The sequence below is a fragment of the Ranitomeya variabilis genome, chromosome 3 (assembly GCF_051348905.1).
Source record: "Ranitomeya variabilis isolate aRanVar5 chromosome 3, aRanVar5.hap1, whole genome shotgun sequence".
Classification (NCBI taxonomy): domain Eukaryota; kingdom Metazoa; phylum Chordata; class Amphibia; order Anura; family Dendrobatidae; genus Ranitomeya; species Ranitomeya variabilis.
The window spans coordinates 199,506,623-200,660,055 of NC_135234.1; the positions used below are offsets into that span (position 1 = coordinate 199,506,623).

Below are 1,153,433 nucleotides of genomic sequence, written 5' to 3' on the forward strand. Positions count from 1 at the left end.
AATAGTAATATTTTCTTACAAGTAGATTGAACTTTTTTTCATTGATGTAAATTATAAGCAATTGTAGTATAGCTTTCATCATGTAATCCGCCATTAAGAATTTAAAGGATTTTTTGGGTACTATGTGCAAGAAAGCTATGTTTCACCAACTTTGTTACTTGACGCTTGGTAAATAATATATTTTTATTCAATCAAACTGCAGAGATTCATGACGTATTAAAAATTTATGAAATCTATGAATAGCTGTTGCACTAAAATGTTTTGTATGGTAAATATCAGTTTACTGTCTTATGCTAGTTAGTAATAAACTTACATCTCAAAACCGATACAGAAATTTACGTGCATAGTTTTTCATAGTACTCTGAATACTAGCTAATTAAAGGGTTTGTTCCCTTTCAGAAAATCTTTTTCCCCTTGCACAGTTTGTTATAATAAAACATATCAGAGTTTACTACCTGTCCTTGGGTTCAGCGCTGATTCTCTGGCGCTATTCCAGAGTACGGTATTGGCATATCCACAGCGCGGTAACCAGTCAGTGAGCTTTTGACTATTTACACAGAACACCCCCTAGGAGCCGTTGCCACTGATTGGATGATGTGACCTCAGTGCTCCAGCCAATAAAATACACCAGGAGGAGCACCAGAGACTCAACACTGGTGAGTAAAGCCAGTTTGTTTTTTTCAAATCAAACCACCCGGAGAGCAAGATTTTCTCAAAAGGTACAAACCCCTTAAAGAGCACCTATAGTTTAAATACGTCTATATCTTATTCCCGCGTGCTACAGATTGGTTGGAGCATGGATTCTGAGAATCCCACTGATAGCTCAAAAGACAGCTGCGATGAGTTTCTAGAGTCTATGGAACCATACATGCTCTGTATCTATCTACTAAGGAGCTGAGCTGTGTGCTTCTGAGCATTTTTTTGAGAAATTGATGCGGGTCTAAGCATTGGCAGGAAATTTAAGGAGGCATAAAACATCTTTTACAGGATAGTAACACTTTAATGTGTACACCTCTTTAAAGTAGATATTTTGTAAAGACTCGTCCCGTTAATTAATTTTTTTATAATGATCATTAAGTCCTGTGTTCAGCAAAACTCCACGGAAGCCCATTATATTAGTCCTGTTTCTGGTAAAGTACTCCAAATCCAAGCAGCTAGTTCCTGTCATGGAATGAGTTTTAGAGTCTTGTGATCAAAGCAAAGGAAATAGAGGTTGGAACCTTGAGTCATGTCAACTTTAGAAGAAAATTGTATAAGCAAAATGTTTAACTTCCCTTGTACAAAGGTTTGTGTACTTCCCGCTCTGTATGGAAGGACATCTGAATGCTGCAGCCCATCACTGCAGCAGCCATGTTTGTCCTGAAAGCAGATAGAACATGAGCCTCGCGGTATAAGTAAGGCAAGTATCACTAACTTTGTAACACTTTGCCAAAATGTGGAAAAAAAATCCTTTTACGTATTACCGTAAGGGACATGCATAAACACTCATCAAGGTAGGTTCTATTGTAACACATTCATACATATACTGTATTATACAAAATAATGGTTCGGAAATCAACTTTCATGAGCAATAAATGCAATTTGGGATTATATATGTGCTAATATGCTTGGGAATGTAATGTTGACAGAACTTTCATTCAGCAACACTCACAGGGGTAGTGCGGTTTTGGCAAACAAAGATTATCCTTCTGAAAATAAAAGGTATACTGCTTTTGAAGTGGCATGTAAAAGTTTGGGTAAAATTACTGTTATTATGAACAGTTAAGCAAGTTAAAGATGAAATGATCTCTAAAAGGGCTAAAGTTAAAGATTACACATTTCCTTTGTATTTTAGTCAAAAATATACACTGCTCAAAAAAAATTAAGGGAACACTAAAATCCCACATCCTAAATATCACTGAATTAAATATTCCAGTTGTAAATCTTTATTCATTATATAGTGGAATGTGTTGAGAACAATAAAACCTAAAAATGATCAACGTAAATCACAACTAATATCCCACAGAGATCTGGAGTTGGAATGATGCTCAAAATCAAAGTGGAAAATTAAGTTATAGGCTGATCCAACTTCAGTGGAAATGCCTCAAGACAAGGAAATGATGCTCAGTAGTGTGTGTGGCCTCCCCATGCCTGTATGACCTCCCTACAATGCCTGGGCATGCTTCTGATGAGGCGGCGGATGGTCTCCTGAGGGATCTCCTCCCAGACCTGGACTAAAGCATCCGCCAACTCCTGGACAGTCTGTGATGCAACGTGATGTTGGTGGATGGTTCGAGACATGATGTCCCAGATCTGTTCAACCAGATTCAGGTCTGGGGAACGGGCCGGCCAGTCCATAGCTTCAATGCCTTCATCTTGCAGGAACTGCTGACACACTCCAGCCACATGAGGTCTGGCATTGTCCTGCATTAGGAGGAACCCAGGGCCAACCGCACCAGCATATGGTCTCACAAGGGGTCTGAGGATCTCATCTCGGTACCTAATGGCAGTCAGGCTACCTCTGGCTAGCCCATGGAGGGCTGTGCGGCCCTCCAAAGAAATGCCACCCCACACCATTACTGACCCACTGCCAAACCGGTCACGCTGAAGGATGTTGCAGGCAGATCACTCTACACGGCGTCACCAGACTCTGTCACATGTGCTCAGTGTGAACCTGCTTTCATCTGTGGACATCGGGCACTCAGACCATCCTCCAATGTTGCAGACACATGCACATTGGAGGTCATTTTGCAGGGCTCTGGCAGTGCTCCTCCTGCTCCTCCTTGCACAAAGGCTGAGATAGCAGTCCTGCTGCTGGGTTGTTGCCCTCCTAAGGCCACCTTAACGTCTCATGGTGTACTAGCCTGTCTCCTGTTAGTGCCTCCAGCCTCTGGACACTACTCTGACAGACACAGCAAACATTCTTTCCACAGCTCACATTGATGTGCCATCCTGGATGAGCTGCACTACCTGAGCCACTTCTGTGGGTTGTAGAGTCCGTCTTATGCTACCACAAGTGTGAAAGCACAACCAACATTCAAAAGTGACCAAAACATCAGCCAGAAAGCATTGGTACTGAGATGTGGTCTGTGTCTTGATAATTGCCAATTATTTCCATCTGTTGTCTATTCCATTTGCACAACAGCATGTTGTGAAATTGATTGTCAAACAGTGTTGCTTCCTAAGTGAACAGCTTGATTTCACAGAAGTTTGATTTACTTGGAGTTATATTCTGTTGCTTAAGCATTCCCTTTATTTTTTTGAGCAGTGAATATATATATATATATATATATATATATATATATATATATATATATATATATTCATCCTTTATATTTTAAAAATTACAAAAAGGAATATCGGCCGATGCAAAAGTTTGTGCACCTTGCAAGGTTAGCACTTAGCAGCACCCCCTTTTGAAAGTATCACAGCTTGTAAATGTTCTTTGCAGCCAGCCAAGAATCTCTCAATTCTTGTTTGAGGGATTTTCATCCATTCTTCCAGTTCCATGAAATTCCTGGGTCGTCTTGCATGCACTGCTATTTTGAGGTCTAGCCACAGATTTTCAATGACGTTCAGATCAGTGGACTATGAGGGCCATTGCAAAACTGTCAGCTTGTGCCTTTTGAGACAGTCTATTGTGGATTTTGAAGTTTTAGGATCGTTATCCATTTGTAGAAGCCTTCCTCTTTTCAACTTCAGCTTTTTTACATGGTGTTATGTTTGCATCAAGAATTTGTTGAAATTTCATTGAATCCATTCTTTACTCTTCATGTAAAATGTTCCCCGTTCTATTGGCTACAACACAACCCCAAAGCATGATTGATCCACCCCCATGCTTAATAGTTGGCGAGATGTTCTTTTCCTGAAATTCTGTGCCCTTTTTTCTCCACATATACCTTTGATCATTGCAACCAGAGAGTTCTATTTTAACCAACCTAATCACTTGTTTACAAAATGTATTAGGCTTGTTTAGATGTTCTTTTGCATACTTCTGATGCTAAAGTGTATTGTGCAGAAATGCAGGAGAGGGTTTTTTTGCTGATGACTCTTCCATGTAGGCCATATTTGTGCTGGTGTCTCTGAAAAATAGAACAATGTACCACATGTGACTCCAGAGACTACTAAATCTTTCTTGAGGTCTTTTGCAGTCAAGTGGGGGTTCTATTTTGACTCTCTAACAATCCTACGAGCAGCTCTCACTAAAATTTTACTTGGTCTTCCAGATCATATCTTGACTTCCCCTGTTACTGCCATTTCTTAATTACATTTTTAACTGAGGGAAGGGCAACTTCAAAATGCTTTGCTATCTTCTTATTGCCTTCTCCTGCTTTGTGGACCTCCACTATTTTCATTTTCAGTGTGCTAGGCAACCATGGCTATTGTTTTCTGGCACAAGGTTAGAGGATGCTGGGTTTTTATAAAGCTGGAAAATTTGCATCACTTGGCCTTTCCTAATGATGATAGTGAACAAGCCATAGCCCTAACAGGCTAATTAAGGTCTGAAACCTTGGACAAAGTTATCTGTGCACACAAATCTCTAAGTGTGCCCAAACTTTTGCATCTGCCCATTTTCCTTTTTGTAATTTTTAAAATGTAAAAATTTATAATATACATATTTTTTGCCTAAAATACAAAGAAAATCTGTCATCTTTAAGCTTTTTAGAGATCATTTCAAGTTGATCTCTTCAACTTTCTTAACTGTTGACAATAACAGTAATTTTGACCAGGGGTGCCCAAACCTTTACATGCCACTGTATACTCTAAAGACTTTATCATGGTTTCAATATCTCTTCTTGCAATTATTCCATAAGCACTTTCTTGTCAGTGATGTAAAATCTATATTGTTCTGTGATGAAAAAACAGGACCGGGTAGTTAGGTTTGGGGATGCCCTGTACTCTAACAAACTCACCTCACCGGTGAGCTCTTCAGCTGCCATCTGGTCCTCTTCTTTCTGCTGTCGTGTACCACACCTTCAGCTTCATTATAGACCATGCTCCGGGGCTGCGTCCAGGTCAGAGCTCACTGCGCTTCATAAGGTCACATCATCTTCGTAACCTTACGACATGCAGTAAGCTCAGGCATGGACATGGCTGGTCATCTTGGCTTAGAGCAGTGTTTCCCAACTCCAGTCCTCCCGGACCTCAGCAGGTCATGTTTTCAGGATTTCCTTAGTATTGCACAGATGATGGAAGTATCGGGAGTTCTCTCACTTGTGCAGCACTATGGAAATCCTGAAAACATGACCTGTTGGGGTCCGTGAGAACTGGAATTTGGGAAATACTGGCTTAGAGTGAAGAGACTGGGGATGTGGCACCCCTGACAAAGGAATGGAGAGGACAGGAGAGCAAAGTGAGTAGTGGCTAAAAAAATGTTAATACTCACCTATCTGGCCTTTTTCTTTCTGATCTTGTGCGTATCCCCAAGGCTTTTGACTGTGTCCAAGCCCTGGAGGTGACCATGAATCAAAAGGTCACAACGTTGACATCACAACATTATGATGCACAGTAATCTATGAGGTCTGGATGATATTTGGCCTATAGTGAAGAGGCCAGGAGATGCCAAGTGCTTGACTATGAACAGAAGGACTGCATGGTGGGCAAAGTGGTCAGTGGTATTAGTTTTTGTTTTTCCCAGCCAGGTTACAAAAAAAGTTACAAAACATTATCTAGTTTGTAACTTGGGGTCTGCCTGTTGAATTATGAGCCCTGTGTGAATTGTGAATCTGTGTGCATCACATCAACATAAATAGATTTTGTTCCACTAGAAGTAAGCAATCAGGGTTTCAACTAAAGAAAGCCATGCCGCGATCATTAACCCCTTTATGACCAGAGGTATTTTAGTTTTTGCATTTTCGTTTTTGCTCCCCTTATTCCCAGAGCCATAACTTTTATATATTTTCGGTCAATATGGCCATGTGAGGACTTGTTTTTTGTGGGACATGTTGTACTTTTGAAAGACATCATTGGTTTTAACATATCATGTACTGGAAAACGGGAAAAAAATTCAAAGTGTGGTGAAGTTGCAAAAAAAGTGCAATTTCACAGTTGTTTTTTTTTAATCATGTTAACTAAATGCTAAGACTGCAGTCACACTAGCAGTATTTGGTCAGTATTTTACATCAGTATTTGTAAGCCAAAACTAGGAGTGGAACAAATAGATGAAAAGTATAATAGAAACATATGCACCACTTCTGCATTTATCACCCACTCCTGGTTTTGGCTTACAAATACTGATGTAAAATACTGACCAAATACTGCTAGTGCGATGGCAGCCTAAAACTGACCTGCCACTTTGATTTTCCAGGTCATTCCGAGTTCATACAAAAGATCTAACCCCGGCACACTCCAAAAACGTGAAGACAGAACTGTTGCTTTCAAAGTTTTTTTAATTTATCTTGTGCAAAAGAGAATGGTTTCCTCTTTTGCACAAGATAAATGAAAAAACTTTGAAAGCAACAGTTCTGTCTTCACGTTTTTGGAGTGTGCCGGGGTTAGATCTTTTGTATTGTCTTACTGTTTTACCCCTGAGCACCTAACAGTGGTTGAGCCTGATTCTTTCTGCTTTTAATTCCGAGGTCATAGATCCAAACAAGTCTAGATTCTATTTTATTTAAGTGGTGAAAAAAAATCCAAAGTTTGGTAAAAAAACACAAATGGTGTTATTTTCTGAGACTTGTAGCGCCTCCATTTTTCGTGATCCGGGGCTGGGTGAGGACTTATTTTTTGCATGCCGAACTGCTGTTTTTATTGATATGATTTTAGCGCAGATACGTTCTTTTGATCACCCGTTATTACATTTTATTGTAATCGCCGTGTAGCGATCAGATTAATTATATTTTTATATTGATAGATTGGGCAATTCTTAATGTGGTGATACCAAATATGTGTATATTTGATTTTTTTTATTGTTTTATTTTGAATGAGACAAAAGGGGGGTGATTTAAACTTTTATTTTTTTTGTTTTTTTAATATTTTTTAAAACTTTTTTTTTTTACTTTTTGCATGCTCCAATAGTCTCCTTGGGAGATTAGAAGTTGCACTACTTTAATCTCCTCTGCTACACACAGTCGATGATCAGATCCCCTGTGTGTAGCAGAATTGCTCACTTGCTATGAGCGCTGACCACGGGGCGGCGCTCATAGCAATCTGGCAATAACAACCATAGAGGTCTGTTGGAGACCTCTGACTGTCATGTCGACTCATCGGTGACCCGTGATCATGTGACGGGGTCACTGAAGGGCGGGATTTACTACGAACATCCGGTAAGTGCGAGTTAAATGTCACTGTCAGAAATTGACAAAGGCATTTAACTAGTTATCAGCCGTGGGTGGATCACGATTTCACCCACGGCTGTTGCGGGCACATGTAAACTGTATATATCAGCTGACATGTGCCTGAAAAGGTGCGGGCTCAGCGCCAGAGGCCACATCAAACATGGGGAGTCAGACATTGGGCATAATAGTATACAGATATCGGAAAGTTCTTAAAACCATATATTAAAAAAAGTGTAAATTCTATTTTTATCAGTACTTTTTATTATACAATGAGTAACTTTTGTTTGCTGAAGAGGTAATGCCACTTTAATGATTGAGGAATAGGCTACTGACTTATGCCAGGTTGTCCTTGGTACATCACTGTTTTTTTCTGAGGAAATAATGTTGGAATTATTGCACATGAAGCAATGTATACACATCACTCACATATTTATAAAACTATATGTGAACATGTACTTTGTATAGTACTTCATAAAGGTAAATAACCCCTTTATGAAATCTGTGTTGAATCTAAAAAATGCCAAAATGTCTCTGGACATTAAAGTTTGATGTCAATGGCCATGCTTTTGGTCCAGATATGTGTAGCCATATGTGTGCAAAAACGCAGGCAGTAAACAAAAAAAATTATGTCTAGCTGGGAGGCCAGAAAAGTGTGTGGCCAGTCATTTTATTGTTCTATATATTTTTTTTCTTCCATTTTTCCTCTGAACACATTCTTGGCCAGTGTAAATGATACTTTCAAACCCTTAGAAAATAAACTCCTCAAGTAAGTGAATTTATTAAAAAAAAAAAAAAAAAAACATGATCCATTTGGCCAATAGCGACCAACTGTGTGGAAAATTTTAGTGGCTCTGTACACATATTGGAAGATGTTTCTTGATTACCCACAAGAACTGTATATTTTTGTTTGTTGAGTTTATTGTATAACTCTGAAATATTGAATTTTATAAAAATGGATTTTATGAGTCATGTTTTTATATTTTTTGCTATTTTCATAAGGTAGCAGTTGTTTGGAAGTATGTGATTTTAGAAGGATTTGTATTGTATTTCATTTAGTTTATTTTGTATTTTGCAAAATGGAAATATAGCTGAAAGTTTAAAAACGAAGAATGTTCCTTTTGTAATACTTTTCATTGATAAGTTTGAAGGAAATATGTTCTGTAAACTACACAAAAAACACTTATTTGGCTACTAATTTTGTTTGAGATATCAATACTTTATCGTTATTCTCTGTGATAGGTTATAATGTGAAGCTACAGTAGGTTGGTGGCATGTTTACCGTAAACCTGCAGGATACAATATGTACAATTAAATTCTTCTGGTTGATATAATTAATGTGCCTGTAGATGTTTATTAGCCAGATGTATGCTATAGTATCATAAGAACCTCTGGTGTCTTCCATTCTGCTTCCAAACAAGCAACAATCACACCTAAAAAAACAAACAACAACCTATATAGAAAGAAACACCAGAGATAATAATTTTTATAAACTGAGGAAAAACACTATAGAAATGAACCCTTAAAAAATTCCATCAGACCAGATTATATTAAATAAAATATATATATATATATATATATATATATATATATATATATATATATATATATATATATATATATATATTTATTTTCTTTTATTAAAAATAAATTGCAATCACAAAAAACATCACCAAAACGTATGGAAATTTTTATTATTACTAAAATAGTATAATCTACAACAGATGTTTATTTATTAAGAATATAAAACATACAACTATAGCTAATATGTATCTCCTCCAATCGAGGTTTACTTAGGGATAGATAAAAAAATATATATATAAAAATCCCGTATGTGCAAGACAGGGCAAGTCCAAACTGATCAGTATAATAAACATAAAAATATATATAATGCAGCAAATAATAATTTAATAATATAATATGTGATAAAAATCAGTCAAATAAATTTGTGAATAATATGTGTGTATATCCATATATACACACACACACCTATTGTGTGCAGCAAAATAAATCAATTCATAATAAAGTGCAATAGTGCAATAAAAAATATAAATTGCATACAAAACAACCAGTGTGTCCACAAAAGTTGTGAGCCAAAAACAAAAAACAAATAATTATATATTACCCAGTAAAAGCGCTGCCAAATGTGCCAAAATATATTATGAATACTGACCAGTTAGGAGTACCACTGCCCTGCACACACCACTCCAACGCCGTTTCGCTCACTGCTTCATCAGGGAGTGATGTGAGTGGGGTAGGAGGGCTATTTATATAGCTGTGTAGCAGCTGCAGCTAGATTAATTAGGGGATGTCATGATTACATGGCGCCGAAGTAACGCACGCTGCCGCCGCCGCCACTATGTCCGGAGCCCGGAAGTGCGTTCCCAAGAGCGTCATATGACGCCGTTGACAACACACATCCCTAGGAACCAACCACAGAGCAGGAGCGGCGCACGCGCACATCGGCGCACAACAACCCCGCAGCCATCATAAACCAGGGCACCAAACAAAGCCGATTTCAGCAGAAATCAATCATTAATTGCACAATATTAAACCATAAGTCATAATAATAAATGTAAAATCTATAAAATATATATTTTTTTATCTATCCCTAAGTAAACCTCGATTGGAGGAGATACATATTATCTATAGTTGTATGTTTTATATTCTTAATAAATAAACATCTGTTGTAGATTATACTATTTTAGTAATAATAAAAATTTCCATACGTTTTGGTGATGTTTTTTGTGATAACAATCACACCTAAACTGAAAAAAACATTCCTTGACCCAACCTATACAACCAGCTATCACCCATATCGCTACTCTTGTTTGCCTACAAGCACATCTGTCTCCATCACTTCACTGAAACTGCCATAACCAAAATTACTGGAGCCCAATCTTCTCCATCTATACCTTTGGCCTAGGACAACTCAAAGTCGTATGGTTTCCACAATCCCCTATAAGCTGATGATGCTCAAATCTATCTCATTGGCTTAACTCATATGAACGCTCGAGTTCATATGAGTTCATCCAGCAGATGGCGCATCACCGCGACTCGAGGTAACTACAGTACATTCCCCTGCATTCCATTCATTCACCAAGTTTTACAGCCATGAGCACAGATGCATTAGCAGAGCTCCTGGGTGTAAAATGATTTAACCCCTTCAGATGCATTTACAGCGTGGGACAAGACTGTAACGACGGAAGGTATGGAATATTGTTGTTTTTTTTACTTTATTTCAGGTGACAAGGGTCTTCAGGTGGATTAAGAGTATAATAAAATATTAAAACACCATGTGTCTTTATTTCATTAAAACACTTTTTAATAATGTGTGTGTGTCTTATTAACCATTTCATACTACTGGATTAATAATGGATAGGTGTCATAATTGACGCCTCTCCATTATTAACCTGGCTTAATGTCAACTTACAATAGCAAGGTGACATTAACCCTTCATTACCCCATATCCCACCGCTACAGGGGAGTGGGAAGAGAGAAGCTAAGTGCCAGAATAGGCGCATCTTCCAGATATGCCTTTTCTGGGGTGGCTGGGGGCAGATGTTTTTAGCCAGGGGGGCCAATAACCATGGTCCTTCTCTAGGCTATTAATATCTGCCCTCAGTCACTGGCTTTCCCACTCTGGCGGAGAAAATTGCGCGGGAGCCCACGCCAATTTTTTCCGGGATTTAACCCTTTAATTTAATAGATAGAGCCCCCAAATTTTACACAAAGACACTTCTTACATTAGTAAAGAGGAATATGTAATAAAAGAAGGGATATGAGATAGTTTACTCTATGTAAACCATGTCTCATATCCTGTTGGGTTTGTGAAGGAGATAGGAAAAGCTAGCGCTGAATTAAACATATATATATATATATATATATATATATATATATATATATATATATGTGTGTGTGTGTCTCACTGACATATATATATATATATATATATATATATATATATATATATATATATATATATATATATATATACACACATACACATTCTATGTGTACACATTTATTCTACCTTTTCTATAGGACACCGGTGCGTATTTCTCGCAAGTCAAGGGACCATGGAATATCAGATGCACCACAATAATGAGAATATCCAAGATATATATATCAATCACTCAGGGTGCTACAAAATTGCATAGAAATAGCATGACAACAAAAAGAAAGGGGGAAAGCCTATGCTTACATATTTATGCATAGGCTTTCCCCCTTTCTTTTTGTTTCTCGCAAGTCACACGCATGGTCCGTGTGTAATCCGTAATTTTCTCGCCCCCATAGACTTTCATTGGCGTATTTTTTGCGCAATACGCTGACAAACGCAGCATGCTGTGATTTTCTACGCCCGTAACAAACAGTATATTACGGATGCGTAATATACGGCAGATAGGAGCTGCCACATAGAGAATCATTGGGCCGTGTGCAATGCATATTTTCTGGACGTATTTTCTGCGCTCATACGTCCGTAAAACTCGCTAGTGTGACGCCGACCTAAGACGAAACATGCTCCTACAATTATACACAAACATTACACATTTTGGCACTTTGTTCATAACCATGAATCTCGCTCAAAAGGAGTTGCTATAACGATTCACAAATCGTTAGAGCATCAGGTCATCAACTGTGTAGTAGATAAGGAAGCGAGGTATATTATCTTATTGTTGGTTATAAATGGTCAGTTATTTACAATCATAAATGTATATACAGTGGGGAAAAAAAGTATTTAGTCAGCCACCAATTGTGCAAAAAAAATGACAGAGGCTTGTAATTGACATCACAGGTAGACCACAACTATGAGATTCAAAATAAGAAAACAAATCCAGAAAATCACCTTGTCTGATTTGGCAAGATTTATTTTCCAAAATATGGTGGAAAATAAGTGTATGGTCACCTAAAAACATGCAAGATTTCTGGCTCTCACAGACCTGTAACTTCTTCTTTAAGAGGCTCCACTGTCCTCCACTCATTACCTGTAGTAATGGCACCTGTTTGAACTTGTTATCAGTATAAAAGAAACTCCACTATGCTGAAGACCAAACAGCTCTCGAAGGACACCAGAAACATAATTGTAGCCCTGCACCAGGCTGGGAAGACTGAATCTGCAATAGGCAAGCAACTTGGTGCGATGAAATCAACTGTGGGAGCAACAATAAGAAAATGAAAGACATACAAGATTACTGATAATCTCCATCGATCTGGGGCTCCAAGCAAGATTTCACCCCGTGAGGTCAAAATGATCACAAGAAAGGTGAGCAGAAATCCCAGAACCACACGGGGTGACCTAGTGAATGACCTGCATAGAGCTGGGACCATAGTAACAAAGGCTACCATCAGTAACATAGCATGCCGCTACAGACTCAGATTCTGCAGTGCCAGATGTGTACCCCTGCTTAAGCCAGTACATGTACGGGCCCATCTAAACTTTGCTAGAGAGCATTTGGATTATCCAGAAGAGTATTGGGAGAATTTCATATGGTCTGATGAAACCAAAGTAGAACTGTTTGGTAGAAACAAAACTCATCGTGTTTGGAGGAGACTGGATACAACTCAGCATTCTAAGAACACCATACCTACTGTAAAGCATGGGGGTGGCAACATCATGCTATTGGGCTGTGTTGTGAACTTTATTTCTGGGCTCCCTCTAGTGGTCACAAGCGGTACTGTGTAGTGTTGTCTTTCTGCAGGTTGGCTTCATCAGCTGGTTCGTTATCCTTGGTTGGTTTTCTATTTAGCCCACCTGGATACTCAGTTCCTTGCCTGCTATCAATGTATTCAGTGCTCTTCAGATTCCGTGTGTCTACCTTGCTCCCAGTCTCTCCAAGACAAGCTAAGCTTTTGTTTGATCATTTTTTGATTATCAGTGTTCATTATGTTTTTAGTCCAGCTCGCTAAAATTTGATTTCTTCGCTTGCTGGTTGCTCTAGGGGACTGAGTTTCTCCCCCCGCACCGTTAGTTGGTGTGGGGGTTCTTGAAATCTCAGAGTGGATATTTTGTAAGGGTTTTTTACTGACCGCATAGATTCCCTTTTCTATTTTCTGCTATCTAGTATTAGTGGGCCTCATTTGCTGAATCTGCTTTCACCCCTGTGTATGTGCCTTCCTCTTACCTCACCGTTATTATTTGTTGGGGGCTTCTATATCTTTGGGGATTATTTCTCTGGAGGCAAGAGAGGTCTTTCTTTCTCTCTAGGGGTAGTTAGTTCCTTAGGCTGGCTCGAGACGTCTAGGAATTCAGGCACGTTCACCGGCTACTTCTAGTGTGTTTGGTTAGGTTCAGATTTGCGGTCAGTCCAGCTTGCCACCTCCCTAGAGCTTGTCCTATGTTTGTTACTTAGCTGGAGTAATTTGTGATCCTCAACCACTAAGGATCATAACAGTATAGCAGGACAAAAAGTGTTTAATGCATCGCAGAAGTGGGATAAAAAGAAGACCTGAGTACATTTTTTTTTTTCCTTCCTCCCGCTTTTCCTTTGCTGCAGTCTGTTTAGCTTCTTTCATCCCCTTGAACTCTGGGTGGTTTTGAGCTCAGCTGCAGACATGGATGTTCAGACTCTGACTTCTAGTGTGGATCATCTTGCTGCATGGGTGCAAAGTATTCAGGATTTTGTTATTCATAGCCCTATGTCAGAACCAAAGATACCCATTCCTGAGTTGTTTTCTGGAGATAGATCTAGGTTTCAGAATTTTAAGAATAATTGTAAGTTATTTCTATCTCTGAGACCTCGTTCCTCTGGTGATTCCGCTCGGCAAGTAAAGATTGTTATCTCCTTGTTACGTGGCGACCTTCAGGATTGGGCCTTCTCTCTGGCGCCAGGAGATCCTGCATTGCTTAATGTGGATGCGTTTTTTCTGGCTCTTGGACTGCTTTATGAGGAGCCTAATCTTGAGAATCAGGCAGAAAAAGCGTTGCTGGCCCTTTCTCAAGGGCAGGATGAAGCAGAGGTGTATTGTCAAAAATTTCGGAAATGGTCAGAGCTTACTCAATGGAATGAGTGTGCCCTGGCTGCAAATTTCAGAGAAGGGCTTTCTGAAGCCGTTAAGGATGTTATGGTGGGGTTCCCCACCCCTACAAGTCTGAGTGATTCTATGGCTTTAGCCATTCAGGTTGATCGGCGTTTGCGGGAGCGCAGATCTGCTCATCCTTTGGCGGTATTTTCTGAGCAGAGACCTGAGTCTATGCAATGTGATCGAACTCTGACCAGAATTGAGCAACAAAGTCATAGACGTCAAAATGGGTTGTGCTTTTACTGTGGTGATTCTGCTCATGTTATCTCAGCATGCTCTAAACGCTTAAAAAAGGTCGCTAAACCTGTCACCATTGGTACTATACAGCCTAAGTTTATTTTGTCTGTTACTTTGATTTGTTCTTTGTCGTCCTACTCGGTTATGGCCTTTGTGGATTCGGGTGCTGCCCTGAATCTGATGGATTTGTAATTTGCCAGGCGCTGTGGTTTTGTCCTGGAGCCTTTGGAATTTCCTATTCCTCTGAGGGGAATTGATGCTACGCCATTGGCTGAGAATAAACCTCAGTATTGGACGCAAATGACCATGTGCATGACTCCCGTTCATCAGGAGGTGATTCGCTTTCTTGTTCTGCATAATTTACATGATGTTGTCGTTTTGGGTCTGCCATGGTTGCAGGCTCAAAATCCAGTTTTAGATTGGAAAGCTATGTCTGTGTCTAGTTGGGGTTGTCAGGGAATTCATGGCGATACTTCATTGGTGTCTATTGCTTCTTCCACTCCTTCTGAGGTCCCTGAGTTTTTGTCTGACTACCAGGATGTATTTGATGAGCCAAGGTCCGGTGCCCTGCCCCCTCATAGGGATTGTGACTGTGCTATAAATTTAATTCCTGGTAGTAAATTCCCTAAGGGACGACTTTTTAATTTGTCTATACCAGAGCATGCCGCGATGCTGAGTTATATAAAGGAGTCTTTGGAGAAGGGACATATTCGCCCATCCTCTTCCCCTCTAGGTGCAGGATTCTTTTTTGTGGCCAAGAAGGACGGTTCTTTGAGACCGTGTATAGATTATAGCCTTCTGAATAAAATTACAGTCAAATTTCAGTATCCTTTGCCACTATTATCTGATTTGTTTGCTCGGATTAAGGGTGCCAGTTGGTTCACCAAGATAGATCTCCGTGGTGCGTATAATCTTGTGCGCATTAAGCAGGGAGATGAATGGAAAACAGCATTTAATACGCCCGAAGGCCATTTTGAGTACTTGGTGATGCCTTCTGGACTCTCTAATGCTCCTTCTGTGTTTCAGTCTTTCATGCATGACATTTTCCGTGAATATCTGGATAAATTTATGATTGTTTATCTGGATGACATTTTGGTCTTTTCTGATGATTGGGAGTCCCATGTGAAGCAGGTCAGGATGGTGTTTCAGGTCCTGCGTGCCAATGTTTTATTTGTGAAGGGCTCAAAATGCCTCTTCGGAGTACAGAAGGTCTCCTTTTGGGGTTTTATTTTTTCTCCTTCTGCTGTGGCGATGGACCCAGTCAAGGTCCAGGCTATTCACGACTGGACTCAGCCCACGTCTGTTAAGAGTCTTCAGAAGTTCTTGGGTTTTGCTAATTTTTACCGTCGTTACATCGCTAATTTTTCTAGCGTGGTTAAACCTTTGACGGATTTGACCAGGAAGGGCTCTGATGTGACTAATTGGTCTCCTGCGGCCGTGGAGGCCTTTCGGGAGCTTAAGCACCGGTTTTCTTCAGCTCCAGTCTTATGTCAGCCAGATGTCTCTCTCCCCTTTCAGGTCGAGGTTGATGCTTCCGAGATTGGAGCAGGGGCTGTTTTGTCACAGAGAAGTTCTGAGGGCTCTGTGATGAAGCCGTGTGCTTTCTTTTCAAGAAAGTTTTCGCCTGCCGAGCGAAATTATGATGTTGGTAATCGGGAGTTGTTGGCTGTGAAGTGGGCATTTGAGGAGTGGCGTCATTGGCTCGAGGGAGCTAGACATCGTGTGGTGGTCCTGACTGATCACAAAAATCTGATTTACCTCGAGTCGGCCAAGCGCCTTAATCCTAGACAGGCTCGTTGGTCGTTGTTTTTCTCCCGTTTCAATTTCGTGGTCTCATACCTGCCTGGTTCGAACAACGTGAAAGCTGATGCACTTTCTAGGAGCTTTGTGCCTGACTCTCCGGGAGTTTCTGAGCCGGCTGGTATTCTTAGAGAGGGAGTGATTTTGTCTGCCATTTCTCCAGATTTGCGACGAGTGCTGCAGAAATTTCAGGCGGATAGACCTGACCGTTGTCCACCAGAGAGACTGTTTGTCCCGGATAGATGGACCAGCAGAGTTATTTCCGAGGTTCATTCTTCGGTGTTGGAGGGTCATCCTGGGATTTTTGGTACCAAAGATTTGGTGGCTAGGTCCTTCTGGTGGCCTTCCTTGTCGCGGGATGTGCGTTCCTTTGTGCAGTCTTGTGGGATTTGTGGTCGGGCTAAGCCTTGCTGTTCTCGTGCCAGCAGGTTGCTTTTGCCTTTGCCTGTCCCGAAAAGGCCTTGGACGCACATCTCCATGGATTTTATTTCGGATCTGCCAGTATCTCAGAGAATGTCTGTCATCTGGGTGGTGTGTGATCGTTTTTCCAAGATGGTCCATTTGGTGCCCTTGCCTAAGCTGCCTTCCTCCTCCGATTTGGTTCCTCTATTTTTTCAGAATGTGGTTCGCTTGCACGGCATTCCTGAAAATATTGTGTCTGATAGAGGATCCCAGTTTGTGTCCAGGTTTTGGCGAACTTTTTGTGCTAAGATGGGCATTGATTTGTCTTTTTCGTCGGCCTTCCATCCTCAGACTAATGGCCAAACCGAGCGAACTAATCAGACGTTGGAGACTTATTTGAGATGTTTTGTTTCTGCTGATCAGGATGATTGGGTGACTTTTTTGCCATTGGCCGAGTTTGCCCTTAATAATAACTCGGGCTAGTTCTGCTACCTTGGTTTCGCCTTTTTTCTGCAATTCTGGTTTCCATCCTCGTTTTTCCTCGGGTCAGGTTGAGTCTTCTGACTGTCCTGGGGTGGATTCTGTGGTGGATAGGTTGCAGCAGATTTGGAGCCATGTGGTGGACAATCTGAAATTGTCACAGGAGAGGGCTCAGCGCTTTGCGAACCGCCGCCGACTTCGTGTTGGGGATTTGGTGTGGCTGTCTTCTCGGTATGTTCCTATGAAGGTCTCGTCTCCTAAGTTTAAGCCTCGCTTCATCGGTCCTTATAAGATCTTGGAAATCCTTAACCCGGTGTCTTTTCGTTTGGATCTCCCGGCATCGTTTGCCATCCATAATGTGTTCCATAGGTCTTTGTTGCGGAGGTATGTGGTACCTGTGGTTCCTTCTGTTGAGCCTCCTGCTCCGGTGCTGGTTGAGGGCGAATTGGAGTACGTGGTGGAGAAGATTTTGGATTCTCGTATCTCTAGACGGAGACTTCAGTATCTGGTTAAGTGGAAGGGCTACGGTCAGGAGGATAATTCCTGGGTTGTCGCCTCTGATGTTCATGCGGCCGATTTGGTTCGCGCCTTCCACGCAGCTCATCCTGATCGCCCTGGGGGTCTTGATGAGGGTTCGGTGACCCCTCCTCAAGGGGGGGGTACTGTTGTGAACTCTATTTCTGGGCTCCCTCTAGTGGTCACAAGCGGTACTGTGTAGTGTTGTCTTTCTGCAGGTTGGCTTCATCAGCTGGTTCGTTATCCTTGGTTGGTGTTCTATTTAGCCCACCTGGATACTCAGTTTCTTGCCTGCTATCAATGTATTCAGTGCTCTTCAGATTCCGTGTGTCTACCTTGCTCCCAGTCTCTCCAAGACAAGCTAAGTTTTTGTTTGATCATTTTTTGATTATCAGTGTTCATTATGTTTTTAGTCCAGCTCGCTAAAATTTGATTTCTTCGCTTGCTGGTTGCTCTAGGGGACTGAGTTTCTCCCCCCACACCGTTAGTTGGTGTGGGGGTTCTTGAAATCTCAGAGTGGATATTTTGTAAGGGTTTTTTACTGACCGCATAGATTCCCTTTTCTATTTTCTGCTATCTAGTATTAGTGGGCCTCATTTGCTGAATCTGCTTTCACCCCTGTGTATGTGCCTTCCTCTTACCTCACCGTTATTATTTGTTGGGGGCTTCTATATCTTTGGGGATTATTTCTCTGGAGGCAAGAGAGGTCTTTCTTTCTCTCTAGGGGTAGTTAGTTCCTTAGGCTGGCTCGAGACGTCTAGGAATTCAGGCACGTTCACCGGCTACTTCTAGTGTGTTTGGTTAGGTTCAGATTTGCGGTCAGTCCAGCTTGCCACCTCCCTAGAGCTTGTCCTATGTTTGTTACTTAGCTGGAGTAATTTGTGATCCTCAACCACTAAGGATCATAACAGGGCTGTTTCTCTGCAAAGGGACCAGGACAACTTTGTACCTATCCATGTATATGAAAGAATGAATGGGGCCATGTATCGTGAGATTTTGAGTGCAAAAAGCCTTCAATCAGCAAAGGCATTAAAGATGAAATGTGGATGGGTCTTTCAGTATGATAATGATCCCAAGCACACCACCAGGGCAATGAAGGAGTGGCTTCGTAAGAACCAAATGAAGGTTATGGAGTGGCCTAACCAGTCTCCAGATCTCAACCCCATAGAAAACCTTTAGAGGGAGTTGAAAGTCTGTGTTACCCAGCAACAACCCCAAAACATCACTGATCTAGAGGAGATCTGCATGGAGGAATGGGCCAACATACCACCAAGAGTGTGTGCCAACCATGTGAAGATTTACAGAAAACGTTTGACCACTGTCATTGCCAACAAAGGATATATAGCAAAATATTGAGATTAACTTTTGTTAATGACCAAATACTTATTTTCCACCAAAATCTGCAAAATAAATCTTGACAAATCAGACAAGGTGACTTTCTGGATTTTGTTTCTCATTTTGACTATGATATCAATTACAGGCCTCTCTCATCTTTTTAAGTGGGGAACTAGCACAATTGGTCGCTGACTACATGCTTTTTTTCCCCACTGTATGTTGCCAGGCAGGATTGGACTGGGGTGTCTGGTGCCCACAAGGGGAATTGATCCAAGGGCCCATCCTACAGTTATATGTAATATATATATCATAGTTTGTAAGCTTGCGAGCAGGGCCCTCATTCCTCCTGGTATCTGTTTTGAACTGTGATTTCTGTTATGCTGTAATGTCTATTGTCTGTACAAGTCCCCTCTATAAGTTGTAAAGCGCTGCGGAATATGTTGGCGTTGTATAAATAAAAATTATTATTATTATTATTATTATTATATATATATATATATATATATATATATATATATATATATATATATATATATATACTGCTCAAAAAAATAAAGGGAACTCTAAAATCCCACATCCTAGATATCACTGAATTAAATGTTCCAGTTGCAAATCTTTATTCATTACATAGTGGAATGCGCTGAGAACAATACAACATAAAAATGATTAATGTAAATCAAAATGAATATCCCATGAAGGTCTGAATTTGGAATGATACTCAAAATTAAAGTGGAAAATCAAATTACAGGCTGATCCAACTTCAGTGGAAATGCCTCAAGACAAGGAAATGATGCTGAGTAGTGTGTGTGGCCACCAAGTGCCTGTATAACCTCCCTACAACTCCTGGGCATTCTCCTGATGAGGCGGCAGATGGTCTCCTGAGGGATTTTCTCCAGATTTGGACTAAAGCATCCGCCAACTCCTGGACAGTTGTGGTGCAACGTGACGTTGGTGGATGGTGCGAGACATGATGTCCCAGATGTGTTCAATCGGATTCAGGTCTGGGGAACGGGCGGGCCAGTCCATAGCTTCAATGCCTTACTGCTGAGACACTCCAGCCACATGATGTCTGGCATTGTCCTGCATTAGAAGGGACCCAGGGCTAACCGCACCAGCATATGGTATCACAAGGGGTCTGAGGATTTCATTTCGGTACCTAATGGCAGTCAGGCTATCTCTGGCGAGCACATGAAGGACTGTGCGGCCCTCCAAAGAAATGCGACCCCACGCCATTACTGACCCACTGCCTAACCGGTCAAGCTCAAGGATGTTGCAGGCAGCAGATTGCTTTCCACGACGTCTCCAGACTCTGTCACGTCTGTCACATGTGCTCAGTGTGAATCTGCTTTCATCTGTGAAGAGCACAGGGCGCCAATGTCGAATTTGCCAATCCTGGTGTTCTGTGGCAAATGCCAAGCGTCCTGCACGGCATTGGGCTGTGAGCACAACCCCCATCTGAGGACATTGGGCACTTAGACCATCCTCATGGAGTTGGTTTCTATCCGTTTGTGCAGACACATGCACATTTGTGGCCTGCTGGAGGTCATTTTGCAGGGATCTGGCAGTGCTCCTCCTGTTCCGCCTTGCACAAATGCTGAGGTAGCGGTCCTGCAGCTGGGTTGTTGCCCTCCTTCAGCCCCCTCCACATCTGCTGGTGTACTAGTCTGTCTCCTGGTAGCGCCTCCAGCCTCTGGACACTACGCTGACAGACACAGCAAACCTTCTTGCCACAGCTCGCATTGATGTGCCATCCTGGATGAGCAGCACTACCTGAGCCACTTGTGTGTGTTGCAGAGCCCAACTCATGCTACCACGAGTGTGAAATCACAACCAACATTCAAATGTGACCAAATTATCAGCCAGAAAGCATTGGTACTGAGATGTGGTCTGTGGTCCCAACCTGCAGAACCACTCCTTTATTGAGTGTGTCTTGATAATTTCCAATAATGTCCATCTGTTGTCTATTCCATTTGCACAACAGCATGTGAAATTGATTGTCAAACAGTGTTGTTTACAAAGTAGAGAGTTTGATTTAACAGAAGTTTGATCTACTTGGAGTTATATTCTGTTGTTTAAGTGTTCCCTTTATTTATTTGAGCAATTTATATTCTTCATTATTTTATGATTTTTTTAATATTCTTACAATTTTTTTCTCACTTTTTTTCCTTTGTCCCACTATGGGACTTTCACTTTTTGCAGTCTGATTGCTTGTAAAGTATAGCAAAGCTGTAGCATTCTTATGTTGCACTAACAGACAAACTTGCTAGCTACATCATGCTGAGCATGATCTAGCAAGTTTGCTAACTCTGGTGACCTGGATATCATCATGACAACATCAGGTCACCATGGCAATGATCGGCCCCCCGCGATGATGTCATGTGGGCACTGATCAAAGAGCAAAGGGGGCTCCATCCCTCTGCTTGCCTGCTAAATAATGCAATCATTTGCAGTATTTAGGGGGTTAAAGTGCTGGTAGTGGTGCAGGCACCGCTCCTGCACCGAATGCCGGGTGTCAGCTGTCACCCGCGGCAATCGAGCACACATAGCCTCTGTGCGTGCAAAATTGCCATGACATATCCATACGTCATAGGTCAGTAAGTACCAGCCGACCATGATGTATGGATACATCCAATATCGGGAAGGGGTTAATGTACATTCAAGGGGTTATCCGGCCTTAAAGGGACTCTGTCACCTGAATTTGGAGGGAACAATTTTCAGTCATATGGGTGGGGTTTTCGGATGTTTGATTCACCCTTTCCTTACCCGCTGGCTGCATGCTGGCTGCAATATTGGATTGAAGTTCATTCTCTGTCCTCCATAGTACACGCCTGCGTAAGGCAAGATTTGTAAGTGCTCAGAGATTTAGTTTTGTTCCCTCAGCTACATAATTTGTGGCTTCTAGACAGCTGGAATACATGAAGGGATTCCCTAGCCACCAGGCAACCCCCACATGTACTCAGGCTGGCTAGCAGCTGTAAATCATGCAGCTGTATCAACAAAAACTAAGTGTATGTGCACACGTTGCGGAATGGTGTGCAGATTTTTTCACACTGCTTTTGGTAAATCCGCGTATTTACCACGGTTTTTCCGCGCTTTTTGTGCGGATTTCACCTGCGGATTTACACCTGCGGATTCCTATTGAAGAGCAGGTGTAAACCGCTGCGGAATCCGCACAAAGAATTGACATGCTGTGGAATAAACAACGCAGCGTTTACGCGTGTTTTTTTTCCGCAGTATGTGCACTTCGGATATTGTTTTCCATAGGTTGACATGGTACTGTAAACTCATGGAAAACTGCTGCGAATCTGCAGCGGCCAATCCGCTGCGGATCCGCAGCAAAATCCGCAGTGTGTGCACATACCCTAAATCTCCGAGCACTCTCAAATACTCGGAGACCACCCGTGCGTGCTCGGGAAAACCCTAGCAACGAGTACACTCGCTCATCACTAGTGGGTGGCTTTGCTCAATGTAAGTGTATTGAGCAAGGCTGGACACGTCTAGTTGGAATATGGCAAGAAGTAATCCCCACTCCCGAAACTGGAAAATCCAAACAGTGTGCTATGCACATGATATGGACACAATATCAGGATTTAAAAATCTGCAGTACTCTAACGGTTTGCAGTATATGGAAAAGACTCAATACCATAAATTCAATATTCACGTCTAGCATACATATCATGCACCCAGGAGTAAAATATGAAGTCCATATCATTCAAATAAAGGGATTTTTGTGGATGGATTCTGAGCTGCTAGATGAACTTGAGACATATAATCCAGTGAAATAAGTGAAAGGTTGTGGTCAATACTGAGGAAGAAAAAATTTTGTGTCAAATAAACCACTACCTTTCACTTTTTTTACTGGATTATATGTCTCAAGTTCATCTAGCAGCTTGGAAACTATGGACAAATATCTCTTTATTTGATATCTAATGCTCACTAACTGACCCATGGATCTGCTGCAGTTGATGCTCACATTCCATGCTTTTTCTATGGATACATAGGTTAGTCTAATCTAAAGTAATACCTTATTGTATATATCGGATTAGACTCTATTTGCGTTGATTTCTCCTACAGTCACTTGATTAAAGGGAGCCTGTCACCCCTCCCCCAGGCGTTTGTAACTACAAGAGCGAAGATATTCACTGAATCCCAGCCCTGCAGTGTGAATAAATTAGAAGACACCGCGGGGCAGGATCTCGGGCAGCGCGGCCGCACAGGCGCAGTCAGCCTGATATCAAATGATGTCAGAAGACAGGCAGCGCTAACTGTGCATGCCCAAGGGATAACATAACAGCGCAGGCTTCGGGACAGATTCAAACAACGCTGAGGAGGCGGCGCCCGGCGCCAAGGGGTATGAATGACGGCTGTGCTGCGTCTCATTAGGAAGGAAAGTCCCGCTTCCTGGACGGTTTCACGGTATGAGGGGGCACATTTTATAAGTGTTTATTTCAGCGTGTGCAAGGAGCATAACTAAAAGAGCCACCTTATCCAAATGCAGCATTAGTGCTGCACAAGGTGGCTCTTTTAGTTACAAACGCCCTGGGGGGGGTGAAAGGTTCCCTTTAAGTCCATATCAATAGAATGACATAAATGCCAGGTGTCCATTAAATAAATAAAGAGACAAAAAAAGGGGGAATAGTATGTACAGTGGCATGTAAAGGTTTAGGCAGCCATGGTCAAAATTACTGTTATTGTGAACAGTTAGGCAAGTTGTGTCACGGGAAGCCTAGGTAGGCAAGAGCTAATAACCCAGGCCCCTGCGATCTCCTCAACTCTGGGAAACCCTGACTGACCCTCTCCCCGAGTTTACACTGATGGTGTGATTGTCTGGGCCTCCACCCTCACCCTGTCTCCTGTTTGAACCCTAGGCTGAAACCTCCACCCACCACCCAGTGACGAGACCACACACCAATACCCACAGTTAGCACAGACAAGGATAACAGAAAATATGCACCACGCCGCAGTCACACAGGAATACACTATAAGTGCACAGGGCAAAACAAATACAAATAAAGGAAGGAGAAAATATGACAAAGGGAGATACACCACCAGATACGATTCTCCAACTCCTAGACCACCACTCCAGACTGAGAAAACCAAGCACAAAGCAGAAGCTATAATCGGCGACGCCCAATGTTCAGAAGAACTATTTAAAGGCAGTGGGCGTGACCCAGCTTCCAATCCGAACACCAGCTAAATTAACCCCGGACCAGCTAGATAAAAACTAGCCGACGCCACTGAGCGCATAGTGGACAAAAGCGGAATTACCGCTGTCTGTCGAACGCCCTAGTATGAACAGCATCCGACATGACAAGTTGAAGATGAAATGATCTCTAAAAGTCCTAAAGTTAAAGATGACACATTGCCTTTGTATTTTATGTAAAAAATAAAATATATTGTCATTTTTTATATTTTAACCCCTTAACCCTAGGGCCATTTTCCAATTTTTTTGCGCTTTAGTTTTTTGCTACCCTACTTCCGAAAACCTTACCTTTTTTTTGTCAAAATGGCCATGTGAGGGCTTGTTTTTGCGGGACAAATTGTACTTTTGAACGACTTCATTGGCTTTAACGTATCGTGTACTGGAAAACAGGCAAAAAATTCCAAGTGCGGTGAAATTGCAAAAAATGTGCAATCCCACAGTTGTATAGGTTCTTTTATATTTAAGTGGTGAAAACAAATTGCAAGGTTTGTTAAAAAAAAAAATTGCGCCTTTTCAGATACCCGTGGCATTTCTATTGTGATCTCAGGTTGGGTGAGGGCTTATTTTTTGTATGCTGAGCCGACGTTTTTAATGATATGATTTTGGCGCAGATACGATCTTTTGATCGCCCGTTATTGCATTTTAATGCATTGTTGCGGCGACCCAAAAAATTCTGGCATTTTGACTAGATTTCTCATTACACCGTTTAGCGATCAGGTTAGTTCTTTTTTTATATTGATACATCAGGTGATTCTGAATGCGGCGTTACCAAATATGTGTATATTTGATTTCTTTATTGTTTTATCTTGAAAGGGGAGAAAGGGGGGTGATTTCAACTTTTATATATTTTTTAAATATTTTTAAAAACATTTTTAAACTTTTGACATGCTTCAATAGTCTCTATAGGAGAATAGAAGCTGCCATAATCCAATCGGCTCTGCTACATTCAGGCGATGATCGCCTATATGTAGCAGAAATGCTCACTTGCTAAGAGCGCCGACCACGGTACAGTGCTCATAGCAATCCAGCAGTGACAACCAAAGAGATCTGGTGGAGACATCTGGTTGTCATTGCAGCGCCCCAGAGTCCTGGTCGTTGCAGTAATGTCGCTCTTCCACAAGGGGGAGTGATGTTACGTCTGATGGTACTAAAGGAGTTCACCTTGCCAGGTATCACAGTCACACACTACACTTTACACTCCAGTCCACCAGGGGGAGCAAAGCTTCTATCTACTAGGGCACTCCTCACACACGGGTAAAACTGGTGGGTTGGATAGGAAGTGAGTCAGAAAAGAAGCAGACTGGGCTTCGACCAGACAACATCGAGGGAGAAGCAGCCTGGGTTTGACCCAGAGTGGTCCTGTCAGGGGTGGGATCCTGACAGAGGTCTAGCAAGAGATAGAACGTTACGGAGCTGCGCCTGCACATCATTGCGGCAGCATCCTAAGAAAGGACACAAAGCAAAGTATATTGTGGAGAGTGAGAACCGAAGTCACAGTGTAGCGCCCCCACTGCCGCAGGGCCGAGGGGTACCCGGTACCGGGCCTCTGAGTCTCTGCTCCGGGGTTGTCACGGTGGCTAGGCCTCGGTCCGTGACCCTGCCGAGGGGCGTACAGTATCTGATAGGTGTGGATGGTGGTGGTGGTGCAGTTGTGGGGTGCAGGTCGCGGTAAATAACGAGGACACCAGGTTGCAGTCTCTTTACCTCTTTACTGAAGATCTCTGGGTCCTCAGTCCGGAATCCGGATAACCAGGCTGCGCAAGTCCGGCCGGTCCAATGGCACCTCCAGAGTTCCCTTCACAGGTGGAAATCTGTGCCTTCCTTCTAGCGCTATGTGTTGTGGTCCTTCCCTGCTGTGCTTACAGAAAGTCCCCACAACTGTTGTGTCTGTTTCTTAAGTTCCCTCACAACTCGATTAGATGATGTTCTGCTAATCCTCCGTCCCTCCCTGGTGTTCTGGTTGGGACGGCACCCGTTTGACGGGTAGGCTCGGAGCTCTTCCGGGACCCTAGAGTCGCCCCTCTCCACATGTTGCCCCCCAAGACTGCATAGGTGATTTAAGTTAGACAGCCCGCCTTAGACTGACTGTCCTGCCGCTGTTTAGAGTATTGCTTGAAGCTGGATGTTGAAATACTCTCTCGGCGTTCCGGCCACCGGTAGTGCGCCTCAGTAGGGTGTTGCTTCGGTCTTACAGCACGACCCCTACTGGTATTCTCCTATTGCTTGATCTCGTTTCTCACTCAGCACAATCTATCTCGCTTCTCGTCCTTCCTTGGGCACCGCCGCTATCCTGAGCAGGCACGGTCCCGTTACGTTCGTTCAAGTTGCCAAGCCTCTGTCAGGATCCCACCCCTGACAGAGACCCTACTGTATCTTCCCCCACAACACCCTCTGCCACAAGGTGTTGCCTGGTTCCAACCCAGTCAGCTTTCTGATCTAACTTCCTGCCTGACCCCCAGTTTACCCACTATGGTGGGGAGTGGCCTAGTGAATAGAACCCTTAGCTCCCCCCGGAGGCCCGGCTGTGAAATGTATTGGTGTCTGTGATACCTGATCAGATGAACTCTTTCAGTGCCATGAGACACACCATAGCTCCCCTTAGTGGCGGAGCCACAGTACTGCAACGACCAGGACTCTGGGGCGCTGCAACAGCACAAGGAGATAACACCGGGAGGAGTCCTGCCCTGTTGTGAATTTGGTTTCTGGGCTCCCCCGGTGGTCACTGGTGGTACTGAACTTGTGTGCTTCATCGCCTCTGTTCACCTGTTTCCATCAGGATGTGGGAGTTGTCTATTTAGCCTTGCTCCTCAGTCATTTCTATGCCGGCCAACAATGTTACCAGAAGCCTTTCTGTTGCATGTTCCTGCTCCTAGACTACTATCAGCTAAGTTGGACTTGTAGTCCTAAGTTTGTTTTGCATTTTTGTTCCAGTTCTCTGTGTTTGAATATTTCTGAGGCTGGAAGCTCTTGTGAGCTGAAATTGCCACTCTGGTGTCATGAGTTGATATTAGAGTCTTAAAGTAATTTCAGGATGGTGTTTTGAAAGGGTTTTCAGCTGACTGTGTAGTTCCCTTTTCTGTCTTCCTACTATCTAGTAAGCGGACCTCAATTTGCTAAACCTATCTTCATACTTTGTATGTCAATTTCCTCTAAAATCACCGACATTATATGTGGGGGCTACTGTCTGCCTTTTGGGGAAAATTTCTCTAGAGGTAAGCCAGGTCTGTATTTTCCTCTGCTAGGGTCAGTCAGTTCTCCGGCTGGCGCTGGGCATCTAGGGATAAAACGTAGGCACGCTACCCGGCCACTGTTAGTTGTGTGGTAGGTTTAGCTCACAGTCAGCTCGAGTTCCCATCTTCCAAGAGCTAGTCCTTTTGTATGCTTTACTACGGTCTCTTGCCATTGAGAACCATGACAGTTTGGCCGGCCAAGGGTTAAAATAATTGGCAGAAGAAAGGAGAGAAAAGAAGTCTGCAGAGAATTTTTTTTTTTCCTGAGTTTGCTCATTAGTTGATTCACTAGCATCTCTGCTTACTGCAGCCTTCGTCTCTCTCTCCTTCTAATCCTTGAATGGTTCTGATTTCACCTGATGAAAATGGATCCTCAGAGTTTAGCTACAGGTTTGAATAATCTCGCTATGAAGGTTCAAAGTTTACAGGATTTTGTAATTCATGCTCCTATATCTGAACCTAGAGTACCTTTGCCTGAATTTTTCTCCGGGGATAGATCTCGCTTCCAGAATTTCAAACATAATTGTAAATTATTTTTGTCTCTGAGATCTCGCTCCGCTGGAGATCCTGCACAGCAGGTCAGGATTGTAATTTCCTTGCTCCGGGGCGACCCTCAGGATTGGGCATTTGCTTTGGCACCAGGGGATCCTGCGTTGCTCAATGTGGATGCGTTTTTCCTGGCTTTGGGGTTGCTTTATGAGGAACCTCATTTAGAGATTCAGGCTGAAAAAGCCTTGATGGCCCTGTCTCAAGGGCAAGATGAGGCTGAAATATACTGCCAAAAATTTCGTAAGTGGTCTGTGCTTACTCAGTGGAATGAGTGCACCCTGGCGGCGAATTTCAGAGAGGGTCTCTCTGATGCCATTAAAGATGTTATGGTGGGGTTCCCTGTGCCTGCAGGTCTGAATGAGTCCATGACAATGGCTATTCAGATTGATCGGCGTTTGCGGGAGCGCAAACCTGTGCACCATTTGGCGGTGTCTACTGAGAAGGCGCCAGAGTTTATGCAATGTGATAGAATTCTGTCCAGAAGCGAACGACAGAATTTTAGGCGAAAAAATGGGTTATGCTTCTATTGTGGCGATTCAACTCATGTTATATCAGCATGCTCTAAACGTACTAAGAAGGTTGATAAGTCTGTTTCAATTGGTACTTTACAGTCCAAGTTTATTCTATCTGTGACCCTGATTTGCTCTTTATCGTCTATTACCGCGGACGCCTATGTCGACTCTGGCGCCGCTTTGAGTCTTATGGATTGGTCCTTTGCCAAACGCTGTGGGTTTAATTTAGAGCCTCTGGAAGTTCCTATACCTCTGAAGGGTATTGACTCCACGCCATTGGCTAGTAATAAACCTCAATACTGGACACAAGTAACTATGCGTATTAATCCGGATCACCAGGAGATTATTCGCTTCCTTGTGTTGTATAATCTACATGATGTGTTGGTGCTTGGATTGCCATGGCTGCAATCTCATAACCCAGTCCTCGACTGGAAAGCAATGTCTGTGTTAAGCTGGGGATGTCAGGGGACTCATGGGGACGTACCTTTGGTTTCCATTTCGTCATCTATTCCCTCTGAGATTCCGGAATTTTTATCTGATTATCGTGACGTTTTTGAGGAGCCTAAACTTGGTTCACTACCTCCGCACAGAGATTGCGATTGTACAATAGATCTGATTCCGGGCAGTAAGTTTCCAAAGGGTCGTTTATTTAATCTATCTGTGCCTGAACATGCTGCTATGCGGGAATATATTAAGGAGTCCTTGGAAAAGGGACATATTCGTCCTTCGTCATCTCCCTTAGGAGCCGGTTTTTTCTTTGTATCTAAAAAAGATGGCTCTTTGAGGCCGTGTATTGATTATCGGCTTTTGAATAAAATCACGGTTAAATATCAGTATCCTTTGCCACTGCTTACTGATTTGTTTGCTCGAATAAAGGGGGCCAAGTGGTTCTCTAAGATTGATCTTCGTGGGGAGTATAATTTAGTGCGAATTAGGCAGGGGGATGAGTGGAAAACCGCATTTAATACGCCTGAGGGCCATTTTGAGTATTTAGTAATGCCTTTTGGTCTTTCAAATGCCCCTTCAGTCTTACAGTCTTTTATGCATGACATTTTCCGTGAATATTTGGATAAATTTATGATTGTGTATCTGGATGATATTTTGATTTTTTCGGACGACTGGGACTCTCATGTCCAACAGGTCAGGAGGGTTTTTCAGGTTTTGCGCTCTAATTCCTTGTGTGTAAAGGGTTCTAAGTGCGTTTTTGGGGTTCAAAAGATTTCGTTTTTGGGGTACATTTTTTCCCCCTCTTCCATTGAGATGGACCCTGTCAAGGTTCAGGCTATTTGTGATTGGACGCAACCCTCTTCTCTTAAGAGCCTTCAGAAGTTTTTGGGCTTTGCTAATTTTTATCGTCGATTTATAACTGGTTTTTCTGATGTTGCTAAACCGTTGACTGATTTGACTAAGAAGGGTGCTGATGTTGCTGATTGGTCCCCTGCTGCTGTGGAGGCCTTTCGGGAGCTTAAGCGCCGCTTTTCTTCCGCCCCTGTATTGCGTCAGCCTGATGTTACTCTTCCTTTTCAGGTTGAGGTCGACGCTTCAGAAATCGGAGCTGGGGCGGTTTTGTCGCAGAAAAGTTCCGACTGCTCCGTGATGAGACCTTGCACGTTCTTTTCTCGTAAATTTTCGCCCGCTGAGCGAAATTATGATATTGGTAATCGGGAGCTCTTGGCTATGAAGTGGGCTTTTGAGGAGTGGCGTCATTGGCTTGAGGGGGCTAGACATCAGGTGGTGGTATTGACCGACCACAAGAATTTGATTTATCTTGAGTCTGCCAGGCGCCTGAATCCTAGACAGGCGCGCTGGTCGTTATTTTTCTCTCGGTTTAATTTTGTGGTTTCTTACCTACCGGGTTCTAAAAATGTGAAGGCGGATGCCCTTTCTAGGAGTTTTGAGCCTGATTCCCCTGGTAATTCTGAACCTACAGGTATCCTTAAGGATGGAGTGATATTATCTGCTGTTTCCCCAGACTTGCGACGGGTCTTGGAGGAGTTTCAGGCGGATAGACCTGATCGTTGCCCGCCTGGTAGAATGTTTGTTCCTGATGATTGGACCAGTAGAGTCATCTCGGAGGTCCATTCTTCTGCGTTAGCTGGTCATCCTGGAATCTTTGGTACCAGGGATTTGGTGGCTAGGTCCTTCTGGTGGCCTTCCCTGTCGCGAGATGTGCGAGGTTTTGTGCAGTCTTGTGATGTTTGTGCTCGGGCCAAGCCTTGTTGTTCTCGGGCTAGTGGATTGTTGTTATCTTTGCCTATTCCGAAGAGGCCTTGGACTCACATCTCCATGGATTTTATTTCTGATCTCCCTGTTTCTCAGAAGATGTCTGTCATCTGGGTGGTGTGTGACCGTTTCTCTAAGATGGTCCATTTGGTCCCCTTGCCTAAATTGCCTTCCTCATCCGAGCTGGTTCCTCTGTTTTTTCAAAATGTGGTTCGCTTGCATGGTATTCCGGAGAATATCGTGTCTGACAGGGGAACCCAATTCGTGTCTAGATTTTGGCGAGCGTTCTGTGCTAGGATGGGCATTGATTTGTCTTTTTCGTCTGCTTTCCATCCTCAGACTAATGGCCAGACCGAGCGAACTAATCAGACCTTGGAGACTTATTTGAGGTGTTTTGTGTCTGCGGATCAGGATGATTGGGTTGCCTTTTTGCCCTTGGCGGAGTTTGCCCTCAATAATCGGGCTAGTTCTGCCACCTTGGTTTCTCCTTTCTTCTGTAATTCGGGGTTTCATCCTCGTTTCTCTTCCGGTCAGGTGGAGTCTTCGGATTGTCCTGGAGTGGATGCTGTGGTGGAGAGGTTGCATCAGATTTGGGGGCATGTGGTGGACAATTTGAAGTTGTCCCAGGAGAAGACTCAGCATTTTGCCAACCGCCATCGTCGTGTTGGTCCTCGTCTTTGTGTTGGGGACTTGGTGTGGTTGTCTTCTCGTTTTGTCCCTATGAAGGTTTCTTCTCCTAAGTTTAAGCCTCGGTTCATCGGCCCGTACAAGATATTGGAGATTCTTAACCCTGTGTCCTTTCGTTTGGACCTCCCTGCATCTTTTTCTATTCATAATGTCTTCCATCGGTCATTGTTGCGCAGGTATGAGGTACCGGTTGTGCCTTCCGTTGAGCCTCCTGCTCCGGTGTTGGTTGAGGGTGAGTTGGAGTACGTTGTCGAGAAGATCTTGGACTCCCGTGTTTCCAGACGGAGACTTCAGTATCTGGTCAAGTGGAAGGGCTACGGTCAGGAGGATAATTCTTGGGTGACAGCCTCTGATGTTCATGCCTCCGATTTGGTCCGTGCCTTTCATAGGGCTCATCCTGATCGCCCTGGTGGTTCTGGTGAGGGTTCGGTGCCCCCTCCTTGAGGGGGGGGTACTGTTGTGAATTTGGTTTCTGGGCTCCCCCGGTGGTCACTGGTGGTACTGAACTTGTGCGCCTCTGTTCACCTGTTTCCATCAGGATGTGGGAGTTGTCTATTTAGCCTTGCTCCTCAGTCATTTCTATGCCGGCCAACAATGTTACCAGAAGCCTTTCTGTTGCATGTTCCTGCTCCTAGACTACTATCAGCTAAGTTGGACTTGTAGTCCTAAGTTTGTTTTGCATTTTTGTTCCAGTTCTCTGTGTTTGAATATTTCTGAGGCTGGAAGCTCTTGTGAGCTGAAATTGCCACTCTGGTGTCATGAGTTGATATTAGAGTCTTAAAGTAATTTCAGGATGGTGTTTTGAAAGGGTTTTCAGCTGACTGTGTAGTTCCCTTTTCTGTCTTCCTACTATCTAGTAAGCGGACCTCAATTTGCTAAACCTATCTTCATACTTTGTATGTCAATTTCCTCTAAAATCACCGACATTATATGTGGGGGCTACTGTCTGCCTTTTGGGGAAAATTTCTCTAGAGGTAAGCCAGGTCTGTATTTTCCTCTGCTAGGGTCAGTCAGTTCTCCGGCTGGCGCTGGGCGTCTAGGGATAAAACGTAGGCACGCTACCCGGCCACTGTTAGTTGTGTGGTAGGTTTAGCTCACAGTCAGCTCGAGTTCCCATCTTCCAAGAGCTAGTCCTTTTGTATGCTTTACTACGGTCTCTTGCCATTGAGAACCATGACACTGCCCTGAGGTAGGCAGCCTCCTTCCGAGGCGCGTAGCCGGTGGCCAGAACACCGAGGGAGTACTGACTCTACGCATTACTCCAAACAACTGCATGACAGTTAATTCCAAGTTGGCTGCCCAACCTAAATACCTAAGAAGACACGGAGGCAATTGTGGAAGAGGGGCGTCTCTAGGGTCCCTATAAATTAACTCCAGGCCTACCCTGTCATACGGGTTGTCCTATCCATATCATCTGGGGGACAGAGAGAGAGAACATCAGAAACATCTATGAAGATTGTGAGGACTTTCCCGTGGTGCTCAGCAGGGAGGTACTACAACACACAGGCGCTAGTAGGAAGGCTACTGATTTCCTCCTGGCTAAGGGAACTCTGGATGTGCCTTCGGACCGGCCAGACTCAGCCAGCCCTGTGAGTGGTACTCTGGATTGTGGACTCTGATGTCTTCAGTAAAAGGTAAAGAGACTGCAACCTTTGTGTCCTCGTTATTCATCGCACCTTACAAAGACCACTATCATCATCCACACACTTCGGGAAGCCCTGGGGACATACTTCACCTGTGGGAAGGTATACCATCTAGCTGCCATTCCATCACCCCAGTGGACCCCCAGCAGCATCGGTCACCCTGACCGAATACCACAGGTGGCGTCATGAACACCGTACAAACTTACACCTTTAATTGGGCGCCCCTCAGCAGGGCCACGGACCGGGTCGGGCCACTGTGACATCCCCCAGAACCGAGACTGTCATGATCTCTGCAGGCAGAGATCATAGCAAGCCTATAGAGGGACAAGCTCTCGGAAGATGGAACTATACTGACCATGAACTAAGCCTGCCGCGCAACTAGAAATAGCCAGGTAGCATTTCCTATTTATCGCTAGATGCCCAGCTCTGGCCTAAGACCTAAATAGCTAGCAGAGGGAAATATAAGACCTGGCTCACCTCTAGAGAAATATTCCAAAGAAGACAGTAGCCCCCCACATATAATGACGGTGAGTTCAGATGAAACAACAAACGCAGCAGGAAAATAGTCTTAGCAAATTTGAGGTCCGCTTACTAGATAGCAGAAGACAGATAGTATACTTTCATGGTCAGCAGAAAAATACTAACAAAACACCATCCAGAGATTACCTTAAACTCTGGCATTAACTCATAACGCCAGAGTAGCAATCCCTGATCGACGAGAGCTTTCCAGACACAGTAACAAAACTTCAGCTGCGAACTGGAACAAATAGGCAAAACAAAACATGGACAAAAGTCCAACTTATCAGTAGTTGTCTAGAAGCAGGAACAAGCACTGAGAGGCATCAGATAACATTGTTGACCGGCAAGAAACCACCAGAGAAATGAGCTTAAATAGCGACACCCACTACTGATGGAATCAGGTGAAACAGGAAAGAGGATGACAAGTCCAATTCCACAAGCGGCCACCGGGGGAGCCCAGAATCCAAATTCACAACAGTACCCCCCCCTCAAGGAGGGGGCACCGAACCCTCACCAGATCCACCAGGGCGACCAGGATGAGCCCTATGGAAGGCACGAACAAGATCAGAAGCATGAACATCAGATGCATTGACCCAAGAATTATCCTCCTGGCCGTAACCCTTCCAGTTGACCAGATACTGGAGTTTCCGTCTGGAAACACGAGAGTCCAAAATTTTCTCCACAACGTACTCCAACTCACCCTCAACCAACACCGGAGCAGGAGGCTCAACAGAAGGTACAACAGGTACCTCATACCTGCGCAATAACGACCGATGAAAAACGTTATGAATGGAAAAGGACGCAGGGAGGTCCAAACGGAAAGAAACAGGATTAAGAATCTCCAATATTCTATAAGGGCCGATGAACCGAGGTTTAAACTTAGGAGAAGAGACCCTCATAGGGACAAAACGAGAAGACAACCACACTAAATCTCCAACACAAAGCCGAGAACCAACACGACGATGACGGTTGGCAAAACGCTGAGTCTTCTCCTGGGACAACTTCAAATTGTCCATAACCTGCCCCCAGATGTGATGCAATCTCTCCACCACCGCATCCACTCCAGGACAATCCGAGGATTCCACCTGACCGGAGGAAAATCGAGGGTGAAACCCCGAATTACAGAAAAACGGGGACACCAAGGTGGAAGAACTGGCCCGATTATTGAGGGCGAACTCTGCCAATGGCAAAAAAGCAACCCAATCATCCTGGTCAGCAGAGACAAAACACCTCAGATATGTCTCAAGGGTCTGATTAGTCCGCTCGGTCTGGCCATTAGTCTGAGGGTGAAAAGCAGATGAAAAAGACAAATCTATGCCCATCCTAGCACAGAATGCCCGCCAAAATCTAGACACAAATTGGGTACCTCTGTCAGAAACAATATTCTCAGGAATACCGTGCAATCGGACAACATTCTGAAAAAACAGAGGAACCAACTCAGAAGAAGAAGGCAACTTGGGCAGAGGAACCAAATGGACCATTTTAGAGAAACGGTCACAGACCACCCAGATGACAGACATCTTCTGGGAAACAGGCAGATCTGAAATAAAATCCATCGAGATGTGTGTCCAAGGCCTCTTAGGAATAGGCAAGGGCAACAGCAGTCCGCTAGCCCGAGAACTACAAGACTTGGCCCGAGCACAAACGTCACATGACTGCACAAAGACTCGCACATCTCGTGACAGAGAAGGCCACCAGAAGGATCTTGCCACCAAATCCCTGGTACCAAAAATTCCGGGATGACCTGCCAATGCAGAAGAATGTACCTCAGAGATGACTCTGCTGGTCCAATCATCCGGAACAAACAGTCTATCAGGCGGACAACGATCCGGTCTATCCGCCTGAAACTCTTGCAAGGACCGCCGCAGATCAGGAGAAACGGCCGACAAAATTACTCCCTCCCTAAGGATACCTGTGGGTTCAGAATTACCAGGAGAGTCCGGGTCAAAACTCCTAGAAAGGGCATCTGCCTTAACATTCTTAGAACCCGGTAGGTATGACACCACAAAATTAAAGCGAGAAAAAAATAAAGACCAGCGCGCCTGTCTAGGATTCAGGCGTCTGGCAGTCTCAAGATAAATCAAATTTTTGTGGTCAGTCAATACCACCACCTGATGCCTAGCCCCCTCGAGCCAATGGCGCCACTCCTCAAACGCCCACTTCATGGCCAAAAGCTCCCGATTCCCAACATCATAATTCCGCTCTGCGGGCGAAAATTTGCGAGAAAAGAAGGCACAAGGCCTAATGACGGAGCAGTCGGAACCTTTCTGCGACAACACTGCCCCAGCTCCGATCTCCGAAGCGTCAACCTCAACCTGAAAAGGCAGATTCACATCAGGCTGACGCAACACAGGGGCAGAGGCAAAACGGCGCTTAAGCTCCTGAAAGGCCTCCACAGCATGAGGGGACCAATTAGCAACATCAGCGCCTTGTCTGGTCAAATCAGTCAGTGGTTTAACGACATCCGAAAAACCAGCAATAAATCGGCGGTAAAAGTTGGCAAAGCCCAAAAATCTCTGAAGACCCTTAAGAGAGGAGGGCTGAGTCCAGTCACAAATAGCTTGCACCTTGACGGGATCCATCTCAATGGAAGAGGGAGAAAAAATATACCCCAAAAAGGAAACCTTCTGGACCCCAAAAACGCACTTAGACCCCTTCACACATAAAGAATTAGACCGCAGAACCTGAAAAACTCTCCTGACCTGCTGGACATGAGAGTCCCAGTCATCAGAAAAAATCAGAATATCATCCAGATATATTATCATAAATTTATCCAGAAAATCGCGGAAAACATCATGCATAAAAGACTGGAAAACTGAAGGGGCATTAGAAAGACCAAAAGGCATGACCAAATACTCAAAGTGGCCCTCGGGCGTATTAAATGCGGTCTTCCACTCATCCCCCTGCCTGATCCGCACCAAATTATACGCCCCACGAAGATCAATTTTAGAGAACCACTTAGCACCCTCTATACGAGCAAACAAATCAGTAAGCAATGGCAATGGGTATTGATACTTAACAGTGATCTTATTCAGAAGCCGATAATCAATACATGGTCTCAAAGAGCCGTCTTTTTTTGAGACAAAGAAAAACCCAGCTCCCAAGGGAGAAGAAGATGGACGAATAAGTCCCTTTTCCAAAGACTCCTTTATATATTCCCGCATAGCAGCATGTTCCGGCACAGACAAATTAAACAAACGACCCTTTGGATATTTACAACCCGGTATCAAATCTATGGCACAATCGCACTCACGGTGCGGAGGTAACGACCCAAGCTTGGGTTCGTCAAAGACGTCTTGATAATCAGAGAGGAACTCAGGGACTTCAGAGGGAATGGACGACGAAATAGAAACCAAAGGTACGTCCCCATGAATACCCTTACATCCCCAGCTCAACACAGACATAGCTCTCCAGTCCAAGACTGGGTTGTGAGACTGCAACCATGGCAATCCCAGTACCAAATCGTCATGTAAATTATACAGCACCAGGAAACGAATAATCTCCTGGTGATCCGGATTGATACGCATGGTTACTTGTGTCCAGTATTGTGGTTTATTATTAGCCAATGGGGTGGAGTCAATCCCCTTCAGAGGAATAAGAGTCTCCAAAGGCTCTAAATCAAAACCACAACGATTGGCAAAGGACCAATCCATAAGACTCAGAGCGGCGCCAGAGTCAACATAGGCGTCCGTGGCAATGGATGACAAAGAGCAAATCAGGGTTACAGACAAAATAAACTTAGACTGAATGGTGCCAATGGAAACAGACTTATCAAGCTTCTTTGTACGCCTAGAGCATGCCGATATAACATGAGTAGAATCCCCACAATAGAAACACAATCCATTCTTCCGTCTAAAATTCTGTCGCTCGCTCCTGGACAGAATTCTATCACACTGCATACTTTCTGGCGTCTTTTCCATAGACACCGCCAGATGGTGCATCGGTTTGCGCTCCCGCAGACGCCTATCAATCTGAATAGCCATTGTCATGGACTCATTCAGACCTGCAGGCAAAGGGAACCCCACCATAACATCCTTAACGGCATCAGAGAGACCTTCTCTGAAAGTTGCCGCCAAGGCGCACTCATTCCACTGAGTAAGCACAGACCATTTACGGAATTTTTGGCAGAAAACTTCAGCTTCGTCTTGCCCCTGAGATAGTGCCATCAAAGTTTTTTCTGCCTGAAGTTCCAACTGAGGTTCCTCATAAAGCAAGCCCAAGGCCAGAAAAAACGCATCCACATCGCGTAACGCAGGATCCCCTGCTGGCAATGAGAAGGCCCAATCTTGAGGGTCACCCCTGAGCAAGGAAATCACAATCCTAACCTGCTGAGCAGGGTCTCCAGCTGAACGAGACTTCAGGGACAAATAAAGCTTACAATTATTTCGGAAATTCTGGAAGCTAGCTCTATTCCCTGTGAAGAACTCCGGCAAAGGAATTCTCGGCTCAGATACCGGAGCATGTACCACAAAATCTTGTAAATTTTGTACTTTCGTGATGAGATTATTCAAACCCGCAGTTACACTCTGGAGATCCATTATTGTCAGGTGCACACAGAGCATACAGAGATTAGGAGGAGAGAGAGAAAAAAGACTGCAGCAAGGCAGACTGGAGGAAAAAAAAAAAAAAAAAATTCCAGCAGACTTCTTATAACTCTCCTTTCTCAACCTGGGTCTTTAACACTTTATTGGCCGGTCAAACTGTCATGATCTCTGCAGGCAGAGATCATAGCAAGCCTATAGAGGGACAAGCTCTCGGAAGATGGAACTATACTGACCATGAACTAAGCCTGCCGCGCAACTAGAAATAGCCAGGTAGCATTTCCTATTTATCGCTAGATGCCCAGCTCTGGCCTAAGACCTAAATAGCTAGCAGAGGGAAATATAAGACCTGGCTCACCTCTAGAGAAATATTCCAAAGAAGACAGTAGCCCCCCACATATAATGACGGTGAGTTCAGATGAAACAACAAACGCAGCAGGAAAATAGTCTTAGCAAATTTGAGGTCCGCTTACTAGATAGCAGAAGACAGATAGTATACTTTCATGGTCAGCAGAAAAATACTAACAAAACACCATCCAGAGATTACCTTAAACTCTGGCATTAACTCATAACGCCAGAGTAGCAATCCCTGATCGACGAGAGCTTTCCAGACACAGTAACAAAACTTCAGCTGCGAACTGGAACAAATAGGCAAAACAAAACATGGACAAAAGTCCAACTTATCAGTAGTTGTCTAGAAGCAGGAACAAGCACTGAGAGGCATCAGATAACATTGTTGACCGGCAAGAAACCACCAGAGAAATGAGCTTAAATAGCGACACCCACTACTGATGGAATCAGGTGAAACAGGAAAGAGGATGACAAGTCCAATTCCACAAGCGGCCACCGGGGGAGCCCAGAATCCAAATTCACAACACGAGACCGAGGGATCTGGTGCCGAGTACCCCATTGCCCTGCGCCTGGGGGCGATCCATCATGCCAACCCATCGGTGACCCGCGATCACGTGATGAGGTCACCGATGGGCGGAATTTCCAGAACGCTTGCCGGAAGTGCGAGTTAAATGCTGCTGTCAGAGATTGACAGTGGAATTTAACTAGTTAACATCAGCGGGTGGATCGTATTTCCACCCGTGGCTGTTGCGGGCACGTCAGCTGCATATATCAGCTGACATGTTGCCGGAAAGGTGCGGGATCAGCTCTGGAGCCGGCACCAAACAGAGAGGGTCCGACATCGGCGTACTGTTATGCCCGATGTCGGAAAGGGGTTAAAAATGACAAAAAGTAAAATGGGTCGATGCAAAAGTTTCGACACCCTTGGAGATTTGTGTGCTCAGATAACTTTGCCCAAGGTTTCAGACTTTAATTAGCCGGTTAGGGTTATGGCTTGTTCACTATCATTGTTAGGAAGGGCCAGGCAATGTAAATTTCCCAGCTTTCTAAAACCCAGCTTCCACTAACCTTGTGCCAAAAACCAGCAGCCACTGGTTCTTTAAAGCAGCTGCCTAGTAGTCTGAAAGTGAAAATTGTGGAGGCCCACAAAGCAGGGGAAGACTATAAAAAGATAGCAAAGTGTTTTCAAGTTGCCCTTTCCTTAGTTCGAAATGTAATTAAGAAATGTCAGTTAACAGGAACAGAGGATGTCAAGATAAGGACTGGAGCACCAAGCAAAATTTCAGTGAGAGCTGCTCATAGGATTGTTAGAGAGGCAAATCAAAACTCCCGCTTGACTGCAAAATATCTTCATAAAGAGTTAGCAGACTCTGGAGTTGAGGTACATTGCTCACTGATCAGAGACACCTGCATAAATATGTCCTTCATGGAAGAGTCATGAGAAGAAAACCTCTTCTGCAGCCTTACCATAAAATTCAGAGTCAGAAGTATGCAAAAGAACATCTAAACAAGCTTGATGCATTTTAGAAACAAGTCCTGGGAACCAATGAGGTTAAAACAGAACTGTTTGGCCACAGTGATCAAAGGTATGTGTGGAGAAAAAAGGGCACAGAATTTCAGGTGGTCTGGAGACGGCCTGGAGGAGGGGGTCTTTATGTGGTGCTCTACTTAGGTATTCATAATGTAGAATGCTGACAGGTCACTGATTCCTCAGCATGGCCAGTTTTAGACAAAGTGGGCCCAAGGGCAGAAGTTTAAAGTGGGGTCCCAAATGCTCACATATTGCACCATCACACAGAAATATTTCTGTTGTATTAACATGCGATGAGTTCAGGCTGTTAAACAAACGTGATCAACACTATTGAAGTCATTCGACAATTGTTCCCGAGTTTCTTTACAGTGGCTGAGGAAGAATGATGGGAACAGGTAGTCCTCGATACAATATAATGCAGTCCCATATAGTACATATACATAGTTACATAGTTATTAAGGTTGAAGGAAGACTGTAAGTCCATCTAGTTCAACCCATAGCCTAACCTAACATGCCCTAACATGTTGATCCAGAGGAAGGCAAAAAAAAACCATGTGGCAAAGAGTAACTCCACCATGGGGAAAAAAATTCCTTCCCGACTCCACATACGGCAATCAGACTAGTTCCCTGGATCAACGCCTTATCAAGGAATCTAGTGTATATACCCTGTAACATTATACTTTTCCAGAAAGGTATCCAGTCCCCTCTTAAATTTAATTAATGAATCACTCATTACAACATCATACGGCAGAGAGTTCCATAGTCTCACTGCTCTTACAGTAAAGAATCCGCGTCTGTTATTATGCTTAAACCTTCTTTCCTCCAGACGTAGAGGATGCCCCCTTGTCCCTGTCTCAGGTCTATGATTAAAAAGATCATCAGAAAGGTCTTTGTACTGTCCCCTCATATATTTATACATTAAAATAAGATCACCCCTTAGTCTTCGTTTTTCCAAACTAAATAGCCCCAAGTGTAATAACCTATCTTGGTATTGCAGACCCCCCAGTCCTCTAATAACCTTGGTCGCTCTTCTCTGCACCCGCTCCAGTTCAGCTATGTCTTTCTTATACACCGGAGACCAGAACTGTGCACAGTATTCTAAGTGTGGTCGAACTAGTGACTTGTATAGAGGTAAAATTATGTTCTCCTCATGAGCATCTATGCCTCTTTTAATACATCCCATTATTTTATTTGCCTTTGTAGCAGCTGCCTGACACTGGCCACTGAATATGAGTTTGTCATCCACCCATACACCCAGGTCTTTTTCATTGACGGTTTTGCCCAGAGTTTTAGAATTAAGCACATAGTTATACATCCTATTACTTCTACCCAAGTGCATGACCTTACATTTATCCCCATTAAAGCTCATTTGCCATTTATCAGCCCAAGCTTCTAGTTTACATAAATCATCCTGTAATATAAAATTGTCCTCCCCTGTATTGATTACCCTGCAGAGTTTAGTGTCATCTGCAAATATTGAAATTCTACTCTGAATGCCCCCTACAAGGTCATTAATAAATATGTTAAAAAGAAGAGGGCCCAATACTGACCCCTGTGGTACCCCACTGCTAACCGCGACCCAGTCCGAGTGTGCTCCATTAATAACCACCCTTTGTTTCCTATCCCTGAGCCAGCTCTCAACCCACTTACACATATTTTCCCCTATCCCCATTACTCTCATTTTATGTAACAACCTTTTGTGTGGCACCGTGTCAAAAGCTTTGGAAAAGTCCATATATACTACGTCCACTGGGTTCCCTTGGTCCAGTCCGGAACTTACCTCTTCATAGAAGCTGATCAAATTAGTCTGACATGAACGGTCCCTAGTAAACCCGTGCTGATACTGGGTCATCAGGTTATTCCTCTTCAGATACTCCACCATAGCATCCTGTTGTGGATTCTGTTTTTGGGCTCCCTCTGGTGGTTACAACTGGTACTGGGTGACTTTGGTGGGTTGCGGTCTCTGGTTTCCACCTGTCCATCAGAGGCTGGGTGTTTCCTATTTAACCTGGCTTTCCTGTCATTCCCTTGCCGGCTATCAATGTATCAGTGTGTCTCTGTTACCTTTGCTACCTGCTCCTAGGCCTTCAAGACAAGCTAAGTCTGGATTTCCCTGTTTCATGTTTGCTTTCATGTTTTTAGTCCAGCTTGCAGATATGTAATTCTCTGCTGCTGGTGGCTCTAGTGGGCTGAAATTACCACTCATGTACCATGAGTTGGCACATGAGTTCAAGTAATTTCAGGATGGTATTTTGAAGGGTTTTAAGCTGACCGCGCAGTTCACCTTTTGTATCCTCTGCTATCTAGCTTAAGCGGGCCTCATTTTGCTGAATCTGTTTTCATAACTACGTTTGTGCCTTCCTCTCATTTCACCGTCATTATATGTGGGGGGCTGCTATTTCTGTGGGAATATTTCTCTGGAGGCAAGATAGGTCTGTGATTCTTCTGATAGGGGTAGCTAGATCTCCGGCTGGCGCGAGACGTCTAGAGTCCCCCCAGGAACGTTCCCCGGCTGCTGTTAGTTGAGTGTTGAGGTTCAGGATCGCGGTCAGCTCAGGTTCCATCACCCTAGAGCTCGTCCTGTTTTTGCCCGTGTTATGTTGCTAAATTCCCTGCCATTGGGAACATGACAGCATCCCTTAGAATGCCCTCCAGGATTTTACCCACAGTAGAGGTTAAGCTTACTGGCCTATAATTACCGAGTTCAGTTTTTGCCCCTTTTTTGAATATTGGCACCACATTTGCTATACGCCAGTCCTGTGGTACAGACCCTGTTATTATGGAGTCTTTAAAGATTAAAAATAGTGGTCTATCAATGACTGTACTTAGTTCCTGCAGTACTCGGGGGTGTATCCCATCCGGGCCCGGAGATTTGTCAATTTTAGTTATTTTTAGACGCCGCTGTACTTCCTGCTGGGTTAAGCAGGTGACATTTAATGGGGAATTTTTATCACTAGTCATTTTGTCTGCCATGGGATTTTCTTTTGTAAATACTGATGAAAAAAAGTCATTTAGCATATTGGCTTTTTCCTCATCCTCATCCACCATTTCACCCAGACTATTTTTAAGGGGGCCAACACTGTCATTTTTTAGTTTCTTACTATTTATATAGTTAAAGAACATTTTGGGGTTATTTTTGCTCTCTCTAGCAATGAGTCTCTCTGTCTCAATCTTTGCTGCCTTGATTTGCTTTTTACAGAATTTATTAAATTTTTTGTATTTATTTAATGCCTCCTCACTACCTACTTCCTTTAATTCTCTAAATGCTTTCTTTTTGTCCCTTATTGCGCCCCTTACAGCTGTATTTAGCCATATTGGTTTCCTCCTATTTCTAGTATGTTTATTCCCATACGGTATATACTGTGCACAGGTCCTATCCAGGATGCTAATAAATGTCTCCCATTTTCTTTGTGTATTTTTGTGTCTCAGGATATCGTCCCAGTTAATTGCACCAAGATCCTCTCTCATCCGTTGGAAATTTGCCCTCCTGAAGTTTAGTGTCCTTGTCACCCCCCTACTACCCATCTTATTAAAGGTTACATGAAAACTTATTATTTTGTGATCACTATTCCCCAAGTGACCCCCAACCCTTATATTTGATATGCGGTCTGGCCTGTTGGTTAATATTAGGTCTAGCAGTGCCCCCCTCCTTGTTGGGTCCTGAACAGTAGCGTAGCTACCAGGGGGGCAGAGGGTGCGGTCGCCCCGGGCCCTGAGCTCAGAGGGGGCCCACCTGGAGCTACGCACCCTTAACTGTATTAGCCTACTTGCACGCCAATATAGTTGAGCTCTGCAGTAGAGCAGGGACAGAATCTCCCTGCTCTGCAGCGGTCTGTTCTGTAGAGGAGCATGTACCCGGGGACGCTGGGTGCCGGGCACTGTACCTGCTGCCTCCAGCAGAGCATACTGCAGACGCACACATTGCCGGCTGTGTGGTGTCTGCTGAAGAGACTTCAGGACGCTGCTTCTTCCCTCCCTGAGCCCTGCATACAGGAGCAGGACAGGAGATAGGACGACGTAGGAGCTCAGGCTGCAGGGGGCTGGAGGTGACTGCACTGTGCAGTGAGGAAGAGGCAGGACACTGGTCCCCTCCTGACATGTCCCTGAGGTTTCTTGCATCCGTTTTGCTCTGTCAGTCTCTCTGTCTCCCTCGCTCTCTGTGTCTCTGTCAGTCTCTCTCTGTCTCGCTCTCTCAATCTCGCTCTCTGTCTCGCTTGCTCTCTGTCTCGCTTGCTCTCTGTCTCGCTCTCTCTGTCTCGCACTCTGTCTTGCTCTCTCTGTCTGTCTCGCTCACGCTCTGTCAGAGCATGAGCGCTCTGTCTCGCGCTCTGTCTCGCTCTCTGTCTGTCTCGCGCTCTCTGTCTGTCTCGCTCTCTCTGTCTGTCTCGCTCTGTCTGTCTGTCTCGCTCTCTCTGTCTGTCTCGCTCTCTCTGTCTGTCTCGCTCTCTCTGTCTGTCTCGCTCTCAGCATCTTTCTCTATCTCTTGTAATGTGGTCCTGTAGCTGGGGTCAGGGTCCTATCAGTCCAGTGTGTCATCTCATATCAGTAAATACAAGGTAACAAACATGAAAATGCTATTTATATAAACAATAAAAAATCCCCATAAAGTTGAGTATAAATATATATGATGAAAAGCCAAATAGAATAAAAATGGGAACAGCCAGTAGGTGAGTATAGATAATCACAATCACCTTTAGCTGCATATGTATACTCAGTCTGAATAACATGGCCCGCAAATGGGGAGAAGGGAAAAAAAGAAGAGATGACATACGGGGGGCGCACTTTATTCTTTCATTGTGTGATTTTTTTACCTCCCCCTTTCTTCTGCTTTCCTCTTTCTTTCCATTCCCCTTTTTAGGGTATTGTCCAGACAAGAGTATTCCTTTTAGGGTTACCTGGATTCATTCAGGGACCTATTCCCATATGATGGACTCTATACGCATTTACTGGTTGTTTTTATTTTCTGCAATTTGCAGCCCACAGAAAGGGACAGAGACCAGAATCCAAGGGAGATACAACGTGGGGGCCAATGCGGGGGCCATTATACATTTTCGATTACAGCAGGATCATCTGCCGAGGTTCCCCCTATACCCATGATTAAAGTGTGCCACCATAGTTGTAATCAAGGGTTAGGGGCCCACTCAGATGGTTCGCCCCCCCCTGAGCTGAACCCTTAGCTACGCCTCTGGTCCTGAACCAGTTGTGAAAGGTAATTGTCTCTCATAGTTGTCAAAAACCGATTACCTTTGCTGGAACTGCAGGTTTCTGTTCCCCAATCTATTTCAGGGTAGTTGAAGTCCCCCATAATAATGACTTCTCCTTGAGTCGCAGCTTCATCTATTTGCTTTACGAGGATATTCTCCATTGCTTCCATTAGTTTTGGAGATTTATAACAAACCCCTATCAGTAATTTATTATTTTTTCCCCCTCCCCTTATCTCCACCCACAGGGATTCTACATTTTCATTAAATTCACCTATATTATCACGCAGGATGGGTTTTAAGGAAGATTTTACATATAGACACACCCCACCCCCTCGCTTATCTGTACGGTCATTTCTGAACAGGCTATAGCCCTGCAAGTTAACAGCCCAGTCATGGCTCTCATCCAGCCACGTCTCAGATATCCCCACCATGTCATAATTATGCTCCAACAACATTAGTTCTAATTCATCCATTTTGTTGGCGAGGCTTCTGGCATTAGTATACATGCACTTGATGTTACTCTCTGTACCTCTATTCTTTCTTAAATTACTAACTGTTCTAACCCCACCCCCCATGCCACCGCCACCCCCAACTTCCTTTTTTGTGCCCAGGTCTCTATCTGTACTATCTTCCCCTCCTATAAAATGAATACCCTCCCCCCCAATCCCTAGTTTAAACACTCCTCCAACCTTCTAACCATTTTCTCCCCCAGCACAGCTGCACCTTCCCCATTGAGGTGCAGCCCGTCCCTAGCGTAGAGCCTGTAGCCAACTGAGAAGTCGGCCCAGTTCTGCAGGAACCCAAACCCCTCCTTCCTACACCAATTCTTGAGCCACTTATTAACCTCCCTAATCTCCCGTTGCCTCTCTGGCGTGGCACGTGGTACAGGCAGTATTTCGGAAAATACCACGTTGGAGGTCCTTGCTTTCAGCTTGCAGCCTAATTCCCTGAAATCATCTTTAAGGACCTTCCACCTACCTCTAACTGTCATTTGTGCCAATGTGCACCATGACCACTGGGTCCTCACCAGCCCCTCCCAGTAATCTGTCCACCCGATCAGTGATGTGTCGGACTCGAGCGCCAGGTAGGCAGCACACCGTTCGACTATCCCTGTCTTTGTGACAGATTGCCCTATCTGTTCCCCTAATAATTGAGTCCCCCACTACCAGCACCTGTCTGGCCTGCCCTGCTCTCCTATTTCCCTCCTTACTGGAGCAGTCACTCCTCCGGCTTTCAGAGGACATGCCTGGCTGCAGCAGTGCTACCCCTGTACTGGCACCCCCCTCATCTGCCAACTTAGCAAACTTATTGGGGTGTGCCAGATCAGGACTAGCCTCCCTGGCACACTTCCCCCTACCCCGCCTTCTATCTGTCACCCAGCTAACTGCCACACTGTCCTGCAGCTCCATCCTACCATCCCCCTCCTCATCTATCCCATTGAGCGTCTGCTCTGTGAGCAGAAGACTCCTCTCCATATTGTCTATGGATCTCAGTGTTGCCAGCTGCACATTTAGATCCAGTATCTGGGTTTCCAAATGCACAATGTGCTCACATCTCGCACAGCAGTATGCACCCTCGACCAGCTGGTCAAGGACTGCATACATGTGGCAAGATGTTCACTGGATGGCATTAACAATTGTGGAGCACATTTCCTAATGGGGAATGCACCACACAGAAACGTTAATTAAAAATAAATACAATGTATTAATTAAATTTAAAAAAAACAAAAAAAAAAACAGAAGCAATTCCTCCCTTGGAAACTCCCTGATTCCAAAGTCACTGAATCACAAGTCACACACTTACCGCCGTTCACACTTACGCTCAGGTCACACTCAGCTCGCTCACACTCGCTGTGCTGAAGATTTATAGATTTATTTTTTTTCTCTCTATCTCCCCTCAACAGCAATCCACCTTGCTGTTCAGATGCACTTCCAAAAAGGAATAGTATAGTATAATGCACTGACCATGGTCCTTGATAGAGTAAACTGCAGCCGCCCTCATAGAGTACACTGCAGACCCCCTCATAAGAGTATACTGCAGCCCCCTTCATAGAGTATACTGCAGCCCCCCTCAGAGTATACTTCAGCCTCTCTGAGTATACTGCAGCCCCCCTCAGAGTATACTACAGCCCACTTCAGAGTATACTGCAGCCCCCTCAGAGTATACTGCAACCCCTCTCAGAGTATACTGCTGGCCCCTTCAGAGTATACTGCAGCCCACTTCAGAGTATACTGCAGCCCCCTCAGAGTATATTGCAACCCCTCTCAGAGTATACTGCTGCCCCCTTCAGAGTATACTGCAGCCCCCTCAGTGTATACTGCAGCCTCCCTAAGAGTATACTGCAGCCCCCTGCACCGGCCAATCAGCTGTTCGGCTCCGCGATCCAGGAACCCGGGTTCACTCTGCAGCTTATTCGGTAAGCACTATAGCTTGCCGAATAAGCAGGGACCCAAGCAAATTCGCTCAGCTCTACTATAGACACCAATAGCTGCTACTGCGCTGGCACGGCAGGCGCTATTTTCAAATTAATTTTTTTTCTAGCTGAATAGCATGAAGAAAATATATTATTGGCACATGAAACATGCGATTATGCTGCAGAGCAGTTGCCATAGCTGGCACCTGCCCGCAGAAGGTTCTTTTTTTAACCCCTTTCTGACCTCGGACTGGATAGTACGTCCGAGGTCAGATACCCCGCTTTGATGCAGGGCTCCGGCAGTGAGCCTGCATCAAAGGCGGGACATGTCAGCTGTTTTGAACAGCTGACATGTGCCCGCAATAGCGGCGGGTGAAATCGCGATTCACCCGCCGCTATTAACTAGATAAATGCCGCTGTCAAACGCAGACAGCGGCATTTAACCGGCGCTTCCGGCCGGGCGGCCTGAAATGAGCGCATCGCCGACCCCCGTCACATGATTGGGGGTCAGCGATGCTTCTGCATTGTAACCATAGAGGTCCTTGAGACCTCTATGTTTACTGATCCCCGGTAGCTGTGAGCGCCACCCTGTGGTTGGCACTCATAGCACACCTGCATTTCTGCTGCATAGCAGCGATCTGATGATCGCTGCTATGTAGCAGAGGCGATCGAGTTGTGCCAGCTTCTAGCCTCCCATGGAGGCTATTGAAGCATGGCAAAAGTAAAAAAAAAAAGGAAAAAAAATGTGAAAAAAAAAAAAAAAAATATAAAAGTTTAAATCACCCCCCTTTCGCCCCATTCAAAATAAATCAATTAAAAAAAATCAAACTTACACATATTTGGTATTGCCGCGCTCAGAATCGCCCGATCTATCAATAAAAAAAAAGCATTAACCTGATCGCTAAATAGCGTAGCGAGAAAAAAAATTTAAACGCCAGAATTAATTTTTTTGGTCACAGCGATATTGCATTAAAATGCAATAACGGGCGGGGGGCGTGGCCAGCAGCTGAAGGAGCAAGACGTGCTTCTCTTGAGCTCCTCTGCTGGCTGCAACTATCCAATTAAATCAACGTTTTTGATAACCCATCCGCAAGTTTGAAGGATATCAAACTATAATCCCTTCACCCAGAAGGTGTTTTTTCATCATTTAAAATACAAATTTGTGCTCAAAAGTATAATAAGACTTTGAGGCCTACAGGCTGATCCGGTGCCTGTCGGGGGACCGCTTTTCCCGCCGGCTGGGTGCTGGTCCTAGTGGAGAGACTGCATTGAAACAATCCACAGAAGCGAACGCCCCATACATCATCGGGACTCCGGGATCTACCTGGATCGAACTGCGGTGCTCAGAAGAACTATCTCTTCCCCGTGCCTTGGTCGGTGAGGGGGGAGGGCGGTGAGAAAAAGCGCCATCTTGAGACCTGCCGAGCTGCAGGAGGAGCCCCTACACGGAGGTACTGTCTCACTCCCTCCGTCCTCGCTTCAGACGCGTCAGTGTCTGAGCCCGCTGCACAAGATCTGGGACCCGGACCTCACAGATACGCCTACTGCCGACTCCCGGGCCTCCCCCGCCACTCACCTCGGTTTTCCGGCGCTGGTGAGTCCCCCGGTGTCCGATACCTGCAGGTGCGTTTGCTGCTAGCCCTCGCGGTCTCCCCCGTCGCCCGTCTCGGTATCCCTGTGCCGGCGGCTCCGGCGGTCTTTGTGGCCCCCGGACGGCTGGGGCACGGGACGGCAGCATACCTGTTGCGGCGCGCGCCGCCTCTTCGGACCAGGTGCTGGGTGTCCCGGCTAGAAGTGGCTTGCAGAGACTTGGGGATTCCTTCTTCTTCTTGGCCTCCTCTTTTCCCGCCACTCGCCGCCATCTTGGGATCCTTGTTGCAGGACCGCGGCCTTTTGTGATCTACAGGACAAGAGAGTCTGTTTTGCTTAGACTGGGTGCCTGCCTCCTGCTGCCCCATACCCGAGATAACAACAAAGCATATTCTCTGTTGTCTGCTTTGTACCCCTCGCTGCCCCATACCCAGCAAAACGGTCACTCCACTTTCTTCTCTTTTTGTGTGATATGAGACTGTCTAGTATGCCTACTCAATACCGCCACAAACTCTACATCCCCAATTTACTGCTAGAGAAATATAATTTCCTTTTGCTGCAATAATCTGTCTCATATAAGATTAATGATAAAAATCTCTTTGTTGATGGAAACTAAAACAAAAGAAATTATTACATGGTACTCCACTGCCACCTAGTGGTAGCATAACAGAAGCACTTTTACAAAAATTCCCCTGTGGATTGGCTCTAAAATAGAAGAAACCATTATATGGTACCACTGCCACCTAGTGGACACATAATAGAAGTTCTCATCCAATTCTCAATCGTATTCAGTTTATTTTTATTTCTTTTTTTTTCTTTTTCTTTGCATAATTCTATTTAGTTTTTATAGACTTCCAAACAGCTCAACATTGGGGTGACATCTCTTGACAAGCTCAAGAGAATCACCTCACACAAATAAATGAATAACTGATCTTTCTCTGAATGTTCAAGTGGTGATCATCGCACATCACGCTTTCAGAAGCTTCAACGTGGGTAAATCAAATAAAGAGCGTGAAAAAAGTTCAATTAAAGCTTTAACGGAAAGCCAGAAATGCAACACACATGGTGACCTTGATAAATATCTCAAAAAGAGACCTGATGCAACCCAGACTCCTTCAAAAAAAGCACCTAAAAGGGCTATCTCCCTTGACAACTTGGACGACACAGATTCTAGCGGGGATGGCTCTGAGTGAGAATCTACTGTGGAAGACTCTGTACCAATTTCCAGAGCCTTTATGAAAAAGCTGATGGCTCAAAGCATGCAACCACTCTTGGAGGAAATAGCTGGCTTGCGAGCCGACATACAACAAATGCGCCAGAGAGTGGAGACCTTGGAAGCGGCTAATGTGGAAGCGACAGAAGCAATATTTGCCTACAAGACCAACTCCTTCAACAACAACACCAGCTAAACACAGCCCTATTGGCAGCGGAGGACCAGGAAAACCGCAGCAGGAGAAAGAATATCAGAATGAGAGGTATTCCTGAGTCCTTTGCTCGCGAATCCCTAGACAAGGTTTCCAGAGAAATTTTTTCTAACCTTCTTGGCAAAGAGAGGGCCGACACAATTGTCATCGAAAGAGTTCACCGTGCTCTTAAGCCCAGACCTAAACCGATCCTCCAAGAGATGTCATATGCGGCCTCCTGAGTTTTGTAGACACCGCAGCCATTCTAGCTAATGCAAAGGAGAAAGACAATCTCTTATATGAAGGCTCTCAGCTTCAAATTTTTCAAGATCTGGCCCCATCCACCCTCGCAAAGAGGCGAATTCTCAAACCCCTTCTGACGGAACTGAGAGCTAAAGGCCTGTTATATAAGTGGCTTTTCCTGTTCGGTCTTGACATTACATTAGGGAATCGCCAGATTACAATACGCTCCCCTGCTGACCTGGAGGACGCCTGGAAAGCTCTCGATATTGCTCCAATAGACATTCCTTCCTGGATGCCAGATGACACAGGTTGGAGCCTCCCCCAGCTGTCAAAACCACAGGAGTGGATTGTCAGGAAGAAGCATGCCTCCCCAAAATCAAAAAAGACCATCTCAAAAAATCATCCCACCTGAACTCTTTAAAGCGAATATCCTGGATTATATTTGATAGACTGCCTTGAATAGGCGCAATTCATTGCCGTTAATACTATTTTTCACTAGGTAATTTTTCACCTGCAGTGGAGACCGACTTATATAGAGTCGAGAGGTCTCCTCCTGTTGTTTATCTTGGTTTTATATTCTTCTTTATTTTTGATTCACAGGTTTTTCGGGAACAATTCCCCATTTTCTGTTTTTTCTAAAGATCACCACTTGAACAAATCTCGCTCATGTTTGGGTCTTTATACCCCCCCCCCCCCTGCGATGGGCGAGTACTATACTGTACAAAGTTGGTTATTTACCTTGTTATATTGTTTTTTCAGGCTCTACGGTGTGACGGAGGACCTTGAGGACAGGACTGATGGCTGAAGGTGGGTCTGATGTGGGCTCGGTCACGGTGGCATCCTTTAACGTGAAAGGCCTTAACTCCACCGCGAAACGCAATCAAACCCTTTCATTGCTGAAGAAACAATCTGCACAAATAGTGTTTCTACAAAAAACACACTTTAAAATAGGTAGAGCTCCGAATATGTCATTCTCTTCTTTCCCCACTTGGCATAATAGTTGCTCCTCCTCTGCTTCTAAAGGTGTGAGCATAATGCTTAAAAAGGGACTTCCCTTTACATTCGGGGACAGTTTGGTAGATTCGGAGGGCAGATATATTTTTGTAAAAGGTCTATTGGCCAACACGAAAATTACCCTAGCCAATCAATACGCTCCCAACACCAACCAAACTCAATGGCTCATTAGAACTCTAGATACCCTCCATCTTTTCCAGGAAGGGTTACTGATCATGGGGGGAGACCTAAACTTAACACTACAACCAAGTATAGATGCTTCCAGTGGTTCCTCCCCCATACCTCAGAAATCGAGACAAAAATTCCTAAATAAACTAAGATCTCTTCAATTAGTTGATCCTTGGCGTAACTTTTTCCCCACCACAAAAGATTACACCTTTTTTTCGCCTCCCTCCACATAATTCATACCACCGTATAGATTATTTACTTGTGCAATCTCGTACTCTACACTTAATCAAATCTTCCCGTATTGGAGAAATTACAATTTCGGACCACGCACCTATTTTCCTGGAGATACTAATCTCCACCTTACCTAGAGCTACCATGACCTGGCGACTAAACGAATCACTGCTCGACAATCCAAAACATGTGAGCAGCTTAAAAACCTCCATTTCTCGATTCTTTGATGAAAATATTAACATTGGGCATATCTCTCCCATCATCTGGGAAACACATAAGTCCGTCCTCAGAGGGGAACTTATCTCTTTAAGTTTGTACATGAAAAAACAGAGAGATAAAGAGATTCAGTCTCTTTTACATCAAATTAACTTATCAGAACGCACCCATAAAACTACTAGATCGAGTGAGTCTCTTCAAGAACTTATTTCCCTCCGCAACAAACTCAAAGATTTGTTAAACGTGAAATCAGCAAAACTGTTCATGTACTGCAGACATCGCTTCTACATGCATGGAAACAGGAGTAGCAAACTCACTACAAAGCTGCTTAAACAGCAAAAAGAAAAGAAATTCATTAAACATATTCTCACTAAGACTAACAAGAGAGTTGTGGACTCTAAGGAAATTGCTGAGACTTTCCGCCAATATTATGAATCTCTTTACAATCTGCCCCCCTCTGACGACATGAAAGACTGCTCAAAGGCCATAACCAAAATTCAAAATTTCTTGGCCCCTCTCTCTCTCCCCCGACAATCTCCCCTAGGGACTGCGATACACTTCTTGCTGAAGTCACACTAAAAGAGGTAGAGGACACTTTAAAAGACACCCCCAACGGTAAATCCCCTGGCCCTGACGGGTTCCCGGTAGGATACTATAAAAAAATTCTCTGACATCCTCCTACCCCATCTAGTAAATCTTTTTAACTCCTTTTTTGGAGGGATGACCCCACCCCGCCAAGCACTGGAAGCTTACATTGCCATCATACCAAAAGAAGGGAAGGATGACAGCCTCTGCAGTAATTACCGTCCCATATCGTTGCTAAATACGGACCTCAAACTGTGGGCTAAGATATTGGCCTCAAGAATCAATAAAATATTAAGCGGGATTATTCACCCTGACCAAGTGGGGTTTGTGAGAGGCCGTGAAGGCAAAGACAATTCTGTAAAAGTTCTACATGCTATTTCTTACGCCAGGACGACCAGGACGCCGCTGGCCATCCTGTCAACTGGAAAAGCGTTTGACAGGATCAGTTGGCAATATATGGTTTGTGCATTACAAAAATTTGCCTTCCCGCCTCCTTTCATAGCCGCCATTATGTCCCTTTATGTGGATCCATCTGCTAGAGTCGGGGTGAACGGGATCTTCTCGGAACCTTTTAAAATACGTAATGGCACCAGACAGGGCTGTCCTCTTTTCCCTTCCCTTTTTATAGTGGTAATGGAAGCCCTGATGGAAAGGATAAGGCAAGACAATGATATTAAAGGCCTTAAGGTGGGCGAGACAGAGGTTAAGGTGGCTGCTTTTGCTGATGATCTCCTACTTCTAACCACTAACCCAAGTTCATCTTTCCCCAGACTTATGTCACTATTTGCAGAATTTGGTGAGATTTCTAACTTTAAAATAAATATGAATAAGTCAATAGCTTTAAATATCTCGGCAAGCACCACAGATGACTCAATATTAAAAAAGGACACCCCCTTTAACTGGCCTGTAGACAAATTAAAATACCTTGGAATCTACTTAACGGCTGACCCTTCCTCCCTTTATAAGTATAACTACATTCCCCTCTTAGCCAACCTACAACTAGACTTAAAAAAGTATGACCTTCCATATCTATCTTGGATAGGTAGGATAAATGTTATAAAATCCTACATCTTTCCTAAAATTTTCTACATCATGAATATGGTCCCTATAACTCTTCCTAACTCTTTCTTCCTTTCAATTATCCAATTGTTCTCTCAATTTGTGTGGAAATATAAAAAAGCTAGACTTCCTCTAAAAATCCTCTCTTTACCCAAAGGCGAGGGTGGTCTCGGCTTGCCTGATGTTCGCACCTATCACAAAGCAATCCACCTTGCTAGATGGATAAACTTACGGTAGTTAAACCTAACCCGGATAACCTAAACACGCAACTCGAATTGGCCCTTTTCGGTAAAGGGGCTGATCGGTATATCTGGACATCTACCATCCCCCCGCAACAAAAATTCGACTACATACTTTTTAACACCTTATCTATTAGACGTACCCTTATCCCAAACCGTCCTCCATTGTGCCATTTTCTCGATAATATTCCGCTCAAAGTTACTCCCTGGCTAACAGACCCTAAATACGTAGATGCCTTCGGACTTTGGGATTCCCTGCCTAATGTCACAATCTCTCAATTTCTGTCCAAACAGATTCATTGCACCGACAATTGGCCATCTAACGCGACTAAACAACCCTCCAACCTTCTTCAGAAAAACCATATTCGACATATCATGTCGAAACTCAAATCAATCGAGAAACAACCCCCGGACTGGTTATGGCTAGAATTTCTGATTAGGCTCAAATCGCCAATTACCAGGTTAGTTTCTAAGTTATACGCTAATCTCTTAAAATCCCCAAACCAATTTAAGCCACTTTATCTCTCTTCCTGGGAGACAGAATTAAAAATTACACTATCCCCCCGAGAAACTAAACAGGTACTTACCAACTCCCACGGGTTTTCTAGATGTATTTTATTACAAGAGAACGCGTTTAAAATTCTTTCTAGGTGGTACAGAACCCCAGAGCGACTTTTCCACTTTGGACTAACGGACTCCCCATTATGCTGGAGATGCTCCCAATCTGCAGGGACTCTTCTGCATATCTTTTGGTCCTACCCAGAACTAGCACAATTCTGGACTGACATCAATAAATCTCTACAAAACATGGGTCTAATGTCGCGAGATCTGACTCCCCAGGATGTATTGCTTTCCCTCCCTTCCACAACTTTTAATCCAGGGAAACATGAGCTGCTCCCCATACTAGTTGCAGCTGCCAAACATTTGATTTCTACACATTGGAGGCAATCAGCTTCCCCAACGCTGAAAGAATGGACCTCAAAGGTCCAAGACTTATTTCGCTTGGAAGAACTTTCTAGCTGGGAAACTCATTCACACAAGAAGTTTCATACCTCTTGGCTTCCCTGGATTGAATTTTCATCCCATTCGGGCGGACTTGGCCGCCCCTCCCCATGACCCCCCCCCCACGAACCCATTTTCACCTGTATAGACATTTATTGCTATAAATGACTTCTCCCCCCTCCCTCTCTTCTCCCCGGGGTTCTATGATGCAACGCCATGGCCGTGCCCACCACCTTGGCTGTCCTTCCTCACTTCCAGAAATGAATAAAATGCTTGCGAAAACTTCCTACCGTCACACCCTATGGCCTTTACTTACTCTATATGTTTAATAATCCAATTTTAGGCTATCTTTTCCAGGCCTGAACCAGTTTGATTTATGTTTTTTATGCTCATTTGTCTACTTCAAGCTATATTTGCACTGTTGCACTCCTGTTGCTTTCAGTGTTCCATGTCTCTCTCTTGTATCTATATATAATAGAGATTTACTTGTGAGCATAAATGTTTTGATATTTTGTTTATGTTACTTGAAAACTTAAATAAAGAATTAAAAAAAATAAAAATAAAAATGCAATAACGGGCGATCAAAAGAACGTATCTGCACCGAAATGGTATAATTAAAAACGCCAGCTCTGCACGCAAAAAATAAGCCCTCACCCGACCCCAAATCATGAAAAATGGAGACGCTACGGGTATTGGAAAATAGCGCAATTTTTTATTATTTTTTTTAGCAAAGTTTGGAATTTTTTTTCACCACTTAGATAAAAAGTAACCTAGACATGTTAGGTATCTATGGACTCGTACTGACCTGGAGAATCATAATGGCAGGTCAGTTTTAGCATTTAGTGAACCTAGCAAAAAAGCCAAACAAAAAACAAGTGTGGGACTGCACTTTTTTTGCAATTTCACCGCACTTGGAAATTTTTCCCCGTTTTCTAGTACACGACATGCTAAAACCAATGATGTCGTTCAAAAGTACAACTTGTTTCGCAAAAAATAAGCCCCCACATGGCCATATAGATGGAAAAATAAAAAAAAGTTATGGCTCTGGGAAGGAGGGGAGTGAAAAACGAACACGGAAAAATGGAAAATCCCAACGTCATGAAGGGGTTAAGTATGTACAGATATTCATTATGTTTAAACTAGGGGGCAGTTCAGTGAGGGATCAGTGACCTGTCAGCAGTCTGCATTATGAATACCTAATCAGAGCCCCACATGAAACCCTCCCCACAGGCCGCCCCGGGGCACGAGCATATCAGTAACTCAAAACTGAAAATAAAGATTAAAAAACAACCACAAGATGGATTTTATCAACCAAGGTATCATTGTAATCAGTATAACGGCGCCGACCTGACAGTGTGTGTAGTTAGCACAGTCCTGCTGACTGGTTTCCTTTAACTGGTTTGGAAAGAATATTTGACAAATAATCATGGAATTTAAATTTCATTTTTTCTATTCCAAATTGTCCCTTAACAAATTTTCTTAAAAAATAATGACAATTATGGCATATATTAGGATACACTTCTAGAAAAATATTACAATTTTATCTATGTTGTAGTGAAATATGTATAGGTATGAATGTGTGACTAGCAGTAATTTAACATCTGTCCTCAGACTGCAGGTCTCGCAGGGGTCACAGCATATGTTACCCTGAGAAGGCAGTATCCTGTCTCCAATCTCACCAGGGGGCCTTGCTAAGAACCAGAAAGCGGAAACGATTCACACCTTCTGGCTTATTTGAAGAGAGATGTCAATTACAGCCTGACACTAAGAGTTTCAGAGAAAATAATATATTAATTAGTGGAGTGGCCATGGGTCCAGTCACAAACCAGCAATTATAATATTAACCTGAGAGGCTGGTATAGAAATTTGACGTCCAGTTTGACTCTATGAATTAGGCCTAGACACAAAGAAAGCTGTTCGCATGTGGGGGCAGCCTGGAAAGCTGATGTGATCCATTCCATATTTCTCCCTCCCCCAAGAGGAAGGAGGTGGTAGAATGGGTAATAATGGGGGTGGTGGGGAAAATACAATGATGTGGTGGTGGAAAGGGCAATGATGGGGATGGTGGGGGAGGAGGAAATGATGGAGGTGGTGGAATGGGTAATGATGGGGTGGTGGGGGAGAAGGCAATGATGGTGGCAGTGGAAAGGACAATGATGGGGGTGGAGGGGAGGAGACAATGATGGAAGTGGTGGAATGGGCAATAATGGGGTGGTGGGGAGAAAACAATGATGGAGGTGGTGAAGAAGGCAATCATGGGGGTGGTGAGAGGTCAATAATGGGATGCAGGGGGAGGAGGAAAATGAGAGGTATGGGGGATTGGGATGGGAGGAAGGGGGATTTATAATGGATTTAGGAACAGAGGGAGGTGGAGGAAGTTGTTATTATCGATTATTATGTCTAACACAATCCCTTAGTATAAAGTAAAGTGTACTCACTTATTATGTATAGCACAGTCCCTTAGTATAGTGTATTCACTTATGTATTATTATTTATTTATATAGCACCATTAATTCCATGGTGCTGTACATGAGAAGGGGTTACATCAAAATACAAATATCACTTACAGTAAACAAAACTAACAATGACTGACTGGTACAGAGGGGCGAGGACCCTGCCCTTGCGGGCTTACATTCTACAGGATTATGGGGAAGGACACAGTAGGTCGAGGGTTGCAGTAGCTCCAATGGTGTTGAGGTGGCTGTGTGGTCTTTACAGGCTGTAAGCTTCTTTGAAGAGATGGGTTTTCAGGTTTCTTTTGTAGGATCCAAAAGTAGTGGATAACCGGATGTGTTGGGGCACTGAATTCCAGAGGATGGGTGATATTCGGGAGAAGTCTTGGAGGCGATTGGATGAAGAGCGAATAAGTGTGGAGGAGAGAAGGAGGTCTTGGGAGGACCGGAGATTACGTGAGGGAAGATATTGAGAGATTAGTGTGGAAATATACGGAGGAGAAAGATTATGGATGGCTTTGTAGGTCAGTGTTAGTAGTTTAAACTGGATACGCTGAGAAATTGGGAGCCAGTGAAGGGATTTGCAAAGAGGGGAAGCAGGAGTGTAGCGAGGAGAGAGATTAATTAGTCGGGCAGCAGAGTTAAGGATGGACTGGAGGGGTGCGAGAGTGTTAGAAGGTAGGCCACAGAGGAGTATGTTGCAGTAGTCGAGGCGGGAGATGATTAGGGCATGCACGAGCATTTTGGTAGAGTGTGGGTTGAGGAAAGGACGGATTCTGGAAATATTTTTGAGCTGGAGGCGACAGGAGGTGGCGAGAGCTTGGATGTGCGGTTTGAAGGACAGGGCAGAGTCAAGGGTTACTCCGAGGCAGCGGATTTTGGGCACAGGGGAAAGTATAGCACAGTCCCTTAGTGTATAGTGTACTCACTTATTATTTATAACACCATCCTTAGTTACATAGTTACCTCTTTTGTTATGTATAACACCGTCCCTTATTACGTACCATCCTCTCTAGTTATTTATGATGCCCTCCCATATTATATAGCTTCCTCTGCTGTTATGTACAGTGCTGTCTATTACATAGTATATTCTTGTTATTTTTGTTATTCACATCGCCCTCTTTTATTACGTAGTCCCCTCTTGTTAGATATAAAATGACTACTGATGGAGGAGCCGGTGACCAGACTACCAGTTCATCAGCTCCGCCTTTAGAAAAGAAGCTTTCCCATGCTCCATCAGCCATCATTGCATTATACAGCTAACAAGACAGGGCTAACAAAACAATAAAAATCAGGGCTCTATAAAATCCAATATGTAAGGAACGGTGCTATACATAACAAGAGAGGGCACTGTATAAGGGATGTCAATGTACATAATAAAGGAGACTATGTAATATATACATGTATGTGTATGTGTCTCTCTCTCTCTATATATATATATATATATATATATATATATAATGCTCAAAAAAATAAAGGGAACACTAAAATCCCACATCCTAGATATCACTGAATGAAATATTCCAGTTGTAAATCTTTATTCATTACATGGTGGAATGTGTTGAGAACAATAAAACCTAAAAATGATCAACATAAATCACAACTAATATCCCACGGAGGTCTGGAGTTGGAATGTTGCTCAAAATCAAAGTGGAAAATGAAGTTACAGGCTGATCCAACTTCAGTGGAAATGCCTCAAGACAAGGAAATGATGCTCAGTAGTGTGTGTGGCCTCCATGTGCTTGTATGATCTCCCTACAATGCCTGGGAATGCTCCTGCTGAGGCGGCGGATGGTCTCCTGAGGGATCTCCTTCCAGACCTGGACTAAAGCATCCACTAACTCCTGGACAGTCTGTGGTGCAACGTGACGTTGGTGGATGGTGCGAGACATGATGTCCCAGATGTGTTTATTCGGATTCAGGTCTGGGGAATGGGCGGGCCAGTCCATAGCTTCAATGCCTTCATTTTGCAGGAACCTCTGACACACTCCAGCCACATGAGGTCCTTGCATTAGGAGGAACCCAGGGCCAACCGCATCAGCATATGGACTCACAAGGGGTCTGAGAATCTCATTTCGGTACCTAATGGCAGTCAGGCTACCTCTGGCGAGCACATGGTGGGCTGTGCGGCCCTCCAAGAAATGCCACCCCACACCATTACTGACCCACTGCTAAACCGGTCATGCTGAAGGATGTTGCAGGCAGCAGATCCCTCTCCACGGTGTCTCGAGACTCTGTCACGTCTGTCACATGTGCTCAGTGTGAACCTGCTTTCATCTGTGAGGAGCACAGGGCACCAGTGGCGAATTTGCCAATCCTGGTGTTCTGTGGCAAATGCCAAGCGTCCTGCACAGTGTTGGGTTGTGAGCACAACCCCCATCAGTAGACGTCGGGCACTCAGACCATCCTCATGGAGTTGGTTTCTAACTGTTTGTGCACACACATGCATATTTGTGGCCTGCTGAAGGTCATTTTGCAGGGTTCTGGCAGTGCTCCTCCTGTCCCTCCTTGCACAAAGGCTGAGGTAGCGGTCCTGCTGCTGGGTTGTTGCCCTCCTACGGCCTCCTCCACGCCTCCTGGTGTACTGACCTGTCTCCTGGTAGCGCCTCCAGCCTCTGGACACTACGCTGACAGACACAGCAAACCTTCTTGCCATAGCTCGCATTGATGTGCCATTCTGGATGAGCTGCACTACCTGAGCCACTTCTGTGGGTTGTAGAGTCCGTCTCATGCTACCATGAGTGTGAAAGCACAACCAACATTCAAAAGTGACCAAAACATCAGCCAGAAAGCATTGGTACTGAGATGTGGTCTGTTGTCCCCACTTGCAGAACCACTCCTTTATTGAGTGTGTCTTGATAATCTAATATATAAAGCTGAATGTGTGTGTGTATGTGTGTATGTCCGGGATTGGCATCTGCACCAGTGAATTGCAGTGAACATGAGGATTTTACCACACATTCCCGTGAGCTCACTATGCGTTTCCAGGAAAGGGGCTATCCCAAATGGGTTATCTCCCGGGCCTTTTCTAACAGCAACAGGGAGGACCTTTTACAAAATAGAGTCAGGACCACTGATAAACCGCTAGGAATAATTACCACTTTTAACAACCAGTGGCAAAACTTACGGGGCATTCTATCTAAATATTGGGGCATTTTACAGAGCGAGTCGAAGCTTCTCCCCCATATTGCCCCTCAACCTAACCTAGTTGCTAGAAGGGCTAGAAGTTTCAGGGATTGTTTGAGCCACAGTCACTTCCAGCGACCGGTTACAAAACTTCGCAGAGGGGGTAGACTGATAGGCAATTTCCCTTGTGGGAATTGTAGCATTTGCCCGTTTACTAGTGGTGATGAAAAAATCATAGTGCCTTCTTTGTTTTCACAGACACCCATCAAGGCCTATTTCAATTGCAGGTCCCGGAATTTGGTCTATGCATTGGTTTGCCTATGTCCTAAAGTGTATGTGGGTCAAACCACACAGGAGCTAAGAAGACGCATACAGCAACACTGTTCCAACATCACAACGGCCAAAAGGGACAAGTCTAAGGGGAAAACCCTCACATCCGTGGCTGCACACTTCCTGGCCGAACACAACTTGCAATGGGCTGGCACGAAGATTCTAGGACTTGAAACGGTTCATACAAACATTAGGGGTGGTAACGTCACCCTTGAACTTTTAAAGTGGGAATCGAAGTGGATCTTTGACTTGAATTGTGTCATTCCAATTGGCATCAATGAAGATTTATTGTTAACTGGTTTTTACAAACAATAAGGGGTTTAAACAATAGTTTTTGGCCAGTGTACCCAGTTTTGTTCCTATAACCATCCATGAGTACCGCCAACTGGCAATCTGTACTGCTACATCTTTAATCGGATAAAGTTCAGACCCATTTTCACTAGTTGCTTCACTATCATGCCAGGTATTTTTCTCTGGTTACCATTTGGTATTTAGTTAACACAGGGTTTTCATTACTATTATTTTTTGCAATATTCTTTAGTTTATATAATTTTTTTGTTTTTTTGTTTGACATCCTGTTTCCTGTTCATTCGGAATATTTGGTGGACTTCGTAAATTACCCTCTTTTTGAGGTTGTTTATTTTTCTTCACTATATGTTTTTATTTACAGTATACTGTCTGTATAGCGTTTAGTTATCCATACATCTGTGGGAATTCCGGTAGGGGCGTTATACATGGGCTTATTATTCTAATTAGATATCTTGGATTTAGCACATGTAGTTCAGCTCATAGCACCATTGGTGAGTCTCTGGTAGGTCATTATTTATAGTGCCCTTTTGTTCTTAGTGTGCACATACCCATTCATTCATGGGCTTTACTATTTTGTATGAGTGCGCATTGAGTTAAGTTTCCTGCTTCTCTAAGCAAGTCAGTACCCCCTTGTGTTCATTTCTCCTTTCTTCATCTTTGCGCAAGCGCATTTTCCTCAGTGCACGTGCTGCCATGGCGACCACGAGCGGATTACACACTTCCGCTCCGGGACGCCGGCGCATGCGCATTTGATACACGCCGGACCCGGCGGGTGCAATCGCCATTGCACAAACTCCATGCGGCGTATCTGGCTGCATCACAGCTGTTGTCGGTAAGTCTACCAATTATTTCATATTTAAGCAAGAGGCTGGCCATGCAGGCACTACCCCTGACGAAGCCACCAGTGCGTGGCGACACGCGTTGGGTGTCTGCAGCCCGCACTCTCCATTCACAGGGCACACATGCTCTCTTGGTCCTGCCCATGACCAGTGTCCACAGAATCTGGCTACTTATGCACTTTATTCCTTGACTTTTTTGGGGCGCTTGGTCTTACTTTTGGTGGGTATTGGACAGCTTATTGATCTGTATTCACACTCTTAGCCCTGCCTTTGTCATCTTGACGGCCAGCAGCATGTTCTTTATATAACCACTTGATTTGTGCACACCACGGCACGTTCATTTCATCACATTGTGCGGTCAGGTGATGTATGTTCTCAGGTTATCATAGTGTCTACATACTGTATGTGAGTTACTAAATGGGCATGAGTGGGCTGGGTACAGCCATTCTATTTTGATTTATTTTGTCATCACGCTGTCATCTCAGGCCATTCCTACTGGTGGGCATGTGTATTTCACTCTGTCTGGTACTGTGCAGGTTCATGGCCTTATTTTGGGCCTCTGTGTTTATGGGGTTATTTTATATCCCCTTGTTTTAAATGTTTTTAGTGTGCTTTGCCTCTTTTGTAATGTATACATATTCAATAAAGCTGTGTTTTGTTATTGATTTTGTTATTGACTTTGTGGTGATTCCCATTCATAAGGCCTATCTTTCTTCTCTCAATACATTGGCATCTGCACCGTCCCAGCTACAGCCACAAAATTTTGCACAGTCACACATCTGGACCCCGAGAGCATCATAGGCTATGTTGTGAGGCGAAATTTTAACCCCGCGCGTTCCAATTCACCAAACAATTTTGCCCCTATCTACATAATGGGGAAAAAGTGAAAGGAAAAGTGTTGGAGGCAAATTGACAGCTGCCAGATGTGAACAAGGGGGACGTTAAGAGTGAGAGCGATGGCGCCAAAGAGTATATACCGTACAGTTGCTAAGGTGGGGCCCCGACATGGGATACTCACCACACACGGGGATATGAACACACACACAAAATGCGCCACACACTACCATGTGCTTGAACATATTTATATGTCCACTCTCAGAGATATTTATCTGATACTAGCTGAAGAGCCCTGCGTTGCCAGGGCATAGTAAATATCTGTGGTTAGTTATAGCGCCTCACTTCTCTTATTTTCCCATCACGCCTCTCATTTTTCCCCTCACATCTCTCATTTTCTCCCTTAGGCCGGCGTCACACTCAGCGTAAGACAATACGGTCCGTTTTTTGTTATTTTGCGCATGGCATCCTCCGTATGTAATCCGTATGGCATCCGTACTGCGATATTTTCTCGCAGGCTTGCAAAACCGACATCTAATGGATTTATGTGCTCAAATGTTCGGGAAAACATATATACAGTATATATATATATATATATATATATATATATATATATATATGTCATTGAGACACATACAGGTCCTTCTCAAAAAATTAGCATATAGTGTTAAATTTCATTATTTACCATAATGTAATGATTACAATTAAACTTTCATATATTATAGATTCATTATCCACCAACTGAAATTTGTCAGATCTTTTATTGTTTTAATACTGATGATTTTGGCATACAACTCCTGATAACCCAAAAAACCTGTCTCAATAAATTAGCATATCAAGAAAAGGTTCTCTAAATGACCTATTACCCTAATCTTCTGAATCAACTAATTAACTCTAAACACATGCAAAAGATACCTGAGGCTTTTAAAAACTCCCTGCCTGGTTCATTACTCAAAACCCCCATCATGGGTAAGACAGCGACCTGACAGATGTCAAGAAGGCCATCATTGACACCCTCAAGCAAGAGGGTAAGACCCAGAAAGAAATTTCTCAACAAATAGGCTGTTCCCAGAGTGCTGTATCAAGGCACCTCAATGGTAAGTCTGTTGGAAGGAAACAATGTGGCAGAAAACGCTGTACAACGAGAAGAGGTGACCGGAACCTGAGGAAGCAGTGGACTGAGTCTGGTGTGGAAACATTCAGAGCCACCGTGCACAGGCGTGTGCAGGAAATGGGCTACAGGTGCCGCATTCCCCAGGTAAAGCCACTTTTGAACCATAAACAGCGGCAGAAGCGCCTGACCTGGGCTACAGAGAAGCAGCACTGGACTGTTGCTAAGTGGTCCCAAGTACTTTTTTCTGATGAAAGCAAATTTTGCATGTCATTCGGAAATCAAGGTGCCAGAGTCTGGAGGAAGACTGGGGAGAAGGAAATGCCAAAATGCCTGTAGTCCAGTGTCAAGTACCCACAGTCAGTGATGGTGTGGGGTGCCATGTCAGCTGCTGGTGTTGGTCCACTGTGTTTCATCAAGGGCAGGGTCAATGCAGCTAGCTATCAGGAGATTTTGGAGCACTTCATGCTTCCATCGGCTGAAATGCTTTATGGAGATGAAGATTTCATTTTTCAGCACGACCTGGCACCTGCTCACAGTGCCAAAACCACTGGTAAATGGTTTACTGACCATGGTATTACTGTGCTCAATTGGCCTGCCAACTCTCCTGACCTGAACCCCATAGAGAATCTGTGGGATATTGTGAAGAGAAAGTTGAGAGACGCAAGACCCAACACTCTGGATGAGCTTAAGGCCGCTATTGAAGCATCCTGGGCCTCCATAACATCTCAGCAGTGTCACAGGCTGATTGCCTCCATGCCACGCCGCATTGAAGCAGTCATTTCTGCCAAAGGATTCCCGACCAAGTATTGAGTGCATAACTGAACATTATTATTTGATGGTTTTTTTGTTTGGTATTAAAAAACACTTTTATTTGATTGGTCGGGTGAAATATGCTAATTTATTGAGACAGGTTTTTTGGGTTATCAGGAGTTGTATGCCAAAATCATCAGTATTAAAACAATAAAAGACCTGACAAATTTCAGTTGGTGGATAATGAATCTATAGTATATGAAAGTTTAATTGTAATCATTACATTATGGTAAATAATGAAATTTAACACTATATGCTAATTTTTTGAGAAGGACCTGTATATATATATATATTCTATATTTATATTTAATTCAGCGCGATATCTGTGAAAAGCCGGTAATTCAATTGCCGGCTTTTCATTTCTCCTTCACAAACCCGACATGATATGAGACATTTATTATTTTGCCAAGCGAGGGTCTTGAGATGGATTGAGAGAGCAATAAAATACTAAAACAACCTGTTTGTTTATTTCATTAAAATACTTTTTAATAACGTGTGTGTGTGTTTTTTAACCCTTTCAGACAATTGGATTAATAATGGATAGGTGTCATAATTGACGCCTCTCCATTATTAATCTGGCTTAATGTCACGTTACAATAGCAAGGTGGCATTAACCCTTCATTACCCCATATCCCACCGCTACACGGGAGTGGGAAGAGAGTGGCCAAGTGCCAGAATAGGCGCATCTTCCAGATGTGCCTTTTCTGGGGTGGCTGGGGGCAGATGTTTGTAGCCAGGGGGGCCAATAACCATGGACCCTCTCTAGGCTATTAATATCTGCCGTCAGTCACTGGCTTTACCACTCTGGCGGAGAAAATTGCGCGGGAGCCCACGCCAATTTTTTCCGCCATTTAACCCTTTATTTTAGCAGCTACAGCGCCCAAATTTTGCACATACACACTACTAACATTAGTAGTGTGGAATATGCAAAAAAAAAGGGGATATGAGATGGTTTACTGTATGTAAACCATGTCTCATATCCTGTCGGGTTGGGGAAGGAGAAATGAAAAGCCGGCAATTGAATTACCGGCTTGTCACTAACACCGCTGCGTATTTCTCGCAAGTCACACTGCTGGTCCGTGTGTAATCCGTATTTTTCTCGCCACCATAGACTTTCATTGGCGTATTATTTGCGCAATACGCTGACAAACGCAGCATGCTGCGATTTACTACGGCCGTAGAAAGCCGTATAATACTGAACCGTAATATACGGCTGATAGGAGCAGCCCCATTGAGAATAATTGTGCCGTTTGTTTGGCGAGTTTTACGGACATATTTTCTGCGCTCTTACGTCCGTAAAACTCGCTAGTGTGACGCCGGCATTTTCCCCTTCACTCCTCTTATTTTCCCCCTCACTCCTCTCATTCCCCCCTTACTCCTCTCATTCCCCACTAACACTTGTCATTTCGACCTCACATCTGTCATTTTCCGATCACTCCACTATTTTCCCTCACTCCTCTCATTTTGAACTCACACCTTTTCCTTTTCACCTCACACCCCTCATTTTCACCTCACACCTCTCATTTCCCCCTCAGTATATGCGTTTGTCATCTCTCTTATATATAGTATACACCTGTATGTCATCTCCTGTATATAGTATATACCTGTATGTCATCTCCCCTGTAAATAGTATATACCTGCTGTATGTCATCTCCTCCTGTATATCGTATATATCTATGTGTCATCTCCTCCTGTATATAGTATATACCTGTATGTCAGCTCTTCTGTATATACTATATACCTGTATGTCATCTCCTCCTATATATAGTATATACCTGTATGTCATCTCCTGTATATAGTATATACCTGTATGTCATCTCGCCTGTATATAGTATATACCTGCTGTATGTCATCTCCTCCTCTATATACCTATGTGTCATCTCCTCTTTTATATAGTATATACCTGTATGTCATCTCCTCCTGTATATAGTATATACCTGTGTCATCTCTCCTGTATATAGTATATATCTGTGTGTCATCTCCCCTGTATATAGTATATATCTGTATGTCATCTCCTCCTGTATTAGACCGCGTTCACACGTTATTTGGTCAGTATTTTTACCTCAGTATTTGTAAGCTAAATTGGCAGCCTGATAAATCCCCAGCCAACAGGAATCCCCCCCCCCGGCAGTATATATTAGCTCACACATACACATAATAGACAGGTCATGTGACTGACAGCTGCCGTATTTCCTATATGGCACATTTGTTGCTCTTGTAGTTTGTCTGCTTATTAATCAGATTTTATTTTTGAAGGATAATACCAGACTTGTGTGTGTTTTAGGGCGAGTTTCATGTGTCACGTTGTGTGTGTTGAGTTGCGTGTGGCGACATGCATGTAGAGACTTTTGTGAGATGAGTTTTGTGTGGCGACATGCGTGTTGCAACTTTTTGTGTGTCGAGTTGCATGTGACAGGTTAGTGTAGCAAGTTGTATGTAGCAAGTTGTGTGCAGCAAGTTTTGCATGTGGCGAGTTTAATGTGTGGTGCGTTTTGAGTATGTGCAAGTTTTGTGTGAGGCAACTTTTGCATGTGTTGCAACTTTTGTGCATGTGGCAATTTTTCCGCGTGAGCAAGTTTTGCGTGTGGCGAATTTTCCAAGATGTGAGTTTTGCACGTGTGGCGAGTTTTGCGTGAGCCTAGTTTTGCATGTGGCGAGTTTTGTGCGTGGCGAGTTTTGAGCGGCGACTTTTGTGTTTCGACTTTTATGTGGCGAGGTTGGTGTATGTGTGGTGAAATGTGTGCTGAGGGTTATATATGTGGTCAAGCACGTGGTAGTGTGTGGTGCATTTTGTGTGTGTGTTCATATCCTCGTGTGTGGGGAGTATCCTATGTCGGTGCCCCACCTTAGCAACTGTACAGTATATACTCTTTGGCGCCATCGCTCTCACTCTTAAAGTCCCCCTTGTTCACATCTGGCAGCTGTCAATTTGCCTCCAACACTTTTCCTTTCACTTTTTCCCCATTATGTAGATAGGGGCAAAATTGTTTGGTGAATTGGAACGCGCGGGGTTAAAATTTCGCCTCACAACATAGCCTATGACGATCTCGGGGTCCAGACGTGTGACTGTGCAAAATTTTGTGGCTGTAGCTGCGACGGTGCAGATGCCAATCACACACACACACACACACACACACACACACACACACACACACACACACACACACACACACACACACACACACACACACACACACACACACACACACACACACACACACACACACCTTTATATATTAGATATTTCCAATCTTTCTCATATAGCTACTCCTATTTATTCAATATACATAGTGTGAATATACAGTATATACATATATATGCACTATATATAGCCCCATTCCCATATTTCTGTCTCAAGTATTTATCTGATTATATATATATATATATATATATATATATATATATATATATATATACACGTATATACACACACAGTGTGCGTATAAATATATATCCATTCTTTCTCATATTTCTAGTCTACTACTCTCTGAGATGTATCCGATTCATAATCTCCATTCTTTATCATATTTCCACTGTCTCGTATTTAAGTCTACTCTCTGAGGTATTTCTCTGACCTAGCGCCATTCCACCTCTCAGGTCTCATACTTCACACTACTCTCTGACTCTGAGCTGACTTTTAGTTAGTTACACCGAGTCATAGACAGACGACTACACTGCGCAGTGTATTGCCGCTGCCTAGGAAAACTGCCCAGTAACTATTTACATTATAGAAAAAACAAGGAAGTTGATTGGGTAATGCGTCCAGAGATCCAGCTGCTCGGTAACCGATTGGTTGATAACATAAGCGCTCTCCACCCCCACACCTCGATGTTTTCCCGCCTTCAGCAGGAGCTCCTGGTGACGAGTCCAGTCCACTCGCTCTGCGGTGCTTGCGGTGTCGGCTGAGTTTCTGCTATTGTGGCGTATTCTAGATTGTAAGGAGCTGATGAAACGTTTCTGCTCTCTGCTGCTCATATTACGTGGTTAATGTAAAGTCTAAATTAATATGTAGTGATGTAATAATGACTGTGACGTCATAGTAAAGGTTTATCTTCTTAATAAGTGACTTATACTCAGTTATTTTCTGTCAGCTTGTGAGAGGGGAGGACTAACTAAGGGTATTTCACAGTGATAATGGAGAATATAATGTGCCTTTCTGTGTAGACATTGTATCAAGCTTATTATCCCTTGTTATTCTCGTCTGTGACTTCAAGGGTATCTACACTATAAGGGCATGACATGATATATTTCTTAAAGGGGTTATTCCCTTTCAAATATACGGTAATTCTTCCCTCGCTGCATTATTTTTAATCATGCTGTCCTCGCTCTCCCCAGGTCCACTGACAACTCTCTCCACTGCTTCCAGCATGTGTCCAATAATTGCTGCAACACTGATGTCACCTTGACAGCGCTGCAGCCAATCAGTGAGCTCAGTGTCTCGAGCTGCGCGTCCTGTCTTCTTCACTGTAATGAAGTCTCACAGCCACTGAGCTCACTGATTGGCTGCTGCGATGTCAACATGAGGTCAGCGCTGCAGCCAATGCCAGTCACCAGGAGCAGCGTCTGAGACTTGACAATCGGTGGAAGGTGAGTACAGCGTTGTTTGCATGTTTAAAACCAAAATGCAGCAAGGGACGAATTATATTTCAAAGAGAACAAACCCTCTACCCAGTTCAAGACCAGGCCAATTACCCCATTCATGACCAGGCACTTTTTTTCAGATTTTCTTTTACATGTGGTTTAAAGAGCTATTAAAAAATCTTTTAGATGGATATTCAGGTAATTTTTGCATCTTTTTTTCATGACCCATGGGGCTTTATTTTTTTTTTTCACTGTGATAGTATCTTTTCTATTTGCTGATAATTGGATGATAATGGCGGAATAACAAGGGAAATTTCATTTTTTTTTCTATGTCCACACAAGAGCACTGAAATACATTAAAAAGTGTGATCCCCATTCTGTAACAAGTCTAAAAAAATTTTTTTGATCTGACCATTTTTTTCTTTTTTAACTGGGGTGGTGCTCGTGACAATTTGGAATGACAGTGGCATATTTTTTAATTAGCTGTTACCTGTTATTTTTTAATTAATTTATTTTTCTTGTATCTTTCCATGCCCCTGGCCACACCCATTTACCACCTCTTTCTCCCCCCCCCTGGCAGGAGGAGATGTCACAGAGGTGGTGGAAGTGAGGAAAATTCAGCAGACACCCGAGACTGCAGGGTGTAGACACAAATCCCGGACTGTCCGCTATATCTGGGACAGAGTTGGGACTAGAAATAAGTTGATCAATTCACAGGTTCAGCATCCAGGTCAGTGGTACCTGGCGGCTAGATGGGAGACAGCTAATTTCTTACCTTTCGTCATTCCCATTTGCTTTTGATTAGCCAGAGCTGGCACGACATCATAAAAGCCTCCGCAGAAATAAACCACCAAACAGCACAGTTCAGCAGTGTATTTATACACGCTGGGGACGCAGTTTTCATGAAATCACATTCACTTTGCTTAGGCAGTTAAACACAGCAGAATTTCTGTACAAAAGACAGCAGAAAAAAACACAGCATTTAGGCTACATGTAAACATGGTCTAAATGTCTAAGCAAAGTGGCTGTGATTTCTTGAAATCTCTGCTCTCGGTGCATCTAAAGACGTTGCTGGACTCTGCAGCAGTTGTCATGCTGTGATGGTGTTTGGTAAGGAAGGGGGGCCTCAAACTGTCCCTGGAACTGGGACTCTAACTATCCCTGTCCCGGGGGTACTCTTAAATGTAGAGGCCTAAGTCTCCCACCTTACTATGCTCCTGTTAAACCCTGATCGGTCCCCTCCCCAACCCCATAGGACCGAAATATAAGATAAACAAGACACAAAGGCAAAAACAGGGATAACAAAAAACGTCTATTATACAAAAGCACTAACCAACAATAGGGAGGAGGATAGAGACAGGGAGGAATAAACTAAATGGGAACGGGGCCAGGAGATAAACACACATGTACTACAGCAAACCACAGAACCCTTCTACAACAACTCTACTCCAACCACTTAGCTTTAGCACACAGCACAGGAAGACAAATCTTTTACCGGCAGTTTGAAGAAGGTCTGACCAATTTTTATAGGAAGAGGTAATGACTAGATCAGAAGCAGCTGAAATGGAGCTGCAGGTTTCTGACCAGCATAGAAAGGGTCGATGACCTCTTCAGAGGAAACTAAATCCATTTAATACAGGACACAAATCACACCATTTCTAAAGAAGATCTGCGATTTATTACCCAACGTGACCATCTAGCTCCAGGTCTTCCAGGGGGACTTGACACCTTCATGATAGCGGTAATGTCACATTGACAGTGCACAACTCCAACATCACTGAGCTCAGTGGCTCGTGCCATCTACCTCAGCACAGCCGCTAAGCCGAGATGCAGGCAGACGCAGAACAGGTGCTAAATCCGAGGAGATGTGAGTACCTGATTTGTTACTTTAGGTATACTAGAAATTGGAAAACCCCTTTACAACTAATGACAGACATAGCACGTCATGAGTGGGTGTCAGTTTGATTGTAAACACGCAGTGACAATTCAGTGCTGACAGCTGTCACTGACAACTGAGTGTCACGGGAAGAGGTGCAGTGACCCATGTGATCGGTCCCCGAACTCAGGGCACTGTGAATTTGCCTCAATGTGACTGACCGATCACAGCATGATGGTGCAGAAATATCAGCACCTCCTGCCAGATCACAGCAGTAGTTCGGCGCTGCAAGTGGCTACATTAACAGCCAGGGACGATGCTAGCACCGCCTCTGATTTTTTAGCCTGCTAAATGCTGCAATCGCAACAATTAGCAAGCAGCCAAAGGGAGGGAGTACCCTCTGCCTCCAGGTCGGTGCAGGTTAATAGCGTTCTGATTCCATTTGGCGCCAGCCCTGGGAGGAAATGAATGCTATTCCTCCTGGCAGCCTTGCTCTTTCACTCATAGGTGTGTCACCGAAACAGTTTCAGTCATTGCTCTCTGCATAGAGCGCGGTAGCTGTAACCGCATCCTTGGCACGGACTGACAGCCAGTTCCAATGCTGAGCCAGCTGTCAGTCAGTTCCATGGGCGCAGTTATGCACAGAGCGGTGACTGAAACGGTTATGGCGCCATCTCTATGACTGAAAGAGCTAGTCTAGTTAAAAGGGTATTCCTATCTCCAAGATCTGGCTATCTACAATCCTGGTGGTTTAATCCCTTATATGCTTTGGTCAGTAGAGATGAGCGAACCTGAACTTAAAAGTTCGGGGTTCGTACCGGGCAGTTAGTGTCCAATTGTAAATATCGAACACTGACTTCTCCCGGAAGTCCGTTGCAATGTTCGGAGTTCCGGGAGAAGTCTGAGAGAGAATATTCCAGCTCAAATGTTCGGATCCAAAGTATTCTCAATGGGCTTCGGTGTTCTGGTTCAAGTTCGCGTACAGTTCTGGTAATGTATAAAACAGGAGAAAGAAGGAGCAATCAGGTATATATAAAAAATAAAAAAATTTATTTAACAGAAATATACAAAAATATATTACTCAGTGAAAAAAAGTCACAAGATTGAATGCAGGAGGGCATACCATAATGAAAAAGACTCAAGTATTTCTACCTGCCCATATTTGTGCAAATGCTATATTCAATAAGGTGCAAGTGCAGTCACTGATCGCACATGGATGGCAAGCCGCATGGCCCTGCAGTAGTTTTTAGAGCACATTATAATATCAATTAGGGACTACATGGTGCTTACCACGGGTAAAAAGGTAGAAGAGTCTGAGACCAGGTGTGGAAACCCCAACAGTCCCCGACGCACGTTTCGCGGGTAAATGGACCCGCTTTCTCAAGGGGAATATCGGCAATACATCAACAGGACCTTTTATGACCCACTAACCCAGCACATGATCAGTGGCCAACCAATCACAGCAGAAACGCTGGCGCGTGCGCACCGACAGCCCGGAGTCCCGGCAATGGAGCAGAGCGTCAGCGTCGTCACGTGCGCACGGGGAGGAGGAGCAATCCCCACACGCACGGACAAGGCAAAAGACGCGCCGCTGCATGTCAGGAAATCCAGACCGCGGCACGCATGTGCACCACCGCTGTATCACCAATGAATCATGTATACATTAGAAAAGGTGCCACATAATTAACCTCACAAAGGTGGCCATAAATGAGCATATCAAAAGCAGGCAACGTAGTGCTGATAAATAGGTGTAACATATATATAGGGGAGGAAAAATAAGATACAATGTCGCACATAAGTCCAAATTTATGCATATTCGTCCAGGTCCTTCTATCAGATGTTATATCTTGCACATCATGCATGCTTCTGTGATATGCTAACAGTTTGAACGTTGAGAGATCAATAGTGGGTATGGGTGGATCACATACATTGTCCTGTTTGAAGAATAAACAGATGTCAAAAAATCATGAAAAGAATTATATATCACAATAAAGATAAAAATAAAAGACAAACATATAATAAAACTTTTTTTAAAAAAGATAAACAAACACACCAAAAAACTAAGTAAAAAAGGGGTGAAACGAGGGATAAGAACAAATTCCAAAAAAGAGGGCATATATAGTACTATAGACATCAGAGAAGAATTAGCAAATCAGAGAAAGGCGGCAAAGAATAGGGACTCATTTAATCCTTTCGGGGCCATGGTATCTAGGACCACGATCCACTTGGCCTCTACCTGCGCCAGAATATTTTTGTAGTCACCTCCTCTAATGCCTAAATGGACAACGTCTATACCCCGCACCATAAATGACGAGGGATCGCTCCCATGGAATTGTTTGAAATGCCGCGGGATGGTCTTGAGGAGGGAGAGATCGGTCACTGTCCTGGCCGCACAAATGTCCAGCACATGCTCACGCACACGCTTTCTAAGTTCTCTAGATGTGAGACAAATATAAATTTTTGAGCAATCACAAGTGGCATAGTAGATGACATTCCTAGTACTCAGGGCCGGTTTTAGAAAAAGTGGGGCCCTAGGCAAAAATTTAAAGTGGGGGCCCCAAATGATAACATTGCACTGTGGCCCCCATATTTAGGGGCCTTATATCGGCCAACGGGTCTGCCAGTATTAGCTGTACGCAGGGTCGTTGCTAGGGTCAACAAAGATCAGGGGCCCAAGACAAAGAGTTGCCCCCAATCCCCTCTTAATTTTTTTTTAACTCTTCAGATAAAACAGTGCTAACTCTCTTGAGAACAGATAATGTAGTAGATGTCACCTGCAGTCCTATGTAACACCACAGATAGACATAGCGTTTCAGGCTAAGACTATGTTCACATGCAGCATTTTTTCAGTAGCCAAAACCTTTTCTATTAGCAGTAAAAATGTTGCGTTCAAAACACCTGTTTTTCAGCTTGTTTTTTGGTGTTCTTCACACTTTTTTCAGCTTTTTTTTGGAGTGAGGATGTTTGGTCAGTATTTCAAATCAGCATATGTAAGCCAAAACCAGGAGGGTGAGAAACGTGTGAACACGTTGCGGATTTTGCTGTGGATCTGCAGCAGTTTTCCATGCGTTGTACAGCACCATGTAAACCTATGGAAAACAAAATCCGCAGTACACATGCTGCGGCAAATACCGAGCGGAAACGCTGCATTGTATTTTCTGCAGCATGTCAATTCTTTGTGCGGATTCTGCAGCGTTTTACACCTGTTCCTCAATAGGAATCCGCAGGTGTAAAAACGCTGTTGAAAACCGCACAAAAACCGCGGTAATTCCATGATAAATCTGCGGTAAATCTGCAGGTAAAACTGAGGGGATTTAAAAAGTGCTGCAGTTCTGAAATCCAGTCAGAAAACAAACAAGCGCCTGCAGGAGATTTCGGAAATCTCCTATGTTTTGCCGGCACTTTGAAAAGCAGCTTTTCGCCATGTTCATATGCAGAATTTTTGCAGCTTTTTCTTGTGCAAATAAGTTTATAGCATTTTACAGCACAAGCAAAAACTGAGATTTTCAGAAATCTCCTGCGCACCCTTTTATTTTCTCCTGAATTTCACAACTGCAGCCTTTTTTAAATCTAAGCGTGTCACTTCTTTCTTCTTTCTTCTTTGTCACCTTGACAAGCCAGAGATGGTATGTCACTATCCATAAGGAGAAACGATACCCCTTAGACCCCAGTCCAGAGCCTCTCACCTAGCCAAATCAGTTCTCATGCTTCGCACTGACGAGGGCCAACAGCCCGAAACACCGTGTCTGCGAATTGAGATACTGATTTGGCTTTTATCCTAAGTCATATTACACGACTCGTTAAAGGGTTGATTGTGACTTGTAGGATCGCTACTTCCAACAGGTGGCGCTATAGAGTTTAAGTCCTCTTTTTCTCAGAAGAGGCAATTTGCATATCACTTCTTTCAGGAATTTTTTTCACCCGTAGAAAGCAATGAAAGCATTTAAAAAATGCTGCAAATGTTGCAAAGTTTTTCGCTGCGTTTTTTGTGAATAACACTAACTTTATTAAACATTACTGTAGACAAAATGCAGACTGTAAAAAACAAACAGCAAAAGCTCTAAGGGTATGTGTCCACAATGAGTAAACGCTGTGGGTCGGCTGCTGTGTACTTGTGCAGCGTCCAACCCGCAGCGGCCAGATGTTACCGTGTAGTGTAGTGGATGAGATTTCAAGAAATTCCATCTCTACTATGCGTGCACTGACACCGGCACCTCACCTGCGGAGACGGACATGCGGCACGTCTGTCTAGGCTGCAACATGTCAATTTATATGGCGTAGACGCGAGTCTCCACAAGAGAAATCTCACCCCTGCAATGTATAGGACGCAGGGATTCCACACGGTTCAATGAACACATGTGGAATCACCTGTGTTCAAAAGATGGCCGCACTTTGGACGCAGCACATGTCCACTGCATCCAAAGGGCTGCCATTTCCGGATCCTCTGCACATACTCTAAAAAATGGGTGCTTTGAAAGCAGTGTTTTTACTGCAAGGTGAGCAGGCTTTGGCTGCAAAAAAAAAAAATGCACCAAAAACGCTGATTCCTGCACACCTGTACTATATATGTGTATAGTTTACCCTTATTGTTTCACGTGGGAATTCATTTATTTCTATATAATAAATGCCCTGATTCAGCAGACAATATCCCTGTCTTGTGTCATCCAGACAGTAGTGACAGGAGGTCGCACTGTCAGACTACAAGCAGTGACTGTGGTCAGAGCCTATGCTGATCCCTGCTGTATGTGACTGTGAAACCTGATCCTACAGCAAACAGCACAGAGCTCCGGGACCACATGAGTAAATCACAGCACTGAGGGGGTCTCAAGGGGGGTTTGGGAGAGACGCCACTGCTGTACACCCTCTGGGCACTTCATACAGGGGCTGCAGAGGTAGGGGGCCCCCTTTCTAGGTGGGGGTCCCAGCCAGGCGTCTGCCTGTGCCAAACACCGCCCCTGCTAATACTACATGATATACGATGTCTGATATCAAATTGCTTTTTACCATTTGATGAGCTAAATGTAGTACAGCGCAGGACATTTGTGCAGGCAAGACAGTGACCGCAGGAAATGGACCCAAGATTAGGGCCTTTTGAGCCAAACGGGTTAGAGAGGGTTGGAGTGTAATGGCTATCAACCAATAAATCCTTGAAATTCTTTGCCCTTTTGGCGGTCATAGTGGGGCCAGGACCAAGTGATGTATTTAGACACGGTTCAGCACCTAAGATGGGCCAGTGTCTTTTGAGTATCGTTCTCATCTCCTCCCATTCATGATTGAACGTGGAAATAAATCTTATAGGCCCATTGTTGGTGATCCGTTCTCTGGTCCTAGAGGACTTCAAAAGGTCACCGCGTGGAGTAGCTCTGGCTCGCTGATAACCATGCCTGACACATATATTAGAATAGCCGCGTGCTGAAAACCTTGATTTAAGGTCAAGGGCCTGATTTTCAAATTTGGCATCAGAGGAACAAATCCGCCTCATCCTTAAGAACTGCCCAACCGGGACAGCCCTAATTGTAGATGGAGTGTGAGCTGAGGACGCATGAATTAGTGCATTGACGGATGTAGGTTTTCGGTATACATCAGTCTGAATGCAACCGACACTATCAACCTCAAAAGTGACATCCAGAAAATTCACTTTTTTAACATCATATGTATACGTAAGATGGATATTTATTTAATTTGAATTCAGCGTCCCCATAAACTCCTCGAGCTGCCGCACCGTCCCGTCCCTGGTAATGGTAACCAAACTTTGGAATAAAGTTCAGGTCGGGTACCAGAAGCTGAAGTTCCATGGGTCCGCTTATCCCTAGTCATTAGCAATCATGGCAGCTAAGTAGATAGACAGGGAAGACGTTTTCTTGTTCAGCTTATCTGCCCATCATGAATGGATCCAATCATAAAAGTACATTTTGGAATATGATCAGATTCAGGTTTTTTTTTTACCTCATTGTTATGTACCTCAAAAGATTAAGATTTTTTTTATAGAATGAGATCTTGAATCATTACGTAGAATTGGTAGTAACATATCCATAGGGGTACAAACAATATCTCTAGAATTAATATACCGTATTTTTCGGATTATAAGACGCACCCCAAATTTTGAGGAGAAAAATAAGAAAAAAATTTTTTTTAATAAAATGGTGGTGCTTCTTATAATCCATGCGTCTTATTGCTTACCGGGGTGGTGGGTGCGGTGAAGTGGGGTCCCAGGGTCGCTGCTGGAGGAGTCAGGAGCAGGGTGATGCTGCAGGCCTGCAGGCTTAAGGGGTGCTCCGATGTGAGGCACGCTGGTGCGGGGGTCTTGTGCATGTCCGGTGCTGCCGCCTGGTGTCTCCGGGTGCCCGACGGTTGATTTCAGCGCTGAGCTCTCATCTCTCGAGATCTCGTTCCCGAGATCACATCTGTACATGCGCTGCCCCCGGCGGCGGCCATATTCCCGGAGTCCACCGCACATGCACAGGGAACCGTGGAATTGCCGAGGCTCTGGCCTGTCGCAAAATGTCGGCAGAGCCCCGGGCAGCACCAGACACCCACACAGCACCGCTTGGCACCGGAGACACCCGCAGCATCGGCAAGCAACCGCTGGGCACCCAGAGACACCCGGACACCACCTCATCCCAGCCTGCGGCCTACACCCACGGTATTGGTAAGGCATGTCCGCTTTGTAAGACGCACCCCCCCATTTTCCCTCCAACTTTGGGAGAAAAAAGTGCGTCTTACAAAGCGAAAAATACGGTACATAGACTTGTCTATGTCAAGACATAAAGCAGCGCCAAAAATATGTAACTTGTGCAATTTATGCATCCATCTGTTATTTTGTTATAGGTAGTCACAGACAAACATGGAACAAGAAATTCCGTTTAGAATATTTCCTCTGCCAAGGATAAGCAGCAGCCATATCTCTGCAGTTAAACCTCAAGCGGTGGTGGAAAACACTTCAAGTTATCAGGTAATTAATCTATGAAGAAGTTTTATGTTATCATTTTCTCACATATTACGTGGGCTTCATCTGGGTTCTTCGGTTTCCTCCCACATTTCAAAGACATACTGATAGGGAATTTAGATTGTGAGCCCCAATGGAGAGGTATGAGGTATTGCCGCAGGGTCTCTTAGGGCCGGAGGCCGGGACATGACTCCTCCGTCGGAAATGGCGCATGCATATAGCGCACTTCAGGTGCCATTTTGTAAGTTACGCATCCGGGCCAGTAAATGGGACGCAGGATAGGCACAGCACAGGACAGAATGGGGGCGCAGGATGGGAGCAGCACATGACAGAATGGGGGCACAGAATGGGGGCGCAGGATGGGAGCAGCACATTACAGAAGGGGGGCACAGGATGGGAGCAGCACATGACAGAATGGGGGCACAGGATGGGAGCAGCACATTACAGAATGCGGTGCAGGATGGGAGCAGCACATGACAGAATGGGGGAGCAGGATGGGAGCAGCACATGACAGAATGGGGGCGCAGGATGGAAGCAGCGCATGACAGCATGGGGGTGCATGATGGGAGCAGCACATGACAGCATGGGGGTGCAGGATGGGAGCAGCACATGACATAATGGGAGTGCAGGATGGGAGCACCACATGACAGGATGGGAGCGCAGGATGGGAGCACCACATGACAGGATTGGGGCGCAGGATGGGAGCACATGACAGGATTGGGGCGTAGGATGGGAGCACATGACAGGATGAGAGCACAGGAAGAGAGTATCACATGACAAGATGGAGGCGCACAAAACAGGATGAGGGCGCAGGATGGGGGCTGCACATGACAGGAAGGGGCGCAGGATGGGAGCAGCATATAACAGGATGGGGGCGCAAGATGGTAGCAGCACATGACAAGATTAGGGCGCAGGACGGAAGCAGCACATACCAGGATGGAGACCATATACCAATATAAATGCTCGCTACCCAGACGTAGAACGGGTTCAATAGCTAGTATACATACACTCACTGGCCACTTTATTAGGTACACCTGTCCAACTTCTTGTTAACACTTAATTTCTAATCAGCCAATCACATGGCGGCAACTCAGTGCATTTAGGCATGTAGACATGGTCAAGACAATCTCCTGCAGTTCAAACCGAGCATCAGTATGGGGAAGAAAGGTGATTTGAGTGCCTTTGAACGTGGCATGGTTGTTGGTGCCAGAAGGGCTGGTCTGAGTATTTCAGAAACTGCTGATCTACTGGGATTTTCACGCACAACCATCTCTAGGGTTTACAGAGAATGGTCCGAAAAAGAAAAAAAATTCAGTGAGCGGCAGTTCTGTGGGCGGAAATGCCTTGTTGATGCCAGAGGTCAGAGGAGAATGGGCAGACTGGTTCGAGCTGATAGAAAGGCAACAGTGACTCAAATCGCCACCCGTTACAACCAAGGTAGGCCTAAGAGCATCTCTGAACGCACAGTGCGTCGAACTTTGAGGCAGATGGGCTACAGCAGCAGAAGACCACACCGGGTACCACTCCTTTCAGCTAAGAACAGGAAACTGAGGCTACAATTTGTACAAGCTCATCGAAATTGGACAGTAGAAGATTGGAAAAACGTTGCTTGGTCTGATGAGTCTCGATTTCTGCTGCGACATTCGGATGGTAGGGTCAGAATTTGGCGTAAACAACATGAAAGCATGGATCCATCCTGCCTTGTATGGAGCATCTTTGGGATGTGCAGCCGACAAATCTGCGGCAACTGTGTGATGCCATCATGTCAATATGGACCAAAATCTCTGAGGAATGCTTCCAGCACCTTGTTGAATCTATGCCACGAAGAATTGAGGCAGTTCTGAAGGCAAAAGGGGGTCCAACCCGTTACTAGCATGGTGTACCTAATAAAGTGGCCGGTGAGTGTATATATATAGTCATGGCCAAAAGTATTCACACCCCTGCAATTCTGTCAGATAATACTCAGCTTCTTCCTGAAAATGATTGCAAACACAAATTCTTTGGTATTATTATCTTCATTTAATTTGTCTTATATGAAAAAAAAAAATTGTCCTAAAGCCAAATTAGATATAATTCCACACCAAACATAAATAAGGGGGTGGACAAAAGTATTGGCACCTTTTGAAAAATCATGTGATGCTTCTCTAATTTGTGTAATTAACAGCACCTGTAACTTAACTGTGGCACCTAACAGGTGTTGGCAATAACTGAATCACACTTGCAGCCAGTTGACATGGATTAAAGTTGACTCAACCTCTGTCCTGTGTCCTTGTGTACCACATTGAGCATGGAGAAAAGAAAGAAGACCAAAGAACTGTCTGAGGACTTGAGAAACCAAATTGTGAGGAAGCATGAGCAATCTCAAGGCTACAAGTCCATCTCCAAAGACCTGAATGTTCCTGTGTCTACCGTGCGCAGTGTCATCAAGAAGTTTAAAGCCCATGGCACTGTGGCTAACCTCCCTAGATGTGGACGGAAAAGAAAAATTGACAAGAGATTTCAACACAAGATTGTGCGGATGTTGGATAAAGAACCTCAACTAACATCCAAACAAGTTCAAGCTGCCCTGCAGTCCGAGGGTACAACAGTGTCAACCCGTACTATCCGTCGGCGTCTGAATGAAAAGGGACTGTATGGTAGGAGACCCAGGAAGACCCCACTTCTTACCCCGAGACATAAAAAAGCCAGGCTGGAGTTTGCCAAAACTTACCTGAAAAAGCCTAAAACGTTTTGGAAGAATGTTCTCTGGTCAGATGAGACAAAAGTAGAGCTTTTTGGGCAAAGGCATCAACATAGAGTTTACAGGAGAAAAAAAGAGGCATTCAAAGAAAAGAACATGGTTCCTACAGTCAAACATGGCGGAGGTTCCCTGATGTTTTGGGGTTGCTTTGCTGCCTCTGGCACTGGACTGCTTGACCGTGTGCATGGCATTATGAAATCTGAAGACTACCAACAAATTTTGCAGCATAATGTAGGGCCCAGTGTGAGAAAGCTGGGTCTCCCTCAGAGGTCATGGGTCTTCCAGCAGGACAATGACCCAAAACACACTTCAAAAAGCACTACAAAATGGTTTGAGAGAAAGCACTGGAGACTTCTAAGGTGGCCAGCAATGAGTCCAGACCTGAATCCCATAGAACACCTGTGGAGAGATCTAAAAATGGCAGTTTGGAGAAGGCACCCTTCAAATATCAGGGACCTGGAGCAGTTTGCCAAAAAAGAATGGTCTAAAATTCCAGCAGAGCATTGTAAGAAACTCATTGATGGTTACCGGAAGCGGTTGGTCGCAGTTATTTTGGCTAAAGGTTGTGCAACCAAGTATTAGGCTGAGGGTGCCAATACTTTTGTCTGGCCCATTTCTGGAGTTTTGTGTGAAATGATCAATGTTTTGCTTTTTGCTTCATTCTCTTTTGTGTTTTTTCATTTAAGACAAATTAAATGAAGATAATAATAACAAAGAATTTGTGATTGCAATCATTTTCAGGAAGAAACTGAGTATTATCTGACAGAATTGCAGGGGTGTCAATACTTTGGCCATGACTGTATATACTGTATATATATATATATATATACACACACACAATACAAAGGTGACATTAACCCCCAAACTATTACTCCACTTGCCACCACTACAGGGCAAGAGGGAAGAGCGAGGCTAAGTGCCGGAGTTGGCACATTTTACAGATGCGCTGAGCTGAGTGCTGATGTTTTAGCCAGGGGGGCCAATATCCATGGTCCCTTCCTAGGCTTTTAATATCAGCCCACAGCTGTCTGCATAGCCTTTGCTGGTTATTAATTACTAGATGGTGGCCCGATTCTAACGCATCGGGTATTCTACAATATGTATGTAGTTTATTTATGAAGTTTTCAGAATAATGCAATTTATACACAGGATTCGGCCGGCCGCGACCAATTAGCGAAGTGTGGTTCAAATTGCATGCCAATTCGCGGCCGGACTGCACCTGTCGCTGATTGTTCGTGTCCGGATGGGCGTGACCAATCAGTGAAGCCAGGGCATGCTTCAGGTTTTTGAGGGCCCCTGGCGAAAGAGTCTCAGTGGGCCCCCCTCTTTAACACATACCTTCTCATGTACAGCATCATGGAATTAATGATGCTATATAAATAAATAATAATAATAACATACCACAATTCATGATGCACAGACACAGCAGAGAAATATAGCACAGCCAAGTAGCATATAACAGTCCACGTAGCATATAACACAGCCCACGTAGCATATAGCACAGGCCACGTAGTATATAACACAGCCCACGTAGCATATAGCACAGCCCGCGTAGCACATAGCACAGCCACATAGCATATAACACAGCCACGTAGTATATAACAGCCCACGTAGCATATAACACAGCCCACGTAGTATATAGCACAGTCACGTAGTATATAGCACAGCCCACGTAGTATATAGCACAGCCCACATAGTATATAGCACAGCCCACGCAGTATATAACACAGCCCACACAGTGTATAACACAGCCCTCGTAGTATATAGCACAGCCCACGTAGTATGTAACACAGCCCACGTAGTATGTAACACAGCCCACGTAGTATGTAACACAGCCCACGTAGTATATAACACAGCCACGTAGTATATAGCACAGCCACGTAGTATATTGCCCAGCCATGTATATTGCACAGCTATGTAGTATATAGCACCGCCCACGTAGTATATAGCACCGCCCACGTAGTATATAACACAGCCCACGTACTATATAGCACAGCTCACGCAGTATATAACAGTCACGTAGTATATTGCACAGCCACGTAGTATATAGCACAGCCCACGTAGTATATAACACAGCCCACGTAGTATATAGCACAGCCCACGTAGTATATAGCACAGCTCACGCAGTATATAACGCAGCCACATAATATATTGCACAGCCACGTAGTATATAACACAGCCCACGTAGTATATATCACATAGACATAGTATATAACACAGCCCACGCAGTATATAACACAGCCCATGTAGTATATAACACAGCCCATGCAGTGTATAACACAGCCCACGTAATATATAGCAATGTGGGCACCATATCCCTGTTAAAAAAAGAATTAAAATAAAAAAATAGTTATATACTCACCTTCCGGCAGCCCCCAGATCCAGGCCAGGCGTTTAGCGATGCTCCTCACAACGCTCCGGTCCCAAGAATGCATTGCGGTCTCGCGAGATGATGACGTAGCACTCTCGCGAGACCGCTATGTGATCATCTCGCAAGACTGCAATGCATGGACCGGAACGTCGCGAGGAGCGGGAAAGGCACCGGAAGGTGAGAATATAATGATCTTTTATTTTTTTTATTATTTTTAACATTAGATCTTTTTACTATTGATCTTGCATAGGCAGCATCAATAGTAAAAAGTTGGTGACACAGGGTTAATAGCAGCGTTAACGGACTGCATTACACCGCGGCATAACGCGTTGTAACGCAGCCATTAACCCTGTGTGAGCGCTGACTGGAGGGGAGTATGGAGGGGGCACTGACGGAGAGTAGGAAGAGGCAAATTCACGGCCGGACTGTGCACGTCGCTGATTGGTCTCGACCTGCCTGCCGTGACCAACCAGCGACGCGGGATTTCCGTTACAGACAGACAGACAAACAGATGGAAGTGACCCTTAGACGATTATATAGACAGATAGGGGGACCTCACGTCACTTTTTTGGGGGGTCGCCTATTTTAATAGTCAGTAAAGGCTAAGTATGCAGCTGTGAGCTTATATGAACAGTCTGGGAAGCTCCATGGGTATTACCCTCATCTCAGGCTATAAACATCTGCCCCCAGTCACTGGCTTTCCCTCTGCTGGTTTTGAAAATTGTGCTGGAGCCCACGCCCTTTTTTTTCTCAAAATAATATTTTATTAACCCCTTTACCCCCAAGGGTGGTTTGCATGTTAATGACCGGGCCAATTTTTACAATTCTGACCGCTGTCCCTTTATGAGGTTATAACTCTGGAACGCTTGCATGGATCCCGGTGATTCTGACATTGTTTTCTTGTGACATATTGTACGTCATGTTAGTGGTAAAATTTCTTTGACATTACTTGTGTTTATTTGTGAAAAAAATGAAAATTCGGCAAAGAGTTTGAAAATTTTGCAATTTTCCAACTTTGAATTTTCGTGCCCTTAAATCACAGAAATATGTCACATAAAATACTTAATAAGTAACATTTCCCACATGTCTACTTTACAACAGCACAATTTTGGAACCAAATTTTTTTTTAATTAGGGAGTTGACCAGCAATTTCTCATTTTTGCACCACCATTTTTTAGGGACCACATCACATTATTTTTTCAATTCTTTATGATTTTTAACAAAAAGTTACATGTGACTCACATCATAACATAACTTATAAGGAGACATTGCATGTGAATACAAGTGAGTTTAAATATATCTAAAAAGACAATATGATAAACCAACCAAAACAAAAACAGAAGAACCGGTGTCACTATAATCCAACAATGGCGTAAGACCAACATGTATGTACCAAATTACTGCCAGATTTTAATTTGTAAGACAAATTTTGTCATCAGGATGAAGTTAATAAATTTTGTTTACTGACAACGAAACAGGAAAGGGAGACCTCGTCACTTTAGTACTGAAGGGGAACGACCCCAAAATGGGCCCAGACACCATAATAAATTATAAAAAGTGAAATAGTAAAATAGTAAAAGTTGCGGCCAGATGATCTAATCCTTTCCAGTCCAGTTTGTCCAAGGGGACCATGTCTTTAGGAAATGGTCATGTGAGAGAGTCTTCCAACTTGTCAATTCTTCTAGGCGAAAAATATCCCTAAGCTTCTCTATCCAGTACCCCAGGAATGGTGGGGTTGTTTGCTTCCATTTCAAAGCAATCAAATGTTTTGCAGCTCCCAGCAGGAGAGGCGGGAGATCATGTTTGTTAGGTTTAAAATTTGGTGTGGGAAGGGACAAGAGTACTTCTGGAGCATTTAGGTCCGTTTTCAGAACTCCCATGGCCCTCATAGATTTGTTGATTTGATGCCAGAAATACTGGAGTTTCCGACAAGACCAAAAAAATGTAAGTTAGTGTACCCCTAGATGACTTACATCTCCAGCAAAGTGGAGAATCAGCTAGGCCTAAATGAAAGAGTCTCTCCTGGGTAAAATACCATCGTGAAAGTATTTTATATGCAGATTGTTGGTGTAAAATGCATCTAGAAAAGCCATGGGAGTTCGAACAAATCCTCTGTATGTCTTGAGATGATAAGGAAATTCCAAGTTCAATGTCCCAAGAGTGAAGAAATATTGGTTTCGTATTAATTTTAGAGCTTAGGAGATTAACATAGACTTTTGATAATAGCCTCGAGATAGGTGGTTTGATTTTGATCAATAAGTCCAACCAAAGCCACTCAGGAGGTGGAGTGGGTAATGTTTTGATTCGTGTCATAAAATGTGACACGTGTATCTGTTGAATAAAATTACGTGGATGCTTTGAAGCATCTAAGGGCCATGAATTATTACAGGGGATCTTATTATTTAGTAGATGAGAGATTGGTTTATTCGGGAGAGATGACTAAATACAGTAGGGGTCTGTGAAATCCGAGTCAAAAATGTAAGGGATCAGGCCAATTGGGATTTTATCTAGGAAGAGGACAGAAGGTGGGTGGTTTGGTATCAATGAGCATTTAATTTGAATAGTCGTGGAGAGAATTTCATTAAAGCTAACTTTTGAAATAGGGTGATTGGTCCATTTGAATTTTCCCAAATCCTGGCCAAATAATTGTATTTCAATATGTGCTTGCGCATTTTGGTGAGTTAATTTTATCCATCTGGCTATATGTATAGCATGATAATAAGATATAAGATCCGGAAGGCCCAGACCCCCAAGTTGCTTCGGTAAGATAAGTGTCTTAAAAGGTAATATAGCTTTTTTAGATTTCCAGATAAATTTTGAGATAATTTTGTTTAGTATGTTAAAGAAATATTTCGGGAGTGAAATAGGAACCATGTTCATTACATAAAGCATTTTGGGTAGGATATACGACTTGAATATATTAACTCTACCTATCCAAGATAGAAAGGGTAAATCAAAAGAAGTGAGCAATTTTATAATGTTTTCCAGGAGAGGGGTAAAATTATGTAGGAAAAGAGAACTTGGATCCCCAAATATTTAATTTTATCATTATGACATTTAAATGGCATAGAGTTTTTAAGTAAGTGGATGTCTGACCTTTTTGCTGATATATTGAGGGCTTCAGACTTATCAAGATTGATCTTAAAGTTGGATAGTTCCCCGAAAAATGGGAAGGTCTGCAACAGCTTTGGAAAAGCGGTCTTCGGGTTGGAAATCAACAATAAGGGGTCGTCTGCAAAGACTGTCGCTTTTACTTGTAATTGGTTGATTCTAACTCCCCTAATATCACTATCCTGCCTAATATATTGTATAAGTGTCTCCATGACCAAAATAAATAGGGAAGGGGAGAGAGGACAACCCTGCCTGGTACCATTGCATATCTTAAAGGACTCTGATAAAATTCCATTAACTCTAACTTTAGCCTTAGGTTGAGCATATAAGGACATTATAGCTTCAATTAAGGTAGCAGAGAAGGCGAATTTCTGCAGGACACAAACCAAGAAGTGCCAGCTTATACGGTCAAAAGCCTTCTCGTCGTCAGTAGAAAGAATTGCGAGTGGCTGATGAGTATGTTTCGCATAGGAGATGGCCTGCAGAATCCTAGTGGAATTATCTTTGCCCTCTTTGTTATGTACAAACCCAGCTTGGTCGGGATGGACCAAATCTGCCAGGACTAGATTAATCCTAGTTGCCAAGAGCTTAGCCCACAATTTAACGTCTGTATTAAGCAATGATGTACGGCGGTAACTACTACACAGGGTGTCGTCTTTCCCCTTCTTAGGAATAATTGTGATATAGGCTTCTAAAGTCTGGGGAGGAGGGGTTGTACCTTGAAGAAAGGAGTTGAAGAGTTCAACCATGCGCGGGATTAAAACATCTGCACATTTTTTGTAGTAAATGATGGGAAAACCATCTGGACCCGGGGATTTCCCGTTCGGGATTGCCACTAAAATATCTGTCACCTCCTCGGTCGTAACTTCCTTCAAGAGCATAGCTTGACCCAAAGGGGAAATCCCAGGTAGAGAAAGTGAGGTAAGAAAATTGTGAATGCTCTGTGAAGCCTTATGGGGGTCTGCCATGGAAACAGGAGTAACTAGATTATACAGTGAGTGGTAATAGTTCTGAAAAGCTTTAGCTTCGCTAATTCTAACATTTCCGTTTAAGCGAATCTGCTTTATAAAATATTTTTCCTTTTGTTTTTTTAAGCATTCTGGAAGTAAGTTTACTACCTTTGTTGCCGTGCATATAGATTTTTTGTTTACATCGTGCAAACATTTATAAGGGTATGTGCACACGTTCAGGTTTTTTTGCGTTTTTTCACGATAAAAACGCTATAAAAACTCATTAAAAACGCATGCATTATGCATTCTATCATTTAGAATGCATTCTGCATGTTTTGTGCACATGGTGCGTTTTTTTCCGCGGAAAAAAACGCATCGCGGTAAAAAAAGCAGCATGTTCATTAATTTTGCGGATTTTCTGTGTTTTTCCCGCAATTCTATGCATTTGGAAAAAACGCATGAAAAAACGCACAAAACACGAAACAAAACGCATGTGGATTTCTGGCAGAAATGTCCGGTTTTTGTCAGGAAAATTTCTGCTAGAAATCCTGAAGTGTGCACATAAACTTAATGTTTAGTAAATCCTAAAGTTTACCACTCAGGGAGCACAGGTCAGCTAAGGTACGTTCAGACCTGTCTTTCTTGTGAAACCCTTCCATCACTCTAATTTGATGTAAGAGAGAGGAAATTTCTTTATCTCTCTCTCGTTTAATGTGGGCGCTTAATGCTATTAGTTCACCTCTGAGGACTGCCTTATGGGTTTCCCAAATAATAGGAGTAGTGGCCTTTTCCAATATATTTTCTGTAAAGAATCTAACAATAGAAACTTTTAATTGGGATATATGGTTCGTATTATCTAAAATTGATTCACTTAGTCGCCACATCAGGACAGCTCGGGGGAGGGAGGTGATATGTAATTTCAGAAAGATTGGTGCGTGATCTGAGATTATGATAGAGCCTGTTGAAGTGTCTTCAATTAGTGTGATAGATGGAGATTGCATCAATATATAATCTAATCTTTGGTAAGAGTCATGTGGCGTTGAATAAAAGTTATAGTCTTTTGCAGTAGGGTGCAAGATTCTCCATGGATCTATCAGGTTTAGTGAGTTAAGGTTGTGTTGGATGTTTTTCCTCTCATTTAATGGTATTGCAGACTTTTTATTTGATGTATCAAGGTGCGGATTTAATGTTAAAGGGAGGGTGCCGTGATTTTAGTTTTTGTATTAATAATTATTGATTATACAATCAATTATTTTTAATACAAAAGTAAATGTACCTCTTTCATACTTTTTTATTTATTCACTTTTACATTCACCACTGGAGGCCGCCATTTTCATTAGTGTGGGTGTAAGTGTCTGGGCACGACACTTGCACACCTCACTTACGGCAGCCATGTACATAGGAGACTGCAGTCGGGCCCCGACCGCATCTCTTTCATTGAGGCCGCTCCTCCTGCCTCTCAGCTGTGACTTGGCCACGCCCACTGAGCTGCCACGTCACAGCTGTGAGAGGAGATCGCGGCCATTTTGTTTATTTCCCTCTGCCATCGCACACACAGCTCAGTGCGTGCGATGGCAGAAGCTGCTGCTGGGAGAAGCTGCTGCCGAGGATCCAGGGTAAGTATCTGCAGCGAGGAGCTGTGATTGCAGCCTGTACTTAGTATTACATTACAGGCTGCAATCACTGCCGACCTGTTTAGAGCACAGCAGGGAGATCGTCACACTGCTCTGCCCTGAACATGACTCGGCACTTCCTGGTAGAGGAAAGAAGGTAAGTACAGCGTTTTTATTTTCTTATGCATCTACCACTGCTACCAGCCCCTATATAGCACCTAGCACTGCTGCCTGCCTCTGTATACCACTGCCTGCCTGCCTCTGTATACCACTGCCTGCCTCTGTATACCACTGCCTGCCTGCCTCTGTATACCACTGCTTGCCTCTGTATACCACTGCCTGCCTCTGTATACCACTGTCTGCCTGCCTCTGTATACCACTGTCTGCCTGCCTCTGTATACCACTGTCTGCCTGCCTCTGTATACCACTGTCTGCCTGCCTCTGTATACCACTGTCTGCCTGCCTCTGTATACCACTGCCTGCCTGCCTCTGTATACCACTGCCTGCCTCTGTATACCACTGTCTGCCTGCCTCTGTATACCACTGTCTGCCTGCCTCTGTATACCACTGTCTGCCTGCCTCTGTATACCACTGTCTGCCTGCCTCTGTATACCACTGTCTGCCTGCCTCTGTATACCACTGTCTGCCTCTATATACACCTACCACTGCTACCTCTGTCCTGGGTAGCTAATCCTGTCCCGTGTACTGTGTCCTCAGCAGTCAGTATCACACAGGACAGGATTAGATACACGGCTCAGCAGTCGGTATCACACAGGACAGGATTAGATACACGGCTCAGCCGTCGGTATCACACAGGACAGGATTAGATACACGGCTCAGCAGTCAGTATCTAATCCTCTCCTATGCACTCCTCTCCCCCCCGCGTGTCTTTCCTCAATGTGGTTTATTATTTTTGTTGTGGGAGATGAGGGAGTTGAGGATTATGCGTTCGGTATGGTTTAAAAAAGATTAATAAAGGACTTTATTCTGGCCGAGTCTTTATTTACAATACAACTATAGGATTAGTAATGAATGGGTGCCTTATAGACGCCTCTCCATTACTAAGCCGTGGGCTTGATGTCACCGGACAATATGAAGGTGACATTAACCCCACAAATATGAACCCCACTTGCTACCGCTACAGGGCAAGTGGAAATTGCCAGGCAAAGCGCCAGAAAAGGCGCATGTAAAAGGCGGCTGAGAGCTGATGTTTTTAGCCTGGGGGGGGACAGTATCCATGGCCCCTTCCTAGGCTATTAATGTCAGCCCGCAGCTGTCTGCATAATATTTGATGGTTATTAATTATAGGGGGCCCCACGTCTTTTTTTGGGGGGTGTCCCCCATTTTAATAGCCAGTAAAGGCTGCAAGTACAGTTGGGAGCGTGTGAGTGTGAGCACACCCTCCCACCCACAGACCAGTACACTGCTCTCCTGAAATACTGTGCTCCTGTCACCCTGCTCCTTCCACCATACGTCACTCACCTCCCTAGAGCAGCACAATACCATATGGATCACGTATAATGCCGCTATATATATATATATATATATATATATATATATATATATATATATATATATTCACATAATACTCCCATAAAGACCACACATTATGCCAGGATATTATAATATATATATATAATATCACACATTATGCCGCCAAGTATTGTGTGATCTATGTGACGGTATTATATGAGATCTATATGGCAATATTATGTTTGATCAGTGTTGTGGAATGATGTAAAAACTATATGACGGTGGTATATGAGAACAATATTGTGGGATTATGTGTGATCTATGTGGCGGTACTAGGTGAGAATTATATGGCGGTATAATGTGTGATCTATATGGTGGTATTATGTGAGAACTGTATGACAGTATTGTGTGATCTATTTGATAGTATTGTGTGTGATGTATATGGCGGTATTATGTGTGATCTATATGGCGGTATTATGTGAGAACACTATGGCAGTATTATCTTCAGAAAGTGGACCCATTCTATGGTGGTTCTGGCTGAGCACCTGCACGTGGGTCTGGGGTAATAGAGGGGGCAGCATGACCTCCAGTTAGGTGCAGTCAGGGCTGGTGAGGCAGCTGAAGAGTGGGGTCTCATTTTTATCGTTACTATAAGGCTACATTTCCTTCCCAGCATCACCCCGGACTGCGCCTGACGTCTCGCTTTCACACATCGCCAGGACAGGATGGAGAAGACAGGATCTGAGGAGGGGAATGGGATCTGCATGCAAAGTCTGGATCAGAACAGGCCATCAATCTGCAGAAATGTTTCCTGGATTTCTGTGGAGCAGACGGTCCATCCATGTGTATAAAAGACAGCGCTCTATGTGCATACAATCCCTGGCTGCTCCGCGCACTGAACATGGTGCCCCTCCATAGACCAACACACTGCTCTCCTGAAATACTCTGTGCTGCTGTCACCCTGCTCCCTCCACCACATATCTCCCAGAATCCTTGCTGCCTGCCATCCTCGGTGACTGTCTACTTGTCAGTATAAGGCTGCCGTCACACATTCATTATTTGGTCAGTATTTTACCTCAGTATTTGTAAGCCAAAACCAGGAGCGGGAGATAAATGCAGACGTGGTGCATATGTTTCTGTTATACTTTTCCTCTAATTGTTCCACTCCTGGTTTTGGCTTACAAATACTGAGGTAAAATACTGACCAAATACTGCTAGTGTGACGGCAGCCTTATTCTGCAGTCACCAACAAAATGGCTGCTCACTGGGTTCCTGAATATCATCCTCTCATCCCTTAGCAGACACCCAGAAGGGAAGGAGAGGAGACATCACACACGTCAGCAGACTCCACCCATAATTACTGCAGTGCAGTAATGTGAGCTAGTTGTACACTAGGTTTTTCTGAAATTTCAGCAGCTGCTCCCCCTAGTGTTTAAAAGTGGAAATTCCAAAACTTTTCAAATTATTTTTCATATTTTACTAAATTATAAACAAATGAAAATATTTTTTAAGAAAATTTAAACATTAATTCTTTACATTTTTACAATTGCTGTAAAAAATTTTTTTTTTATGGCACCTTCCCTTTAAGTAAAAAAACCCTCTTTAAACAGAGCTAATGTGTCTAAAGCCGAAGATAACCAACGCGCTTGTCCCTTGTTAGGGGCGTATAGATTCCCAAATGTGATCATGGTGTTGGCTAAAAATCCTTTCACGAAGATATATCTTCCTTCTACATCTGCTAGAGAGTCCTTTAGAGTGAAGGGCAATCCTTTTTTAAAAGCGATGCTAGCACCCTTCGTTGCTGAGGAAGAGCAACTATTGAACCAAATAGGGTAACGAGAGAATAAAGTGTTAGGGGCTCTGCCTAACTTAAAGTGTGTTTCTTGGAGGAAAAGAATCTGTGCACCATTTTTTCGTAGTAATGTAAGTATTTGACTACTCTTTGAAGGAATATTAATATCTTTTACATTAAATGAGGCCACAGTGATCGAGTCTCCCTGGTTCTTGATAGGTCTTGACGCCAGAAGTGTGCACCTGAGGTAGAATAACAAATTAGAAAGCATAGAACTATATATAAAAACATTCTCATCTTCGGCAGGGGGGGGAGAATAAGAAACCCCAACATTGAAGACGAGACATAGTTGACCCAAACAGCAATCTAAGAAGGTTAAACGGAACATGCAACTCGAGAAATCTCTCACGTGAATTTAAACTCAGCTAACTGACCTCCACCCCTCTTCCACCCTCTAAGATAAAAACATTAATAAACAATAAACAATGCAGTTACTAATGGGGTGAAAGTAGAGGCGAGAGGTCTCCGGATCTTTGTCTAAATCCAATGAACCTCGATAGGTTCCCACTCTAGCAAATAAAACTCTAACTCTAAGGCGAGTTCAAATCTGACAGAAAAGAAAGAAAAACCACAGAGTCTACTCATGTAAGATGCCGTTTGAAAGAATTTTTCTTGGCCCTTGGAGAAGTGGATTTCTTCTTTGTGGACCACTCTGTTTGCTTGTCAAGTTTCAGAATGTCTAGACCAAGATCCATAGGCATCCAAGAAGTGACTTGGACAGAGTGGAGGGAGAGAGGTCTTGAAAAATTTGAAAGTTTGAATCCCCATACGTCAATGGGGATTTCTCTCTGGCCCCTGCTAAAATTGCTGCAGTATCAAGGTAATTGAGAAGACCACAGAAATTTTTGGGCTTTGCTAATTTTTATCGCCGTTTCATTGCTAAGGCTAGGTTCACATTGCGTTAGGGCAATCCGTTTAGCGCTAGCGGATTGCGCTAACGCAATGTTTTTGTAGGGGCCGCATTTAGGGGTCACGCTAACATCCCCGCTCTCGCAGATCCCCGATCTGCGAGAGCGGGGAACGGACCTCGGGCGCGCCGCGGACGCTGCAAGCAGCGTCCGAGGCGCGCTACAAAAGAACGGCACATCGCTAGCGCGAGCCGAAAAAGGCACGCGCCAGCGATGCTCTACAGGCGAAATTTACATTGCTGTCAATGGGTGCACTAACGGACCCATTGCACGGCGTTAATTGCGACATTTTCACCGTGCAACGCTGTCTGTTAGCGATCACCCACTAACACAATGTGAACCTAGCCTAACTTCTCCAGTGTGGTTAAACTCCTGACCGATTTGACGAAAAAGGGCGCTGATGTGACGAATTGGTCCTCTGCGGCTGTTTCTGCCTTTCAGGAGCTTAAACGCCGATTTACTTCCGCTCCGGTGTTGCGTCAGCCAGATGTTTCTCTTCCATTTCAGGTTGAGGTTGACACTTCTGAGATTGGGGCAGGGGCCGTTTTGTCTCAGAGGAATTCTGATGGTTCCTTGATGAAACCATGTGCCTTCTTTTCCCGAAAGTTTTCGCCTGCTGAACGTAATTATGATGTCGGCAATCGGGAATTGTTGGCTATGAAGTGGGCGTTCGAGGAATGGCGACATTGGCTTGAGGGAGCCAAGCATCGCATTGTGGTTTTGACCGATCATAAAAATCTGATTTACCTCGAGTCTGCCAAGCGGCTGAATCCTAGACAAGCTCGATAGTCTTTGTTTTTCTCCCGTTTTGATTTTGTGGTCTCGTATCTTCCGGGTTGTAAGAATATTAAAGCTGATGCCCTCTCTAGGAGCTTTTTGCCTGATTCTCCGGAGGTCCTTGAAGCGGTCGGCATTCTAAAGGAAGGGGTGGTTCTTTCTGCCATCTCCCCTGATCTACGACGGGTCCTTCAGGAATTTCAGGCTGACAAACCTGACCGCTGTCCAGTGGGGAAACTGTTCGTTCCTGATAAATGGACTAGTAGGGTGATTTCGGAGGTTCATTGTTCTGTGTTGGCTGGTCATCCTGGTATTTTTGGTACCAGAGATTTGGTTGGTAGGTCTTTTTGGTGGCCTTTGTCGCGGGATGTGCGTTCTTTTGTGCAGTCCTGTGGGACTTGTGCGCGGGCTAAGCCTTGTTGTTCCCGCGCTAGTGGGTTGCTTTTGCCTTTGCCGGTCCCTGAGAGGCCTTGGACGCATATTTCTATGGATTTTATTTCAGACCTTCCGGTTTCCCAGAGGATGTCAGTTAACTGGGTGGTTTGTGACCGGTTTTCTAAGATGGTTCATTTGGTGCCTTTGCCTAAGTTGCCTTCCTCTTCTGATTTGGTTCCATTGTTTTTTCAGCATGTGGTTCGTTTGCATGGTATTCCGGAGAATATTGTGTCCGACAGAGGTTCCCAGTTTGTTTCTAGGTTTTGGCGAGCCTTTTGTGCTAGGCTGGGCATTGATTTGTCTTTTTCTTCCGCATTTCATCCTCAGACAAATGGCCAAACCGAGCGAACCAACCAGACTTTGGAAACTTATTTGAGATGCTTCGTGTCTGCTGATCAGGATGATTGGGTGGCTTTCTTGCCATTGGCCGAGTTTGCCCTTAATAATTGGGCTAGTTCGGCTACCTTGGTTTCGCCTTTTTTTTGTAATTTTGGTTTTCATCCTCGTTTTTCTTCAGGGCAGGTTGAGCCTTCTGATTGTCCTGGTGTGGATTCTGTGGTGGACAGGTTGCAGCAAATTTGGGCTCACGTGGTGGACAATTTGGTGTTGTCTCAGGAGGAGGCGCAACGTTTTACTAATCGTCGTCGGTGTGTTGGTTCCCGGCTTTGGGTTGGGGATTTGGTCTGGTTGTCTTCTCGTCATGTTCATATGAAGGTTTCTTCCCCTAAATTTAAGCCTTGGTTTATTGGTCCTTATAGGATTTCTGAGATTATCAATCCGGTGTCTTTTCGTTTGTCTTTTGCTATCCATAATGTTTTCCATAGATCTTTATTGCGGAAATATGTGGTGCCCGTTCTTCCCTCTGTTGATCCTCCGGCTCCTGTGTTGGTTGATGGGGAGTTGGAGTATGTGGTTGAGAAGATTTTGGATTCTCGTTTTTTGAGACGGAAGCTTCAGTACCTGGTCAAATGGAAAGGTTACGGCCAGGAGGATAATTCTTGGGTTTTTGCCTCTGATGTCCATGCTGCTGATTTGGTTTGGGCCTTTCATCTGGCTCGTCCTGATCGGCCTGGGGGCTCTGGTGAGGGTTCGGTGACCCCTCTTCAAGGGGGGGTACTGTTGTGAATTCTGCTCTTGGGCTTCCTCCGGTGGTTGTTAGTGGTAGTGCAGTGGTCTCTGGATTATAGGCCAGGGCAGGTGTTTCTGCTTATTGCAGCTCTATTAGGTATTTAGGTTTGTAGGATCCATCAATTCCTGCCAGTTGTCCATTGTATCTTGGAGGGATTGCATCTCTGTCTGGCTCCACTGCCCTGCTGTCATTTCAGCTAAGATAAGTGCCTTGTTTTGGTTCTCTGTAGCACGCATGCAGTGTGCTTTTATGTGCAGTGCAATCTATTGTGTTTTTGTCCAGCTTGACTTGTTTGGATTTTTCTGTCATGCTGGTTTCTCTGGAGATGCAGATATACATCCTATGTCTTTAGTTAGATGTAGTATATAGTATTTTCTGCTGTGGAATTTTCTAGTGTTTTAATACTGACCGCTTAGAATTCTGTCCTATCCTTTCTATCTAGCTAGAAGGACCTCTTTTGTTAAACTCTGTTTTTTCTGCCTGTGTACGTATTTCCTCTTAAACTCACAGTCAATATTTGTGGGGGGCTGCCTATCCTTTGGGGCTCTGCTCTGAGGCAAGATAGGATTTCCCATTTCCATCTTTAGGGGTATTTAGTCCTCCGGCTGTGTCGAGGTGTCTAGGCCTGGTTAGGTACATCCCACGGCTACTTCTAGTTGCGGTGTCAGTATTAGGATTGCGGTCAGTACAGGTACCACCTACTCCAGAGATAGTCTCATGCGGCTCCAGGGTCACCGGATCATCACAGGGAAGGCAAGATGCGCCGCTGTAGTGTCCCCAGTTAATTCACCACCCGTGAGCTCTCTCCTCGCCTCCAAACACTCGAGCACGCCGGAACCCACACACCGGATCTCCAGGTATGTAGAGAGCAGCTCCGCTGCAGGTCTGCAGCATTCAATCTCCGATCCAACGATGGGAGAGATGTGGAAGGCGGCGCAGACAGATGGCAAGTGTGGAGTGCCTCCGATAGGTCTCAGGCCCCTTGTAAGCCTCAATTCTGTCTTGCATCTGGGTTCACTAAATATATCCTAAAAGGCTTGATAATGCCCCCGTGGCTTTGGGGCAAGTTGAAATTGCGTCCTTATGATGTGGATGGGCCTCCAAAAGTCAATAAAAGTTGATAATTAAGCTGCTGGCCACGCCCCCCGGTTACAGAAGGCTAACCGGACCACATCACATTTGAAGTCACTTTGAGGGGTCTATATGAAAGAAAATACCCAAGTGTGACACTATTCTAAAAACTGCACCCCTCAAGGTGCTCAAAATCACATTCAAGAAGTTTATTAACCCTTCAGGTGTTTCACAGGAATTTTTGGAATGTTTAAAAAAAATGAACATTTTATTTTTTTTCACAAATAATTTACTACAGATTTGTTTTATTTTACCAAGGGTAACAGGAGAAATTGGACCCCAAAAGTTGTGCAATTTGTCCTGAGTACGCTGATACCCAATATGTGGGGGTAAACCACTGTTTGGGCGCATGTCAGAGCTCGGAAGGGAAGGAGCGCCGTTTGACTTTTCAATGCAAAATTGACTGAAATTGAGAAAGGAGCCATGTCGCGTTTGGAGAGCCCCTAATGTGCCTAAACAGTGAAACCCCCCACAGGTGACACCATTTTGGAAAGTAGACTCCCTAAGGAACTTATCTAGATGTGTGGTGAGCACTTTGAACCCCCAAGTGCTTCACAGAAGTTTATAATATAGAGCCGTAAAAATAAAAAATCATATTTTTTCACAAAAATTATTTTTCGCCCCCAATTTTTTATTTTCCCAAGGGTAACAGTAAAAATTGGACACCAAAAGTTGTTGTGCAATTTGTTCTGAGTACGCTGATACCCCATATGTGGGGTAAACCACCCACAAGAGACACCATTTTGGAAAGTAAACCCCCTAAGGAACTTATCTAGATGTGTTTTGAGAACTTTGAAACCCCAAGTGTTTCAATACAGTTTATAACGCAGAGCCGTGAAAATAAAAAATCTTTTTTTTTTCTACAAAAATTATTTTTTAGCCCCCCGTTTTGTATTTTCCCAAGGGTAACAGGAGAAATTGGACCCCAAAAGTTGTTGTCCAATTTGTCCTGAGTACGCTGATACCCCATATGTGGGGGGAACCACCGTTTGGGCGCATGGCAGAGCTCGGAAGGGAAGGAGCGCCGTTTGAAATGCAGACTTAGATGGAATGGTCTGGCACGTTGTGTTTGCAGAGCCCCTGATGTACCTAAACAGTAGGAACCCCCACCACAAGTGACCCCATATTGGAAACTAGACCCCTCAGGGAACTTATCTATATGTGTTGTGAGAACTTTGAACCCCCAAGTGTTTCACTACAGTTTATAACGCAGAGCCGTGAAAATAAAACTTATTTTTTTCCCACAAAAATGATTTTTTAGCCCCCAAGTTTTTATTTTCCCAAGGGTATCAAGAGAAATTAGACCCCAAAAGTTGTTGTCCAATTTGTCCTGAGTACGCTGATACCCCATATGTTGGGGTAAACCTCTGTTTGGGCTTACGGGAGAGCTCGGAAGGGAAGGAGCACTGTTTTACTTTTTCAACGCAGAATTGGCTGGAATTGATATCAGACGCCATGTCGCATTTGGAGAGCCCCTGATGTGCTTAAACAGTCGGAACCCCCCAATTCTAACTCCAACCCTAACCTCAACACACCCCTAATCCCAACCCCAACCATAACCCTAACCACACCCCTAACCCAAAACACCCCCCTAACCCTAATCCCAACCCTAACCCCACCCCTAACTCCAACACAGCCCTATCCCTAATGTTAGGTGTCGAGTTCCCACCGCTGCACAGGGGAATCTCGAACCATGTCCGCTGCAGTCTCCCATTCTCCTCCAGCCGCAGTGGAAATGTCGGTCCCAGCATCTGCTCAAGCTGATACTGTGCGAATGGTTACTGCTGCCTTTCCAGGCTCTGCCTTTGTAGCCAGCACTGATCAGCAGGGAGCAGGCCTTTCTGGGACTAAGTCCTGCTTTTCCCATACTGAGCATGCCCACGGGACGACCTCCCATTTGAGGTCGGGGGTCATATGCTCAGATCCTGTTGTGGTTTCTATTGGACCATCAGGAAGGTCTCGGAGTGCTACTGCTATAAAAGGTTTGCATGGCCTCTCGGCCATACGCTAGTGTAAACTTATTAACTTGTGTGTGCGTGTGGATGAATGCCTGTCGATGGATGAAAGCTCTGAATCATTCCCATCCCTAGTGTTGTTGCCTGCTCGTGAATGGTGGAAGCTACCTAGCGCCAGACAGTGCTACTCTGCACATCCAGCACACAATTCAGCGTCTCTCAGCAGCGACTGCCAGTGTGGCGCCATGCGTCTAGTGCTCTTTCCTGGCCCTGGTTAGGGTGGTTAGTGGCATCCGCCAGAACGGCGTTGTATGCACTCTTGTGCGATAAATTATTAGTTCAGTTCTATCCCTGACACCACAGTAGCGGTGTCGAGTGTAAGAGGTTTAGAGGAACTCTTTCCCCGTGTTTTGGGACAGAGTTCTGTGACTCTTTACTTGCTCTCTCTGTGCGGTATCGCGGCCCTGTGACGCAACAGGGTTCGCTTCCTTCATACCGGGTGAAGCCAACCGTGTGTGTATTCACATTATACCGCCATCTAGTCCGCCATTACCTAGCAGCAGGTGTCCTTTCTGCACTTTGGACCCCAGACTGCGAATGCACCTCATATCCTCTCTAATTATTGTTTGGTGCATTCCGCCAGTCCTAACATTACACTAGCGCCAGGGTCTGGCTAGTAATGGCGGACGAACAACGACTGCAGTGGTACATCCAGCAGCTGGAGGACAGGTTCGCGGCTCTCGAGCGCACAACCTCAGCTGTGGATGTTACCGCAGTAGCTGTTCAAGCTGCTAGCGTGGCTGCAGCCTCTTTGTCCATTACCACCCCTGTTCCGACCTTATCCCGCCTCCCGCTGCCATATAAATTCTCCGGTGATAGCAAGTCTTGTAGGGGATTTGTGAACCAGTGTGCGATTCACCTTGAGCTCCTGGCTGCACTTTTCCCCTCAGAGCAGGCTAAAGTGGGATTCAATATATCTCTCTTGTTGGACAGGGCATTGGAGTGGGCTACGCCGCTGTGGGAGTGCGACGATCATGTGGTGCAAAGTGCTCTGCGGTTTCTGAGCACTCTGAAACAGGCCTTTTCGGGAGTCTCCAAGTCTCCCATGACATGGCGCTCCAACTGCTGGCATTGACACAGGGTTCATCCATGGTCAGTCATTTTTCTGTCCACTTCCAGACTTTAGCATCTGAGCTGGAGTGGCCAGATAAAGCCCTCATCCCTGTATTTTGGAGGGGCTAGCTGACCATGTGAATGATGCCTTGGCCACTAGGGAGATTCCTGCCACACTGGAGGAGCTAATAACTATATCTACCCGCATCGACCTTCATTTTAACGAGCAAAGGTTGGAGCGAGCCCAGTGTAGGCAGAGGTTTCGGCTGGCTCCCACATTCGCCAAACCTCTGGGCTCTCCGGTCCAGGCGTCTGAGCCATATGAGGCCATGGAGGCATCATGAGGGTGGTCTAAGTCCCGGACCGTTCGTGCACTCAAGGTCTGTCCGGTCTGCCAGTAGTCGGGACATTATGGCAGGAAATGTCCCCAGCGGTCGGGAAAACGTCAGCATCTAGTGGTAGGAGGAGGAGGTACAGTAGACACGGTGACGTTTTCCTCCAAATTGTCCTTCAAGGGGACAATTACCATAGGCCCATCCACTCTTACGGTAGAGCTTTGCATGGATTCCGGGGCAGAGGGCAACTTCATGTCTTCTGCTTTCGCCCAACGGCACGCAATACCTCTGGTGATGCTCACCAAACCAGTGACCGTACGAGTGGTGAATGGGTCGACACTGCCCTCACAGATAACACACCAGACCATCCCATTTACTCTTTCTATGTTACCATCCCATCAGGAGATTATCTCTTTACTCGTCATTCCTGAGGGAATTGATGAGGTCTTGTTGATGATACCTTAGCTACGATACCACTCCCCTTATACAGAACGGTCCACAGGCAGAATTTTGGGATGGAGTGAATCTTGTGAGGGTAGATGTCACAGGGAGTGCGTTCAGGTTGCTACTACTGAGGTGCCCGCAGATCTTTCCTCTCTCCCCAAGCACTATTGACCCTATGCGGACGTATTCTCCAAGAGAGCTGTGGAGACCCTTCTGCCTCACCACCCCTATGACTGTCCTATTGACCTCTTGCCTGGTGCTGAGCCTCCCCGGGGTCGAGTCTATTGGTTATCTATTCCGGAGTCGGAGGCAATGTCTCAGTACATCCAGGAGAATCTGGCAAGAGGATTCATTAGGAAGTCAGTGTCATCCGCAGGGGCTGGGTTCTTCTTTATGCAGAAGAAGAACCGAGAACTACGTCCATGCATAGACTACAGGGGTCTTAACGCCATCACCGTTAAGAATAAGTAATCACTGCCACTGATATCTGATAGTATTTACTAAACTAGGCCTGCAGGGTGTTTACAACCTGATTCGCATCCGTGAGAGGGACGAATGGAAGACGGCTTTTAACACCAGGGATGGGCACTATGAATACCTGGTGATGCCCGTCGGGCTCTGTAGTGCCCCAGCCGTTTTCCAAGACTTTTTGAACAATATCTTCCGGGATATGCTCTCCACCTCGGTTGTAGTCTATCTGGATGATAATCTCATCTATTCTCCAGATATAGACTCTGTAAGAATCATGTCGGTCTGGTAGTCGGGGGCAGGTATATCTCGCCCAGGTATTTGTCCTATGTGAATTAGGCCGCTCAGTATCTTCAGGATACCGAGGGGTTAATAAGTGCAGGAATAAAGGCTGACCAGCTGGAGGTTTCAGGTGTCAGCCTGGGGCACACAGATTGCCTGTCTGTGTGAGACAAACGTGAGTGAGAGCGGTGCTCAAGGACTGTGTGTTGTTAGCTGGGTGGGAGAAGCCCCCCCAGTTGTTAGATAGCAGCTTATTTGTTTAGTTAGTGCCGGACAGGCTAGGATTTATTTTTATGTTTTGTTTTTTCCTATGTTGCTTTCACGTTAATAAATCTGACCTGAGGTCAGTCATCTTGGAAACCTGCTGTCGCCCCAGAGTTCAATGCACAAACCACGTGACCTTTGACCCCAGCAAAGGCGATCCCGGAGTGTTTTGTTACATTGTGGTGGAGAACGCGGGCATCACGTGGCACAGGCGACAGTATGGAAGACGTGGTGAAAGCCCTAGTACAGTCCACTGCCGTACAGCAGCAGGCCACTGCCGCACAGCATGAAGCTAATCGCTTGATGGCCGCACAGCTGAAGGAGTTATTGGACATGACGGTTGCAGACCGCTAGCTTCTCCAACAAGTGGCGCAGCGCCTGGTGAGCATGCCTGAGGTAGACCCGGAAGCAGAGTCCAGAAGGATCCATGTGAGTCGGTACTGGCAAAAGTTGACTGCAGAAGATGATGTCGAAGCATACCTGACAACATTCGAGCGGACGGCGTTGAGGGAGAAGTGGCCGAAGGCACGATGGGCCGATTTGATTGCTCCGTTTCTCTCCGGCGAGGCCCAAAAAGCTTACCATGACTTAGACCCGGAAGTCGCTCAGGACTTTGAGAAGCTGAAAGTTGAGATCCTGGCCCGGCTAGGTGTGACGACGGCTGTCCGTGCGCAGAGGGTACACCAGTGGACCTACCAGCCAGATAAACCGCCGCGGTCTCAGATGTTCGACCTTATCTACTTGACAAAGAAATGGCTGCAACCCGAGGTACTGACAACCCCAGAAATAATTCAGCGGGTTGTCCTGGACAAGTATCTGAGAGTGCTACCTCCAGCACTGAAAAGGTGGGTAAGCCACGGAAATGCCACGACAGCGGATCAACTTGTGGAGTTGGTCGAGCGTTATTCCATGGCAGAAGGACTTCCCGACGAAACCACTGGCACCCGGTCTGTGCCTTCTCCTCGTGGAACCGGTAAGACTGTTCCAGCGACTACGGGTGAAGGAAAATCGCCAAAAACTATGGGGGAGGAACACGGGGCTGCTCGCACTCCGAGTCCGAGAGTGATGGACGGTGGGCTCAATAGGGGGCCTGTTAGGTGTTTCCGCTGCCATGAGAAGGGCCATATTTCTGCGAACTGTCCTGTTACCACTGAACCCATGCAGTGCGATGTTACAGACTCTAAGAAACGCATGTGTTTGGTTACACGGCTAGTGAATGTGAATGCGGGTCAAAATGATATAGCGAAACACCTGTGTGAATTATCTGTTGATGGGAAAAGTGTTGTGACGTTACTAGACTCTGGAAGTGTGGTGACTCTGGTGAAAGCTAGTCTGGTGGAACTTCCATCGGGTTCGTCTGACAAATTTTCTGTAACGTGTGTGCATGGTGACACCTGTTCGTACCTGACGGCGGTCATATCGATTTCCACTCCCTATGGGTCTGTGCAACACAAAGTGGGACTCGTTCCCGCATTGTTACAGGATGTAATCCTGGGCAGGGATTTTCCCCATTTCTGGCAGTTGCTCCTTCACCGTAGCTGTGAATCTTTTCCCATGCCATCTGGAGGTCCCGAACTCCTAGAGGAGGTCCCACAGGCAGACGTTGCTGGGGAGGTTATTGAATCTAACCTTCAGTTCCCCTTCTCAGTTATGGCGGGGGAAACTGAGGAAACTGAGGAAACTCAGCGAGAGGCGGAGGCAGGCAGCCATCCAGCACCCTGCCTACCAGATTTGGGAGTCCAGTTGGATGACTTCCACAGCGAGCAAATGAGAGATCCTACCCTGACTCCGGCTAGGAAAAATGTAAAAATGATAGATGGGGTACCCGTAGAACCTGACACTAGGCTAGCGTACCCGTACATGGTTCTTGAAAATGATTTGCTCTACCAGGTAGAGAAAAAAGGGGAAGATAGTGTGCAACAGTTAGTGGTACCCAAACCTTATCGGCGGAAGGTACTGGACCTGGCCCACGGACATATAATGGGGGGACACCTGGGGGTACAGAAAACCACAGAAAGGGTATCGCATTGTTTTGTGTGGCCCGGAATACATAATGATGTGCGTAACTATTGTGAGTCCTGTCCAGAGTGCCAAATCTCTGCGCCTAAAACTCGGTTCTGTAGCCCTTTGGTACCCCTCCCTATCATTGGGGTCCCTTTTGAGAGAATTGGGATGGATCTGGTTGGGCCCCTTCCCCGGTCCGCACGTGGGCATCAACATATCCTCGTCATCATGGACTATGCCACTTGTTACCCAGAAGCCATCCCTTTGCGTAACACTGCTACCAAAACGATCGCCAAAGAGTTGGTACAAGTGTTTAGTCGGGTGAGAATTCCAAAACAGATACTCACCGACCAGGGGACTCCCTTTATGTCAAGGGTGATGAAGGAGCTCTGCAGGCTCTTACAAATAGACCAGTTGCGTACGTCTGTCTATCACCCTCAAACAGATGGCCTGGTTGAGCGGTTCAACAAAACCTTAAAACAGATGCTCCGGAAGGCGATAGACAAAGATGGGAAGAACTGGGATTACTTGCTACCCTATTTACTGTTTGCCATTAGGGAGGTTCCCCAGTCTTCCACGGGGTTTTCGCCTTTCGAACTGTTATACGCCCGACGTCCCCGGGGACTGTTGGACGTCGCAAAAGAAACCTGGGAAGGTCAAGTCACTCCCTTTAAAACGGTGATCGACCATGTAACACAAATGCAGGACCGTATTGCCGCTGTCATGCCCATGGTTAGGGACCATATGTTACCGGCCCAGGGAGCCCAGAGGCAAAGTTATGATAGAGGCGCTAAGGTCCGTACATTTGCATCCGGGGATAAGGTGTTGGTCCTAATCCCTACAGTGGATAGTAAATTTCTGGCGAAATGGCAGGGCCCCTTTGAGGTCATGGAAAGAGTTGGTGAAGTGAACTATAAAGTGTACCAGCCTGGTAAGAGAAAACCAGAACAGATTTATCATGTGAATCTGATAAAACCCTGGAAAGACCGCTCTGCCCTAACGGCGGATCTGCCCCGTCCGGTTTGCGCACCTACCGTACCGGAGGTACAGATTGCCGAGACTCTCTCGGAACAACAAAAATCTGAGGTTAAGCAGTTTTTGTTACAGAACCGACAGTTTTTTTCGGAAAAACCTGGCCGGACTAAGCTGGTCAAACATGAGATTGTTACAGAGCCTGGTGTCACAGTTCATGTAAAGCCATACCGGATTCCGGAAGCACGCCGTGAAGCCGTCTCCCGGGAGGTGGTGGCAATGTTGGACTTAGGAGTCATTGAGGAGTCACACAGCGCCTGGTCCAGTCCAATCGTATTGATACCTAAGCCGGATGGCTCCATATGGTTCTGTAATGACTTTAGGAAACTGAATGCGGTTTCTAAATTTGATGCGTACCCTATGCCTCGGGTCGATGAGTTAATCGACCGACTTGGCAAAGCCTGATATATTACGACCCTGGATCTAACAAAGGGGTACTGGCAGATCCCTCTGGCCGAGGCGGCCAGAGAGAAGACGGCATTTGCTACCCCGGAAGGGCTGTTTCAGTATGTCTACATGCCGTTTGGACTTCATGGAGCTCCAGCAACGTTCCAGAGATTGATGGATCGAGTCTTGAGGCCCCACAGACAGTACGCTTCGGCCTACCTGGATGACATCGTAATCTACAGCATGGACTGGGAAACTCACCTCCGGAAGGTACAGGTGGTGATTGACGACCTGCGAGACGCAGGCTTAACGGCGAACCCCAAGAAATGTCACATCGGGCTTGAAGAAGCCCGATACTTGGGCTACGTGATTGGCAGAGGGTGGTTAAACCACAGATCGACAAAATACAGGCAATTCAGGGCTGGCCGCAACCAGTGAACAAGAAACAAGTACAAGCTTTCCTGGGGATCGCCGGCTATTATCGCCGGTTCATACCCAATTTTGCAGCCATGGCCACCCCCTTGACGGATCTTACCAAAGGGAAGGATTCCGTCATGGTAAAATGGTCCTCAGGGGCTGAAGAGGCCTTCCACAGCCTGAAACGAGCTTTGTGCTCTCAGCCCGTACTAATGACTCCTGATTTCAGCCGCGAGTTTGTGGTCCAAACTGATGCTTCTGATACTGGGGTCGGAGCTGTACTTTCCCAGGTGAGGGACAGAGTCGAACACCCGGTCCTCTACCTCAGCCGGAAACTGAATGTACATGAGCAGGGGTATGCCGTGGTTGAAAAAGAGTGCCTAGCCATTAAATGGGCTCTCGATTCCCTCAAGTATTACCTGGCAGGTAGGAAGTTTAGGCTGGTCACGGACCACGCCCCTCTCAAGTGGATGCACCTCCGCAAAGACCATAATAGTCGGGTAACCCGGTGGTTCCTTGCCCTGCAGGCTTACTCTTTCACGGTGGAGCACCGCCCCGGGGTGCAAATGGGGAACGCTGATGCTCTGTCCCGGGTACACTGTTTCGAGTGTGTTCTTGCTCGACCTGAGTGGTCTGAGCAGGGGGGGAGGATATGTAAGAATCATGTCGGTCTGGTAGTCGGGGGCAGGTATATCTCGCCCAGGTATTTGTCCTATGTGAATTAGGCCGCTTAGTATCTTCAGGATACCGAGGGGTTAATAAGTGCAGGAATAAAGGCTGACCAGCTGGAGGTTTCAGGTGTCAGCCTGGGGCACACAGATTGCCTGTCTGTGTGAGACAAACGTGAGTGAGAGCGGTGCTCAAGGACTGTGTGTTGTTAGCTGGGTGGGAGAAGCCCCCCAGTTGTTAGATAGCAGCTTATTTGTTTAGTTAGTGCCTGACAGGCTAGGATTTATTTTTATGTTTTGTTTTTTCCTATGTTGCTTTCACGTTAATAAATCTGACCTGAGGTCAGTCATCTTGGAAACCTGCTGTCGCCTCAGAGTTCAATGCACAAACCACGTGACCTTTGACCCCAGCAAAGGCGATCCCGGAGTGTTTTGTTACAACTCCCACCGGAGAGATTTTGGTAAAGTCTTCGACTTCCTACGGGCAAACTCCCTCTATGCCAAGTTGGAGAAGTGTGTGTTTGAGCAGGAGTCCTTGCCTTTCCTGGGCTATATCATCTCGGCCCAAGGATTGGCTATGGATCCCACCAAGCTACAGGCTGTGATGAACTGGCAGGAACCCCATTCTTTCAAAGCGGTGCAGCGCTTTATGGGGTTCATCAACTATTATCGCCAGTTCATTCCCCACTTCTCAACTTTGGTAGCTCCCCTGGTTGCCCTCACCAAGAAGGGAGCTGATCCCAAATTGTGGTCAGAGGAAGTCTCCAAGGTCTTCCTCTCTATCAAGTCACACTTCACTGGCGTTCCCATTTTACATTGCCCTGATGTTGATAAACCATTTATCATGGAGGTGGATGCCTCTTCTGTTGGTGCTGGAGCAGTCCTCTTCCAGAAGGATGCTGAAGGTCGGAAGCATCCTTGCTTCTTCTTCTCCAAGACCTTCACACCGGCGGACAGGAATTATTCTATCGGGGATAGGGAGTTGCTAGCCATGAAGTTTGCCTTTTCGGAGTGGAGACTCCCTTCCAAGTTTTCACCGACCACAAAAATTTGGTGTATTTGCAAACCGCCCAGCGGTTTTGATGTCTTCAGTGTGAATGTACAATTTTCATGGTCATGAAAATACAGAAAAATATTTAAATGAGAAGGTGTGTCCAAACTTTTGGTCTGTACTAATTTATATATATGTGTGTGTGTGTGTGTGTGTGTGTGTGTGTGTGTGTGTGTGTGTGTGTGTGTGTGTGAGTGTGTGTGTGTGTGTGTGTGTGTGTGTGTGTGTGTGTCCCACTGACATATATGCAGCTCTGGCAAAAATTCAGAGACCACTGCAAAATTTTCAGTTTGTTATATAGGTATATTTTTGAGTAAAATGTAAATTGCTCTTTTATTCTATAAACTTCTGACAACATGTCTCCGAAGTTTCAAGCAATAAATGTATTTATTTTCTGAAAATGAGAAATAGACCAAAATAACAAAAAAATGCATTGCATGCAGACCTCAAATAATGCAAAAAAAAACCAAACCAATTCATAATCATTTAGAAACAACAATACTAATGATTTAACTCGGGAAGAGTTCAGAAATTAATATTTTAAGGAACAACCATGATTTTTAATCACAGCTTTCATGCGTCTTGGCATTCTTTCCACCAGTCTTTCGCACTGCTTTTGGGTGACCTTATGCCACTTCTGGTACAAAAATTTAATCATGATTAAGGGAGCTTAGTCTCCAGAAACGCGTTGAGATTCTTACCCATATGGTTCGTGATGAAGTCTGTATCCTCTATGTTTAAAGTTTGTGAATAAAGAAAACTCTTTTTTACGGATTTCTTTGAAGGTGGACATTCTCTTCTTTTTTGGACTTTATACGCCTGGACACAGGGGGTCCGTGCTCCAGAGGTTTGGTTTATGCATCACGGGTGAGCTGGCTTATATTTCTTCTTACAAAAATTTAAGCAGTTCTTCTTTGTTTGATGGCTTATGACTATCCATCTTTTTTTGATTACATTCCAGAGGTTTTCAATGGGATTCAGGTCTGGAGATTGGGCTGGCCATGACCGGGATTTGATGTGGTGGTCCTACATCCACACCTTGATTGACCTAGCTGTGTGGCATGGCGCATTGTCCTGCTGGAAAAACCAATCCTCAGAGTTGGGAAACATTGCCTGAGCAGAAAGAATCAACTGTTTTTCCAAGATAACCTTGTATTCGGCTTGATTTATACGTCCTTCGCTAAGAACAACTTGCCCAATTCCAGCCTTGCTGAAGCATCCCCAGATCATTACTAATCCTCCACCAAATTTCACAGTGGGTGCAAGGCACTGTGGCTTGTATGCCTCTCCAGGTCTCCGTCTAACTATTAGACGACCAGGTGTTGATCTCCGCCAGAGAGGGAAAGGTGCAATTTTCTCCGCCAGAAAGGGAAAGCCAGTGAGTGAGGGCAGATATTAATAGCCTAGAGCCCCGGGCTAAAAACATCTGCCCCCAGCCACCCCAGAAAAGCCAATTCCGGCACTTATCCTCTCTCTTCCCATTGCCCTGTATTGGTGGCATATGGGGTAATAAGGGTTTAATGTCACCTTGCTATTGTAAGGTGACATTAAGCCTGGATAATAATGGGTGGTGTCAATAAGACACCTATCCATTAGTAAGCCACTGGTCTGAAAGGGATAAAAAACCACACACATTAAGAATAAAGTTTTTTAATGAAATAATTAAACGCACAGGATTTCCATCTTTATTGCACTCTCAATCCAAGCAAAGCCCTCGTTCTTCTGTAAAAAAAACCAAAAAAAAAAACAATATCCCATACCTGTCCACCATACAGTCAAGTCCCATGCTGCAATCCATCTCAAGGGGGTAAATAGTTTACAATAGGGAGCGGTGCTAATGCTACCGTCTCGACTAAACCACTGCAGAATGAACAAAAAGCTGCCTGCGCAGCCTCCCTGCCTGACCGGACATGAACTCATTAGCGTGGGAAAGTTTCTGAACATTTTCCCACACTGTCAGTTCACCGTGGGTCAGGCGGGGAGTCAGCGCAGCCTCAGTGACTACCGCTGACGTCACTTAGGCTGCGCTGACTCCCCGCCTGACCCACGGTGAACTTGACAGCGTGGGAAAATGATTAGAAACTTTCCCACACTACAGAGTTCATGTCCGGTCAAGCGGGGAGGCTGCGCAGGCAGCTTTTCCTTCATTCCTTTGTGGATTACAGCCCGTACGGTAGCATTAGCATTGCACCCGGTTGTAAAATATTTAACCTATTGACATGGTTTGCAGCCTGGGACTTGACTGTACAGTGTACAGGTATGGGATAGTGTTGTGTTTTTTTTTTCGTTTTTTTTTAAAGAAGAATGAGGGCTTTGCCTGGATTGAGAGTGCAATAAAGATGGAAAACCTGTGTGTTTATTTCATTAAAAGACTTTATTCTTAATGTGTGTTTTTTTTAAACCTTTGAGACTAGTGGCTTAATAATGGAGAGGTTTCTTATCGACTTTTTAACCAGGCTTAATGTCACCTTACAGTAGCAAGGTGACATTAAACCCTTATTACCCTATATGCCACTGCTACAGGGCAATGGGAAGAGAAAGGCTAAGTGCCGGAATAGGCGCATCTTACAGATGCGCCTTTTCTGGGGGGGCTGGGAGCAGATGTTTTTAGCCGGGGGAGGGGCCAAAGCCATGGTCCCTCTATAGACTATTAATATCTGCCCTCAGTCACTGGCTTTCTCTCTCTGGCGGAGAAAATTGCACGGGAGCCCACGCCAGTTTTTTCCGTGAATTAATCCTTTATTAACACCTACAGCTCCAAAATTTTACACACATACTACTAACATTATTAGTGAGGAACATATAAAAATCTAACGGATATGCAATAGTTTACTGTTTGTAAACCATGTCTCATATCCTGTCCGGTTCTGTAATGATTTTACAGAACCCGACAATGGAATCATCGGCTGTTCTGCTATCTAGCACTGTATGACATGTAAAGATATATATATATATATATACACTGTATATGTGTGTGTGTGTGTCACTGACATACATATATATACCTATACTATGTGTAGACATTTATTTTATGTATTCTATTTTAACCTGCCAATGTGATTTTACATTACACCGCACTGAATTCCCGGCTTTTCTAAAGGACCCCAGTGCGTATTTCTCTCAAGTCACACTGATGGTCCGTGTGGTGTGCGAGTTTTTCTCGCACCCATAGACTTCCATTGGCGAGTCCCGGTCGATATACGGTGAAAATCGCAGCATGGTGTGATTTCACTCTCACGTATAATATGGCGGAGAAAAAAAACGATGGGAACTGCCCCATAGATTAACATTGGTCCCAGTGCTATGCGATTTTTTTCTCACACAGCACTCGTCCATATTCCTCTCTAGTGTGACTCCGGCCTTTTATAAAAGTCCGAACGACAGCAGGAGGGAGCTTTTGGGACTGTTACACCCAACATCCCACACCTGCTGTCCCTAATAACAGTGACAGTAGGTGCAGATGATCGGAGTAATCTACAGCCGCCGGCTGCGATCGTTCGGAAATAAATGAATCAAAAACCCGACTTGGGTACCCCCTATTTTATTAACCAACCAGACAAAACTCACAGCTGGGGGCTGCAACCCCCAGCTGTCAGCTTCCGCAAGGTTGGTTATCTAGAAGGGTCCCCACACTGGTTTTTTAATTATTTAAATAAATAATTTAAATAAAAAACGGATTGACAACCAGCCTTGCTAAAGCTCACAGCTGGGGGCTGCTATTCTCAGACTGGTAATGGGCCATTGATATAGGCCCCCCAGCCTAAAAACAGCAGAGAGTGCAGCATCATTCACCAGCGGTGACATCATCACTGGCTTTTTCCCACGGTCCAGAGGTCACCTCAGTTCAGGCCGGCCGTGATAGTGTCACCGCTGGTGAATGATGCTGCGCTCTCTGCAGCTCATTCACCAGATGATAATAGATGCGCCTTTTCTCGGCAGCTGCAGGCTGCTGTTTTTAGGCTGAGGGGGCCTATATCAATGGCCCCTTACCTGTCTGAGAATAGCAGCCCCCAGCTGTGAGCTTTAGCAAGGCTGATTGTCAAAAATGGGGGGGGGGACCCCCATGCCGTTTTTTAAAATATTTATTTAAATCATTAAAAAAACAGCATGGGGACCCCTCTATTCTTGATAACCAGCCTTCCTAAAGCTCACAGCTGGGGTCTGCTATTCTCAGACTGGTAAGGGGCCATTGATATAGCCCCCCCCCAGCCTAAAAAGAGCAACCAACCTTGCAGAAGCTGACAGCTGGGGGTTGCAGCCCCCAGCTGTGAGTTTTGTCTGGTTGGTTAATAAAATAGGGGGGAACCAACGTCGGGTTTTTCATTCATTTTTTTCCAAACGATAGCAGCCGGCAGCTGTGGAGTACCCCGATTATCTGCACCTACTGTCACTGTAATTAGCGACAGCAGGTGTGGGATGATGGGGGTAACAGTCCCAAAAGCCCGACCTGCTGTCGTTCGGACTCAAATATAACGCTCATCATTCTCCTCTGCTCGCTGGCATAGCAGGGGAGAATGATGAAAGCCTGCTTCAGCACCAGCCGCCGGGGAACAGCGATTAGTGTAGCGCTTCCTCCTCGGTGGCCGTCTGTGTGATACTGATGCATCACACGGACGGCATCCGTGTGATGTACATGTTTACATGGACCCATTGACTTGAATGGGTTCGTGCGATCCATGCAGCTGCACAAAAACGGACGTGTGGTCCGTGAAAAAACACAGATATGTGCATTTGAATGGGTCTTCATTTGAATGGGTCTACGTGTGTCAGTGTCTCTGGTACGTGTGAAAACTGTCACCACACGTACTGGACACACTGATGTGTGAAACCGGCCTAAGGGAAAAATAGTTCATGGAAGGGCTTCTTTAAACCTTTTCTTGGTAAGAAAAGTTTGGCAATACAAAACGGTATTATTAGGATGAAAATGTTTTAAATTAATTTTTACCTGTTTTGGTTTGTTTAGAACCTAAAATCTTCTCGTGGATCTGAAAACAAAAGCTACATATCCAGCATTTCAGGTATATAATTCTTTTATTATGGGTTTGGCCACCTTATTTTAATATACCATAAGTGCGTGAGAGCCCCACTAGTGACCCATCGTTTCTCTAAGAACTTGTGCAGAAAACTGTAAAAATTGGATGAGTACTATCCTTCAGGTGTGGTCCGATTTTCACAGACTGACAGAATGGAGAATTTGGAGATTTTTTTTTCTTTGTTCTCCACATCTGAGAAAATCGCTTCACACTCTGATCAAACTCTGATCACAGTTTGACCAGAGTGTGATTATCATAATCGGATCGATTTTCTCGGATGACAGAAAAACGGTTATGAGACCCTATCGTAATGGGTATTTAACACCTTTAAAGACTAGTCAATTTTTATGTTTTTGCACTTTTGTTTTTACATAAATGTATAAGTGCTTGTTTTTTGTGGGACAAAATGTTGGTTTGAATGATTCTTTAGTTAACTGGAAAATGGGCAAAAAATTTCACGTGGGAATAAATGGTGAAAAAATTGCAATTCTGACTTTTTTTTTATTTTTTTATCGGAGGTAATCCTGTGGTTCAAATGACCCTGAAATATGATTCTTCAGTTCAGTACAATTAATGTGATACCAAACTTGCTTAGATTTTTAAATGGAAAAAAAAAAATCAAGTTTGGAAAAAAAGTGTTGGTGTTTCTCTTTGCCTTTTTTGAGACTTGAAATGTTTTTATTTTTCCGTTACTGAAGCTGTGTGAGGGCTAGTTTTTCACGTTGCAAGTTGATGGCTTTATTGATACCAATTCGATGAATATGAGTCATTTTTTTCACTTTATATTGCATTTTTTTCAAAACTAATATAAGCAATATAAGACATACGGTAATAGAGACTCAGAACAGCAATATAAATTAATTTACCAGGAGACAGGGGTGTAGCAATAGCAATCGCAGAGGTGTCAACTGCAACTGGGCCCATGTGGGTGGGGCGCCCACAAACGCCAGTGCAAACTTTAACTGGATATGCGTCCTTGGACACACATTCAGCGGAATGTATTGCGGTACAGAGACTCACCGGGTCTGTCCACTCCAATACATGTTGCCGGACAATCAGAGACCAGCAGCTGACGTCAGAGTGCACATGATTGAGGGTGCATGGCAGTGAAGTCAGCTGCTGGCTTCAGAAAACGATGCTACGCGGGAGAGGAATGTGAGTATAATCATTTAATTTTTCTCTATGCATGTAACAACACAATAGGGTACAGATATCAGAATGGGGGATATATATGCCAGGATAAGTGACATATATACTAGGGTGAGCAGAGACGTATTTGACACTAGGCACGTGAGGGCACGTGCCTAAGGCGCCAGGATGCGGGGGGCGGCACCTGAGCAAGTTTTTTTTTTTTAAGGCTAGGGTCAAAATCCCACCTACCCCCCTCCACCCTGCCCACTCACCACCTCCCCACCTCCTTGAAAAGGACATACTCGCCCTCCTCCAGTGGTGCCTGGTCTCAGCACCGGCAGCAAGTCCTGTGCTCACAGCGGTCATGTGGTACCGCTCATTAAGGTGATGAATATGGACGCATATTCATGACCTTAGTAAGCGGTACCATGTGACCGCTCACACAGGAAGCAGCTTCGGCACCGTGAGCCAGGACAGATGTGCAGGGCAGGGAGTTCGTTCTGTGCACTGTGAGGAGGGTGAGTATGACGGCTGGGGGAGGATGAAGGAGGACGGCGGGGGAGGAGAAGGAGGACGGGGAGGATGAAGGAGAACGAGGGAGGACAAAGGAGGACGGGAAAGCCACGCATACAAGATGGGAGGGGGGAAGCGGAGCCATGCATACAAAGATGGGAGGAGGGGGAGCAGAGCCATGCATACAAGGATGGGAGGAGGAGGGAGCAGAGCCACGCATACAAGGATGGGAGGAGGAGGGAGCAGAGCCACGCATACAAAGATGGGGGGAGCAGAGCCACGCATACAAGGATGGAAGGATGGGGAGCAGAGCCACGCATACAAAGATGGGAGGAGGGGGGAGCAGAGCGACGCATACAAGGATGGGAGGAAGGGGAGCAGAGCCACATATACAAGGATGGGAGGAGGGGGAGCAGAGCCATGCATACAAGGAAAGGAGGAGGGGGGAGCAGAGCCACGCATACAAGGATGGGAGGAGAGGGGAGCAGAGCCATGCATACAAAGATGGGAGGAGGGAGGAGCAGAGCCATGCATACAAAGATGGGAGGAGGGGGGAGCAGAGCCATGCATACAAGGATGGGAGGAGGGGGAGCCATGTATACAAGGATGGGAGGAGGGGGAGCAGAGCCATGCATACAAGGCTGGGAGTAGGGGGAGCCATGCATACAAGGATGGGAGGAGGGGGAGCAGAGCCATGCATACGGGGATGGGAGGAGGGAGAGCAGAGCCATGCATACGAGGATAGGAGAAGGGGGAGCAGAGCCATGCATACGAGGATGGGAGGAGGGGGAGCAGAGCCATGCATACGAAGATGGGAGGAGGGGGAGCAGAGCCATGCATACGAGGATGGGAGGAGGGGGAGCAGAGCCATGCATACGAGGATGGGAGAAGGGGGAGCAGAGCCATGCAAACAGGAGGGGGGGAGCCATGCATACAAGATGAGACAGGGGAGCCATGCATACAAAAGGGGAGCCACACAGAGTAGGACGGGGGGAACCACACATACCGGGATAGGAATGAGGGGATAATACATACCCGGCTTTTACTCGAGTCAATAAGCTTACCCAGTTTCCGTGGCAAAATTAGGTGCCTCGGCTTATACTTGGGTCGGCTTATACTCGAGTATATATGGTATGTAATATATACACATGCATGTGTGTGGCTGTGTGTATATATATATATATATCTATCTATATATATAATTGTCTAAGGGTTTTTCCGTCTGTCTGTCTGTCTGTCTGTCTGTCTGTCTGTCTGTCTGTCTTTCTGTCTGTCTTTCTGTCTGTCTGTCTGTCTGTCTGTCTGTCTGTCCTGGAAATCACTCCATATAAGGTATGGTCTACAAACAGGATACCTTATATGGAGTGGTCGGCGGTTTGTAGACCATACCTTATATGGAGTGGTCGGCGGTTTGTAGACCATACCTTATATGGAGTGGTCGGCGGTTTGTAGACCATACCTTATATGGAGTGGTTGGCGGTTTGTAGACCATACCTTATATGGAGTGGTCGACGGTTTGTCGGGCGGCCTCGACCAATCAGAGATGGGCACAGCATGGCGACGATGATGTCATAATGGTTGCCATGGCGACGATGATGTCATAAAGGTTGCCTCGACCAATCAGCGACGGGCACAGTCTGCCGCGAATCACATACTACGGGGACATGCATATTCTAGAATACCCGATGCATTAGAATCGGGCCACAGTCTAGTATATATATAATTGTCTAAGGGTTTTTCCGTCTGTCTGTCTGTCTGTCTGTCCTGGAAATCCCGCGTCTCTGATTGGTCGAGGCCGCCAGGGATCGACCAATCAGCGACGGACACAGCATGGCGATGATGATGTCATAAAGGTTGCCTCGACCAATCAGCGACGGGCACAGTCTGCCGCGAATTCGCCTCGACCAATCAGCGACGGGCACAGTATCGATGTAGATGTCATAATGGTTGCCATGGCGACGATGATATCATAAAGGTTGCCTCGACCAATCAGCGACGGGCACAATCTGCCGCGAATTCTGGAATCATCATTGTCCATATACTACGGGGACATGCATATTCTAGAATACCCGATGCGTTCGAATCGGGCCACAGTCTAGTATATATATATATATATATATATATATATATATATATACACATACACACAATATATATATATATATATATATATATATATATATATATATATATATGTAGCTGTTGCCATAAAAGGAGGGGGCCCAGGCACAGTTCTTGCACAGGGGCCCCAAGCTGTCAGTGTCCGCCCCTGCTCAGGGATCAATTGTACTCGCATCTTACAGAAGTGAGTACAATTGAGGCTCTGACTGCCGGTCAGAGCAACGTGAGCAGCGTAATCAGATCATGTGATCATGCTGCTGACGTCGTTCACTCACGCTGCAGAGGTGAACACTGGTGGTAAGTGCTCCAGTGGAGCAGAAGACACTGAAGATTAAGTGCACGGGGGGGATTTATTATGGGTGGAGAATTTGAGTGGGGATGGGGGTTTTTAATGTCGGGGGCGAGATGTGGAGTGGAGATGGGGTTATTTATTGTGTGTGGGGATATTTGTAGTGGGGATGGGGGGATTTAATGTGTGTGAGGAGATTTGAGGACACAAAATGAAGAGCAAAGGTGGAGATGGGGAAACAGTACAGGGGAATGGGGACATGTATGAGGAAACAGTACTGGGGGAATGGGGGCATGTATGCGGAAATAGTACTGGGGAATGAGGGGCATGTATGAAGAAAACAGTATGGGGGATGGGTGCAGACAGTGTGGGGAGCTACGTGGGAATGTATGTGGACACAGTATGAGTAGCAATGTGAAAAATGTATGTGTACAGAGTACGGTGAGTGAGGGTGATAGGATGTGTACAGTCACTGTATGGGGAGTCAGGTGAGCAGGCAGTATAGAAAGTGAGGGGGTAAATATATGAGGAGACAGTATGGTGAACAGGGGGGATGTGAGAGGAAACAGTATGAGGAGGGAGGGGAATAGTGTGAGGAGACAGTATGGGGGGGACAAAAGTGAGTGGGGACAGAATAGAATAGTGAGGGGCATTTTTTATTCAGGAGCATTATAATGACACTTGTATCTTTAAGGGCATCATGTGGAGATTTTCTGCAAAAGAGTGGAGAAGATGGAAGTCTGCAGAGACAGCTGTGGATGAGAAAACTCATCATGGGGTCTGGACAAGATGAAGAAAAGAAGGAGATTGGCTCCAGAGATGACGTCATCTATCAAGTACCTGGATGTAAATGTTATTTGTGATATTGACTAATTCTCATGTTTTTATTTATGTTTGGAGCATTAAAGGGGATGTCCAGGTTTGTAACGAGTCTACAGTCATGTGAGTCATTCTATGTGATTGCAGACTTCTGAGTTCTCACAGTGCGTTCTGCACGCTGTCAGGATTCTCTTATGCTGGCGATTTACATACATGTAGTCACGTGCTGACTAGCAATGTATGTCCTCACTCAATGAAAATGAACTGAGCGAGGCCGGGCACGTCTAGTCGGTATGTGGTCAGAAGTATACAAATCGCATGCTTGTGCTGACATGACTGTCCACCGGCAAGGGAGAATCCTAAAAGTGTGCAGTGCATTAGTTGTGAGAATTCAGAAGCCTGCGATGTCAGGATTCAGCTCAGCTCTGTAGGTTCCAGTAGTCGTCACTTGGACACTTCACTCATATGTGATTTTCATACTTATGGTCCTGTGACAACGAGCTTCTCTTCCTGCTTCTCTCAGTTTTTCAATGAACATTGAGAGCATTAGGGAGAGCAGCTCGTGGGTACAAGACTAATTGTGAAAATCGCATTTGTCCTTGGCAGAAGGAGGGGGGGGGGATGTAGGCCAAAATGATTTCTTGCCCTGGGTGCCAGAAAACCTAGATACACCTCTGCAGGTATGCTACTGCGAGCTGTGATTACCGGGTCCAGTGGAGGGATGTCTGTGCACAGTGCAGCACAGACAGTGAGGCAGGGACTGAGGGTGTGCACAGAGAGGATGGAGACCCGGAGACTGCCCGTCCCAGTCTACGCCATAGCTTGGAGCCCTCATTATCATAGGAATATGTCAGTTAATAAATTGTTTTTCTAAAGCTTTATAGTGTAGTTTTAGGTCAGAGGGATGGTTAGGGATGAGCTAGCAAGGTGCAGGGACAGGTAGTGATGGCTACTTGCGGACATGTGCAGCACTTGCGGTTTTGCACTTGCGGTGAGACAAAAAAACACTGCTAGCAGCGTTTTTTTCCATTGCTGTAAGTACCACATTTGCCGGATCGCTGCAAAACCACAAGTGCCGCACATGTCCGCAAGTCCCATAGGGAATGAATGAGGCCCGAACGCAGTGTTGCCGTAAGTGATCCGTTACGCGGCAGATGCGGGAAAACTTGCTGGATCTACTGCAAAAGGCGACTTTCACATCAGCGATTTATGGCATAGTCACTACCGATAGTGTCATACTCACCAATGGGGGAGGCAGCACTAAAAGTGCCTAGGGCAGCAGAAACTCTAAATACGGCCCTGAGGGTGAGGGATATATATATGGCTGTACCCAGGATGGGGAACACATACCCAGATGGGGATTATATATACCAGGTTGGGGCCCAAAATAAGGGACATATATACTAGGATGAGGGATATATATAACAGGATGGAGCCCAAGATAAGGGATATATACCAGGATGGGGGATATATACCAGGGTGGGTATCATAAAACAGGATCAGTAACATACTGTATATACGAGAATGGGGAAGATATATAACAGGGTAGGGGGCATATATACCAGGAAAGAGCCCAAGATGGGGGACATTACTACATAATGAGAGAGGGGGTGCATCTTGTATGTCCTTATTAGATTTAGAACACTACAAGGGCCCATACATTTGACCAACATAAGGGGCCTCCATGTCCAGATTTTGCATCTGGTCCATCAGACTCTAGTTATTCCACTGCCAGAAGAACAATTTACATTGTGAGTAAATATCAGCATTTTACAAATTGTGATGCCTAAAATAGATGGTGGCAATCAATGAACTCAAGCAATTAAGATCGGCATTCACGGATATTAAAGGGACTCTGTCAGCACATAATGACTGTTCAAACCAACCGGTGCTTCATGATGCAGACAATCATTTAAATACATCTTCACACCTGCTTGGTTTCAATGTATCTCCACCCTTCTTTGGCCTGGAGACTGAGGTAAAACAAGCAGGTGGAAAGGTATATATAAATTATTGGCTCTGCCATGAAGCACTGAGTGGTGGGATATACTGTAGTTTGAACAGTCACTCTGTGCTGAAGAGTCACTTTAAAGCCTTTCAAAGGAGAATCATTCTAATAGAAGGATATAAGGAAAGGGTAAAAGAAGTTTAAGAGAGGGGAGGGGAAATAATAGAAGTCTGCAGTGGCTGTAAACAACAAGAAAATTATGGGTATCACTCCATAACAGAGATGCAAAAATCAAACAGGTGATTGTAGAGCTAATTGCAATGATCTTCTACATTCAGATCCAGGATGACTGTCTGTCACACCTGACACACCCGTGACAATAGGATTTTATCCTGGTTAAAATCAATTAAATGAATAAAGGTTATACTAACCTGTTTAAGTTGTGATAACAAAACATTAGAAAAGCCTGTAATCCTAGCTGCAGCAGGTCCACGGGTTCAGAGACCAAGTTAGGCCTCCTTCACATTTCCTGGTGATTCATGTACAGTTTAAATGCAATACTGGTGAGATCCGTGGTCCGTGTCCCATCCATATGTACGTATGTGACATCTGTGTGTCCATGTGCTGTCTGTGGTCCATATGTCTGTATTTCACATCCTTGTGCCGTTTGCGTGACGTCCATATGTCTGTCTGATACGTATCGGCGCCTGGAAAAATCAATACAGTTCGCGCTCATCCAAAGTGCCGGCTGGTGAAGGCAGCTCTCATCATTGTCTCCCTGTAGCAATTATGAAGGTACTATGGAATCTGATTGCGTGGGATAAAACGAATGTGAGAACAAAATTGAGACAAATAAACTGTATGTAACAAAGCAAGGAGTATAACATAAATTAACAGAGACAGTCCTGAAATTACAGCAAAGTGCACAGCACAAAACGGAAAAGTCCAGCAACTATGATAGCGGGGCGCGACCGCTAATACATGCAAGTCCAGCAGTTATATGAAGCAAGAATGCAACCGGCACTCCTACATGGTGGTCCAGAAATAGGTAGAAAGTGGAGCCGATACCTTTCAAGGAAGTCCAGAAATATGCAGGTGGAACACAACAAGGAGAAGGTTTTTCAATTTACCTCTTTTTGGGTTTAAAAGTCCCGCTCAAGTCCAGCACAGCAGCCCGCACAGAAGAGTCCAAGAATTAGTACTCAGATAATAGAAATGTCAGAAATTCTTACGGACCACAGCAGAACCAGAAATGTATAGCTCCTCTATTTAAAAGTTTGGACAAAAGATGACCACCACCAGGATCAGGAAGCAGCACAGAGGACTGAAGGCAGCTGGAAGTGATGAGGCAGAGCAGAGAGTGAATGAGCAGCAGCAGGAACTCCAGAAGAGTAGGAGGACGAGGGCAAAACAGGCTCCATAGAACATCCGGAAACCTTACTCTCCTGCTTGCCCTGAGATCAGCGCAACCAGGAGACACTGATGGGAGATGTATTCAGCAGCAGCTGTGTCCTGTGTTAAATAAAGAATTAATAAAAAAAAAAAAGACTGATGTTAATAATCTGGGACTAGCGTCAATTTCCCATAAGGTTCCCAGGCTATTAATAACAGCTCACAGGTGTTTGCTTAGCTTTTCCTATTGTATTTATGGGGGACCCCAGAAAAAGAATGACGTAGGGTCCTTCTATAAATTCAAACCAGCAAAGGCTAAACAGACAGCTGTGGGTTGATATTAATAGCCCATGAAGGGATCAGAAATATGCTCTCCCCACCTCAGGCTAGTAACATCAGCCACCATCCGCCCTAGAAATGGTACATCCATAAGATGCACCAAATCTGGCACTTAGTACTGTGGCGGTGGCCAGTGGGGTGATAGGGCAAAGTTTGATGTCACCTTTATATTGTCAGGTGACATGAAGCCCAGCGATTAGTAATGGAGAGATGTTTATAAGATCCCACCATTACTAACCCAATAGTCATATTGTTATAAAGACACAGCCAGAATAAAGTCCATTATTTGAAATACTAAACACCCTGGTATGCACATTTATTAAAAAATAAAAAACAGTTATACTCATCTGGTATGCACTTATTCCATTGAAACCCTTGTCCCCTGTAAAAACAGGAAATAATAAGCAAAAAAATACTCACTTTATGCCTAATTCACTGATGTCCCCTGTAAAAAAAAACTAAAATAATAAACAACCATATCCCTCACCTGTCCGAAATGTCATACTGTCCCACACCGTAATCCATCTCTGCGTTATGCACTTTACAACCTGTACGGTGCCATGATTTGACCATCCAGGTTGTTATTGATGGGAGAATGAAGTTGTGTGAGCGCAGCTACAGTGACGAACGGTGACATCATAGAGATCACCGCCCGTTATTGAAGCTGTGTTTCCATACTTCACTATGTGCTTCCGGCGCCAGCATATTAAATGCTACTGTCAGAGATTGACAGCAGCATTTAACATGTTAACAGTCACGGGTGGATCGCGATTCCACCCGCGGCTGTTAGGAGCACATGTCAACTAATGAAATCAGCTGACATGGAAAAGTTGAGGGATCATCCCCGGAGCCCGCAGCAAACAGGAAGAGGCAACCTTAGATGTACCTATATGTCTAAGGTTGGAAAAGGGTTAACAGTATTCAGTTTAGTTTATCATATGCAATGATGTTTCTCTTTAATACTTTATTACCATTATTCCTTCTCAACAATTTGCACTGATAAAATGTCCATACGATCTTTGTCCCATCATGTATTTCCACCTTGGTGCAATATTTTTTTAAAACTCCATCAGTATAAATGTAGTATCTTATTGTTAACTGGATTATGTTTTTTTCCTGAGGGAGAAGTATGGCACTTCGAAAAGCATAGACAAATTACAAAACGCAGAATATTTTAATGTGAATCTGAATTGCCTTCATTCACCAGCAGCACTGATTCTCCATATTTTTTCCTTTTACACTACTTAAGAAAAAAGACATTTCAGGTGGGAATGCATTGTGATTGAAACGCGTAAGGGACCCCAACTAAATGCAGGAGTCGTGTCATCATGTTATGATAGATTGGGGAGTTCAGAAAGGTTTCCCAGTTGAGCCAGTTAGTTATATGTATACCGTGTTAATTCTATATATTCACAGACCAAACTTTTACGGATGAGGTGAAATCAAATTTTATTTAATTTTTTTTATTTTATAAATGTCGTTATTTTTAATGAGAGCGAAGGGAGTGATTAAAATGTTTATACTTGCTTTTATATTGAAAAATGTAAATAAATATATATATATATATATATATATATATATATATATATATTTCCGTATATACTCGAGTATAAGCCGACCCGAGTATAAGCAGACCCCCTTAATTTTGCCACAAAAAACTGGGAAAACTTAATGACTCGAGTATAAGCCTAGGGTGGGAAATGCAGCAGCTACCGGTAAATGTCAACAGTAAAAATAGATACCAATAAAAGTAAAATTGATTGAGACATCAGTAGGTTAAGTGTTTTTGAATATCCATATTGAATCAGGAGCCCCATATAATGCTCCATAAAGTTTATGATGGCCCCATAAGATGCTCCATGTTAAAATATGCCCCATATAATCCTGCATGAAGGTTAATAATGGCCCCATAAGATGCTCCATAGACACATTTGCCCAATATAATTCTGCACAAATGTTGATTATGGCCCCATAAGATGCTCCATAAAGATATTTACCGTTACCGCTCATTACAGTAATGAATATGCGGCTCCACCTCTATGGGAGGTGGAGCCGCATATTCATTATTGTAATGAGCGGTACCATGTGACCGCTCAGCACAGGAAGAAGCTGGGGCGCCGGGGAGCCAGGGACCTGCAGGGACCGTGCCAGGAGCAGGTGAGTATAGTTAGACAGCCCCCGCTCCCCCTCCCCTGCCGACCCCTGGGTATGACTCAAGCATATGCCGAGAGGGGGACTTTCAGCCCTAAAAAATGGGCTAAAAATCTCCGCTTATACTCGAGTATATATGGTGTGTGTGTATATATATATATATATATATATATATATATATATATATATATTCACAAAAAAGGAACAGCACAAACTTTAAACTTATCTCCGGGTGCAATTTCCTCCAGGTAACCTGTTCACCGGTTAACTCAAATGCATAAAGTCCAAAAAAGAAGGCAGCACTCCATTTTCCATATGACTGTGCAGAGTTTAATCAGACCACATGTCTGTGCAGCGACGTTTCGGCTCTGAATGAGCCTTTCTCAAGCATTGAGAAAGGCTCATTCAGAGCCGAAACGTCGCTGCACAGACATGTGGTCTGATTAAACTCTGCACAGTCATATGGAAAATGGAGTGCTGCCTTCTTTTTTGGACTTACTATATATATATATATATATATATATATATATATATATATATATATATATATATATATATATATATATATACATACACTCACTGGCCACTTTATTAGGTACACCTGTCCAACTTCTTGTTAACACTTAATTTCTAATCAGCCAATCACATGGCGGCAACTCAGTGCATTTAGGCATGTAGACATGGTCAAGACAATCTCCTGCAGTTCAAACCAAGCATCAGTATGGGGAAGAAAGGTGATTTGAGTGCCTTTGAACGTGGCATGGTTGTTGGTGCCAGAAGGGCTGGTCTGAGTATTTCAGAAACTGCTGATCTACTGGGATTTTCACGCACAACCATCTCTAGGGTTTACAGAGAATGGTCCGAAAAAGAAAAAAAATCCAGTGAGCGGCAGTTCTGTGGGCGGAAATGCCTTGTTGATGCCAGAGGTCAGAGGAGAATGGGCAGACTGGTTCGAGCTGATAGAAAGGCAACAGTGACTCAAATCGCCACCCGTTACAACCAAGGTAGGCCTAAGAGCATCTCTGAACGCACAGTGCGTCGAACTTTGAGGCAGATGGGCTACAGCAGCAGAAGACCACACCGGGTACCACTCCTTTCAGCTAAGAACAGGAAACTGAGGCTACAATTTGTACAAGCTCATCGAAATTGGACAGTAGAAGATTGGAAAAACGTTGCTTGGTCTGATGAGTCTCGATTTCTGCTGCGACATTCGGATGGTAGGGTCAGAATTTGGCGTAAACAACATGAAAGCATGGATCCATCCTGCCTTGTATGGAGCATCTTTGGGATGTGCAGCCGACAAATCTGCGGCAACTGTGTGATGCCATCATGTCAATATGGACCAAAATCTCTGAGGAATGCTTCCAGCACCTTGTTGAATCTATGCCACGAAGAATTGAGGCAGTTCTGAAGGCAAAAGGGGGTCCAACCCGTTACTAGCATGGTATACCTAATAAAGTGGCCGGTGAGTGTATATATATATATATATATATATATATATATATATATATAGCCAAAAAAACAAAAAATCAGGCGGCACTGTCCTATTGTATTCTGGCTCCTCAGTGGAAATCAAGAACATATGTCCTACTATGCCGTACTTTAGAAGACTTCAGGTGCTCCTTCAAGGAAAACAGTCACTTAATCCAAAATATCTTGTAAGAACGAATAATGAGGGCACTCACCCGTCTTCATTAAAATTATTCCTTTATTTGCAAAAATACATCCAGAGAACCGATATGGCCGGGGGAGAGAGAGGGGGCCTCAGCTCACACGGGCTGAGGCCCCCTCTCTCTCCCCCGGCCATATCGGTTCTCTGGATGTATTTTTGCAAATAAAGGAATAATTTTAATGAAGACGGGTGAGTGCCCTCATTATTCGTTCTTACAAGATATATATATATATATATATATATATATATATATATATATATATATATATATATGTGTTTTACTTTAGTAAGTACTTTGTTCAGTAACCCTAAGGGAGTTGAACCTGCAAACATCACATCACGGACTGCACTGACAATGTCATGCAGACTGACAACTGGCTCCTTGTTGCCCAACCTCATATTATTATCAGTGCACAGACATCTAGAAACACTGCACTATATTTGCTTGTAACAACACAGGTCAGCCTAGTCAAACTTTTACAAGCTTGAAAAATGTCCACCCAACAAGTTTAGGTGCTTCAGGGGAATTGAACATGAATATGGATGGCATTGGAACACTAGACACACCTATTTACAAATTTCATCTGCGTCATCATTCAAGCGTTCATTTTTGCAATTTATCTCAATGTATTTAGACCTACTTGTGTAAATAAAATGTAATTCTTTAAATATCTTTTAGAGAAAGGCACTATTAGTGTCCTCGGGCCCTTTTGGTATATATTTTTTGTAGTTAAATCAATTAAATGTAAAGGTCTTTTGTACAGTATCTTATTCTACTAAATTTTTAGCCTTTAAAGTAAGTATGACAGGTTCTCCTCCTTTTTGACCCCCCATGTGTGACTTCTTTATAGACTGCACAGCTCTTATATTCTCACATTGGCAGTTGATGGAGCAGCATGTGAACAGACCCAGCTATCAACAACTTGCTCTATGTGCAGTGTTATTCAATTGTTAACATGATGAAGTGGACAACCTCTTTAATGTAAACTTGTCGGCTTTAAGAGTATGTATATTCTAATTACCTGTTCTATACTTTTATCTTTTTTAGATTGTGTGCCGCTAAAAGTTTCACCAATAGCAGTTAGTGAAGAGGAGGTATGTTTATACTTTTCCTTAACCTTTGCTAGGTTTTTGTAACCTGAAAGTTTCAGTTTTTGGGTAATTTCCTGAGTGCTATTTTCCATAGTTTTCTGAATGTTTTTTGATATCTAAAACAATGAAGAAAACGATAACATTTTTGTGTCGGAAGTGGTGAAAAAACATTGGGTCTTTTCTTGGCTGTCCCATTGACTTGTTTAGCAAATGATTGAGCATCTTCCTAGTGGAAACACTTGAGGAATGCTCATGTAACTTCTTTTTAACCCCTTTCCATAATGGCAATTTTCCGTTATTGGACTTTCTTTTTTTTCTCACCTTCCAAGAGCCACACCTTTTTTTATTTTTCCATTGATATAGCAATCTGTGAGCTTGTTTTTTTGTGGAACGAGTTATACTTTTGAATGACACTATCCATTTTATCATTTCCATGCTCAACAAAATTGCAAAAAATAGGGATATTTGTGTACTCACCATAAAATCCTTTTCTCCAAGCCAATCATTGAGGGACACAGACCATGGGTGTTATGCTGCTGCCACTTGGAGGCTGACACTAAGTTGAAAGAAAAAGAGTTTGCTCCTCCTCTGCAGTATACACCCTCCTGCTGGCTCCCAGTGAACCAGTTCAGTGCAAAAGAAGTAGGATATCATTAACATCATATTAGAGTACAACACATCAAATTAAAGAAAAACAAGCGCAAGCCAAAATATTAACAGGGTGGGTGCTGTGTCCCGCAATAATTGGCTAGGAGAAACGGATTTTACGGTGAGTACACAAAAATCCCTATTTCTCCTTCACCTCATTGGGGGACACAGACCATGGGATGTCCCAAAGGAGTCCCTTGGAATGGAACCACATCACAGATCGAACCCCATGTACCAACTGACTAAAGTTGCGCTACCGCCACTTGCAGAATACATCTGCGAGGTGCCGCATGTGCAGAAGTCTGAGAGCGTAGGCTGTATCAAGTTGCAGTCTTGCAGACCTGTTCTGCCGACGCCTGATCCCGAATGGCACAAAAAGAACGTCCACCAACCGAGTAGAGTGTGCCTTAATCTCCACTGGGATAAGCTTGTCTCTGATGCAGTAAAACTTCTGAAAAGCCAAATGAATCAATTTAGTATTGTGGCCCTGAAGCGGCCAAACCCTGCCTGAGACCCTCAGGAAGCACAAATAGGGTGTCTGACCTACTGAAGGGCGCCGTCTTCAAGACGCGCCTTCTGAGAGCCCTTACTATGTCAAGGGTGCGAAAAGTTCATTTCACCCGATGCACCGGTACTGGACGAAAAGAGATGACCACCTTGTCCTGGGGGGAAAATCAGGAAAGGAATTCGACCGGACAGAGTGGCTAGCTCTGAGACTTGTCTAATAGACAGCACTACAAAAAGAAAAAATGACTTTTAGAGACATCCTGCAACAGTTTGAAAGGCGTCTGCTAAAGAGCACCCGGGACCAATATAAGGTCCCAGGCCTCTAACGGCATACTATAGGGGAATACCACATGGGAGACTCCCTGAAACAAAATGCTCACTTACAGAATGAAAGTAATCCAGCCATGGAATAAAACAGATAAGGCCAAGATCTGGCCTTTGAGAGAGAGAGAGAGAAAGAGCTGAGCGCTAAACCTGATTCCAGACCAGTCTAGAGAAATTCCCAAAATGGAGGGAACAGAGAAGAAACAAGGATGTCCATGGTGCCTGCACCGTGAAAAAGGTTTTCAGGTGTGCTGATAAATGCTAGCTGATGCAGGCTTCCCAATGCTAATCAGGGTGGGAAACCCCTGATGAGAGAACCCAGCTTATGATTGCTCGTAGGCTTCAATGGCCAAGCCGTTAAACACAGGGCCCCTGAGTTCTCATGACAAAACGGTCATTGGCAGAGCAGATCTGGATAATCCGGCAGTCACCACGGGACATCTGCGACTATCTGCACTAAATCTGCATATCACGCCCAGAGTGGCCAAACCTGGATTACTGGAGTCCCCTCCGCTTAGATATTCCTGATGACCCTCGGAAGTAAAGAAAGCGGGGAAAAAACACATACGGAAGACTAAACTGAAGCCACAGAGAGACCTTTGCATGCACCTTGATGGTCTAGGGATCCTGAGACCAAGCTCTGAAGTGGAGTACCTTGGCGTTCAATCTTGAAACCATCAGATCCATGTCCGGAGTCCTTAAACGAATACATATCTGTCGAAAGACCTCCCACTGTCCCAAAGCGAGACTTTGATGGCTAGGAAAAACTGCCGCCCAGTTTTTTACGCCTGGGATATGGATTGCTGAAAATACTGAGTCTTTCATCTCTGCCCATCTGAGAATATGGGCTACCTCGTGCATGGCTACCCTGCTGTGGGTACCCCCTTTAATGATTGATACATGTGACAGTCATGGCTTTGTCCGAATGAATTCGGATGAGGTGACCCGCCAGGAGATAATGGAACTACTGCAGGGCTATCCTGAATGCTCAGATTTCCCAGACAATAATCAGAAGGCTCGACTCCCGAGTAGACCAGCGTCTCTGAGTCGTGAGGTGACGAAGAATACTCCCCAGCCAAGGAGACTGGCATCGGTAGTCACCACTAGCCATTAAACCAGGAGAAAGGATTTCCCCTGGAAGAGAGAAGACCTCAATGTCCACCACCTGAGAGGTTTCCTGACCCGTCGGGACAAGCGGCACTGGTGATCGAGGGAAAACAGGTTCATGCTGCAGGGGACGGAGATGCAGCTGAATTAAAAGAGACATTTTCTATTGCTGCCACCATTTTTCCCCAGTGCCTTCATGGCAAACCAGATAGATTGATAGGATGAGTGGCTAAGTGCACGGGCTCCTTGTTGAAGGGCTCGGACCTTGTCTTGAGGGAGAATCACTAACCCTCGGAGGTATCCAGGGTCATTCCGAAAAAGGATATCCACTGGGCTTGAACAAGGGAAGACCTGTATACATTTATCAGCGAGCTCAGGTGAGGAAAAGTATCGCCAGTGATGCGAAGGCAGTTTGTGCATTCCTGGAAGGACGGACCCCTGATTAGAAGGTCGTCTGAGTAGGGCAGTATGATCACACCCCGAGAGTGCAAGATGACATGATGGCCATCATGACCTTCGAGAGCACTGTGTGAACTGAAAATGCTGTTTGGGAATGGCAAAGCACAGGAATGTCTAGAGAGGGGAAAATTAGAATATGGAGGAAAGCATCCCTTTGTCGTTGGATGCTAGAAACGCCCCTCTTTTATCGATGAGTTTGCATAATACTTGGTGGGATCTAATCCCAAGATTCCAGCGCTTCTAGGCTGTAGTGCTAACCACTGAACCAACGTGCTGCATTAGAGAGATAGAGGAATCATCCGAGTCAGGCTGGCGAAGACCCTGACTGATAGAGGAAGAATCATGAAGGGGCTGTATCGCTGTGACCAGTGACACCATGGGTTGCAACACCATGGTAGTATAGTGCAGTCTGGATCCCAGCCCCAGCAAAGTGAGGCTGTACCACAGAATACCCCCTGACACGTTAATCCAATGCATCCTTTGCAGGGAAAACCAATGGGGCCTCAGGGGCAGAGCACTTACCCTTGACTGTTGCCCAAGGGTGCTGCAGGTCCAAAAAACTATGGTGGGATTTTGATCCCAGGACCCCATGCAGCCAAATTAATGACCGAATTTCAAACAGGTTCGAGCAGAACCCCTTGAGCCCTTCGTGAATCAATGGTGTACGAAAAAGAATTTGTTGTTGACGCCAGAAAGGACATCTCAGCCTTGCTGCAGAGGAAATTTTCTCTTTCCTCCGGTTTCATCAGAGACAAGCTGAACCAGCTTCACTCTAAATAAACGGCCAGTCTGGTAAGGAAGAAATGTCAGAGACTTTTTTGCACCCAGAGTCCGTTTTCTATTTACTGAGCCATAATGTCCCTCTGAAGGTGATGGCATTTACCGCTGATAATGCAGCGCCTCTAGCCGCATCCAAAGCGGCGTCCAGAAGAAAATGGCTTTAGCTACCCCCGCCGCTGCAAACAATGGATAGTGCTGAATCTGAGTCCTCAAAGACGGAGCGAGTAAGGTTCTCTGAAGGTCTGTGGGTAATGATCCATCTGGCCAGGATAGAAGGATTCTGAATACCGGACAAAATACTGGCGGGTTCACAGCAGGAGATTCAGCTCAAGCTTTCCTCAGATCAGCTGAAACAGGGGGTACCTCGCCTCAAGAGGCTTCTGACCTGTGAGGTGTTTATCAGGTCGCTCTCAGCACCGGTTAAGTATAACCCGGACCTCCGGGTGAATGGTAAATTCTGTATGAGGGTGATTAGTCCTCTTGAAGGACACTGTGTGTTCCGGGACAGAACCGGAATCCTCGTCAACCTTTAGAGTCTGATTGACGGCCTCAATAAGCGAGTCCCCCATTTTCTTGAACTCTGGGAAGTGCACATCTGGGGAAATGTTCAATTCAAACTCAGAGTCTTGTTCTCTGGTGAAGGAGAGCGAGAAACAGAGCTCACGGACACCAAGGGCCCGAGATTGCTCGGGTAATCGTACCACGGATCCTATTTCTAGACCCCTGTATGTTTCTAGAATACTTGCGGCCCCTGTTAGCCGATGACTCCCGTGTAGGAGAGGATCCATTTATATCAGACCTGCTAACGCTCCGATCCACAGAGGAATCACGGAGGGATTCAATCTCTTAGGCCAGAGAAGCCGTGGATTTCTACAGTAACGAAGCCCACTCAGGGGAACTAGGTACACTGGGATTGGGGCGGCGGAGGGCTCCTGAACGGGTTGCGGGCTTTGCAAATTAAATAGGACTAATAGTCTTATTAGACCCTTTGGGAGCTTGGACCATAACAAGGTGTCATGGCGCCTTTAAGACTGGGAAATACTACAGGGGGAAACGGCAGGGGTAGATAGCAGTGTTTCCTTACCCGGGTACTGATGTTCCTGGAGTCCGCATTGGATTAGCACTATGTTTTTGCACTAAGAGTCGCCCGCCAGGTGCTGTGCAGTAGTAGTGCCCCTTTAATGCAAAGCCATCACCTCTGTGTGAGCCGGCCGGGTAGACCAAGATGGCCACTGGGAGTTGCAGAGGCGGTAAAGTCTCGCAGAGAGTGAGAGGTGCCAAGTCAGGGGGGCAGAGCCACGGTCGCGATGTCATTTAGTGAGCGGAGCCTTGTGACTTCCATGAATCGACTCGGGGCCTAAATGTCTGCAGCCGGCGGGAGCGTTACCAGGGGTAGACGTGAGGGGGCATTGGGGGAGGCTGAGAAAAGCGAGCGCTCCCGTCCCAGGCAAGAAGTGCCAGATAAGTGGGTGGAGCTGCCTTAGCGCGCCATAGTGCGGGCACGGCTTCCGGGATGCGGCCTACACATCGGCCGAAGCCCGGGGCTACATTTTTCAGCACCGGCCGGCGCTGATAGAAAAAGGGGATCCAGACGTGCACCCTCGCTGCCAGAATGAGCCCCCTTGCCAGTGTCACCCCAGATTGCCTGTTCAGAGCCCTCCAACCCCGGCACTTTCCCAGAGAAGCTGCCGGGTGGCAGGTAACTCAGCTGTTGGATGGTGCAGGGATGAAGGGATCACCCTCAATCCACCATCCTTTTAATAGGGAGGTGGAGAGGGACCATTCGCCTCTTTGTACCATCCGCTTTAACAGTGGTGGTACAGTAGGGGCTGCTCGGACGCCAAAGAGAGGGTGCCTCTGTACATCCACGGAGTTCAAGCCCCCTTGTGGACAGGCCAGTTGTCTGACATTAGGCCTGGCTGCAGAAGAGGATACATGGAGGCGATACTCCATGTGCTCGTCTGTTGATGGTGCGGGGAGATCGGTGCCCTTTAAGGGACCCGTTGGCCCCAAAAACCAGCTCAGTATTTGTAAGCCAAAACCAGGAGTGGAACAATTAGAGGAAAAGTATAATAGAAACATATGCACCACTTCTGCATTTATCACCCACTCCTGGTTTTGGCTTACAAATAGTGATGTAAAATACTGACCAAATACTGCAAGTGTGACGGCAGCCTAACATCCACGGTCTGTGTTCCCCAATGAGGCGAAGGAGAAAAAGTGTTATTCCGCAATTGTTATCTAGGTTTCATTTTTACAGCTTTATACAATAAAAATGACCTGGCAGTATGAGTTTCTTTGTCAGTACATTTACAGCAATACCAAACATGCATATGCTTTCTTTATGTAAAAAAATATGTGTAAATTAAGAAAATAAATAAATTAACATGCTTCGCTATTTCCTAAGACCCATAACATTTTCATTTTTCGGTTGATGAGGTTGAGTGAAGATGTTTTTATTGATACCATTTTGGGGTAGATATGATGTTATGATCACCTTTTATTTCCTTTTTTTTCAATGTTGGAGAAGCCAAAATGAATCGCAGTTCAAGGGTTTTGATTTTTTTTCCAGATACGCTGTTTACCAGCTGAGTTAACTATTTTCACATCTTGAGATATTGGACTTTTACAGACATAGAGATACCACATATGTGTATTTTTTTATACTTTTATTTTTACTTGGGATGATTTGAACTTTTGTATATATTTTTAAAAACTTTTTGTTTTATCGTTTCACTATACTATATTGTCTGATTGCTTATGACACTATGTCTACAACAATTCAATAGTATTGCTGTATATAGGGAAAAAATGGTTTCCTATAAAGACCAGCCAAGGGCTGGCTTTCACAGGACTACTGTCATAAAAAACACTGTAATGACAACCTGTCGGCACCCCACGAGAGTTGGCTTTCTAACGGTGCGCCCTCCAAGCCGCATGCACAGATTGATAGTGGTGTTTTATAACAGCCATTCCAGTCGTCTCTTTTACTGGCCGAAGGTGGCTAAATAAAACAGCTATCATCTGCTGGCAAAGAGGTTGCAGGCACGTTAAACACATGGCTTCCATTAAAAGCCAGGAGTGTTTAAAGAAACTCAAAATCCTGAACATAAGAACAGTAAGTTATTTTTACATAGGAAGGAATATGTCCATTCTTTTGAGTGCTTTTTAGCGTTTTTTGTGTGCAGCCAACACTACCAACAAAGATGCAGTGTGGTTATACACACTATTTTAATGCTGAAGCCATAGTAAGTTTTTGACATAAAGGATAGTAAGTGGCAAAGATCACTCTGTGCCACTGCTACATTGTAACACTGCAGGTGAATGGAGTCAGTTTGCGACTCACAGGGTACAGCAAGAAACAAGTTGCAAAAAGTCAAAACGAGTTTGAATTTTTGCAACTTGCTTGTTGTGGGTCACAAGGCAACTTCATTCACCTTGTGCTGTGTTGTAGCAGTGGCACAGAGTCTAGAATCTGGAAGATGCGCCTATTCTGGCACTTGGCCACTCTCTTCCCACTCCCGTGTAGCGGTGGGATATGGGGTAATGAAGGGTTAATGTCACCTTGCTATTGTAAGGTGACATTAAGCCAGATTAATAATGGAGAGGCGTCAATTATGACACCTATCCATTATGAATCCAATAGTACGAAATGGTTAATAAAACATACACACATTATTTCAAAGTATTTTAATGAAATAAAGACATTAACCCCTTCAGACCATCTGAAGGGGTTAAATCATTTTACAGCCAGGAGCTCTGCTAAAGCGGTGCTCGTGCGTGTAAGAACCCCGGGGAATGAATGGAAAGCAGGGTGACCTGTAGTTACCTTGAGTTGCGGTGATGCGCCCTCTGCTGGATGTCCTCATATGAACTCTAGCATGGGAACCCTTTATTTTACAAGCTACAGCGCCCAAATTTTGCACATACACACTACTAACAGTAGTGTGGAATATGCAATAAAAAAGGGGATATGAGGTAGTTTACTGTATGTAAACCATGTCTCATATCATGTCGGGTTTGTGAAGGAGAAATGAAAAGCCGGCAATTGAATTACCGGCTTTTCTATAGAACACTGCTGCGTATTTCTCGCAAGTCACACTGCTGGTCCATGTGTAATCCGTATTTTTCTCGCCCCCATAGACTTTCATTGGCAATTTTTTTGCGCAATATGGTGAAAAACGCAGCATGCTGCGATTTTCTACGGCCTTAGAAGACTGTATAATACGGATCCGTAAAATACGGCTGATAGGAGCTGAGTCATAGAGAATCATTGGGCCGTGTGTTATGCGTATTTTCCGGATGTATTTTCTGCGCTCATATGTCCGTAAAACTCGCTAGTGTGACGCCGGCCTAATTGTTAAAGGCATAGCTCCCAACCATCCCTCATACTGCGGGACTGTCCCGATTTTGAGGCTGTGCCCGCAGTCCAACACGGGGCCCTGCTTCTCCCACACAGCCAGCAGGAGAAGCAGCTGACACGCCCCCTTGTATTAGGCCACGCCCCCCCTCCGTATCTTCTTCCGGGTGCAGTGGTTCAGAGAGGGAGAGAGGACATTCTGAGGTACGTGTGTGTAAGTGTGTACTGCACACATACATGCAGCTGGCCCTGCTGTGCTTATAGTACAAGGCATGATAACCAGGAGTAATGGCAGCAGTTAGAGCAATCCAGTGCAGCCGGTTAGTAATAGGCACAGTATATACATATATATATATGTATTCTTTATATACTACAGCAGTTATGGAGTGGTGCCAGTAGATAGTGATGTCTGAGTGCATGCAGAGTTCGCAGAGCTGGGCTACATTGCAATGAGCAGGATCTGTGAGGCAGCAGTGTGGGCAGCGAAAGGTGCTGAAATCTTTGCCTGCATTGTAAGCAGGAGCTGCTGGGACACATCTACAGCCCCAGCTGTACACTGGCATAGTCATGTGGGGCCATTATACTATACACAGCATCATGTAGGGCCATTATACAGTACGCAGCATTATGTGCGGCCATTATACTGTACGTAGCATCATGTGGGGCCATTATACTGTATGCAGCATCATGTGGGGCCATTATATTGTATGCAGCATCATGTGTGGCCATTATACAGTATGGAGCATCATGTGTGGCCATTATACAGTATGGAGCATCATGTGTGGCCATTATACAGTATGGAGTATCATGTATGGCCATTATACAGTATGGAGCATCATGTGTGGCCATTATACAGTATTGAGCATCAAGTGTGGCCATTCTACAATATGGAGCGTCATGTGTGGCCATTATACAGTATGGAGCACTGTGTAGACATTATTCAGTATGGAGCACTGTGTGGACATTATACAGTATTGAGCATCGTGTGTGGTCATTATACAGTATGGAGCATCATGTGAGGCCATTATACATTATGGAGCACTGTGTGGACATTATGCAGTATGGAGCATCATGTGTGGCCATTATACTGTATGCATCATCATGTGTGGCCATTATACAGTATGGAGCCCTGTGTGGCCATTATACAGTATTGAGCATCATGTGTGGCCATTATACAGGATGGAGTACTGTGTGGACATTATACAGTATTGAGCATCATGTGTGGCCAATATACTGTATGGAGCATTGCGTGGGGCCATTATACAGTATTGAGCACTGTGTGGCCATTATACTGTATAGAGCATCATGTGAGGGCATTATACAGTATGGAGCATTATTTGGGGCCATTATACAGTATGGAGAACTGAGTGGCCATTATTCAGTATGGAGAATCATGTGGGGCCATTATACAGTATGGAGCATCATGTGAGGCCATTATACAGTAAGGAGCACTGTGTGGACATTATATAGTATGGAGCATCATGTGAGGCCATTATACAGTATGGAGCATCATGTGAGGCCATTATACAGTATGGAGCATAATGTCTGGCCATTATACTGTATGCATCATCATGTTTGGCCATTATACTGTAAGCATCATGTGTGGCCATTATACAGTATGGAGCACTGTGTGGAAATTATACAGTATGGAGCATCATGTGGGGCCATTATATAGTATGGAGCATCATGTGTGGCCATTATACAGTATTGAGCATCGTGATGCGATTATACAGTATCGAGCATCATGTGAGGCTATTATACAGTATGGAGCACTGTGTCGACATTATACAGTATTGAGCATCATGTGAGGCCATTATACAATATGGAGCACTACGTGGACATTATTCAATATGGAGCATCATGTGGGGCCATTATACAGTATTGAGCATCATATGTGGCCATTATACAGTATGGAGCACTATGTGGACATTATACAGTATAAAGCATCATGTGGGGCCATTATATAGTATGGAGCATCATGTGAGGCCATTATACAGTATGGAGCACTGTGTGGACATTATACAGTATTGAGCATCATGTGTGGTCATTAAACAGTATGGAGCACTGTGTGGACATCATACAGTGTTGAGCATCATGTGTGGACATTATACAGTATTGAACATCATGTGTGGCCATTATACAGTACAGAGCACTGTGTGGACATTATGCAGTATATAGCATCATGTGAGGCCATTATACAGTATGGAGCACTATGTGGACATTATACAGTATGGAGCATCATGTGGGGCCTTTATACAGTAAGAAGCACTGTGTGGACATTGTACAGTATGGAGCATCATGTGGGGCCATTATACAGTATGGAGCATCATGCGTGGCCATTATACAGTATGGAGCATCATGTGTGGCCATTATACAGTATTGAGCATCATGTGTGGCCATTCTACAATATGGAGCATCATGTGTGGCCATTATACAGTATGGCGCATTGTGTGGGGCTATTATACAGTATTGAGCATTATGTGGAACCATTATACAGTATGGAGCACTGTGTGGCCATTATGCAGTATGGAGCATCATGTGGGGCCATTGTACAGTATGGAGCATCATGTGAGGCCATTATTCAGTATGGAGCACTGTGTAGACATTATACAGTATGGAGCACTGTGTGGACATTATACAGTATTGAGCATCATGTGTCATTATACAGTATGGAGCATCATGTGAGGCCATTATACAGTATGGAGCACTGTGTGGACATTATGCAGTATGGAGCATCATGTGTGGCCATTATACTGTATGCATCATCATGTGTGGCCATTATACAGTATGGAGCCCTGTGTGGCCATTATACAGTATTGAGCATCATGTGTGGCCATTATACAGTATGGAGCCCTGTGTGGCCATTATACAGTATTGAGCATCATGTGAGGGCATTATACAGTATGGAGCATCATATGGGGCCATTATACAGTATGGAGCATTATTTGGGGCCATTATACAGTATGAAGCACTGAGTGGCCATTATTCAGTATGGAGAATTATGTGGGGCCATTATACAGTATGGAGCATCATACAGTAAGGAGCACTGTGTGGACATTATATAGTATGGAGCTATGTGTGGACATTATACAGTATTGAGCATAGTGTGTGGTTATTATACTGTTTGGAGCATCATGTGAGGCCATTATACAGTATGGAGCACTGTGTGGACATTTTACACTATGGAGCATCATGTGAGGCCATTATACAGTATGGAGCATCATGTGAGGCCATTATACAGTATGGAGCATAATGTGTGGCCATTATACTGTATGCATCATCATGTGTGGCCATTATACAGTATGGAGCACTGTGTGGAAATTATACAGTATGAGGCATCATGTGGGTCCATTATACAGTATGTAGCACTGTGTGGACATTATACAGTATGGAGCATCATGTGGGGCCATTTTACAGTATGAAGCAGCACTGTGTCGACATTATACAGTATTGAGCATCATGTGAGGCAATTATACAATATGGAGCACTATGTGGACATTATACAGTATAAAGCATCATGTGGGGCCATTATATAGTATGGAGCATCATGTGAGGCCATTATACAGTATGGAGCACTGTGTGGACATTATACAGTATTGAGCATCATGTGTGGTCATTAAACAGTATGGAGCACTGTGTGGACATTATACAGTGTTGAGCATCATGTGTGGCCATTATACAGTATGGAGCACTGTGTGGACATTATACAGTATGGAACATCATGTGTGGCCTTTATACAGTATGAAGCACTGTGTGGACATTGTACAGTATGGAGCATCATGTGGGGCCATTATACAGTATGGAGCACTGTGTGGACATTGTACAGTATGGAACATCATGTGGGCCAATTATGCAGTATGGAGCATCATGTATGGCCATTATACAGTATTGAGCATCATGTTGGGCCATTATACAGTATGGAGCACTGTGTGGACATTATACAGTATGGAGCATCATGTGGGGCCTTTATATAGTATGGAGCATCATGTGAGGCCATTATACAGTATGAAGCACTGTGTGGAAATTATACAGTATTGAGCATCATGTGTGGCCATTATACAGTATGGAGCACTGTGTGGACATTATACAGTATTGAGCATCATGTGTGGCCATTATACAGTATGGAGCACTGTGTGGACATTATACAGTATATAGTATTACTAGCTGAAGAGCCCGGCGCTGCCTGGGCATAGTAAATATCTGTGGTTAGTTATAGCACCTCCCTTCTCTTATTTTTCCATCACGCTTCTCATTTTCCCCATCACATCTTTCATTTTCCCCCTCACATCTCTCATTTTCTCCCTCACACCTCTCATTTTCCCCCTCACTCCTCTTATTTTCCCCCTCACTCCTCTCATTCCCCCCTAACACTTGTCATTTCGACCTCACATCTGTCATTTTCCGATCACTCCACTATTTTCCCTCACTGCTCTCATTTTGCACTCACACCTTTTCATTTTCACCTCACATCTCTCATTTTCACCTCAGTATATACATGTTTGTCATCTCCCTTATATATAGTATACACCTGTATGTCATCTCCTGTATATAGTATGTACCTGTATGTCATCTCCCCTGTATATAGTATATACCTGCTGTGTGTCATCTCCTCTGTATATAGTATATACCTGCATGTCATCTCCTCCTATATATAGTGTATACCTGTATGTCATCTCCTCCTGTATATAGTATATACCTGTGTGTCATCTCACCTATATATAGTATATATCTGTGTGTCATCTCCTCCTGTATATAGTATATACCTGTATGTCATCTCCTCCTATACATAGCATATACATGTATGTCATCTCCTCCTGTATATACTATATACCTGTAGGTAATCTGCTCCTGTATATAGTATATACCTGTGTGTCATCTCCTCCTGTATATAGTATATACCTGTATGTCATCTCCTCCTGTATGTAGTATGTACCTGTATGTCATCTCCTCCTCTATATAGTATATACCTGTGTGTCATCTCTCCTGTATATAGTATATATCTGTGTGTCATCTCCTCCTGTATATAGTATATACCTGTGTGTCATCTCCCCTGTAAATAGTATATATCTGTATGTCATCTCCTCCTGTATTAGACCTCGTTCACACGTTATTTGGTCAGTATTTTTACCTCAGTATTTGTAAGCTAAATTGGCAGCCTGATAAATCCCCAGCCAACAGTAAGCCCACGCCCTGGCAGTATATATTAGCTCACACATACACATAATAGACAGGTCATGTGACTGACAGCTGCCGGATTCCTTTATGGTACATTTGTTGCTCTTGTAGTTTGTCTGCTTATTAATCAGATTTTTATTTTTGAAGGATAATACCAGACTTGTGTGTGTTTTAGGGCGAGTTTCGTGTGTCAAGTTGTGTGTGTTGAGTTGCGTGTGGCGACATGCATGTAGCGACTTTTGTGAGATGAGTTTTGTGTGGCGACATGCGTGTAGCAACTTTTTGTGTGTCGAGTTGCATGTGACAGGTTAGTGTAGCAAGTTGTGTGCAGCAAGTTTTGCGCATGGCGAGTTTTGCGCGTGGCGAGTTTTATGTGTGGTGCCTTTTGAGTATGTGCAAGTTTTGTGTGAGGCAACTTTTGCATGTGTTGCAACTTTTGTGCATGTGGCAATTTTTCCACGTGTGCAAGTTTTGCGTGTGGCGAGTTTTCCATGAGTTGAGTTTTGCACGTGTGGCGAGTTTTGCATGTGGAGAGTTTTGCGCGTGGCGAGTTTTGAGCGGCGACTTTTGTGTTTCGACTTTTATGTGGCGAGGTTGGTGTATGCGTGGTGAAATGTGTGCTGAGGGTGGTATATGTGTTCGAGCACGTGGTAGTGTGTGGCGCATTTTGTGTGTGTGTTCATATCCCCGTGGTGGTGTGGTGATTATCCCATGTCGGGGCCCCACCTTAGCAACTGTACAGTATATACTCTTTGGCGCCATCGCTCTCATTCTTTAAGTCCCCCTTGTTCACATCTGGCAGCTGTTAATTTGCCTCCAACACTTTTCCTTTCATTTTTTCCCCATTATGTAGATAGGGGCAAAATTGTTTGGTGAATTGGAAAGCGCGGGGTTAAAATTTCACCTCACAAGATCACTTTGACGCTCTCGGGGTCCAGACGTGTGACTGTGCAAAATTTTGTGCCTGTAGCTGCGACGCCTCCAACACTTTTCCTTTCACTTTTTCCCCATTATGTAGATAGGGGCAAAATTGTTTGGTGAATTGGAAAGCGCGGGGTTAAAATTTTGCCTCACAACATAGCCTATGACGCTCTCGGGGTCCAGACGTGTGACTGTGCAAAATTTTGTGGCTGTAGCTGCGACGGTTCAGATGCCAATCCTGGACATACACACATACACACATACACACATTCAGCTTTATATATTAGATGTGATGCCATTATACAGTATGGAGCACTGTGTGGACATTATACAGTATGGAGCACTGTGTGGACATTATACAGTATGGAACATCATGTGGGGCCATTATGCAGTATGGAGCATCATGTATGGCCATTATACAGTATTGAGCATCATGTTGGGCCATTATACAGTATGGAGCACTGTGGACATTATACAGTATGGAGCTTCATGTGGGGCCATTATATAGTATGGAGCATCATGTGAGGCCATTATACAGTATGGAGCACTGTGTGGACATTATACAGTATTGAGCATCATGTGTGGCCATTATACAGTATGGAGCACTGTGTGGCCATATTTTTTTCTGTTTATAATTATTGTTTATGAAACTGTGATCAGCGGTGCTAAATGAGTGTGGTTGGGGCGTGGATATGGGTGTGACTAGTTGTGGAATGAGTGTGGTCACGCTGTGCGTGCCGCTTCCTTTGTCCCTCTTTACCTTCTTCAAAAGTTGGGAGGTATGGTTAAAGGTGTTACGTGTGACTTTCCCATATATTTTTTGTGATGTGGCTAAGAGTTTAAAGGCAGGTAGTTGATAACTATATGTTTGGTCTGCCCTTCAACATCTCTCCCGCAGCAGGCCTCGGAGATTCTCTGGCTTCATTTGGCCTCACCTTTAGGCCTCCTGCAGAATTTTCCATGACAAAACCCGGACATTTCTGTTTTTTGCGCGTTTTTTCAGCGTTTTTTCCCAATGCATTATATAGCGGGAAAAACGCGAAAAATCCGCAAAATTAATGAACATGCTGCTTTTTTTTACCGCGATGCGTTTTTTCGCGGAAAAAAACGCATCATGTGCACAAAAATTGCAGAATGCATTCTAAATGGTAGAATGCATATGTGTGCGTTTTTATGTATTTTTATCATGAAAAAACGCAAAAAAAAATGCGAAAATTCCTGAACGTGTTTACATACCCTTAATGTCCAATGTACTCACAAACGGAAAACAAACGGTATCCTCCGGATCGCAGCTGGGAATCAAGACAGTTAATATCCGAGACTTGTTACCGTGGGCAACTGCACCGCCATGCTATGCTGGAGGTGCCAGGCCTTTTGGCTTCGCTTGGCTCAGTGTTAGGCCAGTCTCACACGTTCAGATATTTCCGGTACCAGAGAACATGGTACCGGAGTTATCCGTGTGCTCACGTGGTACATCCATGTGATGTCCGTGTATCCGTGTTTAGCATCCACGTGCTGTCCGTGTCCTTGTATTGAAATAATTTGTTTCAATTTTAACCCTATGACTTTAAAAAAGCACACGGACAGCACACAGCAGCATTTAATGGGTCCGTGTGATCAGTGCGCTCCCACGAACACTGACATGTCTCCATGTTTTGCACATGGCCACATGGTCTGTGAAAACTCGCTGACATCTGCAGAGACACATTTTAATTGTCTATGGGAGGTGGAGCCGCATATTCATCACTGTAATAAGCGGCACCACGTGACCGCTCATACAGGAAGAAGCTGCGGCGCTGAGAGGAAGCATCGAGGGAGCCGAGTGAGTATTTTATTTCCAGCGGGCGGGCGCACATGGGGTGGGAGGGGGGTGGTGACCAGGATCTTTATTTTAAACACAAAAAAATAAAAAAACAATGATTTTTCATTCCTTCTCTCCAGCGAACGCTGCTGGAGAGAAGAAATGAATGGCGGCTTCAGCACCACGCTGGGGGGGACAGCGCTTACTGTAGCGCTGTCTCCTGCACGGCACACGGACAGCATCCATGTGCGGTACGTGTTTTACACGGACCCATTGACTTTAATTGGTCCGTGTGATCAGTGCGCTCCCACGAACACTGACATGTCTCTGTGTTTTTCAAACGGACACACGGTCCGTGAAAACACGCTGGCATGTGCAGAGACACATTGATTTTAATGTGTCTACGTGAGTCAGTGTCTCCAGTACGGGAGAAAACTGTCACCACACGTACCGGAGCCACTGACGTGTGAAACCGGCCTTAGACTCCTGCCGGAGTTTCATGAGTCTGTATTGAGTGCTCATCCTGGGATTTCGGCCACCCGGGAGGCAGTTGCTAGGATTTTCTGGTTGCCCTCTTTTGTTGCAGATATTAAAAGGTTTGTGTCTGCATGTGGGGTTTTTGCCCGTTCTAAAAATTCTTATTTCCAGCCGGCCGGCTAATTGGTGCCTTTGCCAGTTCCAGATAGACCATGGACAAATTTGTCCATGGATTTTATCACTAATCTCCCTCCATCCAGGGGTAACTCCGTTGTATGGGTGGTGGAGGATAGATTTTCCAAACAGGCTCATTTTGTACCTCTGTCCACTTTACAGTTTGCTGAAACCTTGGCCAGGTTGTTTGTGCAGCATGTGGTTCGTCTGCATGCTGAGCCTATGAATGTGGTGTCTGACAGAGGTGTGCAGTTTGTGGCAAAGTTTTGGAGGACTTTTTGCAAGAAGTTTGGAATCACTCTGTCTTTTTTTTCTGGCTATCATCCAGAGTCTAATGGGCAAACAGAATGCACTAATCAGTCCCTGGAGCAAATTCTGAGTGTTACGGATCTGCAACACAGGGCTAAGGTAGAAGGGGGATAACTGACCCTGCACTGTGACTAGGCTGAAATCCTACGATGGAGTGGGCAACCCATTCCTTGCGAATAGACCCACCGATGATCCTAGGTTAATCTCAAGCGAAGACCTATAGGTAAGGGGAAGGGGTTCCCTAAAAGAACTAAGGACTGGGTACAAAACGGGTCACCTCCTAATAGAAAACACAGAGAAGGCTGCAGAAACCAATAGAAAACAGAAACTAAGGCTAGCAGAACCAGAGGTACCAGCACTGCACAAATAGCACACACAGAAAACAAAGCAAAGCACCAAGCTAGAGATCAAGCAGATTAACACTGTTGTCCAGCAAGGACTGGGAGGCAGGTGCTAGATAATAAAGAGTGATACAAACACCTGATCAAAGAAAATCCAGCACCAGAGGAAAAAGACCAGCAGCCAGAACTCCATAAGAAAATGGTGGATAGCCACAAACTAAACAGATTCTAACAGTACCTCCCCATTAACGAGGATCCCCCGGATCCTCTTGGCCGGGATTTATTCGGAAATCTCCTGTGAAAAGCCTTAATTAACTTTGTCTGAGACGTCTACAGCTTTCACCCAGGAATTGTCCTCCGGACCAAAACCCTTCCAGGACACAAGATACTGTAACCCTCCTCTATGCCACCTGGAATCAAGAATCCGTGAAATCTCAAACTCGCAGTCCTCATCAATTGGAGGAGCAGACGGCATAGCCACCTTATCTGGCGTGTCAACTTTCTTCAGCAAAGATACATGAAAAACGAATTAATTTTTCCAGGACGAAGGAATGTCTAATTTCACCGCTGCTGATTTGACAATGTGAACCACTTTGAAAGGTACTACAAACTTCGGCCCCAACTTTTTAGAAGGGATCTTCAAATGCAGATTCCTAGAGGACAACCAAACCATGTCCCCAACAACAAACCTTGCCTCCCTTCTTCTCGTCAAAATATTTCTTAGACCTCCTGTTAGCCTGTTTAAGCACACTGGTACAAACCCTTTCCAATTTTGCAGAAAAGCTCTCCTCCTCAGGCACCGCCGCCCCTATCCTAGAAAAAGGACCAAAAGATGGATTATTCCCAGTATAACAAAAGAAAGGAGAACACCCAGCCGAAGAAGGCGTATGATTATTGAGAGCAAACTCAGCTAATGGTAGATATTCCGACCACCTCTCCTGATTGTCCGCTATCAAAAACTGCTCAACGTCCTGGTTCTTCCTCTCGGTCTGTCCATTGGACTGCGAATGATAGCCCGACGAAAATGATAAATGAACCTTAAGTCTGTCACAAAAGGCACACCAAAAGCGAGCCACAAACTGAGGTCCCCAATCGGAGACAATGTCCCTGGAAACACTATGGAGTCTGGCAATCTCTTTCACAAATGCCCTGGCAAGTGTCTTAGCGCAGGGTAATTTATTGAACGGGACCAGATGACACATCTTACTAAACCAGTCCACAACAACCCAGATAACAGAAAAACCCTCAGAGACCGGCAGGTCGGTGATAAAATCCATTGCAAGATGTTTCCAAGGAGAACTAGGAACCTCTAACTGGCAAAGCAACCCTGCCACCGGAGCATGAGAAGCCTTAGACTTAGCGCACACGGTACACTGATGCACCCACCTGACAATTTCTCTTAGCCACCCCGGCCACCAGAAACTCCACCCGATCGACTTTCTTGCAATCCCTGGATGACCCACCAAACAAGACTCATGACATTCCGTAAACAAAGCTCTCCTCAGGGCCTTAGGCACAGATAATTTCCCATATGGAGTGTTAGTTGGTGCCGCATCCTGGGCTTTAAGAATGCTATTTTCCAACTCAGAACCTAATGCTTCCACCACCCGTCTCTGCAGAATAGATTCTTCCTTTTCAGTATTAACCGCTGAGGAGAAACTTCGAGACAAAGCATCAGCTTTAACATTTTTTGTCCCAGGGATATATGTCACAGAGAAATGGAACCGGGCAAAAAACAATGCCCACCTAGCTTGACGGGCATTCAAATGTTTAGCAGCATCCAGATAGATCAGGTTCTTATGATCAGTAAAGACTTGTATAGGATGTCTAGCGCCCTGCATAAAATGTTGCCAATGCTCAAACGCAAGCTTAATAGCCAGCAATTCTCGGTTCCCAACATCGTAGTTGAACTCCGCCTCTGAAAATTTCTTAGAAAAGAAAGCACAGGGATGCACCCCATCCTCTCCCTCCTGGGACAGAACAGCTCCAGTCCTACTGATGAGGCATCCACCTCTACCAGAAAGGGCTTAGTCTCATCTGTCTGGATCAAAACAGGAGCAGAGCTAAACCTCTCCTTGAGATGCTCAAAAGCCTTAAGAGCCTCAGGGGACCATTGGACAGTATTGGAACCCTTCTTAGTAAGATCAGTCAGGGGTTTGGCAATAACAGAAAAATTCTTTATGAATTTTCTATAATAATTAGCAAACCCCCAAAATCTCTGAATCGACTTCAAGCATTCAGGTCTAGGCCACTCCAATACCACCTGAACTTTCAACGGGTCCATCTCAAAACCATCACTGGAAACAAAGTGCCCCAAAAAACTAATTTTCTGTACCGCAAACTTGCATTTCTCCAGTTTAGCAAAGAGTGAGTTTTCGCTCAGAATCTGCAGAACCTCACGGACTCTCTGCCAATGCGACTCCAGATCGGGTGAATAGATCAAAATATCTTCCAAATAAACAATCACACTCCTACCAATCAACGGCCTCAGGATGTAGTTAATTAAATTTTTAAAGAATGCCGGAGCATTTGTAAGGTCGAAAGGCATAACTAGACACTCAAAATGACCTTCCGGGGTATTAAAGGCTGTCTTCCATTCATCGCCTTCTTTAAAGGGAATCTGTCACCCCCAAAATCGCGGGTGAGGTAAGCCCACCGGCATCAGGGGCTTATCTACAGCATTCTGGAATGCTGTAGATAAGCCCCCCGATGTATCCTAAAAGATGAGAAAAAGACGTTAGATTATACTCACCCAGGGGCGTTCCCGCTGCTGGTCCGGGTCCGGCGCCTCCCATCTTCATCAGATGACGTCCTCTTCTTGTCTTCACACTGCGGCTCCTGCGCAGCCATACTTTGTCTGCCCTGTTGAGGGCAGAGCAAAGTACTGCAGAGCGCAGGTGCTGGGCCTCTCTGACCTTTCCCGGCGCCTGCCTTTACCTTGTTTATGCGTCCTTCACATTGCATTCTCTGCCTTTCCTGGGAACAAGAGGACATCACCCCAAGTTGCATCGGCTCCCCACAGTCAACGGGGCTCTCCAGCAAAATTGAAACCTTCCCCTCATTCTGTCTACCTCTCAATCTTCAAGCCACCTGGATAGCTAATTGCATAGCAGCCTCAAGTGTAGCAGGTGCAGGATATGCAATGAGCAAATCTTTAACCCTGTCATTCAAACCTGCGAAAAACTGACTCTTGAGTGCTGGGTCATTCCAGCTGACCTTTGCAGACCATCGTCTGAACTGGGTACAATATCTCTCAGCCGCCTGAGTTTTGCCTCGGCTGTAGTGACCCGATCAGGATCATCATATAATACCCTCATAGCAGAAAAAAAACGCTTCTACTGACACTAAACAAGGGGCATCCGGACGCAATGAAAATGCCTAAACTTGCAGCTCACCTCGCAATAACGCCATAATAATCCCCACATGCTGTAATTCAGCCCCTGAAGACCTGGGTCTAAGCTGAAAATAAAGTAAACATGCAGTTTTAAACTAAAAAAATTCCTGCCGTTTACCAGAAAACATTCAGGCAAACCTGAACCTTAGGTTCTTCAGAGCGGATGCCAGGGCAATTACTCATGTGCTGTTGTAAGCTGGCAACTTCCAACATTAACCCTTGCAGACGCTGAGCAAGATCTTGAATGCTGTTCATATTGCAGAAATCCGGGAGGGTTTTTTTTTTTTTTAATACTTCTTTCTGGCTGGACAAAGTGTTACGAATCTGTAACACAGGACTAAGGTAGAAGGGGGAAAACTGACCCTGCACTATGACTAGGCTGAAACCCTACGATGGCGTGGGTGACCCATTCCTTGCGAATAGACCCACTGACGATGCTAGGTTAATCTCAAGCTAAGACCTATAGATAAGGGGAAGGGGTTCCCTAAAAGAACTAAGGACTGGGTACAAAACGGGTCATCTCCTAATAGAAAACACAGAGAAGGCTGCAGATACCAATAAAAAACAGAAACTAAGGCTAGCAGAACCAGAGGTACCAGCACTGCACAAATAACACACACAGAAAGCACCAAGCTAGAGCTCAAGCTGATTAACACCATTGTCCAGCAAGGACTGGGAGGCAGGTGCTGGTTAATAAAGAGTGATAAAAAACACCCAAGACAAATCCGGCACCAGAGGAAAAAGACCAGTAGCCAGAACTCCACAAGAAAATGGCGGATAGTCACAAACTAAACAGATTCTAACATTGAGATGTATCTTCCAGACAGGAGGACTGGTGTGATGCCTTACCTGTGGCAGAGTTTGCTTTCAATGTTTACGTGAGTCAGTCTACGGGAATGTCTCCCTTCCTGGTCAATTATAGGTTTAACTTGCATTTTGGGGAGTTTTCTTGCATAGAATCAGGCTGTCCAGAGGCGGAGGGTACGGTACAATGCTTAAAGACCCTGTGGGTGGAAGTTCAGCAAAACATCACCAAGGCCTAGGGAAGGTTTACATTTTTGGCGGACAAGAGAAGGTGATTGGGTCCCGCGTTCCTTGTGGGTGAGAAGGTGTGGTTATCCACCCGCAATATTAAGCTCAAGGTCCCCTCTGCCAAACTGGGTCCTAAATTCATTGGCCCATATAAAATTTTGGAGGTCGTCAACCCAGTAGCCTACAGGTTACAACTTCCAACCTCCTTCAAAATATCTAATCTTTTTCACAGGTCCCTTCTGAAACCATTTGGAGCGGCCAAGGTGGACTCCTCACTGTCAGTCCTCCTGTATTGGTGGAGGGCCATCTGGAATATGAGGTTGGATGCATAAATGATTCTCGGTGGGTGCGCCGGAATCTGCAGTATTTGGTGCACTGGAAGGGATATGGTCCGGAGGATCGGTCTTGGGTCTCATCCGGTTCAGTGCATGCCGACCGGTTGGTATGAGCTTTTCATGCCAGGCATCCTGAGAAATCTGAGGGTCCAGTGGCCCCCCGTTAAGAGGGGGGTACTGTCATGGTTGTGGACAGGGTTCCTTCCCTGTCCTCTCAGGGTTAATTTTGTATGGCCTCCTTTTGGTTTGGGAGGGCTATATTTACCCGCCTTTGTCTGGGGATCCTGGTCAGTGATACATCTGTTCTGGCTGTGTGTCCGATCCCCTGGTGTGCTTGGGTACTGTGTAGTCCGTTTGCCTTCTCGTGTATGATCCAGTCTGTGTTCTCGTTCTGTGCATTGCTTTGTGATTCTGTGCTTACTGTCTGTTTCTGGCTCTGACCTACGGCTTGGTACTCTTACTAATCTTCTGTCTGCCCCATTTGTACTGCACTGCTATCTTCGGCTACCTGACCTTTTGCTACGTCCTGACCACTCTCAGTGTATCACTCTTTGGTACTTCATCGACCTCCTGGCTTGACTTCGGCACGTTAAGACTATTCTCCGGTTTCACAGGTCACCGCCACTACTCAATTTCTGGTTCCGCCTCCGGCCCCTCCCCTGGTGGTCACGTGTTTCAGTCCTGCGCTCCGGCAGGTAAGCTCACCGCAGTGCTCCCCTCTCACCCCTTGTCCTTCTGTATCTCATGCACAGACTCCTGCTGTAAATCTGCAGCAGAGTTCTTGATAGAAACACGAAAAGCAATGGAATGAAACTGAAAGGGAGAAGATACAGATTAGATATTAGAAAAAACTTTTTGACAGTGAGGGTGATCAATGAGTGGAAAAGGCTGCCACAAGAGGTGGTGAGTTCTCCTTCAATGGAAGTATTCAAACAGAGGCTGGACAGACATCTAGATGGTTTAGTGAATTCTGCGTTGCATTGAGCAGGGAGTTGGACGCAATGACCCTTCCAATTGTAACATTCTATTAATCTATGGTCATAGTGCTAAAACATCACATTGCACCCTGCGAGCCCTAAAAAAGTTACTCTTTAACACCCTTTACCAATGCAACTCAGTGGCTCTGTATCATTGCAAGCTCTGTTGCCACATAAAGGTGAAGAATAATAGTTGGTTGTCCCATAGCAGTGCTAGAACATTTGCAGCAGCAGACCCAATTAATTTTTATTAGTGGATCCTGTGTAAAGTAAATTTTCTTATGAAGTTACAGAAGATGATAAAGAAGCTTATTTCACATTTTACCACTCTGATGAGCCATAGATGTAACATTTGGTTTTAGTAACATAGTTATTAGTAACATAGTTATTAAGGTTGAAGGAAGACTTTAAGTCCATCTAGTTCAACCCATAGCCTAACCTAACATGCCCTAACATGTTGATCCAGAGGAAGGCAAAAAAAAACCATGTGGCAAAGAGTGAGCTCCACATTGGGGAAAAAATTCCTTCCCGACTCCACATACGGCAATCAGACTAGTTCCCTGGATCAACACCCTATCAAGGAATCTAATATATATAACCTGTAGCATTATACTTTTCAAGAAAGGCATCCAGTCCCCTCTTAAATTTAAGTAATGAATCACTCATTACAACATCATATGGCAGAGGGTTCCATGGTCTCACTGCTCTTACAGTAAAGAACCTGCGTCTGTTGTTATGCTTAAACCTTCTTTCCTCCCGACGTGGAGGATGCCTCCTTGTCCCTGTCTCAGGTCTATGATTAAAAAGATAATCAGAAAGGTCTTTGTACTGTCCCCTCATATATTTATACATTAAAATAAGATCACCCCTTAGTCTTCGTTTTTCCAAACTAAATAGCCCCAAGTGTAATATCCTATCTTGGTATTGCAGACCCCCCAGTCCTCTAATAACCTTGGTCGCTCTTCTCTGTACCCGCTCTAGTTCAGCTATGTCTTTCTTATACACCGGAGACCAGAACTGTACACAGTATTCTAAGTGTGGTCAAACTAGTGACTTGTATAGAGGTAAAATTATGTTCTCCTCATGAGCATCAATGCCTCTTTTAATGCATCCCATTATTTTATTTGCCTTTGTAGCAGCTGCCTGACACTGGCCACTTAATGTGAGTTTGTCATCCACCCATACACCCAGGTCTTTTTCATTGACGGTTTTGCCCAGAGTTTTAGAATTAAGCACATATTTATACATCTTATTGCTTCTACCCAAGTGCATGACCTTACATTTATCCCCATTAAAGCTCATTTGCCATTTGTCAGCCCAAGCTTCTAGTTTACATAAATCATTCTGTAATATAAAATTGTCCTCCTCTGTATTGATTACCCTGCAGAGTTTAGTGTCATCTGCACATATTGAAATTCTGCTCTGTATGCCCCCTACAAGGTCATTAATAAATATGTTAAAAAGAAGAGGGCCCAATACTGACCCCTGTGGTACCCCACTGCTAACCGCGACCCAGTCCGAGTGTGCTCCATTAATAACCACCCTTTGTTTCCTATCCCTGAGCCAGCTCTTAACCCACTTACACATATTTTTCCCTATCCCCATTATTCTCATTTTATGTATCAACCTTTTGTGTGGCACCGTATCAAAAGCTTTTGAAAAGTCCATATACATTATGTCCACTGCGTTCCCTTGGTCCTGTCTGAAACTTACCTCTTCATAGAAATTGATCAGATTTGTCTGACAGGAATGGTCCCTAGTAAACCCATGTTGATATTGGGTCATGAGGTTATTCCTCCTCAGATACTCCAGTATAGCATCCCTTAGAATGCTCTCCAGGATTTTACCCACAGTAGAGGTTAAGCTTACTGGCCTATAATTTCCGAGTTCAGTTTTTGTCCCCTTTTTGAATATTGGCACCACATTTGCTATACGCCAGTCCTGTGGTACAGACCCTGTTATTATGGCGTCTTTAAAGATTAAAAATAATGGTCTATCAATGACTGTACTTAATTCCTGCAGTACTCGGGGGTGTATCCTATCCGGGCCCGGAGAGTTGTCAATTTTAGTGATTTTTAGACGCCGCCGTACTTCCGGCTGTGTTAAGCAGGTCACATTTAATGGGGAATTTTTGTTATCACTGATCATATTGTCTGCCATGGGATTTTCTTGTGTAAATACTGATAAAAAAATGTCATTTAGCATATTGGCTTTTTCCTCATCCTCATCCACCATTTCACCCAGACTATTTTTAAGGGGGCCAACACTATCATTTTTTAATTTCTTACTATTTACGTAGTTAAAGAATATTTTGGGATTATTTTTACTCTCTCTGGCAATGCGTCTCTCTGTCTCAATTTTTGCTGCCTTGATTTGCTTTTTACAGAATTTATAAAATTTTCTTTATTTAATGCCTCATCACTACCTACTTCCTTTAAAGGGCCACTGTCACCCCCCAGCCGTTATAAACTAAAAGAGCCACCTTGTGCAGCAGTAATGCTGCAGTCTAACAAGGTGGCTCTTTTAGTTTTTGATTCATTTATTAGCTCAATAAAGCGTTTTATAAATTGGCCACACATACCAGATATTATACCTGGAGGCGGTCCGAAACGTCCTGTATGAATCCCCCAACTGCCGTCACTCTTCTCTTCAGGGCCGATGGTACCCGCCCCCTTCGCGTTGTTGCTTCTTAAATCTGGCGCCTGCGCTGTGCGTGCCTGCCTGGGGCCTGCGCAGTCTTCATTATCAGTAGCAGCTCAGATGCAGGGTGCCTGACTGCGCAGGTGCGGGCAGTGCGGCCGCCCTGTTACTGAATGCCCGCCCCGCACTGTGTTATTCATTATGCACAGTGCGGGGCTGGCATTCCTGGGCATGCGCACTGCGCTTGTCAGACGCTCCCCCGGTCCCCCGCCTTCCAGCGTTGTTCTTTGTGGCTGTTCCAAACGTCGGCAATGAAACCTGTATATTCGGGCAATGCTGGAAGGCGGGGGACCGGGGGACCGTCTGACAAGCGCAGTGCGCATGCCCAGGAATGCCAGCCCCGCACTGTGCATAATGAATAACACAGTGCGGGGCGGGGATTCAGTAACAGGGCGGCCGCACTGCCCGCACCTGCGCAGTCAGGCACCCTGCATCTGAGCTGCTACTGATAATGAAGACTGCGCAGGCCCCAGGCAGGCACGCACAGCGCAGGCGCCGGATTGAAGAAGCAACAACGCGAAGGGGGCGGGTACCATCGGCCCTGAAGAGAAGAGTGACGGCAGTTGGGGGATTCATACAGGATGCTTCGGACCGCCTCCAGGTATAATATCTGGTATGTGTGGCCAATTTATAAAACGCTTTATTGAGCTAATAAATGAATCAAAAACTAAAAGAGCCACCTTGTTAGACTGCAGCATTACTGCTGCACAAGGTGGCTCTTTTAGTTTATAACGGCTGGGGGGGTGACAGTGGCCCTTTAATTCTCTAAATGCTTTCTTTTTGTGCCTTATTGCGCCCCTTACATCTTTATTTAGACATATTGGTTTCCTTCTATTTCTAGTATGTTTATTCCCATACAGTATATACTGTGCACAGGTCCTATCCAGGATGCTAATAAACGTCTCCCATTTTCTTTGTGTATTTTTATGTCTCAGGATATCGTCCCAGTTAATTGCACCAAGATCATCTCTCATCCGTTGGAAATTTGCCCTCCTGAAGTTTAGTGTCCTTGTAACCCCTCTACTACACATCTTATTGAAGGATACATGAAAACGTATTATTTTGTGATCACTATTCCCCAAGTGACCCCCAACCCTTATATTAGCTATGCAGTCTGGCCTGTTGGTTAATTTTGGTACAATTTGGTCTGTGAGCATGTTGTTTGTCACACATGCAAGCTCCAAATTTTTGACAACTTATGGTTGCTATTTCTGTTGCAAGTGGAGTGTATCCCCACAGTCTCTGACATTGTTCAGTCGGTGATAGCTATGCATTCATGGTCCTTTTTGACAAAAGTAACATAAATTTCTAGTTTGGTTTTAGTTATTTTATGGGGAATGCAGGTCACTATACTATTGCAGGTCAGAACTATTTAGTTCACTATTATCTTGAATATTGCTATATAGAAAATTACAGAGGGAAAAATAAACCTTGTAAATGTGAAATACAGAATTTTTATAATCTTTGTGTTCATCAGTTTTGAATTATGTGTATATTTTTTAGAAATCAGAATCAATTAGTCAGCTGTATTCCAAGTTGCACAGGGAAGTTGAAAAAATTAAGAAATGGAAATCCAATGTAGAGTTTGAAATAAAAGACAAAGAAATAAAAGTACAAGAAAAAAGAAACATTATAGATGCCCAGAAAAAAATCATACAGGATTTGCAGGTAAATAAATGTTGTAACCGTATTGTACACATAAATATTTAACAATATGTCTTGTGAATAATTCTGCCATTAAAGCAAAGTTTGCACCATTCTAACAAATTCACAAAATGAAGAAATGTTCATCAAACTCCTCAGGCTAGTGAGCTTTGGGCGTGATATCCTCGTAACACTCAGCTCTTGTGCCCTGCGGGATCTCAGGCCGCACCTGCACGCAGACGCAGTAAACAAGACATCAAGTGATGTCAGTTGTCGGGCAGCACAAACTGCGCCTGCCCAAGGCAGAATATGACTGCGCAGGCGCCTGGACAACTGAATAACGCCAAGGAGGCGGCGCCCTTCTCGCAGAGTGACGGCTGGGAGGCGTCTGGATGAGGGGGGAAGACCTGCCTCCCTGGCGATTTCACAGGTATGAGGGACCAAATTCAAAAGCGATTATTTCTGCAGTGCAACGAACAATAACTAAAAAAGCCACCTTGTCAGAATGCAGCATTAGTGCTGCACAAGATGGCTCTTTTAGTTACAAACGCCTGGGGGGGTGACAGGTTCCCTTTAATGAGTAAGAGTAATGATCTTGATCCGTACAGACTGATAATGAGATAATGTGGTACAGTCATGTCCTGTTACATAATTTGATTAGTGTCTCTTTTGGGAGACCAGAGTCCAACCCAAAGAAATTTTTGGACATAGTTAAGACTTTTTGATATACCGTATATACTCGAGTATAAGCCGACCCCAGTATAAGCCGAGGCACCTAATTTTGCCACGAAAAACTGCATTGTGCCCTATCCTGGTATGCATGGCTCACCTGTCCTTGTGTTCATGGCTCCCCTGTCCCTGTCCTTGTATGCATGGCTCCCTGACCCCTGTCCTTGTATGCATGGCTCCCCGGTCCCTGTCCTTGTATGCATAGCTCCCCTGTCGATGTTCTTGTATGCATGGCTCCCCCATCATGTCCTTGTATGCATGAATGCATGAATTATTTATTTTTTATTTTAATATAAATTTATAGTGATATTATTCCTGAAAAATTATTTTAAGTGCTGTATTTTTCGGACTATAAGACGCACTGGACTATAAGATGCACCTAGTTTTTAGAGGAGGAAATTAGGAAAAAAAATTGAATAAAAAAATTTGATAAATTCTGGTATATATGGTCCCCTCATCCCCATCCTGATACAGATGGCCCCCTTATCCCTATCCTGGTATTCATGGCCCCTCTCATCCCTACCCTGTTGTGTATGGCCCTCATCCCCATCCTGGTATGCATGCCTCCTCATCCCTAGCTTGGTATGCATGTCCCTCTTATCTGTAGCATGGTAGGCATGGCCCTCTCATCCCTATCGTGGCAGGAATGATCTCCTTCATCCCTATCCTGGTATGCAGGGCTCTCACCTTATACTAGTATGCATTGCCCCATCCCTATCCTGATATGCATTGCCCCATGCCTATCCTGGTATGCATTGCCCCATCCTTAACCTGGTATGATTGGCCCCCATCTTGGTCCTGGTATGCATGGCCCCATCCTTATCCTGGTATGATTGCCCCCAACACTATCCTGGTATGCATGGCCTCCATCAGAAAACATTAAAAAAACTCCAAAACATTACATTTACCTTCTCAGCGCTCCCTCACAGCATCCTGCTCCAGTGTCAGCAGCTGCTTTATGCTTGTAAGCAGCGCATGGCAGGGACTGCAGCTTCTAGCGTTCACGTGTGCAGTTACTTAAGAGAAATTAATATTCACCTTGCTCCACTCCATGGGCATAGGAGATCTGTGATTACAATCATGTGACAGGGGTGCTGATGGGTGCGCTCCAGTTAAATGCCATTGTCGTGATTGACAGCGGCTTTTAACATGTTAACAGCTGCGGGTGGATCGCATTTCCACCCGTCGTCTGTTCGGGGCACATGACAGGTGATAAATCACCTGTCATGTGCTGGGAAAGATGCAGGCTTAGTTCTGGAGCCTGTATTAAAAATGAAGGCACGACATATGATGTATTTATACATCATATGTCGTGAAGGGGTTAAACCCATAAATGCCTCGATCAATATTAACATTTAGGTGACTGGGAGAGGTAGGGAGGCGTCTGATCATTGGCATGGTGACTTGGGGTCATCATGATGACATTGGGTCACAAGCAGGGCCATATTTGCCACTAGGCACTTGAGGGCACGTGCCTAGGGCGGGACGATGCGGGGGGCGGCACCTGAGCAAGGTTTTTTTGTTGTTTTTTTTTTTTTTTTTTTAAGTCCTGGGTCACCTCCCGACCGACCGCCCCTCCCCGCCCTCCGCACCCCCCCTGCTGCCCGCCCGCCTCCCACCCACCCTCCTTGAAGACGATACTCACCCTGCTCCAGCGATGCCTGGTCTCAGCGTCTGCAGCTTGTCCTGAATGAGCAGTCACGTGGTACCACTCATTAAGGTCATGAATATGGGCATATTCATGACATTAATGAGCGGTAACACATGACCGCTCATGCAGGAAGAAGATGCTGCGCCGGGAGTCGGGACAGAGCCAGAGGGATGTCGGCGCTGCCACGCGGTGTGGCAAAGGTGAGTATGAGGGATGGGGGGACAGGGGATGGGGGGGATGAAGGAGGACAGTAAGCCGCGCCATGCAAGATGGGAGCAGGAGCGGGAGCGGGGGGGTAGAGAGATGAGCCATGCATACAGGGGGGGAATATGAGCCATGCATACAGGAGGGGGGGTGGAATACGAGCCATGCATACAAGAGGTGGGGGGGAATTATGAGCCATGCATACAGGGGGGGATTATGAGCCATGCATACAGGGGGGGAATATGAGCCATGCATACAGGAGGGGGGTGGAATATGAGCCATGCATACAAGAGGTGAGGGGGAATTATGAGCCATGCATACAGGGGGGGGGGATTATGAGCCATGCATACAGGAGGGGGGGGAATTATGAGCCATGCATACAGGAGGTGAGGGGGAATTATGAGCCACGCATACAGGAGGTGGGGGGGAATATGAGCCATGCATACAGAGGGGGAATGTGAGCCATGCATACAGGAGGGGGGGAAATATGAGCCATGCATACAGGAGGTGGGGGGGAATTATGAGCCATGCATGCAGGAGGGGGGATTATGAGCCATGCATACAGGGGGGAATATGAGCCATGCATACAGGAGGGGATGTGGAATATGAGCCATGCATACAAGAGGTGGGGGGAATTATGAGCCATGCATACAGGGGGGGGGATTATGAGCCATGCATACAGGAGGGGGGGGGGGAATTATGAGCCATGCATTCAAGAGGTGGGGGGGAGTTATGAGCCATGCATTGAATACAGGAGGTGGGGGGAATTATGAGCCATGCATGCAGGGGGGAATATGAGCCAATGACACAGGGGGGATTAAGAGCCATGCATACAGGAGGTGGGGGGGAATTATGAGCCATGCATACAGGAGGGGCATTATGAGCCATGCATACAGGGGGGGAATATGAGCCATGCATACAGGAGGGGGTGGTGGAATATGAGCCATGCATACAAGAGGTGGGGGGAATTATGAGCCATGCATACAGGGGGGGATTATGAGCCATGCATACAGGAGGGGGGATTATGAGCCATGCATACAGGAGGTGGGGGGGAATTATGAGCCATGCATACAGGGGGGGGGGAATATGAGCCATGCATACAGGGGGGATTATGAGCCATGCATACAGGAGGGGGGAATATGAGCCATGCATACAGGAGGTGGGGGGGAATTATGAGCCATCCATACAGGAGGGGGGAATTATGAGCCATACATACAGGAGGGGGGATATAAGCCATGCATACAGGAGGGGGGTGGTGGAATATGAGCCATGCATACAAGAGGTGGGGGGAATTATGAGCCATGCATACAGGGGGGATTATGAGCCATTCATACAGGAGGGGGGGATATGAACCATGCATACAGGAGTTGGGGGGGAATATGAGCCATGCATACAGGAGGGGGGGAATATGAGCCATGCAAACAGGAGGGGGGGAATATGAGCCATGCATACAGGAGGAGGGGGGAATATGAGCCATGCATATGGGATGGGAGGGAGATGAGCCATGCATACAGGAGGGGGGATATGAGCCATGCATACAGGATGGGGGGAGATAAGCCATGCATACAAGATGGGAGGGGGGCATTATACAGTATTGAGCATCATGCGGGGTCATTATACAGTATGGAGCATCATGTGTGGCCATTATACAGTATGGAGCATCATGTGTGGCCATTATACAGTATGGAGCATACAGTATGGAGCATCATGTGTGGCCATTATACAGTATTGAGCATCATGTGTGGCCATTATACAGTATTAAGCATCATGTGGGGCCATTATACAGTATTGAACATCATGTGGTGTCATAATACAGTATGGAGCATCATGTGTGGCCATTATACAATATGGAGCATAATGTGTGGCCATTATACTTTATGGAGCATCATGTGTGGCCATTATACAGTATGGAGCATCACGTGTGGCCATTATACAGTATGGAGCATCATGTGTGGCCATATTTATTTTTGTTTATAATTGTATATGAAACAGTGTGATCAGCAGTGCTAAATGGGTGTGGTTGGGACGTGGATATGGGTGTGACTAGCTGTGAAATGGGTGTGGTCAGAGGCATGGCCTAAAATTTGCCACGGCGCACTAATAATAATAATAATAATCTTTATTTATATAGCGCCAACATATTCCGCAGCGCTTTACAGTTTAACAGTTTCAAACACAACAGTCATGGGTAACAATGTTAACAATACAGTAATAAAGCAAAATAAGACAAAATAAGACGACCCTGCTCGTGAGAGCTTACAATCTACAATGAGGTGGGGAGATACAAAGTACAGGTGTGTATTTACAATTATGTAAATGATGCACTACGCGCGCCACAAACTTTGTACCTCTTTCCCTTCTTCAAAAGTTGGGAGGTATGGTACCGCATTTGCCTGATCACGGCAAGTGCCACAAATCCCATGGGGAATGAATGAGGCCGAACGCAGTGTTGCCGTAAGTGATCCGTTACACGGCAGATGCAGAAAAACTGCCCCGATCTGCTGCAAAAGGCTACTTTCACATCAGCAATTCTTGCCAAAGTCACTTCCGATGGTGTCATACTCACCAAAGGGGGAGGCAGCACTAAAAGTGCCTAGGCCAGCAGAAACTCTAAATACGGCCCTTGTCACAAGGCTACAGGAAGCCTGTTAGACAATGCTCAGAGAATGGTCTAAGAGGCTTCTTATAAAGGTATAAAGCATTGCAGTACTGATGCATTGCAATGTATTACACCAGTGTTCGAGTGCTAAGTAAGGCCTCTTTCACACTTCAGTCTTTTTGTTTCAGTCAAAATCCGTTGCCCGCTGGATCCGTCTTTTTCTCATAGACTTGTATTAGCGTAGGATTTCAACGGCTGGCATCACGTTTCGTTCACGAATCCAGTGGCAGAGGGCCATGGAGAGGTCAGTCATACCCGAGTTTATTCACTTAAGCTCGGTCTTCCAGGCTGGGATGAAGGCGGTTGTAGAAAGAATGGATAGTGGGTTCACTCACTTGAACGCACTTTTCCAGGACGTCCACAAACACCTTGACCGCTTGGAAGCCGACCTTAAAGGGAAGTTGCCATAAAAAAAATTGTTTTCCAGCAATTGAAAAAATGTAAATAATTAATGTTTACATTTTCTTAAAAAATATTATCATTTGTTTATAATTTAGTAAAACATGAAAAATAATTTTAAAAGGTTTGGTATTTCCACTTTTAAACATTAGGGGGAGCAGCTAATGAAATTTGACAAAAACCTAGTGTACAACTAGCTCACATTACTGAACTGCAGTAATTATGGGCGGAGTCTGCTGACGTGTGTGATGTCACTCATCCCCTTCTGGGTGTTTGCTAAGGGATAAGAGCAGATGATATTCAGGAACCCAATGAGCAGCCATTTTGTTGTTGATTGCAAAGTTATACTCAGTCACAAGTAGACAGTCACCGAGGATGGCATGCAGCAAGGATTCTGGGAGATATATGGTGGAGGGAGCAGGGTGACAGCAGCACAGAGTATTTCAGGCAGCGTGCTGGTCTATGGGGGGCACCCTGTTCGGTGCGCGGAGCAGCCAAGGATTGTACATAGAGCGCTGTCTTTTATACACATGGATGGACAGTCTGCTCCACAGAAGTCCAGGAAACATTTCTGCGGATTTGGTCTGTTCTGATCCAGACTTTGCATGCAAAGACCCCATTCCCCTCCTCAGATCCTGTCTTCTCCATCCTGTCCTGGCAATGTGTGAAAGCGAGGCGACAGGCGCTGTACGGGGTGACGCTGAGGGGAAATGTAGCCATATAGTAACGATAAAAATGAGACCCCTCTCTTCAGCTGCCTCACCAGCCTTCCCCTGACTGCACCTAACTGGAGGTCATGCTGCCCCCTCTATTACCCCAGACCCGTGTACAGCTGCTCAACCAGAACCACCCTAGAATTGGTCCCATTTATGAAGATAATACTGCCATAGTGTTCTCACATAATACCGCCATACAGATCACACATAATACTGTCCTATAGTTCTCACATAATACCGACATATAGATCACACATAATGCCGCCATAGTGTACTCACATATCACCATATACTTCTCAAATAATACCACCATATAGTTCTCACATAATGCCACCATATAGTTCTCACATAACACCGCCATATAGATCACACATAATACCGCCACATATGTCTCACATAATACCGCCATATAGATCACACACAATACCACCATATAATTCTCATATAATACTGCCACATAGATCACACACAATTCCACAATATAGTTCTCCTATAATACCATCATATAGCTTTTACATCATTCCACAATACTGATCAAACATAATACCACCATACAGATCACATATAATAACGTCATATAGATCACACATAATGCCATAATACAGCATGACCCCTGCAGCTCCTGTTATCGCACGCACTGTGCTGTGTGTGCAATGGGGAAAGGCATGCAGGGGGGAGAGGAGTGCATAGGAGAGGATTAGATACACGGCTCAACAGACAGTATCACACAGTATAGGCTTAGATACACAGCTCAGCAGTCAGTATCACACAGGATAGGATTAGATACACGGCTCAGCAGTCAGTATCACACAGGAGAAGATTAGATACACGGGTGAGCAGACAGTATCACACAGGAGAGGATTAGATACACGGGTCAGCAGACAGTATCACACAGGAGAGGATTAGATACATGGCTCAGCAGACAGTATCACACAGGATAGGATTAGATACACGGGTCAGCAGTCAGTATCACACAGGAGAGGATTAGATACACGGCTCAGCAGACTATCATACAGTATAGGATTAGATATACGGGTCAGCAGACAGTATCACACAGTATAGGATTAGATACACGGTTCAGCAGACAGTATCACACAGTATGGGATTAGGCCTCTTTCACACTTCTGTCTTTTTCCTCCCGTCGAAATCCGTCGAGTTTTGGAAAAACAAGATCCTGCAAATTTTTCTGCAGGATCCTGTTTTTTCCCAAAGACTTGTATTAGCGACGGATTGTGACGGATGGCCACACGTTTCATCCGTCGTGCACTGGATCCGTCGGAAAATAGCGGTCTGTCGTGCAGCGAAAACATTCAGAGGAACGTTTTTTCTGCATGTCGGAAAATCGCTCAGCGACGAGTCCTGCGTTGTCCATCGTTGGCTATAATGGAAGCCTATGGACACAGGATCCGTTGCCGACCGTCACACACTGGAATCCAGCGACATCTCCCTTTTTTTTCATTCTGAGCATGCCCGGAACAACTTTCCAAGTCAGGGATGGATATCTTTCTCTCTCTCTCGAACAATGGAAGTGTGAAAGAAGCCTAAGATACATGGGTCAGCAGTCAGTATCACACAGTATAGGATTAGATACACGGTTTTATTTCCTGATGAGGACATAAAACCGTGTATCTAATTCTATACTGTGTGATACTGACTGCTGACCCATGTATCTTAGGCTTCTTTCACACTTCAAGAATAAAAACGTATATACACTGGCGCTTATTCACCTGGAAGGATGAGGTAGGAAGCCACGGAAGCTGCAGGTGGTTAAAACAGGTTCTGTGCAAAACTCTGTTAAAAATTAAACCAGTTGATTAATAATACTATTAACCACCGCGCTAAACCGAAACTGGAATATAAATGTACTTACTTTTGATATGGCTATTACTATGTTGTCTGGGGTCCCTTGTGAGTGAAGGGTTACACCTGGTTACAGTGGTTTGCTGAAAGGTAAAGTGTGCAGCAGAGTGATATATTATTTGATTTGGACCTTACAAAAAAAAAAAAAAAAAAAAAAAAAAAAAAAAAAAAGGTGTTGGTTACAAACACTTACTCTTTTTATGAGGCTGTATAGGTTGCACCTGTGGTGTTTCAATGTGGGGTTAATAGTTTCTCTTTCCACAGTGTAGTGAACCGATACTGGAAGGCAAAGTGTGTAAAACCTCGGTATATTGTTTATATTGTACACACAAAGTATCAAGGGTATTAGCTGGGTGCACTTACTCCTTATATAAGGTTGTACAGTTTACACTTGGGATGTTCTTATGTGAGGTTTTGGTATTTGTCTTTCCACAGTGTGGTAAACTGATGCTGGTGAGTAAACAAAGTAGAGAATAAAGTGATTTGCAAGCAATACACTAGAATAGTAGGAAGTTACTGGCCACAATAGTTGCAGTGGTATAAATAGGAATTAGTTGGCACTCACCACATGTTTGCTTATGAAGGTACCCGCGGTGAGGTAGGCAAGGTAGTCCACTGGATACGGTGCCGATAAAGTAACCCGCTGAGCTGGGAGGGTTAGAGTCCGGTGTGCGTGCCAGAGGCCGCGGTTCCTGGACGAGAACGTACCAGCGAGTGGTGAGGAGGTACCAGCGCCTCGCGTGCCCCGGCCGGAAGCAACGCTGAGGATGTGGTGCCGAGATGGGGCAGAGCTAGTGTGACGTCACAGAAAGCAGGGACGGGTGCGCGAGAGAGACAAGCTGCCAACTAGTTTCGAGAGGTAACTCCCCTCTTCATCAGGGCTAGCCCTGATGAAGAGGGGAGTTACCTCTCGAAACTAGTTGGCAGCTTGTCTCTCTCGCGCACCCGTCCCTGCTTTCTGTGACGTCACACTAGCTCTGCCCCATCTCGGCACCACATCCTCAGCGTTGCTTCCGGCCGGGGCACGCGAGGCGCTGGTACCTCCTCACCACTCGCTGGTACGTTCTCGTCCAGGAACCGCGGCCTCTGGCACGCACACCGGACTCTAACCCTCCCAGCTCAGCGGGTTACTTTATCGGCACCGTATCCAGTGGACTACCTTGCCTACCTCACCGCGGGTACCTTCATAAGCAAACATGTGGTGAGTGCCAACTAATTCCTATTTATACCACTGCAACTATTGTGGCCAGTAACTTCCTACTATTCTAGTGTATTGCTTGCAAATCACTTTATTCTCTACTTTGTTTACTCACCAGCATCAGTTTACCACACTGTGGAAAGACAAATACCAAAACCTCACATAAGAACATCCCAAGTGTAAACTGTACAACCTTATATAAGGAGTAAGTGCACCCAGCTAATACCCTTGATACTTTGTGTGTACAATATAAACAATATACCGAGGTTTTACACACTTTGCCTTCCAGTATCGGTTCACTACACTGTGGAAAGAGAAACTATTAACCCCACATTGAAACACCACAGGTGCAACCTATACAGCCTCATAAAAAGAGTAAGTGTTTGTAACCAACACCTTTTTTTTTTCTTTTTTTCTTTTTTTTTTTTTTGTAAGGTCCAAATCAAATAATATATCACTCTGCTGCACACTTTACCTTTCAGCAAACCACTGTAACCAGGTGTAACCCTTCACTCACAAGGGACCCCAGACAACATAGTAATAGCCATATCAAAAGTAAGTACATTTATATTCCAGTTTCGGTTTAGCGCGGTGGTTAATAGTATTATTAATCAACTGGTTTAATTTCTTTCACACTTCCATTGTGAGAGAGAGAGAGAGAGAGAAAGATATCCATCCCTGACTTGGAAAATGGTTCCGGGCATGCTTCTCCCCCCTCTGTTACCTCTCTGCAGCTCCTGATAAGAGGACATCAGACCACAGCACTCCTTCACCCTCTCTAGCGATTCTAGAGATTACAGCCAGCTCACCCACAGCATAGAAGAGGACAGGGAATGGCCGCTGCTGACAGAGTGAAGGGGGAGACAGATGGAACTGCCCCTCCAACTGCACAGCTCTCAAGTGGAGCTCACAGATACTCCAGAAAGATGGCGCCGATCTCCTGCCTCTACTGTGATGTGGACGGCCCAGGGGGCGTGGCCCGATCACAGCAGGGAGCAGCTCAATGTAAACTATAGGGTCGGCGTCCGACCGCAGTCTCCTATGCCCAGGGAAGCCGTATTTGCAGAGTGTAAGTGTCGTGCTGGGACTCTTACACTACTGCAAAGCAAAATGGCGGCACCCAGTGGCTGAAAAAATAATTAATAATAAAAAAGATATTAAAGTTAAAAAAAATAATTTTGTATTAAAAATAATTGTTTATATAAACAATAATTTTTAATAAAAAAAAAAAATTGCGGCACCTTCCCTTTAATAGACTGACGGAACATTATTTTTCCGCTATAGAACGAGGCGCGACGGAAAACCTTAGTCCTGATCTCCAGCTCTATGTGATGAAGGCCTGTCAGGATGCTTACACTGAGGCCATGTAGCTCTCCCGATATCAGCAGCAGGCACAAAGCTCTAGGTCATCATCAGTGGCACTATCCACCACCACCACAACCACCGCAAATTTGTTTTTTGTCTGCGTCGAAAAGTCAGGAAAATGACGGAATCCAACGATGGATACCGTTTTTTTACACTCAGCATGCTCCAAATCTGTGTTTAGTAGCCAATTGGCCAGACAGCCCCAAATCTATGTAAACCTGCCATGTGGCTTCATTCCTCAATGTGCCAGCAAGAAACATACAAGCAAGAAGCCTGCCAGCAACCTGCCTGATGGATAGATGCATAGAAGGCCACAATATTTGCTAGAAAATTATTGACAAACTGGCTTTGCATAAATCCTATGAACAAAAATTGGTGTTACTGAATGGCTGCTTTCCTTCCTTTTTGAAAAAATGGTCTCGCTGGCTGGAAATATTTCCATAAGAATTTACTGTATTTATTGTTTTGCTATTTTATTTTATTCTATTTTTACTTTTATGCTTCATGAATGTTTCATGTCATTGCATTTATGTTAACCTTGCTCTCTCTATGTCCTGTTTTGGCTGAAAATGTTAATAAAGTTGTTTGGAAAAACAATATTTGCTAGAAGTCCTTCCATTTCTGCCACTTGCTCTACAATGTCTCAAAGATGGGGTGTTAAAACACTCAATATGTAGGTTTCCATTATTTTCCAGTAGCAAATCACGCTTGGGAGCCTCCCATTTGGAGATATGAAAAAACGGATCAGTCGGAAAAACGGAAGAAATGGATGAAAAAAAAAAACAGATGCGACGGATGCAACGGATCAGTTTTTTGACGGATCCGCTATACGGATCCGTTGTTTCCATTTTTCACTATTTTTTGAAGGATTTTGACTGAAACCAGAAGACTGAAGTTTGAAAGAGGCCTTAGAGGGACAAATTAGGAAAGTAAAAAAAATGTAAAACATTTAAAAAAAAATAAATCACAAAATAATAATAATAAAATAATCTGTTTCTCCTTCGCCTCATTGGGGGACACAGACTATGGGTGTTATGCTGTTGCCACCAGGAGGCTGACACTAAGGCTATGTGCACACGTTCCAGAGTTTTAGCGTTTTTGTGGCTGCTAAAACGCTTAAAAAACACTTACATTAAGCATCCCAATTTTTTAATGTACTCCACAATGCACTCCGATTTTTTTCCCCCTCACCAAAAATTTCTGCGCTTCGCCATTTGCGAACAGCATTTTCAGTTCATGGCTTTGCCCTTCGGCTTTGCTACCACTCCCACAGTGTTCACAGGTGTCATGGCGGCTGTCATGTCCATCTTGCACTCTCGGGGTGTGGTTGTCCTGTCCTATCTGGACGACTTTCTAGTCAAGGGACCATACTTCCAGGACTGCGCTGAGTCCGTCTGTATCATTTGCGATACCCTGTCTCGCCTGGGCTGGCTGATAAGTTTAAGCAAGTCTTCCCCCTTTCCAGCCCCGTGGATATCCTTTCTGAGGATGGTCCTGGACACCTGAGGGTTGGTGCTTCTCCCTCGAGACAAGGCCTTGGTCCTCCAACAGGGAGCAGCTCGTGAACTTTGTCCCTAGTCCCCTCTTCCTTCTGAGTTGGTATGAGGGTTCCGGGAAAAATGGGGGCGGCAATGGAAGCAGTCCCCTTCTCTCTGCTTGTCTCTGTGGGTCAGACAGGCTCTCAGATAGTGGACTTTGAGCTCCTCCCTCAATTAGTGGAGGTCTTTTCTCCCAGTTTAATGGTTAATAGTATCTACCAATGCCATCATCACACTGCTCAAGGCCGCCAGTCAACTTGGGAATCCAGGCTCCCAATCAGTGTTCTGGAAAGCCGAGCGTTACGGCTAGCCCTACAGCAGTTCCACTTTTTTTTTTTTTGGGCACATCCCAGGAATAGGAAACTGGGCGGCAGGCTTCCTCAGCCGTCAGGGTCTCGCCTCATGCGAATAGGAACTTCATCCAAAAGTCATCCAACAGATCTGCCTTCGCTAGGGAACTCCGATGTAGATCTGATGGCGTCCAGACTGAATGCCAAAATAAAAAAGCTGTAGCTCTCAGAATATAGTGATGTAAAAATAATTATTTTTTCTATGAAAAGGTTTTTGTGTAAAAGCGTCAAGCATAAAAAAAAAAAGACATAAATGAGGCATCGCTGTATTCGTACTGACCCGAAGAACGAAGCTGCCTTATCAATTTTAAAATTTCACAGTCTAAATTTATACTTTTTAAGCTATCATAAAAAATTACTTTTATTACTCAATTATTAAAAAGTATTATATTATTCAAAGACATAAAAGACTAGCACCACCAATTACAATACAAGGGTAAATACAATAAGGGGGACTGGTACCTCACCCTATTGCCATCGAGGTTGGCACCCTAGGATTAGCATAAATGATGCTTCAGCTCACTGACAGCTGGCCCTGATACACCATGTTAGGCCCTAGCTTACCAAAATCCAAGAGAAAAGTAAATAACCACTAGGGGTAATACCACACGATTATAAAAAGTGCCAAGTGCTTCTGTTATGTGGATATAACAACCAATTCTTGTCACTGATGTAAAACAATTAATTACTACCTTGCATGTAGATTTTGGTCTCTACTAAACTAGTGCTTAACATCTATGTAGTCATAAGGCCTTTAAGGCTATGTGCACACGTCAGGATTTTCTGCAGAATTTTCCTGAACAAAAGCGGACTTTTTCTGCAAGAAATCCGCAAGCGTTTTTTGTGCGTTTTTTTCTGGAGCTTCCCAATGCATTAAATAGCGGCAAAAACAGGAAAAATCCACAAAATTAATGAACATGCTGCATGTTTTTTACCGCGATGTGTTTTTTTCGTGGAAAAAAGTGCATCATGTGCAGAAAAATTTCAGAATGCATTAAAAATGATGGGATGCTTATGTATGCGATTTTTAAGTGTTTTTTCCATGGAAAACGGCCGAAAAAACATGAAAAATCCTGAACGTGTGCACATAGCCTAAAAGATTTATTTAATTGTACAGAGGATCAGTACCAGGCACAATTATCTCATGTCAATGTTATAGACCCTAGATAGGTTCTAAAATGTGTCCAACAAAATTAATGCATATTGAACTAAAGGCTCATTACCCTGATATAATTATATGTCATAACTGCTATCTGTTACACACAAATATCATTATCAATATGTAACTCAATGCATTTCCCCTGTAGCCAGGTTCTTCAGAAATGATGAACTAGGTAATCAGCAAAATTAGAAATATACTTAGCAGACATTAGTTATCATCATGCCACATTTTATTATGCATAAGTTAGATAAGTTAGGACACCATATGATAAGATTCCATAAGACACACTCCTAGTGATGTGTATAGTTACATGTGAAGCCCCTTTAAATAACCCCCATTATTAATAATATAATAATAATAATAATTTTTATTTATATAGCGCCAACATATTCCGCAGCGCTTTACAACTTATAGAGGGGACTTGTACAGACAATAGACATTACAGCATAACAGAAATCACAGTTCAAAATAGATACCAGGAGGAATGAGGGCCCTGCTCGCAAGCTTACAAACTATGAGGAAAAGGGGAGACACGAGAGGTGGATGGCAACAATTGCTTTAGTTATTTGGACCAGCCATAGTGTAAGGCTCGGGTGTTCATGTAAAGCTGCATGAACCAGTTAACAGCCTAAGTATGTAGCAGTACAAACACAGAGGGCTATTAACTGCATAAAGTGTATGAGAACATGATGCAAGGAGCCTGATTATGTGTTTTGGTTTTTTTCTATTTTTAATAGGCCACACAGGGATAGTTAGGTTAATGCGTTGAGGCGGTAGGCCAGTCTGAACAAATGCGTTTTTAGGGCACGCTTAAAACTGTGGGGATTGGGGATTAATCGTATTAACCTAGGTAGTGCATTCCAAAGAATCGGCGCAGCACGTGTAAAGTCTTGGAGACGGGAGTGGGAGGTTCTGATTATTGAGGATGCTAACCTGAGGTCATTAGCGGAGCGGAGGGCACCGGGTAGGGTGGTAGACTGAGACCAGAGAGGAGATGTAGGGTGGTGCTGAGCCATGGAGTGCTTTGTGGATGAGGGTAGTAGTTTTGTACTGGATTCTGGAGTGGATGGGTAGCCAGTGTAATGACTGGCACAAGGTAGAGGCATCGGTGTAACGGTTGGTGAGGAATATGATCCTGGCAGCAGCATTCAGGACAGATTGGAGCGGGGAGAGTTTGGTAAGAGGGAGGCCGATTAGTAGAGAGTTACAATAGTCCAGACGGGAATGAATAAGAGAAACAGTAAGAGTTTTTGCAGAGTCGAAAGTAAGAAAAGGGCGAATTCTAGAAATGTTTTTGAGATGCAGATAAGAAGAGCGAGCCAGTGATCGGATGTGGGGGGTGAATGAAAGCTCGGAATCAAGGATGACCCCAAGGCAGCGGGCATGTTGCTTTGGAGTAATGATTGAACCGCACACGGAGATGGCAATGTCAGGCAAAGGTAGGTTAGTAGAGGGAGAGAACACGAGGAGTTCAGTTTTTGACAGGTTCAGTTTCAGATTCAGATTTAATAAGGCTGTCAGTGTGCACTCCGGTCTTGCGTTTCAAACATATGTTGGATGGTGGTCGGGCCAGAAGTTGACATGACTAACAGAGTGTGGTTGCCAGTATGCGCTCCACTTGGGAGCTGATTAATGCACATATCCAGAAGTGCGTCTCACCAATACTTCTGCCGGTATGGGTGTCATTTGCATGGAACAGCATAACATTCCGCAAAAAGCAAGCCCTAGCATGACTTTTTCAGCAGAAATATAGAAAAATTATAGCTCTCAAATATGGCAATGCAACATCTTTTTTTAAAAAAAAAGAAAACCGTGTTTTAGTGTGTGACAGCAGCCAAAAGTTATAAATCTGATATTGCTGTAATCCACCAACCTGAAGAATAAAGACAACTACCATATATACTCGAGTATAAGCCGAGATTTTCAGCCCATTTTTGGGGGCTGAAAGTTCCCCTCTCGGCTTATACTCGAGTCATACCCAGGGGTCGGCAGGGGAGGGGGAGCGGGGGCTGTCTAATTATACTCACCTGCTCCTGGCGCGGTCCCTGCAGGTCCCTGGCTCCCCGGCGTCCCAGCTTCCTCCTGTGCTGAGCGGTCACATGGTACCGCTCATTACAGTAATGAATATGCAGCTCCACCTCCCATAGAGGTGTAGCCGCATATTCATTACTGTAATGAGCGGTAACAGTGACCGCTCAGCACAGGAAGAAGCAGCAGCACCGGGGAAACAGGGACCTGCACCGCGCCAGGAGCAGGTGAGTATAATGGGGAGGGGAGCGCAGCGCTGCGCGATATTCACCTGCTCCTCGTTCCAGCCGCCGCTCTGTCTTCAGCGTCTTCTGCAGTGACGCTCAGGTCAGAGGGTGCAGTGACGTGGTTAGTGCGTGCCCTCTGCCTGAGTGTCAGTGCAGTAGATGCTGAAGATGGAGCGGCGCCAAAACGAGGAGCAGGTAAATATTGAAAATGCCAGGGTCTGAGCAACAGAGTGGTGAGTATGTGATTTTTTTTTATCGCAGCAAGAGCAAATGGGGCAAGTGTCTGTATGGAGCATCTTATGGGGCCATAACGTTTGTGCAGCACTATATGGGGCAAGTGTCTGTATGGGGCCATAATCAACATTTGTGCAGCATTGTATGGGGCAAGTGTCTGTATGGAGCATCTATGGGGCCATAATCAACGTTTGTGGAGCATTACGGTATATGGGGCAAGTGTCTGTATGGAGCATCTTATGGGGCCATAATCAACATTTGTGCAGAATTATATTATATTATTATCAACCAAACCGCTGCATGACCAGCTCTATCCTCACCTACTGTATTCTCACCCATCCCTTGTAGATTGTGAGCCTTCGCAGGCAGGGTCCTCTCTCCTCCTGTACCAGTTATGACTTGTATTGTTTAAGAATATTGTACTTGTTTTTATTATGCATACCCCTCCTCACATGTAAAGCGCCATGGAATAAATGGCGCTATAACAATAAATAATAATAATAATAATAATTATATTGGGCAAATGTGTCTATGGAGCATCTTATGGGGCCATTATTAACCTTCATGCAGGATTATATGGGGCATATTTTAACATGGAGCATCTTATGGGGCCATCATAAACTTTATGGTGCATTATATGGGGCTCCTGATTCAATATGGATATTTAAAAACACAACCTACTGATGTCTCAATTAATGTTACTTTTATTGGTATCTATTTTTACTTTTGACATTTACCAGTAGCTGCTGCATTTCCCACCCTAGGCTTATACTCGAGTCATTAAGTTTTCCCAGTTTTTTGTGGCAAAATTAGGGGGGTCGGCTTATACTCTGGTCGGCTTATACTCGAGTATATACGGTAATCACTTATACCACATGAAGAATAACGTAAAAGATTTTTAAAAATTCACCTGCTGCTAATTTGTTCATTCTGCCTCCCAAAGATCGCAGTAAGGTTCACATTTATCCTGCACTCACATGAGTACTTATATCGGGATTTTTGTGTAAATCTCTGAAAAACGTGATTTAGAGGGAACCCCTGGTGGAAGATTTACTATAATAAGGCAGATGGAGACACCATGGATTTTGTCTGGCCTATGAGCTGTCGGTGCCCATGTTTTTAAACGTGCATAAAAGTGCAGTCACACAGAGTGTTGTGCACGTCTGTAAAGAAGTACAACACTGAACAGAGGCCAGGCAGAGCCCAGAGTAACTCATTATAGTGATGGGATCCATTGGGAGTTTCATCTGAATCACGTCACTAGGAGATTTAGATGGAAACCCCAATGTAAGTGCTCAGCGTAAAGCACAGAATAAACGTGATTTCAAATATTATGTAAAATGTTCCTGTCACGATCCATTTTTGGATTCTTGACAGCTCTGGCTCTGCATTAGTTTAAACGTTGTTTTTTGCTTTCATGCCAGAAAGGGTTAATGTCAGTTTTCCTTGCTGCAAGCTGCTAAGTTGCTAGGTTAGCTGATGTGGGTCGTGAACACTCTCTTCATCCTTTAAATAGTCACATGATGCATCAGCTGACTGTTGGTGATAGAGATATTCTATGTAGACCAGCCCTAGAGTGTGCAGATCTCTGGTGTAAGCGCTGTATCAGCTACTTCTGGAGTTCGGGGTCCTGTTTCTGTGTCCTCTGTGGTGTGGAACTAGGGCAGTGGTGCCTGGAGCTAAGTTACATATGTCTTTTCCCTTTTGTCTCGTGCTTGTCACTATCCCTTGTGTTTGTATCATCTGCAGTGGTGAGTCTAGTGTCCTTGCCGGCCAGTGCATTAGCCAAGTGAGGTGACAGCTAGGGGCCAGGTTCGTGATGGCGTCGGGGGAAGGACCCGCATAGGGTGTTAGGGGAGCTTAGGAATAGGCACAGGCTGAGTTAGGAGGTACCCCATCCTTTGTTTCCTGCTATTAGGGCCTTCCTCCCCCTTTTCCGATTTTGTTGTTGGTGTTTGTTGTGCTTTAACAATTCTTGTGGTCGTTACAGTTCCCAACAAAAGCTTCAAATCAATCCACTAAAAATCAAGTCTCCAGTCAATGAAAATATAATGGGCTCCCACGTTACTGGTAGAACAAACGCTATGGAAAAATGAAATGGCTCCTCTCCCTCCCCAAAAAAATTCTTCAAATTCTGTGCTCTCAAATCCAAATGCCCACCCTCCTTCTGAGTCACATACTGTGCCTAAACCTCATTTCGCTTCCACATGTCTGGCATTTCTGTATTGATGAGAGCCCACCTAATTTATAGGTGCATTTCTCCAGAAGCATGACCTGGATACCATGTAGTGTATGGTCACTTGAGACAAGGCAAAGTTCATTCAGCTCACCCCCAGTCGGTCCCGATGGAACTCGAATAATTGAAGCAGGGATCGCGTCTTTGCCAGACGCCAAAAAGAACACTTTAAAGTAAAGAGATCCAGTTTCAGTGAATAAAATTCAAACGCTTTATTTCAATCCATTTAAAATCGTAACATTCACATGGTGGAAATAGAGTGAAACTATTGCGAGACAGAGAAGCATTCTGGATCTAATTACTGGATAAACGTGTTCCAGCAGGGTTAAATCTCACAAGGGAACTAATGTTACATTATTAAACATTTTAATCACATAATGATGTCCAACAGTATTAAATCCATACCTTATTTGGGTTAATGTACCTCTACATGCTAAGTTATTCACAAAATTTGTTACCAAAGAGAAATTAATACACTAGTAACACAAGGTACTTTATAATTAAAAAGTAAGTTTTATTGATATAACAATATTAAAAAAGTATTAAAAGAGAGGTGCTAAGTCATTAAAAAGGGGACAAAATGCCATGGGGTGCCACGTAACACAAGCTATTCAAAAATAGCAACCCAATGCTGAGCGATATATAATAATTCCTGAAAAAATGCAGGGCTGGAAATAGCAAGTATATAAATAATCAATATCTATCTATATAATTGTCTAAGGTCCACTTCCGTCTGTTTGTCTGTTTTCCACTTCCGTCTGTATGTCTGTAACGGAAATCCCGCATCGCTGAGTGGTCGCGTGCAGCCAGCCGCGACCAATCAGCGACAGGCACAGTCCAGCCACGAATTGGCCCCTCCCTACTCCCCTCCAGTCAGTGCCCCCTCCATACTCCCCTCCAGTCAGTGCCCCCTCCATACTCCCCTCCAGTCAGCGCCCACATAGCGTTTCAGAAGCCCTTTAAATGGACTGCGTTACACCGCGGCATAACGCAGTCCGTTAACGGTGCCATTAACCCTGTAAGTGTGACCAACGTTTTACTATTGATGCTGTGCTACTATGCAGCATCAATAGTAAAAACATATAATGTTAAAAATACGGTATTTTTCTGACCATAAGACGCACTTTTTTTCCTCCAAATTTGGGAGGAAAGTGTGGGTGCGTCTTATGGTAGGGATGTAGCATGTGGGGAGGGGGGCAGCAGCGAGTGGGATCGCAATGATATCCCACTTCAGGAGGCAGAAAAATGTCCCCACTGCCGGGAATCAGCTGCTGGGGAAACCATGTGGTCCCAATGATTAAGTGCAGTGAATATTCATTAGCTACTCCCCGCCCACCTATCAGCTGAGCGGTGAGCCGGGAGCAGCAAATGAATACTGCACTTAAGCAGCGACACACATGGATTCCTCAGCGCTGATTCCTGCAGCAGCTGGGGAGATCTGTGTGTCCGGGGGAGGAGGAAGCAGCAGTAGCAGGGTCCGGGGGAGAGGAGATCACTGGTACCTTCCTGGGCTGGACACTGAGTGCTGTGCAGTGTGCACAAGGAGGACCTGTGATGATGGCAGAAGTGGGTGGGCTGGAGCATCACATGGCAGCACAGAGCCCTCCCTCTTCTTGACATCATCACAGGTCCTTCAGACTCCAACACTAGAATCTGCTGGCTTCCATTACCTGTGCTGTGGAAAGGCAATAAGAGGGAGGGCTCTGTGTGTGCAGTCATGGGATGCTTTTACCTCACCGCTGGCTGGCTGCCACAATTAAGAGGTTAGTCTTTCCAAAACACAATAAAGCACTCTGCCACTCCTTTAGTGAACTATAACTCCCAGCATGTCATAGGATCTGCAGGACATGCTGGGAGTTATAGTTCTCCCATGGGATTTTAAAGCAGCACTCCAGTGTTATTTTGCAGTGCTGGAGTGGTGCTTTCAATATAAGCCCTGCGCCCCCATTCTTATACTCACCCTCCAGCATCTTCATATAGTACTTCACAGACACCACACTGGTCCCGCAGCTTCCAACATAATAACATACTATTATATATAATAACACCACATATAATAGTATGTTATTAAATATTTTAACACATTTTTTTGCTTCAAATATTTTTTTCCCTATTTTCCACCTCTAAAACCTGGGTGCGCCTTATAGTCCGGTGCGTCTTATAGTCCAAAAAATACGGTAATATTTTTTAAAAAAAATCATTATATTCTCACCTTCCGTCCGTTCCAGCCTTTCCCGCTCCTCTCGACGCTCTGGTCCCAAGAATGCATTGTGGCAACGACTCGTGATGATGTATCGGTCTCGCGAGACCGCTACATCATCACGGGTTATTGCCGCAAGGCATTACTGGGAACGGAGCCTTGCGACGAGCATTGCTAAAGGCCTGGGCTGGATCTGGGGGCCTCCGGAAGGTGAGTATATAACTAATTTTTATTTAAATTCTTTTTTTTTTAACAGGGATATGGTGCTCACATTGCTATATACTACGTGGGCTGTGTTATAAATGGCGTGGGCTGTGTTATATACTACCTCGCTATGCTATATACTACCTCGCTGTGCTATATCCTACGTGGCTGTGCAATATACGACGTGGCTGTGCTATATTCTACGTGGCTGAGTTATATACTACGTGGCTGTGTTATATACTACGTGGCTCTGCAATATACTACGTAGCTGTGCAATATAATACGTGGGCTGTGCTATATACTACGTGGGCTGTGCTATATACTACGTGGCTGTGCTATATACTACGTGGCTGTGCTATATACTACGTGGTCTGTGCTATAATCTACGTGGGCTGTGCTCTATACTACATGGGCTGTAAAATATACTGCGTGGGCTGTAAAATATACTGCGTGGGCTGTGTTATATACTATGTTGGCTGTGCTATATACTATGTTGGCTGTGCTATATACTACGTGGGCTGTGCTATATACTACGTGGCTGTGCTATATACTATGTGGCCGGCCGCGAACAATCAGCGACAGGCGCAGTCCATCCGCAAATTGCTGCGGGATTTGAACCACGGTTCGCTAATTGGTCGCGCCCGGCCAGCCGAATCCTGTGTATTCATTGCATTATTCTGAAATCTTCATAAATAAACTACATACATATTCTAGATACCCGATGCGTTTGAATCGGGCCACCATCTAGTCTACTATATAATCATCTAATTCTGTCTGTTTGTAACGGAAATCCCGCGTTGCTGATTGGTTGCGCCAGCCGACCACGACCAATCAGTGATATTGGCTCGGAATTTAACCCCCACTCACAGCGCGACGTAGTTCACTCACGTTTACTAAACAAGTTCTGTCAGTCACAGTGGCACATAGATCACTCACGTTTACTTCATAAATAAACTACATACATATTCTAGAATACCCGATGTGTTAGAATTGGGCCACCATCTAGTATTCAATATAATGATAACTAGAAGATATGGCTAAATAAAATAGCAAACTGTAGGAGTAGACAGGAAACAAATAGCAGTCACAAAAGGATGAATCTGTGTTACTATGGGCTGTAATCAATACATGCTATGTATATGATATGGAAGATGCAATATCCTAGGTGCTGCAGTTTACTAAGGGGCTGCTAATGGTATAAACATAAGCCACACTACTGGCAAATCAAATATATAAAGTGTGACAACAGTAGGGAATATAATACCTGTGGTGTGCACGTGGATATCCCGGGCGTCCCTCCTCCCCAACACGCGTTTCGCTCTGCTTCTTCTTTTAATACTTTTTCAATATTGTTATATCAATAAAAATTACTTTTTAATTATAAAGTACCTTGTGTTATTAGTGTATTAATTTCTCTTTGCTAACAAACTTTGTGAATAAATTCTTAAACATTTGTGTTCCTTTAGTCCCTAATTATTTATTTTCATTATTTGCATGATTTATTTTTTATTTTGATATACTTTATATCTGCATTATTATTCTTTAATTCATTTTTCCTTCCTTATTTACTTACATATGATGTTAATTGTTTTCTCACATTTGTTTTCTTAATTAACATCACCTGTCTTGTCTGTTTGAAAGCTTGGCTTGCTGCATGTGGAGGTTAAACTGAGTCTAAGAACACATTGCGTGTTGTGTTCGAAACGTGTTCAGGTCCTCACTTGACACTCTTCCTCCGGTAATCCCGGCTGGGTATTAATATGGCAGTTATGTTACCATTTAAAATGGTTTGAAATAAAGCATTTGAATTTTATTCACTGAAGCTGGATCTCTTCACTTGAAAGTGTATGGTCACTACAATGTACAGACACAATAGCAGATTTGCAATTTTCACTCAGCAATATTCACTGCTGATTGTTTCTGGAAAACACCCATATAGTCAAATCATCATTACACCTGTAGATAAATTCCCAAATGGGTATAGTTTCCGAAATGAGGTCACTTGAAGGGGAGTTGCTCTTACAGATGCACCTTTTCTGGGGTGGCTGGGGGTAGATGTTTTTAGCCAGGGGGGGCCAATAACCATGGTCCCTCTCTAGGCTATTAATATCTGCCCTCAGTCACTGGCTTTCCCACTCTGGCGGAGAAAAATGCGCGGGAGCCCACAACAGTTTTTTCCCGTGATTTAACCCTTTATTTTAACACCTAGAGCTCCCATATTTTGCACACACACACTACTAACATTACACTGGTCAACAGCATTTTTGGTGCCAAAGATATTTCATCGAATTTAGGGTATTTTTGGGGTGCTGATTCTGAATATGTCATCAGTTTTGCCAGATTGGCTCAAGTTTTTGAGATATTTGGTATCTTATTTATAGCACTTGTTGGTAAATGCGACGCATCATCTCATTAATTTCTTTGGATTAGTACTTGAACTGAGCAGTTTTCAATATAGTTTTGTGTTAATTAGTGTTCTAAAAGTTTGTTCATAGCTTGATTTTTGCACTAACTTTATGTTGTTGTCTGTTTTCCAGTGAAAAGCATGAACTCATCAAGAAGAAGTTGTCTTAACGATCCAGACTCATTCTGTTACATTTGTGGTGAATACACACTGCCAAAACATAGAAGAAACATAACAGACTTCGTAAAAAAAAGTGTATTTTGCCTATTTTGGGGTTATGCTTGGGGACCAAGACAAGTTTTGGGCACCACACATAGTGTGCAAAGCATGTATCGAATTATTACGAAAATGGAGCAAAGGACAAAGAAAAAGCTTCAAATTTGGTGTTCCAATGGTGTGGAGAGAGCCAAAAAATCATCATGATGACTGTTATTTATGGTAAACACAGGTACAGGCACATCTTCACAATGAGGGACAGGCCTTCTTGCAGATTCCATGTTACTCCCATTTTCGTTTCTTATGCTTATTGAATCCTTGCACTTGCACTGCACAGAAATAACAGTCATCATGATGATTTTTTGGCTCTCTCCACACCATTGGAACACCAAATTTGAAGCTTTTTCTTTGTCCTTTGCTCCATTTTCGTAATAATTCGATACATGCTTTGCACACTATGTGTGGTGCCCAAAACTTGTCTTGGTCCCCAAGCATAACCCCAAAATAGGCAAAATACACTTTTTTTACGAAGTCTGTTATGTTTCTTCTATGTTTTGGCAGTGTGTATTCACCACAAATGTAACAGAATGAGTCTGGATCGTTAAGACAACTTCTTCTTGATGAGTTCATGCTTTTCACTGGAAAACAGACAACAACATAAAGTTAGTGCAAAAATCAAGCTATGAACAAACTTTTAGAACACTAATTAACACAAAACTATATTGAGAACTGCTCAGTTCAAGTACTAATCCAAAGAAATTAATGAGATGATGCGTCGCATTTACCAACAAGTGCTATAAATAAGATACCAAAAATCTCAAAAACTTGAGCCAATCTGGCAAAACTGATAGCATATTCAGAATCAGCACCCCAAAAATACCCTAAATTCATTAAAATATTTTGGACACCAGAAAAAATTTTTTTTTTTGTTGACCTGTGTTATTAGTGAGGGATATGGAAATTTCTAACATCTCTGAAATGGTTTACTACGTATATGTCGGGTTTGGTAAGGACTTAGTAAAAGCCGGTAATTGAATTACAGTCTTTTCTGCTATCTAGCTCTGTATGAAGCATATATATATATATATGTATATGTCTCACTGAGATATAGACTGTATATATGTTTTCACAAACATTTGAGCCCATGGATCCATAATATGTCCATTTTGCAAGCCATACGGATGACACACGGATACTTTTTTGGAGAAAAAAAAAAGCATCCTCGCATTGAATACGGATCACTGTTCAGGAACTTTTCTGCATATCTCGGCCGTAAAAAACGGACCGTATTTTTATATGTTAGATGTGCCCCGGCCTAACAGTAAAATCTGCACTACAGTATGGCGTTCCTGACGAGCAAGCAAATCTATATATATAATTGTCTAAGGGTTTTTCTGTCTGTCTGTCTGTCCTGGAAATCCCACGTCTCTGATTGGTCGAGGCCCAGGCGGCCTCGACCAATCAGCGACGGGCACAGTATCGACGTAGATGTCATAATGGTTGCCATGGCGATGATGATGTCATAAAGGTTGCCTCGACCAATCAGCGACAGGCACAGTCTGCCGCGAATTCTGGAATCATCATTGTCCATATACTACGGGGACATGCATATTCTAGAATACCCGATGCGTTAGAATCGGGCCACAAAAAATGTATAAATGAAACAATCAAATAGTCCCGCAAAATATAAACCTTAATATGGCTCATTCAGCAAAGAAATTAAAAGTTACACTCAGAATACAAAAACATTTTTTTTAATTATATTTTCAGTGTGTAAAAATAACAAACCATCTACTATATAATTGTCTAAGGGTCACTTCCGTCTTTCTGTCTGTCCTTCTGTCTGTCTGTCATGGATATTCATTGGCCTCTGTCTGTCATGGAAATCCAAGTCGCTGATTGGTCGCGGCAAAACGGCCACGACCAATCAGCGACGGGCACAGTCCAGCAGCAAAATGGCCGCTCCTTACTCTCCGCAGTCAGTGCCCGCTCCATACTCCCCTCCAGTCAGCGCTCACACAGGGTTAATGGCAGCGTTAGCGGACCACGTTATGCCGCGGTGTAACATACTCCATTAACGCTGCTATTAACCCTGTGTGACCAACTTATTACTATTGATGCTGCCTAAGCGGCAACAATAGTAAAAAGATCTAATTTTAAAAATAATTAAAAAATAAAAAATAGTTATATACTCACGTCCGTCGGCCCCTCGGATCCACAACAGGCCTTTCCCGCTCCTCGCGACGCAACGGTGACCGCTCCATGCATTGCGGTCTTGTGAGATGATGACGTAGCGGTCTCTTGGGACCGGAGCGTGCAAGGAGCGTCGGTAACCGCTTCGCCTGGATCCGGGGCCAACGGAAGGTGAGTATATAACTATTTTTTTATTTTAACTCTTTTTTTTTTTTTTTTAACAGGGATATGATGCCCACATTGCTATATACACTGTGTTCCAAATTATTATGCAAATAGTATTTCTTCATATTTTCTCTAAATTACCTATCTGAATTGCAGTCATTGTTATTTTCCAGTCATCTACTATTCTAGTATAATTGCAATGTTTTGGAAAAAACTGCCTATGAAAACAGTATCTTTTTTAAAAAAAATAAACACTCAAAATGCATGTTCCAAATTATTATGCACAGCAGAGTTTTCAACCTTTTTTTTTTATTTTGATCAAAAAAATGGCCAATTGTGAAGTTATAAGCATTATCAGCTTATTACAAAATGAAATCAAACAGTTTTCAAGTGAAAACTTTATTCTAGGTGATGTTACATTTGCACATAGGACCCCTTGTTCGAAAGAAGCTTCTGAACTCTCTCGTCCATTGAATTTGTCAGTTTTTGGATGGTTTCTGCTTCAATTGTTTTGCATGTGGACAGAATACCCTCCCAGAGCTGTTGCTTAAATGTGAACTGCCTCCCACCATCATAGACACTCCTTTTGATGATGCTCCAGAGGTTCTCAATGGGGTTGAGGTCAGGGGAAGATGGTGGCCACACCATAAGTTTGTCCTCTTTCATGCCCATAGCAGCCAGAGATGCAGATGTGTTTTTTGCAGCATGAGACGGTGCATTATCATGCATGAAAATGATCTTGCTGCGGAAAGCACGGTTCTTCCTCTTGAACCATGGCAGGAAGTGTTGTTTTAGAAACTCCACATAGATTATGGAGTTCATCTTTACCCCTTCAGGGATCATAAAGGGGCCGACAATCTCTCTCCTCATGATTCCAGCCCAAAACATTACTCCACCTCCTCCTTGTTGGCGCCTTAGACGTGTTTTCATGGGGTGTCCATCAACCAGCCATCCTCCACTCCATCCATCTGGACCATCGAGCGTTGCACGGCACTCATCGGTGAACAAAACAGTTTGGAAGTCAGTCTTCATGTATCGTTTGGCCCACTGGAGCCGTTTCTGCCTGTTGCAGTGGATAGAGGTGGTCGACAGGATGGCTTACGCACAGCTGCAAACCTCTGAAGGACCCTGCATCTTGTTGTTCTGGGGACGTTGGAGGCACCAGCAGCTTCAAAAACTTGTCTGCTGCTATGACAAGGCATTTTTGCAGCTGCTCTTTTAACCTTACGCAATTGCCTGTTGGAAAGAGTCCTCAATTTTTCCTTATCAGCACGCACACGTGTATGCTGGGAATCAGCTACATACTTCTTGATTGTGCAATCATCACGATGAAGTGTCTTGGCAATGTTGATTGTAGTCATGCCTTGACCTAAATACTCCACAATTTGTTGCTTTTCAGCAGCCGACACATCCTTTTTCTTTCCCATTTTGGCAAAAAATGTAGGCTGCTTAATAATGTGGAACAGCCTTCTTAAGTAGTCTTGCCTTTATTTGGACACACCTGCCAAACTAATTTGCACAGGTATCTGCAATTGCTTTCAGTGATATAAAGAGCCCTGACACACATCACCATCAATGAGTTTAAATGACAAACAAAAAAATTCTAACCTTATCACTCCTAAACTCTATGTGCATAATAATTTGGAACACAGTGTACTGCGTGGGCTGTGCAATATACTACGTGGGCAGTGCAATATACTACGTGGGCTGTGCAATGTACTGCTTGGGCTGTGCAATATACTGTGTGGGCTGTGCAATATACTGCGTGGGCTGTGCAATATACTACGTGGGCTGTGCAATATACTATGTGGGCTGTGCAATATACAGTACTATGTGGGCTGTGCAATATACTGCTTGGGCTGCGCGATATACTGCGTGGGCTGTGCGATATATATACTGCATGGGCTGTGCTATATACTGCGTGGGCTGTGCTATATACTGCGTGGGCTGTGCAATGTACTATGTGGGCTGTGCAATGTACTACGTGGTCTGTGCAATATACTACGTGGTCTGTGCAATATACTACGTGGTCTGTGCAATATACTACGTGGTCTGTGCTATATACTACGTGGCTGTGCAATATACTACGTGGCTGTGCAATATACTACGTGGCTGTGCTATATACTACGTGGCCGACCGCGAACAATCAGCGACAGGCGCAGTCCGGCCGCGAATTAGCATGGGATTTGAACCACCCTTTGCTAATTGGTCATGGCCAGCCGAATCCTGTGTATTCAATGTTTTATTCTAAAATCTTCATAAATAAACTACATACATATTCTAGAATACCTGATGCATTAGAATCGGGCTACCATCTAGTATGTAATAAAATAGAATAATATAGATGCAACTGGTGCTCCATGCTGCAAAAAAGTCTGCAACCCAGGGAGCTGTGGACTCCGCTCTGTGTCCATTCGTCCTATAGTCTTTAGTAAGTGGCCAACTCCTCACAGTCATGAAAAAACAATCTCAAAATCACTGGAATTCGTTGAACTGTTCCAGAGTTATTACCATATAAATTGACACTGCTCAGAATTGGAAAATTTGGCCTGATCAGGAAGATGAAAACAGGCTTCAGGGTGAATGAAGGGTTTAATACTTATAAGTAATTGCCACAAAATTATGTCCTCCACTCTTTTTTTAAAATAAAGATAGCGTTACCAACCCATTTAGACTACATACACAAGTTCTATATTTGGTGATATTTTTACCTCAATATTTGTAAGCCAAAACCAGATGAGCAACGATCAGATGAAAAGTAGAATAGAAACACGTCACCACTTCTGCATTTTTCAACCACTCCTGAATACTGAGGTAAAATTCTCACCAAATACTCAATTTATGCATGTGGCCTTGATGTGTTTTTGGCACAATTTGTCCATAATAATCTGCCCCCATAACTTTTGACTATAAGGCCACGTTCACACGTTGAATATTTGGTCAGTGCTTTTCCTCAGTACTTGTAAGCCAAAACCAGGAGTGGGTGGAAAATACAGAAGTGGTGCATTTGTTTCTATTATACTTTTCTTCTGACTGTTCCACTCCTGGTTTTGTTTTGCAGATACTGAGGTAAAAAACTCACCAAATACTAAACATGTGAGGCCACATGCACACGTTGTGGAAAAAGTGGTGTGGAGTTTTACAGACTGATTTGGTAAATCCGCAGGTAAACCGCACTGCGGATTTCCAGTGGAATTACCATGATTTTTTTGCGGATTTTGTGCGGTTTACCTGTGGATTTACCCAAATCAGTCCGGAAAAATCCTCACCACTTTCCGCAATGTGTGCACGTGGCCTAAGGCTAAGCTCCCATGATGAGCTTTTGGTGAGTTTTTGATGTTGCAGATTTTCTGCACCACTTCTGCACACAAATAGGAGACTTGCATTTTTTCAAAAGTATGCAGCGTAAAACACTCACAAAAAACTCATTGTGGCAACATAGCCTAAAGTGCATCTTTTTTTATTTTTAATTCGTTTATTAAATCACATAAATCAGGTATACATACACGTTCACAAATTTCCAAGTCAGTGTAATTACATTTTGATGATAGTTTAATTGACATAAATCTTAATACACCGATCGGATCATATAAACTCAAGGTATTATAGTATGCCTTGTATACTAACAATCCTAAAACTAGAACTATTTTTACTGCCAAAACAAAACCATCTCCACCACATTAACAGAATAGCGTTGAAGCTCCACGTGAATAATGTAGTTTCTCAAACTTTGTAATATTGAATCTAGGCCCTCAACCACGTGACGGCATGGTGAGGTACGATGAGTTCCACAAATCTCAGATTTTATTAAATTTCTCCAAACAGCCTCTATTCTGATATAAAGTACGCTTGTACGGCACAACTAAATTTACCTGCTCTATCCAGGCCCTAAGAGATGGATGTGTGGTGCCCATCAAACGCAAGGCGATTAACTTCCTGGCCAGGAAAAGTGTCTCTCTTAAGAAAATTTGAACATGATGGTCCCACGTCTCTTCTTCCAATACCCCGAACAAACACACTAACGGAGTCAGGGGAACGGGAATATGTACAAGGGAGGTCAGCAGCGAGGTTACCTCTTCCCAATAAGAGTGAATGATTGGACAATCCCATATCATGTGTATGAAATCTGCCTCCCTCACGTGACATCTAAGACACTCCGAAGATCAGGACCACCCAATTTTAAATAGTCGCAGTGGGATTAAATATGATTGATGTAGTATGTATAACTGTATCATTTTATTATTAGCTGAGGGGGACACCTTGGTTGGGGACTCAAGGACCATTTCCCAGTCCTCGCCCTGAAGATCAGGCACCAGGACCTTCCACCTTTCCCTGACCGGCAATAGAGCAGCGTCAGCACCCACGGATAGCATATAAGTATATAATGCAGAGATGAGGCCACGGGGCCCCTGTGATTTTAGAATCCCTATCAATGGAAAGGAAGATATTGCTTGCGTCACTTCCACGCTATGAACATGCGACTGAATCGCCGATCTAAGTTGGAGATAGCGCAAGAATTGAGGCCTTGGTATATCATACCTAAGTTGCAGTTGTTCAAAGGACATCAGGGTACCCTGGTCATAAAGATGATTAAGCGATGAAACACCGAGCGAAATCCAGAATTGAGCAGATGGGTGATTCAATAATCTCGGGAAATATTCATTATCCCATAAGGGCATTTCAGCTACAATACCATCAAAGTGAATTACCTTCTTCACCTGCCGCCAAATTAGCCTCGCTAGCCTAAGTAATGGTAATAGTCTAGGGGCAGAAGGCTTGTTTATTTCCAAGAAACCCAATGGGCAGTCAATCTTGGCAGCATGGGCTAGATGGCTCTCTGAATTCGGCAAACATCCCCCTGGCATCCACCCTCCCAAAGCTCTAAGCTGTCCAGCTAAATAATATAAAAAAAAATCTGGCAACGTCGCCCCTCCCATTTGCCTAGATCTGTGTAAAGTAGACAATTTAAGTTTGGGTCTAGCCTTCCCCCAGATAAAGGACGTAGCTAATGAATTTAAGTTTAAAAAAAAGGATTTAGGAACCGGTATTGCACTATGTTGGAGGGAGTAGTTAAGCTTCGGGAGAAGTATCATTTTAATCAAGTTTATGCGACCTGAAACAGATAAAGGCAGTTTACTCCATATAGCGAATTTATGTTTAATAAAATCTAATAACGGTAGAATATTGAACTGTAGATCAAGTCTGCTGTATTTGGATATAATTATTCCCAGGTATTTAAAGCTAGAAACAACCGGTAATGGGGATAACACATCTAGGTGTGCCACTGAGTCATGAGAAAGAGGCATCAGGGCAGACTTGCCCCAGTTAATATATAGTCCCGAATGTCTGCCAAATCTCTCTATAATGGTAATCACATGTGGTAGAGTCTCCTCATGTCGTCTGCGTATAGACCAATAGTATCCGTGCGATCTGCTATCGTGATACCCCTAATAGATGACGTGAACCTCACACGAATCGCTAGTGCCTCTATCGCAAGGGCAAACAAGGCCGGAGAGAGAGGACATCCCTGACGGGTCCCTCTTTTTAGGGAGAATGATTCAGAAATAGAGTTGTTAATAATTATCCGGGCTTTCGGCTTCAGATATAATGCGGCAACCCATTTTTGAAATTTAGGGCCAAATTGATATCGTTGTAGACATGCAGATAGGAAAGGCCACTCAAGAGAATCAAATGCCTTAGCCGCGTCCAGCGATGCCATGGCCCATTTATTCTCAGGTACCAACGTGCTATATTGAGCTACTGATTGAACCCTCCTGATATTAATAGAGGTACTCTTACCCGGCATAAAGCCCGTCTGGTCTGGGTGTATTATATCCAGTATTACTGTATTTAACCTGGTAGCTAGAATTTTAGTGAAAATCTTATAATCCACATTAACTAATGAAATCGGACGATAAGATCCACATTCTAGGGGGTCCTTCCCTTCTTTTTTTAAGACTATAATATTTGCTTCATAATAGGAATCTGGCAAGGAACCACCCTCCCAAATCCCCTGAAAGACTTTCAATAGGATTGGTGCCAGAATATCTCGATATTTTCTATATATCTCTATGGGGAAACCGTCCGGGCCAGGAGCCTTACCAGAAGCCATATCTGTTATGGCCCTATTTATCTCGTCGAGGGTAAAGTCTGCGTCCAAAAAGGCTTGCTGTGTAGCGGTCAATGTCGGGAATTCTATGTCAGATAAATAGTTTAGGCATTCCAGAATATCAGAATCCCCTTTGGAGCTATATAACTCTTTATAGAAATCATAAAAGCATTGGAGTATATCATCTGTTGAGGTTACTATTGAGTCGTCCGGTTTCCGGATTTTAAGTATAGTATTGGATGTGTTGTGCTGACGCACCATAAATGCTATGAGTTTACTAGACTGGTTTCCCAGCTCAAAGTATGCCTGTTTAGTAAAGAATAGTTTGCGTTTAGATTTAGTGTCAGTATACTGACTATGTAGTCTGTACGAGTGTAGCCACTCCGCTCTGTTTTCACTTGTCTGGTTAGCTATATAGGCCGCTTCCGAGTCCCTCAGTTGTTTTTCCATATCATCATCTTCCCTTGAGGTCAAGCGCTTAATGTACGAGATGGTAGAGGACAAACATCCTCTCAGGTATGCCTTAAGGGCATCCCAGAAAATATTCATGTTTTGCGGCATTGGGTGGGATGCTATGAAGCAGTCCAGTTGGTCAATAGTCCTGTCTTCTGAACCTATTAATTTAAGCCAAAATGGATTTATTTTCCAAGTCATAATATTCTTTTTCTGACCAAGCTTAAGTTTAAGGATTACCGGACTATGATCCGAAACACCCCTCGTACCGCCAAGTTACTGGAGCCGAATATATAGTCTAATCGGGACAAAGTGCGCCTAACGGATGAATGACAGGTAAACTCCTTTACGTCAGGATGATGTGTTCTCCATAAATCTATCCACCCAGTACCTTCCATAAATGTTGACAAAAGAGATGGCGAAGGGCTTACACCCGTGGCCCCGCCATCTAACCGAAGCCTATCCAAACACTCATCCATTATCAAATTAAAATCTCCCATGCACATTATATACGCGTCTGGATAATTTAGGGCGAATGCTACCGCTTTTTTGATTACTGATAAATTAGCCGGGGGAGGGTTATATATACACATTATAACATAATCATCCGAGTTCATAATCGCGTGCACAAACACAAAGCGACCCTCTGGATCTCTCCGGACTTCTCTAATCTCCCATCTAATATCTTTGTGAATTAACAAAGAGACTCCTCTGGAGTAGCTGGTATGAAATGCATGCACAGACCACTGTATCCAGGGCTTCTGCACATAGCGAGCAGAGTCCCTGGTCAGGTGTGTCTCAACCAAAGCCACTATATGGGGATGATAGCGTTGTATCTGAAAAAATACTTTAACTCTCTTGCGAGGTGATGCAAGACCTCTCACATTCCAAGCCATGCACACAATATCAGTCGCCATATCATGTCAACCTAGCATAATATAAAGTGTCACGCCGAGCTTCTATCACGCTGGTAATGGAGAAAAACATGGCAGTAATTTCTATACAAGTAACCACTAGCAAAACTAAAACAATGAAAAACAAAAAATGCTTCAAAAAGAAGCATAGATTCATGTTCCAGTTATCCCAGTCCAAAAAAAGGGATACCATCTCTGAATACAGAGTCCGGTAAAGTTGTTTTCCTGGACGTTGGCAGTAGGAGCTCCCCTCAACGATAAAGGAAATCCGGAGAGGAAGTTCCAAATTCTGAGCAATCATATGACAGAAGATAGCAACCCATCCATTTAGGATTTTTCTCCTTCCCCCACCCGCCCCCACACATGATCGCATCCACTCCTCAGCTTCCGCCGGAGTCGCAAAAAAGGAGGAAGAGCCTCGGTAGACAACTCTGAGCCTGGCAGGATATAGCATCGAGTATAATGATGTTTTTCTCCCTGAGCTGTTTTTTTATCTCCATGAACTGAACCCGTTGTTTTTGCAGCTCCATGGAGAAATCTGGGAATATGGAGACAGTGGCGTTGTTATACTTGATAGGGCTTTTTTGTCTTGCCATGCGAAGGGCGGTGTCCCTGTCTCTGCAATTAAGAAGACGCGCCAAGAAGGGTCTCGGCGGGGCGCCCGCAGGGAGAGGTTTTGTTGGTACCCTGTGGGCTCTTTCCACAGTGAAGGTGGTGGAGAATTCATCCCCCAAAGTGTCTTTGAGCCAGCCCTCCAGGAATTTTTCGGGGTGCTGACCCTCTGAGCGCTCTAGTAAGCCGATGATATGGATATTATTCCGTCATAGTCTGTTCTCAAGATCGTCCGCTTTCTGCTTCCATGCATTTATAGAGCCGGCTACTTTTGTCAGTTTAGCCTCCACCGGTACATAATTGTCCTCCAGGCGAGATACCCGTGATTCAACCTCTGTGATACGACCCCGCATGGATTGCATGTCTTGTCGAAGGCGCCCCACCTCAGAGTGCACCTCCTCTATCTTTCCAGTAACTGACGTCCTAGTCAGAGATATAGCTTGCATCAGTTGTTCAGATGCTTGTTTCAGGGTCAAGTCCTCCTGATCTCCACGCCCCTCATCATCAGAAGCATAGTTTTTTGATTGGTTTTCAGGTATGCTCACAGGTGAGGGACTATTCTTTTTTGAGCGCACACTGTCAGGAGGATCCGTCCGTACATACTTTCTAAGTTTTTCAGCTGCGCCTGAATTTTTGGAGCGGTTCATGTTTAATACTGTAAAGTCAAATTGTCCCTTCAGCAAGATATAGCCACTGCCTGGTTAATGTATCAATATGTCACAGTGCACACACAGCCAGTAAAGTCCTCCCAGCAACACCTGGCCGAGTCAGTGTTATATTGCAGACCCCACGTTATAAATTCAGAGTAGGGGAGAGTCCAAGAGACAGTTAATAAATGTGGGCTCCACTTCCCAGCAGCTTGCAGGGTATACTTAATGTAGCCGGCCGTCAGTGAGCCGTGGCAGACTCTGTGCCCACCGACAGGGCTGCAGGGCAGGGGGAGGGAGTCTCAATGGCGCCAAAGCCAGTCGGCGCTATGCGGTGCTTTTTGGTATTAATGAGGGGGAGCACGGGGTCCGTTTCTCAGGACTCACACCGCGCAATCCCCCTCTCTTACCTTGATTGGCTGTGCCGGTATGCAGCCAGCTCTCTCATGAGCCGCGGGGCTCCAGCGCACGTAGCAGGGAAGATGGCCGCCGCCTCCTGCCGATTCTGTCCTCTGTCTGCGCGCCCCAGGAGCTCACCCGACCAGAGCCGCACCTTGCGCACCCTCAGAAGCCGGGGACCCCCAGGCACCCAGCGGAGCACAGCGGTATCCTCAGGAACCCTCCCGGGCAAGTATATGGCACGATGTGTGTCAGGATTATGGGAGCTCCAGCCAGACACGTCCGCACAGCTCCTCTACATCGCCACGCCCCCTAAAGTGCATCTTTGTTTGAACAATATTTTACATGTATTTGTAAGTGAAATTACAATATTTGTAAGTGAAAATCAGGAGTGGGTCAAAAAGCACAGAAAAAGTGCATGTTTTTCTATTAAAAATCATACCTTTCTTGTTAAAATCTATAAGGTCCTTTTGACTAAATACAGTAGTTCTTAGTCCAATATTCTGATTAGGTGCACAGTGCATGTTCAGCGTAGTCGAGTGTTTGACTGTTTGTTTTGAAATATGAACTTGCCTTACACATTCAAAAATCTTCTAATAAGTCCATTGACATATTTTTCATATTCAGAAACATACTTATGCAGATATGAATTATGATTGCTTGATTGCTTATTCTAATGTAGGATTTCAAAGGGTTGGCAATATAATTTATGATGAATATATAGCCATAATTTATAAAATACTGTATATTCGGAGTGCACACACAAAGTATCTTCGAGGTACTAGTGGAAAGGGAGTGGGATCCCAGTATGCATCCAGAGAATTATTCACTGCACAATACACTGTGTTCCAAATTATTATGCACAAAGAGTTTAGGAGTGATAAGGTTAGAATTTTTTTGTTTGTCATTTAAACTCATTGATGGTGATGTGTGTCAGGGCTCTTTATGTCACTGAAAGCAATTGCAGATACCTGTGCAAATTAGTTTGGCAGATGTGTCCAAATAAAGGCAAGACTACTTAAGAAGGCTGTTCCACATTATTAAGCAGCCTACATTTTTGGCCAAAATGGGAAAGAAAAAGTATGTGTCGGCTGCTGAGAAGCAACAAATTGTGGAGTATTTAGGTCAAGGCATGACTACAATCAACATTGCCAAGACACTTCATCGTGATCATCGCACAATCAAGAAGTATGTAGCTGATTCCCAGCACACACGTGTGCGTGCTGATAAGGAAAAATTGATGACCCTTTCCAACAGGCAATTGCGTAAGGTTAAAAGAGCAGCTGCAAAAATGCCTGGTCATAGCAGCAGACAAGTTTTTGAAGCTGCTGGTGCCTCCAACGTCCCCAGAACAACGAGATGCAGGGTCCTTCAGAGGTGCATAAGCCATCCTGTCGACCACCTCTATCCACTGCACACAAGCAGAAACAGCTCCAGTGGGCCAAACGATGCATGAAGACTGACTTCCAAACTGTTTTGATGACCGATGAGTGCCGTGCAACGCTCGATGGTCCAGATGGATGGAGTGGAGGATGGCTGGTTGATGGACACCCCATGAAAACACGGCTAAGGCGCCAACAAGGAGGAGGTGGAGTAATGTTTTGGGCTGGAATCATGGGGAGAGAGATTGTCGGCCCCTTTATGATCCCTGAAGGGGTAAAGATGAACTCCATAATCTATGTGGAGTTTCTAAAAACACTTCCTGCCATGGTTCAAGAGGAAGAACCGCGCTTTCCGCAGCAAGATCATTTTCATGCATGATAATGCACCGTCTCGTGCTGCAAAAAACACATCTGCATCTCTGGCTGCTATGGGCATAAAAGAGGACAAACTTATGGTGTGGCCACCATCTTCCCCTGGCCTCAACCCCATTGAGAACCTCTGGAGCATCATCAAAAGGACTGCCTATGATGGCGGGAGGCAGTTCACATCTAAGCAACAGCTCTGGGAGGGTATTCTGTCCACATGCAAAACAATTGAACCATCCAAAAACTGACAAATTCAATGGATGAGAGAGTTCAGAAGCTTCTTTCGAACAAGGGGTCCTATGTGCAAATGTAACATCACCTAGAATAAAGTTTTCACTTGAAAACTGTTTGATTTCATTTTGTAATAAGCTGATAATGCTTATAACTTCACAATTGACCTTTTTTTGTTCAAAATAAAATAAAAAAAAGGTTGAAAAATCTGCTGTGCATAATAATTTGGAACATGCATTTTGAGTGTTTATTTTTTTTTTAAATATACTGTTTTCATAGGCAGTTTGTTCCAAAACATTGCAATTATATTAGAATAGTAGATGACTGGAAAATAACAATGACTGCAATTCAGATAGGTAATTTAGAGAAAATATGAGGAAATATTATTTGCATAATAATTTGGAACACAGTGTAATTTGGTTAATTCCGAAGTGATAAGTTTATTTATATACTATATAAATATATATATTTATTGTGTACTCTGCAACATTTTGAAAAAGATTTGAAATGTCAGTCTGTTAGGGTATGTTTCTGCGTTCAGTATTTGCTGCGTACAGCCGCAGCGTCCAATCCACAGTGGCCAGATGTTTCAGCATAGTGAAGGGGATTTTATTAAAGGGAACCTGTCACCCCCAAAATCGAGGGTGAGCTAAGACCACCAGCATCAGGGGCTTATCTACAGCATTCTGGAATGCTGTAGATAAGCACCCGACGTATCCTAAAAGATGAGAAAAAGAGGTTAGATTATACTCACCCAGGGGCGGTCCCGGTCCCGTCCTGGTCCTATGGGTGTCGCCTCCTATCTTCATCAGATGACGTCCTCTTCTGGTCTTCATGCTGCGGCTCCGACGCTGGCATACTTTGTCTGCCCTGTTGAGGGCAGAGCAAAGTACTGCAGTGTGCAGGCGCTAGGCCTGTCTGACCTTTCCTGGCGCCTGCGCACTGCATTACTTTGCTCTGCCCTCAACAGGGCAGACAAAGTACGCCTGCGTCGGAGCCGCAGCATGAAGACCAGAAGAGGACGTCATCCTATGCAGATGGGAGGCCCCGGACCGGACCTTGACGCCCATCGGATTGGACCGCCCGCCAAGGTGAGTATAATATAACCTCTTTTTCTCATCTTTTAGGATACATCGGGGGCTTATCTACAGCATTCCAGAATGCTGTGGACAAGCCCCTGATGCCGGTGGCCTTAGCTCATATACGATTTTTGGGGTGACAGGTTCCCTTTAAATCCCATCTCCACTAAGCATTCAAAGACACAGGTGGCAGACCTGCATATACCCACATGCGGCGCATCTTTATGGACCGCAGCATGTATATTTATTTGGCGGAGATGCTCCGTCTCCGCAAGATAAATATCACAGTCTATGTATAGGATGCGGTGATTCCGCATGGTTCAATGAACACATGCGGAATCACTGCGCGTACAAAAGTCAGCGCACACTGAAAGTGGAAACATACCCCTACTGTCGCATTTAAAAGGCAATTATCTATACATGAAGATACCACCTGAATTTATTCTAATAAACATTAGATCAGCATTAACAACAAATTATGGTAAATGTGCAGTGAATAGCTTTCTAGCCATAATCTACGACCTCGATTCATCAAGATTGATGTTTTTCATGCCAGTTTTTATGAGAGGGCATGGTGAAGTCACAAGGGTCCGATTAGTTAAGAGGCACATATCTGTTAAGGCTACGTTCTCACAAAGAGCTTTTGCCAAGTTTTTGACTGCAGGATTTCTGGACCATTTCTGCACCTATTATTTAAATTAGGTTACTTGTGTTTTTTTCATTGCGTTTTTGTGTGTGTTTTTTTTAACATGCGTTTCAATTGCCATGGAAACGCATTTAAAATGCATGTGTGTATTTTACCTGCTGATTTTCCGCATCTAGTGAAAGTCTATGGATAAAATCCACACAGAAAGCTCAGCGTTACCCGCAAGAGAAGTTGACACGTTACGGATTTGAAACAGTCACCGCATATCAGTTTACGCTGAGTAAAGTAAAAGCACAGTGGCCATGACATTTCTAGAAATCTTTACTAGAACTGTAAGACACTGCATTTTTGACTCTCAAAAAATACACATCATCAAAACTGCACCAAAAGCTCATTGTGGGAATGTATCCTAATAAATCATGCGCGTTTTATATGTGGCATGGGATTCAACACAAAGTCAGGGGCTAGAGTAAGATTTGTGACAAAAGGTACACCACAGCTCACCATACATTAGATGAGTGGTATGAAAATGCCAAACAACAAAATTTTAGCTCAACTCCATTTTGTGCAAAAAATATCTACAAGTTTTAAAGTGTTTTACTTCAGATTTCTGGTCAATCACTCTATATACCGTATTTTTCGGACTATAAGATGCACTTTTTTCCCAAAAACTTTTGGGAAAATTGGGGTGCATCTTATAGTCGGAATATACTTACAAATACTGTGGCTGCAGCCTCCCTTCCCAGGTTGGTGAAGCTCTCTGTTGCGGCGGTGGACTGTTGGGCGGCTGTGGTGGCGCTCTTTGGGACAGAGGCGGCGGTGGTCTGTGGGGCGGCGAGGCTCCGATGGCATTTCGTGAATGCCCGGCTCCCATGCAGATCCATTCCTGTGATGCGGTCGCCTTCAGGAAAATGGCCACCGGGGGCGGTGCATTCTCGTATTCAGATCTCGGCAAGCCATAATCATCAACATTAACAGAAATAAACACTTGAAATAGATCACTCTGTTTGTAATGACTCTATATATGAGTTTCACTTTTTATATTGAAGAACTGAAATAAATTAACTTTTTAATGATATTCTAATTTTGTGAGAAGCACCTGTACATTAAGTTAGCTAATGGGTTATTGGTGGGAATGTTCACTTTTATTTCATGCCTTTGTATTTTGATTTTGTATTTTATTTCTAATATTAATTATATTTTCTTTAAAATCCTGTTCATTTACTTTGGTTTCTAGTTTGAAAATGGAAAATTGAGATTACATTTGGAAGAAAGTATACATGAAAATGAAGATTTAGTAAAACAGTGAGTGATACTAAAAATGATATGCAAGAAGACATAATCACACACTTAAATGTATTATATGTGTAGTTGCGGCATGCCCAATTATTTTTGGGTGATTAATATCAAGTTATGAGACAACTTTTGGCAACTGAAGCATCTCCCACTGATTCTCTTGCCAAGTTTCCACTGTAAGGCCCCCTTCACATGTCTGTGTTTCCGATACGTGTGGTGTCCTTTTCACACGTACCAGAGAGACATGCACATGCACACCCATTGCGATCTATGGGGCTGAACGCATGTCCATGTAACTAAAGGGTGAGTTACCAGTGTGATGTGTAATGGCCACTCTCTGCTCTCCTGATCTCACTGCAGTGCTATGTTGGACTATAACTGACACATCTGCAGGTTTCTCTCCGCTTCAGCTACCATCTCACAGGCAGACTGGGCTGCGCCTTACTACTGAGCATAGATAATGTATGAATTGGTCCTAAACATAATGTAAGATATAAATTGACGTACCATGTGTGGCTGCTATCCTTTGAGGATTTAAATTTCACTCACACATAGCAATACTTCATAGATAGTGTAATATTAACTATCCTAACTAATAAGATGTGTAATGTAAATATTTCCCTGATTATTTTTCTATCAGCAGTGCTCCAAGCCTTATCATTCTGGGATTCTGTCACTACTTTTATTTTTGCCCATTGTCTGTATATGTATTATATGTGACTTTTTCAATAAAAATATGTTTTTTTATTTTTAGGTTGCATGGACTCCTGTTACCCTGTGTTTTTGCTTATATCTGAGTTGTTACAAGTGTTTGGGGCATAACATATGGTTAAAGGGAGCCTGTCACCCCCAAAATCGAAGTTGAGCTAAGCCCACTGGCATCAGGGGCTTATCTACAGCATTCTGGAATGCTGTAGATAAGTCCCCGATGTATCCTAAAAAATGAGAAAAAGAGGTTAGATTATACTCACCTGGACAAGCGGTCCGATCCCGTGGGCGTCGTGGTCCGGTCCGGGGCCTCCCATCTTCATAGGATGACGTCCTCTTCTGGTCTTCACGCTGCGGCTCCGGCGCAGGTGTACTTTGTCTGCCCTGTTGAGGGCAGAGTAAAGTACTGCAGTGCGCAGGCGCCGGGTAAGGTCAGAGAGGCCCAGCACCTGCGCACTGCAGTACTTTACTCTGCCCTCAACAGGGCAGACAAAGTACGCCTGCGCCGGAGCCGCAGCGTGAAGACCAGAAGTGGACGTCATCTGATGAAGATGGGAGGCGCCAGACCAGACCACGAAACCCATCGGACCGGACCGCAGCGGGGACAGTCCCTGGGTGAGTATAATATAACCTCTTTTTCTTATCTTTTAAGGATACATCGGGGGCTTATCTACGGCATTACAGAATGCTGTAGATAAGCCCCTGATGCTGGTGGGCTTAGCTCACCCTCGATTTTGGGGGTGACAGGTTCCCTTTAAATAGATATATTTTAAGATGTTATATTCGGAGTATTTTCAGAATGGGCTGCAAAATTGTTGCAATACAGCAGAGCTGTTAGTGCTGTAGCAAATTTGTTTGTAAAAGACAAAGCTCAGTTCTACTGTTCTGTGTTAATTACATGTCTCAGCCTGGTAACGCCACCTTTTATTTAAAATAATCTCTGGAGACAGATTCTCACGTAGATCTGTGTCCAGCCCATAGTCCTGATCAACTCATTTACATATAAGAAAAAATGTATTTCTCGGAAAGAAGACATCAAATCGCACATATGAGGGTATCATTTTATCTAGCTTCCTTTGACTTAACCTGTTCATATAGATAGGGTAGGTGGGTTGATACTGACAGATTCCCTTTCAGTGTCTACATCTTTTTAAATATTTATTTTTACAAAATTCAACCCTCCTTCCCAAAAATTACATAATACAGAATGCTAGGTAGGCACACATAACCAAAAAACCACCACCTGTAACAGGTCACTGTTTTGGCGCAGCATGTATGGATGTAAAATTTGACTAGTGAAACAGGTGTGCAAATAAGTATTTTTTGTGTCACCTACACTTTGTGAGGCTGACTGTCACAGTTAAATGTCTGAATTTTGAGGAATTTTCTTTAAAAAAACAAACAAAAATAAAACGTATATACTCGAGTATAAGCCGACCCGAGAATAAGCAGAGACCCCTAATTTTGCCACAAAAAACTGGGAAAACTTAATGACTCGAGTATAAACCTAGGGTAGGAAATGCAACAGCTACTGGTAAATTTCAAAAATAAAAATAGATACCAATAAGAGTAAAATTAATTGAGACATCAGTTGGTTAAGTATTTTTGAACGTTCATATTGAATCAGGAGCCCCATATAATGTTCCATACAGGTCATGATGGGCCCCATAAGATGCTCCATGCAAAATACGCCCCATATAATGCTCCATAAAGTTTATGATGGGCCCCATAACATGCTCCATATTAAAATATGCCCCATATAATGCTGCACAAAGGTTAATACTGGCCCCATAAGATGCTCCCTAGAGACATTTTCACCCTACAATGCTGCATAAAGGTTAATAATGGCCCCCATAAGATGCTCTATAGAAACATTTGCCCCATACATTGCTTCATAAAGGTTAATAAGGGCCCCATAAGATGCTCCATAGAGTCATTTGCCCCATACAATGCTGCATAAAGGTTGATTATGGCCCCCATAAGATGCTCTATAGAAACATTTGCCCCATACATTGCTTCATAAAGGTTAATAAGGGCCCCATAAGATGCTCCATAGAAACATTTGGCCTATATAATGCTGCATAAAGGTTGATTATGGCCCCATAAGATGCTCCATAGAAGCATTTTCCCCATATGCTGTTGCTGCGATTAAAAAAAATTGACATACTCTCGTCGCTCAGGCCCCCAGCACTTGCGTTATTCACCTGTCCTCGTTCCCCCGCCGGGCGCAGCTCCATCTTCTGCATCCTCTGCAGTGATTGTTCAGGCAGAGTGCGCGCACTAACCATGTCATCGCGCCCTCTGACCTGAACGTCACAGCCAGAGGACGCGGAAGACGGAGCTGCGCCCGGCGGGAGAACAGGGACAGGTGAATAGCGTGCAATGCTCACCCTCCCCATTATACTCACCTGCTCCCAGCGCGGTCCCTGCTTCTCACTGACAGATGGTCTCTGGGTGCTGACAGCTTCTTCCAGTGTTGAGTGGTCACTGGTACCGCTCGATAATGTAATGAATATGCGGCTCCACCCCTATGGGAGTGGAGTCGCGTCCATATTCATTACTTTAATGAGCGGTACCACGTGACCGCTCAACACAGGAAGAGCTGCCAGTGCCCGGAGACCATCGGAGATGCAGGGACCACGCCAGGAGCAGGTGAGTATGTGACAGCTGCCGCTCCCCCGCCGACCCCCTGGGACAGTGACTCGAGTATAAGCCGAAAGGGGCACTTTCAGCCTAAAAAAATGGGCTGAAAATCTCGGCTTATACTCGAGTATATACGGTATTTTTTTTTTCACAAAAAGGATTGCACAAGAAAAGCAAAAACTTAGTACAATCACTTATGCAAGCAAACTGTCGCTGATTTCAGATTTTTTTTCTGTAAAAAATGTAGTTCTGTTTTCTAGTGCATTAAAGGGAACCTGTCATTACAATGCTGTCCGGACCCTTAACTGACAGCGTGATAACCTGGAGAAAATTAACTTGATTCATCCTGGGAGCTGCCAGCTTTTAGTCATAGAGGTGTGCCTAGAGCAGTATAGTGAGCTGCTGCTGTAAGCATGCCCCAGCACTTTTATTGACAGCTTATTCTGCACTGATGCACTGCAAAGCGAGTTGTCAATCAAAGTACCGGGGTGAGCTTACAGTTGCCACTCGCAATGCTGTTAACGGTGACTGAAGCCCCACCTTGCAAAGCTCTGTGACTGAATGCTGATGGCTCTCAGGAGGTATAAAGTTAATGTTCGCCTGGACACCAGCCTTTCAGTAAGATGGCAGGACAGAAATTTAATGCTATTAACCTGCAGATTAACCCCATATTTGCAGATTAATATCATGTTAGGACATGACAGGTTCCCTTTCAGAATGAAGAAAAAAAAAAGTATAATTGTTGGTAAAATGTAGCAGGACAAATACCAGCTAGGAAGCTACACTATATAACTGAATAATTACATTGAGTCTGGCACTGTTGCTTGCGAGGAGCTATGTCTGTTTCCTACCCTATCAATTTCATCTTTGTATTATCCACAGATAAACTACCCCCCTCTTCACCAGTAGGGTTGAGCGACTTTCATTTTTTTAAGGTCGAGTCGGGTTTTGTGAAACTCGACTTTGTCCAGAGTCGAGTCGAGTGCAGTCAGCCGATTATCGCTAAAAGTCGGGGATCGACCGAAACACGAAACCCAATGCAAGTCAATGGGGAAGCATAGTCGGCAGTGAGTGGAGGCCAGGAAAACACCTACAGTGCCCATTTTAATGCCAAAAACATCCACTCTTGTTTCTGAAGCTTGTCAATCTTAATTTACTTTATAATAATAGTTGGGCATTGGAACTTGGGGGTCATTTTGCAAAAGTTGTGGAGGGTAGGGCTGGTTCAAGCTTTTAGTGGGCCCAGGAAACGTGGACTACGTCACGGCGGTGGAGCAGTGAGAGGTAAGTATGTCAAGTTTGCAAGTGCTGTGATCCTAAGCAAGCAAGGAGGCCCCCTCGTTGGCATTGGCACTGGCACAGGGCCCCTCAAAGTACAGCGGTGTGTTTGCACGGCGGGGGCGCCTCCCACCAGCAGCGACACTTTTGCGTACTCTGAGGGGCCCTGTGCCAGTGACGTCGCCAACGAGTATGCCCCCCCCACCTGATGAAGGAACCTGCACTTTCATCTGCACCTTCCTCTTTGTCCCTGTGTAAGGTGGTATAACATGCGGGAAGGGGAACCTTACTTTCAGCAGGGTCAGATTCTGGCTGTGTAGAGTGCAAGGGGAATGTAGTGGTCTAGGTCAATGTACCAGCAGACTCATCTAGCAGTGGCTGGGGAATGGGCAGGATGAGGAGGAAACAGATATAGGGCCAAAGAATAAAGTAGGCTAAATGCAGTTCAAAATTGGTAACAGGACTAAACAGGCGGCATTGCTTTCTTGAGTGGAGTAGCAAACCCAGGAGCAGCAGACACTGTTTTAAGTGCCCAAACACACTAATAGGCCAGTGCCCGGAGACCATCGGAGATGCAGGGACCACGCCAGGAGCAGGTGAGTATGTGACAGCTGCCGCTCCCCCGCCGACCCCCTGGGACAGTGACTCGAGTATAAGCCGAAAGGGGCACTTTCAGCCTAAAAAAATGGGCTGAAAATCTCGGCTTATACTCGAGTATATACGGTATTTTTTTTTTCACAAAAAGGATTGCACAAGAAAAGCAAAAACTTAGTACAATCACTTATGCAAGCAAACTGTCGCTGATTTCAGATTTTTTTTCTGTAAAAAATGTAGTTCTGTTTTCTAGTGCATTAAAGGGAACCTGTCATTACAATGCTGTCCGGACCCTTAACTGACAGCGTGATAACCTGGAGAAAATTAACTTGATTCATCCTGGGAGCTGCCAGCTTTTAGTCATAGAGGTGTGCCTAGAGCAGTATAGTGAGCTGCTGCTGTAAGCATGCCCCAGCACTTTTATTGACAGCTTATTCTGCACTGATGCACTGCAAAGCGAGTTGTCAATCAAAGTACCGGGGTGAGCTTACAGTTGCCACTCGCAATGCTGTTAACGGTGACTGAAGCCCCACCTTGCAAAGCTCTGTGACTGAATGCTGATGGCTCTCAGGAGGTATAAAGTTAATGTTCGCCTGGACACCAGCCTTTCAGTAAGATGGCAGGACAGAAATTTAATGCTATTAACCTGCAGATTAACCCCATATTTGCAGATTAATATCATGTTAGGACATGACAGGTTCCCTTTCAGAATGAAGAAAAAAAAAAGTATAATTGTTGGTAAAATGTAGCAGGACAAATACCAGCTAGGAAGCTACACTATATAACTGAATAATTACATTGAGTCTGGCACTGTTGCTTGCGAGGAGCTATGTCTGTTTCCTACCCTATCAATTTAATCTTTGTATTATCCACAGATAAACTACCCTCCTCTTCACCAGTAGGGTTGAGCGACTTTCATTTTTTTAAGGTCGAGTCGGGTTTTGTGAAACCCGACTTTGTCCAGAGTCGAGTCGAGTGCAGTCAGCCGATTATCGCTAAAAGTCGGGGATCGACCGAAACACGAAACCCAATGCAAGTCAATGGGGAAGCATAGTCGGCAGTGAGTGGAGGCCAGGAAAACACCTACAGTGCCCATTTTAATGCCAAAAACATCCACTCTTGTTTCTGAAGCTTGTCAATCTTAATTTACTTTATAATAATAGTTGGGCATTGGAACTTGGGGGTCATTTTGCAAAAGTTGTGGAGGGTAGGGCTGGTTCAAGCTTTTAGTGGGCCCAGGAAACGTGGACTACGTCACGGCGGTGGAGCAGTGAGAGGTAAGTATGTCAAGTTTGCAAGTGCTGTGATCCTAAGCAAGCAAGGAGGCCCCCTTGTTGGCATTGGCACTGGCACAGGGCCCCTCAAAGTACAGCGGTGTGTTTGCACGGCGGGGGCGCCTCCCACCAGCAGCGACACTTTTGCGTACTCTGAGGGGCCCTGTGCCAGTGACGTCGCCAACGAGTATGCCCCCCCCACCTGATGAAGGAACCTGCACTTTCATCTGCACCTTCCTCTTTGTCCCTGTGTAAGGTGGTATAACATGCGGGAAGGGGAACCTTACTTTCAGCAGGGTCAGATTCTGGCTGTGTAGAGTGCAAGGGGAATGTAGTGGTCTAGGTCAATGTACCAGCAGACTCATCTAGCAGTGGCTGGGGAATGGGCAGGATGAGGAGGAAACAGATATAGGGCCAAAGAATAAAGTAGGCTAAATGCAGTTCAAAATTGGTAACAGGACTAAACAGGCGGCATTGCTTTCTTGAGTGGAGTAGCAAACCCAGGAGCAGCAGACACTGTTTTAAGTGCCCAAACACACTAATAGGCCAAATGCAGTTTAATATTTGCTACTGTAGGCCAAAAGCCAGAAGGTAGAAGCTCAGCTTTATTCAGTTGAGGACAACACCAGGCAGGGGCAGACACAGTTAGTAGGCCGGAACCACCAATCTTTTAAAAAACAGCACTTAATGAGAGCCAGAAGGTAGAAGCTCAGCTTTATTCAGTTGAGGACAAACACCAGGGAGCAGCAAACAGAGGTATTAGGCCCCATCCAGCAATTAAAAAAAAAAAATTAATCAGAGCCAGAAGGTAGAAGCTCAGCTTTATTCAGTTGAGGACAACACCAGGCAGGGGCAGACACCGTTAGTAGGCCGGAACCACCAATCTTTTAAAAAACAGCACTTAATGAGAGCCAGAAGGTAGAAGCTCAGCTTTATTCAGTTGAGGACAACACCAGGCAGGGGCAGACACCGTTAGTAGGCCGGAACCACCAATCTTTTAAAAAACAGCACTTAATGAGAGCCAGAAGGTAGAAGCTCAGCTTTATTCAGTTGAGGACAACACCAGGCAGGGGCAGACACCGTTAGTAGGCCGGAACCACCAATCTTTTAAAACACAGCACTTAATGAGAGCCAGAAGGTAGAAGCTCAGCTTTATTCAGTTGAGGACAACACCAGGCAGGGGCAGACACCGTTAGTAAGCCCATAACCACCTATTTTTAAAAACACAGCACTTAAAGAGAGCCAGAAGGTGGAAGCTCAGCTTTGTTCAGTTGAGGACAACACCAGGGAGGGGCAGACACCGTTAGTAGGCCGGAACCACCAATTTTTTAAAAAACAGCACTTAATGAGAGCCAGAAGGTAGAAGCTCAGCTTTATTCAGTTGAGGACAAACACCAGGGAGCAGCAAACAGAGGTATTAGGCCCCATCCAGCAATTAAAAAAAAAAAAAATTAATCAGAGCCAGAAGGTAGAAGCTCAGCTTTATTCAGTTGAGGACAACACCAGGCAGGGGCAGACACCGTTAGTAGGCCCATAACCACCTATTTTTAAAAACACAGCACTTAAAGAGAGCCAGAAGGTGGAAGCTCAGCTTTGTTCAGTTGAGGACAACACCAGGCAGGGGCAGACACCGTTAGTAGGCCGGAACCACCAATCTTTTAAAAAACAGCACTTAATGAGAGCCAGAAGGTAGAAGCTCAGCTTTATTCAGTTGAGGACAACACCAGGCAGGGGCAGACACCGTTAGTAGGCCGGAACCAACAATCTTTTAAAAAACAGCACTTAATGAGAGCCAGAAGGTGGAAGCTCAGATTTATTCATTTGAGGACAACTTGAATTAGGGACTGCAGACTTACCAGGCTGTCCCCTGTGTGGACCATGCATCCAATACATTAACCCATTGCGCCACAAAGAACACGTAACCTTCCGTGGCCATGCCTACCGCTCCATGTGTCTGTTGTCAGGTGTACCTTTGGACTCACAGATTGACAGAATGAAAGGACAATGTGGTCTTTAACATGCTGGTGGAGGGGTGGGATGGCTTTTCTCGCAAAAGAATTGTCAACTGGGTAGCTCATAGCGTGGTACAGCGTAGTCCATCATGGCTTTATTAATATTAAATAAAATAAAAAAATAGGCTCTATGCACTGTAAAATAGGTTCCAGGGGTACACGGGCAGCAGTGGTCACAGAGGTCAGTGGAGGCCTAGTGGAAGGAGGGACCGCAGACAGGCTTCGAAGGCCTAACATAATAAAATGGGCTGGCTGTAGGCACTGTAAAATAGGTTCTAGGGGTACACGGGCAGCAGTGGTCTGGTCATTGGAGGCCTAGTGGAAGGAGGGACCGCAGACAGGCTTCGAAGGCCTAACATAATAAAATGGGCTGGCTGTAGGCACTTTATAATTGGTTCCAGGGGTACACGGGCAGCATTGGTCAGGTCAGTGGAGGCCTAGTGGAAGGAGGGACCGCAGACAGGCTTCGAAGGCCTAACATAATAAAATGGGCTGGCTGTAGGCACTTTATAATTGGTTCCAGGGGTACACGGGCAGCAGTGGTCAGGTCAGTGGAGGCCTAGTGGAAGGAGGGACCGCAGACAGGCTTCCAAGGCCTAACATAATAAAATGGGCTGGCTGTAGGCACTTTATAATTGGTTCCAGGGGTACACGGGCAGCAGTGGTCAGGTCAGTGGAGGCCTAGTGGAAGGAGGGACCGCAGACAGGCTTCGAAGGCCTAACATAATAAAATGGGCTGGCTGTAGGCACTTTATAATTGGTTCCAGGGGTACACGGGCAGCAGTGGTCAGGTCAGTGGAGGCCTAGTGGAAGGAGGGACCGCAGACAGGCTTCGAAGGCCTAACATAATAAAATGGGCTGGCTGTAGGCACTGTAAAATAGGTTCCAGGGGTACACGGGCAGCAGTGGTCTGGTCAGTGGAGGCCTAGTGGAAGGAGGGACCGCAGACAGGCTTCGAAGGCCTAACATAATAAAATGGGCTGGCTGTAGGCACTTTATAATTGGTTCCAGGGGTACACGGGCAGCAGTGGTCAGGTCAGTGGAGGCCTAGTGGAAGGAGGGACCGCAGACAGGCTTCGAAGGCCTAACATAATAAAATGGGCTGGCTGTAGGCACTTTATAATTGGTTCCAGGGGTACACGGGCAGCAGTGGTCAGGTCAGTGGAGGCCTAGTGGAAGGAGGGACCGCAGACAGGCTTCCAAGGCCTAACATGATAAAATAGGCTGGCTGTAGGCACTGTAAAATAGGTTCCAGGGGTACACGGGCAGCAGTGGTCTGGTCAACGGAGGCCGATTGTAATGAGTGTCTGCCAGTTAGTAGTCAAAAACAACAAATAAATGTGAATGTCTCGCATTAAAACAAAACAAAAACACTAAAGGGTGCAATCATTAGGTTCAGGGGTGGGATCCTCTGTGTTGTTTCAGACCTACTAATTTAGCGCAAAGTATTTACTGTGGTAAATAGAGGACACTGCCCCTGACTATGTTAAGTACCATCATACATGTCAACACAATGGTATTGTCAGTGGCAGGTATGGAAGGATGTCAGCGCATAGACTAAACATTGGTGGAAGTGTGAGAGATAACTGTGGAAGTGGTAGAGCAATGTTTGACCTGAGGGTGGGTGAACTCTCTTGTGGCCGGCGGTACAGGCCCAGGGCCCCTCATGTTACAACAGTGTGTCTGACGTTGGGTGCGCACCACCACCGCCAGAGACACTTTATTGTACTATGAGGGACCCAGTAGCAATGCCGTCGACCAAAAGCGAGCACACCCACCTCTTCAGACAAACAGCAGTCTCACGGGTGCTTGCGCCAAGTCGCGATACCACGGCCCCGTGTGGGGAGTTTGGCCATTTAGGGAGGTGTAAACATGTCGTATGCTGGACAATCAGCTGCAGCAAATTAGACATTAGAAAAGTAATTCACAGTAGTCCACAGGCAAGAGCTTTTCATAGGAAAGCTAGGTGTCGGCCGGGCAAGGTGGGGCAAAAGATTTCGAAATCCAGTTGTGGTTCATTTTAATGAATGTTAGATCATCAACATTTTGGGTAGCCAGACGAGTCCTTTTTTCGGTTAATATTGAACCTGCAGCACTGAATACTCTTTCTGATAGGACACTTGCTGCCGGGCAAGCAAGCTCCTGCAATGCATATTCTGCCAATTCTGGCCAGGTGTCTAATTTTGATGCCCAGTAATTAAATGGGAATGACGGTTGAGGGAGAACATCGATAAGGGATGAAAAATAGTTAGTAACCATACTGGACAAATGTTGTCTGTCACTTTCAATTGATGCAGCAGTACCTGTCCTGTCTGCGGTCATAGCAAAATCACTCCACAACCTGGTCAGAAAACCCCTCTGTCCAACGCCACTTCTGATGTGTGCACCCCTAACACTCCTAGTCTGCTGCCCCCTGGAGCTCGTGTGAGAACGATCACGTGCGCTGTGTGCTGGGAATGCCTGAAGCAAACGATCAACAAGAGTTGATTGTTTGGTTGCTAATATTAGTTCCAAGTTCTCATGTGGCATAATATTTTGCAATTTGCCTTTATAGCGTGGATCAAGGAGGCAGGCCAACCAGTAATCGTCATCGTTCATCATTTTCGTAATGCGTGTGTCCCTTTTTAGGATACGTAAGGCATAATCCGCCATGTGGGCCAAAGTTCCAGTTGTCAAATCTCCGGTTGTGATTGGTTGAGGGGCAGTTTCAGGCAAATCTACGTCACTTGTGTCCCTCAAAAAACCAGAACCCGGCCTTGCCACGCAACCAATTTCCAGTGCCCCCGGGAAAGCTTCCGCATTCAAAATATACTCATCCCCATCATCCTCCTCGTCCTCCACCTCCTCTTCGCCCGCTACCTCGTCCTGTACACTGCCCTGACCAGACAATGGCTGACTGTCATCAAGGCTTTCCTCTTCCTCTGTTGCAGACGCCTGATCCTTTATGTGCGTCAAACTTTGCATCAGCAGACACATTAGGGGGATGCTCATGCTTATTATGGCGTTGTCTGCACTAACCAGCCGTGTGCATTCCTCAAAACACTGAAGGACTTGACACGTCTTGTATCTTCGACCACTGCACACCTGACAACTCCATGTCTGCCATCCTACTGCCTGCCCGTGTATGTGTATCCTCCCACAAAAACATAACAGCCCGCCTCTGTTGGCACAGTCTCTGAAGCATGTGCAGTGTTGAGTTCCACCTTGTTGCAACGTCTATGATTAGGCGATGCTGGGGAAGGTTCAAAGACCGCTGATAGGTCTGCATACGGCTGGAGTGTACAGGCGAACGTCGGATATGTGAGCAAAGTCCACGCACTTTGAGGAGCAGGTCGGAGGACCCAGGATAAGTTTTCAATAAGCACTGCACCACCAGGTTTAAGGTGTGAGCCAGGCAAGGAATGTGTTTCAGTTGGGAAAGGGAGATGGCAGCCATGAAATTCCTTCCGTTATCACTCACTACCTTGCCTGCCTCAAGATCTACTGTGCCCAGCCACGACTGCGTTTCTTGTTGCAAGAACTCGGACAGAACTTCCACGGTGTGTCTGTTGTCGCCCAAACACTTCATAGCCAATACAGCCTGCTGACGCTTGCCAGTAGCTGGCCCATAATGGGACAACTGGTGTGCAACAGTGTCATCTGCCGATGGAGTGGTTGGCCGACTGCGGTCTGTGGAAGAGCTGTAGCTTCTGCAGGAGGACGAGGAGGAGGAGGAGGGGGTGCGAACGCCTACAGCCAACTGTTTCCTAGACCGTGGGCTAGGCACAACTGTCCCGAAATTGATGTCCCCTGTGGACCCTGCATCCACCACATTCACCCAGTGTGCCGTGATGGACACATAACGTCCCTGGCCATGCCTACTGGTCCATGCATCTGTAGTCAGGTGCACCTTTGTACTCACAGATTGCCTGAGTGCATGGACGATGTGCTGTTTAACATGCTGGTGCAGGGCTGGGATGGCTTTTCTGGATAAAAAGTGTCGACTGGGTAGCTCGTATCGTGGTTCAGTGTACTCCATCAGGGCTTTGAAAGCTTCGCTTTCAACTAACCGGTAGGGCATCATCTCTAACAAGATTAGTCTAGCTATGTGGGCGTTAAAACCCTGTGTACGCGGATGCGAGGATAAGTACTTCCTTTTTCTAACCAGAGTCTCATGTAGTGTGAGCTGGACTGGAGAGCTGGAGATCGTGGAACTTTCGGGTGTGCCGGTGGACATGGCAGACTGAGAGACGGTTGGAGACGGTATTGTTTCTGCCGGTGCCCTATATGCAATATTTCCTCCTACAAAACTGGTGATTCCCTGACCCTGACTGCTTTTGGCTGGCAAAGAAACCTGCACAGATACTGCCGGTGGTGCGGAAAATGGTGGCCTTACAGTGACGGAAGGGATGTTGCGTTGCTGACTAGCTTCATTGGCCGAGGGTGCTACAACCTTAAGGGACGTTTGGTAGTTAGTCCAGGCTTGAAAATGCATGGTGGTTAAGTGTCTATGCATGCAACTAGTATTGAGACTTTTCAGATTCTGACCTCTGCTTAAGCTAGTTGAACATTTTTGACAGATGACTTTGCGCTGATCAATTGGATGTTGTTTAAAAAAATGCCAGACTGCACTCTTCCTAGCATCGGATCCCTTTTCAGGGATTGCAGACTGAGCTTTAACCGGATGGCCACGCTGTCCTCCAACAGGTTTTGGCTTTGACACGCGTTTTGGGCCAGATACGGGCCCGGCAGATGGAACCTGTTGCGATGTTGATGACTGCTGCGGCCCCTGCTCCACCTCCGCTTCTGAACTACTGCCGCCTGCACCCTGTTCCTCCAATGGCTGCCAATCGGGGTCAACAACTGGGTCATCTATTACCTCCTCTTCGAGCTCGTGTGCAACTTCGTCTGTGTCACCGTGTCGGTCGGTGGTATAGCGTTCGTGGCGGGGCAACATAGTCTCATCAGGGTCTGATTGTGGATCAGTACCCTGAGAGGGCAATGTTGTGGTCTGAGTCAAAGGAGCAGCATAGTACTCTGGCTGTGGCTGTGCATCAGTGCACTCCATGTCAGAATCTACTTGTAATGGGCATGGCCTGTTAAGTGTTTCACTTTCTAAGCCAGGGACAGTATGTGTAAAGAGCTCCATGGAGTAACCCGTTGTGTCGCCTGCTGCATCCTTCTCTCTTGTTGTAGTTTTTGCTGAAGAGGACAAGGAAGCGACTTGTCCCTGACCGTGAACATCCACAAGCGACGCGCTGCTTTTACATTTACCAGTTTCAGAAGAGGAGGCAAAAGAGCTAGAGGCTGAGTCTGCAATGTAAGCCAAAACTTGCTGTTGCTGCTCCGGCTTTAAAAGCGGTTTTCCTACTCCCAGAAAAGAGAGCGTTCGAGGCCTTGTGTAGCCAGACGACGAAACTGGCTCCACAGCTCCAGACTTAGGTGGAATATTTTTATCCCCACGACCACCTGATGCTCCACTACCACTACCATCATTACCAGCTGACAATGAACGCCCACGGCCACGACCTCTTGCACAAGACTTCCTCATTGTTTTAAAAACTTAACCAAAGTAACTTTATTTGTTGCTGTCAAACAACTTACACAGTGAGCTATAACTTCAGTATGATTTCAATATCCCTTAACAGGTTGGTGAGACCACAAGGAAAATCAGGCACAATGTTTCACACTCTGTTTTCTGTGGCACCAAATCACAGAGATGCCACACACGCAGGACTGTCACTCAAGCACAAATGTCAATATTAATCTCCCACCTACTTTTTTTTTTTTTTTTTTTTCCCTCACGGAGACTTTAGAAACCGAATAAGATAAAATGATTTTTTCAGGGACAATTTAGAAACCAATTAATAAAAAAAAAAAAGGCTTTCTATGGCCCACTGAGTGAGAGATGGCACACACAGGAGTCAGGAGTGGCACACAAGCCTTGAGGCCAATATTTTTCTCCCACTGATTGATGTAGTGATTTTTTTTCAGGTAGATTTTAGAACCCAAATCAAGCAAAAAAATAAATAGGCTTTCTATGGCCCACTGAGTGAGAGATGGCACACACAGGAGTCAGGAGTGGCACACAAGGGCCAATATTTTTCTCCCACTGATTGATGTAGTGATTTTTTTTCAGGTAGATTTTAGAACCCAAATCAAGCAAAAAAATTAATAGGCTTTCTATGGCCCACTGAGTGAGAGATGGCACACACAGGGATGGCACTCTAGCAGAAATGCCAATCTTAATCTCCCACAAAAAAAAAAAAAAACAGGGACTGTCCTACAATTACTATCTCCCTGCAGTAATCTCAGCCAGGTATGGCAGGCAGCAATCAGGAGTGGACTGATGCACAAATTAAATAAAAAGTGTGGACAAACAAAAAAGATAGCTGCGCAGAAAGGAAGGAACAAGAGGATTTGTGCTTTGAAAAAAGCAGTTGGTTTGCACAGTGGCGTACACACAGCAACGCAGCTATCAGGGAGCCTTCTAGGGCAGCCCAATGAGCTACAGCGCTGAGGAAAAAAAAAAAAATGTAGCTTCCACTGTCCCTGCACACCGAAGGTGGTGTTGGACAGTGGAAAAAGCTACAGCACAAGCGGTTTGGTGGTTAATGGACCCTGCCTAACGCTATCCCTGCTTCTGACGAAGCGGCAGCAACCTCTCCCTAAGCTCAGATCAGCAGCAGTGAGATGGCGGTTGTCGGGAACGCCCCTTTATAGCCCCTGTGACGCCGCAGACAGCAAGCCAATCACTGCAATGCCCTTCTCTAAGATGGTGGGGACCAGGACCTATGTCATCACGCTGCCCACACTCTGCGTTCACCTTCATTGGCTGAGAAATGGCGCTTTTCGCGTCATTGAAACGCGACTTTGGCGCGAAAGTCGCGTACCGCATGGCCGACCCCGCACAGGGGTCGGATCGGGTTTAATGAAACCCGACTTTGCCAAAAGTCGGCGACTTTTGAAAATGAACGACCCGTTTCGCTCAACCCTATTCACCAGTGCTGCAGCTGTTCAATACATTATTCTCTTCAGCATTTGTTCAATATTTTAGAGCTTTCTCATACTATTTCTATTGTTGAGCTGTGAGCTCTGACACCCTCTCACTATCCTAAATAACATACAAAATGTCTGCTGAATTCTCTACTGGCTTTTATTCAGGCTATGATAGTCTCTACTGATTGGCTGCATTATACTATGTGATAGCTGCAAGGCATTATAGAGATGCCTGGGCAGTCATGCCTATGATCATAGGGTCATAGAATCATAGAGTGTTAGGCTGCCGTCACACTAGCGAGTTTTACGGACGTAAGAGCGCATAAAATACGTCCGTAAAACACGCCTAACAAACGGCCCAATTATTCCCAATGGGTCAGGTCCTATCAGCCGTATGTAACGCATCCGTAATATACGCCTTTCTACGGCCGTACAAAATCGCAGCATGCGCCCTCTGGTGGATGTTCTCATGAACTGCAGCCTTGGAAAAGTTCCCACGCTCGAGTTCATATGAGTTCATCCACCAGAGGGCGCCTCACCGTGACTCAATGTAAGTACAGATCACCCAGCTTTCCTTTCAGCACCCGGGGTTTTTACAGCCACGAGCAGTGCTTTAGCGCAGCTCCTGGCTGTAAAATGATTTAACCCCTTCAGATGGATTTACTTCGTGGGACCTGACAGTTCATCCGAAGGTATGTATATTGTTGGTTTATTATTTTGCCAAGCGAGGGTCTTCCGGATGGATTGAGAGAGCAATAAAATACTAAAACAACCTGTTTGTTTATTTCATTAAAATACTTTTTAATAATGTGTGTGTGTGTTTTTTAACCCTTTCGGACAATTGGATTAATAATGGATAGGTGACATAATTGACGCCTCTCCATTATTAATCTGGCTTAATGTCACCTTACAATAGCAAGGTGACATTAACCCTTCATTACCCCATATCCCACCGCTACACGGGAGTGGGAAGAGAGTGGCCAAGTGCCAGAATAGGCGCATCTTGCAGATGTGCCTTTTCTGGGGTGGCTGGGGGCAGATGTTTGTAGCCAGGGGGGGCCAATAACCATGTACCCTCTCTAGGCTATTAATATCTGCCCTCAGTCACTGGCTTTCCCACTCTGGCGGAGAAAATTGCGCGGGAGCCCACGCCAATTTTTTCCGCGATTTAACCCTTTATTTTAGCAGCTACAGCACCCAAATTTTGCACATACACACTACTAACATTAGTAGTGTGGACTATGCAAAAAAAAAAAGGGGATATGAGATGGTTTACTGTATGTAAACCATGTCTCATATCATGTCGGGTTTGTGAAGGAGAAATGAGAAGCCGGCAATTGATTTACCGGCTTTTCACATATATCGCGCTGAATTAAATATAAATACAGAATATATATATATGTGTCTCAATGACATATATATATATATATATATATATATATACTGTATATATGTTTTACCGAACATTTGAGCACATAAATCCATTAGATGTCAGTTTTGCAAGCCTGCGAGAAAATATCGCAGTACGGATGCCATACGGATTACATACGGAGGATTCCATGCGCAAAATACGCTGACACACCCTGCCTACGGATGACATACGGACGACTATTTTGGGAACATTTCTCCGTATTACGGCCGTATTACGGTCGTAAAAAACGGACCGCATTGTCTTACGCTGAGTGTGACGCCGGCCTTAGAGTTGTCCAATCCCCTGCTCAATGCAGGATTCATCTGGGACAAGATGTCTGTCCAGCCTCTGTTTGAAAACTTCCATTTAAGGAGAACTCACCACCTCTTGTAGCAGCCTGTTTCACTCATTGATCTTTGTCGCTGTCAAAAAGTTTTTTCTTGTGAGCCTTCTGTGTCTAATTCATTTTTCTGTTTTTTGTAAAATGGCGGCAGGCAATTTTTAGGGCAATTGTTATGTGACAAATCTGACAAATCACCACTGCTCCATTTATTATGTATGGGGCTGCCAGAAAAAGCCGATAGCACTGCTCGGAAGCCCCACAGGGAATATAGCAGAGGTCAAGCATGTGCACAGACTCTCTGTTCAAATGGGGCAAAAAGTTCCCCATTTTGTTGATCATTGCAGGCCACAGCGGTGAGAGTCCACCATTCAGCAAGTTATCACTTATCATTTGGTTAGATGATAACTTGTTTTAACCGGACAACTGCTTTAAAGGGCCGTAGAAAGAACCACAGTGAACAGAAATTGGTGATCAAACACATCACAGAGATGTAGTAGAAACAGAATAGAGTAGATTGCATTAGCTACTTTATTAGGGGATCATACTTCTGTGCATTTTAATCTATAAAAAATCGGATTGTACTTGTACCAATGTTATTCAGTGGGTTAGTGCTGATCTGCGATTTTTTTTCTCAGCTGGAATCTGGATGAGAACAAAATCACAGCATGCTGCGAGTGGCTGTGTATATCGGACAAGACTCACCAATGCAAGTCAATGGGTGCGAGGGAAAAAAAACGGACGGCACAGGAACAAACAGTATGCTGTCCGTTTTTTACAGATTCATTTTCACTCTGTAGCAGAGTACACTGTAAATGGTCCTGTAAATGATTGTGGAATAATTGTTGAAAAGAAAAAAAACTGATTGCTTACACATGTCATACAGATGCTATGTGAGAAAAATCGCATTGTACTCACATGACACACGTCCTACTTTTCAGGAACAACATCGGCCCGATTTTATTTAAGCTGATTACTGTGAGCCCTAATTGAGACTTTACTAAGGCTGTATTCACACGTAGAGGTCGCAATGTGCTGAAAACCACAACAACTTGGTGCAACTGCTATCTTGTCACTGTTCCCCTGAGCAATCACTTAACCCCTTAATGACTGCCGATGCGCCTTTTAACGGCGGCAGTTAAGGGTACTTATTCCTTAGTGCCACTTTTTAACAGCGCTTAGAAATAAGTGTATAGCTCCCCCAGCATTGGAAATTCTCTGGGGTCTCGGCTACTGGGGGTAGCTGAGACCCCCGAGAACATGATTCGGGTCGGTTTTTCCCTACCCCAGTGTTGTGATCGCCGTTATTCAAGAAAAAAAAGTCTGATTTCCAATTTAATTTCTCTCTCCTCTAGCACATCAGAGGAGAGAGAAATAGGGTCTCCCGAGCCCCCTTGTAGCTCCTTGTCCCTGGACCCTCCTGCCTTCCCACTGTCCTGTCCCCCAGCCACCGGCATCTTCTTCCAGGAAGAAAATGGCCTGCGCATGTGCATTGCGCCCACCGAGTTCTGCCGGCCGGCACCTGGCAACAATAGGAAATTTTTCCTATTGGTTCATTTTGATCACTGTGATAGGGTCTATCACAGTAATCAAAATAAAAAAAAAATAGTAAATCAAACCCCCCTTGATCACCCTCTTAGTTATGTAAAAATAATAAAATTTAAAGAATGGGTTAGGGTTGGGCTAGGGATAGGGTTGGGGCTACGGTTAGGGTTGGGCTATGGTTAGGGTTGGGGCTAGAGGTAGGGTTGGGGCTAGGGTTAGGGTTGGGGTTAGAGTTAAGGTTGGAGCTAGGGTTAAGGTTGGGGCTAGGGTTAAGGTTGGGATTATGGTTAGGGTTGGGATTAGAGTTAGGGGTGTGTTAAAGTTAGGGTTGGAGTTAGAATTTGGGGGTTTCCACTGTTTAGGTACATCAGGGGTCTCCAATTGCGACATGGCGCCCACTATTGATTCCTGCCAATTTTGTGTTCAAAAAGTCAAACAGTGCTCCCTCCCTTCTGAGCCCTGCCATGTGACAAACAGTGGCTTTCCCCCATATGCGAGGTATCAGCGTACTTAGGAGAAATTGCACAACAAATTTTGTGGTTCATTTTCTCTTGATACCCTTGTGAAAATAAAAAAATTGGTTCCAAAGTAAATTGTTTGTGAAAAAAGTAAAATGTTCATTTATTCCTTTCACATTGCTTTAGTTCTCGTGAAGCACCTGAAGGGTTAATAAACTTCTTAAATGTGGTTTTGCGCGCCTTGAGGGGTGTAACTTTTGGGTATTTTCTGTTACATTGACCACCCAAACTCAATTCAAATATGATGTGGTCCCTGAAAAAATGGTTTTATAAATTTTGTTGGAAAAATTAGAAATCGCTGGTCAACTTTTAACCCTTATAATGTCCTAACAAAAAAAAAAAAAAATGTTTCCAAAATTGTGCTGATGTAAGGCTGGTTTCACACTTGCGTTTTTGAACGCATGCGTTTTTTTAAAAAAACGCATGGTGCAAAAACGCATGTAAACGCATGTAAACGCTGCGTTTTTTTGACGCATGCGTTAAACGCGTGTGTCCAAAAAACGCAGCGTTTACACGCGTTTACATGCGTTTTTGCATGCGTTTGCGTTTTTTTAACATTTTTCCAAAAAAAAAAAAAATAAATAAAAAAAAACCCAGACACAACCAATGGGAATAGAGAGGGCGTATATGATTGTCTCTCAATATATTGACCCTAGGGGAACAGAAATTTTCAGAGCTTGCTACTGTTTCCGGTGTCACGATGGATCTTTCTATGGATAACTTTTATTTCAAACTGGAGTTCAGCTTCAAGATTTTCATTGCCTGTGTTTTTGCTTGGGAGCAAGACCGAAACCGCCAAAGATGGAGAAGGAGACAGCGTCGGCGTTTTTGGAGGCACCCCATCATTGAAGTGCGTGAGAGCCGTGGAGCATATCACACGCTCTATGCGGAGCTGAATGCCAACCCGGAGAAATTCCAGGATTATACCAGAATGTCTCAAGATTCTTTCCGGGATTTACTGGCTCGTGTTGAAGGATCCATAAGGCGACAGGACACACGGCTCCGTAGAGCGATTCCACCTGAGGAACGTCTGTTAGTGACATTACGGTACGTTCCTAAACTAAACCAATGACCGTCAACTTTGTTGTTATGACATGTTTTCTATGTTTTTTTTTTTTTATTATTTTTTTTTTTTTAAAACACACCATTAGAACCGATTTTTAATTTTTTTTGTTTTTGTTTCTTTTTCTTCTAGATTTCTTGCCACAGGAGAGAGTTTATCTTCCCTGCACTTCCAATATCGCCTTGGAATCTCAACCCTCTCCGGAATTGTTGTGGACACCTGTCGTGCGTTATGGAATGCACTCCGTGAGGAGTTTATACCCGTACCCACCGTGGACATGTGGCGGGAAATTTCAACTACATTTTTGAACGTGTGTGATTTCCCAAACTGTTTAGGGGCGGTGGATGGAAAGCACATCCGCATTGTCAAACCGGCCAGAACCGGATCTGAGTTTTATAATTATAAAAAATATTTTTCGGTAGTGCTTATGGCAATAGCGGATGCGGAGTGTCGCTTCATCGCCGTGGATATTGGAGCTTTTGGCCGTGGCAATGATTCCCAAACCTTCAAGAGCTCGGATATGGGCCGTCGGTTGTATGGCAACAATTTTAATTTTCCCCCTCCACAGCCTCTCCCCAACACTCAAGGCCCACCGCTGCCATTTGTTATGGTTGGGGATGAGGCCTTCCAAATGTGTGAAAATCTCCTGAAGCCCTATTCTAGTAGGGACTTGGACCACACTAGAAGAATATTCAACTACAGACTGACCAGGGCCAGAAGAACCGTAGAGTGCAGCTTTGGCATTCTTGTTGCTAAATGGCGCATTCTTGCAACAGCCATCAATCTAAAAGTGGAAACAGTGGACGAGGTGGTCAAAGCCTGTGTGGTGCTACACAATTATATAATGGCTAAGGAGCGACCCCACATTGAACTTGATGAACCTGTTGCACACCCATTGCCTGATTTTCAGCATCACCCGATGCGGTCAACTGCAGCCGTTGGTCTTATGCGGGACCAATTTGCGGCCTATTTTGTGTCCGATATTGGACGTGTGTCATGGCAGGACAATGTTGTTTAAATGTCCTGTTGTATGTTTATGTTTACCAATTATTAAACACTGATAAACATTTTTCTAATTAATAAACTTTTTTGTGTTCACCATGTCTAATATCTTTTTCCTGTCTAAACAAAGGTTGACCAAAGATGGGCAGTAGATATGTATATCATATTTTGTAATCCAAAACCAGGAGTGGGTGATAGTTGTTGAGGTAATAAATTTTAAATTTTTCATCGTAATTTACCTATGTTGCACTCCCTATTTTGGTTTTCAAAGAATGATATAAACCACGGGCCCCATACTTATAATAATGGTACAAAATTTTTAATTATTTTTATTTATTAATTCTAATATTGTTGACGTCATTGCGTCAAGACTGTCACGGTCTCTATATCCATCAAGTCAAGTGTAAGCAATAATAAATTCATGATAAACATATACATGATCATGAATTCACAATTTCTTACACCTGGCCTGGTGAGCATAGATATGTAGAGTGTGAGAACACTTGTCCCATCTGTTTGACAACCATTGTCACATAATGAGCTATATAGAATATGGTGAATATACAAGGCAGTAATCAACTTAATCGGTCAGGTATATATTTTGACATATGACCGTTTCAGTTAATTTCTGAACTTGATTTCCACCATTTTCTCTTTGTACAGTGACACTACACTAGGTACAAAAATAAAAGAGTATGGAAATAAATACTATTTTTTTGGCCAACTCATATCTGTATACTAAAGAAACACATATAGATGTTGTCTTGTATTTTATACTACTGGAGATATGTGTAGGCCAAAAGAATAAGTGTGTGATGAAGTTTATTGGTGTGTATTGAGAGAGGTGATAGACACAATAAACCAAACATAATTTTTTCAAATAAACTTTTTTTTTATTGAGGAAAAAGAAAACAAATTTATTTTTTGGTACCGCGCCGGGTTGAACCACGCCGGCTTGGGGTTGAGTAACGTAACTGGGGGGTATTCAGAACTGAAGCCTGGCTCACCATGGAGGAGGCAGAGGTGGCAGGAGAATGGGCAACAAAACTTGAAGGGTCTGGAAGTTCGGGGATGGGGCTTAAAACATGAGGGGCTTGAGACACACTGGAATGTTGAGACACATCGGTAGGTGATGGGGGAGGAATAATCAAAGTTTTTTGTTTTTTATGCGTTTTGCCAGTTTTACGTTGGGTTTTCCGGGTTGGGGGAAGTCTTCTTGGGCTATGTTGTACAGTGTGGGCGGGAGACACGTCAGGACCCGGCTCCACACAGTCAGTCTCCATTGTGGAGCGCTCGGCAATGTCTGAGTCCAATGGGGGGAAAGATAAACTCACGCCTGGGTCCTGGTGCCTCGTTGGGGGTGGGGAAACAAAAACCCTTCCAGGATCCTGGTGCCTCGTTGGGGGGGGGGGGGAAACAAATCCCATAACAGTGTCCTGCTGCATTGCTGGTGGGGGGGAACATAAAGCCATGGATGTGTCCTGCTGCATCAGGGTGGGTCCTGCCTGGAAAGGTATGGCTTGGTCGTGCTGCATCATGGGGGGCCCGGTGCGATACGCCATGGATGGGTCCTGCTGCATCGGGGGGTTTCCTGCCAGGAAAGCAACGCCTCGGTCCTGCTGCATCGGGGTGGGTCCGGTCCGGTATGCAACGCCTCGGTCCTGCTGCATCGGGGTGGGTCCGGTCCGGTATGCAACGCCTCGGTCCTGCTGCATCGGGGTGGGTCCGGTCCGGTATGCCAGGCCTCGGTCCTGCTGCATCTGGGGTGGGCCGGTCCGATATTGCATGGATGGGTCCTGCTGCATCGGGAGGGTGCCGGCCCGATAAGCCATGCCAGGGTCCTGCGTCCTCGTGGTGTCAGCGGAGGAGGTCCAAGCCGGAGCAGCGGTCGTCACGGTGGTGGCGGTGGGATGTCCAACAGCACTCGTCATCGTGTTGGCGCTGTAGTGGAGTACACCTGTAGAGGGAATAGAGGTGGCCGTGCAGTGGTATGCAGCAGAGGTAGGAATAGTGTTTACTTGTGACAGTGACGGCACAGTTGGATAGGCCGCCACATTACGACTCTGACTCTGCTGCATAGCCTGCACAAAAGCAACATTGCAGGCCTGCATCACACTCAGCTGGAGATCAGGGCTAAGGTGTTCCGACATGCCCTCTAGGATTTGATTGAAAAAATGCTGAGCTGGCTTATTGAGGTCGGCTTTCAATTGATCAACGCTTTTGGCGACATCCTGGATGCGGCAATTTAAGAGATTATGGTTCGCATCCATTCTGTCACCTAAAGCCTTGATAGCATCATGTAAAACCGAGCTCAAGTGTAAAAACTCGGGCATGAGGGACCTATCCGAAGCCCTCTGTCGCTGCCGGGATGAGCCCGCCAAAATGGGTGCAGCGAAAGAGGACTGCGAAAGGGGAAGACCTGATGGGCCAGCCCCCTGGTCTCCAGTGAGTGTGGAAGACCCACCTGGTGCTGCGCTGCTGGATGGCTGGGACGGGTCCGTGGCTTCCGGCTGAAGGACCGCTCCAGCACCTGTGGCGACAGTCGTGCAGTGTGTGCTGTGAAAAAACAAAACAGAAAATTAATACCAAACTACAACAAGACGGTACATCCTGTGGAATTAAAAGTGACAGATTATGTCAATGCAATACAACCGGAGGCATGTGAGAAATACTTACGTTCTCATGAGAAGGACCGGTCTCAGGAAGGCCAACACACGGTGGTATTTGTAGAGCCGGTGCCTTGCTCCGGAACCACTAGCTGCACTCTTCTCTGCACGTAGGTCACAGTTGAAGCGGTCCTTCATGGAACGCCAACGTGTCCTTACTTTTTCCACTGTGAAATAACAATAAAATATAATGGTCAGAATAAGAACTTTTGGCCGTGCTCTTGTGACTGTGTGTGATGACAGAAACTACGAAAAGTTTCTTTCATCACACACAGTCAAGAGAGCATGGCCAAGGTCTGTTGCTTCACACTACCGTGCAATACTTACCAAATGCATTACGGACCCGTGGCGTGGAATTCTCCCAGCCATCCCACAACGCTTGGGCCACCTCACTCCACAAACGACGGAGAACACTATTGACGGCGTGCTGTTTATCCCGGCTGTCCCACAACGGGACTCGCTCCTGGACCAGACTGATCAGCAGGTCATTATCAATCCGGTCGTCGTCCCGTTGTGAAACCTAAAATTAAAACAAAATCATTTAAGTTTGCTCAACCACATTTGTAAAAAATAAGACACGAAGATGAGAAAGGGCAGGAATATGAAAGACAACTTTCAGAAAAGGATGATATAAGAAATATGTATAGAAAAACAAGGGTACAGAAAGGAAGTTAAAAGAATATTACAATAAGGACAGTCTGCCTGGTATACATACCCGCTGCCGTCTTCCACCTGGACCTTGACTCCGCTGCTCAGTACCTCTCTGTCCCTCTGTTGAAGTGCTCTATAAAATTAAAAAAAAAAAATTGCCTCATGTGTCGATGTGACAGTCAATACTTACCAAGCTGACGTACAAAAAACATACCTCGCTCACGTGATCCACTTCTGATTGACGTGGCTGGAACTCCTCATCAGACGAGGAAACCGGAGAAGACATTCTGATGCGTGTTGAAAGAAAAAAAATAGAAGAAATTAGGAGATGTAGATCCAAAAAATTGAAAATGAATGCATTGGCTAGGATATACTCACATTGCTCTGTGTCTTGTCCAAGAATGCGTCCGGGCAGGGTGCTGTCTTCTTTGGAGTCTGATGAGAAGTGACCAGAAACTTCCCCCCACCTTCCCTTTATAACCTTGCTGCTATGGGAGAGTCTTATCAGTGTCTAGACATCTTTATCTACAGTTAATTCAGTGGTGCCAAAAAAAACGCATGCGTCAAAAAAACGCATGCAAACGCATGCAAACGCATGTAAAAAAAAACGCATGCGTCTCCATTGACTCCAATGCATTTTTTTGTCCAAAAAAAACGCATGTAAACGCATGCGTTTTTTTAGGAAAAAAAAACGCCCCTCAAAATACTACAAGTTGCATTTTATAAAATGAACGCATGCAGTTAAAAAACGCATGCGTTCACAAACGCGTGCAAACGCGTACACCAAAAAACGCATGCGTTTTCAATGTTAAATATAGGGGAAAAAAACGCATGCGTTTTTTTGGTAAAAAACGCAGCGTTCAAAAACGCAAGTGTGAAAGCAGCCTAATGTTGACATTTGGGAAATGTTATTTTTTAACTATTTTGAATTAAGAGTACAAAAATTAAAAGTTTGAAAATTGACAACATTTTCAAAAGTTTTGCCAAATTTCCATTTTTTTCATAAATAAACGCAAGTTGTATGGAAGAAATTTTAACAATAACATGAAGTACAATATGTTACGAAAAAACATTCTCAGAATCAGTGGGATATGTTGAAGTGTTCCAGAGTTATAACTTCATAAAATGACAGTGGTCAAAATTGTAAAATTTGGCTTGGTCATTAACCCCTTACTGACATCAAGCATAATAATACGCCGATGTTGGTATCCCTCCTTTGATGTGGGCTCTGGCGGTTAGCCCACATCTTTCCTTGGACATGTCAGATGTTTTGAACAGCTGACATGTGCCCGCAATAGCCACGGGTGGAATCGGGATCCAACCAGGACTATTAACTTGTTAAATGCCGCTGTAAAACTGACAGTAGCATTTAAATTGCGCTTCCGGCAATCGTGCCGGAAATACGCACACCAGTGACCTGCGTCACGTGATTCCGGGTCTCCTGGAGACCTCTATGGTTGTCAGTACTGTATTGCTGTGAGCGCCAACCAGTGGTCGGCACTCATAGCAAGTCAGCAATTCTACTACATAGAGACGGTCTGACCATCGCCTCTGTGTAGCAGAGCCATTCGAGTTGTGCCAGCTTCTAGTCTCCTTAGGAGACTATTGAAGCATGTCAAGAGTAAAAAAAATGTTTTTAAAAATATAAAAAAATTAAAAAGTTTAAATCGACCCCCTTTCGCCCCATTCAAAATTAAACAAAAAAATAATATCAAACCTACACATATTTGGTATTGCCGCTTTCAGAATAGCCCGATCTATCAATAAAAAAAAGTATTAACCTGATCGCTATATGGCGTAGCGAGATAAAGTCAAAACGCCAAAATTACATTTTTTTGGTCACTGCGACCAAAAAATGCAATAACTGGCAGTCAAAAGAACGTATCTGCACCAAAATGGCATCATTAAAAACGTCAGCTCGGCATGCAAAAAATAAGCCCTCACCCAACCCGAGATCACGTAAAATGGAGACGATACGGGTATTGGAAAATGGCGCAATTTTTGTTTTAAGCAAAATTTGGATTTTTTTTTCACCACTTAGGTAAAAAAGAACCTAGACATGTTTGGTGTTTATGAACTCGTAATGACCTGGAGAATCAGAATAGCAGGTCAGTTTTAGCATTTAGTGAACCTAGTAAAAAAGCCAAACAAAAAAAAGTGTGGGATTGCACTTTTTTTGCAATTGTGCCGCACTTGGAATTTGTTTCCCGTTTTTTAGTACACAACATGGTAAAACCAATGGTGTCGTTCAAAAGTACAACTCATCCCGCAAAAAAACAAGCCCTCACATGGCCATATTGACGAAAAAATAAAAAACTTATGGCTCTGGGAAGAAGGAGGGGGGCGAAAAACAAAAATGCAAAACCGAAAAAAAGCTCTGGGGGTGAAGGGGTTAAGTACCAAATTGGCTCTGTCTCCTAATTTGCAAGACGACATGGCCAATCGTAATTAATGGAACCACAGTTTTGCAGGTAAAACTGCTGCTTCCCTACAAGATAAAATGATTTTGCAGTGGAACAGTGGAAAGACAGCAGTGGCACAGGGCAGTTTCTGTAGAGTGTAAGAAGATGTGGAAACTGATAAATAAAAATCAAAAATATTGAAGGCGAGTATGCATTATATGTGCAAAATAATTAAGTCGAACAAAGTCCAGCTCACCATGATCGACATCCTTGGAAACTCGGAGCACGGAGCCGCTGTGTCAGGGCGTAGCAAATCAAAGAAAAAAAGAGGAATCCAGCTCAACGAGGTAGTGAAAAAAACTTCTTTCTTTATTCACTTGAAAATATATTCAGTGGAGGATAAAAACATCACCGATTACAAAAGATAAAATGCGATATCAACGCGTTTCTGGTGACCAAGCACCCTTAATCATGACATCTAGTGTGTGGCTTGTCTTGCATTTTTATACTAAGATCCGGTGAGCACACCGGTACACTGATTAATTAACATAGTTACTAAACAAAATGAAAACACAAGAAAATAAATGTACATACAAGTTAAAACAAATACTTTGGCTGGATGAAAAGACAATGTGGGCAATATATTTTTTTTTTTCACAATATTAAATAAGTAACAGCAGAAAATATCCCATATATATGGAATTACATTTAATGTCATAGTTTTATAAAGATGGAAAAAATAAACCATAATTGTTAGCGCATGCAATGTAGTAAGCCATGATTTTTAACGCATATAGTATAAGTGCAAATCCAATGCCATCAGTCAATTTATGAATAAAATTCTATAAAGAAATACTATCAATGATTGGTTGCGTTTTTGCATTATAGGTACTAAAGGGTTAATATAATTAGTGGCAGGTTTGGTGTAGCATGCTGACCTTTGTATCCATTTAAGGGAGAGGAAAAAAGGGAGAAGGTGCCTAGGGTGTAAAAATAACCGCAGAGACTGGAAAACATTTTAAAGAAATATATTTTAAACACATCCAAATTTCATTTTTAGTTTTTGTTCGTTGTATATAATATGGGAGCATTTGGAATTGATACTGCAGGATTTCATATCAAGAAAATTACTCCTGGAGTGTATATGAGCTGACAGTCGGCAACTCCAAGGAAGGAGTAGCAAAGCTCCGTAAATTTGTTGCCGTTATGCATGATTACCCAGTATAACACTGGGTGCTGAAAAAAAAAAAACATTTAAAATTTATGTGTCAGGCATTGGATCCCTTGGCGAGAGACTGGGAGAGTGGTTGGATCTGCTCCTTCAGCCTCTCGTCCAGAGAACACCAGGCTATCTAAAGGACAGCACAGATGTTTTAAATTCCATGAAGGATCTTTCCTGGCAGTCCAATTTTTCCTGGATTACTTCAGATGTTGTCTCTCTTTACACGTCTATCCCGCATGAGATAGTGCTGTATGCACTTAACCCCTTAACGACCGCCGATACGCCTTTTAACGGCGGCCGCTAAGGGTACTTAATCCACAGCGCCGTTAATTAACGTCGCTGTGGAAAAAGTGAATAGCGCCCCCCAGAGTCGGATTTTCTCTGGGGTCTCGGTTGCCGAGGGTAGCCGAGACCCCAGAGAACATGATTCGGGTGGTTTTTACCGACCCCCGAGTTGCGATCGCCGGTAATTAACCGTTTACCGGCGGTCGCAACAAAAAAAAAAAAAACGCGATTTGCCGTTTAATTTCTCTGTCCTCCGATGTGATCGCACATCGGAGGACAGAGAAATGTGGTCCCCGATGGCCCCCAATAGCCCCCCAATACTCACCTACCTCCCCCGGTGCTCCTCGTGTCTCCCCATGGGCGCCGCCATCTTTTTTCCGGGAAAGGCACCCGGAAGATCTTTGGGGTCTCGGCTGCCGGGGGTAGCCGAGACCCCAAAGAACATGATCGGGGTCGGTTTGCACCGACCCCTGCTTTGCGATCGCCGGTAATTAACAGTTTACCGGCGACCGCAAAAAAAAAAAAAAAAAGCGATCAGTTATTTCTCTGTCCTCTGATGTGATCGCACATCAGAGGACAGAGAAATAGGGGGATTCGGGGACCCTATCATACTCACCCGGGGTCCCTGGGTCCTCTTCTGTCTTCTCCTGACAGCCGGCTTTTTCATCATGGCGGGCGCATGCGCAGTGCGCCCGCCATCTGCTGCCATCTGCCGGCCGGCAGGAGAAGACAAGTTGGGGCTAAAATTAGGGTTAGGGTTAGGGTTAGGGTTAGAGTTAGGGTTAGAGTTAGGGTTAGAGTTAGGGTTAGGGTTAGGGTTAGAGTTAGGGTTGGGGTTAGAGTTAGGGTTAGGGTTAGGGTTGGGGCTAAATTTAGGGTTAGGGTTAGGGCTAGGCTACTTTCACACTAGCGTTTTTTGGCTTCCGTCGCAATGCGTCGTTGGAGAAAAAACGCATCCTGCAAAAGTGCTTGCAGGATGCGTTTTTTCTCCATTGGCTTGCATTAGCGACGCATTGCGACGGATTGCCACATGTCGCATCCGTCGTGCGACGGATGCGTCGTGCTTTGGCGGACCGTCGACACAAAAAAAACTACATGTAACTTTTTTGTGCGACGTGTCCGCCATTTCCGACCGCGCATGCGTGGCCGGAACTCCGCCCCCGCCTCCCCGCACCTCACAATGGGGCAGCGGATGCGTTGAAAAAACAGCATCCGCTGCACCCGTTGTGCGGCGCTTACAACGCTAGCGTCGGTACGTCGGCCCGACACACTGCGATGGGCCGAGTACGACGCTAGTGTGAAAGTAGCCTTAGGCTTCTTTCACACTTGCGTCGGTACGGGGCGGTCGCAATGCGTCGGCCCGATGTACCGACGCACGTTGTGAAAATTGTGCACAACGTGGGCAGCGGATGCAGTTTTTCAACGCATCCGCTGCCCAGTCTATGTCCTGGGGAGGAGGGGGCAGAGTTACGGCCACGCATGCGCGGAAATGGCGGACGCGATGTACAAAAAAAAGGTTACATTGAACTTTTTTTGTGACGACGGGGGCTAAAGTTATGGTTAGGGTTGGGGCTAAAGTTAGGGTTAGAGTTGGGATTAGGGTAAGGGTTTGGATTAGGGTTGGGATTAGTGTTACGTTTGGGATTAGGGTTGGGATTAGGGTTGGGATTAGGGTTGGGATTAGGGTTAGGGGTGTGTTGGATTTAGGGTTTTGATTAGGGTTATGGTTAGGGTTGAGATTAGGGCTGTTTTGGGGTTAGGGTTGTGATTATCGTTAGGGTTGTGATTAGGATTATGGATCGGGTTGAGATTAGGGTTAGGGGTGTGTTGGGGTTAGGGTTGGAGTTTGAATTGGGGGTTTCCACTGTTTAGGTACATCAGGGGGTCTCCAAACACGACAGCCAATTTTGCGCTAAAAAAGTCAAATGGTACTCCCTCCCTTCTGAGCTCTGCCGTGCGCCCAAACAGTGGTTTACCCCCACATATGGGGCATCAGCGTACTCGGGATAAATTGGAAAACAACTTTTGGGGTCCAATTTCTCCTGTTACCCTTGTGAAAGTAAAAATTTGGGGGCTAAAAAAATCTTTTTTGTGGGAAAAAAATATTTTTTATTTTCACTACTCTGCATTATAAACTTCTGTGAAGCACTTGGGCATTCAAAGTTCTCACCACATATCTAGATAAGTTCCTTGGGGGGTCTATTTTCCAAAATGGGGTCACTTATTGGGGGTTTCTACTGTTTAGGTACATTAGGGGTCTGCAAACGCAACATATAGCCCGCAGACAATTCTATCAAAGTCTGCATTCCAAAATGGCGCTCCTTCCCTTCCGAGCTCTGCCGTGCGCCCAAACAGTGGTTTACCCCCCGTATGGGGTACCAGCATACTCAGGACAAATTGGACAACAACTTTTGGGGTCCAATTTCTCTTGTTACCCTTGTGAAAATAAAAACTTGGGGGCTAAAAAATCTTTATTGTTAAAAAATATATTTTTTTTATTTTAACGACTCTGCATTATAAACTTCTGTGATGCACTTGGGCATTCAAAGTTCTCACTACACATCTAGATAAGTTCCATGGGGGGTCTAGTTTCCAAAATGGGGTCACTTTTGGGGGGTTTCTACTGTTTAGGCACATCAGGGGCTCTCCAAACGCGACATGGCGTCCGATCTCAATTCCAGTCAATTTTGCGATGAAAAGGCAAATGGCGCTCCTTTGCTTCCGAGCTCAGCCATGCGCCCAAACAGTGGTTTACCCCCACATATGGGGTGTCGGCGTACTCAAGACAAATTGTACAACAGCTTCTGGGGTCCATTTTCTCCTGTTACCCTTAATAAAATAAAAATTTGGAGGCAAAAAGATCATTTTTGTAGAAAAAATGCGATTTTTTTATTTTCACGGCTCTACGTTATAAACTTCTGTGAAGCACCTGGGGGTTTAAAGTGCTCACCACACATCTAGATAAGTTCCTTAAGGGGTCTAGTTTCCAAAATGGTGTCATATGTGGGGGGTCTCTACTGTTTAGGCACATCAGCGGCTCTCCAAACGTGACATGGCGTCCGATCTCAATTCCAGCCAATTCTACATTGAAAAAGTAAAACGACACTCCTTCTCTTCCAAGCTCTGCGGTGCGCCCAAACAGTGGTTTACCCCCATATATGGGGTATCGACGTACTCAGGAGAAATTGCACAACAACTTTTGTGGTCTAATTTCTCCTGTTACCCTTGTGAAAATAAAAATTTGGGGGCAAAAAGATCATTTTTGTAGAAAAAATGAGATTTTTTATTTTCACGGCTCTACGTTATAAACTTCTGTGAAGCACTTGGGGGTTCAAAGTGCTCACCACACATCTAGATAAGTTCCTTAAGGGGTCTAGTTTCCAAAATGGTATCACTTGTGTCGGGTTTCCACTGTTTAGGCACATCAGGGACTCTCCAAACGCGACATGGCATCCGATCTCAATTCCAGCCAATTCTGCATTGAAAAAGTCAAACGGTGCTCCTTCACTTCCAAGCTCTGCGGTGCGCCCAAACAGTGGTTTACCTCCACATATGGGGTATCGACGTACTCAGGAGAAATTGCACAACAACTTTTGTGGTCTAATTTCTCCTGTTACCCTTGTGAAAATAAAAATTTGGGGGCAAAAAGATCATTTTTGTAGAAAAAATGAGATTTTTTATTTTCACGGCTCTACGTTATAAACTTCTGTGAAGCACTTGGGGGTTCAAAGTGCTCACCACACATCTAGATAAGTTCCTTAAGGGGTCTAGTTTCCAAAATGGTATCACTTGTGGGGGGTTTCCACTGTTTAGGCACATTAGGGGCTCTCCAAACGCGACATGGCGTCCGATCTCAATTCCAGCCAATTCTGCATTGAAACAGTCAAACGGTGCTCCTTCACTTCCAAGCTCTGCGGTGCGCCCAAACAGTGGTTTACCTCCACATATGGGGTATCGGCGTACTCAGGAAAAATTGCACAACAAAATTTGTGGTTAAATTTCTGTTTTTACACTTGTGAAAATTAAAAAAAATGGTTCTGAAGTAAAATGTTTGCAAAAAAAAGTTAAATGTTCATTTTTTTCTTCCACATTGTTTTAGTTCCTGTGAAGTACGTAAAGGGTTAATAAACTTCTTGAATGTGGTTTTGAGCAGCTTGAGGGGTGCAGTTTTTAGAATGGTGTCACACTTGGTTATTTTCTATCATATAGACCCCTCAAAATCACTTCAAAGGTGATGTGGTCCCTAAAAAAAACATGGTGTTGTAAAAATGAGAAATTGCTGGTCAACTTTTAACCCTTATAACTCCCTAACAAAAAAAAAAATTGTTTCCAAAATTGTGCTGATGTAAAGTAGACATGTGAGAAATGTTATTTATTAACTATTTTTTGTGACATATCTCTCTGATTTAAGGGCATAAAAATACAAAGTTTGAAAATTGCAAAATTTTAAAAATTTTCTGCATATTTCCATTTTTTTCATAAATAATCGCAAGTAATATCGAAGAAATGTTACCACTAACTTGAAGTACAACATGTCACGAAAAAACAATCTCAGAATCAGCGGGATCCGATAAAGCGTTCCAGAGTTATAACCTCATAAAGTGACACTGGTCAGAATTGTAAAAATTGGCTGGGTCATTAAGTACCAAATTGGCTCTGTCACTAAGGGGTTAAATTTCATATGGAAAGATACAGTAATTTTACCTCAGAGCTACAATCTTTTGTGATAGAAGTAACCTCCTTGCTCATGACCACTAACTTTTTCTGCTTTAATCAGGCTTACTATATGCAAATTAGTGGTGTCTCCATGGGAGCTAAATACTCCCCGTCCCTCGCTAATCTGGTGATGAGTTGGTGGGAGGAATCATATGTTTATAGCATTGAGAACCCATTTAAAGATTGTATACAGTGGTATGGCAGATACATCGACGATATCATAATGATTTGGAATTCTGATGTATCTGCCGTACAAGATTTAGCCTGTTACTTTAACTGCAATCCGTTTAATCTTAGTTTCACGGTTCGCCAGGGATCCACTTGCATAGAGTTTCTTGATTTGAAACTCAGGGGCTTACCTGATAACCCAGTTATTACATCAACTTTTAGAAAAGCTACGGCGGGAAATACAATATTACGTGCGAATAGCCATCACCCTAAGCACACAATTAGAAGTATACCTGTGGGTGAAATGGTAAGGGCCAAACGTAATTGCAGCACACAGGATGACTATACCAAAGAGGTTAATGACATCAAGGAACGGCTTACAAAGAGAGGCTACAGTAAATGGCACTTGGCAAGAGCCGAAAAAATAGTTGAAAAAAGACCAAGTTTCAAACTAAAACAAAATATTAATGTGTGTTCCACAAACTCAGTCACTTTGGTGCTGCAATATAGTAACCAATTTTCCTTAATCAGAAAAATAATTAATAATAACCTATCTATCCTGAGAGAGGATCAAGATATTGCAAAAATTTTAAAAAACGGATGCAGAATTGTGTCCAGAAAAGCACCCTCCTTAGGCTGCAGTCTTTCACCCAGTTCTTTGAATGCCTCTCGGTCTCAGCCATCTAATTGGCTTAGCACGAAGGGTTTCTATAAATGTGGTGCTGTATCCTGTAAAACCTGTAAATACTCACATAAATGTCATAATTTTACGGATGCTAGTAATCAGAACACATATATTATAAAAACTTTCCTTAATTGCAATACAAACAATGTAGTCTATATTATGGAATGTACAGCCTGTCATCTTAAATATGTTGGCAGTACCATACGTCAATTCAAAGCTAGAATTCGAGAACACATCTATGATGTTGAAAATGTCAATATCAATAGAAATACATCACAAATCTCAAAGCATTTTATCGATCAACATCAAGGCAATCTCGAATCCCTTAAAGTCTATGTAATAGAAAAAACGCATAAACCATTTAGAGGAGGGGACACTGAGGTAACATTGAGAAACAGAGAAACCTGGTGGATATTTAAACTGGGCACCAGAATACCGCATGGTCTAAATAAGAGAAGAGACATTATGCTTTTCTATTAATTTTTTCTGTTATCTGTTAAATTTTGGGCTCTTTCATCACTTAGCAATTTTGTTTTATCACAAACATGTAGTTATTAGGTGCTTATTTACAATAGCAATGGATTAACATTTACCGGCAATAGTTAGGCCGGTTTAACACGTCAGTGGCTCCGGTACGTGAGGTGACAGTTTCCTCACGTACCGGAGACACTGACACACGTAGACCCATTAAAATCAATGCATCTGTGCAGATGTCATTGATTTTTTGCGGACCGTGTCTCCGTGTGCCAAACACGGAGACATGTCAGTGTTCGTGGGCGCGCACGTATTACACGGACCCATTAAAGTCAATGGGTCCGTGTAAAACACGGACCACACACGGACCTTCTCCGTGTGCAGTCCGTGTGGCGTGCAGGAGACAGCGCTACAGTAAGCGCTGCCCCCCCACATGGTGCTGAATCCGCGATTCATATGTTCCCTGCAGCAGCGTTTGCTGCATAGAAGATATGAATAATAGTGTTTAAAATAAAGATCTATCTGTCCGCCGCCCTCCCACCCCCTGTGCGCCCCCCCGCTGTTCTGAAAATACTCACCCTCTCCCTCGTTGGCTGTCGCTCCTTCCTGGTCTGGCCCCATCTTCTCCTGTATGCGGTCACGTGGGGTCGCCGATTACAGTCATGAATAGGCGGCTCCACCTCCCATAGGGGTGGAGCCGCCTATTCATGACTGTAAATGAGCGGCCCCACGTGACCGCATACAGGAGCAGATGGGGCCAGACCAGGAAGCAGCGACAGCCAACGAGGGAGCGGGTGAGTATTTTCAGAACAGCGGGGAGGGGGGGGGGGCGCACAGGGGGTGGGAGGGCAGCGGACAGATAGATCTTTATTTTAAACACTATTATTCATATTTTCTCTGCAGCAAACGCTGCTGCAGGGAACATATGAATCGCGGCTTCAGCACCAGATGCTTGTACGTGTGGTACCCAGCACGGTGCGTGTGGTACCCAGTGGGCACACGGGCGGCACAAGTGTGCCGCACATGTGCCACACTGATGTTCACCAGAAACGCAGGGGCACACGGACACGGATAATTCCGGTACCGATTGTTTCCGGTACCGGAATTATCTGGACGTGTGGGACAGGCCTTACGTGCATTTTTCCCGTTCTTCTCTGGAAGGAGTTAATTTATAGCTCCTTCAGACCTTAAAACTCATTATTTTCATGACTAACTTCAGCACATAAATGTTAAATGTTTTTTTTTTTTCAGCACCCATTGTTATACTGGGTAATCATGCATAAGGGCAACAAATTTACGGAGCTTTGCTACTCCTTCCTTGGAGTTGCCGACTGTCAGCTCATATACACTCCAGGAGTAATTTTCTTGATATGAAATCCTGCAGTATCAATTCCAAATGCTCCCATATTATATACAACGAACAAAAACTAAAAATTTAATTTGGATGTGTTTAAAATATATTTCTTTAAAATGTTTTCCAGTCTCTGCGGTTATTTTTACACACTAGGCACCTTCTCCCTTTTTTCCTCTCCCTTAAATGGATACGAAGGTCAGCATGCTACACCAAACCTGCCACTAATTATATTAACCCTTTAGTACCTATAATGCAAAAACGCAACCAATCATTGATAGTATTTCTTTATAGAATTTTATTCATAAATTGACTGATGGCATTGGATTTGCCCTTATACTATATGCGTTAAAAATCATGGCTTACTACATTGCATGCGCTAACAATTATGGTTTATTTTTTCCATCTTTATAAAACTATGACATTAAATGTAATTCCGTATATATGGGATATTTTTTGCTGTTACTTATTTAATATTGTGAAAAAAATATATATTGCCCACATTGTCTTTTCAAAATGGTGAAGAATTTATTGACAAAATTGACTATGTGACATGAAAAGCAACCAGAGGTAATTATTATGACGTTTCGGCTCATCCAGAGCCTTAATCATATAATCGCTTATATGTGCACAGAGGAGAGGATAATAGTAATACCGGCAGCAGGGCGCGGGAGCGCCGCTTATCTACCCTGATTGTAAGACCCCACAGAAGGGCAGCCTCAGCGTGATCTCACGCATTACCACCTGGCACTTAAAGGGAGGGTGCCGTGATTTTAGTTTTTGTATTAATAATTATTGATTATATAATCAATTATTTTTAATACAAAAGTAAATGTACCTCTTTCATACTTTTTTATTTATTCACTTTTACTTCTACCACTGGAGGCCGCCATTTTCATTAGTGTGGGTGTGAGTGTCTGGGCACGACACTTGCACACCTCACTTACGGCAGCCATGTACATAGGAGCCAACGGTCGGGCTCCGACCGCATCTCCTGCCTCTCAGCTGTGACTTGGCCACGCCCACTGAGCTGCCGCGTCACAGCTGTGAGAGGAGATCGCGGCCATTTTGTTTATTTCCCTCTGCCATCGCACACACAGCTCAGTGCGTGCGATGGCAGAAGCTGCCAGGGAGAAGCTGCTGCCGAGGGTCCGAGGTGAGTATCTGCAGCGAGGAGCTGTGATTGCAGCCTGTGCTTAGTATTACATTACAGGCTGCAATCACTGCCGACCTGTTCAGAGCAGAGCAGGGAGATCGTCACACTTCTCTGCCCTGAACATGACTCAGCACATCCTGGGAGAGGACAGAAGGTAAGTACAGAGTTTTTATTTTCTTATGCATCTACCACTGCTGCCTGCCCCTATATACCACCTACCACTGCTGCCTGCCCCTATATACCACCTACCACTTCTACCAGCCCCTATATACCACCTACCACTGCTACCTGCCCCTATATACCACTGCTACCTGCCTCTATATACCACCTACCACTGCTACCAGCCCCTATATACCACCTACCCCTGCTACCTGCCCCTATATACCACTGCTAGCTGCCTCTATATACCACTGCTAGCTGCCTCTATATACCACTGCTACCTGCCTCTATATACCACCTACCACTGCTACCAGCCCCTATATACCACCTACCACTGCTACCTGCCTCTATATACCACTGCTAGCTGCCTCTGTATACCACTGCTAGCTGCCTCTGTATACCACTGCTAGCTGCCTCTGTATACCACTGCTGGCTGCCTCTGTATACCACTGCTGGCTGCCTCTGTATACCACTGCTGGCTGCCTCTGTATACCACTGCTGGCTGCCTCTGTATACCACTGCTGGCTGCCTCTGTATACCACTGCTGGCTGCCTCTGTATAACACTGCTGGCTGCCTCTGTATACCACTGCTGGCTGCCTCTGTATACCACTATCTGCCTCTATATACACCTACCACTGCTACCTCTGTGCTGTGTAGCTAATCTAGTCCTGGGTAGCTAATCCTGTCCCGTGTACTGTGTCCTCAGCAGTCAGTATCACACAGGACAGGATTAGATACACGGCTCAGCAGTTGGTATCACACGACAGGATTAGATACACGGCTCAGCAGTTGGTATCACACAGGACAGGATTAGATACACGGCTCAGCAGTTGGTATCACACGACAGGATTAGATACACGGCTCAGCAGTTGGTATCACACAGGACAGGATTAGATACACGGCTCAGCAGTCGGTATCACACAGGACAGGATTAGATACACGGCTCAGCAGTTGGTAACACACAGGACAGGATTAGATACACGGCTCAGCAGTCGGTATCACACAGGACAGGATTAGATACACGGCTCAGCAGTCGGTAACACACAGGACAGGATTAGATACACGGCTCAGCAGTCGGTATCACACAGGACAGGATTAGATACACGGCTCAGCAGTCGGTATCACACAGGACAGGATTAGATACACGGCTCAGCAGTTGGTAACACACAGGACAGGATTAGATACACGGCTCAGCAGTCGGTATCACACAGGACAGGAATAGATACACGGCTCAGCAGTCGGTATCACACAGGACAGGATTAGATACACGGCTCAGCAGTCGGTAACACACAGGACAGGATTAGATACACGGCTCAGCAGATGGTATCACACAGGACAGGATTAGATACACGGCTCAGCAGTCGGTATCACACAGGACAGGATTAGATACACAACTCAGCAGTCGGTAACACACAGGACAGGATTAGATACACGGCTCAGCAGTCGGTATCACACAGGACAGGATTAGATACACGGATCAGCTGTCAGTATCACACAGGCCAGGATTAGATACACGGCTCAGCAGTCAGTATCTAATCCTCTCCTATGCACTCCTCTCCCCCTGCGTGTCTTTCCCCAATGTGGTTTATTATTTTTGTTGAGGGAGTCGAGGATTATGCGTTCGGTATGGTAAAAGATCAATAAAGGACTTTATTCTGGCCGAGTCTTTATTTACAATACAACTATAGGATTAGTAATGGATGGGTGCCTTATAGACGCCTCTCCATTACTAAGCCGTGGGCTTGATGTCACCGGACAATATGAAGGTGACATTAACCCCAAAAATATGAACCCCACTTGCTACCGCTACAGGGCAAGTGGAAATTGCCAGGCAAAGCGCCAGAAGAGGCGCATGTAAAAGGCGGCTGAGAGCTGATGTTTTTAGCCTGGGGGGGACAATATCCATGGCCCCTTCCTAGGCTATTAGGCCATGTGCACACGTTAAGTATTTTTCGCGTTTTTTTCGCGTTTTTTCGCTATAAAAACGTGATAAAAACGCGAAAAAAACGCTCCCATTATTTTAAGTGTATTCCGCATTTTTTGTGCAAATGTAGCCTTTTTTTCCGCGAAAAAATCGCATCGCGGAAAAAAAAGCAACATGTTCGTTAAAATGCGGAATTGCAGGGGATTCCGCACACCTAGGGGTCCATTGATCTGCTTACTTCCCGCACGGGGCTGTGCCCACCTTGCGGGAAGTAAGCAGATTATGTGCGGTTGGTACCCAGGGTGGAGGAGAGGAGACTCTCCTCCACGCACTGGGCACCATATAAGTGGTCAAAAAATAAGAATTAAAATAAAAAATAGCGATATACTCACCCTCGATGTCTTCCCGCCTCCACTGCATGCTGTCGCTTCGGTTCCTGTAGCTGATGTGCGGCGAAGGACCTTGCCGATGACGTCACTGTCCTGTGATTGGTCGTGAGCGGTCATGTGACCGCTCACGTGACCGTGACGTCACGGAAGGTCCTGTGCGCACAGACCAGCTATAGGAAGACGAACGGACGCCGCTGAGGAGATGTCTGGGTGAGTATAAGCATTTTTTTTATTTTTTTTATTATTTTTAAACATTCTATCTTTTACTATAGATGCTGCATCTATAGTAAAAAGTTGGTCACACTTGTCAAACAGTATGTTTGACAAGTGTGACCAACTTGTCAGTCAGTTTTCCAAGCGATGCTACAGATCGCTTGGAAAACTTTAGCATTCTGCAAGCTAATTACGCTTGCAGAATGCTAAAAAAACGCGAAAAAAATGGAAAAAAAACGCAAAAAAAAAAAATGCGGATTTCTTGCAGAAAATTTCCGTTTTTCTTCAGGAAATTTCTGCAAGAAATCCGCAACGTGTGCACATACCCTTAATGTCAGCCCGCAGCTGTCTGCATAGTATTTGATGGTTATTAATTATAGGGGGCCCCACGTCTTTTTTTGGGGGGTGTCCCCCATTTTAATAGCCAGTAAAGGCTAAGTATACAGTTGCGAGCGTGTGAGTGTGAGCACACCCTCCCACCCATAGACCAGTACACTGCTCTCCTGAAATACTCTGTGCTCCTGTCACCCTGCTCCTTCCACCATACGTCTCTGTGACCTCCCTAGAGCAGCACAATACCATATGGATCACGTATAATGCCGCTATATATATTTATCACATAATACTCCCGTAAAGACCACACATTATGCCGAGATATTATAATATATATAATATCACACATTATGCCGCCAAGTATTGTGTGATCTATGTGACGGTATTATATGTGATCTATATGGCGGTATTATGTTTTATCAGTGTTGTGGAATGATGTAAAAACTATATGACGGTGGTATATGAGAACTATATTGTGGGATTATGTGTGATCTATGTGGCAGTACTAGGTGAGAATTATATGGCGGTATTATGTGTGATCTATATGGTGGTATGTGAGAACTGTATGACAGTATTGTGTGATCTATTTGATAGTATTGTGTGATCTATATGACAGTATTATGTGAGAACTGTATGACAGTATTGTGTGATCTATTTGATAGTATTGTGTGTGTGATCTATATGGCGGTATTATGTGAGAACACTATGGCAGTATTATCTTCAGAAAGCGGACCCATTCTATGGTGGTTCTGGCTGAGCACCTGCACGCAGGTCTGGGGTAATAGAGGGGGCAGCATGACCTCCAGTTAGGTGCAGTCAGGGCTGGTGATGCAGCTGAAGAGAGGGGTCTCATTTTTATCGTTACTATATGGCTACGTTTCCTTCCCAGCGTCACCCCAGACTGCGCCTGTCGTCTCACTTTCACACATCGCTAGGACAGGATCTGAGGAGGGGAATGGGGTCTTTGCATGCAATGTCTGGATCAGAACAGGTCATCAATCCGCAGAAATGTTTCCTGGATTTCTGTGGAGCAGATGGTCCATCCATGTGTATAAAAGACAGCGCTCTATGTACAATTCCTGGCTGCTCCATGCACTGAACATTTTGCCCCCCATAGACCAGCACACTGCTCTCCTGAAATACTCTGTGCTGCTGTCACCCTGCTCCCTCCACCACATATCTCCCAGAATCCTTGCTGTCTGCCATCCTCGGTGACTGTCTACTTGTTAGTATAAGGCTGCCGTCGCACGTTCAGTATTTGGTCAGTATTTTACCTCAGTATTTGTAAGCCAAAACCAGGAGTGGGTGATAAATGCAGAAGTGGTGCATATGTTTCTATTATACTTTTCCTCTAATTGTTCCACTCCTGGTTTTGGCTTACAAATACTGAGGTAAAATACTGACCAAATACTGATAGTGTGACGGCAGCCTTACTCTGCAGTCACCAACAAAATGGCTGCTCACTGGGTTCCTGAATCTCATCCTCTCTTATCCCTTAGCAAACACCCAGAAGGGGAGGAGAGGAGACATCACACACGTCAGCAGACTCCGCCCATAATTACTGCAGTGCAGTAATGTGAGCTAGTTGTACACTAGGTTTTTCTGAAATTTCAGCAGCTGCTCCCCCTAGTGTTTAAAAGTGGAAATTCACAAACTTTTCAAATTATTTTTCATATTTTACTAAATTATAAACAAATGATAATATTTTTTAAGAAAATTTAAACATTAATTCTTTACATTTTTACAATTGCTGTAAAAAAAATTTTTTTGATGGCACCTTCCCTTTAAGTGTTAAACTCCATCTCCTAGGACTATTATCCTCTCCTCTGTGCACATATAAGCGATTATATGATTGTAGCGCCCCCACCGCCGCAGGGCCGAGGGGTACCCGTTACCGGGCCTACGAGTCTCTGCTCTGGGGTTGTCACGGCGGCTAGGCCCCGGTCCGTGACCCTGCCGTGGGGCGCGCAGTGAATAACAGGTGTCGGATGTTGGTAGTGGTGGTGCGGTGCAGTAAATAACGAGGACACCAGGTTGCAGTCTTTTTACCTCTTTACTGAAGATCTCTGAGTCCACAGTCCAGAATACAGTTCACCAGGCTGCGCAAGTCCGGCCGGTCCAATGGCACCTCCAGAGTTCTCCTCACAGGTGGAAATCGGTGCCTTCCTTCTAGCGCTATGTGTTGTGGTCCTTCCCTGCTGTGCTTACGGAAAGTCCCCACAACCGTTGTGTCTGTTTCTTAAGTTCCCTCACAACTCGATTAAATGATGTTCTTCTAATCCTCCGTCCCTCCCTGATGTTCTGGTTGGGACGGCACCCGTTTGACGGGTAGGCTCGGAGCTCTTCCGGGACCCTAGAGTCGCCCCTCTCCACAAGGTGCCCCCCAAGACTTCATAGGTGATTTGTGTGAGACAGCCCGCCTTAGACTGACTGTCCTGCCGCTGTTTAGAGTATTGCTTGAAGCTGAATGTTATAATACTCCCTCGGCGTTCCGGCCGCCGGTTGTGCGCCTCAGTAGGGTGTTGCTCCGGTCTTACAGCACGACTCCTACTGGTATTCTCCTATTGCTTGATCTCGTTTCTCACTCAGCACAATCTATCTCTCTTCTAGTCCTTTCTTGGGCCCCGCCGCTTCCCGGAGCAGGCGCGGACCCGTTACGTTCGTTCTTGTTGCCAAGCCTCTGTCAGGATCCCACCCCTGACAGAGACCCTACTGTATCTTCCCCCACAACACCCTCTGCCACAAGGTGTTGCCTGGTTCCAACCCAGTCAGCTTTCTGATCTAACTTCCTGCCTGACCCCCAGTTTACCCACTATGGTGGGGAGTGGCCTAATGAATAGCACCCTTAGCTCCCCCCGGAGGCCCAGCTGTGAAATGTATTGGTGTCTGTGATACCTGATCAGATGAACTCCTTCAGTGCCATCAGACGCACCGTAGCTCCCCATAGTGGCGGAGCCACAGTACTGCAACGACCAGGACTCTGGGGCGCTGCATGATTAAGGCTTTGGATGAGCCGAAACGTCATAATAATTACCTCTGGTCGCTTTTCATGTCACATAGTCAATTTTGTCAATAAATTCTTCACCATTTTGCAATATATATACAGAGTGTGCAGTGTACTATCTTCTCTATTTACGTGGAGCTATCACAGCCCACTACACCAGCACCTCGCTCCCATATTATCCTGAGTGCGCGCCAATTTTATTTACTCACATTGTCTTTTCATCCAGCCAAAGTATTTGTTTTAACTTGTATGTACATTTATTTTCTTGTGTTTTCATTTTGTTTAGTAACTATGTTAATTAATCAGTGTACCGGTGTGCTCACCGGATCTTAGTATAAAAATGCAAGACAAGCCACACACTAGATGTCATGATTAAGGGTGCTTGGTCACCAGAAACGCGTTGATATCGCATTTTATCTTTTGTAATCGGTGATGTTTTTATCCTCCACTGAATATATTTTCAAGTGAATAAAGAAAGAAGTTTTTTTCACTACCTCGTTGAGCTGGATTCCTCTTTTTTTCGCAAAATAAATTACGGTAAACTGTTTCTTTATTCACTACTATACATGTTTTCCTTCAGTATAACATTAATTTCCTATAATTATGTAATTTCCTATGTTAAAAATGTATTTACTGTCTAAAATAACCACTTTTATATGCGCAGTTAAATATTATGTAATATATTTTAAATTTATTTTTATAGGAGCAATGCAACAAGACATTTATGTAATATCCTCAAAGAAACATGTGAAGGAGCTGCAGAAAAAGCTAATATGTGTATGTATAACAGCTAAAGTGAATAGTATATGAATAATACCCTCTTATGTATTGGAACATGTTTGTTCTTAAATATACCCAGAAGATGTCTGGGTATATGCACACAATGTCTTTTTCTACTGAATTCATGTCCAAAAACTGCTTGAAAAAGCACTAACTAAACACTCAAAAAAATGAGCAAATGCATTTCTATGTAAAAAGATCTTGCTGTTCATATTTTTAGTCTTTTTATTATCTTTCAACCATTAGCTAACCATTATTCAAGAGTTTTCCTATATCACTTATGACAAGGGCCAAAAGAAGATTATGGATTTGTGAAAAACATGTACAGCACACGAATGGCACTAGTGTGCAGCCTGTATGCTATTCATATTTAACATTGCAAAGCAGAGGCGTAGCTAGGGTTTGGTTTTATGGCAAACTTCTCAGTGGGCCCCTAGTCAGGTAACAATGATTACAACTCGGTGATGCACACTAACAGTGGTGGAGAACTTCAGCAGATGACGGCGCTGTTGCTGAAAATAATCTCTATATAAAGACCAACATGGATATTACTGCCATATAGTCAGTGGTAGATACCAGTCCTACAGATATAAGAGATCACAGCACAGTTACAGATAATGACTTTCTGATGGAAGCGTTCACTTTTCCCGTCTTTTTCATCTGGCCGAGACTGACATGACAACTTCTTTAGGCCACGACCAGGCTGCAGAGAATACGACAAAGACACATTTCACTTCTCATATTCCAACCCCATCTCCATCTATTCCCAACCTGCACAAACTCCTCATCCTGCCAGTGTGTGGTTCTCTGTGCCTTCTAAATTCTAAAGCAACCCTCTATAATATAGTAATGCCGGGTGCAAGTGCCGTAGAAAAAAGTGCCCATATTTTGCCCCCTAGAAAGTAATATTGCTCTCTGTGTGCCCCTTTGATAGTCAAAGTAACCTGAGTTTCCCTAAAGCAATAAGTGCCTACTTTATATTTAGTTACTGATTTGGCTTTTATCCTAAGTCATATTGCAAGACTCGTTAAAGCAGGTGGAGAATCTTTTTTCTGCCAAGGGCCATTTGGATATTTATACCATCCTTCTGGGGCCGTATAAACTCCGCTCACAAAGTACATCCTGACTCTGGCATTGGTTTCAGGATGTAATCTTTCATTGCATGCCCTTCAGTGTTCAGTAGTGAACACTGCGTGTGTGTGCTAACAGAGCAAGAAGAAATTAATGAGCTGGTTATAATCAAAATACACCTCCATGTCCAAGAATGTGGTCCCTGGGAATCTGCTCGGGGGCCTGATAAAAGGTAATTGAGGGCCGTAAATGGCCCTGGGGCCTGAGGTTCCCCGCCCCTGCATTAAAGGGTTGATTGTGACTTGTAGGATCGCTACTTCCAACAGGTGGCGCTATAGAGTTCAAGTCATCTTTTTCTCTGAAGAGGCAATTTGCATACTTTACATTTAATAATGTCTCGAGTTCCCCCCGTACAGCTTCCCTATACACAGTATGATGCTCTCTTATACACATTAAAATGCCCCCTCACTCTATAGTACCACCCACACAGTTTACTGACCCCTTACTAACCCCCAAACTGTTTGATGGCTCCAACACTGTATGATAGCCCTCTCACTGTAATCTCCACACTGTATGATGCCCACTAGACAGCCTCCATGTAGTATTATGCACAAGATAGTCCTCAATATACACTGCACGCAGAATTATTAGGCAAGTTGTATTTTGATCACATGATACTTTTTATACATGTTGTCCTACTCCAAGCTGTTCAGGCTTGAGAGCCAACTACCAATTAAGTAAATCAGGTGATGTGCATCTCTGTAATGAGGAGGGGTGTCTAATGACAGCAAAACCCTATATAAGGTGTGCTTAATTATTAGGCAACTTTCTTTCCTTTGGCAAAATGGGTCAGAAGAGAGATTTGACAGGCTCTGAAAAGTCCAAAATAGTGAGATGACTATAAACATAAGGGTGAATAACCTCAGGGAGATCAAAACATCCAACACCGCGGAGACACCATCACGTGTTTCTCAACACAGTCATTCACCCTTATGTTTATAGTCTTTTCACTAGGCACTGCTCCTAATAGCCAGTTTCCTACTCCACACTGATGAGGGGCAAATACCCCGAAACAGCTGTCTGTGGATGGATACCATGTTTTGGCATAAGTGGTTTTCCTTTCTTGGATGCTGCCCTTCCCGTGGTTGTTCCTTCCCGGTGAAAGACCTGGCTATTCATTGCTTGCGTTGAGAAACATGTGATGGTGTCTCCGCGGCTTTTCTACATGCATTTGCATATTTCCCTTTAGGGATGGGGGCAGTGTTCTGGATCACTGTGTTGAGAAACACGTGATGGTGTCTCTGCGGTGTTGGATGTTTTGATCTCCCCGAGGTCATTCACCCTTATGTTTACAGTCTTTTCAATAGGCACTGCTCCTAATAGCCAGTTTCTTACTCCACACTGATGAGGGGCAAATACCCCGAAACAGCTGTCTGTGGATGGATACCATGTTTTGGCATAGGTGGTTTTCCTTTATTGGATGCTGCCCTTCCCATGGTTGTTCCTTCCCGGTGAAAGACCTGGCTATTCATTGCTTGCGTTGAGAAACACGTGATGGTGTCTCCACAGCTTTTCTACATGCATTTGCATATCTCCCTTTAGGGATGGGGGCAGTGTTCTGGATCACTGTGTTGAGAAACACGTGATGGTGTCTCCGCGGTGTTGGATGTTTTGATCTCCCCGAGGTCATTCACCCTTATGTTTATAGTCTTTTCACTAGGCACTGCTCCTAATAGCCAGTTTCCTACTCCACACTGATGAGGGGCAAATACCCCGAAACAGCTGTCTGTGGATGGATACTATGTTTTGGCATAAGTGGTTTTCCTTTATTGGATGCTGCCCTTCCCGTGGTTGTTCCTTCCCGGTGAAAGACCTGGCTATTCATTGCTTGCATTGAGAAACACGTGATGGTGTCTCCGTGGCTTTTCTACATGCATTTGCACATTTCCCTTTAGGGATGGGGGCAGTGTTCTGGATCACTGTGTTGAGAAACACGTGATGGTGTCTCCGCGGTGTTGGATGTTTTGATCTCCCTGAGGTCATTCACCCTTATGTTTATAGTCTTTTCACTAGGTACTGCTCCTAATAGCCAGTTTCCTACTCCACACTGATGAGGGGCAAATACCCCGAAACAGCTGTCTGTGGATTGATACCATGTTTTTGCATAGGTGGTTTTCCTTTATTGGATGCTGCCCTTCCCGTGGTTGTTCCTTCCCGGTGAAAGACCTGGCTATTCATTGCTTGTGTTGAGAAACACGTGATGGTGTCTCCGCGGCTTTTCTACAAAATTGTGAGATGTCTTGCAGAGGGATGCAGCAGTCTTGAAATTGCCAAACTTTTGAAGTGTGATCACCGAACAATCAAGCGTTTCATGGGAAATAGCCAGCAGGGTCGCAAGAAGCGTGTTGGGCAAAAAAGGCGCAAAATAACTGCCCATGAATTGAGGAAAATCAAGTGTGAAGCTGCCAAGATGCCATTTGCCACCAGTTTTGCCATATTTCAGAGCTGCAACATTTGGAGTAACAAAAAGCACAAGGTGTGCGATACTCAGGGATATGGCCAAGGTAAGGAAGGCTGAAAAATGACCACCTTTGAACAAGAAACATAAGATAAAACGTCAAGACTGGGCCAAGAAATATCTTAAGACTGACTTTTCAAAGGTTTTATGGACTGATGAAATGAGAGTGACTCTTGATGGGCCAGATGGATGGGCCAGAGGCTGGATCAGTAAAGGGCAGAGAGCTCAACTCCGACTCAGACGCCAGCAAGGTGGAGGTGGGGTACTGGTATGGGCTGGTATCATCAAAGATGAACTTTTGGGACCTTTTCGGGTTGAGGATGGAGTGAAGCTCAACTCCCAGACCTACTGCCAGTTTCTGGAAGGCAACTTCTGCAAGCAGTGGTACAGGAATAAGTCAGTATCGTTCAAGAAAAACATGATTTTCATGCAGGACAATGCTCCATCACATGCCTCCAACTACTCCACAGCGTGGCTGGCCAGTAAAGGTCTCAAAGAAGAAAAAATAATGACATGGCCCCCTTGTTCACCTGATCTGAACCCCATAGAGAGCCTGTGGTCCCTCATAAAATGTGAGATCTACAGAGAGGGAAAACAGTACACCTCTCGGAACAGTGTCCGGGAGGCTGTTGTGGCTGCTGCACGCAATGTTGTTCGTAAACATATCAAGCAACTGACAGCATCTATGGATGGAAGGCTGTTGAATGTCATCATAAAGAAAGGTGGCTTTATTGGTAACTAATTTTTTGGGGTTTTGTGTTTATTTCCAAATTTTGTGCAGTGATAGTAGTTTACCTGGTGAAAATAAACAAGTGAGATGGGAATATATTTGGTTTTTATTAAGTTGCCTAATAATTCTGCACAGTAATAGTTACCTGCAGAAACAGATATCCTCCTAAGATAAAAAAAACACTCCAACTTCCAAAAATATTAAGCTTTGATATTTATGAGTCTTTTGGGTTGATTGAGAACATACTTGTGGATCAATAATAAAAATAATCCTCTAAAATACAACTTGCCTAATAATTCTGCACACAGTGTAGTATAATGCACTCCCCATAAGCCTCCATATAGTATAATGCACTCCCCATAGACCTGCTCTATATTGTATAATGCACCCCATAGGCAGACTCTATAGCACAAGGCAGCCCCCATAGGCAGACTTTGTAGTATAAGGCAGCCCCCCATAGGCAGACCCTGTAGTATAAGGCAGACACCCCATAGGCAGACCATGTAGTATAAGACTGCACCCCATAGGCAGACCCTGTAGTAAAAGGCAGCCCCCATAGGCATTCTCTGTAGTATAAGGCAGCCCCCAATAGGCAGACCCTGTAGTATAAGACAGTAACCCTTAGGCAGGCTCTGTAGCATAAGACAGCACCCCATAGGCACACCTTGTAGTATAAGGCAGACCCTGTACTATAAGGCAGACTCCCTTAAGCAAACCCTGTAGTATAAGACCACCCCATAGGCAGACTCTGTAGTATAAGACAGCACCCCATAGGCAGACTCTGTAGTATAAGACAGCACCCCATAGGCAGACCCTGTAGTATGAGACAGCACCCCATAGGCAGACCCTGTAGTATGAGACAGCACCCCATAGGCAGACCGTGTAGTGTAAGATAGCACCCCATAGGCAGACCGTGTAGTATAAGACAGCACCCCATAGGTAGATTCTGTAGTATAAGACAGAACCCCCATAGGCAGACCCTGTAGTATAAGACAGCACCCCATAGGCAGACCCTGTAGTATAAGGCAGACTCTCATAGGCAGACCCTGTAGTATAAGGCAGACTCCCATAGGCAGACCCTGTAGTATAAGGCAGCACCCCATAGGCAGACCCTGCAGTATGAGACAGCACCCCATAGGCAGACCCTGTAGTATAAGACAGCACCCCATAGGCAGACCCTGTAGTATAAGGCAGACTCCAATAGGCAATCCCTATAGTATAAGGCAGACTCCCATAGGCAGACCCTGTAGTATAAGGCAGACTCCCATAGGCAGACCCTACAGTATAAGACAGCTCCCATAGGCAGACCCTGTAGTATAAGGCACTCTCCATAAAAAAATTAAATAAATACTCACCTCTCTTTTTCCTGGTTCCTCCGCTGTTCTGAGTGCTTGCTCAACTCCGGACAGCGTGCACCAGGTAGTGACGTCATCTCGCCTGCTGTCAGTGTCTGCGTCGGTGATGTCAGATGCTGACAGGGGGATGATGGGAGAAGGAACGTAGCACTCCTCTCATCAATGTGGTCAGCTGTATCGGCATGTAGCCGATACAGCTGAACCTACGATGACAGGCGGGGGCCCACTGCTGACATCGGGCCCCCCCCGCCTGCTCTGGCACCCCATAGCGGCCGGGGGGCGTTGCAGGGAGATCAATTCTCCCTGTTCTGCCACAGAATGTAACTGTATTGTCGCGATGTGCACGCCGATACAGTCACAGTAGCGTAGCTTCAGATGGGCCCCCTCAGAGTGCGGGGCCCCGGGCGATGGCCCCCTCTGCCCCCCTGGTAGCTACGCTACTGTTGCAAAGGATAGGAGAGGATTTGTAATTTATTTTTTCATATATCCCTTCTGAAAAAAACACTAATGAAATGCTGATGGTAAAAACGGACACACGGATTGTACTGATGACACACTGATCAAAAACACAGATGACACCAGTACTATGTTTTACATATTTAAACACGGATGTGTGAATAAGGCTTTAGACAGTTCCAGAAAGCATGGAGAGTATATGAGTTCTCATTCAGACGTCCAAGTTGAACCTACATGTGATGTCTCTTTTTTTTTTTTCAAAGATAGAACACACACCCAATATTATCTATAGTGTCTGTGGAAAACAAGCACATGTCCATCTTTTTCCAGCAGCAGTGCTGTACGTATTTAACGTTGCAAAGAATGGGAGCAGTTTTGAAATTTATTTACTTTTTTATCCATCTGTGAAAAACACTGACGACACACTGATAGTAAAAACGGACATACAGATGACACTCAGATGCGAAACAATGATGATACCGGTGCTATTTTATAACAGTACATACAACATATAACAGTACATCCAACATGCAACATATAACAGTATAAATACGAAAAGAGTTAATTCAGCTCACCCATTAGAAGTTAAATCGCTGTGGTGGTATCATCAGAACATGAAGAGCAGACTCACCAAAACATTGTCAAATGACAAATGCACTCGCAGGGTGTAGCAGGCCCCCAATAATAAATGCTAAAGCAGCACAGGTACAAGCTACTGATGAGAGCAGCCACCCACTCGCCCAAACATTAGAGGGGTTGGCTGCCTAGTAGCAAAAATGCACACAGGTAAGGCTTGCATAAGACACTATTCATACAGATAAATGTGATGCACAGTGTCTGGACAACCTTTTGATCACGCCCATAGTATTAGCAGGCGGGCTGTCCAGCACTATATATATAGATGCAACACACAAGAAACAGCATAAAGGGGCCCTGCCACACCCTGCAAAAAGATGATAAAAAGCGCAAAAAAGATGAAAAATTAAATAATGTATATAATACATTAGATGAGGTATTAGTTACAATTTTGGCCAAAATGGATAAGCTTGCAACCCAACGTCAAGGGTCCTCATCAACTTGCAAGTCCTACTCTAATATCAAAAACAGCTAACATAGAAAAACTCAAAAAAACACGACATGAAGAGCATGGACCCGTTGAAGCTCAGTCTGCGCAAAACGGCCGTCGTCCTCGGTCATCTTGCACCCTCGCATTTACCTGCAGCTGTTATTATGATGTGCTCAGTCTACGCTGTGGCGCAATAAAGGACTTTTTTATCGCAGCACAAGCTGGTGAGTGCCACATTTTCTTCTTTCTTTGTATATGTTGCTATCTATAGATATATTTATAGATAGTTATATCTATAGATACATAGTTATACTGTATGTATCCATATATCTATCTGGCTACTTTCACACATCCGGTTTTTGCCGTCAGGCACAATCCGGCGAGTTTTAAAAACAACGTATCCGGGTTTTTTCCGCCGGATCCTTTTTTTTTATCATAGAGTTGTATTAGCACCGGATTGCGCCTGATGGCCACACATTTCAGAAAATCTGTTTCCGGCGGATGGAGAAAACGTACAGAAAAACGTTTTTTTTGTCCGGCGAAAAAACGCACAGCGTCGGATCCGGCGAAAAACATATGAAACTGAGATGTGAAATGATGAATCCGGCCTCCAAATCCGGTTTTTCATGCATGTTCCATTCAAATCATGCACATTTTCCCTTCTGTCTGTCTCTATCTATCTATCTATCTATCTATCTATCTACCTATCTATCTATCTATCTATCTATCTATCTATCTATCTATCTATCTCATTCCTTCTATCTATCTATCTATCTATCTATCTATCTATCTATCTATCTATCTATCTCATTCCTTCTATCTATCTATCTATCTATCTATCTATCTATCTATCTATCTATCTATCTGTCTATCTATGTGTGTAATGGAGTGTGGGTTGGACAAATGTAAAAGAGGAGTTTGGACAGGACATGACATCACAAATCCTTTTTTTTTGTTCAATAATACATCTTTATTTAGCTTTCAAAAACGCATTAAAAAAGCATCAAAAATGTGCAAAAACGCATAAAAACGCACCTGCGTTTTCTGCCAAGAGCTGCAGATTTAGTGCAGAAAAATCCGCAGGCAAATCTGCAACGTGTGCACATACCCTAAGTAAACAACAGCACACAGTCTGACATGTTAGGCCTCTTTCACACTAGCGTCGTGCACTGCACGTCGCTATACGTTGTTTGGTGGAAAAAACGCATCCTGCAAAAGTGCTTGCAGGATGCGTTTTTTCACCATTGATTTGCATTAGCGTCGCATTGCGACGCTTTGACTCACGTCGCAACCGTCGTGCGACGGTTGCGCCATGTTGTGGCGGACCGTCGGCTGCAAAAAACGTTACATGTAATGTTTTTTGCTGCCGACGGACTGCCATTTCCGACCGCGCATGCGCGGCCGGAACTCCGCCCCCACCTCCCCGCACCTCACAATGGGGCGGCGGATGCGCTGGAAAAATGCATCTGCTGCCCCCGTTGTGCGGCGCATTCACTGCTAGCGTCGGTACGTCGGCCCGACGCACTGCGACGGGCCGAGTACGACGCTAGTGTGAAAGTAGCCTTATACATCATTGAATTCACTGTTAACCCTTCCCTGCTGTCCTCAGATTGCATATCAAAAAATGGTGTAAGATACCCTTTCAGGTTCATGTTCTTTTGGGACTTTAGATTTTGATTTGAACATTTAGGGTACGTGTCCACGTTCAGGAAACGCTGCGTGGGGCCGCAGCGTCAAACACGCAGCGTCCAGATGTTCCAGCATAGTGGAGGGGATTTTATGAAATCCCGTGTCCACTATGCGTGGAAACACGCATCCGTCGGCCCTGCGACTCCGGACATGCTGCGCGTCTTTTAAGATCGCAGCATGTCCATGTTCCTTGCGGCGACGCTGCGCCGCCGCAAGGAATAACACAGGGCCCTATGCGTGGGGTGCAATGATCCCGGATGTGTGCAATGAACACATCCAGCATCATCGCGTCCCAGAAGGGGGCGGGGCTTAGCGCCGAACGGGTTTGCCGCTCCGACGATACCGCCGGCCATCCTGATCGTGGACACGTACCCTTACTCATAAACAAGGTTATTTGATTGTTCAGAAGAGAGATTTCTCAACATGGCCAAAATAATAAAAAACACTCGATTTCTGATCTCCCTCCAGAGTCCCCTGTTGATCTCCAAGCCTTCTCATTCTGCTGCAGCATTGCATCACTTCTGTATCTGTGACTGCAGCCTCCAACAATGTTTGCAGAACACGGAATTGCTAATTGGTGACTTTTTTGCTCATTGCTAGGACCACTGATTGACTACAGTGGTCACATGTTAGTCCCTCCAGAAGAGAAGGCCTGTAGAGGGGTGGCTGACCTGAGCAGTGGTAGGGAAGGGGATCGTAGGGGAGTACTAACCAGATCAGTAAATTTTTTTAATAAAACCGTAGCATAAAAATGTTTATTTTTTTGTGTTTTTTTTTTTATTCCTCTGAGCACGAGTCTCCAGTCTGGTACGCAGTGAGAAGCAACTGTAAACGTGCTTCTGCACTTTGACTGACAGCTCAGAGCAGGCTGTCAAGCAAAGTGATGAGGCGCGCTTAAAACCGCCACTTACAATGATTACTCTAACCATTCTGTGTATGCCTCTGTGACTGAAAACCGGTGGATCCCGAAAGGAATAAAGCTTATTTTCTCCTTGTAGATGTGCTTTCAGTAAGGCTGGTTTCACACTTGCGTTTTTGTCTGCAGCGTTTTTTGCACAAAAAACGCATGCATTTTTTTTCCCTATATTTAACATTGAAAACGCATGCGTTTTTTGCACATGCGTTTGATCGCGTTTTCAAACGCATGCGTTTTTTGTCTGCATGCGTTCATTTTCAAAAATGCTACCTGCAGTATTTTCTTGCGCGTTTTTTTTGCCGCGAAAAAACGCATGCGTTTTTTCGCGGCAAAAAAATGCATTGCTGTCTATGTAAACGCATGCGTTTTTAAGCACATGCGTTTGTTTGCGCTAAAAACGCATGCGTTTTTATAGAAAAAAAACAGAAAACACACTGAAAAGCCACCCACCACCATCAAGGTGATAAAGGGATCCAAACCCTAACCCTAACTCTACCCCTAACCTCACCCCTAACCGTTTAATGAACATTTTCTGACAGTCATATTGCCACGTATTTAAGTGCCACGTATCACGTATTTCAGTGCCACGTATGCCACGTGCCACGTATTTAAGTGCCACGTGCCACATATTTAAGTGCCACGTGCCACGTATTTAACCCCTTCCCGACATTTGACGTACTATCCCGTCGAGGTGGGGTGGGCCCGTATGACCGCCGACGGGATAGTACGTCATCATCGATCAGCGGCGCTCACGGGGGGAGCGCGGCCGATCGCGGCCGGGTGTCAGCTGCATATCGCAGCTGACATCCGGCACTATGTGCCAGGAGCGGTCACGGACCGCCCCCGGCACATTAACCCCCGGCACACCGCGATCAAACATGATCGCAGTGTACCGGCGGTATAGGGAAGCATCGCGCAGGGAGGGGGCTCCCTGCGGGCTTCCCTGAGACCCCCGGAGCAACGCGATGTGATCGCGTTGCTCTGAGGGTCTCCTACCTCCCTCCTCGCCGCAGGTCCCGGATCCAAGATGGCCGCGGCATCCGGGTCCTGCAGGGAGGGAGGTGGCTTACCGAGTGTCTGCTCAGAGCAGACACTTGGTAAGCCTGCAGCCCTGCACAGCAGATCGTCGATCTGGCAGAGTGCTGTGCACACTGCCAGATCAATGATCTGTGATGTCCCCCCCTGGGACAAAGTAAAAAAGTAAAAAAAAAATTTTTCCACATGTGTAAAAAAAAATAAAAAAAAAATTCCTAAATAAATAATAATAAAAAAAATATATTATTCCCATAAATACATTTCTTTATCTAAATAAAAAAAACAAAACAATAAAAGTACACATATTTAGTATCGCCGCGTCCGTAACGACCCAACCTATAAAACTGCCCCACTAGTTAACCCCTTCAGTAAACACCGTAAGAAAAAAAAAAAAAAAACGAGGCAAAAAACAACGCTTTATTACCATACCGCCGAACAAAAAGTGGAATAACACACGATCAAAAAGACTGATATAAATATCCATGGTACCGCTGAAAACGTCATCTTGTCCCGCAAAAAAAAAGCCGCCATACAGCATCATCAGCAAAAAAATAAAAAAGTTATAGTCCTGAGAATAAAGCGATACCAAAATAATTATTTTTTCTATATTTTAGTTTTTATCGTATAAAGGCGCCAAAACATAAAAAAATGATATAAATGAGATATCGCTGTAATCGTACTGACCCGACGAATAAAACTGCTTTATCAATTTTACCAAACGCGGAACGGTATAAACGCCTCTCCCAAAAGAAATTCATGAATAGCAGGTTTTTGGTCATTCTGCCTCACAAAAATCGGAATAAAAAGCGATCAAAAATGGTCACGTGTCCGAAAATGTTACCAATAAAAACGTCAACTCGTCCCGCAAAAAACAAGACCTCACATGACTCTGTGGAGCAAAATGTGGAAAAATTATAGGTCTCAAAATGTGGAGACGCAAAAACTTTTTTGCTATAAAAAGCGTCGCTGGTTTCACACTTGCGTTTTTGTCTGCAGCGTTTTTTGCACAAAAAAACGCATGCGTTTTTTCCCTATATTTGACATTGAAAACGCATGCGGTTTTTTTGTACGCGTTTGGTCGCGTTTTCAAACGCATGCGGTTTTTTTCTGCATGCGTTCATTTTCAGAAATACAACCTGCAGTATTTTCTTGCGTTTTTAAGCACATGCGTTTGTTTGCGTTAAAAACGCATGCATTTTTATCGAAAAAAAACAGAAAACACACTGAAAAGCCACCCACCACCATCAAGGTGATAAAGGGATCCAAACCCTAACCCTAACTCTACCCCTAACCTCACCCCTAACCGTTTAATGAACATTTTCTGACAGTCATAGTGCCACGTATTTCAGTGCCACGTATTTCAGTGCCACGTATTTCAGTGCCACGTATTTCTGTGCCACGTATTTCTGTGCCACGTATCACGTATTTCAGTGCCACGTGTTTCAGTGCCACGTATTTCAGTGCCACGTATCACGTATTTCAGTGCCACATATTTTAGTACCACGTATTTCAGTGCCACGTATTTCAGTGCCACGTATTTCAGTGCCACGTATTTCAGTGCCACGTATTTCAGTGCCACGTATTTCAGTGCCACGTGTTTCAGTGCCACGTGTTTCAGTGCCACGTATTTAAGTGCCACGTATCACATATTTCAGTGCCACGTATTTCAGTGCCACGTATTTCAGTGCCACGTATTTCAGTGCCACGTATTTCAGTGCCACGTATTTCAGTGCCACGTATCACGTATTTCAGTGCCACGTGTTTCAGTGCCACGTATTTAAGTGCCACGTATCACGTATTTCAGTGCCACGTATTTCAGTGCCACGTATTTCAGTGCCACGTATTTCAGTGCCACGTATTTTAGTGACACGTATTTTAGTGACACGTATTTCAATCACGTTTAGGGTTAGGGTGAGGGGTAGGGTTAGGGTTAGGGCTAGGGTTGGAGGTAAAGTTAGGGTTAGGGTTTGGATTACATTTACGTTTGGATTAGGGTTGGGATTAGAATTATGGGTGTGTCAGGGCTAGGGGTGTGGTTAGGGTTACCGTTGGGATTAGGGTTAGGGGTGTGTTTGGGTTAGGGTTTCAGGTAGAATTGGGGAGTTTCCACTGTCCAGGCACATCAGGGGCTCTCCAAGCGCGACATGGCGTCCAATCTCAATTCCAGCCAATTCTGCGTTGAAAAAGTAAAACAGTGCTCCTTCCCTTCCGAGCTCTCCCGTGCGCCCAAAAAGGGGTTTACCCCAACATATGTGTTATCAGCGTACTCGGGACAAATTGAACAACAACTTCTGGGGTCCAAGTTCTCTTGTTATCCTTAGGAAAAGAAAAATTTGGGGGGCTAAAAATCATTTTTGTGGGAAAAAAAAGATGTTTTATTTTCACGGCTCTGCGTTATAAACTGTAGTGAAACACTTGGGGGTTCAAAGTTCTCACAACACATCTAGATAAGTTCCTTGGGAGGTCTAGTTTCCAATATGGGGTCACTTGTGGGGAGTTTGTACTGTTTGGGTACATCAGGGGCTCTGCAAATGCAACGTGACGCCTGCAGACCAATCCATTTAAGGCTGCATTCCAAATGGCGCTCCTTCCCTTCCGAGCTCTGTCATGCACCCAAACAGTGGTTCCCCCCCACATATGGGGTATCAGCGTACTCAGGACAAATTGGACAACAACTTTTGGGGTCTAATTTATCCTGTTACCCTTGTAAAAATACAAAACTGGGGGCTAAAAAATCATTTTTGTGAAAAAAAAAAAAGAATTTTTATTTTCACGGCTTTGCGCTATAAACTTTAGTGAAACACTTGGGGGTTCAAAGTTCTCAAAACACATCTAGATAAGTTCCTTGGGAGGTCTAGTTTCCAATATGGGGTCACTTGTGGGGGGTTTGTACTGTTTGGGTACATCAGGGGCTCTGCAAATGCAACGTGACGGCTGCTGACCAATCCATTTAAGTCTGCATTCCAAATGGCGCTCCTTCCCTTCCGAGCTCTGTCATGCGCCCAAACAGTGGTTCCCCCCCACATATGGGGTATCAGCGTACTCAGGACAAATTGGAAAACAAATTTTGGGGTCCAATTTATTCTGTTACCCTTGTAAAAATACAAAGCTGGGTGCTAAAAAATCATTTTTGAGAAAAAAAATAAAAATTATTTTCACGGCTCTGCGTTATAATCTGTAGTGAAACACTTGGGGGTTCAAAGCTCTCAAAACACATCTAGATAAGATCCTTAGGGGGTCTACTTTCCAAAATGGTGTCACTTGTAGGGAGTTTCAATGTTTAGGCACATCAGGGGCTCTCCAAACGCAACATGGCGTCCCATCTCAATTCCAGTCAATTTTGCATTGAAAAGTCAAATGGCGCTCCTTCCCTTCCAAGCTCTGCCATGCGCCCAAACAATGGTTTACACCCACATATGGGGTATCATCGTACTCAGGACAAATTGGCCAACATTTTTTGGGGTCCAATTTCTTCTCTTACCCTTGGGAAAATAAAAAATTGGGGGCGAAAAGATCATTTTTGTGAAAAAATATGATTTTTTATTTTTACGGCTCTGCATTATAAACTTCTGTGAAGCACTTGGTGGGTCAAAGTGCTCACCACACATCTAGATAAGTTCCTTAGGGGGTCTACTTTCCAAAATGGTGTCACTTGTAGGGAGTTTCAATGTTTAGGCACATCAGGGGCTCTCCAAACGCAACATGGCGTCCCATCTCAATTCCAGTCAATTTTGCATTGAAAAGTCAAATGGCGCTCCTTCCCTTCCAAGCTCTGCCATGCGCCCAAACAATGGTTTACACCCACATATGGGGTATCATCGTACTCAGGACAAATTGGCCAACATTTTTTGGGGTCCAATTTCTTCTCTTACCCTTGGGAAAATAAAAAATTGGGGGCGAAAAGATCATTTTTGTGAAAAAATATGATTTTTTATTTTTACGGCTCTGCATTATAAACTTCTGTGAAGCACTTGGTGGGTCAAAGTGCTCACCACACATCTAGATAAGTTCCTTAGGGGGTCTACTTTCCAAAATGGTGTCACTTGTAGGGAGTTTCAATGTTTAGGCACATCAGGGGCTCTCCAAACGCAACATGGCGTCCCATCTCAATTCCAGTCAATTTTGCATTGAAAAGTCAAATGGCGCTCCTTCCCTTCCAAGCTCTGCCATGCGCCCAAACAATGGTTTACACCCACATATGGGGTATCATCGTACTCAGGACAAATTGGCCAACATTTTTTGGGGTCCAATTTCTTCTCTTACCCTTGGGAAAATAAAAAATTGGGGGCGAAAAGATCATTTTTGTGAAAAAATATGATTTTTTATTTTTACGGCTCTGCATTATAAACTTCTGTGAAGCACTTGGTGGGTCAAAGTGCTCACCACACATCTAGATAAGTTCCTTAGGGGGTCTACTTTCCAAAATGGTGTCACTTGTAGGGAGTTTCAATGTTTAGGCACATCAGGGGCTCTCCAAACGCAACATGGCGTCCCATCTCAATTCCAGTCAATTTTGCATTGAAAAGTCAAATGGCGCTCCTTCCCTTCCAAGCTCTGCCATGCGCCCAAACAATGGTTTACACCCACATATGGGGTATCATCGTACTCAGGACAAATTGCACAACATTTTTTGGGGTCCAATTTCTTCTCTTACCCTTGGGAAAATAAAAAATTGGGGGCGAAAAGATCATTTTTGTGAAAAAATATGATTTTTTATTTTTACGGCTCTGCATTATAAACTTCTGTGAAGCACTTGGTGGGTCAAAGTGCTCACCACACATCTAGATAAGTTCCTTAGGGGGTCTACTTTCCAAAATGGTGTCACTTGTAGGGAGTTTCAATGTTTAGGCACATCAGGGGCTCTCCAAACGCAACATGGCGTCCCATCTCAATTCCAGTCAATTTTGCATTGAAAAGTCAAATGGCGCTCCTTCCCTTCCAAGCTCTGCCATGCGCCCAAACAATGGTTTACACCCACATATGGGGTATCATCGTACTCAGGACAAATTGCACAACATTTTTTGGGGTCCAATTTCTTCTCTTACCCTTGGGAAAATAAAAAATTGGGGGCGAAAAGATCATTTTTGTGAAACAATATGATTTTTTATTTTTACGGCTCTGCATTATAAACTTCTGTGAAGCACTTGGTGGGTCAAAGTGCTCACCACACATCAAGATAAGTTCCTTAGGGGGTCTACTTTCCAAAATGGTGTCACTTGTAGGGGGTTTCAGTATTTAGGCACATCAGGGGCTCTCCAAACGCAACATGGCGTCCCATCTCAATTCCAGTCAATTTTGCATTGAAAAGTCAAATGGCGCTCCTTTCCTTCCGAGCTCTGCCATACGCCCAAACAGTGGTTTACCCCCACATATGGGGTATCAGCGTACTCAGGACAAATTGTACAACAACTTTGGGGGTCCATTTTCTCCTGTTACCCTTGGTAAAATAAAACAAATTGGAGCTGAAATAAATTTTGTGTGAAAAAAAGTTAAATGTTCATTTTTATTTAAACATTCCAAAAATTCCTGTGAAACACCTGAAGGGTTAATAAACTTCTTGAATGTGGTTTTGAGCACCTTGAGGGGTGCAGTTTTTAGAATGGTGTCACACTTGGGTATTTTCTATCATATAGACCCCTCAAAATGACTTCAAATGAGATGTGGTCCCTAAAAAAAAATGGTGTTGTAAAAATGAGAAATTGCTGGTCAACTTTTAACCCTTATAACTCCGTCACAAAAAAAAATTTTGGTTCCAAAATTGTACTGATGTAAAGTAGACATGTGGGAAATGTAACTTATTAAGTATTTTGCGTGACATATGTCTGTGATTTAAGGGCATAAAAATTCAAAGTTGGAAAATTGCAAAATTTTCAAAATTTTCGCCAAATTTCCATTTTTTTCACAAATAAACGCAAGTTATATCGAATAAATTTTACCACTAACATGAAGTACAATATGTCACGAGAAAACAATGTCAGAATCGCCAAGATCCGTCAAAGCGTTCCAGAGTTATAGCCTCATAAAGGGACAGTGGTCAGAATTGTAAAAATTGGCCCGGTCATTAACGTGCAAACCACCCTTGGGGGTGAAGGGGTTAAGTGCCACGTGCCACGTATTTAAGTGCCACGTATTTAAGTACCACATATTTAAGTGCCACGTGCCACGTATTTAAGTGCCACGTGCCACGTATTTAAGTGCCACATGCCACGTATTTAAGTGCCACGTGCCACGTATTTAAGTGCCACGTATTTAAGTACCACGTATTTCAGTTGCACGTATTTCAGTGCCACGTATTTCAGTCACGTTTAGGGTTAGGGTTAGGGGTAGGGTTAGGGTTAGGGTTTTCTTGTTTTTTCTTGTGTTTTCTTGTGTTTTCTTGTGCTTTTCTATAAAAACGCATGCGTCTAAAAAACGCATGCGTTTTACCGCGTTTACATGCGTTTTTCACACATGCGTTTTTTTAAAAAAACGCATGCAGATAAAAACGCAAGTGTGAAACCAGCCTAAGACAACCGGACAGTATTGTAATGCTATCAATCTGCAGATTACCGTAACTCTGTATCTAGAGGTTAATAGCTTTGGTGACATGACAGGTTCCCTTTAAGTAAAAAGGCAGTGACTCAAAAGCTCCTATCAGGATGCAGGTTTTTTTTTTCATCTTCACATTTATTTATTTTAGCAATGTAACTGTGTAAAGCTTGCTTTTTATTGTAATTTTGTATTCCTTATAACTTATTAATATTTATTTATCTTTTTCTTGTAAGAGTCAAATCATACAGCAATTCTGCCAATGTTTTTAAATTTGTTACATAATGTGTTACCTTTATTCTGTTGACATTACTAAATATAAACCATATTTTTGTTTTTTTCTATTTGTACACAATAATGTACATTTTTAATTGTTTTACTGTTTATATTTTAGATGAAACTGAAATAGATGACACAAGACGGTTTTATAGTGATCTTAACAACAATATTGAGGCAAGATTTAAATTAATATTTATATCTGTTTATTGTAGTAGTGATTATTATTAGAGATGGGAGAACCCAAACAGTAAAGTTCGGCGTCCGCACTGAACACCTACTGTTCGGGCAAGGACACCGAACACGGAGTTAATCAGGAACACTTCCCGAACACCGAGTGTTTGTTACGCTGTCATGTGCATGACAGTGCGGCAAGCACAGCTTCTGATCGGTGGTGAAATCTTTGCTGCCGGTCAGAGGACCGCGGTTCTCATGCTGTCAAAAGGCAGCATGAGCGCTCAGCTGTGATCGGAGGTATAAAGTTTACCTCTGGTCACTGGTGTCAGCGGATGGGACTACTGCTCTCATCATCTGACAAAAGCTGCCGCTAATAACAGCGAGAGCAGTAGCGGCTGATGGGTGTATTCATTAGCTGGCTCCTGCACTGTAAATAAATAATTTTGATAATTTTGGAAAAAAATGGCGTGGGATCCCCTGTATTTTTGTTAAACAGCCAGGAAAAACTCACAGCTGGGGGCTGCAACCCACAGCTGTCAGCTTCAACAAGGCTGGTTATCAAGAATAGAGGTGTCCCCACTCCATATTTTTTAAGTATTTAAATAAATAATTTAAAAAAACAGCATGGCCCCCCATTTTTGATAATCAGCCTTGCTAAATTAGACAGCTGGGGGCTGGTATTCTCAGGCTGGTAAGGGTATGTGCACACATTGCGGATTTTTCTGTGCGGATTCTGAACAATCCTCAGGTAAAACACCCTGTGTTTTTGAAATTGTTTTATTATTAATGGGGCAAAAGGGAGGTGATTTGAACTTCTGTGGGTGTTTTTTTTTCCTTCATTTTTTTTTTTTTTTTTACTTTTTCTTGCATGTAATAGTCCCTTTAGGGGACCTGAAGCTGCGATCATCTGTTCTATACATAGCAGGGCATGAACATTGCTATGTATAACTAAAATCACGATCTCTTATGGCTTTCACAGGAAGAGCTTTATGACAGGCATGGAGGTCATCAACAGACCCTCATCTGCCATGGCAACGCATCGGCACCCTGTGATCACATTACTGTGTGCGCTGATAGATGAGAGCAGTGTTGTACCCCCTGCCGTCACTTGTTAATTGCTGCTGTCAGAGATTACCATTGGGATTTAACAGGTTAACGACCATCACTCACTATGTACTGAGTAGTGACTGAAGCTCTGCCGGCTGCTCATCTATTAGGGTATGTGCACATGTTGCGGATTTGGCTGCGGATCCGCAGTGGATTGGCCGCTGCGGATTCGCAGCAGTTTTCCATCCGGTTTACAGTACCATGTAAACCTATGGAAAGCAAAATCCGCAGTGCACATGCTGCGGAAAATACCGCATGGAAACGCTGCGTTGTATTTTCTACAGCATGTCAATTCTTTGTGCGGATTCTGCAGCGTTTTACACCAGCTCCTCAATAGAAATCTGAAGGTGGTAAAACGCAGGTGAAGTCCGCACAAAAAACGCTGGAAATCCGCAGTAAATCGACGGGTAATCCGCAGGTAAAACGCAGTGCATTTTACCTGCGGATTTTTAAAAAATGATGCCGAAAAATCCACGCACGAATCCGCAACGTGGACACATAGCCTAAAAGACCGAGGCTGTTGGAAAGAATAATGTTTTTCCTCCAGCTGGGGCATCAGTGCGGTGGCCACAAGGCTTTTGAATGCTATTACCCTGCAGATTAACTGCATATCCGCGAGTTAATATTGTAATATTGTTTTTTAAATGACCAATTCCCTTTAGGTCATACTCACACATTGCATTTTGCAGCATTTTTTAATGCAAACGTTAAGCTGCGTTTACACAGGTTTTGCTTAGGCTTCTTTCACACTTCAGTTGTTTGGCGTCAGTCACTTCCGACATAGTGACGGATCGACGGATCCGTCACAATTGTTGAGAAAACGGTTCCAACGGATCCGTTTTTTTGACGGATCCGTTACTTGGGGGTTGTCTGGGAAAAGTATCTACTTTTTGGAGCATGCGCAATTGAAAAAGCGGATTGGGGCGACGGATCCGCCGAAATGACGGTCGCGACGGATCCGTCGCCCATAGGCGGCCATTCTATGGAATGACGGACGCGACGGATCCGCTGCGAACCGTCATTTCGGCGTTGACAAAAAACGTTTCAATGTCCGTCTATGTCTAGACAACGTCCGCCAAATTTCGACGGATCCGTCGCATGACGGATGGAACGGATGACCATCCGTCACAATCCGTCGCCAATGCAAGTCTATGGGAAAATAACGGACCCGCCAAAAAAAAATGACGGATCCGTTATTTGAGGAAACTGGCAGTTTAAGGGTATGTGTCCACGTTCAGGATTGCATCAGGATTTGGTCAGGATTTTATGTCAGTATTTGTAAGCCAAAACCAGGAATGGGTGATAAATGCAGAATTGGTGCATGTGTTTCTGTTATACTTTTCCTCTAATTGTTCCACTCCTGGTTTTGGCTTACAAATACTGATGTAAAATCCTGACCAAATCCTGATGCAATCCTGAACGTGGACACATACCCTTAGACTGACGCCAAACAACTGAAGTGTGAAAGAGGCCTTAGTTATTACTGCTTTTTTTGCATCGTTCTTGCTATTTTTTTTAAACTGTGTTTTTGACAGGGTACATTTGTTTTTTGTGCATGTTCATAAAATTTAGCGCATAACAAAAAAAATCTGATTCAACTTCATCAGGTTTTGGCACCAAAAACGCAGCAAAACCTGATACCTGCGTTCTTTGCAGTGTTTTTGCACTACCCATTGTTTTTAGTGGGTGAAAAGTGCTGAAAGAAATTACATGTTTCATTTTGGAAAAATGAAACATGTCAGGAAAAACAGTCAGGAAAAAAGGTGTGCATGAGATTTCTGAAATCTCATAGACTTTGCTGGTAGTGTGAAATAGCTGGAAATTTGCATAACAAATTTTGCAAAAACGCAACGTGTGAACATTGCCTTAATACAATAAATAATAATAATAATACATAAATCCTTTTAGGGTTTTAATAGCTCCCTGATAACTGTGGCAGATTTATCAATGTATTTCCATCAGTTTTCTGTCTTAAGTACATTAAATACAGGTATATTGTTTTTGTATTCCATACGTACTGCACATATATAAATGAGTTGCTAAAAGTGGGAGTATTATACTATATACTATATTGTTACATGGTTCAGATGCAGGGTTAAAGAGTGAAACTACAGTATCGTTATTCCTTATTATTTGACAAATCCTATATAATAAACATGATTATGCTATAATGAAAGCGGTCTTTTCCAGAGGATGATAATGGCCTTTGAAGAACTTCGTGTTCAAGCTGAAAACTCAAGGCAAGAATTGTACAATCAAAGTATGAATTTATTATTTTTAATTATTTTTTACATTTTTACTGATTATTTATTACCTATTTTGTTAATCCTTTGCAAATGAGTCAGCAGAATCCTGAGAAGTAAGGAGTTAAAACCATTGTTCCACATTCAGGATTTCTTCAGGATTTTTTGTGTTTTTTTTTTTTTTGTGGAATTCCCCGATAAAAACGCTATAATACCACATAAAAAACGCATACATTATGCATCCTATCATTTAGAATAAATTCCGCATTTTTTGTGCAAATGTAGCGTTTTTTTCCGCAAAAAAAACGCAATCCAGAAAAAGAAGCAACATGTTCATTATTTTTTGCGGATTTTTGGCGGATTTCCTATGATTTTGGAGTGTCAGGAGAAAAACGCAAAAATTCCGCAAAAAAATCCGCAAGAAAATGCATGCGGATTTCTGGCAGAAATGTCCGGCTTTGTCAGGAAAATTTCTACAACAAATCCTGACGTGTGCGCATACCCTTAGGCTACTTTCAGACATAGCGCATTTTTGAGCGCTATTTTGCGGGCGCTTTTCAAAAATGCGCAATGTCATTTTCGTCTGCCGGCAAAGTGAATGAGAAATTCACTTTGCCGTTCAGACACACCGCAAAAAAACGCGGCGCTTTTGTCTGCAAACACGCCGGCGTAAAAAGAATTGACATGTCAATTCTTTACGCAGCGGCGTGTCTGCGTATCCCCCTAGGGCCCCATCTTACCGTCCACACACAGCGCCTTTGTCCTGGGTGTCGGCGTCTTTGTACGGAGGGGTTGACACCCAGGACCGGACGTGACGTCGGACAGGAAGAGGGAAGCCCCCGCCCCCCAGTGAAGCAGCAGACAGCAGTCCGTGTGTGTGTGTGTGTGTGTGTATAGTGTGTGTGTGTATAGTGTGTGTGTGTGTAGTGTGTGTGTGTGTGTGTGTGTGTGTCCCTGTTTGATCGCTGGAGAGCTGTCACACAGACCGCTCTCCAGCGACCAACGATGCCGAGGCCCCCGGGTAACCAGGGTAAACATCGGGTTGCTAAGCGCAGGGCCGCGCTTAGTAACCCGATGTTTACCCTGGTTACCAGCGTAAAAAAAACAAACAGTACATACTCACCTGCGCGTCCCCCAGCATCTGCTTCCTGACACTGACTGAGCTCCGGCCTTAACAGCACAGCGGTGACGTCACCGCTCTGCTTTCACTTTCACTTTAGGGCCGGCGCTCAGTCACTTTGATACGTGGCACGTGGCACTGAAATATGTGGCACGTGGCACTTTGATACGTGGCACTGAAATATGTGGCACTTTGATACGTGGCACGTGGCACTGAAATATGTGGCACGTGGCACTTTGATACGTGGCACGTGGCACTTTGATACGTGGCACGTGGCACTTTGATACGTGGCACTTTGATACGTGGCACTGAAATACGTGGCACTGAAATATGTGATACGTGGCACTTAAATACGTGGCACTTAAATACGTGGCACTGAAATACGTGGCACTGAAATACGTGGCACGTGGCACTGAAATACGTGGCACGTGGCACTGAAATACGTGGCACTGAAATACGTGGCACTGAAATACGTGGCACTGAAATACGTGGCACTGAAATACGTGATACGTGGCACTTAAATACGTGGCACTTAAATACGTGGCACTTAAATACGTGGCACTTAAATACGTGGCACTTAAATACGTGGCACTTAAATACGTGGCACTTAGGCTATGTTCACATTTGCGTTGTGCGCCGCATGCGTCCTTTTTTTGATTGATTTTGGACGCAGCAAAAATGCAACTTGCTGCGTCCTCTGCGGCCGGATGCGTGCGCTGCAGTGACGCATGCGGCGCAAAACGCAAGTGCGACGCATGTCCATGCGCCCCCATGTTAAATATAGGGGCGCATGACGCATGCGGCGCCCGACGCTGCGGCGCAGACTGCAAATGTGTACGTAGACTTAAATAGCTGGATAGAGCTGGATCCGCGGGCTGTGATCTGGCCTACGCTCAGCACTCTGCGGAGCGCTGTCATTCAAAACACGTCCACTCATTTTGGTGTTTAGTCCCAAAATGGAGGATGGAAGAAGAAAAGGGTTGGACAAGGAAATGACATCATTTCTTTTTTTTTTCCCCCACTGCAGTTAAAGCTTTATTTGTGTCAAACACAGACAATCTGCAGAGAAAACTGCATAAAAAACCGCACTAAAAACCGCATCAAAAACGCACCAAAAACGCACCTGCGTTTTCTGCCAAGAGCTGCGGTTTTTGTCCTGAAAAAAAAGGATTGAAATCAGGATCGTGTGAACATACCCTTACCGTACAGGGTTACGAGGGGGGGCGTCTGACTGACGCCTGCCCTAGTAACCTGGGGTTAGTGACAGTGGGGTTAGTAAACCCCAGCTGATGTCTGTTCCGCTTGCTGAGGCGTCTTTGGCTCAAGGCCATTGCAGCTGGCAGAATCGACATGATGTTAACTCCAGTGTGTATTATATTCTGAGTCATAAAGACAGGAAATGACCTCAATGACTCTTTTTTTTTCCCCTTTTTTTTTTTTTTCAAACAAACTTTATTTTCAGTACACAATGCTGAAAAAAACGCAGCTGCAAAAAACGCAGCAAAAAACGCTGTGTGTGAAAGCAGCTGCGTTTTTTGCCTGCGTAAAAAAACGCAGGTAAAGCAGCAGCAAAATACGCGCGCGTAAAAATACGCAGCAAATATGCTGTGTGTGAAAGTAGCCTTAGGCTTCCACCTAAATACCTGAAAACTAAGCATGTGGCTGATGGAAATATTGACTAAAATTGAGGCAAACGGGTTCTAAAATATAAAACTTTGAACTCTGATTGACCTCATCTCTAGCAGGGTCAATCTTTTCTGCCAGGCATATGGCTGCATGCCCATGGTCAGGAATAGGAGCATTTTGGACACAACACGTTCTACATTGCAAGCACAGTAAATGGGATTTATAGAAATCCCATATACACTACTGTATGCTTCTATTTAACACTGCATAGACCCAAGGTGCAGGCTTACGAGCCGCATCATGTCAATTTCTGTAGTGGAGACGCAAGCCTCCGGTTCAGATTTTGACCAATAAAATGTCATTACAAATAACTACAGACCCGTCTCAAATCTCCCTTTCATCTATAAACTCTTGGAGCACCTGGTCTACTCCTGCCTTATCCGTTACCTCTGCACTCACTCTCTCCTAGATCCATCTCAGTGCTGCTTCCGCCCCTACATTCTATAGAAACTGCACTCATCAAAGTGACAAATGACTTTTTGACAGCAAAACATAAATGGTGACCACCCTCTTCAAATTGTTCTTGACCTCTCTGCGGCTTTTAACACTGTTGACCACCATCTCCTACTCTCCATGCTCCAATCAATAGGCATAAAGGACACTGCTCTCTCTTGGTTCCTTTCCTATCTTTTTGACCGCTCCATCAGGATATCGTTCACTGGCTCCATTTCATCTCCTCTTCCTGTCACTATTGGGGTTCCTCATCATTCAGTTCTTGGCCCCCTTCTCTTCTCTTTCTACATGACCCCTATTGGACAGACCATCAGCAAATTTGGCTTTCAGTACCACCTTTATGCTGATAACACACAACTATACACTTCTTCCTCTGATCTTACCCCCTCTGTACTACAAAACATCAGTGACTGTCAGCAGTTTTCAACATCATACCGCTCTCTATCTGAAACTCAACCTTTCCAAAGCTGAACTTCTTTTGCTCCTATCGTCTACTGACCTCCCTAAATCTGACATCTTCCTTTCTGTGTGTGACACTACATTAATGCCTAGGTAGCAACTCACTGTTTCGTTGTTATGTTTGACACCAATCTTTCCTTCACCTCCCATATACAATTTCTTGCTCACTCTTGATGCTTGCACCTAATGTACATCTATAGAATCCGCCCCTTTCTCACCTTGGAAACAACAAAAACCGTCACTGTTGGCCTGATCCACTTCAGCCTTGACTACTGTAGTTCTTTATTAATTGGCATCCCCATCACTCGACTTTCCGCTTTCCATTCCATCCTTAATGCAGCAGCCAAGGTCATTTATCTGGCTAATCGGTACTTGGATTACTCCACTCTGTACGAGTCATTGCACTGGCTGCCCATACATTATAGAATCCTATTAGAGGCATAGTTAGGGTTTTGGTTCAGGGGGGCAAAACTTCTGAGTGGGCCCCTAACCAGGTAACCTTGATTATGACTGGGTGACACACCCTACTAGTGGATGTAGGAGGACCTCAGCAGATGACCGCGCTGTTGCTGAAAATAATCTCTATACAAAGACCAACATTGATTTTACCGCGATATGATCAGTGTTAAATGCAAGTCCTACCGAACATATAAGTGATTACAGCACAGTTATAGATGGTGACTTACAGTGGAAGTTATATCTGATGGAGTCATTCACTTTTCACGCCCAGACCCACATAATAACTTCTTCCAGCCAAGACTTGGCTGCAGAGATTTCCATACAGTATAATATACTTCCCATAAGCCTCCATATAGTATAATGCACTCCTCAAAGGCCTCTATAGTATAATGCACTCCTCATAGGCAGACTCTATATAGTATAATACTTTCAACATAGGCTTACTCTATACAGTATAAGGCTTTCCCTATAGGCAGACTCTGCATTGTATAATGCACCCTCATATGCAGACTCTATATTGTATAATGCAACACCATAGGTAGATTCCATATAGTGTAATGCATCCCCATGGGCAGACTCTATATAGTATAATGCACTCCCCATAGGCAGACTTTATGGTATAATGCACCCCCATAGGTAGACCCCATATAGTGTAAAGCATCCCCGTTCGCAGACTCTATATAGTATAATGCAACCCCCATAGGCAGACTTTAGAGTAAAATGCACTCACCCATAGGTAGACTCTATATAATGTAATGCATCCCCCATAGGCAGACCCTATAGTATAATGCACTCCCCATAGGCAGACTCTATAGTATAATGCAGCCCCATAGGCACACTCTATAGTATAATGCACCCTTATAGGCAGACTCCATACAATATAATGCATCCCTTTACGCAGACTCTATAGTATAACACATCCCCCATAGGCAGACTCTATATAATATAAAGCACCCCCATAGGCTGACTCCACATACAGGGTTGGCCATGTATATGGATACACCTAAATAAAATGGTTGGTAATATCAACTTCCTGTTTGTGGCACATTAGTATATGGGAGGGGGAAAATATTTCAAGATGGGTGGTGACCATGGTGGCCATTTTGAAGTCAGCCATTTTGGATCCAACTTTATTTTTTCCAATGGGAAGAGGGTCAGGTGATACATCAAACTTATTGAGAATTTCAGAAGAAAAACAATGGTATGCTTGGTTTTAACATAACTTTATACTTTAACTTTAACTTTAGAAAACTGTCACCATTCCCATTTGATTTAGGTGTATCCATATAAATGGACCACTCCAAAAAAGTTTGCCTCCTCACTGAACATAATGTTCTGTGTAAACGGAGGGTCCTGTTCCAATGTTTGGTTTGCCCATTCTGCAAATTCAGTGCACCAATCTAGCATCATCCCTTTCGCATATATTAGCTACTCATAAATGTCACCCTTACAAAATCCAGCTGCTGCAGCATCTCAACGAGGATTTCCCAGATAGGTGCGCTGAATTTTCAGAATGGGCAAAACAAACATTGGAACAGAACCCTCAGTTTACACAGAACATTATGTTCAGTGATGAGCCAAACATTTTTGGGTGGTCCATTTATATGGATACAGCTAAATCAAATGTGAATGGTGACAGTTTTCTTGCGTAGGGTGTCTTGCATTGAAATCTGATGCAATGACCCGGGTAATGTGTTCACCAGAAATCAACACAATTTCTATCCGCTCCTCACGTATTAACCTCTGCAACATGTCAATGGCTGTGAACAAAAAGAAACTTGTAAATAACTCATGAAAGAATAAAGTTACTTTAAAACCAAACACACCATTGTTTTTCTTGTGAAATTCTCAATAAGTTTGATGTATCACATGACCCTCTTCCCATTGGAAAAAATAAAGTTGGATCCAAAATGGCCAACTTCAAAATGGCCACCATGGTCACCACCCATCTTGAAAATGTTCCCCCTCCCATATACTAATGTGCCACAAACAGGAAGTTGATATCACCAACCATTTCCATTATATTTAGGTTTATCCATATACATGACCCACCCTGTAGTATAATGCATCCCCGTATGCAGATTCTATATAGTATAATACACCCCCATAGGCAGACTTTATAGTATAATGCATCTCCAAAAGGCACACTCTATATAGTATAATGTACCCCGACACGCAGACTATATAGTATAATGTACCCCCTAGGCTGACTTTATAGTATAATGCACTCCACCATAGGCAGACTCTAAAGTATAATGCACCCCCCATAGGGAGACTATATAGTATAATGCACCCCCATAGACAGACTGTATAGTGTAATGCACCCTCATTTAATCCCGGTCCTCCCAAGACCTCCTTCTCTCCTCCACACTTATTTGCTCCTCACCCAACCGCCTCCAAGACTTCTCCCAAATATCCCCCACCCTCTGGAATTCTTTTCCCCAACACGTCCGACTATCAACCACATTCGGATCCTTCAGACAGAACCTGAAAACCCACATCTTCAGGAAAGCCTACAGCCTGCACTGACCCTGCTGCCTCCTCACCACTACCGAAGCTACCGCCTCACCAACACCGTCCTGCAACCCTCAACCTATTGTCTCCATCCCCACTATCCTGTAGAATGTAAGCCCGCAGGGGCAGGGTCCTCACCCATCTGTATCAGTAATTGTTAGTTTGCTTACTGTAAGTGATATCTGTAATTTGTATGTATCCCCTTCTCATGTACAGCACCATGGAATCAATGGTGCTATATATATAAATAAATAAATAATAATAAAAGGTAGACTCCATATAGTGTAATGCATCCCCATGGGCAGTCTCTATATAGTATAATGCATCCCCCATAAGCAGACTCTGAATAATATAAAGCACAACCCATAGGCAGACTCTTTATAATATAATGCATTGCCCATAGGTAGACTCTGTAGTATAGTGCACTGCCCCATAGGCAGACTATAATGTAACGCACCCCCGTAGGCAAACTCTATATAGTGTAATGCATCCCCCATTAGCAAACTCTACAGTATAATGCACTCCCCATAGGCAGACTCTATATTGTATAATGCACTCCCCCATAGGCAGACTCTAATATAATGCACCCTCCATAGCCAGACTTTATATAGTATAATGCACCCTCCAATAGGCAGACTCTTTATTGTATAATGCACTCCCCCATAGGCAGACTATATAATATAAAGCACTGCACCTCCATAAAAAAATACAATACTCACCCGAGTCCAAGTAGGTAGTGATGAGGCATTAAATAAATACAGAAAATAAAAAAAATCTGTAAAAAGCAAATCAAGGCAGCTAACATTGACACAGAGAGACTCATTGCCAGAGAGAGTAAAAATAATCCCAAAATATTCTTTAACTACATAAATAGTAAGAAACCAAAAAAATGATAGTGTTGGCCCCCTTAAAAATAGTCTGGGTGAAATGGTGGATGAGGATGAAGAAAAAGCCAAATATGCTAAATGACTTTTTTTCATCAGTATTTACACAAGAAAATCCCATGGCAGACAATATGATCAGTGATAACAAAAATTCCCCATTAAATGCCACCTGCTTAACCCAGCAGGAAGTTCAGCAGCGCCTAAAAATCACTAAAATTGACAAATCTCCGGGCCCGGATGGGATACACCCCCGAGTACTGCAGGAATTAAGTACAGTCATTAATAGACCATTATTTTTTAATCTTTAAAGACTCCTTAATAACAGGGTCTGTACCACAGAACTGGCATATAGCAAATGTGGTGCCAATATTCAAAAAGGGGACAAAAACTGAACTCGGAAATTATAGGCCAGTAAGCTTAACCTCTACTGTGGGTAAAATCCTGGAAGGCATTCTAAGGGATGCTATGCTGGTGTATCTGAAGAGGAAAAACCTCATGACCCAATATCAGCATGGGTTTACTAGGGACCGTTCCTGTCAGACTAATCTGATCAATTTCTATGAAGATGTAAGTTCCGGACTGGGCCAAGGGAACGCAGTGGATGTAGTGTATATGAATTTTTCAAAAGCTTTTTATACGGTGCCACACAAAAGGTTGGTAAATAAAATGAGAATAATGGGGATAGGGGAAAGTTTGTGTAAGTGGGTTAAGAGCTGGCTCAGGGATAGGAAACAAAGGGTGGTTATTAATGGAGCACACTCGGACTGGGTGGCGGTTAGCAGTGGGGTACCACAGGGGTCAGTATTGGGCCCTCTTCTTTGTAACATATTTATTAATGACCTTGTAGGTGGCATATAGAGCAGAATTTCAATATTTTCAGATGACACTAAACTCTGCAGGGTAATCAATACAGAGGAGGACAATTTTATATTACAAGATGATTTATGTAAACTAGAAGCTTGGGCTGATAAATGGCAAATGAGCTTTAATGGGGATAAATGTAAGGTCATGCACTTTGGCAGAAGTAATAAGATGTATAACTATGTGCTTAATTGTAAAACACTGGGCAAAACCGTAATTGAAAAGACCTGGGTGTATGGGTGGATGACAAACTCACATTTAGTGGCCAGTGTCAGGCAGCTGCTACAAAGGCAAATAAAATAAAGGGATGCATTAAAAGAGGCATTGATGCTCATGAGGAGAACATAATTTTACCTCTATACAAATCACTAGTTCGACCACACTTAGAATACTGTGTACAGTTCTGGTCTCCGGTGTATAAGAAAGACATATCTGAACTAGAGCAGGAGCAGAGAAGAGCGACCAAGGTTATTAGAGGACTGGGGGGTCTGCAATACCAAGATAAGTTATTACCCTTGGGGTATTTAGTTTGGAAAAACGAAGGCTAAGGGGTGTTCTTATTTTAATGTATTAATATATGAGGGGACAGTACAAAGACCTTTCTGGTGATCTTTTTAATCATAGACCTGAGACAGGAACAAGGGGGCATTCTCTACGTCTGGAGGAAAGAAGGTTTAGGCATAATAACAGACGCTAATTCTTTACTGTAAGAGCAGTGAGACTATGGAACTCTGCCGTATGATGTTGTAATGAGTGATTCATTACTAAAATTTAAGAGGGGACTGGATACCTTTCTTGAAAAGTATAATGTTACAGGTTATATATACTAGATTCCTTGATTGGGCGTTGATCCAGGGAACTAGTCTGATTGCTATACGTGGAGTCGGGAAGGAATTTTTTTCCCCAATGTGGAGCTTACTCTTTGCCACATGAATTTTTGCCTTCCTCTGGATCAACATTTTAGGGCATGTTAGGTTAGGCTATGGGTTCAACTAGATGGACTTAAAGTCTTCCTTCAACCTTAATAACTATGTTACTATGAGTCACCTCTCCTTCTCGTTCCTCCGCTGCTTTGACCGCCCGCACATCTCCAGACAGTGGGCGGCGAGTAGTGACTTCATCACGTCCACTGCCAATGTCTGTGTCAGTGATGTCAGATGATGAGAGGGGAATGATTGGAGATTGAGCATAACGTTCCCCTTCTCATCAATGTGGTCTGCTGTACCGGCACCTAGCCGATACAGTTGCATTTGCGTTGACAGGCGGGGGGCCCACTACTGTCACCAGGCCCCTCCTCCTGCTCAAGGGCCCCATAACGGCCAGGTAGCACGGCAGGGAGATTGATTCTCCCTGCTCTGCTGCAGAGTGTAATTGTATTTGTGTACTGTGCACGCCGATACAGTTACAGCAGCGTAGCTCCGTGTTGGTCCCCTCAGAGTACGGGGCCATAGGCGACCACCCCCTCTGCCCCCCTGGTAGCTACTTTATTGGATCCTATTTAAACTGCTTGTTCTCACCCACAAAGCTCTCCACAGTACGGCACCCCCCTACATCTCCTCTCTCATTTCTGTTTATAGCCTACCTGCTCATTATGCTCCGCAAGTGACTTTCAACTAACATCTTCACTAATTCGTACCTCCCACTCCTGGCTTCAAGACTTCTCCCGAGTTTCACCAATCCTCTGAAATGCTCTACCCCAAGAAATTAGGACTAACCACAGTTTTAGGCTCTCCCTAAAGCACATCTGTTTAGGGCACCCTGTCAGGGTCCCTTATCTAACTCCTTTTATGTATAGCCCATTCACTACTTCTCTGAACATAACCCTCCATCAAACTCCAATGCACCAAAAAGCACTACAAATGCTGGCTGGTGACTAGCTCATGCATCCTTTATCTATCCCCCATTTCCTCAAGATGTCTAGACAATCATTGTAAATAGGCATCTGTACTTTATGTCACCCCCACCTTATTGTAGATTGTAAGCTCTTGCAAGCAGAGTAGTAATTATCTTAATAATAAGGATTATTATTATTACTACATGCAGTAAATCCACCTGTACTGACCAAACAAGTGCGGTAATTAGAAAGCAGCATTTTAGACACAGTGAAAATACACTACGTCCAAAATACTATTCCTGATCATTGGCAAGTAGTGTAATAGTGTAGTAGAACCTGGCCAAAACAAAGAAATCCACATTATTGTCTTTAATTATACAACCAGTATACTGCCCTCCATGTTTTAAAAGAAAGTCTGAATTCTATGTGATCCACTCTCTGGAACATACCAATTTTTTTAATCGAAATTGGAAATCCTAAAGCAAAAATGGAAATATTCCTTGCAGAATTATTTAGAAAATGATTTATTACTTATTTCTCCTCTCGGATTAATCATTCACTTTTAATTCTTGAGTACGGTCTTTATTCAATAAATTTAAATTTTAAAATTTTTGAGATAGCTGATGACATTAGTTCCACCTCATATAAGTCTATCAAAAGGTTAGAGTCAGAAAAAGCAGAGAAAAAAATAGAGAAGCTGCTGCAACTTCACCTGAAATTAAAGTTACACTTTACAAAGCATGTGAGAAAACTGCAGTGAAGTCCTGACGAAACGTGCATTGGGGTGACGGGGAGCATACAGACTGACATTTGTAAATACTGGTTGTATTCTAGTCTTTGACTTGTTTTTTATTTATGTAATTTCTTCTCATGCATATGACTGCACCCACTTTGGACAGTCTATCTGTGGCCACAAATTAAAGGTATGGGAACTTATAACTAAAAATTGTCATGTGCATGTTTATTCACCCCTTTTGCTATGAAGTGCTAAAATTTTCTGCTGCAAGCAATTACCTTCATAAGTCACATGCTTAGTGAAAGGAAATTCCCCAGTGTGCAATCTAAGTGACGCATAGTCTGTCAGTATACACATAACTTTTCTGAAAGGCCACAGAGTTTGTAAATCATTATGCAAGTGACACCATGAACTAAACAACACCATGAAGACCAAGGAGATCTCCAAAGAAGTCAGGGACAAAGCTGTTGAGAAGTACAAGTCAGGGTTGAGTTTTTAAAAAATATCCCAATCTCTGATGATTCCTCATCTGATGAGCACCATCAAATCTATTATCATTCAAGAAGTATATTAATACTTAGGTGCTTCACAGGAATTAATGGAATGTGGAAGGAAAAAATTAACATTTAACTTTTTTTTCACAAAAAAATTAATTTAGACCCAAATTTTTATATTTTTGCAAAGGTAACAGGAAAAAATGGACCACAACATTTGTTGTGCAATTTCTCCTGAGCATGCCAATATGCAATATGTGGGGGGAAAACGACTGTTTGAGCACACGGTAGAGCTCAAAAGAGAAGGAACGTTATTTGACTTTTTGAATGTAAAACTAGCTGGAATAATTAGTGCCCTTGATGTGATTAAACAGTGGAAACTGCTCACAAGTGACATCATATTGGAAACTAGACCCCTCGGGGAACTTTCTTAGATGTGCGGTGAGCACCTTGAACCCCCAAGTGCTTCACAGAGGGTTATAACCTTGAGCTGTGAAAATAAAAAATAAAAAAGTCACATTTTTCCCACAAAAATGATTTTTAGCCCCAAATTTTGCATTTTGTCAAGGGAAATAGGAGAAATTGCACCATACAATCTGTTGTGCAATTTCTCCTGAGTATGCCGATATCCCAAATGTAGGGGAAAATTGCTGTTTGGGTACATGGCTTGGCTCAGAAATTATGAAGTGACGTTTTGGGAACACAGAATTTAATGTGTTTTTTTCTGCGGGTGTTATGTCGTGTTTGGAGAGCCCTGATGTGCCTAAACAGTGGAAACTCCCCCACAAGTGACCCCATTTTGGAAAAAACACCCCTCAAAGAATATATCTAGATGTGTGGTGAGCACCTTGAACAACCAGACATTTTATATTGTTGAGCCATGAAAGTAAAAGAATCACATTTTTTCCCCAAAAATGTTTTTTAGCCCCAATTTTTTTAATTTTCATAAGGGTAACAGGAGAAAATGGACCCAAAAAATTGTTGTGCAATTTCTCCTGAGTACACCAATACCCTATAAGTGGTCGAAAACTACTTTTGAGGCACAGTGCAAGGTTCAGAAGTGAAGAAGCGCTATATTGCAGTTCAGATTTTTCTGGACTGGTTTGAGGGTGCCATGTCACATTGGTAGAGCTTCTGAGGTGCCAGAACCGCAGAACTCCCATAAGTGACCCCATTTTACAAACTGCACCACTAAATGAATTCATATAGGGGTGCAGTGAGTGATCATTTTGATACCACAGGTTTGTCACAGAATTTTATACCATTGGGCAGTGAGGAAAAAATAATTACATTTTTACCACCAAAATTTGGTTTGAGCCCCTGATTTCACATTTTGACACTGGGAAGTGGGTAAAAATGGCACCAAATTTTGTCCCATAATTTCTTCTGAGTGTAGAAATACCCCATATGTGGCTGTACAGTAAACTTAGCCACACAGCGAGACGCTAGTGGGATGGAGCTCTATTTTCCTCCAGGAGTGCAGATTTTGCTAGAATAGTTTGCAGACTCCATATGCAGAGCCTATAAGTACTAGAAAAGCAGGATCCCAGGGCCGGCGTCAGCACCCGGAGCACCCGGGCAAGTGCCGGGACCCTGAGCAGGCAGGGGGCCCACTCGCCGGGGACACTGACGCACTATAGTGCCGGCCCCCGCGAGTGGACCCCCGCCTGCTTCGGGCACCGGCACTTGCGATACTTACCTCTCCCAGTTCCAGCGCTGCAGCGTCTTCCATCCTCTGACTGTGACGTTCAGGTCAGAGGGCGCGATGACGTCACCAGTACGCGCCCTCTGCCTGAGCAGTCACAGCACAGAGAGCAGGAAGACGCCGACGGTGAGGAGTCCAGAGCAGAGCAGCGTCAAGCAATGAGAGGTGAGTATTTCATTTTTTTTTTATATTTGGAGCAATATATGGGGACCATAAGAAGGGGCCCATATATGGAGCATTAAATGGGGCTAATTATACAGGGAACATTATATGGGGCCAATTTAATGTGGATCATCTTATGGGGCCAATTCAGTATGGAGCAGTATATGGGGCCAATTACATATGGAGCAGTATATGGGGCCAATAATATATGAAGCATCTTATGGGTCTAATTATATATGGAGCATTTTATATGGCCAATTATATGGAGCATTATATGGGGCCCATTAAACATGGAGCATCTTATGGGGCCAATTATTTTAGTAGCATTATATGGGGCCCATTCTGTAAGGAGAATTATATGGGGCCCATTCTGTATGGAGCATCATATGGGGCCCATTCTGTATGGAGCAATATATGGGACTCAGTATACTGTATGGAGCCGATCATATACTGTATGGAGCATTATATGAGGTCCATTATATATGGAGCAATAGATGGGGCCCATCATATACTGTATGGATAATTATATGTGGCTTACTATACTGTATGGAGCATTATATGGGGTCAATTCCGTATGGAGCAATATATGCGGCTCATTGTGTATGGAGCACTCTGTGATGCCCATTATACTGTATGGAGCATTATATGAGGCTCATTATTCTGTTTGGAGCAATATATGGGGCTCATTATTCTGTATAGAGGACTATGTGGTGCCAATTATACTGTATGGAGCACTATATGGGGCCATTATACTGTATGGGGCAATATATGGGGCTCATTATTCTGTTTGGAGCAATATATGGGGCTCATTATTCTGTATAGAGGACTATACTGTTCGGTTTCTGAGCTAATGTAGAATGCACAATAGATATCACTCATGTAATGTAAGAAGTAAGTGAAATCTTTGGCATTGTACAATACCTATATTTCTCTGCCATATCCGTACATTATGAATTGTGGTATGTGTTAAAGGGGCCCACCGGGACTCTTTCGCCCAGGGCCCATGAAAACCTGGAGCCGGCCCTGCAGGATCCCCCTCTCAAGTGACCCCATTTTGGAAATTATACCCCTTTGGGAATTTATCTACAGGTGTAATGATGATTTGACCAGTGAATGTTGCTGAGTGAAAATTGCAAACTGCTATTGTAGTGCCTAGTACATTGTAGTCACCAGTATGTTATGCCTAGCTTATGCTTCTGAAGACATACATCCATAAATTAAGCGGGCTCTCATCACTGCAGAAATGGCAAACATGTGGATGCTAAAAGAGGTTTAGGCACACTGTTAGCCACAGAAAGGAGGGCACATTTGGAAGCGCAGAATTTGCTGAATTTCTTTTGAGAGGCGAGGAACCTTTTTGCTTTTTACAGAGCCTTTGTACTTCTAGCAACGTGGAAGCCCTCTATATTTACATTGACAGGTGACAGACCTGAGTGAGGACTTGTTTTTTTGTGGCTTGAGTTGAAGCTTTTGTTGTGAATATTTTACATAACATTTGGAATCACATTTATCCAGCGCTCTACGCTGAGCACTTACAATGGGATTTGCATCTAAATATCCTAGTGATGTGATCCATATGAAACCCCCGAAACTCTGTCTGGCCTCTGGGCAGCGGTTTTCTTCTTTTGAGAAGTGGACAAAACTGACGGACCGCACTTTTGTGCACTCCTAAAAGTACGGTCACCGCCAGATCACAGGTTAGATGGTGCCCACGGTGCCTCCATCTGCCTCATTATAAGGAATCTTCCACAGGGGGCTTCGTCTGAATCATATATTTAAGAGATTTACACATAAACACGCTCAGCTCATAGTGCAGGAGAAAGGTGAGCTGAGCCTTACTGCAATGTTTGAGAGGCAAAATGAAAAAAGTCAATATTAAATATACTTTTATTTTGTATATTTATTTATTCAGGACTCTTTACCAGGTGTGATACTCTAAACAAAAAGTCATGATATTTCTTATAAAAAATGTAGTGGTTCATTGTATTGTCCGCCAAAAAGCATCATTGCAGCAAAACATAAAATAGGTGAAATAGTTATAAAGAGATTGTCCATTTGTCAATGTCAAAGTTTGTTCCCCATCTTTCCTGGGATCCTCAATGGTAAATGGTGTCTGTCTCTGTCAAAAGCATGGTAGAAGTCCATCAAGAAGCATGTGGCTAAGGGCTCATACTCACTTGTGTGAAATACGGCCGAGTCTCGCATGTTAACACCCAGCTCTGCCGCCGGCACTTGGGCGCGCAGCATGCAGCTCCATGTATTGCTATACGGCCGCACGCTCCGCTCTGGAGTGCCGGCGGCAGAGCTGGGTTTTAACATGCGAGACTCGGCCGTATTTCACGCAAGTGAGTATGAGCCCAAACTCATAAATCAGCTGTCCATCTGATGTCTGTGTGAAGTGTGAGCGAAGTGTCCGAAGAGAGCCAAGAGAGCCTCCCTTCCTGTGGGTCATGTGTTTTATACGTCCCACAGAGCACATGTTCTCTGTATATGGTGTTAACTGCTACTCTGAGCTAAATATACTGGAATAATACATGTAATGTCAGCAAAAGGCAATATGCTCAATACAGAATTGTGTAATAAAAGTAAATCATTAACCAATAATTAATATTTACCAATCAACAGCAGATGAAGAATTGGTTTTATTTATTTATTTATTTTTACACCATTCCCGTATTGTATAAGTGATTAAACGAATTTAGAGTCATATACAAAAAAACCCTGTTTGGAAGTGAAGAACAGACAAATCGCGGCGCCCTAAGTGCGTAAACACAGTTTTATAAAGGGTGCACAATTTTTTGCACTCACCTGATAGAAGACTACAGTAATAATATGGCTGTAGATTGTGTATCCTCAAAAATCCCTCTGGCATGCTTTTCAATAGATAGGGCTTGTAGCTTGCCTCGGGTGAATCCAAGTGAAAGAGCCACATTCAGGCTCACATATCTCCTCTAGTTTAACTTTTCAAATAAAAAAAATATGAAATATCATCTTTGGATGTGAGTCCTGGGAAGCGCTGCCATTCATGGGCTGAATGTGCTTTTCTTGAATTTAGAGTCATGTGAGGTCTTGTTTTTTGCTGCATGAGTTGACGTTTTTATTGGTACCATTTTCAGACACATGATATTTTTTTGAGTGCTTTCTATTCTGATTTTTGAGAGTCAGAATGACCAAAAACCAGCAAGTCAGGAATTGTTTTTTTTTTTTTTAAATGCCTTTCCGTGTGTGAAGTTGATAAGGCAGCTTTAGTCTTTGATTCAGTACGATTACGGAGATGCCACTTTTATATCATTTTTTATGTTTAGATGCTTTTACGCAATGAAAACAATTTTATACAAAAAAAAATTATTGTTGCATGGCTTTATTCTGAGAACAATAACTTGATGGCTTGTTTGTGCTGGACAAGATGATGTTTTCAGAGATACCATTTTTATTTACATTCGTCTTTTTTATCTCGTTTTTTCCACTTTTTGTTCGGCAGTATGATGATAAAGCATAGTTTTTATTTATTTTTTAACACTATTCACTGAAGGGTTTTACTAATGGAACAGTTTTATAGAGCAGGTCGTTCCGGATGTGGCAACGCCAAATATGTGTACTTTTTTGATTATTTTTAGTTTTACATTAATAAATGTATTTATTGTAATAATATTTTTCTTTTTTTGTTTTTTATTTTGTGACTTTTTTTGAAAATTTTATTAACTTTTTTTTACTTTTTAACATTGTCCAAGGATGGAACATCAACTTTACAGTGACTGATCGCTGATACCTGGGTGACCCCGTGGCCTTATTTAAATCACGTTGTGCTGATGGAAGCACAGATGGAGCTCCCTCCTCAATACCCGGCGATGTCGCTGTCACTACGTTGACAGCGGCATCAGAAGGGTTAAATGCCCGCTAGCACAGATCGAGGGCATCATTGCAGGGTGTCATCTCCCACATATAGCTGACACCCACATTTGATCGCAGTTTTGTTCAAAAGTTTACATACCCCTGCAGAATTTTTGCTTTCTTGGACTTTTTTCAGAGAATATGAATGATAATACCAAAACTTTTTCTTCACTCATAGTTAGTAGTTGGGTGAAGCCATTTATTGTCAAACTACTGTATTTTTCTCTTTTTAAAGCATAATGACAACCCAAAGCATCCAAATGACCCTGATCAAAAGATAACATACCCCATTTCTTAATACCGTGTATTGCCCCCTTTAACATCAATGACAGCTTGAAATCTTTTGTGGTAGTTGTGGATGAGGTTCTTTATTTTCTCAGATGGTAAAGCTCCCCACTCTTCTTGACAAAAAGCCTCCAGTTCCTGTAAATTCCTGGGCTGTCTATCATGAACTGTGCAATTTAGATCTCTCCAGAGAGGCTCAGTGATATTGAGGTCAGGAGACGGAGATGGCCACTCCAGAACCTTCAATTTGTTCTGCTATAGCCAATGGCAGGTCAACTTGGCTTTGTGTTTTGGATCGTTGTCATGCTGAAACATCCAAGTAGTCCCAAGCGCAGCTTTACAGTAGGAATGGCGTTCCTTTCATCATAGGCCTTGTTGACTTCTCTCCAAATGTAACGTTTATGGGTGTGGCTAAAAAGTTAAATTTTGGTCTCATCACTCCAAATTACAGTGTCCCAGAAGTTTTGAGGCTTTGTGGCATTTGCGCAGTAATTTCTATCTTCTGGCGACTCGACCTTACAGTCCATTTTTCTTCAAGTGCCTCCTTATTGGGCATCTTGAAACAGCCACACCACCAGTTTTCAGAGAGTCCAGTATTTCAGCTGATGATGTTTGTAGGTTTTTCTTTGCATCTGGAACAATTTTCCTGGCAGTTGTGGATGAAATTTTTGTTGGTTTACCTGACAGTGGTTTTCTTTTTACAGAGCTTCTGTATCTGTTTTCCATTTGTTAATCACAGTTTGAACCCTGCTGACTGGCATTATCAATTCCTTGGATATATTTTTGTGTCCCTTTCCTGTTTTTGTCAGGACTCTGAACATTTTTAATTACCTTTTTGTACATTACTGCCCTTTTCCCAGATGGCGTCTTTGGTCTCATGTGCACTGTGTCTTCCTGCTATAAAACTCCACCCCAGCCTTCAGTCTGTGCTAGAGTATTCTTCCTTGCATCCAGCTCCTGACCTCTGGTGACTCCCTGGCTATATACCTGCTCCTGTGAACCTGTGGGGTTATCCTGCTACTCTGCTCTGAGTTCCTGCTGCATACACCAGTTCCAGTAATCCTCCTTCATCTGCTGCTCGTGTTTGCTTCCATCTGCATTTGCTGGACATGTAAGCTGTTTCTGCTGTGCAAGAACCTGAGACTATTACCCAGACCTCCCTGGTTGAGCTAAGATATTATTTGAACTGCCTTATACGCATATCTATCTGTGTTGTGGACTAAGCAAGGACTTATTCGTGTCAAGTATCCTCAAGAATAATTGTGCTTCATAGACTTTCTGCGTGATTGCATTTTCCTCTGAAGTTTCCTATAGACTGCTGAGCTGCATTTGATATTTGCACCAAGTGTTGTGGACTTGAGTTTCTCTCTGCACCTGTTTGAATCACCGTGTGATAATATAGACTTCACCACTTATAAAACTGTGTCCTGTAGTTGTCTTGTTCCACGCAAAGAGTCTCCTGAGTTATCCCCTATAATTATTACAGTTTTATACTGTTCAACTACCTTTTCCTGTAGATCCATTGACAATTCTTTTGCTTTCCCCATGACTCACAATCCATAAATGTCAGTGGCTGGTTGAAAGATGCAAGAGTCTGTCTGGATCTCAGAAACTCACTCAGCTTTTATGCACGTACACTGATTACAAGCACACAGGTCACAGGTGAGGATGTTACCTTTAGTAGCCAGTCAAACCCATTTGTGTCAACATGTTATCAGGTCAAAATCACCAGGGTATGTAAACTTTTGATCAGAGTCATTTGGATGTTTTGGGTTGTCATTATGATTTAAAAAGAGAAAACACAGTAGTTTGACAATAAATGATTTCACCCAACCACTATCCGTGAGTGGAGAAAAAGGTTTGGTGTAATCAGTCATATTTTCTGAAAAAAGGCCAAGAAAGCAAAAATTCTGCCGGGGTTTGTAAACTTTTGAGCACAACTGTATATGGCAATTTGCAGAAACACAGCATATATACGGCGCACGTTTGGGAAGGGGTTAAAAACATTTTATGTGCTGCTCTTATCTGGTGGTGTGGAAAAGTAGGGGCTAAACTAGGCGTTGTTCATTTTTGTCAGAGTAAGCCAGTCAGCATTTTCTGTTGACAAGTGAAAGCGCCTGTCTACTACAACCCCCCAGCGGCACTAAAAAAACACGCTCAGACAAGATGCTAGTGGCAGGGCCGCACAACACCTCAAAGGCATAGAGAGACGTACGTTTCGTGTCTATACCAGACACTTCCTCAGGGGGTGTGATGTAAGTGTGAATAGAAGGACCTTATATTGCCATGACAATGGGTCACAGGGTGTATCACATGGTTGTGATCACCCTATGAGAAGCGGCGCTGTCGGCGCGTGTGCAGTGCGTCCCCACAGGTCCTAGCATCCAGACAGAGCGTCAGGCTAAGATGCCCGACTGAATGCCGGAAGCGGGGGACAACAGCGCGCACGCGCACGGCCGCATATAAACAAAGGGGGGGTATCTGAACTTACAAGATGTGCCAGAATATCAAATCATATTGGTACACATAAAATCCATACATATTATCAATATAATAAGGTGGCATACAAATTCTGATATAAAGAGAGGACAGTATACTATATAAATATAATAAAATGATGGCACAATATATTTCTCCGCTTGTTTTTCAGTGATGGGTTGCACGGCAGAATGTTCATAATAGGGTCCAAAACAGAGACGAATAACCACATAAAAATATAACTAAAAATAAAGAGAATACATAGAAAGAGTTAAAACAATAATAATAAAACCACACACAAAAGAACCATCAATGGGTGAATATATGAGCATAAATCAGGAAAAGAGGAGAGACTAATTATTCATAGAAATGAAGCAAAGCTCAAAGACTCATTAAGGCCCTTGGGGGCCACAGTATCCAGCTTGACAATCCACTTTGCCTCTCTTTGGGCCAGGATTTTCTTGTAATTACCCTCTCTAATACCTAGATGAATTATGTCTATCCCCCTAATTTTCAACGTTTTGGCATCACAATTGTGATATGCCCTAAAGGGGTGGGGGATAGTTTTTAATTGGAGGGGGTCGACCACTGTCTTGGCCGCGCAAATGTCCCGCACGTGCTCACGTACGCGGATGCGTAATTCTCTGGAGGTCAAACCTATATATATTTTAGAACATCCGCAAGTAGCGTAGTATATAACATTACTGCTACTGCAGGATATTCGTTGTCTTATCTGAAATTGTTGTGACCCATCTGAAGATTGAAAAGAAGAGCAGCGCAGGACATTTGCAGAGGCAAGACAGTGGCCACAGGGAAAGCAGCCCGGAATAGGGCCCTTAGTACCAAAGGGATTAGCCATTTTAGGTACATAATGGCTATTAACAAGGAGATCATTCAAATTTTTAGATCTCCTTGATGTCATCAGTGGGAAGTCGCCAATGGCGGGACCCAGGGAGGACTCAGCCCCAAGAACGGCCCAATGTTTGGCTAGAATGTCTCTCATGTTATACCATTCGTGGTTAAATGTAGAGATAAAATGAATTTTCTGACAGTCACTGCCGGTTAATGTTTCCTTTTTACGTGGATATAACAAATCACCTCAGGGGGTCTTCCTTGCTCTATCGTATCCTTTCTTTATACACCTGTTACTGTACCCTCTATCTTGAAAGCGAGTTTTCAAGTCGAGGGCTTGTTTCTCAAATCGGTCATTGGTGGAGCAGATCCGCCTCATCCTCAGAAACTGTCCGACCGGGACAGCCCGAATAGTAGCAGGGTTATGTGATGAGTCGGCATGTATAAGAGAGTTTACTGATGTTGGCTTTCTGTAGACATCTGTCTGAACCGATCGATTAGTATCGATCAGTAGAGAGATGTCCAGAAAGTCAATAGTAGCCGAACTATATTTATAACTTCATTTAATATTAAGTGTATTGTTGTTCAAAGATGTCATATATTCCTCGAGCTGATCCACCGTCCCGTCCCACAACAACAGTACATCATCTATAAATCGTAGCCAGCACAGCACATGGGAGGCGGCCGGTGCCAAATAAAGATCTCTCCCAGGCTCCCAGGAAGAGATTAGCATACGAAGGCGCACAGGCCGTGCCCATGGCTGTGCCACGCCTCTGTAGATAGTAGTTGTCCTTAAATACGAAGAAGTTGTGGGTTAGGACAAAGTGCATCAGCTCGATGATCAAGTTGCACATCGAGCCGTCCAGGTCGGAGGTCCCGAGGAAAAGGCGGACCGCATCCAGACCGTGCTTATGATCAATACAGGTGTACAAGGACTCGACGTCCGCAGTGACTAGAAGAACATTATCGTCCACAAGGACGCCGTCAACCCGTGCCAGGACGTCCGTTGTGTCACGGATATATGATGGTAAGGACTCAACTAATGGTTTCAGGTAGAAGTCAATAAACTTACAGATTGGATCACAGAGACCCTCTATTCCGGACACAATGGGACGTCCGGGTGGGTTGATGGCGTCCTTGTGGACTTTCGGCAAAAGATAGAAGGTAGGTATTTTTGGTGATCTGACTGTTAAACCCTCAAGAACTTCCTTTGTAATTACGTCGTTTTCTAAAGCAGAAATTAATATACGTTGGAGTTCACACGAGAAGGAGGTAACAGGGTTATAAGATAATTTTGAATATGTCAGAGAATCTCTCAATTGGCGAAAGGCCTCACGTTCATATAGAGTGGTAGGCCAGACGACAATGTTCCCTCCCTTGTCCGCCCGTTTGAATACCACATCAGATAACGATTGTAATTCGACAATAGCCCGACGCTGTACAGCTGTTAAATTATCAAATCTGCGTCTTGTAGACAATTTCTTGAAATCCTCAGCAACAAGTTTAGTGAAAATTTCAATAGCTGGGCTAATGGACAAGGGAGGGAACCTTGTCGATCTGGGTAGAATAGCACGTGGAAACCTACCTTGACACGAAGAGGCCTGTTCATCAAGGAGGCTCTCTAGATTGTGAAGTACCTCCCTCTCGGTGTCATCCAACGGTTCGGTTGATTGATTTTTGTTGTGAAGTTTTCTTAATAGGAGCTTACGGGAAAATAAATGAAGATCTCTTAAGGCTGAAAAATAATCAAAGGAGTTAGTGGGGGAAAACGTCAGACCCTTTTCCAAAACCTGCAGTTGTATGTCAGAAAGAACGTGTGTTGACAAGTTAAGTACCTGAAGTCCTCCCCGGGTGCCGCCAGCGGCAGACCCCCCGCCAATGCCTTTGTTCTTATTTTTGGTAGATTGCCGTGTGATTATCCTCTTATTTGACAGGTCAGGAGGAAAAGAATTGTTTGGTTGAGAGGTTTGAGGTGGAATTTCCTCGTCATATGAAAAATTTGACTTAGTTGAGGCTGACCTTAATCTGGACCGCGAGTAGTTCCTTTGTTGTTGGCGAGAACGATCGTTCGGATTACGCCACCTATATACTTTACATGATATTTTATCTTGAACATCTCTCTTGAATTTTTTCAATCTACCAAAAATAAGAACAAAGGCATTTTCAGATAAGACAACGAATATCCTGCGGTAGCAGTAATGTTATATACTACGCTACTTGCGGATGTTCTAAAATATATATAGGTTTGACCTCCAGAGAATTACGCATCCGCGTACGTGAGCACGTGTGGGACATTTACGCGGCCAAGACAGTGGTCGACCCCCTCCAATTAAAAACTATCCCCCGCCCCTTTAGGGCATATCACAATTGTGATGCCAAAACGTTGAAAATTAGGGGGATAGACATTATTCATCTAGGTATTAGAGGGGGTAATTACAAGAAAATCCTGGCCCAAAGAGATCACTAATGATGGGTCACCCGCCATCATTTGGGGCTCATTACCACCTGAGTAGTGTTGTGCACTGGGCTTGGTAAGTTTTGCCCTTAATTTATGATACAGTCCCTTTACTCTGCGGATCTCCAGCTGGTCTTGATCTATGTTGATTTACTCTGACTTTTTTTTTTTTTTTTGCCTTACTTTTGGCTTTAAACCTTGCTATAGAGCTCCCGCTGCTTCTGTGGATCCCCGCATTGTTATACAATACTTGAGCTTTATTTATTGTGCCTTATTTTTGGCTCTACTTACCTAGCACATGGACAAGCATTCAAATGTAAATCAGATAGATGTACTACCTCTGAACTCCCATGTGCACCTCACTACTGTATGTACTTCCGTGTCCTTGTCCTGATTGACAATTTTATTATATGTGTTTTTCTTTGATTTTTTTGAAATAAATTTTGTACTTTCTTACTTATTTATTGGTTACTCCAGTTTTTCTCCTATTTATATAATTAGCACCCATGCACGCTGTTGGCTGGGACTTTTTTTCTGTCTATTTTTGTCATTATCCGTTTTTTTTCACTACATTCGTGTGTGCGTCCTACAGCCGTCGAGTGCTGGATGGTGACGAACATCACTGATTGGCCTCTGGTTATTTATTTTTTGTGAAAAAAGAATTGAGTAAAAAAAATGTAATTAGTTGTTAGGATTAGATTAGGGACAGTAAAGGCCCCGTCACACATAGCGAGATCGCTAGCGAGATCGCTGCTGAGTCACAAGTTTTGTGACGCAACAGCGACCTCAGTAGCGATCTCGCTATGTGTGACACGTACCAGCAACCAGGCCCCTGCTGCGAGATCGCTGGTCGTGTCGGAATGGCCTGGGCCGTTTTTTGATCGTTGAGGTCCCGCTGACATCGCTGAATCGGTGTGTGTGACACCGATCCAGCGATGTCTTCACTGGTAACCAGGGTAAACATCGGGTTACTAAGCGCAGGGCCGCGCTTAGTAACCCGATGTTTACCCTGGTTACCAGCGTAAATGTAAAAAAAACCAAACCGTACATACTCACCATCTGATGTCCGTCAGGTCCCCCGGCGTCCGCTTCCCACACTGACTGAGCGCCGCAAAGTGAAAGTGAAAGTACAGCACAGCGGTGACGTCACCGCTGCGCTCTGCTCTCACTGTACGGCCGGATCTCAGTCATAGCAGGAAGCAGACGGCAAGGGACCTGACGGACATCAGATGGTGAGTATGTACTGTTTGTTTTTTTTGGTAACCAGGGTAAACATCGGGTTACTAAGCGCGGCCCTGCGCTTAGTAACCCGATGTTTACCCTGGTTACCCGGGTGCTGCAGGGGGACTTCGGCATCGTTGAAGACAGTTTCAACGATGCCGAAGTCGTTCCCCTGATCGTTGGTCGCTGGAAAGAGCTGTCTGTGTGACAGCTCCCCAGCGACCACACAGCGACTTACCAACGATCACGGCCAGGTCGTATCGCTGGTCGTGATCGTTGGTAAATCGCTATGTGTGACGGGGCCTTAAGACTATACTGTAGTAATCGCCGTCTACTAAAGTATTTTTTATTGTATTGAGTTAGGGTTAATGTCAGATAGTAAAGAGTAAAAAAAAATAATTTAGATTAGGGACAGTAAAAATGTACCATAGTAATCTACTACAGTATTTTTTACTGAATTGAGTTAGGTTTAGTGTAACGCGGAAAAAAGAATAACATCCGTGCATCCTACAGTTGTCAAGCACTGATTGCTGATGCACATCAGTGTTTGGACTCAGGTTGTTTTTTTGTTTTTTTTTAGTGTGAAAAAAAGAATGAACATTTTTTTTTTAGAATAAGTTGATAGGATTAGATTTGGGACTGTAAAAATATACTGCTGAATCATCGTCAACTACAGTATTTTTTTACTGAATTGAGGTAGGGTTACTGCCAGCCCAGAAAAAAAGAATCACATCCATATGTGCGTCCAACATCCGTCGAGCACTGATCGCTGACGCATATCAGTGATCAGCTTCCAGTTGTTGCTTTTTTAATGTGAAAAGAAGAAGAAAAAAAAGTAGAATGGTTGATGGGATTAGATTAGGGATAGTAAAAATATATCGTAGTAATCGTCATCTACTGCAGTATTTTTTACTGAATTGAGTTAGGGTTAGTGTCAGATAGTTGCAGACGTACAGGAATTACTTTTTTATTGACTTCAGTTTACTAAGTGTACTGCAGCGAACCCAGCAAAGTTCAAAGCAAACTGTCTCTTTAATGTTCAAATAAAAAAACACAGCACACAATATCCTCAGGATCGCAGCCGGGAAACATATCCTCTGAATTACAGTCATTACACATGCCAGTCCACCTCTGACTTTTTGCCGTGGGTGACTGCACCGTCGTGTTAATGTTGTACTCACAGCATTACACAGTGTACAATATCCTCAGGATCTCAGCCGGGAACCATGTCCTCCAGTTAACAGTCACTAAACACGCCAGTCTACCTCTTGAGACCAGTTGCCGTGGGCAGGCTTTTTCAGCTGCCCTGGCTGTTTGGCTCTGCTGGCCTGTGTTACCTCACACATGTGGAGCTCTGCAGAGCCTTCTGCTCTGTACTCCTCCAAACACCAGACTGACACTGACTCTTACCCTGACACACCCAAACCCTATACTGCAGGGCTGTTAACTGGAAACTGTGGCCTTCAGCCACATGATAAACCTGGCCAGGAATAAAATGGACTGCACGACTACCATCCTGCAGTCTGTTTCAAAACGCAAAAGCCCAGAGTAGGTATTCCCTAAATCTGCCCTGGACACATAGCATGCCCGAACTAATACTCACTTTTTATTCCACATTGCAACTACAGCTACGACTGTGACTGAAATGCACTCCCATGGCCTCAATATGCCTCCATGCACATCTTGAAGGGAACACACAGCAACCCCTACATGTGACACCGGTCACAGCCTCGCATAACTTTGTATTTTATTTTACCAAATTTTCATTTTTTTTTTCTGTTTTAAATAAAAAAAAGTTTACACCATACTTTCACACACAAATCTGAATATAATTTCATACACACGAACACCGCATACGTGAAAAATGTTGTCCCATTTGTCCCAAACACGGCATTCAACAATGGAGGCATATGCTTCTGGCAGTGAGGGAAAGGATGCCACCTTCCTTGATTTTTCATCCTCCTCCTCAAGTGATGCTGAACTGCCATGCATATGCCCCAGAACAGAAAATGAAAGAGCACTTACCGTTACTGAACCTATGTGAACTTCACTCCCCCGAATATTTTGAGCCACTGATTTCTAATTTTGTGGTGCAATCAGGAATCAAATTTGACACCACCGACCTCACAGAAATAATCTATTTTTCTAAGAATTTTGGAAACCTCGTGTTGGCTCAGATAAATTTTTGTGCCCAGCAATTTTTGGCACAAAACCGCCCTTCATCATTTTTTAACTGGACCCCTGTAGACACAGTAGAAGTGATGATATTTTGGGACCTAGTCCTTCACATGCAGTTAGTGAAGAAGCCAGAGCTTTGTTAATGTTGGAGTATTGACATTTTCCATAACACTCCAGTATTTCTTATGGCTATGACCCTGCAACGATTTGAGGAAGTTCACAAATTTTTGCATTACAATGATAATTTACAATATCTACCCCGAGATGACCCAAACTTTGACTGACTTTTCAAAGTTCAGCCTATCATTGATCTTTTCAGCAACAGGTTTACTGAGGTGTATGTGTCCCCAAGGGACATTTGCATGGATGAGTCCCTAATCCATTTCAAGGGAAGGCTCAAGTTCCTGCAATACCTGCCCAGTAAGAAGACTAGGTACAGAACTAAGCTCTACAAACTGTATGAGAATACCTCAGGGTACACTCTCAAGTTTAGAGTTTATAAAGGGAAGGAAACCTGAATTGAACCCCCTTAATGCCCCACTGTCCTGTCCAGGGAGTGAGTGGAAAAATTGTGTTGAATTAGCAAAAATCTGTGGGAGTTGTTGGATCTACAAAAATAAGAGTCCTCCCTAAGACGCTAATTGGGCAGCTACTCAGAAAGGGTGAGAACAGAGCCCAATGTACCGACAACATGTTGGTGGTCAAGTACAGGGACAAGAGGAGTGTCCTTTTCTTGACCACTATACATTGTCATGGTAGCACCCCCACCACTGTACAAGCTGCCTCTACACATGTCACCAAACCATACTGTGTACTGGGGTACAACAAGAACATGGCGGGAGTTGCTCTCTCTGATCAATGCTTCCAGCTGGGAAATCTGTCAAACCACAAAGAAAGGAAGGTCACAAAAGAGGGGCCGACTGTGTTACAGAAGGGGGATACGCAAGGACAAAACTTATCAATACGACACCTTCCCTAACAAACCTGGCCCGTGTGTAAAAGAGTGCTTCAAACTGTATCACAAATCCATCGACTACTAAATTAATTTCTGACTTAAACAACTCACGTATGTCAACCAGACTTATACTACACAACTCACGTATGCCAACCTGATGTACACTACACAACTCATGTATGTCAACCTTATGCACTCGCTACACAATTTACGTATGCCACCACATTATAAAATTAACATAGCAAGACACACTGGATCATTTCCAATGTAGTCACTTGTGGGGGTGTCCACTGTTTCGGCACATTAGGGGCTTTCCAAACGCAACATGACTCCTGCAGACCATTCCATCAAAGTCTTCATTCCAAAACATCACTCTTTCCCTTCTCAGCTCTGCCATACGCCCAAACAGTAGTTTTCCTCCACATATGGGGTGTCAGCGTACTCAGGAGAAATTAATCTACAGATTTTAATGTCTGTTTTCTTCTGTTACCCTTGTGAAAATAAAAAAGTGGGGCTAACATAACATTTTTGTTAAAAAAAATATATTTTCTCTAGTCACCTTCCACGACGGCATATGGAGGTTGTCTCTTTGCCCTAATGGGGAACAGGAAACACAGAGGTTAAAAGGACCTCCCACCTCCCACTTGCCAGTGTCTTTCCTGTTCCCCATGGGACAGGGAGAGGTTTCCTCATGTGCTGTAGTGGCCGGTGGCTACGGTACCTTGCAGGCGCTGCCTGTTTAGCCGGGCAGCAGATGGTCGCCTCTGGCCTCCTCCTCATGCTGCTCCCGTCGTCCTGCTTGCAGGTCCTCGGGACCCCCTCCCGGCCTTCCCGCGCCCCCACGAGGGCAAAGCAGGCCGGGGTTCCCTGCCGGGCTCCTCCTGGAGCTGCCCGGCGTCCTCCTCCTCCATGTTGTCGGCTCGGCGTTCCGGAAGTGACGTCAGCGGCTCTCGCGCGTCACTTCCGGTTTCTTCATGCATTCAGAAGCCGGTACTTCCGGGTTTCGCCGGCCAGCGTGTCGGACCGCACAGCTCCCTCACCTGGATTCCGGAGGGGGAGGGGGATTAATCGCTGGAGCAGGTGCTTGGACGGCGTCCATAAAAGCCTGCTGAACCACCACTGAGGTAAGGCTATCTCCTTCAGTATGGAAGGTTCTTCATGCCCCGTATCTGCGGAGCCCAGCGCCACCCCTGCCTCTGTAAGTGTTCGCAGGGATGGGATCCGGGAGGAGTGTAGCAGGGGTTAGAAGTCCTCACCCCTCTCTCCCTTTATATATTTCAGGGAGAAAAACCTGCCCCTAAAGGTGCCTATAGAAAGAAGTGCCCTATCTGTTCCTCTAAATGTCCTCCTAACTGGGACAAGAAACTCTGTCAGTCATGTACGGACAAGATAATAAGAGCTGAGCAGCCATCACTATTGGATGAGATTCGCTCATTAGTAAAACAGGAGGTACAATCTTCTCTGGCAGCCTTTACACCTCCACCCCCACCTCCATCTCCGCAGCCACAACCTCATTCCCCGGCTAAAAAGAGGAAAATTCAGGTTGTGGAATCTGACTCTGATTCGGACCTCTCTCATGCCTCATCTGTTGGCTGGGAGGATCCAGTATCTCCTAAAGCTGAGGTCAGGAAATACCTCTTTTCCTCAGACTATATTGAGGATCTAGTCTCTGCTGTCCGTAATACCATGGGACTAGAAGAGGAACCTGTACCGCAGTCCATACAGGATCAGATGTTCGGTGGTCTTTCATCGGAGAAGAGAGTGGGCTTCCCAGTTCATGCCAATATCATCAGTATGATTAATCAGGAATGGGAACTACCTGAGAAACGTCTCAGTACCCCTTCAGAAATGAGGCACAGATTTCTGCTTGAGGATGACCTTAAATTAGATATTCCCAAGGTCGATGTGCAAGTGGCTAGAGTCGCCAAGAGAACTGCACTCCCCTTTGAGGATTCTTCTCAATTGAAGGATCCCATGGATAGGAAGATCGAAAGTCTCCTCAGAAAATCATGGGAAACTTCTGCAGCTGTCCTTAAGGCTAACGTCGCCTCCACCTGTGTGGCAAGAGCTCTCTCCTGCTGGCTTGAAAAATTAGAGAATCACATATCTCAAGGTACCTCAAGAGGCGAGATATTGGATTCCCTACCCATTTTGCATAAAGCTACAGGGTATTTGGCGGACGCTTCTCTGGAATCTGTAAGAGTCGCCGCCAGATCCCTCGTACTTTCCAACTCTGCCAGAAGAGCTCTCTGGCTTAAGCTCTGGAGTGGGGATATCACCTCTAAGTCTAAGCTCTGCACCATACCCTTCAAAGGAGACTACGTCTTTGGTCCTGCCCTAGACGATATTCTCGATAAAGCCACCGACAAAAGGAAGGCGCTCCCTGAGCAAAAACAGCCTAGGAAACGTTTTTTTCGTGGCCCACAACCTCAGTCCTCTCAAGCAAGAGGCAAAGGAAAAACCGGCAGGTGGAGCTACGCAAAGGGTAGGGGAAAGAATATCTTTGTCCCGCAAGAGCAGCAGCAGCAACAATCCCAGCAGGACAAACAATGACTCTGACCCGGTGGGGGGAAGACTCTCGAAATATGTGGTTCAGTGGGAGGATATTACCAGCTCCCACTGGGTTCTCAATGTCATCAGAGACGGCCTGTTAATAGAGTTAATTTCTCCCCCACCTCAGGGTCTAAAAGTCACTTCCCTTCCATCATCAAGGGATCGCAGTCTATTGTCCTTAGGTCTCAAAGACCTTATCAGATCAAATGTAATTTCCCCAGTCCCACAATCAGAGTGGGGAAAGGGACACTACTCCCGACTCTTCCTGGTTCCCAAACCTTCAGGAGACGTCCGGATTATTATAAACTTAAAGGGTCTGAACCAGCACGTGAAATATCGCAAGTTCAAGATGGAGTCCGTAAGATCTGCGATTCCTCTGATAGAACATCACTCTTTTATGGCTACCATCGATCTCAAGGATGCGTATTTCCACATCCCTATTCATCCGAGACACAGAAAATATCTCAGGTTTGCGATACAGGGGAATCATCGGGTGGAGCACTATCAGTTTGGAGTCCTTCCCTTCGGCATTTCATCAGCACCGAGGGTGTTCTCCAAGGTGATGGCCGAAGTAGTGTCATTTATCCGAAAGCAAGGTGTCTGTATAGTGCCCTATCTGGACGATCTTCTGATAGTTGCTTCCACCGAGATAACCCTGATAGCACATGTCTCTACCACCCTAGACATTCTGAGATCCCTAGGTTGGATTCCGAACCTACAAAAATCTCAGCTTCAACCTGCAAAAACCAGGAGATTTCTGGGAGTAATGCTGGACTCAGCAAGACAAATGTCCTTCCTCCCGGACGATCACAGGCTTCCCCTACTAACAAAAATCAGGAAGTTCAAAGAAATGAGATCCCCTACTCTGCGAGAGGGAATGTCGCTGTTGGGTTCCATGACAGCCTGCATACAGTCGGTGGCTTGGGCTCAAGCTCACTCAAAGACTCTGCAAACCCACATTCTACACAATTGGGATGGTCGACCTGGCACTCTTGCCAAGAGGATCCACACTCCGGGCAGAGTGAAAGCCTCTTTAACATGGTGGATGAAGCCCAGGAACCTTCTGAAAGGAGTATGCTGGATTCAGTCTCCTCTAACCACCATCAAAACAGATGCCAGCAAGAGAGGCTGGGGAGCCATAGTGAACCATGTCCCCTATCAGGGCCAGTGGAGCCAATCGATTTCCGAGAAATCATCAAATTTCAGGGAGCTCAAGGCTGTGGAAGAGACTCTACTAGCGGCAAGGCATCAGATTTCGGGTCAACATGTACAGATATACTCGGACAACATGACCAAGGTGGCCCATATCAGGCACCAGGGCAGTACAAGAACCCTCAGTCTAATAAAAATCTCCGCTCGAATCTTTTCTTGGGCCGAAAAGCACTTACTATCTCTGACGGCAATCCACCTCAAGGGAACTACAAATATTCAGGCAGACTACCTAAGCCGCCAGGAAATCATCCTGGCGAATGGAGCCTGGATCCTCAAACATTCAGCATGCTAGTTCACAGATGGGGTCATCCAGACGTCGACCTCTTTGCCTCTCACCAGAACGCAAAGGTCGAAACCTTTTTTTCCCTGAACCCGAGAGGCAATCCCAGGGGGTTGGATGCCTTAACCCAAGATTGGCCGTTTCTTCTAGCTTATGCTCTTCCGCCAATCCCCATCCTTGCCAAGGTTCTACGGAAGATACGCCTAGAAAGGACTCCAACTATCCTGATAGCTCCATTGTGGCCCAAAAGGCGTTGGTTCAACCTAATTACCCAACTACAAGTGGATGGACCAGTAATGTTACCGATAAAACACGATCTTCTTTCTCAGGGTCCCATTCTCCACCCAGACCCTCAGAAGTGGAGCTTGGCGGCGTGGTTGCTGAAACCCAGGTTTTAAGAGCTAAAAGACTATCAATTCCTGTCATAGCTACCCTACAAAAATCGAGAAAACCGGTGACCAACGCCATCTACAACAAGATCTGGAAAAAGTTTTCTTCATTCTGTCTGCCTAACCTTCCAGACCCCCTCAAGCCTAATATACCCATCATATTGGACTTTTTGCAAAAAGGCTTGGAAATAGGTCTCAGGCCCAGTACCCTCAAGGTCCAGGTCTCTGCACTTAGCTCGGTCTTTGATCAAGATTTAGCGAGTCATCGCTGGATTAAAAGGTTCATGACATCGGCTACTAGAATGAATCCTAGAAAACAGGTCATAGTTCCCCCATGGGATCTCAATATAGTTCTGCAGGGTCTGACAGGTCCACCCTTTGAACCACTATCATCTTGTTCTCCACAAAACCTAGCCTATAAAGCCGTGTTCTTGGTTGCCATTACTTCAGCCAGAAGGATTGGTGAATTACAGGCCTTGTCTACACGAGAACCTTATCTCCTGGTAAGAGATGATTCAATTGTGCTTCGTCTTGATCCGTCCTTTCTTCCGAAGGTTATCTCTGACTTCCACCGTTCTCAAGAGATTTTTCTACCAACCTTTTGCCACAATCCAACAAACTCGGAAGAAAGAAGATTCAACACCTTGGATGTTCGACGTATTCTTTTACAATACTTGGACCACACCAGTACATTCCGAATTGATCATAACCTGTTTGTCCATCTCTCAGGACAAAACAAAGGGAAAAAAGTAGCCAAAAGTACCATCGCTACATGGATCAAGAAGGCTATTACGGAAGCCTATCTCGCTCAAAACAAGTTACCTCCAGTAGGTATCAAAGCCCATTCAACAAGATCCACTTCGGTTTCCTGAGCAGAAAGAGCAGGCGCATCTCCGGAGCAGATTTGCAGGGCAGCAACGTGGTCTTCACTCCATACCTTCTCTAAACATTACAGACTAGATGTATTGTCCACAAGGACTTAGCCTTCGGCCGCAAAGTACTCCAGGTCGTTGTCCCTCCCTAGTGCCAAAATTAGTTGGTATTCCTCCATATGCCGTCGTGGAAGGTGACTAGAGAAAATAGAATTATTCTTACCGTTAATTCGGTTTCTAGGAACCTTCCACGACGGCACTAATTTCCCACCCGATATATATTCCTGGATTAGTTCTGGGATTTTAAAGGTAAACCAGTGCAATGGTCTCAGTTGTAAGTCACTGGCAAGTGGGAGGTGGGAGGTCCTTTTAACCTCTGTGTTTCCTGTTCCCCATTAGGGCAAAGAGACCACCTCCATATGCCGTCGTGGAAGGTTCCTAGAAACCGAATTAACGGTAAGAATAATTCTATTTTTTATATTTTCACAATGCAACGTTTTAATTTTCTGTGAAACACCTGCAGGTTCAAGGTACTCACCACACATCTAGATAAATTTCTTGGGGGAGTCTACTTTCCAAAATGACATCATTTGTGGGGAATTTTCACTGTTTAGGCACATTAGGAACTCTCCAAACACACCGTGGTGTCCGCTCTCGATTCCAGCCAATTTTGCGTTCAAAAAGTGAAATGGTGCTTCTTCCCTTCCGAGCACTGCCGTGCAACCAAACAGTAGTTTTCCCTCACATATGGGGTATCGGCGTACTCAGGAGAAATTGCACAACAATTTTTGGCATCCATTTCTCCTCTTACCCTTGTGAACATAAAATATTTGGGCTAAAATTTAATTTTTCAGGAACATTTTTTATTTTCTGCTTTATAAACTTCTGTGAAGCACCTGGGGGTTTCAGATGCTCAATACATATCTAGAGAAGTTCCTTGAGGGGTTTAGTTTTCCAAAATGGGGTCAATTGTCAGGGGTTTACACTCTTTAGGCACATCAGGAGCTTTCCAAACAAGACGTTGTGTCAGCTCTCCATTCCAGCCAATTTTGCATTCATAAAGTGAAACGGTGCTCCTTCCCTTCTGAGCCCTGCTGTGTGACCACATAGTGGTTTTCCTCCACATATGGGGTATCAGCGTACTCAAGAGAAATTGCACCATAGTTTTTGTTGTCCATTTTCTCCTGTTATCCTTGTGAAAATAAAAACAATTGGGTCTGAAGTAATATTTTTGTGAAAAAACTTAAATGTTCATTAATGCTTCCATTTTTCCTGTGAAGCACCTAAATGGTTAATAAACTTTTTGAATGTGGTTTTGAGCACCTTGAGGAGTGCAGTTTTTAGTATGGTGTTACTTTTGTTTATTTTCTGTCATGGGCCCCTCAAATGCATGTAGAAAAGCCGCAGAGACACCATCACGTGTTTCTCAACGCAAGCAATGAATAGCCAGGTCTTTCACCGGGAAGGAACAACCACGGCTTTTCTACATGCATTTGCATATTTCCCATAAGGGATGGGGGCAGTGTTGTGGATAACTGCTTTGAGAAACACGTGATGGTGTCTCCGCGGTGTTGGATGTTTTGATCTCCCCAAGGTCATTCATCCTTATGTTTATAGGCCCCTCTAGGGTTGAGCGACTTTTATTTTTATAGGATCGGGTCGGGTTTCACGAAACCCGACTTTCTCAAAAGTCGGGTCGAGTGAAATCGGCCGATCCTATAAAAAGGTCGGGGTCGGCCGAAACACGAAACCCAATGCAGTGCAATGGGATACTATGGTTCCCAGGGTCTGAAGGAGAGGAAACTCTCCTTCAGGCCCTGGGATCCATATTTAAGTGTAAAATAAAGAATTAAAATAAAAAATATTGATATGCTCACCTCTCCGACGCAACCTGGTAGTAATTGGCATCTTCCGTTCCTAAGAATGGCGCTTGAAAGACCTTTTCGATGACGTCACGGCTTGTGATTGGTCGCGGCGGCCCACGTGACCGCTGAGCGACCAATCACAACAAGCCGTGACGTAATTCTCAGGTCCTAAATTCCTCATTCTAGGAATTTAGGCCAAGAGAATTACGTCACGGCTTGTGATTGGTCGCTGTACGGTCACGTGGGCCGCCGCGACCAATCACAAGCCGTGACGTCATCGAAAGGTCCTTCACGCGCTCATTCTTAAGAAGGAAGGCTGCCGGAAAGAAGCCGAGGGTGAGTATATTCCTATTAGGTATATACTCACCCTCGGACGCACCCTGCTTCTTTCCGGCAGCCTTCCTTCTTAAGAATCAGCGCGTGAAGGACCTTTCGATGACGTCACGGCTTGTGATTGGTCGCGGCGGCCCACGTGACCGCTCAGCGACCAATCACAAGCCGTGACGTAATTCTCATGGCCTAAATTCCTAGAATGAGGAATTTAGGACCTGAGAATTACGTCACGGCTTGTTGTGATTGGTCGCTCAGCGGTCACGTGGGCCGCCGCGACCAATCACAAGCCGTGACGTCATCGAAAGGTCTTTCAAGCTCCATTCTTAGGAACGGAAGATGCCGGTTACCAGCGGCGATGTCCAGGCTGCGTCGGAGAGGTGAGTATATCAATATTTTTTATTTTAATTCTTTATTTTACACTTAAATGTGGATTCCGATACCGAGTTCCGATATCGCAAACATATCGGAACTCAGTATCGGAATTCCGATACCAGATTCAGAAGATCGCCGACCTCATGGCCGACGCCACACAGGGGTCGGGTCGGGTTTCATGAAACCCGACTTTGCCAAAAGTCGGCGACTTCTGAAAATGGCCGACCCGTTTCGCTCAACCCTAGGCCCCTCAAAGTCACTTCAGATGTGATATTGTCCCTAGAAAAAATGGTTTTGTTTGAAAAATGAGAAATCGCTGGTCAACTTTTAACCCTTATAACAAAAAAAAACAATTTCTCAAAAATTGTGCTGGTGATAAATGTTATTTATTAACTATTTTGTGTGACATATCCAGAGTCATTACCTCATAAAGTGACACTGATCAGAATTGTAAAATTTGGCCTGGTCATGAAGGTGAAAACAGGCTTGGGGGCTGTAGGGGTTAAAAACTTTTCCCACCTTGTGAAAAATACCTGGTCATCAGGGCCTGGGCACTGGGAGGGTGTCATGAAATTGGTCCTTGCCTTTGACAGTGTACCCCTACCTCTGCTGTAACTGGTGTGTGTGTTATGATCCAGTGACCGTGGAGCCACATGAGAGACTTTCTCAGGAGTAGGTGGTACCTGTACTGACCGCAAACCCTAAACTAACACCGCAACTAGAAGTAGCCGTGGGATGTACCTAACAAGTCCTAGACACCTCGACACAGCCGGAGGACTAAATACCCCTGTAGATGGAAATGGGAATTCTATCTTGCCTCAGATCAGAACCCCAAAGGATAGGCAGCCCCCCACAAATATTGACTGTGAGTATAAGAGGAAAGACACACGCAGGCAGAAAAACAGGATTTAGCAAAAGAGGCACTTCTAGCTAAATAGAAAAGGACAGGACAGAATTCTAAGCGGTCAGTATTAAAATCCTAAAAATATCCACAGCAGATAATACGAATATTCTACATCTAACTAAAGACATAGAAAGTATCTCTGCATCTCCTGATAATCCAGCATGACTGAAAAATCCAAACAAAGTCTAAGCTGGACAAAAACACAATGAATTGCACTGAATTACAAAGCGGACAGAGACAAAAAAACAGACACTTATCTTAGCTGAATTGGCAGCAGGGCATGAGGAGCCAGAGAGAGATGCAATCCCTCCAAGTACAATGGCCAACTGGCAAAGACTCATGGATCCTGCAAACCTAAATACCTAGTAGAGCTGCAATAAGCAGAAACACCTGCCCTGGATTACAACCCCAAGACAACTGCACTACCACCAACAACCACCGGAGGGAGCCCAAGAGCAGAATTCACAACATGTGTGTCTCCCTCACCTCTCTTCCATGTTTGGACAAGGAAGCTTGCCCCTTGTCGCTAACGTTGTCTGATGGGAATTTTTAAACATATTTTCCACAATGGCCTTCTGGAATAGCACCATATTAGTAGACCTCTCTGCCTCAGAATGGAGAAATGCATGGTTCTCCTTGTAGCGTGGGTCTAGCAGGGTAAACACGTAGTACTCTTTTTTTGGCCAAGATGAATATAACGCCAGGGTCACAGGAAAGGCAGTAGTACATAAAGACGGCCAAATGCGTCAAGTTCCCTACAGCCAACACTTTCCTGTCTGGGAACTGGGAACTTTCCTTTTTCATTCCAAGGCCTGTGATGGAGACAGTTGAAAGTTAGGCCGGTACAAGGATTTGGTAGTGACTGATGATGGTTCATCAGAATGTGCAAGGACATGTGCAGGACAGGAGGCATCTGTGTCAATGTCATGGACAGGGGATTGGCAAGCACCTAGCACAGGGGAAGAGACAATGGTGTCACTTGCTAGCACCAATCATGGACCCAGGCGTTTGGTGAAATTTGGAGAAATTTGTGTGTATTGGTGCTCTGAGAAACAGTTGCCCACCTTCTCCCACTGGTCACTCCACTGCCTCTTCATGCCTGTTTCGGTGCTGCCGATCTCTCCTGCTCGGCACTGCTAGCCTCACACTGTATTCCAGCTTCCCAGGTTGGGTCAGTGACTTTGTCATTTACCACCTCTTCTTTCACTGGTCTTCCTGAATTGGTGACTTAACAACAACCCGACTTATCAGCAACTGTGTCTCATCATCATCTACGTCCTTAGACAGTATTTGCCTTTCCTCACCATCTTCTTGTGACCATGGCTGCTATAAGTTTTGTGCATTACTAAACAGCATATCCTCCTGTCCCTCTTGGACCATGCAGGGTAAGAAGCCACAATCAAGAAATAATGATGTAAAGGGATCCTCAGAGTGTCCTAGTCTGGGATCACTGGTCTGTTATTCCACGTGATGGGAGGAAGGAGGATCAGGGTGAGGATTAAGTGATCCAGACTCATGGGTGAGGAGACTGGAGCCTTTGGAAGACTTGGTGGTGCTGGCAAGCATGCTGGAAACATTATCTGCTATCCAATCAACCAGTTTTTCGCACTGGTGTGGCTTTAGAAGTGGTGTCCTGTGCCTCCCTGCAAAATAGGTCAAGAAGTTATGTGACGTGGATGGGCCTGTTGCTTTTGCTTCAGCAACAGGTGCAGTCGCACCTGCCCCATGTCCACTCCGTCTGCGTGCACCATCATCAACACTTCCGCTTCCCCAATCCTTACATCATGCTTTACGCATTTTATAATTGTTAGGTGTCTGGAAACCAAGTTTCTTTGATTAATTGTAACTGAAATTGTTTCATTAAAAATAATAACCAAATAAATTGTAAAATTTCAAACCACCGTAATTTCACAGAAAGCATGTTATATTGTATGGATAACAATACAGTCAATTTTTTCACCCCCCCCCTAAAGAGAATGTGGTCACCTGCAGAAACTATATATTTAGCAACAGACTGCAACGCCCTAAGCCCTTCCTTTTGTTTTTGTGTTGTTTCAATACACACAAAAGAACTAGATGTGTATAACAAAACGTGTAATTGCAATAATTTTCTGGGAGAAATACTTAATTTTCTAGAACCATTTCAAGGATGCCAACATTTTCTGCCATGACTGTATAAGAAAAGCTATTGTTATGAGTAGTCAAGACATATGAAATCGACAATATATTATGAATAACACATTTTCATTTTGATAAAACATGCTCATTTTTATTTGTTTTTTTAATATATTATTATTATTTATTAAAGTAAAGCAAGATGCTGAAAAAAGACAAGAGATTCAAATGGAACAAAATCTTGAATTGGCTAAATGCAAAAAACAGGTATTGTTATCTTTGCAAATTTTGTAGTAAAAATATAAGTAATTACATTTTCTACAAACTAAAATGCATTCATGAAAAAACACCTGACAAAATGCCTTGTATTGCTGGGGTCCTGCGTTTAAATCCTATCAAGTATATCATCTGCAAGGAGTTTGTATGTTATCCACCTGTTTTTGTTGGTTTCGTCCAGGTACTCTGGTTTATCCCACATTCAAAACACACAATGTGCGCGATGTAAGGATTCACAGGTTTACAGTCACAAAGAGTGACTGGAGAACTGTAGCTAAGGCCTGACAACCCCTTTATGTGTTTGGCCACACCATAGTACACCAAGCGCCTTTATTTGGTTTGATCAGTCATTCTGTGCTGACAGAGTCCCTTTAGGGTATGTGCACATGTAGAATGGACCTCTGCGGATTTTTCCGCAGCGGATTTTAGAAATCCGCAGGTAAAAGGCACTGCGTTTTACCTGCGGATTTACCTCGGTTTTTATGCAGATTTTGTGCGTATTCCACTGCGGTTTTACACCTGCGGATTCCTATTGTGGGGCAGGTGTAAACCGCTGCGGAATCCTCACAAAGAATTGACATGCTGCAGAATGCAAACCGCAGCATGGGCACAGCGTTTTCTGTTTTCCATAGGTTTACATTGTACTGTAAACTCATGGGAATCTGCTGCGGACCCGCAGCTGCAGATCCGCTGCGGATCCGCAGCAAAATCCGCAACGTGTGCACATTTCATTCTTCATTAATCATTTAACCTCATGTTTGTCAGTGCAATAATCAGTGTAATCAGTGGCGTAACTACAAAGTTATGGGCCCCGATGCAAACTTTCAAATGGGGCCCCCCCCACGCCAAAATATTTTCCTCCCAAATTCATATTTTCGCTATTCATTTTGCACACTATAGCTTTATTGCAAAGTTGTATAGTGTGACCTCAGTTGAATAACTATCCGGTGCCCCATCCTGGGATATATTTGTCCCCTGTACTACCATTGTTATGTAATGTATAAAAAAAATAAACCATTATACTCATCAGGGGCTAACATAGAAGTCATGGGGATCCATATAAGAAGTATAATGCACCCCCATAGTCCTCCTTATAGTATAATACACTCCCCATAGTCCTCCTTATAGTATAATACACTCCCCATAGTCCTCCATATAGTATTGTACACTCCTCAGTCCTCCATATAGTATAATACACTCCTCATAGTGCTCCATATAGCATAACACACTCCTCATAGTGCTCCATATAGTATAATACACTGCTCAGTCCTCCATATAGTATAATACACTGCTCAGTCCTCCATATAGTATAATACACTGCTCATAGTGCTCCATATAGTATAATGCACCCCTCATAGTCCTACATACAGTATAATACACTCCTCAGTCCTCCATTTAGTATTATACACTCCACATAGTCCTCCATATATTAAAATACACTGCTCAGTCCTCCATATAGTATAATACACTCCTCATAGTGCTCCAAATAGTATAATGCACCGCCATCGTCATCCATGTCGCACAATTCACTTCCCACAGTATAATGCACCCCATAGTTCTTCAGATAGTATAATATATTCCCCATAGTCCTCGATTCAGTATAATGCAGCCCACACAGTATAATGCAGCCACCCCAGAGTATAATGCAGCCACCCCACAGAGTATAATGCAGCCACCCCACAGAGTATACTGCAGCCCTGCCATACAATTCAATGTAACCCCCATAGAATATTGTGCAGCCCCCTGTTATGACCCCAATGGCAGAGGGTCTCAGAAATAACTACCAAGTCTGCAAACACCAAAAACCAGCTCATAGGGCAGTGGTAACTGGGCTGACCATATATCTAATCCTAGCACCACAGATAGAAGTAGCCGGGGAACGTGCCTACGTTGGTTCTAGACGTCTCGCGCCAGCCGGAGAACTAACTAACCCTAGAAGGGAAAAGAAAGACCTTTCTTGCCTCCAGAGAAAAGACCCCAAAAGTTGGATACAAGCCCCCAACAAATAATAACGGTGAGGTAAGAGGAAAAGACAAACATAAGAATGAGCTAGGTATTTAGCAAAGAGAGGCCCACTAGCTAATAGCAGAATATAGTAAGATGACTTATATGGTCAGCAAAAACCCTATTAAAATATCCACGCTGGATATTCAAGAACCCCCGAACCGTCTAACGGCCGGGGGGAGAACACCAGCCCCCTAGAGCTTCCAGCAAGGTCAGAAATCACATTTAGTACAAGCTGGACAAAAATAGGAGCAAAGCAAATAACCCAAAAAACAAAGAAGCTGAACTTAGCTTAATTATGCAGGAACCAGGACCAGCAGACAGGAGCAAACAGAAGGATCTGATTACAACGATGCCAGGCACTGGACTAAGGATCCAGGAAGTTAATATAGCAACACCCCTGGACTAACGGCCCAGGTGAGTGCCAAACTGAGAAAGACAATCCCAGAGTCATATCACTAGTGACCACAAGAGGGAGCCAAAAAGTCTAATTCACAACAGCCCCCCACATAGTATAATGCAGCCCCGCCATACAGGGGCAGTGAGAAAGACATGAGCAAATGGTGACGAGGAGGCAGGGGAGAGGGCACAAGGGGGCTAGGGGAGACAGGCACAAGGGTAACATAAGGGGGCTAGGGAGCAAGGAAGACAGGCACAAGGGGACACATGGGGGCTAGGAGGCAGGGGAGAAGGTTACAAGGGGACTAGTGGGCAAGGGAGACTGACACAAGGGGCACACGGGGACAAGTGAGCAAGGGAGACTGACACAAGGGGCACACGGGGACTAGTGGACAAGGGAGACTGATACAAGGGGACTAGTGGGCAATGGAGACTGACACAAGGGGACACGTGGGGACAAGGGATACAAGCACAAGGGGACACACAGGGACAAGTGGGAAAGGGAGACTGACACAAGCACAAGGGGACAAAGGAGACTGACACAAGCACAAGGGGACAAAGGAGACAGGCACATGGGGACACACAGGGACTAATGGGCAAGGGAGACTGGCACATGGGGACAAGGGACATAAGCATAAGGGGACAAGGGAGACAGGCTCAAGGGGACACACGGGCCCCTGACCTGCCAGAGCCGGACCGTGGTAGTTACGCCCCTGCCTCTCTCACACACACACACACACACACACACACACACTACAGATATCACACACACACACACACACACTACAAATATCACACACACACATACTACAGATATCACACACACACTACAGATATCACACACACACTACAGATATCACACACAAACACACACATACTACAGATATCACACACACACACACACACACACACATACTACAGATATCACACACACACACTACAGATATGAGACACACACACACCAGATACCAGCTCATATACACATCTCACACTCTCCTCTCTTGTACAGGGGAGGCTGATATAAACCTGCAGCTCCTCAGCTTCTCCTGCTTACAGCAGCTCTGTCCCGCACCTCCCCCTGCTCTCGTCTTCTGTCCCGGGGCTGCAGAGCAGGAGAAGCTGTCTCACCGTGCTGACTGGAGCTGCTTCCTATCTCTCAAATACCCCGGCTGCCCCCTCCCCCTAGATACGCCTCGGACTGTTGCCGTGCAGGAGGAATCGCCTGCACTGCAACATGGTGTTGGGTGCCTCTTACTCAGAGGTGTATCTAGCCTTTCCTGCACCCGGGGCAAAGGATCAGTTTGGCGCCCCCCCCCCCAAACCTCCCCCCCCCACAAAACCTCCACCATTTGAACCTTAACTCTATTGAAACTGTATGTCCAAGCCAAAGTACATTCCTGAATCTCCATAATGTTAAAATAGACACCAATAAAAATAAAATTAATTGAGACATCAGTAGGTTAAGTGTTTTTGAATATCCATATTGAATCAGGAGCCCCATATAATGCTCCATACAGTTCATGATGGGCCCATAAGATGCTCCATATTAAAATATGCCCCATAAAATGTTGCATAAAGGTTAATAATGGCCCCATAAGATGCTCCATAGACACATTTGCCCAATATAATGCTGCAGAAACGTTGATTATGGCCCCATAAGATGCTCCATATGGACACTTGCCCCATATAGTGCTGCACAAATGTTATGGCCCCATAGATGCTCCATACAGACTGTAGGGATTCACTCGCTCAGATGCGTAGGAGGAAACAGGAGGCACATTCTCTTTAAAAGTTCACAGGTTTATTTGCTCCATAAACCAGCAAGGCAGCAACAAAAAAGTCAAAACAGTCTGTACATCAGGCCTGACGGCACACAGGCTGTGCAATGTCCAGCACTCAGGCTCTATCTGAAGCCACAGACACAGAAGGGCTTCTTCCTCTCAATACACAGACTCCTGTCTGTAGTGTTCCGCCTGGACACGTGGAAATCTGTCCACCCTGACAGACTTCCAAACACTTACACCCATGTGCCAAACACACCTCCATTATGTAGCCTGAAACCACACCCAGGTACCTGTCACATGATTAGACATGTGGTTCTGACATCACCACAGGTCCTGAAACAAACAAAGATAGGCATGGTTATGCCCCTTACCCAGGGGTGAGGTATATGGGTAGCCAGACCCTCCCATCTCTCATAGCTACCCGTAACGCGGACCAAAATATACTTAAACACTTCCTTATTGCTTTATGTGCATTACAGAAAACACTCCGGGTTACATCACAGCGACAAGCCTTCTCTGTGATACATACCTCCCGTCGACTATACAACTTTTAGCCACGCTACAAGACACTTGCCCCATTATAGTGCTGCACAAATGTTATGGCCCCCATATAGTGCTGCACAAACGTTATTTCCCCCATATAGTGCTGCACAAATGTTATTTCCCCCATATAGTGCTGCACAAACGTTATGGCCCCCATATAGTGCTGCACAAACATTATGGCCCCCATATAGTGCTGCACAAACATTATGGCCCCCATATAATGCTGCACAAACATTATGGCCCCATACAAACACTTGCCCCATATGCTGTTGCTGCGATTAAAAGAAAAAGATCACATACTCACCTCTCCGTCGCTCCGGCCCCCGGCACTTTCAATATTCACCGCTCCTCGTTCCATTCGCTGCTCCATTTTCCGCCTCCTCTGCACTAACTACGTCATCGCGCCCTCTGACCTCAGCGTCACTGCAGAAGACGGAGTGGCGGCTGGAACGAGGAGCAGGTGAATATCGCGCAGTGCAGCGCTCCCCTCCCCGTTATACTCACCTGCTCCTGGCGCGGTGCAGTCCCTGCTTCCCCGGCGCTGCTGCTTCTTCCTGTACTGAGCCGCATATTCATTACGGTAATGAGCGGTACCATGTGACCGCTCAGTACAGGAAGAAGCCAGGGCGCCGGGCAGCCAGGGACCTGCAGGGACCACGCCTGGAGTAGGTGAGTATAATTAGACAGCCCCCGCTCCCTGGCCCTGCCAACCCCCTCCTTGGACCGCCGCATCATCAGGCGGCCCGCTGGCACCCCCCTGTCGGCTGCGCCCGGGGCACATGCCCCGGCTGCCCCCCCCCGGATATGCCACTGCTCTGACCTGCCGGGCCCCTGACCCGCCGGGCCCGGTCGCAGTGGCGACCGCGGTAGTTACGCCCCTGAGTGTAGTGTCTGCTTGGAGTGAAGTTGCATTTGTGTCGCCTCATTCTCTAAGGCTCCATTGACGCTGTAGCTGTAAACCCACAACAGCCCTGTACAGCTTCAGGTTTTCCATTGTCTCCCTACACAATAACCTAAAGGGAGTCTGTCAGCACAGAGCAACTGTTCAAACCAAGTCCAGGCACTTAGTACTCCATGGCCCGGCCAATCATTTGACTACACCTTCCCACCTACTTGATTTCCATCTCTCTTCATCCTTCTCAGGTCCAAGTATTCAATCTCCCTTCTCTGAAGCCAGAGTAGTCAATCAAAGAAGAGAGGGGGTGGAGATTGAGGGAAAACAAGCAGGTGGGAAAGTGTATTTAAATGATAGGCTTAGTTCTTGGTTCTGAAAGAGTCCCTTTAAATGGAAAACTGTCAAGTTCCCTTTAATCTTGGAGGAAAGCAACTGTTTCACCTGCAAGGCCGTGCTTCTGGTCAAAACACCCTGCTTTGCAGTTTTGCAGGTGAAACAGTTGTTTTCTCGCAAGATAAAGTGATGTTACCTTTATGCGCTTTTAGTGTGTTTCCACAGCGATATCATTCTAAAAATGCATGTAATCCACACATTACTGTATCAATAATGTTTTGTCAAATCCAAATACCAGGTATTATAAAAAAACAAAGCAGCTTAACTTAAAATATGATATTCCAAGCACAACTCTGATCAGTCTGACGGGTGTAAGGCAGGAGAGAAAGCTACAAGGGTCTGCATATCACTAAGGGTATGTGCACACGTTGCGGATTTCCTGCAGTATTTTTTGCCTTGCAGAAACGCTGCAGATCCGCAAGTGATTTACAGTACAATGTAAATCAATAGGAACAAAAAAATGCTGTGCTAATGGTGCAGAAAATTCCGTGCGGAAACGCTGCGGATTAAAAAAAGTAGCATGTCACTACTGCAGCGTTTTTGTACCCATTCCATTATAGAAATCCGCAGGGGTAAAAAATGCAGTAAATCCGCACAAACTCCGCAGCAAATCCGCACAAAAAACGCGTCAAATCCGCTGCCAAGAGATGCAGAATCCGCACAAAATTTCCTGAGGCTAATCCGCAACGTGTGCACATAGCCTAAAGCTGCACAGATGCTGCAGGTCCTGACTAGGTGGCGGAGTTTTAAGCTCATGTGTTCAGTCACATGCTTAGATGGAACGTCAAAATGTGGAAGAGTATATGCACCGTGCACAGCAGAGGTGTGTGTGTTGCAATGGAGCCGTGTTTGTGTTGATGTAGAACTTTTAGTCTGTGTATGTAGTGGAGCTGTGTGTGTAGCAGAGCTGTGTATTTGTGTATGTAGTAGAGCTGTATGTGTATATACAGCAAAGCTGTGCGGAGCAGAACTGCAATTGTATGTAGCAGAGTTGTGGGTATGTACAAATACAACAGAACTGAGTGTGCTTGTACTGTGCATGCAGCAGTGTTGTTTGTGTGCACTGCAGAAGGTGTACACAATGTGCATGCTGTAAAGCTACTTAAGTATAGTACACATGCTGCTGAGAAAAACTAACGAGATCTGTTACATTCCAAAAATGTGCTGTATCGTTTTTATTTAAAAATGAAGAACACACGTCCCCAACCCCTGAAAATACATGTATCTTTGATCACTCAACCAGGGAACAGCATGTATTTGTAATCCACAAGTTTTCCACTGGGAACTCCCATCACAGTTTCTGCTGTTGATTAAACTGTACTTTTCAGACAGCTGTAATGTAGAAGATTACAGTTCCCCTTCCCTAATATATAGTCTCTTAGCCTATTTAGCAGGCTGTAGAAAGGAGGACAATCTCACACCACCCCCCGCAGGTAGAAATTATACTGACTCTAGCTGTCTGTGATTCTGTGCTAATGCATCATGTGATTACTAACAGAGCATAGGCGGTAAGATAGCAGTGAAATTTGAAATTCAAGGCAATGATGAGAAGCAAAAGGGGCTGAACTGAATTGAAGTTCAAACCATAGTAGACGATCAGGTTAAGTACCCGTATGTAGTGATATGTTGCCACTATGTAAATAAAATGCTATGTGCAAAAAGAAAAAAAAGAGCATGAACCGCACATCCCAAAATCATACGTTGATCTAAAGCCGCTAGGCAAAAATTTAAATACTGAACATGAGGTTTTCAGTTTAACATTCTGATCAGACTGTATGAAGCCCACTGCCCCTTCACGGCAAACCTCGTAGTGGGTCCTAACGCCCTAACGGAGCGGAGCCGTGCGGCGACCACCGCCGCAGCGGCCATGCACCAGCAGGGCGGACGGCCTGTTGCCCCACAGCACCCATGCTGCGAGACTGAGTCCCCAAGACTCCAGACCGCGCCGCCCCACCAGCACAAAGCCACAACAACAATGGCCGCCACACAGCACCAGCACCAAAATGAAGGGAGCATTTAAACTCACCTTCCTCCAGCTCTTCAGTGAGAGCCAAAATGGGCTAGACCCCTTACTTTGCAGTCTCCTGCTAATTAAAATCACCTGAGCCAAATGGGAGGAGTGCTGGTCCAAAAAAAGAGACTAGTACATGCTATGTGCAAAAAGAAAAAAAAGAGCATGAACCGCACATCCCAAAATCATACGTTGATCTAAAGCCGCTAGGCAAAAATTTAAATACTGAACATGAGGTTTTCAGTTTAACATTCTGATCAGACTGTATGAAGCCCACTGCCCACTTTGGTGCTGGTGCTGTGTGGCGGCCATTGTTGCTGTGGCTTTGTGCTGGTGGGGCGCCGCGGTCTGGAGTCATGGGGGCTCAGTCTCGCAGCATGGGTGCTGTGGGGCAACAGGCCGCCGTCCGCCCTGCTGGTGCATGGCCGCTGCGGCGGTGGTCGCCGCACGGCTCCGCTCCGTTAGGGCGTTAGGACCCACTACGAGGTTTGCCGTGAAGGGGCAGTGGGCTTCATACAGTCTGATCAGAATGTTAAACTGAAAACCTCATGTTCAGTATTTAAATTTTTGCCTAGCGGCTTTAGATCAACGTATGATTTTGGGATGTGCGGTTCATGCTCTCTCTTTTTTTTCTTTTTGCACAAAGCATGTAAATAAAATGATATTGTTAGTGATGCAAAACATTTTTCGTCAGAGTGCTTCTTTGTTTTTTCAATATATAGCATGTGCCACATGGGGGTAAGTTTCTCTGCAGATGTCACTCAATAAGTATTAACAGACTTGGTAGTAATTTCTAAATATTTTAATAATGCTTTTATTCTACTAGATACTGGAACTGACAAAGGACAGAGAGAACAGTGAAGACAAGATAACAAATTTGAAGTTTCAGTTGAATGAATCCTGTAATAGAATTAAAGCGCTAAATGAAATTTCAGGTAGAACTGTCTATTTACTATTCATAGTTAGTCATAGCAACAATGTCCCACATGTATACAAAAATTAGTCATTCTATATCTGTCTTTACTATTTGTGGCAGGTTTATTTTGAATTTATTTAGTACAAATTGATGTAATATTACCTGACATTTTTAAATTGTTAGCCCTTTTTTAATTAGAGATGGTGTGTTTCTTTTTTAGTTTTATTTTTTTATTCCAACCTGCTAGTATTTAGCAGATGTGATAAATTTCATTAAATATGAGCAATGACTTCATGAACCGCTTCCTACGCATCCCCTACTCAACTTTTGATTATCCAATTCTGTGGAGCAGGTGTGCTCGCCACTGTTCGATACGCTATCGAGCATCGTGATGCTCGGGTACCCTCATTACTCGATTGAGTATAGTGGATGCTTGAGTCCCAGCCCAGCATGTTTCTCAGTTTGCCTGCCATACACAGTAGTGCCGTAGTCATATTGGCTACTGACATTACTGTGATTGGCCATTGCGTCATTGGGCAGTTCAGGGAGAGTTGTTCTAGCAGGGAGAGCTGAGCTTAGATTAGAGCAGGCTTATAGGAAGAGTTTAGTTGCTATTGCAGTACTTGTTTATCCAAACAACTTTATTAACATTTTCAACCAAAACAAGACATAGAGAGAGAAAGGTAAACACAAATGCAATGACATGAAACATTCATGAATCATAAAAGTAAAAATAGAATAAAATAAACAACAAAACAATAAATACAGTAAATTCATATGGAAATATTTCCAGCCAGCGAGACCATTTTTTCAAAAAGGAAGGAAAGCAGCCATTCAGTAACGACAATTTTTGTTCATAGGATTTATGCAAAGCCAGTTTGTCAATAATTTCTTGTGAAGAAGGTACTTTAGAAGATTTCGAAAAAAAAAGCAATAGCATTCTTAGAAACTAAAAGCAGATGTATAACAAGTTTCCCAAAAAGGTGGAGTCAATTGATCTGCATTCAACGAGAGCAGGGCCAACTGAGGAGACAGAGAAAAATCCGAACGTTTTAATATAATAGAAGTAAGAGAAGATATTTCATCCCAAAAAGGTCTAATACATGGACAAAACCAAAACAAATGGGAAAGGCTACCATAATGTCCACAATCCCTCCAGCAGAGAGGGGAATTGGAAGGATTAATAAATGCTAAGCGAGACGGTGAATAATACCACCTAGAGATAAGCTTAAAATAAGACTCATGAAAAGCCATGGACATGGTGGCAGAGTAAGTCAAGGACATGGCCAGTTCCCAATCATCTAGAGCTACACAAAGATTCAAAGTAGATTCCCGTTTGCTCATGTATGGGGATTTTATAATTTTGGGGGTGCTACGCCAAATGACCTGACCTCCACAGTCACCAGACAGACCTGAACCCAATCGAGATGGTTTGGGGTGAGCTGGACCACAGAGTGAAGGCAAAAGGGCCAATATATGCTAAGCATCTCTGGGAACTCCTTCAAGATTGTTGGAAGACCATTCCCTGTGACTACCTCTTGAAGCTCATCAAGAGAATGCCAAGAGTGTGCAAAGCAGTCATCAAAGCAAGAGGTGGCTACTTTGAAGAACCTAGAATATAAGACATAATTTCAGTTGTTTCACACTTTTTTGTTAAGTGTTTAACTCCACATGTGTTAATTCATAGTTTTGATGCCTTCAGTGTGAATGTACAATTTTCATAGTCATGAAAATACAGAAAAATCTTTAAATGAGAAGGTGTGTCCAAACTTTTGGTCTGTACTGTACGTGCCCAATGAGTATTTCAGTGGTTCTTTGCAGAATCTCTCCCCTCCAGGTCTCAGGAATATGATTTGTTACAGCTGGTAAAAGGCTTCAGCCTGAGACCTTAGCCCCTTACCAGATGGTGGAGAGAGTGGTGGTTGACCGGCTAGTGTGAACTATGCCAGCCGCTATTCAGCATTGGGTGGTCCAAGGGGATCCCGGCACCCTAGACCAGGTGGTCAGGCTGATTGAGTGGTATACAGCCACCCAGGATTTTATACGGGACTCTGCTCTACTATGGTTATCAAGAAAGGTCCCCGACCCTCTGCTGGGGCCAACCAGGAACAAGCCCGTACTGAGGGGGTACACCGAAGTGAGCTTGACAAGAGACCCGGTTCCCCTAAACCAGCCCCAAGGTCTAGTCGTGCCGCAGCTATTTAGTGTTGGTGGTGCCAGGGGCCAGCACTTGTAGCTGCCAACGGCTCCCTTAAACTGCTGGTATACTCGCCGTATGTCGATGTAGGCACAGGCTGTTTTCACCTCGGAGCCGTTCGTCCCAGCGGGTGAGCCACATCTGTGAATGTTGTGTGTCAATGAATGCCAGGCCGATGCCCTACTGGACTCAGAGAGCCTAGTGACATTAGTGCATTAATTTCGGGCTTAGAACCCACTGAGAAAAATGTGGGTGTTGTATGCATTCATTGTGATCTCCGCGAGTACCTGACAGTGGAGGTCTCATTTGTTAAGCCCTGTGGGGAAATTAAACATGTGGTGGCGGTAGTGAAGATCCTTCCTAATGGGGCTGTCCTGGGAAGGTATTTGCCCCTTTTCTGGTCTCTATGGAAAAATAAAATTAAACCTCCGAGGGTAAATGTTATTCCGGGCGCGGAACTCGAAGATCCCGATTCAGGGATACCTGCCATAGGGGTCGCAACCTAGGGACAGAGTGTAACCTCTGTAGATTTCCCCTAGAGGTATTGGCAGGAGAGGTCGGGGAGACACAGTTGATGGCCGAACTGGAAGTTTCCCTTGGTACGTTTGGGATGGCTCAGCTCCAGGATCCCACTCTGACCCGGGCATGGAAAAGAATAATTGAGGTAAATGGGGTGGCTCAGCAACCGGGTGCAGAATCGGTGTTCCCACGTATGGCGATCAATCAGAAGTTACTATACAGGGTTGATAAAATCCGGGATGAGGTGGTAGAACAACTGGTAGTACCCCCAATCCTACCGTCAAGTGGTGCTCGAAATGGCTCACACCCATATGCTGGGAGGGCACTTAGGGCCAAAAAGATGCAGGAGTGCATATTGCGGCATCTTTTTTGACCTGGGGTCTATGCTGAGGTGCAGAGGTTCTGCAAAGCATGTCCTGCCAGCTAACCTTGCCCACCACAAACTACCGGAGTCCGTTGGTACCTCTACCTATTATAGAGGTACCTTTCGAATGGATTGCGATGGATCTGGTAGGACCGATAGTAAAAGAGCAGGTGGCTCGGCAAGAATCAGCCTGTGTGAAGTAACATGGAGCCAAGCGAAGCCAAAAGACCTGGCACCCCTCAGTGTGACACAGCGGTTCAGTCGCCCACGGAAACAAGTCTCGGATACGGATTGTCTTGCCGCCCCGGCGGTGATCTAGAGGATACCATATGTCTTCCAGTTGTGAGTTTCTTTGGACATTAAAAGACATTTGCTTTGAACTTTTATGTGGTCCCTGCCTATCTGTTGGACTGCACCAACCCCTCTGCACTACAGGGATCACCTGGAGGAGGAATTTTGTGCTGATCAGACATCTCTGGGCCCCTGCTAATGGCACCCACAATCTATCCAAACAGAATCTGTGTTCTATGTAACGCTCCTTCCCATTCGATCCCTGCAGTGTGCTAAAACAATAGTGTACAATCCAATGCAAAAAAAGGTGGACAGGCACATCCAATAATAAAAAAGATCTTCAAGATTTTTTTCAAATACATATCTTTAAAAATCCATACAAAGATGATGTGGTACAGGAACCACTCTGATGCGTTTCTGGGGTTTATCATCCTCTATGACAAAGGACGCAGTAGGCACCAGAGACACGTCAGAGCAGTTCCTGTACCACATCACCCTTGTATGAATTTTTAAAGATATGTATTTGGAATAAAGCTTGAAGATTTTTGTCATTATTGGATGTGCCTTTCCACCTCTTTTTGCATTGGATATTTCTGGATGGTGAGCAGCATTGGAACGGCAATCTGGAAAATAAAGAAAGGTGTTACAATGGAAGTTTTCTCTTCCATTTTAATAATATATAATCACACACGAGATACTGCCACGTTCAGTAAAAATTGCATAACAAATCATGGAGTCCATTTTCTCCTTTTACCCCTTGTGAAAATGATAAATTTGGTGCGAAAACAGTATTTCAGTGGAAAAAGTGTATTTTTTTTTTTTACATCTAAATATTATAAAGTTTTGTGAATCTCCTGTGGCACCGCTGAGGGGCCATTCGCCACAGAGGCACTGCACCTCATCCAGAGGTATGGTACTCCACTCTCGGGTAAGGAGGGGGCACTACCCAGGATCCGCACACTAGCATCCAACACCACTCCAGGCCAGGGGATCTGGGCGGACCCTATTTAGGGAGGGCCCCATCTCATGCTGGAGGGGGAACTAGGTAGAGGTGTGGGCGGAGTGACAGTTGGGAGTGTACACTCCCTGACACAAGTTATGTCACTTATCCATGTTATGTAAATAAAAGCTTATAACCTGACGTTAAATTCATCCATTGAATTCAACCCTCTGAAATGTGGTTTAGGTTAAGAAAATAAATTGGCATCAATGCAGAAATATTGATCAGTTAATGGACACAGAATGGTCAGATTTTTGCAAGACAAAAGTTTTGTCGCCCACAGAAAGTAATGTGATATTCAAGCAAATAATTAACTTAACCCATTTCTGCCATTGGACGTACTATTCCGTCCATGTGGGGTGGGCCCTACTTCCCAAGGACGGAATAGTACGTCCAGCGCGATCAGCCGCGCTCACGGGGGGAGCGCGGTCGATCGCGGCCGGGTGTCAGCTGACTATCGCAGCTGACATCCGGCACTATGTGCCAGGAGTGGTCACGGACCGCCCCCGGCACATTAACCCCCGGCACACTGCGATCAAACATGATCGCAGTGTTCCGGCGGTATAGAGAAGCATCGCGCAGGGAGGGGGCTCCCTGCGTGCTTCCCTGAAATGATCGGTACAAGGCGATGTGCTCACCTTGTACCGAGCGTCTCCTCCCTGCAAGCCCCGGATCCAAAATGGCCACGGGGCTGCATCCGGGTCCTGCAGGGAGGTGGCTTCACAGCGACTGCTCAGAGCAGGCGCCGGGAAGCCTCCAGTGGTGCACGTCAGATCGCTGATCTGAAACCGTGCACAGCAAAGTGTCAGATCAGCAATCTGTCACTTTACTGTGATGCCCCCCCCCCCCCAGGGCAAAGTAAAAAAGTAAAAAAAAATTTTTTACATGTGTGTAAAAAAAAAACAAAAAAAAAAAACTCCTAAATAATAATAACAATAAAAAAATATTGTTCCAATAAATACATTCCTTTATCTAAATAAAAAAAAGTACGCATATTTAGTATCGCCACGTCCGTAACGACCCGACCTATAAAACTGTCCCACTAGTTAACCCCTTCAGTCAACACCGTGAAAAAAAAAAAAAACGAGGCAAAAAACAACGCTTTATTATCATACCGCCGAACAAAAAGTGGAATAGCACGCGATCAAAAAGACGGAAATAAATAACCATGGTACCTCTGAAAACGTCATCTTGTCCCGCAATAAATTAGCTGCGATACAGCATCATCAGCCAAAAAATAAAAAAGTTATAGTCCTCAGAATAAAGCGATGCAAAAATAATAGTTTTTTCTATAAAATACTTTTTATTGTATAAAAGCGCCAAAACATAAAAAAAGATATAAATGAGGTATCGCTGTAATCGTACTGACCCGAAGAATAAAACTGCTTTATCCATTTTACTAAACGCGGAATGGTATAAACGCCCCCCCAAAAGAAATTCATGAATAGCTGTTCTTTTGTCATTCTGCCTCACAAAAATCGGAATAAAAAGCGATCAAAAAATGTCACGTGCCCGAAAATGTTACCAATAAAAATGTCAACTCGTCCCACAAAAAACAAGACCTCACATGACTCTGTGGACAAAAATATGGAAAAATTATAGCTCTCAAAATGTGGTAACGCAAAAAACATTTTTTGCAATAAAAAGCGTCTTTTAGTGTGTGACAGCTGCCAATCAAAAATCCGCTATAAATAGCAAATCAAACACCCCTTCATCACCCCCTTAGTTAGGGAAAAATTAAAAAAATGTATTTCCATTTTCCCATTAGGGTTAGTGTTATGACCCCAATGGCAGAGGGTCTCAGAAATAACTACCAAGTCTGCAAACACAAAAAAACAGCTCATAGGGCAGTGGTAACTGGGCTGACCATATATCTAATCCTAGCACCACAGATAAAAGTAGCCGGGGAACGTGCCTACGTTGGTTCTAGACGTCTCGCGCCAGCCGGAGAACTAACTAACCCTAGAAGGGAAAAGAAAGACCTTTCTTGCCTCCAGAGAAAAGACCCCAAAAGTTGGATACAAGCCCCCAACAAATAATAACGGTGAGGTAAGAGGAAAAGACAAACATAAGAATGAGCTAGGTATTTAGCAAAGAGAGGCCCACTAGCTAATAGCAGAATATAGTAAGATGACTTATATGGTCAGCAAAAACCCTATTAAAATATCCACGCTGGATATTCAAGAACCCCCGAACCGTCTAACGGCTGGGGGGAGAACACCAGCCCCCTAGAGCTTCCAGCAAGGTCAGAAATCACATTTAGTACAAGCTGGACAAAAATAGGAGCAAAGCAAATAACCCAAAAAACAAAGAAGCAGAACTTAGCTTAATTATGCAGGAACCAGGACCAGCAGACAGGAGCAAACAGAAGGATCTGATTACAACGATGCCAGGCACTGGACTAAGGATCCAGGAAGTTAATATAGCAACACCCCTGGACTAACGGCCCAGGTGAGTGCCAAACTGAGAAAGACAATCCCAGAGTCATATCACTAGTGACCACAAGAGGGAGCCAAAAAGTCTAATTCACAACAGTACCCCCCCCTTAAGGAGGGGTCACCGAACCCTCACCAAGACCACCAGGGCGATCAGGATGAGCAGCGTGAAAGGCACGAACTAAATCGGCCGCATGCACATCAGAGGCAACCACCCAGGAATTATCCTCCTGACCATAGCCCTTCCACTTGACCAGATACTGAAGCCTCTGCCTGGAGAGACGAGAATCCAAGATCTTCTCCACCACATACTCCAACTCGCCCTCAACCAACACCGGAGCAGGAGGCTCAACAGAAGGAACCACAGGTACAACGTACCGCCGCAACAAAGACCTATGGAACACGTTGTGAATGGCAAACGACACCGGAAGATCCAAGCGAAAGGACACAGGATTAAGGATTTCCAATATCTTGTAAGGACCGATGAAGCGAGGCTTAAATTTAGGAGAGGAGACCTTCATAGGAACAAATCGAGAAGACAGCCATACCAAATCCCCAACACGAAGTCGGGGACCCACACCGCGGCGGCGGTTGGCAAAACGCTGAGCCTTCTCCTGTGACAACTTCAAGTTGTCCACCACATGATTCCAGATCTGCTGCAACCTATCCACCACAGAATCTACCCCAGGACAGTCAGAAGACTCCACATGTCCCGAGGAAAAACGAGGATGGAAACCAGAGTTGCAGAAAAATGGCGAAACCAATGTAGCGGAACTAGCCCGATTATTAAGGGCAAATTCAGCCAACGGCAAGAAGGTCACCCAATCATCCTGATCCGCAGAAACAAAACACCTCAAATAAGCCTCCAGAGTCTGATTAGTTCGCTCCGTTTGTCCATTAGTCTGAGGATGAAAGGCAGACGAAAACGACAAATCAATGCCCATCCTAGCACAAAAGGATCGCCAGAACCTGGAAACAAACTGGGATCCTCTGTCAGACACAATATTCTCAGGAATGCCGTGTAAACGAACCACATTCTGAAAGAACACAGGAACCAGATCGGAAGAGGAAGGCAGCTTAGGCAAAGGTACCAAATGGACCATCTTAGAAAAGCGATCACATACCACCCAGATGACAGACATGCCCTGAGACACCGGGAGATCTGAAATGAAATCCATGGAAATGTGTGTCCAAGGCCTCTTCGGGACAGGCAAGGGCAAGAGCAACCCGCTGGCACGAGAACAGCAAGGCTTAGCTCGAGCACAAGTCCCACAGGACTGCACAAACGACCGCACATCCTGTGACAAGGAAGGCCACCAAAAGGACCTAGCCACCAGATCTCTGGTGCCAAAAATTCCCGGATGCCCTGCCAACACCGAGGAATGAACCTCGGAAATGACTCTGCTGGTCCACTTATCAGGAACAAACAGTCTGTCAGGTGGACAAGAGTCAGGTCTACCAGCCTGAAATCTCTGCAACACACGTCGCAAATCAGGAGAAATGGCTGACAAGATAACTCCCTCTTTAAGAATACCAACTGGTTCTGCGACTCCAGGAGAGTCAGGCACAAAGCTCCTTGAAAGAGCATCAGCCTTCACATTCTTTGAACCTGGTAAATACGAGACCACAAAGTCAAAACGGGAGAAAAACAATGACCAGCGGGCCTGTCTAGGATTCAGGCGTTTAGCAGACTCGAGATACATCAAATTTTTGTGATCAGTCAAGACCACCACACGATGCTTAGCACCCTCGAGCCAATGACGCCACTCCTCAAATGCCCACTTCATGGCCAACAACTCCCGATTGCCAACATCATAATTCCGCTCAGCAGGCGAAAATTTTCTAGAGAAAAAGGCACAAGGTCTCATCACAGAGCAACCAGGGCCTCTCTGTGACAAAACGGCCCCTGCCCCAATCTCAGAAGCATCCACTTCAACCTGAAAGGGAAGTGAGACATCAGGCTGGCACAAAACAGGCGCCAAAGTAAACCGGCGCTTCAACTCCTGGAAAGCCTCCATGGCTGCAGGAGCCCAGTTAGCAACATCAGAACCTTTCTTGGTCATATCCGTCAAAGGTTTAACAATGCTAGAAAAATTAGCAATAAAACGACGGTAGAAGTTAGCAAAACCCAAGAACTTCTGAAGACTCTTAACTGACGTGGGCTGAGTCCAATCATGAATAGCTCGGACCTTGACTGGGTCCATCTCCACCGCAGAAGGGGAAAAAATAAACCCCAAAAAGGGAACTTTCTGTACTCCAAAGAGACACTTTGAGCCCTTAACAAACAAAGCATTCTCACGCAAAACCTGAAACACCATCCTGACCTGCTCTACATGCGAGTCCCAGTCATCAGAAAAAAACAGAATACCATCCAGATAAACGATCATAAATTTATCCAGATACTTCCGGAAAATATCATGCATAAAGGACTGAAACACTGAAGGAGCATTAGAGAGCCCAAAAGGCATCACCAAGTACTCAAAATGACCTTCGGGCGTATTAAACGCGGTTTTCCATTCATCTCCTCGCTTAATGCGCACAAGGTTGTACGCACCACGAAGATCTATCTTGGTGAACCACTTGGCACCTTTAATTCGGGCAAACAAGTCAGACAACAGAGGCAAAGGATACTGAAATTTAACAGTGATTTTATTCAAAAGCCGATAGTCAATACAAGGTCTCAAAGATCCGTCCTTCTTGGCCACAAAAAAGAATCCCGCACCAAGAGGGGAAGAAGATGGACGGATATGCCCCTTCTCCAGGGATTCCTTGATATACGAACGCATTGCGGTATGCTCAGGTACAGACAGATTAAATAGTCTTCCCTTAGGAAATTTGCTACCTGGAATCAAATCTATGGCACAGTCACAGTCCCTATGAGGAGGCAGCGCACTGGACCTGGACTCGCTGAACACATCCTGATAATCAGACAAATACTCAGGTACATCCGAAGGAGTAGAGGAAGCAATAGACACCGGCGGGGAATCACCATGAATACCCTGACAGCCCCAACTTGACACAGACATTGCCTTCCAATCCAAGACTGGATTATGAGTCTGCAACCATGGCAACCCCAAAACGACCAAATCATGCATTTTATGCAGAACAAGAAAACGAATCACCTCCCGATGTTCAGGAGTCATGCACATGGTTACCTGTGTCCAAAACTGCGGTTTATTTTCCGCCAATGGCGTAGCGTCAATACCCCTCAGAGGGATCGGATTTACCAACGGCTCAAGAACAAAACCACAGCGCTTGGCGAATGACAGATCCATAAGACTCAGGGCAGCACCTGAATCCACAAACGCCATAACAGGGTAAGAGGACAATGAGCAAATTAAAGTCACAGACAAAATAAATTTAGGTTGCAAATTACCAATGGCAACAGGACTAACAACCCTTGTTAGGCGTTTAGAGCATGCTGATATAACATGTGTAGAATCACCACAGTAAAAACACAACCCATTCTGACGTCTATGATTTTTCCGCTCATTTCTGGTCTGAATTCTATCACATTACATCAAATCAGGTGCTTGTTCAGACAACACCACCAGAGGATTAGCGGTTTTGCGCTCCCGCAAACGCCGGTCAATTTGAATAGCCAGCGCCATGGAATCATTCAGACTTGTAGGAATGGGGAAACCCACCATCACATTCTTAATGGCTTCAGAAAGGCCATTTCTGAAATTTGCGGCCAGAGCACACTCATTTCACTGAGTGAGCACGGACCATTTCCGAAATTTTTGGCAATACACTTCAGCTTCATCCTGGCCCTGAGAAATAGCCAGCAAGGCTTTTTCTGCCTGAACCTCAAGATTGGGTTCCTCGTAAAGCAATCCGAGCGCCAGAAAAAACGCATCAATATTTGCCAATGCCGGATCTCCTGGCGCTAGCGAGAAAGCCCAATCCTGAGGGTCGCCCCGTAAAAAAGAGATAACAATTTTAACTTGCTGAGCTGAGTCTCCAGATGAACGGGGTCTCAGAGATAGAAACAATTTACAATTATTCCTGAAATTCCTAAACTTAAATCGGTCTCCAGAAAACAGTTCAGGAATAGGCATTTTAGGTTCAGACATAGGACTCCTGGTAACAAAATCTTGTATGCCTTGCACACGAGCAGCAAGCTGGTCCACATTTGTAATCAAGGTCTGGACATTCATGTCTGCAGCAAGCACAAGCCACTCAGAGGTAAAGGGGAGGAAGAGAGGAAAAAAAAAAAAAACTCAGAATTTCCTTTCTTATTATCCCACTTCTGCAATGCATTAAACATTCAATGTCGGCCTGGCATACTGTTATGACCCCAATGGCAGAGGGTCTCAGAATTAACTACCAAGTCTGCAAACACAAAAAAACAGCTCATAGGGCAGTGGTAACTGGGCTGACCATATATCTAATCCTAGCACCACAGATAGAAGTAGCCGGGGAACGTGCCTACGTTGGTTCTAGACGTCTCGCGCCAGCCGGAGTACTAACTAACCCTAGAAGGGAAAAGAAAGACCTTTCTTGCCTCCAGAGAAAAGACCCCAAAAGTTGGATACAAGCCCCCAACAAATAATAACGGTGAGGTAAGAGGAAAAGACAAACATAAGAATGAGCTAGGTATTTAGCAAAGAGAGGCCCACTAGCTAATAGCAGAATATAGTAAGATGACTTATATGGTCAGCAAAAACCCTATTAAAATATCCACGCTGGATATTCAAGAACCCCCGAACCGTCTAATGGCCGGGGGGAGAACACCAGCCCCCTAGAGCTTCCAGCAAGGTCAGAAATCACAATTAGTACAAGCTGGACAAAAATAGGAGCAAAGCAAATAACCCAAAAAACAAAGAAGCAGAACTTAGCTTAATTATGCAGGAACCAGGACCAGCAGACAGGAGCAAACAGAAGGATCTGATTACAACGATGCCAGGCACTGGACTAAGGATCCAGGAAGTTAATATAGCAACACCCCTGGACTAACGGCCCAGGTGAGTGCCAAACTGAGAAAGACAATCCCAGAGTCATATCACTAGTGACCACAAGAGGGAGCCAAAAAGTCTAATTCACAACAGGTTAGGGCTAGGGTTAGGGTTAGGGCTAGGGTTAGGGCTAGGGTTAGCGCTATGGTTACGGTTAGGTCCAGGGTTAGGGTTAGGTCTAGGGTTAGGGCAAGGGTTAGGGCTAAGGTTAGGGTTAGGGCTAGGGTTAGGGTTGGGGCTAGGGTTAGGGCTACGGTTAGGGTTGGGGCTAAAGTTAGGGTTGGGGCTAAAGTTAGGGTTAGGGTTTGGATTACATTTATAGTTGGGAATAGGGTTGGGATTAGGGTTAGGGGTTTGGTTAGGGTTACCGTTGAGATTAGGGTTAGGGGTGTGTTTGGATTAGGGTTTCAGTTATAATTGAGGGTTCCAAGTTCTCACAACACATCTAGATAAGTTCCTTAGGGTGTCTAGTTTCCAATATGGGGTCACTTGTGGGGGGTTTCTACGGTTTAGGAACATTAGGGACTCTGCAAACGCAATGTGACGCCTGCAGACCATTCCATCTAAGTCTGCATTCCAAATGGCGCTCCTTCCCTTCCGAGCTCTCCCATGCGCCCAAACGGTGGTTCCCCCCCACATATGGGGTATCAGCGTACTCAGGACAAATTGGACAACAATTTTGGGTCCAATTTCTCCTGTTACCCTTGGGAAAATAAAAAACTAGGGGCTAAAAAATAATTTTTGTGGGAAAAAAAAAGAATTTTTATTTTCACGGCTCTGCGTTATAAACTGTAGTGAAACACTTGGGCATTCAAAGCTCTCACAACACATCTAGATGAGTTCCTTAGGGGGTCTACTTTCCAAAATGGTGTCACTTGTGGGGTGTTTCAATGTTTAGGCACATCAGGGGCTCTCCAAAGGCAACATGGCGTCCCATCTCAATTCCAGTCAATTTTGCATTGAAAAGTCAAATGGCGCTTCTTTGCTTCCGAGCTCTGCCATGCGCCCAAACAGTGGTTTACCCCCACATATGGAGTATCAGCGTACTCAGGACAAATTGTACAACAACTTTTGGGGTCCATTTTCTCCTGTTACTCTTGGTAAAATAAAACAAATTGGACCTGAAGTAAATTTTTTGTGTAAAAAAGTTAAATGTTCATTTTTATTTAAACATTCCAAAAATTCCTGTGAAACACCTGAAGGGTTAATAAACTTCTTAAAAGTGGTTTTGAGCACCTTGAGGGGTGCAGTTTTTAGAATGGTGTCACACTTGGGTATTTTCTATCATATAGACCCCTCAAAATGACTTCAAATGAGGTGTGGTCCCTAAAAGAAAAATGGTGTTGTAAAAATGAGAAATTGCTGGTCAATTTTAACCCTTATAACTCCCTAACAAAAAAAAATTTGGGTTCCAAAATTGTGCTGATGTAAAGTAGACATGTGGGAAATGTTACTTATTAAGTATTTTGTGTGACATATCTCTGTGATTTAATTGTATAAAAATTCAAAGTTGGAAAATTGCGAAATTTTCAAAATTTTTGCCAAATTTCCATTTTTTTCACAAATAAACGCAGGTAATATCAAAGAAATTTTACCACTATCATGAAGTACAATATCTCAGGAGAAAACAAAGTCAGAATCACCAGGATACATTGAAGCGTTCCAGAGTTACAAAGTGACAGTTGTCAGAATTGTAAAAATTGGCCCGGTCATTAACGTGCAAACCACCCTTGGGGGTAAAGGGGTTAAAATAAAAATATATGTTGCATAACATTGGTGAATGAAGTTGTGGTGCTATTAGAGTCATATTTAATATTTTGTGTGACTTCCATGAGCTTGAAGGACTGCATCCATGCGGTTCAACAATGATTCATACAATTTATGAATGAAGTCATCAGGAATAGCAAAGAATACAGTCTTACATGCCTCCCAGAGTTCATCTAGATTCTTTGGTTTTGTCTTCCAAGCTTCCCCTTTCATCCTACCCCAAACATGCTCAATGATGTTTATGTCTGGTGACTGGGCTGGCCAGTCCTTGATCACCTTGATCTTTTTTTGCCTGGAGGAACTTTGTTGTAGAGATGGATGTATGAGATGGAGCACCATCCTGCTGCAGAATTTGACCCCTTTTATAATTTGGAAAATAAGAGGTAGCTAATACTTCTTGATATTTTAGGCTAATGATATTGCCTTCCACCTTGCAAATGTTTCGCACACCCACATACTGAATGTAACCCCAGACCATGATTTTTCCGCCACCAAATGCAACTATTTTCTGGGTGCATTTTGGGTCCATACGGGCTCCAGTAGGTCTCCTGAAGTATTTGCGGCGGCTGTGGTGTAATTCTACTGAAGATTCATCAGATAAATCCACCTTCTGCCACTTTTCTATCGTCCATCTGTTTAGCAGGCTGTGGGACTTTGCAAATGCCACACGGTTTTTTATTTGCCTTTTGTTTAGTGCTGGCTTCTGGGCACTGATTCGACCATGGAGGCCATTTCGAGACAGAATCCTACAAACTGTTCTAGTTGACACAGGGACTTGAGGTGACCAGGCCTGTTGGAGCTCTGCTGCAGTGGAAGAGGGGCTTGCTTTGGATTTTTCTAACGTTGCTCCTGAGCAGTTGTCTTGTGGTTTTTTTTTAATTCTTTGTACTTGACGCTGAGACACATTAAAGGTGCCAGCCACCTCTGCAGTGAATCTGGTCTTCAGCCTCTTGATAATCCAGGCTTTGGTCGTGGGGTGGATTTTTGGCATGTTGTCAGAGCTCAAGTTGCATTTCAAGTGAAGGTCTGGGGTGCTGGGTTTCTTTTTATACACACACTAATTAACCAATCATTTACTGAGCACAGGTGAGGATGTAAACTAGGATTGGGTGCATTATATGACCAGGCGACAAAACTTTTGTCTTGCCAAAATCTGACTATTCTGTGTCCATTAACTGATCAATATTTCATTGATGCCAATTTATTTTCTTAACCTAAACTACATTTCGGAGGGTTTCAGCTTTCAAAAGAATAATTTATACAACCAATGGGTGGATTTAACGTCAAGTTATAAGCTTTTATTTACATAACATGGATAAACGACATAATTTCTGTCAGGGAGTGTAGTGTTGTCATGGAAACGGGAGTAGGAGGCAGTTAGTTAGGAGTTGGTGGGAAGGAGTTGATCGGAGCAGACGTGAAGAAAGGAGCTCCTGAGAGAGATAAGGGGTCCTAGGGGCCAGGGAAGTGAAGAATCCACCCGTGGCGCCCGAATCCACGACAACCATAGTCGGGTGGAGGGACCAGGTCGCAGTGGGGGGGACAGGCCCCAGACTAGTGGAAGAGACTGTAGGACTCAGCTAGCAAACCGGAGGCTGCGGTATCTCTATGCGCCACAGCCAAATCCACACACATTCGCTGAAAAGGCAGCCACATAGGATCAAGGGGACCAGGAGAGCGTCGCCCTATACACTACCCCCTCTTAATTTCCCCTAAGACTTTTATTAACATTTATTTGGACGCCCAAGGCCACGGACCGGGTCACTGCTGCCCCGAAGAACCGTCAGGCCTGGTTTCGAGTACCCCATGGCCTTAGCGGGCGCGTTTATTCAAGACAAATTTACGCTCCAAAAATTAAATATGGCTCTTTCCTTCCTGAGCCCTGCCATGTGCAAAACAGGAGTTTTTAACCACATATAGGATATCATCATGTTCAGAAGAAATTGCTTAACAAATTATGGGATTTGTTTTTCCTATTACCCTTTGTGAAAATTGCAAATTTGAGATTAAAACAGAAAAAATAATTTATTTATTTTTTTAAATAAATTTATCTTTATTTAGTTTCTGAGATAAATACAAATTCAAACACAAGACACTAATTCTGCCAGAAATAGCAGGTTAAACAAGACCACATGAAAATAACAATAAAGAGTACTAGTTGGCCCTTTCGAAATTTTCGCACATTGGTTGTTGGGGGCGCAGGCGATTTCAGGAAAATTAAGCTGGTCATATGTAAATGTATTTAATGAGATGATAAACACAGAGAGGTATGTGTGTCACTGATATATATATATATATATATATATATATACAGTGCCTACAAGTAGTATTCAACCCCCTGCAGATTTAGCAGGTTTACACATTTGGAATTAACTTGCCATTGTGACATTTGGACTGTAGATCAGCCTGGAAGTGTGAAATGCACTGCAGCAAAAAAGAATGTTATTTCTTTGTTTATTTTTTTTTAAATTGGGAAAAGTTTTTTCAGAGGGTCATTTATTATTCAACCCCTCAACCCACCACAATTCTGTTTGGTTCCCCTAAAGTATTAAGAAGTAGTTCAGGCACAAAGAACAATGAGCTTCACATGTTTGGATTAATTATCTCTTTTTCCAGTCTTTTCTGACTATTTAAGACCCTCCCCAAACTTGTGAACAGCACTCAAACATGGTCAACATGGGAAAGACAAAGGAGCATTCCAAGGCCATCAGAGACAAGATCGTGGAGGGTCACAAGGCTGGCAAGGGGTACAAAACCCTTTCCAAGGAGTTGGGCCTACCTGTCTCCACTGTTGGGAGCATCATCCGGAAGTGGAAGGCTTATGGAACTACTGTTAGCCTTCCACGGCCTGGACAGCCTTTGAAAGTTTCCTCCCGTGCCGAGGCCAGGCTTGTCCGAAGAGTCAAGGCTAACCCAAGGACAACAAGGAAGGAGCTCCGGGAAGATCTCATGGCAGTGGGGACATTGGTTTCAGTTAATACCATAAGTAACGTACTCCACTGCAATGGTCTCCGTTCCAGACGAGCCCGTAAGGTACCTTTACTTTCAAAGCGTCATGTCAAGGCTCGTCTACAGTTTGCTCATGATCACTTGGAGGACTCTGAGACTGACTGGTTCAAGGTTCTCTGGTCTGATGAGACCAAGATCGAGATCTTTGGTGCCAACCACACACGTGACGTTTGGAGACTGGATGGCACGCATAAGGCACCCAAGAATACCATCCCTACAGTCAAGCATGGTGGTGGCAGCATCATGCTGTGGGGCTGTTTCTCAGCCAAGGGGCCTGGCCATCTGGTCCGCATCCATGGGAAGATGGATAGCACGGCCTACCTGGAGATTTTGGCCAAGAACCTCCGCTCCTCCATCAAGGATCTTAAGATGGGTCGTCATTTCAACTTCCAACAAGACAACGACCCAAAGCACACAGCCAAGAAAACCAAGGCCTGGTTCAAGAGGCAAAAAATCAAGGTGTTGCAGTGGCCTAGTCAGTCTCCTGACCTTAACCCAATTGAAAACTTGTGGAAGGAGCTCAAGATTAAAGTCCACATGAGACACCCAAAGAACCTAGATAACTTGGAGAAGATCTGCATGGAGGAGTGGGCCAAGATAACTCCAGAGACCTGTGCCGGCCTGATCAGGTCTTATAAAAGACGATTATTAGCTGTAATTGCAAACAAAGGTTATTCCACAAAATATTAAACCTAGGGGTTGAATAATAATTGACCCACACTTTTATGTTTAAAATTTATAAAAATTTAACTGAGCAACAAAACTTTTTGGTTTGTAAGATTTATGCATCTGTTAATAAATCCTGCTCTTGTTTGAAGTTTGAAGGCTCTAACTTATTTGCATCTTATTAAACCTGCTAAATCTGCAGGGGGTTGAATACTACTTGTAGGCACTGTATATATATATATATAGATATATATATAGATATATATAGATATAGATATATATGTATAGATATATATATATATATATATACTTTCACAAATATTTGAGCCCATGGATCCATTATATGTCCATTTTGCGAGCCGGCAAGAAAATCTCGTCATATGGATGTCACATAGATGCTTACATGCGAGAAAATCACATCCTCGCATTGCACACGGATGACATATGGATCACTGGATCCGGGAACATTTCTGCGATTCTCGTCCATGTAGAACGGACCGATTTTTTTATATGTTGTGTGTGACTCCAGCCTAAAGGAGATCCCCCAACATTAAACATAATGGAATTTTACTTACTGATCAGAAGGGGTCTGATTGTTAGGACCTAGCAGAAGAACAGGGGCAGCTGCATTTTTTCCCCTTCACTGCAGCACTGCCATCTATCTGCAGTGTAGGAAAGTGCAACACAGCCCTATGTATGTGAACGGAGCAGCTCCCTGTGCAGCAGTGCCACTTTGACAGTAAAAATGATGGAGAATTGACCCCATAACTGAGCGTATTTACACCATTGTATAATAATTGGGAATATCCCTTTAAGAAAAAAAAGTAATATCTGCAGATTATTTTACCTTTTTTTCCCTACGGTTGGATTTTTTTTTCAATTTTTGCAAGGTTGTTTCCACCAATCTCTCCCATTGGGAAACAATGTACAGTCTGGGTTATGTTAACACTGCATTTTTTAACTTGGAACCAGAGTGACCCCAGGACACCAATAAGCTGCAACCTTAGAAGGAAGATAGACTTTTCAATGACTGTCCAATAATACGGAAAATCTGATGGTTCAGAACCTGTCCGGTCACTTTTAGGCTGCATTCATTTATATGTTCAGTTTTAAAGCTGAAGTCTTAAACAGATAAAGTTTTACTTTTATTCTACTTCCACATATGTAGCAAATATTTTATATGTACCTGCCTGAAATCGGCTGGGCAAGGAGTTCAGCAAGCTGGAAAGCCCCCAAGGCAAGTGTTAGGATTTGTTTCAGCTTTATGGTAGTTTGCTTTGGGGTAGTGTGGTGCCACCTGCAGGTCATTTTTCCTTACTGCAGGTTTATGAAAATTAATATTTAAAGTGTATCTTGTGATCACATTGTGGATGTGTGGTTTGTTTGGCTATTTTCTTGCTGAAGGGGGCAAGTTTACCTTTCAAATGGTGTATCATTTGTATGTGTGGGTGCAGTATGAATGGAGATACAAAGTAATCACCGAAAAAGAGTGTTTTGAAATAATATAGAAGGATTTTCATAACATTTATGTCAAAATAAAATAAAGTAAACACAATCCAAGGTAGAGTCACAGGTTGTGCATTGGTTCCATATGTTAAATAATGTTACCTTCATAGTGACTCAACGCAGGGACAGACAAAGACAAAGGAGATGGGGGAACAACAGAGAGGCTCCTAAAGTGTGGACTTAGCTTTCCCTTATGACAGGGGTGGGCAATTAATTTTGCCATGGGGCCGCATGAGAAATTGGGATGTTTTAGAGGGCCGGACTAATATAATTAACTCATTTTTACCCAATAGCGTAGTATACATATGCTATCTTTTCATAAACAAACAGTATGTTAAACAATGCAAAGATTTACAATACAAAGAAAATATGGAAGACATACTTACATCATTATTTAATGATGAGATGATGAACTGCAACGAGCTTGTTCACTGTAGAAACTAACCCTAACACCACCAGAAATCCACAATATCATCTCATACAGTGCACCTCAACACCATCAGTGTACCCCCATGCCCGACAACACACCCAGTATATCCATACCTCCCAACCATCCCGGATCCCGCGGGACTGTCCTGATTTTGACAGTCAGCCCCGGGATCCCGGGCGGGACATTAGTTGTCCCGCACTACGTGCCTAGGGCGGGGACAATGCAGGGGGCGGCACCTGAGTAAGGTTTGTGGCTGTTTTTTTTTTATTTTTTTTTAATTAAAGCAGGGTCACCTCCCGACTGACCCCGCCCCCTGTACGGCGCTGCCATGCTGAGGGAGAGACGAGCCAGCAGCAATCAAGATGAAAGGTCAGCGACTCAGCATACCGGCCTGTGTGTGCACGGAGCTCCGGCTTCTCCTGCTCTTATCTGGTATCCCGGCAGAGAAGGAGAGACGGGGGAGGTGCCGGGACAGTGCAGAGCTGTGAGCAGGAGAAACTGAAGAGCTGCACATGGGCATCAGCCGCCCCTGCATCACAGAGGAGATTGTGTGTGTGATGTGTGTGATGCTGCATGTGTGTGTGTGTGTGTGTGTGTGTGATGCATGTGTGTCATGTGTGTATGAGGTATCTGGTGTGTGTGTGATGGCTGAGTATGTGTGATGGGTGCGTGTGTGTGTGATGGCTGCGTGTGTGTGTGTGATGGCTGCGTGTGTGTGTGATGGCTGCGTGTGTGTGTGTGATGGCTGCGTGTGTGTGTGATGGCTGCGTGTGTGTGTGATGGCTGCGTGTGATGCATTTGTGTCAAAGCTGCATGTGTTTGTGAGCTGCGTTTGTGATGCTGCGTGTGTGTGTGATGCTGCATGTGTGTGTGTGATGCTGCGTGTGTGTGTGTGAGCTGCATGTGTGTGAGCTGTGTGCGTGTGTGAGCTGTGTGTGAGCTGTGTGTGTGAGCTGTGTGTGAGCTGTGTGCGTGTGTGTGAGCTGTGCGCGTGTGTGTGAGCTGTGTTCGTGTGTGTGTGAGCTGTGTGCGTGTGTGTCATTATGCAGCGGGGCTGTGCGTGTGTGTCATTATGCAGCAAGGCTGTGCGTGTGTGTCATACAGCGGGGCTGTGCGTGTGTGTCATCATACAGCGGGGCTGTGCGTGTGTGTCATAATACAGCGGGGCTGTGCGTGTGTGTCATTATACAACGGGGCTGTGCGTCATTATACAGTGGGGCTGTTACCGCTCCTGTCACTGCGTGCCGCCGCCGCTCCTCCAGGTTCCAGCGCACCAGCTTCTCTTCCGGTGCAATGTCCCATCCTCCTGCCACTGCGCCTCCCCGCCGCTCCTCTTCCAGGTCACAGTGCGCTCGTCCTCAGATCGTCTCTTCACTTCCGGTATCTTGCTCTGTTAGGGGCATCCGGTGTTTGCGCAGGCGCTCTGGAATCATCAAAGGACGCATGCGTTCCTCTGCTATTCCTTCTCCCACCGGAACTCTCCAGTGACAGCCAATCCGGGTAAGACTTCTCCTATAAGAGGCTGACCTTCCTGCTTTGCGATGCCTGATTGTCATATAGCCTCCGCTTGTGCATCTGGCCAGTTCGCTCTACCTGTGCTCTGTCTTTTGTGTACTGCGTAGTCCGAGCCTATTGTCCTTGTCCTGCCTGCTTTGCCCCTGTGTTTGTTGTTTTTTATCAGTTAGCCCGCCGTACTTATTTAGTTCTTCTTTATTTCTTTTTCCCTGCAGCCTTCACCTGTCTCGGCTCCCCAGACTCTCCGGTCTGACGTCCTTCTTCCTGGTCCTGAGGTTCGGTCCTGCCTTCCCGGTTTTCCTTTTTTGTTCTCCACCCTCCTTCGGCATTTTCCCCTCTGTTCTTGTTTCCTCTCTCCCTAGAGCCGCCCCTCTTGGTACGGCTACTGCGGTTTTGGCTCCTCTGGGCTTGCCCCTGACGGTCCCTGTATAGGAGTCGGGTCCATAAGGTCAGCTCGCCCAGGGGTAGGTCTTTTCCGCGGTCCAGAGGGTCCACTCTCTTCCCTACACGTTCGCGCTACAGTAAAGGAAAATCAGGAAGGCAGGACCGAACCTCAGGACCAGGAAGACGGATGTCAGACCGGAGAGGCTGGGGAGCCGAGACAGGTGAAGGCTGCAGGGAAAAAGAAATAAAGAAGAACAAAATAAATACGGCGGGGTAACTGAAAAAAGCAACAAACACTGGGGCGAAGCAGGCAGGACAAGGACAATAGGCTCAGACTACGCAGTACACAAAAGACAGAGAGGTAGAGCGAACTGGCCAGATGCACAAGCGGAGGCTATATGACAATCAGGCATCGCAAAGCAGGAAGGTCAGCCTCTTATAGGAGAAGTCTTACCCGGATTGGCTGTCATTGGAGAGCTCCGGGGGAGAAGGAATAGCAGAGGAACGCATGCGTCCTTTGATGATTCCAGAGCGCCTGCGCAAACACCGGATGCCCCTAACAGAGCAAGATACCGGAAGTGAAGAGACGATCTGAGGACGAGCGCACTGTGACCTGGAAGAGGAGCTGCGGGGACGCGCAGCGGCAGGAGGATGGGACATTGCACCGGAAGAGAAGCTGGTGCGCTGGAACCTGGAGGAGGAGCGGCGGCGGCATGCAGTTACAGGAGCGGTAACAGGGACTGTGCGTGTGTGCCTGTCATTATACAGTGGGGCTGTGCGTGTGTGTGCCTGTCATTATACAGTGGGGCTGTGCGTTTATGCCTGTCATTATACAGTGGGGCTGTGCAGCGTGTGTGTCATTATACAGTGGGGCTGTGCGTTTGTGCCTGTCATTATACAGTGGGGCTGTGCGTGTGTGTGTCATTATACAGTGGGGCTGTGTGTGTGTGCTTGTCATTAAACAGTAGGGCTGTGTGTGTGTGCCTGTCATTATACAGTGGGGCTGTGCGTGTGTGCCTGTCATACAGTGGGGCTGTGCGTGTGTGCCTGTCATTATACAGTGGGGCTGTGCGCGTGTGCCTGTCATTATACAGTGGGGCTGTGCGTGTGTGTAATTATGCAGTGGGGCTGTGCGTGTGTCTGTCATTATACAGTGGGGCTGTGCATGTGTGTGTGTGTGTGTCATTGGTGCATTCACTCTGTGTCATTCTATGTGACTGCAGACTTGTGCATCTCACATTGCTCGCAGAGCTGTGGTTATTTGGCGGGTGTCTGGCTGCAAGTTTGTGATTTCCATACATGCAGTCACATGCCGACTAGACTTGCATGGCGAATGCAACTGTATTGAACAAGGCCCAAAACAGTCTAGTCGAAATGTGGCTGGGAATGTATATATTGCATGCTTGTGGTCACAAGACCACCTGTTGCCGGCACCAGAGAATCTTCACAGCGCACAGTGCGCACGATATGAGGATTCACACATAGTGACTGTAGACATGTAGCATAAGATCCGACAACCCCTTTAAGGATGAGCCGCTACTCATGGGCCACTGCTGTGTGCTTGCCCCCCAGGCCAAAATTTGCCAGTCAGCCCCTGGACAGGGACAGGGTAGGGGGGATGAAGGAGGACAGTAAGCTGCGCCATTCAAGATGGGAGCGTGGGGGGAGCGTGGGGGGGGGTGGAGAGATGAGCCATGCATACAGGAGGGGGAAATATGAGCCATGCATACAGGAGGGGGAAATATGAGCCATGCATACAGGAGGAGGGGGAAATATGAGCCATGCATACGGGGGGGAATATGAGCCATACATACAGGGGGAGGGGAATATGAGCCATGCATAGGGGGGGATATGAGCCATGCATAGGGGGGAATATAAGCCATGCATACAGGAGGGGGAAATATGAGCCATGCATACAGGAGGGGGGGAATATGAGCCATGCATACAGGAGGGGGGGAATATGAGCCATGCATACAGGGGGGAATATGAGCCATGCATACAGGAGGGGGGTCATTATACAGTATTAAGCATCAGGTGGGGTCATTATACAGTATGGAGAATCATGTGCAGCGCCAGCCAGTATACAGTATGGAGTATCATGTGCAGTCATTATACAGTATGGAGCATCATGTGCAGTCATTATACAGTATGGAGCATCATGTGCAGCCAGTATACAGTATGGAGCATAATGTGCAGTCATTATACAGTATGCAGCATCATGTGCAGTCATTATACAGTATGGAGCATCATGTGGGGCCATTATACAGTATGGAGCATCATGTGTGGTCATTATACAGTATGCAGCATCATGTGTGGTCATTATACAGTATGGAGCATCATATGTGGTCATTATACAGTATGGAGCACTGTGCGGCCATTATACAGTATGCAGCATCATGTGCGGTCATTATACAGTATGGAGCGTCATGTGTGGTCATTATACAGTATGGAGCATCATGTGTGGTCATTATACAGTATGGAGCACTGTGTGGCCATTATACAGTATGGAGCATCATGTGCAGTCATTATACAGTATGGAGCATCATGTGCGGCCATTATACAGTATGCAGCATCATGTGCGGTCATTATACAGTATGGAGCATCATGTGTGGTCATCGTACAGTATGGAGCATCATGTGTGGCCATTATACAGTATGGGGCACTGTGTGGCCATGTTTTTTGTTTATAATTATTGTATATGAAACAGTGTGATCAGCAGTGCTAAATGGGGGTGGTTGGGACGTGGATATGGGTGTGACTAATTATGAATGGGTGTGGTCAGAGGCGTGGCCTAAAATTTGCCGCTTCGCGCGCCGCAAACTTTGTCCCTCTTTCCCATCTTCAAAAGTTGGGAGGTATGAGTATATCTATCCAGTGCCTCCAAACACTAGGAATCCACAGTAACCCCCCACCCCTCCACTGCAGCCACCCCCCCCATTTGTAGCTCAACACCCCTTATGTCCCACCAGTACACCCCACAGACACCACTAGCAATACAAACTTACCGCCTCCCACGTTGTATCTTTCCAGTGCACCCTCAGCAATGCAGAGACCCCCTCCCCATGCCCCTCCAGTCACTGTGTCCAATGAATCCCCATACCACCAGCAAAACCGAGTACCACCCTCACCATATGTCCCTCCGTGATACCACCCCCAATGTGCACCCCCACACCACCAATCCAGGGTCTCTCCACCAGAGTAGCCTCTCCATAATGCCGCCACAACTCCAGCTTGGGGGGCACACACACTTCACGAATCCCCTCCAGCCTCCCACAGTCACCTGACTGTGACTCTTCTCTGCCGCAGAAGAAGATTCCCGGATACCGACCTGACTACGAAAACTTATTACTGGCAGCTGCTGCTAAATCTCAGCCCACATGTCACCGGAGATATCCACAGCAGCCAGAGCCACCCCATATCCGCTCCGTCCTATGCGCGGTCACATGGGCGCCGCTCACCGGAAGTTGTGCTGCAGCACGGGCCGCTTTTATAGCTGCACCGGAAACCACTGCAAAAGGCGCCCCTGACAGCGACCGGCGCTGTGTACTGTGTGCATCGTGTCTGTAGCAACGTGACCTGATGGAGGCGGATTTACTGGATACATTATTAGACTCTAATGCCGAGCGGTGCCGGGGGCGGCTGTCAGAAGTGACAGCTAGCTGGCGGGCCGTTTAAAATCATCAGGCGGGCCGGATGCGGCCCGCGGGCCGCATCTTGCCCAGGTCTGCCTTATGAGGTTGAGGTAATCAGCAGATAATTTAAACTCCATCCAATACAACCATATTTTGGAGAATTTTTCATGGGAGTTATTGATTGTGGAGGTGAGCTCCTCCATTAGCATAATCTAATTTATTTTGAAAAACCTGAGTGAGATCGTCAGATTTGTATCACTTTTCCATTACAAAGTAATACACGCTCTATTAGGCTGGGGTCACACTACCGTAGGATACGGACGAGTGCTATAGGAGAAAACATCACATAGCACTCGGACCAGTGTTAATCTATGGGTCAGCTCACATCACCGTATTTTTTTCTCATGCGTATTCGACGTGCATGTAAAATCGCACCATGCTGCGATTGTACGCGTATATCGTCCAAGGCTCGCCAATGCAAGCCTATGAGTGCAAGAAAAACTCGGACACCACATGGACCATCTGTGTAGTTTGCGGCAAATTCGCACACATTTTCCTCATTTCAGCCCATTAAGCCATGAAATTCAATTGGGAAAATCAGCGAGAAATGTAAAGCCATGCGCATGTCATATGGCTGTCATATGGCTGTCATATGGATACATAGGTGCGAGAAAATCGCATTATAAGCGCATTACACATGGATGACAATACGGAGAACATTCGTGCGACTCTCAGCAGGGAGACTCGGACCGATGTATCATACGTATCATACGTTAAGTGTGACCCCGGCCTTAGACATAATCAAGTGTCTTAGTATCAAGTTTTAATATGTTTTTAAATGTATATCAGTGTGATGGAGAAGGTCGAGAGCTGGATCAAGGTCTGAAATAAAATCAGTGAATTTACAAGTCATTATTTATACTTTTCCCCGGAAAGCAGAGGGAAGTTTGCAAGACCAGAAAATATGTAATAAGTCACCTTCTTCTTCCTTGCATCTACAACACATGAGATGGGCATCTGGGAATATAGAGTGTAGATGGGTTGAGATCCGATACCACTGAGAGATTAATTTATAGCCGGCCTCCCGAAATCGAGAGCTAATAGATGATTGATCTGCCAGAATGAAGACACGCCTCCACTGATCTTTCGTCAGGATGCGACCCATATCCCTTTTCCATTGGGTCTGAAAGGGGTGTATAAGAAGGCCGCCAGACAACTCCTTGAGGGGAGATATGTCTCATCGCAGCTGTTAGCTGCGGTGATGTGGGTTCGGAAGTATGATCCAGCACTTATAGTGCTGAGATAGTCATTTGGGCCATTCCAGGGCCAGGTTTTACGAGCAGTCACAAGAGATGGGTGGGAATGGCCGCTCACTTATCCCAACCCAGGGGCGTGGTTTGGCAGATAAAATGGAGGACGAGTGTCTCATTCAGTGTCTGTGGCTGGATGTGAGGAGACCTCTAGTGTGTGTTGTCAAAAACACTGACTTGAGCGGGAGGACCCACAGGCCTATAAGGACTATTTTCCTGCAGTTCTTGTTTACCTTCAGTGTGTGTTGCTAAAGGCACTGACCTGAGTGGGCGGACCCACAATACCACATGGACTAATTGTTTTTAGTTTTGTTTGCGCTTTGTACCCGAAAAGGCTCTGTTTTGTTTTGCCTCCCAGAGCGGTTTATGAAGTGAAATAAACTTGCCTGGACTATTGCATGAAAACCGCCTTCTGTGCCTACCTCAAGAGCAGCTGAGTGAGTACAGATTCCTACAGCGGATTTTAGACTGGTCCAAGGGATTAATAAGAGGGAATTGTGAGAATGACAAAGTATGTCTTAAGGGGCCAGTGTTCAAACATTCCCCTTCAAAAATAGTTATATAATTTTCATAAAATGCTCTAGCTGGGAGTGTGTGAAGAAAATGAGAAAGCTGACCAATTCTCCAGGTTCCTATGGGCGAAGGAGTCTAGAGACCTTGAAGGTTTTCCTTTGAAGGCCATAAGTTTCCCTGTCCAAAATGTGTCACTCTAAACCAGCCATTGTTTAACCAGGAACAAAAAATGTCATCCACTATTCCTGGAGGGAAAAGTAGATTACACAAGATAGGGTACATAGAAGAAGATTGTGGTATAATTGATGAAGGAGCAGTGGGATTATTGCAACATGCAAGAGTTGCCCCAATGAAGGGATGATTATTGAGCGTAGAAACTGTAGATAGGTCTACAGGGAGTGTTAATTACAGGGATGCTTGCAAAACTGTCACGACTCTGTTATCAAGTGTGCCATGACCAGGGGATAAATCCCTGTCCCTACCCCTAGGGGGCGCCCTAGCTCGCCCTGTTCCCTGGGTTACTTCTCAATGTGAAGATGCCAGGGCCACGTACCTTGCCTTAGCTCCTGAATTCGCCCCCACTCTGTACCCTTCCCCCATCCAGGGGAGTAGTAATGCACTGTAGTACACCAACCAGACTAACAAGGTAATACAAAAAGGGTTTAACGAAAAATACCAAACAGACAAATATACACTTGGATCGCCCCCCCAAGGGCAGTGGGGTACTCGGTACCGGGTCCGGTACTTCACAGGGGAATGTCACGGTGGTTGACCTGGTCCGTGGCCCTGGGATGTCTGTATAAAAGGGAAAGGTCTTTAAGGGGAATGTCCGTGACGCCACCTGTGGCATACGCTGTTTTAAGGGGTCCGCTGGGGTCATGTTATGGCAGCTAGATGGTATACCTTCCCACAGGTGAAGTATGTCCCCAGGGCTTCCCGATGTATGGATGGTGGATGGTGCGAGGCGCAGAGAAGAATGAGGACACAAGGTTGCAGTCTCTTTACGTTTACTGAAGACTTCAGCATCCACAGTCCAGGGCACCAGATCACAGGGCAGGCAAAGTACTGCCGGTTTGGAGGCAAGTCCAGAGTTCCCTTATCCAGGTGGAAATCAGTAGCCTTCCTTTGTGCTGCTGTGGTGTAGTCCCTTACTGCCTATGGTTTCACATAAGGGTCTCACAGATGCGATGTTTCGCTCTCTCTGTCCCCCATATGGGATAGGACAAAACCCGTATGACTGGTGACTTGAGCCTGTTTATAGGGTCTCTTAGATAACCCGGCTCTGTAGGTGTCACCGTGCCTCCTGGGTGTAGGTGGGGGCAGGTAACCTGCAATTAGCTTTCCTGCCGGTCTCTGAAATAAGGCGTAGAGGTCCTTACTCCCTCGGTGTTCCGGCTACCAGGATTTTGCGCCTCAGAAGGAGACAGCTTGAGCAGGGCTGGTCCCCTTCTGGTATCCTCTCCTTTGCTTCGACTTCCTTCACGCTCGCTGCAATACAATTCTGCCTTTCAATGTCTCTTTCTGGGAGCTGCAGCTCTGAGGGCATGCACAGCTCCTTTGACCTTCCATCCTCCTCAGACTCTGATCTGGAACTAACAGAACTCCTGTCTGGAGCTCTGCCAGGAACTGACTAACTTTCCCTACAGACTACAAGTTACATATATGTGAGGAGTGACCTAATAAATAGGAGCAGAAGCTTCCCTGGTGGTCTGGATTGTGAAATGTGTTGCATGTTTGTGATACCTGGATGCAGTTATCCTTCTTTGCCTCCAAACGTAGCATCACTCTCCCCGAGAGGAAAGCAATAACATTGCGACGACCAGGACCCTGGGGTGCCGCACACTCACATATAACAGAGGTATGCACCGGGATGTGAAGGATGGGATTAAATCAAAGTAGGAGAAAAAAGGGAATTATCACAGTCACAAGAATCAAGCAACAGTCACAGGTAAATCCACCAACTGACTACTCAAATAATAACCAACACCTATCCTCCTAGCCATGAAGTAAAAGCTAGCTCTGACGATGTGTTTTAGACAGGACTAAGATTATATGGGACGGAGGTTTGTCAGACCATGTAAAGAAGGACAAGGGAATGGCGATCAAAAGAGCTTGAATGGTGTATAGGATGCGAGGGAGAATATTCATCTTAAATATTGCACTTCTGCTAAACCATGTAAAGCCACCCACCATCCATCTTGAGCAGCTGCCCTGTACCTATTTAAGGAAATTATGAAAATTATGAGAGTACATCATTTCATTGTCACTTGGTAATAAAATTCCAAAAAATGTTGTGGCTGACTTAGCCCATTTTTCCAATTTGAGCCAATTCTACTAAGAAAGGGTTCCAATGTGAGAATGAAAATAAGAGGGGATAACAGACATCCTTGTCACCTGCCGTTACATATATTGAAATCCATTGATAAGATCAGTTTACCTGTACCCTAGTGGTTGGCATTGAGAACTTCCAGAAATTCAGTGTAGCGTATTGGATTTCAGACCCAGTCATTCTTAAATATCCAGTTCAACCTATCGAGTGGCTTTTCTGCGTCTGCAGACAAAAGCATAAGTGGCTGAGATTTAAGTCTGGTTCTATATATTAGGTACAAAGCCTTAGTTGTATTGCCCCTTGCTTTTCTACCGCTTAAAAAACCCATCTGATCCAGATGGATAATATCCTGTAGAAGTGGAGATGGTCTGGATGCAATCATTTTAGCAAACAACTTAATGTCTGCATTAAGAAGAGAAATAGGTCTGTACCTTGCGCACTAGGACGGGTCTTTCCCTTCCTTGTGGATAACCAATATGTGAACTCACAGAGAGTCTCCCAGGGGAGAAGATCCTTTGGATAATGCATTGACGCTCAAGCTAAAATAGGGAGAAAAAGATTCCAGGAACAACTTATAGTATGGTAGTGAAAATTCATCTGGGCAAGGGGTCTTTCCTGATTTTGTTTTCTTTACAGCCATTTGTAGTTCCTCTATAGTAAAGGGTAGTTCGAGGGAATCCGTTGCAGCGTCAGGCAAAGAGGGAAAACCAGATTCCACAATATATGTGTGATTTAACTATTTAACGCTGGCACTTTGTGTAGTAGGGTTAGTTGTGTCTCCTGAGTATAATTAGTTTTCATTTTCCCATCCACATTTTAAAAAGTTCTGTGAAGCACCTACTGGATCAACAAGCTCATCACTCTCCTTGATGAATTCCTTTAGGGGTCTGCTTTTTAAAATTGGGTCACTTGTGGAGGTTTCTGCTATTTTGGGACTGCAGGGGCTCTGCAAATGAGACATGGTATCTGCAACCTATTCCAGCCATGTTTACATTCCAAATACCAAATGTTGTTTCTTCCCTTCCGAGTGCTGCCATATTTCCAAACAGGACTTTTTGACTATTTGTGGGGTATCAACACGTTCAAAAGAAAGTGGGTAACAAACAGTGCAGTCCATTTTCATGTTACCTCTTGCAAAAGTTAAAAATTTGGGGCTAAAGCAACATTTTCGTGATAAGAATGAAAATTTTCAATATGACAACCTATTGTTATCAAATTTCGCGTAGTACCTGTGGGTTCAATATGTTCACTATACCCCTGGATAAAATCCTAGAGGGGTGTAGTTTCAAAAATAGGGTCATTTGTTTGAGGTATTTGAGGGGTGCGGTTTATAAAATCGTATCACCTTTTTGTGGGAGATTCCAATATATAAGTGCCTCAATGTACATTTAAATCTAAAAAGGTCCCTAAAGAAAAAAGTTTTGTACATTGCTTGAAAAAATTAGAAATTGGTGCTAAACTTTTAACCCTCTAACTTCCTAACAAAATAAAGACATTTGAAAAAGATGCCGATATAAAGTAGATATATGGGAAATGCTATTTGTTAATTATTTTGTACAGCATAGCTAGCTGATTTTAGGATATTAAGTTTGAAAGTTTAAAAATTGCAATTTTTTCAAAATTTTCTCCAAAATTCCAATATTTTCCCAAATTAATGCAAAACATATCGACCTAAATTTAGCATTAACATAAAGCACAATGCATCATGAAAAATAATCTCAAAATCAATGGGATACATTGATGCATTCCAGGGTTATTAACAAATGAAGTAACACTGGTCAAGTTTAAAAAAAATGGCCTGCTCATTAAGTTCAAAATTGGCTCGGTCACTCAGGGGTTAAATAATGACTTAAAAGATAAAAAAATAATATTGTGTGCTTTTAACAGGATGCGCATTGATAGGAATGATCGACCTATAAAGAGCTCTACAGAAACTGAATACAGTGGGTGTCCCCTTCCCCCTCCATGTAGGGACGCCAGGTTTTACTCACCACACCGACCCCTTTGCGCGGTTTCCGGCATGCCTCCTGGTTGTGTGCGCACTGCAGCTCCAGGTGGCATGTGTGCTCCCTGCTCTAAAAGGGGCATTGCGCATTTTGCTACATGATCTCAGCCTGTTTCTGAGAGGCATTTAGCATAATGTGCACACCTTCAAGATGGCTCCCAGCCAATGAGCTGAAACTCCATGTTACATAGTAACATAGTAATATAGTAACATAGTAACATAGTTAGTAAGGCCGAAAAAAGACATTTGTCCATCCAGTTCAGCCTATATTCCATCATAATAAATCCCCAGATCTACGTCCTTCTACAGAACCTAATAATTGTATGATACAATATTGTTCTGCTCCAGGAAGACATCCAGGCCTCTCTTGAACCCCTCGATTGAGTTCGCCATCACCACCTCCTCAGGCAAGCAATTCCAGATTCTCACTGTCCTAACAGTAAAGAATCCTCTTCTATGTTGGTGGAAAAACCTTCTCTCCTCCAGACGCAAAGAATGCCCCCTTGTGCCCGTCACCTTCCTTGGTATAAACAGATCCTCAGCGAGATATTTGTATTGTCCCCTTATATACTTAAAATACCAGAGGAAAAAAGACTAGGCCAATAACGGTATGCACACCCATAGAATATACAAAAAATCTCAAAAATGTTTATTATACCTCAAAAAAGACAAATACAATAAAACCATTTAAAAAGGCCTGAATACAGAACCATGAACCACCACCCCTAAGCACATGTGCCATGGAATGACAGACACAACAATAAAGTGCAAAAAAAATACACAATGTCTCCTATCTATACAGATAATGGCTCAATATAGCATGCATGAACATATGAAAATGTAAAGAACTGAACAGAGATATATATTGACTTATAATAATACACTGGCGGATAGTCAAGTGATGAAATTACTGCAGTTCAGTGTATTAAGTATGGAAATATAAAGTGTTAAATGAGCATGCTGTTTGCCCAGGATGATAAAGATATCAGTATTGGCATGTTAGTCTGGGCTTCGGTTATAAGCAAAAAACCTCAATCAGGTGTGCACTGGCAACCCCATATTATCTAGAGTGCAAAGTAATGCAAATGCAGCCTAATGAATACATAATAGTAAGTAAGCTGAAACAGAGGAAAAAAGTGTCCAGCAAGGACAATACCAACGCTGAGCAATGAACCCAGATGCCTGAGAAAGACAGGAGACGGGCTAAGGGGTGAGGCAGAAGCCCAAACCCTTATATACTTATACATGGTTATTAGATCGCCCCTCAGTCGTCTTTTTTCTAGACTAAATAATCCTAATTTCGCTAATCTATCTGGGTATTGTAGTTCTCCCATCCCCTTTATTAATTTTGTTGCCCTCCTTTGTACTCTCTCTAGTTCCATTATATCCTTCCTGAGCACCAGTGCCCAAAGCTGGACACAGTACTCCATGTGCGGTCTAACTAGGGATTTGTACAGAGGCAGTATAATGCTCTCATCATGTGTATCCAGACCTCTTTTAATGCACCCCATGATCCTGGGGTGCCCATTGACAACTCCAAAACCTAAAAGAAAACGTCTACAGAAAATGTCTGGCCTCTGTAATTGCAAAGGTTTCTGTACCTAATATTAACTTCTGTTTTTCTATTGTATCAAATACTTATTTCACGCATTTAAGATTCTGTCTCTCACAGTTGACATGTACCTATGATAAAAATTACAGACCTCTCCATTCTTTGTAGGTGGGAACACTTGCAAAATCGGCAGTGTATCAAATACTTATTTTCCCCACTGTAAGGCCTCCTTCACCCGTCCTGGTGATTCCTGTACAGGAAAAACCAGTACTGGTGAGATCCATGGTCCGTGTTCCATCCGTGTACGTATCCATATATGTATGTCAAATTTGTCTATCTGTTTGCTCTCCGTGTTTCACATCCGTGTGCCATCCATTTGCCGTTCGTGTGACATGTACCGGCGCCTGGGAAAAGCAGTAGAGTTTACGCTGTTCCCAGGCACCAGCCCTCAGTCACCCCAAAAATACTGCATCCTTCAGCTGCGCCAAATCTAACACTTAGCCTCACTCTTCCCACTTGCCCTGTGGTGGTGGAAAGTGGAGTAGTAGGATTGGGGGTAAATGTCACCTTTGTATCGTCAGGTGACATCAAGCCCAGGGGTTAGTAACGGAAGTGTCTATAAGACACCCCCATTACTAACCCCATAGTAAGTTTGTAAATAAAACACACTGCAAAAATGAAGTCCTTTATTTGAAATCATACAAAACACCCTGTTTTACACATTTATTTAAAAATAAAAAAACAGTTATAATCCCCTTATGCCTAATCCATTGAATCCATTGTCACCTCTAAAAAATAATAAACAACCATATCCCTCACCTGTTCCCGATGTGAAGATAATCCTCCAATGCCCATGTCCCCGTAAAAAAAAAAAAAAAATAGCAAACAACCAAATCCCTCACCTGTCTGAAGTGAAGATAAGCCATACTGTCCCACGCCGTAATGCATCTCTATAATATCTGTTTTTTAACCTGAACAGTATAATGATGCGACTGTCCTGGCTGAGAATCGTGAGACAGTGAGATGCTGCTAGGTCAGCTTCAGTGACGGACGGTGACATCATAGAGGTTACCGCCGGTCATTGAAGGTGCGTTCCCACACTTAACTGTGAGCTTGAACAACAAACTGAGGTGTCCTCAATGAGCTCACCGCGTGCACCATGATAGTTTTCTGATCTCAGTGCAACCAGGCGTCAATGATGACAACTAGCTTCAGCTGCTGACACCTGGGATCAGCGGGAATTATACTGCTATTCCCAGGCGCCGGTGGCTGAATACGAATCTCATCGTCTTCTGGTCTCACTGATCTCAGCGCGATCAGTAGACAATGTTGAGAGCTGCCTTTAGCAGCCAGCTGGCACCTGGGAACAGCACAAACTGTACCGCTTGCACCAAGGCACCGGTACGTGTCACGCTGATGAAACACACGGATGTCATCCATGTGTCATCAATGTGCACGTGTGCCGTTTGTTTTTTTCCGTGCTGTGCAAAAAAACAGACACTGCAGGTTTTTCACACGGACCGTGTGAAAAACCTGACATATGCACACCACCATAGAATACAGTGGGTGTGTGCGTATGTCCATATTTGTAGCCCTGAAAAAAAATGGACCGTATACGGACATAAAAAAATGAATGTGTGAAGAAAGCCTTAGTAACTGGAAATAGAGTGTGGATATAATGACTGTTACAAAATGTAATTGTTTTGTGATTATTTTGTTAGATAACTGTCAAACGGAGTTGGAAAGACATAAGAATAAAGTGGATGAAATAATCCCCCAGCTAGAAGCCGCTTACTTGGATTTACAGAATACTAAGGTAAAAGTTAACATTTTCCTATCAGCTTTGAAATACTGTGAATTTCAAAATATTAATTCTGTGGCACAAGTGTTGAAAATCTTAAACATAAGATGCCGTTCTGAATTTGAATATCAACGATATACCTTACAGTTTGTGTAGATTATATAATAACATCTTACATTATTTGAATCTTATATTAATATGTATTTTACGTAAGTAATGACGTTTAGTCACCATAATGGTTTGGCCACTTTATTTTAACAGTTGTGTTGGGAATATGATTTTGTCTACTGCATCTTTCCTCACAAGCGGCATAGCTCTTCTGTCAATAAAATGGTTTCTGTTGACGGAGTTTGTGACCGAACCTCTCAGCTTTCTCAAGTGAGAAGTTTTACAATTGGACTAGGTCTGGTCACATGCTCGTTCACCAGCAGCCATTATATGAACTAAATATCTGCTCCATGTGTGAGGAAAGCTGCAGCAACAAGTGCATAAGGAGAATCTGTGGTACCTGTGTAATAGTAAGTGCCATAAAATCATGTCCAACCATGTTAACTGATGCTGCAATCAGCAAAAGGAAATGCAATGCAAAAGCTATAGAAGGCAAACGGTGCACTTTTTTTAACCCCTTCGCGACATGCGCCGTAAATGTACTGCACATGTCGTGTCTCCCCCTTTGATGTGGGCTCTGGCGCTGAGCCCACATCTTTCCTGACACATGTCAGCTGTTTTGAACAGCTGACATGTGACTCTTAACAGTCACAGGTGGAATCGCGATCCGCCTGCAGCTGTAAACTAGTTAAATGCTGCTGTCAATCTCTGACAGCGGCATTTAACTCTCACTTCCTGGAAATCCCACCCATCAGTGAATCTGTCACGTGATCACAGGTCACCGATGGGTTGGCATAACAACCAGAGGTCTATTAGACACCTATCCATTACTAATCCTATAGTTATATAATAAATTAAGACACAGCCAGAATAAAGTCTTTTATTAGAAATAAAACAAAACACAGTTATACCCACCTAACACCTAATTCCACTGAAGCCCTCGTTCTCCTGTAATAAAACAAAAATAAAAAAACAACAATATCCCTCACCTATTCATCTTTCTGTCCCATGCCATAATCCATGTCTGGGGGATAAATAGTTTTCAACCTGGATGGTGCCAAGATGTGACTGTCCAGGCTGAGAACCACTGGTGAATGAGCTGCTGCAAACGCAGCATCATTGACCGGTGATGTCATCTAGGTTACCGCTGGTCAGTGGGGCTGCATTCCCAGCCGGGCTGAACTGCGGTGACCTCAGGACCATGGGAAAATGCCAGTGATGAGGTCACTGTTGAAGCTCAGTGTCTTCACAGCAGATCACTGTGAGAATTTCTGTGATTTTAATAAAATACTTTATTCTGGCTGCTTCTTTATTTACCATATAACTATAGGATTAGTAACGGATAGGTGTCTTATAGACGCCTCTCCATTACTAAGCCATGGGCTTGATGTCACCTGACAATATAAAGGTGACATCAACCCTACAAATATGAATTCCACTTGCCACCATTATACGGCAAGTGGGAAGAGCCAGAAAAAGCGCCAGAATTAGCACGTCTAATAGATGGGCCTTTTCTGGACAGCTGTGGGCTGCTATTTTTAAGCTGGGGGGTGCCTATATCAATGGCCCCTTACCAGCCTGAGAATACCAGCCTCCAGCTGTTAGCTTTAGCAAGTCTGGTTGTCAAAACTGGGGGGATCCCACACCATTTTTTTAAGTTATTTAAATAATTTAAAAAAAAACAGGGTGGGGACCCCTCTATTCTTGAGAACCAGCCTTGCTGAAGCTGACAGCCGAGGGTTGCAGCCCCCAGCTGTGAGTTTTGCCTGGCTGGTTATAGAAGAAACGGGGGAACCCATGATGGGTTTTTCGTTCATTTATTTAGTTATAGCACAGGCGGGTGAGGAATACCCCCTTTGTTATTAGCGGCAGCAGGTGTAGGTTGATAGGAGTAATAGTCCCAAAAGCCCCCACCTGCTGTCACTGTTCTGACTTGAATACAACGTTCATCATTCTTCTCTGCTCACACCGATCGCCGACAGAGCAGGGGAGAATGATGATAGCCGTCTTCAGCACCCAGCGCCGGGGAACAACGCTTACTGTAGCGCTTCTTCCTTGGCGTGTCACACGGATGACATCCATGTGTGTTCTCCGTGTACATGTGTGAGGGACGTTTTGAGGCTCTCACTGACGGTGAAAAATGGACATGTCTACTTGTGGGGCACACGGTTCATGGAAACACTGACATGTGCACAGACCCATTCATTTGAATGTGTCTACGTGTGTCAGTGTCTCTGGTACATGTGAAAATTGTCACCAACATACCGGAGACATGGATGTGTAAAAGAGGCCTAAGGCCAGTTTCACATGTCGGTGGCTCCGGTACGTGTGGTGACAGTTTCCCACGTACCGGAGACACTGACACACGTAGACACATTAAAATAAATGTGTCCTCAGATGTCAGCGTGTTTTCATAGACCGTGTGTCCATGTGCAAAACATGGAGACATGTCAGTGTTCGTGGCAGCGCATGGATCACACAGACCCATTAAAGTCAATGGGTGCATGTAAACATGTACCACACACAGAAGCTGTCTGTGTGCTGTCTGTGTGCTTTTTTTAAAGTCGTAGGGTTAACATTGAAACAAATTGTTTCAATAAACGGACAAACACAGCACACTGACAGCACACTGACAGCACACGGACAGCACACGGACAGCACACTGACAGCACACGGACAGCACACGGACAATAAACACGGACACACGGATGACACACGGATGGCCTAAGTGCACACACGGACACACTGATAGCTCCGGGATTGTTTCTTCCGGTATCGGAAATATCTGTGTGAGACTAGCCTAAGACACAGCCATGACACAGTACACAGGAGGGGCACATTTATAAGATTATCTAAGCACAGGAACATTTCTTCTTGACACTTTCAATTGTAGAACTTATTTTTATTCCACGATCTATTGAATAAAATCTATCTGGTTTTTCATTCGATTGAAGCGCAGGCGGCGGGTGAGGAATAGCCCCATCATCCGTTTCTGCTGTCACTGAAGTTAGCGGCAGCAGGTGTAGGTTGATATAACTCTGATCATTCTCCTCTGCTCGCGCCAATTGCAGGCAGAGCAGGGGAGAATGATGAGAGCCGTCTTCAGCGCCCGGCAGCGGGGAAGAGCGCTTACTGTAGCGCTTCTTCCCTGTCGTCTGTCCATGTGGTACTGAGGCGGCACGCGGTTGCCACACGTGTGCCTCAAGTATTACACACACGGACACATGGACACGGATATCTCCGGTACCAGTTTTTCCGGTACCGGAAATAAACGGACTTGTGAAACCGGCCTTACTGAGCTGGAACATGGACTGCACATACCACAAGTTCTTTACCAGAGAAGGAAGCAAAGCTGAGTATACAGACAGAACAGCATTGGATTGTTGCCAATTCTTTGTGTGAGGTAATTCGTTTCCGACCTCTTTTTGAACTGGTCTGGTGACTTGATCCTCCACTAGCAACCATTACATGAATTAAAGCACTTGTCAGTTTGTGAGGAAAGCTGCATTAACAGGTAAAAGGGGCTATTTTGTAGCTTCATAAGAGGCCCTTAGACAGCAGAATTATATTGTTAATATTGAGTGTTTCTATCTAGGATGCACTGAAAGGTAGTGAAGATGAATTGCAGGCAGCAAGAACATTATTTTCTGAAACAACAAAAGACAAACATTTGATTGAATTAGAACTTGAAAACATAAGATCACGGAATGTTTTGCAAGTGTCAGAACTTCAAACAAAAATTGAAAATTTGAAACAAACTCTCCTTACTGAACAAATAAGGTACGGTAAGTTTTTAACACTAAGGATACAGTATATTCACATACAACAGACTTGTTGAAGAAATGTTTGCAGCAGTCTCATTTATGTGAAATGGGTTTGCAGAACTGTATGAAGATTTTGCTGCAGATTTTACATTTGTCTATTGGAGGAGTGAAATCTGTTAAATATCTGTGGGAAATTGCAACACAATATTAATGTTGTAGATTAGATTTGAAAATACACTTCATTATCTTTTTTCTAAATAACATTTCTTTGTTGCCACTTACACATGGCCATCTGTGGAGATTTTGTGGAACATAAGTTTAAAAGGATCAGAGCTGTTTTGGCAGCACAAGAGGGGCATATGCAATATTAGGCTTCTTTCACACTAGCGTCGGGCTCGGCCCGTCGCTGTGCGTCGGGCCGACGTTCCCGACACTAGCGTTGTCTCCGCCGCACAACTGGGGCAGCGGATGCATTTTTCCAGCGCATCCGCTGCCCCATTGTGAGGTGCGGGGAAGCGCGGGGAGGTGGGGGCGGAGTTCCGGCCGCGCATGCGCGGTCGGAAAAAGCGGACCGTCGTGAGCAAAAAACGTTACATGTAGCGTTTTTTGCTCCCGACGGTCCGCCACTGCACGACGCATCCGTCGCACGACGGGTGCGACGTGTGGCAATCCGTCACAATGCGTCGCTTAATGTTAATCAATGGCGAAAAAACGCATCCTGCAAACACTTTTGCAGGATGCGTTTTTTCGGCAAAACGACGCATTGTGACGGAATGCAGTTAACGCTAGTGTGAAAGTAGCCTTAGGAAGATGGTTTTAATTAATCACTGTATGTATACAGGCACTCAGACGCTTAACTTCTCCCATTGCTTTCTAACTTAAAGAGGACCTTTCATCAAATTTTTCATGTTGAACTGGACACAGGATGAAATTGTGGCAGCATAGCGGAATAAAACATTTTTGCTTTATGTTTTGCCTCTCTGTTGCAGAGACATTGGCAATCAAACTATTTTGCACCTAATGAGTTAATTTTTGTTAAGTCCAAATGGGTGTTATCAGATAGCAGCTTATACAGGGGCAACAAGTACACCCCCCTAGTGAGAACACCCGCTTGGACAAGGGGTTTTCCCACAAACAAAAGTTTATTTTAATCAATAGATTTTATTATAAAAATATGTTCGACAATTGGATGTGTTTAACCCCTTAGTGACAGAGCCAATTTGCTACTTAATGACCAAGCCAATTTTTAAAATTCTGACCACGGTCACTTTGTGTGGTTATAACTCTGGAACGCTTTAATGGATCCCGCTGATTCTGAGACTGTTTTTTCATGACATGTGCTTCATGTTACTGGTAAAATTTCTTCTATATGACTTTGCATTTATTTATGAAAAAAATGGAAATATTGCAAACATTTTGAAAATGTAGCAATTTTCAAAATTTTAATTTTTATGCCCTTAAATCGGAGAGATATGTCACACAAAATACTTAATAAGTAACATTTCCCAAATGTCTACTTTACATCAGCACAATTTTGGAAACAAAATTTTTTTTGTTAGGAAGTTATAAGGGTTAAAAGTTTACCAGCAATTTCTCATTTTTACAACAAAATTTACAAAACCATTTTTTTAGGGACCAACGTACATTTGAAGTGAGTTTGGGGGTCAATATAACAGAAAATATCCAAAAGTGACACCATTATAAAAACTGCACCCCTCAAGGTGCTCAAAACCACATTCAAGAAGTTTGTTAACTAGTGATGAGCAAGTATACTCGTTGCTCCAGTTTTCCCAAGCAGCTCGGGTGGTCTCCGAGTATTTGTGACTGCATGGAGATTTAGTTTTCCTTGCTGCAGCTTCATGATTTGCGGCTACTGGACAGCTTGATTACATGTGGGGATTCCCTAGCAACCAGCCAACCCCCACATGTACTTAGGCTGGCTAGCAGCTGTAAATCATGCAGCTGCGTCAACAAAAACTAAATCTCTGAGCTGTCACAAATACTAGGAGACCACCTGAGCGTGCTCAGGAAAACCCAGAGCAATGAGTATACTCGTTCATCACTATTGTTAACCCTTTGTGTGCTTTACGAGAACTAAAGCAATGTGGAAGGAAAAAATGAATGTTTTAGTTTTTCACAAAAAATGTACTTTAGAACCAATTTTTTTTATTTTCACAAAGGTATCAGGAGAAAATGGACCACAAAATTTGTTCTATTTCTCCTGATACCCCATATGTTGGGAAAAGCCACTGTTTAAGTGCATGGCAGGGCTCAGAAAGGAGGGAGCACCGTTTGACTTTTTGAACGCAAAATTGGCTGGACTCAATGGTGGCGCCATGTTGTGTTTGGAGCCCTCCTGATGTACCTAAACAGGGGAAACCCCCAAATTCTAACTCCAACCCTAACCTCAACACACCCTAAACCTAATCCCAACCTTAACCATAACCCTAACCACAACCCTAACCCCAACACAACCCTAACCCTAATCCCAACCCTAACCATACCCCTAACCACAAACCTAACCCCAACACACCCCTAACCCTAACCACAACCCTAACCCCAACACAACCCTAACCCTAATCTCAAACATAACCCTAACCCCAACACACCCCTAACCCTAATCCCAACCCTAACCACAACTCTAACCCCAACACACCCCTAACCCTAATCCCAACCCTAACCATAACCCTAACCACAGTCCTAACCCTAACATACCCCTAACCCTAATCCCAACCCTAACCCTAACAACAGACCTCACTTTAGCCCAACTGTAACCCTAATGGAAAAATGGAAATAAATATATATTTTTTATTTAATTATTTTTCCGTAAGGAGGTGATAAAGTGGGGTTTTATTAAAAAAAAAATATATATTTTAATCACTGATAGGATCTATCACAGTGATCAAAATTAACCAATAGGAGAAATCTCCTATTGTCGGGTGCCGGCCGGCAGATCTCGTCGGGCGCACTGCGCATGCGCCTTCCATTTTCTTCCCGGAAGAAGACACCAACGGCCATGGGGGGATGCAGGATGGTCCAGGGACACCAGGAGGTACCGGGGGGCATCAGAGGACCCTATTTCTCTCTCCTCTGATGTGCGATCACATCAGAGGAGAGACAGATTAAATGGCAAATCCGACTCTTTTTTAAAACTGACCCGAATCATGTTCTCTGGGGTCTAAGCTATCCCTGGTAGCCGATACTCCTAAGAAATTCTGACTCTGGGGGGCGCTATACACTTTTTCTGTTAAGTAACGGTGCTGTGGTTTAAGTACCCTTAACAACTGTCGTAAAAAAAAGGCGTATCGGTCGTTAAGGTGTTAAATAAAATGCTCCTGTGCTGAGATAATCTTATAAATGTGTCCCTGTTGTGTACTGAGTAAGGGCTGTGTCTGATCATGCATGGACATGGTCTGATCATAGCACAGCTCCTGGGCAGGGGAGGAAGCACAAGAATATACAGACATTACAGCAGGGGATCACAGCTGATTCTTTTTGTGAGATAAAACCTTTCCCTGCCTGTTTTTACACAATGTTTTACTTCAAGGGAAGAATCAACTGTTATGCTCCTCTGAATTATCAGCAGACTTTTTTTCTTTCCCCCTGGCTCGGAGCTGTGGTATGTGCAAACCATGTTTCTGCATGGTCAGACACAGCCATTACACAGTACATAGCGGAGGTATCATTTATAAGATTATCTCAGCACAGGAACATTTAATTTAAATACACCCAATTTTGGAAGTTATTATTATTCCAAGATCTATTGATTAAAATGAACCTTGTTTGTGGGAAAACCCCTTTTAACTGTTAACTCATCAAATGCCAAATACTTTGATTTCTAATATCATATTTCTAATTTCTCCTCAACGTAGAGGCGGAATTAAAAATAAACCAAAATGTTGTATTCCGCTCTGCAGCCTTTCTTACATGCTTTATTCAGATCAACATATGAAATTTGGTGAAAGGTCATATTCAGGGCTGTGCACAGCAAGCCTACAATGTCAGCAAACTATTGGAATAATGAATTTCCCCACCCTCCACTTCCTCTCTGATCCAACTTTACCTTTCATCAGCTGATGGCTCACAATGTTACCAACATACCATCCTTAATTACTTGTAGGAATACAGTCAAAGTATAGAGCGTATTTAGAGCGGAAAACACTAGAAGAATCGTTCGCTTACTGCTGTTAACCAATTGGTGTTTTTGGAAGCCTGAAGACATTTAGCCCCATCACGATCTTGGAATTTTCCGTTTTTGCATTTTAATTTTTTTGCTCTCCTTCTTCCCAGAGTCCTAACTTTTTATTTTCCCATCAGTATGGCTGTACAAGTGCTTCTTTTCTATGGGACAAGTTGTACTTTTGAAAAATACCATTGATTGTTCCATATGGTGTGCTGGAAAATAGGAAAAAAATCCAAGTGCGGTAAAATAGGAAAAAAAGTGCAATTCTACAATTGTTTTTTTTATTTTTTAACCAAGTTTATTACATTTTAAAATGGTTGTGCCATATTCTCCAGGTTATTACAAGTACGCAGATACCAAACATGTATAGGTTCTTTTTTTTATTTAAGTGGAGAAAAATAAAATCCTAAGTTTGCGTAAAAAAAAAACAAAAACGCAATTTTCTGAGACCCGTAGCGTCTCGATTTTTCAGGATCTGGGTCTTGCTGAGGGCTTATTTTTGCACGCCGAGCTGGCATTTTTTATTGATACAGTTTTGATGTAGATACGATGTATTGAACGCCTGTTATTGCATTTTATTGCAAAGTTATGGTGACCCAAAAAACAATTGTGGAGTTTTGATTTTTTTATTTCTCCTCATTACGCCATTTACTGATTGGAATAATTTAGCATATATTTTGATAGATTGGGTGTTTCTGAACACAGCGATACCAAATATGTGTGTTTATTTTTTATTGTTAATTTTCAATGGGGCAAAAGGGGGTGATTTGAACTTTGAAATTTTTTTAGTATTTTTAAAACCTTTTTTTTCTACTTTTTATTTGCTTCAATAGTCCCCTTAGGAGAATTGAAGCTGCGAACATCCAGGCTTTAGCCCTGCTATGTGTAGCAGAGATAATTTCCTATGTCCATCGGCCACTAGTCGACGTTCATAGGAAATCTGCAATGACAAGCACGTGGGTCTTCTGCTGTCATTCTTCCAGCTGTCATGCCAACCCATTGGCACTGAAGGGTGGGGTTTGTTTGACAGCGGCATTTAAAATGTTAACAGCTGCAAGTGGATCGCTATTGAGTCTGCGGCTGTTAGGGGCACATGACAGCTGATCAAATCAGCTGTCATTTGCTGGGAAAGATGCAGGCTCAGCATCGGAGCCCACATCAAAGGGAGGGACCTATACACTATATACATGTACCTATACACTATAGGTCGTGAAGGGGTTAAAAGACTGACCATATGAACAGCAAGTAGTTTTTACATTCAAATTCATATGTTCATTCTTTTTAATCATTTAGTTAGCACTTTTTCAAATGGGTTTTGGAGCTTACTTGCAAAAATTACGTTGTGTGCACAAACCCCGAGTTTGAACTTGTAAAAATCTGGAAAAAAACTCTTATCTTTTTGCAGTTACCGTAATAGATTTATATAGATACTAGATGGTGGCCTGATTCTAACGCATCGGGTATACTAGAATATGTATGTAGTTTATTTATGAAGTAAACATGACTGAACTATGTAGGCACTGTGACTGACAGAACCTGTTCAGTAAACGTGACTGAACTATGTGGCCCTGTGACTGACAGAACTTATTCAGTAAATGTGACTGAACTACATGGCACTGTGACTGACAGAACTTGTCCTGTAAACGTGACTGAACTACATCACACTGTGACTGACAGACCTTGTTCAGTAAATGTAAGTGAACTACGTTGCGCTGTGAGTGGGGGTTAAATTCCGCGCCAATATCACTGATTGGTCGCGGACGGCTGGCGGGACCAATCAGCGACGCGGGATTTCAGTTACAGACAAACAGACAGAATTAGACGATTATATAGTAGATTTCATAAATAATTCACTGGTCAACGCAATTTTTTTGGCAAAAGGTTTTAAAACATATTTTAAGTCAATTTTGGCTGCTGATTACGAATATGAACTCCGTTTTTGGCTATCACATCAGGATTTCGAGATATTTTCAATTTTTGATGAAAATTACTCCTAATGTTTTATGATAAAAACACATGATTTTCGGTACAACATTTTGTATATTTTTAATCAAGGAATAACAAAGATTACAAAGTCTATGTACAGCAAATCAAATATATTTACAGAATTAAACTACAAAATATAAAAACACATATATATGACACACAGATGAATGACAAATGGCAGCTATTTGAACTTTCTTTTCTTGGCTGATCTGTGATGTACAGCTTCTCGGTTGTCTCTCATCAAGCTCCAGCAATAGTCAGCCATCATATGTGAGTCCCACCGGCCTTGATACCGTTCTCCCATTGTTTTAATGTCCTGATGAAAATGCTCCCCTTGTTCCTCGCTCACATCCCCAAGGTTCTCAGGAAAAAAGTCCAAATGGCTGTGTAAATAGTGAATCTTGATACTCATTCTACATCCAAGATTTCGCAGACTTATTAGTATCTCTTCCACAATCTCTTCATAGATGTCTGCTTTCTTATTCCCTAGAAAATTCTGCACCACATTACAAAATGCATTCTAAGCTCTTTCTTCTGTTTCATTCATTGATGTGATAAAATTTGGGTCTCTCATAAGTGTTCTTATTTGAGGTCCATTAAATATTCCAGCCTTTTTCTTCTCTTCACTAGGACCAGGAAAAGTTGAACATATATAGTTAAAGCATTCTCCACTGTGATTGAGAGCTTTGACAAACTGCTTCATCAATCCAAATTTTATGTGTAAGGGAGGAAAGACAATGTCCTTCCTATCCACTAGAGGATCATGGATGACATTCTTATCGCCAGATGCCTAACTGTCACTGAGGTCATTCAGTTTTCACCCAAAGCTCTGCTGTAGCTCTACTGTCCCAGTAGCACAGAAAACAAGGGTGTTATCATAACAAATGGGAATTATGCATGTTCAAAGAAAACAAAGATATTCTCACATTTATTGGGAGTCTAAATGAAAACTAAATTTACCTTAGTGAACCGTATAAACCAGCACTTTTCATATACTACTTATATTTATCATGGAATTCATGAAAATGGGCTATATACCTATAGCGCAAAAACGTGATGTGATAGAGAAATTATAAGATCAGATTTGAATTCAGCACCCTCAAATTAGTCTAAAACTGTTCTTAAAGTCCATGCCAGAAATTTTTTTTTTTTTTTTTTGTAGACCAGTGAATCAGTATGGTGCAAATCAGATTGAATATATTGTGGAGAGATTTCAAAAAATAATTTCAGGTACAATTCTTTGTTTTAGGTTGGCAGAAAGGGAGGCTGAACTGGAGTCACTCAAACTGGAAGGAAGGAGCAAATGTAGTGATCTTGGTAGGCATAACAATTAATAAAATTAATTAAAAGTTATAATTTGCCAACAATCAGAGGATTTTTTGTGTAAAAAAAAAAACCACATCACTTTTGTATAAAACCATGATCGTGCTGGCATAGAGGTCCATTATCCCTTTAATGTACCTTCAGGAGCCTCTGATTTCATAGGCTTTTTTATGAGAAAAAATTGTTCCATTCTCCAGTGGACTGCTTACTTTTCCCTAGCAGCATTGTACATGGAGCCTGACATTTTAAATGAGCCAATTTATATTCTAATAGGTGCAGCCTATTGGGGCTGTATTAGTTTCTAATTTGCAACTGTGCAGATTCATGCAAATATTTTGCTTTTGAACTTCATAATTACCTGTATCAATAATCAATGGCTTGTGAAACTTATGTCTTTAAAAAAGTCATTAATTGTGATTTTATTGTCAGCGGAACTTAGAAATACAAATGAAAATCATAAAAAAGAAATTGAGAAACTTAAATATGAACTGGTAAGTTATGAGATTTAATATTTACTATATTTTATTCTGCGTTCTAATACTTATTTAGCAAAGTATGTTCCTAGAGCATTTTCTAACAAAAAGTAATGAATTTGGCAAAATAAACTGTCTGAATCTGTAAATGCACAATTTGTGAGTTTGTTTTGGAACAATATTGTTATATATCTGAAGATAAAGAAGAATAACATAAAAGCTGAACCAAAACTATAACAAATAGAAGAGGTTAATTGGAGCCCCAGCCTAATTTTATTCAAATCGCTACACATTTGGTGATCTTTGTTCTGCCAGGTTTTTATAGGCATTAAATTATGACCCCACTAATTTATGTAGTCCAAGTTACACATACCAACACTTTTGGCTATGACTGTATATTGGAAACTCCACAAAAATATTACCATTTTAATAACCGCACCCTTCAAATACTTCAAAACTGCTGTCAGGAAATTTAACCCTCCAGGTTCTACACAGATATTAATGCAAAGTTGAATGACAAAAATAAAAAATTTTCTTCAAAAATGTTTCTTTAGCCCCCAATTTTTCACTTTTAAAAGGGATAGCGTGAGAAAATGGACCCCACAATTTTTTCCTAATTAATTCTGAGTGCGTTGATTCACCACATGTAGTCAGAAACCTCTGCTTGGAATGCAAATTTGGCTGAAATAGATTGCAGGCACCATGTCACATTTGCAAGGCCCTCGATGTGCCTAAACAGCAGAAACCCCACAAGTGTCCCCTTTTGGACACTACACCCTTTAAAGATTTTACACGGGTATATTGTGTATTTTGAATCTATAGGAGGTACTGTAATGCCGGTGTCCCTGCATGGTTTCTTTCCTTCCCCCAAGTAGGGACACTGACATGCCCACTGCCACAGCCACTTGGCAGCATCCTCTGCTCTGTCTCCTGCCACGGCTCTTGCAGGTCTCCCGGCAGCACGCTTTCTGCTTCTAAAAGGGGCAGCATACTGGGACGCACAAGGTTTTTAAAGCACCCTCCTCTATAAAGAGGTGCCTGAGCAACGTCAGTGCCTAATTAGTCTTGTACCCACTTGTTCCTTGTCAGGTTCCCAGTCCTGTACCCATTCTTCTACCTTGTACTAGTGTTGTCTTGTACCTAAACCCATCCTGTCTGTATTAGTCATCCTGTATGAACCTGTACCCGCTCTGTCACAACCAGCACCAATATCCATACTGCCAGTGAACCTGTTCCTGCTCTGATTGACACTCCGAGTCCGTACCTGCATCCTGCACCCCTGGGGTCAGCTTCTGCAGTACTGGGTACTGCCTTGGAATGGCACCTGGAGGCCACCTGCAGCTCAAACCTTACCTCACAATCAGAGGCTCTAGTAAAGACTCTAAAGGTACCTTCACACTGAACGATATCGCTAGCGATCCGTGACGTTGCAGCGTCCTGGCTAGCGATAGCGTTGAGTTTGACACGCAGCAGCGATCAGGATCCTGCTGTGCCATCGTTGGTCGGAGCAGAAAGGCCAGAACTTTATTTCGTAGCTGGATCTCCCGTAGACATCGCTGAATCGGCGTGTGTGACGCCGATTCAGCAATGTCTTCACTGGTAACCAGGTAAACATCGGGTTACTAAGCGCAGGGCCGCGCTTAGTAACCCGATGTTTACCCTGGTTACCAGCGTAAATGTAAAAAAACCCAAACACTACATACTTACATTCCGGTGTCGGTCCCCCGGTGCTGTGCTTCTCTGCACTGTGTAAGCGCCGGCCGGAAAGCAGAGCACAGCGGTGACATCACCGCTGTGCTTTCTGGCTGGCGCTTACACAGTGCAGAGAAGCACAGCGCCGGGGGACAGACACCGGAATGTAAGTATGTAGTGTTTTTTTTTTTTACGTTTACGCTGGTAACCAGGGTAAACATCGGGTTACTAAGCGCGGTCCTGTGCTTAGTAACCCGATGTTTACCCTGGTTACCAGGGGACTTCGCATAGTTGGTCGCTGGAGAGCTGTCTGTGTGACAGCTCTCCAGCGACCACACAGCGACGCTGCAGCGATCGGGATCGTTGTCTAGATCGCTGCAGCGTCGCTAAATGTGACGGTGCCTTTAGTTACGCCCCTCCATGGTAAGTCCAACCCGTGGTGCAGTGGGTAAATAAAACAACAGCATGACATTTTACTTAAACAATGGATCCCATTGACCCTATTACCTCTCCGCTCTCAGAGTTGTTTCAGGAGATGACATGATCAACTGCATACAATTTTGTCCTACTTGCAGTCTGTGAACACATGTTTGGACGCCCTTATGTCGGCTGCATCATCCGCTCCAGCCCAAATTGCAACTATTTTGGCAGTTACTATTCAGCCTGCAAATCGGGCAACAAGAGTTGCTTCATGTCTGTCTGCTCCACCACATTCCGACTGAGATCCCAAGCAGTGCCATGGATTTATTAACCAGTGCATGCTGCACTATGAACTGGTGGCCCCCAGCTTCTCGCTGATCAAGCTTAAGTGGGATTTCTGATGTCCCATCTCAAAGGAGAAGCCCTTGCATAGGAGAGATGGGATCCTGTGACATCAGATATGCAAGTCTTACTAATTAAGTTCCTCAAAGTCTTTGATGAACCAGTTTGTGTCACCTCAGCTGCATCCTCCCTCCTCAGACTGTGTGAGGGAGTTCTGATTGTAGGCCAATGTGTGTCACGCACAGTGTGGGAAAGACTAAGTGCAACAAGAAGGAATGAGGGGTAGGGTGCCCAACACTAGGGCAGTGGGGAGTGGGGACCCCTTAGCAGATCTAAAGTCATCCTGTCAGCCCTAAATGTCCCTATAAAGGTTCTGCACCTATTGCCAAATGGGAACTTAATCCTTGCCTGACTCTCGCAATAAGAAGTGCTTAGGGAAGGATGGGGTGTACACTAGTCGATCCCAACTACAACTTAAACAGATTGGATAGACAAACAAGGGGAACACTTATCTTGAGTTGACTCAGAGAAATAATACATATACCTCCAACAGCACCAAAGAGGAAGATGGCCAACTGCTATAGCTCCAAGCCTCAACAGGGCAAAATGGAAATATCATCGGGGATTCCCAGTAGCAGCCAGGAAGTCTGTAAACACCCAGGTCTATGTGTGTCAATTAGAGCCAGGGGGAGGTTACCACTGGGTCCAAGAATCAGATGGAGTAGGAAGGCATCTGCAACATTGTAGAGTTTTCAAGTTCTTGGGATGGTCCCAATCATGGACAGCATGGATCTTCTCCAGATCCATCTGAAAACCTGAAGATGACAAACAGGTACCCTAAAACCTGCACCTCCTGGATGGCAAATGCATATTTTTATAGTTTGGCAAATAATTTATCTCTTAATATTTGCTGCATCTGTTTAACATGCCCCCAATATGTCTCCAAATCAGGAGCATAAACCAAAATATCATCTAGATAGTCCACCACAAACCTACCGACCAAATGATGGAAAATATCATTAAACAAATGCTGAAATACCGCAGGTGCATTGGTCAGACCGAAAGACATGACCAGACTCTCGAAATGACCCTCAGGGGTATTGAACGCTGTTTTCCATTCATCCCCTTCTCTGATTCTAACCAGGTTGTAGGCCCCCCTTAAATCCAACATGGAGAACACCTTAGCTCCCACAACCGTAGGAAGAGGTATGGATCTCGGACAGTAATTTAATTTAATTCCCGAAATTCTAAACAGGGAAGTAGACAGCCAACTTTTCCCTTCACGAAGAAGAACCCTGCTGCCACGGGTGTAGATGAGGGTCTGATGTGTCCCTTCTCCAGACTTTCCACAATGAGATCCTTCAAGACTTGTCTCTCAGGACCGGAAAGATTATACAGTCTTGACTTTGGTAATTTAGCTCTGGTAATTAGATTAATAGGACAGTCATATTCACGATGAGGAGGCAAATTCTGACACCCCCCTATCAAAGAAAACATCCTCAAACTCTAACAAAAATGCAGGTAAGCTTTCTGTAGAGACTGTAGAAAAAAAATATTTAAACAGTTCTCATGACAGTAATCCCCCCACTCAATGATCTCTCTGGCCTGCCTATCCACCAAAGGATTATGTTTCACCAACCAGGGAAGACCCAATACAATTGGGGTGGGAAGACCATCCAGGACATAGCAAGGGATTATTTCAGAATGAACCGACCCCACTCTCAGTCTTACATTCTGTACAATTTGAGTGAGAGCTTTCTGTGTAAGTGGCGCTGAGTCGATGGCGAATATGGGAATGGGCTTAACTAAAGCACAGCAAAACAGCCAGTGAATTCTGGCATACTCAGCATCAGCGATGCTGACTCCAGCTCCACTGTCAACAAACACAGAAATTTCCTCTGTTTTGCTCTCCAGCACCACCTCTGCTGTCAGGACAAACCGGGACATGCAGGTTGACAATAAATGCACTCCCTTACTTATTCTACTCTAGACTACCAAGGGTTAAATGAGTCTCTTTTTGTTTAGGCATCAAAGGACAGGCCCCAATAAAATGTCCTTTTTCCACAAACTCCCCTGTTTTTTGTTAACTTCCCAAGAAATGTATGATGCAGAAGCACCCCCTAACTGCATGGGTTCCTCCACCCTCCCCAGTACGGGTTCACTGCTAGACTGCTCCCCTGGCAAAGGGGCAATACCCCAAAAAAGAGGCTCCAGAGAAGGTGGTCATACCCACCTATCCCCAAGGTGTCTGTCAATACGTATAGCCAATGACTTAGCAGCCTCCAAAGACTCAGGGGTTTCATATGCAGCTAAAGCATCTTTCAACCATTCAGTGAGACCCTTAAGAAATTGGCTTCTGACAGCCAGGTCATTCCATTTAGTATCCGTTGCCCACCTGTGAAATTCGAAGCTATACTTCTCCATTGACCGATTCTCCTACTGAAGGCGATGCAACCTGGATTCAGCCAAGGTGACTCAGTCAGGGTCATCTATATATATAATTGTCTAAGGGTTTTTCTGTCTGTCTGTCTGTCTGTCCTGGAAATCCCACGTCTCTGATTGGTCGAGGCCCAGGCGGCCTCGACCAATCAGCGACGGGCACAGTATCGACGTAGATGTCATAATGGTTGCCATGGCGACGATGATGTCATAAAGGTTGCCTCGACCAATCAGCGACAGGCACAGTCTGCCGCAAATTCTGGAATCATCATTGTCCATATACTACGGGGACATGCATATTCTAGAATACCCGATGCGTTAGAATCGGGCCACAAAAAATGTATAAATGAAACAATCAAATAGTCCCACAAAATATAAACCTTAATATGACTCATTCAGCAAAGAAATTAAAAGTTACACTCAGAATACAAAAACATTTTTTTTAATTATATTTTCAGTGTGTAAAAATAACAAACCATCTACTATATAATTGTCTAAGGGTCACTTCCGTCTTTCTGTCTGTCCTTCTGTCTGTCTGTCACGGATATTCATTGGTCACGGCCTCTGTCTGTCATGGAAATCCAAGTCGCTGATTGGTCGCGGCAAAACGGCCACGACCAATCAGCGCCGGGCACAGTCCAGCAGCAAAATGGCCGCTCCTTACTCTCCGCAGTCAGTGCCCGCTCCATACTCCCCTCCAGTCAGCGCTCACACAGGGTTAATGGCAGCGTTAGCGGACCACGTTATGCCGTGGTATAACGCACTCCATTAATGCTGCTATTAACCCTGTGTGACTAACTTATTACTATTGATGCTGCCTATGCGGCAACAATAGTAAAAAGATCTAATTTTAAAAATAATTTAAAAATAAAAAATAGTTATATACTCACGTCCGTCGGCCCCTCGGATCCACAGCAGGCCTTTCCCGCTCCTCGCGACGCAACGGTAACCGCTCCATGCATTGCGGTCTTGCGAGATGATGACGTAGCGGTCTCTTGGGACCGGAGCGTGCAAGGAGCATCGGTAACCGCTTCGCCTGGATCCGGGGCCAACGGAAGATGAGTATATAACTATTTTTTTATTTTAACTCTTTTTTTTTTTTTTAACAGGGATATGATGCCCACATTGCTATATACTGCGTGGGCTGTGCAATATACTACGTGGGCAGTGCAATATACTACGTGGGCTGTGCAATGTACTGCTTGGGCTGTGCAATATACTGTGTGGGCTGTGCTATATACTGTGTGGGCTGTGCTATATACTACGTGGGCAGTGCAATATACTACGTGGGCTGTGCAATGTACTGCTTGGGCTGTGCAATATACTGTGTGGGCTGTGCAATATACTATGTGGGCTGTGCAATATACAGTACTATGTGGGCTGTGCAATATACTGCTTGGGCTGTGCGATATACTGCGTGGGCTGTGCGATATACTGCATGGGCTGTGCTATATACTGCGTGGGCTGTGCTATATACTGCATGGGCTGTGCAATGTACTATGTGGGCTGTGCAATGTACTATGTGGGCTGTGCAATATACTACGTGGTCTGTGCAATATACTACGTGGGCTGTGCAATGTACTATGTGGGCTGTGCAATGTACTACGTGGGCTGTGCAATGTACTGCGTGGGCTGTTGTGAATTTGGTTTCTGGGCTCCCCCGGTGGTCACTGGTGGTACTGAACTTGTGTGCTTCATCTCCTCTGTTCACCTGTTTCCATCAGGATGTGGGAGTTTTCTATTTAGCCTGGCTCCTCAGTCATTTCTATGCCGGCCATCAATGTTACCAGAAGCCTTTCTGTTGCATGTTCCTGCTGCTAGACTACTATCAGCTAAGTTGGACTTGTAGTCCTAAGTTTGTTTTGCATTTTTGTTCCAGTTCTCTGTGATTGTATATTTCTGAGGCTGGAAGCTCTTGTGAGCTGAAATTGCCACTCTGGTGTCATGAGTTGATATTAGAGTCTTAAAGTAATTTCAGGATGGTATTTTGAAAGGGTTTTCAGCTGGCCGTGAAGTTCCCTTTTCTGTCTTCCTACTATCTAGTAAGCGGACCTCAATTTGCTAAACCTATCTTCATACTTCGTATGTCAATTTCCTCTGAAATCACCGACAATATATGTGGGGGCTACTGTCTGCCTTTTGGGGAAAATTTCGCTAGAGGTAAGCCAGGTCTGTATTTTCCTCTGCTAGGGTCAGTCAGTTCTCCGGCTGGCGCTGGGCGTCTAGGGATAAAAACGTAGGCACGCTACCCGGCCACTGCTAGTTGTGTGGTAGGTTTAGCTCACGGTCAGCTCGAGTTACCATCTTCCAAGGGCTAGTCCTTTTGTATGCTTTACTATGTTCTCTTGCCATTTGAGAACCATGACAGTATGGCCGGCCAAGGGTTAAAATAATTGGCAGAAGAAAGGAGTGAAAAGAAGTCTGCAGAAAATTTTTTATTTTTTTTTTCCTGAGTTTGCTCATTAGTTGATTCACTAGCATCTCTGCTTACTGCAGCCTTCGTCTCTCTCTCCTTCTAATCCTTGAATGGTTCTGATTTCACCTGATTAAAATGGATCCTCAGAGTTTAGCTACAGGTTTGAATAATCTCGCTATGAAGGTTCAAAGTTTACAAGATTTTGTTATTCATGCTCCTATATCTGAACCTAGAATTCCTTTACCTGAATTTTTCTCCGGGGATAGATCTCGCTTCCAGAATTTCAAACATAATTGTAAATTATTTTTGTCTCTGAGATCTCGCTCCGCTGGAGATCCTGCACAGCAGGTCAGGATTGTGATTTCCTTGCTCCGGGGCGACCCTCAGGATTGGGCATTTGCTTTGGCACCAGGGGATCCTGCGTTGCTCAATGTGGATGCGTTTTTCCTGGCTTTGGGGTTGCTTTATGAGGAACCTCATTTAGAGATTCAGGCTGAAAAAGCCTTGATGGCCCTGTCTCAAGGGCAAGATGAGGCTGAAATATACTGCCAAAAATTTCGTAAGTGGTCTGTGCTTACTCAGTGGAATGAGTGCGCCCTGGCGGCGAATTTCAGAGAGGGTCTCTCTGATGCCATTAAAGATGTTATGGTGGGGTTCCCTGTGCCTACAGGTCTGAATGAGTCCATGACAATGGCTATTCAGATTGATCGGCGTTTGCGGGAGCGCAAACCTGTGCACCATTTGGCGGTGTCTACTGAGAAGGCGCCAGAGATTATGCAATGTGATAGAATTCTGTCCAGAAGCGAACGACAGAATTTTAGGCGAAAAAATGGGTTATGCTTCTATTGTGGTGATTCAACTCATGTTATATCAGCATGCTCTAAACGTACTAAGAAGGTTGATAAGTCTGTTTCAATTGGCACTTTACAGTCTAAGTTTATTCTATCTGTGACCCTGATTTGCTCTTTATCGTCTATTACCGCGGACGCCTATGTCGACTCTGGCGCCGCTTTGAGTCTTATGGATTGGTCCTTTGCCAAACGCTGTGGGTATGATTTAGAGCCTCTGGAAGTTCCTATACCTCTGAAGGGTATTGACTCCACGCCATTGGCTAGTAATAAACCGCAATACTGGACACAAGTAACTATGCGTATTAATCCGGATCACCAGGAGATTATTCGCTTCCTTGTGTTGTATAATCTACATGATGTGTTGGTGCTTGGATTGCCATGGCTGCAATCTCATAACCCAGTCCTCGACTGGAAAGCAATGTCTGTGTTAAGCTGGGGATGTCAGGGGATTCATGGGGACGTACCTTTGGTTTCCATTTCGTCATCTATTCCCTCTGAGATTCCGGAATTTTTATCTGATTATCGTGACGTTTTTGAGGAGCCTAAACTTGGTTCACTACCTCCGCACAGAGATTGCGATTGTACTATAGATCTGATTCCGGGCAGTAAGTTTCCAAAGGGTCGTTTATTTAATCTATCTGTGCCTGAACATGCTGCTATGCGGGAATATATTAAGGAGTCCTTGGAAAAGGGACATATTCGTCCTTCGTCATCTCCCTTAGGAGCCGGTTTCTTCTTTGTATCTAAAAAAGATGGCTCTTTGAGGCCGTGTATTGATTATCGGCTTTTGAATAAAATCACGGTTAAATATCAGTATCCTTTGCCACTGCTTACTGATTTGTTTGCTCGAATAAAGGGGACCAAGTGGTTCTCTAAGATTGATCTTCGTGGGGTGTATAATTTAGTGCGAATTAAGCAGGGGGATGAGTGGAAAACCGCATTTAATACGCCTGAGGGCCATTTTGAGTATTTAGTAATGCCTTTTGGTCTTTCAAATGCCCCTTCAGTCTTTCAGTCCTTTATGCATGACATTTTCCATGAATATTTGGATAAATTTTTGATTGTGTATCTGGATGATATTTTGATTTTTTCGGATGACTGGGACTCTCATGTCCAACAGGTCAGGAGGGTTTTTCAGGTTTTGCGCTCTAATTCCTTGTGTGTAAAGGGTTCTAAGTGCGTTTTTGGGGTTCAAAAGATTTCGTTTTTGGGGTACATTTTTTCCCCCTCTTCCATTGAGATGGACCCTGTCAAGGTTCAGGCTATTTGTGATTGGACGCAACCCTCTTCTCTTAAGAGCCTTCAGAAGTTTTTGGGCTTTGCTAATTTTTATCGTCGATTTATAACTGGTTTTTCTGATGTTGCTAAACCATTGACTGATTTGACTAAGAAGGGTGCTGATGTTGCTGATTGGTCCCCTGCTGCTGTGGAGGCCTTTCGGGAGCTTAAGCGCCGCTTTTCTTCCGCCCCTGTATTGCGTCAGCCTGATGTTACTCTTCCTTTTCAGGTTGAGGTCGACGCTTCGGAAATCGGAGCTGGGGCGGTTTTGTCGCAGAAAAGTTCCGACTGCTCCGTGATGAGACCTTGTGCGTTCTTTTCTCGCAAATTTTCGCCCGCTGAGCGAAATTATGATATTGGTAATCGGGAGCTCTTGGCTATGAAGTGGGCTTTTGAGGAGTGGCGTCATTGGCTTGAGGGGGCTAGACATCAGGTGGTGGTATTGACCGACCACAAGAATTTGATTTATCTTGAGTCTGCCAGGCGCCTGAATCCTAGACAGGCGCGCTGGTCGTTATTTTTCTCTCGGTTTAATTTTGTGGTTTCATACCTGCCGGGTTCTAAAAATGTGAAGGCGGATGCCCTTTCTAGGAGTTTTGAGCCTGATGCCCCTGGTAATTCTGAACCTACAGGTATCCTTAAGGATGGAGTGATATTGTCTGCTGTTTCCCCAGACTTGCGACGGGTTTTGCAGGAGTTTCAGGCGGATAGACCTGATCGTTGCCCGCCTGGTAGAATGTTTGTTCCTGATGATTGGACCAGTAGAGTCATCTCGGAGGTCCATTCTTCTGCGTTAGCAGGTCATCCTGGAATCTTTGGTACCAGGGATTTGGTGGCTAGGTCCTTCTGGTGGCCTTCCCTGTCGCGAGATGTGCGAGGTTTTGTGCAGTCTTGTGATGTTTGTGCTCGGGCCAAGCCTTGTTGTTCTCGGGCTAGTGGATTGTTGTTATCCTTGCCTATTCCGAAGAGGCCTTGGACTCACATCTCCATGGATTTTATTTCTGATCTCCCTGTTTCTCAGAAGATGTCTGTCATCTGGGTGGTGTGTGACCGTTTCTCTAAGATGGTCCATTTGGTTCCCTTGCCTAAATTGCCTTCCTCATCCGAGCTGGTTCCTCTGTTTTTTCAAAATGTGGTTCGCTTGCATGGTATTCCGGAGAATATCGTTTCTGACAGGGGAACCCAATTCGTGTCTAGATTTTGGCGAGCGTTCTGTGCTAGGATGGGCATTGATTTGTCTTTTTCGTCTGCTTTCCATCCTCAGACTAATGGCCAGACCGAGCGAACTAATCAGACCTTGGAGACTTATTTGAGGTGTTTTGTGTCTGCGGATCAGGATGATTGGGTTGCCTTTTTGCCCTTGGCGGAGTTTGCCCTCAATAATCGGGCTAGTTCTGCCACCTTGGTTTCTCCTTTTTTCTGTAATTCGGGGTTTCATCCTCGTTTCTCTTCTGGTCAGGTGGAGTCTTCGGATTGTCCTGGAGTGGATGCTGTGGTGGAGAGGTTGCATCAGATTTGGGGGCATGTGGTGGACAATTTGAAGTTGTCCCAGGAGAAGACTCAGCAGTTTGCCAACCGCCGTCGTCGTGTTGGTCCTCGTCTTTGTGTTGGGGACTTGGTGTGGTTGTCTTCTCGTTTTGTCCCTATGAAGGTTTCTTCTCCTAAGTTTAAACCTTGGTTCATCGGCCCGTACAAGATATTGGAGATTCTTAACCCTGTGTCCTTTCGTTTGGACCTCCCTGCATCTTTTTCTATTCATAATGTCTTCCATCGGTCATTGTTGCGCAGGTATGAGGTACCGGTTGTGCCTTCCGTTGAGCCTCCTGCTCCGGTGTTGGTTGAGGGTGAGTTGGAGTACGTTGTCGAGAAGATCTTGGACTCCCGTGTTTCCAGACGGAGACTTCAGTATCTGGTCAAGTGGAAGGGCTACGGTCAGGAGGATAATTCTTGGGTGACAGCCTCTGATGTTCATGCCTCCGATTTGGTCCGTGCCTTTCATAGGGCTCATCCTGATCGCCCTGGTGGTTCTGGTGAGGGTTCGGTGCCCCCTCCTTGAGGGGGGGGTACTGTTGTGAATTTGGTTTCTGGGCTCCCCCGGTGGTCACTGGTGGTACTGAACTTGTGTGCTTCATCTCCTCTGTTCACCTGTTTCCATCAGGATGTGGGAGTTTTCTATTTAGCCTGGCTCCTCAGTCATTTCTATGCCGGCCATCAATGTTACCAGAAGCCTTTCTGTTGCATGTTCCTGCTCCTAGACTACTATCAGCTAAGTTGGACTTGTAGTCCTAAGTTTGTTTTGCATTTTTGTTCCAGTTCTCTGTGATTGTATATTTCTGAGGCTGGAAGCTCTTGTGAGCTGAAATTGCCACTCTGGTGTCATGAGTTGATATTAGAGTCTTAAAGTAATTTCAGGATGGTATTTTGAAAGGGTTTTCAGCTGGCCGTGAAGTTCCCTTTTCTGTCTTCCTACTATCTAGTAAGCGGACCTCAATTTGCTAAACCTATCTTCATACTTCGTATGTCAATTTCCTCTGAAATCACCGACAATATATGTGGGGGCTACTGTCTGCCTTTTGGGGAAAATTTCTCTAGAGGTAAGCCAGGTCTGTATTTTCCTCTGCTAGGGTCAGTCAGTTCCCCGGTTGGCGCTGGGCGTCTAGGGATAAAAACGTAGGCACGCTACCCGGCCACTGCTAGTTGTGTGGTAGGTTTAGCTCACGGTCAGCTCGAGTTACCATCTTCCAAGGGCTAGTCCTTTTGTATGCTTTACTATGTTCTCTTGCCATTTGAGAACCATGACAGTGGGCTGTGCAATATACTATGTGGGCTGTGCAGTATACTATGTGGGCTGTGCAGTATACTATGTGGGCTGTGCAGTATACTACGTGGGCTGTGCAATATACTACGTGGGCTGTGCAATATACTATGTGGGCTGTGCAATGTACTACGTGGGTTGTGCAATATACTGCGTGGGCTGTGCTATATACTACGTGGGCTGTGCAATACACTACGGGGCCTATGTTATACACTACGTGGCCTGTGTTATACATTACATGGGCTGTGTTATACACTATGTGGGTTGTGTTATATACTGCGTGCATGGGCTGTTATATACTACGTGAGCTGTGTTATATGCTATGTGGGCTGTTATACACTCTGTGGGCTGTGCTATATACTACGTGGCTGTGCTATATACTACGTGGCTGTGCTATATACTCTGTGGGCTGTGTTATATACTACGTGGCTGTGCTATATACTCCGTGGGCTGTGCTATATACTACGTGGCTGTACAATATACTATGTGGCTGTGCAATATACTACGTGGCTGTGCTATTTACTACGTGGGCTGTTATATACTACGTGGCTGTGCTATATACTACGTGGCCGACTGCGAACAATCAGCGACAGGCGCAGTCCGGCCACGAATTGGCATGGGATTTGAACCACGCTTTGCTAATTGGTCGTGGCCGGCCGAATCCTGTGTATTCAATGTTTTATTCTAAAATCTTCATAAATAAACTACATACATATTCTAGAATACCCGATGCATTAGAATCGGGCTACCATCTAGTCATAGATAAGGGCTTGAGCCCAAAAAAATCCCTCCACAGCCTGGAGACAAACCGAATCCTACAGCAAAGACTGCGGATCTCTCTGTAGTAGAGAGAGATCACAATACCAACTTGTTGCTCTTCATTTCCAGAGGAATGAAGACAAAGTTTAACATAAAGTATGCAAGCTTCTTTAACCCCTTAGTGACAGAGCCAATTTGGTACTTAATGACCGAGCCAATTTTTACAATTCTGACCAGTGTCACTTTATGAGGTTATAACTCTGGAACGCTTTATCGGATCCCGCTGATTCTGAGATTGTTTTTTCGTGACATGTTGTACTTCAAGTTAGTGGTAACATTTCTTCGATATTACTTGCGATTATTTATGAAAAAAATGGAAATATGGCGAAAATTTTTAAAATTTTGCAATTTTCAAACTTTGTATTTTTATGCCCTTAAATCAGAGAGATATGTCACAAAAAATAGTTAATAAATAACATTTCTCACATGTCTACTTTACATCAGCACAATTTTGGAAACAATTTTTTTTTTTGTTAGGGAGTTATAAGGGTTAAAAGTTGACCAGCAATTTCTCATTTTTACAACACCATGTTTTTTTTAGGGACCACATCACCTTTGAAGTGATTTTGAGGGGTCTATATGATAGAAAATAACCAAGTGTGACACCATTCTAAAAACTGCACCCCTCAAGCTGCTCAAAACCACATTCAAGAAGTTTATTAACCCTTTACGTACTTCACAGGAACTAAAACAATGTGGAAGAAAAAAATTAACATTTTACTTTTTTTTGCAAACATTTTACTTCAGAACCATTTTTTTTAATTTTCACAAGTGTAAAAACAGAAATTTAACCACAAATTTTGTTGTGCAATTTTTCCTGAGTACGCCGATACCCCATATGTGGAGGTAAACCACTGTTTGGGCGCACCGCAGAGCTTGGAAGTGAAGGAGCACCGTTTGACTGTTTCAATGCAGAATTGGCTGGAATTGAGATCGGACGCCATGTCGCGTTTGGAGAGCCCCTAATGTGCCTAAACAGTGGAAACCCCCCACAAGTGACACCATTTTGGAAACTAGACCCCCCAAGGAACTTATCTAGATGTGTGGTGAGCACTTTGAACCCCCAAGTGCTTCACAGAAGTTTATAACGTAGAGCCGTGAAAATAAAAAATCGCATTTGTTTTCACAAAAATGATTTTTTCGCCCACAAATTCTTATTTTCACAAGGGTAACAGGAGAAATTAGACCACAAAAGTTGTTGTGCAATTTCTCCTGAGTACGTCGATACCCCATATGTGGAGGTAAACCACTGTTTGGGCGCACCGCAGAGCTTGGAAGTGAAGGAGCACCGTTTGACTTTTTCAATGCAGAATTGGCTGGAATTGAGATCGGATGCCATGTCGCGTTTGGAGAGTCCCTGATGTGCCTAAACAGTGGAAACCCCCCACAAGTGATACCATTTTGGAAACTAGACCCCCCAAGGAACTTATCTAGATGTGTGGTGAGCACTTTGAACCCCCAAGTGCTTCACAGAAGTTTATAACGTAGAGCCGTGAAAATAAAAAATCTCATTTTTTCTACAAAAATGATCTTTTTGCCCCCAAATTTTTATTTTCACAAGGGTAACGGGAGAAATTAGACCACAAAAGTTGTTGTGCAATTTCTCCTGAGTACGTCGATACCCCATATATGGGGGTAAACCACTGTTTGGGCGCACCGCAGAGCTTGGAAGTGAAGGAGCACCGTTTGACTTTTTCAATGCAGAATTGGCTGGAATTGAGATCGGATGCCATGTCGCGTTTGGAGAGTCCCTGATGTGCCTAAACAGTGGAAACCCCCCACAAGTGATACCATTTTGGAAACTAGACCCCCCAAGGAACTTATCTAGATGTGTGGTGAGCACTTTGAACCCCCAAGTGCTTCACAGAAGTTTATAACGTAGAGCCGTGAAAATAAAAAATCTCATTTTTTCTACAAAAATGATCTTTTTGCCCCCAAATTTTTATTTTCACAAGGGTAACAGGAGAAATTAGACCACAAAAGTTGTTTTGCAATTTCTCCTGAGTACGTCGATACCCCATATATGGGGGTAAACCACTGTTTGGGCGCACCGCAGAGCTTGGAAGAGAAGGAGTGTCGTTTTACTTTTTCAATGTAGAATTGGCTGGAATTGAGATCGGACGCCATGTCACATTTGGAGAGCCGCTGATGTGCCTAAACAGTAGAGACCCCCCACATATGACACCATTTTGGAAACTAGACCCCTTAAGGAACTTATCTAGATGTGTGGTGAGCACTTTAAACCCCCAGGTGCTTCACAGAAGTTTATAACGTAGAGCCGTGAAAATAAAAAAATCGCATTTTTTCTACAAAAATGATCTTTTTGCCTCCAAATTTTTATTTTACCAAGGGTAACAGGAGAAAATGGACCCCAGAAGCTGTTGTACAATTTGTCTTGAGTACGCCGACACCCCATATGTGGGGGTAAACCACTGTTTGGGCGCATGGCTGAGCTCGGAAGCAAAGGAGCGCCATTTGACTTTTCAATGCAAAATTGACTGGAATTGAGATCGGACGCCATGTCGCGTTTGGAGAGCCCCTGATGTGCCTAAACAGCAGAAACCCCCCAAAAGTGACCCCATTTTGGAAACTAGACCCCCCATGGAACTTATCTAGATGTGTAGTGAGAACTTTGAATGCCCAAGTGCATCACAGAAGTTTATAATGCAGAGTCGTGAAAATAAAAAATATATATTTTTTAACAATAAAGATTTTTTAGCCCCCAAGTTTTTATTTTCACAAGGGTAACAAGAGAAATTGGACCCCAAAAGTTGTTGTCCAATTTGTCCTGAGTATGCTGGTACCCCATATGTGGGGGTAAACCACTGTTTGGGCGCATGGCAGAGCTCGGAAGGGAAGGAGTGCCATTTTGGAATGCAGACTTTGATAGAATTGTCTGCGGGCGTTATGCTGCCTTTGCAGACCCCTAATGTACCTAAACAGTAGAAACCCCCAACAAGTGACCCCATTTTGGAAAATAGACCCCCCAAGGAACTTATCTAGATATGTGGTGAGAACTTTGAATGCCCAAGTGCTTCACAGAAGTTTATAATGCAGAGTAGTGAAAATAAAAAATATTTTTTTTCCCACAAAAAAGATTTTTTTAGCCCCCAAATTTTTATTTTCACAAGGGTAACAAGAGAAATTGGACCCCAAAAGTTGTTGTCCAATTTGTCCTGAGTATGCTGGTACCCCATATGTGGGGGTAAACCACTGTTTGGGCGCATGGCAGAGCTCGGAAGGGAAGGAGTGCCATTTTGGAATGCAGACTTTGATAGAATTGTCTGCGGGCGTTATGTTGCCTTTGCAGACCCCTAATGTACCTAAACAGTAGAAACCCCCAACAAGTGACCCCATTTTGGAAAATAGACCCCCCAAGGAACTTATCTAGATATGTGGTGAGAACTTTGAATGCCCAAGTGCTTCACAGAAGTTTATAATGCAGAGTAGTGAAAATAAAAAATATTTTTTTTCCCACAAAAAAGATTTTTTTAGCCCCCAAATTTTTATTTTCACAAGGGTAACAAGAGAAATTGGACCCCAAAAGTTGTTGTCCAATTTGTCCTGAGTATGCTGGTACCCCATATGTGGGGGTAAACCACTGTTTGGGCGCACGGCAGAGCTCGGAAGGGAAGGAGCGCCATTTTGCAATGCAGACTTTGATAGAATTGTCTGCGGGCGTTATGTTGCGTTTGCAGACCCCTAATGTACCTAAACAGTAGAAACCCCCACAAGTGACCAAATTTTGGAAACTAGACCCCCTAAGGAACTTATCTAGATATGTGGTGAGAACTTTGAAAGCTCAAGTGCTTCACAGAAATTTATAATGCAGAGTAGTGAAAATAAAAAAATATATTTTTTTCCAACAAAAAAGATTTTTAGCCCCCAAGTTTTTATTTTCACAAGGGTAACAGGAGAAATTGGACCCCAAAAGTTGTTGTCCAATTTATCCCGAGTACGCTGATCCCCCATATGTGGGGGTAAACCACTGTTTGGGCGCACGGCAGAGCTCAGAAGGGAGGGAGTACCATTTGACTTTTTTAGCGCAAAATTGGCTGTCGTGTTTGGAGACCCCCTGATGTACCTAAACAGTGGAAACCCCCCAATTCTAACTCCAACCCTAACCCCAACACAGCCCTAACCCTAATCTCAACCCGATCCATAATCCTAATCACAACCCTAACGATAATCACAACCCTAACCCCAAAACAGCCCTAATCTCAACCCTAACCATAACCCTAATCAAAACCCTAAATCCAACACACCCCTAACCCTAATCCCAACCGACGCAAGTGTGAAAGAAGCCTTAGGCTACTTTCAGACATAGCGCATTTTTGAGCGCTATTTTGCGGGCGCTTTTCAAAAATGTGCAATGTCATTTTCGTCTGCCGGCAAAGTGAATGAGAAATTCACTTTGCCGTTCAGACACACCGCAAAAAAACGCGGCGCTTTTGTCTGCAAACACGCCGGCGTAAAAAGAATTGACATGTCAATTCTTTACGCAGCGGCGTGTCTGCGTATCCCCCTAGGGCCCCATATTACCTTCCACACACAGCGCCTTTGTCCTGGGTGTCGGCGTCTTTGTACGGAGGGGTTGACACCCAGGACCGGACGTGACGTCGGACAGGAAGAGGGAAGCCCCCGCCCCCCAGTGAAGCAGCATGGAGTCCTTCTGTGTGTGTGTGTGTGCGTGTGTGTGCGTGTGTGTGCGTGTGTGTGCGTGTGTGTGTCCCCATGCGACGCTAGTGCCACCATTGTGCTAAGTCGCCGTATGGGACTACTACTCCCATCTGGTATTAGGATGGGAGAGTTGTCCCTGTGTCCGGCGACTTAGCACAATTGTAAAGTTACACAAAACACCTACACACAATACACATACATGACACACAGTACATACAACATATAACACAGAGTATATACTCACCAACAGCACACTGGTAGGCGAAGCCTTCGATCCTCCAGGAAAAAATCCAAAAATAATAAACCAAATTCATACTCCCTGTCCGCAGAATCCATAAAACGAGTGTCCCACGCCGATCGGCTGCTCTCCGGCGATACACTGCCAGGAGCGAAGCTCCTAGCAGTGTATCGCGTACTGTTCCGGAGTTCAATGACTCCGGCGTCTCGGTTAACAGCAGTACAGCTGCGTTGAACTTTCCCACGCAGCACTGCCGTTAAGCGAGAGTGCCGGGGTCAATGACCGCCGGTAAACTCGCTCGCGCATGCGCAGTGACACACCGACAGGAACTATGGCTCCTGTCAGTGTGTTGCTGCAGCCGTGGAGAGCAGACATATCTCTGGATGTGTCTGTTCTCCATGGAAAATCTTGATACGTGGCACTTAAATATGTGGCAATTAAATACGTGACACGTGGCACTTATACGTGATACGTGTCACTTAAATACGTGGCACTGAAATACGTGATACGTGGCACTTTGATACGTGGCACGTGTCTCTTAAATACGTGGCACGTGAAACTGAAAGATGTGGCACGTGGCACTTTGATACGTGGCACGTGGCACTTTGATACGTGGCACGTGGCACTGAAATATGTGGCACGTGGCACTTTGATACGTGGCACGTGGCACTTTGATACGTGGCACGTGGCACTTTGATACGTGGCACTGAAATGTGTGGCACGTGGCACTTTGATACGTGGCACGTGGCACTTAAATACGTGGCACGTGGCACTGAAATATGTGGCACGTGGCACTTTGATACGTGGCACGTGTCTCTTAAATACGTGGCACGTGGCACTGAAAGATGTGGCACGTGGCACTTTGATACGTGGCACGTGGCACTTTGATACGTGGCACGTGGCACTGAAATATGTGGCACGTGGCACTTTGATACGTGGCACGTGGCACTTTGATACGTGGCACGTGGCACTTTGATACGTGGCACGTGGCACTTTGATACGTGGCACGTGGCACTTTGATACGTGGCACTGAAATATGTGGCACGTGGCACTTTGATACGTGGCACGTGTCACTTAAATACGTGGCACGTGGCACTGAAATATGTGGGACACGTTGCACAAAAAAGTTACATGTAGTTTTTTTTGTGTCGACGGTCCGCCGAAGCACGACGCATCCGTCGCACGACGGATGCGACATGTGGCAATCCGTCGCAATGCGTCGCTAATGCAAGCCAATGGAGAAAAAACGCATCCTGCAAGCACTTTTGCAGGATGCGTTTTTTCTCCAACGACGCATTGCGACGGAAGCCAAAAAACGCTAGTGTGAAAGTAGCCTAACCCTAGCCCTAACCCTAACCCTAAATTTAGCCCCAACCCTAACCCTAACTCTAACCCTAACCCTAACTCTAACTCTAACCCTAACCCTAACCCTAACCCTAATTTTAGCCCCAACTTGTCTTCTCCTGCCGGCCGGCAGATGGCAGCAGATGGCGGGCGCACTGCGCATGCGCCCGCCATGATGAAAAAGCCGGCCGGCAGGAGAAGACAGAAGAGGACCCAGGGACCCCGGGTGAGTATGATAGGGTCCCCGAATCCCCCTATTTCTCTGTCCTCTGATGTGCGATCACATCAGAGGACAGAGAAATAACTGATCGCTTTTTTTTTTTTTTTTTTTTTTGCGGTCGCCGGTAAACTGTTAATTACCGGCGATCGCAAAGCAGGGGTCGGTGCAAATCGACCCCGATCATGTTCTTTGGGGTCTCGGCTACCCCCGGCAGCCGAGACCCCAAAGAACATCCGGGTGCCGGGCGGCGGGCGTACTGCGCGTGCGCCCGCCATTTTTTCCCGGAAAAAAGATGGCGGCGCCCATGGGGAGACACGAGGAGCACCGGGGGAGGTAGGTAAGTATTGGGGGGCTATTGGGGGCCATCGGGGACCACATTTCTCTGTCCTCCGATGTGCGATCACATCGGAGGACAGAGAAATTAAACGGCAAATCGCGTTTTTTTTTTTTTTGTTGCGACCGCCGGTAAACGGTTAATTACCGGCGATCGCAACTCGGGGGTCGGTAAAAACCCCCCGAATCATGTTCTCTGGGGTCTCGGCTACCCTCGGCAACCGAGACCCCAGAGAAAATCCGACTCTGGGGGGCGCTATTCACTTTTTCCACAGCGCCGTTAATTAACGGCGCTGTGGTTTAAGTACCCTTAGCGGCCGCCGTTAAAAGGCGTATCGGCGGTCGTTAAGGGGTTAAACACAAAAAAACTTGTCCCTTCATCCGGAAAAACCTGTCTGGGAGGGCAACCTTGGGTTCAGGCTGGAGCCGCCTACCTGCAGAGACCCCAACATCAGCGACCTGCTGCTGCTCTCGCTGCTGCTCAACCTCATATCAGAGGTCATTCACCTCCAGAGACAGACAGCGTAGCTGCTCTGTCAGCCCTTGAACCGGGTCCATACCAAGGGAGAAAAGGTAAAAAACACTCCCGAAGGGAAAAAAAAGCGTAAAAAACATACACAAATAAAACCACTTGTCAGTTTTTTTCCTTAAATATGCATGGCTGGTGATAATGTCATGCACAGTGTGGGAAAGACTAAGTGCAACACGAAGGGATGAGGACTAGGGAGCCCAACACTAAGGCAGAGGGGAGTGGAGAACCCTAGGCATGTCTAAAGTTACCCTGTCTGCCTAAATGTCCCTATATGGATTCGGCACCTATCGTCGAACTGGAACCTAATCCCTGCCAGACCCTGACAATAAGCCCTGCTTAGGGAAGGATGGGAAGTTCACTAGTCGATCCCCACTACAACTAAAAACAGATGGGATAGACAAATGAGGGGAACACTTATCTTGAGTTGACTCAGAGAGAAAACACAGATGTCTTCCAACAGCATCAAAGAGGAAGATAGCCAACTGCTATGGCTCCAAGCCTCAACAGGAGGAAATTAAAATATCACCGGTGTTTCCCAGAAGCAGCCAGGAAGTCTATAAACACCCAGGTCCAGGTGTGTCAATTAAAGTCGGTGTAGGTTACCACTGGGTCCAAGAGTCAGAAGGACTAGGAAGATGTCTGCAAAGCCAACTGCAGAGACCTTCTGCAGCCAGATGCTGTCTGCAGCCTCTGACACACCCATGACAGTGTGCTAGCTGGTTCTGCACAATGTCTTCGGAACTTGGCTTTCTACAACAAGGCACTGGTAGCCTCTTTCTGCAAGGGTTTGTCCGGAGGGATTGAGGATGAACTGGCAGGTAGAGACATCACGGCGTCTGTTGATGACCTAATCTCCCTAGCTATTTAGATTGATTTCAGGTTCCAGGAACGTTTCAAAAATTCAACGCGTTAGAGGAGACCGAGGCATCTGGCCCTTTTTTTTCCAGTGACTGCTCTTCCCTAGTTGTCTGCAGCAGCTGACTCTTCTGAATCTATGCAGGTTCACTGTGTTAAGCTGGCTAAGCAATGGCAGGAACACAGTTTTGTCAACGGGTTATGTTTCTATTGTCGTAGCACAGAGCAACTTATTCGCTCTTGTACCGAGAACTCCGGAAACTCCTAAGCCCAGTGTCTGTAGAAGAGGCTTCTATGGGCAAGAATTATTCCTCTTTACCGTTGACACTGACATTATCTGTGTCTTGTTGAGTTACCCGGTTCATTGAGGCGGCCTACACAGGTTCTGGTTTGGATGAAAACTTCATGCAGAAATCATGGTAGAACGGTACCAGATTCCCGTCCAATGCCTTCAGAGCCCTCTGATGTCATCTGTCAATGGAAGAACCCCATCCGAAGTTGTTCATTTTGTTACCGAGCAGGTGGAGCTCCAGATAGGAATTATGCATACAGAAGATCACCTTCTATGTGTTGCCTAGTCTCTCATATCCACTTCTACTGGGCCTGACTTGGCTACTTATTCAGCCTGCCCTACATTGGAGATCTGCGAAGGTGCTTTGTTGGCGACAGTCTTGCAACAAAAGGTATCTTGTCCCTATACTTCCTGTTGGGCTGCTGGTAACATCATCTGCTCTGCTGAGTCTACCACCCACTTACTTGACCATACTCTGATGTTTTCAATAAGAAGGAAGCAGAGACTTTACCTCCACAATGCCCATATGATTGTCTTATTGACTTGATCCTGGATCTTCACCTCCTCAAGGCCGTATCCTCTGTCTTAGGCCGGCATCACACTAGCGAGTTTTACGGACGTATGAGAGGTGCAGAAAATACAGATTGCATACGGTACAATAATTCTCTATGGCCCAGCTCCTATCTGCCGTATTTTACTGATCCGTATTATACGGTCTTGTACAGCCGTAGAAAATCGCAGCATGCTGCGTTTGTCACCGTATTGCGCAAAAAAAAATTGCCAATGAAAGTCTATTGGGGAGATAAAAATACGGATTACACACGGACCAGCAGTGTGACTTGCGAGAAATACGCAGCGGTGTTCTATAGAAAAGCCGGTAATTCAATTGCTGGCTTTTTCTTTCTCCTTCACAAACCCGACATGATATGAGACATGGTTTACATACAGTAAACCATCTCATATCCCTTTTTTTGCATATTCCACACTACTAATGTTAGTAGTGTGTATGTGCAAAATATGGGAGCTGTAGCTTGTAAAATAAAGGGTTAAATTGTGGAAAAAATTGGCGTTTGCTCCTGCGCAATTTTTTCCGTCAGAGTGGTAAAGCCAGTGACTGAGGGCAGATATTAATAGCCTACAGAGGGTCCATGGTTATTGCCGCCCCCAGCCACCCCAGAAAAGGCACATCTGGAAGATGCGCCTATTCTGGCACTTGGCCACTCTCTTCCCACTCCTGTGTAGCAGTGGGATAAAAAAAATTTCCGCGATTTAACAATTTATTTTACAAGCTACAGTGCCCAAATTTTGCACATACACACTACTAACATTAGTAGTGTGGAATATGCAAAAAAAAAAAAAGGGATATGAGATGGTTTACTGTATGTAAACCATGTCTCATATCCTGTCGGGTTTGTGAAGGAGAAAGAAAAAGCCGGCAATTGAATTACTGGCTTTTCACATATCTTGCGCTGAATTAAATATAAATACAGTATATATATATATATATATATATATATATATATATATATATATGTGTATATATATATATATATATATATATATATATATATATATATATATGTGTGTGTGTGTGTGTGTCTCAATGACATATATATATATATATATATATATATATATATATATATATATATATATATATATATATATATATCTATATATATAATTGTCTAAGGGTTTTTCTGCCTGTCTGTCTGTCCTGGAAATGGCAGCATGGCGGCGATGATGTCATAAAGGTTGCCTCGACCAATCAGCGACGGGCACAGTCTGCCGCGAATTCGCCTCGACCAATCAGCGACGGGCACAGTATCGACGTAGATGTCATAATGGTTGCCATGGCGACGATGATGTCATTAAGGTTACCTTGACCAATCAGCGACGGGCACAGTTTGCATTAAATAACTGTTCTTTTAAAGTTATTTTTATTATTTACTAACCAGAGTTAGGACAGTGATGGTCAGTCCAAGGAAGGCGGTGAGTCTGATGGCCAGGAGTGCCCTCTGGTACCAGGTGTTGTGTTTGGAATCTCTGGTTTCTGGATGGAGCATCTGGTACTTATATACAACTAGATTGTGGCCCGATTCTAACGCATCGGGTATTCTAGAATATGCATGTCCCCGTAGTATATGGACAATGATGATTCCAGAATTCGCGGCAGACTGTGCCCGTCGCTGATTGGTCGAGGCAACCTTTATGACATCATCGTCGCCATGGCAACCATTATGACATCTACGTCGATACTGTGCCCGTCGCTGATTGGTCGAGGCCTGGCGGCCTCGACCATATATATAATTGTCTAAGGGTTTTTCTGTATCGACGTAGAAATCCCGCGTCTCTGATTGGTTGAGGCCGCCAGGCCTCGACCAATCAGCGACGGGCACAGTATCGACGTAGATGTCATAAAGGTTGCCTCGACCAATCAGCGACGGGCATAGTCTGCCGTGAATTCTGGAATCATAAAGGTTGCCTCGATTATAATTGTCTAAGGGTTTTTCTGTCTGTCCTGGAAATCCCGCGTCTCTGATTGGTCGAGGCCGTCTGGACCTCGACCAATCAGCGACGGGCACAGTATCGACGTTGATGCCAGGCCTCGACCAATTAGCGACGGGCACAGTATCGACGTTGATGCCAGGCCTCGACCAATCAGCGACGGGCACAGCATGGCGACGATGATGTCATAAAGGTTGCCTCGACCAATCAGAGACGCGGGATTTCCAGGACAGACAGACAGACAGAAAAACCCTTAGACAATTATATATATAGATGGTTTGTTATTTTTACACACTACAAATATAATTAAAAAAAAATGTTTTTGTATTCTGAGTGTAACTTAATTTCTTTGCTGAATGAGCCATATTAAGGTTTATATTTTGCTGGACTATTTGATTGTTTCATTTATACATTTTTTTCTTTTTACATATGAATATGATTACTTTTTATTCATTTATTTATTAAATGAATTACAACAGTTTTATAGTTCGAGTTGTTCCAGAAGTGGCACAATTATGTGCTTTTTTTTACTTTTGTTTTAATGCAAAGGTGAAATGGGTTTTTTTGCACATTTTTTGTTTTGTTTTGCTTTTTTAAAAACTTTTTTACTTATTCCCACTGTGGGACATTAATATTTTTCACTTTGATCATTGGTCACATGCAGTGCAATACTAATGTACTGCAGTGCCCTGAGACCTGTCAGTTTTTCTCTGAGGCTACTTTCACATTAGCGTCGTGCGACGCACGTCGCAATGCGACGTTGCGACGTACCGACGCAAACTGTGAGTTAAAAACACAACGGTGGCAGCGGATGCAGTTTTACAACGCATCCGCTGCCCTATTGTGATGTCCGGGGAGGCGGGGGCGGAGTTCCAGCCGCGCATGCGCGGTCAGAAATGGTGGACACGACGCACCAAAAATGTTACATGTAACGTTTTTTTGTGCCGACGGTCCGACGCAACACGATGCAACCGTCGCATGACGGTTGCAACATGTGGCAATCCGTCGCAATGCGTCGCTAATGCAAGTCTATGGAGAAAAAAGCATCCTGCAAGCAATTTTGCAGGATGCGTTTTTTTTCCTAAACGACGCATTGCGACGTGCGTCGTATGACGCTAGTGTGAAAGAGGCCTGACTCAACCTGTTAGGAACAGCTTATAGCTGGGCTTAACAGGCCACTGCACCCTGAGGTCATCAAATTACCTCAGGGTTCCGTGGCAACTATTGGACCTGCAATTATGATGGTGGAGGAGGGGGGCAATAGTGTCAAAGGGGATGTTTTAACCCCCTTTTAACCACTTAGATGCCACTGTCACTATTGAATCTGAACTTCCAAGAACTACAGGTTTGTCTTACATAGTTGTTCAGCCCATGCTAAAGGCTTGCAAGCCCTACAAGGTACCCTACCTATTTCCCCATTAGATCAAGGTGGTCTTGCTCATTATGTCATCCTTTTTTCTAAAGGGAATTTATCATATGGATGTCCTTTCTACTGCAAAAATTTGCATCCTGCGGTCCTTTTGCGACTTTTAGCCACAACACCCCAGTATCGCTGTGGTTTTCTCATTGTTTCCCTGCACAATCACCTTATCTTGAGGTGAAAAAGCTGTAATCTAAAAACATGCAGCAATTACGATCACAACATGACTGCAATGTGTGAGTGCAGGCTTAGGGCCCGATTCATCATTTGCAATTTATTGAAATCACTTTACTTTTTTGTGTTGTGCTATTTCCTGACAGTTTTTGTGTACATTTTTAAAAATCACATGTGGTTCATGAATTTGGTGCAAAATTAAAAGTTATTTTTATTTATGTTATTAAACAATTTTTGCCACATTTTAACACCAAAAGTAGCAAATTCTTCAAAAAGTCTCAAAAAACATAAAAACATTTGAATCTGCCTGAACATAGAGCACAGGAATGTCAAAAATACATTGCTGTGCATAAAATCTTATCACTTCTTTTACATAATGAATATATGTACATACCGCAAAAAAAACCCTCTTCTGCAGGCAGGTGCCAGCCGTGGCACCTGCGCTGCAGCATAATCGCATGTTTACTGTGCTGTTAATAAATGTGCTTGAGGTTATCCTGAGGAGTATAAAAAAATTCAATTTTAAAATGGCGCCACGTCACGCCTGCGCAGTAGCAGTTATCGGTGTATATAGAGGTGATTCGACAGCTGCTATTGCACAGGAGATCGCCGATAGCTGCTACTGCGCAGGCGACGCCATCTAGGAGGACGAATTTCATCAACCAAGGTATCATTTTAATCGGTATCACGGCGCCAACCTGACACTGTCTGTAGGTTACTGTGTACAATCCTGCTAACAGGTTCTCTTTAAAAGCACAAATCTCTCAGCACACAGTACACCCAGCTGCACAGAAATACTCACAGTGAGTTGAGTAATGTCCCCTGTTAGGCCAGTCTCACACGTCCAGATAATTCCGGTACCGGAGAAATCGGTACCAGAGTTATCCGTGTCCGTGTGCTCACGTGGCACATCAGTGTGGCAGCCATGTGCCGCCCGTGTGCCGCCTGAGGACCACATGGACCGTGCAGGAGAGACAGCGCTACAGTAAGCGCTGTCCCCTGCGTGTGGTGCTGAAGGCGGCATTCATCTCTTATCCCCTGCAAGAGAGAAGAGATGAGAAATCAAGTTTTTTTTTTTTTTGTAAAAAATAAAGTTTGGGGGTCACCTCCCGCCTCCCTCCCCCCATGCACCCGCCCGCTTGCAGAGAATTACTCACCCAGCCCCCACAATGTCTCCTCTCAGCGCTGGCAGCTTGTCCTGTGTGAGCGGTCACGAGATACCGCTCATTACAGTGATTAATATGCGCTTATTCTCTCCTGCGGGCGGTACGTGCACACGGAGGAGAGTGCACACTGTTCTCCGTGTGCACGTGTGCGGGATGCTCCATGAAAACACGGAGACATGTGCATAGACCCATTCATTTGAATGGGTCTACGTGTGTCAGTGTCTCCGGTACGTGAGAAAACTGTCAGTACACGTAATGGAGACGTGTGAAAGAGGCCTTACATACAGAGGACCACACCTATCGGAACTCCTTATTAGGCCAGGATCACACATACTTGAGATACGGCCGAGTCTCACAGGTGAAAACTCTGCTCTGACGCCGGCACTCCGGACCGGAGCGTGCAGCTCTATGTATTGCTGTTCGGCTGCACGCTCCGCTCCGGAGTGCCGGCGCCAGAAGAGGGTTTACTCAGGGGGACTCATGTATTCAATATTGTCCCTTATACTCAGTTACAAATCACTCATGTTATTAAGAGGTTCTCATAAACATACATACAAAAATTCACACAGCCTGCCTACTGTACCAAGGAATTAGTACAAAACTTATGATGACTGCGGTGCTCACTGACACTCCTGGAATTCCTGAAGCCAATTCCAGAAACATAAACACAGCCTTAGGCCGGTTTCACACGTCAGTGGCTCCGGTACGTGTGGTGACAGTTTTCTCATGTACCGGAGACACTGACACACGTAGACACATTAAAATCAATGTGTCTCTGCACATGTCAGCGTGTTTTCACGGACCATGTGTCCGTTTGAAAAACACGGAGACATGTCAGTGTTCGTGGGAGCGCACGTATCACACGGACCCATTAAAGTCAATGGGTCCGTGTAAAACACGTACCGCACAAGGATGCTGTCCGTGTGCAGTCCAAGTGCCGTGCAGGAGACAGCGCAACAGTAAGCGCTGTCCCCCCAGCTTGTGGTGCTGAAGCCGCCATTCATTTTTTCTCTCCAGCAGTGTTCGCTGGAGAGAAGATATGAAAAATCTTTTTTTTTTGTGTTTAAAATAAAGATCCCTGTCACTACCCCCCTCCCACCCCCTGTGCGCCCGCCCGCTGGAAATTAAATACTCACCCGGCTCCCTCGCTGCTTCCTCTCAGTGCCGCAGCTTGTCCTGTATGAGCGGTCACGTGGTGCCGCTCATTACAGTGATGAATATGCGGCTCCACTTCCCATAGGGGTGAAGCCGCATATTCCTCACTGTAATGAGCGGTACCACGTGACCGCTCATACAGGAAGAAGCTGCGGCGCTGAGAGGAAGCAGCGAGGGAGCCGGGTGAGTATTTTATTTCCAGTGTGCGGGCACACAGGGGGTGGGAGGGGGGTGGTGACAGGGATCTTTATTTTAAACACAAACAAAAAAAGATTTTTCATATCTTCTCTCCAGCGAACGCTGCTGGAGAGAAGAAATGAATGGCGGCTTCAGCACCAGATGCAGGGGACAGCGCTTATCTCTAGCGCTGTCTCCTGCACGGTCCGTGTGGTACCCAGTCGGCACACGGGCGGCACACGGCTGCTGCACGTGTGCCACACTGATGTGCCACGTGAGCACATGGACACACGGACACGGATAACTCTGGTACCGATTTTTCCAGTACCGGAATTATCTGGACGTGTGAGACTGGCCTTAGACAATGAACTGCTAATCCAAGAGGACCACAGCAATACAATCCCACAGAAACTGTCCCAGCTATGGACTACCCACCCAATTAGTACTCAGACAGATAATACAATAACACTTAATTTCTTATTACTCTTTTATTCAACTCTGATTATGTCAGTTCTTGAACCATGTTTGCATCCTTTACCCAGAGATATGAAGAGATCCAGAGAGATTGCAAGCACAAAAGTGTAAGGCTGCCGTCACACTAGCAGTATTTGGTCAGTATTTTACATCAGTATTTGCAAGCCAAAACCAGGAGTGGGTGATAAATGCAAAAGTGGTGCATATGTTTCTATTATACTTTTCCTCTATTTGTTCCACTCCTGGTTTTGGCTTACAAATACTGATGTAAAATACTGACCAAATACTGCTAGTGTGATGGCAGCCTAAGAATTAGGCCTCATACCTAGGGTTGAGCGAAACGGATCATTCATTTTCATAAGTCGCCGACTTTTGGCAAAGTCGGCGTCTCATGAAACCCGACCCGATCCCTGTGTGGGGTCGGCCATGCGGTACGCGATTTTGGCGCCAAAGTCGCGTTTTGTATGACGCGTTTAGCGCCATTTTTTCAGCCAATGAAGGAGTGTGGGCAGAGTGATGACATAGGGGTTAGGGGCGTGCACGGCTATCATTATTTTATCGCTTGTGCGCAGTAGGGATTTGCAATGTGTAACACGAGATTTTCTGTGCTGGGACGGAGGGGGGGGGGGGAGAGAGAGAGAGAGAAAAAAAAAAAAATCCCCATTGACGTGCATGGGGTTTCGTGTTCCGGCCGATCCTCGACTTTTCGCAGTAATCGGCCAATTTCGCCCGACTCGACTTTTCAAAAAGTCGGGTTTCGCGAGACATGACTCGACCCTAAAAAGGTCAAAGTCGCTCAACCCTACTCATACCCATTTGCGAGAAAAAAGGACGAGTGCTATCCGATAAAAAATCGGATTGCACTCGGACCAATGTTATTCAATGGGTGACATCTCATCTGCAATTTTTTTCTCGGCTGCGCTGACTCCCCGCCTGACCCATGGTGAGCTGACAGCAGGGGAAAATGTTCAGAAACTTTCCCATGCTAATGAGTTCATGTCCGGTCAGGCAGGGAGGCTGCGCAGGCAGCTTTTCATTCATTACACAGTGGTTTACAGTCGGGGCGGTAGCATTAGCACAGCTCCCCGTTGTAAACTGTTTAACCCCTTGAGATGGATTGCAGCGTGAGACTTGACTGTACGGCAGACAGGTATGGGATATTGTTGCTTTTTTATTTTTGGATTTTTTCCAGAATGAGGGCTTCGCTTGGATTGAGAGTAATAAAGATGGAAAACCTGTGTGTTTAATTATTTCATTAAAAGACTTCATTTTTAGTGTGTGTATTTTTTTAACCCTTTCATGCTATTGGATTAATAATAGATAGGTATCTTATTGACACCTCTCCATTATCAACCAGGCTTAATGTCATCTTACAATGGCATGGTGACATTAACCCCTTATTAACCCATATGCCACTGCTACAGGGCAGTGGGAAGAGAGAGGCTACGTGCCGGAATTTGTGCATCTTACTGATGCGCCTTTTCTGGGGTGGCTTGGGGGGGGGGAATAACCATGGTCCCTCTCTAGGCTATTAATATCTGCCCTGAGTCAATGGCTTTCCCTCTCTGGCGCAGAAATTTGTGCTGGAGCCCACACCAGTTTTTTCCTAAAATAATCTTTCATTAATTACATACATGTCCCCTAATTTGCACACACACTGTACTAATTGTATTTGTCATTGACATCTATATATCTACCTATTCTATATTTATTTGCTGTATGCAATCCATCTCTTCTATCCTGTCGGCTCCTGCATCGATTTTACAGAAGCCGGCAGATGAATTGACAGCTTTTATTCTATCTATCTATTATATACATATATATAATGAATAATTATTTGAAGAATATTTCGTTTTAAAACAATGTGTAAATGACAGAGAACTGCTGTATGTAAAAGGTCATGTTAAAATTGCATTGCTTTGCACGGATTGCATATGGATATAATAAGGATGTCATACGGATGTTGCGATTAAAAAAATCGCATTGAACTCGCATTGCACTCACATAACAGTCACATGACAATAGCATAGTTTTTGTCCGTTTTTTTCGGTCCGGAAATTGGACCGTTTTTTTTCTCGCAAATGGGTATGAGGCCTAAGGGCTCATTCTCATGTGCGAAAAAACGGACGAGTTCAATCCGATAAAACATCGGAAACAACTGTTTTTTGTTCATTTTGCCTCTCAAAAATTTTTTGATCGCTTTCTATTCCAATTTTTATCTGCCTGAAAATGGTACCAGTAAAACCATCAACTCGTCCCACAAAAAACAAGCAGTAACATGACTCTGTCGGCAGAAATATTGAGAAAATTGTATCTTTCTTTCAGTGTGTAATAGCAGCCAAACAAAAAGAAATATATAAATCTGGTATCGATGTACTCGCACCTGGAGCGCCCTCCAGGGCCGTGGGGTACTCAGTCACGGTCACGTCTTAAAGGGGTGGTCACAGCAGAGCGTCCATGGAAACATATGTGTAGAATGAGGATTGGGGAGGATTAAGGGGATAATGCGTAGTGGGAAAATAAAGTCTATGGGGGAATATTCGTGATGCCACCTGTGGTACTCGGCCAGGGATGGCCGACACTGCCACAGGTGGAGTGGAGGCCCCAGGGCTACCAGGACAGTCTATGAGGGGTTGTAGATGTTGGGGTGCAATAATTGGAGGACACAGGGTTTGCAGCCTCTTTATCTTTTAATTGCCAGTGCACTCCGGGGCACATGTTACAGGTGATCTTTGGAATCCGGGCAGCCTGGAAGCTGTTCGGAAGCCCCTAGCCAGGTGGAGTTGGAAGCCTTTCTTTCTGCACTGAATTATGGATTCTAGATGCATTAGCTTTCCTCAAGTCCCTCTCTCATTCTGTCTTTTTAGGTGGACACTACCCGCATGGCAGGCAGCTCAAGCCTTTTTACAGGTGTCCCTCTCTCTTGGTGACTGCGGGCTCTAATCTGCTGCTGTGCCTTTGGTTGTCAGCTGTGGCCAGGAGACCTGCAATCTCCTGCCCTCTGGTTTCAGTTGTGGGGCCTACAGCTCCAACACAACCTCGGACTCCGGTATACAGTTTCTCACGCTCAATCCTGGGGGGAGCCCAATCTCAGCTCCACTCCCAGTATCTCTCTCCTTACGTGCTCCCTCTCCCTTCACTGTCTCTCTCAGATTGCACTCTAACTCCTCCTCCAAGCCAGAATTCTAGGGAAGCTACCCGGACTCCTGGGTCGCCACACACCTACCCGAAGAATAGTCATCTAATCACTTATACTGCATGCGGAACGGCACAAACAATAAATAAAAGCAATTCTTCACCTGCAGTTGATTTGTTGATCGCAGTACGGCTCAGCTCACATTTACCCTGTGCTCTATCTACACTGAACATTTGTATCGGGTTTTCCATGTAAATCTCTGAAATATATGTGAGTCAGAACACAATTTTCATCGGAATAATGTATTTTGTAGATTTAGATGGAAACCCCAATGTAAATGCTCAGTGTAGAGCACAGAATAAATGTGAATTGATCCAAAATGTTCTATACCCCAAAATGCCACCAATAAAAGCCTCTATTCAAACTAAAAAAAACAAGTCTCCAATTAGGTTTATCATCTGTTAACAGAAATATAGGGAGTGTCCATAATACTGGTAGCACAAAGGCTCTGGAAAAGTGACGTGTCTCCCACCAAAAGAAATCCAGAGAAATCTGCACTCCCAAATCCCCCTCATCCTGAGCCCCACAGTATACCTAAACTGTAGTTAGCATCCACATGTTTGGCATTACTGTAGCAAGGAGAGCCCAATTAATTTATCGGATGTGCACCTCCAGAAGCATGAGCTGGGCATAATGTACAGTGGTAAAAAAATTTGTGAAACACATGTGGTGTCAATATGCTCACTGCACCCTTAGATTATTTCAGTAAAATGGGGTCACTTATAGGAATACTAATGTCCTAACACCTCAGAGGCTCCGCCAATATGACATGGCACCCGCAAACTATTCTAATCAAATTTGCACTCCAATATGGCATTCCTTCCATTCTGAGCTGTGCACTGTGCCTAGAAAGTAGTTTTTCACTACTTATAGGTCTCTGCTGTACTCAGGAGAAATTGCATGACAAATTTTGTGGTCCATTTTCTCTTATTAGCCCTTTTGAAAATTAAAAACAACATTTTAGTGGAAAACATGTATCTTTTCATTTCAATTCTGTGAGTTTAACCCCTTTCTGACATCAGGCGTACATTTACGCCGATGTCAGACTCCCTCCCTTTGACATGGGCTCCGGAGGTGAGCCCACATCTTCCCCGACACATATCAGCTGTCACGGTGTGTTGGCATGACAACCAGAGGTCTCCTTGAGACCTCTATGGTTGTCAGTGCCGAATTGCTGTGAGTGCCACCCAGTGGTTGGCGCTTATAGCAAGTGAGTAATTCTGCTATATAGATCATCACCTCTATGTAGCAGAGCCAATCGGGTTATGGCAGCCCTAGTCTCCCATGGAGACTATTAAAGCATGCCAAAAGTAAAAAAAAAGTTTTTAAAAATATTTTAAAAAATAAAAAAAATATGAAAGTTCAAATCACCTCCCTTTCGGCCCCATTCAAAATAAAATACTTAAAAAAAACATAAACATATTTGGTATCGCCGCATTCAGAATCGCCCATCTATCAATAAAAAAAGGATTAACCTGATCACTAAACAGCGTAGTGAAAGAAAAAAAGTCAAAACGCCAGAATTACATTTTTTTGGTCACTGCGATATTGCTTTAAAATGCAATAATGGGCAATGAAAAGATGGTATCTGCACCAAAATGATATCAGTAAAAACGTCAGCTCAACATGCAAAAAATAAGCCCTCACCCAGCCCGAGATCACGAAAAATGGAGATGCTACGGGTATCGGAAAATGGTACAATTTTTTTTTTTTCTTTTACCACTTACATAAAAAATAACCTTGACATGTTTGGTGTCCATGAACTCATAATGACCTGGAGAGTCATAATGGCTAGACAGTTTTAGCATTTAGTGAACCTAGTAAAAAAGCCAAGCAAAAAACAAGTGTGGTATTGCACTTTTTTGCACTTTCACCGCACTTGGAATTTTTTTCCCGTTTTCTAGTACACAACATGGTAAAATCAATGGTGTTGTTCAAAAGTTCAACTTGTCTCGCAAAAACAAGCCCTCATATTGATGTACAAATAAAAAAGTTATGGCTCTGGGAAGAAGGGGAGCGAAAAACGAAAAAGCAAAACAGAAAAAAGCTCCAGGGGTTAAAATGATCACCAGACCCCTAGAGGAATTCTTTGAAAGGTGTAGTTTCCAAAATGGGGGTCACTTGAGGAGGTTTCTGCTGTTCTGGAACCTTGGCGACATGGCCTGCCGTGCGCCCAGACAGTAGTTTTAGTGGAATGGACAAAGAGCTAGCACTCGACTGTAGATGGAAGTAGGCGGTGCAAGTGAACGGAGTCCCAAGACCCCAAGAACTTCAAGAGAATCAAATCACTGCACTCATCATAGTTCAAGTCAAATTTTGCTGAAGTGAATATTTTTATTGAAGGTGAAGACGAAGAAATAAGGCAATCAAAAAAAAATTAACGTTTCGGCCACGCGGTGGCCTTGATCACAACTGATGCCTTAACAGGTAATTCGTATACCGTCATGTGATGGTAGAGTTGAAAATTCAAAATTAAAGGTGGCCCAGATTTCTCCCAGAGAGTAGCAGTAGGGACTTTAAACTCAATAGCAATTGTCCAGGACAGAGTATCAATCGTTTTAACACATCTGCCGTACGTTGGATAGTCTTAGTCGTCTTAAACCCATACACTGTAGTCCTGGGGGACCCAGGAGTGGGTGGGGGAAATAGAGTTCTCCACACAAGGTTATGACCCTCAGTGTAAAGTGGATCCGCCTATTCAAGAACGGATTGGTGGCGCAGTGTGCGCGCAGTCCAGGGCCGGAGAAACGCCGACACAGCACGTGCTGTGTCGGCGTTTCTCCGGCCCTGGACTGCGCGCACACTGCGCCACCAATCCGTTCTTGAATAGGCGGATCCACTTTACACTGAGGGTCATAACCTTGTGTGGAGAACTCTATTTCCCCCACCCACTCCTGGGTCCCCCAGGACTACAGTGTATGGGTTTAAGACGACTAAGACTATCCAACGTACGGCAGATGTGTTAAAACGATTGATACTCTGTCCTGGACAATTGCTATTGAGTTTAAAGTCCCTACTGCTACTCTCTGGGAGAAATCTGGGCCACCTTTAATTTTGAATTTTCAACTCTACCATCACATGACGGTATACGAATTACCTGTTAAGGCATCAGTTGTGATCAAGGCCACCGCGTGGCCGAAACGTTAATTTTTTTTGATTGCCTTATTTCTTCGTCTTCACCTTCAATAAAAATATTCACTTCAGCAAAATTTGACTTGAACTATGATGAGTGCAGTGATTTGATTCTCAGACAGTAGTTTTCTCTTACATATGGGGTATCAATGTACTTTGATGGAATTGCTCAACATGTTTTGAGGTCCTTTTTCTCCTGTTACATTTGTGAAAAGAAAAAAAATGGGATTACATCAACATTTTTTTCCTTCCACATTGCTTTAATTCCTGTGAAGCACCTGAAGGGTTACTAAACTTCTTGAATGTGGTTTTGAGCACTTTAACCCCTTAAGCCCCAAGGGTGGTTTGCACGTTAATGACCGGGCCAATTTTTACAATTCTGACCACTGTCCCTTTATGAGGTTATAACTCTGGAACGCTTCAACGGATCCAGGTGATTCTGACACTGTTTTCTCGAGACATATTGTACTTCATGATAGTGGTAAAATGTATTTGATATTACTTGAGTTTACTTGTGAAAAAAAACGGAAATTTGGCAAAAATTTTGAAAATTTCGCAATTTTCCAACTTTGAATCTTTATGCCCTTAAATCACAGAGATATGTCACACAAAATACTTAATAAGTAACATTTCCCACATGTCTACTTTACATCAGCACAATTTTGGAACCAAATTTTTTTTTGTTAGGGAGTTATAAGGGTTAAAAGTTGACCAGCAAGTTCTAATTTTTACAACACCATTTTTTTTTAGGGACCACGTCACATTAGAAGTCATTTGAGGGGTCTATATGATAGAAAATACCCAAGTGTGACACCATTCTAAAAACTACACCCCTCAAGGTGCTCAAAACCACGTTCAAGAAGTTTATTAACCCTTCAGGTGTTTCACAGGAATTTTTTGAATGTTTAAAAAAAAAATGAACATTTAATTTTTTTTCACAAAAAATTTACTTCAGCTCCAATTTGTTTTATTTTACCAAGGGTAACAGGAGAAAATGGACCCCAAAAGTCATTGTACAATTTGTCCTGAGTACCCGGATACCCCATATGTTGGGGTAAACCACTGTTTGGGCGCATGGCAGAGCTCGGAAGGGAAGGAGCGCCATTTGACTTTTCAATGCAAAATTGGCTGGAATTGCGTTTGGAGAGCCACTAATGTGCCTAAACATTGAAACCCCCCACAAGTGACACCATTTTGGAAAGTAGACCCCCTAAGGAACTTATCTAGATATGTGGTGAGCACTTTGACCCACCAAGTGCTTCACAGAAGTTTATAATGTAGAGCCGTAAAAATAAAACATATTTTTTCACAAAAATGAAATTTTCGCCCCCAATTTTTTATTTTCCCAAGGGTAACAGGAGAAATTGGTCCCCAAAAGTTGTTGTGCAATTTGTCCTGAGTACGCTGATACCCCATATGTGGGGGAAACCACCGTTTGGGCGCATGGTAGAGCTCGAAAGGGAAGGAGCGCCTTTTGGAATGGTCTGCAGGCGTCACGTTGCATTTGCAGAGCCCCTGATGTACCTAAACAGTAGAAACCCCCCACAAGTGACCCCATATTGGAACCTAAACCCACCAAGGAACTTATGTAGATGTGTTGTGAGAACTTTGAACCCCCAAGTATTTCACTACAGTTTATAACGCAGAGCCGTGAAAATAAAAAATCATTTTTGTCCCACAAAAATGTTTTTTTAGCCCCCCAAATTTTTATTTTCCCAAGGGTAGCAAGAGAAATTGTACTGGAGAAGTTGTTGTCCAAGTTGTCCTGAGTACGATGATACCCCATATATTGGGGTAAACCCCTGTTTGGGCGCACGGGAGAGCACGGAAGGGAAGGAGCACTGTTTTACTTTTTCAACTCAGAATTGGCTGGAATTGAGATCGGACGCCATGTCATATTTGGAGAGCCCTGATGTGCCTAAACAGTGGAAACCCCCAATTCTAACTGAAACCCTAACCCAAACATACCCCTAATCCAAACCACACACCTAATCCCAACCCTAACCACACCCCTAACTCCAACACACCCCTAATCCTAATGCCAACCATAACCCTAACCACACCCCTAACCCTGACACACCCCTAGCGCTAATCCCAACCATAAATGTAATCCTAACCCTAGCCCCAACCCTAACCCTAGCCCCAACCTTAGCCCTAACCCCAACCCTAACCCTAACCCCAACCCTTGCCCCAACCCTAACCCCAACCCTAGCCCTAACCCTAGCCCTAACCCTAATGGGAAAATGGAAATAAATACACTTGTAAAATGGATAAAGCAGTTTTATTCTTCGGGTCAGTACGATTACAGCGATACCTCATTTAGATTTTTTTTGCGCTTTTATACGATAAAAACTATTTTATAGAAAAAATGAATTATTTTTGCATCGCTTTATTCTGAGGACTATAACTTTTTTATTTTTTCACTGACGCTGTATGGCAGCTTGTTTTTTGCGGGACAAGATGAAGTTTCCAGCGGTACCATGTTTATTTATATCTGTCTTTTTGATCGCGTGCTATTCCACTTTTTGTTTGGCGGTATGATAATAAAGGGTTGTTTTTTGCCTTGTTTTTTAAAATTTTTTTACGATGTTCACTGAAGGGGTTAACTAGTGGGACAGTTTTATAGGTCGTGTCGTTATGGACGCGGCGATACTAAATATGTGTACTTTTATTGTTTTTTTTAATTATTTAGATAAAGGAATGTATTTATGGAAACAATATTTTTTTTTTCTTTATTTAGGAATTTATTTATTATTTTTTTTTACACATGTGAATATTTTTTTTTTTACTTTATAACATTGCCCCAGGAGGGGGCATCATGTTATAGGGTCAGATCGCTGATGTCACTCTGCAGGGCACATGCAGGGCTGCAGGCTTACCAGCGCTTGCTCTGAGCAGGCGCTGGTAAGCCACCTCCCTCCAGGACCCGGATGCAGCCCCGCGGCCATTTTGGATCCGGGGCCTGCAGGGAGGAGACGCTCGGTACAAGGTGAGCACATCGCCTTGTACCGAGGGTCTCAGGGAAGCCCGCAGGGAGCTCCCTCCCTGCGCTATGCTTCCCTATGCCCCCGGAACGCTGCGATCATGTTTGAGCGCAGTGTTCCGGGGGTTAACGTGCCAGGGGCGGTCCATGGCGGTCAGCTGACACCCGGCCCCGATCGGCCGCTCTCCCCCCGTGAGCGCAGCTGATCGCGCTGGACGTACTATCCCGTCACTGGGAATGAAGTCCCAAGTCACCTTGACGGGATCGTACGTCCAATGGGATTAAGGGGTTAAGGGATGCAATTTTTAGAAACATGTCATTTTTCGGTATTTTCTATAAAATATGCCACTCAAAGTCACTTCAACTGTGATGTGGTCCCTAAAGCCACGTTCACACGTTCACTATTTGGTCAGTATTTTACAACAGTATTTATAAGCCAAAATCAGCAATGGAACATTCCAAGGAAATATATAATAAAAGCACGTGCACCACTTTTGCGTTTCTCACCCACTCATGATGTTGGCTTAGGGCTCATACTCACTTGCATGAGACTCGGATGAGTCTCGCACGGCAATATCCGGCTCTGCTGCTGGCACTCAGATCGGAGCATGCGGCCGCATAGGAATGCATGCGGCCGCATAGGAATGCATGCAGCCGCACGCTCCGCTCCTCTGTGCCAGGTGCAGTGCCGGGTAGGGTTGAGCGAAACGGGTCGATCATTTTCAAAAGTCGCCGACTTTTGGCTAAGTCGGCGTCTCATGAAACCCGATCCGACCCCTGTGCTTGTCGGCCATGCGGTACGCGACTTTCGCGCCAAAGTCGCGTTTCAATGACGCGAAAAGCGCCATTTCTCAGCCAATGAAGGTGAACGCAGAGTGTGGGCAGCGTGATGACATAGATCCTGGTCCCCACCATCTTAGAGAAGGGCATTGCAGTGATTGGCTTGCTGTCTGCGGCGTCACAGGGGCTATAAAGGGGCGTTCCCGCCGACCGCCATCTTACTGCTGCTGATCTGAGCTTAGGGACAGGTTGCTGCCGCTTCATCAGAAGCAGGGAGAGCGTTAGGCAGGGTCCACTAACCACCAAACCGCTTGTGCTGCAGCGATTTCCACTGTCCAACACCACCTTCGGTGTGCAGGAACAGTGGAAGCTATTTTTTTTTTTTTTTCCCCTCAGCGCTGTAGCTCATTGGGCTGCCCTAGAAGGCTCCGTGATAGCTGTATTGCTGTGTGTACGCCACTGTGGAAACCAACTGCTTTTTTCAAAGCACATATCCTCTTGTTCCTTCCTTTCTGCACAGCTATCTTTTTTGTTTGTCCACACTTTTTATTTAATTTGTGCATCAGTCCACTCCTATTGCTGCCTGCCATACCTGGCTTACATTACTGCAGGGAGATAGTAATTGTAGGACAGTTTTTTTTTTTTTTTTGTTTTTTTTTTGTGGGAGATTAAGATTGGCATTTCTGCTACAGTGCCATCCCTGTGTGTGCCATCTCTCACTGAGTGGGCCATAGAAAGCCTATTTATTTTTTCCGTGATTTGTGTTCTAAAATCTACCTCAACACAGAAACACTACATCAATCAGTGGGAGAAAAATATTGGCCTCAGTCAGGGCTTGTGTGCCACTGCTGTGTGTGCGCTATCTCTCATTCAGTGGGCTATAGCAAGCCTATATTTTTTTTTTTTTTTTTTTTTTAATATTATTTGGTTTCAAAAGTCTCCCTGAAAAAAAAAAAAAACCTAAAAAAACAGTGGGAGAGTAATATTGCCCTTTCAGCTTGTGTGCCAGTCTTGACTCCTGGGTGTGCCACCTCTCTCCCTCTCATTCAGTGGGCCATAGAAAGCCTATTTATTTTTTTTTTTAAATATTATTGGGTTTCTAAAGTCTCCCTGAAAAAAACAAAAAATACATAAAAAAACAGTGGGAGAGTAATATTGCCCTTTCAGCTTGTGTGCCAGTCTTGACTCCTGGGTGTGCCACCTCTCTCCCTCTCATTCAGTGGGCCATAGAAAGCCTTTTTTTTTTTTGCTTTTTTTAATATTATTTGGTTTCTAAAGTCTCCCTGAAAAAAACAAAAAAAACATAAAAAACAGTGGGAGAGTAATATTGCCCTTTCAGCTTGTGCGCCAGTCTTGACTCCTGGTTGTGCCACCTCTCTCTCTCTAATTGTGGGCCATAGAAAGCCTTTTTTTTTTTTTAAAATATTATTGGGTTTCTAAAGTCTCCCTGAAAAAACAAAAAATACATAAAAAAACAGTGGGAGAGTAATATTGCCCTTTCAGCTTGTGTGCCAGTCTTGACTCCTGGGTGTGCCACCTCTCTCCCTTTCATTCAGTGGGCCATAGAAAGCCTATTTATTTTTTCCGTGATTTGTGTTCTAAATTCTACCTCAACACAAAAACACTACATCAATCAGTGGGAGAAAAATATTGGCCTCAGTCAGGGCTTGTGTGCCACTGCTGTGTGTGCTATCTCTCATTCAGTGGGCTATAGCAAGCCTATTTTTTTTTTTTTTTTTTTTTTTTAATATTATTTGGTTTCTAAAGTCTCCCTGAAAAAAAAAAAAAACCTAAAAAAACAGTGGGAGAGTAATATTGCCCTTTCAGCTTGTGTGCCAGTCTTGACTCCTGGGTGTGCCACCTCTCTCCCTCTCATTCAGTGGGCCATAGAAAGCCTATTTATTTTTTTTTTTAAATATTATTGGGTTTCTAAAGTCTCCCTGAAAAAACAAAAAATACATAAAAAAACAGTGGGAGAGTAATATTGCCCTTTCAGCTTGTGTGCCAGTCTTGACTCCTGGGTGTGCCACCTCTCTCCCTTTCATTCAGTGGGCCATAGAAAGCCTATTTTTTTTTTTTTTAATATTATTTGGTTTCTAATTCTCCCTGAAAAAAAAAAAAAAACCTAAAAAAACAGTGGGAGAGTAATATTGCCCTTTCAGCTTGTGTGCCAGTCTTGACTCCTGGGTGTGCCACCTCTCTCCCTCTCATTCAGTGGGCCATAGAAAGCCTATTTATTTTTTTTTTAAAATATTATTGGGTTTCTAAAGTCTCCCTGAAAAAAACAAAAAATACATAAAAAAACAGTGGGAGAGTAATATTGCCCTTTCAGCTTGTGTGCCAGTCTTGACTCCTGGGTGTGCCACCTCTCTCCCTTTCATTCAGTGGGCCATAGAAAGCCTATTTATTTTTTTTTTTAAATATTATTGGGTTTCTAAAGTCTCCCTGAAAAAACAAAAAAAACCTAAAAAAACAGTGGGAGAGTAATATTGCCCTTTCAGCTTGTGTGCCAGTCTTGACTCCTGGGTGTGCCACCTCTCTCCCTCTCATTCAGTGGGCCATAGAAAGCCTATTTATTTTTTTTTTTAAATATTATTGGGTTTCTAAAGTCTCCCTGAAAAAACAAAAAATACATAAAAAAACAGTGGGAGAGTAATATTGCCCTTTCAGCTTGTGTGCCAGTCTTGACTCCTGGGTGTGCCACCTCTCTCCCTTTCATTCAGTGGGCCATAGAAAGCCTATTTTTTTTTTTTTTAATATTATTTGGTTTCTAATTCTCCCTGAAAAAAAAAAAAAAACCTAAAAAAACAGTGGGAGAGTAATATTGCCCTTTCAGCTTGTGTGCCAGTCTTGACTCCTGGGTGTGCCACCTCTCTCCCTCTCATTCAGTGGGCCATAGAAAGCCTATTTATTTTTTTTTTTAAATATTATTGGGTTTCTAAAGTCTCCCTGAAAAAAACAAAAAATACATAAAAAAACAGTGGGAGAGTAATATTGCCCTTTCAGCTTGTGTGCCAGTCTTGACTCCTGGGTGTGCCACCTCTCTCCCTTTCATTCAGTGGGCCATAGAAAGCCTATTTATTTTTTTTTTTAAATATTATTGGGTTTCTAAAGTCTCCCTGAAAAAACAAAAAAAACCTAAAAAAACAGTGGGAGAGTAATATTGCCCTTTCAGCTTGTGTGCCAGTCTTGACTCCTGGGTGTGCCACCTCTCTCCCTCTCATTCAGTGGGCCATAGAAAGCCTATTTATTTTTTTTTTTAAATATTATTGGGTTTCTAAAGTCTCCCTGAAAAAAACAAAAAATACATAAAAAAACAGTGGGAGAGTAATATTGCCCTTTCAGCTTGTGTGCCAGTCTTGACTCCTGGGTGTGCCACCTCTCTCCCTCTCATTCAGTGGGCCATAGAAAGCCTTTTTTTTTTTTGGTTTTTTTAATATTATTTGGTTTCTAAAGTCTCCCTGAAAAAAACAAAAAAAACATAAAAAACAGTGGGAGAGTAATATTGCCCTTTCAGCTTGTGCGCCAGTCTTGACTCCTGGTTGTGCCACCTCTCTCTCTCTAATTGTGGGCCATAGAAAGCCTTTTTTTTTTTTTTAAATATTATTGGGTTTCTAAAGTCTCCCTGAAAAAACAAAAAATACATAAAAAAACAGTGGGAGAGTAATATTGCCCTTTCAGCTTGTGTGCCAGTCTTGACTCCTGGGTGTGCCACCTCTCTCCCTCTCATTCAGTGGGCCATAGAAAGCCTTTTTTTTTTTTGGTTTTTTTAATATTATTTGGTTTCTAAAGTCTCCCTGAAAAAAACAAAAAAAACATAAAAAACAGTGGGAGAGTAATATTGCCCTTTCAGCTTGTGCGCCAGTCTTGACTCCTGGTTGTGCCACCTCTCTCTCTCTAATTGTGGGCCATAGAAAGCCTTTTTTTTTTTTTTTTTTAATATTATTTGGTTTCTAAAGTCTCCCTGAGAAAAAAAAATAAATAAATTAGGTGGGAGATTAATATTGACATTAGTGCTTGAGTGACAGTCCTGCGTGTGTGTCATCTCTGTGATTTTGTGCCACAGAAAACAGAGTGTGTAACATTGTGCCTGATTTTCCTTGTGGTCTCACCAACCTGTTAAGGGATATTGAAATCATACTGAAGTTATAGCTCACCGTGTAAGTTGTTTGATAGCAACAAATAAAGTTACTTTGGTTAAGATTTTAAAACAATGAGGAAGTCTGGTGCAAGAGGTCGTCGTGGGCGTTCATTGTCAGCTGGTAATGATGGTAGTGGTAGTGGAGCATCAGGTGGTCGTGGGGATAAAAATATTCCACCTAAGTCTGGAGCTGTGGAGCCAGTTTCGTCGTCAGGCTACACAAGGCCTCGAACGCTCTCTTTTCTGGGAGTAGGAAAACCGCTTTTAAAGGCGGAGCAGCAACAGCAAGTTTTGGCTTACATTGCAGACTCAGCCTCTAGCTCTTTTGCCTCCTCTTCCGAAACTGGTAAATGTAAAAGCAGCGCGTCGCTTGTGGATGTTCACGGTCAGGGACAAGTCGCTTCCTTGTCCTCCTCAGCAAAAACTACAACAAGAGAGAAGGATGCAGCAGGCGACACAACGGGTCACTCCATGGAGCTCTTTACACATACCGTCCCTGGCTTAGAAAGTGAAACATTTAACAGGCCATGCCCATTACAAGTATATTCTGACATGGAGTGCACTGATGCACAGCCACAGCCAGAGTACTATGCTGCTCCTTTGACTCAGACCACCACATTGCCCTCTCAGGGTACAGATCCACAATCAGACCCTGATGAGACTATGTTGCCCCGCCACGAACGCTATACCACCGACCGACACAGTGACACAGACGAAGTTGCACACGAGCTCGAAGAGGAGGTAATAGATGACCCAGTTATTGACCCCGATTGGCAGCCATTGGGGGAACAGGGTGCAGGCGGCAGTAGTTCAGAAGCGGAGGTGGAGGAGGGGCCGCAGCAGGCATCAACATCGCAACAGGTTCCATCTGCCGGGCCCGTATCTGGACCAAAACGCGTGTCAAAGCCAAAACCTGTTGGAGCACAGCGTTGCCATCCGGTTAAAGCTCAGTCTGCAATCCCGGAAAAGGGATCAGAGTCTAGGAAGAGTGCAGTCTGGCATTTTTTTAAACAACATCCAACTGATCAGCGCAAAGTCATCTGTCAAAAATGTTCAACTAGCTTAAGCAGAGGTCAGAATCTGAAAAGTCTAAATACTAGTTGCATGCATAGACACTTAACCACCATGCATTCTCAAGCCTGGACTAACTACCAAACGTCCCTCAAGGTTGTAGCACCCTCGGCCAATGAAGCTAGTCAGCAACGCAACATCCCTTCCGTCACTGTAAGGCCACCATTTTCCGCACCACCGGCAGTATCTGTGCAGGTTTCTTTGCCAGCCAAAAGCAGTCAGGGTCAGGGAATCACCAGTTTTGTAGGAGGAAATATTGCATGTAGGGCACCGGCGGAAACAATACCGTCTCCAACCGTCTCTCAGTCTGCCATGTCCACCGGCACACCCGAAAGTTCCACGATCTACAGCTCTCCAGTCCAGCTCACCCTACATGAGACTCTGGTTAGAAAAAGGAAGTACTTATCCTCGCATCCGCGTACACAGGGTTTTAACGCCCACATAGCTAGACTAATCTCGTTAGAGATGATGCCCTACCGGTTAGTTGAAAGCGAAGCTTTCAAAGCCCTGATGGAGTACGCTGAACCACGATACGAGCTACCCAGTCGACACTTTTTTTCCAGAAAAGCCATCCCAGCCCTGCACCAGCATGTTAAACAGCGCATCGTCCATGCACTCAGGCAATCTGTGAGTACAAAGGTGCACCTGACTACAGATGCATGGACCAGTAGGCATGGCCAGGGACGTTATGTGTCCATCACGGCACACTGGGTGAATGTGGTGGATGCAGGGTCCACAGGCGACATCAATTTAGGGACAGTTGTGCCTAGCCCACGGTCTAGGAAACAGTTGGCTGTAGGCGTTCGCACCCCCTCCTCCTCCTCCTCGTCCTCCTGCAGAAGCTACAGCTCTTCCACAGAACGCAGTCGGCCAACCACTCCATCGGCAGATGACACTGTTGCACACCAGTTGTCCCATTATGGGCCAGCTACTGCCAAGCGTCAGCAGGCTGTATTGGCTATGAAGTGTTTGGGCGACAACAGACACACCGCGGAAGTTCTGTCCGAGTTCTTGCAACAAGAAACGCAGTCGTGGCTGGGCACAGTAGATCTTGAGGCAGGCAAGGTAGTGAGTGATAACGGAAGGAATTTCATGGCTGCCATCTCCCTTTCCCAACTGAAACACATTCCTTGCCTGGCTCACACCTTAAACCTGGTGGTGCAGTGCTTATTGAAAACTTATCCTGGGTTCTCCGACCTGCTCCTCAAAGTGCGTGCACTTTGCTCACATATCCGACGTTCGCCTGTACACGCCAGCCGTATGCAGACCTATCAGCGGTCTTTGAACCTTCCCCAGCATCGCCTAATCATAGACGTTGCAACAAGGTGGAACTCAACACTGCACATGCTTCAGAGACTGTGCGAACAGAGGCGTGCTGTTATTTATTTGTGGGAGGATACACGGGCAGGCAGTAGGATGGCAGACATGGAGTTGTCAGGTGTGCAGTGGTCGAAGATACAAGACATGTGTCAAGTCCTTCAGTGTTTTGAGGAATGCACACGGCTGGTTAGTGCAGACAACGCCGTAATAAGCATGAGCATCCCCCTAATGCGTCTGCTGATGCAAAGTTTGACGCACATAAAGGAGCAGGCGTCTGCACCAGAGGAAGAGGGAAGCCTTGATGACAGTCAGCCATTGTCTGGTCAGGGCAGTGTACAGGACGAGGTAGCGGGCGAAGAGGAGGTGGAGGACGAGGAGGATGATGGGGATGAGTATATTTTTAATGCGGAAACTTTCACGGGGGCACAGGAAATTGGTTGCGTGTCACGGCCGGGTTCTGGTTTTTTGAGGGACACAAGTGACGTAGATTTGCCTGCAACTGCCCCTCAACCAATCACAACCGGAGATTTGACAAGTGGAACTTTGGCCCACATGGCGGATTATGCCTTACGTATCCTACAAAGGGACACACGCATTACGAAAATGATGAACGATGACGATTACTGGTTGGCCTGCCTCCTTGATCCACGCTATAAAGGCAAATTGCAAAATATTATGCCACATGAGAACTTGGAACTAATATTAGCAACCAAACAATCAACTCTTGTTGACCGTTTGCTTCAGGCATTCCCAGCACACAGCGCACGTGATCGTTCTCACACGAGCTCCAGGGGGCAGCAGACTAGGAGTGTTAGGGGTGCACACATCAGAAGTGGCGTTGGACAGAGGGGTTTTCTGACCAGGTTGTGGAGTGATTTTGCTATGACCGCAGACAGGACAGGTACTGCTGCATCAATTGAAAGTGACAGGAGACAACATTTGTCCAGTATGGTTACTAACTATTTTTCATCCCTTATCGATGTTCTCCCTCAACCGTCATTCCCATTTGATTACTGGGCCTCCAAATTAGACACCTGGCCAGAATTGGCAGAATATGCATTGCAGGAGCTTGCTTGCCCGGCAGCAAGTGTCCTATCAGAAAGAGTATTCAGTGCTGCAGGGTCAATATTAACCGAAAAAAGGACTCGTCTGGCTACCCAAAATGTTGACGATCTAACATTCATTAAAATGAACCACAACTGGATTTCAAAATCTTTTGCCCCACCTTGCCCGGCCGACACCTAGCTTTCCTATGAAAAGCTCTTGCCTGTGAATTACTTTTCTAATGTCTAATTTGCTGCTGCAGATTGTACAGCATACGACATGTTTACACCTCCCTAAATGGCCAAACTCCCCACACGGGGCCGTGGTATCGCGACTTGGCGCAAGCACCCGTGAGACTGCTGTTTGTCTGAAGAGGTGGGTGTGCTCGCTTTTGGTTGACGGCATTGCTACTGGGTCCCTCATAGTACAATGTAGTGTCTCTGGCGGTGGTGGTGCGCACCCAACGTCAGACACACCGTTGTAACATGAGTGGCCCTGGGGCGGTCCCGCCGGCCTCAAGAGAGTTCCCCCCTACCCCAGCTCAAACTGGGCTCTACTACGTGCAAAATTATGTCGCACAGCTCCACCAATCTTTAGTCTATTCGCTGACATCATTCAATGTCTGGCACTGACAATACAAATTTGTAGACATCTATGATGCAACTTAAAGTAGTCTGTGTCTGTGTCCTATATTGGCACCATTAAATAGTTACTGCCAAATTACTATGTCAGAAACACAGCAGATGAGCCCACCCCTGTACCTAAGTATGCCATCTTTTTTTTTGTTTTGGTTGTTTTGCGAGACATTAACATCTATTTATATTTTGGGAGTACTGGGACAGACACTCCTTGCACTACTCCTCCACTCAGCACCAAGCTGCCTGCCCGTGTATCCATGTAACCGCTGTAAAACTGCCATGAGCCTATTGTTTGTTATTTTAGGCCTTTGATAGCCTGTCTGCGGTCCCTACTCCTCCACTGACCACCAAGCTGCCTGCCCGTGTATCCATGTAACCGCTGTAAAACTGCCATGAGCCTATTGTTTGTTATTTTAGGCCTTTGAAGCCTTTCTGCGCTCCCTCCTTCCACTAGTCCTCCACTGACCAGACCACTGCTGCCCGTGTACCCCTGGAACCAATTTTAAAGTGCCTACAGCCAGCCCATTTTATTGTGTTAGGCCTTCGAAGCCTGTCTGCGGTCCCTCCTTCCACTAGGCCTCCACTGACCAGACCACTGCTGCCCGTGTACCCCTGGAACCAATTTTAAAGTGCCTACAGCCAGCCCATTTTATTGTGTTAGGCCTTCGAAGCCTGTCTGCGGTCCATACTTCCACTAGGCCTCCACTGACCAGACCACTGCTGCCCGTGTACCCCTGGAACCAATTTTAAAGTGCCTACAGCCAGCCCATTTTATTGTGTTAGGCCTTCGAAGCCTGTCTGCGGTCCATACTTCCACTAGGCCTCCACTGACCAGACCACTGCTGCCCGTGTACCCCTGGAACCAATTTTAAAGTGCCTACAGCCAGCCCATTTTATTGTGTTAGGCCTTCGAAGCCTGTCTGCGGTCCCTCCTTCCACTAGGCCTCCACTGACCAGACCACTGCTGCCCGTGTACCCCTGGAACCAATTTTAAAGTGCCTACAGCCAGCCCATTTTATTGTGTTAGGCCTTCGAAGCCTGTCTGCGGTCCATACTTTAAATACTCCTCCACTCAGCACCAAGCTGCCTGCCCGTGTATCCATGTAACCGCTGTAAAACTGCCATGAGCCTATTGTTTGTTATGTTAGGCCTTTGATAGCCTGTCTGCGGTCCCTACTTTAAATACTCCTCCACTCACCACCACCAAGCTGCCTGCCCGTGTATCCATGTAACCGCTGTGAAACTGCCATGAGCCTATTGTTTTTTTATGTTAGGCCTTTGATAGCCTGTCTGCGGTCCCTACTTTAAATACTCCTCCACTCACCACCACCAAGCTGCCTGCCCGTGTATCCATGTAACCGCTGTAAAACTGCCATGAGCCTATTGTTTGTTATGTTAGGCCTTTGAAGCCTTTCTGCGCTCCCTCCTTCCACTAGTCCTCCACTGACCAGACCACTGCTGCCCGTGTACCCCTGGAACCAATTTTAAAGTGCCTACAGCCAGCCCATTTTATTGTGTTAGGCCTTCGAAGCCTGTCTGCGGTCCATACTTCCACTAGTCCTCCACTGACCAGACCACTGCTGCCCGTGTACCCCTGGAACCAATTTTAAAGTGCCTACAGCCAGCCCATTTTATTGTGTTAGGCCTTCGAAGCCTGTCTGCGGTCCATACTTCCACTAGGCCTCCACTGACCAGACCACTGCTGCCCGTGTACCCCTGGAACCAATTTTAAAGTGCCTACAGCCAGCCCATTTTATTGTGTTAGGCCTTCGAAGCCTGTCTGCGGTCCATACTTCCACTAGTCCTCCACTGACCAGACCACTGCTGCCCGTGTACCCCTGGAACCAATTTTAAAGTGCCTACAGCCAGCCCATTTTATTGTGTTAGGCCTTCGAAGCCTGTCTGCGGTCCATACTTCCACTAGGCCTCCACTGACCAGACCACTGCTGCCCGTGTACCCCTGGAACCAATTTTAAAGTGCCTACAGCCAGCCCATTTTATTGTGTTAGGCCTTCGAAGCCTGTCTGCGGTCCATACTTCCACTAGTCCTCCACTGACCAGACCACTGCTGCCCGTGTACCCCTGGAACCAATTTTAAAGTGCCTACAGCCAGCCCATTTTATTGTGTTAGGCCTTCGAAGCCTGTCTGCGGTCCATACTTCCACTAGGCCTCCACTGACCAGACCACTGCTGCCCGTGTACCCCTGGAACCAATTTTAAAGTGCCTACAGCCAGCCCATTTTATTGTGTTAGGCCTTCGAAGCCTGTCTGCGGTCCCTCCTTCCACTAGGCCTCCACTGACCAGACCACTGCTGCCCGTGTACCCCTGGAACCAATTTTAAAGTGCCTACAGCCAGCCCATTTTATTGTGTTAGGCCTTCGAAGCCTGTCTGCGGTCCATACTTTAAATACTCCTCCACTCAGCACCAAGCTGCCTGCCCGTGTATCCATGTAACCGCTGTAAAACTGCCATGAGCCTATTGTTTGTTATGTTAGGCCTTTGATAGCCTGTCTGCGGTCCCTACTTTAAATACTCCTCCACTCACCACCACCAAGCTGCCTGCCCGTGTATCCATGTAACCGCTGTGAAACTGCCATGAGCCTATTGTTTTTTTATGTTAGGCCTTTGATAGCCTGTCTGCGGTCCCTACTTTAAATACTCCTCCACTCACCACCACCAAGCTGCCTGCCCGTGTATCCATGTAACCGCTGTAAAACTGCCATGAGCCTATTGTTTGTTATGTTAGGCCTTTGAAGCCTTTCTGCGCTCCCTCCTTCCACTAGTCCTCCACTGACCAGACCACTGCTGCCCGTGTACCCCTGGAACCAATTTTAAAGTGCCTACAGCCAGCCCATTTTATTGTGTTAGGCCTTCGAAGCCTGTCTGCGGTCCATACTTCCACTAGGCCTCCACTGACCAGACCACTGCTGCCCGTGTACCCCTGGAACCAATTTTAAAGTGCCTACAGCCAGCCCATTTTATTGTGTTAGGCCTTCGAAGCCTGTCTGCGGTCCATACTTTAAATACTCCTCCACTCACCACCAAGCTGCCTGCCCGTGTATCCATGTAACCGCTGTAAAACTGCCATGAGCCTATTGTTTGTTATGTTAGGCCTTTGATAGCCTGTCTGCGGTCCTTACTTTAAATACTCCTCCACTCACCACCTAGCTGCCTGTGTATCCATGTAACCGATGTAAAACTGCCATGACTGCCTACTGTTTGTTATTTTAGGCCTTTGATAGCCTGTCTGCGGCCCCTACTTGCAATACTCCTCCACTGACCACAATGCTGCCTGGAGTGCCTGCCTGTGTATCCATGTAACCGATGTAAAACTGCCATGACTGCCTACTGTTTGTTATTTTAGGCCTTTGATAGCCTGTCTGCGGCCCCTACTTGCAATACTCCTCCACTGAGCACAATGCTGCCTGGAGTGCCTGCCTGTGTATCCATGTAACCGATGTAAAACTGCCATGACTGCCTACTGTTTGTTATTTTAGGCCTTTGATAGCCTGTCTGCAGCCCCTACTTGCAATACTCCTCCACTGACCACACCAATGCTGCCCGTGTACCCCTGGAACCTATTTAAAAGTTCATAGAGCCTAGTTATATATTTTATTTACTATTAATAAGGCCATGATGGACTACGCTGTACCACGCTACAAGCTAACCAGTCGACACTTCTTTTGCGAGAAAAGCCATCCCAACCCTCCACCAGCATGTAGAAGACCGCATTGTCCATGCACTCTGGCAATCTGTGAGTACAAAGGTGCACCTGACAACAGACGCATGGACCTGTAGGCATGGCCACGGAAGATTACGTGTCCATTACGGCGCAATGGGTTAATGTGGTGGATGCATGGTCCACAGGGGACAGCCTACTAAGTCTGTCTGCAGTCCCTAATTCAAATTGTCCTCCACTGTCTAAATCGGAACTTCCACCTTCTGGCTTTCGGCCTATAGTATCAGAAATTAAACTGCATTTGGCCTTCAACTTTGGTTAGGGCCTACTAACGGCTTCTGCCCCTCCCTGGTGTTGCCCTCAACTAAATAAAGCTGAGCTTCAACCTTCCGGCTCTCATTATGTGGTTTTAAAAAAAAAAATGGTGGTTAGGGCCTACTAACGGCTTCTGCCCCTCCCTGGTGTTGTCCTCAACTAAATAAAGCTGAGCTTCAACCTTCCGGCTCTCATTATATGGTTTAAAAAAAAAAAATGGTGGTTAGGGCCTACTAACGGCTTCTGCCCCTCCCTGGTGTTGTCCTCAACTAAATAAAGCTGAGCTTCAACCTTCCGGCTCTCATTAAGTGGTTTTAAAAAAAAAATGGTGGTTAGGGCCTACTAACGGCTTCTGCCCCTCCCTGGTGTTGCCCTCAACTAAATAAAGCTGAGCTTCAACCTTCTGCTCCAAATTACCATTTTAAAAAATGCAATAGGCTTTTCCGGCCTACTAAAGGTGTCTGCCCCTCCCTGGTGTTGTCCTCAACTGAACAAAGCTGAGCTTCCACATTCTGGCTTTCGCCCTATACTATCAGATATTAAACTGCATTTGGCCTACTAGTGTGGTTAGGCCCTTGAAACAGTGTCTGCTGCTCTTGGGTTTGCTACTCCACTGAACAAAGCAATGCCGCCTGTTTAGTCCTGTTACCAATTTTGAACTGCATGTAGCCTACTTTATTCTTTGGCCCTATATCTGTTTCCTCCTCATCCTGCCCATTGCCCAGCCACTGCTAAATGAGTCTGCTGGTACATTGACCTAGACCACTACATTCCCCTTGTACTCTACACAGCCAGAATCTGTCCCTGCTGAAAGTAAGGTTCCCCTTCCCGCATGTTATACCACCTTACACAGGGACAAAGAGGAAGGTGCAGATGAAAGTGCAGGTTCCTTCATCAGGTGGGGGGGCATACTCGTTGGCGACGTCACTGGCACAGGGCCCCTCAGAGTACGCAAAAGTGTCGCTGCTGGTGGGAGGCGCCCCCGCCATGCAAACACACCGCCGTACTTTGAGGGGCCCTGTGCCAGTGGCAATGCGAACGAGTGGGCCCCCCCTGCTTGCTCAGGATCACAGCACTTGCAACTTTTAAATACTTACCTTTCCCTGCAACACCGCCGTGACGTAGTCCGCATTTCCTGGGCCCACGAAAAACTTGAGCCAGCCCTACTCCCCCCACAACTTTCCCCCAATTCCCTATGCCCAACTATTATTATACAGTTAATTAAGATTGGCAAGCTTCAGAAACAAGAATGGATGTTTTTGGCATTAAAATGGGCACTGTAGGTGTTTTCCTGGCCTCCACTCACTGCCGACTATGCTTCCCCATTGACTTGCATTGGGTTTCGTGTTTCGGTCGATCCCCGACTTTTAGCGATAATCGGCCGACTGCACTCGACTCGACTCTGGACAAAATCGGGTTTCCCAAAACCCTACTCGATCTTAAAAAAATGAAAGTCGCTCAACCCTAGTGCCGGGTATTGCCGTGCGAGACTCATCCGAGTCTCGCGCAAGTGAGTATGAGCCCTTACAAATATTGATGAAAAATACTGACCAAATACTGAGTGTGTGAATGTGGCTTAAAAAATGGTTAGAAATTGCTCATAAACATTTAACCATTCCAACTCCCTAACAAAAAAATGTTTAAAAAATGATGCATATGTAGATTACACATATAGTAAATTTATTACGGTAACTATTTTGTGTGGTATTGTGAGGGAGCGTCAAGGCCGTCATCATGGCTGGGAGCATGTGCGTTAGCGTGCCCTGGTCTCTCACATGAATATAATGTCTCTCCTTCAGCATACCTTCTGCCCCAACAGGATCCCATCGGGCTGGTTGCAGTTCGGCTGCCGGCGTTCTTGTATATAAAGACAGAGTCCATTTCAAACTTATAATATAAAACTTTCCTTTCCTTTGTTCGCAGCACATCCTATCCAGTTACAGAGTCAGCACATAGTTGCATACAGTTCACTTTCTCAACTTTCCTTGCGTTCCTTTCTACATCTCTCAGTACGTTCCAGGGTTGTACTGCATCTTGCGGTAATGCAGCGTCCTCCCTGTTCAGACTCACTACTCTTGGGGTTCCCTTGTCCGTTTCGCATGGATCTGAGGGCATCAGCCCATGCAACGATCTGCCACATAATGAGCGACTGTTAGAATCTGTTTTGTTTTTTGACCATCCGCCATCTTGTTGTGGTTTTCTGGCTGCTGGTCTTTTCCCCCTGGTGCTGGGTTGTCTTAGGTCAGGTCACCCTTTATTACCCAGCACCTGCCTCCCATTCCCTGCTGGACAACAGTGTTAATCATCTTGAGTTCTGTCTAGGGGCTTTGATAGCTTTCTGTGTTTGATATTGTGCAGTTCTGGGATCTCTGGTTCTGCTATCTTTAGTTTCTGTTTTCAGTTGGTTACTGCAGCCATCTCTGTGTTTCTATTAGGAGGTGACCTGATTTTATAACCAGTCCTTATATCTTTCAGGGACCTCCTTCCCCCTATCTATAGGTCTTCGCTGAGATTAACCTAGGATCGTCGGTGGGTCTATTAGCAAGGAATGGGTCACCCACTCCATCGTAGGGTATCAGCCTAGTCTCAGTGCAGGGTCAGTTTTCCACCTTCTATCCTAGTTCTGTGTTGCAGTTCTGTAACAGCGACCTGCATCCCCGTACTGTTTAGGACCTTTCCTATCACTTCTGTTCACACTGCTGACACCAGGCTGCTTCAGCTGCACATCTGTCCATCCAGACTCCGGATGGCTGGGTACTCGCTTCAACGTTGCAGATCTGTCTGCCCTACATGGGCACCCGGGCCCTTCTGACTAACATAAGGAAGTCTTCTCCCCTTAACCACGACTAGCTCTTCCTAAATAACACGTACACGATTGTGCCCCATCTAGTGTCCGATTCGGGCTACTATGCTTACCCTATCTTTTTTTACGAATACAATACATAATACTCTACTTTAAGGGGGGATAAAGCGTGGAACAGTTTCTGTACCCCCTTACAGTATAATGATTTGATTAACCCCTTCCGACCTGTGACACAGCGTATGCGTCATGAAAGTCGGTGCCAATCCGACCTGTGATGCATATGCTGTGCCACAGAATGATCGCGCTCCTGCAGATCGGATGAAAGGGTTAACTATAATTTCACCCTACCTGCAGGAACGGGGGACTTCTACTTTAGCCCAGGGATGGTGGCTTTGCCCCCCTTGGCTACGATCGCTCTGGTGACCCTTTTTGTCACCACCCCCTAGATCTGATTGGCGCTAGCATCCATGTGATGCTATCTCTCCATTCAGATGAGGAGGGGCGGAGTGAGCGATGGCCGCCTTGCTGTCCAGCTTCATGGTGCCCATGGAAGCTGAACAGTGAGGTGCCTGCTGGCTGCCCTGCCACATACTCACCTCGATCGCCGTCACCACCACCGCCGCCAGGAACTCCTCTTTGCTGCCCTCTGCTTCCCCTGCCATCCAATTCCACACACCCTGACCTCCACCTGCTGCTGCCAGCTTCATCTCCTCCTGCATATCCACAGCCCCCTCTCCCCCACACCTGACAGCCCCCTCCTGCTCCGGTGATCACCCCCCCCATTCCAGTGATCACCCCCTGCCCCCTGATCACCCCCCCCTGATCTCCCCCCTGCCCCTCTGATCTCCCCCTGCGACGCTGATCTCCCCCCACCCCCTGATCGCCCCCTCATCTCCCTCCTGCCCCGCTGATCTCCCCCTGCATTGCTGATCTCCCCTGTGATGCTGATCTCGCGCTGCAACGCTGATCTCCCCCTGTGACGCTGATCTCCCCCTGTGACACTGATCTCTCCCCTGCCTCCTGATCTCCCCCTGCCCTGGTGATCACCCCCCTGTGCCAGTTTTCCCATTAGGGTTAGTGTTGAGGCTAAAATTAGGGATAGGGTTAGTGATAGGGTTGGGATTAGGGGTAGGGTAAAGTTAGGGTTAGGGTTGGGATTAGGGTTAGTGGTAGGGTTAGGGTTAGGGTTGGGATTAGGGTTAGGGGTAGGGTTGGGATTAGGGGTAGGGTTAGGGGTAGGGTTAGGGTTGGGGTAGGTTAGGGGTAGGGTTAGGGTTGGGGATAGGAGTAGGGTTAGGGTTGAGATTAGGGTTAGGGGTAGGGATAGGGTTGGGATTAGGGGTAGGGTAAGGATTAGGGTTGGGATTAGGGGTAGGATTAGGATTAGGGTTAGGGGTGTGTTGGGGTTAGGGTTCAAGTTATATCTGGGGGATTTCCACTATTTAGGTCCATCAGGGGGTCTCCAATCGCGACATGACGCCCGCAGACCCGTCACTACTTCCCTTCTGAGCTCTGCCGTGCGCCCAAACAGTGGTTTACCCCCACATATGGGGTATCGACGTACTCAGGACAAACTGGACAACAGCTTTTGGGGTCCAATTTCTCCTGTTACCCTTGTGAAAATAAAAAATTGTGGGCTTAAAAAATCATTTTTGAGGAAAAAATGATTTTTTATTTTCACGTCTCTGCGTTATAAACTTCTGTGAAGCACTTGGGGGTTCAAAGTGCTCACTATGCATCTAGATAAGTTTCTTGGGGGTGTAGTTTCCAAAATGGGGTCACTTGTGGAAGAGCTCCAATGTTAGGCACACAGGGGCTCAGAGGTGTATCTAGGGTTTCTGGCACCTGGGGCAAGAATTCATTTTGGCGCCCCTCCAAGGTCATATGGCCCCCGTCAGCCCCATCATTGCCCTCTCCTCCCCCACCATCCCCATCATTGCTCTCTCCCTGTCGGCCCCATCATTGCTCTATCCTCCCCCACCATCCCTGTTATGGTTCTCAATGGCAAGAGAACATAGCCCAGCAAACATAAGTACTAGCTCTTGGAAGGATGGAAACTAAACTGACCATGAACTAAACCTGCCGCACAACTAACAGTAGCCGGGTAGCGTTGCCTACGTTTTTTATCCCTAGACGCCCAGCGCCGGCCGGAGGACTAACTAATCCTGGCAGAGGAAAATATAGTCCTGGCTCACCTCTAGAGAAATTTCCCCGATAGGCAGACAGAGGCCCCCACATATATTGGCGGTGATTTTAGATGAAATGACAAACGTAGTATGAAAATAGGTTTAGCAAAATTGAGGTCCGCTTACTAGATAGCAGGAAGACAGAAAGGGCACTTTCATGGTCAGCTGAAAACCCTATCAAAATACCATCCTGAAATTACTTTAAGACTCTAGTATTAACTCATAACATCAGAGTGGCAATTTCAGATCACAAGAGCTTTCCAGACACAGAAACGAAACTACAGCTGTGAACTGGAACGAAATGCAAAAACAAACGAGGACTAAAGTCCAACTTATCTGGGAGTTGTCTAGCAGCAGGAACATGCACAGAAAGGCTTCTGATTACAATGTTGACCGGCATGGAAGTGACAGAGGAGCAAGGTTAAATAGCGACTCCCACATCCTGATGGAAGCAGGTGAACAGAGGGGATGATGCACACCAGTTCAATTCCACCAGTGGCCACCGGGGGAGCCCAAAATCCAATTTCACAACAGTACCCCCCCTCAAGGAGGGGGCACCGAACCCTCACCAGAACCACCAGGGCGATCAGGATGAGCCCTATGAAAGGCACGGACCAGATCGGAGGCATGAACATCAGAGGCAGTCACCCAAGAATTATCCTCCTGACCGTATCCCTTCCATTTGACCAGATACTGGAGTTTCCGTCTGGAAACACGGGAGTCCAAGATTTTTTCCACCACGTACTCCAACTCGCCCTCAACCAACACCGGAGCAGGAGGCTCAACGGAAGGCACAACCGGTACCTCATACCTGCGCAACAATGACCGATGAAAAACATTATGAATAGAAAAAGATGCAGGGAGGTCCAAACGGAAGGACACAGGGTTAAGAATCTCCAATATCTTGTACGGGCCGATGAACCGAGGCTTAAACTTAGGAGAAGAAACCCTCATAGGGACAAAACGAGAAGACAACCACACCAAGTCCCCAACACAAAGCCGAGGACCAACCCGACGCCGGCGGTTGGCAAAAAGCTGAGTCTTCTCCTGGGACAACTTCAAATTGTCCACTACCTGCCCCCAAATCTGATGCAACCTCTCCACCACAGCATCCACTCCAGGACAATCCGAAGATTCCACCTGACCAGAAGAAAATCGAGGATGAAACCCCGAATTACAGAAAAAAGGAGACACCAAGGTGGCAGAGCTGGCCCGATTATTGAGGGCAAACTCCGCTAAAGGCAAAAAAGCAACCCAATCATCCTGATCTGCAGACACAAAACACCTCAAATATGTCTCCAAGGTCTGATTCGTCCGCTCGGTCTGGCCATTAGTCTGAGGATGGAAAGCAGACGAGAAAGACAAATCTATGCCCATCCTAGCACAGAATGCTCGCCAAAATCTAGACACGAATTGGGTTCCTCTGTCAGAAACGATATTCTCCGGAATACCATGCAAACGGACCACATTTTGAAAAAACAGAGGAACCAACTCAGAAGAAGAAGGCAACTTAGGCAGGGGAACCAAATGGACCATCTTAGAGAAACGGTCACACACCACCCAGATGACAGACATCTTCTGAGAAACAGGAAGATCCGAAATAAAATCCATCGAGATGTGCGTCCAGGGCCTCTTCGGGATAGGCAAGGGCAACAACAATCCACTAGCCCGAGAACAACAAGGCTTGGCCCGAGCACAAACGTCACAAGACTGCACAAAGCCTCGCACATCTCGAGACAGGGAAGGCCACCAGAAGGACCTTGCCACCAAATCCCTGGTACCAAAGATTCCAGGATGACCTGTCAACGCAGAAGAATGAACCTCAGAAATGACTTTACTGGTCCAATCATCAGGAACAAACAGTCTACCAGGTGGGCAACGATCAGGTCTATCCGCCTGAAACTCCTGCAAGGCCCGCCGCAGGTCTGGAGAAACGGCAGACAATATCACTCCATCCTTAAGGATACCTGTAGGTTCAGAGTTACCAGGGGAGTCAGGCTCAAAACTCCTAGAAAGGGCATCCGCCTTAACATTCTTAGAACCCGGCAGGTAGGACACCACAAAATTAAACCGAGAGAAAAACAACGACCAGCGCGCCTGTCTAGGATTCAGGCGTCTGGCGGACTCAAGATAAATTAGATTTTTGTGGTCAGTCAATACCACCACCTGATGTCTAGCCCCCTCAAGCCAATGACGCCACTCCTCAAAAGCCCCCTTCATGGCCAAAAGCTCCCAATTCCCAACATCATAATTCCGCTCGGCGGGCGAAAATTTACGCGAGAAAAAGGCACAAGGTCTCATCACGGAACAATCGGAACTTCTCTGCGACAAAACTGCCCCAGCTCCGATTTCAGAAGCGTCGACCTCAACCTGAAAAGGAAGAGCAACATCAGGCTGACGCAACACAGGGGCGGAAGAAAAGCGGCGCTTAAGCTCCCGAAAGGCCTCCACAGCAGCAGGGGACCAATCAGCAACATCAGCACCCTTCTTAGTCAAATCAGTCAATGGTTTAACAACATCAGAAAAACCAGCAATAAATCGACGATAAAAGTTAGCAAAGCCCAAAAATTTCTGAAGACTCTTAAGAGAAGAGGGTTGCGTCCAATCACAAATAGCCTGAACCTTGACAGGATCCATCTCGATGGAAGAGGAGGAAAAAATATATCCCAAAAAGGAAATCTTTTGAACCCCAAAAATGCACTTAGAACCCTTCACACACAAGGAATTAGACCGCAAAACCTGAAAAACCCTCCTGACCTGCTGGACATGAGAGTCCCAGTCATCCGAAAAAATCAAAATATCATCCAGATACACAATCATAAATTTATCCAAATAATCACGGAAAATGTCATGCATAAAGGACTGAAAGACTGAAGGGGCATTTGAAAGACCAAAAGGCATCACCAAATACTCAAAGTGGCCCTCGGGCGTATTAAATGCGGTCTTCCACTCATCCCCCTGCTTAATTCGCACCAAATTATACGCCCCACGGAGATCTATCTTAGAGAACCACTTGGCCCCCTTTATGCGAGCAAACAAATCAGTCAGCAGTGGCAACGGATATTGATATTTAACCGTGATTTTATTCAAAAGCCGATAATCAATACACGGTCTCAAAGAGCCATCTTTCTTAGCCACAAAGAAAAAACTGGCTCCTAAGGGAGATGACGAAGGACGAATATGTCCCTTTTCCAAGGACTCCTTTATATATTCTCGCATAGCAGCATGTTCAGGTACAGACAGATTAAATAAACGACCCTTAGGGTATTTACTACCCGGAATCAAATCTATGGCACAATCGCACTCCCGGTGCGGAGGTAATGAACCAAGCTTAGGTTCTTCAAAAACGTCACGATATTCAGTCAAGAATTCAGGAATCTCAGAGGGAATAGATGATGAAATGGAAACCACAGGTACGTCCCCATGCGTCCCCTTACATCCCCAGCTTAACACAGACATAGCTTTCCAGTCAAGGACTGGGTTATGAGATTGCAGCCATGGCAATCCAAGCACCAACACATCATGTAGGTTATACAGCACAAGAAAGCGAATAATCTCCTGATGATCCGGATTAATCCGCATAGTTACTTGTGTCCAGTATTGTGGTTTATTACTAGCCAATGGGGTGGAGTCAATCCCCTTCAGGGGTATAGGAGTTTCAAGAGGCTCCAAATCATACCCACAGCGTTTGGCAAAGGACCAATCCATAAGACTCAAAGCGGCGCCAGAGTCGACATAGGCATCCGCGGTAATAGATGATAAAGAACAAATCAGGGTCACAGATAGAATAAACTTAGACTGTAAAGTGCCAATTGAAACAGACTTATCAAGCTTCTTAGTACGCTTAGAGCATGCTGATATAACATGAGTTGAATCACCGCAATAGAAGCACAACCCATTTTTTCGTCTTAAATTCTGCCGTTCACTTCTGGACAGAATTCTATCACATTGCATATTCTCTGGCGTCTTCTCAGTAGACACCGCCAAATGGTGCACAGGTTTGCGCTCCCGCAGACGCCTATCGATCTGGATAGCCATTGTCATGGACTCTTTCAGACCCGCAGGCACAGGGAACCCCACCATAACATCCTTAATGGCATCAGAGAGACCCTCTCTGAAATTCGCCGCCAGGGCGCACTCATTCCACTGAGTAAGCACAGCCCATTTACGGAATTTCTGGCAGTATATTTCAGCTTCGTCTTGCCCCTGAGATAGGGACATCAAGGCCTTTTCCGCCTGAAGCTCTAACTGAGGTTCCTCATAAAGCAACCCCAAGGCCAGAAAAAACGCATCCACATTGAGCAACGCAGGATCCCCTGGAGCCAATGCAAAAGCCCAATCCTGAGGGTCGCCCCGGAGCAAGGAAATCACAATCCTGACCTGCTGAGCAGGATCTCCAGCAGAGCGAGATTTCAGGGACAAAAACAACTTGCAATTATTTTTGAAATTTTGAAAGCAAGATCTATTCCCCGAGAAAAATTCAGGCAAAGGAATTCTAGGTTCAGATATAGGAACATGAACAACAAAATCTTGTAAATTTTGAACTTTCGTGGTGAGATTATTCAAACCTGCAGCTAAACTCTGAATATCCATTTTAAACAGGTGAACACAGAGCCATTCCAGGATTAGAAGGAGAGAGAGAGAGAGAAAGGCTGCAATATAGGCAGACTTGCAAGAGATTCAATTACAAGCACACTCAGAACTGAAGGGAAGGGAAAAAAAAAAAAAAAAATCTTCAGCAGACTTCTCTTTTCTCTCCTTTCTCTGTCAATTAATTTAACCCTTTTTGGGCCGGTCAAACTGTTATGGTTCTCAATGGCAAGAGAACATAGCCCAGCAAACATAAGTACTAGCTCTTGGAAGGATGGAAACTAAACTGACCATGAACTAAACCTGCCGCACAACTAACAGTAGCCGGGTAGCGTTGCCTACGTTTTTTATCCCTAGACGCCCAGCGCCGGCCGGAGGACTAACTAATCCTGGCAGAGGAAAATATAGTCCTGGCTCACCTCTAGAGAAATTTCCCCGATAGGCAGACAGAGGCCCCCACATATATTGGCGGTGATTTTAGATGAAATGACAAACGTAGTATGAAAATAGGTTTAGCAAAATTGAGGTCCGCTTACTAGATAGCAGGAAGACAGAAAGGGCACTTTCATGGTCAGCTGAAAACCCTATCAAAATACCATCCTGAAATTACTTTAAGACTCTAGTATTAACTCATAACATCAGAGTGGCAATTTCAGATCACAAGAGCTTTCCAGACACAGAAACGAAACTACAGCTGTGAACTGGAACGAAATGCAAAAACAAACGAGGACTAAAGTCCAACTTATCTGGGAGTTGTCTAGCAGCAGGAACATGCACAGAAAGGCTTCTGATTACAATGTTGACCGGCATGGAAGTGACAGAGGAGCAAGGTTAAATAGCGACTCCCACATCCTGATGGAAGCAGGTGAACAGAGGGGATGATGCACACCAGTTCAATTCCACCAGTGGCCACCGGGGGAGCCCAAAATCCAATTTCACAACACATCCCCATCATTGCTGTCTCCCCGTCAGCCCCATCACTGCCCTCTCCTCCCCCACCGTTCCCATCATTGCTCTCTCCCCATCAGCCTCATCATTGCCCTCTCCTCCTCCACATCCCCATCATTGCTCTCTCCCCGTCAGCCCCATCATTGCCCTCTCCTCCCCCACCATCCCCATCATTGCTCTATCCCCGTCAGCCCCATCATTGCCCTCTCCTCCTCCACCATCCCATCATTGCTCTCTCCCTGTCAGCCCCATCATTGCCCTCTCCTCCTCCACCATCCCCATCATTGCTCTCTCTCCCTGTCAGCCCCATCATTGCCCTCTCCTCCTCCACCATCCCCATCATTGCTCTCTCCCCATCAGCCCCATCATTGCCCTCTCCTCCTCCACCATCCCCATCATTGCTCTCTCCCTGTCAGCCCCATCATTGCCCTCTCCTCCTCCACCATCCTCATCATTGCTCTCTCTCCATCAGCCCCATCATTGCCCTCTCCTCCCCCACCATCCCCATCATTGCTGTCTTCCCGTCAGCCCCATCACTGCCCTCTCCTCCCCCACCATTCCCATCATTGCTGTCTCCCCATGAGCCCCATCATTGCCCTCTCCTCCTCCACATCCCCATCATTGCTCTCTCCCCGTCAGCCCCATCATTGCCCTCTCCTCCTCCACCATCCCATCATTGCTCTCTCCCTGTCAGCCCCATCATTGCCCTCTCTGTTATGGACCTGGTGGTTAGGAACACCCGAAGTGACCTGATGGTTAAAACAGAAAACCTGAGACAAGCTCTGAGGAGGTGGTAACTCTACTGACCGCAATCCCTAATCCTATCACACACACTAGAAATAGCCGTGGAGCGTACCTAACTCTCCCTAGACGCCTCTTCACAGCCTAAGAGCTAACTACCCCTAGAGATAGAAATAGCAGCCTACCTTGCCTCAGAGAAATTCCCCAAAGCAAAGGTATCCCCCTATAAATATTAACTGTGAGTTAAGAGGGAAGTGACAAACACAGGAATGAAACAGATTTTAGCAAAGGAGGCCGAATCTTCTCTAGATAGACAGAGGATAGGAAAGGGAACTATGCGGTCAGTATTAAAAACTACAAAAACCACGCTGAGTGTGCAAAAAGACCTCCACACCGACTCACGGTGTGGAGGTGCAGCTCTGCACCCCCAGAGCATCCAGCTAGCAAGGAAATATCATAATAGCAAGCTGGACTAGAAACATAGCATGTACTGAAAAATATATTCAAAAACCGATGAACAGCAAATGACTAGCAAGGACTTAGCTTCTGCTGGAGTAGACAGGTCATCTGAGAAATACAAGAGAGATCTGAACCAGTACTGAGACATTGACAGCTGGCATGAACTAACGACCTGGGCAGAGTTAAATAGGGAAGCCAGCAGAAGCAATAAACGAGGGCAGCTGAGAAAGCCAACCTCAAAGATCAGCAGTTCCACTCAAAGCCACCAGAGGGTGTCCAAGGACAGAACTTACCAAAGTACCATTCACGACCACAGGAGGGAGCCCGAGAACGGAATTCACAACAGTACCCCCCCCCCTTGAGGAGGGGTCACCGAACTCTCACCAGAGCCCCCAGGCCGATCAGGACGAGCCAAATGAAAGGCACAAACCAAATCGGCAGCATGGACATCGGAGGCAACAACTCAAGAATTATCCTCCTGACCATAGCCCTTCCATTTAACCAGGTACTGAAGCTTCCGTCTCGAAATACGAGAATCTAAAATCTTCTCCACCACATACTCCAACTCCCCCTCAACCAACACCGGAGCAGGAGGATCAACGGAAAGAACCATAGGCGCCACATATCTCCGCAACAACGACCTATGGAACACATTATGGATGGCACAAGAAGTTGGAAGGGCCAAACTAAACGACACAGGATTGATAATTTTAGAAATCTTATAAGGACCAATGAAACGAGGCTTAAACTTAGGAGAAGAAACCTTCATAGGAACATAACGAGAAGACAACCAAACCAAATCCCCAACACGAAGTCGGGGACCAACACAGCGACGGCGGTTAGCAAAACGTTGCGCCTTCTCCTGAGACAACGTCAAATTGTCCACCACGTGAGTCCAAATTTGTTGCAACCTGTCCACCACAGAATCCACACCAGGACAGTCAGAAGGCTCAACCTGCCCCGAAGAAAAACGAGGATGAAAACCAGAATTACAAAAAAAAGGCGAAACCAAAGTAGCAGAACTAGCCCGATTATTAAGGGCGAACTCGGCCAATGGCAAGAACGTCACCCAATCATCCTGATCAGCAGAAACAAAGCATCTCAGATAGGTCTCCAAGGTCTGATTGGTTCGTTCGGTTTTGGCCATTTGTCTGAGGATGGAACGCTGAAGAAAAAGACAAATCAATGCCCATCTTAGCACAAAAGGACCGCCAAAACCTAGAAACAAATTGGGAACCTCTGTCCGACACAATGTTCTCCGAAATGCCATGCAAACGAACCACATGCTGGAAAAATAATGGAACCAAATCAGAGGAGGAAGGCAATTTAGGCAAGGGTACCAAATGGACCATCTTAGAAAACCGATCACAAACCACCCAGATGACAGACATCCTTTGAGAGACAGGAAGATCAGAAATAAAATCCATGGAAATATGTGTCCAGGGCCTCTTCGGGACAGGCACAGGCAAAAGCAACCCACTGGCATGAGAACAGCAAGGTTTGGCCCGAGCACAAGTCCCACAGGACTGCACAAAAGAACGCACATCCCGTGACAAAGAAGGCCACCAAAAGGACCTGGCAACCAAATCTCTGGTACCAAAAATCCCAGGATGACCAGCCAACACTGAACAATGAACCTCAGAAATAACCCTACTAGTCCATCTATCAGGGACAAACAGTTTCTCCACTGGGCAGCGGTCAGGTCTATCAGCCTGAAACTCCTGCAGCACCCGCCGCAAATCAGGGGAGATGGCAGACAGAATCACCCCCTCTTTAAGAATACCAGCCGGCTCAGGGACTCCCGGAGAATCAGGCAAAAAACTCCTAGAAAGGGCATCTGCCTTCACATTCTTAGATCCCGGAAGGTATGAGACCACAAAATCGAAACGGGAGAAAAACAGTGACCATCGAGCCTGTCTAGGGTTCAACCGCTTGGCAAACTCGAGGTAAGTCAGATTCTTGTGATCAGTCAGGACCACCACGCGATGTTTGGCTCCCTCAAGCCAATGTCGCCACTCCTCAAATGCCCACTTCATAGCCAACAACTCCCGATTGCCGACATCATAATTACGCTCGGCAGGCGAAAACTTTCTAGAAAAGAAAGCAGACGGCTTCATCAAGGAGCCATCAGAACTTCTCTGAGACAAAACAGTCCCTGCCCCAATCTCAGAAGCATCAACCTCGACCTGAAAAGGGAGCAAAACATCTGGCTGACGCAACACAGGGGCCGAAGTAAAACAACGTTTAAGCTCCTGAAAGGCCTCAACGGCCGCAGGGGACCAATTCACCACATCAGCACCTTTCTTCGTCAAATCAGTCAAAGGCTTAACCACACTAGAAAAATTAGCGATGAAGCGACGGTAAAAATTAGCAAAGCCCAGGAACTTCTGAAGACTCTTCACAGATGTAGGTTGAGTCCAATCATAAATGGCCTGAACTTTAAGGCCGGCATCACACATGCGAGTTTTACGGACGTAAGGGCGCAGAAACTACGTCCGTAAAACTCGCATAACATACGGCACAATTATTCTCAATGGGGCTGCTCCTATCAGCCGTATATTACAGATCCGTAATATACGGCTTTCTACGGTCGTACAAAATCGCAGCATGCTGCGTTTGTCAGCGTATTGCGCAAAAAAATCGCCAATGAAAGTCTATGGGGGCGAGAAAAATACGGATTCCACACGGACCAGCAGTGTGACTTGCGAGAAATACGCAGCGGTGTTAGTGAAAAGTCGGTAATTCAATTGCCGGCTTTTCATTTCTCCTGCACAAACCCGACAGGATATTAGACATGGTTTACATACAGTAAACCATCTCATATCCCCTTTTTTTTGCATATTCCACACTACTAATGTTAGTAGTGTGTATGTGCAAAATTTCAGCGCTGTAGCTGCTAAAATAAAGGGTTAAATGGCGGAAAAAATTGGCGTGGGCTCCCACGCAATTTTCTCCGCCAGAGCGGTAAAGCCAGTGACTGACGGCAGATATTAATAGCCAGGAGAGGGTCCACGGTTATTGGCCCCCCCGTGGCTAAAAACATCTGCCCCCACCCACCCCAGAAAAGGCACATCTGGAAGATGCACCTGTTCTGGCACTTGGCCACTCTCTTCCCACTCCCTGTAGCGGTGGGATATGGGGTAATGAAGGGTTAATGTCACCTTGCTATTGTAAGGTGACATTAAGCCAGATTAATAATGGAGGGGCGTCAATTATGACACCTATCCATTATTAATCCAATTGTTTGAAAGGGTTAAAAAACACACACACACATGATTTAAAAGTATTTTAATGAAATAAACACAGCGGTTGTTTTAATAATTTATTGCTCTCTCAATCCATTTGCAGGCCCTCGCTTGGCAAAATAATAAACGCACAAGATACATACCCTCAACTGAACCGTCACGTCCCACGAGGTAATCCATCTGAAGGGGTTAAAATAACTTACAAGCAGGAGCCCTGCTAATGCAGCTGTGTGCTCGTGCTTGTAATTCCCCGGAGAATGAATGAAATGTAGGTCATTGACCTACATTTCCTTCAGTCGCTGTGATGCGCCCCCTGGTGGATGTCCTCATATGACCTGGAGCGTGGGAAAAAGTTCCCAGGCTGCAGTTCATGAGAACATCCAGCAGGGGCACATCACCGCGACTCAATGTAAGTACAGATCACTCTGCTTTCCTTCAGCACCCGGGGGATTACAGGCACGAGCGAGTGGTTTATCGCAGCTCGTGCCTGTAATATTAGTTAACCCCTTCAGATAGATTACCTCGTTGGACGTGATAGGACATCAGAAGGTATGTATCTTGTGCGTTTATTATTTTGCCAAGCGAGGGCCTGCAAATGGATTGAGAGAGCAATAAATTATTAAAACAACCGCTGTGTTTATTTCATTAAAATACTTTTAAATCATGTGTGTGTGTTTTTTAACCCTTTCAAACAATTGGATTAATAATGGATAGGTGTCATAATTGACGCCTCTCCATTATTAATCTGGCTTAATGTCACCTTACAATAGCAAGGTGACATTAACCCTTCATTACCCCATATCCCACCGCTACAGGGAGTGGGAAGAGAGTGGCCAAGTGCCAGAATAGGCGCATCTTCCAGATGTGCCTTTTCTGGGGTGGCTGGGGGCAGATGTTTTTAGTCACCAGTGGGCCAATAACCGTGGACCCTCTCCTGGCTATTAATATCTGCCGTCAGTCACTGGCTTTACCGCTCTGGCGGAGAAAATTGCGTGGGAGCCCACGCCAATTTTTTCCGCCATTTAACCCTTTATTTTAGCAGCTACAGCGCTGAAATTTTGCACATACACACTACTAACATTAGTAGTGTGGAGTATGCAAAAAAAATGGGGATATGAGATGGTTTACTATATGTAAACCATGTCTCATATCCTGTCGGGTTTGTGCAGGAGAAATGAAAAGCCGGCAATTGAATTACCGGCTGTTCACAGATATCGCGCTGAATGAAATCTAAATACAGAATATATATCTGTCTCAATGACATATATATATATATATATATATATATATATACTGTATATATGTTTTCCCGAACATTTGAGCACATAAATCCATTAGATGTCGGTTTTGCAAGCCTGCACGAAAATCTCGCAGTACGGATGCCATACGGATTACATACGGAGGATGCCATGCGCAAAATACGCTGACACACCCTGACTACGGATCAATATTTTGGGAACATTTCTCCGTATTACGGCCGTAGTACGGACGTATAATACGTGGCGTATTGTCTTACGCCAAGTATGACGCCGGCCTAACAGGATCCATCTCGATAGTAGAAGGGGAAAAAATGAAGCCCAAAAAGGAAACCTTCTGAACTCCAAAGAGGCATTTAGAGCCCTTCACAAACAACGCATTAGCACGAAGGACCTGGAACACCATCCTGACCTGCCTTACATGAGACTCCCAATCATCCGAAAAGACCAAAATATCATCCAAATATACGATCATGAACCTATCCAGATACTTCCGGAAGATGTCGTGCATAAAAGACTGAAACACAGATGGAGCATTAGAAAGCCCGAATGGCATCACCATGTACTCAAAATGGCCCTCGGGCGTATTAAATGCTGTTTTCCATTCATCGCCCTGTTTAATACGCACAAGATTATACGCCCCTCGAAGGTCAATCTTGGTAAACCAACTAGCCCCCTTAATCCGAGCAAACAAATCAGACAACAGAGGCAAAGGGTACTGAAATTTGACCGTGATTTTATTGAGAAGGCGGTAATCTATACAGGGTCTCAGAGAGCCATCCTTCTTGGCCACAAAAAAGAACACTGCTCCCAACGGCGACGAAGACGGGCGAATATGTCCTTTCTCCAAGGACTCCTTTACATAACTCCGCATAGCGGCATGTTCTGGCACAGATAAATTGAACAGTCGGCCCTTAGGGAATTTACTACCAGGAATCAAATTAATAGCGCAATCACAGTCCCTATGAGGAGGTAGGGCACTGGACTTGGGCTCATCAAATACATCCTGGTAATCCGACAAAAACTCAGGGACTTCAGAAGGAGTGGAAGAAGAAATTGACATCAAAGGAACATCACCATGTATCCCTTGACAACCCCAACTAGACACAGACATTGATTTCCAATCCAGTACTGGATTATGAACCTGTAACCATGGCAAACCCAACACGACAACATCATGCAAATTATGCAACACCAAAAAGCGAATATTTTCCTGATGTGCGGGAGCCATGTACATGGTCAGCTGAGTCCAGTACTGAGGTTTATTCTTGGCCAATGGCGTAGCATCAATCCCCCTTAAGGGAATAGGACTCTGCAAAGGCTCCAAGAAAAAGCCACAGCGCCTGGCAAACTCCCAAGTTCATCAAGTTCAGGGCAGCGCCCGAATCCACAAATGCCATAATAGAGTAGGACGACAGTGAGCAAATCAGAGTAACAGATAAGAGAAATTTAGGCTGCAAAGTACTAATGGTGACAGACCTAGCGAACCTCTTAGTGCGCTTAGGACAATCAGAGATAGCATGAGAGGAGTCACCACAGTAAAAACACAGCCCATTCTGACGTCTGTGTTCTTGCCGTTCAGCTCTGGTCAAAGTCCTATCACATTGCATAGGCTCAGGCCTCCGCTCAGAGGACACCGCCAAATGGTGCACAACCTTGCGCTCGCGCAAACGCCGATCAATCTGAATGGCCAAAGACATTGACTCATTCAGACCAGCAGGCGTGGGGAACCCCACCATAACATCCTTAAGGGCTTCAGAAAGACCCTTTCTGAAAATTGCTGCCAGGGCACACTCATTCCATTGAGTAAGCACAGACCACTTTCTAAACTTCTGGCAATATACTTCTGCCTCATCCTGACCCTGACATAGAGTCAGCAAGATCTTTTCAGCCTGATCCACAGAATTAGGTTCGTCATAAAGCAATCCAAGCGCTAGAAAAAATGCATCCACATTAAGCAATGCAGGATTTCCTGGCTCAAGGGAGAATGCCCAGTCTTGCGGGTCACCACGCAACAAAGAAATAATAATCTTTACTTGCTGAATGGGATCACCAGAGGAGCGGGGTTTCAGAGCAAGAAACAGTCTGCAATTATTTTTGAAATTCAAAAATTTAGATCTATCCCCAGAAAACAAATCAGGAATTGGAATTCTAGGCTCTAACATCGGATTCTGAACTACATAATCTTGAATATTCTGTACCCTAGCAGTGAGTTGATCCACACAAGAGGACAAACCTTGAATATCCATATCTACACCTGAGTCCTGAACCACCCAGAGGTTAAGGGGAAAAGAAAGACAAAACAAGCTGCAAAGAAAAAAAAATTGACTCAGAACTTCTCTTATCCCTCTTTTGAGATGCATTAACACTTTGTTGGCCAGCTGTACTGTTATGGACCTGGTGGTTAGGAGCACCCGAAGTGACCTGATGGTTAAAACAGAAAACCTGAGACAAGCTCTGAGGAGGTGGTAACTCTACTGACCGCAATCCCTAATCCTATCACACACACTAGAAATAGCCGTGAAGCGTACCTAACTCTCCCTAGACGCGTCTTCACAGCCTAAGAGCTAACTACCCCTAGAGATAGAAATAGCAGCCTACCTTGCCTCAGAGAAATTCCCCAAAGCAAAGGTAGCCCCCTACAAATATTAACTGTGAGTTAAGAGGGAAGTGACAAACACAGGAATGAAACAGATTTTAGCAAAGGAGGCCGAATCTTCTCTAGATAGACAGAGGATAGGAAAGGGAACTATGCGGTCAGTATTAAAAACTACAAAAACCACGCAGAGTGTGCAAAAAGACCTCCACACCAACTCACGGTGTGGAGGTGCAGCTCTGCATCCCCAGAGCATCCAGCTAGCAAGGAAATATAATAGCAAGCTGGACTAGAAACATAGCATGTACTGAAAAATATATTCAAAAACCGATGAACAGCAAATGACTAGCAAGGACTTAGCTTCTGCTGGAGTAGACAGGTCATCTGAGAAATACAAGAGAGATCTGAACCAGTACTGAGACATTGACAGCTGGCATGAACTAACGACCTGGGCAGAGTTAAATAGGGAAGCCAGCAGAAGCAATAAACGAGGGCAGCTGAGAAAGCCAACCTCAAAGATCAGCAGTTCCACTCAAAGCCAACAGAGGGTGTCCAAGGACAGAACTTACCAAAGTACCATTCACGACCACAGGAGGGAGCCCGAGAACGGAATTCACAACACCTCTCCTCCTCCACCATCCCCATCATTGCTCTCTCTCCCTGTCAGCCCCATCATTGCCCTCTCCTCCTCCACCATCCCCATCATTGCTCTCTCCCTGTCAGCCCCATCATTGCCCTCTCCTCCCCCATCATCCTCATCATTGCTCTCTCTCCATCAGCCCCATCATTGCCCTCTCCTCCCCCACCATCCCCATAATTGCTCTCTCTCCGTCAGCCCCATCATTGCCCTCTCCTCCTCCACCATCACCATCATTGCTCTCTCCCCGTCAGCCCCATCATTGCCCTCTCGTCCCCCACCATCCCCATCATTGCTCTCTCCCCATCAGCCCCATCATTGCCATCTCCCCCACCATCCCCATCATTGCTTTCTCCCCATCAGCCCCATCATTGCCCTCTCCTCCCCCACCATCCCCATCATTGCTCTCTCCCCGTCAGCCCCATCATTGCCCTCTCCTCCCCCCACACACACACTCACCATTCACTTCTCTGCACATTCCCCTGTAGCGCACCACACACACACACACACATACCCCTCTCACCTCTCCTCGCGCTCTGCCGCAGCATCTCATCGCCTTCCTCTGACACAGCCTGCCACTGAATGATGACGTCATCCAGCAGTGCGTCTGTGTGAGAGGAAGCAGGAAGACAGATCGCTGGGTAGCGGAGCTGCAGGGATTTCTCCCTGACTGCCGCAGCCACCCTGCAGGGGCCCCCCTCCACCTCTGCACATGTTGGGAGCCGGCGCTCTGCAGCTTCTGTGCCGGCTGTCAGCTTGACAGTCGGCACAGAGAACAGCTGACTCCCAGACCGTGGGCGTCAGAATGCAGCCGCCGGGGGGAGACACTGCGGACCGCCGAATTAGGCAGCCTGACTGTGCCCCCCTGCTGGTGTACAGTGGTGTACCCCCACATATGAGGCATCGCTGTACTCAGGGGAAATTGCCCAACAAATTTTAGGATCCATTTTATCCTGTTGCCCATGTAAAAATGAAAAAATTGAGGCTAAAAGAAAATTTTTGTGAAAAAAAGAAGTACTTTTTCATTTTTATGGATAAATTTGTGAAGCACCTGGGGGTTCAAAGTGCTCACTATGCATCTAGATAAGTTCCTTGGGGGGTCTAGTTTACAAAATGAGGTCACTTTTGGGGGAGTTCCAATGTTTAGGCACACAGGGGCTCTCGAAAAGCGACATGGTGTCTGCTCATGATTGGAGCTAATTTTCCATTCACAAAGTCAAATGGCACTCCTTCCCTTCTGAGCCCTGCCGTGCGCCCTAACAGTGGTTCCCCCCACATTTGGGGTTTCCGCGTACTCAGGACAAATTGGACAGCTACTTTTGCGGTCCACGTTCTCCTTTTACCCTTGGGGAAATAAAATAATTGTTGATAAAAGATCATTTTTGTGACTAAAAAGTTAAATGTTCATTTTTTTCTTCCATGTTGCTTCTGCTGCTTGTGAAACACCTGAAGGGTTAATAAACTTCTTGACTGTGGTTTTGAGCACCGTAATGGTTGCAGTTTTTAGAATGGTGTCACTTTTGGATATTTTCAGCCATATAGACCCCTCAAACTGACTTCAAATGTGAGGTGATCCCTAAAAAAAGGTTTTGTAAATTTTGTTTTAAAAATGAGAAATCGCTGGTCAACTTTTAACCTTTATAGCTTCCTAACAAAAAAGAATCGCTAGGATCCGTTGAAGTGTTCCTGAGTTATTACCTCATAAAGGGACACTGGTCAGAATTGCAAAAAATGGCCAGGTCATTAAGGTCAAAATAGGCTATGTCATGAAGTGGTTAAGGGCATAAAAATTTCAAGGTTGAGAATTGCAAATTATTTTGTAAAATTTTCAATATTTTCATAAATAAACGCAAATCATGTCGACCAAAATTTACCACTAAGATGAAGTACAACATGTCACTAAAAAACATTGTCAGAATCACTGGGATATGTTGAAGCATTCCAGAGTTATTACCACATAATATGACACTGGTCAGATTTGGAAAATGAGGTTCTATCATTAACGTACAAAGTGGCTCTGTCCTTAAGGGGTTAAAAAGGAGCGAAGCTCTTCAGAAAAGTGGAGAAACAAAAATGAATGTAAGATTTTTGGCGTAGCGCACAGAGGCACGCAACAGTCGTCAAATACTCCAGATTCTTGAAGAAGCGTGCACCAACTCTTGATAAATCAGGAGCGTCTGACTCCAGCACGCCCTTTCATCAAGACAACAGCAAGTAAACATCACTGGTCTTGTTGAGTTAATTAAGGTTTTAAATTTGGCAAAAAAAGCTTAGTTTGGTCCAGAAATATTTGGACAGTGACCAAATCTTTGTGAATTGGGCTCTCCATGCCACTATTTTTTGTGTAAAATAAACTTATAGGGGTTGTCCACTACTTGGATAACCCCTTCCCTTACCACATGCTTGGCCCTGATAAAATAAAAAATCCTATATTAACTTCCTGTGCCTGCACCTTTCCCACAGCGTCGGCACTCCCTCTCTCCGGGACTCTTGTGCGGTTGTATGACACGTGACCTTGGCGCCCAATCAGTCCTGGCGTCACTGTCCACGCCTTCGGACAAATTGAAGTCAGAGATCAGCTGTAGCCCGGACTTCCTCTTCCTCTTTAATTTGTCCGAAGGTGGAGACAGTGATGCCAATGCTGATTGGGCACAAGGGTCACATGTCACAGCTACAATAAGGAAACCCCAGGGAGAACAAGTGTCAACACCGCGCGAACAGCGCAGGCATGGGAGGTGAGTATAAGCTTTTTTATTTTATCAGTGCCAAGCGTGGGGTATGACAAGTAGTTGTCCAAGTAGTGGACAGCTTCTAATTAATGGACATCTATAGTTTGATTTCTTTGTCGGTGTGGATTGGATGGGTTGTTACCTACATCTGGTGGATATTTCCTGTCAATAGCACTTTTATAAATATATTTACTTAGAAAAATATTGACATGTTCAATACTTATTTCACCCACTATATAAACAAAGGTTTAGCTTCTTAAGAGCGCAGCAACATTGTTTTTTCTTTTTTTTTTACTAAAAGCCCTACATTGTTTTTCTTTATTGAAGGACCTTAAGAGATGAGATATATTTTTATTGGCACCATTTTCTAGGGTCCATCTAATCTTTAAATAACCTACTTGCTAGAATTTATTTCCATGGAATTCACCATGCCGTAAATGACATGTTGTTTTGTGGCTCGTTAAATTATGATGTTATTTTACATTTTTTGGACTATAATAAAACAATTTTTTAAAATAGTGTAGCTTTTTTTTTTTTATAAATCTTTGTAGCTTTTGCAAGCTGTTCTTTGTGACACAACTTATAGTTTTTGTTTGCACTATTTTGAGCACATACAACTTATTAAAGGGAACCTGTCACCAGGTTTGGCTGATATGAGTTACGGCCACCACCTTTCAGGGCTGATATACAGCATTCTTAGGGTATGTTTCCACGTTCAGGATTGCATCAGGCTTTGGTCAGGATTTTATGCAAGTAAAATCCTGACCAAAACTGCACCTGAGGTCACTGGCAGGTCACCTGCGGTGTACCTGCGTGTTTTGCTCATAGTAGCAACATGCTGCGTTTTGAAAAAACGCACAACGCATGCGTTTTCGCGGCAAAAACGCATGCGTTTTTTAACGCATAGTGGAGTCTGGATTTCATGAAATCCCATCCACTATGCTGTAACATCTGGACGCTGCGTTTTTGACGCAGCAGAAAAACGCAGCGTCAAAAACGCAGCGTTTCCTGAACGTGGACACATACCCTTAGGGTATGTGTCCACGTTCAGGATTGCATCAGGATTTGGTCAGGATTTTCCATCAGTATTTGTAAGCCAAAACCAGGAGTGGGTGATAAATGCAAAAGTGGAGCATATGTTTCTATTATACTTTTCCTCTAATTGTTCCAGTCCTGGTTTTGGCTTACAAATACTGATGGAAAATCCTGACCAAATCCTGATGCAATCCTGAACGTGGACACATACCCTAAGGGTATGTGTCCATGTTCAGGATTGCTTCAGGATTTGGTCAGGATTTTATGCAGGTAAAATCTTGACCAAATCTGCACCTGAGGTCACTGGCAGGTCACCTGCGTTGTCCTTGAGTTTTTTCTGCAATGTAAGGACATGCTGCGTTCTTAAAAGACGCGCCGCATGTGAGTTTTCTCGGGTGTGCCGCATGCGTCTTTTACTGCATAGTGGAGACAGGATTTCATGAAATCCCCTCCACTATGCTGTAAGATCTGGACGCTGCGTTTTTTATGCATGCTGCTCAATGCTGTGTCAAAAACGCAGCGTTTCCTGAACGTGGACACATACCCTAAAATGCTATATATCGGCTCCCCAACCTGGAAGAGAAGAAAAATAACTTTATTATACTCACTTGCGGGGCGGTCCGGTCTGAGAGGAGTCGCTCTTCTTAGTCCGGCACCTCCCATCTTCTTATGATCGCCATCCTCCTTCTTGAAAAACAAAAATGTGAACCAGCTTAAAAAATAATTCCAAAGTTTATTTGTTCACAGATAAAAACAAGATTAGGCAGGACATGGTTCACGTAGCCAAGAGTAGCAGCAACGTGTTTCAAACACACTAAGTGTTCCTTCTCAAATCCTCCTTCTTGGTTCGTGTGGATGATATCACCCTGCATCATCCTCACAATCTGATCTGCATCGCATTCCTGCACAGGCATACTTATCTTTCCTGTTGAGGGCAGAGCAAAGTCCTGCAGTGCGCAGGCGCTGGGCCTCTCTTACCTTTCCCTTCACCTGCGCACTGCAGTACTTTGATCTGCCCTCTACAGGGTAGATAAGCGCGCCTGCGCAGAAGCACAATGCCTAATAGACTGTGGATGATGCAGGGACGTGTCATCCACATGAAGCAAGCAGGAGTACGGCATCGCGAGAAGAAGGGAGGCGCCGAACCAAGAAGAGTGACACCCCTCGGACTAGACATCCCTACAAGTAAGTATAATAAAAGTTATTTTTCAGTTAGTTCTTACAGGTCAGGTTGGGGGCAGATATACAGCATTATAGAATGCTGTATATCAGCCCTGAAAGGTGGTGGCCGTAACTCGTATTAGCCAAACCTGGTGACAGGTTCCTATTAACTTTCATTTTTGTTTTTAGTTTTTTTTGCCAATAAGGTTCATAAACTTGCCATCTGCTGATTAATTGTATAGTATAATGCTTCTATGAGCTGAAGTGTACGGACATCTCAGCTCTGAAAATGCATTGTTGGTAGGTTGGTAACTTGCACCCAGTATAATACAAACATACAACATTTTTAAAAATACATAAAATAAATGTATCTCACTAGCCATATGCAGCACACACTGAACTGTTACGGTATGTGTCCACGGTACGGATGGACGACGTTATTGCCGCAGCGGCTAAGCGCTCGGCGCTAAGCCCCGCCCCCTTAATGGGACGCGATCATGCCGGATGTGTTAACTCTTCACATCCGGGATGATCGCTCGCTCCCATAGGGCCCTGTGATATGCCTTGCGGGGACGCTGCGTCCCCGCAAGGTGTACGGACATGCTGCGATCTGAAAAGACGCGCAGCATGTCCGGAGTCGCAGGGCCGCCGCGTGCGGGTTTCCACGCATAGTGGAGACGGGATTTCCTACAATCCCCTCCACTATGCTGGAACATCTGGACGCTGCTTTTTTGACGCTGCAGCTCTGCGCAGCGTCAAAAAAGCAGCGTTTCCTGACCGTGGACACATACCCTTAAAGTTAGCACTTAACACAAGAAATGGAAAAAAACACGGTGCACATTGGTAATCTCTTGTGCTGCCTATATAGCAGCTCAGTGCATAAATGAGGTGTATTTTGCCGCTAAAAACTTATCGTATTTATTTTATTTCCAAAAGGAGGAATCCATAAAAGTTCAAAAGGAGTTGGAAAAGAAGGTTGCCGAGGAAAATTCTGAAATTACAATTTTAAAGAACAAAGAGCAAGATCTGCTCATTAGTCAAAAAAATATTCAGGTAGTCTAAAATGCAGTACACATTTTTCCATACATCTAGCCATTTTCTCAAAATACAGTATTTTGTTGTTTTTTGGAGATGTCTTACTTCTCAATATAAACTGGTGGGGCTGGTATGCTCACTTTCAAAATAAATGTTGGAATGGCTACATAATCCTGATGCTAAAATGATCATTTTAGTCTGGCTAATGAATGAGAGAGCTCATGAGTCTAAGGCCGGCGTCACATTAGCGAGTTTTATGAATGTAAGAGCGCAGAAAATACGTCCAGAAAATACGCATTGCACACGGCCCAATGATTCTCTATGGGGCAGCTCCTATCTGCCGTATATTACGCATCCGTAATATACGGTATGTTACGGGGTAGAAAATTGCAGCATGCTGCGTTTGTCAGCGTATTGCGTAAAAAATACACCAATGAAAGTCTATGGGGGCGAGAAAATTACTGATTACACACGGACCATGCATGTGACTTGTGAGAAATACGCACCGGTGTTCTATAGAAAAGCCGGTAATTCAGTGCAGTGTACAGTAAAAACACACTGACAGAATAGAATAGAATAGGTGGAATAAATGTACACATAGAATGTGTATATATATTATATATATATAATGTTGTATATTACGCCACTTGTTCGTGCCCCATGATATACGTGGGTCTTACCACAAGAGAACTGAGAATACGGGTGCGTGAGCATGTGCGGGACATTGGCGCGGCCAAGACAGTGTCCGATATTTCGGAGTTGAAAACAATCCCCCGTCACTTTAAGTTATATCACAATAGTGACGCAAGAATTTTGAAGGTGAGGGGGATCGATGCCCTTCACTTGGGCATAAGAGGAGGTGACAATAAAAAACTCCTCTCACAAATTGAGACAAGGTGGATCGTCCAACTAGATACCATGACACCGAAAGGTCTCAATGAATCTTTGAGTTTTGCCCCTTTTTTATAGTGTTCCCAATACATATCTCTTGGCTCTTCAGCCTCCTGTTCCCACATGCCCCCATGTCTATTAACCCCGCGGATGTGTTTTCGTGTTTTTAATTTTATTTTAATATGATTGTCTTTTTGTTTACTCTGCTGATCTATAGCGCTTTCTTATACTTCTTTATCCGGCCCTTCCTTTGGACCAGAAAATGACCCTGGACTTCCATTACATTATATGGGAAAAGCACAGCCACCACAGCGATTGCGGATGAACTGAATATTTGCCATCTGTTAATGTTATCTGTGATGCTATATCATGTGTGGTGGTTCCTCTGTTTGCCATTCTGGCTTTTGCTCACTTGCATGTTTAGATGGTTGTGCGCATTGCGCTGTGACCTGCCGTTTCCTGTCTGCGGGTGGGTGTCTTTGTGGTGTGCGCATCGCTCCGTGGATCTTTCCCCGGCGCGTGCGCACTTTTCATGATGCCTTACCTGCACTCCAGGACCTGGCGGCCGCAGTGCGCATGTGCCGACGAAAGCCATCCTGATTGACCACATTTGGTCATGTGATCAAGTTCACCGGGTTATTTGAAGGTCCTGTAAGGGCCTGAGGTATACTCCCTTGAGAAAGCGGCCCCAAGTAGCCGCGAAACGTGCATCGGGATCCTCCATCCGACCCCCCCTTGTTCCCACTCATCTGCTGGTAAGCATTGCACCTTTTGCTAGTTACTTCCGCACTTTTCAGAATATTTTCCCACTCTCGAATTCATATGAGTTCATCCAGCAGAGGGCGCATCACCGCGACTCGAGGTAACTACAGTACATTTCCCTGCATTCCATTCATTCACCAAGTTTTACAGCCAGGAGCACAGCTGCATTAGCAGAGCTCCTGGGTGTAAAATGATTTAACCCCTTCAGATGGATTTACAGCGTGGGACAAGACTGTAACGACGGAAGGTATGGAATATTGTTGTTTGTTTTTTTAACCTTATTTCAGGTGACAAGGGTCTTCAGGTGGATTAAGAGTATAATAAAATATTAAAACACCATGTGTCTTTATTTCGTTAAAATACTTTTTCATAATGTGTGTGTGTTTTATTAACCATTTCATACTATTGGATTAATAATGGATAGGTGTCATAATTGACGCCTCTCCATTATTAACCTGGCTTAATGTCACCTTACAATAGCAAGGTGACATTAACCCTTCATTACCCCATATCCCACAGCTACAGGGGAGTGGGAAGAGAGAGGCTAAGTGCCAGAATAGGCACATCTTACAGATGTGCCTTTTCTGGGGTGGCTGGGGGCAGATGTTTTTAGCCAGGGGAGGGCCAATAACCATGGTCCTTCTCTAGGCTATTAATATCTGCCCTCAGTCACTGGCTTTCCCACTCTGGCGGAGAAAATTGCGTGGGACCCCACACCAATTTTTTCCGGGATTTAACCCTTTAATTTAATAGCTAGAGCCCCCAAATTTTACACAAAGACACTTCTTACATTATTAGTCAGGAATATGTAATAAAATAAGGGATATGAGATGGTTTACTGTATGTAAACCATGTCTCATATCCTGTCAGGTTTGTGAAGGAGCTAGGAAAAGCCGGCAATTGAATTACCGGCTTTTCTGCTATCTAGCACTGAAATATATATATATATATATATATATATATATATATATATATATATATATATATATATATATATGTATGTGTGTCTCACTGACATATATATATATATATATATATATATATATATATATATATATATATATAGACTGTATATATGTTTTTAAGAATATTTGAGCCGATGGATCCATGATATGTCCATTTTGCAAGCCTGCGAGAAAAAAATTGCTGTACGGAAGCCATACGGATGCCATACGGATGACACACGGATAAATTTGTGCGTAAAAATCGCATCCTCACATTGAATTCGGATGTGTTTTGGGACAATTACTGCGTATTACGGCCGTAAAAAACAAGACCATATTTACTTACGCCTAGTGTGACGCCGGCCTAAGTGTGTTGAGCATGTGCTCACACAGCCTGACTGATAACTGAAGCTTGTGGGATGCAGGTAGAGATGTCAGCAGGGATTCTGAGATGCTGTCAATCAGGTTAGGTGGGCAGAGATTGAGGTACAGTCTTATAAAGGATTTTGCAACCATTCAGACATATTAAAGTGAATATACCAGCTACTTCAGGTGTAAAATATCTATTTAATAATGTGTGCAGTTTGTATTATCTGCTGATTGTTTATAATATAAATGATATATATTCATTGTAATAATACTGTCGCAGTAGTTAGGTCTTGCTACTGATGGGATTTGCGCTATTATTTTGTAGGAAATATATGTTGAAATTCAGTTGTAAAGTAGAGTTTAAAAATTCATATTTATGTTTGTACATTTTATTTCTTTTTAATTCTGAGTTTTCAGATCAGAATGTCACGTGCAAGCACAAACCTTAAAAAATGCACAGGAATGTTCTGCAGCTGCCTGTCTCTTCCAGTGTACTAACCTTCCAACTCATTCACCAATGGTGAAGGCTATTTGCAGACATCTATCACTAACAAATTATGGAATTCAATGGTTAAATTTACCCCATTGTCTCTGAGCATCCTTTTCTCAAGGGCAGAACAGTTCTATGCAAGTTCTATTGCAGCTACTGTGTGTGTCTTTAAGGCCGGGATCACACATACACGAGATACGGCCAAGTCTCGCCACAGGTGAAATCCCTCCTCTGGCGCCAGCACTTGGGGGCGGAGCGTGCAGCTCCATGTGTTGCCGTGCGGCTGCACGCTCCGCTCCGGAGTGCCGGCGCCAGAGGAGGGATTTCACCTGCGAGACTCGGCCGTATCTCGCGTATGTGTGATCCCGGCCGAAGATGAAGCATACAAAGAAATGCGCCTAGCAGCAAATTCATGAGCTTGCGAAAAACAAACTCATATCACCATACAGCAATTTTTCCCAAGATCTGGAATTGTTTTGAAACAGTATGCAATTTAATCTTCAATCAATGTTCCTACATTTAAATTACTATCTAATTCAATACCTGTTTCTATCTAATGATTGTTAAATATTTAATAGGAACAGTTTCACAGTACTGTAAAGGAAAATGCAAATCTCAATAAGTCAATTTGCGATTTAGAAGATGTTCAGTTTCAGCTTCAGGAGAAACTAAAAAGCAAACAGGTAAGAAAGCATGAAATGTATGTTCTGTCATTTAATTCTTTGTGCTTGTGTGAATACTTTTCTGCCCGATAATGACAAAAGTATTCTGGGAGTGATACCTAGCCAAGAAAGGTATCACTCCCAGAATACTTTTGTCGTCATCGGGCAGAAAAGTATTCACATCGCTTTTTCTGGCTAACACGGTACCACAATATAATTTGTTATTGTACATCATTTGTGCTTGTGTGAAACATGTTTTTGGAACATTTTTTTGCACAGAAGTATTGTTCTTTTAGATTTTTAGTCTTCTAGTTTGGAAAAAGAAAAACAGGCAAAACTTCAGTATGCCAGTTATGGTATTCTAGTAACATAAAGTGATTGCAGACTTGTACATTTAGACCAAACAACCCATTTAACTTTGTGTTCTCCATTATTTATTGATAATTTTGATATGCTACATATGTTTTAAGGTAATTGGGTAGCAATTATTTGTTTTATTTTATGGGGAATATTTTCATTTCAATACTCTCATAGGACTGTTGCAAGAAAAATGTTGTGGCTTTAAGACGCATTAATATAAATAAGTGAAAAAAAATGTTTTATTTTTCATAAAGGTCAAAATTGGTTGTGTTACCAAGTGGTTAAAATTATTTCTTCCCCAAATCCCCTGTGTGGCCTGCTCAATTCAAGATACAGCTGACATTTCATATTTTATTTAATAAAATACATAACAGGAATAAACCCTACATTACATACCTGTTATCCAATAACAACCTCAACTTTTAACATTCACATGAAGTCATTGCTGCTCACTGCACACCAGGAAATCAGAAATTTAAAGGGTTTTCCCCACAAACAAAAGTTAATTTAAATTTCCACAATTGGATGTGTTTAAATAAAATGTTCCTGTACTGAGATAATCTTATAAATGAGCCTGGTCTGATCATACCACACCTTTTTGTGATGTAAAACGTTTCCCTGCCTGTTTTTATAACAATGTTTTACTTCAATGAAAGAATCATTTGCAATCCCCTGTTGTAATGTCTGTATAGTGTTTTCTTCCCCACTGCCAAGGAGCTGTGGTATGATCAGACCATGTTCCTTCATGTTGAGACACAGCGCTTACATAGTACACAGCAGGGGAACAGTTCTAAGATTATCTCAGCACAGGAACATTTTATTTAAACACATCCAATTGTGGAAGTTATTATTATTCTTAGATCTATTGATTAAAATGAACTTTTGTTCGTGGGAAAACCCCAGAAAAATTATATAGGTTAACAAATCTCCCCTGAAGTTCGTCCAATGGTGCAAGAAAATAGTAATATGATAGTTGTTTTTTTTCTTAGGATGAAATTGATACACTAAATATAAAAATAAATCAGTCATCTCTGGAAGTAAGCTTAAATTCTAAGCACATTGAAGAGTTGACAACTGAAGTAAGCCAGAAAGAGTATGTATAAATTCCATTTTTTTATATAATGCAGGTGGTCAATGTGCATATAGAACCTGTTGCACATATTCTAGATGAACTTGAGAATTTGTAAGATGCACATCCCCTCTATAAATCCGATCTGAGATTACCTTGACGTTTGGTGGATGGGCTCACAATTTTTGGCCAAATCTTGTGCTAAGCATCTCATGTGTTTTTTCATAGATTTCACAAGCCAGTATGCTATTCAGATTTCATGTATCGCACATTTCCTTGCTTTAGCACAGTAAAATTGAGTGCAGCCATTATCTATTTGCTATTCAAAAGGCAAGATAGGCATAAAAGCTTTTACTGTGGCCATAGAGTTGTGTATGTATATATAATATACAATGCTGAAAAAATTTAGGGTAGACTTACGGTAAGAAGGTTTTACATGTCTGTATATCATGGTCTAAGTACGGATAGTGATTTACAAGCTACTCATTTTGTGATCCAAACTTAATAGCCTAATAAGCATTTATGAAGATGCTAAGTTCAGGTCAAGGCACATGTGGACAATCTGTGCATCACAGTCCATACTTGATCAGTGAAACATGGATGTGTGATACTGGTCTAACCCAAGTCAGTTAAATTTCAGTGATATTACCCTGTCCAGTTTGGAAGCATAAGTGACTATAAATCAATTTTGCCTGCTTTGGTAGAACACCCCCCAAAACAAGAAGAGAATGGTTATACAGGTGGAGGTGACAGATAATTATTTTCTCCTTATGCTTCCTGGCTTATTCTTCTCTAGTTTGGCTATTGTCTTGTGACTACTTGTAGCATGAAGGAATACCTACAGCCCAATCATCTTGCACAGGTAGCGCAACTTCTCTAGTATGGCACTCCCATATGTCTTATCATAAGAAGGTTTGCTGTGTCTCCCAGCACAGTTTCAACAGCATGTATACCTGGATACAAACATGACTAGAGCTGAACAGAGCCACATAAAGGCATCAACTCAGCAGCAGAAACAGTATCTGCTCCTTTGATAGTGCTCCTTCTTTTGCTTCTTGTACAAAGTCCTACTAAATGACCTGCATAAGATTTTTATAAGATGGGGGTCCGTCTTATTGTCCAATTTTAAGGTATCTTACCGGAGAGCCGGCGATGGCAGAGTGGGGTCACAGGAGGCATGGTCCCTTCCTCAGGAAGCCGGCTGTGGTAGAAGTGGGGCAAAGCTGCAGTCCCGGGGTATCCCAGCAGTGCGATGCTATGGGTCCGGTGTCAGCGGACAGGCAGAGCATGGAGCAGGGTCCCTTCCTCAGCGGCAGAAATGTGGTGATGCTGCAGCCCGGGGTCCACGGCGAACAGAGTCGTGTGCATCACCGGTTTCTCAGCAGCTATCTTCCTGAGGCCGCACGTGCACAGATTGAGATCTCGGCGACCTTCAGCTTCAGGAAAGTTGCTGCACAAAATGATTGTCCCATAGTGGGACAAAGTGTAAAACATAAAAATATATATATTTTTTAAATAATTGTAAAAATATTTAAAAAAAATAATAAAAAATCAATATTTATTCCATCAATAAATTATTATTTGACTGAAAATAAAAAATCTAAACAATAAAAAAGTACACATATTTGGTATCCCCGCACCCATAATGACCCACCCCATAAAACTGTTCCACTAGTTAACCCCTTTAGTGAACACCATAAAAAAAGCAAAAAACAATGCTTTATCATCATACCGTCAAACAAGAAGTGGAATAACACATGATCAAAAAGACGGATATAAATAAACACGGCACCACTGAAAACGTCATTTTGTCCCGCAAAAAACAAGCCCCCATACAGATCCATCAGCGGAAAAATAAAAAAAGTTATAGCTCTCAGAATAAAGCAATGCAAAAATAATTATTTTTTTATAAAATAGTTTTTATTGTATAAAAGCACCAAAACAATAAAAAATGATATAAATGAGGTATTGCTGTAATCGTACTAACCCGAAGAATAAAATCGCTTTATCAATTTTACCACACGCGGAACGGTATAAACACCCCCCCCCCCCCCAAAAGAAATTCATGAATTGCTGGATTTTGTTCATTCTGTCCCAAAAAAATCCTAATAAAAAGCGATAAAAAAGTCATGTGCCTGAAAATGGTACCAATAAAAATGTCAAATCGTCCTGCAAAAAACAAGACCTCACATAACTCTGTGGGCCAAAATATGGAAAAATTATAGCTCTCAAAATATGGTGATGCAAAAACTACTTTTTGCAATTAAAAGCGTCTTTTAGTGTGTGACTGCAGCCAAACATAAAAACCCGCTGTAAGGCCTCTTTCACACGTCCTGATATGTTTCTGGTACCGGAGATGTCAGTGTCCGTGTGGCATGCGTGTGCCGCATCACTACCACAACAACGTGTGTCAGGGAAGAAGCGTTACAGTAAGTGCTGTTCCCTGGCGGCTGGTGCTGAACACGGCTCTCATCATTCTCCCCTGCTCTGCCGGCGATCGGCACAAGCAGGGGAGAATGAGTGCTTACTGTAGTGCTTTTTCCCCGGTGCCTGTAACAGTGCTTACTGTAACGCTTCTTCCCCGGCGCCGATGCGTGTCACATGGATGACATCCATGTGTGTTATGTGTATGCACGTGTGCTGGATGTTTTGTGGCCCGTGCTGACATTAAAAAATGGACATGTCAGCGTGTTTTGCCCATGGACACACGGTTTGTGGAAACACACTGACATGCACACAAACCTATTCACTTGAATAGGCAAATAGTGCTCTGATTCTCCCGAGTCTCTCTGCATGGCTGCCCAATGGTATAAAGTTCTGTGACACACCCATGGTGTTATTAAGATCACTGCACCGCTAGATGAATTCGTTGAGATGTGTAGTCCATAAAATGGAGTCACTTATGAGGGGTTCTGCTATTTTGGCACCTCATGGGCTCTCCCAGTGAGTCATGGCACCTAAAAAACCATAATAGTAAGATCTGGCGCTCCTTCCCTTCTGAGCACTGCCATGTGCCCAAACAGTAGTTTACCCCCACATATGGGGTGTCAGTGTACTCAGGACAAATTGCACAATAACTCCTGGGGTTCAATTTCTTCTGTTACCCTTGGGAAAATAAAAAATTGGGGGCACAAAAATCATTTTTGTGGAAAAATTATGATTTTTTATTTTTACGGCTCTACGTTATAAACTTCTGTGAAGCACTTGGGGGTTCAATGTGCTCACCACACATCTAGATAAGTTCTTTGGGGGGTCTAGTTTCCAAAATGGTGTCACTTGTGGGGGTTTCCACTGTGTAGGCAGATCAGGGGCTCTCTGAATGCAACATGGCGTCCAATCTTAATTCCAGCCAATTTTGTGTTGAAAAAGTCAAACAGCGCTCCTTCTCTTCCAAGCTCTGCCGTGCGCCCACACAGTAGTTTACCCCCACATATAGGGTATCATCGTACTCAGGACAAACTGCATAACAGCTTTTGGAGTCCAATTTCTCCTTTTACCTTTGATAAAATAAAAAAATTGGATCTGAAGTAAGTTTTTTGTGAAAAAAGTTAAATGTTCATTTTATTTTAAAACATTCCAAAAATTCCTATGAAGCACCTGAAGGGTTACTAAATTTCTGAATGTGGTTTTGAGCACCTTGAGTGGTGCAGTTTTTAGAATGATGTCACTTGTGGGTATTTTCTATCATATAGACCCTTCAAAGTGACTTCAAATGTGATCTTTCCTCATGTGCAGGCATTGCAGGACCTTATTTATCCATGCTTCCGACTACTAGCAAATAGCTAACTAACTGCCACTATATTGGGTCGTAACCATGGGTACCTAAGGTACTGCAATTTCTGCATATGAGGAAAGAGACATAGCAAATTAGAAAAACTGTACTACATTTCTAATTGGAGATATTTGCTAATATTATTATTATTACATCTACTACATATTGGGATAGGATCTTGACTGTTATGATCCTGGTGGTAGGATCTCAAACTGACCTGACAAATATACCCTGAATATATAGGACAAGTTCTGGGGATGTGGAAGCTATACTGACCGCAATCCTGATCCTATCCAAACACACTAAAGGCAGCTATGGAACGTTACCTGAAAACCTAGACGTCTCGTCACAGCCTGAGAAACTGACTGCCCCTAGAGAGAAAGCAAAGACCTCACTTGCCTCAGAGAAATGTACCCCAAAGTTTTAGATAGCCCCCCACAAATAATAACGGTGAGTCAAGGGGAAAACACAAACGTAGAGATGAAACAGATTTAGCAAATGAGGCCCGCTAATACTAGATAGGCAGAAAATAGATAGGTGTCTGTGCGGTCAGTACAAAAACTGTTGTGAATTGACTTTTTGGCTCCCTCTTGTGGTCACTAGTGGTATGACTCTGGGATTGTCTTTCTTCAGTTTGGAACTCACCTGGGTCGTTAGTCCAGGGGTGTCGCTATATTAACTTCCTGGATCCTTAGTCCAGTGCCTGGCATCGTTGTAATCAGATCCTTCTGTTGCTCCTGTCTGCTGGTCCTGGCTCTTGCAAAATTAAGCTAAGTCTTGCTTCTTTGTTTTTTGAGTTATTTGCTTTGCTCCTATTTTTGTCCAGCTTGTACTAAATGTGATTTCTGAGCTTGCTGGAAGCTCTAGGGGGCTGGTGTTCTCCCCCCGGCCGTTAGTCGGTTCGGGGGTTCTTGAATATCCAGCGTGGATATTTTAATAGGGTTTTTGCTGACCATATAAGTCATCTTACTATATTCTGCTATTAGCTAGTGGGCCTCTCTTTGCTAAATACCTAGCTCATGCTTATGTTTGTCTTTTCCTCTTACCTCACCGTTATTATTTGTTGGGGGCTTGTATCCAACTTTTGGGGTCTTTTCTCTGGAGGCAAGAAAGGTCTTTCTTTTCCCTTCTAGGGTTAGTTAGTTCTCCGGCTGGCGCGAGACGTCTAGAACCAACGTAGGCACGTTCCCCGGCTGCTTCTTATTGTGGTGCTAGGATTAGATATATGGTCAGCCCAGTTACCACTGCCCTATGAGCTGGTTTTTTGTGTTTGCAGACTTGGTATTATTTCCTGAGACCCTCTGCCATTGGGGTCATAACTGTATGCCAGGCCAACATTGAATGTTTAATGCATTGCAGAAGTGGGATAATAAGAAAGGAAATTCTGAGTTGGTTTTTTTTTTTTTTTTTTTTTCCCCTCTCTTCCTCCCCTTTACCTCTGAGTGGCTTGAGCTTGCTGCAGACATGAATATCCAGACCTTGATTACAAGTGTGGACCAGCTTGCTGCTCGTGTGCAAGGCATACAAGATTTTGTTACCAGTAGTCCTATGTCTGAACCTAAAATACCTATTCCTGAACTGTTTTCTGGAGACCGATTTAAGTTTAGGAATTTCAGGGATAATTGTAAATTGTTTCTATCTCTGAGACCCCGTTCATCTGGAGACTCAGCTCAGCAAGTTAAAATTGTTATCTCTTTCTTACGGGGCGACCCTCAGGACTGGGCCTTCTCGCTAGCGCCAGGAGATCCGGCATTGGCAAATATTGATGCGTTTTTTCTGGCGCTCGGACTGCTTTACGAGGAACCCAATCTTGAGGTTCAGGCAGAAAAAGCCTTGCTGGCTATTTCTCAGGGCCAGGATGAAGCTGAAGTGTATTGCCAAAAATTTCGGAAATGGTCCGTGCTTACTCAGTGGAATGAGTGTGCTCTGGCCGCAAACTTCAGAAATGGCCTTTCTGAAGCCATTAAGAATGTGATGGTGGGTTTCTCCATTCCTACAAGTCTGAATGATTCCATGGCGCTGGCTATTCAAATTGACCGGCGTTTGCGGGAGCGCAAAACAGCTAATCCTCTGGTGGTGTTGTCTAAACAAACACCTGATTTGATGCAATGTGATAGAATTCAGACCAGAAATGAGCGGAAAAATTATAGACGTCAGAATGGGTTGTGTTTTTACTGTGGTGATTCTACACATGTTATATCAGCATGCTCTAAACGCCTAACAAGGGTTGTTAGTTCTGTCGCCATTGGTAATTTGCAACCTAAATTTATTTTGTCTGTAACTTTAATTTGCTCATTGTCCTCTTACCCTGTTATGGCATTTGTGGATTCAGGTGCTGCCCTGAGTCTTATGGATCTGTCATTTGCCAAGCGCTGTGGTTTTGTTCTTGAGCCGTTGGTTAATCCTATCCCTCTGAGGGGTATTGATGCTACGCCATTGGCGGAAAATAAACCGCAGCTTTGGACACAGGTAACCATGTGCATGACTCCTGAACATCGGGAGGTGATTCGTTTTCTTGTTCTGCATAAAATGCATGATTTGGTCGTTTTGGGTTTGCCATGGTTACAGATTCATAATCCAGTCTTGGATTGGAAGGCAATGTCTGTGTCAAGTTGGGGCTGTCAGGGTATTCATGGTGATTCCCCGCCGGTGTCTATTGCTTCCTCTACTCCTTCGGAGGTTCCTGAGTATTTGTCTGATTATCAGGATGTGTTCAGCGAGTCCAGGTCCAGTGTTCTGCCTCCTCATAAGGACTGTGACTGTGCCATAGACTTGATCCCAGGTAGCAAATTTCCTAAGGGAAGACTATTTAATCTGTCTGTACCTGAGCATACCGCAATGCGTTCGTATATCAAGGAATCTCTGGAGAAGGGGCATATCCATCCTTCCTCTTCCCCTCTTGGTGCGGGATTCTTTTTTGTGGCCAAGAAGGACGGATATTTGAGACCTTGTATTGACTATCGGCTTTTGAATAAAATCACTGTTAAATTTCAGTATCCTTTGCCTCTGTTGTCAGACTTGTTTGCCCGAATTAAAGGTGCCAAGTGGTTCACCAAGATAGATCTTCGTGGTGCGTACAACCTTGTGCGCATTAAGCGAGGAGATGAATGGAAAACCGCGTTTAATACGCCCGAAGGTCATTTTGAGTACTTGGTGATGCCTTTTGGGCTCTCTAATGCTCCTTCAGTGTTTCAGTCCTTTATGCATGATATTTTCCGGAAGTATCTGGATAAATTTATGATCGTTTATCTGGATGATATTCTGGTTTTTTCTGATGACTGGGACTCGCATGTAGAGCAGGTCAGGATGGTGTTTCAGGTTTTGCGTGAGAATGCTTTATTTGTTAAGGGCTCAAAGTGTCTCTTTGGAGTACAGAAGGTTCCCTTTTTGGGGTTTATTTTTTCCCCTTCTGCGGTGGAGATGGACCCAGTCAAAGTCCGTGCTATTCATGATTGGACTCAACCCACGTCAGTTAAGAGTCTTCAGAAGTTCTTGGGTTTTGCTAACTTCTACCGTCGTTTTATTGCTAATTTTTCTAGCATTGCTAAACCTTTGACGGATATGACCAAGAAAGGTTCTGATGTTGCTAACTGGGCTCCTGCAGCCGTGGAGGCTTTCCAGGAGTTGAAGCGCCGGTTTACTTCGGCGCCTGTTTTGTGCCAGCCTGATGTCTCATTTCCCTTTCAGGTTGAAGTGGATGCTTCTGAGATTGGGGCAGGGGCCGTTTTGTCGCAGAGAGGCCCTGGTTGCTCTGTGATGAGACCTTGTGCCTTTTTCTCGAGGAAGTTTTCGCCTGCTGAGCGGAATTATGATGTTGGCAGTCGGGAGTTGTTGGCCATGAAGTGGGCATTTGAGGAGTGGCGTCATTGGCTCGAGGGTGCTAAGCATCGTGTGGTGGTCTTGACTGATCACAAAAATTTGATGTATCTCGAGTCTGCTAAACGCCTTAATCCTAGACAGGCCCGCTGGTCATTGTTTTTCTCCCGTTTTGACTTTGTGGTCTCGTATTTACCAGGTTCAAAGAATGTGAAGGCTGATGCTCTTTCAAGGAGCTTTGTGCCTGACTCTCCGGGAGTCGCAGAACCAGTTGGTATTCTTAAAGAGGGAGTTATCTTGTCAGCCATTTCTCCAGATTTGCGACGTGTGTTGCAGAGATTTCAGGCTGGTAGACCTGACTCTTGTGCACCTGACAGACTGTTTGTTCCTGATAAGTGGACCAGCAGAGTCATTTCCGAGGTTCATTCCTCGGTGTTGGCAGGGCATCCGGGAATTTTTGGCACCAGAGATCTGGTGGCTAGGTCCTTTTGGTGGCCTTCCTTGTCACGGGATGTGCGGTCGTTTGTGCAGTCCTGTGGGACTTGTGCTCGAGCTAAGCCTTGCTGTTCGCGTGCCAGCAGGTTGCTCTTGCCCTTGCCTGTCCCGAAGAGGCCTTGGACACACATTTCCATGGATTTCATTTCAGATCTCCCGGTGTCTCAGGGCATGTCTGTCATCTGGGTGGTATGTGATCGCTTTTCTAAGATGGTCCATTTGGTACCTTTGCCTAAGCTGCCTTCCTCTTCCGATCTGGTTCCTGTGTTCTTTCAGAATGTGGTTCGTTTACACGGCATTCCTGAGAATATTGTGTCTGACAGAGGATCCCAGTTTGTTTCCAGGTTCTGGCGATCCTTTTGTGCTAGGATGGGCATTGAGTTGTCGTTTTCGTCTGCCTTTCATCCTCCGACTAATGGACAAACGGAGCAAACTAATCAGACTCTGGAGGCTTATTTGAGGTGTTTTGTTTCTGCGGATCAGGATGATTGGGTGACCTTCTTGCCATTGGCTGAGTTTGCCCTTAATAATCGGGCTAGTTCCGCTACATTGGTTTCGCCATTTTTCTGCAACTCTGGTTTCCATCCTCGTTTTTCCTCGGGACATGTGGAGCCTTCTGACTGTCCTGGGGTAGATTCTGTGGTGGATAGGTTGCAGCAGATCTGGAATCATGTGGTGGACAACTTAAAGTTGTCACAAGAGAAGGCTCAGCGTTTTGCCAACCGCCGCCGCGGTGTGGGTCCCCGACTTCGTGTTGGGGATTTGGTATGGCTGTCTTCTTGATTTGCTCCTATGAAGGTCTCCTCTCCTAAATTTAAGCCTCGCTTCATCGGTCCTTACAAGATATTGGAAATCCTTAATCCTGTGTCCTTTCGCTTGGATCTTCCGGTGTCGTTTGCCATTCACAACGTGTTCCATAGGTCTTTGTTGCGGCGGTACGTTGTACCTGTGGTTCCTTCTGTTGAGCCTCCTGCTCCGGTGTTGGTTGAGGGCGAGTTGGAGTACGTGGTGGAGAAGATCTTGGATTCTCGTCTCTCCAGGCGGAGGCTTCAGTATCTGGTCAAGTGGAAGGGCTATGGTCAGGAGGATAATTCCTGGGTGGTTGCCTCTGATGTGCATGCGGCCGATTTAGTTCGTGCCTTTCACGCTGCTCATCCTGATCGCCCTGGTGGTCTTGGTGAGGGTTCGGTGACCCCTCCTTAAGGGGGGGGTACTGTTGTGAATTGACTTTTTGGCTCCCTCTTGTGGTCACTAGTGGTATGACTCTGGGATTGTCTTTCTTCAGTTTGGAACTCACCTGGGTCGTTAGTCCAGGGGTGTCCCTATATTAACTTCCTGGATCCTTAGTCCAGTGCCTGGCATCATTGTAATCAGATCCTTCTGTTGCTCCTGTCTGCTTGTCCTGGCTCTTGCAAAATTAAGCTAAGTCTTGCTTCTTTGTTTTTTGAGTTATTTGCTTTGCTCCTATTTTTGTCCAGCTTGTACTAAATGTGATTTCTGACCTTGCTGGAAGCTCTAGGGGGCTGGTGTTCTCCCCCCGGCCGTTAGTCGGTTCGGGGGTTCTTGAATATCCAGCGTGGATATTTTAATAGGGTTTTTGCTGACCATATAAGTCATCTTACTATATTCTGCTATTAGCTAGTGGGCCTCTCTTTGCTAAATACCTAGCTCATGCTTATGTTTGTCTTTTCCTCTTACCTCACCGTTATTATTTGTTGGGGGCTTGTATCCAACTTTTGGGGTCTTTTCTCTGGAGGCAAGAAAGGTCTTTCTTTTCCCTTCTAGGGTTAGTTAGTTCTCCGGCTGGCGCGAGACGTCTAGAACCAACGTAGGCACGTTCCCCGGCTGCTTCTTATTGTGGTGCTAGGATTAGATATATGGTCAGCCCAGTTACCACTGCCCTATGAGCTGGTTTTTTGTGTTTGCAGACTTGGTATTATTTCCTGAGACCCTCTGCCATTGGGGTCATAACAAAAAACTATCAAAAGTAAACCACGCAGAGAATACAAGAACCCCCACACCGACTCACGATGTGAGGGGCGCACTCTGCACCCCAGAACTGACCAGCAAGCAAAAAATCACATAAAAGCAAGCTGGGCTGAACTCATTATACAATGAGAAACGTTTTCAAGGAAATAATGAGAAACTGAACAAGCAAACTTAGCTTCTCATAGCAGGAGACTGGTCACAAGGAATATTCAGGAGAGCACGGGATCAAGACTGAATACACCGACAGCAGGCGACATCTAAAGGTCCAGGTGAATTAAATAGGCCCAGCCTAGCAGGAGATGAAACAGCTGAGCCCAGCCAAGACCAGCCATATCGCTAAAGGCCACCAGAGGGAGCCCAAGAACAAACTCACACAGTACCACTCATGACCACAGGAGGGAGCCCGAGAACGGAATTCACAACAATACCCCCCCTTGAGGAGGGGTCACCGAACCCTCAACAGAGCTCCCAGGCCGATCAGGACGAGCCAAATGAAAGGCACGAACCAAATCGGCCGCATGGACATCGGAGGCGACAACCCAGGAATTATCCTCCTGACCATAACCCTTCCATTTCACCAAGTACTGAAGCCTCCGTCTCGAAATACGAGAATCCAAGATCTTCTCCACCACATATTCCAACTCCCCCTCGACCAAGACCGGAGCAGGAGGATCAACAGAAGGGACCACAGGCACCACATATCTCCGCAACAATGACCTATGGAACACATTATGAATGGCAAACGATGTTGGGAGGTCCAAACGAAAAGACACAGGGTTGAGGATTTCCAAAATCTTATAAGGACCAATGAAACGAGGCTTGAACTTAGGAGAGGAAACCTTCATCGGGACATAACGAGAAGACAACCATACCAAATCCCCCACACGAAGTCGGGGACCCACACAGCGACGGCGGTTAGCAAAGCGCTGAGCCTTCTCTTGGGACAAAGTCAAATTGTCCACCACATGGTTCCAAATCTGCTGCAACCTATCCACCACAGAATCCACCCCAGGACAGTCAGAAGACTCAACCTGACCCGAGGAGAAACGAGGATGAAAACCAGAATTGCAAAAGAAAGGTGAAACCAAAGTAGCAGAACTAGCCCGATTATTGAGGGCGAACTCAGCCAATGGCAAAAAGGTCACCCAATCATCCTGGTCAGCAGAAACAAAACATCTCAAATAAGTTTCCAAGGTCTGATTAGTTCGTTCGGTTTGACCATTCGTCTGAGGATGGAAGGCTGACGAAAAAGACAATTCAATGCCCATCTTAGCACAAAAGGATCGCCAAAATCTGGACACAAACTGGGATCCTCTGTCGGACACAATGTTCTCCGGAATACCATGTAAACGAACCACATTCTGAAAAAACAATGGCACCAAATCGGAGGAAGAAGGCAACTTAGGCAAGGGTACCAAATGGACCATTTTGGAAAAACGATCACAAACCACCCAGATGACAGACATCTTCTGAGAGACAGGAAGATCCGAAATAAAATCCATGGAAATATGCATCCAAGGCCTCTTCGGGACAGGCAAAGGCAAAAGCAATCCACTGGCACGAGAACACGAAGGCTTGGCCCGAGCACAAATCCCACAGGACTGCACAAAGGAACGCACATCCCGCGACAAGGAAGGCCACCAAAAGGATCTCGCCACCAAATCCCTGGTACCAAAAATCCCAGGATGATCCGCCAACACCGAAGACTGAACCTCGGAAATAACTCTACTGGTCCATCTGTCTGGGACAAACAGTCTCTCCGGTGGACAACGGTCAGGTCTATTGGCCTGAAACTCCTGCAACACCCGTCGCAGATCAGGAGAGATAGCAGACAAAATCACCCCCTCTTTGAGAACACCAGTCGGTTCAGAAACTTCCGGGGACTCAGGTACAAAACTCCTAGAAAGGGCATCAGCCTTCACGTATTTCGAACCCGGAAGATATGAAACCACGAAATTGAAACGAGAGAAAAACAGCGACCATCGAGCCTGTCTCGGATTCAACCGTTTGGCAGACTCGAGATAAGTCAAATTCTTGTGATCCGTCAAGACCACCACACGATGCTTGGCTCCCTCAAGCCAATGTCGCCACTCTTCAAATGCCCACTTCATTGCCAACAACTCTCGATTACCAACATCATAATTCCGCTCGGCAGGCGAAAACTTTCTTGAAAAGAAAGCACATGGTCTCATCACAGAGCCATCAGAGCTTCTCTGCGACAAAACAGCCCCTGCTCCAATCTCTGAAGCATCAACCTCGACCTGAAAGGGAAGAGAGACATCGGGCTGGCGCAAGACAGGAGCCGAAGAAAACCGACGTTTCAACTCCTGAAAGGCCTCCACGGCCGCAGGAGACCAATTCGTCACATCAGAACCCTTCTCGGTCAAATCCGTCAAAGGCTTCACCACACTAGAAAAATTAGTGATGAAGCGACGGTAAAAATTAGCAAAACCCAAGAACTTCTGAAGACTCTTCACAGATGTAGGTTGAGTCCAGTCATGAATAGCCTGAACCTTCACTGGATCCATCTCGATAGTAGAAGGAGAAAAAATAAAGCCCAAAAAGGAAACCTTCTGGACTCCGAAGAGACACTTACAGCCCTTCACAAACAAGGCATTGGCACGCAGGACCTGAAATACCATCCTGACCTGCTTCACATGAGACTCCCAATCATCAGAAAAGACCAAAATATCATCCAGGTACACAATCATAAATCTATCCAGGTACTCTCGGAAGATATCGTGCATGAAGGACTGAAACACAGAGGGGGCATTAGAAAGCCCAAAAGGCATCACCAAATACTCAAAATGGCCTTCGGGCGTATTAAATGCTGTTTTCCATTCATCACCCTGCTTTATGCGCACAAGATTATACGCTCCACGAAGATCTATCTTGGTGAACCAACTGGCCCCCCTAATCCGGGCAAACAGATCGGACAACAGTGGCAAGGGATACTGAAATTTGACCGTGATGTTATTTAGAAGGCGATAATCTATACAGGGTCTCAGAGAACCATCCTTCTTGGCCACAAAAAAGAACCCCGCACCCAAAGGGGACGAGGACGGGCGAATATGTTCCTTCTCCAAGGACTCCTTTATATAACTCCGCATAGCGGTATGTTCTGGTACAGACAAATTAAAAAGTCGTCCCTTAGGGAACTTACTACCAGGAATCAGATTTATGGCACAATCACAATCCCTATGAGGAGGTAGGGCACTGGATTTGGGCTCATCAAATACATCCTGGTAGTCGGACAAAAATTCAGGGACTTCAGAAGGAGTAGAAGAAGCAATTGACACCAAAGGAGCATCGCCATGAATCCCCTGGCACCCCCAACTTGACACAGACATTGCTTTCCAATCCAGGACTGGATTATGAGCCTGCAGCCATGGCAGACCCAACACGACAACATCATGCAAATTATTTAGCACCAGAAAGCGAATTACCTCCTGATGTACAGGAGCCATGCACATGGTCAATTGAGTCCAGTACTGAGGTTTATTCTTGGCCAATGGTGTAGCATCAATTCCCTTTAGCGGAATAGGGAATTGTAAAGGCTCCAAGATAAAACCACAGCACCTGGCAAATGACAAATCCATCAAATTCAGGGCAGCACCTGAATCCACAAAAGCCATAACTGGGTAGGATGACAGAGAGCAAATCAAAGTAACAGACAAAATGAATTTAGGTTGTACAGTACCAATGGTGACAAACTTGGCAACCCTTTTTGTGCGCTTAGAGCATGCTGAGATAACATGAGCAGAATCACCACAGTAAAAGCACAACCCATTCTGACGTCTGTGGTTTTGCCGTTCAACTCTGGTCAGAATCCTGTCACATTGCATAGGCTCAGGTTTCTGCTCAGAAAATACCGCCAGAGGGTGCACAGGTTTGCGCTCCCGCAAACGCCGATCAATCTGAATGGCCAAAGACATTGACTCATTCAGACCCGCCGGCGTGGGGAACCCCACCATAACATCTTTAAGGGCTTCAGAAAGACCCTTTCTGAAAATCGCCGCCAGGGCGCACTCATTCCACTGAGTGAGCACTGACCACTTCCTAAACTTCTGACAATAAACCTCTGCTTCATCTCGACCCTGAGAGAGAGCCAGCAAAACCTTCTCTGCTTGGTCTACCAGATTTGGTTCCTCATAAAGCACTCCAAGCGCCAGAAAAAACGCATCAACATTTAGCAGTGCCGGATCTCCTGGCGCCAAAGAGAATGCCCAATCTTGAGGGTCACCCCGCAACAAAGAAATAACAATTTTGGCTTGCTGAACAGAGTCGCCAGATGAGCGAGGTGTCAGAGAAAGAAATAACTTACAATTATTCTTAAAGTTCAAAAACCTAGATCTATCTCCGGAAAACAGCTCAGGAATAGGTATTTTAGGCTCTGACATAGGACTGCGGACTACATAATCCTGAATGCCCTGTACCCTTGCAGTGAGATGTTCCACACTAGAAGACAGACTCTGAATGTCCATATTAGTAGCTGCATATAGAACCACCCAGAGATTAAGGGGAGGAGAGAGGCAAAACACAGTGCAGAGGGAAAAAAAAAAAATGACCTTAAGATTTCTCTTCTCCCTCTTTAGCTGCATTAACACTTTCGGGCCTGCTGTACTGTTATGATCCTGGTGGTAGGATCTCAAACTGACCTGACAAATATACCCTGAATATATAGGACAAGTTCTGGGGATGTGGAAGCTATACTGACCGCAATCCTGATCCTATCCAAACACACTAAAGGCAGCTGTGGAACGTTACCTGAAAACCTAGACGTCTCGTCACAGCCTGAGAAACTGACTGCCCCTAGAGAGAAAGCAAAGACCTCACTTGCCTCAGAGAAATGTACCCCAAAGTTTTAGATAGCCCCCCACAAATAATAACGGTGAGTCAAGGGGAAAACACAAACGTAGAGATGAAACAGATTTAGCAAATGAGGCCCGCTAATAGTAGATAGGCAGAAAATAGATAGTTTTTGTACTGACCGCACAGACACCTATCAAAAGTAAACCACGCAGAGAATACAAGAACCCCCACACCGACTCACGATGTGAGGGGCGCACTCTGCACCCCAGAACTGACCAGCAAGCAAAAAATCACATAAAAGCAAGCTGGGCTGAACTCATTATACAATGAGAAACGTTTTCAAGGAAATAATGAGAAACTGAACAAGCAAACTTAGCTTCTCATAGCAGGAGACTGGTCACAAGGAATATTCAGGAGAGCACGGGATCAGGACTGAATACACCGACAGCAGGCGACATCTAAAGGTCCAGGTGAATTAAATAGGCCCAGCCTAGCAGGAGATGAAACAGCTGAGCCCAGCCAAGACCAGCCATATCGCTAAAGGCCACCAGAGGGAGCCCAAGAACAAACTCACACAGTACCACTCAGTACCACAGGAGGGAGCCCGAGAACGGAATTCACAACACTTGACGATGGGAATACCCCTGTAAGTCCTGCTGGATTTATTGTATTTAACTGAAAAATACAACAGCTTTCTATCCTTGACATTTAATGTAAATAGTTACCTCCTCTCTAATGTTTTTTCACCCTTTATATGCTTCAGAAAGAGATTAATTTTAAGGCCGGGGTCACTCGTGCGAGTCTCTCACATCAATACCCGGCACTGCCGCCGGCACTCAGGACTGGAGCGTTCAGCTGCATGTATTTCTATGAGCTATTATGTGCCTGATAAACAAAATCATAAATACGTTTGAAAATTTACATTATGTAACAATTTGCGGTAAATTAACCCTCGATTGCCTTCTTCTGGGTAAGATGATTAGCAAACAGACATTACAATACAACAGAGTGAATTTTCATTTAATAGTGGCTGCAACCAGTTTTACTATTTTCTCATAGAGACAAATCTGGGCCACTAGCTTTGCATCACAACTCCCTAGGTGTCCAGGTTTAAAGCTGCATGTACACTAAAACTGTTGCCAGCTCTCATTTCACTATAATCAGTCGGTGTAAACAGTCTGCTGATTACCCAGTGAACAATCAAAGCATGCCACTAGTGATGAGCGAGCATACTTGGTAATCCTCGTTACTCGCCCAAGCATCGTTGTACTCGTGGTACTCGGCGAGCACCAAACATTTCCGGGTTTGCTCTGCGGGAGCTCAGGTCCCCGCCCTGCATGTTTGGCGCTCTTTAGAGAGTCAGTCAACATGCAAGGATTGTCTGCCACACACTGTAATGCTGTAGCCATCTTGGTTGTGGCATTACAGTGATTGGCTGGCCACACAGCGTCATCTGGTCTATATGAGACCTGGCGCCGCCCTGCTCGTCGCATTCAGCTACTGATTCAGACAGTGTAGGGACAGGTGCTGCCAAGATAGGGTCAGATTTGGAGGTTTATCAGTTAGTGTTTGTATAAGGGGTTATAAGGACTATACTACACCCCTAACCCGTTAAGTACATCCTCATTTATAAAGTATTAATGTGTGTTGTTGTATATATACACTCCCTGACAGAAGTTATGTCGCTTATCCATGTTATGTAGATAAAAGCTTATAACCTGATGTTAAATTCATCCATTGGTTGTATAAATTATTCTTTTGAATGCTGAAACCCTCCAAAATGTGGTTTAGGTTAAGAAAATAATTTGGCATCAATGCAGAAATATTAATCGGTTAATGGACACAGAATGGTCAGATTTTTGCAAGACAAATGTTTTGTCGCCCACAGAAAGTAATGTGATATTCAAACAAATAATTAACTTAAAATGCAAATATATATTGCATAACATTGGTGAATGAAGTTGTGCTATTAGAGTCATATTTAACATTTTGTGTGACTTCCATGAGCTTGAAGGACTGCATCCATGCGGTTAAACAATAATTCATACAATTTATTAACGACATAATCAGGAATAGCAAAGAATGCAGTCTCACATGCCTCCCAGAGTTCATCTAGATTATTTGGTTTTGTCTTCCAAGCTTCCTCTTTCATCCTACCCCAAACATGTTCATGTCTGGTGACAGGGCTGGCCAGTCCTTGGGCACCTTGATCTTTTTTGCCTGGAGGAACTTTGTTGTAGAGATGGATGTATGAGATGGAGCACCATCCTGCTGCAGAATTTGACTCCTTTTATGATTTGGAATATCAAGAAACTAATACTTCTTGATATGTTAGGCTATTGATATTGCCTTCCACCCTGCAAATGTTTTGCAAACCCCCATACTGATTGTAACCCCAGACCATGATCTTTCCACCACCAAATTTAACTGTTTTCTGGGTGTATTTTGGATCCATACTGGCTTCAGTAGGTCTCCTGCAGTATTTGCGGCAGCTGTGGTGTAAGAAGATTCATCAGAGAAATCCACCTTATGCCACTTTTCCAGCATCCATCTGTTTAGCAGGCTGTGGGACTTTGCAATTGCCACATGTTTTTTTATTTGCCTTTTGTTTAGTGCTGGCTTCTGGGCACTGATTCAACCATGGAGGCCATTTCGAGACAGAATCCTACAAACTGCTCTAGTTGACACAGGGACTTGAGGTGACCAGGCCTGTTGGAGCTCTGCTGCAGTGGATGAATTAAATGTCAGGTTATAAACTTTTATTTACATAACATGGATAAGCGACATAACTTCTGTCAGGGAGTGTATATGTATATGTTTTATATATCTTCTTGCTGCACATTGTGTATTATAGGGACAGTGCAGTTAGTGTTAAAGCCACTGGATGGGGGTACAGAGTCCTTAGTCTAGTCACCATGTAAATAGTTAACCATAAGAGGGGTTTGCTGGGGAGTAAGAGGATAGGACTTCCTTGCCTGGAGTCAGTCAGGGGCGTGAAACCCGTTGTGCTTGGGTGAGCGATATGGCTAAGCTTGAAGTAGAAGCCCAGCCATCCAGAAACAGTGGGTCACCTAGCGGAGTGACAGATGCAGAGAGAAGAGAATTGAAGGAACAAAGGATTGAGTTTCCCAGGAAGAATACTGCAGGACAGAACGCAGCAGGACAGTCACTCAGGATGTGGAGATTGCTAGCATGGGTGGACTCCCTTGGTGCTAGTGCGAAACGGATGAGGGACCCCCTGCATACAGTGAGCGTGCACAACGAGTACGCCGGGAAAGCGTACAGTGAGGTACGACCTGATCTCGAGCCATGTGACAGGGAGAAAAGAGAAGGGAGAGATGCAGTGTCGTGTAACATGGAAACTATTATTGTTGGCGGAATGTATCTGGATGTGCTGCAAAGATCCGAAAGTAAAGTTTTGCATTTTGAGTTATACTTGGACTGTGTCTCTGTTCATTCAATTGAAGCCAAAGTTGACCCCATGAAAAGGAGGGTAGGCCCCATCGGTGCCTGGAATGAAGAGGCCAGGAAAGTACAAGAGAAATGTGAGTTTACTGTAAGGGGAGGCCAGGGTATATCTTGCCAGAGAAACCCAGTCACGACTACTGCCGTGGCCAACCTTTACATGGGTATACCATCATATTTTACACAAATCCAGCTAAACCAACAGTCCTTCTAAGAACTAATTACGGAGTATATAGATTGCAGTGCTAGGTAGGCAGGGGGGTGTATGTTGCTCTATACATATTAGTGCAAGGCATGCAGGCACTGTATGTGGCTATATAAGTATCATTGCATACATCAAGAGGGTGCATTCCATTACTGTCTGCTGCTGCCTATTACATATATACCTAGCCACAGGTATCAGTGGCTAGGAAGAATTTTTTTTGGCATCTTAATCCTGATTATTTTATTCCAAAGCAATCCAGCTCCCCCTTTTTTTTTTGCTTGTTGACACTGCAGAGTACAGACAGTTCCTTTTCATAGTACAGCATGAAAATCCAGCTATTTTAAACGGGTTTACCCATCGCAGCCATCACATCTGAGTTCACAGAAAATTCTGGCATGTTTTGTGGTACTGTAGAATTTTTTGGAGTCTCTTATCCAATTTTTTGACACCATTTTGCTGCCCAAAAAATATTTAGCTGCCAAACAAATATTTAGCTTAAGTTCAGATATTTAACACTATGTTTTGTCCGCCACATGGATCGCATATCATTGCTCTAAAAATTATACCATTTCAGGCGTCCATAGAAATGTTTTGGTTGTGTCATAGCCTACTTATTGACACAATTTTGGGGGTCAAAAAAAGAAAAAAAAATACAGGCCACATATTGAACATTGTGGTATCTCTGTCAGATGCCTGATCTATCTCTGGGCTACAAATTTGAGCATTTCAGGCTTCCATTCAACTGTGTTTGCTGTCTGTTACCCTAGTTCTATACACTATTTTGGGGTAAAAAATACAAAAATACAGGCCACACATTGAGCATTGTGGTATCTCTGTCCGACGCCTGATCTATCTGTGGGCTACAAATTTGGGCATTTCAGGCTTACATTCACCTTTTTTTGCAGTGTGTTACCCTGGTTCTATGCAGTATTTTTCAGTTAAAAACAAAAAAAATACAGGCCACATATTGAGCATTGTGGTATCTCTGTCAGACACGTGATCTATCTGTGGGCTACAAATTTGGGCATTTCAGGCCTACCTTCTCCTTTTTTTGTGGTGTGTTAGCCTAGTTCTATACAGTATTTTTCTGTTTAAAAAAAATATACAGGCCACATATTGAACAGTGTGGTATCTCTGTCAAATGCCTCCTCTATCTGTGGGCTAAAAATTGTGGCATTTGAGGACTCCTTTGAACTGGTTTTGCTGTGTCTCACCCTAGTTATTAACAACAGGGTTTTTCTTTTAAATTTTACCAACAGTCCAGATAATTTAAACTGTGGTTTTTACACACACTGATCACATATAAGTTTGCTCCAAAGTCAGCCATTTGTAGTGAACATAGAAAATATTGTAGTAGTCCTTTTAAAATGAGCAAGGTGCGTGGCAAGGGACCGGGAAATGGACGTGATGCTGATGGTTCATGCAGAGGCCGTGAGCAAGCTGAAAGTGGGCCACAACAAACACCCACATCTTCTCGCTCGACCTTCCTGTCCCAATTACTAGGAGACTGCAGCACACCACTATTGAACCCAGAGCAGTGTGAAAAGGTTGTTGGTTGGATAGCAGATAATGCTTCCAGTCACTTTGCCACCACCACCACGTCTTCCACACGGTCAAGTCTGAGTAGCCGTGAGTCTGGACTGCATATTACTCACCCTGATCCTCCTTCCTACCACCATGCCATGTGCCCGGAGACAACTGATCTCAAACTTGCACACTTAGAAGAGCTGTTTACTTTTCCGTTTATAGATTCGGGACTTTCAGATGGTCTTCTTGAAGAGGGGCAAGATGAGATCGCATGTAGGGATGCCCAGATATTTGAGCAGCCACGGTCACATAAAGGCAATGGTGGGAAAGTGTCACAAGAGGTGGACGATGATGAGACACAATTGCCAGAAAGTCAGGAGGAGGACCAGGGTGCACATGTGGAAGACGAGGCGGTGAATGATATAGTAACTGACACAACCTGGCAGGAGGACATGCAAAGCGAGGACAGCAGCACACATGGGGAAGGAGGCATAGCACCCCAACAGGCAGGAAGAAGCAGTGTGGTGACTGAAGGCGGGCATCTGTTCCCCGTAACACCAACATGACGGAAGTTCTCAGTCCAACTGTTAGATCTTCCTGAGTCTGGTTGTTTTTTAAAGACTCTGCCGATAACCCCAAACAGGTAATTTGCACCACCTGCCATGCCCGAATCAGCACGTGTAGCAAAACTACCAGCCTGACCACCACCAGCATGATCAGGCACATGGCAGTAAAGCACCCGACTTTTTGGGCCAAACCCCAGGGTCCAGGAACAGTGTCTACGGGTGACACCACTACTTCTTCCACTGTTCTGCATGCAAGCCAGTCCCCTGTCCATGGTGCATGCGAAGAAGCCTCGTACCCTGCACCTGTAGTTGCCCACAGTCAACTAGCACTATCATCAAGCACGTCCTTGTCCCAGCGCAGCCTTCAGTTGTCCATACCCCAGTCTTTGGAATGCAAGCGGAAATACGTAGCCAACTCCCCACAGGCCACAGTACTAATTTCACACATTTCTCATCTGCTTGCACTCAAAATGTTGTCTTTTAGGCTCGTGGAGACGGAAGCTTTCCGCAACCTGATGGCGGCGGCCTTCCAAAGGTACTCGGTCCCTAGCCACCACTACTTCTCCCAGTGTGCCATCCTGACATTACACAAGCACGTGTCTCACAACATTACCCATGCCCTCAACAATGCTGTTACTGGGAAAGTCCACCTAACCACGGACACGTAGACAAGTGCTTATGGACAGGGATGGTACATCTCACTGACGGCACACTGGGTGAACATAGTGGAAGCCGGGACCCAGTCGGACCTTGGGATGGAACACGTCCTCCCAACGCCGAGGATTGTGGGCCCTATGTTAATCAGGGTTGCCCCCACAGTCTACATCTCCTGCACCTCCTCATCAGCCTCCATCTCTGAAATGAGCACATCAGTCACAAGCTGGAAGCACTGCAGCACTGCCTCAGCCAAGTGGCAACAGGATGTGCTGAAGCTAATATGCTTAGGTGACAAACCGCACAATGCTGAAGAGATGTGGACAGCTATGAAAGAGCAGTCAGATTTGTGACTGACACCGCTGAACCTACAGCCAGGCATGGTTGTGTGTGACAATGGCCAGAACCCGGTGGTGGCTCTGAGGCAAGGTGAGCTCACACACGTACCATGCCTGGCCCATGTGCTTAACCTCGTTCAGCGGTTTCTCAAAAGCTACCCAGAGCTGCCGGATCTGCTTGTGAAAGTACGCCTATTTAAAAAGTTAGCTACAGCTTCAGTCGCCCTTGCCATGCTTCAGCAGCGTTTGCAGCTTGTGGTTCACCGACTGGTGTAGGATGTCCCCACTCGTTGGAACTCTACACTGCATATGTTGGAAAGGATTTGTGAGCAGAAGAGGGCAGTTGTTGACTACCAGCATCAACAAGGCCTTCGTTATTCAATTCAGACTCCACACATAAGACCTCAGGAGTAGACATGGATGTCAGACATATGTACCATCCTACAAAGCTTTGAGGACTCCACCAAGATGGTGAGCGACGATGACGCCATAATTAGCATCACCATCCCACTTCTCTGCATTCTGAAAAGCTCTCTGCTCACAATGAAAGAGGATGCATTGCAGGCAGAGCATGAGGACATGGAGCAAGGAACCATACTGAGTGATTACACACAGCCCAGCCTCATGTCGCCCCAACGTGGATTGGTGGACAATGAGGAAGAGGAGGAGGTGGAAGAGCAAGAGCTACTTTCATGTGCTATAGACGGTACTACCAGCACAACTCATAATGTCTGTTCAGCGTGGATGGCCTGAGGGCAGGGAGGAGGACAACATTGTCAGTTGTCCTGTTGGTGAAGACACGGAAGTCTTGCCTGTTAGCAGTCTGGCACGCATGACTGACTTTATGTTGCACTACCTTTCCCGAGACCCTCGCATTATGAACATTTTTGGTGACACTCATTACTGGTTGGTGACACTTCTAGAGAACAAACAGAACATTCACGCTAAAAAGAGAACATTCAATTTATTCTTCCAGAGGCAGATAGGTCTACTAAAATGGTGCAGTACCAGAGGGCCCTTGTTGCGGAATTATAAAAAAACTCCCATCTGAGAATGTTGGCGGCAGATATCATAGTTCGTTGGACAACCAAGGCAAGACACAACTCCAAACCAGCAGAGGCAGGGGAACACTGGCAAAGTTCTAGGAGAGATTTCTCAGACTCTCCCATCGCCCTGATCCAGAGGCGTGGGGTACTGTCACAAGGAGTGCAATGTTTGGGAAGATGCTGAAGGAGTACCTTGCTGACCATACCAAAGTGCTCTGTGATTACTCTGTGCCTTTTAATTATAGGCATCCAATCTGGACATGTGGCATGAACTGGCTCTTTAGGCCTTGGAGGTCCTGGCCTGCTGTGCCGCTAGCGTTTTGTCAGAGCGGGTTTTTAGTGCCGCTGGTGGAATTATAACTGATAAGCTCATCCACCTGTCAACTGAAAATGCTGACAGGCTGACTCATAAAAATGAACAAGGGCTGGATTGGGCCAGACTTTTGTACACCACCAAATGATAACAGCGAAACATAACCTCCAATACAGTGTCTTTTTTGGGGAGGTGTATTCCCATGCACCTCTTCACACCCACACATGGGTATACGCTTCCTGATTTTGGCTATTTGGTGTTATCCTCCTCCTTCTCCTCATCCTCATCAACCACCTCCACTAGAACACTAGGGTGAACGTGTTCCGTGATGCAACATCCACTCTATGTTTTGGCAAGGGTGTTTTATGATGCCTGTAAATATATTACTTTTAAAAAAAAGGTATGTGCACTCCCCAGGGGGAAATGTTTGTATAGGAGACCCGCTCCTTTAAATTGGGAATAGATTCTTAGGAGGACATCCTCTCTTCAGACACCACCACTAGAACACCAGGGTGAACTTATTTTGTTATACAACAGCCACTCTATTTTTGGCAATGGTGTTTATGATGCACGTAAAAAAAAAAAAATGTATACCCCCCAGGGTAAAATGTTTGTCAGCCCATAAACTTAGTGTATGGGCATTCCAAGTGTAGGAGACGCGCTCCTTTAAATTGGAAAAAGATTCATAGGAGGACATCCTCCAAGCCTCTTCAGACACCACCACTAGAACACCAGGTTGAATGTATTCCATGATGCAACAGCCACTCTGTTTTGACAAGGGTGTTTATGATGCCCGTAAATATTTTATTTAAAAAAAAACAACTCATGTGTACCCCCAGGGGGAAACGTTTGGCAGCCCATACACTTAGTGTATGGGAATTCCAAGTATAGGAGACCCGCTCCTTTAAATTGGGAAAAGATTCATAGGAGGACATCCTCCACAACAACAACACTAGAACACCAGGGTGAACGTGTTCCGTGATGCAACAGCCACTCTATTTTTTGGCAAGGATGTTTATGATACCCGTAAAAAATAAATAAAAAAATTGTGTACCCCCAGGGGAAAATGTTTGTCAGCCCCTACACTTAGTGTATGGGCATTTCAAGTATAGGAGACCCGCGCCTTTATAATGGAACATTTTTTATGAGGCCATCCTCCATATCTCTTTCAAGGGGCTTTGGAATGCCTCCTAATTTTTTGCAGGCCTTGCATTCACTGTATTGGCAAACACTATGGGAGACCCACGTCCTAATAATGGGAACATTGTTTTCAGGAGGCTCACCTCTCCCTCTCTTCCAAGGCTCATTGGGGTGCATGTGAATGTGGTGCAGGGCAGGCCTTGCATTCAATGCATAGGCAAACAGTATGGCAGTACCAAATTAACTTGGTTTTCCTGTGGCCATCCAGTATGTGGGCTCAAAGGCTTATTGGGGTGCGTGTAACTTTGGGGCAGGGCAGGCCTTGCATTCAATGCATAGGCAAACATTATGGGAGACCCCCTTTTTTATAATGGGAAAAATTTTCAAGAGGCCCTCCTGTCATCTCGTGAAATGGGTATTGTGGTGCGTCATAATTTTTGGCAGCCCAGCCACTCACTGCATAGGCATAACAGTATAGGAGACCCACTATTTAATAATGGCCCTTTAAGAATATTAATGCTGCCTGATGCCCCTATAAAAATAGGCTTTGTGACAGCTAAGGTCGTTAAATGTTGCAATGACATGTCCCAGTGAATGCATTTGTATTGGCTGAAAGCAATGCTAAAGTTGAAAAAAGCATGTGAACAACATAGCCCAAGTGGTGGAGGTACATTTTTTTTTTTTTTTTTTTTTTTTTGGGGGGGGGGGGTCTTTATTTTGCCTTTCATACAAATTATTACCCTGCAGAGGATGTTCCATAACATATTTCCCAGGAAAATCCATTTTGGTTTAGTTTTTGTATGTTTTAGTGTGCGCCTGTAAAAGTGGCGCCGCACTCTGACAACATTGGTCACAGCTGTGACCTAGGAGTCAGAAATGCTTCTACGGGTCTTCCCCATGATGTTCCCATGTCATTTGAGCACTGTTCCCATCAATTTCTGACGTTTTTAGACCCTAAAAGGACCCCTGGCGACGATCGGGGCAAAAAGGCTCGTTGCTCAGGTACCCGAGAATTCCAGTTTGCACGACCCAACTAACGAGCACCCGAGCATTTTAGTACTTGCCCATCACTACATGCCACACATGACCATCCTTCATGGCGGTGCATCTGCAGCGCCCCAGAGTCCTGGTCGTTGCAGTAATGCCTCTCTTCCACCAGGGGGAGTGATATTACGTCTGATGGTACTAAAGGGGTTCATCTTTCCAGGTATCACAAAACAGACACCACACTTCACACTCCAGTCCACCAGGGGGAGCCTTGTTTCTATCTATTAGGACACTCCTTACATTAGGGTAAAACTGGTGGGTTGGATAGGAAGTTAGAGAGAAGCAGACTGGGCTCGGCCCCGGCAACACCTGTCAGGCAGACAGGGGGAAAGGAGGAACATCTGAGCTGCAGACAGAGGGTCCCTGTCAGGGGTGGGATCCTGGCAGAGGCCTAGCACGAGACCGAAAGACACGGAGCTGCGCCTGCCCCACGTGCGGCAGCATCCTAAGAAAGGACAAGAAAGGAATTGTGTTGCAGGGAGTGAGAAACTAAGTCACAGCACAAGGAGACAACACCAGGAGGAGTTCTGTCCTGTAAGAGGCTGCCTCCTTCTGAGGCGCGTAGCCGGTGGCCGGAACACCGAGGAAGTAATTGACTCCACGCTTTACTTCAAAGACCGGCGGGACAGTCAATTCCAAGTTGGCTGCCCGACCTTAAAACCTAAGAAGACACAGTGGCAAATTGTGGGGGTCTAGGGTCCCTATAAACAAGCCTCAGGCCATCAGTCATACGGGTATGTCCTATCCATACCATCTGGGGGACAGAGAGGAAGAAATAACATCTAGAACATCTACAAAGGTTGTGAGGACTATCCCGTGGTGCTCAGCGGACCGGCCGGACTCTGCCTACCCTGTGATCTGTACTCTGGACTGTGGACGCTTCAGTAAAAGGTAAAGAGACTGCAACCTTTGTGTCCTCGTTATTCATTGCACTTTACTTCGTCCACCATCACCACCTACACTTCTGGGAAGCCCTGGGGGTACACTTCACCTGTGGGAAGGTATACCATCTAGCTGCCATTCCATCACCCCAGCGGACCCCTAAGCAGCGTCGGTCACCCTGACCGAGTACCACAGGTGGCATCACGAACATTATACAGACTTCACCCTTTAATTGGACGCCCCTCAAAGGGCCACGGACCGGGTCAGGCCACCGTGACATCCCCCGAACCGTAGGTCCCGGTGCCGAGTACCCCATTGCCCTACTCTGGGGGCGATGCACATCATTCTGTGTAAACAGGATCTACTACAGACAGATTGTTCAGCTATCTGTGTTAATGTTTACTGATTGGTGGTTGTTTAGTGTCGTTGGTCCATTCTGCCTGATACCTAAAAAAACAAAACACTGTTTGGCCGCATGGCAGAGCTCGGAAGAGAAGGAGCGCCATATTAGAGAGCAGATTTTGCGGGAACTGTTTGTGGGTGACATGTCACATTGTCAGAGCCCCTGAGGTGCCTAAACAGTGGAAACCCCCAACAAGTGACCCTATTTTGGAAACTAGACCCCCAAGGAACCCCCAAGGAACTTATCTAGATGTGTGGTGAGTACTTTGAACCCCACGTGCTTCACAGAAGTTAATAACGTAGAGCAGTGAAAATAAAAATCAGATTTTCTCCACAAAAATGATCTTTTCAACCTCAATTTTTATTTTCCAAAGGGTAACAGGAGAACTTGGACTCCAAAAGTTGTTGTGCAATTTGTCCTGAGTATGCTGACACCCCTTATGTGGGGGTAAACCACTGTTTGGACATGTAGCATTGTCAGAGCCCCTGAGGTGCCAGAACAGCATAAGCCCCTAAAAGTGACTGCATTTTACAAAATACTTCCCTGAATGAATTCTTCTAGTGGTGCAGTGAGCATACTGACACCACAGCTGTTCCATAGAAAATTATACTATTGGCAGTGAAGAAAAAATAATTACATTTTTACCACTAAATTGTTGTTTTAACCCCAGATTTTACATTGGAAAATAGGTAGATAGGTAAATGGTCACTTTACCCATAGATGAATTTGCAGAGGGGTGTGATTTCCAAAATGAGGTCACTTCATGGGGGATTCTGCTGTTATGGCACTTTGGAGAGCTGCTAAGTGCCAGAACAACAGAATCCCCTCTGAAGTGACCCCATTTTGGAAATGAAACCCCTCTGGGTATTCATCTATGGATAGAGTGACCTTTTTCACTACATGAATTATTTCCAGAAACATGTAGTGGAAGTTTTAGAGTAAAAATTGCAAAAATGTCATTGTAGTGCCCAATAAATTGGGCCTATCTTGTGTCTCTGGAGACATCCCCCACCTACGCCCGGAAATTGTTAAGTCAGCTGTACTCAAATGTGTCTGTCACTAAATAAAACAAATGCTTGAATGTCAAAACAGTTTAAAAACGTGGTTCTGTGTGGAAGATTTTAAAGCAGTCATGGAGGCATAATGCTGGCAATGACGGGCATTGTGGGCAATAATAGCAGGTATCATGCCTCATTCCTCTCATGGAACATACACAACATCTTTTCTGGGGGGTTCTTTTTTATTCCTGTTACTGGGATGAGTGCAATATAATGTTGTTCAGTGAGTCTTCTGACATCTTCAGATTCTAAAGGATGGACGGGGACAAAATTTTCAAAAACAAGATTTTCAATGACCTTTTCCTGATAATCAAGGAAAGTATCTGCATTTCCGGCTTTTTTGTATAACACAAAAAAATTATATGTGGCCACCTGAAACAAATAAATTACAAACTTCTTATACAAGGTGTTGAGTTCCCGCCTCTGCACAGGGGGAATCTCGAACCATCTCCGCTGCGGTCTCCCATTCTTCTCCAGCCGCAGTGGAGCCTGCTCAGCAGAGATGTCGGTCCCAGCATCTGACTCAGGCTGATACTGGGCAACTGGTTACTACTGTTCTTCCAGGCTCTGCCTTTGTAGCCAGTGCTGATCAGCAGCGAGCAGATCTTTCTGGGACTAAGTCCTGCTTTTCCCATACTGGGCATGCCACGGGACGATCACCCATTGGAGGTCGGGGGTCACATGCGCAGGTCCTGAAGCGGTTCCTGTTGGACCACTAGGAAGGTCCTTGAGTGCGCTAGTATCAAACCAATGTTAAAGAGCTCAGCGCCAGTGTGGTCATGCTTGTATGTGGTCAGGGTTTGGCTGAAATAAGCCCCTAGAACACCTCCTTTGAGGAGTTTGTATGTTTGGATTCAGGGCCTTGGCTGAAATAAGCCCATAGAATACCGGCACCTCTGGTGAGGAGTTGTTTGTCTGCTATGCTAACTGCATGACCACAGTTTTTCTCTGTTTGGTAGCTGTGTTCCTCTGTGAGGTTAACAGGGCACAGCATCTTGTTACTCTAGCGAATCTGTGAAGTAACAGAGTTCGCTAATACCGCCATATAGTACCGCCTATTACTAGCAGCAGGTTTCTCTCCTGCACGGTGGACCCCAGGTTGCGAACGCACCAACTGTCTCATATATATATATTCGGTGCGTTCCGCCAACCCTAACAGAATACTAGCGCCAGGGTCTGGCTAGTAAATGGCGGACAAACAGCAATCCTTGCTGTACATCCAGCAGCTGGAGAGTAGGTTGGCGGCTCTCGAGCGCACAACCTCAGCTGTGGATGTTACCGCAGTTGCTGTTCAGGCTGCTAGCGTGGCTGCAGCAACCTTGTCTACTGTCAACCCTGTTCTGACTCTATCTCGCCTCCCGCTACCAGAAACACTTTCTGGTGATAGTAAATCTTGTAGGGGTTTCATGAGCCAGTGCTCTATACACCTCGAGCTCCTGGCCGCACGTTTCCCCACAGAGCAGGCAAAGGTGGGATTTATTGTGTCTCTCTTGACGGACAGGGCGTTGGAATGGGCTACGCCGCTGTGGGAGCGTGGCGATCATGTGGTGCAGAGTGCTCTGCTGTTCCTGAGCACTCTGAAACAGGTCTTTTTAGGACCTCGAGTCACCCATGATATGGCGCTCCAACTGCTAGCATTGACTCAGGGCTCGTCCTTGGTCAGCCATTTTGCCGTCCACTTCCGCACCCTAGCATCTGAGCTGGAGTGGTCGGATAAAGCCCTTATCACTATATTTTGGAGGGGTATGGCTGACCACATGAAGGACGCTCTGGCCTCTAGGGAGATTCCCGCCACACTGGAGGAGTTAATAGTTGTGTCTACTCGTATTGACCTCCGTTTTCACAATCGGAGGTTAGAGCGGGTCCGGTGAAGGCAGAGGTTTCAGCTGGCTCCTACCTTTGCCAAACCTTTGGAATCTCCGGTCCTGGTCCCTGAGTCACATGAGGCCATAGAAGTGTCACGAGCAGGATCTAAGTCCCGGACCGCTCATGCACTCAAGGTCTGTCATGTTTAACAGCAGTCAGGACATCTTGCCACCAGATGTTCCCAGCGGTCGAGGAAACATCAACGTGTAGTGGTAGTAGGTGGAGGTACATTAGACACGGCAACGTTTGCCTCCAAATTGTCCTTTAAGGGGACAATTACAATAGGCTCATTCACTCACTTGGTAGAGCTCTGCGTGGATTCTGGGGCAGAGGGCAATTCTTCTGCCTTCACCCAACGTCGCGCAATACCCTTGGTAATGCTCGCTCAACCAGTAACCGTACGAGTGGTGATTGGGTCATCACTGCCCTCTCAGATAACACACCAGACCAACCCTTTCACTCTGTCCATTTCACCATCTCATCAGGAGATTACATCTCTGCTCATCATTCCTGAGGGAATTGATGAGGTCCTGTTAGGGATACCTTGGCTACTGTACCACTCTCCTCATATTGAGTGGTCCACAGGCAGAATTTTGGGATGGTGTGAACCTTGTGGGGGTAGATGTCAGAGGGAAAGCGTTCAGGTTGCCACTAATGAGGTACCCACAGATCTATCCTCTCTTCCCAAGCAATATTGGCCCTATGCGGACATGTTCTCCAAAAGGGCTGTGGAGACCCTTCCGCCTCACCGCCCCTATGACAGTCCTATTGACCTCTTGCCTGGTGCTGAGCCTCCCCAGGGTCGAGTCTATCTGTTATCTCTCCTGGAGACAGAGGCAATGTCACAGTACATCCAGGAAAATCTGGCAAGAGGACTCATTAGAAAGTCAGTGTCACCTGCAGGGGCTGGGTTCTTCTTCGTGCGGAAAAAGACCAGGGAACTACGTCCATGCATAGACTACAGGGGTCTTAACGCCATCACCGTTAAGAATAAGTATACCCTGATATCTGAGCTTTTTGATAGGCTTCGGGGAGCAAGGGTATTTACTAAACTAGATCTGCCGGGTGCTTACAACCTGATTTGCATCCGTGAGGGGGACGAATGGAAGACGGCTTTTAACACCAGGGATGGGCACTATGAATATCTAGTGATGCCCTTTGGGCTCTGTAATGCCCCAGCTGTTTTCCATGACTTTGTAAACGATATCTTCCGGGATATGCTCTCCATCTTGGTCGTAGTCTATCTGGATGATATTCTCATCTACTCTCCAGATATTGACTCCCACCGGAAAGATGTTTGCAGAGTCTTCGACCTCTTACGAACAAGTTCCCTCTACGCCAAGTTGGAGAAATGTGTGTTTGAGCATGAGTCTTTAGCTTTCCTGGGCTATATCATCTCCGCCCAGGGATTGGCTATGGATCCTGCCAAACTACAGGCTGTGATAGACTGGCAAGAACCCCATTCTCTTAAAGCGGTGCAGCGCTTTATTGGGTTCATTAAATTAACTATTATCACCAGTAACATCCCTCATTTCTCAACTTTGGTAGCCCTCACCAAGAATGGAGCAAATCCCAAATTGTGGTCTGAGGAGGTCTCTAAGGCCTTTACTTCTATTAAATCTCATTTTGCTAGCGCTCCCATCCTACATTGCCCCGATGTAGATATGCCATTTATAATGGAGGTGGATGCCTCATCCGTTGGTGCTGGAGCAGTCCTCTTCCAAAAGGATGCTCAAGGTCGGAAGCATTCTTGCTTCTTCTTTTCCAAGACCTTCACACCAGCGGAGAGGAATTATTCCATCGGGGACAGGGAGTTGCTAGCAATGAAGTTGGCCTTCTCAGAGTGGAGACCTCTTTTGGAGGGAGCTCGTTTTCCTTTCCAAGTATTCACAGACCACAAGAATTTGGTCTATTTACAGACAGCCCAGCGGTTAAATTCTCGCCAGGCCAGATGGTCCTTGTTCTTCTCCCGGTTCCATTTCACCCTCCATTTTCTTTCCGGGGAGAAGAACATTCGTGCTGACGCTCTCTCTCGCTCCGTTGTATCATCTGAGGAGGAGGAAGAGGAGCCTCGGCTTATTGTCCCTTCTGAGAGTCTGAGAACTGTGGCCCCGGTTTCGCTAGTCTGTGCCTCTGGGCAAGACTTTTGTACCATCAAGTTTGCGTCCAGAGGTTCTCTCTTGGGCTCATTGGTCCAGGGTGGATGGACATTTTGGGACCAAAAGGACATCTGAGCTACTGGCGAGGACATACTGGTGGCCGCATATGGCCCGTTACGTCGCAGACTATGTTCGGGCATGTGTCTCCTGCACCAAGAACAAGTTTCCTTGTCAATGGCCAGCTGGGTTGCTTCACCCCCTGCCAGTTGCAGACAGGCCCTGGGAGATGGTTGGGATGGATTTTGTGGTGGGCTTACCCAAGTCTCGTAGCTGCACCATTATTTGGGTGATCACCGATCATTTTTCCAAAATGGTGCACTTGATGCCTCTTCCACGGCTACCTTCTGCACGGGCTCTGGCGGCGTTGTTTATTAAACATATCTTTCACCTACACGGTATGCCGAACAAAATTGTCAGTGACCGGGGTCCCCAGTTTGCGTCTCGATTCTGGAGAGAGCTTTGTCGTCTACTCAGCATTGAGTTGCATCTCTCCTCAGCATATCATCCCGAGACAAATGGGTTGGTAGAGAGGGCCAACCAGACCCTGGTCACATATCTACGACATTTTGTTTCTAACCAAAAGAAAAAGGAGTATAGAAGTCCAAACCACCATATTTAAAAACCAATAGCAAACTTTATTAAGTAAACTGCACAATATCAATATATCCAAAACAATTTTATGTAAACATACGGTAAGCAATATATACCAACACAGAGGTATCAAAGAAGAAACATAACGGTATGCCGGGTTATGTGTAAGCCACACAGTACATCCCTAAAATGAGTATCAAGTGCAAGGTAAAAAAGTGGCGGTATATAGGACCCTATAACAAGTCATGGCAAATTATAAACCATCCCTATATGGAATAAAGGATCCAAAAACCCGCCATTAAGCCAATGTAGTTGCGCACTTACCCATATTCAATGCAAAGGGGAGTAGCCTGCACTTCACCCGGCGGCCCCGGACACGCGTTTCGCGGTATAGCTTTATCAACAGGGTTATTCCTCTGTCTCATGTGTCTATATACACAACACACCGGAAGTGTGGCCGGTAATCGGCGCATGCGCACTGGCGCGCCACACCAGTCACCACCGAAGGCCGTCATTGCAGGGAGCACATAGGGCGGAATCCCGCCGTAAGACGTCATTAAATGTGCGCCCCGCATCTATAAATAGCCACCAGAGGGGACCGGTGAGAGCAACGCCCAGCGCACATGCGCACACACCAGCGGCCATTTACAAGGAGCCCAATGAGCGCGGCCATATTTGTAAGGACACAATAAGTGAAAGGTTATATTACCCGGTGTGTTGTGTATATAGACACATGAGACAGAGGAATAACTGAACCCTGTTGATAAAGCTATACCGCGAAACGCGCGTCCGAGGCCGCCGGGTGAAGTGCAGGCTACTCCCCTTTGCATTGAATATGGGTAAGTGTGCAACTACATTGGCTTAATGGTGGGTTTTTGGATCCTTTATTCCATATAGGGATGGTTTATAATTCGCCATGACTTGTTATAGGGTCCTATATACCGCCACTTTTTTACCTTGCACTTGATACTCATTTTAGGGATGTACTGTGTGGCTTACACATAACCCGGCATACCAGGGCCGGACTGGGACTAAAATTCAGCCCTGGCATTTGAAGTTACACAGGCCCACTTGTCGCATGGTGAATATATATTTATGCGCTACCAATCGCAGTATGCTGCAATTGTTCTCTCATGCCGATTCAGCATGAGAAAATAATCGCTGAACTGCTCTGCCCCATAGAATAACACTGGGCCAAGTGCTATACGATAAAATATCACATAGTACTATGCCCCAAACAAACTGCACTTTATTCACACTCCGCAGATCCAGTGTCTACAGTTCTGATGTCACGTCAATAGTGCTGCAGCCAATCAGGGAGCTCAGCAGCTAATCCTCTGTAGCACTACTGTCGTGATGTCAGAGATGCAGACAATAATAGACGCCAGCGCAGCAGAAGTTTGTATTTTTTCACAGTTCAGTGAACACATGCGGATTCACCTGCGCTCAGAAGCCGGCAGCGTTTTGGACACAGCGGACATGCACTGCGTCCAAAGCACTGCCCAATACTGAATGTTTACACATACCCTTAAAGTGAACCTGACCGTTGATATCTGCTGTGTGACCCATGGGCAGCATGTGTCCAGCACTGGCTGTACGATCTAAGTCAGGTATGTTTGTCTCTGAAACGCTGCGGCATCACAGAGAAAAACATGTCTGACTTCTCCCCTCAGGCTGCCAATGACTGGTGTTTCTGTACTCGCACGCAGGAAGAAACTTGTCCCTCAGTGGGAGCGGATGGGGAGAAGCCACCGGGGACCCGCCTATCTGATTAGTCACCCGTGTGGCCTTGGCCTTGGTGGCTTTTACAGTATGTTTTTCCCTGCAACGCATCAGCATTTCAGAGTCAAACATACCTTTCTGGAATCATACAGCCAATGTCTGACACATGCGGCCTGTGGAACCAGCAGCATGCATCAGCCATCAGATTCCCTTTAAGATTCCATAGGTGCTATCGCATTGGGAGTGCGGTGAAATTAACATCTGTGTACGCTTAGTGGTGCTGACAGGAGCAGCGGACATGTCTCACACCGTTTGCGCTTTGCAACATATCTGTTTTATATCATCCCTCTGCATTTTTGTGCAGGCGCAGTTCATGGCCTTGCAGCCATGAGCTGCGCCTGCGCAAGTGCCATACACGTCACCGCTATTCCTGATCATGCGTAGTAACGACACAGTGTGAATAGCGGAGATGTGTATGTCACTTGCACAGGTGGCAGCACAGCACAGAGACAGTCTCTTCAGCACAGCATCCTCTCGTGGGATCTCGCTGGGCCCTTGTCTGCCATATTTTGCCCTGCTAGTATTTTGGTTTTGTGTCCTGCCTGAAAGCAGAGTAGTCATAGACAGAACTGCAGCTAAAGGAGGGACTATTATGTTCCGGGACCTGTGACATCAGAGGCGCTTGGTTCCACTGGCGGAGTGCGGGACATTCTGGACTGATTTTGAGGCCGGGACTTTGCAGTGTGGCTGAGGGGGGGAGGTGGCGGTGAGATTGCCAGGTCGGGGCAGCAGAGGCGATGCTTGTCCCCCTCCCCCCGCTGGACCGGGTTGGCTTCAATAGGAGGCTGACGAGAGGTGTCGCAGGCTCCGCATCCGAGCTGGTGGCGGAGAAGGCTGTGAGGTGAGTGGGACTGCAGTGTAGGGTGTTGGGCCCAGGCCAGAGTGACACTGACACGCTGCCTTATGAGATTTGGGGACAGCGGCCAGAAGTCCTAACTGGCGATTATTATATTAGATGTTTGACTATTATCCTTATCCCTTTGAGGAGAACTATAACTCCCAGCGTGTACAGAAGCTCCTATGGCATGCTGGGAGTTATAGTTCACCACAGGAGTGGGGATTTTTTTTTGTGTTTGGGTACATTTCTACGGTCAGTAAACGCTGTGGATTGGACGCTGTGTACAGCCGCAGTGTCCAATCCGCAGCGTCCAAATGTTACACCATAGTGGAGGGGATTTTATGAAATCTCATCTCCACTATGTGTACAAAGACGCCCCCGGCCTCCCTATGTAAATGGACATGCGGGGCTTCTTTACGGACCGCAGCATGTCTATTTATCTTGGGGAGACGCTCAGTCTCTGCAAGATAAATAGCACAGTCCAATGTATAGGATGCCGTGATTCCGCACGGTTCTATGAACACATGCGGAATCACCGGACATACAGAAGCTGGCAGCGCTTTGGACGGAGCTGCGTCCAAAGCGCTGCTAATACCGACCGTTAGGGTATGTTTCCACGTTCAGGAAACGCTGCGTGTTTGACGCTGCGTAGAGCCGCAGCGTCATGAACTCAGCGTCCAGAAGTTACAGCATAGTGGAGGGGATTTTTTCAAATCCCGTCTCCACTATGCGTGGTAACACGCACCTGGCGGCCCTGCGATTCCAGACATGTTGCGCGTCTTTTTAGATTGCAGCATGTCTGTTTACCTTGCGTCGACGCTGTGCCGCCGCAAGGTACAACACAGGGCCCTATGAGTGGGGTGCGATGATGCCGGATGTGTGCAATGAACACATCCGGCATCATCGCGTCTACAGAAAGGGCCGGAGCTTTGGGTGGAACTGCCGGCCATCCTGAAGGTGGACACGTACCCTCAGGGTATGTGTCCACGTTCAGGATTGCCTCAGGATTTGGTCAGGATTTTATGCAGGTAAAATCCTGACCAAATATGCACCTGAGGTCACTGGCAGGTCACCTGTGTTTTTTCTGCAATGCAAGGACATGCTGCGTTCTTAAAAGACGCGCCGCATGTGAGTTTTCTCGGGTGTGCCGCATGCGTTTTTTACTGCATAGTGGAGACGGGATTTGATAAAATCCCCTCCACTATGCTGTAACATCTGGACGCTGCGTTTTTGACGCTGCGGCTCAACGCTGCATCAAAAACGCAGCGTTTCCTGAACGTGGAAACATACCCTAAGGGGCTCATTTCCACATGCGAGGCACACGTCCGTATCTCGCCGCATGTGGAAACCAAGCTGTGGAGCCGGCAGTCCAGAGCGGAGCGTGCGGCCGCATAGGAACACATGGAGCTGCACGCTCCGCTCCAAAGTGCCGGCGCCAGAGCTTGGTTTCCACATGCGAGATACGGACGTGTGCCTCGCATGTGGAAATGAGCCCTTAGTGGTGTGGGAGCACAATGGATACAGCTTTTTTTTTTTCTTCTTAATTCTATTAATGCTTGCCTTTCAACAGCTTCTTTTCTCCTAGGTAAAACTTCGGAGCTTTCTGTTCTTCTGCTCAGGACACAGGTTTATCAGCAGCTCCTAAATCTTTTCTGTCCCTGCCACCGCGCTGGACAGGAGGAAGTGGGCGGTCTGATGTCCTGATAACAAACAGCAGTAAGTGCAGGTGGCAGTCGGAGCTGCACAGAAGAGCAGAGCGCGCCCCCCTCCCCCTGCCTGACGTGCCTGTGTTACCTCACTGTAGCTGGTGAGCAGGACATCAGAGGGCACTCAGGCAGCCGCAAACTTCATCCAGTGTGGCGGCAGTGATTTTAATAGACCAGGGCAGCTCGATCGCTTCTGACTGCAGGAGCTGACAGCATGAAGGGGAGCAAAAGATCGAGCGGCCCACTACAGGGACCGGCCGTTCTGGCATTTGCCAGAACTGCCCGATGGCCAGTCCGGCCCTGCGGCATACCGTTATGTTTCTTCTTTGATACCTCTGTGTTGGTATATATTGCTTACCGCATGTATACATAAAATAGTTTTGGATATATTGATATTGTGCAGTTTACTTAATAAAGTTTGCTATTGGTTTTTAAATATGGTGGTTTGGACTTCTATACTCCTTTTTCTTTTGGTTGTATACGATTGGAGTTGTCCATTTAACTGGACACACTTGGGGTGTCCAGGGAGGGATATATACCCTCAGTTACAGGATATATTGGTGTCTTTTGATTATACATAGACATTTTGTTTCTGCCAGGCAGGATGACTGGGCATCCTTGTTACCATGGGTGGAGTTTGCGCTTAACAATGCCGTAGCCGACTGCATCGGTCAGACTCCTTTCCTCCTTAATTACGGCCAGCATCCGCGGGTTCCTGTGCCTATGCCCATGTCTTCCGCCGACTTCAGGGTGGCAGACTGGGCTGTGGAGGCACGGGACATTTGGGACCGCACTCAGGATGCCATCCGGGCCTCCAAAGAGAGAATGAGGTCCTCCGCCGATGCACATCGGCGCCCTGCTCCGACCTTTGCTCCTGGCGACTTAGTGTGGCTCTCCGCCTGTAAGATCAGGCTGTGAGTTGAGTCCACTAAGTTTGCACCTCGCTATTTGGGTCCCTTCAAGGTCCTCAAACTGGTTAACCCTGTGGTCTACCGTCTGGCCCTTCCTCCATGCCTAGGTATCACCGACACCTTTCATGTGTCCCTCTTAAAGCCCCTATACATGTCCCGGTTTTCCGAGTCATCTGCTGGGACATCGGGTTCGTCTATGGACAATTACGAGGTGAACGCTATTTTGGGGTGCAAGGTGGTGCGTGGCAAAAAATTTTATTTGGTGGACTGGAAGGTTATGGCCCAGAGGACAGGTCCTGGGAGCCTGCTGAGCACATTCGAGCTCCGCAGCTCATTGCTGTCTTCCAGCGTAGCGAGGTCCAAGGAGGAGGGTAATGTTAGGTGTCGAGTTCCCACCTCTGCACAGGGGGAATCTCAAATCATCTCCGCTGCGGTCTCCCATTCTTCTGCTGCCACAGTGGAGCCTGCTCAGCAAAGACGTCGGTCCCAGCATCTGACTCAGGCTGATACTGGGCAACTGGTTACTACTGTTCTTCCAGGCTCTGCCTTTGTAGCCAGCGCTGATCAGCAGCGAGCAGATCTTTCTGGGACTAAGTCCTGCTTTTCCCATACTGGGCATTCCCACGGGACGATCTCCCATTGGAGGTCCTGAAGCGGTTCCTGTTGGACCACTAGGAAGGTCCTTGAGTGCTAAAACTATAAAAGGTTTGCATGGCCGCATGGCCATGCGCTAGTATCAAACCAATGTTAAAGAGCTCAGCGCCAGTGTGGTCATGCTTGTATGTGGTCAGGATTTGGTTGAAATAAGCCCCTAGAATACCGGGAGCTCCGGTGAGGAGTTTGTATGTTTGGATTCAGGGCCTTGGCTGAAATAAGCCCCTAGAATACCGGCACCTCCAGTGAGGAGTTGTTTGTCTGCTATGCTAACTGCATGACCACAGTTTTGCTCTGTTTGGTAGCTGTGTTCCTCTGTGAGGTTAACAGGGCACAGCATCTTGTTATTCTAGCGAATCTGTGAAGTAACAGAGTTCGCTAATACCGCCATATAGTACCGCCTATTACTAGCAGTAGGTTTCTCTCCTGCACGGTGAACCCTGGGTTGGGAACGCACCAACTGTCTCATATATATATATTCGGTGCGTTCCGCCAACCCTACCACAGGGTATATGATTTTCTTGATACCCGATATGGCTGTAGAACCTGATCTGCAAGGTCCAAACCCCTCATATATTTGTTGTAGTCAATGACAGACACAAGTTTTGGAGTAGTGGATCCTTGTTTTTCAGTGGCCCTTATGGCATCTGTGTGGATTGAGCTCAGGATAAAAATATCTTTTTTTATCCTTATACTTAAGGGCAAGCAGCTCACCATTGCGTAAAGCCCCTGAACTTTTCATTGACCAATGATTGTGGAAACCCCTGATGGTTTTTGCGAATGGTCCCACAAGCCCCTATGTTATGTTCAACCAGAATTTTAAATATGGGTATGCTGGTGTAGTAGTTGTCAACATAAAGATTGTAGCCTTTTTGTAAAAATGGAGTTATCAGCTTCCAACGATTTTTCCAGATGTCCCCAGATAAGTAAGGCATTCTGATGGGTTTAGTTGGCTATCTTTCTTCTCATAAATGTGAAAAGCTGATGTGTATCCGGTTGAACTCTCACACATTTTATAGAGCTATATTCTGAACCTTGCCCTCTTAAAAGAAATAAATTGCTTGAGGTGCATGTCAGAACCGGCTACCTGATGGGCACTCACAGCGCAGGAGACTAGCCTGGACGTCTGGTGCCAGGGACAGCCTGTGGCACCGAGGAGCTGTGAACGAGAGCGGTAGCAGCGGTGCTGCAGAGGCTAGCCATTCTCCAGAGCAGGCAGACAGGACCTGTGTTCATGTGACCGCGTGTCAGAGGGGGTGGGCGGAACTTAGCATCACTGTTTGAGCCTGCAGCGCGGGGCTGCAGTGGTGCAGTGGCTCTGGGAGAAAGTGTAAGAAGGAGAGGAAACCCCCAAGGTTGTTAAAAAGGGATGACAGGAAAAAACATAGTCACACAAGCCAAGGTCATACACAAAGAGGTAGGCGCAGTCAGAAGAACAGTAAGATTGTAGCAAGAGATCAGAAAACCAGAACGGGCAATAGACGGTACAGAAACAGCAGGCAGGAATCGCAACAGGGATGGGACCAGATCAGAAACCAAACAGACAAACAATAGTACATGCACAAAGCAGAGGCACACCAGGGTCAGACACACTCAGCGAAGGGTCAGAGTATAAACGACAAGGATTGATCCTCACAGTGAGGCTATAAAAAGCCTCCCAGGACCCAGAAATAGGCCATCTGAGTTAACCCTGCAACTACCTGACCCGAGAGCACAGTAAACCATGACAGTGCAGTCTTCCTTTGAATTTTACAAGGGACTCATCAGTGGAAATGTTTTCTGTTGGGGTGTAGTGCTTCAAGAACTTTTCTCTCAAGTCTTCGATGATGGGTCTGATTTTGAATAGTCTGTCATGTTCTGGGGAATTTCTCGGCAGGCATTGACTATTGTTGTTAAAATGCCAAAATCTCAGGAGCATTTCATAACGGGTCGTAGGAAGAACGGTGAACGTAAGTCCTAAACATTTTTTTATTTCCAGTACATTAGTTGGTGTCCATAAATTTGACCTAGCATAATAGGATCGTAGATTCTGGCTGATGAATTGGGACGCGTATGAATTTTTCAGTAGGCCAATATGCTCTAGCAAGCTATCTGTCACAAACAAATTAAAAAAATTAATTGGTCCAAAATTTTCCACCTCCACATTTATACCAGGAATGGCATTAAAATAAGGGATGAATAGAGTAGCCGAATCTGAAGCCTCCCATCTGGGAAATTCTACATCAAGAGGCAAAGCCCCTTGGAAATTGATGTGCACCAATTCACGAGCACTAGGGACAGCGCTAGTACTGGGCATTGTTCTCTGAGTTGGAGACATTTCTCCAGAAGCGCTATTTGCTCTTCTTGTTGTACTGGTCTTTGTGTGTGAGGATGGACCAGAATCACTGCTCATTTCTGAGCTATCACTGTCTACGCTACTAAAGCCCTCGAAATCCACATCTCCATCTGACACTGCACTTTCTTTGCTGTCAGAACATAAAAGTGCATAAGCCTCCTCTGCATTATAATATTGATGGGCCATTTTGTTCGTTTTTTATTTTTTCCGGAAATAGAAAACTGTGATGTGACTGAAGTGGCGTGACTAACTGAGTGACGTGACTGACTGATGTGACTCATGTGACCAAATTATTGGTGAAACAATTGAAAAAGGCTAATTCTTTAGCCTAACGCTAACTTTAGAATAGACACTAACCCTAACTTTGGCTTAACCCTATCTTTAGCCTAACCCTATCCTTAACTTTAGCCTAACCCTATCTTTAGCCTAATCCTAACCCTAACTTTAGCCTAACCCTAATCCTAACTTTAGCACTAACCCTAACCTGCCTTATCTGTTTTTTTTTACTTTATAACAAGATTGCTGACTGACACAGCTGTAGCCAGCAGCACTTGTCACATTGTTTCTCCTCTAATCTTTCTCTGACAGGAGATCAGAGGAGAAACAGCATTTTTATGAGGCAGATCGCCCGGGAAAGTTTGTTGCTACAACAAACTTTCCCAGTGATTTGTCTCATTGGCTGGTGTGACACTGACGTCATCAGGACCTGAGCCAATCAGGTCTCAATGAGGTCGGGGGCACAGACAGCGTTGTGCGTCGGAGTCCTCTCTTTATAAGGTACGTGGGGGTCCTGATCAACATAAAACCACCGACTGTAGACAAACGTCAGCGCTGCACAAAGCTCTGCTAGCGCCAACGTATATCTACCGTTAGCGGTAAAGAAGAGGTTAATGTACACTCTGCACCCCGTTTTGACTAAAAAAAACGGAAAGGTAGTACTTTTGACAAATTTATCAAAAAAGAAAAACTGAAATATAACATTGCCATAAGTATTCAGACCCTTTGCTCAGTATTGAGTAGAAGCATGCTTTTGAGCTAGTACAGCCATGAGTCTTCTTTGGAATGATGCAGTAAGTTGTTCACACCTGGATTTGGGGATCCTCTGCCATTCCTCCTTGCCGATCCTCTCCAATTCCATCAGGTTGGATGGTGAACGTTGGTGGACAGCCATTTTCAGGTTTCTCCAGAGATGCTCAATTGGGTTTAGGTCAGGGCTCTGGCTGGGCCAATCAAGAATGGTCACAGAGTTGTTCTGAAGCCACTCCTTTGTTATTTTAGCTGTATGCTTAGGGTTGTTGTCTTGTTGGAAGGTGAAGCTTCGGCCAAGTCTGAGGTCCTAAGAGATTCTGGGAGAGTTTTTCATCCAGGATATCTCTGTACTTGGCCGCATTCAAGTTTCCTTCAATGACAACCAGTCGTCCTGTCCCTGCAGCTTAAAAACACCCCCATAGCATGATGCTGCTGCCACCACCATGTTTCTCTGTTGGGATTGTATTGGGCAGGTGATGAGCAGTGCCTGGTTTTCTCCACACATACCACTTATAATTATCACCAAAAAGGTCTATCTTTGTCTTGTCAATCTTATTTCTCAGCCTGGAAGTCCTTCATGTGTTTTTTAGCAAACTCTATGTAAGCTTTCATATGTCTTGCACTGAAGAGAGGCTTCCGTCGGGCCACTCTGCCATAAAGGCCTGACTGGTGGAGGGCTGCAGTGATAGTTGACTTTGTGAAACTTTCTTCCATCTCCCTAATGCATGTCTGGAGCTCAGCCAGAGTGATCTTGGGGTTTCGTCTTTACCTCTCTTACCTAGGCTCTTCTCCCATGATTGCTCAGTTTGTCTGGATGGCCAGGTCTAGGAAGACTACTGGTGGTACCAGACTTCTCCCATTTAAGGATTATGGAGGCCACTGTGCTCTTAGGAACATTGAGTATAGCAGAAATTCTGTTGTAACCTTGGCCAGATCTGTGCCTTGCCAAAATTCTGACTCGCAGCTCCTTGGCCAGTTCCTTTGACCTCATGATTCTCATTTGGTCTGACATGCACTGTGAGCTGGGAGGTCTTATATAGACAGGAGTAGTAGTAAGAGTACCCCCCTCTCGTCAAAACGCCCACTTCCGGTTTTTGACAGGTACCCGCCCCTTTTTGCCACCTTCTAACACTAACCCGCCCTACTTCCGGTCTTAACCCCTCCCCTCTCCTCCCCATTTGCCGCCCACTCTCCGCCCCTCTGTGTATCACTATCTGTGACGTCAGTTCCGTGCCCGCCCCGGAAGCCACCCTGAGTGTGTCAAAACCTGTTACATCAGTTCCGTCCCTGCCCCGGAAGCCGTCCTGTCCAGCCTCTGTTACGTCCCCCATGACCGCCCATTCGCCGCCCATCTTGTGGGCTTATGTGGCATTCCTTGATAGGCGGAGAGGTAGAGCCCTGTTGTGAATTAGACTTTTTGGCTCCCTCTTGTGGTCACTAGTGATATGACTCTGGGATTGTCTTTCTCAGTTTGGCACTCACCTGGGCCGTTAGTCCAGGGGTGTTGCTATATTAACTTCCTGGATCCTTAGTCCAGTGCCTGGCATCGTTGTAATCAGATCCTTCTGTTTGCTCCTGTCTGCTGGTCCTGGTTCCTGCATAATTAAGCTAAGTTCTGCTTCTTTGTTTTTTGGGTTATTTGCTTTGCTCCTATTTTTGTCCAGCTTGTACTAAATGTGATTTCTGACCTTGCTGGAAGCTCTAGGGGGCTGGTGTTCTCCCCCCGGCCGTTAGACGGTTCGGGGGTTCTTGAATATCCAGCGTAGATATTTTAATAGGGTTTTTGCTGACCATATAAGTCATCTTACTATATTCTGCTATTAGCTAGTGGGCCTCTCTTTGCTAAATACCTAGCTCATTCTTATGTTTGTCTTTTCCTCTTACCTCACCGTTATTATTTGTTGGGGGCTTGTATCCAACTTTTGGGGTCTTTTCTCTGGAGGCAAGAAAGGTCTTTCTTTTCCCTTCTAGGGTTAGTTAGTTCTCCGGCTGGCGCGAGACGTCTAGAACCAACGTAGGCACGTTCCCCGGCTACTTCTATCTGTGGTGCTAGGATTAGATATATGGTCAGCCCAGTTACCACTGCCCTATGAGCTGTTTTTTTGTGTTTGCAGACTTGGTAGTTATTTCTGAGACCCTCTGCCATTGGGGTCATAACAGAGCCCTCTCCACTTCCTGTCTAAACATCTCCAGTGTGTTAGAATGGGCTTATGTGGTAGTTCTTGATAGGCGGAGAGGTAGAGCCCTCCTCACTTCCTGTCTAAACGTCTCCAGTGTGTAAGATTGGGCTTATGTGGTAGTTCTTGATAGGTGAAGAGCCCAGGGCCTCCCCACTTCCTGTCTAAACCTCTCCAGTGTACAAAAAACATGTCTTGACATGTTTTATGTGAGAAGACAGTCCATGGATTAATGACCGCTGTCTGTAGCTTTCATAGCCCTCCAGGGTGTGTAGGAAAACTTGTCAAGACGTGTTTTGTGTGAGAAGGAAGTCTCAGGATTCCAAGGTTCATAATAATGACGTAATAAAACAACGCTTAAAAAATAAAATACATTTATTGTAGCTACACGTAGAGGTATACACATATCATGAAATGAAAAAAGATGTAAATAGATCTAAAAAAAAAAAATACAGCGATATACAAACACGCCTATAGGTTACAATACAGTCATTTCAAAGCTAATATTTAGAGAAATGACAAAAGTTCCAGGGTCGCTCAACTAGTTCTAAATAGCAAGTGCAGCTAATCAGGTTTTCAGCAAACTGTTTATTAGTACTCACAGCCTTATACCTTTGGGTCAGATTTTATTGAAGAGCCCAGGGCCTCCCCATTTCCTGTCTAAACCTCTCCAGTGTACAAAAAACATGTCTTGACATGTTTTATGTGAGAAGACAGTCCATGGGTTAATGACCGCTGTCTGTAGCTTTCATAAAAACATGTCAAGACATGTTTTTTGTACACTGGAGAGGTTTAGACAGGAAGTGGGGAGGCCCTGGGCTCTTCACCTATCAAGAACTACCACATAAGCCCAATCTTACACACTGGAGACGTTTAGACAGGAAGTGAGGAGGGCTCTACCTCTCCGCCTATCAAGAACTACCACATAAGCCCATTCTAACACACTGGAGATGTTTAGACAGGAAGTGGAGAGGGCTCTACCTCTCCGCCTATCAAGGAATGCCACATAAGCCCACAAGATGGGCGGCGAATGGGCGGTCATGGGGGACGTAACAGAGGCTGGACAGAACGGCTTCCGGGGCGGGGACGGAACTGACATAACAGGTTTTGACACACTCAGGGTGGCTTCCAGGGCGGGCACGGAACTGACGTCACAGATAGTGATACACAGAGGGGCGGAGAGTGGGCGGCAAATGGGGAGGGGAGGGGTTAAGACCGGAAGTAGGGCGGGGTTAGTGTTAGAAGGTGGCAAAAAGGGGCGGGCACCTGTCAAAAACCGGAAGTGGGCGTTTTGACGAGAGGGGGGTACTCTTACTACTACTGACAGGTGTGTGCCTTTCCAAATCAAGTCCAATCAGTTTAATTAAACACAGCTGGACTCCAATGAAAGAGTAGAACCATCTCAAGGAGGATCGCAAGGAAGTGGACAGCATGTGACTTAAATATGAGTGTCTGTGCAAAGGGTCTAAATACTTATGACCATGTGATATTTCAGTTTTTCTTTTTTATTAAATTTGCAAAAATTTCAACATTTCTGTTTTTTTCAGTCAAGATGGTGTGCAGAGTGTACATTAATGAGAAAAAATGAACTTTTTTGAATTTACCAAATGGCTGCAATGAAACAAAGAGTGAAAAATTTAAAGGGGTCTGAATACGTTCCGTACCCACTGTAGATAAACTCTTGACTACCATAAGCTTGGCACTGCCCTTACCGAAGTTGCGAGCCATGTGAGTGGATTGACTGTTTCTTGAAGAGTTCTCACAGCTGGCAACTAGTGAGGCTCATCACACAGCCTGAATTCTGAACTGTCCTTACTGTTTTAGTTGCTTTTTCCTCCTTGTTGTAATATGTATTTCATGTCTTTCAGTTATTACACCAATGGTATTGTGTTTATTGCAAATTCCTTTGTTTTCAATTAACAGGAAAAATTATACAAATCTTAAAATAGCATATGAAAATATTGTCACTGAAAAAGAAGAAATGTCCAGGAAGACTGAAGAAGACCTAACAAATATGCAGAAGGATTGCAAGGTTAGTTGAACATGGAAATCCATAATATAATAGTGATTCCTACTAAAACTGTGCTGTCAGTGAAAAAGGGACATATAGGTACAATATAATTGTCACAATCCATGTTTGGATCTGTGGCAGATCTGGCCTCTCAGATTAAAACTTTTTTCCTTTCAGGCTGTCGGGGGTTAATGCAGTTTTTCCCCGGTGGCCGCTGGTGGCCGCTGGTGTAATCGCATTGCTGCAAGTTCTGCTGATGTGGGTGGTGACTACTCCCACCTTCCTTTAAAAAGTCACCTGATGCATCAGCTGACTGTTGGTTATACAGGTCCTTCTGGAGACCAACCTAGCTGGAGAAGGAGTTTGCTGATTGCTGTGGTTCTTCAGCTAAATACTGGTGCCTTACTCTGCTGTGCGGTGCATTGCAGCAGAGAAAGCTAAGTGTGGTGTTATTGTTTATTTGTCACTTTGTTGTCTGTAACTTCCCCTGTGTTGTATTAGTGCAGTGGTGAGACAAGTGCTCTCACCTGCCAGTTCCCTACCTAGGTATAGGAGCAGGGCAAGTGAGGGACAAGGTATCCTGCTTGGTGACTGTTGAAAGAACCCATATAGGCATGCTAGTAAGAACAGGGCACATCCTCAGGTGAGTGCAGGAGGTGCTCATTCCCCATTCCCTACTGACAGGGCCCACCATTGTTAAAGTGTACCCTTGTGTGTTTTGCTGTTTTGTGACGGTCCCCTAATCGGGTCGTGTCATGCCAGGACAGTCACTTCGTGACATTATAACCAACCAACCCATTTTTTTCTGGTGAGCCATGGCTCAAATGCAGGCCTTTGCCCAACTGCTTCAGACCCTCACCGAGGAGTTTAAGTTGCTGCGTGGTGAGATGGTGCTGCAGCAGTTGATGGGGTTTTGGGCTTCAGCCCAGGTGTAGGTTCAACCAGAACCCAAGATATCTCTTCCTGACAGATTCTCTGGAGGGAGAGATAAATTTTTGGTTTTTCAGGAGGCCTGCAAGTTGTACTAAAGGCTCCGCCCTCGTTCATCGGGGAGTGAGGAACAGAGCTTGGGGATTATAATTTCCCTTCTTAAGGGTGATCCCCAATCCTGAGCTTCCTCCCTGCTGGCCAGTTCCCCGTCTTTACGGTCGGTGGACAAGTTTTTTGCGGCATTGGCGCTTGTGTATGGGGATCCTGATGACATCACCCTGGCGGAATCCCAACTGCGTAAAAATCAAGCAGGGGGGTCCACCGGCTGAGGAGTACTGCTCGGAGTTCAGGAGGTGGGCCACTGACACACAGTGGAATGACCCTGCCCTTAGGAGCCATTTTAGGCAGGGTCTGTCTCCAAGGTTGCAGAATACTCTTGTGCTGTACGCCACCCCCAGGTCATTGGAGGCTGCCATGTACCTTGCCATCCGGGTAGATAGACGCTTGTGGGAGAGACATACACCAAATGTGCCCCCGGTCAGGTGGACGAACCCATGCAGGTGGGAGGAGTAGTTTCCAAAACGGGGTTGCCTGCGGTTTACCGTGGTGTGGGGCATGTTTTTAATTTTGGCAGACTGGTCATTTCATCAATGTCTGCCCAGCTCACGCAAAAAAATACCTGTAACACCTAAGAAGCTGCGTACCCCTGGTTGTGTGGAGGGCGGTGAACAGGGAGTGTATATTTCCTCCATTTCTTCTCTTCAGTGTACCTTGTCAGCTGAAGTGGTGGTTGCCGGGGAAGCTGAGTGTGTACCTGTGCTTGTGGACAGTGGAGCAGGTGTCAATCTGGTGGATGCTCATTTCGTCCAGATCCATGGCCTGAGGTGTAGGACACTAAGTAAACCCCTAAGCGTCCAGGCCATTGACTCCGTACCACTCAGCCAGGGGTGTGTGACCCAAGTCGTGGATGATATACACCTGCATATATTGACTCATCATGAGGAAGCCCTGTAGTGCTACGTCTTGGGGGGAATGCCAAGACCCATTGTTTTATGACTTCCTTGGTTGAAAAAACACAACCCGGTCATAGATTGGCGGTCAAGGGAAGTGGTCAGCTGGGATCAGTCGTGTGAGGGCGTCTGCCCAGGGACAACTGTCTCTGCCATCCTTCTACAACCTACCTCTTTTTCTCCAGTGGGGGCAGCAGAGATGCTGCCAGGTAGTGGGGCAGGACTCAACCCTCTCTACAAGCTAACCCCGAGTGTCGGAGTCCCCTTAGGAGGAGGGGTCAGGGGAGGGTGGTGGTTCCCCCTGGGCATTGTGGGGGTGTGAGTGTGGTGACACAGGGGGATGCCTCTGTTGTCAATTTCTCAAAGAATTCACCGTCTTGTGGCAAACATATGCATGGAAATACACGTTCAGGTTCGGACCTGTGTGTGAATGAGTACGTATGGGTGTCCACCAAAAACATCAGGAGGAAGTGTGCAACTGGGACCTGGAGTTCCAGGGTGATTGGGCTATATCAAGTGTCGGCCATTCTCAGCCCAGGGACTTTTCAGTTGGAGTTACCCCCAGTTATGCATGTACACAACTCATTTCCCAGGCCGGCGCTCTGGAGATTTGTGGCGCCTCCAGAGCCTACGTTGTTGGCTTTTCCATCAGGCCGCGTTTGCCATAAACCTGAGGGTCATGTGACTGCTGAGGTGAACTCTGGTGGATCGACGCGTCCTCACCATAGGTTGTTATCTGGTGAAGTCCAGTATTGAGTGTCCAGAGGCCACTTATTGAAAGGGGGGTACTGTCACATTCCATGTTTGGATCTGTGGCAGATCTGGCCTCTCAGATTAAAACCTTTTTCCTTTCAGGTTGTCGAGGGTTAATGCAGCTTTTCCCCGGTGGCTGCTGGTGTAATTGCATTGCTGCTAGTTCTGCTGATGTGAATGGTGACCACTCCGACCTTCCTTTAAAAGGTCTCCTGATGTGTCAGCTGACTGTTGGTTATACAGGTCCTTCTGGAGACCAATCTAGCTGGAGAAGCAGCTTGCTGGGTGCTGTGGTTCTTCAGCTGAATACTGATATCTGGTGCCTTACTCTGCTGTGCGGTGCATTGCAGCAGAGAAAGCTAAGTGTGGTGTTATTGTTTCTTTGTCCCTTTTATTGTCTATAACTTCCCCTTGTGAGTTTCGCCGTTTTGTGACCGTCCCTTCGTCAGGTCGTGTCACGCCAGGACAGTCACTTCGTGACAATAATATTAAAGACATTGTCCAGTGAAAACAAGTTATCCACCATTCACAAGATAGGAGATGGCTTGTTGAGATGGCTTGTTGATCGGTGACTCTCTGACTGCAGGGACCTGCACTGATTTGCAGAACAAGGATTCTTTATCCTTGTTACAATTGAATAGCAGTGTGCTTTCTTGACTGTTGCTCCATTTACTTTCTGTTGGGTTGACATTTGGCTTTTTCCAACAGCTATTTAGAGAATGAATGAAGCGACAGTTGAACGTCCGACCTGGCTCTTCATGTTGTAACATGTATAAAAGTTCCCTGTCGGGGATAAAAATTCCTTGATCTGCTGATTGGCTTAAGTTCCACTGGTGGGAGACCCACCAATCAGCATGTTATTATCTATCCTACAGATAAGGTGATAACTTGTTTTCTTTGGACATATATATAGTCAGAGCCATGACTTCTATTCTGTTTGCACTGGTGTCTGCTCAAAGAATCATAGAATGGTAGAGTGGGAGGGGACCTCCTGTGTCATCTGGTCCAACCCTACACTCAAAGCAGGATTCAATAAATCATCCCAGACAGATATCTGTCCAGCCTCTGTTTGAAAACTTCCATGGAAGGAGAACTCACCACCTCTCGTGGCAGCCTGTTCCACTCATTGATCACCCTCACTGTCAAACAGTTTTTTCTAATATCTAATCTGTGTCTCCTCCCATTCAGTTTCATCCCATTGCTTCTAGTCTTTCCTTGTGCAAACAAGAATAAAGATGATCCTTCTACAATGTGACAGCCCTTGAGATATTTTTAGACAGCTATTAAGTCTCCTCTCAGTCTTCTTTTTTGCAAACTAAACATTCCCAAATCCTATAACCGTTCCTCATAGGACATAGTTTGCAGACCGGTCACCATTCTGGTCGCTCTTCTCTGAACTTGCTCTAGTTTGTTGATGTATTTTTTAAAATGTGGTGCCCAAAACTGGACACAGTATTCCAGATGAGGTCTGACCAAAGAGGAGTAGAGGGCAATAATGACTTCACGTGATCTAGACTGTATGCTTCTGTTAATACATCCCAGAATTGCATTTGCCTTTTTTTTTGCTGCATCACACTGTTGACTCATGTTCAGTTTATGATCTATTAGTATACCCAAGTCTTTTTCACATGTGCTGTTGCTTAGCCCTATTCCTCCTATTCTGTATATGATTTTTTTCATTTTTATTGCCCAGATGTACACTCCCTGACAGAAGTTATGTCGCTTATCCATGTTATGTAAATAAAAGCTTATAACCTGACGTTAAATTCACCCATTGGTTGTATAAATTATTCTTTTAAAAGCTGAAACCCTCCGAAATGTGGTTTAGGTTAAGAAAATAAATTGCCATCAATGCAGAAATATTGATCAGTTAATGGACACAGAATGGTCAGATTTTTGCAAGACAAAAGTTTTGTCGCCTGGTCATATAATGCACCCAATCCTAGTTTACATCCTCACCTGTGCTCAGTAAATGATTGGTTAATTAGTGTGTGTGTATAAAAGAAACTCAGCACCCCAGACCTTCACTTGAACTGCAAGTTGAGCTCTGACAACATGCCAAAAATCCACCCTGCGACCAAAGCCTGGATTATCAAAGTGGCTGAAGACCAGATTCACTGCAGAGGTGGCTGGCACCTTTAATGTTTCTCAGCGTCAAGTACAAAGAATTAAAAAAAAGATTTGAAGAGACTGGAAATTTGTTTGACAAGCCTAGGTCTGGCAGACCCCGCAAGACAGCTGCTCAGGAGCAACGTTAGAAAAATCCAAAGCAAGCCCCACTTCCACTGCAGCAGAGCTCCAACAGGCCTGGTTACCTCACGTCCCTGTGTCAACTAGAACAGTTTGTAGGACTCTGCCTTGAAATGACCTCCATGGTCGAATCAGTGCCCAGAAGCTAGCACTAAACAAAAGGAAAATAAATAACCGTGTGGCATTTGCAAAGTCCCACAGCCTGCTAAACAGATGGACGCTAGAAAAGTGAAAGAAGGTGGATTTATCTGATGAATCTTCAGAAGAATTACACCACAGCCGCCGCAAATACTGCAGGAGACCGACTGGAGCCCGTATGGACCCAAAATACACCCAGAAAACAGTTACATTTGGTGGTGGAAAGATCATGGTCTGTGGTCACATTCAGTATGTGGGTGTGCAAAACATTTGCAAGGTGGAAGGCAATATCATTAGCATAAAATATCATGAAGTATTAGCTACCTCTTATATTCCAAATCATAAAAGGGGTCAAATTCTGCAGCAGGATGGTGCTCTATCTCATACATCCATCTCTACAACAATGTTCCTCCAGGCAAAAAAAGATCAAGGTGCTCAAGGATTGGCCAGCCCAGTCACCAGACATGAACATCATTGAGCATGTGTGGGGTAGGAAGAAAGGGGAAGCTTGGAAGACAAAACCGAAGAATCTAGATGAACTCTGGGAGGCATGTAAGACTGCATTCTTTGATATTCCTGATGACTTAATTCATAAATTGTATGAATCATTGTTGAACTGCATGGATGCAGTCCTTCAAGCTCATGGAAGTCACACAAAATATTAAATATGACTCTAATAGCACCACAACTTCATTCACCAATGTTATGCAACATATACCGTATTTTCTGGTGTATAAGACAATTGGGCGTATAAGACGACCCCCAACTTTTCCATATAAAATATGGAGTTTGGGATATACTCGCCGTATAATCTTATACGCCCAGTCATCTTATACGGCGTGTGCGGTGCGAATTGTTCCCTGGGTCTGGAGGAGAGGAGATTCTCCTTCAGGCCCTGGGATCCATATTCATGTAAAAAAAGAATAAAAATAAAAAATATGGAATATACTTACCCTCTGACGGCCCGTGGCTCTCAGCGGTGCAAGCGGCGGCCTCCGTTCCTAAGTATGCATTGAGCGAAGGAACTTCGATGATGTCTCGCGACTGGTCACGCGACCACGACGATTGTCCATTTGTTCATATCAGCGCTTGTTCCTCATCGTTTCTGAGATGGAGTAGAAGTCATCTTTCTTTCATGGAGTAGAATCATGGCTACCAGCTGTGTTCATTCCTTGTGTGACTTGTCTGACGTCCATGGAGAATGATGGTGAAGGCAGGAGGTGACAGCCCCCACGTGACAGCCCCTCCCTCTTCCTAAGAGCTGTGATTATAAATGTGTCCCACACACCACGTGTTCTCTCTATATGGTGTTAACTTATACTCTGAGATACATATACATAAATAGCTTTTTTGTAATGTCAGCAAGAAGCAATGTGCTCAGTACAGAATTGAGAATAAGAATAATTCAATTAATAATTAATATTTAACACCCCCCAAAGACCGCAGTAAGGCTCGACGCACATTTATCATGCACTTAGTTTACATCGGGGTTTCCATGTAAATCTGAAATACATGATTCAGATGGAACCCCATGTGGAAGATTCCCTATAATTAGGCAGATGGAGGAGCTGTGATTCCACGGTGTCCTTCATTTTAGAATTGCATAAAAGTGCCATTTGCCACAGTTTTGTGCACTTCTGCAAAGACACAGCTGAACAGAGGCTGGATGGATTCCAGAATAACACTGCTGCTTAATTATAGTGAATGGATCCCTCGGGTTTTTCATCTGAATCACGTCACTCAGATTTAGATGGAAACCCTAATGTAAGTGCTCAGCGTAGAGTGCAGGATGAATGTGATCCCAAATGTTATGTAAAATGTTAAAAGCTTCAACTCAATCCACAAAAAAAGCAAGTCCTCACACAGGTCTGTCATCTGTTAACGTAAACATAAGGGGCTTCTACGTTACTGGTAGCACACAGGCTCTGTAACAGCTAAATGGCTCCTCGACCTTAAAAGAAATTCTGCGCTCCCAAATCCAAATGCCGCCGTACCTTCAGAGTCCCCCAGTGTACTTTAACCACATATAGCATCCACATCTTTGACATTTCTGAAGCAATGAGAGCCCACCTAAATTATGGGTGCATGTCTCCAAAAGCATGAGCTGGGCATAACGTACAGGTCACTGTAAGGTACTGGTCACTACGACGGCAGTTTGCAATTCAATTTTCACTCGACAACATTCGTTGCTGCTTGTTTCTGGAAAACACACATGGAGTCAACACCCATGGAGCTCCTAAGTGCTCTTCTAGCACTTAGGAGCTTTGTATATGGAGTCTGCAAACTATTCTAGCAAAATCTGCGCTCCAGGAGGCAAATAGCGCTCAGTCCCTCCCGAGTCTCCCAGTGTGGCTAAGCACTGTACTGTAAGTACTGTACATCCACATATGTATGTATGTGGCATGTTCAGTAGAAATTGTGAGACAAATGATGGTGCCATTTATATCCACATCTTGTATGAAAATGTAAAATCTGAGGCTAAAACTAAATTTTGGTGGTAAAAATGTAATTATTTTTTCCTTCCTTTCTGAGCTTTGCACTGTGCCTGAAAAATATTTTCTAATTACATGTAGGGTATTGGTGCACTCAGTATAAAAAAAAAAATCCTATTAGCCCTTAGAAAAATTAAAAACTTGGGGTGAAATCAATATTTTAGTGGTAAAATGTAATTTATTCTTTTTTCACTGCTCAATGTTATACAATTCTGTGAGGCTCATGTGGTGTCAATGTGATCACTGCACCCCTAGATTAATTCATCGGGGAGTGTAATTTGTAAAATGAGATCACATATATTTCTGTTGTTCTGGCACCTCCGGGGCTCTGCCAATGTGACATGGCACCAGGGTCGGACTGGGGTGTCTGGGGCCCGTCATGGGAATGGACTCTAGGGGCCCACCCTACAGCTGTATGCAAATATCTGTAAGTCGTTATCCCCATTATAGTGGAGCATCTGCTGTAAAACACAGGCGGCTCCTGCACTTCTAATATGTGCCCCCATAACTGGGATGTATAATTACAGTATTTTACATTAATGGGGTTCTTTGGTTAAAACAAGTTATCACTGATCCATGGGCTCCACAGGATAGGTGATCACTTAGGTCCGACCATTAGAAACTGCACCGAACGGAAGAATGGGGAAGTTTTATCATTGATAGGACACTTATCCCCATTTTAAAATGGAGCGGCAGGTGGGATTTCTGATCACAGCTCCATTCATTCTCTATGGGGCTTCCAGAAAAAAACAAGTGCAGCCACTGAGGGAATGAATGGATCAGTGGTCAAGTCAGACATGCCACTCCAGTATAATGGGGATAAAAAGTTCCACATTCTGCCGATTGGATGCAAGTAGTCAGACCTCCACCAATCAATATATTATCGCTTAACCTGGAGAGGTAATTGTTGTGATCCGCTTTTTGGCTCCTCTGGTGGTGGCTGGTGGTACTGGAGACTTGTGTGTGCTTTTCTGCCTCAGCTCACCTGCTTCCATCAGTTTTGGGAGTTCCCTATTTAGCCTTGCTCTCCAGTCACTTCCTTGCCGGTCATCATTGTAACCTGAGTCATTCAGTTGCATGTTCCTGCTACTAGTCTGCTGATCAGCTAAGTGGACTCTTGTCCTTATTGTTTTGTTTTTCTTGTCCAGTTTACAGTTTTGTCATTTCCTGTTACTGGAAGCTCTTGTGGACTGAAATTGCCACTCCTGTGTCATGAGTTGACACAGGAGTCTTAAAGTAATTTCAGGATGGGTTTTTGAAAGGGTTTTTCAGCTGACCGTGAAGTCCTCTTTTGTATCCTTCCTCTATCTAGTAAGTGGACCTCGCTTTGCTAAATCTACCTTCATACTGTGTATGTCTTTTCCTCTGAACTCACCGTTAATATACGTGGGGGCTACTATCATCTTTGGGGAATTTCTCTAGAGGTAAGCCAGGTCTGTTTCTTCCTCTTCCAGGCGTAGTTAGTTCTCCGGCTGGCGCATGGCATCTAGGCAGCCGTAGGAATGCTTCCTGGCTACTGTTAGTTGTGTGGTAGATTTAGGTCACGGTCAGCTTGAGTTTCCATCACCCGAGAGCTAGTCTGTTATTTTTGTGTTTCTGATGTTCCCATGCCATTGGGGAATCATGACAGGTAATTACTTTTTTCACAGGAAACCCCCTGTAAATGCAACTCCACCGCTGTGTACAAAGTATTTAATCTCTAATGGAAATAAAGAATATTCTCCTAATTAATGTCAGAGAGAACAAATGACCGCCATACACAACACAATCCCCTATACTAAGACCAATACTACCACATACAGGGAAGAAATACCACTACACCATGACTAGACCACATAGTGACCGAATAATACCACGTATTAATTAAAAATACTGCCACACCATGACCAGACCACATAGTGACCAAATAATACCACATACAATGGACAAATACTGCCACACCATGACCAGACAACATAGTCACTGATTAATACCACATACAAGGAACAAATACAGCCACAACATGACCAATTCACTCATTAGCACCACATAGTGCCCGAATTATACCACATACAACGAACAAATATGCCACACCATAACCAGACCACGTATTACCACCACACAGTGACCAAATAATACCACATACAAGGAACAAATAGAGCCACACCATGACTAGATCACTCATTAGCACCACATAGTGACTGAATAATATCACATACAAGGAACAAATACGCCACACCATGATCAGACCATATAGTGACCGAATAATATAACATATTGCCAGCATATAGTGACGAAATAATACCACATATAAGGGGAAATACTGCCGTGCTGTGACCAGACCACAAATTACCACCACATAGTGACCGAATACTACAATACTGATCTTGAATACAAACCACAATACTAACTCTGTTATTATCACCAGTGACATTATACACAGGGGCTCAGTATATAGTGTCAGTGTACAGGTAATACAGTGATCACCAGTGACATTATACACAGGAGCTCTATATATAGTGTCAGTGTACAGGCAATATAGTGATCACCAGTGACATTATACGCATGAGCTCTGTATATAGTGTACAGATAATACAGTGATCACCGGTGACATTATACACAGGAGCTCTGCATATTGTGTATAGTGTACAGGTAATACAGTGATAGCCAGTGACATTATACATAGGAGCTCTGTACATAATGTCAGTGTCCAGGTAATACAGTGATCACCAGTGACATTACACACAGGAGCTCTGTATATATTGTATAGTGTACAGGTACTACAGTGATCACCAGTGACATTATACACAGCAGCTCTGTATATAGTGTCAGTGTACAGGTAATGCAGTTATCACCAGTGACATTATACACAGAAGCTCTGTATATAGTGTCAGTGTACAGGTAATACAGTGATCACCAGTAACATTATACACAGGAGCTTTGTATATAGTTGTAATAATTATAGGGGATAACTCAGGAGACTCTTTGCGTGGAACAAGACAACTACAGGACACAGTTTTATAAGTGGTAAAGTCTATATTATCACACGGTGATTCAAACAGGTGCAGAGAGAAACTCAAGTCCACAACACTTGGTGCAAATATCAAATGCAGCTCAGCAGTCTATAGGAAACTTCAGAGGAAAATGCAATCACGCAGAAAGTATATGAAGCACAATTATTCTTGAGGATACTTGACACGAATAAGTCCTTGCTTAGTCCAAAACACAGATAGATATGCTATAAGGCAGTTCAAATAATATCTTAGCTCAACCAGGGAGGTCTGGGTAATAGTCTCAGGTTCTTGAAGAGCAGCAATAGCTTACATGTCCAGCAAATGCAGATGGAAGCAAACAGGAGCAGCAGATGAAGGAGGATTACTGGAACTGGTGTATGCAGCAGGAACTCAGAGCAGAGTAGCAGGATAACCCCACAGGTTCACAGGAGCAGGTGTATAGCCAGGGAGTCACCAGAGGTCAGTAGCTGGAATCAAGGCAGAATACTCTAGCACAGACTGAAGGCTGGGGTGGAGTTTTATAGCAGGAAGACACAGTGCACATGAGACCAAAGACGCCATCTTGGAAAAGAGCAGTAATGCACAAAAAGGTAATAAAAAATGTTCAGAGTCCTGACAATAGTGTACAGGTAATACAGTGATCACCGGTGACATTATAGACAGGAACTCTGTACACAGTATATAGTGTATAGTGGGCGTTTACATGTAATGCACTGACTCACAAGTGACATCTGTAGTTGAAGTCCTTTATCTTTGCTTTTCTTCTTCAACCAGCACAGGCAGCCATCACTTCTTCCAGCCAGGACACGTCTCTGCAAAAAAATAACACAGTCATCAATAGCTTATCGCTTCCAGAGCACATTCCCCACTTTTTCCCTGACTTTTTCACTACGTCAGATGGAGAAAAAAAGCGACGTAGTGCCGCCCTGCACAGTAACAGGATCCCCATTTTGCTCCCTCCATGGAAAACTGTTTTCTAAAAAGTAAATTATATTACAGTAGTAATGTACCTAATTGGACCCTAAAGAAATTATGTTCCCCACTTGTCACCATAAACTAATATAGCATGTTTCTTATTCTGGCCCTCAAACAGTAATTTAGTCCCTCATCCTGGCCCTCTTTATTTAATAATCTTGCCCAGCCTGGCCCCCTTTATTTTATAATATGCCCAAGCTTGGTCCTCTATGTCCCTTGTCCAGCTTTGCCCCTAGATATCCATCCTGCCCCCCACCTATACATACTGGCCCTCATATGTCCCTTATCCTGCCCCCATATATCTTACCTGGACCCCCAAATATTCTTCCTGGTTCCTTGTCCTGGCTCCCCCATATATATCCATCCTCCCCCCCCCCCCCATATATATCCATCCTTGCCCCCCATATTCAGGGTGGTCCAAAAGTAGGTGGACAGTATGTGTAACAGGGTTATGAAGGGGGTATTTCAAGTTTTGGTGTTTTTGGACCATTTTTTTGATGGAACAGTCACAGGAGATAAATATCTCGAAATTCTAATGAATCAAGTTGTTCCCCAGTTACAGCAACAAGCTAATTCAAATGACCTTTATTTCCAACAAGATGGGGCCCCTCCACATTATTCAAGAGTAGCCCGCGAGTATCTTGATGAAACATTTCCTAATTAATGGATTGGTCGAAGAGGCCCACTTGATTGGCTGGCACGTTCACCAGACTTGACCCCAATGGATTTTTTCTCTTGGGGAGTACTCAAGGACAAAGTTTGTAGTCGAAAACCAGAAAGTGTCAGTGATTTGAAAAATTACATAAGAGATGCATTTTAAGAAATTAATACCCAAAGAGAATTGTGCAAAAATGGTTGTCGAAGCATAAGAGGCAGACTTCAAAGCTGTGCAAATTGTGATGGAAAACAGTTTGAGCACCTACGTTGATAAAATTTAAGGGCTTTTGTATTATTGTTCAGAATAAAATGTAATTGTCAATGTTATGCTTGTGTTAGTAAATATAATTTTATATATAAATCAAAATAAATGTTATTATTTTCTGTCCACCTACTTTTGGACCACCCTGTATATCCGTCCAGGCCCCATCCCCATATATATCCATCCTGCCCCCCATATATGTATCCTGGATCCCCCACATATGCATCCTGGCCCGCTATAAATATGCATCCTAGCCCTCCATATTTGTGTCCTGGTTCCTAGTCCTGTCCCCCCCATAAATCTATCCTGGCCCCCCCATATACATGCATCCTGTCTCCCTATATATCCATCCTAGTCCCTTATCCTGCCCCACCATATATCCATCCTGGACCCCCATATATACAGTACAGACCAAAAGTTTGGACACACCTTCTCATTTAAATATTTTTCTGTATTTTCATGACTATGAAAATTGTACATTCACAATAAAGGCATCAAAACTATGAATTAACACATGTGGAATTATATACTTAACAAAAAAGTGTGAAACAACTGAAATAATGTTTTATATTCTAGGTTCTTCAAAGTAGTCACCTTTTGCTTTGATTCTTGGCATTCTCTTGATGAGCTTCGAGAGGTTGTTACTGGGAATGGTTTTCACTTCACAGGTGTGCCCTGTCAGGTTTAAGAAGTGGGATTTCTTGCCTTATAAATGGTGTTGGGACCATCAGCTGTGTTGTGCAGTAGTCTGGTGGATACACAGCTGATAGTCATACTGAATAAACTGTTAGAATTTGTATTATGGCAAGAAAAAACAGCTAAGAAAAGAAAAACGAGTGGCCATCCTTACTTTAAGAAATGAAGGTCAGTCAGTCTGAAAAATTGGGAAAACTTTGAAAGTGTCCTCAAGTGCAGTGGCAAAAACCATCAAGCGCTACAAAGAAACTGGCTCACATGAGGACTGCCCCAGGAAAGGAAGACCAAGAGTCACCTCTGCTTCTGAGGATACGTTTATCCGAGTCACCAGCCTCAGAAATCGCAGGTTAACAGCAGCTCAGATTAGAGACCAGGTCAATGCCACACAGAGTTCTAGCAGCATACACATCTCTACAATAACTGTTAAGAGGAGATTTTGTGCAACAGGCCTTCATGGTAAAATAACTGCTAGGAAACCACTGCTAAGGACAGGAAACAAGCAGAAGAAACTTGTTTGGGCTAAAGAACACAAGGAATGGACATTAGACCAGTGGAAATCTATGCTTTGGTCTGATGAGTCCAAATTTGAGATCTTTGGTTCCAACCACCGTGTCTTTGTGCGACGCAGAAAAGGTGAACGGATGGACTCTACATGCCTGGTTCCCACCGTGAAGCATGGAGGAGGTGTGATGCTATGGGGGTGCTTTGCTGGTGACACTGTTGGGGATTTATTCAAAATTGAAGGCATACTGAACCAGCATGGCTACCACAGCATCTTGCAGTGGCATGCTATTCCATTTAGTTGGACCATCATTTATTTTTCAACAGGACAATGACCCCAAACACACCTCCAGGCTGTGTAAGGGCTATTTGACTAAGAAGGAGAGTGATGGGGTGCTACGCCAGATGACCTGGCCTCCACAGTCACCAGACCTGAACCCAATCGAGATGGTTTGGGGTGAGCTGGACCGCAGAGTGAAGGCAAAAGGGCCAACAAGTGCTAAGCATCTCTGGGACCTCCTTCATGATTGTTGGAAGACCATTCCCGGTGACTACCTCTTGAAGCTCATCAAGAGAATGCCAATAGTGTGCAAAGCAGTCATGAAAGCAAAAGGAGGCTACTTTGAAGAACCTAGAATATAAGACATATTTTCAGTTGTTTCACACTTTTTTGTTAAGTGTATAACTCCACATGTGTTAATTCATAGTTTTGATGCCTTCAGTGTGAATGTACAATTTTCATAGTCATGAAAATACAGAAAAATCTTTAAATGAGAAGGTGTGTCCAAACTTTTGGTCTGTACTGTATATTCATGCTGGCACCCCATATATCCATCCTGGCCCCCCATATATGCATCCTGGTCTGCCATATATATGCATCCTGGTCCCTTGTCCTGCCCCACCCCCATAAATCCATCCTGGCCCCTCATATGTATATGCTTCCTGGCTCTACCATATATATACAACCTGGCTCACCCATATATATGCATCCTGGCTCCCCCATATATCTGCATCTTGGACCCCCATACATCCATCTTGGCCCCATATATTCATCCTGGTCCCTTGTCTTGCCCCCCTATATGTCTCCATCCTGGTCACCTCCTGTCATGTCGGACGCTGTTCAGACCAGGTCATTCGACAGACAGCGGTAATTCCGCTTTTGTCCACTATGCGCTCATTGGCGTCGGCTAGATTTTATCTAGCTGGTCCGGGGTTAATTTACCTGGTGCTCGGATTGGAAGCTGGGCCATGCCCACTGCCTTTAAATAGTTCTCCTGAACATTGGGCGTCGCCGATTATAGCTTCTGTCTTGTGCGTGGTTATCTCGGTCTGGAGTGGTGAGCTAGTAGTTGGAGTATCGTTGCTGGTGGTGTATTTCCCTTTGTCTTATTTTCTCCTTCCCATATTTGTATTTGTTTTGCCCTTTGCACTTATAGTGTATTCCTGAGTGACTGCGGCGTGGTGCTTATTTTTCCGTTATCCTTGTCTGTGTTATCTGTGGGTATTGGAGTGTGGTCTCTTCACTGGGTGGTGGGTGGTGGTTTCAGCCTAGGGTTGAAACAGGAGATAGGGCGAGGGTGGAGGCCCAGACATGCACACCATCAGTGTAAACTCTGGGAGAGGGTCAGTCAGGGTTTCCCTAGTCTGAGGGAAATCGCAGGGGCCCGGGTTATTAGCTCTTTCCTACCTAGGTCTCCCGTGACACCTCCCCCATGTGTCTCCATCCTGGTCTCCCCCCCATGTGTCTCCATTCTGGTCTCCCACATGTGTCTCCATCCTGGTCCACCCCCATGTGTCTCCATCCTGGTCCCCACCATGTATCTCCATCCTGACCCCTTAGAGAGAGAACAAGAAAAAAATATTCCTCCCTCTTACCTTCCTGCTCTCCCAGCGCTGTTCAGCGTCCTCCTACTCTGTAGGTCTGGTGCGCACATAGAAAAATGGCCGCCGACGTAGCAGAGGCCAGCGGTGAATGTGTGCACTCATTGCATGCGGCGCAAGACACTGACGTTATATGCCGGTGATGACAGGCGCACACTGTTCAGCGTTAATCGAGACGTTCGCCGCAGCGGTTTAGGTAATGAACACTGCTTGCGCGCATCCTTGCAGATACTCTGCCTGCTCTTTTAAAAGGCCTGCGCCCCTTAAAACCACAGACTTTTTTTTCTTTCCATTCCTCCTTCTCCTCCTCTCCCTCCCACAGCCAAAGGCCCAACGTGGATTTCCCCAATACCCCGCCAGGCCAGTCCGACCCTGCATGGCACTCTCCATCTATTCCAGCAAAATCTTAACTCCAATATGGTGCTTCTTCCCTTCTGAACTTTTCGCTGTGCCTCAAAAGTTGAATTCACCAACATATGATGTATCTGCGTACTCAGGAGAAATTGCACAACAAATTATATGGTGCGATTTCTCCTGTTACCCTTGTGAAAATAAAAAAAATTGGGGCAAAAAAAACATTTTTGCAGGGAATGTGTGAGTTTATTTATTATCATGGCTCAACGTTATTAACTTTTGTGTAGCAACTGGGGGTTCAAGATGCTCACCACACATCTAAATACATTCCTAGGGGGATCTGGTTTCCAAAATGGTGTCAGTTGGGGGGATTCCATTGTTAAGGCACACCAGGGGCTTTCCAAATGGGACATGGTGTCAGCTAATGACTCCAGCAAAATTTACATTCAGCACTGCTGTGTGCCCAAACAGTGATTTCCCCCCACATATGGGTTATTGGCATGCTCAGGAGAAATTGCACAACACATTTTGGGGTCCATTTTGTCCTGTTACCCTTGTGAAAATAAAAAAATGGGTCTAAAGTAATTTTTTGGTGAAAAAAGTTAAATGTTAATTTTTTTTTCCACGTTCTAAAAATTCCTGCCAACCACCTAAAGGGTCAATAAACTTCTTAAATGTGGTTTTGAGAGGTGCAGTTTTTAAAATGGCTTCATTTTTGGCCATTTTCGTCTATCATATAGACCTCTCAAAGCCACTTTAAATGTGAGGTGGTTCCTAAAAAAAAAAAATGTTTTTGTAAATTTTGTTGGAAAAATGAGAAATCGCTGGGCAACTTTTAACCCTTACAACTTCCCCAAATAATGTTTAAAAAATTGTGCTGATGTAAAGTAGACATGTGGAAAATGTTGTTTATTAACTATTTTGTGTGACATATCTCGTATAAGAATTCAAAGTTTAAAAATTGCAGAATTTTCCAATTTTCACCAAATTTCCTTTTTTCTTTTTCACAAATAAACACAAGTTATATTAATCCCTTAGTGACAGAGCCAATTTGGTACTTAATGACCAAGCCAATTTTTACAATTCTGACCACTGTCACTTTATGAGGTTATAGTTCTGGAACGCTTCAACGGATCCCGCTGATTCTGAGACTGTTTTTTCGTTACATATTGTACTTCTTGTTAGTGGTAACATTTCTTCAATATTACTTGCATTTATTTATGAAAAAAATGGAAATATGACGAAAATTTTCAAACTTTGAATTTTTATGCCCTTAAATCAGAGAGATAATTCACATAAAATAGTTAATAAATAACATTTCCACATGTCTACTTTACATCAGCACAATTTTGGAAACAACTTTTTTGTGTTAGGAAGTTATCAGGGTTAAAATTTGACCAGCGATTTCTCATTTTTACAACAAAATTTACAAAACCATTTTTTTTTTTAGGGACCATGTCACATTTAAAGTCACATTGAGGGGTGTACATGACAGAAAATACTCCAAAGTGACACCATTCTAAAAACTACACCCCTCCAGGTGCTCAAAACCACATTCAAAAAGATTGTTAACCCTTTACGTGCTTCACAGAAAATAAAGCAATATGGAAGGAAAAAATTAACATTTAAATTTTCTTTACAAACATTTTACTTCAGAACCAATTTTTTTTATTTTCACAAGGGTAAAAAGAGAAAATGAACCACAAAATTTGTTGTGCAATTTCTCCTGAATATGCCGATACCCTATATGTGGGGGTAAACCACTGTTTGGGCACACGGCAGAGCTTGGAATAAAAGGAGTGCCGTTTGACTTTTTCAATGCAGAATTGGCTGGAATTGAGATCGGATGCCATGTCGCGTTTGGAGAGCCCCTGATGTGCCTAAACAGGGGAAACCCCCCACAAGTGACACCATTTTGGAAACTAGACCCCTTAATGAACTTATTTAGATGTGTGGTGAGCACTTTGAACCCCCAAGTGCTACATAGAAGTTTATAACGTCGAGCCGTGAAAATAAAAAATCATATTTTTTCCACAAAAATGATCTTTTCGCCCACAAATTTTTATTTTTACAAGGGTAACAGGAGAAATTAGACCACAAAAGTTATTGTGCAATTTGTCCTGAGTACACTGATACCCCATATGTGGGGGGAGACCACTGTTTGGGCACATGTCGGGGTTCGGAAGGGAAGTAGTGATGTTTTGGAATGCAGACTTTGATGGAATGGTCTGCGGGCATCATGTTGCGTTTGCAGAGCCCCTGATGTGTCTAAACAGTAGAAACACCCCACAAGTGACCCCATTTTGGAAACTAGATATGTGGTGAGCACTTTGAACACCCAAGTGCTTCACAGAAGTTTAATGACGTAGAGCTGTGAAAATTAAAAAAAAAAATTCCACAAAAATGATTTTTTTAGCCCCCAATTTTTTATTTTCCCAAGGGTAACAGGAGAAACTGGACCCCAAAAGTTGTTGTCCAATTTGTCCTGAGTATGCTGATGCCCCATATGTTTGGGTGCATGGCAGAGTTCAGAATGGAGGGAGCACCATTTGACTTTTTGAATGCAAAATTGGCTGGAATCAATGGTGGAGCCATGTCGCGTTTGGAGACCCCCTGATGTACATAAACAGTGGAAACCCCCCAATTCTAACTCCAACCCTAACCCCAACACACCCCTAACCCTAATCTCAACCCTAAACATAACCCTTATCCCAAACCTAATCCTAAACCTAACCCTAACTTTAGCCTCAACCCTAACCATAACTTTAGCCCAACTCACTTTAGCCTAACTGTAAGCCTAATTGGAAAATGGAAATAAATACATTTTCTTTATTTTATTATTTTTTCCTAATGAAGGGGGTGATAAAGGGGGGGTTTATTTACTATTTTTTTTGTTTTGATCACTGTTATAGACTCACGGTGACCAAAATGAACCAATAGGAAAAATCTTCGTATTGTTGCTGGGTGCCGGGCGGCAGATGTAGGCGGGCGCGCTGTGCATGCGCCCTCCATTTTCTCCCGGAAGAAGAAGCCGGAGGCATGGGGGATTTCAGGGGGCCATGGAGGGACAACGGAGGTACCTGGGGGGGATTGAGGACTCTATTTTTCTCTCCTCTGATGTGCGAGAGAGAAATCAAATGGCACATCAGACTTTTTTGTTTGTTTGTTTGCGTCCGCAGTTACACGTTTAGTAACGGCAATTGCAAAACAGGGGTTGGTAAAAACTGACCCCAATCATGTTGTTTGGGGTCTCGGCTACCCCCGGCTTGCCCATGCGCCCGCCATTTTCTTCCCGGACGAAGATGGCGGCGCCCATAGGGGGATGCACGAGGGCCGAGGAGCATCGGGAGGTACCGGGAGGGGATCACATTGGAGGACAAAGAAATTAAATGGCAAATCGCTGTTGTTTTTTTTGCGGTCTCCAGTAAACGGTTAATTACCGGCGATCGCAGCCCGGGGGTCGGTAAAAAACGACCCAAATCATGTTCTCTGGGGTCACGGCTACACCCAGCAGCAGAGACCCCAGAGAAAATCCGACTCTAGGGGGCGCTATACACTTTTTCCACAGCAGTTAACTAACGGCGCTGTGGTTTAAGTACCCTTAACCACCGCCGTTATAAGGTGTATCGGCAGTCGTTAAGGGATTAAATAAATTTTACAACTGTCATAAAGTACACTATGTCATGAAAAAACCATATCAGTGTCATTGGGATCCATTGAAGCATTCCAGAGTTATTACTTAATAAAGTGACAGTGGTCAGAATTGTAAAAATTGGCCTGGTCATTAATGTGCAAACTACCTTGGGGGATAAGGGGGTTAAAGCATAAATTAACTGTGGTTCATTACATCTTTGGAAATCTCCGTTCAAATTCACTAGCCCCACCCAAGCCTAATTACTGTCATACCTGTTCTAAATCAAGAAATTACTTAAATAGGACTTGCCTAACAAGTGAAGTAAATCAAAAGTTCCTGAAAAGCTAGACCTCATGCCACGATCCAAAGAAATTCTGGAGCAAATGAGAAACAAAGTAATTGAGATGTATCAGTCTGGTAAAGGTTATATAGCCATTTCTTAAGCTTTGGGACTCCATCAAGCCACAGTGAGAGCCATTATCCACAAATAGTGAAAACATGGAACAGGGGTGAACCTTCCCAGGAGTGGCCAGCCAACCAAAATTACCCAAAGAGCACAGCGACGACTCATCCAAGAGGAACCCACAACATCTAAAGAACTGCAGGCCTCAATTGCCTCAGTTTAGGTCAGTGTTCATGACTACACTATAAGAATGAGACTTGTCATTCCATCGTTTTAGGTATGCACAAAACTGTTGTCAATAACACTTTTTGTGCTAAAAAGATGCCTAAAATGACCAGATGCTGCAGGAACAGAAGCCATACTGAGTCCAAAGGAATTCCTCTACCTCATTATTCTCCTGATCAGTGATTCCATTGAGGATTTCATATGTTTTTGAAGGTGATTTAAACATAAACAGAGATGTAAGGGCTCAGCTTAGAGCTCAATCTTAAGGTACATACACGCAATGTCTTTTTCAGGCGGATTCTGTTGGGAACCTGCCTGAAAAATTGCAGCAAAACTGCTGATAAAATCAAACATGCCATGCACATGTTCCGTTTTTGTCACTTCTATTAACCGCTTCAGGGTTTGGAACTAAGGTCAAATGAAGTAGCATGTACATTTTTTGGAGGGCTCTGCTATGAAGCCGGTCTCTAGTTATAATTTAAATTATAGAAAAAAAAGATGCCAGTGGTGGATTCACTGCAAAACCGCCAGTAAACCAACTCAGTAAAAAAAAACTCTGGCTGCCAACTCCTGTGTGCATATACCCTTAATGTGTACTGCACCGTGTTCTTATTTTTAGGAGAAATAATTATTAAACAGAAGTCTAAGGTTTAAAAAAGAAACACTTCCTTCTCACCCCCCAATGGGGAGTTTGAGGGTTCTGCGCAGGATCTTAGTTGTTCCCATCATTGTGCTTTTCTGTACAGTGTTCAGATATTGCTCCTGGGATCTGTTCTAGCCATTTTCACAACTTAGGGGTCACTGCCCCAAGTGTTCCTGTCACCACTGGAATCACTGTTGCCTTCATCTTCCACATCTTCTCCAGTTCTCCTTTGAGGGCCTGGTATTTCTTCAGCTTCTCATATTCATTCTTTCTGATGTTGCTGTCACTTGGCACTGCCACATCAATTATTGCTGTAATATGGCAATACCAATTATTTGTGCGTCAGGGGTGGACACAGCTTGGGGTCCCTTTGCAAGAAATATGTCTGGGCCCCCCTCTCTGACCATAAGACCCCCAAAGCCTTGGGCTCTGAGCAACAGGCCAGATTGCCTTCATTATCACTGCACTGCAAACATGGGCGTACATAGAGGGCACCAGGGCACCATAGCAAAAGTTCTATTTGGGCCTCCACACCTCTAAAATATATATATTTATATATTTTTTACTGAGATGGAGATATATATCTCCTTTAGGATTCGGTTTTGCTGAGCCCAACCATGTATAATATAATCTGGTATCTATGCCATCTGGCACCTGATAAAGGGCTATTCCCCAAATAAATCTAGTTATCCTCAATCCCGATGATAAGGGATAACTTACTGATTGTTGGGGGACTTATCACTGGGACTGATAACAGGACTCTGCAGCTCAGCCGTGAATGTATTGGAGGGGACGCATGCTTGACTTCTGCTCTATTCATTGTCTATGGAACTGATGAAAATAGCTGAGCGCAGCGCTCAGCAGCTATATACATAATGAAGAGCAGAGACCAATCATGCACAACTCTGCTCCGTTCAGGAAGAGACTGCAGATCCCTGTTCTCAGAATCTCGTGGGGGGAGTGGAGGAGGGTTTTGAGGCAGTGATTGGATCCTATGGGTTGGAGATAACTTGATTATTTGGTGAATAACCCTTCAAGGAGCCTGGTTAATTTTTCTGTTCTTTACCAAATTTTCACATAGGCACACACACGTACACACACACATAGATAGACACATACATATACATACTGTCAGGCAGTGACCGGTGTTATGTGTGATAGTCGCTATGTGTCCCCCAGGATGCACCCAGCAACGTATTGAGGCTGCGGGAGTGCATTGCAGTCACAGGTATAGCTGTGATTGCAATGCAAAATAAAAGTAAGTGTTGGTCTTGGGAAAGCTATTTGTCCAAGGCAGATTTAGAGTAAACAGAACAAATGGACGTAATAGATTAAATAAAAGAAATATCTTTATCCAAATCTCAAATACATATAGCAATGGTCTATACATCCAAACTGAATGGCAGACCACTCGGGAGTAAGAGAACCAAAAACAATGGACATTGATTGCAAAAAAAACCCAATAAAATTAAAAGATGAAAAGAGGGATAATGATATTAATAACATAAAATGCCTTCATTATAAGAGGACTGGCAAGAAATTGGCACTATGTGCAAGAGTGCCCGCACACATAAAATCCAAAACCAATTACTAAAAGAAAGAAAAACATTTGTAAATATCATGCAATTAATATGGAAGAAGCGGGGACCACATACTGATTATAAGATGTAGAGGAACTGTATTCCTATAAACAATAATACATCCAAATCTAATAAAAAATATGGATTAGGTCCCTGATATAGCTAGACAACTCACCACAAAAGTTGATAATAAAAGGTATAATCAAAAATAAATACCTGTGGCAAACATGTAATTGTCAATAGCAATATGCCCAACATAGCCTGAAATAGTGATGATAATGCTCCTCATCAAAATTACCCATGTCCCGTAGGAAACTCACTTAGATATATAAGTCAATATATACTATAATGGAATATCAAAAATCCAATATCAAGAACTGAGCAGCAAAATGTAAGGAAATATATAGTGGTATGCACATAAATATGGAGGGAAAAAAGTGAGGATGGGCGTTACCTGCTGGTGGTCTGCTTGCGATCCCCGGTTCGAAGTGCGGTGCACACCCCGACACGCGCTTACGATGTTTAAACATGGACACGCGAAGGAGGCCTAATACTTGGTCAGCACAAACAGAGACTAGACAGAAAGTATCTAAAACACATAAATATGGTGCAGGCAATTAACCCCTTTACATCCTAAGTCTTACCTTATCATTATAGGTCTCCTCCTTCTCTTTGATGTGGGTGCCGGGACTGAGCCCGCATATTTTCAGGCACGCGACAGCTGATCTCATCAGATGTCATGTACCCCTAATAGCCACACATGGAATCAATCTTGGGCAGTAGCATTAACCCCTTAATCCCATATGACGTACTATCCCGTCAAGGTGACCTGGGACTTAATTCCCAGTGACGGGATAGTACGTCATAGCGATCGGCCGCGCTCACGAGGGAAGCGCGGCCGATCGCGGCCGGGTGTCAGCTGCCTATCGCAGCTGACATCCGGCACTATGTGCCAGGAGCGGTCACGGACCGCCCCCGGCACATTAACCCCCGACACACCGCGATCAAACATGATCGCGGTGTACCGGCGGTACAGGGAAGCATCGCGCAGGGAGGGGGCTCCCTGCGGGCTTCCCTGAGACGATCGGTACAAGGGAATGTACTCAACTTGTACCGAGCGTCTCCTCCCTGCTGGCCCCAGATCCAAAATGGCCGCGGGGCTGCATCTGGGTCCTGCAGGGAGTACTTGCCGAGTACTTGCCGTGCAGGTGCTGGTAAGCCTGCGGCGATGTGAGTGAGATCGCCGATCTGATAGAGTGCTATGCAAACTATCAGATCGGCGATCTGTGATGTCCCCCCCGGGACAAAGTAAAAATAAAAATTTCCACGTGTGTAAAAAAAAAAACCTAAATAAAGAAGAAAAAAAAAATATTATTCCCATAAATATATTTCTTTATCTAAAAAAAAAAAAAAACCACAATAAAAGTACACATATTTAGTATCGCCGCGTCCGTAACGACCCAACCTATAAAACTGTCCCACTAGTTAACCCCTTCAGTGAACACCGTAAGAAAAAAAAAAAAAGCCAAAAACAACGCTTTATTATCATACCGCCGAACAAAAAGTGAAATAACACGCGATCAAAAAGACGGATATAAATAACCATGGTACCGCTGAAAATGACATCTTGTCCCGCAAAAAACGAGCTGCCATATAGCATCATAACCAAAAAAATTAAAAAGTTATAGTCCTCAGAATAAAGCGATGCCAAAATAATTATTTTTTCTATAAAATAGCTTTTATCGTATAAAAGCGCCAAAACATAAAAAAAATGATATAAATGAGATATCGCTGTAATCGTACTGACCCGACGAATAAAACTGCTTTATCAATTTTACCAATCGTGGAACGGTATAAACGCCTCCCCCAAAAGAAATTCATGAATAGCTGGTTTTTGGTCATTCTGCCTCACAGAAATTGGAATAAAAAGTGATCAAAAACTGTCACATGTCCGAAAATGTTACCAGTAAAAACGTCAACTCGTCCCGCAAAAAAGAAGACCTCACATGACTCTGTGGACCAAAATACGGAAAAATTATAGGTCTCAATGTGGAGACGCAAAAACTTTTTTGCTATAAAAAGCGTCTTTTAGTGTGTGACAGCTGCCAATCATAAAAATCCGATATAAAAAATGCTATAAAAGTAAATCAAACCCCCCTTCATCACCCCCTTAGTTAGGGAAAAATAATAAAATTTAAAAAATGTATTTATTTCCATTTTCCCATTAGGGCTAAGGTTAGGGCTAGGGTTAGGGTTAGGGCTAGGGTTAGGGCTAGGGTTAGGGCTAGGGTTGGAGCTAGGGTTGAAGCTAAAGTTAGGGTTGGGGCTAAAGTTAGGGATAGGGTTGGGGCTAAAGTGAGGGTTGGGGATAAAGTTAGGGTTAGGGTTGGGGCTAAAGTTAGGGTTAGGGTTTGGATTACATTTACGGTTGGGATTGGGGTTGGGATTAGAATTAGGGGTGTGTCAGGGTTAGGGGTGTGGTTAGGGTTACAGTTGGGATTAGGGTTAGGGGTGTGTTTGGATTAGTTTCAGGTAGAATTGGGGAGTTTCCACTGTTCAGGCACATCAGGGGCTCTCCAAACGCGACATGGCGTCCGATCTCAATTCCAGACAATTCTGCGTTGAAAAAGTAAAACAGTGCTCCTTCCCTTCCGAGCTCTCCCGTGCGCCCAAACAGGGGTTTACCCCAACATATGGGGCATCAGCGTACTCGGGACAAATTGGACAACAACTTTTGGGGTCCAAGTTCTCTTGTTATCTCTGGGAAAATAAAAATTTGGGGGGCTAAAAATCATTTTTGTGGGAAAAAAAGGATTTTTTATTTTCACGGCACTGCGTTGTAAACTGTAGTGAAACACTTGGGGGTTCAAAGTTCTCACAACACATCTAGATAAGTTCCTTGGGAGGTCTAGTTTCCAATATGGGGTCACTTATGGGGGGTTTATACTGTTTGGGTACATCAGGGGCTCTGCAAATGCAACATGACGCCTGCAGACCAATCCATTTAAGTCTGCATTCCAAATGGCGCTCCTTCCCTTCCGAGCTCTGCCATGCGCCCAAACAGTGGTTCCCCCCCACACATGGGGTATCAGCGTACTCAGGACAAATTGGACAACAACTTTTGGGGTCCAATTTATCCTGTTACCCTTGTGAAAATACAAAACTGGGGGCTAAAAAATCATTTTTCTGAAAAAAAAAAAGACTTTTTAGTTTCACGGCTCTGCGTTATAAACTGTAGTGAAACACTTGGGGGTTCAAAGCTCTCAAAACACATCTAGATACGTTTCTCGGGAGGTCTAGTTTCCAATATGGGGTCATTTGTGGGGGGGTTGTACTGTTTGGGTACATCAGGGGCTCTGCAAATGCAACGTGACGCCTGCAGACCAATCCATCTAAGTCTGCATTCCAAATGGCGCTCCTTCCCTTCCGAGCTCTGCCATGCGCCCAAACAGTGGTTCCCCCCCACATATGGGGTATCAGCGTACTCAGCACAAATTGGACAACAACTTTTGGGGTCCAATTTATCCTGTTACCCTTGTGAAAATACAAAACTGGGGGCTAAAAAATCATTTTTCTGAAAAAAAAAAAATAATTTTTATTTTCACGGCTCTGCGTTATAAACTGAAGTGAAACACTTGGGGGTTCAAAGCTCTCAAAACACATCAAGATAAGTTCCTTAGAGGGTCTACTTTCCAAAACGGTGTCACTTGTGGGGGTTTGAATGTTTAGGCACATCAGGGGCTCTCCAAACGCGACATGGTGTCTCATCTCAATTCTAGTAAATTTTGCATTGAAAAGTCAAATGGCGCTCCTTCCCTTCCGAGCTCTGCTATGCGCCCAAACAGTGGTTTACCCCCACATATGGGGTATCGTTGTACTCAGAACAAATTGCACAACAACTTTTTTTGTCTAATTTCTTCTCTTACCCTTGGGAAAATAAAAAATTGGGGGTGAAAAGATCATTTTTGTGAAAAAATATGATTTTGTATTTTTACGGCTCTGCATTATAAACTTCTGTGAAGCACTTGTTGGGTCAAAGTGCTCACCACACATCTAGATAAGTTCCTTAAGGGGTCTACTTTCCAAAATGGTGTCACTTGTGGGGGTTTCAATGTTTAGGCACATCAGGGGCTCTCCAAACGCAACATGGCGTCCTGTTATGACCCCAATGGCGAGGGTCTCAGAGGAACGTGGAAGTCTGCAGAATACAAAAATCCAGCTCATAGGGCAGTGGTAACTGGGTCGACCATATATCTACTCCTAACGCCAACACTAGAAGTAGCCAGGGATCATTCCTACGTTGATTCTAGATGACACGCGCCAGCCGGAGAATCTAGCTACCCCTAGTAGAGGAAAATAAAGACCTTTCTTGCCTCCAGAGAAGGGGACCCCAAAGCTGGATAGAAGCCCCCCACAAATAATGACGGTGAGGTAAGAGGAAATGACAAACACAGAAATGAACCAGGTTTAGCACAGAGAGGCCCGCTTACTGATAGCAGAATAAAGAAAGGTAACTTATATGGTCAACAAAAACCCTATCAAAATCCACACTGGAAATTCAAGAACCCCCGAACCGTCTAACGGTCCGGGGGGAGAACACCAGCCCCCTAGAGCTTCCAGCAAAGGTCAGGATATAGATTTGGAACAAGCTGGACAAAAATACAAAACCAAAAACAAATAGCAAAAAGCAAAAAGCAGACTTAGCTGATATAACTGGAACCAGGATCAGTAGACAAGAGCACAGCAGACTAGCTCTGATAACTACGTTGCCAGGCATTGAACTGAAGGTCCAGGGAGCTTATATAGCAACACCCCTAACTAACGACCCAGGTGCGGATAAAAGGAATGACAGAAAAACCAGAGTCAAAAAACTAGTAACCACTAGAGGGAGCAAAAAGCAAATTCACAACAGTACCCCCCCCTTAGTGAGGGGTCACCGAACCCTCACCACGACCACCAGGGCGATCAGGATGAGCGGCATGAAAGGCACGAACTAAATCGGCCGCATGAACATCAGAGGCGACCACCCAGGAATTATCCTCCTGACCATAGCCCTTCCACTTGACCAGGTACTGAAGCCTCCGCCTGGAGAGGCGAGAATCCAAGATCTTCTCCACCACGTACTCCAACTCGCCCTCAACCAACACCGGAGCAGGAGGCTCAGCAGAAGGAACTACAGGCACAATGTACCGCCGCAACAAGGACCTATGAAATACATTGTGAATAGCAAACGACACAGGAAGATGCAGACGAAAAGATACAGGATTAAGGATTTCCAATATCTTGTAAGGCCCAATAAAACGAGGTTTAAATTTGGGAGAGGAGACCTTCATAGGAACAAAGCGGGAAGAAAGCCATACCAAATCCCCAACGCGTAGTCGGGGACCCACACCGCGGCGGCGGTTGGCAAAGCGCTGAGCCTTCTCCTGTGACAACTTCAAGTTGTCCACCACATGATTCCAGATCCGCTGCAACCTATCCACCACAGAATCCACCCCAGGACAGTCAGAAGGCTCCACATGACCCGAAGAAAAGCGAGGATGGAAACCAGAGTTGCAGAAAAAAGGCGAAACCAAGGTGGCGGAACTAGCCCGATTATTAAGGGCAAACTCAGCCAACGGCAAGAATGTCACCCAATCGTCCTGATCAGCAGAGACAAAACACCTCAAATAAGCCTCCAAAGTCTGATTGGTTCGCTCCGTCTGTCCATTAGTCTGAGGATGGAAAGCAGACGAAAACGACAAATCAATGCCCATCCTACTACAAAAGGATCGCCAGAACCTGGAAACGAACTGGGATCCTCTGTCTGACACAATATTCTCAGGGATGCCGTGCAAACGAACCACGTTCTGGAAAAACACAGGAACCAGATCGGAAGAGGAAGGCAGCTTAGGCAAAGGAACCAAATGGACCATCTTGGAGAAGCGATCACATATCACCCAGATAACGGACATGCCCTGAGATAGCGGAAGATCAGAAATGAAATCCATGGAGATATGTGTCCAAGGTCTCTTCGGGACAGGCAAGGGCAAGAGCAAACCGCTGGCACGAGAACAGCAAGGCTTAGCTCGAGCACAAGTCCCACAGGACTGCACAAATGACCGCACATCCCTTGACAAGGAAGGCCACCAAAAGGACCTGGCCACCAGATCTCTGGTGCCAAAAATTCCCGGGTGAGCTGCCAACACCGAGGAATGAACCTCGGAAATGACTCTGCTGGTCCACTTATCCGGGACAAACAGTCTGTCAGGTGGACAAGACTCAGGCCTATCAGCCTGAAATCTCTGCAACACACGTCGCAGATCCGGAGAAATAGCTGACAAGATAACTCCATCTTTAAGAATACCAACAGGATCAGCGACTCCAGGAGCATCAGGCACAAAGCTCCTAGAAAGAGCATCGGCCTTCACATTCTTTGAACCTGGTAAATACGAGACAACAAAATCAAAGCGGGAGAAAAACAATGACCAGCGGGCCTGTCTCGGATTAAGGCGTTTAGCAGACTCGAGATACATCAGATTTTTGTGATCAGTCAAGACCACCACACGATGCTTAGCACCCTCGAGCCAATGACGCCACTCCTCAAATGCCCATTTCATGGCCAACAACTCCCGATTGCCCACATCATAATTTCGCTCGGCAGGCGAAAACTTCCTAGAGAAAAAGGCACAAGGTTTCATAACAGAGCAACCAGGGCCTCTCTGCGACAAAACGGCCCCTGCCCCAATCTCCGAAGCATCCACCTCAACCTGAAAGGGAAGTGAGACGTCAGGCTGGCACAAAACAGGCGCCGAAGTAAACCGGCGTTTCAACTCCTGGAAAGCCTCCACGGCAGCAGGAGCCCAGTTAGCTACATCGGAGCCCTTCTTGGTCATATCCGTCAAAGGTTTCACAATGCTAGAAAAATTAGCGATAAAACGACGGTAGAAGTTAGCGAAGCCCAAGAACTTCTGAAGACTCTTAACTGACGAGGGCTGAGTCCAATCAAGAATAGCTCGGACCTTGACTGGGTCCATCTCCACAGCAGAAGGGGAAAAAATGAACCCCAAAAAGGGAACCTTCTGTACACCAAAGAGACACTTTGAGCCCTTGACAAACAAAGAATTTTCACGCAAAATTTTAAAGACCAACCTGACCTGCTCCACATGCGAATCCCAATTATCAGAAAAAACCAAAATATCATCCAGATAAACAATCAAAAATTTATCCAGATACTTCCGGAAAATGTCATGCATAAAGGACTGAAAAACTGAAGGCGCATTGGAGAGCCCAAAAGGCATCACCAAGTACTCAAAATGACCTTCGGGCGTATTGAATGCGGTTTTCCATTCATCACCTTGCTTAATGCGCACAAGGTTGTACGCACCACGAAGGTCTATCTTGGTGAACCACTTGGCACCTTTAATCCGGGCAAACAAGTCAGACAACAGCGGTAAAGGATACTGAAATTTGACAGTGATCTTATTTAAAAGCCGATAATCAATACAAGGTCTCAAAGATCCGTCCTTTTTTGCCACAAAAAAGAATCCCGCACCAAGAGGGGAAGAAGACGGACGAATATGTCCTTTCTCCAGAGACTCCTTGATATATGAACGCATAGCGGTATGTTCAGGTACCGACAGATTAAACAGTCTTCCCTTAGGAAATTTACTACCTGGGATCACATCTATAGCACAGTCACAGTCCCTATGAGGAGGCAGTGCACTGGACTCAGACTCACTGAAGACATCCTGATAATCAGACAAATACTCCGGAACTTCCGAAGGCGTAGAAGAAGCAATAGACACAGGCAGGGAATCCCCATGAATACCACGACAGCCCCAACTTGAGACTGACATAGCCTTCCAGTCCAGGACTGGATTATGGGTCTGTAACCATGGCAGCCCTAAAACAACCAAATCATGCATTTTATGTAAAACCAGGAAACGTATCACCTCGCGGTGTTCAGGAGTCATGCACATGGTAACCTGTGTCCAATACTGCGGTTTATTTGCTGCCAATGGTGTAGCATCAATACCCCTAAGAGGAATAGGATTTTCCAATGGTTCAAGAGTAAAACCACAGCGCTTAGCAAATGAGAGATCCATAAGACTCAGGGCAGCACCTGAATCTACAAACGCCATGACAGGATAAGATGACAGTGAGCAAATCAAAGTTACAGACAGAATAAATTTAGGTTGCAAATTACCAACGGTGACAGGACTAACAACCTTAGCTATACGTTTAGAGCATGCTGAGATAACATGTGTAGAATCACCACAGTAGTAGCACAAGCCATTCCGGCGTCTATGAATTTTCCGCTCATTTCTAGTCAGGATTCTATCACATTGCATTAAATCAGGTGTCTGTTCAGACAACACCATGAGGGAATTTGCGGTTTTTCTATCACATTGCACCGAATTAGGTGTCTGTTCAGACAACACCATGAGGGAATTTGCGGTTTTGCGCTCCCGCAACCGCCGGTCAATTTGAATAGCCAGTGCCATAGTATCATTCAGACCTGTGGGAATGGGAAAACCCACCATAACATTCTTAATGGCTTCAGAAAGGCCATTTCTAAAATTAGCGGCCAGTGCACACTCGTTCCAATGTGTCAGCACGGACCATTTCCGAAATTTTTGGCAATACACTTCAGCCTCGTCCTGCCCCTGAGACATAGCCAGCAAGGTCTTTTCTGCCTGAATCTCAAGATTGGGTTCCTCATAAAGTAAACCGAGCGCCAGAAAAAACGCATCAAGATCAGCCAATGCCGGATCTCCTGGCGCCAGCGAAAAAGCCCAATCCTGAGGGTCGCCCCGTAAGAACGAAATAACAATTTTTACTTGCTGAGCAGAATCTCCAGATGAACAGGGTCTCAGGGACAAAAACAATTTACAATTATTCACGAAATTCCTAAACTTAAACCTGTCTCCGGAAAACAGTTCAGGAATCGGTATTTTAGGTTCTGACCTAGGATTTCTGATAACATAGTCTTGTATGCCCTGCACACGAGTAGCCAGCTGGTCCACACTTGTAATCAAGGTCTGGACATTCATGTCTGCAGCAAGCATAGCCACTCTGAGGTAAAGGGGAAGAAGAAAAAAAAAACTCAGAATCTTCTTTCTTATAATCCCTCTTCTGCAATGCATTAAACATTTAATACAGGGCCTGGCAAACTGTTATGACCCCAATGGCGAGGGTCTCAGAGGAACGTGGAAGTCTGCAGAATACAAAAATCCAGCTCATAGGGCAGTGGTAACTGGGTCGACCATATATCTACTCCTAACGCCAACACTAGAAGTAGCCGGGGATCATTCCTACGTTGATTCTAGATGACACGCGCCAGCCGGAGAATCTAGCTACCCCTAGTAGAGGAAAATAAAGACCTTTCTTGCCTCCAGAGAAGGGGACCCCAAAGCTGGATAGAAGCCCCCCACAAATAATGACGGTGAGGTAAGAGGAAATGACAAACACAGAAATGAACCAGGTTTAGCACAGAGAGGCCCGCTTACTGATAGCAGAATAAAGAAAGGTAACTTATATGGTCAACAAAAACCCTATCAAAATCCACACTGGAAATTCAAGAACCCCCGAACCGTCTAACGGTCCGGGGGGAGAACACCAGCCCCCTAGAGCTTCCAGCAAAGGTCAGGATATAGATTTGGAACAAGCTGGACAAAAATACAAAACCAAAAACAAATAGCAAAAAGCAAAAAGCAGACTTAGCTGATATAACTGGAACCAGGATCAGTAGACAAGAGCACAGCAGACTAGCTCTGATAACTACGTTGCCAGGCATTGAACTGAAGGTCCAGGGAGCTTATATAGCAACACCCCTAACTAACGACCCAGGTGCGGATAAAAGGAATGACAGAAAAACCAGAGTCAAAAAACTAGTAACCACTAGAGGGAGCAAAAAGCAAATTCACAACAGCGGCCCATCTCAATTCCAGTCAATTTTGCATTGAAAAGTCAAATGGCGTTCCTTTGCTTCCGAGCTCTGTCATGTGCCCAAAAAGTGGTTTACCCCCACATATGGGGTATCGGCGTACTCAGGACAAATTGTACAACATCTTTTGGGGTCCATTTTCTCCTGTTAACCTTGGTAAAATAAAACAAATTGCAGCTGAAGTAAATTTTGTGTGAAAAAAAGTAAAATGTTCATTTTTATTTAAACATTTCAAAAATTCCTGTGAAACACCTGAAGGGTTAATAAACTTCTTGAATGTGGTTTTGAGCACCTTGAGGGGTGCAGTTTTTAAAATGGTGTGACACTTGGGTATTTTCTATCATATAGACCCCTCAAAATGACTTCAAATGAGATGTGGTCCCTAAAAAAAAAATGGTGTTGTAAAAATGAAAAATTGCTGGTCAACTTTTAACCCTTATAACTCCCTAACAAAAAAAAATTTTGGTTCCAAAATTGTGCTGATGTAAAGTAGACATGTGGGAAATGTTACTTATTAAGTATTTTGCGTGACGTATCTCTGTGATTTAAGGGCATAAAAATTCAAAGTTGGAAAATTGTGAAATTTTCAAAATTTTTGCCAAATTTCCATTTTTTTCACAAATAAACACAAGTTATATAGAATTAATTTTACCACTAACTTGAAGTACAATATCTCACGAGAAAACAATGTCAGAATCGCCAAGATCCGTTGAAGCGTTCCAGAGTTATAACCTCATAAAGGGACAGTGGTCAGAATTGTAAAAATTGGCCCGTCATGAACGTGCAAACCACCCTCGGGGCTTAAGGGGTTAAACATGAGCATGCCAGAAGCGCGTTACAAACCATGCCCATTGACGCCCCTGTCACATGATCGTGGGTGCCAGTGGATAGGCATGACAACCCGGGGACTGCCGGAGATCACCGTGCTTGTCATTGTAGATCTGCTATGAGTGATGCCTTGTAGCCGGCGTTCATAGCAGATGATGATTTTTACTACACATGGCACCAGAATTCTGGAGCAATTAGCTTTATAAATCTCCTCTAATGTGTCCATTAGATTTGTTTTCATTTATCTATTAATTGTTTATTGCTTGCTTTATTATTTTACCTGTACTGACTAACAACAGCAAAATATTTTATTCACTGAATAAAATATTCCAGTTGTAAATCTGTAACAATAAATAGAACAATAAAACATAAAAATTATCAATGTAAATCAAAATGAATATCTCACAGAGGCCTGGATTTGGAACAATATTCAAAATCAAAGTGGAAAATCAAATTACAGGTTGATCCAACTTAAGTGGAAATGCCTCAAAACAAGGAAATGATGCTCAGTAGTGTGTGTGTGGCCTCCACGTGCCTGTGTGACCTCCATACAATGCCTGGGCATGCTCCTGATGAGGCAGCTCCAGACTCTGTCACGTCTGTCACATGTGCTCAGTGTGAACCTGCTTTCATCTGTGAAGAGCACAGGGCACCAGTAGCGAATTTGCCAATCCTGGTATTCTGTGGCAAATGCCACGCGTCCTGCATAGTGTTGGGCTGTGAGCACAACCCCCATCTGTGGACGTCGGGCACTCAGGCCATCCTCATGGAGTTGGTTTCTAACCGTTTGTGCAGACACATGCACATTTGTAGCCTGCTGGAGGTCATTTTGCAGGGCACTGGCAGTGCTCCTCCTATTCCTCCTTGCACAAAGGCTGAGGTAGTAATCCTGCTGCTGGGTTGTTGCCCTCCTACGGCCCTCTCCACATCTCCTGGTATACTGGCCTGTCTCCTGGTAGTGCCTCCAACCTCTGGACACTACGCTGTCAGACACAGCAAACCTTCTTGCCACAGCTCGCAATGATGTACCATCCTGGATAAGCTACATTACCTGAGCCACTATTGTGGGTTGTAGAGTCCGGCTCATGCTCTACATGGTCGATTCGCCATAAGAAAGCCATTACTGCGCAAATGCCACAAAGTATCTCGCCTCCAATATGCAAAACAGCACAGAGACAAGCCTCAAAACTTCTGGAACAAGATAATTTGGAGTGATGAAACCAAAATTGAAATTTTTTGGCCACAACCACAAATATTACATTTGGAGAGAGATCAAACAAGGCCTATGATGAAAGGAACACCATTCATACTTTAAAGCACTGAGGTGGATCGCTGATGTTTTGGGGATGTCTGAGCTACAAAGGCACAGGAAACTTGGTCAAAGTTGAAGGAAAGATGAATGCAGCATGTTATCAGCAAATACTGGAGGCAAATTTTCAATCATCAGCCCGGAAGCTGCTCATGGGACGAACATGGACGTTCCAACATGACAATGATTTAAAACACAAGGCCAAGTTGACCTGTGTTGACTACAGCAGAACAAAGTGAAGGTTCTGGAGTGGCCATCTCAGTCTCCTGACCTCAATATCATTGAGCCACTCTGGGGAGATCTCAACATGCAGTTCATGTTTATGCAGCCCAGGAACTTACAGGAACTGGAGGCTTTTTGCCAGGAAGAGTGGGCAGCTTTGCCATCTGAGAAAATAAAGAACCTCATTTACAACTACCATAAAGACTTCAAGCTGTCATTGATGTTAGAGGGGGCAATACACAGTATTAAGAAATGGGGTATGTGAACTTTTAATCACGGCCATTTGGATGTTTTGGGTTGTCATAATGATATAAAAATGAAAAAACACAGTAGTTTGACAATAAATGGCTTCACCCAACCATTAACCATGCGTGGAGAAAAAGTTTTTGTGTTATCATTCATACTCTCTGAAAAAAGGCCAAGAAAGCGACAATTCTGCCGGGGTATGTAAACTTTTGAGCACAGCTGGGTGTATATGTATGTGTGTACATACATATATATATATATATATATTGCAGTATATGTTTTTATGAGAATTAAGGGCAATATATAATTATACATGTATATAAATGTTTATGTAATTGCACAACATATAGTTGCATATGTCCAGGCCATATAGCCACTGCATGTGCCAGGAGGTTTTCCTCTCACATGCATAAATAAGCACAATGTGAATAGTCTATGATGTATAAAAGTAAGGTGAGAGATAGTTTAGTTGCCTTGTTTTATTATTTTTTGCTGTTATTTTATTATTTTGTCCCATAGGCAAGTAAACATCAAAGAGATCAGGCAATGAAGAAAATTGAAAATCTCGAAAAAACAAATGATCACCTAAGGCAAGTTAATTTCTAAACATTTATTATTGGAAGTAGTCTATAACTCAGTTAACACTACATTTATCCAGTTATGCATGTTTATTTCTGATAATGAGAGGGGTATAAGCAGGGCCAGGACTAAGTACTTTGGTGCCCTAGACAGATGAAGCCTATGGCACCCCTTCCACCCTATAGCTAAGGAATGACTCAGAGACTAAGGTAACAGGACCCCTAATGCATATCCCTCTTCCCCTCTGATGGGTTAGGTAGCAAACTCTGATGACCACTTCCACTAGAATTGTTACTTTTGTCACAAATGTTATCAAAAGTACAAAAAAAAGTGGTGAACTTTAGGGATGTTACTTAACAGGGAGTGCAATTTTAAAGTTAGATACATAATCATTTTTTGCCGACCATTTACACAATACAGGGGAAAAAATAATGATATTCATCCCTGACATTCTACATTTTAAATGTAGAAACGAAGGATAGTTATGGAAACTAATAAAGCATATTATTTATATATCGTGTATAAAAAAAAAAATATATATATATATATATCTCACTCAATGGTCCTCTGCGGCCACTCACAAAGATAGTCACACACTGGACCTTATCTTCACCCGCCTCTGTTCCCTTACTAATCTCACTAACTCACCCCTCCCCATGTCTGACCACAACCTACTGACATTCCCTTCCCTCTCCTCTCCTAGTGCGCAACACCCACTGCACAAACTCACTCACCCTCGCAGAAATCTCAAACACCTCATTTTACAATCAAAATCTGAGTCCCTTCTCCCTCTTACAGACATAGCTTCCCTTCATGACACAGATGCTGCTGCCACTTTTCATAACACCACATTAACAGCAACACTTGATTCGGCATTATAAACTTCTGTGAGGCACTTGGGGGCTCAAAGTGCTCACCACACATCTAGATAAGTTCTTTATGGGGGTCTAGTTTCCAAAATAGGGTCACTTGTGGGGGGTTTCCACTGTTTAGGCTCATCAGGGGCTCGCCAAACGCGATATGGCGTCCGATGTCAAGTCCAGCCAATTCTGCGTTGAAAAATCAAACGGTGCTCCTTCCCTTCCAAGCCCTGCCGTGCACCCAAACAGTGCCCCCCCACATAAGGGATATCAGCGTACTCAGGAAAAAATGGACAACAACCATTGGAGTTCAATTTGTCTTGTTACCCTTGGGAAAATAAAAAAATGAGGACTAAATGATCATGTTTGTGGAAAAAATCTGATTTTTTATTTTCACGCCCAGGCATTATAAATTTCTGTGAGGCACTTGAGGGTTCAAAGTGCTCACCACACATCTAGATAAGTTCTTTATGGGGTCTAGTTTCCAAAATGGGGTCACTTGTGGGGAGTTTCCACTGTTTAGGCACATCAGGGGCTCGCCAAACGCGACATGGCGTCCAATGTCAAGTCCAGCCAATTTTACGTTGAATAAGTCAAATGGCACTCCTTCCCTTCCAAGCCCTGCTGTGCACCCAAACAGTGGTCCCCCCCCCACATAAAGGGGTATCGGTGTACTCAGGACAAATTGGACAACAACTATCGGGGTCCAATTTATCCTATTACCCTTGGGAAAATAAAAAATTGGGGACTAAACCATCATGTTTGTTGAAAAAATCATATTTTTTCCGCAGTCATTTAGTCAACAATTTTTTGTAGAGTAGGTTTGTAGAGTTTGATTCTGTACCTGGCCCTCTTGCTGGGCAGGTACTGACGGAATCCGATCCTCCCCTTAAAATGGACTAAGGACTCATCCACACAGATGTCCCTTTGGGGCACGTACACTTCAGTAAACTTTTGGTTGAAGTGTTCAATGACCGGCCGAACTTTGAAAAGACAGTCAAATTTGGGGTCATCTCGTGTGGGACACTGTGCATTATCAGAATAATGCAGGAATTTGTGGATGGCTTCAAAATGCTTCCGAACCATGACCATTCGGAACACTGGAGTGTTATATAAAATATGATATTTGGAATTGAGAGTCCTCAGTGGTTGATACCTTTTAATGGCTAACTGAAAAGATGGTAACAAATTGCAAGCCTGAGTAGTCTTGAAAGCTTGCAATTTGTTACCATCTTTTCAGTTAGCCATTAAAAGATATCAACCACTGAGGACTCTCAGTGCCAAATATTATTCTATCTACTGTACTGGCTAACACGGTACAAAGATATATATATATATATATATATATATATATATATATATATATATATATATCTTTCCTGTATATAAAATATCAACACTCCAATATTGCCGAATTTCTGGCTTCTTCACGATCCCCATGCGGAGGAACAGGCCCCAAAACTGAATCATTTTGACTGCATCTACAGGAGGCCAGTTGGGAAATGATGAACCGGGGTTTTGTTCCAAAAATTGACGAGCGTACAAATTAGTTTGCTCCACCATGAGGTTAATAGAATCCTTAGAGAAAAAGACTTTGAAAAAGTCTATTTCTGTGAGGCCGGAGTAGGCACAAAGGGGTGAGAAAAAAAGCGAGTGTTGATCGATGAACTACATCACCAATGATCGCTCGGCGGCTGTTAAATGGGCACGGAGGCAGCGCAAAGGGGGGTACAGGGGGTAAAAAGAGGGGGAATGGGGGTAGAAGAAGAGATCGGGCAGGGATCAACACATACGGTTGCAGTCAGGTGGCGCAAAGGGGGTGGTGAAAATAAAAGGAAAATGGCAGGCACAAACTCTGATAAGTGAACCGTCAATTATAAAAGTTTGGCAGCTGTGGGATGTGTGTACGGAGGTGGAGCAAAGGGGGCTGAGGAAAAAAATGCGAGTGCGAGCGTTGATCGATGAACTGCGTCACCAATTAACGCTTGGCGGCTACTAAATGTGCGCACGGAGGCGTTGCAAAGGGGAGTGGAGGGGGTAAAAAGAGGGGAAAGGGGAGATTGGGATGGATGAAGGGGGATTGGGATGGATGTGGGGATTGGGGTGGATGAAGTGAGATTGGGGAGGGATCAGGGATATTTCTTACGTTTGTAGTGTGTCTTTTTTTGTTTAGAAGGGATTGTGGTGCTACAGGCTGCTGTGGCACCACAATACCCAGCATAGCAGGGAGTTCCAGCAGTATAATCGCTCTGTAGGAATCCTCAGCTAGAGTGAAAACCCCTGCAGAGTGGTCATACACAGGTCAGGCAGGTGACAGACAGGTCACAGAGTGGTCATACCGCTGCTGTGACCTGTCATTGGTGGGATCGACCATAACATCGATCCCACCAATCAGAGCTTTCCTGGTCACTCTGGCAGCTGCCTAGGATCGGAGCTCACAGCTCAGATTCCTAGGCAGGTCACAACCAGGTCATCAGGAGGGCACAGAGCAGTCACAGCGTGACCGCAGCTGTGCCCTGTGACTGGCATGATCGACGATGACGACGATCACGCCAATCAGCTCCTGCTGGGCCTGTCCTAGGTTCTAGCCTAGGATCAGTGCTATTAGAGCACCGATCCAGGCGGGTTATGGCAGGACACAGCACGGTAATACCGTGCTGTGCCCTGCGATTGGCGCGATCGATGCGATCGGTAATCACACCAATCCAGGGTGTTTTTGCCGGTACTTGATCCTAGCCGGTGATCTCATTGTTTCAGCTGCTCCGATTGGCTGAAACAATGAGAATGGCTGTGATTGGCTGTTCCGAATTGAACAGTCAATCACAGCAATCGGGAGGCCGGGTGGGCGGGGACAGTGCCCTGGATGCTGACACTTCCCTAAGGTAAGATGGCGTCGGAATTTTAATGCAATCACCGGTATCGCATTAAAGGGCATGACGTACTATGCCGTTGAGGGTCAGATAGGCCCAGGTCACCTTGACGGGATAAGGTTAGAGAGGGGTTAAAAGGTAGAGGTTTACATTTGGGCCCTCACAACTTGTTTGTAGGGAACCTTTTGGAATTCATATTATGTCACAACTTATTCAATGGCAGGTACTACCACCAGATCAGGGGCACAGCGATGGGAAGCCCATGTGCCCCCACATACGCTAACTTGCTCCTGGGTTGGTGGAGGATACAATAATTTTTAGGGACGAGAATGTCGTCTGATGTTCCCGGATATTGTTCTAGGGTAGATACATAGACAACATCCTTGTCCTATGGGCAGGAGATAAAGAGTTCTTTGAGAAATTCATAAAGCAACTTATCTCTAATGACATTGGTCTGTTCTTTACCTCAGAGGTGGGAGGGAATCAGATCACTTTTTTGGACATCAATATATCAGTTGAACAAGATGGCTCGCTCAGAACCTCCCTGTTTCGTAAGCCAACCTCAACCAACAGCCCTTTTGAGGTGGGAGAGTCACCATCCTCCCCCCTTAATCGGGGCATCCCCAGGGGACAGTTCCTGAGGGTCAGGAGGAACTGTTCCAACTGGGGCGATTTTGAGTCTCAATCAAAGGATCTTAGGAGACGGTTTAAAAATAGGGGGTACTCAAAGGATATAATTGAATCGGCACAAACACATGCAAAGGGAGTAAATTGGCTGTTTCTGCTCACCCCGAGAATAAAAGAGGAATCTAACCCTATGATAAGACTTATTGGCACTTACGATGGCCAGTCTAGGAGGGTCACGGATATCCTGAATAAACACTGGGCAATTTTGAAAATGGACCCAGATATCTGTGATTTTGTCTCCTCTAGACCATCGGGAGGTCTCTTAAAGACCGTGTAGTACAGAGCCATCTGGATCCCCCTAAAAAGAGGGTACCTGGTTGCAAAATAGATCTCTAGGCACCTGTAATAATTATAGGGGATAATTCAGGAGACTCTTTGCGTGGAACAAGACAACAGGACACAGTTTTATCAGTGGTAAAGTTTATATTATCACACCATGATTCAAACAGGTGCAGAGAGAAACTCAAGTCCACAACACTTGGTGCAAATAATAAACGCAGCTTAGCAGTCAATAGGAAACTTCAGAGGTAGATGCAAACAAACAGAAAGTCTATGAAGCACAGTTATTCTTGAGGAAAACTTGACAAGAATAGATCCTTGACTTAGTCCAGACACAGATAGATATGCTATAAGGCAGTTCAAATCATATCTTAGCTCAACCAGGGAGGCCTGGTTAATAGTTTCAGGTTTTGCAGAGCAGCAAACAGCTTACATGTCCAACAAATGCAGATGGAAGTAACACGAGCAGCAGATGAAGGAGGATTACTGAACACTGGTGTATGCAGCAGGAACTCAGAGCAGAGTGGCAGGATCTCTAACACAGGTTCACAGGAGCAGGCGCAAGGCCAGGGAGTAATCAGGAGCTGGATGCAAAGCAGAATAATCTAGCACAGACTGAAGGCTGGGGTGGAGTTTTATAGCAGGAAGACAAGTGCACATGAGACCAAAGACGCCATGTTGGAAAAGGGCAGTAATGCACAAAAGGTAAAAAATGTTCAGAATCCTGACAGCACCTTTAGATGTGGACGCTGTAGCATCTGTCAATTTGTTTGTCCCTCTAAAACATTTTCTAGCTCCCACACGAAAAGCTATAGTATTAAATATCTTGCTAACTGTAAAACTACGGGGGTAGTTCACCTCTGCACATGTACTTGCCATATGGATTATGTGGGGAAGTCGAAGCGGGAGCTACGTGTCAGGATTAGCGAGTATTTGGGTGACATCAGACATTGGAGGGACACCCCACTGGCACGGAATGTGAATCAATAACATGGGGGTGACAATAGTCAGATCTCTTTTCGAGTAACTGAGAAAATTGAACCCGCAGTGAGACAAGGGGACTGAGATTGTAAAATAATTCAGTGAGAAACTCGCTGGATTTTTTGGTTGGAATCTCTAAGCCCTCAAGGGCTTAATGAACATTTGAGCTTCTCTAGCTTTATTTAACAATATGGTCACAGACAGATCCAGACAATGCTTTATAAATATAGGCTCAGTTTGAGCCATAGAGAAATTATTGCAATTATTATTATTGCTAGATATAATTTTGGTTTAAATGGTTGTCTTTATTTTACACGTTTTCTTTAATTGTCCTGGTATCTTAGATACCTTTGTATTAACAATGAGAGTAGGTTTCTGCCCGTATATTATTGGTGGTCCATGGGAGTAATTCAGTACCTATATAATTTACCTGGGTAAAACACCTTTCCCCCTTCCCCCCCGTCGAAGTTTCTGGTATCTATCTAGGTTTTGCGATATCTGCGCCTCATGTCATTCAACGGATTTGATATATGTTCTTGTGTCCGATATGAAGTAGTGACAGGACCTTGAAGGAGCTGGGATTGTAGTCACTTGACCGCAGTGGAGCGCAGTTTGCGTTCCATGCACCTGTCCAGCATGCCTAGCGGCGGATTTGAAGACATTACCCGATTGGGGCGGTGTCAGGAATCACATGACTGCGGTGGAACGCAGTCTGTGGCCCATGTACTTACCCAGCATTCCTGGCGATGGAAGTGAGGTTAATACCTAAGGACGGCGCCGACTATATAAAAACTGGCTCTGGTACCAGGACTCTGCCGCACACAGCATTGACAACGGCAGAGGGAATATTGAAGCCCACAACTCTACGTCCCCTGATGAACCCTTACATCTTAAGGGCGAAACGCGTTGGGCAATAGAGGGAGCTGAACAATGGCTGATAAGTATCATGATTATGTGGAAATTTTCTCTGAAACTATTTGACTGTAAACCCATGTGTTGGTCTGTGCAATCAGGAGTGAAATGAGACCAATGATTTACTTATGAGATCTCTGAATTTTTTGTTCAATTTGTCAGTACCCTGCTGTCATGCATTTAATGTTGATTTACATGGCACATGATTACTTCACCTTGATGGGCATTGTGCAATAGCGATATCCGGCGGTGAGCCCACATCAAAGCCACGACATGTCAGCTGTTTTGAACAGCTGACATGTACACGCAATAGCGGCGAGTGGAATTGCGATCCACCCGCCGCTATTAACTAGTTAAATGCCGCTGTCAAACGCTGACAGCGGCATTTAACTACCGCTTCCGGTCGTGCGGCTGGAAATACACTCATTGCCGACCCCCGTCACATGATCGGGGGTCAGCGATGCATCAAGATAGTAACCATAGAGGTCCTTGAGACCTCTATAGTTAATGATGCTGGTTTACTGTGAGTGCCACCCTGTGGTCGGCGCTCATAGCAAGCCTGTAATTAAGCTACATAGGAGCGATCTGATGATATTCGCTGCGTTCAGAATCGCCCGATCTACAAATAAAAAATGCATTAACCTGATCGCTAAACTGCGTAGTGAGGAAAAAATTTGAAACGCTAGAATTAGGTTTTTTTGGTAGCCGCGACATTGCATTAAATTGCAATAACGGGCGATCAAAAGAACGTATCTGCACAAAAGTGCTGTCATTAAAAACGTTAGCTCAGCATGCAAAATAAGCCCTCACCCGACCCCAGATCACGAAAAATGGAGACTCTACGGGTATCGGAAAATGGCGCTTTTTTTTTAGCAAAGTTTTGAATTTTTTTTCACCACCTAGATAAAAAATAACCTAGACATGTTAGGTGTCTATGAACTCATAATGACCTGGAGAATCATAATGGCAGGTCAGTTTTAGCATTTAGTGAAGCTAGCAAAAAAGTCAATCAAAAAACAAGTGTGAGTTTGCACTTTTTTTGCAATTTCACCACACTTGGAATTTTGTTCCCGTTTTCTGGTACAAGACATGGTAAAACCAATGGTGTCAAAAGTACAACTCGTCCCGCAAAAAATAAGCCCTCACATGACCATATTGACAGAAAAATAAAAAAGTTATGGCTATGGGAAGGAGGGGAGCGAAAAACTAAAACACAAAAAACGAAAAAGGGCTGCAGCGGGAAGGGGTTAATGAAACTGCCAGTTGAGGACCTGTGAGGCGTCGATTTCTCAAACTACAAACTCTAATGTACTTGTCTTGTTGCTCAGTTGTGCAGCGAGGCCTCCCACTTCTCTTTCTACTCTGGTTAGAGCCTGTTTGTGCTCTCCTCTGAAGGGAGTAGTACACAACGTTGTAGGAAATCTTCAGTATCTTGGCAATTTCTCGTATGGAATAGCCTTCATTTCTAAGAACAAGAATAGACTGTCGAGTTTCACATGAAAGTTCTTTTTTTCTGGCCATTTTGAGAGTGGAACCAACAAATCTAATGCTCCAGATTCTCAACTAGCTCAAAGGAAAGTCAGGTTTATAGGTTCTCTAATCGGCCAAACTGTTTTCAGCTGTGCTAACATACTTGCTCATGGGTTTTCAAGGGTATTCTAACCATCCATTAGCTTTCTTACACAGTTAGCAAACACAAAGTATCATAAGAACACTGGAGTGATGGTTGTTGGAAATGGGCCTCTATACACCGTTTGCAGCTAAAATAGTCATTTACCACATTAACAATGTACAGAGTGTATTTAATGTTAGCTTCATTGGAAAAAACTGTGTTTTTCTTTAAAAAATAAGGACATTTCTTGGTGACCCCAAACTTTTGAATGGTAGTGTAGTTTAGATTTTTGTACAAAACAAAAATACTCCATGTGTGAGCCCATATAACTGGGTGCAAAATGGGAATTGCTGTGTGCTTGATGTTTATTCATACAAATATAATGAAAATAATACTTTGAGTTCTAGCATTGTCTTTTCTAGCAACTTTTTGGGCTGTACTATAATAATCTTTTTAATAAACTATTTCAAAAATATATTTAGGAAGGAAAATGAGTTTTTAAATGAGCAACTGAAAGCTAAAGACAAAGAATGTAGCACCCAGCATGAAGATAAGGTATGTAAACTTTCAACTCCCTTTTGTTAACCAATACAAGTGTCCATATACAAAAACATATATAATACAGATCAAATGGAATAAAAATATTTCCTCTTAGTATTGATTTTCAAATCTGAATATTATTATAAATGTATTTTTTTTATTTATGCATTGCTTCTGTACTAGAAAAAACATTTTGAAAATGAATTTTCAAAAAAAGAAAAGCAGCAAAAAACATTGGAAAACAAGGTAAGTTTGTTACCTGAATTCTATTCACAAATTTGAAAATTGTGTAAAAAAAAAAAAAAAAAAAAAAAGAAATCATACACTGATTGTAACTTGTGTCATTTGCCAACGTTAACTTTTAGGCTGAAAGATATGTATTGTGAAAGTTATAAAATACAGTAGGCAGAATAGTTTAGTTTTACCTTGAATGTTATTTTCTATTTATTTTTATGATGACCCCTCAGAACAATTCCAAGGATGGTTTCTGGTATTTCAGTGAGGCAGTCTTCTTTTGCACTCTCTTAGGCTAGGGTCACATTGCGTTCTGTGACCGCGTTTAATGGACTACGTTACACCGCGGCATAACGCGGTGTAACATAGTTCGTTAACGCCGCCATTGCCTGTAATGGTGAACGCATCGCTAGCTCACGCCCACATTGGGCGTGCGCTAGCGATGTGCCGTCATTTGAGTGACGGACCGCGAACGCTGCTTGCAGCGTTCGCGGTCCGTTCCTCGCTAGCGCAGATCGGGGATCTGCGCTAGCGGGATCGGCTAACGCGATCCCTTTTGGGACATTGCGTTAGCGCAGTCCGTAGCACTATGCGCTAAACGGACTGCCCTAACGCAATGTGACCCTAGCCTTAGGGCTCTTTCACACGTCAGTGTTTCCGGTAAGTGTGGTGATAGTTTTCACACTTTCCGGAGGCACTTACACATATCATGTGTCCATGTCCAAAACACGCTAACATGTTCGTTTTTTAACAACACCATAGGCTGCAGACGTCCCACACAGGTGCATGGAAGGCATCTTTCATCAGGTACATTTAGACAGGATGTCACCTCTGACCCTTATAAGAGTCAGTGGTGATGTTACACATGGGATTAAAAACAGAAAGAACAAATTGATAAAAAACATATCTCAAACTTACCTATCATTAAAACTAACTACCTCCAAATAACCGAATGTCCATTATTATAGCTCTCTGTGGTGATTATATAGATATATTAAATACAACCATAAAAAGATTACAAAATATAAACAAAAATAATCTACCTCAAACAATTATCAAGAAAAAGATTTGAATAAATCTTACATTGTATTTTTAATACTTTCATTTAACTGTTCAGGTACTAAAGTGGACACTTTAAAAATCCAAAAAGATTCTCTATTGAGCTCTGGAATTGATCACGACCATTTATTAAAAATGCTTAGATCTGCTATGATTGAATACCCCATTCCGAATATTGTGCTTGTGTTTATTAATTTGATTCTGAGTGGGTGGGATTGTTCTGCTGACATATTGGAGGTTGCAGCTGCTTTCCAATAGCTAAAAATGACAGGAAGAAAAAACCTATTACCAGAATTCAGTCTCCACTTTTATGAATGTTCCTCTATGCTCAGAGGATTGACACCGATCTTATGGGAACACGGGTGCTCATCAGGAAAAGAATCCCTACATTCTTTTAATATTCCAATAGATAAATGACATAACATGTGTTGCAATAACTTGGATAACAATACAATTCTCCTTTGTTGCAACTGATCCAAACTCCATGTAGCCATGTATTATTAACATATGGCAACACTGACATTTGGATCGATTACACTAGAAAATTTCACTCAAATTAGGAAAAAGGGACAGTTTACTCTATTGCCCTGAGACTTCATGGACTTAATCTGGTTTGGTGCAATATAATTCTTCAAATGTATGTTTCATTTGAAAATAATGTTAGGTTTGTCTGGTAAGTTATCTTAAAAAATATGATGACCTTTTTATTATAGGCCAATGCTTATTTAGGATCTTACTAATGCTTCTGTAGGATTCATTAAAAGTAGTGATGAAACTATATTTATATATATTTATCTTTAATTACGGTACTTCTTTTCGCAATAGTTTATTTTCCATTTCTTTTTTTAGGCAGTCTATTTGGTTCATTTCTTTTGTACGTTAAAATGCATAATTCCAGATATTTTTGAGATATCCTTTATCATGAAATCTGCTCTGTAAAATATGTGATTCCTTGATTAAATCACTATCAGACTTATATTTTTTCTGAATTCGCCAGTAATGCCGGTATGGTACATATTTGATCCGTTTGGGGTATAATGCTGATGAGTGTGGCCCCAATGCTCCACAAGTTTACCCTGGAGGGGTATAACAAAGTGACATCCAGGTTTTCACTAGAGCCTGGCTTTGCTGCCGGTAGTCACTGTTATGCTGTAAGAATCAGGCTGCACTCAGATGTCATCCGAGTGCAGTCCTATTGTGAGTGTGACGACGAACTCCTCACGGACGAGCTGACCAGATAGACCGCCCCCTATACAGGGAAAGTTAGGGACAGGCCCGTGAGGGACTATCGCCATGGAAGCTGGAGGACCAGGACGGGAGAAGACCAAGAAGAGGCGGAGATAGTAGGACCACAGGATAGGTGAGTATTGCAGAGACACAGGACTGGTGGGTAAACTGCAGCAGTGCAGGGTCTGGCGGGGGAACTGAGGGAACGCAGAAGCTAGCAGGATACAGGAAAGACAGGATAAACCCAAAGTCAGAGGGAAAACGAACTTCACAGAGACTAAGAGCGGCCAGGAACATCTGAAGGAACAAATGATAACCAGGCACAGAGGGACGGCAGGAAGCAGTTTAAATACCTAAAGGCAGAGTAGCACTTCCGGGTAACAGACCTCCAGGACCATAGAGAGGACAATAAGGAGGACCGACTTCCGGGTACTAGTCCTCCAGGACCATAGAGGAGACGAAGAGGAGCGCCGACAGAAGATCAAAAGTGCACACGCGCAGCACTGAACCTGGTATGCGTGCGCACGAGAAGCAGAGGCCAGGAGAGAGCGAGGAGGCGGCAGCAGCGGTATGATAGTCACCAAGTACCACTACAAGGCAGTCCCTAGGTCTGCAGCAGCTGATTGGATGGTCAGAGACGAAGCAAACTCATTGTCAGACAATCCAGCGTCAGGGCAGGCAGCACAGGTTTAATGTACGTGCCCGAGGTCAGGAGCAGAGAGGTCATGATAAATGGGTAGGCAAGCTGGGTCAGAAAACAGGCGAGACGATACAAGACTTTACACCTTAAAGGAATCTAGTCAGAAATTGAACCCCTCAGGTCAGGCAAGTAGTGTTTGGAGGAGCTGCCTAATAAACCCCCTGCTGCCAGAGAATCTGAACTCTGCAGTACACAATGGGGTTAAATGACTACAGGAAGTAACCGCGTCCTCCTACAACCAGGTGGAGACAAACCAGCAGCAGTGATGGAAATGCTGCAAGAGACAGTTCAGCTAGACATCCTGCCACTGTGGAGAGCAGGGTAATGACTGCAGTGAGTAGGGCGCCAGTTAGTGCGCCTTATAGTCCAGATGTACTTCCATTGCTGTAATGCTGTGCCCTCCAGGAAAATGGCCGCCAGTGGCCGGTGAGTATTGGCATACTCAGGAGAAATTGCACTACAAATTATACAGTGCAATTTCTGCTGTTACCCTTATGAAAATGCAAAATTTTGTGCTAAAACCTTACTTGTGGGGAAAATTAGATTTTTTTTTTATTATTACAGCTCTGCGTTATAAACTTCTGTGAAGCTCCTGAGGGTTCAGTGTGCTCAACACACATCTAGATCAGTTTCTTGTGGGGTCTAATTTCCAAAATGGTGTTACTTGTGGGGGATTTTCACTGTTTAGGTACATCAGGGGCTCTCCAAACGCGACATGGCGTCCGCCAATTGTTCCAGCAAATTTTGCATTCAAAAAATGCATTCGTTCCCTTCCGATCTCTACCGTGCACCCAAACCCAATTGAGCATCTCTGGAGAGACCTGAAAATGGCTGTCCACCAATGTTCACTATCCAACCTGATAGAACTGGAGAAGATCTGCAAGGAAGAATGGCAGAGGATCCCCAAATCCAGGTGTGAAAAACTTGTTGCATCATTCCCAAGAAGACTCATGGCTGTACTAGCTCAAAAGGTTCTTCCTCTCAATACTGAGCAAAGTGTCTAAATACTTATGACCATGTGATATTTCAGATTTTCTTTTTTAATAAATATGCAAAAATTTCTACAAAAGATCAGAAACCAAGAGTGATGTGTTATTTACTCATAGGTAAAATAAGCATTTTTTGATAAACTTTATTACGGTACTTAGTATAGTTTTAATTTTTATACCAAGAGTTAGGAGATTTAGAACAGCAAGAATATTGTCTTTTATATCAATTACGACACCTCCAAACATTTTCCTCTTTGATCTCCTCAATCAGTCTAGCAAACTTAAGGTACCTTCACACTAAACGATATCGCTAGCGATCCGTGACGTTGCAGCGTCCTGGCTAGCGATATCGTTTAGTTTGACACGCAGCAGCGATCAGGATCCTGCTGTGATATCGCTGGTCGTTGAACAAAGTTCAGAACTTTATTTGGTCATCAGACCGGCGTGTATCGTCGTGTTTGACACCAAAAGCAACGATACCAGCGATGTTTTACACTGGTAACCAGGGTAAACATCGGGTTACTAAGCGCAGGGCCGCGCTTAGTAACCCGATGTTTACCCTGGTTACCAGTGTAAAATGTAAAAAAAACAAACTACATACTCACCTTCGCGTCCCCCGGCGTCCGCTTCCCACACTGACTGAGCGCCGTAAAGTGAAAGTGAAAGTACAGCACAGCGGTGACGTCACCGCTCTGCTGTTAGGGCCGGCGCTCAGTCAGTGCAGGAAGCGGACGCCGGGGGACGCGAATGTAAGTATGTACTGTTTGTTTTTTTTACATTTTACGCTGGTAACCAGGGTAAACATCGGGTTACTAAGCGCGGCCCTGCGCTTAGTAACCCGATGTTTACCCTGGTTACCCGGGGACCTCGGCATCGTTGGTCGCTGGAGAGAGGTCTGTGTGACAGCTCTCCAGCAATCAAATAGCGACGCTGCAGCGATCGGCATCGTTGTCGCTATCGCTGCAGCGTCGCTTAATGTGAAGGTACCTTTAGTCTCTCTGATTATATCTGTTTTCCTATCCAGAGTTAAATCTACACTTTTGTTAAAATTTATAACTATAACACATGTAGAAAAAAAGCCTAAAAACAAGGGGGCGCTCCTTTGCACAATACATCTGAACTTGATATAGGGAATCATGGCTAGAATGAGATGTGAACCTTCTGTAGTTGTGCTCAGAATAAGCACAACTGTTCAGTTCAAACACATTCTACCTGGTCGGGTGTGGGCTGGGGCTCCGATGTGCAGCAGCATCCTTTCCTTGTTTCTTCTGGGTCTGAGAATATATCCAAACATTCAAAAGACTTTGTATCGACGGCACTCCGCACTTGTACCGGCGCTGCCCAAAGGAAGATCGTAAGGAAATATGGTAAAAGATCAAATAGTGAAAGAATGGTGTTGTATATCAACTTTTAATATCAGTTGTCAAATGTTTTATTATTTATCTGCATCCTTATATTTTAATTTTGTACAATAAAGTTGATGTATTATATGTACTTGTCTGAGCAAGGTAGTCGAGGGTGAGCTTCTGCTTCTGCACGCTCCGGCACCTTACAGGAAGATAGTGTCCCATGCCCAGTGTGCTGCTGTGTGTGGGGTGCATCAAACTTACTTGTGGCCCATAGACCTCCACCATATCCAGGCTTTCATCTTCCAGAACCTTCGCAGTACACAATCGAGGGGACACTGAATTTGTTTAAACAGTCAACAGGTTGCAGTCCTTCCCACAGGTACTGGACCCAATGTCAGCCTCGGTATGGGTAGAGGAACATTCTTGCTCACTCTTCCAACACTAAGAACTCTTCTCCACCACAAGCAGTGTTCCTGGATTCAATTACTTCCAGCCTCTGAGAGGTACCCCATCTTTCCCTGCAGCTCTGTAGGCTCAGTGTGCTCAAGGGCCCCGACATTCATCTCGGGGTTCTCAGACCAACAGATGGATTTGCAATGAAGGTTTCAATGGCAATCCACTGACCTGAGTAACAAGGTCATGTTGTCTCCTGAACTTGACACTCATTCTCAGTTTATCCTCCCCAATCTGGGCTGGCTGTACAGTTAATCCTGTCTAGCCTAAACTGCAGCCCTGGAGGGGGTTACTTTCAGATAACATACATTACCATAAAATACATTTAACCACTTGAGGTGTCAGAGAGTAGACAATCATCTCCACCACTCCTACATGTGCATACCTGTTCTTTAACCCCTTAGTGACAGAGCCAATTTGGTACTTAATGACCGAGCCAATTTTTACAATTCTGACCACTGTCAATTTATGAGGTTATAACTCTGGAACGCTTCAACAGATCCTGCTGATTCTGAGATTGTTTTCTCGTGACATATTGTACTTCATGTTAGTGGTAACATTTCTTCGATATTACTTGCGTTTATTTATTAAAAAAATGGAAATATGGCGAAAATTTTGAAAATTTTGCAATTTTCAAAATTTGAATTTTTATTCCCTTACATCAGAGAGATATGTCACACAAAATGGTCAATAAATAACATTTCCCATATGTCTACTTTACATCAGCACAATTTTGGAAAAAAAAAAAAAAATATTAGGGAGTTATAAGGGTTAAAATTTGACCAGCAATTTCTTATTTTTACAGCAAAATTTACTAAACCATTTTTTTTAGGGACCACCTCACATTTGAAGTAAGTTTGAGGGGTCTATATGGCTGAAAATACCCAAAAGTGACACCATTCTAAAAACTGCACCCCTCAAGGTGCGCAAAACCACATTCAAGAAGTTTATTAACCCTTCAGGTGCTTCACGAGAGCTAAAGCAATGTGAAAGGAAAAAATGAACATTTTACTTTTTTTCACAAACATTTTACTTCAGAACCAATTTTTTTTATTTTCATAAGTGTAAAAAAAGAAAATGAACCACATAATTTGTTGTGCAATTTGTCCGGAGAATGTCGATATGTCATATGTGGGGAAGGACCACTTTTTGGGTGCACAGTAGAGCTCAGAAGGGAAGGAGCGCCATTTGGCTTTTTCAACATAGAATTCCCTGGAATTGAGATCGGACACCATGTCACGTTTGGAGAGGCGCTGATGTGCCTAAACAGTGGAAACCCCCCACAAGTGACCCCATTTTGGAAACTAGACCCCCTAAGGAACTTATCTAGGCATGTGGTCAACACTTTGAACCCCCAAGTGCTTCACACAAGTTTTTAACATAGAGCCGAAAAAATTAAAAATCATTTTTTTTTCACAAGAATGATCTTTTCACCCCCAAGTTTTTATTTTCCCAAGGGTATCAAGAGAAATTGGTTCCCAAAAGTTGTTGTGCAATTTGTCCTGAGTATGTCGATACCCCGTATGTGGGGGTAAACCTCTGTTTGGGTGCACAGTAGAGCTCAGAAGGGAAGGAGCGCCATTTGGCTTTTTCAACATAGAATTCCCTGGAATTGAGATCGGACACCATGTCGCGTTTGGAGAGGCGCTGATGTGCCTAAACAGTGGAAACCCCCCACAAGTGACCCCATTTTGGAAACTAGACCCCCTAAGGAACTTATCTAGGCATGTGGTCAACACTTTGAACCCCCAAGTGCTTCACACAAGTTTATAACATAGAGCCGAAAAAATTAAAAATCATTTTTTTTTCACAAGAATGATCTTTTCACCCCCAAGTTTTTATTTTCCCAAGGGTATCAAGAGAAATTGGTTCCCAAAAGTTGTTGTGCAATTTGTCCTGAGTATGTCGATACCCTGTATGTGGGGGTAAACCTCTGTTTGGGTGCACAGTAGAGCTCAGAAGGGAAGGAGCGCCATTTGGCTTTTTCAACATAGAATTCCCTGGAATTGAGATCGGACACCATGTCGCGTTTGGAGAGGCGCTGATGTGCCTAAACAGTGGAAACCCCCCACAAGTGACCCCATTTTGGAAACTAGACCCCCTAAGGAACTTATCTAGGCATGTGGTCAACACTTTGAACCCCCAAGTGCTTCACACAAGTTTATAACATAGAGCCGAAAAAATTAAAAATCATTTTTTTTTCACAAGAATGATCTTTTCACCCCCAAGTTTTTATTTTCCCAAGGGTATCAAGAGAAATTGGTTCCCAAAAGTTGTTGTGCAATTTGTCCTGAGTATGTCGATACCCCGTATGTGGGGGTAAACCTCTGTTTGGGTGCACAGTAGAGCTCAGAAGGGAAGGAGCGCCATTTGGCTTTTTCAACATAGAATTCCCTGGAATTGAGATCGGACACCATGTCGCGTTTGGAGAGGCGCTGATGTGCCTAAACAGTGGAAACCCCCCACAAGTGACCCCATTTTGGAAACTAGACCCCCTAAGGAACTTATCTAGGCATGTGGTCAACACTTTGAACCCCCAAGTGCTTCACACAAGTTTATAACATAGAGCCGAAAAAATTAAAAATCATTTTTTTTCCACAAGAATGATCTTTTCACCCCCAATTTTTTATTTTCCCAAGGGTAGCAAGAGAAATTGGTTCCCAAAAGTTGTTGTGCAATTTGTTCTGAGTATGTCGATACCCCGTATGTGGGGGTAAACCTCTGTTTGGGCGCACTGCGGAGCTTGGAAGGGAAGGAGCGCCGTTTGACTTTTTAATCTCTTAATTGTGAGAGCGGACGCCATTTTGGGTTTGTAGATGTGCCTAACAGCAGAAACCCCCCACAACTGACCCTGTTTTGGAAACTACACCCCTCAAAGAATTTAATCAGGGGTATATTGAGCAATTTGAACCCACATGTACGACACAGAGTTTGATAACATTAGGTCGGCATACTGAAAAAATTCATTTTTTTCCACGAGAATCTTGTTTTAGACCTGAATGTCTCACTTTTTCAGAAATAACATCAAAAAGTGGACCCCACAATTCGTTACCCACTTTATTATGAGTGCAGCGATATCCCATATGTAGTCAAAAAGTTCTGTTTGGACAAATGGCAGGGCTTGGACAGAAAGGGGCACAATGTGACAAATTTGGCATTATTTGAAATTGAAGATCCAGGACCCATTCAAAGCTTCTAGAGATATTGAGCAAAAAAGAAAATCCTTCCAGGAATTATTACTCACAAAGTGAGGCATGCTCCTAAAACACTTTGGCTGACTATAAAATTGGTCTTGCTAACAAAACAGTTGTCCCGCATTTGCGTATATTGTAGCAGGAAGAATAAACTGTACTGGAATGAAGGGCAAAATGTGTAGCAAAATGCAGCCAACTATGTGGCAAAGCGGAGTTTGTTCCAAAGATGAAAGAACACCATCAGGGCTAGAATGGCACAGCAGACACTTTCAGAGACTGGTCGTACAACGTCCTTTTAGCTCCATCAATCCCTATATGGGGACAAATGTGCCAATAGACGTGGTACACCATAGCAAGCTCCCACCCGCCAAGGTCAGAACCGCTATATGCACAAAACAACCAGTTCTCTATAGAAAGTATTGTCTGGTACCAGAGGTTCGGCAAGAACCATAAAGTAAAGCCCATAGTGTATAAGTACGGAACTTCCTAATTTTTTTAGAAATCCTACAATAAAATGATCATGCCCGTATCATCAGCATAAATATAAGTAATATAAATGGAAGCCAAAGTTTTGTGTAGCAAGACAGTCATAAAAAATGGTCAAAAATAGATAAATGGTCAAAAATGTTTGTGAGTAATCAAGTCCTAGAATTCATTTTCAGATGATCTCACTTTTCAAGATCATTTCTGGGGTCCACATTCTAACGCTTATTGACATGGGTACGTGGACGAGAATTTGTTGGAATAGTAGTTTGGCATGGGATTGATCAAGTTCTAGAATTGTCAGATGACCTGACTTTGCAAGAACATTTGTGGGGTCCACACTCTAGAGCGTACAGACGTGGGTACGTGGATGAGAATTTGTTGGGATAGTAGTTTGGTATGGGATTGGTCAAGTTCTGGAATTAATTATGAAATGGGGTAAAATGGGATCTACTAATTAAAATAATATTTATCAATTGTTCCAAATTGTACTACTTGGGCCACTAAGCAGAAAATAAAAATTATTGAAAAAAAAAAACCAAACTAATAATTGTAGGTGGTGTGGTAGGTCTCAAAACAGGGGGAGATACAAAGGCCTGGTTGGGATGGGCATGTGGGGCAATAGAATCGGGAATCACTCCGTCTGCCATGCTTTCTGCAGACTCGGCACCTTTTTTGAGGATACCTTTGGGTGGGAGTGACAGGGACAGGGTGAGGAAAATGGCGTTCTGAAAGTCTCCGGGAATCCTCAGAGTCGAAGGCTTCCCCCGGTGCCATGGACTCAAATATGAGGCTCTCTATAATTTTTTCCTGAAAGTGCAGGAACGTAAGTGGGCCTTGTGATTTTTTATATAGGACAAAACTGTTATAAGTGGCAGTTTGGATTAGATAGATTGCCACCTTTTTATACCATGCCCTGGTCTTCCTCTTGACCAGGTATGGTTGCAGAACCTGGTCTGACAAGTCTACGCCACCCATGTGTTTGTTGTAGTCTGTGACGCAGACAGGTTTTTCTTTGTCCCTGGTGGCACCCCTCTCTCTGACCGTCACAGTGGTGTCCGCATGCAGTGTGGAAAGCATGTAGACGTCCTTCCTGTCTTTCCACTTCACTGCAAGAAGTTGGTCGCTTGCAAGTGAAAATGACGCCCCCCTCTCCAAGCGTCTGGACACCAACTGTGACGGAAGCCCCACTCTATTTTTCCTCACTGTCCCACAGGCCCCTGTATTTGCAGCATGGAGGGATTTGTATAGGGGGATGCTCGTATAATAATTGTCCGTGTACACGTGGTACCCTTGATTGAGAAAGGGCGTCATTAGCTCCCAGACAATTTTGCCTGGGATACCAATTGTCTGGGGGCAGTTTGGGGGGTTTATTTGGCGGTCCCTACCTTCATAAATTAAAAAGGTGGACGTGTACCCTGATGAGCTCTCGCATGCTTTATATAATTTTACACCGTATTTGGCTCTCTTGAAGGGAATAAATTGGCGGAATGACAGACGGCCCTTGTAGCTCATCAAGGACTCGTCGACTGCCACATTTTGCTCTGGGGTATAGGAATTTAGAAAGGAAGTTTTTAGGAGGGAAATTAGGGGTCTTAATTTATTTAGCCGATCGTAGTTGGGGTCAGTTCTTGGGAGGGCTTGGGAATTGTCACTAAAGTGGAGGAATCTCATCAGGGCTTCGTAACGGACTCGGGACATGATGGCTGCAAATACAGGGGTGCAGTGGACAGCTTTTGTTGCCCAGTAAGAGCGGAGAGTGGGTTTTTTGACTATACCCATATTCAGGGTGAGGCCTAAGAATTTTTTTATTTCGGGGACATTTGTGGGGATCCAGGAACGGGAATGAAAGGCATTGGGTTTTTGGGAAATATACTGGCGGGCATATAGGTTGGTTTGGTGGACGATTAATTGCAGGACTTCGGGGCTAATGAAAATTTCAAAAAAATCAATGGGGGTAAAATTGGCGACATTTACTTTTATTCCAGGGACTGCAGAAAAAGGGGGAATTTGAGGGGAAAATGAGGTGTCATTATACCACAGCGGTGGGGGGACTGCGGTACTTGGTCCTGCCTCTGAAGCTTCAGCAGTGACGACCGACTCCGCTACCATCGGGCCGGGGGATCCCGTGGAGGAAGAGTCGTCATCACTGTCTGAAAGCTGCTGAGCTTCAGAGGCAGATTCTGTTTCACTGCCGGAGCTGCCGGAGCAAAGCAGGCTGTAAGCTTGCTCCGCGCTGAACGTTCTGCGGGCCATTTTATTTATTTCCAACCCCAACACCAACCCTAACCCTAACCCTAACCCTAACCCTAACCCTAACAAAAAATTTTTAAAAAAATTATATATATATATATATATATATATTTTTTTTTTTTTTTTTTTTTTTTTTTTATAATCCCCTGCTTATGATGCAGGGATTACGGAGAACGGGGGTGGATAAATTCGATGCTGGCGGATATGGAAATGGCTTTTTTTATTACTGACAGGGCAGCGCTTGATATGTAGTCTCTCTCTCTTCTCTCCCAGAACAACTACAAGGAGAGAAGAGAGAGGTACAGCCCAAGTGCTGCCATATTTATAAAACATTTGGGGTTTTGATCACTGTGATAGGACATATCACAGTAATCAAAACCCAGCAGCCTATGAGAAAATTCTCACAGGTTGCTGGGTCTCTGCTGGCAGATCATGGCAGGCGTACTGCGCATGCGCCCGCCATTTTCTTCCAGCAGAGAAGAAGAAGGGGGGCCGGGAGCTGTGGGCTGGGGACCCGGGAGCTGTGGGCTGTGGACCGGGGACCGGAGACACACCGGAGGCATGGTGGGGGGCTCTGGGGACTCTATTTCTCTCCCTTCTGATGTACGATCACATCAGAGGGGAGAGAAATTAAAAGCACACTGTTTTTTTTTTTTTACAAACTATATGCAGCGATCGCAACCCCGGGGGTCTGTAAAGACCCCCGGGATTGCGATCGCTCCAGGGGTCGGTAAAAACCGACCCCAATACAATGCGGGGAGGCTGGGTTCTGGCGGCCGGAGTTAACTTTCGGCGGGCGCATCTGCTCATGCGCCCGCCATTTTGGAGCCGTGAGAGGAAGGAGGAGGGTCGGGGACCGGAGGGGGGACTTTTACGGTACATAAGGTACCGTGGGGGGCTCGGGGGACCCTATTTCTCTCCCCTCTAATGTGCGATCACATTAGAGGGGAGAGAAAGAAAGCGCAAGTCCGGATTTTTTTTTTTTTTTTGCGATCGCCGGTAAACGGTTAATTACCGGCGATCGCAAAAGCGGGGTCGGTAAAAACCGACCCGAATCATGTTCTCTGGGGTCTCGGCTACCCCCGGCAGCCGAGACCCCGGAGAAAATCGGACTGTGGGGGGCGCTATACACTTTTTCCACAGCGCCGTTAATTAACGGCGCTGTGGTTTAAGTACCCTTAGCGGCCGCCGTTAAAAGGCGTATCGGCGGTCGTTAAGGGGTTAAGGTGCATCTTTAGTACTTGGTGTCCATATATGCTCTGATACATTTTGATGCAACCCTATTAGATATTGATAGGTGATGACCACTCACACTCCTATTTTTGAGGGTTCTAACCAGTCCAGCACACTACCTTGGACAGCATGGTGGCTCAGTGGATAGCACTGCAGCCTTGCAGCTCTGGAGTCCTGGGTTGAAACCCCACCAAGGACAACATCTGCAAAGAGTTTGTATGTTCTCTCTGTGTTTGCGTGGGTTTCCTCCAGGCACTCCGGTTTCCTCCCACATTCCAAAGACTTACTGATAGGGAATTTAGATTGTGAGCCCCATTGGGGACAGCAATGATAATGTGCAAACTGTAAAGCTCTGCGGAATATGTTAGCACTATATAAAAATAAAGATTATTATTATTATAATAACAAGGCTGTTCATTAACCCCTTAATGACCGCCGATACGTCTTTTAACTGAACTGGGATATAAGAGAATAGCATCCCCATACAGGAGACAATACAGTCGCTGTCGGCTGGACACTATAGCTAACTATTTGATACATCATCCAGGTTTGAAGTGACTTAGGCTACTTTCACACTAGCGTTGTGCACTGCACGTCGCTATGCGTCCTTTTGTAGAAAAAACGCATCCTGCAAAAGTGCTTGCAGGATGCGTTTTTTCTCCATTGACTTGCATTAGCGACGCAGTGCGACGCATTGCCACACGTCACAACCGTCGTGCGACGGTTGCATCGTGTTGCGTCGGACCGTCGCCACCAAAAAACGTTGCTTGTAAAGTTTTTTGGTGCGTCGTTCCCGTCTTTTCCGACCGTGCATGCGCGGCCGGAACTCCGCCCCCGCCTCCCCGCACCTCACAATGGGGCAGCGGATGCGTTGAAAAACAGCATCCGCTGCCCCCGTTGTGCGGCGCATTCACTGCTAGCGTCGGTACGTCGCAACGACGCAATTCGTCGTGCGTCGTCCGACGCTAGTGTGAAAGTAGCCTTAGGGGGCCATATATATTGGGAAAAAAAAACAAAGTGATACCATTTTAAAAACCACACCCCATGACATACTGAAAACTGCTGGCAGATAGTTCATTTATCCTTCAGGTGATTATCAGGAATTAATGCAAAGTGACATGAAAGGAATGAAAAAGTGTATTTTTACCACCTAAATGTCACTAACTTTTGAACAGGCCGCTAAAGCCGGCAGACTCAAACACACTCTGTTTGGCTGTCAACTGCCATGGCAAGCATCAGGACCACACACTCATGATCACAGGATGAGGATAAAGAGGGAGACCCCACACTCTTAACCATTTATATGATATAGTCATTATTGACAGCAGCATCTAAGGAGTTAAACAGATATGGATGGTGCCAACACTGATCATGGCTGATGCAGGAAGTTGTCAGCTATAGTGTACAGCTGACAGCTGCTGGATTGTCACCTGTATGGAGATGCTATTCTATTACATCTCAGGTCAATAAAAAGACGTATTGACAGTCATTAAGGAGTTAAATAACCACAAATTGACATGAATCGCCTAGGAAAGGTATGTTGTCTAATGCAAAAATGCCTAAAGGGTCAAAGCCCCACTAGAAATGAAGCCTCTCTAGCAGGTCAATAAAACTTAGCTTTTATTGTACTACATTAAAATAATTATTTCATAGGGAAACAAATTAAATTGACAATCCTAATTTGCAATAAATAGATTATGTTAGTCGATCTAATCTAATCTACTTTTGGCAAATTTGGATTTTCATTTTAATTAATTACCCAGTCACCGTTTTATCAGCAGGAGATTATCATTAGAGGACTAGTAACTCTGTTGACAGGTAGTCAAGCATATTCATGAACTCTGTATATTGCTGCCCCCAGCACTGATTGGCAGTGTTCTGTGTAGATCGTATGGAGACAGAAAGCTGTCAATCAGTGGTGTGGACGGGGTTATATTAAGCTCATTCTTCAGATAACTGGTAGATCTGCAGCAGAGAAAACAGGGATTTTATCAAAATTACAGTATATCAAGCAGTCCAGTAAATGACACATAACAGAAATGGGGGTCTCTGCCCTTATATTGTGCTGTATTTAGATGGGGTAGCAAAAACCTGGTGACAGATTCCCTTTAAGCTTTCCTTGTTCCAGACTCAATGTTTAAGCAAAACTTAAAGGAGTATTCCCATCTACAAGATCCTATACCAATATGTAGTAAGTGTAATAATAATAATATTAGTAAATACTTCCAATTAGAAATTAGTTTTTCTGGTTCCCTATATAGTTTTCCACATGTACAGAGCATTGCAGTAGCTTAGGTATCCATGGTTACAACCACTAGCAACTTACTTTCACTATATGAGTGCTCATAACTTTGAGATGACCAGGTTGGTAGTCATGGCGAGGGGCTGCTGTTGTGGCACACCCTGGCACCCCGCAAAGAAATTACAAAATCCCATCTGCTGTGTGATGTGTGTGCTGTGCAGTGCAAGTCACTTACTTTTAGGTTAGAGTCCTCCTCAGATTGTAGCGTCCCAGTTTTAGACATCATCACACAATGATTGTGAGAGTCCAAGTTCATTTTTAACAAAACAAAATTACTCAACACTTCCAGTTTGGTCACAGGAATCTCACAGTACTCCTCATTGATCATATATCCTTTCCTTTGTGCTGTCCCTTGTTCTCCTGAAATTCTTTGTTCTGGTACCATACCCTCCAGTACCAAAGCGTCCCGACTAGCCAGACTAGTTTGTGCCTGGGGTTCCCCACCCGTTTTCCCCTCCGAGGGCGAAATCAAGGAAGGCACTTTCCAACCTTTCCAGATTTCTGACTGAACCTAGCTGCTATTACTCTCTTGCTGCACTTGTCCCCTCGTGCAGGTGTGACTTCTGGCCCCGAGGCCCTGGACTGCTGGGCTCCTCTTCCACTTCTTCCTTCAACAACCTCAATTCTCCTCATCCCACACTCTAAGGCTAGTTTCACACTAGCGTTTACCTGATCTGCGGCGGGCTGCGGACTTCCTCCGTGAAGCCCCGCCGCACCTCCGCCGCTAGCTCCGCCTACTTCTGCATGCGGCCTGTGTACCTATATTTAACATTAGGTACGCAGGTCGTGCCGCAGTATGCGGATGGTGCCGCATGCGTCGTTTTGACGATGCGGGAAAAAAAAAAGCTACATGGCTGCGTCTACGATGGTCACCGCATCGTCAAAACGACGCATGCGGCACCATCCGCATACTGCGGCACGACCTGCGTAACTAATGTTAAATATAGGTACACAGGCCGCATGCAGAAGTAGGCAGAGCTAGCGGCGGAGGTGCGGCGGGGGGCGGGGCTTCACGGAGGAAGTCCGCAGCCCGCCGCAGATCAGGTAAACGCTAGTGGGAAACTAGCCTAACTCAACCCAGGAAGTTTCTCAACTATCATTACTCTGGCTCTTCCTACTTGGAAATCCCTCACTTCTTATCCTACCCTTATCTCCTAATCTACAGTGCCCCCCCCTGTACTAAACCGCATATTACCCATTACTATTACTATACCTTACTCTTATACTATATTTCTCTATCTCTATCCCTAGTCCATAAAGATACATAACTTACATATTACACAAACATCATAACATAATTTAGCATCATATTACATAATAAAACATTACTACGTAATATACCACTTTACACGTAAAATGTACCTGCTTTATTAGGAAGGGATGCGAAAGGATGCAGGGCATGACTTGACCCCCAACACACCCCTTACATGTTTCCCTCCTAAAACATGGTCGTCCCCGACCATACGGTATCGGATGGTTATATCACAAATATGAAATATTACTTTAAAACACATTTAACCAGAAACATTTTTATACTCGACCCAAGAGTCTGTTTATCCTCTCTCGTCCACCTCTGACCCTGTTTCTGGTCACGACTGGTACCTGTCCCACTTGGTTGAGACGGTGGAATGTACAGTTCAAGTCTCTTTATTAACCTGGCCCTTTGGCCAACAATACGCATTAGCCAGCAGATGCATAGGCACAGTCCCTTATAACCTGGCACGACCCTCGGGTAGTTCATTTAGTACTATGGATCCGTTTGACCCTGGTCCTTCCTCCATGGGAACTGTGACACAGCGTGTCTGAGTACTTTTGCCACCACGGGTCCACATGACCCCCCGATCCCTTTCCTTAGGGACCCCGACAAAGTGTCCCAGTTCCTGTTTAAACATGGGTCCGATTGACCCCACCCCTTCTCCTGGGAACCGGACATACAGTGGGGAAAAAAAGTATTTAGTCAGCTAGCAACTGTGCAAGTTCTCCAACTTAAAAAGATCACAGAGGCCTGTAATTGACATAATTGATAGACCACAATTATGAGAGTGAAAATGACAAAACAAATCCAGAAAATCACAGAAAATTGCAAACTATTGAGGAAAATAAGTATTTGGTCATTAGCAAAAGTTTATCTCAATATTTTGTTATATATCCTTTGCCGGCAATGACAGAGGTCAAACATTTTCTGTAAGTCTTCACTAGGTTGGCACACACTGTTGGTAGTATGTTGGCACATTCCTCCATGCAAATCTCCTCTAGAGCAGTGATGTTTTGGTCCTGTCACTACACGGACTTTCAACTCCCTCCAAAGGTTTTCTATGGAGTTGAGATCTGGAGACTGGCTAGGCCATTCCAGAACCTTCATATACTTCTTACAAAGCCACTACTTCATTGCCCTGGCAGTGTGATTGGGATCATTAACATGCTGAAAGACACATCCACGTTTCCTTTTCAATGTCCTTGCTGATGGAAGGAGGTTTGCCATCAAACTCTCAAGATACATGACCCCATTCATTCTTTCATGTACACGGATCAGTGGTCATGGTCCCTTTGCAGAGAAACAGCCCCAAAGCATGATGCTGCCACCCCCATGCTTCACAGTAGGTATGGTGTTCTTTGGATGCAACTCAGCATTCTCTTTCCTCCAAGCACGACAAGTTTTGTTTCTATCAAACAGTTCTACTTTGGTTTCATCAGACCATATGACATTCTCCCAATACTCTTCTGGATAATCCAAATGCTCTCTAGCAAACTTCAGACAGGCCGAACATGTACTAGCTTAAGCAGGGGGACACATCTGGCTTTGCAGTATCTGAGTCCCTGGCGGCATAGTGTTTTACTGATGGTAGGCTTTATTACGGTGGTCCCTGCTCTATAAAGGTCATTCACTAGGTCCCCCGTGTGGTTCTGGGATTTTTGCTCACCGTTCTTTTGATCATTTTGTTCCCATGGGGTGAGATCTTGCATGGAGCCCCAAATCGAGGGAGATTATCAGTTATCTTGTATGTCTTCCATTTTCTTATTATTGCTCCCACAGTTGATTTCATCACACCAAGCTGCTTGCCTATTGCAAATTCAGTCTTCCCAGCCTGGTGCAGGGCTACAATTTTGTTTCTGGTGTCCTTCGACAGCTCTTTGGTTTTCACCATAGTGGAGTTTGGAGCGTGACTGTTTGAGGTTGTGGACAGGTGTCTTTTATACTGACAAGTTCAAACAGGTGCCATTACTACAGGTAATGAGTGGAGGACAGAGGAGACTCTTAAAGAAGAAGTTACAGGTCTGTGAGAGCCAGAAATCTTGTATGTTTTTAGGTGACCAAATACTTATTTTCCACCATATTTTGCAAAATAAATATTGCCAAATCAGACAAGGTGATTTTCTGGATTTGTTTTCTCATTATGACTCTCATAGTTGTGGTCTACCTATGATGTAAATTACAGGCGCCTCTCATCTTTTTATGTGGGAGAACTTGCACAATTGGTGGCTGACTAAATACTTTTTTTCCCCACTGTATATCTAGTTCACTTTAGGACACACCAGGCCCATTGGCAAGTCCTTTTTCCTATTCAGGGTGTCCAAACAAACATAGTGGCTCAGTGGCCAACTCATAACAGCTCCAATAGCCCAGGAGCATTCACAGTTCATGTGATCTTGACCCAGCTCGCTCTTCGGGTCTTGCTGTTCAGGTTTCTCCCTTCCTCCTTTTTACAGAGTACAGCCCTTTAAAAACAAGTGTGCTGCTCTTAAACCCGTGGGGAGAAAATTCAAGTTAAACAAAGACAATTCATGGTTTAAAGAGCATAGTCCATAGAGTAGCTGCACAGTCTGTTTTTATCACAAAAGGGTGTTCGACCTCTTTAGAGTCTCAGTCCAGCAGGGAATACACAAGCGTGTCTAAAAGAACTTGGAGGGGGAAAACACACACAAACTTTTTCAACTGCGGCAGCACCGACCACATTATATGTCTCTCACAACTTCGGCCCACTCTGGCCAGCACCGGCTGTTCTTAATTACTCATGGACTCCTGCCCTCAGGGAGGCAGACCAGTCCCATACATATATTTTTTTCTTAGATGCAACTAGCACAACATTTCTTAAAGGGGTAGCCTTTTTTCACAGCTGTTGCGTCTGGCATATTGCACTGCTTGGTGCCCCTGCACATAGATAAATGTATTTCCAGAAGAGGATCCACTTTAGGCAGACTCTCCACTTTCCCTCTGGATCCGCCCCTCCATCACTGGACTCAGTAGCTGTGTCACACTGGCAAGTTGTGTCCTAGGCCTCTCTTCCGATTTCATGGTCCCCAATACTGCTGATCGTGATCGGTGGGAAGCATAGTCTAGCTTTCCAGCAACTGGCGGTTGTTTCTGAGCCTGCGCCCGCTCACGTTCCTGGCACTCGTGCAGCTCAGGATCATCCTCTGGCAATAGCAGGGTGACCGCTACTGCAAAATAACCCCAGGTTCCTTTCTCTTTAATGAAGGTGACCTGATCACCTTCCCGCAGCAGCTGCTGTTACTTAATGGAACCCGCGTTCACATATACCTTCTCTCCTGTGCCAGACTCCCACATAAATCTGTAGCCTTGGGACGGGATTATTTATATCAGCAGGCTGCATGTTCTTTGGCCAGCCATGGTTCCTCTTACTGGACAGTTCAGCTCTGCCCATATCTCTTTCTCCTGCCTCTTCTTTTCTTCTACCAGCCCCACTATCCATGCCTCCTGCTCAGGGAATGGAAAGGAGCCCTTTCCCTCTCGATACCTGGATGGGGAACTAGAGGCTGGACTGGCTGCAAATTTAGGCCTTGGCTCCGGGATCTGGGACTGAGGTTCACTAACCGCATGAGTTCTGGTATCTCATCCCCGTTGCTTCAGAGTCACCGCCACGATCGCTCCTCAGCCACAGGGTTCAGCTGGAACAGCCGCTGCATCTTCCAGCTCAAATTCTTCCAGCTGCTCGACTGCACGCTCCATGTCATGTGACTTCCATTTCTCGGCTGCTTCCTCCTTACTAGGGTTGAGCGACTTTTACTTTTTCAGGATCGAGTCGGGTTTCGCGAAACCCGACTTTGTCAAAAGTCGGGTCGGGTGAAATCGGCCGATTATTGCGAAAAGTCGGGGATCCGAACGAAACACGAAACACAATGCAAGTCAATGGAGAATCAAAGTCGGCAGTGAGTGGAGGACAGGAAAACACCAACAGAGCCCATTTTAATGCCAAAAACATAAATTCTTGTTACTTAAGCTTGTCAACCTTAATTTACCTTATAATAATAGTTAGCCATTGAAAATTTTGGGGTCATTTGGCAACAGTTGTGGGGGGAGTAGGGCTGGCTCAAGTTTTTCGTGGGCCCAGGAAACGCGGACTACGTCACGGCGGTGAAGCAGGGAGAGGTAAGTATTTCAACTTTGCAAGTGCTGTGATCCTGAGCAAGCAGGGGGGGCACACTCGTTCGCATTGCCACTGGCACAGGGCCCCTCAAAGTACGGCGTTGTGATTGACGGCGTGGGCGCCTCCCACCGGCAGAGACACTTTTGCATACTATGAGGGGCCCTGTGCCAGTGACGTCGCCAATGAGTATGCACCCCCACCTGTTGAAGGAACCTGCACTTTCATCTGTACCTTCCTCTTTGTCCCCATGTAAGGTGGTATAGTATGCGGGTAGGGGAACCTGAGTTTCAGCAGGGTCAGATTCAGGCTGTGTAGAGTGCAAGGGGAATGTAGTGGTCTGTGTCAATGTACCAGCAGACTCATCTAGCAGTGGCTGGGCAATGGGCAGGAATGAGGAGGAAACACAGATATAGGCCCAAAATAAAAAAAAAGTAGGCTAAAAGCTGTTAAAAATTGGTAATAGGAGTAAACAGGCGGCATTGGTTTGTTCAGTGGAGGAGAACAACAATCAGCGGCAGACACCGTTAGTAGGCCAAACAAGTAGGCCAAATGCAGTTTCATATTCTAAATATAGGCCGAAAGCCTGAAGATTGAAGCTCAGCTTTGTGTAGTAGAGGAAAACAAGAGGCAGCAGCAGACAACGTTACTAGGCCCAAACCAAGAACTAGGCCAAATGTAGTTTCATATGGTTGTTACAGGCCGAAAGCCTGAAGCTTCAAGCTCAGCTTTGTTTAGTAGAGGAAAACAAGAGGCGGCAGCAGACAATGTTACTAGGCCCAACCCAACAAGTAGGCCAAATGCAGTTTAATATAAAAAATATTTAAACGAAAGCCTGAAGATTGAAGCGCAAGAAAAGTAAACCAGGAGAACACCAAGGAGCGGCGGACACCGTTAGTAGGCCCCAACCCAACAAGTAGGCCAAATGCAGTTTAATATTTGAAACCGGACAACAGTTGAAGTTCAGCTTTGTTCAGTGAAGGAAAAAAAAGAAGCAGCGGCAGACACCGTTATTACGACCAAATAATAAGGACAGTGGTAGTAGGCGCAAAGTATTAAATGGAGGCCAGGGCCCCTGTATATTTTAAGTATCATCTATCATTTCAAATAATTGATATTGGCAGTGCCATTTAAGGTTTTAACCGCACAGACTACACAGTGGTGGAGCTGGGAGAGGTAGTATTGCAAGTGGTAGAGCACTGTTCAAGCTGGGGGGGAACACTCTCTCGTGGGCGGCGGTACTGGCACAGGGCCCCTCATATTACGACGGTGTAATGAGTTGTGGTTCAGTGTCTCCCCCTAAAAAATGAAGAAGTCTGGTGGAAGAGGCCGTGGGCGGGGGTTGCCAGCTGGTACTGATGGTGCTGGTGGTGCTGCATCTCGTGGTAGTGGCAAAAGCACAGTAGCACCTAAGGCTGGAGGTGTTCAGCCTGCGTCATCGTCTGGCTACACAAGGCCTCGAAGGCTCCCTTACCTGGGAGTAGGAAAACAGCTTTTAAAGCCGGAGAAGCAGGAAAAAGTGTTGTCTTTCCTTGCTGACTCACCCTCTAGCTCTTTCGCCTCCTCTTCCCAAAGTTCTAAATGTAAGAGCAGCCAGTCGTCAGTGGATGCTCCTGGTCAGGAAAAAGACGTTTCCTTGTGTCCTTCTCCCAAACCAAAAGTGAAGGATGCATCAGGCGACACTACAGGTTACTCCATGGAGCTCTTTACACATACCGTGCCTGGGTTAGAAAGGGAAATTGTACACTGCCAATTACAAGAAGAATCGGACATGGAGTGCACTGATGCACAGCCACAGCTAGATTGCGATGCTGTTCCATTGACTCTGATCACTACATTGCCCTCGCAGTTTACTGAGTCAGAATGTGACCCTGATGAGACTATGGTGCCCTGTCCCGAACGCTATAGCATCTTACACGGTGACACTGAGGAAGGTGCACATGACATTGAGGAGGAGGTGATAGATGACCCAGTTGTTGACCCAGATTGGCAGCCATTGGGGGAAGAGGGTGCCGCTGCCACTAGCTCAGAAGCGGAGGAGGATGATCCGCAGCAGCCATCTACATTGCAACAGCTGTCATCTGGCAGGCCCGTATCAGGCCAAAAATGTTTGCGAAAAACAAAAACAGTTTTTAGGAGAGCATGGCCATTCGGTGAAAGTAGCACAGCGCACAATGCCTGAAAAGGTTTTCGATAGTAGGAAGAGTGTAGTGTAGCAATTTTTTAACCAAGATCAGAATGATCAGTCAAAAGTTATCTGTAAGAAATGCTCAAAGACCTTTAGCAGAGAGAAGAATCTTCAAAATTTAAATACAACGTGCATGCTTAGACATTTCACCAGCATGCACTTGCAAGCCTGGACTAACTACCAAACGTCCCGTACCGTTGGTGCACCTGCTCGGAATGAAAGTAGTCAGCAATGCTACATTGCTTCCCTCACTGTAAGCCCACCGGTTAGGACACCACCAGCAGCAAATGTGGAGGTATCGTCGTAAGGCCAAAGCAGTCAGGGAATCACAAGGTTATTGGTAGGAAAGACTGTATGTAGGCCAACAACAAGAATACCATAACAAACTCTCTCTCAATCCGCCATGTCCACCACCACCGCTAGTTCCACCATATGCAGCTCTCCAGTCCAGCTCACCCTACAAGAGACTCTCGTTAGGAAAAGAAAGTACTCATCCTCTCATCCGCGTACAATGGATTTGAAAGCCAACATTGCTATACTAATCTCATTACAGATGATGCCCTACTGTTTGGTTGAAAGCGAAGCTTTCAAAGACCTGATGGCCCACGCAGTACCACGCTATGACCTACCCAGTCGCCACTTCTTTGCGAGAAAAGCCATCCCAGCCCTCCACCAGCATGTCAAAGACCGCATTGTCCATGCCTTGAGGCAATCAGTCAGTGGAAAGGTGCACCTCACAACAGATGCATGGACCAGTAGGCATGGCTGGGGACGTTACGTGTCCATCACGGTGCACTGGGTTAATGTGTAGGATGCAGGGTCCACAATAGTGGGACAGTTCAGCCTATCCCACAGTCTAAGGAAACAGTTGGCATAAGGCGTTCCTCCTCCTCCTCCAGAAGCGAAAGCTCGTTCACAGAGCACAGTCGCCCTACCACTCCATCCGCAGCTGCCAGTGTTGCACACGGGGTGTCCCATTATCGAACAGCTAGTGGTAAGCGTCAGCAGGCTGTGTTTCAAATGAAGTGTTTGGGCGACAACAGACACACCGCGGAAGTACTGGTGGAGTACTTGCAGCAACAAACTCAGTCATGGCTGGGCAGTGTACATCTTGAGGCAGGCAAGGTATTCAGTGATAACGGAAGGAATTTTATGGCTGCCATAGCCCTTTCAGAACTGAAACACATACCTTGCCTGGCTCACACCTTTAATCTGGTGGTGCAGGGCTTCCTCAAAAATTATCCAAAGTTACCAGCCCTGCTCCTGAAGGTGCGAAGACTTTGCTCGCACATCTGCCGGATGCCCATACACTCCAGCCGTATGCTGAACCATCAGCGATCGCTGAATCTTCCCCAGCACCGCCTAATAATCGACGTTGCAACAAGGTGGAACTCCACACTGCACATGATTCAGAGGCTGTGCGAACAGAGGCTTGCTGTAATTAATTTGTGGGAGGATACACGGGCCGGCACTTGGATGGCAGACATGTAGTTGTCTGGTGTGCAGTGGTCGACGCCATCATAAGCATTAACATCCCACTTATGCGTCTGCTGATGCAAAGTTTGACGCACATTAAGGAGCCGGCGTCTGCAGCCGAGGAGGAGGGAAGCCTTGATGACAGTCAGCCATTGTCTGCTCAGGGAACTGTCCAGGACGAATTGGCGGACGAAGAGGATGAGGAGGAGGATGATGGGGCTGAATATGTATGGGAGGAGGGAGCTTCTCAGGGGGTAATAGAAACTGGTGCCGTTGCAAGGTCTGGTACTAGATTGTCCTACTCCCGGGATGCTTCTGAAGGTGAAGATGCCAGGGCCTCCACCCTTGCCTTATCTCCTGAGTTAGCCCTCTGTCTGTTCTCTTCCCCCACCGAGGGAAGAGGGGCGCTACTGTGCACCGTAGTACACAACCTGACAAACAAGGCAACACAAACTAGAGTTAACAGAAAACTCCAGGCATACAAAATATTCACTCACATATAACAGAGGAATGCATCGGGGTGTGGAGGAAGGGGAATAAACCAAAATAGAGAAGGATAGGGAATTACCACACATACAAACCAAACAACAGTCACAATAACTCCTCCAATTCTGATTCTCCTATGTATTCCTATCCCTCCATTTGCAATACAGCAAATGCGTGCTCTGACGAGGATTAGTATCAGAGCCCAGATTATAAAGAGAAAGGGAGTGGCTAACCGAGCTCAGATGTGAGCACAGGGATCTCCAACATGACCGATTAAATGAAGGAGAAGTGCTTCTTCTCAGGGTCAGAGTAGGAACAATCAGAAGCTGTGGTCTTCTGGCTCCACACTGTTGTGGTAAACCCATGACAACTTCATTATAAGTAAACTGCAGCACACAGCCTCATAAGTGACACCGTTAAACTTAAGTGTTTTAACTCCTACCTCATACATAGCAAAAATTTGCTGACTGCTTCCCTTTATAGGGATTAGGGTTGAGCGACTTTTACTTTTTCAGGATCGAGTCGGGTTTCGCGAAACCCGACTTTGTCAAAAGTCGGGTCGGGCGAAATCGTCCGATTATTGCGAAAAGTCGGGGATCCGACCGAAACACGAAACCCAATGCAAGTCAATAGAGAATCAAAGTCGGCAGTGAGTGGAGGACAGGAAAACACCAACAGAGCCCATTTTAATGCCAAAAACATCAAGTCTTGTTACTTAAGCTTGTCAATCTTAATGTACCTTATAATAATAGTTAGCCATTGAAAATTTGGGGGTCAATTGGCAACAGTTGTGGGGGGAATAGGGCTGGCTCAAGTTTTTCGTGGGCCCAGGAAACGCTGACTACGTCACGGTGGTGGAGCAGGGAGAGGTAAGTATTTCAACTTTGCAAGTGCTGTGATCCTGAGCAAGCAGGGGGGGCACACTCGTTCGCATTGCCACTGGCACAGGGCCCCTCAAAGTACGGCGTTGTGATTGACGGCGGGGGCGCCTCCCACCGGCAGAGACACTTTTGCGTACTATGAGGGGCCCTGTGCCAGTGACGTCGCCAACGAGTATGCCCCCCCACCTGTTGAAGGAACCTGCACTTTCATCTGCACCTTCCTCTTTGTCCCCGTGTAAGGTGGTATAGTATGCGGGTAGGGGAACCAGACTTTCTGTGGGGTCAGATACTGGCTATGTAGAGTGCAAGGGGAATGTAGTGGTCTGGGTCAATGTACCGGCAGACTCATCTAGCAGTGGCTGGGCAATGGGCAGCATGAGGAGGAAACACAGATATAGGCCCAAAGAATAAAGTAGGCTAAATGCAGTTCAAAACTGGTAACAGGAGTAAACAGGCAGCACTGCTTTGTTCAGTGGAGGAGAACAGCAAGGAGCGGCAGACACCGTTAGTAGGCCCAACCAAACTAGTAGGCCAAATGCACTTTAACATGTGATATCGGCTGCAAATTGAGGCTCTGCTTTGTGCAGTGAAGGACAGCTGTATTGAGTGACGCAGACAGACACATGTAGTAGGCCTAAATTAAAAAAGTTGGCTCAATGCAGTTTAAAATTGGTTACAGGGGTACACAGGCGGCAGAGCGTTGTTAAGCGGAGGATGATTGTCAGGACTGGAGTGGCCCAGACAGACTTAGTAGGTCTAAAATAAAAAAGTAGGCGCAATGCAGTTAAAAATGGGTAACAGGGGTACACAGGCAGCATTGTTTTGATAGGCGGAGGACGATTGCTAGGAGTGGCGCAGACAGACTTACTAGGCCTAAAATAAAAAAGTAGGCTCAAAGCAGTTCAAAATGGGTAACGGGTACACAGGCAGCATTGTTTTGGTCAGCGGAGGACGATTAGTAGGAGTGGCGCAGACAGACTTACTAGGCCTAAAATAAAAAAGTAGGCTCAAAGCAGTTCAAAATGGGTAACGGGTACACAGGCAGCATTGTTTTGGTCAGCGGAGGACGATTAGTAGGAGTGGCGCAGACAGACTTACTAGGCCTAAAATAAAAAAGTTGGCTCAATGCAGTTTAAAATGGGTAACAGGGATACACAGGCAGCACTGGTTTGGTCAGCGGAGGACGATTGCTAGGAGTGGCGCAGACAGACTTACTAGGCCTAAAATAAAAAAGTAGGCTCAATGCAGTTCAAAATGGGTAACGGGTACACAGGCAGCATTGTTTTGGTCAGCGGAGGACGATTAGTAGGAGTGGTGCAGACAGACTTACTAGGCCTAAAATAAAAAAGTTGGCTCAATGCAGTTCAAAATGGGTAACAGGGGTACACAGGCAGCACTGGTTTGGTCAGCGGAGGACGATTACTTGGAGTGGCGCAGACAGACTTACTAGGCCTAAAATAAAAAAGTAGGCTCAATGCAGTTCAAAATGGGTAACGGGTACACAGGCAGCATTGTTTTGGTCAGCAGAGGACGATTAGTAGGAGTGGCGCAGACAGACTTACTAGGCCTAAAATAAAAAAGTTGGCTCAATGCAGTTCAAAATGGGTAACAGGGGTACACAGGCAGCACTGGTTTGGTCAGCGGAGGACGATTGCTAGGAGTGGCGCAGACAGACTTACTAGGCCTAAAATAAAAAAGTTGTCTCAATGCAGTTCTAAACTGGTCACAGGAGTAAACTGGTGGCACTGCTTTGTTCGGTGGAGGACAACTTGAATAAGTGGCTGACACAGTACGTTGGCCTAAATTGTAAGGCGGGCTAAATGTCGGCAAAAAAAATGTTTGTAAATAAACAGGTGGCAAAGCAACATACAGGGGTGGGTTCCTCTGCTGAGTACCAGATAGTGGTAGTTTGCGCACAGTATTCACAGGTCAAAATGGAGGGCATGGTCCCTGTATATATTTACTATCATCTCTCAATTTGTATTGGCAGTGCCATTGAAAGATTTAACAGCACCGAATAAACAGCGGTGGAGCACTGTTTGAGCTGGGGGGGGACACTCTCTCGTGGGCGGCGGTACTGGCCCAGGGCCCCTCATATTACAACGGTGTGTCTGACGTTGGGTGTGCACCCCCACCGCCAGAGACACTTAATTGTACGATGAGGGATCCTGTGCCAGTGCCGTCGGCCAAAAGTGGGCACACCCACCCGTCCAGGCAAACGGCACTCGCACGGGTGCTTGCGCCAAGTGGTGACCACGGGCCCGTGGGGGGAGTCAGCCCATTTAGGGAGGTGTTAAAAATGGCCTATGGTGGACATTCAGCAGCAGCAAATGGAGGAATTGGAGCAGTCAGTAAGAGGAGTCCAAAAGCAAGACCTTTTTTAAAGGAAAACTAAGTGTCAGCAGGGGAAGGTGGGGCAAAAGAATGTGAAATCCATGATTGGTTCATTTTAATGAAGGTTAGATCATCAACATTTTGGGTAGCCAGACGTGTCCTTTTTTCGGTCAGTATTGAACCAGCAGCACTGAAGACTCTTTCTTATAGCACTCTGGCAGCAGGGCAAGCGAGCTCCTGTAATGCATATTCTGCCAATTCAGGCCAGGTGTCTAGTTTAGATGCCCAGTAATCAAAGGGGAATGACCTGTGAGGGAGAACATCGATAAGGGAGGAAAAGTAGTTTGTAACCATACTGGACAAATGCTGTCTCCTGTCACTTTGAATCGATGCAGCTGTCCCTGTCGTGTCAGCGGTCATTGAAAAATCACTCCACAACCTTGTCATAAAACCCCTCTGTCCAACGCCACTTCGGATTTCTGCACCGCTAGCACCTCTGCCATGTTGCCCCCTACGGCTTGTGTGAGAACTATCACCGCCGCTGTGTGCTGGGAATGCCAGAACCAAACGGTCTACAAGAGTTGCTTGTTTGGTAGCCAATATTTGCTCTAGGTTCTCATGTGGCATGATATTTTGCAATTTCCCTTTGTAGCGTGGATCCAGTAGGCAGGCCAACCAGTAATCGTCATCGGTCATCATTTTGACAATGCGGAGGTCCCATTTTAGGATACGCAAGGCATACTCAGCCATGTGGGCCAATGTTCCAGGTGTCAATTCACTGCTTCTGCTGGGTTGAGGAGCATTTTCTTGCAAATCTACATCACAAGTGTCCCGCAAGAAACCTGTACCAGACCTTGCAACGGCACCAGTTTCTATTGCCCCCTGAGAAGCTCCCTCCTCCCATACATATTCAGCCCCATCATCCTCATCCTCTTCATCCGCCCCCTCGTCCTGGACAGTTCCCTGACCAGACAATGACTGACTGTCATCAAGGCTTCCCTCCTCCTCGGCTGCAGACGCCTGCTCCTTAATGTGCGTCAAGCTTTGCATCAGCAGACGCATAAGTGGGATGCTCATGCTTATGATGGCGTCGTCTGCACTTACCAGCCGTGTGCATTCCTCAAAACACTGAAGGACTTGACAGAGGTCTTGCAGCTTCGACCACTGCACACCAGGCAACTCCATGTCTGCCATCCAACTGCCTGCCCGTGTATGCGTATCCTCCCACAAATAAATGACAGCACGCCTCTGTTCACACAGCCTCTGAACCATGTGCAGTGTGGAATTCCACCTTGTTGCAACATCTATAATTAGGCATTGCTGTGGAAGATTAACGATCGCTGATGGTTCAGCATACAGCTGGAGTGTACAGGCGACCGGCGGATGTGCGAACAAAGTTTTCACACCTTCAGGAGCAGGGCTGGTAACTCCAGATAATTTTTCAGGAAGCACTGCACCACCAGGTTCAAAGTGTGAGCCAAGCAAGGTATGTGTTTAAGTTGTGAAAGGGCTATGGCAGCCATAAAATTCCTTCCGTTATCACTGACTACCTTGCCTGCCTCAAGATGTACACTGCCCAGCCCATGGCTCACTTTCTTGCTGCAAGAACTCGGCCAGTACTTCCGCGGTGTGTCTGTTGTTGCCCAAACACTTAATTTCCAACACAGCCTGCTGACGCTTACCACTAGCTGTTCTATAATGAGACACCTCGTGTGCAACGCTGGCAGCTGCGGATGGAGTTGCCAGGCGACTGCGCTCTGTGGACGAGCTGTCGCTTCTGGAGGAGGTGGAGGAGGAGAAGGGGTGTCGAACGCCTACTGCGAACTGTTTCCTAGACCGTGGGCTAGGCAGAACTGTCCCACTATGGCTGTCCCCTGTGGACCCTGCATCCACCACATTAACCCAGTGCGCCGTGATGGACACGTAACGTCCCTGGCCATGCCTACTGGTCCATGCATCTGTGGTGAGGTGCACCTTTCCACTGACAGACTGCCTCAGTGCATGGACAATGCGGTCTTTGACATGCTGGTGGAGGGCTGGGATGGCTTTTCTCGCAAAGAAGTGGCGACTGGGTAGGTCATAGCGTGGTACTGCGTAGGCCATCAGGTCTTTGAAAGCTTTGCTTTCGACCAACCGGTAGGGCATCATCTCTAACGAGATTAATCTGGCAATGTGGGCGTTCAAACCCTGTGTATGTGGATGAGAGGATGAGTACTTTCTTTTCCTCACGAGAGTCTCTTCCAGGGTGAGCTGGACAGGAGACCTGCAGATGGTGGAACTAGCGGTGGTGGTGGTGGTGGACATGGCGGATTGAGAGACAGTTGGTGATGTTGGCCTAATGTTGTGAATTCCGTTCTCGGACTCCCTCCTGTGGTCATGAATGGTACTTTGGTTAGTTCTACTCTTGGGCTCCCTCTGGTGGCTTTGAGCGGAACTGCTGGTCACTGAGGTTGGCTTTGTCAGCTGCTCTCATTTATTGCTTGCTGGCTTCTCTATTTAACTCCACTCAGATCGTTACTTGATGCCAGCTGTCAATGTTTCAGTATTGGTTCAGATCTCTCTTGGACTTCTCTGAGGACCTGTCTACTCCAGCAGAAGCTAAGTCTTTGCTAGTTCATTTGTTGTTACTGCTTCCTGAATATATTTCTTAGTACTGCTAATTTCCAGTCCAGCTTGCTATCATGATATTCCCTTGCTAGCTGGAAGCTCTGGGGTGCAGAGTGGCACCTCCACACCGTGAGTCGGTGTGGGGAGTCTTTTTGCTTACTCTGCGTGGTTTTTGTAGTCTTTTGAGCTGACCGCATAAGTTCCCTTTGCTATCCTCTGACTATTTTAGTGAAGTCTGGCCTCCTTTGCTAAAACCTGTTTCATTCCTGTGTTTTTGACTTTCCTCTTAACTCACAGTCAATATATGTGGGGGGCTGCCTTTACCTTTGGGAATTTCTCTGAGGCAAGGTTAGGCTTCTATTTCTATCTTTAGGGGTAGTTAGCTCTTAGGCTGTGAAGAGGCGTCTAGGGAGAGTTAGGTACGCTCCACGGCTATTTCTAGTTTGTGTGATAGGAGTAGGGTTTGCGGTCAGCAGAGTTCCCACTTTCCCAGAGCTTGTTTCGATTGCTAGTTTACTCATCAGGTCATTCCGGGTGCTCCTAACCACCAGGTCCATAACAGTACAGCTGGCCCACAAAGTGTTAATGCATCTCAAAAGAGGGATAAGAGAAGTTCTGAACCCATTTTTTTTCTTTGCAGTGTGTTTTGTCTCTCTCTTCCCCTTAATCTCTGGGTGGTTCAGGACTCAGGTGTAGATATGGATATTCAAGGTCTGTCCTCTTGTGTGGATCATCTCACTGCAAGAGTACAAAGCATTCAAGATTATGTAGTTCAGAATGCGATGTTAGAGCCTAGAATTCCAATTCCTGATTTGTTTTCTGGGGATAGATCTAAGTTTCTGAATTTTAAAAATAATTGTAAACTATTTCTTGCTTTGAGACCCCGCTCCTCTGGTGACCCCATTCAGCAAGTAAAAATTATTATTTCTTTGTTGCGTGGCGACCCTCAAGACTGGGCATTCTCCCTTGCGCCAGGAGATCCTCCATTGCTTAATGTAGATGCGTTTTTTCTAGTGCTTGGATTGCTTTATGACGAACCGAATTCAGTGGATCAGGCAGAGAAAATCTTGCTAGCTTTGAGTCAGGGTCAGGATGAAGCGGAGATATATTGTCAGAAGTTTAGAAAATGGTCTGTGCTTACTCAATGGAATGAGTGTGCCCTGGCAGCAATTTTTAGAAAGGGTCTTTCTGAAGCCCTTAAGGATGTCATGGTGGGATTCCTCACGCCTGCTGGTCTGAATGAATCAATGTCCTTGGCCATCCAAATTGATCGGCGTTTGCGTGAGCGCAAAATTGTGCACCATTTGGCGGTGTCCTCTGAGCAGAGGCCTGAGCTTATGCAATGTGATAGAACTTTGACCAGAACTGAACGGCAAGAACACAGACGTCAGAATAGGCTGTGTTTTTACTGTGGTGACCCCACTCATGCTATCTCTGATTGTCCTAAGCGCACTAAGCGGTTCGCTAGGTCTGTCACCATTGGTACTGTACAGCCTAAATTTCTTTTGTCTGTTACTCTGATTTGCTCTTTGTCATCCTACTCGGTTATGGCATTTGTGGATTCAGGCGCTGCCCTGAATTTGATGGACTTGGAGTTTGCCAGGCGCTGTGGATTTTTCTTGGAGCCTTTGCAGTATCCTATTCCATTAAGGGGAATTGATGCCACGCCGTTGGCTAAGAATAAACCTCAGTACTGGACTCAGTTGACCATGTGCATGGCTCCTGCACATCAGGAAGATATTCGCTTTTTGGTGTTGCATAATTTGCATGATGTGGTCGTGTTGGGTTTGCCATGGCTACAGGTTCATAATCCAGAATTGGATTGGAAATCAATGTCTGTATCTAGTTGGGGTTGTCAAGGGGTACATGGCGATGTTCCATTGGTGTCAATTTCTGCTTCCACTCCTTCTGAAGTCCCTGAGTTTCTGTCGGATTACCAGGATGTATTTGATGAGCCCAAATCCAGTGTCCTACCCCCTCATAGGGATTGTGATTGTGCTATATATTTGATTCCTGGTAGTAAGTTTCCTAAGGGCCGACTTTTCAATTTATCTGTGCCAGAGCACGCTGCTATGCGGAGTTATATAAAGGAGTCTTTGGAGAAAGGGCATATTCGCCCGTCTTCATCACCGTTGGGAGCAGGGTTCTTTTTTGTGGCCAAGAAGGATGGTTCTCTGAGACCCTGTATAGATTACCGCCTTCTCAATAAAATCATGGTCAAATTTCAGTACCCTTTGCCTCTGCTGTCTGATTTGTTTGCTCGGATTAAGGGGGCTAGTTGGTTCACCAAGATAGATCTTCGAGGGGCGTATAACCTTGTGCGTATTAAACAGGGCGATGAATGGAAAACAGCTTTTAATACGCCCGAGGGCCATTTTGAGTACCTGGTAATGCCATTCGGGCTTTCAAATGCTCCATCTGTGTTTCAGTCCTTTATGCATGACATCTTCCGAAAGTATCTGGATAGATTCATGATTGTATATTTGGATGATATTTTGGTCTTTTCGGATGATTGGGAGTCTCATGTGAAACAGGTCAGAATGGTATTCCAGGTCCTTCATGCTAATTCCTTGTTTGTGAAGGGGTCTAAATGTCTCTTCGGAGTTCAGAAGGTTTCCTTTTTGGGCTTCATTTTTTTCCCCTTCCACTATCGAGATGGACCCTGTTAAAGTTCAGGCCATTTATGATTGGACTCACGTAGTGGACAATCTGACGTTGTCCCAGGAGAAGGCTCAACGTTTCGCTAACCGCCGTCGTTGTGTTGGTCCTCGACTTCGTGTTGGGAATTTGGTTTGGTTGTCTTCTCGTTATGTTCCTATGAAGGTTTCTTCTCCTAAGTTTAAGACTCGTTTCATTGGTCGTTATAAGATTTCTGAAATTCTCAACTTTGTGTCATTTCGTTTGGTCCTTCCAGCTTCTTTTGCCATCCATAATTTGTTCCATAGGTCGTTGTTGCAGAGGTACGTGGCGCCTATGGTTCCCTCTGTTGATCCTCCTGCTCCGGTGTTGGTTGAGGGGGAGTTGGAGTATGTGGTGGAAAAAATTTTGGATTCTCGTATTTCGAGACGGAAGCTTCAGTACCTGGTTAAGTGGAAGGGCTATGGTCAGGAGGATAATTTCTGGGTTGTTGCCTCCTATGTCCACGCTGCCGATTTCGTTCGTGCCTTTCATTTGGCTCGGCCTGGGGGCCCTGGTGAGGGTTCGGTGACCCCTCCTCAAGGGGGGGGTACTGTTGTGAATTCCGTTCTCGGACTCCCTCCTGTGGTCATGAATGGTACTTTGGTTAGTTCTGCTCTTGGGCTCCCTCTGGTGGCTTTGAGCAGAACTGCTGGTCACTGAGGTTGGCTTTGTCAGCTGCTCTCGTTTATTGCTTGCTGTCTTCTCTATTTAACTCCACTCAGATCGTTACTTGATGCCAGCTGTCAATGTTTCAGTATTGGTTCAGATCTCTCTTGGACTTCTCTGAGGACCTGTCTACTCCAGCAGAAGCTAAGTCTTTGCTAGTTCATTTGTTGTTACTGCTTCCTGAATATATTTCTTAGTACTGCTAATTTCCAGTCCAGCTTGCTATCATGATATTCCCTTGCTAGCTGGAAGCTCTGGGGTGCAGAGTGGCACCTCCACACCGTGAGTCGGTGTGGGGAGTCTTTTTGCTTACTCTGCGTGGTTTTTGTAGTCTTTTGTGCTGACCGCATAAGTTCCCTTTGCTATCCTCTGACTATTTTAGTGAAGTCTGGCCTCCTTTGCTAAAGCCGGTTTCATTCCTGTGTTTGTGACTTTCCTCTGAACTCAGTCAATATATGTGGGGAGCTGCCTTTACCTTTGGGGAATTTCTCTGAGGCAAGGTTAGGCTTCTATTTCTATCTTTAGGGGTAGTTAGCTCTTAGGCTGTGAAGAGGCGTCTAGGGAGAGTTAGGTACGCTCCACGGCTATTTCTAGTTTGTGTGATAGGAGTAGGGTTTGCGGTCAGCAGAGTTCCCACTTTCCCAGAGCTTGTTCCGATTACTAGTTTACTCATCAGGTCATTCCGGGTACTCCTAACCACCAGGTCCATAACAGCCTACATACAGTGCTTCCTACCAATAACCTTCTGATTCCCTGCCTGCTTTGGCCTTGCGACGATCCCTCCACATTTGCTGCTGTTGGTGTCCGAACCGGTGGGCTACAGTGAGGGAAGCAATGTAGTGTGGCTGACTACCTTCATTCTGACCAGGTGCACCAACGGTACAGGAAATTGGTAATTAGTCCAGGCTTGCAAGTGCATGCTGGTTAAATGTCTACGCATGCACGTTGTATTTAAATTTTGATGAATCTTCCCTCTGCTAAAGGTCTTTGAGCATTTCTTACAGATCACTTTAGACTGATCATTGGGATCTTGGTCAAAAAAATGCCACACTGCACTCTTCCTACTGTGGAATTCCTTTTCAGGCATTACAAGCTGTGCAACTTTCAGCGGTTGGCCACGCTGTCCTCAAACTGTTTTTGTCGCACGTTTTGGGCCTGATACGGGCCTGGCTGATGACAGCTGTTGCGATGTAGATTGGTGTTGCTGCGGATAACCCTCCTCCGCTTGTGAGCTAGTGCCAGCGGCACACTCTTCCCCCAATGGCTGCCAATCCGGGTCAAGAACTGGGTCATCTATCACCTCCTCCTCCACAATGTCATGTGCACCTTCCTCAGTGTTACCGTGTAAGCTGGTGCTATAGCGTTCGGGACAGGGCACCATAGTCTCATCTGGGTCAGATTCTGGCTCAGGAAACTGCGAGGTCAATGTAGTGATCTGAGTCAATGGAACAGCATCATAATCTAGCTGTGGCTGTGCATCAGTGCACTCCATGTCCGATTCTTCTTGTAATGGGCAGTGTACAATTTCCCTTTCTAACCCTGGCACGGTATGGGTAAAGAGCTCCATGGAGTAACCTGTAGTGTCGCCTGACGCATCCTTCACTTTTGGTTTGGGAGAAGGACACAAGGAAACGTCTTTTTCCGGACCGGAAGCATCCACTGACGACTGGCTGCTCTTAGACTTTGAACTTTGGGAAGAGGAGGCGAAAGAGCTAGAGGCTGAGTCAGCAAGGAAAGACAAAACTTTTTCCTGCTGCTCCGGCTTTAAAAGCTGTTTTCCTACTCCCAGGTAAGGGAGCCTTCGAGGCCTTGTGTAGCCAGACGAAGACGCAGGCTCAACACCTCCAGCCTTAGGTGCTACTGTGCTTTTGCCACTACCACCAGATGCAGCACCACCACCACCATCAGTACTACCTGGCAACCCCCGCCCACGGCCTTTTCCACCAGACTTCCTCATTTTTTGGGGGGAGACACTGAACCACAACTCTGTCCCCGTGGTATAACACAACACTATGAATGTGGCAGAAAGTGGCTGCCTGATATACGACACACTAGCAGTACAGCAGAATATAAACTGTGTGAGAATTACTATCTCACTTTTGGGGGGAGACACTGAACCACAACTCTGGCCCAGTGGTATAACACAACACTATGAACGTGGCAGAAAGTGGCTGCCTGATATATGACACACTAGCAGTACTGCAGAATATAAACTGTGTGAGAAATACCATCTCACTTTTGGGGGGAGACACTGAACCACAACTCTGGCCCAGTGGTATAACACAACACTATGAACGTGGCAGAAAGTGGCTGCCTGATATACGACACACTAGCAGTACAGCAGAATATAAACTGTGTGAGAAATACTATCTCACTTTTGGGGGGAGACACTGAACCACAACTCAGGCCCAGTGGTATAACACAACACTATGAATGTGGCAGAAAGTGGCTGCCTGATATACGACACACTAGCAGTACAGCAGAATATAAACTGTGTGAGAATTACTATCTCACTTTTGGGGGGAGACACTGAACCACAACCTCCGCCGCATCTTGTAATGGTGCTGCACTGTCTGACACAAGGTTTTCTTCTTCCGGACTTTGCCCTTCCGCGGGTGGGCAGCACTTCTGACTGCTCCGTCCATTCAGCATCAAACACCTCCTGTTCTTCAGGGACCTGCTGTAGAGGACGGGGCTTCTTTTTCCTTTGTCGAGCCCTCCGCGGGTGGGCACCATTCACAGGGGGATGTGACCCTGGCTCAGGCCATTGTCTCTGCCAGGCAGATTTTCGTGCCATTTTACTTGTAGGACACCCACGATGGGTGGAGCTATCACCAGCCTCCGCGCCATTATCCGCCATTTTAAAGTCTCTAACGGCGGCCATTTTTGCCGTTCTGGGGGTTTCTCTGCTTTCTGAATGCGAGGAGTCTAAATTCTGCTGACTACGCCAATTTTGTGAGGTGACCAGGGTGGCAGTCATGGCGAGGGGCTGCTCTTCTGACACATCCTGGCACCCCGCAAAGAAATTTCAAAGTCCCATCTGCTGTGTGATGTGTGTGCAGTGCAAGTCACTCACTTTTAGGATAGAGTCCTCCTCAGGTTGTAGCGTCCCAGTTTCAGTCGTTATCACATAATGATTCAGAAAGTCCAAGTTCATTTTTAACTAAGCAAAATTACTTAGCACATCCAGTTCGGTCACAGGTATCACACAGTAATCCTCATTGATCATATATCCTTTCCTGTTCCTTGTTCTCCTGAAATTCTTTGCTCTGGTATCATACCCTCCAGTACCGCAGCATCACAACAAGCCAGACTAGTTCGTGCCTAGGGTTCACCACCCGTTTTCCCATCCGAGGACGAAATCAAGGAAGGAGCTTTCCAACCTTTTCCAGAACGTAGGTTTCGGACATTTTGGGATTTCCCACTGATCTTAGCTGCTATTACTCTCTTGCTGCACTTGTCCCCTTGTGCACATGTGACTTCCAGCCCCGAGGCCCTGGACTGCTGGGCTTCTCTTCCACTTGTTCCTTCAGCAACCTCACTTCTTCTCATTCCACACTCTAACTAGCTCAACCCAGGAAGTGTCTGAACTATCACTACTCTGACCCTCCTAATCAGAAATCACCTACTTCTTATCCTACCCTCATCTTATCTCCTAATCTACAGTGCCCCCCACTGTACTAAACCGCATATTACCCATTACTATTACTAGACCTTAGGCTACTTTCACACTAGCGTCGTTCGAGACACGTCGCAATGCGTCGTTTTGGAGAAAAACGCATCCTGCAAAGTTGACCGCAGGATGCATTTTTTCTCCATACACTTGCATTAGCGACGCATTGCAATGGATTGCCTCACGTCGTGCGACAGATGCGTCGTGTTTTGGCGGACCGTCGGCACAAAAAAAGTTCCATGTAACTTTTTTTGTGCATCGTGTCCGCCATTTTCGACCGCGCATGTGCGGCCGAAACTCCGCCTCCTCCTCCCCGGCACTCACAATGGGGCAGCGGATGCGTTGTAAAACTTCATCCGCTGCCCACGTTGTTCTACATTAACACACTGTACGTCGGGCCGACGGTTTGCGATGGCCCGTACCGACGGACTAGTGTGAAAGTAGCCTATAGAGTACTATATCTCTCTATCACTGTCCCTAGTCCATAAAGATACATAACTTATACATATTACACAAACATCATAACATTATTTACCACAATATTACACAATAAAACATTACTACATAATACACCAATTTACACGTAAAATGTACCCGCTTTATTAGAAAGGGATGTAGGGCATGACTTGACCCCCAACACACCCCTTACATAACCATGGATACCTAAGCTATTGCAATACCCTACATAGGGTAAGCAACATGGCAAATCAGCTGAAATATACTACATTTCTAATTGGAGGTATTTGCTAATATTATTACTATTACACCTACTACATATTAGGATAAGCTCTTGGAGATGGGAATACCCCTTAAAGTTTGTTTCCATATGAAAAGGTTCATTGTTATACTTAATGATAAGAAAAAACATCCCCAATTGTAGACTTTTTTTTTTTTATAAATATCAAGATTAGGGTACACCTTGTTATAATTTTGGACAAGCCATAAGATTACATGAAAACAACCCTTTCATAAAATGACATCAATTTTCTTTTTAGAAAAAAGGTATTGTTGGTCATAGCAGGAAATTAGATAAACTGAATTTTGAAGCTGATACAGATATTATTGTAATAAGAAATTGTCAATGTTCCAGTAAGTTATATGTGGATTATTCTGTTTGGATATTATATCTTCTATAATATTCATTTATAATTCCTTTTCAGTTGAACACACTGAAGAAGCAAGTTGAAAATAAAAATAAAATAATTGAAGAGCTACAACAGGAAGTATGTAGTTATACATTTTCTATTGGCTAATAATATTTTTATCAATTTGTTTACACCTGCTCATTTTTTGCAGTTGTTCTATTCCATTTTTGTGACCAAAAGACTTTTGCTGCAAACAAATATGAAAACAAATCAAATTGATTTACATGACATTCAAAAATAATATTATATACAGTTTGATCCAAAAAATCTTTGGACAGTGACTGTGTCTTTGTGATTTGGGCTCTACATGCCACTATTTTATTATTTAAACTTAAAGAACTAGGATGCAATTGAGTGGACACTAGCAGGTTTAATTAAAGGGTCTTAAGCCAAAATATTCTGTGAAACGTATAGGCTTTTTCTACAAAGCCTCCTCATTTCAGGGCCTCAAGAGTAATTGGTCAAATTAACTTTACCATTAGTAAAATGTTAATTTTTAATACTTTGTAGAGAATCCTTTACCAGCAATAACTGCCTGAAGTCTGAAAGTCATGGACGTCGCCAAATGCTGGGTTTCCTTCTCTGTAATGCTTTGCCAGGCCTATACTGCAGCTGACTTCAGTTGTTGCTTGTTTGTGGGACTTTGCCTTAAATTTTGTCTGAAGCATGTGAAATGCATGCTTGATGGGGTTGACATCTAATTAATGACTCCGCCATTGCAGAATGTTCCACTTCTTAGCCTTAAAAAACTTCTGGGTTGCTTTCACAGTATGTTTTGGGTTATTGTCCATCTGTATTGTGAAGCGCTGTCCAATCAACCTTTTGGCATTTGGTTGAATCTGAGCTGAAATTGTAGGCCCTGTACAATTCAGAATTCATCCAGCAGCTTCTGCCTTCAGTCACATCATTAATAAACACTAGTGACCTAGTGACATTGGAAGCCATGCATGCCTATGCCATCACACTGTCTCCACCATTTTTTACAGGGGATGTGGTGTGCTTTAGATCATTAGTTGTTCCGAGGTATTTCTGTACTTCTTCACATCATCATTCTGGTACAGGTTAATCTTAGTTTCATCTGTCCAAAGAATGTTTTTCCAGTACTGGGCTGGCTTATTTAGATGTATTTTGGCATAAACCAATCTGACTTTTCTAGTTTTAAAGGGAACCTATCACCCCGTTTTTTAAAAATTAGATAAAAATAGTGTGAAATAGGGGCAGAGCTGGGCTTTACATTAGTGCCTTTTTGGGGCCTTTACACCCCCGTTAGGCTGCCGAAATACCTTTGTGAAGTGGCCGTTTTCTGCTGTCACTCAAGTTGGTCAGGTCGGATGGGCGTGGTCACAGCGCTGTTTCTCCCCCAGATCAGGCTCATCATTACGTTGGTGGCGTAGTGGTGTGCGCATGTCCAGCAGGCGAATCCACTGCCCAGGAGATGAATAACAGCGCGGTCTTCGCTATTCAGCCGTTTACCGGTGGGCGCGGCCATCTTTCCTGTGGCCGCGTGTGCGCAGATGGAGCGCTCTGCTGCCCGGGGCTTCAGGAAAATGGCCGCCGCGATCTCCATCTGCGCACGTGCGGAATCACGCGGCCATTTTCCTGAAGCCCCGGGCAGCAGAGCGCTCCATCTGCGCACGCGCGGCCACAGGAAAGATGGCCGCGCCCACCAGTAAACGGCTGAATAGCGAAGACCGCGCTGTTATTCATCTCCTTGGCAGTGGATTCGCCTGCTGGACATGCGCACACCACTACGCCACCAACGTAATGATGAGCCTGATCTGGGGGAGAAACAGCGCTGTGACCACGCCCATCCGACCTGACCAACTTGAGTGACAGCAGAAAACGGCCACTTCACAAAGGTATTTCGGCAGCCTAACGGGGGTGTAAAGGCCCCAAAAAGGCACTAATGTAAAGCCCAGCTCTGCCCCTATTTCACACTATTTTTATCTAATTTTTAAAAAACGGGGTGATAGGTTCCCTTTAAGACTGATTAATGGTTTGCACCTTGTGGTGAACCCGCTATATTTGCTCTTATGATCTCTTATCTTTATGATAGACTTAGAGTACCGTCTCACTATACGATTTACCAACGATCACGACCTGCGATACGACCTGGCCGTGATCGTTGGAAAGTCGTTGTGTGGTCGCTGGGGAGCTGTCACACAGACCGCTCTCCAGCGACCAACGATGCCGAGGTTCGCTGGTAACCAGGGTAAACATCGGGTTACTAAGCGCAGGGCCGCGCTTAGTAACCCGATGTTTACCGTGGTTACCAGCGTAAAAGTAAAAAAAAAAAAAACGTACATACTCACCATCTGATGTCCGTCAGGTCCCTTGCCGTCTGCTTCCTGCTCTGACTGAGTGCCGCCGTACAGTGAGAGCAGAGTGCAGCGGTGACGTCACCGCTGTGATCTGCTCTCACTTTCACACACTGCGAGATCGTAACTATATCGCTAGAACGTCACGAATCGTGCCGTCGTAGCGATGAAAATGCCACTGTGTGACGGTACCCTTAGATTTGTAGGGACAAAAAGAGGAGAAAGCACCAATACAGATGGGATGTGCGCACCTGATGAACCATTCAAATACGTTTTAATTAACACATATGCACACAGAATGGGTAAAATCATATAAAAATACACATAAAAGGCAAAAACAGACTGCACCCTTGTACATAACAATGTGAAAGATTCACCTAAATGATGTGATACAATAACAATATGGCTAACAAACCCAGTGGATATTGAGCTTATGAGAATTGTATATTAAGCAACCTACATGTTCCAAATAGGTGTGCTGCATGGAATATCCAAATGGACACACATAACAACAAGGTATAATGAAATATGACTAAACCTGAGAGACAATAAAATAATTTTTGGTAGAGCCAGGTATAGAAGGCTCCCATAAAGAGCAAACAGTGTAAGATATAGCAGTGTAGCTCCTGGGTGAAACAATAAGTTTTCAAGAGTATTAAGTCGTGATGGGCTCTTATAGACAAGCTAATAAGACCTGAACATGTGAAAAGCACAAACAATATAAGAAGGGCCCATGCACTAATAAACAGGCTGCAATACACCTTGGAACAACATATCCATAGGAGCCAGAGAGTGGCACCGAGGTATCAGGTTGTCTATAAGAGCCCATCACGACGTATCCCTCCTGAAAACTCATTGTTTTCCTTGGGAACACCAGTGATCGGAATACACTGCTATATCTTTATGGATTTTTTGTTTATTTTTTTTACATAAATAAATGTATTTATTGGATTAATATTTATCCTTTTTTTGTTTTTTTATTTGAGAATTTCATTTTAATATTTTTACACTTTTTAATCACTTTCTATTTAGACTCCCATGACAGCACTACGAGAGAGGGGATCCGCCCTTGAGAAACAGGAAACCTACAGATACAAAAAGGGCGGCACCTCTTCCATGCATCAGTTGGTTTCCTGTTCCTAAAGGGACTGGATCATACAAGAAGATTTTTAGGAATTCCAGGCCGGCCGGCCGATTCAGGTAGCAAGGGGGTCTCCTACCTCGGCCGGTGCGGCGTACCTGAAGCGGTCACGGTGGTCCTGGCAGGGCTGCATGGCTGTGGCTTGATCAGCAAGGAGCGGTCGCCAGGGGTGTCCTGTCTCCAGAGCCGGCACGCAGTGAGTATCTTTGGTTCCCCTCCCTCGAGTGCTGTGGGGGCTCTGTTGGGACGGCGGCATCAAGGTGGCGCCACCCGGAGTGTAGCTGGCTGGCCTCGGCGTCCCACGCTGTTCGCAGCGCTGACAGGAAGCGCTGTGGACTGGGGGTGATGTCGGAAGGCGGAGCTGGCGATGACTTCCGGGTCGCGGGGTTTCTGTGCGTGCGCTGGAGCTCCAAGATGGCGGCACCCACCGGAGATTGCACGCCGCTCACCCTCAGGCCCTCGGGCGATCCCTTGCAGCTGCGGGGGGGTGGGTAACCGAAGGAGCGCTGAGCAAGTATGCTGACCGAAGGAGGGGCTATATCACATGTAAAGCGCCATGAAATAAATGGCGCTATAACAATAAATAATAATAATAATAATAATAAGAGAGCTCCAGGTGCGTGTTCCTTGCTTCTGGTCTCCAAATTTCTAAGGATGGAGTCTGATCAGGATCAGCAGCCCTTGCTGCTGGACGAAGCATCCCAGAAGCCTAAGGATAAAGAACACAAGAAAAGGAGCCATGGGTCTGGCCGCAAAAGCTCCTCCAGACAGGGGTCTGGAGCATCAGCCAGAAAAGATCCCCCTCGTACTTCGGTATCTCTCTGGGTGTGGGCAACCACTGGTAAGTGATATTCAAGAAAGTTCGCTCAGTGACTAGTCTCCCCTCATATGTTTTGTCACAGGGAAGGAAAAGCGTCAGTAAGGCGATGCATAGGGAATGTGCCATCTGCGGGGCTCCCTTGCCTGACTCATGCCCTAAAAAACTATGCGACCCCTGTATCCAGCAGACGGTGAGGTCTTGGAAAGGGGGAGGGGATATGGCATTAGATCTTATAGACTAGTTTGCCTCCTCAGGTAGCGGAAGAATCCTCTTCTATTGCGGCCAGTCTGAAGGAAATGGTTAGAATGGAAGTTAAACAGTCCATTTGGAACCTTTCACAAGCAGGAGGCTCTAAGCAGAAAACTCAGTGGACATCCGATTCGTCTGTGGATAAGGACAAGAGTGAAATCTCAGACGATACAGCGGCATCATCCTCCTCTTCGGAAGAAGACGCTACTCATTTTTGCTTACCCCTAGAGAGGATAGATAAATTAATAAAGGCAGTCAGAGGCACAATGGGTATAACAGAACCCAAGCCTCAACTATCTAAAGAACAAATGATGTTCAGTGGACTAGAGCAAAAGAGGCATAGAGTTTTACCTCTGAATGAAAAAATACAGGAACTTATTAACAAGGAGTGGAAAAAACCTGAGAAAAAAGGTTCCTTACCGCCAGCACAGAAATGTAGGTATCCTTTTGATGACACAGCAGTCAACAATTGGGAAAAAGCCCCTAAATTGGATGCGGCAATTGCCTAGGTGGCAAAGCGATCCTCTCTCCCATTTGAGGATATGGGAACTCTTAGAGACCCCCTGGATAGAAAGGTGGACACCTTCCTAAAAGGTACTTGGGAAATGGCGGCCCGCTCCTTAAGACCTGCGGTGGCATCAACCTGTACGGCAAGGTTAATGATGGTTTGGCTGGACCAATTAGAGACCCAGTTAAAACAGGGGGCCTCTAGAGACTCTATACTCGCAGCATTTCCAGTAATTCAGGAAGGGGCTGCGTTCTTGTCAGATGCTTCAATTGATTCTGTTAAGTTGGCAGCTAGAGCAGCAGGGCTCTCTAATGCAGCTAGAAGAGCCCTATGGTTAAAATGCTGGCCCAGGGATATGCAAGCGAAAGCAAAGCTCTGTGCTCTCCCTTGTAAAGGTGAATATTTATTTGGACCCACCCTGGATGAACTCCTGGAGAAAGCGGGAGATGATAAGAAGAAATTTCCCAATTTATTTGGTTCATATCGTCGTCCCTTCAACAAAAGGAGGTTCAATCAGGGAAGGAAGCGCACCTTCTCACCGGTTAGAGATCGATCCAGATGAGATGATAAGCGAAAACGAGGTACAGGATTCATGTTTCGCCGTACCTCGACAGAAAGCAAAAAACAGGATCAATGACTAGCAATCCCGATGAGGGGGAGATTGTTACTTTTCTCTGCAGAATGGTCGAGAATCACAAACAGTGTTTGGATACAAGACACTATATCCCAAGGACTCAAACTCGAATTTACTCATACTCCACGGAATAAATTTAAGTTAACCCCGTTGCCCTCATCTCCCACTGAACAATCTGCTCTAGAAAAGGAAGTGATGACTCTTTGCTCTAAAAACGTCCTGGTAGAAGTTCCGCATTCTCAGAGAGGAAAAAGGGTTTTACTCTCCCCTATTCCTGATTCAGAAACCTGATAAGACTTATAGAACTATTATAAATCTTAAAGGTCTCAATAAATTTTTGATCAAACATACTTTCAAAATGGAATCCATCAATTCAACAATAAAAATGCTTTTTAACAACTGTTTTATGGTAGTAGTAGATTTAAAAGATGCCTACTATCATGTACCCATTCATGCGGATTTCCAACAATACCTGAGGGTAGCGGTGTTAATGGGGGGAATGATTCAACATTTTCAGTTCAGAGCACTCCCCTTTGGGATAACTTCTGCCCTTAGAGTATTCACAAAAATAATCGCTGAAGTCATGGCGCATTTAAGAGAATCAAATATCCTTATAATCCCCTACTTAGATGATTTCCTCATTGTAGGAAATTCGGTAGATCACTGCCTGTCACAATGGGAGATTACTAAAACTAAATTAGAACACCTAGGTTGGGTCATAAACTATGAAAAATCTAAGTTACAGCCCCTAAATATTCAAAAATTCCTGGGGTTAATATTAACTTCAAAAATGCAAGTGTCTTCTCCCTATAGAAAAATTGGAACAGATTCAGAATCAAGTATTGAAAGCAATTAATACACCATCCATGACGCTTCGACAAGCGATGTCCCTACTAGGGTCACTCACATCATGCATTCCAGCAGTTAAATGGGCTCAGTTTCATGCCAGATCCCTACAAAAAGAAGTCTTGTTCCATGACAGAGCTTTGGGCGGCGCTTTAAATGAAAACTTAACGTTGGGGTCAATAACATTGGAATCCCTTAGGTGGTGGCTAGATAAATGAAATTTATCAGCGGGGGTTCCCTGGATAGTAGATATTACCCGGTTGATAACCACAGATGCCAGCTCTTCGGGGTGGGGAGCCTATATGGGGGACGTGGTGGTCCAGGGACAATGGGAACCCTTCACAACATTCTCATCCAATCAAAGAGAGTTGTTGGCGGTTGAATTGGCTATTAAAAAATTCCTCATATATCCGCAGGGCCAGCACGTCAGAAATCTATCGGACAACAGAGTTGCAGTCGCTTATATAAACCGGCAAGGGGGAACGCGTTCCGAGACATTAATGCAGATCACGGATTGCTTGTTCCGGATGGCAGAGTTAAATTTTCAATCTTTGACGGCTCTTCACATCAAAGGAAAAGAGAATGTAACAGCAGATTTCCTCAGCCGAAATATATTAAAGCAAGGAGAATGGTCTCTCAACAAGGACATTTTCAATCATATAATCCACAGATGGGGTCAGCCAGTGTTGGATCTGTTTGTCACCAGAAGCAACAAAAAAGTAAAAAATTTTTGCTCTTTAAATCCCAGGGAGAATCCCCTGGCGGTGGACGCATTCCTAATAAAATGGGATTTCCCGCTGGCCTATGCTTTCCCACCGTTGAACCTGTTGCCTCTAGTTGTGAGGAAAATCAGGGAAGATCGAGCAAAAGTCATTCTTATCGCCCCCTTTTGGCCCAGAAGAACCTGGTTTGCCTGGCTCAGGACAATGTCAGTATCGGCTCCCTGGGTACTACCAGAGATCCCGAACTTACTTTCTCAGGGACCGATCTGCCATCCACAAGTGGCAGCACTCCATTTAACAGCCTGGAGTTTGAACGGTCACTGTTAGTAGATAAAGGCTTCTCTCCAAACTTGGTAGAAACATTTCTCAAGAGTAGAAAGCAAATAACTACGAGAATCTACTCTAGGACCAGGAGGAAGTTCTTGACCTGTTCAAAATTTAATATCCAAGAAGGTGTACCGATACATCAGATTTTAGAGTTTCTGCAGAAGGGGTTTGAATTAAATCTCTCTACTAGTACCCTAAGAGTGCAGGTCTCAGCCCTGGCTGCCCTGTTTTCCTGTAATATAGCTAACATCTATTGGATAGCGAGACTTATTAAAGCAGTTAGTAGAACTAGACCAGTACATAAAGACAGAACGGTTCCGTGGGATCTAAATTTAATTCTGTCATCTCTAAAAAAAAAAAAACCCTTTGAACCTCTACAGGTTGCCTCAATCAAAAATGTTGACCCTTAAGACAGCCTTTCTGGTTGCCATAACCTCAGCTCGCAGGATAGGGGATATCCAGGCACTTTTTAGACTTCCCCCATACACGGAATTCTTATTAGACAGAATAGTCCTTAGGCCAGACCCAGCATACCTACCGAAGGTAGCGACACGATTTCATAGATCACAGGAGATAGTCTTACCATCCTTTATTCCTAATCCTTCTAATCCTAAAGAGCAAGAGCTTCATATGTTAGATGTTAGGAGATCTCTTCTACAGTATATCTCAGTCACCAATAATTGGAAGAAAGATAATGCACTGCTTCTTTCCTTCCAAGGTCCGAGGAAAGGGTGTAGAATATCGAAATATACACTAGCTAAATGGATTAGGGAGGCTATCTCTTTGGCTTACACAGCAGGTGGGGGGCCGACTCCGCAAAATCTGAAGGCACATTCCACCCGGGCCATGGCGTCATCTTGGGCAGAAAGATCTGGAGTGTCAGTGGAACAAATATGTAAGGCGGCCACATGGTCATCCCCTTCCATCTTTTTTAAGCACTATCGGTTGGATTTGGGGTCCTCCTCTGATCTCACCTTCGGGTTAAGGGTGCTACAATCTATAGTCCCTCCCTAAGGTAACTTACATCTCTATAAATCTCTCGTAGTGCTGTCATGGGAGTCCGAATAAAGCATTAAGCTACTTACTGGTGGCGGCATTTTTCGGGGGCCCATGACAGCACCCTTAGTTCCCTCCCTATTCACATGGGGGCTGCACTTCCTAAAATGTATATATGTATATAATGAGATATATAGATCTCACGTGTGGTATTTAGTTACAATGTAATAGGATATGTTTTGCATTTATACTGTATATAATGTATATTTGTGTACCACTAACCGCGGTAGTCCTCTCAGGCACTGAAATACAACTGATGCATGGGAGAGGTGCCGCCCTTTTTGTATCTGTAGGTTTCCTGTTCCTTAAGGGCGGATCCCCTCTCTCGTAGTGCTGTCATGGGCCTATGAAAAATGCCGCTACCAGTAAGTAGCTTAATGCTTTTACATTGTCCCAGGATGGGACATCACTGTGTAGTGACAGATAGCTTATCTGATACTCTGCATCAGAGCAGCATCTGACAGGCAGGGAACAAGCATATCTTAGTAGGCGCTCACAGGCCACCTTCTCTACAGGACCTCGAAGGACCCTGCGGCCATCTTGTAGCCGGGGATCACCATGGAGACCATCGACACAACGCTATCGCATCACGTTGTGCCAATAGAAGCAGACAGGGAGCTCACTCCCTGTGCAATGCTCCTCGATGTTGGCTTTCGCATAGAAATAACACCCGCACCAGATCGCGGCGGCACTCGGCGTGAGCCTGCGTGATTGCAACGCCATATAGATACAGTGGTTTGCGGGAACGCAGCTACTGCAGTATATGGTGCGTGTTGGGAAAGGGTTAACGGTGTTGCAGCCTCTGTAGCCTTTTAGAAAAGGTGTGAATATACTGACAGACCATGTGACACTTAGATTGCACACAGATGGACTTCTTTTCACTAAGCATGTGACTTATGACGGTAATTGCTTGCACCAGAAATTTTTAGGGGCGTCATAGCAAAATGGGTGAATGCATATGCATATGATAATTTTTAGTTATTTGATCCCATAAATGTAATTTATGCCTGTATTTTTTCTCACTTCATTTCACTAACTTAGGTTATTTAGTGCTGATGCATCACAAACAAATTGGTTTACAAAACTATTTAACACAGGTTGTAATGTAGCAAAATAGCTAAAATGCCAAGGGGATGAATACTTTTGCAAGCCACTGTAGTTTTCCATAGAGTTATGACCTCAAGTTACAATATGTTCATTTTACAATGATCGCTCCAGAATTCAATTAATATTGTGTTTTTATTTTTGTAGAACAGATCTTTAAAAAAGAAAATGAAGGAAGGATGCAAACAGTGTAGTGATTTTGAAGCTGAGGTATGTTTTTTTTATTTGTCTCTTTACTTTAAGTGGTTTAAACAGACTACAATATTGAAGTCTCTAATTCACAACCCCTACGTCAGCAGGTTAGAGGGTTTTTTGCCACGAACAAAAGTTAATTTTAATCAAAAAATCTTACAATGGTAAGAAGTTACACAATTGGATATAATATATGCTGCGGGCGCAGTCTTTATGTGGGGCTATGGAAAAAATCCACATTCAGCAGCCAGCACCATCTTGATGGAAACAATTTTTTTTCCTCTAGCAAAATGGTGCCGGCACAGATGCTACTGTGCAGGTGCGGCCGGCGACATTTTGAAAGAGTTTTTTTTTCCTGAATACATGTGGAGCGCCCGCCAGGGCCTAGCAGTTACTCCGTACCGGGTCCTGTCATCATTAAAGGGGTGGTCACGGTGGCAGCGACCCAGTCCATGGCCCTGAGCGTCCAAATTAAAGGGAATGTCTTTAAAGGGGTTATTAGAAATAAGAATTTTCGTGACGCCACCTGTGGTATTCAGTCAGGGATGACCAACGCTGCTTAAAGGGGTCCTCTGGGGAGTGATGGCAGTGCAGCAAGGATGGTATGGCTTCCCATAGGTGAAGCTGGGTCCCCTCAGGCTCCCGGTGTATTTGGTAAGCATAGTGTGGTGCCAGAAATAATCAGAGGTTGCAGTCTCTTTACCTCTTTACTGGTGGTTCATGGCCACAGTCCAGGGTACCGGTAACTGGTGTTGATGAGGTCCGGTCGGCCTGAAAGCAATTATGGATCCCTTTCTCAGGTGACGTTAGAAAGCCTTCCTTCTCGCGCTGTGAGGTGAGTCCCTTGCTGCCTATGGCTCCACACAAGGTCCTCTCTTTCCCTGTCCTAGGACAGTACCCGCATGGTATTCAACGCAAGACTTTTTACAGGGTATCTATCACCACTCCGCGCTCTGTATGTTGCTGTACCTTCGAGTGTGGGTGCAGACAGATGACCTTAAGTCTTCTGTCCTCTGGTTCTGTTATGAGACATAAAGTTCCACACAGCCTCGGACTCCCGGTGCCCGGTTCCTGTGTTCAGCGTGGAAGGAGCCCAGTACCAGCTCCCTTCCAGCTCCTTAATTCTCCTGTGCTTCTCCCCTCTGGCACGTTCTACAGATGCAACAATCTGCTTCTCTGGCCTGGAGCTGCAGCACCATGTGGCTGCAGGATCCTAGCTCTCTTGCTCTCTCCTCTCTCCTCCAACTCACTGACCAACTGACTAACTCCTCCTCCAAGCCAGAATATATATATATCTCAGGGAAGCTACCCTGAAACCGGGTTCAGATCTCCCCCTTCTGGCCTGGAATCGAAACATGTTGCATGTATGTGTACCACCTGTTAAAGGGATCTTCCTCACTCCCAGGCATGGTATCACCCTCCCCGAAAGGAAGGCAACACCACTGTAACAATCAACTTCCTAGGGTGTTACACATGTATATCACCAAATAAAATAATTACATAGACATTATAGATGCGATAATGCTACAGTACATGCGCCACCACCGGCATCTGCCTGCTGAATGTGAATTTTTTTTTTTTCAAAACATATTATATTCAGTATGTAAAATAGGGGGCAGGTCACCGAGGGGATCAGATACCTGTCATAAGCCATACAGATGAATATGTAGGCAGAGCGCCACATAAAGCCCCCCTCCAAAGGCTGCCCCAGAGCACGAGAATCTCATTAACTGAAAACTACAAATAAAGATTAAATCACAACCACAAGACGGATTTCATCACCTAAGATATAATTTTAATCAGTATAACTGCGCCAACCTGACATTGTCTGTATGTTACTCAGCACAATTCTGCTGACAGGTTCCATTAATTCCCCTCCTCTGTTGCCAAGTCTGACTTTTGTCAATTTCCTTTACCCTCAGGGCAATTGTGATGTCTGTTAAACTGAAGGGAAATTGATTTTAACACTTCAAGATTCATGGCTTGTTTGGCATTTCTAATACCACGTGCATGTTTTAAAGTTCTCTAGTGATTACGACAATGTATATTTTGTTACAGGGGCACCTACCATAAGTTTAGGAGGTGTGATATTCTGTGTAATGACATATTCCTTCCTTCCTTGATATCTGTAAAATAGTTTGCTATCTCCATGAATGTACAGGCAGAGCAATTCCCACATCTGAAGAAACCCCATTTGTCTCCAATTGTTCCAAACGATGATGGTTAAGACAAATGAAAAGTGTCTTTAGTCAGCCGATATTTCAGATTTTGAGATCTCCTCTACATAATGGAGGAAAACTTGGCACTCAGGTAAATGTTGTGAGCAGATAATTTCATTTTGTGCAGGCAAACCAAAATCAAAGAAATGTTTTGCTCCTTCAAAGACCTTCATCAATCAGACTGCACATAAAGCAAAATATATATATAAATAAATATTTATAATTATGTACATACAGTAAAAAAAACAAATGTAAATCAAATGTCGGGATTTGATAAAATAACAAAGTACAAATCCACCAAGGAAAAAGAGAAATAATCAGTCAAAAAGGTGGAGGGCCAGAATGATATTTAAAATTGAGTCCTAATACAGTGCATTGCGAAAGTATTCGGCCCCCTGGAACATTTTAACCTTTTCCCACATATCATGCTTCAAACATAAAGATACCAAATGTAAGTTTTTGGTGAAGAATCAACAACAAGTGGAACACAATTGTGAAGTTTAATGCAATTTATTTGTTATTTTAAATTTTTGTGGAAATTAAAAACTGAAAAGTGGGTTGTGCAATATTATTCAGCCCCTTTAACTTAATACTTTGTTGCACCACCTTTTGCTGCGATTACAGCTGCAAGTGGATTGGGGTGTGTCTATATCAGTTTTGTACATCGAGAGACTGAAATTCATGCCCATTCTTCCTTGGAAAACAGCTCGAGCTCAGTGAGGTTTGATGGAGATCGTTTGAGAACAGCAGTTTTCAGCTCTTTCCACAGATTCTCGATTGGATTAAGGTCTGGACTTTGACTTGGCCATTCTAATACCTGGATATGTTTATTTGTGAACCATTCCATTGTAGATTTTGCTTTTTGTTTGGGATCATTGTCTTGTTGGAAGACAAATTTCCGTCCCAGTCTCAGGTCTTTTGCAGACTCCAACAGGTTTTCTTCAAGAATGGTCCTGTATTTGGCTCTATCCATCTTCAGATCAATTTTAACCATCTTCCCTGTCTCTGCTGAAGAAAAGCAGGCCCAATCCATGATGCTGCCACCACCATGTTTGACAGTGGAGATGGTGTGTTCAGGGTGATGAGCTGTGTTGCCATATCGTTTGGCATTGTTGCCAAAAAGTTCGATTTTGGTTTCATCTGACCAGAGCACCTTCTTCCACATGTTTGGTGTGTCTCCCAGGTGGCTTGTTGCAGACTTTAAACAACACTTTTTAAGGATATCTTTGAGAAATGGCTTTCTTCTTGCCACTCTTCCATAAAGGCCAGATTTGTGCAGTGTACGACTGATTGTTGTCCTATGGACTGACTGTCCCACCTCAGCTGTAGATCTCTGCTGTTCAGCTAGAGTGATCATGGGCCTCTTGGCTACATCTCTGATCAGTCTTCTCCTTGTTTGAGATGAAAGTTTTGGCAAGATGGCCGGGTCTTGGTAGATTTTCAGTGGTATGATACTCCTTCCATTTCAATATGATCGCTTGCACAGTGCACTTTGGCATGTTTAAAGTTTTGGAAATCATTTGTATCCAAATCCGGCTTTAAACTTCTCCACAACAGTATCACGGACCTGCCTGTTGTGTTCCTTGGTCTTCAGTATGCTCTCTATGCTTCAAACAGAATCCTGAGACTATCACAGAGCAGCTGCATTTATACGGAGACTTGATTACACAGAGGTGGATTATATTTATCATCATTAGGCATTTAGGACACCATTGGATCATTCAGAGATCCACAATGAACTTCTGGAGTGAGTTTGCTGCACTGAAAGTAAAGGGGACGAATAATATTGTATGCCTCACATTTCAGTTTTTGAATTTCCACAGAAATTTAAAATAAGCAATACATTTTGTTCAACTTCACAATTGTGTTCCACTTGTTGTTGATTCTTCAACCAAAAATTTACATTTGGTATCTTTGTTTGAAGCATGATATATGGGAAAAGGTTGAAAAGTTCCAGGGGGTCGAATACTTTCACAAGGCACTGTATGTTTATTGAGTGATTCACTGCCATAGAGAGATCTGTTATAACGGGCTGGACAGAAACTAGAGTGGACACTCTGGACCGTGGGGAGACCTACCCCTGGGCGAGCGGACCTAGAGTGGAACCGACCCCTATACAGGGACCGTCAGGAGCAGGCCCAGAGGTCACTTACCCGCGGTGGAGTACCAAGAGGGACGGCTCCAAGAAGGAAGCAGGAAGACGGCCGAGGCTGGAGAGGAAGTACTGGCGGGAGACACAGGAAGACAGACGATGATCAGGAAGACTGGAAGCCGGAGCGGAGAGAGGCTGATGGGAAAAAACAAAAGAACAATAAGACACGGGGAAAGGGAAGGAGCGGGTACTGGAAGGGAGCAGGGAACAAACGAAGAGACAAAGGCGAAGAACCTAACGGAGAAAGTGCACAGCACAGAGGCGGAAGGGGCCAGACACCAAAGCAAAGGCTAATGACAATCAGGCGCAGGGGAATAGGAGAACCCGCCTTTTATAGCAGGGGCAGGAGCGGGATTGGTTGCTGAGGTACTGACCTGGATGACCTCAGGGAAGAGAAACGGAAAAGATGCGCCTGCGCCCTTTGGAGAAACTAGAGCGCCTGCGCAGACCCTGTACACTCCCCAGAGAGCCAGGCACCGGAAGTGAAGGGGAGAACCTGAGACCTCCGGACCCGGAAGTAGATCACCGGGAACGCGCAGCAGCAGGGAGAGAAGGACCGGCGCTCCCAGACCCAGAGCGGCTGGAGCGCGCAGCGACAGCATCAGGCGCTGCAGCCGAGGGAAGAGAGTGGAAGCGCCCGGACCCCGCAGCAGAAGCGCGGCGCCGCAGAGCAGCGGCGGAAGTGGTAACATCTGTCTAGGTTTGTCAGTCTGTATGTCTTTATCTGCAGTTAGTCAGTATGAATTTTTTTTATTTGTTTTTTTTCCAGTTTTCTTCTTTTTCTACCAATTTTGTTCCTTCTCCCTTTTTCTTTGCCTTGGCCTTTGGTTAAGACTGTCTTTTAAATATCATTCTGGCCCCCTACCTTTTTGACTGATTACTTTTTTCTTTTTCCTTGGTGGATTTGTGCTTTGTTATATAATCCCATCCTGACATTTGATTTGCATGTGTTTTTTTACTGTATGTACATAATTATATATATTTGGTTTTTGCTTTATATGCAGTCTGACTACTGAAGGTCTTTGTAGGACCGAAACGTATCTTTGTTTTTGGATTGCCTGCACAAAATAAAATTATCTGCTCACAACATTTACCTGAGTGTCAAGTTTTCTACAAGATTTACAAGGGATAGGATCAGGGCCGTATTTGCCACTAGGCACTTGAGCGCATGTGCCTAGGGCGGGACAATGTATGGGGGGGCAGCACCTGAGCAAAGTTGTTTTTTTGTTTGTTTTTTTTAAGTCGCGGGTCACCTCCCGACCGACCGCCACCAAGCCCACCCGCTTGCCTGCCTGCCTCCCTGCCAAAAGAAGACGATACTCACCCTGCTCTAGCGATGCATGGTCTCAGCGTTTGCAGCTCGTCCTGAGTGAGCGGTCACGTGGTACCGCTCATTAACGTCATGAATATGCACATATTCATGACCATAATGAGCGGTATCACATGACCGCTCACGCAGGAAGAAGGTGCTGCACCGGGAGTCGGGACAGAGCCAGAGGGATGTCGGCGCAGCGTGGGAAAGGTGAGTATAGGGGACGTGGGGATAAAGGAGGATGGTAAGCGGCACCATGCAAGATGGGAGCAGGGGGTTGAGAGATCAGCCATGCATATGCAGCGCCCCAGAGTCCTGGTCGTTGCAGTACTGATGCTCCGCCGCTAAGGGGGGCTATGGTACGTCTGATGGCACTGAAGGAGTTCACCTGACCAGGTATCACAGACACCAATACACTTCACAGTCTGGCCTCCAGGGGGAGCTAAGGGCGCTATGTATTAGGCCACTCCTCACAGTCTGGTAAAACTGGGGGTTGGATAGGAAGTTAGACAGAAAGCTGACTGGGTTGGAACCAGGCAACATCCTGTGGCAGAGGGTGTTGCAGGGGAAGATTCAGGGGGGTCCCTGTAAGGGGTGGGATCCTGACAGAGGCCTAGCGAACAGAGAGAACGTTACGGGACCGCGCCTGCACCTGATCGCGGCAGTACCCTAAGAAAGGACAAGAAGCGAGGTTTATTGTGCTGAGTGAGATACGAGATCAACGCAACAAGGAGAAACACCAGTAGGAGTCGTGCTGTAAGACGAGGCAACATCCTACTGAGGCGCGCAGCCGGTGGCCGGAACGCCGAGGAAGTATAGAGCTCCAGGCCTAACTTCAAACCTACGGCAGGACAGTCAGTTATAGGCGGGCTGTCTCACCCAAATCACCTAAGAAGACATAGGGGGCAACAACAGGAGAGGGGCGACACTAGGGTCCAGGAAGAGCTCCGAGCCTACCCGTCATATGGGTGCGTCCTAGCCATATCATCTGGGGGACGAAGAAGAACATCATAATCGAGTTGTAAGGGAACTTCAGAAACAGACACAACAGTTGTGGGGACTATCCCGTAAGCACAGCAGGGGAGGACCACAACACACAAGCGCTAGAAGGTAGGCACAGATTTCCACCTGCAAAGGGAACTCTGGAGGTGCCATCGGACCGGCCGGACTTGCGCAGCCCGGTTAACCGTATTCCGGACTGAGGATCCTGAAGCCTTCAGTAAAGAGGTAAAGAGACTGCAACCTGGTGTCCTCGTTATTTACTGCGACCTGCACACCACCATAACATCATCACCACCCACACCTTTCATTGGGCGCCCCTCAGCATGGTCACGGACTGGGTCTAGCCACCGTGACAACCCCAGGACAGAGACTCAGAGGCCCGGTACCGGGTACCCCTCGGCCCTGCGGCAGTGGGGGCGCTACAACTTGGCGTCACGAACAGGATCTACTTAAGCCTGAAGAATCAGGTCATGTGTGCCTTGGAACTGTGATTTATTGTGCTTGGACTGTGACTTATTGCAAAGATTGTGTATTGCCATTTGCCGCCAAAACCAGCCGCCATTACAGCGCTGAGGAGAGCGAAGGAGGAGAAGAGGGGCGTGGAGTAGGCGTGGACCAGCTGAAGAGCGCGAAAGACAACGGCCGCCCAGTCTAAACATTTTTGCATCCTGAGGACGTGTCCGTCAGCAGCCGAGGTCCGCCTTCTCATCCTCTTGGGAGGGTGGAGGCCATGGAGACGGGGCCGCCCACGAAAGAGACCGCGGGAAGAAGACACTGGAGAGGAAGCAAAGATGGCGACGCCGGGAGTACCGCGTGGGGACAACCCGACCCAGCATGAGGCTGCACCCCCCGACACAGCCCCAGATGCGCCATCGTTGCAGGGACTGGCCCTTACAGAGTTACCGACGGGCAGACCCAACTGGCCGCCGTCTGAGGAGTGTGTGGCCGCAGCCGAGGCCCGGCAGATAGCATGCCGCCGAGAGGCCAACGCCCATATGACCGCTCGGCTGGGCCAGCCTACGGAAGTCCGCCTAACTCCGGTGTCCCCTGCTTCCTCCATCCTGGCCGCGGCAGAGTGCGAGCTACAGGCACAGGGCCTGAGGATCCTGCCGGAGGCAGAACATCTGCGGCGCCTGATGACAGCATGGGGGAATAGACCCCAACCTGCGGTCCAGATTGACCTGACGGATGCTGAGGAGGTTCCCCCGTCACACTGGGGTGTGGTGGTGTTCTTCATCTCCCGGGAAGGACGGGGAGTTATACAAGAAATTGGAGAGCCACTGCGGGTCCGTGTCGATTGGGAAGAAGTGGAACCCTGCGGGGGAAGGTACAGTCACGACCTGGAGCCCGGAGACGCAGTAACTTACACCCGGTGGAGGAGGGAGGTTGGCTGGATAGCTCGGGGTGTCCAGCGGTGCGTCGCACTCCAGGCCGCTGCCGGGACGTCGGAGGACGAGCCTCCTGCAGGGAAGATGCCGGAACCTGCCCCCACGGAACCCCAGGGAGTCCAGGCCCACCGTGTAGCTACGGGTCGTGCTCACCCATGAGCGAGGAGGGTGTCCCGACGAGGAATCCTGTCGTTGCTGAATCCAGGACCGGTCCTTGTCACGCCACCACGACCCGTCTGCCAGGTGAGGCCCGGAAGGAGGCCGCCTCCTGCTCAGCCAGAAACTGAGTTGGCAAGAATGCTTCATCATTTGTATATAGTTAACTGTTTGTCCTTTTTGTGTTTTCTCTGCTGCTACAACCCGGATGGGGTTAGTCGGTGAGTCCTCCTAGGAGCCATACAGAGATGGCTCGGTGATCCTGAACTGAGAGATGGATGATACGTTCTATACTGTGTATAGTAGCAGAAAGGCAGAAGGCCCGGGCGGAAAGGGGCGGTCCTGCAACAGAACGAGAGGCAGTAGGCCTGGGGCAGATAGACAGGCGGTCCTGCAGATGTAAGGATGGAAAATGAAGGAAAAGTTGATTAGCCTTATAGTGTTTTATAAGAAGGTCTTTAGTGGATTCAGTGTGTACGTCCTTAAAGGCAATGTTAAATTATTGTTCAAAAATTTGCACTTAGTAGAATACCCGGTTGGGTCAGAAAAGTTATTTATAGTATGTTATTTACGGTAATTCACCATGTTTGTAACGTTCAAGTGTCCTTACCTCCCATAAAGGGAAGCTCTGTTCAAATTTGCTTATTGTTACTGCATTTCAAAATTGTATGTCTTTTTGCTGACATGTATTGTTGTTTTCTTCCCAGTCCAGGAGTACTGGATTTAACCGGGGAGGAGTGCAGCGCCCCAGAGTCCTGGTCGTTGCAGTACTGATGCTCCGCCGCTAAGGGGGGCTATGGTACGTCTGATGGCACTGAAGGAGTTCACCTGACCAGGTATCACAGACACCAATACACTTCACAGTCTGGCCTCCAGGGGGAGCTAAGGGCGCTATGTATTAGGCCACTCCTCACAGTCTGGTAAAACTGGGGGTTGGATAGGAAGTTAGACAGAAAGCTGACTGGGTTGGAACCAGGCAACATCCTGTGGCAGAGGGTGTTGCAGGGGAAGATTCAGGGGGGTCCCTGTCAGGGGTGGGATCCTGACAGAGGCCTAGCGAACAGAGAGAACGTTACGGGACCGTGCCTGCACCTGATCGCGGCGGTACCCTAAGAAAGGACAAGAAGCGAGGTTTATTGTGCTGAGTGAGAAACGAGATCAACGCAACAAGGAGAAACACCAGTAGGAGTCGTGCTGTAAGATGAGGCAACATCCTACTGAGGCGCGCAGCCGGTGGCTGGAATGCCGAGGAAGTATAGAGCTCCAGGCCTAACTTCAAACCTACGGCAGGACAGTCAGTTATAGGCGGGCTGTCTCACCCAAATCACCTAAGAAGACATAGGGGGCAACAACAGGAGAGGGGCGACACTAGGGTCAAGGAAGAGCTCCGAGCCTACCCGTCATATGGGTGCGTCCTAGCCATATCATCTGGGGGACGAAGAAGAACATCATAATCGAGTTGTGAGGGAACTTCAGAAACAGACACAACAGTTGTGGGGACTATCCCGTAAGCACAGCAGGGGAGGACCACAACACACAAGTGCTAGAAGGTAGGCACAGATTTCCACCTGCAAAGGGAACTCTGGAGGTGCCATCGGACCGGCCGGACTTGCGCAGCCCGGTTAACCGTATTCCGGACTGAGGATCCTGAAGCCTTCAGTAAAGAGGTAAAGAGACTGCAACCTGGTGTCCTCGTTATTTACTGTGACCTGCACCGCACCATAACATCATCACCACCCACACCTTTCATTGGGCGCCCCTCAGCAGGGTCAAGGACCGGGTCTAGCCACCGTGACAACCCCAGGACAGAGACTCAGAGGCCCGGTACCGGGTACCCCTCGGCCCTGCGGCAGTGGGGGCGCTGCACATACAGGGGGGGAATATGAGCGATGCATACAGGGGGAATATGAGCCATGCATACAGGAGGGGGAATAGCCATGCATTCAGGGGGGGAATATGAGCCATGCATACAAGGGGGGGAATATGAGCCATGCATACAGGAGGGGGAATATGAGCCATGCATACAGGGGGCAGGAATATGAGCCAAGCATACAGGGGGGAATATGAGCCATGCATACAGGGGGGAATATGAGCCATGCATACATGGGGGGAATATGAGCCATGCATACAGGAGGGGGAATTTGAGTCATACATACAGAGGGGGAATTGTTGTGAATTCCGCTCTTGGGCTCCCTCCGGTGGTTGTAAGTAGCACTTTTGTGAATTCTGCTCTTGGGCTCCCTCCTGTGGCTTTGAGTGGTATAGCTGCTTCTTGGATTTAGCATCAGCAGCTGCTTCCACTGATCGTCTCTCTGGCTCGGCTATTTTAGTCTGGCCTTATCCCTCAATCAATGCCAGTTGTCAATTGTTCCTGCTTGGAGTCACTGCTCTTTTGGATTGCCCTGACACTCTGACCAGTTCAGCAAAGATAAGTCCTTGCTTGTCCTTTTGCAGTCCACTTGTTGTGGACTTTATTGTTCAGCACATTCTATGTTTTGCTCATTTGTCCAGCTTATCAGTATGGATCTATTCAGCTAAGCTGGAAGCTCTGGGCAGCAGATTTTGCCCTCCACACCTTTAGTCAGGTGTGGAGATTTTTGCATTTCTCTGCGGTGGACTTTTTCTAGTTTTTATTACTGACCGCACAGTGTTCTTTCCTGTACTATCTATCTAGCTAGAAGTGACCTCCTTTGCTAAATCTTGTTTCATACTACGTATGTCATTTCCTTCTCCTCTCACAGTCATTATTTGTGGGGGGCTGTCTTTCCTTTGGGGATTCTCTCTGAGGCAAGATAGCTTTCCTGTTTCCACCTTTAGGGGTAGCTAGTTCTCCGGCTGTGACGAGGTGTCCAGGGAGTGACAGGAACATCCCACGGCTACTGCTAGTGTTGTGTTAAGATCAGGAACTGCGGTCTGTATAGTTACCACCTGCTCAGAGCTAGTCGCATGTCGCTCCTAAATCACCAGTCCCTAACAGTACAACTGGCCAAAAATGAGTTGAATGCATCTCAAAAGAAGGAAAAGAAAAAGAGTTCTGAGCCATTTTTTTTTCTTTAGTCTGTTTTGTCTTTTTCCTTCCTCTTAATCTCTGTGTGGTTCAGGATTTGGGCGCGGACATGGATGTTCAGGGTTTGTTTTCTCGTGTTGATCAGCTTGCTGCAAGAGTACAGAGTATCCAAGAGTATGTTGTTCAGACTCCAGCCTTAGAGCCTAGAATTCCTACTCCAGATTTGTTTTACGGGGATAGATCTAAGGTTTTGAACTTTAAAAATAACTGCAAATTGTTTTTTGCTCTAAAACCCCGTTCCTCTGGTGACCCCACTCAGCAAGTTAAAATAGTTATTTCTCTGCTGCGTGGTGACCCTCAGGACTGGGCATTCTCCCTTGAGTCAGGGGATCCGGCATTGCTTAATGTAGATGCATTTTTTCAATAGCTCGGATTATTGTATGACGAACCTAACTCTGTGGATCATGCGGAAAGAACCTTGTTGGCCCTGTGTCAGGGTCAGGAAGCGGCAGAATTATACTGCCAGAAATTTAGAAAATGGTCTGTGCTCACTAAATGGAATGAGGACGCTCTGGCAGCAATTTTCAGAAAGGGTCTTTCTGAAGCCCTTAAAGATGTTATGGTGGGGTTCCCCATGCCTGTTGGTTTGAGCGAATTTATGTCTCTAGCCATTCAGATTGATCGGCGCCTGCGCGAGCGCAAAGTGGTGCACCATATGGCAGCGTCCTCTGAACAGAGTCCTGAGCCTATGCAATGTGATAGGATTCTGACTAGAGCGGAACAGAGGGGATACAGACGTCAGAATGGGCTGTGTTTTTACTGTGGTGATTCTGCTCATACTATTTCTGATTGCCCTAAGCGTATTAAGAGGGTTGCTAGATCTGTTACCATTAGTACTGTACAGCCTAAGTTTCTCCTGTCTGTGACCCTGATTTGCTCATTGTCATCTTTTTCTGTCATGGCATTTGTGGATTCAGGCGCTGCCCTGAACTTAATGGACTTAGAATTTGCCAGGAGCTGTGGTTTTTCTTTGCAGCCTTTGCAGAGCCCTATTCCTTTGAGGGGTATTGATGCTACACCGTTGGCCAAGAATAAATCTCAGTATTGGACTCAGCTGACTATGTGCATGGCTCCAGCACATCAGGAAGATTGTCGTTTTCTGGTGTTGCATAATTTACATGATGTTGTTGTACTGGGTTTTCCATGGTTACAAGTACACAATCCAGTGTTGGATTGGAAATCGATGTCTGTGACTAGTTGGGGTTGTCAAGGGGTACATAGTGACGTTCCTTTGATGTCAATTTCCTCTTCCCCCTCTTCTGATGTTCCTGAATTTTTGTCAGATTTCCAGGATGTATTCGATGAGCCCAAGTCCAGTTCCCTTCCTCCACATAGGGACTGTGATTGTGCTATTGACTTGATTCCTGGCTGTAAGTTCCCTAAGGGCCGACTTTTCAATCTGTCTGTGCCAGAGCATGCCGCCATGCAGAGCTATGTTAAGGAGTCATTAGAGAAGGGGCATATTCGGCCGTCTTCGTCACCATTGGGAGCGGGATTCTTTTTTGTTGCCAAGAAGGATGGCTCCTTGAGACCCTGTATTGATTATCGCCTTCTTAATAAGATCACGGTCAAATTCCAATACCCTTTACCTTTGCTCTCTGATTTGTTTGCTCGGATTAAGGGGGCTAGTTGGTTTACCAAGATTGACCTTCGAGGGGCATATAATCTTGTTCGTATTAAACAGGGTGACGAATGGAAAACTGCATTTAATACGCCCGAAGGCCATTTTGAATACCTGGTGATGCCTTTCGGGCTTTCTAATGCTCCTTCTGTATTTCAGTCCTTCATGCATGATATTTTCCGCAATTATCTTGATAAATTCTTGATTGTGTATTTGGATGATATTTTGATTTTTTCCAATGATTGGGAGTCTCATGTGAAGCAGGTCAGGATGGTATTCCAGATCCTTTGTGATAATGCTCTATTTGTGAAGGGGTCTAAGTGCCTATTTGGAGTTCAGAAGGTCTCTTTTTTGGGGTTTATTTTTTCTCCTTCATCTATAGAAATGGATCCTGTTAAGGTCCAAGCCATTCATGACTGGATTCAGCCCACATCTGTGAAGAGCCTTCAGAAATTTTTGGGCTTTGCTAATTTTTATCGCCGTTTCATTGCCAACTTCTCTAGTGTGGTTAAGCCCCTGACCGATTTGACAAAGAAAGGCGCTGATGTGACAAATTGGTCCTATGAGGCTGTTGAGGCCTTTCAGGAGCTTAAGCGCCGATTTACTTCTGCCCCTGTCTTGCGTCAGCCGGATGTGTCTCTTCCTTTTCAGGTTGAGGTTGACGCTTCTGAGATTGGGGCAGGGGCCGTTTTGTCACAGAGGAATTCTGATGGTTCCTTGATGAAACCATGTGCCTTCTTCTCCAGAAAGTTTTCGCCTGCGGAACGCAATTATGATGTCGGCAATCGGGAGTTGTTGGCTATGAAGTGGGGCATTTGAGGAGTGTCGACATTGGCTGGAGGGAGCTAAGCACCGCGTTGTGGTCTTGACGGATCATAAGAATCTGATTTACCTCGAGTCAGCCAAGCGGCTGAACCCTAGACAGGCTCGATGGTCCCTGTTTTTCTCCCATTTCGATTTTGTGGTCTCGTATCTTCCGGGATCTAAGAATGTTAAGGCGGATGCCCTCTCTAGGAGTTTTTTGCCTGATTCTCCTGGAGTTCTTGAGCCGGTTGGTATTCTTAGGGAAGGGGTGATTCTTTCTGCCATCTCCCCTGATTTACGGCGGGTGCTTCAGGAATTTCAGGCTGATAAACCTGACCGCTGTCCTATGGGGAAGCTGTTTGTTCCCGATAGATGGACAAGTAGGGCAATTTCTGAGGTCCATTGTTCGGTGCTGGCCGGTCATCCTGGGATTTTTGGTACCAGAGATTTGGTTGCTAGGTCCTTTTGGTGGCCTTCCTTGTCGCGGGATGTGCGTTCTTTTGTGCAGTCCTGTGGGACTTGTGCCCGGGCTAAGCCTTGCTGTTCCCGCGCTAGTGGGTTGCTTTTGCCTTTGCCTGTCCCTGAGAGGCCCTGGACGCATATTTCCATGGATTTTATTTCGGATCTTCCTGTGTCCCAGAGGATGTCTGTTATCTGGGTGGTTTGTGACCGGTTCTCTAAAATGGTCCATTTGGTACTTTTGCCTAAATTGCCTTCCTCCTCTGATTTGGTTCCATTGTTTTTTCAGCATGTGGTTCGTTTGCATGGCATTCCGGAGAATATTGTGTCTGACAGAGGTTCCCAGTTTGTTTCCAGGTTTTGGCGGGCCTTTTGTGCTAGAATGGGCATTAATTTGTCTTTTTGTTCGGCGTTCCATCCTCAGACAAATGGCCAAACTGAGCGAACTAATCAAACCTTGGAAACCTATTTGAGATGCTTTGTGTCTGCTGATCAGGATGATTGGGTGGCTTTCTTGCCGTTGGCCGAGTTTGCCCTTAATAATCGGGCCAGTTCGGCTACTTTGGTTTCGCCTTTTTTTTTGTAATTTTGGTTTTCATCCTCGTTTTTCTTCAGGGCAGGTTGAGCCTTCTGATTGTCCTGGTGTAGATTCTGTGATGGACAGGTTACAGCAGATTTGGACTCATGTGGTAGACAATTTGACGTTGTCTCAGGAAAAGGCTCAGCGTTTTGCTAACCGCCGTCGGTGTGTTGGTCCTCGGCTTCGTGTGGGGGATTTAGTCTGGTTATCTTCTCGTCGTGTTCCTATGAAGGTTTCTTCCCCTAAGTTCAAGCCTCGGTTTATTGGTCCTTATAAGATTTTTGAGATCATCAATCCAGTGTCTTTTCGTTTGGCCCTTCCAGCCTCTTTTGCCATCCACAATGTTTTCCATAGATCTTTGTTGCGGAGATATGTGGTACCCGTTGTTCCCTCTGTTGATCCTCCTGCCCCGGTGTTGGTTGAGGGGGAGTTGGAATATGTGGTTGAGAAAATTTTGGATTCTTGTTTTTCGAGGCGGAGGCTTCAGTATCTTGTCAAGTGGAAGGGTTATGGCCAGGAGGATAATTCTTGGGTGGTTGCCTCCGATGTCCATGCCGCCGCTTTGGTTCGTGCTTTTCACTTGGCTCGTCCTGAACGGCCTGGGGGCTCTGGTGAGGGTTCGGTGACCCCTCCTCAAGGGGGGGTACTGTTGTGAAATCCGCTCTTGGGCTCCCTCCGGTGGTTGTAAGTAGCACTTTTGTGAATTCTGCTCTTGGGCTCCCTCCTGTAGTTTTGAGTGGTATAGCTGCTTCTTGGATTTAGCATCAGCAGCTGCTTCCACTGATCGTCTTTCTGGCTCGGCTATTTTAGTCTGGCCTTATCCCTCAATCAATGCCAGTTGTCAATTGTTCCTGCTTGGAGTCACTGCTCTTTTGGATTTCCCTGACACTCTGACCAGTTTAGCAAAGATAAGTCCTTGCTTGTCCTTTTGCAGTCCACTTGTTGTGGACTTTATTGTTCAGCACATTCTATGTTTTGCTCATTTGTCCAGCTTATCAGTATGGATCTATTCAGCTAAGCTGGAAGCTCTGGGCAGCAGATTTTGCCCTCCACACCTTTAGTCAGGTGTGGAGATTTTTGCATTTCTCTGCGGTGGACTTTTTCTAGTTTTTATTACTGACCGCACAGTGTTCTTTCCTGTACTATCTATCTAGCTAGAAGTGGCCTCCTTTGCTAAATCTTGTTTCATACTACGTATGTCATTTCCTTCTCCTCTCACAGTCATTATTTGTGGGGGGCTGTCTTTCCTTTGGGGATTCTCTCTGAGGCAAGATAGCTTTCCTGTTTCCACCTTTAGGGGTAGCTAGTTCTCCGGCTGTGACGAGGTGTCCAGGGAGTGACAGGAACATCCCACGGCTACTGCTAGTGTTGTGTTAAGATCAGGAACTGCGGTCTGTATAGTTACCACCTGCTCAGAGCTAGTCGCATGTCGCTCCTAAATCACCAGTCCCTAACAGTACAACTGGCCAAAAATGAGTTGAATGCATCTTAAAAGAAGGAAAAGAAAAAGAGTTCTGAGCCATTTTTTTTTCTTTAGTCTGTTTTGTCTTTTTCCTTCCTCTTAATCTCTGTGTGGTTCAGGATTTGGGTGCGGACATGGATGTTCAGGGTTTGTTTTCTCGTGTTGATCAGCTTGCTGCAAGAGTACAGAGTATCCAAGAGTATGTTGTTCAGACTCCAGCCTTAGAGCCTAGAATTCCTACTCCAGATTTGTTTTACGGGGATAGATCTAAGTTTTTGAACTTTAAAAATAACTGCAAATTGTTTTTTGCTCTAAAACCCCGTTCCTCTGGTGACCCCACTCAGCAAGTTAAAATAGTTATTTCTCTGCTGCGTGGTGACCCTCAGGACTGGGCATTCTCCCTTGAGTCAGGGGATCCGGCATTGCTTAATGTAGATGCATTTTTTCAATCGTTCGGATTATTGTATGACGAACCTAACTCTGTGGATCATGCGGAAAGAACCTTGTTGGCCCTGTGTCAGGGTCAGGAAGCGGCAGAATTATACTGCCAGAAATGTAGAAAATGGTCTGTGCTCACTAAATGGAATGAGGACGCTCTGGCAGCAATTTTCAGAAAGGGTCTTTCTGAAGCCCTTAAAGATGTTATGGTGGGGTTCCCCATGCCTGTTGGTTTGAGCGAATCTATGTCTCTAGCCATTCAGATTGATCGACGCCTGCGCGAGCGCAAAATGATGCACCATATGGCAGCGTCCTCTGAACAGAGTCCTGAGCCTATGCAATGTGATAGGATTCTGACTAGAGCGGAACAGAGGGGATACAGACGTCAGAATGGGCTGTGTTTTTACTGTGGTGATTCTGCTCATACTATTTCTGATTGCCCTAAGCGTATTAAGAGGGTTGCTAGATCTGTTACCATTAGTACTGTACAGCCTAAGTTTCTCCTGTCTGTGACCCTGATTTGCTCATTGTCATCTTTTTCTGTCATGGCATTTGTGGATTCAGGCGCTGCCCTGAACTTAATGGACTTAGAATTCGCCAGGAGCTGTGGTTTTTCTTTGCAGCCTTTGCAGAGCCCTATTCCTTTGAGGGGTATTGATGCTACACCGTTGGCCAAGAATAAATCTCAGTATTGGACTCAGCTGACTATGTGCATGGCTCCAGCACATCAGGAAGATTGTCGTTTTCTGGTGTTGCATAATTTACATGATGTTGTTGTACTGGGTTTTCCATGGTTACAAGTACACAATCCAGTGTTGGATTGGAAATCGATGTCTGTGACTAGTTGGGGTTGTCAAGGGGTACATAGTGACGTTCCTTTGATGTCAATTTCCTCTTCCCCCTCTTCTGATGTTCCTGAATTTTTGTCAGATTTCCAGGATGTATTCGATGAGCCCAAGTCCAGTTCCCTTCCTCCACATAGGGACTGTGATTGTGCTATTGACTTGATTCCTGGCTGTAAGTTCCCTAAGGGCCGACTTTTCAATCTGTCTGTGCCAGAGCATGCCGCCATGCAGAGCTATGTTAAGGAGTCATTAGAGAAGGGGCATATTCGGCCGTCTTCGTCACCATTGGGAGCGGGATTCTTTTTTGTTGCCAAGAAGGATGGCTCCTTGAGACCCTGTATTGATTATCGCCTTCTTAATAAGATCACGGTCAAATTCCAATACCCTTTACCTTTGCTCTCTGATTTGTTTGCTCGGATTAAGGGGGCTAGTTGGTTTACCAAGATTGACCTTCGAGGGGCATATAATCTTGTTCGTATTAAACAGGGTGACGAATGGAAAACTGCATTTAATACGCCCGAAGGCCATTTTGAATACCTGGTTGTCATGGTTCTCAATGGCAAGAGAACGTAGTAAAGCATACAAAAGGACTAGCTCTTGGAAGATGGGAACTCGAGCTGACCGTGAGCTAAACCTACCGCACAACTAACAGTGGCCGGGTAGCGTGCCTACGTTTTTATCCCTAGACGCCCAGCGCCAGCCGGAGGACTGACTGACCCTAGCAGAGGAAAATACAGACCTGGCTTACCTCTAGAGAAATTTTCCCCAAAAGGCAGACAGTAGCCCCCACATATATTGTCGGTGATTTCAGAGGAAATTGACATACGAAGTATGAAGATAGGTTTAGCAAATTGAGGTCCGCTTACTAGATAGTAGGAAGACAGAATAGGGAACTTCACGGTCAGCTGAAAACCCTTTCAAAATACCATCCTGAAATTACTTTAAGACTCTAATATCAACTCATGACACCAGAGTGGCAATTTCAGCTCACAAGAGCTTCCAGCCTCAGAAATATTCAATCACAGAGAACTGGAACAAAAATGCAAAACAAACTTAGGACTACAAGTCCAACTTAGCTGATAGTAGTCTAGGAGCAGGAACATGCAACAGAAAGGCTTCTGGTAACATTGTTGGCCGGCATAGAAATGACTGAGGAGCAAGGCTAAATAGAAAACTCCCACATCCTGATGGAAACAGGTGAACAGAGGAGATGAAGCACACAAGTTCAGTACCACCAGTGACCACCGGGGGAGCCCAGAAACCAAATTCACAACAGTACCCCCCCCCTCAAGGAGGGGGCACCGAACCCTCACCAGAACCACCAGGGCGATCAGGATGAGCCCTATGAAAGGCACGGACCAAATCGGAGGCATGAACATCAGAGGCTGTCACCCAAGAATTATCCTCCTGACCGTAGCCCTTCCACTTGACCAAATACTGAAGTCTCCGTCTGGAAACACGGGAGTCCAAGATCTTCTCGACAACGTACTCCAACTCACCCTCAACCAACACCGGAGCAGGAGGCTCAACGGAAGGCACAACCGGTACCTCATACCTGCGCAACAATGACCGATGGAAGACATTATGAATAGAAAAAGATGCAGGGAGGTCCAAACGAAAGGACACAGGGTTAAGAATCTCCAATATCTTGTACGGGCCGATGAACCGAGGCTTAAACTTAGGAGAAGAAACCTTCATAGGGACAAAACGAGAAGACAACCACACCAAGTCCCCAACACAAAGACGAGGACCAACACGACGACGGCGGTTGGCAAAATGCTGAGTCTTCTCCTGGGACAACTTCAAATTGTCCACCACATGCCCCCAAATCTGATGCAACCTCTGCACCACAGCATCCACTCCAGGACAATCCGAAGACTCCACCTGACCGGAAGAGAAACGAGGATGAAACCCCGAATTACAGAAGAAAGGAGAAACCAAGGTGGCAGAACTAGCCCGATTATTGAGGGCAAACTCCGCCAAGGGCAAAAAGGCAACCCAATCATCCTGATCCGCAGACACAAAACACCTCAAATAAGTCTCCAAGGTCTGATTAGTTCGCTCGGTCTGGCCATTAGTCTGAGGATGGAAAGCAGACGAAAAAGACAAATCAATGCCCATCCTAGCACAGAACGCTCGCCAAAATCTAGACACGAATTGGGTTCCCCTGTCAGAAACGATATTCTCCGGAATACCATGCAAGCGAACCACATTTTGAAAAAACAGAGGAACCAGCTCGGATGAGGAAGGCAATTTAGGCAAGGGAACCAAATAGACCATCTTAGAGAAACGGTCACACACCACCCAGATGACAGACATCTTCTGAGAAACAGGGAGATCAGAAATAAAATCCATGGAGATGTGAGTCCAAGGCCTCTTCGGAATAGGCAAGGATAACAACAATCCACTAGCCTGAGAACAACAAGGCTTGGCCCGAGCACAAACATCACAAGACTGCACAAAACCTCGCACATCTCGCGACAGGGAAGGCCACCAGAAGGACCTAGCCACCAAATCCCTGGTACCAAAGATTCCAGGATGACCTGCTAACGCAGAAGAATGGACCTCCGAGATGACTCTACTGGTCCAATCATCAGGAACAAACATTCTACCAGGCGGGCAACGATCAGGTCTATCCGCCTGAAACTCCTGCAAGACCCGTCGCAAGTCTGGGGAAACAGCAGATAATATCACTCCATCCTTAAGGATACCTGTAGGTTCAGAATTACCAGGGGAATCAGGCTCAAAACTCCTAGAAAGGGCATCCGCCTTCACATTTTTAGAACCCGGTAGGTAAGAAACCACAAAATTAAACCGAGAGAAAAATAACGACCAAGCGCGCCTGTCTAGGATTCAGGCGCCTGGCAGACTCAAGATAAATCAAATTCTTGTGGTCGGTCAATACCACCACCTGATGTCTAGCCCCCTCAAGCCAATGACGCCACTCCTCAAAAGCCCACTTCATAGCCAAGAGCTCCCGATTACCAATATCATAATTTCGCTCAGCGGGCGAAAATTTACGAGAAAAGAACGCGCAAGGTCTCATCACGGAGCAGTCGGAACTTTTCTGCGACAAAACCGCCCCAGCTCCGATTTCTGAAGCGTCGACCTCAACCTGAAAAGGAAGAGTAACATCAGGCTGACGCAATACAGGGGCGGAAGAAAAGCGGCGCTTAAGCTCCCGAAAGGCCTCCACAGCAGCAGGGGACCAATCAGCAACATCAGCACCCTTCTTAGTCAAATCAGTCAACGGTTTAGCAACATCAGAAAAACCAGTTATAAATCGACGATAAAAATTAGCAAAGCCCAAAAACTTCTGAAGGCTCTTAAGAGAAGAGGGTTGCGTCCAATCACAAATAGCCTGAACCTTGACAGGGTCCATCTCAATGGAAGAGGGGGAAAAAATGTACCCCAAAAACAAAATCTTTTGAACCCCAAAAACGCACTTAGAACCCTTTACACACAAGGAATTAGAGCGCAAAACCTGAAAAACCCTCCTGACCTGTTGGACATGAGAGTCCCAGTCATCCGAAAAAATCAAAATATCATCCAGATACACAATCAAAAATTTATCCAAATATTCACGGAAAATGTCATGCATAAAGGACTGAAAGACTGAAGGGGCATTTGAAAGACCAAAAGGCATTACTAAATACTCAAAATGGCCCTCAGGCGTATTAAATGCGGTTTTCCACTCATCCCCCTGCTTAATTCGCACTAAATTATACGCCCCACGAAGATCAATCTTAGAGAACCACTTGGCCCCCTTTATTCGAGCAAACAAATCAGTAAGCAGTGGCAAAGGATACTGATATTTAACCGTGATTTTATTCAAAAGCCGATAATCAATACACGGCCTCAAAGAGCCATCTTTTTTAGATACAAAGAAAAAACCGGCTCCTAAGGGAGATGACGAAGGACGAATATGTCCCTTTTCCAAGGACTCCTTAATATATTCCCGCATAGCAGCATGTTCAGGCACAGATAGATTAAATAAACGACCCTTTGGAAACTTACTGCCCGGAATCAGATCTATAGTACAATCGCAATCTCTGTGCGGAGGTAGTGAACCAAGTTTAGGCTCCTCAAAAACGTCACGATAATCAGATAAAAATTCCGGAATCTCAGAGGGAATAGATGACGAAATGGAAACCAAAGGTACGTCCCCATGAGTCCCCTGACATCCCCAGCTTAACACAGACATTGCTTTCCAGTCGAGGACTGGGTTATGAGATTGCAGCCATGGCAATCCAAGCACCAACACATCATGCAGATTATACAACACAAGGAAGCGAATAATCTCCTGGTGATCCGGAATAATACGCATAGTTACTTGTGTCCAGTATTGTGGTTTATTACTAGCCAATGGCGTGGAGTCAATACCCTTCAGAGGTATAGGAACTTCCAGAGGCTCTAAATCATACCCACAGCGTTTGGCAAAGGACCAATCCATAAGACTCAAAGCGGCGCCAGAGTCGACATAGGCGTCCGCGGTAATAGACGATAAAGAGCAAATCAGGGTCACAGATAGAATAAACTTAGACTGTAAAGTGCCAATTGAAACAGACTTATCAACCTTCTTAGTACGTTTAGAGCATGCTGATATAACATGAGTTGAATCACCACAATAGAAGCATAACCCATTTTTTCGCCTAAAATTCTGTCGTTCGCTTCTGGACAGAATTCTATCACATTGCATAATCTCTGGCGCCTTCTCAGTAGACACCGCCAAATGGTGCACAGGTTTGCGCTCCCGCAAACGCCGATCAATCTGAATAGCCATTGTCATGGACTCATTCAGACCTGTAGGCACAGGGAACCCCACCATAACATCTTTAATGGCATCAGAGAGACCCTCTCTGAAATTCGCCACCAGGGCGCACTCATTCCACTGAGTAAGCACAGACCACTTACGAAATTTTTGGCAGTATATTTCAGCCTCATCTTGCCCTTGAGACAGGGCCATCAAGGCTTTTTCAGCCTGAATCTCTAAATGAGGTTCCTCATAAAGCAACCCCAAAGCCAGGAAAAACGCATCCACATTGAGCAACGCAGGATCCCCTGGTGCCAAAGCAAATGCCCAATCCTGAGGGTCGCCCCGGAGCAAGGAAATTACAATCCTGACCTGCTGTGCAGGATTTCCAGCGGAGCGAGATCTCAGAGACAAAAATAATTTACAATTATGTTTGAAATTCTGGAAGCGAGATCTATCCCCGGAGAAAAATTCAGGTAAAGGAATTCTAGGTTCAGATATAGGAGCCTGAATAACAAAATCCTGTAAACTTTGAACCTTCATAGCGAGATTATTCAAACCTGTAGCTAAACTCTGAGGATCCATTTTAATCAGGTGAAATCAGAACCATTCAAGGATTAGAAGGAGAGAGAGACGAAGGCTGCAGTAAGCAGAGATGCTAGTGAATCAACTAATGAGCAAACTCAGAAAAAAAAAAAAAAATTTCTGCAGACTTCTTTTCTCTCCTTTCTTCTGCCAATTATTTTAACCCTTGGCCGGCCAAAGCGTCATGGTTCTCAATGGCAAGAGAACGTAGTAAAGCATACAAAAGGACTAGCTCTTGGAAGATGGGAACTCGAGCTGACCGTGAGCTAAACCTACCGCACAACTAACAGTGGCCGGGTAGCGTGCCTACGTTTTTATCCCTAGACGCCCAGCGCCAGCCGGAGGACTGACTGACCCTAGCAGAGGAAAATACAGACCTGGCTTACCTCTAGAGAAATTTTCCCCAAAAGGCAGACAGTAGCCCCCACATATATTGTCGGTGATTTCAGAGGAAATTGACATACGAAGTATGAAGATAGGTTTAGCAAATTGAGGTCCGCTTACTAGATAGTAGGAAGACAGAATAGGGAACTTCACGGTCAGCTGAAAACCCTTTCAAAATACCATCCTGAAATTACTTTAAGACTCTAATATCAACTCATGACACCAGAGTGGCAATTTCAGCTCACAAGAGCTTCCAGCCTCAGAAATATTCAATCACAGAGAACTGGAACAAAAATGCAAAACAAACTTAGGACTACAAGTCCAACTTAGCTGATAGTAGTCTAGGAGCAGGAACATGCAACAGAAAGGCTTCTGGTAACATTGTTGGCCGGCATAGAAATGACTGAGGAGCAAGGCTAAATAGAAAACTCCCACATCCTGATGGAAACAGGTGAACAGAGGAGATGAAGCACACAAGTTCAGTACCACCAGTGACCACCGGGGGAGCCCAGAAACCAAATTCACAACACCTGGTGATGCCTTTCGGGCTTTCTAATGCTCCTTCTGTATTTCAGTCCTTCATGCATGATATTTTCCGCAATTATCTTGATAAATTCTTGATTGTGTATTTGGATGTTATTTTGATTTTTTCCAATGATTGCGAGTCTCATGTGAAGCAGGTCAGGATGGTATTCCAGATCCTTTGTGATAATGCTCTATTTGTGAAGGGGTCTAAGTGCCTATTTGGAGTTCAGAAGGTCTCTTTTTTGGGGTTTATTTTTTCTCCTTCATCTATAGAAATGGATCCTGTTAAGGTCCAAGCCATTCATGACTGGATTCAGCCCACATCTGTGAAGAGCCTTCAGAAATTTTTGGGCTTTGCTAATTTTTATCGCCGTTTCATTGCCAACTTCTCTAGTGTGGTTAAGCCCCTGACCGATTTGACAAAGAAAGGCGCTGATGTGACAAATTGGTCCTATGAGGCTGTTGAGGCCTTTCAGGAGCTTAAGCGCCGATTTACTTCTGCCCCTGTCTTGCGTCAGCCGGATGTGTCTCTTCCTTTTCAGGTTGAGGTTGACGCTTCTGAGATTGGGGCAGGGGCCGTTTTGTCACAGAGGAATTCTGATGGTTCCTTGATGAAACCATGTGCCTTCTTCTCCAGAAAGTTTTCGCCTGCGGAACGCAATTATGATGTCGGCAATCGGGAGTTGTTGGCTATGAAGTGGGGCATTTGAGGAGTGTCGACATTGGCTGGAGGGAGCTAAGCACCGCGTTGTGGTCTTGACGGATCATAAGAATCTGATTTACCTCGAGTCAGCCAAGCGGCTGAACCCTAGACAGGCTCGATGGTCCCTGTTTTTCTCCCGTTTCGATTTTGTGGTCTCGTATCTTCCGGGATCTAAGAATGTTAAGGTGGATGCCCTCTCTAGGAGTTTTTTGCCTGATTCTCCTGGAGTTCTTGAGCCGGTTGGTATTCTTAGGGAAGGGGTGATTCTTTCTGCCATCTCCCCTGATTTACGGCGGGTGCTTCAGGAATTTCAGGCTGATAAACCTGACCGCTGTCCTGTGGGGAAGCTGTTTGTTCCCGATAGATGGACAAGTAGGGCAATTTCTGAGGTCCATTGTTCGGTGCTGGCCGGTCATCCTGGGATTTTTGGTACCAGAGATTTGGTTGCTAGGTCCTTTTGGTGGCCTTCCTTGTCGCGGGATGTGCGTTCTTTTGTGCAGTCCTGTGGGACTTGTGCCCGGGCTAAGCCTTGCTGTTCCCGCGCTAGTGGGTTGCTTTTGCCTTTGCCTGTCCCTGAGAGGCCCTGGATGCATATTTCCATGGATTTTATTTCAGATCTTCCTGTGTCCCAGAGGATGTCTGTTATCTGGGTGGTTTGTGACCGGTTCTCTAAAATGGTCCATTTGGTACTTTTGCCTAAATTGCCTTCCTCCTCTGATTTGGTTCCATTGTTTTTTCAGCATGTGGTTCGTTTGCATGGCATTCCGGAGAATATTGTGTCTGACAGAGGTTCCCAGTTTGTTTCCAGGTTTTGGCGGGCCTTTTGTGCTAGGATGGGCATTAATTTGTCTTTTTGTTCGGCGTTCCATCCTCAGACAAATGGCCAAACTGAGCGAACTAATCAAACCTTGGAAACCTATTTGAGATGCTTTGTGTCTGCTGATCAGGATGATTGGGTGGCTTTCTTGCCGTTGGCCGAGTTTGCCCTTAATAATCGGGCCAGTTCGGCTACTTTGGTTTCGCCTTTTTTTTGTAATTTTGGTTTTCATCCTCGTTTTTCTTCAGGGCAGGTTGAGCCTTCTGATTGTCCTGGTGTAGATTCTGTGATGGACAGGTTACAGCAGATTTGGACTCATGTGGTAGACAATTTGACGTTGTCTTAGGAAAAGGCTCAGCGTTTTGCTAACCGCCGTCGGTGTGTTGGTCCTCGGCTTCGTGTGGGGGATTTAGTCTGGTTATCTTCTCGTCGTGTTCCTATGAAGGTTTCTTCCCCTAAGTTCAAGCCTCGGTTTATTGGTCCTTATAAGATTTTTGAGATCATCAATCCAGTGTCTTTTCGTTTGGCCCTTCCAGCCTCTTTTGCCATCCACAATGTTTTCCATAGATCTTTGTTGCGGAGATATGTGGTACCCGTTGTTCCCTCTGTTGATCCTCCTGCCCCGGTGTTGGTTGAGGGGGAGTTGGAATATGTGGTTGAGAAAATTTTGGATTCTTGTTTTTCGAGGCGGAGGCTTCAGTATCTTGTCAAGTGGAAGGGTTATGGCCAGGAGGATAATTCTTGGGTGGTTGCCTCCGATGTCCATGCCGCCGCTTTGGTTCGTGCTTTTCACTTGGCTCGTCCTGAACGGCCTGGGGGCTCTGGTGAGGGTTCGGTGACCCCTCCTCAAGGGGGGGTACTGTTGTGAAATCCGCTCTTGGGCTCCCTCCGGTGGTTGTAAGTAGCACTTTTGTGAATTCTGCTCTTGGGCTCCCTCCTGTAGTTTTGAGTGGTATAGCTGCTTCTTGGATTTAGCATCAGCAGCTACTTCCACTGATCGTCTTTCTGGCTCGGCTATTTTAGTCTGGCCTTATCCCTCAATCAATGCCAGTTGTCAATTGTTCCTGCTTGGAGTCACTGCTCTTTTGGATTTCCCTGACACTCTGACCAGTTCAGCAAAGATAAGTCCTTGCTTGTCCTTTTGCAGTCCACTTGTTGTGGACTTTATTGTTCAGCACATTCTATGTTTTGCTCATTTGTCCAGCTTATCTGTATGGATCTATTCAGCTAAGCTGGAAGCTCTGGGCAGCAGATTTTGCCCTCCACACCTTTAGTCAGGTGTGGAGATTTTTGCATTTCTCTGCGGTGGACTTTTTCTAGTTTTTATTACTGACCGCACAGTGTTCTTTCCTGTACTATCTATCTAGCTAGAAGTGACCTCCTTTGCTAAATCTTGTTTCATACTACGTATGTCATTTCCTTCTCCTCTCACAGTCATTATTTGTGGGGGGCTGTCTTTCCTTTGGGGATTCTCTCTGAGGCAAGATAGCTTTCCTGTTTCCACCTTTTGGGGTAGCTAGTTCTCCGGCTGTGACGAGGTGTCCAGGGAGTGACAGGAACATCCCACGGCTACTGCTAGTGTTGTGTTAAGATCAGGAACTGCGGTCTGTATAGTTACCACCTGCTCAGAGCTAGTCGCATGTCGCTCCTAAATCACCAGTCCCTAACAGGGAATATGAGCCATGCATACATGGGGGGAATATGAGCCACGCATACAGGGGGGAATATGAGCCATGCATACAGGAGGGGGGATATGAGCCATGCATATGGGATGGGAGGGAGATGAGCCATGCATACAAGAGGGGGGTCATTATACAGTATGGAGCATCATATGTGGCCATTGTACAGTATTGAGCATCATGTGGGATCATTATACAGTATGGAGAACTGTGTGGCCATTATACAGTATGGAGCATCATGTGTGGCCATTATACAGTATTGAGCATCATGTGGGATCATTTGCAGTATGGAGAACTGTGTGTGGCCATTATACAGTATTGAGCATCATGTGTGGCCGTTATACAGTATGGAGCATCATGTGTGGCCATTATACAGTATGGAGCATCATGTGTGGCCATTATACAGTATTGAGCATCATGTGGGATCATTATACAGTATGGAGAACTGTGTGCGGCCATTATACAGTATGGAGCATCATGTGTGGCCATTATACAGTATTGAGCATCATGTGCAGTCAATATACAGTATGGAGCATCATGTGCCTTCATTATAGAGTATGGAGCATCATATGCGGTCATTATACAGTATGGAGCATCATGTGTGGCCATTATACAGTATTGAGCATCATGTGGGATCATTATACAGTATGGAGAACTGTGTGCAGCCATTATACTGTATTGAGCATCATGTAGGGCCATTATACAGTATGTGGAGCACTGCGTAGTCATTATACAGTATGGAGCATCATGTGTGGCCATTATGCAGTATGGAGCACTGTGTGGCCATATTTTTTTTGTTTATAATTATTGTATATGGAACAGCGTGATCAGCAGTGGTAAATGATTAAATTTTTGTTCAAATCTTAGATCATTAGAGCAGATTATTTACATGCATAAAAACTGTCCAACTTGGATAGCTTGTTTTGCTGTGGCTGATGAAATGTGACATGCAAAATGGGTTAGTGGCGGTTGCCTTACGAAATACATCCATTTGGAAACATCCCTTTTTCAATCAAAATGTCTAGAAATTCATCATTTGTTTGGCTGTACTTGCATATCAGCTTAATGTTAAAATTGTTATCAATAAGTCTTTCAAAAAAGGTATTCAGAGATTTCGCAGACCCTTGCAACACAAATATTGTCAATATATCTGGTCCACGAGACCACCACATCTAAGCCGTCAGTGTTACGACCACCTCTCTTTACCACAGTCCAAGACACTCAAACACTGACGGGGAGAATAAAGTTCATTTTCTCCCAGCAGTGCTCAGCTAAGTGCGGATGCTGGACAGGTTAGTAACACTACTAACCTGCAGATTAACCCCATTGTGGTAGTTCAACTCATATGGCAGTACAGGTAGAAAACAGGAACAAAGTCTCTTTAAATTTTCGGTTGGTTTATTATATGGCAGCATAGACCAGCAATAAGGGAAAGTAAACACAGCTTTCAGGCAAAAACAGGGAAACAACACAGAAAACAAATCAAATTAACCGTATTTCCAAATAAAAATTAGAAAACCAGTACCAAGAAGAGATCCAAGATAAAATGTATTTTTTTTTTACTTGAAAAACAGTTAAAACAAGTATACCAACAAAATGTCATGTAGGGGACGCCATAGAAAAGGAAAACATCCATGGTGTAATTCATCAATAATGAATCATATACCCAACTGGAATTTTAACTAGAAATGTGATTGTTCCGTAGGTAAACAATGCAGTATTGTATCTAGTAACAAATAATGTGTAAAGCAGTAATAGTCCTCAAACAACCCTACTAATAGGAGGACCAGATCACATTAATTAAAAAGTAAAGTGTATAATGCCCAGTAAACTGCTGTGATGATACAATTTACCCAATTTACGTATTCTACAGTGTCCCCTATTTGACATTTTGTTGGTATACCTGTTTTAACTATTTTTGAAGTAATAAAAATACATTTTATCTTGGATCTCTTCTTGGAACTGTTTTTCTAATTTTTATTTGGAAATACGGTTCATTTGTGTGTATCATAAGTTCATGGAAGTGCCAGTTTTTACTAGGTCGGAAATTTGTGAATAATTAAAGAAAACAAATCGCTGTGACACAGTCCATACATATGCGGGTAGCAGCTGCTCTGGAGCCACACAGGTTCAGTCTTTCCTCCTCAGGACACAAAACCACTGGAGATCCTCTCTCCAGTCTTGCTGAACAAAGACCGCCTCTGGAGCCCAGCTATTTAAGCCCCAGACCACACCCTGGGGTGGAGATAAGGTGGACATCCTCCCACCCGCTCTATGGATGTCCACATAGTGTCCTGGAAGAAAATACTCTGGGTTTCACATCACTGACGCTATTAAAGCCCCTTTCACACATCAGTTTTTTGCTCTCAGTCACAATCCGTCGAATTTTGAAAAAAAACGGATCTGGCGACTGAAGCTGCTGGATCTGTTTTTTTTCTCATAGACTTGTATTAGCGTCAGATTGTGACGGATGGCCTCACCTTTCATCCGTTGTTCGCCGGATCTGTTGAAAATTGTTTGGCGGCAAAAGACAACAGACAAAGTAACGTTTCTTGTCTCCGACATAAAAATGGACAGCGACGGATCCATCGCTGTTCGTCGTTTGCTAGAATGGAAGCCTATGGGCGCTGGATCCGTCAAATGATGTAATCTGGTGACCGATTCTGTTTTTTTTAACTGATCATGCTCCGCTTTTTTTGGATCCAATTAGCCAGCCCCCCTAGTCGGATCCGTCGAAAAAAGAATCCATTGCGTCAGTTTTTCACATTCTGTGACGGCTTCGTCGAGCCAGCGGATTGTGACTGACTGCAAAAACTGATGTCTGAAAGGAGCCTAAGAGTAGTGACACTTTGTCACTAATATATATATATATATATATATATATATATATATATATATAGTGTGTATATATATATATATATATATATATATATATATATATTGTTTTTCTGGTAATCGGTTCCTTTTAAGGAGATACTTGCTAGAGTACAGCGACTCCTTAAATCATCTGATAGACTGAGCCAGACCCCAACTGTCTGTTATTAATGGCCTTACTAATATCTCCATCATATTCTTGAAACATTAAAGGGTTTCTGATTTTAGAAAATCCCAGGCATTGGCTGGATTTTGTTTAAAAATAAGCCGGGCTTTACTCACAATCCACAGGTCCAGTGTTTAGTATCCAAGGTTGCTCTCCCGAGGTGTCTGTTATTGCCTGCAGTGCTGACTTCATGTTGACTATGCTACAGCCAATCAGTTAAAGTAGTGGTTCTTTATGGGCTACAGTGCCGTTGGCATGACATCGGCGCTGCAGACAATAACTGACAATAACAGTGGAGACTCAGTGGTAGACTTGGGGAGGGTGAGTAAAGCGCAGTTTGTTTGTTGTTTAAAACAACCTGCAGCTGAAGAACAGAGTTATACTCCTTGTAAAAATTTGCAACACTTTGACATTACCGTTTTTTATGTGTAAAGGTTAAAGAACTACATGCCCAGATTGAAATTACTACAGTACAACACCAGAAGATTGTCAGCCATGTGCAATCAGAAGTTACAGATGCAAAGACAAAAGAAGAAAATCTGCATCAAGAGGTATGTTAATATATCTTGCAAACTAAAATAAATTGAAAATATGTGATTTATTTTGTCATATGCAATGTAGTGTTTTCCAATCATGTTTCACATGGCATTAAAATTGTCAAGTCTTAAAGGGAACCTGTCACTCCTAAAATCGATGGTGAGGTAAGCTCACCGTCATCAGGGGCTTATCTACAGCATTCTGTAATGCTGTAGATAAGCCCCCGATGTTACCTGAAAGAGGAGAAAAAGACGTTAGATTATACTCACCCAGGGGCGGTCCCGCTGCTGTCCGGGTCCGATGGGTGTCTAAGGTCTGGTCTGGAGCCTCTTCTGGTCTTCACGCCGTGGCTGCGGCGCAGGCGTACTTTGTCTGCCCTGTTGAGGGCAGAGCAAAGTACTGCAGAGCGCAGGCGTCGGGACAGGTCAGAGAGGCCCGGCGCCTGCGCACTGCAGTTCTTTGCTCTGCCCTCAACAGGGCAGACAAAGTACGCCTGCGCCGCAGCCACGGCGTGAAGACCAGAAGAGGATGTCATAAAATGAAGATGGGAGGTTCCAGACCGGACCTGAGACACCCATCGGACCCGGACCGCAGCGGGACCACCCCTGGGTGAGTATAATCTAACCTCTTTTTCTCCTCTTTCAGGTAACATCGGGGGCTTATCTACAGCATTACAGAATGCTGTAGATAAGCCCCTGATGACGGTGAGCTTACCTCACCATCAATTTTGGTGGTGACAGGTTCCCTTTAATATGTCTAATTATAGTCTTACTAGCTACTGAACCCGTTCTACACCCGGGTGACGTATTCATTAGCCTTCTGACTGAGCACTCCTCCACCTCTTAGCCACAGGTGTTTTAATCGCAGCAGATTCATTACCCCTCCACAGAGAGAGAGAAATTTAATCTAAGAAGAGGATTTACAGGTTCCCATTCAGATGAAGACGTTTATTCTCAGCGAGGAAAGGAAAGTTTAGGACCTGGTATACGAGAGATGCCATAATGTGGCTACCAGGTACACATGAATTGGCCAATTTATGCGCTAAACGCTCTCATTTTTTCATATTTCTAGTGCAGTAATGCAGTTCAATTTTCATGTTTCATGTTTGCATGTTTTAGCACCGCTGTGTCCTGCCTTATTTATTTGACTGTATACGAGTTGGTGACTCTAGGTTCAGCACCTATTCACACTTAGTTTATGTTTGGAAGTAACGGTCAGTTTTTTTCAATTTTTAACAATCAGTCGTACACTGCACAAATCTTGCCTTTATGGAAGAGTGGCAAGAAGAAAGCCATTTCTCAAAGATATCCTTAAAAAGTGTTGTTTAAAGTCTGCAACAAGCAACCTGGGAGACACACCAAACATGTGGAAGAAGGTGCTCTGGTCAGATGAAACCAAAATCGAACCTTTTGGCAACAATGCCAAATGATATGGCACCACAGCTCATCACCCTGAACACACCATCCCCACTGTCAAACATGGTGGTGGCAGCATCATGGATTGGGCCTGCTTTTCTTCAGCAGGGACAGGGAAGATGGTTAAAATTGATTGGAAGATGAATGGAGCCAAATACAGGACCATTTTTGAAGAAGACCTGTTGGAGTCTGCAAAAGACCTGAGACTGGACAGAGATTTGTCTTCCAACTGTCACGGTACCCGGGTATTAATGCTGCAGGGGAAATGGCACCCAGTAGCAACGGAGCTGGACCAGGAACCGGGTAATTAACATGAACACCAACAGGACCTTTCACATGAGACAGAGTGACCAGATAAAGCAAAAGGACCTACGATCATGTGACAAAGTGGGAGGCGGTCAGTGGGCGAAGCCAGACGCCAGGGAAACAGAGAAGGGACAAGCATAAAAGAATAGTGAAACAAACAGAAGTCTTAGACTACGTTCACATTTGCGCCTTAGGGTGCAGCGTTGTCGACGCAACGCACAACGCATAGTAAACGCATGTAAAACGCAGGGTTTTTTTGATGTTCACCGCATGCGTCGGAACACGCTGCGTTTTTTGTAAAAAACTTGCGCTTTTAACAAAAAACGCAGCGTTTTCCGATGCATGCGTTGGCCTAAAGTGATGTCATTCTTTACACAATTGCACAAAATAAAGCCCCAATTAGTGTCTAGACACTAGATAAAGACCACCAATGGCTAGAAGAGGGTGGGTGTAATGGAATTTGTGTATATATACCCTGGCAGAGATGAATTCCTCCCATTTTGCTGGGGTGCATCATCGTCCTATGGAGAGTATCTACATGAATATGGAGTTGGATTTTGCCTTGGCTAATGCTTATGCTATTGCCTATTACGAGCAAATGAAAAGAGATAAACGGAGAAGGAGTCATCGTCGCTTTTGGCTACACCCTATAGTTGAAGTCCGGGAGAGCCGTGGAGCCTACCATTGCTTGTTTGGCGAGCTAAATGACAACCTGGAAAAATATTTTGAATATACCAGGATGTCTCAAGACAGCTTCCGCTATCTGCTGCGTCTTGTTGAAGGAGCCATTACCAGGCAGGACACACCGCTCCGGAGATCAATTTCTGCAGAGGAACGGCTGCTGGTGACTCTACGGTACGTAATTTAGCTATTTGAACGACTGTCATATGTTCTGCCCTATATATATATATATATATATATATATATATATATATATATATATATATATATATATATATATATATATATAATTTTTTTTTTTTTTTTTTTTTTTTTTGGTATGGTAAATGTATTTTTTTTAATTAAAATGTACTTTAATTAAATTTATTTATTTCTCTTCTTGACAGTTTCCTGGCTACCGGAGAGACCTTAAGATCCCTGAATTTCCAATTTCGGATTGGAGTCTCCACACTTTCTGGAATTATTGCCGACACATGCCACGCTTTGTGGGACAATCTCCAGGATGAATTTTTACCAGTCCCAACAACAGAGTTATGGGAGGCCAACGCCAATAAATTTGAACAACTGTGTTCTTTCCCTAACTGTATTGGAGCTGTGGATGGGAAGCACATTAGGATTACAAAGCCTGCAAGAACTGGATCTCTGTTTTTTAATTATAAAAAATATTTTTCCACCGTGCTCATGGCAATTGCAGGTGCGGACTGCAGGTTTCTCGCCATGGACATTGGAGCGTTTGGCCGTACAAATGACTCACGGACATTTAAGGAGTCTGATATGGGCCAAAGGTTATATGGGAACAATTTTAATTTCCCCCAGCCACGACCTCTTCCCAACACCGAAGGCCCGGCAATGCCATTTGTTGTGGTTGGGGATGAGGCATTTCAAATGTGTGCCAACCTACTGAAACCCTACTCCAGTCGGGGCTTGGACCACACCAAAAGTATTTTCAATTACAGACTGTCCAGGGCCAGAAGAACTGTGGAGTGCGCCTTTGGCATCCTGGTCTCCAAATGGCGTATTTTAGGATCCGCCATTAATCTGAAAATTGAGACAGTGGATGAGGTGGTGAAGGCTTGTGTGGTTCTCCACAATTATATTATGGCCAAAGAGAGACTGAACGTGGAACTGGATGAACCCATACCAAACCCATTGCCCGATTACCAACATCATCCTCTGAGGACAACTGTTGAAATTGGGCAGATGAGGGATCGATTTGCTTCCTATTTTGTTTCTGATGTTGGCCGTGTGTCATGGCAAGATACAATGGTGTACTGTTTATGTTTTACAGTTAGACTTTATTCTGCTTTTAACTGAAAAATAATACCTTTATTGGGCTTATAATAAAAGAATATAATGACAATAAAAGATTTCTACACTATTGTGTCCAATAAATGTCACCAGTTTAAAGGTGCCTAATGTAATGTTATTTCAAATTTGTCATCTACCTAGATTTTCAACTGTTGTGTGTTTTGAATAAACTTACTTTATTGTGCCTTAACATATCAAAACCTGCTCCCTTTTTTTTTTTCAAATGTTGTTGTTGTTAATAAAAAAATGTTTACACTTTTCCAATGTCCATTTTCCTACCAACTGGTCTAAAATTGTGTACCGCCAAAAATGTACTCAGGTGATCACCAGCTCCCAAATATACTCAGGTGATCCCCAGCTCCCAAATTGACTCAGCCAAACCACCCCACTTATGTTCACATGGCCGTGTGTTCGATAGTTGAGCGAACATGATCGGCTCCCTCCTTGGCAAACTGTCAAGCTTCCCGACTAGTTGCATATGGAACCCGGCTTCATGGAGCGCGCTGGCTGATCAGCAGTTTTCACCCGCCGCAGCTGCATATACCGCGGCTGTGTGACAGGCACTACACATGCATGGCGAGGCCAACAAATAGGCTTGGGTTGTGCATGTGTTGTGCCTGTCACACAGCTTTGGAACATGCGGCTGCGGTACCGGAAAAAAGCAGATCATCATCCCCACACCAGGAAGCCGGGTCCATATGCAAGTAGTTGGCAAGTGTTTAGCTTACCAAGGAGGGAGCCGATCTTGTTTGCTCCACTCTAGCGAGTATAAACTATTGAAGTCAGGATGCTGAAATACATACTGATTCAAATAGTGTCGACACTTGGCCACGTGACCATTGCAACCACCTCACCTGAGCCATGACCTTGTTGTATGTGTAAAATCTATAAGATGTGATAATCCTGTTTGTGTTTGTAAACACCTCATAGAACAATGAGAGACACCAAAAAAAAGGCGAATTAAAAATTGATAAAATAGTGTCTGACATTGTATATATATATATATATATATATATATATATATATATATATATATATATATATATATATATATATGAGGTGTACAAAACACAAGATTTGTGTAGACGGCGCACGGTGTGAGTTGCCGGAAACTAATTTTGAACAATAAAAACAAATATAGTTTGAAATATAACAGGTTTATTTGGGGAACCAAAAAAAAAAGGGGGAAAGATAATTAAGGGGTATCCACTTGGGTAATCAGGGGTGACTGATAGCTACCCGCTTGGGAGTGGGTAGAGGAGGAGGAGGAGGAGGTGAAACCATAGTCCAAAAGGCTTGAGGGTAATTCCGACCACCCTGTGTGAGAGGGTGAGGATATTGCCACCTCTGTAGGGGAGGGAGGAGGCAACACTAGTCTGGTCTTGACTGGCTTTGGCTGCTCCTGCTCCGGCTTGACCCCGGCCGAGACCTTGGTGTGTGTGTTGGAGCAGCCAGAGACGCAGCAGCTGTCCGTGTTGTCTTCCTCCTTTTACTACTTTGTCCCTCTTCGCGTTCCTCAGCTTGACGGGTTCTGGAGGTTGAGGTCCTAGCACGAGCAGGACTCGTCGGCTGTGTGTGTTGGTTTCGGTGGCGGCGTCCCTCGGCACCCGGACCTCGGTAGAGTGGCTGTGCAGCAGGAGTCGGAGTCATGCTAGCCAGCAATGGTACTACGGGCATTGTAGTCCCTGACTGCATGATCCGAGCCTGCTGCAGAGCACTCACGTAGGCGTTGTTGCAGGCCTGCATCACTGAAATCTGGAGTTCCGGTGTAAGATGTTCCACCCTGTCCTTAGCAATGGCACTAGAAAAATGTTTTGCCGGCCTCATGAGCTCGGATTCCATTGTTTCAAGGCGCCAATCGATAGTGGCCAGAGCAGTGTCCATCCTATCTCCCAGCACCTTGAAACAATTTTGGAAAACCGTGCCCTAATGAAAATATTCGGGCATTAGCGGCCTGTCCGAGGCCCGCTGACGCTGGCGGGAATATCCAAAAGAAGGAGCGACAGAGGCCTCGGCCAGGGGAACACCTGATGGACCAGCTGCCGGTTCTCCAGAAAGTGGTGCAAGCCTGCTCTCGCTGTGGGATGGCTGTGACGGGTCAGATGGCGATTCATGAAGGACCGCTCCAGATGGCCGAACAGGTCCGAGGGTGCTGCTGTGTGTTCTGTGAAAAGATAAGGAAAACATTAGTATTCAAAAAATAACATTTAACTTACGCCAACTCCTGTATAATATAATAAAGTTAACATTACATCACACAACACTATAAAATAATTTAACATATAATTGTATGGGTCACTTCCGTCTGTCAGTCTGTCTGTCCTTAACTCAATCATTCGCTGATTGTTCTCGCCAACTGCCTGTCATGGCTGACGCGACCAATCAGCGACGGGCACAGTCCAGAAGAAAATGAGCGCTCCTTCCCGCAGTCAATGCCTGTCGCCCGCATACTCACCACCGTCATCGCTAAACACACGGCCGTCGTTAATGCAAACCGCTGTCGCCGAAAAACGTTGGTATCGCCAACTCTTTAATATTGACGCTGCCTATGCCGCATCAATATTAAACAATTAAAAATTACCAATTTGATTAAAAAATATACCCTGCTATACTTGCCCTCCGTTGGCGTTTGAGAAGACCGCCATCTTTTACGCTGATCGCAGGACCTGCCATGACGTCACGGTCATGTGACTGAGACGTAATCACAGGACCTGCGATCAGACCAACCCTGGCTGGGACCGGAACCTGCCATGGAGTACAAGGACTCACTCAGTAAATTATCTTATTTTTTTTAAAAACTGTGAGAAACCTGGATGGGCAATATACCATGCCACTAGGAAAAATTTTACGTGGCTGGACAATATGCTATGTAGCTCTGTGCTGTATACTACATCACTTGAAAAAATGTCATGTGTGGCTTGGCAATATACAACGTGACTCTGTGCTTTATACTACGTCACTGGGCAATATACTAGTTGGCTGCCCAATATACTACGTGGCTGCCCAATATACTACGTGGCTGGCCAATATACTACGTGGCTGGCCAATATACTACGTGGATGGGCAATATACGTTGCTGGGCAATATACTATGTGGCTGGGCAATATAATACGTGGCTGGGCAATGTACTATGTGGCTGGGCAATATATCATGTGGCTGGGCAATATACTAAGTGGCTGGGCAATATACTACATGGACATGCATATTGTGCAGTACCCGATGCGTTGCACTAGGTACACCAATAATTAAATACTTACGATCGGCGGGCAAGGATCGGTCTCAGGAACTGGAGCAACCTTGTGTATTTGTAGGTTGACGACCTTGCCGCAGCAGCACCACTTCGAGCCTGTTCCTCCTCCTTCCGCAGGCCCCAATTGAAACGGTCCTTCATGGAACGCCATCTGGTCTTCAATTTTTTGACTGTGAATGCAAACAACAAAAAAGGTTAGATATTGTACATTTCCAAATGATAACACAACCGTGTGCGATGCAACAAAGTTGAAGGAGTTGATCACATCACACACGGTTGTGTTATCCTGGCCTGATGGGTCTGAGCGGAGTTTCAGAAATACTTACCAAAGTTTGATTTGTCCGATGCGGAAGCGCTGTCAAAGCCATCCCACAGCGATTTTGCCACCTCAGCCCACATCCGCCTCAACACCACCTGGTCCGCGTGCCAGGGGTCATGGCTGTCCCACAACGGGCCACGCTCCTGTATACTGGCGACGAGGAGATCAATGTCTATCGCCTCATCGCGGTCCCGTTGTGAAACCTAGAATAATATAAAAACATTTATGTTTTCAAGTTAAATAAAAATTGCCAACAACCACCACCCACCGAAAAAAAAAAGTAAATAAAAAAAAAACATTCCTTTTGTTTTGAACAATACTTACTCGCCGTCTTGCCGCTACACTTGGCCCCGAGGTCGCTGCTCCTGCTGGGTACCTTCCTCCTCACTTGAAGAAGCCTGTTAAAAATTATAAAAAAAAAAATTAGTGCCAAGTCTACAAATGATACCGAATAGTAAGCAACTGTAGATTAAATTTACTCACTGAACTCCCCTGCGCCGTGTGGCTTGATGAGTCTGTCGCCATTCTTTGAACAAGATAATTCTGCAAGGAAAAATTGAAAAAATTATTACATTAAAAGCACAAAACACAGCCACATACAAGAAAATAGCAAAAATACCATACATAACATTACTACCACAACGGACTGTTCACTCATAGGACAATGCCAACTCAACAAGCGCTGATCAAACCACACCTCCATACATTGAAATAAAAATCAATGGCAGAGACGACACAATGCAGAGTATAGCAAAAGCTGAATAAAGTTCCAGAAAGGATAAAAAAACAATTCATCAACAACAGCCACATATACCTTTTTTTGAAAAATATTTACAAAGGGCCAAGAAAAGCCAAACAAGTATAAACCGCCATACTTTACAATTAAAAACAACACATGAGCCAAAACAACACCTTCTGGTTACATATAACCACAGAAATACATCAGAAACAGATAAAGGATAAAAACCATTCTATATAAAAAAAAAAAAATTATGGCACAGCCGCTGTAAATGTAGCGCCCCCACGGCCGCAGGGCCGAGGGGTACCCGGTACCGGGCCTCTGAGTCTCTGTCCTGGGGTTGTCACGGTGGCTAGACCCGGTCTGTGACCCTGCTGAGGGGCGCCCAATGAAAGGTGTGGGTGGTGATGATGTTATGGTGCGGTGCAGGTCGCAGTAAATAACGAGGACACCAGGTTGCAGTCTCTTTACCTCTTTACTGAAGGCTTCAGGATCCTCAGTCCGGAATACGGTTAATCGGGCTGCGCAAGTCCGGCCGGTCCGATGGCACCTTCAGAGTTCCCTTTGCAGGTGGAAATCTGTGCCTACCTTCTAGCGCTTGTGTGTTGTGGTCCTCCCCTGCTGTGCTTACGGGATAGTCCCCACAACTGTTGTGTCTGTTTCTGAAGTTCCCTCACAACTCGATTATGATGTTCTTCTTCGTCCCCCAGATGATATGGCTAGGACGCACCCGTATGACGGGTAGGCTCGGAGCTCTTCCTGGACCCTAGTGTCGCCCCTCTCCTGTTGTTGCCCCCTATGTCTTCTTAGGTGATTTGAGTGAGACAGCCCGCCTATAACTGACTGTCCTGCCGTAGGTTTGTAGTTAGGCCTGGAGCTCTATACTTCCTCGGCGTTCCGGCCACCGGCTGCGCGTCTCAGTAGGATGTTGCCTCGTCTTACAGCACGACTCCTACTGGTGTTTCTCCTTGTTGCGTTGATCTCGTTTCTCACTCAGCACAATAAACCTCGCTTCTTGTCCTTTCTTAGGGTACCGCCGCGATCAGGTGCAGGCGCGGTCCCGTAACGTTCTCTCTGTTTGCTAGGCCTCTGTTAGGATCCCACCCCTGACAGGGACCCCCCTGAATCTTCCCTTGCAACACCCTCTGCCACAGGATGTTGCCTGGTTCCGACCCAGTCAGCTTTCTGACTAACTTCCTACCTAACCCCCAGTTTTACCAGATTGTGAGGAGTGGCCTAATACATAGCACCCTTAGCTCCCCCTGGAGACCAGACTGTGAAGTGTATTGGTATCTGTGATACCTGGTCAGGTGAACTCCTTCCGTGCCATCAGACGTACCATAGCCCCCCTTAGCGGCGGAGCATCAGTACTGCAACGACCAGGACTCTGGGGCGCTGCACACCCCCCCGGTTAAATCCAGTACTCCTGGACTGGGAAGAAAACAACAATACATGTCAGCAAAAAGACATACAATTTTGAAATGCAATAACAATAAGCAAATTTGAACAGAGCTTCCCTTTATGGGAGGTAAGGACACTTGAACGTTACAAACATGGTTAATTACTTTAAATAACATACTATAAATAACTTCTCTTACCCAACCGGGTATTCTACTAAGTGCAAGTTTCTGAACAATAATTTAACATTGCCTTTAAGGACGTACACACTGAATCCACTAAAGACCTTCTTATAAAACACTATAAGGCTAATCAACTTTTCCTTCATTTTCCATCCTTAAATCTGCAGGACCGCCTGTCTATCTGCCCCAGGCCTACTGCCTCTCGTTCTGTTGCAGGACCACCCCTTTCCACCCGGGCCTTCTGCCTTTCTGCTACTATACACAGTATAGAACGTATCATCCATCTCTCAGTTCAGGATCACCGAGCCATCTCTGTATGGCTCCTAGGAGGACTCACCGACTAACCCCATCCGGGTTCACTTCCTGTCCTCATTCTTCTAGCAACATCATTAAACATTTCTCACAATTAACTAGCTCACTACATATAACTCTCATATGTAAGCATTATTACTTCTTCTGTTAAAGTATCATCATTCTCTAAGTGCTATTGATGAACGTCCCCTTTAAGAAGGGACCAAGTCTCTATGAGGTAGTGCAACTTCTCAAGCTGCAAGTCCGTATGCTGTAAGGACTCCGGTGCTGTTTCCAGGAACAGTTTCTTCGCAAAGAGTCCTTTCTTTTGTAAAACCAGTAGAGGGCACCTTTAAGAAGGTGCAAACTATTTACAATGAGTTTGTAATCATGCAGTGTTCATGATCCAGCAGTTCTTTCAACAATGATAAAACGAGAAACAAAAACAAAAGCAGCAGAAGGGATCCCGGGTAAACAAAGGGATCCCTTTAAGAGTAACCCTGGTCGGGTTATAGCAGCAAAACAGCAAAAAGGCAAACAGTCAACTATTTACATGTTCAGAAGATTAGGACATTTACTTGAACCACTCAGGAGGCAGCACCGGCGGAGGCAACCCCTTTGGATATTGCCCACCGCCTGGTACTGCGTAAGGGGGAGTGTTGTCCCATCTGGGTGTCTGCGTACCCACTGTCTTCAGTCCTGGGGCAGCAGAGGCACTGACCACCTGAGGAGGCGCCTCCTTGGCCACAACGGTGGTTGAGGTGACGATGCTGCAGGTCGTGGTTTTGATAATGGTGCACGTTGGAGTGGCCACGGTGGTCTTGGTGATGATTGCGGGCTGACCACAAGGGGGCACCTTCGCTACGGGGGACAGCTTCACCGGCACCTTAGTCGGGGGTGTCACGGGGTTTCGCTTCTTATGAACATTCAGGGCGAACCACCCCTTCTCCCCAAAGTGCCGGGTGTAAGTGACGTCGTCCCCCGGGTAGAGATCCCAGTCTGGATGGCCTTCCCTGAGATGAGACTCCACATCCCGCCGGTTGACAAAGACTTCGGCGTTCAGGCCCGGCTCTTTTATAAAGCCCCAGCCTCCGCGGAGCTTGAAGGCGACAACGGTGCCCTGCCTGCGCGGGGCCTGGTGAGCGGTGGGGTCCTTGCGGGCCCGGTCCTTGACCGCCAAGTCCCTTTGGTGGTAGGCCTCTAGCCCGGCCTGGTACGCCTTTTCCTTCTCCTCCCACTGCTGCTCCAGCTGGGCCTGGTATTCCTCCCAGCTCAGGGACTGCACCATCTCCCCTTCCTGTGTCTTCACCCCGGGGAATCCCATAAGGTCGGGTCCTGGGTTCACCCAGCGGCACACTGTACGCTCCGCATAGACCTCTCCCGGCAGGGCAATTGGTGGAATCGGGGCTTTCATGAAGTGTTCCATACCCGTTCTCTCCTCCCATGGTAACAGGCGCTGGAGTCTATGGGTCCCAGGGAGAGGGGGTGCCGCGACGGGGCCTATTAACAGACCCTTGGCCAGCGGGACAGGGTCGGCGGACTCACCAGTCGGTGTAGGCCCCTCCTCCTTGGTCGGCTCCGCTGGTGATATGGTCAATGGGGACGTCGGCTGGGGTTCCGGCGGCAACGCAGGTTCAGACGTGAGAGGGTCCTCCGCCGGCGCTTCCATCCGCAGCTGGAGGAGTTGTTCGATCAGGCCTTCCATTTCAATCTGCAGGAGGCCGGTCCCAATCGCGGAGAGCTGACCACTGTGCTCGTCCGGGTGGCTGGGGGAGTCCTCGGCTCCGACCCCGCATTCCTGGTCTGAGTGGCTGGTCATGGCGTCCTCCACGTGGGTCGCTTCCTGGTCTTTTTCCCGCTCTCTCCGTCGTGGGCGGTTCCGTTTTCGTTGTCTCCGCCCTCCATTGAGGATTAGGAGGCGGATCTCGGCTGCTGACGGACACGTCCTCACGGTGCAGAAATATTTAGACTGGGCGGCCATTGTCTTTTGCGCTCTTCAGCTGGTCCACGCCTACTCCACGCCCCTCTTCTCCTCCTGCGCTCTCCTCAGCGCTGTAATGGCGGCGGTTTTTGGCGGTAACTGGCAATGCACAGTCTTTACAATAAGTCACAGTCCAAGCACAATAAATCACAGTTCCAAGGCACACATGACCTGATTCTTCAGGCTTAAGTAGATCCTGTTCGTGACGCCAAGTTGTAGCGCCCCCACTGCCGCAGGGCCGAGGGGTACCCGGTACCGGGCCTCTGAGTCTCTGTCCTGGGGTTGTCACGGTGGCTAGACCCGGTCTGTGAACCTGCTGAGGGGCGCCCAATGAAAGTTGTGGGTGGTGATGATGTTATGGTGCGGTGCAGGTCGCAGTAAATAACGAGGACATCAGGTTGCAGTCTCTTTACCTCTTTACTGAAGGCTTCAGGATCCTCAGTCCGGAATACGGTTAACCGGGCTGCGCAAGTCCGGCCGGTCCGATGGCACCTTCAGAGTTCCCTTTGCAGGTGGAAATCTGTGCCTACCTTCTAGCGCTTGTGTGTTGTGGTCCTCCCCTGCTGTGCTTACGGGATAGTCCCCACAACTGTTGTGTCTGTTTCTGAAGTTCCCTCACAACTCGATTATGATGTTCTTCTTCGTCCCCCAGATGATATGGCTAGGACGCACCCGTATGACGGGTAGGCTCGGAGCTCTTCCTGGACCCTAGTGTCGCCCCTCTCCTGTTGTTGCCCCCTATGTCTTCTTAGGTGATTTGAGTGAGACAGCCCGCCTATAACTGACTGTCCTGCCGTAGGTTTGAAGTTAGGCCTGGAGCTCTATACTTCCTCGGCGTTCCGGCCACCGGCTGCGCGCCTCAGTAGGATGTTGCCTCGTCTTACAGCACGACTCCTACTGGTATTTCTGCTTGTTGCGTTGATCTCGTTTCTCACTCAGCACAATAAACCTCGCTTCTTGTCCTTTCTTAGGGTACCACCGCGATCAGGTGCAGGCGCAGTCCCGTAACGTTCTCTCTGTTCGCTAGGCCTCTGTCAGGATCCCACCCCTGACAGGGACCCCCCTGAATCTTCCCCTGCAACACCCTCTGCCACAGGATGTTGCCTGGTTCCAACCCAGTCAGCTTTCTGACAAACTTCCTACCTAACCTCCAGTTTTACCAGATTGTGAGGAGTGGCCTAATACATAGCACCCTTAGCTCCCCCTGGAGGCCAGACTGTGAAGTGTATTGGTGTCTGTGATACCTGGTCAGGTGAACTCCTTCAGTGCCATCAGACGTACCATAGCCCCCCTTAGCGGCGGAGCATCAGTACTGCAACGACCAGGACTCTGGGGCGCTGCATAAATTATAGAACAAACCAATAACAATTAAATAAACCACTATTATTGTATTTAGTCAAATAAAAAAAAACAACACACTTGATAAAGAAAAAAAAAACAGGGCAAAAAAACAACAACAATACATTATAAACAGCCATACTTTACAATATAAAAAAACAAGGCCGGAGACAAAAATACGCCATACGGTTACATATAACGGCAGAAATACATCAGAAGCAGAAAAAAATAAATAAATGAATTCTATAAAAAAAAAAAAAGGAAAATACAATGGAAAATACAATGGCATATAGCCGCATGACATTCCAGAACAACCCAATAAAAATTAACTGAAACACCATAAATGTAGCCAAAAAAAAAAAGGCACACAGGGAAAAAAAAAGAGGGTAAAGAAAAGGCAATCCAGTATAAAATGCCATACTTTACAATATAAAACAGCAAGACATGAGCCAAGAAAATGCCCTACGGTTACCCCCAGAAATAGAAACCAGAATTAAAACCACATAAACCAGAAATTAAACAAGAAAATCATATTTCAAAACACAGTGGAACAACCGCATGACATTACAGAACAACCCAAAATAAATAAAAACCAATCCAAAAACAAACAAGGCCGGAGACAAGAAAACGCCATCATATAGCGCCAGAAATACATCAGAACAAGATTTAAAAACACAAATTTTCAAAAAAAAAACCAGTGGCATAGCCGTACTAAAGTACAGACCAAACATTAAATTATACCTGCACAAATTGCATTAAAAATGAAAAATTAAAACACACATAAAGAAGAAAAATGCACTGAGAAATTATATACCGTATATACTCAAGTATAAGCCGAGATTTTCAGCCCAAATTTTTGGGCTGAAAGTGCCCCCTCGGCTTATACTCGAGTCACGGTCGGCGGTGGGGTCGGCGGGTGAGGGGGAGAGGGCGCTGAGGCATACTTACCTAGTCCCGGCGATCCTGACGCTCCCCCTGCCCGTCCCACTGTCTCTGGGTGCCGCAGCCTCTTCCCCTGAGCGGCTCATTAGAGAAATGAATAGGCGGCTCCACCTCCCATAGGGGCGGAGCCGCCTATTCATTTCTCTAATCATCGGTGCCGGTGACCGCTGACAGAGGAAGAGGCTGCGGCACCGAAGACCAGCTGTCCGGGGGAAGGAGCCAGGGACGCCGGGAGCAGGTAAGTATCGCATATTCACCGGTCCTCGTTCCACACGCCGGGCGCTGTCTCCATCTTCCCGGCGTCTCTCTCTCTCCACACTGACTGTGCAGGTCAGAGGGCGCGATGACGCATATAGTGTGTGCGCCGCCCTCTGCCTGATCAGTCAGTGCAGAGAGACGCCGGGAAGATGGCGCCGAGGAGCTGCAAGAGAGGTGAGTATGTGTTTTATTATTTTTATTGCAGCAGCACAGCTATGGGGCAATAATGGACGGTGCAGAGCACTATATGGCACAGCTATGGGGCAATAATGGTGCAGAGCACTGTATGGCACAGCTATGGGGCAATGGTGCAGAGCACTATATGGCACAGCTATGGGGCAATAATGGTGCAGAGCATTGTATGGCACAGCTATGGGGCAATAACGGTGCAGAGCACTATATGGCACAGCTATGGGGCAATAATGGTGCAGAGCACTGTATGGCACAGCTATGGGGCAATAATGGTGCAGAGCACTATATGGCACAGCTATGGGGCAATTATGAACGGTGCAGAGCACAATATGGCACAGCTATGGGGCAATAATGGTGCAGAGCACTGTATGGCACAGCTATGGGGCAATAATGGTGCAGAGCACTATATGGCACAGCTATGGGGCAATTATGAACGGTGCAGAGCACAATATGGCACAGCTATGGGGCAATAACGGTGCAGAGCACTATATGGCACAGCTATGGGGCAATAATGGTGCAGAGCACTGTATGGCACAGCTATGGGGCAATAACGGTGCAGAGCACTATATGGCACAGCTATGGGGCAATAATGGTGCAGAGCACTGTATGGCACAGCTATGGGGCAATAATGGTGCAGAGCACTGTATGGCACAGCCATGGGGCAATAACGGTGCAGAGAACTATATGGCACAGCTATGGGGCAAAAATGGTGCAGAGCACTGTATGGCACAGCTATGGGGCAATAATGGTGCAGAGCACTGTATGGCACAGCTATGGGGCAATAATGATGCAGAGCACTGTATGGCACAGCTATGGGGCAATAATGGTGCAGAGCACTGTATGGCACAGCTATGGGGCAATAATGGTGCAGAGCACTGTATGGCACAGCTATGGGGCAATAATGGTGCAGAGCACTATATGGCACAGCTATGGGGCAATAATGGTGCAGAGCACTGTATGGCACAGCTATGGGGCAATAATGGTGCAGAGCACTATATGGCACAGCTATGGGGCAATAATGAATGGTGCAGAGCACTATATGGCACAGCTATGGGGCAATAATGGTGCAGAGCACTATATGGCACAGCTATGGGACAATAATGGTGCAGAGCACTATATGGCACAGCTATGGGGCAATAATGGTGCAGAGCACTATATGGCACAGCTATGGGGCAATTATGAACGGTGCAGAGCACTATATGGCACAGCTATGGGGCCATAATGAACGGTATGGAGCATCTATTTTTATTTTTGAAATTCACCGGTAGCTGCTGCATTTTCCACCCTAGGCTTATACTCGAGTCAATAAGTTTTCCCAGTTTTTTGTGGCAAAATTAGGGGGGTCGGCTTATACTCGGGTCGGCTTATACTCGAGTATATACGGTACTTACAGCTTTTGAAAGCAGATCACAGATGTTGTCTCGTCTTCTGTCCTGCTGGCAATTGAAAGACAATGCCAATCCCCTTTTTTTTTAGATATATAGGGTCTTTCGTCACTGTCTAGTCACTTTGCTTGTTTTTTAATTAAAGGACGCATGCGTCGTACAATGTGCTGCGACGCAAGTACTTGCGCCTTCTGCGTCGTCAATAGACTTGAATGGGGGTTTTGGCGCAAGCGCGACGCATGCGTTTTTTTAAAAATTTATTACGCCGAAAAACTGCAACATGTAGCGTCTGTCGCGCCCTGCCAGGTTCGCCGAAACGACGCATGCGTCGCAAAACGCACCAAAACGCATAACAACGCATGTCCATGCGCCCCTAATGTTAAAGATAGGGGCGCATGACGCATGCGTCGATGACGCTGTGCCCAAAGGCGCAAATGTGAACGTAGCCTTAGCCAGGAGATTACAAGATACCAACAGGGAGAGTCTGGGAATAGTCAGAAGCCAAACCAGAAGTCAGTTATCCAAGAAAACGAATAAAGCAAGTGACAGCAAGAAAATATGCAAGCCAGCACACTTCAGAGGTCAAGCATACAGACTGCAGAAAACCTATAGCTGACAAGGATACCAGGTTAGGAGCGAGTATAAATAGCCCTCCCATCTTGAAAGAGAGGCTAAGAACATTAACCCTTGAGAGCACAGGACAACCTTGTCCTAACCATGACACCAAGACAATGATCCCAAACATAAAGCAAAATCTACAATGGAATGGTTCACAAATAAACGTATCCAGGTGTTAGAATAGCCAAGTCAAAGTCCAGACGTCAATCCAATCCAGAATCTGTGGAAAGAGCTGAAAACTGCTGTTCACAAACGATCTCCATCAAACCTCACTGAGCTCGAGCTGTTTGCCAAGGAAGAATGGGCAAGAATTTCAGTATTTCGATGTGCAAAACTGATAGAGACATACCCCAAGAGACTTGCAGCTGTAATCTCAGCAAAAGGTGGCACAACAAAGTATTAAGTTAAAGGGACCGAATAATATTGCACGCCCCACTTTTCAGTTTTTGAATTTCCACAAAAAATTTAAATAAGCAATAAATTTCGTTCAACTTCACAATTGTGTTCCACTTGTTGTTGATTCTTCAGCAAAAATTTACATTTGGTATCTTTATGTTTGAAGCATGATCTGTGGGAAAAGGTTGAAAAGTTCTAGGGAGCCGAATACTTTCGCAAGGCACTGTGTAAGACTAGCTATTGAACCTATTCTACGCCTGGGTGGAAAGTATTTTTTATTCGTACATTTATACAATTTCTTCAATAAAATGGCGCTGGAGATCGCTGTATGGGCATGCGTTGACTCTGGCGCCATATTATTGAAGTAGTGTACTAGTGTACTACAACGTCAACATAGGAGTGCGCACGCGCTGGCCCTAAGGATAATGTTTATGGCCGGCGTGTGCGCACTGCTATGTTGACGTTGTAGTAGAATTATTCAATAAAATGGTGCTGGAGTCAGTGCGTGCAAAAACCGCACCTATGCCCGGTGTGTGTGCATTGCAATGAGTTCTATTTGTGTTTATTTTTGTTGAATTGTTGGTGAGGAGTTTGTCGGTGGGGTCTTATGTGTGTCTTTCTCCTTTGGTTGCTTTCCTCCCTTTTATTTTTTTTTTCACTCCGCTTGGAGTTTCTAGGTCGGTTGTTATAGTTCAATAAAATTTCTCCAAAGTCAGCACACACATGTGGATACTTCACCTATGCCATGCATGTGCGTGCTACGTTGTAGTACATTACTAAAGTAAAATGTCGCCAGGGTTAGTGTGTGCGCATACCATGATTTCCAACACCATTTTATTGAAGTAATGTACTACAATGTCAACATAGCAGTGCGCATGTGCTGGCCATAGGCATAATGGTAATGACCGTTGCATGCACACTGCTATGTTGACGTTGTAGTAGCTACTGCTTCAATGTCGTGGGACGCTGCAGAGGATTGATGGAGTCCCAGCAGATAGGTGATAGATAATATAGATAACTATCAATCATAGGATTAGCCCTTTAAAGGGATATTGCAATTTTAATACTTCAGAATGATTTTTTTTATAATATAGGGAACCAGTAGAATAAAATTTCTAGGGTGAACATGTGTTAAATCACATACTGTACTGTTTCCTTTCTTAGAACAGTGGAGTAAAGCTATAGCCTTACAATATCCAATTAATTAGTCATTTATAATGCATCCATGGGCTCAATATATTGAATTAAAGAATATGTATATCTTACATTTTTTTTGTTTATTCTAACACACCTAATATTAACATTGAGGTAACTTAATAAGACTGCATGCTGTTGTTTCAATGCAGTGTTTTATCAGCAAATTAACAGTAGAGGGCTACAGCTCATGGGAATCATGGTCCATCTCTACCCCCACCACTGATTAGCAGCTTAGGCTATGTTCACATTTGCGTTGTTGGGCGCAGCGTCGGCGACGTGACGCAACCAACAACGCATGTACACAACGCAGCGTTTTGCGACGCATGCGTTGTCATAAGATCCTACAGATCGGGACTTTCGGTGCAGGGAGAACGCTACAAGTAGCGTCCCCTGCGCCCTGTCTTGTGCGTCTATATGACGCATGCGTCGTAAAACGCAGTACAACGCATACCGGCGCATGTCCATGCGCCCCCCATGTTAAAGATAGGGGCGCATGACGCATGCGTCGGTATGCGTCGACGACGCTGCGCCCAACAACGCAAATGTGAACGTAGCCTTAGTGTTAACATACAGTGTACACAGAAATCTGTGGTGTGTGCGGAGTTAAGCCCTGATTCTATCACAACTGCTGCACGCAGTAAACTAAGTGATACATGACTGGAATCATGGTCTCTATTCCTACATTATGCTGCTCTCAAATGAGGTAGCAAACAACTGCTACTTTTGGAATATAAACCTGTACATTTTACTTCTGACATGCTGCACCTTTACCCAGTAACTCCAGAATGCGATGTATTGCAGGTGTGTCTGTATTGTGACACAGTAGAAGACCAGAATAGGATTAGAGCTGTGCCCATCCAATAGAGAAAGGGCAGTGGACGTATGTCCTGGAACGTTTTGCTGGGGTGTCTCATGCTGACCATGTGAGTGCCTCTACCAAAAGAGATCCCATTCAGACTAAAGAATCAGAAAAACTGAAGATGGGCGAGAGTGATGGAAGGTCTAAGATGGCGCTATTTGTACCTGTTTGTGCCATTTGTAGCAGGCCTCCCCTTCTGTAGACTTCAAGGTGAGAGATGAGACTGATGAATACAGTGAGGCAAACAGATGAACCGACTATTCAAGATGTCTTTGCTTCAGTCACCCGCTGCAGCATTATTCTAGCCACCTTAAATGTACATATGGGGGGCCTGAAAGAAAACTTGACTCTTAATACGATGGTACTTGCAAAGGTTTAATGAGAGGATGAAAGAAGCTAAAGGCAGAATAAGCATGACTGAAGATCAGTTTCCTATTACATCAAGAAAACAGTGCAGAATGTAGGCTTAGGCTTCTTTCACACTTCAGTTGTTTGGCGTCAGTCACCTCCGACATCGTGACGGATCGACGGATCCGTCAAAATTGTTGGGAAAACGGTTCCGACGGATCCGTTATTTTGACGGATCAGTTATACTGATCCGTCAAAAAAACGGATCCGTCGGAAACCATCACGACCGTTTTCCCATCCGTTGGATCCGTTTTTTGACTGATCCGTTTTTTAGAAGGGGAGGATCTCAATGTGATTGGCTACTGGAAACTACTGGAAAACTATATATACTGTGTATTTACATCACATCTTTGAAAGGGTTTATTAGAGAAAGTGGCAGCGATGGAGCAAGTACTGGCAAACATAGCGAAGATATGTGCGGATTTTACTTTTGAGGCAAATCAGTTGGCAGTCATCGTTCGGGACAAGGAGGAGGGAAGCCTGCGGATCCTGCGGCAGCGGCGGAAGAGAAGGCTGTGGATCCATCCCATTACAGCCCAACGCATGACCCGTGGTGTTTATTCAACACTTTACCTTGAACTGAGGGAAAACCCTCAGAAGTTCTTCAACTATGTGAGGATGAAGGCTGAAAATTTTGAAATTTTATTGGGTCATGTGGAAGACTCTATACGGAGACGAGACACCCAGATGCGCTTTTCCATATCACCAGCGGAGCGTCTCATGGTGACTATTCGGTAAGTTATTTATTTTTTTTTATTTATTTTTTTTTATTATTCTCATTCATCATACTTATAACTGTAATGATGTTTTTTGAAGTTTTTATTAATTATTGTCTTTTCGTTTTGTTAACAGATTCCTTGCAACTGGAGAGTCGTTCTCATCGCTACATTTTCAATTTAGGCTTGGGATATCCACCATTTCCGGGATCATCAGAGATACCTGCCGGGCACTGTGGGAGTGCTTACAAGCGGAATATATTCCAGAGCCATCACAGGAGAGGTGGCTGGAGATTGCCCAAAATTTTCTACAAATATGCCAGTTCCCAAATTGTGTCGGCGCAGTTGATGGGAAACATATAAGGATCGTCAAACCTTCTGGCTCTGGATCAGAATTCTACAATTATAAGAAATATTTTTCAATTGTTTTGATGGCCATAGCCGACGCACACTGTAAGTTCATCGCTGTGGATATCGGTGCGTATGGACGCGCAAATGACTCACAGATTTTTAAAAGTTCACCAATGGGGCGTCGGTTGTATGGAGAGACATTTGATTTTCCGCCCCCTAGACCTCTCCCTGGAACCACCGGTCCACCGTTACCATTTGTTTGCGTTGGTGATGACGCTTTCCAGCTTTCCCCACATTTGCTTAAACCCTTTGGAAGTAGTGGACTGACCCAGAGGAAGAAAATTTTCAATTACCGTTTAACCAGAGCACGCAGAGTAGTGGAATGTGCTTTTGGCATCCTAACTGCCAAATGGAGAGTGCTAATAACTGCCATTAAACTGCAGACTGAAACTGTCGATGATGTGGTGAAGGCTTGCGTGGTACTTCACAATTTTGTTTTATCAAAAGAAAATGTTTCCCTGGAGGATAATGTTTCAGAAAGCACCTTGCCGGACTACCACAACACAACTTTTCGCAGTCCTGTAGCAGTCTCCAGAATGCGGGACAATTTTGCAGACTATTTCATGTCTCCTGCAGGATCAGTTGACTGGCAGTATCAAATGGTTTAAAAATTTTTTTTTTCAAACTTGTAAAAATACCATTTTTTTGTTTGGTTAACCTTGCTGTATTTTGTATGTTTTGTACCGGTACCCTTTAAACATTTTGTAATGTTTACTATTACCATAACCTTGGTGGTTTTAATACAGTTTAAAAAAAAAAAAAAAAAAAGCAGAGACAATAAAATTGTTTTTAAACCACAAAAAGTTTTATTTATTTACATACAGTTTTTAAAGGTTCTCATAATTTGGGGTGGAGATAGTAGCGGAGGGGCTGACAAGGCGGGCCACGTCGATAGGGGGGGACAGGACATCACGGGGAGGAACAGAAGTGGAATGGGTGGTGAAAACATGAGGTTGGGAAGGGAGTTGAGGTACAGATGTGGTCTGTGGAAGGTATGGTGAAGGTGTTGGTGGGGGTGGGAACGGTGAAGTTAAAGGGGAAGAATGGAAAGGGGAAGGTAGGAACTGGGAAATACTGAGGGGGGAAGAAAGGTATGGCGAAGGAGTAGGATGGACGGGAGAAGGATGGACGGGAGAAGGATGGACGGGAGAAGGATGGACGGGAGAAGGATGGACGGGAGGAGGACGGACGGGAGGATAGACGGCGACTTGAGAGGGGAAAGGTGTTGAAACATGAAGGGTGGGTGGAGGGGCTTGGGACATCGCCTGCGCTAGAGCAGTGTGGCAGCCTTGCATCACATGCATCTGCAGGTCAGGAGTTAGATTCTCCATGTGCCTGAGGACTGACTGGAAAAAGCAGTGTCTTGGTGACTGGTTTGCATCTGACTGCAGCCTATCCAGACGACTGCCGAGTTCCAATATGCATTTGTGAAGCATATTGTACCCAGCAGACGTTTGCTCACCCAAAAGCTTGATGGCATTCTGGAAGGCTGCATTCAAATGCAAAAATTCAGGCGCATAGCTCCTTTCCTGACCTCTCTGGCGCTGCCGTCCTGACCCCAAAGGTGGTCTAGATGTTGCGGCAGTGTCAGAGGGGTGGGGTAAAGGGAACTCCATCTCATCACCTGCAGCTTCAAGTGACGAAGTCCACCCTGCTGCTCCAGCGCTGGTGGATGGGGCCGAGGGATCACACAAAAGGGAAGGTGCAGACACAGAAGGGTCGACGTGGTCCCCGGTGGCGGACCCCTGAGGGATCGCTCCAGAGGGGTGCAACTCTGATGCAGGCTCCCGAGTGCTGCTGACAGTACTGTTAAAGAAGAAACAAACAAAAAAATTAGTATCTTGATATTACAATTGCCCTTGCTGCCCAAAAAAAAATAGAAGGTTACACATTTTAACAGTTTGACTGAAAACTTGTGGTGTTGAATATTTACCTTCTGCTCAGCAGCGTCGACCGGAGGAACGACAGGGCTCTGGAATGCTTATACCTGCTCCTGCGTCCTCTAGATCCACTCGGGGCCTGCATCTCCTTATTGAACTCTCTCTTAAAGCGATCCCTCAGTGACCGCCACCGCACGATTACCCTGTTACCTGGAAAGAGAAATCAAAAAAAGGTTACTATACAACACATTAAGGCTATGTTCACACGATGCGGTTTTTGCTGCGGATCCGCAGCGGAATTGCAGCTGCGGATCCGCAGCAGTTTTCCATGCAGGGTACAGTACAATGTTACCCTATGGAAAACAAAATCCGCTGTGCCGACGATCCTTTTTTTCGCCGGCAAATCCGCGCAGATTTGCCTGCAGAAAAAAGAAGTACCATGTCAATTCTTTCTGCGGATTCCGCTGCGGGTTTCCAACAGCACCAATAGGAAACTGCAGTTGGAAACCCGCAGTGGAATCCGCAGTAGAAAAAGGACACAAAACCGCAGAGAGAAGCACCGCCGTTTTCCACTGCGGATTTTCCCGAAAAAGGACCGGAAAAATCCGCAGTGAAAAACGGATCGTGTGAACGTAGCCTAAATCATGCTAACACACGTTAATGAACTGTGAATACTTACGTGCTAGATCCTGGGCCCCAGCATTGAGTTCCTCCCAGTTATCAATGACAGCATTGCACACTTCCTCCCATAGCCGTCGGGTGACGTACTGGTCAGCATGGCGGCGGTCCGACATCTTCCATAGCGGCTCCCGACTTTGGACCGCTTGGATGAGGGTGTCCACGTCTATGCCCTCGTCCTCTTCCTCATCCTGTTCGGGAGCACGCTGTGAAGCCTTTTAACAAAAAAAAAAAAAAGAATAAAAAGGGAAAGATTATAACACATGAATTTTACAGTTTGCTAAACACCAAACCAAAAAAGGAACTTACTCTTCGGTGACTGCCGCGCCTAGCAATCCGACGGCTATGGTAGGTGCTCTGAGGAACTCTACGTCGAGCCCCGGATTGTGAAGACTAATAAAAAAAAAAAAAAAAATAAATTATGTGCTTGGATGGAGGCATATGTACCGTGTGTGTGCTGTACTGAATGTTTGTGTTGAGTGTAGTGTGTTTTATGTGAGGATCTGTATCTGCAAAACTTACACTATGCGCTCCCGCTCCTCTCATTTCTCCACCCTGCCCGTCTCCTTCATGAAGCTGCTCCTCTGCTGCTGCTGCTGCTCCTCCATCTTCTTCCTGTGAAAACAGAATAAATACATATAGGGTTCAAAAACATTACCAGAGATGTACCAAAAAAAATTTAGGAATAAAAAAAAAAACCTCAGGTGGCTGACGATGTGAGGGGGGGCTCTCAGATGAAGACATTTTTATTCTGCCTGAGTCTGTCTTGGTCCCTAGAATCTGAAAGTATAAAGAGAGAGTTCTAAGCTACTATACAAAAGGATAGACGCAGCTTTTCTGGACTTTATACTTACATGTTTTCAAAACTTTGGGGGGTCTGCCTGCGTCGTCTCGGTCCCTAGTCTCGTCTTGGTCCTAGTTCCTTGGTCCCTAGAATCTGCAAGTATAAAGACAGTTCTAAGCTACTATAAAGTGGCGTAACTACAAAGTTATGGGCCCCGGTGCGAACTTCCAAATGGGGCCCCCCTGCCAAAATATTTTCCACCCAAATCCACATCCTGCCCCATCCATCTCCACATTCTGCCCCATCAGTCTCCGCATTCTGCCCATCCGACTCCACATTCTGCCCTCTCTCCACATCTCACCAGAACAGCAGGAACTCGAAATCTGCTGCTGGTTGATACCAGAGAACACGAGCTGCACACAACCAGGAATGAGCTGCTGAGAGCTGAAAGACCCGATGTGACCTCATCGTCATGTGATCAGGAGGCGGAGCTGATAAATGCTGAAAGCCCTATGATAGTGATGACGTCACCACAGGATCTTCAGCTCTTTCTTTCAGAGACAGTTTCAACATTATAAAAAAAATTCCCTCATTCAAAGTTAAAATACCAATACCCAAAAATGATAATTATGGTTACCCTAGTTATAACCAGATAACATTTTGTATACCAAAGGTTTGCATTCTGCATTTAGATATAGAACCTCAAACACCTTTATTGAATGTAGACCAGTTTTAAATTTATCTTGAAATCATACTACGGACAGTTTTGTGTAATTTTTATTACAAATTTTTTTTTTCTTTTTTTTGTTTTGTTTGGACAGTAGGAGCTACACTGCTCTTTATTTGAAATACCAGTACAGTATGTTAATGTATGAAAAATCACCCAAAAAATGCAGAACACATCACACAGCATTTACAAACACACACACACACACGTCACAGCACAGCCATTAAAAATACCAGCACAGTATGAAAAATAAAAAACATGTCAGGCAGGCAGGCGGTCTGGCACACATCACACGGCATACACACACACACATCACAGCACAGCCATTAAAAATACCAGCAGAGTATGAAAAATAAAACACATGTCAGGCAGGCAGGCGGTCTGGCACACATCACACGGCATACACACACACACATCACAGCACAGCCATTAAAAATACCAGCAGAGTATGAAAAATAAAACACATGTCAGGCAGGCAGGCGGTCTGGCACACATCACACGGCATACACACACACACATCACAGCACAGCCATTAAAAATACCAGCAGAGTATGAAAAATAAAACACATGTCAGGCAGGCAGGCGGTCTGGCACACATCACATGGCATACACACACACACACATCACAGCACAGCCATTAAAAATACCAGCACAGTATGAAAAATAAAACACATGCAAGGCAGGCATACACACACACGCTGGATGGCAGTACTCACATAGCAGTCTCTGGCAGGGTCTCTCTTGCTGGCAGGATGTCTCTTGCTGGGATCTCTCTCGCTGGCAGGATGTCTCTTGCTGGAGGGATCTCTCTTGCTGGCAGGATGTCTCTTGCTGGCAGGATGTCTCTTGCTGGCGGGATCTCTCTCGCTGGCAGGATGTCTCTTGCTGGCAGGATCTCTCTTGCTGGCAGGATGTCTCTTGCTGGGATCTCTCTCGCTGGCAGGATGTCTCTTGCTGGCGGGATCTCTCTTGCTGGCAGGATCTGTATTCTCTCTTGCTGGCAGGATCTGTGTTCTCTCTTCATGGCACATTGAAAAATGAGGCTCACCTGTCCTGTTTATATAGTTTTGGGGTTGTCTAGGAAAAGTATCAACTTTTTGGAGCATGCTCAGTTGAAAAAACGGATTGGGGCGACGGATCCGCCAAAAAACGGATCGCGACGGATCCGTCGTCCATAGGCGCCCATTCTATAAAATAACGGACGCGACGGATCCGTCGCGGACCGTTAATTAGGCGGCGACAAAAAACGTTACAAAGTCCGTCGATGTCTAGACAACGTCCGCCAAATTTCGACTGATCCGTCGCATGACGGATAGAACGGATGGCCATCCGTCACAATCCGTCGTTAATGCAAGTCTATGGGGGAAAAAACGGATCCGTCGAAAATAAAAACGGATCCATTATTTGAGGAAAATGGCGGATTTTGACTGACGCCAAAAAACTGAAGTGTGAAAGAGGCCTTACCCTTAAAACAAAACAAAAAAAAACTGATGACCTGGAGAACAATCTTATAAGAAATAATATTTGTGGGGAGTGCTGGAGGGAAGAGATCCTGTGGCATTTTCAACACTATTTGCTATTGAAAGAGCACATAGGATACTAATGTGCCAGCCACCTCATGGAGCAACACCATGATCTGTACTAATGAAGTTGATCTATTACAAAGATCAAAACAACATTTTGAACAAAAAAAATCCAGACATATAAACTGATGGAAGCAAAATATCTATGTATCTTATGTATCTGGATTTGTCAGCTGAAATTCAGAAAAAAAAAGTACCAATATAAAGAAATGTCTGTGAGTCATAGAAATCCCATGTGCCACAATGTGTCCTGCATGCCTCAGAGTCGCTGCTTTGCTAAGGTTCATCATTTCGAGTCTCTGCAAGAGGCTCTTCAATGGTTGAACAGCAATGTTCGTGGTCTACGCCAAGATAAATTGGGACTCTTACCGAACTGGGATGATGAAGGGAAATTGTAAATCTTAGTTCTCAATTTATTTAATTCTTGGTTTTTGAGGTTGAAGGTAGAGACGTAAGTCCATCAAGTTTAAATTCTAAGCTAACTTGTTGAACGATCGGAAGGCAAAAGCCCAATCACTCCACATATGGTAATCACACTAGTTCCCTGGATCAACGTCCCATCCCAGAATCTAGTACTCATAACCTGTAATATTATATTGTATAACAAAGTCATCCAGACTTTCCTCGAACTTTTTTAGTGAATAAACCATTGCAAAATATTGTGGCAAAGACTTGCATAATATTACTGCTCTTACAGCAAAGAATCTGCATTTCTGATTATGGTTAAACCTTTCTTTCCTCTAGATGTAGACAATACCCTGTGATGACACAGCGTTAGTCTGGCCACTTGTGCAAGGAAGAATTATGCCAGATGTACTGCTCCTTTGTTCAGTAGGTCAAGGGACAAGAGCCATAGTTTCATGTGAGACTGTCTGTTGACCCTTGTACTGTATGTTAATTTGTGGAATGCCTGCTGATTACGCATTGTATCAACCCCCTGCTGTGTTCTAGTTTACACAACTTGGAGGACAAATATGCAGTCTAATTGAACAATTGAACAATGAGGAATTATCTGCTACCCCACCTCCTCTCCTGTGTGATATAAAAGGGGTCTGCCCCTGTCACCAGTGTGTTCATATATCACGTCAGGATTCATCTTGTGGAATACAGATCTTCTCTACTGCCCATCACTGAACCCACAAAGATGTTTGGAGAATCCAGGTTGAGACAATCAGCTCACCTGGTCACATACCGCACTGTGCTTTGTCAACTTCCTAAGCTTGCTGCTATCTCCTCTCTGTGAGTGCCCACCAAAAGCAGGGTGCTACTGGCTGGGGTAGTTAGAACCTCTGCAACTTTGGGGCATGCGGGCCTAATTACTGGCGACCCAGCGGAAGGGTGAGACAGTTATTTGCCCCATCTTGTGTTCTTGCTGAGTATGTACTACATGCTGTTGACTGATGGTGATCTAATAAAGTCTTACTGGAGTGTGATACTCTCACCTTGTGTCATGAATGTGTCATGAATGTGCCACATTCTGCTGGGACCTGTGCTTCATCTGAGATTAGAAGATTGCGGTGATAGGCTGAACACAGGTCCTCTTTAAATACTCATGGCCATTCATGAGTTAACAGGTTTCTTGTGGCATGGAAAGGGTTTAGAGTTCCTCATGGTCTATTGGCTGTGCTGCTTATTGGAACCACACCCTTCCATTATATAAACCTGTGTATGGCTTCCCTCCATGTGAGCAATAGAGGTACGAGAACTGGGCATCTCTACCTTCAGGAGTGATCCTGGGGTTAGGGATAGACTAGGGCGTCCCTAGTTTCTAGACAGTATAGGGTCCCTTTTATCCTGCATTCCTACGGTTACAGCATGACATCCTATGTTGTCTGAGTAGTTTTCTGCCCATGGGGAAGGAGTGCGGGCATTCAGTGGGGTGACCCCTGGACCATGTGGTCTTTCAAAACACAGCCAGGCTAGTGGACGAGAGCACCCACTGACCCTCATATCTCCACATACCCCCTTGTCACCATTGCAGGCCTACATGTCAAAAGATCATTAGAAAAATCCTTGTGTTGCCTCATCATGTATTTGTACATTGTAAAAAGATCACACCTAAGCATATGCTTTTCTAAACTAAATAACCCCATTTGATTACCTGTATTGGTATGGTATTTTACTCATTCACTTAAACAACCTTGGTCACTTTTCAGACAGCTATAATTTGCTTATGCAAAACTCATCCAATTTAAAACAAAATATACACAGTCCAGTGTTGTTGGGCAAGTCAAGAAAGTCATTTGGTATTTTCCACTCATGCTCTAAAGATTAGTGTATTTGCTACAATTTTAATTTAAATGCACCACATTTTTAATAGATGTGGATGTGAAATTCGTATGTTCCAGCTGTTTTACACACAATCTGTCCATAATTCTAGTAGCATTATATATTCCACCTCCATACACTGGAGAGATATTTAAAGATTCTGGACTTTTTATAGCCTTCCTCATAGCCTAGTGAATTTAACTGACTTTAACAACTACTTCCATCCTCACTGTGATAAATTTCACATAGGCAACATTGAACCAGCCACCCATATGTCACAAGCACAGGTTCTATCTGAGATGGTTATAGTGATACATGGAGGGAAAAACCTGTGGTCAAAGAATGCTCATGTTACTCCTTATCATACACTTTCTAGAATAGACTTGACAGGTCAGCAACTATGATACCTCTCATATCTAATGTAGAGTATCTAACTAGGAATATATCTGATCATTCACCCATTAGGGAGACTAAATCTCTTTTGGCTCCAACTTATAGGTAAGGTCATTTAAAACCATATTCTAGAGGGGTCAGCCCCTATAAAGTGTAAGTGGAGTCCTACTAAGAGATCAATGCATGCAAATGTATTTCATATCTTCCAAACATCCCATATCCAGCAGGACTGTTCCATATTTGGGAAGCTGTAATGAGGGTTCAAGGGTTTGTCTCGGTTTCAGCTGTATGTGATGTGTGTGTTTGTGTGTGTGTGTGTGTGTGTGTGTGTGTCTTGATGTAGCAGATCTATGTGAGTGATGATGTAGTAGAGCTGATCGTGCGTACAAACTGTGGTGGCATTTTTTTCTGTTGGGGCTTGTGAGGTCATCATACTGTATGTTGGGAAATGTACTGTTGGGGTAAAATACTGTTTTTGGACTGGGCTGTGAGGGCATTATTATACTATGCGTAGGGGAATTTACTGTGGGGTCATCATACTGTGTGTCGGAGACATACTGTGTGATGTTGGCCATAATAATGTGGGAGGAAGCTGTGGGGAATCATACTGTGTGGGGACATTATATTGTTTGTAGGGGACTATAGGGATATCATACTGTTTGTAGGGGTCTGTGGGGTCATCATACTGTGTGGGAGGAGCTGTGTTGGCATCTTACTGTTGGGGGTGTCTGTGGGGTTATCATAATGTGTGGTGGGGACTGTAGGGGAATTGTCATGAAATGTAACGACCCAATGGGGGGTCGGTCAGCGGCAACAAACACTCAACGGGATGGAAATGGGGAGAGGAGGGCCCTACCAATAGGGAATGAGGGATGGATACCTCCTGCTCCAACCTGCACTCCCCTATTGCCCTAAGCGGGTGCTTCCCCTCGCTGTCATCACGAACCTCGTCTCTCGTTGTCACCTCACACTGCCCTGGCTAGTGCCCTGGCTGGCAAGGGTGCTAGCCTCACCACTGCAGATGGTACAAACACAGGGGGCAGTGACAAACACAAGACTGACAAGATAAAAACACCCCAATTAGCTAAACAACTTTCCCTGCTGCAAACATAGCACAGCAAAAGAAAGGCACCAGGACATGGAACTCCACAAAACCAGCAGATTCACCACTGCAGCCAGAGAGCTCCTTACTCCAGGCTTGGTCAACATAGATTGCTCTATCACCGACAGTTAGCTGATGCATCAGGTGACTATTTAACGCCTTAACCCCCGGAGCTTTTTGTGTTTTTGTTTTTCGCTCCCCTTCTTCCCAGAGCCATAACTTTTTTATTTTTTGTCAATATGGCCATTTGAGGGCTTTGTTTTTGTGGGACGAGTTGTAGTTTTGAACGAAACCATTGATTTTACCATGTCGTGTACTAGAAATCGGGAAAAAAAATCTAAGTGCGATGAAATTGCAAAAAAAACTGCAATCCCACACTTGTTTTTTTTTTTTTTTTTTTTTTACTAGATTCACTAAATGCTAAAACTGACCTGTCATTATGATTCCCATGTCATTACGAGTTCGTAGACACCAAATATGTCTAGTTTCCTTTTTATCTAAGTGGTGAAAAAAAATTCAAAACTTTGTTAAAACAAATTGCGCCATTTTACGATAACCGTGGCATCTCCATTTTTCGTGATCTTGGGCTGGATGAGGGCTTATTTTTTGCATGCTGAGCTGACATTTTTAATGATACCATTTTGGTACAGATACATTCTTTTCATCTCCCGTTATTGCATTTTAATGCAATATCGCAGTGACCAAAAAACCGTAATTCTGGCATTTTGACTTTTTTTTATCGCTATGCCGTTTAGCGATCAGGTTAATCCTTTTTTTTTATTAATAGATCGGACGAATCTGAATGCGGAGTTACCAAATATGTGTATGTTTGAGTTTTTTTCTATTGTTTTATTTTGAATGGGGCAGAAGGGGGGTGATTTGAACTTTTATATATTTTAACTTTTTTTTAGATTTAAAAAAAAAAATTTTTTTTAACTTTTGGCATGCCTCAATAGTCTCCATGGGAGACTAGAAGCTGCCGCAACCCGATCAGCTCTGCTACATAGAGGCAATGATCAGATCGCCTCTATATAGCAGAATTACTCACTTGCTATGAGCGCGACCACTGACAGCTCACAGCAAGCCGGCACTGACAACCATAGAGCGCTCCAGGAGACTTCAGGTTGTCATGCCAACACATCGGTAACCCGCAATCACGTGACGCGGTTCACTGGTCTAGCATATTTCCGGCGCGATTGCCAGAAGTGTTTGTTAAATGCCGCTGTCAGAGTTTGACAGCGCCATTTAACTGGTTAATAGCCGCGAGTGGATCGCGATTCCATTGCAGGCACATGTCAGCTGTTCAAAACAGCTGACATGTCCTGCGAAAGATGTGGGCTCACCGCCGGAGCCCACATCAAAGGGATGGTGTCCGACATAGGTGTAAATGTGCGCTCGATGTCGGAAAGGGGTTAAAGGATGGGGGGAGTGGTCACCACCCACATCAGCTGACCTAGCAACTCTGAAATTTCAACACTGCCGGCAAGGGAAACTGACATTAACCCCTGCTGGCCTAAAAGTATAAAAGCTACATTTAAATCATAGTGGAACCAGAGCTGCCACGCATTCAAAAATGGATTGTGACAGGTATCATACTGGATGTGGGGTTTATGCATCCTATTGTGGGAGGGAATATGGAAGAATCATACTGTAGCAGACTGTGAGGTTCATTATACTGTTTGTGTGGAGCTTTATGGGCATCGTAATATGTGGAAAGGGTTATTGTGTATCATAGTGTATGTTGGAGGCTTGGGGCATCATACTGTGTGGTGGGATTGCAAGAGGTATCATACTGTATGGGCATCCTACTGTGTGTGGGTATAATTGTTTATGTAGGCTGTAGGGGCATCATAATATGTGGGGGAGGTAGGATGGGTGTCATACTGTGTGGGGCAGCTGTGGACATAATATTGTGTCTGAGGAATATACTGTGCGTGGGGGTGAGCTGTGGAAGCATTAAACTCAAACTGTGTTTGAGGCCTTTGGCAGCATTATAGTGTGTGTGTAGGAGCCGTAGGGATATCGTACTGTATGTGTTAGGGTTTGGCCGAACGCACCATATATATATTTATAGAATAATAGGTGCGTTTGCAACCCGGGGTCCACCGTGCAGGAGTAAAACCCGCTGCTAGTAACTGACTGTACTATATGGCGGTATAAGTGAACTCTGTTACTTCACAGAGCCACTTAAGAGAAGAGAACGCTGTGCCCTGTTAACCTCACAGAGGAACACAGCTACCAAATAGAGTGAACAGTGGTCATGCAGTCAGAATAGCACACGCAAAACTCCTCACCGAAGATGCCGGTATTCTAGGGGCTTATTTCAGCCGAACCCTGAAACCACATGCAAATGACCACACTATCGCTGAACGCGTAACTTAGTTGATACTAGCACATGGCCGTTCCGCCATGCAAACCTTTAATGGGACCTTCCTAGAGGACCAATGGGAGCTGCTACGGTGCCTGAGCAACTTCAGGACCTTCCTAGAGGACCAATGGGAGCTGCTGCAGTACCTGAGCATGTGACCCCTGACATCCAATGAGAGTTCTTACCTTGGGCATGCTCAGAAGGGGAAAAGCAAGACTTAGTCCCTGAGATGTCTGCTCGCCGCTGACCAGTACTCGCTACAATGGCTGGGCCTGGAAAGGCAGCAGTAACCATTCGCACCGTATCAGGCTGAGCCAGATGCTGGGATAGACATCTCCGCTGAGCAGGCTCCACTGCGGCTGGAGAAGAATGGGAGACTGCAGCGGAGATGGTTCAAGATTCCCTCTGTGCAGAGGCGGGTCCTTGACCCCTAACACACTATGGGAGGGAATTCTGGGTGCATCATACTATGTGTGGGAGGCATCTTACTGTGTGTGAGGACTCTGGTGGCATCATAGTGTGTTGGGGGCTTTGTTGGCAGTAGGCTGTATGTGAGGGCATTATTCTGTGTTGGACCATTATAATGTGTGTGGGCATCCTATTATGTCTGGGAGGCTGTGGGAGATTATACTGTTTGCTAGTGCCATGGATGGCAGTATATTGTGTGAGAGTTGTGGTTCATCATATTGTATGTGCTGGAGCTATGGGGAGTCCTACTGTTTGTGGGCAGCTGAGAGGGTATCATACTGTGTATGGAGAAATTTGGGTATATCATACTATGTGTTTGAAGATGTCTTCATAGAATCATAGAATGGTAGAGTTGGAAGGGACCTCCTGGGTCATCTGGTCCAACCCCCTGCTCAAAGCAGGATTCACTAAATCATCCCAGCCTCTGTTTGAAAACTTCCATGGAACTTCATTGGTCACCCTCACTGTCAAAAAGTTTTTTCTAATATCTAATCTGTGTCTCATCCCATTCAGTTTCATCCCATTGCTTCTAGTCTTTCCTTGTGCAAATGAGAATAAAGATGATCCTTTTACAATGTGGCAACCCTTGAGATATTTGTAGACAGCTATTAAGTCTCCTCTCAGTCTTCTTTTTTGCAAGCTAAACATTTCCAAAACCTGTAACCATTCCTCATAGGACATGGTTTGCAGACCGGTCACCATCCTTGTTGCTCTTCTCTGAACTTGCTCCAGTTTGTTTTTTTAAATGTGGTGCCCAAAACTGGACACAGTATTACAGATGAGGTCTGACCAGAGAGGAGTAAAGGGCAATAATGACTTTGCGTGATCTAGACTGTATGCTTCTGTTAATACATCCCAGAATTGCATTTGCCTTTTTTGCTGCTGCATCACACTGTTGATTCATGTTCAGTTTATGATCTTTTAGTATACCCAGGTCTTTCACATGTGCTGTTGCTTAGCCCTATTCCTCCCATTCTGTATATGCTTTTTTCATTTTTATTGCCCAGATGTAGTACTTTGCATTTCTCCTTGTTAAAATCCATTCTGTTAGTTGCTGCCCACTGCTCCAGTTTATTTATATCTTTTTGAATCCTTTATCTCTTCTCTAGTATTAGTTATCACTCCTAGATTTGTGTCATCAGCAAATTTAATCAGTGTACCCTCAATTACTTCATCTAAATCATTGATAAAGATGTTGAACAATACTTGGCCCAGGACAGAACCCTGTGGTACCCCACTTGGGACATTCTTCCAACTGGATGTGCAGCCATTTACTGCCACTCTTTGGGTCCGATCATTAAGACAGTTATGAATCCACCTAACAGCTGCCTTGTCCATCCCATATTTAGTCATTTTTTCAATAAGGATGGTGTGAGATACTTTGTCAAATGCTTTTCTGAAGTCAAGATATACTATATCTACAGCATTTCCATGATCCAATCAGTCAGTGATTCTGTCATAGAAGGAAATTAAGTTAGTCTGACATGACTTATTAGTTACAAACCCATGCTGACTCTGGTTAATCACTTCATTCTTATCCAGGTACGTACATTCATGTTGTTTAATAATTTGTTCAAAGATATTTCCTGGTATAGAAGTCAGACTCACTGGCCTATAGTTCCCTGGGTCCATCTTCTTCCCCTTTTTGAAGATAGGAACAACATTTGCTCTTCTCCAGTCTTCTGGGACTTCTCCTGTTCTCCAAGAATTTTCAAAGATTATGGAGAGTGTTATGATTGAACTGGTGGTTAGGAGCACTAGAAATGACCAGATGAGCAAACTAGTATTACAGAACGAGCTCTGGGAAGTGGGAGCTCTGCTGACCGCAAGTCCTAATCCTATCGCAACAACTAGAAATAGCCGTGGAGCGTTCCTGACTCTACCTAGACGCCTCTTCACAGCCTAAGAGCTAACTACCCCTAAAGATAGAAAATACAGCCTACCTTGCCTCAGAGAAATTCCCCAAAGAAATAGGCAGCCCCCCACATATATTGACTGTGAGTTAAGATGGAAGTCACAAACACAGGAATGAAACAGGTTTCAGCAAAGGAGGCAAGCCTTAACTAAACAGACTGAGGATAGAAAAGGTATATTTGCGGTCAGCATAAAAACTAACAAAAAACCACGCAGAGTGTGCAAAAGAAACCACCGCACCGACTCACGGCGCGGTGGTGCCACTCTGCATCCCTGAGCTTCCAGCTAACAGGACAAAATCATGATAGTAAGCTGGACAAAAAAAACAGTGGTAACAAATAAGCTAGCAGGGACTTAGCTTTTGCTGAAGTAGACAGGTCATCTGAAAGATCCAAGAGAACTGAACCAGTACTAGGACATTGACAGCTGGCATCAAGTAATGATCTGAGTGGAGTTAAATAGAGCAGCCAGCCAAGGCCTCAACGAGATCAGCTGGAGAATGAATCTCAGAACCAGCAGCTCCACTCACAGCCACCAGAGGGAGTCCATGAACAGAACTCGCCGAAGTACCATTCATAACCACAGGAGGGAGCTCGAGAACAGAATTCACAACAGTACCCCCCCTTGAGGAGGGGTCACCGAACCCTCACCAGAGCCTCCAGGCCGATCCGGACGAGCCAAATGAAAGGCACGAACAAGATCGGCAGCATGAACATCAGAGGCAACCACCCAGGAATTATCCTCCTGATCATAACCTTTCCACTTGACTAGGTACTGAAGTTTCCGTCTCGAAATACGTGAATCCAAAATCTTCTCCACCACATACTCCAACTCCCCCTCAACCAACACCGGGGCAGGAGGATCAACGGAGGGAACCATAGGAGCCACATATCTCCGCAATAACGACCTATGGAACACATTATGGATGGTGAAAGAAGCTGGAAGGTCCAAACGAAATGACACAGGATTAAGAATTTCAGAAATCTTATAAGGACCAATGAAACGAGGCTTAAACTTAGGAGACGAAACCTTCATAGGAACAAAACGAGACGACAACCAAACCAAATCCCCAACACAAAGTCGGGGACCAACACAGCGACGGCGGTTAGCGAAACGTTGAGCCTTCTCCTGAGACAATGTCAAATTGTCCACTACGTGAGTCCAAATTCGCTGCAACCTGTCCACCACAGAATCCACACCAGGACAGTCCGAAGGCTCAACCTGCCCTGGAGAAAAACGAGGGTGGAAACCAGAATTACAGAAAAAAGGCGAAACCAAAGTGGCCGAGCTGGCCCGATTATTAAGGGCGAACTCAGCCAAAGGCAAGAAGGACACCCAATCATCCTGATCAGCAGAAACAAAGCATCTCAGATATGTTTCCAAAGTCTGATTGGTTCATTCGGTTTGGCCATTTTTCTGAGGATGGAAAGCTGAAGAAAAAGACAAATCAATGCCCATCTTAGCACAAAAGGACCGCCAAAATCTTGAAACAAACTGGGAACCTCTGTCCGACACGATGTTCTCCGTAATGCCATGTAAACGAACCACATGCTGGAAAAACAATGGAACCAAATCAGAGGAGGAAGGCAATTTAGGCAAAGGTACCAAATGGACCATCTTAGAGAAGCGATCACGAATCACCCAGATAACTGACATCCTCTGAGAGACAGGGAGATCCGAAATAAAATCCATGGAAATATGCGTCCAGGGCCTTTTCGGGACCGGCAAGGGCAAAAGCAACCCACTGGCACGAGAACAGCAGGGCTTAGCCCGAGCACAAGTCCCACAGGACTGCACAAAAGAACGCACATCTCGTGACAAGGAAGGCCACCAAAAGGATCTAGCCACCAAATCTCTGGTACCAAAGATTCCAGGATGACCAGCCAACACCGAACAATGAACCTCAGAGATAACTCTACTAGTCCATCTATCAGGGACAAACAGCTTCTCCGCTGGACAACGGTCAGGTCTATCAGCCTGAAACTCCTGCAGCACCCGCCGCAAATCAGGGGAGATGGTAGACAAAATTACCCCCTCTTTGAGAATACCAGCCGGCTCAGGAACTCCCGGAGAATCAGGCACAAAACTCCTTGAAAGGGCATCAGCCTTCACATTCTTAGAACCCGGAAGGTACGAAACCACAAAATTGAAGCGGGAGAAAAACAGCGACCATCGAGCCTGTCTAGGATTCAACCGCTTGGCAGACTCGAGATAAGTCAGATTCTTGTGATCCGTCAAGACCACCACGCGATGCTTGGCTCCTTCAAGCCAATGTCGCCACTCCTCAAACGCCCACTTCATAGCCAACAACTCTCGATTGCCCACATCATAATTGCGCTCAGCAGGCGAAAACTTTCTACAAAACAAAGCACATGGTTTCATCACAGAGCCATCAGAACCTCTTTGAGACAAAACAGCCCCTGCTCCAATCTCAGAAGCATCCACCTCGACCTGAAACAGGAGCGAAACATCTGGCTGACACACACAGGGGCAGAAGAAAAACGACGCTTCAGCTCTTGAAAAGCCTCAACGGCCGCAGAGGACCAATTGACCACATCAGCACCTTTCTTGGTCAAATTAGTCAATGGTTTAACAACACTAGAAAAATTAGCGATGAAGCGACGGTAAAAATTAGCAAAGCCCAGGAATTTCTGAAGGCTCTTCACAGAAGTAGGCTGAGTCCAATCATAAATGGCCTGAACTTTAACAGGGTCCATCTCGATAGTAGAAGGGGAAAAAATGAAACCCAAAAATGAAACCTTCTGAACTCCAAAGAGACATTTAGACCCCTTCACAAACAAGGAATTAGCACGAAGGACCTGGAATACCATTCTGACCTGCTTCACATGAGACTCCCAATCGTCCGAAAAGACCAAAATATCATCCAAATATACAATCATGAATCTATCCAGGTACTTTCGGAAGATGTCATGCATAAAGGACTGAAACACAGATGGAGCATTAGAAAGTCCGAATGGCATCACCAAGTACTCAAAATGGCCCTCGGGCGTATTAAATGCTGTTTTCCATTCGTCGCCCGTTTAATACACACAAGATTATACGCCCCTCGAAGATCTATCTTGGTGAACCAGCTAGCCCCCTTAATCCGAGCAAACAAATCAGACAGTAGCGACAAAGGGTACTGAAATTTGACGGTGATTTTATTGAGAAGGCGGTAATCTATACAAGGTCTCAGAGAACCATCCTTCTTGGCCACAAAAAAGAACCCTGCTCCCAACGGTGATGACGACGGGCGAATATGCCCTTTCTCCAAGGACTCCTTTATATAACTCCGCATTGCAGCGTGTTCTGGCACAGATATATTGAGCAGTCGGCCCTTCGGAAACTTACTACCAGGAATCAAATTAATAGCACAATCGCAATCCCTATGAGGAGGTAGGGCACTGGATTTGGGCTCATCAAATACATCCCGGTAATCTGACAAGAACTCAGGGACTTCAGAAGGATGGGAAGACGAAATAGACAACAATGGGACATCCCCATGTACCCCTTGACAACCCCAGCTGGATACAGACATTGATTTCCAATCCAATACTGGATTATGGACCTGTAGCCATGGCAAACCCAAAACGACCACATCATGCAGATTATGCAACACCAAAAAGCGAATATCCTCCTGATGTGCAGGAGCCATGCACATGGTCAATTGAGTCCAGTACTGAGGCTTATTCTTGGCCAAAGGTGTAGCACCAATTCCTCTCAATGGAATAGGATACTGTAAGGGCTCCAAGAAAAAACCACAGCGCCTGGCAAACTCCAAGTCCATCAAATTCAGGGCAGCGCCTGAATCCACAAATGCCATAACAGAATAGGACGACAAAGAGCAAATCAGAGTAACGGACAAAAGAAATTTTGGCTGTACCGTACCAATGGTGGCAGACCTAGCGAACCGTTTAGTGCTCTTAGGACAATCAGAGATAGCATGAGTGGAGTCACCACAGTAAAAACACAGCCCATTCTGACGTCTGTACTCTTGCCGTTCAGCTCTGGTCAAGGTCCTGTCACATTGCATAGGATCAGGCCTCTGCTCAGAAAACACCGCCAAATGGTGCACATTTTTGCGCTCACGTAAGGGTCGATCGATCTGAATGGCCAAGGACATAGACTCATTCAGACCAGCAGGCGTGGGGAATCCCACCATAACATCCTTAAGGGCTTCAGAAAGACCCTTTCTGAAAATTGCCGCCAGGGCACATTCATTCCACTGAGTAAGCACAGACCACTTTCTAAACTTCTGACAATATACCTCCGCTTCATCCTGACCCTGACACAAAGCCAGCAAAATTTTCTCTGCCTGATCCACTGAATCTGGTTCATCATAAAGTAATCCAAGCGCCAGAAAAAATGCATCTACATTACGCAATGCAGGATCTCCTGGCGCAAGGGAAAATGCCCAGTCTTGAGGGTCGCCACGCAGCAAAGAAATAATGATTTTTACTTGCTGAATGGGGTCACCAGAGGAGCGGGGTTTCAAAGCAAAAAACAGTCTACAATTATTTTTGAAATTCAGGAACTTAGATCTATCCCCAGAAAACAAATCAGGAATTGGAATTCTGGGTTCTAACATCGGGTTCTGAACTACATAATCTTGAATGCCTTGTACCCTTGCAGTGAGTTGATCCACACAAGAGGACAGACCTTGAATGTCCATATCTACACCTGTGTCCTGAACCACCCAGAGATTTAGGGGAAAAGAGAAACAAAACACACTGCAGAGGAAAAAAAAAATGGTCTCAGAACTTCTCTTATCCCTCTATTGAGATGCATTAACACTTTGCGGGCCAGCTGTACTGTTATGATTGAACTGGTGGTTAGGAGCACTAGAAATGACCAGATGAGCAAACTAGTATTACAGAACGAGCTCTGGGAAGTGGGAGCTCTGCTGACCGCAAGTCCTAATCCTATCGCAACAACTAGAAATAGCCGCGGGTGTTCCTGACTCTGCCTAGACGCCTCTTCACAGCCTAAGAGCTAACTACCCCTAAAGATAGAAAATACAGCCTACCTTGCCTCAGAGAAATTCCCCAAAGAAATAGGCAGCCCCTCACATATATTGACTGTGAGTTAAGATGGAAGTCACAAACACAGGAATGAAACAGGTTTCAGCAAAGGAGGCCAGCCTTAACTAAACAGACTGAGGATAGAAAAGGTATATTTGCGGTCAGCATAAAAACTAACAAAAAACCACGCAGAGTGTGCAAAAGAAACCACCGCACCGACTCACGGCGCGGTGGTGCCACTCTGCATCCCTGAGCTTCCAGCTAACAGGACAAAATCATGATAGCAAGCTGGACAAAAAAACAGTGGTAACAAATAAGCTAGCAGGGACTTAGCTTTTGCTGAAGTAGACAGGTCATCTGAAAGATCCAAGAGAACTGAACCAGTACTAGGACATTGACAGCTGGCATCAAGTAATGATCTGAGTGGAGTTAAATAGAGCAGCCAGCCAAGGCCTCAACGAGATCAGCTGGAGAATGAATCTCAGAACCAGCAGCTCCACTCACAGCCACCAGAGGGAGTCCATGAACAGAACTCGCCGAAGTACCATTCATAACCACAGGAGGGAGCTCGAGAACAGAATTCACAACAGTACCCCCCCTTGAGGAGGGGTCACCGAACCCTCACCAGAGCCTCCAGGCCGATCCGGACGAGCCAAATGAAAGGCACGAACAAGATCAGCAGCATGAACATCAGAGGCAACCACCCAGGAATTATCCTCCTGATCATAACCTTTCCACTTGACTAGGTACTGAAGTTTCCGTCTCGAAATACGTGAATCCAAAATCTTCTCCACCACATACTCCAACTCCCCCTCAACCAACACCGGGGCAGGAGGATCAACGGAGGGAACCATAGGAGCCACATATCTCCGCAATAACGACCTATGGAACACATTATGGATGGTGAAAGAAGCTGGAAGGTCCAAACGAAATGACACAGGATTAAGAATTTCAGAAATCTTATAAGGACCAATGAAACGAGGCTTAAACTTAGGAGACGAAACCTTCATAGGAACAAAACGAGACGACAACCAAACCAAATCCCCAACACAAAGTCGGGGACCAACACAGCGACGGCGGTTAGCGAAACGTTGAGCCTTCTCCTGAGACAATGTCAAATTGTCCACTACGTGAGTCCAAATTCGCTGCAACCTGTCCACCACAGAATCCACACCAGGACAGTCCGAAGGCTCAACCTGCCCTGGAGAAAAACGAGGGTGGAAACCAGAATTACAGAAAAAAGGCGAAACCAAAGTGGCCGAGCTGGCCCGATTATTAAGGGCGAACTCAGCCAAAGGCAAGAAGGACACCCAATCATCCTGATCAGCAGAAACAAAGCATCTCAGATATGTTTCCAAAGTCTGATTGGTTCATTCGGTTTGGCCATTTTTCTGAGGATGGAAAGCTGAAGAAAAAGACAAATCAATGCCCATCTTAGCACAAAAGGACCGCCAAAATCTTGAAACAAACTGGGAACCTCTGTCCGACACGATGTTCTCCGGAATGCCATGTAAACGAACCACATGCTGGAAAAACAATGGAACCAAATCAGAGGAGGAAGGCAATTTAGGCAAAGGTACCAAATGGACCATCTTAGAGAAGCGATCACGAATCACCCAGATAACTGACATCCTCTGAGAGACAGGGAGATCCGAAATAAAATCCATGGAAATATGCGTCCAGGGCCTTTTCGGGACCGGCAAGGGCAAAAGCAACCCACTGGCACGAGAACAGCAGGGCTTAGCCCGAGCACAAGTCCCACAGGACTGCACAAAAGAACGCACATCTCATGACAAGGAAGGCCACCAAAAGGATCTAGCCACCAAATCTCTGGTACCAAAGATTCCAGGATGACCAGCCAACACCGAACAATGAACCTCAGAGATAACTCTACTAGTCCATCTATCAGGGACAAACAGCTTCTCCGCTGGACAACGGTCAGGTCTATCAGCCTGAAACTCCTGCAGCACCCGCCGCAAATCAGGGGAGATGGTAGACAAAATTACCCCCTCTTTGAGATTACCAGCCGGCTCAGGAACTCCCGGAGAATCAGGCACAAAACTCCTTGAAAGGGCATCAGCCTTCACATTCTTAGAACCCGGAAGGTACGAAACCACAAAATTGAAGCGGGAGAAAAACAGCGACCATCGAGCCTGTCTAGGATTCAACCGCTTGGCAGACTCGAGATAAGTCAGATTCTTGTGATCCGTCAAGACCACCACGCGATGCTTGGCTCCTTCAAGCCAATGTCGCCACTCCTCAAACGCCCACTTCATAGCCAACAACTCTCGATTGCCCACATCATAATTGCGCTCAGCAGGCGAAAACTTTCTAGAAAAGAAAGCACATGGTTTCATCACAGAGCCATCAGAACCTCTTTGAGACAAAACAGCCCCTGCTCCAATCTCAGAAGCATCCACCTCGACCTGAAACAGGAGCGAAACATCTGGCTGACACAACACAGGGGTAGAAGAAAAACGACGCTTCAGCTCCTGAAAAGCCTCAACGGCCGCAGAGGACCAATTGACCACATCAGCACCTTTCTTGGTCAAATTAGTCAATGGTTTAACAACACTAGAAAAATTAGCGATGAAGCGACGGTAAAAATTAGCAAAGCCCAGGAATTTCTGAAGGCTCTTCACAGAAGTAGGCTGAGTCCAATCATAAATGGCCTGAACTTTAACAGGGTCCATCTCGATAGTAGAAGGGGAAAAAATGAAACCCAAAAATGAAACCTTCTGAACTCCAAAGAGACATTTAGACCCCTTCACAAACAAGGAATTAGCACGAAGGACCTGGAATACCATTCTGACCTGCTTCACATGAGACTCCCAATCGTCCGAAAAGACCAAAATATCATCCAAATATACAATCATGAATCTATCCAGGTACTTTCGGAAGATGTCATGCATAAAGGACTGAAACACAGATGGAGCATTAGAAAGCCCGAATGGCATCACCAAGTACTCAAAATGGCCCTCGGGCGTATTAAATGCTGTTTTCCATTCGTCGCCCCGTTTAATACACACAAGATTATACGCCCCTTGAAGATCTATCTTGGTGAACCAGCTAGCCCCCTTAATCCGAGCAAACAAATCAGACAGTAGCGACAAAGGGTACTGAAATTTGACGGTGATTTTATTGAGAAGGCGGTAATCTATACAAGGTCTCAGAGAACCATCCTTCTTGGCCACAAAAAAGAACCCTGCTCCCAACGGTGATGACGACGGGCGAATATGCCCTTTCTCCAAGGACTCCTTTATATAACTCCGCATTGCAGCGTGTTCTGGCACAGATATATTGAGCAGTCGGCCCTTCGGAAACTTACTACCAGGAATCAAATTAATAGCACAATCGCAATCCCTATGAGGAGGTAGGGCACTGGATTTGGGCTCATCAAATACATCCCGGTAATCTGACAAGAACTCAGGGACTTCAGAAGGATGGGAAGACGAAATAGACAACAATGGGACATCCCCATGTACCCCTTGACAACCCCAGCTGGATACAGACATTGATTTCCAATCCAATACTGGATTATGGACCTGTAGCCATGGCAAACCCAAAACGACCACATCATGCAGATTATGCAACACCAAAAAGCGAATATCCTCCTGATGTGCAGGAGCCATGCACATGGTCAATTGAGTCCAGTACTGAGGCTTATTCTTGGCCAAAGGTGTAGCATCAATTCCTCTCAATGGAATAGGATACTGTAAGGGCTCCAAGAAAAAACCACAGCGCCTGGCAAACTCCAAGTCCATCAAATTCAGGGCAGCGCCTGAATCCACAAATGCCATAACAGAATAGGACGACAAAGAGCAAATCAGAGTAACGGACAAAAGAAATTTTGGCTGTACCGTACCAATGGTGGCAGACCTAGCGAACCGTTTAGTGCTCTTAGGACAATCAGAGATAGCATGAGTGGAGTCACCACAGTAAAAACACAGCCCATTCTGACGTCTGTACTCTTGCCGTTCAGCTCTGGTCAAGGTCCTGTCACATTGCATAGGCTCAGGCCTCTGCTCAGAAAACACCGCCAAATGGTGCACATTTTTGCGCTCACGTAAGGGTCGATCGATCTGAATGGCCAAGGACATAGACTCATTCAGACCAGCAGGCGTGGAGAATCCCACTATAACATCCTTAAGGGCTTCAGAAAGACCCTTTCTGAAAATTGCCGCCAGGGCACATTCATTCCACTGAGTAAGCACAGACCACTTTCTAAACTTCTGACAATATACCTCCGCTTCATCCTGACCCTGACACAAAGCCAGCAAAATTTTCTCTGCCTGATCCACTGAATCTGGTTCATCATAAAGTAATCCAAGCGCCAGAAAAAATGCATCTACATTACGCAATGCAGGATCTCCTGGCGCAAGGGAAAATGCCCAGTCTTGAGGGTCGCCACGCAGCAAAGAAATAATGATTTTTACTTGCTGAATGGGGTCACCAGAGGAGCGGGGTTTCAAAGCAAAAAACAGTCTACAATTATTTTTGAAATTCAGGAACTTAGATCTATCCCCAGAAAACAAATCAGGAATTGGAATTCTGGGTTCTAACATCGGGTTCTGAACTACATAATCTTGAATGCCTTGTACCCTTGCAGTGAGTTGATCCACACAAGAGGACAGACCTTGAATGTCCATATCTACACCTGTGTCCTGAACCACCCAGAGATTTAGGGGAAAAGAGAAACAAAACACACTGCAGAGGAAAAAAAAAATGGTCTCAGAACTTCTCTTATCCCTCTATTGAGATGCATTAACACTTTGCGGGCCAGCTGTACTGTTATGATTGAACTGGTGGTTAGGAGCACTAGAAATGACCAGATGAGCAAACTAGTATTACAGAACGAGCTCTGGGAAGTGGGAGCTCTGCTGACCGCAAGTCCTAATCCTATCGCAACAACTAGAAATAGCCGTGGAGCGTTCCTGACTCTGCCTAGACGCCTCTTCACAGCCTAAGAGCTAACTACCCCTAAAGATAGAAAATACAGCCTACCTTGCCTCAGAGAAATTCCCCAAAGAAATAGGCAGCCCCCCACATATATTGACTGTGAGTTAAGATGGAAGTCACAAACACAGGAATGAAACAGGTTTCAGCAAAGGAGGCCAGCCTTAACTAAACAGACTGAGGATAGAAAAGGTATCTTTGCGGTCAGCATAAAAACTAACAAAAAACCACGCAGAGTGTGCAAAAGAAACCACCGCACCGACTCACTGCGCGGTGGTGCCACTCTGCATCCCAGAGCTTCCAGCTAACAGGACAAAATCATGATAGCAAGCTGGACAAAAAAACAGTGGTAACAAATAAGCTAGCAGGGACTTAGCTTTTGCTGAAGTAGACAGGTCATCTGAAAGATCCAAGAGAACTGAACCAGTACTAGGACATTGACAGCTGGCATCAAGTAACGATCTGAGTGGAGTTAAATAGAGCAGCCAGCCAAGGCCTCAACGAGATCAGCTGGAGAATGAATCTCAGAACCAGCAGCTCCACTCACAGCCACCAGAGGGAGTCCATGAACAGAACTCGCCGAAGTACCATTCATAACCACAGGAGGGAGCTCGAGAACAGAATTCAGGGAATTTAAAAGTTCAGCCTTTTCAACATTCTTTCTTACCATTTCATCATTTTCATCCCTAAAAATCCTATAGCATTTTTGACTTTTCTTTTACTTTTGACATATCCCCAAAATCCTTTTTTATTGCTTTGACATCTCTTGCATTCATTGTCAGCTTTAGTTATCTTATTTGTGCCCTGCAGGTTCTGCAGACAGCATTACATTCTTCTTTAGATATGCCTCCCTCTTTCCATTTGATAAACATTTCTTTCTTCCTTTTAAGCATGTGTTTAAGTTCTGTGTTCATCCATCCTGGTTTCCTTAAATTCTTTTTATTCTTCCATCTTTTTGGAATTGTTAACGATTGTGCTTTGAGAATCTCATTTTTCAAGATTTCCCATCCTTCCTGGACATTTTTGTCCTTAAGGATATCCAGCCATTGGATCCCTCCGATTCTCTTTCTGAGTCCCTTAAAATCTGCCTTTCTGAAATCTAACCTTTAAGACTGAGTCTTCACAGGTCTTTCCCCTCTAGTTATCCAAAATTCTAAAATAGCATGGTTGCTACCTCCTAGGGTCCCAGGCACTCTTATCTCCTCAACCATTTCCTCCCTGTTTATAAGGATTAGATCCAAGGTAGCAGATCCCCTTGTTTTCTCCCCTACATTTTGGAAGATAAAGTTATCAGCAAGAGAGGATAAGAATTTGTTTGACCTGTTAGTTTTGCCTGAGAGAGATTCCCAACATGGATAGATGAAATCTCCCATGACCACTCTGTCATATTTTTTGGAGAACTTGGCCATTTGATGCATAAAGAGTTCATCCATATCTTCAGCTTACACAGGCGGCCTGTAGTAAAAGCCTATAATGGTGTCCTTTCTGTTGTTCTCTCCTTGTATTCTTACCCAAACAGTTTCCACAGAACTCCCAGTCTCTGAAGCTTCAATCTCTGTGCAGATATACGCTTTTCTAACATACAATGCGACACCTCCTCCTCATTTATCAAGTCTGTTTTTTGCAAATAAGTTGTTTCCTTCTAGCCTTGTATTCCAATCATGTGCATCGTCCCACCAAGTTTCACTGATTCCAATGACGTCATATTTCTTCTCCTGTGTTAGTAGTTCCAATTCTCCTTGTTTGGTGCCCATGCTTTATGCATTTGTATAGAAACATTTTAGTTTGTGATTGGTTTCTCTTCCTCCAATATTCTTATTATTTACACTTTTTTGTCTTTGTTCTCCTTTTCTACTTCTAATAGCAGAGTTCTCAATAGTATTTGTCAGGTGTATGGCTTTTTCTGGCCTTTTGCTTCCCTTCCCACATTATTCTAGTTTAAAGCTCCTCTGATGAGTGTAGCAAGGCGACTACCAAATACATGTTTTCCAGTCTTCGTAAGGTGCACCCCATCTGTAGCAAGCAGTCCATCGTATGGTAATTCACTCCGTGATCCAGAAATCCAAATCCTTGCTGATGGCACTCGACGTAGCCAGTTGTTCACCTGCAGAATCTTATTCCACCTCCTTGTTCCATGGCCACCCACTGGGAGGATGGAAGAGAAGACCACCTGTGCTCCCAGTTTTTTCACTTTCTTACCTAAGTTTTCAAAGTCACTGCAGATGGTTTCCAGGTCCTTTCTTGCGGTGTCATTTGTCCCCACATGTATTAGCAGGAATGGGTGGTCATCTGTAGGTCTGAAGAGTCCTGATATCCTGTCAGCCACATCTTTAATTTTTGCACCAGGAAGACAGCACATTTCTCTTGAGGTTATATCCGGTCTGCAGATAGCGGCCTCTGTTCCTCTCAACAGGGAATCCCCCATGGACCATCATACTGTGTGTGGGGAGCTGTGGGGTACATCATACTGTGTGGAGGAGTTTGTGAGGGCATCATAGAGTGTAGGCAGCTTTGTGTGGATCGTTTTGTATGCGGGGGCATCACAGTTCCCCACACTCAAAATGATCCACACAAAGCTCCCTACTAAGTGTGGAGGAATGTAGTGTGAAAGCATCATAGTGTGTGTGGGGGTAAGTGCATCATACTGTGTGTGGGTGAACTTATGGATCATTATACTGCTTGGAGGAGCAGTGGGTGCATAATACTGTGTTGAGGGTTGTGGGCTCATCAAACAGTAAAGGAACGTACTGTGGATATAATTTAGTGTGCGTGTAAGACAAGTAACATGAAGCAGAATCATCAATGTGGGAAGAGAAGAAAACAGTTGTGGTAGTATATATTGGTGTCACCCTAGCGTCCCTGCATGATTCCTCTTCCTCTGGAAGACAGAGCCCTGACAAAGGACTCTGGCAGCAGAACAATGGAGCAGCATCGGTCTTGTAGATGTTTTTTTTAAGCACCCTGAGCCCATTGAGAAAGCTTTTCAAAAGTAGTAGACAACCCTACAAAATTGCCTTTAGTGCACATAGTCTAATATGAATTTGAAAAATAGCCCCAAAAACATATTTTAATCTAGTGACCTTTACCATGCGTGTAGCCGCAGGCACATGCTAAATTGCATGATGCTAATGAGCAGAGGACGACTCAAACAATATATAGAAAAAAAGGAGGAAAAAGAGTCTAATGCTCAAAAGTAAACAATTAGAAACAAACTTTATTGAATATCAAAAATATGAATACGTACAGATAAAAACAGTGTATAATATACACATATATATAAAAAGCAGAGCAATCAGAAAGATAGAGGTACGTGACAAACTCCAACCAGTTAGTGAGAACCAATAAACACACTGCTACACCAAATGAGCACGTTAGTAAAATAGCAGATGCCTACTGTGGAACAATAGATAATTATATCCATATAAATATAACTGACTCATAGGGTAACAAAACTTGAAGCCCTTTGGCAGTGCGGCTCCCAAATAGACGAATGCCTGCTGCTAAATACAGCTAAATGGTAACCGTACCCAGAAGAGACAGAGGACTAAGTCTGGCGAAGACAGACTAACAGTCAAATAATACAGGCAACATGAGCCACAGTATCTAGCGAGGTCATGGCAGCTAGTAGTAATTACCCATTTAGTAAGTAGCAGGCGTCCCGGATCTCACTCCCCAACGCACGTTTCGGTGCTATTCCACCTTCTTCAAGGGGGCGTGGTTTCAATAGTAACCGAACCCTCCCTTTTATATCCGGCAAGGATGGACACCTGGTATGTGAGTCTCCAATGCAGAGCGCTAAAGTGGCGCAAGCGCACAAGCCGTCCCCGGCCTGATATGCATCCATGGAACACAGGCCCCGTAGCCAAGTCACATGGGGTGGGCGGCGCCAACCACCACCGCATGACAGGGCAGATGAGGACGTAGTGCCAGGGCGCAATACCCAACAGTCAGGAGCGGCAAGCGCGCACGCGCCAAAGGGTATCCCAGCAACCCAGATATACATTGGAGAGATATATCTTATAATAGAAGAACTCATATATAGGCCCCATAAAACAGGACAGGCAAACAGTCGTTACACATTACAGCGGTACCAAAAAATGAAAGCACAGCAAAGAACAATCATATATAAATAGATATAATTCAGACATAGATACAAATAATTACTGAATGAGATCATGGACAATAATACGTCTGTAGAGCTGCCGTACTAGTTCAGTTATGTGAGGCGAACGGCGCCCAGCCGCCACCACACAACAAAACCAAGTCGGGGCAATACCAGACGAGCATTGACCATGTAATCAGTTATAATACACGTACGGCAATGTTATATGCTAAACATATCAACATGTAACATAAATATTACAAAAGTAGATATATATCCGCAGATAGTAAACATGAACAGTTTTACTCTTCAAAACGATCCCGTTGGTGGATTCTCATTTATTTACACCACTACTGTATATATACACAGGATGCGTCCAGACCAGATCTTCATATAGGCCTGAAGCTAAAAAGTGTCCCCAGGATCAGGAAATGCATCTTTGGGTAAGTATATCAAAGAGGATAAATCTTAGCTATAAATGATCGATGCTTTGTAGTTCATAGCTGTTTTTAGAGCTGGAAGTTGTTTACACCGCTTTTGTATGTATATACAGGATATGTCCAGACCAGATCTTCATATAGGCCTAAAGCAACAGGTGTCCCCAGGATTGGGAGGTGCATCTTTGGGCAAGTATGTCATAAAAGGTAAATCTTAACTATAGATAATCACTATAATAAAAAACAAGATAAAAAACAAACATAAGTGCCATAATTAAAAACAGAGACAAAGAAACCATTAAAAATCAGATAGCAACAGTAGACGACGAATAGTGGGAACACATGAAGCAACTAGCATTTACTTTGATCAGAGAAAAGAAGCAAACCCATGGGATTCATTAAGCCCGTGGGGGGACATCGTGCCCAGAATGGTGATCCATCTGCACTCTTTCTGGGCAAGTAATCGTTTAATGTCCCCACCACGGATCCCAAGTTGGACATGCTGAATGCCCCTGACCATGAAAGACCTCGGATCACTCTGATGGAAACACTTAAAATGCCTAGGGATCGTTTTGAGAAAAGTTAGATCGGTAACTGTAGCTGATGCAAGTATATCGCGCACATGTTCGCGAGTACGTGTTTTTAATTGCCGTGATGTCAGGCCTATATATATTTTTTGACAGCCACATGTGGCATAATAAATCACCTGTGAAGTCGTGCAGGTGATATATTGCCTAATGTTGAAATTCCGTGTCCCATCAGATGAGGTGAAGACAGTTGTTCTCAGAATATTTTTGCAAGATATACATCTACCACAGGGAAAACAACCCTGTAGAGGCCCACGCGAATTAAATGGACTTTGAATATAGGGAACATAATGACTATTGACCAACATGTCACCCAAATTCTGACTCCTAGCCGTCATCAATGGATCGCTCGGTAGATATTTTGATAAAATGGGGTCCGTCTGAAGAACACTCCAGTGACGCCTAAGGCAATCCCTCATCTGCATCCACTGGCCATTGAATGTAGATATGAATCTGATTTGGTCATTATCTTTCTTGTTTTTACACTGCCCATGTAATAGTGTAGAACGATTACTCTTTTTAGCCCGTTGATATCCTTGCTTGATGCAGCGCTCGCTGTATCCGCGCATCCGAAATCTATCATGAAGGTCAGTTGCCTGAGTCTCAAATCTCTCCTCAGAGGAACAAATGCGTCTCATTCTAAGGAATTGGCCAACTGGGATGGCCCTAATGGCGGATGCTGGATGGCTAGAGCTGGCATGCAACAGTGCATTAACCGAGGTGGGTTTCCGATATACATCAGTCTGTAATTGGAGATGTTCATCCACCAGAATTTTCACATCTAGGAAATCCACCTCGGTTCTGCTGTACCTACATGTCAGCTTTATATTGAAAGGGTTGGAATTCAACTCCTCCACAAAGCTCAATAACTGCTGCTCACTACCCTGCCACACAATAAAGATGTCGTCTATATAGCGATATATGCTATATATATACCGTCACTATGTCGGATGCACGTGTACAGCGACTCTACATCAATAGTAACAAGTAGCATTTCCCCATCCAGGGACATACCATCTATTCTGGACAACACATCCATTGTGTCACGTGCATATGATGGTAGTGTTTCCACAAGCGGCTTGAGGTAATGGTCGATAAATTTACAAATAGGTTCACAAAGTCCACCCAGACCGGACACAATGGGCCGACCGGGCGGTGTCAGCGGATCTTTGTGCATCCGACATAGTGACGGTCTCAAGGCATGTCACTTTTTTCTTGCTGGCAGTAACTGGGATGGCCCGATGTGTGGCTTTATTCTGGAGCTGCTCCATTTTATACTGACCCACAACTTTTTTGTTTTCCGTGATGTCTTTTACCTGCAGCGGTGCGGCACTGCCATGGGGGCGGCTTGTGCGCCCTCTTTCGCCAACCTCTTCCTAGGGTATTGGGAGAGGGAGGTTTTTGGGGGAGAGGGTGCCCAGGCCGCGGACCATGTGCAGTGCTGGCTACGCTATATAGACGACATCTTTATTGTGTGGCAGGGTAGTGAGCAGCAGTTATTGAGCTTTGTGGAGGAGTTGAATTCCAACCCTTTCAATATAAAGCTGACATGTAGGTACAGCAGAACCGAGGTGGATTTCCTAGATGTGAAAATTCTGGTGGATGAACATCTCCAATTACAGACTGATGTATATCGGAAACCCACCTCGGTTAATGCACTGTTGCATGCCAGCTCTAGCCATCCAGTATCCACCATTAGGGCCATCCCAGTTGGCCAATTCCTTAGAATGAGACGCATTTGTTCCTCTGAGGAGAGATTTGAGACTCAGGCAACTGACCTTCATGATAGATTTCGGATGCGCGGATACAGCGAGCGCTGCATCAAGCAAGGATATCAACGGGCTAAAAAGAGTAATCGTTCTACACTATTACATGGGCAGTGTAAAAACAAGAAAGATAATGACCAAATCAGATTCATATCTACATTCAATGGCCAGTGGATGCAGATGAGGGATTGCCTTAGGCGTCACTGGAGTGTTCTTCAGACGGACCCCATTTTATCAAAATATCTACCGAGCGATCTATTGATGACGGCTAGGAGGAGTCAGAATTTGGGTGACATGTTGGTCAATAGTCATTATGTTCCCTATATTCAAAGTCCATTTAATTCGAGTGGGCCTCTACAGGGTTGTTTTCCCTGTGGTAGATGTATATCTTGCAAAAATATTCTGAGAACGACTGTCTTCACCTCATCTGATGGGACACGGAATTTCAACATTAGGCAATATATCACCTGCACGACTTCACAGGTGATTTATTATGCCACATGTGGCTGTCAAAAAATATATATAGGCCTGACATCACGGCAATTAAAAACACGTACTCGCGAACATGTGCGCGATATACTTGCATCAGCTACAGTTACCGATCTAACTTTGCTCAAAACGATCCCTAGGCATTTTAAGTGTTTCCATCAGAGTGATCCGAGGTCTTTCATGGTCAGGGGCATTCAGCATGTCCAACTTGGGATCCGTGGTGGGGACATTAAACGATTACTTGCCCAGAAAGAGTGCAGATGGATCACCATTCTGGGCACGATGTCCCCCCACGGGCTTAATGAATCCCATGGGTTTGCTTCTTTTCTCTGATCAAAGTAAATGCTAGTTGCTTCATGTGTTCCCACTATTCGTCGTCTACTGTTGCTATCTGATTTTTAATGGTTTCTTTGTCTCTGTTTTTAATTATGGCACTTATGTTTGTTTTTTATCTTGTTTTTTATTATAGTGATTATCTATAGTTAAGATTTACCTTTTATGACATACTTGCCCAAAGATGCACCTCCCGATCCTGGGGACACCTGTTGCTTTAGGCCTATATGAAGATCTGGTCTGGACATATCCTGTATATACATACAAAAGCGGTGTAAACAACTTCCAGCTCTAAAAACAGCTATGAACTACAAAGCATCGATCATTTATAGCTAAGATTTATCCTCTTTGATATACTTACCCAAAGATGCATTTCCTGATCCTGGGGACACTTTTTAGCTTCAGGCCTATATGAAGATCTGGTCTGGACGCATCCTGTGTATATATACAGTAGTGGTGTAAATAAATGAGAATCCACCAACGGGATCGTTTTGAAGAGTAAAACTGTTCATGTTTACTATCTGCGGATATATATCTACTTTTGTAATATTTATGTTACATGTTGATATGTTTAGCATATAACATTGCCGTACGTGTATTATAACTGATTACATGGTCAATGCTCGTCTGGTATTGCCCCGACTTGGTTTTGTTGTGTGGTGGCGGCTGGGCGCCGTTCGCCTCACATAACTGAACTAGTACGGCAGCTCTACAGACGTATTATTGTCCATGATCTCATTCAGTAATTATTTGTATCTATGTCTGAATTATATCTATTTATATATGATTGTTCTTTGCTGTGCTTTCATTTTTTGGTACCGCTGTAATGTGTAACGACTGTTTGCCTGTCCTGTTTTATGGGGCCTATATATGAGTTCTTCTATTATAAGATATATCTCTCCAATGTATATCTGGGTTGCTGGGATACCCTTTGGCGCGTGCGCGCTTGCCGCTCCTGACTGTTGGGTATTGCGCCCTGGCACTACGTCCTCATCTGCCCTGTCATGCGGTGGTGGTTGGCGCCGCCCACCCCATGTGACTTGGCTACGGGGCCTGTGTTCCATGGATGCATATCAGGCCGGGGACGGCTTGTGCGCTTGCGCCACTTTAGCGCTCTGCATTGGAGACTCACATACCAGGTGTCCATCCTTGCCGGATATAAAAGGGAGGGTTCGGTTACTATTGAAACCACGCCCCCTTGAAGAAGGTGGAATAGCACCGAAACGTGCGTTGGGGAGTGAGATCCGGGACGCCTGCTACTTACTAAATGGGTAATTACTACTAGCTGCCATGACCTCGCTAGATACTGTGGCTCATGTTGCCTGTATTATTTGACTGTTAGTCTGTCTTCGCCAGACTTAGTCCTCTGTCTCTTCTGGGTACGGTTACCATTTAGCTGTATTTAGCAGCAGGCATTCGTCTATTTGGGAGCCGCACTGCCAAAGGGCTTCAAGTTTTGTTACCCTATGAGTCAGTTATATTTATATGGATATAATTATCTATTGTTCCACAGTAGGCATCTGCTATTTTACTAACGTGCTCATTTGGTGTAGCAGTGTGTTTATTGGTTCTCACTAACTGGTTGGAGTTTGTCACGTACCTCTATCTTTCTGATTGCTCTGCTTTTTATATATATGTGTATATTATACACTGTTTTTATCTGTACGTATTCATATTTTTGATATTCAATAAAGTTTGTTTCTAATTGTTTACTTTTGAGCATTAGACTCTTTTTCCTCCTTTTTTTCTATAGTCTAATATGACTAGAAACTGTCCTAATTATTGTGCTGCAAAACTTACCAACCTTTTTAGCGAATCTTTCTTAATCGTCAACATTCTGCTGGCAGCAGGAGTGCTGGAACTTCTTTTCCCTTGCTTACCAGTATGAATTACACCTGCCATAATCTAATGGTTTGCGTAAGCAAACTGAAACCTACTGCTCTATTATGTCTTCAAGCAGTTTGACAGACAGGAAAGCAAGAGCAAAGACAAAGACCTTTCCCACTTCCTAAAACCATTTCTGCAGCTAGAAACAGATTCATGTGCTGTGAAACTTGCCATCTTCTCTTTTCAGTGAGTCTTTTTTATTCAACAACAGTCTGCTGGCACTAGCAGTTCTGGAATTTCTTCTCCCTCACCTCCCACACTGAATTACATCTGCCATAGGTCCAATGGTTTGCACAACCAAACTGAAATCTGCTGCTGTTATTCCTGTATGCAATTTGACAGATAAAAGAGCAGGAGCACAGACAAAGGTCTTACAAAAGACGAAAGGGAGACATGCAGTGGTTGGCACTGGATTATTTTTTCAGGCTAAAAACATAATATGTGGTTGTAACCCCTTAACGACCGCCGATACGCCTTTTAACAGCGGCCTCTAAGGGTACTTAAACCATAGCGCCGTTAATTATCGGCGCTGTGGAAAAAGTGAATAGCGCCCCCCCAGAGTCGGATTTTCTCTGGGGTCTCAGTTACCGGGGGTAGCCGAGACCCTAGAGAACATGATTCAGGGGTTTTTTACCGACCTCCGAGTTGCGATCGCCGGTAGTTAACCGTTTACCGGCGGTCGCAAAAAAAAAAACGCGATTTCCCATTTAATTTCTCTGTCCTCCGATGTGATCGCACATCAGAGGACAGAGAAATGGGGTCCCCGATCGCCCCCGATGGCCCCCCGATACTCACCTGTCTCCCCCGGTGCTCCTCGTGGCTCCCGATGGGCGCCACCATCTTCCGGCAAAAAAATGGCGGGCGCAGTGCGCTCGCCGGCCGGCACCCGGGAGATCTTTGGGGTCTCGGCTGCTTGGGGTAGCCGAGACCCCAAAGAGCATGATCGGGGTCGGTTTTTACCGACCCCTGTTTTATGATCGCCGGTAATTAAATGTTTACCGGCGACCGCAAAAAAAAAAAAGCGATGTGTAATTCTCTGTCCTCTGATGTGATCGCACATCAGAGGACAGAGAAATAGGGGGATTCGGGGACCCTATCATACTTACCGGCGTCCCTGGGTCCTCCTGCGTCTTCTCCTGCCGGCCGGCTTCTTCCTATGGAAAGAAAATGGCGGGCGCATGCGCAGTGCGCTCGATCTCTGCTGCCATCTGCCGGCCGGCAGGAGAGAGGAGTTGGGGCTAAAATTAGGGTTAGGGCTAGGGCTAGGGTTAGGGTTAGGGTTGGGGCTAAATTTAGGGTTAGGGTTGGGGCTAAATTTAGGGTTAGGGTTGGGGCTAAATTTAGGGTTAGGGTTGGGGCTAAATTTAGGGTTAGGGTTGGGGCTAAATTTAGGGTTAGGGCTGGGGCTAAATTTAGGGTTAGGGCTAGGGTTAGGGTTGGGGCTAAAGTTAATGCTAGAGTTAGAGTTGGGGCTAAAGTTAGGGTTAGGGTTGGGGCTAAAGTTAGGACTAGGGTTGCGGCTAAAGTTAGGGTTAGAGTTGGGATTAGGGTTTGGATTAGGGTTGGCATTAGGGTTATGTTTGGGTTTAGGGCTAGGTTTGGGATTAGGGTTAAGGTTAGGGTTGGGATTAGGGGTGTATTGGGATTAGGGTTAGGTTTGAGGTTAGGGTTGAGATTAGAATTAGGGGTGTGTTGGATTTAGGGTTCTCATTAGGGTTATGGTTGTTTTGGGGTTAGGGTTGCGATTATCCTTAGGGTTGTGATTAGGATTATGGATCGGGTTGGCATTAAGGTTAGGCCTCTTTCACACTTCAGTCTTTTGGCGTCAGTCTGAAACCGCCATTTTCGTCAAATAGCAGATCCGCCATTTTTTTGGGCGGATCCGCTATTTTCCGATAGACATGCATTAGCGACGGATTGTGGCGGATGGTCGTCCGTTCCATCCGCCATGCGACGGATCCGTCGAGATTTGGCGGACGTCATCTAGACATTGATGGCCATTGTAACGTTTTTTGTCTGCGCCTTTTTGGAGCATGCGCAATTGAAAAAGCAGATTGGGGCGACGGATCCGCCGAAATGACGGTAATGACGGATCCGTCGCCCATAGGCGGCCATTCTATAGAATGACGAACGCGACGGATCCGTCGTTACCGTCATTTCGGCGGATCCGTCACCCCAATCTGCTTTTTCAATTGCGCATGCTCCAAAAAGTAGATACTTTTCCCAGACAACCCCCAAGTAACGGATCCGTCAAAAAAACGGATCCGTTAGAACCGTTTTCTCAACAATTGTGACGGATCCGTCAATCCTGACAAACTGAGGAAACCAGTGCACTACTGATCCTAAACATGAATCTCAAGGGGTGCAAAAGAGTGGTAACAATATATCGAAAAAAGAGAACAAAGAGCCACTCTCAAAAACTGCACACCACAATGTATATTTAAACATATAAAAAGGTGAACTTTTATTGATATGCAAATAAAAACATTTAAAACCAATGGAATACCAAGATCGCCATAATAATCCCTGCACATAACAATAGCTGGAGAGGGAGCTTATTATGGGGATCTTGGTATTCCATTGGTTTTAAATGTTTTTATTTGCATATCAATAAAAGTTCACCTTTTTATATGTTTAAATATACATTGTGGTGTGCAGTTTTTGAGAGTGGCTCTTTGTTCTCTTTTTTGGATCCATCAATCCGTCGCTATGTCGGAGCTGACTGACGCCAAACAACTGAAGTGTGAAAGAAGCCTTAGGGGTGTGTTGGGGTTAGGGTTGGAGTTAGTTTTGGGGGGTTTCCACTGTTTAGGTACATCAGGGAGTCTCTAAACGCCACAGCCAATTTTGCGCTCAAAAAGTCAAATGGTGCTCCCTCCCTTCCGAGCTCTGCCGTGCACCCAAACAGTGGTTTACCCCCACATATGGGGCATCAGCGTACTCGGGATAAATTGGACAACAACTTTTGGGGTCCAATTTCTCCTGTTACCCTTGTGAAAATAAAAACTTGGGGGGCTAAAAAATCTTTTTTGTGGAAAAAAAAAATATTTTTTATTTTCACGACTCTGCATTACAAACGTCTGTGAAGCACTTGGGCATTCAAAGTTCTCACCACACATCTAGATAAGTTCCTTGGGGGCTCTAGTTTCCAAAATGGGGTCACTTGTGGGGGGTTTCTACTGTTTAGGTACATCAGAGTCTCTGCAAACGCAACATAATGCCCGCAGACCATTCTATCAAAGTCTGCATTCCAAAATGGCATTCCTTCCCTTCCGAGCTCTGCTATGCGCTCAAACAGTGGTCCCTCCACACATGGGGTATCAGTGTACTCAGGACAAATCGAACAACAACTATTGGGGTCCAATTTATCTTGTACTCTTGTCAAAATAAAAATTTGGGGGCTAAAAAATCTTTTTTGTGGAAAAAATTTTTTTTTATTTTCACGACTCTGCATTATAAACTTCTGTGAAGCAGTTGGGCATTCAAAGTTCTCACCACACATCTACATAAGTTCCTTGGTGGGTCTAGTTTCCAAAATGGGGTCACTTGTGGGGGGTTTCTACTGTTTAGGTACATCAGGGGCTCTGCAAACGCAACATAACGCCCGCAGACCATTCTATCAAAGTCTGCATTCCAAAACGGCGCTCCTTCCCTTCCGAGCTCTGCCATGCGCCCAAACAGTGGTTTACCCCAACATATGGGGTATCAGCCTACTCAGCATAAATTGCACAATACATTGTGGGGTCCAATTTCTCCTGTTACCCTTGAGAAAATAAAAAATTGCAGGCTAAAAAATCATTTTTGAGGAAAAAAAAAAAAGGATTTTTTATTTTCACGGCTCTACTTTATAAATTTCTGTGAAGCACTTGGGGGTTTAAAGTGCTCACCACACATCTAGATAAGTTCCTTAAGTGGTCTAGTTTCCAAAATGGTGTCACTTGTGGGGGGTTTCTACTGTTTAGGCACATCAGGGGCTCTCCAAATGGGACATGGTGTCCGATCTCAATTCCAGCCAATTCTACATTGAAAAAGTCAAACGGCACTCCTTCTCTTCCAAGCTCTGCGGTGCGCCCAAACAGTGGTTTACTCCCACATATGGGGTATCGACATACTCCAGAGAAATTGCACAACAACTTTTGTGGTCTAATTTCTCCTGTTACCCTTGTCCCAAAAAAATTTTGGGGCAAAAAGATCATTTCTGTAGAAAAAATGTGACTTTTTATTTTCACGGCTCTACGCTATAAACTTCCGTGAAGCACCTGGGGGTTTAAAGTGCTCACCACACATCTAGATAAGTTCCTTAAGGGGTCTAGTTTCCAAAATGGTGTCACTTGTGGGGGGATTCCACTGTTTAAGCACATCAGGGGCTCTCCAAACGCGACATGGCGTCCGATCTCAATTCCAGCCAATTCTACATCGAAAAAGTAAAACGGCACTCCTTCTCTTCCAAGCTCTACGGTGCGCCCAAACAGTGGTTTACCCCCACATATGGGGTATTGATGTACTCAGGAGAAATTGCACAACAACTTTTGTGGTGTAATTTCTCCTGTTACCCTTGTGAAAATAAAAATTTGGTGGCAAAAAGATCATTTTTGTAGAAAAAAATGCGATTTTTTATTTTCACGGCTCTACGTTATAAACTTCTGAGAAGCACTTGGGGGCTCAAAGTGCTCACCACACATCTAGATAAGTTCCTTAAGGGGTTTAGTTTCCAAAATGGTGTCACTTGTGGGGGGTTTCCACTGTTTAGGCACGTCAGGGGCTCTCTAAACGTGACATGGCATCCGATCTCAATTCCAGCCAATTCTGCATTGAAAAAGTCAAACGGCGCTCCTTCTCTTCCAAGCTCTGCGGTGTGCCCAAACAGTGGTTTACCCCCACATATGGGGTATCGGCGTATTCAGGAGAAATTGCACAACAACATTTATCGTTAAATTTCTGTTTTTACACTTGTGAAAATAAAACAAAAAGAGTTCTGAAGTAAAATGTTTGCAAAAAAAAGTTAAATGTTCATTTTTGCCTTCCACATTGTTTCAGTTCCTGTGAAGCACGTAAAGGGTTAATAAACTTCTTGAATGTGGTTTTAAGCACCTTGAGGGGTGTAGTTTTTAGAATGGTGTCACACTTGGTTATTTTCTATCATATAGACCCCTCAAAATGACTTCAAATGTGATGTGGTCCCTAAAAAAAATGGTGTTGTAAAAATGAGAAATTGCTGGTCAACTTTTAACCCTTATAACTCCCTAACAAAAAAAAAATTGTTTCCAAAATTGTGCTGATGTAAAGTAGACATGTGGGAAATGTTACTTATTAACTATTTTTTGTGACATATCTCTCTGATTTAAGGGCATAAAAATACAAAGTTTGAAAATTGCAAAATTTTAATTTTTTTTGCCATATTTCCATTTTTTTCATAAATAATCGCAAGTAATATCGAAGAAATGTTACCACTAACATGAAGTACAATATGTCACGAAAAAACAGTCTCAGAATCAGCAGGATCCGTTGAAACGTTCCAGAGTTATAACCTCATAAAGTGACAGTGGTCAGAATTGTAAAAATTGGCCTGGTCATTAAGTACCAAATTGGCTCTGTCACTAAGGGGGTAAACTACTTTGCAATTTTGTTTGTTTTTGTTTTGGCTATCACTGCTGTTCACCGTGTGGTTGATATACGGGAGTCTTCTATAATGTCTAAATGTATAACTAGAGCTTAGTTTAATTTATTATAACTAATTATGAGCGAACGTGCTTGGATAAGGTGCTATCCAAACATGTTCGTGTGCTAACCAAGTGTCTTTGTCATGCTCGAAAAATATGTTCGAGTTTCGCTATGGCAGTTCGACACATGAAGGGAATTCCATGTTTGTTAGGCAATCCCTGCATGTGCTGCAGCTGTCGAACAGTCACAAGACACGCAGGTGCAGGGGCCTCGGAACATTTTATTCAAGCACACTAAAGTCACTCGGTTAGCACACGCGCATGCTCGGATAACATCTTATTCCGAGCATGTTTGCTCATCACTAATTTAAACAATCCCTTATAACTAAAATGTGCTTTTGCATTTCAGACTAAGTTCAAAAGGAATTTATGTGCAATATATATATATATATATATATATATATATATATATATATATATATATATATATATATATATATATATATATATATATATATATATATATATACATACATACCATGCCATGTAGCATGATTAGTCATTTTTTTCTGTTTGGCCTCCTTTTTCTCCAAAGTATCATGCTGCCACATTTTTTACTGTTTTTAGGTTGCAAGGTTAAAGTTATCAACTGAGGAAGCTTTTCAGATGCAAAGAGAGAATGATATGAAATGTCAGCACAAAATTGTAGAAATGATGGCCCTGATGGAAAAACACAAGGTAATCTAAAAACAGTGACAATTAATTTGAGCCAAAAAATGTCTCATGGCTGAGACAATAAAGGTAGGCATTTTATTTTTACTTCCAGTGATGCGGCCTAGGCCCTGACTGACAGCCGGCACTATTGATGAGCTGGATGCCAGTTAATGTCAGGGGCGCAGCTACAGCTGCTGCTCTCTATATACTGAGCAGTGACAGAAACCATGCCATGAACACTGCTGAGGGGAATGTCCAAAAAACATATATATATATATATATATATATATATATATATATATATATAGGGGCTAGAGATATCTCAATGTTGGTCTCCCCATCATATATAAAAAAGTAAGTAGGTGAGTTCTACTATAGCATGCAATCAATATTAGGACGCCTCCCGAAGAAGCATTGTGAAACGCGCATCGGGGCAGAGGGATGCGGTGGTATTTCACGTGGCAGCACAACAGGTACATTACCTTTAATTATTTACCTACTGTTTGCACTTTATCACTACTGGCCATAGCATACTAAGGTACACAGTGACAAACTAAAGGTACCTTCACACGAAACGACATCGCTAGCGATCCGTGACGTTGCAGCGTCCTGGCTAGCGATATCGTTTCGTTTGACACGCAGCAGCGATCAGGATCCTGCTGTGATGTCGCTGGTCGCTGAATAAAGTCCAGAACTTTATTTGGTCGTCCGATCGCCGTGTATCGTTGTGTTTGAAAGCAAAAGCAACGATACCAGCGATGTTTTACACTGGTAACCAGGGTAAACATCGGGTTACCAAGCGCAGGGCCGCGCTTAGTAACCCGATGTTTACCCTGGTTACCAGCGTAAAAGTAAAAAAAACAAACAGTACATACTCACCTGCTCGTCCTCCAGCGTCTGCTTCCTGACACTTACTGAGCGCCGGCCCTAAAGTGAAAGTGAAAGTACAGCGGTGACGTCACCGCTGCGCTGTTAGGGCCGGAGCTCAGTCAGTGTCAGGAAGCAGACGCTGGAGGACGCGCAGGTGAGCATGTACTGTTTGTTTTTTTAACTTTTACAATGGTAACCAGGGTAAACATCGGGTTACTAAGCGCGGCCCTGCGCTTAGCAACCCGATGTTTACCCTTGTTACCCGGGGACCTCGGCATCGTTGGTCGCTGGAGAGCGGTCTGTGTGACAGCTCTCCAGCGATCAAACAGCGACGCTGCAGCGATCGGCATCGTTGTCGCTATCGCTGCAGCGTCGCTTCGTGTGAAGGTACCTTTAGGTTTACCTAGGAATGAGCCAAGAGTGACCTCTTTGGTTATACACATATCTTGTGTTTAAGGTATTAGTACTCTGTTTTTGTTTTAGACCAAGATATTTGCTATTCACTTAGGTGTATTACCAGGGGCAATATTCCATTTTGCAGCCATTGCTAAGAAATATCCTATGGAAGTGTAGTAATCTTTATTAATAAAGAATTGTTTTATCTTAAGTACCACTGTGGAGATCATTCTTCATTATGTCTGGTCACCTCTAAGTGAGAAGTTAACCAATATTAGGATGCAGAGTACCCAGAAAAACACAACTCAAAAAAGAGATTTAAAAATATACAAATTTCTTAGTGAGTAAATCTTAAAAAAGATGAACCAAACATAAATGGGACATGTGAAAGGATTCAAAGAGGAATTTAATCAAGTAAGGCTGGTTTCACACTTGCGTTTTGATCTGCAGCGTTTTTGGAAAAAAAAATGCATGCATTTTTTTTCCTATGTTTAACATTAAAAACGCATGCATTTTTTTTGGTACGCGTTTGTCCGCGTTTAACGACGCATGCGTTTTTTGGCTGCATGCGGCATGTTGCAGAAATGCAACATGTAGTAATTTTCAGGGGCGTTTTTTTGCCGCAAAAAAACGCATGCGTTCATTTGCGTTTGATTTGCGTCAAAAAATACATTGATGTCTATGGAAACGCATGCATTTTTGTGTACATGCGTTTGCATGCGTTTTTGAACGCATGCGTTTCCATTAAGATAACCATGTCTAGACACTGATAAGACACCCCCTACCAACAAGGTGATAAAAGGGAGGTTGGGGAAAGTTTCAGGACACTTCTCATCAGACTCTGAAGAAGACAAGACACTGGCAGGACGCATTTTGGAGGACAAGACCCAGATCAATGTGAGTATATCCTACCAATGCCTTTATTTTCTAATTTTTGGCTCTACATGTCCTAATTTCTTCCATTTCTTTCTACATGCCTCAGAATGTCTTCTTCGGAGTTTTCATCTGGTGAGGAGTTTGAGCCACGTCAGTCGGAAGTGGAGCATGCCAGTGAGGTGAGTGTTTGCCTCGTCAGATTGGTAAGTATTCACTGTCACATCGACACATGTGACAATTTGATTTTTCCTTTTTTTTAGAGCACTTCTACTGAGGCACAGACCGGGCAGGAGCAGCGGAGTCAAGGTCCAGTTGGAAGACGGCAGCGGGTATGTATACAAGGCTGACTGTCCTCATTGTAAAATTCTTGAATCTTCCATTCTTTACACTCGTATATCTTTAAATTTTTCTTATGGAATCCTTTTGTATGTTTACTTTCGTATTCATGCCATTTCTCATCATCTGTTCTCTTTCTTTTCCTAATGTGATTGAGCAAACTGTAATGATTGTCTTTAATTTTTAGGTTTCACGACGGGACGATGACCTTATTGACAACGACCTCCTAATAAGCCTGGTCCAGGAGCGAGTTCCGTTGTGGGACAGCCGGGATCCACTGCATTCGATCAACACCACTCTCCGACGTCTGTGGAATGAGGTGGCCCAAGCGTTGTGGGATAGATGGGACAATGCCCCGCCACGGGTCCATAGTGCATTTGGTAAGTGTTGCACTGCAGTGTGAAGCAGCAGAGACCTTTGCCGTGCTCTCTTGACTGTGTGTGATGAAAGAAACTCTCCGGAGTTTCTCTCATCACACACAGTTTTATTTTAATGGCAAAAATTCAATGTCCTGACCATAATTTTTTTTTTTTTTTTAACAGTGGACAAAGTCAGAACACGTTGGCGTTCCATGAAGGACCGCTTCAACAAGGACCTGCGCCAAGAGAGTCGTGCTGCCAGTGGTTCAGGAGCAAGGATCAGACTGTACAAGTATCATCGCGTGCTGTCATTTTTAAGACCGGTCCTTGCCCAGAGAACGTAAGTTTTTCTCACATGCTTTTGGTTGTATTGTACTGACATAATCTGTATTTTAAAATTCCACAGGATTTAGCGTCTGGTTATTTTTTGGTATTAATTTTCTGTTTCCTTTTTTCACAGCACACACAGCACGACTGTCGAGCCAGGTTCTGGAGCGGTCCTTCAGCCGGCAGCCACGGACCCGTCCCAGCCATCCAACAGCGCAGCAGCAGGTGAGCCTTCCACAGTAACTGGAGACCGGGGAGCTGGCCCGTCAGATCTTCCCCTTTCCCAGTCCTCTTCCACTGCCCCCTTTTTTTTGGGCTCCTCCCGGCAGTGACAGAGGGCTTCGGACAGGTCACTCATGCCCGAGTTTTTGCACTTGAGCTTGGTTTTACACGAAGCAATCAAGGCTTTAGGTGACCGAATGGATGTTTCTCATAACCTCTTGAATTGCCGTATCCAGGAGGTCACCAAAAGCCTTGATCAAGTGAAAGCCGACCTCCAGAGGCCAGCTCATAATTTTTTCAACCAAATTCAGCAGGGCATGTCGGAACACCTTAGCCCTGATCTCCAGCTCAGTGTGATGCAGGCCTGCAATGCTGCTTTTGTGCAGGCTATGCAGCAGAGTCGTTATTTACAGCAGACAGTGGCGGCATATCCAACTGTGCCGTCACTGTCACGATTAACCTCCTTGCCGACCTCTGCTGCATACCACTGCACGGCCATCTCAATTCCTTCCACAAGCGGACTCCACTACAGCGCCAACACCATGACGAGTGCAGTTGGACATCCCATCGCCACCACCGTGACCACCGCTGCTCCGGCCCGGACCCACCACGATGCAGCAGGACCCTGGCGTGTCTTTCTGGCTCGGACCCACCACGATGCAGCAGGACCCTGGCGTGTCTTTCCGGCCCGGACCCACTACGATGCAGCAGGACCCTGGCGTGTCTTTCCGGCCCGGACCCACCACGATGCAGCAGGACCCTGGCGGGTCTTTCCGGCTCGGACCCACTACGATGCAGCAGGACCCTGGCGTGTCTTCCCAGCCCGGACCCACCACGATGCAGCAGGACCCTGGCGTGTCTTTCTGGCCCGGACCCACCACGATGCAGCAGGACCCTGGCGTGGCTTTATGTTTCCCCCCCAACACGACGCACCAGGAATCTGGCATGGGTGAGCGCTCGACAAGGGCAATGGACTGTGAGACAGTGCCTCCCGCCACCACGCTACAGCATAAGAGCCCACCAAGACGTCCCCCTACCAGGCAAACCCCAAAATAAAATCTTGAAAAAAAAAAAAAAAAAACCTCTTAGTATTCCTCCCCCTTCACCTACCGATGTGCCTGTATTGTCAGTTTTGTCTCACCCTTCCAGTGTGTCTCAAGCCTCTCATGTTTCAAGCCCCATCCCCGAACTTCCACGGTTAGCCAGGCCTCAGTTCTTCACACCCCTCGTTTACATCACTCAACCCCAAGCCGGCGCGGTTCAAAAAAATAACCGCGACTGAAGGTAACTATAGGTCATTGACCTACATTTCCTTCATTCCCCGGGGTTTACAGGCACGAGCACCACTGCATTAGCAGAGCTCCTGCCTGTAAAATATTTGAACCCCTTCAGATGGATTTACCTCGTGGGACTTGACAGATCATCAGAAGGTATGTATATTGTTGGTTTATTATTTTTCCAAGCGAGGGTCTTCAGGTGGATTGAGAGAGCAATAAAATATTAAAACCACCAGTGTGTTTATTTCATTAAAATACTTTTTAATAATGTATGTGTTTTTTTTAACCCTTTCATACAATTGGATTAATAATGGATAGGTGTCATACTTGACCCCTCTCCATTATTAATCAGGCTTAATGTCACCTTACAATAGCAAGGTGACATTAACCCTTTATTACCCCATATCCCACCGCTACACGGGAGTGGGAAGAGAGAGGCCAAGTGCCAGAATTGGCGCATCTTCCAGATGTGCCTTTTCTGGGGTGGCTGGGGGCAGATGTTTGTAGCCAGGGGGGGCCAATAACCATGGACCCTCTCTAGGCTATTAATATCTGCCCTCAGTCACTGGCTTTACCACTCTGGCGGAGAAAATTGCGCGGCAGCCCACGCCAATTTTTTCCGCGATTTAACCCTTTATTTTAAAAGCTACAGCGCCAAAATTTTGCACATACACACTACTAACATTTGTAGTGTGGAATATGCAAAAAAAAGGGGGATATGACATGGTTTACTGCACGTTTTTGGGTAACCTTGGTGTTGAGAGGAAAACCAACACAACCAACACTAAAGTTTATTAATGTGAAACATTATTTTCATTGTAGAAAATTACTGGTACAGATAAAGATACAACAGGACATTTACACAACATTGTCCTGCCATGACACCCGTCCAATATCTGAATCAAAATAAGCAGCAAATTGGTCCCGCATGAGACCAACGGCTGCAGTTGACCGCAGCGGGTGATGCTGGAAATCAGGCAGAGGGTGTGCAACTGGTTCATCCAGTTCAATGTGGGGTCATTCCTTAGTAATTATTTAATTGTGCAGAACCACACAGGCTTTGACCACCTCGTCAACTGTTTCCACTTTTAGATTTATGGCTGATGCAAGAATGCGCCATTTAGCGACCAGAATGCCAAAGGTACACTCTACTGTTCTTCGGTCCCTGGTCAGTCTGTAGTTGAAGATCCTTCTAGTGTGGTCCAAGTCACGTCTGGAATAGGTCTTCAGGAGATTTTCACACATCTGGAAGGCCTCATCCCCAACCATAACAAATGCCAGCGGTGGGCCTTGAGTGTTGGGGAGAGGCTGTGGAGGGGGAAAATTAAAATTTTTACCATACACACGCCGGCCCATATCGGAGCTCTTGAAAGTCTGGGAATCGTTGCCACGGCCAAAAGCTCCAATGTCCACGGCGATGAAGCGACAGTCCGCATCAGCTATTGCCATGAGCACTACAGAAAAATATTTTTTGTAGTTGAAAAACTCCAATCCGTTTCTGGCAGGTTTGATAATGCGGATGTGCTTTCCATCCACCGCTCCTAAACAGTTGGGGAAATCACACACATTCCAGAATTTGTCAGCAATTTCACGCCACATGTCCGTGGTGGGTAGTGGTATAAACTCCTCACGGAGTACATTCCATAATGCCCGACAGGTGTCCACAACTATTCTGGACAGGGTGGATATTCCAAGCCGGTATTGGAAGTGGAGGGAAGATAAACTCTCCCCTGTGGCAAGAAATCTAGAAGAAAAACACAAACAAAAAACAACATTACAATCTACTCTTTTTATGGTGTGGTTAAAAATTGAAAAAAAAAAAAAGAGGAAAATACCCCCCAGAAAAAGGCAGAATAAAAAATTTGGACTGTCATTGGTTTAGATTTTGAACGTACCTTAATGTCACCGGCAGACGTTCCTTGGGTGGAATCGCTCTACGGAGCTGGGTGTCCTGTCGCCGTATGGCTCCTTGGACACGAGACAGCAAATCCCGGAACGATTCTTGCGACATTCTCGTGTACTCCTGGAATTTCTCTGGGTTGGCATTCAGCTCGGCATAGAGCGTGTGGTAGGCTGCACGGCTCTCACACGATTCAATAATGGGGTGCCTCCAAAAACGCCTACGTTGTCTCCTTCTCCATCTTTTGCGGTTTCGGTCTTGCTCCCAAGCAAAAGCACAGGCCAGAAACATCTTGAAGCTGAAATCCAGGTTGAAATAAAAGCTCTCCATGCGAAGATCCATCATGACACAGGATACAGTAGCAAGCTGTTAAAATGTAAGTAGCCGTAGGGTCTAAATATAGAGAGCCCATCATATACGCCCACTGTAGTCCCATTGGTGGTGTCTGGTTATCTTGTTTTTGTTATTGTGAAATTTCTCTTCTTGCGCAAAAAAAACGCAAACGCATGCAAAAAACGCATGTAAACGCGGTCAAACACTGCTTTTTTTAAAACGCATGTAAAAACGCATGCGTCTAAAATACGCTGCGTTTGCATGCGTTTACATGCGTTTTTTCACCACCTGCGCTTTTTTTAAAAAGCTGCAGATCAAAACGCAAGTGTGAAACCAGCCTAAGAAAAAAGGTGGTGGGGTGAAGTCAGAGTAAAAGTATAGCAATGTGGTCTATATCAGACAAAAGGGGTACTGATTAGGTTCAATTTTTCAAAAGACTCAAGTGAAATATAAATGACTCAATCACTGTGGACCATGATACATATAAACAATAAGCAAAAACTAGTAAGCAACAAATAAACAGGAAATTAGTCAGTCCACACAGAAGATCATGCAGTGCAATACTGAATGTCAGTGTGAAAGACTATAGAAAGTTAAACTTCAGCACTCAGAAATATGTTGCAAAAAATAAAGTTATTTGTAAAAAAAACCCCACAAAGTTGCCCAATGAATTTCAGATAGATAAATTGACATTTCAGCCTAATTCCGGCCTTTATCAAGATATATCTGTAGGGCACAGAGTCTCACAGGTTTGCAACATAGAACACGAATAGGTAATTCAATTATGTAAGAAAAGAGCAGGTACTGGTACATCATGGTGATGGCATCATACTCCTTCATGCCAGACGCCATCACCCTGATGTACCAGTATGTTGCAAACCTGTGAGACTCTATACCCTAAAGTTTATTTTTTTTGTCAAATAAACTTTCTTTTTGCAACATATGTCTGAGTGCCGAAGTTTAACTATCTATAATATTATGATAAAACAATAAAAATAGGTACCTGCGCTATGTGGTATAGTACTTTTGCTAAATAATATGTTATTTACCTGTTTAGGGTGAGCAGTACTCCAATTGCTTTGTGTTGAAGTGTGTCAGGTCTGAAGTTGTACAAAAACGATTGTTTCAAATCTAGGGTTATGTAGGCACAACTATGATAAGGAGAGAGAGAATATATAATCAAAATAGTGCTAAGTCTAGATTATGCCTGAGTTGCTAGCGTGCCTAGATATTTAAGAGCTTCGTTCAGCAAATAAAATGTCCAGTGCAAGTGGGAACATCTCCCTCAGTGCTCATCAACGATAATACAAACAGATGTAATGGGCACTAAAGTGTTGTGTCAAATATCACAAACACGCTAATGCGTACCAATTATCATATATTTACAGGAGTATGCGTTCCAATCGGGTTCATCCCAAAGTCTGTTCATAATATTTCAACAAAGCAAGAAGGCTATGTATATGCTCCTATTTTAGATATTCAAACATATAGTAAAACATGATGGACATCCTCCGATGGGAAAGATATTAATTTTGCAAATAACCTATTCCGGTCAATGGCAACGCAGGTACAATTCTTTCACCGCAACAGAAAATCATAGATAACAGCCAAAGTTCATTTGTTCATTTAACCCCCTCGGGGTAACTGTGTCCAGCCTATGAATCCATTTCAGTTCTTTCTGTAGGATCCTTGTGTCTAAGTCACCTCCCCTGATGGATGAAGCCACCACCTCAATCATACAGAAAGTGAAGGATCCAAGGTCCCCCCGGTGCACATCACGCACATGCCTCGAGATGGGGGTCTCTCTGGCATGCCTAATGTCACCCAGGTGGTCCCCAATCCTCCTACGAAGCTCCCTTCTGGTTTTCCCCACATAATTTAAAGGGCAAGGATGGGACTAAGCGGTGCCTCCGCAGTGGTGAGCGGAGCCAAAGTATGCACTCTATCCTGGTCACCACCTGGTGCGAATGTCTTTCTAGGCTGAGGGTGGAATGTGTCGGCAGTCTTGCTAGCTGGGGATATAGGCACATCTAGCTGGCTTGAGTATGTCGAGAGGGAGTCAACCGTCTCACTGCTCACAAGCTCGTTCCCCGCCAAGTGTCCCGTCTTCCCACTCAGACTGCTATTTATGCTGGACCCGCCCCCATCAGTCAGGTGTCCTGAACTGCTCTGGTCAGAAATCTCTTCCCCTGAAACAATGGTGACAGCCCCGACAGTTCCGGCCCAGACACGCACGAGAGACTGTTAGCTTGGCTCTCTTCACTACACTCCCCCACTCTTTTTCCTCACCATTCCATGGGCGAGACTCTTCGAGGAGTGTGTGACCATCTTCTCTTTTTCTTTGCGGATTGCTGCCAGATGAAATTTTCTTGTTCATGGCGATTGAAAGTCTATCCAGCAGTTGTTCGTTCGGGGAGTCTCAGATTAGAAAAAGTAATGGAGCTCTTTTGTGGGGCCGAATCTGGCTGTGGGGGAAGAGCGATGGGTGAGCTTGTATCCACTGGTTTCAACCTCTTGGAGCTTAATCCTTCACCCCCTTCTTCGTCCTCTGCTTCTACCGGCATATGGACCATCTCAGGAGCCTCAGGCTCCTCTTCTACTCGGACAGGGTTCTTAGATAGGCAAGGCCTGAGCATATTCCAGTGAAGAGTTTGAGTGGGGGAATCTTTTCCTTTAGGCTGGACTTCATAGACAGGTCCTTCTGGACTAACTCTTCTCTTCACCCAATACTGGTCTTTCAACAATTTTCCAGCTTGTCTCGAGGACGCTTTTCCCGCATTAAGACACGGTCTCCAACTCAAAACTCTGTTGCTCCGGATGGGGTCTTCTCTACATGCTTTAACTCCTGTAATCTGGTCTGGACCAACCGGTGTAAGGTCTGCAGGCGGTGTCGATGTTCCCGAACCCAGGAGGACACCCTCGTCCATGGGTAGTCCTCTTCTGGGTCCAATGCCAACTCGGTGATTCCCTTTCCTTCTTCGCCAAACAGAAGAGAGTAAGGTGTATATCCGGTGGTTTGATGTACGCGATTATTATATATCCACACCAGTTCAGAAATGTACTGTGGCCACTGGGCCTTTCGACCTTCCTCTAGAGTAATTCGCATCTGAATCAGTTTACAGTTAAATCGTTCACAGGCACCATTAACTTGAGGATTGTACGGTGTGGTGCAGGACTTGTACAGGCGGTGCAATTCATCCATTACTCTTGCCAAGAAACAAGCTTCCTGATTGGAGTGAATTCTCTTCGAACACCCATAGGCTTGGATGAAGTTCTTACATATTGTGTACGCAGTGGACTCTGCAGTCTGATCCCGGATCGGAGTCACCATGGCAAATTTTGTGAAGTGATCCACCATTACTAAGCAATGTTCATAGCCTTGATGGGCTGGGCCGATAGTCAGATAGTCTATTGTCAAGGGTTCCAGAGGAGCGGAGGTTACGATGGACTGTACGGAAGCGTTCTGCTTTGGCGTCTTAGCCAGTTCACATGTCTGGCACCTCCTACAGGCCTCGTCCACTTTCGGCTTCAACTGGGGGTGGAAGATGAACCGCTGTAGCTATTAGAAGGTTTTTTCTGAACCAAAGTGGGCTCTTTGCTCATGTGCAGCGACAGCAATTTCAGACAATGACATTGGAACGAGGACTTGCCAGGTCACATTCGGCTCAGTCCACAGTTGTGTTTTACGATATAGTAAGCCGTTCTTCATCCGTAGTTGTTCCCATTCCCGTAGGATCCGTAACGCCTCAGTGGACAAAGTACCTCTTTCTGTCAAGCTGGGGAGTCTCTGAGAAGCCACACACTGTCTCAACAAAGCCAGTTCGCTATCTTCCTGTTGAAGCTGAACCCACTCATCTCAAGTCCATCCCAGTATGCCCTCTTGGACTGAGGAATGCATCTGTCCCTGCGTTGCCACCACTATCCAGATGGACCACCAAAATCTAGGGACCTCATCATCTTCTAGCTCTTTATCTGTCTCGCTCAGGTCTGGTACTCTTCCTCCTGGACAGGGCATCGGCGTGGGTATTTTCTGCCCCCTTTTTGTAGGAAATCTTATAGCGGAATTTCGACCATTCTGGCTACCCATCGCTGTTTCAGGGCCCCGAGTCTCGCATTCTCCAGGTGCGCAAGTGGGTTGTTATCAGTACGCACCAACACTTCGGAGCCAGACAAATATTCCGGGAATCTCTCCATCATAGCCCACACCAATGCCAGCAGCTCCAACTTGAAAGAGCTGTAATTGTCTGGATTGGCTCACCGCACTCTGTGCAACTGTACCCCCGGCCGTGAAGATGTCTATGTAAGTTAATAAAGAATACTGTCTCGGAAGATCAGTGAGTGCTGCCTTTTCTTCTTCTTCTCTTCAACATTGCATTCATATATTGGGTTACGGTCTCCCCCTCTCTCTGCATTCTACTAAAAAGATGTGTTCTCAGTTCCCCTACGTCTGTGGGGTCTCCGTAAGTCTCCTCCAAGATCTGCAACACCTTGTTAAAGCTATCTTGGTTTCAGGGCGTCCGTAATATTACTGAATCCATGGATACTCCATCCAGTGCCATAATGGCCACCTCAGCCTCCAGTTCAGGTGTCATGGGGTGCATTCTCATCATGCCTCTAAGGCGTTCAGCCCAGCTCCACAGCATAGTGTTGCTCCCCGTAAATTTGGGCAAATTACTCAGCATGGCCCCCAGGGAAAGGCTAGTCCTGGAGCCACCCCCAACTGCTTGGTCTGCCTGTTGGACTGCATTCTGCCGACTACGCCAAGTGTAGGATGCTAGCAGGTGCGTAGGATGCAGTGACACACAGGAGGCAGAGCAAGGGTTAACAGGTTTTTATATCAAACAGTAATTGTACAAGCAGGGGGGTAAAAGATATGAACTTGCGGAAATGAAAAGTCAATTTGCAGAAGATAACAATAGAATAACTTATCACTCTGGTCGCTGGAGGAAGGTGGCTGGAATATCCCTCGGTGGTGCCGCAGGATGCGCAATATGTCTCCGATCTGGTCCCGCAGAAGGGCAAAGCATTGTCTCCTTGCGAAGACGAATCCTCCGGGTCCTTCGGCACGTGATCTCCTGATCTGGGCACACGGTGGGGTAGAGATGATATTTGGCAGCACAGTGGAAGAAGCAGAAAATTCAGTAGAAAAAACTGCAGTAGAAGCACACAATCCAGTGGACACAGGCATGGGCCGGTCCTTAGCAGGCACCGCAAGGATGGGACTAAGCGATGCCTCCGCAGTGGTGAGCAGAGCCAAGGTATGCACTCTATCCTGGTTACCACCCGGTGCAAATGTCTCTCTGGGCTGAGGGTAGAATGTGTCAGCAGTCTTGCTAGCCAGGGATATAGGCACAGCTAGCTGGCATGGGTCCATCGAGAGGAAGTCAACCGTCTCACTGCTCACAAGCTCGTTCCCCGCCAAGTGTGCCATCTTCCCGCTCAGACTGCTATTTATGTCAGACCCACCCCCATCAGTCAGGTGACCTGAACTGCTCTGGTCAAGAATCTCTTCCCCCTGAAACAATGGTGACAGCCCTGACAGCTCCAGCCCAGACACGCAAGAGAGACTGTTAGCTTAGCCCTCCTCCCTACACTGATGAGGAATGCGGCACTGAATTAACAGACGTCTCCTTGTAATGTATATCAGTCTCAACAAGTCCCTGTTCATCAATGGAAATTGCGATATCCAAAAAATCAATATGCTTTTTATACCATTTATGCGTGAGTTTGATGTTATAAGGATTGTGATTTAATGTACTCATAAAATAGTCCAAGTCAACTTCAGAACCTTGCCAAATAATCAACAAATCATCTGTGTAACGGAACCAGCGCTGCACAAGGTCAGCAGCGCATGCCTTGTCGCAACGGAAAACTTCCCCCTCCCAAAATCCAAGGAACAAGTTGGCATACGACGGGTCACAGGCTGCACCCATGGCAGTGCCACGCCTCTGCAAGTAAAACGGTCTTTAAATGTAAAAAAAAATCTGATTTAGAATGAACTGCAGTAATTAAAGTATCAGATTGATGAGTGACTTATCGAGACTGCTCATCTCCAAGAAGAACCATACCGCTCATACTCAATCGTCGTGGTCAATGCAGTTCTACAGAAACTCAATATCTGCAGTCACCAAGAGCATATCGGGTTCAAGAGTTATGCCATCGATTATTACCAGGAGATAAAGTCTCTGACATGGGAGGGAAAGGTTTCAACCAAAGGTTTTAAACAATTGTCAATAAATTTACATATAGGGTCACAAATTGTTCCCATTGCAGAGACTATGTGATGACCGAGGGAATCTACAGGATCTTTATGTATTTTTGGGAGTAAGTATAGAGATGGAATTATTGGGAATTTGACTATCAGACCATCTAAAAAATTTTTAGGAATGATGCCCTTTTCGAAGGCTTGATATAGTATTTGGCGTAACTGAGAGAAGATGGATACCAGATTAGAAGCTAGCATGGTATAATATTCTTTATTTTTAAGCTGTTTAAAGGCTTATTTTTCTTATTTGCCTGCTGCCAAGACCACAACATAGCCTCCCTTGTCAGTTGCTTTGGTGACTATATTGTCCAAGGATTTTAGTTGCTTAAGTGCTCGTCTTTGTATGGGATTGAGATTATCTCCTTTTATATGCTGTGGTATTTTTTTTAAATCCTCCATTACCAGCTTGGTAAAGATCTCCACTTGCGGGCATTCTGACAAGGGAAGGAAGGTTGTGGATCTGGGTAAAACATAAGTCGGAAAAGTACCCATCATTTCGGGCTCTTATTCTCTCAGCAGTTCCTCAAGTACTCCAAGTACCTTCAATTATGTCTCTCTGTAAAGTTCCACACCATCTCCAGATCGGTGGTGCAATTTTTTAAGGATCAGTTTTCAGTAGAAGAGGTTGAGGTGATTTGTAAAGCAGTTGAAGCTATTAATGGATGAGAAAGTCAAGCCGAGTTTTAGAATCTCACATTGTGACTCAGAGAGTGTATGCTATTCTGTGGCTCAGTATGGCATCTAATTTTATTTCTCAGACCCATAGACTTGAATGGGTGAATCTCATCTGATTATTTGAGGAAAATAGTGCATGCTGCAATGTTTTTTCACATGCAGATTGTAAGTGTAATAATTATAGGGGATAACTCAGGAGACTCTTTGCATGGAACAGGACAACTACAGGACACAGTTTTATAAGTGGTAAAGTCTATATTATCACACGGTAATTCAAACAGGTGCAGAGAGAAGCTCAAGTCCACAACACTTGGTGTAAATATTAAACGCAGCTTAGCAGTCTAAAGGGAACTTCAGAGGAAAATGCAATCACGCAGAAAGTCCAAACACAGATAGATATGCTTATAAGGCAGTTCAAGCAATGTCTTATCTCAACCAGGAAGGCCTGGGTGATAATCTCAGGTTTAAGCAGAGCAGCAACAGCTTACTTGTCCAGCAAATGCAGATGGAAGTAAACACGAGCAGCAGATGAAGGAGGATTACTGGAAACTGGTGTATGCAGCAGGAACTCAGAGCAGAGTAGCAGGATAGCCACACAGGTTCACAGGAGCAGGTATATAGCCAGGGAGTCACCAGAGTCAGGAGCTGGATGCAAGGCAGAATACTCTATCACAGACTGAAGGCTGGGGTGGAGTTTTATAGCAGGAAGACACAGTGCACATGAGACCAAAGACACCATCTTGGAAAAGGGCAGTAATGCACAAAAGATAATAAAAATGTTCAGAGTCCTGACATTACTCCCTCCTTAGAAGCGGCCTCAGGACGATCCTGGACCTGGTTTCTCAGGGAATCTCTGATGAAAACGAGAAATCTTCTGTTGGGCATTGATGTTTTCCACAGGTTCCCAAGAGTCTTCCTCAGGGGGATATCCCTACCATCTTATCAGATATTGGAGCCGATTCCTGCGAATCCTGGAATCAACAATTTCCTCCACCACAAATTGTTCTTGCCCATCAATCACCACAGGCTGCGGAGGTGGCACAACACATCCCTGGAAGGTATTAGGAGATACAGGCTTTAGTAAAGATACATGAAAAACTGGGTGTACCTTCATAGTCCTAGGCAGCTTCAGTCGGCAGGCCACAGAGCTCACAATACCGTTGATCTTGAAAGGGCCAATCAATTTCTGTCCAAGTTTTTGTGAAGGAACGTTTAACTTCAGATTCTTAGTTGCTAAACACACGGAATCTCCTACCTTGAACATGGGTGCAGGTTTACGGAATCTATCAGCCGATCTCTTATAACGTTCTTGAGCTGTGGTCAGGGATTCCTTCAGAACCTCCAGATTTTGCCTCATCGCAGTCAGCCTTTCCTCCACTGCCGGAACCGGAGAATTAATTGGAGACCTAGGTAAGATACACGGATGATAACCCAGATTGGCAAAGAAAGGTGTAAATTTAGTGGAGGTGCTCTGAGAATTGAATGAAAATTCGGCTAACGGCAGCAACTCCAACCAATCATCCTGGAGATGGCTGACATAGCATCTTAGATATTGTTCCAGCGTCTGGTTGGTCCGCACAGTCTGACCATTTGTCTGGGGATGGTAAGCGGAAGAGAGACAGACATTAATATTGAGTGCAGAGCAAAACCCCTTCCAGAATCTTGAAGTGAACTGTACTCCACGGTCAGAGATGATCTCATCCGGGCCCCCATGCAACTGAAAGACATTCTGTATAACCAAGTTCACTGTATCTTTAGCTGAGGGGAGGCCGGTGCACGGAACAAAATGAGCAGCTTTAGTCAGGCGATCAACTACCACCATGATTGTATTCATGCCCCCCGATGTAGGCAGCTCCACAATAAAGTCCATTGATATAGACCCCCAAGGGCGGGACGGAACAGGTAATGGTTGTAGAAGACCCATAGGTGCCACATGAGGAGTCTTGTAACAAGCACATACCTCGCAAGAGAGAACATAGTCCTTGGTATCCTTCAGGCAAGTTGGCCACCAGAAGAATCGGCTCAGGAACTCTTGTGTCTTCTGTACCCCCCTGTGACCAGCCAACTTGGAGTCATGTACCAACTTGAAGATCTGCAGACGGACGACCCCAGGGACGTAGATACGCCGATCTCTGAACCACATGCCACCCTTAAGGACAGGATTAATATCCACAGGTGGGTTGGCCAGAAATACATCACCGTCATAAGCCTCCCTGCACTCCTTCCACAAGTCCTGATCGTGGATAACTCCGATGAAATTGGCATCAGATAGAATGGTCTTGGACGGGGCTACAGGTACGGAATCCGCAGCATGGATTCGGGATAAAGCATCAGCCTTCCCATTACGAGAACCTGGACGGTACGAGATAACAAAGTTAAATTGATTTAAAAATAAGTTCCAACGAGCCTGACGAGGAGAAAGACATCTAGCGGATCTAAGGAACTCTAAATGGCGATGGTCAGTTAGCATTTTTATCTGTTGTGCAGCTCCTTGCAGATGATGCCTCCATTCTTTGAAAGCCACAATAATAGCCAGCAATTCCTTGTCTCCCACGTCGTAATTCTTCTCTGCTGAGGTTAGTCTACGGGAAAAGAAAGCCCAAGGATGTAGCAGACCCTTCTCTCCAGTTCTTTGGGAGAGAATAGCCCCCAAAGCATTATCAGAAGCGTCCACCTCCACAATGAAAGACAGTGTTGGATCTGGGTGTATCAACAGCGGTGCTGAGGTGAAACAGATCTTAAGCCGATCAAAAGCTTCTTGAGCCTGTGATGACCACTTAAAGGGCTTTTCCTTCTTTGTCAAGGAAGTAATGGGACGGACAATATCAGAAAAATTTTGAATGAAGCATCTGTAGAAATTTTCAAAACCAATAAAATGTTGGACCTCCTTAACGTTCTTGGGTACCGGCCAGTCAAGGATAGCCTGAATCTTACCAGATTCCATGTTCAGCCCCTGGGGAGAGATGATATAACCTAAGAACTGTATCTCAAAACGATGGAACTCTTATTTCTCCGGCTTAATATACAGATGGTTCTCCTTCAGAAGTCTTAAAACAGTTTTGACATGTTCTTCATGTTCCTGTAGAGAGTCAGAAAAGATTAGTATATCGTCCAAATAGATCACCACAAACTGGTCCAACAAATCTCTGAAAATGTAATTAGCAAGGTGTTGAAATGTTGCAGGGGCGTTACAAAGCCCGAAGGGCATCACAAGATATTCAAAGTGTCCATACCGGCATCTGAATGCTGTCTTCCACTCATCCCCTGGACGAATACGCACCAAATTATAAGCCCCACGAAGATTCAGTTTAGAGAACACCTTAGCATGGCGGACTCTTTCCATTAATTCGGGAATCAGAGGCAAAGGGTTACGGTTTCGTATGGTTACCTTATTAAGTTCCTGATAGTCAACACAGGGTCTCAGGGTCCCATCCTTCTTTTTTACAAAAAATATAGGTGCCCCTGCTGGTGAGGAAGAAGGACGTATGAAGCCTTTGGCCAGATTTTCATCAATATACTCTTTTAAGGCTTGAAGCTCAGGTGCTGCCAAAGGTATACATTACCAAAAGGAATAGCTGCCACAGGAAGCAGCTCAATGGGACAGTCATAATGCCTCTGTGGAGGAAGCTGATCTGCATTCTTCTTGTCACAGATGTCAGAGAACTCTTTATATGCTGAAGGTAAAGTAAATAACCTGTACATGTGGTTCCGTAGCCCTGGACTCAGGAACAGCTTCTGTTAACACTGAATTGCTCCTTGTTGGAAAGATAATCTTCTTGGTCTCCCAGTTGATAATTGGGTTCTGAGAACGCAACCAAGGAATGCCTAAAATCACAGCAAAATGAGAAGAAATTAGCAAGAAAGAAAGTTGCTCCTGATGATTAGGCTCCAACAAAATTTCAAGGGGTATGGTCTCCTGATCCACAGGCCCAGAGATTAAAGGTGACCCATCCACTGTTTCCATGGTAATTGGAGAGGCTCTTTACTGAATTTCAATACCATGTTCCTTGGCAAATGTGATATCCATGAAATTGCCACCTGCACCAGAGTGAATCATAGCTGCACTGGAAATCCACTGTCCTGAACACAGGATCTTAATAGGGAGAGAACAGTGAGAGTTCTTCTCCTTCAGCTCCTTGGAGGGTGAAGTCATAGAAAGTGAATGGAATACAGCGTTTAAAGGCAGAGATGTCAGATTTGTCATCACAGTTGTCATATTCTCCTACCGCTGCTAGCACCTTATTAGGCCACTTGGGATACTTGGGACACTTGATTAAAAAGTGGTCACACTGACCGCAGTAGAAACATAGACTTTCACGAAGGCGATGCTCCTGGCGCTTACTAATCTCGCTCCTCTGAACGAAATTAATTTGCATAGGCACCTCCTCCACCTCCCGAGATGTTTTACCTGCAGGCTCTTTGGAAGGAAGGGAAAAGTTATAAATACGGTTATATGCAGCAAACTTCTCCTGCCTACGCTCAGTAAGGCGAATGTCTATGCGCACACAATGCTGTATAAATGTCTCTAGCTCTTGTGGTGACTCAGAGCGAGCTAGTTCATCTTTTACTATACTAGACAGACTCCTTTTAAAAATAGGCAATTGTGCATAACTGTCCCAATTGGTATCTACCACTAATCTCCTGAATTCAGTGGCATACTCAGTAAAAGAACGTTTAACCTGGCATAAAGACAATAAAGCAGATTTAGCGGTTGCACGGCGATTAGGATCATCAAACATTAACCCCTTTACCCCCAAGGGTGGTTTGCACGTTATGGACCGGGCCAATTTTTACAATTCTGACCACTGTCCCTTTATGAGGTTATAACTCTGGAACGCTTCAAGGGATCCCAGTGATTCTGACACTCTTTTCTCGTGACATTTTGTACTTCATGACAGTGGTAAAATTTCTTTGATATTACCTGCGTTTATTTGTGAAAAAAATTGAAATTTGGCGAAAATTTTGAAAATTTCGCAATTTTCCAACTTTGAATTTTTATGCAATTAAATCACAGAGATATGTCACACAAAATACTTAATAAGTAACATTTCCCACATGTCTACTTTACATCAGCACAATTTTGGAACCAACATTTTTTTTTGTTAGGGAGTTATAAGGGTTAAAAGTTGACCAGCAATTTCTCATTTTTACAACACCATTTTTCTTTAGGGACCACATCTCATTTGAAGTCATTTTGAGGGGTCTATATGATAGAAAATACCCAAGTGTGACACCATTCTAAAAACTGCACCCCTCAATGTGCTCAAAACCACATTCAAGAAGTTTATTAACCCTTCAGGTGTTTCACAGGAATTTTTGGAATGTTTAAATAAAAATGAACATTTAACTTTTTTACACAAAAAATTTTTACTTCAGCTCCAATTTGTTTTATTTTACCAAGGGTAACAGGAGAAAATGGACCCCAAACTTTGTTGTACAATTTGTCCTGAGTACGCCGATACCCCATATGTGGGGGTAAACCACTATTTGGGCGCATGGCAGAGCTCGGAAGGGAAGGAGCGCCGTTTGACTTTTCAATGCAAAATTGACAGGAATTGAGATGGGAAGCCATGTTGCGTTTGGAGAGCCACTGATGTGCCTAAACTTTGAAACCCCCCACAAGTGACACCATTTTGGAAAGTAGACCCCCCTAAGGAACTTATCTAGAGGTGTGGTGAGCACTTTGACCCACCAAGTGATTCACAGAAGTTTATAATACAGAACCGTAAAAATAAACAATCATTTTTTTTCACAAAAATTATCTTTTCGCCTCCAATTTTTTATTTTCCCAAGGGTAAGAGAAGAAATTGGACCCCAAAAGTTGTTGTACAATTTGTCCTGAGTACGCTGATACCCCAAATGTGGGGGTAAACCACTGTTTGGGCGCATGGGAGAGCTTGGAAGGGAAGGAGCGCCGTTTGACTTTTCAATGCAAAATTGACAGGAATTGAGATGGGACGCCATGTTGCGTTTGGAGAGCCACTGATGTGCCTAAACATTGAAACCCCCCACAAGTGACACCATTTTGGAAAGTAGACCCCCTAAGGAACTTATCTAGATGTGTGGTGAGCACTTTGACCCACCAAGGGCTTCACAGAAGTTTATAATGCAGAGCCGTAAAAATAAAACAAAACTTTTTTCCCACAAAAATTATTTTTTAGCCCCCAGTTTTGTATTTTTCCGAGGGTAACAGGAGAAACTGGACCCCCAAAGTTGTTGTCCAATTTGTCCTGAGTGCGCTGATACCCGATATGTGGGGGGAACCACCGTTTGGGCGCATGGGAGGGCTCGGAAGGGAAGGAGCGCCATTTGGAATGCAGACTTAGATGGAATGGTCTGCAGGCGTCACATTGCGTTTGCAGAGCCCCTAATGTACCTAAACAGTAGAAACCCCCCACAAGTGACCCCATACTGGAAAGTAGACCCCCCAAGGAACTTATCTAGATGTGTTGTGAGAACTTTGATCCCCCAAGTGTTTCACTGCAGTTTATAACGCAGACCCGTGAAAATAAAAAATCCTTTTTTTTCCCACAAAAATTATATTTTAGTCCCCAGTTTTGTATTTTCCCAAGGGTAACAGGAGAAATTGGACCCCAAAAGTTTTTGTCCAATTTGTCCTGAGTATGCTGATACCCCATATGTTGGGGTAAACCCCTGTGTGGGCACACGGGAGAGCTCGGAAGGGAAGGAGCACTGTTTTACTTTTTCAACGCAGAATTGGCTGGAATTGAGATCGGACACCATGTCGCGTTTGGAGAGCCCCTGATGTGCCTAAACAGTGGAAACCCCTCAATTATAACTGAAAGCCTAATGCAAACACACCCCTAACCCTAATCCCAACGGTAACCCTAACCACACCTCTAACCCAGACACACCCCTAACCCTAATCCCAACCCTATTCCCAACTGTAAATGTAATCCAAACCCTAACCCTAACTTTAATCCCAACCCTAACTTTAGCCCCAACCCTAACTGTAGCCTTAACCCTAGCCCCAACCCTAACCCTAACCCTAGCCCTAACCCTAGCCCTAATCCTAACCCTAATCCTAACCCTAGCCCCAACCCTAGCCCTAACCCTAGCCCTAACCCTAACCCTAATGGGAAAATGGAAATAAATACTTTTTTTAATTTTTTAATTTTTCCCTAACTAAGGGGGTGATGAAGGGGGGGTTGATTTACTTTTATAGCGGGTTTTTAGCGGATTTTTATGATTGGCAGCCGTAACACACTGAAAGACGCTTTTTATTGCAAAAAATATTTTTTGCGTTACCACATTTTGAGAGCTATAATTTTTCCATAATTGAGACCACAGAGTCATGTGAGGTCCTGTTTTTTGCGGGACGAGTTGACGTTTTCATTGGTATCATTTTCGGGCACGTGACATTTTTTGATCGCTTTTTATTCTGATTTTTGAGAGGCAGAATGACCAAAAACCAGCTATTCATGAATTTCTTTTGGGGGAGGCGTTTATACCGTTCCGCGTTTGGTAAAATTGATAAAGCAGTTTTATTCTTCGGGTCAGTACGATTATAGCGATATCTCATTTATATCATTTTTTTATGTTTTGGCGCTTTTATACGATAAAAACTATTTTATAGAAAAAATAATTATTTTGGCATCACTTTATTCTGAGGACTATAACTTTTTAATTTTTTTGCTGATGATGCTGTATGGCAGCTCTTTTTTTGCGGGACAAAATGACGCTTTCAGCGGTACCATGGTTATTTATATCTGTCTTTTTGATCGCGTTTTATTCCACTTTTTATTCGGCGGTATGATAATACAGCGTTGTTTTTTGGCTCGTTTTTTTTTTTTTTTTCTTACGGTGTTTACTGAAGGAGTTAACTAGTGGGACAGTTTTATAGGTTGGGTCGTTACGGACGCGGCGATACTAAATATGTGTACTTTTATTGTTTGTTTGTTTTTATTTAGATAAAGAAATGTATTTATGGGAATAATATTTTTTTTTTCTTTATTTAGGAATTTTTTTTTTATTATTTTTTTTACACATGTGGAAATTTTTTAAAAAACTTTTTTACTTTGTCCCGGGGGGGGACATCACAGATCGGTGATCTGACAGTTTGCACAGCACTCTGTCAGATCACCGATCTGCCTTACAGCGCTGCAGGCTTACCTGTGCCTGCTCTGAGCAGGCACTCGGTAAACCACCTCCCTCCCTGCAGAACCCGGATGCCGCGGCCATCTTGGATCTGGGACCTGCAGCGAGGAAGGAGGTAGGAGACACTCGGAGCAACGCGATCACATCTCGTTGCTGCGGGGGTCTCAGGGAAACCCGCAGGGAGCCCCCTCCCTGCGCTGTGCTTCCCTATACCACCGGCACACCGCGATCATGTTTGATCGCGGTGTGCCGGGGGTTAATGTGCCGGGGGCGGTCCGTGACCGCTCCTGGCACATAGCGCCGGATGTCAGCTGCGATAGGCAGCCGCCCGTGAGCGCGGGCGATCGCGCTGGACGTACTATTCCGTCCTTGGGAAGTAGGGCCCACCCCACATGGACGGAATAGTACGTCCAATGACAGAAAGGGGTTAATGCCATAGCGGCCAAGAAATCATCCAAGTTATTTAACCGTGGGTCACGAGACTTAATCATCGGATTCGCCCAGGCGAGCGCTCGTGAGGTCAGCAGCATTATTACACAAAATACTTTGGATCTATCAGTAGGAAAACGGTCAGCATGCACATCAAAATATAGCATACATTGATTCACAAAGTCACGAAATTTGTCGCGTTCAACATTAAATCTGAATGGGGGCAACTTAGGTGGGCTAGCTGGTGGCGGTTGCCCAGAGGGTAAAGTCGCTTGTGCAGCTATTTGCTTGCTTATGTCCTGAAAAGCCCGTCCATACTGGAACTCTATGCCAGCAAGTTTGTTTTCTGGGGCTGCCATGCGGGTGCTTAAGTCCTGCAAAGTTTGTCCAAACACTTGTTGATTGTGTTCAAAGCTTCCAAACTTCTTTTGCAGACCTTCCACATCTTTCTGCAGTGATCTAATTATGGAAAACACCTGCTCTAATCTGCTTACTGCAGTCATTGTTCCAGCAGTCTCCTCTTTTCTGGCTAGAGTATCCTGTAATAATTATAAGGGATAACACAGGAGACTCTTTGCATGGACCAAGACAACTACAGGACACAGTTTTATAAGTGGTAAAGTCTATATTATCACACGGTGATTCAAACAGGTGCAGAGAGAAACTCAGGTCCACAACACTTGATGTAAATATTAAACACAGCTTAGCAGTCTAAATGGAACTTCAGAGGAAAATGCAATCACGCAGAAAGTCCAAACACAGATAGATATGCTTATAAGGCAGTTCAAGCAATGTCTTATCTCAACCAGGAAGGCCTGGGTGATAATCTCAGGTTTAAGCAGAGCAGCAACAGCTTACTTGTCCAGCAAATGCAGATGGAAGTAAACACGAGCAGCAGATGAAGGAGGATTACTGGAAACTGGTGTATGCAGCAGTAACTCAGAGCAGAGTAGCAGGATAGCCACACAGGTTCACAGGAGCAGGTATATAGCCAGGGAGTCACCAGAGTCAGGAGCTGGATGCAAGGCAGAATACTCTAGCACAGACTGAAGGCTGGGGTGGAGTTTTATAGCAGGAAGACACAGTGCACATGAGACCAAAGACACCATCTTGGAAAAGGGCAGTAATGCACAAAAGATAATAAAAATGTTCAGAGTCCTGACATTACTCCCTCCTTAGAAGCGGCCTCAGGACGATCCTGGACCTGGTTTCTCAGGGAATCTCTGATGAAAACGAGAAATCTTCTGTTGGGCATTGATGTTTTCCACAGGTTCCCAAGAGTCTTCCTCAGGGGGATATCCCTGCCATCTTATCAGATATTGGAGCCGATTCCTGCGAATCCTGGAATCAACAATTTCCTCCACCACAAATTGTTCTTGCCCATCAATCACCACAGGCTGCGGAGGTGGCACAACACATCCCTGGAAGGTATTAGAAGATACAGGGTTTAGTAAAGATACATGAAAAACTGGGTGTACCTTCATAGTCCTAGGCAGCTTCAGTCGGCAGGCCACAGAGCTCACAATACCGTTGATCTTGAAAGGGCCAATCAATTTCTGTCCAAGTTTTTGTGAAGGAAGGTTTAACTTCAGATTCTTAGTTGCTAACCACACAGAATCTCCTACCTTGAACATGGGTGCAGGTTTACGGAATCTATCAGCCGATCTCTTATAACGTTCTTGAGCTGTGGTCAGGGATTCCTTCAGAACCTCCAGATTTTGCCTCATCGCAGTCAGCCTTTCCTCCACTGCCGGAACCGGAGAATTAATTGGAGACCTAGGTAAGATACACGGATGATAACCCAGATTGGCAAAGAAAGGTGTAAATTTAGTGGAGGTGCTCTGAGAATTGAATGAAAATTCGGCTAACGGCAGCAACTCCAACCAATCATCCTGGAGATGGCTGACATAGCATCTTAGATATTGTTCCAGCGTCTGGTTGGTCCGCACAGTCTGACCATTTGTCTGGGGATGGTAAGCGGAAGAGAGACAGACATTAATATTGAGTGCAGAGCAAAACCCCTTCCAGAATCTTGAAGTGAACTGTACTCCACGGTCAGAGATGATCTCATCCGGGACCTCATGCAACCGAAAGATATAACCAAGGTATAACCAAGTTCACTGTATCTTTAGCTGAGGGGAGGCCGGTGCACGGAACAAAATGGGCAGCTTTAGTCAGGCGATCAACTACCACCATGATTGTATGCATGCCCACCGATGTAGGCAGCTCCACAATAAAGTCCATTGATATAGACCCCCAAGGGCAGGACGGAACAGGTAATGGTTGTAGAAGACCCATAGGTGCCACATGAGGAGTCTTGTAACGAGCACATACCTCGCAAGAGAGAACATAGTCCTTGGTATCCTTCAGGCAAGTTGGCCACCAGAAGAATCAGCTCAGGAACTCTTGTGTCTTCTGTACCCCCCTGTGACCAGCCAACTTGGAGTCATATACCAACTTGAGGATCTGCAGACGGACGACCTCAGGGACGTAGATATGCCGATCTCTGAACCACATGCCACCCTTAAGGACAAGATTAATATCCACATGTGGGTTGGCCAGAAATACATCACCGTCATAAGCCTCCCTGCACTCCTTCCACAAGTCCTGATCGTGGATAACTCAGATGAAATTGGCATCAGATAGAATGGACTTGGACGGGGCTCCTGGTACGGAATCCGCAGCATGCATTCGGGATAAAGCATCAGCCTTCCCATTACGAGAACCTGGACGGTACGAGATAACAAAGTTAAATTGATTTAAAAATAAGTTCCAACGAGCCTGACGATGAGAAAGACATCTAGCGGATCTAAGGAACTCTAAATGGCGATGGTCAGTTAGCACTATGATCTGTTGTGCAGCTCCTTGCAGATGATGCCTCCATTCTTTGAAAGCCACAATAATAGCCAGCAATTCCTTGTCTCCCACGTCGTAATTCTTCTCTGCTGAGGTTAGTCTATGGGAAAAGAAAGCACAAGGATGTAGCAGACCCTTCTCTCCAGTTCTTTGGGAGAGAATAGCCCCCAAAGCATTATCAGAAGCGTCCACCTCCACAATGAAAGACAGTGTTGGATCTGGGTGTATCAACAGCGGTGCTGAGGTGAAACAGATCTTAAGCCGATCAAAAGCTTCTTGAGCCTGTGATGACCACTTAAAGGGCTTTTCCTTCTTTGTCAAGGAAGTAATGGGACGGACAATATCAGAAAAATTTTGAATGAAGCATCTGTAGAAATTTGCAAAACCAATAAAACGTTGGACCTCCTTAACGTTCTTGGGTACCGGCCAGTCAAGGATAGCCTGAATCTTACCAGATTCCATGTTCAGCCCCTGGGGAGAGATGATATAACCTAAGAACTGTATCTCAAAACGATGGAACTCGCATTTCTCCGGCTTAATATACAGATGGTTCTCTTTCAGACGTCTTAAAACAGTTTTCTTCATGTTCCTGTAGAGAGTCAGAAAAGATTAGTATATCATCCAAATAGATCACCACAAACTGGTCCAACAAATCTCTGAAAATGTAATTAGCAAGGTGTTGAAATGTTGCAGGGGCGTTACAAAGCCCGAAGGGCATCACAAGATATTCAAAGTGTCCATACCGGCATCTGAATGCTGTCTTCCACTCATCCCCTGGACGAATAAGCACCAAATTATAAGCCCCACAAAGATTCAGTTTAGAGAACACCTTAGCATGGCGGACTCTTTCCAGTAATTCGGGAATCAGAGGCAAAGGGTAACGGTTTCGTCTGGTTACCTTATTAAGTTTCCGATAGTCAACACAGGGTCTCAGGGTCCCATCCTTCTTTTTTACAAAAAAATATAGGTGCCCCTGCTGGTGAGGAAGAAGGACGTATGAAGCCTTTGGCCAGATTTTCATCGATATACTCTTTTAAGGCTTGAAGCTCAGGTGCCGCCAAAGGTATACGTTACCACAAGGAATAGCTGCCCCAGGAAGCAGCTCAATGGGACAGTCATAATGCCTCTGTGGAGGAAGCTGATCTGCATTCTTCTTGTCACAGATGTCAGAGAACTCTTTATATGCTGAAGGTAAAGTAAATACCTGTACATGTGGTTCCGTAGCCATGGACTCAGGAACAGCTTCTGTTAACACTGAGTTGCTCCTTGTTGGAAAGATAATCTTCTTGGTCTCCCAGTTGATAATTGGGTTCTGAGAACGCAACCAAGGAATGCCTAAAATCACAGGAAAATGAGAAGAAATTAGCAAGAAAGAAAGTTGCTCCTGATGATTAGGCTCCAACAAAATTTCAAGTGGTATGGTCTCCTGATCCACAGGCCCAGAGATTAAAGGTGACCCATCCACTGTTTCCATGGTAATTGGAGAGGCTCTTTACTGAATTTCAATACCATGTTCCTTGGCAAATGTGATATCCATGAAACTGCCACCTGCACCAGAGTGAATCATAGCTGCACTGGAAATCCACTGTCCTGAACACAGGATATTAATAGGGAGAGAACAGTGAGAGTTCTTCTCCTTCAGCTCCTTGGGGGGTGAAGTCATAGAAAGTGAATGGAATACAGCGTTTAAAGGCAGAGATGTCAGATTTGTCATCACAGTTTTCATATTCTCCTACCGCTGTTAGCACCTTGTTAGGCCACTTGGGATACTTGGGACAGTTGATTAAAAAGTGGTCAGACTGACCGCAGTAGAAACATAGACTTTCACGAAGGCGATGCTCCCGGCGCTCATTAATCTCGCTCCTCTGAACAGAATTAATTTGCATGGGCACCTCCTCCACCTCCCGAGATGTTTTACCTGCAGGCTCTTTGGAAGGAAGGGAAAAGTTAGAAATACGGTTATATGCAGCAAACTTGTCCTGCCTACGCTCAGTAAGGCGAATGTCTATGCACACACAATGCTGTATAAATGTCTCTAGCTCTTGTGGTGACTCAGAGCGAGCTAGTTACACCGATGCCTCTACCTTGTGCCAGTCATTACACTGGCTATCCATCCACTCCAGAATCCAGTACAAAACTACTACCCTCATCCACAAAGCACTCCATGGCTCAGCACCACCCTACATCTCCTCTCTGGTCTCAGTCTACCACCCTACCCGTGCCCTCCGCTCCGCTAATGACCTCAGGTTAGCATCCTCAATAATCAGAACCTCCCACTCCCGTCTCCAAGACTTTACACGTGCTGAGCCGATTCTTTGGAATGCACTACCTAGGTTAATACAATTAATCCCCAATCCCCACAGTTTTAAGTGTGCCCTAAAAATGCATTTGTTCAGACTGGCCTACCTCCTCAACGCATTAACCTAACTATCCCTGTGTGGCCTAATTAAAACTAAAAATAAAAAAAAACACATAATCAGGTTCCTCGCATCATGTTCTCATACACTTTATGCAGTCAATAGCCCTCGGTGCCTGTACTGCTACATACTTAGGCAGTTAACTGGTTCATGCAGCTTTACTTGAACACCCGAGCCTTACACTATGGCTGGTCCAAATAACTAAAGCAATTGTTACCATCCACCTCTCGTGTCTCCCCTTTTCCTCATAGGTTGTAAGCTTGCGAGCAGGGCCCTCATTCCTCCTGGTATCTGTTTTGAACTGTGATTTCTGTTATGCTGTAATGTCTATTGTCTGTACAAGTCCCTTCTATAAGTTGTAAAGCGCTGCGGAATATGTTGGCGCTATATAAATAAAATTATTATCTTTTACAATACTAGACAGACTCCTTTTAAAAATAGGCAATTGTGCATAACTGTCCCAATTGGTATCTACCACTAATCTCCTGAATTCAGTGGCATACTCAGTAAAAGAACGTTTAACCTGGCATGAAGACAATAAAGCAGATTCAGTGGTTGCACGGCGATTAGGATCATCAAACATTAACCCCTTTATCCCCAAGGGTGGTTTGCAGGTTTGCACGTTATGGACCGGGCCAATTTTTACAATTCTGACCACTGTCCCTTTATGAGGTTATAACTCTGGAACGCTTCAAGGGATCCCAGTGATTCTGACACTCTTTTCTCGTGACATATTGTACTTCATGATTGTGGTAAAATTTCTTTGATATTACCTGCGTTTATTTGTGAAAAAAATGGAAATTTGGCGAAAATTTTGAAAATTTCGCAATTTTCCAACTTTGAATTTTTATGCAATTAAATCACAGAGATATGTCACACAAAATACTTAATAAGTAACATTTCCCACATGTCTACTTTACATCAGCACAATTTTGGAACCAACATTTTTTTTTGTTAGGGAGTTATAAGGGTTAAAAGTTGACCAGCAATTTCTCATTTTTACAACACCATTTTTTTTTAGGGACCACATCTCATTTGAAGTCATTTTGAGGGGTCTATATGATAGAAAATACCCAAGTGTGACACCATTCTAAAAACTGCACTCCTCAATGTGCTCAAAACCACATTCAAGAAGTTTATTAACCCTTCAGGTGTTTCACAGGAATTTTTGGAATGTTTAAATAAAAATGAACATTTAACTTTTTTACACAAAAAAATTACTTCAGCTCCAATTTGTTTTATTTTACCAAGTGTCACAAGAGAAAATGGACCCCAAACGTTGTTGTACAATTTGTCCTGAATACGCTGATACCGCAAATGTGGGGGTACACCACTGTTTGGGAGCATGGGAGAGCTTGGAAGGGAAGGAGCGCCGTTTGACTTTTCAATGCAAAATTGACAGGAATTGAAATGGGACGCCATGTTGCGTTTGGAGAGCCACTGATGTGCCTAAACATTGAAACCCCCCACAAGTGACACCATTTTGGAAAGTAGACCCCCTAAGGAACTTATCTAGATGTGTGGTGAGCACTTTGACCCACCAAGGGCTTCACAGAAGTTTATAATGCAGAGCTTCACAGAGTTTACAATGTTGTTGTCCAATTTGTCCTGAGTGCGCTGATACCCCATATGTGGGGGGAACCACCGCTTGGGCGCATGGGAGGGCTCGGAAGGGAAGGAGCGCCATTTGGAATGCAGACTTAGATGGAATGGTCTGCAGGCGTCACACTGCGTTTGCAGAGCCCCTAATGTACCTAAACAGTAGAAACCCCCCACAGGTGACGCCATATTGGAAACTAGACCCCCCAAGGAACTTATCTAGATGTGTTGTGAGAACTTTGATCCCCAAGTGTTTCACTACAGTTTATAAGGCAGAGCCGTGAAAATAAAAAATCCTTTTTTTTCCCACAAAAATTATATTTTAGCCCCCAGTTTTGTATTTTCCCAAGGGTAACAGGAGAAATTGGACCCCAAAAGTTTTTGTCCAGTTTTTCCTGAGTATGCTGATACCCCATATGTTGGGGTAAACCCCCGTGTGGGCACACGGGAGAGCTCGGAAGGGAAGGAGCACTGTTTTACTTTTTCAACACAGAATTGGCTGGAATTGAGATTGGACGCTATGTCGCGTTTGGAGAGCCCCTGATGTGCCTAAACAGTGGAAACCCCCCAATTATAACTGAAAGCCTAATGCAAACACACCCCTAACCCTAATCCCAACGGTAACCCTAACCACACCTCTAACCCAGACACACCCCTAACCCTAATCCCAACCCTATTCCCAACCGTAAATGTAATCCAAACCCTAACCCTAACTTTAGCCCCAACCCTAACTGTAGCCTTAACCCTAGCCCCAACCCTAACCCTAGCCCTAACCCTAGCCCTAACCCTAGCCCTAACGCTAACCCTAATCCTAACCCTAGCCCCAACCCTAGCCCTAACCCTAACCCTAACCCTAGCCCTAACCCTAGCCCTAATGGGAAAATGGAAATAAATGCGTTTTTTTAATTTTTTAATTTTTCCCTAACTAAGGGGGTGATGAAGGGGGGGTTGATTTACTTTTATAGCGGGTTTTTTAGCGGATTTTTATGATTGGCAGCTGTCACACACTGAAAGACGCTTTTTATTGCAAAAAATATTTTTTGCGTTACCACATTTTGAGAGCTATAATTTTTCCATATTTGAGACCACAGAGTCATGTGAGGTCTTGTTTTTTGCGGGACGAGTTGTCGTTTTCATTGGTATCATTTTCAGGAACGTGACATTTTTTTGATCGCTTTTTATTCTGATTTTTGAGAGGCAGAATGACCAAAAACCAGCTATTCATGAATTTCTTTTGGGGGAGGCGTTTATACTGTTCCGCGTTTGGTAAAATTGATAAAGAATTTTTATTCTTCGGGTCAGTACGATTACAGCGATATCTCATTTATATCATTTTTTTATGTTTTGGCGCTTTTATACGATAAAAACTATTTTATAGAAAAAATAATTATTTTGGCATCGCTTTATTCTGAGGACTATAACTTTTTAAGTTTTTTTACTGATGATGCTGTATAGCAGCTCTTTTTTTGCGGGACAAAATGACGCTTTCAGCGGTACCATGGCTATTTATATCTGTCTTTTTGATCGCGTTTCATTCCACTTTTTATTCGGCGGTATGATAATAAAGCGTTGTTTTTTGGCTCGTTTTTTTTTTTTTTTCTTACGGTGTTTACTGAAGGGGTTAACTAGTGGGACAGTTTTATAGGTTGGGTCGTTACGGACGCGGCGATACTAAATATGTGTACTTTTATTGTTTGTTTTTTTTATTTAGATAAAGAAATGTATTTATGGGAATAATATATTTTTTTTTTCTTTATTTAGGATTTTTTTTTTATATTTTTTTTTTACACATGTGGAAAATTTTTTTAAAACTTTTTTACTTTGTCCCAGGGAGGGACATCACAGATCGGTGATCTGACAGTTTGCACAACACTCTGTCAGATCACCGATCTGCCTTACAGCGCTGCAGGTTTATCAGTGCCTGCTCTGAGCAGGCACTCGGTAAGCCACCTCCCTCCCTGCAGGACCCGGATGCCACGGCCATCTTGGATCCGGGACCTGCAGCGAGGAAGGAGGTAGGAGACCCTTGGAGCAACGCGATCACATCGCGTTGCTGCGGGGGTCTCAGGGAAGCCCGAAGGGAGCCCCCTCCCTGCGCGATGCTTCCCTATACCGCCGGCACACCGCAATCATGTTTGATCGCGGTGTGCAGGGGGTTATTGTGCCGGGGGCGGTCCGTGACTGCTCCTGGCACATAGCGCCGGATGTCAGCTGCGATAGGCAGCTGACACCCGGCCGTGATCGGCCGCGCTCCCCCTGTGAGCGCGGGCGATCGCGCTGGACGTACTATTCCGTCCTTGGAAAGTAGGGCCCACCCCACATGGACGGAATAGTACGTCCAATGACAGAAAGGGGTTAATGCCATAGCGGCCAAGAAATCATCCAAGTTATTTAACCGTGGGTCACGAGACTCAATCATCGGATTCGCCCAGGCGAGCGCTCGTGAGGTCAGCAGCATTATTACACAAAATACTTTGGATCTATCAGTAGGAAAATGGTCAGCATGCATATCAAAATATAGCATACATTGATTCACAAAGTCACGAAATTTGTCGCGTTCGCCATTAAATCTGAATGGGGGCAACTTAGGTGGGCTAGCTGGTGGCGGTTGCCCAGAGGGTAAAGTCGCTTGTGCAGCTATTTGCGTGCTTATGTCCTGAAAAGCCCGTCCATACTGGAACTCTATGCCAGCAAGTTTGTTTTCCGGGGCTGCCATGCGGGTGCTTAAGTCCTGCAAAGTTTGTCCAAACACTTGTTGATTGTGTTCAAAGCTTCCAAACTTCTTTTGCAGACCTTCCACATCTTTCTGCAGTGATCTAATTATGGAAAACACCTGCTCTAATCTGCTTTCTGCAGTCATTGTTCCAGCAGTCTCCTCTTTTCTGGCTAGAGTATCCTGTAATAATTATAGGAGATAACTCAGGAGACTCTTTGCATGGAACAAGACAACTACAGGACACAGTTTTATAAGTGGTAAAGTCTATATTATCACACCGTGATTCAATCAGGTGCAGGGAGAAATTCAAGTCCACAACACTTGGTGTAAATATTAAACGCAGCTTAGCAGTCTAAAGGGAACTTCAGAGGAAAATGCAATCACGCAGAAAGTCTATGAAGCACAGTTATTCTTGAGGATACTTGACACGAATAAATCCTTGTTTTAGTCCAAACACAGATAGATATGCTTATAAGGCAGTTCAAGCAATGTCTTATCTCAACCAAGAAGGCCTGGGTGTGTAATAATTATAGGGGATAACTCAGGAGACTCTTTGCGTGGAACAAGACAACTACAGGACACAGTTTTATAAGTGGTAAAGTCTATATTATCACACGGTGATTCAAACAGGTGCAGAGAGAAACTCAGGTCCACAACACTTGGTGTAAATAATAAACGCAGCTTAGCAGTCTATAGGAAACTTCAGAGCAAAATGCAATCAAGCAGAAAGTCTATGAAGCACAGTTATTCTTGAGGATACTTGACACGAATAAATCCTTGTCTTAGTCCAGACACAGAAAGATATGCTTATAGGCAGTTCAAATCATATCTTAGCTCAACCAGGGAGGCCTGGTTAATAGTCTCAGGTTAATGCAAAGCAGCAGCAGCTTACATGTCCAGCAAATGCAGGTGGAAGTAAACACGAGCAGCAGATGGAGGATTACTGCAAACTTGTGTATGCAGCAGGAACTCAGAGCAGAGTAGCAGGATCACCACACAGGTTCACAGGAGCAGGTGTATAGCCAGGGAGTAATCAGAGGTCAGGAGCTAGATGCAAGGCAGAATACTCTAGCACAGACTGAAGGCTGGGGTGGAGTTTTTTAGCAGGAAGGCACAGTGCACATGAGACCAAGGACGCCATCTTGGAAAAGGGCAGTAATGCACAAAAGGTAAAAAATGTTCAGAGTCCTGACAGGGTGATAATCTCAGGTTTAAGCAGAGCAGCAACAGCTTACATGTCCAGCAAATGCAGATGGAAGTAAACACAAGCAGCAGATGAAGGAGGATTACTGGAAACTGGTGTATGCAGCAGGAACTCAGAGCAGAGTAGCAGGATAACCACACAGGTTCACAGGAGCAGGTATATAGCCAGGGAGTCACCAGAGTCAGGAGCTGGATGCAAGGCAGAATACTCTAGCACAGACTGAAGGCTGGAGTGGAGTTTTATAGCAGGAAGACACAGTGCACTTGAGACAAAAGACGCCGTCTTGGAAAAGGGCAGTAATGCACAAAAGGTAATAAAAATGTTCAGAGTCCTGACAGTAAAATGGACAGGTCCTTGAGGGGAGATATGTATCATCGAGGTTGATAGCTGCGATGATGTGAGCTCGGAAAGCTTTCTCCAGTTCATATAGTGCTGAGAGATTTATTAGAGCATTCAAGGGCCGGGTTTTACAAGCAGTCAAGAGATGGGTGGGAGTGACTTCTCACATACTCCCACCCCAGTGGCGTGATTTGTCAGATAAAACGGAGACCAAGTGTCTCATTCAGTCTCTGCGACTGGAGGTGTCTAGGTCTCCAGTGTGTTTGCTAAAGACACTGACATGAGCGGGCGAACCCACAGTACTAATGGACTGTTGATTTTCTGTTTCACTTGGTGCCAAAGAAGGCCATCTTTTGTTTTGCTTATGCTTAAGCAGGTTTGTGGATTTGTAATAAACCTGACTGGATATTTTATGTAATTGCTTCCTGTGCCTACTTCAACTGCAGCTGAGTGAGTACAAAACCCTACAAGATTCACTCAGTGAAAAAAATTATTAATCTGCACTGTTCCAATGAATAACATTGGTCTGAGTGTCTATTTTGTTAAAGGGAACCTGTCACCCCCAAAATCGAAGGTGAGCTAAGCCCACCGACATCAGGGGCTTATCTACAGCATTCTGGAATGCTGTAGATAAGCCCCGATGTATCCTGAGAAGAGAAGAAAAAGAGGTTATGTTATACTCACCCAGGGGTGGTCCCGCTGGTGGTCGGCTGATGGGCGTCGCGGTCCGGTCTGGCGCCTCCTCTCCATCAGATGACGTCCTCTTCTGGCCTTCACGCTGCAGCTCCGGCGCAGGCACACTTTGTCTGGCCTGTTGAGGGTAGAGCAAAGTACTGCAGTGCGCAGGCGCCGAAGCCACAGCCTGAAGACAAGAAGAGGACATCATCGTAAGAATATGGGAGGCCCCGGACCGGACCACGATGCCCATTGGACTAGAACAGAACTGGGACCACCCCTGGGTGAGTATAATCTAACCTCTTTTTCTCATCTTTCAGGATACATCTGGGGCTTATCTACAGCATTACAGAATGCTGTAGATAAGCCCCTGATGCCGGTGGGCTTAGCTCACCTCCGATTCTCTGGGTGACAGGTTCCCTTTAACACATAGGACTTGGACTGCAAATACTGTCCTGTTCATGAGCCGAAATAGATAAACAAAATTAAATCAGTGGTTTCAGACGATCATTTAGACCTCCTTCAAACATTCTGATATTTCCGATACTGGAATAACCAGGACATACTGGAATAGAATGCAGAATAGAAATGACAGATATTTAGGTGTTATATGAGCAAAGATAGAGAATAGATAGAGAGATATCCGTGCGCCATATGATTAGTGTAGTGCATGTGTAATTTAATTTGCATGAATTTAAGCAAAAAAAAAATTTATTAAAAAAATAGGGTCTCCCTTATTTTTAATAACCAGCTAAGGGAAAACAGACAGTTGTGAGCCCGTCTTATTAGTCTGTGAACTATGGAGCTTACCAGCTTAGCAATATCGCCTCACAGCTGTCTGCTTAGCCTTTACTGGTTATTAAAAAGGGGGATTTCTCAAAAATGATGTGGGGTCCCCCCATTATTAATAACCAGCAAAGCCTAATAAAACAGCTGCGGGGTGATATTAATAGGATGCAAGAGTCCAAGGATATTGGTCTCTTCCCAGCCCAGTAAAACCAGCCCTCAGCCACCCTCAGCCACCACAGAAATGGCGCATCCATTAGATGTGCCAATTCTGGCCCTTAGCTTTGGCTCTTCCCAATAGTCCTGATGCATTGGCAATCGGGGTAATGGTTTTGGGGTTGATACCAGCTGCATAATCTCTGCTGACATGGAGCCCAGGGACTAGTAATGAAGAGGCGTCTGTCAGACACCCCCATTACTAACTCTGTAGTCAAAGGAAATAAACACACACAAAAGTCCTTTATTTGTAAAAAAACAAAAAACACTTCCCAACAATTTCCCTTTTTTACCCATTTATTACCCCGCAAAAATAATCCATTGTGGTCCGCCGAGGTCCATATAGAGGTTCCACAATGATCCCCATCTTCTGTGACCTGTGTATGGAGCCCTGTTCAGAGAACTAATCTCCATAGACTGAAGCAACAGCCACTTCCAGTTTTCACGCTTTTCTTTTGACAATAGGATAAGTAATGGGGGTGTCTCACAGACACCTCTGCATTAATAATCTCTGGGCTTGATGTCAGTGGACATTACACAGCTGAAATCAACCCCAAAACCATTACCTCAATTTCCAACGCACCAGAGCAATCGGGAAGAGCCGCAGCTAAGCACCAGAATTGGCGTATCTAATGGATGCGCTATTTGTGGGGCTACTGAATGCTGGTGTTATTAGTTTAGGAAGGGCCAATATCCATGGCTCTTTCCCAGTCTATTGAGATCAGGATGCAGCTGTCTGTTTAGTCTTTGCTGGTTATTAAAAATAGGGGGACCCCCATATAATTTTTTGAGGGTTCTCCCTTTTTAATAACCAGTAAAGGCTACGTAGACATCTGTGAACTCTTATTAATAGGCTTGGAATCTCCATAGATATTGGCTCTTCCCAGAATAATAACACCAGCCCCCAGCTGTCTGCTTTCCTTCAGCTGGTTATTAAAAATAAGGGGGACCCCACCCATTTTTTTAAATTTATTTATTTAATGCTCACAATTCACAGATGATGGTTTGCTGTCTAAAACTGTCATCAGCATCACCTGGTCTCGCAGAACACAGGGAAACAAGCAAGGATGAAGACAGTTGTAGTCCGCACCCAGCACCTTGGAACAGTGCTAACTGTAAAGCTTTTCCTAGAGCCCGGAGCATTTCACTCCAGTACACGTCACTCTGATGACACACGATAACATCCGTGTATATGTGTGCAGGACACATTGCGGTCCATGCTGCCGAAAAAAAACGGACATGTCTACATGTGGGTCACACAGACACACGGTCCATCTGAACACACTGACATGTACGCAGACTCATAGATTTGAATGGGTCTACTTGTGTAACTGTCTCCAGTACATGTTAAAACTGACACCACATGTTACGGAGACACTGATATGTGAAGGAGGCCTTATGATGAGCGTTTAGAAACAATAAAATCCCCCAAAACTGAAGCAATGAAGCCCAAATAATAAAAAAATAGCAAATCTTTATTGAGAAGTATATAAAACATGGTAAAAAAAGGGAGAAAGCAAAATGATTGGAGAAACCTGCGCAATAACAATTGCCACAAATACATATAAAGGATACCATAGATAAACTTTACAATTAATTTCTTGAAGAAAATAGTCCCAATATGTGCTCATTCTGTGGGGTGTGAGTTGTTATGATCCTAGTGGCTGAGGATCACAAAACGGACTAGCTAAGTTTATGAACATAGACACGAGCTCTAGGGAGGTGGTAACTGGACTGACCACAAACCTGATCCTAACTGTTATGACCCCAATGGCGAGGGTCTCAGAGGAACAAGTAAGTCTGCGAAGTACAAAAAATCCAGCTCATAGGGCAGTGGTAACTGGGTTGACCATATATCTACTCCTAACGCCAACACTAGAAGTAGCCGGGGAACATGCCTACGTTGGTCGCTAGATGTCTCGCGCCAGCCGGAGGACTAACTACCCCCTAGAAGAGGAAAACAAAGACCTCTCTTGCCTCCAGAGAATGGACCCCAAAAGTAGGATACAAGCCCCCCACAAATAATAACGGTGAGGTAAGAGGAAATGACAAACACAGAGATGAACTAGGTTTAGCAAAGAGAGGCCCACTTACTAATAGCAGAATGTAGTAAGATAACTTATATGGTCAACAAAAACCCTATCAAAAAATCCACACTGGAGATTCAAGAACCCCCGAACCGTCTAACGGCCCGGGGGGAGAACTCCAGCCTCCCTAGAGCTTCCAGCAAGGTTAGGATACAGATTATGTACAAGCTGGACAAAAATGCAAACAAAAACAAATAGCAAAAAGCAAGAAAGCAGACTTAGCTTAATTTAGCAGGAACCAGGATCAGTAGCCAAGAGCACAACAGATTAGCTCTGATTATAACGTTGCCAGGCATGGAACTGAAGGTCCAGGGAGCTTATATAGCAACACCCCTGACCTAACGACCCAGGTGAGCATACAAGGGATGGCAGACATTCCCAGAGTCAAATCACTAGTAACCACTAGAGGGAGCCAAAAAGGTAAATTCACAACACCTAACCAACACACTAAAGGTAGCCGGTGAACGTACCTAAATTCCTGGACGTCTCGACGCAGCCTGAGACACTATCTACTCCTGGAAGGAAAGTAAGACCTCACTTGCCTCAAGAGAAATCACCCCAAAGATATAGAAAAGCCCCCAACAAATAATAACGGTGAGGTAAGGGGAAAACACAAACGTAGAATGAAAACAGATTCAGCAAATGAGGCCCACTAATACTAGATAGCAGAAGACAGATAGGGAACTGTGCAGTCAGTAAAAAACCCTATGCAAAATATCCACGCTGAGAATACAAGAACCCCCACACCAACTAACCGTGTGAGGGGAGAAACTCAGCCCCCTAGAGCTACCAGCAAGCAAGGAAATCACATATTAGCAAGCTGGACAAGAAACAAAAAATAAAGCAAGAAACATATGACCACTGATGGTCAAAAATGAACCAAGCAAAACTTAGCTTCTCTTGAAGAGACAGATAACGAAGGACTGCAGGAGAGCTCCAAAATAGCACTGAAGACATTGACAGCAGGCAAGGAATAATGGTCCAGGTGAGCTAAATAGCAAACCTGAATAGCAAGAGACGAAACAGCTGATTCCAGCCAAAGAGCCGCAGTAAAACAAAAAGGCCACTAGAGGGAGACAAAACAGAGAACTCACACAGTCTAAATGCAATCAGGAACTATATAAATGATACAAGATCAATAAAGTGCTAGTGCAATAAAATATATTGGAGTATATCCAAAAAAAGGGGACCCAGACGATACCTTAAGTAGGATAATAATAAACAACCAGGCAAACAGGAATACATGAATGCTATATCCAGCATCAGCTTTTGAAGCAAGTAAAATTTATAATAAGGTGCCAGTGCACTGGAAAAGATAAATTATATCCGTATAACCTGCATGCAGAGAGATTCCTTGTGTAGAATGGTGAAGTATATACATGTAGTATAAGGCAGAAACAAGGGGATTTTAACCCAGAGATGCTGCTACTTCATTGATATGAAATCAATCGATCTGCTTCATCCTCCGGTATGTCTGCTGGCTGCCACCCCAATCCCATCACCATAACCCAACTTTCCTGATCTTCCTCACCCTGCTATTCCTGGTATGTCCGCTGGCTGCAACCCCAATCCCATCACCATCACCCAACTTTCCTGATCTTCCTCACCCTGCTATTCCTTGTATGTCTGCTGTCTGCAACCCCAATCCCATCACCATCACCCAACTTTCCTGATCTTCCTCACCCTGCTATTCCTTGCATGTCCGCTGACTGCAATTACTGTTTTCTTTTTCCTCTTCCCCTGCATGTTTTCTCATTTTAATTCCTTGATGCCAATACGCAGTTGGCTTTATCTTTCCATTTAGATCTATATCCCCTTTTATTTTAACTTCTGACTTCTAATTAATCTCCTCCTGTGGCTGTGACCAGTCTCCCTGCTGCTCCTCCCTCCTGATCACATTTGGCCTATTTCATGTGTACTTAGCCTGTTATAAATTCAGAGACACAGGTCTGTCTGGACCGTGATCTGTTTTTAGAAGGATGACATCAGAAATAAGCCAGAAATGTGCCAGAAGTGAAAAGAAGGTAAGACTAACCACTGATAATAAATGTACTAAACTTCTTTCCCTTTCCTCCACATTTACTCTCATCATGTTGACATATGCTCTAACAGTGTTGGCTCCATTACTCCTCACTCTCCTTCGCTATCCCCAAACCCCATCACCCTCTAACCAAGAAATAATCTCTCCTTCCCTCTTGCCTCCCCACCTCACCACCTCTGCTGACCTGCTCCTCAACCTCAGATCTCTGTTAATAAAACACAAAACAAGCCACCCACTCTCCTTCTCCCACCTGCTGTGTCTCTCTCTGCTTCTCCTCACTGCTGGTGACATATCTCCCAATCCTGGACCCCCACAGCTCCTACCTCCCATTACTACCCCCTCCTATCGCTCCCAACCCAATATAAACACCTGAAACCTTGCCCACCTTAAATCCGTGCCCATGACGCTCACCCCCCCTGCACCCTCTCTCTGGATCACTATGGAATGCCTGCTCCATCTGCAATAAACTCCACGTCATTCACGACCTCTTTACCTCTCGTAATCTTTTCTTTCTGGGCATCACCGAAACATGGCTGACATCCTCTGATACAGCCCCCCCTGCTGCACTATGTTACGGTGGCCTCCACTTCACCCACTCTCCTCACCCTGGCAACAAAAATGGTGGATTAGTGGGCCTTCTCCTTTCTTCCAACTGTACCTTTAACCCAATCCCACCTCTACCCTCCCTTATCCTCCCTTCTTTTGAAGTCCACCAGTAGCATCTACTCCCCCTACAACCTCCAAATGGCTGTCATATACTGACCTTCGGGCCTGACCACTGCCTTTATTGACCAATTCTCCACCTGGCTCCCTCACTTTCTCTCTGCTGACATTCCCACCATCATCATGGGTGACTTCAACATCCCCATTGACACCCACCAGTCAACAGCCTCCAAACTCCTGTCCCTTACTTCATCTTTTGGATTTACTCGGTGGTCCTCCTCAGCCACCCACACAGACGGACACACATTATACCTTCTCTTCACCCGTTTCTGCTCCCTATCTAACTTCACCACCTCCTCTCTCCCTCGATCTGACCACCATCTACTCACTTTCTCATCCCTGTCCTCCTCACCTGTCACCCATGTCCAGCAACATGCGCACCCACGCAGGAACCTCGCACACCTAGACACCCACACACTCTCTGACTCTATCCTACCACTAGCATCCATATCCTCACTCCATGACACAGACACTGCCACTGATTTCTACAATGCCACTCTTGAATCAGCTATTGACACGGTCGCCCCAGTCATGCATAGCAGAGTGCGACAAATCAGTAGACAACCCTGACACATTAGCATCACTAAAAAGCTTTGGCAAGTATCCAGAATTGCAGAACTGCGTTGGAAGAAAACGCATTCACAAGATGATTTCACTGCATTCAAACAAGCAACACTCGCATTCAAATCAGCTCTCACCTTTCTGCTCTCCAGAATCCCAGAGTGTCTATCAGCCATATCCTTCGTCTTCTCCTCTCGCTTCCTCAAGCTCAATATGGACAAATCTCAACTAATTATCTTACCTCCATCTCGCATATCTTCCCTACCTGATCTATCTATCAAAATAAACAAAATCACACTTTCCCCTGTCCCCAAAATCCGCTGTCTCGGAGTAATCCTTGACTCTGCCCTGTCCTTCAAACCACACATCCAAGCTCTCGCCTCTTCCTGTCGCCTCCAGCTCAAAAATATTTTCAGAATCCCTCCTTTCCTCAACCCTCACTCTACCAAAATGCTCGTGCATGCACTCATCATCTCCCGCCTTGACTACTGCAACATCCTCCTCTATGGCCTACCTTGTAATAGTCTCGCACCCCTCCAGTCCATCCTTAACTCTGCTGCCCAACTAATTAATCTCTCTCCTCGCTATACTCCTGCTTCCCCTCTTTGCAAATTCTTTCACTGGCTCCCAATTTCCCAACATATCCAGTTTAAAATACTAACACTGACCTACAAAGTCATCCATAACCTTTCTCCTCCGTATATTTACAAACTAATCTCTCACTATCTTCGCTCACGTAATCTCCAGTCCTCCCAAGACCTCCTTTTCTCCTCCTCACTTATTCGCTCCTCACCCAATTGCCTCCAAGACTTCTCCCGAATATCCCCCATCCTCTGGAATTCCGTGCCCCAACACGTCCGGTTATCCACCACGTTTGGATCCTTCAAAAGAAACCTGAAAACTCACCTCTTCAAAGAAGCTTACAGCCTGTAATGACCACACGGCCACCTCAACACCATCTGAGCTACTGCAACCCTCGACCTATTGTCTCCTTCCCCATAATCCTGTAGAATGTACCTTAGTGGGATTGATGCACAGGGAAACCCAAAAGTAGAGTCCGCATTATGGCTTCCTGGGTGTGTTTAGAAACAAGTTGCATGAAACAGTCACTGTATTCTTTGGACAATTGGACACAACAGAATATAGAGTGCACCTTAGATTTAGATGATAAAAAAAACCAGGAAAATTATTTTATGATAAGTAAGGCCACGTGCACACTTTCAGTATTTTTTTAGTCTTTTTATCTCAGTATTCGTAATCGTAATCCCAAACCAGGAGTGGTTTTGGCTTCAAATACTGAGATAAAAAACTCACTAAGTACTCAAAGCGTGCTCGTGGTCTAAGGATATTTTCACATGTCACATTTGTGCAGCGAAAAACGCTGCAATATACTGCCCAAACAAAGTGAATGAGATTTCTGAAATTAATGCACACTTTGCTTGTTTATTCCATGCAGATTTGAAACAGTTTAAAATCTTCAGCATGTCAGTATTTACAGAGTTTTCATCCATTCTAATGACTGGGGAAAATGCATACAAAACATGAAAAACTGCAAAAATGCACATTTTTATGAAGCATTTTTCCTGCATCCATTGATTCTCACATGTGAACGCATCAAATGCGATATGCTAATGACACTCGGCTCCAGTTCTGCTGCTACTAATATTACTACTTAATTTGTATTAATTACAATGAAAGGGTCTGATTAAACAGTAAAAATCCTGGCAAAGCTTCGTGGAACAGCATCCACAGCCTTTACTGTGATTTAGCAACACGTGATTCTGGTGTAAGTTAATACTGCTGTGGTACAAAGAGTCATCTGAGTACGCTAATAATGGTTCTACATAGAGCCCTTGTGTGATTACATTTCCTTCTTCAGGCCCTTTTAGTATGATCTATGACTTCTTCAGGCCCTTTTAGTATGATCTATGACTTCTTCAGGCCCTTTTAGTATGATCTATGAAAGTTATGAATGACCACTTACCAACACAGGACAGTCTATTGCTGTTGGTTCAGGCAGATGTAATACAATTGGAACGTTATCCTTTTCACTGCCTAAACATCTCCACTGTACAAAAGCAAAGAAAAAAAAAAGAAAGGAAAACGTAGGGTCAACAAATAAGGAAAGGCTGAAGGTGTTAATTTATATAGTCCAAAGAATAGACACGCTCTTAATTTTCACCTGCCATTTTTTTCCACTTTTCTTATGTGCCATAAAATCAGATCATAATGTAATCTTCTAGAACATATGTTGCTTAATTCACGATTGTTCCATATCTACTTCACTGCCCTAAACTTCAAGGCAATCTGAAATTAACCTCTTCACTTCCTTACACCCTTTTTATAACATATATGAACAGTATATATGCATACAGTTTACATAGTCTCAACTCAATGTAAGCTTTTACTATTGCTTGGTAAATATGCAATAGTCGAGTAGTCATAAATAGATGTTTATGTTGGGAAACGCATTTTCTTTCTATATTTTGTCTTCTAGCATCAGTATGATAAACTTCTTGAAGAAAAGGATACAGAACTAGGTGGACTCAGAGCAAGAGAACAAGAAGTGGCTGCTGCCAGAGTGTTACTGGTAAGAAAAGCTGCATTTACTTTTGTACCTTGATCAGTACAAGGCCTCTTTCATTTGTCCGTGTTGAACATACGTGCATGTGGACAGAACACTTATTATAATCTATAGTCTGTTATTTACAGATCTGTGTTTTTTCACAGATCCATGTCCGGTTTTATGTAGCATGTATATAAAGCATGTATTTAACCCCTTCCTGATTGGGAGATTTTATGGTTTTGCACTTTTGTTTTTTTTCCTCTTTTATTCCAAGAGCCATACCTTTTTTATTTCTATCTACATAGCTGTCTGAGGGCTTCTTTTTTCAGGACAAGTTGTACCTTTGAATGACACCATCCATTTTACCATGTACTGGAAAGCAGGAAATAAAGTCCAAGTGTGGCAAAATAGTGAAAAAAACAGCAATCCTGCATTCTTTTTAAAATTTTCAATGCTCATTTTATGAAAATGACCTGGCAGGTCAGTACAATTACGGTGATACCAAACACAGTTGAAACCAGAAGTTTACATACACTGTATAAAAGACACATATGTTTTTCTCAATATCTGACAAGAAATCAGAATAAAACTTTCTTGTTTTAGGTCAATTAGGATTACCATAATTATTAATATTTGCCAAATGCCAGTGGAGCGCCCCCAAGGGCAGTGGGGTACTCGGTACCGGGTCCTTCGGTTCACGGGGGGATGTCACGGTGGCTGACCCGGTCCGTGGCCCGTGGGACGTCCGAGTTAAAGGGAAAGGTCTTTAAAGGGATAATGTTCGTGACGCCACCTGTGATGTTCGGTTAGGGTGACCGACGCTGCTTTAAGGGGTCCACTGGGGTGATGTTATGGCAGCTAGATGGTATACCTTCCCACAGGTGAAGTATATCCCCAGGGCTTCCCGGTGTGTGGATGGTGGATGATGAGAGGCGCAGTGAAGAACGAGGACACAAGGTTGCAGTCTCTTTACCTTTTACTGAAGGCTTCAGCATCCGCAGTCCAGGGCACCAGACCACAGGGCAGGCAGAGTCCGGCCGGTTTGGAGGCAAATCCAGAGTCCCCTTGTCCAGGTAGAAATCAGTAGCCTTCCTCTAGCGCTGTGGTGTTGTAGTACCTTACTGCTAAGCCTCTCATAAGGTCCTCACAACTGTTGAAGATGTTACAGATGTTATGTCTCTCTCTGTCCCCCAGATGGATAGGACAAACCCGTATGACGGTGGCTTGAGGTGTTTTACAGGGACTCTATCATGCCCCAGCCTCTGAGAGTTGCCACTGTGCCTCCTGGTTATAGGTGGGACAGGTAATGTGGAAATAGGTGTCCTGCCAGTCTCTGAAGTAAAGCATAGAGATCCTTACTCCCTCGGTATTCTGGCCACCGGATTTCTGCGACTCAGAAGGAGGCAGCCTGCTCCTGACTGGTCTCCCTCTGATATCCTCTCCTTTGCTCTGACTTGCTTTACGCTTGCTGCAATATGTTCTGCTTTCTATCCGTCTGTTTCCTAGGAGCTGCAGCACTTTAGGCTACACGGCTCCTATGCTTCTTTTCCCTCTGTCTCCCTGACCGGAACTGAACCCTTTCCCTCCAGATCAGGATGTTCTTATAGGGGAGTTCACCTTAAACTGGCTTAGAACTCCCCCTTCTGGTCTGTAGTGTGAACATGTTGCATGCATTGTGTTACCTGACAAGGAGTTCTCATTCATTGCCTCCAAACGTAGCATCACTCTCCTTGAGAGGAAAGCAATACCACTGTGCCGCACTTCCCCCCCCCCCCCCCTGTTAAATCCAGTACTCCCGGACTGGGAAAAGAAAACAACAATTTACAAGTTAAATAATGCAAACATTTTGAAAAACACCTTTAAAAAACATTTGAGCAATTATAAAACTTTGGCTTCCCTTTATGGGAGGTGAGGACACTTGAACGTTGCATTAACAAATTTATAAGAGTATATCTGTTATTGTCTTTGGTCAGATGAAGCAAAGAAAGGCTCTACCCACGCCAGCAAGGTGGGCAGAACCAGGGTGCACCTGCACCTTGGAGGTGCCAAACTATTTACAAGGAAAGTCTTTGGGTAAGCATTGTCCATTACCGCAATGTCCATTTTTAAACCTGTAACAAAGATAAGGAAGCAATTCAAACATGTAACAGCAATTATTGACATTTTTAATCCCTGTAACGAGCTGGGATTTGACCTTTGGTACTACGAGTAGACCTACGTAGTTCCTGATCTAACATGCCCGCTGTTACTGTACTGGACCCAATAGTGTGTGTGCTATCTGTAGGCCTGTATTGTGTAGGTAAATTGGGCAAGAGTCTGGGTCTTCTTAGACTCACCATAGGTCTGACAGATTCACCAATAGCAGAAGGTGGATTCTCTGGTTCCACTGCTGGGGTGACATTTGCTGCTTGAACCTGTTGGTGCAGAGTCTCTTCTGGTTCAGGATGGTCTGCAATTACATTTTGTTCTGGTATTTCTAGCTGGGGAAAAGTTATGACAGGTATCACGATGGCCTGATGTACTTGAGTCCAAGACTGGGGAAAATCTCCAAGAACATTGTGTATCATCTTCTCTTCCATAGGTGGAGATGTTCCTGGATCGGTTTCTCTGTTCCTCAATTTATCAGGGCATTTCTTGAGATGGTCTCTGGATACTGCCGTCGAAGTTTCTCCTCCATCTTTGCTGATAAGACAGACTTTAGTATTGTCAAATTTGGACGGTAAGATGGTATATGCTTCTGCTTCCCACTGATCAAGTTTGTTCATTCTCCTTTTATGCTTTAACACTTGTTCACCTGGTGACAAGGGAATTGCAGGAGCACGTTGGTTATAGTCTCTCTCTTGTTTTTGTCTGGCTTGAGATAGACTCTTTCTACACACTCTTGTACTTGGCGGTACTTTCGCTGTCTTTCTGTATCCCAATCCACATCTGGTGAGGCATTTTCTGGGGTTAGGACTCCCATGTCTAGATCAATAGGTAGTTTGCTGGATCTTCTTCTCATCAGGTATGCTGGAGTACAGTTGGTGGAATTCACTGGAATGTGGTTGTACAAATCTACCAAGTCTGGCAACTTTTCTGACCATAAGTTCCTTTTCTGTATAGGTAAGGTCTTCAGTAGGTCAATCACTACTTGGTTCATCTTCTCACACATTCCATTGGTTTGTGGGTGGTATGGTGTTGTTCTGATCTTTTTGCATCCATACAGGTTGCAGAATTCTTGAAACATTTCCGCTTCAAAGGCTGGACCTTGATCAGTAAGTACCTTCTCAGGATACCCATGTGGTCTACAGAAGTGCTGTTGGAAGGCCTTGGCTGCTGTTCTTGCCGTCAGATCCTTGACAGGTACAACTGCCAGGAATCTGGAGTAATGATCCACGATGGTCAGAGCATAAACATAGCCTGATCGGTTGAGCGTTAGCTTCACGTGGTCTAAGGCCACCAGTTCAAGTGGCTGTTTGGTGACTATGGGCTGTAGGGGAGCCCTCTGGCTGTCACGGTCCTTTCTGCGCAGGCTACATGGGCCACACTCTTGGCACCACTTTTCAATGTTTTTTCTCATGCCAACCCAGTAGAACCTTCCATGAAGTAGACTGTCCAACTTCTTCCATCCGAAGTGTCCTGCTCCACCGTGGTACGCTTCCAGAACCATTGGCACATCTTGTCTCGGAACCACTATCTGCCAAACTAACTCACGAGGGCATGGGTCAATGTTTCTCCGGCACAGCTTACCATCATAGATAAATAGTTTACCTTTCTCCTTCCACAGTTGTTGTGTCTCTTGTGGATCATCCAGACCAGGGCGTGCACCTGCCTGCGTCAGGAGTTCTTTCACCAAACGGACCACGGGGTCACTGTCCTGGGTCTCTGCTAGTGTTGAGCGATACCGTCCGATACTTGAAAGTATCGGTATCGGAAAGTATCGGCCGATACCGGCAAAGTATCGGATCTGATCCGATACCGATACCCGATACCAATACAAGTCAATGGGACTCAAGTATCGGAAGGTATCCCTGATGGTTCCCAGGGTCTGAAGGAGAGGAAACTCTCCTTCAGGCCCTGGGATCCATATTAATGTGTAAAATAAAGAATTAAAATAAAAAATATTGATATACTCACCTCTCCGACGCAGCCTGGACCTTACCGCTGGTAACCGGCAGCCTTCTTTGCTTAAAATGAGCGCGTTCAGGGCCTTCCATGACGTCACGGCTTCTGATTGGTCGCGGCCGCCCATGTGACCGCCACGCGACCAATCACAAGCCGTGACGTAATTCTCAGGTCCTAAATTCCTAATTCTAGGAATTTAGGACCTGAGAATTACGTCACGGCTTGTGATTGGTTGCGTGGTGGTCACATGGGCGGCTGCGACCAATCACAAGCCGTGACGTCATCTAAGGCCCTGAACGCGCTCATTCTTAGGAAGGAAGGCTGCCGGAAAGAAGCCGAGGGTGAGTATATTCCTATTAGGTATATACTCACCCTCGGACGCGCCCTGCTTCTTTCCGGCAGCCTTCCTTCTTAAGAATGAGCGCGTTCAGGGCCTTAGATGACGTCACGGCTTGTGATTGGTCGCGGCCGCCCATGTGACCGCTCACGCGACCAATCACAAGCCGTGACGTCATCCCTCAGGTCCTAAATTTCTAGAAGGGAATTTAGGACCTGAGGGATGACGTCGCGGCTTGTGATTGGTCGCGTGGCGGTCACATGAGCGGCACGCGACCAATCAGAAGCCGTGACGTCATGGAAGGTGCTGAACGTGCTCATTTTAAACAAAGAAGGCTGCCGGTTACCAGCGGTGATGTCCAGGGGCCTCCGGACAGGTGAGTATATCAATATTTTTTATTTTAATTCTTTATTTTACACATTCATATGGATCCCAGGGCCTGAAGGAGAGTTTCCTCTCCTTCAGACCCTGGGAACCATACACTGGAAACTTCCGATTCCGATTCCACAAAAGTATCGGATCTTGGTATCGGAATTCCGATACCGCAAGTATTGGCCGATACCCGATACTTGCGGTATCGGAATGCTCAACACTAGTCTCTGCCCATCCATGGTGGGGCAGGGGATTCAGCGTGGCTTCTGGCTTGTTTCTGTGCCTGTTCCTCACATGATGAGTATACTGAGTTGCCTTGGGGCGATGGAAAGCTGGCAATTCTATTTCTCCAAGTGTTTCTGAATCTTCTCCCATCTCTGGCAAGGTGGGCATTCTGGACAATGCATCGGCATTCACATTCTTGTGCCCTGTGCGGTACTTGATGGTGAAATCATAATTGGACAACCGGGCCATCCACCGTTGCTCCAGGGCACCAAGTTTTGCTGTATCCAAGTGTGTCAGTGGATTGTTATCCGTGAAGACGGTGAATCTTGCTGAGGCCAAGTAGTGCTTGAATCTCTCCGTCACTGCCCAGACGATGGCGAGGAACTCCAGCTTAAAGGAACTGTAGTTTTCAGGGTTCCTTTCAGTGGGACAAAGTTTCCTGCTGGCGTAAGCGATTACCCTTTCTTTGCCTTTCTGTACCTGGGGCAACACGGCTCCTAGACCCATGTTGCTGGCATCCGTGTACAGCACAAATGGTTGGTCATATTCAGGGTAAGCCAATACCTCATCTCGCGTCATAGCCAACTTCAAATGAGTGAAGGATCTCTCCAGTCCGTCATCCCAGTCAAATGGGGTATTCTTACCCTTGGTTTTCTTGGATTGGCCCACTAACAGGTCTTGTAGTGGCGCGGCTTTCTTGGTGAAGTCTACCAACCCGAGGAACTGTTGGACTTTATGAAGGTTGCTGGGCTTCGGCCAGTCTCTGATCACAGTGACCTTGTCAGGGTCTGGGACCACTCCTTCAGCACTCACTACATGGCCCAGGTACTGCACTTTGGGCTTTAACAGATGGCATTTGGATGGTTTTACCTTTAGGCCAAAGTTGGACAGGGCTTCGAACACCTCTGCCAGGTGCTTCAGGTGGTCCTCATAAGTCTTGGAGAAGACGATGACATCGTCCAGATACAGCAAGACAGTTTCAAAATTCTTATGTCCAAGACAGCACTCCATCATCCTCTGAAACGTTCCTGGGGCGTTGCACAGTCCGAACGGCATGTAGTTGAATTCACAGAGACCCATCGGTGTGGTGACTGCCTCTGCTACGGGAACCTGCCAGTATCAACTGGTGAGATCCAAGGTAGAGAAGTAGTTAGCAGATTTTAAAGCAGCTAATGACTCTTCTATTCTAGACAAAGGGTATGCATCCTTGTGTGTAATGCGGTTTATCTGCCTATAATCTACACACATCCTCATCATGCCATCTTTCTTTCAGACAAGGACTAATGGAGCTGCCCAGGGGCTACAACTGTCTATAACCACCTCAGCCTCCTTCATCTCTCGCAACATGTCCTTGGCACACTGACAATGAGCTGGAGGTATAGGACGGATGATCTCCCGTGGGGATATGATGTTGAATCCCTTTTACCTGCCCAAAATCTAGGGGGTGCTTGCTGAATACCCGCTCATACTCATGGACCACCCTGTAAGCCCCTTGTTTTTGGTGTGATGGTGTAGAGTCAGTGCCTACGTGTAATTTCTGACACCAATCTTCCATTTGTCCGGCAGAGCCATTGTCCTCCGCCTGGTTGGATGGGACCAAGGGTTCTGTTGCCTGTATCACATTATTATCAACAGTAAACAGTTTGGCAAGTGTGGCATATTTGGTTAGGTGGACCTATTTCAATCCACAGTTAAGGCCTTTTCCTGGCATCCTCCCCTTGCAGACTTCAACCTCCCCTCTGGCTGTCAGAATTGTGGGCCTACTATCCGAATACACAGGTTCTACCAGGGCCTGGTAGTCTTTACCTCTGAGGCCTATTGCTGCCCAACACCATATTAACATTTCACTCATGGGAGGTATTGCAATGGGGATTGAATCACTCACTGTGGCACGGCCAATTTCTCCACCAGATAGTTCTACCTGCTGTCTCTGTACCAGAGCTCTGATTTCTTTCTGCAGGACACGTCGTTCACTGGAACCAGCAGTTTCGGGCCACCTGTTGTAATAAGACAATAACCTCTGCAAGACAATTTTCTATGACATTAGTACCAATGGTCATCATAGGGTTACATTCACGGCAATCAATATCAACAACCACTATCCCTTGGGATTTCAACTCTACCCGCCCCACTTTAATGGTGACCTTTTTGTATCCCACTTGTGGTAAGGGCTGGCCGTTACTGGCTACTATGGTGAAATCATCATCAGGGCCACGAGTAATGTCTGTGTCAGCCCAATAATGTTTATAAAGGATGTAAGGCATAGTTGTCACCTGAGAACCGATGTCCAACAGAGCGTTCATGGGGATACCGTCGATCACAATGGGGAGAACAGGTCATCCTCCAACGTACTTGGCTCTCTAGTTTTGTGGGCCTGGTCGTCCTAGTCCTGGGGATTGGCCCTCTGCCCCAGGGGTCGCTCGTTTAAATGACAGTACCTTGCAATGTGGCCTGCCTGATTGCAGCGGCAGCAGATGGGTCGTCCATCCTGTTGATAACGATCGTCGTCTCTTCCTCTGGTCGGCGGGATCCTCTTCTGTCGTCGCCAGGGAACATTCTCTGGTCTGGAAGCCAGCTTGATCTTCTCCTTGGGGGCCTCCTGTAGGGACTGCATGGTCCAGGCTAGCACAGTAAAGTTCTTGGTCAGCTCCTGCAGCTGTGGAGGCGTGGTCCTGCGGGACAATCATCTTCAAAGATCTGGGCAACGGCCTCAGCAGGGAGTTGAGGATCTGGCGCCACCTTCTGGTGGTACGTGAGGTCTTGACACCTAGGGGGTACTGCACGACTGGGCTGCTGTTCCTGTAGCACCTGGATGGCCTTGTCTTTGAATTGCGCAAAGGCTAGGTCCGGATTTTGCATGGCCAGGAGGTTCAGTTGGGCCCTTTGATTATTACACAGGAGTCCCTCAATGAACCGCTCTTTTAAGAGTTTGTCTTCATCTTGCACTCTGTTAGGATCAACCTGCCTGATTGCCCGCAGTGCTTCCTGGAAATTAAGGGCATAGTCCCATAGGCTATCCTGCGGCCTCTGCTTAGACCCATAAAACTTCAACTTGATTTCTGTAGCGGTGCGGGTGTCAAAGGTGGTTTTAAGCTTAGCAAAGATCTGCTGCACAGTCCCTTTATCCGCAGCTGGCCAGGATTTCACCTCCCTCAGGGCCACTCCAAACAGTTGGCCCGATACAGTGTGAACTTTCTGATGCTCTGTCAGGGGATAAACTTCAAGCAAGCTGCAGAGTCTTTCTTTAAAGTGAGCTAACGTATGCGATTCTCCAGAATATTGCGGGAGCCAAGCTGCTCCAGGTATGTACGGCATGGAGAGGGGCATGATGGACGCTGTAGCTGGGGCGGTGCCTGGCTGGCTGATGGGAGTGGCGGGCTCTGCAGGGCCTGGCGGCAGTACGAGGCCTGCGGCTGCGTCTATCGCGGGTCCTGGGGGTGCCATTAGGTCTACGGCTGAGACCGCCACCAACTCCCCTCCCGGGTTTGACATTGTTCTTCCCCCTCGCTAACCTGGCGGAAGTCGGGGCTCCTCTCCGGAATCAGCAGCGGTTCCTCCGGTGTTCCGCTCGGCTTTTTGCAGCGTCTCTTCTTTCGGCTCAGCTGCATGACGTCTTCACTTCCGGCATTCCAGGCGGCAGCGCGGCACCCATTCTTCCTGCTTTACGCTCTTTTTGGCTAGCTCCACCCACGAAAGTACGTCTCCTCCCCCTTGCGCTCCTCGCGGCGCGGCAATGGCAGATTTTGGAGGCAATGCGCAATGCTCGGTCTTTTAGCACAAATCACGGTTAGGCACACATGACCCGATTTTCAGGCTTTAGTAGATCCTGTTCGTGACACCAAAAGGTTGGAGCACCCCCAAGGGCAGTGGAGTACTCTGTACCGGGTCCTTCGGTTCACGGGGGGATGTCACGGTTGCTGACCCGGTCCATGGCCCGTGGGACGTCTGAGATAAAGGGAAAGGTATTTAAAGGTATAATGTTCATGAGTGATTCCACCTGTGGTGTTCGGTGAGGGTGACCGACGCTGCTTTAAGGGGTCCACTGGGGTGATGTTATGGCAGCTAGATGCTATACCTTCCCACAGGTGAAGTATATCCCCAGGGCTAACCCGGGGTGTGGATGGTGGATGGTGAGAGGTGCAGGGAAGAATGAGGACACAAGGTTGCAGTCTCTTTACCTTTTACTGAAGGCTTCAGCATCCACAGTCCAGGGCACCAGACCACAGGGCAGGCTGGTTTGGAGGCAAATCCAGAGTCCCCTTGTCCAGGTAGAAATCAGTAGCCTTCCTCTAGCGCTGTGGTGTTGTAGTACCTTACTGCTAAGCCTCTCATAAGGTCCTCACAACTTTTGAAGATGTTACAGATGTTATGTCACTCTCTGTCCCCCAGATGGATAGGACAAACCCGTATGACCGGTGGCTTGAGGTGTTTTACTGGGACTCTATCATGCCCCAGCCTCTGAGAGTTGCCACTGTGCCTCCTGGGTATAGGTCGGGCAGGCAACATGGAAATAGCTGTCCTGCCGGTCTCTGAAGTAAAGCATAGAGATCCTTACTCCCTCGGTATTCCGGCCACCGGATTTCTGCGCCTCAGAAGGAGGCAGCCTGCTCCTGACTGGTCTCCCTCTGATAATCTCTCCTTTTGTCACGGAGAGACTATAACCCGGGCCCCTGCAATTTCCCTAAGACTAGGGAAATACTGACTGGCCCTCTACCTGAAGTTTACACTGATGGTGTGCATGTTCAGGCCTCGAACCTCACTCTGCCTCCTGATACAACCCTGAGCTGGAAACCTTCGCCCTCCACCCAGTGAATGCTATACACCAGTACCCACAGTTAGCACAGACAAGGATAAAGGAAAATATACATCACGCTGCAGGCACTCAGGAATACACTATAAATGTGCAGAGCAAAATAAACACAAATATAGGAAGGAGTAAATAAGACAAGGGAAAATACACCACCAGCAACGATACTTTAACGACCAGCTCTCCACTCCAGACCGAGATAACAAATGCGCAAGACAGAAGCTATAATCAGCGACACCCAGTGATCAGGAGAACTATAAAAAGGCAATGGGCATGGCCCAGTCTCCAATCCGAGGATCAGGTAAATTAACCCCGGAACAGCTAGACAAAATCTAGCCGACGCCAATGAGCAAATAGTGGTCAAAAGCGGAACTACCGCTGTCTGTCGGATGACCTGGTCTGAACAGCGTCCGACATGACACCTTTGCTCTGACTTCCTTTACACTTGCTGCAATATGTTCTGCTTTCTATCCGTCTGTTTCCTAGGAGCTGAAGCACTTTAGGCTACACGGCTCCTATGCTTCCTTTCCCTCTGTCTCCCTGACCGGAACTGAACCCTTTCCCTCCAGATCAGGATGTTCTTATAGGGGAGTTCATCTTAAACAGGCTTAGAGCTCCCCCTTCTGGTCTGGAGTGTGAACATGTTGCATGCATTGTGTTACCTGACAAAGAGTTCTCCTTCATTGCCTCCAAACGTAGCATCACTCTCCTTGAAAGGAAAGCAATACCACTGCGACGACTGTAAGGAGGTTGCTTTCCCTGCTCCTTACCTGGAACCACTTAGCCAGACAGCTGGGTTGTCGGGGGGAAGACTTTCTGCCCTGGACAGAGGAGACCATGTGACTGCTGGGGGCAGAGAGGAAGAGAGGGGGTTGTGGTCAGAAAAGAGCGGGAGAGCATAGCGCGAGAGACAGAGGGGACAGCACGCCAGACAGAGAGCAGGCTGCAGCGCCACACTCCCCGAAAGAGAGTGCTCCCCGTGAGGGCACTGAGGCTGAGATACCAGCCGTAGTGGAGGCTGGATGTGAGAGTGTGGACTTGGAAGCCTCCATAGTCAGAGAAGATGTATCCCCTGACAGTGACATGAGCGCGCAGTCCCGGTGACCGCAGTGACAAGCCAGAACCCCTGAGTGTGACAAGTAAACTGCTTGGTGTGTGTGTAGCATTGCTGCTGCAGAAAGCCTGCCAGCCTGATATACAGAGACTCACAGCAGAGTGGCTGAGTTACTTCCTGCTTTCAGGTTCACTGGAAGAAAAGACAACCCTGGAGTCTCCAGTTCTCAGGACACAGAGGAGAGAATTCAGGATCTCAAGCGCTGCTGGTGACTGTACCCACGTTGGAATTAGGACCCTCCAGTCAGGACCTCCCTGGACTGAAAAGTTACAAGAACACTCATTAACCCTTTTGATTCCACTTAACTGTTTACTGTTTGATTTATCCTTATTAACCCCCTGTTTACTCCCTGCGGGGAGAATCTTACTCCTGTTAATAAATTCCCCTCAACAGATGAAAGCGCCCTCCAGACAGACGCAGACGTTAGTGCTGGGCGTGCAGACGGGTGGGACACCTGGCCAGAGATTGCCCTACCTGAGAAAAGCGGTGGCCGAGATCCGTTCACCCCTCTGAAGGTCCTGCTAACTGGAGGGAACGTTGCCCCTGGACGGAATGGTACAGCAAGAAGAGAAGAGTTAAACCTACAGCCAGTCAGTACCACAATGTCGACTCCAAGGAGAGGTGGAGAAGGCGTCGAGCATCTCTGGTGAAATGACTGCGCTGTCCCGACGTGTGAAGGCGAGCCTGGTGGAACTCCAGCTTGGGTCTGAAGGTTCTGTCTGTGAGACAGCCCGGAGGGAAGAAAGGGACGTCCACTCGAGAAGACCACCTATGTGCTTTACTACCTTGCCCAGCACGAGTTCCCGAAGAAGGAGAGAAAGTGCCAAGTGGTCCTGCGGCACTCGTTTTCGAAGCCCTCGTCGATGAGAAAGAGGAACCACTAATATCATCCCCTGAGGTGAAGAGTGTGCTTGCTGTCAGCTCACAGGATCCTGATCGAACAGAGGAAATGGAACAGCTGTGTGAGACAGGGAGTGTGCCTGAGAAGCCCTGTGGAGTGATGCCCGCAGAACCCGGCACAGATGACGAAGAGTCCGACCTGCATGATCTTAATTCATCTGACTCTAGTTTTGACAAGAATGCTTCTGTCAAAGGGAGGGGGAGCTATGGAGAAGAATTGCCTGTACTTAGCCCCCAGACTGAGGAGCCAGAGCAAGAAGCCCCTACACAAACATCTGCTATCGGCAAGGCCAGGAAGAAGAAGAAGAAGAAGAAAAAGAAGAGGACAGCAGTTGTTGACGAAGCAGAGAAAGCATATCTCAGCCTGACTGATGAACAGCTCCTAGACCATTTAGTTTGGCAGTATTTGCAAGAAGAAAGGCAGAAGGAGATGCGAGAATTGCAGGTATCTGACTCCCCTCAAAAGAACAAAGAGAAGCACGACGAGTCCTCGTCCGTGGAATGGCAAGCTTCAAGAGAGGGGGAATGTAAGGAGGTTGCTTTCCCTGCTCCTTACCTGGAACCACTTAGCCAGACAGCTGGGTTGTCGGGGGGAAGACTTTCTGCCCTGGACAGAGGAGACCATGTGACTGCTGGGGGCAGAGAGGAAGAGAGGGGGTTGTGGTCAGAAAAGAGCGGGAGAGTATAGCGCGAGAGACAGAGGGGACAGCACGCCAGACAGAGAGCAGGCTGCAGCGCCACACTCCCCGAAAGAGAGTGCTCCCCGTGAGGGCACTGAGGCTGAGATACCAGCCGTAGTGGAGGCTGGATGTGAGAGTGTGGACTTGGAAGCCTCCGTAATCAGAGAAGATGTATCCCCTGACAGTGACATGAGAGCGCAGCCCCGGTGACCGCAGTGACAAGCCAGAACCCCTGAGTGTGACAAGTAAACTGCTCGGTGTGTGTGTGTGTAGCATTGCTGCTGCAGAAAGCCTGACAGCCTTTTATACAGAGACTCACAGCAGAGTGGCTGAGTTACTTCCTGCTTTTGGCTTCACTGGAAGAAAAGACAACCCCGGAGTCTCCAGTTCTCAGGACACAGAGGAGAGACTTCAGGATCTCAACCGCTGCTGGTGACTGTACCCACGTTGGAATTAGGACCCTCCAGTCAGGACCTCCCTGGACTGATAAGTTACAAGAACACTCATTAACCCTTTTGATTCCGCTTAACTGTTTACTGTTTGATTTATCCTTATTAACCCCCTGTTTACTCCCTGCGAGGAGAATCTTACTCCTGTTAATAAATTCCCCTCAACAGTTGGTCTGTCTGTTCCGTGGTGACATACTAAACCCTGCACTCTATTACACGACCAGGACCCTGGGGCACCGCTCCAGAATAATGAGAGAGAAAATGTTTTGAGGCATTTAATTAGTGACACACCTGTGGATGTATTTTAGTGCACACCTGAAACACACTGCTTCTTTGTCTAGTATCATGGGAAAGTCTTAAGTAATAATCCAAGATATCAGGAAGAGAATTGTGGACTGTCACAAGTCTGGCTCGTCCTTGGATACAATTTCAAGATACCTAAATGTGCCTCATTCATCTGTGCAAACAATTATACTCATGTACAAACAAGATGGGAATGTCCAGCTATCATATCGCTCAGGAAAAAGACGGGTTCTGTGTCCCAAAGATGAACATGCTTTGGTCAGACATGCATATCAACCAGAGGACAAAAGCAAAAGACCCTGTGAAGATGATGGCGGAAGCTGGTAAGATTGTGTCAATATCCACAGTGAAACGAATATTGTATCAACATAGGCTGAAAGGCCGCTCTGCCAGAAAAAGCCATTATTTAAAAAGAAACATAAAAAAAGGCAGATTAATGTTTGCAAATGTACAAAGAAACAAAGACCTTAATTTTTGGAGACATGTCCTGTGGTCTGTTGAAACTAAAATTGAACTTTCTGGGCATAATGACAATCGTTACGTTTGGAGGAAAAAGGGAGAAGATTAGAAGCCTAAGGCCATGTGCACACGTTCAGGATTGTTAGCGTTTTTTTCGCGTTTTTTCGCTATAAAAACGTGATAAAAACGCGAAAAAAAACGCTTACATAAGCCTCCTATTATTTACAGGGTATTCCGCATTTTTGGTGCAAATGTTGCGATTTTTTCCGCGAAAAAATCGCATAGCGGAAAAAAAAGCAACATGTTCATTAAAAATGCGGAATTGCAGGGATTCCGCACACCTAGGGGTCCATTGATCTGCTTACTTCCCGCACGGGGCTGTGCACACCATGCGGGAAGTAAGCAGATTATATGCGGTTGGTACCCAGGGTGGAGGAGAGGAGACTCTCCTCCACGCACTGGGCACCATATAAGTGGTCAAAAAATAAGAAATAAAATAATAAACAGTCCTATACTCACCCTCGATGTCTTGCCGCCTCCTCGCACGCTGCCGTTCGGTTTCTGTACCTGGTGTGCGCTGAAGGACCTCGCCGAATGACGTCACTGTCCTGTGATTGGTCGTGAGCGGTCATGTGACCGCTCACGTGACCGTGACGTCACGGGAGGTCCTGTGCGCACAGACCAGCTATACGGAACGGACGCCGGTGAGATGTCTGGGTGAGTATAAGCATTTTTTTATTTTTTTTATTATTTTTAAACATTCTATCTTTTACTATAGATGCTGCATAGGCTGCATCTATAGTAAAAAGTTGGTCACACTTGTCAAACGCTATGTTTGACAAGTGTGACCAACCTGTCAGTCAGTTTTCCAAGCGATGCTACAGATCGCAGGGAAAACTTTAGCATTCTGCAAGCTAATTACGCTTGCAGAATGCTAAAAAAACGCGAAAAAAACGGAAAAAAAACGCAAAAAAAAAAATGCGGATTTCTTGCAGAAAATTTCCGGTTTTCTTCAGGAATTTTCTGCAAGAAATCCGCAACGTGTGCACATACCCTAAGAATGCCATCCCAACTGTGAAACACTGGAGTGGCCGCATCATGTTGAGGGGTTGTTTTGTTGCAGGAGGGACTGATGCACTTTACAAAATAGATGGCATCATGAGAAAAGAAGATTATTGGGCAATACTGAAGCAACATCTTAACCCCTTTACCCCCAAGAGTGGTTTGCACGTTAATGACAGGGACAATTTTTACAATTCTGACCACTGTTTCTTTATGAGGTTATAACTCTGGAACGCTTCAACGGATCCTAATGATTCTGACATTGTTTTCTCGTGACGTACTGTACTTCATGATCGTGGTAAAATTTCTTTGCTATTACCTGCGTTTACTTGTGAAAAAATGGAAATTTGGCGAAAATTTTGAAAATTTCACAATTTTCCAACTTTGAATTTTTATGCCCTTAAATCACAGAGATATGTCACACAAAATACTTAATAAGTAACATTTCCCACATGTCTACCTTACATCAGCTCAATTTTGGAACCAACATTTTTTTTTGTTAGGCAGTTATAAGGGTTAAAAGTTGACCAGCAATTTCTCATTTTTGCAACACCATTTTTTTTAGGGACCTCTTCACATTTGAAGTCACTTTGAGGGGTATATATGATAGAAAATAACCAAGTGTGACACCATTCTAAAAACTGCACCTCTCAAGGTACTCAAAACCACATTCAGGAAGTTTATTAACCTTTTAGGTGTTTCACAGGAATTTTTGGAATGTTTAAAAAAAAATGAAAATTTAACTTTTTGCCACAAGAAAATTAATTCAGCTCCAATTTGTTTTATTTTACCAAAGGTAACAGGAGAAATTGGACCCCAAAAGTTATAGTCCAATTTGTCCTGAGTATGCTGATACCCCATATGTGGGGGGGAACCACTGTTTGGGCGCATGGCAGAGCTCGGAAGAGAAGCAGCACCATTTGACTTTTCAATGCAAAATTAACTGGAATTGAGATGGGACGCCATGTCGCGTTTGGAGAGCCCCTGATGTGCCTAAACATTGAAACCCCCCACAAGTGACACAATTTTGGAAAGTAGACCCCCTAAGGAACTTATCTGGATGTGTGGTGAGCACTTTGACCCACCAAGTGCTTCACAGAAGTTTATAATGTAGAGCCGTAAAAATAAAAAATCATAATTTTTCACAAAAATTATATTTTCGCCCCCATTTTTTTATTTTCCCAAGGGTAAAAGAAGAAACTGGACCCCAAAAGTTGTTAAGCAATTTGTCCTGAGTACGCTGAAAACCATATGTGGGGGGGAACCACTGTTTGGGCGCATGGCAGAGCTCGGAAGAGAAGGAGCACCATTTGACTTCAATGCAAAATTGACTGGAATTGAGATGGGTCGCCATGTCGCGTTTGGAGAGCCCCTGATGTGTCTAAACATTGAAACCCACCACAAGTGACAACATTTTGGAAAGAAGACCCCCTAAGGAACTTATCTAGATGTGTTGTGAAAACTTTGAACTTCTAAGTGTTTCACTACAGTTTATAACGCAGAGCCGTGAAAATAAAAAAAAAAAAATTTCCACACAAAATTATTTTTTAGCCCCCAGTTTTGTGTTTTCCCAAGGGTAACAGGAGAAATTGGACCCCAAAAGTTGTTGTCCAATTTGTCCTGAGTACGCTGATACCCCATATGTGGGGGGAACCACCGTTTGGGCGCATGGCAGAGCTCAGAGGGGAAGGCGCGCCGTTTGGAATGCAGACTTAGATGGATTGGTCTGCCGGTGTCACGTTGCATTTGCAGAGCCCCTGATGTACCTAAATAGTAGAAACCCCCACAAGTAACCCCTTATTGGATACTAGACCCCCCAAGGAACTTATCTAGATGTGTTGAGAACTTTGCACCCCAAGCGTTTCACTACAGTTTATAACACAGAGCCATGAAAATAAAAAATCCTTTTTTTTTTTCCACAAAAATTATTTTTTTAGCCCCGGTTTTGTATTTTCCCAAGGGTAACAGGAGAAATTTGTCCCCAAAAATTGTTGTCCAATTTGTCCTGAGTACGCTGATACCCCAAATGTAGGGGTAAACCCCTGTTTGGGCGCACGGGAGAGCTCGGAAGGGAAGGAGCACTGTTTTACTTTTTCAACGCAGAATTGGCTGGAATTGAGATCGGACGCCATGTCGCGTTTGGAGATCCCCTGATGTGCCTAAACAGTGGAAACCCCCCAATTATAACTGAAACCCTAACCAAAACACACCCCTAACCCTAATCCCAACCATAACCCTAACCGTAAATGTAATCCAAACCCTTACTTTAGCCCCAACCCTAATCCTAACTTTAGCCCCAACCCTAACATTAACTTTAGCCCCAACCCTAACTTTAGCCCCAACCCTAACTTTAGCCCCAACACGAACCCTAACTTTAGCCCCAGCCCTAACCCTAATGGGAAAATGGAAATAAATACATTTTTTAAAATGTTATTATTTTTCCCTAACTAAGGGGGTGATGAAGGGGGGTTTGATTTACTTTTATAGCATTTTTGGGGGCGGATTTTAATGATTGGCAGCCGTCACAAACTAAAAGACGCTTTTTATTGCAAAAAATAGTTTTTGCGTCTCCATATTTTGAGAGCTATAATTTTTCCATATTTTGGTTCACAGAGTCATGTGAGGTCCTGTTTTTTGAGGGACGAGTTGACGTTTTTATTGATACTATTTTCGGGCACGTGACATTTTTTGATCGCTTTTTATTTCGATTTTTGTGAGGTAGAATGAACAAAAAACAGCTATTCATGAATTTCTTTTGGGGGGGGCGCTTATACCGTTCCACGTTTGGTAAAATTGATAAAGCATTTTTATTCTTCGGGTCAGTACGATTACAGCGATACCTCATTTATATCATTTTTTTATGTTTTGGCGCTTTTATACGATAAAAACTATTTTCTATAAAAAATAATTATTTTGCATCGCTTTATTCTGACGACTATAACTTTTTTATTTTTTTGTTGATGATGCTGTATAGCAGCTTGTTTTTTGTGGGACAAGATGACATTTTCAGCGGTACCATGGTTATTTATATCCGTGTTTTTGATCGGGTGTTATTCCACTTTTTGTTTGGCAGTATGATAATAAAGCGTTGTTTTTTGTCTCTTTTTTTTTATGGTGTTCACTGACGGGGTCAACGAGTGGGACAGTTTTATAGGTCAGGTCGTTACGGACTCGGCGATACTAAATATGTGTACTTTTATTGTTTTTTTTAATTTAGATAAAGAAATGTACATTGGAACAATATTTTTTTTTTCTTTAGTTAGGATTTTTTTTAACTTTTTTACTTTGTCCCAGGGGGGGACATGACTGTATAGGGTCAGATCACTGATCTGACACTTTGCTGTGCACTATGTCAGATCAGCGATCACACAGGCACAGCAGGAGGCTTCCTGGCACCTGCTCTGAGCAGGCGCTTGGAAGCCACTTCCCTGCAGGACCCAGAAGGCTCCCCGCGGCCATTTTGGATCCAGGCCTGCAGGGAGGAGGAGGTAGGAGACCCTCGGAGCAATGCGATCACATTGTCAGGGAAGCACGCAGGGAGCCCCCTCCCTGCGCGATGCTTCCCTGTTGCCGCCGGAACGCTGCAATCATCTTTGATCGCAGTGTGACGGGGGTTAATGTGCCAGGAGCGGTCCGTGTCCACTCCTGGCACATAGTGCCGGATGTCAGCTGCGATAGTCAGCTGACACCCGGCCGATCATCTGACCCCCCCCGTGAGCGCGGCTGATCGGTGATTGCGTACTATCCCGTCAGTGGTCATACGGGCCCATACCACCTCGACGAGATAGTACGTCATTTGTTAGAAAGGGGTTAAGACATCAGCCAGGAATTTAAATGGCCATGTCTTCCAAATGGACAATAACCGGAAGCATACTGCCAAAATGGTAACAAAGTGGCTTAAGGATAACAAAATCAATGTTTTGAAGTGGCCATCACAAAGCCCTGATTTCAGTCCTGTTGAAAATTTATGGGCAAAGCTGAAAATACAGATGCGAGCAAGGTGACCTACAAACCTGGATCAGTTTTGTCAGGAGCAATGGGCCCAAATTCCTACCAACTATTGTGAGATGCTTGTGGAAGGATATCCCAAATGTTTGATCCAAGTCATTCAGTTTAAGGACAATGGTACCAAATACTAATGAAGTGTATGTAAACTTTTGACTTCGCAGTAAGTAATAAAAATGCCTTAAAACATTCTCTCTCTTATTATTCTGGCATAATCCTAATTGACCTAAAACCGGAAAGGATTATTCTGATTTCATGTCAGATATTGAGAAAAACATGCTCTTTCATCATATGCGTGGCTGCTGAACCCCTGATGAACCCCCGTCATCCCCAATCGGGGGGAAACGCGTTGGGCATTACTTGGGGACTTTTTAAAAAGACATTGATCGCCTTATTTATCATACTATCTTTACATCTGGGTTTTGTGGATAACAAGATGGGACACCACAGCAAATAGATGAGTACAGATTTGAGATGTTGCATTGTTTCTTCAGTTAAAAAGACGATTGTGTCTTTCCATCATATGTTGTTGTTTTTTGTGCTGTGGTATTTTGCATTTAATTGATGTCTTTGTATCTGGAAAACCTGTATATGGCTACTATTATTGAAACAATTTCTTATAGACTTGTCACATCCTGTGATGGTATAACAGACGCTGATTAGCGCATGGTTTATTACCTTATCCCTGTATTTGGCTGTTTAAGTGAACAGGATGGGACACCGTAGCAAATGGATGGGCGCATGTATTTTAATTACAACATTGCTTTTTTGCTTGTGATTGGACGATTGTGCCTTCACATTATGCACTCATATGCTGTGACATACTTTGCTGGGACAAACGTTTTTTGCATTCTGTCTACCCGTTTATTTATTTTGGATCAAATTATTGAGTGATCTATCAGTTTATTCTGGTGACTATTACTGTTTGAGAGACATCTGAATTACTATTATTTTTTGAATCTGTGTTTTTTCTTTGTTTTTGACTTTTTCTTTTTCCTTTTATGGGTACCAGGGTGTTTTGGGGACACTTCTATTCTCTATCTCCATTGCATGGATTCTGAGGTACCCTAGGGTCAGCCACCGATGAGTGGGGGCACCTACCGCCAAAATTTCGGGTATCCACCTCCACTGCCAGGCAGGTGTGACTACAGGGACGAGCTATAGGGCTCACCAGTATTCCTGTATTGCAGGGATTTTTAGGGATTTAAAGGGTGAGCCATAGAGGAGTGAGGGCGCCTACCGCAGTAAATTAGGGTGCAAACCTCCACTGTCAGGCAGGGTTCATTGTAGTACCATACAGGGTCCAAGAGGTACATAATTTGTCTTCCCAATTTGTACCATTATTAAGAAAAATAGAGTTTTTCTCTTTTTAACTTTTTTCTATTAAAGGTTATATTTTAGGGATCCTTGTTGTTTTCTTGGTTTTGTTGGTGTTTTTCTAGGATTCTGATTAATTATAGTTTGGTTTTTTCCTTTGAGAACTTATCTATATTTTCCCGCTAAAATCTTTTTTAGCTCCAAATTTTGCATTTTCACAAGGGTAACAGGAGAAAGTGGCCCCTAAAATTTGTTGTGCAACTTCTCCTGAGTTTATCGAAAACCACTTTTGAGGCACAGTGCAAAGCTCAGTAGGGAAGAAAGCCATATTATAGTGCAGGATTTGCTGCACTTGTTTGAGGGTGCCATGTTAAATTGGCAGAGCCCCTGAGGTGTCAGCACACCAAAATCCCCCATAAGTGACCCCGTTTTACAAACTAAACCTCTCAATGAATTCATCTAGGGGTACAGTGATTAAATTGCCACCACAGGTGTGTCACATACTTTTATACCATTGGGCAGTGAAGATAAAATAATTTACATTTTTACCACCAAGCTTGTGTGTTAGCCCCAAGTTTTACATTTTCATACTGGGAAATGGGTAAAAAAAGCACCAAACTTTGTCCCACAATTTCTGCTAAATGTGGCAATACCCCATATGTGGCTGTACAGTACTACTTAGCCATACGGAGAGACTCGGGAGGGACGGAGCGCTATTTGCCTCCTGGAAAGTAGACTTTTCTAGAATAGTTTGTGGATTCCATATAAAGAGTCCCTAAGTGCTAGAAAAGCAGAATCCCCCCTCAAGTGACCACATTTTGGAACTGATAACCCTCCCCACAAGTGACCACATTTTGGAACTGATAACCCTTTGGGAATTTATCTACAGATGGAGTGACGATTTTGTCTCCATGGGTGTTCTCCGGAAACAAGCAGCAGTGGATGTTGCTAAGTGAAAATTGCAACCTGCTGTTGCAGTGACCAGTACATTATGCCTAGCTCATACTTCTGGAGACATACACCTGTAAATTAGGCGGGATCTCATCACTGCAAAAGTGCCAAACATGTGGGCACTAAACGTGGTTTAGGCACACTGGAGCTCAGAAGGGAGGGTGGGCATTTGGATATGGGAGTGGAGAATTTGCTGTATTTCTTTTGGGGGCGAGGAGCCTTTTTTTTTATTCCAGAGCCTTTGTGCTACCAGTAACGTGGAAGCCCCCTATATTTCCATTAACAGATGACAGACCTGAGTGAGGGCTTGCTTTTTTGTGGATTGAGTTGAAACCATAACATTTATGATCACAGTTATCCGATGATCTACGCTGAGCACTTACATCGGGGTTTCCATCTAAATTTCTGAGTGATGTGACAGATGAAACCCTCAATGGATTCATTCACTATAATGAGGCAGCAGAGTTATTTTGGATTCCGTCTGGCCTCTGTTCAATGGTGTCCTTCTTTTCAGAAGTGCACAAACCTGGCCGACGGCACTTTTCTGCAATCTCAAAAAGACGGATACCGCCGGATCACAGGTCCTGTGGCATCCCCAGTGCCTCCATCTGCCTCATTATAGGGAATCTTCCAACAGGGGTTCTGTCCGAATCACTTATTTCAGAGATTTACACAAAAACCCCAGTGTAAGCACTCAGCGAAGAGCGCTGGATAAATGTGAGCCAAGCCTTATTGCGATATTTGGGAGGCAGAATGAAAAAATCTACAGCATGTGAAGAATTGGTTTTATTTACTTTTTATGCCGTTCCTTGTGCTGTATAAGTGATTAGCTGACTTTTTCCTTCGGGTCACTGCTGTCACGCACTAAAAGACGCTCACAGCTATAATTTTCCATATTTTGGTCAACAGAGTCATGTAATGTCTTGTTTTTTGAGGGATGCACTGACTTTTTTTTATTGTTACCAGTTTCGGGCACATTTTTTGATAGCTTTCTATGTTACGCCTAGCGGAACGCACCGAATAAATAGAGATGTTTTATTGATATTGGTGCGTTCGCAGCCCGGGGTCCACCGTGCAGGAGTACCTGCTGCTAGCAACGGCGGCACGATATGCGGTATGGACTAACTCAGTTACTTCACCGAGTAGTCGTGAAAGAAAGGCACTGTACCCTGTTAGGCTTCACAGAGGCACAGGCTAACTGCCCAAACAGAGAGCAGTCAGTGGTCACGCATGCACACAAAACTCCTCGCCGGATGTGCCAGCATTCTAGGGGCTTATTTCAGCCGGGTCCCTGAACACATTCAAACACAAACTCCTCGCCAGAGGTGCCAGCATTCTAGGGGCTTATTTCAGCCGGGTCCCTGAACACATACTCTCGTGACCACACTGGCACAAAGCACTTAACAAAGAACAATACTAGCGCATGGCCGTGCGGTCATGCGATCCTTAAAAAGCTGCAGCACGTACAGGACCTTCCTAGAAGGACCAATGAGAAGCTACACCAGAGCGTGAGCACCTACAGGACCTTCCTGAAGGAGCCAATGACCTTAGCTGCAGTATCAGATCATGTGACCCTCGATCTCCACTGAGAGATCTTACTCTGGGCATGCTCAGAACGAGCAAAGCAGGACTTAGACCCAGAAGCGTCTGCTCGCCGCTGCCCAGCACCGACTTCAATGGCAGAAGCAGGAAAGGCAGCAGTAACTCTTAGCACAGAGTCAGACTGAGCGAGACGCTGGGACCGACGTCTCCGCTGAGCAGGCTCCACTGCAGCAGGAGAAGAATGGGAGACCGCAGCAGAGATGGACCGAGATTCCCCCTGTGCAGAGGAGGGAACTCGACCCCTAACATGCCCCCCCCTTGGGCCTCGCTACGTTCGAAGGCAGCAATGAGCTGCGGAGCCCGAATGCGCTCAGCAGGCTCCCAGGACCTATCCTCAGGACCGTAACCCTTCCAGTCCACCAAATAAATTTTTTTGCCACGAACCACCTTGTACCCCAAAATAGCGTTCACCTCGTAATCGTCCGTAGACGAACCCGATGTCCCGGCAGATGACTCAGAAAACCGGGACATGTATATGGGCTTAAGGAGGGACACATGAAAGGTGTCGTTGATACCTAGGCGTGGAGGAAGAGCTAGACGGTAGACCACAGGATTAACCTGTTCGAGGACCTTGAAGGGACCCAAGTAGCGAGGAGCAAACTTAGTGGACTCAACACGCAGCCTGATGTTACGGGCAGAGAGCCACACTAAATCGCCGGGAGCAAAGGTCGGAGCGGGGCGCCGATGTGCATCGGCGGAAGACCTCATTCTCTCCTTAGAGGCCCGAATGGCATCCTAAGTGTGGTCCCAAATGTCCCGTGCCTCCACAGCCCAGTCTGCCACCCTGGAGTCGGTGGAAGACACAGGCATGGGCACAGGTACTTGCGGATGCTGACCATAATTAAGGAGGAATGGCGTCTGTCCAGTGGAGTCGGCTACAGTGTTGTTCAGTGCAAACTCTGCCCACGACAGCAAGGATGCCCAGTCATCCTGCCTGGCTGAGACAAAATGTCGCAGATATGTGACCAAGGTCTGGTTGGCCCTCTCTACCAACCCATTCGTCTCGGGATGATAAGCAGAAGAGAGATTTAACTCAATACTGAGAAGATGACAAAGCTCTCTCCAGAACCGAGACGCAAACTTGAGACCCCGGTCACTGACAATTTTGTCTGGCATACCGTGTAGGCGGAAGATGTGTTTAATAAACAACGCTGCCAAGGCCCATGCAGAAGGTAGTCGTGGAAGCGGCACCAAGTGCACCATTTTAGAAAAATGATCGGTGATAACCCAAATGACTCAGCAACGAGACTTAGACAAACCCACCTCAAAGTCCATCCCGACCATCTCCCAGGGCCTATCTGCCACCGGCAGAGGATATAATAACCCACCTGGCCGTTGTCGAGGAGACTTATTTTTGGCGCAGGAGACACACGCCCGAACATAGTCTGCGACATCACGAGCCATATGCGGCCACCAGTATGTCCTCGCCAGTAACTCAGATGTCCTTTTGGAACCAAAATGTCCACCCACCCTGGACGAGTGTGCCCAAGAGAGAACCTCCGGTCGCAAACTGGATGGTACAAAAGTCTTGCCCGGAGGCACAGACTCTAGTGAAACCGGGGTCACAGTTCTCAGGCTCTCGGTGGAGACAATAAGCCGAGACTCCTCTTCCTCCTCCACAGATGACACAACGGAGCGAGAGAGAACGTCGGCATGAATGTTCTTCTCCCCAGAAAGGAAATGGAGGGTGAAATGAAACCGGGAGAAGAACAAGGACCATCTGGCCTGGCGAGAATTTAACCGCTGGGCTGTCTGCAGATACACCAAATTTTTGTGATCTGTCTAGACTTGGAAGGGAAAACGAGCTCCCTCCAAGAGATGTCTCCACTCCGAGAATGCCAACTTCATGGCTAGCAACTCCCTGTCCCCAATGGAATAATTCCTCTCTGCTGGTGAGAAGGTCTTAGAAAAGAAGAAGCAAGGATGCTTCCGACCTTGAGCATCCTTTTGGAAGAGGACTGCTCCAGCACCAACAGATGAGGCATCCACCCCCATGATAAATGGCCTATCTACATCGGGGCGATGTAGGATGGGAGCGCTAGCGAAGTGAGACTTTATGGACTTAAAGGCCTTGGAGACCTCCACAGACCACAATTTGGGATTTGCTCCCTTCTTGGTGAGGGCAACCAAGGGAGCTACCAAAGTTGAGAAGTGCGGAATAAACTGAAGATAATAATTTATGAACCCCATAAAGCGCTGCACCGCTTTAAGAGAATGGGGTTCCTGCCAGTCCATAACAGCCTGTAGTTTGGCAGGATCCATGGCCAATCCCTGGGCGGAGATGATATAGCCCAGGAAAGGTAAGGACTCCTGCTCAAACACACACTTCTCCAACTTGGCATAGAGGAAGTTTGCCCGTAGGAGGTCGAAGACTTTGCAAACATCTCTCCGGTGGGAGTCAATATCTGGAGAGTAGATGAGAATATCATCCAGATAGACTACGACCGAGGTGGTGAGCATATCCCAGAAGATGTCGTTCACAAAGTCTTGGAAAATGGCTGGGGCATTACAGAGCCCGAAGGGCATCACCAGATATTCATAGTGCCCATCCCTGGTGTTAAAAGCCGTCTTCCATTTGTCCCCCTCACGGATGCAAATCAGGTTGTAAGCACCCCGCAGATCTAGTTTAGAAAACACCCTTGCTCCCCGAAGCCTATCGAAGAGCTCAGATATCAAGGGCAAAGGGTACTTATTCTTAACGGTGATGGCGTTAAGACCCCTGTAGTCTATGCATGGACGCAGTTCCCCATTCTTCTTCTGCACGAAGCAGAACCCAGCCCCAGCAGGTGACACTGACTTCCTGATGAACCCTCTTGCCAGATTCTCTTGAATGTACTGAGACATTGCCTCCATCTCTGGGAGAGATAATGGATAAACTCGACCCCGAGGAGGCTCAGCACCAGGCAAGAGATCAATAGGACAGTCATAGGGGCGATGGGGCGGAAGGGTCTCCGCCGTCTTTTTGGAGAACACGTCCGCATAAGACCAATACTGCTTGGGGAGAGAGGATAGATCTGCGGGTACCTCTGTAGTAGCAACCTGAATGCACTCCCTCTGACACCTACCCCCACAAGATTCACCCCATCCCAAAATTCTGCCTGAGGACCACTCAATATGAGGAGAGTGGTACCGTAACCAAGGTATCCCCAACAGGACCTCATCAATTCCCTCAGGAATGACGAGCAGAGATATTGTCTCCTGATGGGATGGCGACATGGACAGAGTAAAAGGGATGGTCTGGTGTGTTATCTGTGAGGGCAGTGTCGACCCATTCACCACTCGTACCGTCACTGGTTGAGTAAGCATAACCAGGGGTGTATTGCGTGACGTTGGGCGAAGGCAGAAGACATAAAATTGCCCTCCGCCCCAGAATCCACGCAGAGCTCCACCGAGTGGGAGGATGAGCCAATAATAATTGTCCCCTTAAAGGACAATTTGGAGGCAAACGTCGCCGTGTCTAATGTACCTCCACCCACTACCACTAGACGCTGACGTTTCCTTGACCGCTGAGAACATCTGGTGGCAAGATGTCCTGACTGCTGGCAAACATGACAAACCTGGAGTGCACGAGCAGTCCAGGACTTAGAACCCGCTCGTGACACCTCCATGGCCTCATGTGACTCAGGTACCATGACCAGAGATTCGAGAGGTTTGGCGAAGGTGGGAGCCAGCCGAAACCTCTGCCTACACTGGGCTCGCTGTAACCTCCGCTCGTTAAAACGGAGGTCAATTCGAGTAGAGACCGATATTAACTCCTCCAGTGTGGCAGGAATCTCCCTAGTGGCCAGAGCGTCCTTAACGTGATCAGCCAGGCCCCTCCAAAATATGGGCATAAGGGCTTTATCGACCACTCCAGCTCAGAAGCCAGAGTCCGAAATCGGATGGCAAAATGGCTGACCATGGACTCACCCTGAGTTAATGCCAGCAGTTGGAGTGCCGTGTCATGGGTGACTTGAGGTCCTAAAAAGACCTGTTTCAGAGTGCTCAGGAACCGCGGAGCACTCTGCACCACATGATCGTCACGCTCCCACAGCGGCGTAGCCCACTCCAACGCCCTGTCCGACAAGAGAGACAGAATAAATCCCACCTTAGCCCGCTCAGTAGGGAAACGTGCAGCCAGGAGCTCAAGATGAATAGAGCACTGACTCACGAAACCTCTACAAGATTTGCTGTCCCCAGAAAATTTTTCTGGCAGCGGGAGGCGAGATAAAATCGGAACAGGGGTGGCAGTGGACAAGGTAGCTGCAGCCACGCTAGCAGCCTGTACAGCAACTGCGGTAACATCCACAGCTGGGGTTGAGCTCTCGAGAGCCGCCAACCTACCCTCCAGCTGCTGGATATACCGCAAAGTTTGCTGAATGTCCGCCATTTACTAGCCAGACCCTGGCGCTAGTATTATGTTACGGCTAGCGGAACGCACCGAATAAATAGAGATGTTTTATTGATATTGGTGCGTTCGCAGCCCGGGGTCCACCGTGCAGGAGTACCTGCTGCTAGCAACGGCGGCACGATATGGCGGTATGGACTAACTCAGTTATTTCACCGAGTAGTCGTGAAAGAAAGGCACTGTGCCCTGTTAGGCTTCACATAGGCACAGGCTAACTGCCCACACAGAGAGCAGTCAGTGGTCACGCATGCACACAAAACTCCTTGACGGAGGTGCCAGCATTCTAGGGGCTTATTTCAGCCGGGTCCCTGAACACATTCAAACACAAACTCCTCGCCGGAGGTGCCAGCATTCTAGGGGCTTATTTCAGCCGGGTCCCTGAACACATACTCTCGTGACCACACTGGCACAAAGCACTTAACAAAGAACAATACTAGCGCATGGCCGTGCGGTCATGCAATCCTTAAAAACCTGCAGCACGTACAGGACCCACCTAGAAGGACCAATGAGAAGCTACATCAGAGCGTGAGCACCTACAGGACCTTCCTGAAGGAGCCAATGACCTTAGCTGCAGTATCAGATCATGCGACCCTCGATCTCCACTGAGAGATCTTACTCTGGGCATGCTCAGAACGAGCAAAGCAGGACTTAGACCCAGAAGTGTCTGCTCGCCGCTGCCCAGCACCGACTTCAATGGCAGAAGCGGGAAAGGCAGCAGTAACTCTTAGCACAGAGTCAGACTGAGCGAGACGCTGGGACCGACATCTCCGCTGAGCAGGCTCCACTGCGGCAGGAGGAGAATGGGAGACTGCAGCAGAGATGGACCGAGATTCCCCCTGTGCAGAGGAGGGAACTCGACCCCTAACATTCTATTCTGATTTTTGGGAGACAGAATGAACAAAAACCAGCAAATCATTAATTGCTTTGTATTTTTTTATTCTGTTCCGTGTGTAGTAAAATTGATAAGGCTGCTTTATTCTTAGGGTCAGTACGATTATAGTGACACAATTTATATCTTTCTAATGTGTTGGCGCTTTTACACAATAAAAACTATTTTATAAAAAAAATAAATTATTTTTGCATCACTTTATTCTCCATTACTAAGCCATGGGCTTGAGGTCACCTGACAATACAAAGGTGACATCAACCCCACAAATATTAACCCCACTTGGCACCGCTACAGGGCAAGTGGGAAGAAAGAGGTAGCTGCAGGCTGCTATTTTTAGGCTGGGGGGCCTATGTCAATGGTCACTTACCAGCCTGAGAATACCAGCCCCCAGCTGTGAGCTTTAGCAAGGCTGGTTGGCAAAAATAGGGGGGACCTCACATCGTTTTTTTTTTATTATTTATTTAAATAATTTAAAAAAACTCTATTCTTGATAGCCAACCTTACTGCAGCTGACAGCTGAAGGTTTCAGCCCCCATCTGTGAGTTTTTCATGGTGGGTTCAAGAAAATAGGGGGGAACCCATGTCAGGTTTTTCATTCATTTATTTTGTTAGATTGCAGGTGGCAGCTGAGGAATGCCCCAATCATCCGCTCCTGCTGTCACTGTTATTAGCGGCATCAGGTGTCGGATGATGGGAATTAGAGTCCCAAAAGCCCCCACCTGCTGTCATCGTTTGGACTCTAATATAACTCTTATCATTTTCCTCTGCTTACGTCGATTGCCGGCAGAGCAGGGGAGAATGATGATTGTCGTCTTCAGCACCCGCTGCCGGGGAACAGCGGTTACTGTAGTGCTTCTTCCCTGGTGCCGATGCGTGTCACATGGAGGACATCAATGTGTGTGTGTTCTCCATGTGCATGTGTGCGGGACATTTTGCCGTCCTTGCCGACGGTAAAAAACAGACATGTTTATGTGTGGGGCACACGAACACATGGTCCGTGGAAACACACGGACATGTGCACAGACCCTTTCATTTGAATGGGTCTACGTGTGTACGTGCCTCTGGTACGTGTCAAAACTGTCACCACATGTACCGGAGACACGGACGTGTGAAAGAGGCCTTATAGAGAGGGTTGTTACTGACGCGGCTATACCAAATATGTGGTATTGTTTATTTTTTTATTCACATAAATAAATGTATTTATTGGAAAAATATTTGTTTCTTTTTTTCTTTATTTTGGGATTTTTTAAAAAAATATTTTTACACTTTTTAATATATATATACAGTACAGAGCAAAAGTTTGGACACACCTTCTCATTTAAAGATTTTTCTGTATTTTTATGACTATGAAAATTGTACATTCACACTGAAGGCATCAAAACTATGAATTAACACATGTGGAATTACATACTTAACAAAAAAGTGTGAAACAACTGAAAATATGTCTTATATTCTAGGTTCTTCAAAGTAGCCACCTTTTGCTTTGATGGCTGCTTTGTACACTCTTGGCATTCTCTTGATGAGTTTCAAGAGGTAGTCACTGGAAATGGTCTTCCAACAATCTTGAAGGAGTTCCCAGAGATGCTTAGCACTTGTTGGCCCTTTTGCCTTCACTCTGCAGTCCAGCTCACCCCAAACCATCTCGATTGGGTTCAGGTCTGGTGACTGTAGAGGCCAGGCCATCTGGCGTAGCACCCCATCACTCTCCTACTTGGTCAAATAGCCCTTACACAGCCTGGAGGTGTGTTTGGGGTCATTGTCCTGTTGAAAAATAAATGATGGTCCAACTAAACGCAAACCGGATGGAATAGCATGCCGCTGCAAGATACTGTGGTAGCCATTCTGTTTCAGTATGCCTTCAATTTTGAATAAATCCCCAAGAGTATCACCAGAAAAGCAACCCCACACATCACACCTCCTCCTCCATGCTTCACGGTGGGAAGCAGGCATGTAGAGTCCATCCATTCACCTTTTCTGCGACACGGTGGTTGGGACCAAAGATCTCAAATTTGGACTCATGAGACCAAAGCACAGATTTCCACTGGTCTAATGTCCATTCCTTGTGTTCTTTAGCCCAAACAGGTATCTTCTGCTTGTTTACTGTCCTTAGCAGTGGTTTCCTAGCAGCTATTTTACCACGAAGGCCTGCTGCACAAAGTCTCCTCTTAACAGTTGTTGTAGAGATGTGTCTGCTGCTAGAACTCTGTGTGGCATTGACCTGGTCTCTAATCTGAGCTGCTGTTAACCTGCGATTTCTGAGGCCGGTGACTCAGATAAACTTATCCTCAGAAGCAGAGGTGACTCTTTGTCTTCCTTTCCTGGGGCGGTCCTCATGTGAGCCAGTTTCTTTGTAGCGCTTGATGGTTTTTGCAACTGCACTTGGGGACACTTTCAAAGTTTTCCCAATTTTTCGGACTGACTGACCTTCATTTCTTAAAGTAATGATGGCCACTCGTTTTTTCTTTACTTAGCTGCTTTTTTCTTGCCATAATACAAATTATAACAGTCTATTCAGTAGGACTATCAGCTGTGTATCCACTAGACTTCTGCTCAACACAACTGATGGTCCCAACCCCATTTATAAGGCAAGAAATCCCACTGATTAAACCTGACAGGGCACACCTGTGAAGTGAAAATGATTACCGGTGACTACCTCTTGAAGTTCATCAAGAGAATGCCAAGAGTCAAAGCAAAAGGTGGCTACTTTGAAGAATCTAGAATATAAGACATATTTTCAGTTGTTTCACACTTTTTTGTTAAGTATATAATTCCACATGTGTTAATTCATAGTTTTGATGCCTTCAGTGTGAATTTACAATTTTCATAGTCCTGAAAATACAGAAAAATCTTTAAATGAGAAGGTGTGTCCAAACCTTTGCTCTGTACTGTGTGTGTATATATATATATATATATATATATATATATATATATATATATATATATATATGTATATATTTTTTACATTGTCCCATCCTTTGACATCACTGTATAGTGTCAGATCACTGATCTGATACTCTGCAATGCTTCTACACTGAAGATTATCACATCTGCATCTAACAGGCGGTGAAGGAGGCATGTCAGCGCCTGCAGGTGCTCACAAGCCACCTTCATTGAAGGACCCTGAGGCCATCTTGTGGCCGAGGGTCTCCTTGGAGACCTTCAGGACAACGTGATCGCATCACGTTGTCCTGATCGAAGCACAATGCTCCTCTATGTCGCTGTCACTTCTGACAGCAGCATCAGAGTGGTTAAATGCCCACGATGGGGGCTAGCACCGATCGTGGGTGTTGCTGCAGGGAATCCGCTCTCACACAGAGGTGACACCCCTCACCCGATCACCACGGTTTTCCTGCTCTATGTGCAGTGCATGTCGGGAAGAGGTTAAATATATTCTATATAATTATAATGTATGATTTTCAGATACAGTGATACTAAATGTTTGTTTTTATATTTAGTTTTTAGCAATATTTTTAGTCCCCTGCAGGGACTTGAACATACGATTGTGTAATCGACTATACAATACTTTGTGTTAATTACCATATGTATTATAGATAATTGTGATTTAAAATGAGTTGTTTACCACTTTATCAGATTTTTACAGTCTGATTCCGACACCCCCACTCAACAGCTGCTACTAACTGCGACAGTGGATTGGTGTAAACAAGATCCCTATATTTATGGGTGCATGTCTGCAGAAGCACAAGCTAGTCATAATGTACTGGTGTTATTCACACAGGCGGTACATGTGGTTAGTGGACCCTCTGTGCCACAGGGCCTTAACCAGGTGGGGCTGAGCTAAGTGGCTACCAGGTGTACACTGCAGCTCCTGATGGTGGAGATAGGCTTGGCTGCAGGTAGCCATCAGGTATCACTCCTAGGCAATCCCTGGTATATCAGCTGCTGACCCCAGGGGTCAGGTACGCAGACAAAGAATGTACTAGGGCTCCATTCAAACTAATGTGTTTGGGAACCTCTGCAGAACAGTTCCTGACACGAACACGGGCTCCATTTAGACTACTAGAGTCAGGATCCACTTCGGAACAGTTAGTGACACGTAGTCTCAGACATGGCTGATTCAGAGACTGTTACGTCAGTCTGGATACAAGCGGTACTCAGATAGGCACACGTTCAGACACATAGGTCTCAGATACTGATTTAGAGACTGGCCACAAACGGGCCAGGGAACAAGGTTCAGGCTCAGGCCGCACTAGGAATAGGGACTTTGGGTTCAGAACTGGCCTCTCCAGGAACTTTGGGTTCTGTATTGGCCGTTCAAGAACCGGTGACTACGCAAGTTCAGGCCTGGCAGCACCAAGACCAGGGGACCTCACAACTCACCAGTAGATTACCACACTACCTAATGATTCATGGTTGCTTGATGCCTCCCTATTGGCGAGGGTACCTTTTAAACAGTTGAACAATTTCTCCTGAGTATGCCAATACACCAGATGCCACATATGTGGTAGAAAACTACTATTTGGGATTGGAAGGGAAGGATGCCATTTTGACTGGAAAAGGTTGTGAATGTAAGTCACATTTGAAGTACCCTTGACATGCCAAAACAGCAGAAACCCCCACAAGTAACCCCATTTTGGAAACTACATCTCTCAAAGAATTCTAGGGGCATAGTGAGTATTTTTAACCCTTATGCAATTCACTGAATTGTATAACATTGGGCTGAGTAAATTAAATATTAAGAATTTTTCCACTAAATATTGCTTTGGTCAAAAGTTTGCAATTTTTAACAGGGGTACTAGGAGAAAAGGAACTTAAAATTGATTACGCAATTTCTCCTGAGTGCGCCAATACCCCATAAGTGTTCGAAAACTACTTTTTAGGTACAGTTCTAAGCTCATAAGGGAAGGAGCGCCATATTACAGTGCAGATTTAGCTGTTATGGTTTGCGGGTGCCATGTTACATTGGCAGAGACCCTGGGGCTCCAGTCCAGGACAGTAGTGTTCCACATAAGTGACCCCATTTACAACCTATGCCTCTCAATTCATCTACGGGTGCAGTGATCATTTTGACACCAGGGATAATATTCCTGTATCTGTCTTACCCTACCTGATGTTGTTGGTTCTCTGGTGGTGGGGGTGACTAGATAACCGGTTGGGGGTGACATGACATGCTGGTCTACAGCTCCTTCCCAAAAGGATTACTGTCAGCTTACTCCCAAAAAGTCAATGTCCCTACTACCCACTAACCACTATCCTGTGTCAGCTTCTTAAGTCACTACATGTGATCTTGTCTGGACAGGATTCAGTGCAATTCTCTTAGGTTGGGTTGCAGCACGGATCATAGAAGTATGTCTCCAGCCTGGGTTTGTCTGACCACAGTGTTTCCAATTCCATCTGTCTTGTCTGGGTCTCTGGATATACAAAGGTATGACCATAGCAGTAATGTGTCAGTCATAGTCGGACTTTTGAGCATCAAAACATTCATAATACACCTTACTTCCGTCCTGCTGCACTCTCTCAGACACCATTTATTCACATGCTATTTTTCCTCCTTTGTCTGTGCCTTTTTGAACATCCAAACATCCACTCACTGGCATTTTTGCCTTTTTCAATATTGGTCCCACATCTTTCACTGCTTCCTTTTTAAACTGTCTAATGGTTCTGGATCCCATTGGGGGCCCTGACTGCACACAGAACAAGTTGCCCATCGCTTCAACTTATTCGCTCAAACAACTCCCCTTTATTCTGCAAATGCCCTTTTTAGTGTGCCCTGCCTTCACCAGGCGGCCACACGTGACAAGTCAGAGCGAGTGTCAAGGTTTAGCGGGAATGGTTACATCCACCTATTACCCAGTAGACCTAAAGGATTTAGTGGGGATGGTTACATCCACCTATCACTCGGTAGATCAGCTGGCTAGCACAGCTCCATGGAACAGCAAGGTTACACCACCTATGTGCCGTAAGCTGACTGTAGCAGGAAGACTCTCACCTACTACATCAGCCGTGCATTTGGCTACCTCCTCTGTTGATCCTGAATTTGCTATATCAATCACTCAACTTGAAGCAGGTGAATCTTTTACCAATCTTTTCAATCACTTACAAGTTTCCTTCTAAGACTAGGCTGTTATGACCTGGTGGTTAAGAGGCCACACTGATATGACCTGGTGGCTAAAACGCAACATGGGACGAGCTCTGAGAAGGTGGTATCTCTACTGACCGCAGTCCCTAATCCTAACAACAACACTAGTAATAGCCGTGTGATGTTCCTAACTCTCCCTAGATACCTCTTCACAGCCTAAGAACTAACTACCCCTAAAGAAGGAAATAGAAAGCTATCTTGCCTCAGAGAAAACCCCAAAAGGAAAGATAGCCCCCCACAAATATTGGCTGTGAGTGAAGAGGGAAATTACGTACACAGAAATGAAATCAGATTTCAGCAAAGGAGGCCAATACTAAACTTGATAGACAGAGAGAAAAGGATACTGTGCGGTCAGTATTAAAAACTACAAAATCCACGCAGAGTTTACAAAAATGAACTCCACACCGACTCACGGTGTGGAGGGGCAAATCTGCTTTCCCAGAGCTTCCAGCTAGCCTGAATATGACATAGTGACAAGCTGGACAAAAAGAGACATATTTGCAAAGAAAATAGAGTCCAAGCAAATGGACAAACAAGGACTAGCAAAAACTTATCTTTTGCTGACAAGGTCAGGCCATATGAGAAATCCAAGGAGAGAACCAAATCCAAGCCAAGGACATTGACAGCTGGCATGAACTAAAGCCCAGAGCAGGTTTAAATAACAAACCCAGGCAAGGCGATTAGTGAAGGCAGCTGCCACAGCTACCCAAAGAAGCAGCAGTTCCACTCGAAACCACCAGAGGGAGCCCAAGGGCAGAACTCACCAAAATACCATTAGCAACCACAGGAGGGAGATCCAGAACAGAATTCACAACAGTACCCCCCCTTGAGGAGGGGTCACCGAACCCTCACCAGAGCTCCCAGGCCGATCAGGACGAGCCAAATGGAAAGCACGAACCAAATCGGCAGCATGAACATCAGAGGCCACAACCCAAGAATTATCCTCCTGGCCATAACCCTTCCACTTGACCAGATACTGAAGCTTCCGCCTCGAAAAACGAGAATCCAAAATCTTCTCCACCACATATTCCAATTCCCCCTCAACCAACACCGGAGCAGGAGGATCAACGGAGGGAACCATAGGTACCACATATCTCCGCAACAAGGATCTATGGAACACATTATGAATGGAAAAGGAAGCTGGAAGGGCCAAACGAAAAGACACCGGATTAATAATTTCAGAAATCTTATAAGGCCCAATAAAGCGAGGCTTGAACTTAGGGGAAGAAACCTTCATAGGAACATGACGAGAAGACAACCAGACCAAATCCCCAACACGAAGCCGGGGACCAACACACCGACGATGGTTAGCAAAACGTTGAGTCTTTTCCTGAGACAACGTCAAATTGTCCACCACATGAGTCCAAATTTGCTGCAACCTGTCCACCACAGAATCCACACCAGGACAGTCAGAAGGCTCAAGCTGCCCTGAAGAAAAACAAGGATGAAAACCAAAATTACAAAAGAAAGGCGAAACCAAGGTAGCCGAACTAGCCCGATTATTAAGGGCAAACTCGGCCAACGGCAAAAAGGTCACCCAATCATCCTGATCAGCAGACACGAAGCATCTCAAATAGGTTTCCAAGGTCTGATTGCTTCGCTCCGTTTGGCCATTTGTCTGAGGATGGAATGCTGAAGAAAAAGACAAATCAATGCCCATTCTAGCACAAAAGGACCTGGAAACGAACTGGGAACCTCCGTCAGACACAATATTCTCCGGAATACCATGCAAACGAACCACATGCTGAAAAAATAATGGAACTAAATCAGAGGAAGAAGGCAACTTAGGCAACGGTACCAAATGGACCATCTTAGAAAACCGGTCACAAACCACCCAGATGACAGACATCTTCTGAGAAACAGGAAGATCAGAAATAAAATCCATGGAAATATGCGTCCAGGGCCTCTCCTGAATAGGCAACGGCAAAAGCAACCCACTGGCACGGGAACAGCAAGGCTTAGACCGAGCACAGGTCCCACAGGACTGCACAAACGAACGCACATCCCGCGACAAGGAAGGCCACCAAAAGGACCTAGCCACCAAATCTCTGGTACCGGAAATTCCAGGGTGACCAGCCAACACCGAACAATGAACCTCAGAAATTACCCTGCTAGTCCATCTATCAGGAACAAACAGTTTCCCCACAGGACAGCGGTCAGGTTTATCAGCCTGAAACTCCTGAAGTACCTGCCGCAAATCAGGGGAGATGGCAGAAAGAATCACCCCCTCCTTGAGGATCCCAGCCGGCTCAAGAACTCCCGGAGAATCAGGCAAAAAACTCCTAGAAAGGGCATCAGCCTTCACATTCTTAGATCCCGGAATATACGAGACCACAAAATCAAAACGTGAGAAAAACAGAGACCACCGAGCCTGTCTAGGATTTAACCGCTTAGCAGACTCGAGGTAAATCAGATTCTTATGATCAGTCAAGACCACCACGCGATGCTTGGCTCCCTCAAGCCAATGTCGCCACTCCTCAAATGCCCACTTCATAGCCAACAACTCCCGATTGCCGACATCATAATTACGCTCAGCAGGCGAAAACTTTCTGGAGAAGAAAGCACACGGTTTCATCAAAGATCCATCAGAATTTCTCTGAGACAAAACGGCCCCTGCCCCAATCTCAGAAGCATCAACCTCAACCTGAAAAGGGAGAGAAACATCTGGCTGACGCAACACAGGGGCAGAAGGAAAACGACGTTTAAGCTCCTGAAAGGCCTCAACAGCCGCAGAGGACCAATTCATCACATCAGCGCCCTTCCTCGTCAAATCGGTCAGAGGCTTCACCACACTAGAAAAATTAGCAATAAAGCGGCGATAAAAATTGGCAAAGCCCAAAAATTTCTGAAGGCTCTTTACAGATGTAGGTTGAGTCCAATCATGAATGGCCTGGACTTTAACAGGGTCCATTTCAATAGCCGAGGGAGAAAAAATGAAACCCAAAAAAGAGACCTTCTGAACTCCAAAGAGGCACTTAGACCCCTTCACAAACAAAGCATTAGCATGAAGGACCTGAAATACCATCCTAACCTGCCTCACATGAGACTCCCAATCATCGGAGAAAACCAAAATATCATCCAAGTACACAACCATGAATTTATCCAGATAATTCCGGAAGATATCATGCATAAAGGACTGAAATACCGATGGAGCATTAGAAAGCCCGAATGGCATCACAAGATATTCAAAATGGCCTTCGAGCATATTAAATGCTGTTTTCCATTCATCACCTTGTTTAATATGCACGAGATTATACGCCCCTCGAAGGTCGATTTTAGTAAACCAACTGGCACCCTTAATCCGAGCAAACAAATCAGAAAGTAAAGGTAAAGGGTACTGGAACTTGACAGTGATCTTATTGAGAAGGCGATAATCTGTACAGGGTCTCAAGGAGCCAACCTTCTTGGCAACAAAAAAAAATCCCGCTCCCAATGGTGACGAAGACAGGCGAATATGCCCCTTCTCCAAAGACTCCTTTACATAACTCCGCATAGCGGCATGCTCTGGCACAGACAGATTGAAAAGTCGGCCCTTAGGGAACTTACAGCCAGGAATCAAATTAATGGCACAATCGCAGTCCCTATGAAGAGGCAGGGAACTGGACTTGGGCTCATCAAATATATCCTGGAAATCCGACAAAAACTCAGGAACTTCAGAAGAAGGGGACGAGGAAATGGACATCAAAGGAATATCACTATGTATCCCCTGACAACCCCAACCAGTCACAGACATAGATATCCAATCCAGCACTGGATTATGTACCTGCAACCATGGAAAACCCAGCACAACAACATCATGCAAATTATGCAACACCAAAAAGCGAATATTTTCCTGATGTGCTGGAGCCATGTACATGGTTAACTGTGTCCAGTACTGAGGTTTATTCTTGGCCAATGGCGTAGCATCAATCCCCCTTAAGGGAATAGGACTCTGCAAAGGCTCCAAGGAAAAACCACAGTGCTTGGCAAATTCTAAGTCCATTAAGTTCAGGGCAGCGCCAGAGTCCACAAATGCCATAACAGAAAAGGACGACAATGAGCAAATCAGGGTAACAGACAAGAGAAATTTAGGCTGTACAGTACTAATGGTAACAGACCTAGGGACCCTCTTAGTACGCTTAGGGCAATCAGAAATAGCATGAGCAGAATCACCACAATAAAAACACAGGCCATTCTGACGTCTGAATTTCTGCCTTTCTGCTCTAGTCAAAATCCTATCACATTGCATAGGCTCAGGACTCTGCTCAGAGGACACTGCCATATGGTGCACCACCTTGCGCTCGTGCAAGCGCCGATCAATCTGAATGGCCAAAGACATTGACTCATTCAGACCAGCAGGCGTAGGAAACCCCACCATAACATCTTTAAGGGCTTCAGAAAGACCCTTTCTAAAAATCGCTGCCAGGGCATACTCATTCCATTTTGTGAGTACAGACAACTTTCTAAATTTCTGGCAGTATACTTCTGCTGCTTCCTGACCCTGACACAGAGCCAGCAAAGTTTTTTCTGCCTGATCCACAGAGTTAGGCTCGTCATACAGCAATCCAAGCGCTTGAAAAAATGCGTCAATATTAAGCAATGCAGGATCTCCTGGCTCAAGGGAGAATGCCCAGTCCTGCGGGTCGCCACGCAGCAAAGAAATAACAATCTTCACCTGCTGAATGAGGTCACCAGAGGAACGGGGTCTCAGAGCAAAAAACAATCTGCAATTATTTTTAAAATTCAAAAATTTAGATCTATCCCCAGAAAACAAATCAGGAATAGGAATTCTAGGCTCTAATACCGGAGTCTGGACAACATAATCTTGGATACTCTGTCCCCTTGCAGCGAGTTGATCCACGCGAAAGGACAGACCCTGAACCTCCATATCAGCACCAAAATCCTGAACCACCCAGAAATTAAGGGGAAAAAAAAGACAAAACAAGCTGCAAAGGGAAAAAAATGGCTCAGAACTTTCTTTTCCCTCTTTTGAGATGCATTTAACACATTGTGGGCCAGCTGTACTGTTATGACCTGGTGGTTAAGAGGCCACACTGATATGACCTGGTGGCTAAAACGCAACATGGGACGAGCTCTGAGAAGGTGGTATCTCTACTGACCGCAGTCCCTAATCCTAACAACAACACTAGTAATAGCCGTGGGATGTTCCTAACTCTCCCTAGACACCTCTTCACAGCCTAAGAACTAACTACCCCTAAAGAAGGAAATAGAAAGCTATCTTGCCTCAGAGAAAACCCCAAAAAGAAAGATAGCCCCCCACAAATATTGGCTGTGAGTGAAGAGGGAAATGACATACACAGAAATGAAATCAGATTTCAGCAAAGGAGGCCAATACTAAACTTGATAGACAGAGAGAAAAGGATACTGTGCGGTCAGTATTAAAAACTACAAAATCCACACAGAGTTTACAAAAATGAACTCCACACCGACTCACGGTGTGGAGGGGCAAATCTGCTTTCCCAGAGCTTCCAGCTAGCCTGAATATGACATAGTGACAAGCTGGACAAAAAGAGACATATTTGCAAAGAAAATAGAGTCCAAGCAAATGGACAAACAAGGACTAGCAAAAACTTATCTTTTGCTGACAAGGTCAGGCCATATGAGAAATCCAAGGAGAGAACCAAATCCAAGCCAAGGACATTGACAGCTGGCATGAACTAAAGCCCAGAGCAGGTTTAAATAACAAACCCAGGCAAGGCAATTAGTGAAGGCAGCTGCCACAGCTACCACAGTTCCACTCGAAACCACCAGAGGGAGCCCAAGGGCAGAACTCACAAAAATACCATTAGCAACCACAGGAGGGAGCTCCAGAACGGAATTCACAACACAAGGCACAGTTCTTTTCACTTTCAACTTCCACTTACAATATTTCTTTCTACTTCAATACATACAGTACTATTGCTTTAAACACAACTCTCTCAGCATGTACTAAACCAAGGACAGAATATAGAGAGCACAGCTCCATGCCCCCCTTCCTCTGGCAAACAGCACAGATAAGGACAGAGAGGAGAAATCACAAACAATTCGCGCAGCGATTTGCTTCCCCCCCTCCCATCAGGTATTAAACACAGATCAGATAAGAGCTTGGTGTCTTACACACACAGAAACAGAATGCAGCAGTTTTCAGACTTAATCTCTACAAAACATTCATCCTCTCGGAATTAAAAACAGTTTCTCTATACAGGCAGATCACTGTACAACTTGAATAAGCTGATTCTGACCGCGTCCGGCCAAAACACATATAGAAACCTATCCAATGTCAAACCATATATAACACGGGTTACACTGAATCTCAGATATAAATTAAATGTACATTAAAAATATCCACAACTCATTCATCCTGGACCCTCAACAACAGTTAGGTAAGCAATGATACTTATGTGATCATTCATCCATACGTGCTCATTCAGGGATTGTTTTTTCTTTTCCTTTCACTTTTCAGTTGATTTTTACAAGAAGAAAATCCCTTATCTCAATCACTCCACCTAATTCAGCTCAAACTGAGTTGAATAATGTCTTCTGTCACATACAGAGGACCACACCTAACGGAAGCCCTCATCAATCAGGGATTTATCTATTTATCCCTTATACTCATTTATTCACCTCTCCTCTCATTCAGAGGTTCTCATAGACAGACATACATACATACAAGGTTCACACAGCCTGCCTATTTTGCACTTTGGAATTAACACAACTCTATAAAAACCTGCAGCAGTGTCTACTGACACTCTGAAAGCACTTTAAGGCCCAACAACAAAAACCACGGCCTTATACCAAATACAGCTTCATATAATGTACTGCCAATCCAAAATGACCAAAACAACAACACTGCACAGAGTCTATCCCAGCTCTGTATTACACACACACTAAACAAATACATAACCAATTAGGATATTGACATAAAATATTACAGATGACAATTATCACAATTATCATCTTATAACTCTATTATTCAACTCTCATACGGACATAAACCTGACAAAACACAAAACTCACTGGTGATGTGGATTCTTTGAACCGTGTTCACAGCCTTTTACCCAGAGGTATGGAGAGATCCAGAAGAGAGATTGCAAGTGCAAAACAGATTGTAAGAATAAAATTTCTCACCTTGCTGCAGCTGGTGTTTTGCATGTCCAATCTCCCAGGAAGCTCCCACATATGGATTCCGAATAGGTTGGTTACCACGGCCCCACGTTGGGCGCCAAAACTGTCATAGCTGTTTGCTTCTGAGCCAATATCAGTACGCCAGATCACCAGTGAGGCCAAATTGTGGAACGTTACGCCCGTCATTTTACAAGCGCGCTTGGAGACAAAAAGACACCTCACACATATCCTGTGAGCAAGTCACTTTTATCTGATATATCAAAAACCAAGGCAATGTTTTATACCATTTACAACAAATGCATTTCAATGTAACTCATGTAGCCCCCACCATCACCCAGGGTCATACTTTATTTACCACGCACCCAGAACATGTTGTGGCTGACTATTGAAAGCATACATGATAAGAAGTGTAGTCTCCTTGAGAGGAGACCATCAGACTACTGCGTCAACAGATTCTAGTAATTCTAGCAATTAAAGGCAAAAGGCACTTAAAGGCAAACTATTAACCCTTCTATATCAATTGCAACCTATGTTTAAATATTTTTTAATCAGATTTGTGTGTGATGCATCAACACTAAATATGGTAGTCTAAATTGGTGAAATGGAGCGAGCAAAATATAGGCATAAATTAAATTTATAGGATCAAATAACTAAAAATTGGCATGTGCATATGTATTCATCTCTTTTGCTACGAAGCGTCTAAAAATTTCTGGGGCAAGTAATTGTAAATAGTGCATCGGGACCGTGTAATACTCCACTCCCTTCCTTAATGTAAATACTCCCTAATTGTAAAGCCTTCCTTGTCTATCGCTGTATATATGTAGTCTATTTATAAAATGGTTAACATAGGGACAGTGCAGTGCCTCAGTTTAGCCACTCAAGGGGGCACAGTGTAGCTTGTAGCAATAGCCTTGTAAATAGTTAACCTTAGGAGGAGCCAGTCATGCGTAAGCTAGGGGAATTTCCTGTTTTGACTTAGTGAAGCTTGGGAGCCTAGACAGGCTAGTCGCGCCTGTGAGCCCAGGAGGGCCAGAGGGCCTGTGTAGGGCGGCTTGACTCCTTAATGTTCAGGGAAGATAGCCCAGCCATTCAGGACCTGTAGTAAGCAACAGACAGCAGCAGAGACAGCAGCAAAGACAACAGCAGTGACAGCAGTAGTGGGAACTGGAACTGCAGGAGAAGTCACAGCAGTACAGAAGGGCAGATCGCTCACCATGTGGCAGGCCATCGCATGGGCGATCCGTTACGTATAGGCTGAGGGAGCCCCAAAGCGCAGTGAGTCTGAACAGGGAGGAACCAACTGATATGGTCCGTCCCGGGCACATGCTGTTTGACAAGGAGAAGAGTAAAGGGAAAAAGGAAGAAATGTGTAATATGGAATCTGTTGTTGATGCTGTAATGAAAATGGATGCTCTGCGAAAACATGAAAGTAAAGTTTTGCCTTTGAAGTTTGAAATGGACTCTGTGTCTTTAAATGGAACAATGGCAGCAGTGGAACTTCAGCCAGCCAGATGGGACACTGACGGTACAGAAGGTGAAGCGGAAGGTATGCTGCAGTGGGAACACTATATTCATGTGATGGGAGACCAGGGCGTGTTAAAGTATAGAAACTCAGCCAGGTGCCCTGTCCCTGCCCCTCACACAATTACCTTCATAAGTCACATGCTTAGTGAAGGGAAATCCACCCCTGCAATCTAAGTGTCACATGGTCTGTCAGTATATACACACCTTTTCTGAAAAGCCACAAAGGCTGCAACACCTTTATTTAAACAAGAGGCAGCACTAACTAAACAACACCATGAAGACCAAGGAGCTCTCCAAACAAGTCAGGGACATTAAAAAAAATATCTCAAAATATCTCAACCTCTGATGATTCTCTGAAGCACCATCAAATCCATTATCATCAAATGGAAAGAAAACATGGTACCACAACAAATCTGCTGAAGGAGGTCTACCAAAACTCAGCCTGGGCAAGGAGGGCATTAATCAGAGAGGCAGCACAGAGACCAAAGGTAACCCCAAAGGAGATGCAGAGTTCCCAAGCAGGACCATCTGTCAAATAAGTATTTGTCCTTATGACCACTGTACACTTGATAGAGGTGGCCTTTATGGAGAACTGGGCAGAAAAAAAGCCTTTACTTATACACAAAATTATAAGACTCATTTTGAGTTTGCCAAAAGACATATGGGAGACTCTCCAAATGTATTGAAGAAAGTGCTGTAGTCAGATGAGAACAAAAATTGAACTTTTTCACCACCAAGATAAATGCTATGTCTGGCGACAAACCAACACCGCTCATCAACCCAGTAACACCACAAGGAAACATGGTGGCAGCTGTTATGACCCCAATGGCAGAGGGTCTCAGAAATAAATACCAAGTCTGCAAACACAAAAAAACAGCTCATAGGGCAGTGGTAACTGGGCTGACCGTATAGCTAATCCTAGCACCACAAATAGCAGCAGCCAGGGAACGTGCCTACGTTGGTACTAGACGTCTCGCACCAGCCGGAGAACTAACTAACCCTAGAAGGGAAAAGATAGACCTTTCTTGCCTCCAGAGAAAAGACCCCAAAAGTTGGATACAAGCCCTCAACAAATAATAACGGTGAGGTAAGAAGAAAAGACAAACGTAAGAATGAACTAGGTATTTAGCTAAGAGAGTCCCACTGACTAATAGCAGAATATAGTAAGATGACTTATACGGTCAGCAAAAACCCTATCAAAAATATCCACGCTGGATATTCAAGAACCCCCGAACCGTCTAACGGCCCGGGGGGAGAATACCAGCCCCCTAGAGCTTCCAGCAAAATCAGGAATCACATTTAGTACAAGCTGGACAAAAAATAAGAGCAATACAAATAACCAAAAAACAAGGAAGCAGGACTTAGCTTAATTTTGCAAGAACCAGGACCAGCAGACAGGAGCAAACAGAAAGGACTGATTACAACGATGCCAGGCACCAGACTAAGAATTCAGGAAGTTCATATAGCAACACCCCTGGACTAACGACCCAGGTGGGTGCCAAACTAGGGAAAGACAAACTCAGAGTCATACCACTAGTGACCACAAGAGGGAGCCAAAAAAGTCTAATTCACAACAGTACCCCCCTTTTAAGGAGGGGTTACCGAACCCTCACCAAGACCACCAGGGCGATCAGGATGAGCAGCGTGAAAGGCACGAACTAAATCGGCCGCATGCACATCAGAGGCAACCACCCAGGAATTATCCTCCTGACCATAGCCCTTCCACTTGACCAGATACTGAAGCCTCCGTCTGGAGAGACGAGAATCCAAGATCTTCTCCACCACGTACTCCAACTCGCCCTCAACCAACACCGGAGCAGGAGGCTCAACAGAAGGAACCACAGGTACAACGTACCGCCGCAACAAAGACCTATGGAACACGTTGTGAATGGCAAACGACACCGGAAGATCCAAGCGAAAGGACACAGGATTAAGGATTTCCAATATCTTGTAAGGACCGATGAAGCGAGGCTTGAATTTAGGAGAGGAGACCTTCATAGGAACAAATCGAGAAGACAGCCATACCAAATCCCCAACACGAAGTCGGGGACCCACACCGCGGCGGCGGTTGGAAAAACGCTGAGCCTTCTCCTGTGACAACTTCAAGTTGTCCACCACATGATTCCAAATCTGCTGCAACCTATCCACCACAGAATCTACGCCAGGACAGTCAGAAGGCTCCACATGTCCCGAGGAAAAACGAGGATGGAAACCAGAGTTGCAGAAAAATGGCGAGACCAAAGTAGCGGAACTAGCCCGATTATTAAGGGCAAACTCAGCCAACGGTAAGAAGGTCACCCAATCATCCTGATCCGCAGAAACAAAACACCTCAAATAAGCATCCAAAGTTTGATTAGTTCGCTCCGTTTGTCCATTAGTCTGAGGATGAAAGGCAGACGAAAACGACAAATCAATGCCCATCTTAGCACAAAAGGATCGCCAGAACCTGGAAACAAACTGGGATCCTCTGTCAGACACGATATTCTCAGGAATGCCGTGTAAACGAACCACATTCTGAAAGAACAAAGGAACCAGATCGGAAGAGGAAGGCAGCTTAGGCAAAGATACCAAATGGACCATCTTGGAAAAGCGATCACATACCACCCAGATGACAGACATGCCCTGAGACACCGGAAGATCTGAAATGAAATCCATGGAAATGTGTGTCCAAGGCCTCTTCGGGACAGGCAAGGGCAAGAGCAACCCGCTGGCACGAGAACAGCAAGGCTTAGCTCGAGCACAAGTCCCACAGGACTGCACAAATGACCGCACATCCCGCGACAAGGAAGGCCACCAAAAGGACCTAGCCACCAAATCTCTGGTGCCAAAAATTCCCGGATGCCCTGCCAACACCGAGGAATGAACCTCGGAAATGACTCTGCTGGTCCATTTAACAGGAACAAACAGTCTGTCAGGTGGACAAGAGTCAGGTCTACCAGCCTGAAATCTCTGCAACACACGTCGCAAATCCGGAGAAATGGCTGACAAGATTACTCCCTCTTTAAGAATACCAACTGGTTCTGCGACTCCAGGAGAGTCAGGCACAAAGCTCCTTGAAAGAGCATCAGCCTTCACATTCTTTGAACCTGGTAAATACGAGACCACAAAGTCAAAACGGGAGAAAAACAATGACCAACGGGCCTGTCTAGGATTCAGGCGTTTAGCAGACTCGAGATACATCAGATTTTTGTGATCAGTCAAGACCACCACACGATGCTTAGCACCCTCGAGCCAATGACGCCACTCCTCAAATGCCCACTTCATGGCCAGCAACTCCCGATTGCCAACATCATAATTCCGCTCAGCAGGCGAAAACTTCCTAGAGAAAAAAGCACATGGTCTCATTACAGAGCAACCAGGGCCTCTCTGCGACAAAACGGCCCCTGCCCCAATCTCAGAAGCATCCACTTCAACCTGAAAGGGAAGTGAGACATCAGGCTGGCACAAAACAGGCGCTGAAGTAAACCGGCGCTTCAACTCTTGGAAAGCCTCCACGGCTGCAGGAGCCCAGTTAGCAACATCAGAACCTTTCTTGGTCATATCTGTCAAAGGTTTAACAACGCTAGAAAAATTAGCGATAAAACGACGGTAGAAGTTAGCAAAGCCCAAGAACTTCTGAAGACTCTTAACTGACGTGGGTTGAGTCCAATCATGAATAGCTCGGACCTTGACTGGGTCCATCTCCACCGCAGAAGGGGAGAAAATAAAACCCAAAAAGGGAACCTTCTGTACTCCAAAGAGACACTTTGAGCCCTTAACAAACAAAGCATTCTCACGCAAAACCTGAAACACCATCCTGACCTGCTCTACATGCGAGTCCCAATCATCAGAAAAAAACAGAATATCATCCAGATAAACAATCATAAATTTATCCAGATACTTCCGGAAAATATCATGCATAAAGGACTGAAACACTGAAGGAGCATTAGAGAGCCCAAAAGGCATCACCAAGTACTCAAAATGACCTTCAGGCGTATTAAATGCAGTTTTCCATTCATCTCCTTGCTTAATGTGCACAAGGTTGTACGCACCACGAAGATCTATCTTGGTGAACCACTTAGCACCTTTAATCCGGACAAACAAGTCCGACAACAGAGGCAAAGGATACTGAAATTTAACAGTGATTTTATTCAGAAGCCGATAGTCAATACAAGGTCTCAAAGATCCGTCCTTCTTGGCCACAAAAAAGAATCCCGCACCAAGAGGGGAAGAGGATGGACGGATATGCCCCTTCTCCAGAGATTCCTTGATATACGAACGCATTGCGGTATGCTCAGGTACAGACAGATTAAATAATCTTCCCTTAGGAAATTTACTACCCGGAATCAAATCTATAGCGCAGTCACAGTCCCTATGAGGAGGAAGAGCACTGGACCTGGACTCGCTGAATACATCCCGATAATCAGACAAATACTCAGGAACTTCCGAAGGAGTAGAGGAAGCAATAGACACCGGTGGGGAATCACCATGAATTCCCTGACAGCCCCAACTTGACACAGACATAGCCTTCCAATCCAAGACTGGATTATGGGTCTGTAACCATGGCAGACCCAGAACGACCAAATCATGCATTTTATGCAGAACAAGAAAACGAATCACCTCCCGATGTTCAGGAGTCATGCACATGGTTACCTGTGTCCAAAACTGCGGTTTATTTTCTGCCAATGGCGTAGCATCAATACCTCTAAGAGGGATAGGATTTACCAATGGCTCAAGAACAAAACCACAGTGCTTGGCAAATGATAGATCCATAAGACTCAGGGCAGCACCTGAATCCACAAACGCCATAACAGGGTAGGAAGACAATGAGCAAATTAAAGTCACAGACAAAATAAATTTAGGTTGCAAATTACCAATGGCGACAGGGCTAACAACCCTTGTAAGGCGTTTAGAGCATGCTGATATAACATGTGTAGAATCACCACAGTAAAAACACAACCCATTCTGACGTCTATGATTTTTCCGTTCATATCTAGTCTGAATTCTATCACATTGCATTAAATCAGGTGTTTGTTCAGACAACACCACCAGAGGATTAGCAGTTTTGCGCTCCCGCAAACGCCGGTCAATTTGAATAGCCAGCGCCATGGAATCATTCAGACTTGTAGGAATGGAGAAACCCACCATCACATTCTTAATGGCTTCAGAAAGGCCATTTCTGAAATTTGCGGCCAGAGCACACTCATTCCACTGAGTAAGCACGGACCATTTCCGAAATTTTTGGCAATACACTTCAGCTTCATCCTGGCCCTGAGAAATAGCCAGCAAGGCTTTTTCTGCCTGAATTTCAAGATTGGGTTCCTCGTAAAGCAATCCGAGCGCCAGAAAAAATGCATCAATATTCGCCAATGCCGGATCTCCTGGCGCTAGCGAGAAAGCCCAATCCTGAGGGTCGCCCCGTAAGAAAGAGATAACAATTTTAACTTGCTGAGCTGAGTCTCCAGATGAACGGGGTCTCAGAGAAAGAAACAATTTACAATTATTCCTGAAATTCCTAAACTTAAATCGATCTCCAGAGAACAGTTCAGGAATAGGTATTTTAGGTTCAGACATTGGACTACTGGTAACAAAATCTTGTATGCCCTGCACACGAGCAGCAAGCTGATCCACACTTGTAATCAGAGTCTGGACATTCATGTCTGCAGCAAGCTTAAGCCACTCAGAGGTAAAGGGGAGGAAGAAAGAGAGGAAAAAAAAAAAACTCAGAATTTCCTTTCTTATTATCCCACTTCTGCAATGCATTAAACATTCAACTTTTGGCCTGGCATACTGTTATGACCCCAATGGCAGAGGGTCTCAGAAATAAATACCAAGTCTGCAAACACAAAAAACCAGCTCATAGGGCAGTGGTAACTGGGCTGACCGTATAGCTAATCCTAGCACCACAAATAGCAGCAGCCGGGGAACGTGCCTACGTTGGTTCTAGACGTCTCGCACCAGCCGGAGAACTAACTAACCCTAGAAGGGAAAAGATAGACCTTTCTTGCCTCCAGAGAAAAGACCCCAAAAGTTGGATACAAGCCCCCAACAAATAATAACGGTGAGGTAAGAAGAAAAGACAAACGTAAGAATGAACTAGGTATTTAGCAAAGAGAGGCCCACTGACTAATAGCAGAATATAGTAAGATGACTTATACGGTCAGCAAAAACCCTATCAAAAATATCCACGCTGGATATTCAAGAACCCCCGAACCGTCTAACGGCCCGGGGGGAGAATACCAGCCCCCTAGAGCTTCCAGCAAAATCAGGAATCACATTTAGTACAAGCTGGACAAAAAATAAGAACAATACAAATAACCAAAAAACAAGGAAGCAGGACTTAGCTTAATTTTGCAACAACCAGGACCAGCAGACAGGAGCAAACAGAAAGGACTGATTACAACGATGCCAGGCACCAGACTAAGAATTCAGGAAGTTCATATAGCAACACCCCTGGACTAACGACCCAGGTGGGTGCCAAACTAGGGAAAGACAATCTCAGAGTCATACCACTAGTGACCACAAGAGGGAGCCAAAAAAGTCTAATTCACAACAGGCAGCATCATGCTGTGGGGATGTTTATCGGTACAGGGAAAATGGTCTGAGGGGAAGATAGATGATGCGAAATACAGAAATATTATTGCGCAAAACCTGTTTCAGTCTGTCAGTGATTTGAGACCGGGACAGAGGTTCTCCTTCCAACAAGAGAATGACCCAAAGCATACTGCTAAAGCAACACTCAAGTGGTTTAAGGGAAAATGTGTAAATGTTTTGGAGTGGCCTAGTCAAAGCCCAAATCTTAATTCAATTGACCATCTAACTTGAAGGAACTGGAGCAGTTTTGCCTTGAGGAATGGGCAAAAATCTCAGTGGCAAGATACAGACATAACCAAAGCGACTTGCAGCTGTAATTACTATTAAAGAAGGCGCTACAAAGTATTGACTTTAGGGGGTGAATAGTTATACAACTGAAGTTTTCAGTTATTATGTCCTATTTGTTGTTTGCTTCACAATAAAATAAAAATGCATTTTCCCAGTTGTAGGCATGTTCTTTATATGAACTTATGCAAACCCTCAACAAAACTGTGAAATTTCAGGTTATGAGGTAGAAAATCATGAAAAATGCTAAGGAGTGGAGAGTGAATAAATATGATTCTGTCTCCAGAGCTTAATATAAAAAATAGGCAACATTACCAGTGTGATCAAATGGCCACACTCTTCTCTCCTGATCTCACTGCAGAACTGTGTGTGATTATAATTGTAACTGACACACATGCAGGTTCCTCTTAGCTTCAGTTGCCATCTCACAGACAGACAGTCTTTCAATATTGTTGTAATATAGCAGAGCTGTAAAAAAATGTGTTTTTTATGAGATAAAGTTCAGTTCTACTCTTCTGTGAAAGATATATTTTAATAAAGGTCAGAGAGGCCCGGCGCCTGCGCACTGCAGTACTTTGCTCTGCCCTCAACAGGGCAAAGTATGCCTGCACCGGAGCCGCAGCTTGAAGACCAGAAGAGGACGTCATCTGATGAAGATAGGAGGCGCCAGACCAGACCCCGACGCCCATAGGCTGACCAGCAGCGGGACCGCCCCTGGGTGAGTATAATATAACCTCTTTTTCTCATCTTTTAGGATACATCGGGGGCTTATATGTTGTGAATTTACCTTTTTGGCTCCCTCTAGTGGTTACTAGTGATTTGACTCTGGGAATGTCTGCCATCCCTTGTATGCTCACCTGGGTCGTTAGGTCAGGGGTGTTGCTATATAAGCTCCCTGGACCTTCAGTTCAATGCCTGGCAACGTTGATATCAGAGCTAATCTGTTGTGCTCTTGTCTACTGATCCTGGTTCCTGCTAAATTAAGCTAAGTCTGCTTTCTTGTTTTTTGCTATTTGTTTTTGTTTGCATTTTTGTCCAGCTTGTACATAATCTGTATCCTAACCTTGCTGGAAGCTCTAGGGAGGCTGGAGTTCTCCCCCCGGGCCGTTAGACGGTTCGGGGGTTCTTGAATCTCCAGTGTGGATTTTTTGATAGGGTTTTTGTTGACCATATAAGTTATCTTACTACATTCTGCTATTAGTAAGTGGGCCTCTCTTTGCTAAACCTAGTTCATCTCTGTGTTTGTCTTTTCCTCTTACCTCACCGTTATTATTTGTGGGGGGCTTGTATCCTACTTTTGGGGTCTATTCTCTGGAGGCAAGAGAGGTCTTTGTTTTCCTCTTCTAGGGGTAGTTAGTCCTCCGGCTGGCGCGAGACATCTAGCGACCAACGTAGGCATGTTCCCCGGCTACTTCTAGTGTTGGCGTTAGGAGTAGATATATGGTCAACCCAGTTACCACTGCCCTATGAGCTGGATTTTTGTACTTCGCAGACTTACTTGTTCCTCTGAGACCCTCGCCATTGGGGTCATAACAGTTTGCCAGGCCAGTATTAAATGTTAAATGCATTGCAGAAGCGGGATTATAAGAAAGAAAATTCTGAGTTTTTTTTTTTTTTCTCTCTCTCATTTTTTTTTCTTTTCCCCTTTACCTCTGAGTGGCTTGTGTTTGCTGCAGACATGAATGTCCAGACCTTGATTACAAGTGTGGACCAGCTTGCTGCTCGTGTGCAGGGCATACAAGATTATGTTACCAGAAATCCTATGTCAGAACCTAAGATACCGATTCCTGAACTGTTTTCCGGAGACCGATTTAAATTTAGAAATTTCAGGAATAATTGTAAATTGTTTTTGTCTCTGAGACCCTGTTCATCTGGAGACTCCGCTCAGCAAGTAAAAATTGTTATTTCTTTTTTACGGGGCGACCCTCAGGATTGGACCTTCTCGCTGGCGCCAGGAGATCCGGCATTGGCTGACATTGATGCGTTTTTTCTGGCGCTTGGTTTGCTTTATGAGGAACCCAATCTTGAGATTCAGGCAGAAAAAGCCTTGCTGGCTATGTCTCAGGGCCTGGACGAGGCTGAAGTGTATTGCCAAAAATTTCGGAAATGGTCCGTGCTGACTCAGTGGAACGAGTGTGCATTGGCTGCAAATTTTAGAAATGGCCTTTCTGAAGCCATTAAGAATGTGATGGTGGGTTTTCCCATTCCCACAGGTCTGAATGATTCTATGGCCCTGGCTATTCAAATCGACCGGCGGTTGCGGGAGCGCAAAACCGCAAATTCCCTCATGGTGTTGTCTGAACAGGCACCTGATTTAATGCAATGTGATAGAATCCTGACTAGAAATGAGCGGAAAATTCATAGACGCCAGAATGGCTTGTGTTACTACTGTGGTGATTCTACACATGTTATCTCAGCATGCTCTAAACGTCTTACTAAGGTTGTTAGTCCGGTCGCCATTGGTAATTTGCAACCTAAATTTATTATATCTGTAACTTTGATTTGCTCACTGTCATCGTATCCTGTCATGGCGTTTGTGGACTCAGGTGCTGCCCTGAGCCTTATGGATCTGTCATTTGCCAAGCGCTGCGGATTTGTTCTTGAGCCATTGGAAAATCCTATCCCTCTTAGGGGTATTGATTCTACGCCATTGGCAAAAAATAAACCGCAGTTTTGGACACAGGTTACCATGTGCATGACTCCCGAACATCGGGAGGTAATACGTTTTCTTGTTCTACATAAAATGCATGATTTGGTTGTTTTGGGTTTGCCATGGTTACAGACCCATAATCCAGTCTTGGACTGGAAGGCTATGTCAGTGTCAAGTTGGGGCTGCCATGGAATTCATGGAGATTCCCTGCCCTTGTCTATTGCTTCTTCTACGCCTTCGGAAGTTCCGGCGTATTTGTCTGATTATCAGGATGTCTTCAGCGAGTCTAAGTCCAGTGCACTACCTCCTCATAGGGAATGTGACTGTGCAATAGATTTGATTCCTGGCAGTAAGTTTCCTAAGGGGAGACTGTTTAATCTGTCGGTACCTGAACATACCGCGATGCGTTCATATATCAAGGAGTCTCTTGAGAAGGGGCATATCCGTCCTTCTTCTTCCCCTCTTGGTGCGGGATTCTTTTTTGTGGCCAAAAAGGACGGATCTTTGAGGCCTTGTATTGACTATCGGCTTTTAAATAAGATCACTGTCAAATTTCAGTATCCTTTGCCGCTGTTGTCAGATTTGTTTGCCCGGATTAAAGGTGCCAAGTGGTTCACCAAGATAGACATTCGTGGTGCGTACAACCTTGTGCGCATTAGGCAGGGCGATGAATGGAAAACCGCATTCAATACGCCCGAAGGTCATTTTGAGTACTTGGTGATGCCATTTGGGCTCTCTAATGCACCTTCAGTTTTTCAGTCCTTCATGCATGACATTTTCCGGAAGTATCTGGATAAATTTTTGATTGTTTATCTGGATGATATTCTGGTTTTTTCTGATGATTGGGACTCGCATGTGGAGCAGGTCAGGATGGTTTTTGAGATTTTGCGTGAAAATTCTTTGTAAAAGGCTCAAAGTGTCTCTTTGGTGTACAGAAGGTTCCCTTTTTGGGGTTCATTTTTTCCCCTTCTGCTGTGGAGATGGATCCAGTCAAGGTCCGAGCTATTCATGATTGGACTCAACCCTCGTCAGTTAAGAGTCTTCAGAAGTTCTTGGGTTTTGCTAACGTCTACCGTCGTTTTATCGCAAATTTCTCTAGCGTTGTTAAACCGCTGACGGATATGACCAAGAAAGGCTCTGATGTAGCTAACTGGGCTCCTGCTGCCGTGGAGGCTTTCCAGGAGTTGAAACGCCGGTTTACTTCGGCGCCTGTTTTGTGCCAGCCTGACGTCTCACTTCCCTTTCAGGTTGAGGTGGATGCTTCGGAGATTGGGGCAGGGGCCGTTTTGTCGCAGAGAGGCCCTGGTTGCTCTACTATGAGACCTTGTGCCTTTTTCTCTAGGAAGTTTTTGCCGGCAGAGCGAAATTATGATGTGGGCAATCGGGAGTTGTTGGCCATGAAGTGGGCATTTGAGGAGTGGCATCATTGGCTCGAGGGTGCTAAGCATCGTGTGGTGGTCTTGACTGATCACAAAAATCTGATGTATCTCGAGTCTGCTAAACGCCTGAATCCTAGACAGGCCCGCTGGTCATTGTTTTTCTCCCGTTTTGACTTTGTGGTCTCGTATTTACCAGGTTCTAAGAATGTGAAGGCCGATGCTCTGTCTAGGAGCTTTGTGCCTGATGCTCCTGGAGTCGCTGAACCTGTGGGTATTCTTAAGGAAGGAGTTATCGTGTCAGCTATTTCTCCAGATCTGCGACGTGTGTTACAGAGATTTCAGGCTGGTAGGCCTGACTCTTGTCCACCTGACAGATTGTTTGTGCCTGCTAGATGGACCAGCAGAGTCATTTCCGAGGTTCATTCCTCGGTGTTGGCAGGGCACCCGGGAATTTTTGGCACCAGAGATCTGGTGGCCAGGTCCTTTTGGTGGCCTTCCTTGTCAAGGGATGTGCGGTCATTGGTGCAGTCCTGTGGTACTTGTGCTCGAGCTAAGCCTTGCTGTTCTCGTGCCAGCGGGTTGCTCTTGCCCTTGCCTGTCCCGAAGAGACCTTGGACACACATCTCTATGGATTTCATTTCTGATCTTCCGGTGTCTCAGGGCATGTCTGTCATCTGGGTGATATGTGATCGTTTCTCCAAGATGGTCCATTTGGTTCCTTTGCCTAAGCTGCCCTCCTCTTCTGATCTGGTTCCTGTGTTCTTCCAGAACGTGGTTCGTTTGCACGGCATTCCTGAGAATATTGTGTCGGACAGAGGATCCCAGTTTGTTTCCAGGTTCTGGCGATCCTTTTGTGGTAGGATGGGCATTGAGTTGTCGTTTTCATCCGCTTTCCATCCCCAGACTAACGGACAAACGGAGCGAACTAATCAGACTCTGGAGGCTTATTTGAGGTGTTTTGTCTCTTCTGATCAGGATGATTGGGTGACCTTCTTGCCGTTGGCTGAATTTGCCCTCAATAATCGGGCTAGTTCCGCCACCTTGGTTTCGCCATTTTTCTGCAACTCTGGTTTCCATCCTCGTTTTTCCTCGGGACATGTGGAGCCTTCTGACTGTCCGGGGGTGGATTCCGTGGTGGATAGGTTGCAGTGGATCTGGAGTCATGTGGTGGAAAACTTGAAGTTGTCACAGGAGAAGGCTCAGCGTTTTGCCAACCGCCGCCGCGGTGTGGGTCCCCGACTTCGCGTTGGGGATTTGGTATGGCTGTCTTCTCGATTTGTTCCTATGAAGGTCTCCTCTCCCAAATTTAAGCCTCGCTTCATTGGTCCTTACAAGATATTGGAAATCCTTAATCCGGTATCCTTTCGCCTGGATCTTCCGGTGTCGTTTGCCATTCACAACGTATTTCATAGGTCCTTGTTGCGGCGGTATGTTGTGCCTGTGGTTCCTTCTGCTGAGCCTCCTGCTCCGGTGTTGGTTGAGGGCGAGTTGGAGTACGTGGTGGAGAAGATCTTAGATTCTCGTCTCTCCAGGCGGAGGCTTCAGTACTTGGTCAAGTGGAAGGGCTATGGTCAGGAGGATAATTCCTGGGTGGTCGCCTCTGATGTGCATGCGGCCGATTTGGTTCGTGCCTTTCACACCGCTCATCCTGATCGCCCTGGTGGTCTTGGTGAGGGTTCGGTGACCCCTCACTAAGGGTGGGGTACTGTTGTGAATTTACCTTTTTGGCTCCCTCTAGTGGTTACTAGTGATTTGACTCTGGGAATGCCTGCCATCCCTTGTATGCTCACCTGGGTCGTTAGGTCAGGGGTGTTGCTATATAAGCTCCCTGGACCTTCAGTTCAATGCCTGGCAACGTTGATATCAGAGCTAATCTGTTGTGCTCTTGTCTACTGATCCTGGTTCCTGCTAAATTAAGCTAAGTCTGCTTTCTTGTTTTTTGCTATTTGTTTTTGTTTGCATTTTTGTCCAGCTTGTACATAATCTGTATCCTAACCTTGCTGGAAGCTCTAGGGAGGCTGGAGTTCTCCCCCCGGGCCGTTAGACGGTTCGGGGGTTCTTGAATCTCCAGTGTGGATTTTTTGATAGGGTTTTTGTTGACCATATAAGTTATCTTACTACATTCTGCTATTAGTAAGTGGGCCTCTCTTTGCTAAACCTAGTTCATCTCTGTGTTTGTCTTTTCCTCTTACCTCACCGTTATTATTTGTGGGGGGCTTGTATCCTACTTTTGGGGTCTATTCTTTGGAGGCAAGAGAGGTCTTTGTTTTCCTCTTCTAGGGGTAGTTAGTCCTCCGGCTGGCGCGAGACATCTAGCGACCAACGTAGGCATGTTCCCCGGCTACTTCTAGTGTTGGCGTTAGGAGTAGATATATGGTCAACCCAGTTACCACTGCCCTATGAGCTGGATTTTTGTACTTCGCAGACTTACTTGTTCCTCTGAGACCCTCGCCATTGGGGTCATAACACTTATATACAGCATTCCAGAATGCTGTAGATTAGCCCCTGATGCCGGTGGGCTTACCTCACCCTCGATTTTGGGGGTGACGGGTTCCCTTTAACTGTATAACGGCAACTGCAAAAAAAAGCGCAATTTGCCATTTAATTTCTCTGTCCTCTGATGTGATCGCACATCAGAGGACAGAGAAATAGGGTCCCCGAACCCCCCGATACTTACAAGTGTCTCCCAGTGTCTTTGGGTGGTCCTGCTTCCCTCCACAGCCGCTGGCGTCTTCTTCTCGGAAGAAAATGGCAGGCGCTTGCGTAGTGCGCCCGCCGAGATCTGTCTGCAGGCACCCAGTAACAATAGGAAGATTTTTCATATTGGTTCATTTTGGTCACTATGATAGACCCTATCACAGTGATCAAAATAAAAAATGGTAAATGAACCCCTCCTTTATCACCCCCTTAGTTAGGGAAAATAATAAAATAAAGAACATGTATTTATGTCCATTTTCCCATTAGGTTTACAGTTGTCCTAAAATGAGTTGGGCTAAAGTTAGGGTTAGGGTTGGGGCTAAAGTTAGGGTTAGAGTTGGGATTAGGGTTAGGGTTGGGATTAGGATTGGGATTAGGGTTTGGATTAGGTTCAGGAATGGGGTTAGTGTTGGGATTAGGGTTAGGTTTGTGGCTAGGGTTATGGTTGGGATTAGGGTTAGGGTTGGGATTAGGATTAGGCTTGGGATTAGGGTTAGGGGTGTGTTGGGATTAGGGTTAGAATTTGAATTGGGGGTTTCCACTGTTTAGGTACATCAGGGGGTCTCCAAATGCGACATGGTGCAACCATTGATTCCGACCAATTTTGCGTTCAATAAGTCAAATGGTGCTCCCTCCGTTCTGAGCTCTGCCGTGTGCCCATACAGTGGTTTACCCCCACATATGAGTCATCATACTCAGGACAACTTGGACAACAACTTTGGGGGTTCAATTTGTCCTTTTACCCTTTGGAAAATAAAAATTTGGGGGAGAAAAGATCATTTTTGTGGAGAAAATACCATTTTTTATTTTTATGACTCTACATCATAATCTTCTGTGAAGCACTTGGGGGTTCAAAGTGCTTACTACACATCTAGATAAGTTCCTTAAGGGGTTTAGTTTCCAAAATAGTGTCACTTGTGGGGGGTTTCCACTGTTTAGGCACATCAGGGGCTCTCCCGATATGGTGTATCAGTGTATTCAGGAGAAATAGCACAACAAATTTTGTCTTTCAGTTTCTCTTTTTACACTTGTGAAAATAAAAAAAATTGGTTCTGAAGTAAAATGTTTGTAAAGTTAAATGTACATTTTTTCCTTCCATATTGCTTCAGTTCCTGTGAAGCATGTAAAGGGTTAATAAACTTTTTGAATGTGGTTTTGAGCACCTTGAGGGGTGCAAATTTTAGAATGGTGTCACTTTGGGGTATTTTCTGTCATGTACACCTCTCAAAGTGACTTTAAATGTGAGATGGTCCCTAAAAAAAATGGTTTTGTAAATTTTGTTGTAAAAATGAGAAATCGGTGGTCAACTTTAAACCCTTATAACTTCCTAACAAAAAAAATTTTGTTTCCAAAATTGTGCTGATGTAAAAGTAGACATGTGGGAAATGTTATTTATTAACTATTTTGTGTGACATATCTCTCTGATTTAAGAGCATAACAATTAAAAGTTTGAAAGTTGCAACATTTTAAATTTTTTTGCCATATTTCCATTTTTTTCATAAATAAACGCAAGTAAAATCGAAGACATTTTACCACTAACATGAAGTACAATATGTCACAAAAAAAATTCTCAGAATCAGCAGGATCCGTTAAAGCGCTCTAGAGTTATAACCTCATAAAGTGACAGTGGTCAGAATTGTAAAAATTGACCTGGTCATTAAGCTGCAAATTGGCTCCGTCACTAAGGGGTTAAAGAACAAAAAACACTCAGATATAGGCTGGATTCACACTAGCGTATTGCATCCGATGCAAGAGCATCGGATGCGATATGCTGATGACCCTCGGCTCCTTCTCTGCTGCGAGTAGCAGCCGAGTGTCATGCGTCTGTGCTCCGAGCCTCTTGTACAGAGTGGATCGGAGCACAGCTGTGGAGGAGGCGGAGAAATTACTTTCTCCATCTCCTCCATTGCCAGGGTCAGCGTATAACGCACATCACTCAGATGATATCCGAGTGATGTGCGCTGTCTCTCGCACCCATAGTCTTATATGGGTGCGAGTGAGACGAGACTTGGCCGAGTGTCGGTGACAATTGCAGCATGCTGCTATTTCACTCGCACACTGAAAACGGCCGAAGAAAAATACGAAGATGTGAGCTGCCCCATAGAGGAATATTAGTCCGAGTGCTATGCGATTTTTTTATCGCATAGCACTCGTCCGTGTTTAACGGTAGTGTGACTCCTGCCATAGAGTGAATATTTTCCAACAAATCTGCATGAACATTTCCTTATTGTTTCAAGGTTTTCTTGACTGCTATAGCAAAAGAAATAACTGTTTTTTTGCATTAAGGAAGCTGAACTGTCGCACAAAAATAATGAAATATCTACACTTCAGAAGAATCTTCAGCAAGAAAAAGAGCAAAAGGTATAATTAGTTTATGGACACTATCTCCCTGCTCTGCCGCCGGCCGCTACGGGGCCCCTGAGCAGGCGGGGGGGCAGTGCCAGCAGTGCGCCCTCCAACCCGTAATCGCAGGGTCAGCTGTATCAGCTAGATGCCGATACAGCTCACCGCATTGATGAGAGAGGGAGCGTTATTTTCTTGCGATGTCACCCTCCTGCTTGCTTCACAGGCTACCCGGCATCACGCCCCAGTGCAGGTATACTTATCTGCCATGCTGAGGGCAGAGCAAAGTACTGTAGTGGACAGGTGCCAGGAAAGGTCAGAGAGGCCCAGCACCTGTGCACTGCAGTACTTTGCTTTGGCTCCATCAAAATGGCAACAGAGCCTGCGCAGTAACATATGTCAGCGATCCGATAGATGCTACTGTGCAGGCACCGCCATTTTGATGAAGATCATTTTTTTCCTCTCCCCACAAATCTATATGACTTAGGCTATGTCTCCACGGTACGGATGGGCGGCGGTTTCGCCGCAGCGGCGAAGCCGCTCGGCGCTAAGCCCCGCCCCCTTTCTGGGACGCGATCATGCCGGCTGCGCAGCGTCAAACAAGCAGCGTTTCCTGAACATGGAAACATACCCTAAGGGTATGTGCACACGTCAGGATTTTGTCAGGATTTTCTCAGGATTTTGTCAGGATTTTCTCAGGCTTTTTCATCAGGTTTTGGAGCCAAAACCAGGAGTGGGTGATAAATGCAGAAGTGGTGCATATGTTTCTATTATACTTTTCCTCTAATTGTTCCACTCCTGGTTTTGGCTACAAATCCTGAGGAAAAAGCCTGACAAAATCCTGACAAAATCCTGACGTGTGCACATACCCTTAATCCTAACTGAATATATGCATATTATCCACTGGGTCATGCTACAGTGCAGACGTCGTCGCTGTTGCCTGTCTGATGAATGATTTTTTTCAAACAGTATTATATAAATTACTTAAAATAGGGGGCAGGTCATTGAAGGATCCTTGACCTGCCATAAGCCCATAAGGATGAATATGTAAGCAGAGCACCACATAAAGACTCCCCCCACAGGCCACCCGAAGCACCAGAATCTCATTAACTGAAAAATAATAATAATTATTATTATTTTATTTCTATAGCACTGACATATTCCGCAGCACTTTACATTTTAGAGGGGACTTGTACATACAATAGACTTTACAGCATAACAATAAGCACATCACACAAGCACACAAGATCAAAACAGATACCAAGAGGAATGAGGGCCCTGCTCGCAAGCTTACAATCTATGAGGAAAAGGGGAGACACAAAAGGTGGATAGTAACAATTACTTTAGTTGTTCAGACCAGCCATAGTGTTAGGCTATGTGCACACTTTGCGGATTTTGCTGCGGATCCGCAGCGGATTTGACCGCTGCGGATCCGCAGCAGTTTCCCATGAGTTTACAGTACAATGTAAACCTATGGGAAACAAAAAAACGCTGTGCACATGCTGCGGAAAAAAACGCGCGGAAACGCAGCGGATTACATTCCGCAGCATGTCACTTCTTTTCTGCGGATTTTCACCTGCTCCAATAGGAAAATGCAGATGAAAAACCGCAGAAGAGTCCGCAGTACAAACCGCGATAAATCCGCAGTAAAAAGCGCGACGGGTTTTCACTGCGGATTTTGGAATTCCACTGCGGAAAAATCCGCAGTGGAATCCGCAAAGTGTGCACATAGCCTAAGAATCGGGTGTTCATGTAATGCTGCATGAACTGGTTATCAGCTTATGTATGTAACAGTACAGACACAGAGGGCTATTAAAGGCATAAAGCATGTGAGAACATGATTAGAGGAACCTGATTATGGTAAAAATTTTGAATGGGCAACACAGGGATAGTTAGGTTAAAGCACTGAGATGGTTGGCCAGTCTGAACAAATGTGTTTTTACGCAACGCTTAAAACTGTGTGGATTGGGGATTAATCATATTAACCTGGGTAGTGCATTCCAAAGAATTGGCGCAGCACGTGAAAAGTCTTTGAGGCGGGAGTGGGAGGTTCTGATTATTGAGGATGCTAACCTCAGGTCATTAGCAGAACTGAGGGCACGGTAGGGTGGTAGATTGAGATGAGGGAGGAGATGTAGGATGGTGCTGAGCCATGGAGTGCTTTGTGGGTGAGGTAATAGGTTTGTACTGGATTCTAGAGTGGATGGGTAACCTATGTAATGAATGGCACAAGATAGAGGCATCGGTGTAATGATTGGTGAGGAATATGATCCTGGCTGCAGCATTCAAAACAGATTGGTGAGGGGAGAGTTTGGTAAGAGGGAGACCGATTAGTAGAGCGTTACAGTAGTCCAGACGAAAATGAATAAGAGAAACAGTGAGTTTTTGCAGAGTCGAAAGTAAGAAAGAGTCGAATTCTAGAAATGTTTTTGAGGTGCAGATAACAAGAGCGAGCCAGTGATTGGATGTGGGGGGTGAATGAATGCTCGGAATCAAGTATGACCCCAAGATAGTGGGCGTGTTGCTAGGGAGTAATGGAGGAACCACACACGGAAATGGCAATGTTGGGCAGAGCCACATTAGTAGAGGGCCAACATCATACAGGGAGCAAGTAAAGGGATTAGTGGTGCCTCACTGGAATCCAAATGAACACAGGTGCCTGAAACAAGTGGCTAGATACCACTCAGTAGCAATAGCAAAAAGGGAAAAACAGTTTCAGCACCAGGCGTCTCTTCATAAAATCTTCATTATTATATTTTCATGTCAAGAAAGAAAACATCATACAGGGACGCAGCCCCTAAACGCCTAATGTTTTCTTTCTTGACATGAGAATAAAATACTGAAGATTTTATGAAGAGGCGTCTGGTGCTGGAACTTTTTTTTCCTTTTTTGCTACATTAGTAGAGTGAGGAAACACAAGTAGTTCCGTTTTTGACAGGTTCAGTTTCAGATAGAGGGAGGACATGATGTTAGACACAGCAGTAAGACAATCACTAGTATTTTCTAAAAAGGCAGGCGTGATATCAGGAGTAGAGGTGAATAATTGGGTGTCATCAGCATAGTGATGGTACTGGAAATCAAATCTACTAATTGTTTGACCAATAGGAGCAGTATAGAAAGAGAAGAAGAGGGGATGTAGGACCGATCCTTGAGGAACTACAACAGTAAGGGGAAGATGAGAGGAGGCGGACCCCCATTATTGCCCATTCTACCACCACCATCATTGTCCTTTTCACCACCGCCATCATTGCCTTCTTTCCGACCACCACCATCGTTGTCCTTTCCACCACCTCCATCATTGCTTTCTCCTCCACCACCCCCATCATTGCCTTCTCCCCCACCCCCATCATTGCCTTCTCTGCCATCATTGCCCTCTCCTCCACCTACACACACAGACATACACAGCACCATTCACCTCTCTGCATGTTCCCCCACAGCACTACGCATGTACACACACACACCACCACTCATCTCTACACACACACACTCACAGCACCACTCACCTTTCCGCACGCTCTCCCGCAGCATCACCGTCGACGACAGCTTCCTCTGTCTGGCACAGCCACGCGCTGAATGATGATGGAATCCAGCTGCGCTGCTGTGTAAGACAGGAAGCGCAGGCAGGAAGCAGGACAGATTGCTGCAGCTTTGCTCTGCTGCCATTTTCTCCTGTAGGCAGTGGAGCTGCAGGGATCGCTCCCTGCCCGCCGTCCATGAGGGCAATCTGGCCAGGGGCCCCCTGGAGCCTCGGGGCTGGATAAACAGGCCAGAGTGCCCTCATTATTAGCCGCCCTTCAGGGGCCCCCATTCACCTCCGGGCCCCAGTGGTCATGTCAGTGATTGAAAGGTATCTCTGACAGCATCTATCTATATAATCGTCTAAGGGGCATTTCCATCTGTTTGTCTGTCTGTCACGGAAATCTCAAGTCGCTGATTCGTCGCGGCCAGCCGGCCGCGACCAATCCGTGACAGGCACAGTCCGGCCGTGAAATGGTGCTCCCTACTCCCCTGCAGTCAGCGCCCCCTCCATACTCCCCCCAGTCAGCGCCTGCCGCCTACATAGCATTTTAGCAATCCGTTAAACCGACTGTGTTACACCGCGGCATTACGCGGCGTAACGCAGTCTGTTAGCGCTGCTATTAACACTGTGTGACAAACTTTTTACTATTGATGCTGCTTATGCAGCATCAATAATAAAAAGATATAATGTTAAAAATAATAAAAAAATAAAAAATGGTGCTATTCTCACCTTCCGCCGTCTATCGATGCGCGCGAGCGGCGAGGCTGCCGCCAGCTTCTTTCCCAGTGATGCATTGCAAAATTACCTAGATGACTTAGCAGTCTCGCGAGACCGCTAAGTCATCTGGGTAATTTCGCAATGCATCACTGGGAACGGAAGCTGGCGGCAGCCTCGCACGCATCGGGACAACTTCGGTGGACGCCAGAGGGTGAGTATATAACTATTTTTTATTTTAATTCTTTTTTTAACAGAGATATGGTGCCCACACTGCTGTATACTACGTGGGTAGTGTTATATACTGCGTGGGCTGTGTTATTTACTGCGTGGGCTGTGTTATATACTATGTGGCTGCTATATTCTATGTGGCTGCTACATACTATGTGGCTGCTGTATACTGCGTGGCTGTGCTATATACTACGTGGCTCTGCTATATACTATGCGGCTGTCTGTGTTATATAGTACGTGGGCTTTGTTATATACTACCTGGCTGTGCTATATACTACGTGGCTGTGCTATATACTACGTGGCTGTGCTATATACTACGTGGCTGTGCTATATACTACGTGACTGCTATATACTACGTGGCTGTGCTATACACTGTGTTCCAAATTATTATGCAAATTACATTTTTCTCGGATTTTCCTAAATGGTCAGTGCAAATGACAGTCAGTCTAATGAAAGTCATCACCCGTTAGAGTATACATCAAATTTTATTGAAGAAACCTCCCAATGATAATCCCCAAAATGAATAAAAACTCAAAATGCACTGTTCCAAATTATTAGGCACAGTAGAATTTCTAAACATTTGATATGTTTTAAAGAACTGAAAATGCTCATTTGTGGAATTGGCAGCATTAGGAGGTCATATTCACTGAACAAAAAAGCTATTTAACTCCAAAACATCCTAACAGGCCAAGTTACATGTTAACATAGGAACCCTTCTTTGATATCACCTTCACAATTTTTGCATCCATTGAACTGGAGTTTTTGGAGAGTTTCTGCTTGTATTTCTTTGCATGAAGTCAGAATAGCCTCCCAGAGCTGCTGTTTTGATGTGAACTGCCTCCCAAGCTCATAGATCTTGTACTATTCTCTATAGGGCTGAGGTCAGGTGAAGATGATGGCCACACCATGAGTTTATCTCCTTTTATGCCCATAGCAGCCAATGACTCAGAGGTATTCTTTGCAGCATGAAATGGTGCATTGTCATGCATGAAGATGATTTTGCTCCTGAAGGCACGTTTCTGCATGTTTCTGCTTTTTATACCATGGAAGAAAGTTGTCAGTCAGAAACTCTAGATTGGCTGAGGTCATTTTCACACCTTTAAGAACCTTAAAGGGCCCTACCAACTGTTTGCCCATGATTCCGGCCCAAAACATGACTCATCTACCTCCTTGCTGACGTCGCAGCCTTGTTAGGACATGGTGGCCATCCACCAACCATCCACTACTCCATCCGTCTGGACCATCCAGGGTTGCTCAACACTCATCAGTAAACAAGACTGTTTGAAAATTAGTCTTCAAGTATGTCTAGGCCCACTGCAACCATTTCTGCTTGTGAACACTGTTTAGGGGTGTCCGAATAGTAGGTTTAGGGACCACACCAAGCCTTTGAAGGATCCTACACCTTGAGGTTCGAGGGACTCCAGAGGCACCAGCAGCTTAAAATAACTGTTTGCTGCTTTGTAATGGTATTTTGGCAGCTGCTCTCTTAATCCAATGAATTTGTCTGGCAGAAACCTTCCTCATTATGCCTTTGTCAGCATGAACTCTGTCTGTGCTCTGTTTCAGTCACAAATCTCTTCACAGTATGATGATCACTCTCAAGTTTTCATGAAATATCTAATGTTTTCATACCTTGTCCACGGCATTGCACTATTTAAGGCTTTTCAGCAGCAGAGAGATCCTTTTAATTTCCCATATTGCTTGAAACCTGTGGCCTGCTTAATAATGTGGAACATCATGTTTAAGTAGTTTTCCTTTAATTAGAATCACCTGGAAAACTAATTTTCACATGTGTTTAAGATTGATTTCAGTGATCCATTGAGCCCTGAGACACAATACCATCCACGAGTTTTATTTGTAAAACAAAAAATTAAACTTTAATGACACTTAAATCCAATTTGCATAATAATTTGGAACACAGTGTATACTATGTGGCTGTGCTGTATACTACGTGGCTGTGCTATATACTACATAATACGTGGCTATGCTATATACTACGTGGCTGTGTTATATACTATGTGGCTGTACTATATCCTGCACCCCGAACCCCCAACATCCAGCGCCCCGAACCCCCGACATCCTGCGCCCAATCAGCGACAGACGCAGTCTAACCACGAATTAACTTGGGATTTAAACCACGCTTTGCTGATTGGTCGTGCCCAGCCATCCGCGACCAATCAGCGATATTGGCACAGGATTTAAACACCGCTTCAGTGATTGGTTGCGCACAGCCGGCCGCAACCAATCAGCGATATTGGCGCGGTACTTAAAGACCACTTCGGTCATTGGTCGTGCCAAGCTGCGATCAATCAGCGATATTGGCTCGGGATTTAAACACTTCTTCGGTCATTGGTCGTGCCTGGCCGGCTGTGACCAATCAGCGACAGTTGCAGTCCGGCCGCGAATTGGCCCCGGATTTGAACCATGCTTCGCTGATCGGCCAGCCTGGCGTGACCAATCAGCGATATTGGCGCGGAATTTAACCCCCACTCACAGCGCGACGTACATACATACATATTCTAGAATACCCGATGCGTTAGAATCGGGCCACCATCTAGTTCTTTGTATAAGAGTGCATACAGAAACTGGTAGGACCTCCCACGGGACCACAAATCCCAGAAAGAGTACAGGTTTAAATTATTATTATTCATTTTTATAGTGCCATTTATTCAATGGCGCTTTACACGTGGAAGGAGAAATTATAGACAAGTACAATAAACATGAGCAAAACAAGGCACACACAAGTACAGAAGGAGAGAGGCCCGCGAGGGCTCACAGTCTACAGTTTAAATGATTTAAAACACTGGTTATACAGAACATTTTCTCACAAACTATGTATCAATCTGCCAAGCTGCCCCTGCTCTATAACCTGCAGTTTGGACTGAATTATCATGGTGACAGGTTCACTTTAAAAACTGGATAGCCATTGATAATGTTCTTTTTTTTTCTGTAATCGTATACAACTTTTTTCTTTGCAATACTTTAATATTTTTTTATCTTTGAAGGAGAAAATGAACTTTAAGTCAAGCATGCAGCACAAGGTAAACTATATTTGATTAAACTTTGTTATCATCAGGAAACCTTTATCACATTCTGTATTTCTATTTATCTATTAGGAAGTTCAAACTGTATTTATGGAAACTCCATTGCAGTCTACCAAGATTGAATATAAGCAGAATTCATCATCTTTCTCAATGAAAACCCCAGTGAAGGAAAGAGGAAGAATTCCTGATAATAAGAATGCATTCTCTTATACTTCATATAAAAGTAGCAAAAGTGTTTCAAAGGTAGAAAAGTTTTAAGTGCATTGTGTCTCAAATTTTTTCCTTGTCCCTGATGGAGACTTGATTTAATACAAACCTTATTTAATTCTGGAGGTCAGTTGCAGAAGCAGATAGACATAATCAAAATACCTTGAACAGATCACTCAGAGAATTACAAGCTGCTGCTACAGCAGCCTCAACACATTTTCAAGTAGTGTAACATCAGAGTTTATTAATGAGAAGAGGGAACATTGGAAGAGTAATGTGTGCTAACAGGCATGTAGAGTCTGGTACTGTACCATGACTGGACTTGCAGCATCACTGTAACTACAACATTAATTGTAAAATGAATTGAGCTTGAGAGGAAAAAAAAATCTTCCCATGTAATATACATGCCTTTTTCAGTAGCACTATGAAGTTTTCATTTTGCATGGAGGTACACATTCATTATAACCAATTACTGAGAAATTAGTAAGTGCAGTGCAGTGGGATAATCTTTTAAGTCCCCATGTGTACATACATAACACCCCGATTTACCAGCCGCTGAACTCGTTGGGTCGCATTACGTTAGCCCATACCAGGGTTATGAGGCTCCCTAAGTCCAGGAAGGCTACAGCCGGGTTGCCCTCTATTTCAACTTGACATGCATGTTTGTCACTGGGGTTTCCGTGGTTTTCATCTCACAGACACTTTTAGATACATAGCAAAGTTTGTGTTCATTGGCTCAGCCAGGTGGGGATAAACAGCCCTTATGTGGCCTGGCTCATGACAACGCCAACAGACTATCGCTGCCTGTTCCCTGTTGTATACATTCTGAGTGGCGACCCTTGGTCCTGCTCAATGGGGTGGGGATTTTTGGGAATTTCCTGCCACACTTTGCGGAGACTCTCCCTGGAGTTCTTCGGTAACCCCATATCGCTTTACAAGTTCCACCATCTGGAATGCATTACTAGGGAATTCCTATCCGACCGAACACTGAAGGGAGTGTGGTAAGGCCACCAAGAATGTATCCAGCCACGGTCTATCTTGGCAGTGTGAGACAGTACCTAGGGTTGCAACCCCGTGTGTATCAGGTCCAGTAAGTCATAACACTGGGATCTCACTGGTTCAAAAGAGTTAAACTCCCACTGATGCACATGCTCGGCTTGTACCAATCCATTTATCCATTTACGCCAATTTGTGCTAGGATCTCACCGTTGACGCTTGTGTAGTCCACCACTTGCTCAGCCAGCAAGTCAAAATAGGTCTTCTGGGGTCCTAACTCCAGAAATGGAGAGATAACTTCTGCCCATTGATCCCGGGGTAGACTTTTCCTCTCAACCCCTCTCTCAAACATGTTCAGGTAGGTCTCAATGTCATCTGAGGATTTCATCTTTATCTGAAGATTTCATCTCGCCCGGACCGCTTTCCGGAGATCGAGGACACCCATGGAGTCCTGCTGTCTGTAGCATATATATATATATATATATATATATATACACTCACCGGCCACTTTATTAGGTACACCTGTCCAACTTCTTGTTAACACTTAATTTCTAATCAGCCAATCACATGGCGGCAACTCAGTGCATTTAGGCATGTAGACATGGTCAAGACAATCTCCTGCAGTTCAAACCGGGCATCAGTATGGGGAAGAAAGGTGATTTGAGTGCCTTTGAACGTGGCATGGTTGTTGGTGCCAGAAGGGCTGGTCTGAGTATTTCAGAAACTGCTGATCTACTGGGATTTTCACGCACAACCATCTCTAGGGTTTACAGAGAATGGTCCGAAAAAGAAAAAAAAAACAGTGAGCGGCAGTTCTGTGGGCGGAAATGCCTTGTTGATGCCAGAGGTCAGAGGAGAATGGGCAGACTGGTTCGAGCTGATAGAAAGGCAACAGTGACTCAAATCGCCACCCGTTACAACCAAGGTAGGCCTAAGAGCATCTCTGAACGCACAGTGCGTCGAACTTTGAGGCAGATGGGCTACAGCAGCAGAAGACCACACCGGGTACCACTCCTTTCAGCTAAGAACAGGAAACTGAGGCTACAATTTGTACAAGCTCATCGAAATTGGACAGTAGAAGATTGGAAAAACGTTGCTTGGTCTGATGAGTCTCGATTTCTGCTGCGACATTCGGATGGTAGGGTCAGAATTTGGCGTAAACAACATGAAAGCATGGATCCATCCTGCCTTGTATGGAGCATCTTTGGGATGTGCAGCCGACAAATCTGCGGCAACTGTGTGATGCCATCATGTCAATATGGACCAAAATCTCTGAGGAATGCTTCCAGCACCTTGTTGAATCTATGCCACGAAGAATTGAGGCAGTTCTGAAGGCAAAAGGGGGTCCAACCCGTTACTAGCATGGTGTACCTAATAAAGTGGCCGGTGAGTGTATATATATATATATATATATATATATATATATATATCTTCATAAATTATGCTGATAGCTCATTCATACAGTGAGGAAAATAAGTATTTAATGCACTGCCAATTTTGCAAATTATCCCACCTACAAAGAAAGGAAAGGTCTGTAATTTTTATCATAGGTAGAGTTCAACTGTGAGAGACAGAATCTTAAAAAAATTCAGAAAATCACATTGTATGATTTTTACATAATTAATTTGCATTTATTTGCATAAAATAAGTATTTTGGTATTTTTTTCTATTGGTATTTGATGCAATAGAAAAGCAGAACTTATTATTTGGTACAGAAACCTTTGTTTGCAAATACAGAGGTCAGACGTTTCCTGTAGTTCTTGATCATGTTTGCACACACTGCAGCTGGGATTTTGTCCCATTCCTCCACACAGATCTTCTCCAGAACTTTCAGATTTTGGGGCTGTCGCTGGGCAACATTGAGTTTTAGCTCCCTCCAAAGATTTTCTATTGGGATTAGTTCTGGAGACTGACTAGTCCACTCTAGGACCTTGAAATGCTTCTTACGGAGCTACAGTGCCTTGAGAAAGTATTCAGCTCCCTGGAACTTTTCAACCTTTTCCCACATATCATGCTTCAAACATAAAGATACCAAATGTAAATTTTTTGTGAAGAATCAACAAGTGGAACACAATTGTGAAGTTGAACGAAATTTATTGCTTATTTTAAATTTTTGTGGAAATTCAAAAACTGAAAAGTGGGGCGTGCAATATTGTTTGGCTCCGTTAACTTAATACTTTGTTGCGCCACCTTTTGCTGCGATTACAGCTGCAAGTCGCTTGGGGTATGTCTCTATCAGTTTTGAACATCGAGAGACTGAAATTCTTGCCCATTCTTCCTTTGTAAACAGCTCGAGCTCAGTGAGGTTTGATGGAGATCATTTGTGAACAGCAGTTTTCAGCTCTTTCCACAGATTCTCGATTGGACTGAGGTCTGGACTTTGACTTGGGCTTTCTAACACCTGGATATGTGTATTTGTGAACCATTACATTGTAGATTTTTCTTTATGCTTGGGATCATTGTCTTGTTGGAAGACTAATCTCCATCCTAGTCTCAGGTCTTTTGCAGACTCCAACAGGTTTTCTTCAAGAATGGTCCTGTATTTGGCTCCATCCATCTTCCCATCAATTTTAACTATCTTCCCTGTCCCTGCTGAAGAAAAGCAGGCACAAACCATGATGCTGCCACCACAATGTTTGACTGTGGGGATGGTGTGTTTAGGGTGATGAGCTGTGTTGCCTTTACGCCAAACATATCGTTTGGCATTGTTGCCAAAAAGTTCGATTTTGGTTTCATCTGACCAGAGCACCTTCTTCCACATGTTTGGTGTGTCTCCCAGGTGGCTTGTTGCTAACTTAAATGACACTTTTTATGGATATCTTTGAGAAATGGCTTTCTTCTTGCCACTCTTCCATAAAGGCCAGATTTGTGCACTTTACAACTGATTGTTGTCCTATGGACAGACTGTCCCACCACAGCTGTAGATCTCTGCAGTTCATCCAGAGTGATCATGGGCCTCTTGGCTGCATCTCTTATCAGTCTTCTCCTTGTTTTAGATGAAAGTTTAGAGGGATGGCCGGATCTTGGTAGATTTTCAGTGGTATGATACTCCTTCCATTCCAATATGATCACTTGCACAGTGCTCCTTGGGATGTTTAAAGTTTTGGAAATCATTTTGTATCCAAATCCGGCTTTAAACTTCTCCACAACAGTATCACGGACCTGCCTGTTGTGTTCCTTGGTCTTCATGATGCTCTCTGTGCTTCAAACAGAACCCTGAGACTATCATAGAGCAGGTGCATTTATACGGAGACTTGATTACACACAGGTGGATTATATTTATCATCATTAGGTATTTAGGACAACATTGGATCATTCAGAGATCCACAATGAACTTCTGGAGTGAGTTTGCTGCACTGAAAGTAAAGGGGCCGAATAATATTGCACGCCCCACTTTTCAGTTTTTGAATTTCCACAAAAAATTTTAAATTACCAATAAATTTCGTTCAACTTCACAATTGTGTTCCACTAGTTGTTGATTCTTCACCAAAAATTTACATTTGGTATCTTTATGTTTGAAGCATGATATGTGGGAAAAAGTTGAAAAGTTCCAGGGAGCCGAATACTTTCGCAAGGCACCGTACTCCTCAGTTGCCCTGGATGTGGGTTTTGTGTAACTCTTACTGAAGGAAGGAAGTTGTTGTCCAAAATTTTGCGATACATGACCATATCCATCCTGCCTTCAATACAATGCAGTCGTCCTGTTCCCTATGCAGAAAAGGTCAAACAGGTACAATTAATACAGGTAATGAGTGCAGAGTAGAACTTCTTAACAAGCAGAACTGTGACAGTCAGAGTTTTTGCTGGTTAGAAGGTGTCCAAATACGTATTTCATGCAATAAAATGCAATTTAATTTTTTAAGAATCATGCAATGTGATTTTTTATTTTTAGATTCTGTCTCTCACAGTTTAATTGTACCTACGAAAAAAATTACAGACCTTTCCATTCTTTGTAGGTGGGAAAACTTGCAAAATTAGCAGTGTATCAAATACTTATCTTACCCACTGTATATGTCTAGTGTATGGTGTCCATTACATAGGTACACACTTATTAGAGTGATATATTTATGGACCACTATGTTTTCCTATTTACTGCACTATGTACTTTATATATAGTACTGACCTTTTTTTTTTTTTATACGCTAGTGTAAGCGAATCCTTAGGCTGGGGCCACCCAAGCCTAACTCAGAAGTATAAAAAAGGAATTGCACGCAGACCAATGTTATTTAACGACACAGTGCAGATCTGCAGAGTGTTTTTTTCAGCTGTAATCTATGTAAAATAAAAAATGCAGCATACTGCGATTTCACTCCGAAAACGGATTGGTTCAAGAAAAAAATTGGATGCCATACTGATGGTCCATCAGTATGGCATTTTATGGATACATTGAAATTTTGTAACATAGGAAACTGTAGACGGTCCTGTAAAAGCACACGGATGACAAGTGAGAAATAAATCATCCCACTTTTCTGGATGAAAATTGGAACAATTTTTTTTTATATACTCGTGTGACCTCAGCCTGAGTCTGCACTATACAGGAGACCAAGATTTTTACTATACACTGCAATACTGTGTGGTATTGGAACATATGATATAAGCAATCAAAAGATCGCAGGTGTAAGTCTCCTTATTGACTGCAGTGACAGTGACTGCAGTGACATTGTTATGTCACAGGATCATCAGGAGAGCCACTGACAATACCGCTGGAATGGTGCGCATACTTGAGGTAAGTAGAAGTGTTATTATTTTACAGATGGGAAACATGGGGATTCATAAGGGGTTCTCTGAGCAGTGGATAACCCCTTTAAAAGATTTGATTTGTATAAATTTCATATTCCTGCAACATTTTTGTGGAAAAAAAATGTAATGTCATCCAGGTTACTTCAGGTCACTGAGGCTGTGTTCCCAGCTGTGCCAATGAACTGCAGTGACCTCAGCACCGTGAGAAAATGTCTCATGGTGCAGAAGTGAGTTCACTGTATTTTACCAGGAGAATTTCACTGTGGTGAATTCAAATTGCTGTGAACTTGACTCTGCACTATGAGACTTTTTCTCACTGTGTTAGCAGTGATCTCACTGGAGGTAGGTCACTGCAGTTCATTGGCCCGGCTGGGAACGCAGCCTAAGTGACCTGCAGTAACCTCAATGATGTCTCCGCTAGTCACTGCTGCTGCTCATTCATCAGTGATTCTAAGCCTGGACGGTCCCATGTTGGCATTCTCCAGGTTGAAAACTTTTAATTGTCAGACATGGATCACGGCGTGGGACAGAACCTCGGACAGGAGTGATAGGGTTGTTTTTTTATTTTTGTTCTATTACAGGCGTCGATGGTTCAATGCAATGGGCATTAGGTGAGTATAACGATGTTTGTTATTTTTAATTAAAAAAAGGAAAAGTGTGTTTTATTTATCTGCAAAAAGGAAAGGAAAAAGTTCCAGCACCAGGCGTCTCTTCATAAAATCTTCAGTACTTTATTCTCATGTCAAGAAAAAATCATCATGTGGGGATGCAGCCCCTAAGCGCCTGACACGTTTCGAACAAAGTTCTTAGTTATAGGCATATGAACAATACATAAAAACATCCTTATATACCCATTCCATTAAGTAAAACCGTGTACACCTGTTGCTTGACATGATTGGTTTACATTCATTACAAAATCAAATGTTCTCATAGCCTACCAGAATTCATGATGCCTACACAGATTATCGCCTCCTTATCCACACAAAATAAGTTTGTGAGAGATATTCCTACTGACTCAATATAACAACTCTGTGGTTTAGCCTGTGTGTTGTGCATAACAGCTAAGCATCTGCTACAATAATATCCAATACAACCTGAATATGATATACAGTATGTTACGGCTGAGCATCTGGTACAATGACATCCACTGCAGTCTATTTGTGCTGTGTATCACAGCTGAGCATATACTAAAATAACATCTAGTACAATCTGTGTATGTTATATTTCACAGCTGAGCATCCGTTACAATATCATCTTTTGCAGCCAATGCACACTGTGTATCACAGCTGAGCATCCGCTACAATATCACCCAATGCAGCCCAAGTATGCTGTGTATCATAGCTGAGCCTCTGCCACAATAACATCCAATGTAGCCTATGTATGCTGTGTATCACAGCTATACATCTGCTACAGTAATGACTAGCACAATCTGTATGCTATATGTTTGTGTGTGCTATATGTCAAAGCTGAGCATCTGCTGCAATAGCATAAAGAGAAAAAAAAATATATATATATTTTTGCAATAATTATATACACTCAAACAGCCAGCCGCTATTAATAAAAATAGCTAATGTCGCTGCGATAATTTAGCCCTATAGGGAATCTAGCTCCCAACTCTATTATCCAATAGGCTTCCCTACACCTCAAAAGTGCGCTCCCAGTCCCCACCACGGGCCGGCTTTCCGACTCTCTATGCCTTTAACCCTCAGGGAACTTACATCTCCATTATGATTCTCCCGAAAATGTTTGGAAAGTCCAGACAATCCCCTACGCTTGACAGTGCCATCAGGCTTCGCAGCCGTAATATGTTCTCCAATTCTTTTCTTAAGGGGTCTCACCGTGCACCCTATGTAGTAGTTATTGCACACCATGCACGTCGCCATGTAAACAACGTGTGTGGTGTTACAATTAATACATGCATTAATCAAATATTTCTTGTTGGTCATACCATTACAAAATTCATTTGTTCTCACCATATGTCTACACAGGGTGCACTTTTTTCTCCCACATTTATAACACCCTTTTTGTGTCAACCATACAGGTCTCTTTTCTGCACTGACAAAAAGACTTGGGGATAAAATATTACCTAAAGTTCTGGCATGCCTGGGAACACAACGATAGCCTTTTTTCAAGATTTTGGCCAAAACCGAATCCTGATAGAGAATGGGCAAAACTTGTGCATCAGTGTGTGTTTTGTTTATATTTTAAATAAAAGACTTTATATTTGCTGTGTGTTTATTTACAATACAACTATAGGATTAGTAATGGATAGGTGTCTTATAACCCATTTGCGACCTCTGCCATTCTAGTACTGTGCAGGTCGCTTCCCTCCCTTTGATGTGGGCTCCGGCAGTGAGCCCACATCTTTCCCGATACATGTCAGCTGTTTTGAACAGCTGGCATGCCCGGAACAGCCACAAGTGGAATAGCAATCCACCCACAGCTATTAATTAGTTAAATGCTGCTGTCAAACTCTGACAGCGGCATTTAATGCACTTCCGGCCATCTGGCAAGTCACCGGTGGGTTGGCATGACAACCAGACGTCTCCTGAAAACCTCTATGGTTGTCAGTGCCGGATTGCTATGTGCGCTGCCCGGTGGTCGGCACTCATAGCAAGTCAGCAATTCTGTTACATACAGGTGATCTGATCATCGCCTGTATGCAGCAAAATCAATTGGGTTATGGCAGCTTCTAGTCTCCCATGGAGACTATTGAAGCATGCCAAAAGTAAAAAAAAAGTTTTTAAAAATATTTTAAAAATAAAAGTTTATATCACTCCCCTTTCGCCCCATTCAAAATAAAACAATAAAAATAAAATCAAACATATACATATTTGGTATCACTGCGTTCAGAATTGCCCAGTCAATGAAAAAAAGGATTTACCTAAAGGCTAAATGGCGTAGTGAAGGAAAAGTCAAAATGCCAGAATTACGTTATTTTGGTCTCTGTGACATTGCATCAAAATGCAATAACGGGCGATCAAAAGATCGTAAATGCACCAAAATGGTATCAATAAAAACGACAGCTTGGCACACAAAAAATAAGCCCTCACCCAACCCAAGATCAAGAAAAATAGAGACGCTACGGTTATTGGAAAATGGCGCAATTTTTTTTTCTTATTTATCAAACTTTAGGTTCTTTTTTATTTAAGTGGTGAAAAAAAATCCAGACATGTTTGGTGTCTATGAACTCATAACGACCTGTGGTGAATCAGAATGGCAGGTCAGTTTTAGCATTTGGTGAACATGGTAAAAAAAATCCCAAAAACCATTGTGGAATTGCACTTTTTTTGCAATTTCACCACCCTTGGAATTTTTTTCCCGTTTTTGTGCACAGCATATGGTGTTGTTCAAAAGTACAACTCATCCTACTAAAAACAAGCCCTCACATGGCCATATTGACAGAAAAATAAAATAAGTTATTTCTCTAGGAAGAAGGGGAGCAAAAAGCAAACGCAAAAATGAAAAAAGGCAGAGTCTCAAAGGAGATAAACGATTCTCCACTACTAAGCCATGGGCTTGATGTCACCAGACAATAGAAAGGTGACCTCAACCCTACAAATATTACCCCACTTGCCAATGCTGCAAGGCAAGTGGGAAAAGCAGGGCAAAGTGTCAGATTTGGCCCTTTCTGGGTGGCTGCAGGCTCCTATTTTTAGGCTGGTGGGACCAATATCTATGGCCCCTTACTAGCCTGAGAATACCAGCCCCCAGTTGTCTGCTTTAGCATGGCAGGTTGTCAAAAATGGGGGAGACCACACACCATTTATCCCTCTATTCTTGATAACCAATCTTGCTAAAGCTGTCAGTTTTGCTTTGATGGTTATCAGAAATACAGGGCAACCCATGCTATTTTTTTTTTAATGATGTTTTTAGAGCGCAGGGCAGGCTGCCTGGCGGTAATGATTTTACCGCTGATCTGAACCAGTTTTTGCTGTGCTGACTTGCACTTTACAGCTTGAAAAACACCTGGTGTTCGGTGTGCCAAACCGAAGCAGTAATACTGACTTCCTGGTGAGTAGGTGTTCGATACCGACACTGATTGGGTTCGCTCATCTCTAGTCGCAGTGTAAGTGATATCCAAATTTCCAATATTTTTACAAATAAACACTAGTCGTATTTACCATTATCATGAAGTACAATATGTCACCAGAAAACAGTCTTAGAATCAGTGGGATCCTTTGAAGCGTTCTAGAGTTATAGCCTCATAAAGGAACATTGATCAGAATTGAAAAAAAATGGCATGGTCAGGAAGGTGAAAACAGGCTTGGGGTGAAGGGGATTAAAAGGTGTAAGATTTGTACGTGATTTCCCTTAGGGGTACAGTTTACAGTTTACAAAATAGGGTAATGTTTGGTGGTTTCCTTCTGTTTAGGCAACTCAGGGGCAGTGTACATGTGACATGGCATCCGCAATCTATTCTAGCCAACTTTTTCTCCACAAATGAAATAAGCGCCCATTCCCTTTTAAACCCTGCCAAATGCCTAAACATATTGACCCTTGTGAGAATGAAAAATTTGGGGTTAAATTTAGTAAAACAAATTTACATTTTTTTTCCTTCCAGTGTGCTTTAATTCTTGTGAAGCACCTGAATGGTTAATATACGGTACTTTCTAAGGCTACGGTCACACTATCAGTATTTGGTCAGTATTTCTCCTCTGTATTTGTAAGCCAAAACCAGGAGTGGAACAATCAGAGGAAAATGTATAATAGAAACAAGTGCACCAATTGTGTATTTTTGACCCACTCCTGGTTTTGGCTTACAAATACTGATGTGAAATACTGACCAAAAACTGAACATGTAACTATAGCCTAATTGTGATTTTGAATGTGTGGAGGTGATCAGTATTGAAAATGGTTTGCGGGTTTTAAGACATTTACTGTAGGTCCCACAAAGCTCTTTCAAAAGTTAAGTAGTTGCTAAAAAATAAATGTTTTTTAAACTTCATTAAAAATGAAAAATAGGTGCTAAACTTTTATCATTTCTGACATCCTAACAAAATAAAGATGTTTCAAATGATGCTTTTGTAAAGTAGACATGTTATAAACGTTATTTATTTAGTTATTTACATTTTAGTGTGATAAAACTGTTTTTAGGGCATAAAAACTTACAGTTTGAAAATGTTGAATTTTGCAAATTTACCATTAATATAAGGAAAATGTGTGACAAAAAAAAACAGTATCAGAATTACCAGGATATGTGAAAGCATTACAGAGGTATTATCACATAAAGTGACACTTCAGTTTTGAAAAATTTGGCCTGGTCAGAAAGGTAAAAACAAGCTTTGGCAGTAAGAGATTAAGTGAAATGGATTGTCGTGAACAAATAATGTGGAACAGCTTCCATTTTTGTGTTTGTACTGTCAGAAAATGCAGTTTGTATCTTTAAATTGTTCTTTTTCACATGTAACTTAATGTGTCTAAATAGGACCTGTCACCACTTCATATTTGGCCAGTTTTTGCTCTTTTTTTATTCCTACTGCTCCCCTGAGTAATCCGCTGATTTTTTTAAACAAACCATACAGTTCCAGAGAGAAAGGACTATTTAATTTAGTGCTACTTTTTATGGTCCTTACTCACAGACTAGTAATGCAAAGCAGCCTAAAGATTATGTACATCCCCAGAGAATCCTGTGGACCACATCCCCTGGGAAAATACTATAAAAATTACACTAAAAAAAAGGCCCATACCTCTGGATCCTTATGGTGGATTAAAAAAAAGCCCTGAATACTCAGGGGAATAAAATACTCAGCAAGAATAAAATAAGAACAAGAACTAGACACTTTTGACTTGGTGAGAAATCTTTAAATGTTACTTTATATTTTCTTTTCTTCATTATATTTTTGTAATCTGCTGTTTGTTTTTTTTTATTATTATTATTATTTTTTTTTTTATATAGCACCATTAATTTTACTTTATAGTGATATTTTTCCTTTTCTGTTCTCTTGAATTCATGAATTAATCAAATGTTAAAAGCTGTATGCTTCCTTTCAGACATTTTCTGTGAAGACTCCACCAAAGTATGAAAATATTTCTGCACATCTGCAAGATGCTGTGAAGAAAAAAAGAAAAGTTGCCTTAGAATTTGATTTCCACTCTGATAGCTCAGATCCTACAGACATTTTGGTAAATGTTATAATCAAAATCCCATGAAAGGAGCACTTTAAGAAACAGAGATGGTGCTTGGCATAGTATATACAGTATTTACTAGTTCTATCTAACCTAGACTAGACAGTCTTAAAATGCTCCATATCTATCACAGTGGCTTATGCTAGATGATACATTTAGCACATATTTACACCACCTTTTGCTTAGTTTAGCTTGTGATTGGTGACACAATGTGTCTATATTTTGGAAAAAAAATATGCCACAAAGGTAACTTTAACCCCTTCCCGACCTGTGACACAGCGTATGCGTCATGAAAGTCGGTGCCAATCCGACCTGTGATGCATATGCTGTGTCACAGAATGATCGCGTCCCTGCAGATCGGGTGAAGGGGTTAACTCCCATTTTACCCGATCTGCAGAGACAGGGGGAGTGGTACTTCAGCCCAGGGGGGGTGGCTTCACCCCCCCGTGGCTACGATCGCTCTGATTGGCTGTTGAAAGTGAAACTGCCAATCAGAGCGATTTGTAATATTTCACCTATGAAAATGGCGAAATATTACAATCCAGCCATGGCCGATGCTGCAATAGCATCTGCCATGGCTGGAGACCCCGATCTGCCCCCACCCCACCGATCACCTCCCCAGTCGTCCTTTTTGCCCCGATCTCCATTCCGCTCCCCTCCTCCCTCCTGTCGGCTCCCCTGGTCCTCCTATCCGCTCCCCAGGTCCTCCGATCCCCTCCCGTGTTCCAATCCCACCCCCCCATACTTACCTAGCTCCGATGTCCCTCCCGGTGTCCGGCCGTCTTCTTCATGGGCGCCGCCATCTTGGAAAATGGCGGGCGCATGCGCAGTGCGCCCGCCGAATCTGCCAGCCGGCAGATTCGTTCCTGCACATTTTGGTCGCTGTGATAAGTTCTATCACAGCGATCAAAATAAAAAAAATAGTAAATAAATCCCCCCCTTTATCACCCCCATAATAAAATATAGAAAATATAATTATTTTTGTTTTTCCATTAGGGGTAGGGGTAGGGGTAGGGTTAGGGGTACGGTTAGGGGTACGGTTAGGGGTACGGTTAGGGGTAGGGTTAGGGGTAGGGTTAGGGGTAGGGTTGCACTTAGGGTTGCACTTAGGGCTAGGGTTGCACTTAGGGTTGCACTTAGGGTTGCACTTAGGGCTAGGGTTGCACTTAGGGTTGCACTTAGGGCTAGGGTTGCACTTAGGGTTGCACTTAGGGTTGCACTTAGGGTTGCACTTAGGGCTAGGGTTGCACTTAGGGTTGCACTTAGGGTTAGGGTTGCACTTAGGGCTAGGGTTGCACTTAGGGCTAGGGTTGCACTTAGGGTTGCACTTAGGGCTAGGGTTGCACTTAGGGCTAGGGATGCACTTAGGGCTAGGGTTGCACTTAGGGCTAGGGTTGCACTTAGGGCTAGGGTTGCACTTAGGGCTAGGGTTGCACTTAGGGCTAGGGTTAGAATTAGGGTTAGAATTAGGGTTAGAATTAGGGTTAGGGTTGGAATTAGGGTTAGAATTAGGCTATGTGCACACGGTGCGGATTTGGCTGCGGATCCGCAGCGGATTGGTCGCTGCGGATTCGTATCAGTTTTCCATCACGTTTACAGTACCACGTAAACCTATGGAAAACCAAATCCGCTGTGCCCATGGTGCGGAAAATACAGCGCGGAAACGCTGCGTTGTATTTTCCGCAGCATGTCAATTCTTTGTGCAATTCCGCAGCGTTTTACACCTGTTCCATAATAGGAATCCGCAAGTGAAATCCACACAAAAAACACTGGAAATCCGCGGTAAATCCGCAGGTAAAGCGCAGTGCGTTTTACCTGCAGATTTTTCAAAAACTGCGGAACAATCCACACAAATCCGCAACGTGAGCACATAGCCTTAGGGTTAGGGTTGGAATTAGGGGTAAGACTAGGGTTAGGGGTGTGTTGGGGTTAGGGTTGTGGTTAGGGTTGGGATTAGAGTTAGGGGTGTGTTGGGGTTAGTGTTGGAGTTAGAATTGAGGGGTTTCCACTTTTTAGGCACATCAGGGGGTCTCCAAACGCGCCACGGCGCCACCATTGATTTCAGCCAATCTTGCGTTGAAAAAGTAAAATGGTGCTCTCTCCCTTCCGAGCCCCGACGTGTGCCCAAACAGTGGTTTACCCCCACATATGGGGTACCAGTGTACTCAGGAGAAACTGATCAACAACGATTGGGGTCCAATTTCTCCTGTAACCCTTGGGAAAATAAAAAATTGCGGGCTAAAAAATTATTTTTGAGGAAAGAAAAATGATTTTTTTATTTTCATGGCTCTGCGTTATAAACTTCTGTGAAGCACTTGGGGGTTCAAAATGCTCACCACACATCTAGATAAGTTCCCTTGGGGGTTTAGTTTCCAAAATGGGGTCACTTGTGGGGGGTTTCTACTGTTTAGGCACATCAGGGGCTCTGCAAACGCAACGTGAGGCCCGCAGAGCATTCCATCAAAGTCTGCATTTCAAAACATCACTACTTCACTTCCAAGCCCCGGCATGTGCCCAAACAGTGGTTTACCCCCACATATGGGGTATCAGCATACTCAGGAGAAACTGGACAACAACTCTTGGGGTCAAATTTCTCCTGTTACCCTTGGGAAAATAAAAAAATCAGGGCTAAAAAAATTTTTTTTGAGGAAAGAAAATGTATTTATTATTTTCACGGCTCTGCGTTATAAACTTCTGTGAAGCACTTGGGGGTTCAAAGTGCTCACCACACATCTAGATAAGTTCCTTTGGGAGTCTAGTTTCCAAAATGGGGTCACTTGTGGGGGGTTTCTACTGTTTAGGCACATCAGGGGCTCTGCAAACGCAACGTGACGCCCGCAGAGCATTCCATCAAAGTCTGCATTTCAAAACATCACTACTTCACTTCCAAGCCCCGGCATGTGCCCAAACAGTGGTTTACCCCCACATATGGGGTATCAGCATACTCAGGAGAAACTGGACAACAACTCTTGGGGTCAAATTTCTCCTGTTACCCTTGGGAAAATAAAAAAATCAGGGCTAAAAAAATTTTTTGAGGAAAGAAAACGTATTTATTATTTTCACGGCTCTGCGTTATAAACTTCTGTGAAGCACTAAGGGGTTCAAAGTGTTCACCACACATCTAGATAAGTTCCTTTAGGGGTCTAGTTTCCAAAATGGGGTCACTTGTGGGGGGTTTCTACTGTTTAGGCACATCAGGGGCTCTGCAAACGCAACGTGACGCCCGCAGAGCATTCCATCAAAGTCTGCATTTCAAAACGTCACTACTTCCCTTCCGAACCCCGACGTGTGCCCAAACAGTAGTTTACCCCCACATATGGGGTATCATCGTACTCAGGACAAACTGGACAACAACATTTGGGGTCCAATTTCTCCTGTTACCCTTGGGAAAATAAAAAATTCTGATTCAAAATCATTTTTGAGGAAAGAAAAATTATTCTTAAAATATTCTTAAAAATAATCTGCGTTATAAACTTCTGTGAAGCACTTGTTGGTTTAAAGTGCTCACTATGCATCTAGATAAGTTCCTTGGGGGGTCTAGTTTCCAAAATGGGGTCACTTGTGGGGGAGCTCCAATGTTTAGGCACACAGGGGCTCTCCAAACGCGACATGGTGTCCGCTAACGATTGGAGCTCATTTTCCATTCAAAAAGTCAAATGGCGCGCCTTCCCTTCCGAGCCTTGCCATGCGCCCAAACAGTGGTTTACCCCCACATATGAGGTATCGGCGTACTCAGGAGAAATTGCCCAACAAATTTTAGGATCCATTTTATCCTGTTGCCCATGTGAAAATTAAAAAATTGAGGCTAAAAGAATTTTTTCGTGAAAAAAAAGTACTTTTTCATTTTTACGGATCAATTTGTGAAGCACCTGGGGGTTTAAAGTGCTCACTATGCATCTAGATAAGTTCCTTGGGGCGTCTAGTTTCCAAAATGGGGTCACTTGTGGGGGAGCTCCAATGTTTAGGCACACGGGGGCTCTCCAAACGCGACATGGTGTCCGCTAAAGATTGGAGCCAATTTTTCATTCAAAAAGTCAAATGGCGCTCCTTCCCTTCCGAGTTCTGCCGTGCGCCCAAACAGTGGTTTACCCCCACATATGAGGTATCAGCGTACTCAAAACAAATTGGACAACAACGTTTGTGGTCCAGTTTCTCCTTTTACCCTTGGGAAAATAAAAAAATTGTTGCTAAAATATCATTTTTGTGACTAAAAAGTTAAATGTTCATTTTTTCCTTCCATGTTGCTTCTGCTGCTGTGAAACACCTGAAGGGTTAATAAACTTCTTGAATGTGGTTTTGAGCACCTTGAGGGGTGCAGTTTTTAGAATGGTGTCACTTTTGGGTATTTTCAGCCATATAGAACCCTCAAATTGACTTCAAATGTGAGGTGGTCCCTAAAAAAAATGGTTTTGTAAATTTTGTTGTAAAAATGAGAAATCACTGGTCAAATTTTAACCCTTATAACTTCCTAGCAAAAAAAAATGTTGTTTCCAAAATTGTGCTGATGTAAAGTAGACATGTGGGAAATGTTATTTATTAACTATTTTGTGTCACATAACTCTCTGGTTTAACAGAATAAAAATTCAAAATGTGAAAATTGCAAAATTTTCAAAATTTTCGCCAAATTTCCATTTTTTTCACAAATAAACGCAGAAATTATCGACCTAAATTTACCACTAACATGAAGCCCAATACGTCTCGAAAAAACAATCTCAGAATCGCTAGGATCCGTTGAAGCGTTCCCGAGTTATTACATCATAAAAGGGACACTGGTCAGAATTGCAAAAAACGGCAAGGTCATTAAGGCCAAAATAGGCTGGGTCATGAAGGGGTTAATGCAGCATAACAATTTCCCTCTCAAAATATCCTCTATGTTTTACATAAAAATTTATTGAAAGGGCACCTCTGAGTTGGCCAGGAGCTTATTTTGCACATGATATAGTTATTTTAACCAGCAGCATAAGATTATTTTCCTATCCATGTTAGGATAGGTTCTCACAACACAGTTTTAGGAATATATTGAGGCTTATATTGTTAGGCTAGGGTCACATTGCGTTAGGGCAATCCGTTAAGCGCATAGCGCTAGCGGGTTGCGCTAACGCAATGCTTCCCTAGGGTCCGCGGTCGGCGTCCCCGCTAGCGCAGATCCCCGATCTGCACTAGCGAGGAACGGACCTCGGGCGCGCCGTGGACGCTGCAAGCAGCGTCCGAGGTCCGTCACTCAAATGACGCGACATCGCTAGCGCCCGCCCAATGTGGGCAGGCGCTAGCGACGCGCTCACTATTACAGGCTATGGCGGCGTTAACGGACTACGTTAACACCGCGTTATGCCGCGGTGTAACGTAGTCCGTTAAACGCGGTCACATAACGCAATGTGACCCTAGCCTTACTGGCGCAATTAGTACCAACAAAAAGGGTGCTTCCAGCACACAAAACATCAGGCTCTTTAATCCAAAACATTGTTAAAAAACACCCTTGCTGATAGATTTAGTATATAACATGCTATGATTAACAGGACTTTTGTGCTCTGTGTAGTGTGAGCACTAGTGATGAGCAAGTGTGCTCATTACTCGAGTTTTCCGAGCATGCTTGGGTGTTCTTCGAGTATCTTGGGCTCGCACGTAGATTATGTTTGTGTCCCCGCAGCTGCATGATTTGCAGCTGTTAGACAACCTGAACACATGTAGGGATTACAGAATCCCCACATGTACAGTATTAAGGCTGTCTAGGAGTCCCAAATCATGCAGTCACATAATCTACGAGCATGCCCAAGATACTCGGAGGACACCCGAGCATGCTTGGAAAACTCGAGTAACGAGCACACTCGCTCATCACTAGTGAGCACCTTTCTTTGTAAATACTGCAGCCCTGTGAGCTGAGGAATTACAGTACATAGGAGCTGGCCTAATGCTTTCTACTTTCTTATAGTATAATGCAAAAAATGTATATTGGTACACCTGGTTGCAACAGATGGATCCTGTTGATAGTGAACCACTTTGTAGACTAGTTTCACCTTGTGTATTATGCCAAGTGTATTGTAGACTTAATACTGGATGTACACTTGTTGACCACTGCTAAATGCTAAATGCGAGTAAATTGGTAGTTATTTAATGGGGTTATCTGGAACTTAGAATTTTTTCCTATTGGGCTAAGAACTTTCTTATTGAGCTAAACTTACTCTTCTGCTCTGTGAAGATTTTAATCTCATGTCAAAACAGCTGCGTGGGCTGTGCAATATACTACGTGGCTGTGCAATATACTACGTGGGCTGGGCAATATACTATGTGGGCTGGGCAATATACTACGTGGCTGTGCTATATACTACGTGGCTGTGCTATATCCTACGTGGATGTGCAACAAACTACGTGGGCTGTGCAATATACTACGTGGGCTGTGCAATATACTACCTGGGCTGGGCAATATACTACGTGGGCTGGGCAATATACTACGTGGGTTGTGCAATATACTACGTGGGCTGTGCAATACACTACGTGGCTGTGCAATATACTACGTGGCTGTGCTATATACTGCGTGGCTGGCCGTGAACAATCAGCGACAGGCGTAGTCTGGCCACGAATTGGTGCGGGATTTGAACCACGCTTCGCTAATTGGTCGCGCCCGGCCGGCCGAATCCTGTGTATTCATGTATTATTCTAAAATCTTCATAAATCAACTACATACATATTCTAGAATATCCGATGCGTTAGAATCGGGCTACCATCTAGTATAGTATATACCTGTAGGTCATCTCCCCTGTATATAGTATGTACCTGTATGTCATCTCCTGTATATAGTATATACCTGTATGTCATCTCCTCCTCTATATGGTATATACCTGTATGTCATCTCCTCCTGTATATAGTATATACCTTGTGATGCCGCGATCACTAACAAGTTGGGGAATACTCGCTTGGCAATGATATAACACACACAGCAAGACCGTACTTTCTTTAAAAGTTCAATTGGGCTTAATGCTTCTTAAACCCCAGCGGCACAAACACAAAATAACAGCCTTCAGATCAGGCAAAACAAAAAATAGTGTTCAAACATGGCACTGCTCCATCAGGATCATAACCATACTCGGTAGAGTCCAATATTCAGGCTTGCTCTGGAGCCAAATACACACAGTCTGGATTACCTGCTTAACAGCATTGCAGGTTTTCATCGGTTAGCAATATTCAGGCTTGCTCTGGAGCCAAACACACACAGTCTGCATTACCTGCTTGACAGCATTGCAGGTTTTCACTGGTTGGCATCACCTGGGTCCTGACCTTCGGAAAAGCTGCCTTGCGGGGATCACCAACTTGCCTGGCAGGCACACATCAGTCAGTTCCAGACCCACCGAAGGACGGTAGCTTCCCTCTGATCCAGATAGCCATCACGGTCTCTGCAGGCACATGTCTCCACCATGTGCTTCCAGGAATCCGGTCCACACACAGGACCTTCCAAGCAGAGAGAGACAGACAGACCATTTGACCACACCATGGTTACATTATATACTTGTAACCACTCCCAAAGATGGGAAGTGTGTGTGGTTACTCAGACCCGCCCAGCTCTCCGACTAACCCTGTAAGCATCCCTTTAAAGCTAAACAAATACTTGTGGGACTACAGGTCCCAGAGCAACATTATCGGCTTACAGTGCAGAGAATCTCCTCTGCGACACATACCGGCCATTTACAATAACTCCAGACGTTGTCTTACCATCATAGTTATGCCTGCCATACATTGCCATGGCCTCCATACGCCTCTGTGCATATACTGAGGAGAACATGCAGTGCCCCCTAGCTGTAACAGAGGTCACTGCATCACAACCTGTATGTCATCTCCTCCTGTATATAGTACTGTATGTACGTGTGTCATCTACTCCTGTATATAGTATATACCTGTATGTCATCTCCTGTATATAGTATATACGTGTGTCATATCCTCATGTATATAGCATGTACCTGTGTTATCTGCTCCTGTATATAGTATATACCTGTATGTCATCTCCTCCTGTATATAGTATGTACCTGTGTGTCATCTCCTCCTGTATATAGTATATACCTGTATGTCATCTTCTCCTGTATATAGTATATACCTGTATGTCATCTCCTCCTGTATATAGTATGTACATGTGTTATCTCTTCCTGTATATAGTATATGCTTGTGTGTCATCTGTTCCTGTATATAGTATATACCTGTATGTCATCTCCTCCTGTATGTACCTGTGTGTCATCTGCTCTTGTATGTAGTATATACCTGTATGTCATCTCCTCCTGCATATAGTATATGTCATCTCCTCCTGTATGCAGTATATACTGTTTGCCTCATCACTGAACATAATGTTCTGTATAAACTGGGGATCCTGTTCCAATTTTTGTTTTGCCCATTCTGCAAATTCAGCGCGCCCATCTGGGTCATCCTCGTTGAGAGGCTGCAGCAGCTGGATTTTGTAATGGTCACATTTGTGAATAGCTAATATCTGCCGAAGGGATGTTCGACTGATGCCAGAATGGCATTATGTTCAGTGATAAGGCAAAGTTTTTTGGGTGAGCCATTTATATGGATACACCTAAATCAAATGGGAATGGTGACAGTTTTCTTGCGTGGGGTGTCTTGCATTGAAATCTGCTGCAGTGACCCGGGTACTGCATTTACCAGACTGTTCTGCCTTCATACACGTTGACACGGTGTGCAATCTGACATACAGCATAAACCACTTTCTGTCTTCCAAATAAGCAGACCGTTCTCTTTAGTCTAACTTGTTCATTGGTGAACAGGTGTAGAACATGCGGTAAAACCATAAGAATACAAACAACATAAGTATGTATTTGGCAAATCATCACACAGCTAACACTTACAATTAACAGGAAAGTACACAATATGATGCAAACTAACATGCAAATACACAGATATATAATCACATCCCCTATGGACTGGCTGTTATACAGTTAATCACATTTCTGTACAATACTGCATTGCAAGAACAGATATACTAATCTTTCCAGATATGCTTTACCAAGATAGCAAACTCAAGTTGGAGTAGTTACAGGAGGACAAATAAACATATGTGTTCCATGAAGTTCACAGAAGAAAATGGAGCCGTCTTCTTCCCAGCAATACCTTGCTTCAATTCCACAATGCAACACTCTATCTGCTGTTAAAGACACAGGCTACACATTCAGCCACCAGTAAATGGTGCTATAACCAACTAACCAGCTCATAAATACAAACATATTGCCCTGTAGTCAGAGGGCAGAACACTTCTCCCGCTAGGCATCAACTGATGCCACTTACAGGCTCTTTTGGCGAAAACAATAAAAGTAGTTCCACAACTGGTCTGAGGAATAGTTTACTCTCCCCAGCCTTCCACACTTTGACCTCGACCTTGCGCACCGTCCCGTCCTTGCTTGGGAATACTGTGGTGATGAGGCCTAGTGGCCACTCATTTAGGTGTGACTGGCTGTCTTTCATGAGTACAACATCACCGGGTTTGATGTTCGGCTTGTCGATCTGCCACTTCTTCCTAGGCTGTAAGGTGGAGAGATACTGCTTTCTCCATCTGTCCCAGAAGGTATTGGAGAGACTTTGAACTTGTCTCCATTGACATCTGTAAAGGTCTTTGTTGCTGAATTCTCCAAGTGGAGCGCAGGGAGCGTTGGTTTTCTGAGTGAGTAACATTGTGGGAGTGAGAATGGTTGGATCTCTCGCATCACTAGAAAGTGCAGTCAATGGTCTGGCATTTATGATGGCTGAAACTTCTGCCAAGAATGTAGTCAAACCTTCATGCGTGAGTCTTGTACTGCCTACTTGCAAGAAGAAAAAACAAGAAAGAAAACCGACTTAAAGTCCAAAGTATATAAAATGTAAAATATTTTATTGATATATCAGGTTAAAATGATCAAACAGGACCACAATTTACATAGAGTATTAATCGAATAAATTTACATAAAATATTTGTATGCTACAGAAAAGGGCGCATAAACCAGAATGTATAAAATAGATGTGGAAATATCATAATATGTGAGTGTGCTAAAATTAGTGCAAAAAGAAAGCAAAAAAATTAAAAATATATATGTAATTTGTATAAGGTGCATGTGTCAAAAAATAGCAATAAAGTGCAACAGTGCAACACTGCAAAAGTACAAAATAGCACAATTTTGGATGAAAGTGTCCACAACAACCACAGTACACTGGATATAATGGTAATAATGTGCTACTTGCAAGAAGATAGAGTCCAAGATTCTACGTTATATTCCTACTATCCTCTCCCAAGCACCTCCCATGTTAGAAGATTGTGGTAAATTGAAGGTCCAGGTGCATCCCTGCTCACTCAAGTATTTTTCCACACTGGTAATGTCTAGGTTGGAAGAAATTTGAAGTTCTTACACTGTTCCTACAAAATTTGTGCCTCTGTCAGAGCGAATGTGTTTCACGGTGCCTCTGATGGCAATGAAACGTCAGAGTGCATTTATGAAACTTGAAGTGTCCATGGATTCAGTTACTTCGATGTGGACTGCTCTGATGGACATACAGGTGAACATAGCTGCCCAGCATTTTGCGTTGGCCTGGACTTTTCTAGTGTTCCATGCAACCACAGACCATGGCGCGAATACATACAGTCCGAGGTTGGTAAAGGGAGGATCTGTACTAAGTCTCTCTGATGGGAGATTGGCCATCTTTGGGTTTTGAGTCACGCCACAGAGTTTGCGACAAGTCACACAGATGAAGATGAGTTTACTCACACATCCCTTTGCTCCGACTATCCACAATCCAGCAATTCGTAGATTCCCTTCAGTAAACAATTGGCCCTGATGTTTCACCAAAACATGATGGTGCTGCACAAGCAGAGTAGTGACATGATGATGTCCAGGAATTATTACAGGGTGTTTCTCCACAAATTCCACTTTGACTTCTTGAAGGCGACCTCCAATTCTTAACAGCTCATCTTGGTCAATGATTGGATCAAGCTTCTTCAAAACAATGTCTTTAGAAATGGGTTGACCTTTGTTGAGGTTGTCTATTTCTTTGGCACAACACTCATGTTGTATGGTATGAATTATCACGTTCTTGGCATTTTCTAGGTTTGGAGTGGTAAAGGCATGCTTGCAGTGGTGCCAACATTTACAAGGCTTCCGGTGGGCGATGCTGACTTGTAAGACTGAGCCACATGAACTAAACAAGCAATGGCATGAGCAATCGAGTTCCAGGTTGAGAACCTGCTGAAGTGGTGGGATTTGAGGTAATTGTCTGAAGGTACCGTATGTAGAACGGATACCTGAGGGCGGATTTCCTCATCTGCATCTGGATCTACCAGTCTGACTCATCACTGTAAGGCTTCAAACGGTATAAGAATGCAGGGCCTGTAAACCAGGTTGTGTCCTTAAGGTTTCTTGATTCAACAGATCTAGTTGTGTGGTCGGCAGGATTGTGGCGTGTGGACACATAGTGCCACTGTTTAGGGCAAGTGGACCTCCTGACACTTAGCACACGATTGCTGATGAAAACATAAAAGCGTCGAGTTTCGTTGCAAATGTACCCAAGCACTACCTTGCTGTTTGAGTAGAACTCAGCATCCTTGATTTCCAGGTAAGTTTCTGTTGAGATAAGTTCAGCTAACTCTACTTCTAGCACAGCCGCACAGAGTTCCAGTCTGGGTATTGTGTGCTCACAGACAGGAGCCAGTTTTGTCTGGCTCATAACAAGCCTTACATGGCATTGTTCTTTAATTGGGGCCACCGGACACACACTGGCACCATAGGATATTTGGGTAAGACTGACAGGAATATTTGGATACTGGTATTATGATGTTTGATTCATGACTAATGATGCAGTATGTTATTGGGCATAATTGCCACTCATATAGAGCACTATGCACTTTATAGTTATAACCGCTAGCTACTAAGTGAGTAATATGTCCCTATGACACCTGCATGTATCACCTTTGAGCCCCAGGTGCTACTTTTTTCAGTGTGGTTGTTCCGCCATACATGTGCTATAATGTGCACTTTGTCTGTTTATATTTGTGGTTACTTCTGTTTATATGTTTCTCAATAAAACTTGTTACATTTTTTACAATTTGGTGGGTGGATATACTCCGCAGTTTTTTTTGTAGGATTTATATGTTAGGTGAGTTTGCCCTATCTGATTCTATGTCCATTACGGGGTGTTCCCCTGTTGAAATCTGATATGCATCAGTGGTATCTGTATTTACTGTTCTTTAATGTCAGTAGTTTTCAGATATGCTACTGCTGCAATCTCTTTGGTTGAGGCATCACAGAAGATACAGAGCCTTTGCGTCTTGATTTCTGTTGATGGTACGGAAGCATATGGTCGTGCCACGTAAAGATTTGACAAGGCTTCTAAAGATTTCTTCCATCTTGCCCACAAATCTTTCTTCTCCATAGGAAACAGATCATCCCATTCAGACATCTCTTGGATGAAGTCTCTCAACATCATTTCACCTTGGATAGTTACAGGGGTTACAAATCCTAGAGGATCGTACAAGCTGTTTATCACGGACAGAACGCCTCTACACATGAAGGGTTTCTCTCCTTTGTTGATCTGAAAGGTGAATGCAAATCTCAGAGCAAACCAAAGCTTCATTGCATGGGAAGGGAGCCTGTGTTTAAATCCAAGTCTTTTAGATCAGTTGAGTGATCTTGAGAGGGAAAAGCTGCCATCATTTTTCGGCTGTTTGAAGCGATTTTGTGCAGCTTCAATTTGGACAAAGCGAACATTTGTTATGCCCTTTTTTAGGAGACTAACTGCCGATTCATCCATGGGTGTGGATTTCAAGCAGTCATCCACGTAGAAATCCTTCTCCACAAACGATCTAACATCCGACACGTACATTGCTTCTCCCTCACTGACTGCATGTCTAAGGCCATAGATGGCGCCAGCAGGAGAAGGGCCGTTCCCGAAGATGTGCACTTTCATCCGATACTCCACGATGTCTTTGTAGGGGTCATTATCGCGCTACCAAAAGAACCTCAAATAGTTTCTATGTTCTTTTTTGACAAGCTCCCAACATACCTTGCTTCAATCCTACAATGCAACACTCTATCTGCTGTTAAAGGCACAGGCTACACATTCAGCCACCACTAAATGGTGCTATAACCAGCACATAAATACAAACCTATTGCCCTATAGTCACAGGGCAGAACACAGACATCAACACAATTTCTATCCGCACCTCATGTGTTAACCTCTGCGACATGTCAATGGCTGTAAACAAAGAGAAACTTGTAAATAACTCATGAAATAATAAAGATACATTAAAACCAAGCACACCATTGTTTTTCTTGTGAAATTCCCAATGAGTTTGATGTGTCGCATGACCCTCTTTCCTTAGGAAAAAATAAAGTTGGATCCAAAATGGCTGACTTCAAAATGGACCGCCATGGTCACCACCCATCTTGAAAAGTTTTCCCCCTCCCATATATTAATGTGCCACAAACAGGAAGTTGATATCACCAACCATTCCCATTTTATTTAGGTGTATCCATATACATGGCCCACCCTGTGTATACACTGCTCAAAAAAATAAAGGGAACACTAAAATCCCACATCCTAGATATCACTGAATGAAATATTCCAGTTGTAAATCTTTATTCGTTATATAGTAGAATGTGTTGAGAACAGTAAAACCTAAAAATAATCAATGTAAATCACAACTAATACCCCATGGAGGTCTCGAGTTGGAATGATGCTCAAAATCAAAGTGGAAAATCGAATTGCAGGCTGATCCAACTTCAGTGGACATGCCTCAAGACAAGGAAATGATACTCAGTAGTGTGTGTGGCCTCCACGTGCCTGCATGACCTCCCTACAATGCCTGGGCAGGCTCCTGATGAGGCGGCGGATGGTCTCTTGAGGGATCTCCTCCCAGACCTGGACTAGAGCATCCATCAACTCCTGGACAGTCTGTGGTGCAACATGACGTTGGTGGATGAAGCGAGACATGATGTCACAGATATGTTCAATCTGATTCAGGTCTGGGGAACGGGCAGGCCAGTCCATAGCTTAAATGCATTCATCTTGCAGGAATTGCTGACACACTCCAGCCACATGAGGTCTGGCATTGTCCTGCATTAGGAGTAACCTCGGGCCAATCGCACCAGCATATGATCTCACAAGGGGTCTGAGGATCTCATCTCGGTACCTAATGGCAGTCAGGCTACCTCTGGTGAGCACATGGAGGCTCTCCAAAGAAATGCCACCATTACTGACCCACTGCCAAACCGGTTATGCTGAAGGATGTTGCAGGCAGCAGATCGCTCTCCACGGCATCTCCAGACTCTGTCACATCTATCACATGTGCTCAATGTGAACCTGCTTTCATCTGTGAAGAGCACAGGGCACCAGTGGCAAATTTAACAATCCTGGTATTCTGTGGCAAATGCCTAGTGTCCTGCACAGTGTTGGGCTGTGAGCACAACCTCTATCTGTGGAAGTCGGGCACTCAGACCATCCTCATGGAGTCGGTTTCTAACAGTTTGTACAGACACATGCACATTTGTGGCCTGCTGGAGGTCATTTTGCAGGGCTCTGGCAGTGCATCTCCTGCTCCTCCTTGCACAAAGGCTGAGGTAGCAGTCCTGCTGCTGGGTTGTTGCCCTCCTACGGCCCCCTCCACGTCTCCTAGTGTACTGGCCTGTCTCCTGGTAGCGCCTCCAGCCTCTGGACACTACGCTGACAGACACAGCAAACCTTTCCACAGCTCGCATTGATGTGCCATCCTGGATGAGCTGCACTACCTGAGCCACTTGTGTGGGTTGTAGAGTCCATATCATGCTACCACGAGTGTGAAAGCACAACCAACATTCAAAAGTAACCAAAACATCAGCCAGAAAGCATTGGTACTGAGATGTGGTCTGTGGTCCCCACCTGCAGAACCACTCCTTTATTGAGTGTGTCTTGATAATTGTGACATGCATTTGTATTCTGCTCCCCTGAGTCTGTATTTTGTAGGACCCGCTTTCACTGCAGTTATTGCTAAAAGCCTTTTCAGGTATGTCTCTACCTGTTATAGGATATTTCGCCCCCAGCAGTTTGCCCCAGCAGTTCACCCCCATCAGTTCGCCCCCGGGTATATCCTGTTCATGATGCCAAGTTGACTCGCCCACCAGGGCAGTGGGGTACTCGGTATCAGGTCTGGTACTTGAAACGGACATCACGGTGGCTGCGACCCGGTCCGTGGCCCTGGGCACCCAAGTAAAGGGAAAGGTGTTTAAGAATAAAGTTTATTCATGACGCCACCTGTGGTATTCGGTCAGTAGGGACCGACGCTACTTAATGGGGTCCTCTGGGGTGATGGTATGGCAGCTGGATGGTATAACTTTCCACAGGTGAAGTAAATGTATCGGGGGGCGAACTGCTGGGGGTGAAACATCCAAATACCAAGACTACAGGTGGCTGAATACAAATACAATTCATCATTTTCAAACTTACATTTTTCTAAATATTTTAAAAAGATATAATTTCCTTTAGGCTATGTGCACACATAGCGGTTTTTACCGCGGAACCGCAGCGTTTCTGCAGCTGCGGGTCCGTAGCAGTTTCCATTGCATTTACAGTTACATGTAAACCCTATGGAAACCGCAATCCGCTGTGCACATGCTGTGGGAAAAAACGCGCAGAAACGCAGTGGTTTACATTCCGCAGCATGTCACTTCTTTTGTGCAGAATCGCTGCGATTCTGCACACATAGGAAAGCATTGATCCGCTTACTTCCCGCATGGGGCTGTGCCCACGATGCGGGAAGTAAGCGGATAATGTGCAGATGGTACCCGGGGTGGAGGAGAGGAGACTCTCCTCCAGGCCCTGGGAACCATATTAGTTTAAAAAAAAAAAAGAATTAAAATAAAAAATAATGATATACTCACCTCTCAGGGCTGCACGCGACCGTCCGGTTGCAGGGTTGCTGTGCGAGCAGGGCCTGAGATGACGTCGCGGTCACATGACCGTGACATCACGAAGGTCCTTCTCGCACAGCATCTTTGGAATCGGACCGCCGCGTGCAGCGCCGAGGAGATCGGGACGTCAGAGGGTGAGTATAACCATTTTTTATTATTTTTAACATTACTATTGATGCTGCATATTTGCATATTGGTGCATATGCAGCATCAATAGTATAGGAGTAAACCCGCAGCAGAAACCGCAAAACAAACCGCGATAAATCTGCAGGGATAACCGCAGCGGTTTTGCCCTGCAGATTTATCAAATCCGCTGCGGGAGAACCCGCAGAGGACCCCGCAAAGTGTGCACATAGCCTTATACTTGTCAAATACTTGCTACTTTGTGTTGGTATATCACATACATGTGAAAAAATGTTTAAAAGTTCATGAGGTATGAATACTTTTTCAAGGCACTTTAGTTAGCTTGTCAATACCCAGAGAGGAAAGAACAGTATTTATGCATATGTCCACAGGTATTAGGCCGGGTGGCCACGATCCAGAACTATCAGTGCTTTGGACTCAATGTATGTTCCCTGCGTCCAAAGCACTGCCACCTATTGAACGCAAGTGAATCAGCATGTTTTCACTGAACCATGCGGATTCGCAGCATTCAACACATTCTATCGGTGAAAACTGACATGCTGCGGTCTGGAAAGATACGCCGCGTGTCCGTGGGTGATTTGTGGGCATCTGTGGATGCATAGTGGACATGAGATTTCTTGAAATCCCATCTACTATGCTGTAACATCTGGCCGCTACGGGTTTGACACTGCATAAGTACGCAGCATCAAACCCACAGCTACGGATTGTGGGCACATACCATAAGAAGGAGCTAAATCCACATTAACCGTCCTACTGCTGTCTCAATTATTTTCATTAACTCCTTCATGACATATGACGTACATTTATGTCGTCAAATGTTGCGTCCCTATCTTTGATGCAGGACCGCATGCCGAGACCACATCTTTTCTGGCAGATGACTGATTTAATCCATCATGTTCCTTTCACAGACACGGGTGGAGCCGACTTCCTCAAGAGGCTATTAATCTGTTAAATATCACTGTCAATTTCTAATTTAACACCCGCAAGTAATGGGGGCCCAACGGCGCTGTCTTGACATGATCGCGGAGCGTTGATGGGTTGGTGAAACGGATGAGGGTCTGCTGAAGACCCCCGTGCTTGTTATGACAATTCTTCAGTTAAAGTCAGCCTGTGGCTCGCATTCCTGGGAGATTGTAATTTTTACTATACATAGTACTGTGGATGCACTGCTTTACATAGCACAAGCCATCGGATGATCACCTGCTTCAAGTCCCCTAAGGGGACTATTAAATACAGTAAAAAGTTAAAATAAATTAAAAATATGTAAAACAAAGTAAAAAAAAGTTCAAATTGCCTTCCTTTTGCTCCATTAAAAAGAAAAAAAAAGTAAAATACACATTTGTTACCGCTGCGTTTGTAAAAGTCCAATCTATCAAAATATAAATAAATTAATAGATTCGGTAAATGACATCAAGAAAGAAAATCGAAATGCCAGAATTACATTGTTTTTGGCCACCCAAACATTGCAATAAAATGCAATAAGACAGAAACAATTGGGGAATCGTATTTTTTTAACGGTTTCAACGCACTTGAATTTTTTTCCCAATTTCGAGTGCATAACATGATAAAATGACTGTTATCAATAAAAGTGCAACTTGTCCCACAAAAAGCAAGCCCACATACGGTTATGTGGATGAAAAAATAAAAACATTATGGCTTTTGGAAGAAGAGGAGGAAAAAACAAAGACCGATAATGGTCGCGGAGTGAAGGGATTAATACACCTTACATGTATTATCATTCTAGTTAGCTTTTTTAGATGATTAATAAAAGTAATGTTTTATCTACTTGAGAGACTTCTATTTAAGATACAGTGAATAACTATTTTTAGGTACCGTATTTTCCGGCATGTAAGACGACTGGGCGTATAAGACGACCCCCCAACTTTTCCAGTTAAAATATGAAATCTTCTTAAAAGTCAGGGGTCTTCTTATATGCCGTATGTCGTCTTATTGGGCCGGTGACTAATGTGCCTTTTGGGGTGGGGAGTGGTCCCGATGATGAAGAGGGGGCGTCTCACAGGAAAGTGTGAGTGGAGTAGCCCCCTATTACCTCATTGCGGCAGCGTGGGGGTCTCTGTGCTGGGGAGCGGCGGCTCCTCATTGCGGTAGCATAGGGTTTCTGTGCTGAGAGCAGCAGCTCCTCTTCGTGCCGTGGGGCGGTGCATCTTCTTGCAGCGTCGGGACTCCTCCGGCATCTCCTCAAGGCCCGGAGGCACCGGCAGCTCCATTGCTGCGATGCGGTGACCTCCGGGAAAATGGCCGCTGGGGGCGGCGCATGCTCAGATTCAGATCTCGTCTCCCGAGATCTCGGGACGAGATCTGAATCTGAGCATGCGCCACCCCCAGCGGCCATTTTAACGGAGGCCACCGCATCGCAGCAATGGAGCTGCCGGTGCCTCCGGGCCTTGAGGAGATGCCGGAGGAGCCCCGACACTGCAAGAAGATGCACCGCCCCACAGCACAGAGCCCCCACGGCACGAAGAGGAGCTGCCGCTCCCAGCACAGAAACCCTATGTTACCGCAATGAGGAGGCCGCCGCTCCCCAGCACAGAGACCCCCACGCTGCCGCAATGAGGTAACGGGGCTACTCCACTCACACTTTCCTGTGAGACGCCCCCTCTCTTCGTCATCGGGACCACTCCCCTCCCACCCACCATATGCACATTTGTCTGTACCCGGCGTATAAGACGACCCCCGACTTTTAAGAAGATTTTGAGGGGTTAAAAAGTCGTCTTATATGCCGGAAAATACGGTATATAAAATGTTTTGATCACTTTTTATTGTATTTTTTTTTAGATAGACCAGACTTTTATTAAAACGGTAATGGTTTTTTTTATTTTTTTTTCTATTTTTTCTGTTTTTAATGGGACAAAAAGTTGGGGGATTTGAATATAAATATATATATATATATATATATATATATATATATATATACATACATACATACACACACATACATACATACATGCAGCGGGGAAAAAAGTATTTAGTCAGCCACCAATTGTGCAAGTTCTCCCATTTAAAAAGATGAGAGAGGTCTATAATTCACATCATAGGTAGACCACAACTGAGAGTAAAAAAAAAAAGATAACAAATCCAGAAAATCACCCTGTCTGATTTAGCAAGATTTATTTTGCAAATTATGGTGGAAAGTATTTGGTCATCATTAACAAAAGTTCATCTCAATATTTTGTTATTATTATTATTTAATGGAAATGACAGAGGTGAAACATTTTCTGTAAGTCTTCACAAGGTTGGCACACACTGTTAGTGGTATGTTGGCCCATTCCTCCATGTAGATCTCCTGTAGACCAGTGATGTTTTGAGCCTGTCGCTGGGCAACACGGACTTTCAACCCACTCCAAAGGTTTTCTATGGGGTTGAGATCTGGAGACTGGCTAGGCCACTCCAGGACCTTCAAATGCTTCTTACGAAGCCACTCCTTCATTACCCTGACGGTGTGCTTGGGATCATTATCATGCTGAAAGACCCATCCACGTTCCATCTTCAATGCCCTTGCTGATGGTATGAGGTTTGCACTCAAAATCTCACGATACATGGCCCCATTCATTCTTTCATGGACACGGATCAGTTGTCCTGGTCCCTTTGCAGAGAAACAGCCCCAAAGCATAATGTTGCCACCCCCATGCTTCACAGTAGGTATGGTGTTCTTTGGATGCAACTCAGCATTCTGTCTCATTCAAACACGACGAGTTTTATTGCTACCAAACATTTCTACTTTGGTTTCATCAGACCATATGACATTTTCCTAATGCTCTTCTTGATAATCCAAATGCTTTGTAGCAAACTTCAGATGGGCCCGGACATATACTGGCTTAAGCAGGAGGACACGTCTGGCACTGCAGGATCTGAGTCCCTGGCGGCTCTTGCATGGAGCCCCAGATAGAGGGAGATTATCAGTGGTCTGGTATGTCTTCATTTTCTTATTGCTGCCACAGTTGATTTCATCACAGCAAGCTGCTTGCCTATTGCAGATTCAGTCTTCCTTTCCTGGGGCGGTCCTCATGTGAGCCAGTTTCTTTGTAGCGCTTGATGGTTTTTGCAACTGCACTTGGGGACACTTTCAAAGTTTTTCCAATTTTTCTGACTGACTGACCTTCATTTCTTAAAGTAATTATGGCCACTCGTTTTTCTTTACTTAGCTGCTTTTTTCTTGCCATAATACAAACTCTAATAGTCTATTCAGTAGGACTATCAGCTGTGTATCCACCAGACTTCTGCTCAACACAACTGATGGTCCCAACCCCATCTATAAGGCAAGAAATCCCACTTATTAAACATGACCTGTGAAGTGAAAAACCATTTCCGGTGACTACCTCTTGAAGCTCATCAAGAGAATGCCGAGTGTGCAAAGCAGTCATCAAAGGAAAAGGTGACTACTTTGAAGAACCTAGAATATAAGACACATTTTCAGTTGTTTCACACTTTTTTGTTAAGTATATAATTCCACATGTGTTAATTCATAGTTTTGATGCCTTCAGTGTGAATTTACAATTTTCATTTTATATTATATATATTTATATGCAATTACACCATGTTATGAAGGTGAATGTGAATTCTACCAAATAATTTTTTTTTTTTTTTTTAATATTTTTATTGTATATATAAAAAATGTGTAACTTTGTTGTTTCAATTATTATAATTTTTCTAATTCCTTATTTCAACATTATTAACCCCTTCATGACCCAGCCTATTTTGACCTTAATGACCTGGCCATTTTTTGCAATTCTGACCAGTGTCCCCTTATGAGGTAATAACTCAGGAACGCTTCAACGGATCCTAGCGGTTCTGAGATTGTTTTTTCGTGACATATTGGGCTTCATGGTAGTGGTAAATTTAGGCCGATAATTTTTGCGTTTATTTCTAAAAAAATCGGAAATTTGGTGAAAATGTTGAAAATTTAGCAATTTTCAAATTTTGAATTTTTATTCCGTTAAACCAGAGAGTAATGTGACACAAAATAGTTAATAAATAACATTTCCCACATGTCTGCTTTACATCAGCAAAATTTTGGAAACAAAATTTTTTTTTGCTATCAAGTTATAAGGGTTAAAATTTAACCAACAATTTCTCATTTTTACAACAAAATTTACAAAAACATTTTTTTAGGGACCACCTCACATTTGAAGTCACTTTGAGGGGTCTATATGAGAGAAAATACCCAAAGTGACACCATTCTAAAAACTGCACCCCTCAAGGTGCTCAAAACCACGTTCAAGTAGTTTATTAACCCTTCAGGTGTTTCACAGCAGCAGAAGCAACATGGAAGGAAAAAATGAACATTTAACTTTTTAGTCACAAAAATGATCTTTTAGCAACAATTTTTTTATTTTCCCAAGGGTAAAAGGAGAAACTGGACCATGAAAGTTGTTGTCCAATTTATCCTGAGTATGCTGATACCTCACATGTGGGGGTAAACCACAGTTTGGGCGCATGGCAGGGCTTGGAAGGGAAGGAGCGCCACTTGACGTTTTGAATGAAAAATTGGCTCCAATCTTTAGCGGACACCATGTTGCGTTTGGAGAGCCCCCGTGTGCCTAAACATTGGAGCTCCCCCACAAGTGACCCCATTTTGGAAACTAGACCCCCCAAGGAACTTATCTAGATGCATAATGAACACTTTAATCCCCCAGGTGCTTCACAAATTGATCCGTAAAAATGAAAAAGTACTTTTTTTTTTTTTGTCACAAAAAAATTATTTTAGCCTCAATTTTTTCATTTTCACATGGGCAACAGGATAAAATGGATCCTCAAATTTGTTGGGCAATTTCTCCTGAGTACGCTGATACCTCATATGTGGGGGTAAACCACTGTTTGGGTGCACGGCAAGGCTCGGAAGGGAAGGCGCGCCATTTGACTTTTTGAATGGAAAATTAGCTCCAATCGTTAGTGGACACCATGTCGCGTTTGGAGAGCCCCTGTGTGCCTAAACATTGGAGCTCCCCTACAAGTGACCCCATTTTGGAAACTAGACCCCCCAAGGAACTTATCTAGATGCATAGTGAGCACTTTAAACCCCCAGGTGCTTCACAGAAGTTTATAACGCAGAGCCGTGAAAATAAAAAATAATTTTTCTTTCCTCAAAAATGATTTTTAGCCCAGAATTTTTTATTTTTCCAAGGGTAACAGGAGAAATTGGACCCCAAATATTGTTGTCCAGTTTGTCCTGAGTACGATGATACCCCATATGTGGGGGTAAACCACTGTTTGGGCGCACGGCAGGGCTCGGAAGGGAAGGCACGCCATTTGGCTTTTTGAATGGAAAATTATCTCCAATCATTAGCGGACACCATGTCGCGTTTGGAGAGCCCCTGTGTGCCTAAACATTGGAGCTCCCCCACAAGTGACCCCATTTTGGAAACTAGACCTCCCAAGGATCTAATATAGATGTGTGGTAAGCACTTTGAACCCCCATGTGCTTCACAGAAGTTTATAACGCAGAGCCGTGAAAATAAAAATAATTTTTCTTTTCTCAAAAATGATTTTTCAGCCCACAATTATTTATTTTACCAAGGGTAACAGGAGAAATTGGACCCCAAAAGTTGTTGTCCAGTTTCTCCTGAGTATGCTGATACCCCATATGTGAGGGTAAACCACTGTTTGGGCACACGTCGGGGTTCAGAAGGGAAGTAGTGACGTTTTGAAATGCAGACTTTGATGGAATGCTCTGCGGGCATCACGTTGCGTTTGCAGAGCCCCTGATGTGCCTAAACAGTAGAAACTCCCCACAAGTGACCCCATTTTTGAAACTAGAACCCCAAGGGAACTTATCTAGATGTGTGGTGAGCACTTTGAACCCCCAAGTGCTTCACAGAAGTTTATAACGCGGAGCCGTGAAAATAATAAATGTGTTTTCTTTCCTCAAAAATATTTTTTTAGCCCAGAATTTTTTAAATTTCCCAAGGGTAACAGGAGAAATTTGACTCCAAGAGTTGTTGTCCAGTTTCTCCTGAGTACACCGATACCCCATATGTGGGGGTAAACCACTGTTTGGGCACAAGTCGGGGCTCGGAAGGGAAGTAGTGACGTTTTGAAATGCAGATTTTGATGGAGTGGTCTGCGGGCGTCACATTCCATTTGCAGAGCTCCTGATGTGCCTAAACATTAGAAACCCCCCACAAGTGACCCCATTTTGGAAACTAGACCCCCCAAGGAACTTATCTAGATATGTGGTGAGCACTTTGAACCCCCAAGTGCTTCACAGAAGTTTATAACGCAGAGCCGTGTGAAAATAAAAAATCATTTTTCTTTCCTCAAAAATGATGTTTTAGCAAGCAATTTTTTATTTTTCCAAGGGTAACAGGAGAAATTGGACCCTAATAGTTGTTGCCCAGTTTGTCCTGAGTACACTGATACCCCATATGTGGGGGTAAACCACTGTTTGGGCACAAGTCGGGGCTCGGAAAGGAAGTAGTGACGTTTTGAAATGCAGACTTTGATGGAGTGGTCTGCGGGCGTCACTTTCCATTTGCAGAGCCCCTAATGTGCCTAAACAGTAGAAACCCCCCACAAGTGACCCCATTTTAGAAACTAGACCCCCCAAGGAACTTATCTAGATATGTGGTGAGTACTTTGAACCCCCAAGTGCTTCACAGAAGTTTATAACGCAGAGCCGTGGAAATAAAAAATAATTTTTCATTCCTCTGAAATTATGTTTAAGCAAGCAATTTTTTTATTTTCGCAAGGGTAACAGGAGAAATTGGACCCCAATAATTGTTGCCCAGTTTGTCCTGAGTATGCTGGTACCCCAAATTTGGGAGTAAACCACTGTTTGGGCGCACGTCAGGGCTCAGAAGGGAGGGAGCACCATTTGACTTTTTGAACGCAAGATTGGCTGGAATCAATGGTGGCGCCATGTTGCGTTTGGAGACCCCTGATGTGCCTAAACAGTGGAAACCCCTCAATTCTAACTCCAACACTAACCCCAACACACCCCTAACCCTAATCCCTACTCTAGCCATAACCCTAATCACAACCCTAACCCCAACACACCCCTAACCACAACCCTAATCCCAAACCTAACCCCAACTTTAACCCCAACACACCCCTAACCACAAGCCTATTCTTAACCCTATTTCCAACCCTAGCCCTAATTCCAACCCTAAGGCTATGTGCCCACGTTGCGGATTCGTGTGAGATTTTTCTGCACCATTTTTGAAAAATCAGCAGGTAAAAGGCACTGCGTTTTACCTGCGGATTTACCGCGGATTTCCAGTGTTTTTTATGTGGATTTCACCTGTGGATTCCTATTGAGGAACAGGTGTAAAACGCTGCGAAATCCGCACAAAAATTGACATGCGGCGGAAAATACAACGCAGCATTTTCGCGCGGTATTTTCCGCACCATGGGCGCAGCCGATTTGGTTTTCCGTAGGTTTACATGGTACTGTAAACCTGATGGAACACTGCTACGAATCTGCAGTGGCCAATCCACTGCGGATCCGTAGCCAAATCCGCACCGTGTGCACATAGCCTAATTCTAACGCTAACCCTAGTTCTAACCCTAACCCTACCCCTAACCCTACCCCTAACCCTATCCCTAACCCTAGTTCTAACCCTAGTTCTAACCATAGTGGAAAAAATAGTGGGTTCATTTACTATTTTTTTTATTTTGATCACTGTGATAGGTTTTATCACAGTGATCAAAATGTAGCTGGAACGAATCTGCCGGCCGCCCATGGAAGATGGCGGCGCCCATGGAGAAGACGAACGGACACCGGGAAGCTCAGTAAGTATGAGGGGGGGGATCGGAGCACGGGGGGGGGTGATCGGAGCAGGGGGGTGGGATCGGAGCACGGGGGGAGCGGACAGGAGGATGGGGACTACGGGACAGATCGGTGGACTGGGGAGGCGATCGGTGGCGGTGGGGGGGGGGGCAGATCAGGGTTTCCAGCCATGGCCGATGCTATTGCAGCATCGGCCATGGCTGGATTGTAATATTTCACCAGTTTTCATAGTGAAATATTACAAATCGCTCTGATTGGCTGTTGAAAGTGAAACAGCCAATCAGAGCGATCGTAGCCACGGGGGGGGGGGGGGTGAAGCCACCCCCCCTGGGCTGAAGTACCACTCCCCCTGTCCCTGCAGATCGGGTGAAATAGGAGTTAACCCTTTCACCCGATCTGCAGGGACGCGATCATTCCATGACGCCACATAGGCGTCATGGGTTGGATTGGCACCGACTTTCATGATGCCTACGTGGCGTCATGGGTCGGGAAGGGGTTAAGAAAGATTATAAAGTGAAAACATGATACAAGCATTTATAAATAAATATGAATGCCTCCCATGAAATGGAAAACATTCTTACAAAGCAACATGATCAAGGAACTTTTAATGCACTAGCCGCAAAAAAAAACTTGTTGAAATACCTTATGCAATAAATGTATCCTATATATACACTGCTGAAAAAAATAAAGGGAACACTTAGGGTATGTGCACACATTGCGGAAAGGTGTCTGGATTTTTCCCCACTGGTTTTGGTAAATCCGCAGAAAATCCACACTGCGGATTTACTGCAGAATTACCGCAGTTTTTGTGCGGATACCACCTGCGGGTTTTACACCTGCGGATTCCTATTAAGGAGCAGGTGTAAACCACTGCGGAATCCGCACAAAGAATTGACATGCTGCAGAATAAACAACCCAGCTTTTCCGCGCGTTTTTTCCGCAGCATGTGCACTGCGGATTTTGTTTTCCATAGGTTTACATGGTAATGTAGACTCATGGAAAACTGCTGCGAATCCGCAGCAGCCAATCCGCTGCGGACCCGCAGCAAAATCCGCAGTGGGTGCACATACCCGTAAACAACAGAATATAACGCCAAGTAAATCAAACTTCTGTGAAATCAAACTGTCCACTTAGGAAGCAACACTGATTGACAATCAATTTCACATCACATGCTATTGTGCAAATGGAATAGACAGATGAACATTATTGGCAATTATCAAGACACCCTCAATAAAGGAGTGGTTCTGCAGGTGGGGACCACAGACTACATCTCAGTACCAATGCTTTCTGGCTGATGTTTAGGTCACTTTTGAATGTCGGTTGTGCTTTTCACAATCGTGGTAGCATGAGACAAACTCTACAACCCACACAAGTGGCTGAGGTAGTGCAGCTCATCCAGGATGGCACATCAATGCAAGCTGTGGAAAGAAGGTTTGCTGTGTCTGTCAGCGTAGTGTCCAGAGGCTGGAGGTATTACCAGGAGACAGGCCAGTACACCAGGAGACATGGAGGGGGCCATAGGATGGCAACAACCCAGCAGCATGACCGCTACCTCGGCCTTTGTGCAAGGTGGAACAGGAGAAGCACTGCCAGAGCCTGCAAAATGACCTCCAGCAGACCGCAAATGTGCATGTGTCTGCACAAACGGTTAGAAACTGACTCCATGAGGATGGTCTGAGTGCCCGAATTCCACAGATGGGGGTTGTGCTCACAGCCCAAGACCGTGTAGGATGCTTGGCATTTGCCACAGAACACCAGGATTGGAAAATTCGCCACTGGTGCCCTGTGCTCTTCACAGATGAAAGCAGGTTCACACTGAGCACATGTGACAAACGTGACAGAGTCTAGAGATGCCGTGGAGAGTGATCTGCTGCCTGCAACCATCCTTCAGCATAACCGGTTTGGCAGTGGGTCAGTAATGGTGTGGCATTTCTTTGGAGGGCCGCACAGCCCTCCATGTGCTCGCCAGAGGTAGCCTGACTGCCATTAGGTACTGAGATGAGATCCTCAGACCCCTTGTGAGACCATATGCTGGTGCGGTTGGCCCTGGGTTCCTCCTAATGCAGGACAATGCCAGACCTCATGTGGCTGGAGTGTGTCAGCAGTTCCTGCAAGATGAAGGCATTGAAGCTATGGACTGGCCCGCCCGTTCCCCAGACCTGAATCCAATTGAGCACATCTGGGACATCATGTCTCGCTCCATCCACCAACGTCACTTTGCACCACAGTCTGTCCTGGAGTTGGCGGATGCTTTAGTCCAGGTCTGGGAGGAGATCCCTCAGGAGACCATCCGCCACCTCACCAGGAGCATGCCCAGGCATTGTACAGTAGGGAGGTCATATAGGCACATGGAGGCCACACACAATACTGAGCATCTTTTCCTTGTCATGGGGCATTTCCACTGAAGCTGGATCAGCCTGTAATTTGATTTTCCACTTTGATTTTGCGTATCATTCCTAATCCAGACCTCCATGGGATATTAATCTTGATTTACATTGATAATTGTTATGTTTTAGTGTTCTGAACACATTCCACTATGCAATGAATAAAAATTTGCAACTGGAATATTTCATTCAGAGATATCTAGCATGTGGTATTTTATTATTATTATTATTATTATTTATTTATATAGCACCATTAATTCCATGGTGCTGTACATGAGAAAGGGGTTACATACAGGGTTATCATTTACAGTAAACAAGTTTACAGTGACAGACTGGTACAGAGGAGAGAGGACCCTGTCCTTGCGGACTTACATTCTATGGGATAGTGGGGAAGAGACAGAAGGTAGGGTATTTTAGTGTTCCCTTTATTTTTTTGAGCAGTATATATATGCTATTGAAACATGCAAAGTTGACACTATGCTTTTCAATATTGTTAAATTACACAAATGTAACATGACATACATATAATTCTGCTCTTTAAAACACAGTTTAGAAATTATTCACGTCGTTCTCAAAAAGCTTCATGATTGCATACTCGACTTCCGACGTGTCTTGCAAAAGGTTACATCTCATTTACCATGCTGTTCCAGTGGCTTTTTAACCCCTTTCTGACATTAGACGTACTATCCCGTCGAGGTGGGGTGGGCCCGTATGACCACCGACGGGATAGTACGTCATACGCGATCGGCCGCGCTCACGGGGGGAGCGCGGCCGATCGCAGCCGGGTGTCAGCTGCATATCGCAGCTGACATCCGGCACTATGTGCCAGGAGCGGTCACGGACCGCCCCCGGCACATTAACCCCCGGCACACCGCGATAAAACATGATCGCGGTGTACCGGCGGTATAGGGAAGCATCGCGCAGGGAGGGGGCTCCCTGCGGGCTTCCCTGAGACCCCCGGAGCAACGCGATGTGATCGCATTGCTCCGAGGGTCTCCTACCTCCCTCCTCGCCGCAGGTCCCGGATCCAAGATGGCCGCGGCATCCGGGTCCTGCAGGGAGGGAGGTGGCTTACCGAGCGCCTGCTCAGAGCAGACGCTTGGTAAGCCTGCAGCCCTGCACAGCAGATCGTCGATCTGACAGAGTGCTGTGCACACTGTCAGATCAATGATCTGTAATGTCCCCCCCGGGACAAAGTAAAAAAGTAAAAAAAAAATTCCCCACATGTGTGTAAAAAAAAATAAAAAAATATCCTAAATAAAGAAAAAAAAAATATTATTCCCATAAATACATTTCTTTAGCTAAATAAAATAAAACAAACAATAAAAGTACACATATTTAGTATCGCCGCGTCCGTAACGACCCAACCTATAAAACTGCCCCACTAGTTAACCCCTTCAGTAAACACCGTAAGAAAAAAAAAACGAGGCAAAAAACACTTTATTATCATACCGCCGAACAAAAAGTGGAATAACACGCGATCAAAAAGACTGATATAAATAAACATCATACCGCTGAAAACGTCATCTTGTCCCGCAAAAAACGAGCCGCCATACAGCATCATCAGCAAAAAAATAAAAAAGTTATAGTCCTGAGAATAAAACGATACCCAAATAATTATTTTTTCTATAAAATAGTTTTTATCGTATAAAAGCACCAAATCATAAAAAAAATGATATAAATGAGATATCGCTGTAATCGTACTGACCCGAAGAATAAAACTGCTTTATCAATTTTACCAAAAGCGGAACGGTATAAACGCCTCCCCCAAAAGAAATTCATGAATAGCTGGTTTTTGATCACTCTGCCTCACAAAAATCGGAATAAAAAGCGATCAAAAAATGTCACGTGTCCGAAAATGTTACCAATAAAAACGTCAACTCGTCCCGCAAAAAACAAGACCTCACATGACTCTGTGGACTCAAATATGGAAAAATTACAGCTCTCAAAATGTGGTAACGCAAAAAATATTTTTTGCAATGAAAAGCGTCTTTCAGTGTGTGACGGCTGCCAATCATAAAAATCCGCTAAAAAACCCGCTATAAAAGTAAATCAAACCCCCCTTCATCACCCCCTTAGTTAAAGAAAAATAAAAAAATTAAAAAATGTATTTATTTCCATTTTCCCATTAGGGTTAGGGTTAGGGTTAGGACTAGAGTTAGGGCTAGGGTTAGGGCAAGGGTTAGGGCTAGGGTTAGGTCTAGGGTTGGGGCTAGGGTTAGGGCTAGGGTTAGGGTTAGGGCTAGGGTTGGGGCTAGGGTTGGGGCTAGGGTTAGGGCTAGGGTTAGGGCTAGGGTTAGGGCTAGTGTTACGGCTAGTGTTAGGGCTAGTGATAGGGCTAGGGTTAGGGCTATGGTTAGGGCTAGGGCTGGGGCTAGGGTTGGGGCTAGGGTTGGGGCTACAGTTAGGGTTGGGGCTAAAGATAGGGTTAGGGTTTGGATTACATTTACGGTTGGGAATAGGGTTGGGTGTGTCTGGGTTACAGGAGTGGTTAGGGTTACTGTTGGGATTAGGGTAAGGGGTGTGTTTGGATAAGGGTTTCAGTTATAATTGGGGGGTTTCCACTGTTTAGGCACATCAGGGGCTCTCCAAACGGGACATGGCATCCGATCTGAATTCCAGCCAATTCTGCGTTGAAAAAGGAAAACAGTGCTCCTTCCCTTCAGAGCTCTCCCGTGTGCCCAAACAGGGGTTTACCCCAACATATGGGGTATCAGCGTACTCAGGACAAATTGGACATCATCTTTTGGGGTCCAATTTATCCTGCTACCCTTGGGAAAATACAAAACTGGGGGCCAAAAAATAAGTTTTGTGGGAAAAAAAAGATTTTTTATTTTCACGGCTCTGCGTTGTAAACTGTAGTGAAACACTTGGGGGTTCAAAGTTCTCACAACACATCTAGATAAGTTCCTTGGGGGGTCTAGTTTCCAATATGGGGTCACTTGTGGGGGGTTTGTACTGTTTGGGTACATCAGGGGCTCTGCAACTGCAACGTGACGCCTGCAGACCAATCCATTTAAGTCTGCATTCCAAATGGCGCTCTTTCCCTTCCGAGCTCTGTCATGCGCCCAAACAGTGGTTCCCCCCCACATATGGGGTATCAGCGTACTCAGGACAAATTAAACAACAACTTTTGGGGTCCAATTTATCCTGATACCCTTGTGAAAATACAAAACTGGGGACTAAAAAAATCATTTTTGTTAAAAAAAAAAGAATTTTTATTTTCACGGCTCTGCGTTATAAACTGTAGTGAAACACTTGGGGGTTCAAAGTTCTCACAACACATCTAGATAAGTTCCTTGGGGGGTCTAGTTTCCAATATGGGGTCACTTGTGGGGGGTTTGTACTGTTTGGGTACATCAGGGGCTCTGCAAATGCAACATGACGCCTGCAGACCAATCCATTTAAGTCTGCATTCCAAATGGCGCTCCTTCCCTTCCGAGCTCTGTCATGCGCCCAAACAGTGGTTCCCCCCCACATATGGGGTATCAGCGTACTCAGGACAAATTGGACAACAATGTTTGGGGTCCAATTTATCCTGATACCCTTGTGAAAATACAAAACTGGGGGCTAAAAATCATTTTTGTGAAAAAAAAAAGGAATTTTTATTTTCACGGCTCTGCGTTATAAACTGTAGTGAAACACTTGGGGGTTCAAAGCTATCAAAACACATCTAGATAAGTTCCTTAGGGGGTCTACTTTCCAAAATGGTGTCACTTGTGGGGGTTTTTAATGTTTAGGCACATCAGGGGCTCTCCAAACGCAACATGGCATCCCATCTTAATTCCAGTCAATTTTGCATTGAAAAGTAAAATAGCGCTCCTTCCCTTCCGAGCTCTGCTATGCGTCCAAACAGTGGTTTACCCCCACATATGGGGTATCGTCGTACTCAGGACAAATTGCACAACAACTTTTGTGGTCTAATTTCTTCTCTTACCCTTGGGGAAATAAAAAAATGGGGGCGAAAAGATCATTTTTGTGAAAAAATATGATTTTTTATTTTTACGGCTCTGCATTATAAACTTCTGTGAAGCAGTTGTTGGGTCAAAGTGCTCAACACACATCTAGATAAGTTCCTTAAGGGGTCTACTTTCCAAAATGGTGTCACTTGTGGGGGGTTTCAATGTTTAGGCACATCAGGGGCTCTCCAAACGCAACATGGCGTCCCATCTCAATTCCAGTCAATTTTGCATTGAAAAGTCAAATGGCGCTCCTTCCCTTCCGAGCTCTGCCCTGCGCCCAAACAATGGTTTACACCCACATATGGGGTATCAGCGTACTCAGGACAAATTGCACAACAATTTTTGGGGTCGAATTTCTTCTCTTACCCTTGGGAAAATAAAAAATTGGGGGCGAAAAGATCATTTTTGTGAAAAAATATGATTTTTTATTTTTACGGCTCTGCATTATAAACTTCTGTGAAGCACTTGTTGGGTCAAAGTGCTCACCACACATCTAGATAAGATCCTTAGGGGGTCTACTTTCCAAAATGGTGTCACTTGTGGGGGGTTTCAATGTTTAGGCACATCAGGGGCTCTCCAAATGCAACATGGCGTCCCATCTCAATTCCAGTCAATTTTGCATTGAAAAGTCAAATGGCGCTCCTTTCCTTCCGAGCTCTGCCATGCGCCCAAACAGTGGTTTACCCCCACATATGGGGTATCGGCGTACTCAGGACAAATTGTACAACAAATTTTGGGGTCTATTTTCTCCTGTTACCCTTGGTAAAATAAAACAAATTGGAGCTGAAATAAATTTTGTGTGAAAAAAAGTTAAATGTTTATTTTTATTTAAACATTCCAAAAATTCCTGTGAAACACCTGAAGGGTTAATAAACTTCTTGAAAGTGGTTTTGAGTACCTTGAGGGGTGCAGTTTTTAGAATGGTGTCACACTTGGGTATTTTCTATCATATAGACCCCTCAAAATGACTTCAAATGAGATGTGGTCCCTAAAAAAAAATGGTGTTGTAAAAATGAGAAATTGCTGGTCAACTTTTAACCCTTATAACTCCGTCACAAAAAAAAATTTTGGTTCCAAAATTGTGCTGATGTAAAGTAGACATGTGGGAAATGTTACTTATTAAGTATTTTGCGTGACATATGTCTGTGATTTAAGGGCATAAAAATTCAAAGTTGGAAAATTGCGAAACTTTCAAAATTTTCGCCAAATATTCATTTTTTTCACAAATAAATGCAAGTTATATCGAAGAAATTTTACCACTATCATGAAGTACAATATGTCACGAGAAAACAATGTCAGAATCGCCAAGATCCGTTGAAGCGTTCCAGAGTTATAACCTCATAAAGGGACAGTGGTCAGAATTGTAAAAATTGGCCCGGTCATTAACGTGCAAACCACCCTTGGGGGTGAAGGGGTTAATACTGAGCAAAGGGTCTGAATACTTATGACCATGTGATATTTCAGTTTTTCTTTTTTAATAAATTTGCAAAAAATAATACATTTCTGTTTGGTTTTTTTCAGTCAAGATGGGGTGCAGAGTGTACATTAATGAAAAAAAAGAGAATTTTTTGAATTTACCAAATGGCTGCAATGAAACAGAGAGAAAAATATAAAGGGGTCTGAATACTTTCCATACCTACTGTACATGAGGTAGAAGCGGTAGAAGCTGTGATAGGTTTTGTAGCTGTTCCTTCTAGTATAAGGAGCATGCACAAATCTCCCCTTTACATTTATGCAGTCTCCCCTCATACAGCAATGTCTCCCAGCTCTGAGGCAGGAAGTCACACAAAGCTGTCAATTTATTGAGACAGTGCAGAGCCTGGTTTCATCCTTCTTCTAGTTAAGAGCCAGAATTTGAATTAATAATTTACAGATGAAATTATTTAGTTTTTCTAATTATCTATATTTGAGAAAGAGTTATATTTTTGTTTACTTTTTTCCTTATAAAGTTTCCCAGAGGTGATAAATATTTAAAGAGAACATACTGTATCAGCTGAAAGCTTGTTCAGCTGATAGCTATTGTTCCTGACTCCCCAGTATAGAGGCACATTTGTGTATTGGCCTTCATAGTTAAGGAATGTAGAGTACTAAGCAGTAGTGTTGAGCATTCCGATACCGCAAGTATCGGGTATCGGCCGATACTTGCGGGTATCGGAATTCCGATACCGAGATCTGATACTTTTGTGGTATCGGGTATCGGTATCGAAACAACATTAATGTGTAAAATAAAGAATTAAAATAAAAAATATTGCTATACTCACCTCTCCGACGCAGCCTGGACCTCACCGAGGGAACCGGCAGCGTTCTTTGCTTAAAATGCGCGCGTTTCCTGCCTCCCGTGACGTCACGGCTTGTGATTGGTCGCGTGCCGCCCATGTGGCCGCGACGCGACCAATCACAGCAAGCCGTGACGTAATTTTCAGGTCCTGAATGCCTAATTCTAGGCATTCAGGATTTTAAAATTACGTTCCGGCTTGTGATTGGTCGCGTCGCGGTCACATGGGCGACGCGACCAATCACAAGCCGTGACGTCACGGGAGGCAGGAAACGCGCGCATTTTAAAATTACGTCACGGCTTGTGATTGGTTGCGTGCCGCCCATGTGACCGCGACGCGACCAATCACAGCAAGCCGTGACGTAATTTCAGGTCCTGAATGCCTAATTCTGCATTCAGGACCTGAAAATTACGTCATGGCTTGCTGTGATTGGTCGCGTCGCGGTCACATGGTCGGCACGCAACCAATCACAAGCCGTGACGTAATTTTAAAATCCTGAATGCCTAGAATTAGGCATTCAGGACCTGAAAATTACGTCACGGCTTGCTTTGATTGGTCGCGCCGCGGCCACATGGGCGGCACGCAACCAATCACAAGCCGTGACGTCACGGAAGGAAGTAAACGCGTGCATTTTAAGCAAAGAACGCTGCTGGTTCCCTCGGTGAGGTCCAGGCTGCGTCGGAGAGGTGAGTATAGCAATATTTTTTATTTTAATTCTTTCTTTTACACATTAATATGGATCCCAGGGCCTGAAGGAGAGTTTCCTCTCCTTCAGACCCTGGGAACCATCAGGGATACCGTCCGATACTTGAGTCCCATTGACTTGTATTGGTATCGGGTATCGGTATCGGATGAGATCCGATACTTTGCCAGTATCGGCCGATACTTTCCGATACCGATACTTTCAAGTATCGGACGGTATCGCTCAACACTACTAAGCAGTTTAAAATAGTGCCCAGTATGAAATGCAAAGTAATTCACTTAACATCTTAAGTATTTAGTTTTATTTATTCTTATTTTATTTTAGAGAATATGTGGAAAGGAGAGTATTCTAAAATCACCATATCCTCTGTGTCACTCAACCCCTGATACTCACACCTCAAATCCAAAAAAGGTATTTATAACTTTATTTAAAGTGTACCTGTCGTTTAAATGATATCTCAGAATCAGCTGTCATATCTGCAGAATTCTGTATATAAATAATATTATATTTCACCATTAAAAGACTTATATTTTTACATTTTTCAGTTTTTTACATTTTTAGTTTTCCTCTCTGAAGGCTTTATTTCTTATTATCAGTCAAAGACTAGCTGCTGGGATGCCACCCATACACTGTACACACAGATAGGAGGATACTATGCTCCCCTCTATTTCTGTAGTACACCATGTAAAAACAGTATGAATACCTTGGCTACCCCTTTCCCTGGCCCTGTGTGAACCCACCATTCAATTTTTTAATGCAAAAATAATAATCTGGCTAGCATTTAATATAAAAAATGCTTAGAATAACTGAATACACCCCAACAAATTTGTCATAAAACCTTTAGTTTCCTTTCAAAATCAACATTTTCTATGATATACCATTATACCATAGAAAATGATCCATCAAATGTGATTGCAAAGAAGTAATTTTCCTAAGAAATTCATGCAATACCATGCTGCAGGAATGAGTACACCACAGAGTCTCCTTCAGGCCCTGGGATCCATATTCATGTATAAAATAAAGAATAAAAATAAAAAATATTTATATACTCACCCCTCCGGCGGCCCATGCTCTTAGCGGTGCCTCCGTTCTTAAGAATGCAGAGTTAAGGACCTTCGATGACGTCGCGGCTTGTGATTGGTCGCGTGAGCGGTCACATGAGCACAGGACCAATCACAAGCCGCGACGTCATCGCAGGTCCTAAACTCATTGCATTTTTAGGAATGGAGGCTGCCGGTTACATCGCTAAGGTCCAGGGCCCGCCGGATGGGTGAGTATATCCATATTTTTCATTATAATTCTTTATTTTTTACATGAATATGGATCCCAGGGCCTGAAGGAGAGTCTCCTCTCCTCCAGACCCTGGGAAACATACACTGGGAACTTCCGATTCCGATATCACAAAAATATCGGAACTCGGTATCGGAATTCCGATACCGCAAGTATCGGCCGATACCCGTTACTTGCGGTATCGGAATGCTCAACACTATTAAACAGGTGTCTATGACTATAAAAGGGGGATGCTTAATAAAGAAAACCCCTTCCCATTTCATGCTGTCGGCAATGGCACCACAGGGAAGCAAAATGTCACAAGACTTGACTTGAGAAAGAAAATTGTTTGTTTACACAAGAAAGATGAAGACTGCAAGGAGATCAACAAAGCTTTACTCATCAGTCAGAATACTGTAGTAAAGTGTTCCAAAATGTAACAAAGATGGAACTGCAACCATCTTGCTGAGGCACCAAGCCAACTAAGAAAGTTAACATCTAGACAGGAGCATCTTCTGATGAGATGGGTTAAAAAAAAAAAAACATGATGAAGTTTACTGCAGTTCGATAAAGTAGAAAGCTAAACCAGGAAGAATCTTGCCTGTGACACAATATGGCGCACACTGTAATGGAATTGTATGCATGGGTGTTGTCAACGAAGGAAGCCTTTCCTAAAGTTTATGCACAAAAACAGCCTGTTTACAATTTGCCATGGCCGATGCTGAAACAAATAAAGATTACTTGGACTCTATGCTCTGCAGTAATGAGACCAAAATACATGTTTTTGGAACTGATTACTTTCTAACTGGTGTTGCAAAGGTGAGGAGTTCAAAGAAAACTGCATGGTGCTTAAAGTGCAAAATAGTGGTGGCAGTGTCCTATTATGTGGATGAATGAGGTCTGCTGGCATTGAAGAGCTACATTTAATTGATGGTATCATGAATTCACACATGTACCGTACTATTCTTTATTGAAACATGCACTTTTCTTACATGGTCAATGATCCAAAATACATATCTCAGGCCACAGTTGCATTTCTGAAGAAGAACAGGGTGAAAGATTCAATATCCAAGTATGTCTCCCATTCTGAACCCAGTAGAAAACCTATGGGGAATTCCGAAGAGGAAGAGACAAATTTAGCATCACTCTCCATTCAGCATTCAGGCTCTAAAAGAGATGTTCTTCAAGAATGGAAAAAGATAGTTGTTGCAATATTTTACCAACTTGTTCATTCCAACCCTAGAAGATTTGGTGCTATCCTTAAAAATAATGCAAATCAAACAAAATACTAAATGTTTTAGTTTTTGATGTGGGGTGTATCATTTTTGCATCAGCTAATTTGAGTAAAACTGAAGGTTTTGTAATGAAAGTTGTATTATTAACATTACTTTCATGTTATGGGCTAAAAAAATGTTAATGAAACTGAGTCTTGTCAAAATGTTGGAAATTGTTCCTCTGTTCAGTGAGACATTGATTAAAATCTTACTTATCAAAGGAGATATGATAATTTATGCTGAGCAATGTATGTATGCAGGCTTTATGCACACAGTGTTTAATCAGCCACTTTTCTATGTCTGTGTCACTAGATTCTTACTGAAGTATATTTGAAGTCTCCTGGCTCAGCCCTAACAACTTCATCTATAAAAAGGATGAGGGAAACTGGCTGGGCTGCTATATCCAAAGTAGACAGAAGAAGGAAAATGAAAGCTGCTGAAAAAATATTTAGTTAAATAGTAAATATAATTTTCATTTATTGTTTCTTTATGTATTTTGTAAGTTATTGTTAAAGGGAACCTGTCAGCAGGATTGTGCATACAGACCTACACACAGTGTCAGGTTGGCGCTGTTATACTGAATAAAGAGATACCTTGGTTGATGAAATCCATCTTGTTGTTGTTTCTTAATCTTTATTTTCAGTTTTGTGTTTGAGATTCTCGTGCCCTAAGGCAGGGTTCATGTATGTGGTGCTCTGATTATATATTCATAATGCAGACTGCTGACAGGTCACTGATCCCTAGTTTGCATAATAAATATACTAATGTATGTATTTGAAAAAAAATCATGTCTCTTAATCAAAATGGCGGCACCTGCACACTTTCTCTTATTGGTTAGTGCCTATTATCTTCCTGTGTTTCAAATACAAAAAAATCACCATCAGTATGGCACAGTCAGGTGCACCTGCGCATTAGTATCTATCGCATTCTGATAGATGCTACTGTGCAAGCTCCACCACCGGCTCCTTGTTGCTGCAGCCCAAAAAATGTACACTACAAGAAAATGTCGACGGTGGCAGCGGCATTTGCGCATTAGTATCTGTCGGTACGAGAGATGCTACTGCGCAAGCATCTCCGCCAGCTTACTGTTGCTGCTGTAAAAAAAAAAATTACACTACAACAAAATGGTACCATAGGTGGCACATACGCAGTAGCATCTATCTTGTACCAAGAAATGCTACTGCGCAAGTGCCAGTGCCATTTTCTTGTAGTGTACATTTTGTTGGCTGCAGCAACAAGGAACCGGTGGTGGCACTTGCCTAGTAGCATCTATGGTAATACGATAGATGCTAATGCGCAGGTGCTCCTGACGGCGCCATATTGATGGTGATTTTTTTTTTCTTTGAAACACAGGAAGATAATAGGCACTAACTGATAAGAGAAAGTGCGCAAGCACCGCCATTTTGATCAAGTGACATGCTTGTTTTCAAATACATACATTAGTATATTCATTATGCAAACTAGGGATCAGGTCACTGAGGGATCAGTGACCTGTCAGCAGGCTGCATTATGAATAGCTAATCAGAGCACCACATACATGAACCCTGCCTTAGGGCAGGAGAATCTCATTAACTAAAAACTGAAAATAAAGATTAAGAAACAACAAGATGGATTTCATCAACCAACGTATCATTTTATTCAGTATAACGGAGCCAACCTGACACTGTGTGTATGTTACTGTGCAGAATCCTGCTGACATGTTCCTTTTAAGTTATAACTTAAAATTTTATAATAAGAGTTTAAATTCTATAAAATAAAATGTTTTGATATTAGCTTAATAAGGGCTATAATTGCAAGTATAATTCATTGTCATACTTTCTTTAAATGGGTTTCCCAGAATTCTAAGAGCTAGCTCCACTCTTTTCCATGAGCCTGTATCTAGTGTTGCAACTAATCCATATTCAAGTAAATGAGGAATAACTGCAGTACTAAATACAAACATGGACAGTTACACTGTTTCTGGACAAAAAAAAAACAGTTGCTAATTTTGAACAAACATCACTGAGAAGCAATTTGGATATGTTGATATGAAAGTTTGATTCTCAGTTGAAGGGATTATCTGGTTTTAAGTTGCAAATCTGCAGCTATTCAGTGTGACTGTGGACTTGTGAATCCTCACATCGCACTCACTGTGCACTATGAGGAATCTCTGAGACTTGCGCCGGGAGTCAACTGACATGTGACCCCAAGTGTGCAATTTGCATACTTCCGACCACATTCGACTAGGCTGGATCCGGCCTCTCTCAATGCACTTGAATTGAGCAAGGCCATGCCCATCTAGTCAGCATGTGACTGTATACTGCATGTATGCATATCACACACTTGCAAACAGGGGGAGGGAAATGAATCCAAAAAAGATAGCCTTATGTCTTTTTAATAAAACTGCTTTATTAATAGTGCAAGGCAGGAGGGCAGTGGTACCAACATAGTCGCCCAACAACAATTAAAAACAAGTATTGCACTCAGAACACTGGGAAAACGCCTGCTGACCCATGATAAGAAATATATTAATTGAAACCATACACATTTAGGATCAAAATAACAGTACAATAATAGGGGAACTCAGCTTATACATTTGAAGTCCATTAAGGAAGTCACACTGTTCAATATTTAATACTGCCACATTGGCATGTATCCAGATACAACATAGTGCACAGGAGAAGAAAGCGATAAAAAAAGATTAATACATCACCCTATAATTGTAGTATACGGCAGGTGCAGTGTCCCGGTGTCCCCCCCAACGCGCGTTTCGGCATACCTTCGTCAGGGGGCGCTTAATACAGAGTAAGAGATGTGCGATATAAATAGACCGAAAACCGGAAGTAAAGGTGAGACGTGAACCGGAAGTAGCCGCGCGTCACCCAGCAACCGCCTGTGCAACAAAGGGAGATGGCAAGATTCAGGATGTGCGGACCGATACACGTGGGGCCCCACATGATCCGCCCACAATAATCACTGAATCACCATTCACCAGAGGATCCACAAGCGGGCGCATGCGCGGTAAACAACCGGTCAATTGTAGCGTCATGAAAGGTACAAGAGGAAAAGAAGAGGGAAAAACAGAGACAAATCACAACGCCATATAGTAAATATTATTAATAGACTAACAAAACCCCTAATTATACATATTTATATGCTCAGCTTTAAAACAACAGGTAAATACTATGTAGTAACAGAGCCAGCATAAATACACAACATGTTGTTATAACAATCAAATATGAGTAGCTTTTTAACAAAATACATGTATCAATAATAGATAAAAAGGAGATGTCGCCCTATAGTAACAAAGGGATTCAGATTTTTATATATAAATGCAGTACAAATAATGTCCACTGGATGGTAGTATAGAGACGTATCTTTGCTTATATTCAAAGTCTTTTTATCTTTTTTCCTTTTTTCTCTTTTTACTTTTTTCTTTTTTCTCTTCCTTTTCCTCTTTCCCATTTATCTCCTCATTCAGCTTCTCAGGTAATTCTCACCAAAATATGCGACACAACGAAAAAACCTCACGGACATGGCCAAGAAAGCATCCACAATACTCTATAACTAAAAAACAGATAAAAAGCATTAAAAATAGCTGGGTACAAAAATGCTGTCAACACGAGAGCTCAACAGTCTGACGATCACAGGAAAGGAGCGAAACTTAAAGTTTCATTAAGACCAAGGGGATGAGTCGTCTGTAAGGTCCAGATCCATTTCGCCTCAAGGCGTGCAAGTTTGGAGGTTATTTGACCACCCCTAATACCTATATCCAAGCTGTCGATCCCCCTAAACCTAATCAATTTTCCATCACACCCATGATGTTCCCTAAAATGTCTAGGGAGTGTTTTTAGTTTAGTGGGATCTAATGTAGGATCAGCAGCTGCCTCGATTCCACGTACATGCTCACGTATACGGATCTTAAATTGACGTGATGTGAGCCCTACATAAATTAAGCCACAAGGGCATGTGGCATAATAAATAACACAGCGTGTTGTGCAATTTATTACTTTTTTAATATTGAATGTTTTTTCTCCACTGGAATCAGAAAAAACCTGAGTACGATCCATATTCGCACATGCCACACAGTGGCCGCAAGGGGAGGAACCAAATCTGAGGGGAGCATTATCGAGGAAAGTACCTTTCGGTAACCCCTCGTAATGACTCCTCGTCAGATGATCTTTAAGGTTCCTCGCACGTCTGAAAGAGATCAAAGGGCGATCAGGCAAAATCTTAGAGAGGGTTTTATCTACTCTCAAAATTGGCCATGATTTGGAGAGGGCTTCACGGATCTTATGGGACTGAGATTTGAAGTTTGTCACAAACCGTGGCTGTCTGTCAGACTGTCTTACACCACTTGTGGTTTGATTATAGATCAATGAATCACGGGAAACAGATTTAGCTCTATTATAGGCCTTCTTAAGGGCTCATTTGCTGTAACCACGATTGAGAAATCTCATCCGCAGTTCTTTTGACTGTCTCTCAAAATCCAATTCGGTGGAGCAGATTCTCCGCAAACGGAGGAACTGCCCCACCGGTACAGCCCTGATGACATGTGGTGGATGGCATGAAGATGCATGCAAGAGGGAGTTAGTGGATGTCGGTTTACGGAACAGATCGGTTTGAAGAAAACCGAGCTGGTCCTTCTTAATAGTGACATCCAAGAACTCCACAGTTTCCCTACTCCAATGATATGTAAGATGAATGTTTGAATCATTGACATTCAACTCACTCATAAAACTTATCAATTCCTGGGAAGAACCCTGCCAGATCAGGAGTATGTCGTCAATGTACCGGGCCCAAAGAAGGGCCCGGTCCATTGACGGCACCCGATCTGACAGGAAGAGGTCCCTCTCCCACAGCCCCAGGAACAGATTAGCATAGGAGGGCGCAAAGGCTGCCCCCATGGCTGTTCCTTGGAGCTGTAGGAAGAAGGACCCCTTAAACACAAAAAAATTGTGGGTTAAAGCAAACTCAAGTAATTCCAATAAAAATCCACCAAAGTAAAAAGAGAAAAAAGGAAAAAAGATAAAAAGACTTTGAATATAAGCAAAGATACGTCTCTATACTACCATCCAGTGGACATTATTTGTACTGCATTTATATATAAAAATCTGAATCCCTTTGTTACTATAGGGCGACATCTCCTTTTTATCTATTATTGATACATGTATTTTGTTAAAAAGCTACTCATATTTGATTGTTATAACAACATGTTGTGTATTTATGCTGGCTCTGTTACTACATAGTATTTACCTGTTGTTTTAAAGCTGAGCATATAAATATGTATAATTAGGGGTTTTGTTAGTCTATTAATAATATTTACTATATGGCGTTGTGATTTGTCTCTGTTTTTCCCTCTTCTTTTCCTCTTGTACCTTTCATGACGCTACAATTGACCGGTTGTTTACCGCGCATGCGCCCGCTTGTGGATCCTCTGGTGAATGGTGATTCAGTGATTATTGTGGGCGGATCATGTGGGGCCCCACGTGTATCGGTCCGCACATCCTGAATCTTGCCATCTCCCTTTGTTGCACAGGCGGTTGCTGGGTGACGCGCGGCTACTTCCGGTTCACGTCTCACCTTTACTTCCGGTTTTCGGTCTATTTATATCGCACATCTCTTACTCTGTATTAAGCGCCCCCTGACGAAGGTATGCCGAAACGCGCGTTGGGGCGGACACCGGGACACTGCACCTGCCGTATACTACAATTATAGGGTGATGTATTAATCTTTTTTTATCGCTTTCTTCTCCTGTGCACTATGTTGTATCTGGATACATGCCAATGTGGCAGTATTAAATATTGAACAGTGTGACTTCCTTAATGGACTTCAAATGTATAAGCTGAGTTCCCCTATTATTGTACTGTTATTTTGATCCTAAATGTGTATGGTTTCAATTAATATATTTCTTATCATGGGTCAGCAGGCGTTTTCCCGGTGTTCTGAGTGCAATACTTGTTTTTAATTGTTGTTGGGCGACTATGTTGGTACCACTGCCCTCCTGCCTTGCACTATTAATAAAGCAGTTTTATTAAAAAGACATAAGGCTATCTTTTTTGGATTCATTTCCCTCCCCCTGTTTGCATATGTTTTGGATAGCTGTCTTGATCCGATATTAGGGTAAAAATAAACTCATTTGGGAATTACTTATTATCTTTAATTATTATATTAGTTTGTTTATTAATTTTCCCAAATGCTATTCTATAGACATTGTTTACCCTTGGTTACCCCTATTTTTCTTCAATATCACACACTTGCAGAGACGAGCCTGCCACTCCCGCTACTGGAACTGGAAAATTCTCAAATTGCTCAGTGCTGCAATGTTAAGATTCACAAGTCTGTAGTCACATAAAGAAACTGCAGACTTAAAGCCTAAAGTAGATAACCACTTTAAGTATAACCTCTTTTAAAATTAAACCAACAATAAAATAATTGTAGTGCACAGACACTATTCTACAAACAACTGTAAAGCTTACATGGCTATGTGCACAGTATCTATAAAGATCTCCAATTCTCTCTTGTACTTAGAGGGGCTTTTAATCTGTCTAAGTGAACTTAAACAGATATGTCCAGTGATATTTGAATCTCAGAAAACCACTTTCAATTTTATTGTCTGGTATAAAAATTTATTGTCAAATTAACTTACACTTTTAAAGACGAATCCTTCCATCACATTGGTGCCTGCAGTATTCAAGTGAGGTTGTGTTCCATCCTTACCTGGCATTGTAAGCAGAGGATTTTTGGTGGGAAGAAGAAATCTGTGCAAGTCGAAACATTGTTATTTTCTCCCAGCTGCCATAGAGAGGCTTTCTGAAATTCACCTAAATTCTGAAAATCCCATGTAATAAATGCCTTTAGGTTACCAAATCCTGGTGGCTAATTTGTCTTAAGAATTGTAATAAATGTCATCAATTTATTTTCCACAATACATCTAGATTGCATTTTGTCAAGTCTAACCATCATATATTACTGTAGGTTGTTTAACTAATAGACTTACCGTATTTTGTTGTTTTTTAACATTAGAAATCGTTTTAAACATACTACATGTATTAAATATACATTCATTGATTTCTATACTGTTCAAATAGTTGCAATAAAACAGTTATTCCACACCCCTTGTCATATTAATTTTAATTAATTTTTTTCATAGGCAGGCATGCAATCTATTACACACATGGTACAGTATAATACAATTAATGTTACTCCTGCAACCCCATCATACCTGTATTCTCCATCTATGTATAACCAAACTTTTTATGGGTGTAAAAAAAAAGTTTTACATGTGTAGGTAATCTGCTTCATTGTTGAGTAGATTATTGAGTATAGATGCATACTTCCACAAATTTATGTTTTTTTTGTAGAAGAAAAAGAAATCAGAAAATAAAAGAATTCTAGACTCATTATATGTCAGCAAAATTTTTTATTGTTCTTCTGGAAATGAAAAGACGGTATATAGCAAAAATTTAAAATTTTCGCTTTTTTAAAATATGGGTCTTGGCAGTAACTTTGGTGAATTACGGTAGTCATGGATGGGACTGTATGTGTTCAATATACACATTTTTCTGTTCTACATTTCTCAGGAATCAGTTTTTATGAAGAATGCAGTACCTGAGCCTAAGGATATACAGTATTTACATTGGTCAACCACTGCCATTAACCGACTGCCAATCAGCTACATGAAAAAAGATTGCCGGCTGTTTGGACAACTCCACTAATAATACAAATCATTCAGTGTGCATACAAAAGCCGGTCAGATCCAGCCAGCTTCACAGCTGCATTAGCAAGCTAGGAAGCTAGCCACGTGAGACACTTCAAAGGTTGGCCATAATTTAGGCATTGAGCAGTGAACTGTAGAATTAAAAGTCCCTGTGTTCTTGAGAAAGGAAGATTTTTAATATCAATGTTAATGGCTTGTTTTGTTTACCAGCGCTTTGAAATTTTACCAATTGAACAAGATGAGAAAAACCCATTAATCTATCGTATTTTGTTGAGTTCCTCATACATGGCAGTGGTATCACTTACTACCTGTATGCAAATAAAAAATTAGAATTCGGACGCCGGCGGGAACACGCAGCGCCTCAGGCGGACGGCGCCATCTTTGTGTCCCTCTGCAGCCCCTACAGTGAAGGAGCCCCTACAACAGAGGGACATCACGCTGCAGAGCCCTGAGGTGATCGCGGCTGTGAGGCAGGGAGGGGGATAGCGGCTCTTGGCGGCAGGTCCGGTGAGTCGGGGATCGTGGCTAATGCAGGAGGAAACCGCCCGCTCTCCAGCAGCCAGCGTCACACAGAGGCTGCGGCGGTCCGGGCCACCCACATAGGGGAAACTACCACACCGTCCGTCCCTATCGTCCCCTCACTCTCACCTCCTCTGTCCCAGCCCTGCCAGACGTGGGCGAAGTGCGGAGGCCTGAGGGAGATTGAAGCAGCAGCAGTTCTTGTCCTCCCCCTCCCTCCCTCTGGGACTGTATTTCGGCGCCAATTGCCGCCATTATAAGCAGGAGCAGGATCAGCTCCTTCACGGCGACGTCACACTGCCCTGGGACTAACATAGGTCGGGAGAGACTGTACAGCTCCATCAGAACCCCGATTTAACCCCCTGAAACCTGGAATAATAGTGTGTGCACTGTTACACTGAGGCACACTCCAGCAGAGACCGTCTCCCGTGCTGGGATCGCACCTCGCCTGCAGCCTGTACTTTTGTGCCTTATCTACTGCTGCCCCAGACCCACCTGCTTAAGACTTACTAGGCTGGAGATAGCTGTGGATATCTGTGCACTGTTACATTGAAGTACACTTCAGCAGAAAGCGTCTCCCTGTGCTGGGATCACTCCCTGCTTGCAGTCTATACTTGTGCCTTATCTCCTGCTGCCCCCTACCAGTCTGTTTAACACTTACTGGGCTGGAGAGATAGCTGTAGATGTTTATGCACCGTTACACAGAAGCACACCTCAGCAGAAAGCGACACCTTGTACTGAGATCACCCCCCCCACCTGCAGCCTACACTTGTGCCTTATCTCTTGCTGCCCCGTTGCCTACTGCCGCCCTGAGTACGAGGCACCTCAATTCAGCAGAAGGTAGCAGATGTTGTGGCCGGGACTGAGCACTCTAAAAGCAGTATCATTAGTTTCCAGCCCATATGGCCTCCCTTAACATGCGGCCCATCTTGCAACTAAGTGAAATCAGCAAGTAGATAAAACTTTATTGACGGGGCGCATGTGCAGAGTACGGCAATGACAGTCATGTTGTGCTGAGCTCTGCTACCCGACGGACCCCATTCAGCCCTTTCCAGCGACCGAAACATTGTAAATATTCCCCTCCAGGGGACAGTCTGTCTCTAAGAGCAGGGCAATCAGTAATGCCAAAAAAGAGGGGCGCAGCACAGCCGACGAGCCGCACCATTTCAGACCTCCTTAAGAACGGCACCTCCTCCAAAATGGCTGCAGCAACTAACCCTCCGTCTACTTCGACAACTCGGGGTAGTGGGGGCGTAGAGCGGGATGATGCTTCCCCAAACTCTGAAGCAATGATTTCAACGGCTGCCCTCACGAGATCCTTGCAGGAAACCTTTAGAGAGGAGCTTACCACTGCCATGCAGAGTATCTCATCCCAGTTGCAAGACCTAGCACAACGCACAAATAACTTGGAGGAAAAAATGGATGTTGTCTCTGATGCGTTGGAGGAAGATCAAGAGACCCTCAAGCGACATACTGACCGTATTACTGAGTTGGAATTGAGATGTGAGGATTATGAGAACAGGTCCAGAAGAAGCAACATTCGAATTAGAGGACTTCCTGAACATGTGGTTGCCCTTAAAGATACAGCTGCAGCCCTTTTTGCAGCCCTTCTACCTGACCTAGACCCGGCCCTTCTCCATATTACAAGAATACACAGGGCACTGGGTAGGCCAAGATCTAATGCTATGCCCAGGGATGTAATACTAAAGATGCACTATGAGGAATCCCGCGATCAGATCTTGCTGGCTGCCAGAAACCAACCTACCTTACCTGGCCTACCAGAGTCAGTGCACATTTATGCAGACATTGCGCCCACTACATTGGCCAGAAGAAGGGCCCTCAGGCCAATTACTACCTCCCTACAAGAAGCTCAGGTTAAATACAAGTGGGGTTTTCCATTCGCTCTTATCTTCACTTTCAAGTCTCAGCTCTATACCTGCCGGTCACTAGAGGAAGGAACCCAGGCCTTGATAAAGGCTAGCATTCCACTATCTTCAGAGACTCCCTCGCTTCCACAAAGAAAACCCAGGCCAACAAGGGAGTGGACAAACCACCCCAGAGCAAGAAGTCAAGACACTCAGATTACCTGATTTGCATACCTCAAGATTTGTCATCCCCAAAATAATTCATGTTTTTCTAGGCTATACTTATAGGGCCAGTTGTTATTTTTGCCCTGCTCTGGATTTAGGTTAACTACCTAGCAGTTAATGTTTGGTCTATCTACAGTTGTTGTATTACCTGCTAATGCATTATCTAGTTCAACTTTATATGATTCAAGGGTTGAGGTCCTAAGGGTTGTATCATGCTGCCCAACCCTGGCGATTTTTGGCGTCCTTTTTAATATGGGACCCCAGATCGCCATACTTTGTGGGCTCAATGCCCTTTGGAAAACTTTTCTTATGTTTTGTGTCGACGTCCTCCCCTTGTTTGTCTCTTTCCCTTTGTTCCCACATAGAGATTATGGCTGTGATGGTGAATTTGTAGGCCGGGGTCAGGTGGGAGGTGTTGGTTTGCATTCTTCTAGCAGTATTCATTTAACCAAACATGTGTAGAGTGCTCTCCCATAATGTTAGGGGCTTTAACTCACCTGTAAAACGTAAAAAGGCCTTCCTCGATTATCAGAAGCACAATCCGGATGTAATCTGCATTCAGGAAACCCATTTTTCCAATTCATCCCAACCCAAATTCCTGGACACACATTATTCAAAATTTTTCCTCTCAACCTGGGACCGCAAAACAAGGGGTGTGGCTATTCTAATTAAAAATAGCTTTCCATTCCAACCCACCAATATGTATTCCGACTCTGAGGGCAGATTCATTATCTTGATGGGTACCCTGCAGGGTCTAAACATATGCATTGTTAATAGTTACCTCCCAACGGCCACTCAGACCCGGGTCATGCGTTTAATTTTATCAAAATTGGCCTCATTCTCATACCATCACCTTATCTGGTGTGGCGACTTTAATCTCACTCTCAGCCCATCGCTTGACAGCAGCTCACTTAATCGAGTTGATATATCAAAAATAGACAGGAAAAAGATTCTACAAATGCTGAAAGTAAATTGTCTGGCCGATATCTGGCGAGAGCAAAATGGCCCTCAGAGGGGATATACTTACTTTTCACCTGCACAAAAGTCCTATTCCAGAATTGACCTACATCTCTCATCATCCAGAACCCTTTCCTCGGTTTTATTCTCCCGGCATATCGTATCGTCTTGGTCAGACCACGACGCGGTCCTATCTGCATTTAACTTTGCCATTACCTCTTCTAGACTCTTCAGGTGGAGACTAAATGAATCCCTACTAGTAGATCCATCGGTTTTATCTACCATAAAAGATGAACTGAATCTATATTTCCAAACCAACAAAACTGCAGAAGTGTCCCCGGGAAATGTGTGGATGGCACACAAAAAATTTATAACAGGGTCGCTAATTAAAATTGCCTCTAGCAAAAAAAAGCAAAGGTCTGAGCTACAATTACAATTAGAAAATAAACTCTCAAAATTAGAACAGGCAAACCAAGACCTCCCCTCACTTTATCTAATTAAGAAAATTCGTGAAACTAAACTACAACTCAATACCATTTTAACAAACAGATCAGAAAGAGCCCTGGCTTGGACGAAATCTACTTTTCACAAATATGCAAACAAACCAAGCAGCATGTTGGCCCGTAAACTTAAAAGTAGAGAGCTCCTGAATAATATCCCCCATATCAAAGATCCTTCAGGCCGTACCACTGCCCACCCTGATGCAATATATAAAACGTTTCAGCAATTTTACCAAGATCTCTACTCTCTCCCAAGGCCTCCTTCTCCAACTCGCATCCAGAATTTCCTTAAAGACCTGACATTACCTAAAGTCCCAAATTCTGAAATGGCACATCTTCAAGCGCCAATCGACTCTGAAGAAATAAAGGCAACGATCAAAAATTTGAAAAAAAATAAGGCCCCGGGGCCCGATGGGCTCACCGCGCAGTACTATAAAAAATTTGACAGCATACTTATACCCCATATACAAAGCTTTTGTAATGCTTTACTAAACGGAGCCCAAATGCCATCCGAATTTTACGTTGCCCACGTCACTGTAATTCCAAAACCGAAGAAAGATCACCTTTACCCCAAAAACTACAGGCCTATCTCACTACTAAACATAGACTTAAAAATTTTTACATCTATAATCACGGCCAGAATAAATAAAATACTGCCTACCCTAATTCACCGGGACCAAGTGGGGTTCATTCCCAGAAGACAGGGCCCAGACAATATTAGGCGGAACCTTAATCTAATACATTTAGCAAATCACTCCAAACAGTCCTTGCTCTTGTTAGCACTCGATATAGAGAAAGCCTTTGATTCTGTATCGTGGTCGTACCTGTTCGAGGTCCTTGCGAAATTTGGCTTTCCGAGTGGTTTCATCACCTGCCTTAGACTCCTGTACGATCACCCCACGGCCTATCTAAAGTTACCCTCAAACCAGCCTACCCCTATTAACATCCAACGTGGCACCAGGCAAGGGTGTCCGCTCTCCCCAGCTCTATTCGCCCTAGCCATGGAACCATTAGCGGAAGCTATCAGAACCAACCCTAACATTAATGGTCCTACAATTAGAGGTGATCACTACAAGGCTAGCCTTTTTGCAGATGATCTGCTTTTGTCCTTAGTCAATCCCATAATCACACTCCCAAATCTTTTTGTTGCTCTCCATGAATTTGAAGTGGTCTCTGGCCTCAAGATTAACGTAGATAAATCCGAAGCCCTGTTTATTAACACTCCCAAGGATGCACAAAACAACATAACAGCGCAATTCAAATTTACCAGAAAGGAGCAATACCTAACCTACCTTGGCATAAATTTAACCTCCCATAGGTCGGCTTTATTTAAATGGAACTATGCTCCCTTAATCTCTAACCTCAAATCGGACCTTACTAGATGGTCATCCATGCCCTTATCCTGGTTGGGTAGACTCCATGCCATTAAGATGGTTTCCTTACCACGATTTCTCTATGTCTTTCGATCCTTGCCTATTCCTCTCCCTGCCAAAACGTTGCTAGATATTCACAACATGATTTCTAAATTCATATGGCAGGGGAAGAGGCCTAGAATACGGCTTAAGACTATGTTTATTAACAGAAGACGGGGAGGTCTGTCCCTACCCAACTTCATCTTATATTATAGAGCGGCCCAATTAGCCCAGCTAATAAGTACTAATGCGGATAAACACAGCACTCCCAGATGGGTGAATCTCGAATCTCACCTCCTATTCCCATTCACCCTTCCTGGCCTTATGTGGACGTTGCAGAGACTCCCGAAAGGGATTCATAAGTTAGCCCCTTTTTCAGCACACTCCCTGATGCTGTGGAGGAAGGAGAGATTTAAACACTCCCTGCAATCCAGGTCCTCCCTAATGACACATATTTTTCACAATCCAGCTTTCTCCCCAGGGTTGGATCCTCGCCCTTTCAGTTGGTGGACATCTAGGGGTTTAACTACTCTTAAACAGCTTACCTCACCTTTTAACACTCTACTTACTAAGCATGAGTTCATCCAAAAATACTCTCCACCAAGCTCTGAAATATTGCGTATTATCCAAATTTTTCATTTCGCTGAACAGATACTGGGACATGGTACTACCCACCGCTCGTCGGGTTATGAACAAATATGCTTAAATGACCCACTGGGCGGGGGAGCTATCTCTTTAATTTATTCGAACCTAAATGCAATACCAGAAGACGTAAAACTTAAATATATGATACAGTGGGAAAATGACTTCAATAAGATAATGTCCCCATCTGATTGGCAAAAATGTTGTTGTTCCCTCACTAAGGGCAGTCTCCAGACTTCTATAGTTGAGACGTCTATCAAACTTCTACATAGAACATATTTAGTCCCGAGCAAGCTACATGTTATCTTCTCAAACATATCGGATCGGTGTTTCAGAGGGTGTGGTGCCCTGGGAGATCTGAGGCATACGTGGTGGGATTGCCCGGTCGTGTCCGCCTTTTGGACAAAAATCAAATCTATTGTAGAGGAGCTGTATGGTGGGGCGATCCAGTTGGAGGAAACCGTGTTCCTACTGGGGGCCAGATACCCGGGCTTCTCCAACAAGCTCCATAATTTAGTTAATCAACTATTTCTTGCTGCTAAGTTGCACATTGCAGCGAAGTGGAAGACAGCTACCCTGTCTCTCTCCCCAGTAATTGACAAGATGAACACTATCATGCTAAGTGAACGAATACAAGCTACAAGAGAGGACTCCTGGGAGTCATATTATAATGTGTGGAGACCGTGGATTGAAAGGAATTCTAACAGTAATCTTGACCAGGCTTTAACATTATCTCTATGAGGCAAATCTAATATCTGATGGTTTCTATTGGACTCGCTCCTTATACCTGACCATTGATTGAATGATTGGTACCACTATGATGCAGTTATGGATCTCTTATCCCCCTCCCCCCCCCCTTCCTTCTTGTTCTTTCCATTTACCTGTCTTTGTCTATGTGTTTATTTGTATTGTTTAAATACCATGAAAGTTATCCTGAATTTTGATAATATTTAAGTATTCTCCCCTGCGTGGGATTTTGTTGTAAAGCATTCTGGATTTATCTTGAAAATAAAAACTTGTTGAAACTAAAAAATTAGAATTCAATGCAGACACTGAATAAATAGTTTATAAGGGCAGAGGCTTAGCAATTTTACTACATTTGGCAAAATGCTCATTATGTTTTCTTATTCTGTATCGCTTCATCATTTTTACTGCCTGAAGGTTTATACATTGAACGACTGCAGCAAGATTATTTAAAGGCAGCATAAAAACAATATTTGATAATAAACTGTATTACTGAGTTCTTAAACTAATTAGGCACTTCAGAATATTCATTAATGTACAGTATAAAAGTGTACACCAGTTTGAGTTGTCAATTAAAAAGCTTAATGCAATGTTTTGAGAATAGAAAATATAGTTGTGACATATAAGGCACTTTGTCACGAGATGTAGTAAAACTAGACAGTATTACTGCCTAAACATTACACTGAAAGATAAATTGATAATAGGCAAACATACATGAATTAGGGTAGAGACTCTTAAGCATGAACAGAGTAGCTTCTAGCATACATTTATAAAACTGGTGTTTAGAAAACAAACATCTAATCAAGGTAATTCAAAGTACATAAAGAGTAGTAACATACAATCAATCATAAAAAATCTCAAGTCAAACATTTCTTCTTAATGAACCATTATATTCCGGGTCTATGTCCTTATCACCAGGTAAAAACTCAAGCCTAAATTGACCTGTTCTGTTGCTGAATGAAATGTAGTCAGGCTGAGAGTCATCTTCTTCTAAAACTGTCATATTGGGATTATAAATCCTGGGTGCATCATATAGTCCTCCAGAAATTACCAGGGTATCTTCGGGTGGAGTATATCCCTCTGAAAAAAACAGATGGAAAAGTAAGTACGGTAAATCATTACAGGCTTAATTTAAAGGAACACTATCACTATTTTGTGCACTTTGTATCTTGTTAAGATGTACAGTGGCATGTAAAGGCTTGGGCACCCCTGGTCAAAATTACTGTTCTTGTGAACAGTTAGGCAAGTTGAAGATTAAATGATCTCTTAAAGGCCTAAAGTTAAAGATGACATTTCTTTTGTATTTTAGCCAAAATATATATATATTTTTTCTTTTTTTCATTTTAAAAATGACAAAAAGGTTAATGAGTCAATGCAAAACTTTGGGCACCCTTCTAGATTTGTATGCTCAGATAACTTTGATCAAGCTTTCAGACTTTTATTAGCCTGTTAGGGTCATCGCTTGCTCACTATCATCATTAGGAAAGGCCAGGTGATGCAAATTTCCCAGCGTTATAAAAACCCAGCCTCCTTTAACCTTGTGCGAAAAAGAGCTGCCATGTGTTCTTCTAAGCAGCTGTCTAGCACTCTGAAAATAAAAAATCGTGGGGGCCCAAAAGCAGGAGAAGACTATAAGAAAATAGCAAAGCATTTTCAAGTTGCCCTTTCCTCAGTTAAAAATGTAAAAAAAAATGGCAGTTAACAGGAAGATTAGTGATTATGACAAGGTCTGTAAGACCAAGCAACATTTTAGTGAGAGCTGCTCATAGGATTGCTAATGAGAATCCCGACTTGACTGCAAAAGAGCTTCATAAAGATTCAGCAGACTCTGGAGTTATGGTTAGTGTTGAGCATTCCGATACTGCAAATATCGGGTATCGGCCGATATTCGCTGTATCGGAATTCCGAAACCGAGTTCCGATATTTTTGTGATATCGGAAATCGGAATCGGAAGTTCCTATAAGTTCCCAGGCGTGTGCGGTGCGTATGGTTCCCAGGGTCTGGAGGAGAGGAGACTCTCCTTCAGGCCCTGGGATCCATATTCATGTAAAAAATAAAGAATAAAAATAAAAAATATGGATATACTCACCCCTCCGAAGACCCTGGACCTCAGCGGTGCAACCGGCAGCCTCCGTTCCTAAGAATGCAGTGAGTGTAGGACCTGCGATGATGTCACGGCTTGTGATTGGTCACGTGAGCGGTCACATGAGCGGTCACGCAACCAATCACAAGCCGCAACGTCATCGAAGGTCCTTCACTCTGCATTTTTAGGAACGGAGGCAGACGCTTGCACCGGTGACAGCCAGGGCTCGTCCGAGGGTGAGTATATCCATATTTTTTATTTTTATTCTTTATTTTTTACATGAATATGGATCCCAGGGCCTGAAGGAGAGTTTCCTCTCCTTCAGACCCTGGGAACCATCCAGGATCACTTCCGATATTTGTGTCCCATTGACTTGCATTGGTATCGGGTATCGGTATCAGCGATATCCGATATTTTTTTGATATCGGCCGATCCAATCCGATACCGATACTTTCAAATATCAGAAGGTATCGCTCAACACTAGTTATGGTACATTATTCTACTATAACTCCAGAGTCTACCATGGCCTTAATGGAAGAGTCATTAGAAGAAAACTTCGCCTGCATCTTCACCATAAAAGCCTGATGCATTTTGGAAACAAGTAATGTGGACCGATGAGGTTAAAATAGAACTCTTTGGCCACGATGATCATAGGTATGGGTGAAGAAAAAAGGATACAGTTTCAAGAAAAGAACATCTCGCCAACCATTAAAGGGAATCTGTCACCCCAAAATTGGCCTATAAGCTAAGGCCACCGGCATCAGGGGCTTATCTACAGCATTCTGTAATGTTGTAGATAAGTGCCCGATGTAACCTGCAAGATAAGAAAAAGAAGTTACATTATACTCACCCAGGGGAGGTCCCGGTGTGGTCCGGTCCGATGGGTGTCGCGGTCTGGGTCCAGCGCCCCCTATCTTCATAAGAGGACGTCTTCTTCGTTGCTGCCTGCCGCGGCTCCTGCGCAGGCATACTTTGTCTGCCCTGTTAAGGGCAGAGCAAAGTACTGCAGTGTGCAGGTGCTGGGACTCTCTGACCTTTCCCGGACTTTGCACACTTTAAAGATAGGGCCATCCAGGTGCTACATGAACCGCATTCCAGCCGCACAGCGCTCCCTAGGCGCCCAGCATTTACATACCACCAGAAAGCGGCATCCTTTCCACACACCCTGGTGGAAGCCGATACACAGACCCTGGATAATGACCCCTCAGCAGAACTGCACCTCCAGGTCCAGGAGCTGACCAAAAGTGTAGCTGCACTAGCCAAAATCATGCAATACCATGAGCAGCATGCATTGTAGTGTTCAAAAATGAATCCTGGGAGGCTTTCATGTTCCCTCATGGAGATATCTTCATGGTATTGCCCACATGGTCTCAAGGTCAATCAACAGCTATCATTGAATTCAACACAAAAGTGGGACTCATTGATAAAGATAGACTTCCATTCCAACCTGCCATCTTGCTCTCCACAATTATAGCCTTTAGGTGCAGTGGTGTGAAGTCAATAGACCACCTTTAGCTAGACGTCTGGCATGTAGCCCAATGTGGTGCAAATGCCTTTTTTGGCTTGTGTAGACACTATTTGACACCTTCGGCTTGGTATGTGATGTCTAATTTTGCTAGCAGAACAGAATGGAACTATATGTTTGTCCTATTCTTTGAATCTGACAAGAACACTTGGGCAATGCCATGAAGAGGCCGTCATGAAGGAATATCACACCAGTCCTACTCCTAGGATTATGGAGTGAGGAAGAATAATGTATGGTAGTCAGACCCCTCTAGTCTTCAATCCAGGTACACTAACAGCTCAACGCTACATTGATTTAACAGTGGAATCAGTGGCACTGCAATTTTGACAGAGTATCCCTAGAGCCATTTTTTAGCATGCCAGCACTACACTCCCTGACAGAAGTTATGTCGCTTATCCATGTTATGTATATAAAAGCTTATAACCTGACTGTCATGGGTTCCTTCTCCAGTATCACACAATCAACAGAGCGAGAGATGAGTAAAAAGATCCAAGAACCTTTATTTACGCAAAAATACAAAATATATATGTCCATATATACGATCCACCACACTGAGGATACACTAGTCCAGAACACGAATGCAGTTCAGTAACAGGATAAAAGTCCAACAGTCCAGCAGAGGATAGCATAGTCCATATACTCTTCGTTCTCTCTGATATGCTTTTCACATCATGGTTCCACACAGGATCTGATCTGTGTCTCACCTCCCTGATATTTACAAGTCTCCCTCCTCATTCACAGGTGAGGAGGGGGAAGGTCTCAGGGGCTCATTGTTTCAACAAGTTAGGTCAACATGTCATTAGCAAACAGCATTATTCACTGACCCTGTGGAGAGATAACAATACAGAACTGTGGGGAGAATATCAGATGGCAAATAACAACTCATCCTACAAGAGAACACCATGAAAATAAGTAAAATAGAAATATACAGAAAAATGATACCCACATAGCATATCACACCATCACACTGACGTTAAATTCATCCATTGGTTGTATAAATTATTCTTTTGAAAGCTGAATACCTCCAAAATGTGGTTTAGGTTAAGAAAAGAAATTGGCATAAATGCAGAAATATTGATCAGTTAATGGACACAGAATGGTCAGATTTTGGCAAGACAAAATTTTTGTCGCCTGGTCATATAATGCACCTGTTGTGAACTCTATTTTTGGGCTCCCTCTAGTGGTCACAAGCGGTACTGTGTAGTGTTGTCTTTCTGCAGGTTGGCAGCATCAGCTGGTTCGTTATCCTTGGTTGGTTTCCTATTTAGCTCACCTGGATACTCCGTTCCTTGCCTGCTCTCAATGTATTCAGTGCTCTTCAGATTCCTTGTGACTACCTTGCTCCCAGTCTTTCCAAGACAAGCTAAGTTTTTGTTTGTTTATTTTTTGATTATCAGCATTCATCATGTTTCTTGTCCAGCTTGCTAAAATGTGATTTCCTCGCTTGCTGGTTGCTCTAGGGGACTGAGTTTCTCCCCCCACACCGTTAGTTGGTGCGGGGGTTCTTGAAATCTCAGTGTGGATATTTTGTAAGGGTTTTTTACTGACCGCACAGACCCCTTTTCTATTTTCTGCTATCTAGTATTAGTGGGCCTCATTTGCTGAATCTGCTTTCACCCCTGTGTATGTGCCTTCCACTTACCTCACCGTTATTATTTGTTGGGGGCTTCTATATCTTTGGGGATTATTTCTCTGGAGGCAAGTGAGGTCTTTCTTTCTCTCTAGGGGTAGTTAGTTCCTCAGGCTGGCTCGAGACGTCTAGGATTTTAGTCACGTTCACCGGCTACCTCTAGTGTGTTGGATAGGTTCAGATTTGCGGTCAGTCCAGTTTACCACCTCCCTAAAGCTTGTCCTATGTTTTGTTACTTAGCTGGAGTATTTTGTGATCCTCAACCACTAAGGATCATAACATGCACCCAATTCTAGTTTACATCCTCACCTGTTCTCAGTAAATGATCGGTTAATTAGTGTGTGTGTGTATAAAAAGAAACCCAGCACCACAGACCTTCACTTCAACTGCAACTTGACCTCTGACAACATGCCTAAAATCTTCCATGAGACCAAAGCCTGTATTATCAAGAGGCTGAAGACTAGATCCACTGCAGAAGTGGCTGGCACCTTTAATGTGTCTCAGCGTCAAGTACAAAGAATTAAAAAGATTTGAAGAGACTGGAGATGTGTTTGACAAGCTCAGGTCCGGCAGACCCCACAAGACAACTGCTCAGGAGGAACGTTTGTTGGTCCAACAAGCCTCGTCACCTCAAGTTCCTGTGTCAACTAGAACAGTTTGTAGGATTCTGTCTCGAAATGGCCTCCATGGTTGAATCAGTGCCCAGAAGCCAGCACTAAACAAAAGGCAAATAAAAAACTGTGTGGCATTTGCAAAGTCCTACTGCCTGCTAAACAGATGGATGCTGTAAAAATGGTGGAAGGTGGATTTCTCTGATGAATCTTCAGTAGAATTACACCACAGCCACCGCAAATACTGCAGGAGACCTACTGGAGCCTGTATGGATCCAAAATACACCCAGAAAACAGTTACATTTGGTGGTGGAAAGATCATGGTCTGGGGTTACATTCAGTATGGGGTGTGCGAAACATTTGCAAGGCGGAAGGCAATATCAATAGACTAAAATATCAATTAGTATTAGCTACCTCTTATATTCCAAATCATAAAAGGGGTCAAATTCTGCAGCAGGATGGTGCTCCATCTCATACATCCATCTCTACAACAAACTTCCTCCAGGCAAAAAAGATCAAGGTGCTCAAGGACTGGCCAGCCCAGTCACCAGACATGAACATCATTGAGCATGTTTTGGGTAGGGTGAAAGAGGAAGCTTGGAATACAAAACCAAAGAATCTAGATGAACTCTGGGAGGCATGTAAGACTGCATTCTTTGCTATTCCTGATGACTTCATTAATTGTATGAATCATTTTTGAACCGCATGGATGCAGTCCTTCAAGCTCATGGGAGTCACACAAAATATTAAATAAGACTAATAGCACCACAACTTAATTCTCAAATGTTATGCAACATATATTTGTATTTTAAGTTATTTGTTTGAATATCACATTACTTTCTGTGGGCGACAAAACTTTTGTCTTGCCAACATCTGACCATTCTGTGTCCATAAACTGATCAATATTTCTGCATTGATGCCAATTTATTTTCTTAACCTGAACCACATTTCGGAGGATTTCAGCTTTCAGAAGAATCATTTATACAACCAATGGATGAATTTAACGTCCGGTTATAAGCTTTTATATGCATAACATGGATAAGCGCCATAACTTCTTTCAGAGAGTGTAGGTATCATGTTGTTGGTGCTATTGTGAGCAACCTGTGTGGCATAAACATGCTACCATAGCCTGTATCATTTCCGTACTTGTCTCTCATCAAGCTCATCTGGAATGTCATTGTTCTGCAATTGGAAAGGGAGCTGCCTGCAGCAGATCTTGATGATTTGTGTGCCCAGGTGTATTCAGTGGTGTGGCAGAACATTGCTCAGACAACCAGTAAACACCACATTGATAGCAAGTACAAGATATGTAATCACATGTATTTCAGTGCATGGAACTCATACTTAATATTGAATGAATCGAAATGCTTTGTTTTTTCATCTTTTGAATATCATTAAAACGTTCTTCAATCCTTTGATTCAATGTTGAGGAGTGTAGATTATAAAAAAATGAATATTATTAGCAATTTACATGCTCTCAAAAAAACAATTCACTCTGGAACTATTAATTATATATCCACCTATTGAGCTCAGTGCTTACAGTCATGTGGGCTCACTCAGTCTTCCATGATGAGTTGTCTTCATAGTTAGTCTACTGTATGTTTACTGCAGAGCAGTTATTAGAAATAGCTCACAGGTCATACTCTACATTAAACAACAAACTACTACGAAGAGATCTGTCTGTGGGATGTATTCAGCTCAGTAGTTGGACGTGCACTTTCCTATACACTTTGAACAGGTGGTGCCATACTATGTAAGGTAATGCTTAACTGAATTTTTTTTTTTAAACATTTTGTTAAATTGATATTAATCACTTTCAAGAAATAAGCAAACATATAACATAAAATATACAGATTCATTTCTACATCAAAAGAAGCAAATGAAATTATTTTAATTCATAGAATGACATTTCATGGTGGTTCTTTTGTAATACTTTCAGGCCTTTGACTAGTTCTATAATATTTCAGGTGTTACCTGATTCATATATATTTTCATGGAGAGGTTGGTGAGAGTATTGAGATCTTTGCTTTCTATATTTGTTGAAAGAGAAGGCGAGAATGGTCAATAGTACCACAACCAAGATAGTGCTAAAGATGGATGTCAAAACAGTCTCAGAGTAATTCATACCATTCCCATTTTTACCTAAAACATATAAAAAAAGGAAATAAACTTAACTATTGCTGTTGAAGCTAAATATATGACATGTAAAATATATATATTTTCCACATTTATATTAAACCTTATTCAATACTCTTTTCTACATTGTATGCATGAACGAGAAAATTAAGTAAGTAAGAAATTTGTTGGAAAAACAAAACCTGCAATTATAAAATAAAAAAACCATCAAAATAAAAGGGAATATACTTCTACTATTACTACAGCTCTGCTTCTCCCCAGAACTGTCACTCAAGGAGAGTCCTCCCTGCCAGAAACCAGAAGGTGAAAGACTGGAAAGCTGTGTGCTGCCCAAGAGACAATTTGAGAATAACCCTTGACTCTGTAATACAATATTTGAGCCATGTTTTATTTTGTTTTAGGAAAACACAACAATAAAAACAAAGTGTGTTTAACCCCTCTGTGACCTTTGACGTACTATCCCGTCGAGGTGACCTGGGCCTATCTGACCCTCGACGGGATAGTACGTCATAGCAGATCGGCCGCGATCACGGGGGGAGCGCGGCCGATCGCGGCCGGGTGTCAGCTGCATATCGCAGCTGACATCCGGCACTATGTGCCAGGAGCGGTCACGGACCGCCCCCGGCACATTAACCCCCGGCACACCGCGATCAAACATGATCGCGGTGTACCGGCGGTATAGGGAAGCATCGCGCAGGGAGGGGGCTCCCTGCGGGCTTCCCTGAGACCCCCGGAGCAACGCGATGTGATCGCGTTGCTCTGAGGGTCTCCTACCTCCCTCCTCGCCGCAGGTCCCGGATCCAAGATGGCCGCGGCATCCGGGTCCTGCAGGGAGGGAGGTGGCTTACCGAGTGTCTGCTCAGAGCAGACGCTTGGTAAGCCTGCAGCCCTGCACAGCAGATCACAGATCTGGCAGAGTGCTGTGCACACTGCCAGATCAATGATCTGTGATGTCCCCCCCTGGGACAAAGTAAAAAAGTTTAAAAAAAATTCCCCACATGTGTGTAAAAAAAAAATAAAAAAAATATCCTAAATAAAGAAAAAAAAAAAAAAATTATTCCCATAAATACATTTCTTTAGCTAAATAAAATAAAAAAAACAATAAAAGTACACATATTTAGTATCGCCGCGTCCGTAACGACCCAACCTATAAAACTGCCCCACTAGTTAACCCCTTCAGTAAACACCGTAAGAAAAAAAAAAAAAAAACGAGGCAAAAAACAACGCTTTATTACCATACTGCCGAACAAAAAGTGGAATAACACGCGATCAAAAAGACTGATATAAATAACCATGGTACCGCTGAAAACGTCATCTTGTCCCGCAAAAAAAGAGCCGCCATACAGCATCATCAGCAAAAAAATAAAAAAGTTATAGTCCTGAGAATAAAGCGATACCAAAATAATTATTTTTTTCTATAAAATAGTTTTTATTGTATAAAAGCGCCAAAACATAAAAAAATGATATAAATGAGATATCGCTGTAATCGTACTGACCCGACGAATAAAACTTCTTTATCAATTTTACCAAACGCGGAACGGTATAAACGCCTCCCCCAAAATAAATTCATGAATAGCTGGTTTTTGATCACTCTGCCTCACAAAAATCGGAATAAAAAGCGATCAAAAAATGTCACGTGTCCGAAAATGTTACCAATAAAAACGTCAACGCGTCCCGCAAAAAAACAAGATCTCACATAACTCTGTGGACTCAAATATGGAAAAATTACAGCTCTCAAAATGTGGTAACGCAAAAAATATTTTTTGCAATGAAAAGCGTCTTTCAGTGTGTGACAGCTGCCAATCATAAAAATCTGCTAAATAACCCACTATAAAAGTAAATCAAACCCCCCTTCATCACCCCCTTAGTTAGGGAAAAATAAAAAATTAAAAAATGTATTTATTTCCATTTTCCCATTAGGGTTAGGGTTAGGGCTAGAGTTAGGACTAGAGTTAGGGTTAGGGCAAGGGTTAGGGCTAGGGTTAGGGTTAGGGCTAGGGTTGGGGCTAGGGTTAGGGCTAGAGTTAGGACTAGAGTTAGGGCTAGGGTTAGGGTTAGGGCAAGGGTTAGGACTAGGGTTAGGGCTAGGGTTAGGGATGTGTTTGGATTAGGGTTTCAGTTATAATTGGGGGGTTTCCACTGTTTAGGCACATCAGGGGCTCTCCAAACGGGACATGGCATCCGATCTGAATTCCAGCCAATTCTGCGTTGAAAAAGGAAAACAGTGCTCCTTCCCTTCAGAGCTCTCCCGTGTGCCCAAACAGGGGTTTACCCCAACATATGGGGTATCAGCGTACTCAGGACAAATTGGACATCATCTTTTGGGGTCCAATTTCTCCTGCTACCCTTGGGAAAATACAAAACTGGGGGCCAAAAAATAAGTTTTGTGGGAAAAAAAAGATTTTTTATTTTCACGGCTCTGCGTTGTAAACTGTAGTGAAACACTTGGGGGTTCAAAGTTCTCACAACACATCTAGATAAGTTCCTTGGGGGGTCTAGTTTCCGATATGGGGTCACTTGTGGGGGGTTTGTACTGTTTGGGTACATCAGGGGCTCTGCAAATGCAACATGACGCCTGCAGACCAATCCATTTAAGTCTGCATTCCAAATGGCGCTCCTTCCCTTCCGAGCTCTGTCATGCGCCCAAACAGTGGTTCCCCCCCACATATGGGGTATCAGCGTACTCAGGACAAATTGATCAACAACTTTTGGGGTCCAATTTATCCTGATACCTTTGTGAAAATACAAAACTGGGGGCTAAAAAATCATTTTTGTGAAAAAAAAAAAGAATTTTTATTTTCACGGCTCTGCGTTATAAACTGTAGTGAAACACTTGGGGGTTCAAAGTTCTCACAACACATCTAGATAAGTTCCTTGGGGGGTCTAGTTTCCAATATGGGGTCACTTGTGGGGGGTTTGTACTGTTTGGGTACATCAGGGGCTCTGCAAATGCAACGTGACGCCTGCAGACCAATCCATTTAAGTCTGCATTCCAAATGACGCTCCTTCCCTTCCGAGCTCTGTCATGCACCCAAACAGTGGTTCCCCCCCACATATGGGGTATCAACGTACTCAGGACAAATTGGACAACAACTTTTGGAGCCCAATTTATCCTGGTACCCTTGTGAAAATACAAAACTGGGGGCTAAAAAATCATTTTTGTGAAAAAAAAAGGAATTTTTATTTTCACGGCTCTGCGTTATAAACTGTAGTGAAACACTTGGGGGTTCAAAGTTCTCACAACACATCTAGATAAGTTCCTTGGGGGGTCTAGTTTCCAATATGGGGTCAATTGTGGGGGGTTTGTACTGTTTGGGTACATCAGGGGCTCTGCAAATGCAACGTGACGCCTGCAGACCAATCCATTTAAGTCTGCATTCCAAATGGCGCTCCTTCCCTTCCGAGCTCTGTCATGCGCCCAAACAGTGGTTCCCCCCACATATGGGGTATCAGCGTACTCAGGACAAATTGAACAACAAAGTTTGGGGTCCAATTTATCCTGATACCCTTGTGAAAATACAAAACTGGGGGCTAAAAATCATTTTTGTGAAAAAAAAAAAGGAATTTTTATTTTCACGGCTCTGCGTTATAAACTGTAGTGAAACACTTGGGGGTTCAAAGCTATCAAAACACATCTAGATAAGTTCCTTAGGGGGTCTACTTTCCAAAATGGTGTCACTTGTGGGGGTTTTTAATGTTTAGGCACATCAGGGGCTCTCCAAACGCAACATGGCATCCCATCTTAATTCCAGTCAATTTTGCATTGAAAAGTAAAATAGCGCTCCTTCCCTTCCGAGCTCTGCTATGCGCCCAAACAGTGGTTTACCCCCACATATGGGGTATCGTCGTACTCAGGACAAATTGCTCAACAACTTTTGTGGTCTAATTTCTTCTCTTACCCTTGGGGAAATAAAAAAATGGGGGCGAAAAGATCATTTTTGTGAAAAAATATGATTTTTATTTTTACGGCTCTGCATTATAAACTTCTGTGAAGCACTTGTTGGGTCAAAGTGCTCAACACACATCTAGATAAGTTCCTTAAGGGGTCTACTTTCCAAAATGGTGTCACTTGTGGGGGTTTTTAATGTTTAGGCACATCAGGGGCTCTCCAAACGCAACATGGCATCCCATCTTAATTCCAGTCAATTTTGCATTGAAAAGTAAAATAGCGCTCCTTCCCTTCCGAGCTCTGCTATGTGCCCAAACAGTGGTTTATCCCCACATATGGGGTATCGTCGTACTCAGGACAAATTGCACAACAACTTTTGTGGTCTAATTTCTTCTCTTACCCTTGGGGAAATAAAAAAATGGGGGCGAAAAGATCATTTTTGTGAAAAAATATGATTTTTATTTTTACGGCTCTGCATTATAAACTTCTGTGAAGCACTTGTTGGGTCAAAGTGCTCAACACACATCTAGATAAGATCCTTAGGGGGTCTACTTTCCAAAATGGTGTCACTTGTGGGGGGTTTCAATGTTTACGCACATCAGGGGCTCTCCAAATGCAACATGGCGTCCCATCTCAATTCCAGTCAATTTTGCATTGAAAAGTCAAATGGCGCTCCTTTCCTTCCGAGCTCTGCCCTGCGCCCAAACAATGGTTTACACCCACATATGGGGTATCAGCGTACTCAGGACGAATTGTACAACAAATTTTGGGGTCTATTTTCTCCTGTTACCCTTGGTAAAATAAAACAAATTGGAGCTGAAACAAATTTTGAGTGAAAAAAAGTTAAATGTTTAATTTTATTTAAACATTCCAAAAATTCCTGTGAAACACCTGAAGGGTTAATAAACTTCTTGAAAGTGGTTTTGAGTACCTTGAGGGGTGCAGTTTTTAGAATGGTGTCACACTTGGGTATTTTCTATCATATAGACCCCTCAAAATGACTTCAAATGAGATGTGGTCCCTAAAAAAAAATGGTGTTGTAAAAATGAGAAATTGCTGGTCAACTTTTAACACTTATAACTCCGTCACCCAAAAAAATTTTGGTTCCAAAATTGTGCTGATGTAAAGTAGACATGTGGGAAATGTTACTTATTAAGTATTTTGCATGACATATGTCTGTGATTTAAGGGCATAAAAATTCAAAGTTGGAAAATTGCGAAATTTTCAAAATTTTCGCCAAATATTCGTTTTTTTCACAAATAAACGCAAGTTATATCGAAGAAATTTTACCACTATCATGAAGTACAATATGTCACGAGAAAACAATGTCAGAATCGCCAAGATCCGTTGAAGCGTTCCAGAGTTATAACCTCATAAAGGGACAGTGGTCAGAATTGTAAAAATTGGCCCGGTCATTAACGTGCAAACCACCCTTGGGGGTGAAGGGGTTAAAATATCAGTTTTCTCTTATCCAAACTACAATTAAAACTATCAATGATTTCATTTTAAATAAAGGATAGTCATCTAAATTGCTAAGCAACACCATCCATAAAGACTTTACATGAAGGGAACAGGAGGAGAAATGCACAATGCTCTACTTGTATAGAGCAGCGATGCTGCGTTTCCTATTGACTGGAAATTTTTGCGTATGTAATTTTCAGCAAATAAATTATGCACTGTATCAATATATTTAGCTCAATTTATAATTTATAGCCACTTTCAATTTTTATAGCCCTTTTCAAAAAAATTTAGGAATGTGACGAAACTGTTTTAGACACTGCCCATGCAATGTAGTTCACTTTCTTTGTGCAATTTCCATACAGTTTCTGGTGCATTTTTCTTAGTAAATATTCCTAACTTTTAATTCTGTAAGAGGTCCTGTGGTAGAGCAGCTCACGCAGAGGTAGGAACAGAAACATAGTCTCTTTTTAGTCCTTCACATGTTTATTATATATATGAGGCATAAACCACAGTGAGGTAAAAATAAATACGGGCCTTAGGGCAAAACAGGAACACAAAGCAAAATTATATAACAGTCCATACATCTGTGGGAAGTCCGCCCGCTCAGGAGAAATCAGCATCCAAAGGTTCAGCTTTCCTTCACAGGACACAATGGAGCTCCACTCTCCCCAGGCCTACAGTACACTGAATGCCTCTGGAGGCCAACTATTTAAGCAGCAGACCTCAGGGTGGTTGTCCACAAAACTCAGCCCCTCAACAAATTGGCTAGTTAACCCATTGCAACACAATGTGCTGGAAGAAAAACTGAGTTTTAAATCACTGCAGCCAAAAGCCTCAACGAAACTTTTGAAAAATGTGGAAAAATTGGACTACTATAATGGGGATTCAAATAAAATATGATCTTAACCCCTTAAGGACCAAGCTACCTACATCACTTTTTAAATCTGACCAGTGTCACTTTATGATGTAATAACTCTAGAATACTTTAGCAGATGCTACTGATTCTGAGATTTTTTCATAACATATTGTTCTGTATGGTAGTGGTAACATTTCATAACATTTCTTCGATATGACTTGTGTTTATTTGTGAAAATATCGGAAATTTGGGGAAAATTTCACAATTTTAAATCTTTTAGTTCTTATGCCTTCAAACCAGAGAGTTATGTCACACAACATAGTTAATAAATAACATTTACCACATGTATATTTTACATCAGCACAAATTTTGAAACATCATTTTATTTTGTTAGCAAGTTACAAGAGTTTAAAAGTTGACCAGCAATTTCTCATTTTACCAACAAAATGTGCAAAACTATTTTTTTAGAGACCACATCACATTTAAAGTAACTTTCAGGGGTCTATATGACAGAAAATACTCAAGCATGACACAATTCTTAAAACTGCAACCCTCCAAGTCCCTTAAACCAAATTCATGAACTGTATTAACCCTTCAGGTGCTTCATAGGAATTCATGGAATATGGAAGGAAATTGAACATTTTACATTTTTTCACAAAAAATTTGCTTTAGCCCCAAATTTTTTAATTTTCACAAGGGTATCAGGAGAAAATGGACCCCCAAATTAGTTGAACAATTTCTCCTGAGTACGCCAATACCCAATATGTGGGTGAAAACTACTGTTTGGGTGCATGGCAGGGCTTGGAAAGGAAGAAGCGTCATTTAACTTTTTGAATGTAAAATTTGCTGGAATCAATAGACACCATGTTCTGTCCGGAGAGCCCCCTGATGTTCCTAAACAATGGAAACCCCCACAAATTACCCCATTTTGAAAACTAGACCACACAAGGAATGTATCTAGATGTGTGGTGAGCACCTTGAACTCCCAGGTGCTTCACAGACATTTATAACATGGAGCAGTGAAAATAAAAACAACATTTTTTCCCCACAAAAAGTGTCTTTTAGCCCCAAATAACTTATTTTCACAAGGATAACATGAGAAAATGGACCCTTAAATTTGATGTGAAATTTTTCCTCTGTGCGCAATACTCCATATGTGGTCTAAAACTACTTTTGAGGCACAGTGCAAAGGTCAAAAGGGAACAAGTGCCATATTGGAGTTCAGATTTTGCTGGAATGGTTTGAGGGTGCCATATCACTTTGGCAGAGCCCCTGAGGTACAAGAACAGCAGAAACCCCCATAAGTGATGTAATTTTACAAACTACACATCTCAATGAATTCATCTAGGGGTGCAGTGAGCATGATGAGACCACATGTGCCTCACAGAAATTTATACAATTGAGCGGTGAAAAGAGAATAATTACATTTTTACTGCTAAAATGTTATTTTAGACCCAAATTTTTCTTTATTATAAGGGCTAATAGGAATAAATGGACCTCTCAGTTTGTTTCTCCTGATGTGCCAATGCCGTGCATGCAACTGGGAACTACATTTGAGGCACAGTGCAAAGCTCAGAAGTGAAGGAGTCATATTACAGTGCAGATTTTACTGTTATGGTTTGGGGGTGTCATGACCCACTTTAAGAGCCTCTGAGGTGCCAGAACAGCAGAACCCCCCATAAATGACCCAAATTTACAAACTACACCTATCGATGAATTAATCTAAAGGTGCAGTAATCAAATTGACACCATGTTGTGTCACAGCATTTTATACCATTGGGGCATGAAAAAAACATAATATTTTAACACAAAAAAAATTGTTTTAGACCCATAGTTTACATTTTCACAAGTAGAAATGGGTAAAAAAATTTCACACAGTTTCTGCTGAACATGGAAATGCCCCATTTGTGGCTGTACAGTACTTCTTAGCCGCAATAGTTTGCAATAGTATGCAGAGCCCTTAAGTGTTGGAAAAGCAGAATCCCACCTCACCTCAAGTGACCCATTTTGGAAATTATACCCTTGTCAAACATGTGGGCTTTAAATGTGGTTTAAACACAGTGTAGGGCTCAGAACTAAGAGGGGCATTTGCATTTGGCAGCTCAGAATTTGTTGGATTTCTTTTGGTGGACGAGGAGCCATAGAGCCTTTGTATTACCAGTAACATAGAAGTCCACTATATTTCCATTGACAGATGATAATGTCTGTAAAGCGGTGCGGAATATGTTAGCGCTATATTAAAAATATAAAAATAATAAATAAATAAATAAATAAATGACAGACCTGAGTGGGGACTTGCTTTTTTGTGTATTTGAATTGAAGCTGTTGTTAAGAACATGTTGCATAGTATTTTGGATCACATTTATCCTATGTGCTAAGCACTTTCATCATGGTTTTCGTCTAAATTTCCATGTGACATGATTCAGATGAAACCCTCCAAGGATTCCAGTCACTGTAATGAGGCAGCAGAGTTACTCTGGACTCCGGTCTCACCTCTGTTCAGTGGTGTCCTTCTTTTTTTTAGAAGTGCACAAAACTGTTGCCGACAGCACAGCCTAAAAAGACGGACTCCGCTGGATCAAAGACCAGACTGCATCCACAGTGCCTTCATCTGCCTCACTATATGGAATTTTTGCTGGAGGGTTCCATCTAAATCACGTATTTCAGAGATTTACACAGAAACCCCGATGTAAGTACTCAGCATAGAGTGCAGGATAAATGTGAGCTGAACCTTACTGCAATCTTTGCAAAGCAGAATAAACAAATCAACAGCTGTTTTTTTTTTTTAATGCCTTTTCACATGTGGCAAACTTGATAAGGCAACTTTATTCTTCGGGTCAGTATGATTCCAGCGATACCTCATTTATGTAATGTTTTATGTTTTGGCTTTTTTTACACAATAAAAATGTTAATAGAAAAAATAATTATTTTTGCATTGCTATATTCTGAGAGCTATAACTTTTAGATTTTTCCGCTGATGGAGCTGTATGGCAGCTTGTTTTCTTGTGAGACAAGATGAAGTTTTCAGTTATACTATTTATATCTACATTCGTCTTTTTGATTGCATTTTCTTTTATTTTTTACCTGTGGTATGATGAAAAAGCATAGTTTGCCATGTTTTAACTGTGCGCACTGAAGGGGTTAATTAACGTTAGACTTTTATAAATCGGGTCATTCTGGACACGGTAATACCAAATATTTGTACTTTTTTATTTGTTTTTTTTTGCTTAAAAAAGGGTATTTATTAGAGATGACCGAATATACTTATTACTCGAGATTTCCTGAGCACGCTCGGGTGACCTCCGAGTATTTTTTAGTGCTCCGAGATTTAGTTTTCATCTCCGCAGCTGAATGATTTACATCTCTTAGCCAGCTTGATTAATTGTGGGGATTCCCTAGCAACCAGGCAACCCCCACATGTACTTATGCTGGCTAACAGATGTAAATCATTAAATCATTCAGCTGCGGAGATGAAAACTAAATCTCCAAGTACTAAAAATACTCAGAGGACACCCGAGCGTGCTCGGGAAGTCTCGAGTAACGAGTATATTCGCTCATCACTAGTATTTATTAGTTTAACCCCTTTCTCGTTTTCGTTTTTTGATCCCCTTCTTCCCAGAGACATAACTTTTTTATTTTTCCATCAATATGGCCTTGTGAGGACTTGTTTTTTGCAGGAGGAGTTGTACTTTTGAACGACACCATTGGTTTAACCATGTCATGTACTAGAAAACAGAAAAAAAATTCCAAGTGCAGTGAAATTCCAGAAAAAGTGTAATCCCACACTTGTTTTTTGTTTGTCTTTCTTTTTTTTTTACTAGGTTCACTAAATGCTAAAACTGACCTGCAATTATGATTCTCCAGGTCATTATGAGTTCATAGACACCAAACATGTCTAGGGTCTTTTTTTATATAAGTGGTGAAAAAAAAAATCCAAACTTTGTTAAAAAAAAATAATGCGCCATTTTCCAAAACCTGTAGCGTCTCCATTTTTTGTGATCTCGGGTTAGGTGAGGGCTTTTTTTGCACGCCAAGATGACATTTTTAATTATATCATTTTGGGGCAGATATGATCTTCTGATCGCCCATAATTTTGGGGTTTTGACTCTCTTGCTACGCCGTTTAGCAATCAGGTTAATCCTTTTTTTATTGATAGATCAGGCGATTCTAAATGCGGCGATACCAAATATGTGTAGGTTTGATTTTATTTTTCTTGTTTTATTTTGAATGGGGCGAAAGGTGGGTGATTTGAACTTTTACATTTAAATTTTTTTTTTATATATATATATTTAAAACATTTTTTTGTACTTTTGCCATGCTTCAATAGTCTCCATAGGAGACTAGAAGCTGGCACAACTCGATCGGCTCTGCTACATAGAGGCGATTGTCAGATCACCTCTATATAGTAGAATTGCTGACTTGCTATGAGCGCCAACCACTGGGTGGTGCTCACAGCAATCCGGCATTGACAACCATAGAGGTCTCCAGGAGACCTCGGGTTATCATGCTGACAAAACAGTGACCCGCGATCACGTGACCCAGGTCACCAGTGTGCGTATTTCTGACGCGATTGCCGGAAGCTCCATTTAAATGCCGCTGTCAGAGTTTGACAGCGGCATTTAACTAGTTAATAAGCGCAGTCGGATCAGTTAGAACAGCTGAAATGTCTCCAGAAAGATGTGGACTCCAGCGGCGAGGGAGGGATACTGATATTGGCGTGCTATTACGCCTAATGTCGGTAAAGGGTTAATTTTTTTATTATTATTATTCATTATTTTGTAGTTGTTTTAGATTTATACAAATTTGTTTAACTTTTTTTATTGCTTTTTTACTTAGTCTCTCAGTATTTTTTGACTTTCATTGCAGGTATAATGCATTGAAATCCATTAGCACTGCAATGCATTCTACCTGTACAGAAAGCTTCTTAGACCATGCTTTAAGGCAGGATCAGAAAATATTTGTACAAGTCTAATTTTGAACTATTACAACAAAGAAGTGTGCAAAAAATTATTTATTTATTTATATACCTGGACACTATGTTAAGTGGACAGTTGTGTTTACATTTCTGGAATGTGGAGACGTTTTTTTTTTTTGTTTTTTTTTTAAAAAGACAAGCAGTACTTGTCACACACACACTTGAGTGTGAAGAATAAAAACAGCCCTCCTTGTTTGCAATATGTGAAGAATAAAATTGATGTTAAGGTCCTGTTACAGAAGGATATCTCTGCTCAATCAATTCACAGTCACATTGACTGAAGGTACAGCACCTCCCTATATCATCTGAATCTTTGTATTATTATTATTCACAGATTGAGGCTACTACTCCCATTTTCAATGTGCTTTAGAGAAGCAGGAGTATACCTCTATAAGACTTTTTAAAAATCATTTTCTATCCTTATTTGCATTGAGCATTGCACTTTGATCTCCTGCCAATAGGCTATAAAACCTTAAAATGATCTCGGCTTGACCAGCCTGCATTTATTATAACCCTTGTGATAGTCCCCTCTGATAGGCTGTGCTAGACCATGTGATGTGATAGCTACAAGGCATAATAGGGAATCCCGCACAGTTGTGTCTGCCTTTGTGAATCAAATCACAAATTGTTTGAACCTTCATTGACCTGCGATGTTCATCAAATAAGAATCAAAATCGATTCACAGTTGATCGATGTGATCATCTCTAATGATGAGTAATTATTTTAGCTTCCATTTTACAGAGACCAGTATGAAAAGATTTGCCAGCCTACCTGATACTAAAGTTGTGTTTGTCTCCGCTGGTAGTGTTGTTACATTTAGCTGAAGAGTGGATGATTCTTGGGTTGGAAGATCACTTTTTGTGTTATTGCTGTTACTAACTGTGCTGCTCACTTGTCCAGTCTTTGACGTAGCAACAGATGAATTCAAAGTTGTGGAAGCATTGACTGTGCTGCTGATGTATCCAGTTTTTGGTAAATGTAAAGTTGTGGAGTCAGTAGGGGATCCAGTCTCAGGACTGTTCCTCACAGGTGCAGAGGTAGTTACATGTGATGGCTTAGATGAGTGCTCAGTTGTGGAGCTGTCATTAAATGTTGAATTAGAACTTGAGTTCAAGAGAGGATAAACTGTAGCTTCTAATGTAAAAGCTGGTGTTTCGGGAGGCAAAATATCTGTGCTAATTGAAGTCACAGTATGTGAATGGCCCTCGGTTGGAGTTACTTCAGTTGTGGCTTTTACATTCCAAGATGCAGAAGTGCAAATAATGAGAAAAAGTGCAGATGTTCTTGAATACATTGTAACCACCATCTGTCTGGTCTTTTAAAGACTAGAAAGAAATACAAAGAAATGAATTAATGCCTATTTTGTGCATTTTTAATCTAAAAGCAGGAAGACCAAATATTGTTAATTGATATCGATCTGATAATAATCTTACAAATCTCAATTGTAAGAATATCTACTACTTAGATGCTAGTATATATACAGTAACCGTTACTTTTTAATATTTGTACACATTGACACAGCAGAGCTCGGTTTTCACAACTCATCGTGACGAACCTCCAAGGGGGACGGACTCTGCACGTCATTGGACATTAAGGGGTTAAACCAGAGACCAGCACTTTCTAATTTTGTCAAGCAAATTTACAAAACCATTTTTAAGGACCACATCACATTTGAAGAGACTTTGAGGGGCCTGTGTGACAGAAAGTATGACAAATTTACACTATTTTAAAAACTACCCCCTTCAAAAGACTCAAAACCACATTGAAGAAGTTTATTAACCCTTCACAGGAATTAAAGCAATGTGGAAGGAAAAAAAAAGAAAATTAAAATTTTGATCACAAAATTGTTCTTTTTTGCCCCAAATTTTTCATTTTCACAAAAATAACAGGAGAATTGGTTGTGCAATTTCTCCTAAGTACACCAATACCCCATATGTAAAACTACTGTAAGGCACATGGCAGGGCTTGGAAGGGAAGACGCATCCTTTGATTTTTGGAGTACAAATTTAGCCAGAATAGATAGCAGATGCCATGGAGCATTTGCAGAGCCCCTGATGTGGGTAAACAGTGGATAATTAAAAATAGTTTGATTCTGGTAGGTCAAACACAAAACTAAAGCATACAAAAACATACAAATATCAATTTTATTAGATTATTTAAAACCAACAAATATCAAAAAAGACTGATATAGAAAAAAATTATTATTTAAACACTGGTTATCACCCTAAGTGGCCCTTATCCTCTTGATCTGCCTAACAGCGGAGGTTGGCACCCTAATATGATGACAAGAAGTGGTGCCACCACTCCTCGGTGGCTGTCCCTCAATCACCCTAAAAATCCCTATATTTTGTTTAGCGGGATCTAGGGAGAACAACACTCACACCTCATACAATGTGTAGCCTAATAGCTGAATAGAGAAGTATGAAAAAATAAGAGGATATAAAGAGAAAATAGCAAACTGTGTTTTATTGCAAATAATTAACCAATAACTACTGTGCCTTCGACCAAAGTCACTGCACCTCAGTATAGGAGGTAATGAAAGATAGAAAAGGTATCTTATAGCTTAGGCTGACTAGCTGGTTAAATAATTATGTGGAACAGTGTCATAAAAATATTTTTATGGTAATATATTTTTTTTACACTTTAATTGATGGAATATAATATGATAGCCTTCATGATATTATGATATTCTTCAATGGGTGACAAAAATGTTTTCTTTTTTGTACTTTTTGTACTCAATAGGTAGGTTTATAATGAGAAAAAAACAAACATAATACCAACTTTTAAGGCTAAATTGGAATTATAGGGCAATATAACAATAGCAGCCTATCTTGTCCACATATATAACCTCCAAGACAAAAATGTACTTATTTTTAGTTATGCCAGTACACACACAACTACACTTTGCCTTGACTAGATGTCAGGTTTGATGTACCTACAGTGCAGTGACCTGCATAATTTGTGGGCTAGATAACATAATGGTCCTATAGATAAAGAACATATTAAAGTGCCTGTGCTCTGTGCTTAAACATATATAATGATAACCATATATTCTGATAACCAAAGAAAGGAACACTGATAATCAACATATCCCCCCTATAATACCTTTTAGACACAATATATCACTGGCTAGGTACATCATGCATAAGGTATATGCATCACAAATAAATAAATGCAAGCTGGATTTGCACTGAGATAAATGCAATGGACCAGGATAAGTCAGTGTAGGATGATAAAGAGAGGGTCTACTTATCCACTAATGAACGCCTCAACGCGTTTTCCCATGCATGGTTCGTCAGGAGGCCCAGATTACGATCAGTATATGGTCATAGAGATTATATATGTTTATACACACAGAGCACAGGCACTTTAATATGTTAAAGTTTTGCTTTGGCCCCAAGTTTTTAATTTTCAAAAGCGCTAATAGGAGAAAACGAATGGCACAATTTGTTACTCAAATTCTCCTGTGTATGCCAAAACCGCATATACAGAAGTATCAGAGGTGCAAAAAATTGTGGCTGATTGTGCTTTTATGCACACTTAAAAAGACGGACACTTCCGGATTACAGGTACAGGTCATAGGGAATATTCCATCTAATCACGTATTTCAGAGATTTATACAGAAACCCAGATGTAAGTGCTCAGCGTAGAGCACAGGACAAATGTGAGCTGAACCTTACTGCAATCTTTGCAAGACAGAATAAACAAATCAAGTTTTTATGCCGTTTGTCATGCAGTAGCGATAAGACGACTTTATTCTTTGGTTCGGTGTGATTACAGCGATAACAGATTAATATTTTATATTTTTTTAGGCTTGACTTCTATCACACTTAAAAATGTTGTTTTTTTTTTTAAATAGTTTTAGTACTGTTATATCATGAGAGCAACAATTTTTCCATATTTCTATTGACAGAGTCATTAGAGGTCTTGTTTTTTGAAGGACGAGATTACGTTTTCATTTATATAATTTTCAGGCACACATTTTTGATTGCTTCCTATTCCAATTTTTGGTAGGCAGAATGAACAAAAACAGCAACTCAGGAATTGTTTTTTGTGTTTTTTTTTAAATGTATCGCATTCTAAAAGTGGTAAGCCAGCTTTATTATTAGGTTCAAGTACAATTACAGCGTTACCACATTTATATCATTTTTTGCCACCTTTACAGACATGACAATATCAAATATGTGCACTTTAATTGTTTATTTTTGTTTTTTCAAAAATATATGTTTTTATTGGTACAATATTTTTTTCTTTTTTTTGTTCTCTATTTTGTGATTTTTTTTAAAAAAAATATTTTTACAATTTTTAAAAAGTTTTTTTTCTACCTTGTCCCAGGATTGAACTTCAACTTTCCATTGTCTGATCATTGATGCTTTTGCATTGCAGGGTATTAGACTCGTGAATCGTTCACAGCAGGAGATGTGTAGCTTTGTGCCGATTGTAGCAGAGATCCCTCGCTCTGTTATGTCAATTGATGTCACTGTTACTGTTGACAGTGGCATCAGAGGAGTTAAATGCTCACAATTGGTGCAAGCACCAATCAAGGGCATTACCGCAGGGTGACAGCTATGATGATCGCGCTGATGTAAGATGGACATAGTGCCCACGTTCCCCCTTGAACACCCATGTATTATTGCAGTATATTCTAATGTGTAGTGTGTATTGTAAGATGCGTTATTGGTGATAGTGTTGTGTTCTGCCCGACATTATGAAGAGTTAGGGTTAATGTTAGGGAGTAGCCCAGAGTGGGAGAGGCTAAAGGAAAGTGACAGAGACAGTTTTGTTACATAAGGCCCAGCATGTACCGCATGACACGGGTGTCCCTGATGTTGGTGGAGACTGAGGCAGTGGATAGCGATATCCAGAGGAAAGAAAGGAGAAGTGACAGAAGGAGAGAGTGATGCATCGGAGACAGGATGACTAGCAGTATGTCCCTGAGTTTATAACTTAAGAGAGGTAACGGGCCAGAACAGAACAGAGAACGTGAGACAAAGAGTGCCCTGAGTGGGAGTTTGAAGGTGTCAGCAAGGTGTCATGACATATTGGGCTTCATGTTAGTGGTAATTTAGGACGATGATTTTTGCGTTTATTGGTAAAAAAAATAAATAAATAAAATAAATTTTTTGTGAATATTTTGAAAATTTCACAATTTTAAAATTTTTAATTTTTATTCTGTTAAACCAGAGAGTAATATGACACAAAACAGTTAATAAATAACATTACCCACATGTCTACTTTACATCAGCACAATTTTGAAACAATTTTTTTTTTGTTAGGAAGTTATAAGGGTTAAAAGTTGACCAGCAATTTCTAATTTTTACAACAAAATTTACAAAACCAATTTTCTGTAAATTTGACTTTTTGAATGAAAAATTAGCTCCAATCGTTAGCGGACACCATGTCGCGTTTGGAGAGCCCCTGTGTGCCTAAACATTGGAGCTCCCCCACAAGTGACTCCATATTGGAAACTAGACCCCCCAAGGAACTTATTTATATGCACAGTGAGCACTTTAAACCCCCAGGTGCTTCACAAATTGATCCGTAAAAATGAAAAAGTACTTTTTTTCACACAAAAATTTTTTTGCCTCAATTTTTTTCATTTTCACATGGGCAACAGGATAAAATAGATACTAAAATTTGTTGGGCAATTTCTCCTGAGTACACTGGTACCTCATATGTGGTCATAAACCACTGTTTGGGGGCATGGCAGGGCTCAGAAGGGAAGCAGCGCCATTTGACTTTTTGAATGAAAAATTAGCTTCAATCATTAGCGGATGCCATGTCGCGTTTGGAGAGCCCCTGTGTGCCTAAACATTGGAGCTCCCCCATAAGTGACCCCATTTTGGAAGCTAGACCCCCCAAGGAACTTATCTAGATGTGTTTATAATGCAGTTTATAATGCAGAGTCGTGAAAAATAAAATATTTTTTTTCCTCAAAAATGATTTTTTAGCTCGAATTTCTTATTTTTACAAGGGTAACAAGAGAAATTGGACCCCAAAAGTTGTTGTCCAGTTTGTCCTGAGTATGCTGGTACCTCATATGGGGGGGAGAACCACTGTTTGCGCACATGTCAGGACTCGGGTGTGATGGTGCGATATGCTATGTGGGTATTATTTTTGTGTATATTTCTATTTTGCTTATTTTCATGGTGTTCTCTTGTAGAAGGAGTTATTTGCTAATTGATGAATGGCTGTTGCTGCCATCTGATATCAGCCCCACAGCACTGTATTATTTGCTAATGACATGTTGACCTAGCTTGTTGAAACAATGAGCCCCTGAGACCTTCTCCCTCCTAACCTGTGAATGAGCAGAGAGACTTAAAATATCAGGGAGGTGAGACACAGATGAGTCATGTGTGGAACCATGATGTGAAGACAGCACGTGAGAGAGAAAGAAGAGTATATGGACTATGTTATCCTCTGTCTGCTGGATTGTTGGACTTTTATCCTGTTTCTGAACTGCATTCGTGTTCTGAACTATTGTATCCTCAGTGTGGTGGATTATATATGGACCTTTCATATTTTTGCCTAAATAAAGGTCTTGGAATTGTTTACTATACTCTAGCTCTGTTGATTATGTGGTACCAGAGAAGGACCCCATGACAACTGGTGGCAAGCAGCGGGATCAACAGAGCATAACCTAATGGAGAACCAACCACAGAGTACAGAAATTGGACTGTATCAAGTTTACAGGAGAGAGCCAGAGACCGGGCCTGAACTACCAGGGACAGACTAAAGAGGTATAAATTGAATGACTGGTGGGTGGCAGCCTGGCCACCTCCTCCCATATGTCTGAAGGGAGAGCACTGGAGATGAGGACCCCCACCCCAAAAAGTCAGTGGGTGGTGTGGTACGAAGAAGAGATGTGGTTCTGGGCCCAGGCGTCTCTCAGGAGTACAAGGAGGAGGCTGCCTGCAGGGCACAGCGGAGACAAGAACCAATGGAGCTTGAAAGAGGGAGTAACGCAATGTGGAATGTAAACCCAATGATCCAGTAGCCTGTACAGATAACCCGGACAGAGTTTAAGCCATTTGATGAGGCTACCGGAGATGTGGAGGGGTTCCTCAAGGACTTTGAGCAGCAGTGTTCTGTGATGGAGGTGCCCCACTCTGGCTGGATGCGTTTGTTAGTGGGACTCCTAAACGGTAGCCTGGCGGAGGCTTACCAAACCATTGACTCACAGCAGAATCGGGATTATAACATTGTAAAGCGGACTATCCAGGATTACCATGCTATCACCCCAGACTCATATAGGGCCAAGTTCCAAGACCTCCCATGCACTATGAGGGGATCGTTTAGGATGTATGCACATAAGATGTCTCCCAGGCATGTTGGAGATGGCTGGAACCAGAAAACGCCTTTACTGTGGAAGATGTTATACAGGCATTCCTTATAGAACAATTTCTTGCCAAGTGCCCCGCAGAGGTACGGGAATGGGTCCGGGAGCGCACGCCGTGCACCGTGGATAGAGCTGCAGCCCTGGCCTATGAAGCCCTTACTATCCAACCGCAATGGAGGAGGCTTCTGGACAATGAACCACGGCCTTCTCCCGCACCCCGTCCCCCTCCGATTATATCTGCCCTTCCACCTAGTCGCAAGCCGATGACAATCACGCCTCACAATCCTGGGATCCAACAGTTCCGACCATGACCTGGGGGTATCACAGAGAGGAGATGTTATGGGTGTGGGCAACCTGGACATTTGCAGTCTGGCTGTCCCTCAAGGTTTCGGAGGGAGCCCCAAGCAGCCCCACCTCGTCCAGTACATCTTGTGCACTCCATCTCGCCTGAAGAAGAGCTACCACCAACCCCACCAGAGTGGACCACCGACCACGGCCTTTGTCCGTCAGAAATACAGAGCAATGGCATTGCCACCTGCAGGATGTCTTAATTGATGGATACAAAGTGTTGGGATTTAGAGACACTGGGACATTCCTGACTATCGCTGACCCCCGTGTGGTTTGACCCGAAGCAATTCACCGAGGCCCGGGAATTCCCATTGTCCTGGTGGGGTGTGTCCACAAATATATACAGCGAGCTTTGGTACATTTTGATTATGATTTTGGAGAAAAACTGGATTGGAGTTATGGGAGGAAATCCTGCAGATATCCTCCTTGGAAATGACATTGGGGAGTTACAAATTCATTTTGTGGGAGCAGAAGGTCCATGGGCCTCTCACTCTTCTGAAAAAACAATTGGAGGGAGATATCGCAGATACTGGAACGTCCATCATTCCCTATGTTCTAGAGTTTAGAGGCTGTCTCGCCCAGCTAGCTACCTTGGCTAATGAACATCAGCGAATGGCCCAGTCCAGTCAAAAAGACTGGTATGACCATAAAGCCAGGTCCCGGGAATTTATGGACAAGTGCTCATGATTATTGCAACCCCTGCCACTGTACAAAAAACTATAAACAGTGGAGCAAAGTGGACTAAAGTGATCAGGCCAGAGGTCTGTGTAGACCTCATAGCGTGCTCACTTATTATGAGGGGGGAGAGGTTGTGATGGTGTGGTATGCTATGTGGGTATCATTTTTGTGTATATTTCTATTTTACTTATTTTCATGGTCTTCTCTTGTAGAAGGAGTTATTTGCTAATTGATGAATGGCTGGGGAATCGGAAGGCAGCAGTGGGGAGTACCTGGTGGCGGCGGCGATGGAAATTGCAATGGCGGCGATCACAGTATGTGGCAGGGCAGCAGGCAGGCACCTCGTTCTCCAGCTCCCATGGACAGGAAGAGGCTGGAGAGAGAGGCAGCCATCGTTTACTCCACCCCTCCACATCTGAATGGAGAAATAGCATCACATGGATGCTAGCTCCAACCAGATCTGGGGGGTGTGACAAAAAGGTCACTAGAAGCCACGGTAGCCACGGGGGGGGGCAAAGTAACCCCCCTGGGCTCAACTAAAAGTCCCCTGTACCTGCAGGTTGGGTGACATTTTAGTTAACCCATTCAACTGACCTGCAGGAACATGATCCCGCCATGACGTCACATAGGCGTCACAGGTCGGACTGGCACCGACTTTCATGACGCCTACATGGCGTCACAGGTCGGGAAGGGGTTAAGGAATTTTTGCCACAAACACTTGCAATTATCTACAGGCGGGAGAGATCAATAAGAGATCAGTTGGTCCACAGTACTTTTACCCCCCCTTAAAAGGTCGGCACCAGGCTAGAGAGGAGACAGTCTGGCACCTTCAGATGTGGTGGCTGTCTTTTTGTGGTTTCTTGGCTATTGGCAGTCAATTTACCAGTGCGAGAACTAGGCAAACATTCAACATGTGACATTTTGTAAATTGTAAGACAAGTGGTCTAATTTATCGTTTTACATGTACATGTCCGTTCAATTATGTCAGAAAGACTAGAAGGGAGATGAGGAGGAGGATCGGGGATCACATTGGGGACATCAGGCATGCCAGGGAAACCCCATCTCTCAACATGTGCGTGAGGTACACCGGAGTGATCTCAAATCCTTTTCGTTCAAAGTGATTGAAGTAATTTCTCCATCTAATAGGGGTGGTAATTTGGATAAAAGGATTCTTCAAAAGGAACTCAGGTGTATCCATAGATTGAACACCGTTTCTCCTATGGGTCTGAAAGAGCAAATTAATTTTGTCCGCTTTCTGTGATTTCCCTGTTAATATGATTGTTGGCACCCCTGTGTAAGCTGGCCTTTGTCTATCGACTGAAATAGGTAATTCATTTATCATCATATTTCCCAATTAGGAGAGAAACGTGTATCTGTTTGCCTTTCAGGATATACACCTGATTTAATCTCTCTTCCCTAAATATGTGATTTTGTTGTACTGTCCTAAGACTTTAAGCAATAGATCCCCTAAATTTTAGTTTTTGCTGAATGTTATAGTGATAAACGCTGATATATGGTTTAACGATGCCAAATAATTAAATAATCTATGGAGGGCTGTAATTTGAGCTGCGACTAAGGCCAACTAAACTGAGTATCTTATTCTAGCACATCTATATCTATTTGATGATATAAAGACGGATTCCGAGGCTCACATCAAGTGATATGGTTATTAATATATAAATTGGGGCCTGCATACATTTTCAATGGTAGGCTCCTGTACATGCGCGCTTAGTGGAATTCAGCTGAGATGCATGTGAAGTACTGGTATTCACTTCCGCATTGGCGTTCGCTGTGATACACAGAGACCATGCGTGTGGTGAATTCCCTTTGAACGCATAACATTGGGAAATACATACTTCCGCATCTGCGCATTTGACTGGAACGCACATGCAGGGAAGCACACTGGTTAGAAGAAGCGTACTTCCGATATGTGACACTCACGCCGGATCACGCATTTGTCTTTAGTTTATTAATCAATGGAATCTATATTTGGGGCGTACTGGGCACTTTGTTTCAGGCACTTTATCGAGCTGGGACTCACCCTGTGGTCTGATGACTATATCACTATGGACGCACTATGATGATTAAGCTAAGTTGCTTTTTTTAACATGTATACTCCTGATGAACCTTATGTTGAGAGGGGAAACGCGTTGAGTTAATTTGTTATATGCATGTTCTTTGGGCCATTGTTATCTTGGGAATTATGGAGGTGATTTGAAATGTATATTTGAACTCTAACTGTAGAGGATTTATTTGGGGGAGCGATATCAAGAGGAGCCTGTGGGGGTGGGCTTTACTCTGGTTTACTTTGTTGGTTTGGTCATGAACATCTACATTTATGTACTAGCATGACCTTGATGCTATTTATTATTAAGCTCCCCTAGCCACCCTTCATTATTTATATGTTGGCCCAAGATTTATATTATCTAATAGGCTACATCAGAGCACTATAGCACTTTAGGTTCATCAACATCCTTGCCACAAAATTATCATGTTAGGTTTTTTGTTTGGGACAGTCGTCGAGAAGCGGGGGCGCCATTTTCGTAATTTTCTAAATTAGGGTGCCAGTCTCCGCTGTGAGGTAGGGACAGGGCAGGGTCAGCACAATCATTGGCCACTTAGCTTGATTTGGACCATCCCCTTCCCTCCTCTGAGGTTCCATATTTGATAATTATAAATAAGGATTTTTCTTACCCTATCCCTACAGGGGCAATAAGGGATAGAAGGGACAGTCGGAGGTGAGCGGGGGCGCCATTGCGCAGGATTAAAGGGTGCCAACCTCTGCAGCCAGGTAGGGTTGGTTGAGGCTTAGCTTAGGGCCAGGAACCATCCTTGGCCTTTTCTATTTTAATATTTTTTGATTTCTTGGTGATGGTATTGTGTTGTGCACCAGTATTTTATATTAATAAAGTTAACAATTTTATAGAGCAACTGGGTTTTTTTTTCTGTGAGCTAGCTGATCAATTCTACTCCATTAACAATTGTTTACTGTGAATTCTTCTTTAGTCTATGTCAGGCTTTCTTAAAGGGCCAATTAACAGGGAGTCATGAGCATTAGATGCCAAGGATATTTTTGATCAGTCAACGGGTGATTCTGCAAGGTCGCTTGACCTTAGAGATCTTTTTCAAGATTTAACTGGATGCTATAGAGACAATGTTAAGCCCTGTGGGAAGTTCAGTCTTTGGAGAATTACATCAAAAATAGAATTATACCTAGGGGACTTATGTTGAATATTTCCCCAGCACAGAGAACGAGAACACCAGAACTTTTACATAAATTGTGGAATGAACTGGTCGATAGCTCGGTGAGGTTCATGCAGATCCTCTTACAGGAAGAAAGGAACACTTTTGACAGAACCAGTAAGAGGCTTACAGAGCTGATCGACAACATCATTAAACATAAAAGGGATCCAGACTTTAACAGATGCGAATCAATCCTGCAAACTAACATTGAGAAATTTCAGGTGGATACAAAAGACAGAAAGCATAAATAATTTAATAGGGACAGTCGTGATTTCAAGGACAAGTATTTGGATTTCTGTTGGAGAAGAGCTCAATCCAGACAGGGACTGTTTCTAATATTTCTTCATCAGATATTGAAGCTTCAGACAGTGATAGAAGTTACTCAATTAGGAACATTAGTGGAAACAATAAGAGTCAAGAGAATAAGCCACTCAGAGAAAGATGGGGAAGATAAGGAAGGAGGAGATTCGCCCCTGCAAGAGGGGGGTCGGGTTATCGTACACCTTGACCTGGGGTACCATCTACCTCCTCGTCCTCTACATCTTTTTTAGAGAGGAGAAATTTCCCCTATCAATTGAGAGAAAGAATGGGGGCTCTTCTATATTGACTAATGAACAGGATAGGAATAGAATAATTAATCTTTCTTCATATTCCCTGTCTGATGCTGAGAGATCAGTCCTTAATAAGGGATTGGGTTTTGTACCCATAAGTAGGATTAATGAGTTTGAGTGGATTAAGGACATTAATTTATTTGCAAGGAAACTCAAGTGGGAAAATTTTTTTTGCAATCATGATCAAGCAGAATGTGCGGACTTGGGCATTGACACCACTGACCTTGCAGATGTTAGAATCTTGACTGAACTATTAGATGAAGGTTCTAGACCAGTTGGGAATGGTCCTTTCACTGATCTGAGACCTGGTAGCACCAGGATGTCTCCGTTGTCTGCCAATACAAGTGTTGACATATTTATGCAGTTGGTGTTAACTGACTTAAAGAAACTTGGTAATGGTAAAAGAAAAGCTAACTCAAACTTATCATATGATGAGAGAAGGGCCTTAGATGCCCTATCAGTAAAGAATGAATTAGTGATTAAGCCATCAGACAAGGAGGGCAACCTGGTGATCCTGGACTACATTAAATATAGGGACATGTGTCTTAAAATATAAATTGATACATTAACCTATGGAGCATTACGTGGGGATCCGACTGAAAGATTTAATGCTGAATTGAGCAGTTTACTCATGATTTCCTGTGATAAGGGGTTGATATAAAAAAACCAAGAGGGATTTCGTGTTACAAAAGACACCAACTTTACCCTTGTTTTATGACCTCGCAAAGGTGCATAAAGGATTGTCACCCCTTAAGAGACGGCCCATTGTCTCGGGTAACGACTCTATCTCACAGAATTGTGGTATTTATGTGAACAGAATCCTGAGACAATTTGTCACAGCCTTGCCATCATATATACGTGACACTGCAGACCTGTTATTGAAGATTGAGGATGTCACCATTGAAAGGGACACTATTTTGGTGTCAATAGACGTCAAGGCGTTATACAGTAGCATCCCCCATGACATGGGTTTAAAGGCTGTTGATTTTTTTCTGAGATCCAGAGGTATTCAATTTGCGGAACACAATCAGTTTCTAAGTCAACTCCTTCACTTTATATTGACTCACAATTATATTTTATTTGACGGGAAGTTCTACTACCAGCTCAGAGGCACAGCCATGGGTAGTCCCTGTGCCCCCACTTATGCCAACCTGCTCGTGGGTTGATTGGAGGACACTATGGCTTTTTGTGAGGATCAGTTGTCGTGGTGGCATCCCTAGATATTATTCTGGGGGCGCTACATTGATGATATTTTGATTTTGTTGACGGGTGATGCTCCTTCTTTTAATAAATTTATCCAAGATCTTAATGTTAATAACATAGTGTTACGGAACTGCAACACAGAACTAGGATATGAGGGGGAAAACTGACCCTGCACTGAGACTAGGCTGATACCCTACGATGGACTGGGTGACCCATTCCTTGCGAATAGACCCACCGACGATCCTAGGTTAATCTCAGCGCAGACCTATAGATAGGGGGAAGGAGGTCCCTGAAAGATCTAAGGACTGGAAATGAAAACAGGTCACCTCCTAATAGAAACACAAAGACGACTGCAGAAACCAAATGAAAACAGAAACTAAAGATAGCAGAACCAGAGATCCCAGAACTGCACAATATCAAACACAGAAAGCTATCAAAGCACCTAGCCAGAACTCTAGCGGATTAACACTGTTGTCCAGCAAGGAATGGGAGGCAGGTGTTGGGTAATAAACGGTGATACAATCACTGACCTAAGTCAACCCAGCACCAGGGGAAAAAGACCAGCATCCAGAAAACCACAACAAGATGGTGGATGGTCAAAAAACAAAACAGATTCTAACAGTACCTCCCCTTTTACGAGGATCCCGTGGATCCTCTTGGCCAAGCCTTATTCAGAAATCTCCTGTGAAAAGCTTTAATCAGCCTTGAGGCCGAGATGTTCTCAGTAGTGATGAGCGAGTGTACTCGTTGCTCGGGTTTTCCAAAGCAAGCTCGGGTGACCTCCGAGTATTTGTTATTGCTCGGAGATATAGTTTTCATCGCCTCAGTTGCATAATTTATGGCTTCCAGATATGCTGAATACATGTGAGGAATGCCTGTTTGTTAAGGAATTCCCACATGTATTCAGCTTATCTGGAAGCCGTAAATCATGCAACTGAGGCAATGAAAACTATATCTCCGAGCCATAACAAATGCTCGGAGGTCACCTGAGCGTGCTCGGAAAAATCCAAGCAACGAGTATACTCGCTCATCACTAGTCCTCAGCTTTCACCCAGGAATTATCCTCGGGACCGAATCCCTTCCAGGACATGAGATACTGCAACCTTCCTCTGTGCCACCTGGAATCTAAAATGCGTGAAATCTCAAACCCGCCGTCCTCATTAACTGGAGGAACAGTCGGCATCACCTCCTTATCTGGTGTGTCAACTTTCTTCAGTAAAGATACATGAATAACTGAATTAATTCTCCAGGACGAGGGGATGTCAAATCTCACCGCTGCCGAGTTAACAACCTGAACCACTTTGAAGGGTCCTACAAACTTAGGCCCCAGTTTTTTAGAAGGGATCTTCAAACACAGATTCTTAGAGGAAAACCAGACCATGTCCCCAACTGCAAACAACACCTCCCTTCTTTTCTTGTCAAAATATTTCTTTGAACTCCTATTTGCCTCTTTCAGATTATGGCGTACATTGGTCCAAACCCTGTCCAAATTTCCAGAAAACTCTCCTCCTCAGGCACCGCTGCCCCAATCTATGATAATGGACCGAAAGATGGATGCCTACCTGTACAGCAAAAAAAAGGAGAACACCCAGCCGAGGAAGACGTATGATTATTAAGAGCAAACTCAGCTAGTGGTAGATACTCTGACCACATCTCCTGATTGTGTACTACAAAACATCTCAAAAACTGCTTGACGTCCTGGTTCTTCCTTTCGGTCTGTCCATTGGACTCCGGATGATAACCTGATGAAAATGACAAATGAACCTTTATTCTGTCACAAAAAGCATGCCAAAAGCGAGACACAAACTGTGGTCCTCTATCGGAGACAATGTCCGTGGGAACCCCATGGAGCCTGACAATCTCCTTCACAAATGCCTTAGCTAGAGTCTTGACGTAGGGTAATTTATTGAACGGGACCGGATGACATCTTACTAAACCGGTCCACAGCAACCTAGATGACAGAAAAACCCTCAGAGACCAGCAGATCGGTGATAAAATCCATAGCAAGATGTGACCATGGCAAACTAGGAACCTCCAAAGGGCACAGCAACCCTGCAGCTGGGGCATGTGAGGCCTTTGACCTAGCGCACACAGTACACTGACGCACCCACTTGATGATTTTTCTTTGCCACCCTGGCCACCAGAAACTTTGACTGATCGACTTTCTAGTTTCCAAAATCCCTGGATGACCTGCCAACTGAGACGCATGACATTCAGCAAACAAAGCTCTCCGCAAGGCTCTAGGCACAAATAATTTACCATACGGAGTGTTAGTTGGTGCAGCATTCTGGGCCTTTAGGATGCTACTCTCCAACTCAGAACCCAATGCTGCCACCACCACCCCTCTCTGCAAAATACATTCCTCCTTCTCAGTATTAACTGCTGGAGAGAAACTGTGAGACAAAGCATTCGCTTTAACATTCTTCGTCCCAGGGATATATGTTACGGAGAAATGAAACCTGGCAAAAAACTGCCCACCTAGCTTGACGGGCATTCAAACGTTTAGCAGCATCCAGGTATATCAGATTGTTATGATCAGTAAATACCTGTATCGGATGTCTAGCCCCCTCCAAAAAATGTAGCCAATGCTCAAACGCGAGTTTAATAGCCAGCAACTCTCTGTTCCCAACATCATAGTTGAGCTCAGTCTCTGAAAAGTTTTTAGAAAAGAAAGCACAGGGATGCACCCCATCCTCTCCCTCTTGGGACAGAACTGCCCCCACCCGTACTGAAGAGGCATCAACCTCTACCAGAAATGGCTTGGTCTCATCTGTTATAGGTTTAGCGATCACAGAAAAATTCTTTATGAATTTTCTGTAATAATTAGCAAATCCTAAAAATCTTTGAACCGACTTCAAACATTCAGGCCTAGGCCACTACAATACCGCCTGAACCTTCACTGGGTCCATCTCAAACCCATCACTGGAGACAAGGTGCCCCCAAAAACTCATTTTCTGTACCGCAAGCTCGCACTTCTCCAATTTAGCAAACAGTGAGTTTTCGCTCAAAATCTGTAGAACTTCAAGGACTCTCTGCCAATGCGACTCCAGATCGGACGAGTAGATCAAAATATCATCCAAATGAACAATAACACTCCTACCGATCAACGACCTCAGAATGTCATTAATGAAATTTTGAAAAAACGCAGGCGCATTAGTAAGGCTAAAAGGCATCACCAGACACTCAAAATGACCCTCTGGGGTATTAAAGGCTGTCTTCTGTTATGATCCCAGTGGCTAAGGATCACAAATCTAACCAGCTAAGTCAGAGATAATAGGACAAGCTCTGGGGATGTGGTAACTGGACTGACCGCAAACCTGATTCTAACCAAACACACTAAAGGTAGCCGTGGAACGTTTCCTGAAATCCTAGACGTCTCTTCACGGCCTGAGAAACTGACTACCCCAAAAGAGAAGGTAAAGACCTCACTTGCCTCAGAGAAATACCCCAAAGATATAGAAGCCCCCCACAAATAATAACGGTGAGTTAAGAGGAAAAGACAAACACAGAGATGAAAACAGGTTAAGCAAATGAGGCCCGCTAACGCTAGATAGCAGAAAATAGCAAGGGATCTGTGCGGTCAGTAAAAAACCCTATGCAAAAATATCCACGCAGAGAATGCGAGAACCCCCACACCAACTAACGATGTGGGGGGAGCAACTCAGCACCCCAGAGCACCAGCAAGCAGGGAAATCACATATTAGCAAGCTGGACCAAACACATCATATACTAGGACACATCTTGAACACAGATGAGCAAAAATAAGCAAACAAAACTTAGCTTCTCTTGGAGAGACTGATAACGGATGTAGACAGGAGCAATCAGAATAGCACTGAATACAACGACAGCAGGCAACCACTGAGAGTCCAAGTGAACTAAATAGGAACCAGCTAACAGATAACGAGACAGCTGATCCAACCTCAGACCTGCAGAATGACAAAAGAGCCACCAGAGGGAGCCCAAAGACAACACTCACACAGTACCACTTGTGACCACAAGAGGGAGCCCAAAAACAGAGTTCACAACAGTCTTCCATTCATCGCCCTCCATCACCCGCAGCAAATTATATGCCCCACGAAGGTCAATCTTAGAGAACCACCTCGCTCCGGTAAGTTGGTTAAACAAATCCGGAATCAGCGGCAATGGGTAAGGATTGCGCACAGTGATCTTATTGATCTCCCAAAAATCCAGACACGGCCTATGGCGCCCATCCTTCTTTTTGACAATAGTGTTTAGATAGGTTGTAGTTATTTGAATTGTTGCTAAGTTTCCTCTAAAAAAATCTGAAAATTAGTATAAGAAAATATTTTGCTTTATATTTACAAAAATAGTAATGTTCCAAAGTACCGAAGCTTATTTGCATTGATTATATACAGCAGTAAAAGGAAAACTCTTTGGTATCATAGAACAATGAGCCAACTAAAAATTTTCATTATCAGATTTGAATTCAGAAGATCAATATTATAAAAAATGGCTCATTTCATTAATTAACCTGACAACTTTTGAAAATACCTAGAACAGTTCTTTTAAATCTGATTCAATCAACAAAGTCCGTAGTAGAATCTTTAATTCTTTAATAGGTCCCTTATTTTCTACTTTAAGCTCTGTTTTGTAACCATTACTGATTCCTGCATTTTGACCTTTGCCTCGCATACAACCTGCATTTTATTACACCTTATCTGACTCTTAACTTTGCTTTGATTGCGTAATTTTTTTCTCTTTGTTTTGTAACCAGTTGCATACCATACCATACTTGGTGGCAGTGATCAACCAACTTAGCAACACTAGACACTATTATGGTTCATATTCCACCATAGATCAAATTAGTGGCTGTAACACTAGTTCTAAAAATCAAATATTAGTTTATCAGGGTCGTCCGAAACTAATCCTAGATGCATATCAATTTATTGTAATAGTCTGCAGCGTAAAGTACTGCAGTGGGCAGGCACCAGGCCTCTCTGACCTTTCCGCCACCTGCACACTGCAGTACTTTGCGCTGCCCTCAACAGGGCAAGACTAACTTGAGAACAGAGAAAGCATCAACAAACTCAGAAGACCGATATCACCATCCCTAGTTATACAAGTAAGAGGTTTGAATATGTCAGAGGAAGTTTTTAATTAACTTACGATAACAATAATCAAAACCTAATAACCTCTGTAAAGATTTAAAATTAGTAGTTTGCACCTAATAAAGAACGGTCTGTAACTTAATGGGATACATCTGAAAACTTTCAGCAGAAATCAAATGACACAAAAACACGGAAATTGCTGCACCTCAAACTGACACTTCTCTAGTTTGGCAAACAAATGATTATCACAAAGAACCTGGAGCACCTGTGGAACATGCTCCTGATGCTACGCCCGAGAACCAGAGTAGATCAAAATATCACTCAAGTATATCATAGTTACATAGTTATTAAGGTTGAAGGAAGACTTTAAGTCCATCTAGGTCAACCCATAGCCTAACCTAACATTCCCTAACATGTTGATCCAGAGGAAGGCAAAAAAAAACCATGTGGCAAAGAGTAAGCTCCACATTGGGGAAAAAAATTCCTTCCCGACTCCACATACGGCAGTCAGACTAGTTCCCTGGATCAATGTCCTATCAAGGAATCTAGTGTATATACCCTGTAACATTATACTTTTCAAGAAAGGCATCCAGTCCCCTCTTAAATTTAAGTAATGAATCACTCATAACAACATCATACGGCAGAGAGTTCCATAGTCTCACTGCTCTTACAGTAAAGAATCTGCGTCTGTTATTATGCTTAAACCTTCTTTCCTCCAGACGTAGAGGATGCCCCCTTGTCCCGGTCTCAGGTCTATGATTAAAAAGATCATCAGAAAGGTCTTTGTACTGTCCCCTCATATATTTATACATTAAAATAAGATCAACCCTTAGTCTTCGTTTTTCCAAACTAAACAGCCCCAAGTGTAATAACCTATCTTGGTATTGCAGACCCCCCAGTCCTCTAATAACCTTGGTCGATCTTCTCTGCACCCGCTCTAGTTCAGCTATGTCTTTCTTATACACCGGAGACCAGAACTGTGCACAGTATTCTAAGTGTGGTCGAACTAGTGACTTGTATAGAGGTAAAATTATGTTCTCCTCATGAGCATCTATGCCTCTTTTAATGCATCCCATTATTTTATTTGCCTTTGTAGCAGCTGCCTGACACTGGCCACTGAATATGAGTTTGTCATCCACCCATCCACCCAGGTCTTTTTCATTGACGGTTTTGCCCAGAGTTTTAGAATTAAGCATATAGTTATACATCTTATTACTTTTACCCAAGTGCATGAACTTACATTTATCCCCATTAAAGCTCATTTGCCATTTATCAGCCCAAGCTTCTAGTTTACATATATCATCCTGTAATATAAAATTGTCCTCCCCTGTATTGATTACCCTGCAGAGTTTAGTGTCATCTGCAAATATTGAAATTCTACTCTGAATGCCCCCTACAAGGTCATTAATAAATATGTTAAAAAGAAGAGGGCCCAATACTGACCCCTGTGGTACCCCACTGCTAACCGCGACCCAGTCCGAGTGTGCTCCATTAATAACCACCCTTTGTTTCCTATCCCTGAGCCAGCTCTCAACTCACTTACACATATTTTCTCCTATCCCCATTATTCTCAATTTATGTATCAACCTTTTGTGTGGCACCGTATCAAAAGCTTTTGAAAAGTCCATATACACTACATCTACTGGGTTCCCTTGGTCCAGTCCGGAACTTACCTCTTCATAGAAGCTGATCAAATTAGTCTGACATGAACGGTCCCTAGTAAACCCGTGCTGATACTGGGTCATGAGGTTATTCCTCTTCAGATACTCCAGTATAGCATCCCTTAGAATGCCCTACAGGATTTTACCCACAGTAGAGGTTAAGCTTACTGGCCTATAATTTTAGTTCAGTTTTTGTCCCCTTTTTGAATATTGGCACCACATTTGCTATATGCCAGTCTTGTGGTACAGACCCTGTTATTATGGACTCTTTAAAGATTAAAAATAATGGTTTATCAATGACTGTACTTAATTCCTGCAGTACTCGGGGGTGTATCACATCCGGGCCCGGAGATTTGTCAATTTTAGTGATTTTTAGACGCCACTGTACTTCCTGCTGGGTTAAGCAGGTGACACTTAATGGGGAATTTTTGTTATCACTGATCATATTGTCTGCCATGGGATTTTCTTGTGTAAATACTAGTGTTGAGCGATACCGTCCGATACTTGAAAGTATCGGTATCGGATAGTATCGTCCGATACCCGAAAAGTATCGGATATCGCCGATACCGATACCCGATACCAATACAAGTCAATGGGACACCAAGTATCGGAAGGTATCCTGATGGTTCCCATGGTCTGAAGGAGAGGAAACTCTCCTTCAGGCCCTGGGATCCATATTACTGTGTAAAATAAAGAATTAAAATAAAAAATATTGATATACTCACCTCTCCGGAGGCCCCTGGACATCACCGCTGGTAACCGGCAGCCTTCTTTGCTTAAAATGAGCGCGTTTAGAGCCTTCCATGACATCACGGCTTCTGATTGGTCGCGTTCCGCTCATGTGACCGCCACGCGACCAATCACAAGCCGCGACGTCATTCTCAGGTCCTAAATTCCTAGAATGAGGAGTTTAGGGACTGAGAATGACGTCACGGCTTGTGATTGGTCGCGTGGCGGTCACATGAGCGGCACGCGACCAATCAGAAGCCGTGACGTCATGGAAGGCCCTAAACGTGCTCATTTTAAGTAAAGAAGGCTGCCGGTTACCAGCGGTGATGTCCAGAGGCCTCCGGAGAGGTGAGTATATCAATATTTTTTATTTTAATTCTTTATTTTACACAGTAATATGGATCCGATACCGATTCCCGATACCACAAAAGTATTGGATCTCGGTATCGGAATTCCGATACCGCAAGTATCGGCCGATACCCGATACTTGCGGTATCGGAATGCTCAACACTAGTAAATACTGATGAAAAAAAGTCATTTAGCATATTGGCTTTTTCCTCATCCTCATCCACCATTTCCCCCAGACTATTTTTAACGGGGCCAACACTTTCATTTTTTAGTTTCTTACTATTTATGTAGTTAAATAATATTTTGGGATTATTTTTACTCTCTCTGGCAGTGAGTCTCTCTGTCTCAATTTTTGCTGACTTGATTTGCTTTTTACAGAATTTATTTAATTTTCTGTATTTATTTAGTGCCTCATCACTACCTACTTCCTTTAATTCTCTAAATGCTTTCTTTTTGTCACTTATTGCACCCCTTACAGCTCTATTTAGCCATATTGGTTTCCTCCTATTTCTAGTATGTTTATTCCCATACGGTATATACTGTGCACAGGTCCTATCCAGGATGCTAATAAACGTCTCCCATTTTCTTTGTGTATTTTTATGTCTCAGGATATCGTCCCAGTTAATTGCACCAAGATAATCTCTCATCCGTTGGAAATTTGCCCTCCTGAAGTTTAGTGTCCTGGCCACCCCTCTACTACACATCTTATTAAAGGATACACAAAAACTTATTATTTTGTGATCACTATTTCCCAAGTGACCCCCAACCCTTATATTTGCTATGCGGTCTGGCCTGTTGGTTAATATTAGGTCTAGCAGTGCCCCCCTTCTTGTTGGGTCCTGAACCAGCTGTGAAAGGTAATTGTCTCTCATAGTTGTCAAAAACCGATTACCTTTGCTGGAACTGCAGGTTTCTGTTCCCCAATCTATTTCAGAGTAGTTGAAGTCCCCCATAATAATGACTTCTCCTTGAGTCGCAGCTTCATCTATTTGCTTTACGAGGATATTCTCCATTGCTTCCATTATTTTTGGAGATTTATAACAAACCCCTATCAGTAATTTATTATTTTTTCCCCTCCCCTTATCTCCACCCACAGGGACTCTACATTTTCATTAAATTCACCTATATTATCACGCCAGATGGGTTTTAAGGACAATTTTACATACAGACACACCCAACCCCCTCGCTTATCTGTACGGTCATTTCTGAAAAGGCTATAGCCCTGCAAGTTAACAGCCCAGTCATGGCTCTCATCCAGCCATGTTTCAGATAGAAAAAAAAAGGGGGAGAAGCCAGCACTGCTTATGGTCAGAACGCAACAATTAAAGTGCACATGCACAAACTAAATTCTAACTGTATTTCAAATATGAGACATTTAGCAAACAATTGATCAATTCTTTGAGCTACCCCGCCACTTCACAGCATTCTCATAATGGGGCAGTCCTACTCTACATATTTTATTTGCGTTGTGCCATTACGGCCTCCTAAATGTATTAAGAGTATAAAAAGAAAGACCACATTACATGCAAACTGTACCTGGAGCATTTCAGAATCACTCCCTTGGTGCCAGAAAAGGCAAGCGCGGGTAAAGGCCGATCAGGTCCTGTGCGGACATCTCAGATCTGGCTTCCACACTCCCAAACCAGCACCAAAGTTAAAGGGTGAGACGGGCTGAGACACAGGTGCACAATTAACTAAAGCCTGAGGCAGGGCAGGGCTGCTGTGTGTGTGAACAGCAGCCTATCAATCACAGTGAACACAGAAAGAATAAAATACGTAGAGTAGGACTGCCCCATTATGAGAATGCCGTGAAGTGGCGGGGTAGCTCAAAGAATTGATCAGTTGTTTGCTAAATGTCTCATATTTGAAATACAGTTAGAATTTAGTTTGTGCATGTGCACTTTAATTGTTGCGTTCTGACCATAAGCAGTGCAGGCTTCTCCCCCTTTTTTTTCTGCTGTTGCATTGGTAAGTGGCTGACCACCACTGTTGCCGCGCACGCTGGGTTATGTACGCTATTCTTTCGGTGTTCACTGTGATTGATAGGCTGCTGTTCACACACTCAGCAGCCCTGCCCTGCCTCAGGGTTTAGTTAATTGTGCACCTGTGTCTCAGCCTGTCTCACCCTTTAACTTTGGTGCTGGTTTGGGAGTGTGGAAGCCAGATCTGAGATGTCCGCACAGGACCTGATCGGCCTTTACCCGCGCTTGCCTTTCCTGGCACCAAGGGAGTGATTCTGAAATGCTCCAGGTACAGTTTGCATGTAATGTGGTCTTTCTTTTTATACTCTTAATACATTTAGGAGGCCGTAATGGCACAACGCAAATAAAATACGTAGAGTAGGACTGCCCCATTATGAGAATGCCGTGAAGTGGCGGGGTAGCTCAAAGAATTGATCAATTGTTTGCTAAATGTCTCATATTTGAAATACAGTTAGAATTTAGTTTGTGCATGTGCACTTTAGTTGTTGTGCTCTGACCATAAGCAGTGCTGGCTTCTCCCCCTTTTTTTTCTGATGTTTCAGATATCCCCACCATGTCATAATTATGCTCCAACAACATTAATTCTAATTCGTCCATTTTGTTGGCGAGGCTTCTGGCATTAGTATACATGCACTTGATGTTCCTCTCTGTACCTCTATTCTTTCTTAAATTATTAACTGTTCTAATCCCACCCCCCCATGCCACCGCCACCCCCAACTTCCTTATTTGTGCCCAGGTCTCTATCTGCCCTATCTTCCCCTCCTATAAATTGAATACCCTCCCCCCAATCCCTAGTTTAAACACTCCTCAACCTTCTAGCCATTTTCTCCCCCAGCACAGCTGCACCTTCCCCATTGAGGTGCAGCCCGTCCCTAGCATAGAGCCTGTAGCCCACTGAGAAGTCGTCCAAGTTCTGCAGGAACCCAAACCCCTCCTTCCTACACCAATTCTTGAGCCACCTATTAACCTCCCTAATCTCCCGTTGCCTCTCTGGCGTGGCACGTGGTACAGGCAGTATTTCTGAAAATACCACGTTGGAGGTCCTTGCTTTCAGCTTGCAGCCTAATTCCCTGAAATCATCTTTAAGGACCTTCCACCTACCTCTAACTTTTTCATTTGTGCCAATGTGCACCATGACTGCTGGGTCCTCCCCAGCCCCTCCCAGTAATCTGTCCACCCAATCAGCGATGTGTCGGACTCGAGCGCCAGGTAGGCAGCACACCGTTCGACGATCCCTGTCTTTGTGACAGATTGCCCTATCTGTTCCCCTAATAATTGAGTTCCCCCACTACCAGCACCTGTCTGGCCTGTACTGCTCTCCTATTTCCTTCCTTACTGTAGCAGTCACTCCTCCGGCTTTCAGAGGGCATGCCTGGCTGCAGCAGTGCTACCCCTGTACTGGCACACCCCTCATCCGCCAACTTAGCAAACTTATTGGGGTGTGCCAGATCAGGACTAGCCTCCCTGGCACTCTTCCCTCTACCCCGCTTTCTGAATGTCACCCAGCTAGCTACTTCACTGTCCTGCAGCTCCATCCTACCATCCTTACCTCATCTATCCCATTGAGCGTCTGCTCAGTGAGCAGAAGACTCCTCTCCATATTGTCTATGGATCTCAGTGTTGCCAGCTGCACATTTAGATCCAGAATCTGGGTTTCCAAATGCACAACGTGCTCACATCTCGTGCAGCAGTATGCACCCTCGACCGGCTGATCAAGGACTGCATACATGTGGCAAGATGTGCACTGGATGGCATTAACAATAGTGGAGCACATTTCCTAATGGGGATTGCACCAGACAGAAACATTAAATAAAAATAAATTCAAAGTATTAATAAAAAACAGACAGCAATTCAGTGATTCCTCCCTTGGAAACTCCCTGAATCCAAAGTCACTGAATCACAAGTCACACTTACCGCAGTTCACACTTACACTCAGGTCACACTCAGCTCGCTCACACTCGCTAAGCTGAAGATTTAAAGATTTTTTTTTTCCTTTCAGCAAGAATCCACCTTGCTGTCCAATGCTCTACCAAAAAGGACTTGAGTCCTAAACAGCTGCCCCTTTATATCCCCTTAATTATGAGCCCCCACCCTAAGTTAACCCCTTGTGAATATAGCTACTCCCAATTCAGCAACTCACACCAATTCACACAGGTATTTGTTAAAGGCTTTCCTTATACCTCTTCACTGAATCACAAGTCACACTTACCGCCGTTCACACTTACGCTCAGGTCACACCCAGCTCGCTCACACTCGCTAAGCTGAAGATTTAAAGATTTTTTTTTTTCCTTCAGCAACAATCCACCTTGCTTTTCAATGCTCTACCAAAAAGCAAATCATCACAAATCTACCCACCAAAGAAAAAATATATAGTTTATGAAGTTCTGAAATACACCAGTAGCATTGGTCAAACCGAATGGCATCATCAAATTTTCAAAGTGAGTCTCAGTAATATTGAAGACAGTCTTCCTCTCATCACCTTGGCAAACACGTATAAAGTTATATACCTCTCTCAGATCCAGTATAGGAAACCACTTGGACACCACAAGTTGATTAAACTGATCAGGAATAAGAAGTAACGGGTAGGGGTTACATACAGTAATCTAGTTGATCTCTCTAAAAAACAAACAAGGATGCCAACCTTCATCTATTTTCTTAATAAAGCAAAATCCAATGGCAACTGGTGAGGTGGAAGGTCTTGTGTGACCCTTGGAGAGACACTGTTGAATGTACTCTTTCAAGGCACCTCTCACAGAGAGATTAAGCAGACGAGATTTAGGCAATTTTCCTCCTGGGATAAATTCAATAGCACAATCATATGACCTATAGGGGAAAGAACCTCACATTCAGAAAAGATGTCCTCAAAATCCTGAATAAAATCTGGCACAAGAGATATCATAGATGCCTGGGATTTTGACAAACAATTTGAAAAACAAAAATTCCCCCAAGACTTAACCTTGAGACTTTCCAAATTGATGGAATGATTATGTTTGACTAACCACTGTGTTTGACTAGCCAGGGCATACTTAACATAACTTTAGCTTTTAATGAAGGAAAGACCATGACAGAAATAGATTCTTTGTATAACACTCTCCCTCTCATGAAGACATTGTCAATCTTACAAGTAACGTGACTTTGGGTAAGGTTAGTATTATAAATTGCGAACGCTTCAATAGGATGACCGAGAGTTGACACTGTGTACTCACACTCAATAGGAAAATCACTGTCAATGAGATCTAGGGCAGAACCGGAGTCAACAAATGCAGTGCTAACTATAACTGAAGATTTGGTAACCAAAGATACTTGTAAAAAACAACCATTAATATGCATGAGAGATAACTTCAAACTGTTAAGATCAGTGTCCTTACATATTAATGAGTTTTTTCTTCCTCTTTACAAGAAATTCATTGTTGTATTTGAAACACTCAATCATTACATAACCCGTTCGATCGCAGTATAAACAGAAATGAGCAGGTGCTTCACATACAACTCCCTCCTTGAACTCTCTGCAGTCCCCAATTTGCATGGGTTCACCTGCCTCAATAGGATGAGAGGGAGTAATCACAGAAACAGTCTCAAATGTGTCCTGATCCCTAAGATATTAGTTTAGGTGGACCACCAGAGACATTGTCTCATCCAGGGACAACAGAAAGAGATTAACATTGTCTCATCCAGGGGCAACAGAGAGGGATTATATAATCCATTGTATTTTAGTGAGACCCTGGCAAAATTGTCAGCAGAGAGCTGGGTCATTTCAGGAGGTCTCCACTGCCCAGCATCTGAACTGAGAGCAGTAGTCCTCCACTTTACGATTTCCCTGAACCATCCTACGGATCATTGATTTAGCAACTGCAATTTAATCTGCATCATCATAAATTAGCCCCGGAGCAGAGAAAAAGCATTAGGAAAACACTGGAGAATTCTCAGGCAAAACAAATGCCCAAGCCTGAGGATCTCGACAAAGCAAAGACAAAACAATACCCATGCGTTGACTCTATCCTCCCGAATGAGGTAGGACGGAGATAAAAAACACAGATGGAAACCGCACTTGGGTCCACGTTGAAACAGACCGGTAATTGTATTTTAGGCTTAGATGACTGATTAAGGTGGAGAAGAACCTGTAGAGTGGGGTAAAATGCAAGCTGTTGTTGCTGCTTGATGTCTGCCACTTCCAAAGACAAAGACTGCAATTACACGGTTAGGGCGTCCGTGATGACTTCTCGGCACACAACAAACGGAGTGGGCTGGTGACAATGTTATGACTGCCAAAGCACATTCGCACAGGTAACAAACAAGCCAAGAATATAAGTAACTGAATCTGACAGGTCCCTGTTCAGACAAGGAAAAGCCCGTTTCTGATCCTGGTGTCTCTGCCTGACCGACGGTAGCTTACCCTGAATGTCATTAGCAATTCTTAGGATCAATTATCAGTAATATTCGTGATTAATGGATTTAAAAATGGAATGCCATAGAAGATCCTTAATTTGTATATAGTGTGGATGTTCCAAAACCTTTGGCTATTTGGTGCATATACTGAACATTAACCACATATTGTACAAAATGGTCTATAATATTTTCCAGCAATTTTTTATTTTTTGTATGAAACCCAAATAATATTCAGTCAGTAATTAAATAACTTGAGATTTTATGGATCATATAACTAAGGTTTGACATGGTTAGAATTACTAAAGATAAAGTATCACTAGTAATTCTCAATGTTTACAGCCATATAATTATCATACATTATCAATCAGACATGGGCCCGGTGTATCACACCCGCTGAAATCTGTGAAATGGAACGCAGGACTTTAAAGCACTTGGAATGTAGATTTGATTATTTGATAATAATGTAATGTTTAGTTACTAACTAATCTTAATTCAACCACAAAGAGCGAGCGTGTAAGGACCTGTATAGCATGGCACCTTGTGCTACGTAGCTGGTTTCCATGTGCTAAAATATATCTAATAAATGGCAGACGGTCTCGGATTAAATCATATATAGTTATATCTGAAATACAGTTTGCATTTTGGGGTGAAAACAAAGTTCAGTTATGACTTTTTAAGAATCAGTATATATTTTGACTTTTGTACAATTGCTCGGTGGAGGAAAAAAAAAAGGTTAAATACACTGCAAGTGCACTGGATAGGTGGGTTAGACGTCCCTTACCTGGGGGATCTTGTTACTCTGGGTTCACCGTAACATGTATTCTCCTGAAAGCAGAAGCGCAGTCTGGAGGTGAGACAAGGCCGATACTTACTTTGTAACGCAGCTAAAATACATCTCACTTCCGGGTGTCATACACAGATACATTAAGGCTTGCCTTTGTCCGTGGACTTGAAGTTTAAAGCTGTCTCCCCTTCTGTGCATCCCACAGTTTAAAAGTTTGAAGACGGCTTGTAAAGAAAGCCGGTGACATATTCCACCTGGAGGCAGCTGTTCTGGGTCATAACAGGTTTTGTGTTTGTCGAAAGCCTTTGTAATAATCTCCCTGGAGGGGCTGAATGAGCTGTGGTAATATCTCTATGGAAACCACTGAAAGTTTAACCAGTGTTTAGAGATTACAGAGGGTGCATTTACAATAGGCCTTGGACGCACCTGTCTGACAAAGTGACCCGGCCGATAAAGAAAATGCTTTTTCTTATGACAATAACAAAAAGGCTCACGATTCATGTGCTCGAGGGAAATTCAGCTTTTGTAAAGATGCATAGAAAAGCAGGATCAAAGTACCTCTTTAGGGTAGAGACTTTTTAGTTTCCTCTGGGCTTCAGAACTCTGGTGTAACTGCTTCCCCTGCAAGCCATTTAACCACACCTTTGATGTCATGCACAAATTCCAGTAAAATAAGCACTGTGTATATGTTATGTTGTATTTCAATGTAGAAAGTTACCTAACCTGACAGCAGTGACTTTTTTAATTTCCAAAGGAAAGCTGGACGATTATATTCTTTGTCCAGTTATTTATTGCTCAATCCCCAGCACACAATGACCTGCAATTATTACCTTCCGGTTGGTCCTGCAGGAATCTGTGTCCTCAGCCTAATATATTCCCTCCTATCCACATTGGCCGATCATTTGTAGCTTCATGTTTGTGCATATTAAAACAGCATGGAAAGTCCCTTGTTATCTGAAGAGCTGCAGCCATCCGCATCCACGTCCTTCTGTGTGACTTGCCTTGTGACTGCATTTAATCATTACGTTAGATCATCATATTTATCTTTGTGTCAGAGGTGTAGCTGAGGGTTCAGCCTATGGCCAAAAAACACATCTGAGTGGGCCCCCTAACCAAATTAACAATGTTTAAAACTATAGTGGTGCACCGTAATTATAGGGTGTATAGTGGGCACCTCAGCAGAAGACAGATTAACAGTTCTCCTTTGTAGTGCCCGACTTATAATAATGCCCACCACTGTGCCCCTATGTAATAGTAGCAAAATTTCCCCTGCAGAAAATATTAATGCCACCTGTAAGCAGCCAAAAAAATAATAGTGCAATTTTTGCCCCATCCTTTCCCCAAAAGTAATAAAGTTCACGTTTGCTTATTTGACGGGTATAAAACCTTGCGTGCCTCCATAAAGTAATGATGCCACATGTACCGCCAGTAAGTAGTAATGCCCCCTGAGGTCACCCAACATATAGTACTATTGACCCTTAGCAGGGCCGGACTGGGACTAAAATTCAGCCCTGGCATTTGAAGTTACACAGGCCCACTTGTCACATGGTGACTGTATAATATCTTTGTACACTTGTAGGCAGGGCCGGTTTTAGGCAAAGTGGGGCCCTAGGCAAAGTTTAAAATGGGTCCCCAAATGCTAACATATTGCACATCACACAGAAGCCTTTCTGTTGTATTTACGTGCGCTGAGTTCAGGCCGCTAAACAAGTTTGATCGACAATACTGAAGTTGTTCAACGCTTGTTTCCCGGCCTCTTTCCACCAGCTGAGGAATAATGATGAGACAGAACGATCACTAATAGATCACTAACAGATCACCATACAGTATCATGTTTTCAGCAGCACATCTACAGTTTACACTGGCAATGTGCTGCTGACAACAAGGCTTTTAGTTCCAGCAAAAACAATCCGAATATGCAGCATTTTACTTGTTTAGTAAAATACACCCCATAGTCCTCCATATATTATAATGTGCTCCATAGTCCTCCATATAGTATAATACACTCCCTATAGTCCTCCATATATTAAAATACACTGCTCAGTCCTCCACATAGTATAATACACTCCTCATAGTCCTCCATATAGCATAATACAATCCTCATAGTCCTCCATATAGCATAATACAATCCTCATAGTGCTCCATATAGTATAATGCACCGCCACAGTCATCCATGTAGTACAATTCACTTCCCATAGTATAATGCACCCCACAGTTCTTCATATAGTATAACGTATTCCCCATAGTCCTCGATACAGTATAATGCAGCCCACATATAGTATAATGCAGCCACCCCAGAGTATAATGCAGCCACCCCAGAGTATAATGCAGCCACCCCACAGAGTATAATGCAGCCACCCCAGAGTATGTAACCCCCATAGAATATAATACAGCCCACCTCCCCATAATATATAATGTAGCCCCCCATAGAATATAATGCAGCCCCCCATAGTATATAACGCAGCCTCCCCCATAGAATATAATATACCCCCACAATAGTATATAACACAGCCACATAGTACATAACATGGCCTCCCCCATAGAATATAATATACTCCCCATAGTATATAGCAAAGCCCGCATATTATATAGCACAAACCGCATAGTATACAGCACAGCCTGCATACTATAGCACAGCTCGCGTAGTAGATCACACAGCAGTATTCAGCACAGACCACACAGTAGTATACAGCACAGACCACACAGTAGTATACAGCACAGCCCACGTAGAAGTATACAGCACAGTCCACACAGTAGTATACAGCACAGCCCACAGAGTAATATATACAGCACAGCCCACAAAGTAATATATACAGCACAGCCCACAAAGTAATATATACAGCACAGCCCACAGAGAACTATATACAGCACAGCCCACAGAGAACTATATACAGCACAGCCCACAGAGAACTATATAAAGCACAGCCCAGAGTACTATATACAGCACAGCCCAGAGTACTATATAAAGCACAGCCCAGAGAGTACTATATACAGCACAGCCCAGAGAGTACTATATACAGCACAGCCCAGAGAGTACTATATACAGCACAGCCCACAGAGTACTATACACAGCACAGCCCACAGAGTACTATATACAGCACAGCCCACAGAGTACTATATACAGCACAGCCCACAGAGTACTATATACAGCACAGCCCACAGAGTACTATATACAGCACAGCCCACAGAGTACTATATACAGCACAGCCCACAGAGTACTATATACAGCACAGCCCACAGAGAACTATATACAACACACAGTAGTATACAGCACAGAGCACAGCCCACAGAGAACTATATACAGCCCACAGTAGTATACAGCACAGAGCACAGCCCACAGAGAACTATATACAGCCCACAGTAGTATACAGCACAGAGCACAGCCCACAGAGAACTATATACAGCACAGAGCACAGCCCACAGAGAACTATATACAGCCCACAGTAGCATACAGCACAGAGCACAGCCCACAGATAACTATATACAGCCCACAGTAGTATACAGCACAGAGCACAGCCCACAGAGTACTATATACAGCCCACAGTAGTATACAGCACAGAGCACAGCCCATAGAGTACTATATACAGCCCACAGTAGTATACAGCACAGAGCACAGCCCAGAGAACTATATATAGCACACAGTAGTATACAGCACAGAGCACAGCCCAGAGTACTATATATAGCACAGAGCACAGTAGTATACAGCACAGAGCACAGCCCACAGAGAGCTATATACAGCCCACAGTAGTATACAGCACAGAGCACAGCCCACAGAGAGCTATATACAGCCCACAGCAGTATACAGCACAGAGCACAGCCCACAGAGTACTATATACAGCCCACAGTAGTATACAGCACAGAGCACAGCCCACAGAGTACTATATACAGCCCACAGTAGTATACAGCACAGAGCACAGCCCACAGAGTACTATATACAGCCCACAGTAGTATACAGCACAGAGCACAGCCCAGAGAACTATATATAGCACACAGTAGTATACAGCACAGAGCACAGCCCACAGAGTACTATATATAGCACAGAGCACACAGCAGTATACAGCACAGAGCACAGCCCACAGAGAGCTATATACAGCCCACAGTAGTATACAGCACAGAGCACAGCCCACAGAGAGCTATATACAGCCCACAGTAGTATACAGCACAGAGCACAGCCCAGAGAACTATATATAGCACACAGTAGTATACAGCACAGAGCACAGCCCACAGAGTACTATATACAGCCCACAGCAGTATACAGCACAGAGCACAGCCCACAGAGTACTATATACAGCCCACAGCAGTATACAGCACAGAGCACAGCCCAGAGTACTATATACAGCCCACAGCAGTATACAGCACAGAGCACAGCCCACAGAGTACTATATACAGCCCACAGCAGTATACAGCACAGAGCACAGCCCACAGAGTACTATATACAGCCCACAGTAGTATACAGCACAGAGCACAGCCCAGAGAACTATATATAGCACACAGTAGTATACAGCACAGAGCACAGCCCACAGAGTACTATATATAGCACAGAGCACACAGTAGTATACAGCACAGAGCACAGCCCACAGAGAACTATATACAGCCCACAGTAGTATACAGCACAGAGCACAGCCCACAGAGAGCTATATACAGCCCACAGCAGTATACAGCACAGAGCACAGCCCACAGAGAGCTATATATAGCACAGAGCACACAGTAGTATACAGCACAGAGCACAGCCCACAGAGAACTATATACAGCCCACAGCAGTATACAGCACAGAGCACAGCCCACAGAGAACTATATACAGCACACAGCAGTATACAGCACAGAGCACAGCCCACAGAGTACTATATACAGCCCACAGCAGTATACAGCACAGAGCACAGCCCACAGAGTACTATATACAGCACACAGCAGTATACAGCACAGAGCACAGCCCACAGAGTACTATATACAACCCACAGCAGTATACAGCACAGAGCACAGCCCACAGAGTACTATATACAGCCCACAGTAGTATACAGCACAGAGCACAGCCCAGAGAACTATATATAGCACACAGTAGTATACAGCACAGAGCACAGCCCACAGAGTACTATATATAGCACAGAGCACACAGTAGTATACAGCACAGAGCACAGCCCAGAGAACTATATACAGCCCACAGCAGTATACAGCACAGAGCACAGCCCACAGATAACTATATACAGCCCACAGCAGTATACAGCACAGAGCACAGCCCACAGAGAACTATATACAGCCCACATCTCTTCTCTTCCTCCCCTCACCTCCTCCGAGAATGGCCCCACAGTCCAGAAAAAAAAAAAACTCTCCTCACCTCTCCTCGTGCCCAGCGTTGCTTCCTGGTTCCTGCTCCTGTCTCAGCAGCTGCAGTCTGCCCGGGACACAGCAGGTGCGCGATGATATGACATCATCGCGCACCCGCAGTGTCAGAGGCAGAGCGGGGAATGATGGGAGAGGAGCGTCTGTAGACGCTCTCTCCTCCATCATTGCATTCAACTGTACCGGCGTCTATACGCCGGTATAGTTGAATGCGACGGCGGGGGCGGCGGATTGAGCGGCCCACCACTGGCACCGGCCCTTCTGGCATTTGCCAGAAGTGCCCTATGGCCAGTCCGGCCCTGACCCTTAGGTCCAGGGCCGGTTTTAGGCAAAGTGGGGCCCTAGGCAAAGTTTAAAATGGAGCCCCAAATGCTAACATATTGCACATCACACAGAAGCATTACAACCTGACACCCCAGCCTTAAAAGGGTTGTCCACAACTAGGATAACCCCTTCTAGATCTAAATGTTTACCCCCCTGAAAAGAAAAACACTTATACTCACCTCCCATGCTGGTGCAGTTCCAGCGATGTCGGCACTTGCGTTCCTAGGGTTCACATGAGGTTGTTATGATATGTGAGCTTGCCCTCAATCAGCGCTGGTGTCACTGTCCCTTCCTTGATAATGTATACATCCTGGGACATGAGGGGCCAAACATTCAGATTGGTATGGGGTTGTCCTAGTAGTGGCCAACCTCTTTAATCTGCTTATGTTTACAATCACATCACACCCCAGTGTACACTTTAATGCATAGTGTAAGAAAGCTGCCATACAGACATGACATTCACCATAGAAACTTCAGTGTTGTTTGTGTACTGAATCCACTAACACTCTAGGGCCCCAATTCATCAAAGTGTTTTTGTCAGAATTCTGGCATAATACACTTTGAAAAGTCACACGTTGGCTAAGACTGGGTGACAATGGAGAAAAGCCATAACATCTATATATGTTATGGCGTTTCGCCATTGTCACTCAGTCTTAGCAGAAAACCCAAAGTGTAAAGAACACGGGCTGGAGGGGACAATGAGAAGCCTGCTTACCAAATTCTGCAAAAGCTACACTGCTTTAGTGGCCTAAATAATGCCACAAATGTGCACTGCTGGCAAGATGCACATCAGTGATTTGATGTGCTTAATGAATTAGCCGCATCTTAAGGTACCGTCACATTAAGTGACGCTGCAGCGATATAGACAACGATGCCGATCGCTGCAGCATCGCTGTTTCGTCGTTGTGTGGTCGCTGGAGGGCTGTCACACAGACAGCTCTCCAGCGACCAACGATGCCGAAGTCCCTGGGTAACCAGGGTAAACATCGGGTTACTAAGCGCAGGGCTGCACTTAGTAACCCGATGTTTACCCTGGTTGCCAGTGTAAATGTAAAAAAAACCAAACACTACATACTTACATTCCGGTGTCTGTCGCGTCTCCCGGCGTCCGCTTCCCTGCACTGTGTAAGCGCCGGCCCTAAAGTAGAGCGGTGACATCACCGCTGTGCTCTGCTTTACGGCCGGCCGGCGCTGACACAGTGCAGGGAAGCGGACACCGGGGGACACGACAGACATCAGAAGGTGAGTATGTGTGTTTTTTTTTTACTTTTACAATGGTAACCAGGGTAAACATCGGGTTACTAAGCGCGGCCCTGCGCTTAGTAACCCGATGTTTACCCTGGTTACCAGTGAAGACATCGCTGGATCGGTGTCACACACACCAATCCAGCGATGTCAGCGGGTGATCCAGCGACGAAATAAGGTGCTGGCCTTCTAGCTCCGACCAACGATATCACAGCAGGATCCAGATCGCTGCTGCGTGTCATACACAACGATATCGCTATCCAGGACGCTGCAATGTCACGGATCGCTATCGTTATCGTTGTTAAGTTGTTCAGTGTGAAGGTACCTTTAGTCCTGCACGGCCATCACTAAGATAGGCGTGTGAAACATCAGACTTAATGAATCAGGCTCTTATGTACACAAATCCAAAAAGGAGGGAAGTATGAAAACTGAATAAAATTAAGAATATTTTATTAATGTATATAAATACAAATTAATACAAAAAATGTGATATATATGTGTCTTATGTACAAAGCAATGTTGGAGAGGAAAAATAATTCAGCACATCCATTTGGTAATATATAAAAAATGTTCATCTTTATTTTTAATTAAAATTAAAGTACAAACATCAATATGATGTTTTTCATGTTTTTCATATACTGCGGTAATAAGGACGATGAGGAAGAAGTTCTCAACACATCCTCAAAATCAGGCAGGTATTCCAGCAGAGATCAGGTATCAACCCTTGCTAAACAGGTACCCAAGCAGTGTCTTTGACAGTGCTCACTCCACCTTACTACCTCCTGAGTCTACCAGCCCACCACAGGATTGTGCAACGTTAGTCCTAGAACCACAGGAGAGGGCTCTAGCACATAACAATTGATTAATTTTGAGTGCATGGCACCTACATGCAGATGTATCTTTTGAATGACCTGATTAACATACCCCTGGCTCAAGGGTGCAGAATCTATAGTGATTATAGGTATAGGGCGAGACAATTTATGTACATAGAGACCCTGGTCCTGGATGAACCGGGTGTAAATCAGATTAAACCACACCCCACTGTCCAAAAATGGTGAAATAACTAGCTTACTTTTGCCAAAATGTATCTCGGCAAGTAAAAAGAATTGTCACCTACCCACAGAGGAAATATGTACACGGTTAGGTATGAATGGACAAGAACCCACAAAATGGCCCTGCTAGCCACAGAAAAAGACTCCCTCTTTGCGCAGAACTGTTAAAGGACTGATAAAACGAGTCATCCCCACAATTGCATTGGTTCCTCAGTAGACTCAGTCCTACATTCCATTGACCCCTGATCCCCCGAATATTGAGGCATATCTTTATGTCTGTGACGTAGACGTTGGAAGTTCACACGGATTGCTAAAGACATGGCCGCCTTCATGGAAATCAGGGTCTCATACAGAGCAAAGGCATCCTTTACCCTCTCAGAAAGACCCTGACAGAACTGACTACAGAGCGTGGGGTCATTCCACCTAGTATCCGTAGACCACCTATGGAACTCGGAGCAATACTCCTCCAATGGCCAGTCTCACTGCTGATGCTGATGTAATTTATACATCCAAAGAGACACAGTTGAGGTCGTCATAGATAAGACCCAGAGTTTGAAAAAATTAATTGATCATCTGAAGCGAAAGAGTCAGCTGGGAGAGAAAATGCCCATTCTTGAGGGTCACTCTGCAGAAGAGAGAATATGGTCCCCACCTGTTGCTTCTCTGTACTCGAGGAGTGAGGAGACAACCTAAAATAAAGTTTTTTGGCCTCACTGAAAGACACACACTTATCCCGACCCCCAAAGAACCTATCTGGCAGAGTGATCTTGGGCTCCACCAGGGGATGCCCGAGAGACACGGGACCTAAGCCTGGAGATAATGGGCGCTGCAAAACCACTGAGCGCAAGTACTCCACATCCAGGCTGAGTTGTTGTAGCTGTCCTGCTAGAGCAGCCACGGGATCCATAATGGAGTAAAAAAGGTACAGCCAGTGATAATGTCACGTAGTGACTAGGGACAGTGGGCGCCTACAATATCCGTCGAACTAGGGGGTATCTAAATCTATCCCTGTCCCCCAAATTACCCTAAAACCATATTTGTTTCCTCCCTCAACTAGGCAGGTGTGAGGCTGAAGTGGATATGATTTCTCTAACCAGACGGATATGGAAAGACAGATATGGATGAAAGAAAACTAAAATCATAAAATATACTCATAAAACAAGATAGTGGAACACAGGAAAATGATGTTGGCAGATATGCAACAGATACAGACTTTTTTGTGTGCAGGAGGAGTTTCCACTTCTCTGACAGTAGATGGCGATGCTGTTACTGTTATATGCTTAGTTAAATGTAATGCATGTACTTTGGTTTCATTTTCTCTCTGGTAAAAGGTCCTTTAGACTTCCTGTTATGATGCCAAACTATACAGGTTATGGGCCCAGCATAGAAGACAATAAGGACTTGGTGAATGCAAAAGAATACTTCAAAGCAATTCTCTCCAAACATGTAAGACAAATAAGTTAAAGATGAGCAGCAGTTCAGAGCTAAGCTGAACAATGAGAACTATCAGTTATGGAAGTTATGGAAGTGGAGATGTTATTGTCTAAAGATGATTTATGGGAGGCAATCACTACAGACAGACCTAATGATACTAATCAGACATGGGATAATAAAAACACAAGCCACAAAATATATGTGTGGGCCCACAAAGGTGCCAACGTCAGATGGAGTCCGGGAGAAAAGAGCGCCTGGAAAAGTCTGGAGGTATGGGAAATGAGCGCTGCAGAGGGGCGAGATACTCGCAGGGACGGTAGCGCTGTAGCCTCGAAGAACACCGGCGCCGTGCAGCAAAGGTCGCGTTGCTCCCATATATTTTGTGGCTTTCAGTACTCAAAAAACTGTTTCTGATGAAGGTCTTGTGATTAGACCGAAAACGTTTAATTTTGAACTGGATGCACCGAATAAATGAATTTCTTATCTTGCAAAAAGATCTCCTGAGTGCCAAGTAATTTATTGCTTATATTTGACAGGTTGGATACCTAACTTGTGCACCTCCAAGAAGCCCTGAGTGCCGTGTCTATTATTGCTACAGGTTTTTAAATACATCAGATAGGGATTATATACATTAGATAGGACTGCTCTATTATGGGTATACCTTGACGATTGGTGGAGCAGCTTAGTATACATTTTTTTTGCAAAAAAATTTATCAACTAAATACCCTGTTTTTTTTCCATTTTTTTGACTAGCACTTGCTCATTACTGTGATTTTTTTACAACAGAGTATTTTTGACCTCATTGTGCTGTTTTGTGTCTTCAAGTTTCTTGGTGATGTGAACATGTTCCTACAGACTTGTTCAATGTGCAAGTAGCCCATGTGTTTCTGGTTCTATAAGAGAATCTATTAGTGACGAGTAGTGATGAGCGAGTGTACTCGTTGCTCGGGTTTTCCCGATCACGCTCGGGTGACCTCCGAGTATTTGTTATTGCTCGGAGATATAGTTTTCATCACCTCAGTTGCATGATTAACAGCTTCCGGATACACTGAATACATGTGAGGAATGCCTGTTTGTTAGGGAATTCCCACATGTATTCAACTTATCCTTTTAATAGTTAGTGTAGATCTGCAACTGTTCAGTCCACAACTCCTAAGATACCAACAGTCCTTTTTAGGGCTAATTTGGGGGTCCAGTGATTGCAGCGCTAGGTAGGCAGGGGAGTCTATGTGCACATATCCAAATCAGTGCAAGGCCTGCAGGCACTGTGAGTACATAGCTCTCACTGCATACCTCCAAAAGCTCCATTACTGTCTGATGCTGCTGCTTATCTATATATATATAATTTTCTAAGGTCCACTTCCGTCTGTCCATCTGTAATGGAAATCCAGCGTCGCCGATTGGTCGCGCCCAGCCGGCTGTGACCAATCAGCGATAGGCACAGTCCGGCCGCAAATTGGCCCCTAACTACTCCCCTCCAGTTAGTGCCCACATAGCGTTTTAGCAGTCCGTTAAACGGACTGCGTTACACACCGCGACATAACGCGATGTTCGCAGTCCGTTAACGCTGCCATTAATCCTGCAAGTGTGACCAACTTTTTACTATTGATGCTGCCTATGCAGCATCAATAGTAAATAATGTTAAAAATAATAATAATAATAATAAAAAAAAATCACTATATTCTCACCTTCCGGCGTCCGCGGCAGCCTTTCCTGCTCCTCGCGACGCTCCGGTCCCAAGAATGCATTGCGGCAATGACCCCAGATGACGTAGCGGCCTGGCAAGATCGCTACATCATCATGAGTTATTGCCGCAAGGCATTACTGGGAAAGGAGTGTCGCGAGGAGCATCGCTAAAGGCCTGGGCTGGATCCGGGGGCCGCCGGAAGGTAAGTATATAACTATTTTTATTTTAATTCTTTTTTTAACATGGATATGGTGCCCACATTGCTATATACTACGTGGGCTGTGTTATATACTAAGTCGCTGTGCTATATACTACGTGGCTGTTGTATACTACGTGGGCTGTGCTATATACATGGGCTGTGCTATATACTGCGTGGGCTGTGTTATATACTGCATGGGTTGTGCTATACACTACGTGACTATGCAATACACTACGTGGCTGTGCAATACACTACGTGGCTGTGTTATATACTACGTGGCTGTGCTATATACTACGTGGGCTGTGTTATATGGTACGTGGGCTGTGAGACTCTTTTGCCCGGGGCCCTCAAAAACCTGGAGCTCGCCCTGGCTTCACTGATTGTTCGCGACCGGCCGGGCGTGAACAATCAGCAACAGGCGCAGTCTTTATATCTTTGAGAAATGGGTTTCTTCTTGCCACTCTTCCATAAAGGCCAGATTTGTGCAGTGTACCACTGATTGTTGTCCTATGGACAGACTGTCCCATCTCAGCTGTAGAGCTCTGCAGTTCATCCAGAGTGATCATGGGCCTCTTGGCTGCATCTCTGATCAGTCTTCTCCTTGTTTGAGATGAAAGTTTAGAGGGACGGCCGGGTGTTGGTAGATTTGCAGTGGTTAGATACTCCTTCCATTTCAATATGATCGCTTGCACAGTGCTCTTTGGGATGTTGAAAGTTTTTGAAATAATTTTGTATCCAAATCCGGCTTTAAATTTTCCACAACAGTATCACGGACCTGCCTGTTGTGTTCCTTGGTCTTCATGATGCTCTCTGTGCTTCAAACAGAACCCTGAGACTATCATAGAGCAGGTGCATTTATACACAGAGGTGGATTATATTTATCATCATTAGGCATTTAAGACAACATTGGATCATTCAGAGATCCACAATGAACTTCTGGAGTGAGTTTGCTGCACTGAAAGTAAAGGGGCCGAATAATATTGCACGCCCCACTTTTCAGTTTTTGAATTACCCAAAAATTTAAAATAACTAATAAATTTAGTTCAATTTCACAATTGTGTTCCACTTGTTGTTGATTCTTCACCAAAAATTTACATTCGGTATCTTTTTTTGTTTTAACCATGATATGTGGGAAAAGGTTGAAAAGTTCCAGGGGGCTGAATACTTTCGCAAGGCACTGTATGTATAGACTGTATATATGTTTTCCCAATTTTTGATCCCATGGATCCATTTTATGTCCATTTTGCAAGCTAGCGAGAAAATCTCGCAATACGTTTGTCATACGGATGTCACACGGATGCTTGCATGTGAGAAAATTACATCCTCGTATTGCACATGGATGACATACGGATCACTGTTCAGGGAACATTTCTGCGATTCTCGACCATTTAAAACAGACCGAATTTTTCATACGTTGTGTGTGACTCCAGCTAAAGTAGATCCCCCAACATTAAACATAATGGTATTTTACTTACTGATCAGAAGGGGTGTGATTGTCAGGACCTTGTAAAACAACAGGGTCAGCAGCATTTTTCCCCCTCCACAGCAGCACTGCCATCTATCTGCAGTGTAGGAAAGTGCAACACAGCCCTATGTATGTGAACGGAGCAGCTCCCTGTACAGCAGTGCCACTTTGACAGTAAAAATGATGAAGGAGAATTAACCCCATAACTGAGCGTATTTACACCATTGTATAATAATTGGTAATATCCCTATAAAAAAAAAAAAGTAAAAAAAGTAAAATCTGCAGATTTACTTTTTTTTTTTTTTGCAAGGCTGTTTTCACCAATCACTCCCATCGGGAAACAATGTACAGTCTGAGTTATGTCAACACTGCAATTTTTTACTTGGAACCAGAGGTGACTCCAGGTCACCAATAAGCTGCAACCTTAGAAGGAAGATTGTAAAGTCTATGACTGTCCAATAATATGGAAAATCTGATGGTTCAGAACCTGTCCGGTCCCTTTCAGGCTGCATTCATTTATATCTTCAATTTTAAAGCTGAAGTCTTAAACAGGTAAAGTTTTACTTTTATTCTACTTTCACATATGTAGCAAATATTTTATATCTACCTGCTTGAAATCGGCTGGGCAAGGAGTTCGGCAAGCTGGAAAGCCCCCAAGGCAAATATTAGGATCTGTTTCAGCTTTGCATTAGTATGCTTTATGGGTAGTGTGGTGCCACCTGCAGGTCATTTTATCTTACTGCAGTTTTATGAAAATTAATGTTTAAAATGTATTTTGTGATAACATCGTGGATGTGTGGTTTGTTTGGCTATTTTCTTGCTGAAGCGGGCAAGTTTACCTTTCAAATGGTGTATCATTCGTGTGTGTACCCGGCTGCAGTATGAACGGAGATGCAAAGGAATCACCGAAAAAGAGGGTTTTGAAATAATATAGAAGGATGAGAAAAACCCATTAACCTATCGTATTTTGTCGAGTTCCTCATACATGGCAGTGGTATCACTCACTACCTGTATGCAAATAAAGTATAAGAAACCAATGCAGACAGTGAACAAAAAGTTTATAAGAACAGAGGCTTAGCAATTTTACTACATTTGGCAAAATGCTCATTATGTTTTGTTATTCTGTATCGCTTCATCATTTTACTGCCTGAAGGTTTATACATTGAACAACTGCAGAAAAATGATAATTACTTACCGGTAATTTGATTTTCCAGATCCATGACAGCATTGTTATGTGAGAGATGGGTCTTTTGCCTGTTCGGACAGGATCTGCCACTAATTCTCTCGTATGTATTTGTGCCCAGGGCCGGCATCAGCACCCGGCACACCCGGGCAAGTACCGAGGCCCTGGCGAGAAGGGGGGGCCTATTTATGGTGGTAACGCTACAACACACACACTGATGCGCTCCTGGGGGGCCCCCGTAGCTGGACTACATCCCTGTGTGCTGTGTGTGTATTACATGACTACTACAGACACTGACAGTCAACTCCGAGTCCCAGCCAGGACTCAGAGGCGAAGCACATCCGTCATCCCCACTCGGCAGCAAGCGGCACAGAGCTTAGCTGGTGCTGCGCAGCTTCAGGAATACTCACCGTCACCATAAATACGAGTCACTTCTGGGCCAGCAGTCGTCTGTATTGTCACTTCTGGCAGCGTGAGAGCTCCTCATCCTAAGAGCTCAGTCAGAGATCGTCCACGTCCACCGACCGTCCAGGACCTGGCGCGCCAAGCAGAAAGACGAGCAGCGCAGCAGTCAGGTGCACGGTTCACCCTGTGTCCACAACGGGGGCAACGGCCGCGGCGTGACGGTGAAAGTGAAGCAGTGTGTCTTCCTTCCTGGGCTGTGTTATATACTACGTGGGCTGTTATATACTACGTGGGCTGTTATATACTACGTGGGCTGTGTTATATGCTACGTGGCTGTGCTATATTTCTCTGCTATATCTGTGCATCATGAATCGTGGTATGTGTTAAAGGGAGGGCCAACTGACTCTTTTGCCCGGGGCCCTCAAAAACCTGGAGCCGGCCCTGTTTGTGCCCATTGAACCGCTGGGATTGTTGCCGTTAGCATCCCCAGAAGGGACATGGCCTCTCTCACCGTGATGAACTGGCCAGCTTGCGTCTGTTTTATCTTTTGTTTTATGGCCCAGATTTTTCTGTCTGGAAGGACACAATATTGTCTGACCGAATTTAATTGGATCCCGAGGATCTCCTGTATCTGAACTGGGACTATTCTCGATTTTTTAAAATTTATTATCCAGCACAGCCTGGTCAGCACTTCCCATACTCTTGTGACTGCTCTTACGCAGTCTTCCTTGCGGTCTGCTATAATGAGAAAGTCAAATTTAAAAAAACTGACCGTCACATCCAAACATAGATCAAGTGTGAACAGGTGCTGAACCTAGAGTTACCAACTCGTACACAGTCAAACAAACAAGGCAGCACACTATAGCGCCAAAACATGCAAACATGAAAATTGAACTGCATTACTGCACTAGAAATCTGAAAAAATGAGAGCGTTTAGCGCATAAATTGGCCAATTTACGTGTACCTGGTAGCCACTTTACGGTATCTCTCGTATAACAGGTCCTACACTTTCCTTTACTCGCTGAGAATAAACGTCTTCATCTGAATGGATACCTGTGAAACCTCTTCTTAGACTAAGGGCTTGTTTCCATTTGCGAGAAACACGTCCGTGTCTCGCATGTGGAAACCAAGCTCTGGCGCCGGCACTCCAGAGCGGAGCGTGCGGCTCCATGTGTTGCTATGCGGCCGCACGCTCCGCTCCCAAGTGCCGGCACCACAGCTTGGTTTCCACATGCGAGACACGGACGTGTTTCTCGCAAATGGAAACAAGCCCTAAATTTCTCTCTCTGTGGAGGGGTAATGGACCTGCTGCGATTAAAACACCTGTGGCTAAGAGGCGGAGTGCTCGGTCAGAAGAGAGAGAAATTTAGTCTAAGAAGAGGTTTCATAGGTACCCATTCAGATGAAGACGTTTATTCTCAGCGAGGAAAGGAAAGTGTAGGACCTGGTATACGAGAGATGCCGTAAAGGGGCTACCAGGTACACGTAAATTGGCCAATTTATGCGCTAAACGCTCTCATTTTTTCATATTTCTAGTGCAGTAATGCAGTTCAATTTTCATGTTTGCATGTTTTGGCGCTACAGTGTGCTGCCTTGTTTGTTTGACTGTGTACGAGTTGGTGACTCTAGGTTCAGCACCTGTTCACACTTGATCTATGTTTGGATGTGACGGTCAGTTTTTGAAATTTGTATTTGCTAGCCTTTTGACCGAGCACTCCGCCTCTTAGCCACAGGTGTTTTAAGGTGTGCCTCAAATAGTCTCTCTCTTGGACACTTGTCCCTTATCTGTTCACTTAATTCCTCTAACCATTTGACCATGGCACGAGCTGTACAAGTGACGGCTACTCCAGGTTTAAATGACCATGCTGGTGCCTCCCATGCTGATTTTAGGAAGGCATCAGCTTTTTTTGTCAAGGGGATCCTTTAAGGCACCCATGTCCTCAAATGGAAGTGCTATACCTCTGGAGGTACTAGCAATTGCAGCATCCAATCTAGGAGCTTTTTCCCATTTTTCGCAGATTTCATCATCAAATGGGTATTTGCGTTTTAGAGTCTGCAGAACTGACATCTTTTTGTTCGGCTTTTTCCAATCCCTTTTAATCAGATTCATTAAGTTATCATGAAAGGGAAAAACCCTTTGTTTTTTCCCCTCCAGATTACTAAACATGGAATCCTGGATTGATTGCTGCTCTCTGGGTGTTTCAACCCCCAATGTAGATCTGACAAGTTTAACCCCTTCATGACCTTGGGATTTTCCGTTTTACCGTGTTCATTTTTCGCTCCCTTCCTTCCCAGAGCCATAACTTTTTTTATTTTTCTGTCAATATGGTCATGTGAGGGCTTATTTTTTGCGGGACGAGTTGTACTTTTGAACGACATCATTGGTTTTACCATGTCGTGTACTAGAAAATGGGAAAAAAATTCCAAGTGCGGTAAAATTGCAAAAAAAGCGCAATCCCATGCGTGTTTTTTGTTTGGCTTTTTTGCTAAATTCACTAAATGCTAAAACTGACCTGCCATTATGATTCTCCACGTCATTACGAGTTCATAGACACCAAACATGTATAGGTTATTTTTTATCTGAGTGGTGCAAAAAAAATTTCAAACTTTGCTAAAAAAAAAATAAAAATAATAATTTGCACCATTTTCCGATACCCGTAGCGTCTCCATTTTTCGTGAGCTGGGGTCAGGTGAGGGCTTATTTTTTGCGTGCCAAGCTGACATTTTTAATTATATCACATTTTGTGCACATACATTCTTTTGATCGCCCGTTATTGCATTTTAATACAATGTCGCGGCGACCAAAAAACACAAACAATTTTGGTGTTTCGATTTTTTTTCTCGCTACGCCGTTTAGCGATCAGGTTAATGCTTTCTTTTATTGATTGATCAGGCGATTCTGTATGCGGCGATACCAAATATGTGTATATTTGATTTTATTTTAATGGTTTTATTTTGAATGGGGCGAAAGGGGGGGTGATTTAAACTTATATTTTTTTTTATTTATTTAATTTTTTTTAACCCCTTCACCCCCAAGGGTGGTTTGCACGTTATGGACCGGGCCAATTTTTACAATTCTGACCACTGTCCCTTTATGAGGTTATAACTCTGGAATGCTTCAACGGATCCCGGTGATTCTGACATTGTTTTCTCGTGACATATTGTACTTCATGATAGTGGTAAAATTTCTTTGATATTACCTGCGTTTATTTGTGAAAAAAACGGAAATTTGGCGAAAATTTTGAAAATTTAGCAATTTTTCAACTTTGAATTTTTATGCAATTAAATCACAGTGATACAGTGGGGCAAAAAAGTATTTAGTCAGTCAGCAATAGTGCAAGTTCCATCACTTAAAAAGATGAGAGGCGTCTGTAATTTACATCATAGTTAGACCTCAACTACGGGAGACAAACTGAGAAAAAAAAATCCAGAAAATCACATTGTCTGTTTTTTTATCATTTTATTTGCATATTATGGTGGAAAATAAGTATTTGGTCAGAAACAAACAATCAAGATTTCTGGCTCTCACAGACCTGTAACTTCTTCTTTAAGAGTCTCCTCTTTCCTCCACTCATTACCTGTAGTAATGGCACCTGTTTAAACTTGTTATCAGTATAAAAAGACACCTGTGCACACCCTCAAACAGTCTGACTACAAACTCCACTATGGTGAAGACCAAAGAGCTGTCAAAGGACACCAGAAACAAAATTGTAGCCCTGCACCAGGCTGGGAAGACTGATTCTGCAATAGCCAACCAGCTTGGAGTGAAGAAATCAACAGTGGGAGCAATAATTAGAAAATGGAAGACATTCAAGACCACTGATAATCTCCCTCGATCTGGGGCTCCACGCAAAATCCCACCCGTGGGGTCAGAATGATCACAAGAACGGTGAGCAAAAATCCCAGAACCACGCGGGGGACCTAGTGAATGAACTGCAGAGAGCTGGGACCAATGTAACAAGGCCTACCATAAGTAACACACTACGCCACCATGGACTCAGATCCTGCAGTGCCAGATGTGTCCCACTGCTTAAGCCAGTACATGTCCGGGCCCATCTGAAGTTTGCTAGAGAGCATTTGGATGATCCAGAGGAGTTTTGGGAGAATGTCCTATGGTCTGATGAAACCAAACTGGAACTGTTTGGTAGAAACACAACTTGTCGTGTTTGGAGGAAAAAGAATACTCAGTTGCATCCATCAAACACCATACCTACTGTAAAGCATGGTGGTGGAAACATCATGCTTTGGGGCTGTTTCTCTGCAAAGGGGCCAGGACGACTGAATCGGGTACATGAAAGAATGAATGGGGCCATGTATCGTGAGATTTTGAGTGCAAACCTCCTTCCATCAGCAAGGGCATTGAAGATGAAACGTGGCTGGGTCTTTCAACATGACAATGATCCAAAGCACACCGCCAGGGCAACGAAGGAGTGGCTTCGTAAGAAGCATTTCAAGGTCCTGGAGTGGCCTAGCCAGTCTCCAGATCTCAACCCTATAGAAAACCTTTGGAGGGAGTTGAAAGTCCGTGTTGCCAAGCGAAAAGCCAAAAACATCACTGCTCTAGAGGAGATCTGCATGGAGGAATGGGCCAAAATACCAACAACAGTGTGTGGCAACCTTGTGAAGACTTACAGAAAACGTTTGACCTCTGTCATTGCCAACAAAGGATATATTACAAAGTATTGAGATGAAATTTTGTTTCTGACCAAATACTTATTTTCCACCATAATATGCAAATAAAATGATAAAAAAACAGACAATGTGATTTTCTGGATTTTTTTTTCTCAGTTTGTCTCCCATAGTTGAGGTCTACCTATGATGTAAATTACAGACGCCTCTCATCTTTTTAAGTGATGGAACTTGCACTATTGCTGACTGACTAAATACTTTTTTGCCCCACTGTATGTCACACAAAATACTTAATAAGTAACATTTCCCACATGTCTACTTTACATCAGCCCAATTTTGGAACCAAAATTTTTTTTTGTTAGGGAGTTATAAGGGTTAAAATTTGACCAGCAATTTCTCATTTTTACAACACCATTTTTTTTTTAGGGACCACATCTCATTTGAAGTAATTTTGAGGGGTCTATATGATAGAAAATACCCAAGTGTGACACCATTCTAAAAACTGCACCCCTCAAGGTGCTCAAAACCACATTCAAGAAGTTTATTAACCCTTCAGGTGTTTCACAGGTATTTTTGGAATGTTTAAATAAAAATGAGCATTTAACTTTTTGTTTCACACAAAATTTACTTCAGCTCCAATTTGTTTTATTTTACCAAGGGTAACAGGAGAAAATGGACGCCAAAAGATGTTGTACAATTTGTCCTGAGTACGCCAATATCCCATATGTGGGGGTAAACCACTGTTTGGGCGCATGACAGAGCTCGGAAGCGAAGGAGCGCCATTTGACTTTTCAATGCAAAATTGACTGGAATTGAGATGGGACACCATGTTGCGTTTGGAGAGCCCCTGATATGCCTAAACATTGAAACCCCCCACAAGTGACACCATTTTGGAAAGTAGACCCCCTAAGGAGCTTATCTAGAGGTGTGGTGAGCACTTTGACTCACCAAGTGCTTCACAGAAGTTTATAATGCAGAACCGTAAAAATAAAAAATCATATTTTTTCTCAAAAATTATCTTTTCACCCCCAATTTTTTATTTTCCCAAGGGTAAGAGAAGAAATTGGACCCCAAAAGTTGTTGTACAATTTGTCCTGAGTACGCTGATACCCCATATGTGGGGGTAAACCACTGTTTGGGCGCATGGGAGAGCTCGGAAGGGAAGGAGCGCCGTTTGACTTTTCACTGCAAAATTGACAGGAATTGAGATGGGACGCCATGTTGCGTTTGGAGAGCCACTGATGTGCCTAAACATTGAAACCCCCCCACAAGTGACACCATTTTGGAAAGTAAACTCCCTAAGGAACTTATCTAGAGGTGTAGTGAGCACTTTGACCCACCAACTGCTTCACAGAAGTTTATAATGCAGAGCCGTAAAAATAAAACAAACATTTTTTTCCCACAAAAATTATTTTTTAGCCCCCAGTTTTGTATTTTCCTGAGGGTAACAGGAGAAATTGGACCCCAAAAGTTGTTGTCCAATTTGTCCTGAGTACGCTGATACCCCATATGTGGGGGGGAACCACTGTTTGGGTGCATGGGAGGGCTTGGAAGGGATGGAGCGCCATTTTGAATGCAGACTTAGATGGAATGATCTGCAGGCGTCACATTGCGTTTGCAGAGCCCTAATTGTTGTGAAATTGGATTTTGGGCTCCCCCGGTGGCCACTGGTGGAATTGAACTGGTGTGCATCATCCCCTCTGTTCACCTGTTTCCATCAGGATGTGGGAGTCGCTATTTAGCCTTGCTCCTCTGTCACTTCCATGCCGGTCAACATTGTAATCAGAAGCCTTTCTGTGCATGTTCCTGCTGCTAGACAACTCCCAGCTAAGTTGGACTTTAGTCCTCGTTTGTTTTTGCATTTTGTTCCAGTTCACAGCTGTAGTTTCCTTTCTGTGTCTGGAAAGCTCTTGTGATCTGAAATTGCCACTCTGATGTTATGAGTTAATACTAGAGTCTTAAAGTAATTTCAGGATGGTGTTTTGATAGGGTTTTCAGCTGACCATGAAAGTGCCCTTTCTGTCTTCCTGCTATCTAGTAAGCGGACCTCAATTTTGCTAAACCTATTTTCATACTACGTTTGTCATTTTCATCTAAAATCACCGCCAATATATGTGGGGGCCTCTGTCTGCCTTTCGGAGAAATTTCTCTAGAGGTGAGCCAGGACTATATTTTCCTCTGCCAGGGTTAGTTAGTCCTCCGGCCGGCGCTGGGCGTCTAGGGATAAAAACGTAGGCAACGCTACCCGGCTACTGTTAGTTGTGCGGCAGGTTTAGTTCATGGTCAGTTTAGTTTCCATCCTTCCAAGAGCTAGTTCTTATGTTTGCTGGGCTATGTTCTCTTGCCACCTAATGTACCTAAACAGTAAAAAAAAACCACAAGTGACACCATTTTGGAAAGTAGACCCCCTAAGCAACTCATCTAGATGTGTTGTGAGAGTTTTGAACCCTCAAGTGTTTCACTACAGTTTATAACGCATAGCCGTGAAAAAAAAACAAAACATTTTCACCCCAAAATTATTTTTTAGCCCCCAGTTTTGTATTTTCCCAAGGGTAACAGGAGAAATTGGACCCCAAAAGTTGTTGTCCAATTTGTCCTGAGTACGCTGATACCCCATATGTGGGGGGGAACCACTGTTTGGGCGCATGGGAGGGCTCGGAAGGGAAGGAGCGCCATTTGGAATGCAGACTTAGATGGAATGGTTTGCAGGCGTCAGATTGCATTTGCAGAGGCCCTAATGTACCTAAACAGTAGAAACCCACCACAAGTGACACCATTTTGGAAAGTAGACCCCCTAAGGAACTCATCTAGATGTGTTGTGAGAGCTTTGAACCCCCAATTGTTTCACTACAGTTTATAACGCAGAGCCATGCAAATAAAAAATATTTTTTTTCCACAAAAATTATTTTTTAGCCTCCAGTTTTGTATTTTCCCAAGGGTAACAGGAGAAATTGGACCACAAAAGTTGTTCTCCAATGTGTTCCGAGTACGCTGATACCCCATATGTTGGGGTAAACCCCTGTTTGGGCACACGGGAGAGCTCGGAAGGGAAGGAGCACTGTTTTACTTTTTCAACGCAGAATTGGCTGAAATTGAGATCGGACGCCATGTCGCGTTTGGAGAGCCCCTGATGTGCCTAAACAGTGGAAACTCCCCAATTATAACTGAAACCCTAATCCAAACACACCCCTAACCCTAATTCCAACGGTAACCCTAACCACACCTCTAACCCAGACACACCCCTAACCCTAATCCCAACCCTATTCCCAACCGTAGATGTAGTCCAAACCCTAACCCTAACTTTAGCCCCAACCCTTAACCCTAACTTTAGCCCCAACCCTAACTGTAGCCTTAACCCTAACCCTAGCCCCAACCCTAACCCTAGCCCCAACCATAACCCTAGCCCCAACCCTAGCCCCAACCCTAGCCCCAACCCTAGCCCCAGCCCTAACCCTAGCCCCAGCCATAACCCTAGCCCCTGCCCTAACCCTAGCCCCAACCCTAACCCTAGCCCCAACCCTAACCCTAGCCCCAACCCTAACCCTAGCCCCAACCCTAACCCTAGCCCCAACCCTAGCCCCAACCCCAACCCTAGCCCCAACCCTAGCCCCAACCCTAACCCTAGCCCTAACCCTAGCCCTAATGGTAAAATGGAAATAAATACTTTTTTTTTTTTTTTTCCCTAACTAAGGGGGTGATGAAAGGGGGGTTTGATTTACTTTTATAGCGGGTTTTTTAGCGGATTTTTATGATTGGCGGCTGTCACACACTGAAAGAAGCTTTTTATTGCAAAAAATATTTTTTGCGTTACCACATTTTGAGAGCTATAATTTTTCCATATTTGAGTCCACAGAGTCATGTGAGGTCTTGTTTTTTGCGGAACGAGTTGACGTTTTTATTGATAACATGTTCAGGCACGGGAGATTTTTTGATCGCTTTTTATTCCGATTTTTGTGAGGCAGAATGATCAAAAACCAGCTATTCATGAATTTCTTTTGGGGGAGGCGTTTATACCGTTCCGCGTTTGGTAAAATTGATAAAGCAGTTTTATTCTTCGGGTCAGTACGATTACAGCAATACCTCATTTACATCATTTTTTTTATGTTTTGGCGCTTCTATACGATAAAAACTATTTTATAGAAAAAATAATTATTTTGGCATCGCTTTATTCTGAGGACTATAACTTTTTTATTTTTTTGCTGATGATGCTATATGGCGGCTCGTTTTTTGCGGGACAAGATGACGTTTGCAGCGGTACCATGTTTATTTATTTCCGTCTTTTTGATCGCGTGTTATTGCACTTTTTGTTTGGCGGTATGAGAATGAAGCGTTGTTTTTTGCCTCGTTTTTTTTTTTTTTTTTTTACGGTGTTCACTGCAGGGGTTAACTAGTGATATAGTTTTATAGGTGGGGTCGTTACGGATGCGGCGATACTAAATATGTGTACTTTTATTGTTTGTTTTTTTTAATTTAGATAAAGGAATGTATTTATGGGAATAATATATATTTTTTTCTTTATTTAGGAATTTTTTTTTTTTTTTACACATGTGGGAATTTTTTTTACTTTTTTACTTTGTCCCAGGGGGGGACATTACAGATCGCTGATCTCACAGTGTGCACAGCACTCTGTGAGATCTCTGATCTCACTTACAGCCGTGCAGGCTGCAGCTTTCATCTGCAGCCTGCTCGGCACCCGGAAGTGATCCCTGCAGGACCCGGATGCAGCCCCGTGGCCATTTTGGATCCGGGGCCTGCAGGGATAGGAGGTAGGAGACCCCCGGAGCAACGCGATCACATCGCGTTGCTCCGGGGGTCTCAGGGAAGCACGCAGGGAGCCCCCTCCCTGCGCGATGCTTCCCTGTACCGCCGGCACACCGCGATCATGTTTGATCGCGGTGTGCCGGGGGCGGTCCGTGACCGCTCCTGGCACATAGTGCCGGATGTCAGCTGCGATAGGCAGCTGACACCCGGCCGCGATCGGCCGCGCTCCCCCCGTGAGCGCGGCCGATCGTGCTGGACGTACTATTCCGTCCTTGGGAATTAGGGCCCACCCCACATGGACGGAATAGTACGTCCGATGACAGAAAGGGGTTAAACATTTTTTTTTTTTTACTTTTGCCATGCATCAATAGCTTCCATGGGAGGCTAGATGGCATAGCCTGATCGGCTCTGCTACATAGCAGCGATCATCAGATCGCTCCTATGTAGCTAAATTACAGGCTTGCTATGAGAGCCGACCACAGGGTGGTGCTCACAGCAAGCCGGCATCAGCAACCATAGAGGTCTCAAAGAGACCTCTGGTTACTATGCCGACACATCGTTGACCCCTGATCATGTGTGACGGGGGTTGGCGATGCGAGCATTTCCAGCCGCAAGTGCTAGTTAAATGGCGCTGTAAGCGTTTGACAGCAGCATTTCACTAGTTAATAGCGGCGGGTGGATCGCGATTCCACTCGCCGCTATTGCACGCACATGTCAGCTGTACAAAACAGCTGACCTGTTGCGGTTTTTGATGTGGGCTCACTGCCGGAGTAGGGGATCTGACCTCGGATGTACTATCCCGTCCGAGGTCAAAACACCGGATTACTTACCGGTAATGCTCTTTTATAGAGCCACGACAGCAAACACTGAGAGAGGGGATCCGCCCCTAGGAACAGGAAACCCTACGGAGAGATAAAAGGGGCGGTCCCCCTCGCTCCCACAGTTTGGGTTACAGAGATTGCGAGGAACCGCCCACCAGTTTTAGTATGTCATTCTATATTAACATTTTATCTTAACTAAATTACGTATATTTACAAGAACCAAATCACCCTTAATAGTGCTCATATGCAAACTAATATATATATAAGGGAGGGAAGTGAAGGGGTGCTGTCGTGGCTCTATAAAAGAGCATTACCGGTACGTAATCCGGTGTTTTCTCTTCGCCACGACAGCACCCACTGAGAGACTTTCAGAGATAGTTATTTGGGGGGGATTATTGTGTTAAGAACTGATCTACCGAAACACAAGTCAGTGGAGGCAGATAAATCTAGTCTATAGTGACTATAGAAGGTAGTAGGAGACGACCAGGTTGCGGCCTTACATATGAGTTCTATTGGAATCTCCCCTCGCTCTGCCCAGGATGATGCTATCGCCCGGGTGGAATGTGCCTTTACAGTCTCAGGTGGATCTTCCCCTTTAGACGAATAGGCCAGGTATATCGCCTCCCGAATCCATCGGGATAATGTGCCTTTTGTAACACCAGCTCCTTTCCTTTGACCCTGGAAGGAAACAAAGAGAGCCCTGCTCTTCCTCCAGGGACTAGTCCTGTCTAGATAGGTTATTACAGCCCTTCTCACATCTAAAGTATGGTACTTTTCTTCTTCCTGATTTGTAGGGTTATCATAGAAGGTAGGAAGAAGAATTTCTTGAGATCTATGGAATTTAGTACACATTTTAGGCAAGTAGGAAGGGTCTGTTTTTAGGACAATCCTATCTGGCAATATTGACATAAACGGAGGATCTACTGATAGTGCCTGTATGTCACTTACCCTTCTTGCCGACACTAAGGCGACAAGAAGAGCCGTCTTGAGGGAGACATGTTTAATGTGAGCAGAATGTAGAGGCTCAAATGGGTGATCTGTTAAGGCTTCAAGGACCAGATTAACATCCCAAGGCGGTGAATGGGGAATATGGACTGGTTCTGCCCTCTGGCAGGCTGAAATGAATCTGGATATCCACCTATCTCCTGCAACGTTGTGACTATACAAAGCCCCTAACGCAGAAATTTGCACTCTTAAGGTATTAACTGAAAGGCCTAAATCACGTCCTCTTTGAAGAAATTCAAGAATAATAGAGACTGGAATTTCCTTTGACAGGGCTGAGGGATAGAGGCTTAGAAATTTCTTCCATACTTTTACATATATTGATGTAGTGGATCTTTTCCTACTCAGCAATAGGGTATCAATTACTTTATCAGAGAAGCCCCTTAGCTTTAATAGCTGCCTCTCAAATCCCAGGCTGTCAACCGTAGACCCTTCACATGAGGGTGGTTGAAGGGCCCCTGGAAAAGCAGATCTTGATTCTGTGGGAGAATCCATGGATCCGAGATGGACATGGCTCTGAGCAGGGAAAACCATGGTCTCTTTGGCCAAAATGGGGCAATTAAGATTATATTCGCTCTGTCCTCTCTTACAGTTAAGTCCATATATATTTGGACAGAGACAACATTTTTCTAATTTTGGTTATAGACATTACCACAATGAATTTTAAACAAAACAATTCAGATGCAGTTGAGGTTCAGACTTTCAGCTTTCATTTGAGGGTATCAACATTAAAATTGGATGAAGGATTTAGGAGTTTCAGCTCCTTAACATGCGCCACCCTGTTTTTAAAGGGACCAAAAGTAATTGGACAACTGACTCCAAGGCTATTTCATGAACAGGTGTGGGCAATCCCTTCGTTATGTCATTCTCAATTAAGCAGATAAAAGGCCTGGAGTTGATTTGAGGTGTGGCGCTTGCATTTGGAAGGTTTTGCTGTGAAGTAAACATGCGGTCAAAGGAGCTCTCCATGCAGATGAAATAAGCCATCCTTAAGCTGCGAAAACAGAAAAAACCCCATCCGAGAAATTGCTACAATATTAGGAGTGGCAACATCTACAGTTTGGTACATCCTGAGAAAGAAAGAAAGCACTGGCGAACTATCAATGCAAAAAGACCTGGGCGCCCACGGAAGACAACAGTGGTGGATGATGGCAGAATAATCTCCATGGTGAAGAGAATCCCTTTCACAACAGCCAACCAAGTGAACAACACTCTCCAGGAGGTCGGCGTATCAATATCCAAATCTACCATAAAGAGAAGACTGCATGAAAGTAAATTCAGAGGGTTCACTGCACGGTGCAAGCCACTCATAAGCATCAAGAATAAAAAGGCTAGACTGGACTTTGCTAAAAAAAACATCTAAAGAAGCCAGCACAGTTCTGGAAGAGCATTCTTTGGACAGATGAAACCAAGATCAACCTCTACCAGAATGATGAAAAGAGAAAAGTATGGCGAAGGCGTGGTGCAGCTCATGATCCAAAGCATACCACATCATCTGTAAAACACGGCGGAGGCAATGTGATGGCTTGGGCATGCATGGCTGCCAGTGGCACTGGGTCACTAGTGTTTATTGATGATGTGACACAGGACAGAAGCAGCCGAATGAATTCTGAGGTATTCAGAGACATACTGTGTGCTCAGATCCAGCCAAATGCAGCCAAACTGATCGGTCGTCATTTCATACTACAGATGGACAATGACCCAAAACATAAAGCCAAAGCAACACATGAGTTTATTAAAGCAAAGAAGTGGAATATTCCTGAATGGCCAAGTCAGTCACCTGATCTCAACCCAATTGAGCATGCATTTCACTTGTTAAAGACTAAACTTCAGACAGAAAGGCCCACAAACAAACAGCAACTGAAAACCTCCGCAGTGAAGGCCTGACAGAGCATCAAAAAGGAGGAAACACAGCGGCTGGTGATGTCCATGAGTTCAAGACTTCAGGCAGTCATTGCCAACAAAGGGTTTTCAACCAAGTACTAGAAATGAACATTTTATTTAAAATTATTTAATCTGTCCAATTACTTTTGATCCCTTTAAAAACAGGGTGGCGCATGTTAAGGAGCTGAAACTTCTATACCCTTCATCCAATTTTAATGTGGATACCCACAAATGAAAGCTGAAAGTCTGAGCTTCAAGTGCATCAGAATTGTTTTGTTTAAAATTCATTGTGGTAATGTCTATAACCAAAATTAGAAAAATGTTGTCTCTGTCCAAATATATATGGACTTAACTGTATCTTCCTGATTACCGTTGGAAGAAGAACCATTGGGGGAAAGGCATATGCTTTCTGAAATGTCCACGGAATCTGGAGGGCGTCGAGAATATCGGGGTTGTCGGATCGGAACATTGAGGCGAATGTTTTTACTTGCCTGTTGTCTCTTGTAGCGAAGAGATCTATGTCGGGCATACCCCATTTTATAGTTATCATCTTGAATATCCGACGATTTAACACCCACTCCCCCTGATGGAGGGTATGACGACTGAGAAAGTCTGCTTTTGCGTTGTCTATCCCTCGGACATGAAGTGCTGATAAGGACAGAAGATGATCTTCGGCTATAGTCAAGATGTTTTCGGTTATAGACATGAGAGTGCCTGATCTCGTTCCGCCTTGATGGTTGACGTAAGCCACTGATGTCATGTTGTCTGAGAGTACCCTGGTATGTGTTCCGTGCAACTGTGGGAGGAATTCACATAGGGCATGATAGATGGCTTTTAGTTCTTTTTTATTAGATGAGTCGCCTAATTCCGTAACCGACCACAACCCTTGGACAACCTGGTCCCCCAAGTGTGCCCCCCAACCATGAGGGCTGGCATCCGTAAATATTATGTTTGAGGGTTTAACCTCCCAGGGAACCCCGCTAACTAGATGATCTGGTTGTAGCCACCAGGTTAGGGATTGGATTACGTCATTAGAAAGGGAAATTTTACCGTCTAACCGCCCTTGTAATTTTATCTCCTCATGTAAAATTGTATACTGTAAGCACCTCGAGTGGAACTGGGCCCATGGAACCGCTGGGATACATGACGTGAAGGAGCCAAGCAAGGACATGCCTTCACGGAGGGAAATTATAGATTTATCTAGTATAGACTGAACTTTATTCCTAACTGTTATCTGTTTAGTTTCCGGGAGAAAACATTTTTGACTTACAGAATCTAATATAATTCCCAAAAATACCTGGCGAGTAGTCGGGATTAGCCTAGATTTTTCCCAATTTATTAACCATCCTAAGTCCTGCAAGGATGAAATCATACGACATAATCTTTGCTGACATTGTGAGGGGGATTTTCCCACTACTAGAAGGTCGTCTAGGTATGGGATTATGAGGGTGTCTTTTAATCTTAAATATGACATGACCTCTGACATTAGTTTAGCGAACACCCTTGGAGCAATTGATAGCCCAAAGGGCATTGCCGTATACTGAAAGTGCCGGACACAACCATTCAACACAACCGCTACGCGGAGAAACTGTTGATGTTCTTTAAAGATTGGCAGATGGTAATACGCATCTTTCAAGTCCAGAACCGCCATAAAGCAATGGGGAAACAGGAGTTTTACGGTGGATCAAATAGATTCCATTTTAAAGGTTTGATTTTCTAAGAAGGTGTTCAGCTTTTTAAGATTTATGATGGTTCTGAATGATCCATCAGGTTTTGTAATTAGAAATAGCGGGGAATAGAACCCTTTCCCCTGCTGAAGAAATGGAACCTCCACCAAAACTCCTTTGGATAGAAGATTCATTACTTCTTGCTGTAATGCTTCCTGTTGAGACTGTGATTTTAAAGAAGTCAATAGAAATGAGTCCGAAGGGACTCGGGCAAACTTTAACTTTAAGCCAGAGGTGACGAGGCTATTTGCCCAAACGTTCGATGTTATTCTTCTCCATTGGTTTGAGAAGGAGGATAATCTACCTCCCACAGGTAGATCTGTCTTAACGGGGCTTGTCTTCAGTTTTAAAAGGGCGCTTCCCAAAGAATGCACCCCTCTGTTTGGTGTCTCTAGGGGTCCAGCGATCTTGGTTTTTAAAATCTTTTCTTTTATTAAATATGGGCTTCCGGAATGCTTTCCTATAGAATGGAAGGTAATTATTATTAGGGAAGCCTTTCTTTCTTTCTCCCGCCTTAGTTAATATTTCGTCCAGTTTGGTACCAAACAGGTACTCACCCTGACATGGGAGGCCACACAATTTGGACTTCGTCTGGGGATCGCCTTTCCAGCCCTTGAGCCATAGGGCTCTACGTGCCGCATTTGTGAGACCTGCTGATTTGGCCGCCAGGCGTATAGAGTCGGCAGATGAATCCGCCAGGAAAGCTGTAGCTCCTCTAATTAAGGGTATAGAGGATATCAGTTTGTCTCTAGAAAGACCATTTTTAAGTCCTTCCTCCAAGTCACTCAGCCAGACCAACATAGATCTGGCGGTGCAAGTAGCGGAGATAGATGGCCTGAAGGCTCCCGTACACGACTCCCAGGCTCTTTTTAATAGTGAGTCGGCTTTACGGTCTAACGGGTCTTGTAATGAGCCAGAATCCTCCACAGGTAGCAAGGATTTTTTTGATGTGGATGCTACCGCAGCGTCCACTTTGGGTGCTTTTGTCCATGTCGAAAACTCTTCATCATTGAAGGGGTACCGTCTTTTTGAGGACGGAGGCAATCCTCTTTGGCCCTGGCTTTCCCACTCTTTTTTAACTAAAGTTTTTATTGCTGCTATCACCGGAAAAGAAGGCCTTTTCTTTTCCGATAAGCCGGCAAACATAATATCCTGCTGTGTTCTGGGGACTTTAGAATCCTCGATGCCCATCGTATTACACACGGACCTGACAAGGTTGTCAATACTGTCGGTGGGAAAGCATGTATCCTGGTCTTCCTCAGAGGATACATATTCGTGGGAAATATCAGAGTCTGCTTTCTCCACGTCAGAGGATGGATCAGATATAGGGGATTCGTATCCTCTTTTACCCTTGGCACACGGTTCTTTATCTATACTATGTAAGGCTTGTAACTCCTGTCTGATTAGAAGTCTGATGTCCTCTGATTTAACTGAGGCTTCCTCCCGCAAGGTGGAATCAATACATAACTTACAAAGCCTTTTTTGGTAACTATCCGGGAGGGGCTGGAGACATAATGCACACTGTTTGTGTTTCGTTTTTTCAGTTTTCTTTCCCTAGGGTGTGTAGAAGGAAAAGGGAACACTAGTCAGCCTATGTGGGTAGACCGGGTGGATCCCCATGAGCCAGAAACTCCCACAGCTCTGGCCTCACGGCGCCTGCCAGCAGAGGGGGGAAGCTGAAAAGGAACCCCCGACGCTGCATCCAGCTCTGGAGCCCTTGCCGTCCTCTCAGGTAAACTGCGCAAGCGGCATCCAGGCTGGGCATCCTCTTCTCCGTGGATTCCCGTAGGAACAGGAAACCAAACTGTGGGAGCGAGGGGGACCGCCCCTTTTATCTCTCCGTAGGGTTTCCTGTTCCTAGGGGCGGATCCCCTCTCTCAGTGGGTGCTGTCGTGGCGAAGAGAAAAAGGGGTTTTCCCGATGTCTTCAGACAGCACATACGGGTGACCACACTCTTCATCTGAAGAGTCTAAATCCGAGTCTTCAGCGGGTGCTAATTCCCCCGATTTGCCCTCAGACTCTATGTCGGAGATTTGGGCAGGCATAGCAGGTGGATTTCCAGAGCTATGTGAAATATGCTGTTTCATTTGCTCTTTTATCGTGATTTTTACCTCATCCCTAATAATGGACTTTATGCTTTGGAGTAAAGATGGTGACTCCTCAGCCACAGTTATGTCTATGCATGAGAGACAAATACGTTTCTCATATGCCCTAGGGAGGGCTTTATTACACAGTGCACATACTTTATTTTTCTGTTTAGACGTGGCTTTCTTTCCTTGAATAACATGACACATAAAGACACTATTACCAACATGTTTTACCTTACAAAAGCACTCACCCACCGGAGCTTTAATACCACGGTAGCCTGTGGGTTGTCTTCCACTGGCATAGGCGATTCCACTATGGGGTCCACCATATTGCTTGAGAGGCTGTTGCCGCCGCTGTCCTGCACACTGCCCCTGTAAATATTAGGAGAGAGTGGTGTGCGCGCCTCTGAATCAACTTTCCCCAGAAGTGTCAGCACACCGCTCTCCCTCGGGGTGTGTCGTCACTTCCAGAGTAACCCGGAAGTTGTCCCATTCACTCGCCGCCAGCGTTGTGATGGACACGCCTCCTACCCCGACTCAGCCTCCGGCCAGTCGCGGTCGCAGGGGAGTCCAGCGGCGGGATGAGGCGATATACGGCAGCCCCGAGACCGAAATGACGGGTGCGCATCACCGTACTTAGCTGCCCCACGCCGCGGACCTTGGTCTCCGGACCAGAAATCAACAGAGGGGGATCCCGCCGGAGGTATAGTGATACCGCAGGCTTCCGCCCAGAGGAACAGGAAACCAAACTGAGGAGAGAGGTGCCGCCCCCTTCTTTTATCTCTACCTGGGGGGCGGGAGCCATCTCTCACGTAACGGTGCTGTTATGGGGGAAGGGAAAAAATTATTTTAAAGGCAGCGTAAAAGCAATATTTGATAATAAACTGTATTACTGAGTTCTTATACTAATTAGACACTTCAGAATATTCATTAATGTACAGCATAAAAGTGTACACCAGTTTGATTTGTCAATGAAAAAGTTTAATGTTTTGAGAACAAGAGAAAATATAGTGATGACATATAAGGCACTTTGTCACGAGATGTAGTGAAACTAGACAGCATCACTGCCTAAACATTAGACTGAAAGATAAATTGATAATAGGCAAACATACACGAATTAGGGTAGAGACTCTTAAGCATGAACAGAGTAGCTTCTAGCATACATTTATAAAACTGGTGTTTAGAAAACAAACATCTAATCAAGGTAATTCAAAGTACCGTATATACTCTAGTATAAGCCGAGATTTTCAGCCCATTTTTTAAGGCTGAAAGTGTCTCTCTCGGCTTAACCTCGAGTCATTGTCCCAGGGGGTCGGTGGCTGTCAAATCATACTCACCTGCTTCCGGCACATCTCTGCATGTCCCTGCTTCTACGGCAGCTTGCTCCTGTGTTCAGCGGTCACGTGGCACCGCTCATTAAAGTAATGAATATGGACGTGACTCCACTCCCATAGGGCTGGAGCGCATATTCATTACTTTAATGAGCGGTATCAGTGACTGCTGAACACAGGAACAAGCTTCCGGGATCAGAGACCATCGCATCGGAGAAGCTGCCAAGGACCAAACTGGGAGGGTGAGTATAACGGGGGAGGATGAGCATTGAGATATTCACTTGTCCCCGACCCACCGCCGCGCGCCGCTCCGTCTTCAGCGTCCTCTGGCTGTGACGTTCAGGCACAGGGCGCGATGACGTGTTTAGTGTGCACAACGGTGGAACGGGCACAGGTAAATATCGCAAGTGCTGGTGTCCCCGCCTGCTCAGGACAAGAGGTGAGTATGTCTTTTTTTTTTTTTTTTTTAAGCAGCAGCATATGGGGCAAATGTTTCTATGGAGCATCTTATGGGGCCATAATCAACCTTTATGCAGGATTGTATGAGGCATATTTTTGTATGAAGCATCTTATGGGGCCTATCAAACTTTATGGAGCATTATATGGGTCATATTTTATTATGGAGCATCTTATGGGGCCTATCATGAACATTATGGAGCATTATATGGGGCTCCTGATTCAATATGGATATTCAAAAACACAACCTACTGATGTTTCAATTAATTTTACTTTTATTGGAATCTATTTTTATTTTTGAAACTTACCGGTAGCTGCTGCATTTTCCACCCTAGGCTTATACTCAAGTCATTAAGTTTCCCATTTTTTTGTAGCAAAATTAGGGGTCTCAGCTTATACTTGATTATATATGGTACATAAAGAGTAGTAACATTCCATCAATCATAAAAAATCTCAAGTCAAACATTTCTTCTTAATGAACCAGTATATCCCAGGTCCTTGTCCTTATCACCAGGTAAAAACTCAAGCCTAAATTAGCCTCTTCTGTTGCTGAATGAAATATAGTCAGGCTGAGAGTCATCTTCTTCTAAAACTGCCATATTGGGATTATAAATCCTGGGTGCATCATATAGTCCTCCAGAAATTACCAGGGTATCTTCGGGTGGAGTTTATCCCTCTGAAAAAAACAGATGGAAAAGTAAGTACGGTAAATCATTACAGGCTTAATTTAAAAGGAACACTATCACTATTTTGTGCACTTTGTATCTTAAGATGTACAGTGGCATGTAAAGGTTTGGGCACCCTTGGTCAAAATTACTGTTCTTGTAAACAGTTAAGCAAGTTGAAGATGAAATGATATCTTTGTATTTTAGACAAAAAAAAGAAAAAATAAATAAATAAATACAAATATTTTTTTTCCCCATTTTAAAATTACCAAATGGTAAAACTTGGAAATGGAAACTTTGGGCACCTTTGGAGATTTGTGTGCTCAGATAACTTTGACCAAGGTTTCAGACCTTAATTAGCCTGCTACTTTCACACTTCCGTCTTTAAGGGATACGTTGCAATCCGTCGGTTTGGCAAAAAAACGGTTCCTGCGGGCACATATATGGACACACTTCACATCCGTCGTCCGATGGATGCGTCAAGTTTTGGCGGCCACGACGCACAAAAATAACGTTCAATGTAATGGTTTTTTTGCGACGTGTCCGCCATTTCTGACCGCGCATGTGCGGCTGAACTCCGCCCCCTCCTCCCCGCTCATCACAATGGGCAGCGGATGTGTTGTAAAACTGCATCCGCTGCCCACGTTGTGTTAAATTTAGCACAACGTCCGTCGGTACGACGGTTTGCGATGGCCCCGTACCGACGGAAATGTGAAAGTAGCCTTAGGGTCATGGCTTCCTCACTATCATCATTAGGAAAGGCCAGGTGATGCAAATTTCCCAGCTTTATAAAAACCCAGCCTCCTCTAACGGTGTGCCAAAAACAGCAGCATGGGTTCTTCTAAGCAGCTGCCTAGCACTCTGAAAATAATAATGATGGAGGTCCACAAAGCAGGAGAAGGCTTAAGAAGATAGCAAAGCGTTTTCAAGTTGCATTCCCTCAGTTTGAAATGTAAATAAGAAATATCAGTTCACAGGAACAGTGGGGCTCAAGAAAAGGTCTGGAACACCAAGCAAAATTTTAGTGAGAGCTGCTCATAGGATTGCTAGAGAGGCAAATCAGAATCCCCACTTGACTGCAAAATACCTTCAGAAAGATTTAGCAGACTCTGGAGTTAAGGTATGTTGGTCTACTGGTCAGAGACACCTGCACAAATATGGCATTCATGGAAGAGTCATCAGAAGAAAACCTTGCCTGCATCCTCACAATAAAATGCAGTGTAAGGCCGGCCTCACACTCAGCGTATGTAAATACGGTCCGTTTTTTTTACGGCCGTAATACGCAGAAAAGTCCCCAAAATAGTGATCCGTATGCCATCCGTAGGCAGGGTGTGTCAGCGTATTTTGCGCATGGCATCCTCCGTATGTAATCCGTATGGCATCCGTACTGCGATATTTTCGTGCAGGCTTGCGAAACCGACATCTAATGGATTTATGGGCTCAAATGTTTGTTAAAACACATTATATATATATATATATATATATATATATATATATATATATATATATATATATATATTAGTATTTATATTTAGTTCAGCGCTAGATTGCAGAAAAGCCGGTAATTCAATTGCCAGCTTTTCATTTCTCCTTCACAAACCCGACAGGTTATGAGACATGGTTTACATACAGTAAACCATCTAATATCCCATTTGTTTTTTTGCATATTCCACACTACTAATGTTAGTAGTGTGTATGTGCAAAATTTGGGCGCTGTAGCTTGTAAAATAAAGGGTTAAATGGCGGAAACAATTGGCGTGGGCTCCCGCGCAATTTTCTCCGCCAGAGCGGTAAAGCCAGTGACTGAGGGCAGATATTAATAGCCTAGAAGAGGGTCCATGGTTATTGGCCCCCCTGGCTACAAACATCTGCCCCCAGCCACCCCAGAAAAGGCACATCTGGAAGATGCGCCTATTCTGGCACTTGGCCACTCTCTTCCCATTCCCGCGTAGCGGTGGGATATGGGGTAATGAAGGGTTAATGTCACCTTGCTATTGTAAGGTGACATTAAGCCAGATTAATAATGGAGCGGCGTCAATTATGACACCTATCCATTATTAATCCAGTAGTACTAAATGGTTAATAAAACACACACACACACACACACACACACACACACACACACACACACACACACACACACACACACACACACACACGATTACAAAGTATTTTAATGAAATAAAGACACAGGGTGTTGTAATATTTTATTAGATTCTTAATCCATCTGAAGACCATCGTCCTGAAACAAAGTTAAAAAAGCAAACAACAATATTCCATACCTTCCGTTGTTATGTCCCACGAAGTAAATCCATCTGAAGGGGTTAAATCATTTTACAGCCAGGAGCTGTGCTAATGCACTCGCTCGTGCCTATAAACCCCCGGGTACTGAAAGGAAAGCTGGGTGATCTGTAGTTACCTTGAGTTGTGGTGATGCGCCCCCTGCTGGATGTCCTCATATGAACTCGAGCGTGGGAACTTTTCCAAGGCTCCAGTTCATGAGGACATCCAGCAGAGGGCGCCTCACCGCAACTCAAGGTAACTACAGATCACCCAGCTTTCCTTTCAGTACCCGGGGGTTTACAGGCACGAGCGAGTGCATTAGCACAGCTCCTGGCTGTAAAATGATTTAACCCCTTCAGATGGATTTACTTTGTGGGACGTGACAGATCACCGGAAGGTATGTATATTGTTGGTTTATTATTTTTCAGAGCGAGGGTCTTCAGGTGGATTGAGAGAGCAATAAAATATTAAAACAACCTGTGTGTTTATTTCATTAAAATACTTTTAAATAATGTGTGTGTTTTTTTTAACCCTTTCATACAACTGGATTAATAATGGATAGGTGTCATAATTGACGCCTCTCCATTATTAATCTGGCTTAATGTCACCTTACAATAGCAAGGTGACATTAACCCTTCATTACCCCATATCCCACCGCTACACGGGAGTGGGAAGAGAGTGGCCAAGTGCCAGAATAGGCGCATCTTCCAGATGTGCCTTTTCTGTGGTGGCTGGGGGCAGAGGTTTGTAGCCGGGGGGGGGGGGGGAAATAACCATGGACCATCTCTAGGCTATTAATATCTGCCCTCAGTTACTGGCTTTACTACTCTGGCGGAGAAAATTGTACGGGTGCCCACGCCAATTTTTTCCGCCGTTTAACCCTTTATTTTACAAGCTACAGTGCCCAAATTTTGCACATACACACTACTAATATTAGTAGTATGGAATATGCAAAAAAAAAGGGAATATGAGATGATTTACTGTATGTAAACCATGTCTCATATCCTGTCGGGTTTGTGAAGGAGAAATGAAAAGCCGGCAATTGAATTACCGGCTTTTCACTAACACCGCTGCGTATTTCTCGCAAGTCACACTGCTGGTCCGTGTGGAATCCGTATTTTTCTCGCCCCCATAGACTTTCATTGGCGATTTTTTTTGCGCAATACGGTGACAAACGCAGCATGCTGCGATTTTCTACGGCCGTACAAGACCGTATATTACGGGTGCGTAATATACGGCAGATAGGAGCTGGGCCATAGAGATTCATTGGGCCGTGTGTAATGCGTATTTTACGGACGTAGTTTATGCGCTCATACGTCCGTAAAACTCGCTAGTGTGAGGACAGCCTAAGAAGTATGCAAAAGAACATCTAAACAAGCCTGATGCATTTTGGAAACAAGTCCTGTGGACCGATGAGGTTAAAAATAGAACTCTTTGGCCACGATGATCAAAGGTATGTGTGTAAACAACAAAAACCTCAGTTGCATGCTATATGCAGGGTAGTACCACAGAAAGATGGTCTGCCTGCAATAAAGATACACACCAACTCCAAGAAAGTGGAGAAACATAGGCGAATAAGGAGTACACCGGTGAATAAAATAAAAAGTTAAAATTGTTATTAAATTAGTTCATAACAATTAGAGTATAACATGACACCTTTCAGGAAACAACAAGACCCATGGAGAGACTACTCACACATCTATCAATATTGCACAAATCCCATGCATCCTGTGATGCTAAAAAGTACAAGTGTGCTAATAGATGAGGCAAAGAATAGTGATGAGCGACTATACTCGTTACTCGAGATTTCTCGAGCATGCTCGGGGGTCCTCTGAGTATTTTTTTAGTGCTCAGAGTTTTAGTTTTTATTGCCGCAGCTGAATAATTTACATCTGTTAGCCAGCATAAGTACATGTGGGGATTCCCTAGCAACCAGGCAACCCCCACATGTACTTATGCTGGCTAACAGATGTAAATCATTCATCAGCGGTGCTAAAAACTAAAACTCCGAGCACTAAAAAATACTCAGAGGACCCCCGAGCATGCTCGAGAAATCTCGAGTAACGAGTATATTCGCTCATCACTAGTAAAGAACCACCTAGTAACATTTTTCAGTAGAAAGGTAAATAGAAAGCCCAAATTGGGCAGGTTCTTACCCAGACAAGATGAGTAGAGCGGCGCCTCTGGCCAGGTGGTAATGCCCCATCGCAAGTTTCCCGTGCGTGTAACGCCGCTTTCTTTTAACTGTCACTGTATCAGTGATATGACTATAATTGCTGAGAAGAAGCCATCACTAGTACAACCCATTTAGAAACTGCATCTACATCCTCATGAATTCCTGAATGAGAACACATTTCCTATTGTTTGATTAATTTTGTTGCTTTTTTTATTAATTCTAAAGTGAACACATCTTATGGATACATGTAACAACAAAACATGTCTTCATCTCTAACATTATTACTCCCAAAATCACTTTGGATTCAGAACATCAAGCAGTTCTCTTAACAAAATGTTGTGTTACTGCCGCTCATTTTCTTGTACTAGTTTTTGGCTCTGTGCGAGTATACTGCATTACAGCACATATCTTTTCTAAGCTTGTATTTTTATCTTTTTAAGCAAAACATATTTTAACAAAGTAGAACAGAACTTTAACCCCTTAAAAACCGCCGATACTCTTTAACGGCGGCAGTTAAGGGTACTTTTTAACGGCACTGAGAAATAAGGGTATAGCGCCCCCAGCGTCGAAAATTCTCCGGGGTCTCGGCTACCAGGGTAGCTGAGACCCTGGAGAACATGATTCGGGTCATTTTTACCGACCCCATTTAATTTCTCTCTCCTCTAATGTGATCGCACATCAGAGGAGAGAGAAATTGGGTCCCCCGATACCACTGGTGTCCATGGACCCTCCAGCATCTCCCCGTGATGTCCCCCGGGCGGAGGAGTCTTCTTCTGGGAAGAAAATGGCGGGCGCATGCACAGTGCGCCCGCCTAGATCTGCTGACCGGCACCACTAGGAAAATGAAGACTTCCATTGATGGAGACTTCCATCCTCTCTGCCCATGAGGCTGCCATGGATTGAGTGTAATGCAACCTCAGCTTTTCTGGAGCCAGCCTGCCACTTGATGTATACTCTAGAGAAATAGCCTCCCTTATTCACCTAGCTAAAGTGCCCTTTGACACTCTAAGGCTATGTGCACGCGATGCGGATTTAGTGCGGATCCGCAGCGTTTTTTTTCCGCGCAGAAACGCTGCAGATCCGCACTGTGATTTACAGTACAATGTAAATCAATGCAAAAAAAAAAAAAAAAAAGCTGTGCACATGGTGCAGAAAAATCAGTGCGGAATTGCTGCGGATTTTCAAAGAAGTGCATGTCACTTTTGTGCAGATCTGCAGCGTTTCTGCACCCCTCCATAATAGAAATCCGCATTGGGAAAAACTGCAGAAAATCTGCATCAATTCCGCACTTAATCAGCATAAAAACCGCAGCAAATCCGCAGCTGCGGATTCTGCCAGGAGATGCGGATTTTGTGCAGAAAATTCTGCACCTCTTTTCTTATGTGTGGACATAGCCTAAGACCTTTCCTGGCACCTTGAAAGGACACAAACAAGGAATTGTCCATCTTCCAAGAATCAGTGACCAACAGGTACTCTAGTAGGCATCTCCTAACATTTAAAGTGTGGATTTTCCTTTCTTTCTGGTTAGTATGATTTTAAAGGAAAAACCATCTCCTATGAAACCTGGAGGCTACCTTGGGCAAGTAAGCTGTATACGGCCTAAGCACCACCCTGTTATCCAAGAACTGTGTATATGGAGGGAGTCTAGCAGAGTCTGGATATCACTCACCCTCCGTGCTCATGTTAATGCTACCTTGAGGGAGAGTACTTTTGCCGAGGCATATGAAATGGGCTCAATTAGGGCCTCTGTCATGGCCGAGAGTACTAAGTTCAAGTCCCATGGAATAAACTTTTCTCTATGTATGGGGCTGGATCTGCCTGCTGCTTTAACCCCTTTCTGACCTCAGACGGGATTGTACGTCTGAGGTCAGATCCCCTGCTTTAATGTGGGCTTCGGCGGTGAGCCCACATCAAAGCTGCGACATGTCATCTGTTTTGTACAGCTGACATGTGCGCGCAATAGCGGCAAGTGAAATCGCGATCCACCCGCCGCTATTAACTAGTTAAATGCTGACAGCGGCATTTAACTACCGCTTCCGGACGGAAATGCGCGCATCGCCGACCCCCGTCACATGATCAGGGGTCAGCGATGCGTCGGCATAGTAACTAGGGGGCTCCTTGAGACCTCTATGGTTGCTGATGCCGGCTTGCTGTGAGCGCCATCCTGTGGTCGGCATTCATAGCAAGTCTGTAATCCAGCTACATAGGAGCGATCTGATGATCGCTGCTATGTAGCAGAGCCGATCAGGCTATGCCAGCTTCTAGCCTCCCGTGGAGGCTATTGAAGCATGGCAAAGGTTAAAAAAAAAAAAAAAAAAAAGGTTAAAAAAAATATGAAATAAATTAAAAAAATATTAAAGTTTAAATCACCCCCTTTTGCCCCATTCAAAATAAGACAATAGAAAGAAAATCAAATATTCACATATTACAGGTTACATTGGGGGCTTATCTACAGCATTACAGAATGCTGTAGATAAGCCCCTTATGGCGGTGGCCACAGCTTATAGGGCCAAAATTAGGTGACAGATTCCCTTTAAAGGGACTCTGTCACCTGAATTTGGAGGGAACAATTTTCAGTCATATGGGTGGGGTTTTCGGGTGTTTGATTCACCCTTTCCTAACCCGCTGGCTGCATGCTGGCTGCAATATTGGATTGAAGTTCATTCTCTGTCCTCCATAGTACACGCCTGCGTAAGGCAAGATTGCCTTGTGCAGGCATGTACTACGGGGGACAGAGAATGAACTTCAATCCAATATTGCTGCCAGCATGCAGCCAGCGGGTAAGGAAAGGGTGAATCAAACACCCGAAAACCCCGCCCATATGACTGAAAATTGTTCCCTCCAAATTCAGGTGACAGAGTCCCTTTAAGGGTACTGGTGGAAAGACTCATGTCTAGACCCTTCTGAAGGAACTCCAGGATCTGGCCTATTGGCACCCCTTCCCCAGCTCTAAACTCTGTGGTAGCTAGAAACTTTCTCCAGGTCCTAACATAGATCCTGGTTGTAAATACCTTCTTACTTCTTAGAAGGGTAGCTACCAAATTGGGGGAGAATCCTCTATCCTACAGTAACACCCTTTCAAAATCCACACCATCAGGTGGAGTCCCGTCACTTATGGATGGCAGACTGGACCCTGGGGGGAGGTCCGGATGTTCTGGTAACACCCAAGGGTCGGAAACGGACATGGTCCTTAGCCATGAGAACCATGCCCTTCTGGGCCAAAAGGGGGTAATCAATATAACTCTTGCCCTGTCTTCCCTGACCTTCCTCACTACCCAAGGCAACAGGGATAAGGGGGGAAAGGCGTAGGCCAGGTTGAAGTCCCACTTCATCAGGAAGGCATCCACCACTAGGGAACTCTCTCTGGGGTTCAGAGAACAAAATGGTTTCACTTTCCGGTTTCTCCTGGTGGCGAAGAGGTCCATATCCAGCCGACCCCACAGCCGCACAATCTGGTTGAAGATGGCAAATTTCAGTGATCATTCTCCGTGTCTTAGCAGGTTGCGGCTCAAAAAGTCTGCCCTAGTATTGTCCTTTCCTTTTATTTATAGTGCAGTCAAATATAGAAAATGCTCCTCTGCTAACAGAAACAGGCGCTGCGTTACTTCCATAAGGGGTCCGGATCGAGTCCCACCTTGATGTTTGACGTAGGCTACTGCCACCTGATTGTCGGAGAGGACCCATACGTGATGACCCTGCAGATATATAAGCAGTCCTTTAACTGCCAACTCTACTGCTGTTAGCTCCTTGAGGTTAGAAGAACTTTCTATATCTTGGTGATCCCATACGCCCTAGACCATGACTTCACCCATATGTTCTCCCCAAACAAATAAAGCTTGAGTCTGTGGTGACTACTTGGGTTATGCGATTCTCCCAGGGAACCCCTCTGGACAGATTACCCCGGTCTAGCCACCATCTAAGGGATTTTACAGAAGCCTGTGATAAAGTCAGCCGACCTTGCAGGAACCCCCCAAGGGATCTAACATTAAGAAATCTGTTTGTAGGGTTCTTATATGAAATTGTGCCCACTTGACTGCCAGGATGCATGAGGTTAGGGAACCCAACAGGGACATGTTAGGATTGTTGGACGCTTTCAAACCCCGGTGACAAAGGCGAACCAACTTGTCAAATGGTAGATGACACTCCTGTTTTTCAGGAGTCCAAAATAAGGCCCAAAAACTGTTGAACCCTCAAAGGTTGTAGCCGGGGGACTTTTTAATATTCAATAACCACCCCAAATGTTCCAGAGTGGACACTGTCCTCTCTACCTGAACCAGACAATGGTCCGCTGACCTGCCTACAGTGAGGAAATTAATCAGGTAGGGAATGACGAGAATGTAAGACTTGAGCAAGTTGGCCATGAGTTCGGCGACTACTTTAGTAAACACTTTAGATAGAGAGAGAGACACCCCCCAACCTGACCTGTAAGAAGCGAAAAATGACTTATTATACTCACCTGTGGGGCGGTCAGGTCCGATGAGTGTCGCAGGTCTTGGTCTTTCGCCTCCCATCTTCTGATGATCGCAGCCCTCCTTGCTTCTTGTGGATGACGCGACCCTGCATCATCCACACAGGTTCCCTGGCATTGCGTTCCTGCACAGACGTACTACTCTGTCCTGTTGAGGGCAGAGCAAAGTGCTGCAATGTGCATGCGCCAGGGCTCTTTGACATAATGTTAGGAATAGGGAAGGAGCCCCTGGTTCCTGGTCACCTGAACCCTGTGTCACGACAACAGGTTTTCTATCCATGCTTCTGTCTGAATGAAGTGAAATGGATTTCCGTTACGGAAGTTGCAGACAGAAAGACAAACAGCCGGAAGTACCCCTTAGGCTATATATATATATATATATATATATATATATATATATATATATATATATATATATATATATATATATATATATATATATATATATACACACACACAGTGGGGCAAAAAAGTATTTAGTCATTCAGCAATAGTGCAAGTTCCACCACTTAAAAAGATGAGAGGCGTCTGTAATTTACATCATAGGTAGACCTCAACTATGGGAGACAAACTGAGAAAAAAAAATCCAGAAAATCACATTGTCTGTTTTTTTTATCATTTTATTTGCATATTATGGTGGAAAATAAGTATTTGGTCAGAAACAAAATTTCATCTCAATACTTTGTAATATATCCTTTGTTGGCAATGACAGAGGTCAAACGTTTTCTGTAAGTCTTCACAAGGTTGCCACACACTGTTGTTGGTATGTTGGCCCATTCCTCAATGCAGATCTCCTCTAGAGCAGTGATGTTTTTGGCTTTTCGCTTGGCAACACGGACTTTCAAACTCCCTCCAAAGGTTTTCTATAGGGTTGAGATCTGGAGACTGGCTAGGCCACTCCAGGACCTTGAAATGCTTCTTACGAAGCCACTCCTTCGTTGCCCTGGCGGTGTGCTTTGGATCATTGTCATGTTGAAAGACCCAGCCACGTTTCATCTTCAATGCCCTTGCTGATGGAAGGAGGTTTGCACTCAAAATCTCATGATACATGGCCCCATTCATTCTTTCATGTACCCGGATCAGTCGTCCTGGCCCCTTTGCAGAGAAACAGCCCCAAAGCATGATGTTTCCACCACCATGCTTTACAGTAGGTATGGTGTTGGATGGATGCAACTCAGTATTCTTTTTCCTCCAAACACGACAAGTTGTGTTTCTACCAAACAGTTCCAGTTTGGTTTCATCAGACCATAGGAGATTCTCCCAAAACTCCTCTGGATCATCCAAATGCTCTCTAGCAAACTTCAGACGGGCCCGGACATGTACTGGCTTAAGCAGTGGGACACGCCTGGCACTGCAGGATCTGAGTCCATGGTGGCGTAGTGTGTTACTTATGGTAAGCCTTGTTACATTGGTCCCAGCTCTCTGCAGTTCATTCACTAGGTCCCCCCGCATGGTTCTGGGATTTTTGCTCACCGTTCTTGTGATCATTCTGACCCCACGGGGTGGGATTTTGCGTGGAGCCCCAGATCGAAGGAGATTATCAGTGGTCTTGAATGTCTTCCATTTTCTAATTATTGCTCCCACTGTTGATTTCTTCACTCCAAGCTGGTTGGCTATTGCAGATTCAGTCTTCCCAGCCTGGTGCAGGGCTACAATTTTGTTTCTGGTGTCCTTTGACAGCTCTTTGGTCTTCACGATAGTGGAGTTTGGAGTCAGACTGTTTGAGGGTGTGCACAGGTGTCTTTTTATACTGATAAGTTTAAACAGGTGCCATTACTACAGGTAATGAGTGGAGGAAAGAGGAGACTCTTAAAGAAGAAGTTACAGGTCTGTGAGAGCCAGAAATCTTGATTGTTTCTGACCAAATACTTATTTTCCACCATAATATGCAAATAAAATGATAAAAAAACAGACAATGTGATTTTCTGGATTTTTATTTCTCAGTTTGTCTCCCATAGTTGAGGTCTACCTATGATGTAAATTACAGACGCCTCTCATCTTTTTAAGTGGTGGAACTTGCACTATTGCTGAATGACTAAATACTTTTTTGCCCCACTGTATACACACGGTATATATAGATGCATAGTCCTTTTTTCCTCACCTGATATGGTTTTACCTGTGCAGTGTGGATATTTAATTGAATACTATACAGTGACAGTATATGGTGCAGATAACAAGAAATTATTTATCTCTCCACCCCCCCCCCCCTTTTTCTGCCTCATGTGATATTATTTGTATCTGGGGAATATATGCAATTTCTATCTGCCTATGTGAAACTCTTTGTAGATATGATTTTGGTGTCTGTTGTTGGGCTCACTATAATATACCTCCTTCTCTGAGATACTGCACGTGCCATATGGTATATCAGAAGTAGGGTATTGGGTTTACCTGATTACATGTGGCACAATACTGATATCTCTCTGTGCACTCTGTCTTTATAGGGCTTTATAGAGAAAGGGAGGGAAAGCCGTCGTTGAGCGAGGGGCCATTGCACAGGTTGAAGGGTAAGAATATCACACAGAAAAAGGGTTCATTCACACCATTCACTTTTTACTATTGATGCTGCCTATGCAGCATCAATAGTAAAAACATAGAATGTTTAAAATAAAAAAAAAACAAAACAAAACACAAATATTATATTCTCAACTTCCGAAGTCCGCCGCAGCCTTTCCGGCTCCTCGCTCTCCGGTCCCAAGAATGCATTGCGGCACTGACTCGAGATCACGTAGCGGTCTCGCGAGATGATGATGTGGCGGTCTCGCAAGACCGCTACACGATCTCGACTCTTTGCCGCAATGCATTCTTAGGACCGGAGCGCGAGGAGCATCGGTAAAGGCCTCGGTTGGATCCGGGGCCAGACGGAAGGTGAGTATATAACTATTTTTTATTTTGTTTTTTTTAACAGGGATATGGTACCCACATTGCTATATACTGCGTGGCCTGTGTTACATACTGCGTGGCCTGTGTTACATACTACGTGGCCTGTGTTACATACTACGTGCCTGTGCAATATACTACGTGGCTATGCTATATACTACACGGGCTGTGTTATATACTACGCGGCTGTGCATTCTAGAATACCCGATGCGTTAGAACCGGGCCACCATCTAGTATTTGAATAATTTCTTATTATATGAATCATGATAGTAAACCATCTCTATATAGTATTAAATATCCCCATTGCCCCAATAAAAATCCAGGATTATATGTAGCAATAAAGGTCCCAAAATTACTAAAAAAAAAATGGGGTTAATAAATTATCCATTCAGAGCCTATACCCACAAGTCATTCATTTAGGAGATCTATACCCCATACATATTTCATAGAGAAAGCCAGCATATATATTACTCGATGTGTTTCCCCAATTGGTTGGTTCTTCAGGAGAACATACTGGTACATAACCCATAAAATGGGTAACTTATCTCAATAGAAGGTCTGTCCCGGTATCAGGGCACCTGCATCATTGACCTCCGGTTCATCATATCCGTTTTTGCCCCCTGAGGAACCGTATGACGGGGAAACGCGTCGGGGCGTTCTACTGACAGCTAAGTGTCTTGGGGACAATACCCCCCTCACTGGCTGCCTTTGATAGCATCTATTTTTTGGTCCATCGCACTATGCATGAGTATAGACACCGATTACTGGTTATTACCAATTATTGGCATCTGCATGTTATTTTATCTTATGTGCAGTGGTGGTATAATACTGTCTAGACACTTTTGTATGCATTTATTATAATCATTTCTGAATATTGCCAGGCAGTGTGGTCATGCACAGTTCTCTATCCTGACTGAACCAGGTCACTTGTATCTATGTTCTTCCTCCTACCGAGGTCTCATTATTTATGCACATAAGTATATCTTTTTGTGATTGTGCACAAGGACAACTACATTAAAATTCTATGAGTCATATTGGTTATATGCTCCTAGCATACTGTCCGCATTGGGACCTCAATTAGGGAGGTTGTTAGCATATATCTAGTGTGCACCTTAGTTTTTGTTTCTTTGCCCTTGCTTCATCTCTTTTTATTGCTCATTGTTTTCCCGCCTTTAGCTGGCAAGTTACTTAACCCCTTAACGACCGCCGATACGCCTTTTAACGGCGGCCGCTAAGGGTACTTAAACCACAGCGCCGTTAATTAACGGCGCTGTGGAAAAAGTGAATAGCGCCCCCCAGAGTCGGATTTTCTCTGGGGTCTCGGTTGCCGAGACCCCAGAGAACATGATTCGGGGGGTTTTTACCGACCCCCGAGTTGCGATCGCCGGTAATTAACCGTTTACCGGCGGTCGCAACAAAAAAAAAAAAAAACGCGATTTGCCGTTTAATTTCTCTGTCCTCCGATGTGATCGCACATCGGAGGACAGAGAAATGTGGTCCCCGATGGCCCCCAATAGCCCCCCGATACTTACCTACCTCCCCGGTGCTCCTCGTGGCTCCCGATGGGCGCCGCCATCTTTTTTCCGGGAAAAAATGGCGGGCGCACGCGCAGTACGCCCGCCGCCCGGCACCCGGAAGATCTTTGGGGTCTCGGCTGCCGGGGGTAGCCGAGACCCCAAAGAACATGATCGGGGTCGGTTTGCACCGACCCCTGCTTTGCGATCGCCGGTAATTAACAGTTTACCGGCGACCGCAAAAAAAAAAAAAAAAAAGCGATCAGTTATTTCTCTGTCCTCTGATGTGATCGCACATCAGAGGACAGAGAAATAGGGGGATTCGGGGACCCTAACATACTCACCCGGTGTCCCTGGGTCCTCTTCTGTCTTCTCCTGCCAGCCGGCTTTTTCATCATGGCGGGCGCATGCGCAGTGCGCCCGCCATCTGCTGCCATCTGCCGGCCGGCAGGAGAAGACGAGTTGGGGCTAAAATTAGGGTTAGGGTTAGAGTTAGGGTTGGGGCTAAATTTAGGGTTAGGGCTAGGGTTAGGGTTAGGCTACTTTCACACTAGCGTTTTTTGGCTTCCGTCGCAATGCGTCGTTGGAGAAAAAACGCATCCTGCAAAAGTGCTTGCAGGATGCGATTTTTCTCCATTGGCTTGCATTAGCGACGCATTGCGACGGATTGCCACATGTCGCATCCGTCGTGCGACGGATGCGTCGTGCTTTGGCGGACCATCGACACAAAAAAAACTACATGTAACTTTTTTGTGCGACGTGTCCGCCATTTCCGACCGCGCATGCGTGGCCGGAACTCCGCCCCCGCCTCCCCGCACCTCACAATGGGGCAGCGGATGAGTTGAAAAAACAGCATCCGCTGCACCCGTTGTGCGGCGCTTACAACGCTAGCGTCGGTACGTCGGCCCGACACACTGCGATGGGCCGAGTACGACGCTAGTGTGAAAGTAGCCTTAGGCTTCTTTCACACTTGCGTCGGTACGGGGCGGTCGCAATGCGTCGGCCCGACGTACCGACGCACGTTGTGAAAATTGTGCACAACGTGGGCAGTGGATGCAGTTTTTCAACGCATCCGCTGCCCAGTCTATGTCCTGGGGAGGAGGGGGCAGAGTTACGGCCACGCATGCGCGGAAATGGCGGACGCGACGTACAAAAAAAAAGGTTACATTGAACTTTTTTTGTGACGACGGGGGCTAAAGTTATGGTTAGGGTTGGGGATAAAGTTAGGGTTAGAGTTGGGATTAGGGTTAGGGTTTGGATTAGGGTTGGGATTAGTGTTACGTTTGGGATTAGGGTTAGGGGTGTGTTGGATTTAGGGTTTTGATTAGGGTTATGGTTAGGGTTGAGATTAGGGCTTTTTTGGGGTTAGGGTTGTGATTATCGTTAGGGTTGTGATTAGGATTATGGATCGGGTTGAGATTAGGGTTAGGGGTGTGTTGGAGTTATAATTTGGGGGTTTCCACTGTTTAGGTACATCAGGGGGTCTCCAAACACGACAGCCAATTTTGCGCTAAAAAAGTCAAATGGTACTCCCTCCCTTCTGAGCTCTGCCGTGCGCCCAAACAGTGGTTTACCCCCACATATGGGGCATCAGCGTACTTGGGATAAATTGGACAACAACTTTTGGGGTCCAATTTCTCCTGTTACCCTTGTGAAAATAAAAACTTGGGGGCTAAAAATCTTTTTTGTTGGAAAAAAAAATATTTTTTTATTTTCACTACTCTGCATTATAAACTTCTGTGAAGCACTTGAGCTTTCAAAGTTCTCACCACATATCTAGATAAGTTCCTTAGGGGTCTAGTTTCCAAAATTTGGTCACTTGTGGGGGTTTCTACTGTTTAGGTACATCAGGGGCTCTGCAAATGCAACATAACACCCACAGACAATTCTATCAAAGTCTGAATTCCAAAATGGCGCTCCTTCTCTTCCGAGCTCTGCCGTGTGCCAAAACAGTGGTTTACCCCCACATATGGGGTACCAGAATACTCAGGACAAATTGGAGAACAAATATTGGCATCCAATTTCTCTTGTTACCTTTGTGAAAATAAAAATTTGGAGGCTAAAATAATATTTTTTGTGGGAAAAAAAATATTTTTTATTTTCACTACTCTGCATTATAAACTTCTGTGAAGCACTTGGGCATTCAAAGTTCTCACCACATATCTAGATAAGTTCCTTGGGGGGTCTATTTTCCAAAATGGGGTCACTTGTTGGGGGTTTCTACTGTTTAGGTACATTAGGGGTCTGCAAACGCAACATAACGCCCGCAGACAATTCTATCAAAGTCTGAATTCCAAAATGGCGCTCCTTCCCTTCCGAGCTCTGCCGTGCGCCCAAACAGTGGTTTACCCCCACATATGGGGTACCAGCATACTCAGGACAAATTGGACAACAACTTTTGGGGTCCAATTTCTCTTGTTACCCTTGTGAAAATAAAAACTTGGGGGCTAAAAAAATCTTTATTGTTAAAAAATATATATTTTTTATTTTCACGACTCTGCATTATAAACTTCTGTGATGTACTTGGGCATTCAAAGTTCTCACTACACATCTAGATAAGTTCCATGGGGGGTCTAGTTTCCAAAATGGGGTCACTTTTGGGGGGTTTCTACTGTTTAGGCACATCAGGGGCTCTCCAAACGCGACATGGCGTCCGATCTCAATTCCAGTCAATTTTGCATTGAAAAGTCAAATGGCGCTCCTTTGCTTCCGAGCTCAGCCATGCACCCAAACAGTGGTTTACCCCCACATATGGGGTGTCGGCGTACTCAAGACAAATTGTACAACAACTTCTGGGGTCCATTTTCTCCTGTTACCCTTGGTAAAATAAAAATTTGGAGGCAAAAAGATCATTTTTGTAGAAAAAATTCGATTTTTTTATTTTCACGGCTCTACGTTATAAACTTCTGTGAAGCACCTGGGGGTTTAAAGTGCTCACCACACATCTAGATAAGTTCCTTAAGGGGTCTAGTTTCCAAAATGGTGTCACTTGTGGGGGGGTTTCCACTGTTTAGGCACATTAGGGGCTCTCCAAACGCGACATGGCGTCCGATCTCAATTCCAGCCAATTCTGCATTGAAACAGTCAAACGGTGCTCCTTCACTTCCAAGCTCTGCGGTGCGCCCAAACAGTGGTTTACCTCCACATATGGGGTATCGGCGTACTCAGGAAAAATTGCACAACAAAATTTGTGGTTAAATTTCTGTTTTTACACTTGTGAAAATTAAAAAAAATGGTTCTGAAGTAAAATGTTTGCAAAAAAAAGTTAAATGTTCATTTTTTTCTTCCACATTGTTTTAGTTCCTGTGAAGTACGTAAAGGGTTAATAAACTTCTTGAATGTGGTTTTGAGCAGCTTGAGGGGTGCAGTTTTTAGAATGGTGTCACACTTGGTTATTTTCTATCATATAGACCCCTCAAAATCACTTCAAAGGTGATGTGGTCCCTAAAAAAAACATGGTGTTGTAAAAATGAGAAATTGCTGGTCAACTTTTAACCCTTATAACTCCCTAACAAAAAAAAAAAATTGTTTCCAAAATTGTGCTGATGTAAAGTAGACATGTGAGAAATGTTATTTATTAACTATTTTTTGTGACATATCTCTCTGATTTAAGGGCATAAAAATACAAAGTTTGAAAATTGCTAAATTTTAAAAATTTTCGCCATATTTCCATTTTTTTCATAAATAATTGCAAGTAATATCGAAGAAATGTTACCACTAACTTGAAGTACAACATGTCACGAAAAAACAATCTCAGAATCAGCGGGATCCGATAAAGCGTTCCAGAGTTATAACCTCTTAAAGTGACACTGGTCAGAATTGTAAAAATTGGCTCGGTCATTAAGTACCAAATTGGCTCTGTCACTAAGGGGTTAATAGGGCCAGCAGGAGATAGTCGTCGCGGAGTGGGGGCGCCAAATAATCTATCAGGGTGCCAACCTCCACTGTCAGGCAGGGACAGCAGGTCAGCGTAGGGCAATTTATCAGGACAGGTGCACTCTGATTTGTATTCCTAAAACATTTTTTCTTTTTTTCTGTTTTCACTGGGAAGTGGTATTTTTAAATATATCTAATTAAAAATCAATATTTTTAAAGGGGATTATATGTTACACGATAACTTATCTCAATAGAAGACAGCGTGGGAATGATGCCCGTCCGCCTCTGTCAGGGGAGTCAATATCCGCCCTTATCTGCACTCTGCTGCCATTCCTGTCCTGTGTGATATCCGGAGACTGAACAGTCTGAACTAGTCCCAGTGGCCGACCTGTCTGCTATACAGAATCTGCGCAGTGTAATTCCCGTATTGTGGTCGCCCTGCGTTCTTCTCCTGCTTGTGCCATATCCACCCTCTAATCAGCTACTGGCCGGTCCCCCCATGGGGGTCATTTGCCACGGCTCCGTGGGTCTGTCCTGGAGTAGCACCTGGCTTATACCTGGAGCCAAGTCTAACCCCACCACCAGGGGCTTTAGCATGCTTAGTTACGCCCCTCCAGGCTCTCCCTGGACCACGGCACAATTCCATAATTGTTTTTTATTTCCCATGTTCACTAAATGCTAAAACTGAGCTGGTAATGATTGGCCAGGTCAGTACGAGTACACAGGTGCCAAACATGTATGATTTATTTTTATTTAAAGTTGCACTCTGTAATGCTATAGCATGTAAACATGAGATATGAATTGAATTACTGCTCTACATAATAGTAAAAAATAGAGATACAAAGCACATAACATGGCCAATTCCTGTACATCAAGCAGCCAACGATAAGGCGATCTCATTTTGCTGGGGACCTATCCTAATGTGAATCCTCTCCTAGGCTGAAGCCTGCATTTATGGGTACGTATTAAAACCACCACAGGCTGGAGGGTTAGTGCTCGGTCAGAGTGCCTGCATAAAAACAACAAAAGACTGATCGCCACTTTCAAACAGAAAGCTGGTGTGTACAGGGGCGAACTAGGAGTAGCCATCTCTATATATAAGTAACATAAAGTTGCACTCTGATGCTATAGCATGTGACGGACGTGACGGTTCGTTTTTTGTTACTTATATATAGGATCTCTTTTTTTCAAAAAAAATTTTTCTTTTATTTAAATAGTCCGCTTAGGGGACTTGAAGCAGCGATTGCTCCAGCCCTGCTATGTATAGCAGAAATCACGATCTATGAACACTGACCATGGGTCGACGTTCACAGGAGATTCGTGATGACATAGGCACGGGGAACTTCTGCAGTCCCCTGGCTGTTATAACAACCCAATGGACGTGACTTCCAGCCGATGTGTGTTAAATGCTGCTCTCATTGATGGACAGAGGCATTTAACTTAACAGCCGCGGGTGGATCTCTGATCCACCCACAGCTGTAGGAGGCAGATGACGGCTGATTTAATCAGCCATCAAGTGAGGGGAAAGATGTGGGTTCAATGCCGAAGCCTGCATCAAATGTAGGAACACGGCCGATGATGTATATATACATTGTGAAGGGGTTAAAGGGAACTCGACAGCTGTCCAAACTACATACAGTGGCTTGAAAAAGTGTCCATACTCAATGAACTGTTCTACATTTTTTCATGTTGAACTCACAAACTTAAATGTATTTTATTGGGATTTTATGAGATATACTAACAAAGTAACAAGTATTTGTGAAGTTTCAGGGTAAGTTCACATCAGGTGTTTTTTTCAGAGGTTTTTTCTGCTGCAAATCCTGATCTCTTGGCAGGGGAAAGAAGCTGCAGAAAAAAAACATGTTTTGGGGCATTTTTTTCCTGTGGTTTTGGCATGCTAGATTTGTCTCCTGTGCATGCTGATAAAGTTTAGTGTTGAAAGAAAAGTTCTATTCTATAGAGTCAGGTTTTGGCACGCAAAAAAAAATGCAGCAAAACCTGATACCTGCAATTCTTTCACCACCCATTCATTTCAATGGGTGATAAGAAAAAAAAAACAACACGCTGAAAGAAGCGACATGCTCCATTGTGCAAAAAAAAACATGCAAAGCACAAAATAGTGATTGCAAAAAACTCAAGCTATGCGAAAGAGATTTCTGAAATCTCAGACTTTGATGGAACTGTAAGGCTATGTGCCCACGTTGCAGATTTCTGAGGGGATTTTTCCGCTCAGTTTTTGAAAAAAATGCAGGTAAAACGCACTGAGTTTTACCTGCGGATGTACAGCAGATTTCCAGCATTTTTTGTGCGGATTTCACCTGCATTTTAACACCTGCGGATTCCTATTGAGGTGTAAAACGCTGCGGAATCCGCAGAAAGAACTGACATGCTGCGGTATTTTCCGCAGCATGTGCACTGCGGATTTTGTTTTCCCATAGGTTTACATGGCACTGTAAACCGGATGGAAAACTGCTGCGAATCCGCAGCGTCCAATCTGCTGCAGATCCGCAGGCAAATCCGCAATGTGTGCACATACTCTAAAGGTACCGTCACACTAGGCGATATCGCCAGCGATCCGTGACGTTGCAGCGACCTGGATAGCGATATCGCTGTATTTGACACGCAGCAGCGATCTGGATCCCGCTGTGAAATTGCTGGTCGCTGCTAGAAGGTCTGCACTTTATTTGGTCGCTAGGTCGCCGTGTATCGCCGTGTTTGACAGCAAAAGCAAGGATACCAGCGATATTTTACACTGGTAACCAGGGTAAACATCGGGTTACTAAGCGCAGGGCCGCGCTTAGTAACCCGATGTTTACCCTGGTTACCAGCGTAAAAGTTAAAAAAACAAACAGCACATACTCACCAGCGCGTCCCCCAGCCTCTGCTTCCTGACACTGACTGAGCGCCGGCCCTAAACTGAAAGTGAAAGCACAGCGGTGACGTCACCGCTGTGCTGTTAGGGCCGGAGCTCAGTCAGTGTCAGGAAGCAGAGGCTGGGGGACGCGCTGGTGAGTATGTGCTGTTTGTTTTTTTAACTTTTACGCTGGTAACCAGGGTAAACATCGGGTTACTAAGCGCGGCCCTGCGCTTAGCAACCCGATGCTTACCCTGGTTACCCGGGGACCTCGGCATCGTTGGTCGCTGGAGAGCGGTCTGTGTGACAGCTCTCCAGCGACCAAACAGCGACGCTGCAGCGATCGGCATCGCTGTCGCTATCGCTGCAGCGTCGCTTAATGTGACGGTACCTTAAGGCTATGTGCACACTTTCAGGAATTCTTGCAGAAAATTCATGAGAAAACCCTGAAATTTTCTGCAAGAAATCTGCATGCGTTTTTGATGCGTTTTTTTCCGGACATTTCCCAATGCATTTTATAGTGGGAAATCCGCAAAATTAATGAACATGCTGCGTTTTTTACCGCTATGTGTTTTTTTTCGCGGAAAAAAACACATCATGTGCACAAAACATGCGGAATTCATTCTAAATGATGGGATGCATATTGTATGCTGTTTTTTTGTGGTTTTATAGCGTTTTTATCGCGAAAAAAAAGCGAAAAATCAGCAACGTGTGCACACAGCCTAAAAGATAGCTGAAAATTTGAAAAAAAAAAAAAAAAAAAAAAAAAAGAGAGATCAGATGGGGCAGGATGGGAGAACATATGGCTGGAGCCAGGAAGGAGACACATGGGGGCCAGGATGGGGGATATTATTACTGCAGTGAGGTATTTATTTTATTTTTTGAGCACAGTGCTTTAAATGGGGGAAGGCAGTCCTGTTACTGTGCAGAGCAACACTGTCGCCTTTTTTTCTTTATCTGGTGTAGTTTACAATTTGGGAAAAAAAATAAGTAATGTGTTCTGCAAGCGGAGCTCTAGATAACTGTGTTATTTCCTGAAGAGACGAGCCCTGGCTGGAGGAAGTGACGGCGGTCTGTGCTGGATGAAGATGAAAAGCTAAGATGAAGGACTTCGCTTAGACACGTTGTGAGGGTGATCTCTTAAAGTGAGATCTATATGATTGCTTGTATATGACTAAACATAAGCTGAGTAATAGCTTAGAGGCCAAAGAATGTATCAGATACACAGAGACAGATACACACTTCCTCTCTCAGTCAAAGATTGTGCACAACTGAACTTTATTCTTCTGAACAAAGGAAGATACTAGAAACAGGAAATGACGGAGGTCACACAACTTCTGAATAGTTAGTGTCACTTTGTAATTGGTCCATTCCAAGCTTCATTTCCAAATATGGTGTATTTCAGTGTCTTCACTCCTGCATTCCAAAGATTCCTTCCAGGACAGTTTCAAGGATTTCCAAGACAGTTTCAAAGACACAATCGCCATCTTGCTACACCATATCTGAACTGACTTATATAAGGTTTAATAATTGATTTAATTAATTTTCTCCTTCACAACGTCACTGGTGAGTCAGTGTGTTACCTGTACACTGACACTATACACTGTATACTATACACAGCAGTCCTGTGTACAATGTCACCAGTGATCACTGTATTACCTTTATGTGCACACGTTGCAGATTTCCGGATCCGCAGCGTTTTTTTTCGCGCAGAAACGCTGCAGATCCGCAAGTGATTTACAGTACAATGTAAATCAATGGCGAAAAAAAAATGCTGTGCTAATGGTGCGGGAAAACGCAGCAGATTCAAAAAAGGACCATGTCAATTCTTTTTGCGGGAAAAAAAAAGAAAAAGAAATCCGCACAAAATTTGCAAAAAAACAAACAAACAAAAAACAGCAAAATAAGCACAGATTCTGACCTGCGTTTTCTGCCAAGAAATGCAGATTCTGCACAGAAAATTCCACAGTCAAATCCGCAACATGTGCATATATAAACCTACATACAATATGGAGCTCTATACTCAGGCAATAAGTATGGGGAGACGGCGGTTTTTTTAAAATAATCAAATAACAGTTTTATTGACTCACACAAAGATACAAAAATTGGGTTCCAATAACCCTAAGTACAAAAAGTCACGGACGAGTGTGGATGTTGGGGAAAGGAACAAGCAAACGGTATACACGGTAGAATAGAAACATCACTCTAGTAGACAAACCAAAAAATCTGGCATAGATTATAAATAAACCTGGTCAAGCCAGATAGGACCACCCGTTGTCTATTTGTCAAGAGCTGGATGAATGACCTAAGTACATGTGGTCATCAGTCTGCACCTAACTATATAGGATTGGTAAAGTGCCGATAACAGTGCAGAGCAGCAATGGTGGGTTTATTAATTTCTTAACCATGTGGGCGAGTTGCGTATCCAAGCCGAGCAGAGCCGAAGCCCCGACGTGTGTTTCGCATTGCGGGCTTCTTCGGGGGGGCCGTTGAAACAAAAATGCTGTGCTAATGGTGCGGGAAAACGCAGCAGATTCAAAAAAGTACCAAGTCAGTTATTTTGGCAGGTAAAAAAACAAAACAAAAAAACAGCAAAATAAGCGCAGATTCTGACCTGCGTTTTCTGCCAAGAAATGCAGAATCTGCACAGAAAATTCCACAGTCAAATCCTCAACGTGTGCATATAGCCTTGCACTATATACAGAGCTCCTGTGTATAATGTCACTGGTGATCACTGTATTTATTACCTGTACACAGACACTGCATTCTAAGTACAGATCTCCTGAGTATAATGTGTGATGCAGTGACCCCTGTTACAGCTAGGGGGGCACTGCATGTTCTCAGAACGCACACGGAGGCGTATTGAGGCCAAGGGAATGCATGGCAGTCGCAGGCATAACTGTGATGATGAGACAACGTCCGGCATTATTGTAAATGGCCGGTATGTGTCACAGAGAATGGTCTGCGATGTAAGCCGATAATGTTGTTCTGGGACCTGTAGTCCCCCACAAGTATTGTTGTGTAGCTTTAAAGGGAGGCTTACAGGGTTAGTCGGAGAGCTGGGCGGGTCTGACTAACCACACACACCTCCCACCTATGGGAGTGGTTACCAGTACATAATGTGACCATGGTGTGGTCACGATAGAGTGTACAGACCTGATTGGTCCGTGTGTGAGGTCCTGGATGGCCGATGTGTTGGGAGATCCTGGGAGTAGGATCGGATCCCTGAAGAGCACATGGTGAGGAAATGGACCTGGAGGCCTGTGTGTTGGACGGTCCCAGGTGGGGACGGATGTCCTGAACAGCACACAGGCCGTGTCTGCAGAGTCAGTGATGGCACTGCGTTGGGGGGGAAGATACCGTCCGTCTGAGGATCTGGACTGTTGGGAGTGCATGGGACTGTTGGTCACAGGGATGGTGATCCCAGTTCGGCAGCTTCCCCAGGAGAGAGCACTGACAGGAGGTCAGCGTGTGGAGCAGGAGCTTCAGGAAGGTAACCAAGAGATGGGGGACTGTGTGCACTGTACAAGGGTCAGTTAATGAACTGTGCGGTCACCCATGGCAACTGGACGAAGTAAGGTCCAGCATGTTTAGAGACTGCAGCCTAATGTCGTGTATTGGTGCCTGTTATGTTCCATGGACATTAATGAATAAACCAAAACAGACTGTTTATGTGGAAAACCGTGCCTGTCTACGTTTATCCTGTTGCCAAGCGAGTATTCCCCAACCCGCTAGTGATCGCAGCATCAAAAATGGCACTTATGGTGATACTAGTATTGTATTTTTCCTTTTTTTTTTTTTTTTTTTATTATTACTGATCAGTATTTTAGTATTCAGTCACTATATGGCTGTAATATGTTGTACGTCAATGTTGTGGTGGTATTTGCTCCTTGTATGTGCTATTATTTGCTCACTCTGTGGTTGTATTATGGTGTCTGGTCATGGTGCGGTGGTATTTGTCCCCTATATGTGATATTATTGGTCATTCTTAAAATTGAAAAATAAATACAAATATACCTAAACTGTATTGGATATTTTAACAAAAGATTAATAGCATAGTAGGGCCCGGCCAAAAGAGTGTACCTTGTCGTGGTGGTAGCTTAAAAAAAATCTTTTGACTGTGGACAGTTTGAGGGTTGGAGCCTGGGCAGAGTCTCAAGGGGGCCCTGAAAATTTTGCCAGTATGGGACCCCGAAATTCCTAGTTGAAGCCCTGCCCAGGATACTTCATATGGCGAAGATGCCGGGGCCTCTGCCCTTGCCTCATCGCCTAAGTTAGTCCTCCGTCTGTTCTCTTCCCCCCACCCAGGGAAGAGGGGGCACTACTATGCACCGTAGTTCACCAACCTGACAAACAAGTCAACACAAACAAGGGTCAACAGAAAACTCCAGACACACAAAATGTTCACTCACATATAACAGAGGAATACACCGGGGTTTGAAGGGAGGGGAATAAACCAAAATAGAGAAGGATAAGGAATTACCACACATACAGACCAAATAACAGGCACTGATTACTCCTCCAACTTTCCTTCTGATGTGTTTGATATGTGTTCCTCTCCGTTTGTCATGCAGCAAATGCTAGCTCTGTCAAGGATTAGTAACAGAGCCCAGATAATAAAGGAAAAAGGAGTGGCTAACTGAGCACAGGGAATTCCAACATGGCCGATTAACCCCTGTTCTGCCAGCAGAAAAAGACATTTAAAATGCAGGAGAAGTGCTTCTTCTCAGCGCCAGAGTAGGAGCAATCAGATGCCGTGGTCTTCTGGCTCCACACTGTCGTGATAACCCTGTACGGAGAAAAATAAGAGAGTGTCGTAAGCCGGACTGCTATAACCACAGTGGGAAGTTAAGGAAACTATGTAGGAATAAATAAGGGTATGTGAGGGTATTTTCCCACCACCACTCTGGTTTTTGGTGCATTACAAAACACAATGTGTGACCGACACCCTAAGGCTACAGTAACACTACCGCATTTTCAGTCTTTGTGCTGTCAAAAAAAATAAATAAAAATCTGACAGTACCAAATGCAATTTAACGGGGCTGTTCAGATGGTTTTATTTACCTCAGATCTAATGTTTGCCTTGCCCCTCTGTATCAGTCTGTAATTGTTAGTTTGCTTACTGTAAGTGATATCTGTAATTTGAATGTAACCCCTTCTCATGTACAGCACCAGGGAATCAATGGTGCTATATAAAGAAATAATAATAAAAAAAAGGAGCATGCACTAGTGTTTGTATTTTGGATGAGAACCACCTATTCAAGCCTATGGGTGCGCAAAAAAAAAAAAAATCAAATCCCGTATCAATCAACCGTATAGCATCCAATGTTTACAGATACATTGCAATTCTTTAACATAGGGAACGGGCTAGTGTGTCTCACAGGGTAAGGCCGGCATCACACTCAGTGTATGAAAATACGGTCTGTTTTTTACGGCCGTAATACGCAGAAAGTTTCCCAAAATAGTGATCCGTATGTCATCCGTAGGCAGGGTGTGGCAGCGTATTTTGTGCATGGCATCCTCTGTATGTAATCCGTATTGCGATATTTTCTCGCAGGCTTCCAAAACCGACATCTAATGGATTTATAGGCTCAAATGTTCGAGAATATAATATATATATATATATATATATATATATATATATATATATATATATATATATATATATATATATATATATATATATATATATATATATATATATATATATATATATATATATATATATATATATATACACACACACTCACCGGCCACTTTATTAGGTACACCATGCTAGTAACGGGTTGGACCCCCTTTTGCCTTCAGAACTGCCTCAATTCTTCGTGGCATAGATTCAACAAGGTGCTGGAAGCATTCCTCAGAGATTTTGGTCCATATTGACATGATGGCATCACACAGTTGCCGCAGATTTGTCGGCTGCACATCCCAAAGATGCTCCATACAAGGCAGGATGGATCCATGCTCTCATGTTGTTTACGCCAAATTCTGACCCTACCATCCGAATGTCGCAGCAGAAATCGAGACTCATCAGACCAAGCAATGTTTTTCCAATCTTCTACTGTCCAATTTCGATGAGCTTGTACAAATTGTAGCCTCAGTTTCCTGTTCTTAGCTGAAAGGAGTGGTACCCGGTGTGGTCTTCTGCTGCTGTAGCCCATCTGCCTCAAAGTTTGACGCACTGTGCGTTCAGAGATGCTCTTAGGCCTACCTTGGTTGTAACGGGTGGCGATTTGAGTCACTGTTGCCTTTCTATCAGCTCGAACCAGTCTGCCCATTCTCCTCTGACCTCTGGCATCAACAAGGCATTTCCGCCCACAGAACTGCCGCTCACTGGATTTTTTTTCTTTTTCGGACCATTCTCTGTAAACCCTAGAGATGGTTGTGCGTGAAAATCCCAGTAGATCAGCAGTTTCTGAAATACTCAGACCAGCCCTTCTGGCACCAACAACCATGCCACGTTCAAAGGCACTCAAATCACCTTTCTTCCCCATACTGATGCTCGGTTTGAACTGCAGGAGATTGTCTTGACCATGTCTACATGCCTAAATGCACCGAGTTGCCGCCATGTGATTGGCTGATTAGAAATTAAGTGTTAACAAGAAGTTGGACAGGTGTACCTAATAAAGTGGCCAGTGAGTGTGTGTATATATATATATATATATACACACACACACACATATACATACATACATGCATACACACTCACACACACATATACACACACTGTATTTATATTTAATTCAGCGCTAGATTGCAGAAAAGCCGGTAATTCAATTGCCGGCTTTTCATTTCTCCTTCACAACCCCGACAGGTTATGAGACATAACTAGGTAATAGCACTGGCGCTTACCACGGGCTGTCCCACACGTCCAGATAATTCCGGTACCGGAATAAATCGGTACCGGAGTTATCCGTGTCCGTGTGCCTGGGAACTCACGTAGGCCATACGTGCGGCACACGTGTGCCGCCCGTATGGCGAGTGGGTACCACACGGAGCGTGTGGTACCCACGCGTGTGGTACTCTGCATCGCGCTGAAGCCGCGATCCATATCTTCCCTGCAGCAGCGTTTGCTGCAGAGAAAATATGAAGAATAGTGTTTAAAATAAAGATCTATCTGTCCGCAGGCCTCCCACCCCCTGTGCGCCCCCCCCGCTGTTCAGAAAATACTTACCCGCCTCCCTCGCTGCTTCCTGGTCTGGCCGCGGCTTCTACTGTATGCGGTCACGTGGGGCCGATCATTTACAGTCATGAATATGTGGCTCCACCTCCCATAGGGGCGGAGCCGACTATTCATGATTGTAAATGAGCGGCCCCACGTGACCGCATACAGTAGGAGGCGCGGGGCAGAGAGGAAGGAGTGACAGCCAACGTGGGAGCGGGTGAGTATTTTCAGAACACCGGGGGTAGGGGGGTGCGCACAGGGGGTGGGAGGGCGGAGGACAGATAGATCTTTATTTTAAACACTATTATTCATATTTTCTCTGCAGCAAACGCTGCTACAGGGAACATATGAATGGCGGCTTCAGCACCATGTGGGGGGGGACAGCGCTTACTGTAGCGCTGTCTCCTGCACGCACACGGACCCCAGACGGAGAATGTCCGTGTGAGGTCCGTGTTTTACACGGACCCATTGACTCTATTGGGTCCGTGTAATCCGTGCGCTCCCACGAACACTGACATGTCTCCGTGTTTGGCACACGGAGACACGGTCCGCAAAAAATCAATGACATCTGCACAGATGCATTGATTTTTATGGGTCTACGTGAGTCAGTGTCTCCGGTACGTGAGGAAACTGTCACCTCACGTACCGGAGCCACTGACGTGTGAAACCGGCCCACCAAAGGGACAAGGAGGGAAAAAATAAGTCCAGGAGCAGCTGGCGATTAAAACAGGTTCTGTGTAGGCACCTGTTAAAAAGCAAAGAAACTAGTAGATAAAGTAAGATAATCGCCGCGCTAGCTGAACTAGATGGAGATGTAGCAGGGTGAATAGTCCCCCCCAAAAATATAATATTCCAGTACTCACTTGCTTGCTACAAAAAGATCTGACATGCGTAGGATTTCCTGATCTACCTACGCATGTCAGATCTTTTTGTAGCAAGCGAGTACTGGAATATTATATATTTTTTTGGGACTATTCACCCTGCTACATCTCCATCTAGTTCAGCTAGCGCGGCGATTATCTTATCTACTAGGCTATGAGACATGGTTTTGTTTTTTTATTTTTCCTTTGTTACAGAACGAGGGTCTTCAGGTGGATTACCAGTATAATAAAATATTAAAACACCCTGTGTCTTTATTTCATTAAAATACTTTTAAATAATGTGTGTGTGTTTTATTAACCATTTCGTACTATTGGATTAATAATGGATAGGTGTCATAATTGACGCCTCTCCATTATTAATCTGGCTTAATGTCACCTTACAATAGCAAGGTGACATTAACCCTTCATTACCCCATTTCCCACAGCTACACAGGAGTGGGAAGAGAGTGGCCAAGTGCCAGAATAGGCGCATCTTTACAATGTTTGGTTTTTCTGGGGTGGCTGGGGGCAATGTTTTTAGCCGGGGGGGGGGGTGGGGGTGGGCAATAACCATGGACCCTCTCTAGGCTATTAATATCTGCCCTCAGTCACTGGCTTTACCACTCTGGCGGAGAAAATTGCGCGGGAGCCTGCGCCAATTTTTTCCGCGATTTAACCCTTTATTTTACAAGCTACAGCGCCCAAATTTTGCACATACACACTACTAACATTTGTAGTGTGGAATATGCAAAAAAAAGGGATATGAGATGGTTTACTGTATGTAAACCATGTCTCATATCATGTCGGGTTTGTGAAGGAGAAAGAAAAAGCCGGCAATTGAATTACCGGCTTTTCTATAGAACACCGCTGCGTATTTCTCGCAGGTCACACTGCTGGTCCGTGTGTAATCCGTATTTTTCTCGCCCCCATAGACTTTCATTGGCAATTTTTTTTGCGCAATACGGTGACAAACACAGCATGCTGCGATTTTCTACGGCCGTACAAGACAGTATAATACGGATCAGTAAAATGCGGCAGATAGGAGCAGGGCCATAGAGATTCATTGTACCGTATGCAATCCGTATTTTCTGCATCTCTCATACGTCCGTAAAACTCGCTAGTGTGACGCCGGCCTAAGAAGTTTTTGGTATGTCATTTGTGATACATCTCATGCATTTTTAGAGCATTTTTTACCTACAGATTTAGCACATCTAATGGGGAAAATCCACACAAAACTCAGCGCACCCACATGAGAAATTCACATGTGAAGTTCTAAGGTGCACCGCGGTCCGGCTGTGCAGCATGGTTAAACAGAGAAAACACAGTGGGCAGGAGATCTCTAGGAGCCCCATCCACTTTGCTGGAACTGGAAGGCTATGCTCAGTCTTTGCGCTTTTGGTGCATTTTTTAAATGCTGATTTTAGCCGCGTTTCGCACCAGCTATGCCTACGAGCTTTCAGAGATCTCATGCACACAGATCGCCTTTTTTGTCCTCAGTATTTTGTGTAAAGCCATGGGGTTTTGCAAAATGGAGCATGCCACTTTTTTCAACGTTTTTCACCCATTAAAAGTAATGGGTGGGGACATAACGCAGGTATCAGGTTTTGCTGCGTTTTTTGTCACAACCTCATGAAATAGAATCAGATTTTTTTCTGGCACTAAACTTTATCAGCAGACAAATATACCATGATAAAAATCCGGAAAAATACAAAACAAAAAACACCCTGCTTTTCTTGCAGCTAGTTTCTTACTGCCAAGAGCGCAGGTTTTACTGCAGAAAAAAGCAGCAAAAATGCAACGTGTGAACACAGCTTAAGGCTACGTCCCTGCGATGAGCTGTTGGTGAGTTTTTGGGCTCATTTCCACATGCGAGAGACAAAGCGGTCCGATTAACGGTCCGAAAAAACAGCGGAAAATCGTGCGATTGTCATGCGAGTGTCATGCGATTTTTTAATCGCAACATCCGTATGACATCCGTATTGCTGTCCGATTTTTACGCATCGGTGTCCTCTGAAAAGCCGGCAAATCAGGGTTCCCTGAAAAATGCACACAGGAAAATTGCACACAGGAAAATTGCCCACATGAAAAATGCACACAGGAAAAATGCCCACACGGAAAATTCCCCACACGGAAAATTCCCCACACGGAAAATTGTCAATTACAGCATCACAAAAGTTTCAGATCTATATTTCAGGTGCAAGGTGAGGATGTTCACATAATATGTGATCAACTTGTGATTTACAGTTGACCTAGTGCAAAACTGCAAAAATGATGATCTGTGGTTTGCAGCAGTCTGTCATTATCAGCAATAGATAGATCTAGTCTGCTCTCCTCCCTCACTGATTCTGCCTTACTCCTCCCACCAGCCCAGAGCAGCAGCACATGCAGAACCAGCAGCAGTGTGATCCAGAGGAGCCATCACTGCTATCAGTGCTCACAAAAGTATCACTGCTGCTGGCAGAGATATTTGGTCCTGGAAGCCCAGAAGGCACCGCAGAAAGGTGAGATTCTGTCACTTGTACCACTTTGTGTTCTTGCTGAGAATGTATGATGTGCTTTTGCAGTGGAGTCCGATGGGCCCCAGTGCGAAATTTGACCCTTTGCCCCCCCCACACACACACATTGGTCAGATGTATGGGCCCCTGTAGTGTTCTAAATTCTATAAACACGTATGAATTGCCCCCCTCCCCCTTCATTATGTAGTAATGTCCCCCATACTGGTACATATGCCCATCATCCTGGTGAATATGTCTGCATCCTGGTATATATGTCCTAATGCTGGTGATTTACAGTACAATGTAAATCAATGTGAAAAAAAAAAGCTGTGCACATGGTGCAGAAAAATCTGCGCAGAAACACTGCAGATTTCAAAGAAGTGCATGTCACTTCTTTTGTGCGTTTCTGCAGCGTTTCTGCACCCCTCCATTAATAGAAATCTGCAGTGGTAAAATCTGCACAAAAAAAATGCATAAAAAACGCACTAAAAACGCATAAAAAACACACCTCTGGATTCTGCCAGGAGATGCAGATTTAGTGCAGAAAATTCTGCACCACATTTCCTACGTGTGCACATAGCCTAGGATTGGGGACCACGTAAACCAGGATAGGGACATATATACCAGAAAGGGGGCATAAATACCAGGATGGAGATCATGTGGACCATACATACTACCGTGTTTCCCCGATAGTAAGACAGCGTCCTACATTCTTTTACCACTCAAAAGTCCCACTATGTCTTACTTTCGGGGGGGGTGTCTTACATTGGAAAAAAAACCTGTGTGGTCGCTGGAGAGCTGTCACACAGACAGCTCTCCAGCGACCAACTATGCGAAGTCCCCTGGTAACCAGGGTAAACATCGGGTTACTAAGCGCAGGGCCGCGCTTAGTAACCCGATGTTTACCCTGGTTACCAGTGTAAATGTAAAAAAAAAAAAAAGTGAGGTGTCATATCTTGTTTTTTCCAGAGGTGATTTTGGAGTTTTTGGGCTGTCGGGACAGAATACAGTGGCTCTTCCTTTGCCTTTTGGGGTTTTTAATCCTTCAGAAAGATACTGTTGACTTCCATCTCCAAGTTCTAATCGTCGCTTCGCCGGAGGGCGCCCCAGTGCAGGCTGCAGTAGGCCGGCTCTGGCGGCGGGTCCATGCGGGGTGGAGTAGATGAAGCTGGCCGCTGCTTGCTGCTCCGGAGCGCACAGTCCGTGCGGGGGATGGTGCACCGGGCCGGGGGAGGACAGGACGTGCAGGTATCAGCCGCCTCCTGCGCCAACCACAGCGCCGCCCCCGGCCACAAACCCCCCGGAGAAGCTGGAGCATTTGTCGGGGAGCAGCAGCTGGTCGTGCCCGAGGTGGCTTCCCTTTCTCATAGTACAGAGCCGCCGCCTTCTCCGCTCTCCTCCTTGTGGCCCCAGTAATCTGCACTGCCCGGCCTGCACCCTACAAATAGCCGGGGCTGCAGTTAGAGCAGGTCCCCTCGGTGCTGAGGTGAGCTCGTCGGAGGGCTATCGAGCACCGGGGGAGGCGGATTGTACGGCTGTGTGTGCTCGGGCCCCAGCTCGGATTACTGGGGCCACAAGGAGGAGAGCGGAGAAGGCGGCGGCTCTGTACTATGAGAAATGGAAGCCACCTCGGGCACGACCAGCTGCTGCTCCCCGACAAATGCTCCAGCTTCTCCGGGGGGTTTGTGGCCGGGGGCGGCGCTGTGGTTGGCGCAGGAGGCGGCGGATACCTGCACGTCCTGTCCTCCCCCGGCCCGGTGCACCATCCCCCGCATGGACTGTGCGCTCCGGAGCAGCAAGCAGCGGCCAGCTTCATCTACTCCACCCCGCATGGACCCGCCGCCAGAGCCGGCCTACTGCAGCCTGCACTGGGGCGCCCTCGGAGATGGAAGTCAACAGTATCTTTCTGAAGGATTAAAAACACCAAAAGGCAAAGGAAGAGCCACTGTATTCTGTCCCGACAGCCCAAAAACACCAAAATCACTTCTGGAAAAAACAAGATATGACACCTCACTTTTTTTTTTTTTACATTTACACTGGTAACCAGGGTAAACATCGGGTTACTAAGCGCGGCCCTGCGCTTAGTAACCCGATGTTTACCCTGGTTACCAGGGGACTTCGCATAGTTGGTCGCTGTAGAGCTGTCTGTGTGACAGCTCTCCAGCGACCACACAGTTTTTTTTTTCCAATGCAAGACACCCCCCCGAAAGTAAGACATAGTGGGACTTTTGAGTGGCAAAAGAATGTAGGACGCTGTCTTACTATCGGGGAAACACGGTAGTATGTATGGTCCACATGATCTCCATCCTGGTATTTATGCCCCCTTTCTGGTATATATGTCCCTATCCTGGTTTACGTGGTCCCCAATCCTAGGCTATGTGCACACGTAGGAAATGTGGTGCAGAATTTTCTGCACTAAATCTGCATCTCCTGGCAGAATCCACAGGTGCGTTTTTTATGCGTTTTTAGTGCGTTTTTTATGCATTTTTTTGTGCAGATTTTACCACTGCAGATTTCTATTAATGGAGGGGTGCAGAAACGCTGCAGAAACGCACAAAAGAAGTGACATGCACTTCTTTGAAATCTGCAGCATTTCTGCGCAGATTTTTCTGCACCATGTGCACAGCTTTTTTTTTTCACATTGATTTACATTGTACTGTAAATCACCAGCATTATGACATATATACCAGGATGCAGACATATTTACCAGGATGATGGGCATATTTACCAGTATGGGGGACATTACTACATAATGAAGGGGGAGGGGGGCAATTCATACGTGTTTATAGAATTTAGAACACTACAGGGGCCCATACATCTGACCAATGTGTGTGTGTGGGGGGGGCGAAGGGTCAAATGTCGCACTGGGGCCCATCGGACTCCACTGCAAAAGCACATCATACATTCTCAGCAAGAACACAAAGTGGTACAAGTGACAGAATCTCACCTTTCTGCTGTGCCTTCTGGGCTTCCAGGACCAAATATCTCTGCCAGCAGCAGTGATTCTTTTGTGTGTACTGATAGCAGTGATGGCTCCTCTGGATCACACTGCTGCTGGTTCTGCATGTGCTGCTGTTTTTGGCTGGTGGGAGGAGTAAGGCAGAATCAGTGAGAGAAGAGAGCAGACTATATCTATCTATCAGACTGCTGCAAACCACAGATCATCACTAGGTCAACTGTAAATCACAAGTTGATCACATATTATGTGAACATCCTCACCTTGCACCTGAAATATAGATCTGAAACTTTTGTGATGCTGTAATTGACAATTTTCCGTGTGGGGAATTTTCCATGTGGGGAATTTTCCTGTGTGCATTTTTCATGTGGGCAATTTTCCTGTGTGCATTTTTCTGGTCACCGTTAGTAGTGTGTGTATGCCAAATTTCAGCGCTGTAGCTGCTAAAATAAAGGGTTAAATGGCGGAAAAAATTGGCGTGGGCTCCCGCGCAATTTTCTCCGCCAGAGTGGTAAAGCCAGTGACTGAGGGCAGATATTAATAGCCAGGAGAGGGTCCATGTTTATTGGCCCCCCCGTGGCTAAAAACATCTGCCCCCAGCCACCCCAGAAAAGGCACATCTGGAAGATGCGCCTATTCTGGCACTTGGCCACTCTCTTCCCACTCCCGTGTAGCGGTGGGATATGGGGTAATGAAGGGTTAATGCCACCTTGCTATTGTAAGGTGACATTAAGCCAGATTAATAATGGAGAGGCGTCAATTATGACACCTATCCATTATTAATCCAATTGTTTGAAAGGGTTAAAAAACACACACACATGATTTAAAAGTATTTTAATGAAATAAACACAGCGGTTGTTTTAATATTTTATTGCTCTCTCAATCCATTTGCAGACCCTCGCTTGGCAAAACAATAAACCCACAATATACATACCTTCTGCTGACCCGTCACGTCCCACGAGGTAATCCATCTGAAGGGGTTAAAATAATTTACAAGCAGGAGCCCTGCAAATGCAGCTGTGCTCGTGCTTGTAATTCCCCTGCGAATGAAGGAAATGTAGGTCATTGACCTACATTTCCTTCAGTCGCGGTGATGCGCCCCCTGGTGGATGTCCTCATATGACCTGGAGCGTGGGAAAAAGTTCCCACGCTGCAGTTCATGAGAACATCCAGCAGAAGAAGTACCCGGGTTAGGGACTTGATAGTGCACAACCAGGTCACTAATGAGAGGGAGAGTAACTGGCTAGAACGTAGTACCCCTGTAGGCAATCATCGATGTGGGCACTGCTCATAAACATGTCCGAAGAAAGGTGTTGAATATCGGTCCCATTGAACATAGAGTAATGCAATTGATTACTTGCCAAACCAAGTATGTTGTCTATGTGGTTTGGTGTCCCTGTAGCAGGTTCTACATAGGCAAAACAATCAGATGTCTATATATACGCTTTAGAGAGCATTGCAGGTCGGTGATAACCGGAAAAGGGGTGCCCAGACTAATTAGTCACATGCGTGAAAACCATAATGGTAACCCAGATTTAATGTCTTTTGCTGGTATAGAGAGGGTCAAAATGGCCAGGAGGGGAGGAGACCATCATAATGCCCTACTGAAGCGCGAAGCTATATGGATCATGCGGACGGGAGCTGTGGGTCCTGCAGGGCTTAATGACAAAATAGACATGTCAATATTCCTATAAAATATATTTATATCAGAAGGAGGGGATAGCCCTAGTAGTAGCCCCGCACAGAGATATGAGAGCCCGTGCCCATTAGATGCAACCGAAATGAGATGGTAGGGTGACAATATAACATATAAACAAAATATGCAGAGTGCATCCCCTCACCAGTATCTCCGGTTTTGACTGACGGATAGCGCAGTTTTTTCTGGGATTAGTATATCGTACTTATAAAGAATGGGAATAGAGGGTTAATTATAGTAATCGTGGTCCTGCCATACAGGCATTGTTTAGTAACAAAAGTATGTTCAGACAGATGTAATTGAATGATTTATGCCTATGGTGAAGTGGTTTGTTTTTAATCCTTTGTTTTTAAGTATTTTTAGTGTAAAGTGTACCGGTGGTGGGCGGATTGAGGTTGGAGGGAGGCGCACATATTGTGTGTTCTTCTTAAAGCGTCATTTCCTGCACATTCACTGAACCCGTTGAAGCGCCGGACAGGTACGAAACGGCCGTCGTTCAGCCGCCGCATTACCCTATGTACACCCCCCCGTGCCGTGTTCAAATGGACTGAATAAAGTGACCTGTAACAGAAGGTTGGTGAGTGCAGCCGTTTTCTTCATTATCGTATGCATCCATTTGGTCTTTTCTGGCTTTGGCACCCGATACCTAGCAGGACAGAGGGAGTTCATTCATCCACAGGCTCGTATAAGGCAGGATCTGTGGTGCGGGTCGCTGACTTTTTCATATACATACTTATTGTGATCTACATAGACCCAGCACACAGACGGACCAGAGAGCGTGGAGGAACCGCGTACCTTGAGTTCAGTGAATAAATTACAGCTATCACCATGGAGGCGGACGCTGGATCTGCGAGTTCAGGTCTGAAAGCCGCCGGGTGGATGTCATTAACTACTTCAGGGAATGCGAGCAGGCTGATGAGGTACACACACTAAGCACCAAGGCATTGGAATACAAGTTGCAAAATCTGAGCGCGAAGTAAAATTATTTTGGACTAACAATTCTCTTACATCATATGTGGATAGTAGGCGAGTACCACGAGGGTTAAGGGTGTGGAAGGACATTTCACATTTTTCACATGACCCAGAGTTTCAGACCCAATGGGAGCGAATTATGCTCAAATGCTCACAAGAGCTTTTACAGTTGGTATTAGCGTCTAATATTCAGAACTATAACACGATTGAGTCCGATATACAGAAAACTAAAGCTGAATTGCAAACCAGACTAACTGATAATCAATGGACTTTGCTTAACAAAAAAATGGAGACTAAACTTATTCCCATACAAGCGGAAATTAAGCAAAAAAAGCGTGACAAGTTTATAAGAGATAAGAAAGACTTTGATATGGGACAGGTATTTACATGGAACAAACAACAGAACGCCGAGAAACGGAATTATGACTCAGAAAGAGCTGGCAGATATAGGAAAAGATCATGGAAACGTAAGATCCCTCAAAGGAAAGACTACGTCACCACCGAGTCCGACTCGAGCCAGAGTGAGGGGGCGGCCGCTCAGAGGAGTCCAGCAGATGATCGTAATACAGAGGAGACTACCCCTTTAGGCGGAGAAAGACCCGTCGAGGAGGCAAGAGGCGGCGTGTCGGCACAGGAACGCAAGAGGAAATATGTGTCATGGAGACAGAGGCGTTGAGGTTGCACCACGAACAACATGTGGTGAATCTCACTAGCCACACATTGAGCAGCGCACACCTGTCACTACTTGCTAAAGGCTTAAACTTCTGTATCCCAAATGAGTTTGACTTTATTGAATTTAAAATTGACTTATTCAAATCCATCCGTAAGATCCATTTATTTAAGCATTTTTTGAATAAACCAAGGTCTACACAGGTGTTGGAAGGGGAGCAACCATGTAGTATAGGCCCATTGGGCTTCATGGCGGGGGTGGGGTTGGAAGTGTTAGCGGACACCTACAGTGATGCAGAGCTGCTGCTGAGCATCACTGATGAGGTGCCACATGCCCCCGAATACCACACAGGACCCACCGCACCTTTCACAGGAGGGACGACAACCCGGTATATGCCCCCTATATCTCCAGGGAACGTTATCGACATGTTCGAGGCGCAAGTCCTTAGGGACGTTGAAGCCCAGATTTATCCAATAGCTCCACCCAATCTCACACCCCAGGAGAACAAAGCTCTAAAAGACATAGCCAGTTGGGAGGACACTGTAGTTCGACCTGCGGATAAGGGGGGAAAAACGGTACTCATCCCCAAAGAGCAGTATGTGAAGGAAGCTTATAGGCAGTTACAAGATGCTAACACCTATAAGAGATTGGCAGGAGACCCCACAAGTAAATTTAAAGGGGAATTAAGGTCCCTGCTAAGACAAGCGGTTGAAAATAGGGTTCTCTCGAGTAACACTGCTGAGAAGCTGCTGCCGGAGTTCCCCATAAGGCCGCATTGGTACCACGTCCCCAAGATTCATAAGGCCATAGACAACCCACCAGGCCGACCCATTGTGTCGGGGGTGGGTTCTCTCACGGAACCACTTTCTAAATACATAGACTGGTTACTCCGCCCCCTATTGGCACAAATTCCCTCTTACATTAGAGATACCGGGGCATTTTTAACACAAGTGCAGCAGTTCAAGTGGCAACCCGGCTTTAGTTTGGCATCCATTGATGTCGTAAATCTGTACACGCGGATCCCGCAGCAACTGGGAGTGGATTCAATACGCCAAATTCTGCAGACCACACAGAAAGGGAACCATGTCATAGAATTTATTTGTAGCGGTCTTATGTTTATTCTCACTCACAACGCGTTCACGTTCATGGACCTCTGGTACCTTCAGACGGTTGGCACTGCTATGGGGACTCCGGCAGCATGCACATTTGCAAATCTCTTTTTGGGGCATTTCGAGGAGCTTTACATGTATTCAACAAAGAACAGATATTTCAAACATATTAGATTATATTTACGCTATGTTGATGATATGTTCCTGGTTTGGGACGGACCAAGGGAAATTTTTGAAGAATTCGTCACCCTGTTGAATGATAATACCATGGGTATGGCCTTCACCTCTGTATTCGGTGGCACACATCTGGATTTCTTAGATGTGGCCATAGATATAGTGGATGGAGGGATCAAGACCTCATTATATCGGAAAGAAGTAGCCACTAATGCACTTTGAAAGCTACCACCCCAGTCATACTAAACGGGCATTACCTTATGGACAACTAGTAAGAGCGAAAAGAGCCAATAACACATCGGAGGGATTTTTACGGTAGTCTAGAGATCTCGAACAACGGCTAAAATACAGGGGATACCCTGATCATATTTGGCAAGGGGCCCGTAGGAAAATGGACAGCCGTAGTAATATGGTTAAAGATAGACATAATCCCACGGACAAAAGATTCACATTTTGTTTTAAGTATGGTCCGATGGACCAACAAATCAGAGCGGCAATCAGAAACAACTGGAATTTGCTTGACAATGAGAGAGAACTGGCTGAAGTAGTAGCAAGGGGTCCTTTAATTTCTAACAGAAGAAGTACCCGGGTTAGGGACTTGATAGTGCACAACCAGGTCACTAATGAGAGGGAGAGTAACTGGCTAGAAAGTAGTACCCCTGTAGGCAATCATCGATGTGGGCACTGCTCATATTGCGACAAACATGTCACAAGTAAGGTGTTGAATATCGGTCCCATTGAACATAGAGTAATGCAATTGATTACTTGCCAAACCAAGTATGTTGTCTATGTGGTTTGGTGTCCTTGTAGCAGGTTCTACATAGGCAAAACAATCAGATGTCTATATATACGCTTTAGAGAGCATTGCAGGTCGGTGATAACCGGAAAAGGGGTGCCCAGACTAATTAGTCACATGCGTGAAAACCATAATGGTAACCCAGATTTAATGTCTTTTGCTGGTATAGAGAGGGTCAATATGGCCAGGAGGGGAGGAGACCATCATAATGCCCTACTGAAGCGCGAAGCTATATGGATCATGCGGACGGGAGCTGTGGGTCCTGCAGGGCTTAATGACAAAATAGACATGTCAATATTCCTATAAAATATATTTATATCAGAAGGAGGGGATAGCCCTAGTAGCAGCCCCGCACAGAGATATGAGAGCCCGTGCCCATTAGATGCAACCGAAATGAGATGGTAGGGTGACAATATAACATATAAACAAAATATGCAGAGTGCATCCCCTCACCAGTATCTCCGGTTTTGACTGACGGATAGCGCAGTTTTTTCTGGGATTAGTATATCGTACTTATAAAGAATGGGAATAGAGGGTTAATTATAGTAATCGTGGTCCTGCCATACAGGCATTGTTTAGTAACAAAAGTATGTTCAGACAGATGTAATTGAATGATTTATGCCTATGGTGAAGTGGTTTGTTTTTAATCCTTTGTTTTTAAGTATTTTTAGTGTAAAGTGTACCGGTGGTGGGCGGATTGAGGTTGGAGGGAGGCGCACATATTGTGTGTTCTTCTTAAAGCGTCATTTCCTGCACATTCACTGAACCCGTTGAAGCGCCGGACAGGTACGAAACGGCCGTCGTTCAGCCGCCGCATTACCCTATGTACACACCCCTGTGCCGTGTTCAAATGGACTGAATAAAGTGACCTGTAACAGAAGGTTGGTGAGTGCAGCCGTTTTCTTCATTATCGCTCTCCATTATTAATCTGGCTTAATGTCACCTTACAATAGCCAGGTGGCATTAACCCTTCATTACCCCATATCCCACCGCTACACGGGAATGGGAAGAGAGTGGCCAAGTGCCAGAATAGGCGCATCTTCCAGATGTGCCTTTTCTGGGGTGGCTGGGGGCAGATGTTTTTAGCCACGGGGGAGCCAATAACCATGGACCCTCTCCTGGCTATTAATATCTGCCGTCAGTCACTGGTTTTACCACTCTGGCGGAGAAAATTGCGCGGGAGCCCACGCCATTTTTTTCCGCCATTTAACCCTTTATTTTAGCAGCTACAGCGCCCAAATTTGGCATACACACACTACTAACATTAGTAGTGTGGAATATGCAAAAAAAATGGGGATATGAGATGGTTTACTGTATGTAAACCATGTCTCATATCATGTCGGGTATGGGAAGGAGAAATGAAAAGCCGGCAATTGAATTAGCGGCTTTAATGCTATCTTGCGCTGCATTAAATATAGATATATAGGTGTCTCACTGACATATATATATGTATATATACCTATTCTATGTCTATATATCTACTCTATTCTAACCTGTCAGTGTGATTTTACTGTACACCGCGCTGAATTACCTGCTTTTCAAAGGACACCGGTGCGTAAAAATCGGACAGAACTCGCATGGTGCGAGTGCTGTGCGTTTTTTTTCTCGCACCCATTGACTTGCATTGGCGAGTCTCGTCCGAGACTTGCAGCAAATCGCAGCATGCTGCGATTTTTCTCAGTCCGATTTCGGCTGAGAAAAAAAATCGCAAATGAAAAGACACCTATTGAATAACATTGGTCCGAGTGCAATCCGATTTTTTATCGGATTGCACTCGTCCGTTTTCCTCGCCAGTAGAAATGAGCCCTTTGACTGTTTTCTGTGTCAAAACACAGCGTCTTACACTTCCAGCAAAGTGGATGGGATTTAGAGAGATCTCCTGCCCACTGTGCTTCTTTTTAATGCAGTGTAAAGTGACCTGCGGTGCGGGCTTCAGAATTTCTCTTGAGGGTGCGATAAGTTTCCGGTGCAGCATTCACCCATAGAATTGCATTAGAAGCGGAAATTAGGCAGGTAATAAAAATAAATAAGACACAAAATCTGCAGCGGAAACGCATCAAAAGCGCGGCAATCTGCATCTAAGTATGGAGAGCTCTGTGAAGTGGCAGCAATGAGCCCCGAGGTAAATCCCACTGATCCCCTGTGGGGAGAACTTACAGCTGCCGCGGGGAGAAGGTGCCCTCCGAATAGGAGCGACCCGAGGAAGAAGAGGCCACAATTCCAGCTGAGGTGGATGAAGCCACTGATTGCACGTTTATTCCAAAGGACGTGTGACCGATAACATATTGGGGTGCCAACAACTCTGTACAGATCGTGCTGGGAGTTTACTGTGACATTATGGACAAGTTATCTGTTTCCTCAGTTTTTGGGTTGTTCCAGTACAGAGGAAATAAACACGGAAAACAAATCGTGCACAACTGCAATAAGGTGGGGGAGAAATACTTCGTTTTCTGGAACAATTTCAAGGGTGCCGACACTTCAGGCCATGACTGTATGTACAAACAAAGTCCTCGTGCAGATAGTCTGTCCGACTGCTTTTATTCGCTAAAGGTTTCCAAACACTTTTAACCCTTTAATAGAAGTGCCCGGGCCAAAGCCGCCACAGAAACGCCTGAAAAAGCTGCCGATGATCCCAAAGACTCTTCCTGCAGCCAATCTCTGCGCCAGCGTGTGCACAGACCCCTAGAACAGGCACACAAGGGGGTTTGGAGGATTTTTTTCTGGGAATCAGTTTTTTTAAAAAAAAACCCACTTTCAACGCATCTTATTAACATCTATGGGAAATCAAGGTTTGGGGGGTTTTAGAAATAAATCATTTGATATGAGCAGCAAACATTTAGAAAACGTCTGGTGGAAAGAAGAGAAAGACTCGTCACTGCCTTCAGGGGTCCGACGCCAACGTCCCCCACCAAGTCTCCATACAGAAAGAACGCAGCCGCCTATAGAAACTCCATGGGAACAGACCCTTACACACACAGGGCGACATTCCCCGGAGGAATCGAGATGGTGGGATTCCTGGCCGCACAGGTGACGTGTGGCCGCAGAGCACTGATCCCTGAGCTTCACACTACAGGGCCAGTGGGTGACATACGGCCTTACTCCCCCGGGCTCTGCAGACCCCACAGTGCACAGCCTGAGCCATCCCCTGACATGACACCTCTGCACAGTGACACTGATAGGACAGCACAGTGACCTATGACCTCCAGGTGTGCTGACACTACAACTCCCAGCCAGAAGGTGGCGCATGACTCCTGTGCGGATACAGACACACATACTTCCCAGGGGCAGCAGTGACAACACAGACCGTCCTGATGACTGTGCCCGGGCTGTACAAGCAGCGACCTGCCCGCAGCTGCCTATGTACACAGCATACCACTCACAGTTCTAAGCCTCCCCCACGTATCGCTTTTTGAATCAGTCCAACCACAAACTCCTTGTCGCTCTAGAACAAACCATTAGTCCTAGAGGGTGACTACAAAAACCCAGTGCTCCACATCCTGGTAGTGTCCGCTCACTTCCCGCCTCCCCCCGCGCACGGTCCTATGAGCCCAGCGCCTCCCTGGTACCACACCAATATCGGGGCTCGTACCCTACAAGGGCTATGCCAGTCCTGTACTCACCGGCCGAGCTTCTCAAAAGTTACCGTAGATGCGGTCTCCTACTGAGCTGAAGGACCTTTGATGATGTCATGATCACATGACCAGTCACGTGTGTGGGAGGGGCCAGACTCAGGTTGTGTCTAGCCTCCATTCTGTGTACAGCCCTGGTCCTTACAGTGACAGACTCTGCTGTAGAGCTGACTAGTGCCTATTTCCCGCCACTGGGAGTGCCCCCTAGTGGTCAGGCCCTGAATAGCACCGCACAGTAAAATGGCGCTTTTCCCTGTTCTGTGCTGAGGGCTCCTCTGCGGCCATGTCTGTCCAGTGATTGCATGCGGCCGACTGCTAGAAAGTGACTCTTCTCTGTACCTGGGCCGTCCAGAAATTGCTAAGTGCATGGAAAAACGAGCAACTTTACAATTCTCCTCTTACTAAATGTCCTCCATTTCCATTGCTCCTGGGTTACCGGCCTTCCTCTTCAGCCTTAGAGTGGCAGGGTGACCTAAGGGCTGTCCAGCCTGCGGAAGCTGCCATAGAGCAGGATCCAGCCCACCTCAGTGCCCCTGCGCTGGGGAGGGCACTGTGTGTACCAGAGACCACCCTACTGGTGTGAACGGCGCCTCCTCAGGAGTCGGGGTGGGCAGCGGTGCGCTCATGGACATTTAGGCTGAGAAAACCTCTGTAATAACAATTTATGGTGGTTCTTCAATTTGTAAGAAATGTAGAGCGTCCGTGATCTCCAGAACTATAAATGATGTTGGCAATCCTGCCCGTCCCCCTGTGTTATACACATCGTCAGCCACACACCCCGCACTAAATGTCACTACCCATTTGTCACGTGTTTGATGAGTGGAGGGGCACTGCAGAGCTCAGAGGCGCAGCGTTCTTGGAAACAGTCATTTTACATTTTTTTCCTAACTTTTATGTATGCCCATTGTGGCTAGCCAATCAGGGCGCTGGAAACGCCCACAATGTCCTGACACAACGGCTTGTGTCATTGGCTGCTGGAATCAGATGTCCCTCTCCATAGAAATAGGGAACATCTTGTTTTAGGGCCATTTTGACTCTTAACAGCGCAGAGAGGCTGCTCCTGACGCTGGCACTGATAGCAGCAAGATTTTAGTTAGGTGGTTGTATATCACATAGATAGTGCAGGTGGATAGCGTCCAGTGTGACTGTTATATTTACCTTCCAGCATTTTTTTTTTACCATAAATGAGGTCCCCAGACAAAGCCAGCAGGGGACATACCCTACAAGTGTGTTGGGCTCCATGCACGAGTATAGCATTCTAAATGATATTATATCACTAGCTAAATGTGAAACAGCCTGGTGTATCCCACCTTGTCATTTAGTGCTGTGGTGATATGAAACTGTCTGCAGACCTAAGGCACATTAAAAAATATAATATTTTCTGTTAATTTTTTCTGTTGCTGAATGTGATACAGCCCCCCCCCCCCCCCCCGTATCCCACGTTGTCAGTTTATGGCGGTGATATGAACCTTTGTGCAGACCTAATGCGCATCTTTAAAAAATATAATTTTTTCTGTTGCTAAATGTGAAACCGCTTGCCGTATCACATTGTCATGTTGTTGCTGTAATATCAACTTGTCTGTCAGATCCTGATATTCTACAGTGCAATGTCAGATCAGTGATTTAATGTAATACAGTAATGTCCCATACTGGGACAATATATTAAAGTTTAAAAAAACAATATTATAAAGTGTAAAAATATATTTTTTAAAATCCCTAAATAAAGAAAAAAACAATTTTATTTGTAAGTACACATATTTGATATTGTGGCGTCCGTAACGACCAACTCTATAAAACTGTCCCACTAGTTAACCCCTTCATTGAACACCGTAAAAAAAAAAAGAAAAAAAAAAAGAGGCACAAAACAATGCTTTATCAACATACTGCCGAGCAAAAAGTGCAATAAAACGCGATCAAAAAGACGGATGTAAATAAAAGGTACCACTGAAAATGTCATCTTCTCCCACAAAAAAACAAGCCTTTACACAGCTCCATCAGCAGAAAAATAAAAAAGTTATAGCTCTCAGAAAAAAGTGATGCAAAAATAATTATTTTTTCTATAAAATAGTTTTTATTGTGTAACGGGCAAAACATAAAAAAAAATGAGGTATCGCTGTAATCACACTGACCCGAAGATTAAAGTTGTCTTTACCACATGCAGAACGGTATATAAAAAAAGCTATTCCTGAATTGCTGGTTTTTGTTCATTCTCTCTCCCAAAAATCAGAATAGAAAGTGATCAAAAAATGTCATGTGCCTGAAAATGGTACCAATAAAAACGTCAGCTCGTCATGCAAAAAACAAGGTCTCACATGACTCTATTGGCCTAAATATGAAAAAATTATAGCTCTCAAAATATAGTGATGCAAAAACTAGTTTTCACAACAACAAGCGTCTTATAGTGTATGACAGCAGCCAAACATTAAAAACCCTATATAAATCTGGTATCGCTGTAATTGCACCGACCCAAAGAATAAAGTCACCTAATCACTTATACCACACAAGGAACGGCATAAAAAATAAATAAAACCAATTCTTCACATGCTGTTCATTTTTTCATTCTGCCTCCCAAAGATCGCAGTAAGGCTAGGAGCACATTTATCCTGTGCTCTACCCTGAGTGCTTACACTGGGGTTTCCGTGTAAATCTTTGAAATACGTGGTCAAAATTGTTGGTACCCCTCGTTTAATGACAGAAAAACCCACAATGGTCACAGAAATAACTTGAATCTGACAAAAGTAATAATAAATAAAAAAAATATGAAAATGAACAAATGAAAATCAGACATTGCTTAAAAGTTAATTAAAGGTGAACTTCAAGCCCAAGGAACATCAGTGTCAGATCGCAGCATCCATCGTTGTATGAGTCAAAATGGACTTCATAGGAGACAACCAAGGAGGACCCCATTGTTGAAAAAAAATTATAAAATAGACTAGAATTTGCCAAACTACATGCTGACAAGCCACAAAGCTTCAGGGAGAATGTCCCTGAATATGTGTGTATATGATTCTGACAGAACCCCCGCCGGAAGATTCCATATAGTGAGGCAGATGGAGGCACTGTGGATGCCATAGGACCTGTGATCTGGTGGTGTCCTCCTTTTTAGGATTGTATAAAAGTGCCTTCGGCCACTGTTTTGTGTTTTTGTGCACTTCTGAAGAGGATACCGCAGAACAAAGGCCAGACGGAGTCCAGAGTAATTCTGCTGCCTCATTTTAGTGAATGTATTCTTCAGTGGTTTCATCTGAATCACGTCACTCAGAGTTTTAGATGGAAACCCCAAAGGAAGTGGTCAGTGTAGAGCGCCGGATAAATGTGATCCCAAACGTTATGTAAAATGTTCACAATAAAAGCTTTCTATCAATCCACAAAAAAGAGCAAGCCCTCACTCATATCTGTCATCTGTTAATGAAAATATAGGGGGCTTCCACATTACTGGTAGCAACAAAGTCTCTGGAAAACTAAATGGCTCCTCGCTCCCCAAAAGAAATTCAGTAAATTCTGCACTCCCAAATCCAAATCTCCTCCCTCCCTTCTGAGCCCCAGTGTGCCTAAACAACATTTAGAGCCCACATGTTGGGCATTTCTGAAGTGATGAGAGCCCACCTAATTTACAGGTGCATGTCTCCAGAAGCATGAGCTGGGCATAATGTAATGGTGACTGCAATGTACTGGTCACTACAATGGCAGTTTGTAAATTTCACTAAGCAACATCCACTGCTGCCTGTTTCTGGAAAACACTCATGGAGTAGAAAAATGTAATTACACATGTAGATAAATTCCCAAAGGGTTATAATTTCCAAAATGTGGTCACTTGAGGGGGGGGGGGGGGGGGGGGGGGATTCTGCTTTTCTAACACTTAGGGGCTCTTTATATGGAATCTGCAAACTAGTCTAGGAAAATCTGTGCTACAGGAGGCAAATAGTGTTCCGTCTCTCCGGAGTCTCTCCATACGGCAAAGTAGGAATGTACAGCCACATATGGGGTATTTTTACATTTTAGCAGAAATTATGGGACAAATTCTGGTGCTAGTTTTACCCATTTCCCAGTTTAAAAATGTCAAACTTGGGGCTAACACACAATCTTGGTGGTAACAATGTAAATTATTTTTTCTTCACTTCCCAATGATATAAAAGTTTGTGACACACCTGTGGTGTCAATATAATCACTGCACCCCTAGATGAATTCATTGAGAGGTTTAATTGCTAAAATGGGGTCACTTATGAGGAATTCTGCTGCACTGGCACCTTAGGGGCTCTGTCAATGTAACATGGCACCCTCAAAGAAGTGCAGAAAAATCTGCACTGTAATTTCCCTTCTGAGCTTTGCATTGTGCCTCAAAAGTAATTTTCGACCACATACGGGGTGTCGGTGAACTCAGGCAAAGTTGCACAACAACCTTTGGGGTCCATTTTTTCCTGTCATTGTGAAAATACAAAATTTGTAGCTAAAAATGATTTTTGTGGGAAAAATTTGATTTTTTTTATTTTCACAGGTTAACTTTATAAACTTCTGTGAAACACCTGGGGGTTTAAGGTGTTCAGTACACATCTAGATAAGGTGCTAAAGGGGTCTAGTTTCCAAAATGGTGTCATTTGTGGGGGTTTTCACTGTTTAAGCACATCAGGGGCTCTTCAAGCACGACGTGATGTCCGCTAATTACTCCATCAAATTTTGTATTCAAAAAGTCAAATGGCGCTCCTTCCCTACCAAGCCCTGCCGTGCACCCAAACAGTAGTATCGGCATACTCAGGAGAAATTGCATAACAAATTGTATGGAGCAATTGCTCCTGTTAACCTTATGAGGTTTACATCGGAAAGCAGCATGTGTGAATTAGCTTTCTTGGATATTAAGATATCCATCAACTCCAATGGCATGTTGGATACTAATTTGTTTCGTAAGCCCACATCCACTAACACCCTCCTCCGATGGGAAAGTTATCATCCGGTGCCCCTTAAGAGGGGTATCCCACGGGGGCAGTATCTAAGAGTAAGGAGAAACTGCTCTGATGTGGGGATCTTTAGGACACAGGCATATGATCTGAGGATGAGATTTAGGGAGCGGGGTTACCCAGAGGAGACTCTGGATCCAGCAATCAGGAACGCTTTCGGGAGGGATAGACAGGCTCTCTTACAACCCAGTAGCTAAGAGGAAGGTACCGATAATCCTTAAACTATCGGTACATATGATAATCACGCAGACCAAATCTTCAGGATCCTTAAAAAACATTGGAGTATTCTTCAAGCTGATGGTATACTGGCAGGCATCCTCCCTAACCAGATCACATATCGCAAAGGACGCTCTCTGAGAGATCGACTCGTGCATAGCCACTACAGAAGACCAAAAAAGGGAACATGGTTAGAGAGAAAAATCTATGGCACATTCAGATGTGGAAACTGCTCGGCTTGTAGATATATAATATCAGGGAAGAGCTTTATGAGTGCCTCTAATGGAAAGAAGTTCTACTGTAGGGATTTTGCTAATTGAAAGACCACAGGAGTGGTATATATGGCCACCTGTTTTTGTCCTAAAAACTATATTGGAAAGACAAAGAGAGCTGAGGAGGAGGATTAGTGAACATCTGAGGGATGTTAGAAATGATAGGGATACCCCTGTGGCCTGTCATATATGGGAAGCCCACCAGGGAAACGGTGAAGTGCTCTCCTTTTGTGTCCTGGAGGTGGTGAGACAGAATGGAAGATGGGGCGACTGGAATAGGCTAATATTGCAAAAGGAAACACAGTGGATTTTTAGAATGGAGTCAGTGGCTTTGGGACTTAACAAACGTTTAACATATGGGTGCTTTGTGTAAATGAATAAGAACTAATATTTATTGCTTCTTCTAACCCTTTCGTCAGTGAAACACGGTCTTAAATGGGAAACACAGACCTATGAGATGGTTTGTGGTTTATATGTTGAATAAACCTAGATTTATGTATGTGGTTTCCATGTTTAGACATCAATTAGAATATTAAACTTAACCCCTTAACGACCGCCGATACGCCTTTTAACGGCGGCCGCTAAGGGTACTTAAACCACAGCGCCGTTAATTAACGGCGCTGTGGAAAAAGTGAATAGCGCCCCCCAGAGTAGGATTTTCTCTGGGGTCTCGGTTACCGGGGGTAGCCGAGACCCCAGAGAACATGATTCGGGGTTTTTTTACCGACCCCCGAGTTGCGATCGCCGGTAATTAACCGTTTACCGGCGATCGCAAAAAAAAAACAAAAACGCGATTTCCCATTTAATTTCTCTGTCCTCCGATGTGATCGCACATCGGAGGACAGAGAAATGGGGTCCCCGGTCGCCCCCGATGCCCCCCCGATACTCACCTGTCTCCCCCGGTGCTCCTCGTGGTTCCCCATGGGCGCCGCCATCTTAAAAATGGCGGGCGCACGCGCAGTGCGCCCGCCGGCCGGCACCTGGGAAATCTTTGGGGTCTCGGCTGCTGCGGGTAGCCGAGACCCCAAAGAACATGATCGGGGTCGGTTTTTACCGACCCCTGTTTTGCGATCGCCGGTAATTAACTGTTTACCGGCGACCGGAAAAAAAAAAAAAAAAAAAAGTGATGTGTAATTCTCTGTCCTCTGATGTGATCGCACATCAGAGGACAGAGAAATAGGGGGATTCGGGGACCCTATCATACTTACCGGTGTCCCTGGGTCCTCCTGTGTCTTCTCCTGCCGGCCGGCATCTTCCTATAGAAAGAAAATGGCGGGCGCATGCGCAGTGCGCCCGCTCTCTGCTGCCATCTGCCGGCCGGCAGGAGAGAAGAGTTGGAGCTAAAATTAGGGTTAGGGTTAGGGCTAGGGTTAGGGTTAGGGCTAGGGTTAGGGTTGGGGCTAAATTTAGGGTTAGGGTTGGAGCTAAATTTAGGGTTAGGGTTGGGGCTAAATTTAGGGTTAGGGCTGGGGCTAAATTTAGGGTTAGGGTTAGGTGTTATGATTTTCCCAATGGCAGGGAAATCAAAATAACAACGGACTAGCTCTCGGGTGATGGGAACTAAAGTGACCGTGACCTGAACCTGACACGACACTGGAAGTAGCCGGGGAGTGTTTCCTACGATGCCCTAGACACCACGCGCCAGCCGGAGATCTAACTACCCCTATCAGAGGAATATACAGGCCTGCCTTACCTCCAGAGATGAACCCCAAAAGGAGATAGCAGCCCCCCACAAATATTGACGGTGAGTCAAGAGGAAAAGACATACGTAGGATGAACAGCAGATTTAGCACAGTGAGGTCCGCTTACTAGATAGCAGAAGTACAGGAAAGAGTCACTTCACGGTCAACTTCAAAACACTACTCAAAAACACCATCCTGAAATTACTTTAAAACTCCAGTGACAACTCATGCCACTGGAGTGGCAATTTCAGTCCACGAGAGCTTCCAGCTACAGAGAGTCACATTGCAAATAGCGGGACAAAAATAGCATAAACTAGAAACAAAATTCAACTTAGCTGAACAGGATCTTGAGGCAGGAGAATGCAACAGAATGCTACTGATACATTGTTGGCCGGCATCAGACCAGCAGCCAAGCAGCCTTAAATAGGAAACTCCCCTAATGGGTGTCAACAGGTGATCAAGGATAGAAGAAGGCAAATAAGTGACACTACCATAAAACACCACCGGGGGAGCCCACAAACAGAATTCACAACAGTACCCCCCCCTTAAGGAGGGGGCACCGAACCCTCACCAGAACCACCAGGGCGATCTGGATGAGCACTATGAAATGCACGAACCAAATCAGGAGCATGAACATCAGATGCTGTCACCCAAGAATTATCCTCCTGACCATAGCCTTTCCACTTAACCAGATACTGAAGTTTCCGTCTGGAAACACGGGAGTCCAAGATCTTTTCCACCACATACTCCAACTCACCCTCAACCAGCACAGGAGCAGGAGGATCAGCAGACGGAACAACCGGCACCTCATACCTCCGCAACAATGACCGATGAAAAACATTATGAATAGTAAAAGATGCTGGGAGGTCCAAACGAAAGGACACAGGATTGAGAACCTCCAGAATCCTATAAGGGCCGATAAACCGAGGCTTAAACTTAGGAGACGAGACCTTCATAGGAACAAATCGAGAAGACAACCAAACCAGGTCCCCCACACAAAGACGAGGACCGACACGCCGATGACGATTAGTGAACTGTTGAGTCTTCTCCTGGGACAACTTCAGATTGTCCACAACCTGTCCCCAAATCTGATGCATTCTATCAACCACAGCATCTACTCCAGGACAATCCGAAGACTCCAATTGACCGGACGAAAAGCGAGGGTGAAACCCTGAATTACAAAAAAATGGAGAAACCAAAGTGGCAGAACTGGCCCGATTGTTAAGGGCAAACTCTGCCAATGGCAAAAAATCAAGCCAATCGTCCTGATCAGCGGACACAAAACACCTCAAGTAAGTCTCCAAGGTCTGATTAGTACGCTCAGTCTGGCCATTAGTCTGAGGATGGAATGCAGACGAAAAAGACAAGTCGATGCCCATCCTGGCACAGAACGCCCGCCAAAATCTAGACACAAACTGAGTACCCCTGTCAGACACTATATTCTCAGGAATACCATGCAAACGCACAACATTCTGAAAAAATAGAGGGACCAGCTCAGAGGAGGAGGGCAATTTGGGCAAAGGTACCAAGTGAACCATCTTGGAAAAACGGTCACACACCACCCAGATGACGGACATCCTACGAGAAACAGGAAGGTCAGAAATAAAGTCCATAGAGATGTGCGTCCAAGGCCTCTTAGGAATAGGCAAGGGCAACAACAACCCGCTGGCCCGGGAACAGCAGGGCTTAGCCCGAGCACAAACATCACAAGACTGCACAAAAATACGTACATCTCGAGACAAGGAAGGCCACCAGAAGGACCTAGACACCAGATCCCTGGTGCCAAAAATTCCAGGATGACCTGCCAACGCGGAAGAGTGAACCTCCGAAATAACTCTACTGGTCCAGTCATCAGGGACAAACAGTCTACCAGGCGGACAGCGATCAGGCCTATCCACCTGAAACGCCTGCAAAGAGCGCCGCAGGTCTGGGGAGACAGCTGACAATATCACCCCATCCTTCAGGATGCCAGTAGGTTCGGAATCACCAGGCGAGTCAGGCTCAAAACTCCTAGAGAGGGCATCCGCCCTCACATTCTTAGACCCAGGCAGATATGAAACCACAAAGTTAAATCGAGAGAAAAACAACGACCAGCGCGCCTGTCTAGGATTCAGACGCCTGGCTGACTCAAGATAAATTAGATTTTTGTGGTCAGTCAAGACCACCACCTGGTGTCTAGCACCCTCAAGCCAATGACGCCACTCCTCAAATGCCCACTTCATGGCCAAGAGCTCCCGATTTCCAACATCATAATTTCGCTCAGCGGGCGAAAACTTTCGAGAGAAAAACGCACATGGTCTCATCACTGAGCAGTCAGGACCTTTCTGCGACAAAACTGCACCTGCTCCGATCTCGGAAGCATCTACTTCAACCTGGAACGGGAGCGAAACATCAGGCTGGCGCAACACAGGAGCAGAAGAAAAGCGGCGCTTAAGCTCCCGAAAGGCCTCCACAGCCGCAGAGGACCAATTAGCAACATCAGCACCCTTCTTGGTCAAATCAGTCAAAGGTTTAGCAATGGCAGAAAAACCCGCTATGAATCGGCGATAGAAATTAGCAAATCCCAAGAATTTCTGAAGACTCTTTAGAGAAGTAGGTTGTACCCAATCACAAATAGCCTGAACCTTAACAGGGTCCATCTCCATAGATGAAGGGGAAAAAATATATCCCAAAAAGGAAATTCTCTGAACCCCAAAAATACACTTTGAGCCCTTCACAAATAGAGAATTAGCTCGTAAAACCTGAAAAACTCTCCTGACCTGTTGAACATGAGATTCCCAGTCCTCCGAAAAAATCAAAATATCATCCAAATACACAATCATAAATTTATCCAGATATTCACGGAAAATATCGTGCATAAAGGACTGAAAAACGGAAGGGGCATTCGCGAGACCGAAAGGCATTACCAAATACTCAAAATGGCCTTCAGGCGTATTAAATGCGGTCTTCCACTCATCCCCCTGCTTAATCCGCACCAAATTATACGCACCACGTAGATCGATCTTAGTGAACCACTTCGCCCCCTTTATGCGAGCAAAAAGATCAGTCAGTAAAGGTAACGGGTACTGGTATTTAACTGTAATCTTATTCAGAAGTCGATAGTCGATACAAGGTCTCAATGAACCATCCTTTTTACCCACAAAGAAAAACCCTGCCCCCAGTGGAGACAAAGAGGGGCGAATATGACCCTTTTCCAAAGATTCTCTGATATACTCCCGCATAGCAGTATGTTCAGGTACAGACAAATTAAACAAGCGACCCTTAGGAAATTTACTACCGGGAATCAACTCAATAGCGCAGTCACACTCTCTGTGAGGGGGGAGAGAATCAGTCTTAGGCTCCTGAAAGACATCATAAAAATCTGACAGAAATGCTGGGATCTCAGAGGGAGTAGATGAAGAAATGGGAACCAAAGGTGCATCCCCATGAATCCCCCGACATCCCCAGCTCAGCACAGACATTGATCTCCAGTCCAAGACTGGATTATGAATTTGTAACCATGGTAATCCAAGTACTAATACGTCATGTAGATTATATAACACAAGGAAACGAATAATCTCCTGATGGTCTGGGGAAAGATGCATAGTCACTTGTGTCCAATATTGTGGTTTATTGCTAGCCAAAGGTGTAGAATCAATACCCTTTAAGGGAATAGAAACCTCCAGAGGCTCTAAATCAAACCCACAACGCTTGGCAAAGGACCAATCCATGAGACTCAGAGCGGCGCCAGAATCCACATAAGCATCCACAGTAACAGATGATAAAGTACAAATCAATGTCACGGACAAAAGAAATTTAGACTGCAAGGTACCCATAGAAAAAGATTTATCAACCTTTTTATCAACCTTCTTTATGCGTTTAGAGCATGCTGATATAACATGAGCTGGATCTCCACAATAGAAGCACAACCCATTTTTGCGCCTGTAATTCTGTCGTTCGCCTCTAGACAATACACTATCGCATTGCATATGCTCTGGTGCCTTTTCAGAGGTCACCGCCAAATGATGCACAGGTTTTTGCTCAGAAGATACCGCCATATGGTGCACAGGTTTTTGCTCAGAAGATACCGCCATATGGTGCACAGGTTTTTGCTCAAAAGATACCGCCATATGGTGCACAGATTTTTGCTCAGAAGATACCGCCATATGGTGCACAGATTTGCGCTCCCGTAAACGCCGATCAATCTGGATAGCCAATTTCATGGCATCATTCAGACCTGTAGGCACAGGGAACCCCACCATGACATCCTTCACGGCATCAGAGAGACCTTCTCTGAAATTAGCTGCTAGAGCGCACTCATTCCATTTAGTAAGCACCGACCATTTACGAAATTTTTGGCAGTATATCTCAGCTTCATCTTGCCCTTGGGAAAGAGCTATCAAGGCTTTCTCAGCCAAAATCTCTAAATTAGGTTCTTCATAAAGCAACCCCAAAGCCAGAAAAAACGCATCTACATTTAATAACGCAGGATCCCCTGGCGACAATGCAAATGCCCAACTTTGTGGGTCACCCCGCAATAGAGAAATAACAATTTTAACCTGTTGCGCAGGATCACCAGCAGAGTGAGATTTCAGAGACAAAAACAATTTACAATTCTCTCTGAAATTCAAAAAACGGGATCTGTCTCCGGTAAAAAATTCAGGCATAGGGATCTTAGGTTCAGACATTGGAGCACGTATAACAAAATCTTGTAAGTTCTGGACCTTTGTAGCCAGGTTATTCAGACCTGCAACCAAACTCTGTGGATCCATGATTCAAACAGGTGTAACCAAAGCCATTCAGAGATTAAGAGGAGAGGAAAAAAAAAAAAAAGGCTGAAGACTGCAGTTTAAGCAAGGAGTACAAATAAGCACTAAGGTGCACTTTCCAAACACAGAAGGAAAAAAAACCTTTTAATATCCTTTCCTGCTTTAGTGCATAGTTTTAACACATGTGTGGGCCGGCCAAACTGTTATGATTTTCCCAATGGCAGGGAAATCAAAATAACAACGGACTAGCTCTCGGGTGATGGGAACTAAAGTGACCGTGACCTGAACCTGACACGACACTGGAAGTAGCCGGGGAGTGTTTCCTACGATGCCCTAGACACCACGCGCCAGCCGGAGATCTAACTACCCCTATCAGAGGAATATACAGGCCTGCCTTACCTCCAGAGATGAACCCCAAAAGGAGATAGCAGCCCCCCACAAATATTGACGGTGAGTCAAGAGGAAAAGACATACGTAGGATGAACAGCAGATTTAGCACAGTGAGGTCCGCTTACTAGATAGCAGAAGTACAGGAAAGAGTCACTTCACGGTCAACTTCAAAACACTACTCAAAAACACCATCCTGAAATTACTTTAAAACTCCAGTGACAACTCATGCCACTGGAGTGGCAATTTCAGTCCACGAGAGCTTCCAGCTACAGAGAGTCACATTGCAAATAGCGGGACAAAAATAGCATAAACTAGAAACAAAATTCAACTTAGCTGAACAGGATCTTGAGGCAGGAGAATGCAACAGAATGCTACTGATACATTGTTGGCCGGCATCAGACCAGCAGCCAAGCAGCCTTAAATAGGAAACTCCCCTAATGGGTGTCAACAGGTGATCAAGGATAGAAGAAGGCAAATAAGTGACACTACCATAAAACACCACCGGGGGAGCCCACAAACAGAATTCACAACAGTTAGGGTTGGGGCTAAAGTTAGGGCTATAGTTAGAGTTGGGGCTAAAGTTAGGACTAGGGTTGCGGCTAAAGTTAGGGTTAGGGTTGGGATTAGGGTTTGGATTAGGGTTGGCATTAGGGTTACGTTTGGGAATACGGTTAGGTTTGGTATTAGGGTTAAGGGTAGGGTTGGGATTAGGGGTTTATTGGGATTAGGGTTAGGTTTGAGGTTAGGGTTGAGATTAGGATTAGGGGTGTGTTGGATTTAGGGTTCTGATTAGGGTTATGGTTGTTTTGAGGTTAGGGTTGCGATTATCCTTAGGGTTGTGATTAGGATTATGGATCGGGTTGGCATTAGGGTTAGGCCTCTTTCACACTTCAGTCTTTTGGCGTCAGTCTGAAACGGCCATTTTCATCAAATAGCGGATCCGCCATTTTTTTTTGGCGGTTCCGCTATTTTCCCATAGACATGCATTAGCGACGGCTTGTGGCGGATGGTCGACCGTTCCATCCGCCATGTGACGGATCCGTCGAGATTTGGCGGACGTCATCTAGACATTGACGGCCATTGTAACGTTTTTTGTCTGCGCCGAAATGGCGGTTCGCGACGGATCCGTCGCGTTCGTCATTCCATAGAATGGCCGCCTATGGGCGACGGATCCGTTGTTACCGTCATTTCGGCGGATCCGTCGCCCCAATCCGCTTTTTCAATTGCGCATGCTCCAAAAAGTAGATACTTTTCCCAGACAACCCCCAAGTAACGGATCCGTCAAAAAAACGGATCCGTTAATACCGTTTTCTCAACAATTGTGACGGATCCGTCACTATGTCGGAGCTGACTGACGCCAAACAACTGAAGTGTGAAAGAAGCCTTAGGGGTGTGTTGGGGTTAGGGTTGGAGTTAGATTTGGGGGGCTTCCACTGTTTAGGTACATCAGGGGGTCTCTAAACGCCACAGCCAATTTTGCGCTCAAAAAGTCAAATGGTGCTCCCTCCCTTCCGAGCTCTGCTGTGCACCCAAACAGTGGTTTACCCCCACATATGGGGCATCAGCGTACTCGGGATAAATTGGACAACAACTTTTGGGGTCCAATTTCTCCTGTTACCCTTGTGAAAATAAAAACTTGGGGGCTAAACATTTTTTTTGTGGAAAAAAAAAATATTTTTTATTTTCACAACTCTGCATTATAAACTTCTGTGAAGCACTTGAGCATTCAAAGTTTTCACCACACATCTAGATAAGTTCCCTGGGGGGTCTAGTTTCCAAAATGGGGTCACTTGGGGGTTTCTACTGTTTAGGCACATCAGGGGCTCTGCAAATGCAACATAACGCCCGCAGACCATTCTATCAAAGTCTGCATTCCAAAACGGCGCTCCTTCCCTTCCGAGCTCTGCCGTGCACCCAAACAGTGGTCCCCCCCACACATGGGGTATCAGTGTACTCAGGACAAATTGGACAACAACTCTTGGGGTCTAATTTCTCTTGTTCCCTTGTGAAAATAAAAACTTGGGGGCTAAAAAATCTTTTTTGTGGAAAAAAAAATATTTTTTATTTTCACGACTCTGCATTATAAACTTCTGTGAAGCAGATGGGCATTCAAAGTTCTCACCACACATCTAGATAAGTTCCTTGGGGGGTCTAGTTTCCAAAATGGGGTCACTTGTGGGGGGTTTCTACTGTTTAGGTACATCAAGGGCTCTGCAAATGCAACATAACGCCCGCAGACCATTCTATCAAAGTCTGCATTCCAAAACGGCGCTCCTTCCCTTCCGAGCTCTGCCATGCGCCCAAACAGTGGTTTACCCCAACATATGGGGTATCATCCTACTCAGCATAAATTGCACAATAAATTTTGGGGTCCAATTTCTCCTGTTACCCTTGAGAAAATAAAAAATTGCAGGCTAAAAAATCATTTTTGAGGAAGAAAAAAAAAGGATTTTTTATTTTCACGGCTCTACTTTATAAATTTCTGTGAAGAACTTGGGGGTTTAAAGTGCTCACCGCACATCTAGATAAGTTCCTTAAGTGGTCTAGTTTCCAAAATGGGGTCACTTGTGGGGGGTTTCTACTGTTTAGGCACATCAGGGGCTCTCCAAACGCGACATGGTGTCCGATCTCAATTCCAGCCAATTCTACATTGAAAAAGTAAAACGGCACTCCTTCTCTTCCAAGCTCTGCGGTGCGCCCAAACAGTGGTTTACCCCCACATATGGGGTATCGCCACACTCAGGAGAAATTGCACAACTTTTGTGGTCTAATTTCTCCTGTTACCCTTGTCAAAATAAAAATTTTGGGGCAAAAAGATCATTTTTGAAAAAAAAATGCGACTTTTTATTTTCACGGCTCTACGCTATAACCTTCCGTGAAGCACCTGGGGGTTTAAAGTGCTCACCACACATCTAGATAAGTTCCTTAAGGGGTCTAGTTTCCAAAATGGTGTCACTTGTGGGGGGATTCCACTGTTTAGGCACATCAGGGGCTCTCCAAACGCGACATGGCGTCCGATCTCAATTCCAGCCAATTCTACATCGAAAAAGTAAAACGGCACTCCTTCTCTTCCAAGCTCTGCAGTGCGCCCAAACAGTGGTTTACCCCCACATATGGGGTATTGTGAAGAGCAGAACAAAAATGGTTACCTCAATGAACCACAAAAAAGAATTTGTGATAAATATTGACCTGTCCATTCAAGGACATTTTAGCTATAGTATGAAATCCTGTTTTTCTTGTCTGTGGAATTGCCTTTGTACTGTTTGTTTGTGAAACTGCCACTTAGGCTTTTGTTTGTAGTGAAACTATCACATAGACGAAACTGTTTTTTCTTTCTTTCCTGTTTTGTCTCTTTGTTTAAACATGCAAAACTTGTATAACCACTGAACCTACCGATACAACTATATAAAGAAGGGATAGCACCTTGAAGGCAGGCGTGCTTCAGAGACTTCCCAGTGATACACTATACAAGACGTGTCTTGTGTATTATTTCTGGTGATTCCCCACTTCCAAAGGCTGCTCCGACTGAATGTGATCCTGACATTTCCTGGCGCCTGAACGGGGACCCGAGGTCTGTGTATTCCTTCAAGAACACCGGCAGAATACGAACGAAAAGAGAATCTGGGATAATGGACGGCAGATGAACAAAAACCTGGCCAGGTAAGAGACACTGTTAGATCTCTTATATCTGCCCTGCACTATCCGTAAGATTTTCTGTGTCGTGTTCTTTAGCGGGTAGTTCTAGTAGAGGAGGATACCTATAGCTCGGGTTCTTGAACTATTTAGGAATTGATCACCTCACGGAGTACGGCATTGAATGAGAGTGAATGTGAATAAAAGGTGTGTGGAAGTTGGGAATAGCCCTATAAGCCGCCCAGGGTGTTGAAACAGAAGAAGTGACTGTCCCACTGGGCAACGTGGTTGCGTCCTTTCGGGGAGACCTCCGCGCCTATGGTTCAATCTCTGACCCTGTCTTTGACAAAAACCTGGTGACGGATAAGTGTATGATAGTATGAGCCCAGGACAGATAAATTAGCCTGGGACAAGAATACGTTGTGTATGATAGTATGAGCCCAGGACAGATAAATTAGCCTGGGACAAGATACGTTGTATGTTCTTTTTCTTTTTCTGTCTGGTTGCATTTGTGTTGTTTGCTATAGGTGTAGGAATCAGGATTTTCTTACATCAACACAGTTTAAACATCCCAGCTCCTTAGGAAGAAGGTAACGAGGTATTCTCATACCCAAACGCCACCTAGGGCAAGAAAAGACATCCTAGCTCCTTAGGAAGAAGGTAACGAGGTATTCTCATACCCAAACGCCACCTAGGGCAAGAAAGCTCAGGATAAGAAAATGGGGGATAAGCAAACAAAGTCGGAACCAGAAGAATTAGATATCTATACTATCATAAAGGAGAGAAGTGGTGAAGATGCCACTAAGGGGCTGAGAAAGATTTTTAGTAAGTTTGGAGTTACTAGGGCAGAAGCTTTTAGTAGAAAACTATGGGAAGGAATTCAGGAAATAATCAGAGACAAGAAATGGATAGATCAGATCCAAGCATTGATCGATGTCTCTAGGGTAGCAGAAATGCTGTGGTCTGCCCTATTGGAACAAGCATGTGGACATGACAGCATGTGCATACAAAAACGGTCGGTCTTGAATAAATCAAGTAAACGACTACAAATGTTAGCTAAACTGATCTATGTGTATGAGGAATCCCTGTGTAATGCAGATTCCCCAAATTTCCACTGCCAGTGTTGTGTGACTAATGTGCAGAGAGTGTGTGCCTTACAGACACAACTGGCAGAGAATGAACAGTATAATGTAGACAGAGAAAAGCAGATTGCTAGTCTTGAATCACAACTGCTGAAAATGAAAAATCATTGTGTTGATATGGAAGCCCAGCCGATTCCGTCTGGGGCTGAGATCAGAGCTGTGAAGGAAATGGCAGCAGCCAGTGATGCCATTGTTAATCAGTGCAGTGTGGAGCTGGATACTAGTTCCCAACTGATTACTAGTCTGAAAAATATCATCAATGATTTTTCAAATGTGGTGCCGGCCTTCTCTTTGTCTCTGAACACAAGGTCAGATCCCCGACCAATTGTGCCCTGTGCAGGGCAAAAAGGGGGGAGTGATGGAAAAGGTGATATATCAAATATTTTATCAAATTTTGATCCAATAATAAAAAGTAATGACAGATATGTGCTGTCTAAATTACAAAGAAAGTTCAAACGTGACATTGTTAAGAGTGCATCCTTAGTAATGGAAGAGTTTAAAAGTTCCAGACAGAGGGAGGTATGTTCTGTCCGGGCCCATAAATCAGGCTTGGCATGTGTTACATGTTATGCCTGTGCTGGCTCCGGCCATATTGCCAGGTACTGCAAATGGCCGGGTACGATGAAGGAGAGGAAATATTATTCTGTGAAATGTTTTAAATGTGGTCACTTTGGACATATTGCAAGGAACTGTTACTGCACAAGTAATTGTGAGGGGCCTAGCAATATTGTCAGGGAGCACAGGCATTTTCACAGACATAATGGCATTTTCTCTCAGTCTGTCCCAAGCCACGGGCAAACTCCTCAAAATGGCCAATTACAACCAGGGAGGATAGTGAGGTCTTGATTATAGAGATTTCTATATGATTTCTATCAGATAGATAGATTTCTATCAGATTATAGAGTTTCTATCTTGTCTCTGGTCTTTCATTGTTTCTTTTGTTTTAGCTCCTTTTATTCTTCTTCTATTTGCTAAGTTTGCTCTTTTGTTATTGAAATGAATTGTTAGACCAGTGTGGTTTAGACAGGAGGCAGAAGGGCCTTATCTGAGGTGCAATGTGATTGCAATGATAATAGGATTTGTTAGTTGTTGTTTTTTTTTGCTGTTTTCTATCAGACCCCCTGTGAAGTAAATGAGGTTATTTACTGGTACCTGTGGTTTTTAACTCCAGGTTTCCATAGAATTCATAATGATAAGAGTAACACAGATCACAGGATAATAGAGTCACATCCATGGATGCTCTGATTTGTTGCTTGAACTAAGATAGGTAGGGAAGTGTGTGTTCACCTAAGCTTTGAAGTTCAGCTGTAAAACTGACTTTGTTTGTTTGTTTTCCTGTGCATCTTAGATTAGATAAAGGGTGTTGTTACGTGAGCTAAGATAGGCGAGTAAGCATGGACAGATAACGGATGTACACGATGGAGTGTCATGTTATACAGTGTGCTGACCTTGAAGTTTGGACGGACAACATGGTTTCGTTCACCTGATGCAGGATACAACTAGAGTCAGTGTACCTTAGCTAAAAGTTTAGTTTTCCTAGGGTGTTAAGTAGCCGCAATTTCACTGTTATTAGATAAAACTTCTGAGATTGTTCTTGATCACCCACTTCTAGTTCAGACCACTCATGATGTACATGGCATTCTTAACCAGGTCCAACCTAAACATATTTCAATGGCCAGACACCTCCGTCTCCAATGTTCCCTACTACTGCCGCCCAACATTTCCTTTGCCAGGATTCAGACTCTTAATCTCGCGTCTTTGCTCCCTTTAGAGTCTGAGGGGGGTACCATACCTGAGGAAACTGCACTCTCCAACTCCTTTGACCCATCAAAGTCAATGCATGATTGTGTACAATTAATGGAACAAGAGACTCAGGGCTTATGTAATGTACGTGACAAGCCACTCTGTAATGCTACATTTGAACTTTTCATAGATGGCAGTAGATATGCAGATATGAATGGACAATTTCATACAGGTTATGCGGTAGTAACTCAGCATGAAGTGCTGAAAGCAGAACCTCTCCCTGCTAATCAGTCTGCACAAGAAGCAGAACTTACGGCATTGGTTGAAGCTCTAAAAATAGCCAAAGATCAGACAGCAAACATATACACTGATTCTAGATATGCACATGGCATTATTTTCGATTTTGGCGTAATATGGAGAGCCAGAGGTTATATGACTGCTTCAGGCCAACCTGTTAAACATGCCTCCCTCATTAGACAGATTCTGGAGGCAGCACAAGAAACTAAAGAAATAGCGGTGATAAAGGTAGCTGCACATGTGAGACTCGACACCGAGGAAGCTAGGGGTAACGATAAAGCCGACAAGGCAGCAAAACAGGCAGCACGTAAACCCTTACATCATGCCCACACACTAGATAGCTCTGAAGATGATGAGGAGAGATTGAAGGAAGCTCAGAAACAGGTAGACGACGAAGAACGAGGGCAGTGGCAGAAAAAAGGGGCAGAAGATCAGCAAGGATTATGGAAAAAAGGAACTCTGTTGTGTTTACCCAGAGCCTGGTACCCCGCAGTGGCAAGTGACCTCCACCTACCCACGCATGTGTCGGCAAATGGTATGACGCTCAAGGTAAAAGAAAGGTGGTTGGCTCCAGGCTTTGGTAATTTTGCTCGGAACATGTGTGCTGCATGCGCTATATTCCTGGCACACAATCCAGGTCAGACCATTAAAACCCCAACCAAGCATTATGTAAGACCACTGTATCCCTTTCAAAGACTCCAGATCGACTGCATCCAACTTCCTAGGTACAATGGATACGAATATGTGCTTGTGTGTGTGGACATGTTCTCAGGGTGGCCAGAGGCTTATCCAGTTCGTAAAGCCTCAGCAAAAACTACTGCCATTAAAATAGCACATGAACTGATACCCCGTTACGGCATGCCTGAGGTGATCGAGTCAGATAGGGGTACCCATTTTACTGGGGAAATATTCCAGAATGTTATGAAAATGTTGGGAGTAGAAAACCAGTTTCACACTCCGTATCACCCACAGAGTTCAGGTAAAGTGGAAAGATTAAATGGAACAATAAAATTAAAAATCCAGAAGGCCATAGCAGAAACAGGAAAGCCTTGGACCGAGTGTCTACCACTTGCCCTGTATTCCATCCGAAACGCCCCAAGGGGGAAGGCTAAGCTGTCACCACATGAGATTCTTTTTGGTAGAGCAGCAAATTTGGGTTGTTATTTTCCACAACAACTGATGTTGAATACTGAGACTTTAACTGCTTATGTACAAGAATTACAAAAACGTTTAACTAAAGTGCATTCGCAAGTTTTTGCTTCCCTTCCAGATCCAGAAAATCTCGAAGGAGGCCACAAGTTGGAACCTGGTGATCAAGTCTACGTGAAAAGACACACCAGAAAGACTCTGGAACCAAGGTTTGACGGACCTTTCCAAGTCCTGTTAACAACTCCGACAGCAGTCAAGCTTGAAGGAAAGACATCATGGATACATGCAAGCCATTGCAAAAAAGCAGTATAAGACTCATGATATTGATGTTAATAATGTTAACCTCAACGGAGGCATGGGAAAGACTGAATTCTCTAGCCCCTTTGAACAATAGATTCGTACAACATCATAGAAAATTAGTGCATGACTTGTTAAATAATACGCAACCCCTGGCAGATTGTTGGATCTGTACCCATTCACCAGTATCAGCCACAAGTATACCTTTTCTAGCAGTTCCCGTGTCAGCTGAAGAAATATTCGCTTGGCCTAATTGTTCAGACAACCTGGCCAACAACCAACCTGGCAATACTAGACTATGGAATACTACAATCGCCATACCAGTTGTGGGATGGGTAGAATTTCCTTGGTGGCAGGGCAATCTTACAGGAAAAATAGGCAACTTACAATATTTAGCATTGAAGGGAGGAAAATGGGTACCTAGGAATAAGACTGGATTAACTGATTTAGGACAGGTCCCCACTGAAAATCTACAGCTCAGTTTCAGTACAACCACCCCTTCCTCTGATGCTTTCAAACCTACAGTATTGGAAAGATACATACATAATAGAAAATGGGAACATTCCGAGTTGTTCCCCCAAGGTGATGCAAACAGTTGTACAAGTAAGCCGGGGAACCTGGTTTGTAATGAATCCAATGAGTATGTCAACGGAATGCATGTATGTGGGAATCCCGCAGCCGGGTACTGTAGCCCCTTGGGACAAAAACCCTCTTGGTGTATGCTTCAGAATGTATCTAGTTTTGTGGATTTGGCTCACAGATTGGTATTGCAGCACTCAGCTTTGTGGGATCTGCCTGAGGGTACATTTTGGATATGCGGAGAAGGGGCATATAAATGGCTTCCTGTAGGTATAAAGGGTACTTGTACATTAGGACGCCTAACCCCGGCTACTTTCATAATTTCAAATAAACAAGTGAATATGCGAGCCGTGCCCAAGCACACATTGTATAAAAGAGCTGCAGATAACTCACCACGTCCCTCGGGGAGGCCGCATATAGTACAAATGGGAATTCCCAACAAAATTGCTAGTACCATTTTTATTTATCCTATGTTAACACAGATGTGGGATAAATTAGTTAGAGCCACGGATTATCTAGATGACCAGATCTGGGATATATTGGACATATTAAATACTAGTATAGCTGTACAGAATCAGCTTATAATAGTCACTAACCAACATACCCTGGTATTGGATTACCTAACTGCCTCACAAGGGGGTATGTGTCAAATCATCGGACCCACCTGCTGTCATTATATAGACCCGAATAGTACTATGAGTATGAGATTTAAATTAGAAGACGTACAACGACTCAGGGATCAGTATGACAAAGACAATGACCAAAATAAGGATAGCTGGTGGTCAGATACCTTTTCTTTTCTTAACCCGGCCAATTGGTTCAGAGGGATCGGTGGGTGGGTTACCGGGATTATGCAAAGCCTAATACATACAGTTATGGTTATTGTAATTATATATGTATTATTCAAGGTTGTACTCAAGGGTATCTCGGTATGCACAAATAAATTTTGTGTAATGGATGCGAGAATATAAAGTTTTTTTTTTTTTGTTTTTTTGTTGTTGTAATATTACAAAAAGAATGACTAAAATGATCGTCTATATGACAAGGTTTTGAATGGAATATGTCAAAGGGGGGATTGTGAAGAGCAGAACAAAAATGGTTACCTCAATGAACCACAAAAAAGAATTTGTGATAAATATTGACCTGTCCATTCAAGGACATTTTAGCTATAGTATGAAATCCTGTTTTTCTTGTCTGTGGAATTGCCTTTGTACTGTTTGTTTGTGAAACTGCCACTTAGGCTTTTGTTTGTAGTGAAACTATCACATAGACGAAACTGTTTTTTCTTTCTTTCCTGTTTTGTCTCTTTGTTTAAACATGCAAAACTTGTATAACCACTGAACCTACCGATACAACTATATAAAGAAAGGATAGCACCTTGAAGGCAGGCGTGCTTCAGAGACTTCCCAGTGATACACTATACAAGACGTGTCTTGTGTATTATTTCTGGTGATTCCCCACTTCCAAAGGCTGCTCCGACTGAATGTGATCCTGACAGTATCGATGTACTCAGGAGAAATTGCACAACAACAACGTTTGTTTTCTAATTTCTCCTGTTACCCTTGTGAAAATAAATATTTTGGGGCAAAAAGATCATTTTTGTAGAAAAAATGCGATTTTTTATTTTCACGGCTCTACGTTATAAACTTCTGAGAAGCACCTGGGGGTTTAAAGTGCTCACCACACATCTAGTTAAGTTCCTTAAGGGGTCTAGTTTCCAAAATGGGGTCACTTGTGGGGGGCTTCTACTGTTTAGGCACATCAGGGGCTCTCCAAATGCGACATGGCGTCCAATCTCAATTCCAGCCAATTCTACATTGAAAAAGTAAAACGGCACTCCTTCTCTTCCAAGCTCTGCGGTGCGCCCAAACAGTGGTTTACCCCCACATATGGGGTATCAACATACTCAGGAGAAATTGCACAACAACTTTTGTGGTCTAATTTCTCCTGTTACCCTTGTGAAAATAAGAATTTGTGGGCGAAAAGATCATTTTTGTGTAAACAAATGCGATTTTTTATTTTCACGGCTCTACTTTATAAACTTCTGTGAAGCACTTGGGGGCTGAAAGTGCTCACCACACATCTAGTTAAGTTCCTTAAGGGGTCTAGTTTCCAAAATGGGGTCACTTGTGGGGGGTTTCGACTGTTTAGGCACATCAGGTGCTCTCTAAACGTGACATGGCATCCGATCTCAATTCCAGCCAATTCTGCATTGAAAAAGTCAAACGGCGCTCCTTCTCTTCCAAGCTCTGCGGTGCGCCCAAACAGTGGTTTACCCCCACATATGGGGTATCGGCGTATTCAGGAGAAATTGCACAACAACATTTATGGTTAAATTTCTGTTTTTACACTTGTGAAAATAAAAAAAAATGGTTCTGAAGCAAAATGTTTGCAAAAAAAAGTTAAATGTTAATTTTTGCCTTCCACATTGTTTCAGTTCCTGTGAAGCACGTAAAGGGTTAATAAACTTCTTGAATGTGGTTTTGAGCACCTTGAGGGGTGCAGTTTTTAGAATGGTGTCACACTTGGTTATTTTCTATCATGTAGACCCCTCAAAATGACTTCAAATGTGATGTGGTCCCTAAAAAAAAAATGGTGCTGTAAAAATGAGAAATTGCTGGTCAACTTTTAACCCTTATAACTCCCTAACAAAAAAAAATTTTGTTTCCAAAATTGTGCTGATGTAAAGTAGACATGTGGGAAATGTTATTTATTAACTATTTTTTGTGACATATCTCTCTGATTTAAGGGCATAAAAATCAAAATTTTGAAAATTGCTAAATTTTTAATTTTTTTGCCATATTTCCATTTTTTTCATAAATAATCGCAAGTAATATCGAAGAAATGTTACCACTAACATGAAGTACAATATGTCACGAAAAAACAATCTCAAATCCAAAGTTATAACCTCATAAAGTGACAGTGGTCAGAATTGTAAAAATTGGCCTGGTCATTAAGTACCAAATTGGCTCTGTCACTAAGGGGTTAAACTAAGTCAACTTTTGAGATTAGGGCATGATTACCATATTTTGCAAAATTTGTAGGGATCATTAATGTCTGATAAAGGGGAATAACCAGTAACATGTTGTATGTCACTTTGCAAGTAATATACACACTTGAGGTGATCCGGGAGATCTTATACCAGATAAGGAACAAAGGAATTTATCTTAATAGCAGTCTAAATATGGAAGTGATAAAAAGCATGATCCCTGGAGGATATGAATGAAGGGATATATAAATATGGCTCTTTTAATCTGGTACTGGTGTCTGTATGACATCTCCCTTTAGACAGAATGAAAGATGGCCACGTAAGTGTGTAAGAATTAAGGCGCAGTTGGAAATAGAATGGGGTAGGTGATCATTTAGCCATCTATCAAGTGTGCGCTGCTATGGAGAAAGAAAAAACAAAGTCCAGCTCACCATATCGACATTCCCGGAGGCTCGGAGCACGGAACCGCTGTGTCAGGGCGTAGGCAAACATAAAAGGAAAAGAATCCAGCTCAACGATGCAGTGAAAGATCCGTAGCTTTATTTCACTTCAAAATAGCGTGTGAGGACAAAACATCAGCACATTAAAACCAAGATCAACGCGTTTCCGGTGACTGAGCACCCTTAATCATGATACCTGGTATGTGTCATGTCTCATGCTTATATACTGATATCCGGTCATCACACCGGTATTGTGATTAGTTTAAATAAATCAGTTCAATAAAGTAGATGCACATGGACATGACACAACGAACGCTATTTAAAATCAAGACAAATGTTCTAGCTGAGTGAATACAAGAAAAATACAAGAAAATACAGAAAAATGACAAAAGATGGACAAAAAATGAAAAAAAACACATATGATAATTAAATAAATATAGACCTAAGTACAAAATTACATTTAGAACTGTAGAAAATGCTAATATAATAATCTAAATAGAATGTACCTGATGCAATCACAAATTTTGGACGAGACATAAAATATGATATGTTAACAGAGAACACATAGGTATTGAGACTTGAGTATATTTTATGTCAAATTTCATAAATATTTAATTTAATAAGAAAATGATACAAAAAATGTGGTTTGAGGAGGGACACGAACTTTTATATATATCAGTAAATGCTTGCTGTGTACGGAGGTGCGAAGTGCAAGAGGAGCTCATTAACGGCAGAGCTACAGGCTTTTTCAGTGCCGGAATCACCTCGGGATATGTCAGGTTCGTAAATAAATATAAGCATGTAACAATTACATATGAGGTGATAGTAACCTAGGAACTCTCATTGTCGTGATAAATTTAAAGCACCGATTTAACCGCAATAGCGTTATAAACACAGTCACTAAGCGAAAGGAAAACAGTACAAAAGAAGATATAAGTGAATGGATGCATAAATATTAATCCTTGGTAGGAATTTATTGAAGAAGATTTAATTAATTATTTATTTAAATGCGGGGAAAGCTATTTAGAAGAAGGACACAAACTTTTATGGGTGCCAGTAAATGTTGGCTCCATTCACAGTTAAATTCTTTAAACGCTTTAAATTCATCACGACAATGAGAGCTCCTAGGTTACTATCACCTCATATGTAATTGTTACATGCTAATATTTATTTACGAACCTGACATATTTTCGAGGTTATTTCGGCACTGAAAGAGCTTGTAGCTCTGCCGTTAATGAGCTCCTCTTGCACTTCGCACCTCCGTACACAGCAAGCATTTACTGATATATATAACCTCCTTTTTCTTTCTTCCCCCTGCTTAGTAATTACGCTGACAGTTTTATCACGACGCTTACAGCGGCGCTACACTTTGTTTTGATAAAGATAGTCTCAAATTTACGATGTCTTTGAGGATGATTGTTTTACAACCATTTATGAGCCCATAATAATCTTCAGGCCACTCTGAAACTAAAAAAACTTGTAGCTCTGCTGATTGCGAGTCTTACATGTACTATTTAACTGTGAATGGAGCCAACATTTACTGGCACCCATAAAAGTTTGTGTCCTTCTTCTAAATAGCTTTCCCCGCATTTAAATAAATAATTAATTAAATCTTCTTCAATAAATTCCTACCAAGGATTAATACTTATGCATCCATTCACTTATATTTTCTTTTGTACTGTTTTCCTTTTGCTTAGTGACTGTGTTTATAACGCTATTGCGGTTAAATCGGTGCTTTAAATTTATCACGACAATTAGAGTTCCTAGGTTACTATCACCTCATATGTAATTGTTACATGCTTATATTTATTTACGAACCTGACATATCCCGAGGTGATTCCGGCACTGAAAAAGCCTGTAGCTCTGCCGTTAATGAGCTCCTCTTGCATTTCGCACCTCCGTACACAGCAAGCATTTACTGATATATATAAAAGTTCGTGTCCCTCCTCAAACCACATTTTTTGTATCATTTTCTTATCAAATTAAATATTTATGAAATTTGACATAAAATATACTCAAGTCTCAATACTAATGTGTTCTCTGTTAACATATCATATTTTATGTCTCGTCCAAAATTTGTGATTGCATCAGGTACATTCTATTTAGATTATTTTATTAGCATTTTCTACAGTTCTAAATGTAATTTTGTACTTAGGTCTATATTTATTTAATTATCATATGTGGTTTTTTTCATTTTTTGTCCATCTTTTGTCATTTTTCTGTATTTTCTTGTATTTTTCTTGTATTCACTCAGCTAGAACATTTGTCTTGATTTTAAATAGCGTTCGTTGTGTCATGTCCATGTGCATCTACTTTATTGAATTGATTTATTTAAACTAATCACAATACCGGTGTGATGACCGGATATCAGTATATAAGCATGAGACATGACACATACCAGGTATCATGATTAAGGGTGCTCAGTCACCGGAAACGCGTTGATCTTGGTTTTAATGTGCTGATGTTTTGTCCTCACACGCTATTTTGAAGTGAAATAAAGCTACGGATCTTTCACTGCATCGTTGAGCTGGATTCTTTTCCTTTCATGGCTGCTATGGAGAGTCAATACTTATACACTACGGTGGATTCCGATGCAAGTTGAGGGTATGGTTGCTAAGGTACCGTCTGTTGCAAGGCACGCTGAGGACTGGGCGCTTGGCTGCGCACGCTCGGACATGTTGTTGCTGGCTCCGCCCTATGATGCAGGGAAATGACGTTGATCTGTTGGTCTGGCGGTGTCCGCGATACCACAAGGATAGGGAAGGACGGCAACGTATGCACAGTTTAGGAGGAGGCTCATTGGACCTCTAGTGTCTAGGAAATGGACAGGCGCTTAAGCAAGGGACCGCTGATGAGTGTGGCTTTGCTATGTAAGTAATAGCCATGCAGGCTTACTATATAGATATGCGCTTAGTGGAAATGGAGACCGACAAGTAGGAGCCCTATGGCTCCCTCCATGTGATTATACCCTGGAATAAGGGATTGGTTTCCTAGCTATTTAAAGACACACCAGCCATATGGTAATCATACCTGCAACCAGGCGCTATATCTGATTCTGATGGTATGGATACACAGATATTCCCATATGCCTCCTGAGGAACTGTATCATGGGAGGGAAAAGCGTCGAGGCGAGATTTGAGTGCAGATAAGTTTGCCAGTATTCACTGGCGCTGTTATTTTGTTATCTTTTGACCTACCAATTGGGGGTACAGTGCAATGGTGCTTAGTGTGTATGGACACAGACCCATCCTTATGTTAAAAGTGCATGTTGCAATATTTAATATCATGAATGTGCTCAGGAGGGCATGCTGAGGATATATTGCAAAATCATCCGATATTTGAATGAGCATTTAACAGATAGGCATGCTTGGAGCACTCATGTAGTATGGATATAACTTTATGCTAAAGGGCATGTTGCAACTTTCAGTGTCTTGTATGTGCTTGGAGGGACATGCTGAGGGCACATTATAAACCTTGTTAGTGGGACCAAGGAGGAGAGATCCCACTAGGATAATCAGTTCCTTTGAGCATTTTTGCACTGTTTTTTCTATTTACAATTTATTGAAGTGACAATTTGGAAACCCTTGAAGAGCCATCAGATATAAGACTGGGAGAAGTGGCTAATGATCTAAGGCTGTTAATTTATGTATAGAACAGTGATTTCACATAGCCCCCTACTGATTGAGCATTAAGGGACTTGTAGGGTTACCAGGGATAGCCGCCGAGGAGCGGGGGTGCCACATTGCGTCCAAGAGTGCGCCAACCACCGCTGACAGGTAGGGATCACCCTAGGGATTCACTAGAGCCATCTAAGCTGTCCCATGTGTCCATTATTGTCCAATTTGTTAAATTATACTAGACAGAGTTTTTCGTGGTGGTGGTATCTTAAGTAGAATTTCCAGGTTGGGTACATACTGTTTCAATTATGTAAGACGTTTTGTACGGTATGTTTTTGTGGAGGTATATCCGGTAATTCCAATTGATGTCAAAATTAGGCAATTCTAGGGATAGAAGGGTGAGCCGCCAAGGAGCGGGGGCGCCATATTGCGTTCAAGAGGGTGCCAACCTCCGCAGATAGGAAGGGTTAAGTTAGGGGTGGAAAGGGTGAATTAGGCATACCCATGTTTTTAAGCTTGGTTTGGTTTTTTGAATAAACTTTATAGATTTTTATGGTATTAGTTTTTTTTGTGAGCCTTGTTCTATACTAATCCAGATTATGTAGTTGATATACTTTTTCAAAAGGTTCTTCTTCGTGCAGACTTAGAGTGGAGAACTGCGTCCATGCATAGACTACAGGGGTCTTAGCGCCATCACTGTTAAGAATGAGTACCCACTACATCTGATATCTGAGCATTTTGATAGGCTACGGGGAGCAAGGGTATTTACTAAAGTAGATCTGCGGGATGCTTACAACCTGATTCGCATTCGTGAAGGGGACAAATGGAAGACGGCTTTTACCACCAGGGATGGGCACTATGAATATCTGGTTATGCCCTTCGGGCTTTGTAATGCCCCAGCCGTTTTACAAGACTTTTTAAACGACATTTTCCGGGATATGCTCTCCACCTCGGTCGTAGTTTATCTGGATGATATTCTCATCTACTCTCCAGATATTGACTGCCTCCAGAGAGATGTTTGCAAGGTCTTCGATCTCCTACAGGCTAACTCCCTCTATGCCAAGTTGGAGAAGTGTGTGTTTGAGCAGGAGTCCTTACCTTTCCTTGGTTATATCATCTCTGCCCAGGGATTGGCTGTGGATCCTGCCAAGCTACAGGCTGTGATGGACTGGCAGGAACCCCATTCTCTCAAAGCGGTGCAGCGCTTTATGGGGTTCATTAATTACTATCGCCAGTTCATTCCCCACTTCTCAACTTTGGTAGCTCCCTTGGTTGCTCTCACCAAGAAGGGAGCAAATCCCAAGTTGTGATCGGAGGAGGTCTCCAAGGCCTTTCTCTTGATTAAGTCACACTTGCTAGCGCTTCCATCCTACATCGCCCCGATGTAGATAAGCCATTTATTATGGAGGTGGATGCCTCATCCGTTGGTGCTGGAGCAGTTCTCTTCCAAAAGGATGCTCAAGGTCGGAAGCATCCTTGCTCCTTCTCCAAGACCTTTTCACCAACGGAGAGGAATTATTCCGTCGGGGACAGGGAGTTGCTAGCCATGAAGTTGGCCTTCTCAGAGTGGAGACACCTCCTGGAGGGAGCTCGTTTTCCCTTCCAAGTGTTCACAGATCACAAGAACTTGGTGTATTTGCCGACAGCCCAGCAGCTAAATTCCCGCCAGGCTAGATGGTCCCTGTTCTTCTCCCAGTTCCATTTCACCCTCCATTTTCTTTCCGGGGAGAAGAACATTCGTGCCGACACTCTCACTCGCTCTGTAGTGTCATCATCATCATCAGAGGAGGAGCCTCGCCTTATTGTCCCTTCAGAGAGCCTGAGAACTGTGGCTCCGATTTCGCTATAGTCTGTGCCCCCAGGCAAGACTTTCGTTCCATCTAATTTGCGACCGGAGGTTCTCTCTTGGGCTCGTCCAGGGTGGGCGGACATTTTGGGACTAAGAGGACATCTGAGCTCTTGGCAAGGACGTACTGGTGGCCGCATATGGCCCGTGACGTCGGGGACTATATTCGGGCGTGTGTCTCCTGCGCTAAGAATCGGTCTCAGCAATGGCCTGCTGGGCTACTTTACCCTCTGCTGGTGGCAGACAGGCTCTGGGAGATTGTCGGGATGGACTTCGTGGTAGGCTTACCCTATACGACTCTCCATACGACAAAGTTCTGCTAGAGTTCTGAGGAGTTCTGCTGTTCTCGCACCTCAGGGGCTCTGTCAATGTAATATGGCACCCTCAAACAAGTGCAGCAAAATCTGCACTGTAAAATGGCGCTACTTCCCTTCTGAGCTGTGCATTGTGCCTCAAAATTTTCGACCACATATGGGGTATTGGTGAACTTGCGAAATTGCACAACAATCTTTGGGGTCCATTTTCTCCTTCTGCCCTTGTGAAACTACAAAATTTGTAGCTAAAAAATGATTTTTGTGGGAAAAATGTGATTTTTTTTTATTTTCACAGGTTAACTTTATAAACTTCTGTGAAACACCTGGGGGTTTAAGGTGTTCAGTACACATCTAGATAAGGTCCTAAAGGGGTCTAGTTTCCAAAATGGTGTCATTTTGGGGTTTTTTCACTGTTTAAGCACATTAGGGGCTCTTCAAGCATGACATGGTGTCCGCTTATTATTCCATCAAATTTTGTATTCAAAAAGTCAAATGGCGCTCCTTCCCTACCAAGCCCTGCCGTGCACCCAAACAGTAGTATTGGCATACTCAGGAGAAATTGCACAACAAATTGTATGGAGCAATTTCTCCTGTTAACCTTATGAAAATGCAATATGTGGAGCTAAAAAGATTTATCTGGGAAAAATGTGATTTTTTTTTATTTTCACAGCTCTGCGTTATAATATTCTTCTGTGAAGCATCTGTGGGTTCAAGGTGCTCAATACACATCTAGTCAAATTTCTTAAGGGGTCTAGTTTCCAAAATTGTGTCACTTGGGGGTTTCCACTGTTTAGGCACATCAGGGGCTCTCCAAACGTGACATGGCATCCGCTAATTATTCCAGCAAATTTTACATTCAAAAAGTGAAATGGCGATCCTTCCATTCCGAGCCCGTATGCCCACACAGTAGATTTCCCCCACACTTCATGAGAAATTACACAACAAAATATATGGTCCATTTTCTCCTGTTACCCTTGCAAAAGTAAAAAAAAATAGGTTTAAAGGAAAATTTTTGTCAAAGAAAAGTAAATGTTTATTTTTTTATTCCACATTCCAAAAATTCCTGTGAAGCATCTGAAGGATTAATAAACTTCTCAAAAGTAGTTTTGAGTACCTTGAGGGGTGCAGTTTTTAGAATGGTTTCATTTTGGGGTATTTTCTGTCATATAGATCACTCCAAATGTGACTAAAACAACGGTTTTGCAAATTTTGTTGTAAAAATGAGAAATCGCTGGTCAACTTTTAACCCTTATAACTCCCTAACAAAAAAATAATTTGGTTCAAAACTTGTGCTGATGTAAAGTAGACATGCAGGAAATGTTATTTATTAACTATTTTGTGCAATATGGCTCTCTGATTTAAGAGCATAAAAATTAAAAATGTGAAAATTGCTAAATTTTCACCAAATTTACATTTTTTTACAAATAAACCCAAGTCATATCAAAATTTTTTTACCACTAACATAAAGTAAAATATGTAATGAGAAAACATTCTCAGAATCACCGGGGTCGGTTAAAGCGTTACAGAGTTATGACCTCAAAGTGGCAGTGGTCAGAATTGTAAAAATTGGCCTGGTCAGGAAGGTGAAAACAGACTTCGGGGTAAAGGGGTTAAATAAAAATAGAACCTAGACATGTTTGGTGTTGGAGAATTCGAAATGACCTGGAGAATCATACTAGTAGGTCAGTTTTAGTATTTAGTGAACATGGTAAAAAAAAAACAACCAAAAAACAACTGTGGAATTGCAATTTTTTTTTCAATTTCACTGAACTTGGAATTTTTTTCCTGTGTTCTAGTAAAAGATATATTAAAACCAATTGAATGTACATTCAAAAGTACAACTTGTCCCGCAAAAAACAAGCCCCCACATGGCCATATTGACCAAAAAAATAAAAGAGTTATGGCTTTGGGAAGAAGAGGAGCAAAAAACGGAGATTCAAAAACTGAAATACCCCTGGTTGTTAAGGGGATAAGCATTAAAAGTAACGTTGGCTACCTCCTGCCACACTTTTCAGCTTATGACTTTCCTGAGCTTCCAATGGTAAAATACCCACTCCTAAATGTCTCATTATAGTTTCACTTGACCCCTATCTAGCAACCACCAACCTCTTATGTTCTGCAGTTGTGCTGCTGAGAAATACATCGCTCAGGTAACAACAAACCTCCTTCTTCCTTTGGTAGCTGCTGTTTTTCCAATTTGATATTTGTCGCATCAACATTATTTTGATCAAATGAGATCTTCCTAGTGCCGATAATGATAATTTAGACCACACCTCTATCTTATCCTTGTTTGCATACATCTTAGTACTTGCAGAGTGCTGCTGTATCCTTTAGTTTGTATATTATGCAGTCAAAGCGGCTTGCACCTGTTCTGGTCAGTTTTCTGTTTTTTTTTTAAGGGATCTTTCATACAACCTATCCAACACAGTGATGTGGGTTCAGTTGTGAATAGAGCAGGGGAAAACATTGAAAACCTAGGGCCCCTGTACAGGACTTGTGTTTGGGCCCCACCTTGTCATGCTCCAGAGATGTATACTCACACACATGTGCCTATGTTGTTACTCCTAGATGTTTCCATTTCACAATGACAGCACTTATACTTCTCCAACGCAGATCCAGCAGATAACAAATCTTACAATGTAAATGTAGTATGCTTATTGAGCCCCAGTGAGCTATTTAGTTTGACCCATACTACTACCAATGTATATCAATAAAGTTTGCATGGCTGTGTCCTAGATGTTATGTACCTAAAAGGCATATTGCAGGCTATTGTTCCCATCTGTAAGCCAGGAAGTACTTATTCTGTCAGATGACCATTAATAAAATGTATGTCTGACCACTGGGAACCCCCACTCAGTCTTATGATTGGTTGCTTCTATAATTCCTATAATAAAGGCTGGCCATATACGAGGGCACATGACATTGAATGCAATGTGTGGATCTGTTAGAATCAAGGGCCAATCTGAGGCTCCTGTTTGTTGGGGGAGACTAAAGTTTCTCTATATTGCCCTGTGAAGATATGTACAGAAGCTCGGTATACTGCTATTTCATGATAGGCTGACTGTTAACTTCATTAAAGGTGTCAAATATATATTTTTATTAATTTATTCAGTCCCTATCAGTATGTCTTTGGAGTGTGGGAGGAAACCGGAGTACCCAAAGGAAACCCACGCAAACACATGGAGAACATACAAACTCCATGCAGATGTTGTTATGGCTTAGATTTGGACCTCAGCACTGCAACGTAACAGTGCTAAAAACTGTGCTATCATGCTGCCATAAAGTCTTCAGTGTGGCCTCAAAGATGATGGGCCATGTGATGTAGACATAGGTTGATCCGTGAACATGGCTACCTGCATAACGGCTTTAAGTGTAATGTCCAGTAATGAGAACAGAAACCGAGCCCGAAATCTGTCTCTTGATGCAGTAGGAAACTCACTTGTTGAGTGAGTACATCTGACTGCGGAAAGTTCAGTAAAAGTCATATCACATAGTGAGAACAGAATCCCAGCCCGGAATCTGTCTCTTGATAAAGTAAGAAAACATCCTATTCCATGAGTATCTGACTGCGGAAAGACTTGCAAATGTCATGTCCTTGGTGAGAACAGAAACCGAGCCCGGAATCTGTCTGTTTTTTTCTTAAGCTTATGTCATGTGATCATAACATAGAGGCCACTTTGGTTTTGATTTGTAGAACAGTTGTCACTTCCAGCTGGATTTCAGGTTCATTGATGGAACGAGACTTCGCTTTAGAAGAGTAATCTGCAAAAACAATAGATATAACTGATGTGAGGCTGTGACCCCTGTTACAGCTGGGGGGAACTGTTTTGTCCTCCCCACAATACGCAGAGAGGCGCATGAAGGCCATAGGTGTGCATGGCAGTCGCAGGTGTAGCTGTGATTGCAATATGAGACAGTGACTCATGTCACAGGTAGGGGTCGCTGTGTGTTCTTCCCAGGTTGTGCATGCAGACGGATGAAGTCCATAGGTGTGCATGGGAGTCACGGATTTCCGGTCCAGGTTTTCCATGTGGCCACAGGTATGTGTGTTAAAAGCCTTGCAATAAGGGGTATGGGTGTGTCAGGTGAGGTGCACGTCAGTGTCAGTCTGATGTGTGCTGGTGTGCAGAGCAGAGGCCTACAGAGCGCTGGCTGAGTGCATGGAGGCACAGGCCAGCAGAGCCAGCACCCAGGGCAGCTGAATAGCCTGGCACCCGTAGCGTATACAGCGATGTAAGTCGTCCATGGTACTGGTCTCGGATATGGACAGTCCTGTGCCCGGAGGTGGATGTCCTGTGCCCGAAAGAGGACTAGCATGTGTAATGATTGCAAACAGGTGGACATGGTGCCCGGCTGCTATCCGGAGGATATCCTGGGCTGTGTATGGCTGTGTGAGTAAAGAGACTGATACAGCGATGCAGGACACCCACGGGAACTAGTCAGTTAATATGGCGTGCGGTCGCCCAGGGAAACTGGACAAGGGAAGTGTGGCCTGTTTAGGGACTGCAGTTTAAAGCCGTATGATGTGTAGTGCTATGAACTCGTGTGAACACTGATAATATACACTGAAGTTATATGCACTGAAATGATATGCACTTGTGTGTGAATTGGATTTAATGCTGTGAGGAAACACATTAAAGAGACTTTGTGTTGGAACTTTGTGGATCACTGCCTCTTCACTGCGTACGATGCTACTGCAGACTTACACTGATTATCACTGAAATTGGAGCAACTGGATATTATATATTAGTGACACAATGTGCTTCTGGTTAATAATATATAGCTTGAAGAGAAAGCATTAAGGATAACCTTTAATTGATATTTCTGAGCATTCTGGGATTAGTAGTAGGCACATTTATAAAGAGAAAGCTTTCAATTATTGTGAGGCCACACACTGCACTCCTAAAACCCAGAATACTTCATTTTGGCTGGTACTAAGCTTTTCATAGGTAATTAAGAAACACATAAATGGTATTTTTTGAAACTCACCAAAAGGGAAGGTATTAATCAAGGATATTTTATGTCTAACTCTTAAGCTTATTGAAAGTGCAACTTACCTATAATATACTCTAGAAATGCCAACAATGTCTGAAATGCAAATCTCTGCGAGAAGCAGCTGCAATGGTGGAGCTAGTCTGGGGTGATGTGAGGAAAAGAAAGAAGAGGTAATATGTTATTTACAGAAGGAGTGAGAGGTGCAAAGCGAGCAAGGTATTTACTAATCTTCAGAACTATATGGCTACAAGAAGATTCCACCAAAAATTACCTAGAACCTTATTTTAGTTTGCATTTTTTTCTTTTAAATACAATTTATACATAGTTAAACACAGTTTTCACAACCAATAAGGAAATATCATATTTTGCTGATAATAAGATGCACCCCAAATTTTGGAGAGGGAAAAATATATATTTTTTAAAAAAATGGCGGTACACCTTATAATCCACTTTTATGGGAGCTTACCTCAGACTCAGTGATGGTGGCGCGGGGTCCCACGTGCAGGAAGTTAGTGGCGGCAGAGGCAGGAGTGGGGCAATTGTGAGCCCTAGGATGGTAGGAAGTAGAGTCCGGCAGTTAGGGGGCCCCACCAACATCTTGTGAAAGCGCGGAGCCCCCATACTTTCCATGCTTTTCAATGCAGTGAACTACTGGAAAATGGCCGCTGGGTGCAGCGAATGTGCAATTGAGATCTTGGGAGCAGAGATTTTAAGAGCTGAGATCTCAATCCCCGAACTGCTAAACACCACCTTCTACCCGGCTTGGACCAGCAGCAGCGTCCCACTCCTGCCAACACCACCAGAAGCTTTCTGCAGCAGTGACCCTGGGACCCCACTCTACCGCAGCAGTTAAGCTACATTCGGATTATAAGATGCACCCCCATTTTTTGACCAAATTTGGGAGAAAAAAAGTGTGACTTATAATCTGAAAAATTTGGTATGTTACTCTTGGATAAAAGTAGGTATAGTATTGTCATAATGATGTCCTAATAGTGTCTGTTGCGTTTATCAGTTTCTAGCTAGCAACAGGTTATGTAGATGTGAAGATGCTGGGTATTACATTTACAGATAATAGAGCATATTCTAATCCAATGTGGGGCTCTATTTTAAATCTGCAAAAAAGAAAACGGAGGCAATCTGGCACTATTTACTACTGTCCTTGACTCCCGGACCGCTCACTTGAACCATCCGACACGCGGGAAGCACGGGTGCTACGCCATATGAAAAAATCCAATAACAGCAGAGATAGGTGGCACTCACCGTCCCGTATACAAAGTTTTTTTCAAACTAAAGTGAAACCATGCATGCAGGAGGATCTCAGCCACATGGACAACGATAGCCGTTTTGTGTCAAACTACGCTTCAACGCGTCCTAGTATGGTTGAATCTCGTTGCAATAAAACTTTTTTTTTTTACATGGGACGGTGAGTGCCACCTTTCAATCTCTGCTATTATTTATTTTAATTCTGCAAGAGACATGAGAGGATAATGAACATATTTCTACACACACCTTCAAACTCCATCTCTGCTCGCTTGCGATCATTTTCAAGAAAGACGGAAGTTGCCAAAAATAAACCTCCTCCAATCGCCAGCAGAAATGGACAACTCACAAGGGCGTACTGCAGACTGTGGAACCTCGATAGATCAGAATCATCCTTTCCTGTTTTGATAAGATCAGATATCTGTAGATATGAAGAGAATAATAGTTATGTAAGGGATGGATAATAACTTTCATACATATAAATACATTAGGAAGATTGCACCAAATTTTTACCAAAAGATTTTACCCGGACAGCAGCCACTGTATACTTGTAGAAGGTCTGGTGACTAAAAGGTCATGGAAGGACAAGGTGCCTCACTACAGATAGTGGAGGAGCTCCCATCCACCAGAGCACGAACACACTGGTTCCAATACACTCAGCCTCAGATCATGTGGCATCCTTCTTCAGCAGATAATCTGGCATAGCGCCAGGTCATCTTGTCTTTGGAGTTTTGTCATGACCACAAGATTAGAATAGTTTGCTTGTATATACGTTCTATTTGTTTTCTGTCGGGGTAATAGATTTGCACTGGATGTGTACTGATTCTGCATGTTTGTACTGAATGTATGCAGCCTACAGATGTAGCATTAGTCAAATAACCATTTATTACACATAAATATTCATGTATAGGGAACAAAGTTCCTATAAACATTAGTTCATTTTGCTTAAAGGGAACCTGACAGCAGGATTGTGCACAGTAACCTACAGACAGTGTCAGGTTGGTGCCATTATACTGATTAAAATGATACCTTGGTGGTGCTCTTTTTTTAAGATAAATATATAATATTCATTATGTAAAATAGGGGGCAGGTCACTGAGGGATCAGTGACCTGTCAGAAGCCATACTGGTAAATACCTAGGTAACCAGCACCACATGAAGACCCCCCCACACGCAGCACGGGGGCACGGGCATATCATTAACTCACACCTGGAAATAAAGAATAAACAACAACCACAAGACGGATCCCACCAACCAAGGTATCATTTTAATCAGTATAATGGCGCTAACCTGACACTGGCTGTAGGTTACTGAGAACAATTCTACTGACAGGTTCCCTTTAATGTGGAAACCCCAATACAAAGAAAATGAGAATCTCTTTTACAGTAACTACAGACGCATGCTATGCTCACTTCTGAAAGTTAATTTTACACCTGCTACAACTGTATATTCTGGATTCTGTATGCAGAAATGGAGGCTACCTCCAAAATACAGCTTCACCCAAAGCACTGTGTCAATAAGGCCTCATGTTAAAACGGATGTTCATATTTCATTCTGGAAGCAATAACATCTACTTACCTTTCCGATGACATTGCTGCTCTCAGCTGTCTCCAGCAGGCCAGACACCATAATAACTATGGCCTTTCCTGTAGAACGGCTTCTGGGAGATACCACATACTGAAACAATAGGATTATCTGAGTAAGTAGAGGAAAGACACAAAACCCAACAAAACAAGAGGACTCGGACAAAGTGACCACATAGAAAAATGAAAATCTTTGAGATATAAGTAAACAGCTCAGTCGCGAGGAGAGGACTTTACAAGTATAATTTCAGCCATGCTAAGTTTAGCATTTTCCTTTACTCACCAGTTGGATGTCAACTGCAATGGTGAAGTTCAGGAAAAGTAATATCTCTACGATGATTATAAAGACCTGCAAAGAGTGAAGAATATGATATATATATACCTTTATGTATTGAATGCTTCTCCATATTGGGGTATGAGATATCCTATGTTCACATTACTATAATAACATTAATTTAGCTTTTTAATCTATTCATTCACTCCAAATCCAAACATTCCTAGACCGCCCCCACCATGTACCGTAACAATGATAGCTAGTGCTCAATACATCTGTTTTAATATAGACTCAATAAAGGATTACAGCAATCTGTAAATCAGGACTTACATAAGAGGCCATGAAACTGATATTTGCAAGAAACAGCGCCAAAAACAAGAAAATGGATGAAATCAGCAAATTTACTGTGCAAACTATTAGATCTCCACAAGGGTCATATTTCTTGTATATCTCAGCAATTTTCACTCCTGCTACAATTCCAAAGGCGCTGGAGGAGACAGCAAGTATGCCGAAAATCAGGCTGCAAGGAAATGTGTTACAGAGATTAGTAAAGGAACTCCAAGTAATGGATTATAAATGATGTATTGCTTCAACTAATGGATCTTCTTTCGAGAATTGGTGTTTGAACATTCTTCACGGAGCAAAAACAAAGGAATGCTTGATGGTAGCAGGGTACCAGTGTATTTTAGAACTCAACTCACAGTGCAAAATATAAAATAGGGATAGAAAAAAGCCGACCATACATTCCAAAATATTAAGGTGAAAAATCAAATTTAGGTTATTTAATTATAATCAGGTAAAAATCTAACAGAAAAAACAACAATGCGGGTAGTAGAATAAAATTGCTAAAAACAAGGACGCACACCCAGAATTGTGACTAGATGTTAAAGTACCAGATTTTGACAGATCATTAAATATTTATTATTAGTAGAAATACTGCAAAGTATAAAATGAAAGTAAAATAATAAGGATCAAAAGATAATATAAACCACAAAGTGTGTATGTGAGAGTGTATGACTGGAGAGTGCAAAGTGTAGAGTGGGTAAAGTGCTAGTGCAGCTTAACACCAGTAGGTGTCACCATAAATCTATGGTTATGTGGAATATATACATCATCATGAAATATCAGGGCACAATAACTGCATAAATAAGTGTATTGTAAAGGAGAAAAGGAACCATATGGAGGTATAAGTGAGTCAATCTGAAGTGAAGTGTAACTTACAATGGTAATGAAGATCTCAAAATCCTGGATGGCGTCCTCCCCAACGCGTGTTTCGGCACGCTGCCGTCGTCAGGGGGTGGCATCATTAAGAACGTGGGAAGTATAAATATAAATTTGAAGTAATAAAAGAGAGAAGGTTTGTAAATTTACACCAATCAAATGTAAGGGGCGTGGTTAAAGATTCAGCAACACGGCGGCGTCCGATGCACATAGGAAACCACTCCACGTCACCGGAAGCTCCGCAACCACGTGACAAGTCAGGTGATCCGGCTTTTCCCGATGCAGAAGAGCGGCCAACAGAGGCGTCCATAGTGACGGAGTCGTTGAGGCCAAGGTGGAGAGGGCATGGTGTGACGCCTGTGGGGTAGGACGTAGAGGAGCAACCAAAGAGGTTGAATCATGCATCCCCAGGCAATGGGCACCAGGTGATGACAAACCTCAGGACACAGAAAGACGTGGCCGACAAAGAGGACCCAAACACTGCCGCACACGCGTGCCGCGATCTCCAAGGTGGAAATTAGTGGACAAAAATGACAGCATCAATAAATATAGAAAAATTTATATGCAAAGTGGGGCCGCTGATTTAACTCAAATAATGATAATTGACATATGTAGTGAGGGAATAAGTGAAAAAGCATGTAGGAAAAGTAATTGGCACAAGCTATAAGGATGATTACTAAAAGGTGGGAAGTGAGAATGTATAGAAGTCACAAACAGATAACAAAGAGGAGGGTTAATGACATATGAAAATATGTGAGGAAAATGGTAACATCTGGCAAGGAAAACATAAGAATACAGTAGTAGTATATAGGAATGCATAACAAAAAATAATTGATAATAAATTATAATGTGAAAATATTGTGGAATACAAAAGACTACAGTAACAGTATATAGGAACCCATACAAAATAAATAATAAAATAGTACATAATAATGTGGAAAATAGTAAGGATAAAGTGAGAGAAGTACTGAATAAACAGTTATTGCTTTGAGCCAGTGTTCAGTCATCATGATTGAAGAGGAAGGGGATGTGGGTCCATGTATCCCACCAGACAACAGCTGCATACATGAAAGACACCAAATGGAATACTGAAAAGAGTATAAAGGAAGAAGATGAAAATCAAGAAACCAGGTAAGTAATTGCAACATTTACACACCAGGAAGGGCATATAATAAAATAAAATGGAAGAAATTGAATAAATAAATAAAATAAATATATTGATCAAAGAGTAAAAGTAATAAAAACATATGTCATGTCGATATAAAAAAATGGATAAAAGCATATTATAAAACCAACCTAATAACACATGGTGGTCAGAGAAAGGGGACATAGCTATTGTTCTCATTAAGGCCAAACAGATGAACAGTTTTCATGGTCCAGATCCATTTTGTCTACACGGGTACAGTGCTATATCTGTACTAATTATGTCTAGATTAGCCTTCAAGATCCCAACTTTAGCAGAAGTCATTGTGATAATCTGCTGAACATACATGAAACTAACTTTACCTTAACGTTTTAATGGCATGACGAGTGTTGAATGTTTAGTTCAGATATATTTGCCAACTTTAGTAGAGACTTTATGAAAAAGGAAAGTTCTCTTGAATGAGTTGACAAATCTCCAGGGCATAGTATAACTCATCCAAATCTTACCAAAAAGTTGATTTTATTGTGGCTTAAAGCTTTAGAGACAGCTAAATGCAAATTCAAGAAGGGTGAGGAAGGTGTCAATGGATGGATAGAAGTGGTCTAAAATGGAGGCATGACTACATGAGAAAAATTTCTGTGGGAAACTCTATAAACCGTGAATGCCCCTCTGGAGTGGCGATTCTGAGAAGATGGCAAGTATGAATTGAACTTTGTTATAACATGGTATGTAACAAATTGGAGAAAATTTTACTAAGACAGGACATTTTTACACCTGTCTTTATAAGTAACCTGTTTACAAAATAAGTTAAAGAATAAGTTATGGCTAATATATTAAGAAGCAAACCTTTTTAAAAGTTTAGTTTATCTACGGCAGTCAGTGTGTCAGAAAATTAAATATACGCCAGCCAAGTTATGGTGTAAATTACAGTAAATTTATGTCATGGGTGTCCATGATCCCTTGGTTTGTGTGTATTTTTGAAAAATAAGCTGCTCGCGGCAGAGAAGAGGAAAAAGTTGAAAATTATTGAGCAAATATGACATCATCCCTAAAATACAACTTTTTGTTAATACCATTAAGTGTAATAATTATAGGGGATAACTCAGGAGACTCTTTGCGTGGAACAAGACAACTACAGGACACAGTTTTATAAGTGGTAAAGTCTATATTATCACACGGTGATTCAAACAGGTGCAGAGAGAAACTCAAGTCCACAACACTTGGTGTAAATATTAAACGCAGCTTAAACAGTCTATAGGGAACTTCAGAGGAAAATGCAATCACGCAGAAAGTCTATGAAGCACAGTTATTCTTGAGGATACTTGACACGAATAAGTCCTTGTTTTAGTCCAAACATAGATAGCTATGCTTATAAGGCAGTTCAAGCAATGTCTTATCTAAACCAGGAAGGCCTGGGTGATAATCTCAGATTTAAGCAGAGCAGCAACAGCTTACATGTCCAGCAAATGCAGATGGAAGTAAACATGAGCAGCAGATGAAGGAGGATTACTGGAAACTGGTGTATGCAGCAGGAACTCAGAGCAGAGTAGCAGGATAACCACACAGGTTCACAGGAGCAGGAATTTAGCCAGGGAGTCATCAGAGTCAGGAGCTGGATGCAAGGCAGAATACTCTAGCACAGACTGAAGGCTGGGGTGGAGTTTTATAGCAGAAAGACACAGTGCACATGAGACCAAAGACGCCATCTTAGAAAAGGGCAGTAATGCACAAAAGGTAATAAAAATGTTCAGAGTCCTGACATTACTGCCTCCTTAGAAGCGGCCTCAGGACGATCCTGGACCTGGTTTCTCAGGGAATCTCTGATGAAAACGAGATATCTTCTGTTGGGCATTGATGTTCTCCACAGGTTCCCAAGAGTCTTCCTCAGGGGAATCACCTTTTCTGAGGCGGATAGTCTGAAAATCTTCACTCTTGCACATAAGATGATGATGTCCAGTCAGGCGCAGGAGAGGAATTATAAATTATTGACACGCTGGTATAGGTGTCCCACCCTTCTCCACAGGATTAACCCGGAGATCTCGGACGCCTGCTGGAGAGGCTCTATGCTTCATGTTTGGTGGTCCTGTGGTCCCCTGCAACTCTTCTGGAACTCAGTCTTCGATGCCTTTCACTTGATGACTGGGGTCCGCCACGAACCCTCCCCCCAAATGGCCCTACTGTCCCTGATACCCAGTTCGATAGCTTCCGTTAAAAAGGGGATCCTGAGATTTTGCCTAATAGCTGCCAGGGCAGTTATTCCCTGACATTGGAGGTCCACTGAGGTCCCCTCCACGGAGGAATGGATAGCAGAAATGGATAGATTACATCGTCTGGAGTCGCTGGTGGCGGGTGATGGTGATGCTGCATATGACCAGGGACGCACCTGGTTCCTCTGGCAATACTTCAAGGAGGGCACGGGATTCCTGACTTGGCTGCGTACATACTTATAATTCTCAATACGTGGGCGTGTACATTACTGGGTCTTCCTTAACCCCCCCTCCCCTCTCCCTCCTTACTCCCATTCCCCCCCCCCTTTTTTCTTCTCTCTTTTTCTCTTTCCTTTTCTCCTTTCTCTACAATTGCTTTTCTTACAGGTTCTGTATTCTGTATATAAGGTCCATGTCCTGAGGTGATTCTCAAGATGAGAAGCATGTACCCTTTATGTGCCAGAGTCCTTGTTCAACTACACTTGTGCTGTGTTCTCAGAGGTGTAATGTATAGCTCTGGATATTGTAATGATTCTTTTTATTGTTTTTCCTGTTCAAAATTTCAATAAATATATTTACTGAGATATTGGAGCCGATTCCTGCGAATCCTGGAATCAATAATTTCCTCCATTAAAAACATTTAAAAACCAAAAGGCATACACAGAGCTAGTAGGCTATGTGCAACCCCCCAGATAAAATGGAACCAAATACTCACAAGCACCTTACAACAAGTTTAACTTACATATATAAAGTGTGTTAACCATAGAAAAAGTACAAAAATGCATATATGCACAGAATAATACACATATATCTGCTACCAATTATACTGTATGAGTGTATAAACACCAATAACGGTTTCGACACCTGCTAAACATCCCTTAATACCCAATATGTCAACAGGAGGAAAGATATACCCTCGACAACATACATAGTAATAAATGCCCGTTCACCATCAGCAATGTTTCCACAAGTCTCGTGCAAATTATATCAAATAGCACAGATCAAATATCAGACCCTCACCCCTGGCATGTCTGCCAGGCATTACCATACAGGGATGGAGGTTGCAAGATGGTGAAACGTATCATCAAAGACCAGGGAACTTAGCAAGTACCGCAGTCCAAAATCCCAAAATCAGGGAAGGACTAAGCATAAGTGCAGCAGTAGAAAATAAGGTGCTTGTGCTGGGGGGAGAAGAAGCCCCACGCGTATCGACGCTACATGAGCGTCTTCATCAGGGGAAGTGTCCCTGTATGGTAATGCCTGGCAGACATGCCATGCTATTTGATATAATTTGCACGAGACTTGTGGAAACATTGCCGATGGTGAACGGGCATTTATTACTATATATGTTGTCGAGGGTATATCTTTCCTCCTGTTGACATATTGGGTATTAAGGGATGTTTAGCAGGTGTCGAAACCGTTATTGGTGTTTATACACTCATACAGTATAATTGGTAGCAGATATATGTGTATTATTCTGTGCATATATGCATTTTTGTACTTTTTCTGTGGTTAACACACTTTATATATGTAAGATAAACTTCTTGTAAGGTGCTTGTGGGTATTTGGTTCCATTTTGTCTGGGGGGTTGCACATAGCCTACTAGCTCTGTGTATGCCTTTTGGTTTTTAAATGTTTTTAATGTATGTCTCACCTTGCTGTGTGTATTAATAAAGTAAATATATTTTTTCATGGTGATCCCATTGATATGCATATCTTTTTTCTTGTTCAAATTCAATTGCTTTTTATATGCAGGTGGCTGATCCCTGACTAAAATTGTTTCTGTGGTGCCCTCCATTTTCTTTGTACAATAATTTCCTCCACCACAAATTGTTCTTGCCCAGCAATCGCCACAGGCTGCGGAGGTGGCACAACACGTCCCTGGAAGGTATTAGGAGATACAGGCTTTAGAAAAGATACATGAAAAATTGGGTGTACCTTCATAGTCCTAGAAAGGTGTAAATTTAGTGGAGGCGCTCTGAGAATTGTTATATGAAACTTCGGCTAATGGCAGCAACTCCAACCAATCATCCTGGAGATGGCTGACATATCATCTTAGATATTGTTCCAGCAGCTGGTTGGTCCGCTCAGTCTGACCATTTGTCTGGGGATGGTAAGCCTAAGAGAGACAGACATTAATATTGAGTGCAGAGCAAAACCCCTTCCAGAATCTTGCAGTGAACTGTACTCCACGGTCAGAGATGATCTCATCCAGGACCCCATGCAACCGAAAGACATTCTGTATAACCAAGTTCACTGTATCTTTAGCTGAAGGGAGGCCGGCGCACAGAATAAAATGAGCAGCTTTAGTCAGGCGATCAACTACCACCATGATTGTATTCATGCCCCCCCCCCCGATGTAGGCAGCTCCACAATAAAGTCCATTGATATAGACCCCCCAGGGGTGTGACGGAACAGGTAATGGTTGCAGAAGACCCGTAGGTGCCACATGAGGAGTCTTGTAATGAGCACATAACTCGCAAGAGAGAACATAGTCCTTGGTATCCTTCAGGCAAGTTGGCCACCAGAAGAATCGGCTCAGGAACTCTTGTCTTCTGTACCCCCTGTGACCAACCAACTTGGAGTCATGTACCAACTTGAGGATCTGCAGACGGATGACCTCAGGGACGTAGATACGTCGATCTCTGAACCACATGCCACCCTTAAAGACAAGATTAATATCCACAGGTGGGTTGGCCAGAAATACATCACCGTCATAACATATTGGGTATTAAGGGATGTTTAGCAGGTGTCGAAACCGTTATTGGTGTTTATACACTCATACAGTATAATTGGTAGCAGATATATGTGTATTATTCTGTGCATATATGCATTTTTGTACTTTTTCTGTGGTTAACACACTTTACATATGCACTCCTTCCACAAGTCCTGGTCGTGGATAACTCTGATGAAATTGGCATCAGATAGAATGTTCTTGGACGGGGCTCCAGGTACGGAATCCGCAGCATGGATTCGGGATAAAGCATCAGCCTTCCCATTACGAGAACCTGGACGGTACAAGATAACAAAGTTAAATTGATTTAAAAATAAGTTCTGACGAGGAGAAATACATCTAGCGGATCTAAGGAACTCCAAATTGCGATGGTCAGTTAGCACTATGATCTGTTGTGCAGCTCCTTGCAGATGATGCCTCCATTCTTTGAAAGCCACAATAATAGCCAGCAATTCCTTGTCTCCCACATCGTAATTCTTCTCTGCTGAGGTTAGTCTACGGGAAAAGAAAGCACAAGGATGTAGCAGACCATTCTCTCCAGTTCTTTGAGACAATAGCCCCCAAAGCATTATTAGAAGAGTCCACCTCCACAATGAAAGAAAGTGTTGGATCTGGGTGTATCAACAGCGGTGCTGAGGTGAAACAGATCTTAAGCTGATCAAAAGCTTCTTGAGCCTGTGATGACCACTTAAAGGGCTTTTCCTTCTTTGTCAAGGAAGTAATGGGACGGACAATATCAGAAAAATTTCGAATGAAGCGTCTGTAGAAATTTGCAAAACCAATGAAACGTTGGACCTTCTTAACGTTCTTGGGTACCGGCCAGTCAAGGATAGCCTAAATCTTACCAAATTCCATGTTCAGCCCCTGGGGAGAGATGATATATCCTAAGAACTGTATCTCAGAACGATGGAACTCACATTTCTCCGGCTTAATATACAGATGGTTCTCTTTCAGACGTCTTAAAACAGTTTTGACATGTTCTTCATGTTCCCGTAGAGAGTCAGAAAAGATTAGTATATCGTCCAAATAGATCACCACAAACTGGTCCAACAAATCTCTGAAAATGTAATTAGCAAGGTGTTGAAATGTTGCAGGGGCGTTACAAAGCCCGAAGGGCATCACAAGATATTCAAAGTGTCCATACTGGCATCTGAACGCAGTCTTCCACTCATCCCCTGGACGAATACGCACCAAATTATAAGCCCCACGAAGATCCAGTTTAGAGAACACCTTAGCATGGCGGACTCTTTCCAGTAATTCGGGAATCAGAGGCAAAGGGTAACGGATTCGTATGGTTACCATATTAAGTTCCCGATAGTCAACACAGGGTCTCAGGGTCCCATCCTTCTTTTTTACAAAAAATATAGGTGCCCCTGCTGGTGAGGAAGAAGGACGTATGAAGCCTTTGGTCAGATTTTCATCAATATACTCCTTTAAGGCTTGAAGCTCAGGTGCCGCCAAAGGTATATGTTACCAAAAGGAATAGCTGCCCCAGGAAGCAGCTCAATGGGACAGTCATAATGCCTCTGTGGAGGAAGCTGATCTGCATTCTTCTTATCACAGATGTCAGAGAACTCTTTATATGCTGAAGGTAAAGTAAATACCTGTACATGTGGTTCCGTAGCCGTGGACTGAGGGACAGCTTCTGTTAACGCTGAGTTGCTCCTTGTTGGAAAGATAATCTTCTTGCTCTCCCAGTTGATAATTGGGTTCTGAGAACGCAACCAAGTAATGCCTAAAATCACAGGAAAATGAGAAGAAATTAGCAAGAAAGAAAGTTACTCCTGATGATTAGGCTCCAACAAAATTTCAAGGGGTACGGTCTCCTGATCCACAGGCCCAGAGATTAAAGGTGACCCATCCACTGTTTCCATGGTAATTGAAGAGGCTCTTTGCTGAATTTTAATACCATGTTCCATGGCAAATGCGATATCCATGAAATTGCCACCTGTGTTGTGATTTTGCTTTTTGCTCCCTCTAGTGGTCATTAGTGATTTGACTCTGGAGCGTCTGTCTTTTCCTATATCCTCACCTGGGCCGTTAGTTCAGGGGCGTTGCTATATTAGCTCCCTGGACCTTCAGTTCAATGCCTGGCATCGTTGAAATCAGAGCTAATCTGTTGTGCTCTTGTCCTCTGATCCTGGTTCCTGTTTTTCAAGCTAAGTCTGCTTCTTTGCTTTTTGCTTTTGTTTTGTTTGGTATTTTTGTCCAGCTTGTTCCTATCTGTATCCTGACCTTTGCTGGAAGCTCTAGGGGGCTGGTGTTCTCCCCCCGGACCGTTAGACGGTTCGGGGGTTCTTGAATCTCCAGCGTGGATTTTTATAGGGTTTTTGTTGACCAGATAAGTTATCTTGCTATATTCTGCTATTAGTAAGCTGGCCTCTCTGTGCTGAACCTGGTTCATTTCTGTGTTTGTCATTTCCTCTTACCTCACCGTTATTATTTGTGGGGGGCTTGTATCTTGCTTTGGGGTCCCTTTCTCTGGAGGCAAGAGAGGTCTTTGTTTTCTTCTCCTAGGGGTAGTTAGATTCTCCGGCTGGCGCGAGTCATCTAGCGATCACCGTAGGCATGATCCCCGGCTACTTCTAGTGTTGGCGTTAGGAGTAGCTATTTGGTCAACCCAGTTACCACAGCCCTATGAGCTGGATTTTTGTATCTTGCAGACTTACACGTTCCTCTGAGACCCTGTCCACTGGGGTCATAACAGTATGCCAGGCCAGTATTAAATGTTTAATGCATTGCAGAAGTGGGATTATAAGAAAGAAAATTTTGAGTTTTTTTTTTTCCCTCTCTCATTTTTTTTTTTTTTTTTTCTTTTCCCCTTTACCTCAGAGTGGCTTAAGCTTGCTGCAGACATGAATGTCCAGACCTTGATTACAAGTGTGGACCAGCTTGCCGCTCGTGTGCAGGGTATACAAGATTATGTTACCAGAAATCCTAGGTCTGAACCCAAGATTCCGATTCCTGAACTGTTTTCAGGAGACCGATTTAAGTTTAGGAATTTCAGGAATAGTTGTAAATTATTTTTGTCCCTGAAACCTTGTTCGTCTGGAGACTCTGCTCAACAAGTAAAAATTGTTATTTCATTCTTACGGGGTGACCCTCAGGATTGGGCTTTTTCGTTGGCGCCAGGAGATCCGGCATTGGCTGATATTGATGCGTTTTTTCTGGCGCTCGGTTTACTTTATGAGGAACCCAATCTTGAGATTCAGGCAGAGAAAGCCTTGCTGGCTATGTCTCAGGGCCAGGACGAGGCTGAGGTGTATTGCCAAAAATTTCGGAAATGGTCCGTGCTGACACATTGGAACGAGTGTGCACTGGCCGCTAATTTTAGAAATGGCCTTTCTGAGGCCATTAAGAATGTTATGGTGGGTTTTCCCATTCCCACAGGTCTGAATGATACCATGTCCCTGGCTATTCAAATTGACCGGCGGTTGCGGGAGCGCAAAACCGCAAATTCCCTCATGTTGTTGTCTGAACAGACACCTGATGTGATGCAATGTGATAGAAAAACCGCAAATTCCCTCATGGTGTTGTCTGAACGGACACCTGATTTGATGCAATGTGATAGAATCCTGACTAGAAATGAGAGGAAAATTCATAGACGCCGGAATGGCTTGTGCTACTACTGTGGTGATTCTACACATGTTATCTCAGCATGCTCTAAACGTATATCTAAGGTTGTTAGTCCTGTCACCGTCGGTAATTTGCATCCTAAGTTTATTCTGTCTGTAACTTTGATTTGCTCACTGTCATCTTATCCTGTCATGGCGTTTGTAGATTCAGGTGCTGCCCTGAGTCTTATGGATCTCTCATTTGCTAAGCGCTGTGGTTTTGTTCTTGAACCATTGGAAAATCCTATCCCTCTTAGGGGTATTGATGCTACGCCATTGGCAGAAAATAAGCCGCAGTATTGGACACAGGTTACCATGTGCATGACTCCTGAACACCGCGAGGTGATACGTTTTCTCGTTCTACATAAAATGCATGATTTGGTTGTTTTGGGGCTGCCATGGTTACAGACCCATAATCCAGTCCTTGACTGGAAGGCTATGTCAGTGTCTAGTTGGGGCTGTCGTGGTATTCATGAGGATTCCCTGCCTGTGTCTATTGCTTCTTCTACGCCTTCGGAAGTTCCGGAGTACTTGTCTGATTATCAGGATGTCTTTAGCGAGTCCAGGTCCAGTGCATTGCCTCCTCATAGGGAATGTGACTGTGCAATAGATTTGATTCCAGGCAGTAAATTTCCTAAGGGAAGACTGTTTAATCTGTCGATACCTGAACATACCGCTATGCGTTCATATATCAAGGAGTCTCTGGAGAAAGGACACATCCGTCCGTCTTCTTCCCCTCTTGGTGCGGGATTCTTTTTTGTGGCTAAAAAGGACGGATCTTTGAGGCCTTGTATTGACTATCGGCTTTTAAATAAGATCACTGTCAAATTTCAGTATCCTTTGCCGCTGTTGTCTGACTTGTTTGCCCGGATTAAAGGTGCCAAGTGGTTTACCAAGATAGACCTTCGTGGTGCGTACAACCTTGTGCGCATTAAGCAAGGGGATGAATGGAAAACCGCATTCAATACGCCCGAAGGTCATTTTGAGTACTTGGTGATGCCTTTTGGGCTCTCTAATGCCCCTTCAGTTTTTCAGTCCTTTATGCATGACATTTTCCGGAACTATCTGGATAAATTTCTGATCGTTTATCTGGATGATATTCTGTTTTTTTCTGATAATTGGGACTCGCATGTGGAGCAGGTCAGGATGGTCTTTAAAATTTTGCGTGAAAATTCTTTGTTTGTCAAGGGCTCAAAGTGTCTTTTTGGTGTACAGAAGGTTCCCTTTTTGGGGTTCATTTTTTCCCCTTCTGCTGTGGAGATGGACCCAGTCAAGGTCCGAGCTATTCTTGATTGGACTCAGCCCTCGTCAGTTAAGAGTCTTCAGAAGTTCTTGGGTTTCGCTAACTTCTACCGTCGTTTTATCGCTAACTTTTCTAGCATTGTGAAACCTTTGACGGATATGACCAAGAAGGGCTCCGATGTGGCTAATTGGGCTCCTGCTGCCGTGGAGGCTTTCCAGGAGTTGAAACGTCGGTTTACTTCGGCGCCTGTTTTGTGCCAGCCTGATGTCTCGCTTCCCTTTCAAGTTGAGGTGGATGCTTCAGAGATTGGAGCAGGGGCCGTTTTGTCGCAGAGAGGCCCTGGTTGCTCTGTTATGAGACCTTGCGCCTTTTTCTCTAGGAAGTTTTCGCCTGCGGAGCGAAATTATGATGTGGGCAATCGGGAGTTGTTGGCCATGAAATGGGCATTTGAGGAGTGGCGTCATTGGCTCGAGGGTGCTAAGCATCGTGTGGTGGTCTTGACTGATCACAAAAATCTGATGTACCTCGAGTCTGCTAAACGCCTGAATCCTAGACAGGCCCGCTGGTCATTGTTTTTCTCCCGTTTTGACTTTGTTGTCTCGTATTTACCAGGTTCAAAGAATGTGAAGGCCGATGCTCTTTCCAGGAGCTTTGTGCCTGATGCTCCTGGAGTCGCTGAACCTGTTGGTATTCTTAAGGATGGTATTATCTTGTCAGCTATTTCTCCTGATCTGCGACGTGTGTTGCAGAGATTTCAGGCTGATAGGCCTGATTCTTGTCCACCTGACAGACTGTTTGTGCCTGATAAGTGGACCAGCAGAGTCATTTCCGAGGTTCATTCCTCGGTGTTGGCAGGTCACCCAGGAATTTTTGGCACCAGAGATCTGGTGGCCAGATCCTTTTGGTGGCCTTCCTTGTCTAGGGATGTGCGGTCATTTGTACAGTCCTGTGGGACTTGTGCTCGAGCTAAGCCTTGCTGTTCTCGTGCCAGCGGGTTGCTCTTGCCCTTGCCTGTCCCTAAGAGACCTTGGACACATATCTCCATGGATTTCATTTCTGATCTTCCGGTGTCTCAGGGCATGTCTGTTATCTGGGTGATATGTGATCGCTTCTCCAAGATGGTCCATTTGGTTCCTTTGCCTAAACTGCCTTCCTCTTCCGATCTGGTTCCTGTGTTTTTCCAGAACGTGGTTCGTTTGCACGGCATCCCTGAGAATATTGTGTCAGACAGAGGATCCCAGTTCGTTTCCAGATTCTGGCGATCCTTTTGTAGTAGGATGGGCATTGACTTGTCGTTTTCGTCTGCTTTCCATCCTCAGACTAATGGACAGACGGAGCGAACTAATCAGACTTTGGAGGCTTATTTGAGGTGTTTTGTCTCTGCTGATCAGGACGATTGGGTGACCTTCTTGCCGTTAGCTGAGTTTGCCCTTAATAATCGGGCTAGTTCCGCCACCTTGGTTTCGCCGTTTTTCTGCAACTCTGGTTTCCACCCTCGTTTTTCTTCGGGTCATGTGGAACCTTCTGACTGCCCTGGGGTGGATTCTGTGGTGGATAGGTTGCAGCGGATCTGGAATCTTGTGGTGGACAACTTGAAGTTGTCACAGGAGAGGGCTCAGCGCTTTGCCAACCGCCGCCGCGGTGTGGGTCCCCGACTACGTGTTGGGGATTTGGTGTGGCTTTCTTCCCGCTTTGTTCCTATGAAGGTTTCCTCTCCCAAATTTAAACCTCGTTTTATTGGTCCTTACAAGATATTGGAAATTCTTAATCCTGTATCCTTTCGCCTGGATCTACCTGTGTCGTTTGCTATCCACAACGTGTTTCATAGGTCCTTGTTGCGGCGGTACGTTGTGCCTGTGGTTCCTTCTGCTGAGCCTCCTGCTCCGGTGTTGGTTGAGGGCGAGTTGGAGTACGTGGTGGAGAAGATCTTGGATTCTCGTCTCTCCAGGCGGAGGCTTCAGTACCTGGTCAAGTGGAAGGGCTATGGTCAGGAAGATAATTCCTGGGTGGTCGCCTCTGATGTTCATGCGGCCGATTTAGTTCGTGCCTTTCATGCCGCTCATCCTGATCGCCCTGGTGGTCGTGGTGAGGGTTCGGTGACCCCTCACTAAGGGGGGGGGGTACTGTTGTGATTTTGCTTTTTGCTCCCTCTAGTGGTCATTAGTGATTTGACTCTGGAGCGTCTGTCTTTTCCTATATCCTCACCTGGGCCGTTAGTTCAGGGGCGTTGCTATATTAGCTCCCTGGACCTTCAGTTCAATGCCTGGCATCGTTGAAATCAGAGCTAATCTGTTGTGCTCTTGTCCTCTGATCCTGGTTCCTGTTTTTCAAGCTAAGTCTGCTTCTTTGCTTTTTGCTTTTGTTTTGTTTGGTATTTTTGTCCAGCTTGTTCCTATCTGTATCCTGACCTTTGCTGGAAGCTCTAGGGGGCTGGTGTTCTCCCCCCGGACCGTTAGACGGTTCGGGGGTTCTTGAATCTCCAGCGTGGATTTTTATAGGGTTTTTGTTGACCAGATAAGTTATCTTGCTATATTCTGCTATTAGTAAGCTGGCCTCTCTGTGCTGAACCTGGTTCATTTCTGTGTTTGTCATTTCCTCTTACCTCACCGTTATTATTTGTGGGGGGCTTGTATCTTGCTTTGGGGTCCCTTTCTCTGGAGGCAAGAGAGGTCTTTGTTTTCTTCTCCTAGGGGTAGTTAGATTCTCCGGCTGGCGCGAGTCATCTAGCGATCACCGTAGGCATGATCCCCGGCTACTTCTAGTGTTGGCGTTAGGAGTAGCTATTTGGTCAACCCAGTTACCACAGCCCTATGAGCTGGATTTTTGTATCTTGCAGACTTACACGTTCCTCTGAGACCCTGTCCACTGGGGTCATAACACACCTGCACCAGAGTCAATCATAGCTGCACTGTAAATCCACTGTCCTGAAAACAGGATCTTAATAGGGAGAGAACAGTGAGAGTTCTTCTCCTTCAGCTCCTTGGGGGGGTGAAGTCATAGAAAGTGAATGGAATACAGTGTTTAAAGGCAGGCTACATTCAGAGATGTCAGATTTATTATCACAGTTGTCATATTCTCCTACCGCTGCTAGCACCTTGTTAGGCCGCTTGGGACAGTTGATTAAAAAGTGGTCAGACTGACTGCAGTAGAAACATAGACTTTCACGAAGGCGATGCTCCCGGCGCTCATTAATCTCGCGCCTCTGAACGGAATCAATTTGCATGGGCACCTCCTCCACCTCCCGAGAGGTTTTACCTGCAGGCTCTTTGGAAGGAAAGGAAAAGTTAGAAATACGGTTATATGCAGCAAACTTCTGCCTACGCTCAGTAAGGCAAATGTCTATGCGCACACAATGCTGTATAAATGTCTCTAGCTCTTGTGGTGACTCAGAGCAAGCTAGTTCATCTTTTACAATACTAGACAGACCCCTTTTAAAAATAGGCAATTGTGCATAACTGTCCCAAGTGGTATTTACCGCTAATCTCCTGAATTCAGTGGCATACTCAATAACAGAACGTTTAGCCTGGCTTAATGCCATAGCGGCCAATAAATCATCCAAGTTATTTAACCGTGGGTCACGAGACTCAATCATCGGATTCGCCCAGGCGAGCGCTCGTAAGGTCAGCAGCATTATCAGAGGTGTATCTAGCCGTTCCTGCACCCGGGGCAAAGGATCAGTTTGGCGCCACCCCCCCAAACCTCCCTCATTTGAACCTTAACTCTATCGAAACTGTATGACCAAGCCAAGGTACATTCCTGAATCCCCATAATGTTAAAATAGATACCAATAAAAGTAAAATTAATTGAGCCATCAGTAGGTTATGTGTTTTTGAATATCCATGTTGAATCAGGAGCCCCATATAATCCTGCATAAAGGTTAATAATGGCCCCATAAGATGCTCCATAGACACATTTGCCCAATATAGTGCTGCAGAAACGTTGATTATGGCCCCATAAGATGCTCCATAAAGATATTTGCGCCATATAGTGCTGCAGAAACGTTGATTATGGCCCCATAAGATGCTCCATAGAGACTTTTGCCCCGTATAGTGCTGCAGAAACATTGATTATGGCCCCATAAGATGCTCCATAAAGATATTTGCCCCATATAGTGCTGCACAAATGTTAATTATGGCCCCATAAGATGCTCCATATAGATACTTGCCCCATATTGTGCTGCACAAACGTTAATTATGGCCCCATAAGATACTCCATACAGACACTTGCCCCATATAGTACTGCACAAACGTTTTGGCCCCATAAGATGCTCCATACAGACACTTGCCCCATATAGTACTGCACAAACATTATGGCCCCATAAGATGCTCTATACAGACACTTGCCCCATATAGTACTGCACAAACGTTATGGCCCCATAAGATGCTCTATACAGACACTTGCCCCATATAGTACTGCACAAACGTTATGGCCCCATAAAATGCTCCATACAGACACTTGCCCCATATAGTACTGCACAAACGTTATGGCCCCATGAGATGCTCCATACAGACACTTGCCCCATATAGTGCTGCACAAACGTTATGGCCCCATAAGATGCTCCATACAGACACTTGCCCCATATAGTACTGCACAAAAGTTATGGCCCCATAAAATGCTCCATACAGACACTTGCCCCATATAATGCTGCACAAACGTTATGGCCCCATAAGATGCTCCATACAGACACTTGCCCCATATGGTGCTGCACAAACGTTATGGCCCCATAAGATGCTCCATACAGACACTTGCCCCATTTGCTGTTGCTGCGATAAAAAAAATCACATACCTCGCCGTCGCTCAGGCCCCCGGCACTTTCAATATTCACCTGCTCCTCGTTCCAGCCGCCACTCCATCTTCAGGACTGACGTTCAAGCAGAGGGCGCGCACTAACTACGTCACCACGCCCTCTGACCTCAGCGTCAGTGCTGAAGACGGAGCTGTGCCGGAACGAGGAGCAGGTGAATATCGCACAGCGCTGCGCTCCCCCTCCCCATTATACTCACCTGCTCCTGGCGCTGTGCAGTCCCTGCTTCCCCGGCGCCGGCAGCTTCTTCCTGTACTGAGCGGTCACCGTTACCGCTCATTACAGTAATGAATATGCGGCTCCACCCCTATGGGAGGTGGAGCCGCATATTCATTACTGTAATGAGCGGTACCATGTGATGGCTTAGTACAGGATGAGGAGCCTCCTTGGACCGCCGCATTATCAGGCGGCCTGCTGGCGCCCCCCTGTCGGCTGCACCCGGGGCACATGCCCCGGCTGCCCCCCCCTGGATACGCCACTGAGCATTATTACACACAATACTTTGGATCTATCAGTAGGAAAATGGTCAGCATGTACATCAAAATATAGCATACATTGATTCACAAAGCCACGAAATTTGTCGCGATGACCATTAAACCTGAATGGGGGCAACTTAGGTGGGCTAGCTGGTGGCGGTTGCCCAGAGGGTAAAGTCGCTTGTGCAGCTATTTGCGTGCTTATGTCCTGAAAAGCCCATCCATACTGGGACTCTATGCCAGCAAGTTTGTTTTCCTGGGCTGCCATGCGGGTGCTTAAGTCCTGCAAAGTTTGTCCAAACACTTGTTGATTGTGTTCAATGCTTCCAAACTTCTTTTGCAGACCTTCCACATCTGCAGTGATCTAATTATGGAAAACACCTGCTCTAATCTGCTTTCTGCAGTCATTGTTCCAGCAGTCTCCTCTTCTGGCTAGAGTATCCTGTAATAATTATAGGGGATAACTCAGGAGACTCTTTGTGTGGAACAAGACAACTACAGGACACAGTTTTATAAGTGGTAAAGTCTATAAAGTCTATATTATCACACGGTGATTCAAACAGGTGCAGAGAGAAACTCAAGTCCACAACACTTGGTGTAAATATTAAACGCAGCTTAAACAGTCTATAGGGAACTTCAGAGGAAAATGCAATCACGCAGAAAGTCTATGAAGCACAGTTATTCTTGAGGATACTTGACACGAATAAGTCCTTGTTTTAGTCCAAACATAGATAGCTATGCTTATAAGGCAGTTCATTCAATGTCTTATCTCAACCAGGAAGGCCTGGGTGATAATCTCAGGTTTAAGCAGAGCAGCAACAGCTTACATGTCCAGCAAATGCAGATGGAAGTAAACATGAGCAGCAGATGAAGGAGGATTACTGGAAACTGGTGTATGCAGCAGGAACTCAGAGCAGAGTAGCAGGATAACCACACAGGTTCACAGGAGCAGGTATATAGCCAGGGAGTCATCAGAGTCAGGAGCTGGATGCAAGGCAGAATACTCTAGCACAGACTGAAGGCTGGGGTGGAGTTTTATAGCAGGAAGACACAGTGCACATGAGACCAAAGACGCCATCTTGGAAAAGGGCATTAGACCATGTAAAGAGAAAGTGTATGCAAAAAATGGGATCACCAACAACAAAAATGTAGTACAAAAGATCAATTTTTTATTGAGAACACCACACAAAAAACATTAAAAGCAATTAAAAAACCTCCCCACACACAAACATGGGTAGAGGTTACGGGTCTACAGTAGTTGTCATGGGTGAATACCAGAAAGAACACTATCAAGCCAAATAATAACACATAATACAATCAAATCATGTCTCCATTTTGTCAGGTATAAACATGCTGTTATTCCACAGGATACAACCATACAATATCATAATGGTGTAAACATCATTACACAAAACGATAGTACCTAGACTGCAGCAAGGTGTCTAAGCTATAAGCCTACAACACCACACATTATGCAAGGCCTCCGCCGAGATACCTATAAGCTTACCTAGCCTAGCCACAGAATTACCCCTGACAAATTGGCATGCTGGATGAATAAAAAGTAATCGGCTGGATCAGTGTCCAAGACCCACGCGTATCGACGCACACAGCGTCTTCCTCAAGGTCAGAATATGTTCTAGTGGTGTTTGCTCATAGTTTAAATAGGCTAATAATTTGTCAGTTTAACTTACCAGGTGTATGCAGCAATGGCGGCATGCCTGCATCCATCCGGCGTATTGTGAACTCTACTGCGCAGGCGCCAGGGGTGAGCAATGATTGGACAATCTTGGAAAAGGGCAGTAATGCACAAAAGGTAATAAAAACGTTCAGAGTCCTGACATTAAGTTGGTCTGGCATAGAGGAAATATTATATCACTAACACCCCCCACCCCCCAAGTGAAACTCAAATTAAGGTTTTCTAAACTTGTACCTGTCATCATAGTTGCACATGTCAGTCTGACATGGCACCTTTTGTTGGGTGACAACCCCGGTAAGCAAATGTAGAAAGTATAAATCTTTTGCTGCAGAGAATGAAAAAGGAAGAAACATTTCAATAACACAGCAGTCACAAGGTAAATCAGCGAAAACAGTCACTGCACAGAAAACACTCACTTTTTTAACAGGTCTTTCATATCCATCATCCAAGTCTTGCAGCTTGGTAGTTTGTTGTTGTTCCTGTCAAAGATTTCTCTTTGAGGTTCCTTCACAAAGCTAATAATTAGCAGGACTGCTATAATGCCCAGACCAGGGGTAACCTGTGTCAAAGAAGAGGGAGACATGAGACATTGCATAGTTCATCTACAGTGGCATCACCATATTTAGAAAGTGTCCACAGTCTAGTTTAAAAGGAACTTTATAATGTTGAAAAAGGAACCTGATCTCCATGTAGGATGTTCTAGAGCAGGAGAAGCTGAGCAGATTGATATACATAATTGTTAAAAACATTTAGTAAAGCGCGCATTATATTTATTGAAATCCTTGGTGTTAGCATGTATATAAGTCTAGTGGGTGGTCCTATTCAGTGATTGATAATCTTCCCATGCAGAGCTAGCAGTATATATATATCTATATATTTATATATATACACACAATGTATATATTTGTATATGTATATTTTGCAATGTAAACAAAAAAATAAACATGGTTGTGGTCTAGCCTGCTCTTTACCGCTGTAACTGCATTTTGCCTCTTAATTGCTGACAGACTTCAGGGTAAGAATCTGTTTAGAGATTTCATTTCTTACACCTTAGAACACTTTTTCCTTACATAACTGTAGCTATAGCAACCTTTCAATACATACGCAACCATCCTGAATCCTGCAGGACAGTCCATGATTTGGGAGTTGCCCCATTGTCCTTTGAGGTCTGATGTATATACAGATTTCAATTGTATCTGTGTCCTTAGGACACACATGCAGTTGAATACAATGGTGGAGCAGGGAGCCATTAGATCTTCACTTCAACATTCTATTTAAGTAGAGCCTGAAGGATCCACAAGGACCTTCGGGTCACATAACATTTACAGGTCACGTAACTGGCAGCAGACACCTTGGTAGCAGAAGTGAGACAAGCAGGCAAGTGGGATGCTTGTGTGGGAACATCATACTGTGTCTGTGTGGGGGAGACACTTGCAGGGCATCATACTGAGTGGGGGAGCAACTTGGGAGGATCATCATGTGAGGTTGGAACTGATGGTGGGAGCATTCTGTGTGTGGTTGCAAATGAAGGGAAATCATACTATATGGAGGAGCTGTGAAAGCATCATACTGTCTGGCAAAAAACTGGGGGCATCATACTATGTGTGGGGACTGTGTGGGCATCATATTTGTGGTGAGAGCTGTGGGTACATCACACTCTGTGAGGATAATTGTGGGGGCATCATACTTTATGGATGGAGTTGTAGACCCTTCATACTGTGTGGGGTAGCTGTGGGTTCATCATCCTCTGTATATGGGGGGCTGTGGAACTGTTATAATGTATGAACATCTGTGGTGGCATCATACTTTTGGACAGATATGTGGAATTATCATAGTTTATTAAGGTGAACTTTGTGGTATCACAGTATGGAGTTGTGGGAGCATCACACTTTCCATGTGATGCTCTGGTGGAATCATACTGATTGGGGGAGATGTGGTAGCATTATACTTTGAAGAGTTGTGGGGACATCATACTTTATGGGGAGATGTATAAGAATAGTATTGTGAGGGGGAGCTCCGGGAGTTTAGCGTGTGAGGCAAGATGTGGAGGCATCACACTATGTAGAACTGTGGGGTATCATACTGTGCAGAGGCAATGTACTGTATACTGAGTGGGTGGAATGTACTGTGATTACAACATACATTGTTTGGGGGCTACTGTGGGTATCATACTGTGTGGGGGCATCATACTATGAGTCAGCGGCATCATATTGTTGGTGGAGAGCTGTCATGATCTCTGCAGGCAGAGATCATAGCAAGCCTATAGAGGGACAAGCTCTCGGAAGATGGAACTATACTGACCATGAACTAAGCCTGCCGCGCAACTAGAAATAGCCAGGTAGCATTTCCTATTTATCGCTAGATGCCCAGCTCTGGCCTAAGACCTAAATAGCTAGCAGAGGGAAATATAAGACCTGGCTCACCTCTAGAGAAATATTCCAAAGAAGACAGTAGCCCCCCACATATAATGACGGTGAGTTCAGATGAAACAACAAACGCAGCAGGAAAATAGTCTTAGCAAATTTGAGGTCCGCTTACTAGATAGCAGAAGACAGATAGTATACTTTCATGGTCAGCAGAAAAACACTAACAAAACACCATCCAGAGATTACCTTAAACTCTGGCATTAACTCATAACGCCAGAGTAGCAATCCCTGATCCACGAGAGCTTTCCAGACACAGTAACAAAACTTCAGCTGTGAACTGGAACAAATAGGCAAAACAAAACATGGACAAAAGTCCAACTTATCTAGTAGTTGTCAAAAGCAGGAACAAGCACTGAGAGGCATCAGATAACATTGTTGACCGGCAAGAAACCACCAGAGAAATGAGCTTAAATAGCGACACCCACTACTGATGGAATCAGGTGAAACAGGAAAGAGGATGACAAGTCCAATTCCACAAGCGGCCACCGGGGGAGCCCAGAATCCAAATTCACAACAGTACCCCCCCCTCAAGGAGGGGGCACCGAACCCTCACCAGATCCACCAGGGCGACCAGGATGAGCCCTATGGAAGGCACGAACAAGATCAGAAGCATGAACATCAGATGCATTGACCCAAGAATTATCCTCCTGGCCGTAACCCTTCCAGTTGACCAGATACTGGAGTTTCCGTCTGGAAACACGAGAGTCCAAAATTTTCTCCACAACGTACTCCAACTCACCCTCAACCAACACCGGAGCAGGAGGCTCAACTGAAGGTACAACAGGTACCTCATACCTGCGCAATAACGACCGATGAAAAACGTTATGAATGGAAAAGGACGCAGGGAGGTCCAAACGGAAAGAAACAGGATTAAGAATCTCCAATATTCTATAAGGGCCGATGAACCGAGGTTTAAACTTAGGAGAAGAGACCCTCATAGGGACAAAACGAGAAGACAACCACACTAAATCTCCAACACAAAGCCGAGAACCAACACGACGATGACGGTTGGCAAAACGCTGAGTCTTCTCCTGGGACAACTTCAAATTGTCCATAACCTGCCCCCAGATGTGATGCAATCTCTCCACCACCGCATCCACTCCAGGACAATCCGAGGATTCCACCTGACCGGAGGAAAATCGAGGGTGAAACCCCGAATTACAGAAAAACGGGGACACCAAGGTGGAAGAACTGGCCCGATTATTGAGGGCGAACTCTGCCAATGGCAAAAAAGCAACCCAATCATCCTGGTCAGCAGAGACAAAACACCTCAGATATGTCTCAAGGGTCTGATTAGTCCGCTCGGTCTGGCCATTAGTCTGAGGGTGAAAAGCAGATGAAAAAGACAAATCTATGCCCATCCTAGCACAGAATGCCCGCCAAAATCTAGACACAAATTGGGTACCTCTGTCAGAAACAATATTCTCAGGAATACCGTGCAATCGGACAACATTCTGAAAAAACAGAGGAACCAACTCAGAAGAAGAAGGCAACTTGGGCAGAGGAACCAAATGGACCATTTTAGAGAAACGGTCACAGACCACCCAGATGACAGACATCTTCTGGGAAACAGGCAGATCTGAAATAAAATCCATCGAGATGTGTGTCCAAGGCCTCTTAGGAATAGGCAAGGGCAACAGCAGTCCGCTAGCCCGAGAACTACAAGACTTGGCCCGAGCACAAACGTCACATGACTGCACAAAGACTCGCACATCTCGTGACAGAGAAGGCCACCAGAAGGATCTTGCCACCAAATCCCTGGTACCAAAAATTCCGGGATGACCTGCCAATGCAGAAGAATGTACCTCAGAGATGACTCTGCTGGTCCAATCATCCGGAACAAACATTCTATCAGGCGGACAACGATCCGGTCTATCCGCCTGAAACTCTTGCAAGGACCGCCGCAGATCAGGAGAAACGGCCGACAAAATTACTCCCTCCCTAAGGATACCTGTGGGTTCAGAATTACCAGGAGAGTCCGGGTCAAAACTCCTAGAAAGGGCATCTGCCTTAACATTCTTAGAACCCGGTAGGTATGACACCACAAAATTAAAGCGAGAAAAAAATAAAGACCAGCGCGCCTGTCTAGGATTCAGGCGTCTGGCAGTCTCAAGATAAATCAAATTTTTGTGGTCAGTCAATACCACCACCTGATGCCTAGCCCCCTCGAGCCAATGGCGCCACTCCTCAAACGCCCACTTCATGGCCAAAAGCTCCCGATTCCCAACATCATAATTCCGCTCTGCGGGCGAAAATTTGCGAGAAAAGAAGGCACAAGGCCTAATGACGGAGCAGTCGGAACCTTTCTGCGACAACACTGCCCCAGCTCCGATCTCCGAAGCGTCAACCTCAACCTGAAAAGGCAGATTCACATCAGGCTGACGCAACACAGGGGCAGAGGCAAAACGGCGCTTAAGCTCCTGAAAGGCCTCTACAGCATGAGGGGACCAATTAGCAACATCAGCGCCTTGTCTGGTCAAATCAGTCAGTGGTTTAACGACATCCGAAAAACCAGCAATAAATCGGCGGTAAAAGTTGGCAAAGCCCAAAAATCTCTGAAGACCCTTAAGAGAGGAGGGCTGAGTCCAGTCACAAATAGCTTGCACCTTGACGGGATCCATCTCAATGGAAGAGGGAGAAAAAATATACCCCAAAAAGGAAATTTTCTGGACCCCAAAAACGCACTTAGACCCCTTCACACATAAAGAATTAGATCGCAGAACCTGAAAAACTCTCCTGACCTGCTGGACATGAGAGTCCCAGTCATCAGAAAAAATCAGAATATCATCCAGATATATTATCATAAATTTATCCAGAAAATCGCGGAAAATATCATGCATAAAAGACTGGAAAACTGAAGGGGCATTAGAAAGACCAAAAGGCATGACCAAATACTCAAAGTGGCCCTCGGGCGTATTAAATGCGGTCTTCCACTCATCCCCCTGCCTGATCCGCACCAAATTATACGCCCCACGAAGATCAATTTTAGAGAACCACTTAGCACCCTCTATACGAGCAAACAAATCAGTAAGCAATGGCAATGGGTATTGATACTTAACAGTGATCTTATTCAGAAGCCGATAATCAATACATGGTCTCAAAGAGCCGTCTTTTTTTGAGACAAAGAAAAACCCAGCTCCCAAGGGAGAAGAAGATGGACGAATATATCCCTTTTCCAAAGACTCCTTTATATATTCCCGCATAGCAGCATGTTCCGGCACAGACAAATTAAACAAACGACCCTTTGGATATTTACAACCCGGTATCAAATCTATGGCACAATCGCACTCACGGTGCGGAGGTAACGACCCAAGCTTGGGTTCGTCAAAGACGTCTTGATAATCAGAGAGGAACTCAGGGACTTCAGAGGGAATGGACGACGAAATAGAAACCAAAGGTACGTCCCCATGAATACCCTTACATCCCCAGCTCAACACAGACATTGCTCTCCAGTCCAAGACTGGGTTGTGAGACTGCAACCATGGCAATCCCAGTACCACATCGTCATGTAAATTATACAGCACCAGGAAACGAATAATCTCCTGGTGATCCGGATTGATACGCATGGTTACTTGTGTCCAGTATTGTGGTTTATTATTAGCCAATGGGGTGGAGTCAATCCCCTTCAGAGGAATAAGAGTCTCCAAAGGCTCTAAATCAAAACCACAACGATTGGCAAAGGACCAATCCATAAGACTCAAAGCGGCGCCAGAGTCAACATAGGCGTCCGTGGCAATGGATGACAAAGAGCAAATCAGGGTTACAGACAAAATAAACTTAGACTGAATGGTGCCAATGGAAACAGACTTATCAAGCTTCTTTGTACGCCTAGAGCATGCCGATATAACATGAGTAGAATCCCCACAATAGAAACACAATCCATTCTTCCGTCTAAAATTCTGTCGCTCGCTCCTGGACAGAATTCTATCACACTGCATACTTTCTGGCGTCTTTTCCATAGACACCGCCAGATGGTGCACCGGTTTGCGCTCCCGCAGACGCCTATCAATCTGAATAGCCATTGTCATGGACTCATTCAGACCTGCAGGCAAAGGGAACCCCACCATAACATCCTTAACGGCATCAGAGAGACCTTCTCTGAAAGTTGCCGCCAAGGCGCACTCATTCCACTGAGTAAGCACAGACCATTTACGGAATTTTTGGCAGAAAACTTCAGCTTCGTCTTGCCCCTGAGATAGTGCCATCAAAGTTTTTTCTGCCTGAAGTTCCAAATGAGGTTCCTCATAAAGCAAGCCCAAGGCCAGAAAAAACGCATCCACATCGCGTAACGCAGGATCCCCTGCTGGCAATGAGAAGGCCCAATCTTGAGGGTCACCCCTGAGCAAGGAAATCACAATCCTAACCTGCTGAGCAGGGTCTCCAGCTAAACGAGACTTCAGGGACAAATAAAGCTTACAATTATTTCGGAAATTCTGGAAGCTAGCTCTATTCCCTGTGAAGAACTCCGGCAAAGGAATTCTCGGCTCAGATACCGGAGCATGTACAACAAAATCTTGTAAATTTTGTACTTTCGTGATGAGATTATTCAAACCCGCAGTTACACTCTGGAGATCCATTATTGTCAGGTGCACACAGAGCATACAGAGATTAGGAGGAGAGAGAGAAAAAAGACTGCAGCAAGGCAGACTGGAGGAAAAAAAAAAAAAAAAAAAAAAAAATTCCAGCAGACTTCTTATCACTCTCCTTTCTCAACCTGGGTCTTTAACACTTTATTGGCCGGTCAAACTGTCATGATCTCTGCAGGCAGAGATCATAGCAAGCCTATAGAGGGACAAGCTCTCGGAAGATGGAACTATACTGACCATGAACTAAGCCTGCCGCGCAACTAGAAATAGCCAGGTAGCATTTCCTATTTATCGCTAGATGCCCAGCTCTGGCCTAAGACCTAAATAGCTAGCAGAGGGAAATATAAGACCTGGCTCACCTCTAGAGAAATATTCCAAAGAAGACAGTAGCCCCCCACATATAATGACGGTGAGTTCAGATGAAACAACAAACGCAGCAGGAAAATAGTCTTAGCAAATTTGAGGTCCGCTTACTAGATAGCAGAAGACAGATAGTATACTTTCATGGTCAGCAGAAAAACACTAACAAAACACCATCCAGAGATTACCTTAAACTCTGGCATTAACTCATAACGCCAGAGTAGCAATCCCTGATCCACGAGAGCTTTCCAGACACAGTAACAAAACTTCAGCTGTGAACTGGAACAAATAGGCAAAACAAAACATGGACAAAAGTCCAACTTATCTAGTAGTTGTCAAAAGCAGGAACAAGCACTGAGAGGCATCAGATAACATTGTTGACCGGCAAGAAACCACCAGAGAAATGAGCTTAAATAGCGACACCCACTACTGATGGAATCAGGTGAAACAGGAAAGAGGATGACAAGTCCAATTCCACAAGCGGCCACCGGGGGAGCCCAGAATCCAAATTCACAACAGAGAGCATTACACGGAGCGCAAGGTATTATGAGGATAACATGCGGTCATACTGTTTAGGGACAAATTAATTGTGGGGGTGCATACCATGTGTGGTGGAATGTACTGGGGAGGCCATTATATTGTGTAGGGGACCACTGTGGGCACCTCACTGTGTGTGGGACACTGTGAGGCCCATGAGAATAGTGTTGTACTATGTGGGAACAGTACAAGGGTTCAGTGGGAGCAGTATTCAGAAGAGTATGTAAGAAAAACAATGTGCACACTACAATAAGTGTCCTTCTTTCCTATTTTTAAAGTTGGATGATATGCTCAACATGTAAACCCACGCTCCCCCAATCTAGAAGTTTTCAGGTGAATTTGTTGCAGCATGTGTAGGTTTTTGGTAAAACCCCATCAATATCTATTGTGCTGTTGTTTGCAATTAATTGACAGTGATGAATCTTTATGGAAAATCCACAGCAAATCATTCCACCATGTCTAAACTTAATGTTAGGGTATGTTCCCTCAACGTCTTTGTACCGCTGACAGAGCAGGCAAATTTTACACTTTCTGAAGAGGCCTTATTGGTGATCTTGCCTTCTTTATTTATGGTGGCTCTGTATTTTCTTTGTGTTTTACATTACTGTGGCAAGACTGCACAATGAGCATGTTACTTCCTAGTTTCCAAACCAGAAGCAACAAAAGACTGAACATGTGCACATCAATGTTGTTTTTGCATTCTTGTGCACTATGTCCATTTTTAGCAGTGGTTTTGATGATCTTTTACAGGTAGATTTCAGGAGGAATGAGCCTGAAAAAGAAGCTGTTTGGACATGAATTCACCCTTCAGGTAACATACTTAACAGCCAAGTGGTGCAGTGAAGTAATAGATGGAAAGCATGCGGCTGCGCTGTTCTGTCACAAAGAGGTCGGCAATGATAGTGGGGACCATTGTGGAAAAGCATGCCTCCACGGTTCCAATCAGCCTTTTCATTTCCAGAAAAAAGTGAAAATACTGTGAAAACATAAAATAAAAATTCAGTTAATCTTTTAGGAACTTTTCTTAGAAAACTGCCTACTTGGTTCTGGGGAGGTATGAGAGTTGGTGTTTGAGGAATGTATTGAAAAAGACATTAAATCCACAAGACATCATTTAAAGAGTAATAATCATTTTAATTTTTGTTATATAAATTAAAATGATAAGACCAGCTAAATGTGGCCACCAATAGTAGTAGTCACGGTTGTCTCTCTGGTAGAATTAATGTATATAACAAGCAATGAGAGTACCAATAAAACTTAACCTTCAATGCAAAATGATAAAAAGAGTCATGCTCAAGAACACGTGTAATTATATATATCTATATCTATAGATATATATACACTGCTCAAAAAAATAAAGGGAACACTTAAACAACAGAATATAACTCCAAGTGAATCAAACTTCTGTGAAATCAAACTGTCTACTTAGGAAGCAACACTGTTTGACAATCAAATTCACTTGCTGATGTGCAAATGGAATAGACAACAGATGGAAATTATAGGCAATTATCAAGACACATTCAGTAATGGAGTAGTTCTGCAGGTGGGAATCACAAACCACATCTCAGTACCAATGCTTTCTGGCTGATGTTTTGGTCACTTTTGAATGTTGGTTGTGCTTTCACACTCGTGGTAGCATGAGACAGACTCTACAACCCACACAATGAATGGCACATGAATGTGAGCTGTGGCAAGAAGGTTTGCTGTGTCTGTCAGTGTAGTGTCCAGACTCTGGAGACACTACCAGGAGACAGGCCAGTACACAAGATGTGGAGGGGGCCGTAGGAGGGTAACAACCCAGCAGCAGGACTGCTACCTCAGACTTTGTCAGCTTCTTACTGCGGCTAGCCTGGGACTGAGACCCAAAAGCACATTCAAACCTCCACACGGCTCCCATACGTTGGAGTCATTTATTGATCTGGTGTATAAGTCGTTCAATGACCTCTGTTCACGTATCAACAGTGGCCAACTACATTATCCCCCCAATCTTTCTTCTCTGGATCAACAGGCGCTTAGGTCCTTAGAGAATGATCTCAACCTGGTTATTAAACCAGTGGATAAAAGGGGGAGCCATTGTTGTTATGAACCTAGCAGATTACACCAATGACATTTTGAGACAACTTGGGGATACCACCATTTATAAGGAATTACCCAGGGATCCCACCAGTAATAGTAATATCAAAGAATCAGTGACTGAGACCCTTCAGAAGTACCTTAGTCTGGGGGTCCTAGACTCTAAGACCTGTGAATTCCTTACTAAAAGCCATCCCATCACCCCGGTGTTCTACACCCTCCCCAAAATACATAAGAACCTCCAGAACCTTCCTGGTAGACCCATTGTGCCTTCTACAGAATCCATACTCTCCCCCTCTCAGTGTTCCTTGAGAAAATTCTAACACCTCTCATCAAAAAAAGCCTTCTTTTTTCCTGGATACAAGGGATTTCTTAACCCACATCAATCGACTAGGCACCATACCGGTCCAATCCCTTCTGGTGTCCTTTGACGTCAAGGACTTGTTCACATCAATACCACATAATCAGGGAATAGATGCAGTACACCGACTCCTTCTAATAATATGATTCAAGAACAGGTGAGCCTCTGCATTGACCTCCTCACACTGGTCCTTACACAAAATTTCTTTATGTTTCAAAACAAATATTTCCTTCAAATCCGTGGGACCGCTATGGGGTCAAACGTTGCGCCCCCTTACGCTATCTGTTACATGGCGGACTATGAGGCTACCCTCATCTACACTCACCCCTTGTATCTAAAACACATACGCCTGTGGAAACGTTATATAGATGACATCTTTTGCGTGTGGGAAGGCCCGGTTGGGACTCTCCAGACATTCCATCAATTTTTAAATTCCTTATGGCCAGGACTATCATTTACGATGGCATATGATCTAAATAAACTTAGCTTTTTAGACACACAGGTCATTAAGGACGAACACGGACAACTTTCTACGGACCTACATACAAAAGAGACGGACAGGAACAGCCTCCTTCATTTTGACAGTTTTCACCCCAAGTCCATGAAGTCATCTATATCTAGATCTCAGGTTCAGAGGATCAACCGCATAGTGTCTGACGACGCCATGCATTCTGAAAGAGTCAACGAACTCCACATTAAATTCCGCAAAGGGGATATCCCACATCCGTTTTAAACGAATTGCGTCATCCCAGCCCAAGAAACAACACTGTGGGAACCAAACGGATTCCCTTTGTACATTCCTACCACCCATATGCCTACCTGCTACACAAAACGATCCGCAGACATTGGCATCTTTTGCAAGAAGCACACCCTTCTGTTCCTGAATTTAGGACACCTTTCCTCCCGTGCTTCAAGAGGGCCCCTAATTTACAAGATAAACTTGTGAGGGCTGATATGGCTCAACCCCAAACAACATTACGTCAACGTTTTTTACAAAATCCCAAATACGGTACCTTCTCGTGCCTTCACTGCAATCAATGTGGTAACGTCATCAAAGGGGATCATTTTTCACATCCACGCTCAGGCAAGATATTTTAAATACGTGATTACTTCACATGTGACACATCTTTCGTAGTCTATCTCATTAAATGTCCTTGCGGTCTAGTGTACATAGGGGAAACTACCCAGCCAGTGAGGGATCGGATATCAAAGCATAAATCCACCATCCGATGTAATAATCTTCTCCTTCCAATACCCCAACATTTCGCCTCCCATAAACATAATGTCTCCCAATTGAAATTTCAAATTATAGAACATGTACCACAATTGAGGCAAGGAGGTGATCGGATTCAGAGATTAAAACAGCGCGAAGCGTACTGGATCCACACTTTAGGTACCCTGCAGGGAGGGGAATGAATGAATGCACAGCACTCAGTGACCACAAAGAACAGCAGAGTAAAGGATTGAGTTACTCCTGTCGGGAGGGGTCATTACACCCTGTGAGGGCTGTCCCACACGTCCAGATAATTCCGGTACCGGAATAAATCGGTACCGGAGTTATCCGTGTCCGTGTGCCTGGGAACTCACGGAGGCCATACGTGCGGCACACGTGTGCCGCCCGTATGGCGAGTGGGTACCACACGGAGCGTGTGGTACCCACTCTGCATGGTGCTGAAGCTGCGATTCATATCATCCCTGCAGCAACGTTTGCTGTAGAGAAAATATGAAGAATAGTGTTTAAAATAAAGATCTATGTGTCCGCCGGACGTCCACCTGCTGTGCGCCCCCCCGCTGGTCAGAAAATACTTACCCGGGTCCCCCGTCGGCTGTCGCTCCTTCCTGGTCTGGCCGCGGCTTCTCCTGCATGCGGTCACGTGGGCCCGATCATTTACAGTCATGAATATGTGGCTCCACCTCCCATAGGGGCGGAGCCGACTATTCATGATTGTAAATGATCGGCCCCACGTGACCGCATACAGTAGGAGGCGCGGCCAGACCAGGAAGGAGCGAGTAAGTATTTTCTGACCAGCGGGGGGGCGCACAGGGGGTGGGGGGGCGGCGGACACCTAAATCTTTATTTTTAACACTATTCTTCGTATTTTCTCTATAGCAAACGCTGCTACAGGGAAGATATGAATACCGGCTTCAGCACCATGTGGGGGGGACAGCGCTTACTGTAGCGCTGTCTCCGGCACGCACACGGACCCCAGACGGAGAATGTCCGTGTGAGGTCCGTGTTTTACGCGGACCCATTGACTCTATTGGGTCCGTGTAAAACGTGCGCTCCCACGAACACTGACATGTCTCCGTGTTTGGCACACGGAGACACGGTCCGCAAAAAATCAATGACATCTGAACAGATGCATTGATTTTTATGGGTCTACGTGTGTCAGTGTCTCCGGTACGTGAGGAAACTGTCACCTCACGTACTGGAGCCACTGACGTGTGAAACCGGCCTGAAGCTGCCACAATCAGCACTATCTCCCAGGATTTGATCCCAAGAGAAAATAAACCATTTTTTTGGACACAGTTGTGGTGGAGACAATTTGTATGGATTAAAAGAGTGAAAGCGCTCCTCTCCAGGGCAGACTCAGACTATGAGTAACTAATAATAATTATGTACTGAACTTCATAACACAATTCTCCACCGAACACAAGGAAATCCGTAAAATTTTCCACAAGAATTGGCACATACTGCTAAATGATCCTATTTTAAATAGAATTCTTCCGAGAAATCCGGGGATCACATTTCGAAGAGCCCCCACAATTAAGGACTTAATAGCCCCTAGCCGCCTGAGATCCCATACAGGGGCCAATGGGTTTCTCACCAGTAATTCCACCAAAGGAATTTTTAAATGTGGCACAAAAAATTGCTTATGCTGTTCCAGCATAAATCATAAATCTGATTGTATAATTTCCAGCTCCACTAAAGAAAAATTTATGATTCCTTTTTTTCTGAATTGCAATTCTGACTTTGTAATATATATTATTGAATGTCCCTGTGGTAAACAGTATGTGGGGAGAACGACACAGCCCCTACACCTCAGACTGAATTCCCATCGTCACAATATAAAAAAAGGCTTACTCACTCATGGTCTGTCCAGACATTATGCCCTGATGCATAATAAGGACTTTAAACTATTAAAAATCAGCCCTATTGATCATATACCTAAGCATGTACCTAACAGATCCATGAAATTAAATAGGAAAGAAGTATATTGGATCTACAAATTAGGTAGCCTAAAACCACAAGGCTTAAATGAAATAACTGAGGTTTTCATCTGAATAGTGCACTTTTTTTTTTTTTTTTTTTAGATGTTTATATATTTTTATTTATTTTTGTATATGTATGTGTATGTATATATATATATATATGTATGTATATATATATATGTGTATATGTGTGTTTGTATGTGTATATATATGTATATATTTAGTGTAACTACCAAGGTTGTATTTGAATGCGCAGCCCTCCTCCCCTTTTTTTAAGAATTTGATATTTCTATATTTATATTTTTATTTGTATAGTTATGATTGATTTTTAATCCTTTGTGCTTTGAGCCATTTAAGATTTAAATTTATATTTACATTTAGGATCATCTTGGAATAATTTCTGCCTTTAATCCATGTAATTCCTTTTTTTATATTTTTATATTTTTACAAGAAAATTCTTCTTCTTCTGCCCTCATGTTTGCATAGTCTGAGTCTGCCCTGGAGAGGAGCGCTTTCACTCTTTTAATCCATACAAATTGTCTCCACCACAACTGTGTCCTAAAAAATGGTTTATTTTCTCTTGGGATCAAATCCTGGGAGATAGTGCTGATTGTGGCAGCTTCACAGGGTGTATTGACCCCTCCCGACAGGAGTAACTCAATCCTTTAGGCTGCGTGTCCACGCTCAGGATGGCCGGCGGTATCGCCGCTCGGCGCTAAGCCCCGCCCCCTTTCTGGGACGCGATCATGCCGGATGTGTACTGTACACATCCGGGATCATCGCACCCCTCGCCATAGGGCCCTGTGATATTACCTGCGGCGACGCAGCGTCGCCGCAGGTAGCACGGACATGCTGCGATCTGAAAAGACGCGCAGCATGTCCGGAGTCGCAGGGCCGCCGCGTGCGGGTTTCCACGCATAGTGGACACGGGATTTCACAAAATCCCCTCCACTATGCTGGAACATCTGGACGCTGCGTGTTTGGCGCTGCAGCGTCAATCACGCAGCGTTTACTTACCGTGGACACTCACCCTTACTCTGCTGTTCTTTGTGATCACTGAGTGCTGTGCATTCTTTCATTCCCCTCCCTTGGCAATGCTAAATTGTCTTTTGTTACATATGATATCTATCATTGGTCCTTGGACAGGTGAAGTGTTACTTTCACTTTGTTTCTGCGCTCACCTTAAACGCTGGTTTGCTGCTTAAACTGTTACTCTTATATACGTGACGCAATTTTAAACTCACTAATTATAATTTTCGTAATTTTAGATCACCACAAATTACCACAAATTAATCTTCATATATATATTTATATTTTTTAATGTAAAATAATAAAACATGATTTTATGCCACATTCAATGTAAAGATTCCAATGGATTTTTGATAAGAAAAAGCAGCTTGTCGATTCCACACGGTAGTTCATCTGTAAGGCATTCACTTCCGAACTGGAGAAATTCCTTTTCTTACAGGTTCTTGTCCATTTAAGTAGATATCTTCTTTTTTTTTTTTTTTTTTTTTTTTTTTGTTCCTCCTCCTAAATGCTGCAAATTTTGAACTATTGTCTAGAAATATAAAAGATGTCAGTGTATTTTATTCATTCTATATACCTCTCTAATCGTTTGAATTGTTAATTGTGTGTTATTATTGAACTTTGACACTGAGTCATCTGACCTGTTTGCGCCCTTTTTTTTGTAACCTAGCAAAACTATTTATACCTGTGATGCCTGTATATTCTGTGTGGTATTTCCTGATGAAGGGGGCATGAGACCCCTGAAACGCGTTGAATAAAACCACTGTGAATCAACTATACTCTCCTGAAATTCATCTTAGCGGCAGCGCAGAATTTTAACTACAAATCTCCCTTTGAAGACATTATTTTCTCTGGTCGGTGAAGACCTGTGGATCTGCAGCAGCCGCTATCTACATGCTCTAATCTCATCCTAACCAGGTGAGCAAATTTGGTGTATATTCTCCTCTGTGTAACGTGGATAAGACCCTATTGCGCTCTTTGTCTCCCCATTGTTTTACAATAGGTTTAATTTATTTTCACTTTATTTTCCTGCAGTATTTGCAGCAGCTGTGGTGTAATTCTACTGAAGATTCATCAGAAAAATCCACCTTTGCCACTTTTCCAGCGTCCATCTGCTTAGCAGGCTGTGGGACTTTGCAAATGCCACATGGTTTTTTCTTTGCCTTTTGTTTAATGCTGGCTTCTGGGCACTGATTCAACCATGGAGGCTATTTCGAGACAGAATCCTACAAACTGTTCTAGTTGACACAGGGACTTGAGGTGACCAGGCCTGTTGGAGCCTCTTTTGTCTCTTCAAATCTTTTTTTAATTCTTTGTACTTAAAGCTGAGACACATTAAAGGTGCCAGCCAACTCTGCAGTGGATCTGGTCTTCAGCCTCTTGATAATCCAGGCTTTGGTCGCAGGGTGAATTTTGGCATGTTGTCAGAGCTCAAGTTGCAGTTCAAGTGAAGGTCTGGGGTGCTGGGTTTCTTTTTATACACACACACTAATTAACCGATCATTTATTGAGCACAGGTGAGGATGTAAACTAGGGTGCATTATATGACCAGGCGAAAAAAACTTTTGCCTTGCCAAAATCTGACTATTCTGTGTCCATTAACTGATCAATATTTCTGCATTGATCCCAATTTATTTTCTTAGCCTAAACCACATTTCGGAGGGTTTCAGCTTTCAAAAGAATAATTTATACAACCAATGGATGAATTTAATGTCAGTTTATAAGCTTTTATTTACATAACATGGATAAGCGACATAACGTCTGTCAGGGAGTGTAGCATTAAATATGTGCACCCCACAAGTACAGACACATTAATTACCCAAGCCAACAATAAAGGGCCTGGCTGCACTCTGCCAAATGAAAAATCTAAAATCTATGTCTTGGGTCACATGGTCGTCGATTCCCTCGTGCGTGAGAATAGGGCTGATTTTACTGCTGCGAGCGGGAGCAGAGTGTCAGTGCACAGTGATCCAATTCTAAAGCATGTGTAGTGCAGTGGGCGTTGGTTAGTGTGACAGACAGGGACCACAGGAAAAGTTCACAGCAAAACGTGTTTAATTATCCAAAAACCCACTCAGTGTACAGCACACGGTATCCTCCGGATTGCCGGGAAACAAGACAGTTCATAAATGTCCGGTTGCTGAGGACAACTGCACCACCGTATCCAGCTGCGGGCTGCCAGGAGTTTGCACTGCTTGGCTTTATGTTTCCTCAAACAGATGGAGTCTTTTGCAGAGCCCACTGCTCCACAGGTTGCAAACTCCAAACTGCCACACCCAAACCCCTCATGCAGGTTTTTTTTTTACTCTACCTCGACTCTGTGGCCATAGGCCACTTACAAGATCTGTCCTGGAGGAAACGGACCAGCACCACTACCATTCTGCGGTCCGTTTAAAATATAAAAGCCCATACCTGGTTTTCCTGAACAATTTCCTTGGTCAAATAACTTGACCAGGTTCAAGTTTACTTTTATTCTACCTTGCGACTCACAGGCATCCTGCTGTGACCACAAGGCACTCCAGCGAATCTAATACACTTCTGAGCGCATCCTGTGGGACATAAAGCGACCCTCGCAAATCACACCAGTAGCTGCCTCACATACCCCCTATCAGGGGGCCATTGATAGGGTATCCGCATTTCCCTGTGACTTCCCCGCCTGATGTTCCACTGAGAAACTACAGTTTTGCAGGGACAGGAATCATCTGGTGACCCGAGCATTCCCCTCTTTGCATTTCTCATCCAGACGAGGGGTGAATGATCCATTACCAAACGAAACTGATGCCCGAGCAAATAGTAGCATAGAGACTCCAGGGCCCAATTAATCGCCAAGCACTCCACTACCTTATAACTTTTCTCCATCGGGTTCAGTTTCCTGCTCAGATAGGTGACTGGATGCTCATCTCCATTCCCTCTTGCGAAAGCACCGCTCCTAGGCCTACCACTGAGGCATCAGTTTGCATCATAAAAGTTTCTTTGAAGTTGTGGCTGATGAGGACTGGCTGTCCACACAATGCCAACTTCAGGGACTGGAATGCTTCCTCCGCTTGAGGATTCCACGGACCATAACTGACTTCTTACCTTTTAACAGGTCAGTTAAGGGTGCTGATTTCCCCACAAAATTGGGTATAAACTGGCGATAGTATCCAATGATGCCGAGAAAAGCTCTCACCTGTTTGGTACTCAATGGCTTGGGTCAGTTTTGGATGGCGTCGATCTTGTTTACTTGGGGTTTGATAACCGCGCGGCCGAACGCGTAAGCTAAGTACGGGGCTTCCGTGAGCCCTATTGCACATTTCTTTGGGTTTGCTGTTAACCCCGCGCTTCTGAAAGACTCCAGCACTGCTTGTACCTGGGACAGGTGGGTATCCCAGTTGGTACTAAAGATGACTATGTCATCGAAATATGCCGATGCATATTTCCGATGAGGCTCTAACACTATGTCCATTAGCCTCTGGAAGGTGGCCGGAGCCCCATGTAACCCAAAAGGCAAGACAGCATAGTGATAGAGACTCTCTGGTTTTATAAATGTGGTCTTCTCTTTTGCCGATCCCTTAACGGGACCTGCCAGTACCCTTTGATGAGGTCGAGCGTAGTGATGTACTGGGCCTTCCCCAGTCTTTCATTTAGCTTGTCAAACCGGGGAACTGGATAGAGGTCAAATTTTGACACCTCATTTAACTTCCGTTACAGAAGTGTAGTGACCCGTCTGGTTTAGGTATTAGCACAGTGGGGTTAGCCCACTTACTCTGGGACTTCTCGATGACTCCCAATTGATGCATTTTCTTCACTTCAGCTATGGCTTGCTTCTGGTACCCAGTATGGTTTCCTCCGTACCTTTACATGGGGCTCGGTGACAATGCCATGTTGGATCACCGAGGTCCGCCTCAGCAGCTCTGAGAATGCATCCATGTTCCGCTGCACCAAAGCTCGAGCCTCCTGTCTCTGCTGTTTTGTGAGGGTGTCAATTACTTTTACCTCACACCTGGCCGCATCCCTGCCCGGGACTAGAGGGTTCCCCGCTGGTACGCCTGGAGTCGCCTCCGTGACCAAGCACTCTTGGTTCTTCCAGGCTTCAAGCAGGTTAACAGCTGCTCGAGCTTCCTTTTCCTTGGTTTTGTACACCCTATAATTCACTTCGCCCACCTTCCCTCGTATCTCAATTGGCCTCTACCACTTGGCCATGAGCTTACTCTCTGGGGTGGGCATGAGTACCAACACGTGGTCCTCTTCTTTAAAGTCCCTTTTATTATACATGCGGCTCTGAGCATCCAACAGATGCTCCTTTACTATGGGCCATATGGCCACAATCTGATCCTGCATACTTGCCACATCTCCTTGGCTACATCCAGGAGTCCCCTCAGGTGCCTGCGATACATCCGCGAAAACAGCTCTAAAAGGATGTGATGACCTCAGCATTAAAATAATATCTTTACTATGTTAATATTGCATCTGTAGAAGAAAGATCTATGAAGAGTATAAGCTTCTACCAAAACATTCATGTTGTTCTTACCTCGTTGGGAATGAGGTAATGCAGAGGTTCATGATTGTCCAGAAGGACATCCCTGCACACTTAAGTTCTTCCTGTTAGAGCGGTCACCCAGGTATCCAAAGATTTGCTGAGCCAGGGCATGGCTGCACATGGAAACTGAAGGGACGAGCCAGGACATAGCTGCACATGGAAACTGAAGGGACGAGGGGGGAAAAAAAATTGTCAATGTAACATATTATCACTTAACCCCTTCTCGACATGACCAACTTGCATGTTTGTGTTTTTTCCTCCTTTTTCAAGAGCCATAATTTTTTATTTTTTTTCTGTATACATAGACCTATCGGGGCTTGTTTTTTTCGGGACAAGTTGTCTTTTTGAATAACAACATTATAACAACATTACAATTACCAGATAGTGTACTGAAAAATGGCAAAAAAAATCCAAGTGCGGTAAAATTGTGGAAAAACATTTTCCAAGACAGTTTATTTTTTATTGGGGACAACATTTTTATTGATATCATATTGAGATAAATATGACATTTTAATGCTTCTTACAGCATTTTTATAATTTTTTTTCTATTTTCAGCATTTACTGATCGGGTTAATTATTTTATATTTTGATAGATTGAACCTTTATGGATGTATGATACCACATATGTGTATTTTTTTTTAAATGTTAATATTTTTAAGGGGAAAAAGAGAGAGTGGGAGTGATTCAAACTTTTGTTTCTTTTTTCATATGGTTTAAAACTTTTTATTTTGACTGTATTTGTCAGTCCCCTTAGATAACTAGAACCTGAAATAATCACTTGTACTATATACAGCAATACCACAGTATAAAAAAAGTCCAGCTCCGTGATGACATTGAGGTCTTCAACAAATCCCCAACTCCCGACTCTCTGTCAGGAGTGGTTCACGTCCTCCTAGGAGATCTTAGGTTAGAAAGTCGCTACTTATTGTGAATCGCAGATCTTCCATTTAGGCAATGTGTTTATGTTTCATATTAAATGGGTTTAGTTTCCTTTGGTGCTGAATAGGTTAATGACCCTTTCTATGCCGGTCAGAAACTTGCAGCTCCATCTCACAGCTGTTCCTGACCTTGTAATTTCCTCTCCCTATAAAATCTGGCCAAACCCTCTCTTCCTTGCCAGTGAAAGCTTTGCTTCCTCGCTCCTTGGGAACGCTGTGCTGATCATTGTTGCTACTGGAGATTGTTGCATGCTGTTTTTGAGTGTATACGTTCCTCATTGTCTTATTTCCATTTGGTTGGCACATTCCTATTAGTGAATTCCTATTATACATTTCTGCACTAATATTTCTATTCTAGGCTCCATGGGGGAGGGGCCAACTTAGAGAATAGCAGGAGAACACTAAGACTGGTGGTCCAAACCGCCTCACCTTTAGAGGTTCCTTTGGGAGCAGGGATAGTTAGAGCCCCAGTCCTAGAGACAGTTCAGGGCCCCTTTCCCTAATAATGTACAGTCACAGCATGAAAATGTCTTAGCAACCCATAGGCTTCTTCACACGATGGCTGATGGAGATATAGAATTACGTGTCACCATAACATTGTGTTGTTAATGCCGCTATCAAAAAATGCCAGAGGTATTTAACGGGTTAACAGTTATGGGCGGATCCCTGTCCAATCGCAGGTGTTGGAGGTACAATCTGGCTGTGTGTCACAGCTATTATCTGCTGGGAATAGCCCACTACATAAACCTGCTCTCGCTATTTGACACTGAGATGTTATCAAATTTGAGTCAGGGTTTTTACATTAGTCCTCCTGATGCCAGCTTTCATGGTGACTTGCAGAATATGATTTGAAGTTGACATTTACCTATGTTCTTTAATCCAAGATTTGGCATCACCCCTACATGAACAAGAGAAGAGCACAAATGATCATTTGTAATTAGATAACTATAGTACTTTTCAATAGGATTCTCATATGTGATGAAGAGTCAGACAGTCGTGGAGCTATTATAGACACCTTCACAGCTATGGGATTAAAAGATCTTGCCTCCAGACGTAAAACCTTTTACCCCTCCTTCAACTACCTTTGTTAGTAAAGGAATCCATGTAGATAACTACATTTATGTAGGGCAGAATTAATACAATAATGATGGAGCGTACGTAAGAAATTACACTCCGGTCATCAATGTTCTGCCTTTCAAGCATAGCTTTTTCCTTATCCTCATCATTAAGCATTTGAATGGTAGACCCCTCCTTCAACTACCTTTGTTAGTAAAGGAATCCATGTAGATAACTACATTTATGTAGGACAGAATTAATACAATAATGATGGAGCGTACGTAAGAAATTACACTCCGGTCATCAATGTTCTGCCTTTCAAGCATAGCTTTTTCCTTATCCTCATCATTAAGCATTTGAATGGTAGTATGCGTACAATTCTGGACAGAGGCTATGATCACAGAGCCCAGTAAACACTGGAGATGTGCACAGAAAATGGAAAAAACATTGAATTACTCTCATCATCAGACTGGTTTACAGAAGCTGGTGTCATGTAACAATGTTATACTGCGCTACTTTCCTAAAGGCCTTAGGGTAACAATTGTTTTATTATTTAACTCATAAATCAATATTGCACATGAAAATAATAAAATGTGTAATATATCTTGGAGAAATCAGTCTCTTTCTCCTAATGAGAACATAAGAGTGCCCTGCAAAGTAACACGGAGGGCCGTGACACAAGAGATAACCTATGTAAAGAAGTAGTCCTCCAATAATACAATTATCTATTTTCATACAAATTATTAGAACACACGATTAAAAGATTAAAAAATGGAGATGTAAACACACAGAACAGGAACGGAAAACGAGCCAACACTGAGCAAGTAAGTTATGTCCAAAGTTATCTATAAAATAGAGCAACTTGCAAACAGAGATTCTGAACTAGTATATAAAGACAGGTGTAATCAAATAAAGAGGAAGTAGTCCTCCAATCATAATTTGTATGAAAAGTAGATAATTTTATTAGAACACATGATTAACCCATTAACATCCAATGACAGATATATCCAAGATTGGACGTCTCTCCCTGTTTAGTACGGGTTCCGGTGATGAACTCACACCTCTTCCGGCACAAGCTGTCATGTGCCCCTAACAGCTGCTGGTGGAATCGCGATTCACCTGTCGCTGTTAACATGTTAAATGATGCTGTCCAGCTCTGACAGCGGCAATTAACATGCACGTGCAGGAAGTGCGTCATTGCCTCCTCCCATCAGTGCCCGTGTCCCATGACCGCGGGCCACCGATGGGTTGGTATGACAACCCAGGGTCTGCAGGAGAACACTCTGGTTGTCATAGGCCATAGCTATGAGTGCCGCCCAGCGGTCGGCGCTCATAGCAAGTGACCATTTTTGCTACATACAGTAGAGCAGGGCAGTAGCACAAGCGATCGGATGATCGCAGCTTACAGTCTCCCATGGGGAATATTGAAGCAAGTAAAAAGTTAAAAAAGTTTTTAAAAATAAAAAAAAATAAAAACAATATAAAAGTTCAAATCACCCCCCAATCAATATAAAACAATAAAAAAAATCAAATATACACATATTTGATCTATCAATATATAAAAAAGTGAATCCGATCAGTAAATGGCATAGCAAGAAAAAAAATCAAAACCTCAGAATTACGTTTTATTGGTCGCAGCAACTTTGCATTAAAATGCAATAACAGGCGATCAAAAGATTGTATACGCACCAAAATGGTATCATTAAAAATGTCAACTCATCAGGCAAAAAATAAGCCCTCACCCAGCCCCAGATCATGAAAAATGGAGACGCTACAGGTCTCAGAAAATGGCAAAAATTTTTTTTTATCAAACTTTAATAAATAAAAATCTAGGTATGTTTGATCAGGAAGATTATTTAGCGTGCACGAGGTTAGACGAGGTGCTGGTGTAACGGACCGGGAGGTCCAAGAATACAAATAGAATATAAAATTCACGGCACACTCTAGTGGTTTTTTCTGCCAAATTTATATACAGGTCCTTCTCAAAAAATTAGCATATAGTGTTAAATTTCATTATTTACCATAATGTAATGATTACAATTAAAATTTCATATATTATAGATTCATTATCCACCAACTGAAATTTGTCAGGTCTTTTATTGTTTTAATACTGATGATTTTGGCATACAACTCCTGATAACCCCAAAAACCTGTCTCAATAAATTAGCATATCAAGAAAAGGTTCTCTAAATGACCTATTACCCTAATCTTCTGAATCAACTAATTAACTCTAAACACATGCAAAAGATACCCGAGGCTTTTAAAAACTCCCTGCCTGGTTCATTACTCAAAACCCCCATCATGGGTAAGACTAGCGACCTGACAGATGTCAAGAAGGCCATCATTGACACCCTCAAGCAAGAGGGTAAGACCCAGAAAGAAATTTCTCAACAAATAGGCTGTTCCCAGAGTGCTGTATCAAGGCACCTCAATGGTAAGTCTGTTGGAAGGAAACAATGTGGCAGAAAACGCTGTACAACGAGAAGAGGTGACCGGATCCTGAGGAAGATTGTTGAGAAGGACCGATTCCAGACCTTGGGGAACCTGAGGAAGCAGTGGACTGAGTCTGGCGTGTGCAGGAAATGGGCTACAGGTGCCGCATTCCCCAGGTAAAGCCACTTTTGAACCATAAACAGCGGCAGAAGCGCCTGACCTGGGCTACAGAGAAGCAGCACTGGACTGTTGCTAAGTGGTCCCAAGTACTTTTTTCTGATGAAAGCAAATTTTGCATGTCATTCGGAAATCAAGGTGCCAGAGTCTGGAGGAAGACTGGGGAGAAGGAAATGCCAAAATGCCTGAAGTCCACTGTCAAGTACCCACAGTCAGTGATGGTGTGGGGTGCCATGTCAGCTGCTGGTGTTGGTCCACTGTGTTTCATCAAGGGCAGGGTCAATGCAGCTAGCTATCAGGAGATTTTGGAGCACTTCATGCTTCCATCGGCTGAAATGCTTTATGGAGATGAAGATTTCATTTTTCAGCACGACCTGGCACCTGCTCACAGTGCCAAAACCACTGGTAAATGGTTTACTGACCATGGTATTACTGTGCTCAATTGGCCTGCCAACTCTCCTGACCTGAACCCCATAGAGAATCTGTGGGATATTGTGAAGAGAAAGTTGAGAGACGCAAGACCCAACACTCTGGATGAGCTTAAGGCCGCTATTGAAGCATCCTGGGCCTCCATAACATCTCAGCAGTGTCACAGGCTGATTGCCTCCATGCCACGCCGCATTGAAGCAGTCATTTCTGCCAAAGGATTCCCGACCAAGTATTGAGTGCATAACTGAACATTATTATTTGATGGTTTTTTTTGTTTGGTATTAAAAAACACTTTTATTTGATTGGTCGGGTGAAATATGCTAATTTATTGAGACAGGTTTTTTGGGTTATCAGGAGTTGTATGCCAAAATCATCAGTATTAAAACAATAAAAGACCTGACAAATTTCAGTTGGTGGATAATGAATCTATAATATATGAAAGTTTAATTGTAATCATTACATTATGGTAAATAATGAAATTTAACACTATATGCTAATTTTTTGAGAAGGACCTGTATAACACAAATTACATAATCTGGGAGCATAACAGAATGAGCGAACTTATATACAGAATGCGATATAATAGAAGACGTTTCGGCTCCCCGGAGCCTTTATCACAATCGCTGTGGAAAAAAATATACACATATCATCATCACCAGAAAAGCAACATGATATCATCCAAGAAAAATACATAAAACAAAAACACAAAAATTAGAGAGACACCGCCAAGATAAGTATGGAAAAACACTGTATTGGATGCCAGATAAAGTAAACTCAAATCAGATCAAATCAAGCCCAGGTGAAAAATACTCAGAGTACACGCCTTGTGCCAGCTGATGTGGTAAATCCAAAAGATGCCTGAGAAGGTGCAATGTCACACAATAATATATACATATATACATGAGAGTCCAGAGGGAAGGGCCCAAGAGAAGATCCCTCTAGAGAAAACACCAAGGACCAGTTACATATGAAGATTGCATATTACCTTATTTCTGTAGAACAAGAGGCGAGTAGAAGGGATAGAAATCCCAGTGCTCTAATAGAGTAACTGTGGAGGGAAATTAGTAATAGGTTAAAAATTAAGTAATAAGGAAGCAAGTGCCCATAAAGAAGGTACGGTACCTAATGAGGTAATAGTGTCGCCTAGCAAGTGGCCCGATATTCCAGGTCTGTAAAACAATGAGCAATGAGCAGGGGGGATGAAGTGCCTATCATCTTATAAAGGCATATACAGTGAGGGGCGTCGCAGGGTATGGGATGGTTACCTGTGCCTCTTGTTGTGCAAAGCGGCGCTCCCACGCCTTGCTGTGGTAGGCGTATGAAGCCCACGGTCAGACCCTGCTATACATACCGCCGGACCGGAAGTCCGCGGTCCGGACCGGAAGTGACGCGACGCTGCTAGTGTCTGTACACTGCGCGTGCGCGAGTGTCACCATGGCGATAGACGCTGCAGCCCCAAGCGCCCTAATGTCTGTGTAATAGCTATAACTAAGTTTAGGAGGTGGCAATAAAGGTGGAGCCAGGGTGGGCGGGGGATATACTACATGGTGGATATGGCACCTGAGTGCTAATGATTGGCTATGTAGTAATGTTTAAGTAGCGGCCACACTATTAATGAGAGTTGAGAGAGACAATACGTATGATGTTAGACGCTGTAACTAATAGGTAAATAGTGTATTGTAGATACAGCACCTATCGGCTAACGGTTAGTTATATGGTAAGGTTTGAACGGCATATGAGGGTCCAATTGGTAATGAAAATAACACAAATCTTTCAACTAGGCAGGGATAGGAGCCTGGGGTGGGGAAAACTCACCTATGATATTGGAAGATTAGCGAGTCTGTAGAGAAACAGAAAAAGGATATTAATAGATATTCATAAATGCCAATTAATCTCCCTGTTTAGCCCCCTGGGGGCCAAGGTGTCTAGCTTGTGGATCCAATATGTTTCACGTAATTTGAGCAATCTAATGTGATCGCCACCCCTCCTGGGGCGGGGAACGTGCTCTATAACTTGAAATTTAAGTTGGGCAACTGTATGTCTCATCCGGGTAAAATGGTCTGGCAAAGGGAGCCAGGTTTTGCCACATCTGATGGTGGACTTATGGCTTGCAATACGATCTTTGATATGCTGTACGGTTTCCCCCACATAGAGTAACCCACATGGACATTTAATTAGATAAACCACAAAGTTAGAGTTACAAGTGTAGAATCCGCGTATGGGGAAAGATTTGCCAGTTCTAGGGTGAGTTATATTGTCCGACTTGATGACATTAGAACAGGCCGCGCAGCTTAAACAGGGAAAGGTACCATTGCGTTGGGTTGTTAAAAACTTCTGGGTTATCCTCGGGCATGTACTGCCTATATCGGCCCTCACAAGTCTATCCCTGATGTTAGGGGGTCTCTTGGTGCACATCAATGCTGGTTCACTGAAAGAAACGATATTAGGGTAGGCTCTCGCGAGAAGGGGCCAATGCTTTCTGATAATAGTATATACCTTAGGCATGAGGGAGTGGAATTTGTGGACAAATGGAATCCTATCCCTGGACCGGATCGCGGGGGGAGGAGAAGACGGTGCCAGTACACGTCTCCTTTCGGTGTTGAGGAGCCCCTTCGGGTAACATCTCACTTGAAATTTATGGGCCATTGTGTCCAGTGTTGTGAATTCTGCTTTTGGGCTCCCTCCGGTGGTTGTAGGTGGTAATGCAGTTGCCACTGAGTTGCAGTCCTGGTCAGGTGTATCTGCTGATTGCAGATCTGACTGGGGTATTTAGGCGTGCAGGATTCATTAGTCCTTGCCAGTTGTCAATTGTTGTTGGGAGGTGTAGGACCTCTGCCTAGTTCCTCCTGCCTTTCTGCCAAATCAGCAAAGATAAGTGTCTGGTTCTTTTTCCCTGTGGCACACATGTTGTGTGCTTCACAATTCAGTGCTATTCTTTGTGTTTTCTTGTCCAGCTTAGATTGTGTCAGTATTTTCTCAGTCTTGCTGGATTCTCTGGAGTGGCAGATATACATTCCATGTCTTTAGTTAGATTGTGTAACCTTTTGTATTATCTGCTGTGGATATTTTTGGAAGGGTTTTAATACTGACCGCCTAGTTATCTGTCCTATCCTTTCCTATTTAGCTAGAGTGGCCTCTTTTGCTAAATCCTGTTTTCTATCTGCGTGTGTCTATTCTTCTCCTACTCACAGTCATTATTCGTGGGGGGCTGCCTATCCTTTGGGGGTCTGCTCTGAGGCAAGATAGCATTCCCATTTCCATCTATAGGGGTATTTGGTCCTCCGGCTGTGTCGAGATGTACAGGGAGTGTTAGGCACACCCCACGGCTACTTCTAGTTGCGGTGTTAGTTCAGGATTGCGGTCAGTACAGGTTCCACCGACTCCAGAGAAAGTTTCATGCGGCTCCAAGGTCACCAGATCATAACAGTACAACTGGCCAATAATGAGTTAAATGCATCTCAGAAGAAGGGAAGAAAGGTGTTGAGCCATTTTTTTTTCTGCAGTCTGTTTTGTCTTTTTTTCCCTCTTTATTTATGGGTGGCTGAGGAGTCTTGTGCCAGCATGGATGTTCAGGAATTAGCTTCTCGTGTAGACCAGCTTGCTGCTAGGGTACAGGGTATTTCTGATTATATTGTTCAGACTCCAGCTTTAGAACCGAAGATGAACAGAAATTTAGAAAATGGTCTGTGTTGACTAAATGGAATGATGATGCTTTGGCGGCAATTTTCAGAAAGGGTCTTTCTGAATCCGTTAAAGATGTTATGGTGGGGTTTCCCACGCCTTCCGGTCTGAGTGATTCTATGTCTCTGGCCATTCAGATTGATCGGCGCTTGCGGGAGCGTAGAACTGTGCGCGCTGTGGCGTCATCCTCAGAGCCAATTCCTGAGCCAATGCAGTGTGATAGGATTTTGTCTAGAACGGAACAACAAGGATTCAGACGTCAGAATGGGTTGTGTTATTATTGTGGCGACGCTTCTCATGTCTTTTCAGTCTGCCCTAAGCGGACAAAGAGGATCGCTACCATCAGTACTGTACAACCTAAATTTCTGTTATCGGTGTCCTTGATTTGCTCATTGTCATCATTCTTTGTCATGGCGTTTGTGGATTCAGGCGCCGCCTTGAACTTAATGGATTTTGAGTTTGCCAGGCGTTGTGGTTTTCCCTTGCAGCCTTTGCAGAACCCTATTCCTTTAAGGGGGATTGATGCTACACCTTTGGCTAAAAATAAGTCTCAGTTTTGGACACAGGTGACCATGCACATGGCGACAGCCCATCAGGAAGATTGTCGATTTCTGGTGTTGCATAATTTGCATGATGTTATCGTGCTGGGTTTCCCGTGGTTGCAGGTACATAATCCTGTATTGGATTGGAAATCTATGTCTGTGACTAGTTGGGGTTGTCAGGGGGTTCATAATGATGTTCCTTTGATGTCAATCTCCTCTTCTTCCTCTTCTGAAATTCCAGAGTTTTTGTCTGATTTTCAGGATGTATTCGATGAGCCCAAGTCCAGTTCCCTTCCACCGCACAGGGACTGTGATTGTGCGATTGACTTGATTCCAGGCAGTAAGTTTCCTAAGGGCCGACTTTTCAACCTGTCTGTGCCTGAACATACCACCATGCGGAGTTATGTTAAGGAGTCTTTGGAGAAAGGACATATTCGGCCATCTTCTTCACCGTTAGGAGCAGGTTTTTTTTTTGTTGCTAAGAAGGATGGCTCCTTGAGACCTTGTATTGATTATCGCCTCTTGAATAAGATCACGGTCAAGTTTCAATACCCTTTACCTTTGCTTTCCGATTTGTTTGCTAGGATTAAGGGGGCTAGTTGGTTTACTAAGATTGACCTTCGGGGGGCATATAGTCTTGTTCGTATTAAACAGGGTGATGAATGGAAAACTGCGTTTAATACGCCCGAAGGCCATTTTGAATACCTTGTGATGCCATTCGGGCTCACTAACGCTCCATCTGTTTTTCAATCCTTCATGCATGATATCTTCCGGACTTATATTGTTAAATTCTTGATTGTATATTTGGACGATATTTTGATTTTTTCCGATGATTGGAAGTCTCATGTGGAACAGGTCAGGATGGTATTTCAGATCCTTCGTAACAATGCTTTGTTTGTGAAGGGGTCTAAGTGTCTCTTGGGTGCAGAAGGTTTCTTTTTTGGGCTTTATTTTTTCTCCCTCATCTATGGAGATGGATCCGGTTAAGGTTCAGGCCATTCATGATTGGATTCAACCCACATCCGTGAAGAGCCTTCAGAAATTTTTGGGTTTTGCAAATTTTTATCGCCGTTTCATTGCTAACTTCTCCAGCGTGGTTAAACCCTTGACTGATTTGACGAAAAAAGGGGCTGATGTGGTGAATTGGTCCTCTGCGGTTGTCTCTGCCTTTCAGGAGCTTAAACGCCGATTTACTTCTGCTCCGGTGTTGCGCCAACCAGATGTTTCTCTTCCGTTTCAGGTTGAGATTGAGGCTTCTGAGATTGGGGCAGGGGCTGTTTTCTCTCAGAGGGATTCTGTTGGTTCTTTGATGAAACCGTGTGCCTTCTTCTCCCGCAAGTTTTCGCCTGCTGAACGCAATTATGATGTCGGCAATCGGGAGTTGTTGGCTATGAAGTGGGCGTTTGAGGAGTGGCGACATTGGCTTGAGGGAGCTAAGCACCGTATTGTGGTCCTGACCGATCATAAGAATTTGATTTACCTCGAGTCTGCCAAACGGCTGAGTCCTAGACAGGCTTGATGGTCCTTGTTTTTTTCCCGTTTTGATTTCGTGGTTTCGTATCTTCCGGGTTCTAAGAATATTAAAGTTGATGCCCTTTCTAGGAGTTTTTTGCCTGATTCTCCTGGGGCCCTTGAACTGGTCGGCATTCTGAAAGAAGGGGTGGTCCTTTCTGCCATTTCCCCTGATTTACGGCGGGTTCTTCAGGAATTTCAGGCTGATAGACCTGACCGCTGTCCTGTGGGGAAATTGTTTGTTCCTGACAGATGGACTAGTAGAGTGATTTCTGAGGTTCACTGTTCTGTGTTGGCTGGTCATCCTGGTATTTTTGGTACCAGAGATTTGGTTGGTAGGTCCTTTTGGTGGCCTTCGTTGTCACGTGATGTGCGTTCTTTTGTGCAGTCCTGTGGGACTTGTGCGCGGGCCAAGCCTTGTTGTTCCCGTGCTAGTGGGTTACTTTTGCCATTGCCGGTCCCTGAGAGGCCCTGGACGCATATTTCTATGGATTTTATTTCTGATCTTCCGGTTTCCCAGAGGATGTCGGTTATCTGGGTTGTTTGTGACCGGTTTTCTAAGATGGTTCATTTGGTGCCTTTGCCTAAATTGCCTTCCTCTTCAGAGTTGGTTCCGTTGTTTTTTCAGCATGTGGTTCGTTTGCATGGTATTCCGGAGAATATTGTGTCCGACAGAGGTTCCCAGTTTGTTTCTAGGTTTTGGCGGGCCTTTTGTGCTAGGCTGGGCATTGATTTGTCTTTTTCTTCTGCATTCCATCCTCAGACAAATGGCCAGACCGAGCAAACTAATCAGACTTTGGAGACTTATTTTAGATGCTTTGTGTCTGCCGATCAGGATGATTGGGTGGCCTTTTTGCCATTGGCCGAGTTTGCCCTTAATAATCGGGCTAGTTCGGCTCCTTTGGTTTCGCCTTTTTTTGTAATTTTGGTTTTCATCCTCGTTTTTCTTCTGGGCAGGTTGAGCCTTCTGACTGTCCTGGAGTGGATTCTGTGGTTGACAGGTTGCAGCAGATTTGGGCTCATGTGGTGGACAATTTGGTGTTGTCTCAAGAGGAGGCTCAACGTTTTGCTAACCGTCGTCGGTGTGTTGGTTCCCGGCTTCGGGTTGGGGATTTGGTTTGGTTGTCTTCCCATCATGTTCCTATGAAGGTCTCTTCCCCTAAGTTTAAGCCTCGGTTTATTGGTCCTTATAGGATTTCTGAGATTATTAATCCGGTGTCTTTTCGATTGGCGCTTCCGGCCTCTTTTGCTATCCATAATGTGTTCCATAGATCTTTATTGCGGAAATATGTGATGCCCGTTTTTCCCTCTGTTGATCCTCCGGCCCCCGTGTTGGTTGATGGGGAGTTGGAGTATGTGGTTAAGAAGATTTTGGATTCTCGTTTTTCAAGGCGGAGGCTTCAGTGCCTTGTCAAATGGAAGGGTTATGGCCAGGAGGATAATTTTTGGGTTTTTGCTTCTGATGTCCATGCTGCTGATTTGGTTCATGCTTTTCATCTGGCTCGTCCTGATCGGCCTGGGGGCTCTGGTGAGGGTTCGGTGACCCCTCCTCAAGGGGGGGGGGGGTACTGATGTGAATTCTGCTTTTGGGCTCCCTCCGGTGGTTGTAGGTGGTAATGCAGTTGCCCCTGAGTTGCAGTCCTGGTCAGGTGTATCTGCTGATTGCAGATCTGACTGGGGTATTTAGGTGTGCAGGATTCATTAGTCCTTGCCAGTTGTCAATTATTGTTGGGAGGTGTAGGACCCCTGCCTGGTTCCTCCTGCCTTTCTGCCAAATCAGCAAAGATAAGTGTCTGGTTCTTTTTCCCTGTGGCACACATGTTGTGTGCTTCACAATTCAGTGCTATTCTTTGTGTTTTCTTGTCCAGCTTAGATTGTGTCAGTATTTTCTCAGTCTTGCTGGATTCTCTGGAATGGCAGATATACATTCCATGTCTTTAGTTACATTGTGGAACCTTTTGTATTATCTGCTGTGGATATTTTTGGAAGGGTTTTAATACTGACCGCCTAGTTATCTGTCCTATCCTTTCCTATTTAGCTAGAGTGGCCTCTTTTGCTAAATCCTGTTTTCTATCTGCGTGTGTCTATTCTCCTACTCACAGTCATTATTCGTGGGGGGCTGCCTATCCTTTGGGGGTCTGCTCTGAGGCAAGGTAGCATTCCCATTTCCATCTATAGAGGTATTTAGTCCTCCGGCTGTGTCGAGGTGTCTAGGGAGTGTTAGGCACACCCCATGGCTACTTCTAGTTGCGGTGTTAGTTCAGGATTGTGGTCAGTATAGGTTCCACCGACTCCAGAGAAAGTTTCATGCGGCTCCAAGGTCACCAGATCATAACAGTCCAGTCTGTTATCTCGGGTGTTGGGGTCAGTTACAATGCGTGACTCTGTTAAATTGAGAGCGTGGTAGGCTATTTTTAGTGGCCGTGGGGTGGCAGCTAGTGTAATGCAAGAGGCTATTACAGTCTGTAGGTTTGCAGTAGATGTCCGTTGACAGAACTCCATTAGTGTCCTTAAGGACCCTAGTATCCAAAAAGGGTATCGAGATGGTATCGTGGTGAATAGTGAATTGGAGTTCTGGGGAAATGGAATTCAGATGGAAATAGAAGGAAAGAAGTGACTCTGGCGTACCAGTCCAGATGAAGAAGATATCATCTATAAAGCGATGATATCCCAGGACGTGTTGCATAAATAGATCATTAGAAAAGATATGGGAGTCCTCAAAGTGGTTCATGAACGCATTTGCATAAGCGGGCGCGATGTTGGAGCCCATCACTGTGCCACACTTCTGAATATAGAAAGTGTCTCCATATAGGAAGTAGTTTTCGTACAGTACCAGGTGTAGGAGATCTAGACAAAATTGAATAGCGTCGCTGGACATAGAGGACAAGCTCAATAGATATTTTGTGGCTTCCAGGCCTTTTTCATGTTGGATCGAAGTATATAAGCTATTGACGTCGAGGGTGACCAGAGTGCTGTCAGAGGGGACTATTCCTATTTCATTAATCACCTTTAAAAAATGCCCAGTGTCGAGGAGGAAGGCCCTAGTTGATTTAACCAGTGGCGTCAGTATCTTCTCCAGGAAGGTGGAGAGAGGGGAGAGAACAGAATCCGTGGAGGCCACAATGGGTCTCCCCGGGGGGTCATGAAGAGATTTGTGGATCTTTGGTAGTACATAGAAAACTGGTGTAACTGGATGGCTGTCGGTAAGGAAATTTACTGTTTTTTGGTCAATAATGTGCCGTGTAAGATATGTATCAAGTACTTGGCGAATCTTATTGCCAATAGTGGTCACCGGGTCTCTGGGGAGGGGGCCATAGGTATTGTGATCTGATAATTGACGGGTTATCTCGTTCATATACTGAGTTTTGTTCATTATCACAATAGCTCCCCCCTTGTCTGCTGGTTTTATAATGATCCTGCCATTAGAGTGAAGAGATGAGACAGCCTGTTTCTCAGTGAGTGACAGATTAGAGTGTGACGGAAAAAAACCCAGCTGTTGGTGTGATAAAGAATTAACCTCACGATCCACCAGAGAGATAAAGGTCTCAGTGGGATGATGTGTATGAGGAGGACAGAAACTACTGCGGTTAAAGAGGCCGAAAGAAGAGATTGACAATTCCGGTGTATAAGCATCCTCTCTGAGTATAACCGGATTACGATTCAAGTCCGAGGAGAGGCCAATGTGGGTTTTTAGCCAAATAGTCCGATAAAAACGTTCAAGGTCCTTTTTTAGCTGAAAAGAGTCCCAGTTCGGTGTAGGGCAGAAGGAAAGATGTTTCTGTAGGACCGAGAATTCAGCAGGGGAAAGGAGATGGTCCGAAATGTTGATTATCAGGTTTGACGCCTCACCTGAGAGCGTGTGGTCATCCTTTCTCCTGGATCGCCTTGTGGGTCTACGCGCTGATGTCCTCCCCTGCGGCCTTTGGACAAAAAATGCCGATTGGAGCCTGTAGATTAATCGCTTCCCGAGCTGTAGGACCCATCTCTGTGTGGATAGCGTGGTCGGCGCCAGGAACCGGTAGTGGCGGAGGAATCAGTCCATCTGTATACTCGGTTGTTGGCGTAATCCTCTGTATCCCTCTGAAATTTCTGTCGCTTTCGTTCCTGTAGTATTCTCTGATGTTCTGCCAGAGCCTTCTCTGTCTTCGCTTTCAAGGAGGTCCACTCGGTAGAAGAGAGAGTAGTTGAGAGCTGTGCCTCAATAGTCTGGATATTCTGTTTTGTCTCGATTATGGCTTTTTGGAGGTACTCAACAGTCAGAATTATAATGTCAAGGGAGCATTTATTGAGTATCTTTTTATATTTCTCGCAATACTCGGGGGTTATCCAAAAACAGGGTTGGGTGAAGGTTACACCTCAATCCCCTAGGGATCTTATTCTGCCTATGATATTCAGCTAGCGTTGTACAGTGGAGGTCGTAGAAAATTAATCTACGTTTCTCCTTTTCAAAGTCCCTTGTCCTAAGTTCATGTGCTGGTGCTCTAAGGAAATCATTGGAACCAGTCACTTGGGACAGTATATTTGAACTAGAAACAGAATCGTAGGCAAACGTGTCAGTAGACATGGGTAAATGTACCAAAGCGGTAACCGGTGCAACGCCAAGAAAGCAATACTCAGGAAGATTATTTAGCGTGCACTCGATCAAATTTAGACGAAGTGCTGGTGTAACGGACCGGGAGGTCCAAGAACACAAATAGAATATAAAATTCACCGCACACTCTAGTGTTTTTTTCTAGCAAATTTATATATAACACGAATTACATAATCTGGGAGCATAACAGAATGAGCGAACTTATATACAGAATGCGATATAATAGAAGGCGTTTCGGCTCCCCGGAGCCTTTATCACAATCGCTGTGGAAAAAATATACACATATCATCATCACCAGAAAAGCAACATGATATCATCCAAGAAAAATACATAAAACAAAAACACAAAAATTAGAGAGACACCGCCAAGATAAGTATGGAAAAACACCGTATTGGATGCCAGATAAAGTAAACTCAAATCAGATCGAATCAAGCCCAGGTGAAAAATACTCAGAGTACACGCCTTGTGCCAGCTGATGTGGTAAATCCAAAGGTTACTCTAACTTTGTGGTTTATCTAACTAAATGTCCGTGTGGGTTACTCTATGTGGGGGAAACCATACAGCATATCAAAGATCGTATTGCAAGCCATAAGTCCACCATCAGATGTGGCAAAACGTGGCTCCCTTTACCAGACCATTTTACCCGGATGAGACATACAGTTGCCCAACTTAAATTTCAGGTTATAGAGCACGTTCCCCGCCCCAGGAGGGGTGGCGATCACATTAGATTGCTCAAACTACGTGAAACATATTGGATCCACAAGCTAGACACCTTGGCCCCCAGGGGGCTCAACAGGGAGATTAATTGGCATTTATGAATATCTATTAATATCCTTTTTCTGTTTCTCTACAGACTCGCTAATCTTCCAATATCATAGGTGAGTTTTCCCCACCCCAGGCTCCTATCCCTGCCTAGCTAAAAGATTTGTGTTATTTTCATTACCAATTGGACCCACATATGCCGTTCAAACCTTACCATATAACAAACCGTTAGCCCATAGGTGCTGTATCTACAATACACTATTTACCTATTAGTTACAGCCTTTAACATCATACGTATTGTCTCTCTCAACTCTCATTAATAGTGTGGCCGCTACGTAAACATTACTACATAGCCAATCATTAGCTCTCAGGTGCCATATCCACCATGTAGTATATCCCCCGCCCACCCTGGCTCCACCTTTAGTGCCACCTCCTAAACTTAGTTATAGCTATTACACAGCCATTAGGGCGCTTGGGGCTGCAGCGTCTATCGCCATGGTGACACTCGCGCACGCGCAGTGTACAGACACTAGCAGCGTCGCGTCACTTCCGGTCCGGACCGCGGACTTCCGGTCCGGCGATATGTATAGCAGGGTCTGACCGTGGGCTTCATACGCCTACCACAGCAAGGCGCGGGAGCGCCGCTTTGCACAACAAGAGGCACAGGTAACCATCCCATACCCTGCGACGCCCCTCACTGTATATGCCTTTATAAGATGATTGGCACTTCATCCCCCCTGCTCATTGCTCATTGTTTTACAGACCTGGAATATCGGGCCACTTGCTAGGCGACACTATTACCTCATTACGTACCGTACCTTCTTTATGGGCACTTGATCCCTTATTACTTAATTTTTAACCTATTACTAATGTCCCTCCACAGTTACTCTATTAGAGCACTGGGATTTCTATCCCTTCTACTCGCCTCTTGTTCTACAGAAATAAGGTAATATGCAATCTTCATATGTAACCGGTCCTTGGTGTTTTCTCTAGAGGGATCTTCTCTTGGGCCCTTCCCTCTGGACTCTCATGTATATATGTATATATTATTGTGTGACATTGCACCTTCTCATGCATCTTTTGGATTTACCACGTCAGCTGGCACAGGGCGTATACTCTGAGTATTTTTCAACTGGGCTTGATTTGATCTGATTTGAGTTTACTTTATCTGGCATCCAATACGGTGTTTTTCCATACTTATCTTGGCGGTGTCTCTCTAAGGCCGGAGACACACTGCTGCGAGATACGGCCGAGTCTCGCTGGTTAAAAATAAGCTGTGGCACCTGCACTCTGGAACGGAGCGTGCAGCTCCATGTATTGCTATGCAGCTGCACGCTCCGCTCTGGAGTGCAGGTGCCACAGCTTGCTTTTAACCAGCGAGACTCGGCCGTAACTCGCAGCAGTGTGTCTCCGGCCTAATTTTTGTGTTTTTGTTTTATGTATTTTTCTTGGATGATATAATGTTGCTTTTCTGGTGATGATGATATGTGTATATTTTTTTCAACAGTGATTGTGATAAAGGCTCCGGGGAGCCGAAACGTCTTCTATTATATCGCATTCTGTATATAAGTTCGCTCATTCTGTTATGCTCCCAGATTATGTAATTCGTGTTATATATAAATTTGGCAGAAAAAAACACTAGAGTGTGCGGTGAATTTTATATTCTATTAGGTATGTTTGATGTCAGTGAACTCAATGACCTAAAGAATCATAATCAGTTTTAGCATTTAGTGAACATGATTAAAAAAAAACCAAAAAACAATTGTGGAATTGCACTTTTTTGGGGGGAATTTCACTGCACTTAGAATTTTTTTCCCTTTTTTCATTACAAGATATGGTGAAATCAATGGTGCCATTTAAAAGTACAACTCGTCCCGCAAAAAACATGCCCTCACATGGCCATTTTGAGACCAAAAATAAAAAAGTTATGGCTGTGGGAAGGGGAGCAAAAAATGGAAATGCAAAAGCGGAAATACCCCTGGTCCTTAAGGGGTTAAAAGATTAAAAAATGGGGATGTAAACACACAGAACAGGAATGGAAAACAAGCCAACACTGAGCAAGTAAGTAATGTCCAAAGTTATATATAAAATACAGCAACTTGCAAAAATAGGCTCTGAATTAGTTTATCAAGACAGGTGTTTTCAAATAAAGAGGAATATAGTGCAAGGTGCAAATGACTAGATGTAAACAAGGACCTAAATAAATAAGCTGGACACTGTTGGGTTTTGTCTATGGTAACTCCTATAAAATGTTATACAAACTGTATAATGAGCTAGGTAAAAAAAATGAATTCATAGGAACATCCAGAAACAAATGGTTTTTTGCACACCGTCTCTCAAAGTAATGGCAAGTGCATAGTATCACAAAAAGGCATATATAAATCCAGGCTAGAAGGTGTGGAAAGTTACCCAGGGTCCAGACAGCACCAAGGTACCCCTTGACACACGTTTTGATAATCTCTTCCTCACTGAACCATGTGGATTCACCGTGTTCAATACATTCTATTGGCCAGACTAGCGTTTCCGCAAGAGAAATTGACATACTGCGGTCTGGAAAGACACGCCGCATGTCAGTCTCCACGGGTGATCCGCGGGCGTCTGTGGACGCATAGTGGACATAGGATTTCTTGAAATCCCATCCACTATGCTGTAACATTTGGAAGTTTCAGTTCCCCAAATTTTCTCTCTCTGTTGTCCTTAAAATGAAATCATGGATATTCCCTGCAAATTGTCACTCCTCGGCCCACTTCCGGAGGACACAATACTAGCCACCATGGATGTGGAGTCTCTATATTCCAACATTCTTCATAAGGATGGGATTGCGACATGAAAATATTTCCTTAAAAAAAACAATCTAGCCACAGAACCAACACTACAATTTATCAGGATTGTGCTCCATCACAACTATTTCTCCTTTGGGAACAATTTATACCAACAGTGTATGGGAAGAAAAATGGCTTCACAATATGCTAACCTATTTATGGCTAAACTGGAGGAGGAATTGTTGTCATCTTGTTCTGTTAAACCTCTCACATACTTCCGCTACATTGATGATCTGCTAATAATCTAGACAGGCTCAAAAAATGAACTGCTTACCTTCCACAATAACTTCAACAAGTCCCAACCATGAAGCTCACCCTCAACTTCTCAAAGTCCCAAATACATTTTCTGGACACGACCATATACATCAAGGACAACACCATATGAACATCAATTTACCATAAGCTCAAAGGACGTACAGCATATCATCCAAGACACACAAAAAATCTGTCATCTACAGTCAAGCTCTGAGGTACATTTGAATCTGTTCAGACAGTAAAGACAGAAAACTACACCTGCTATCACAGAGGAATACTTTCCTACTACACGGATACCATCCACTGGTAATCGATGAACAGATCCACAGAGCTACAAGGATCACAAGAAGCAGCCGCCTGGATTACAGACAGAGAGGACAACAACAGGGTGCCTCTTGTGGTCACATACAACCCCCACATGAGCTTCCTAAGGAAAATTGGTGCTGCCCAGGCCATAAATTGAAAGAAACATTCTCAGAAATACCACTTCAAGTTCTCTCCTACAAACAGCCCCTAACTTAAGGAATCTCCTTATCAGAAGTGTCTTCTTATCACCATCAGTGACTGGCACATTCCCATTTAACAATAAAAAATGCAAAACTTGTACCCACATATTACCCACAAACACAGTCTGCATATCAAACACAAATCAGGTCTATAAGGTCATGGGTTTCTTTTTATGTACAACCTCCAATGTGGTGACATGATACAATGTACAAGGTGCCCTGGAGGTTTCTTTATTAGGGAAACCATGCAAAAGCTGGAAACAAGATGTATCTACACAGACACACTGTCAGGAATGAAATGAACACGACTGTGGGAAAACATTTCTCTGGACCTAGACACTGGATGACAGATTTAAAAGTCTTAATACTAAAAGGTCATTTTAAGGATGACAGAGAGAGAATTAATTTGGGAATTCAAACTGATAAAGATATTCAGTTCTTTGACTCTTAAGGCCCCGTCTCACATAGCGAGATCGCTAGCGAGATCGCTGCTGAGTCACAAGTTTTGTGACGCAACAGCGACCTAAGTAGCGATCTCGCTATGTGTGACACGTACCAGCGATCAGGCCCCTGCTGTGAGATCGCTGGTCGTGTCAGAATGGCCTGGACCTTTTTTTGGTCGTTGAGGTCCCGCTGACATCGCTGAATCGGTGTGTGTGACACCGATCCAGCGATGTCTTCACTGGTAACCAGCGTAAACATCGGGTTACTAAGCGCAGGGCCGCGCTTAGTAACCCGATGTTTACCCTGGTTACCAAAAAAAACAAACAGTACATACTCGCCTTTCGGTGTCCGTCAGGTCCCTTGCCGTCTGCTTCCTGCTCTGACTGAGCCGCCGTACAGTGAGAGCGTAGCACAGCAGTGACGTCACCGCTGCGCTCTGCTCTCACTGTACGGCGGCTCAGTCAGAGCAGGAAGCAGACGGCAAGGGACCTGACGGACACCGAAAGGCGAGTATGTAGTGTTTGTTTTTTTTGGTAACCAGGGTAAACATCGGGTTACTAAGTGCGGCCCTGCACTTAGTAACCCGATGTTTACCCTGGTTACCCGGGTGCTGCAGGGGGACTTCGGCATCGTTGAAGACAGTTTCAACGATGCCGAAGTCGTTCCCCTGATCGTTGGTCGCTGGAGAGAGCTGTCTGTGTGACAGCTCCCCAGCGACCACACAGCGACTTACCAACGATCACGGCCAGGTCGTATCGCTGGTCGTGATCGTTGGTAAGTCGCTATGTGAGACGGGGGCTTAAGGCCGGTTTCACACGTCAGTGGCTCCGGTACGTGAGGTGACAGTTTCCTCACATACCGGAGACACTGACACACGTAGACCCATAAAAATCAATGCATCTGTGCAGATGACATTGATTTTTTTGCGGACCGTGTCTCCGTGTGCCAAAGACGGAGACATGTCAGTGTTCGTGGGAGCGCACGTATTACACGGACCCATTAAAGTCAATGGGTCCGTGTAAAACACGGACCACACACGGACCTTCTCCGTGTGCAGTCCGTGTGGCGTACAGGAGACAGCGCTACAGTAAGCGCTGTCCCCCCCACATGGTGCTGAAGCCGCGATTCATATCTTCTGTGCAGCAGCGTTTGCTGCATAGAAGATATGAATAATAGTGTTTAAAAGAAAGATCTATCTGTTCGCCGCCCTCCCACCCCCTGTGCGCCCCCCCACTGTTCTGAAAATACTCACCCGCTTCCCTCGTTGGCTGTCGATGCTTCCTGTGCTGGCCGGCCCTTCTACTGTATGTGGTCACGTGGTGCCGCCGATTAGAGTCATGAATACGTGGCTCCACCTCCCATAGGGGTGGATCCGCCTATTCATGACTGTAAATGAGCGGCCCCATGTGACCGCATACAGTAGAAGGTGCGCGGCCAGCACAGGAAGCATCGTCAGCCAACGAGGGAAGCGGGTGAGTATTTTCAGAACAGCGGGGGGGGGGGGGGGGCGCACATGGGGTGGGAGGGCGGCGGACAGATAGATCTTTCTTTTAACCCCTTCATGACCCAGCCTATTTTGGCCTTAATGACCTTGCCGTTTTTTGCAATTCTGACCAGTGTCCCTTTATGAGGTAATAACTCAGGAACGCTTCAACGGATCCTAGCGATTCTGAGATTGTTTTTTCGTGACATATTGGGCTTCATGTTAGTGGTAAATTTAGGTCGATAATTTTTGAGTTTATTTGTGAAAAAAACGGAAATGTGGCAAAAAATTTGAAAATTTCGCAATTTTCACATTTTGAATTTTTATTCTGTTAAACCAGAGAGTTATGTGACACAAAATAGTTAATAAATAACGTTTCCCACATGTCTACTTTACATCAGCACAATTTTGGAAACAATTTTTTTTTTTGCTAGGAAGTTATAAGGGTTAAAATTTGACCAGTGATTTCTCATTTTTACAACAAAATTTACAAAACCATTTTTTTTAGGGACCACCTCACATTTGAAGTCATTTTGAGGGTTCTATATGGCTGAAAATACCCAAAAGTGACACCATTCTAAAAACTGCACCCCTCAAGGTGCTCAAAACCACATTCAAGAAGTTTATTAACCCTTCAGGTGTTTCACAGCAGCAGAAGCAACATGGAAGTAAAAAATGAACATTTAACTTTTTAGTCACAAAAATGATCTTTTAGCAACAATTTTTTTATTTTCCCAAGGGTAAAAGGAGAAACTGGACCAGGGACGTTGTTGTCCAATTTGTCCTGAGTACGCTGATACCTCATATGTGGGGGTAAACCACTGTTTGGGCGCACGGCAGGGCTCGGAAGGGAAGGAGCGCCATTTGACTTTTTTAATGAAAAATTGGCTCCAATCTTTAGCGGACACCATGTCGCGTTTGGAGAGCCCCCGTGTGCCTAAACATTGGAGCTCCCCCACAAGTGACCACATTTTGGAAACTAGACCCCCCAAGGAACTTATCTAGAAGCATAGTGAGCACTTTAAACCCCCAGGTGCTTCACAAATTGATCCGTAAAAATGAAAAAGTACTTTTTTTTCACAAAAAAATTATTTTAGCCTCAATTTTTTCATTTTCACATGGGCAACAGGATAAAATGGATCCTAAATTTTGTTGGGCAATTTCTCCTGAGTACACCAATACCTCACATGTGGGGGTAAACCACTGTTTGGGCACATGGTAAGGCTCGGAAGGGAAGGAGCGCCATTTGACTTTTTGAATGGAAAATTATCTCCATCGTTAGCGGACACCATGTCGCGTTTGGAAAGCTCCTGTGTGCCTAAACATTGGAGCTCCTCCACAAGTGACCCCATTTTGGAAACTAGACCCCCCAAGGAACTCATCCAGAGGCATAGTGAGCACTTTAAACCCCCAGGTGCTTCACAAATTGATCCGCAAAAATGAAAAAGTACTTTTTTTTCACACAAAATTTCTTTTAGCCTCAATTCTTTCATTTTCACATGGGCAACAGGATAAAATGGATCCTAAAATTTGTTGGGCAATTTCTCCTGAGTATGCCGATACCTCATATGTGGGGGTAAACCACTGTTTGGGTGCACGGCAAGGCTCGGAAGGGGAGGCGTGCCATTTGACTTTTTGAATGGAAAATTAGCTCCAATCGTTAGCGGACACCATGTCGCGTTTGGAGAGCCCCTGTGTGCCTAAACATTGGAGCTCCCCTACAAGTGACCCCATTTTGGAAACTAGACCCCCCAAGAAACTTATCTAGATGCATAGTGAGCACTTATAACCCCCAGGTGCTTCACAGAAGTTTATAACGCAGAGCCGTGAAAATAAAAAAATAATTTTTCTTTCCTCAAAAATGATTTTTAGCCCAGAATTTTTTATTTTCCCAAGGGTAATAGGAGAAATTGGACCCCAAATGTTTTTGTCCAGTTTGTTCTGAGTACGATGATACCCCATATGTGGGGGTAAACCACTGTTTGGGCGCACGGCAGGGCTCGGAAGGGAAGGCACGCCATTTGGCTTTTTGAATGGAAAATTAGCTCCAATCATTAGCGGACACCATGTCGCGTTTGGAGAGCCCCTGTGTGCCTAAACATTGGAGCTCCCGCACAAGTGACCCCATTTTGGAAACTAGACCTCCCAAGGAACTAATCTAGATGTGTGGTGAGCACTTTGAACCCCCAAGTGCTTCACAGAAGTTTATAACGCAGAGCCATGAAAATAAAAAATAATTTTTCTTTTCTCAAAAATGATTTTTTAGCCCACAATTTTTTATTTTCCCAAGGGTAACAGGAGAAATTGGACCCCAAAAGTTGTTGTCCAGTTTCTCCTGAGTACGCTGATACCCCATATGTGGGGGTAAACCACTGTTTTGGCACACGTCAGGGTTCGGAAGGGAAGTAGTGACGTTTTGAAATGCAGACTTTGATGGAATGCTCTGCGGGCGTCAGGTTGCGTTTGCAGAGCCCCTGATGTGCCTAAACAGTAGGAACTCCCCACAATTGACTCCATTTTGGAAACTAGACCCCCAAGGGAACTTATCTAGATGTGTAGTGAGCACTTTGAACCCCCAAGTGCTTCACAGAAGTTTATAACGCAGAGCCGTGAAAATAAAAAATGTGTTTCCTTTCCTCAAAAATATTTTTTTAGCCCAGAATTTTTTTATTTTTGCAAGAGTAACAGGAGAAATTGGACCCCAAAAGTTGTTGTCCAGTTTCTCCTGAGTACGCTGATACCCCATATGTGGGGGTAAACCACTGTTTTGGCACACGTCGGGGTTCGGAAGGGAAGTAGTGACGTTTTGAAATGCAGACTTTGATGGAATGCTCTGCGGGCGTCAGGTTGCGTTTGCAGAGCCCCTGATATGCCTAAACAGTAGAAACCCCCCACAAGTGACCCCATTTTGGAAACTAGACCCCCCAAGGAACTTATCTAGATGTGTGGTGAGCACGTTCAACCCCCAAGTGCTTCACAGAAGTTTACAACGCAGAGCCGTGAAAATAAAAAATCATTTTTCTTTCCTCAAAAAAGATGTTTTAGCAAGCAATTTTTTATTTTCACAAGGGTAACAGGAGAATTTGGACCCCAATATTTGTTGCCCAGTTTGTTGTGAGTACGCTGATACCCCATATGTGGGGGTAAACCACTGTTTTGGCACACGTCGGGGTTCGGAAGGGAAGTAGTGACATTTGAAATGCAGACTTTGATGGAATGGTCTGCGGGCGTCACATTGCATTTGCAGAGCCCCTGATGTACCTAAACAGTAGAAACACCCCACAAGTGACCCCATTTTGGAAACTAGACCCCCGAAGGAACTTATCTAGATGTGTGGTGAGCACTTTCAACCCCCAAGTGCTTCACAGAAGTTTATAACGCAGAGCCGTGAAAATAAAAAATAATTGTTCTTTCCTCAAAAATTATGTTTTAGCAAGTAATTTTTTATTTTTGCAAGGGTAACAGGAGAAATTAGACCCCAGCAGTTGTTGCCCAGTTTGTCCTGAGTACGCTGGTACCCCAAATGTGGGGGTAAACCACTGTTTGGGCGCACGTCGGGGCTTGGAAGGGCGGGAGCACCATTTGACTTTTTGAACGCAAGATTGGCTGGAATCAATGGTGGCGCCATGTTGCGTTTGGAGACCCCTGATGTGCCTAAACAGTGGAAACCCCTCAATTCTAACTTCAACACTAACCCCAACACACCCCTAATCCTAATCCCAACTGTAGCCATAACCCTAATCACAACCTTAACCCCAACACACCCCTAACCACAACCCTAACCGCAACACACCCGTAACCCTAATTCCAACCCTAATCCTAACCCTAATCCCAACCGTAACCCTAATCCCAACCCTAACCACAACTGTAACCCCAACACACCCCTAACCCTATCCGTAACCCTAACCACAAGCCTAATCTTAACCCTATTTCAAACCCTAGCCCTAATTCCAACCCTAACTCTAATTCCAACCCTAACCCTAAGGCTATGTGCCCACGTTGCGGATTCGTGTGAGATTTTTCCTCATGATTTTTGAAAAATCTGCAGGTAAAAGGCACTGCGTTTTACCTGCGGATTTACAGCAGATTTCCAGTGTTTTTTTGTGCAGATTTCACCTGCGGATTCCTATTGAGGAACAGGTGTAAAACGCTGCGGAATCCGCACAAAGAATTGACATGCTGCGGAAAATACAACGCAGCGTTTCTGCACGGAATTTTCCGCACCATGGGCACAGCGGATTTGGTTTTCCTTAGGTGTACATGGTACTGTAAACCTGATGGAAAACTGCTTCGAATTCGCAGCGGCCAATCCGCTGCGGATCCGCGGCCAATCCGCTGCGGATCCGCGGCCGATCCGCTGCGGATCCGCTGCCGATCCGCTGCCAATCCGCTGCGGATCCGCTGCCAATCCGCTGCGGATCCGCTGCCGATCCGCTGCGGATCCGCTGCCAATCCGCTGCGGATCCGCTGCGGATCCGCTGCAGATCCGCTGCGGATCCGCTGCCGATCCGCTGCGGATCCGCTGCGGATCCGCTGCCAATCCGCTGCGGATCCGCTGCCGATCCGCTGCGGATCCGCTGCGGATCCGCTGCCGATCCGCTGCCGATCCGCTGCGGATCCGCTGCCGATCCGCTGCGGATCCGCGGCCGATCCGCGGCGGATCCGCTGCCGATCCGCTGCCGATCCGCTGCCGATCCGCTGTGGATCCGCTGCGGATCCGCGGCCGATCCGCTCTGTGTGCACATGCCATAACCCTACCCCTAACCCTAACCCTACCCGTAACCCTAACCCTACCCCTAGTTCTAACCCTAGTTCTAACCCTAACCCTAGTGGAAAAAGAAAAAAAAAAATTTTCTTTATTTTATTATTGTCCCTACCTATGGGGGTGATAAAGGGGGGGGGTTTATTTATTATTTTTTTATTTTGATCGCTGTGATAGAACCTACCACAGCGATCAAAATGTACCTCTAATGAATCTGCCGGCCGGCGGGCGCACTGAGCATGCGCCCGCCATTTTGGAAGATGGCGGCGCCCATGATGGAGGCGGACGGGGACCGGGAGCCTCGGTAAGTATAAGGGGGGGGAGATCGGGGCACGGGGGGGGCGTCGGAGCACGGGGGGGTGACATAGGAGCAGGGGGGGAGCGGGCAGGAGGACGGGGGAGCGGACAGCAGGACGGGGGAGCCGGCAGGCGGACGGAGGGGACCGGACCCTATAACGGAGCACTGGGGGGGCGATCGGTGGGGTGGGGGGGGGTCACATTAGTGTTTCCAGCCATGGCCGATGATATTGCAGCATCGGCCATGGCTGGATTGTAATATTTCACCAGTTTTTTAGGTGAAATATTACAAATCGCTCTGATTGGCAGTTTCACTTTCAACAGCCAATCAGAGCGATCGTAGCCACGGGGGGGTGAAGCCACCCCCCCTGGGCTGAAGTACCACTCCCCCTCTCCCTGCAGATCGGGTAAAATAGGAGTTAACCCCTTCACCCGATCTGCAGGGACGCGATCATTCCATGACGCCACATAGGCGTCATGGGTCGGATTGGCACGGGTTTTCATGACGCCTATGTGGCGTCATGGGTCGGGAAGGGGTTAAACACTATTATTCATATCTTCTATGCAGCAAACGCTGCTGCACAGAAGATATGAATCGCGGCTTCAGCACGATACAGTGTACCACACGCATGGGTACCACACGCTCCGCCGTGTGGTGCCCACTCGGCACACGGGCGGCACACGTGTGCCGCACGTATGGCCTACGTGAGCTCACGGGCACACGGACACGGATAACTCTGGTACCGATTTTTTCCGGTACCGGAATTATCTGGACGTGTGGGACAGCCCTAAGACACATGGATTTATGAGTCACAACATGGATACAATTCACACCGCCACCAGACGGACTCCAGATAACTAAGAAGAACATTCCCACTGCATCTCCAGACTAATTTGATTTCCTTGGCTTATCTTTAGGAGGCATCACCCCTCCTGCCTCATGAACAAATGTACTGTTGTAATTTCTCTAGGGGTATGTGCACATGATCCGGAATTGCTGCGGGTTTGACACTGCGTTCTTATGCAGCAACAGATGTTACAGCTTAGTGGATGGAATTTCAAGAAATGGTCCAGTGGCCCATGAGTTGCGGCTCATCAGTATCATATTTATCTCTGGCTGCTTCATAAATTAGAGGTAACAAGGCTATAAAAAGACAAAAATTGGTGTGTAACTGGGATCATACAACACCTATGCAATGAATAAAACTCTTTTTTGTAGGTATGGAGAGGCACAAATGTGGGTGTAAAGGGGCTGTAGGAACGCCATTTAAATGCTTTTAAAGGTGATTCGCAGGGTTTATAAGGTATAAAACTGGTGACCGGTTCCTTTTGTTCTTAGGAAACCTCTTTCAAGGTAATCCACCACTCTGAATGGACCAGGGCCGCACTGGGACAAAAAAGCAGCCCAGCCACACAACCCCAGCAGCCCATATACTATGCAGTGTATATATACAGAAGTGGTACTGTGCAGTGCATAGATACAGGACAGGAGGAGTGGCACTGCGCAGTGTATATACAGTGTGCTCAAAAGTTTACATACCTCGGCAGAATTTTTGCTTTCTTGGCCTTTTTACAGAGAATATGAATGATAACACCAAAACTTTTTCTCCTCTCATGTACAGTATATACACTGCACAGTACCACTTCTCCTGCACTGTATATAGTATATACACTGCACAGTACCACATCTTCCGTCCTGTATACACTACCGTTCAAAAGTTTAGGGTCACCCATACAATTTTGTGTTTTCCATGAAAACTCATACTTTTATTAATCAAATGAGTTGCCAAATGAATTTAAAATCTAGTCCACACATTGACAAGGTTCGAAAAAAATTTTTTTATTTGAAATAATAATTTTCTCCTTCAAACTTTGCTTTTGTCAAAGAATGCTCCCTTTGCAGCAGTTACAGCATTGCAGGCCTTTGGCATTCTAGCAGTTAATTTGCTGAAGTAATCTGGAGAAATTTCACCCCATGCTTCCAGAAGCCCCTCCCACAAGTTGGTTTGGCTTGATGGGCACTTTTTGCTTAGGCTACGTTCACATTTGCGGTCAGCGCCGCAGCGTCAGGCGCCGCAGCGGCGCCGCATGCGTCATGCGCCCCTATATTTAACATGGGGGCGCATGGACATGCGTTGTGCTGCGTTGTGCGCCGCATGGCCGCAAGCGTTGGACGCAAGAAACGCATCAAGTTGCATTTTTTTTGCGTCCAACTTTCGGCCAAAAAGGACGCATGCGGCGCAAAACGCAGCGTTTTAGCGTGCGTTTTGCCGCGTTTTTGTTTGCGTTGTGCGCTGCGGCGCCGACGCTGCGGCGCACAACGCAAATGTGAACGTAGCCTTACCATATGGTCAAGCTGCTCTCACAACAGCTCAATGGGGTTGAGATCTGGTGACTGAGCTGGCCACTCCATTACAGATAGAATACCAGCTGCCTGCTTCTTCCCTAAATAGTTCTTGCAAAATTTGGAGCTGTGCTTTGGGTCATTGTCCTGTTGTAGGATGAAATTGGCTCCAATCAAGCGCTGCCCACAGGGTATGGCAAAATGGAGTGATAGCCTTCCTTATTCAAAATCCCATTTACCTTGTACAAATCTCCCACTTTGCCACCACCAAAGCAACCCCAGACCATCACATTGCCTCCACCATGCTGGACAAATGGCGTCAGACACTCTTCCAGCATCTTTTCAGTTCTGCGTTTCACAAAGGTTCTCCTGTGTGATCCAACACTTGAAACTTGGATTCGTCTGTCCATAACACTTTTTTCCAATCTTTCTATGTCCAATGTCTGTGTTCTTTTGCCCATATTAATCTTTTCCGTTTGTTAACCAGTCTCAGATATGGCTTTTTCATTGCCTCTCTGCCCTGAAGGCCAGCATCCCGGAGTCACCTCTTCACTGTAGACATTAACACTGGCATTTTTCGTGTACTATTTAATGAAGCTGATTTTTCAAACTACAGACTCTAATATACAGTACTTGTCTTGTTGCTCAGTTGGCAGCGGGGCCTCCCACTTCTTTCTACTCTGGTTAGAGTCTGAAGGGGGTAGTACGCTGTAGGAAATCTTCAGTTTCTTTGCAATTTCTCACATGGAATAGCCTTCATTTCTAAAAACAAGAATAGACTGTCGAGTTTCACATGAAAAGTTCTTTTTTCTGACCATGTTGATTGTTTAATGGAACTAACAAAGGCAATGCTCCAGATTCTCAACTAGCTCAAAGGAAGACAGATTTATAGGTTCTCTAATCAGCCAAACTGTTTTCAGCTGTGCTAACATACTTGCACAAGGGTATTCTAACCATCCATTAGCCTTCTTACACAGTTAGCAAACACAAAGTACCAGCACAGAGACAAATCTCAACACTTCTTGAACAAGGTAATTTGAAGTGATGAGACCAAAATTGAACTTTTTGGCTACAACCATAAATGTTACATTTGGAGAGAGGTCAACAATGCTATGATGAAAGGAACACCATTCCTACTGTAAAGCACAGAGGTGGATCACTGATGTTTTGGGGATGTGTGAGCTACAAAGGCACAGAAAACTTGGTCAAAGTTAAAGGAAAGATGAATTCAGCATGTTATCAGCAAATACTGGAGGCAAATTTCCACTCATCAGCCCGGAAGCTGCGCATGGGATGTATTTGGACGGTCCAACGTGACAAAGATCAAAGAGGCTTTTTGCCAAGCAGATTGGGCAGCTTTACCATTTGAGAAAATAAAGAACCTCATCCACAACTACCACAAAAGACTTCAAGCTGTCATTGATGTTAGAGGTGGCAATACACGATATTAAGAAATGTGGTATGTGAACTTTTGATCAGGGTCATTTGTACATTTTGGGTTGTCACTATGATTTAAAAAGAGAAAACACAGTAGTTTGCCAATAAATGGCTTCACTAAACCACTATCCATGAGTGGAGAAAAAGTTTTGGTGTTATCATTCATATTCTCTGAAAAAAGGCCAAGAAAGCAAAAATTCTGCCAAGGTATGTAAACTTTTGAGCACAACTATATACAGGACAGGAGATGTGGTACTGTGCAGTGTATATACTGTATACAGAAATAGGAGAAGAGGTACTGTGCAGTGTATATATGCAGGACAGTGGGAGTAGTACTGTGCAGTGTGTATATACAGGACATGAGATGTACTGTGCAGTGTATATAATGTATACAGGACCGGACGAGTGGTACTGTGCAGTGTATATACAGGACAGGAGATGTGGTGCTGTGCAGTGTATATACTGTATACAGGACAGGAGGAGAGGTACTGTGCAGTGTGTATATACAGGACAGGAGATATGATACTGTGTAGTGTATATACTGTATACAGGACAGGAGAAGTGGTACTGTACAGTGTATATACTGTATACATGACAGGAGAAGTGAAACTGTGCAGTGTATATATACAGGACAAGAGGAGTATTACTGTGCAGAGTATATACAGGACAGGAGAAGTGGTACTGTGCAGTGTACATATATACTTTATACAGGGCAGGAGTTGTACTGTACAGTGTGTATATGCAGGACATAAGAAGTGGTACTGTTGCAATGTATATACAGTATAGAGGACAGGAGAAGTGATACTGTGCAGTGTATATATACAAGACTGGAGAAGTGGTACTATACAGTGTACATATACAGGACAGGAGAAGTGGTATTGTACAGTATATATACAGGACAGGAGGAGTGGTACTGTGCAGTGTACATATATATACAGGTGCATCTCACAAAAATTAAATATCAAAAAGTTAATTTATTTCAGTTTTTCAATACAAAAAGTGAAGCTCATATATTAGAGTCATTACAAACAGTGATCAATTTCAAATGTTTATTTCTGTTAACGTTGATGATTTTGGCTTACAGCCAATGAAAACACAAAAGTCATTATCTCAATAAATTATAATACTTTATAACACCAGCTTGAAAAAATTATTTTCACATCCAAAATGTTGGCCCACTGAAATGTATGTTCAGTAAACGCTCTCAATACTTGGCCGGGGCTCCTTTTGGGTTTTCATTGGCTGTAAGCCATAGTCATCAACATTAATAATTAAATAATTAATAATAATTAGTAAATAATTAATAATCAACATCACCATATGGTGGTTCTTCAATTTGTAAGAAATGTAGAGCGTCCGTGATCTCCAGAAATATAAATAATGTTGACAATTCTGCCCGTCCCCCTGTGTTATACACATCGTCAGCCAGACACCCCGCACTAAATGTCACTACCCATTTGTCACGTGTTTGATGAGGGGAGGGGGATTGCAGAGCTGAGTAAACAGTCATTTTTATTTTTCCTAACTTTATGTGTGCACATTGTGGCTAGCCAATCAGGGCGCAGGAAACGCCCACAATGTCCTGACAACAGCTTGTGTAATTGGCTGCTGAAATCACATGTCCCTCTCTATAGAAATAGGGGACATCTTGTTTTAGGGCCATTTTGACTCTAACAGCGCAGAGAGGCTGCTCCTGACGCTGGCACTGATAGCAGCAAGATTTTAGTTAGGTGGTTGTATATCAGTCAGATAGTGCAGGTAGATAGCGTCCAGTGTGGCTGTTATATTTACTTCCCAGCATTTTTTTTTTGACCATCAATGAGGTCTAAACACAAAGCCAGCACGGTACATGTCCTACAAGTGTGTTGTGCTCTGCTTCTATTGTGCTCCGCTTCTATTGTGCTCCATGCACGAGTATAGTATTCTAAATGATATCACTAGCTAAATGTGAAACAGCCTGGTGTATCTCACCTTGTCATTTAGTGCTGTGGTGATATGAACCTGTCTGCAGACCTAAGGCACGCTAAAAAATGTAATATTTTCTGTTGTTTATCCCCTTCATGACCTTGGAATTTTCCGTTTTTCCGTGTTCGTTTTTCGCTCCCCTCCTTCCCAGAGCCATAACGTTTTTATTTCTCCGTCCATATGGCCATGTGAGGGCTTATTTTTTGCGGGACGAGTTGTACTTTTGAACGACTTCATTGGTTTTAGCATGCCGTGTAGTAGAAAACAGGAAAAAAATTCCAAATGCGGTGAAATTGCAAAAAAAAGTGCAATCTCACACTTGTTTTTTGTTTGGCTTTTTTGCTAGGTTAACTAAATGCTAAAACTGACCTGCCATTATGATTCTCCAGGTCAGTACGAGTTCATAGACACCTAACATAACTAGGTTCTTTTTTATCTAAGGGGTGAAAAAAAATTCCAAACTTTGCTAAAAAAAAAATAAAAAATTTGAGCCATTTTCCGATATCCGTAGCGTTTCCATTTTTCATGATCTGGGGTCGGTTGAGGGCTTATTTTTTGCGTGCCTAGCTGGCGTTTTTAATGATACCATTTCGGTGCAGATACGTTCTTTTGATCACCCGTTATTGCATTTTAATGCAATGTCGCGACGACCAAAAAAACGTAATTCTGGCGTTTCAAATTTTTTTCTCGCTACGCTTTTTAGCGATCAGGTTAATGCTTTTTTTTATTGATAGATCGGGCGATTCTGAACGCGGCGATACCAAATATGTGTAGAATTGATTTTCTTTTATTGATTTATTTTGAATGGGGCGAAAGGGGGGGTGATTTAAACTTTATATTTTTTTTATTTTTTCAAATTTTTTTTTACTTTTTTTTTTTTTACTTTTGCCATGCTTCAATAGCCTCCATAGGAGGCTAGAAGCAGGCACAACCCAATCGCCTCTGCTACATAGCAGCAATCTCATGTTCGCTGCTATGCAGCAGAATTGCAGGTGTGCTGTGAGCGCCGACCACAGGGTGGCGCTCACAGCTACAGGCGATCAAGGACCTCTATGGTTACAATGGAGAAGCATCGCCGACCTCCGATCATGTGACGGGGGTCGGCGATGCGCTTATTTCCATCCGGAAGCGGTAGTTAAATGCCGCTGTCTTCGTTTGACAGCGGCATTTATCTAGTTAATAGGCGCGGGCAGATCGCGATTCTGCCCGCACCTATTATGGGCACATGTCAGCTGTTCAAAACAGCTGACATGTCCCGGCTTTGATGCGGGCTCACTGCCGGAGCCCGCATCAAAGCAGGGCTTCTGACCTCGGACGTACTATCCCGTCCGAGGTCAGAAAGGGGTTAATGTGATACAGCCTGCCGTCTCCCACGTTGTCATGTTGTGGAGGTAATATGAACCTGTCTGCAGACCTAACGTGAATTATTTAAATTATCATTTTTTCTGTTGCTAAATGTGATACAGCCCGCCACATCCCACGTTGTCATTTTGTGGCGGTGATATGAACCTTTCTGCAGACCTAATGCGCATTAAAAAAATATAGAATTTTTTCTGTTGCTAAATGTGAAACCGCTGGCCATATCACACATTGTCTTGTCGTGGCTTTAATATCAACTTGTCTGTCAGATCCTGATATTCTACAGTGCAGAGTGTCAGATCAGCGATCTAATGTACCGTATTTTTCGGACTACAAGACGCACTTTTTCCCCCCCAAAAAAAGGGGGAAGATAGGGGGTGCTTCTAACAGTCATAATGCAGGCTTACCCGCAGTGGTGTGGTGGCGGCGGCAGAGGTGCGGCGGCAGAGGTGCGGTATGGCGTGCGCAGGGTCCCTTCCACAGGTGAGGTGATGCAGCTGCCCGGTAAGCAGCAGAGCCGGGTGAATCATGTTATCGGTGGTGGCGGCCATCTTCCTGAGGCCGCGTGTGCGCAGATGGAGTGCTCTGCTTCCCGGGGCTTCAGGAAAATGGCCGCGGGATGTCACGTGTGCGCAGATGGAGATCGCGGTGGCCATTTTCCTGAAGCCGAGTTCGCAGATTTAGATCTCGGCTTCAGGAAAATAGCCGCCGCGTTCTCCATCTGCGCACGCGCGGCCTCCCGCGGCCATTTTCCTGAAGCCCCAGGAGGCAGAGCACTCCATCTGCGCACACGAGGCCTCAGGAAGATGGCCGCCACCACCGATAACATGATTCACCCGGCTCTGCTGATTACCGGGCTGCTGCATTACCTCACCTGTGAAAGGTACCCCGCTCATGCCATACCACTCACTGCGCCTCCTCATCCCCACACCTCTGCCGCTGCCGCACCTCTTCCGCCGCCACACCACTGCTGTATTTACCCGACTCCGCTGCGTCACCTAATCTGTGGAAAGGACCCTGCTCACACCATACCGCTCATTATCCCCGCACCTCTGCCGTAGCCACACCACTGCTGCAACTGTTGTGAACTCTGTTTTGGGCTCCCTCTTGTGGTCACAAGTGGTACTGTGTGAGTGCAGTCTTTGGGCTCCCTCTGGTGGCTCTTTGTGTCATTTTGCAGGTCTGAGGCTGGATCAGCTGTCTCATTATCTGTTAGCTGGTTTCCTATTTAGCTCACCTGGACTTTCAGTGTTTGCCTGCTGTCGATGTATTCAGTGCTATTTTGATCTCTCCTGAAGTCCTTAGCTATCAGTCTCTTCAAGAGAAGCTAAGTTTTCTGTTTGGTTATTTTTTGCTCATCAGTGTTCAATATTTTTCTTGGTTATTTACTTGTCCTTGTCCAGCTTGCTAATATGTGATTTCCTTGCTTGCTGGTAGCTCTAGGGGGCTGAGTTTCTCCCCTCACACCGTTAGTTGGTGTGGGGGTTCTTGAATTCTCAGCGTGGATATTTTGTATAGGGTTTTTTTACTGACCGCACAGTTCCCTGCCTGTCTTCTGCTATCTAGTATTAGTGGGCCTCATTTGCTGAATCTGTTTTCATTTCTACGTTTTTTATTTTCCCCTTACCTCACCGTTATTATTTGTTGGGGGCTTCCTATATCTTTGGGGTAATTTCTCTGAGGCAAGTAAGGTCTTACTTTCTCTATAGGGGTAGCAAGTTTCTTAGGCTGCGTCGAGACGTCCAGGAATTTTGGCACGTTCACCGGCTGCCTTTAGTGTGTTTGGTTAGGATCAGGTTTGCGGTCAGTCCAGTTACCACCTCCCTAGAGCTCGTTCTATGTTCGGTAACTTAGCTCGTTCATTCTGTGATCCTCAGCCACTAAGGATCATAACAGTACAGCAGGCCAAAAAGTGTTTAATGCATCGCAGAAGTGGGATAAGAGAACTCCTGAGTACAATTTTTTTTTTCTCCTCTCCCTTTGCTGCAGTCTGTCCAGCTTCTCTCATCCCCTTAATCTCTGGGTGGCTTTGAGTTCAGCTGCAGACATGGATATTCAGAGTCTGACTTCTAGTGTGGATCATCTTGCTGCAAGGGTGCAAAGCATTCAGGATTTTGTTGTTCACAGTCCTATGTCTGAGCCAAAAGTACCTATTCCTGAGTTGTTTTCTGGAGATAGATCTAGGTTTCTGAATTTTAAGAATAATTGTAAATTATTTCTTTCTTTGAGACCTCGTTCCTCTGGGGATTCCGCTCAGCAAGTTAGAATTGTTATCTCCCTGTTACGTGGCGACCCTCAGGATTGGGCTTTCTCTCTGGCACCAGGAGATCCTGCATTGCTGAATGTGGATGCGTTTTTTCTGGCGCTTGGATTGCTTTATGAGGAACCTAATCTTGAGAACCAGGCAGAAAAGGCCTTGCTGGCTCTCTCTCAGGGCCAGGATGAAGCTGAGGTGTATTGTCAAAAATTTCGGAAATGGTCGGTGCTTACTCAATGGAATGAGTGTGCCCTGGCTGCAAATTTCAGAGAAGGTCTTTCTGAAGCCATTAAGAATGTTATGGTGGGGTTCCCCACGCCTGCAAGTCTGAATGACTCAATGGCTTTGGCCATTCAGATTGATCGGCGTTTGCGGGAGCGCAAATCTGCGCACCATCTGGCGGTGTTTTCTGAACAGAGACCTGAATCTATGCAATGTGACCGAATTCTGACCAGAATTGAGCAGCAAAATCATAGACGTCAAAATGGGTTGTGCTTTTACTGTGTTGATTCAACTCATGTTATCTCAGCATGCTCTAAGTGCGTAAAAAAAATCGCTAAATCTGTCACCGTTGGTACTATACAGCCTAAATTCATTTTGTATGTTACTTTAATTTGTTCTTTGTCATCCTACTCGGTTATGGCTTTTGTGGATTCAGGTGCTGCCCTGAACCTGATGGATTTGTCGTTTGCCAGGCGCTGTGGTTTTGTTCTGGAGCCTTAAGGCTATGTTCACACGCTGCGGGTTTTGCTGCGGACCCGCAGCTGTTTTGCAGCTGCGGGTCCGCATCCTTTTTCCATGTAGGTTACAGTACAATGTAACCTAATGGAAAACAAAACCCGCTGTGCCGACGATCCTTTTTTTCTGTGGAAAATCTGCGCGGATTTTCTGCAGAAAAAAAGAAGGACCATGTCACTTCTTGGTGCAGAATCGCAGCGATTCTGCACCCATAGAAATGCATTGAACCGCTAACTTCCCGCATGGGGCTGTGCCCACGTTGCGGGAAGTTAAGCGGATAATGTGCGGGTGGTACCCGGGGTGGAGGAGAGGAGACTCTCCTCCAGGCCCTGGGAACCATATTTGGGTGTAAAAAAAAAGAATTAAAATAAAAAATCATGCTATACTCACCTCTCAGCGCTGCCCGCGGCGTCCGGTCTCAGTTGCTGTGCCGAACAGGACCTGTGGTGACGTCGCGGTCACATGACCGTGATGACGCCGCGGTCACATGACCGTGACGTCACGAAGGTCCTTGTCGGCACAGCCGCTTGCAGCGCCGGGGAGATCGCGACGTCAGAGGGTGAGTATAGCCAATTTTTATTATTTTTTACATTACTATTGATGCTGCATATTGCTGCATATGCAGCATCAATAGTACAGCAGTAATCCCGCAGCGGAAACCGCGGAACAAACCGCGATAAATCTGCAGGGATAAACGCAGCGGTTTTGCCCTGCAGATTTTCAATTCCGCTGCGGGATTAACCCGCAGAGGAACCCGCAGCATGTGAACGTGGCCTTAGAATTCCCTATTCCACTGAGGGGAATTGATGCTACACCATTGGCTGAGAATAAGCCTCAGTATTGGACTCAAGTGACCATGTGCATGACTCCTGTACATCAGGAGGTGATTCGCTTTCTTGTGCTGCATAATTTGCATGATGTTGTCGTTTTGGGTCTGCCATGGCTGCAGGCCCATAATCCAGTTCTGGATTGGAAAGCTATGTCTTTTTCAAGTTGGGGTTGCCAGGGGATTCATGGCGATGCTCCTTTGGTGTCAATTGCTTCTTCCACTCCTTCTGAGGTCCCTGAGTTTTTGTCGGACTACCAGGATGTATTTGATGATTGGGTGACTTTTTTGCCATTGGCCGAGTTTGCCCTTAATAATCGGGCTAGTTCTGCTACTTTGGTTTTGCCTTTTTTCTGCAATTCTGGTTTTCATCCTCGTTTTTCCTCAGGTCAGGTTGAACCTTCTGACTGTCCTGGGGTGGATTCTGTGGTGGATAGGTTGCAGCAGATTTGGAACCATGTGGTGGACAATTTGAAGTTGTCACAGGAGAAGGCTCAGCGCTTTGCCAACCGCCGTCGCGGTGTGGGTCCCCGACTTCGTGTTGGGGATTTGGTATGGCTGTCTTCTCGATTTGTTCCTATGAAGGTCTCCTCTCCTAAATTTAAGCCTCGCTTTATCGGTCCTTACAAGATATTGGAAATCCTTAATCCTGTGTCCTTTCGCTTGGATCTTCCGGTGTCGTTTGCCATTCACAACGTGTTCCATAGGTCCTTGTTGCGGCGGTACGTTGTACTGGTGGTTCCTTCTGTTGAGCCTCCTGCTCCGGTGTTGGTTGAGGGCGAGTTGGAGTACGTGGTGGAGAAGATCTTGGATTCTCGTCTCTCCAGGCGGAGGCTTCAGTATCTGGTCAAGTGGAAGGGCTATGGTCAGGAGGATAATTCCTGGGTGGTTGCCTCTGATGTGCATGCGGCCGATTTAGTTCGTGCCTTTCACGCTGCTCATCCTGATCGCCCTGGTGGTCTTGTTGAGGGTTCGGTGACCCCTCCTTAAAGGGGGGGTACTGTTGTGAATTAGACTTTTTTGGCTCCCTCTTGTGGTCACTAGTGATATGACTCTGGGATTGTCTTTCCCTAGTTTGGCACCCACCTGGGTCGTTAGTCCAGGGGTGTTGCTATATAAACTTCCTGAATTCTCAGTCTGGTGCCTGGCATCGTTGTAATCAGTCCTTTCTGTTTGCTCCTGTCTGCTGGTCCTGGTTCTTGCAAAATTAAGCTAAGTCCTGCTTCCTTGTTTTTTGGTTATTTGCATTGCTCTTATTTTTGTCCAGCTTGTACTAAATGTGATTCCTGTTCTTGCTGGAAGCTCTAGGGGGCTGGTATTCTCCCCCCGGGCCGTTAGACGGTTCGGGGGTTCTTGAATATCCAGCGTGGAAATTTTGATAGGGTTTTTGCTGACCGTATAAGTCATCTTACTATATTCTGCTATTAGTCAGTGGGCCCCTCTTTGCTAAATACCTAGTTCATTCTTACGTTTGTCTTTTCTTCTTACCTCACCGTTATTATTTGTTGGGGGATTTTATCCAACTTTTGGGGTCTTTTCTCTGGAGGCAAGAAAGGTCTATCTTTTCCCTTCTAGGGTTAGTTAGTTCTCCGGCTGGCGCGAGACGTCTAGAACCAACGTAGGCACGTTCCCCGGCTGCTGCTATTTGTGGTGCTAGGATTAGATATACGGTTAGCCCAGTTACCACTGCCCTATGAGCTGGTTTTTTGTGTTTGCAGACTTGGTATTTATTTCTGAGACCCTCTGTCATTGGGGTCATAACAGCGTACGTGACTGCTCTGCAGCAGGCTCGGGTCATGCAGTCAGCTACTATAATGCCCGTAGTACCATCGCTGGCTAGCATGACTCCGACTCCTGCTGCAGAGCAGCCACACCGAACTCCGCGTGCCGAGGGCCACCGCCGCCGACACCATAGAACAGAGCCGCAAAGTCCTGCTCCTGCAAGGCCTTCAAGGACCCACAGACGGCAGGAGGAACAACACCCAGAGGGAGAAAGGAGAATACGGGCAAGAACATCACCCGCTACACCGGCTCTGGCTGCTCCAATACCTGCACCAAGCTCTCGGCATGGGGTCTACCTGGAGCAGGAGTAGCCAGAGCCAGCCCAGAGAGCCAAGGACACTGGTCGTGCCTCCTCCCTCCCCTCCTGCGTTGGCATTCTCGCCACCGTCGACCACAGGGTGGTCAGACATTGGCATACCATCCAGCATCCTTCAATATGGTGGTTCCTCCTCCTCCTCCACCTCCACCCACTCCCAAACTGGGGGATATCAATCTCCCTTAATTGCGGAAGTTCCCACCCCTTAGAACCTTTCCCCATTTTTCTTTTTGTGTCACCCCTATCACCCCTAATAAATTGTTATTTGGTTAACCATATTTGATTTCTTGGTCTAAAATAAAGTTTGCACCAACTCACACCGTGCGCCGTACACAAATTTTGTGTTTGCAACAACTCATATCTGCAATGTATGACAGATTTTTATGCAGTTTGTTTTAAATTTTTTGGCCCTGTCGCTCATTTTACTATGAGTTGTTACAAACACAAAGAGGTTAAAAAAATATATACATTTTCAAATCCTACTGTACTGGTACCGTCACACATAACGATTTCGTTAACAATATCGTTGATAGTTAACGAAATCTTAATGCGTGACAGCGACCTACGATCATGCCCCTGCTGGGAGATCGTTGGTCGCTGCGAATTATCAGGACCTTTTTTTGGTCGCTGATCACCCGCTGTCATCGGTGGATCGGCGTGTGTGACACCGATTCAGCGATGTCTTCACTGGTAACCAGGGTAAACAGCGATGTCTTCACTGGTAACCAGGGTAAATATCGGGTTACTAAGCGCAGGGCCGCTTAGTAACCCGATGTTTACCCTGGTTACCGTTGTAAATGTAAAAAATATAAACAGTGTATACTTAGATTCCGTTTTCTGCCACGTCCCTGGCCGTCATCTTCCCGCAATGAGTGACAGTGATTTACGGCCGTCAAGTAAAAGCAGAGCACACCGCTGACGTCAACGCTGTGCTGTGCTTGTGGCCCGGCAAAGTGCGGGAAGCTGACGGCGATGGACGTGGCAGACACCGTAATCTCAGTATATACTGTTTAACTTTTTTAAATTTACAATCCTAACTAGGGTAAACATTGGTTTAAGCGGCCATGCGTAACCCAATGGTTACCCTGGTTACACGGGACTTCGGCATTGTTGGTCAAAGGAGAGCTGTCTGTGTGACAGCTCTACAGCGACCACACAACGACTTACCAACTATCACGGCCAGGTCGTATCGCTGGTCGTGATCGTTGGTTAATCGTTTCTGTAATGGTACCTTAAGGCTATTGGTCACGTGAGGTTGTAGCAATGTTGACGTGGCCAAGCGTAGCCACTATTTGACTCAGGACGTATTCCACCATCCTGAGTTTAATAGTGTTAACTCGCTACAGTTGAGCGAACATGATAGTCTCCCTCCTTGTCAAGCAAAACACTTGCAGACTAGTAGCATATGTCACCCGGCTTCATAGAGTGCGGATATGATCTGCAGCCACATGTTCAGAGGCTGTGTGACAGGCAGAACACATGCACATCCAAGGCCTATTTGTTGGCCTCGCCATGCATGTGTAGTGCCTGTCACACAGCCGCAGCACAGCGGCAGAAAACCTGCTTCAGCCATCACGCTCCATGATGCCAGGTTCCATATGCAAATAGTCTGCAAGATTAATTGCTTGACAAGGTGGGAGCCAATCATGTTTGCTTTCAAAACTATGGAACACACGGCTATGTGAACAATTGGTTTGTTTTGTCAGAGTCAATTTGGGAACCGGTGCTCACATTACTACATTTTATGGTACACACATTTGGTTCTAGAACATTAAATTTTTAATTTTTTTTTTAAATTGCCAACATTTATAGGGGAGAATTTTTTTTAAAACGTAAAGACACAATTAAAAAATTTATTTAAAAACAGAAAGTATAAAAACACGATACATTTCTACATTTAAAGAACAGTACATTTGGCTGAAATGTCATGGACTCAACAGTGTTTTATTATTTTTAAATTAGATTATATTTTTATTAATCCCAATAATTTTACTTACAGTTACAGCAGGATAAAGTACAGTATATACATTAAACCATTTGATCTTGCCATGACACACGGCCAACATCAGAAACAAAATATGATGCAAATTGATCCCTCATCTGAGCAATTTCCAAAGTTGTCCTCAGAGGATGATCTTGGAAATCGGGCAATGGGTTTGCTATGGGTTCATCTAGTTCAACGTTGACTCTCTCTTTGGCAATAACATAATTGTGTAGAACCACACAAGCCTTCACCACCTGATCAACTGTCTCAATTTTCAGATTTATAGCGAATCCTAAAATCCGCCATTTGGAGACAAGGATTCCAAAGGCGCACTCCACAGTTCTTCTGGCCCTGGACAGTCTATAATTAAAAATCCTTTTTGTGTGGTCCAAGCCCCGACTTGAGTACGGTTTCAGAAGGTTGGCAGACATTTGAAATGCCTCATCACCAACAACCACAAATGGCATTGCCGGGCCTTGGGTGTTGGGAAGAGGTCTTGGCTGGGGGAAATTAAAATTGTTCTCATACAAACTTCGTCCCATATCAGACTCCTTAAATGTCCGGGAATCATTGGCACGGCCAAACGCTCCAATGTCCACGGCAAGAAACCTGCAGTCCGCACCTGCAATGGCCATGAGGACGGTGGAAAAGTATTTTTTGTAGTTAAAAAACAGCGAACCATTTCTTGCAGGCTTTGTAATCTGAATGTGCTTCCCATCAAGTGCTCCAATACAATTAGGGAAGGAACACACTTGGTCAAATTTTTGGGCGTTGGCCTCCCATAACTCAGTGGATGGGATTGGTAAAAATTCCTCACGGAGATTGTCCCACAATGCGCGGCATGTGTTGGCAATAATACCCGAAAGTGTAGAGACTCCAATCCGAAACTGAAAATGCACAGATCTCAAGGTCTCTCCGGTAGCCAGGAAACTGCCAAGAAGAAAAATAAATAAATTTAATAAAAGTATGTACATTGTTATAAAATAAAATTACATTTACATCCCTCACACACCAAAAACCAAAAAAAGGTTAATGAAAAAAAGTCCACAACATTTAAAGTCCTTCAAATAGCTGCATTACGTACCGGAGAGTCACCAGCAGACGTTCCTCGGCGGAAATTGATCTCCGGAGCTGCGTGTCCTGCCTGGTAATGGCTCCTTCCACCCGACGCAGAAGATAGCGGAAGCTGTCTTGAGACATCCTGGTATACTCGAAATATTTCTCCAGGTTCTCATTCAGCTTGCCAAACAAACAATGGTAGGCTCCACGGCTCTCTTGGACTTCCACTATTGGGTGTAGCCAAAAACGCCGATGAATCCTCCGTTGTTTTTCTCTTTTCCTTTGTTCATGAAAGGCGATAGCGTAAGTATTAGCCATGGCTAAATCCAGCTCCATATTGAGGTAAATGCTCTCCATGGGACGCTCCATCTTGACGCTGTAAAAAACACGCAAAATGGGAGGAATTCATGGATGCCGGGGTATATATACTAAAATTCCATTATACCCACCCTCTTCTATCCATTGGTGGTCTTTATCTAGTGTCTAGACACTAAAAATGACATCATTGTTTGACAACGCATGCGTCGGAAAACGCTGCGTTTTTTAGAAAAAATGCACTGAAACGCACACAAAAACACAGCGTTTTACGACGCATGCGTTAAACGCATGCGTCGAAAAAAATGCGTTTTCTGAAGCGTTCCTATGCGTCATGCATTGCGTCGACGATGCTGCGTCGCAAGACGCAAATGTGAACGTAGCCTTAGTCTGCATTCCAAATGGCGCTCCTTCCCTTCCGAGCTCTGCCATGCGCCCGAACAGTAGTTCCCCCCCACATATGGGGTATCAGCGTACTCAGGACAAATTGGACAACTTTTGGGGTCCAATTTATCCTGTTACCCTTGTGAAAATACAAAACTGGGGGCTAAAAAATCATTTTTGTGAAAAAAAAAGAATTTTTATTTTCACGGCTCTGCGTTATAAACTGTAGTGAAACACTTGGGTGTTCAAAGTTCTCACAACATATCTAGATACGTTCTTTGGGAGGTCTAGTTTCCAATATGGGGTCACTTGTGGGTGGTTTTAATGTTTAGGCACATCAGGGGCTCTCCAAACGCAACATGGCGTCCCATCTTAATTCCAGTCAATTTTGCATTGAAAAGTAAAATGGCGCTCCTTCACTTCCGAGCTCTGCTATGCGCCCAAACGGTGGTTTACCCCACATATGGGGTATCGTCGTACTCAGGACAAATTGCACAACAACTTTTGTGGTCTAATTTCTTCTCTTACCCTTGGGAAAATAAAAAATTGGGGGCAAAAAGATCATTTTTGTGAAAAAATATGATTTTTTATTTTTACGGCTCTGACCCAACAAGTGCTTCACAGAAGTTTATAATGCAAAGTGCTCACCACACATCTAGATAAGTTCCTTAGGGGGTCTACTTTCCAAAATGGTGTCAATTGTGGGGGGTTTCAATGTTTAGGCACATCAGGGGCTCTCCAAACGCAACATGGCGTCCCATCTCAATTCCAGTCAATTTTGCATTGAAAAGTCAAATGGCGCTCCTTTCCTTCTGAGCTCTGCCATGCGCCCAAACAGTGGTTTACCCCCACATATGGGGTATCAGCGTACTGAGGACAAATTGTACAACACCTTTTGGGGTCCATTTTCTCCTGTTACCCTTGGTAAAATAAAACAAATTGGAGCTGAAATAAATTTTGTGTGAAAAAAAGTTAAATCTTCATTTTTATTTAAACATTCCAAAAATTCCTGTGAAACACCTGAAGGGTTAATAAACTTCTTGAATGTGGTTTCGAGCACCTTGAGGGGTGCAGTTTTTAGAATGATGTCACACTTGGGTATTTTCTATCATATAGACCCCTCAAAATGACTTCAAATGAGATGTGGTCCCTAAAAAAAAATGGTGTAAAAATGAGAAATTTCTGGTCAACTTTTAACCCTTATAACTCCCTAACAAAAAAAAATTTTGGTTCCAAAATTGTGCTGATGTAAAAAGTTGGAAAATTGCGAAATTTCCAAAATTTTCGCCAAATTTCCGTTTTTTTCACAAGTAAACGCAAGTTATATCGAATAAATTTTACCACTATCATGAAGTACAATATGTCACGAGAAAACAATGTCAGAATCGCCAAGATCCGTTAAAGCGTTCCAGAGTTATAACCTCATAAAGGGACAGTGGTCAGAATTGTAAAAATTGGCCCGGTCATTAACGTGCAAACCACCCTCGGGGCTTAAGGGGTTAATATCCTGAATGGCTTTCTTATGTTTTTTAGATATATTATTATTCTTAATGGAATTGTCGGATAAACTATTATTCTTCAAGGATTTGAGTTCCCGTTCTACTACCTCCTGAAATTTATTCATGCAATCTGCACGCAATTGCAATGGATAAAAGAAGGGTTTTTTTATCTTAAAATTCTCTGACTGATTAGTGAAATCTGCTCGTTCTATATCTTGATCCTGTAATTCTTGCAAAGTCAGCAATGATACCTGTTCATAAAAATCTAGATTATGAAAAACATTCTCAATCACACATTTCTCATCTCTCTGTCCAATATGGTCATCAGACCAAAAATGTTTTTTTATTGTTAAATAGCGGACAAATTTATTTACCGTATATACTCGAGTATAAGCCGACCCGAGTATAAGCCGACCCCCCTAATTTTGCCACAAAAAACTGGGAAAACTTATTGACTCGAGTATAAGCCTAGGGTGGAAAATACAGCAGCTACCGGTGAATTTCAAAAATAAAAATAGATGCTCCATACCGTTTATTATTGCCCCAAAGGAGGTTCCATATAAAGCTGTGCCATATATAATGCTCCATACCGTTGATTATTGCCCCATAGATGCTCCATATATAGCTGTGCCATATAGAATGCTCTGCACCATTCATTATGGCCCCATAGATGCTCCTTATAAAGCTGTGCCATATATAATGCTCTGCACCATTCATTATGGCCCCATAGATGCCCCATATACAATGCTCTGCACCGTTCATTATGGCCCCATAGATGCTCCATATAAAGCAGTGCCATATATGCTCTGCACTGTTCATTATGGCCCCATAGATGCTCCTTATTAAGCTGTGCCTTATATGCTCTGAACTGTTCATTATTGCCCCATAGATGCTCCTTATAAAGCAGTGCCATATATGCTCTGCACTGTTCATTATGGCCCCATAGATGCTCCTTATTAAGCTGTGCCTTATATGCTCTGAACTGTTCATTATTGCCCCATAGATGCTCCTTATTAAGCTGTGCCATATATGCTCTGCACTGTTCATTGTTGCCCCATAGATGTGCCATATAAATCTGTGCCATATACACTATGTTCCAAATTATTATGCAAATGACATTTTTCTCTGATTTTCCTAAATGGTTGGTGCAAATGACAATCAGTCTAATAAATGTCATCACCCGTTAGATTATACATCGAATTTTATTGAAGAAACTTCCCAATGATAACAGTATAATCTCTAAAATGAATAAAAACTCTAAATGCACTGTTCCAAATTATTAGGCACAGTAAAATTTCTAAACATTTGATATGTTTTAAAGAACTGAAAATGCTCATTTGAAGAATTTGCAGCATTAGGACGTCACATTCACTGAGCAAAAAAGCTATTTAACTCCAAAACATCCTAACAGGCCAAGTTACATGTTAACATAGGAACCCATCTTTGATATCACCCTCACAATTCTTGCATCCATTGAACTTGTGTGAGTTTTTGGAGAGTTTCTGCTTGTATTTCTTTGCATGAAGTCAGAATCGCCTCCCAGAGCTGCTGTTTTGATGTGAACTGCCTCCCACCCTCATAGATCTTTTGCTTGATGATAATCCAAAGGTTCTCGATAGGGTTGAGGTCAGAGGAAGATGGTGGCCACACCATGAGTTTGTATCGCCCCCACTGCCGCAGGGCCGAGGGGTACCCGGTACCGGGCCTCTGAGTCTCTGCTCTGGGGTTGTCACGGTGGCTAGACCCGGTCCGTGACCCTGCTGAGGGGCGTACAGTAATAGATGTGGATAGATGATGGTGGTGGTGATGCTGTAGTGGTGCGGTGCGGTAAATAACGAGGACACCAGGTTGCAGTCTCTTTACCTCTTTACTGAAGATCTCTGGGTCCTCAGTCCGGAATCCGGATAACCAGGCTGCACAAGTCCGGCCGGTCCAATGGCACCTCCAGAGTTCTCTTAACAGGTGGAAATCTGCGCCTTCCTGCTAGCGCTATGTGTTGTGGTCCTTCCCTGCTGTGCTTACGGAAAGTCCCCACAACTGTTGTGTCCGTTTCTTAAGTTCCCTCACAACTCGATTAGATGATGTTCTGCTAATCCTCCGTCCCTCCCTGATGTTACGGTTAGGACGGCACCCGTATGACGGGTAGGCTCGGAGCTCTTCCGGGACCCTAGAGTCGCCCCTCTCCACAAGTTGCCCCCCAAGACTGCATAGGTGATTTAGGTGAGACAGCCCGCCTTAGACTGACTGTCCTGCCATTGGTTTAGAGTATTGCTTGAAGCTGAATATTGTAATACTCCCTCGGCGTTCCGGCCGCCGGTTGTGCGCCTCAGTAGGATGTTGCCTCGGTCTTACAGCACGACTCCTACTGGTATTCTCCTTGTTGCTTTGATCCCGTTTCTCACTCAGCACAATCTATCTCGCTTCCAATCCCTCCTTGGGTACCGCCGCTATACTGAGCAGGCACGGTCCCGTTACGTTCGCTCAAGTTGCCAAGCCTTTGTCAGGATCCCACCCCTGACAGGGACCCTACCGAATCTTCTCCCACAACACCCTCTGCCACAAGGTGTTGCCTGGTTCCAACCCAGTCAGCTTTCTCCCTAACTTCCTGCCTGACCCCCAGTTTACCCACCATGGTGGGGAGTGGCCTGATGAATAGAACCCTTAGCTCCCCCTGGAGGCCCGGCTGTGAAATGTATTAGTGTCTGTGATACCTGGTCAGATGAACTCCTTCAGTGCCATCAGACGTACCATAGCTCCCCTTAGTGGCGGAGCCACAGTACTGCAATGACCAGGACTCTGGGGCACTGCACTCCCCCCCGGTTAAATCCAGTACTCCTGGACTGGGAAGAAAACAACAATACAGGTTAGCAAAAAGACATACAATTTTGTTGAGTGCAATAACAATAAGTATACTTGAACAGAGCTTCCCTTTATGGGAGGTGAGGACACTTGAACGTTACAAACATGGTTAAATACTTTTAAATAACTTTTCTATAAATAACTCTCTTTACCCAACCGGGTATTCTACTTAGTACAAATGCTCGAACAATAATTTAACTTTGCCTTTAAGGACGTACACTCTGAATCCACTAAAGACCTTCTTATAATCACATCATAAGGCAATTTAACTTTTTCATTCTCCCTCTTTAAATCTGCAGGACCGCCTGTCCTAACGGCACCAGACCTTCTGCCTCTCCTTTCTGTTACAGGACCGCCCCGTTCAGCCCGGGCCTACTGCCTTTTCAACTACTATACACAGTATAGAACATAACATTACTTTCAGTTTTGGATCAATGAGCCATCTCTATATGGCTCCTAAGAGGACTCACTAACCCCGTACGGGTTCACTGTCTGTCCCCATGTTTCTATCAACATTATTAAACATTTTTCACAATTAACTTGTTAAGTACACATAACTTCTTCATATAAACATCATCATCATTTCCTTCTATCAAGGCATTATTACTATCTGTCTTAAAGCAATATCACCCTTTAAGTGCAACAGGTGAACGTCCCCTTTAAGGGGTGACCAAGTCTCTATGAGGTAGCATATCTTCTCAAGCTACCAGTCCGTACTCAGCAAAGGCTCCGGTGCAGTATCTTCGCAAAGAGTCTCTTCTTAAGTAAAACCAGTAGGGAGCACCTTTAAGAAGGTGCAAACTATTTACAAGCAGTTTGTATCATGCACTGTTCATGATTGCGGCAGTTCTGGAAACTTGTGCAAACTTAGAAAAAAGCAAACAAAACAATAGGGATCCCGGGTCAACAAAGGGATCCCCTTAAGAGTTAACCCTGGACGGGTCTAGCAGCAAAACTCAGGAAACGAACAAACAGTTAAGGAACTATTTACATTAATGAAGCGTTCTTGCTTACTCAGTCTTGTAGTGTAGGGGGTGGTCTCCTTCCAGGCCTCACCCGGCCAACGGGCCGCGTTGGTACAGCAAGGGCCGGTCCTGGCTCCAGCAGCGACAGGATCCCTCGCCGGGATGCCCTCCTTGCTTGTGGGCGAGCGCGACCCAGGGGCACACGGTGAGCCCGGACTTCTGGAGGTCCCATGGGGACAGGTTCCATCACCTTCTCTGCAGGAGACTCGTCTTCAGATGTTCCCGTATCAGCCTGGAGTGCGACACACTGCTGGACGCCCCGAGCCATCCAGCCAGTTTCGCCAGTTTCCCTCCTCCACCGGGTATAGGTCACTGCATCGCCAGGCTCCAGGTCGGAATCATACCTTCCCCCGCAGGGCTCTACTTCTTCCCGGTCAACACGGACCTGTAGTGGCTCCCCGATCTCCTGGATAACTCCCCTTCCCTTCCGGGAGTTGAAGGACACCACGACACCCCAGTGTGACGGTGGGGTCTCCGCGACGCTTGTCAGATCTACCTGGGCTGCAGGTTGGGGTCTGTTCCGCCATGCTGTCATCAGGCGCCGCAGGTGTTCTGCCTCCGGCAGGATCCTCAGGCCCTGTACCTGCAGCATACCTTCAGCCGCGGCCGGGTTGGGAGGAGCAGGGGACACCGGAGACAGGCGGACCTCCGTGGGCTGGCCCAGCCGAGCGAGCACGCGGGTATCAGCCTCCAAGCGGCGTGCTATCTGTCGGGCCTCGGCTGCGGCCACACACTTCTCGGACATCTGCCAGTTGGGTCGACCCATCGCTGGTTCCGTGAGGGCCAGTCCCCGCAACGATGGCGCCTCCGAGGCTGTGTCCAGTGATGCGGCTCCATGCCGAGTCAGGTCATCCCCACGCGGTGCTCCCGGCGTCGCCATCTTTATCTCCTCCCCAGCGTCTTCTTCCCGCGGTCTCTTTCGTGGGCGGCCCCGTCTCCATGGTCTCCACCCTCCAAACAGGATCAGGAGGCGGACCTCGGCTGTTGACGGACACGTCCTCAGGACACAGAAATATTTAGACTGGGCGGCCATTGTCCTTCGCGCTCTCCAGCTTGTCTACGCCCACTCCACGCCCCTCTTCTTCTCCTGCGCTCTCCTCAGCGCTGTAATGGCGGCGGATTTTGGCGGCAAGTGGCACAGCACAGTCTTTGCAATAAATCACAGTCCAAGCACGATAAATCACAGTTCCAAGGCACACATGACCTGATTCTTCAGGCTTAAGTAGATCCTGTTCGTGACGCCAAGATGTATCGCCCCCACTGCCGCAGGGCCGAGGGGTACCCGGTACCGGGCCTCTGAGTCTCTGCTCTGGGGTTGTCACGGTGGCTAGACCCGGTCCGTGACCCTGCTGAGGGGCGTACAGTAATAGATGTGGATAGATGATGGTGGTGGTGATGCTGTAGTGGTGCGGTGCGGTAAATAACGAGGACACCAGGTTGCAGTCTCTTTACCTCTTTACTGAAGATCTCTGGGTCCTCAGTCCGGAATCCGGACAACCAGGCTGCGCAAGTCCGGCCGGTCCATTGGCACCTCCAGAGTTCTCTTAACAGGTGGAAATCTGCGCCTTCCTGCTAGCGCTATGTGTTGTGGTCCTTCCCTGCTGTGCTTACGGAAAGTCCCCACAACTGTTGTGTCCGTTTCTTAAGTTCCCTCACAACTCGATTAGATGATGTTCTGCTAATCCTCTGTCCCTCCCTGATGTTACGGTTAGGACGGCACCCGTATGACGGGTAGGCTCGGAGCTCTTCCGGGACCCTAGAGTCGCCCCTCTCCACAAGTTGCCCCCCAAGACTGCATAGGTGATTTAGGTGAGACAGCCCGCCTTAGACTGACTGTCCTGCCGTTGGTTTAGAGTATTGCTTGAAGCTGAATATTGTAATACTCCCTCGGCGTTCCGGCCGCCGGTTGTGCGCCTCAGGATGTTGCCTCGGTCTTACAGCACGACTCCTACTGGTATTCTCCTTGTTGCTTTGATCTCGTTTCTCACTCAGCACAATCTATCTCGCTTCCAATCCCTCCTTGGGTACCGCCGCTATACTGAGCAGGCACGGTCCCGTTACGTTCGCTCAAGTTGCCAAGCCTCTGTCAGGATCCCACCCCTGACAGGGACCCTACCGAATCTTCTCCCACAACACCCTCTGCCACAAGGTGTTGCCTGGTTCCAACCCAGTCAGCTTTCTCCCTAACTTCCTGCCTGACCCCCAGTTTACCCACCATGGTGGGGAGTGGCCTAATGAATAGAACCCTTAGCTCCCCCTGGAGGCCCGGCTGTGAAATGTATTGGTGTCTGTGATACCTGGTCAGATGAACTCCTTCAGTGCCATCAGACGTACCATAGCTCCCCTTAGTGGCGGAGCCACAGTACTGCAACGACCAGGACTCTGGGGCGCTGCAAGTTTATCTCCCTTTGTGTCCATAGCAGCCAATTACTCAGATGTATTCTTTGCAGCATGACAGCATGAGATAGTGCATTGTCATGCATGAAGATGCTTCTGCTCCTGAAGGCATGTTTCTGCTTTTTATACCATGGAAGAAAGTTGTCAGTCAGAAACTCTATACACTTTGCAGAGGTCATTTTCACACCTTCAGGAACCTTAAAGGGCCCTACCAGCTGTTCTGGACCAAAACATGACTCCTCAACCTCCTTGCTGACGTCGCAGCCTTGTTGGGACATGGTGGCCATCCACCAACCATCCACTACTCCTTCCATCTGGACCATCCAGGGTTGCTCGACACTCATCAGTAAACAAGACTGCTTGAAAAATAGTCTTCATGTATGTCTGGGCCCACTGCAACCATTTCTGCTTGTGATCACTGTTTAGGGGTGGCCGAATAGTAGGTTTATGCACCAAAGCAAGCCTTTGAAGGATCCTACACCTTGAGGTTTGAGGGACTCCAGAGGCACCAGCAACTTCAAATAACTTTTTGCTGCTTTGTAATGGTATTTTGGTAGCTGCTCTCTTAATTCAATTAATTTGTCTGGCAGAAACCTTCCTCAATATGCCTTTATCTGCATGAACTCTGTTTCAGTCATAAATCTCTTCATAGTATGATGATCACTCCTAAGTATTCGTGAAATATCTAATGTTTTCATACCTTGTCCAAGGCATTGCACTATTTAACACTTTTCAGCAGCAGAGAGATCCTTTTTATTTCCCATATTGCTTGAAACCTGTGGCCTGCTTAATAATGTTGAACATCATTTTTAAGTAGTTTTCCTTTAATTAGAATCACCTGGAAAACTAATTATCACATGTATTTAAGATTGATTTCAGTGATCCATTGAGCCCTGAGACACAATACCATCCATGAGTTTATTTGAAAAACAAAATGTTTAAATCTTTATGACACTTAAATCCAATTTGTATAGTATATAGTGCTCTGCACCGTTGCCCCATAGATGTGCCATATAAATCTGTGCCCTATATGCTCTGCACCATTGCCCCATAGATGTGCCATATAAATCTGTGCCATATATAATGCTCTGCCCCGTTGCCCCATAGATGTGCCATATAAATCTGTGCCCTATATAGTGCTCTGCACCGTTGCCCCATAGATGTGCCATATAAATCTGTGGCATATATAGTGCTCTGCACCGTTGCCCCATAGATGTGCCATATAAATCTGTGCCATATATAGTGCTCTGCACCGTTGCCCCATAGATGTGCCATATAAATCTGTGCCATATATATTGCTCTGCACCGTTGCCCCAGATACTCCACATAAATCTGTGCCATATATAACGCTGCTGCTGCAATAAAAAAAAAACAACACATACTCACCTCTCTTGCTTGCAGCTCCTCAGCGTTCCGTCCTGGCGTCTCTCTGCACTGACTGATCAGGCAGAGGGCGGCGCGCACACTATATGCATCATCGCGCCCTCTGACCTGAACAGTCAGAACAAGAGGACGGGAAGACGGAGCGGCGCCTGGCGGGTGGAACGTGGACAGGTGAATGTAAAATACTCACCTAGTCCCGGCGCTCCCCCTGCCTGTCACACTGTCTTCGGGTGCCGCAGCTCTTCCCCTGTCAGCGGTCACCGGCACCGCTGATTAGAGAAATGAATTTGCGGCTCCACCCCTATGGGAGTGGAGTCCATAATCATTTAATCATTTCTCTAATGAGCGGTCCCACGTGACCGCTGAACAGGGGAAGAGCTGCGGCACCGAAGACAGTGTGACAGGCAGGGGGAGCGTCAGGAGCGCCGGGACTAGGTGAGTGTGCCTCAGCGCCCTCTCCCCCTCACCCGCCGACCTCACCGCCGACCGTGACTCGAGTATAAGCCGAGAGGGGCACTTTCAGCCCAAAAATTTGGGCTGAAAATCTCGGCATATACTCGAGTATATACGGTATGTCCAAAATGGTTGAGAACAAATTGAAATCCTGATCCGGTACAAAATTCAATCCATATGATAATAACCCAAGTTGATTCTGAGAAAAAAATTTTGAAGATAAATTGACAACATTTTCAACACTTATCTCAGCATGCCTTTTCTGCGGCGGGTCTGCATGCCAAAGTTGTTTTCTATGTTTCCTCCCACCACGCCTTTTGCGTTTTTTGTCCTGTTAATTTGTTTGGCAGAACTACAGCCTGCGGACTCATTGATGGAAATATCAGATACACCAAGGCCATTATCATCCGAGTCGCCCTCACGTGAACTGAAACTCACATAACGTTTATTTTGTCTTCTTTTAGAGAATCTCAAGATAGATCTAGGAGTCCTGTAAGATAAATCACCATCATTCCAGTCATAAATTTTGTTAGAGGCATAATCGTCCAAATCTCTTTGGAATTTTCGTTTCTTTTTAAATATGATGTCATCCTCTAATGTAGCTAGATCCTCTTGGATCTTTTTGAGATTATCACTGTTTTCAATATTGATACCCATGGTTTTAAGGGTTTCTTTGGAATTCACAATTTCTTTTTGCATGTCCACAAGTTTCGCCTCTTCGTATTTTATAATGAGGCGCATGAGATTCAATGAACAGATACTTAAAATCTCATTCCATTCTGTAGAAAACGAATTACCAAAATCAGTGGTGGCTTTTTTCTTAATTCGTAGTCCTCTCAGAACCATATCTTTGGACACATGATTTTGGAGAGTGGTTAAATCCCACCATGTCTTAGTCTCCTGAGTCATTGTTTTTTGTAACTGGGACCACAAATCAGCGGTGTCAGGAAAATTAGTCTCATCAGGTGTGTTAGAAAAAACCTGGGCAGCCTTTTGCATGCGGTTTCTGGTAAAGTCTGTCATGATGCAGTAATAAAATAGTGATAACAGTAGATATATACCTCCAAAATAGTAGGTGAGGTCAGTTCCAAATGTGGAGTTAGATCGGGTGCACGGGTGTGGCAATGGGGGCCAAGTTTTCACCATCATTGGCAAATTTGGTTATGTCTTATTGGGAGTATCAGTTTCTTTTTTCAACATCTAATAGATTTTCTTCTTTTATCTCCTGGTATGGCAGATACATCGACGAAACGTTGATTATCTGGAAGGGTGATGTATCTGCCATACGGGACTGTGGAATACATCAACGATAATGACTATAATTTGAAATTTACTTATGTTCATGCGGAATCTAAAATCTCTTTTTTGGACTTAGAATTAACTGGCATCCCTGATCAATTAATTTCTACACAGACATATGTAAAACCAACAGTGGGAAATACCATTCTCCATGCCAACAGTAGTCACCCAAAGCACACTATTAAATCAATTCCTGTAGGTGAGTTTACCAGGTTAAAGCATAATTGCAATAATAATGGTGCCCTCAGAGATGATTTAATGAAATCAAGTAGAAAATTCCATAAACGTGGCTATCCCAACTGGACACTCAATAGAGCATTGAACATAACAGAAAACAAGGATCAAGTTGGCCCTATCTCTCCACAAGCTTGCAACAGTAGGGAGCGCAAAAGACATGTGAAGCAAGGCAATAAAAAGAATATTGAGGATAGACCTTATGTATGTTTACAATTTAGTCCACAGTTCAAAATGATTAACCCCTTAACGACCGCCGATACGCCTTTTAACGGCGGCCGCTAAGGGTACTTAATCCACAGCGCCGTTAATTAACGGCGCTGTGGAAAAAGTGAATAGCGCCCCCCAGAGTCGGATTTTCTCTGGGGTCTCGGTTGCCGAGGGTAGCCGAGACCCCAGAGAACATGATTCGGGGGGTTTTTACCGACCCCCGAGTTGCGATCGCCGGTAATTAACCGTTTACCGGCGGTCGCAACAAAAAAAAAAAAAACGCGATTTGCCGTTTAATTTCTCTGTCCTCCGATGTGATCGCACATCGGAGGACAGAGAAATGTGGTCCCCGATGGCCCCCAATAGCCCCCCAATACTTACCTACCTCCCCCGGTGCTCCTCGTGTCTCCCCATGGGCGCCGCCATCTTTTTTCCGGGAAAAAATGGCGGGCGCACGCGCAGTGCGCCCGCCGCCCGGCACCCGGATGTTCTTTGGGGTCTCGGCTGCCGGGGGTAGCCGAGACCCCAAAGAACATGATCGGGGTCGGTTTGCACCGACCCCTGCTTTGCGATCGCCGGTAATTAACAGTTTACCGGCGACCGCAAAAAAAAAAAAAAAAAAGCGATCAGTTATTTCTCTGTCCTCTGATGTGATCGCACATCAGAGGACAGAGAAATAGGGGGATTCGGGGACCCTATCATACTCACCCGGGGTCCCTGGGTCCTCTTCTGTCTTCTCCTGCCAGCCGGCTTTTTCATCATGGCGGGCGCATGCGCAGTGCGCCCGCCATCTGCTGCCATCTGCCGGCCGGCAGGAGAAGACAAGTTGGGGCTAAAATTAGGGTTAGGGTTAGAGTTAGGGTTAGAGTTAGGGTTAGGGTTAGAGTTAGGGTTAGGGTTAGAGTTAGGGTTAGGGTTAGAGTTAGGGTTAGAGTTAGGGTTAGAGTTAGGGTTAGAGTTAGGGTTAGGGTTGGGGCTAAATTTAGGGTTAGGGTTAGGGCTAGGGTTAGAGTTAGGCTACTTTCACACTAGCGTTTTTTGGCTTCCGTCGCAATGCGTCGTTGGAGAAAAAACGCATCCTGCAAAAGTGCTTGCAGGATGCGTTTTTTCTCCATTGGCTTGCATTAGCGACGCATTGCGACGGATTGCCACATGTCGCATCTGTCGTGCGACGGATGCGTCGTGCTTCGGCGGACCGTCGACACAAAAAAAACTACATGTAACTTTTTTGTGCGACGTGTCCGCCATTTCCGACCGCGCATGCGTGGCCGGAACTCCGCCCCCGCCTCCCCGCACCTCACAATGGGGCAGCGGATGCGTTGAAAAAACAGCATCCGCTGCACCCGTTGTGCGGCGCTTACAACGCTAGCGTCGGTACGTCGGCCCGACACACTGCGATGGGCCGAGTACGACGCTAGTGTGAAAGTAGCCTTAGGCTTCTTTCACACTTGCGTCAGTACGGGGCGGTCGCAATGCGTCGGCCCGATGTACCGACGCACGTTGTGAAAATTGTGCACAACGTGGGCAGCGGATGCAGTTTTTCAACGCATCCGCTGCCCAGTCTATGTCCTGGGGAGGAGGGGGCAGAGTTACGGCCACGCATCCGCGGAAATGGCGGACGCGACGTACAAAAAAAAGGTTACATTGAACTTTTTTTGTGACGACGGGGGCTAAAGTTATGGTTAGGGTTTGGGCTAAAGTTAGGGTTGGGGCTAAAGTTAGGGTTAGAGTTGGGATTAGGGTTAGCGTTTGGTTTAGGGTTACGTTTGGGATTAGGGTTGGGATTAGGGTTAGGGTTGGGATTAGGGTTAGGGGTGTGTTGGATTTAGGGTTTTGATTAGGGTTATGGTTAGGGTTGAGATTAGGGCTGTTTTGGGGTTAGGGTTGTGATTATCGTTAGGGTTGTGATTAGGATTATGGATTGGGTTGAGATTAGGGTTAGGGCTGTGTTGGGGTTAGGGTTGGAGTTAGAATTGGGGGGTTTCCACTGTTTAGGTACATCAAGGGGTCTCCAAACACGACAGCCAATTTTGCGCTAAAAAAGTCAAATGGTACTCCCTCCCTTCTGAGCTCTGCCGTGCGCCCAAACAGTGGTTTACCCCCACATATGGGGCATCAGCGTACTCGGGATAAATTGGACAACAACTTTTGGGGTCCAATTTCTCCTGTTACCCTTGTGAAAATAAAAACTTGGGGGCTAAAAATCTTTTTTGTTGGAAAAAAATATATTTTTTTATTTTCACTACTCTGCATTATAAATTTCTGTGAAGCACTTGAGCTTTCAAAGTTCTCACCACATATCTAGATAAGTTCCTTAGGGGGTCTAGTTTCCAAAATTTGGTCACTTGTGGGGGTTTCTACTGTTTAGGTACATTAGGGGTCTGCAAACGCAACATAACGCCCGCAGACAATTCTATCAAAGTCTGCATTCCAAAATGGCGCTCCTTCCCTTCCGAGCTCTGCCGTGCGCCCAAACAGTGGTTTACCCCCACATATGGGGTACCAGCATACTCAGGACAAATTGGACAACAACTTTTGGGGTCCAATTTCTCTTGTTACCCTTGTGAAAATAAAAATTTGGGGGCTAAAAAAATCTTTTTTGTGGGAAAAAAAATATTTTTTATTTTCACTACTCTGCATTATAAACTTCTGTGAAGCACTTGGGCATTCAAAGTTCTCACCACATATCTAGATAAGTTCCTTGGGGGGTCTATTTTCCAAAATGGGGTCACTTGTTGGGGGTTTCTACTGTTTAGGTACATTAGGGGTCTGCAAACGCAACATAACGCCCGCAGACAATTCTATCAAAGTCTGCATTCCAAAATGGCGCTCCTTCCCTTCCGAGCTCTGCCGTGCGCCCAAACAGTGGTTTACCCCCACATATGGGGTACCAGCATACTCAGGACAAATTGGACAACAACTTTTGGGGTCCAATTTCTCTTGTTACCCTTGTGAAAATAAAAATTTGGGGGCTAAAAAAATCTTTTTTGTGGGAAAAAAAATATTTTTTATTTTCACTACTCTGCATTATAAACTTCTGTGAAGCACTTGGGCATTCAAAGTTCTCACCACATATCTAGATAAGTTCCTTGGGGGGTCTATTTTCCAAAATGGGGTCACTTGTTGGGGGTTTCTACTGTTTATGTACATTAGGGGTCTGCAAACGCAACATAACGCCCGCAGACAATTCTATCAAAGTCTGCATTCCAAAATGGCACTCCTTCCCTTCCGAGCTCTGCCGTGCGCCCAAACAGTGGTTTACCCCCACATATGGGGTACCAGCATACTCAGGACAAATTGGACAACAACTTTTGGGGTCCAATTTCTCTTGTTACCCTTGTGAAAATAAAAACTTGGGGGCTAAAAAATCTTTATTGTTAAAAAATATATTTTTTTTATTTTCACGACTCTGCATTATAAACTTCTGTGATGCACTTGGGCATTCAAAGTTCTCACTACACATCTAGATAAGTTCCATGGGGGGTCTAGTTTCCAAAATGGGGTCACTTTTGGGGGGTTTCTGCTGTTTAGGCACATCAGGGGCTCTCCAAACGCGACATGGCGTCCGATCTCAATTCCAGTCAATTTTGCATTGAAAAGTCAAATGGCGCTCCTTTGCTTCCGAGCTCAGCCATGCGCCCAAACAGTGGTTTACCCCCACATATAGGGTGTCGGCGTACTCAAGACAAATTGTACAACAGCTTCTGGGGTCCATTTTCTCCTGTTACCCTTGGTAAAATAAAAATTTGGAGGCAAAAAGATCATTTTTGTAGAAAAAATGCGATTTTTTTTATTTTCACGGCTCTACGTTATAAACTTCTGTGAAGCACCTGGGGGTTTAAAGTGCTCACCACACATCTAGATAAGTTCCTTAAGGGGTCTAGTTTCCAAAATGGTGTCATATGTGGGGGGTCTCTACTGTTTAGGCACATCAGCGGCTCTCCAAACGTGACATGGCGTCCGATCTCAATTCCAGCCAATTCTACATTGAAAAAGTAAAACGACACTCCTTCTCTTCCAAGCTCTGCGGTGCGCCCAAACAGTGGTTTACCCCCATATATGGGGTATCGACGTACTCAGGAGAAATTGCACAACAACTTTTGTGGTCTAATTTCTCCTGTTACCCTTGTGAAAATAAAAATTTGGGGGCAAAAAGATCATTTTTGTAGAAAAAATGAGATTTCTTATTTTCACGGCTCTACGTTATAAACTTCTGTGAAGCACTTGGGGGTTCAAAGTGCTCACCACACATCTAGATAAGTTCCTTAAGGGGTCTAGTTTCCAAAATGGTATCACTTGTGGGGGGTTTCCACTGTTTAGGCACATCAGGGACTCTCCAAACGCGACATGGCATCCGATCTCAATTCCAGCCAATTCTGCATTGAAAAAGTCAAACGGTGCTCCTTCAATTCCAAGCTCTGCGGTGCGCCCAAACAGTGGTTTACCTCCACATATGGGGTATCGACGTACTCAGGAGAAATTGCACAACAACTTTTGTGGTCTAATTTCTCCTGTTACCCTTGTGAAAATAAGAATTTGTGGGCGAAAAAATCATTTTTGTGAAAACAAATGCGATTTTTTATTTTCACGGCTCTACGTTATAAACTTCTGTGAAGCACTTGGGGGTTCAAAGTGCTCACCACACATCTAGATAAGTTCCTTGGGGGGTCTAGTTTCCAAAATGGTGTCACTTGTGGGCGGTTTCCACTGTTTAGGCACATTAGGGGCTCTCCAAACGCGACATGGCGTCCGATCTCAATTCCAGCCAATTCTGCATTGAAACAGTCAAACGGTGCTCCTTCACTTCCAAGCTCTGCGGTGCGCCCAAACAGTGGTTTACCTCCACATATGGGGTATCGGTGTACTCAGGAAAAATTGCACAACAAAATTTGTGGTTAAATTTCTGTTTTTACACTTGTGAAAATTAAAAAAAATGGTTCTGAAGTAAAATGTTTGCAAAAAAAAGTAAAATGTTCATTTTTTTCTTCCACATTGTTTTAGTTCCTGTGAAGTACGTAAAGGGTTAATAAACTTCTTGAATGTGGTTTTGAGCAGCTTGAGGGGTGCAGTTTTTAGAATGGTGTCACACTTGGTTATTTTCTATCATATAGACCCCTCAAAATCACTTCAAAGGTGATGTGGTCCCTAAAAAAAACATGGTGTTGTAAAAATGAGAAATTGCTGGTCAACTTTTAACCCTTATAACTCCCTAACAAAAAAAAAAATTGTTTCCAAAATTGTGCTGATGTAAAGTAGACATGTGAGAAATGTTATTTATTAACTATTTTTTGTGACATATCTCTCTGATTTAAGGGCATAAAAATACAAAGTTTGAAAATTGCAAAATTTTAAAAATTTTCGCCATATTTCCATTTTTTTCATAAATAATCGCAAGTAATATCGAAGAAATGTTACCACTAACTTGAAGTACAACATGTCACGAAAAAACAGTCTCAGAATCAGCGGGATCCGATAAAGCGTTCCAGAGTTATAACCTCATAAAGTGACACTGGTCAGAATTGTAAAAATTGGCTCGGTCATTAAGTACCAAATTGGCTCTGTCACTAAGGGGTTAAAACTATTACACAGGTCAACAAAAAAAATTTATTTTTCTGGTGTCCAAAATATTTTAATGAATTTGGGGTATTTTTGGGGTGCTGATTCTGAATATGCTATCAGTTTTGCCAGATTGGCTCAAGTTTTTGACATTTTTGATATCTTATTTATAGCACTTGTTGGTAAATGCGACGCATCATCTCATTAATTTCTTTGGATTAGTACTTGAACTGAGCAGTTCTCAATATAGTTTTGTGTTAATTAGTGTTCTAAAAGTTTGTTCATAGCTTGATTTTTGCACTAACTTTATGTTGTTGTCTGTTTTCCAGTGAAAAGCATGAACTCATCAAGAAGAAGTTGTCTTAACGATCCAGACTCATTCTGTTACATTTGTGGTGAATACACACTGCCAAAACATAGAAGAAACATAACAGACTTCGTAAAAAAAGTGTATTTTGCCTATTTTGGGGTTATGCTTGGGGACCAAGACAAGTTTTGGGCACCACACATAGTGTGCAAAGCATGTATCGAATTATTACGAAAATGGAGCAAAGGACAAAGAAAAAGCTTCAAATTTGGTGTTCCAATGGTGTGGAGAGAGCCAAAAAATCATCATGATGACTGTTATTTCTGTGCAGTGCAAGTGCAAGGATTCAATAAGCATAAGAAACGAAAATGGGAGTAACATGGAATCTGCAAGAAGGCCTGTCCCTCATTGTGAAGATGTGCCTGTACCTGTGTTTACCATAAATAACAGTCATCATGATGATTTTTTGGCATAACCACAAAATAGGCAAAATACACTTTTTTTACGAAGTCTGTTATGTTTCTTCTATGTTTTGGCAGTGTGTATTCACCACAAATGTAACAGAATGAGTCTGGATCGTTAAGACAACTTCTTCTTGATGAGTTCATGCTTTTCACTGGAAAACAGACAACAACATAAAGTTAGTGCAAAAATCAAGCTATGAACAAACTTTTAGAACACTAATTAACACAAAACTATATTGAGAACTGCTCAGTTCAAGTACTAATCCAAAGAAATTAATGAGAGGATGCGTCGCATTTACCAACAAGTGCTATAAATAAGATACCAAAAATCTCAAAAACTTGAGCCAATCTGGCAAAACTGATGACATATTCAGAATCAGCACCCCAAAAATACCCTAAATTCGATTAAATATCTTTGGCACCAAAAATGCTGTTGACCAGTGTTATTAATAAGGCAATTCCAATTTTGTATGAAGATTCTACCCTTGCGAAAATTTTACATGATGGTTGCAATATTGTGGCCAGAAGAGCGCCCACGCTAGGTAATATATTGTCTCCTAATACTTTTTCTTCCCATCATTGTAGGGATACCTGGCTAAAGTGCACTGGTAGTTACAAGTGCAATGTGACCAATTGTACCACATGCAGGCATTTAATTGTTACAAGGTCTTTTGGTGATGGTTTTAATAATAATTTATACAAGACTTTATTAATTGTAACACTCAGTATGTGGTATATAAAATCGACTGTATTCTATGCAAAAAAACATATGTTGGATGCACCATAAGAAAACTGAAAAACCGTATATCGGAACATTTGTATGATATTTCTTGTACTACTAATAGCAGCCGCAACATCTCTTTTGCAGCCAAACATTTTATTGAATATCACTCACGAAACATAGATTCTTTAAGGGTTACTGGCATTGAAAAGATAAAAAAACCTTACGTGGAGGTGATATGCATAGAGTCTTGCTCACACGGGAGGCCTTTTGGATATTCATTCTCGGCACCAGGTTTCCGGATGGCCTGAATAAAAGGAACGAGCTTATGTTTCATTATTAATTTATCTTGATGCAGTTTTATTTTTATTTTTCATTTTTTGTATAATTTCATGTGTTATTATGTTATTATTAATTTGTGTTATGTTTGCATTGGTTTTGTTATATGTACCAGTTACTTTTTTTATTGTCTAGGACCTTCTGGTCATGTGACATTTTCTCACTATTCCATTGGTATTTGATTTCTTTTATACTGGGCATGTAACTAAGTAGATCAGCTGTGATAAAGACTTCGGTCGAAACGCGTAGCCTGCCTCCGCGGTGTTATGGTGCTGTTCCGGGAGTTTTCCTGATTTTAATGTATTGGATTAAAGTTTATTTTTTATTGGAAGCTGGAACATCTCTTTTTTTTTTTTTCTTTGGAGTTTTTCAGTTTTCCCTGTCTGTGCTTTCTGTGGGGATTGGTGTGTGGTCTCTTCACTGGGTGGCGGGTGGTGGTTTCAGCTTAGGGCTGAAACAGGAGACAGGGTCAGGCCTGGCGGCCCAGACATGCACACCTTTAGTGTAACTTCTGGGAAAGGGACAGACAGGGTTTCCCTAGCCTGAGGGATATCGCAGGGGCCCGGGTAACCAGCCTTAGTCTACCCAGTACTCCCGTGACAGCTTTTCAATGCAGTGAACTACTGGAAAGTGGCTGCTAGGGGCAGCGAATGCGCAATTGAGATCTTGGGAGATCTCGAGCTGAAAAATTGCTGTTCACAAACGATTAGTAAAGGAACTCCAAGTAATGGATTATAAATGATGTATTGCTTCCACTAATGTAGCTTCTTTAGAGAATTTGTGTTTGAACATTCTTCATGAGGCAAAAACAAAGGAATGCTTGATGGTAGCAGGGTACCAGTGTATTTTAGAACTCAACTCACAGTGCAAAATATAAAATAGGGATAGAAAAAAGCCGACCATACAGTCCAAATATTAAGGTGAAAAATCAAATTTAGTTCATTTAATTATAATCAGGTAAAATATAACAGAAAAAACAACAATGCAGTTAGTAGAATGAAATTGCTAAAAACAAGGACGCACACCCAGAATTATGACTAGATGTTAAAGTACCAGATTTTGACAGATCATTAAATATTTATTAGTAGTAGAATTACTGTAAAGTATAAAATAAAAGTAAAAGAATAAGGCTCAAAAGATAATATAAATCACAAAGTGTGTATGTGAGAGCGTATGACTGGAGAGTGCAAAGTGTAGAGTGGGTAAAGTGCTAGTGCAGCTAAACACCAGTAGGTGTCACCGTAAACCTATGGATATGTGGAATATATACATCATCATGAAATATCAGGGCACAATAACTGCATAAATAAGTGTATTGTAAAGGAGAAAAGGAACCATATGGAGGTATAAGTGAGTCAATCTGAAGTGGAGTGTAACCTACAATGGTAATAAAGATCTCAAAATCCTGGATGGCGTCCTCCCCAACGCGCGTTTCGGCATGCTACCTTCATCAGGGGGTGGCGTCATTAGGAAGGTGGGAAGTATAAATATAAGTTTTGAACCAATAAAAGAGAAGGTGTGTAAATGTACACCAATCAAATGTAAGGGGCGTGGTTAACGTGGTTAAAGATTCAGCAACACGGCGGCGTCCGAAACACCTAGGAAACCACTCCACGTCACCGGAAGCGCTGCGACCACGTGACAAGTCAGGTGATCCGGCTTTTCCCGATGCAGAAGAGCGGCCAACAGAGGCGTCCATAGTGACGGAGTCGTTGAGGCTAAGGTGGAGAATGGGACATGGTGTGACGCGCGTGGGGCAGGACACAGAGGAGCAACCAAAGAGGTTGCATCATGCATCCCCAGGCAATGGGCACCAGGTGACCACAAACCTCAGGACACAGAAAGACGTGGCCGACAAAGAGGACCCAAAGTGACGTTGCCGCACACGTGTGCCGCAATCTCCAAGGTGGAAATTAGTGGACAAAAATGACAGCATTAATAAATATAGAAAAATTAATATGCAAAGTGGGGCCGCTGAATTAACTCAAATGATAATTAACATATGTAGTGAGGGAATAAGTGAAAAAGCATGTAGGAAAAGTAATTGGCACAAGCTATAAGGATGATTACTAAAGGGTGGGAAGTGAGAATGTATAGAAGTCACAAACAGATAACAAAGAGGAGGGTTAATGACATATGAAAATGTGTGAGGAAAATGGTAACATCTGGCAAGGAAAACATAAGAATACAGTAGTAGTATATAGGAATGCATAACAAAAAATAATTGATAATAAATTATAATGTGAAAATATTGTGGAATACAAACGACTACAGTAACAGTATATAGGAATGCATACAAAATAAATAATAAAATAGTACATAATAATGTGGAAAATAGTAAGGATAAAGTGAGAGAAGTACTGAATAAACAATTATTTCTTTGAGCCAGTGTTCAGTCATCATGATTGAAGAGGAAGGGGATGTGGGTCCATGTATCCCACCAGACAACAGCTGCATACATGAAAGGCACCAAATGGAATACTGAAAAGAGTATAAAGGAAGAAGATGAAAATCAAGAAACCAGGTAAGTAATTGCAAAATTTACACACCAGGAAGGGCATATAATAAAATAAAATGGAAGAAATTGAATAAATAAATAAATAAAATATATTGATCAAAGAATACAAATAATAAAAACATGTCATGTCGATATAAAAAAATGGATAAAAACCAACCTAATAACACATGGTGGTCAGAGAAAGGGGACATAGCTATTGTTCTCATTAAGACCAAACAGATGAACAGTTTTCATGGTCCAGATCCATTTTGTCTTCACGGGTACAGTGCTATATCTGTACTAATTATGTCTAGATTAGCCTTCAAGATCCCAACTTTAGCAGAAGTCATAGAGATAATCTGTGGAACATTCATGAAACTAACTTTACCTTAACGTTTTAATGGCACGACGAGTGTTGAATATTTAGTTCAGATTTATTTGCCAACTTTAGTAGAGACTTTATGAAAAAGGTAAGTTCTCTTGAATGAGTTGACAAATCTCCAGGGCATAGTATAACTCAACCAAATCTTACCAAAAAGTTGCTTTTATTGTGGCTTAAAGCTTCAGAGACAGCGAAATGCAAATTCAAGAAGGGTGAGGAAGGTGTCAATGGATGGAGAAAAGTGGTCTAAAATGGAGAAAAATACAGTAAATTTGTTATGTCATGGGTGACCATGATCCCTTGATTTGGGTGTATTTTTGAAAAATAAGCTGCTCATGGCAGAGAAGAGGAAAAATTAGAAAATTATTGAGCAAATATGACATCATCCCTAAAATACAACTTTTTGTTAATACCATTAAGTTGGTCTGGCATAGAGGAAATATTATATCACTAACAAGAAGTGAAACTCAAATTAAGGTTTTCTAAACTTGTACCTGTCATCATAGTTGCACATTTCAGTCTGACATGGCACCTTTTGTTGGGTGACAACCCCGGTAAGCAAATGTAGAAAGTATAAATCTTTTGCTGCAGAGAATGGAAAAGGAAGAAACATTTCAATAACACAGCAGTCACAAGGTAAATCAGCGAAAACAGTTACTGCACAGAAAACACTCACTTTTTTAACAGGTGTTTCATATCCATCATCCAAGTCTTGCAGCTTGGTAGTTTGTTGTTGTTCCCCATTCAAATTGCATTTCTGTATGTAGATTATGTCTAGTATGTCATATTCACTATTAGTTTCACAATGTTTTGTTTCACGTGTTAATTATGTTTATAACGTCTGAGATCCTTTAAAAGGAAATGACGTCTAATAATCTACCTCTCGGACCCGTCGAAGCACAACACCTGTGCGAAACGGCTGTCGTCCACACTCCAATACCGCACCCTCCTGTGCGCTAATGTCTCTGATGTCCTAACGGATGGATTTCACTGTATTTCTCCAATAAAGTTTACGATTCTCTGCAACATTGGGGTGAGTGCCGCATATTTTTTCTTCATTATTTGGATTCTTGTGCATATATCTATGCTGAGCACCAAAAAAACCCCTTAAAATTGTGACACCCGCTTATCAGCTGTCCTTGCTGAGTCCTGCCGATAGGATTTTACACAGCTCTAGTGCCGTTCTACTTTTTGACTTTACTAGACCTAAATAAATAAGCTGGACACTGTTGGGTTTTGTCTATGGTAACTCCTATAAAATGTTATACAAAGAGCATAATGAGTTAGGTAAAAAAAAAATGAAATCATAGGAACATCCAGAAACAAAAGGTTCTTTGCACACCTTCTCTCAAAGTAACAGCAAGTGCATAGTATCATAAAAGGCATATATAAATCCAGGCTAGAAGGTTGGAAGGTTACCCAGGGTCCAGACAGCTCCAAGGTACCCCTTGACACACGTTTCGATAATCTCTTCCTCAGAAGGGGTTCACCGAACCATGTGGATTCACCGTGTTCAATACATTCTATTGGCGAAATTTCTCTTGCGGAGACTAGCTTTTCCGCAAGAGAAATTGACATACTGCGGTCTGGAGAGACACCGCATATCAGTCTCCACGGGTGATCCGCGGGCGTCTGTGGACACATAGCGGACATAGGATTTCTTGAAATCTCATCCACTATGCTGTAACATTTGGAAGTTTCAATTCCCAAAATTTTCTCTCTCTGTTGTCTTTAAAATGAAATCATGGATATTCCCTGCAAATTGTCAGCCCTCGGCCCACTTCCAGAGGACACAATACTAGCCACCATGGATGTGGAGTCTCTATATTCCAACATCCTTCATGAGGATGGGATTGCGGCATGCAAATATTTCCTTAAAAAAACAATCTAGCCACAGAACCAACACTACAATTTATCAGGATTGTGCTCCATCACAACTATTTCTCCTTTGGGAACAATTTATACCAACAGTGTATGGGAAGAAAAATGGCTCCACAATATGCTAACCTATTTATGGCTAAACTGGAGGAGGAATTGTTGTCATCTTGTTCTGTTAAACCTCTCACATACTTCCGCTACATTCATGATCTGCTAATAATCTAGACAGGCTCAAAAAATGAACGGCTTACCTTCCACAATAACTTCAACAAGTCCCAACCATGAAGCTCACCCTCAACTTCTCAAAGTCCCAAATACATTTTCTGGACACGACCATATACATCAAGGACAACACCATATGAACATCAATTTACCATAAGCTCACTGGACGTACAGCATATCTAAGATGGAACAGCTTTCATCCAAGACACACAAAAAATCCGTCATCTACAGTCAAGCTCTGATGTACATTCGAATCTGTTCAGACAGTAAAGACAGAAAACTACACCTGCTATCACAGAGGAATACTTTCCTACTACACGGATACCATCCACTGGTAATCGATGAACAGATCCACAGAGCTACAACCATGACAAGAAGCAGCCGCCTGGATTACAGACAGAGAGGACAACAACAGGGTGCCTCTTGTGGTCACATACAACCCCCACATGAGCTTCCTAAGGAAAATTGGTGCTGACCAGGCCATAAATTGAAAGAAACATTCTCAGAAATACCACTTCAAGTTCTCTCCTACAAACAGCCCCTAACTTAAGGAATCTCCTTGTAGTCCATGAGCCAAGAACCAAATTTGACGATATCGGTACCAAGCGGAGTGACTAATTCTCTTTGGTATTTTTAGGTAGATGCATGTCTGTAGTTTATTTTTTGATATGATAGCCCTTACATATACGTAGCTTATTAACCCCTTCAGCCCTAGGCCTATTTGTACCCAAGTGCCTAAGCCAATCTGACCTGTGCCACTTCATGGGCTAATAACTTTGGAACGCTTTCACCTATCCAAGCCATTCTGAGATTGTTTTCTCGTGACATATTGTACTTCACGTCAGTGCTAAATGGGAGTCAATATATTTTACCTTTCTATATAAAAAAATGCTAAATATTCGGAAATTTTGGAAAAATCGGCAATTTTTTAACTTTGAAATTCTCTGCTTTTTACAAAAATACTGATACCCCCCATAATAGTTATTAATTTACACTCCCCACATGTTTACTTCATATTGGCATCATTTTGAAAATGAAACCTTATTGTTTTACGACGTAATAGGGCTTATAGTTTTATGCGCAATTTTTCACATTTACAGCAAAACCCACTTTTCAAAGGACCAAGTCACTTCTGAAGTCACTTTAAGGGGCTTACATAACAGAAACCACCCATAAATTACCCCATTTTGCAAACTACACCCCTCAAGCTGTTCAAAACTCATTTTTAAAAACTGTTAACCCTTTAGGTGTTCCACAGGAATTTTAGCATGAGCCAAGAACCAAATATGACGATATCGGTACCACCCGGAGTGACTAGATGTAGTATTTGTAACAAAATTTAATCCAAGTTATGTAAATACACACTGAACATGTCATGTGCATATATATATATATATATATATATATATATATATATATATATATATATATATATATATATATGTTACTCCATAATATCTTCAACATCAGACTCTGAATCTGACTGTTGTTCTACTGGCTCGTCTTCAGTACCCTTGTTCTGGCATGTCTGTAATCTGCACATGTCTGTGCACTTCAGGCCATTGCTGAGGCAAGTACACTGAGGAAGTTCACATGACCGCACACACTTGCAGGACAGTAGCTGTATAATAGCTTCTGGTGCTGGTGCCCCTTGCATCCACTTGACAACAAGCTTTCCGTCGTTATCTATCATCCAACCGCAGTCTGTTGGGTTTGCAACCCATGGCTGGCTCTGCAGACTTCTCCTCCAGATCGCAGCCTGGTAGTTTGCACGCAGTGCATGCATGAAAAGGCAGTCCTGGCAAGGAGGGAGTTGACTTGACTCTACCACTCCACGTCTGGCACAGAACAGCTGATAACGGAGCCTGTTTACCTCAGTTGTTTGGGTAGTTGGCAGGTACATGTGGCAGGTGATTTCCTGTAACTTCTCAAAAAGTTCGGTAGACACTTCCCATGAACGACCAACTTCCTGAAAGGCATCCTGGTATGTCTTGTTCATCTTCAACTGCTTGAGTGTCGTCATCTTCCCACGGCCAGCGAATGCACTGACGGTGTCACAGCCTGTAAATGCATGCATACCAATCAATGAATCACATACGCTGCCTCCCAATGTTCGGCTCAGAGTGGTGATATCCAGGAATCTTGTCCGGTTCTGTGTACCGCATTTCTGGAACAGGTGGGATGGGATTTTGTGGCACATGCCCAGACACAGGACCATGACATCAGTATCCTCCGAAGTGATGATGACCGACTTGTAACCAGATTCTGCTGCATGAAGAGCATGGAGAAGGAGGCGTGTGTCTGCTTCTTCTTGATTTGACTTAAGGTCAGCAGCCTCTTCCCACTGTTCTTTGGTGATCTTAAAGCAGAGCTGCTCACATGTGACATACAGCTCCTTCTCCTCAAGCTTCTCCCTGTGGTGTTTCGCCTTCCATTCTTCTACCAGAAACTTTATGAGACTTGCCTTGTTGGAGGAACTACTTAGAAGCTTTTTCCACTGCTGGATGTTGTGCCCATGTTGAATGTTCTTGAAATGGATCCCTGTGCCTTCATATCTGTTGACTCTTTCTGTATCTTTGATGGATGTCTCCTTGTAGACGTCAAAGACAATATCAATGCGCTTGCTCTTAGCACCCTCATGGATAGCGCGACTCATTGCTGTGCCTGCTAGCTGGCCAAATGTTGCATTGTTTCCCTTCAGTTTCTGAACCAGGCTCATCCCATCAATGATGGTTGCAGAGGGCTCGGGGATCACTTCTGCAGGACGAGCATTCCTCTCCAACTCCCTTGCGAGGGCAGTCTTGTTGGTCTTGCGGATAGACCCATCACCATTGGCAAGTGCCCATGGCAATGGACCCAGGGGATGAGTCAAGACATCACTCATTTGTAGCTTTCTGTTCTCAGCTACAAGTATCATCTGGCCAAATAGGTTTCTGTCAGCCTTCAAAATTACCTCCTTGCCAAGACCTTGTCTGCGTGTCTTCATTTGGATGTTAGAGAACGTTTTAAGTTTGTTCTTCGTCATCTTGTCATGAAACAATGTAGTTAGCTTATCGGTACCCAAACGCTCATCCTTGAATGTTTGATATGCATCCTCTCCTATACTGTATGCCCCTTGAAGGTCTTTGGCTACATCTGGTGGTGCTACAGTCGCTGTTGACAAACTGATAAGTTCACCATTATGCTCTTTGTTGAAGGGGTTCACCCAACCTGTCTCCAGCAGTTGAACGAAAGATTGGACATCGGCTTCATCTCTTCTAATCCTAGACACCTGTAGGTCTGAATGGCTGAAGTCAGTATATTGTTGGCCTACCAGGGCCCTCAGCTGCCTCAAGTACATACTGCGGTACTCTGATGTCAGGTAGAACCTGGAAACAGCTCCAACTTTGAGGCTGAAGCCTTTTGTGCCCCCTGGTGTCTGGGTGTCTTTGTTGATTGTCTCTTCAATGGTCTGGTCCACAGGAATTCGTCCAAAAGGATTCTTGCTACCGATCTGGACCGAAAAGCCACCTTGCATGAAGTATTCATGGACCTCTGGGTGTTCTATGGGCAGCCGAGACATTGTGGCATAGTAATAGGTTAGGTATCGGGCATAGTTGACCTTGTCATAGGCAAAACACCATGGTATCATCTGTCGGATTGCTCCTAGGTGAAGCATCCAGTTGCCTTCTCTTGAAGCTCGAACCAGGGCCAGCATGGTCTCGACCATGTCCAAGTATGACATCCAGAATGCTGAGAGTTGTTCATTTCTGAGGGTCTCAAGATAAACTTGAAAGAGCTTCAGGGTAAGTGTGCAAGATTCATTATCCAAGAGCTTTTCGAAGGATCCCTGCGACACACTGATGCGAAAGTTTGTGATGTTCTTCAGTGTTTCATCCAGATGGTGAAGGTCCCTTGCATGGTTTTCTTCTAGCCATGGAAGGAAGTTTTTCTATAAACTGCAGAATTAGGGTAACCAAGTTTGGGTTTGCCGTTAACCCTTGCTAGGTTGCAGGTAAAATTGGATTACAATGTAATATCTGGAAAAAAAATGAAATTTTGAAATTTCGCCTTCATTCTGCTAAAATTCCTGTGGAACACCTAAAGGGTTAACAGTTTTTAAAAATGAGTTTTGAACAGCTTGAGGGGTGTAGTTTGCAAAATGGGGTAATTTATGGGTGGTTTCTGTTATGTAAGCCCCTTAAAGTGACTTCAGAAGTGACTTGGTCCTTTGAAAAGTGGGTTTTGCTGTAAATGTGAAAAATTGCGCATAAAACTATAAGCCCTATTACGTCGTAAAACAATAAGGTTTCATTTTCAAAATGATGCCAATATGAAGTAAACATGTGGGGAGTGTAAATTAATAACTATTATGGGGGGTATCAGTATTTTTGTAAAAAGCAGAGAATTTCAAAGTTAAAAAATTGCCGATTTTTCCAAAATTTCCGAATATTTAGCATTTTTTTATATAGAAAGGTAAAATATATTGACTCCCATTTAGCACTGACGTGAAGTACAATATGTCACGAGAAAACAATCTCAGAATGGCTTGGATAGGTGAAAGCGTTCCAAAGTTATTAGCCCATGAAGTGGCACAGGTCAGATTGGCTTAGGCACTTGGGTACAAATAGGCCTAGGGCTGAAGGGGTTAATAAGCTACGTATATGTAAGGGCTATCATATCAAAAAATAAACTACAGACATGCATCTACCTAAAAATACCAAAGAAAATTAGTCACTCCGGGTGGTACCGATATCTGGCCCGGCTCATGGACTATTGTCAGAAGTGTCTTCTTATCACCATCAGTGACTGGTACATTCCCATGTAACAATAAAAAAATGCAAAACTTGTACCCACATATTACCCACAAACACAGTCCGCATATCAAACACAAATCAGGTCTATAAGGTCATGGGTTTCTTTTTATGTACAACCTCCAATGTGGTGACATGATACAATGTACAAGGTGCCCTGGAGGTTTCTTTATTGGGGAAACCATGCAAAAGCTGGAAACAAGGATGTATCTACACAGACACACTATCAGGAATGAAATGAACACGACTGTGGGAAAACATTTCTCTGGACTTGGACACTGGATGACAGATTTAAAAGTCTTAATACTAAAAGGTCATTTTAAGGATGACAGAGAGAGAATTAATTTGGGAATTCAAACTGATAAAGATGTTCAGTTCTTTGACTCTAGGATTTATGAGTCACTACATGGATACAATTCACACGCCACCAGACGGACTCCAGATAACTAAGAAGAACACTGCCTCTCCATTTGTAACAAAATGCCTAATTTGATTTCCTTGGCTTATCTTTAGGAGGCATCACCCCTCCTGCCTCATGAACAAATGTCCTGTTGTAATTTCTCTAGGGGTATGTGCACATGATCCAGAATTGCTGCGGGTTTGACACTGCGTACTTATGCAGCGCCAGATGTTACAGCATAGTGGATGGAATTTCAAGAAATGGTCCAGTGGCCCATGAGTTGCAGCTCATCAGTATCATATTTATCTCTGGCTGCTTCATAAATTAGAGGTAACAAGGCTATAAAAAGACAAAAATTGGTGTGTAACTGGGATCATACAACACCTATGCAATGAATAAAACTCTTTTTTGTAGGTATGGAGAGGCACAAATGTGGGTATAAAGGGGCTGTAGGAACGTCATTTAAATGCTTTTAAAGGTGATGCGCAGGGTTTATAAGGTATAAAACTGGTGACCGGTTCCTTTTGTTCCTAGGAAACCTCTTTCAAGATAATCCACCACTCTGAATGGACCAGGGCCGCACTGGGACAAAAAAGCAGCCCAGCCACACAAACCCCAGCAGCCCATATACTATGCAGTGTATATATACAGAAGTGGTACTGTGCAGTGCATAGATACAGGACAGGAGGAGTGGCACTGCGCAGTGCATATAAAGTGTGCTCAAAAGTTTACATACCTCGGCAGAATTTTTGCTTTCTTGGCCTTTTTTCAGACAATATGAATGATAACACCAAAACTTTTTCTCCTCTCATGTACAGTATATACAGGGGTTGGACAAAATAATGGAAACACCTGGAAACATCAACAAAGTTAGTTTAATATGGTGTAGGTCCACCTTTTGCGGCGATTACAGCCTCAATTCTCCGAGGTATGGATTCATACAAGGTGTGAATTGTTTCCAAAGGAATTTTAGCCCATTCTGCAGTTAAAACACCCTCCAGTTCTTTGAGCGACGATGGCGGCTGAAATCGACGTCTAACTTGAATCTCTAAAATCGACCATAAATGCTCAATAATGTTGAGGTCTGGGGATTGTGGGGGCCAGATGAGATGCTCAACTTCATTAGAATGTTGTCGTGCCATGCTTTAACGATTCTAGCTGTATGAATTTGTGCATTATCACCCTGAAAGATGGCGTTCCCCTCCGGGAACAGTGCTTGAACCATTGGATGCACTTGGTCGCCCAAAATGCCTAAATAATCTTGGCTGTTAATTCTTCCATGAAGGAATTTCATTGGCCCGGCGGATCTCCACGAAATAGCACCCCAGATCATCACAGAACCTCCGCCATGTTTTACGGTTGGGAGAAGGCAGTCTGGATGGAATGCTTCTTTCGGCATTCGTCTGAGAATATCACATGTTTCCACTGCTCGAGGGACCGATTCTGGAGGTTTCTACACCACTCTAAGCGCTTGGAAACATTTGTCATTGAGAGCATCGGTTTTCTAATTGCAGCTCTTCCATGGAATCCAGATTTGTGCAGCTCCCAACAAACAGTTTTCATGGTAATTGGGTTCTGTAGTTGTTCATTGAGCTCAGCAGTGATTTTCGGAGCCGTGGTCTTGCGATCCTCTCTCACAATTCGCTTTAGAGTCCGACAGTCTCTCTCAGTCAACTTTGACTTTCGGCCGGACCTGTGCTTTGCTGCAGATGTTTTTCCTTCTCTTTCAAATGCAGTCATTACTTTGGAGACAGTACCTCTTGACAGGCCAAGCATTCGGGCACTTTCTGTTACACTAGCGCCTGTCATACGAGCACCAACAATTTGGCCTCTTTGAAAATCCGAGAGGTCTGCCATTGGTATCAGGTTCTCATCAATGTTCTTACAATTATGCAAAACAAACAGTTAATTTACATACACATATCACATAACACAAATAATCAACTACAAAACATTACCATATGTCACGGTTTGCATGTTTATCACATGTTCGAAGATTATGATGCCAAAACGTTAGGTGTTTCCATTATTTTGTCCAACCCCTGTACACTGCACAGTACCACTTCTCCCGCACTGTATACAGTATATACACTGCACAGTACCACATCTCCTGTCCTGTATACACTACCGTTCAAAAGTTTAGGGTCACCCATACAATTTTGTGTTTTCCATGAAAACTCATACTTTTATTAATCAAATGAGTTGCCAAATGAATTTAAAATCTAGTCCAGACATTGACAAGGTTCGAAAAAAAGATTTTTATTTGAAATAATAATTTTCTCTTTCAAACTTTACTTTCGCCAAGAATGCTCCCTTTGCAGCAGTTACAGCATTGCAGACCTTTGGCATTCTAGCAGTTAATTTGCTGAGGTAATCTGGAGAAATTTCACCCCATGCTTCCAGAAGCCCCTCCCACAAGTTGGTTTGGCTTGATGGGCACTTTTTGCTTACCATATGGTCAAGCTGCTCCCACAACAGCTGAATGGGGTTGAGATCTGGTGACTGAGCTGGCCACTCCATTACAGATAGAATACCAGCTGCCTGCTTCTTCCCTAAATAGTTTTTGCATAATTTGGAGGTGTGCTTTGGGTCATTGTCCTGTTGTAGGATGATATTGGCTCCAATCAAGCGCTGCCCACAGGGTATGGCATGGCATTGCAAAATGGAGTGATAGCCTTCCTTATTCAAAATCCCATTTACCTTGTACAAATCTCCCACTTTGCCAGCATCAAAGCAACCCCAGACCATCACATTACCTCCACCATGCTTGACAGATGGCGTCAGACACTCTTCCAGCATCTTTTCATTTGTTCTGCGTATCACAAAGGTTCTCCTGTATGATCCAAACACCTCAAACTTGGATTCGTCTGTCCATAACACTTTTTTCCAATCTTCCTATGTCCAATGTCTGTGTTCTTTTGCCCATATTAATCTTTTCCTTTTGTTAACCAGTCTCAGATATGGCTTTTTCATTGCCACTCTGCCCTGAAGGCCAGCATCCCGGAGTCACCTCTTCACTGTAGACATTAACACTGGTATTTTGCGTGTACTATTTAATGAAGCTTCCAGTTGAGGACCTGTGAGGCGTCGATTTTTCAAACTACAGACTCTAATATACAGTACTTGTCTTGTTGCTCAGTTGGCAGCGGGGCCTCCCACTTCTCTTTCTACTCTGGTTAGAGTCTGAAGGGAGTAGTACACATCATTGTAGAAAATCTTCAGTTTCTTGGCAATTTCTCACATGGAATAGCCTTCATTTCTAAAAACAAGAATAGACTGTCGAGTTTCACATGAAAAGTTCTTTTTTTCTGGCCATGTTGAACCAATAAAGGCAATGCTCCAGATTCTCAACTAGCTCAAAGGAAAACAGGTTTATAGGTTCTCTAATCAGCCAAACTGTTTTCAGCTGTGCTAACATACTTGCACAAGGGTATTCTAACCATCCATTAGCCTTCTTACACAGTTAGCAAACACAAAGTACCAGCATAGAGACAAACCTCAACACTTCTTGAACAAGGTAATTTGGAGTGATGAGACCAAAATTTAACTTTTTGGCTACAACCATAAATGTTACATTTGGAGAGAGGTCAACAAGGCCTATGATGAAAGGAACACCATTCCTACTGTAAAGCACAGAGGTGGATCACTGATGTTTTGGGGATGTGTGAGCTACAAAGGCACAAAAAACTTGGTCAAAGTTTAAGGAAAGATGAATTCAGCATGTTATCAGCAAATACTGGAGGCAAATTTCCACTCATCAGCCGGAAGCTGCGCATGGGATGTATTTGGACGGTCCAACGTGACAAAGATCCAAAACACAAGGCCTTGTCAACCTGTCATTGGTTACAGCAGAACAAAGTGAAGGTTGTGCCGTGGCCATCTCCGTCTCCTGACTTCAATATCATTGAGCCACTCTGGGGAGATCTCAAGCATTCAGTTCATGCTAGACGGCCCAGGAATTTACAGCAACTAGAGGCTTTTTGCCAAGAAGATTGGGCAGCTTTACCATTTGAGAAAATAAAGAACCTCATCCACAACTACCACAAAAGACTTCAAGCTGTCATTGATGTTAGAGGGGGCAATACACGGTATTAAATGTGGTATGTGAACTTTTGATCAGGGTCATGTGTACATTTTGGGTTGTCACTATGATTTAAAAAGAGAAAACACAGTAGTTTGCCAGTAAATGGCTTCACTAAACCACTATCCATGAGTGGAGAAAAAGTTTTGGTGTTATCATTCATATTCTCTGAAAAAAGGCCAAGAAAGCAAAAATTCTGCCGAGGTATGTAAACTTTTGAGCACAACTATATACAGGACAGGAGATGTGGTACTGTGCAGTGTATATACTATATGGTATAAAAAAGAAAAACATATGAGTCAATGCTAGTTTACCAAAAGTGAACAATATTTATTTTGATCAATAAAACACATTATATTTTAATAAGGTACAAAGGTTAAAAAAGCAGTATAATAAACACATCTATATATGTTGGGTCAGTGACCAAAATCCAAGATTAATGAGTACCAGGTCACACTGTAGAGCACCATGGGCAGCTAAAAAATTATATTGAAATGCTACAGATATGGATCATATCACAAGGTGGTACTGTATTAGTGCAGCTACAAAAAAGGCGGCGAAGTTCGCAGTGGAATTATTCACGTCTACAACAGGCTACCAATGCATGTGCGTGGATACCTATTAGCCTCAGGTATGCTCTTCACCAATTTCTAAGTCCCACCACAGTGACTGCAGCAAAAAAAGTAAGTAAATTGGTCAGATGTCATTACCCGTCATGGTGCAGAGCAGGGGACTCCGGACTCACTCCCCGACGTACGTTTCAGTACAGATAACCTTCTTCAGGGGGCGTGGCTAGAAGGGGTGAAGGTCCCTGTATTTATATCCATACTGCTGATTGTTTCCTACATGGGCACCAATTGTACGCTGTCTAATGCGCATGCGCTCAGCCCTCCTTCCGCCCACAACTGCACCCCGACGTCACCTGATCCAGATCCGGTCACGTGGGGCGGCCAGCGCCTTGTCGTCACCACGTGACCGGGATCACAGAGAGCGAAGCCGGTGCACAGCAAAAAAATGAGCGGGGAGGCCGGATCTAAAGGGCACCAATGGGAAGATATCTGGTGCGCAAGCGCACGGCCACCATGCCGCCCCCCGCTGCACACCAGCACCACATGATCCGGACCTGATCACGTGGGACGGACAGCACCTAGCCGTCACCCACGCAAACAGGGTCACAGACAGCAGCACCAGTGCACAGAGGGAAGCAAGCAAAGAGACCGCACAGCGCGCACACCAGACACAGTTCAAGGTGAAATCTCAGGTGGACTACATATATCTATAACCATGGGTACCAATAATTAGGCGTGAATGAAGTGCAAAAACAATTTAACATACAATAGATATTTCAGCCCATAAATACAATTGCATGATTCAATAAATAAACAGCACACACAGAGGACAGCAAAACAGACAGCAGATAGCCAAGGACGCAGGTACTGTGTATCAAAATAAAGTCCAACTTTTTCAGTCCAAATATAGGCAGCAGGACGTAGATTTCTTGAATAGCATGGAAGGCTTAATGAACGGACATAGGGACATTTTTCATCCATCCAAGAGATGTCACTTGAAGTCACTCAAGTAGATTAATAGATACAGTTCGTCGCTTGAGTTAAAAAACAAAAACAACAATAACAAAATAAGTGCACAAGACAAAGATGAACAAGAATAAAAAATTAGCCATTAATATCATACGAATGGCAGGAGATGGACAAGGACACACGCAGGCTACAAAGAATGAAATATTACTATAGAAAAGAGGCAAAACCTTGTTACTCATTGAGTCCATTAGGAGACATTATCCCCAATATTGTTATCCATCTACATTCTTTTTCAGCTAACAGGCGTTTAATGTCTCCACTACGAATACCGCACTGGATATGTTGGATACCCCTCGCCATAAATGATTTGGGGTTACTCTGATGGAACAGCTTATAGTGTCTTGGTATTGTCTTCAATAAGGTCAGGTCAGTGACTGTGGCTGCTGCCTGAATATCTCGTACGTGCTCCCGTGTACGTATCCTCAGTTGACGGGATGTTAGACCAATATACACCTTTGGACATCCACATGTCGCATAGTTTATCACCTGTGTGGTTGCACACGTGATATGTTGTTTTATAGAAAAACTTTTTCTGCCATCCACCGAAGTGAAGGTGGTTGTCCTAACAGTGTTTTTGCAGGCCACACATGTCCCACATGGGAAACATCCCGGTGGGGGACCGCGAGAGTTAAAGAAATTTTTAATTGTCGGCACATAATGGCTGTGCACCAAAATGTCAGCCAAGTTGGGGCTCCTTCTTGCCGTCATTAGAGGAGATTTAGGTAGACAGCCTGCCAAAACTGGATCGGTCTGTAGGACACTCCAATGGCGCTGAAGGGATTCCCTCATTTTTACTCATTGTCGGTTATATGTCGAGATAAATCTGACATGGTCTTGTCCCTTTTTAGTTGTTGGCTGAGAGTGTAAGAGTGCAGCACGGCTGCTCCTCTTGGCCCGCATATAGCCCCTTCTGATGTTTTTGCCACTGTACCCACGCATCCGAAAACTGTCACTGAGATCCGCAGCCTGCCGTTCAAAACCCTCCTCAGACGAACAAATTCGTCTGATTCTCAAAAATTGGCCTACTGGGATGGCCCTAATGGTGCTCCCAAGGTGACTGGATCCTGCATGCAACAGTGCATTGACCGAAGTGGGCTTTCGATAGACATCTGTCTGCAAATGCAGGTGTTGGTCAACTAATATTTTGATATCCAAAAAGTCCACCTCGGTCCTGCTATATGTATAAGTCAATTTAATATTGAGTGTATTTGAATTGAGACCATCCATAAAATGTTGCTGCTGTTGTTCACTGCCCTGCCAAATGATGAACAAGTCATCTATGTATCTCAGCCAGCACTGCACATGGTCCGCGGCCTGGGCGCCCTCCCCGCCTCCCATCGAAAGATGTCTATCTATCCCAATAGCCCAGGAAGAGATTAGCGAAAGAAGGCACACAGGCCGCCCCCTGTTATGATCCTAGTGGCAAGGATCGCAAGTAGGACTAGCTAAGTAACTAAACCGACTACAAACTCTGGGGAAGTGGTAACTGAATTGACCGCAACCTGATCCTATCCGCAAACAACTATAGGCAGCCGTGGAACGTTACCTGAAAATCCTAGACGTCTCTTCACGGCCTGAGAAACTGACTATTCCTAGAGGGAACGAAAGTCCTCACTTGCCTCAGTGAAATGACCCCAAAGATATAGAATAGCCCCCCACAAATATTAACGGTGAGTTAAGGGGAAAGCACAAACGCAGAGATGAAATTAGATTTAGCAAATGAGGCTAACACTAGAAAGCAGAAAATAGAAAGGGAACTGTGCGGTGAATTAAAAACCCTATTCAAAATATCCACGCAGAGATCGCTCGAGCCCCCGCACCAACTAACGGTGCGGGGGAAGCAACTCTGTACCCCAGAGCAAACCAGCAGAAGAAATCACATATTAGCAAGCTGGACTAAACTCATCATACACAGAAATCATATTGCAGACTGATGAGCAAAAAATAATTAAACAGAACTTAGCTTCTCCTGAAGAGACTGAAACCGAAGATAATCAGGAGTAATCAGAATAGCACTGAGTACATTGACAGCCGGCAACAAGTGGAAGTGAAACAGAGCTAAATAGGAAACTCCCAAGTGAATAACGAGGCAGCTGATCAGCCACAGACCCGCAGGATAACAAACAAAGCCACCAGGGGGAGCCCAAAACAAAAGTCACACAATACCACCTGTGACCACAAGAGGGAGCCTGAAAACAGAGTTCACAACAGCCCCCATGGAAGTGCCGCATTTCTGTAAATAAAAAATATCCCGAAAAACAAAAAAATTGTGAGATAAACTGAACTGCAGCAGTTCCAGTATGAGACCACACATAGGGCTATCCCAGTTGCTGGTGGAAAGAAAAAAGTGTATATACTGTATACAGGAATAGGAGAAGAGGTACTGTGCAGTGTATATATGAAGGACAGTGGGAGTAGTACAGTGCAGTGTGTATATACAGGACATGAGATGTACTGTGCAGTGTATATACTGTATACAGGACCGGACGAGTAGTACTGTGCAGTGTATATACAGGACAGGAGATGTGGTGCTGTGCAGTGTATATACTGTATACAGGACAGGAGGAGAGGTACTGTGCAGTGTGTATATACAGGACAGGAGATATGATACTGTGTAGTGTATATACTGTATACAGGACAGGAGAAGTGGTACTGTACAGTGTATATACTGTATACATGACAGGAGAAGTGGTACTGTGCAGAGTATATACAGGACAGGAGAAGTGGTGCTGTGCAGTATATGTACTGTATGGAGGACAGGTACTGTGCAGTGTGTATATACAGGACAGAAGATGTGATACTGTGCAGTGTATATACTGTATACAGGACAGGAGAAGTGGTACTGTACAGTGTATATACTGTATACATGACAGGAGAAGTGGTACTGTGCAGTGTACATATATACTTTATACAGGGCAGGAGTTGTACTGTACAGTGTGTATATGCAGGACATAAGTGGTACTGTTGCAATGTATATACAGTTGTATACATATTCCCCAAAACATATTACTCAATACGTATTGTATGGCATACATATGCCTTTATATGCTAAATTGCATATTGTGAAAATAGCGACTCGCAATTATATGATACACCAAAGAAAAAGAGTCATGCTAGATACTGAAAATATATTAAACACCTTTTATTAGTTAAATAACTCACACAAAATGTATTAAAAATTAGGGCTTGGAAGAGCACGACAAAGGCCCATGATGTGACAGAGCAATTAAATAAGTGCAAAAATATAAAAATGTTACAGGTAAGCGACAGATAGTCCAAGATAGAATAGGAGCCAGGAACAGCACCAGGGTGTATGGGGCAATCCCACAGGTTAGTGGTAGTATACCTATTGCACAATTCCCATATAGAGGCACAAAGAAAAAACCACCCCAAAGTGGAGTCAGAGAGAGATGTATAATTAGCATGTAACAGCTGGTAGCAACTAGCATGAGCTTCCCTCTCTTCCTAGCATTATAGCTGCAAAGGTGCCTATATGTAATATAGCAACATTAGGAGATATTAAAGCAATGTATTACCCATCATGATGTCCTGGTAGTTGTGCCACAGCTCCTTCCCCAACGCACGTTTCGGAAATGGATTTTCCTTTTTCAAGGGGCGTGGCTTATGGGGTACAAAATTCCTCCCTTTATACCACATGTTGCCAATCACATGATCGTAATAAGCAAATGAAAATATGCTTACTGCGCACGCGCTCCCCCCACTAGGCCGACGAGTGCCGCGTCCTCAGACACACCTCCGCCTGCCAGGACACGTGGGGCGGCCGGCGCCTAGCCGTCACCACGCAACCAAGCAAGACAGGGGCGGTCCCAGAACCCGGGACAGAGCCGGACAGAGCAGAGGAATGCGCACGCGCATATCAACAAATACAAAGAAATAAACATCGGCAGCTTGGTAATATAATAAACACATTATCCAATGGAAACCACACATTTAACCCATCTTAAACCGGAGTGGCAATAGTGGGCAAACAGTTAATTAAGTCCACAAGGTATTTAATTGTGGAAATACGTCCAGATCCTTAGACATAAGCCTTCTTTGCTTTTTTAGTATTTTTCAGAGATAAGATGTTGATGAGATGTTCATGTGGAACAACACGGGCAGATGACAACCATAGGGGGATATATGATGGACATGTAAATGATGACAAAATCTCCACTACAAGAAGGGAAAAGAATATATAAATTAAAAACACTAGAAGCCACAACAATTAAAACCATCAAGGGGCGAGACGATGCAGAGATACCCGAGACAAAGACAATATGAGGCAAAATCAATAATACTAGCAGTTTGATGATAACAGTCGGGACATTTCCAAACAAAGCAGGTCACAGAAAGGATGCGAACCCTTGAGACTCATTGAGACCCAGGGGGGACATTGTGTTCAAGATAGTAATCCACCTACATTCTTTCTGGGCTAACAGCCGCTTAATGTCCCCTGGGTCTCAATGAGTCTCAAGGGTACCCCATAAGCCACGCCCCTTGAAAAAGGAAAATCCACTTCCGAAACGTGCGTTGGGGAAGGAGCTGTGGCACAACTACCAGGACATCATGATGGGTAATACATTGCTTTAATATCTCCTAATGTTGCTATATTACATATAGGCACCTTTGCAGCTATAATGCTAGGAAGAGAGGGAAGCTCATGCTAGTTGCTACCAGCTGTTACATGCTAATTATACATCTCTCTCTGACTCCACTTTGGGGTGGTTTTTTCTTTGTGCCTCTATATGGGAATTGTGCAATAGGTATACTACCACTAACCTGTGGGATTGCCCCATACACCCTGGTGCTGTTCCTGGCTCCTATTCTATCTTGGACTATCTGTCGCTTACCTGTAACATTTTTATATTTTTGCACTTATTTAATTGCTCTGTCACATCATGGGCCTTTGTCGTGCTCTTCCAAGCCCTAATTTTTAATACATTTTGTGTGAGTTATTTAACTAATAAAAGGTGTTTAATATATTTTCAGTATCTAGCATGACTCTTTTTCTTTGGTGTATCAATGTATATACAGTATAGAGGACAGGAGAAGTGATACTGTGCAGTGTATATATACAAGACTGGAGAAGTGGTATTGTACAGTATATATACAGGACAGGAGGAGTGGTACTGTGCAGTGTACATATATATACAGGTGCATCTCACAAAAATTAAATATCAAAAAGTTAATTTATTTCAGTTTTTCAATACAAAAAGTGAAGCTCATATATTAGAGTCATTACAAACAGTGATCAATTTCAAATGTTTATTTCTGTTAACGTTGATGATTTTGGCTTACAGCCAATGAAAACCCAAAAGTCATTATCGTAGTAAATTAGAATACTTTATAACACCAGCTTGAAAAAATTATTTTCACATCCAAAATGTTGGCTCATTGAAATGTATGTTCAGTAAACGCTCTCAATACTTGGCCGGGGCTCCTTTTGGGTTTTCATTGGCTGTAAGCCATAGTCATCAACATTAATAATTAACTAATTAATAATAATTAGTAAATAATTAATAATCAACATCACCATATGGTGGTTCTTCAATTTTTAAGAAATGTAGAGCGTCCGTTATCTCCAGAAATATAAATGATGTTGGCTATCCTGCCCGTCCCCGTGTTATACACATTGTCAGCCAGACACCCCGCACTAAATGTCATTACCCATTTGTCACGTGTTTGATGAGGGGAGGGGGATTGCAGAGCTCAGAGTAAACAGTCATTTTTATTTTTCCTAACTTTATGTGTGCACATTGTGGCTAGCCAATCAGGGCGCAGGAAACGCCCACAATGTCCTGACAACAGCTTGTGTAATTGGCTGCTGAAATCACATGTCCCTCTCTATAGAAATAGGGGACATCTTGTTTTAGGGCCATTTTGACTCTAACAGCGCAGAGAGGCTGCTCCTGACGCTGGCACTGATAGCAGCAAGATTTTAGTTAGGTGGTTGTATATCAGTCAGATAGATAGTGCAGGTAGATAGCGTCCAGTGTGGCTGTTATATTTACCTCCCAGCATTTTTTTTTGACGATCAATGAGGTCCACACACAAAGCCAGCATGGCACATGTCCTACAAGTGTGTTGTACTCTTCTTTTTTGTGCTCCATGCACGAGTATAGCATTCTAAATGATATATCACTACCTAAATGTGAAACAGCCTGCTGTATCCCACCTTGTCATTTAGTGCTGTGGTGATATGAACCTGTCTGCAGACCTAAGGCACATTAAAAAATATAATATTTTCTGTTGTTTAATGTGGTACAGCCTGCCGTCTCCCACGTTGTCATGTTGTGGAGGTGATATGAACCTGTCTGCAGACCTAACGTGAATTATTTAAATTATAATTTTTTCTGCTGCTGAATGTGATACAGCCCGCCATATCCCACGTTGTCATTTTAAGGCAGTGATATGAACCTTTCTGCAGACCTAATGTGCATTAAAAAAAATAGAAATTTTTCTGTTGCTAAATGTGAAACAGCTGGCCGTATCACACGTTGTCATGTTGTGGCTGTAATATCAACTAATATCAGATCCTGATATTCTACAGTGCAGAGTGTCAGATCAGCGATCTAATGTAATACAGTAATGTCCCATACTGGGACAATACTGGGACAAGTTTAAAAAACAATATTATAAAGTATAAAAATATACTTTTTTAAATCCCTAAATAAAGAAAAAAATGAATACAAATACAAAGAAAAAAACATATTTTCCAATAGATGCATTTTTTATGTAAATAATAAAAAAGCAATGTAAGTACACATATTTGATATTGTCGCGTCCGTAACGACCCGCTCTATAAAACTGTCCCACTAGTTAACCCCTTCATTGAACACCGTAAAAAAGAGGCAAAAAACAATGCTTTATCAACAGACTGCCGAGCAAAAAGTGCAATAAAAATCAAAAAGACGGATGTAAATAAATGTGGTACCACTGAAAATGTCATCTTGTCCCACAAAAAACAAGCCTTTACACAGCTCCATCAGCAGAAAAATAAAAAAGATATAGCAAAAAATAATTATTTTTTCTATAAAATAGTTTTTATTGTGTAACAGGGGCAAAACATAAAAAAATGAGGTATCGCTTTAATCACACTAACCCGAAGAATAAAGTTGTCTTTACCACATACAGAACGGTATATATATAAAAAGCTATTCCTGAATTGCTGGTTTTTGTTAATTCTCTCTCCCAAAAATCAGAATAGAAAGTGATCAAAAAATGTCATGTGCCTAAAAATAATACCAATAAAAACGTCAGGTCGTCATGCAAAAAAACAAGCTCTCACATGACTCTGTCGGCCTTAATATGAAAAATTATAGCTCTCAAAATATAGTAATGCAAAAACTAGTTTTTGCAATAACAAGCGTCTTTTAGTGTATGACAGCAGCCAAACATTAAAAACCCTATATAAATCTGGTATCGCTGTAATCGCACCGACCCGAAGAATAAAGTCACCTAATCACTTCTACCACACAAGGAACGGCATAAAAAATAAATAAAACCAATTCTTCACATGCTGTTCATTTTTTCATTCTGCCTCCCAAAGATCGCAGTAAGGCTCGGCGCACATTTATCCTGTGCTCTACCCTTGAGTGCTTACACCTGGATTTCCGTGTCAATATCTGAAATACGTGGTCAAAATTGTTGGTACCCCTCGTTTAATGACAGAAAAACCCACAATGGTCACAGAAATAACTTGAATCTGACAAAAGTAATAATAAATAAAAAAAATTATGAAAATGTACAAATGAAAATCAGACATTGCTTTTCAACCACGCTTCCAAAGAATTTTTTAAAATAAAAAAACCTCATGAAATAGGTCTGGAATAGGTCAGAAATGATGGTACCCTTAACTTAATATTTGTTGCACAACCTTTTGAGGCAAACACTTTGGCCCACTCCTCAAGAGTAAACTGCTCCAGTTGTCTCGTGTTTGAAGGTTGCCTTTTCCAGACGGCATGATTCAGCTCTTTCCAAAGATGCTCAATAGGATTTAGGTCAGGGTTTGTAAAAGGACAGGGTTACCCCCTAAAAATACTGAAACCAAAAGAGGAAACCTCCTTGCACCTCTAATGAGGTCCGATATCAACAATTAACGCCAAAATTAACTACTAATAATTAATATCCAATTAATACCACAACGTTATCTTTACCTTATACTATACGCTAACTGTTATCTAATCCTTATACTATATACTAAAAGAGACAAAACCGTGTATCCATAAAGGGTATTTATTACACATACACAAGTCTGAAATCTATAACATACATATATATTTATACCTAAGCTGGCGACTATAAATATATATATATATATATACACAATATACGGATATTACAACTCTAATACAGTAATACCACTACAGTATATAGTGATATCCCAACAGTATCACACAGTAATAACAATATCCAGTAATATCACAACAATATCACAATATAAAAACCCACAATTAACTGCCCGATTACCCAAATCACACATGCAATATCAGCCCTCCCATCTATAGCTTACTAACCCTAAGGCCTAAGAGGTTACAGGGCCTAGTAAGAAAAGGGGATACAGATATACTCAACCACCCTGTGGATCCATGATCATTCCAGCATGCAGGCACAGCAAAAAAGAGGCAGAGCACATGTGTCTTGTGCCTTTTATGTCCAGCTAGAAGAGGTGTGTCCAGCCCCAGGTGTGTGGGGATGAGGTCACAAGTCTATTGTCCACTGGCCTAAGTCGTAAATGAAACCTGATATACCAGCTTGAGAAGGGGGATACTGAGCACATGTGGGGGAATTATATATCACTAAACACACCTCTATGTAAAGATAGATATTTTGGAGCACTTCCCTTCTACAGGGCTCATAGAAGGCCACTTCAAAATAGTCCAATGTTTTCCTCTTAGCCATTCTTGGGTGTGTTTAGCTGTGTGTTTTGGGTTATTATCCTGTTGCAAGACCCATGACCTGCGACAGAGACAAACCTTTCTGACACTGGGCATCACATTTCTCTATAGAATCCCTTGATAGTCTTGAGATTTCATTGTACCCCGCACAGATTCTAGACACCTTGTGCCAGATGCAGCAAACCAGCCCTGGAACATAACAGAGCCTCCTCCATGTTTCACAGTAGGGACAATGTTCTTTTCTTGATATGCTTCATTTTTCCGTCTGTGAACATAGAGCTGATGTGCCTTGCCAATTTATGTCTTATCTGTCCATAGGACATTCTCCCAGAAGCTTTGTGGCTTGTCAGCATGTAGTTTGGCAAATTCTAGTCTGTCTATTTTATGATATTTTTTTTTCAACAATGGAGTCCTCCTTGGTTGTATCCCATGAAGTCCATTTTGACTCGTACAACGATGGATGCTGCGATCTGACACTGATGTTCCTTGAGCTTGAAGCTTACCTTTAATTAACTTTTAAGCAATGTCTGATTTTCATTTGTTAATTTTCATAGATTTTTTTTTATTTATTATTAATATTGTCAGATTCAAGTTATTTCTGTGACCATTGTGGGTTTTTCTGTCATTATACGAGGGGTACCAACAATTTTGACCATGTGTGTGTATGATTCTGACAGAACTCCCGCCGGAAGATTCCATATAGTGAGGCAGATGGAGGCACTGTGGACGCTATAGGACCTGTGATCTGGTGGTGTTCTTTACACAGTTTTGTGCACTTCTGAAGAGGACACCGCAGAACAGAGGCCAGACGGAGTCCAGAGTAATTCTGCTGCCTCATTATAGTGAATGTATTCCTCAGTGGTTTCATCTGAATCACGTCACTCAGAGTTTTAGAAGGAAACCCCAAAGTAAGTGGTCAGTGTAGACCGCCGGATAAATGTGATCCCAAACCTTATGTAAAATGTTCACAATAAAAGCTTTCTATCAATTCACAAAAATAGCAAGTCCTCACTCATATCTGTCATCTGTTAATGAAAATATAGGGGGCTTCCACATTACTGGTAGCACAAAAGCTCTGGAAAGCTAAATGGCTCCTCGCTCCCCAAAAGAAATTCAGCAAATTCTCCACTCCCAAATCCAAATCTCCTCCCTCCCTTCTGAGCCCAGTGTGCCTAAACAACATTTAGAGCCCACATGTTTGGCATTTCTGTAGTGACGAGAGCCCGCCTAATTTACAGGTGCGTGTCTCCAGAAGCATGAGCTGGGCATAATGTACTGGTGACTGCAATGTACTGGTCACTACAACGGCAGCTGGCAAATTTCACTAAGCAACATTCACTGCTGCCTGTTTCTTGAAAACACTCATGGAGTAAAAAATGTCATTACACATGTAGATAAATTCCCAAAGGGTTATAATTTCCAAAATGTGGTCACTTGAGGGGGGATTCTGCTTTTCTAGCACTTAGGGGCTCTTTATATGGAATCTGCAAACTAGTCATGGAAAATCGGAGGCAAATAGTGTTCCGTCTCTCCGGAGTCTCTCCATACGACAAAGTAGTAATGTACAGCCACATATGGGGTATTTTTACATTCAGCAGAAATTCTGGGACAAATTCTGGTGCTAGTTTTACCCATTTCCCAGTTGAAAAATGTCAAACTTGGGGCTAACTCACAATCTTGGTGGTAAAAATGTAAATTATTTTTTCTTCTCTTCCCAATGATATAAAAGTTTGTGACACACCTGTGGTGTCAATATAATCACTGCACCCCTAGATGAATTCATTGAGAGGTTTAATTGGTAAAATGGGGTCACTTATGAGGAGTTCTGCTGCACTGGCACCTTAGAAGCTCTGTCAATGTAACATGGCACCCTTAAACAAGTGCAGCAAAATCTGCACTGTAAAATGGCACTACTTCCCTTCTGAGCTTTGCATTGTGCCTCAAAAGTAATTTTCGACCACATACGGGGTATCAGTGAACTCAGGCGAAATTGCACAACAACCTTTGCGGTCCATTGTCTCATTCTGCCCTTGTGAAAATACAAAATAGTAGCTAAAAATTATTTTTGTGGGAAAAATTGGTATTTTTTTTATTTTCACAGGTTAACTTTATAAACTTCTGTGAAACACCTGGGGGTTTAAGGTGTTCAGTACACATCTAGATAAGGTCCTAAAAGGTTCTATTTTCCAAAATGGTGTCATTTGTGGGGGTTTTCACTGTTTAAGCACATCAGGGGCTTTTCAAGCACGACATGGTGTCCGCTAATTACTCCATCAAATTTTGTATTCAAATAGTCAAATGGCGCTCCTTCCCTTCCAAGGCCTGCCGTGCACCCAAACAGTAGTATCGTAATACTCACGAGAAATTGCAAAACAAATTGTATGGAGCAATTTTTCCTGTTAACCTTATGAAAATGCAAAATTTGGAGCTAAAAAGATTTATCTGGGAAAAATGTGATATTTATTTTCACAGCTTCAAGTTATAATCTTCTTCTGTGAAGCACCTGTGGGTTCAAGGTGCTCAATATACATCTAGACAAATTCCGAAAGGGATCTAGTTTCCAAAATTGTGTCACTTGTTGAGGTTTCCACTGTTTAGGCACATCAGGGGCTCTCCAAACGCGACATGGCATCCGCTAATTATTCCAGCAAATTTTACATTCAAAAAGTGAAATGGCACTCCTTCCATTCCAAGCCTGTGTGTCCAAACAGTGGATTTCCCCCACATATGGGGTATTGGCATGCTCATGAGAAATTACAAAACAAAATATATGGTCCATTTTCTCCTGTTACCCTTGCAAAAGTTAATAAAAATTAGGTTTAAAGGAAACTTTTTCTGAAAAGTAAATGTTTATTTTTTCCTTCCACATTCCAAAAATTCCTGTGAAGCATCCGAAAGATTAATAAACTTCTCGAAAGTAGTTTTGAGTACCTTGAGGGGTGCAGTTTTTAGAATGGTGTTATTTTGGGGTAATTTCTGTCTTATATATCCCCCAAAGTCACTCCAAATGTGAGGTGGTCCCTAAAAAAGCGGTTTTGCAAATTTTGATGTAAAAATGAGAAATCGCTAGTAAACTTTTAACCTTTATAACTCCCTAACACAAAAAGAATTTGGTTCCAAAATTGTGCTGATGTAAAGTGAGAAATATTATTTATTAACTATTTTGTGCGATATGGCTCTCTGATTTAAGGGCATAAAAATAAAAAAATTTAAAATTGCGTAATTTTCAAAATTTTCACCAAATTTCCATTTTTTTTTTACAAATAAACGCAAGTCATATCAAATAAATGATACCACTATCATAAAGTAATGTAATGAGAAAACATTCTCAGAATCACCGGGGTCGGTTGAAGCGTTCCAGAGTTATGACCTCATAAAGTGGCAGTGGTCAGAATTGTAAAAATTGGCCTGGTCAGGAAGGTGAAAACAGGCTTTGGGGTAAAAGGGTTAAATAAAAAAGAACCTAGACATGTTTGGTGTTGGACAACTCGGAATGACCTGGAGAATCATACTAGCAGGTCAGTTTTAGCATTTAGGGAACATGGTATAAAAAGCAACCAAAAACAACTGTGGAATTGCAATTTCTTTTTTCAATTTCACTGCACTTGGAATTTTTTTCTTGTTTTCTAGTAAAAGATATGCTAAAACCAATGGTACCATTCAAAAGTACAACTTGTCCCGCATAAAACATGCCCCAACATGGCCATATTGACCAAAAAATAAAAAAGTTATGGCTCTGGGAAGAAGAGGAGCAAAAAACGGAAATTTAAAAACTGAAATACCCCTGGTCGTTAAAGGGTTAAGCATTAAAAGTAACGTTGGCTACCTCCTGCCACACTTTTCAGCTTATGACTTTCCTGAGCTTCTAATGGTAAAATACCCACTTCTAAATGTCTCATTACAGTTTCACTTGACCCCTATCTAGCAACCACCAAACCTCTTATGTTCTGCAGTTTTGCTGCTGAGAAATACATCGCTCAGGTAACAACAAACCTCCTTCTTAGCTGTTTTTCCAATTTGATATTTGTAACATCAACATTATTTTGATCAAATGAGTTCTTCCTAGTGCCGATAATGATAATTTAGACCACACCTCTATCTTATCCTTGTTTGCATACATCTTAGTACTTGTAGAGTGCTGCTGTATCCTTTAGTTTGTATATTATGCAGTCAAAGCAGCTTGCACCTGTTCTGGTCAGTTTTCTGGGTTTTTTTTTTTTAAGGGATCTTTCATACAACCTATCCAACACAGTGATGTGTGTTCAGTTATGAATAGAGCAGGGGAAAACATTGACAACCTAGGACCCCTGTACAGGACTTGTGTTTGGGCCCCACCTTGTCATGCTCCAGAGATGTATATTCACACACATATGCCTATGTTGTTACTGCTAGATGTTTCCATTTCACAATGAGAGCACTTATACTTCTCCAACGCAGATCCAGCAGATGATAAATCTCACAATGTAAATGTAGTATGCTTCTCGAGCCCCAGTGAGCCATTTAGTTTGACCCATACTACTACCAATGTATATCAATAAAGTTTGCATGGCTGTGTCCTAGATGTTATGTACCTAAAAGGCATATTGCAGGCTATTGTTCCCATCTGTAAGCCAGGAAGTACTAATGCTGTCAGATGACCATTAATAAAATGTATGTCTGACCACTGGGAACCCCCACTCAGTCTTATGATTGGTTGCTTCTATAATTCCTATCATAAAGGCTGGCCATATACGAGGGCACATGACATTGAATGCAATGTGTGGATCTGTTAGAATCAAGGGACAATCTGAGGCCCTTATTTTTGGGGGGAGACCAACTTTTCTCTATAAAGCCCTGTGAAGATATGTACAGAAGCTCGGTATACTGCTATTTCATTATAGACTGACTATTAACTTCATTCAAGGTGTCAAATATTAATTTTTATTAATTTATTCAGTCCCTATCAGTATGTCTGGAGTGTGGGGAGAACATACAAACTCCATGCAGATGCTGTTAATGTTGTTATGGGTTAGATTTGGACCTCAGCACTGCAACGTAACGGTGCTAACAACTGTGCTACCACGCTGCCATAAAGTCTTCAGTGTGGCCTCAAAGATGATGGGCCATGTGACGTAGGCATAGGTTGATCTTTGAACACGTCTAACTGCATAACGTCTTTAAGTGTAATGTCCAGTAGTGGGAACAGAAACCGAGCCCGGAATCTGTCTCTTGATGCAGTAGGAAACTCACTTGTTGAGTGAGTACATCTGACTGCGGAAAGTCCAGTAAATGTCATATCCAATAGTGAGAACAGAAACCGAACCCAGAATCTGTCTCTTGATTAGTGTTGAGCCACCCTCCTAGTGTTCGAGTTCGGTTCGGTTCGTCGAATTGGGGCATGTTCGACGTGTTTCGACGAATGTTCGTCGAATGTTCGACGAACACCGTCAAACCCCATTGAAACCAATGGCAGGCAAACACAAACACATAGAAAACACATAGAAAACGCCTTAAAAGGTGTCCAAAAGCTGAAAAACTGCTCAGAAGACACAACAAACACATGGAAAAGTCACAAGTATATATAGTCATGCGAAAATAAAAGATGGAGGAGTAAAAGGAGGAGACACAGATATAGGCATGTCATGCCCTTCTAAAATCAAGAAAGGCTGGAGTAAAAATCTAAAATCAGCCTACCAACACCCAGACGTCGTGACAAAAAAATTTAAGAAAGAAATATCTTTAGGAAGAATGGCGGGTCCATTCAGAATACTTTCCTTAGAAGACGTAGTGGTATCCCCGTTGGGAGTCGTGCCAAAAAAAGAACCCAATACATTCAGACTAATCCACCATTTGTCATATCCAAGGGGCAGGTCAGTAAACGACAACATCGACGCGGAACCAAGTACAGTACTATATACTGTACCTCCTTTGACGAGGCAATCAGGCGGCTCAAGAAGTTGGGAAGGGGCACCCCATGGCCAAAACAGACATTGAGGGGGCGTTCCGGTTACTACCTGTGCCTCCGAATAGTGTCCGCCTATTGGGCTGCTTCTGTGAAAGAGCATACTACATAAATCGCTGTTTGCCCATGGGGTGCTCCATATCCTGCTCACTATTTGAGGCGTTTAGTTGCTTCCTCGAATGGGTCATCATGGACGTTTCTAAGGGGGCACATATTATCCATTACCTCGACGACTTCTTATGCCTCAGCGCAAAAGATTCGCCACAGTGTGAATACATGCGGTAGTCCACCTGTGAGTAGGAGAGAGCAGGAGGGAGAGTGGACATCACAGAGCCGAGGGGTTAGATTGAGAAAGGAAGAAGGCAATGTACCTTGCTTCATGGGTGGGGTACTCTGCTGAGTAGCAGAAACTGCTACTAGGCCCAAAGGGATTTCCTGGGCTAGATGCAGTTAAAAATTAGTAATTAGATAAACAGGCGGTGTAGCTTGCTTCATGGGTGGGGTACTCTGCTGAGTAGCAGAAACTGCTACTAGGCCCAAAGTATTGCCTGGGCTAGATACAGATAAAAATTAGTACTTAGATAAACAGGCGGTGTAGCTTGCTTCATGGGTGGGGTACTCTGCTGAGTAGCACAAAATGCAACTAGGCCCAAAAGGATTTCCTGTCACATGGAGACTAGATGGGCGAGAGCTAATAACCCGGGCCCCTGCAATTTCCCTCAGACTAGGGAAATCCTGACTGACCCTCTAGCTGAAGTTTACACTGATGGTGTGCATGTTCAGGCCTCGAACCTCACCCGGTCTCCTGTTTCAACCCTAGGCTGAAACCTCCGCACACCACCCAGTGAAGAGGTAATACACCAATACCCACAGTTAGCACAGACAAGGATAAAGGAAAATATACACCACGCCGCAGTCACTCAGGAATACACTATAAATGTGCAGGGCAAAATAAATACAAATATAGGAAGGAGTAAATAAGACAAAGGAAAATACACCACCAGCAACGAATCCTTAGCAACCAGCTCACCACTCCAGACCGAGATAACAACGCACAAGACAGAAGCTATAATCGGCGACGCCCAATGATCAGGAGAACTATTTAAAGGCAATGGGCATGGCCCAGCTTCCAATCCGAGGATCAGGTAAATTAACCCCGGAACAGCTAGATAAAATCTAGCCGACGCCAATGAGCACATAGTGGTCAAAAGCGGAATTACCGCTGTCTGTCGAACGACCTGGTCTGAACAGCGTCCGACATGACAGTACCCCGCCTTCTACGAGGGACCCCATGGCCCTCACGGCTTATACGACCCGGCTTGTCTGGATGGCGACGATGAAAAAACCTGACCAGCCGATCCCCATGAGTGTCTGAGGCTGGTACCCAGGACCTCTCCTCAGGCCCATAACCACGAGAGTCAACCACCTTGGAGACTTCAAACTCCAAATTACCATCCACCAAGACTGGAGGTGGCATAGGTGCCGCGTCCACAGAACCCACCACCTTCTTTAGAAGAGACCTGCGAAACACGTTGTGTATCTTATACACCGTAGGGAGCTCCAATCGCTACTGGGTTAATGACGGCGGTGACCCTAAATGGACCAATAAACAGTGGACCCAATTTAAGGGACGGTATTTTGAGTCTTATGTTTTTTGTGGATAACCACACCCAGTCATCCACACTCAGGTCCGGACGTGGCACACGCCTACTGTCAGCCACACGTTTGTACCTAGCACTCACACTCAACAGGCTGTTGTGTATCCGCTTTTTGGGCTCCCCTGGTGGTTGCTGGTGGTACTGGTGACTTGTTTGCACTTTGCTTCTTCTGTTCACCTGCTTTCATCAGTGTTTGGGAGTTTCCTATTTAGCCTAGCTCTCCAGTCATTTCCTTGCCGGTCATCATTGTAACCAGAGCCTTCGGTTGCATGTTCCTGCTACTAGTCTGCTGATCAGCTAAGTGGACTTTGTCCTTTTGTTTTGTACCTTTTGTCCAGTTTGCAGTTTTTGTAATTCTCTGTAGCTGGAAGCTCTTGCGGGCTGAAATTGCCACTCCTGTGTCATGAGTTGACACAGGAGTCTTAAAGTAATTTCAGGATGGTTTTTGAAAGGGTTTTCAGTTGACCGTGAAGTCCTCTTTTGTATCCTTCTGCTATCTAGTAAGTGGACCTCTCTTTGCTAAATCTACTTTCATACTGTGTATGTCTTTTCCTCTTAATTCACCGTTATTACATGTGGGGGGCTGCTATCATCTTTTGGGGTATTTCCCTAGAGGTAAGCCAGGTCTGTTTCTTCCTCTACCAGGCGTAGTTAGTCCTCCGGCTGGCGCGTGGCATATAGGAAGCCGTAGGTATGCTCCCTGGCTACTGTTAGTTGTGTGGTAGATTTAGCTCACGGTCAACTCGAGTTTCCATCACCCGAGAGCTTGTTCGTTACTTATGTGTTTTTTACGTTCCCTTGCCATTGGGAATCATGACAGTATGACCGGCCCTCAAAGTGTTAATTGTTTGGGCTGAAGCAGGAGAAAAAGAAGTGTTGAAGGGAAAATTTTTTTTTTTTTTCTTTCCCTCAGAGTTTTGCTGCCTAGCCCTTAATTGCTGTCTAGCTGCTTCTTACCTCCTCTTAACCCTTGAATGGCTCTGACCTTAGCTGTTTAACATGGATGTCCAGAGTTTGGCTGCAGGTTTAAATAATCTTGCTACGAAGGTTCAAAATTTACAAGATTTTGTTATACATGCTCCTATTTCTGAACCTAAAATCCCTACACCAGAGGTGTTTTCCGGAGATAGATCTCGGTTTTTGAATTTCAAATATAATTGTAAATTATTCCTTTCTCTCAGACCTCACTCCTCAGGAGATCCTGTCCAGCAGGTTAAGATTGTAATCTCTTTGCTGCGAGGTGACCCTCAAAATTGGGCATTTTCATTGGCACCAGGGGATCCTGCGTTGCTCAATGTGGATGCGTTTTTCCTGGCTTTAGGGTTGCTTTATGAGGAACCTAATTTGGAGATTCAAGCTGAAAAAGCTTTGATAGCCCTATCTCAAGGGCAAGATGAAGCGGAGATATACTGCCAAAAATTTCGTAGGTGGTCTGTGCTTACTCAGTGGAATGAGTGCGCCTTAGCGGCAAATTTCAGAGAGGGCCTTTCTGATGCCGTTAAAGATGTTATGGTCGGGTTCCCTGCGCCTACAGGTCTGAATGAGTCCATGACAATGGCAATTCAGATTGATCGGCGTTTGCGGGAGCGCAAACCCGTGCACCATTTGGTGGTATCTTCTGAAGAGACGCCAGAGAAAATGCAATGTGACAGAGTTATGTCCAGAAGCGAGCGGCAGAATTATAGGCGTAAAAATGGGTTATGCTTCTATTGTGGTGATTCTGCTCATGTTATATCGGCATGCTCTAAGCGTACTAGGAAGGTTGACAAGTCCATTTCAATTGGCACTTTACAGTCCAAATTTATTTTGTCTGTAACCTTGATTTGTTCATTATCAGTTATTACCGTGGATGCCTATGTGGACTCGGGCGCCGCTCTGAGTCTTATGGACTGGTCCTTTGCCAGGCGCTGTGGGTTTGATTTAGAGCCTCTGGAAGTCCCTATACCTCTGAAGGGTATTGATTCTACACCTTTGGCTTGTAATAAACCACAGTTCTGGACGCAAGTGACTATGCGTATGACTCCAGACCATCAGGAGGTGATTCGCTTCCTTGTGTTGTACAATTTACATGATGTTTTGGTGCTTGGATTACCATGGTTACAGTCTCATAACCCAGTCCTTGACTGGAAAGCTATGTCTGTGTTAAGCTGGGGATGTCGGGGGGCTCATGGGGACACTCCTATGGTGTCCATTTCGTCATCTATTCCATCTGAGATTCCGGCATTTTTGTCTGATTATCGTGATATTTTTGAAGAGCCTAAGATTGGTTCACTCCCTCCTCACAGGGATTGTGATTGCGCCATAGATCTGATTCCTGGCAGTAAATTTCCAAAGGGTCGTTTGTTTAACCTATCTGTACCTGAACATGCTGCTATGCGCGAGTATATTAAGGAGTCCCTGGAAAAGGGACATATTCGTCCTTCTTCATCACCTTTAGGAGCCGGTTTTTTCTTTGTCTCTAAAAAGGATGGCTCTCTGAGGCCTTGTATTGATTATCGTCTCCTGAATAAAATTACAGTCAAATATCAGTATCCGTTGCCTTTGCTGACTGATTTGTTTGCTCGCATAAGGGGGGCTAAGTGGTTCTCTAAGATTGATCTTCGTGGGGCGTATAATTTGGTGCGAATTAAGCAGGGGGATGAGTGGAAGACCGCATTTAATACGCCTGAGGGCCATTTTGAGTATTTGGTAATGCCTTTCGGCCTTTCTAATGCACCTTCTGTCTTTCAGTCCTTAATGCATGATATTTTCCGGGAATATTTGGATTAATTTATGATTGTGTACTTGGATGATATTTTGATTTTTTCTGATGACTGGGAGTCTCATGTTCAGCAGGTCAGGAAGGTTTTTCAGGTTTTGCGGGAGAATTCTTTGTGTGTAAAGGGTTCAAAGTGTGTTTTTGGGGTTCAAAAAATTTCATTTTTGGGGTATATTTTTTCCCCTTCTTCTATTGAGATGGACCCTGTCAAGGTTCGGGCTATTTACGACTGGACGCAGCCTACTTCTCTGAAGAGTCTCCAGAAATTCTTGGGCTTTGCTAATTTTTATCGTCGATTTATAGCTGGTTTTTCTGGCGTTGCTAAACCTCTGACGGATTTGACTAAAAAGGGTGCTGATGTTGCCAATTGGTCCCCTGCTGCCGTGGAGGCCTTTCGGGAGCTTAAGCGCCGCTTTTTGTCTGCCCCTGTGTTGCGCCAGCCTGATGTTTCTCTTCCCTTTCAGGTTGAGGTCGATGCTTCCGAGATCGGAGCGGGGGCGGTTTTGTCGCAGAAAAGTTCCGACTGCTCAGTGATGAGACCTTGTGCGTTCTTTTCGCGAAAATTTTCGGCCGCCGAGCGAAACTATGATGTTGGTAATCGGGAGCTTTTGGCCATGAAGTGGGCATTTGAGGAGTGGCGTCATTGGCTTGAGGGTGCCAGACATCAGGTGGTAGTTTTGACTGATCACAAGAATTTAATTTATTTGGAGTCTGCCAGGCGCCTGAATCCTAGACAGGCACGTTGGTCGTTGTTCTTTTCCCGGTTTAATTTTGTGGTCTCGTACTTACCGGGTTCTAGGAATGTGAAAGCAGATGCTCTTTCTAGGAGTTTTGAGCCTGACTCTCCTGGGAATTCTGAACCTGCTGGTGTCCTTAAGGATGGAGTGGTTTTGTCTGCTGTCTCTCCAGATTTGCGACGTGCTTTGCAAGAATTTCAGGTGGATAGACCTGATCGTTGTCCGTCTGGTAGACTGTTTGTTCCTGACGAGTGGACCACTAGAGTCATCTCGGAAGTTCATTCTTCTACTCTGGCAGGTCATCCGTGAATTTTTGGCACCAGAGATTTGGTGGCTAGATCCTTCTGGTGGCCTTCCCTGTCTCGAGATGTGCGTGTTTTTGTGCAGTCTTGCGATGTGTGTGCTCGGGCCAAGCCTTGTTGTTCTAGGGCTAGTGGGTTGTTGTTGCCCTTGCCTATTCCGAAGAGGCCTTGGACGCACATCTCTATGGACTTTATCTCGGATCTCCCTGTTTCTCAGAAGATGTCTGTCATCTGGGTGGTGTGTGACCGTTTTTCTAAAATGGTTCATTTGGTGCCATTGCCTAAGTTGCCTTCCTCATCTGAGTTGGTCCCTCTGTTTTTTCAAGATGTGGTTCGCTTGCATGGTATTCCGGAAAACATCGTTTCTGACAGGGGTACCCAGTTCGTGTCTAGATTTTGGCGGGCAGTCTGTGCCAGGTTGGGCATTGATTTGTCCTTTTCGTCTGCATTCCATCCTCAGACCAATGGCCAGACGGAGCGAACTAATCAAACTTTGGAGACTTATTTGAGGTGTTTTGTGTCTGCGGATCAGGATGATTGGGTTGCCTTTCTGCCGTTGGCGGAGTTTGCTCTTAATAATCGGGCTAGTTGTGCCACTTTGGTTTCTCCTTTCTTTTGCAATTCAGGGTTTCATCCGCGTTTTTCATCTGGTCAGGTTGAATCTTCGGATTGTCCTGGAGTGGATGCGGTGGTGGATCGGTTGCATCGGATTTGGGGACAAGTGGTGGATAATTTGGAATTGTCCCAGGAGAGGACTCAGCAGTTTGCTAACCGTCGTCGTCGTGTTGGTCCCCACCTTCGCGTTGGGGACTTGGTGTGGTTGTCTTCCCGTTTTGTCCCTATGAGAGTTTCTTCTCCCAAATTTAAGCCTCGGTTCATCGGTCCTTATAGGATTTTGGAGATTCTTAACCCTGTTTCCTTTCGTTTGGACCTCCCGGCATCTTTCGCTATCCATAATGTGTTCCATCGGTCGTTGTTGCGGAGATATGAGGTACCGGTGGTTCCTTCTACTGAACCTCCTGCTCCTGTGCTGGTGGAGGGTGAATTGGAGTACGTCGTGGAGAAGATCTTGGACTCCCGTATTTCCAGACGGAGACTTCAATATCTGGTTAAATGGAAAGGCTATGGTCAGGAAGATAATTCTTGGGTAACTACCTCTGATGTTCATGCCTCGGATTTGGTTCGTGCCTTTCATAGGGCTCATCCAGATCGCCCTGGCGGTTCTTGTGAGGGTTCGGTGCCCCCTCCTTAAGGGGAGGGTACTGTTGTGTATCCGCTTTTTGGGCTCCCCTGGTGGTTGCTGGTGGTACTGGTGACTTGTTTGCACTTTGCTTCTTCTGTTCACCTGCTTCCATCAGTGTTTGGGAGTTTCCTATTTAGCCTTGCTCTCCAGTCATTTCCTTGCCGGTCATCATTGTAACCAGAGCCTTCGGTTGCATGTTCCTGCTACTAGTCTGATGATCAGCTAAGTGGACTTTGTCCTTTTGTTTTGTACCTTTTGTCCAGTTTGCAGTTTTTGTAATTCTCTGTAGCTGGAAGCTCTTGCGGGCTGAAATTGCCACTCCTGTGTCATGAGTTGACACAGGAGTCTTAAAGTAATTTCAGGATGGTTTTTGAAAGGGTTTTCAGTTGACCGTGAAGTCCTCTTTTGTATCCTTCTGCTATCTAGTAAGTGGACCTCTCTTTGCTAAATCTACTTTCATACTGTGTATGTCTTTTCCTCTTAATTCACCGTTATTACATGTGGGGGGCTGCTATCATCTTTTGGGGTATTTCCCTAGAGGTAAGCCAGGTCTGTTTCTTCCTCTACCAGGCGTAGTTAGTCCTCCGGCTGGCGCGTGGCATATAGGAAGCCGTAGGTATGCTCCCTGGCTACTGTTAGTTGTGTGGTAGATTTAGCTCACGGTCAACTCGAGTTTCCATCACCCGAGAGCGCGTTCGTTACTTATGTGTTTTTTACGTTCCCTTGCCATTGGGAATCATGACAACAGGCGCTGTTTAACTCTCCTTCAGACTGATGACAATTGTGCTCCTAACTGGTCCTCCTCCGGAACGCCGGAAGAGCCCCTCTGACTCAAAGTACAAAATTGAGGATGTAGCCCGTAAACACAAAAAAACGGAGACTCCCCAGATGACTCCTGGTGGTGATTATTGATGGCAAACTCAGCCAAAGGAAGAAAGGTAGACCACTCCTCCTGGTTATCAGAGACAAAGCAGCGTAAGTACTGTTCCAAATTTTGGTTCATACGCTCAGTCTGACCATTTGACTGAGGATGAAACGCCGCAGAATGAGACAACTTGATCCCCAGCCGTGAGCAAACTGCTTTCCAAAATTTTGCCACAAACTGAGACCCCCTATCAGACACGATGTCAGACGGAACCCCATGAAGTCTGACCACCTCTTGCACAAATACCTGAGCCAGAGTCTTAGCGTTAGGGAACGAAGGCAAAGACACAAAGTGCGACATTTTAGAAAACCGATCAACAATCACCAAGATGACCGTGTTCCCAGCTGAGGAGGGCAAATCAGTGATGAAATCCATGGAGATTTCCGTCCATGGTTTACTAGGTACCTCAAGAGGAAGTAGTGTGCCAACAGGACGGGAGCGGGGCGTCTTAGCCCTAGCGCACGCGGTACAAGCTGACACATATGAGACCACGTCCTGTCGGATCTTGGGCCACCAAAACTGACGTGACTCCAACTCCAAGGTACCTCTAACCCCTGGGTGGCCAGCCAGGACAACATCATGATGCTCCGCCAAAACCTTTAAGCGGAGATGAAGCGGTACAAAAGATTTGTTGATGGGAAGCTCAGATGGTACCTCCTCGTGAGCCTCGGCAATCTCAGCCTCAACCTCGGTAGTGAGAGCCGAAACCACAACACCCTTCTGGAGGATGGGTACTGGATACTCCCGAGGTTCTCCCCCCGGAAAACACCTGGACAGGGCATCCGCCTTAGTGTTTTTAGACCCCGGTCTGTAAGTGACAACAAAATTGAACCGCGTGAAAAACAATGCCCAGCGAGCCTGCCTGGGGGACAGATGTGTTATGGTTCTCAATGGCAAGAGAACATAGCCCAGCAAACATAAGTACTAGCTCTTGGAAGGATGGAAACTAAACTGACCATGAACTAAACCTGCCGCACAACTAACAGTAGCCGGGTAGCGTTGCCTACGTTTTTTATCCCTAGACGCCCAGCGCCGGCCGGAGGACTAACTAATCCTGGCAGAGGAAAATATAGTCCTGGCTCACCTCTAGAGAAATTTCCCCGATAGGCAGACAGAGGCCCCCACATATATTGGCGGTGATTTTAGATGAAATGACAAACGTAGTATGAAAATAGGTTTAGCAAAATTGAGGTCCGCTTACTAGATAGCAGGAAGACAGAAAGGGCACTTTCATGGTCAGCTGAAAACCCTATCAAAATACCATCCTGAAATTACTTTAAGACTCTAGTATTAACTCATAACATCAGAGTGGCAATTTCAGATCACAAGAGCTTTCCAGACACAGAAACGAAACTACAGCTGTGAACTGGAACAAAATGCAAAAACAAACGAGGACTAAAGTCCAACTTAGCTGGGAGTTGTCTAGCAGCAGGAACATGCACAGAAAGGCTTCTGATTACAATGTTGACCGGCATGGAAGTGACAGAGGAGCAAGGTTAAATAGCAACTCCCACATCCTGATGGAAACAGGTGAACAGAGGGGATGATGCACACCAGTTCAATTCCACCAGTGGCCACCGGGGGAGCCCAAAATCCAATTTCACAACACAGATGCTTGGCTGACTCCAAATACAGCAGATTCTTATGATCGGTAATAACAGTTACCTGATGTACCGACCCCTCCAAGAAGTGTCGCCATTCCTCAAAGGCCAACTTAATTGCCAACAACTCCCTGTTGCCGATATCGTAGTTACGTTCGGTGGACGACAGTTTCTTGGAGAAATAGGCGCACGGACGCAAACCACTCAAAGATGAGCCTTGAGATTGTACCGCCCCCACACCAACCTCAGACGCATCGACTTCCACAACAAAGGGTTTTGATAAGTCTGGCTGCACAAGAATGGGGGCTGAAACAAAACTGTTCTTAAGAAATTCAAATGCGCGCTCCGCAGCCTCAGGCCAAACGGAGAAATTGGTACCCTTTTTAGTCATGTCAGTTAGCGGTTTAGCAATGATGGAAAAATCCTTGATAAATTTCCTATAGTAGTTTGAAAACCCAAGGAACCGCTGAAGTGCTTTCAGGTTATCAGGACGTTCCCAATGCAGCACCGCATGCACCTTAGCGGCGTCCATTTTAAAACCAGAAGAAAACACAATATAACCCAAGAAAGGCAACTCTTGAACAGAAAATACACATTTCTCAAGTTTAGCATACAGCTTATTCTCTCTGAGGAGCTGTAACACCTGCCTGACATGATCTAAATGAGCATCACGGTCGCAAGAATATATGAGAATGTCATCTAGGTACACGATAACGAATTTCCCCAAAACATGCGAGAACACATCATTGATGAAATGTTGGAACACTGCAGGTGCGCTAGTCAACCCAAATGGCATCACCAAATTTTCAAAATGATCCTCAGGGGTATTATAAGCCATCTTCCACTCATCCCCTTGACGGACTCTTATGAGGTTGTACGCCCCCCTGAGGTCAAGCTTGGTAAACCACTTAGCACCTGCCACCTGGTTTAATAAATCTGGTATCAGTGGCATAGGATATGGATCACGAACCGTAATCTGGTTCAACTCCCTGAAATCCAAACACGGGCGTAATCCGCCATCTTTCTTCTTCACGAAGAAGAACCCTGCTGCCACCGGCGAGGATGACAGCCTGATGTGCCCTTTGCTCAAGCTTTCAGCAATGTAATCTTTTAACGCTTGTCTCTCCGGACCGGAGATGTTAAACATCCTTGCTTTAGGCAATTTGGCCCCAGGTTTAAACCTGATAGAACAGTCATAGGGACGATGTGGCGGCAACTCTGAACAACCCTTCTCAGAGAACACATCCACAAAATCCAGAAGTGACTCCGGAACGCTTGAAGTTACCGCAGCCACACATGTGGCCAGGCAATTCTCCTGGCAAAACTCGCTCCACTGAATTATGTCCTGAGTTTTCCAGTCAATTACCGGGTTGTGCATAGACAACCAAGGAAAACCCAAAACCACCTGAGCAGGAAGATTCCTGAGCACCTTACATGTAACCCGCTCGGAATGTAGAACTCCAATGTGGAGTTTCACCTCAGCCACAAATTCAGTAATCTCCCCCTGAGAGAGAGGAGCAGCATTGATGGTGACCACGCAGATAGGATGAGACAGTTTTTCAATCCTAAAACATGCTGTGCGCGCAAACTCCTCATCAATGAGATTTGTGGCTGAACCACTATCCACAAAAACAGTAATTGGCAGCTCACTGCCAGCGATAAAAACCTTAGCAGGGAGCATGCATTGAGAAACCACCATGGAGGATATACATAAGCTCAGATTGGTCTCCTCCACACCCTCTGAGCTTAGAAGTTTTCCGCCGTTGCATTTTTCATAGACAGCAGAGGACAGATGTTAATAAAATGACCAGTTTTACCACAGTAAAAACAGGCTCCCTGCTTCCTGTAATAAACTCTCCTTCATTCATGACTTCTTCCTTTCTAACTCTCTTAATCTCCTGGCTCTTACTGAAACCTGGATCCAGCAGTCAGACACCACCGCTGCTGCTGCTCTCTCATTTGGTGGACTACACTTTTCTCATACCCCAAGATCAGACAACAGAGCAGGTGGAGGCATTGGTCTGCTCCTTTCACCCAAATGTACCTTCCAAGTTATCCCCCAAGTACCCTCACTTGTATTCCCTTCCTTTGAGGTCCATGCTGTCAGACTCTACGTCCCCTTCTCCATGCGAGTGGCGGTGGTGTATCGTCCTCCCGGCCCCTCTCACCAGTTCCTGGATCATTTTGCCACCTGGCTTCCACACTTTCTCTCTTATGACACCCCCACCCTCATCATGGGTGATTTCAATATCCCAATTGCTTCTCCCCTCTCCCCATCTGCTTCTCACCTTTTATCTCTAACCTCCTCTTTCGGCCTCTCGCAGCATACTAACTCTCCAACACATGATGATGGAAACTCCCTTGATTTGGTCTTCTCCCGGCTTTGCTCACTGGATGATTTCACAAACTCCCCTCTCCCGCTCTCTGACCACAACCTTCTTTCATTCTCTATCAAGAACTGCCATCCCGCTCAGGTCACCCCCACTTTCCACACTTATAGAAACATACAGGCCATTAACACCCAGAAACTTATGAAGAACTTGCAGTCTTCATTGGCCCCAATCTCCTCCATCTCTTGTCCTGATTCTGCTCTGAAGCATTACAATGAAACCCTGCAAAGTGCCCTGGAAGAAGCTGCACCTCCTATACATAGAACAACTCTGCACAGACGGCAACAACCGTGGCACACGCTGCAAACACGTTTCCTGCAGCGGTGTTCCAGGTGCGCCGAACGTTTGTGGAGAAAATCTAATCTGCCCGAAGATTTCATCCATTATAAGTTCATGTTAAAAACATACAACTCTGCCCTTCACCTCTCCAAACAAACCTATTTCAACACCCTCATCACCTCGCTGTCCAATAACCCTAAACGTCTCTTTGACACTTTCCGGTCCCTACTCAACCCAAGAGAGCAGGCCCCAACCACAGATCTCCGCGCTGACGATCTGGCCAATTACTTCAAAGAAAAAATTGACCACATTCGACAGGAAATCATTTCCCAATCTCTTCATACCAAGCACTGTCCTCCCTCCCCCACTGCATCTAGTTCACTCTCTGACTTTGAACCAGTTACAGAAGAAGAAGTAAGCAGGCTCCTTGCATCTTCTCGCCCGACCACTTGCACCAGCGACCCCATTCCGTCGCATCTCCTCCAGTCCCTTTCCCCGGCTGTCACCTCTCACCTAACAAAAATATTCAACCTTTCCCTCACTTCCGGTATTTTTCCCTCCTCATTTAAGCATGCCATCATACATCCACTACTTAAAAAGCCCTCCCTCGATCAAAATTGTGCCGCTAATTATAGACCTGTCTCTAATCTTCCCTTCATCTCTAAACTCCTGGAACGCCTGGTCCACTCCCGTCTTACCCGCTATCTCTCAGATAATTCTCTTCTCGACCCTCTTCAATCTGGTTTCCGCTCTTTACACTCTACTGAAACTGCCCTCACTAAAGTCTCTAATGACCTACTAACAGCTAAATCTAATGGTCACTATTCCATGCTCATTCTCTTGGATCTCTCCGCAGCATTCGACACTGTGGATCATCAGCTCCTCCTCACTATGCTCCGCTCCATCGGCCTCAAGGACACCGTTCTCTCTTGGTTCTCCTCCTATCTCTCTGGCCGATCCTTCACTGTTTGTTTTGCTGGTTCCTCCTCCTCTCACCTTCCCCTTACTGTTGGGGTTCCTCAAGGATCAGTCCTAGGCCCCCTCCTCTTCTCTTTGTATACTGCCCCTATTGGACAAACAATCAGTAGATTTGGTTTCCAGTACCATCTCTATGCTGACGACACCCAATTATATACCTCTTCTCCTGTTATCACGCCGACCTTTTTAGAAAACACCAGTGATTGTCTTACCGCTGTCTCTAACATCATGTCCTCCCTCTATCTGAAACTGAACCTGTCAAAAACTGAACTCCTCGTGTTCTCTCCCTCTACAAACCTACCTTTGCCCGACATTGCCATCTCTGTGTGCGGTTCCACCATTACTCCAAAGCAACATGCCCGCTGCCTTGGAGTCATCCTTGATTCCGAGCTTTCATTCACCCCCCACATCCGATCACTGGCTCGCTCTTCTTATCTGCATCTCAAAAACATTTCCAGAATTCGCCCTTTTCTTACTTTCGACTCTGCAAAAACTCTTACTGTCTCACTTATTCATTCTCGTCTGGACTATTGTAACTCTCTACTAATCGGCCTCCCTCTTACCAAACTCTCCCCGCTCCAATCTGTCCTGAATGCTGCAGCCAGGATCATATTCCTCACCAACCGTTACACCGATGCCTCTACCTTGTGCCAGTCATTACACTGGCTACCCATCCAATCCAGAATCCAGTACAAAACTACTACCCTCATCCACAAAGCACTCCATGGCTCAGCACCACCCTACATCTCCTCTCTGGTCTCAGTCTACCAACCTACCCGTGCCCTCCGCTCTGCTAATGACCTCAGGTTAGCATCCTCAATAATCAGAACCTCCCACTCCCGTCTCCAAGACTTTACACGTGCGGCGCCGATTCTTTGGAATGCACTACCTAGGTTAATACAATTAATCCCCAATCCCCACAGTTTTAAGCGTGCCCTAAAAACTCATTTGTTCAGATTGGCCTACCGCCTCAACGCATTAACCTAATTATCCCTGTGTGGCCTATTAATAAAAAAACAACAACATAATCACGTTCCTCCATCATGTTCTCATACACTTTATGCAGTTAATAGCCTCTGTGTCTGTACTGTTACATACTTAGGTAGTTAACTGGTTCATGCAGCTTTACATGAACACCCGAGCCTTACACTATGGCTGGTCCAAATAACTAAAGCAATTGTTACCATCCACCTCTCGTGTCTCCCCTTTTCCTCATAGATTGTAAGCTTGCGAGCAGGGCCCTCATTCCTACTGGTATCTGTTTTGAACTGTGATTTCTGTTATGCTGTAATGTCTATTGTCTGTATAAGTCCCCTCTATAAGTTGTAAAGCGCTGCGGAATATGTTGGCGCTATATAAATAAAATTATTATTATTATTATTATTCCTGAGGTCAGGGGCTCGACACTTCACATGTGACACCCCTGCGATTTGCATAGGCTCCGTGGGCTCACCTGCAGCAACCTCACGTGAACCTAAACCCTCTCCCATAGGCGGTGTCTCATGCTCCCCCTGACGCAAACGGTGATCAATGCGGACAACCAGACTCATAGCGGAATCTAGAGAAGCAGGAGTCTCGTACATCAGAAGGGCTTTTTTAACCCTTCCCGAAATCCCATGTATAAACTGACTCCGCAATGCTGGATCATTCCATTGTGTATTGATCGCCCAGCGACAAAATTCAGAACAGTAATCCTCTGCAACTTGCTCCCCCTGGCGAATAGTGCGTATCTTAGATTCTGCTAGTGCCATTCTGTCAGGTTCATCGTAGATTTTTCCAAGAGAGGAAAAAAAAACTCTCCACAGAGTCAAATGCAGCAGAATCAGATGGCAAAGAAAATGCCCATGCTTGGGGATCCCCGCTTAACAATGACAACACCAGGCCCACATGCTGAGCCTCATTACCCGAAGAGATCGGGCGCATACGGAAATATAGTTTGCAAGCTTCACGAAAAGAAACAAATTTACTGCGTTCCCCAGCAAATTTTTCAGGCAAAGGAAATTTAGGCTCAGCAACTCTTCTGTTGTGAATTAGACTTTTTGGCTCCCTCTTGTGGTCACTAGTGATATGACTCTGGGATTGTCTTTTTTCTGTTTGGCATTCACCTGGGCCGTTAGTCCAGGGGTGTAGCTATATTAACTTCCTGGATCCTTAGTCCAGTGCCTGGCATCGTTGTAATCAGAGCCTTCTGTTTGCTCCTGTCCGCTGGTCCTGGATTTTGCAAATTTAAGCTAAGTCTTGCATCTTGGTTATTTTGGTTATTTGCTTTGCTTCTATTTTTGTCCAGCTTGTACTAAATGTGATTTCTGACCTTGCTGGAAGCTCTAGGGGTGCTGGTGTTCTCCCCCCGGCCGTTAGACGGTTCGGGGGTTCTTGAATATCCAGTGTGGATATTTTAATAGGGTTTTTGCTGACCATATAAGTCATCTTACTATATTCTGCTATTAGCTAGTGGGCCTCTCTTTGCTAAATACCTAGCTCATTCTTATGTTTGTCTTTTCCTCTTACCTCACCGTTATTATTTTTTGGGGGCTTGTATCCAACTTTTTGGGGTCTTTTCTCTGGAGGCAAGAAAGGTCTTTCTTTTCCCTTCTAGGGTTAGTTAGTTCTCCGGCTGGCGCGAGACGTCTAGAACCAACGTAGGCACGTTCCCCGGCTACTGTTTAGTTGTGGTGCTAGGATTAGATATATGGTCAGCCCAGTTACCACTGCCCTATGAGCTGGTTTTTAATGTTTGCAGACTTGGTATTTAATTCTGAGACCCTCTGCCATTGGGGTCATAACAGTATGCCAGGCCAACATTGAATGTTTAATGCATTGCAGAAGTGGGATAATAAGAAAGGAAATTCTGAGTTTTTTTTTTTTCTCTTTCCTCTCTTCCTCCCCTTTACCTCTGAGTGGCTTGAGCTTGCTTCAGACATGAATGTCCAGACCTTGATTACCAATGTAGACCAGCTTGCTGCTCGTGTGCAAGGCATTCAAGATTTTGTTACCAGGAGTCCTATGTCTGAACCTAAAATACCCATTCCTGAACTGTTTTCTGGAGACCGATTTAAGTTTAGGAATTTCAGGAATAATTGTAAATTGTTTCTATCTCTGAGACCCCGTTCATCTGGAGACTCAGCTCAGCAAGTTAAAATTGTTATCTCTTTTTTACGGGGCGACCCTCAGGATTGGGCCTTCTCGCTAGCGCCAGGAGATCCGGCATTGGCAAATATTGATGCGTTTTTTCTGGCGCTCGGATTGCTTTACGAGGAACCCAATCTTGAGGTTCAGGCAGAAAAAGCCTTGCTGGCTATTTCTCAGGGCCAGGATGAAGCTGAAGTGTATTGCCAAAAATTTCAGAAATGGTCCGTGCTTACTCAGTGGAATGAGTGTGCTCTGGCCGCAAATTTCAGAAATGGCCTTTCTGAAGCCATTAAGAATGTGATGGTGGGTTTCCCCATTCCTACAAGTCTGAATGATTCCATGGCGCTGGCTATTCAAATTGACCGGCGTTTGCGGGAGCGCAAAACCGCTAATCCTCGGGTGGTGTTGTCTGAACAAGCACCTGATTTGATGCAATGTGATAGAATTCAGACCAGAAATGAGCGGAAAAATCATAGACGTCTGAATGGGTTGTGTTTTTACTGTGGTGATTCTACACATGTTATATCAGCATGCTCTAAACGCCTAGCAAGGGTTGTTAGTCCTGTCGCCATTGGTAATTTGCAACCTAAATTTATTTTGTCTGTGACCTTAATTTGCTCATTGTCCTCTTACCCTGTTATGGCGTTTGTGGATTCAGGTGCTGCCCTGAGTCTTATGGATCTGTCATTCGCCAAGCGCTGTGGTTTTGTTCTTGAGCCGTTGGTAAATCCTATCCCTCTGAGGGGTATTGATGCTACGCCATTGGCGGAAAATAAACCGCAGTTTTGGACACAGGTTACCATGTGCATGACTCCTGAGCATCGGGAGGTGATTCGTTTTCTTGTTCTACATAAAATGCATGATTTGGTCGTTTTGAGTTTGCCATGGTTACAGACTCATAATCCAGTCTTGGATTGGAGGGCAATGTCTGTGTCAAGTTGGGGCTGTCAGGGTATTCATGGCGATTCCCCCCCGGTGTCTATTGCTTCCTCTACTCCTTCGGAAGTTCCTGAGTATTTGTCTGATTATCAGGATGTGTTCAGCGAGTCCAGGTCCAGTGCTTTGCCTCCTCATAGGGACTGTGACTGTGCCATAGATTTGATTCCAGGTAGCAAATTTCCTAAGGGAAGACTATTTAATCTGTCTGTACCTGAGCACACCGCAATGCGTTCGTATATCAAGGAATCTCTGGAGAAGGGGCATATCCGTCCATCCTCTTCCCCTCTTGGTGCGGGATTCTTTTTTGTGGCCAAGAAGGACGGATCTTTGAGACCTTGTATTGACTATCGGCTGTTGAATAAAATCACTGTTAAATTTCAGTATCCTTTGCCTCTGTTGTCAGACTTGTTTGCCCGAATTAAAGGTGCCAAGTGGTTCACCAAGATAGATCTTCGTGGTGCGTACAACCTTGTGCGCATTAAGCGAGATGAATGGAAAACCGCGTTTAATACGCCCGAAGGTCACTTTGAGTACTTGGTGATGCCTTTTGGGCTCTAATGCTCCTTCAGTGTTTCAGTCCTTTATGCATGATATTTTCCGGAAGTATCTGGATAAATTTATGATCGTTTATCTGGACGATATTCTGTTTTTTTCTGACGACTGGGACTCGCATGTAGAGCAGGTCAGGATGGTGTTTCAGGTTTTACGTGAGAATGCTTTGTTTGTTAAGGGCTCAAAGTGTCTCTTTGGAGTACAGAAGGTTCCCTTTTGGGGTTTATTTTTTCCCCTTCTGCTGTGGAGATGGACCCAGTCAAGGTCCGAGCTATTCATGATTGGACTCAGCCTACGTCAGTTAAGAGTCTTTAGAAGTTCTTGGGTTTTGCTAACTTCTACCGTCGTTTTATTGCTAATTTTTCTAGCATTGTTAAACCTTTGACGGATATGACCAAGAAAGGTTCTGATGTTGCTAATTGGGCTCCTGCAGCCGTGGAGGCTTTCCAGGAGTTGAAGCGCCGGTTTACTTCGGCGCCAGTTTTGTGCCAGCCTGATGTCTCACTTCCCTTTCAGGTTGAAGTGGATGCTTCTGAGATTGGGGCAGGGGCCGTTTTGTCGCAGAGAGGCCCTGGTTGCTCTGCTATGAGACCTTGTGCCTTTTTCTCTAGGAAGTTTTCGCCTGCTGAGCGGAATTATGATGTTGGCAATCGGGAGTTGCTGGCCATGAAGTGGGCATTTGAGGAGTGGCGTCATTGGCTCGAGGGTGCTAAGCATCGTGTGGTGGTCTTGACTGATCACAAAAATTTGATGTATCTCGAGTCTGCTAAACGCCTGAATCCTAGACAGGCCCGCTGGTCATTGTTTTTCTCCCGTTTTGACTTTGTGGTCTCTTATTTACCGGGTTCTAAGAATGTGAAGGCTGATGCTCTTTCAAGGAGCTTTGTGCCTGACTCTCCGGGAGTCGCAGAGCCAGTTGGGATTCTTAAAGAGGGAGTTATCTTGTCAGCCATTTCTCCGGATTTGCGACGTGTGTTGCAGAGATTTCAGGCTGGTAGACCTGACTTGTCCACCTGACAGACTGTTTGTTCCTGATAAGTGGACTAGCAGAGTCATTTCCGAGGTTCATTCCTCGGTGTTGGCAGGGCATCCGGGAATTTTTGGCACCAGAGATCTGGTGGCTAGGTCCTTTTGGTGGCCTTCTTTGTCACGGGATGTGCGGTCGTTTGTGCAGTCCTGTGGGACTTGTGCTCGAGCTAAGCCTTGCTGTTCTCGTGCCAGCGGGTTGCTCTTGCCCTTGCCTGTCCCGAAGAGGCCTTGGACACACATTTCCATGGATTTCATTTCAGATCTTCCGGTGTCTCAGGGCATGTTTGTCATCTGGGTGGTATGTGATCGCTTTTCTAAGATGGTCCATTTGGTACCTTTGCCTAAGCTGCCTTCCTCTTCCGATCTGGTTCCTGTGTTCTTTCAGAATGTGGTTCGTTTACACGGCATTCCTGAGAATATTGTGTCTGACAGAGGATCCCAGTTTGTTTCCAGGTTCTGGCGATCCTTTTGTGCTAGGATGGGCATTGATTTGTCGTTTTCGTCTGCCTTTCATCCTCAGACTAATGGACAAACGGAGCGAACTAATCAGACTCTGGAGGCTTATTTGAGGTGTTTTGTTTCTGCGGATCAGGATGATTGGGTGACCTTCTTGCCGTTGGCTGAATTTGCCCTTAATAATCGGGCTAGTTCCGCTACATTGGTTTCGCCATTTTTCTGTAACTCTGGTTTCCATCCTCGTTTTTCCTCGGGACATGTGGAGCCTTCTGACTGTCCTGGAGTAGATTCTGTGGTGGATAGGTTGCAGCGGATCTGGAATCATGTGGTGGACAACTTAAAGTTGTCACAGGAGAAGGCTCAGCGTTTTGCCAACCGCCGCCGCGGTGTGGGTCCCCGACTTCGTGTTGGGGATTTGGTATGGCTGTCTTCTCGATTTGTTCCTATGAAGGTCTCCTCTCCTAAATTTAAGCCTCGCTTTATCGGTCCTTACAAGATATTGGAAATCCTTAATCCTGTGTCCTTTCGCTTGGATCTTCCGGTGTCATTTGCCATTCACAACGTGTTCCATAGGTCTTTGTTGCGGCGGTACGTTGTACCTGTGGTTCCTTCTGTTGAGCCTCCTGCTCCGGTGTTGGTTGAGGGCGAGTTGGAGTATGTGGTGGAGAAGATCTTGGATTCTCGTCTCTCCAGGCGGAGGCTTCAGTATCTGGTCAAGTGGAAGGGCTATGGTCAGGAGGATAATTCCTGGGTGGTTGCCTCTGATGTGCATGCGGCCGATTTAGTTCGTGCCTTTCACGCTGCTCATCCTGATCGCCCTGGTGGTCTTGTTGAGGGTTCGGTGACCCCTCCTTAAGGGGGGGGTACTGTTGTGAATTAGACTTTTTGGCTCCCTCTTGTGGTCACTAGTGATATGACTCTGGGATTGTCTTTTTTCTGTTTGGCATTCACCTTGGCCGTTAGTCCAGGGGTGTAGCTATATTAACTTCCTGGATCCTTAGTCCAGTGCCTGGCATCGTTGTAATCAGAGCCTTCTGTTTGCTCCTGTCCGCTGGTCCTGGATTTTGCAAATTTAAGCTAAGTCTTGCATCTTGGTTATTTTGGTTATTTGCTTTGCTTCTATTTTTGTCCAGCTTGTACTAAATGTGATTTCTGACCTTGCTGGAAGCTCTAGGGGTGCTGGTGTTCTCCCCCCGGCCGTTAGACGGTTCGGGGGTTCTTGAATATCCAGCGTGGATATTTTAATAGGGTTTTTGCTGACCATATAAGTCATCTTACTATATTCTGCTATTAGCTAGTGGGCCTCTCTTTGCTAAATACCTAGCTCATTCTTATGTTTGTCTTTTCCTCTTACCTCACCGTTATTATTTGTTGGGGGCTTGTATCCAACTTTTTGGGGTCTTTTCTCTGGAGGCAAGAAAGGTCTTTCTTTTCCCTTCTAGGGTTAGTTAGTTCTCCGGCTGGCGCGAGACGTCTAGAACCAACGTAGGCACGTTCCCCGGCTACTGTTTAGTTGTGGTGCTAGGATTAGATATATGGTCAGCCCAGTTACCACTGCCCTATGAGCTGGTTTTTAATGTTTGCAGACTTGGTATTTAATTCTGAGACCCTCTGCCATTGGGGTCATAACACTCTTCCTGTCGCTCCACCTTGCACATTAGATACTGCTAGTCCCTGTTGCTGTACTGCCCCCCTCAACTCAGTGACCTGTAGGGACAGCGCCTCCAACTAGCGGGTTATGGAAGTCATGGGATCCATGACAAAACACAAAAAAAAAGAAAGAAACCCCCTTTTTTTGTTGTTGTTGGGCCGATTATGTCACGTGGAGACTAGGTGGGCGAGAGCTAATAACCCGGGCCCCTGCAATTTCCCTCAGACTAGGGAAATCCTGACTGACCCTCTACCTGAAGTTTACACTGATGGTGTGCATGTCCAGGCCTCGCACCTCACCCTGTCTCCTGTTTCAACCCTAGGCTGAAACCTCCGCACACCACCCAGTGAAGAGGTAATACACCAATACCCACAGTTAGCACAGACAAGGATAAAGGAAAATATACACCACGCCGCAGTCACTCAGGAATACACTATAAATGTGCAGGGCAAAATAAATACAAATATAGGAAGGAGTAAATAAGACAAAGGAAAATACACCACCAGCAACGAATCCTTAGCAACCAGCTCACCACTCCAGACCGAGATAACTACGCACAAGACAGAAGCTATAATCGGCGATGCCCAATGATCAGGAGAACTATTTAAAGGCAATGGGCATGGCCCAGCTTCCAATCCGAGGATCAGGTAAATTAACCCCGGAACAGCTAGATAAAATCTAGCCGACGCCAATGAGCACATAGTGGTCAAAAGCGGAATTACCGCTGTCTGTCGAACTACCTGGTCTGAACAGTGTCCGACATGACATTTCCTGGGCTAGATGCAGTTAAAAATTGGTAATTAGATAAACAGGCGGTGTAGCTTGCTTCATGGGTGGGTTACTCTGCTGAGCAGCAGAAACTGCTACTAGGCCCAAAGTATTGCCTGGGCTAGATGCAGTTAAAAATTAGTACTTAGATAAACAGGCGGTGTAGCTTGCTTCATGGGTGGGGTACTCTGCTGAGTAGCAGAAGCTGCTACTAGGACCAAAGTATTGCCTGGGCTAGATTTAGTTAAAAATTATTAATTAGATAAACAGGCAGTGTAGCTTGTTTCATGGGTGGACTACTCTGCTGAGTAGCAGACACTGCTACTAGGCCCAAAGTATTGCCTGGGCTAGATGCAGTTAAAAATTATAATTAGATAAACAGGCGGTGTAGCTTGCTTCATGGGTGGGCTACTCTGCTGACTAGCAGACACTGAAGCTTTGGAGCAGACCTCTGAATCCCAGGCCATAGTATGAGTAAATATCTCTGCAGACTCAACCATCTGTGTTACCCCAAGCCATAGTGTTATGTAGTTTCTAAAGGTTAAAAGGGGGGGAGCGTCCCCACCCACCTGGAATTGACGATGCCAACGTCATGTAAAACACAGCAAGAGGACTCCAAAAAGAGTCCCCATTTTTTCCAAAAATTGGGCCACAGACACCACTTAAGTGGCATCAATTTCGCCAGTTTCTTAAAATGGTTGGTGAGGTAATTTTCAAAAATCATCAAGCTTTTAGTCTCCCCAGGATGACACAGGTAGAAAAGTCCTTGCGGATCCAGGATTTGTTCATCTTGATGAACGTTAGTCTGTCTACATTGTCACTGGACAGCCGCATGCGCTTATCTGTCATCACACCACCAGCAGCGCTGAACACACGTTCAGAGAGAACGCTGGCTGCGGGGCATGACAAGTTCTCCAAGGCGTGAGTGGCGAGCTCAGGCCATTTTTCCAGATTGGAAGCCCAAAATGAGCAAGGGTCCAGTTCCAGAGTCATGGCATAGATGTTAACTTGGAGATACTCCTGTACCATCCTCTCTTGGCGTTGGCTACGCGTCAGACTTCTTGTCTCCTGTGGCCTTGCAAAGGATGGTCTAAAAATTCTTGAAACGACTGGAGAAAATTGCTGTTACCACCAGATACGATGTTACTCTTATGGTTTGAGTGATGACTCGACAGTCCCACGGTTGGCAAGTTAGAACTCAGAGATTCACTATGTGCACCACTGGTATTTTGTGGAAAAGCAGATGTAAGATTCTGTAAGTCTCTGCTGATACTCCTGCATGCATGAATCCCTTTCTATGGCAGGAATTATTTCGACAAATTTACTTTTGTATTGGGGATCTAAGTGTGTGGCAATCCAGTAGTCGGCAATACTTCGGATTCTGACAATCCGAGGGTCATGTTGCAGGTAGTGCATCAAGAAGGCACTCATGTGTCTTGTGCATCCAGGAGGACCAAGTCCTTGTTGTCTTGGTGGCGGCGAGGTGAGAATCATGCTTTCTTCCTCTGCCCTCTCCCCCCAACCCCGCAGAACAGAAATTTGATCAAGGTCTCCCTCATCTGATGAGTCTTCCATGCCCAGCGCCAGTTTGTCCTCCAATTTTTCCTCTCCTCCTGCACCTTCCTCAACAGTTTGGCTGCTACCATGCCCCCCCGGGAATCCCTCTCACCACCCTCCAATGCCAGCTGCCTTGGTGCTGCCGACCGTCTGGACCTTGGA

General features: G+C 44.4%; 5 protein-coding genes across 8 annotated transcripts; 2 read left to right on the forward strand and 3 right to left on the reverse strand.

Moving 5' to 3' along the window:
• Positions 1-68,688: 68,688 nt before the first annotated feature.
• LOC143817643 (synaptonemal complex protein 1-like) lies at positions 68,689-515,505 on the forward strand. Its single transcript, XM_077299136.1, has 20 exons — positions 68,689-69,149; positions 78,500-78,623; positions 112,491-112,545; positions 125,984-126,030; positions 153,352-153,516; positions 193,506-193,573; positions 237,433-237,506; positions 255,268-255,326; positions 258,624-258,693; positions 297,447-297,520; positions 306,385-306,493; positions 340,578-340,672; positions 344,361-344,545; positions 351,948-352,015; positions 352,451-352,512; positions 428,757-428,873; positions 432,890-432,994; positions 434,323-434,426; positions 479,902-480,010; positions 515,419-515,505. Exons 2-20 carry the CDS (start codon positions 78,516-78,518, stop codon positions 515,503-515,505), a joined length of 1,761 nt encoding a protein of 586 aa, XP_077155251.1. The 5' UTR covers positions 68,689-69,149; positions 78,500-78,515.
• LOC143815606 (uncharacterized) lies at positions 214,023-218,756 on the reverse strand. Its single transcript, XM_077294982.1, has 5 exons — positions 218,462-218,756; positions 218,312-218,380; positions 217,924-218,116; positions 217,607-217,763; positions 214,023-217,486 (listed from the first exon to the last, which is right to left on the reverse strand). Exons 1-5 carry the CDS (start codon positions 218,531-218,533, stop codon positions 215,848-215,850), a joined length of 2,130 nt encoding a protein of 709 aa, XP_077151097.1. The 5' UTR covers positions 218,534-218,756; the 3' UTR covers positions 214,023-215,847.
• A 165-nt stretch (positions 515,506-515,670) lies between the features above and the next one.
• Positions 515,671-822,969, forward strand: LOC143817644 (synaptonemal complex protein 1-like). The gene is made up of 14 exons (XM_077299137.1): positions 515,671-515,687; positions 524,162-524,234; positions 524,403-524,465; positions 563,230-563,292; positions 573,087-573,149; positions 603,557-603,673; positions 664,280-664,390; positions 707,467-707,559; positions 766,094-766,168; positions 773,621-773,656; positions 773,732-773,902; positions 785,597-785,728; positions 820,173-820,259; positions 822,704-822,969. The coding sequence occupies exons 1-14, from the start codon at positions 515,671-515,673 to the stop codon at positions 822,845-822,847; spliced, it is 1,245 nt and encodes a 414-aa protein (XP_077155252.1). The 3' UTR covers positions 822,848-822,969.
• LOC143815607 (uncharacterized) lies at positions 624,334-628,484 on the reverse strand. The gene is made up of 6 exons (XM_077294983.1): positions 627,507-628,484; positions 627,330-627,422; positions 627,117-627,200; positions 626,809-627,022; positions 626,183-626,339; positions 624,334-626,055 (listed from the first exon to the last, which is right to left on the reverse strand). The coding sequence occupies exons 1-6, from the start codon at positions 627,549-627,551 to the stop codon at positions 625,077-625,079; spliced, it is 1,572 nt and encodes a 523-aa protein (XP_077151098.1). The 5' UTR covers positions 627,552-628,484; the 3' UTR covers positions 624,334-625,076.
• A 14,285-nt stretch (positions 822,970-837,254) lies between the features above and the next one.
• On the reverse strand, positions 837,255-885,481 carry LOC143815609 (uncharacterized). Of its 4 annotated transcripts, XM_077294991.1 has the most exons (5): positions 884,653-884,851; positions 884,499-884,542; positions 856,892-857,445; positions 844,778-844,945; positions 837,255-838,034 (listed from the first exon to the last, which is right to left on the reverse strand). In XM_077294991.1, the coding sequence occupies exons 3-5, from the start codon at positions 857,424-857,426 to the stop codon at positions 837,817-837,819; spliced, it is 921 nt and encodes a 306-aa protein (XP_077151106.1). In that variant the 5' UTR covers positions 857,427-857,445; positions 884,499-884,542; positions 884,653-884,851; the 3' UTR covers positions 837,255-837,816. The 4 variants fall into 4 exon arrangements, with proteins under 4 accessions (XP_077151106.1, XP_077151103.1, XP_077151104.1 ...); XM_077294988.1 differs by lacking the exons at positions 884,499-884,542; positions 884,653-884,851 and adding an exon at positions 885,332-885,481; XM_077294989.1 differs by lacking the exons at positions 884,499-884,542; positions 884,653-884,851 and adding an exon at positions 885,060-885,106.
• Positions 885,482-1,153,433: the final 267,952 nt, after the last annotated feature.

Coding starts and splice junctions, on each gene's coding strand:
- LOC143817643 (XM_077299136.1), top strand. CDS start 78,516: ATGGAACAAGAAATTCCGTTTAGAATATTTCCTCTGCCAAGGATAAGC. Junction 112,546..125,983: donor CTACATATCCAGCATTTCAG/GTATATAATTCT, acceptor TATCTTTTTTAG/ATTGTGTGCCGCTAAAAGTT. Junction 432,995..434,322: donor AGAAACTAAAAAGCAAACAG/GTAAGAAAGCAT, acceptor TTTTTTTCTTAG/GATGAAATTGATACACTAAA.
- LOC143815606 (XM_077294982.1), bottom strand. CDS start 218,533: ATGTCTTCTCCGGTTTCCTCGTCTGATGAGGAGTTCCAGCCACGTCAA. Junction 218,381..218,461: donor AAGTGGATCACGTGAGCGAG/GTATGTTTTTTG, acceptor TTAATTTTATAG/AGCACTTCAACAGAGGGACA. Junction 218,117..218,311: donor CAGGTGGAAGACGGCAGCGG/GTATGTATACCA, acceptor TTTTAATTTTAG/GTTTCACAACGGGACGACGA.
- LOC143817644 (XM_077299137.1), top strand. Junction 524,235..524,402: donor GCACCCAGCATGAAGATAAG/GTATGTAAACTT, acceptor CTTCTGTACTAG/AAAAAACATTTTGAAAATGA. Junction 707,560..766,093: donor CTGCTGCCAGAGTGTTACTG/GTAAGAAAAGCT, acceptor TTTTGCATTAAG/GAAGCTGAACTGTCGCACAA.
- LOC143815607 (XM_077294983.1), bottom strand. CDS start 627,551: ATGTCTTCATCTGAGAGCCCCCCCTCACATCGTCAGCCACCTGAG. Junction 627,423..627,506: donor CACATCGTCAGCCACCTGAG/GTTTTTTTTTTT, acceptor CTGTTTTCACAG/GAAGAAGATGGAGGAGCAGC. Junction 626,340..626,808: donor TGGGGCCCAGGATCTAGCAC/GTAAGTATTCAC, acceptor TTCTCTTTCCAG/GTAACAGGGTAATCGTGCGG.
- LOC143815609 (XM_077294988.1), bottom strand. CDS start 857,426: ATGGTGGTTACAATGTATTCAAGAACATCTGCACTTTTTCTCATTATT. Junction 844,946..856,891: donor AAACACAACTTTAGTATCAG/GTAGGCTGGCAA, acceptor TATATGTTTTAG/GTAAAAATGGGAATGGTATG. Junction 838,035..844,777: donor TGAAAATATATATGAATCAG/GTAACACCTGAA, acceptor TGTTTTTTTCAG/AGGGATATACTCCACCCGAA.